The sequence below is a fragment of the Candoia aspera genome, chromosome 15, assembly GCF_035149785.1.
Source record: "Candoia aspera isolate rCanAsp1 chromosome 15, rCanAsp1.hap2, whole genome shotgun sequence".
In the NCBI taxonomy this organism is placed as follows: domain Eukaryota; kingdom Metazoa; phylum Chordata; class Lepidosauria; order Squamata; family Boidae; genus Candoia; species Candoia aspera.
The window spans coordinates 4,077,319-5,219,340 of NC_086167.1; the positions used below are offsets into that span (position 1 = coordinate 4,077,319).

Genomic DNA, 1,142,022 nt, shown 5'->3' on the forward strand with positions numbered 1-1,142,022 from the left:
TGTGAAGATTTTCCTTGGAGCCGCCTGGAGTGTTTCCAGCTACTGCCGGTCTGCAGGACAAAGAAGCCAGCTGAGGTGACTTGCAAAAGAAGGAAGAAGCCATGGCTACCTCCCAGCCCTCAGCGATGCCTCTGGAGTGCCTATCAGAGACCAACTATTTGAATTGGGCCCTGAAGATGGAAATGTATCTTCGCAGAGAGAATCTTTGGCTGCAAATTGGTGAGGAAACCCCCCAAAATCCCAGTGCTGAATGGCTTAGACAGGATGAGCGGGCTAGAGCCACCATTATCCGGGGAGTTGAGAACAATCAGCTAGTGTACGTGAGAGGCATGCAGTCTGCAAAGCAGCTGTGGGATGCTTTGAGAGACTTGTATGTAAAGGCAACAGCAGGGAGTAAACTTACCCTGACAAAAAAGCTGTATAAAGCCTACCTTGCAGAAGGAGATAGCCTTCCTGAGCACCTGCATCATATTCAGCAGCTGTTTGTTGAGTTGCATAAGAGAGGTATGGAATTTGCACCTCTCACAAAATCATATATCCTCCTGTCCTCATTGAATGAAACGTGGGACACGCTGATTTGTACCCTAGAGGCTATGCCTGAAATGGACCTCACCCCATCGTATGTAACACAGCGCTTACTCGCTGAATGGGAGAAGAGGGAGGAAAGATCTCCCCCCACATCTCTTCTGGAAAGCTGCAGCACCAGAAAGCAAGGGAAAGGAAGGAGAACAAAGCTGAGGCAATAGCACTAGCCAGCCAGCAATGCTTCAATTGTGATTCAGCTGGACATTTGCAGAAAGACTGTGCCTTGAGACCCAAGAGTAGAAAGACAAAGAAGAACACAAGGGCAACACAGAAGAAGGCTCTTCAGACAACCCAAATTACACAGGTTACTGATGTATGGGTGTTAGATTCTGGGGCCAATTGTCATTTATGTAATTGTAAAAGCTCTTTTGTGTCTAAAACTGAAAGACAAAGTGTATCTTTGGCTGAGGGGTCTGTTACCAAAATTATGGGACAAGGTGACTTGTATTTATCCTGCTTGGGAGAAACTGTGAAAGGTGTGCTGTATGTGCCAAATTTACAGTCAAATCTTTTATCTGTGGCACAATTGGCTGCAACAGGATATATCACACATTTAAGAAAATTGGTTGTGAGATATGTAAAAATGGGAAATTGTGTGCTACTGGTATGTTAAAAGACTCCTTGTACATTGTGCAAAACGCAAGGAAGCCAAGCTGCAAAGCTGCAGTTGGCAACACTCCATATCATGATCAATGTGTACACCTGATGCATAGGAGATTTGGTCATGCTAATTTCAAGTATATAGCACAAATGCCACAGCTGTGTGCTGACCTAAAGATAAAACTCTGTGACAAATACTTAGACTGTGTAGTTTGCAAAGAATGCAAAACACTAAAAGCTCCTGTGAGTAAGCACAGTGACAGAGTTACAACTAGACCTTTGGAAATTGTACACTCTGACATTATTGGTCCTTTTGCTCCAAGTCTTGGACAAGCAAGGTATGCAATGACCATCGTTGATGATTTCTCAAGATACACATTTATCTACAACTTAAAACACAAAGATGAGGCATTTGAGAAATGTAAAGGTTTTGTGACATGGGCAAATAGAAAATTCCCTAGGCCTGTATCTGCACTCCAATGTGACAGAGGAGGAGAGTACCTTTCTCACAAATTCAAAAGGTTCCTAGTGGAAAGGGGGACAGAACAAGTTCTTTCTAACCCTTACACCCCTCAGCAAAATGGTGTTGCTGAAAGAAAGGGCAGAACCTTGCAAAATGCAATGGAATGCATGCTTAAAGATTCACATTTATCATTTAAGTATTGGGGAGAGGCAATATCTACTGCCTCTTATGTACAAAACAGATTATATAACGCTGTGATTCAGGACACTCCATTCCATTTGTTTTATGGTGTGAAACCAAAGGTAAACCATCTGAGAGTGTTTGGTAGCACTGCTTGGGTTCATATTCCAAAACAACAGAGAAGGAAAGGAGGCCCCACAACAAAGAAAGCCATCTTTGTTAGCTATGAACAAAGCCAAAGGAGCTACAGGTTCATAGTGTCGTGCGCTGCCTACCCCTGAATAATGCTCAGACACTGACTCGGTGGAACAGGCTCTGGTTTATTCATAGCGTAGGTACAGCAACATTAACAATCTCAGATATGCAGATGATACCACCTTGATGGCTGAAAGTGAAGAGGAACTGAGGAGCCTTATGATGAAGGTGAAAGAAGAAAGTGCAAAAGCTGGTTTGCAGCTAAACCTCAAAAAAACCAAGATTATGGCAACCAGCTTGATTGATAACTGGCAAATAGAGGGAGAAAATGTAGAAGCAGTGAAAGACTTTGTATTCCTAGGTGCAAAGATTACTGTAGATGCTGACTGCAGTCAGGAAATCAGAAGACGCTTAATCCTTGGAAGAAGAGCAATGACAAATCTCGATAAAATAGTTAAGAGCAGAGACATCACACTGACAACAAAGGCCCGCATAGTTAAAGCAATGGTGTTCCCTGTAGTAACATATGGCTGCGAGAGCTGGACCATAAGGAAGGCTGAGCGAAGGAAGATCGATGCTTTTGAACTGTGGTGTTGGAGGAAAATTCTGAGAGTGCCTTGGACTGCAAGAAGATCAAACCAGTCCATCCTCCAGGAAATAAAGCCAGACTGCTCACTTGAGGGAATGATATTAAAGGCAAAACTGAAATACTTTGGCCACATAATGAGAAGACAGGACACCCTGGAGAAGATGCTGATGCTAGGGAGAGTGGAAGGCAAAAGGAAGAGGGGCCGACCAAGGGCAAGATGGATGGATGATATTCTAGAGGTGACGGACTCGTCCTTGGGGGAGCTGGGGATGTTGACGACCGACAGGAAGCTCTGGCGTGGGCTGGTCCATGAAGTCACGAAGAGTCGGAAGCGACTAAACGAATAAACAACAAAGGTACAGCATCGGGAAAAAAGCTGAGAGTGACAGGAGCGCGCCGGTGCGGGGTTTAAATACCCCGCGCCGGTCAGCGCCCCCTCACTCGCGGTCACGTCACCCCCCTTTGTCCAACATGCTGTCTTGCCGGTAGGTGAGGGGTTGCGAGGCCCCGCTGGCGTTCCGGGATCGCCCATCATCGGTTTCTCTATTCCTCCGGTGATTGCTGTCAGCTGGGCGATCTCCGTTGCGTTAGCGCTAACAGCTTGGGTGTGCCGCGCGATCCGTTTAGCCATTGTTTCTTGTCCTTCAGTCTTTGTGAGTTGATGGCTACTTATCTTGAGCCCCTTCCCCTGTTTCCTTGCTATTGTCATGTGTGCCATTGCGCTGATGACTTCAGCTCAACGGCACTCATGACATACTGCCCCCTGTCCGAATAGTGCTCCCCCCCGGTTTTCTGGTTTTGTTTTTTTTTTTTTTTTCGGTGGAGCTGTCAAACGGCACTTTTTTTTTTTTTTTTTTTGAAATTCCCGCCGGAGTAGTTTTCGCCCCTCCCTTTGCTCCTCCTTCTACCACGTGCCTTCCCAGGGTGTGTCCTAGTACGCATGCCCAGGTCACGCCCTGGCGTGCGCATGCTCCGGCCACACCCTGTTTGTTAGGCTCAGTTCGGAGAGGAGAGAGGCGTGGCTGGTCGGGTGCTTATCAGCTCCAGGTAGGGCCCTTCTTTTTTATTTAAAGTGCGTCGCCTTTGTTATTTGTGCTCCTGGGCATTGCCCCCAGGTTGCCCTGTTGACTTGCTTGCCACTCCCCCGTGGGCCCGGGGCGGGGGGAGGGTGCTGGCGAACGCTTGTTACTGCCTCGTGGGCCCGGGGCGGGGGGAGTGAGTCCCGGGGGGGGGAGGTCCACCCAAGTCGCGGGCTTGGGGGGGCCCTTTCCCTTGGGGCACGGTAGGCGGGGGGGCCCGCGGGGGAGGGGTTTTGCAGGGGACGGCTTGCTAACCTTGGTTTTGGCTTGTCGGGGTATGCCCGGTGAAAAGCCCGGGTCAGGCCAGGCGCGTTAACGTTGTGCGCCGCCACCCATTCCGGGTGGGGGAAGTGTTTCCACCTGACCAAATAGTGTAGGGTTCCTCGTTGCTTGCGGGAGTCGAGTATGTCCCTTACGTCGAAGTGATGTTGCCCGTCGATCATCACCGGTGAGGGCTGTGGCGTGCTTGGGTGCCATCGAGAGGTGGTTGCCAGTTTCAGGAGGCTGGTGTGGAACACCGGGTGGAGTCTCCATAGGTTGTGTGGCAGGTCCAAGCGTATTGCCACCGGGTTCACTATTTGCGTGACTCGGAACAGCCCGATGTACTTAGGCCCCAGTTTTTTCGAGGGTTGGGGGGACTTTAGGAATTTGGTGGATAGGTAGACCATATCCCCCGCCTGGAACGTCGGTTGTTGGCGCCGGTGCTTGTCGGCCTGCTCTTTGTAGGCTGCCTGTGCATTCTTCAGCGCCGCCGTGATTATTGGCCATGATTCCGCGATCTTCCATCCCCAATCGCTAGCGTCCACCTGGGGTTCCGGGGGTTGAGGTAGCTCCGGTATGGGGACAAAGTCGCACCCCGAGACTACCTCGAACGGAGTTTTCCCCGTGCTCGTGTGGACGGCGTTGTTGTATGCGACTTCGGCGAACGGGAGCAGTTCGGCCCAGTCGTCTTGGTGATAGTTGGTATATGAGCGTATGAATTGCTCTAGGGTGGCATTGAGGACCTCTGTGGCTCCGTCCGTCTGGGGGTGCCAGGCAGTGGATAGGGCCTGTTGGGTCCCCGTCAGCTTTAGGAAGGCCCGCCAGAATTTAGAGGTGAACTGTGTGCCCCTGTCGGTCACCACACGTGCGGGACATCCGTGTAGCCTGTACACGTGGATGAGGAAGAGTTTGGCTAGTTGTTGTGCGGACGGGACCGACGTGCAGGGGATGAAGTGGGCCTGTTTTGAGAAGTAATCCTTCACCACCCAAATGGCCGTTTTCTTCTGGCTGGGTGGGAGGTCCACTATAAAATCCATAGAGATTTCCTCCCATGGGCGGGAGGGTTCTGCCACCCGTTGTAATAGCCCCGCGGGTTTGCCTGGTGCCCGTTTGGCCCTAGCGCACGTTGGGCAGGACGCTACGTATGCTTTCACGTCTCGCCTGAGTGCGGGCCACCAGAATTGACGCCGTGTTAGGTGTAGGGTCTTGAGGAACCCAAAGTGTCCCGCTTGCTTGGCGTCGTGTGACCTATGCAAGATCGCTTGGCGTTGCGAGTCCGGGACATAGATTCTGCCTTCCCCCCATGCCAGGTCCTGTGCCATTGTTACCTTGTCGGGGTTTGCCAGGAACCAGGGGTCGGTTTTGAGGGCGGCGGTGATGTCCGTGCGTATTCCCCCTGGTAGTTGCGGTTGGCTTCGTCTGGTCGCAGGTTGTCCCGCCGTCGGTTGCGCCGTAGAGTCGAGCTGTCTCCGGGCGCCGCTTCGGGTGGTCACGGCCATCCCCAGTTGCGAGGCGGATAGGACCGTCCCAATGGTGTCTGGGGTGGGCTCTTCGTCTTGGGGCAGTCGGGAGAGGGCGTCGGCCAGGAAGTTCTTTTTGCCCGGCAAGAACTTCAGCTGGAAATTAAAGCGGCTGAAGAATTGGGCCCATCGGACCTGTTTTGGGCTAAGGCGTCTGGGCGTTCGTAGGGCCTCGAGGTTCCGGTGGTTGGTCCAGACCTCGAATGGTTGGGTGGCTCCCTCGAGTAGGTGTCGCCATGTTTCTAGCGCCGATTTTACCGCGAAGGCTTCTTTCTCCCAGACGTGCCATCGCCTTTCTGTCTCGGAAAACTTCCTTGACAGGTAGGCGCATGGTTTCAGGAGTCCCGTGGGGTCCTTTTGGAGTAGGATGGCCCCCAGGGAGAAGTCTGAGGCGTCGGCTTGGACCACGAACGGCCGTTCTGGGTCCGGGTGCGCGAGGATTGGCTCCGTGGTGAACAGCGCTTTCAGCTTGTTGAATGCGGTCTGGCACGCGGGAGTCCAATTCAACACTGTGCCCGGGTTCTTGGCGCGTCGGGTGTCCCCCACCCCTTTGGTTTTGAGGAGGTCCGTTAGGGGGAGGGCTATCTCTGCGAACCCCCGGGCGAATGACCTGTAAAAATTCGCGAAGCCGAGGAAGCTCTGGAGTTGGCGTCTGTTGCGGGGGCGCTCCCAGTTTAGCACCGCCTCGACTTTTGCGGGGTCCATTTCAATGCCGTCCCCGGAGATTCGGTACCCCAGGTAGTCTAGGCGCGCTTTATGAAATTCGCACTTTGTAGGCTTGGCGTAGAGTTGCGCCCTTCTGAGCTTGTCGAGGACTTGCCTGACTAGGGTCACATGTTCCTCGTGCGTTTTTGTGTAGATAAGGACGTCGTCGATGTAGACAAGGACCCCTTTGAACAGGTGTTCATGCAGTACCTCATTGATGAGCTGCATAAACACCCCAGGGGCCCCCGCGAGTCCGAACGGCAGCACTTTGTACTGGAAGGCGCCTAGGGGGCAGTTGAACGCAGTCTTCCATTCGTCCCCCTCCCTGATTTGGATGCGATAGTACACCTCGCGAAGGTCCAATTTGGAAAAGACTTTGCCCGTGGACAGGTGGGCGAGCATGTCCTTCACCAGGGGTAAGGGGTATTTGTTGGACAGGGAAGCCGCGTTTAGGCCCCGGTAGTCGGTGCAGAGCCGTAGGGTGCCGTCTTTCTTCTCCCGGAATAAGACGGGGGCTCCGACCGGTGAGCATGCTGGCTCTATGAATCCCCTGTCTAGGTTTTTATTGATGAACTCTCGGAGGGTTGCCATCTCCTTCGGGGTCATCGAGTAGATCTTTGGTCTAGGTAAGGGGACGTCGGGCAGCAGGTCGATCCGGCAATCCGTCTTGCGGTGGGGGGGTAGTTGGTCAGCTTCCGCCTCTCCGAAGACCTCGGAGAAGTCGGCGTATTGTTCCGGTAGGTCTGCTATGGTAGCGGCGTTGTCCTGTGTAGTCGCCTCCGCTCGTCCCACAGTGGGGTTGGTTCTGCCCGCTGGAACTGGTGCCCGATACTCGCCGTCGCCGAATGTGAAGGTGCGGGTCTCCCAGTTGATGCGCGGGTTGTTTGTCGCGAGCCATGGCATCCCCAGGACTGCGATGGGCCGTCCGATGTGAGTGACGACGAACGATGTGCGTTCGGTGTGAGTGCCCATTTGCAGGGTGACCGGCTCGGTTTGCAGCATAGCTGGTTTCCCTCCCACTGTAGAGCCGTCCAGCTGGTGGAATGCCAGCGGCGTGGGGAGGGGGAAGCAGCGGAGGTCGAGTTTGGCGACTAGGTCGGGGTGGATGAGGTTTTTTGAACACCCCGAGTCCACTAGTGCCGCGGCCGTGGTGGCTCCGTTGCCGGTAGAGAGTTTAATTGCCGCCATTATTACGGAGCTTTCGCCGTTCCGTCAAGGTGGTCCGCGCTGCTGTCCCACCGCCTGCCTCGCAGCGCGTTTCAGGGCAGGCGGGGAGCTTTTCCCGCCGGCTGGTCGGGGTCTACGTTGTCCTCTTCCCCCCAGTAGGCGTCCCAGCCTTCCTCTGGTGTCGCTGTGGCCACGGTCATTCGGCGGTGAGGGGGCGGCCCCGGGTTAGGTGGTTTGGGGCTAATTTTCGGGGTGGGTTTAGGCGCACTGGTCGGCGGTCGGTTGGCGAAGCAATCCGCCGTCTTGTGCCCTAGTTTGCCACACTTCCTGCAGGGCTCCCGATTGAATTTCTTCTTTGGGTATATGGGGCCGGCCGTCCCCACGTGTGGTGCGGGTACCTTTTTGCAGGTATAGTTTGTGTCTTCCGTGGTTGTCATGAGGAAGGTGCGGTGCGCGTGTTCGGCTTTCCCCACGAGGTGGATCCACCCGTGCAGCGTTTCTGGGTCGTCGCGGTAGAGGGCCCATTGGAGTACGTCGCGGTTGAGCCCCCTTTTGAACATTTCCAGCAGGGTGGTCTCGGACCAGTCGCTGACCTTCCCCGCGAGGGCTTTGAACTCCAGGGCGTAGTCTGGGACAGTGCGTGTGCCCTGTTTAAGTCTTTGGAGTGCCCTTTTCGCCCTCACTTTGGCTAGGGGGTCTTCGAAGTAGTTTTTCATCTCATTGATGAAGGCGGGGAAGTTGGCGAGGGCGGGGGAGCTGGACTCGTACAGTTGGACGTACCAGTCCGCCGCCCTGTCTTGTAATTTGATCGCCACGGCGGCGATCTTGTCCGCTTCGGAGTCGTAGGAGTGTCCATGCCTCCCCATGAACTCCCTGGCGTTCGTTATAAAAAACAACAGTTTTGTGGGGTTCCCATCGAAGAAGATGGGGAAGTCCTTTGGGGCCTGGGCGCTTTGCGCGGCCCTTCCTCTCGCTTCCCGGCCTGTGGTGTCGTCCGCCTGGGCCGTCTGCTGACCTTCAGCTGGCCCGTGGGGGTTCGGTGCTTCGCTCGGGGTGTGGGCCTGTGCGGGGACGTTGTTGGGCGGCGCGGGGGGCATGAGCAACTGAAGCATGGTCCGGAGTTCCTCCAGTTGGGCCCGCATGGCCGCGAGTTCAGCTCGTGCTTCCTCGTCCACGGTCCGCGCCGCTGCTGGGGCCGGTTCCGTCGGTGTGTCGGCGGGGGTGGGTTGCCGACGGGGTTCAGCCTCCCTCTGCCGTTGGTCTGCTTCCTCCGCCGTCTGCTGGGTGTTTCCGTCGTCCTCCTCCGTGCTGACCGCCGTTGGGCTGTCGCTCCACGCCCGTTGCTGGGGTGCGATGTGGGGCGCGGGGTCCTCCGCTGGTTTCGGAAGGTATGTTGCTCCCTCCCGCGGTCGGGTTGCCTCCGTCGCCATCTCCCCTTGGGGTTGGAGCTGAGGCTCGGGTCGGGTGGGCGTCCATGGCTCCGGGAGTCCGCGGCGCCTCTGGCCTCAGTTGGTCCTCCTCTGTTTCTTGCCGTGCGGCTCGCCCTCCTTTTCCGCGTCGCTCCGGCTTCATCTTTCTGGTCTTCTCGCCGTCTATTCCTCCCGCGGCTCGTTGTCGTCCGGTGGGGCTCGGCGAGGCTGAGTTTATGACTCTCAGCTTTATGTCGTGCGCTGCCTACCCCTGAATAATGCTCAGACACTGACTCGGTGGAACAGGCTCTGGTTTATTCATAGCGTAGGTACAGCATCGGGAAAAAAGCTGAGAGTGACAGGAGCACGCCGGTGCGGGGTTTAAATACCCCGTGCCGGTCAGCGCCCCCTCACTCGCGGTCACATCACCCCCCTTTGTCCAATACGTTGCCCTGCCGGTGGGTGAGGGGTTGCGAGGCCCCGCTGGCGTTCCGGGATCGCCCATCATCGGTTTCTCTATTCCTCCGGTGATTGCTTTCAGCTGGGCGATCTCCGTTGTATTAGCGCTGATGGCTTGGGTGTGTTCCGTGATCCGTTTAGCTATTGTTTCTTGACCGTTAGTCGTTATGGGTTGATGGCTACTTATCTTGAGCCCCTTCCCCTGTTTCCTTGCTATTGTCATGTGTGCCATTGCGCTGATGACTTCAGCTCAACGGCACTCATGACACATAGTGGGAGAGAAATTAATAATTAGCAAAAGCACTTCTTTTACTGAGCAAAACGGGGAGATTAAATTCTAGCTCTCCCATTGATTTAACTACAAGAGAACAGCAAGGACTTGTTGATAGTGATCTTTTGCCTGATGAGGACATTAAACCAGAAAAGCAAACTGAAGATCTGTCTGATGAGACAGATGCTTTTCAGGAAAGTGATAGGAGTCAAAACTTAAGCCCTGCATTACCTTGCAGATCTCAGAGGAGTAATGAAGGCATTCCTCCATCACGTTTTCAGGCTGAAACAGTAAAGGCTTTCCACATCTTTACTGAACCTGAATCCTTAGAGCAAGTGAATGCTTTACCACCTGAGATTGCACAAAATTGGCATTCTACCATGCAACAGGAATTAGCATCCTTGAAAGAAAATAAAACATGGAAACTGGTAAATCTACCTCCCAATGAACACTGTCTAGGTTGCAGGTGGGTTTTCAAACTGAAAGGGGATGCTGATGAAAAAATCCAAAAATATAAAGCAAGGTTGGTTGCAAAAGAGTTCACTCAAAGGAAAGATTAGACTTTGACAAGACTTTTGCACCAGTTACTAAAGGTGAATCAATTAGATTACTGTTAAAAATTGCTGCACTCAAAGGAATGTCAGTTCATCACTATGACATTCAAACTGCATTTCTCTATGGCCATTTAGACCACAAATTATACATGCAGCAACCCCCTGGATATGAAAAAGGTCTGTGAACTGCAGAAATCAATCTATGGATTAAAAGAGGCTGCTATATCCTGGAACCAAAAATTAGATGAAAAACTGCAGAATTTTGGTTTTGAAAAAGGAAAAGCAGATCCATGTGTACATGTGAAGAAAGAGAAACAAGGCTGTATGTATCTGTGCATTTATGCTGATTTACTGCTGTTCACGTCAACAGAAAAACAAAGGCTTGATTTTGAAGCCTGCATGAAAAGCCATTTCACATTAAAAAGCCTTGGAACAGTAACAAATTACCTAGGCTTGGAAATACAAAGGGAGAAGGATGGTAGCTTTCTGTTAAGCCAACACAGTAAAATTCAGAAGCTCCTAGAGGAGTTTAACATGCAAGACTGTAAGCCAGTCTCTACTCCTAGGATACCAGATTTTCAGAAAGAAATAGGAGAAATTCATTTAACTGAGGCAGAGAAATATAGATCTGCAATTGGAAGTTTACTGAACATTGCAAATCATTCTCGCCCAGATATCTCAAATTCTGTGACCATTTTAAGTAGACAGGTAGAAAAGCCTACATCTACTGGAAAAGCAGCATTGAAAAGGTTAATGAGGTATTTGCAAGGAACAAAGAATTATTGCCTGAAGCTAAATGCCTGTGGAACCGAGAAATTGCAGGCTTTTGCCAATTCTGACTGAGGAGCAGATGTCAGGAAATCCACTTCTGGGATTTTAATTCAATTTGCTGGGTGAAGCTTAGGCTGGCATTCTAGAAAGCAAACACTTGTTGCTCTGTCCACAGCAGAAGCAGAGTTTTATTCTCTAGCACAAACCTGTAACGAGGTTGTATGGTTTAAACAGTTGTTAAAAGACATAGTCATGGAAGTGAACCAGCCTGTAACTGTTTATGAGGATAATCAAGCTTGCATTGCAATGGCAAAATCTTAAGCTTGCAAGAATAGAACAAAACATATCGATATCAGATATCACTATATCAAAGACATGATAGCCAAAGGGGAAATAATGTTAAAATATTGTGAATCAAAAGATATGATGGCTGACATGAACCAAGCCTCTTGCTGCACCAAGACATACAGATTTGACAAAGAAAATTGGTTTGTGTCTTACTCCTTAGCAAAACAAAGGGGAGTGTTGGCATTTCCTTGTTTTTTTTTTTGCAAGGAGCAAGCCATTAAGTTACTATGGTAACAAATCACTCTGACAGGGTGAGAAGGTCAGACTTAAGTATTCTCAGTTTTGGGTGTGAAAAGAATGACCATATAAGGAAATTTCCTGGAAGGAATTTGCCTGGGCTTGTTACTAGCTTCAGTTTCCTTTCTGTAGCGTCTCCTCCCAGTCCTCTCAGAGCGTGTGTGAATGCATAAGCTTGTAAGTATGTTTATGTAAGAAGCTTTCTGTAAATACATTTATTTTTATAGAAATGCCTAGTGTGTGATTTTTCAGATCTCTCAGGCCAAACGCTTTCCAGCAATCTCTGACAAGGTGCCTGGACCAGATGGATTATCAGGTTTTTATTATAAATGTTTTGAGGATGAACTTTTACAACCTTTACAAAACACAATGAATTCTATCCTACAGGGAGGAAAAATGCCAGAGAGTTAGAAAGAGGCCAACATAGTACTAATATCTAAAGAAAGAAGAGATTTAACAAGAAACCATAGGCCTACATCATTGTCAAATAATGATTACAAGTTGTTCATAACCATTTTAGCTGACAGACTGAAAATAATTTAGGTTTTTACCTAAAAGACAATTTAAGGACAATGTTAGAAATGTCTTGGATAGTTTGGAATATTTGGAGCAACATAATGAAAAACAAGCCACATTTATTTTTTTAGATGCAGAGAAGGCTTTTGACAATTTGAACTGGACTTTTTTGTTTAAGATTTTGGAAGATATGGATTTTGGAGAGAATTTTACAAAATGGTTGAAATCGATTTATACCTTACAAATGGGACAAATAATAATTAATGGAGATCTAACAAAACCGTGTGAGATACAAAAAGGAACAAGACAGGGACGCCCACTGTCTCTCTTGTTTGTTATGTTTCTTGAAATATTGAATAGAGATAGAAGACAACATAAGAGGATTGCGGAAGTAAAAATTTTAAAAAGAGTTGTATAAGTTAAGGGCTTTTGCAGATGACTTGGTATTGGTTCTGGAAGATCCTTTACAGGGAATTGAAATATTAATGGGCAAAGTAAAAGAATTTGGTGCATTAGCAGGTTTTAAGATTAATAAACAGAAGAAGATGTTAACAAAAATATGAAAATAGATGATCAAATAGAACTGATGAATAAAATGGGTTTTAAGATTGAGAAGAACGTAAAATATCTGGGTATCACTATGACAAATATGAATTGTATGTTATTGTCATGATCACCGTTGTGATGCTTGTGACATCGCAACGACTCGCACGACAATGCAGGGAAATGGGTACCGGGCAGATTAAGGGAAAAGGCAACTAGCTAACAAAAGAGAGCAACGGGTGCTGGCAACAAAGTATCGACTCTAGCCGGAGGCGCGGAAGAGAGAGATACAATGTTGCAAAGAAGGTAATTGACAAGACCAGACCACGAGGCGCGCCCGAGCTGTCAAAGAGATTTCGAACCTGATCGCCCGGCAATGAACCATCACCGGCCAGGGAAGCAATCAAGGAAACGCCCGGAGCACAGGAGGGGCTCCACGACCCCTCACCTACCGGCAACGGAACCGACGGGGCTCGGGGCGCACCCGAAGTAAGAAGGGGGGAGCGCTGACCGGCGCGGGCTATTTAAATCCCGTTCCGGCGCACTCCACTCACTCTCAGCTTTCTTAAAGGGCACGCATACTGTTACTCAAATAAAACCAGAACCTAAGCCTACACTAGCATCTGCGTTTTTACTGGGTAGCAGGCAGAGCCTGACAGTTATTTCATAATAATTATGTTATGGAATGGTGTTAAGATGGGAGAAACTACAACTGTCATTGTTGGGGAGAATTTCTGTGATAAAGATGAATGTTTTGCCGAGAATGATGTTTTTTGTGGCTTTTAAATCTGGTGACACGGGGTCACTTAGAACGGCAAGAGCTGATCTGAACCGGGCTATAAGAACAGCAAAGCAGGCTTATAGTCAGAAAGTCCAGAATTTCTTTCATGATCCTACAAATACCAGGCGTTTGTGGTGGGGTATTCAGACCATCACAGATTACAAGGATACTCTGTCGCCGTGTGAGGAGAATATAGATTTTCTTAATGAATTTAATATGTTTTTTGGCAGGTTTGAGGCATTTAACAATATCCCTGCAAAGAAGGCTGTTCCTTGTCCTGATGAACAGGTACTTATCTTTGATATAGTTGATGTCTGGAAGACCTTGAGAAAAATTAACTTACGGAAAGCAGCGGGCCCAGATAATATTCCAGGGCAGGTACTCAGGGACTGTGCTGATCAGTCGGCCAGGGTTCTCACAGACATTTTTAACGTTTCATTGCAGGCTGTGGTCCAGTATGTTTTAAGGCTGCAACCATTATACCTGTGCCTAAAAAATCTCCCATCACATGTCTTAATGACCATTGCCCAATAGCACTTACTCCTATTACGAAGATCTGGTGGCAAAGGGACATAGTTGTCAGTGGTTCTCTTATTATTAGAAAAATTTAAAGTAGACAAAAGAATGTATGGATCTGAACATTGTAAGACTGAGTTTGAAACAGAATTGTGTACAAATGATGAACATGTAATTGCTAAAATGTATAAACTTTTATTGAAAGTCAGAACAGAAGAACAAGTGAAAGAATGTATGATAAAGTAGGCTAAAACTTTGGTTATAATATACAGATGGAACAATGGGAAAATATGTGGCTGAAAAGATTGAAATTTACATTATGTTATAATCTTAAAGAGATTTTTTTATAAAATGATGTACTGTTGGTATATGTCACCAGGGAAGTTGTATAAAGGCACTTCAAGTTTATGTTGGAAATGTGACAAGAAGGGACATTTTACCATGTTTGGTGGATGTGTATAAAAGCTTAAAAACTGTGGATTCAGATACATACACGGATTCAGAGGATTTTAAAGATTAATATACAATTGAAACCAGAGGTTTTTGGGGGGGGATGTCAGGGTCAGCCTCGCTCCGAATAAGACACGGACTCACTTAATAGGGATTAAGGATTTCCGGTTTATTGAAACGGTACTGACAGGGAGAAAAACGGGAATGGGGGTGCGGTGGTGAGGTGCCTTGTTTATACCCTCTTGCGGGGTCCCGTGCTCCTCCACCCTTCATTGTCCCCATTCCCCTTGATGGGTTTCTTGATGGCTGTGTGGGCATTTTCCCGGTGGCTGTCCTTGTCCTCTTGGTTCCGGTGTGTCCTCCAGGGCACCAGGTGCGGCTTATCGCTGCTTATCTGAAGTCCTTCTATTCAGCTGCATATGATTCCATGGTTGTGGGTGCTTGGTTTAAGCACTGTTTTAATTATCTCCTTCCTCTCTTTCTTAATGATCATGATCCACGTTGTGAGGCTCTTTGTGCCATGGGGGTCATGACAGGGGATTGATGGACAAACAGTTGGAAAGAAGTCATGGAATTTTGTTTTTTATACATGATAACTGCAGTGATATTATTGTATGCACAAAGATGGAAAGGTTTGGCATTACCCACAGCGGAGGAATGACTGATGAAGATGATGGAACTTGCTGAGATGGCCAAACTGACTTCTTTGATCAGAGAAAAGAGAGTATCTACGTTTATTGCTGACTGGAAACCCCTTATGGACATTTTCTGTGAAACAGAGAAAAATGAACTTATGATTTATGGTTTTGATGATTAGACAGGATAGATTATAGAAAGAACAGAGTTATGTTGTAACCATAGAGTAAGAGGTAAATTTATAATTGTACTTATAACTGCAGTAAAGAAGATTGGAAGCTATTTCTTGGTATATTTTTTTTCTATTCCATTTTTCTTTTACTTTTTCCCTTTCTTGCACTTTTAGCTTTCTCTTCGACTTCTTTTTTTACTTTTTCTCACTTTATATTAGTATTAGTTTGTATTTTTTTTAAAAAATATTTAATAAAATTACACACAAACATACACACACACGTGTATTAATATAATTATATTATTTAATATAATATCTATATATTAAATGCGCCTTGCAAGGCACAGTGGCCTGCTTCACACACCATGCTGTACCAAGCCCACAACAGCTGGGTTCGCACAACACACTTGTTGTTTATTCGTTCAGTCGCTTCCGACTCTTCATGACTTCATGGACCAGCCCACGCCAGAGCGTCCTGTCGGTCGTCAACACCCCCAGCTCCCCCAGGGACAAGTCCGTCACCTCTAGAATATCATCCATCCACCTTGCCCTTGGTCGGCCCCTCTTCCTTTTGCCCTCCACTCTCCCCAGCATCAGCACCTTCTCCAGGCTGTCCTGTCTTCTCATTATGTGGCCAAAGTATTTCAGTTTTGCCTTTAATATCATTCCCTCAGGTGAGCAGTCTGGCTTTATTTCCTGGAGGATGGACTGGTTTGATCTTCTTGCAGTCCAAGGCACTCTCAGAATTTTCCTCCAACACCACAGTTCCAAAGCATCCATCTTCCTTCTCTCAGCCTTCCTTATGGTCCAGCTCTCGGCACAACACACTAAGCCAGGCCAAACCCACCACCGTCTGGGTTGCCTAAACCAGCTGGGCATGGGGTGTGAGCGGACGGATGGGGCCATGCGCCCTTCCTCAAAGGGAATGGGCCAAAAAAGAGGGTGCCCGAGCACCTCCAGAGGGGAGCGGGAGGGGCTCCCACAGTTTGCCTCGGGGCGCGGGGGGCAGCCCCGCAGCGTGTCGCCTTACGAGCGGCGCGTTGGGGCTCGCGGGGGAGCGGGCGCCCACCGCCCCCTTGCAGCAGCCGGGTGCGTCGGAGCAGGGCGCGATGGGGACTGTAGTCCGAGGACCCCAGGCCGAAGACCGGGCGGGGGGCGCCCGCAACCGGCCCCGCCTCCGATCCACCCCGGGCGGGGAGTCGCTTCGCAACTCCGCCCGGCCTGACGTGGCAGCCGCGGCTCGGCAGAAGCGAGCAGCGCCGGCTCGGTCCGCTCGTGGCTCGGCCAGCTCGATGGGGTGGGCGCGGGGCTGGGCGGCGGGGCCGCCGCCGCTGCTGCTGCTGCTGCTGCTGCTCTCGGCCGCGGGGCCGCTGCGCGCCCTCGAGATCGACTGGAGCCGCCTGGAGGGGCTGGCGCGGGGGAAGGTGGAGGTGAGCAGGCGCGGGCGCCCGAGCCTGGCGGGGGCGGCCGGGGAGCACGTGCAGAGTTCCCCGAGCGGGGCGGGGGTGGGGTTGGGAGGTCGCCTTTCGCCTGCCCGGCGATGCATTTGGCCGGGAAGGTCTGATCAGGCCCGGCCTCCCCTGCAGGGTTGCAGCGCCAGGAGAACCGGGGGCGAGGGGGGCGAGCCCAGCCGGCGCCCGGCTCCTGGAGGGCAGCACAGGGGAGGCGCGGAGGCGGTGGCGAGCCTCCCCGGACTGGTGCCCCCGGATGGGCTGGACTTCGACGCCGGTCATCCCAGACCGCACGGAGGGCGATTATGGGACTCCGACCCCTCTGAGAGGGGCGCCGGGGTGGAGCAGGCTGGAATGAAGAGGCTGTAAGGGAAGACATCTGGACTGGCAAGGTCTACCCAGGGGGCTGACCCGATTTCTGACTTAACCCATTTGCTCCATTTATTCAGTAGGTTGAATCATACAGTAAATTAACCAAACAGGCCAGGTTCTGGCATCAGACTAAACAAAGTTAACATCACCAAGCTTAGCACGTCCAGTGGAGTTGCTCAGCTTCTGATGGCCTTTTTATGGCTGTTGCAAAGCCCGGTGGGGGGTGGGGGGTTGTATTGTGGTGAAGGTGCTGGGCTGGTGCTGGGGAGACCCCAGCGCTCATCCCCCCTCAGCCATAGAACCTCCCAGGATGACTTGGCCCGGCCCACCCCACCCCACCCCACCGGGCTGTTGTTGTGGGGAAAACAGGAGGAGCAAGCATAGGATCCAAGGCCTGCAACTCCAGAAGGCAACATGTTGGGTGAAGCCAGCATCTCCTGCACAATCGGGACCCCCGGTCCCCCCTGCTTGCCCTGGCCCCAGAGGAGCCTCTGCGTTTGGGGGCTGGCTATCCCCGAATCGATCCTGGGCTGGTTTTTTAGAGGCAAGCAGCTGGCTCTGTCTTGGCCTGGGCCTGGAAGCCTAAACAAAACACAAGAAAGCATGCAAATTGCATAATTTCCCCAAGGGGTTTCTAAAAATTGCAGCAATTATTTTTGCTGTTGTTGTTGTTGTAGTTGTTGTTGTTCGCGGTTTCTTGCTGCTGGATTGTTTCAGCCTGGGTAACCAGTAATAAAGTTTGCTGCGAGGTAAGGTTTTCTCCTGCAGTCTGCGTCCTATGAAAGTTCTGAGTTCCCAGAAACATGCTAAGCTGTGGTTTGTTGAGTGTGATTTACTAAATAAACCCAGTTATCTTGGTTCACACAACACTCTAGCCATAAACAAACCATGTTTTAGCTTAATGTGTCATCTGAACCTGCCCAGAGTCAAAAAGGAACTGCATTCAGAGGAGAGGAGAAGGCAGAAACTGTGTGTGTGTGTAAGGTAGAAACTGGCTTCCCCCATGAAATGGGGAGGACAGTGGAAACCCCATGGAGGAGTTGAAAGAAGGCATGCCCCAGATGGTGGGTCAACTCAAGACATTTCATCTACCTGTTCATTCATGAATTTATATGCACTCCAATCCCAAAGCCAGTTCTAGGTAGCTAAATTGGGAAACCTAAAGGAAACGTGTCTTCTTCTTGCACCTTCCCACTAATTAGATCTGTTAATAGTGTGGCTATTAGTCACGATGGAAAATGGAACTCACAGAGGCAATCTGCGTCAGAAAAAAGCAGGCCTTGCCAAAAGACCGTAAACGGTTGGTGAGGATCCAAAGGCACCAGCATCTTGGTCTTGGGAAGTGGGGGTTGAATTAGATGGGAGGTGGGGTGTGTGTATGTTTAAAGAGCAACAGATTGCACTCTTTAAAATGCCCAAAAGCTAATCAGACCAGTTTAACTGGACCAGCCCTGCAGAGTGTCTTAGGGACGTGCTTTTTATGGCACTGTGCTCTCTTCCCCCCAGAGCTGTGGCGGATGACGCCTGAATCGCCTGACAGAGGTAAGCCGCTCTTCAGATTCATTCTCCTTTTCCCCAGGACCATCTGCCTCCCCACTGGGAAACCTGGGATTAGCGAATACGAGCCAGGAGAGCTTTGCTCAGATCTCCCTGCATGGGTGTGAGGTCCCAGCGACTGTCCCTGGCTTCCTTCCTGGGAGCACACTCTGAAACTGCTCCCTAGCGTTTCTCCACCCACACCCGCAGCAGGTCACCACCCGACAAGCCTTGAGCCCTCTTCCTGCCATTCCACGTGGCCACTGTCCTTTTGGTAGCATGGCAGGATCCGTCCTTTCCTTGCCACCTTTGGCCAAAATGCCAGTTCCCCTTCAGTTTGAAGAAAGATCTTCTGCCTTTCTGCTCCCTTCTTGTTGGCGTTCTTCAGTTGCTCCTCCATTTGCTCACTTTTGTCAGAAACGCTACTGTGAAACCACTTCCCACTGGATCTCACTCAGCGCTTTGTGCAGTTACACCAGCTTCAGGGTCTGGGCAAAACTCCTTGCCCTCGTCTTGAAAGTCTGCTGCATGCATTCTTTGCCTTTATTTCCCATTAAGAGTATACCCGTGACTTTCACTCCTCTCCTTCAACCTTCGGTAGCTCAAAGTCTTCTCTTCCCTAGAGTGGGGGCACTCTCGGGGGAGGAGGTTGGCCACGTGCCATTCCTGCCAAGTAGATAGCAAGCTCACCACCTGCTGCATTTGCAACACAAGCACCAGCCACGCCCCTGAGGGCTCCAGAGGGCATGGCGTCTCCATGGGAATGCCCGCCCTCTGGAACAGCACCCCCCAGAAATGTGTATGGCTCCCACCCTGGCAGTGTTCAGAAAGTCACTGACAGCTTGGCTTGAGAGCAGGCCTTGGGGAGGGTGCGGGTTGAGCCCCTCTCTAGGATGGTTTGTTGTTAGAGAGGATTGGTCTTTGGGACACTGACGATCTTTCCTTCTTGAAAATTGTCCTTGCTTTTTTCCCATAAGCTGTCCAAAGTCATTTGGAGTTGGGCAATCTCTACACCATATTAAATAAATAAAATTAAACTCTGGGGGAAAGAAAAGGTATCATATTTGGGCCATTAACAATCCACCAATTGCCATCATGGTTATTTTTTTTAGTCCAGCTTTCTGTCTGCCAACATGCATGGCTTCAAACCATCATTCCTGCACCCTTGTGCATTTGCTGTACCTTGCTTAAAAGAACGATCAATCTTTTTCTGCCCATCAGTCAGTTGGGGGAGATTGGATGCCTCTCCCATCTTTAGTTATACATTTCAGGGTACTGTACAAAATTACGAAAACGCCTGCTGAGTTTTGAAAATCTACCTAGTCAATCTCCTGGTGCCTAAAAATAACCTCTGTGGCTTGATTTATCTTTGTGATATATGTTGAGTTTCCTTTCTGAAACTGCATTCTGTTGTTGAAACCAAGAGAAGCCTAGCTTTAAAATGTATTATATATGGCACCATTCTTTGAATGACGTGTCACAAAAGCAGAGAGGAAAATGGAGAAATGAGAACAGGGCAGGTTGGAATGAGCATTGGAGTGAGCAAGACAGTTTTCTCATTGATGAATAAAAGTTGTGGGTTCCACCCTCTGATCTCCTCATTCATTTTTGTCACCTCTTCTGAGGAATCTGCTCCCATCACAACTGTATGCAGGGCACCTCTCTCTCTTCTCCCCCAATGCAACACACTCCACTTCAGAGATTATTCAGAGCAAGTGTTTTGGACTTTGCATGGACACAGCACCTCTCTGCTCTTCGTTTAAGCGGCCCAACTGAAAAGAATGCAGCTGCTTTAAGATTCTCATTCACTTTAAAGAGTGGCTTCCTTAAAGCACCATCCTCTTGCTTTTGGCCTTGTAGAAAAAAACCTGAAAAAATAGGGCTGCTTTCATGCAAGGAAGTTGGTGCTGCCCAGAGCTCAAATCGACTCCTTCCATATGATTTTCAAAGCAGCAATAGCCCTAATAGTGATCTGTAAGAGCCATTTTCCCTTAATTTCTCCTTGTTCCCCTTCTACCTTGACTGCCTTCAATCCTTCCTGTTGTGGAATGTCAGTGTTACAAATTTAGGAACAAGTCTTGCTGAGCTCAGTGGGGCTGACTTCTGAAGAGACATAGGTGGGATTGGACTGCTAAGGCTGTTTTGGGCAGAATGTTTTGATTATTAAAACTCTCCATACTGATGTCTTCCGTGCTCCCCATTTATTGAACTGTGCAGCTACTAAACCCTTTTTAAATCTCCCTGTAATGATTGATGCTTCCTTTTTTCTAGGTGAAGGGCTTTATTACTGAGGACCTGCCTTTGTAGTATCCTTTGTGGGTCCCTGCAGAAGGGAGAGATTTTAGCCAGCCTCCCTCCACCAAATGAGGCCACGCTCTCCATCGAGCCGGAGACTCATATCATATCTGTCATCCCTTTGCACGTGGTGGGATGCTTTGTAAAATTCCCAACCACCAGCTGGGATCTGGGAGCTTGTAGACTGAATGCATTGGGAGGCAGCTTCAGGAAAGGCTATGCTAGTGGGTCAAGTTTCTGAAAAAACCGAAGTAGCAGAGTCCCTGAATTCCAGCATGGGCGTCCATACGGGGAAGCAAATCCTGGCATACGCATGAATGTGCCCTTATGTATTTCAGGGCCGAGTCTCAAGTCTGTAAATCTTGGCATTTGCACAGCAACATCAACACGTACGTAGTGACATCTTGGCTCTGTCATGGCTTGCTGTGCATGCTGCTGATCCCAGCTGGTGTTTCTTGGAACCGTCCAATAAAACAGCTTGGCAGGTTCAGGCAGACAAAAGGAGGTGCCGTTTTACCTGGCACAGATTAATTTATGTGGATGGCCATTAGCTTGGGCAGCCCAAAAGCAGGTCAGAGGCATTGCCTAAGAATGCCGGTTCTGATGAGCACCAGGCTCTGGCCTTTGCCATAGCTGCATTCATACCATGCTTCCTTGGTTTATTCAAGGCCAAGTGTCTGAATTCCTCTTGCATTCTGTGCTAGGTTAGTTTGAGTCTTGGATAAGCTTTTTTGTGTGTTGTCATGCAAACACAGTCTTGGAGTTTTTTAGGCGCAACTGATTATGGGGAACAAAAGGGGTCTTTGGTGATGAAAAGGGTTGATCATGAGGCAGGAAGCCAAGGCCTTCTGAGGTTTGCTGAACTACAACTCTCAGCATCCTTGAACATTTACCATGTTGGCCAAGGCTTTGGGGCTTGGCTTCATCAAGACCTGGAGGGCTGTAAGTGCCCCTTCCTGATCCTAGAGAATTTTCTTGCTAGCTACAGTTGGAGCCACAGACCTTATTTGAACCTGGGACAGAATTCTTAGACTTTGCCTTGGTGATGATGGTTATGTGCCATCCAGTCGGTGTCAACTCTTAGCAGACAGACTTTCCCCAGGACAATCTGTCCCTAACCTGGTCTTTCGGGTGTTCTGAGGGTGCCCCCATCACCACTGTAACTGAATCCATCCTCCTTGCCTCTAGTCATCCTCACCTCTTTCAAGATTTTGCCGTGGTGGGTCAATCGTTTGCAAGAACGTCACAGCTGAGGGGAGTCATTGAATAAGCTCCCTAACTCTGCCCCAGAAAACTAAATATGAGAGATTGGCATCAGCCACGCTATGGGGGCCACCCTAAAAAAGAGAAAGGCTCTGGGGCTGGAGCGGGGCGTGGCCAGTGACTCTTTGAAGTGGTGGGGCTGAACTACCTCCTGACCTATCCAAATGGGAAATGTTGGCCCGATGGGCCAAAAAAGGGTGGGGTGGGTGTCTTAAAGCACCCAGTTTGCTCTTCAAATCCCTCCAAACATCCAAAAGGGAGCTGAAGTTTGGCTCAGCCTGCTGGGCAAGGGGCTCAACTGATAGCCCTCCCTGAGTTAGTGCAGAGAGCAGCAGCCGATGTGGGGCAGACGGGGTCCTCTCTCCCAGCAGCAGATCTGGCTCCTTAACGCTCCATCTCAGCCACAACTTGGCCATGAAGCACCTGCCTGGATCGGACCCTGAACTCGTATTGCTCAACCATAAGTATGAAGAGCTCCAGGTGAGAGGGAATTATTTTATATTTTTTATACTTATTTTATTATCAGCCACTTTAGTCATGAGACTGAACAGTATCGATCAGAGTTTTAGCTCAGCAAGACATGTGCCATGCAGCTATCAGTTGTGCATGGAGCTTCTTAACTAAGCTCATGGTACTGCGATAAAAGGTTGCAGTGTAGTTTCATAGTCCCACCTGAGCCTTTCTGCAGGGGCCTCTGCAGCTTTACCTTCCCTCCTAATTGCCTGGGCCATCTCATCTTTGCTCTATGCCCCTTGGGCTGGCACTTGTAGACACAGGTGCCTATCTTGGTTTCTTTCCCTAGTATTTTGTTTGGGGAAGTTTCCCGAAGGCCATCCAAACTTCCTCTTCCATGTGGGCATCACCCTTTCCAGTATGCAAAGACTGTTCCTGGATAGGGACTTTGCCCTTACGGTACAGCAAAGGTGAGGGACCAGATCTGAACTGAACAAGATGATGTGGGCGGATTAAAGTGTTGGACCATTTTTATCATGAGCACTTAACAACGTGCCCTTAAAAGAAACCATGGCTTCAGTCTGGATAGGGAGAAAGGAAAGCCTCAGCTTTTGCACAGAAGTTCCCAAGCAGCTTCATAAGGTGTGATAATCAACAGAGCAAGGGAGCTTATAGCTTGCTTGCTATAGGAGTCCCCAGGGCTCCCCAACTCCCCCCCCCCCAGTTCCATCAACAAATAAAGATGGCAATTTCCACCAATGTTAGTGCAAAAGGAATACGTTGCAAGCTGGTAAAGCACATGCAGACCCCAGAAAGCCATAAAAAGTGCAGTGAAAATGACCCCAAAGGACTCTCTAGCAGGGTCCCAGGCAGAGCAGAAAATAGAAACTGCAAAACTTGAACCTCAAGGCCGTTATTCCATTGCTCCGAAGTTCGGTAGAGAAGAGTGCAGTGGGCTGCACGTGCCACGGCCACATTGACCTGCCAAGGTTCAACAGCCTGGATTGGTTTGATTTCAACTGTACAGCAGAATTTCAGCCCTTGGGCTGTGAGCAGTGTGCTGGGAAGCATAAACCTCTGGGTGAAGCAGCTGCCGCAGAACCAGGGGGAGGACCTCAACAGCCTATGAAACAAGTCATGAAATAAAGTACGCCCCCCAAGATCCTTATTTTCTGCCCTTTCAAATGCTGGAGGAAGGAGAAGCAGGCCCCACTTTCTCCAGGTGCCTCCTTTGTTGCTTCCTTTGAAAAAAAGCCCCTCTAATTAAAAAAAAAAGGGGGAAGCTGTCTTGCAGCAAAATGCTAGGGCCAAAAAGCCCCTGCTGGGATAGGAGGGGTCATCCTGGTGGGCTAGTTCATCTTCTGAGACTGGACAGCCATTTTGTGAAGGTGCCAAGATCCTCTTGAAATGCCAATGCTTCAGCCTTGAAGTGGCCTTTTTTCCCAGAATCCACTTCCAAATATGCAGAAATAGGTTAAAATGCTTCTCATTCGAGTGTTCTCTGGAGCTAATCCAGCTGCCTTGCTGTAATTTGTGGCCAGAGGATGCTAGTCCCTATGATTTGCCTTTAATTTACAGAGAATCCCATTGAGCGACATGAGCCAAGTTGAGATAAACAAACTGGTGCAAGAATTGGGATTCTACCGGAAAGAGAAACCAGATTCCCCTGTTCCCGAGGAGTTCCGATTGGCACCTGCCAAGTCACTGCCAGCGGGAGCAGACACAGCCAAGAACGAGCATGCGAAGGAGAAAAAAGGGGCAGGGGGTCCAGATCTATAGAATTTGGCGCGTTGTGTTGGTGAGGGGTGCATGTTGGAAAGAACAGGAAGACTGAGGGTGTTTGAAATATCCATCTATAAGATAACCTGCAGCTACATAGAGAGGATCTCTTGTGGCTGGATTGTGCCGCAAGAGAGACTCTTACTCAGAGGAGATACAAAGGCTGCAGACTTTCGCTTAAGGGGAAGAACTTGCTACTGGCAGAAAGAGAAGGGGCAAAATAAGGGCAGCCACATATGCAACCCCAGGCCTACGGAAGAAATGGACTGGAAGAAGCCCCAAGTCCACACAACTGGGATTCCAGTTGCCCTTCATTCCAAGCACAGCTCGCTTGACCAGCGCTTGTGCCTCAACCGTGTGGGACAGGATGAAGCCCTCGGCAGAAAGCTGATGCTGCTGAGGGTGGATAGATGCGTCCTGCTGGGCTGGCAGCACAGCACGCTGGGGAGTGGGTCGAGCCAGTTTAGGGTAGTAACAATAAAGTTGCCTTCATCCACCAAGCAGGGTGTGCACCTCACTTTTTGCAGATTTTTGACTGCCAAATTTTACTGCTTGATCGTGAGCACAGTAGCGATGGTGTGTGTGCGCGCGTTACACCCACATTTGGTATCTGCTTCCTTTTTTCTTCCACAAAAGTCAAGGTGCTGGTTAGAATTTAAAGCTGGGAGGTGGCAATCTTAAAACTGAACAGGCTTGAGATTAGTTGTCCTACTAGTTTGGTTGGTATAGCATAGCCATAGTTGCCAGGGGAATCTATAGAAGCATGCAGTCCAGTAAGCATGCAGTTCCTTATTCTCTTGTTTTAAAGTTTTAGCCTTTTAAAACGGAAACGCTTTCGTTGGGTGGGAAGAAAGAAGCTAAAGGTGGCCAATCTACCATTAGTGCTGGTAAAAATAAGTCCAAATCATGCTGAAAGTTAACCTATCTTCTAATTGATGCTATATTTCTTTCTTGTTCAACTCCAAGTTATCAGGGGTGTGGTGATTTAGGGTGTGGTGATACCCCCATGTTGGAGAACTCAAGTTGGCAACCTGGGCCGCACCCTACACTAAGCCACATCCCAATTGATGCAACATAGTAAGCCATGTGGAGGTCTGGTGTTCTGTGAATTAAGTGACAAAGTCCTGCCTCTAGTTGCGATGACACAGCGAGGGGAGGGGAGAACTCCAAAAGGACCTTGGAGGCTTGAGGTTGCCGGGAACATCCCAGTGCCTGCCAGACAAGGCACAGCAGGCTGGACATTCTGGGAGTTGCAGCTGGAGGGCCCAGGTGGACCTTGCATGATGTTCCAGCTGGGGCTGAAGGCTGCTGATGCCCCCTCGGTATCTAAGGGTGAGCACAAGGCCATGGGGATGAATGCCCAGATGCGAACTGTGGGCCTTCCCTAGAAACAATGTGCTATTCCCAACCTCCCTTCTGCCAGCAAAGGACTGCACAGATGGATTATTGCTGGGAGTGAAGAGGTCTCCTGCTCCTCCCATGGACTGCAAGTCCCATCTTCCCCAACCAAAAGGGACACAGGAACAGGTCCACACCATGGATTTGTTAGCTGTGTTCCCCACAGAGGGTTGCAGTCCAAGAAAACAAGAGGACAGCAAGTTTGGGAAAGCAAATTCAAGCATTTTAACAAGGGCCAGTTTATCATCTACCACTTAAGATTGCAGATAGTGGTGCCAGAGGGAATCTTGTTACCGGTTGGTTTCACACACAGCTGCTGGTGGTGAGGAACCCTGTCGGGCATCAGCAGCTCACTCTTGCCCCCTTCCGACAAAAGGTGGTGCAACAGGCTGAAGTGGCCCACAAGGCCGTTCACGAAGAGCCCTGAGCGCGCCTTTCCAGCAGCAAGCCTGGGACGGCGCATCAGCCTGTTTGCCGGAGGCAGAGCCCGCACCCGAGGAGAGCAGAGGGAGGCGGGCTGGAGAGGAGGCGGCAGGAACTAGAGGCAGGAACAACGATCCAAACGTTTATTGTCTTGCTGGTGCTGATACACTCTTGTGCTGGTGTGAGAAGGGCTACCATCCCAGGGGGAGGCCAGCGGTGCAGAGGGGCACACTCCATTGTCCTGTTTCCACCCCCCAAAGCTGGCCTGCCCCAGTTATGAGTCACCGGGGGACACGGGCAAAGCAGCTCACGGTGGGGAGGTGGGTACCAGAAGGAGCAGAGCATCCCGGCGGGAATCCACAGAAGGAGCTGCTGCACAGAGGATGCCCAGGAATGAAACTCCCCTCCTTGGTCAAGGAGTTGGCCAAAGCCCTGCTGGGCTGGCAGGCACGCACGACCCATCCGCAGCCCGTTGACAAGAGGCCGATGGAACTAAGTGGCATCTTGTTAACCCGTTGGTAGGAACTGCAGGCAGAAAGAGCATCTCTGAGCCAGTGCAGAGCGCCTGCCCTCCCACCGCAGGACTGTTTTTAAAATGTCCCTCTTTCAACGTTTTCTTGTGAACCGAGAAAAGTCCACACTTCCACTGTCTCTGCACAGGCACAAAAGGCCCTGTCCCTGAAGACCAAAGCAGGCTAATTTGGGATGGGGGGTTGGGAGCAGGACCGCCCCTCGGCTCCTTCCCACGTCCTGCTCTTTCGCAGCCAGAGGCAAGTGTTCTCTGTGGCAAAAGGCGTGCAAAGGCTTGGAGTGAAACACGCTGCTCTCAGTTCTAAGTCTGGGCCTCGCTTGTGGGAACTCAGAGCCACTAGGGCCTTGGGGAGGATGGAGCGAATGCAAAAGGACACCGCCCCACCCTGAAGGAGGTCTGCGTGCAGCCCCGGCTTGGCTTCCCTTCAGCAGAGAGAGGGGTCCCTCGGAGGGTGGGGAGGAGAAAAGCCTCTGCCAGAACCGAGCTGGAACAAGCCACATCTCCAGAGGGAGCCTTCCCAGAAATGCTGGACCACTACCGCCAGCCAGCGCTTGGGTTCACACAGCCCATTAACCTAAGCTAATATACACGTGTTGCATGCAACACCCACATGAATCGTACTTTGGTTTAACAGGATGGCTTGGTCCCCTCAGCCTGCTAAGATTAGGCCTGCCTGCAAAGGGTGGCGGCAGCAAAGGGTCATAGTTTGGTGCCCCTTTGGCGCCATCTGGGGGCCATCTGGATCTTGGCAGCAAAACTCTGGAAGTTGCTGCTAGGGTGACCGCAGGATTGCCCGAACCACCCAGCCAGCATCCTCTAGCACAGTGTTTCTCAACCTTCACCATATTAAGACGTGTGGACTTCAACTCCCAGAAGACCCCAGCCAGCACTGCTTTGCTGTAATGCTGGCTGGAGTCTTCTGGGAGTTGATGTCTTAAAATGGCGACGGTTGAGAAACACTGCTGTAGGTGTTTTGGCACTGGCACCCACCAGTGCCAAAACTGCCAGGCTGGACTGAGATTTTCTTTGGAACGGGGAAGGGGAGGACGACGGACCCAACCCTAATTAAGGAGCAGCTGCTGCTTTCTACACTCTTGGGTTTCTTTGTAACCCAGGCTGCGGAAAACCACAATGGCCAGCCCTGATCACACGCCAGGCCAGACCTCCAGATGGCACTGAGCAACAGGGGCACAACTGGGGGGGGGGGGGGGAAATAAATTTCATTTCACCTATGTTTAATTAAATGCAGTTAACGTGATGGCTCCCCAGCCATGATGCCCACTGCGTCTCGCTTCCGTCCCATCAAAAATGGCAATTTGGCCCCTCTGGATTAAAGGGTGATTAAAGGCACGGGGGAAAGAAGCCCGGGGTCCCTTGCGATTGGGTGGCTGTACTGTCGGGGGGGGCGGTGGGGGGGCTCTGTGAAAGCGACCAAAGGCTTTTTTTAAAACACAGAATAACTTACAGGCAACAATCCAGACAATCTCGGTATAAAAGCACGTGTGGTGCAGAGCGGCAGTCAAGCCCTCCATCCCCTTTCCAGAGCGGGGCACCCCGCCCGGCCCCTCGGGCCCCTCGAATGGCCCACTGCCACCTCCTGCGGGGGGGAAGCTGCCCCCCCAGAAGAGGGTCTCTGCAGGCACGAGAGGAGGCGGAGGCAGTGGCAGTGGGGGAAGCAGCCCTCCCTCCTCTACTGCCCCCCCGGCCTTTTGGAGGTGGGGGCTCTCCAGAAGAGGCGAACCCCGGGCGGGTGGGCTAGAAGCGTGACTGCCGCAGCTGGAGCTCATGACGCCGCAGGTGGTTGTAGAGGGACTGCACGTAGGTGAAGACGCACTTGGCATCCGGGCGCTTCCCCATGATCATCATGTCCTCCACGTCCACCAGAGGCACGCAGTCCACGAGCATCCTGCAAAAGCCGAGGGACAGAGGCTCAACCCGGTCGCGCTGACCCACTGCGTGGAATGAACAGCCCACAGCGGCCCAGCATCCCCCGCGCTAAGCCGCATTGGATGTGATGGGCAGGGAGCCACGCGGTGCCCGCCTTGTTTCCACCTTGCCCTGAGCGTGGCTCGTTCCACCGGGGCTGAGTGAATAAGCTGTGCTAGCCTTGGCCCCCGAGCTGCGCTAAGACAGGCTTCGTTTGACCTGGCTCGATGAATAAGCCCCAGTAAGGCTTGAAACAAGCTGCTAAGCCAAAAATGACAGGCCGGAATTCAGAACAGCTTGGATCACGAGGCTAAACCACATTGAAACGAACCACAATGCAGCTTAGTGCAATGGGCAAACCAGGCCCCTGAGAGAAGTTGGGCCAGAGATTTCAGCCATGAAGTCTTGGGGTGGGGGGCGGGGGGGCAGCAGACCAGTTGGCCTGAGAAGCCAGATTGTGGGGGAGACCGAACTTGTCAGGTTAAAACAGTGACTGGTGCAGGTGACTAGTTCTACACCCAATTCCAGCCTGAAAGCGGGGGCGGGGGGGCGTTGAATGAATTCCACTGACAAACTGGTAGCAGTTTAACACCCAGCAAGGTTCTGCTTAGCCTGAGCTGCAAGGCAGTCCTAGGATGCACGGGGGAGCAATAAACAGCACATCAGAAACAGCAGCCAATTCCATGCCCAGCACCCTCCCTGCAGGGCTGGGACTTCACTCCAGAGAGACATCGCTGCTCTGCTCCCCCCATTAACCCTGCCTGCACCGTCCTGATCTGCTTCACCCTCTGCATGATGGGCTATTTGCCTCGATGCTTTTGATGGCACTTGTTAAAGAGGGGTTTCAATAGACGTGATAAAAGTATTAATGGCGTATCTGTGGAACTAGTACCATCCTTTCATCTGCAGAGACCACTGTGTACTTGCAGAACAAGGGGCCAGGCATTCTGATATCCTCCCCCACAAAAAAACACAGGTAACCATCCCAGCATCCTTCACTGGGGCCAAAGCACCACTTTGGCCAAACCTCTAGTCTTCAGCGAGGCTGGCAGGTGAACTGAAGTCATGGCTTTGAAGCCATCAGTCTCTTTAAGATTAGCCTTCAGAGGGGGAAAACCACTGCCAGGGGAAAAAGGCAAAACAAAGGAGCAGTGGAATTAAATCCATAAACCCCAGCCAGAACATGAAAATTCTGAGACGTACAGTTCTGCTGCCTGGAGGGCGCTAGCTGGGGAAAGACGTATTTCAAGGCTCTGGCGAAGAGGATTCTCGAGGGGCAAGAGGTAGAAAATGAGCACACCAAACAACTACAGGTAGTCCTTGCTTACCGACTGCCTCGTTTAGCGACCATTTGAAGTTACGATGGTATAAAAAACCCAGTTTTGCAAACAATCCTCGCACTTATGACTGTTGCAGCATCCCACAGTCATGTGATTGCCATTTGCGGCCTTCGCAGCCAGCTTCCGACAAGCAGGGTCAATGGAGAAGCTGACAGTAAAATCGCAAGTCATGGTCACGTGACATCTCGCTTAATGACCATGGGTGAGTCGCTTAATGACCACAGCGGGAGTGATGTAAGTCTGGCATGGTCATGTGATTTTCTGCTTGGTGACTGTGGCGCTTAGCAACGGAATTGCTGGTCCCAATTGTGGTCACTAAGCGAGGGCAGTTTGAAAACAGTTGAATCTTGCAGTTATTATTTTCTTTTTTTTAAAAAAAGCGTAACTGATTATACTGACAATATTTCTTGGGAATGGGAAAAAAACTCCCCTTCAGTGAATTTGTAATTTAAATCAGCAGGGTTGGGGCAGTGGGGGAAACTGAAATCAAATTTCCCACCATTAAAGACAAAGTTTCTTCCAGCTGAGACATTGGTGTGGTTTGTCAACAAGAGGTCAAGAAGGGATTCCCTGTTGCCTTCTTCCAAAGTGGATTCTTTACTTCCCACTCTGGCTGATGGCCCTCCAACTTCCTGGTGGCCTCCCATCCAAGCGCTAATCAGCCTAACTGGATTCAGGAACCAAGACAACAGGGTGAGCCGTCCCCAATCCAGTTACACAAAGGCAGCCGAGGGGGGAGGGCACAAGAGAGTGGAGTTGGTGGCCCCCCCCTGGAGAGTGGTGGGGACAGAAAAACCTGGGCAGGCACCAAGCAAGCCGGGCTGCCCTTATAAAGCCATTGTTTAGCTGGCTCAGGGGGCTGGCCCCAGCGTCCCAGGGGAGCGGAGCCTTCGTTAACCAGGGCGGCTGAGTCACTTTTTCCAGCTCCTCCGAGACTTATATGGTCAGGGCAAGACACGGACAGAGGAGGACGGGATCTCCATCACCTGTCCTGCTTCTCGCTTTGCCCAGGCCCAGCCAAGGCAAGCTGCAGACCCTCTGCTCCCCGCCACGAGGGTCCCTTTAGGAAGCCCCCGAGAGGAATGCAGCACACCCATTTCCAGACGAAAGTGCCCTAAAACCCGGGAACCCCTGTGCTTCTCGCAAGTGCGTGCAACCTGCCAGCTTAGGAGAACCCAGAGGTGGCGGTGCATCTCTCGCTGCGCATGCGTGGGGGAGCCTTGCAGCCCCACCCCCCAGCCAAGAAACAAACCAAGGGAAGGAGGAGAGGAAAGGTTCTCACCGTAGCGCTGCAGAAGGGAAGGTTAAGACTTTTTCGTTTTTACCAGCCCCTTCTGAACCAGACAGCGATAGAACTCCTGGATGTACGTGTAAACGCACTTCCAATCCGGTTCCCTCATCCGGACCATGTCCTCCACGTCCAGCAACTGCGGGCATTCTGAGTGTGTCCTGAGGGGAGGGGCGGGATCGTGGTGGTGGGGAGAGGAAGCCAGTGATCACAGCCCAGACAAATTTGGGGATGGGGGAGAGAGAAGAAGATAGAAGGAGATCGGAGAAAGAGAGAAAAAAACACAAGATACATAAATCCAATTCACATTCTCGGTGTCAGACCCACACGTGCATGCAACGGGGCAAGCAGGCAGGAACTCTCCGGCATGCAATGCAAACAGAGCAGGGGCAGTGTGTGGGGGGGAATGGATACAAGGGGGCTCATTCCTGGCACAGGTGAGATGCAGAGGGCAGCACAGCTGGGGGTGTGGCAAAAATCCAGACTGAACGGCAAGGACGGACAGACAGACAGGGGGACAGGACAGGAAAGAGCAGCAATGCTCTTGCGCCCTTCCAAGGGGGTGCGCTCCCTCTATATGGCGACATACAGAGAAGGGATGAGTGGCTCACTGGAGTGCCCCATCCTGCCACACCCTTGGAAACGTGTCTCGGCATAAACGGAGTGCCTGAAGCCAAGAAAAGTGAGAAAGGGTGGGGGGGCGCAGGCAGAAGCTGCACAGGAGGCACCTGAGTTTGGGCCACGGGAGAAGGGCTCACTCGGCCTCGTGGTCTGCACCCCAGACTCTCCGGGGGGCGGGGGGAAGAGGAGGGCAGGAATCACCAGCACACACAACTCTGCAGCCTGGAGGAAGGACGGCCTGCCCCCCTTGCCTGGCTGTCTGAGACCCGGCCGAGTCAGAGCCCCAGGCAGCAGAAGGGGAGAGCAGGGGAGAGGAGAGTCCGCCCCTCCCTGCCATGGGTCTGGAGCAGCCCAGAGCAGTGGAGGGCAGCCTGGAGGTTGGGCGGGCAGCCTCTTCCAAAGTGAGACTGGCACTTGAGAGAAATGGCTTTTCTTAAAAAGGGATCTTCCCTAAGCACCAACTGGGGAAACGGGACCCTCTCTGGACACCACAAAGGACCAAGCCTTCTCCTGGCACTAAACTGTGGTGGAGCAATTAAGTCACTTCCTGGCATCCTGGCAGGGGGTGGGGGGGCAGGACCGCGGAAGAGCACAATAGAAAACCTGAACGCTGGAGACACAGTCAGTCCCTAAACCCCTGTGAAGGAATTATTCACTAGCAGGAGAGGAATCAAATGGATTGCATTCAATTTGAACTTCCTTTAAATTGAAATGTAGAGAAATCACACCGAGTTCTTCTGGCCCCCAAATCCTTCTCATCCTGCTTCCACCTACTGCTGGGAGATCACACCATCAAAAAGCCAAGGTGGCTCCCAAGTCATGGGCCCCAGTGCAGCCAAAACTGAGCTGGTCAGCCAGTTCCCTACATTCCAGCCCTTTGGAATAAGCTACCCCAGACATAAGGCAAGCCACTCCCCTCCCGGCCTTCAGGAAGGGGCTTAAGATGTGGCTGTGCCACCTCGCCTGGGGTGGAAAAGGGGATAGTTCATCGTGGGGGTGGCTGGCACCATAATACATCCCTGGGCAATTTTAACATCTTACCATCTTGGGTTTTAGCTTTTTACTTATCTATTTTATAATATTTATATATTTCTAGAGTTTTGTTATATTGTATATTTATATTTTATAATGTTTTTAAGTGACATGTATTATTGTTGTTTTAATGTACTGTAAGCCGCCCAGAGTCGTGTTTGAGAGGGGCGGTGGAAAAATGTGCTAAATAAAATAAACAAACAAACAAATAAATATTAATATTGTGGAGGGAGCTCAGTCAATAACAGGAAAAATGCGAAGCAAGCAGTTTATGTAGACAGTAGCAGGAACTAGATAGGAAAAACCCTAGCTGACGTATGATATTCGCCAGCTGTTGAAAACCAGTTCTCATCTGCTCTCAGGATAAAACTGTTCTGCAGTGAGCAGGTGTAAAGATCTTCTAGAGATGAGCAAACATGTCCATGATCACGATGCAACCTTGCTTGGCTATTCAACATTAACTAAAAGGTAAAGGTTTCCCTTGACGTAAAGTCCAGTCGTGTCCGACTCTAGGGGGCGGTGCTCATCTCCGTTTCAAAGCCTTGGAGCCGGCGTTGTCCATAGGACACTTCCGGGTCATGTGGCCAGCATGACTCACGGAACGCCGTTACCTTCCCGCCGAAGCGGTACCTATTGATCTACTCACATTTGCATGTTTTCGAACTGCTAGGTGAGCAGGAGCTGGGATTAACAACGGGAGCTCACCCCGCCGCGCGGTTTCGAACCGCCGACCTTCCGATCGACAGCTCAGCGGTTTAACCCGCAGCGCCACCGCGTCCCCTATTAACTAGGTGAATATTAATTAAATGAATACGCATGTAGGAATCATATCTATTACTGTATTCATCTGTCTTTCCTTTGTGGATAAATACCTGGTGGTCATCGGCCTTTTTTATGGAGTAAAGGTACATCTGTTAATTCTTTCCAGCTTGTATCATTTGGGTATTTCCCAAACAACAACACTCAGCTGAGGCCTTCCATGCAGAGTCCGACCGGGGGCTCTTCCCCCTCCTACTCAGCAAAGCATAACTTTGCTGTGGGCGACAACTTCTTCAAATCCCTCCCAACTTTAACACGAATTGTGGCCTTAAGTAAACAAGCCACACTGAAGACCACTGGCTCTAACTGGATGCAAGCCAGGACCAGACCACAAAAAAGCAGAAAGGAACTGCTGGAGCATCTTCAAAAGATGTGAAAAACTGACCTCCTCCCAAGGTTGATGCAGGTTAAGGGTCGACCATGTTGCATGGGGCTGACCTCTTGCATGCAGGAAGCTCACAAGGCTGGACCACAAGGCAACGGAAAGATCCCTCGCTATGCCTTGCCCTCTACCTGAAATCCTGGTTTGCTTGTTTCCAGTTTGGCAGGTACCCTTGCCCCAAGCAGAATGTCCAGGGGATTGGGCCCGTGCAAGCGCCACTTTTCACAAGACTGCCGGACCATTGAGGGGCAGGAGGGAGATGCCCACCACTGCTCATGGGAATGATGAGAAAGGTATGAAAAGGCCAGAGCTGAGAGGGACGAAGCACTGGGAGAGATGGACAGAAAACAGCAAAGGAAAATGAAAAGGGAGGAAGCTTTTCCACCCTGCCTTTCTCTGCTGGAGCAATCCCCTGGAAATGCAAAGCCGAAGAAGCCACGGCAGTGCCCAGCCACTCCCTGAGTCAAACAGGCTCTAAGTCCCCGTCCCCTGTTCCATCCCGAGCTGCAATGGGAGCCCAGCCCGTGATGCGAATCTCAGGCAGTGGTTGCAGCTGCTGATCACCCTTGGCCAATGACGCCCCCCAATGCTCAGCTCCAGGCATCAACGTGCACCACCCAATTTAAATCCACCACAGCTCCCACTGCCCCCACTTCCATAGAAACACCCCTCCTCCCCCAATCACTGAGAAAAACTGCACAAGGAAAGAAGTTTCAGAAATCAGGCCAGAGAGGTGAGACAAGTACTCCAGGAGAGCCAGCCTTTTTTCTACAGCAAAAGGCCTTGGATTACCCCATCTCCACCTATGGAGGGCTCCTGGCTGCATGAGCTGCAGCTCTGTAGGAGGGCAGTGAAACTGCATCGATCCGGCTTCCTGAGTGTGCCAGCTTACAAGGTTCTGTTTTTAAATAGGTTTCCAGCCCTTACGGTTGCAATGGTATACTGCTGACATCTCAGAGCCATGGAGTCAAGGTCCTGCACTACTCCTGTCTCATTCCCACAAGTAGCAAAACAAGGAAAAACAGGCCACAATTCCGCCAAGCAAAAGGACAGAGGTTGTCTGCTTTCCCGAGGTCCAGAAGGGTTGAATCTGGGGAGTTCAGAAAGCTACAGACACTGATTCTGGCCCTCTGCTTACCAAGCACAGCTTCTAGAGAAAAAACTGGGGATGGGGGGGGGGGAGAGGGGGCTAAATGTGATCTCCCACCAGGTCACAGTCCTCTGCATCCTTCCTAATTGGATCCCCAACTCTTTTGGCTACTGGGCACTTCTAGCACTTTGTGAGTTGTGAGTGCTCTCACAAAATGGCTGCTGTGGCAGAGGTCCCATTTGCCAAACTCATGAGGTTGGTCCCTGCCTCAATTTCTAGCTCAAGGGGATACTCACTCCCTCTTCTATCCCTTCTCCTTCTTTCTGGGCAGTTGAGCACCAGACTGTGGAGGTTCACCATTATATTTTGCTAAAAATGAAAGGTGTCAGGAAACTTTGGGCTGCCCTAGAGTGCTGGGAATTTCAGGCTTGGCTCCTATGGGTAAAAAAGGAAAAGTCAAGCCCAGTCCATGCTGTTTTCCACTGCCTTCTTCTGGGATGTTTTTCCAATATCCCAGCCCTGGGTTTCCTGGTGGTCTCCCATCCAGAAACCAATCAGTTCCAACTCTGCTTAGCGTCTCAGAATCAGCCAAGTTAGCTCAGTGCTGTCATCTGCTGAAGACCGCACATGTGGGCTGAAACATGAAGCAGCCACAGCTTCAGGGAGAATTACCTGTGTAACTCACTGCCACTGAATGGCCAGATAGGTCAGGAGCTCTTCCAGGACCCAGCAAAGCCAAAGAGAACAGGCACTGCCCCAGCACAGGGATACCTACTCTGCTGCCGAGAAGGCCATCTCAAAGTTGCGTCTCCGGTCCTGGGGCGAGAGCTGTGTGTAATCAAAGGCATCAGGGAAGAAGTTGTGGACGAGAGCGCAGAAGGCCATGCCGTCGCTCCAGCTCGAGGAGAAGTTCTGGATGTCCACATGCTACCAAGGGGGGAAGAGAAATGAGGACGGTCAACATAAAGAGGGCCAGGCCAACGCGGGTCTAGGGAGGCACAGGGGACAGGCAGGCACCCACCTCGTAGCCCCGGGTCTTGGCGCGGCACCAGTCCAGAAGCATCTGCTTGATGCTGTTAGCATTGGGGACCCCGAAGCTGGAAGAACGCTGGACTCCCACCCGGGACACCACAGGACTTGCCAGGCTGCAAGAGAAGGCAAAGTGATTGCCCCAAAGCGTTATCTGGAAGGGAAGGGAAGGGAAGGGAAGGGGGAAAAGTCCTTTTCCAGTTTTTGATCACTTTGCACCACCTTGCTTCCCTACGCCCCTGGAAAATTGAAAACACATGGAAGGGAGGGAGGGAGGACAAAGCCAGATCAAGCTGCTATATTTAGGATAAAGAGCAGCGGCTGGATTAAAATGGACAAAGCCTTGGCAGGAGAACACCTCCCTCGGGAGGCATCTCATGGTGGGAACCATGCCACGGAAAGGCCCTTTAGAAATAAAGAGTTTTGCAGCCCAGAGGAAAAACAGCCCCCAGGAAGCTGCCAAGATGTCCTATCTGGATGTCAGCTGAAGGAGACAAGCCAACTATTTCACCCCCTTTTCTGTTTTCTCCCAGAGAGGGGCTTAGGGTGGGAATGGGAGCAGAAATCCTTGGGGAAGCAAAACATTCTGGTCTCCAGCCTTAAGACCCTTCAACATCCCCCACCCACCCAGCCGTTACAAATTACTAGCCAAAACTGGTATCAAAACGATCAAATCTCAGTGGTGCTACTTGAGGTGGAGTTGTGGGGGGAGTCAGATAGTTAGATTAAGGATTAAAAACACAGCTGCTAAAAAAAGATCAGGCATTTTACTGCCAAATTTCAGCAGATCCAAGCTTGGGACCCTAGAAGGAGCAAGTCCATAATGCATGTAAAAAAGGGGCAGGTTTCAGTCATGCGATCCTGACCGCCATCTTGACTTTTTTGACACCCTTCCCCCCTGAACACCTCTGCCATACCAAGGTCCTTCCTTTTTTCCCCTTTGTTTTATCGGACACTTTGAAAAAAACATATAAACAAGTACAAAAGAGAACACAAAACAAAACAAAAAAAGTAACACGGGGCTGAGTGCTTCAAAAATGGTGGGGACCCTGGTTTTGAGAATCAGGGCCAGGGGGCCGGTGTTGAGAGGCTGAGTTCTGAGGACCCAACAGCTGAAAAGCGGGCATGCAACGGGTGCCGTGGCAAAACACAACCACCTCTGCTCAGCCTGGCGCTCGCTCTAGTTCTAACACAGATGCCCCCGACTCCTGGCTTTCCGCCATACAGTACACTGAACCAGCCACACAGGTTGGGCACGCGCAATGCACTGAACTGAGATACGGTGAGCCAGTTGGTGGTCCTGTGTGCGATGCAAAAACAGAAGAATAAACCGCCGTGAATAAATAATATATCCAGTGTGTTTCAAGCAGGGCCATTTTTGAATGTGGTGCAGCTGCTCTGGGGCACCCTTACTCCATTTTTGCGATGCCTTCCCTGTGCGTGTGTCAAGTTGTGTCTCTGGACGGAGGGGGCGCTCTGGCCCTCCTCCAAGTGAACCAAAGCAGCACCTCCAAAAAGCCCCCCCCCAAGAAGCCCTCATCGCTCCTTTCCGAAGGGCCACTGGGTGGGGGGCTCCTGAAATTGCAGGATCTCCTCCCCGCTTCCCATTTCCAGAGAGACGGCCCAGTGGTAGGCGACTTGCCCCAGGGCCAACACAGCCTCTGACTCCCCCTTTTTCAGCCCTCAGAGGCCCCGGTTGTGGTTGTTGGAAGGGTGACTGCAACATTTCCTCCCCTGTGCGGGTGAGGAACAGAGGCAACCGGCTGGATGAGCCCCAAGCAGGAGTAATGCAGGGAAAGCATCAGAGACACCCCCCCCCAAACCTTTTCCCCAAACTCCAGCTTCCCTGGGGGCTACCACCTTGAGACGCTGACCTGCCTCCTCCCTCACCTGATGCAGCAGCCCAGCCCCAGGGGCCGCACCCCATTCCTTCCCCCCGCGCCCGGCTCCTCACCTCCCGCCCTCCTTCTCCAGCTTCTCAATCATGGTCTTGCGCGCCTGAGAGGTGGACATCTTGGGCAGGTTCTGAGCCTTCATGATCTCCTTCTTCCGCTCAGCCTGGCGCCGCTCCAAGGCAGCCAGACTGCCCCCGCGCCCGGGGCTCGGATCCTCCCGCTCGAAGATGCTGGGCCGAGGGGTGGAAGAGAGACGACAGTGTGAGAAAGTCCAGGGCAAAACAGGGATTCCTTCCCAGAGAAGACAGAAACGTCACTTCCAGATGCTTTGTGGTTTATTTATTAATTAAATTAAATAAATTAAATTTTCTCTGACCCCACTTTGGTCCTGGTGCTCCCTAGGGATTTCCGCACAAGGTTCTGAACGCAAACCATCCCAGATTGGAAAACACCCCCTTCTGAGCAGAAAACAGGCTCTTTTGAGCCTTTCAGGTGCGTTTTCAGCTCCCAAATGACCACCAGGCCTGTTTTGCCCCATAGAGTTCTGCAGGTGTCCTGCAAAAGGCCAAGAAAAGGCCATAAGACAGGATGGGTCTTTCAACGGCTGCTCTGGAAGATCTGGCTGTCTGCAACATGGCAGCACTCTGCAGGGTCAGATTCAAATCATCCCTTGAACCAAAAGAAAACTAGGATGAGGATGATTTAAATTCAGCATGGCCTCTGCTCAAAAAGACCGTCCCATTCCATCATCCCAGCAAGACCTCGGAGGACCCCAAAGTCCTTCCTGCAAATAACACGAATGTGGCATTTCCTGTTGGGCTTTGTTGGCAGGCCACTTCCCGATCACTATTTTTTAAATTAAAAAATACTTTTGGACCCTATGAAACTGCCACTGTTAAGAGGCCACAAGGAGAGAGTGAGGCACGGGCCGCCTGCATCACGGATTTGCAGGGTCTGTCCCTTTTGGATGACGGCTCAGGGGAGACAAGAAAGAAAAGCATCTTGGAAGTTGAATTCAGAGAGTTTAGGGTCTCTTTTTCAGGAGACTCTGGAAAGCTCTCTGTTTTAGGGGTGAGTACTGAAAACTGCTTTCGTGCACTGGACTGTTTTAACTTTAGACCTGGATGGTGGATTATCCCTAAGGATGCCTTTTCGCCCTTGTGTTTGGTTTCAAGTTATTTTTAGCACAGTTTCTTCTTAGCGTGTTTTCAGTGTTGATGTCAGCTGCTTGGAGAGTCTTGCTTAAAAGCAAGATATAAATAACACCAAGACATACATGAGCGGATAGCCCGACCCGGCCCAAGATCTTGCTCTGTTTGACGGAGCGATATAAGGGACCAGCCCTCTAAGCAAGCCCTTTGTCCCCGGACTGTTTTGGCATTGCTTTGGGCGGCAGGGCAGGGGGTGGCTACTTAACACCTCCTCCTCCAGTCAGCCCCAGAGAAGCCCTGACGGATCACACAGCATTGGACTGGGGGCTGCACCTCCCTTCCTCCCCAAAGCAGCATTACTTCCTGCCTGATCCATGATGCCACACAGGAGCACCGCACCCCTCAGCTAAGTCTCAGCCAGATGCCAAAGAGCAGCTGCCACCCATCCCCGGCCTTCCCTTCTTCCTGCACCCTCAAAGCACTTCTCCAGTACCCAAGCCAGATCAGCATTGAGGAAAAAGTTGCCCGGGGTTTGGCTGCACCCAGAATGGGAGCCATGCAAGACTCAGGAGACTGGCGGGGGGGCTTACCTGCCCACTTTCTTGGAAGAGGATGAGCTGTAGGACTTGGTCTGGACAAAGGTGTTGCCATCTTCTGGAAACAGGCAGGAAGAGAGAGAGAGAAATGACCTCAGGTACAAGAGGTTTCTGCACACAACTCAAAATGCCAGTGGTCATTATTATTCCCCAAACCAGGGATGGGCAACCTTGGCTCACTGGCCTCTCTCACCTCGTAAGGACCCCCCAAAGCAGACCTGGCACATTTGTGGTGAGTTTCAAGTGTCAATGATGTCTGCAGAGGCTTATGGTACCCACTGCCTCTCCTAAGACTTGCCCCAAAGGGTTGAACATGCTGGCCCTGCCCACTCCCCTCGTCTCCAGAAGTGAAAAGAACGGGAAAGTCAGTCTGCAGCTACAGGAGACTCGCCTCCTGCCCAAATGGCTGAGACCTCTTAAGGGGCCCCTCCCTCAGTCCAAAGGACGATTGGTTGTGTAGATCGAGAGGCCCTGCCTTCCCTAAATCATGTCCTGAACAATACAGTGCTTTGCCTCACAACATTCCAGCTGCACCTCCAAAATCACTGAAAAAGTCCCAGCCAGTCTTTGCCACACACCGAATATATAATGTCAAACTTTCCCCAACCTGGTGCCCTCCACAGTTGCTGGAACAGTGTTTCCCAGAATTCCCCTTGTCCGCTGGAGGAATTCTGGGATTTGTAGTCCTAACCCTTCTGGAGGCAACTAGGTCGGAGGGTGCTATTCTGGGGTGATGATTCATAAGGCTGCAAAGCTTCCATTTCATCTGCATTTCACGAATGAAATAACATGGCTACTTAAAAGAATGTTCTCATCCCACCTGGCAGGTTCTTCTGTTCACTTATTACCCAGCCAACATGCCTCAAACTCCGTTCACCTTGATATGCCTAGCTCAACCAGGTTGAACCGGGTTGGGCTACACACACACACACACACACACACAGCATCTCTTCAACAAAAAGAGAATGAGGAAACTTACTTTCTGATCTCTTTGTGTAGCTTGCCTCCATCCTCAGTGTGTGGGACGCTTTGCTGCCGTCACCTGGAACAGAAAAAATCCCGAAGGGAGATGAGACGGGGCTAGTCATGCCGGCCAGCGTTATTATGGCATTTGAAGTCTGAAGCACCAAGAAATCATGCTATTAGGGAGGGAAGCTCTACTCTGTCCTGAATTTCCTGCATGAGATGTCCTCTGATTCTAATCTTATGAGAAAACTTTGCCTGATTGATTTTCTCTGCACCAGGCATCATCTTGAGCACCTTATCCCTAAACTCAAAAGCCTAAATGCTGGCAATCTTACTTGCAAGGAAGTTACTCCACAGCTGGGACCGTGGAGATCCGGGAGGAAGGAAGGGCCTGGAAGTTGCCGATGAAAGCCCACCCCACCCCACCCCACCCGGCCTGCTTAACCCAACTGGCAGACGCTCGCCGTGCTCAAGATGGCGGCCAGGAGCTACTTTTGAAAGACTCTGTTGGGCTCCCCAGGCCTGCCGACAGCGTGGAGGCGACAGATGGCACGAAGAGAGGAGGCAGGGGCCAAACTTCCAGCCTGCTTTCTGTGCAGTTATTCTTTAAACTCTGAACGTGAGGAATGGTGTCTCGGGTCAGGCTCCCCGCTGGAGACACATCCGTGATGACAGCCCCGAACCAGGGCTGCGAAGGGGGCAAGACTGGGGGCCGGGAGTGGCCAGGCTGCGCGTGAGGAGGGAGGGGAGGACTGGCCCGCTCGCCGAGCACCCCCAAGCAGAAGCAGCCCGACCCTTGCACGGCTCCTCTCCCACAGAAAAGAAGCCCTCGGGGGCAAAGGGGGGGTGATGGATGCTTCCCCCCACCCGACCACAAGCCCACCCCTTACTGGACTGGACGAGGCGCTGGGCCTTGGTGACTGTGCTGATGGACGAGCCGTCGGCCGACATGCTGCTCTGCTGGGAGGTGGTCTCGGTCGCGTGGCAGGCCCCCCTCGCCTTTGCCTCCTGCAGCCGCTGGCTCCGCTCCTTCTCCCGCTGGTCTGCAAGGGTGGGGAGGGGGGAGGACAGGCACTGCTCAGCAACTGGGGCTTGCTTGGAATTTGGGACCCTGGTTCCCCCACCCCAAAGAGCGTCAGGCAGACTCTGTTCACGCCCCGCCTCAAGGTTTCCCTCACAACCACCCTGCAAGGCAGGCCCAAGGTGGCCTAGCAAGCTTTATGGCCAAGCTGAGGTTCCCTCATCTCAGAGGGGGTGCCAGGAGTGGGAGTACCAACAAAGATGAAAGGGGCCAAGAGACACCATCCCCGTCCCTGTCCCCAACCCCACCTAGGCTGGGCTAGATGTATTCATCTGTTATAAAAGCCATATTTACATTTATTCAGGCATCTTTCCCCCACAACAGCAGCCCTGTGAGGTAGCCTGGACTGAGAGGGAGGGATGGCCCAGAGTCCCCAGGGAGCCTCTGTGGCTGGGGGGGGGGGGGGGGGCTAGCCCCTGGGTCTTCTGGCTCCCGTCCAGTGCCTTCCCCACCATGCCACCCCGGCTCTCACATATATCAGGTGTGGCCGGAGGGTTTCTCCAAAAAGCAAGTTTTCAGTTGCCCCCAGAAGACACAGTCTTATGTCTTGCATCTATTTTGTCTTGCAGAAGCAACGGGGAAGAAAGAAAGTACCCCGGAAAACCACGTCCAAACTCAACACACCTTCCTGGGGAAGGACGGAGGTCCCTCTAGCCAGGTGCCCTGGTTGTCACCGGCCCAGGAAGGAAAACGAGGGCTGCTTTTAGTACAACCCAAGAGGAGAAAACCGGAGCTTTTCACTGCAGGGAAACGCATGAACTCCCATCTCCTAACAAAGCAGCAGTTCAGGGTGACCGCGGAAGGAAGGGCTCCTAGCAGACACCAGTTCCGTTCCCCCTGCTCTGAGCACTGACACCGACAACTCTGGATAGAGTGCCATGGTTTATGGAGGTTTCATGGATAACACGGCCAGGTTCAATCCTACCAAAACATCCTTTACTTCTCCATGGTTTACTGAATTAAGAATTTGCAGGACTCACACAACACACCATGGTCTGACCCATGGTTTATATGCACAGCAGCTAGATTTAGCCAGAAAGGAAAGCTGAAAGCAAACTCATTACTGCTAGGTTCACACAACTTGTTAGTCCAGCCAAATCATAGTTGGTAGTTTGTGTATCAGTGTTTTGTGAGAACTCAGCCATTGTCTTTGCATATGGCGTCAAGCAAGCCATCATTTCTGGCTGTAACAAAGTGTGGTTGGGCAGAACGTTTGTGGGAACCCAGGAAGTACGGTGTCAATGAGGTTGAGGGTCTTTTTCCTTCTCCTCTTGACCATCCAAGCCTCATGTCTCAGCCCTTCCTGCTTTGAAGATGGGTCCCCCTGCAGCCTTCGGACCACGCCAGGGGCTCCCCAAAACCCCACCGGCCCCAACCTGGTACCTCGCTTCCGCTGGCGCAGGTCCCGCATGGCTGCCCGGATCAGTCGTCGCTCCTCAAAATCTCTGGTCTGGTCCAGCTGCGGAGACAGACCTGGGGGTGAGAGGCGGTACCGATGCACCCACTCCCCCCCACCCCCAGTTCTCCATTCCACAATTTTCTCTGCCTCTCTCAAAGGACAAAAATTACATGGAGTCTCTTACGTGGCTGCAAGCAAATTGCTTTCATTTTGATTTTAACTGCCGAGTGTTATAATACGAGTTGAGTGGTAAAGAAATATGACAAATAAATAAATAAATAAATAAAATTTACTCGTTTGCTGTGCGCAGCCAGGCAAGGGCCTTGGAGACATGCCCAAGCAGCTCATAAGCAACCCTTCCCCCATATTACCAACAACTGCTATAAAGAGGTAGACTACCTCTGAACATGCAGGTTCCACTTAGCCCGTACTGCTTTACCCACCAATGAATTACCCTAAACTTGTTCTCAAAACCACCTAAATCAATCCCTTAATGCAGTGGGCGGCAGCAGTGGTGGGGATTCTGTTAGCTTCTTCTCAGGGGTGTGGCAGACTGCACCCCGCATCCCCTCTGATGTTGCCAACGGTCATATTATGGGATAATATGCAATATTATGGGAAGGAAAGAAAACCCCTGTCTTTCTCCTCTTTCTCTACCCTGTGCAGAATTGTATAAGCCACAGTCAAAAATGCCTCCATCAGCTCCATTTTCCCAAAGCAGAAATGTTGAATGGTGACCCTTTTCAGCCCTCAAATCTCTTCCTTGCCCCGTCCCTCCCCCCACCCACCCCCGCCACCATTCATACTGGACTTCTGCAAAGCAAGCAAAACCGACCTGGAGGGACTCAACCAGGACAGTCACTCCCCCACCCCACCACTTGCTCTTCCAATCGTTTGCTCCAGAAACACTTCCCCACACAAATTCTGATGCCTGGCAAAGGACTTCGGATACAAATCTAACCAGTGTGGGACACACGCGTCTGCAGTAGGGAAATTGCATGTTAGGCCACCAGCTGCTACGTACCATCTTATCCAAGACATCTTCTTCCTCAATTTTGCTCAGTTCTTCTGCACTCAGCCGGTCTCGCTGTTGCACTTCCTGCCCCTGGACTTTCTCTTTTTCCATCCCGTTCAGCAAGGCCACCTTGGGCTGCGTCGGCAACTCAGCATCCACCTGAAAAGACAGGGCAACTGGTACGGCTGGACTGGCTGCTCAGCTCTCAGTCTCAGCCTTTCTGTGGGACATCAGGTCACAACTCCACGCTTTGTCAATGGGTAAGTCAGAACTGGTGGAACGATGCTCCCATCCACCCAGCAGGGCAGAGATGAAATCTAAGGATGCTGTGAACAAGCATTCCCAGATTTCTGATGGTTTAGCACTTTTTACCATTTAAACTTGTCTCTTGGACCCACAGCCAGCCGGTGTGCGTGGCTATCCCATTCGGCAGCCGTGAAGCCAAGACCCAGTTTTTGGCCCATCTGGTGAATTATTAAAATTTCCTTGTGTTATTATATGATTTCCATTTATAAAGTTCATCTTCCGCTTGGAATCGCTTACGACAGCGGTTCTTAAACTGTTTGGACCAATTCCCCCTTTTCCTTGCCTCAAATAATTCACTACACCCACAAAAAAACCCAGGCTGTGTTGTTTTACACAAGCATCTCAGTAGCGGCAACCCCAAACTGGATCCTCAACTCACAAGCAATTACAAACTGTTCCATTACTCCCAAGATATGCTCAAGTTATCCCCTTGGGACAATTACCCCCCGTTTAAGAACTGCTGGTTTAAGGTACCTAAATGGTCAAAAGTGTCCACAGCAAAGTGGGACAAGGCATGGCAAGCCCCTTCCCACAGCGATGTCACTAAGCAAGTCCCTCTTTTGTGTTCCTGTATCATGATGCCACTGCAGGGTGTGGCTTGCACAGTGATGTCACCATGAAAGCACATCTTGTTCCTTGCTTGCCGGCAAAAAACAGGCCATGCAGCCCAGAGGACTGGTTTTCTCTTGGTTATTGTCAATAACCAGTTCAGAGAAATGAATGATTAAAGGACCAATTTGTTAATTGTATTTTGTCATCTTCTGCTTGGATTAAAAAAAAAAAAGTCTGGGAATAGAGTTATGTCAATTTACTTCACCAGCTAATTAGTGCAGCAGGTCATCTTGGTCAAAGGGTCAGGAAGGACCCACCTGGGTTACAGCCCTGAACGCCTTAAGTCTAGCATTCTTTTGTGAGAAATCTAGCAACCAAGAGTCCCTCCCACCAGCCTGGATTTTACATTTCTCTTGGATTTTATTTATTTATTGTGTTTTATCATAATTGTTTTATGTGATTTTAATGTTTATGTTTTATGTGGGATTTTATTGTAAACCGCCCAGAGTCCCTCTTCTGGGGGAGATGGGCGGTGGCTAAATTTGAGTAATAAACCAGTCAACAGGTTGGCTTGTTAAAAAGCTAATTCTCAAAAAGGTGAATTCCACATATCGCACCACCCTCTGCAAGGCTTTTGGCACTGTAACAAGCATGTTGTGTATTTCCAGCGACTGAAATGTGCTTCAGTTAAAGGAAAACTGTAATACAAAGCATTCCGTGCCGGGGTTTTTCATGAAGATTAAAGGGCTTCGTTGAAAGCAGCTTTGTGATCAGGATTCACAGCAGGCTTGGCATCTCCGTGCAACCCCCAATGGGGTGATGCCAACTCCCTGTCAGCACAATCCCTGCACAACACCAGGCAGGACATCAGCCAGGTCGAAAATATACCACAGAGGCCGCTGCAGTTGAGATGACCAACCAAAAGCGCCAAGCAAGAGAGGCAGCGCATCCTCAGATGCCTGGCATCGCTCCTTCCCAAACTGGACAGCATGGTGGCACGGCTTATTATAGGTCAGGTATTAAGTGTCACCCCAAACAACACCTCTTTGCAGCTGCTAAAAAGTTTTTCCTGGCCTCCTTCAATGCATTAAGCAGAAAAAGAAGAGGAAGCGCACAAAGTCCTGTGTTTTATTATTTTTGTTCCTAAGATCTGCTGCTTCCTTTAGTTTCCAGCAAAGCTTAGGACCTGGGCAGTCTCTGCAGGTCCAGGAGGCTCCTGAAACTGTCCTACCCCCTCCTTCCAAAAGGCAATCCACCTCCATGCTTTTTCCAAATGCTGCAATGTCCCCAAAGCTTTTGCGCAGTCATGGGAAGCCTCAATCCTCTGAATTTCAGCAGTCCGATGGCTTTGCTTCACCTCTGCAACAACCTTCTTCAGCCTTTTTGCCGTGTTGAACCACAACACCCATAATGCTGGCTGAAGATCAGGATTACAGATCCCATCAACTGTCTGGAATATCCTGCACTGGGGAAGACCGGGCTTACTAGTTGGGGTGAAAGCCAGACGGCTTGAACTTGGGGAACGTGGGTCTAACGGGCCAGGGAGGATGAACACTGCAGTCCGGTGGAATGGACTTGGTGGCCTTGGGGGTGGCATCCTTCAAGTGGAGAGACAGGAACTCTAAACGGGATTAAAATCCACTCAACTCCCACCAGTAAAGGGATGGCTGTTGCTAGCAGGAATGGTGAGGGGGCCCAAGCAGAGCAAGGCTGAAACTCTGGAGTGGGGCTGCAGAAACTCACAGAAGCCAGAGCTGCACTCGCCCACAAACCTGGCTCCAGAAACCCCAAATGATGCTGCAGCACAACAGGGGTGAAGATTCACTGTGCCTGCCTGCCTGCCTGCCTGCCTGCTCCCCGTGGCTGGGAGAGGCCAACCTTGAGTGGGGAAGCTGAGATACAAATGGCGGCCTGCTGGCATGCCTCTGCTTCGGAATCTCAGAGACACAACGGCTCCCCTTGGCATGCAGTGAGAAGAGGGCAGTGGAGGGAGGCCCTCCTGTAGCTTCCTTTCCTTTCCTTTCCTTTCCTTTCCTTTCCTTTCCTTTCCTTCCCATCCCATAATTTGTACAGCCAGCCTAATTGCAAAATGTGGCTCTGGGAGGCAAACATAGGATTAAAAATAAAACAATATAAAACAACCACAACACCACAACACACAGTAACACAAACTAAGGCCCAAGACAAAACATCCCAATTCCCAAATCAGTTTTCCAGACAGGCTGGAAATAACCTATCCATACAGCCTCTCCCAGCGCTTGGGGATGGGGGAAACTAAGCCCTATAGAAGTCCAGCAGGGTTGAAGCCCCACGTTTTGGGGGGGATTACAAAGAGTAGGTACTATGCATTTGGAGGGGGGGGTCCAAACTCAGGCTGAACTGAAGCTTCTGCCCCCCACCCTTTAACCAATTCCATGCTCACATCCTCAAAAGCAGAACAACAGAGTGACAATACCCCAAGGTGGAAAGGGGGGCAGGGGGTGGGACAACAGAGAGCTGGCCTAAAGGGGAGTCTGCAGTGGGGCAGAGGAAGAAGAGGGCACCCTTAACTTTTCATCTGACAAGCAGGCATTCATTCCAGGGAATGGCATTTCCCTCTTCTGCCCAATGAGCCTCTTCCGCAAACTGCCCCCCAATTCCTCCTGGCCTTAACTGGAAATAGCGCCTGGGGGCACAGCAACCACCCAGCCCAGGCCAGGCCTGCCTGCCTGCAGGACTCCTCAGTGCCCCCCAATAGCTGTGACCAAACTGTAGTGTTCAACAAGAGAAGGGGGAAATCATTAAGTAATCAGCACTATTCGTTTTATCTGATGGGTTCTCTCACTAGATCATTTTTGTTCCTCTGGGGTGTTTTTCTTTTAAACTTTTAAATATTGTCCTGTTAGCCAGCCTGGGTGACATACACACCTCAGAAGGGTGGGATAGAAAAATCTGCAATACAGTGGCTGGAATTCTTTACATATATTGAATTTCCAGGGAACATGAATAACATTTTGCTTTTGTCCTGGCCCAACCCATAACTTTTGTCAACACTGCCCCAGCACAGCATGTAACAGCCAAACAACTCTGTATCTGAAAAAAATGTGACTTTCTGTCCAGGGTGAAAAGGATTCCATCCACCGCAAACCAACGTGAAAGGCCATCTCAACATCCTGTTGAAGAGTTCTGGGCCCAGACCGTGCCCCCACCACCACGGCAATGGTGCCACTGCCATGGGAACTTGCATGTTCTTCAATGTGCTTCCACATGGGGCTTTTGGGAGGGAAGGTGCTGGGGCCACAGGGCTGGGAACGGGGCCAGAGCCAGCTGTCTGGAGGGCCCTTCCCACTTATCTGCTGGCCAGAGAGGAAACCCTGCAGAGGGGTGGGAGGGGACCTGGCAGTCCAGGTGGAGCCCACCGGAGCAACTCTTCCCAAGCCTAGAGAAAGAAGCAGGTGATCCTCCCGGGAGGGGGCAACCAAGACACCCCGGCCGGCTTGGCTTTGGACCTCTGGGGACCGGCTGTGCAAGCCAAGTGGGGTAGCCCCACGCCTTGGCCCACTATTGCACCCTCCAGCCTAAGTGCCATGCTTAGCAACAACAGCAGAGCTGTTAATTCCCTTCCTAAGGTATTGAGAATGGCCCCTCCCTCTTGGTCCCATCCAGACATGTTAGAGTTCAATGGACAAGCTGCCCAAGGATGATGGGGTTTGCAGTCCAACATATCTGAAAAGTGCCAGGCTGGCTGAGATTATCGCTTTGGAGGGAGGAAGGGGGGGCATAAAAAGGGAAGACAAAGGAGATGGTGATCATCGTAATGCTTGACTCTTTGCCCTAAATGGAAGGGGGAGAGACTTCAGGGCACTCTGCTTCCCCAGGGGAACCCTTCTCCACATCCTTTCTTTAAAGAAAAGGTACAGCAAGGAACAAAGAAGTGCCAAAGTTTCTCTGAGGAGCTGGTCAGGGCTCAAAAGCCACAAACAACAAGACTACACAAGAACATTCTTCTTGCACTCCGGAAATCAAGTGTGCATTTTGCTCCCAAACCAGCTCAAGTTGCTAGATGTGTTTTCTTTAAACTGTTTCATTCCAAAAGTTGTCTTTTTATCAGCGTAGATCAGATTCCCACATTTACTGCCCCCCCCCCCTCTACTAACTTCCAGATTTCCTAGCCAAGGGCCCAGCAGGCTGGGATTCTGGAGCTAAAGTTTGCCAGGAGAGATGTCCAACGCTGCATGGAGCCACAATGGCTTAATGGCTTAGTGTACAAAGCAGGGTTTATGGTTTAGTGCATGTTGCCAGCAGCCACAGGATAGTCAACCAACCATGGCTTATCATGATGTGGGAAATCAACCATGGAATTCCGGGCAGGCTGAAAACGCACCCTGGGTCCCGCCGAAGTTCTATCCCAACTAAGCCCTTCTAGATGCTGCTGCCCCCAACCCGCATTTGCAAGCTCGACTCTACACAAGCTGCTGGGAAAAACAGCATGCTTTCCTTTGAAAGAGATCAGCGCCTATTTTTAGGATGCTGTATTTCAACCAGGACTTGCGTTCTTGGTAGTGACACATGAGGAACGGCTGAGCTCTCTGCGTTCCACAGAGGCAGAACATGCAGAGAATTTCATGCCAGGTGCAGGAGGGGACCTCTGCACCCACAGCCTCTAGACAGTAAAGCTCCCTAAAGCCAGCAGAATTGGGACTTTTTTTCCCCCAATCCCCCCTCTTAATCTTCCCCACCCAAACATAACAAGCGATACAACATAATAAGAATACAATTTTTCTGCAGCCACCTAATTTTCACATGCGTTTTAATTTCTATCGGCACTGAGTTTGTTCCACGTAATTTCCCATCCTGCTCCCTTCATGAATGTGTCTTCCTCTCGCCGGTCTTTAGACAGCAAGTTCCTTTGGGCAGGGATCTCTCTTGGTGCCCTCACAAGGGTCATGGGGTTCGGTGTTCCTTGGATGAGGAATCCGGGCTTTGGGGCTCAAGGTGCTGACCTGGTTCAAGGGCAGAAGTGTCCCATTCCTCTTCCAAGCCAGGAGCAGGACCAGCCAAGCCTTTCTGCTCCAAGGAGTGGGGGGTGCCCTGAATAATCATTCCTCAAAACTGCTTGCTGCTCCCTGGAGCCGAGGGGCTGCCGTGGGACAGGGGTGCTTCAGAAGGCCTCCGGGTGCTAGCGAAGGTTGGGGGGTGGGCCACCGGCTCCTTGGGCACCTCGGTACCCTCAGAATGGGCAGATGGATCTTCCAATGCCTGCTGTGGTGTGCTGGGATCTTTCTCCTGGCTCAGGAAGCGCCGGAGCCGTTCCATGTGCTGACGGAGTCGCTGCTGCTCAGCGCGCAGGGCAGCTGCCTCCTCCCGCAGGACACTGATGGTCGAGACCAGTGGATTCACCACATGGAGGGCGTCTTCTACCCGCTGCTCCAGGGTCTGGCGACAGGCCTCCAGTTCCTGGCGAGCCCCCTGCAAGGCCTGGCATTGGTCCCCTACCAATGATTTTGGTCTGCCCTCTGGGCCAGGGACAGGCACCCCAGGCATGATGCTGAGCGAGGGGCAAACAGCTACTCAGCACCAGCTGCAAGCGCAGGCTGAGATCACTCTGGGTGCAGCCGAGGCGTCCCAAGAGAAGGGGGCACACGCCGGAGGCAGACGCCCGTCTTCTCAGCTGCCTCGCCGGATCGGCAATCCACAGGACACCAGGCAGGACGGGTGGGTGGGTCTTTGCTAGCCAGCTATTCTAGTCGCAGAAGAGCTGCTCCGCCCCGGGTGGCATTCCCATGACAGACAAAGACAGAAGGGTGGAAGCGTGCCAAGGATCGGGCTGGTCAGTAGGGGGAGGAGCCGGGCTTGTCCAGCAAGGGGAAGGGTGCCCCCCCCACTTGCAAAGTGTCCGTTCCTTTCTGATGACACTTCGCAGATTGTTGCAGAGAGATTAGCGGCAAGGCTCTCCAAATGCTTCCTGAGGCGCTTGACAGGCTTCTGGGTGAGAGGAACTCTCTGAAATGGGGCTTGGAAAAAGGGTGCCCCAGCACCCAAGCCCAGATGATCTCTAACAGCAGGTAAGGGCAGAGGAAGGTGAACAGAGACAGATGTGGGCGCACGCCAATGCTCAATCTATCTCCCATTCTTGCGCAATACAGTTTTGCCCAGGTCACGAGGGACCACCCGGGATGCAACCATTAAGAGCTCCTTATGGCCAGTCAGGAGAGCCTACAAAGGCAAAAGGGAAATCAGGATAATAAATAGAGAGAGAGAGATGGAGGGAGGGAGGGGGCTGCCAACCCGACCGCACTCTTCGGATGTGTTTCCTTCAGTCTGGTGCACTGCTGATAGTAACGGTCCGTTCTACGCCTGGCTGTGAAGCTCCACCAACATCGGTTCGATCTTGATCCAAGTGGAGCAGGAGATGGGACCGATCCACCTCCCCCACCCCATCCAGGACACGCTTCTCTGAAATGCCTGCTACTCCCTCCTGGGCAAATCTGGTTCAAAGCCTCCAGCGGTGGCCTTGTTCACACCCTGGTGCAGCCACTGCACAATTCTGGGAAAGCATTAGGTAGGGGAGGGGCAGAGTTCAGAAAACCACAAGAGGAGGCATTTCCACTATTGGTAAATTACACAGCTCACCATGTTTCAAGCAAAGCAGGGATGTGCAAAATGTTTCTTGTGTGGACGATATGCGCAGAAGAGTCAGCTTCATATGGTCCAGGAGTAGACCACAACGCATGTTTTCTCTGAGTCCAGTTCCAGAACCCACATGTGCGGTCCAGGGGCGGACCCAGGACACACATGTTCCAGCCAGAGGCCTTCCAGGGTGGGAGATGGGGAAAGAGACCGGAAAACGGGTGGTGGCTGAGGGTAGGCCCTGGGACGACTTGGAAAGGCAGGTTGGTTCGGTCTGCTGTATTCGAATCCCAGGGCAGTGGCTACAAGGAAAGGATCGGGGTGGGCTGGTACCCAGGTTGTACAGAAAAGGGAGAGCGAGCGCGAAGGCACATCCTTCCAACTTCGTCTCTGTTTAAATCTGGAACAACCAAAATGTTCAGTCTGGCCAGAACAGTTCAGCCATGCTCCTAAGACATCTGCACTTGTTCCTGGATTGGCAGTTCTGCTCAGTCACCTATGCCTCGGTCAGCTCCAGTTTGGGCTACTGCAATGTGCTCTACCTGGGGCTGCCTTTGAAGACCTCTCAGAAACTACAGCTGGTTCAAAATGCAGCAGGGCAGGTAGTTATGGGTGCACCACAGCACATCCATGAAGCACGGCTAGTTGGCAAGCTGCACTCACTCCCAGGTGCTTGTCAAAGTGCTGGTTAACCCTGCAAGGCCCTTCAGGGCACAGGGCTCGGTTATTTGCACGGCCACCTGTCTCTGATAATTTCTGCCTATCCTACAAGATCCAACAGGGTGAGCATGGTCTGATTCCCTTCTATTAGACAATGACACCTTGATGGGACCCAAGAGACATGCCTTCTCTGTCGCGGTACCTCACCTCCAAGAGCAGGATGGTCCTAACCCTGTTGGCTTTTTGTAAGGCGTTGAAAAGTATTTTTCCCTCCGGCGCAGGGCCAGGGTGTGAGATGAGCCTGTTTTTAGGGGTTGTTGACTGTGAACGAGATTGGCCATGAACATGCTACATTTTATTTATGATAGTTTGGGATGCTTTAACCTGATGCTAGCTGTCCAGAATTACAAGTGCAAGAGGAGAAGCTATAGATATTAAAAGAAATGAATGAATAAAATAAAAAAAAATGTTTCTATCATGCATAAAACAAAATGTATTTTTACTTCAATAAATAAAATAGTATGTTTATCTTGTCCACAAAACAAAATACATTTTTTATTTTGTGCACACCAATAAAGCAGAGTGTTCTGTATATTTTATCTGAAAAAGATCAGGCCTAGTAAATATCCTGGATTTTCTTTCTACTGAATAGACAACTGCCAAGATGTAATGACATGCTAATTTCTGCAAAAGAAAAAACAGGTAGAATTTAAAATGTTTATAGGTAGTCCTCACTTACCAACTGCCTCGTTTAACAACTGTTTCACATTATGACGGTGTAAAAAACAGCTTTGCAACCAATCCTCACATTTACGACCGCCACAGTGTCCCATGGTCACGTGATCGCCATTTGCGAGCTTCACGGCCGGCTTCCGACAAGCAGAGTCAATGGAGAAGCCGGCAGTAAAATTGCAAGTCCTGGTCATGTGACGTCTTGCTTAACAACCTGTGGTGACTTGCTTAACGACTGAAGGGTAGTGATGTAAGTCTGTCACGGTCACGTGATGTTTTGCTTAGCGACCACAGTGCTTAGCGACCACAGGGCTTAACGATGGAGCTGCTGGTCCCAATTGTGCTCACTAAGCAAGGACTACCTGTACATGTTAAAGTCCACCATTCTGGCTGTTGCCCCAAGGACTAGAAGCTTGCTTTTTAGGAAGAATAAAGAAAAAAAGGTAGAGTGCAGTTTCAAGTTCCCAGCCCAGGTACAGAAATGGAAATGTGGCATTTAAGCAGCCTCAGGATGACTTCAGATGCAAGGGTGGGAACACAGGACAGGTTCTCAAACTTTGCAGGAAGGAAGTTCCTGCCTGAACCCCAGCAAGAGAGAAGTTTGGCATCATGGAAAAAGCAGCGGTCATTTCCTGCACAGCCAATGCTTTCAGTCTGGCGGAGGGAGGGGAAGAAAACCAGCAACCTCGAACCTAGCAAAGTAGAAGTTGAAAAATAAACTCTCCCTGCCTGGCATGCTTAATTTCTGTGGACAAGATCTTTCCCCTAAAAAGGAGCGTTGAACACCGTAATCCCCCACCCTCGCAGTACAAGTGCAGCCAAAACCCGGCTCCTGCAGATAGATTCCGCAAAGAAAGGCAAAGAAAGCCCCACAGGGCCACCGAGGGAGCTGCCCCCCCCCAATATTTCCAGCTCCAAAGCTGGAGTGGTGAGGCAGGGAGGGGGACCCCTGGATCGCACCAAGCGATTCCCTGCAGGGCCCAGCAGCCGGGGGTTTTGCGCCAGGTGGAAAGGGGGAAGGAGGGGGCCAATTCTGCTCACCTGAGCAACCGTTTCCAAGCCGGGCTGCAGTGGAGGAAACATCCCCCTCCCAGCTGCCTGAATAATGCAGAGCTAAGGAGAGATCAGATTCCTGGCCTGACCACTCGCCTCTCTTCCACCCTCTTGAGTGAGGCCTTGTTCCGCATGCCTCTACCCCTAGTCGCACCCAGGCCCTCCGAACCCCGGGCCGTCCCTTTGTGAGTGCCGAAGGACTCCACCTTTGCTAATTCCTCACCGGGGCAGAGGGGTGGGCTCTCCAGGGACCTGGCGCCCAGGGGCTGCTTCTGCTGGACAACAGAATGCCTTTTGCGCCTTTTGCGGCCCACTGGATTTCTGAGCCAAACGCCAGCCCTTAACGAGGGCTGACAAGCCAGCTCCAGGGCGCAGGGATGCTGGGTGAGGTTTAGCTTAATTCGCCTGGCCACAAGCCTTGGCGCCTTCACTGCACCCAGGCAGAATCTGGGGAGAAGTGAAGCCTGCAAGGCGGGCGGGCGACTTCTCACTGCGGCGCTAATTCCCAGTGCAGATTGCAAGCATCTCTTTCAAACCCCAAGAACTAGAAACTTTCCCTTTTTCAATGTTTTTAGCAAAAAAAAGGCAAGAAACTCAGCTTAGCTCAGAGAACTACAAGCGGCCCCTTGTGTGCATTTCCCGGATGTGCCACCAAAGGCCCCGAACCCCAACGGCGAGAAGAAGCCGGACCTCGGCTGCCTTGGCACCACCTTAAGCCCCCCCGCCCCAGGCTCAGGCCAGGCGAGGAAGCTGGGTGGAAAACAAGGAAAGAGGAGGGGAAGGCCAGGAGGGAAACGGGCACTGCCTCCCGTGCCCTCTGCCGTGCACCTGCTGGAGGGGAGCAAGGACAGTCCCAGAGATGGGGAGAAACACCTCTGGAGCGGCTTCATCAACAGCAGCCCCGCCAACTCAGGACCCTTCAGGCACTTTGGATTACAAGTCCCATCCCCCGCATCAGCATGGCCAGGCGCAGTCCAACAGGCGCTTTGGGGACGGTGGTGGTGAAACTGCAGCTGGCTCCATGCAAGCTTTTAGTGAGAATCCATGCTGGGAACCTAACAGAAGCACAGCGTGATAAATGTCTGGAACACAGAACCTAGGATGCCCTCCAGGTCTGGGCCAGCTGTTTTGGGAGGGGAGGGCATTTGCACGAAGTGTTCTCCCCCCAGCATTGCATCCTTTCCCCTTCTTTGGGGTTCTGGTGGGGGAAGGCATGGAATTTTGCAGCCTGCAATGCCCTTGTGGCATTGCTTCTCCTTTGGCACAACCAGCCTGGCACTGCTGCTTGCAGCCGGTGGAGCAAAAGGCAAGCCTGCAGCCCTAGCCATGCAGCATCTCAGTCAGGCATCCTTCTGGGCTTGGGGAAAGAGCAGAAGCTGCTCACAAACGTCCTCACAGCGCAGAAAGAGTCCTGCTGGACTGGAGCAAAGGAGCATCCAGTCTAGGTCCAAGTTCCCAGAGTGGCCAAACAGACGGTCCCAGGGAAACCACAACTGGGTGCCGTGCTGCTTCCGATGCTCAGGCCGTCTCAGAATCTAGAAACACCAAGATCTCCCCCACCCTCCAAGATTCGGCAACCTCTTTATTGCATTCTCTACTCTCCCCAGTGCACCTGTTTTACCTTCCCCAGCTCCCCAACATTTTTTCTCTGACTTCAAGCCGCCTCTCCTCCAACAGAATCCAGGAGCTAAAACTGAAAAGTGGCCCCAGGCATTCCCAGCTGCAGATGCCGTGAGCTGTTCATCACATGCCCAGGAGGAGACCCCTGGCTTTTCTATCCCATCTTTGCCTGCAAGGAAAGTAGCCAACTTCACACCAAATACCATCTCCTCCCAGCCTCCTGGAGTGGACAATCTTTGGGTCACGCGCAGCCCCAAAAGGCTTATGTGCAGTTGCTTGGAACTCTTGAAGATCGCAGAGCCAAAGCGGGGCGGCAAATCACTGACTCACAGAGGCCCAATGCCATGCCCCAAATTATACTGCAATCTGATGAATGAATTAATATCTTTATTACGGTCTTTGACCAGCCTTTACAATAAAAGAAAATAGTTTAATCCAACAATTTGTTGTCAGGAGAAAGGAAAACAATAAAACAGTGAAACAACATATCTAATTAAAAGTTTTGTGCAATTGTATAACATGATAAAAGTATTTGGCCGCCTGGTGTGTGAGTGTACAGTTAGCATCCCTTAAAAAGGAACAAACGTATATCTATCAGTGTGACCCTCAAATTTGGAGATGACTGGGGAAATCAGAGCATGTGTTGGGGCATCAGAAAAAGGACATGGGCAAGAGTTTCTACCTCCCTGGAACCACAAGGGCAGTACTGCGACCCAAATTCCAACTATTGTAAGCCTGAAAAAAGACACAGCTGCTTTAAAGAGGAGCGCATCATCCATCCATCCTTCCCAACCACTCTCAAAGGATGTACAGCCCTAGTGGACAGGCCCCCTTGGTCTTTACTGCGCTGCTTCTGCAAATGCAGAATTTGGGCAAACAGACAAACGGTCCCCTCTGAACCGAAGGATTCCTCCCCTGCCCTCCAGCGTCCCCCTTCACGAAAGCAGAGCCGAGCAAAGGCCGCCTGTGCCCACAGGCAGGGGAAGAGGAAGGCCCGCAAAGGAAGATGGACTCACCTTCTCAAAGCTGCCATGGCTGGAGGTGGTGATCCGCAGGGGCGAGCTTCTCAGTCCGAGGGTGAGCTCTGCGGGTTTGGGAAAGGAAAGCAGGTGTGAGAGGATATTGCGAGAGGACAGGCTTGCAGAGAAGGGATTAACCAGCTTTGGAGGTAAGTGCTCGAGTTATTGTTTCACAAGTGTGCACACACACAGGGACACACACACACACACTGGGCAGATGTTTAAGAGGGACATGAAGCTGAAAAGTTCCAAAATGTTTCTCCAGAGCAGTCCAGCCTTGTAAGAAGGATCAAAGTGATGGATTTCCAGGGATGCAAAGAAGTGTGGTTAACTGCTCTCAAGCTCTTCAGATTGGGTGGGCTGAATTGAAAAAAAAAATGGAACTCCCTTAATAGGACGCATTCCACCACCATAACCGCCCCTCGCCCCCACACACAGCACAGAAGCGGATGCCTGCACCCCCTCGCCCAGGCCAATGCCCTTCGCTTCTTCCAAGGTGCAAGGCACGGGGATGGGGAGCGGTGAGAGCTGTGGTCCAGGGCCTCCAGGATGGGTTTGCACATCATGTGAAGTGTTAGGCTACAGTTTGCAAACCTCAAGGGCTGAATATCTCCACGCCAAAAGCCAAATTAATCACACAGTTAGTACGAACCAAACATACAAGCATTAAGGGCATCTGTGCAACTGACACACAACACAACCATGAGTAACATGCATGTCTGTACAGCGGAGCCACCATCATCCACAGCTTTTTATAAACCTAGATTTAGCCTGCTACAGATTTTGGAGGGGGAGCTCTATCTTGGCAATGAACTGCTTCTCAGCTCCAAAATAAGGAGCTGATGCCAGGATTTTTCCAAAAAAAAAAAAAAAACCCCACCAACAATAAAACTTTCCATCCAGTTCAGTTGATAAACACCAGCCCGGCCAGTTGCGTGCAGAAGCTATTCTACCCGAAATAGGAAAGTTTCCAGCCTCTGGGACCTCACACAGGAACCCAGTTGCCACCAGCCACAGTTCAGGGGTAAGATTTCAGTCTGTCACCACTCTCGGTGGCTCGGTTGCAGCAGTGCAACTCCGCTACCGGCTGCCTAAGTTTTAGGTGTGCAGGCGCATCGTGCAATTTCCTTTTGGGATAAGGGATGATCTGCAGAGCACAGAAGAGGAGTAAGAAATAATCAGCCGAGGAAATGAGAGGCTTGAGATAAAGAAAAGAGGAGGAAACGGAGCTGAAGCAAGTTTTACCAGGTGGGGCTTCACCTCCCTGCCCCCCAAGGCTGCCACCTGTCGGTTCTCGGTAAGAGAGAGAAAGGAGAGACTTAGACTGCGAAGGCCAGTCTCAGCTGCCCTGTGCTGCAGGTGCCATTCCCTGCCAGTGGTAAGGACGGTGCCCGTGACTTTGGGCACATTCAGGCCAGTGTCACCCAAGTCTAACCAAAACTGGCTTTGCCCCAAGTTTGCTCACACTATCCTATGGAAGCCAGGATACCTAGTCTAACGTAACTTTGCTTGCTTCCCACCAACTAGGAGGTGCATACAGTATGCTGGCCCACCCTCGGGATGCAGGTAATTTTCACCCCCTCCCCAACGCCTCACCTCATCACCCCCCGTCTCGCAACATACCCACAGAGGGGGAGAGATTCCTCGGGCACAGCCTGCCCCACCCCCACCATCACAATTCCTGCCTGCCAGCCTTGGAAGGAAGGAGAAGCCATCCTTAGCTCCTAAAATTTAACATGGCTCTGCAACCCCCAAGGGAGACTGCCCATCCGTGATGATTAGATGACTTTGCTGAATGCCTCCCCCCTTCCCTGAAAATGCCCAGCAATTACTTAATGGAACTGGAATGCTGCTTCTGGGGACACCTGCAAATGCTGTCTTGATTTGGGGCAAAGGCTCTGTTGCTATGGATCATCACTGGGAAACTACAGGTTTAACACAGAACAGCTCCACAGACTTTGCAGTGGTGGGAGGAATTACCTTTGCAGAGATTTCATCCGTTACAAAAAAAGTGCAATTATCTCCTCTTATTTACTGAAGGACCCTTTCCTCTTTTCCCCACACCCCTCCCAGAAGTTTCTCTGAGCTGCCTGAAAAAGTCCACAGCTCCCTGGACTGGATACCCCTTTGCGAGTGACCTTAGGAGAAACATGGTAGAAATCCTGCCCGTGGGGCATCTTTCTCCCTCGCCACAAAAGAGGGCAAAGAAAGGGGAGCCAGGGTGAGAGGCAAAGTCGCCCTCCAACCCCCCGGGCCACTCACCTGCTCGCTGGTTCCCGGGCGCCCCCGCCAGGTGGCCCCGCAAAGGCTGGTGGCGGCTGTCCTTGATTTCAATGGTGAGGAGGGTCTTCATCTCGTCGTTGGGGTCGGCACCAGGACAGGGGGCCAGGGAGGACGCAGGGCTTCGGGCAGGGCTGCTTGGCTGACCACGGGGCGCCTCTGAGCCAGTGGAGCCCCCCTGGGTGTTTTCAATGCGAGACCGGGCGGGGGGCGGCTTCCCCTCCTGCCATTGGCTGCCCTGGTTCCGCCCTCGGGGACCGCCTGCCTCTTTAGGGATGGCAGGAGACTGCGAAGGGGGCCTCGCCGCCCCAGTCTTGGCATGAGAAGCACCGGTCCTGGCTGCACCCGGACCGTGGCTCCCATCTTGCGCCCTGCCGCCATCCTGGAACGTCCGAACGGCAGTGCCGCCACTGCTGCCCCCACGGCCCCTTGAAGGTAAGTTGGTCGCATGCTGGGAGGGCAAGGGGTGCTGTTGCTGCAGGACAGGCAGCCCTCTGCCGGCCCTCTCTCCCTTCTGGGGCACCACCGGCTGGTTCGTGGCCCCGGAGCTGAACTTGCGAGCACGCTCCCGGACGGAGCCGGCTCTCTGGAAGGGCTGCTCCTGGCAAGGATCTGCAGAGAGAGAGAGGAAGCTGTCGGGGGGGCAGGGGGATGACCCAGCTTGGGAACAGAGAGTGGTTTATCTCAAGCAGCTGGGAGCACTGCCAGGCCCGGGAGAGAGACCCCAGGAAAGCCAGCAGCCGGGACTTTTCTCTCCTTCCCTCCCAGTTACATCCAGAAAATCTCCCTTCTTTCCAAAAAAAGAAGAGAAAGGAAACATCCGCCACAAGAGTCAGCCCCTCTTCCAAAGCTCGCAAGGGCTTCTCTGCTGCTTTTTGGCCTTTCTGGGAAAGGCAGACCCCGATCTGGGAGGGCGGGGGGAGGTCCCCCCTGCAAATGCCCCAGATCAGTTAAGGAGCAGGGCAGCTTCCTGCTCCCCAAAGTCCATTCAGGACGCCACAGCATGGCTTCATGGATTGTGTCCCCCCACGGAGTCAACTGTTTTCTGGTTCAGTACGAAACGCAGAAGTGCAGCTCCCCAGACAGGCCGGGTATCCCGACGTAACGTCGGTCTCTGTGTGTCCTCCTGGGGCCCACACCCTTCCTTGATCTTGCCAGATGGGCAAGCAGGGAAACTGCCCAGCAGACTGTAGCCGGACACAGGGCAGATGCCCATTTGGGGAAAGCTCAGAGAAATCTAATAACATTCTTATTTTAAAAAGAGAGAGAGGCTCGGAGAATTACCTGCTGCAGGCTTTGGAGACGGGGCAGGCTGAGTGGCTCTGCAGCAATCGGCCTCTGGGGGTTGGGAGGCTCCGTGCGGGGCACTGGCTAAGCAGGCTATCGGGCATTAAAATGGAAAAATAAAGCCACGTTAGAGAGGAAGGGGATTCAGCCCTCCCACGCGCAAAGACACAGAGGTGGCTAATTGGCTGTGATCAGATCCCAGACCCTGGATTCTGCAGGCCAAGCCCTCCCACCTCTATCTTGAGACTGTTTTGATATCCCAGACCCCTTCACGACTCTGAGCAGGAACCCACACAATAACCCTGCCAGGTGGGCCAGCAATGTTATCCCCAAATGGAAAAAAAATGAGCTGGGAAGGAGGGTTTCCAGGCCACAAGGGAAGGGAGAGGCTTCCTTACTAAACTCTTCCAGCCCAACGGAATGCTGTATTGATTATCCTGCAGTGGTATATTCCTGCCGAGGACAGGGATTGGTGATCTCCAAGATCCCTTTGACCCATCCATCTTTGGAACGATGCTGAAATGGCATCCTAGCAGACACCGCCCACTACGGGTTTCAGTACTGAAGAAGAGAAGGGGTCGGCCCCTTTCTCTGTGGCCACACTCTGCTCCTGACCTCTGCAATGAGAAGCTTCTTTGGACCCCCTTCGGTGGGGTTCAGCATGGCAGGCACAAGACTGCCCTTTTGGCCTGGCGCCCTAAACGACAAGGCTCTCCTCCATCTTGCCTTTTCAGGAAGCCTTATCCTGCTACCAGCTGCTGAGGTGCCAGTTACCCAAAAGACTTCATTTGCCCTCACTTGCCGTAGGTTTACAAGGCAGATCTGGTCTATTATACCCATATCACAGATGGGAAAGCTGAAGCCGGGAAAACAGGTTCATGCATCTCACGAAGCCGTGGCTTCACTCAGAGGCATGAACTTGGCCCTCTGCAAATTCTCCAGCAAGCCATGGTTAAATGATGCTTGAACCCAGCCAAGAATGGTTGCTTAAAGCAGGAGCCTGCAACTTTTTCCAACTTCCAAGAGTTACACAGGATCTTATCCATGACATGAAAAGGGGCTACACTCCAAAAAGAATGTCTGAAGACAGGACAAAGAGACTTTGACTTCTTTTCAATGGCACTGACATTTATTTAAACTGCATTAATCAGCTTTAATTAACATTCAGTCTCAATGTGTTTGCTGCCATGTCTCTCATCAGAGGTCATCTAGACCAACCCCGCTCAGGGCGAGATCTCCTAAAGCCTCCCGCAGAGACGAACCCACAGAGATTAGAGAGGAACCTACAGACGAGCCTAGAGAGAGCCATCAGTCTGAAATGCTTCAGAGGTCCTGCCCAAGCAGGTCCCGTCCAGCTCAACAGGTCCGGCATGCTACAATTATCTGCTTCTATTTCATTTTGGGAAGAGCCTGGGCAGGTCTTCAGGGGCCTCTGGTTACAGGCTGTTGGCCTGTGATCCCCGGAGAGCATTGGTGGCAAGGGGCCACATGTGGAAGGCTGGCCGCGTGGACAGCCACAGGGATCCCCCCTCGATTCCTGAGTACTTTTCTCTGGCTCTCGCCTGGGCTGTAGCTGCAGGCTTGGTGGGTCTTGGAGGTGTACGTGAAGCCCAGAGAGCCACTCCTGAGAAGCAGGCCCAGAGGCCAGGCCCCAGAGGTGGCCCTGCAGCTGCAGCGCCTGGCCCAGCTATTCTGGTTCTGTGGGACTCCGGAGAAGATGGGGTTTGTAGTCCAACATATCTACAAGGCACCCTGAGATGTGACTTAACTTCCCACAAACTATCCCAGGGGAAACTTTCAAGCAAAGCAAAGTAGCAATCATTCTTTGAAAAATACAGATAAAAGCAATGGGGGGAAACGTTGAAAAATATGCACAAATAGCCCTGAGAAGCAGCACCACAGACAAAACTGGGGAAATGTCGGTATTAATGGCAGTAAGGCAGGTGTCGGCAAAGCCCCCCAGGAAGATCTTTCCGCTCTGCCGCTGCAAAGGGTCTGCCTCCGGCCCCATCCACAGGAGCAGGTGAAGTGTGGCTCCTAGTGATGCTCTGGGGGGCCAGACCACGCAGGACAACGGCCTCAACCCGCTTGGCAGCTCGGCCTTTTTCACAGCATCTGGAATCGGGCAGAGAACCAGGACAGGTTTTTTAAGCAAGCAAACCCAGGAACCTTGGGAAAAGCCGCCCCTGACAGGTGGGGACTTCAACTCACAGAATTCTCTGGAATGGCCATGCTGGCTGGGAGTTGGAATCCCCTCTGCCGGCCAATGCCCAGACCGGGAAAGGCTGTTTAGAGCCATCCTTAATGGCAGCCTCAGCATTGCCTCTGCGCAGCTGCCTCCCCCAGACCCACAGGCACAGAAGCGGCCCTCCAAAGACACAGCTCGATCCGGAACCATTTCGAGACCGCTGCAAGACGACAACTCCCACACACCAATTAAGGCAGGCCAGCCAGGAGCAGTCCTGCCTGACCTCAGCTGAGCTCCGTGGTGCTGGCTGGCATCCAGCCCCTCCCGAGCCCCAGCACTGTCCCAGCCCTCGTCACCCCCTCCGTTGAGGGCGCCTGTCACAACAGCAAGAAAGATCATCTGCGTCAAGCACCTTCACAGAAGCACACAGAGCACTGTCATGACTAATCCCTGCCTCTTGCTTCCAGGAGGGGTCAGCCAAAAGTTGCCTCCAAGGAGTTATGGATGCATAAGCAATGCCCCGCAAAGGCGCATGGGAGAACGCAAGGAAGCTCTTCTCCGAAACCAAGAAAAAACCCAATCCAACAAAAAGTGGGGGGTGGGGGAGTGGCAATCGGCTCTAGCCAGTGAGCCAAGATCTAAAACAGTCTGGTGCAATGGAAGGAAAGGGAGAGAAAAGTATTGGTCCCCTTGCATTATACCTGCACAGGGAGAGACGATTCTCCACAGTGCCTTTGTAAGGATCTGACACAATTGTCTCATCCATTTAAAATGCAGATTTCAGATTTATTGAAGATGTGTACAGAATAAAGGAAAAAGCCACGACTAAAGATTCTCGCTCAGACTGCCCAATTAAAAGCAAACAGGCAAGCCCGACCCCCCTCCACATTCCTTCCCCCTTTGCACCAGCTTCTAAACGTCTTGATACGACCTTGGACTCCACCACTGGACCAAACACTGTTCTTTCCCACTCTCATTAAATCTCCCCCTCCCTTCTGGTGCTTGACACATGTTGACTCAACTGGCAGAGGACACGATCAAACTATCTACCAGCTCTTTGATCTGCATTCTGACAGCCTTAAGCTCAGTTTACCCTTAGTTGATCTGGTCTAAGGATAAAGAGAGGGGCTACAAAATGACCTCACCCCCCCTCATTAGATCACCACGAAAAGGGAAGGTGGATGCCTGCAAGGGCCCAGGACCATTGCTGCAAACCCTACACACAAAACCCCTTTGCACAATTTCTTCATCACTAAGCATAAAAACATCCCAGCTGTCAATGGGGGGAACAGGGCAAGAGACGGAGACCAACAACGGCTGTTCAGGACCCACTGTGGCTGAATCTGGGGGCCAGGAAGCGCCAGAGGGACGACAACCATTCTCTCTGCCAAAATCTCCTGCTGGGACTAGCCCACCTCTTTCCTCTTTCCCACTGGGAGGCATCAAACATCCAGGAAAGCCCCCCCAGGAGTCCTGGGGACACGGCAGCATCGGAAGGCAGCAACGCCATCAAAACTCTGGAGAGCATGGACAGAGGATGGCTGCAAACAGGTCCTCAGCAAGAGTGCATGTGTGTGCACACAGAGGGGAAAGGAAAGAGGAAAGGAAGGAAAGGGGCTTGCACAAATAAAGGAGAGGGCCTCAACCGAGGAAGGAGTGAGGAGATGTTCCTGACCTTATTGGGTGAAAGAATGTGAAAGGTCCAACTCAGAAAAGCAGAAATTCCCTTTCTGGGCAGGAACAGCAAGAGAGCCTCCCAGTCAGTGGCCTCACTTGCAGACTGAAGAAAGGAGGGCAAAAGGGGCCAGGAGCCAAGCCCTGAGGCAGGAGCACATTAGCTGGGGGGGCTCCTTTAGAGCATGAAGCCCCTGCGCAGAGAGCCCCTCTCTGCCCCAGCCCTGCACACCACCATCTTCCCAGGAAAGAGCATCCAGCAGGCAGAACAGTCCTGCTCCGGTCTAGGGGCTGCGGCTGGGGGCTTCGTAGCAGAAGGGACTTTAGGCCAAGTCCCTGAAAGCACTGAGGGGGGCAAAGCTCTGGAAGAGGGAAGCTTGCTCCGGAGCAACAATGCATGCTAGCATCCCACAGCTGCATCTGCCCAGTGCCCAAAGCCATGGGTTGTTTAATGAGGTTTAATGGAGTAAGCCACAATCGGTTGGGTTGGCACAACCCATGATGCTGTAAAGCATGGTTTACCACCACAAGCACTGGGTTCAAAGGGCACAGCACTGCCTTATGGAAACACTGGGGAAGCAGGATGGTGACTTCTCACTTTTCACCAGAAAAATAAAAACCAGCATTTCCATTTCTTCAGCTTCTTTCCCCAACTGGGTCCCCTCAGCGCACAGTGGGATTGCACCTCCCAGACTTCTCAGCCAGGAAGGTCACAAAGGGATAACCGGGCACACAAACTGCATGATTTGGTTGCAGTTTATGGAAAAAAACATAAAACATGGGTTCATGCAACCAACCAAGCCATAAACCGTGATTTACAAGTTCACATGACACACTAAGCCAAAATAACATCATGGCTTAGTATGAACCCAGCCACAGTGTGGGGCAGGCCTCTTAAAGGAGAAATCAGATGTGGAGCCTGAAGAGATTTCTGCTGGTTGGGAAGGTGGCATTGAAACTAGAGCCAACCATACAAAACTGAAAAACGGTACACGTATTGCAGAATCTGCTCAGATCTTGCTTCAGCAGATGTGGAATTTTAATTATCTGTCATGGGGGGAACCTTAGAAAACCACTGGTAGTCAACAGAAAGAAACCTCCCCCAACCAGGTGCTCCCTTCAGTTGGGACTACAAATCCCACAAACTTCAGATAGAAACTTCTGGATGCTGTAGCTGGCCAGGTGGAGAAGCAGGTACAGCGCCACGGGAGCCGTGCCAGGCCTGGCAGAATTGGCCCATCGGCAATGGCTACAGCTGCTCTGCATCCCAAGGCAAGCTCTCTCTCTCTCTCTCTCTCTCTCTCCTTTTTTGTCTTTCCTTTTGCGAAACTTTCCCCAATGAAGATTTAAGAAATACAAGATGGTGAGAAGGGGAGTCAAAACAGCTTACCGAAATATTCTGGTGGTATGTTTCAGGCCTCTTCCAGCCCACAAAATCTGGCTTTCGCCCATTGCTAGCGTTTAAGTTTTGCAAAAGTTATACAAAAGCCTTGCAACAGCTGTGCCTCTGCTGACAGAGAGAAAAAGGCAGAGGATCGGGGAGGGGAGGGGGGTCCTGTCTCTGAAGGTCCTGGGGATTATAGAACTCAGACCCTCAACGTTCCCAGCAGGGCTGCCTTGCCACCTTACCGTCTCCCTCGTGGTCTGCTGCACCTTCTTCCTCTTCTGGGGTCTGAGGCACAATCTGGGGAGAAAAGAAAAGCAATGAGAACAGGAGCCCATTCTGTCCCCACTCCCCCATGTGGGCTACAGCACAGATGAGCCCCAGAATGGCACCAGACCAGGGTGGGCTGGAACTACTGGCTACCCAAACTCGTATCACCCGCTCTGAAAGACCCGTCCCACAACACACTGGTTTGATCTGGGGCTGGGGAGAGACAGTCGCTGCCCAGCATCAGAGCCATCGCCTTTATTTCTCTCCCCTCCTTCCTCGGCTTCAGATTTTTAAAAAATTAAGCCAAGTGAAAGTATGTGAGTCAGAGATATAAGAGGGCAGCAATATTAACTATTTTCAGCTTTCCAAAACAACCGTCCCCAGAAAAACAGCAGAACTGGTTCCCAACTCGTGCCTAACCGGGATGACTCGCTGCCCCTGGGGGCCATCAAGGGGAACTCCCTTGGGGGCTGATCAAGGGTGGGACCGCTGGGGCAGGACTGATGTCTCCTGCGGCTGTTTCTATGCTCCACTTTGCTTTCTTACAGTAGTTCAACTGCTACCTCCTGCAGGGGTGTGGCTTGCTCACCTGAAGGCTAGAAAAGGTGGGGAGCAACGGTCAGACTGCCAGGCCCAGCCTGGTGGCTCCCACACGCCCAGCCAAAGGCTCTGCACCAAGGGCTGCCATGGGGAGGGGTATGTCTCCCCGAGGGTGTGTGTGTGTGTGTGTGTGCCAATTCCCAGAATGCCGCACCCAGCATGGCCACTGCTGAGAATTCTGGGGGTTGGCCTCCCCCCCGCATCTGAGGGTTCCCTGGTTGGGGAGGGTTATGAACCGCCACCGTGAAACCTGGGGCCACAGTCCTCCCCCGGACCCTGGAGGTTGGGAGGCCGTTTCTCTCCCGAGAGCCATATGTGTCCAGCCGAGCGTCACACCTCCCCCCATCCGAGCCAGTCACATTATGGAAATGTACTTTTGGTGGGAAGGATGGCTCAGATGCAGCCCGCCATGAGTCCCCCCCTGGTGGGACTGCCCCCACCCCAATTCCCAGCCAACCCAGAGAAGTCTCAGAGCCGCCAAGGCACCTCTCTCTCCTTGCTCGAAAGCTTCAGGTGAGGTGCTTCTTCTGGGAGGGCGCCCCCCCCGGCGTGGGCCGTCTCCAGCCGCTCCTCGTCTGTAGCTTCTGTGGAGGCCTCTCCTCCGGAGGAGCTCAGCACCTCCCTGCGTCTGGGGGGTGCCTGTCCCCCGGCGTCGCCCCTCTCCTGGGAAGAGGGCTGCGGTTCGGGGCCGGAATCCCCATCATGGGGGCTGGGGCCAGGGTCTTCGCCGGCCTCGGGCTCCGTCCTGCTCTCCGGGAAAGAGGCCGACTCGGAAGGTGGGGGGCTGGGGGTGGCGTCCAGGAGCAGAACAGTCCCCAAAGAAGGATCTGGAGGGGGGGAGGCGGTTAAGAGGCTCCGCTTCTCTCAGAAAGACACCTCTCCAGTCGAGAGCAGCCAGACAGGGTGCTCTGCAGCGTGTTGCCCACAACACCCATCCACCTGCCGACGCCGCCACAGGCCGCCACATCTGCGGGCCCCTGCTAAGGCGGGCCTTTGTGTCCCATCCGCCAATCACATCTTCCCCCCTTTATGAGCGCCCTCACGCAGACAGGCTTGCCCCCACGCCAGGCGCTGCACCCGGCCTGTGCAGGGGGCCCCCCGCGGAACCTCCGGCCCAGCCTCACCTGGAGCGCCCGCAGCCTCGGACTCCGGTGGCTCCTGGATCCGGGCTTGGATCAGCTCCTGCTCTGCCCGCTTCTGCACCTGGAGGAGGCCAAGAGGAAAGCGCAGCCTCAGCCCACAAGACCCATTCAGCAAAGCCCTGAGCGGGTGCAGAGTCCAGTTCAGTTGGCACACACGCGTGCCCCTGAGCAAGCGGTGACCATTTAGGGTGGGTGGCCTTCCCAGGCACGCATCCTCTCTCTCTTTGTGTAATACAGAGGAGATCAAAGCCCCCCACCACCACCAGCTGCTCAGTCTCTCAGGCAGCGAGTGTGCAGGCTGCAGCTCTGAGCCAGCAGTGCAAAATGAACAGAATCCAATCCACCAGATTTTCACTGGGAAGCTGCATCATTCTGCACCAGCCAGGGCATCCCAAATCAACACATTTTCAATGAGGATGTGGCATCTTGAACAAAGAGAGGAGCAAAGATTTAATCCAAGCCTGCCAGGGACAGTACTGTGCACGCACACACACACACACACACTCCTCCCTTCCTTCCCTGCCTCCTCAAATCCACCCAGCCAGACTCGGAGGTGCCCATTCTTTTAAATAAGGCCGTCTTGGGGGAGGAGACTCCCTTCTCCACCCAACTGTTCCTCTATGGACACCTGTGTGTAGGAATGCGCAGACATGCACAAGGCAGCAGCAGCAGATGCCAAGCGACAGAATGCAACCTCCCCCCAACTTACCGAGCCTTGATTCCAAGTTGCTAAGCAGCTGGGGCATTGGTGCCCAGCCGCTGCCAGATGTGATTTGGGGGGGGCGGGAAAACTGGGAATGATCTGGCCTGGGGGCTTTGCTCAGGAAAAAGAGAGCAGAGGGAGTGGCTGTGATACATTGAAGCTGACATCTCAGGGAGGGAAGAATTTACCCCAAAGCCCGACCACAGCGTTTTGGCAGACCAGAACCACCACTGCTCGAACAGAAGTATTTTGAAGCAGGAGCAATACGAAGGGCTATCTATCTATCTATCTATCTATCTATCTATCTATCTATTTATATCCTGACTTTATTATTTTTATAAATAACTCAAGGCGGGGAGCATACCTAATACTCCTTCCCCCTCCTAATTTCCCCACAACAACACCCTGTGAGGTGGGTTGGGCTGAGAGAGAGGGACTGGCCCAGGGTCACCCAGCCGGCTTTCAGGCCTAAGGCGGGACTAGAACTCTCCTTCCACACCTGATTGGCTCTGGGGCTGAGAGAGAGGGACTGGCCCAAGGTCACCCAGCCGGCTTTTGTGCCTAAGGTGGGACTAGAACTCTCCTTCCACACCTGATTGACTCTGAGGCTGAGAGAGAGGGACTGGCCCAAGGTCACCCAGCCGGCTTTCAGGCCTAAGGCGGGACTAGAACTCTCCTACCACGCCTGATTGGCTCTTGGGCTGAGAGAGAGGGACTGGCCCAAGGTCACCCAGCCGGCTTTCAGGCCTAAGGCGGGACTAGAACTCTCCTTCCACACCTGATTGGCTCTGGGGCTGAGAGAGAGGGACTGGCCCAAGGTCACCCAGCCGGCTTTTGTGCCTAAGGTGGGACTAGAACTCTCCTTCCACACCTGATTGACTCTGAGGCTGAGAGAGAGGGACTGGCCCAAGGTCACCCAGCCGGCTTTCAGGCCTAAGGCGGGACTAGAACTCTCCTACCACGCCTGATTGGCTCTTGGGCTGAGAGAGAGGGACTGGCCCAAGGTCACCCAGCCGGCTTTTGTGCCTAAGGTGGGACTAGAACTCTCCTTCCACACCTGATTGACTCTGAGGCTGAGAGAGAGGGACTGGCCCAAGGTCACCCAGCCGGCTTTCAGGCCTAAGGCGGGACTAGAACTCTCCTACCACGCCTGATTGGCTCTTGGGCTGAGAGAGAGGGACTGGCCCAAGGTCTCCCAGCCGGCTTTCATGCCTCAGGTGGGACTAGAACTCGCGGACTCCTGGTTTCTAGCCCAGTATCTTAATCACTAGACCAAAGTGGCTCTAGTGCCAGTTTGGTCTAGTGGTTAAGATTGCAGTGCAAGTCCCCAAATCAGCTTAAGGTAGGTTACAAAGCAGAGGAAAACTCCCTTCTCTTCCACGCCCCCGCTCCAGGGAAATCCCTTGAAAATCTTGGGCACATGGTGCACCCTCATTCTTCCCTTCCCGAAAACTGTGGAGGGCAGTTAAATGGTCATGCGGTTCAGATGCCCTCAGATATGCCCAATTCCTTCATGCAGAAATCTAGCAGGTCAGGGAGGGCTGTAACAGAGCTTTCTTCTTGCTTTCTGCATGCAGGAACAGTCCAGGGGGCACACTGTGTCTGAACTGGAGGAAGACAATGGGTGGCTGTTAAAGTGAAATTCAGGGCAAACACCAATCCGTCCAGAACAGCCTCCAATTAGAGGCCTCCACACTTGCTGGACTCCTGCCACTGTCTTCAGTCAGCCTGGGGTCTGGAAGATGATGGGAGTTGTAATCCAACATGCCTATCAAACTTGTCAAGGCAGGAGCCAGTCTAGTACAAAGAAGCCCTAAATCGCCAACTAGGCGGAGGAGGCTGCCCTCTGGTGGGGGAAACAGGGAAGGCCAAGTTCTCAAGGCACAACCAATGGAGACTTCTGCAACACGGTGCCCTCCGGAGCGCAGGGACCAGAGTTGCCCAGGCAGTCCTGCCTTTGCCAGATGCCAGGCTGGCAGCAGAATTCCCAAGAGACTCCACAGGGGAACCATTAATAGTCAAAGACTGTGGCTACTGGGCATGATAAGCAGTCCCAGACCAACAGGCCACCCTTGTGGCATTCATGTAACAGAGGAACCCCCCTGTGGCCCTATTTAATTTAATGACCTGGTCGACCCAGCACGCGAAGCACCCCACACGCCCGGGCCGAAGCGAACACAGCATCGGAACCTGCACGTGTGATTCCTTGATGGTCCAGCGTACAAGACAGAAAAGTAGCTGGCTGAGAAAAAGAGGGTTCGCTCAGCCGCAGGTATGGTGTGCAAACACAGCAAGTGGAGTATTCGCACTACAAGTACAATCCAGGCTAGCGAAAGCCAATGGCTATTTTATTTTATTTATTTTATTTTTATCCCGCCTTTATTATTTTTATAAATAGCTCAAGGAGGAGCACACACCTCATACTCCTTCCTCCTCCTCCTTTCCCTGTCTACATCACCAGTGGTACCCAGACAATGTATGATGCTCTAAGACAACAGCTGGTTTTCCATAATATCCTGCCTGATAAACTACCCAACCTTTTTTAGCCTCACCTACAGGTAGTTCTCACTTAATGATCATTCATTTAGTGATGGTTCAGACTTACAACGGTGCTGGAAAAAGCAACTTACAACTGGTGCTCACACTTATGACCGCCACAGTGCCCCACAATCACGTGATCACCATTTGAGCACGTGGCAGCCAGTTTGCATTTATGACTGTCGCAGCATCCTGTGGTCACAGGATCGCCATTTTCTAACTTCCCAGCTGGCTTCTGGCAAGCAAAATCAATAGGGAACCCTGTGATTCGCTTAACAACCACATGGTTCATTTAATGACTATTGTGATTTGCTTAATGACCGCTGCAAAAAGGTCATAAAATCAGATCAGATTCACTTAATGACCACCTCGCTTAGCAACCAAAATACCAGTCTCAATTGTGGTCGTTAAATGAGGACTACCTGTAATATGCTATAAGAACTTGGCTAAACTGCCATATCCCTCAGGTAGGCAATTCTACATGTTGCTAAACTACAATTCCCAACATCCCTAGGGAGTGTAGCCATCACAGAGATGCTGGGAGTTACAGCAGCTTCTAGAAAACTACAGGCTGTCCACTCCAACATTATCAGCTGGGCACCAACTAGCCTGGCATGGAATTCTGGGAACTGCAGTCCCAAAGCTACCTAAGAGGGCCAGCAAGCATGATTTTCTGCCTAGATGAAAATGCCTCACGCCCAAGGGAAAATCTGATGCCGCACCACAGATGGAGCCTCCCTGCGTTCTCCTGCTAAGCGCCTGCCGCAGCGCCTGCTCACCTGTAAGCGGCTGTCTCCTGCAGCATTTTCTTCTCGCTCCTTGGGTGCCAGGGCTGTGTCAGCAGCCCTCTGGCTATTGTAAGCTTTCCCCGCCAAAGTCACAGCTTGAGAGGGAAAAGAAACCATTTCAAACAGGCTGGGATTGTTCAGGGAATCTTGTTTAGAAGACGGTGGTGACCAGGGGATCTCAGCACTCCACCCCTTCCTGGAAAGGGGTGCCACCCCCATCCCCACCCCACGTTCTGGTGCAGCCCGGCTGTGTCACATACCCTCAATTTCTTCAGCACGCAGCTTGCGGATAGCGGCCCGGATTAGTTTGCGTTCCTCATATTCGCTAGTTCCTCTCAGCTAAGGGAAGAAAAGTCAGCAAAGGTGCAAGCGTATCATTCCATCCCACTGGCCTGTCTAGAAAGGTGGCTGCAACCTAGTCAGACCCAGTTAATACATTGATGGGAGACCACCACGAGATCCCAGAGCAGAAGCCAAAGCCACATCCCGGAGGAAGGGATGAACAAACCACTTCTGCCTTGTGGCCGATGTCTTGTGGACGTGGCTGTGAAGTCAGGAGTTCAGCTCAGCTCAGCAGAGACTCACCCACCTTGGCTGACCTTAAGAAGCTGAGCAGAGTCAGGCCCCACTTTGATGAACTGCCAGCTTAAAAAACAGAACCTGACACCGCTTGTTATGGAAAGGCTCTGGTAGAGAGGCTTGGCCATGGTTTGGTGGGGGGCATAAGCAGACCTTGGGGACTCCCGCGGTGCCTTCTGCCCTATAGAGACACACTGTGGCGGAGAAATAGGGAAGCGCTGATGCAAATGAGGCCCCACTTAGTTTTCAAAAGGCGAGCCTCTGCTCTCCGCCACGGTGCTCCGGTTCTGCTTCAAGACAACGGGGGACCCCGTGGCCCTGAACTGCAGCTGTGAACCAAGATGGCCCAGGTTCAAATCCCACTCCTGCCACAAATACACTTGGGGTCAAGGGACCCAGCTCCCTGCAGGGCAGCCCCCAGGAATGAGGGGCTTCCTGGCTTGCCCCTCTCCTCTCCGATGTTCTCCCTGCTCTATTATCTCCCCTCTATCTCGGCTGATCTCAGATGCTAAGTGAGACTGGCCCCAGCTCTTCCTTGGATGGGGGACGCCTGATGGCTGGCCTGGGATGTCGAAAAAACGTCCCCAAAGGCGACAATGGCCGATCGCTCCATAACTGAGCCACAGAGGCTGAACCGGCAGTACCGTGTCGTGATGCTTCCACTTGTCACGCGAGATGTCCTCCCACAACATGCAACCGTCTCAGGAGAGTCCAGCTGCTTAAACTGACCTGGCCTTGTTTTCTGGTGTCTGGGCAATTCCTTAAATTTCATCTCTCAAGAGGCGGCTTTATAACGAGACACGTGTTATCTCTGGCACTCCGGGTGGCGGTGTCTCGGTGTGCCTAATTTATTTCCTCCTTGCACAGCTGCTGGGCAATTTGGGCTCCTCGCACTCAGGCTAGCCAATCATGAAGAAGGGCAAATTGTGAACTTTGAAACTAGTGTTTACAAGAGTGACAGAGGGAGCTGGCATGAAATGCTTTGAATGCTTGTGGAGGTCACGCTCTCAAAAGTGTTTATGGCCCAGAGAAAAGCCCAAGTTTCTCAATATAAATTGAATTAACATGAAAGCAATAAAAGATAGCATATACGGCTACTCTAGGGGAGCCAATATTTTCCCCCTTCTGTCGTATTAAAATTTCAACCCAGAAGCAGCTTTGGAGAAAAGCAGGGGGGGGACACAGTTTGCTTGTCCCCCCAACTGGTCCCAAGGCCACTCAGCCCTGAACCGAAGGGGCAGCGCAGGGTGGTAACTAAAGTGCTGAGCCAGGCCAGAGAGATCCAGGCTCAAACCTGTCCTCAGCCACAGAAATTCCCCGAGCATCTTTGGGCCAGACACACAGGGTTGCTGCGTTGGGAAAAAACCGGAGGAGGCACACTCGGCATACCGCCTGGAGCTCCTGCAGGAATGGATCCAGGAAGCGACCTCCCCAGAGGGCCAGGCCCGGTTCCAGCAGGGACTTACCAAGGCGGTCAGCTCTTCCACATCCTGGATGGGCTCCAGTTTCCTAGAAAGGGCGTCCAGAGACTTCTGTTGTCGCTGCTCCTCCTCTCGCTGCCAGGACCTGAAGGAACCAAAGGCCGAGAGGGGAGCATCACTTCAGGGAGGTACCCGAGTTTCTTTGAGGGGGGGAGCCAAGATGAGGAGGAGCCCTGGCTGTGAGCTGCCTCCCCACCCAGGAAGGGAACCCCCACTTTCTGGGCCACGGATCATGTCAGGCAGCATCACCGGCACGATGCTGCAGGAGGGCAGGAGAGGGCGCACAAGCTCTCTTCTCCGCCAGAAAAGCAAGCATTTGGGGAGGCATTCAAGCCCCTGCCAGGCACCCCAAGAGGGAGCGGCTGCGTCTGCCCGGAGCAGCCACAACTCACCAGCTCTTGCACACAGGCCAAAAGTGCGGCAAGCAAGATTCTCGGGGGTTTTGCCCAGGAAGGTTATAATCAGAGAGAAAGTTGGGGTGCAGAGGGAAGCTGCCCTGCCCCCCCTTACCTCAGCCGGTTCTCCTTGTTCTCCTGCCGCTCGGCACTCCGCTCCGTCCGGAAGCGCTTGGACGCCAGGGCCTCCTCGTCGCGCTCCAGCTCCTGCCGGCGGAGCTCCCGGATGGCAGAGCGGATCTGCCTGCGCTCGGCCAAGTCCAGGGTGGCCTCCAGCTGGGGAGGGGGCAGAGCAAGAGGAGGGTCATTTGGGGACAGGTCAAGGGCATCGCGGAGGCCGACCCCACCCCAGCAGAGTCACGCTCCGGTTGCTGTTCGGCCACCCCAAGTGGGTGGGCTGGGCCAGACCCACAATGGGTGCAGTGTGCAGTTCGCACAAAGTGCCACTGTCTGCCAGCCAACCCCCGGTGCTTAAATCCATGGGCTCTTGCACACACCGCCTCCAAGCTTGGGCTCGGCCCAAAAGCCTCTGCCGTCCCAGCTAGGGCACCGCTGCATTGCGCAGGAGAGGGTGCCTGGGACGTACTATCCAAAATTCAGAGTTTTGAACTCTGGTTTCAGAGACCAGATTAAACCATGGTCCATTCTATTCATGACTGGCTGGCCACAACCATAGTTTACAGATCACAAGAGCTGGCTGATTCAATCACCATTTGCTGCCTGGGTTCACACATCACACTAAGCCATGGCTTACAGATCACAATGGTTCTCTTTTTTTGCACCAAGCTGCAACAGCTTCACGCTGTGTGCCAGCTACACCCCTTCCTGGACTGGGAGTCCCTCTGAACAGTCACTCATGCCCTAGTCATCTCCCGCATAGACTACTGCAATGCGGTCCACATGGGGCTACCCTTGAAGAGTATCCGGAAGCTACAGCTGGTTCAGAACGCGGCTGCGCAAGCAGTCTTAAGAGTCCCAAAGAGGGCGCACATAACACCTTTGCTGCGCGAGCTGCACTGGGCGCCAGTCTGCTTCTGGCCCAATTCACCTTAAAGCCCTACATGGCATGGGGCCAGGCTACCTGAGGGACCGCCTCACCCCCACTACATTGACCCGTCCCACCTGGTCAGGCAGAGAGGGCATGTCACAGATGCTGTCCGTGAGGAATTGCCGATTGGCAGGGTCCAGGAGGAGGGCCTTCTCTGCCGTGGCCCCCACCCTTTGGAATAACTTACCCCCAGAGGTGAGGCAGGCCCCCACTCTCCCAGCCTTTAGAAAGGGAGTTAAGACCTGGCTCTGCCACCTTGCTTGGGGTGAGAGGGGGGATAGTTGATCGTGGAGGTGGCTGGTACTGTGATGCGGCCCTGGTAAATTCCATTAAGACCATCTTGAACTTCATATTATATATTTTATATTTTGTATTTTATATTTTATATTTATTCATATTTATATTGTATAATGAATTTTTACTCTTTAATTTATTGTAAACCGCCCAGAGTCGTCATTGCACAAGATTGGGCATTGGATAAATTGAATGAATGAATGAACCAAACCAACCACCTTCTGTGACTGTAACCCCAAGCCCAACCGCCCGGTGATTAAGAGAGGAGGTCGCTATCCTCCCAAGCATCACGTCCCAACCAAATTCCGGGTAAGAATCATCCCAGGTACTCAGGATTCACTCCAGGAACTTCCTGCCAAATGCCACCAGGGTGGCTCATGTAGGAACAAGCCTTGGGAGCTGCCGGCAAACAGATTCAGGAGTCTCAGATTGGGCACCGCCTTTTCCACAGACCCTCAGCCAGGGTGTCTTTTCTATCTGGGGGTTCCCCGATGCTTCACAAGTATAGGGGTGAGGGCAACTCAAAGGAGATCCCCCCAGGGCACAGCTCAAGCCAAACCTGCAGCACGTCACCCCAATTCCACAATGCACTTTGGAAATTCTGCAAGCAGAGGCAGACTTCTGCAGGAGGACATCTGGCAGCATCCTACAAGCGCATCACTGGAGGCCTATGTGCTGAATGAAGTAGAACCTCCACATATAGGCGCACTTTACATCATGGGTCAGCTAGCAGCTAACTGGCCCTCTCAGAGGCAATGCGATGGGCAGATAAGAATTGTGCTTTGAGGCAGAAAGCAGGTTGTGAGTGAATGTGCATGTGTATTTGCATACGGAGCAGAGACGGAAGAGAGCTGCAAAACAACACATGAGTAATTGCCCTTCAGCAGCCCTTGTTCTGCTGAGGCGCCACTCCGAGAAACATCACTAAACTCATGCTCTGCAGAGACGGATGGGGCCTCGGGGCTCTGAATTCTACAGCCGATGGACAGAAAAATGCGCAGCCCGCTTGAAGGAAGTCACCGACAGCTCATCCTCCCCTCATCTGGGCTGGTGATCACAGGGCGACAGAGACAAATCGAGGCTGGAAAGAATCCCTCAAGATACGCAATTTGCAACTTTGAAAGACGTCAGATACTTTACTAGACAGCACAAACGTGTTGATTTTATCATTTAATGTCGCCTGTCCAACTTGGAGCTTTCCAGATGTGCTGGACTACAACTCTAGGTGGCACCCTTGACGATCAGGCAGAGGATAACAGAACCTAACCAATTGTGGTTTATTCATTAAGGCAGCCCAGGCAGGGATCCCAGGTTGGGAAAGGTGGTGTTCCACACACAGGTTCGGACTGTCTGCCGAAGAACGTGGAAGGGCAGAAACCGTGTGCAGCGAATCACAAGCTCACACTTTAACCAGACTCCCCCAGTCCTTCTGGCTGGCATCAAAACTTACCCCAGTCTGGCTTTATTTCAAAATATAACAATGTCAAAGGGGAAAGGAGAGAGAAATGCTGGTCTACACAGCTTACACCCTTTTGTTTACTAGCGGCCGAATCTCACTTTTCCCACTAGAGGACTAGAGCTGCTGGGGAAGCAATCTTTTAAAAAAATAAATTAGGGGACTCTTTTTAAAAGCCCTTGTTAAACGACAACTGTGCTCTCAACGTGGCTGCCACCTCCATTTACAAGGGTGGAGCATCTTTTCTAACTCAGTTTTTGGTTCGCAAGGCAACCGGCATCAGCTACCCACCAAGTCTGGCTGAAGGAGAGGGTCAGGGGAGTCTTCGCAGATACAGAACTGTGCTTCCCAGCCACACCAGCATCTTCCATGAGGTGTCCCTGTGTCATTCCTGACCCATTCTCTCCCCTCACCCCCATGTTGTTTAGCAATCCAGCTGGGATCATTTCCTGGCTTCCTAGAGCTTGACCTGCGCTTCCCGTCTTGGACAACGTCAAAGCCCATTTCCTGCTTCCTTTTGTCTGGACCAGGAAAGACTTTCCAAACGTGTGGCCGGTGGTTGCTTCGGAGAGCAGCTGTGCTACGAGATCACTATGACCTCAGGTCTCTTATTAGCCCCCACGTCAGAGGCCCCCCCAAGGCTTACTTAACCCCTCTGCAGCCCAAGCTTCCTAAGCACACTCATGCTAAGCCATGAAGCAGCTTGTAGCTCAGCATATGGTGTGAACCCAACAGGTCCATTTATTAACTGGCAAAGCAAATTACAGCTTAATTCGTGTGGACACAACCCATGGGAGTTTTCTGAAATTACAAAGCAGCGACGAGCATTGTTTCGGGGAACTTGCAATACATAAGGATCTGCACTTCCTCCAAAAATCAGCAGTAGCACTTTTGGGGCCTAAATCAGAACCAAAACAAATTTCTGGCTAGAAATCATCCCAATATCATTTAGATTTGTCAGTTTGGGGTCATCAGCACCTGTGGTCCCTGAAGTTCAAGAGATAACTGGTTCTACAGCCAGACACGTTGCTTTACACCACATTCCAACCCATGGAATGCAATCGGCTTATTGACATGCAAGTCCTATAGAAAGACCGCCAAGGGCCTTGCAAGAGATTGGCCAGCAACGTTTCCCTAAGGAGGGATCACAGTGTGAAGACCGATAGGGTGAAAACCCGGAACAGAATAATTGGGAGCTCTGCTCAGTTCCGGTGCTCTATGGATTTCCAAACTTTTTCAGGCTGTGGAACCTGTTAGTTAAAAAAAAAAAAATTCTGGAGCCCCAGTCAAGAGGCTAAGCTCTAGAGATAGAAAACTGTTCAAGTGAACTTTTTTTTTGCTCTTCGACTCCTACAGAACCCCATCAAGTTCTCACAGCAACCTTGGGGTCCGCTGAACAGCGCGAAAAATCTTGTTCTAAATAAACGACTTGGCTTAGAATCCTTCAGAGCTAAATGTACAAGCAGGTTCGTCAACTCCCCAATCTGTAATGGTCTTATTTCAGCTTGCATGGGGTTGGTAACCCATACATTATGGGTTGCAAGCTAATTGTGGTTTATTAAATAAACCAGTTAAGCAAGCCAGATTGGGGAGTTGACAAACCTGCTTGTACGTTTAGCTCTGAAGGATTCTAAGCCAAGTCGTTTATTTAGAACGGGATTTTTCGCGCTGTTCAGCGGACCCCAAGGTTGCTGTGAGAACTTGATGGGGTTCTGTAGGAGTCGAAGAACAAAAAAAGAGTTCACTTGAACACAATGCATGAATCTAGTCTACAGCTGCTGCACTGCCTTTCTCCAAAGTAGCAACTTCCAGATGTGCTGGGACTGCAAGGCTCACTGAGGAATTCTGGGAACTGCAGTTCCCACCGACATCTGGATCCCACCATGAGGGAGAGGTCTGGGCTATGGGGGAGCGGAGAGCAGAGTGTGCAACAACCGACCGACCGGTCTTGGTCTTTCTCACTCCTGACACCGGAGGACAGGCCTGCCCCTTTGGCCTCTGGTGCATCTGCAGAGAGACACCCGACTGGCGATGGTTGGGACTCTGCACCCACCCACCCTCTTCCTCTGCAGTCGGCACAGTCCCCTCGGGGACCTGGGGGCCTCAAGTCCGAGGTCAGCAGCAACAGCAAAAGGCACCACGCCCACGTTCCGTGAGCTTCTGCGCTGCAGCAGTTTAAAAATGCAGCCCCAGCTGGTGTGGTTTGCTGCCAAAAGCGACCCTGGGAGCCACTGGGATGGGAATTTTTAAAAGTGGGGTAGAAGAATCCAGGGAGGAAGAGAAATCTATTAACAGCCCCGCCTAGGTGGGGAGCTCTTATTCTCACCCCTCCCTTCCTCCTGGACTCCGCAGAGCCCCGGGAGCCTTGGGCTGATCTGATGCGAAGCCCCGCCGACCACCCCAGGCGGGTTACAGAGCTGCGGCAGAGCTGCGGAGCCTCAAGGTCAGCGGGGCAGTTCTCTGTAGCTGGGATTCAGCCACAGCCCCGGGCCAGACCGGAATCCCGGAGAAACGACCTGCCAGGCCATGAGTTCAAGGCAATCCCCACTGGAGGCTGCTGGGTGTTTGTTTCCCCTGCGACAAGGTGGCTTGTTAGAACCGTGTGAACGCAACCGTTGCCGTTCATAGCCCACGGCCTTATGTGGCAGGCAAGTGCTGCGGAGGGACTCTCGAGGCGTCAAGTCAGGACTGAACGAACTGTGTGGAAACCCAGCCGCGGATCTCGGGGTCTCTTTTGTTCGTGACCCAGGATGCCTGGGTGAGGTGTCATGTCTTCCCCCGGCAGGGGCACAAACCCAGCCACAGAGGATTCTTGGCAACTAAGCGTTTGGGCTCACAACTTAAATCACAACATAATGAATAAATCACATTATGCTAAAGCACAAACCATGGTTTATAAAGGCTGGGTTCACACAACACAGTAAGCCAAGAGCAAGCAAGCCACGTCACCACTTTGATCAGTGGGTAAGCCCAGCTCTCACCAAGCTTCCCAACTGTATCGTGCCATTTGTTTACGGGAGTCACGGCTGGGTACAGGAGATCATCTCATTTTACACTCTGCAAACAACCCTGTGAGGTAGGCCAAGCTGGGAGGGGAGACTTTGGTAAAGCCATCCACAGCAAGCTTATGGGTTTCAGAGCAGCAAAGTCAAGGCTCTGGATACGTGGACTTCAGCTCCCAGAATCCCCCAGGAGACATGGCCTTTTTGGAGGATCCTGGGAGGATCCCAGCCTCTAAAAGGTGACAGAGGGGACCTTTAAGGTGCCCGAGAGGAGATTCGGGTGAATTGGAGAAGAATCTTGGACAAAGTATCCTTCCTTTCTCTTTGGGAACACATGCGCCAAGTCTGGTACACTGTTTCTGACCCTGGAGGTTCCATTTCCAATATGGAAATGTATTGCCATCATATCAACCCATCATGAATTTGGCTGAAATTCAATGCAAGCTAGGAAACTTTGTGGCCACCCCTTCCCCTACCTTTGGGTTTAATATATTTTCATTCTACCCACCCACCCATCATTTCCATGGAGCTGGAAGGGCATTCCGGGCTTATTAGCCCAAGATGTTTGATGGCATCTGGCCAGGAAATACCGTGTGGGACAAACCAAAGCATTAACACTGATGTGGAGAAGGGTCTCTCACTGCCCCGGAAGCAGCTGACGAATCTCCCACCACTACTGGCAGCAAATGGGAACACACAGACCCTTCCCATTTCCAAGCAGGAGCTCTGGTGCAAAACCCACTGAGCTGAGCTGCCAATTTCTGATTCCGGCAGCAAGTAAATCCGAGCAGTCTGCCGAGGCAAGACACAGGCACGCACGCACAGGGGACCCTGAGCGTTTCAGGTGCGAGGAGGGGGCCAGAATCCCCTTCTGTTTCCCCAGAGCCTATGGGAGGGGCTGAGGGGCGTCTGCCTTCTACCCGCAACAGGGAGGAGGCCTCCCACCGAGCTGGGCTCTGCCTTCTTTGCTGCCACTGGCCCTGCCCAGACCGCTGGAGCAGTGCCACCCCACTGCCTCCCCCACCCTCTGCCCGTGGCACCACAGAGCAGGCCCTCCACTCCCAACCCTCAGGAATGGATTAATGGGGAGAAAAGAGAGAAGTCTGGAAACAAATGTGGGTCCTTGAGGGTGCAAAAAAAGCGGTAACAGGAATGCAAACAAGAGAAGGGGGACAGCAGGGAGGGAAACCAAGTTGAAGGAGCGGGGAAAGGAAGAGAAGGAGCAAAAAAGCCTAAAAGGACGGACAGTTTCTCCTTATATGGTCTAATTCCCTCGCAGCTGCAGCTGAGGGAAAGGGAGGAACTAAATTCAAGTTCCAGCGACAGAAGGAAAACTCCCCCCTCCCCACCCTCAGATACACACCCTAATGGACCCTCCACACTGTGCCTCTAAATCTGCAGGATTACACATCCCATCATCCCCAGCTAGCTTGATCAAAGACTTGCTACAGCTTACTTAAGCCTTCCTGGAGGCACCACCTTCCAAACTCTACGAGACTTGGACTTGACTCCGTGGCCCAAAACGCCCAGGCTATATGGCCCTTCTGGGATCCAGAAGCCCAATCAGCCTGAGGGGCACCAGGTTGGGACAGCTGGTTTCAGCCTGGTACCCCCCCCATTAACCCCCCTCCCCCATGTGCCCAGTTCCTGAAGGGAGTTGAAAGCCACTACAGTGTGATTGTGCTATACAGTTCAACATGGGCTACTTTCAAGGCAGATACATCTCTGAATGTCGCCCTGATTTTTAAAGAACTTTTCAGGTACATTAGAAGCTCTGCCATTGTTGAAGACATTGAGGAATCGGGTAAGGAAATATCTCTGAAACGATGACCCAACAGGTCATGGATGGTCTAGTCACAGCTAGGTATCCCACCCGATCTGGTATCATTGACCGTTTCCTGGTTTTTTTGTTTTAATTGTTTGTTCGAGTACTATCTGTAAGCCACATTAAAGGTCAACATGTGATGGAAAAATGTCCTTCTCCTCCCATGAGTTGGTAGCTTCTTCCTCTGTCCCCACTCCAATCATCTGGGGGAGAAACACCCTTCAACCGCAGGGGTGGAACACACTTCCGGAGCAGGACCCCACCTCACAGGTCCCCGACGTTCAACCTGTGCTGGCACCCCTGCAGATTTGCACAGACAAAGATGCCAAGCCTGTTTGCCAAAATGGGGAAGTGGCCCAAAGGTTTTATTGCTTCCTCCTTCCTCATCGGTCATAAACACATTCAGCCCTCTTACTGCTCAGCTCTATCCAGTTTGCCCTTCAGCTGCCCAGCAATCGCAAAGATTGACCTTTGGAGCGACCTCTGGCATCAGGCGGGGGGGCCCACAGAGCAGAGGAGGAGAGGCCGGCAGACCATGAAAGAAAGAACATGGGGAGATCTATCTGTAAGTACAAACCAAGATCCACAGAACAGCTTCACATAGTTACTAACTTTTCAGAGGGACGAATATCGGCCTTCAAAGGCCCTGAATGCGGCTGAACTATTTTAAATGGTCTTTCATTACTGTACGGCAATATCAATTTGATTACTATGTAAATTAAAATAAATTTCATTTTCGCCTAAGCTCCAGTGACTTTTTTGTCCTGGTTCCCGACCGCGTATCAGGAGGTAGCCCTTGCATGATCCCAAAAGTGCTGCACATCTCTGCTTTGATAGGAAAAAAAAAAAGCATTTCCTAGCACAAGGCAACCATAAAGAAACTTTTTTCTTCTTCAGTAATCACTGAGCTTTTTTAATTAACTAAATACCAAAGAAAAAGAATAAAAGAAAAAAGAAAGCTGTATGAAACAAAATGCACAAGATGTATATTTACAGACATACAGTATATCAATAAATGAAAGCCATGATTCATTATAGTCATCCATAGCTGATCTATATTAATCAATTCTGCAAACTATTGAATTGTTGGAGCCACATGTTTGACTTTCTGATGCTGAACAGTAAATCTTTTGAGTACAGGTAGTCCTTGCTTAATGACCACAATTGGGACCGGCAGCTCCGTCACTAAGCACACAACCATGAAGTGAGACACCACATGACCGCAATGGACTTACGATGTCACTACCCTTTCAGTTGTTAAGCAAGTCACTGCAGGTTGTTAAGCAAGACAACACGTGACCACGACTTGTGGTTTTACTGCCAGCTTCTCCATTGACTCTGCTTGTCGGAAGCCGGCTGTGAAGGGCGCAAATGGCAGCCACGTGACCGCGGAGACACTGCGATGGTTGTAAATGCGAGGACTGGTTGCAAAGTTACTTTTTCAGCACCAATGTAACTTTGGATGGTCACTAAACAGGGCAGTCATTAAGCAAAGACTACCTGTAAATTCTTTTTTCTTAAGCAGCAGGTTTAATACACAAACAGGCTGTAAGTTTTTGAACCACTTGCTAGCATGGCAAACCTCACCTGCTCGGTCTAGGCACAGGAAGACTGTGGGACCACCAAAAGCTAGTCTGGAGTAGCACCCTCACTAGGGGCTCTCCAGATGCGTTTCGGGCTGCAACTGCAAGCCTTTAACAGGACCGGCCAGGACCCCGAGAGTCACGACGGCTGTGCAGGTCCCTCCTGGTTCTCCCGCAGCCCTCCTGTAGCGCATGCAATCCAGGCAGGGAAGGCGAGGAGCATCTGGCAGGCTCCCCTCCTCTAGGCGGGAGGGCGTCTGGCCTGTCCTTCTTGCTCCACTTGCCCCCTGGGCACTCGGGAATGACTCGGCCCAGCACAAACAAAGCTCCCCTCGATTGTCCCTGGCAGCAGGATGAAGCGAAGCGCACACGGGGTGGGCAGGCAGGCGGCAGGTGCTGCTTTTGAAGACGGGGCCCTCCCGTCAGCAAGCCCCACATGCTGAGCAAAGGGCAGCCCACAAGAAGCAGTGCAAGCACACATTAGGCAAATTTTACCAGCATATGGGCCTGTCCAACTTTGGAGCCTTACTGGATTCCTTCAGTGTGCTAAACCACCACACTTAAACCATGATTTGTTGCCTAAGCCAAACCGGTCTAAGCCACGTGACAGTTTCTTGGGCAACCATGATTTGCTGAAAAAGCTACAATTGGCTCACTTTTCTCAACTCACTGTAAACCATGATTTTCCAACCACGAGGGCTGCATTCACAAGACATTAAGCCCTAACCAAGTAAGCCACATTATGGCCAAACAATGTTAGGGTCAAATCAAGGATTGTGAAGATCTGACCTTCCAGAACACAAACAGCTGTACTGGCTGGGGCTGCTGGGAGGTGCCAGGACACCCACTCTCCCCAGTTTGAATGAAGGAGTTCCCCCAAGGACATCTGTCGCTGAAGGGAAACCAGGGGAGCGGACTGAAGAACAGCGAACAGGACATTTGCACGCACCCCTTGGCCGTGTTCTCTCCGCGGAAGTCCAAAAACATCACAGGAGAGTTTCACTAAAATGCTCTTCTCCCCTGAAAGTAATTAATAATGCAAATTCTCCTGCCTCCTATTAAATGAGAATTAGGAGGAAAAAATGAAGTCCCCTTTCTTTGACCAACAGACCAGCGCTGAGCACAATCACAACCTTGCATAATGCAGAATTAAGGAGTGATTTGATTAGAACCACAGTCCCTTTATACAAATGTTGGTTTCACACTTGTGATTTTGCACCCTTGCACATTTATCTGCACCCTGTTGTGTCTGGAGGAGAGAAATACTTGGGCACACAAGATGCAACTACATCCCACAGACGAATTAGTGCAGACTGATGCTCGCACGTCCAGGCAAGCTAATCCTGTTCTGGAAGCTCAGATCTGGGGGAGAGTACAGGATGGATTTGAGGGAGATCTTGCGGGGCCTCTGGGCAAAAAAGGGGATTGTCTCAGTCTTGGAGAATAAGCCACTTTATGAGATTCTTCTTCATGCAATCTCCTCCCTGACGGATCAACCCAGCTACACTGGTGTAAATAAACAGGCTTGGACCATCACCACCTTTGGGCCCAAGGAGAAACAAGGCGAAAACCAGGCCTCTGAAGTGAATTCAAGGCTGTATATTACATATATATTACATATGTAGGCTATAAATTACATATATGTATATATATTATATATGTGAATATATTATATATTCATATATATTAAATTTATATATATTATATATATTATATTATATATCGTATTATATATATGAATGTATATTACATATTGTAGTAATTATGGTATTCTTATTTTATTGCTTGAGCGAATGCAACGAAATTTCATTTTAATATACACTTTGGTGTATAGTGAAATGACAATAAAAGTTTATCTTATCATCTTATCTTACCTTATCTTATCTTCTTGCTGGTTGAGCAGCAGTGCCCACCCATTGCCTTCGCTATGGCTTACTGAATTATTATGGACCATACCTTCTACCAAGCAGCCACCACATTATGGGCTGGCATCATCGAAACACTGCAAAAGGCTGGAGATTAACCCTATGGCTGATTTCCCCTTCCAGCCGTTGGACAGAAAAGGGGAACTTCCAGCAATGGTCTGTACTATCCAAGTTTCTTTTTCATCCTCAGTAGGAGGAAGGGGGTCGAGACAAGGCAGAAAGAGGGTGATGGGAGCCCCCCATGTAATGACCCCCCCCCCCAAGCAGGCAACCAGCAAACTGCGGTTCTCCTCCATGTTCAGACAAACCTGGATGGTGGCTTTGGGACATCCCATTCATTGGCCCAGCCAGCCTGCTGAAAGACCTAGAAATTTGGCTCATTTTAAGCTTGGCTGAGGGTTTGGTAGGTTCTTCGGCTGACTGGTGTCTAAGACAAAGCCAGGAAAAATTGGTAACCATGTTAAGCCACATCTGCACAAAGAAGAGGAACAATATGCCAGTTTCAGGGTTCAGAGCATTTCCCAGCCCAACCAGGAGGGCCCCGAGAGCCCAGCAGCCGAACTTGGGAACCGATCCGGGAAGCAGGTGCTTTGCCAATGTGCCACGCCCTTTTTTCAGGTACTGAAACAAGCTAATTTCCCCTTCAGACAAAAATAGCTGGAAGGGACGAAGGAACAGGCAGAAGCCTTTTTTTCTCATCCCTACCTCTCTACCTAGCAGAGAAAAGCCCCACATATGGCCCCAGCCTGGGGGACCGGAGCTCCTGCTCGCCTTGCAGCCCAGCTCCTGGCTGGGTCCCATGGGAACTGGAATCCCCCAACTAGTGAAGAGGACAGGAATCCCCGCTCCCTGCCCCCCAGCCCCATCCTTTGAGAGCTGCCTGGGCCCCTCAATCCAGCCCCTTCTCTGCAGGAAAAGTCCATCGTCCCCTGCCTCCCGGTACCTTCCTGGCGGGCGATGCCTCAGCTGGCAGAGGAAAGGGCCGGGCCTTCCAGCCAACGACGTTAGGTTTGAACAGTGCTCCCCCCCTTCCAGGCAGGGCAGGGCTGCTGCAAACCCATTTTGGTGCTCTTCCCCCAATACACAAACAGCAAGGAACACAAAGGGCCCTTGTGTGCGCAGCTCTGGGCTCCCTAAGGCTGCAGGGCCAGGTGAGTGCGAGAGAGCAGCAGAACACAAACGCACACCAGCTCGGAAGAAAAACGGCTCCTAAGGAAGCAGAACTTTTATATGGGGGGGGCGATTAGATTCCCCCTTGGATCAGGAGTGGGGGAGGTGGTACACTTTCAAACTATACCTTTCTAGTACATTGAGAGCCCAGGCTCCATCAAAGTAACCCAAGAATATATACAGACGCCTCCTCTTCTCATTCCGGACTTCAGGTGGACCAAACACGACCCCCCATTCTGCTTTGCGCTACAGGCTCTGCTGGGGTGGCCAAGTCCCAGTTCGTCTGTTGAAAGCCACCCTACAATGGGGGGATGCAGATGTTGTATTTTTAAAGACGAAACAGAAATGGGGGGCTGGATTCTGATACTGGGAGAAAGTTGGATTTGAAAAGTCTTGTCGTAGACTTCATCACCGTGTGAACTTAGCTCCCCTCAAAGCTATTTTGTGACACACATGCACCCCAGTTCTCCCAAGTCCCACAGACAGCCTATACTGGGAGAAGGACTTCAGGACCACTGGAGAACAGAAAAAGTTCAATTTCCCCCCCCCCCATTTTTTCCTTTTCCTTCTGGGTGCAAATGAGACCTTGATTATATTAGATCTGAGCACCCCAACCCCAGGGGTGGAGTGTGGCAAGTCAAAAACTTGCAATTGAAAGAGAAATGTCTGAGATCCTTTCCATTTCTCTTCTGCCCTTCTTAAAATCTTCCTTTCCAAAAGCTAACTTATTAAAACTTCCTTCAAATGCAATCTCCGTTAACAGGACTTTTCGGAATCGCATGCAGAATTGATCGGCCCCTGCCACAAGGACCGGACAGGCCAGGCACCTGCCCATCTTGTGAAGTAGCACGCTGTGCCATTCCAGCCTCTGGAGTTTGCAAGCTGTCATTTAGCACGTTGCAGGCCCCAAGCCAGCTAACTGGGTTAAGCAAACCACAGCTCAGCATGTGTGAGCCCAAGCAGTGGCTGCATCCACACAACATGCCAGCCAGTACAAAACATACAGGAGGGATTTACACCACAGCACATAAAAAAAAGAAACAAAGCAAAATTCGGCTCTGTCTGTTGCAAGAGACAGCAGCACCAAGCCAGCCTTGGCTGATCCCTAAAAGTAAATACTTTGGACCTGGTTAGTAGTGAATGGGAAGCCACAACTCCGGGTTGTCAGCTAGAGTGGAAGAAGGCCAGCCACTTCCTAACTGTGCCCAAGGAAAGGGAAAGGGCACGACCGGGTCCACAAGTTGGTCTCAACTGAAAGGAGACTTTACCTTTTCATTGCATGCAGCCTTTTAGAGCACCACACCCTGAATTCTTTCATCTTTCATGCAGTTTCACATGGAATTACTTCAGCAGTGTTCCCTCCCCGTAGGGGATTTGGGAAATGAAGCCCTGTGAGATTCCTGACAGGGAGGGAATTAAACTTCTGCCATAACCGTTAATAGCAGCTTCTCCATCTAGAGCTCCTGAGATGTGCCAGGATTGCAGCTGCCAACTTTCCAGTGAAGTGCTGGCAGAGGAATCCTCTGAACCACCCTCCCAACCCACTGCAAAGAGTTGCCAAATAGCAAAAGGTAAGTAACAGGCCAGGGGGCAACAGGCCAGGGTCCCCAAGCCCCAGCCCGGTCCACCAACCAGCCGTTACGGCATGCAAAGAAGGGTGGAGAGAACAGGACCGTTACCCATTTGTCAGACCCAACCCTGGCCACCCCTTCCACAGGAGATGCTGGCAGAGCTCCTCTCTGCCTGAAAAATGGCACAGATGCCATGCTTCCCTCCTGCCACAGGCGTGGCACATTCACCCCAGCTGAACAGGTCTGGGGTTCAAGGCTCACTGTCTAGACTTAAAAATTGCTCTTTTAGCATCTTATATGAGTCAAAGCTAGTAGGATTTCAGGTTGCAGTAGGGATCGGAAGCATTCTGCGCAATCAGCCCGTCACATGTCAGTTGAATAAGTCACCGTGCTGGGTTCCTGTCACACCAAAGAGCCTCCCTCAGATAAACAGATCTCTCCTCCCAGTAGTCCACAACTATTAAGGCCATGGCTGAGAATTCTGGGAATTAGAATCCATACAACTAGAGGGCATCCAGGTTAGGGAAGTCTGTTCTAAGCCAGGGGTTATAAGCCACAATGGCAAAGTTTACACAATGTGCTATGTCAAAAAAAAACAAAAACTCGGTTTTAGTGTCATGAAAGCTAAGATGCCAGACAAGCCTGGGGTGGATATTATTTTCTTGTCTGTGGAGTGAGTAAAGGAGCAATTAGGTGAGCCCTTTGCCACTGATGAGTGGTAGAGAACTGCCATTCTCCTCCTGCATCACTATTTCTCACAGCAATGGATTTGACATCTAAGCATTACGCAAAGGAGGATTTCAAAATCTTGTGACAACATGGAGTTGCAAAGTCTTGTCCAGTTGCAGAACCCAAGATGTCAACTCATATGCACTCAAAGGTAAGTGCAGATAAGGACTACAGTCAAAATATAAACAAACGTATTTAAGTTGCAAAATAAAAGCTTGTGAAATAAAGACTGAATTTGAAAGAGATCAAAATAAATGTGGCAAATGTGTGGGGGCTTCCCTGTGTGGCTTTGCACTTATCAGACAGCCCGCACAATGGTGCACAACAAGGGGCTTTCCAGATGCCTTTGCATTCATAACCTGGGTTGTTCATCAGGTCAATTGAAGACCAGAAGCTGCTTTTACTGAGCATGGTTAATTGATTAATCTTGATTAGCTATTTGTGGCTTAGCACATTTTATGAATCCAGCTGGTTTGGTTACCTTATGATTCAATGTACTGCAAGAACCCAGAAAACAGGTAATTCAGTAACCAAGTTAAGTGTGGCTTTAAGTGAGAGCCACTTAACCTACACTATGGTGTGCTTGCCTTTGGATTAATGGCTAGTATGAACTAGCCCTGTAGTTTCTAAACATTTGCAACATGCAAATCTACAATCAACAAACTTAAGCATGTTCTACAATCTCATCCCATGTACCCATCTCAAAGGATAACGGGTTCATGCATCTCTGAGCCTCTAAGGGCAGTCTATTGAGTTTTGGCCTATTTTTCAAGAGTGGTCATTGTCACTCAAAAGCCCCACTTCAGATGTTGGGTATAAACTTAGCCACAGCAGCTTGTTCAACAAATCTTGCTCAGAACCTTTGCTCAGTGCAATGTGTGAACTTGCCCCTTTTATCCATGGCCATAGCCTGAGAGCACACGACAAATTTGAGACTGAAAAACAGGCAGTGCCTGCAGGTGAAGCCATTAAAAATCCACAAAGGGCCGAAGGGGCAGGAGGAACTGAGCCGCACTGATGAAAAGGAAAGTGAGCAAAATGCCCTCTTGTTCCCCCAAAGTCTGGCATCCAACCGCCCAGAGGCATCGCTGCACAAAAGGCAGTCAGAACCCTGGAAAACCCTTCTGTTTGCTCACAGTTCCAAAGCCACAAACCGTCCGATATCCAAGCAGGGCGGCGACAGTGAGAGAAAGAGACTCACCAGTTTCCAGAGCGTTCCTTCATCCATGCTCAGGAGCGCCTCTTCGGACATGCTGCCGGTCTCCGCCCTTGGTCCCCCTTCCCTCCAAAGAAGCCAGCCGGCCACGGAAAGTAAGGGAGGTCCCTCTGAAGACCAGCGGCTAGTTCAGGGTCCGAACGGCTGGCTTGCGAGAGGCGTTCTGGAAGCGAATAAACGCCCGCCGAGGCAGGGGACAGAGCGAAAAGCCATCAGCTGGTTAGCCTCTTCGCTCGGGGCTCGTCAAAGGTTGTGGAAGGGCAAAAGGATGGGCAACCGGCCAACCCCAGGACCGCAAACAGACGTTACCCAGGGCCAAACTCAGCTGGGATCGAATCTGGGGCAAGAAGGTCTCCACTCCTTCCACTTCCAGGAAAATCTTATCTCCAAACATCCCAGAATGTTCCCCCCTCCCTGCGTGACTCCTCTGCTTTCCAGGGGATTTGAAACCCAGCCCGCTTCCTCAGGGCACCCCAGAGAGCCATTTCTCACCCAGGCCAGACCCCGGGTGACTTCGCTGCCAGCTGGCTACCCAACGGGGCTTCACTGGCAACCCTGGCTGGGGAAGAGAGCGCCCGCAGCAGTCCCTGGCATCCCTCCCCAGCAAGCGCATTCTTAGCAGTGAGTGATGAATACCCAAAGACCACGGAGCATTAGGGAAATGAGGCGGCCACTGCCTGTGTGGATCCAGCTCACTCAAATCATTTGCTGCCTCTCCCCGCTGCCTACCTCGCAGGAGTGTAGAGAGGAGAACACAGGCTATCTGGGGAAGGGGATGGGGCAGGACACAAGCATGACCAATGGAGCGCTCAAGCTTAGGAAGGGGAAAAGGGGCCTGTGGCTGAGGGTCATCACTACCAGCCAAAACTTCATCCTGAGAGTTCCCATGATTCCTCCATCATCCTCAAGGGGAAGCAGAACAGAGAATGGCCGCGTTCACACAACATATCAAACCACAAAGTGACTTCTTCTCCTTCCTAGTGTGTTTTGTGACTCCAGACCATGAGGGGAGTTTATGGCTGGGAGTGTCATCAAGCCCAGAAAACTGGCTCTGCAAAATAAGCCAGGGTTCACTTCCTCCTGGTTCGTAATGTGTGAACAGAAAATAGAAGAGGCTAGCTTGCTTTCCCCAGAGGACTAGAAAGGGAGGGGGCTCAGCCTTGAGTTCGCCTGCTCAGTGACCCACCGCCACCTGGACTACGCAGCGGCAGACGCCCCCTCGGATGCTTCAGTACTGGGTGCGGAATCCTGATCGAGGGCTCGCACCCGCTCCAAACCTCAGGTGACCCTCTCCGGTGAATCCCTGACATTAGCCTACCTGCCTGGATTCACAGGCATCGGACTCTCGGCTGACAGTCCCGCCGGGCTCGCACAGCCAGGGCCAACCCCGTCTAGCCCAGCGCGTCTTAGCAGCTCGGAAGGGCAAGTCTCTTAGGCCCCCTCCTGCCCCCAAGCGATGCAGTGCCAGAGACACGTCGGCTGCATCCACACAACCCTCTCAACCCGAGCCAGCAAAACACCCTCGGTCTGGACGCCAGACCAGCCAGCCTCGCCGCGACCGACGCGACGCGACCGCCCCGCTCCGTTCCGCTCCAGCCGGGAGAAGCGCGGATCGATCCCGCCGCGCTCCGCTTCCATCCAGGTCGCCCAAACCGCTGCCACGCCGCCAGCTCCGGCTCGCCGCCTCCCGCCCCTCCTCTGCGCAGCAGCCCATGCACAGCACACCCAATCCGAATCGGACGCCCGCCTCCCGACCCCCCTAATCCGGAATGGAAATGGGCTCCCGACCCCGGCCCGGCCCGACGTACCTCCCCCGGCCGCGCCGAGCCATCCAGACGCGCAGCGCCGCGATCCCCCGAGCCCGCTGCCCCGGATCCCGCCGCCGCTCTGAGCAGCTGCGCCCGCCGCGCCGCCGAGCCCCAGGCTCCCCGGGATCCGCCCCCTCTCTCGAACCAGCCAACGGCAGCGCGCGCCTCCGCCCAACGGCCCCGGCCGCGCCCCTTCCCTCCCGTTACTGGTCTGTTTCTAGCAGGCGGCCCGCCTTCCGACGGGCGGGCGCGCTTGGCAGGTCGGGAACTGTCGTTTCGAGGCAGCGCCGCGGATCCTCTTCCCTGGCGCGCCAGCCGCCGGGCGAGCCGCGCCTGCCGGGCGGCTGTCCGGATTTTAGCAGGGCGCTGGCTGCGGGTTCTGGGAGATGAAGTCGAATACATCTGGAGGGAGCCCGGAAGGATCAAACAATTAGGGCTAGTGTTTAGACAGTGTGAGTTTTTCAGACAGTGAATTGAAGATAAGGGTCTTTTGTTTGCATCTCCAAAAAGATGTGCAAAACGTGTTTCAAGTGCTCAGATCTTCGAGTTGAGCTCCCAGTGACCGCGTGGGCTCGTTTAGGCTTTGGTTTTGGCAACAGCAAAGAAGCGGATTGCCACTGCCTTCCCTGGAGTTGTTGTTTTTTTAATTTCTCAGTCTAGCCTGGTGTAGAGTCCCAACGTCTGAAGTACCTTTACTTCCCAATGTAGACACTTCAGACAACACGTATTTAACTTCAACAACAGTTAATTTGATCAAACAAACGGCTGGGCATTCAATAAAGGCTTCACTTGGGAAACCGCATGACACACACACGATGGAGGTATTGGGAGCTTTTATACGTGCCTGAGACATGACGCATGTCCCCTGAGGGGTGGCATGGTCCAATCACAAAGCTACCCTCAGGTCTTTGCCCCCGGCTCAACAGCAATTTGCTTGTCTCCTCTGTCCCTGGTGCAAGTGTATTACAAAAGCGAGATAGCAATAGTTAGATCGGCTCTTCATTCCACCCTTTTCCTTTTTCCGGACATGCTTGTCCGGTTACGAGAGAGCTACAGATCTACAAGAACCCTGTTGTCGCAGCATCCGCTGGACATCTTTGGGTATCCTTTTGGGATCTCTTGGAGGTAGAGCCCTGACGAGCATAAGCGTGCCCCTCCTGGATACGGCCATCTTGGGGTCCGAGGGCATAGTAGCAAATTGCATACCTTGGACCACATGGGTGACTAGAGGCATAAAACAAGGGACTATGCAAGGGAGAAAAAGGAGCCCTGCTGCTGCGCAGAGGAGGATGAAAGCAACCTTTTTCCACCAAGCCCCATTGAAAATGCTGCCCCACCAATCAGGCCATTTGGTGACCCATGTTTGGACCGGCATGTGGGCCAGCTTCCTGATGTTATCTGCAATATTGGTCATGGCTTTCCTATTATCATCTATCTCCAAGCAACAATTGGAGAGATTGAGCCTGCCACATACGCCCCCCTCTTCTGCTAAGAGGTAATCCAGGGCTAAACGGTTCTGGTAGATTGCGGTGCACATCTGGGTGCTTTGTTGGGCCAGCAGTACCAGCGCTTCGGCTGTTTGGTTGGTGATGATTTCTAAAACCGCCTGGAGCCGAATGATATGATTTAACATATATATATAGGAGTCCAGTACCCATAAGTTATCTCGTGCTGGTCCCAAGTGGCCGGTCCGTAATACTGAATGATACGTTCTGGCGGCCAATCGTCCTTTCCCCAGACTTGCCTTCCTCCCGCCGTTAAATCAGTGCTAATGGGGGTGGAATGTTTAGCTCGCCTAAGGTCATCAAAGATTGGGACTCCTAACTCACCTCCCTTGTTCCGAGGAAGGAGGAAGAAGTTAGGCCTTAGAGCCCCTAAATAGCAGGACCCTCCCCATTCCTTAGGTAACTGCTCTAAGGCCTCCTTCCCACAAATCCAGTAAAACCCTGGGGGAGCATCCCAAGGTATCAACAAGTTCCAGGGGGATGCCCATAGGTAGCTAATCGGGGAGTTGGCAAAGGGTGTGGTTTCATTGGCCAATTTCGGCACCCAAGTGGTGTTCTGGGACTGGGTCTCGGTGACGAGAGTGAATTTACAGGAGAGAGACTGAGCCTTGAGCTTGGTGAGGCTCGGACACAAGCTACCACTAGGGGCAGGATTTTAGGCCAGGCAAGAGACGTCTCCTGGCAGAGTTTGGCTATCTGGGTTTTCAGGGTACGATTGGCCCTCTCCACCTTAGCCGAGGCCTGGGGTCGGTAGGCGGAGTGTAGGTGCCAAGGGATCTGGAGGCGTTTCTCAACCCTTTGCACTATATTAGTGATGAAATGAGGGCCATTATCACTCTCGATACCTTGGGGAAGCCCATGTCAAGGCACTAAGTCCTGTGTCAGACGCTTTACCACTTCTGAGGTCTTCTGGGAGCGGGTAGGAAATGCTTCAATCCACCCTGAGAACATATCTACAAAAATTAGCAAATTTTTGTTCCTGCCATATTGCGGCAGTTCGGTGAAGTCGACTTGCCATGCTTCCCCTGGGTAGGTGGCAGTCCGCAGGTGTCCTGACGGTACAGGGGAGGAACCTCGGGGGTTATTCACCTGGCATAGTGTACATCCAGCTGAGATTCGGCGGGCAATGCCCCTCAACCCTTGATTGCAGTATTGCTGGAGCCATCGGGCCAGCGATTTTGGCCCCCAATGCGTGGACAAATGTCCACACCTCACAACATGCCACAGGAGATATTTAGGTAGTTGGATCCAGTGGCGGACGACCCACCACCATTTCTCCCATCAGCCTCCCTTTTCTAAAACATCGCGCCAATCATAAAGAGGTGGGAGGTCCTCGTGTCGGAAGGAAGGGAGAAGTGACAGGATCCGCTGAGATTCTTGGGTAGTTCCTTCGTGGGCCATCTGCCTTGCGAAAAAGTCAGCTGCCCGGTTGCCTTTTGCGACCCAAGAGTCCCCTGCCTGATGGCCACGACAATGGACAATGGCCAGTTCTTTTGGTCTTCGTATTGCACTCATAAGTTCCTCCAGTAGGATCCTGAATTTCAATGGCTTCCCATCAGGCCCGCAGAAACCCCGGGCCTTCCACAAAGCACAATGCGTATGGGCCGCTAGGAAGGCAAAGGGGCTATCAACAAAAATGGTCACTCAAAATCCCTCAGATAGCTCGCACGCCTTGATGAGCACCAACAGTTCGGCTGCTTGGGCGGAGAAATGGGTCGGCAGCTTTTCCCCGTACAGCAAGCCATCTTCAGTAACGATGGCGAAGCCAGTGTGATGAACTCTGTTTTCCACAAACGACGACCCGTCAGTCCACAGACACCCATCCGCCTGTTCGAGGGGTTCCGTGACTAGATCTGGGCGGATGCCCACCACAGTCTCGAGGGCCTGGAGGCAATCATGTGGCTGGCTCAGTGCCTCGGGTACAGGCAGCAAAGTGGCGGGGTTGAGTTGATTGGTGCGGCACAGGGAAACGTTCTCCTGCTCTAGGATCAAGCTCGTGTATTTGGATACCCGGGCCGCAGTAGCCCAGCAGGTAATTTCTGTTCCAACAGGGTGGCTACTGAGCGGGGGTTGTACACCCTCATAGGCACTCCCAGAGCTATCTTCTGGGCCTCCTGGATCAGAATGGCCGTGGCCGCCACAGCCCTTAAGCAAGCGGGCCAACCAAGGGTCACCGGGTCCAGAGTCCGTGACAAATAGGCCATGGGCAACCGCTCCACCCCCAGGTGTTGGATCAACACCCCCAGGGCATACCTTCGTCGCTTGGTAACAGAGAGAAAAGGGTCGGCTCTGGTCCGGAAGCACAAGGGCTGCTGTTTGAGCTAATGCATTTTTAAGGCCAGCCCAGGCCTGTCTGTGCTCTCACGTCCAATCCCATGCCACATCCTTTTGAGTCAAGCCGTATAAGGGCTTAGCCATCAGGGAGTAGCCGGGTATCCACAGACGAGCAAACCCAGTAACACCCAGGAACGACCTCAGCTGTTTGAGGTTTTGGGGCTCTTGTAAGGCTGCCACCGCTCTCAAGCAACTAGGGTGTAGAGAGCGAAAGCCCTGTTTTGTCACATATCCCAAGTACTGAACCTCCTGGGTAACCCATTGGACCTTTCCCTTGGAGACTGTGTATCCTTGCTCAGCCAGATGGTTCAGAAGTCCGATCCCAATTTGGGTGCATACCTCTCTCATCTCAGCTGCTAGTAGCAGGTCATCTACATACTGGAGGAGGGAGGCTGGGGCAGCTGAGAACTCTGCAACATCTCGTCTTAAGGCTGCTGTGAACACTGTGGGGCTATTCCTATATCCCTGGGGTAACCGGGTCCAGGTCAACTGAGTGGTCTGGTGGGTACAGGGCTCCTGCCATTCAAAGGCAAACAAAGGCTGGCTCTCCTGGGCTAGGGGGATGCAAAAGAATGCATCCTCTAAATCTATCACCATATACCAGACTTGTGACCTGGTTAGGGTAGTCAAAATGGTATATGGGTTGGCAACCACGGGGTGGAGGGGAACCACTCAGGCGTTTACCTCCCTCAGATGCTGGACAAACCTCCAGGTTCCGTCAGGCTTAGGAACTGGAAAAATAGGGGTGGACCATGGTGACTCACACACTACTAGTAATCCAGTTTGTTGAAACAAGGAAATGAGGGGCTGAATCCCTTTCCTAGCATTTTGCAAAATGGGATATTGCCAGATGGCAACAAGCAGTGCCCCAGGCAACAGTTTAGCCTGGTGGGGGATAGAGAATTTGGCAAATCCAGGAGTTCCGGAGTACCAGATCTTCGAATCCACTGGTAATTCATCTAGAGTCAAGCTTGCTCTGCCCCCTTTACCCAGGAAGAACACACAAGACCGATCAGGAGCAAAGGTCAAAACGGACCCATTAGGGGAAAAGGAGACAGTTGCTTGTAATTTAGTGAGTAGGTCCCAGCCCAAGAGGTTCACGGGACACTCAGGCAGTATTAGGAAGAGGTGATCCATTCGGGGTGGAATTCCGGGGCCCTCCACTGGCAAGGGGGTGGTCATGACAGCTTGCCGATCTTCTCCTGATATCCCAGTCATGGAACCTGACGTCCCGAATATGCTTGGGAAGGAGCATCACAGAGGACACTGAAAGTTGCCCCCATATCAACGAGGAATGTACATAACTTTCCCCCGATTTCCAACTCCACCAGGGGTTCAGGGGAGGAGAGAAGAGGGCCGCCCCTGGAGGAACGTCAGAAGGAATTGGGCCTGTCCTCTACCTCCCCCTGAAACATCTGACGAGATGGCCCTCCCTTCCAGGGTCGTGGGGGTGGGCCCTGGCAGCCCTGATTCCGGGGGCATTCATTGCGCCAATGCCCCACTTGCTTACAGAGGGCACACTGGTCCCTCCCAAGGGGTGCTCGGAAACCTCCCCATATAATCGGGGGTCTGGGCGGGGGTCTTGGCCCGAAGAGAGGCATGAGGGACTCTGGAGGGTGACAGCCAATAAATGTGCCTGACGGCGCATTTTCTTCTCCTCCTCCTCCTCTTCTTCCTCATCTCGGAGTGCATATGCAGTGAAGGCTAAGTTTCTCTAGGCTCTCTGCGGTGGGGGCCTCCAACTTCTGCAATTTTCTTCTTATGTCTGGGGCCGGCTGCCCTATGAAGGTCATTTTTAAGATAACCTCATTGCCAGGGGCGTCCGGGTCTAGATCAGTGTACCGGCGAAAACCATCCTTCAGGTGATTAAGGAAATCAGTGGGAGATTCTTTCGGCTCCTGTAATATCTGGTGAACCCGGTGGAAATTCACCGCCTTGGGGATCCCTGTTTTAAGGCCCTGGAGGATGGCCTGCCTAGCATGATTAAGGGCCATAAGGCCATGCGGGTTATTGGCATCCACCTCGTATGTCGGGTTCAAAAGCACGTGGGGCAACGGCCAGGCAGTGTTGGGATTGTGCTATTCTGCTGCCACGGCCTGTAAAGAGGCATAATGTTCACTAGCGGCTTTTAGGACTTGTCGTTTATCTTCAGCCCCTAAAAGACCAGACAACAAGGTAAAGAGATCAGGGACAGTGGGGCGGTGGGGCGCTATTATCCGCTCCACTAAATCCACGTATCTTTGGGGTGATTCCCTGTAAGGGGGAAGACTTTCCTTCCAGTTAAAGAGATCGGTGGTGGAGAAAGGGGTATGGATGAAGGTCAATCCATCCCCGGTCGGCACCTGCCTCAAGGGCGCCAATAAGTGAGCCGTCGAGGTTGAGGCATAGGGATGGCCGGAACGAGTGTGGGGAGGGCTAGAAAAATCAATAAGAGACTCTCCGGGTGCATGGAGTTCTACCGCGGCAGGAGAGGGTAAAGAGTCCCGAGGGAGGGGAGCAGTGGGCTGACGATATGGCGGAGGAAATTCCCTTTCCTCCTCATCCGTGGGGTCTGAACGGACCCTCACGGGACAAGTTAGCACCGTTTTATCCACCCTTTCCCTAAGGTTACACTTAGGCTGTAGATCCTTTCGTTCAGCTAAATTCAAAAAGAACTCCAGATAGTCCTGTTCCTCCGTTTTCCCTTGGGTTGCCAAAAAGACCTCCATATCATGTATGATCTCCTCCAATAGGGTCCCGCCAGGCAGCCATTTTCGGTGGCCTGTCCCTAGGAAGTAGCGTGGCCAAACATGGCTGCACAAGAACTTCAAAGTGACAGGCTTCAAATTTGTTTTGTATGCCAATCGGGGATATAGTTCTTTAAAATGCTTTAATATACACGATAGGGGGGTGTTTTCCTCACCCACCGGTTTCCCTGGCTTCCCACAAGTCTTTTTCCTCAAACTCGAAGCTTCGTTACCCATATTCCTCTGTTAGGTCCTTATTTCTCCACCCTTGGGAGGTTTCTCGGGCCTTTCCATCAGCTTGAGGCGTGGGCCTGTCGGCCTTTTCAACCACCACCCCCTCCCTTTTCTATCTTGGAGAAATATAAAATAAAAATGCCTTACCTGTGCTGAGTATCCTGGTTTCCCAATGCGTTTTCTGCCCCCCCCCCTTTAAAATACATGTTGTTTTGGCGTTCGGGTTCGGAATCCACAAGGTCTGCCACCCATCTCTATTCAACAAGGTGGCCAAACAATTGGTCCGGGGCGCGCCACCACGTCGTTGCTTACCGAGGGCGGTTTTCCCCGGGATCCGCAGATGAAGGCGAACTGACCTTAAAGGTCAGTTTCACGGCCCGAAGGAATTTGCCTTCAAGCCCCACGTTGGGCGCCAAAAATGTAGAGTCCCAACGTCTGAAGTTGAGCTCCCGGTGACCGCGTGGGCTCGTTTAGGCTTTGGTTTTGGCAACAGCAAAGAAGCGGATTGCCACTGCCTTCCCTGGAGTTGTTGTTTTTTTAATTTCTCAGTCTAGCCTGGTGTAGAGTCCCAACGTCTGAAGTACCTTTACTTCCCAATGTAGACACTTCAGACAACACGTATGTAACTTCAACAACAGTTTATTTGATCAAACAAACGGCTGGGCGTTCAATACAGGCTTCACTTGGGAAACCGCATGACACACACACGATGGAGGTATTGGGAGCTTTTATACGTGCCTGAGACATGACGCATGTCCCCTGAGGGGTGGCATGGTCCAATCACAAAGCTACCCTCAGGTCTTTGCCCCGGCTCAACAGCAATTTTGCTTGTCTCCTCTGTCCCTAGTGCAAGCGTATTACAAAAGCGAGATAGCAATAGTTAGATCGGCTCTTCACTGGGACTTCCTGGTGGTCTCCCATCCAAGTCCAGCCAAGGTTGACAAAGGAGCCCAAATGTCTTAGTTGCTCCTTGATAAAGATACGTCTCTGCAACCCTTGGAAAACATTATGAGAGCACACTTTTTTCAGGACCCCTACCCTAAATGTGCAGCTGCAGCTTTTGGCCAGTGGTTCAGTAAAGTGGGCAGCAGATAAGGAGGGATCCAGTTAGAAATAGCCCCAAATGATTGTCTGGCCTGTGGTGACCCTGGACATTTGCTGCCCAGCAACTATTTACGCTGTGTCTGGCAGAGAGAATGTGTTTGTAGCGCGTCCCTATCCAGAAAGGAAAGGAAGGACGAAGGAAAGGCAGCAATCTCCAAGAGCCAACATCAGACACCATTAATGGAAGGCAGACACCCAGTTAAATGATAGCACTTAGGACTTGGATGGGAGACCACCAGGAGATGGGAGGTCGAAAAACATCCTGGACAAAGGGAACAATTTCCATCCTAAAAAGCTACCTGTATCTGTCCATGAAGTGTCCAGGACCTGAACCCAGCTCAGAGGAGAGCTGCCCTTAATGGGTAGCCAACAGCTCTGACTGTATTTCCTCCCTCCGCATCACAGAATAAGTAGAGGGAGTTTCTTCTGCCCAAGCCCTCCTTGCTGGGTTCACTCAGCACAGTTAACCTGGTGACTGAATTAACCCATTTTCTGAGTTTGCATGGTCAGCTGGACAATAAACTAATCAAAGGCCTTGGGCTTGTCAGCACTCTTAAGCCACAAAATGTTCAGCCAAGGTTTAAATAAATCATGTGTATTTAGCATGTTGTATGAATGCAGTTGTTGGGTCTTTCACTGTCATTTCACTGTATTGGGTTATATACTGTCAACCAGCCACAGGGTGAAATAAAGTGGTCAAAGCCCAGAGTAATGTGCTTGGTTTGCTGATTATGGCTAATATCAGGGTTGGCCTTCAATTTCTCTGTTTCTTCTTTTATTTGCGCATTGAACATGGGTTGGACATCATGTCCAGGTGGGATGTCAAGGCTGACACCTGTAGAGTTCAGCAGGCTTTGCAAGACCCCTGGGTCTTCTCCCCCTTTGGGATACCTTCTGCTTTCCTGCTGGCAGTGTAGAAGGAGAGCTGGTCTATCTACGGTGGCAAAAAAGCGGATGCCTTTTAAATCAAATATGTAAGTTGGAAAATGTGCTACCAGATTTCTGATCTTTTGCCTATCAGCAATGAATCTCAAGGCTCTCTAAATCCTAAAAATGTTGATTTACTTGCCCTTCCCCCCTCACCAGTCTGCTGTCCCCTGCCCTCAATTGTTGAAATGTCCCCTTCCACCCCTCCAGCCTCGGCCCCCACCCCCTTGCTTGTCCTCTTCCCTTCAGTTCGTGCCAGCGGTATCTCTGAACAGACAAAAGGGCCTTGGTGGGGAGCAACCCACCCTGGAACAATCTGATGCAGCGGAGAGGGATTACTGGCACCCACCCAAGGGGCACCCCCCCAGAGTCTGGGTTTTGGAGTGGAGGCGTCATCCGGATCAGGCAGGAAAATATCTCCAGCATGGAAAATGTCCTGTTATTGTTTCTTGGGGGCTCAGGGTACCAAAAGGTATTTTCTACAGGACTCAGGTAGCTGAAACTGCCCCAGTAAGTTATATTAGAAAATCCCCACTTCTCTCTCACTGTGTGTAAAAGCATCTTTCTATTCCACTTAACACAAATGAACCTGGTTAACCCATTTTCTAGGTTCATACAATACACTGAAGAGTAAAAAGATTAAAGGGGCTGGTTTTTCTCCCCAGAAGAGGGGCAAATCCATATATTTCTTCTTGATTCTTCTGTACTGCGGTTGGGTCTTCTGTGGAGTCAAATGAGTCAAAGTCAACTTGCATGTGGTGCCCAAATGCTTCCATAATCTCTCTTCCAGCTGCTGGAGCATCAATATTACCAGCATGCATATTTATACCTACACCCAACCTACATTTCATTCCCAAATAATCTCTGCCAGAATTCGCACTGTTCTGTGTCACTGATAGTTTGAGCTCTATCATCAGGATCTTGAGCACCAACAGTCTGAAATATCCATCCTGACCAAAGATTTGGCGATTAAGCAGCCTGGCTGGCTTTAAGAGGTGCAAATGTAAGCCGCCTGACCATTTTCCCCTGATAACATCACTTGGCCTTCTCTTTGTCCCAAGAAAAGATTAAGCCAATGAAAGATTTTGCCTCATCAGTTTTACATCTCTAGAGCCTCTTTTTAGACATTGTGCTGGAGGTCAGGATATTTAACTGAATATTTATCCCCTGTTGCTTCTGTCTCCATGCTGGCTTTTGTTCTCTGTTTGTCTGAAGTATTTCAAAGTGCTTTGAAGGCAACTTTGAAGTCAGCCTCTCAACAAAGGTGAGAGACAAAATACACTTGAAAGGTGGAGTGGATCCTCAGAAGAGAGGGCCAGAATATTGTAGGTTTCTTTGGTCAAGTGTTTTATGCATCAAAGGCCAGCTCGGAGGGCTCTGTCCTGCTCCGGCGGGAGCAGCTAGGAGCAAAGAAGTGGATCCGTTTTTACAGAATTCGGCCAGTATATGGGAATTCGACTTTTTCTGGGACTGCCAGATTTGGCCACCATAACTCAAGCGCAGATTCTAGACGACCGCAGGGCACCTGATATGGGGCTGCCTCATATTAGGTCATCCAGAACCTACACCAACTGCAAATTAGCACAGCCAGGATGTTAAGAGTTTGTGAGAAGATCAGAATGCAAAATTCCAGTTCTGTAACGGTTGCTTTGTTCCAGTCTGTTTCTGAGCCTAATTCACTGCTGAGCCTCTAATTTCATGGATGCCTTGAGACCAGGTCATGCAGAGAACCACTTTACAGCCACGCAATCCTGCCAAACACGCAGCCTTAGCCAAGGGGAGTACTTTAAGTGCCCCCCACCCACTTTCCAGCAGCAGATTTAGCATTTCCCCTCTGATTCCAGAACTGCTGTTTCAGAGATTATTGTACAGCGCCTTTGGATTCTGCCCCAGGGGCACTGTGCCTTCTGGCCCCAAATTGAAAATTAGCTTGAAATTGAGACTGGTAATTCCTTGGGTGCCAGACATTTTTGTAGTCTTGTAACCAGCTGCAAACCAGGCAGCCACGCTTGTCCACCTTGGAAGTTAGGGACATCCCCCTGCATGGTTAGTCTACGGCCCTATATCAAGGAAACCCCTAGATCTGGGATAGCTGAAAAGCCATGGTTAAGTTAACCTTAGGTACATGCAGCATGTAGACCCAACTCGGGGGTACTTTATGCTGTAAAAATGCCTGTTGATGCCACAGCAGCAGTGGCAGGAATGTCTGCAGGGGGTCAAAAAAGTCAGGATGGCAGCCTCAACCACATTGATACATATAAAAAGGGGGCATGGCCTGATCACATGATTATGGCCCTGGCTTTGATTGCATGGTTGAGGCTGCCATCTTGACTTTTTGACCCCCTCCTTGCAAACATCCCTGGCTGTTGTGTGTGCCCTGCGTCAATTACTGTGCAAATCTGGAAGCTCTGCCACCTGGGCTTTCTGCCTGGCTCCTCTTCCCCTGGGCCAGCCTTGTCCCGAAGGCCAGTCTTCCTTGTTTACAATCTCATTAGAGGGCAAAGAATCTGAGTCTATCCCTGGGGCAGCCTGGAGTCCGTGCCAATTCCTGCATTCTCAGACGCAGGAATCCACTGCAAACTTTGCAGAGACCCCTTTGGCTCCTTCACTTGATCTAAGGCTGAACATCTGGCAAGGTAACAAGGGCCGGTGGGTTTAATAACAACAACCCTGTGAGGTGAGTTGGGCTGAGAGAGAGGGACTGGCCCAAGGTCACCTGCCGCAGGTGAATGCGTCTTCCCATCCGATAACTATCAGGCCTGCCTTCCACTGCGTGCTGGACAACTGTGTCCTAAACGCACTCTGTCCAGGGACTGAAGCTCCCACCACTGTTTGCAAATTCTCCCCCCTTGGGATTCCTCCGTTAACAGTCCCTGTTCTTACTTGAGCCACCAGAACATTTTGTATGTTTGCTTGTTTGCTTCACTAGTCAGCCATAAATTTCTTCCAGACAATGGCAAAAAGACAGATGCAGGACGTTTGCTGGCTTATTAGCTGGCTTATTAGCTGGCTTATTACATATCCTTGCTTATTAGCCTGGGCTGTGAACCTGGGGCCTGCTTACCAATGTATTTTTATTGAGAAAATTTACTGCTGGCAATATTCAGAACTGACCATCATTGTTCCTGTGCAGTTTAGTTCTTTCACTTCATTGTGGGTCCTGATTTGGGCTGCAAAAAATCTGGACAGAAAATGTTGCTATACTGTGCTGTTCCACAGTCACCTGGATTTTGCAGCCCAAATTGGGTAGCCCTTCTCTCTGTGTGTCACAAGTTCTCAACTATTTCTCTTCCCTGGTCAAAGAGGAGTCTGATTTTTTCTTTCAGTTTCTTGGGGGTGGGTGAGAATTCTTCTGAATTGCTCTTAGCATTTTTTAGGCTGATTTGATTATCAGATGGGTGTTGCTTTCTGCTACCAGTTTTTCCATTCCTCTGCAGCCTGTCCTTCCTCCCTCCCTTCTTTTTTCTACATGTTGTTGGTGTTGGATATGAAAATCACGAAAACTGGACCAGAGAGTTCTGAAAAGGAACTTACTTTATTGAGCGGTTTGCAAAGCGCGGTGGGCACCTCGACCAGGCTACGTAGAGTCTGATCGAAAGGAGAGATGCCACACCCTTTTCCTTCGTTCGGACCCTTATATACATTCTTTGGTTGCTCTTTCCTGCCCCGGGATAGGTGGGTTCACAATCTATAGGTCATTCCTTTGCCCGTCACCTTTTCCCTAGCCTGATCTCCCATTGATTGGGGGTCTCAGACGCACAATCTTCCAACTGCCTCATCCCCTGGACCCTCAGCCTTATTTTACATGCGTTAATAGACATTCTTATCTTGAGACATCCCGGACATTCCAAGGCCTTCACACATTGAAAGTTTTAATTGGGTTAGCTATTATCATTTGATGAGTTTCCCACTATCTCTTCCTGACTTGTTGTTAGTTTAAATGTGTAACATTGTGTTGCTCACTAGTTTAAACTTTTTACATATATTGCTTCCCCCCCTTGCTATTAACTAGTATTAGTATTTGCACCTAAAAATCTCCCCCAACCAAGATCTATATGATATTGCTTTATATGGATATATATATAGATCTTCCTTTTTTACAAATTGTATTTTTCTATACCTTACATTGGGCAGCTGAGATTCAGTTAAATCAACAGAAAAACAAGGAACAAAAACTGAAAAAGGACATAACACTCAAGGCCACTTGTGTGTGTGTTGTGTGTGTGTATGTTGTGTGTGTGTGATTGTGTGTGTGTACAATTTAACCCCTTAATAACATTTCCCCATCTGAAAACATCCCTGAAAAGTGTTCCCTCCCAAAGTCTCCCCTTGGGGTTGAATGGGAGAGTGGGCAGCCAGGGAGGCTGCGGAGCATGGAGGGATGACCCCCCGCCCCCGGTCCAGATATTCCCATCCCTCTGGCTGCCCAGACTTCGGAGGCTTTTTCAGACTTTTTCAGGCAGGGTGGGAAACCGGGTGACCGTGGACTGTCGTGAAAGACGGAACTTTCACACATACCCCTTGGCTACCTCATCCAGGGGGGTTGACTAGAAGACCTCCAAGGTTCCTTCCAACCCCATGATGCTACTATTCATCCCTAAACAGGCACATGAACAGCACATTCTACCCAGGAGCATTTATACCATACCTCTTCCTTTTTGAAATTTGGAATGCAAATTCTCTTTTATAAGACTGAATGAGAATTGGCAGGAAAAATGCAGAGGTGTTATTCTGTGTTGCATCTGATGCCACGTGGCTTTCTCAGTTGACCCAGTAAAGGGTCAGGGTTTGCACAAGACCCTTTCCCACATCCTGGGGGTCACTGTAGGGTTCCGTGGGTTGTGTGAACACAGCCATTGGGGCTTATGAAGTTAGTTGTGGATCAAAGCAAATGTTTGTTGCTTGGTGTTTCTAAATCCCCTGGATATCTTTATATTCCTCAATTCTAAAATTCAGCTGAGATCAAAAGCAGCTAAGAGCTGAAATGTTCGAAATGGTAAACGTTACAAAAAATGGTGAAACACAGTATTTTATTGGTTCTTTGGTTTTGTTTAAAGAGCAACAGAGCAAGTAAAATCAATGAAGGATGAAATCAAGGAATAAAAACAGATTGGAAAGAAAAAGACCTTTCTTCAAAGACTGCCAGGATTGGAGCAAAACAAATATTTCAGGATATATTTAGGAGGTGTATCCTAAATATCCCTTTGAAAGCACTGGACCTCAGCCCCAGGGGTGTCATGGTGGGAGGGGGAGTGTCAAAAAAGTCAAGATGGCAGCTGCAGCGGTAGCCCTTTTTGATGTGGTTTGCAGTGGCTGCATGGTCAGGGCTGCCATCTTCGACTTTTTGACACACACAACTGTGGACACTCCTGCCCAGAACTATTATGCTTTGCAGCAGGGCAGCTTCCTATTTAATTTTCGTTTTAACCAGAAGGCAGGAAGGATAAGCAGCAGGGCAGCCAGGCAAGTCTTGCCTCTGCCTGGCCTCCTGATGGGCCCAGAGACTGGCTGCTTTTGCATCCACATTCCTGCTTTCCGAGATGACAGCCTGTCTCTTCGCACAAGCCCAGATCAAGGAGTGCGGCTTCTGTTGCAAGGCTGCATTCAGCGTCTCTCCGGATCGGATCCCACACACACATTTATCACAGCCCTAAGGCCAGATACAATCAAAATATGTAACAGTAGCGATCTTACATTTATATATATATCAATGTAACAGAAAAACAATTATGATATGATACGATCTAAAATTAATTAAGAATAAAAATACTAAAATAAATTGAAATAAAATACTATGTTAAGAAATTCTAAACCCAAGTAATGGTGCAGTGTATTGTGCAGATGGTAGCACAAAACTGGGCGACCTGGGAGGATATTTTTGGGTCCTTGTCTGGAAGAAGTAGCATTAAATAGAAATCACACTCCCTGCCTGGAAATTTCTTCAATATCGGATATATAAGGATCCATCTAGAGTCCTTATTTAGGGAACAGGCGCTGCGGGTTAAACCGCTGAGCTGTCGATCGGAAGGTCGGCGGTTCGAAACCGCGCGGCGGGGTGAGCTCCCGTTATTAATCCCAGCTCCTGCTTACCTAGCAGTTCGAAAACATGCAAATGTGAGTAGATCAATAGGTACCGCTTCGGCGGGAAGGTAACGGCGTTCCGTGTTGTCATGCTGGCCACATGACCCGGAAGTGTCCTATGGACAACGCCGGCTCCAAGGCTTAGAAACGGAGATGAGCACCGCCCCCTAGAGTCGGACTCGACTGGACTTTACGTCAAGGGAAACCTTTACCTTTACTATAATATCATATGGCTTAGGGTTTCTATTGAGCCATTGCCACATGGACGTAACCGAAGGGGCATAGGAGTGCCCTTAAAACATCCAAAAAGGACTGCAGAGGGCAGAATGTCCAGCCTGGCTAAGGTGAAGGCTTAGGGGTCCCTGTTTACCACCAACCCCAGGGAAGCACTGCCTCTTGCATTGCACTTGGCCGGGCTGCTTGCTGGCCATCTTCAAACAGCCTGGGCAGGCTTCCATCCAAACATCTTTCTCAGTGTTTCTCAACCCAGGCAACTTTAAGACGGGTGGACTTCAACTGCCAGAATTCCCCAGCTAGCATGGGAGTTGAAGCCCACCCATCTTAAAGTTGCCAAGGCTGAGAAACACTGATCTATATTAAAAGCTGCCTCCAACATTCCCCGTCTGCTGTGCCAAGTCTGAACTGCAAATGGCCAATTCAGCAATCTTGGGGGGGAAGGGGGTGCACGCATCCCTCTCTCCCTCTCCAACTGCTAGAGGGGTCAGAAGGTGGTTCCACCTTTGGCTTCACCCGAACCTCAGGACAGGCCTTCTTCCTGGTGCCATATCCCACACCCCACCCCACCCTGTCACTCACTCACACACACACACACACATGCCTAGCATTTAAGATAAGCCCCTTTCCTCTGCTGTGGGTTTGGCAGTGAGGAAGGGAGAAGGAAAGGAAACAAAAAAAGTTGTTTCCAGTCATCTGGCATGAAAAACAAACATGAAACACAGCCTGGGAATTTTGCTCCCCTGGGCTGTGCTCTGCACAAAGCCCCAAATTTGGGTGTAAACCTGACTCACTGGTGGCACCCTCTCTGGAAGCTGGGCCCTGGGCTCCATCTGGGGGACTGGGGATAAAGAATTGCCCACCCCTTTTCCTGGCTGAACGCCCTCTGAGAAACCAGCCTGGGGCAAGGAGAGGAAATCTCGAAGTGGCTCAGGGGTCCCTGGGAAGGCTGCCCCCCCTGCCCCTGGGTTGCAGTAAACAAATACCCATCTGGCCATTTCTCATGGCCAAGTCACAAAACCTAGATTCCCAAAAACACATTAAACCCTACACCCAGCTTAGCAACCTTCAGTGGTTGCACTCATAAAACATGCAAACCCATGTTCCCTTATTACGATGGCCTAGTTTGCACAATATGTTAAGGTAACGGTCAGAGTCCTACAGCACACTGGACCAGAAACTACACAGCTCCTTGTTGGCCTAGACAAGTGTCTTGTGAACTCAAGCAAGAGTTTGGCACAGTTTTGTCTTTCGGTCACTTTTCTTGGATGGATGGGGCAGGATTGGTTATCCAGCACTTAGGGTCAGAGTCCATTCGTTTCTACAAAGGTGCAAACACAGATGCTTTGACTTCACAGAGGAGTTGGTTCAATGCAAAATGCCTGACCAGCACTCCCCCACATTTTCTGTGTATTGCATTTATAGCCCAGTTCTCCTGCAAATACCTCCGGAGGGTGTGGAGAGTCCCTTGTCCTCTGGGTTCCTGGCAGCTCTCGTTCCAGTCTTCCCTGCACCTGGAACCATTTTGCAGGCAGGAGGGGCCTTCACTGTATTATGTATCCCCATCAACCAGCCATCTCGAACCCTCCTAATCTGTTGGACCTTTGCTCCCACAATCCTCCACCAAGAATTCTGTGAGCTGAACTCTAACAATCAGGAGAAGGAACCAGGTGGGGAAACTACTGTAACTTTTTAAACAGAGGGAATATTTTACATATGTTGAGGAGTCCAGGAGATTGAACAAGACATAATTACCTATTATCCCTAATGTGTTGGGTAAAACAGACTTCTCCAACTGGGGATGCTTTCAATATGTGAAACTACAACACCCAGAATCTTCACTGAGCATGGCGTACAAGGCTGGTGTAGAAAGTGCATTTCACTGTGTAGAAACTAAAATTATTATGTGCTTTCTTGCTTCCAAACACGTGTGTTTTAACAAGAAACCCGAGTTTCAATGATAGAAAGATATACCAGCTTTGGTTAAAATTATGAAAGATTGTGCCATTCGTTCATTTTTTGCAAGCCCAGATTTTTTTTTAATGTTCAAAAACGTTACTTCATAACCCCCAAAAAGTTACTGGGGAACATGACAGAAGTTTATAAGATTAAGTATATTTCAGAGAACCAGTGAATCTTTTCTCTTCCGTCCTAATCAGCAGCGTCTTCCCAGGAGATAAAAGGGCTGCAGCCAGGACTCCCTCTTCCTTCGCCTTGGGGTGGTGTTTCCCTCTCCCTCTCCCTATGCAGCCTTGGGTGGTGTTTCCCCCAAGGCTCCAGGCAGAGCTCGCCTACCAGGAACAGAGACATCCCCCTAACATTTTGGGGCTGCATAGCTGGGAGAAGTGCCTCTGAGTCAGCTGTGACTCCTGGAGACTGCCTGGACAAGTCCCTGCAGTGTTCTTGGCAAGAGTTCAGAAGTGGCTTGCCATTGCCTGCTTCCTAGGGCTGAGAGAGAGGGACTGGCCCAAGGTGACCCCACTGGCTTCATGCCTAAGGCTGGACCGAACTCAGGGTCTCCCGGTTTCCAGCCTGGTGCCTGAACCACGACACTAAACGGGCTCTCTATCGCTAGACAATTATGTCAAACGCACGCGAGCCAACAGAGGCAGAACCCAGAAGGCAGAAGGAGGGCGTCCACCTGGTGTGGTCCAGAGAGGCAAGAGGGCGACCACAACGGTGCAGTCGAAGCCAATGTGGATCCCTCATGAAAACTGGTGGAGCTTCAGTCACGCCTTCCCGGCTGCCACCCTGACGTTTTTGGCCACACCCTGGGGACGCCCCCAGCATGTCCCTGCTCAGCCTTCCTATTAATGTTGGAAGTCAAGTGTAACTTTTTTCACACCTCATGAGTCGCACACCTCCCCCCCCCGTCCTCTGCACAGCTGCACCCCCTCCCCATCCTCCCCCGCCGGCCTTCTCCCCCGCCCCCTCCACTGGCAGCTTCTACCAAAAAAAGCCATCTTTCTCCGCTGGCAACAGGCACATTTCTATCAGCCTCTCGCTCACTCCCCCGCTGTTCCCCGGGCACGCTGGCTCTCGGCTCTGCGAATGTTTCTCGGGTCAAGCAGGCTTGCTGCCTGGGCAAGTCCTCCCACCGCAGGGGCGAGTGCCCTGGCGCTGCTCCGGGCGATCCAGCCAGGTCGTTTCAGTGGAAATTCGTTTTCCGGAGGGGGAAAGACGGTCCACAGAAGACTGTCAAGTGCTGTCTATTTATGTAAAGCAGGGCGGGGGTGGAAAGAGGCGCAGGCTGAGGTTTATGAGGTTTTTGGTACAGGCTGGGACACGCACGCTCGGCCCGGGACCGCCTGGGGGGGGAGAGGGGCTGCAGGTGGGGGGGCGCTCCCCTCGCCTCAAATGCCCTTGGATGATGACATCACTTCAAGAAATAAAACCCTCCATCCAAGCCCAGCCCCTGCCTCTGAAACCAAGGCAAATGGGGGGAGCCGGAGGCTCTTTCTCTGTGGGGGGGCCACTGGCTTGGCGATGGGAGGCGCTCCCTCCTCCCCTTCCCCCTGCCCCACAACAAGCCTCCAGAAGGGCTGGGGGGGACTGATCCAAAGTCACCCTGGGGGCTTCTGTGGCTGAAGGTGGACCAGAAACTGGGTCTCCGGGATGACAGTTCAACACCTTACACAACACACACACACACACACACACACTCGCTTGCCTGTTGGCTCATCATGATGGTCCAACTTAGCCAGCTCAGCCAATTTCTGCAAACCCAGGAAATCAGTTAACTTGGATAAGTGTGTGGTTGAGCATGGCCACTGCTGATCTCACTAGGCAGAGAACTTCATGATTAAATGCCACAAAGGGGCCCAGTATCACCCTGTGTTTGTTTCTTTCGTGAAGAAGAGAAACCCTCGGTGTGCCTCAGGGTCTTCTGGGGTGCCACCAGTGTTGGAAAAGCTCTGGGCAAGAGATTCACAGGGGCTCCTTCACACTCCTCACCCCATCAGTACTGAAGGAAGAAGTTCAAGCTGCACTGAAGGCATTGGCAAAAAACAAGGCTCCAGGAATTGATGGATTCCCAATTGAGATATTTCAACAATCAGATGCAGCAATGGAAGCACTAACCCGTCCGTGTCAATAAGTTTGGAAGACAACAACCTGGCCAGCTGACTGGAGGGGATCGGTATTCATGCCCATTCCAAAGAAAGGAGATCAAACAGAATGTGGAAATTATTGAACAATTTCATTGATTTCACATGCTAGCAAAATTTTGCTGAAAATAATTCAACAACGTTTGCAGCCTCACATCAATAGAGAACTACCAGAAGTCCAGGCTGGATTTAGAAAGGATGCGGTACGAGAGATACCATTGCTGATGTCAGATAGATCGTGGCTGAATGTAAAGAATACCAGAAAGATGTTTACCTCTGTTTCATTGATTACATAAGGGCGTTTGACTATGTGGACCATAACAAGTTATGGTTAATATTATGAAGAATGGGAATTCCAGAGCACTTAATTGTACTCATGCGGAACCTGTACATGAATCAAGAGGCAGTCGTTAGAACAGAAAACGGTGACACTGAGTGGTTCAAAATTGGAAAAGGTGTGCAGCAAGATTATATACTTTATATACTTTCACCCTACTTATACACTGAACAAATAATTCAAGAAGCAGGAATGTACGGAGAAGAACAGGGTATCAGAATTGGTGGAAGACTCATTAACAACCTGCGATATGCACATGATACAACTTTGCTTGCTGGAAGTGAAGAAGACTTGACGTTCTTGCTGATGAAGATCAAAGATTGTAGTCAGCAATACGGACTACTCCTGAATGTGAAGAAGACCAAGATTCTCACAAATGGACCAATAAACAATGTCACAATAAATGGAGAAGAAATTGAAGTCATCAACGATTTCAGTCTACTCGGATCAAAGATCAATGCCAAGGGAAGTAGTAATCAAGAAATCAAATGGCGTATCGTGCTGGGAAAATCTGCCATCAAAGACCTATCTAAAGTTTTCAGAAGTAAAGACATCAGTTTAAAAACGAAGGTGCCATGGTCACTCACGCCATGGTCTTCTCAATTGCCACATATGCCTGTGAAAGTTGGACATTAAAAAAGAAAGAGAGAAGAAGAATTGACGCATTCGAGTTGTGGTGTTGGTGAAGATAATTGAAGATACCATGGACTGCCAGAAGAACAAACAAATCAGTTTTAGAAGAAATACGACCAGAATGTTCCCTAGAGGTGAAGATAAGTAGGCTTAGACTCTCATACTTTGGGCACATTGCCAGGAAAGGCCGATTGCTTGAAAAGGACATCACGTTTGGTAAAGTCGAGGGCCAGCGGAAAAGAGGAAGACCTTCAACGCGATGGATTGATACAATTACAGCAACAAGGGAAGCAAACATTGGAACAGCCAGGCACATGGCGCAAGACCGAACAGCATTTTGTTCTGTTATACGGAGGGTCGCCATGAGTCATAAACAACTCGGCGGCAACTAACAACAAGAACATCTTAGCTCTCTGTGTGAAGGCAGCCAGAACATATCAGCAGTAGCAGGCATTCTGCAATTCTCAGTGTAATTTCATGCTCCCATGTGGAAGACGCCAACAGCTGAATAAAAGCTACCAGTCCACAATGCTTTTGGCAAGAGAAAGGCCAAGTTGGCCCATGGCTTGTTTAGTCATGATTTAGCGAATAACCCACTATTAGCTAAGTTTGTGCAACAAATTGAGCCATCAACCACACCTTATCTTCCACAATGGCTGGATCCGCACAATGCAGAGTCATAAAGTAGATGAACGATAGGAGGGAATAGTGTACAAATCAGGATGTCAAGAGACAGTGAAGAAACAATAAGTGGTCAGAAAGAGAAAAATAAACAATAGGGATATTTAAAATTCCTTAAGATTACCAAGGTACTCATATGCACAGCCAGATGATGTGGTTTTTAAACTTGCTATTGTGTAATTTCTCCCTGTGCTAAATTATCCCCATGAGAATGTAGCCCCCGGATGTGCAGGACTGCACGGTAAATTGATGGCTTTGCAGGAGATCCTCTCTCAAAATCCTTCCCACTCAGTGCCTGCACCTGGGAAGGCCAGGGCTCTCCCACCCTGTTGCAGCCGCCCAGTTCTCTTTCGGACAGGCTGAAGCCGGAGCGTGATGTTCTCCGTCCGAAAGAACAAAGCTCCCAGGGCTTGTAAATCAGCCAAGGCAGGAGGCTGCTTGCCTGGAGGAGGCCAAAGCAGGTGCAGCAGAGAACCCAGAGTTGCACAACAGAGGCCTGAAAAACTGTGCGGATGCTTGAAAGAGTGTAGTGTGGAGGCTGCTTGCTGAGGGCACCCATCAGCCAGACACTAATGCCGCTCCCCGATGCAGTCAGGCCTCCTCCCCCTCTTCTTCAGTTTTCTAGTGTTCGCTCTAACGGACACTGGGCATTTTGTGGGGCTCCTGTCTTCATCCAAGCCTACTCTATAGCCTTGTTGTAAGGAAGATGGAGACACTGTACATTAGCCGCTTTGAAAAACCCCAGAGACCCTGTGCAAAGGTGAAGGATCGTATATTCTTTTATTACCCCTTTTAATCTTTGCTTGAGGTTCTTATACTTGAACAGACAACAGCGATATCTACAGGGAGGGGGTCAAAAAGTCAAGATGGTGGACCACACCATGTGATCAAAGCCCCACTCATATAAAAAAGGGGCAGGGCTTGGACTGCATGGTTGTGGCCCACCATCTTGACTTTTTTGACCCCTTCCTGTGGACACCCCTGGAAGAGGATGCTGCTTTCTGCCAACAGCTGGGTTAGCAAATCTTTTGGGAAATATCCTGATTGATGGTAAGTCTGGAGAACATCTTTTCTCCCCTTCTATTACATTGAAATAGCTTTTTTTTAAATTAAGCTTTTAACAGATTTTTAGAAAATTAAGATACAAAGCACAAAGTAAGGGAAAAAAAACAGCTAAGAGTTAAAAAAAAATAATAGAAAGACCTTTTAGTGATGATCCCTTCCCTTCCATTTGTTTCCCAACCAAAAAAGTTTTCTTTCAAGGGATTTGAAAGATGTCCTCCAGCTGTTGCAGAGTTTTCTGGGCTAACCATATTTGAGTCTGGCTGTTGTTTCTTTACTCAATTTTGTTTTGTTTGCCAATGTTCTGGACCACCACTGTTGCTAAAATCTCTGTTTCAGGCCTAGCCAACTCCCTTGCAAGTTGTCATGCTTCAACATTCATTTGGAAGACAAGATCCAGTTGTGTCACAGCAAACTGTCCTGCTCTGCACTGAGAAATTCCAGCTGTTCTTCCTTCATTTCCCCTTTTCAGCAACCTGGCAGCTGCAGGAACTTGGAAGAAGGTGGTTTGCAGGCTCAGCCTGTGGGCAAAGCCGGATGAGAGGATGGATTTAATCCCTGAGCCGGGTTTGAGTCACCAAAAGAGTTGATGCGACTGTCACTGGAGCTCAAGGAGATTCGGCGGATGGACTCGGATCACACTGATCTTCTCTAGGCTCTTGATAGTTGGTTGTTATGTTAGCTTGGGGAAATGGTCGTCAGAAGTTTAAAAAACCATCTCCCTAAAACAGGATCAGGATGTAGAGACCTTTGAGATCGTGCAAAAGTTTTCTTATGGGTGTGACAACATTAAATACCAGACCCGACTTTTGCTAGAGAGGAGCTAAGGGAGCATCCTCATATCCTGCTGCCCGTGGCATGAAAAGGCCGCACCAGCCTCGTTTAGGGGAGGGATCTTGTCTCATTCCAGCACACCCCAGAGGCAGCTTGTATTCATCTTTAAATGTTTGGGGTTAGTCTCCCGCTTCTCCTGACATAAGTCTTGCTGTACGAATGGTCTGTGGCACTTGGCAATGCTGGCAATGTTGGTGGTGACCCAACCAGGGGCTGGGATGTGCCTGACGCCTCTTGGCCCTTTAGGCTGCCGTGGCAAGGTCCCTCCTGCAGTCAGCAGGTGCCCCTCTCCCTGGCCATGCTGGCTCAGGCTGCTGGGGAGACTGGTCCCGCCACTTCCCCAGCAGTATCTGCCCCAAGGAATGCCTGGCTGGCACTCTGTAAAAGGTACGCAGGTCGAGTGCTTTTGTGGAAGAACGCTGGAGCCCCTTCTCAAATCTGCGCTTCAGCGGTACCTTGAAAGAGTGCTGGATCAGCTTTATGAAAGCAAAGGGCCATTGCTTTCAAGACAGGGCACTGCTCCCAGCCTGCACATTGAATCTGCTGGCTCTGGGAGGCCAGCTGTGCCAATGAAGGGTTTGGTGAGGCTGCACTTCCCACCAGTTTTATAGCTTGTGGAGGTGGCACCATTGCTGTTTGGCTCCACTGCCCTTCTGCAGACTCCATGGGCCACTTTCTGATGCTGCCCTCACTGCCAACTCTGCTCTTTTCCTTGCAGCATGTAGGGGTTGGGCATATAAGGGAGCTCGGGTGAAATGGACAGCGGCCCACTCTTTTTCCCCCTCAGCAGGTCACAGGCACAATGGATGGGCATGAGTGAAGCGGTGGGGGAAATGCCCCAATGCTGGCAAGCTGTTTCTCAAGCTATTTCTGGGTGAAGGTCTAGTGTCCCTTGGGAGGGTGGCCAGCCTGGGTCCAAACGTAGTCCAGCTGACCGGTTGGTGGTGGGGGCACAGGATGGAGCAGGAGAGCGCTCTTCTCATGCTCTAGAGCCCTCCCTCCCGTGCTTCTCCTCCTCCCTTCTGTAACCTCTGAGGCTACTTTTAGACATGGGTTTAGCACTGTTCTAGATGAGCACTTGACACGTGTTCAGGAGTAGCCCAAGGGACAAGTCACCAGCATGGAATAGCACCTCACCAGCAAGCTGTCACTCAGCAGCTCGAAAGCTGGCAAAAGCTCCTGTCCCAGCAGACCCCTGCCCATTCACCCCGCCCCATATGAAGGAGAGTGCTTGGTCATGCTTCTCCTGCTGGCTGGCGATACCATGAGAGGAGAAACGCATGCGGGATCCATCGTTGCTGACCTTCACTTGACCTTAACAGCATCACTGTCTTATTCATGACTGAGGCCCAGTAGAGCTCAGCCATCCAGACAGGGCAAATTACAAAGGCACCTTTTCTGCCAGCTGAAGAATTGGAGGAGCGCACCTCAAGGCAGCCACGAGGAAGAGCCCCAAGAGTCCTTGCACAGGTCACGAGGGACCTTCATGAGGTCTCTGCTGGAGGAGGAGAGGCCCTGCCTTGCCCCGAGACCTGCAGCTGTGGTGAGAAACAGATTTGTGGGTTGTCCTTGTTAGGAGCAGAGAGTCACACATTTCAGGACCCTGCTGAGGCCAGCAGAGGAGTGCTGATATGTCCAAGCAGTGGAAAGAGGTACTGCTGAGAGCTTGGAACAAGAAAAGAATGAGAATTGGTCTTAGGAGGATTGGGGAAGAGGTCCAAAGCTGGCTGATACCTTTCCTAAGACCAGCCAACATAACATGCCATCCAGAGTTCTTCATCAGACACAATGTTAGGGGGAAAAAACGGGAGGGGTATGTGGATAATGCAGAAAATGGAGAATTGGGGTAGCTGTTTTAAAGCTAAGGAGGCCTGTAGTTCAAAAGTGAATCACAGAGTGACTCTTTGGTGGTGCTGAGATCAGATGACACTCCACCTTCAGGGCCTGGGGAGGAGGGTCCCTCCGGCATGGAAACCTTTCCCAAAAGCCTGTCTGCCTCAGCCCCAAAATCTGATGCCGATGTTGAGACGCTCAGGCATTTTTCTGAGACTGTCCTCTCCCTGCATCCCTGTGGAGATTCACCAAGCCTCCGCCGTGCCAGGACAACCTCTCCCTTTCCTGCCCCCAGACTGCCTTTCCGGTCCGACTTTTGTTTTGGGGAAGAGTCCCTGAATTGCAGGAAAATGCTGTTCTGCCTGCAGCGCTGTCTTTATTTGCAAGAGGACGGGGACAAGCCCAACCCACCATCTTTTGGGAGCTTTGCACCGGTCACTCTCTCTCAGGCTGGCCCGCTCTGCAAGGGGGTTGTCACAGTAAAAAAAGGGGCGGAGAGGAGTTGTGCCTGCCTCCTTGGGCTCTCGGAGGAAAGGTGGGAAATCAAGCGCCAACTTCCTCTGGCCGAGGCCCCAAACAACACCAGCTGCTGCCAAGTTTGCATTTGTAGCCTGTCTTACTCCTATGTTTCTACCGGCACGTTCACTTGGAACTACACTGTGTAGAATACTAGAGTATTATTCTCATCTCATTTTACTGTCTTTTATTGCTTTCATTTTGTATGCTTGGTGGATCTGCGACCTGTAATGATGCTATCATTCGTTCATTCGTTCATTCGTTCAAATGACCAAACAAATAAGGTGGTAAAGGCAGCTGCTTGGAGGGGGGTGAACATTCTCCCCAAGTTTCCTTCTGATGAGTGAGTTTTCATGGCTGACTGTGCCACAAAACGAGAACCAGAATGTCTCCCCCAGGAGCCAATTTGCAAGTCCCCAGCCCCACCCTGTCAGATCACCCTGGTGGGAGAAACCTCTGCCTTCCTAAGTCACGCTGCCGTCTCCGGGCCCGCTGGCTGGATCCTGACGCTCAAGAAGCTGACTTTTGCTCCCATTGCACGGCTCTGACTCACCGGAGGTTCCCGGTGACTCAGCACTTGGAGGAAAAAAGGCTGTTGGGGGCCGGCCAGACTGCCCGGCAAGCAGAGGCGGCTGGAGCGCTCCAGGGCAGGAGCCCCCCGGCTGCTGCGGATGCTGATGCTGACGGGCAGGTGGCAAAGAGCTGTCTGCCTGTCTCGGGTCACCCTCTCAACGGGGCCCACATGGCACACGGATCACCCCTGCCAAATCTCTCTCTCAGGTACTTTCTGATTAAGGGAATGGGGTTTTTGTTTTTGCTATTGAGCCCTAGTACTGAAATAGATCGTTTTCCGTTCCTTGGTGCTAACTATACGGAAAAATACTCTGCACGTGCTCAGATGAGCTCTGACACCACATGTACCCTCCCTGCTTGGTGCTTGAAGAAAGTTAGAGAGAGCAGAGCTGCTTCTTGGTAGGGCTGGATTCACACAACGCCAAGCCCAAACTAAACACACCTCATTAGATTTGTGAAGCTTCCCGTTTATCTGGGTTCAAGCTCTTTTACCCACAACTGCAGCTCAACCAGCCCTGGGGAGATTTGGCATTCTTTTTCTTGCAAAATCTCTGGTACTTTGGTCCTAAAAGTATGTGGACCATGGGCGCTACAGTCCCAGCACATATGCAGGTGTCCCTCTGGAGAACACGCTTCCAAAGGCCGAGGGGTTGAAAAAGTCAAGACAGCGGAGGGGACCCCATGATTGTCACCTCACCTTTTTTGCCATGCTGGGCACAAGTTAAAAGGGGGCAGGGCTTCGATCATGAGGCTGAGGCCGCCATCTTGACTTTTTGGACCCGACTCACCCCTGCTTGGGCCTTCAACAGCATATCCACATTTTATTTCATGGATTGGCTCATCGGACTTTCTTTACAGTAGGGCGATTCCACCCTTCCAGTAGCAATAACGCTGTCCTGAATCTTGTTGCCATCTTGACTAACTAATAAAATGTGTTACTTTCATTGGTAGCATAGAGACAACTGTCTGAGTGTGCAGATTCACTGACAAATGACTAATGGCAAATATTTGAAAGGGCAAAGGAAAAGAAAGCTCAGTAAAGCTTGCACATTAGGGGTCTCTTGTGACTTAAACAGGAAGAAAGGGCTGTTCTGTGGTACGTGAAGGATAAATTGGCACAAGTGGGACCGGAGCATATGATCCAGTATCATATGATCAGTGGGGAACATTTGGGCTTTATTTATTTGTTTGTTTGTTTATCAAATTCATTCCCCCCCCCCCATCTCACTCAAAAGATCTAAGAGCTGGTCCTTGTGCTAAGGGAAAACCAAGCCCAGCACTTGGCACAATGCCACGTCTCAATTTGGTTTGAGAGTGAGGGTGTCACAGTAGCACAATTGCCACTCTGCAGACAAACAGAATTGGGAGAGAAAAGGATCTTCACCGAAGAGGTAGGTAAATGTGGCAGATTCCAACTATGGCTTTAAAAGTAAGCCCCAGCAACTTTTGTCAACAGTGGTAACATCTGGCCAGTCATGTCAGGATCTGGCCTATTAGCCCTTGGATGGGACACCACTAGGAAATCCTATGGCAGTAGGTTGGACTGGGAAGCAAAAAATACCCTAGAAAGTAACAGCAAACTGCTTCTACGTTGTTGCCAAAAAAGCCACAGGAGGCTAAAGGTAAAGGTAAAGGTAAAGGTTTCCCTTGACGTAAAGTCCAGTCGTGTCCGACTCTAGGGGGCGGTGCTCATCTCCGTTTCAAAGCCTTGGAGCCGGCGTTGTCATAGACACTTCCGGGTCGTGTGGCCAGCATGACTCACGGAACGCCATTACCTTCCCGCCGAAGCGGTACCTATTGATCTACTCACATTTGCATGTTTTCGAACTGCTTGGTGTGCAGAAGCTGGAACGAGCAACGGGAGCTCACCCCGCTGCGCGGTTTCGAACCGCCGACCTTCCGATCGACAGCTCAGCGGTTTAACCCGCAGCGCCACCGCGTCCCTTACAGGAGGCTGCTGACCAATTAAGCATCAATCAAGCACCAATCAAGGCATGTAGGATAAGCAACCATGCATAAACAGCCAGCAACCCCCATGCATTGATGATGTTATGTAGGCTGGTAATGCGATATCTGCTCAGAGAACACCAGGAGCTGAACTTCTTTAAAATAATAATAATAATTATAATTATTATGAGAAAACAAACCAGTGAAAAAAGGGGGAAAGGGGAAGAATAATTGATGCAAAAAATATAATATCAGTAAGCAGACAAAGAAGTTAACCGAAGTTAACGGTTATGCTCAGTATATCATTGATGAAAAATTAACCATAAAAACAAAATACAGTGTTATTTTTAACAATAAGGGAAAGGATTTTAGAGATCTTTTTGAATCTCTCAGCTGAGTACCATGGGCTACACTATTTTGTTATTTAAAGGTACCATAAAAAAAGGAGGAAGAAAAAAAACCTACTAAAATATTATAATTATTTTGTTCCTAACTTCCCCTTCCCTGGACTCCAACTGATATTTACATTTAAAATTTTCATGTATTTCTGATTTCAGTTCTTTGATCAATTTTTTCCCCTTGTCAAACTGCTGTTATGAATATATGCTATAAATATCTCCATTCAATCATGTCCGATTCTTGGAGACTGCCTGGACAAGTCCTTGCAGTGTTGTGCTACATTTATCTGTGAACATGCATCTTCGTAAATTGTTATGTTGTTGTTGCTGATGATGCTATGTCTTGGAATTATGCCTAGTTAAAAAGAAGTGGTTTCATTTCAAATCTGATTTCTAAAATTCTCTGAATAGTGCTATGTATTTCTTTCCAGCAGTTTTAGATGTTTTTACATGTCCATCACATAGGGTAAAATATTCCTTCTGTCTCACAACTTGATGGCACATAATCAATCAATCTTATGGTATTTCCAGCATTTATTACTATATGATTTGTCTCTCTTCACAGTATTGACAAAGTTGTACACCATCTATAAAACATTTTATACCAGTTTTCTCTTAAGTTATAACTTGTGATAAACTGCATAGATTTGTTCCATGGTTCTTCCCATTTTTTTGTTTTGTGACTGTTTCTCTGAAGAGGAACCAACCTTTTGATAATGTTCATAACTAAGGAGTCAAAACCTGGGGGAATTGTTTGAAAACGGGCATCTTTGCAAAATCGTTTCTTGAGCAGATCCTAAGGAATGGCTTAGCAGCTGACCTTTGGACCAAATGGGGCTGAGCACAGATGGCTTCCTATTTAGAGGAAGGAAAAGCTGCTGTTCCACCAGGGAAATGTTTACAACCTTGTTATTTGAATTTGGTGCCTCTGCAACCTGACAACTTTCTTTGCATAAGTTTTTTACTATGTATGTCAAGTCACAGTACTTTTTCTGGCTGACAGGCTGGGCCGGCCCTTCTCTTCTCTGTCCAGGGCTGCAACTAGGGTCTGTGTCGCCTGGGGCAAACATGGATTCCACTCCCATTTTGCCCCCCCCCAGCGTTCATTTTGGTGCCCCTCCAGTGCAGCACCCGGCTCACATGCCCCTCTTGCCCCCCCCAGTTGTGGCCCTATCTCTGTCTGCCGCAGAGACCTGTTGGTAATGTAGGACAGACTCTGAGCATGTGCAGAGTGCCTTCCCCTTGTCACAAAGCTATTTCAGGCATAGCCTGAGAGCATGACTGGAAGAACCTCATTCCTTCTAAAGGAAACGCCACAATTAATCAGTGTTTCCAAGAGCTCCTCATTTCCTGTGCTAGGAATGTATTTCCTGTTGCTGTTCCAGTGTGTGTGTGTGTGTGTGCGGGTGAGAGAATGAGAGAGAGAGAGAGCTGATGTTGCCCTGCTGTGCTGTGGTAGCTGAAAGCCTGTCCCGCCACGAGTGCGGCATAGCCCCAACAGCAGGGAGACGAGAGAGAGAGTTCGGTGGCTCGCAAATCCCGCTCGGCGTTCTGCCGTGTCTTGAATCGTGCACCACCCTGCGCTCTTCCCAGCAAGCTTCTTTGAGCCTCCATTCATGCTTCCCTGCAGCAGGAAGGGGGCTCAAGCTCACCGTGGGCTTTCCCTCTGCGTTAATCACAGTCAGTGGGTAACCTTCGCTCCAAAGAAGAACGAGGCACAGGATCATCCTACACGGTCCCTCTCCACTTCCCAGTCTTCTGCCCAACCTTCTGGAATCGCTCACAGTGCGCATTATTGACATCCGGTGGCGGGGTCCAGCCCTGGGGGCGCAGGCAGTCCTAGGTTTCTCGGTGCCCCAAACACACCATGCCTGCAGCTCTTTTTCTCAGGGGGGAGATGAGCCGTTGGCCTAAGCCCCACTCGTGGAAGGGTGCCCTCTGAAACCAGAAAGAATGGCGTGCTTTTTCAGAAAAATCAGGGGTGTTCAAACATGTTTTGTGGTCCAAGTGTCTCAAGCCTGAAATTTCCCATTTTGACCATGGAACATTTGCACACCTCTAATAAAAATAACACCTATGGTGTTGGCAGGAAGAACAAATGGTCCAGAATTCACTCGCCTTTATTAAGATGATCAGGTTACACTAAAAAAATCACATTCTTTATGGCAAATTGGTTATGAGAAAAAAGGGGAAAGCAAACAACGTATAATTTGGAGTATATATTACCAAGTCATATATGGAGTAATAAGAATTTCCAGGCATGCAAATTAGTGCAATACAGTAAATTAAAAAATGAGGGATGAAGTTATAATTCTTTTCTTTTCAATATGTATAATTACCAGCCTTCCATCCTTCCGAGGTCAGCAAAATGAGCACCCGGCTTGCTGGAGGAAAGGTATTTATGACTGGGGAAGGCAGTGGCAAACCACCCCACTCTACAGTCTGCCAGGAAAACATCGCAAAAGCGGCGTCCCCCCAGAGGGTCAGAGAATGACTTGGGGACCTTTCTTCTTTCTCTCAATTACGAATTATGCCCAGATGCTGCTTAGAGATGAACTGCCATTTATTACAGTGCAAGTTGCTTTGCACGTGGCTTTGTGCAGCAGCACGTAAGATCTTCCAGACCTTGACTGGCCAAGATCCTGCTAGACAGATGCATTTTAAAAATTGTAATTTTAGATATTATCAACTCATATGTAACTTCAGATATTATCACACTCTATGTAAATTTTAGATATCATTACATTTTTGTAATTTTAGATGATATCATGTTTTATGTAATTTTAGATACTACTGTATCTCATTTATAGCCTAGACCAGTGTTTCCCAACCTCAGCAACTTTAAGATGTGTGGACTTCAGTTCCCAGAATTCCTCAGGCAGCATGCTGGCTGGGGGAATTCTGGGAATTGAAGTCCATACATCTTAAAGTTGCAGAGGTTGAGAAACACTGGTCTAGACATAGATTGCAACTTTTGGCTCTTACTCACAGGTCCTAGTCAGGTTGTTTTATAGATGTATTTTAATTTTGTCTCCAATTTTATTTAATAGCTTCTTAAGACAGATTTATAGGTTCTTACAGATCACTCATGGACACACTTCTGGTACTGGTCTAAGACTGCAATAAACTGACTGAAATAATTATGAATATTATGCAATGTTATGCAAGTAAGCCCCCAGTTGCTTCCTTACAAAGGAATCAAATCAAGCATGTATGCTTTTGAAACTTCTCACCTCTGGAAAATTGGGTTGAACCTAAAATGTAGTCTTGAATAGGTTTTGTCAACAGTGAGATCAAAGCAAATAAATACAAAAGTAAAAATAAAATAAAATAAACACTGCAAAAGTCAACTTAAAATGGCTAAAATGTATAAAATGGCAAAACTGATTATTCATGAAGTGCTGCATATTATATATGTTGGAAATGTTAACAAATCAGCATGCCTCAATTAGCATGTAAATTGAGTTTGTTCCCAGGATGCAACTCTCCACGCTTGTTAGAGGAAGCTGTTGCCACTCCCACTTCCTCTCTCTCTCTTTCTTCCTTCTTCACCACCGGGAGTGAAACACATGGCTGTGTGCTGCTCCATCTTTCTGGGCGCCATGCGGTGGGCCTGGAATTCCCCTTTCTACATACAGCTCTTGGCAACTATAGGGCTGAGAGATCACTAAGTATAGGGAAAGAATAGAAGAAACAAGAAACATAATTTCTTCACCAAAGATGGATGTAACTGAACCAAGAATAAAGTTAGTAAGACTCTTTTTACTTATCTTAAACCTACTCTGTCTAAGCGTGTAATTCTTTATGCTTGGGACAGCTAAGTGTGTAAGATCAATAACCTGTGTTTCTCTGATATGCTCATTAAAGCTGCTTAAGATAATATTCTTTTTCTGTGTATAGCTTCTCTGCTCCGTTCTGTGGTCCTAGCAGGCCACTAATGGCTTCAATATAAACATCAGATTAGCTTATACCTGCACTGGAATAAAACCCAATTTTCTTGATTTGGGCCACTGACAATCAAATTCGATGCCTTGTAAGATGTAGTGGAGAGAACCAGTCTGGTGTCGTGGTTAAGGCACCAGGCTAGAAACTGGGAGACCATGAGTTCTAGTATGGCCTTAGACCCAAAGCCAGCTGGGTGACCTTGGGCCAGTCACTCCCAGCCCTAGGAAGCAGGCAATGGCAAGCCAGTTCTGAAATCTTGCCAAGAAAACTGCAGGGACTTGTCCAAGCAGTCTCTGAGAATCGGAAATGATTGAACAGATTAAAAAAAAAAGATGCAGTGGGGTAGTTCTAGGCTCAACTCTACCATTACAGGTCATTGATTATGGACTTGAGAGTGACCACCATCGCGCACCTTGTGAGGATGGTGTGATCTGCTGACTCCCTTCGATGTGCTTGTCCTGCACAGGCTACACAATCACTTTAGAGAAACAAAGCTGGTTTCCCTGAGGCAAACTGCAGCAGACTGAGAGTTAGGACACAGCAGTAGCAAACAGCCATCTTAAGCTGTTGGAGAGAGAAGAAGTAAAAGACCTTTCAGCTATTTGTGTCCAATAAACTGTCAGGTGAATCACTGGCAAGCAACCTAAGAGCGTCTCTTATCCATACTCATCTTTGCCCTCCTTAGCACCTGGAGAGTTATTAATGAAGCATCTCTGTATGCACAGAGGGAAGGTGATGGTAATAAAAACTTGGATGCTCACAATCCTGGAATGTCGACTGCCTCAGGGTACAAAATGGTTGCTGAGAACTTGAGGCATGGACATGGCTGATGCAAGACAGTTTTATATAATTTTTATTCAAGATTTTTAAACAGATAAAAGATGAACATAGTACAGAAAGTAAAACTAAAAAAGAAAGATAAAGTGCAGAAACTAAAAAAGAAAGAAAAGGAAAAATATTTAAAGAGACAACTTCCGACCTTCTTGACAGCAGTTACATGCAAACTTAGTATCATTCCTCCCCCTTTAAAATTATACACATAGTTCACTTCTTCCCATATCCAACCCTTTTCCACCAGCAAATCCAAAAATCATCCATTCATTTCTATCCATGTTCAGCAAAAAGTCCAGGAAGGGTTTCCAGTACTTCATAAAAGTACTGATTATCTTATCTCTGATCAAACAGGTCAACATTATATTCTTTTCACTTATGCAATATTCTGGCATTACCAATCCTCAGCTTAATACTGAGATGTCGTTGTCGGACCTGGTCTCTTGTCTTCTTCCTAACAAGGTGCACAGATATATTTCTCAGTTCCGTTCTTGACTTTTCATTTCTTGTATTGATTCTGTACACCTGGTTCACTTCTTCCTCCCATATTGAAAAAAAAAAATTAAGGCTTCAACAACCCTCTCTTTGCTATTTTTGCCAGATTGAGATAGAAAGTAATTACAGAACAAACAGAATTCTTTCTCTTTTGAATCCAGTAGTGCTGCATTGTCAAAATCGTTTTTCATCTCTTGGCTTAATGTTTCTGTCCCACTCACTTGTATTGCAGATCTTCAAATACATTATTGATCTTTTCAATTTGTTTAACCTCTCCACTCATCTGCAATACAGATTCTTCAATTTTTTAAAATTCATCTTTTCTTCCATGTTTACAAATTTTTCCTCCATCCTCCCTTCCAAAGGAACCAAATCTCTCTTAACAGACTCAGTGACATTTTTCTCCAAGTCCTCAAACATCCTTTGCAATATCTCTGACGTAACCCCTATTTCTATCATTTGCTCTGTCAAAAATCTTCCTCTCCCTTCTGCAAGTTTTGCTCTTTTGTTAGTAATAGCCATTTCTTTCCTTTAATTTATAATTCAGAGAGTAAAACTGGGACTTCTTTCTTTTCCCCTTTCTTTGTATCCTTAACTCTTGGGACCCATTCAACATTCCATAGTTTTGTAGTCAGATGACCATTCACAACTTTCCCTTACGCTTTCCTTAACAAAACTAACCAATTGTGTTCTTTGGCAAAAATAAACAGTCCTCTTTCCCAGGGAGGCATAAATTATTTATTTAATTATTTCAAAAGCACTTTTAAGTAAATAATTCAAAATTCAACTGTCCTCTTAGATGGTTTTAAACTTTCTTACTTCAAATTCTTAGCCAGCTTTTTGCTTTTTATTATTTTTAAATCTTTCTTTAGTTTTAGCTTTAATCTTTAATCCTGGTTGAAGGAACACTCACTAGATGGTATTGTTGCTCTGCTGCTTGGAAGATCTCTGTAGCTTTTTAAAAGGTTATATTCCAAATGTCCTTTAGAAAGTGGGGATTTGGGTGAGCCCACTGTCCTTAAACAGCCCCTGCTCAGGCTGTGAGCTCAATGTTTCTTCCTCAGCTCCTGGTGCTCATACTCACAAGGAGCCCTGCAGGTCTCCTCACAGGGAGCTGCCTTCCAAAGGGTGACCTCCTGGCTTCTCCTTGTCTGGAGAAGCTCCACTGCCCCAGGCTTACCACCTGATCTCTGGTCTTTGCCTCAGCATCATCTCCGCAGTTCGGAGGCACATCAGTTCACCACTTTCCCCACCTGGAAGTCACTAATGCAAGATAGGAGAAATGAATCCTAGAATTAAAAGTGGGGAAGAAAACTCTGTCCAAATCCATGCTTATTGTGGGGGAGCAGAAATTTAATTGAAATTAACTGTATTAATTGATAAGCAGGGCACTGTCTATAGCACTGGAAATCTCCCATCCAAGACTACTCTGGTTCAACCCTGCTTAGCTTTTGAGCTCAGAGGAAGTCAGCTAAGGGCTGAGATGATGAGTAATACTGTAAAGCAGGAGATAAAATCGACAGAGCAGTTAAAATTTACAAGAGGTTAAAAATGCCATGAGGGACACGGTGGTGCTGCGGGTTAAACCACTGAGCTGCTGACTTGCCGATTGGAAGGTCGGCGGTTCGAATCCGCATGACGGGGTTTGCTCCCGTTGCTAGTCCCAGCTCCTGCCAACCTAGCAGTTCAAAAACATGCAAATGTGAGTAGATTAATAGGTACTGCTTCAGCGGGCAGGTAATGGCGTTCCGTTTAGTCATGCCGGCCGCATGACCACGGAAATGTCTACAGACAAACGCCGGCTCTTCAGCTTTGAAACGGAGATGAGCACCGCCCCCTAAAGTCAGACACGACTGGACTTAATGTCAAGGGAAACTTTTACCTTAAAAATGCCTAAGTAAACAGAGAAGGGTTTTGCTTGCAGTCTTTGGAAAGTTGAAATACAGGGGCCAAGCCAACCTCTCCAGGCAGGACTTGCTCCTGAGAAAGTCCTTGGCTTTTCATTTGCATAACAAAGAAGTCATCTTCCAAACAGCCAGAGCAGAAGGTAGACCAGGAGGTGTGAGAACAAGCACAAATTTAGCTGTTAGGGTCCCAAGCCATTTAGGGCTTTCACAGTAAGGTCCAGTACTTCGAATGGGGCTCCAAAACAAGTGGGCAATTTGTTAATATTATTTTAAAATGCCATGACTCAGGCCGTATCAGTAAAAAATTCTGTTCCCTATGTTTTGTGCCAAGTGCAGTTTCTAAGATGTTCCAGAACAGCCTTGCTAGTTATAAAGTATTCAAGAACTCTAGCCAGAGGAAAAAATACCAAAAATTCATGTTTGGTAATACCTTTGTCAGAATCAACCAAAATGATGCAAAAGATATATCTTATAAAAGATAGTGATTATAATGGATAGGGGCCTAAACTATGAACCAGGAAAGTTCTTTCTAGAACATATCTTTGTCCTTAATCTTCATTTTTCTCCACCATGTTTTTCCCAGTCATTTTTCTATCAGAGATATTTATTTTGAAGTTTGGGGAAGCTTCTCCTAGCTAAAAAGAAGGCTGTTACAATTCAACAGAGGGAAGAGCACCGCCTGCTGGCTGCCTTGCAAAGTGCAATTCTGAAGGCTTGTTACTGTTGAAGCTAAAACGGCTGCAGCCTCTTACTTACAGTTGCAAAGTACTCAGAAGGTGCCAGATCAGGAATAGCTACAGTAGATTAAGAGATGAACCATAATTTACCTGTTTATATAGACCTGGATTTACTCCCCCCCCCAAATGGTTTCAGAAGGGAGAATGGGAGACAAGGGGCAATGGGATGAGGAGGGCCATGCTTCACTTGTTCTCATTTTGCTGCTTTCTGGATTCAAATCATAACCTTTCCTCCACCAATGTTTCTCTTTTGGTACGTTCAAAAATGCATTTCCCCCATAAACTTTTAGGGGGAAAACAGCTGGTGGGGCAGACATGAAATGTAATGGAAGAGGGCAGAATTTGGAAATATGTTTTCCTGGGTTTGGAAAGCTTTTTTGCTGTGTTTAAATGATGCTGAATCTGTTTCAGGGCTAACAGTGCAATTTCAGTATCTTTTAAGGGTATCACTATTTTTAATAATCATGGTCAATGGAGGCTTTGGGAGCTGCAGAAAAGATGTTCAAGGACCACAAGCTGCCCACCCTTTATGAGAAACCTCTTTCCAGCCAGGCTACTTTTCCACTTAAAACTGTCCTCTCCAAGCATTTTCCAGAAAATCTCTGGATTTTCTGATTCACAGGGATAAGCTCTCTCTGGGTAGAAAGTTCTCATTAAGACTTTTGATACTGCACTCTTGGACTTCTGGGGAAGAAATGGCAAACCGAAGACAGCTCTGCTAAAAGTGGAGCTGATGACCACAGCGGAATGAAGAGCTGGCAAGTAGACCTGCACTTTGTAATTCCTCTCCACACAAGGAGAGGACATGAGATTGTCCACAAGTGCTCCAGACAGTTGCTCCTCATGAGGAAACCACAAGACAGCAGTCTCTGGCGGGTTTAGAGTTCTGGGAGACGAGGGAATGGCCACCTTGCTCAAACTACAGTTGGAGCCTTTGAAAGGACCCTGGATTCGCATACTTCCTTTTCTAATCACTTTAGGAAATTGCTTGTTAACTGCTTTTCAGCTATTAGGAACCTTTGAATTGACAAGTTTTACAGCACTGGGTGAGTTTCCTTCAATCTTTACTGAAAGAAGTTTTAAATACAGGTTTAAGGACTTAATTTTTTTTCTGGAATAAATAACAAAAGGGTGATTAAACCTTTGATTTTAGAAAGTTACAAATGGAATAAGGGTCCAGATAAATTTGAAATAAGATTTTGGAATTAATTATAAGAATCCTTCCCGTGGGAAAACACTTTTGTTTTGATTCTTTTTTTAAAAAAAATAATAGGATGAGACTTTGAAAGTTGGACACTAGAGGGAACAAAATATTTTAACATCGGACATATTGAAGGATATTTTTTAACAATGGACCCAAAAGTTAATTTTAAGAGTGTCTGCCTCTATAGATAGACTGTGTTTAAAAGATGTTATAGAAGAGGAACAAGTTTTACTGGACAAGACTGAGACTGATCTGAAAGTGGATTTAAAAATGACAGGCTACAAGAAGGATGTGGGAAAAGATGCTACATTGGACATACAAAAGAAACCAGCTGATGTCTTAATAATTAAAAGAGATACAAATAACAAACCAAGAGAGTGACCTGGATAATCTTCCTATATTGGATGTACAAAAGAGACTTGTTAAAGTTTTGAAGAATTTTGCAAGAAGGGACAAAATAAAAATGAAAAGAAATCAAGTTTTAGGACATTATTCGAAGGGACTAAAGATCAAGATTGTCAAAAGCAAAAGGGAGGAATATAAAGTTGGTTTATTTGATCAAGGTTAAAATAGATATGTTATAATCTCTGGTAATTCTTAATGGACTTTTGCTGATCAGGACTGAAATGATGAGTTTTTAAAGGATTTGTTTATAGATAAGACATGGGATATGGGAAGAAGAGATCATTTGTTATATTTTAAGAGAAGGTGATAAGTTACTAAAATTGTTGATAATTATTGTGATGAAGGAGAAAATCATTTCTTTATATATTTCTTTTCTTTTTCTTTAATACATTCTTATTTTTTCTTTTCTTTTCTATTTTCTTTTTTCCTATACATTCTATTTTTAATTTTTTTTAGTTTGAACTTTTTATTGTACTTTTAATTTTTAATAACATTCCTATTTAAAAAGAGACTTTTAATACCACCCTCTTGTCCTTATACAGGTTACTGAAGTGGTAAATTCCACTGTATTGGCACAGACTGTACTTCAGCTGCTGGTCATCTTAGCCAGATCATAAAGCACCATTCACATGATGCAAAGCTATCTAACTATTCCATATTACTAGAATTGGGGGCAGGAGGATTTTTAAAAGCACTGGGCAGTTTCTGATGCAGAGAGAACACAGACGGGATGCAGGCAAGAGATGCTCCACCTGATACCTGCTCTTGATTCAGTCCCTTCTGTATCACAGCCAATGATGAGAATGATTTGTTTATCCACTTGTACATTGCCTCAATCACAAAGTGACTGTTATTTGTTGTGGGTTACACAACAAACAACAATTGATGACAGACATCAACTTGTATGGTAATAGTGATGATGAGATGATGAAGGATGCTAGTTCATTTTGTTGGAATTATCAGGGGTCAACTCAGCATTGTCTCATAAGCATAAGGGGTTTTTTCTAGTAAACGCATCTCTATTGTGCTTGTGGGATGTCACATGGGTCACCTGATTTCCACTTCCTCCTCCTCCTTGGGTTTGGGGATTAACAATCTCCATTACCCTTTTGACACACCTGCAAGCAGGAGGTGCTGCAGAATGCAGCTCTCGTCCTTTCATCTCAGTTGCACACAGACATTTCAATTTCCATAGAAAATGCCTACAAAGAACCAGTGATGAATAAATGCTTTCTACTACGAATCTACTTAATCTACAGATCTACTGAATAAATGTAAGCTATATCTATTTTTTTTCCTTCATCTAACTACTGTGTGAAGACTGAATTTATTTCTGAATGTAATGAAGCTTAAATGTGCAAGTTTTGGTTCACGCTGCTTGGAGTTCTTTTATTAACCTTTAAAAACTGCATCACATTTTCGCATGGTTTTATTTTTATTTGTGTTTAACTGCTTTTAACATACTTTGTTTTAAATGGTTAACTCCATCAAGGGTTATGGGCCCAGTACAGACCAGTGCAGCCCAGCAGAGTCCAGTATACTGACCAAGAACTGATTTTTTTGAAAGGGCTTTTGGCCTTACAGCCAAAAAGGAAGTCGCTTGCAAATTTAAAGGGCAAAGTTCAGAAATTTTTTCTTCTTCTCTCTGAACAATAGAGAGAGAGGAGGGAGTTCCCCCCCATACCAAAACTGACTGAGGATAATTAGCATGGCTATTCAGATCGAGGATGCAGCTAGATTTTGAAGATTGTTTGGATGTTCTGGATTTACCTGAACCTAAACCAGAGAATGGGGAGGAAGCCAAAAGACAGTGGAAGAAAAAGGTAAGAGAGCAAAAGTTCTTATTGCTAGATCTCTTCCAGATCACAGATTAGCAGAGATTAAAAATATTTCTACTGTGAAGGAAATGATTGAGAATTTATGTATCCTATACTCAGAAGGTGATGATCAGAAAGTGATCTCTTTGTTATGAGAACTGCATGCATGTAATTCGGAAGACAGTGGAAATGTAAATGACTACCTGATCAGGCTACAGGCAATCTTTGATCAGCTGAGCACAGTCCAGAATCTCATGAGCAAAAAACTTAAGAAGTCTTTCATGCTGAGTACATCACCAAACAGATTTTTCCCATTTGTTGCTAGCCTGAATTTAAAAGGCAAAAATCTTTCTCACTTTCTAGGAGTGATCAGATCAGAATGTTGAAGGCAAAAGAATCTGCAAAGCAATAGAGAACCTGGCAGAGACATTGGTTACCTAGCAATGAAGGGTAAACATGAGCTAGAGCAATCAGTGACACATCAGAAAAACAAAAAGAAAGAAAGGGAGCCATTATTTGTAATTCATGTAAAAGGCCAGGACATATTGCAAGGTTCTGCAGAAATAAGGACAAGAAAGCTTTTTCCAAGGATAAATCCAAGGAAAACCTTTTTAAAGGTGAAAAGTCTTTACACACTGTTTATAAAGCTGATACCAATAAATGTCCTAGACGATGGGTAATTGATTCGGTGGCCAGTAGACAACTATGTGGGAATAAACATGACTTTTGTGAGCTAAATGAAACCACAGAAGGAAGCATAACATTAGCAGATGGCAATTCAATTTTGATTCAGGAAAAAGGAAGTGTGCCATTGTGATGCATCAATGGAAGTGAACACAAAGACTTTATAGCAGCAGATGTTTTCTATGTACCAGACATAGAAGCCAATTTACTAAGTGTCTCAAGATTGAATAACAAAGGTTTTGATGTGATTTTTAATGCTAATGGACAATGTAAAGTCACCAGTGGAGAAAAGATTTATGTTACAGGTTTTCAAAAGGATGGTGTCTACCAGGTGCACTGCAAGCAACTGCCACCAGATGTCAGCCTGACCTATGAGCAGCAAAAGGAGGACAACAGTGCCATCACCTGGCACAGATGTTTTGCACACCATGATTTTAATGCAATTTTAAGAATGAAAACTGAAGGCATGGTAAGAGATTTTGAAATAAGCAACCATGATAAATGCCAATCAAAATGTTTGATATGCATCAAAGGAAAAGCAACAAGACCACCCATCCCCAAACAAAGGGAAAGGCGGGCAACCAAGCCACTCAAACTTATCTATACTGATTTGTGTGGACCTCTTCAAGCATCAGTGGGAGGAAATAAATATGTTTTATGCTTTATAGACAATTTTTCCAGATACTGTGTGACCTACCTAATGAAGGAGAAATCCCAAACATCAGACATGCTGAAAGCGTATGTAGTCATGGTGACCAGCAAGTTCAACAAAGCCCCTCAAGCCCTCCAAAGCGACCACAGAGGTGAGTTTATCTCACAAACCATGCAAACATACCTAACATAACTAGGTATAGAACACAGACTAACCACTCCATACACACCTGAACAAAATGGAATTGCAGAAAGGAAAAATCACTCACTAACAGACATGGTAAGATATATGCTTTTAGAAGCAGATCTGCCTGACAAATACTGGGCAGATGCTATTTTAACAGCTACATACTTACAGAATAGACTGCCAACCAAAGCCAACAAGGTAACACCTTCTGAGCTATGGCATGAACGCAAACCAAGTGTAAAGCATCTGAGAGTACTTGGAACCAAGGCTTGTGAGCATGAACCAAAGGAGAAGAGATCCAAACTAGACCCCAGAGCTGAAGAAGGCATCATGATCGGGTATGCTCCAGGAAGCAAGGGATACAGAATCCTGAACCCAAAGACAGGAAAAGTAAGCACACGCAGGGTGGTGTACTTCGATGAATGAGGGAGAGGCTACCATAGTCATGCTGATGATGACTGCGCAGAAATCAACAGCAGCAGTTACTGGCTTGAGATGTTTAGCCCAACATTCGAAGATACAACCACCACACCGACCCAGAGGGAGATAGAAGCCCAGGCAGAAACTCCACCAGAGTCAGATGACGAGGCCGAAGATGCAGAAGAGCTTGAACTACCAAGTGCCACTCCTGAACCTGCTCCAAGACGCTCGTCAGGACCCAACAAAGGAGTTCCAGCTGAGAGACTCACCTACCTCGCAAGGTCGTCATTACCAAAAGAACCTGCATCATGGAATGAAGTGCAGCAAATGCCACCAGATGAAGCAAGCAAGTGAAAGAAAGCAGCAAAGAAGCTCTACACAAGAACAAACATGGACTTTGACAAAACTACCAACAGGCAAGAAAGCCATAGGATGCAAATGGGTTTTCAAAGCCAAACAAGATGAAAATGGAGAAGTACAAAGATACAAATCTAGACTAGTCGCAAAAGGCTATTCGCAAAAGTATGGACTTGATTACGATGAATGTTTTGCTCCTGTTGTAAAACATACCACAGTCAGAATGCTCCTAAATCTAGCAGCTTCCAGGAACATGAATGTTCAACACCTAGATGTAAAGACTGCATTTCTACATGGAGAGATGGAGGAAGAACTGTACATGCTACAACCTCCAGGCTTCGCCAATCCCCAGACACAGCAACTCGTCTGCAAACTTCAGAAGGGGATTTATGGCCTGAAGCAAGCAGCAAGAGCATGGAATAAGAAGTTGAACCAAGTACTTCTTAAGCAAGGTTTTGTTCAAGGCAAAGCTGATCCCTGTCTCTACACAAGACACAGAAATGGCAGAGAGGTGTACACTCTTCGTTATGTGGATGATTTGATGATTTGCCATAATAGCAAAAGAGACTTTGATGAAATCATGTCCAATCTAAACAAAGAAGTAGAAGCCAAGCATCTGGGCAATGCCAGCTACTACTTGAGGATACAGATTGAAAAAGAAGAAGATGGAAGTTTTCTTCTAAGCCAGAAGCAAAAGATCCTAGAACTGTTGGAGAGCTTAGGACTGCAAAATGCCAGTCCTATGCCAACACCAATGGAAACAGGTTTCCACAAGCAACAGGAAGCTAGTGAACTTTTGCCTGAGAACAATGGCTATGAAAATGCCATAGGTAAGCTACTGTATGTAGCCACTACCACTAGGCCAGACATGGCAGCTGCAGTAAACTTTCTATGCAGAAAAACTAGCACACCCAGAGAGACTGGACTGGTGTTAAGCGGGTGGGAAGGTACCTAAAGGGCACCATACACCTAAAACTAAAGCTACCAGCCACTGACAACCCTAAACTAGTGGGGTTTACAGATGCAGATTGGGCAGAGGACATTACTGATTGTAAATCCACTAGTGGGCATGTATTTTTCTATGGGGGTGGAGCAGTAAGCTGGGGAAGCCATAAGCAAGCTACAGTTGCACTTTCATCCACAGAGGTGGAGTATGTGTCAGCAGAAGCATGCAAAGAGGTTTCATGGCTCAAGCCACTGCTTGAAGACATGGGAATAGAGGAATCTACCCCTATTCAGATCTATGAAGACAACCAAAGTTGTATTAGACTCTCATGGTCAGAAAAAGATTAATGGGAGAACTAAACACATTGATGTTAAGTATCAAGTAGTAAAAGACTTGCAAGAGCAAGGAATAGTCAGACTAGACTATTGTCCCACAAGGAACATGACTGTGGACATTCTCATGAAGCCGTTGCTGAGGAGCAGTTACCAAGAACTGCAGAAGAAGTTGAACCTTGTGGACTCTGAGACATGCTAACTTGAGAAGGGGTGTTGGAATTATCAGGGGTTAACTCAGCATTGTCTCATAAGCATAAGGGGGTCTTCCTAGTAAATGCATCTCTATTGTGCTTGTGGGTGTCCTGACAAGCAGGAACCACGCTGAGATGAGGAATAAGTCTCTAGTGTTTTATTACTGCTACAGTAGACAGAAAATCCTACCAAATTGCAGAAGCGTGAGAAAACCCATACAGATAAACCCCAAAAGTCAAGTCGGGTCTGTTCTGTGTCTCTTTGAATGACAGCTCAAATTCTCTCTACTACGCATGTGTTTTCCCCCCTGGATAGGGGCCCCCTCCTGCTCACCATCAGTGGTCATGACAGTGGGATGTCACATGGGTCACCTGATTTCCACTTCCTCCTCCTCCTTTGGTTTGGGGATTAACAATCTCCATTACCCTTTTGGCATACCTGCAAGCAGGAGGTGCTGCAGAATGTAGCTCTCGTCCTTTCATCTCGCTTGCACACAGACATTTCAATTTCCATAGAAAATGTCTACAAAGAACCAGTGATAAGTGCTTTCTACTATTGTACTAGTACTATGAATCTACTTGTATCCAGATCTACTGAATAAATGTAAGCTATATCTATTTTTTTTCTTCATCTAACTACTGTGTGAAGACTGAATTTATTTCTGAATGTAATGAAGCTTAAATGTGCAAGTTTTGGTTCACGCTTCTACTCTGCAAGATTGTTGTTAGCTGCTTGGAGTTCTTTTATTAACCTTTAAAAACTGCATCACTTTTTCGCATGGTTTTATTTTTATTTCTGCTTAACTGCTTTTAACATACTTTGTTTTAAATGGACAGCTATATAAATCTGATTGATAAATAAATAAATGTCATACTGAAAACTGGTCAAATCCCAGCCAGCCAGCCATGGAAATAGTTCTGTTAGGCCTGTCTTACTCTTGTATATGTTATCTCCCACATTTCCTCCAGGAATTCAAATCAGTTAGTCAATTTATTCCCTACCCTATCTGGTTGGAAATTCAGAACACTGTAGTCCAAAACTCATCTGGAGGACACTAGCTTGAAGAAAGCTGTCCCAGCCAGGAAGCAAAAGCCACCAGAGACAATCTTGACTGTGGAATCAGGACCTCAGCAGCTTCCTAGTGCTGAAAGCCAAAGATCTAATGGGTAGTGAGATATCTGTGTACAAACTAGCAAAGCAAAATGCAGAAATCTTCCAAGATCTATACTATTGTCGTCATCATCATTCATTATTATGATGTAACGTTCACAAGAAGCATTATATCTCATAGATAGTCCATTTGTATGGAGCAGGAGCAGCCTATTGTGACTATAGCAGTACATCTCATAGATTCTTTACCGCTAGGGAGGCTGTCCTGCCCAGTAACTCTAAATTATTCCTGCTGCTTTGCTCCATCTCACCGCTTCATTCCATGTTTTCCCAAATCTAGTAAAATTTACCTACATCAACAGTTCTTAGAATGTGCCTATGCAATATACCAAGTCAAAGCTCGCTTAACCATTGTTTAGGAGACAAACCACCATTGGCAGGTTTCATGGTTTATCCTGTGCATAAGTTGGTCAGAAGTAACTATATTATGACTTAAAATGTTATATGAACCCAGAATGGTTGAGAACTTGAGTCCCTACAAGGATCAAAATTCCCATTGGAATATTTCAAATCTTTAGCAATGAAAGCTTACACACAATCAGGCAGAAAGACATAAGCTAGAGGCTTGCAGCTCTTAACCTAACATATGAGCTCTTCCATAACAACCCTTTCAGATTGCAATCCATTCCAAATTCACTGTAAACCAAACCTGTTTTTCCTTCTCCTTCATCTCCCTAATTGCAGATCACAGATGCTTTCAGGAACTCATTCATTATTGGGAGACAAGCAATGTAGTGGGAAGTGAGTTTTTTTTCATTTACAAAATAAAGCACAAGATAAATGAGGTGAAATGTCTATTTCAACCAATGTGGAGGCAAAGGGAGGAAAATAATAAACCTGTTTTCTCAAAATTGTAAAAAAGCTCAAGGTTTTTGCTGCCTGCAATGCCTCAGTGGTAGTTTGCTACTGATATGTAGCCAGCTACTGATATCCTTATCGGTATATCAGTCCTCCAGCAGACATGATGTGATAGACCTCCATGCTCTTGTGACAATTCCATTATTGCTGGATTCACACCCTGCACTAAGCAAAAATGTGATTTCCTTGGTTCTAGCTTAATTTAATATGTAGTGTGAATCCAGCCATTATAGTTTGTAAACCATTGTTTCTGGCTTAGTGCATTGTGCAAATCGAGCCAACTGTTTCTTCAGTCAGTTATGGCTAATGAAGCCATAGCTTAGCATGTTGTGTGAATGCAGCCAACTGGCAACTTGAAAAGGGGTATATACACTGTGTGAATACATGTTTGAGTCAATAAACCACAGTCAAGGAATCCATGCTTTCATATGAAGTATGAATCCAGCCACTTGTTAATTTTTCCAAGAGAATGCCAGTGTTCTCACATTTCTGTCCCTTGGCTTTTCCTCCAGTGGTGGACTGGGTTCCCTTCCCATTCTTGTACACAGTGCAGACTTGGGGTTCAGAGCAGAAATAAACCAGCAAATCCTCTCTGGCTACTTCTATCAAGGCAATCTTTCTGGCCTCCAATTTCTGATGAGGAAACCCATCCAGGGTGCGCTTAGTCATGTCTGCTGTTTTTGCTGCTGGAACATTGTCTTCCTTTTCAGGCATCCTTTTCCATGTCCCCATTTATCTTCCTGAAGGACTGTATCTCGAAACTCATAAATCTGCAGCTTGAAAATCCAGCTATTCCAAAGAATGAAGGCATAGCTTTAGGGATAAAACGAGAATGCAGAGGGTCAAGGTCTGTGTCTCAATGCGGGGAAGATTTGACAACCCTTAAGGGCCTTCTCTTCCCTTAATGCAGCAGCACCGAGTTGCCCAGTCTTGTGCCAAGGGCCATCTTTTTTGCTACCTGTCCTTTCATTGTTCCAGCTGCTTTTGGGAAGGTGGCAAAAGGTGCTGCTGGTGGTGGTGGTGAGCATCTGGTGGTCCATCTGGGAGATTGGTAATGTACCGATTTCTAGCCACATTAGCGAAAGAAAGAAATTGCTTGGTAGGGAAGGGTAAAACAGTGAGAGGCCATTAATCTCCTAATTTCTATTCCTGGAAAATCATTACTGGATTTATAAATAGGATTTGCTAAAATTTGGTATCAATTCTCCTGTCGTAGTTATCTGCCCTGCAGGAAAATATCTTCTTGATTCTTGTACTCGTAATTCTTGTTTGTAATTCTAAGCTAATTTTTTTATTAAAGTAATAGTTTATTGAGGAAGCCTTTGTGGCCTGGATTGACCTAATGCCAAGCCGTAACATGCTAAGACTAAAAACAATTATCAGACTTATCTCTGTTGCAATTAAACAGACCCTTAGCATTCTACTATATTCAACACTACAAGTAATAAAATGTCCACACTACAACAAATAAAAAAAAATAACATAAACAAAACCTACCATGCTGAGTGCTACAGCCGATATCCACTCTGATCAAAAACTTTACATCAAAGCCGCATTTTTAATAGCTTGGCCTAGGCTCCTAAATTTGAAGAGATTTGTGTGAAGGAGAATGGAAAAGAATTTAGGATTCTAATGGAAAATGCAGCTGCACATAGATCTCCTGATTGTGTGATTATCCAGCAAGGAACCCAAAGAAAGTTGCTAGATGGATTGATTGCATTCCTGGGCATCCTCATGCAGTGCTTATATAGAATCCTTGATTTTTCCACTGAAGCAAATGGCTGCTCAGGTTTCACCATAAATGAACTGGCTCATCTCATTTGTCAAGTGATATTATCAAAGAGAAATTCCAGCCAATAAAGACCTAATGACCAGGAAAGGTTTATTAATATCTCTGACATGATTTTATTCCAAGCATTTAGCATATGGAGGAGCTGTTTGTGTACACACATGGAGCTTTTCAAGCTTTCCTTCTAAGGAGGGTGAAATAGATGGTTAAGAGGCTTATCAAAATCTGTTTTATTTACCAGTCAAAAAGGAAAAGGGAAGTCAGTATGTTTTGTTCTGCTTTTAAGGTAGAATTATTGCAATTTCCACATTCTACACAGATGAGAGACAGGTTGTATTCATTTATTTATCTGTGCTGTGTCTGTCAAAATGTCTTTTACATTAACTTCATTTTTACTCCAACTTTAAGGAGCTCAAAGACATATTCCCTGCACTGCCTTAGCCATGCAATACTGTAACCCTGTGAGGTAGGTAAAGCTGAGAGATAGCAAGCAACTCAAAAACTCAAGGTTCTTGTTAAAAAGTCACAAAAAATTGGATGAAGTAACTTGCCAGAGTCTTCTTTATAAGGGTAGAAAGGCAGCAACACTTTACTTATTGTTATATTTGTATCAATACTGCATATGCCTTCCAGTCTGGTAATCGTATTTTCTATTCTCTCATCCAACTTGTTAATATGTTTTCTACTACAGATTAAGGCTACTATGGTAACTAATCGTTTTGGCCGGGTGGAGGTTGAATTTAATTGTCCCCTTTTCACGTGTTAATGGTTGCATTGCCTAAGGGAGGAACTTGCCTGAACTTGTTTTAGTTTCAGTTTCCCTTCTGTGTAGGCTTGCAGAGAATATGCAGCTGAGAGAAATCTCTCCTCTCAGCAAACAGCCTTTAAATATGTTTGTTTTCTGTAAATAAAATTATTTTTATAGAAATGCCTATTGTGTGACTTTTCTGATCTCTCCTGGGCCAAAGGCTTTCTAGCACTCTGCCAACAGGTTATGGGCCCAGTAAGCAGCCCAGTAAACCCAGTAAGCCCAGTAAAGCCCCAGAGAGAATAGAGAGATCAGCTCCACACCTCATGCACAATTTAAAGGCAGGTAGCAAAGACCTGTGAAGATTTTCTTCGGAGCCACCTGGAGATTTTCCAGCAACTGCCGGTCTACAGGACAAAGAAGCCAGCTGAGGTGACTTGCAAAAGAAGGAAGAAGCCATGGCTACCTCCCAGCCCTCAGCGATGCCTCTGGAGTGCCTATCAGAGACCAACTATTTGAATTGGGCCCTGAAGATGGAGATGTATCTTCGCAGAGAGAATCTTTGGCTGCAAATTGGTGAGCAAACCCCCCAAAATCCCAGTGCTGAATGGTTTAGACAGGATGAGCGGGCTAGAGCCACCATTATCCGGGGAGTTGAGGACAATCAGCTAGTCCACGTGCGAGGTATGCAGTCTGCTAAGCAACTTTGGGACACTTTGAGAGACTTGTATGTAAAGGCAACAGCAGGGAGTAAAGTTACCCTGACGAAAAAGCTGTACAAAGCTTACCTTGCAGAAGGAGATAGCCTTCCTGAGCACCTGCATTATATTCAGCAGCTGTTTGTTGAGTTGCAGGAGAGAGGAATGGAATTTACACCTCTCACAAAATCCTATATCCTCCTGTCCTCACTGAATGAAATGTGGGACACGCTGATTTGTACCCTGGAGGCTATACCTGAAGCAGACCTCACCCCATTGTATGTTACACAGCGCTTACTCACTGAATGGGAGAAGAGAGAGGAAAGATCCCCCCCATCTCTTCTGGAAAGCTGCAGTACCAGAAAACAAGGGAAAAGAAGGGAAAGGAAGCTGAGGCCACAGCACTAGCCAGCCAGCGATGCTTCACCTGTGGTTCAGCTGGACATTTGCAGAAAGACTGTGCCTTGAGACCCGAGAGTAGAAAGACAGAGTAGAAGAACACAAGGGCAACACAGAAGAAGGCTCTTCAGACAACCCAAATTGCACAGGTTGCTGAGAAGGGTAATTCTGATGTATGGGTGTTAGATTCTGGGGCCAATTGTCATTTATGTAATTGTAAAAGCTCTTTTGTGTCACTGTCTAAAACTGAAAGACAAAGTGTATCTTTGGCTGAGGGGTCTGTTACCAAAATTATGGGACAAGGTGACTTGTATTTATCCTGCTTGGGAGAAACTGTAAAAGGTGTGTTGTATGTGCCAAATTTACAATCAAACCTTTTATTTGTGGCACAATTGGCTGCAACAGGGTATCCCATAACATTTAAGAAAAATGGTTGTGAGATACGTAAAAATGGGAAATTGTGTGCTACTGGTATGTTAAAAGACTCCTTGTACATTGTGCAAAATGCAAGGAAGCCAAGCTGCAAGGCTGCAGTTGGCAACACTCCAACTCATGACCAATGTGTACAACTGATGCACAGGAGATTTGGTCATGCTAATTTCAAGTATATAGCACAAATGCCACAGCTGTGTGCTGACCTAAAGATAAAACCCTGTGACAAATACTTAGATTGTGTAGTTTGCAAAGAATGCAAAACACTAAAAGCTCCTGTGAGTAAGCACAGTGACAGAGTTACAACTAGACCTTTGGAAATTGTACACTCTGACATTATTGGTCCTTTTGCTCCAAGTCTTGGACAAGCAAGGTATGCAATGACCATCATGGATGATTTCTCAAGATACACATTTATCTACAACTTAAAACACAAAGATGAGGCATTTGAGAAATGTAAAGGTTTTGTGACATGGGCAAATAGAAAATTCCCTAGGCCTGTATCTGCACTCCAATGTGACAGAGGAGGAGAGTACCTTTCTCACAAATTCAAAAGGTTCCTAGTGGAAAGGGGGACAGAACAAGTTCTTTCTAACCCTTACACCCCTCAGCAAAATGGTGTTGCTGAAAGAAAGGGCAGAACCTTGCAAAATGCAATGGAATGCATGCTTAAAGATTCACATTTATCTTTTAAGTATTGGGGAGAGGCAATATCTACTGCCTCTTATGTACAAAACAGATTATATAACGCTGTGATTCAGGACACTCCATTCCATTTGTTTTATGGTGTGAAACCAAAGGTAAACCATCTGAGAGTGTTTGGTAGCACTGCTTGGGTTCATATTCCAAAACAACAGAGAAGGAAAGGAGGCCCCACAACAAAGAAAGCCATCTTTGTTAGCTATGAACAAAGCCAAAGGAGCTACAGGTTCATAATGGGAGAGAAATTAATAATTAGCAAAAGCACTTCTTTTGCTGAACAAAACTGGGGGAGATTAAACTCTAGCTCTCAGTTGATCTGACCACAAGATAACAGCAAGGACTTGTTGATAGTGATCTTTTGCCTGATGAGGACATTAAACCAGAAAAGCAAACTGAAGATCTGTCTGATGAGACAGATGCTTCTCAGGAAAGTGATAGGAGTCAAAACTTAAGCCCTGCATTACCTCGCAGATCTCAGAGGAGTAATGAAGGCATTCCTCCATCACATTTTCAGGCTGAAACAGTAAAGGCTTTCCACATCTTTACTGAACCTGAATCCTTAGAGCAAGTGAATGCTTTACCACCAGAGATTGCACAAAATTGGCATTCTGCCATGCAACAGGAGTTAACATCCTTGAAAGAAAATAAAACATGGAAACTGGTAAATCTACCTCCCAATGAATGCTGTCTAGGTTGCAGGTGGGTTTTCAAACTGAAAGGGGATGCTGATGAAAAAATCCAAAAAAATAAAGCTAGGTTGGTTGCAAAAGAGTTCACTCAAAGGAAAGATTAGACTTTGACAAGACTTTTGCATCAGTTACTAAAGGTGAATCAATTAGATTACTGTTAAAAATAGCTGCACTGAAAGGAATGTCAGTTCACCACTATGACATTCAAACTGCATTTCTCTATGGTGATTTAGACCACAAATTATACATGCAGCAACCCCCTGGCTATGAAAAAGGGGAGAATCTAGTCTGTGAACTGCAGAAGTCAATCTATGGGTTAAAACAAGCTGCTAGATCCTGGAACCAAAAATTAGATGAAAAACTGCAGAATTTTGGTTTTGAAAAAGGAAAAGCAGATCCATGTGTATATATGAAGAAAGGCAAACAAGGCTGTATGTATCTGTGCATTTATGTTGATGATTTGCTGCTGTTCACACCAACAGAAAAACAAAGGCTTGATTTTGAAGCCTGCATGAAAAGCCATTTCACATTAAAAAGCCTTGGTACTGTAACAAATTACCTAGGTTTGGAAATACACAGGGAGAAGGATGGTAGCTTTCTGTTAAACCAAAGGAGAGATAATGTTAAAATAATGTGAATGGAAAGACATACAGAGTTGTCAAAGAAAATTGGTTTGTGTCTTATTCTGTAGTATAAAAAGGGGAGTGTTAATATGTTTTCTACTACAGATTAAGGTTACTATGGTAACTAAACATTTTGGCCGGGTGAAGAGGTTGAATTTAATTGTCCCCTTTTCACGTGTTAATGGTTGCATTGCCTAAGGGAGGAACTTGCCTGAACTTGTTTTAGTTTCAGTTTCCCTTCTGTGTAGGCTTGCAGAGAATATGCAGCTGAGAGAAATCTCTCCTCTCAGCAAACAGCCTTTAAATATGTTTGTTTTCTGTAAATAAAATTATTTTTATCGAAATGCCTGGTGTGTGACTTTTCTGATCTCTCCTGGGCCAAAGGCTTTCTAGCACTCTGCCAACACAACTCATTCATAAGTATGTAGAATAGCTTAGCACCTAAAATGAAACATTTTATTATATAACTCAATAGTTCGTTCCAATCCGATATGGAGCTGCTAATGTATAGAATTTTCCAGTTTTCAAGTCCTTGCAGAGAATTTTCGCTTAGCAACTAGAACAGGCATCAGCCTGTTCGGTTCCACAAAGCCGAACCCCTTCTAACTGCCTGACTTCCAGTGGTGTTGTCCTTTGCAGCCTTCATTGAAAGAATATTAATGTTCAGGCAGGTTAGCATGGGAACAGTTGGTCTGAGACCACTGAAGGGCTTACAGTTCAAGAAGAGTACTTTGCATAGGACTTATAAAAGAATTGGTAGCTAGTTATTTAAACATTTGGCAATAATATTCCCAGCACACTATCTCAATTAAAATCTCAACTGCTATTGAGATTTTAAGCTAATGGCAGCTTCCAGCTCATTTTTGAGGACAGCCCCATATGCAGTGCAGTACTGTACAAAGTCGAGCTGCCCCAAATCCAATGCTCTTCTGATATTTTGAATAGCCATAGATGATAATTATGAATAGATGTAAACCGTATTGATAAATTCTGAAATCCTCAGTCCACATAGCATATGGGGATTTGTCACATAATGGGCAACAACTACCTTTTAGAACTACTCAAGTCAGTCCAACTATTCTAGAAATAAGAGAACTACAGATTGGGATTTTACTTCTTAATCACAATGTACATAACTGTCTTTGCAGAATGATATAAATATCCATTTCTAGTTGCAGGCATTTTGTAAGACTGCTTATGTAAAATCTCTAGGCAGAAAAAAAATCTTACAGATTTTCGTTACTGGAACAAATTACTTAAGTTCCTGGAAAATTGGTCAGCTGTGCCTTTAAACAAAACATTTTAGAAACACTTAAGACCAAAATGCTGAAGTTCCAGTATACCAAAGCACTGAGTCACTGTAGAATAGCATTACACAATTTCTCCCAGACCCTAAATGGGGAAATTATCTTGGCAGGCAATAGAAATGGCCACTATTAATGGTCTGTTTGCTATGATTAGTGTCCAAGTCCAAAAGGGCACACACAACTTTTCTGTTAATGCATGTGCCTCAAAACAGATTGAGGGTGTTAGATTCAAGCATAGGTCAAAGAGCAGGGAGATCTCTATCTGGATGCAAGGATGAAAACTCCAAAAAGAATAATACTGCAATATTCAGTCTAAACAATACTCAAAACGTACTGCAAACACAGAGAGCATTTAGAAAGGCTTTGAAAAAGTCTTGATGGAACACTTGATCTTGGAAGCTGTGAAGGTGACACATTGGTTCTTGCAAGAAGAAAGATTAAGAAACTAGTCCTTCACATATTATTTTTGAATCTTTCTCTGCATCTTCACAAAATAGGCCTTTTTCCTTAGTTTTTTTATAGTGATCTGTCCAGGGCAGTTTTATGTCAAATAGGAAATACTAAAGGTAGGAGAAAGGACATTGTTCCTTTTTCCCAAAATCTTAATGCAATGCAGACTTTTCCAGCTGGTGCCACCCTGCATCTCACATCATCCCACACCATAAGCAATACTTACTAGCTGGGAATGATAAGGTAGTCAAAGGCTCTAACCATAGCTCCTGAAGAGGCAACAAAATTGGGAAGACTAGTGAAGATTTTTCTCAGTAATTCAGGATATTCAGTTTGAGCATAATATTACAGAACTCTTAAGATTTAATTCACACATCACACAAAATCAAAGTATGATTTTCTTGTTTATCTTGTGTGAAACCACCTTTGGGATTTGTAAACCATGTTTTATGGTTTAACATTTAGAACCAACCAACTGGGGTTTATTCAGTAAACATAATTTCCAGCTATGGACCCTGTCCCTGAGAGACTGTCAATTGGCAGGGTCCTGGAGGAGGGCCTTCTCTGCCATGGCCCCTGCCCTCTGGAATAAGGGGTGAGACAGGCCCCCCCTCTCCCAGCCTTCCTAAAGGGGGTTAAGACTTGGTTGTGCCACCTCATGTGGGGTGGGAGGGGGGATAGTCAATCATGGAGGTGGTTGGCACCTTGATGGGACCAATGATGACATCATTATCCACCATCTTGGATTTTATATTTTCTATCTTGCATTTTTATATTTATTTATATTTATATTGTATTTATTTTAATATTTTAATATTTTATTTTTAACTGCTTGTAAACCACCCAGAGTCTTTCTAATACGAGATGGGCAGGGAAGAAATATGATAAATAAATGAATAAAATAATTAAAAAGCATAGCTTAGCATGATGCAATGTATAAACTCAACTTGTTAAAAGAAACTTGATTTAGCATGTGTGTGCACCCAGTCTAAAACTCAGACACACAATGCCACAGTTGAATCATTATCGGTGATTCTATAGGGCTGGCACATTCTGCTGTTTACCACTGTAGCTGCATAAAAAATTATACAGTACTTTAGATCTAACTTTAAATTTTTGGGCAATATATTGGAGGTAATATTTTGATTTGTTGTAATGCTTTCCTGATTTCTTTTAACTGCTTTGGCTGTCCTTCAAAGACAGGTAAGTTAATATAATAAATGTATGTAGTTAGAATATTTTAGTGGCCTAGTATGCCACAGTAAATTAAAAGAGATTCTAGCAGCAGAACTCAAGGGTTGTGCTGTCTACACCATTGATGGCAATTTTATTAGAGGCAGTAAGAAGTCATTCACTTCAGATCCACTGCCATAGGCAGCCAAGCAATTATATGCTCAGCAGTCAGGTGACAAAATGGGCCAATAGGATTCCAAGTTATCCTACAAAGCCACTGTGCTGTTCAGTCTGATTTTTTTTTTGACTACCAGATGATTATTCTTTATTAACTAAGATAATTAGCAACTTTCTTCCTTTCTCTCAAAGATCAGTTCACAATGGAAAAGGCATTTGATTCCTGGGGAGGTGGGAGGAATTGCAATGCAGAATCATTTTAATCAGTGTAGCTATACTCTTGTATCCATAAGAAGAGGCAGATACCCATCTGACTGCCACAGGACATAACCCCAACATGGCACCCTTTAGTATATCATGACACGGTTTCTCTCAGCATGGGTGACTGACCAGATAGCACTTGTGACCAAGGACACGTCCTACTATTTGTGGCACGAGCATTATTACTTGTCTGAAAGTATAAAGAGCTGAGTCCTCGTTCCCCAACTTCAAATATTCTTTACCTTTCAACCAAAACTGTCCCTGCACTCAGTTCTCCTTGTAATATGGGATTCTTATCATGGTTTGGATTGGTTGCAAAATCACCAACTGTAATCTTTGAGGTCCCAGAGGAGAGCAATTGTTAACCCTATTTTTAAACAAGAAAAGGAGGAACAGCCAGGAAATTACACACCTGTCAGTTTAGTGTCTAAAATGGGCAAGGTCCTCAAGCAGATTATTGAACCATCTATTTATGAAACAATTAGGAATGAAACAATTAACCAGAGCTAGAATGTATTTGTCACCAAGTTTTCAAACTAAACATAATTTCTTTTTTGACAGTTACTAATTTAATAGATAAGGCAAATGCCATGATTTGGCTGAATGACTGCACCAAAATAGTGCTCATTAATGGCTCCACTTGTTTGGAGGAAACTACTGAGTGAAGTGCCACAAAGCTCAGTCCTGGGCCCTGTGCTGTTCAACATTTTTATCAATGGCTTGAGTAAGAAATGTGAGGGGACATTTATAAAATTTGCAGATGACACAAAACTGAAAGTATCTGATTATAGAGGAAGGTAAAGGTAAAGGTTTCCCTTGACGTAAAGTCCAGTCGAGTCCGACTCTAGGGGGCGGTGCTCATCTCCGTTTCTAAGCCTTGGAGCCGGCGTTGTCCATAGGACACTTCCGGGTCATGTGGCCAGCATGACTCACGGAACGCCGTTACCTTCCCACCGAAGTGGTACCAATTAATCTACTCACACTTGCATGTTTTCGAACTGCTTGGTGTGCAGGAGCTGGGATTAACAACGGGAGCTCACCCCGCCGCGCGGTTTCGAACCGCCGACCTTCCGATCGACAGCTCAGCGGTTTAACCCGCAGCGCCACCGCGTCCCTGATTATAGAGGAAAGAAAGATTTAAAACAGATCTAAAAAGACTTGAGCGGTGGCCTGAAATGAACTTTGTGAACAGGGGTAATGATGAAGGATTAAAAATTATAAAGTGTTAGAAAAGGCATAAATATAGAATAAGGGAGACCTGACTTGGCAGTTGTACATGCGAAACTGGATTTTCTAGTAGATCACAAGCTGAACCTAAGTCCACAGTGAGATGCATCTGCAAAAAAAGACTATTTTGGAATGTATTAACAAGAGCACAGAGTTCAAATTAACCCATCTACTCTGGCCAGATTAGCCCCATTTAGGATACTATGGATTCCATAGTGTGAAATGGGCACTGATGAACTGGAGCCAGTTTATAGAAGACTAACAAGATGGTGAAGGAACTGGAAGCCATCTCCTATGAGGAATGGTCAAAAAAACTGTATGTTTAACCTGTGGAAGACTGAGAAAAAATAGTAGCTTTTCTTTGGATATCAAAGGATTATCATATGAGAAAGTAGACCTGTTCACTGTCACCCCAAAGAATAGGATTCAAATCAATGGGATGAAACTACAGGGAAGGAAATTCAGGTTAGATATTAGGAGAAATTTCCTGATGGTAAGAGCTATGAACTAGTGAAAAAGGTTGATACCATGAAGTAGCATATTCATTGCAGGTTTTCAAATAAGAGACTTCATAGCTATAGCTCCAAAATAATTTAACGGATCTTCCAGTATGCAGGGGATTGGACTAGAAGAGTTCCAAGACATCTTCTACCTCGATTCTATTCCCTGGACAAAACTTGTAAGATTCTGGTACAGATGATCCAGCATAAGAGTCATTTCAATGTTCCTCAATTTTTACCTGAGAACCTGGCTCAAACCATTTTTTTTTAAAAGAAAAACAATCTTATTACAGATAAGTTTCATCAGCACGTGTTGATTTTACAAAAGCTTCATCTTCTTTTGAGGCATTTTTTAATCAAGCATTAATTTGTCACAGACAACCCATTAAGACTGATGAAGGATTTGCTCTCAATATCATTTTAAAGGCACAAAGAATCAGAGGAAAAATATACTTTAGAAAAGTTCGTAGCACAATATTGACAATTAGGAATAATTACATCCATCAGCAGCATAGGTTGGGATTGGTACGCCATATAAAAACAAGGTGTGACAACTAAGAAGAAAATGTATTTTATCTTTTTTTATGCATAAAATAAAATTAAAAGCAGCATATTTTGTGATCCAAACTGGAAATATTTTCTTCTCCTTTTAAGTCTCCATCTTCATTTCTGTATCAGTCATCATCTGAATAATGTGAATCTTGCACATGAAAGCCAGTTTTACTGTTAGGCAAAGTGAGGCAGTCAACTGAGCTGGCAAATGTTAAGGGTCAACCAGGCTTTGAAAGGTGGAACTTACACTATACTCTTTAGCTTGTGCACCTTCAAGCTCAAGTGCCATAAAGAATTGTCTTGCCAGTATTGAATGAAGACTGAATTGCTAGTCTAGTCAGATTTGCAGTGTGATGAGAAGGAATGCCACCTTATCTTGGCTCTTGCTTCCTTCAGGCAGCAAAATGTCTTGATTTGGTAAAAGCTGAGGGGAAACTGGATTTTCTGGTTAGTCCTACTTTATTTCTATCACAAGAGGAAGAAAGGGTTTTAATAGGGACAATAGTTCTGCTGATTTGAACAGATGGCTTAAGTTGTAGCTTTCTCTAACTTGCAGTTTCTGCAATCCCGTAATCTCTCCATGGAGTTTTTAAAAAATGTTATTTATATCATGTCTGTCTTCCAGGATCTCAAGGCAGCATATTTAACATTCTCTCCTCCCATCTTAAGCAGATCACCCCAAAATAGAAGCTTGAAAGTACAGAAGAGTCTTCTGAGGTATTGCTCAGCTACAGCTCATTAGAGGTTATTGAAAGGAACTTATGTTTGACAAATTTGGTGGAACACGTTGAAGATTTTTAAAGCTTACATTGACCATAAATTGTCCCTGATCCCAGAAATAATCATCTGACACAGGTGAATGCTGAAATTGAAGAATCCTCTGTCCCACCTCAGAGAGCTGTACGGCTTAATCCTCTGAAAATGGCAAGCTTTTCATTCAACTACTTCACACTGTAACTGCCATTCTACCCGATTCAGTTTTTGTTAAGTGTTGATGTTTGGCTAGGATTCCACAGAATTACTGTATCTTCGTTCTTCATTCACCCCATTGTTTTGTATTCTTGTCTACTCTTTACCTATTTTTCTCCAATCTCCATGTCTCAGCAGTCTATTCTGCGAACATTTTTTTTGCTTGCAGTTTTAATAAATATTATTCCACTATTAAACTTCAATATACTTGTAAGTCATATTTTTCACATTGATAAATTTTGTTATATGCCTTTAACTAGGTGTTTTATATTGTATTTTAATTTTTAAAGTTGTTTTGCAAGCCAAAGAACCTCTTATGGGACGTCTGTAAACATTTCCATCCTTTTCTGCTCTCTTCCTGACAAATCCCATCCAGCTCTTGAAATTTGTTTTGAATATTGGCTAAACTGGGAAGTAAAAAAAATAAAATCCCAAGACAACGAAAAGAAAGCACAATTCAAGGATGTCTGCCTCTATTATTTCTGAATGTGTATATTCACAGTTCTGTGCACATATATATGCATGTGTATATATAAATATCTATATTAGCTGTGCACTGTCCTAGTGACTAATATTTTCACAACTATGATTCATCTATTTCAGATAGTCCAGTTTGAAAAAGACACCCCAAATATACTGTTCAGCATTTTTACTTTTGCCTTCCCTCCATTACAGATTTAGGTTTCTCCTTCCCTTTAGCTAGATAATAATTATACAATGCAAATGGTGAATGTTGAGTGGCTTTAAGTTATACAGTATTTGAACAAGATCCTCTAAACGAAACCCAACTTTCTAACCACAGAAGACATATTTACCAGGCATTTAAAGGCATGATAGTAAAACATTCAAAATGATTTTCTTCAGATATTCTAAAATGCTGTACTGATTATAATGTTCCTTGATAAGCGCTCCAATACTATTCTTCTTCTTGCAAAATTAAAATAAATTGGGCATATTTATGTGGGAAAAACAGCATAAAAAACTAGTAAGTTAATGTGTTTTTCCCTACCCACTAAATCAGTTGTGGGAAATCTTTTGACCAACAAAGACAGCATTTAACTTTTAGGGGTAGGGAAATAGTTTGGGGTTGGAGGTGATGGGTTGATCATTAAAAGCAGGTGGCCCAGAATTTTGTATTTTTCCTTAGAGGTCTTTGTGTTTCAAAAATGCTATGGCTATTTTAAGAGTGTTTATATAAAAATCTTGAGTATTTCTTAACTCAAAAGGACAGAAAACTATACCACCAATTTTCAGTAATCCTGATCAGAGGTTGTTCCAGGGGCAATCATCATCATCAAGCCCAAACCCCATCAGGTTAGGCGGCCACATATGGCCCTGAGGACTCAGGTTATCCTCTACAGTAAGTAAAGGTAAAGGTTTCCCTTGACATTAAGTTCAGTCGTGTCCGACTCTAGAGGGTGGTGCTCATCTCCGTTTCAAACCCGAAGAGCCAGCATTTGTCCGTAGACAGTTCCGTGTCATGTGGCCGGCATAACTACACAGAATGCCATAACCTGCCCACCGAAGCGGTACCTATTAATCTACTCACATTGGCATGTTTTCAAACTGCTAGGTTGGCAGGAGCTGGGACTAGCAACGGGAGCTCACCCCATCACGCGGATTCAAACCGCCGACCTTCCGATCGGCAAGCTCAGCGGCTCAGCGGTTTAACCCGCAGCTCTACAGTACTAAATACTAATTTCAGGAAATTGTAATTGAAGAAATAAGGGACATCAAATTTAATTTAAAATGTGCTGAAATTACTCATTTATGGAATTACCAATTGTATTTGAATCTGAATATGTACTATAATCATATTGCTTCCCTGCAAAGAACTGGATAATTAGCGATATTCTGTACTTTTGGATCTCAAGCTGAAAAAAAAAATGGTGAGGGCACAGGAATGTATGATACAGTAGTCAGAACTTGCTTAAAGAAGCTGTCTCTTTTCCTGGATTCAGTAACTGCACAAGCCAGGAAAATGAGGAAAGGCTGAAAGGGTGCGACAAGGTGCTTCACTGGCATGCACGCTGTACTTCCAACATGCATTTTCCTGGCACATGTGATTTAAACATTGAAACATAGATGCCTAAGTGATCTCTTTTCACTGTAGTGGGCAATTAATTGCTGTGTCTGAGAATCTTCTGCCAAGTCTACTTGAGAGCTGAATTAAGAAGTGATTTGAGACCTGTTATTAAAGAGTTTCCAGTCTTTTTTCTTTTGAATGAATCGTGCCATCTGCTGATTAAAGCAGTAACTTATGCTGTCCGCTTTGCTGTTTATTACATATTCATTATAACAAAAAGTTACATGAAAAGCAAACTGGATCTCATGTTCTGTTGCTCAAATTTAAACAGAACCAACATCACCACTCAGCACCTTTGCAATGGAGTAACATTCTAACAGGATGTTCAATTGTTCGTCCCACATGCAAATATCTATAGAGGATGAGTTTAACATGAAATATTCTTCAGTAGAACATGACATCATTCAAGTTAAGAAACACTGAAATATAACAATTAGCACACTTTACTGTGAATCCCTGAACCTGTATATTTATTTATGTGAGAATAGAGGGGTTGAATCCACCAAACCAAAGGATCTCTCAACTTCCTACAGCTGTTGCCATTACTATGCCATAAACATAGAGTACCCATTCAATAAAGGACACAGAAAGTGCCTATCATGATGATACCAAGAACTGACTATATATATGTTAAAGGTAAAGGTTTCCCTTGACGTAAAGTCCAGTCGTGTCCGACTCTAGGGGGCGGTGCTCATCTGTTTCTAAGCCTTTAGAGCCGGCGTTGTCCGCAGACACTTCCGGGTCATGTGGCCAGCATGACTCACGGAACGCCGTTACCTTCCCACCGAAGCGGTACCAATTAATCTACTCACATTTGCATGTTTTCAAACTGCTTGGTGTGCAGGAGCTGGGACTAGCAACGGGAGCTCACCCCGCCGCGCGGTTTCGAACCGCCGACCTTCCGATCGACAGTTCAGCGGTTTAACCTGCAGCGCCACCGCGTCCCATATACGTTATATATGTTACGTGTTATAATTATGGCCAATGACATTAGAATTAATTGAACGTAACAAAACATTTCCACAAAAACAAAGAACAGCCCCTTGACAGCCAAGTCACAAATACTGAAAATTTGTACCTTGTCGCATCTTGGGGTTCGAAAAGTATTCCTTTCCAAGTAGTCTGTATTAAATTAGATGAATTAAATTTGTATACCACCTGATTCCCAATGACCCTCAGCAGTTTACAACAATCAAATGGAGAAATTACAATATAACTAGTAAAAGACTGGCAAATAAACTTGCTCCCACAGCTGTAGTAAAAATGATTAGTCTCATGGCATTTTTAGAGCTACAGTACACTTCATCAAATGTACTAAGGCAGGCATACAAGTTAGAATTGGTCTTTGCAATCCTTTCCTCTCTCTGTGCGCGCCTTGAAGTAATTGTTGACTCCTGGCAACTGCCTGGACAAGTCCCTGCAGTTTTCTTGGCAATTTTTTCAGAAGTGGTTTGCCTGCTTCCTAGGGCTGAGAGGGTACAACTCACTCAACATCACCCTGCTGGCTTTGTGTCTAAGGAGGGACTAGAACTCATGGTCTCCCAGTTTCTAGCTCAGTGTCTTAACCACTACACCAAACTGGCAATCCATTGAGTGAAAGGTCAACTGTGCAAGCACCAAGTCATGTCTGACCCTTTGTGGGGATGTCGTTTTCGTGACGTTTTCTTGGCAGACTATAGCGATCTTGAGGATGACTGACTGACTTCAGTCAAAACATTTTCATACTGGCTTTTTCATAGTGCCATTTCTGATGTTAAGGTTTGCTACTATTTTTCCATAAAGGTTGGCAAGGAAGTACAACAGGGCAGTGTAGATATTCCCCACAGAAAGAAACCAGGCAGAAGTATCAGAGTATCTCAATCATTTTTTGATAATTGACTCTTGGACTGGCTTGATGGAATAGAAATTTGGGACAAAGGATTGATGCAACTGCAGTCTTCTCTGGAGATCCATTTCAGATGAAAGACTTCAGCTCAGTGGCTTGATTGCTGGCTTACAGTATATTGGAAGGCTCCACACTGAACCCCTGGCTATTTTAATACCTATATGCAATCCCTGAGGTTATTTTGTGAAGGGGTTACCATCAATCAATGGCATTCAATTCTGCATCTTCTTTTCATATCGTTTGAAGAACACCGTTGAGGCTCTAAATTATTTTCAAAGTGGAAAGATTTGATGTGGGGAAAAACTGAATTGTAATCCAGACAAGACAATAGAGCTCTCCCTGAAGTTGAAGGTCAGCTTATGTTTGGCATAAACTACTCTTGAAAATGCACATTAGAAAGTTGGATTTTTTTTCCTGGAACTGATCTTAAACCTAGATACATGCATTCTGATAGTAACCAGGAGATCTTTTGCCCTAGTGAGGGGTGTCAGTTTTAACATCAACTTTGACTATGGTTACACAAACTTCAAATACAATACTTGAACAGGGATTCCTTGAAGAATCTTCAGAAATTTAAGTCATCTAAAATATGGAAGTCAGGTCATTACAAATTGCCACACCCAGGAAGCACACAAGTCCCTTGTTTGTACAGCTGCAGTGGTTTCTAATGTGGTACCAAGACTGCCAATGAATAAAGTTTTGTGTGGTTTAGGAGCAGGCCATTAGATAAAGACCATTGTTATCCGCTGGTATCGAAAGAGTACTGTTACACAGACTTTGGAACTCCCTCCAAAGAAAGGTTTGTCTTGATCTATTCCTAAAGGTTTTTCAGAAAATGGAGAAAACCTTTCTTTTCAGGAAGGTATTTGAGTTGTAATTTCTTTAATTACCTTTGATATTTATACATTTTTCTGTTAATGTTTCTTGCCGTTCCAATGATATTTTAAGAAATCTCATATAAACTTGAAACCAGGACATACTCAGGAAAATGAAACTCCTTTTTCAAGTAAATCTGTATTTCTTCCTTTTGTCTTTATTTAATTCATCTTTTCAGGGTACATCTCTCAAGTTCTACACATGCTGATAAGAAGCAGTTACATAAATGATTTAGTCAGAAGAATCAACTTTTGCATTTCCTGTAACACGTTTATAAACCTGTATTTTTAAGAAGTACTATTTTTCATTTTTTATTCATTCATCTTCACAAACAAGGAAAATAGGCCACCAACCCTATTAACCTTGAGGTTTCTTTTCTAATTTGCCCTCTATTGTTCTTACCATTTTGGAAATGGACATCAGCAGCTTGTGTATGTGGCAGAAAACTAATAGAGTTATCATCTGTCCTGCTAAATTCAAACAGAAGACTGCTACTACATTTTAAATTGATTCTTCAAAGCTGTCTCCAAGTGGAATATTGTATACTACCACAGCATAATAAAAAATTCCAAGACTATTATAGGAAAAGTTCCAGTTGGCAAGAAAGTAAATAACATTTATGAATTCTTTCACTGTTGCCCTTTCAAAAACAGATCCCTTAAAAACTACTAACCCACTATTTTAAGTCAACTCCATTTACAACAGATAGGAATACATTACTTTTCAGATCCAGAAACCACCAATCAACCACCATAATTGAGCTGTACCAGAACTACGTTATATTGTTTACCTGCGTGCACTTCAAAATAAATCCCAGACTTTTGGTTAAAATTTTCACTAGCTTCTCAGGTTGAATAACGAAACTTAAGAGAGAAAAAATGCACATTAATGAAACCTCAAAACTATGTGCACAAGCTGAGTATGAGTAGGACAGGACCCAAAAGCTTCAGCTGGGCTTGCCGAGATGTTAAATCCTGATTCAGAATGCCTGTCCTAATAGTATTTCAAGCTGCACGATAACCAACATCAGAGTTCAATATCCAAAATAAACTTTATTGCAAAGCTTTGATTGAACAGATTTATTCATTCTTTCATTCTTCTGAAATGTGCATTTTTAGGTTGCTTCATAAAAATCAAAACAGGTATATTACTAAAAAGGCTTTCAAATACTGTACACATTAGAAACTTCCTGAAAGTGCTTGCAAATCATGACTGTATCCAGTAACTTGCAAACTTTTTCAGCTCTAATGAACAAAAACATTTCCATACTTACTTCTGAGTCTATGTACAGTTGTGTGGCAGCATTAAGTATTAAACTTTCATCATTCTTATATCCAAGGTTTTAACAATGATTTCAATAAAGCAAGATATGAACAATAATTGTTAATTTAAAGGCCTGTTACAGTTTTAACACTCTGATTTGATATTTTAATACTCTCTTCCTGGTGTCTTCATCAAGCATGGTTTATTTAAAACTCACCTCGTTCTTGACAGTAATTATTTCTAAGTTATCAAAATTGTCTGATTTAAAAATGGAATGGAAGCAACAACTTATGCACAAATAGGAGTATTTCTTTTATAGTATATGGAAAAATAAAATTCTTGAACAGATTCATTAATAGAATGACATCAGTTGTGATTTGTTTTTCTGTAAGGTTTTTTTTTCCCCTTAAAATAAACATAATCAACATTGTTCACTTAAAGTATTTGAAAAACCCAGTTTAAGAATTACTAGAGCCTGAATGCAACAGACTGCATGCAGTGGACGGAATTTCCACTGTGATTTGTCATTGCATAACAAATGCCACTACAATGTGCAACAATGCAATTTCCAACATTTGCATTGAAATAACATAAGCAACTTAAATTTTCATGATAATCTCTAATTTAGCAGACATTCCTGAGTAATCAATAGCCCTCTCCCAATCAGCAGGTTAAAATGAGGTTTCGCTATAGTACGATTTGTGCAATTCCCTACACATTTCGCTGATTGCGTGATCCAACAAATGCAGATGGTAAGAAAGAACAAACAAGTGACAGTATTTTTTCATAATATTAATAGTTGTGTGTTAAATTTCCTCGACACACACTATACATACAGTATTGCTCTACTATCACAGAACAGCCCAAAATTAGTTCATAGTAATGCAAAGACTGCTTTAAGATCAAAACAACCGCTATTCTCTTCAGAGCAGTCGCAACACCCTGACCTTTCCTCACACTCTGAATTTATCCCCTCAGGGGGAACTCGGAGAGGGAGAGAACTGCGGAGGAAAACTGCGGTAATTGAAGCCACTTAAATCACACGAGAGAACTCTGCTCTTCCACCCTTGACAACACTCAGGGAAAAGCTATGGGGGGGTGGGGGTTGACCGATGCCAAATACACCTAGAAACAAATACACATTTACATCAAGCCAGGAAGACTTCGACAGGATGATCATTTGCACAAAAGAGTACAGCCAGCTAAGACTAAATTAATTTTTGAAAAATCACGGGAAAGGACAAGGTAGGAGCCAGCCGGCGAGGAAGCGGCGCGCGCCCATCGAAAGAGCACCCCGCCGCCATCTTCGGGTGGAAACGCCGCGCTTTCTGAGGAAAATGGCTCCTTCTTCTTCAGCCGCGGAGGTGCCGCCAACGAGCCGAGCGCGCGCCCGCGCCTCAGGCAGGGGAAGGCGGCGACCGTTGGCGAGGCGGCGGGGGGAGGGGCGCCCGCGTGCCTGCCCTCCCGCCTGACATTTCGGACGTCACAACGACAAACCGCCGTTGCAACCGCCACTCTCCCCTCGGCGAGCGGCGGGATGGGGAAGCGAGAGCGAGCTCCCCACGCGCGTGCGCCAGGCCCACCCTCCCCCCTCCTCTAAACGGTCGCGCCTTACTCATAAATAAGGGGCGGGGGGAGGGGAAAGAGAGGGTAAAGGAGCCTCTCCCCCCCGGCCGCGTCTCGCGGAGCAGAGACGGCGCCCCTCGCTCGGCTGCGGCACCATGGTCTGTTGGCCACCTGACGGCCCTCGCCCAATCGCCGGCGAAGGGCGCCGCCTGGGGTTCTCCGCCTCCTCTTCTCCTCAGCGCTTTGTGTGAGGGAAAGAGAAGCTTCGTGGGTGTGAGGCAGAAGTAGACGGGCGGCGTCGAGGGTCTGGGAGGGGGGACAGAAGACGACCCGAGGCGGCCATTTTCCTGAGCGTGAGAAGGAGAGAGAGAGGGCGAGCCGACGGGATCATCGGCGGTGGAAGAATTGAGGCGGGGGGCGGGTTGGACAGCGAAGGGCCGTGCTGCTGTTGCCTATGAAACTGCCTCTACAGCTCTGCGGAGATAACGGTCGGGGAGGGGGGTAACGAGAACTGGGAGAACCGATGCGCGGGGAAGACTGCTGTGGTCCGGAAGGCGCAAGCCTTGGGATGGGCAAAGGGAGCTCCTGAGAGGAGAGAAGAGGCGGGAGGGGAAGCGCGTTCCCGTTTTTCGCAGAGGAAGGGTCTTGGCGGGAGGAGGGAACTCGTCGCGATCATGGCCTTCGCCAACTACAGCAGCCTGCAGCGCGCCCAGCTCACGTTCGAATATCTGCATACCAACTCGTGAGTAGGACGGGAAGAAGGCTGTGGGTTTCCATGTAGCATTAAGAGATTTCTTTTCTGCTGCTTTGGACCTTGGCAATAGCTGCTACTAATCCAGAAAAAAAGGAAGTAATGAATTCATTGGGTAGAAGCTAATCATCGTCGTGGGCAATGATCAAACGAATGAAATGCAACCCTTCTCGGAATGTCTGGCGCGATTCAGCTTGTTGAAGTTGCCCCCAGCCTAGGATACTCTGGATCTTGAGGAATCTTTTTGGACCCTTAGGTGTGTTTGGCTCAAGTAACAAGGGAAAAAAAAAAGATTTAAAGAAGGTGATGCAATAATGAAACAGGATGTGGAATTGAGAAACAAATCTGATGCAATCTCGGAAGAACTGAAGGGAAGAACGTGCTCCAATAAACGATATAGCTATAAAGTTTTTACTTGATAGCAAAAAAGTGTAGATAATTCTGCAAAGAGATTCAGTATTATGCAAGCACATAATCACTGATCAACCAAGAAACAGATTTTAAATAACAAGTAGGTATTTTCATTGCATTAGAATGAGAAAACATGGATTACTAATTTAGTACCCTATTTTAAAGCTGAAGTTAAATAGAGGATTGAAGATTTTAGTCCACAACACAAATAGCAGTAAGAGTGAAGAGCACTGACTTGCAGAGAAATCTTAACTGCTGCTAATTGAGATAGACTTGATTGGTAAATGGCTATAAGTTCTTAACTGTAACATGCTGCGGAAACCTGTATTTCTACATCTTGTTTTTAGTCAGATTACTTGTTACTGCAAGAAGATACGCCGCTTGCAAGTTTCTAAATACATGTCAAGAAATAATGCATTTTACTTAATGACAATAGATGTCAAGGTGTGACAAAAACTGTTTCCACAATTTATTTGACGATAACAGAAACTACAGAATGTGGCAAGAAACAATATACAACAAAATGGTTGTACGAAGAAAACCATTTAGGATGTGCATTTGTGATGCATAAGAAAGTGAAGCGTGAATTCCTTTAGTTACAGTTTTGAGGGATTCCTCTTGCTTAAAGGAGAAATGGCTGTTAGTAAATAGGCCAGTAATAAGCTCAGCAAGCATGAAAATCATGATAGGAAAGATAGAGATGATGACTAAAAAGTGAAGTTTATTACATCTTGCTATTCTATTGGTGAAAGTCTGCTTAGAACTTTAATTATGACAATGGTTTGCTTCTAGAATGTTCCTTTGTTTCAGTGAAAATACGATTGATAATAGGAAGCTCTGGAATCTTTGATGCATAGATTAGATACTGTGGAACTTTCCATGGCAAAAGCTGCTAAGTAGAAGGCCTGAATTTTAACTAATGGATTTTGGCTAAAGAAGAAAAGGAACTTACTATCTGGGAAGCTACGATAATGTATGAGTTCATGGCCTTGTTCTCTCTTCTAAGAGATGTTCGCATGGTCATGGAGCAACATGAGACTGTATGTTTTTCATTTAATCTTCATAACTCATACTCTTCGTTCCTTGAAATCTAATCAGAATTGGCATATGTTAAAATCAGGATCTGGTTTCTTCATTAGTTTATAGGCTATTTGAAACTTTATGATGTTAGCGTAACGTAGAAACTGCTGAAATTGTACAGTCGTTCAGTCTTGCAGAATGGTACCTGAGCAGTTTAAGGACTAAAATGTGTTGACACTCAGAAACAGGAGGAATTGGATTAGTATGTTTCACTTGACTTGCAGAACGAACACTGAAGATTAAGCATTCAGATTATAGCTATTCTGTAGAATTTAGCAAAGTGCAGCGGTTGATGATTTTGCAAGGAGTTGTTAAAACATCCAGTGATTTCAGTTAATAAGACATTTAACTATTCATAAATGGGTAAGATAACTTGGTTTTAAGGAATGGTGTTTTAGCTTACATTTTGCTACTTGTGGAAGTATAGGATAAATTGAAGCAAGAGGAAATGCATGTGAACAAATGTGAATGTGTAGGCTTTGTAAAAAGGTAAAGACTCTCAAATTGAGTTCAACTTGTGACCGCCTGGTCCATCCGTGTAATTTTCTTGACGATGTGGTCATTTACCATTAGTATTTTATTTCCCGATCTAGCTTAGAACCTGGTAGTTTCCCATGCAAGTACTAACCAGGTCCAGCTTTGCCTAGTTTTTTGAGATAGCCAATATTGCTTGCTGTTGTCACCTGCTGAAACAGGCTTTGTAGTATTACAGTAAAATAAATGAATCTAATCTTCCTTGTCAAATCAGCTGTGTAGGTATTTAATGAATGCATGTGAAGCTGAAAGGGCAGATTAGTGATATAATTTGACATATTCAATTTAATGAAAGTACAGAGATGCCTGCTTAGAGTCATCAAACTTGTACAGATAGTCCTTGCTTAACCATTTGTTTAGTGGTGATTCATACTTAACGATGGTGCTGAAAAAGACGACTTGTGGCCAGTCCTCACATGACTGTCACAGTGTCCCCCCGTCATGTGATCACGATTTGGGCACTTGGCAACTGGTTCACATTTATGAGCATTGCAGCGTCCCATGGTCACATGATCGCCATTTTCAACCTTCCTGGCCAGCTTCTGACAAGCAAAATCAATGGGGAACCATGCGATTCACTTAACCACATGGTTCGCTTAATATCTGCTGTGATTCACTTAACCGCTGCAAAAAAGGTTGGGTCGAATTCGCTTAATGACTGTTTAGCAACCACAATTCTGATCACAGTTCTGGTCATTAAGCAAGGACTTCCTGTATTGATGATGCTGAATTTAATGGAAGTGAATAGGGTTGACTGTTTTCAGTATTTGTTCAGCATGAACAACTGAACGATCAATTGTTCTGAGTATCTTGAGAAACCCTAAATGGGAAGAAAGGATAATAAGCAGGGAAAGCTACCTGAGAACACATAATCAGATTGATATATTAGAGTATATCATGAATTTTCTCAAAAGACAACATACATGATTGTGCTCCGTCATTACCAATTCTATTCTTAGAATAACACAGAATGACAGACTACACTGAAGTGATTCTCCCAAAGTCCACCTGGAAGTTTTGTTAGTAGTGAAACCTTAATAAACGATTGATTAATTTTGATAAAACATGTTAGGCTGTATTATAAGTATATACTATATTTATATATTAAATGAGCAAAGCCTTGTACTATACGAGGCTTGAGTACTGTATATGTTATAATTAACCCTGCAGAGAGGCTGCTTGTTGGTGTCTAATTTTATCCATGATTTAGCAAGTTAATGGTTGTTTAGGTTAAATACAGAAATAGTTTTGAAAGAAAATAAATTTTCATTAACTTAGCACAACAATAGATCTTATATATGAATTAAACTTGGGAGTTGTACACAACTTTCTCCATGTCATGGTGAAGGATGCATTTTACATGCTTGGGATTGTCAAAACATAATAAACATAGAATCTGTTATCTGAGCACTGGACTATATACAATAAGGAAAAAAAGAGAAAAATCCACCGATGACCTAATAAGGCTTGAGAATATTGAGCAACAACATAATACTGATAGATATTTGGGAAAAAGAAAACAAGTTGGAGAAACGGGATGCTATATTCTGGCTAGTCTGGAAATGTAATAGGAGTTTGTTGAAGGTCCTTCTGTTCTAAACATTCTAACAAGTAGCAGGCATACATCTGAAACCCTATATTATAATTATCTTTGTAAATAAGTTATATTTTGATTTATTAACAAAAAGATTGACAAGTTATGAATATTGACTAGTAACTGTACTTAACGAAATATTTGTGGATATTTTTGTTAAGATGGGTATTTATGAAGAAAAAAAATTGTGAAGGAACAATTTTTGGGGGGACATAAGACAGTTCTTTAATAAAGCTAAATAACTGGAACTCACAACAGTTAGGGCACAACAGATTTGAAAACTCATGTACCATATTGATGAGGAAAGCTCCATCTTTCTCACATCCTTCCCTACCGGTTTTGTCTTGCCTCTTCCACTTTAAAGATTCAATGGCTATTACTATCTGTAGATTGGTAGAAAAATCTGTTCAGAATCTTTGGTTTAGTTTTCTTTTGATCTGGAGATTTCTCTTGGTTTTGTTGTGGAAAGATAGATGTTGGGAAGTCCATCTTCCAGTTCCCTCTTTCCCAGATTCTCTCAGATGCTACCCATTTTCAGTAGGTCCTTCTGGAGATTCCACAATTATCCACAAAGTTCAGTAATAATTGGCAAAAATGTTTTATACCACAATTCTTTTGCAATAAAAATAATATTGCAACTTTGAAGAAAATTGAGAACATCCAGATGATAAGTAATTCAGACCCAATGGAAATTGGAAAATAGTTTATATCTTTCTGAAGTAAGATTTCTGTACATAATTACCAATGGATCTTGATTCTTCGGATTTGATCCAACTATTGATCATTACTGTTGATCACAAAGTTACCATTTTACAGTAAAAAATATCCTATTTTTACTTAGAATTACTAATTAGTATATGATATCAAAAGTCAAATTACATTGTTTGGTTCAATTATGTTTTCACTGATATCTAAGTTACAGAAAAAGTATAAAATTTATAATATGAATTGTCTTACCTACCTTCAAACTTTCCCATATTACATATGGAGCATGTAAAACTATTTTTTTTCTGCAGAGGAAGCAATACTGGAGTTTCAAACTGTCTGAACAGTGCATGTGTCTCCTAGTTGATGCAGTGTGAACAGTAGCAAGTTCAGGTAGCTTCTGGATTAGAGATCTTAGCTTGCATAGAACAGTATGAGCATAGAACAGTATGAGTTGGTCTGTGATTGCCAAATGTGTCAAAATATATTGGTACTGTTTTCATTGTTACCAGTGAATACCGGTGCAACTATGGCTGATAGTCTACACCTTCTGTGTCTACTTGAAAACACATCATGAAAACATCAGTTGACCAAAGACATGTTAGCCTGAAGAGGTCAATGTATGTGAGAAGGTGGCCTGACCTGCTGGAATGGAATTGATAAATACATGCAGAGAACTGAAAATACAGAATTAATGAGAAATTTATGGAAGTAAGAATTTACTGTTGTGGATTTAGAGAAAGCATATTTTGGAATCAGGGTTAAACCATAGAATGTTTTGCATTGATACATGTTGAAAGGATGGGTTGCTGAATGCAGTAAGTGGTATGTGATGGAAATAAAATGTGTGAGGATAAATGGAATGCTTAGCAAGTGGTTCCATCTTGGGCAGGGAATGTCAAGAATATGTGATATCCCCTCGGTTTAGAGTATTCATGTATGCGTATGTGTTTCCAATATATATGGAATGCTTGTGATGTTAGAGATGTTTGAGTTTGTAAGTGGGTGTGTATTTTTCTATGCAAGTAAGTGATGGAGGAATTGTGAGGTCATCAGCAGTCAAGCTCAACTTGAAGGAGACTTTACCTTTTAATTGGTGGCTATCCTTACATTTGGTCTTGGCAAGATTCACAATTTATTCATCCTGATAATCTTCCTCTGAGTTCCAATATAACATCCTATTTGTGGTTTGCATGATTTCATATATATCTTGCTTTCATTACTTACATGAGTTCTAACCACCTTTTCCAGCTCTTCACTACTCTGTTTTAGATGTAGTGGCCAGAATGATACAGATACAGATATATTCATTGACTTGTCCAAGTTCTATTTCTTGAACAGTCTCCTACCAGCATAATGTATGTGTAAATCATATCTTTTTTTCTTCCATTGATATACATATTTTTCCCCGATGTTTATCTTTTATTTTAAGCTCTACATGCCCAATGAGAGTGAGCCTCTTGGAGCTCTTTATAATCCATATTTGATTTTGCAGCTCTGCCTAAAAGTCATTTCTATGGCCTGTTCAAAAATCTATAGGATTACTGTGACAGCATTTAAGCTTAGCAGATGCCTTGCTGATTCCTCTTCATATTTCTTCTATGTGCATATACCATAGAATGGATATTAAATTGGTGTGAAAATGTCTATAACCCACCCTTTATTCTTACTAAATATTGGAGGTTTTATTTTCCAGCCCTTGAGAAATTTGCATGTTTTTCTTAGAAATCAGTACATTCATATTTGAGTTCTTTAAGAAACCTAATATGGTTAGTCTTGGAAGTTAGTGTTTGCTGTTTTTTAATAGTCAAGCTTGTAATATTCTTGTTATTACTGTTAGTCCATCTGATTCTTCTCTTGGAAAACAAGCTCAGGAAGAAGGATCTGTCTTAGGTCCTCAAAAGGGAAGACAGATATGAGACTGCTAGTTTGAAAAAGCCTTTGAAACCAACCTCTTGCTCAGTGCAAATATCCAAATTAAAACATCCTAGAGAGACAGTTCAGTAACGACTCAAACAATACAGTGAAGGGTAGTTCATTATCTTCATTCTGTTGTCTCTTGCTATTATGGATGTTTTTCGTAGCATTCTAACAGAACCTGCCTTCCTTTAACTTAAGACCATTATTATATGCCCTCTACTTGACAATGACAGATAACAGATAACAGTTTGTGGCCCTCTTCTGTATGATACCCCTTCAGGTGTTTGATAACTACTGTATCTCATTTTAGTTGTTAGTACAGAACACAGGAGATTGTCTTATACTTTCTCTGACCTTGCTCGTTAACCATTCTAGCATTGATTTGCTCTTGGCAACACCTTTATGGAGTATTTCATTTCACTTACTGTACTTTTGAATAACCTACAAACATTCTGGAGAGATTTGTCCTTTCAACCTTTTTAAACTATCCTTTGTGTTTTGGGGAAACTTGCTCTTTTGTTGTGAACGGCAATATGACTATTAGGATTCTTTCAAGAGTCACATCATCTGTTGAATGGCATGTTGGTGCCACATTGCAAAGGCTGTGTCATTTTAGAAAACTTCATAGACTAGGTGGGTGACTCAGTGGCTCACATGAGTGGAACTCACATTCAAGTTAGTATTCCAGTTTTATAAAATTGCCTTATCAAAGTGGTATGTCTTTTAAAAATACAGAAGCAGTAAAGGTGGTTAAAATAATGTAATCACATATTTTTCTTGAAGGGAGTGGTTAATATGGGTATTATTTTGGAGATTATTGTATTACAGGATAAGAAAAGTAAAATGATGGGATTCTACCTAATGAATTAGCATTGAGTTGCTACAAGTGCAGATTTAAGGTTTTTTGATTTCTGGATTAGGAGTAGTTGTTAACATGGATTTCTGGACATTTGGATCACCAAAAGGATGCAGAATTACCTACAAACGGATCTATGAAATTAGGAAATCCACTTTTATAGAAAAGAAACCTCTTAATGCTACATATATCACATGTCAGTAACTATTTCAATTATGTTAGCTTTTTAAAAATTGAATGGTTAATAGTTTACACATAATCCTTTTGGAGAAAGTCTTTGTTTTGTTATTCAAGTTTTAATTACGCTTTTTGTAATTGCTGAAATTGTGCTTCTCCAGTGACTTGTCTTCTTTTAAGTAAATATAGAATATGCTGCCATCCTAGTTTGTTTTAGAAATTTGTTTTGTTATGAGGGACAATTTTATGTAATCATTTCTTTTCTGGGTTGCACTAAGAACCTGTTACAAATTAGATAGGTCAGTAATGTATATGTATGCTACTTCCCAGATTCAAAGGGTTTTTACTGACTCTGTTTGACATTGCAGAACCACACATGAATTCTTGTTTGGAGCCCTTGCTGAGCTTGTAGATAATGCGAGGTAATGTACTTAAGACAATAACTTCCTAGGTTTGGGGGGGGGGTTTAGTTGCATTATTCAGTTAGTTTACCCAATTTGGTCAGTTTACACAGTTTGAGATGCTTAAATTGCACTGGATTAATCTATCAGTTTAGCTTTTGCTTTCAATTTGTTTAATTAATTATTTATTTTATTTATATTTCAAATTTTATCACCGATTTCCCTCAAAAAATAATTGTACTTATAAAGAAATTTGAATTTAGGGATTTCTTTTAAAAATACTTCCACATACCCTATTCTGGAAATATTTATTAAATAATGCTTTTATTGAATTTTGTTCAATGCTATTTTACATCAGCTTATTAAATGGAAAATAACACATCCAAAGACACCTTATGTGGTATTTGACCCACTCCTGGAATGACTCTATACCCATGTGATGGTATAACTTTGTGTCCTTTTAGCAGCTGTGCTGATGTTATTTCCATCGCAGTTGCAATTCAACAGAAATTGATTCCAATAGAATTACTCAGTGCTAGGTGGAGCTTTTTGGCAGGCTGTTTTCTTTTGGCAGGATCTCTTGTTTCATGCTGGTTCAGAGGTAAAGCCATCATACTTAAATGTTTTCTTACTTACTCACTCTAATATAGTGAGCAGAGGAATGTAGTGGTGTATCAGCTATGTGGCTGCCTCCTCACAAACAGTAAACTGTTGTAAATGCCAAACTGACTATGGATGGAGTGCCAAGGTGGTTAGATGCCTGTTTCTGCACTGTAGTGTTGATCAGCTGATGGATGCATAGATGCATCCTGTTTGCCTTCTCCACATTTTGAAATTGGCAGTGATAGTGCTGAGTTGGCTTGAAATAGTTCTTTGAGGGTGGGGGAATCAAAACTGGTACTGTAGTGTGGAAGGGAATAGACTATAATGAGGAAGTCCTGACCATTCATTTGATTAAAATTTTTGAAGGAGACAATCATAGAAATAGTGCTTGATTGCTGGAAAACAATAAAAATAAATTCCTAACTTAGAAGGGTAGTTTTTAAACAATGTTTATATGGAATTGTGAAGGCGAAAACTCATAATTTTATTTCAGCCAATTACATTTTTAATTTAGACAGTTACATTTGTAGGTCATCAATTCAGTTTATTACAGACATTTACAAGAATATTAAAGTCTATAGAGGAAAAAAGCATGCTTTATAGCTAAATTTGAGGTATTCCAGTTTGAAACAATTATTTGCATTCAAAATTGGCTGTTAATGAATCAATTGAATTAAATGAATCAATTTCGAACAAAACAAAATGGATAAAAAGGTACCAACTCCTGTGAATGTGATTAAAATTGCATTGGTCACAGAATTTTAAAAAACTGTACAATCTTGACTACCTTATGCCAGTTAGCTCCCTGGCTTATCTGTCTCTGAAAAAAATACCAGTTTCCTCTTTTTTGCTCTTATTTTCATCTGCGATACATGGATTTTAAAGCACCTTGTTATGGGGTACAAATAGTGCTTAAAGAACAGATACAAGTAACTTACAACCCCTCTGTCAGGTGTGATAGATGATGCTCAACTAAATGTTTTTACCAATTCCTTGTTGTTTTGTAGAGATGCAAATGCCACAAGAATAGATATCTTTACTGGTAAGTTAAGTTCTTCTTTTCCTTGTAGCTTGCCAGTTATTCATAGAAGATAGAAGGCTGACTGGAAAGTGGAGTGGGTGGAATATTTAAACACAAAGAATATGTACATATTTAATGAGAACTAAAAAAGAACTAAATGGTTTTTCCGCTTGCTGATTTCATGTCCAGTCTCTAATGAAAGCTTTAAAGAAGTTTTTCTCATTTATTTCATTAGTTCTTGAACCTGTTCTACCAATGATATATGACATAATATACGATAAAACAGTTTGATCATTGGCTTTGCTAATGCCTTAACATGGATTAAAGCAACTTGTATTTTCCTCATATAAGAATACTCCTAAAGTTACTTGTATTGGAGAGAAGAATTTAAGTTGCAGTCTAAAATTGTATTAAGTCAGATGTGTTCAATCAGACTCATGTGATGTATTGGCTATTAGCTCAATTAAAATTTAAATCTTTTGCAATATGTTACACTAAAAATTATAAATTATAAAAAATATAAATGTACACACTTCAGACAAAAATCTAGGTTTTCCTGAACTAAGGAAGAATATGCATGAATACTTTTTAAATCATTTAAAAAACTTTGAGTCTGTATTATTTATTTTAGGTTTTCAGTATTATGAGTTACAGAGGATGAAAGCTCTTAGAGAAATATTAGACCTTTAATATTTACCTTCTCCTGGAGAAACCCCCAAGCAGCTATTATACAGAGGTATTAATTGGGTATGAAACTTGCTTAGCAAAAATGGAGAAGAAACATAGAGCATTTCTTTGAACGTATTGGTTATGTCATACTCAAAATTAGCTTGAGTCATAGAAAGCAAAGAGTGAAGAGTGAGGTTGAATGGGCCTTGAGAAGCATTGCTAATAACAAGGCAGCAGGAGATGATGCTGTCAAAGTAATACATGCTATATGCCAGCAAATTTGGAAAACACAAGAATGGCTATCAGATTGGAAAAAATCAACTTATATCCCCATACCAAAAAAGGGAAACACTAAAGAATGTTCAAACTATCGAACAGTGGCATTTATTTCACATGCCAGTAAGGTAATGCTCAAGATCCTGCAAGGTAGACTTCAGCAATTCATGGAGCGAGAATTGCCAGATGTACAAGCTTTTTTTAGAAAAGGCAGAGGAACTAGGGACCAAATTGCTAATATCTGCTGGATAATGTAGCCAGGGAGTTTCAGAAAAAAATCGGTTTCTGTTTTATTGATGATTATTCTAAAGCCTTTGACTATGTGGACCATAACAAATTGTGGCAAGTGAGACATAGACGAAGGAGAAAGCGAGCTGGAATTTTGGTAAGACTGAGAAAGCAACAAACTAGAACTCCTCTCCCCTCAATATATTTAATAAATATTCACTCACTAGGTAACAAAATGGATGAGCTGCTCATTTTAAATTGGAACAATCCTGACTTTTCAAATGCTGCAGCCCTTTGCTTTACTGAAACGTGGCTTAATCACTTGATGGAGGATAGATTTTTACAACTCCCAGGCTTTCATCTTTATAGAGGAGATCGAGTTATAGAGTCATTGGGCAAACACAGGGGAGGTGGAATTTGTTTTTATGTTAACATTCGTTGGTGTAAAGATGTTAAAATCCTGCATAACTCTTGCAGCATGCACTTAGAGACTTTAGTTATTAATTGCAAACCACACTATGCTCCACATGAATTTTCTTCATTTATCTTGATTGGAGTTTATATACCTCCTGCTTCCTCAAATAGTGCAATACAGACTCTAGCAGACAAGATAATTGGGATAGAACAGAAGTATCCAGACTCTTTACTCATTGTCTTAGGAGATTTTAATAGTACTAATCTTACACAGGAGTTGCCCAGATATATACAACATGTTAGTTGTCCTACTAGAGGCAAGAACATATTGGACCATTGTTACACTATACTAAAAGGAGCTTACCGCTCTATACCATGTGCAGCAATTGGATTGTCTGATTGTATGATCTATCTCATCCCCACCTATAGGCAGAGACTTAAAACTGCAAAGCCTGTGATAAAATCGGTGGATATGGTCTGATAATGCTAAGTTAAATCTACAGGCCTGCTTAGAGTGCACAGTCTGGAATGTTTTTGAAGCTGCCTCAGCAGATCTGGATGAGTATACTGATACTGTGACATTCATACATTAGCTTCTGTGAGGGCATATGTGTGCCCACCAAGAACATACACATATATAACAACAATAAGCTGTGGTTTACAGCAAAGCTTAAGCAGCTGTGTCGTGACAAGGAGGAGGCCTATAGGAATGGGGATAGGATTATGTATAATCGGGCCAGAAATGTACTTACGAGAGAGATTAAGGCAGCAAAGAGGAATTATTCAGAAAAGCTGAAAAATCAGTTTTCAGCAAACGATCCTGCAACTGTATGGAAAAGCCTGAAGAATATCATTGGCTTTAATAATCCATCTTTCCTGAATGATGAGGGTTGTCAATTGGCAGACCTTAATATGTTTTATTGCAGGTTTGAGAAGGAACAACTGTTACCTGCTGCTACCAAATGTACTTCAGACACATCTGCTGCTACCAACTGTATTTCAGATACGTTATCAGCACCAAATTTCTCTATACCCATTCCCAATTCCTTAGGCTCCTCACCTCTGGTGATCTTGGAAAAAGAAGTGCGAGATTTATTTCAAAAACAAGATCAGAAAAGCTCCAGGCCCAGATGGTGTGACTCCCTCCTGTCTGAGAGCTTGTGTGGAACAACTGGCCCCTATTTTTACACACATTTCTAATAAATCGTTGGAGATGTGTTATGTTCCTTCTTGTTTTAAAAGCTCTACAATTATTCCAGTTCCTAAGAATTCTTCCATCAGTGAGTTGAATGACTACAGACCTGTTGCATTGACGTCTGTAGTTATGAAGACCTTTGAGAGGTTAGTGCTGACTCATCTGAAAGCTATCACGGATCCTCTGCTGGATCCATTGCAGTTTGCTTATAGAGGAAACAGAGCAGATGATGCTGTCAACATGGCTTTACACTATATTCTGCAACATCTTGAATCTCCAGAGTCTTACGTACGAATCCTTTTTGTGGACTTTAGCTCAGCGTTCAATACTATTATTCCAGGAATTCTTTATAACAAACTGATCCAGCTTACTGTGCCTCACCTTACCTGTAGGTGGATAATCAGTTTTCTAACAGGAAACAGCATGTGAGGTTAGGCAAAACTATATCCAGTATTCAGTCAATTAGCACAGGTGCCCCTCAGGGATGTGGGCTCTCCCTGTTGCTTTTCTTCCTCTGTACAAATGACTGTATTTCAAAAGATTCTTCTGTTCTGAAATTTGCAGATGACACAACTGTTACTGGTCTCATTTGGAATAGTGATGAGTCAGCATATAGACGGGAGGTACAACTGGCCCTGCGGTGTAGTTATAACAACTTGAAACTGAATACGCTCAAAACTGTAGAGATGGTTGTGGATTTTAGAAAGAATCCTTCTAACTACCCTCTTACTATATTTGATAGCCCAGTATTAATAGTAGAGTCCTTTAAGTTCTTGGGCTCCATAATTTCTCAAGACCTGAAATGGACCCTTAACATCAGAACATCATCAAAGAGGCACAACAAAGTATGTTCTTTCTGCGTCAACATAGGAAGTTTAATCTATCTCAGGAGCTTTTGGTACAGTTCTACAGAGGAATTATTGAATTTGTTATTTGTTCTTCTATAACTGTCTGGTTTGGTTCTGCAACCAAGCAGGACAAATATAGACTTCAACGGATAGTTAAGTCTGTAGAAAGAATTATTGCAATCCGCCTGCCTTCTATAGAAGACCTGTATATTTTAAGGGTCAAAAGGAGGGCAGAGAAGATACCTGCAGACCCTTCGCATCCTGGACATAAACTGTTTCAACTTCTACCATCAGGACGGCGCTACAGAGCACCATATGTCAAAACATCTAGACATCGAAACAGTTTTTTTCTTCATGCCATTGCTCTGTTGAACTCCTAATTAATGTAGCCTGATATAATGATTGACAATGTATGGTAAGACATGACTGCTGGGATGTGACCGGTAATGCTCTGTTGGATGTGAACATATGTTGGACAACAGATGCAGTATGCTGTCCATAAATTCTCCTTTTAAATATGAGTGTGTGTTGGTTGATAGCTGTAGTGTTATTTCCTTAATTTTTTTTTCTTGATTGTATGGTTTTAGTAAAGAACATAGTTGCTTTATTGTTTATTTTTGATGTTGTGTAGATAAGTTGAGAGCTCTTCCACCAAAGTCAAATTCCTTGTATGTTTGATCATACTTGGCCAATAAAGTATTGTATTGTTCTTAGCGGTATGGGGATACCAAGTCATCTTGTCTGCCTCCTGAGGAATCTGTATAACGACCAAGTAGCAACGGTAAGAACAGACCATGGAACAACAGACCGGTTTAAGATTGGGAAAGGAGTACGGCAGGGCTGTATACTCTCACCCTACCTATTCAACTTGTACGCAGAACACATCATGCGACATTTGAGGAATCCAAGGCTGGAGTTAACATTGCTGGAAGAAACAGTAACAATCTCAGATATGAAGATGATACCACTTTGATGGCTGAAAGCGAAGAGGAACTGAGGAGCCTTATGATGAAGGTGAAAGAAGAAAGTGCAAAAGCTGGTTTGCAGCTAAACCTGAAAAAAACCAAGATTATGGCAACCAGCTTGATTGATAACTGGCAAATAGAGGGAGAAAATGTAGAGGCAGTGACAGACTTTGTATTTCTAGGTGCGAAGATTACTGCAGATGCTGACTGCAGTCAGGAAATCAGAAGATGTTTAATCCTTGGGAGAAGAGCAATGACAAATCTCGATAAAATAGTTAAAAGCAGAGACATCACGCTGACGACAAAGGTCCGCATAGTTAAAGCAATGGTATTCCCAGTAGTAACATATGGCTGCGAGAGCTGGACCATAAGGACGGCTGAGAGAAGGAAGATAGATGCTTTTGAACTGTGGTGTTGGAGGAAAATTCTGAGAGTGCCTTGGACTGCAAGAAGATCAAACCAGTCCATCCTCCAGGAAATAAAGCCAGACTGCTCACTGCAGGGAATGGTATTAAAGGCAAAACTGAAATACTTTGGCCACATAATGAGAAGTCAGGACACCCTGGAGAAGATGCTGATGCTAGGGAGAGTGGAGGGCAAAAGGAAGAGGGGCCGACCAAGGGCAAGGTGGATGATATTCTAGAGGTGACGGACCCATCCCTGGGGGAGCTGGGGGTGTTGACGACCGACAGGAAACTCTGGCTTGGGCTGGTCCATGAAATCATGAAGAGTCGGAAGCAACTGAACGAATAAACAACAAACATAAAGCAAATGGCTGGTCACAAATTAACTTTTATTGAGGTTTATTTTTAAAGAATCCCACCTTTTTTTAATGACATCTTAGAATGGCAATCTTTGTTACAAATCAAACAGGTTTATCTTCTGTAATGAAGTGGCTGTTAGGAATTAGAACTTAAGAATCATTGTATGTATTTAAACTGATTCCATGAGCTGGGAGGAAAAACAGATAATAGCAAAAAAATGTTTTTGTTCCAGAATAAAAGATAGTAAGGTAATGCACAGCTTTTGTGCTACAAGATTGTTGCTGTGAATGATCAAATATTTGTGTTTATAATTGAATAATTATAATATATATTTAAAATAAGGCATGGTGGCTTAGAAAGTTGTGCAGAATGGAAATGAATTTTCTATGTAATAGTTTATCTACAGATGTATTCGTTCTTTTCCCTCATTCACATATTACTGTTGTGGCATGAGGGGAGCCTCCATGTGATTTTTATCAAAATGCTGACTTTGGTACTGTAATGATTGCCTATTCTAACGGACTCAGTCTCACAAGCAAGGGCTTAAGGATAACTGATTTATTGAAAGAATAGTATGCAAATACAAAGAAAGCTGAGAATGAGCAAAAGCGCACCAAATACAAACTAAAAACCCTCGCTTCAAATCCAGTCCCGCCCTCGGTCCCTCTTAGCAACCACCCCCTCCCCAGGTGTTAGCAACCGTTACCCACATCGGCCTGGGAAAATAACCTTGGACAGAGGCAATAACCCAAACATACATTCCACAGTGCAGTAAACAGATTATAGCCTGGCATGGCTGGAAATTTCCCTCCAGCAAACCCGGGTCAGGAAAATGACATGCGAAACGTTACGATGTATTCAGAACATTGAAACGGTGAACATGACAGGTACCCATATACCATAGGTCGTGCAGAACATCATTATGTCCTTTCCCAACATAGCATTACATATGAAGTGAGTCTAATAGCTGCTGATAGTAATCTAATTCTAATTATTTCATTGAATTTAAGAGAGCTTCTGATGCTAGGTTCTGATGCTAATTTCCTCTTTATTTAGGTTTTTTGTTCCATACATTTCTAAATTACCCCTTTTCCAGCACGGCACTGGTTGGGGTTTACAGATTTGCTTACTACGGCAGAAACTCCTTCAATCTCAGTTAACCATGATGAGAAGATCTTACCAGCTTGGAGCTGAGAAGGGATGAAGTGCTCAGTTGCATAGTGCAACTCTTTGGATGATTTCCTTGTCATCTCCTCTCTATCTCCAAACATGGAACTGCCTTTGATATTGCTTGAAAATACAGCATGAAGTCAGAAAATAGCATAAGTCTCAAATCCTGGCCACTGCAGTTTTTATTACTAATACAAAAAAAGGATTGTGGACCCATCACTCAAAGTCTTCTCTTCTCATAGAGCATCGTGAAGACCTTCGAGGTGGATTCATGCTGTGTTTTTTGGATGATGGAGCTGGAATGGACCCAAGTAAGTAAAAAGAAAAAATGAATATTTGAGAAGATTGACAGATTACAGTAGGTCAGATATGGGTGATCCATTATGTCTTACCAAAGTTTGTTAGAATGTTTGTGAAGTCAGCAAAGGCACAATGACAAAAATATTTTTAGGATCTGGCAATTAGGATGCTCTGAAGGTACAATTCAAAGATGATACAGTTGAAATTTCAAGTGTGATGCCTTCAAAACTATTTAGTAATTTTATGAGTAATTGTAATTTGGTAATTGTGTGCACCTGTAAACAAACCCACACATTTCATCAAGTTGATAAACTGGATCTTTTTGACTTGTCACGTTGGTGAATTGGATATCAATTTGCATGTTCTTACAAGAAATCTTTGTTACTAAAATAGTCTGAGGCTGAGTATTCCAGAAGATCTATAAGTAGGAAAGCACTTACTTATGTGACTTAAACTAGCAGCCGTGTAGCTGATCGTGGTCTTTTTGTAAGGTCTTTTTCAAACTGAGTTTTGAAATTATAAAATAATTCAGTATTTTAAGGAGCAATTTTCAAGCATAAAGAATAGCTCTCGGTAGTATTTACTTATTTATATTTGATTCTTATTTTTTGTTTTATCTACATGTAATGTTGATTTTGAAGTAACTTTATGTTAAGCAAATTACTCAAAAATACAAACCCAATTAAAATTGCACTTGACAATTTTGGTAGTACAACATGGAGGAAAAATAAGACAAGATTGCATTTCCATAACAAGATAGTATTTTTTAAAAAGTTCTGCAATGGAAAAGGAAAGAAAAGAGGTAAATTTGCAATGTTCATTCAGTCTTGTGTATAAATTATCTTTCTGCACAGAGCAAAATTGCAGAATCTTCTAAGCACTAGGTGCTTTAAGTATAGCAGCAAGCTTTTATGACCACCATGATGGCTTGATACTTACGAGATATGGTCCTTCAAATGCTGCGTTTCTCTCTGATTGATCTTACGGAACATCACGTCTTAATGACAGTGTATCATGACCTTGGACTCTTAGATTCTTCGGTGGACAGAAAACTGACAATAAGACACAGAGGAAAGTATTCTCATATTCAGGGCCATTCTGACAAGTAGAAAGAGCTTGCCATTTTTCTTTGATGCAACTATCTCAGCTGGTGGCAACACTTGACTGATCTTATCTGTACTTGGAAACTAAGCATAATCAAGCCTCGTTAGTACCTGGATGGGAGATGTCCAAGGTTGTTGAGTGGACTGAAAAGTCAAAATAGCATCCTGGAAGACAGCAGTGATAAATCAGTTTTGTATAGGTCTCAAGAAAACTAAAGACATGTTCATGAAGTCATCAGGAATCACACTTGACTTGAAGGATAACTTGGCCTTAAAGCAGTAATTCTCAACATACTGGGGGTTCACATGAAATTTTTTTCAAGGAATTTACCAATTTGATGCAAAAGTGTGCTGAATTTAAACCCGTCCAAGCCATGAAGCCTACCTGTTCTTTACATTTTAAAAAAGTCACCATGCTTATCTTTCAATGGAGGAGATACAAAATGCCTGGAGAACGTGAGGCTTTTGTTCAAAGCTTCAACCATCCCCTGACCTTTACTTCAAAGGGAATTCCAACTGAAGGAAAAATAGCTGCTGTGAGCCTGCAGCAAGGAAGGAATAGCAAAAGTTCTGGAGGGATGTACAAACACCAAGCACCAGCTTGAAGGAAAGAGAAGACAAGCTATGTTTGTTACAGTAGTACTGGGAGAGAGAGAGAGTACTAAATGCAACTTAAAACCTTCCAGTGTTTTACAAGCTGCAGCAGTTTAAGAGAAGCTGATTTAAGGCAAGGAAATACCCTTTGCTTTGATTTTGATGAATGAGAGTGGCTGTCTTCAAAGTGAAAACCACATTTTAGGAATTATACAAAAATAAGCTCATTCTTCCAACTTATCTATTTATTCATTTATTTTTGCCTATTTTTACTAAAACAGTTTTATTGTATAAAATTGTAAGGTGGTATCATGGTTGTACGATGGAGGTTTGCACATACTCATTTATCATTTTAGTGAGTTGTGGTATCTCAAAGTTCAGAAACCTCTCCCTTAAAGGATGAACTACCAACAGAGCTTCCAGCTTTATAAATATCTTCAAATACAAAATTAGGTAAGGGCCAATTAAAATTTCAAACAGCTTCTCTAGATTGCATAAGTAAATAAGATTTTAATTAGTGTCAAAATGGTGGTGTAACTTCCTTCCATGTGTCCCAATATGAGAGAAGGTTATGATGCTGTCAAAGGCCATTTGATGTTTTAAGGTAATCTTTCTTGCTGTCTTATTCACCAAGCCTTTCCCTGCCATGGCTGCTGATCTATTCACCTGAGTGCCTTGAATTTGCATACTATGCGTTGGTTGAATTTTTTCTACTTAGTTTTCCTATTGATTTCGTCCATGAATAACAGATACCCAAAGAATGGAATATACAGAACTCCGTTGACTTTACAATAGTTCTATCTTTGATTTGCGGTAATAGTATGTTTCTGCAACACTATTCTGAATAGTTATAATTGATATGATGATACCTTGTTGTCAAGGCTGTATACATGTTTACACTTGACAGTCCTGTGCCTCGGGCATGGCAGAGTTTACTAGACCTGCTTTTGACTTTCTCCCTGACTTGAAGCATTTTGGAACTATTTCAGTATTGGTATTGGTTCAAACTTGTTTTCTTGGAACCTGTTGTGTGCCGCTGACTATCAGAACTTTAAGGTTATATACAGGTAGTCCTTACTTACCAACCATAATTGGGACTGGCAATTCCATCACTAAGTGACACAGTAGTAAAGAGAAACACGTGGCTGTGACCAACTTAAAATATCAGTTCCAGCTGCAGTCTTTAAGTGAATCACAGTGTTCGTTAAGTGCAATGTCATGTGACTACATCTTGCAACTTCCTGCTGGCTTCCCAATTGACTGCTTGTTGGAAGCTGGCTGTGAAGCTTGCAAATGGTGATCACATGATTGCGAGATGCGGAGGCCATTGTAAACGTGTGCTAATTGCCAAGCACCTGAATTGCAGTCATGTGACCATGGAGATGCTGTGATGGCCACAACTTCGAGGACCAGTTGTAAATCTCCTTTTTTCAGTGCTGTTGTCACTTTGAATGGGTTGCTGAACAAGCAGTCGGTAAGCGAGGACTACCTGTAAAAACATTCAGTGAGGGGAATATAAGGAGCAGACTCACAGAAATTGTGGTCATCCATTGAAATAGGCCTTGGTCAACAAGTTGGTTTTAAAATGGGATTAGACAAATTCATGGAGTATTGAGCTTATTAGTCACTGCTAGTCTAATGGCTGTTAACTCCATCACAGCATATCTTAAATACCAGTTATTGGATTGATAGTTTTGATCATAAAGTTTGAATATTGAATATTGATGTCTTCACATGTAGACTCCTGGCAGATGAGTTATGAACTATGCATTGGTCATGTTAGAGAGGCCTCTGTTTTATAGGTTTTTCTCCAATTGATAGAAATGGTAAACCCAGGGATAAGACAGAACAGAGCAGGTAATACCTAATTTCTTCTGTCAGCTGAAGTTCCTGGTTTCATAATTTTTAGCATGACTGCTATCAGATTTAGCAGACTTCAGGTCTGCTACTATGTTATCTATTTTAATAATCTCAATCTCAATTTAGGTGTTGAGAGAGAACAAGGAAAAAAGATAAGCTCTTTCCTGAAAGTGATGCACAAACTGACATTACCCTCCTGTTTGGCTGTGTAATGTTCTCTAGGTTTGCAGCATAACGCTCAAAAACCTCATTTCAATTTGATGAAGAACCATTTATGAGCATTCTTTAGTGTAGATTTCAAGCCATTCATGGATTCACCAAGTAAACATGCCTTCTAGCACATACTTAACTAATTTGCTAATCAGGTTGTTATAGAATATAAATGCTTTGCTGAAATCAAGAAATATTATGGCCATCAAATTCCCAGTTTCTACTACAGCACTTACCTGATAAAAAGTGAACTAACGTTAATTGTGATCTCATTTCCTATGTGAAAGGATAAATGTTTGTTAGCACCAACTGGCCGTATTTACAACTGCAACACTAGCGTTTTCAGCTTCAGAGAATACACCTAACTTTCCAGAAGTGACTAAATTTTACTAGACAAAAGGACCACAGTTAAGTTGGTCTTTATAAATACTTGTTAATAAATATATTTGAAATGCAAATTTTAGATGGAATGAAACAAGAAGGTGGAGTTCCTCACTTTTCTAAACAATAAGAAACCTAATGTCTGTATCAGAAATTACAGTAGATCTTACACTCTGGCTTACTCAACAAAAATGTTTTAGACTAATGGAGCCTATTATGTTTATGTAGAAAAGGAATAAATAAATCACTTTGTTGTTGGAAATTTAGTGAGACTTCATCATCATTAAAATTATGGCTTATGGTGGTTAGGTTCTGGGAAGAAATAATTACATAATACTAATATGACTTTGAAGTCAGTTATTTTCAAACATCCACAATCTCTTGAATTATGTACCTATTATATGGAAGTTGACAGCTGGACAAAGGAACTGGATTCTCCATAACTTACTGCTAAGAAACTTGTCCTTCAATATTGGAAGGATACATTTATTCAATTACCCAGTGGATTGAGGACCTGATGCTACTTCCGACTTAGGAATGAATTACTTACAGGTGTAGTTTTTGTATGAATGATTAAATATGGCCATCTGTTATTGAAATGGTTATGTAAAGATTTTATATACATATATGTGTGAGAAGTATGTGTGTGCATGTGTAAAATTGGTTTTATTTTTTGCTGTCTTTTTTTTTCTTTGCTTTGTTTAATTAAATAAACGCAAACAAAAACGGAAAAAATCGTGATCTGAAGCTATTTGCTGTTAGACTGCTTTTTGCCATGGCTGTCAGTTGTGCAAATCGTTGAGCGTTGTTCTCTGAGTGCTCTTGCTTTACATATTGGTCCTATAGTGAACTAACCAAGAAGGCAGAAGCCACAATCTTAATCTAAGGACTGCTGTGAGCTTCCCAGGGCAGTTTTTGTCTAGTTCTAAAGAGATGCCAAATCTATAAATGTTGCTGTACAGTATCCATTTAAAGAATTAAAATTATAGCTAATTGTACCTAGAATTTGTTGTGGAATCAAGAATCTATACAGCCTTGCATTTTTAAAAATTTCATTGTCACAAGATCATGAAATCAAGTAAAGTGCAACAGCAGATTTAAGCAAATGCTTCCATTTTTTGCGACAAAACTGTTTGCTGCTGGACCATAACATCTCTCTAATTTAACTTCAGAGCTAACATGAATGAATTTGTTTGGAATGCATACAGTAAATCAGTGAAAAGACGTGTGAAAATATTGTAGCCTAGAAGATTCTTTGGTGGCTTCCCAGTAGAGAAAACAGTATTTCTTGGCAATTACATCCACTTTACCATATAATACGATTGCCTGGTAATTATATCTTTGTCATTATTGAAGTTCAGCATGGAGCTTATTGTCATCAGAAGAAAAGGCTCCAAGTGGCTTTGTGAATCTGCTCTATCTTTTAAGATACCTCCCCACCTTCTGAATAGAGATAATGAAAGTTGAAGCATACCTGGAAGAAAGCTTTATCTGATGCTTCAGTACACTGAGTGAGCTAGTAATAAATATACTCTGAGTTATTTTCTTCATTTTGTCGTATTATTTTCAGATGATGCTGCAAGTGTGATTCAGTTTGGTAAATCTGCTAAACGGTCACCAGAATCCACACAGATTGGACAATATGGGAATGGCTTAAAATCGTAGGTATATGGACTCCAATCTCCCAAATACTTTTTGTTTCATTAAAATGCTAAAAAGAAAAAGAAAAGTTTATTTACTGAAAGCAGTAAGAATTTTTTCACGATGTTGCTTGCTTCTTTGGTTACTTGATGAAACTACTTTTGCATATCTTATTTTACCTTACCTTATGAACCAAATAAAAAAAACCAGCAGTATAGTTTTACTTCATTTTCTTCAAGCAAATTTGTATGAGAGAAGACATTCCTGCAATTACTTTTTAGGACTGTAGATAATAATCACTTGATATGTTCATTTGGATTTCTTCAGTACACCCCAAAAATCCAACCCAGTAGCTGTGGATACATGTAACTAAGGACTAACCCAAATCATCTAAGTCCCTCAGTGGGGAAGTCAAAACAGCAATCTCTTTCAGTAGCAACTCATTGGAGTAGAACTCATCTCCCAATCTGATGAACTGCCTGAGGAGAATCTGTTGCAAGGTCTTAAAAAACTAATAATATCCTAGCTCTGTTTTATCACTAATTACCCACTAGCATAATAATGTAATTTTTGTATCAAGGACTCCGAATATGATTTGACGTGAATCCAGAAAATTTAATTTCAGCCAAGATCGATTAAAATTATTCAGCGACCACCTATTTCAGTATTTTTTTTAAAGATGGCGCCGAGTCAGCATGTGTATGTAGAGCGGGTAGGATTTGTGGGAGGATTTTAGTATGTTGTGGAGAGTTAGAGAACTGGATATTTGGTCTGTCTGGTGGAGGAGTCTCTTGGGTTCGTCCTTCAATTGGAATAAATTGGACTAGTTTTCGACCTGGCCCATGAAGCTTTTAATTCTTGCTGGGCTGTTTGGTGGCTTGAAACAGGATTGCATGTGGCCTCCAGGGCCCATTCCCTTACCTGGATCTGCAGCTGGAGCATGGCTTGGAGAGCTAGCCTTGGGGGCTTGGAGCCGGCGGAGGTGGCTGGATTGTAGAGCCTCCAGGAATGTGGATTGGCAGCCTCACACGGGAAGTGCTTCAGGTCTTTTATATCAATTGGCAGCGTGATGGAGGGAAGGAAGTCGGCACTGAAGACAGAAGAAGCCCCTGTTGCCCTGCAGGAGGGACTGTGCCAAGGGGCAAGGAGATGAGGGCGAGGCTGCTGGAGTGTGTAGCCACCTGAAGGTGAGGGATTTGCTGTGGCGGAGGCAGAGCTGGCAGAGCTGGACCAGGCTGGTTGCAACAGCCGGTGCTTTGCGGCTACAGCTCCCTCCCCCGTACAGGCGGGCAGCCATTTCACCTCCTCCCTGGCTGAGAGTTGCTGATGGTTATCTAAGTGACAGTCATTGTAACCCAAGATAACCAATTGAAGAACTGATCAGAGAACTGCAATTAGAAGGGTTAGGCTTGTGCCCTGGATTTTGTCCCGTCTCTGGGTGAGAGCCAGGGAGGGGTTTGAATCACAGCGATTGTGTAATTGGGGCCTGAGCAGCCTGGTGAGAGGAGACTGGCTTATGGCAAGGAATGGTTGGTGTGGTTGGTAGATGGGGTTTAAGGAGGTGACCCTTAATTAACTTGAGGTGCTGAGTGCTAACACTGCAGAAGCATCTTAGGTATTAAGGAGTTTCGTTCAGACTGTAGGTTGTTGTGAGGTGGGGGGTGCAGGCCTGGGCATGGATTTTGATAGGGGAGGGGGAACGGTTTTGAACGGATGAGGGCAGGCTATAATATCCCAGTAGTGACGGGTAGAATGTCCTAACAGCCAGGAACCACGCTGAGACAAGGAATAGGTCTCTAGTGTTTTATTACTGCTACATAACAGAAAATCCTAACAAACTGAAGAAGTGTGGGAAAAACCCAGACATAAACCCCAAAGGCTAAGGCGGGCCCGATCTGTGTCTCTTTGAATGGATACCTAATTCCTCAGTACTACGCATGCGCTTTACAGCCTGGATGGGAGCCCCCTGCTCGCCATCCTTACTCATGACATAGAGGGAGAAATGGCGGGAGACGGGCAAGATTTGTATGTGGAAGGGGTCACAGGTATATCATTCCTGTGGCACGTTCCAGCCCCTTGAACTCACTCCCGGGTCCCGGTTGGCAGACTTTCAAGGCCCTGGGCTGTCAGCTGCTGCTATTGAATGCCAGGTCAGTTTGTAATAAGGCCATCCTCATCCATGATTTGATCGTGGATGAGAAAGCTGACCTGACTTGTATTACGGAGACCTGGATGGGAGAGGAGGGGGGAGTCCCCCTTTCTGAAATGTGCTTAGCTGGTTACTGGCACCAGCTGAGACTCCAGGGTAGTGGCGGTGGTCATCCGAGACACTTGGGAGACATCCAGGGACTCCTCAGATTGCCAGGTGCGAGACCCTGTTAAGTTGGGCTCTAGGGAGCAGCTGGGACTGTTGCTATTGTACCAGCCTCCCTCCTGTGTAGCAACCTCCCTGCCTGAGCTGCTTCACTCCGTAGCCAGGTTGGCGGTGGAGTTCCCCAGGCTTATGGTCTTGGGGGATTTCAACCTGCCTTCCTTGGGGGCAGGGTCAGAGGTAGCTCGGGAGTTCATGGTTACCATGACAGCCATGGGCCTGTCCCAAGTAATCCAGGGCCCGGCGCATAATGGTGGTCATTCGCCTGACCTGGTTTTTCTGTCGGAGCAGTGGCAGAGTGCTCTGAAATTGAGGGAGAACTTGGCTTCTCCCCTGTCATGGTCAGATCACTGCCTGGTGAGCTTCCAGTTCTCTGGCACCACCCCTTTCCGCAGACTGATGAACCCAATTGGGTTTCAGAGGGAGCTCGGGGTTGTTCCGGGAAGTCTGCTACACAGTCCAACTGAGGACTTGGTGGCTGCATGGAATGAGGGAGCGGACAGGGCCTTGGATCGGATCGCGCCTGAGCGGCCTCTCTGTTCCCATGGCTCCTGCGGCTCCCCGTGGTTTACAGAGGAGCTGAGGAGGCTTAAGAGGGCTAAGAGACGCCTGGAGCACCACTGGCGGAAGACGGGGAGCGAAGACAACCTAACACAAGCTAGAGCCGCTATTAGAGCCTACCTTGTGGCGGTAAGGGTGGCGAAACATGGTTATTTCTCTGCCCTTATTGCATCTGCAGTTAGCCGCCCAGCAGCCCTGTTTTGGGTGGCTCGGTCCTTCCTTGGAGAGAGCAATACCGAGCTTCACCTGCAGGGCCTCTGTGAGGAATATGCTGTGCATCTAGCGGATAAAGTTGCTCGCATTTGGTCTACGTTGGACTCCAGCTTTAAGGCAGGGCCAGTGGAGGATACAGGGACAAAGTCTGTCATGGTCATCTGGGGGGAGTTTGATCCGGTTGCACCTGAGGAAGTGGACAGGGCCCTCACAGCTACAAGTTCGGTCACTTCTGTATTAGATCCATGCCCTTCCTGGTTGGTCAAGGCTGCCCGGGAGGAGGCACATGATTGGTTCTGGGCGGTGGTTAATTCCTCTTTGAGAGAGGGGGTGCTCCCACCAGCTCTTAAGGAGGCGGTGGTGCGTCCTCTCCTCAAGATGCCGTCGCTCGACCCAGCCAGCCTGGACAGTTTTCGGCCAGTCTCCAACCTCCCCTTTTTGGGGAAGGTTGTGGAGAGAGTGGTCGCGTGGTAGCTGCAGAGGACCCTGGATGAAGCAGATTATCTGGACCCTTTTCAGTCAGGGTTCAGGCCGGGTGATGGGACTGAGACGGCGTTGATTGCACTCAGACCTCTGGCAGGAGCAGGATGGGGGCAGTGTGACCATCCTTGCTCTTCTTGACCTCTCAGGGGCCTTCGATACCATCGATCGTGGTATCCTCTGGACCAGCTTTGGGAGTTGGGGGTGGTTGGCACAGTGTTGTGCTGGTTCTCCTCCTTCCTCCAGGGTCGGTTCCAGTCGGTGTTGATAGGGGGGGAAAGGTCCAGCCCACATCCCCTACTCTGGGGTGCCTCAGGGCTCGGTTCTCTGTCCTCTCCTATTTAACATCTACATGAGACCGTGGGGTGAGGTGATCCGATGGTTTGGGGTGAGATACCATCAATATGCTGATGATACTCAGCTTTATATATATATATCCCAGACCGCCTGAGTGATGCCGTGGATGTCCTGACCCAGTGCCTGGAGGCTGTAAAGGCCTGGATGGGGTGCAATGGGCTTCGACTCAACCCAAGCAAGATTGAGTGGCTTTGGATTTGTGGGCCTCCCGGTGCTAAGGTTTTTCCACCTTTGGTCTTGGATGGGGTTGCACTGCCCCAGACAGACCCGGTACACAATCGGGGGTTCCTCGTAGACTCACAGCTCCTGCTCAAAGAGCAGGTGGCAGCTGTGGCTAGGAGAGCCTTTGTACGTCTTCGGGTTGTGCGCCAGCTGTGCCCATTCCTAGACCAAGAGGCTTTGCTTACAGTCACTCATGCCCTCATGACCTCCTGTCTGGACTACTGTAATGCGCTCTACATGGGGCTGCCCTTGAAGAGCATTTGGAAGCTTCAACTGGTGCAGAATGCAGCTGCATGGATAGTAATTGGTGTCAGGTACTTGACACATGTAACACCACTGCTACATGAGCTGCATTGATTGCCGGTGTGCTTCTGGGTGCAATTCAAGGTACTGGTTGTCACCTTTAAAGCCCTTCATGGCTTGGGGCAGGGTTACCTAAGGGACTGCCTTCTCCCAGTTGTTTCTGCCCATCCAATTTGATCTAGTAGGTTGGGTATGCTGCCAGTCCATCAGCCAGGGAGTGTTGGTTGGCGGGAACTAGAAGGCATGCCTTCTCTTCTGTAGCGTCTGCCCTCTGGAACATCCTCCCTCCAGAAATTAGGATGTCCCCGACCCTGTTGGCCTTTCGTAAGGCCGTGAAGACCTGGTTTTGTGCCCAAGCCTGTGGCCTCGAGCGTGTGGATGGTTGGCTGTATTAACATCCATGCTTTGCTCACTTGGCAGCCATGTGTATTTATTATATGTTTTAATTGTTTTAATTGTAATTGTTTTGTGGTTTTATTGTTGTAAGCCGCCCAGAGTCACTTGCTGAGATGGGCAGCTATAGTAATCAAATAAATAAATAAATAGTTTAAGATGGGAATACTAGAAATAGAATAAAAATTATTCATCCTGGAACTGAGCTAAAATTCAACCCACACAACTGACCTGTTGTTTTTAAGGCATTAAAGACAATTCATAGCCATCAATCTCTTCAGCCAAGTTTAGTAGAATGAATCTTGGTTATATAACTTTGCCACGTCCTGGAATGAAATTGATTCCAATAAGAAGCTGAAGGAGATTACCTACTACTACTTCTGGATTCCTTTGAATGCAGTTTGCTTAAAGCTGATTTCTTCATGTATGTTATTACCCTATAATAAATCGTGTAGTTATAAGTCTTCCAAACTATATTGTCCTAGAGCAAAATGCAAACAGTATCTGCATTCAGACATCTTCCATTAAATTGAAAGACTTGATGTCTTTATAGCCTGTACCCAAATTCCAAATGGATTTCATTTGTCCTTTTCTGAATTTTTGGTTAGCCATCTCCAAAGGTAACAGGATTTTCAGTTGTTCAAACAAAGTAAGCTTGTTCCCTGCCATGTCACTTTCAATATGTCCAGTAGAAGGATTGCTTTTGAGTAACACTTGCCAGTATATTCCATAACTTGAAATCTTTCTGCAGAGGTTCCATGCGGATTGGTAAGGATTTCATCCTCTTTACGAAGAAGGAAAACAGTATGACCTGTCTCTTCTTGTCTCGCACATTTCATGAAGAGGAAGGCATTGATGAGGTTTGCAAGTATTTGCCTGAATAATAATACAAAACAAGTCAGTTTTTGCAAGACCATCAAAATATAATTCATTTTAAAGAACTTTTTTTGAATTGCAGGTGATTGTTCCATTGCCTACCTGGAATGCCTGCACTAGAGAGCCTTTGACAGACAACATGGAAAAATTTTCCATTGAGACTGAACTGATTTACAAGTATTCCCCTTTTAAATCAGAGCAGGAAGTGATGCAGCAGTTTGACAAGATTTTTGGAGAGAAAGGTAGGAGTGTATAAGGACAGTATGCTTTGAAATAAGTGTTTTCAACACAGCATATTTGCATGATAGATCCAATGCATGTGGCTATCTATTCAAAGGAAAAATGGTTACATAAGAGAGTTAATATCACTGTGTCTGTTGCCTCAGGGACCTTGGTGATTGTCTTCAATCTCAAATTGATGGATAATGGTGAACCTGAGCTAGATGTGACCTCTGATCCCCGAGATATCCAGATGGCTGAAACTCCACCAGAGGGAACGTATGTTTGATAGAATCAGCAACTTAAGCTACAGTTTTGTTTTGTTTTTAATCAAGGATAATATAATTTGTATGCTGTTAATCACTCAGTTTACAGATGGTGGATTTAGTAGGATATAGGCCCTAACTTTCTATAAGTTCTATAAGCCTGTGTTCCATTTCAGGAAGCCAGAACGCCGTTCTTTCCGTGCATATGCTGCTGTGCTCTACATTGATCCCAGAATGCGAATCTTCATCCATGGCTACAAAGTACAAACTAAACGCCTCTCCTGCTGCTTATACAAGCCTAGGTATGATATATAGCCAAGATCTCTTACAGCCAGGGAATTCTGTGTTGAGCAGATAACAAAACATCTCAAGTTGCTATTGTTCTTCTGATGAGCGTCCAGTTGAAACCCTCTATCGGTTTTGCCAATCTTTCGGATCTTGTGTTGGTTCTACCCATTGCAACATAGTTTAAATTGAGCTTGTGTTAATCATCCCATGTTTCATCATCATGAGTTAATTGCAGTTATTTTCCAAAACATGTTGGTTATTATGCCAAGTCCCATGGCCTAATGTGATCATCTCTGTTTTCTTACTGCGTAATTTTTTCTCTTGATACTCCTTTTAATATTACTGGCAATGATAAAATTTAAATTATACAACAATCACTATGCCTACTAAACTTCTCAAATGTTGATGTTCCCATGGCTGCAATATGCTATTGACTGAAATGCTTAGTTTGGGCACTTGTTGGTCCTACATTCCCATTTAAAAATGAGAGTCCACTTTTTCTTTTGAAAGCCAACTTCAAGCAAATCCTGCTATACTCGTCTTCAGAAACATTCTATCTGTTTGACAGTGATTAGTTCTTGCAGAATTATTTCTTGAAGAACTAAAGAACTTTGCACTGCTTGATCAAAGTAAAAATAGTAATAAGTAGTTTCTGTTACAGTACCTTACAGTCATTCCTATATCTAGATAATAGTTTTATATACTCCTTCGGTAGATTCTAATGCCTACCATGGTGAGTTTTATGATAATTTTTCAATCATCACAGCGAAGCACTGGCTGCCTCACATGTTTTAACCTGGAAGTAGACAACAGTGCAAGATTCTGTTTCCTCAGGGAAAGAGATGCCCCGTACTGAGAAAGATAGTTCCATCAGGTATAGAGCTTGAATATTTTAAATCTTAGGTTTTGAGGATCTCAGATTTTCCACAGTTCACCGCCATATGGCAGTGTTTCAACATAGGGTCTCTACAGTGATGACTTCTTTTACATATGAATAACACTACTTCCTACCTCTGCAGTCCCTTTCTATCTATATGACCCTCTCAACATCAACACTACAGCAGTTTTCTTCCAAGGTTGAAGATCACATGCATTGTGGATGGCAGCCTCTCAAATGAAGCATCCATTGTCAGGAACCATTGGCTTGGGAGTAGATGTTTCTGGAGAAAGTAGTCCACACAGTCAGCTATTTTGAACAAGCTGCAAGTTTCCTGTTTACTTAAAAGGAACTTGTATTAATGAGAACTGATAGCCTCAATAACTTTTTGCAAGAAGTTGGACATACGGTATATTCCCAGATCAAAGGAATGCTTGTAATGAAGTAGTCTTATATACATAATTTCAAATATGTAGCTCATCCATGAACTCCTGAGACAGATTGCTTAACAAACAAGTAGAAGACAAGGTGCGTTACAAGATACTACTGAAAATGAAGAATTGATGCAGAACATCTGTAGTAGACTTGTTTATATTTCCCACCAACAGTGGAGTTTGGAGATTATCTACATAGATCTATGATGATATGGAGAAGATGGTCCTAAGGTACTCTGGAGCCAAGCCATGTGGGGCTGTCTTCTACCCAAGATGGTCGGAACTTTAGGATAGGAAGAAAGGTTTTAGTATTATTTAAAATTTATTATGGCTTCCCACTCCAAAAGACATGACAGCAAAACATGACAACCTGGTGTAAAAAATAACCATAACGGTAAAAGAAATGACAGGGACTCCACAAACATGCTGACCCCAGGCCTGGGAACAGAGCCAGGTCTTAACCTTCTGGAACCCCAGGAGAGTGGATGCCATATGTATATCTGGGGAGATGCTGTTACAGAGGGCATGGACGACAACAGAAGGTATACTTCCTCAGTCCCATAAGATGACAATTTTTAATTGAGGGGACTTGGAGCACACCCCCTCTGCCTGAACATACTGGGCAGAAATAATTGGAGAATGGTAGTCATCTGACATGTAATTGGATTTTTGTAATGTGATAGAGCTACTAACTTCTAAGCCAGTTGGACATAAATAAGACATCCCAAAGTCACAAATAACACAGATGGATAAAGGTTGACCAATACAAGGAACCACCAAGCCCTGCTTTAGAGTAGCTCCTCCTCTAACCCATAAATTGAGCGGTGTAGGCTCTCATGCGATCACATCATTTTCTACAGGAGGACTCAAAAAACATTTGATAGTTAGATCTAGGTGATGAAAAATCTAGATAAAATGCTGAGGTGGCACTGAATCAAATTCAAGAAAAAGTCAAGAAAAGTCAGGCTAAACTCGAAGACAAAGGCCCTCCAAAGTTGGATAGCTCTGAGTGAAATCTCTTGGCTGAGCTATCCCAGTAAAATAATATTTTGAATCAGGAGCAACGTGAAGCTAACAGAAACTTCATGTAGCTAAGTTTGTACTGTGGCAAGCTCCTGAAGAAGTTATCTAAGCTGTAGAAATCTCACTAGGTCAGGCCTGTACAACATACGGCTCACAGGCTGCATGCGGCCAACGGTGTTTTTTTAAAAAGTCAATACATTTGCTGTCGTCACCCCAAAAGATACATAGCCAAATGCTCCCAATGGCTCCAGGCTTCACGGCTGCTGCCAGCTCCAGCACTGCTGCCATTCCACTAGCCATCAAACAGTTGGTCAATGTGCCACATATTATGATTATTTTTAATTTATCAATGTGGCCTTCCCCCTCTACAAGCTGTTCAGGCCTGGACTAGATTTTGCATCCAGTATATCTCTACTGCTACTATTGTGTGGTATTTGCACAATTTTTGTCCACAGATTAAAGAGTCTGGGAATACTGTAAAAGACTGCAGTTAATACATTATGTAATGGTATTCACCGAGCCTATTCATTGTGTATTCTCTGGCATACGTGCTACTTCAGTCTGAATTTTTTTTTTAATATAGAGGATGTTTCTTAGATCTTTGATTAATTGAACTAAAAAAATGTTCTTGTTTATCTGACTTCAAAGTACATTAGAAATGGATTGGCTAACAACCTCATTATTTTGGAAATAACGAAGTAGATGAAAGAACATTTATGCATGTGATATGAGCATGTCCTGGTATTGCCCCACTTTGATTTAATATCTGTAGGTTGGTTAATACAATATTATGAAGATCAGTACACTTTAAAGATGTGAAAATAGTGTTCAGCTGTATATCACAATTCAGAATTTATCAATATATGAAGAACTCTGGATTTATGACTATTTTGGTTTGTAATTTATTTTTAATTTACTTTTAATTTATTTGCTATGTTGAGTTAAAGCAATTGTGAGAATCCTTTGAGAAGACAATAACAGAATATGCTATTGCTCTTAAGGGCTGCGTGTTGCACCTGGGAAGTGTGCAGGCTGTTATTTCAAATTAAAAAAAATTGTAAAAGTTTAGTGATTACTGTAATGGAAAAATGTGTAGATTAAGATGAATATGTTGCTGTATTAAAAGCATAGGAGGCACAGATGTGTTAGTGTCTTCTCTATCCATTCAGTTGTGTCTGACTCTTGGTCACTTTGTGGATCAATGCTCTTCATGCCTTTCTATCTCTTACAGCTTCCTTTAGTTCCATCAGAGTCATTCCAGTGTCCCTTCAGTGAGTCCTAGGGCGGCCCCTTCTTTTTTACCACTGACCAATCCCAGCATAATTGTCTTTTCAAGTGAGTCGGCTCACATAACATGACCGAAGTATGACAGTTTTTGTTTGGTGATCTTGGCTTCCAGGGATATTTTTGGTTTGACTCTGTCTAGGGCTTCCTTGTTGGTAATCTTCGCTGTCCATGAGATGCATAGTAGTCGTCTCCAGCACCACAATTCAAATGCATCTATCTTCTATCTGCCTTCATCAAAGTCCAAGTTTCACAACCATACATAGCTATTGGAAATATGATCATATTAACTAGTCTGCATTTGGTTGGGAGGCTGATATCTTTATTCTCCAGATGTTATTTATACTGGTCATTGCTGTTCTTCCAAGCGCTATACGTCTTCTGATTTCCAGGCTGCAGTCACCCTTTTGATCAATTTTAGAGCCAAGGAAGTTAAACTCCTTTACTGCTTTAATTACCTTGTTTTTGATCTTAACACTGACTTGCACATTCTCTGCTGTTGTCATTATCTTTGTTTTCTTGGTGTTAAGGCACAATCCAAGTTTTCACTTTCATCTTTGACTATTACGATTAGCTGTTCTAGATCTTCTTTACTTTCTGCCGGCAGTTTTGTATCATCTGCATAACGAAGGTTGTTGATGTTCCTACCACCAATTTTTACCCCAATATTAGATTCTTCTAGATGTGCCTTTCTCATGACCACTTCTGCGTACATGTTGAATAATGAAGGTGATAGAATACAACCCTGACAAGTGCCTTTTCCAATTTTGAACCATTCTGTGTCTCTATATGCTGTCCTTACAGTTGCTTCTTGATCAGAATACAGAGATGGTATCAGTTGGGTGAGGTGTGATGATATTCCCATCTCTTTCAAGCAGTTCCAGAGCATGTCATGATCAACACAGTCAAAAGCTTTTGTACAGTCGGTGAAGCACATGTAGAGGTCTTTTTGGAATTCCCTTGCCTTTTCCATCATCCATTGAAGGTTGGCGATGTGATCACACATTCCTCTTTCTTTTCAGAATCCAGCTTGTACATCTGGTAACTATCTTTCGTTGGTTGAGTTCATACATTGTTGGATGATCTTCAAGAGAATTTTACTCTCATGTATTAAGGCGATGGTGCTATAGTTTGAACAGACTTTTGTGTCACCTTTCTTCGGCATTGGAATAAATACCATTTCCTTTTCTTTTGGCCATTGACCAGTCTTCCATACACTTGGACATAATGCTGTCAATGCTTTTGTTGGCAGTGGTCTCAGTAGCTCTGCTGGTATTCTATCAACTTCAGGGGCTTTGGGGTTTGACATCTGATTGAGTGCCCATTCTCCTTCATCCTCCAGGATATCAGGTTCCAGTTCTGGCAGTTCTTCTCCTGTGCCTTGGCTTTGATTTTCGTTTGTGTAAAGTTGCTCAGTATATTCCCGCCACCTTTCTCTGATTGCTTGTTGGTCTTGTAATTCCTGTCCATCATGTCCACTGTCTGTTGCCTTCCTTGCCATAAAAGGAGCTCTGACCTTCTTCACATAAGCAAAACACTCTCTTGTGTGTCCCTTCTGGGCTTCTTTCTCCAGTTTCCTGTATTCTCAAGAGTCTTCTCCAACAACAAAGTTCAAAGGCATCAATATTCTTCTTATTCTGCTTCTTTAAAGTCCAACTTTCACTTCCATAGATTGTCTGTCATGTTCGCCGTTTCAATGTCTTTAATACATCGTAACGTTTCGCATGTCATTAGCAGGATGCGTGTTTCATCTTTCTCGGGAGGATGGGAGTACTTATCTTTTGGCTTTGCTCTGGAATGTATTTGCATTATCTACTGCGCTCAAGGTTACTTTCCCAGGCTAGCAACTCTGACGATTGCTTGCACCTGTGCCGGGCGGGGCTGTTACGAGGGAGGCGGGATACGTTTGCACCAAGGGTTTAAGTTTGTATTTGGCGCGCTTTTGCTCATTCTCAGCTTTCTCTGTATTTGCCTTTAGTTCCTTAATAAATCAGATTTCATATAACAGCCTCTTGTGAGTCTGAGTATTTGGGCTAGGGCAATCATTACATAAAGCTGAGAATCTAAGATCCTAACTCCGCTGGCCCCTGTCCAGGAAAAGACAAGTTGTCTAACCCTGTGAGGGAGAGCGCCAGCGATGACCGAACCCGACATCGTGATGATGGAAGAAGGGGAACCGGACTCGACCGTGAGGCGGCCCGACCGACCGTCCCAGGGGGGGGAGCTGTCAGCCATCCTAGAAGAGGCGAGCTCCGAGTCGGAGGGTGAAGCCGAGGGTCTGAAAACCGCCCCGGAGACTACCGTATATTCTCCGGGCGAGCTGGTCACCTGGGATGAGACCCAAGGGGATGTCACGGTGGCAGGGGGCCCATCCTGGAGGCAGAGATACCCATTATCCCCCACCGTGGTGCAGGTGCAGCCAACGGAGGGCTCCCCCACCCCGGATCGTATCCGAGTACTGGAGTCAAAAATGGACTCGTTAGAAACTATACTGAAGCAGCTGAGCCTAGATGTGACCTCGTTGAGAGAAACACGGGAAGGATCAAGCCAGCGGCATTCAACTCCTTCGTCCCATGGGCGGTCCCCAGAGCAACGGCGGCCGGCGCGGAGGCGCGAAGGGGACCAGTCGGTCCAGATGGAAATCGCAGCATCGCCGGCGCGGCCGTCCCCGGGCCCCGCGCCGCCGCGAGCCCGGGAGGTACCAACCCCTGCAGCCCCGGTGGCGGGGCGCAGCCCGGCGGGGGGCGGGATGAGAGACTTCCCTGTCAAGTTTGATGGGGACCCAACCAAACTCTCATTTTTCCTGACGAATGCTAAAGCCTACATGGAGGAATGGGGGTCGCTTTTTCAATCGGAAAAGGCAAAGATCATCACCATTGCCACCAAGCTGAAAGGGAGGGCGGCAGACTGGTATGTCCAGATGTGCCAGTCGGAAGCGCCTGAACTGGAGAAATTCGATGAGTTCCTCTGGGCATTGAGACAACACTTCGAGGATCCCTTGGCGAAAGAGAGGGCAAAGTGAGCTCTGAAGGAACTTAAGCAGGGGTCAAGATCCGTGGCTGATTATGCACTGGAGTTTAAAGCACTTGCTGGGAAGGTGGATGATTGGTCCCAAGCCACCATTATCGAGCTATTCAAGGATGGCCTGAATACAGAGGTGCTGCGCTGGTCCTTGGGGAGGGACGACCCATATACGCTCTACGAATGGATCCAACTGGCGGGGAGGGCTGAGCATGCCCATGAGATCTTCGCCCATCGAAAGACCGCCAAATCGGGGCGGGAGGTGAAGCCCAGCCGCCCATCGAGCACCAGGGGGAAACCAGGACAACGACCCTGGGATGAGGAGCGAGAGAAGCGGTATGCAAAAGGCCTGTGTCTGAGATGTGGTAAAGAGGGGCATCGAGTGGCGGCGTGCCCGAAGGCAAAGGGAGAGGAACGGCTCGGCAAGCCGCCGACGAAGTCCCCTGCCCTGCCGAGGAAGCAGAAAGCTGCGGTGGCTGAAACCGTGGGAGACGATGCGATGTTCTACGAGGAGGAGGGTGAGCCCGAAATCCTGCAGCCGGCGGGAAACGCCAGCCACCTGCTTTAAAGGGCGCCGCAGGGCAGGTGGTGGAAGAAGGGCGCGAGCCTTCATCGGTGAGTGGCAGTTACCGCATTCTCACGGTGAAGTTGAAGTTGGGCTCCCAATCCAAGACTGTAGAAGTATGGACCATGATTGATTCGGGGTGTTCCCGGTGTCTAATGCACCCTGATGTGGTAGCGGCTCTGGAGCTACCCACTTTCCCTTTACAGCGACCCATCGCCTTTACACAGCTGGATGGGTCCATGGCAGGGGGCAAACCGGTCACCCATTTCACAGGGCGGGTATCCTTGCAGCTGGGCAGCCATCAGGAAGGTTTGTCTTTTGTCGTGGCTCCAGTAGGGGGTCCCTTGGTGGTGTTGGGGGTGCCTTGGTTGGTTCAGCAAAATCCCCAAATAAACTGGGTTTACCGGACTATCACGTTTAGGGATGGGTTCTACCAAGCGACTGAGGGGAAGGGTGCCCCAGAGGAGATGGTGGGGGTTGCGGCAGCTGCGACTCCGCATGTCCCGGCCCCTCCTCTGGAAGGCTTGCCGGCAGAGTACAGGACGTTTGCTGATGTGTTTGGCGAAAAGGAAGCCGACCAATTACCCCCCCATAGAAAGACGGACTGTGCCATTGAACTGGTGCCCAACACCCAATTGCCCAAGCCAAAGATTTATTCCATGACAAAAAAGGAACTGACTCTGTTACGAGACTTTGTGGACAAAAATTTGGCGCGCGGATTCATCGAGCCGGCGAATTCACCGGTGGGGGCGCCGGTTCTCTTTCGCCCAAAAAAGGATGGGACATTGAGACTTTGTACCGATTTCCGCGGATTAAATGCCGTCTCAATTTCCAATAAATATCCCTTGCCATTGATCAAGGACATGTTGTCACATCTGGCTAAGGGGAAGGTCTTCTCTAAACTTGATTTAAGAGAAGCCTACTATCGTGTACGCATCAAGGAGGGCGATGAGTGGAAAACTGCCTTCAATTGCCCGTTGGGAGCTTTCCAGTATAAGGTGTTACCTTTTGGTTTGGCTGGGGCCCCTGGGGTATTTATGCAACTGATCAATGAAGTACTGCATGAACATCTGTTTAAAGGGGTATTGGTGTATTTGGATGATGTATTGATTTATACTGAAACCATGGAAGAGCATGTGTCTCTGGTAAAAAAAGTGCTGAGTAAGCTCAGATCAGCAGAATTGTATGCCAAACTGTCTAAATGTGCATTTCACCAGACACAAATTGACTATTTGGGGTATAGAATTTCAGATAAAGGCATAGAAATGGACCCTGCCAAGGTGCAGGCTATCATGGACTGGGAAAGCCCCCGCACCCACAGGCAACTTCAAAGTTTCCTGGGGTTCAGCAACTACTACAGATTATTCATAAGGGGATTTGCTGAAATTGCCTTGCCACTAACAGAACTGCTCCGAACCAAGGGTGTGGGAGATACTCGGAGAGTAAAGAATCCAGGGGCGCTATTGCGCTGGACGCCTGCTTGTCAAACGGCGTTTGAGCGGCTGAAAGCAGCTTTTATAAAAGAGCCCATTTTGCAACATCCTGATCCCTCCAAACCGTTTGTGGTGCAGGCGGATGCCTCCGATTATTCCATTGGGGCATTGTTGATGCAACAAGACGGGACAGGATGCCTCAAGCCATGTGCCTACTTGTCCCGCAAGTTCTCCGAGACTGAGCGACGTTGGCATGTATGGGAAAAGGAGGCATTCGCAGTAAAAGCCGCGTTGGAAGCTTGGCAGCATCTGTTAGAAGGGGCGAATCACCCCTTTGAGGTGTGGACTGACCATAAAAATTTGGAGGCTCTTAGCACCCCTCGAAAACTGAGCCCGAAACAAGTCCGTTGGGCTCAATTTTTTAATAGGTTCAATTTTCATTTGAAGTTTATTCCGGGGAAAAAGAATTTCCTGGCTGATGCGTTGTCAAGGCAACCTCAGGACTCGGGGGCAGCGCCAGAAGTGGTTAGCACCCTGTGGACAGCGCCCCAATTGGGTATGCAGGCTGTGACGCGTAGCCAAACGCGTGCGCAGCAGCCACCCGCTGCGGACGCCGCCCAGCCGAGCGCTTTGTCAATTCCTTCCCAGTTGCAACAAAAGTTTCTAAAAGAACTGAAAACAGATACTTGGTTGCTGGCAAATAAAAACAATGTTACTTTTGATCGAGGCTTCGCTTGGAAATCCGACCGCCTCTACGTCCCTGAAAGCCTCAGAAAAGAGGTGTTACTACGTTCGCACGATGACAAGCTGGCAGGTCACTTCGGTTTTGTAAAAACCTTGCACCTTGTTAGGAGGCAATTCTGGTGGCCCACATTACGTAAGGATGTCAAAGACTATATTGCCTCCTGCACTGTTTGTGCGATGTCTAAGTGCAAGGTGGGGAAGCCCCAAGGACTGCTGCAGCCGGTGGCTGCCCCTTCTTGCCCCTGGGATGAGATCTCCATGGACTTTATTGTTGAATTACCACCCAGTCAACGCAAAACTGTCATTTGGGTGGTCAAAGACTATTTCTCAAAACAAGCCCACTTCATCCCTTGCGTGTCCATCCCGTCGGCACGTCAATTGGCCCGCCTGTTTCTAGTACACGTGTACAGGCTACACGGATGTCCTTCCCGCTTAATTTCGGACAGGGGCACACAATTTACTTCACAATTTTGGCGGGCGTTCCTCAAATTGTTGGGAACGAAGCAAGCCCTGTCCACGGCTTGGCACCCCCAGACGGATGGGGCCACAGAGGCTTTAAATTCTACTCTGGAGCAATACCTTCGAGCTTTTGTGAATTACCAGCAGGACAATTGGGTAGACCTCCTCCCTTTTGCCGAAGTGGCTTACAACAATGCAGTGCATCAAAGCACCGGCCAAACCCCATTTCGGGTGGCCCAAGGCAAAGACTTTGTACCTATCCCTGATCTACCGCAGCCTTCTGGCGGATCGGCCACTCCGAGTGATTGGGCGTCGCAACTGGCAGACTCCTGGCCAATGATTCAAAAGGCACTAGCTGAGGCACAATCGGATTACAAACAGTATGCTGATCGGAAGCGTGCTCCTCAGCCGGCGTTTCAAGTAGGGGACTCGGTTTACCTTTCCACCAAGTTCATAAAGTCCTCACAACCTTCCAAGAAGCTGGCTCCTAAATTTGTGGGTCCTTTCCCAATTACCGCTCAAATTAACCCTGTGACTTTTAAACTTGACTTGCCTCATAACCTCAAACGCTTACACCCTGTTTTTCATTGCAGTTTGCTCAAACCGACTATTCCTTCTGACCGCTGGCATTGCCAGCCTCCACCTCCAACCCCCATCATGATTGACGGTCAGCAACACTTTGAAGTTAAAGAAATTTTGGACTCTAGACGCCTTCGCAATACTCTGCAATACCTAGTTCGTTGGAAACATTTCCCTCATCCAGAGTGGGTCGCTGCACCAGATGTGGCTTCCCCTATTCTAGTTGCCCGTTTCCACTCTGCTTATCCCGCTAAGCCGGGTCCCCACTAAGCCGGATCCCTAGGGATATTTTTAGGGGGGCGGTATGTCATGTTCGCCGTTTCAATGTCTTTAATACATCGTAACGTTTCACATGTCATTAGCAGGATGCGTGTTTCATCTTTCTCGGGAGGATGGGAGTACTTATCTTTTGGCTTTGCTCTGGAATGTATTTGCATTATCTACTGCACTCAAGGTTACTTTCCCAGGCTAGCAACTCTGACGATTGCTTGCACCTGTGCCGGGCGGGGCTGTTACGAGGGAGGCGGGATACGTTTGCACCAAGGGTTTAAGTTTGTATTTGGCGCGCTTTTGCTCATTCTCAGCTTTCTCTGTATTTGCCTTTAGTTCCTTAATAAATCAGATTTCATATAGCAGCCTCTTGTGAGTCTGAGTATTTGGGCTAGGGCAATCATTACATTGTCACATGGAATACCATGGCATGCATGATTCTGAACTTTGTAATATAAGGGTATCATGGCATTTGAATCTTTTCTAAGGACTTCATGGCTGCTCTACTGAGTGTTAGTCTGCATCATATTTCTTGACTGCTGCATTATAAAAAGCAGAAGCTATCCACCACTTCAGTATCTTCATTGTCAGTTCTAAAGCTGGTTGTTCTACCTGTTGTAATTAGTTATGTCTATATATGTAATTTTAGTCCCATTTTTTCACTTTGCTGTTTGACTTTTAATATGAGCAGATCCTTTGCATTTTTAGCTATGAGGGTAGTGTCATTAGCATAGCACAGGTTGATGTTCCTTCCTCCAATTTTAAAATCATACTCATCTTCTTCCAATCTAGCTTAATATATATTCAGCATATAGGTCAGGGTTTCTCAACCAGGGTTCCGTGGAGACCTAGGGTTCCGCGAGAAGTCACCAGGGGTTTCCTGGGAGATCACGATTTGTTTAAAAAATTATTTCAAATTCAGGCAACTTCACATTAAAGAGGTAAGTTTCATTCTTTATTTTTAATTTAAGAGCACTGTTAATGCATATCTACAGGCCTACCCATGAAACAAATATAATAATTTTGTAACTTGTAGCCTATATTTGAGCCTGAATATGCAGGGTTCCCTAAGGCCTGAAAAATATTTCAAGAGTTCTTCCAGGGTCAAAAAGTTGAGAAAGTCTGATATAGGTTGAATAAATAAGGGGAGAGTATGCAGCCTTGTTGCACTCCTTTGCTGACCTGGAGCCAGTTTGTTTCGCCAAGTTCTGTCCATACTATGGCTTCCTGACCCGTATATAAATTTTTCATGAAGCCAATGAGATGTTTTGGGATTCCCCTTTTTATAAGCATTTCCACAGCTTGATGTGATTGACACAATCAAAGGCTTTTCTATAATCTAATAAGCACATACTGATTTCTTTTTGATATTCTTTGGCTTTCTCAGTTATTCAGCGTGCATCAGCAATAATGTCTCATGTTCCTTCGCCTTTTCTAAAGCCAGCTTGAACATCTGGCATCTCTTTTTCCATGTAGGGCTCTAATCTGTGTTGGATGATCCTGTTATTTTGCTATCATGTGAAATTAATGATATTGTATGATAGTTGATACACTCTGTTAAGTCTCCTTTTTTTGTGTTGGAATGTAGATTGACCTCTTCCAATTGGTTGGCTACTGTATCATTCTTCAGATTTGCTGGCACAGCTTGGTGAGAACCTTGACTGATTCTTCTGTTGCTTGCCATATTTCAGTGGTATTCCATCAGTTCCTGTAGCCTTCTGACTTGGTAATGACCAGAGTGCTGATCTAACTTCATCTTCTAGTACTACAGGTTCTTGTAATTAAGGAATATCTTGTAAGGTATCTTGGATGTTGACACCTCTGCTGTATGGTGTTTCAGTATACTCCTTCCATTCCTTTGATCTCCTTTGAATCGGTTACTGTCCGTCCACTGGCATTCTTTAGCACATGAGTGTCCAACTTTTTGGCTTCCCTGGGCCACATTGAGTGAAGAGGAATTGTCTTGGGCCATACATTAAGTATAGTTAATGTATGTAAGTAATAAAACCTCATTTATTTTTTATATTTTTTTACTATAAATTTTTTAAAAAGAGGGCAACATAACACTAGTGGGATATTTGACCTTGTTTTTGTGAAACTAATGCATCGATGTCTGGTTCGATGAAAGTGGTTGCAATTCTCAGTGAGTTCTCAAGGTGGTCGTCAGAAATTTTCTAATTTTACTCTTCCTGTGCTTCATCCTTGAAAATAGCTGCTCGCAAATGTACGTGCTGCCAAAAAGGAATGTCATGAATAAGGCGTGATTGTGAAGCAGGGGATATTTTTCTCTGGGAAGATAGGTCTTATAAAAGTCCAGTAGAGAGACATGATCAAATTTTTCTTTGAGTTGAATGTCTGATTGCAACTTTATGCATTCCATTTGAAAATTCGGAGGTAATATAGTTATGTCGACTAAAAATGGAGTCAAAAATATACCAAAATATTGATGATTTTTTTGGTAATCTTGAAACCTGTTCTCAAATTTCTGTACCAAACTGAAAAGCAAGACTGCATATTTCTCGCTGTTCACAGGACTGTGTTTAGCCAACGTATTAAAATGTATAAAATTATTTTCCATAACTTCAGCTTGCCATACTTCAAGTTTCATTTCAAACGCTGTTATGGTTTGAAACATTGCAGTGATAAGTTGGTTTTCACCTTGAAGACGCAAGTAAATGATGTCCCCATAATCAGCATCCATACTTCTAAGGAACTCCTGGAATTGGTGATGATTCAATCCCTTGGCCCTTATGAAATTCACTGCTTTGATGACAATTTGCATGACATTATCCATTTTTAAAGCTTTCGCGCGTAAATTTTCTTGATGTAGAATGCAGTGATACTTGAGTTGCCGGCGGCACTTGCATCGTCTTCTATCAATTCTGTAAGTCCCTCACTATTACCAACCATCACCGGGGCACCATCAGTAGATATACCAGGTATGTTGACAGTGGTTAAAGGAAATCACTTTAATGTCATTTTTAGTGCTTCGTACAAATCAAGAGATTTAGTTGTGTCTTTTAATGGCACCAAAGAAGCCATTTCTTCAGTGACATTATATTTGTTATCAATACCTCTAATAAAAATGGCAAGTTGAGCCGTATCTGTAGCATCACTACTTTCATCCATCGCCAAGGCATAACATTTGAAATTAGGAGCTTTACTCTTCAAACCTCTTTTGATAGATTTTCCTATTTCTTCAATTCGCCTGGCTATAGTCTGGTGAGACAAACTGATTTTAGAAAAATTGCTTTTTTTATCAGGACAAATTATATCTGCCACACTTTCCATACATTGCTTAATAAACTCACCATCGGTAAATAGTTTTGATTTTTTTGCAATCAGATCTGCTACCAAGTAACTAGCTTTTATAATAAAGTCCCTTTGAGCTGTGACTTTTTTTAAAAAAATTGTTGAGACGACAGGTTTTTTTTTCAGTTCTATTTGCCTTTACGACAAGTTCCTTGATACGCTTTGAATTTGGCAGCATGTTTTTCCATACAATGCCTTTTCAAATTGTAGTCTTTGAAAACTGACACATTTTCCCTACAAATTAAGCATAGTGCCTTAGTATTTGTCTCGACAAAAAAGTACTCATCTGTCCATTTTTCATTGCATCTCTTCCTTCATCTGCAATTTTTTTTTTCTTCTTTGGGTTCTGTTTCCTGTTGAAACGACATTGAAGCCATGCTGGAATAAATTTATTTAGGAATAAATATCTTTTTAAAGAAATAACACAACAAGCCCATTGTAAATTATTAGGTAGGCAAATAAACAAAGCAAAATTTAATAACCAAGTAAGAAAACTAATGTCTGCTTAATAATAATAAATGCCTGTTATCACAGAACACATGTAAGTAGGTTGTAATATTATATATGACACCAAGTTGCCACAAGCTGACATGTGTAACAGGCGGCGGCAGTGTTAGCACTGTATTGCCCCCTCCCCTACACAGCATTCCATTGTTTCTACCTTACGCAGTCTATGCTCGAGCACTGCCTGATTGAGTCATGAAAAAAATCGCAAAATAATATTAAAAGTTTATGATTTTGGGGGGCCACGCTACTAGCTGTTCAGGGTCGCGTATGGCCCGTGGGCCGCAGGTTGGACATGCCTGCTTTAGGTTAACAATTCAAGGTTGGAAGCTCCTTCTAAGTTCAGAGATTTTTTGAAATACTTTCCTTGTTTTTCCATGTCTATTTCTATCTTCATTGTCTTTACAGGTGATGTTGGAATACTGCTTCTTGTCTCTTATAACAACTCTTTGAAACTGTTAATTTCCTTTCTGAGATTTTTGTCTTTCTTGGCTTTGGCTTCTCTTCTCAGCGGTTTCCACAGTTTGCTCTGACACCCAGTTTGCTTTCTTCTCTTCTTCATTTTTGGCAGTCTCTTTTCACATTCATCTGTAACAATTTATTTTAAGTCCATTCCATAATTCCTCTCATTCCCAACAATGAAGTTCAGGAGTTCAAAGCAATTCCTGATGTTCTCCTTGAAAATGGTGGGTATATGTTCAAGAACTGATTGTGGAAACTGACTGGTCGTCTTCTTTAGCTTAACTTGTTGCTTGCACTTGAGCAGTTCATGATCTGTTGCAGTCACCTGGCCATGTCTTTGATGCTGTAATTGAGCGACTCTACCTCCTTTTAGCAATAATTCAATCAATTTGATTTCTGTGTACTCAATCTGATGGTATCCATGTATAGAGGCATTGTTTTGGACAGTATTAGCTATGAAGAAATTGTTGGAGTGGCAGAAATTGATAAGTTTGTCTCCTGCTTTATTATGTTTTCCTCAGCCATACAGTCCAACTATGTTGCCTTCTTTAGTGTTTCCAACTTTGGCATTCCAGTCTCCAGTCACAAGCAACACATCTTGCTTGCATGTTCTGTGGATTTCAAATTGGACTTGATCATAAAGCTCAACAACTTCCTCTTCTGCATTGGTTGGAGTATAAACGTTAATGATTGTCATATTAAAGGTTGTCCACAAAGTCTAATCCATGTTAATTTGGTCATTGATTGCATTGCAGCCAAGTACTGTTCTTTCTTCCTAACTATAAAAGCAATGCAGTTCTTCTTTGTTTTTCACATCTTGAGTAATAAATGGTGTGTTCTTCTGACTGAAAGAGTCCGATCCCAGTCCATCTCAATTTGCTGATGCCTTGAGATGTCAATTTGTAGTTATTTCATCTTTCATTGTGTTGAGCTTTCCTGTGTTCATGCTGCTTATGTTCCATGTTCCTACTGTAATTCTATCTTTGCAACATGAGCAACTAGACATCCTGAAGGCTTTAATCTAGCCATGTCATAAACAGCATTAGTGTCTATGAGAAAGATCCTCAGCTCTTCCTCAGTAGCATGTTGAGTGCCATCTGACCTGAGGAGCCCATCATCTGGCACTATATCTTCTATCATTTTATATTTTCTATCCATGTGGTTTTCTTAGTAAAAATACAGGCATGGTTTACCGTTGCTGTCTGAATTGATGCTTTGCTGTTGTCAATAAAGTGATCATCTGTCTCTGGCATCTTCCTATATTGCTACTGCCCACTATAGGTGCTTGCTTGCTTTAGCTGGGCAGCTGGGATGACCTTCATGTCTTGGGTGGACCTGCTGGGAATATATATATTCTTGGCCAATGTTTTTCACTCATCCCTTCCAGTAACAGCCCCCTGCCATGATGAGGCAGCACAGCAGGACTTGGCAGGGGGTGAAGTTACATTGGTGTAAAACAAAATTTGTGACCAGTCCTCACATTTACAAACGTCTCAGTGTCCTGCAGTCACATGACCATTCGCATACTTCACAACCAGCTTTCAACAAGCAGAGTTAATGGAGAACATAGAAGTAATATTTTACAAGTTGCAGTCACATGATGTTTTGCTTAACAACCATGGTGTTTTGGTTAATGACTGAATGGAAAGTGATGGAAGCCTGTGTGGTCATCTGATTTTCTACTTAGCAGTCGTGGCACTTAGCAATAGAGTCGCCAGTCCCAAGTGTGGTCATTAAGCAAGGACTACCTGTAATATAAAAATCTTTGTGATGTCATGAATAAGAGAAGGACACATTTAAAACATGCAGTGCAATATCAAATATTGAAACCACAGGAACTGAATTTTAAGAATAAGAAATCCAAGGAATTTACTTACTGTTTGTATCTTCTGAAAATATATGAAACACTAAACTGCTTTTGGAAAGGTGTAATCAAGCAAACCATTTCTCTGGGTATTCCACATGGTTCCAAAGGATACAATAATTGAGCTGTTGTGTTTCTGCATTTGCATCCCAGGAAGTTCACATTCCTCTCAGAGTAATAAGCTTCTAATTTCTTGCTCATATATTTGACACAATAGTGTATTCCAATGGAAAACATGGATTTCAGAATTATTTCTAAAGCAATGAGAAAACTGGATAAAACATTCATTTGCTGAGATAACATATTTACCTGAAGCTGCTTTTAGGAGGGAGAATGTACAGTCAAAGGAACATGAAAGGCAATATTCCATCCCTTGAGGAAGTTTTTGTTTACCGGGGACAGTCAATATTAAAAAGGAACACAGCTACCTTGAAAGAGGTAAATGTTGAATTGTTTGATTCCAAGCTCAAAGTCCACATCTGTGCAGTCATGCTGAGGGAACTTGATTGTACGTCAAAGTGACCACAGAACAGTTAGAATCATAATCCCCTGGTTCTTTAAGCTTTGTTTTATGCATTTAAGGTATAGTTAAGGGCTTCTTCCAGTTAAGCTTGCTTAGGCCCTTGTAGTTTTCTTAACAGCAATATGGAAATGGTTTGCCATTGCTTTTTCCAGAATTTTTTTCAAGGATTTTGAGGTGAGCAAAGACCAGCTATATGTTGTCACCTAGCTGAGCATACATTTTAAGAAATTGTAATACATTCCAGTCTGCATTATTGCTACATATCCAAAGGAAACACACGCCTTATGGAATGTACAGGCTTTTGAGCTTATGGACTATATTAGTATATTCTCTCTCTTTTTTCCTCTTCCTTTTCTTGCCTCTTCTTATAGGATGTACAAGTATACATCCAAGCGCTTCAAGACCCGAGCAGAACAAGAAGTGAAGAAAGCAGAGCATATGGCTCGGATTGGTGAGTCCCCTAAAAGAAAGGAATGGGAATCCATTTTTTTTCAGGGCTTGACAGTACAAGTCAATCCAAATCAGATTATAGCATTAATTGTGTAATCAGAATTTGCCAAACTGATTCCCATTGCCCTCACATCATCTTACTTCTTTCCCATAGTGTTAGGAGGTTTCAAACTTTTTCAGGCTGTGGAACCTATTAAGAAAATAATAATCCCAGAACACCTGAACAAGAGGTAAAGCTCCAGTGACAGAAAATTGGCGGTGTTCAAGTTAACCTTTCCATTTATTTATTTATTTATTTATTTAGCTAGTTGGTTAGTTATTGCTCTTAGTCTGTCATGGAACCCCATCAAGTTATTCTAGAGCTTAGTTTGAAAAACTCTAGTGTAGATCAGGGTAAAGGTAAAGGTTTCCCTTGACATTAAGTCCAGTCGTGTCCGACTCTAGGGGGCAGTGCTTATCTCCGTTTCAAAGCCGAAGAGCCGGCATTTGTCCGTAGACACTTCCGTGGTCATGTGGCCGGCATGACTAAATGGAACGCCGTTACCTGCCTGCCGAAGTGGGACCTAGTAATCTACTCATATTTGCATGTTTTCAAACTGCTAGGTTGGCAGGAGCTGGGACTAGCAACGAGAGCTCACCCTGTCACGCGGATTCAAACCGACCTTCCAACCGGCAAGCTCAGCAGCTCAGTGGTTTAACCTGCAGCGCCACCACATCCCCTATAGTGTAGATCAACCTTATCTAAAATTATGCCAGTTCACAGAGCTACAGACTAAATTCTGAAAGCTGTAGTCCAAGAGGATTAGAAGGTGCCAGCTTGGAGAAGATTGTGATTGACTTGGTTTCCTATAGTAAATTGCTTTTAAATTACTGAAACTTTGTGGGGTATCTTTAGAAAAACTGTATGTGTTCTTTGTTTGAAGACTGTTTTCTCTTTTACAGCGGAAGAGAAGGCACGAGAAGCAGAAAGCAAAGCCCGTGCTTTAGAGCTGCGGCTGGGTGGAGATCTTACCAGGGAGTCCAGGGTAAAGTATACTGTATTTGACTGCTGATGTGAAATTCCAGTGTCCAAGAAGAGATTCAGACAAATAGCCTTTAGCTGAGCGATAGTACTGCTGGCCATGCTTGGTAGTTCAGGAAGGCAATGGAATGATAAAGATTCATGATCAAAATTACTGGAATATCTATTTTGATGAACCATAATAATATGTGTGCGCATATGTAATGATTAATGTAATTGTCTCACTATTTTAAAAAATGCTTATATCTGAAGCAGGAAGAAGAGAGCGGAACATTATGAAACTTCAGCAAAAGTCATTTAGCTTGCATAAAATAGTTTATTCCCACAAAACTATGCATGCTTAACATTATTAAATTTTTCCAGTGGGAAATTTTACCAGATGTTTGACTTTTTCTGAAATCAGTGGGACAGAAACATGTTTAACCGGATTTTTGAATTACAGCTGTGTTCTAAACATGCAAAGGTACTCAGTCCCACTGTGCTTATTGGAGCACGTTTTAAAGCATTGAGGAACAAAGATATTGTTACAAAGATATGATTTTTAAGCAGACAGGTACATCACTTCACTGTTTAAGAGGAGATTTTTTTTATATCTGTAGGTTATGCTGCGCCAGGCCCAAGACATAGCAATAACTATGCGCAGAGAGGCAGATGTTAAAAAGAGGATCAGGGAGGCAAAACAGCGGTGAGTGGCAGAGATTCAGTTTTTTCCTGCTTCTTCTTTTTCTTTCAAATAAGTGGTCCATTAAGGGAAGGAAAATATCTTTATTTTATTTATATTCTACCCTTCTTAAAGGGTGTTCCAGTTGCTTTGCACAGAAATGGGTATCATTATACCATCTTTTTCTCAAGCTATGTGGAACATTAGACTAGGGACTACCAACAAGTGCACCTCCTGTCCCTCAAAAGCAGTTTGAAAAAAAAAAAAACCACAAGTCTGTAGTTAGCTGACACAGAAATACTGAGAACAAAGAGATCCAATATTTATTTGTTTTATTCTTAAAATGATAAACCAGTAATGATTAAAGTTTTCAGCTTCTGAAATGAAATTTCAAAATGGGCTCTTACCTGGCCTGATTAAAAATACACTGGAGTCTCTGGTGCTGTTGTGTTGCTGCAGAGGAAACAAAGATAAAGGGGAGAGCAAACATTGTAGAGGATAATACCAATATTGAGAAGGATCTTGACAGACTTGAGCAATGAGCAGAAACCAGCTAGATGAAATCTCAGTGGAGGCAAATGCAAAGTCCTCCATTTGAGTAGGAAAAATCAAGGATGTGAATATAGGATAAGAGGATTGTAGCAGCACATAGGAAAAGGATCTAGGAGTCTTGATGGCTTAGATGCAGAACATAAGCCAACAACGTAATGTACTACATCAACAGAAGTATAGTATAAAGTTCAAGATGAATTATTGTTTCTCTCTATTCTCTGATAATCGGATCACATCTAGAATACTGCATCCAGTTTTGGGCACCACATTTTAGGAATGACTTTGGCAAACTGGAGAGTGTTTAAAGGAGACCAACCAAGATAACATAGGAGCTGGAAGGAAAATTTAAGAGGAACATTTGGAGGTACTGAGTATGTTGAACCTGGAAAAGAGAAGATTGGAGAGATGTAATAGCTGTCAAATATTTGAAGGGCTGTCATCTAAAGGGGTGATAATTCTTAGAATTGATCCAGAAGACAAGACAAGAAGCAAGAGGCTTAAATTGTATTTATACCCTTAAAAGGTAAATTTTGATTGGGCATCAAGAAAAATTTCAGGAAGAGGAAGAAGATCAGGAAGAGCTGTTCAGCAATTGGATAGACTGCTTTAGGAGACTGTTTAAACACCTTCACTGAAGGCATTTAAACAGAGGTTAGATGGGCATCTGTTGGAGGGGCTATAGTAGTGGATTCTTGAAAAGGCAGGAAGTTGGATTAGATTATCTCCAAGGTCATGTCACTACATATTACGAACACCAAGATTTAGCTAGGTTATGAAAGTAAGTATATTTTTCTTGGTTTACAAATGTTGTTTTGGGAATTTTGTATTATTAAATTAATACAGTGTTGTTTTTGAGAAATGCTAAGTATAGAATTGAAATAGTTATTGACATATTACTGAGTAGGATTACAGGGCACACACAAATCATGAGGGTAGCCACATGATCCAGGGCATCGCGTGGTTGCTTTAAGACTAATGCTACATGAGTGCTTCCATGTGTTCCAAAGCACCTTTTTGCCATCCAGTATGAAAGGCTGCAGAATCCTATTTCTGAGATGACTGAGTAGAAGTTGGAGATGGAGAGAATGCATAAATTGGGGTGAAATGGAGGTTTGTTGTAAATGTTTTGGACACACACATGGAATTGGGTTTCCCTCTTTCCTCCAAGTAAACCCAGGAAGGGCTTTTATTACTGTAAGTTTTATGTGTAAATTGCATCAGTAATATCCCAATAAATTATGAATAAATTGCTTTTCTTTTTTCTGACAGCTAGCCTAGAAGCAAAAAAACCAGTTGGTAGGTAGCAAGTTAATAATAGTCAAGCATATATTCATGTAGTTTGCATTAGTTCAGCAGTGTATTTTCCCCAAAAAGTAGGTAAATTGAAAGTTATTTTTGAGATCTGTTCTTCTTCCAGAAAGTTTATAGTGGTCATTTGGGATTCTTCCTCAGTCTCCTGATGCTTTGTTTCAGTAACATTAACAGTACCATATGTACCCCTTGCTCTGTACTTTGCCAGTGGATCATATGTTGTAAGTGGTCCCAGGAGTTATTCAGCCATGCTGTAGAAGACAGTCTGACAGTAACTACATGATACAGTACCTACTAAAAAAGTACCTATTTGTGGTTTTTAATTTTGTTTGCTATTCTATCCTGCTCCAATGATCAACAGCCTACCGCAGTCCAACGTTTAAGTCTTTTTGTCCAAATTAGAGAATGACACATGTTACAGCAAGGGTACAAATTACTGACAAGTTAGTAAGATGGGAGCTTTTGTTTATGAGGGAAAGCCAGTTAGCATTTTTGACCTCTTAGGGTGAGGCCTTGAATCTATCACATTTTGAGAATAGCAGATTATTCCAACATTTCAGTAAGAGCGCATTGAATGCAACGCCAAATGATATAAAGATTACATCCTTTCTTTGTAGCTAAGAATGAATAAACTATTATGACGGTTCACTGATAATGCAATGCAAGGATATAAGTTCTCTTACTGATATTTTGGTGAAAGAAAGCAAAAGTTGATAAAGCACATTCATGTGCAACAGGTAGCTTGCCTTATGGGCAGGGTGCCAAGTCATAACTGCTGTTGTATGTATATAGACCTCTTTCCTTGAAGTGGTTTTTTCCTTTAGTCTGTTGATATGGGGACAAGGCAAATGTGTGCCTGGAAAGAAGCAGTTGGGAAAATATGCCTCTGTTTTATTGCAGGCCCGCTGCGGCCACCCACAGAGGCCTTTACGTAATACTGATTGTTGTATTCTCCTGTTGTACTTATACGTAATAAGTGCTGCATAATGCTACACGGTGTGTTGCACAGGGAAAAAGCAGCAGTATCCTATTGTCTTACTCTCTTATGAAGGTAACATTGGAGAAGGTAAAATTTAGCATTCTAAATATCAACTGTAAAAAACAACTGTGACCTCAAAGAGTTGTCTTGTTTCTATATCCTGCCTTGAAAACTACAGTCCCCCATCCTACCCCCGGTTTTACCCTGAACTCCTCAAGGTAGTTGAGAGACTGGCTGAACATCACTTCATGGAAGAGCAGGGATTTGAACTGGCATCTCCTGAGTCTTCTTTCAGTGCTCTAATCACTGTTCCACAGATGAATAATCACAGGCTTTCTTTGACTTGACTTCCTACTTTGCAGAGCACTAAAGGAGCCAAAAGAGCTGAACTTCGTCTTTGGTGTGAACATAGAGCAACGGCATCTGGATGGGATGTTTGTCTACAACTGCAGCCGATTGATTAAGATGTATGAGAAGGTGGGCCCGCAGCTGGAGGGTGGCATGTGAGTTCCTCATGGAGACCTCCCCATAGTTTTAACCTTCGTATTAGAGGCCCTCTTTTTAGAAGAAGTGGGGCAAACTCTTCTTGCTGTAGAAGAACTGTTTCTTATTTCTATGAGCCATAGAGCTGGACTTCATACTTTTAAAGAAAAAAATGTCTGATGCCAGGCAGATATTTATATCAAGTACTATAGAATGTGCAAATTTCATTTCCTTTTAGGTGGTGTATATCCAATTTCTGTTAGATTGCTGGCTTCTAAATTTCTTTACAGGAAATTTATTTCCACTGCCTTACTCAGCGACCATTCAAAGTTACGACAATGCTGAAAAAATAACTTTATGACCAATGCCTGCATTTATGACCTTTGCGGTGTCCCTCAATCACGTGATCACCATTATAGTCAGTACAGGAGAGATTGCCTACAGAAATCGCTTGTTCTTTTTCTCTCCCCACCCTCCTCGCAGAGCAGAGATTGGAGAGGAAAGGATTACAAGAAAGTAAGGCACACAATGGGGAATACATATCAAAAGCAATGTGCTGGCACCAGCTGCTTGCCTACTACACTCAGGGCTGTGAGCTGCAAACACACTAGACAAACAGCCAGTGTATTCCCCATTGTGTCACTGTTTACTCTCTTGTACTCCCTTTCTCTCCAATCTCTCAGCTCTGCCAGGGTGGAAGAAAAAAAAAACCGAGCAGTTTCTGTAGGCAATTTCTCCTGTGCCTGACCTGTTTCACTACCCCCTTGCAGAGCAGAGAAATTGGAGAGGAAGGGATTACAAGAGAGTAAGCAGGCATACAATGGGGAATACACTGGGCTGTTTGCATAGCACATTCATGGCTGCTGCTCCCAGCACATTGCTTTTGATGTGTATTCCCCATTGTGTGCCTGCTTACTCTCTTGTAATTCCTTTCTGTCCAATGAATAAATACAGGCATTAATTATCATTAAGGGGAGTAACCCTTTCGGAGATGTGCCTGGCTGGGTTCCGGTTATGGCATCAGAGGGGTGGTGGTGTAGTGGTTGTCATCCGGGAATCCCTTATGGCTTTCAGGGGTGCTGCTCTGTAGTTCACCAGTTGTGAGACCCTGTTCATCAAATTGGGCTCTAAGGATCAGTTGGGATTGTTACGCTGTACCAGCCTCCCTGCTGCACAGCAACCTCCCTGTCTTAGCTCTTTGATTCCATTTCTGGGCTGGTGGTGGAGTTCCCCAGATTTATGGTCTTGGGGGACTTCAGTCTGCCTTCTCTAGGGGTGAGGTCAGGTGGCTCTGGAGTTCATGGCCTTGGGGGACTTCAGTCTGTCTTCTCTAGGGGTGAGGTCTTAGATGGCTCTGGAGTTCATGGCCACCATGACGGCCATGGGCCTATCCAAGATCATCCAGAGCCTGACACAGGGCAGTGGTCATACACCTGATCTGGTGTTTCTGTTGGACCAGTGGATATGTGATCTGAGATTGGGAGATCTCTCAGTGTCTCCCTGGTCATGGTCAGATCACGCCCTGATTACCATGGGATTCTTTAGTGCCACTGTCCACTGCAGGGAGGCTGGATCCATTAGATTGGCCCACCCCCGGTGACTGATGGACTTGGATGCGTTTCAGAGGGAGTTGTGGGTTGTTCCTGCTGGTCTGCTGCATCTGAAGCCTTGGTCGCCACTTGAGGGGTGGCCGAGGCTTTGGATCAAATCGTGCCCCTTCAACCTCTCTCCTCTCGTGGATCCTATTGCTCCCTATGGTTCATGGAAGAGTTGAGAGAGATGAAAAGAATGAAGTCCAGAGCATCACTGGGACTCAACGAAGGACAAACATCATTTAGAGCCATGGTTAGAGCCGCTATTAAGGCCTACCTTATGGCAATAAGGGCAGCGAAGCATCAGTACTTCTCCGCCCTTATTGCGTCTATGGATTACCGTCCTGTGGCCCTGTTTTGGGTGACACATGCCTTCTTGGGTAGAGGGGGCTTGTAGAACCTTTTGCAGGGGTGTGCGAAAGAATTCGTTCAGTATCTATCAGTATCTATAAAGCCTTTTAGGACATTAGGCCTATTTATTTGATAGACTGTTTATCTTTTGTAATTTCTACCCACCCTATACAGCTGACTAAGTCAGCATCTCTTAATTCTGTTGATAAACTGTGTCATTTAATAGGACCAGGAAGTGAGCCTTTTCTGTTGTGGTGCCTGCCCTCTGGAACAACATCCCCCTGAGACTCATGCAGCCCTAACTGATCTTATTTAAATGAGCTTTCAAAACCTGGTCCTTCCCTGAGGCCTTAGGGTGGGTGGCAGATCCCTTGTGGGGTGATTGGTTTATTGGATTTTAATATTTTATTGTTTCATATTTTTTTCAGTTTCTGATCTGCTTCAAGTCTTGATAGAGTCAGGCAGCCTGTCAATCAAATAAATAAATGATGAGCCCACTTTTAGATAGTTAAGGGACCCATGTAACTAAGAGGCTTGTACTTGCATTAGAGGAGTGCAATTAGTCCAGGTCCATCTACTCCCAACATATTTTCATAATTTGTTATAGTGGGAATCCATCTTTCCTATGCTGCTTCTCTTATATCAAGCTATTGAATTGGTGCGCACAAATGTGACCCTGTGTTTCTTCTCCATAGGGCATGTGGTGGAGTTGTTGGGGTGGTGGATGTCCCTTACCTTGTTTTGGAACCCACACATAACAAGCAAGACTTTGCTGATGCAAAAGAATATCGGCACTTGTTAAGAGCAATGGGAGAGCATTTGGCTCAGTATTGGAAGGATGTTGAGATTGGTAAGAAGTCATGTTGGGAGTTGGGAGGGAGGGAGAATAATGGGAAAGAAGTACTACGAGTACACTTTAATTGACATTTGTTCAGTTGTAAAATACATACTGTTTTTGTTTTTTTAAACAAAAAAATGTCCAGCTCAGAAAGGCATTAGCAAGTTTTGGGATGATTTTGGCTATCTATCTGCAAACTGGAACCAGCCTCCATCAAATGAATTGCGTTACAAAAGGCGGAGAGCCATGGAGATCCCAACTACTATTCAATGTGGTAAGTGGCTAATTGAAGATTCCTGTATTCTGGGGTCCAAAGGCTGCTCTATTGACTGAAAACCAGCTGTCATGGCCAAATAGCAAAAATGCAGGGACCCTTGGTATTGTGTCCTCTTTGCACAGCAGTAATGGACTATCTGAAGCCCCAGGAGCTTCTTGTAGCCACCAAATTGCTTTCTTGCAGCTCCTGGAACACCTTCAACTACAGTTGCTGGAACAGGCCAACATAGTTTGCTGGAAGCATGTTAAACTAAAGTGTAATCCTCACAACTAAGCTTACATAATCAAAGCAAAGTAACTCCTTAAACCCAAGAAAAAAGAAAATTCTGGTTCTGTTTGTATATGTGAAATGGACTGATCCATTTTACATAATTGCCTTTCACTCGTTGTTCTTTGCCATTGAAGGATTGCCACACCTGTTGTACAGGAGCATGTAGGGAGGGAAGCACATTTCAGTGTTCTTTTGGGAAATTCAAGTATAAAAACAAAGTGTATGTGGCACCTTATTGGGCTATTGATTGATTTGATTTATAACCTCCCTTAATGCTCTGGAGGGAACTTCAGGTGGCTAAGAAAATGTAAAAACAATATAAAAGTTAAAGATACAAATTAGAATTGGTGATAAAACAAATACCAAATCATCTGGGAAATGGGTATCATTGAGACTGCCTATTCCTAGTAGAATCTGCCCACTTAGTGCATACAGAAAGTATTTTAGGGGACTTTGGGTGGTGGGAGAGACCCAAAAGTAGGCATTCATTCTCTGTGGGAACTCCCCTTCTATGGAACAGCTTGCCCCCTGAGATGAGGGAGATTCTTCCAAAGGCTTGTAAAGAACTGTGGATTATAGGTGATACTTGTAACATTGCCATATGAGAAAGGGTCCATGTCTACCTGGCTAAAAATGTATAAAACCATTGGCGATTATTGCATTTCCAAGACCTTAGTTGAGAGACCTGTGTATATATTCAGCAGACTGTTCAATGTGGTGATTGTATGTTATGCCCTTATGTGATAGATGTATGTTTGAAATGGCGGACCCTCCCATTCCAGCTCAGCTCTGTGGAGCAAGAATACCCAGATACCTGGATGTGTGCCATGAACCCTGATCCAGAACAGGATAGGTGTGTAAGAATCAAAAAGCAGTTTACTTAATTGTCTTTACAACAGTGCACCAGGTAGGCCACTTTAATAATGCTTCTTATTCTTATATTAGATGTGAACTGAATTGAGAGACCAAGTAAAGCCCAGAAGAGGAATAAAAAATAGCAAGTCATAGAATTTAAGAAATAGAGGAGGAGAAGGAAATTAGCTAAACCTTACAGCTATACCATACCATACACCCTGGAGAGAGCTACACCTCTCTCCATAAACATTCTAACAAACTACATAGTTTCATCTACTAGCTCTGGTTCTTTGCCTGGGGTTTGTGTGTATGTGCCTTTGAGTCAGTGTTGACTCCTGGGAATTGCCTGGACAGGTCCCTGCAGTTTTCTTGGCAAGATTTCAGAAGTGGTTTGCCATTGCCTGCCTCCTAGGGCTGAGAGAGGACTGGCCCAAAGTCACCCAGCTGGCTTTGTGCCTAAGGCAGGATTAGAACTCATGGCTTCCCAGTTTCTGGCCTGGTGTCTTAACCACTACACCAAACTGGCTCTCATTTGTAATTTATATATAGCCATAAATTATTCATTCCATTTTCCCTGACAATTATGTTGTTTTTTTATGCATTATTTTTAAGATACATACTTTTTGTTGCTTCATACAGTTTGTCTCATATTTGCTGCGTAGTGTTTAGGTTCTCAGCCAACCACATAACATCTGCATATAAAAGTACACACACATTTCACATTCCCAGTCAATACACTTATGATGTCACCACAACCAAGGAGACAACACATATTCTTGTCTTAATTCCTGCTATGTGTTGAATCATTTGCTAGGCATTCTTTTTATTCTCATTTGTTTTCCTTCTGTTAAATACCATTTTCCTTCCATTAAATACCACTCTTAACCATAGTCAGCAACTTACCTTCATCTCCATACTCACAGAAAATATTTCATAATTCAAGTTTATTCACTTTACCATATGCCATAGATAGAATCAAAGCCTCCTTTTACAAACACACTTAAGATCTCTAATTTAGAGTCTTAACTTGTAAGCCAGTGTATAGTTGTACACATACACCAAGTGTTGTTAGATGTGGTAGTAAATTACTTTCCTGTATCTTTCAGCAGACCTCTTACTAGAAGAGTGTCCACCATATTTTTGTATTCAATTGTGCTACTCACTGATGCTCAAAACAACATGATTCCTTCTAAATGATCATTATATCTATGATTTATGTAACATTTTGGAGTACTTTGTGTACATCGCATGGTAATTCTTACAACAATTGTGTATAGTAGATCAGGATAATAATTGAGATGCTAGTTTGCCCTGTTGTTTCTGCCTGCCCCAAGAACTCAGAGATGGAAGGAGGCATCTTCTTGGCACATGAAATGGGGGCAGAGGGTTTTTCTCACTGAGAAAGATTTTGATAGATACTTAGTTGCTCTGCGCAAGCACAGATCTTTGTGCAAATGCACAGATTATCATGATAAAGGCACAGTATTCAAACTGTGTTCCCCTGAGCCCCAGGGTTCTCTGAGAATCACCCAGGGATTCAACATGATAGTTTCTGTTTACGTCGTATTAAATGCATTATTGCAAAATTAATTGTAACATTTTGTTCAAATAAAATATATTACATGAAGCATATTTATTAATGGGATCTGCAGTGATTTTTCATAATTGAGAAGGGTTCTTTGCGTATCTCAAGTTTGAAGGCCACTGTGATAATCAGATTCAGATAAGCAATGTGTCCTGTTTATTGAAGTAACTCTGGTGTGGAGCTTCATCTTAGGCCCCAAATATGGGAGTCTAAAGCCATATATGCCTTTCTTTACCTTACTGAGCTTTCTTTTGCTTTTTTCTTCCTCTGACAGGTGTGAGGCTCCAGAGCAGAAGCAGAAGGTTCCTCTGAGCCTCTTGAGAAAAGAGAAATCGCAGGAAGATAAACAGAAAGAGCTGACTGATAAAATTCGCCTGCAGCAGGAGAAGCTGGAGGCCTTGCAGGCAAGTTTGGGTTCTGGATCTTCCACTGTGTGGATTTCATACTCCTTTCAAATGGTACCCTTCACACTGTTGTACATTTACAGTGAGCCTCTTGTTATCCACAAGGAAGGTAGCATGCACGCTAAATTCACTTGTGTAAACCTTAGAACAATTACAGATGGCTAAACAACCACTCATTCAGCAACCGTTCAGACTTAACAACCGCATTGAATGAGTGGTACTTATGGCCGGTCCGCAAAGTTCTGCCATTGCGGTGTCCCCGTGGTCACATGATTGCTATCCAGGCACTCAGTGACTGGCAATTATGACGTCATGGTGTCCCACGGTCAGATGATCGCCATTTGCGACGTTCACTGCCAGCAAAGTCAGTGGGGAAGCTGGCAAAAGGTCGCAAATGATGACATGACGTCACACTTAATGATGGCGTGGGATTCGCTTAATGACAGCAATCAGAAGTGCTGGAACTGCTGTTGCTAAAGCAGCATGGTCACATAATGTTGCACTTTGCAACTGCGTCGCTTAGTGATGGAAATTCCAGTCCCAATTGCCGTTCCCAAATACAAGGGCTACCTGTACTTAGAAGTAAGACTTCTGTAACATGAAGCACCACTAGTCTACAACTTGGAGTTGAATTCACATTTTAACCAAGAGTTTAAATCTCTACTTGGTTTCAAATTTCCATTACTTGATATTTAGGAACCCCGGGCATATCATTTGGCTTTATGTTTCTTCACTGTTTTGCTTGCTTGTGGGAAATGGGTTAGTGCTCCCGTATACAGTCCTCAGCTTTTGATCACAATTGGGGCCGAAATTTATCTTGCTAAGTGATGTCATAAAGCAAGATGTCGCGTGACAGTGTCACTTAGTGATGGCAATCCCAGAACTCCCATTGCTTTTGTTAAGCGAATTCCACCAGTCATTAGCTGAGGTCCCTCCCAGCCCCGAGCCTCAGTAAGGTAAGGGACTGCCTCCAACTCCCCCCACCTGCCTATCTATCCCCCCATCTCTTCCCTTTTGGCCACCTTCACCCTTCCTTGTGGGGTGGCAAGCAGCCCCAGAACTGCTTGCTTCTGCATTTTGTGGCACCCCAGGCTGGGGCTAGGCTTCCTGGTGTGCCACAGCTCTGGGGCCGCTTCTGCTTCTTGCAGCACCCTGGGCTGGGCTTCTTGGCACGCTGCAGGAAGCAGAAGCAAGCAGCAGCCCCAGAGCTGCGGCACACCAGGAAGCCCAGCAGTGCAGTGCAAAGGGGCTTCTTGGTGCAAAGGGCCTGGCCAGGCACATCTCGTCAGCAGTGGGAGCAAGGAGACAGCAAAGGTCAGCGTCAGTGGCAGCAGGGGGCCAAAAGAGCATAAACGGAGGGGAGTTGAAGTGCCCCTACAGTCGTAAGTGTGGGCAGGCTGCCAAGCACCCAAATTTTGATCAACGGCCATAACTTTGGGGACCAGTTGTAATTCCCTTCATTCAGCACCACCGTAACTTTAAATGGTCGCTGAACGAATGGTTGTAAGTTGAGGACTTCCTGTATATGTGTGTATGCTTAATTACTGCAGAATGAAGAGATGACTTGTATCTATGAATGAGCACAGCTAAATTGGATTTGCGTGAAAGTAGTTCACACCTGACACTTTGAGGCATTTGAGAGAAATTCTTATTTCTTGGCACACCAAGAGTATTTACTACTTAATAACCACAACATAAGACTGAACCAATATTTTCTACTTCTGTTTTGCCGGCCAGTTACTGGGTGTCAGGATTTTCAGTTGGTTTTTCAGTTAGATTTTCAGGATTTTCAGTTGGGTTTTGTGTTTGTGTGTGTGTGTGTGTGAAGAAGTAATGTGAGCAAAGTTCGCAGTTGTATGTTAGTGGCTGCTATTTTTCTTTTCCAGTGTATGCCCAGGTACAAAGCTATATAATATTCTGTTATTCTGACAGGTTTTGCTGGAAAGGAATGGCACCCTGGCTGAATTCTGGGGAATAGATAAGTTCTTCCGCACTTTGCCAGTGGCTTGACTCCATTGTGTTCTCTTTGATCACATATATGTAGGTTCTGAGGTTCCACAGACCTTTATTTAGAGCATTCTAAGCCATGCTTTGTTAACTGGCATTTCTGCTATAGAGAAATGCATTCCGTGATTTCATTCTTCTGTGATTTACTGAAGTAGTTGCCATTGGCACTTCACTTGCAAGAGGCATGACTATTTCCACTGTATCAAAATCACATCCATAACTTTTTCTTTCAGTAAATTCATTGGTCTCACTGGTACTTCGCTGTCTTGAGTTACAACTTTCACTACTGCAAATCAATTGTTTTCTCTCTACCATTGGCATTGATAAAGATTTAATTGCAAATCATTTTGCAATTTCTTTGCATCCATTAGTTGCATATCTGCTATTTCTGTCCTCAGATACTTCTTGCCATTTGTGGAGGTTGCTCCTCAGTTACACACTGAACTTTCAATGCTACATTGACCTTCATTGTGAAGAATTGTGTTCCAGAGTCATTGATTTCCTTGCCTCCACCATCTTCTTCCTTCTGACCCAACAGCATGTGATTTTACTCCCTTTTTACTGTTTTGCAGAGCCATTTATGTGCATGACAGGTCCTTCACTTCAAGCAACTTGGTTATCATTGGATGATACAGATTGGTTTAATCACACTCCACAATTCCAGTCATTAATCTAAGCTTTCAGTTATTGGCTCCATTCTTTAGGTTATCTGGCTTTTTTTCTCACAACGAAAACAGAAACTTTTCATTTCAGCAGTATTTGCCAGCTTATCAGCTTCCCAGCGCCTTGTTTCTTCTCCCAAGTACTCTCTACCAGTACAGAAATACTGCCGGTTTTCTGGTATAAGCTGAACATTGCCTCTCAATGGGGCCTTTGATCTAAATTTTGTCCTGCCTCCTCTCTTGTAAAGTTGAGTTCAGCTCCAGGCGACCATGTTGATACGATTGTACAAATCACTTGGTGTGTAAAGAGAGGCTTGTACCTTTCTTCAGTACCACATGGCTTACTGTCACAGGTCATGGGGTACTCGTGGAAAAGCGTAATCAGATTCAAAACTCTTCTGGTCTTGTGTCATTTTACACTCTTCATCAGCTGTTTTCTTTGCCATATGGGGGATTTCGTTTCCGAGGGAACTATAAAACCTTTGCAGCTGAGACAGAATCTGGGGTTTCTGCTCCTGGTACTACCCACTTCAGAAGAAGGACTATAGCATTCTCCACTCTGGTCTCTCATCATGTCAGTGGTTTCATTCTATCAAATAATTTACAGATGTTCACTATCAGAGCTCAAAGTTGTTTACTTCCACATGTTCGTACATCCATGATACTACAAAGTCTTGTGTTTTCTGATTCTTTCGAATGTCAGGTCTTCTGTTTAGACTCATCACGGAACTGAGAATAGTTGAAAAAATATATCACTGTGGTATTAGCTTCCTTTTAGACCCAGGTATGAAAGCTTTTTGTCTATATAAACCATATGTTCTTGATGGACTCCACTTCATATGAGCTTTGTTCTGGGATCTGCTGCATTCTTTTTTCTAAGTTCTAGGTTTCTGTATACATTTAGAAGAATTATACCTTTATGTATCATTCCAGGCATAATTTGTAGACAGGATTCTGGATTCCAATCCACAATGGAATGTTTTATCGTGCGCTATCTGGTTTTTTATATGTTGTAATTCAGACAGACATGGTCTAGCAGACTCTATGCCAGATGGCCAGCATGTGATGGTTGCTGTCCACCTGCTTGTGACACCTGGCATTGGCTCCTTAAGGAATTTCTTTATCCTCTGTATTGATTCTACCCATCTTACTTGGCATATTCATACTGATTCCTCCTTCCTGTTGAAAGTGATATTTTCCTATTTTATTTTGACAGCCTGTGAATGAAATATAGCACAGCATTCACTTTTCAGATGATTCTTGTAACTCCGCTTTTATATTGACCAGATTGTTCACCAGATCTCAACATTTTTTCACCACAGCAGCTTCAAATAGGAATTGCCAGTTCCTATCTAATCATTTGACAATGAAGTATAGACACTTTTTTTAGCTTTTTCTTCCTTTCCGCATGCTTGATAATCCTGATATTAAATCTAAGCTGGAAATTCTTGGAGAACTTCTGGTTCAGCCATATGTAATATGCAGTGACTGATATGCATGTGTGAATGAGCCATCACAAAATTCAGTGCTTTTCATGTTACCTAGTATACAGCTGCCAGTAGTCAAATGATGATGCTTGTATATGTGGATTAGGCCTTGTAGCAGTCTCCATAATCCCACATGGATTGGAGTGAGTCATCATAGGCTTATTAAAATATCCAGGGAACAGAGAGGTGAGCACAAGACCAACTTTAGTAGAGAGGGTAACCTTCAGGAGTACGGTGGCTATTCTTACCATGAATACCTTGTTCCACTTGCTCTGTCCAGAAAACTACCCTCGTACGTTCTCATGCTGACCTGAAGAAACTGCCTCTGGAGGTCACCACACGGCCTGTTCTAGAGGTGAGTGCCTCCCTGCCACTGCTATTTACAGAACTGTTCCCTTCTGACATACCAAAGGTAATCCAGGTAATCCTCTGGTTACAATGGCAGTTGGGACCAGAACTTCCATCACTAAGCAGTGTGGTTGCAAAGCTTGACGTGATGAGACTGCATCGCTTAGCGATGGCAGTCCCAGTTGCCACTGTAACCCCATGACCCTGTGGGTCATTAAGCAGGAAGAGGTGGGAGTCCCAGGCAAGGAGTGTGGGGGGTGCTGCAGGCAGGTGTTACAGAGTGCAGGGGGGTGCAGGGGTGCCCCAAGGGGTGCTCTGGGCAGGCACTATGAAGCAGGGGCAGGAGCTGCAGGCACTACGGAGTACAGGTGGGCCAGCAGATGGAGCAAGTGGGTACTCTGTAGCAGGGCTCATCAGAAAAAATGGCAGGAGCTACTTAAGGGAGGGACTTGCAACCTTGTCTGCCAGCTTCCCCATTGACTTTGCTTGTGAGAAGCTGGAGGGAAGGTCGCAAATAGTGATTATATGATCGTGGGACACTGCAACCATCGTAAATGCAAGCTGGTTACCAAGCAGCTGAATCGTGCTCATGTGACCGTGGGGGTGCTACAACAGCCGGAACTTTGAGGACCAGTCGTAAGTACCACTCATTCACTGCCATCTTAACTTTGAACGGTCACTGAACAAGTGGTCATACCTCAAGGGCTACCTGTCTTTTCATCATGTCCTTGCAGAATACGGACTTAGTGAGCAAACCACAGCGGCCACGGTCTCCTCCGCTGCCTGATGTGATTAAGAATGCTCCACGTAGGCCTCCAGTTCCTTCACCTCCTTCCAGGCCCTTCAATCCTCAGAAGAAGGGCCCCCCATCCAGACCAGCCATCAGCTGTTCCAGACCACACAACATGGCACACCGGGAAGAATCCAGCCTTTCCAGGTTACAGCATCACCTGGAGGACCCTCAGAATTGTCCCCCATCCACCTTTGTAAGGCCTCTGTCCAAACTTGCACCTATTGGAAAGATGCCCCCCGAGCCTGTTCAGAATGCCAGAAGCCATCATAGACCCCCCAGTCCCAAACACTTAAAGGTGGTGCTTCCACCAAAGAAACCTGCCTTAATCAAGCATGCCCAGGTGAGAACCATTTTTCTAAAATTTTGGGAGTGGGGAGGAAGTGTTTCTCTCTGTACTATAAATGCCTACTGCCTTTGTTTACAGAACGCTCCAGAACATTCATGAAAACAATTTTGATTATTTTTTAAAAGAAATAATGAACAGAAATAGTGCTCTTGATGCGAGTAACCAAAAAGTCCACTACGGTATACGTATCCTATTCTGCTAATAAAAAGAGAAGAATCTAGATCCTGGGCCTCACACTAGAGTGCTCCAAGAAAATCTAGACCTTGTGAAAATTAGGCGTACTTATTCACATGGACTTGGCCACTTCTTGTTTGATATTTAGATCGCACTAGTGTTTCAAAGAATGCATATTATTATTTGCACTGATCAGCTTGTCAGAATGAGGCAGGAAATATAGTAGCTGTTCCATCAGAAGTTGCATTTCAAACCATTTGTGATAAATCGTGATCCTTTAGTTAAATTAGTAACTCTCAGAACACATCCATAAGGATATGAAGTGTTTTTTATGGAAGAGTTCTTTGTTAAAGCTAGTGATCCATTATACTTTAAAGATTTGAGTGAAGGAAGCCCGCGCAACTAACAGTTCAAAATTGTGAAGATTCCCCCTGCCGCCATCGGGGTCTGTGGCTTGACAGCTCCTCCCCTTTTCACCATTTTCAGGTCTTTCCTGGCTCAAATCAGTCAACAGTAGCGCCCTTTAATCTGTCCTTGGTGCTGGACCGCTCAGCGTAGCCCTTTGATCATTGCAGCCTGCAGCTCTGTAAATACACCAACCACCCCCACCCCCAAAGTATTCTCACCTACTCTGAAAATCTGGTTGTTTACCATCAAGTACTCTCAACTACCCTTTAGATTTTTATGGATTGACAGGATGTTCCTTCCTGGCACCACGACAGGATATACAATCCTGACATACCACCCCCCTGAAAATAAATCTCTCACCTTCAGAACATCACATTACATTACAATACATTGTGTTTCACATGTTACACATTTCCCAGCCTCTCTATCTCAGCTTTGCAGGGAATTTGTCATGAATTTTTTTCAATAAATCAGGTACTTGTATGTGGTGACTATCCACCATTCACTCTGAGCTTTGGGGAAGTGCTTCCACTGTATTAAATACTGGAAACCCCCTCCCCCCAATGCTGTCTGGAATCCAGTACCTCTTGCACTTCAAAGTGCTGCTCCCCGTTAATCATCACTGGAGCAGGTGGAGGTTGCTCTGGGTGCCAGCGTTCTGAGTCCCTAACTGGTTTTAGCAGGCTTCAATGAAAAACTGGGTGGACTTTTCTCAAATTTTTTGGTAACTGTAAGTGATCACTGATTATCTTGGTGATAGGAAAAGGTCCCACGTACTTCGGACCTAGCTTTTTTGAGGGCTGTGAAGACTTTAGAAAATTTGTAGACAAGTACACTTTCTCCCCTACTTTTAGTGGCTATTCTGGTGCTCGCTTGTGATCAGCATAGTTCTTGTAATTTCCTTAGCGTCTTCCAATGCTTTCTCTATTACTGACCACTCGTCAGCTATGTGTTTCATCTATTCATCCAGTGGGATGATTTCAGACTTACTCTTTGGCAATTCTGGGAATGCCACAAATTCTTGCCTGTTCACCACTTGAAATGGTGAAAACCCTATACTCTAGTATACTGAATTGTTATAAGCCACTTCAGCAAAGGGAAGTAGATCTACCCAATCATTCTGCTGATAGCTGATGTAGCATCTAAGGTACTGCTCCAGCACTTGGTTAGAACATTCACAACCCCCATCCGTCTCAGAGTGATGACTGGAGCTTAGCCCTTGCCCCACACCAATCACTTTGAGGAATGCCTTCCAAAATTTGGAGGTGAATTGTACACCTCGGTCGCTTATGATTTGTTTGGGGGTCCCATGTAGTCTATAAATGTGTTGTAGAAATACCTTGGCCAACTGTCCCACACTAGCACAAGGAATGAATTGGGCTTGGTTTGAGAATAAATCAGTTACTACCCAGATCACTGTTTTGTTACTGCTTTGTGGCAAGTCCACTATAAAGTCCATAGCTATCTGTTTCCAAGGCTGGATGGGGCTTCCTACATTCTGCAGCAGTCCTCTGGGCTTGCCCCCCACTCTTTTTTTTTTTCCATGGCACAGGTTGGGCAACTGGCCACGTACTCCTCCACATCCTTGCAGAGGGATGGCCACCAAAACTGTCTCAACAGGTGCAAGGTTTTTAGGAAACCAAAATGACCAAGCTGATTTTGCATTGTTACATCTCTCAAGGACCTTCTTCCTCAGGTTTGGGAATATAAAATCTATCCCTACTCCACCAGAACTCTTGTTTCTTTGCCAGTTTTGCTTTATTAGCCTGCAACCACCCATTCTTCCCCAGTTCAGAATGCAACTCCTTTTGGAATTCCTCTGCTATTTTGGGGGCAGGTGCGGATTTCTTGTGACCGCTGCTATTCTCAGTTGTGGGATGGGGACAATTGAATCCACTATCTCTTCCCTCTGGCTGTTACGTTGTAGCAACCGGGATAAACCATCAGCCAAGAAATTCTTTCCCCCAGGCAAGTACATAAAAGTGAAGTTGAACCTACTGAAGAACCGAGCCCATCTAATCTGCTTAGGGTTTTGTTTTCTCAGAGTATGTAACACTTCTAAATTTTTGTGATCTGTCCAAACTTCAAAAGACTGAGATGCCTCTTCTAGTAAACGCCTCCAGTTCACCAAAGCCCACCGCACTGTGAACGCTTCCTTTTCCCACATGTGCCAGCAGCGTTCTGTGTCAGTGAACTTGTAGGAGAGATAAGCACAAGGTCTTAGGTATCCCCCTTGTCTTTCTGTAATAACCCCCTCCCCCAGTAGCCACATCTGATGCGTCCACTTGCACGATAGGGGCTTCATGGGGTTGGGGTACTTTTAACACTGGCTCTGAGGTAAGCAATAATTTTAGCTGCTCAAAAGCATCTTGGAACTCTGCTGTCCACTATAACCTCACTCCTGTTTTTTTCACTATCTTAGGGTCTCCTCCCTCTAGTCTTTAACAAATCAGTGAGGGGTAGAGCTGTCTATGCAAACTTGGGTATGAACTGCTGGTAAAAATTTGCGAACCCCAGGAAGCTTTCTGGTTGCCTCCTCATCCGTGGTGGTTCCCAGGCTATCACATCTCATACCTTCGCCAGATCCATTCTGATCTCTTTACATGATACCCGATATACCAGATAATCTAATTGCTCCTTATGGAATTCACATTTTGACAACTTGGCATACAGCTGATTTTGCAGTAGCCATTTCAGTACCTCTCTCACCAAAATTACATGTTCTTCCATTGTTTCAGAGTAAATTAAAATACCATCTAAATAGAGTAATACCCCCCCAGTATAAAAAGACATGTAACACTTCATTTATTAGGTGCATAAATACCCCAGGGCTCCTTTCAATCCAAAGGGCATTACTAAATATTCAAAAGATCCTAATTGGCAATTAAATGCTGTTTTCCACTCATTCCCCTCCTGGATTCGAACTTGAAAGTACGCTTCCCTTAAGTTCGGTTTGGTAAAAAAATTTCCTTTTGATAGGCAGGCTAACATGTCCTTCATCAGCGGTAAGGGGTATTTATTGGACGTGCAGATAGCATTCAGTCCTTGGTAATCTGTGCACAATCTCAGTGACCCATCCTTCTTGGTTCTGAGTAGAACAGGCGCAGCCATCGATGAAGCGGTGGGATGAATGAAACCTCGCCCTAAATTCTTGATGAATTGCTGTAGGGCTTCTAGCTCTTAGGGAGTCATAGAATACAGCTTAGTCTTGGGTAGTTGGGCCACTGGCTCCAGTTCTATAATGTAGTCTGATTTTCTATGAGGTGGGAGCTGGTTCGATTCTACTTCTCCAAATACCTCTGGACTGCCTTGGAATGAAATCACCATCCTCTGCCGTTGTCTCCCCCCACATCTCAGATGCTGTGCCTATCAGTTCAGGTTCAACTTTTGGTTTTCTGGGAGTTGAACCCTGATAAATCCCATCAGCAAAAGTCAGTTGACCAGTGGTCCAATTTACTTGGGGGTTCTGGGCTTGTAGCCAAGCTAGTCCCAACATTATGGATTGATCAGAGATAGGAGCCTCCACAAACCTCAGGAGTCTCTTTGTGGCTTCCTGTTTGCATATGGCTTCAGCAAAGGATCGTTACCTTGTCGTGGTGCTGGAGCTTGAGCACCTCAATGATGCCATGAGCTAAACCATGAAGGGCCACCCAAGACGGGAAGGTCATGACAGAGAGGTCAGACTAAATGCGATCCCTGGGGAAGGTAATGGCAACCCACCCCAGTATTCTTGCCGTGAAAACAACAACAACAGTGTAATACTCCAGTGGATCCCCCTTTATCTCCATCCCATCAAGTTGAATAAAACTGACAGGGGGTTTCAATTTTCTCACTTTCAGTCTTAGCCCGGCCACTAGGACGGGATGCATGAGGCATCTGATGCTCCCCAACTGCAGCACCCCTACCAATTCCACCTTGCCACGATCCCCCAATGCCTCTAACTCAGGGGTGTCCAACCTGCAGCCCATGGGCTGCATGCAGCCCTGAACAGCTAGTAATGCGCCCCCCCCCCCAAATTGTAAACTTTTGACATTATTTTGCAATTTTTTTCATGACTCCGTCATGTGCTCGAGTGTGGACTATGTAGGTGGAAACAATGGAACGCTGTGTAGGGGAGGGGGCAGTGCAGTGCTAACGCCACCGTCACCCACTACACACGTCAGCCTGTGGTGACTTGGTGTTATATATAATATTTCAACCTATCTAAATGTGTTCTGTGATGACAGGCGTTTATAGTAGTTGTTATTACGTAGACATGTAAGGTTTCTTATTTTATTTTTTTTATTTGACTTTGCTTTGTTTATTTGCCTACCTAACAATTTACGATGGGCTTGTTGTGTTATTTTTTAAAAAAATATATTTATTCCTAAATAAATTTATTCCAGCATGGGTTCAACATTGTTTCAACAGGAAACAACCCAAAAAAGAAAACAAAAAAATTTTGGATGAAGGAAGAGTATTCAGTGAAAAATGGACAGATGAGTACTTTTTTGTCGAGACAAATACCAAGGCACTATGCTTAATTTGTAGGGAAAATGTGTCAGTTTTCAAAGACTACAATTTGAAAAGGCATTGTATGGAAAAACATGCTGCCAAATTCAAAGCGTATCAAGGAATTTGTCGTAAAGACAAATGGCAGAACTGAAAAAAAAAAACTGTCTCAACAATTTTTTTTAAAAAGTCACAGCTCAAAAGGACTTTATTATAAAAGCTAGTTATTTCGTAGCAGATCTGATTGCGAAAAAATCAAAACCATTTACCGATGGTGAGTTTATTAAGCAATGTATGGAAAGTGTGGCAGATATAATTTATCCTGATAAAAAAAGCAATTTTTCTAAAATCAGTTTGTCTCACCAGACTATAGCCAGGCGAATTGAAGAAATAGGAAAATCTATCAAAAGAGGTTTGAAGAGTAAAGCTCCTAATTTCAAATGTTATGCCTTGGCGATGGATGAAAGTAGTGATGCTACAGATACGGCTCAACTTGCCATTTTTATTAGAGGTATTGATAACAAATATAATGTCACTGAAGAAATGGCTTCTTTGGTGCCATTAAAAGACACAACTAAATCTCTTGATTTGTACGAAGTACTAAAAATGACATTAAAGTGATTTCCTTTAACCACTGTCAACATACCTGGTATATCTACTGATGGTGCCCCGGTGATGGTTGGTAATAGTGAGGGACTTACAGAATTGATAGAAGACGATGCAAGTGCCGCCGGCAACTCACGTTTGAAGTATCACTGCATTCTACATCAAGAAAATTTACGCGCGAAAGCTTTAAAAATGGATAATGTCATGCAAATTGTCATCAAAGCAGTGAATTTCATAAGGGCCAAGGGATTGAATCATCACCAATTCCAGGAGTTCCTTAGAAGTATGGATGCTGATTATGGGGACATCGTTTACTTTTCTGAAGTATGGTAGCTAAGTTGGAGTAAAATGCAGAAAAGATTTTATGATTTGGGAAATGAAATCAAGTCATTTATGGAATCTAAAAGAAAATTTGTGCCAGAACTTGAAGATGAAAAATGACTCACAGATTTAGCATTTTTGGTGGATTTGACCGCTCATTTAAATGAGTTAAACGTGTGTCTTCAAGGTGAAAACCCACATCACTGCAATGTTTCAAACCATAACAGCGTTTGAAATGAAACTTAAAGTATGGCAAGCTCAAGTTATGGAAAATAATTTTATACATTTTAATACGTTGGCTAAACACAGTCCTGTGAACAGCGAGAAATATGCAGTCTTGCTTTTCAGTTTGATACAGAAATTTGAGAACAGGTTTCGAGAGTACTGGAAAAATCAATATTTTGGTATATTTTTGACTCCATTTTCAGTCGACATAACTACATTACCTCTGAATTTTCAAGTGGAATGCATAGAGTTGCAATCAGACATTCAACTCAAAAGAAAAATTCGATCATGTCTCTCTACTGGACTTTTATAAGAGAAAAATATCCCTCACTTCACAATCATGCTTTATTCATGACCTTTCTTTTTGGCAGCACGTACATTTGTGAGCAACTATTTTCAAGGATGAAGCACAGGAAGAATAAAATTAGAATTAAAATTTCTGACGAGCACCTTGAGAACTCAATGAGAATTGCAACCACTTTCATCAAATCAGACATTGATGCATTAGTTTCAAACAAACAAGGTTAAATATCCCACTAGTGTTACGTCGCCCTCTTTTTTTAAATTATATAATATAATAAAATAAAATAAAATGAAGTTTTATTACTTATATACATCAATTATATTATATAGTTTATGTGTGGCCCAGGACAATTCCTCTTCACTCAGTGTGGCCCAGGGAAGCCAAAAGGTTGGACACCCATGCTCTTAACTGTAACCCCAAGAACATTGCTGGGCAATCTCCACTCACCATTAGATCCATGCACCCATCTGGTATAGCCTGCCCTTCGATGCTGCTTAGAACAGGCTCTTGTTGTTTCCAGGCAGCTCGGCTTCCCCACCGGTCTCATCTCCCCTTCCAAAAGGGATGTGGCAACCTCTTCCTTCGTGCTGGCGGCTTCTCTGCTTCTTGGTCCAGAGGTCTTGCCGTTGTCATCTCCTTCCTTGCCCCTCCACAGGGTCGCATACTGTGGGCAGTGAGCAATGTGATGACCTCCTCTGCCGTACTTCAGGCACAAACCCTTATTTGGCGTTCTTTCTCTTCATCCCATGATCCATGTGCCCCCCTCCTCACGGAGGGAAAAACTGGCACAGTTTGCCTCTTCTCGGTTGTTTGGGTCCTCTGCTTGCGCTTAATGTGGATCCTCATGTCCTCCACTTCACCAGCGAGGCAAATCCTTTAGGGTCCCAGGGTTCCCCCTGGCTAGTGACAATTCTAGAATCTTGGGGTGTAAGCCCTCCTGGAAGTACTCAACTTTCAACAATTCCAGCTAATCTGTTAACATTCCTGCCAGTCTTCTGAATTCCATAGCATATTTGGAAACCAACCTGCTTCCCTGCTTAATATGCTGCAGGCTTGTCTTGGCTCTCATTCTAGAGAGGAGGTTTTTGAATCTCTCCCTCAAAGCGCTCTTGAAACTTTGAAAATTTGTTAGTTCAGACAACTCTGCATCGTGCAATTCCATAAACCAGCCTGCTGCTTCTCCCTCAAGCTGCACCGAAATGTGCCACACCTTGGCATCTTCTGTGGGGAACACTGCCTCAAACTCCTCCATAAACCCCTCACATGGGTTAAGAAGCAAGCCAGGTTCTTATGGTCCCCCTTAAATTTTACCTTCAAATCTCTTCCTCCAAAGCAGGGGTCCTCAATCCCCGGTCTGCGGACTGGTACTGGTCCATGGCCTGTTAGGAACCTGGCCGCACAGCAGGAGGTGAGCAGTGGGCAAGCAAGTGAATTTACAGCCACTCCCCATCACTTGCATTATGGCCTGAGCTCCATCTCCTGTCAGGGAAAGCAAGCCCATTGGCTGCTATCTCCAAACGGTGTGAAGAAAAAATAAAAGGTTGGGAAAAAGAGGAAGTGCTTGAATCATCCCGAAATCACCACCACCATCACCCGGTCTGTGGAAAAATCGTCTTCCATGAAACCGGTCCCTGGTGCCAAAAATGTTGGGAACTGCTGCTCCAAAGGATCTGCTTCCTTCAGGAGTGCCTCGTGGTGGCTCTGCCAGGCACCGACCGTAAGTGGGGTGAGTGACCGCTCTGATTTCTTCCATCTTGTCATCACTGCTCTCCTCTCTTGTAGATGGGTGGACTCCTGCCCAGCACTCTGTTTCTGCAGCGCCGTCTGCCAACCCCAGGTTCAATTTCTGAAGCAGCCGATCAACTATCCCCTGCAGACTCAAAATCTGGTTTCTTGTTGAATTCATTTCCTCTTCCATTTTCCCTGCTTGTGTGTTTGGTGCCGGTGAGCGGTGGTGGGAGTTTCTCACATTGTCACCCACTGATCGGGTCCCTTCTCCATGGTGCATCCCACCTCTAGCACCCAGCTGGGTTTGGGTACCCTCATCATCTTGGTCCAGCACTTGCCTTCAGGTTTGGGGAGAGACTTCGGTTTAACCCCCTGCACCTCTACCTGAGCTTTGACTCTCGGATTAGCAGCTCTCTTTGAGGTTTTGGACTCCTGTTCTTCCTCACTGTCAAATCTCCAAGGTTTCTGACCTCTCCCGCTCAGTTTGCTGGGATGCTCTCTTGTATTGAACTCCTCTCCCCCTTCTGTCCTCTTGGGTGGGGGCATCTTCTAGCTTTGGGTGTTCTGTTCTGTTCCGATAGAAGGCTTTTTCCATCTTGGCATTAATCTCCCTGTGGGAGAGGTTCCTTCAGGTTTTGGGTAGTCCATTTGCTGACCTTCTATGGTAGATACGGGATGTCTGGGTAAGGCAGCCATGAAGGAGTCCTAAATCTTTCTGTGACAATCATCCTTCAGCTGTTGAATCAGTAACATGCCCATAAGGATATGAAGAGTTCTTTATTAAAGCTAGTGATCCGTTACACTTTAAAAGATTCGAGTGAAGGAAACCCGCGCAACCAACAGTTTAAAATCATGAAGATTCCGCCCCACCATCAGGGTCGGCAGCTTGACAGTTCCTCCCCTCTTCTCATCGTTTTTAGGTCTTTCCCAGCTCAAATCAGTCAACTCTATAGTAGCACCCTTTGATCTGTCCTTGGTGCTGGACTGCTCAGCACAGCACTTTGATCACAGCCTGTGGCTCTGTGAATACACCAACCACCCCCCAAGTATTCTGACCTACTCTGCAAATCTGGTTGTTTACCATCAAGTACTCTCAACTACCCTGTAGATTTTTGTGGATTGACAGGATGTTCCTTCCTGGCACCATGGCAGGATATACAATCCTGACACCATTTCAAGTGCAAACAATATCTGTAGGTCTTATCTTTTGAAGGACTGTCTTTCCCTCCATCCTAATTTACAGTATAGATCAGCGATAGCCAACCTATGATACATGTGTCAAAGATGACACGCCACAACGTTTTGGGTAACACGCCAGCATTCACCAACACCCAACAACTATTCTCTCTGTTTGACTTACAAAGAAACTGAAGAAACAAAAGGCACTGCACCTCCCCCCACCCACCTATCTTCCCCCCATCTCTGCCCTTTTGGCTGCCCCGCACCCTCCCTTGCGGGGCAGCAAGCAGCCCCAGAACCATGCGGCTCTGGGGCTGCTTGCCACACCCCAGGAAGCCCCAGCCGCCCCAGTTGCAGTCACCCTCACCACCTCTGAGATCCCTGCTGCGCTATCCTCTGCTGCCTCAGCTCACCTTGCTGTCTTCTTGCTCCCTCTTGTGCAAAGCTGGTTCCTGCAGAAGCTACTTGCAGTTTGTGTGAAGGAGTGCAAAGGGGTGTGCCTTGATGTGAACGGGTGCCTTTGACTGAAGGGATGTGCTTTTGCTGGCTTTGCGCAAAACCGGTTCCTGGAGAAGCTACTTGCAATTTGTGCAAAATTTCGGAAAGGTTGATGCGGGGAACTGGGGAAAAAAGCAGCTGGGGAGCAAATGAATGGTGGGGAGCAAATGAATGCTTGGACACAAACAAATGCTATTGCTTCCTGAGGCTTGCCACCCCACAAGGCAGGGTGCAGGGTGGCCAAAAGGGCATAGGTGGGGGGGAGATAGGCAAGTGGGGGGAGTTGGTTTGGGGCTAGGAGGGACCAAGCCCAGAATGGCTTGGATTGGGGTAGGTATTATTATTTTACATGTATCTGAGTTTGTTTTACTTATATTTCATTTTTGTAATTATTTGACATTTCTTTATAGTAGCACCACACAATTGGATTGGATTTTTTTTTTCTTTAAATAAATGAATATGTAAAGAACTGAGGGACGCAGTGGCACTGCGGGTTAAACCGCTGAGCTGCCGATTGGAAGGTCGGCGGTTCGAAACCGCGCGGCGGGGTGAGCTCCCGTTGCTCGTCCCAGCTCCTGCTCACCTAGCAGTTCGAAAACATGCAAATGTGAGTAGATCAATAGGTACCGCTTCGGCGGGAAGGTAACGGCGTTCCGTGTTGTCATGCTGGCCACACGACCCGGAAGTGTCTACGGACAACGCCGGCTCCAAGGCTTAGAAACGGAGATGAGCACCGCCCCCTAGAGTCGGACACGACTGGACTTTACGTCAAGGGAAACCTTTACCTTTTTAAAGAACTGTTCCTCTTTTGTTCAGGTGGGAGGACACCCCAGCAGAATCAAGTTAGGTATTCTTCATATTTTTGACATGCCAAAACCAAAAGGTTTGCACATCACTGGTATAGATAGTCCTTGTTTAACAACCATAATTGGGACCAGCAACTCAGCTGTTAAGTGACGCAGTCTCTAAGGGAAAAAAATCACGTGACTACAACCGTGCTTATGATCTTATTTCAGCTTTCCTTTGCTTTGCAGACCTGTGAAGGTCGTAAATGCGGGCATTGTTCACAAAGTTCCTCTTTCATCACCATCGTAACTGTTAACAGTTGCTGTCCGCGGCAGTCGCTAAGCAAGGACTACCTGTAGTATTTTAATAATAATAATAACTTATTAAATATATATGCTGCCTGACTCCCAGCAATTTAATCAAATGCTTGTAGGAAGATAGTGCTAAGGGTATGTATGGAGCTTGAAACAAAAGAACAATGCAAAAGGGTAGGTACTTTTTCTTGTTCACTTTGCATAGACAGTTTTCAAAATACGTAATCTTTTTATATGCTGCCATTCTTAATCTTACTGAATTTCACCTGAATTAAGCTGCTGTTTGGAAGTGGAAGAAGTTGATCATTAAGACATACGAGGCGGTCTCTTCTCTCTGCAGGCTTCCAGTTCCCGGAAGAGAAGCATTAGCACAATAGAAGATGAAATGGAGGAGGAGATTGGACTGAGAAGAGAGAAGAGGAAACCAGTCAAACCTGTGACCGTGAAAGAAGAGAAGAAAGACTCGAGTGAGGTAGTAGTTGAAGTAAGTGGGGCAGTCTGGTTGGAAGTAGAACTGGAACCTATCACTAGAAATTACTGTGACTGTTCCACCTCGGTTCTGTTCCTTCTAGAGCTTTTACCAAAGCTTCAGGCACCTAATTTTGGGGGACGTTGGTGAATGAAACGTTCAAATAAATTTTCATGGGCAACTCCAAAACCAGTGTCTGTGGATGTAATAGCTGTAGCCTTAATTATTATGTGGCAGTAGCGTTCATGTGTTTGAGATGATGCCATTGAAGCAACTCATGAGAGTTGATGTGATAAAATGATTGCAGTGTTGTGTAGTGTATAGGGAAGACACAAAGTCAAGTCCATCCATAGCCATGGAAGCTCACTGGATGATTTTAGGCTCAAGCTATGTTGCAGGAATGAACAACTATAGAACTGTATGCTAATCTAAGCTCCTGGAGGAAAGATGATATGAATGAGTGAATGGGCTGCCCAACTCCTAAATGACATTCATAGCTTATTGATAACAACATGGTTCTCCCAATCAGTCCACCAGATTGCCACGCAAATGAAGGAAATGTTGACATAGTATAGCAACTTGGAATGAAATACATTGATGTTGAGTCAGATCTTATACATGTATCAACATTAGGGTTATTCCAGTTTGCAACATAGGTTCCATACTATCATGTCTGTATATAGCTATGGTGCAGGATTGGCTGCACATCTCTATGTGGGGCAGGGTGTTACATTTCCAGTTGTGCAAAAAGAAGCTGTATTTTTGTTCTGGGTGGTATTATACTCTGGATTTTTGGTCTGTAAAATGTTTGATGAAGGTTATTGATTTCTGAATGTATTTGACTTCTCTGCTTTCAGCTCACAGACAGTGCAGGAGAAGAGGAATTAGCAGAAATGAAAAGAGCACAGAAAGGTAAGAATACTTTGGTTTGGTCTGTGTACCTGCAGTGTTTTGAAAGAGAGGTAAACCATGCATAGATTGTGCCTACCACAGGCATGCTCTTCTTCATCTCTTTATGTTAACAGGATCACCTAAGTGAGGTGTGGGGAGCCTGTAGTTGTTCAGATGCTGCTGAATTTTAGTTTAGTTAGCATCCATTATTATTGGAGCCCAGCAATCTTTGCTCTGTGAATTCAGTTACTGAATCTCAGTCTTATATATAACATATTAAGGAAAGTAATTGACCTTGATAGCAATTTTGGTACATTAAAAAAAGGTTGCATGATTTGAACTACAATCTTCTATTGCAGCAGCTGTTCCATTTTGAGAACATGAAGAGCACCAGGCTCCTGTTCATTCTGTCAGGGCTGGTCTTTGAGCTGCCTCTCCCTTTCTGCTTCTCAGATAAAGGGCAGCATGTGGAAGTACGAGTGAACAAGGAGTGGTTCACAGGCCGAGTTACAGCTGTCGAGGTGGGCAAGCAGATGGTCCGTTGGAAAGTGAAATTTGATTATGTCCCAACCGATGTTACCCCAAGGGATCGATGGTAATTTTTAATGTACAGATCTGAAGCAATGGGGGAGGGTTTTTTTGAGGGCTGGGGCACTTAAAGGTTTTGTGCAATGGTAAGGCTGCTGTGGAGCCTTATGATCAATGATGAAACAACTTGTTGGAGCCATGTCATACAAATAGGTGGCCCTGGGATTTTAAGAGAAAAGGCTTTCTTTGTTTTCTTGCTAACAGTATTAGGTCTTTATTGGGTCTTACACATAGACTGTTTCAGGTTCAGTCTGGGAGCATTACAGAGCCCTGGCTTACAGGCAGGAGATGTTCATATTTTGGTGCAATAAGAGTAGGGAGAATAATACCACTTAGTGTTTGATAGGAACTTTTTTTTAGAGGAAAGTTTCTTTTGAGGTCCTCTGTAGTCATTGCTGTTCCTAAGAAAATGCAAAATTGTAAAACAGGAGGAATTTGTAAAAGTTACCATGATGCCTAGTAGCTGTTCATCCCTGGATTTTGCTACATTGTGCTTTTTCAGTTGAATTAGTGCAAATTCAGTGAAATAAATGGCAATTGAAACTAATTATGGCAATCTGTTATAGTCTTGTCCATAAAGAAAAGTGTTTTGTTCCTGTGTTGTCTGAAATGTCATGAGAGGAACAGGAGCTGCAAGTCTTAAGGAACAGAACTCTTTATATTGGGAAAATTCTATTGCATGGAACTTTGGGCAGGAGTCCCACTCTCTCGATACCACCTTTTATACTGGTGCAGTTACCATCCCTCCCTCCTTTGCATGTGCTATAAGGAGCATTTTGGAACATTTCTTTCTGGGAGTATGGTTTATTTTTCCTTCTTTCACTTTTTTCCTTCCTTCCAGTATTGCATTTTTATTTCCTCAAGACTTGTCTCTCTTCCACTATGCCTCCACAAAGTTTACCTTGTGGCAACTCTGCAGCCTCTCCAGCTGCCAGAGATATGACAATAGGCTTTCATTCCCCAGTGGGCAGTTTCTATGTTTGTTCTATCTCTGGAATGGGCACATTCTTGATTCATGCCATCACTAGTAGATCTTTGCTAACAGGCCATGCACAGCAAGACCAAGACTTCAGATTTCCCTTTGGGAAAGAGCCCTGCAGGTAACAGAGGATAAGCTAGATTTGATTCATCTGGCCTTAAGTAGTGAGGAGAACTGGGAAGTCCTAACTCATGAGCGTTTAAATTGGAGGTCAGCCCTTATTAAAGGCGCTATGGGCTTTGAAGAAGCACAAGTACAGGGCGAAAGGGAGAAGAGAGCTAAGAGGAAGGCACGTCAGGCAAATCCTCATCGAACTGTATTCCACCTGGAAACTTATGCCCTCATCGTGGGAGGTTGTGCAGATCCAGAATTGGCCTTTACAGCCACTTACGGATCCACCATTAAGATTTTAATCCTGGAAGACAATCTTACTCAGCTACGAGTGATCACCAACATACAGTGAGGTGTCCCACTATTTTGACATTCAAAACTGAGGGGAGAACTACAGGACCAAATAATTCCATGATATTGGGACATTATTTAGTTCATCCATGAGGTGTCTTGTTCTATCCAAGCCTGAGCGAGGCAGTTGTACAAAGTAGTCCTTCTGATTACAAGAGTTGGCTCTGACTTCCTGAGCTAATTTTTTTTAACACAACACCACTTAAGCACTATTTCTGAACTTTCTGATCCATTTAACTCCAACACTGTGAAAGATGATGCCTACACAGGTTAAGAGAAATGTTTCTCAAGGACAAGATCCAGAATTAGTCACCAGCCCCTCAGTCTGATTGGAGTAACTCATAATCCCCCACATAATGACCATGTTAGCCAATCTCAGTCCAACTTTTGGGCTTGCATATGGAATGATGCCCCAGATAAAGAGTACCACATATTAACAAGAATGGAGGAACTATACATTCCAATTGCTGTAGGCAACACTGTGGCATGAAAGTCCGGCACTTCTGTCTGTATTGCATCTACCTGTTTCATCAACACCAGCATCAGTGGTCTGTCTTCTGTATCCATCACTGAGACTGATCCCTAACGTTAACTACCGGCACCATGCACAGACCCATCAGCCTCATGACCACAGGACTATTTTGCTCCACCATCTGTTTATGACCAAACCTCTAGAATAGTATCTGCACAGCTCCCTTCAGATCTCAGCCATGACCATCCTACAAGGAGACAGATATAGCACATTTTACAAGAGAAGATCTCCATGAGATTGGCTCAGACTTAGAAGGTCAGAGAGCCTCTACCTTGTCCCTGAAAGCATTGGTGAGCAATCTGGCATGTATATCGTCATTGGTATCGAGAACAGCCCACTGTCTCGGCCTACAGGTGTAAGCAGTCCGGTAGTTCAAGGACTTGGTGTTCATTGTCTTTAAGATGCTTCCCTGTTGGCAGTTGCCTCTAGTTTCTTAGGAGGAACCCTTCTCTACTCACCTCCCTCTTGTCAAATAGAGAATTTACATCAGAAACAAGAGGATTGTCAGTTCTTCTGACATCATCCTACCCAGAATTTAGTAGTCACAGATGCCTCCAAGAGCTAGTATCCGCTAAGATAGAATCGTTGATATTAGCTGTGCTAATGGGATATCCCTTTTAGGTGCTGCTTCACCTGCCATGGAAAGCAGCCTTTCTGATCGCAGTCTTTTCAGACAGGAGAACTAGAAAATAGTTGTGCTTAGCATAGGTCCTCCCTACATAATTTCAAAAGGATCAGTTGGTTCTCAGACTGGATTGTTACATTGTTTTTTCTTCGTCATTTAAAGCATGATACCAGCCTTTTTCCAGGATCTGACACACTTGACGTCAGATGGGCTTTTTATGTGTGCAGAAGAGTATCTTTTCACTCCAGCCAGTGACACTTCATGTCATATTTGAGCCTGAAAAAAGGATGCTTTATGACAACAGAGGTCTCGGTGATATCACTAACCCCACCAGGTAGACCAAACCAGGAATCATTTCCACAGAAAAGCTAAAACTACTATTATTGATAGTGGATATAATAACCGAATCTTGCAAGTCTGATTGTGTTATACCTTCTCCCCTTCTTATACCCATGTGAATTAGGGAGGTGTCTGTCTGAGCTGCTTCTATATACTTTCTGCTTGTTTTGGACTTAAGATATGTTTTTCCCCTCGTTTTGGTAACAGATCTAGCCTATCTCCATCAAGATCATCTTCCTTAATCTCTACCGGTGGCCCCTTTTCATATAATACAGGGAAACAATCCCCCCTATTGGAATTTAGGCTTATTCTGCCTTGGTAATGGCAACATCTTGTTTTCTGAAATTCTTGCATTTAGAATTTACAGGATGGATACCAAAGCAAAGGAGGTCCCAGGACCAAAACAAACACCATTGTGTTTTTTTTAACTTGTGCCCATTAATTATAGCACCAGGGGTCCTTCACCAATCTGCCACAGGGAGCCCAAGTGGCAGGGACAGCCTCTGGAAGTTGACTCACAAAGGGGTTGCTTTTGTTGGGCACATTTTATAGCCCTACAACCTCTCTCTTCCTCTCCACCCCCCGAGTTGCTTAGTTTAGGCATCAGCAAGGGAAGGTTGCATATTAAAGAGAATTAAATGTCTAGCAGGCACTAGGCACCTGCTACAACAAAAGGGGGAAATAATTATCTATTTGGGGTCAGAGCAGAAAGTTTGTTATCTCACAGCTCACAATAGTAAATAGGAAGAGCTAGCTTGTCTAAATAGCCTCTCTTCCAGGTGTTAATTGAAAAGTGCAGGTCACAGGACACATCTGCAGTATTCTTCTGGCATAGTCCACTTTCTGAATTCTGCAAGACAGCAACATAGTCACTGTCTACCATGATCATTAGGAATTCAAGTTCAGAGGAGGCCTCTTGCATTAGGATAGCTGAGCTATCCTTGATGTTACAGTAATTTTTCTCCACTATCAAGGAAAGGTGCTTGCTAATCAGCCATAAGTGTCAGTTCACTGAGATTATTAGGAAGAGGAGCCAGTTACAGAGCTGCACGAATATTCAGTCCAGAAATTCATTTCCTAGGCAATTCCATAATTTGAATTTCTGAATGGTTTTAGCCTGTTGAATTGAATGCCTGATATTTGTGCATGTGCAGATATACTCTTTTCTGATTAATTTGTTTGAAATTTCCAAGTTGATTCAAATGTCAGAATCATATTGACTTGATTTTCCAAATTGAATCAGATCAACTTTTCTAATTGATTCAGAAATTTAAATCACATTCTGGGTGACTCGCACACCCCTATTGATGGCATGACTTTTGCTGAAGTTCTTTGAATAGTCAGTCATCTGTGAATTCACACAATCCTCTCCCCTATCGGAAGCTTTCTCTGGAGTTTCTAGGACTTGCTCTGATGGGTCATGGAACTCAGGGAAAGGCAAAGACCACGTTATCATAGGGGAGGTTGTTGAAGGGTAGGACATCTACCAAGGCTGTAAAGCTTTCTGAATGTGGTTCTTTATATTTGCAGAACCTGTGTATGTGAATTCACAGGTGACCACTCGAAATGAGTTGCAAGTTGTAATCAGCATACAGTAGTTAATTTATAACTTAGTTTGCTAATGATATTCTGAGACACCAATTCCTGGGTGCTGTGAATCTTTTTCAGTCTCTCACTTCCTCTGACTCTTCCGGTTTTTCACCAAGCAATAATCACAGGACTGGTTTATCTTTGCAATCCTAAGGGATAGAAGCTTGCTTTTTAAAGTAAACAAGCCAACCCACGGTCCTTAGGAAACTGAATTCTTCATCTAGGGGAGTCTCATTCTGTAGTACTGCTATAATTTCTCTAGTCCTAGAATTAAGTAGCTCTGGTCTGTAAATTGTGAGAATTAACAGCCTTTTCATTTTGACCCAAGAACAATGTCCACGACCAAGAATTTGAATATAATTCAATCAGTTCTGGATCTGATCAAAAACTTTTTTCTCTTGCCATAGTGCTATGACTATAATTGCATTGCCTCACTTTTTTATTTCCCAGCAGCTGATAGAGAAAAATAAACTCCCTTTGTGTGTTCTGCATTTCACGTACTTGATAAAAACGTTACGTCCAGTATTTTAATGATTGTAGCTCTTGGTCAGAAAGAAACGTTAGAGGCAGTTACTGGGGTCACTTTAGAACGGCAAAGACTTGTGATGTGCCTGTTGCTTTGTTCAGGGTAGAAAGAGGCAGCGAGGATGTGCGGCTGATGAAGCCCCCCTCCCCAGAACACCAGAGTCCAGATACGCAGCAGCAGCTGGATGTTCCTCCTGAACCCTCTACCTCTGAGTGTGTCCGAACAGAGCCAGATACCACTGGATCCAGCAGCAGCCAGGAGACTGTAGACTTGTTAGCCCAGTCCCTACGGTGAGTCTTCAGTTCAGTGTCCTGGAAGCATTTGCCACTGCAGTCATAATTTGGTCATTAAGCATGTATTTGATCTTCTCAAATTGTGTTTCTGAATAAACTATGAGCAGCCTTTCAGGTTTCATTATTGAGACAGATGCAGGAGGATATTATCATTTAATGTTGCAAACCATTGAGATCTGCCAACTTTGAATAATTTATTCAGGTCATGGAGAAGAGCAAGACACTAAATATTTTGAATGCATATTTTGATTGATTGACTTACTATGTGCTATCAAGTCGGTGTCAACTCAGCAACCACCTGAATAGACCTTCTCCAAGATGGCCTGCCCCAGCCTGGCCTTTCAGGTCTTCCAATGGTGCATTCTGCCACTCTAATTGAATTTGTCCACCTTGTGGCTGGTCGTCCTCTTCTCTTTCCTTCCACCTTTCCCAGCATTAAAGACTCCAAGAAAGCTGGGTCTTTGCATAATATATATAGAAAGAGCCTTCAAAAAAGGAAGAAGAGCTAAGATTTTCATGTTTGAATTCTGCACCAAGTAATAATTTTCTATGCTTTCTTTGTGTTCTTAAAGAACTGCAAATGACATCATACTTCTGCTATGTGCTTGCCTCTCTTCTGTTTATTTCCATAGGAATTGTTTACGTTACTTCTTGCCCCCCAATTTTCCCATCTCCAAGAAGGATTTGACTTCCATGAGCTCAGAAGAGTTGGTGGCATTCCCTTTGGTGAGTCCTCTGTTCAGCTGATAAATTCAATACCATAATTGATGACTGTCCCAATGTCATGTTCGTCGTTGCAATGTTCATTGTACATCGTACCGTTTCGCATGCCATGGTGCTGACGCGTGTTCCGGTTGGGAGGGAGATGCTGGGAGACCTTGTACCAGGCTTTCTCTCTCTCTTCGTGGGGATGGAATGTGTTTTCAAGGTCCTTTTTACCCGTTGATTAGCAGGACTCATTAGGAGCACCTGGGATGGGGAATTTGAAACAGTTGTACGAGGGGGGAGGGATTACATTCGCACCGAGGGTTTTTAGTTTGTATTTGGCGCGCTTTTGCTCATTCTCAGCTTTCTTTGTACTTGCATACTATTCTTAAATAAATCAGATTTATTCAAGCTCTTGCTTGTGAGTCTGAGAATACTTTAAGATAGGCAACTGTTACACCCAGGTACATTCTTGAGTTCTCTTTCATGAGATGTAGATTTTTGGAATCAGTGGTTTGGTATCACATCTGTTGTCATCTCCTTTAATATTTGTGAAATTCCTAAAATAGGAGCTGAACCCTTGAATTCTAGTTTGATGTTGACATATTGGGAGAAGTAGCTTATACCACTATTTCGTGCTAATATATAAAGCAAAAGATGAAGTTAGAATCCAGGTCCCTGAATTAAAATCAGTTGGTTATTCATAGAATACAGTTAAATTATGCACTCCCCCCCCCACGCACACACACACAAAAGCCAGATAATCTTAACCTGTTGCTCAGCATAATGGAGTAATAGTCAGGGCTGGTTTGACTGGAAGGTAGTTAAGTAACGTTTTTCTGTTCTTGCTTGGAGCAAATTGAAGCTATTGTCTTGTTTTCTGTAACCTTGGAATGTTCTCCCCTGTGTCTATCTTTCCACAGAAAGAGTACTTTAAACAATATGAGATGGGTCTCCAGAACTTATGCAACTCCTATCAGACCCGTGCAAATGCCCAGATCCAAGCCTGTGAGGAGAAACTTCACCTCCAAGAGCAGAAGCTCACAGAGACAAAGGAGAAGCTTCAGAAGCTGAGGACAAACATTGTTGCACTACTCCAGAAAGTGCAAGAAGTGAGTGAGGCCTCACTGTGGAACCTGGACTGTCTCTGTTTTTGAACTCTGTGTCGCGATGTGCAAAACCTACCATTTCCAGAACTCTAGGTTTTGCACATTCCAACTCTACTAGATCAGTCTTTAACTTGCTTTGAATTAGGTTTTCCATAAGCCATACCTAGAACAGCTACTAATCAAGAATTACAAGAATTTCAGTCTTAAACATTGGAAATTACCAAGTCTCTGACTTCTGTTACATCTGCTTTTGCTTAGATTCTCAGAGTCTTGTTGTCTACCACATTCTGTATTGTATTTCTTTAATTACTAAGAGTCACGGCTTGAGTGTTTTGTTTGTAAGAGGTACATTCTAAGGAATAAATTTCATTCTTCTGTTTTTAGGACATTGATTTCAATACAGATGATGAACTGGATGCTTACATTGAAGACCTCATCACCAGAGGAGACTGACCAGCCCAGCTCCAGCATCAGTGTGAAATCAGACAGGAATGTGATTACTGTGTCTTCTGGGTTACCAGTAGGTGTAGAAAAAGCAGCCCAGATTGATGGGCAGAGGTATGGCCAGGGTTTTTAGAGACTTGAGTTCTTTATAGAGTACGTCAGTGTAGAACATGTTCGTATTTTCTCTTTTATATAATGGAACGAGCAACTGTGCTGTTGATTAAGGTTTCTAACCTTTTGTTTATAAATATTTGTTAAAAAATAACCAAAAAACCCAAAAATATAATCATTCACATACCAAGCCTTGTTTGTAGTATGGATGGGTTCATTTTGAAGTTTGGTAAAGTTAAGCTATAAGAAAAACTGTTCCTTTTGAAGGAATGTGCTAGAACTCCCTCCTTGGGAGGGAGATGGACGGTGATAAAAATTGATAAATAAAATAAATAAATAAATAAAAACTGGTAGCACACGCATATTGGGGCAGTTTGTTGCTGGTGTCTCTTGCAAGGAGGAGAAAATTAGCATAAAGCTTATGACCTCCAAAGGTAACAACTGTTTGTACAATTGGAGAAAAGCACATTTCTGACAGCACGGGGTGTTGTCAGAACTACAGTTTGTGGCCCACCTCCTACTTTGCACTTAAGCCATTTGGTTTCATAAACTATTGCCACGGTCACATAACCACTTTTGCACTTTTCATCTGCAGCTGACAGTATTCTTCATCTTAAGAAGCTGGGGTAGGGAGGTGTTTAAACTTGACAGAGCCTTGACATTGATTCATGTCTTGGGATAAAGAGCTGGAGAGTAGAATTGTTTATTGTTGCATCTTTGTCTCTGGACATGCTAGGAAGGGAACTCAGACAGGTGAACTCAGCTCCTGAAGCTAAAAGAAGTAGGAATGAAAATAATCTCAAAAGCCTGAGAAGCTGCATTAGCTTCAGTAATGGTAGTTGAGTATCAGAAAAGGAAACTTGGGGAAGACATAGAGGCAAAGTGCATTCTTGGTGAGCTGTATCCTGTGTTAGATTTTTAAAAAAGAAATAATAGTGTATTTCATATTAACAAGTGAATTTATTACAGGGCAGTGGGAAGAAAACATCTTGTCTCTATCTGTATATGCTCACCCATGGTTAACCTAACCCTATTTTGTTTGATGAACCCAGTTTTCTGGTTTGGCACAATGCATTAAACCATTAACTATACAGCCTGGATTTGCTGAAATGCAGATGACAAATTTAGTTCTGCGTGTTGTGCAAACCCAGCCCTTCTTTTGGTTCCTCCCACCCCAGAGCTTCCCTGTTCAAACAGCCCCGTTCTGAATTTACAGGAGGCCAAGTGTGTTTGAAGCAAGCTTGGGCCCTGGCTTGAGTGTCACTTCAGGCCAAATATAATGGGTTGCTGAATTGTTGCATAGATTGTTGTGTAGTCTTGTGCACTTTCAGAAGACAGGGTGGGCAGTCTTCCAGTACACGATGAATTCCATAAGTACACCCCCACTTTCTTCCTCAAGCTATTTTCTAACAAAATCTCTTGACAAGGAGGCTTTTTTCAGGCAAGCGCAGCTGACTGAAAGTCTATATAACACCCAAGCTCAATAGAATTCAGGGAAATTTTTGAATTCAGTCTTGGCTTTTGCTGCTGCTTTAAAAAAGAAAGATCAGCCACAAACAGGAAAAGAGGCTCTGTCTCAGAGGAGTATCCAGCAAATGTTCAAGGACTACTAAATCACACTGAGCCTGCAGCTGCTAGAAGCATCTAAGGTACATAGAAAAATAATCTGTTCCTCCGTTCTGACTGAGACAACGACTTTTAGTAGCTCCCAGCGGGCCCATCCAAAACAAGGGAATTGTGCAGAAACTTAATTTTCAGACAGACACTTCCTTCAGAGTCATTCAGTCACGCTATTATGATGAGACAAGGTCCTTGCCTACCTGTGCTTGTGCAAACTTGGGAGAAGGGGGATTTGAAGTGGCTGAAGGTTGATTCCCATGGCCACCCATGATAAACAGAAGTAACTCATACAAGCAGTCCTTTGTCAGAGCAGAAACCACAGGAGCAAGATGGCACCTCGTATCAGGCGGCAGCTGCTTTCTGCAGTTGCATTTCTCCTTCCTCTTTATGGAAGGAAGGTATGCTTCCACAGTTTATTGCGCTAGTTTAATGCACACAGACCAGTTAACAAGCAGGTTTCTAGCACAAGCTGCTCATGCATCACTTAGAAAGAATGGTAATGTTCATGCCCATTCCTGAGGTGGACAAAAAACGATTTCTCAAGTTTATATACATAGGATTTTACTTTTGAGGGAGACATTTATTATTAGGGTTTACACTCTTAAATTTCTATTTTTCCTTCTGGACTAAGCTGCTTAAAAAGATATGAGAAACTCTGCAAAGGGCTTGTTACTGCATTCAGGTAGGGCCAGTTACAACTCAGTAATCAAGAGTCCTGATTAAGATCTTCAGTTGCAGAGAAAGTTGTGAGCAAGAATGGGCAACCTGCCTTCTAGATTTACACACAGTTGGTTCCTTTTCTGCACTCCTTGAGCCACTTCTGATGAGAACTGCTGAAAATCAGAAACTGTTTCCCTGCTGTTCTGAGGTAGGTGGTACACTCTTAATATATATTCTAAAATGGGATTAACATACATTTTAAAGAAAATGACAATTTCCCTGTATAGAATCCAGAAAACCCTATAAATTTCTCCCATGTGAGTAGCCCATTGTAATCCTTGCTTTTCTGAAAATACATGGCCACAAAAAGATGACTCACACCTGTTGTAAACCATTGGGCTAAAAGTACTAATCTTCTTAGGAAATAGATTATTTTCTCAACAGCTATTGATGTTAAGGAGAGCCAGTTTGGTGTAGTGGTTAAAGGCACAAGGCTAGAAACCGGGAGACAGTGAGTTCTAGTCCGGCCTTAGGCACAAAGCCAGCTGGGTGACTTTGGGACAGTCACACTTGCTCAGCCCAGGAAGGAGGCAATGGCCAACCACTTCTGAAAGTGGTGCCAAGAAAACTGGGGACTAGTCCAGGCAGTCACCAGGAGTCAAGGCTAACTCAAAGGCACACCACAAAAAACGGTTTAAAAACATGAGGGGTTGCATAAGTCACTGCACACTTGCTTCTCCAATGCACAGAAAAATTTGCTTCTAGAAGTGAACTTTGGCAAGGCCTTCCTCTGTAATTTGACACTGAAAAGAAGTCCTGCTTGGCCTTTCAATTCAAGAAGAATGTTCCATTTGGGCCTTTTATTGAAGATTAATGCTGTAGGGAGAGGAATCTTGGGGAAAATAATTTACACAACTAAAACTGCAGAAAGTTTGAGCATTGGAGAAATGCTCAAATATTAAAGCATAGGCCTCTCTTTTAAAAAGCAGATAGAAAGAGATAGATAGATAACCAGGAAATTAAACAATTTGTTTAATTAAACAACAACTGACCAGCAAATTAAACAGTCAAGTTCATAAAAAGAACAAAGGAACGAAGTGGTGGAAGCCATGCAAGAAAGAATAGACATCTAGAAAGAACTATAAAAATGCCTTCAGGTCTAAAGCATTCCTAAGATACAAACAGGAGTGCTTTATGATTACTACAGTACAGTAATTATGGATTTACCAAAAAACAACAACAAAAGAATACACAAAATTATAAGAAAGTAAGCAGGAAAAAAAACCAAAATGTATATTTACAGGCATCCATGGTTAATCTATATTAATTCTGCAAACTGCTGAATAGTTGGACCCATGTTAGTGTTTCCGATGCTGAACAGTCTTTTGATTGTGATTACATTTTCTTTGTCCAGAAGTCAACTGACATGTGATTAAGATAGAATATCTAAAAATATTTGTTGGAAATGCCATAACAAAGAAGAAGCATTTTATCTTTCTTTCTTACTTACTTACTTACTTACTTACTTACTTACTTACAAAATTTCTCTGCCACCCATCTCATGTACGACTCTGTTACATATGTGGTGGTTACGTAAAAAAGACTCAAAAGAACTGGAAAGAAATAAAGCAAAACATCCAAAAAATTTTGAAAATAAAATTAGAAATAAAATCACCAATATTGTTATTGGGAATGATCCCAGAGAACATAAATAAAAAGACTCATGATTTATTAAGATCCGTGGTGACAGCGGCAAGAATCAATCTGGCACAACACTGGAAAAGAGAAACCTTGCCACCGACACAGGATTGGGGGATTAAAATTGGGTATGTGGCAATGGAAAAACCAACAGGATACATTCACAGCAGAAGTTAACCACATTCAAGCAGGAATGGTTCCTTTGTTTACCACATACCACGCAGCAAGGCAAGCTAGGACACTTAAAATACTTTTTAAGAAAAAGAAACACTGTTGTAAATAATAATTAAAATGATCAAAACAAATAGGAGTAGTAATGTCCAAAGTAAAGTACAAGAAATACCCAAGTAACAATTACAGAAGTGGCGCGGGGGGGAGAAAAAGAAGGAACTACCAGAACGTCCCTTTTATTTTTTATTTTTTTGTTTTGCTTTTTTTCTCAAATTCCTTTAAGTATGTGTCTGTATCTGTATCTATTTTTGCTTTTGCCTCTTTTTGCTTGAATGTTTTATTTAACTTACAAAAAATAAACACAATGTTCAGAAGGTTTTTAGATCAAATCCTTTTCAACAACAAACAGTATTTTAGGGATGGCCTTGCTGCATTTATGCTGTTGGAGATGCAGTAAAACTAACACCTTATTTAAATATATTGTCCCATTTTGGTAAAAAAAACAATTACATGTATACACTTCAGACAAAAAGGATTTCTATTGATGATCAAGGTATCTCCCCCGCCAGGTAAGTACACAGATGCTATAGAAACCACAGCCTGTGTTCTTTTGTATTGTCAGTTTTACAGGGACATTCACTACCAGCCAATTACCCCCCTTCTATTTAAATTCCCAGGGCACTCTGATAATTTTTACTTACCTTATTGGATAAACAACCAAGATGAATGTACTTCTTTGAAAGTTGCAAAGTTCTGCTACATTATGTGTAAGCTTCACCTACCAATGGTTGCTAACAGTTATTCATATAAGGGGATAACTTTGCTTGTTTTACGATACATTTTATTGGTCAATGACCGAAATAAAGTTTCTGGTCTCTATTAATGGGCAGGAGGAGGAGGGTGGAGTGTAAGGTGCTGTAAAAGGAGCACTGAAGGAGCGCGTGGGCTGGGTCTCAGCTGCCTCCAGAACATGGGACAAGTTTGATCTGCAAAAGGGATGTTGCTGTATCTTCCCTCCAATGCTGCATTATGGTGAGCCGCAGAAAAAACTGCTGCCTGATGGGCAGGTGATGCTGAGGAAGCAACGTGCTGGTCTCCTGTCTGTATACAGTGGTCTAATATGCCCTGCTCTACCTGAGGAATGATGGCAAACGCCCACTGCTGGATTTCCTCTCAATTTACACTCCACCCCACCCCCCACGGTATTCCCCTTTGGCCGCCAGTCTCCCAGCTGGGAAGTTGTCAGTCAACCAATTAGAAAATAGTAAAGCCACCTGGTAGCAATTGGATACCCACCACATTGTTGCACCCTTCCCCTTCTGGCCACCCACCTTTGCTGTAAAGTTCTAAAGCAGCTTTTGCCAAAATGAGACCCTCTGGATAAATGGAGAACAGCTCAAGCCATATCCCAACCATTATGACCAACTTGTTCAGGATTATGGAAGCTGGTCCATCTCTTGTAACTGGAAAGCTGATCTAGAACGGGGGGAATAACACAGTGCTTCCCATCAAGTAGGCTTGACTAATGACTAGAAATGGGGAGTTGTAGTCCCAAGCATCTGCGGCGCTCATAATTTTTATCCCTCCTGTAGGCCTTCATATCAGCAGGGATTCAATCTGTTAGTTTCTGTAGGTAGATACAGGAGATACCACCATAGCCTTAAGTATTTCTCCATCGCTCAGTGACTGAATCTCTTCTAAACTCTTTTTACAGCTGCTAAGATGTTCCTTCCCCCCCCCCCACTCCCTTCCTACCACCCTTATCACTGTACCCCTTTTATGGTGGTGGCTGCCTGTTGCCAAGGCAGTGCAGCTGCTTAGATCAGCGCTGGCTAATGAAAGAAACTTCATGAAAAGCTGGGCAGCTGAGGCTATTCATTGTCCAAACAGCAAGCTTCCACAAGACCTGAGCTCAGCTGCAGTGCCTTTTGGAGGTGCCCCCTGTCCACATGGCACCCCTGCCCCCCAGACAATCTCTGGTGCAGGTTGAAGGGTATCTAGTCCCTGGCACCCCCTGCACAAGCTTGTCATGTAGGCATTCTGGGGAGATAAGTAAATTATCTTCCTCCCTAGTCCTCTCTGCTGTCTAGGAGCCCCCATTTCCCTTAATGAGGTAAGGAAACCTCAGCTGTTGCTGCTCTTCCCCTTGCCAGGGGTGGGGAGGGGGAATAGGAACATGCAGTTCACGTGCTGGGGCTGAACCCAAAGGGTTGCCAAGTTTTCTGTTGCCTTGGGACACTGAAGCCTTCTCACCTTCCTCTTGGTCCTGGCATTCTACCTCAGCTTCTGTGGGTAGATGCTCCTGCAGGTGTGGGACAGGGCTGCTTCCCAGGAAAGCCGTAGAACAGCATGGCTTTCTCCCAATCTCACCCCTTCTTTTGCTCAAGTCAGCTGCCCTGCACCTCTCCCCTTCCATGCTGCTACTATTCTCCCAAATACCTGCTTATGAGTCCAGTTCAAACCTGGTAAATGTAACCTTGAATTTCAGGAGAAGTCTTAAATGGGTTGCATTCAAAACAGCTAATTCTACTTTTTCCCAACCTGCTGCCTGTTGGGTAGGTTGGACTGCAGTAGTCATCTTTCCTAGCCAGACTGGGGCAATGAGAATTTTGATCCAACAGATCTGGGAGACAGTATGATGGAGGTTTGGCATACAACAGCCTTTCTCGACCAAAACATCTCAGATGCGTGGATTTCTTACTCCTAGAATTCCCTAACCAGCATGACCCTTTCCAGGAAAACTGGAAGTTGGACCCTTAAGACATCTGGGGGATGCACAGGTTGAAAAAAGCTGCCATAAGCTTTTAGGGTTAAAATCCAGGCTGTAGTATTTTGGGGTGGAGGGGGTGTCCTGGACAGTGTGGCTTATCTGGAGATGCTCAGGAGTACAAAATGGGGCTGGATGTTTTCATTTCCTTATCTGAGATGTGATACTCGTATACTCCTTTTCCCTCAAAGTAAGCATTGAGCACCATTTGATAAAGCAAGACCTTAGAAATTCATACTACGGAAGTGCCATTGGGGAATTAGACCTGGATTTTTTCTAAGCATCCCTCTTTATTTCTCTATCATAATTGCCCCTGTAATTTACAGTTCTCTCTCTCCCCCCCACCCCCATGTTGGCATCCACCTCTTCCCTTCTCACGTACTTGCAAAGGATTTTTCCTTAATTATTGTAGTTTGAACAGGGAAGTGACAAAATGCCCATAAAATGGGCTCAGAAATGGGTTTCCTCCCCTAACTCAAGCCAAGCTGCACCTCTGCAAAGCTTCAAGCAAGAGCTGTCATTTTGAGCCTTTGTGAGGTGCAATAAATGCAGCAAAACCTTTTGTCCTTTAAAATAAAAACCCTTTATTTTGCCCACCCTAATTCAGGAGATATCGGGGCAGGATAAAAACAGTAACACATTTGTACTTCACTCTGGTGTAGCCCCTTTAAATTACTGGTGGTGATTGGGATTCATGTCCTAAGTTTATGAACACTTGCAGAATTTAGAGCACTTTACTATTCTAATTATTTGGCATCACAAAACCCCAGTCACGGCCCAATTCTGGCTGAGGCAGCTGGGCTGCTGTTGCTGGCATGTGGCTCCTGGGATGAAGTAGGATAGGTGACAAATGGGCTGTTACGAAGAGGAAGAGGCCTGCATGGAGCTAGAAGAGCTCTCAGCAAAGGTGCTAATAGAAACTGCTGCAAAGACTTCGCAGAGAGAGCACCAAACGATGGTTCAAATAAACCTGCACAGAATTTTCTCAATGACTTGAACAAGGAGTCGGCACAAGAGAGGAGACCCAGGAGGTTCAGAAGGAGGCGCTTGTCTTCCCTGCCACAAGGGAAAAAAGCAAAGATTCGGGAGTGGGAGGAGTCAGCAGAAGGAGCAGACAAGGAAACGTGATACAGATTTATAGACTTGGAGAGAAAGTAGGAATTGTTTTGCTCATAATGAGACCATTCAGGATCACAAAAGTGAATTGTGCAAGTGACCAAAATGAGATCCTTTACAAAGGATGCATGGTTGGCTTATGGAATTTAAAATTAGCATGGGAACAGTAACAAGTTACGGACTTCCATGAGTTTTTGTTTTAAAGAATGGGGCAAATTCATAAGAACATCCGAAGTTAACTGAAATGGTTTATTATATTGGCACTCTCACAAGATTTACAGTACAAGGAGGAAGATACAATTTTCATAGCCTTCAGATAATTCTTAAGGTTGCAGTGGCAGATTAAGTTGCAGAAAGGCTGCCTTTACATACAGTAAATTAGTCTAAAAATGGTGGGATAGTCTGTGGTTTACTCTGTTGTCAAAATCCAGTTGTTTTTGCATGTAGTATGACATCACTTAATTCAAAATTCTACTACTTGATTTCAAGCATCTCATGTTACCTGAATGCAGCAGTTTGTTTTGTCAAGATGGGTTTAGCAGATGTTCTAAGCAAAATCTGATTTTTTAAAATAACAGCTTGATCTCGTCAGAATCCGTTAACCAAAATCACATGATGTTGGAAAAACTTAATAGTTTCTGGCCTCAGTATTACTTGGATGGAGACTAGCTGGGCTATAGGCTAGGCTGGGGAGCAGAAAAACATCTGTAAAGATGCCAGTGAGAGACCCCTTCTGTATTGTTGCCAATGTATGGATATGTCCATTTTGTCTGAGGTGAGGGTCTCTCTTATCTTTGACCCATCAGTCACCACCAGTGGCATCGATGGAACTCTTAGGTCTGGCACAATTTATACATGATTATTTTAACCATACAATAGTCTCTCCGAAGATCTGTTTTCAAGTTTCCATACCATGGAGTAGATCTAACAATGATTATGGCTTCCCTGGCTGTCCCATCAACTCAGCATTGCCAGTGGATTTCAAGATTTCAACCAGGGTCCTTTCTCAGTCTTACTTGCTAGAGATGAAGAACTAAGAGGAGCTATTCAGAGAGCAATATTCAACGTTTGGTGGCAGTGTCATGAGGGCAAAGAATTAGGCATGGCAATCTTTTTTGGGGCTTCTGTGGGCAACATGATAGATACAGGATTTGATGCAGCTTAACTTCGTTCTGATTGGAACTTGCTTTTTTTACCCCTAGTTACAAGCTACCATTATCTGGTCTGCTGTTTTCCAGAAAATTCACAGAATCCCTGAAGTACTGTCTGGTAAAGAATCTTAGGCCCTCAGAATACAAAGGAAGTGGACCACAATAATATATTATTGTACATTAAAAAATCATAGTAAATCGAGACTGCTGTTGTTACTGCATTCAAGTGTGCGTTCAGATAAAGAATGTATTTTACAGGCTAGATGGATGGATGATATTCTAGAGGTGACGGACTCGTCCCTGGGGGAGTTGGGGGTGTTGACGACCGACAGGAAGCTCTGGCGTGGGCTGGTCCATGAAGTCACGAAGAGTCGGAAGCGACTGAACGAATAAACAACAATTTTACAGGCTACTATGCTGAGAGACAGCTCAAGTTACTTGGTGCCTAAATATAGTACAGGTGGTCCTTGTTTAGCGACTGCCTCATTTAGTGACTGTTCAAAGTTACAACAGTGATGAAAAAGTAACTTTACAACCAATTCTCACATTTATGACCTTTGCAGGTCTGTAAAACAAAGGAAAGCTGAAGTAAGATTGTAAGCACAATCACAGTTTCACTTAGCCACTTTGCTTAATGACCAAGTTGCTAGTCCCAATTGTGGTCACTAAATAAGGACTACCTGTATATGACATGTGGCCAGTTTATTTCTGTGATGCAGAGTACAAGTTTCCCTCACTTGATGAAATTATGTGATCAGTCATTTCCGTCTGAGGATTTACTTTAAGCAAAAAAAAAAGTTTTTTTACTGTGTATCCTGACTCCCACTTACTTCCATACTACTTCCGTAACTACTCCTGTTGCTATGAGGTCAAAATGGCCACCGACATCTTACCCAACTCACTTGCCCAAAATAAACAGGGCCTTTATAACACTAGAAAGAAAGTTGGACATACGATGTCACGTCACAGCTGTGAAGGATTCTCAGCCCTAGGATGAGCTTTTAACCTGGTGAATCTGGTGTGCATAATATAACAAAGAATGCTAATAGAAGTTGTAGTGCCGTGATGCATTCCATCTCTTTGCCTGCCACAATAACCATGTGCATTAGAAATCCAGCCAGAGAAAAGATGGAGAAAATGCTTTCCCTGTACGTAGGACACAAGACAAGGAAGAAAACCTGTTCGAATAGCATAGAATTTGAGAATATGGCTCTAAAAATTTACGAGCACGTTTGACAGTGCATTTGTGTTACAGAATTTTACACCATACCTTGTAACCCCTTTTTCTTCACTGGTTCAGTTTCTCACTTCATGCAAATTCACTTACACAAGATTTTCAGGGAGCTTAACACTAGCATAAAGTGAGGAAAGCCCGCATATCAGTTTTAGGGCCTTGAGTGCACTGGGACGAACTTCAGTGCAAACAGGGAACTGCCAACAACCAGCTGCAGCATCATTAATAGGTTTCCTTCATTCTTGGGGGGGGGGGGTCTTTTGTACAGAGGTGGGTGTAGCCCTGGTTGTGCAGCCAGATTTACTTATATGCAAATTCATCATTCTTAGGATATATGCTGCTAAAATAAGCTGGGTTGTAAAGAAAAGCAAAATTAGGAAAGGAAAAATGTTCAGCAGTTTTTCAATGGATGGGAGTTTGTGCCAAGATGCTGGGCAAGGCAGTCGTGATGCATTCATACACCTCTGAGCATCTGGGCTAAATACTTTGAGAGGGTTCTGTGAATTGGGCACCTGCCCTCCTGGTGGCCAAATTGAGTGCAGAGTTGTGAAATCAAGCACTGTAGTGTTGGTTGTTTTTTTTTTGCACTGCTGCGTTTTTGTGTGGTTTTAATCGTTCAATTGAATTTGATGTTTGATGAGCCTGGAACCACAAACAGGAGCAGGAGGTGGTGGAGGTGGGTAAAATTGACAGGGTAACTGGAGCAGTTATGGAGCAGTGGAGTAGGACAAGATAATGTGTGGATGTATGAATTCCTAAATTCATATATTGGCATGCTGAGAATCCGTGTTGGGCTCATCCATCTTCATCTTTCAGCACTGCTGAAAGCTCTTCGTGTCTCTTCCAGACTGTATGTGTCGCTCTTGCATGAATTTAAAGGCCCTCTGTCCCCCAAATGTTTGTTCTTTGGGTAAAGAATCAAAAGAACCTTATAAGCAGTCGTAGCTTTGTTGGTTCTTGGGCTGCAGGGTTAAAACCCAAAATCCATAGTTGGGGGTTAAAAAAACATTAAGGTCTCCTTGAGTTGGCTCATGGAAACTCTTGTGATAATAGTGATTATGTCCATGTTATACGATGCATGGCATGGAAATGGTTTACCAGAGTGTTCTCCCAGTTTTTTTTCCTTCCCAGTCTAGCCTTCCTACCTGAGATTTCTGGGGGTCTCCCATCCAAGGACTAAACAGGCTGATTTTGCTTAGCTCTTTTGAGATCAACCCAGGGCAAGATTTTGAAAGAATTAAAACAAAACCCTGCAAAATCTCTGAACAGAAATGGGAGCAGGAAGAGCTAAGTCAGACTACAGAAACCCCAGGGGCTAGCTCTTTCTGTCACCTACCTGGCCAGGTGCCTTCCCTGCCAACCTCAACACTTTATACATTTTGCCCAGATGTATAAAGCTGCACTCTGCATGTGCTCCAAGGCCTTGAACCCCTAGGCAGATGAGGACCTACTGGTAAATAAACTGCTCAGAACATTGGTAATATAGCATTTTTAAAAACTATTTCCCCTGCAGAATGAGGCTACTAAAGCTCAAGAAACTGGGGCGAGGGGGACGACACAGGAAAAGTCTAAATGTGAAAAGGCTGATCTGAACGCTTGGGCTTAAAAGTACCTTCTCTGGGAAAGACAAGATTTGCCATTCTGTGCTGCTGTTTTGCTCCTGGCTCCATGTGACGGACTTCGGCATCCCCTGCTCGCTCCCCAGGTGCTTTTGGTTTTTGGCTTTTGAAAATAAATGCCCCGACTGAACTTTGCTCCAAAAATACCTGCCCAATATTGTTCGCAAGTTCAAAGAAGCAGGTTATGGAATCTGCTTGCAAGTTGCTCCGTTACTGTCCTGAATTCTTGTGTTATGTGGGCTGGCCCTATGGAAGCAACCCGTTCGCTAAGCTCCGCCCCCTTCTCCCTTTCTGGAGAGAAGCAAAAGAGCACCACTGCAGCTAGCTCAGAGAAGAGACAGTGCGGCCTAACAGAGCTAGAAAACCCAAGCTTAGGTTTAAGCCTACCAACCTCTGTCAAGATTACTGGTTGTCTGGGGTACAAATTGTAGGGTGTTCTCTATGCCAGCCTAGTGAAATGAAAACCGAATAAAGAATAACGACCGGCGCTTAACTCCGAATAACTGATGGGAGAGGAGGAGATGTCATTTTCTGAAAGCATTTTTCCTTTCCAAGCCCAGAAACAGCCGGCGACCGGTGGCTTCTGAGGAGCAGGCGCTCCGTCCGTGTCCAGAAACGACGCCAGTGATGCTTGCAAATGATCCGGCGAGCCACGCGCCGGTCCCAAGCAGCCTCCCGCCACCCGCGCCTGACCCTTCCCAGCGAGGGATCTCGGTCGAACCGGGGGCTTTGCGGGGAAGAAGGGGACAGGCGCGCACGGCCAGAAATCCAGCTTTGCGTCGCCTCTCCCTTCTTTTCAGACCTCTTCCCGCTTCTCCCCAAGTAATGAAATTCACTCCCCCCTCCCTTTTTTAACCCCACGCCAGACCAAAATAGCTGGAAAAGAATCGACTCTTTTTTCATTCCTGAGGAAACAAAAGGGTTTATTGGTTACAAGGGAGTTATTCACCGCAAGGACCTGCCCCGAAACGGTGAGTTCCCGGGTCGCGAGGAAAATCAGTCCGAAGCGTGGGGAGGGAAAGTCTAAGGCCGGTCTCCAGTCCCGAAGGAGGGCGCGGGCGCCGCTTGGAGATCCCGGCGCAGCCCGGCCAGTCCCGAGCACGCGTGCGGGCGCGCTTCTCTCGCTCCCCGCGCTGCCGCGGGCGCCCTACACCTTGGTGCCCAAGGAAGGCAGCTCGGACTTCTGGGTCTGGCCGCTGAGCGTGGACGACACGGAGCCGGCGGGGGCGCGGCGCAACGGGCGCAGGCCGAGCAGGAGCAGGCACTGGGCGCGGAAGCGGCTGTCGAAGAAGGCGTAGAGGAAGGGGTTGAGGCAGCTGTTGATGTAGGCCAGGCAGGTGGCGTAGGGGTGGAGGCGCAGGATGAGCCCCAGCCAGGGGCACGGCAGGCTCAGCAGGCCCACCCAGGCCAGCACGTAGAGGCTCTTGAGCAGGTGGAAGGGCAGCCAGCACAGCGCGAAGACGGCCACCAGCGTGACGATGATGCGCAGCAGCCGGCGCCGCTGCCGGCCCTCCTCCCTGCGCACGTGCCGCTGGAAGTGGCGGCTGACGGCGGCGCCGATGCAGCAGTAGCAGAGCGTCAGCAGCAGCAGCGGCAGCATGAAGCCCAGCGCCGTGGTGGCCAGGCTGAGCGCCGCCAGCCACCAGGCCTCCTCCTCGGGGCTGCCGGCCACGCCGCTGAAGTCCATGTCGCACTCGACGGCCGAGCCGTTGCCGGCCCGCGGGCTGAGCCGCGTCTCGCGCAGCAGCAGCGCCGGCAGCGCCAGCAGGCCGGCCAGTAGCCAGACGGCGGCCAGCGCCAGCAGCGTCGCGGCGCGCGGCCGCGGCGAGGAGCACGAGGAGGAGGCCGGCCGGCCGGCCGAGCGCGGCAGGGCGTGCACGATGGCCAGGTAGCGCTCGAAGCCGAGGCAGCCCAGGCAGAAGGCCGAGGCGAACATGTTGAGCAGCACCAGGTAGCTGCTGAGCTTGCAGAGCGCCGAGCCGAAGGGCCAGTGGAAGCGCAGCGCCGTGTACGCCGCCCACAGCGGCAGCGTCACCACGAAGGCCAGGTCGGCCAGCGCCAGGTTGCCGATGTAGGCGTCCGCCGAGCGGCGTTTGGCGGGCGCGCCGCGCCAGACCGTGAAGATCACCAGCCCGTTGCCCGACAGCCCCAGCACGAAGACCAGCATGTAGAGGACGGGCAGCAGCGAGAAGGAGAGCTCCCAGTCCGTCTCGCCCTCCTCCCAGGCGCAGGCCAGCGCCCCGGCCTCGCTCCAGTTGCCCGGCGGCTCCTCGCTGTAGTCGTAGTAGAGCGCGTCCATGCCCACCTCCGCCGCTGGGCCGACTCAGCGCCCCCGACGGCCGGCCAGCCAGGCTGCTGCGGGCGCCGCGGGAGCGCTTAAAGAGGGTCCTCGCCCGGCCCCGCCCCCGCCCCCTTCAGCGGGGGGGAAGCGCCTTCCCGGCAGGAGGCAGCTGCACCGGGCGCGCTGCGGTCGGCCCCCTCCCCCGCCTTGCCGCGAAAAGGCCGGCCGCCCGCCTCGCCCCAGGCTCGCCGCTGCCCGCGCGGCTCCCGCGAATGCCCCATGATGGTACTTCGCCCCCATCACCCCTCTTGCATGTTCCTTCCCGGCTTGCTTGGCCCCACGGACCTGACCATCCCTGGGGGGCAACTACCTGCATTCTGGCAGTCGAGAATACAACTTCCATCATCCTTAACCAACTCAACATTGCTCCTTTGCCACCAGGCACAGTTTCCTCCGTTTGCAGGTGTCTGGATTCCTGGGTCCTACTTGCCTGGCCTTCGGGATGGCTCCAGTTCGCAGAGATGGCAGCCCCCTCTTTCCTGCTTGCCCAGCAAAGGCTCCATCACTCCTTGGGTGGGCAGAAGGTCTGGTCCCTCCGTCCCCCAATGGAAGATCAGATAGAAAGGAGAACGATCTTTCCTGCCTAATATTTTGGAAAGTAGCTAGTCGGTCAACAGATTGGACGGAATGGACCAAGTCCTCTGCAGCAGCTTTCAGGAACGTGACTTTGCCCACCTTGGAGTCAGGTGGCCCTTCCAAGGAGACAGGCTGAGCAGCAGCCTGCAGGCTGGGATTCCTGGCAAGAGCCCCCCCAGCCCTACTTCTGGCACCTGAAGCTGGGGTCGTCAGCTGCAGCCCTTCCCAATGCCTTGCTATCCAGAGCCTGCGTTCTGGACTCACAACCGTAATTTGCACTCCACTCACCACACCCCCTGGCGGGGTTCATGTGTTACCCTGTACTTGGTTTGTAGATCTGATCTGCTCCTCCCAAACAAATAAACTACGAAGTCTTCAGAAGACAGCCTATTCGTGCAACATCCTCCAACAAGGGTTGGCTTTCCCAGAGCGCAGAGAACCAGAAACTTCCCAACCCTGTTTTAGCCGCTGTGTTCCCTTGGCCCTAAAGAAGTCTCGACTATAGGGCTCTGGGATGTTGCTTGGCCCAAAGCCCTTGCAGATCTCACCGGCTGCACATTCCTTCCTTGGCTGCAGAGCGCAGTTTGTGACTTCCTTTGGTCTCTAGTGAGAGCCTGCTTTAGCCTTGCAGACACCGTCACTGCTACTTTGTTAGGCAGGTAGTACTGTATGATCTCTTGCCTTAATCCAGTGTTTCTCAGCCTTGGCAACTTCAAGCTGCGTGGACTTCAACTCCCAGAATTCCCCAGCCAGAAAAATAATATTTCAGTTGCTTCTAGTCAAGCTGCCTTCTCTGGTCAGGCACCAATCACATTTGCTGGAATACAATTCCCCTTATCCCCAGACAGCTTGGTTTCCTGATGGTGCCACGCCAGAAAAGGCTGCAGAGATGGCAAGATTGTGCCAAGGTCTGCAAAAGCTGGATTTGAAAGGAAGTGAAAAAGGGATCACATGGGCATTGGGAAGTAGTTTCTAGCCACATGGAAGAAGAAGGGAGAACATGGAGTTATTAAAAGGAGGGGGTGGAGCCAGGTTTTATATTTATTTTGTGTCCAGAGTAAACTTTGCTGTGCCAAAATGTAGCCACCACCACAGCTTTGTCATCAGCTTGCTGTAGGTCATGTGGAGCCAGGTGAACAATTATTACAGGTTAGGTGACAAACCCTGATGGACTTTGAGCTAAGCTGAGACTAAACAGGACTTGATTAGGACTTGGATGGGAGACCACCGGTAACCCACAGAGCTATAGGAGAGACTGGGAATTTTCTGAAAAAGCTCTAAGAAGAAAAAGTCCACAGTTCCCATATTGTTGCCAAGAAAAGTGCATGAATGTCCCTTTGAAGTCACCAGGAATGAAGTCTGAATCAAAAAGACTATTTCTTAAGGCCATTTGGAAAGGAGAGCAACAGGAAGCTCTATAAGTCTGCCTGCAGGTATTTATGCCTCCCCCTTGCCATTTTGAAATGGTCTGAGCACATGGCTTCATGCACAACACCTGCACATTTGATGAGGCTGGCACAGAAGTGTCTGCTGCGTGCTTTTGGTTTTACAAGAAGCCACCACAGGTGGTTGGCAGGGAGGGAAAAAAATCCACAGAGGCAATACCTTCATTAGGCCAACTAACATTTTTCAAAGATGCTCTGAGCTCTCTTGGCCCAAGGACTCTTCTTTTTCAGGCAAATTAGAACAAAAAAGGGCCCTTCTGTGCCTGCTTCCAGGGCGGGGTGGAGCAATGCCTCCAGGCATGCAAATAAGCCATGCAGGTGCAGAGAAGACCTGCAGTAATAAGGGCTGTTGGGAAAGATAAGGAAATTTTTCTAAAATCTTCAGTCTCTTAGCTTCTGAATCTACTGTGAGGGGGGTTCATTTGGTGTTCTGGCTTGAGACACCCAGAAGTTTTGGCTGCCTGTAGGGCTACCAGCTCTGGGCTGCAAAAATCCAAATGATGCCTAATGGCAAAAATATAATATTTGCTGCCTTTAAGTGACCATTCGGAGTTTTGCAGCCCAAGCTGGTCTCGCATCTGGGCTCTGGGCTGGCTGGTTGTCACTGTGCAGCACCCTCCCCTCCCCTCCCCACACACCGAGACAGGAAGAGGATTCAGAACCCCAAGAAAGCACAAGGGAGGCTCCTGTTGGGTGCTCACTGGCCTCCGTGTGGGAATTTTCCAGACCGGATGCCCCATTCATCAGGGCAAAGCGACGGGGGCTCGGGTCCCCCTCCCTGTGAGAAGACTGCAGCGAGCGGCTGTAAATCCTGTCCTGCATATACGCAGCAGCGACGGTGGAACGATGCCACGGACACTCTTTCACCAGCATCATGGAGTCGCCCGCTGAGGTGCATGCCTGATGGTGCTCCGCTTATTTATCCCCTGTATTGCGCTGGCCAAGCTGGGGAGGGAAGGAAGAGGGAGCTGCTCTTTGGCTTCCATTTCTATGCTTAGCGTGTTCTCTTGTCAGGTGAGGAAGAGAGAAGATGGTGGGAACGCCTGCTGTGTTAACCCTGCTCAGATGTTGCTCCTTGGACCCATCTTCCTAAAGGGTTAGAGAATCACCCCAAACACCTAGGAATGCGCTTTTCATAGAAGCTACTCCACAATTTAAGAAAGCGGGCTTTAGGCAGTGCTTCCCAAACCTGGGTAAATTGCCCCAAGTTGGATAAAAGTGGTTTTTCTTTGGGTAACGACACATGAACCCGTTACCCAACCACAACAGCGACATTTCAATTAACTTAAAGTGTTTTGCCTACATTGGGTAAAAAGGACTTTCTGATAAGCGGTTTTGGGTAATGAAGGAAAAAGTTTGGGAAGCACCACTTTAGAGGGTTTATCCACCACCCACCTGCAGCTCCCATCATCCCCTGCCAGCCTGGCCAAAATTCCTCTGCTTGTTTGAACAATTTAAAAAAGAGCAGTTCACAGGTGGAATGGATGGCCTTCGGAGGTGAGGGTTCCCCTTTGCTGGACGGCTTCGAGCAGAGAGTGGGCAGGCTCTGGTCACAGATACTCTGACTTTAATTCCAGTATGGGGCATGGGTTGACCTCTGGCCTCGGGGCCTTTCCACCCTGTTTACTCAGAAATAAGGCCTGCTGTGTCCCATGGAACCTATGTCAATGGAGCATAATTAGAACAAAAGCCTGGATTCTATAACTTATGTATGCATTCCAACATTTTCTATAGTCTAATATTCAGGTTTAGTTTCTACTGAGTGGCTAGTTAGACACACCACACATAAACACTTTATTTACAGTTCCTAAGAATGAAAGTTCTACATGCAGAGAAAATGTCTTGGATTTTTTCTACTAGCTCTCATACAATTTGATTAATTTCAGAGAAATTCTTAGAGAGGGAACATGGTGAGGTGGCCAAAAGAGTGTGTGTGAAGTTTCCATCTTCCATGGTATCCTGCCCAGAAGCCGCCCTGGCTGCCCACTCTCCCGTCAAAGGGAGACCTCAGGAAGGAAGAGGAACTATTGTTCAGTTTATGGGAAGTGTGGGCATCTCGGGAGGGTGCAGAATGATGGAAACATCTAGAACACAGAGCCTTCTCCCAAGCACCTGCACCCTCCCTGCCTTTCCAACCCTTCCATTTGTTCCCAGAGGAGGACAGAAGGGGGGAATGCCTGGGGAATGAGGGTACCAAGGTGCCACAGAGGTCTGCACAAGACCTGCAGCTCTCACACCTCTGCCGAGAGAAATTGGCAAAAAATTGGCAAGAAATGTTCAAGAGACCTAAGAACAAGGTAGAAAAACAGATGCCTCTTCTGTCAGAGATGAAAATGGAGACATTGCAAAAGTAATTTTCACACAGCATTGAAATAAACCCCCTAAAACTCATTAGGGATTATCTCTGAACAAGAACAGCGCTGATCCATGTGCTTCTTAGCGGTGCGTAATGGTGCCTACCTTTCCTCCAGGCCCTGCTGTGGAACTCTGGAGACACGTTCCATATCTTGGAGGGCTTCACCTCTGCAGTTGCTTTCCCAACTTTGCTGATGGGAAGGAGGGTCCTTTCTACTCTCGGACCCTCCTGAGCTGTTTTTCTTTCCCTCCCCTCATGTGTTTTTCAAAGGCCTGCCAAATTGAATTCCCTAGAGGATGAATCTGATAAGGGGGTGGCAGCTGAAATGGCAACAGAGACTTCTTGGCTCTGGGATCTGTCTGTGCGCCCCCCCCCCCCTATGTGAGAAGGGCTGAGGTGGGAGGACGGGCTGCTCCATTTGGCAATTCAGCCCAGCGCCAAGCAACAGCACCCAACTTCTGCTGCTGGAGGGTCACGTTCTTGGCTGAGATTTTTCAATCACACTCATCAGGGGCATCGCCAGCCCTCCCTCTGGAGCTAGTTCTGCCCAGAAGACATGTCCGGGGGGTTTAAACGTCAGCATTGGATGGGGGCCCCAAGGATGAAGTTGCCTTCCCAAAATCAAATAAGAAGTGAGGACGTTTGAAGCTTGGTAGAGCTGTACAGGGTTTGTCTGGTAAATATGCGAGGTGCTTGAGGTCCTGAGCCGTCCTTAAGGATCCATCCAGACTGAACGAAGGGATGTAGATGCAACTGCTGGCCCTCAATAAATAAATAAAGCCACATTGGAGCTGAACTCTCCTGTTATCTGTGAGCAGAGAGGGAAGCACAAATGGCCTGGATAAGGAGCAGAACTTCGCATTTTATGTGCACTGCTGAAAGGAACAAATGATTCTGACCAGCAATTTCTGTGCTGTTGGCGTGGGGCTGGAGAGACCCAGATTCAAGGCTGCCCCCTGGCATGACGCTCCCAGGAGAATTTTGTGCTCTCTTTCAATCTACCCAACAGGGTTGTGGTTAGCAATGCAGCTGCGAGTTCCTGATTGGAGAGAAACCTAACAAAAATAACGCTTCATTTTTTTTAGGACCATGCAAAATGTTACTTGTTCCTTCCCTCCTACCCATTCTTCTACTCTTTGGGTCTTGCATCACCCTCCCCTCTAAAAGTTCGGTGCTCTTGGCCCTTCTTTCTGTTCTGACGGGAGGAGGAGGAGAACTGAAAGGGCTCAGGAAATGGCTCACGTGGGAGAAAGCTGGTCCCAGAAGTGCTGTCTGTATCCCCACACCAGAATCTGACATTGACTGGCATCCTTTGGGGCTCCTCTCACCACCCCGATGCCATTCTGGTCTTAATTCCCCTCAGCTTTCATTCCCTTTACATCCAGTGGGACGCAAAGGGATCCCCAGTGTTTGAAGCGGGGTCCCAAGCAGCAACCGGCGGCCCCGAACCAGGTGAGCTGCTTGTGTCCTCCAAGGCATGTGGGTGGCTTTGAGGCAGTTTTTCTGGGGCTGGGAGAAAGGAGCCAGAGACTGGGGCTCCGCGGAGCCTGGGCTCTGCCTCTGGATCCCGGGCCGTTGCAGGCAAGCTGCTAAAGGTTTCCTCAGAGAGAATTCCTGGAAGGGTTGGTTTATTGACAGAAGATAAATGAGAGGTTTACATTTATTTTGCCACCCTGGCCATTCAGAAGAGGTGGTGCCATTCTCAAAGGTTGAGCAGAACGTGGGAGACATGTGTGATGCTACGCGATAGCCCCTAGCACGCCTCCTTGCCTAAGATGAATGTCACTGTGGGCCTGAAAAAACAGTTGCGCCTCCCTGTTGTGAGAAAAAAGAAAACAGACCCCACACTTCAGGATGCAAGGCCTGACTCTTGGGATTCCCAGGGGATGCATAGGCTCCTGTGCTAGACCATGTGAATGTCTGCAAGGAGAATTCAGATTCTGTTTCCCAAGTGGGAGACCAAAGGGGGGACTTGGAACCTGGTCTGGTTGCGCCAGGACTCTAACTGGTGTAAAACACAGGATGCACGTTTTTAAAATTAGGTTCGTACCCCTTGTGCCCATCCCTTCTTTTCAAAACTCTCCTCTGCTTGTAAAAATCACTTTGCACACACTTCAGTTCAGTTGTACCTAAAAAAACCCTTAAAACTCCCCACAGGTTAATAACACACAGAATTTCTCATGCTCAAAAACCAAACTGTTCCCGCTTCTAAATGCAGCTCTTCAGATTCTAGAAAAGTTTGGGTTGGGTTCACACTAAGTCATGATGTTCTTTGTTTCTTTGCAGCTTAGGATGATGTGTGAATGTAGCCAATTGTGGCATATTCAATAAATCTTTTGATTTGATTAATCTGAGGTGAAAGGTCCCCTGTGCAAGCATTGAGTTGTGTCTGACCCTTTGGGGGGACGCCGCTTTCGCGATGTTTTCTTGGCAGACCATAGAGCAGGGTGGTTTGCCACTGCCTTCCCCAGTCGGCCCCTTCCCCAGCAAGCCGGGTGCTCATTTTGCCAACCTCGGAAGGAGGGAAGGCTGAGTCGACCTGAGCCGGCTGCCCGAGAATCCAGCATCCGCTGGGATTGAACCCGGGTTGTGGGGAGAGTTTCGGTTGCAATACTGCTGCCTACCACTCTGCGCCACACGAGGCTCTTGATTAACCTAGCTTGAGATAAAAACTCCTCTGAGTTGAGTTCAATTCCTGGTGATTCATGGACACGTCCTCACAGCCCCTTTTTCACTTTCGTGGTTAGCCTACAAGCCTGGCGTTTCCCATCTAAGCCCTGTCTAGGTTTACTGCAAATTCCCTCTTGGAGATCTTCCAGGTCTCTCACAAGGATAGATTTTTTTTAATCTACTGACTAGATAAGACTGTAATTTTTCACTGTTAACTTACATTTCATACTGTGCCAATTACTGTCATTGGTACTTGTATGTTAATTTGATTTCAGTAACAATCTGTAGTTTTAGAATGACCTAGGATATTTAAACAAGTAGAACTCAATGTTAGTCTGAGAATGTATTAATTTACTTGCTGTGATGGTACTTGCAAATCTCTTGTCTATTTTTTTCATGCTTGTCTTTCTTCTCTCCTTGCTTCTGTTGATTCTACTTTTTTTTTCCTTTTAACATGTTCAATAAAAATAAACGTTAAAAGGTCAGAAAGGAGCTGCAACTTGCTGAGTCTTGGTTTGCTTAGCTATGCCTTGTTAAAACAACCACAAAAAGCATCATCTTTTATATAGCTCACTTTAAGATTTCATCAGAACCAAGAAGGATCCTCCTTCAGGCCCCAGGTGGGCTCATATATTGTGTTAAGTGATTACGCAGCTTGTTTAGCTTGACTTACTGTCTGCACCCAGCCATGGTTCATAGCTGAGCCTGTCACGTGAACCCAGCAATTATACTTTATTCATCATTCAGGAAAAGTGAATTCAGTCTACAAATGCTTGTATGTTAGACAGAATGTTCCATCAGTGTACAGAAAGCCAGTGCTAAACTCCCACTGCCAGGAAAAATTGAATCTAACATTCCCTTGAGAATATGGGTGGGTTCGCACAACAATTACAAACTAAGACCTACATTTTAGCTTGAAATGATGGCAAGTCCACCCTTTGTAATCAGGTTATGATTCAGTGTTTTGTACAAACCTGAGAAATAAATTCATCTGTCCATCCTTATAACACCCCCCCAAGAGCATGCAAGTTTAATAAATTACTACTGTATTATCATTATTATCTGGGGGGTGAGGGGTCAATAAGGGCAAGATGGCAGCTGCAGCCATGTGATCAAAGCCTCACCCCCACACACAGAGAGAAAAGGGGCAAGTCTTCAGTCATGTGGGCAGCTGCCATCTTGACTTTTTTGACCCCCTCTGCCCCCCTGCTTACCACCCACATCCTGAAGGACTCTGACAGCACGTAACATCCAACGAAAAGGAAAGAACAGCAATCTTGTAATTTTATATTTTATATTATTAATATAAAAGCTATAAATAAATAGTAAAATCTGAACTGTATCAAAACCAAAAATAGCCTAAGACAAGGCAGAACCCCAGATAAAACCTGAGAGGTTTTCACAATTAATCAGTCATTTGAGATTGACAATGCTGTGAAATAAACACTTTTAACCTGTTTTGATAATTGAAGCATAGTTCAGTGCCCTCTGGATTATTATGTGCTCTGAACACAATTGGTGTTTTCCGTTTAACCAAAGCAGATTTTCCTTGGGTCAATGCACATGTGGGTCTCCAGTGCAGCTGCATTCACCTTGCTCCATCCTTGCATCTAGGACAATGGAGGATGCAGTTTCCAATCATTTCCATGCTCTCCACCGCACAAATCACTAGGACAAGCTCAGATTTGTCTGCCCTAGGGCCCCTCCTGACCTCTGCATACTGCTGAAAATGATTCCTTCATCCATTGAAGAAAACCGTTCCTCCCACTATTGGTCCTGCAACAGGCAACAAAGAGAAAATCTGATAGCAATCTCCAACTGCAAATCAGGTGTGACAATTTTACTACTTTTTTCCAATGGGCATTTAAGGGGAGGGGGGGAAAAACCCCAACCTTGTAATCTCCACAAATACCCGCAGGTTAGTCAGATTCCTGCTCTTGTTCAGGAAGGTGATCTGCTTTTAATTAACACTTTACTCTGGTAAAATTGCCGCTTTGCCCTTCCTGAAGCTAATTTCCTCTCCCCAAAGGATCCAAGATGCCCCTTCAAAGCCAATGGAGAATTTGTCAGAGGAGCCCCCCGGAAGTTGGAAAAGGATTAATAGCTTTTGGCCCAGAGTGATGACACATTCCTCTAGGAATGCTGCCATTTCTATTTGTTTTATTGCTTTGTTAGGTTTATATTGTACAATTCTGTCCAAAAAGTTTGTGTCTTTAGGATGAATTCACAGAAATGCAACTGTGCCACATTGCACTAAGCCATGGATTGTTAAACCATGGTCTGCTGAACAAAGCACTGGGCAGGGTCCAAAACCACCGACTCAGGGCTTTCCCCTCTTGACTCTTTACTATCCTTGAGTCAGCAGAAAACTGTCCTGCATGAAACTGGCTGTCCTGATGGCTTTTCTCTCTCCTGCTGCCTTGATTATTCTTTTCCCAGGAACTGGTGACGAAGCCAAGCAGCTTTCGTGTACCTTGAGGCTACCCTTGGACAGTGCCAGAATAAGGGGGGGAATGTTAGCTTAACAGTGATGCAGACACAAGACTGTCCTTGTCATAGGTTGGGGATGGGATGAAGGCAGCGTAACAAGGTCGCAGCAGAAAAAAGAGGTTGCCAGAGCATGTTTGTCCTGGGGTTCATTGTCAAAAAGTACACAGCCTAAACCTAAATGAAAGAAAGTCCTCCAGACTTAGCAGGCTGTCTGAACCACAATCTCTACTCTCACGTGCTCTGGCCTTTCAAAGGGCGCTGCAAGGCAGCTGTGTTCAGGGGAGATCCATCAATCCTTGAGCTGGCAGAAAAGTATGCAGCCATAACATGTGCGGCCCTGATGGCCAAGCCCACTTCTGCCACAGCCACAAGGCCAGTGACTGGAGCTGTCCTTACAGTTTTACTATGGGACAATGTAAGGAACGTGATTGGTGGATTCCTCTGGCTTTGTTCCCCTTTCATCAAAAATTGGCTGCTGGCAGGAAAGTACCCATGATTCCCCCTAACGTGAGGTTGGGCAGGGTTGTGTAGGAGGCTGCTTGGAGCGGCACATTTAGCTCCCTGTTAAGTTGGGTGATTTCTAAATCTTCTGAAAGAGCACTAAACCCGTGTCTAAAAATATTCCACCTGAGAGACTGGAGGAAGCAGCAAGGAGTGATGGACATTAAGAGAGTGCCATCCTCAGCTAGGGCTGCAAAGGAATGGCTGCCCTGGCAGAGCATCCAGTTCTGTCCTTATGGATGGTAGCTGCCAGTAGCAGCCTGTGGATGGCCAAGGAGCTGGAATGAAGTAGGCAAAAGAGCGCCCTTGTGAAGTAATCAAAACAGAAAAATGCAAATCCCCTTGTTGACATAAACAGCAGAAACCCTGTAACGCACCTGATGGTGATGGAACCAGCGACCCACAGCTGGCCAAACCTGGCTTGCTTTCCCAAATTAAACTGATCGTGCTCCCAAATGCTACTCCTGTTTCTGAACACAAGCACCGTGCTCTTTTGAAAGACCACTAAACCCGTTTCCAGAACGTCAGTCTTAGCAGCCCTCTTTCAAAAAGGCACTAAACCGGTGTTAATAAAGAGCCCGTGTAAGACAATCCCTGGAAAGGACCGGCCAGACAGTGTGTGGACAGATGTCCCTGCAGAAGCCAGATGTCCAGTCTCTCCTGAAGCCGAAGCCCAAATGACTACAAAAGGTAGTGCACCTGACTGAAGCGGTGGGGTCGTGGCTTGCAGCAATCTAAACTAGCCAAAAGGATCCAGGCAGGTGCCACTTCTGGCCATATCAGGAGCAAACTATCAATGGAGCTGGCTAGTTGGGGTCCACAGCAAAAATGTTTTTGTAAGAAGGGGGAAAACAGTCCTTTAAAACTGGAATGTCTGAAGACAACTTTAAGCTGCTGCAGCACTGGGCAGGGGACGAGAGGAAGGCAACTCTGTGGGAACATGGCATAAAAAGATGTTATCAGAGCAAGTTAGTGCCATAGCCAGGGATATGAGGACCAGCCCTAATGCACACCAAACCCAAAGCAACAAAGGAAGGATCCAAACGGCATCCATCGTGGACCATAAACAGGAAGAAAGGCAAGGGGTCTGTCTTTCCTTTCAGGAAGGGAAAGTGAATGGAAAGACACAAAGGGTCGTCTGTGAAGTCTGCGGCTGCCTCGGTCTTTGGGAAATTATCTCTGCAGAACAGAGGCCCCCCAGTCACCTGGTGGCCTTCCTTTGTGGGGTGCGGGCTCTGATTTCAAAGAGGAACCAGCCCAGCCTGGGGTCTGCCATCAGCTCAGTTCCCCCAGATCTATTTTATGATGCCAAACCTGGTGAAAAGGTTGATTTGGATGTCTTGAGTGGAGGCTGGCCATGGAAAGGGTCACCTGCATTAAGTCACTTTTGTACTTATCTAGGGTCTAACTGAATAACAGCTGCCAGCTTACTGGTGTCCAGAAGCATAGCACGGACCCAGAATCTGTAAAATACTATGCCCTATACTGTACATCTGAGATTAAGAGTTTTCTTAAGTGATTTAAAGCTCCCTTTTGACAGGTGCACTCAAGCAGCCTTTAGAAAGGCTGAGATTTTCCACATCAATAATAGAATCCTAGAGTTTGAAGGGGTCACTGAGGTCATGGAGACCAACACTGCAGACCCCAAATTGTAGCATCCCAAGCAGACTTGTGCACATCCAAGTGACCTCTGAGTCACAGATTCCACCATCTGACTGCTCTTCTAGGACAGGTTTTCTAATGTCCCATCAGAATCAGCTTTCCTATAACTTTAATGCGTTTATTCATTAATATTCAACAGCAGAGTCCCGAGCTTCACCTTCTTCTACTCCTTTCAGGTTTTTTCAGATACAGTATTTGATTATCCTGTCCCCCTCTACCACCACCACCCTCTTCTCCAGGGTTGTCTTCTCAAGGCTAACCCAATCCAGCTCCCTCAACCCTTCTTCCTAAATTTTGACTTCTACAGCACCCGATCATTACCATGGACCTTCTCTGAATCTTCTCTGCTTCCTCTGCTTCTTTCTTAAACCATGGAACCATAAACTAATGCCATGAGCTGGCTTTGCAAAAAGTGGGTGCTAGCTTTGTGGTTTGTTCAGGGCGTCATGCAAATCCAGCCTCTTTCCTGCCTTTCTGGATGAGGAAAGATAACGGAGGAGACTATTCATGCATCAGGTGTGTGGTTTATCTGGGTCTGGGTGAGCATGTTGTTGTGTGAACTCAGCCAGCATGGTTTGTAAACTATGGTTCAAATCTTAGCATGTTGATAAGGCCCTGATAGCTTTAATTCAATAAATCATAGCTAGTGAAATCATGGCGTAACATGACTGCCTCTCCCCATTCTTTTTTCTCTGTTCCCTTTGGGCTCAGCAATTCCAAAGCCATTTGCCCCAGAGAGAATGATCCAGTGGACCTGCTGGTGCAAACAGCTCTGCTGAACATCATCACCGTTTGTGTATTTGGATTCAGCAGCTCCACCCTGGGGACCTTACTGGAAGTTGGAACCAATTTGGAAGGGAGGCCTGTTCCATTTCACTCTTGTCAGTTTTATATCTCAGAGCTTGGGGCTTGCAAATTTATCTGGCGTGATCTTTTAATTAGCAGTTGGGTTGTTTAAGAAAGTCTCCTGCAACATAAACACCTTTTGGGGAAAAAAAGCATTTTTGATCTATTGAATTCCTCTGTTCACAGGACACGCTAGTCCGCCCCCAAATAAATAAACCCTGTGATGGCTTAACGTGGCTGGCCTGCGCCCCATGGGAAAACCATGGGTGGGTTGGCATGTCCATTTCAGCCTGGTCTGGTGTGTTGTGTGAATCTGATCGAATGGAAAGAAGTGACCTTGTGAGCTTTTAAAAAACCAGTGCAAAGGTGCATGATGTTTTTCCGTTTTTCTTTTTAGCGTTTCTTGAAAAATGCATCCCAAATGCATCAGGAACAAAACACTGCAAGACAACACAGCTGCTGCTTTTTTTTTTCTTCCTAAAGCAAATGGTAAGTCTGGAGTCCTTGGAGAACAGGTAGGTTAAATTACCCCTCGTCCCTTCCACCATGTCCCACCCCTATCACTGGACAGGATTGAATCCCGACTTCTCGTTACCTTTACTGGGAAGAGAAAGAAGACCTCAGGCCAGCTGGCTAAATTTACCTCCCTGCAGCAGGCCAAGATGTGTGTGTGTGTACTGTATACATGCTTGCTTTTATCCCAGCAAATGCTCCCTGATGCTGCTTTATATTCTGAGCTTCCTCCTCTGCCTTCCACAGAGAGTTGACTAATTGTAGCGCCTTCCTCTGAGTGCCTCATCTTGCGTTTTCCTCCAAATGCTCCTTCATCTTCTAGAAGACGGCAGCGGAAGGCGGGTTCCTGTTTGTGCTGCTGGCCCAGGGAACGGTGACCTCCCTGCTCTTGTCTCCTCGGTGACCCTGGCGTGGCTCCACCAGCGCAGTCCAAACAGGCTCTTCACTCTGCAAAACATCCCTTCCCAGGAACAATACCCTGCCGAGCCCCTGCCCACCCGGGCCTTCAGCGTCAGGAGGTGAGGAAGAAGGAATCAGTGGTCCACACAGCGTGTAGCGGTCGATCACGTCTTGCAAGGTAAAGGCAACCACTCCCTCAAACTGACCTTGGTGATTAAATGGATACAACCATGCAGGTTTTGGGCAGCAAGGTGCCCGCCATTGCCTCTTGCCAGAGTTCTTGCAACTTCTCAACCATAGACTAGAGCCACCCATCCAAGTACCAACCAGGTCCAACTCTGCTTAGCTTAGGTAAAGGTAAAAGTTTCCCTTGATATTAAGTCCAGTCATGTCCGACTCTAGGGGGCACTGCTCATCTCCATTTCAAAGCCGAAGAGCCAGCATTTGTCCGTAGACACTTCCAGGGTCACGTGGCCGGCATGACTAAATGGAACGCTGTTACCTGCCCGCCAAAGCGGTACCTATTAATCTACTCACATTTGCATGTTTCAAACTGCTAGGTTGGCAGGAGCTGGGACTAGCAACGGGAGCTCACCCCGTCGCGCGGATTCAAACCGCCGACCCTCCGATCGGCAAGCTCAGCAGGTCAGCGGTTTAACCCACCAACTTAGCTTAGCTTAGCTTAAATCAGACAAAATAAAGCTCCCCTGAGTCACCCTGAGTCACCCTGAGTCTATGACTTCATAGATACATCCAGGTTGTTTTCCTGGCAACAGCATGGAAGTGGTCTTCAGTGTTGTCTCCTTCCAGAAAGTGTTTTGATTTTCCAGCTTATCTCTCAAGACCAGCTGCCCAGATATGCTTGGCCAGGTGTTCTCTGTGCTGAGTATGTCTTCCCACAAGAAGCAAATTAGGAGTTTCCTTTCCTGCCTGGAGCAGAAGAGCTTTGGGAAGAGAGGCCACACAAATTGGGTTATCCAAGATTTGGCTGTTCAAGCCAGTTTATTAAAAAAACGCACACACACACAGACTTGCCCAATTCAGTTTGGGGTAAGAAGCATTTTGAATTGGAATGCTCAGGCTCATATTACAAACCCCAAACTCTGTATTTCCCATTCTCGATCATTGAAAATAAAGGGACACCACTTTTCTTTGTTTGACAGAACTTGATGAAATTGTACAGAACAGGAAAGCTTATAAAGGGATAAAGCATACCAAATTTCAGACAAGGGGACATTTAAGTCTGATTGCCATTGCATTTTGAATTTTAAAAGTTGATGATGTTGACTAGAATTGGATGAAAATGGCAGGCGAAACTGCCTCTTTCAAAGAGGTCGGATGTGCTGAATTTTAGCAGCTGGCTGAGTAGCTGCTGGTCCCTGGGCATAAAAGCCTTAAAGTGGGAGACATGCCCTAACCCTAGCCATATGCTGCTGTGGGATGTTTTGCCCACGGGTAGGGCTGGCACAATATCGAATTATTTATTTATTTTATTTTATTTTTATCCCGCCTGTATTATTTTTATAAATCTCTCAAGGCGGTGAACATACCTAGTACTCCTTCCTCCTCCTATTTTCCCCACAACAACATCCCTGAGAGGTGGGCTGGGCTGAGAGCGAGGGACTGGTCCAAGGTCATCCAGCCGGCTTTCATGCCTGAGATGGGACTAGAACTCACAGTCTCCTGGTTTCTAGCCAGCAAGGCAGAACCTCAAGAAGAGTATAAAACTAGGTTCGAGCATGGTGAGAAGGCATGTTTGGTTTAACCATGGTTTGCTGACTAAGACAGAATGCTCCGGTTTGCACACAGTTCTCAGCAACGTGCCCCGAGACAGTGAGGACAGTGGCAAGCGGGCATAATACAATGTGCTAAGCAAAAAGCAGCCACATCATAGCATGGTGTGCAGTGTGAGCCCAGGATGGGTGAGCGATGATTGGTGATGGCCGGTCCCTAACAAGCCGGATTAGTCTGCTGATGCAGATCAACAGCTGATTGCCTTGCACAGCATCCCCCCCCCCACTCCCAAAAATAACTTTCAAATTTGGGTTGGGAATGGGATTACAGGAGCTTCCCAGGCTGGTTTTACATCTCTGAATTTGGCATGTGAGAAGGAGCGGTTCCTTTTTTTAGCAGCATCTTGGCAGATGTGCTCCATGGTGAAGCCAAAAATAGAGATGACCGATCCTGGGAATGTAGAGATTCCCCCAAATAATCACGTCCCCAGGAAGATGTTCATTTCTTGGGCTGGTGATTGCCCTTTCCAGGATGTTGGTGGGATTAAACCAGACTAGAGAACCATTTTGAACGTTCACATGGAATTCCTTTGGAGACAAAAGAAATTTAGAAGGCTTTGGGTGGGTTTATTTGTAAAACTGAATGTTTAAAAGAGGACCGAGTGGAAGGGTGGGAAGCTACTGCTGGTGCTGTTTCCATAGAATCATAGAATGTAAAGATCAGAAGGGAGTGGAACGTGATCCAATCCAATTACTTGCCCAGTATTGGAACTTATCATCTCCCTGCACCCTCCTGAGCTATCCCCACTTCCCACTCTGAAAAAGCCCCTTGGGAAAATCACACCTTGAGGTCTCCCCTTAGGATTGAGTGGAAGGATAGGAAGTGGAAAGAGGTTCCCTGTTTCAGATCTTTCTATCTCCTTGCAGCCTCCTTGGCTGCTCCTTCTTCCCACTCTGAAAAAGGCCCTGGGAAGAGTTTCCTCTTGTGTCCTTCTTTGGGAATATATGGATGGATAGGCAGCCAGGGAGGCTGCAGACCAATTAACAGAGAACTCCCCATTTCAGATTTTCACAACCTTCTGCAGCCTCCCTGGCTGCCCCTACTTCCCTGGGGCCAAAAAATCTGGTAGGGTTTCTGCTGCAGTTTCCCAGAGCAAGGATTGTATGCTGAAAGAGAGAATATTCTCTAGAGATATCAAGGCATCAGATAACTTCTAGGTTTTTATGATATATATAGTGTTATGTTTTTATAATTCAAGTATCATGGTTATTTTATTTATTTATTTATTGGGGGGAACCTTCAAGTCAGTGTTGATTCCTGGCTACTGCCTGGACTAGTCTCTGCAGTTTTTTTGGCAACAGTTTTAGAAGTGGCTGGCCATTGCCTTCTTCCTAGGGCTGAGAGAAAGTGACTGGCCCAAGGTCATCCAGCTGGCTTCATGCCTAAGGCAAGACTGAACTCAGGGTCTCCTGGTTTCTAGCCTGGTGCCTTCACCACTACACCAAACTGGCTCTCTAATTTTTTATTACAATGTATATTATTATTGTTTTATTGTATATTACATTATTATCGGTTACTTAGTATCTTGAAGACTAAAGTGGCATCAAAGCATCTGTAACAAACAAAAAAATCAAGAGAGAGAGAGACTAAATAAGTCCAGGAACATTGCTCTCCCTTCACAGAAATTGACCAATATTCTCTTCTCCTTTGCTAGACATTTCAAAGGCAAATTCTCTTTCATCAAGTTGAATGGTAGGAAAAGGATCCAAGACAGAACCCAGTGGCCCCTCCAAGATGAAGTGAAGCCATTAAAGAGCACTTTTTTTGGTGTGGTCATTCAACCAGCTGAGTCCATCTAACGTAAGGATCATCTAGCCCACATTCTACTATTTCAAGAGTGTATTATGATTCACTCTGTTGGAGGCTTTGCTGAAGTCGAGATATGCTACTGTATGTCTCTGGCATTCCCTTGATCTGTAAACTAGTAACACTACAGGAGAAGAACATCGTATTTGTCTAGTATGGTTTACTTGTGGCAAACCCATGCTGGCACCCGTTGGTTGTAGTCATGCCATCCAAGTGCTCACAAACATGCCGCTTGATAGTTTGTTTGAGGACCTTGCCCAGCGTCATGCTCCCAGATCAAACATTCCCAGAACATTCTGTTCTGAATCGCATGCATGAATGGAGTCAACACGTGTTGAGACTTGCGAGCCGGTAGAAGCGGGAGGGGGACAAGCCAGGAGTGTGAAAGCCTCTTGTTTGGGCTGCCTCTGGCATCCAAGGTCAGCCGGCAGAGCCGTTGGAGACATCTGCGTGGAACGGAACGGCCTGGCATGAGAAAGGGGGGCTGCCTACCGAAGAAGGGGGAGGGGGTTGAATTCATTGGGCTGTTTAACTGGGAGAAAGTGTGGGAACGTCTATTCGCAACTTTTTCTCTCTAGTGCACACTACACTCCATTAAAGAGATTTCTACTTTAACCACGTATGAATCGAATTTAATGGTAAACTGAGTAGGGCAGTCATCACACCCAGAAGAAATGTCCGATCTGTATTTTCCAGCTCCTCCTCCTCCTTTTTTAAGATGATGGCATTTACTCCTCTTCAGTTTTCTGGGTCTCCATAAGCCTCCCAGGAGTTCTCAGGACTGCTGAGTGTGGCTCCATGATCACCTCTGTTAGTTCCTTCAGTCCCCTGGGATTGACTCCCTCTGACCCTGGAGACTTGAATTCTCTCTCACCTCCTCCTGGTCTGTCCTAAGCTGCAGTTCCCTCATTCCACCAATGGCATGACTCCATTTCCCTCCCAAGAAAAGAAAGATGCAAAATAGAAAGTCTGCCTTCTAGCCATCACCATTCCCACTTCACTGCTTTCTCCTTGCAATGGACCTTAATCTCTTTGCTTTTCCTTTTATTTCTGACACAAAGAACCCTTTTGTGTTATTTGTGGTATCTCTCACAAGCCCTGGCTCATTCTGAGCTTCAGTCTTTCAGACACAGTTCCTACAGTTTGGGGGGACCACTTTGCATTTGTCTTTGGCTGTCTTTCCTGCAGGGTTCCTTTTTCTCTGTAGGTGTCCACACCAGCTTCTTTATGTGTCTGAATGTCTCCTTCTTATGGGGGTTCTTTGTGATTGTATCTTGTGATCCACACATGACCTCCAATTGGTGAATGTCATTTGCAGGCAGCCCACTGCCATCTCTGCCATGGTTGTGCTGTTATTTCATGCTGGGAAAGGTGGAAGGAAAGAGAAGAGGACAACCAGCAGCCAGGTGGAGGGACTCCATTACAGTGGCAATGGGGACAGCTGGAGGACCAGGTTGGAGACAGATTGTCATGGAGAAAGTCTATCAATATGGTCATTAAGAGCTGTCACCTGATTAAGCAATCAATCGGTCAGTTTCATGCACTGGTTATGTGGTTTTTTTTTCCTCCCTTCCCAGGCTGCAGAAAGGACAGGCAGCCATTCCACAGGTGCAAGAGAGCAGTATTTTCCCCCTCCCTGCTCCCCTCTCCCAAAGCTCCTTTCGAATCTTTCATCAAATTCCTTCCTCCTGCCTTGTCGCCTGTGGATCACAACTGGGGTATTAGTGCTGAACAGCATCTCAATTACATTCGGAAAAGTCTCTCTTAATTGCCCCAGTGCGTTTAGGTTTTCCATAGGGAAGGGAACTTCAATTACTGGGTTTTTTTCACTTTCTTTTTCTTCCATTCTTTCCATTTTTCTAGTGAAATGGTGAAATAGTAAAATGGAAATAAAAAGGAAAGTAGTAATTAAAACTTCCACATTCATCCCAAGAACAGAAGATGATACAAGTTAATTGAGAAAAGCCACTGGAGTGAGCAGGAAGAAGCCATAGGTTAACCCTCTGGCCACAATCAGTTGGGAGCAATCAAGGTAAGAAGAAACCTTTAATTAAAGGAACAAGGACCCTACATTTTATCCTCCCCACCATCACCCCAATAATAGATATAATTGCAAATCAGGTGTGAGAAGTGGTAAAGGATATAATCCTGGACTGTCAAGTTATAATTCTTTGGAATGTGTTAAATGAAAAAAAAGTCAAGAAAATAAAGGACTTACTTGATTGTATTTTACAGCTACTTTGACCTTATTTATTTCTTCATGCATGCAACTTAGAGGCCACCCAACTCCTCACAACTTTGGATGGCTTATGATTAAAAAAGCGAGAACGGCACCAGAAAAGAAAAAGATTCATAAGCAGCTCAAAGACAGACACGTAAACCAAAATAATCAACCAATGTGGGCTCCCCATCAACCTGCCCCAAGGCCTGAAAATAGCTAGCTTCCTGAATGCCATCCAGGTGCAAACCATCTGGAGCCATCAAGATGAGCCACCAGATCCCCTTGAACAAAAAACAGGCAACTACTAGGTGGGAAATTTCAGCATGTTTTTGCTGCCATCTAGTGGTCATCTGGATTTTTGCACAATGGATCAAGTCACCGTAGATGGGCTCCTGGATGGTGTTGAAATAGTCCCATCAGCCTTGACATTTGGCCATGTTGTTGGGGATGGTGAAAGTTGCAGCCCCAAAGTTGATCATGCACCACAAGCTGACTTGTTGTTCTTCAAAGCTTTGTGTATCTGTGGAAGTTCCTTTTCCTGAACGTACTTCCAAAAGGCAGAACATGTGAAAGCATAGAATCCCAAAGTGGGAAGAGGCCATGGGAAGAGAAGCTCAGCCCTGTCACTGCTCTTACTATTAAGAAGTTTTTTCTGGTGTTCAACCAAAATCATCTCATCCTATAACTCAGTTCTGTTATTCTGTGTCCTGAATTCTGGACAGATAGAGAATTCTGCAGAGATCCCCTCAGGTTCTTGAAGAACTGCTATCACATTGGCTCTTGGCCAACAGTCCTCAGGCAAAACGTACCCATGTCCTTCCACCCCCTTGCAGGGCTTTGTTTCCAGCTCCCTGATCATCCCCACTGGCCTTCTCTGCACCTCTTCCAGTTTCTAAATCTTTCTTCCAGTGTGGTGCCCAGAACTGGACACAGGATTTGAGGTAGGCCCAAGCAATGCAGAATGTAGAAAACACATTGCTCATCACGTTTTGGAAACAATATTCCATTGATGCAACCTAAACTTGCAGTGGGGGTTGAGATGAGGCTGTTTTGCGTCCATGCCTCTCCTCCGACTCATATTCCACTTATGGTCAACTGCAATTCCCTATCTGCTAGCCATGTCTCTCAAACAAATTGCCAGTCCTGGACCCTTACCACAAATCCTAGAGGTCCCAGAGCTTGAACCTGATGTTGGATGCATGCCAATTGCAATTTTGAAACCAAACTGCAGGCCTTTTGGGGGACAGGCAGCGGAATAGAAAGAACTGGCAGTTTTAGGCCCTGATGCTTGGAAAAGTTTGAAGGTGGGCAGTGGGTGGGGTTGGAGAGCAAATGGGGTTGGAGAGCACAACAGTGACTGCAAAAGTTTTGGGGGGCAACTAAGAGGAAATTGACCAAGCTGAGGAAGCAGGAGAGGCAGATTATAGACTTGGAGCAAACATCCATCCTTTGCTTCCTGCCATTGTGCAGCCGGGGGCCAGGGGAGGGTTAAGAAAGGGTAGGCCTGCATAAACACTTAAGCAAGGTTTCCTTTGGATCTTTCTCCCCAGCCAACACCCAAGGCTTACTGTAAAAATAAGTGGGAAGGCTGGAGCAGCAAATGTTTTGCACTATACCCTCTAATCTCCATGGCCAGATGTTAACTTTGCCCCAGAAGAAGTAAAGAAAGAAGAGCACAAGCATGCAGTAACTGGAGTTTCTACTTTTACAAATGATAAAGGATATCAGAATCATAATACAGGCAGAGGGCTATTTTCAGCGGGTGTTTTTTTTCTCAGTGTGAATGTATTACCGTTTCCTGGTTGAATTTTGGATCTATACACCTGGCAAGGAAAGCTGGGTCAAGGGGATTCGTTCTGCAAAGGTGGCAGTCCCTAAGCTTTTCTTTAACAAAAATAATAAACCACTTTGCAAATCAGGTTGCTATTTTTGACTTCTGGAAGGACAGCCAAGCAACTGGAAATGAAGAATGCTGCATATTCAGGATTGATATATGTTTTTAAACACGTGAATGATAAAAAGGCAGAGTATTATTTATTTATTCGATTTCTATAGCTGCCCATCTCAGCAAGTGACTCTGGGCGGCTTACAACAATAAAACTATAAAACAGTTAAAACAATTACAATTAAAAGAATTAAAATATAAAATAAATACAAAATAAATATACATGGCTGCCAAGTGAGCAATGTATGGATGTTAATACAGCCAAGAGGCACGACCATCCACACGCTCGAGGCCCCAGGCCCGGGCACAAAGCCAGGTCTTCACGGCCTTACGAAAGGCCAGCAGGGTTGGGGACATCCTAATTTCTGGAGGGAGAATATTCCAGAGGGCAGGCACTACAGAAGAGAAGGCACACCTTCTAGTTCCCGTCAACCGACACTCCCTGGCTGATGGGACCTGCAGCATACCCAACCTACTAGATCGAATTGGATGGGTAGAAACAACTGGGAGAAGGCAGTCCCTTAGGTAACCCGGCCCCAAGCCATGAAGGGCTTTAAAGGTGACAACCAGTACCTTGAATTGCACCCAGAAGCACACCGGCAATCAATGCAGCTCATGTAGCAGTGGTGTTACATGTGTCAAGTACCCGACACCATTTACTATCCATGCAGCTGCATTCTGCACCAGTTGAAGCTTCCAAATGCTCTTCAAGGGCAGCCCCATGTAGAGCGCATTACAGTAGTCCAGATGGGAGGCCACGAGGGATGAGTGACTGTGAGCAAAGCCTCTCGGTCTAGGAATGGGCGCAGCTGGCGCACAACCCGAAGGTGTGCAAAGGCTCTCCTAGCCACAGCTGCCACCTGCTCTTTGAGCACGAGCTGTGAGTCTACGAGGACCCCCCGATTGTGCACCGGGTCTGTCTGGGGCAGTGCAACCCCATCCAAGACCAAAGGTGGAAAAACCTTAGCACCGGGAGGCCCACAAATCCAAAGCCACTCAATCTTGCTTGGGTTGAGTCGAAGCCCATTGCACCCCATCCAGGCCCTTACAGCCTCCAGGCACTGGGTCAGGACATCCACAGCATCACTCAGGCAGTATGGGGTAGAGATATAAAGCTGAGTATCTGTGCAATTTTAGTGAACCCAACATTACTTTCACTTGCCTAGATACAACAACAATGGTCAAAAAACACCAGGCCAAAGATCTTGATTTCATACTAAGTTGGGACATCTAAATGCAGCTGGCTGCTTTATATGGAGTCTCTTTCAGGGGTGTCTTCAGGTACGGTCAAAAAAGTCAAGATGGAAGCCACAATGGTGCATTGAAACTCTGCCTGTAGATAGAGAAAAGCTTAATTTGCACTGTTGTGGCTGCCATTTTGACTTTTTTTGAGTGTATCTTGAAGATACCATTGATGTCTTTCATTCAGGATGGTCAAAGCTAAAGGGGTACAAATTTTATCAGACCTTGAGCTTGTTGGAATTATCAGGGGTCAACTCAGCATTGTCTCATAGGCATAAGGGGGTCTCTCTAGCAAACGCATCTCTATTGTGCTTGTGGGATGTCACATGGGTCACCTGATTTCCACTTCCTCCTTCTTCTTGGGCTTGGGGATTAACAGTCTCCATTGCCCTTCTGGCAGACATGCAAGCAGGAGGTACTGCAGGAATGCAGCCCTCCCCTACCATCTTGCCTGCACACAGACTTTCTATTCCATATAGAAAGTGTCTACAAAGAACCAGTGATGATTAAATGCTTTCTACTATGAACCTACCTGTATCCAGATCTACTGAATAAATGTAAGCTATCTCTATTTTTTTTCTTCATCTAACTACCATGTGAAGACTGAATTTATTTCTGAACGTAATTAAGCTTCATGTGCAAGTTCTCTTTTGGTTCACACTTCTACTCTGCAAGATTGCTGTTTGCTGCTCGGAGTTCTTTTATTAACCTTTAAAAGCTCCATCAGAGCTGGCCTTGGTTTTTGAGCAACGGGGGGGGGGGGCAGAATTGAAACCAAATTGGATGATTTACTACTGAATTCCATCTTACTGCAAATTGCAATTTGGCAACAAGTTTTAGAGGCCTTTGTGGGATGACAACCAAAACCTTGGGAGATCACTTGCCCCCCTGGGGCCTCGGGTGGGATGCCTCTGGTCTTCACTCTCCAATATGAGTGGTAGTGTGGTGTAGTGCTTAAAGCGTTGGACAGGCATGGGAAAGACATTTTCCTGCTTTGCAGAGTTGTCATTTTTGTTTTCTTTAATGACCCAAATGATACTTAGACCATAAAGGACTGATAAGCCTTTTTTCTTTGCTTACTGCACCAGACAGGTAGAGAGGGGCAAGATTTTTGAAAAGGATTTCAAAGGATTTGAATTCCTCCATACAGCACATTTTTCACTCTGTCCCTGTCCACTTAAGGCTTGCAAACTGGCTACCCCAAGTCAGCCCTTCGTGTGCCTGGAGCAAGCAGTCGGGCCTCCTCCCTCTTTGCCCATGGTGGTGCATGGAAGAGTGTCCGAGGGAAAGATGACGGCTTTGCAGAGGCCCCCCAGGAAACGGCTGTGACTGACGCCCAGCCAGCAGGAACTTCCTTAGCTCAGCCTTCACTGATTATAGGGAACCAAATCAAGGAAAAAAGTCAGGCACTTCTGTGTGGGGAGGCCAAAGGAGTCAAGATGGTGGCTGCAACTGCGTGATTGAAGTCCCACAGAACCCCTCCCGCCCCCCACAAACATGGCTAGCAGTTGACTTATCACTTGCTAAAAGAGTGTTTGGCAGGTGGTCTAAAAACAGTAAATTTGACAGTCGACTCACCTACAGTCTCAGCCTAAATTCCTTTACTTTCTAACTGGATGGAGGATTATCTAGATTTATAATGCAGTATCTTTTGAACATCGCACTTCTCCGGAACTTGCAATGTAGCTGCTGATGAAGAAAAGTTTGTCCGCCTCTTCACTACTTTTACCTTTGCAAGAAACCAAGCGGGGTCTGGCAGCCCGTTCCGACTAACCAATTTCATTCCGTGGCGGAAGTTGACGCCTTCCGATAACATTTGTTTGTCCCAGACTCCTTCGGAATCTTGGCTGCCATAGACTTACCTGGCTCTGCTCCTACCTTTTGCAAGGTAGTTGATACCTTGTTCTTCAGCTACTTTATGGATCCCAATCGGCAAAGCATTTATTTATTTAATAAATTTATATGGCCGCCCAACTCACACACAGTGACGCCGGGCAGCTTACAAATTTAAAATCCACAATATGAAACACCCATCGACCCCCCCACCCCCCAATATGTATGTCTAGTCAGGAAAATCATCCAGCTCTCTTGCTTGCTCCCTTATCTTCAGCTTCCAAGGGTGAAGATCTGCTACAGGGTTCTCCCCCACAAGGTCCAAACCTGTTTCTGTCCTTGAGGAGAAAAACCGGATCAGTTCCCCTCACCCCCCAAACCACCAGGGTGGGATTGGGGAGCCCCGGGCTCTCTTAGACCCCCATCTTGCGAGACAAACCAACATGCGCACAAAAAAGGAGGGTGCAATGGCCTGCGCTGCTTTGGCTAAACCTGAACAAGGATCTGGAGGATGGCAGGAAAGAAACTTCTTTCGGGCAGGGTTCTGCAGAGAGAAGAAAACATTATTCTCTTTACGTTGAAAGGATCTGTTCCTCTTGGAGCTCTGTCCCTTGAAAGCATGGCCTTGCTCCTTGATTGTTCCTTTTCCACACGTGGAGAGCAACTTCCTGAAGAAGGCCTTCTGCACATGCCCCGACACCCCTCACCCTTTGCTCTTGTCCTCGGGCCCAGGTGAAGCCCCCAATCTATGCTCCTTCTCACCCCAAAGGAGCAAATTACTTGCATCTGCTGATTATGCTTGTAGAGGTAAAGCTAGAAATGAGTGCCACTGTAGAAACACCAGACCCTTCCCACAGAGGGACCCCAGGACAGGTGATGGTCGCACTGCTGCTGGTGGGTAACAGCCCCTCTTCCATCCCCCTTCTTCCCCCGTCAGTATGGGTCCTTCGAAGAGGTGGCGGACAGCTGCAGAAGCCACTGGAACCGCCAAATTATCGGTAACTGAAGTTTCTAATTCCAGGACCAGGGGCATCCACAAGGTTTGGCCCCAAAAGCCAAGGTGGTGGCCACGATGGTGTGATTGAAGCTCTACCTGGTTTTTAATGTGTGTTGCACGTTAAGAGCTGTGAACACCCTTGTGACTCCTGACATTCAAAAATCTGTCTGCTGAAATGAAGTAGCCTGGGGAAAATAAAAATGGCTTTCTGGAGCTCCAAACAAATTCCTGGGTGAGACTTTATCTTTTTTGATTCTAGTTCCAGGTAATGTTGTGAAATTTTCCGTGGTTAGACCCTGGGCATGTGAAAAATAGAAGACTTTGACAGGCTGAGAAAGGTTCACAGTGTGTAGAACAAGAATGTGGCTTTCTGCTAAGAGCATAAAGTAGCGAGAACTAGCTGGAGATGCAACGCTTACCTAGTTAACATGGGCTGATAGCAGTGCATTCCATTTCTAGGCAATTATATTATTATTATTATTATTATTATTATTATTATTATTGCAAGACCTTTACATATTCATGAAATGCACGTGTATTTTATATGTGATATACTATAAAAGCTATGTTTGTAACCTGTCTGGGTTCCTCTCAGACTTTTGGCACCTCCTGAACAGAAACTTTCACTTCGAAAAAAGTTTCTTGCTTTAACCTGTCCATGCCTTGTTTATAATTGGACACAGCTAGGAATGGACTCAAATACATGGGTATTTCCAGAAGGGCGGGCAAAATTTGGAAGCTCCATTTGATCATTCTTAGAAGCCTGAGAGCCACAGCCATGCAATGCTGCGGGGCGGGGAGCGGGAGGGAGCGCCCGCTGGGAAGCAAAATGCAGACCGTCATTTCCATGCATTGCCTGTCTCGAAATGGTGGGAAATTTTGCCACTGGTCTTCATGCAAAGTGCTCAGAAGGGACAGCATGGATGGGAAAGAAGGAGTATGTTGTTTGCACACTTAATCACCCTGACTCTGTTGAAAAAAAGAACTGTAAGTAGATGCCGTGACAGAGATCCTGCTTTCAAGCAGAGCACGGTTCTCTACCCCTCGGGTGGGGCTTTGATCACATAGTTGCACACGCCATCTTGACTTTTTTGCCCCCCCAACTCCCCCCCCCTCAGGTAGGTCTATTTGGCCTTTCACTCAAAGCAGCAGTCTCTCCCTTCTCCATCTAATGCTGGGCAGGAATCCACCTGCAACGTTAATCCAAGGCAGGGTGCAGGGCCCCCAAGCCTGCCCGCCCTTAGACATGCCCTTCCCAACGGGGAACCCTTTCTATTCTGCCATCTTGCAGAAAGGATTCTAAATCCAAACAAGTCAGAGTCACTTTTTTTAAATCAGTTTTTAAAAATATAACAACCCTGCCCTTTCCTGATTATTTGCAGTCTAAATGGCTGGGGATCTCCCTTTTTCCGAACTGCTCTTGCCCAGATACTTAACAACAGGAGGAAGAGGATGCAAGGAAGAAGCCAGTTCAGCACTATGTGGGAAAATCAAATAGGAAACCCATTAATGCCCCACCCAGGATTTGAAATGGCTCCAATTTTTAAAAAAATGAAAAGTGGATGCACCATGTTGGAAAAGTTGGGTTTTCATTATGACGAGCACGTCTCGTCAACGAGCAATTGGCCTGCAGCCACTTCCTTGGATCCCTCCCGATAACACTTTTACTCTCGGCCACTATGCTTCCCTCCCCCGCCCCCAGAAACCAACAATGGGAACATTTGTTTCTGCCTTAGGGGCACAAAGGCGGCCAGTCCAGGGATCCAGGAACACAAGGGAAGTCCATCTGCAAGGGTGCATATTGGATCACCATTGTCAGCTTCTTGGCTCACCCTTTTTTCCCAGCACCGGCAAAGGCGGCTTTCTTCATCCATCTCATTCTGAGGATGCTTGGAATGGTTGGGGACGATGGATGCCAACTGCTGCTGTTTCCTACTGCCTCCTTTTCATTTCTCTGCAGCCTCCCTTTGGGCTCCTAGTTCCCAATCTCAGCACCTCTAGAGGAGTTCCCTTCCGAGGTCTCCTCTTAACAAAAGTGTGAGGAGGCACAGAGGTTGTGGGCCGCCAGAGAGAGAGTGTGCGAGACAAGGTGGGGCATCACCTGTCTTTTTGGCACCTTGGCCAAGTGCAAAACTACCAGGTTCCAGCTGTGAAAATTCTCTTCTCTTTCAAGCTACATTTCAAAAGCAAACTCTTTGTCAAATCTGGGAAAAAATGCAGGAGGATTTCATGCACAAGGCTACTCACCTGTTGTTTTCCCTGTAACATGCAAGTACCCTAAAATAGAACTTTGGAAGTGATCGTTTGCATCCTTTGACAACAAACAGAAAACTCCTTCTTTCAAGTGTTCCTCCAGATTGTTCCTTCTCATCGAGGTTTTAGTGCCACCTTCTGGTGGATGCCAATGCTCTATTTTCATATTCCAGATGAAGAGATTTAAAAGCCTAGCACAGATTGATCACACCTGGTACATCCACAACTATGCTGGATTTCAGCTCCCATTATTACAATTGCTCCAATTGCTCCTCTCTTTCTCTGTGGCTCAGAGGTCCTATGGGTCACGTGTCACCGTACAATAGGATACCCTGATCATGGCGGGTTTTGCAGTGGAAGGAGACACACGTTCTTCTAAAGGGGATCAGGACCACAGACATGTTTTCCCAAAATGCAGCTCATCTCTCTTGGCTGCAGCATTCTGCAGACATAGGCATTGGGCGTGTGCACAGCCCATTTGCATCTACAGAAGTGTATGCTTGGAATGTAAAAACTCTTTCTACAACCAGACTGCATGGAAAAGCTTGTTTGGTTAAGGAGCATGTAGGACATGTGCGGTTTAAGGGAACAGCAGCGGGGGCAACTGTGGTGTGATGGCATCAGCAGCAAGATGGGACAGGTGATGACCTCTGAAGGACAAGTCACCTTATTGTTGTCTTAAACCCACATAGGCTTCTGAAGGTCTAAAACCTGGCCTCCGACAAATTAGCTAAAATCCAAAGCTTCAGCAACTAGTAGGCTTCTACAAAAATGACAAATCAATTCACAACTCTTCTTAAGCTGATGCCCTCCTGGTATATTGGACTTCAATTCCCCTCATTCTCAGCCAGTCAAGAGTTACGAAAACTGTAGTCCAACATATTTGGAGGTTCTCAGATTGGAGAAAACCAGTGCAAGGGAATATTGTACGGAAACTGGTTTCACTTTTTTCAGATGACACCTATAGGCATTAGGAGAGGTTTACATAGAATCCAAATGAATGCAGGAAGCCAACTTCTCCAGAAGTCCTATATCTGCTGGGTTCACACACTACCTAAACTAAGAATGGACTAACTTGCAGCCTGGAGTCTCTTCTGATGATGGTTGAAAACTGATGACAGAGTCTTGTCATTTTAAGGTGGGAAACTCATGAAAAATATAGGGTAACTCTTAAAACAGGCTTATCAATTAGAATAGGGCTATTGCAGCTAGTTTGGTGTTGTGGTTAAGGCACCAGGCTAGAAACCAGGAGATTAGTCCCGCCTTGGGCACAAAGCCAGCTGGGTGACCTTGGGCCAGTCACTCTCTCAGCCCCAGGAAGGAGGCAATGGCAAGCCACTTCCGAATAATGTTGCTAACAAAACTTCAGGGACTTGTCCAGGCAGTCTCTGAGAATTGGACATGACTGCATGGATTAAAAAAAAAATGTTGCTATGGTAATAGATTGGACAGGGAATTCTATGATTCCAAAACCAGCATAAACACCCCAACTCCACCAAACCAGGTTCTGCCCACATACAGTGTAATCCTTAACCTCTGTCCAATAACAACTGTGGGCCTTGGCCTCCTAAAGCTTGCTCATCCTTCCTAAGGAAAAAAAACCTCACCCTAAAATTTGGGCAATTATCTTAGCAATAAGGCAGAAATTCTGATTATGCATGCTCCATACTTCCATGGAACTTCCAAAGGACTCTGCCAAGCTCAGCAGACGCTTCACAGATACCTGCCTGGAAGCCTGGAGGACGGACAAAGATTCAAAACAGATGGCAAAATCACAGAATTGGGATTCAGGTGGGAGCCTGAAAGAACCTAAGACTCTTTCAAAGGGAGAGTTTTGCGGAAAGTTGCAAAATCCAGCTGCTAAAAGACTTGAGATCACAGTGAGCCACACCAAGGAATGGGGGTGTTCTGCAAGCACACGGAACACTGTCTAGTTTTGAGTCCTGTGTTGGAAAGTTGAACAGCTCCATCTGTACAACACGCGTAACCAGATCAACAAGAGACAGAAACTTGGCTCCATAGTTTGCTTTGTAACTATCCTCTAAACCAGTGGGTCTGAACTGGCAGTATCAGAATTATAGGAAGGTAAAAGGAAGGACTAAAGGCAAAACTGAAATACTTTGGCCACATAATGAGAAGACAGGACAGCCTGGAGAAGATGCTGATGCTGGGGAGAGTGGAGGGCAAAAGGAAGAGGGGCCGACCAAGGGCAAGGAGGATGGATGACATTCTAGAGGTGACGGACTCGTCCCTGGGGGAGCTGGGGGTGTTGACGACCGACAGGAAGCTCTGGCGTGGGCTAGTCCATGAAGTCACGAAGAGTCGGAAGCGACTAAACGAATAAACAACAACAAAAGGAAGGACAGTGATCAATCAATCAACCAAGCAATTAATAAAATGTAAAACTTTGAAGTTGATTATCTGGATGCAGAGTGGGTCATTGGAACTTTATTTCTTTTAAACTTTCTGTAAATAAATACAACAATAGAATGCCTGTTAACATGTAAATGACATTCTTGGAAAAAGTGTGGGTTTTTTGTCTCTACCATAGTACAACCCAGTTCTCTGATTGCATGATTAGATAGAAAAGAGGGAGAATTGTTACTTTAAACCAGAGATGGAGAATTGGATGCCCAACATCACCTGTGCCCCCCATAGTCCTCTGCCAAAACTCTGCTATTGTAACAGAAGGGAGGAGGAAAAAACAATTATTCTACAGTAATGTATTGAATGATCCTAACCACAATTAATCAATCTTCAGCCAATTTTAATTGCATTGAAATGTAAATAAAATAGAGTAAGTTTTTGTTCTATTCCTGCCCGCTAAAGGCCTTGGAAAACAACTCAAAATCTAGATCTGGTCTCCCAAAATTTGTCTCATGGTCCTGGCTATCTCATGTTTCTTTACAACCTGTTCAGCTATGTCATAACTGACATCCTCCCCTTTTGGACTCAGCAGGCAGAATTCTTAAAAGAATAATAATCTGTAAATTGTTTTTCTCTTTCCATGAGGAATCAGAAAATCTAATCCCTGAGACCCTGAATACCAAAGCGTGAAGCTAATTTCTTTCTGCAACTGAGCCAGAGTTGAAAGAACAAAATAACCACTCCCTTGGGTTGAATAGAACTCCTGAGGGCTTCGTAAACATGCCCATGCAGCTTCCTCAGCAGCAGGGGGGTCTTCTGGGATGGTTCTCAACCTCCCCATCTAACCTACAGCCCTAGGATGTCCTGGTGGTCTCCCATCCAAGTACAACGGGGACCCACATTGCTCAGTATTCAAAGGATACTCCAAAAGCATTGTCTGGCCCAATAAGCTGAGCAAAATTCCCTATTCATTCCTGGATATTATTTCAACTGACTGAGTCTCTTTTCTGTAACTGAGATGCTATTGGGATTTTTCATTTAAAAGTCTTGATAACATGTCCAGGAAGGACCTCTCGGGGATGACGCCTGGGGCACTTGGCCAGGACTAGTCTGTTGTACAAACGTCTAGTCTAGCAAAAGCGTCATGAGACACAGGAGCAAAGGGAAGGGCATTAGTAGCTCAACCAGCTCAAACGCACCCACTGGAGAAACTGAGGTTCAGAACTGACCATCATTGACTAAACCATTCTGAAACTTTGGAGATTCAGAAATGAAGGGGATGAGAGAGAGGAATGGTCGGAAGTCTCCTCTTATATTCCTCCAGAGCAACATTGGGAGGTGCATTTTAATATCCGTGTTAGGAGGTTGCTTGGCCTAGAACAGGATGAACTAGATCAGCATTTCTCAACCTTGACAACGTTTAAGATGTGTGGACTTCAACTCCCAGAATTCCCCAGCCAGCCATGGAACTTCCAAAGGACAGCTCAGCAGACACTTCACAGATACCTGCCTGGAGGACGGACAAAGATTCAAAACAGATGGCAAAATCACAGAATTGGGATTCAGGTGGGAGCCTGAAAGAACCTAAGTCTCTTTCAAAGGGAGAGTTTTGTGGAAAGTTGCAAAATCCAGCTGCTAAAAGACTTGAGATCACAGTGAGCCACACCAAGGAATGGGGGTGTTCTGCAAGCACACGGAACACTGTCTAGTTTTGAGTCCTGTGTTGGAAAGTTGAACAGCTCCATCTGTACAACATGCGTAACCAGATCAGCAAGAGACAGAATCACTGCATTGGCTCTGTATGGGAAAACTTGGTTAGTTCTAAACTTCAGTTAACGTGGGGTTTTTTGGTCAGTGTGTGGTTTAGCCTCTGGGTTAAATCTCATCCATTGGGTCAGTTTATGGCTCAAAGTGCTGTGCAGTCCCGGAAAATGGATTAATTCAAGTTACCAAGTCAAGTATATTCAGCCACCAAATTCCAAATACGCCTTGGCCCTCAAAAAGATAAAAATAAAAACGTAAGGTCTCACCAGAGACACAGAACTGTTTTGCTGGCTCAGATGCAAATACAACCAACTCTGTTCTGGTGTCACTCTCAAGCAGGAAGGGCAGGGATAGTAACAGCCCCCCAGCACTGCTCCGGAGCTGGAAGTCAGAAATAGGCCAACTTGGAAGACTTCGTGCTCTTAATGGGAGCACGCATTTCCGGCTTTGTTCAGTTTTTCCCTCCTGTTCCTGGATACACTGGGAGAGATATTGACCAAAAGATCCCCAACCTCAAATGGGGGTTTGGGATCGTTTATTTTCCCCCTGGACCAGACAACGCTGCCTGACTGTATAATGTGTAAGAGACACGCGTGCTGCACCACCAAAGCCACAACCCAGCTTTGGCCACTCCAAACTTTGACAGAGAATGACTCAAACAGACTGTATGACGAGCAACGGTATTTAACTATTCGGCTTGACTGTAGCTCAGTTCAAATAAAATCAAGTAACATTTAGATTTGATCCGGGGCCCGCCCGCCACTCTGGTTTGAACATAGCCACTTCTGAAATCACCCCCCAGCCGACAAATAGTGCATCTGGCTTGTAAAACCTGTTCTCAGGGCCCCCCTTGGGCCACAGTGGACCCCCACAACTGTTCAGCAACGCCCATGCTCCTGGGCTGAAGGGACCTTGGTCTGAAGAAGGCCCCACACGAGTCGGGTCACGTCTGAGGCTCCCAAGCATCAGGCGCGGCCCCCGGATCTCTCCGCCGTTTGGGCTCTGGCAGGTTGAGCAGGAGCAGGGCCCCCACCGCAACCGTCTTCAGGCTGAGCACGCTGTGCATGGCGTCCTGCGGGGCAGGGCTGCCCGAGCCTGGCAGGCAGGGCTTCCACTCCGAGGCTGCCCCCAGCGGCTCGCTCTTCAGGGCGTGTGTTCGCTGGTGCTTGAGGAGGTTGGCACTCTGGCCAAAGGTCCGCTCGCAGTGGGGGCACTTGAAGAGCCCCTCGCCCATGTGGGCGCGCCGGTGCCGGATCAGGGTGGAGCCCCGGCGGAAGGTTTTCTCGCAGTGAGGACACTGGTAGGGCTTCTCACCGTCGTGCAGCCGCTGGTGGCGCATGTACTCCTGCCTGCAGGTGAACGTGGCGCTGCAGGAAGCGCAGGGGTACGGCTGCTCCCCAGTGTGGATTCGCTGGTGCCAGATGAACTCCTGCTTGTAGCGGAAGCTCTTCTCGCAGCCGGGACACCGGTAAGTCTTCTCCCCGGCGTGGCTCCGCTGGTGCCAGGCAAATTCTTGCTTGAAGCGGAAGCTCTTCTCGCACTCCGGGCACTTGTACGGCCGGTCGCCCACGTGGGCCCGCTGGTGCCACATGAACTCCTGCTTGTACCGGAAGCTCTTCTCGCACTCCGGGCACTTGTAGGGGCGCTCCACAGAGTGGGTCTTCAGGTGCCACGTCAGTTCCTGCTTGAAGCGGAAGTTCTTCTCGCAGGTGGCACACTTGTGGGGCCATTCCGCAGTGTGGGTGCGCTGGTGCCACATCAGCTCCTGTTTGTGCCGGAAGACCTTTGCGCAGTCGCTGCAGCGGTACGTCTTTTCTCCAGCGTGCACCTTCTGATGCCAGGTGTACTCATGGGCGTATCGGAAGGACTTGTCACACCTCCCGCATCTGTAGGGCCTTTCCTCCTTGAGGGCCCCCCTCGGGCGGGTGCTCGGCGCGGAACAGTGTGCACAGGTGCAGGGCAGCATCCCAGCTCGGCTTGGGAGACCAGCAGGGGCTGGGGGTTTCTTAACAGGGCCACTCTCACATTCAGGGCACACCTGCCCCAGTGCTCCAAGGGGCATCACAGACGGGATGTGGAGAGCCGAATGGGCGGGGAAACATTTCTGGCATTGGGTACAGATCAACAGCATCTCCTCATGGGTGCTGGGCTGGGGGACGCTCAGGGGCCAGGAACTGCTTTCCCCAGCCCGAGGGGCTGCCTGAAATTCCACGGGGAGAGCCTGCTCACCCACCATGGTGCCGTCTGCCCCCTTGGGCCCCGTATCCCAGGGAGATTGAGCTGTCGCTCCGCTCACCGCAGAGTCAGGCCTGAGGGGGCCTTCTGGCCACACAGGCTGCTCACAGGGGGATCCGTGGTCACAGCTCCCCTCCCAGGCCTGTAGGTATAGCGGGCAGCACGGCAGTCCTGTGCCATCTTCATCCAGAGCAGGCTCCTGTTTAACTGCCGGCTGGCCACCTGCTGAAACAAAAGGCCGAATGGAAGCATTACACAGAGGCACAAGAACAAAAATAAACAAGTTATTGGGGAGGGGGCAAGTGGGCACCTTACAAATTCTGAGTGTGTCCAGGGGTAGTTCTCACAAAACAGGCCCCGTAGCGATGGACGCACTTTCCACGCATCTGCTTCCATGGGCATGGCCAGTCTCAGCCCTGCATTTCCCACAAGACAAACGCTGGAGGGGCTTTCTACCAACTCCTCCCCTCCCCCAGGCTCTCTAGCACCTCAGCCTAATTTTCAAAGGTAGCAATGCATTTGATTCAAAGGCGGAAACTTCAGGGAGGCACAACTCCATCTGAGGCTGTTTTTTAGCAGGGAGCCAAACCCTCAAACACAGCCACCCGTCACGTCTGTTTCCCACGAACGTCAGGGGCATTGGCAGCTGGCTGGCACTTTGCTTTTCAACAGGCCAGAGACAGTTGGCAAACAACTGCAAAATGGGCCTTTCCAGAAGTGTGAAGTCCAGGGACCGTCTGCACACAATCCTACTTTTCACCGAGCAGCTAAACTCATTGGACGGAAGCAAGAAAAGCCGCTTTGCGGTTTTTTCTCTGCATTATTACCGATTTAAAGATCTGGATTGTGGCAAGTTCTTAGTGGTATGGGGATACCAAGTCATCTTGTCTGCCTCCTGAAGAAACGACCAAGTAGCAACAGTAAGAACAGACCACGGAACAACAGACTGGTTTAAGATTGGGAAAGGAGTACGGCAGGGCTGTATCCTCTCACCCTTCCTATTCAACTTGTACGCAGAACACATCATGCGACATGCTGGGCTTGAGGAATCCAAGGCTGGAGTTAAAATCGCTGGAAGAAACATTAACAATCTCAGATATGCAGATGATACCACTTTGATGGCTGAAAGCGAAGAGGAACTGAGGAGCCTTATGATGAAGGTGAAAGAAGAAAGTGCAAAAGCTGGCTTGCAGCTAAACCTCAAAAAAACCAAGTTTATGGCAACCAGCTTGATTGATAACTGGCAAATAGAGGGAGAAAACGTAGAAGCAGTGAAAGACTTTGTATTTCTAGGTGCGAAGATTACTGCAGATGCTGACTGCAGTCAGGAAATCAGAAGGCGCTTAATCCTTGGGAGAAGAGCAATGACAAATCTCGATAAAATAGTTAAGAGCAGAGACATCACACTGACAACAAAGGCCCGCATAGTTAAAGCAGTGGTGTTCCCCGTAGTGACATATGGCTGCGAGAGCTGGACCATAAGGCAGGCTGAGCGAAGGAAGATCGATGCTTTTGAACTGTGGTGTTGGAGGGAAATGCTGAGAGTGCCTTGGACTGCAAGAAGATCGAACCAGTCCATCCTCCAGGAAATAAAGCCAGACTGCTCACTCGAGGGAACGTTATTAAAGGCAAAACTGAAATACTTTGGCCACATAATGAGAAGACAGGACACCCTGGAGAAGATGCTGATGCTGGGGAGAGTGGAGGGCAAAAGGAAGAGGGGCCGACCAAGGGCAAGGTGGATGGATGATATTCTAGAGGTGACGGACTTGTCCCTGGGGGAGCTGGGGGTGTTGACGACCGACAGGAAGCTCTGGCGTGGGCTGGTCCATGAAGTCACGAAGAGTCGGAAGCGACTAAACGAATAAACAACAAAGATCTGGAGCTCACCCAGTGGATACAGTGACCATATGTCCTTTATGATAAAGGGTAGCCCTTTTTTTCAGAAAGCTGTCCTTTAGGTTGATTTTTCAAAAACTCCCTTTTGCCCTTTATTTTGGTCATTTAACTTTTAGCGTACAAATGGGACCACTAAATGCACAGTCACAGAATTCACAGAATTTCACATTCATGTGAAAAATATGGAAATTGAATTGTCTTTTTAAAAGAAATTTACGTATACTGTTTGATTTTTAAATATTTTTATTAGAATATGCATTTTTGTGAAGTTTTTCTTGGCTTTGCTCTTGAATTTTCCTTTGTAAAGCAGTTATAAACAAAGACAATTAACTTTTTTTATCCTTATGAACCTCTTTCAGATTTGCCCCTTTTTCAGGTTTGTCCTTTACTTTTTCCAAGAAAATATGGTCCCTGTACCTGCTGATAATTAAATCCTCCAAAACAGCCCCCTTGGAAGAAAGGCCTGTTTCTCTTTCCGTGCAAGGGGGTGTTTCACAAGTATCACAATCCTTTTCCTTCTTTGTGCCGCTCAGGCGCTTCTCTCAGTGCTATGGATGGCAATAGGAGCGTGGTGGTGGACATCCCCTGCACTGGGGTGGCAATCTCTCTGCAGCTGGAGGGCATGGGGAAAAACGTGGAAAGCTAGCGGTACCAAGAGGGAAGATTAAAACAGGGGAACAGGCTGCCACAGGATGTGGTAAGTTCTCCTTTGCTACAAGTTGACTGTCAGAGGTCCTGAACTGAGCCAGGGGTTGGACTAAGTGACCTCTTCCAGCACTTTGATTCTACAAGGCAGTTGCGAGCTGGCCATCCCCAACACTTCCCCCCCACAAATCACTACCACCGCAGGAACCCCACCCTATCTGCAGCTTCAGACGTACCCCCAAAATTGTCCTGTGAATCCCCTCTGGACTTTGGGAACTGGGCTCTGCCCGCACAGGGCTTCTCCCCACCTTCGCTCTGCACGAGGATGCTGGGGGGCTGGACGGCGAGACCTGGGAGGAGAGGGAGGGGAGGGGAGGGGGAGAGGGGGAGTGAATCCTTTCCCCTTCACTGCCCTCCTGGGGGGAGCCAGCCACAGCAGAGGCCGCAGAGGAGCGCCTGTCCACTGCATCCCCAAGGCACAAGGGCGCTGCTTGAGGGCAAAGAGGGGCAAGGCCCCAAAAACCATCTCACACTGCTGCTGTCTCCCCGAGAACTTTGCACATGCACAAGGGCACTAAACCACCACCAGCCCCAGGGGTGTCTGCAGGACGTGGTCAAAAAAGTCAGGATGGCAGTCACAGTGGTGCCCCTGAAGCTCTGCTTGCTTTTTATGTGCAGCCTACATACACACACCCAAACACACAAACACGTGCAACACACATAAAAAGCTGGCGGAGCTTTGATTGCAACCAATCATGGCTGCCATCCTTTTCTTTCAATAATTTTTATTAAGAATTATATTAAACAGATAAAACTAACATAAAAACCTAATACCAACCTACATTAAAAAAAGAAAGAAAAAAAATTAAAGAAGTGCAGGGAACCCACCCCCAAAAAAGGAGGAAAAAAGGAGGAAACCTCCCCCTTCATCCCCAGCAAGTATATTCAGCATTAACAACCTATCACTGTCTCTTAAAATACATCTTCCTTCCACACTCCAGCCCATTGTGTCTACGTGCATCTCTAACTCTTCAGCTCTCCTTATTAATCAGTGTCGCGGCTGCCCCCTTGACCTTTGGGATCCCACCCTGCAGACCACCCCGAGAGCCCCTTCCCCAGCAAAAGCACCAGCATTGCCCTCAAAGGGGAAGCAACGTTTATGTTCTAATTACTCCTTGTTCAGAGGGGCACCCCGCTCTTTGCGGGGCCCATTTGAACTAGAGGGTCAGGCGGCGCCCAAGCACGACAGTTCGTTTCCGAGGTCTCGAGATGCGACGGGCCCTTCCCTTTCTCCCCCTTCCAAACCTGGGCAGCCCACCTGCTCCCCCCTTGCCTTCGCCTCCTCCCTAGGCTCCGGCCCAGGCAAGGCAGCCTCTCGCCCCCCTCTAGGGGCCACCCCTTCCACTTCAGGGGGGCCACCTATTGCTCGACAGACAGATCCATCCCAAACAGGCAGAGGAAACAGGGCAGGCCGGGGAGGGCACCGTGCAAATGGGCGGCGGCGTAGCCGTCACAGGGCCAAAATAAAAAACTTGTGCAGATCCAGTGTGAGCTGCTACAACTATTTCTCAAGAGCCAAACTATCTCCCATCCTTTTCAGCCAGCCCTCAGAGTAGAGAGGAGGAGAGTTTAGGGTGAGACTTGGGGTGCAGCGAGCTGGCCATGGATGGTCTCAAAGAAAAGGACATGTCCAGGATGTCCCCAAGACCCTCGCTTGGCGTGAAGGATAGTTCATCTTCAGGTGGGCGACGCCTGCCCAGCTTCCCCTCTAGAGGTCGTTTGGCCCCTCCCTGGACTCCCTCTGGAATGCTGGAAGAGCTCGCCTACCAAATACCACACGGTGTTTTTATCAGGAGCACCCCACTGGAAAACGGGTACCTAAAGAGGCCAGGGCATCGTAGTTGTCCTTCATGACGTCCCGGTAGAGGCTCTTCTGCCAGTCTGTTAGTGCTGCCCACTCTTCTGCAGAAAAGTAGATCGCCACTTCCTCAAAGGTCACCGGGCCGCCGTGAGGAAGGAGCCCAGGCGCACCAGTGCCGGCCGGTCCTCCTCCTCGATCCCTCGGGGGTGGCAGCCGCTACAGTGCCACACGGAGCAAACAACAGCATTGGGACATTATTTTTTTTTCTATTTCATTTCTCCAATTTGCATAATTTATACCACAATTTTAAAGAAGATTTGGAAGGATTCAGGAATGAGTTCATTGTGGAGAGAAGTGCCTTGAAATGCCAAATTTACACAGCCCCCATCTGAAACTTTTTTTTTTTAATTTCCCCACACTTTTTCAAAGGCATCTCGCAACTTGGAAAAAAAGAAAGCTGCAGTTTTTGCAGGGCTGAACTTAGCTCTGCATTACCAGATGCTCTCTGCTTTCAGCACATTTGTTGATGCTGGTGCTCAAACCAGCCTTGGGCTACCAAGAACTGAATGACTGCCCCTGTGAACTGAAGATAGGAAACAACATCCCTTTACAGGTAGTCCTCATTTAGCAACTACAATTGGGACTGGCAAGTTGATCATTAAGCAAAGCAGTGAAAAATCATGTGACCGAGACAGTGCTTATGATCTGACCAGCTTTCCTTTGCTTTACAGACCTGTGAAGGTTGTAAATGCCGGCATTGGTCGCAAAGTTACTTTTTCAGCACCATCATAACTTTGAACGGTCGCTGTCTGAGGTAGTCACTAAACAAGGACCACCTGTATAATGTTGGGATGGGAAACGAGATTTCCCCCATGTAGTTTAGCTTTGGGTTAAAATACTGAAATCAGATGGCAGGGTTGAGCTCTAAACTTAAATTTTAAATTCATGAGCACATGCAGCTGGATTAGGCTGAGAATCCATCTAGTCCTGCCCCCTGTGCCCAACGGTGGCTGGAGGCTTTGGTGACATCACAAGCAGGAAGAAAGGATGAAACAAACCCTCTTCCTTTCTCTCCCAAGGAGATGATATTTAAGCCGTCTTGCCTGTAATTCTGGGAGCAACCCTCAAGAGCCCCACTCCTTTAAAAACTCCCTTTTAACACCATTTAATTAGCAGCCACACCACATCTGGTGGCAGAGAATTCCACTGCCTAATTCTGCATCACATCAAGAACACCTTCCTTGCGTTCTTCTCAGATCTCCCCGCACTGACTTTCAGCGGATGACTCTGATATTTAACACTGTGAGAAGGGGAGGAAAATGTTCCTCTCGCCTTATTTTCTACATTGTGCGTGATATAAAATCTCCTTAGGGTGTCTCCTTTTACCTTCTTCAGCCCAAGCTCAGAAGCCCTCTGCTCTGGTGACTTTCTTAGTTGGGAAGCAATCGCTTAACTCACCTCCCCCCCTTTTTCCAGCTAGCCCCCTATCTGGATCCAGTGACGGCCATGCACACCACCAAAGGAATTAGAGAGATGCTCCACGGGATGGGAGTTTGGGCAGAAGTCTGGTTTAGCAGAGGACAGACTTACCTGCAGGGTGGTGGATCCAGCCATCTCTAGAGGCGAGGAGTTGCCAGTCTCCCTGAAATCCAGACACCTCCTTCTTGCACGGGGGAGGGGGCAGAATCAATATGGCAGCTAATTAATGCAGGACGGTTTCTTCCTAAGCAATAGGCAGCCCTTGGGTGGGGCAGGCAAGCCTGAAAACAGAGTTTCGCAGGATGGTTGCAATTCCATGACTTGCTATGGGGGGGGGGGCAGGGGAGGGGAGGGAGGAGAAAAAGAGATGGGAGGAAAAGACAAGTGTGTATTTTAACACCATGCAGACTTGTACCAGTCCAGGTTTCAGAACTAAAAAAGGTGGGACCCTGGGAACTAACCGCCCGGTGTCCCTCGTGATAGGCGGTGATAAAAATGTGACAAATAAATAAATAAATAAAATTAAAAGTGGTGGCTTTGCATAAACTTTGTGCACAAAGTTTATGCAAATCAGACCCGTGATGGGCGAGGGCGACGGCAGGTGCCAATGTTCATTTGCATAAGGGGAAGTTGCAAAGCTTTCCTCTCCATCACGGCAGGACATGGCAGAGAGCTGATCCTGGGAAGCCACTTCCAGGACACACCCACAACGGAGGTGCCTGTTCCTCAGTTTCCAGGTCCACTCAGCTGAACCGGCAGATCCCTGCCCTGCTTTCTCCTGGGGCCCCACGCGCACCAGCAGGCGTGCTAAGCTCTGCCCAGCTATTCTACCCCAAAAGGTGTCACCATAAGAGCATCAGAGGAGGAACAGGGGAGGCCCAGGTTCCAGGCCACCATCCCTGAGCTGGACTATTGTGACCTGGCTAAAACAGAGGACAGGGTCTATGTCCCCCAACTGTGGAGGAAAGGCAGGGCATCAAACTAACGGATAAAAAAGCATGCGCAGATAAGGGACTGGTCACCCATAGGGATTCTGGTCTGGCCACTGCTGCCAATAGACCTGGGGCACTTTTTGATGGTGTTGGGCCAGGCAGGGTGGTAGAACTGGGCACAGCTGGCAGCTGTTGGGCCTCAGCATCCTAGCAGGACACCTCCCTGCCAAAGTCACGCTGAGCGCCTGGAGCTGATGGCTCCTGCTGGCTTTCCCCATTCCTAGAGCGAAGGGGTGGTCAAGAGAGACAGCGGTGGGTGGCCAAAGGCAGCTGCCAAGGGCTGCTCTGGCCGCCCCTCCAGGGAGGGAATTGATGGAGTCAGTTGACAAAAAGTCCCAGGGCCATTTGCAGAGACACAAGGGGGAAAGAGGCCCCTGGGTGCAAGCAGAAAGCTTCTGCTTTGCTCCTGAGTAAACGTGGTGGGGAGAGACACTTCTGAGATTCAGGAAGGGATAACGGGAAAGCGTACTTTTCTTTTGTTATATTTCAAAGCCACAGTCCTCTCGTGCATAGGGAAACACGTGCAGGCGCCCAAGCAGGCCACTGCTTTCCTAGGGCATGATTTTGATGCAACTGTGGTTGTTAGACATTAGGGTAACTTCACTTTGTTACTAAATTAACCCATTATCTGGGTTTGTACAATGCACCCAACTGTAGACTGACCAAATGGACAGTGTTCATGCAACATACTAAGCCACAAAAGACTACAGACACGTTAAGCAGGATTTCAACTAACTAAGCTTAGTGCATGCTCACTGGCCTGGTTAAAAGGATTGTGTGACCCCAGCCTGTCCTTCCTCCCTCCCTCCCCTCCTCCCTCCCTTCCTGCCTCCCTCCTCTCTCTCTCTCTCATTCCTTCCTTCCTTCCTTCCTTCCTTCCCTTCCTCCCTCCCTTCACATGCCACCTGTTCCACAGCCTCATTTACCACAAATGGCGGCCTCCTAAATCCCAGGGCCTCATTTATCTCTCCAAATTTATTTTCTTTTCTTCTTAGCTCCAAAACGCCATCTTACCATTATTTCAGAAAATTGAGTTCCTACTCTTCTCAAGAAACATGCAAAAACTGTTGTATATGTTCTAAAATGGCATTTCACACCCTCCTGCAAAGAATCCTCAAACATCTAATCTCCCAACCTGGGGGCGGGAGGAGGAAGAAAATTTGTCCCAGCACATTTGACACCGTTGTAAATATTTAGCACAGCTCAAGATCAGCTGAAGTTTGCCAGCCTCAGCTTTGTAACCACAAAAGTAGGCTCCCAAAATCTAGATAGCCTATTTTTCATATTATATTATCTCATTATGCAAATCACATGGTGAGTTGCTTAATCAACTTGTCCCCAGTTTCTATGACATTATGTACTTGATAGCTAACGCAGTGTGTCTCAATCTTGGCAGCTTGAAGATGGGTGGACTTCAACTCCCAGAATTGCCCAGCCAGCAAGGCTGGCTGAAGAATTCTGGGAGTTGAAGTCCACACTTCTTCAAGTTGCCAGGGCTGAGACACACTGACCTAACGTCACAGCCTTCAGCCTCACTCCTCTGCTGTTTGAATCTGAAAAAATATTGTATAAAGAAACGCCAGCCTGCATTAATAGGGAAAGAGTGTATGAAGATTTGAGAGCCAAACGCTAGCTCAGCCAAGCACTTCCACTACATGGAAGTTCTACTGGACTGTGACTCCCTGCCATTGTTTCTCCCCCAGTTTAGTTTCCCTTGCAAGATTCTACCATCCCCACATACAGTGGCAGTGAGTTCTCTACGTTGTTAATAATAATCCTGGATGAAATATTTTTATTTGGCAATTGGTTCAGCACAGAAAAAACAACTTATTTCTCCATATATACTTTAGTGGGACCATTTTCCTTTCTTCCGGTAGCAATCACTGATAGTTGCCAACTGATCTGAGTGAACAAGCCACTTTTTCACAGATCTTAAGGGCTTCCCATCAAGTGCTTCTTAGAGGCAGAGCTAAAGTGGCCAGCTGGAAAGTTGGCAGCCACAATTTATGAGTTTTACTTCCCCACTGCTCCCTTATCAGGGGGCAGAGGGGAGTAAAGCACACGTGTAAATGAGATCAGTTTTAGGAAACAGCCACCTCAAAAGCATCTTAAGAAATTTCCCTTGCCTAAATCCTACACACACGCGCGCACATCCCAGCTGTAGATGTCAGAGCATTCAAAAGCCGGGCTGAGGAGGGGGGCACCTCAAGCATGCAAATTTTATGCAAACATCATGAGCAAATGCTCGATTAAGCATGCAAATCAGCCACAGCCTCTGGCTCCTGGGGTGTTTCCATGGCGGCCTCCCGGCCAGCACTGCAGCATTGTGATGTGCTGGGGCTCAGAAGAGGGGTGCTGGCTGGAGCTTCCCTCCGCCCTTCCCCAAATCTCTCACCTGCCTCCAGCACAGCATGAATCATAAAAATGGGGCCTGCACCTGCAGGCTGATGGGATGTAATCCAAAGTCTCCCCCCCTCCCACTGCGTGATGGGTAGAGAAGCCTTGAGAGAGCTGCACACAACAAAGCCAAAATGTTTCCCCTCTCCTGCTTAAGCAGAGAGATGCACCCTCCCCGCAAAATCCTCTCACAGAGAGCACTAGCTCCTCAGGGAAACATTCTCACCTGACATGCTAGTTTTCTACATGAGAAGAATGCTACTGCAAAAAAGAACATTCAGCCGAACCAAGAGGTTCAGCCTGCTGATGCCGCCCAACTTTCAGCCGATGCTGGAACCTCCCTTTTTTCTTCTCCTGCTCTACCATCAGCAGCCAAGCACTGTGCCCTGCCCCAGCGCCCCCAGCCCAACTTTTACGAAAGGGCAGCCCCCCTCCCGCCATCCAGGTTGCTCTGCACTTCTCTACCTTAGAAGAGCTCATTTTACCCCCACCTTACAATGAATTTTCAGGGTGCTTTCGGAAAATCCAGACCCCTAGAGACAGTTTCATCACCTTCCCTGGGTGCAGCATATAACACCGTGGCAACCGAGGCTCCCTAAGGCTGGGGTCTCCCAGCATCCCTGATTCATCTGCTCCAGGAAGGGTGGAAACCAAATCCAGATGCAACCACTGGAAGGATGAATGCCTGCTTCCTGCCTCTGCTGGGCTCAGCAGCCGGCAAGGATAAATATGCACACATTTAAATCAGCTCACATGTGCAAATAGACAAGGTGGCAAGGCTGCATGTTGGACAATAGGCCATTTTAAAAACATGCACATATTGCTATGAATTAACATATGCAAATAAACACAAGATTTTTTCCCCCTTCCTATTCTGAAGAAGGCTGGAAAAGCTTAGCTTCGTATATTTAGGATATTTTAGAAAATTGCATCAAATCCAATATATGCATTCTAAGAAAATAAAGTTAGGATTGCATGCTGTTTCCTTTTCAATATGCCAATTCTAAGCGTATTTCTTCAAGATTAAGTTCTCAGTAAGCATAGAAACAAACATAGCATGTCTTGCTGAGCAAACACCTTCAGGCTTGCGGGGTTCATACATGACTTTTCCTTAAACGGACAAAAAATGGCACGCCCTTCAAAACGTAGAACAAGAAGGCAGAGAGCAGGAATCTAGCCGTTCTGGACACATGGGCATCTTCTGAGCATACGCAGTACCAGCTGAACCGCCTGCCGCGCTCAGAAATCCTGGGAGGCACATTAGGTGGGAAGCGCCCAACTGCTCTTGCGACGGAGATACTAAAAGCTCAACGCGTGTTTTGGGCTCACTTAACCTTGTCAGGGCTTGGAAACTAAACAGGCTCAGACAGACCTGGTTAGGAGTGGATGGGAGATCTGCGGGAGTCGCAGTCTAGACTTGAGAAGTGGAAAAACAGCCTGGAAGAATTCAACAGTAAAATCACTTTGCCAAGAAAACTGAACCGGCGTGTCCATGCAGATACCCAGATCTAGTTCAACTTGGAGTCTTATGCAGCCTGTGCCCACCCCATCTTGTTTTCTCCCAAGCTTTATTAAAAGATCTGGGGAGATCTTTTAATGTCTTCCTGACATCCTTGTTCATTATTCTCTTGCTGTTGATCAGGAAGCAAGCCCTCTTCCACATGGAATCCAGGCCATATCTTGATTTCTTCCCCAATTTGATACATTTTGGATCTGGCTAGTAGATGGGAGACCACTAGGAAATCTCAGGGTCGGAGGCTATAATGGGAAGCTGGAAGAAAGTATGCCAGAATATGCAAATCGTTACTGTATTCCTGTCTAGAGAAGTGTGTGGCTGCATCCGTACAGCCACTAGGAATCCAGTTGGACATGGGGTCAGCAGAGTTGAGCCGAACTTGAAGGGGTTTTGCATGCTATCATGCAACAATTTAACATGGCCAACACAAAACTCTGAAGGAGTTGGTTTTGCATTTATTTTATAAGCAGGAAAACAGACAATTTAAATGATTCACCATCACTTTTTAAATATCAAAGAACTCTTTAGTAAGTCAGTCATAGTATTATGGGTTGGGAGACGGCTACTAACAGCACCACGGACTGCAAGGAGAACAAGTGGTCCCGGACCAAATAAATGCTGACTCTTGACCAGCAGACGCTCATATACTTTTGTCATGGGGTGCACGTGGATGGTGATCTGGAAGAAATTACTACAGCAAGATTGAGGGAAACAGAAGGGGAAGGTAACAGCGGATCGATGGATTCAAAGCCATCGCAGGACCGTCCTTGGAGTTTATCCATGGAGTTGCTAAGAGCCGAAGCCACCCAGCAGCACTTAGGTGGCTAACACTCTCCTCACTGTAAATCTATTTTAGACTTGATAAATGTTAGCTATGTGATAAAGTTAACGTTGCATATGATTATTAAAAATGGACTGCGGATAGGCTCCTATCATTTTTCACTGCAAAACAAAAGAACTGCAGAGCAGGCTATACAAACAGGCAACACAGATTGCAAAGCTTGAGCCCAAGACAAACAGTAATCTGCCCAACCCAGAAAGAGAGAAAATCCTTGCTCTGCCTCTACGCATGATGCCACTTTGCCTGCATGGCATCGCCAACTTGTCCACTGTGGCTTTTGCCTCTCCTTCAAATATAAAATGTGGAGTCACAAAAAGGCTGCCTGTGTCTAGACCGGTGTTTCTCAACCTTCGCAACTTCAAGAGGTGTGGACCTAACTCCCAGAATTCCTTAGCCAGGATCTTAAAGTTGCCAAGGTTCTAGAAATCAGAGCAGGGAAGAATAAAAAATGTCAAACACTCCTGTTTGCAGATACGTTGAGCTGCAAGTCCTGTCAAGTCCAAGTTAGAGAAAGATAATTTTTCTCTGCTTCTAACAGAGAAAATGATCAGAAGGATAAAAGGCAGCAACTGATAAAATCTTTGGCTTACGGAATTCCCTGCTACTGGATAGTTTTAGAAGAGGAGCCAAGGGCATGGAAGAGGAGGCTTTTCATCCCCATCTGAAAACATGTTTATTTCACCAAGCATCTGCACAATAACTTCTATTAATTTCCTAAAATAAAAGTATCTTCCTGCCACAAGTTGATGCAATTTCACTTTGTCCCTGCCTGTTTTCTTGTTTTCTACTAATTTCCTGTAAGAACCACCCCACCCAGTTTGCTCTAACTCAGTGTTTTTCAACCTTGGCAACTTTAAGACATGTGGACTTCAACTCCCAGAATTCCCCAGGGAGTTGAAGTCCACATATCTTAAAGTTGCCAAGGTTGAGAAACACTGCTCTAACCAGATGCTCTTGGCACACAATATCAATACTGTGTGAACTTCAAGTCAGTCTTGATTTCTGGCAACTGCCTGGACAAGTCCCTGCAGTTTTCTTGGCAAGATTTCAGAAATGGTTTGCCATTGCCTCTTTCCTAGGGCTGAGAGGGAGGGACTGGCCCAAGGTCACCCAGCTGGCTTTGTGCCCAAGGCGGGACGAGAAATCAAGAGTCTCCTGGTTTCTAGCCTGGTGCCTTAACCATGACACCAACCTGGCTCTCTTACTGGTACAACAGGTCAGCAGTTATACTGATTGTACCGTATTCTCTGGTTTACCATCAGTTCCTACTTTATTCACATTTCACAAAATTCTCAAAAATAAGTTGTTGTTTTTTAATGGAGGCTGAGATGGCAAAATTGACAGCTTTGATTAGAGAAAGACTAATTTTATGGTGAATTGGAAGCCCCTTTTGGACTTTTTGCATGAAACAGAAAAGAATGAAATTATGATATATAGATTTGATCATTAATAGTATTAGTTGACAATCTTCTGTTCCCTTCTCTTTATTAGTTTGTTAGATTTTATCTTTTTAAAAATTTAATAAAGTTATTAAAAAAGGGTTTTTTTACATGTAGAAGAGGGTTTGAATTATGATAGTTGCCACTGACTTGTTTAAAGTATTTTTGAAGTTGCTTTTCATGTATTTTCATGTAACTTATTACATGCATACTTTTTTTTCAAGTTTTACCTTAATTTTATTAATAGGGCAAGGATTTCTATGCCTAAAATGTTAGAAATATGTAAGCATTTATGACCTTAAAACCATTTAAATATGACCAATGAAACCAAAAATATGACTTTTAAAGCAAAAATATGACTTTACAATTTTTCTGAAATTAGCACCCAATTTTTAAAAATCTGTGCTCACACACAGACACACACACACACACGTTTATCCTTCTTCACTTCCAGTGCAGAAGTGCTAGTACTGAAGGAATCAAATGAACATTTTGAGAGTAAAATGGTCATCCCTGGATTAGTTTTCATTAACAGCAGAATTGCATTGGATGACCACATGCATCTTGAGGTTATCAAACTCAAAACTCCTTCTGTTGTCCGCCAGGATGTTCTTGTATCTGGAGAAACTCCGTTCAACATCACAAGAGGTTATAGGAACAAATTTGAAAAAACCAAACTCATCTGGAGAAAATTCTGGCTCGAAGTCTTCAAATTTTGCTTCGAGTCCATTTAGAACATTACTTACTTTGCAAAGTGTTGAACAACCCAGATTTGACTGCAGCACTCTTTGCAGTTTATCACTAATTTTTTCAGCCACTTTCCCCTTTGCTTGCTTTAAATCACTCTCAGTTTGTTTTACAATGTTCAGTGCATCACTAAGTTCCATTCCTACAGTTTCAAGGCAGGTGATTGCTCTTGATAATCCACTGAAGTTAGATCCTATATATGCTAAGTTTCCAGCCAAGGTTTTAGAAAAGGAATCTTGCACAATCTTGATGGAGGAAGATTCACAACAGTCAAATTCTTTATCCGCTGCAAGGAAGCATAATTTGTGAAATAATACATAGCCGCATCCAGTCAAGTCCCCCAACGTGTCATGACACGTTGGGGAGGGAGAGTCAAAGTAGGAGCAATTTCTTTGAACTTTTGTACTCGAAGTGGAGCTTTAATTAACATTTTTTTCCCATTCGAAATTATTTTATCTACTTCAGGATAGTTGCTTCGAATCTCCTCAGCCACTCTGTGTAAACCATGTGCAAGGCATGTGATATGGATCATTTTCGGATAAAGAAGTTTAAGTCCCTTGGCTGCTTTAGACATGTATGGAGTGGCATGTTACAAAGAGAAGGATATTTCCCCTTTTTATACCATCTGGCCAGAGTAGTTTCATAGAATCATCAAAGAGCATAGCAAAAGTGGAATTGTTTACTTTTTGTAGAGTTTCACATGTTAGAAGAAATACTTCACCAGGCTTGTCACATTTCAGAATGCCAATAACAACATTGGCTACATATCTTCTGTTTACATCACTTGTTTCATCTATTGAAACCCATATCTTATTGTTGCCAACAGCAGATCTTATCTTTTCTAACACATCTTCATAGCAGGCAGAGATGTAATTTTTCCTTACAGTTGATTCATTTGGAATCAGGTGACTGGTGTATTTCTCCAAAAAATGCCTGTGACTACCACTACCTAATTTCCTTAAGGGAATATTTGAAGTAACCATCATTGTACAGAAATCCTTACAAAATTCTGACTGGGTATTTGATGAACCTGCAGTTGAAGAAGCAGCTCTCTCGAAAAGGAGATGTTGCCTGTTCTCAGTGAAGGTAAATCTTGCTGAACAGCTCTTGTGTTTCGTAATCACAACGTTGTTGAATATTAAAATGCTTTTGGGCTGATACCTTAACTTCATACAATTTATAAAACAAAATATCACCATCGCTACTGAAAAATCTGCTCCCCAAATTCTTGAACAAGACACCGTAATTTCACACTCATTGAACATCCACTTTTAGGCATGGAGAAATCAGATTGCAGCTCTCACGTGACTCCACCACCTCGAACACACACACACCTGAGTTGGGGAGCAAATGAGAAAAAGGAAAAAAAAGGGCAGATTCTCACTTTCTTTGCTGGCTTATCAGCAGGGTTGCCAATGACCAAAGTATGACCAAAATATGACGTGTCACAAAATTAAGCAGATATATGACATAACACCTTTAAAAAGTCAAAATATGACTTTTCAGGCAAAATAAAAAAGCATCTAATTCTCACCAGATTACTCTAAAACATGTTTTAACTTACTTATAAATTCAAATAAAGTTTCCAGAAAAAATATAACATGTCATAGAAATCCTCACCCTATTTATTAATACCATGGACATTTTAATGCCACTGGAAGATACTGCATGTCACCAGGAGTTGATGATGGTGGCCAACTTACTTAATAAACAGATAGATAATAAATTGTAGTACAATCTGGAATAGCAGCTTTTAAATTCAGCCAGATGTCTTCCAAAAGAATGCATCAAACCATTACAATAGAAAGAGATTTGTCTGATCCAGCAGGATTCTTAAATCTACCTTTTTAAAAGAAACCTTTAAAAAGTTAAGAAAACGGCCCCGTGGTCTGTATCTTCCTCCTTAACATGCCTTAACTGATGATAATCCCATCACCATCATCTCAAATATCAGCTTCTGAAAAGCATATAAAACTCCTGTTTTCCCAACTGAGATGATATTTTTAAAAATCAAAAGACCCGGAAAGACAAAACTCCCTTTGAGCCAAGGCAACTCAAGAGTAGCAGACGCGTTTCGTGGCTGGGAAAATAAGCAGCGGATCTCATTTGATTTGAGGGAACAGATCTCGATCCTACACACCTTTCCAGCAGTCAGCTCAGGGGGTGCCTGGGAGTTGTAGTGCCCCAAATTATGGGGGCGCCCCGCTGAAGAAGCCCGGCCGGGCCGGCCCTTTCCTTACGCCCCCGCCCCGCTTGGGGGCCGGCCGGCCGGCTCTCCGCCTCCCCGCGACCCCGAGGCCGCCCTCCGCGCGCCGCGCCCGGGCCGAGCGGCCTCCCAGCTCCCCGGCGGCTTCCCCAGCTGACCTCCTCCGGCTCGGCCGAGCGCGACGGGAAGCGACGCTGCCTGCGCCCAAGCGGGGACCGAAACCGGCCCGGCCCGGCGCTAACCCGCCGCCGCCGCCCCACCCGCGCGGCTCGGAGGCCGGGGGCGGCGGCGAGGGCGCGCCCGCCTTAACCCCTGCCTCGCCGCCGCTGGGAGGCGGCGCTCCGCACCCCGCCCCCCCCGGCCGCCGGAGCCTGTGCGCCGGGGAGGCGGCCGGGCCGGGCCCGGGTCCGCTGCCCGGGCAGGCCGCGCAGGAGCCCGGCGGCCGAGGCCCGCGCGGCATAAACAGCCGTCTTCGCACGGCCGAGCTTGCGAAGAGGCCGCGCGCCGGGGCTGACCGCGAAGCGAACCGGCAGACGGGCGGGCCCCGCGGGCTGGCTGAAGCCCGGGCTTGCCGGCGAGCGGGCGGCTCAGGACGCCCCGCGATGGCGGAGGCGGGGCTGACGCGACCGGACATCTGCGCCCGCGCCCCTTGCAGCGAGTCGCCCTTCTCCAAGTCACTCTTCGCGAGCGAATCCAGCCTCGGGCGGCAGAAGAACCGCCGGCGCAGAAAACGATAGACCAGTTCCGTCGGGGTGGACTAGATGGCCACAGGGGTTCCCTGATATCTCGTCGGAAGCCTACCACGTTGTGCTGGCGACCTGGAGGGAGCGTAAACCCAAGACAATAGATCGCTCATCAGAAGTGTGGAAGTACTTCAGTTCCCATCATGCCATGTGGTTGTGCAAGGAGATGGGAAGGGTAGTCCTACGCACGGGGAAGAACACCAACACTTCCGGGGGCCCAACTGAAAACGCGGAGCAGAGCAATAACAACAACAACTAAGCATCCCCATGGGGCGGCGACTGATAACCGGAAGAATATGTACGTCCCTATCTCTAGGCGTCTCCGGGCGGGAGTGATCCGGGCTCCAGAGTTTTCCTCCGGCTCAGTTGAGGATATCGCCTCTTTCCCCCCGCCCCTTTCGGTTAACCCGTTCATTGCTGGAGCCCAGGCGGCTTCACGCGGCTTCCTTCCTTGCCCACTTCCAGCTAAGGATCCGCCGCGGACTCTTCCCTACCGGTTGGTTCGCCTTGATACCTGCCTCTCGCGCCACGCGAGCACCGAGATCTCAGCCAGACGTTGCGTATCTGCCTCCAAACGGTCGTGTTAACCCAGTGTTTCTCAACCTCAGCAACTTTAAGCTGCGTGAACTTCAACTCCCGGAATTCCCCAACCAGGATGCTAGCTGGGGAGTTCTGGGAGTATCCACACAGCTTAAAGTTGCTGAGGTTGAGAAACACTGGTGTAACCTACAGACATTGGCAGATAAGGTTACTTGCTGATTTCTGGATAAATTGAGGTCGGAAGAAAGAAGCAAAGCTATTTTTTCCCACTGGTCAACTGGGAACTCTACCATTTTGGACAGCAAGAAGGCCCATCGCTTTAGGGTGCCAGCCTCTGAATTACCCGCTTCCACCATGTGCTTTTTAACATGGGTACTCTGAGCAGATTATGTCAGTCTCTTTTTCTACCTTGAAAAAACAAGGTTAACACCAGATGGGCCATCAAACAGCACAATACACCCTAATCAAGGAACTATTAACTCAGGCAATCAACCAAGCCGCAAACAACAGCCCAATCAAGGAACTCCCAGGGAGAGAACAACACCCCTACCAACACAAGCAGGGCAAGCCACGGCATATCAACCGAGAGCAAGGCCCACTCCCTCTTTGCACCGAAGATGTTGCCTCGTCTGGCAGTGAAAGGTCTGCAAGAAGAAAACAACCAGGCTCAGAGAGCACCAAGGACTCCAGAACAATGTTTTTGCTGCTGATCATCAAGGCTCATCAGTGTCCCATAGAAAGCATAGGAAGCAACCCCCTTTTTTACTGATTGCCTTTGCACTATGCCCTTAATGTGGTTATTGAATTAATACACGTTCTGGGTTCACACCACATATTGAACTGGATTTGGATTTTATTTTATTTGTGGTCAATGACCAGCAAAGTGGTTACAACACTAAATAAAACATCAGTTAAAAGCAAGCTCAAATACAATAAAAGCAATAAAACCCTAAGGACTGCCAGTTAAAATTTACATGTATACAAAGTAAGCAAAATAAAAACAGCAAGCAAAGTAGATCAGATAATAATAAACTCTATATTGAATTGTAAGTTAAGCCATCCAGAGGCTGGGTTTGCACAACATCCCAAAAAAAGTGACCAAGTTAATACTAGCCAAGCTTAGCATCTGCTAAATCATTACCTAAGCTAGTTATGTTTCTTGCATGAACCTGGCTTGTTTAACTGATGATGAATCCATTTGATTAAATGGAAACTAAACTCCACAAAAGCAGTCAGATTTCTTCTCTCCTGTGTGCATCCATCATTCCCTATAGATCTGCAAAGAGGATGAAACAAAGCCGTTAAGATTAAAAGAGATTAATTTTACTGTCTTTAAAGCAGCCTTTCAGTGATCCACAGAAACATGACTTCAAGCTCTTTATTCCAAAAGTCACATCAATCATTAATAGTCTAATACAGTGTTTCTCAACCTTGGCAACTTTAAGGTATGTGGACTTCAATTCCCAGAATTCCCCAGCCAGTTTATTTGCTGGCTGGGGAATTCTGGGAGTTGAAGTCCACACATCTTAAAGTTGCTGAGATTGGGAAATGCTGATTTAAAGCATAAGAAGCATAGGCGTTGTTTCAACTGTCCTAAAACAGAAATGAAAAACTGAGAACTGGCCACATTTTGATTATAATCACTGAATATCATTCAAAAGTACTGGAAAGTTGATACATATGATCCTTTTCCTGATCAGATTTGTGATTCAACTTTGAAGAAACATTGATAAATCGTGGCCAGATTTATCAGAGATTTCTCTTCAGAATATAAATTCTGTATCCAGTTTTCAACGTACAACTATTCTGACAGTACTATATTTCCAAAGTGTCGTAGAATTCAAGGAACTTTAGAGATCATCTAATCCAACCCTGTCCAGTGGGTATATGGCACCCCTAGGCCACATTGATTGATGGCACCACCTCCCATCGATGTGAAGATTCACATTTTTAGACTGATTAACAGCTGCTCTGTGAGATGTGATGTTGGCAACTACAGCTTGGCCCACTGCTACACCGGAGCAGAGTTGCCAACTATAGTCAATTGAAAATTGCTAAGCCTCAATGCAAAAACACCTAAAATCCTGTAAGTTTGATTCTTTAGATGAAATGTAAACCATTTTTCTTAAGGCCTTGATGCCCCCTAAGCTTTGGTACCCCAGGCCAGTGCCTTCTCGGCCTCAGCCTCAAACCCGCCGTGCCACGGCTATTGACGAATCTGCCAGTAGAGCATCCCTGATCGATGGTCATCCAACCTCTGTATAAACATCTGCAACAAAGGAACTTCCACCACCTTCCAAGACAGTCTGTTCCATTGTGGACCAGCTCTTATTGTTAAGGTTTTCCTGATGTCCCACCACAGTCTACTTACTTGTTGTTTCACCCTCTTGTTCCCGTCTTCTAGAATGCAACTCTGAACAATTCTGCCCCACCTTGTTCACACCTTTCAGATACTTGAAGACATCTATTGCCAGCCCTACAAGGTAGACCAGACTGAGAAACCAATGCCATGTAGGTCAGGACTCTTATTGTAAAGCTCTAGGAACAGAATCTTGCAAGTCTGAATGTGTTTCTCTCTCCCTCCCTTTATCCTCATGTGAACTAGGGAGGGGCTTGTCTGAGATGTTTCCTCAAGTGGTTTTCTTGACCAGGGCTCGTCCCTCTAATCCAGTGTTTCTCAACCTTGGCGTCTTGAAGATGGGTGGACTTCAACTCCCAGAATTCCCCAGCCTTCTGAGAGTCGACGTCCATCCATCTTCAAGTTGCCATGGTTGAGAAACACTGCTCTAATCTGACCATTGCCTTGGCAGTGGCTCTTCCTCCTGTCCTTCAAGGCCATTCCCCATTCCCTCTGCCCCATCATGACTCTCTTCAGTCTTTTCCAGGCTGAACATACCCAGTGCCTCCCATTGTTCCTCAAGCATGTTTCCTTCCTTCTCTTCTCGGTTGCTCTGCTCTGGACCTGCTCCAGTGAACCAATGTCCCTCCTTACTCGACACAATATTCTAGGTGTGGTCTGGCCAGTGCAGAATTGGGAGGACCGATGTCCAAACTTGGCACCCCAGCATCTTGCATTTACACTGATGAAGGCCAGACCTTCATTGCTCAGCAATTTCACAAGGTGCCTCTATTGTGCAGAAAGCTTGCCTTGGAACCCACATCTGATCCAGCATGTACCAGAAGCCACATCGGGGAGGAATCCAGATAAATGTCTGAAGAGTGAAAGAACTTTGGCTGTCATCTCTCAACTAATAAATATTTGGGATAGAACTAAACCTGTTTCTACAACAGATGAGGTGATGGATCAATGTGTTGACTCTTATGCCAAATTATATAATCATCTGATCTGGAGAAACTGAAGAACATCTGAGTAAGACATTACTTACAAAATTTAGGGATCAAGTATGTAGGATATTAATGAAAGCTTGAAGTGACATTTGGACTTTGAAGAAGCAGGACAGGAAGGATACTGATGTTCTTGAACTTTGGTGTTGGAGAAGACTCCTGAGAATACCGTGGACAGCCACAAAAACAAACATGTGGATCATCGAATAAATCAGCCCAGAGTTCTCCCTCGAGGCACAAATGACCAGGCTCAAATTATCCTACTTCGGACACCTTATGCAAAGACCTGGCGGCTCCCTGGTAAAGGTCCTGATGCTGGGAAAGGTGGAAGGAGAGGGAAGAAGAGGACGACCAGCAGCAAGGGGGAGGGACTCAGTTACAGTGGTGATGGGGAAGAGATATTGGAAGAGCTGAAAAACCAGGTTAGGGACAGCCTGTTATGGAGAAGATCTACCTTTATCGTTAAGAGTTGACATGATGGTGCACAATTATCAACTAAGTGTCATGTAAAGTACATTTACATCATTTAGTTTACCACCATCACCACCCGCCCCTTGTGATTTAGCTATCCTACTTAGGAAAATATGTTGTGGCTCAAGTTTTGACTTATGTTTTGTTATGCAACATCAACTTTAAAAGCTGGAATTCCTTGCCCACTGCAATGTGAGATAAATCCTGTTTTCTAAGAATATAGCTTAGTTTTTTAAGATGCCTCTTGGCAGTGGCTGAATTTGCCACATGGCTTCAATTCTTAAAGTACCCCGCAATCCGCTCCATTTCAATGGAGGAAGAAAACCACTTGGACTACATGACAACCTGCGCCACAAACTAGCAAAACGCAGTTTAGCCTGATTGGATGGGAGCATGGAGTATTTCTGTCTGCTGTTGTGCAAATCCAGGCAGCTGAGTTAATTCAATTGGTTAAATAAACTTGAGTTTAGTGGATCGTGTGAATGCACAGCAACAGGGAATCACACCAACTCAGCACTTCGCTCTCCACTCTTTAACATCTGTAAACACAGGACTGGGTTTGCACAGCCAACTGTGGCTTATTCAACAGACTACAGTTAAGCTATTGTTTAATGGGATGTTTGAACCCATCCCTTGTCTTTTCTTACATCAGTCTTACCAATTCAGCCACATTCATTTATTTCAGAATTATTAGAAGACGTGTACACATGTATAAAATATCTCATTTTTTTTAAAGAGTTTATTCTGGGAACTCTAGCACCATCTGTTAAGAAAGTTTTGCAATCCATCATCTTTTTTGTTTAATGTACAACAGAACCTCTGGCTGATTAGGAATAATTGCAGTTTTAAGAATACAAGCCTATATTCTAAGGTACACACATAATGTAAGCAATTATTCAAACTTCAATACTTGCATTTGAACTTTTCCCATCCTATTCAGAGTATTAGTACTTTGGAAGCAAATATATTGGGGTGTCCATAGGACATAGTTCAGAAAAGCCAGGGGGCTTCCACAGTGCAAGTAAAAGAAAGTGGGGCTTTGATCGCACTTTAACATTTTTAACTCCCCGGTGGATGTCCTTGAAATTCATTATTTGTACAGCCCTGCAAACCTATCTGCTCACAACTGTGTACAGCAAATCTCTCTAATTAATCCCATTGTAATTTGGGAAAAATATGAAAAGATACTTAAAATAAGACTTGCCATTGCTGATTCCTGCTCCTTTCCATTGTACGTTTACACACGTAACAAGCATGTCCCAGGCAGTGAAGAGTTACAATATATTATAAAAAAGTATCAGTAAATTAAAAAAATATTAAAAAGCATAAAATATAAAAAAGCATAACAACATTGCAATTATATAGGACAAACTTAGCTTGATTCATTTATCTATTTTGTATCTTGTGTTTTAAGCAGTCTAGGTTTTTTCCCTAAAAAAAGAAACTAAGTATTTTACAAACTGCTATTTGATCATGTGTTCAAATAAGCTTAATATACTATCATTAAAAAAAGCTCTGCAATTTTTTTTAAGAATAGGAAAAAAACTCTTTCATTTAGGTAAATTTACAACTGCACAGTTGCCAGCCAAATCTGTTCTATCTGCAGGACTGGCTTTTGTTCTGAATATAGTGATCTAATTTTCTTGGAACTCTGCTTAAGAAGGAAAAAAAAAGTGACACGTAGGAAAAATAAGGAATTGTATTTTACAGAAAATCTACCATTCAATTCTCATATTGTCATTGTTGTCTGTCCCCTCTATCTACCAAAATCACGGCAGAATTCTGCCAGATGGCACAACTTTTTAAAAATTTTTGAGAAAAAAGTATGCTGAAATACCATTGGAAAGAATACATGAATTTTAGAAGACTTGAAAAAAACAAAAGAGATTATTAAATATGTCAGAAAAGGTATGCCAATTTGCTTAAACAAACAGCCAAACCTATTTTCTACAGAACTGTAGAAAAAGTTATTGAGATAACTATATACAACTACTTAAAAAAAGGTGAAGCTTAGAAATGTTATGAAAGGTTGAAATGCCAACCTGGGAATCCTGGTTGAGGTTAGTGTGATAAAAATAGGAAAGAACATTACAAAGAAAGGGACATTTTCAACAGACTTTTTTTCACATTCCATTCGTATCACCTGCTGTATCGAAGGATCAAAGGTCTGTCTTGAAGGAAAGGATCAGACCATGGGTATCCATTAATCAGAGGCCAATGAAGGAGAGCTGAGCTCCTGGTCATTTCACAGTTGTGGTCTTGCAGTACAGAAGCAGTGCTATGCCCTTGCCTCCAGGGACACGTCCGTGTCCATTTTCATGGCTACAGGAGGTTGCCATTGTCATCTTCTGCCATTTCCCCCCCTCCCCACCTAGCTGGTGATCTCCTAGTGGTCTCCTATTCAAGTTCTAACCAGGCCCCAAAGGCATCTACCCAGGAGGGGCAGCCAGAGGTGCCTGGGATCCTCCATGAGTCTCCTTCCATTCACAAGCAGCTTCAGGGTTGAATGCACTCTCTGGATTATTCTGGAACAAAATGCCGTTGTGGGAAGTTTTTCTCACGTGCTTGCAGTCAGACCAGTTCGAGAATGATTTTACTCCTGCGGAATCCGGAAAGTGAGCGCTCCAAAGCCAGGGGCCTGTGAAAGGCAAGGAGGAGGGCTGGGGGCATGTTAGGGACTTGAAGCAGCGGATTGGGATGGGGACATAAGAAGAGGACTGGGATGCAGATCGAGAATTTGCATTCAAATCCAGACTATGCTCAAGCGGAGAAGGGAGCTGATGGAACCACCCAATTTGTTTTATTATGCAGTTCCTTTTATGCCTTGAGCAGTTAATCCCACTTTGAACTACATTCCCCAGTCATCCTGATCAATTTTATTTAAAGCTCTTACTTTTGGACTGACGTGACTTTAAGCGTGGCCAAATTTTGACGTGCAATATGTAAAATGTGCAGACTTTTGATTGATACGCTTACCTAATTAACCAATAAATCAATACTAGCTTCACGTGCACAGTGTGCTTTATGGACTGGCCACTGACTGCCGTAAGGAATCTCTCTTTCAAGGGTTTGCAAATTCTGGGTTTCTGTTATTCAAAGCAAGTGCCTCTTTCTTCCTCCCCCTCCTCCGCTCTTTCGTTCCTCTTCCACGTCAGCTCCTACCCACCCAACAGTTACTGTGGGGGTGGGGGGTGTTTCGGTACAGGCTTCCATCTAAGCGTAGTACAAGACCTGTGCTTTTCCCACAACAGCCCTGTGAGGTAGAATAGACTGAGAGAAAGTGGCTGGCTCATTATTATTCAGTGAGCTTCCATGGCGAAGAGCACATTCAAACCCAGGTCTCCCCACTCCTAGCCCCAGTACATAAGAGGGCCAGAGGGAAGATGGCCAGGAAGTATTTTCCATGGGCGCAGCAACCAGGACCAGGAATAACTGGCACAATAACCGACACTTAACCACACTTCATTTCAGGAGGAGGAAAAATGCCTGACAGTGAGCTCGCTCTGTTGCTAGAGCAGTCTCTTTGCAGAAATGATGGGTTCCCCATATGCGGATCTGAACAGCGCCCTCTTGAGGATGCTTTGTTTGGTTTTCCCGCACACAGAGGGTGGGCTAGATGATCTCTGTGGTCTCTATGACTCCCCAATAGTCAGATTCTCTGTTTGTTTGTTTTTTTTAACAAAACAGAGAATCAGACTATTGGGGAGTTGGTAAATAAATGAACGAATGGAGCCCTAACAGCCCCCCATGGAGCTGGCATTTTCCCCTTCCTTTCTGCAAAGGGGACCCAGCGCTTACCTTGCCTTCATGGAAGCTCCCCAGGCTGCCCCCCCCCCCCGAGTAAAGGCTGTTCTCTGCCCGCAGCTTCCGGATCCGGTGCTGCAGGCGATGCAGCAAGCGTGGGGGGGCCCGGTGGCTCTGGCCGACGAAGGGGCTGGTGTTTAGGGAGGGGGAGCCGAGCGCGCGTGCCGGGAGGGATTTGCTCCATCCCTAGGGAAAAGGGGGTGGGGGCAGAGAGGGGGGTTACAATCCTTCATCAGCAGGAAGCAGAGCAAGATGGCAGCCACAATGGTGCAATCAACGGCCCTGCCCAGAAACTGACAGAACAGCCCGAGTTTGCACAGCTCACCAAGTTATCGGACCCCCTTTCCTTTTTCCCAAAGGCAAAAGCTAAAAATGGGGTTAGGAGCATCTGGATGTTCTGTCTGCAAGCAAGCAGCCTGATCCAGACCAATCCTATGGGGTAGGAGGCTGCAGGGCACCGCCAGCCTGGTGCATTTCAGTTTTGGCTGGAAATTTGGAGATCTCTAAGTCCAACACGGCCAGTGGGCAACTGGCTGAGGAGGGCTGGTACAAAGGGTCTCTGAGGACTTCTGGCAACTGGAAACGCTTTTGCCCCATCATTTGCCAGCGATTCTGGCATTTGTCGGCCAAGCAATCTGGATGTTTGCTAGCACATCTTGCAATAGGGCAGGCCTTGTGACCCCCACTCCACCTGGGGAACCTTTCCCCTTTTACCATAGAGGAACGTCCTCCTCCTGACCCTGGAGTCGCCAGATTCTTGCAGGAATTGCTGGATGGACATCTGCAAGGGAGACAGGCACAGTTGTGAATATTCAAGGTTAGAAGCTTAGCTAGAGCCAGAAAAACTCAGCACTTGTGAGTAGAACATGAAAAGCAACAGAGCCTAAAACCCATGTGCAGAAGAGCAGCATTTCACCTATTGCCACATTCAGTCCCAAATTATATCATGGTTCACACAACTGCAAAAAGCAGTGATATTTAGAGTACACACTTGCAGGTCTGTAAAAAGGTGTTTATCCCCTTTTGGATTTTTGCATACCTTTGCTGCTGGATGTTATCTAAGCTTCCTGAGGCACCTACGTTGGACAGCTCTACTTATGAAATAAATGAAACCCACATCACATACATCACGATGACCCACGTGAAGCTCTGATAACATTTGGTGGGAAAGTTGTGCAAAAATCCAGAAATTCAAATAAGGGGAAATCTTCCTTCCCAGAACAGTAGTTTAGTATAGAGCAGTGTTTCTCAACCTTGGCAACTTTAAGCTGTATGGACTTCAACTCCCAGAATTCCCCAGCCAGCATGCTGGCTGGGGAATTCTGGGAGCTGAAGTCCATGCATCTTAAAGTTGCCAAGGTTGAGAAACACTGGTATAGAGAGATCCGACAAAGGTCTTTTCAATTCTGTGGAATAAATCTGAAGTATTTATCACTGTTCTTTCTGTGGTTTTAATTAACTAAACATTGTTTTATTTATTTTTCTTGAAGGACATATCCATGTATGTGCATTTACAAAACCAGGCCAAAGCTCATTCATTGCCCCTCTGTGCAGTAGCAAACGTTGGACTACAATTCTCACACAGAAAGTGCCAGCCCAAGCCTGATATGGGCCATCTGGCACCCTCCACTAGACTTGGTTCCAGCTCTCGGCACCCCGAACAGGGAACTGATCATGGGAATTCCTGGCAGCTGGAACCCCAACGCATATGGGGGGCACCAGGACAGGCAATCAAGTTGTGTCCTTTCTAGCGACACTCACCTCTCTGGCGCCCGGTCCAGGTCCTCCCCCAGCTGGCTGATGGGCGTGCGATCTGCCTTGACTTGTCCATCAGCCACGTTCTTCTGGGCTGGATGCAGCTCACCACCTCCCTCTCGATGTTGTGGGCAAACCGGGGGCTTGTCTTTCACCTGTCCTTCCTTCAACCAGCTGCGCTGCAAGGTGATGATGTCTTCCATGTGTTCCTGCAGGGAGGTCTGTCTGATCAGCAGGACCTCAGAGGCCACCAACAAGACAGTGACTTTCGATGCCAATTAGAGAAATCCAGCATTTAGATGGTGCGCTACCTTGGTGTACAGGTAGTCCTCAACTTACAACAGCAATAGGGACCAGAAAATTCGTTGTTAAGCAGTGTGGTTGTTAAGTTGTGCATCAGTGACCAAACTCAATTTCACAACATTTTTTGTGGTGGTCGTTAAGTGAATCATGTGGTTCCCCACTGATTCTGCTTGTCGGAACCTGGCTGGGAAGGTAGCAAATGGCGATCATGTGACCCTGGGATGCTGAAACCGTTGTAAATACATGCCAGTTGTCAAGCACCCAAAGCTTAATTGTCTGGCTGTGGGGACACTGCGACAGTTTTAAGTGTGAGGACTGGTTGCAAGTCACTCTTTTCAGCACCATCGTAACTTTGAATGGTCGCTAAACGAATGGTTATAAGTTGAGGACTGCCTGTAAGTTGTTAAAGACATGAGGTAGAAACCAGGAGACTATGATTTCTAGTCCTGCCTTAGGAATGAAGTTAACTGAGTGACCTTGGGCCAGTCACTCTCTCTCAGCCCTAAGTAGGAGGCAATGGCCAGCCACTTCCAAAAATGCTGACAAGAAAACTGCAGGGACTAGCCCAAGCAGTCAGCCAGGAATCACAACTAACTCAAAGGCACAAACTCTGTCTCCTTCTCTCTCTCTGCACATCACTTGAATCCTCTAGATCCCCACAATTTAAGCTTTTCTGTTGACTACTTTACCCGGCTATAAAAACCAGCTATTTTATCATTCACATGCCAAGGTATTAAAGAGCAGAATTTAACTTCTAAAGGAGGGTCTGATTTGCTGGTTAAAGCCTCGAGGTCAGAAACAGGGCACACTGCAGCATTGGATAAAACCACCTCTGCTAAAATGTTTTAATTGACCTCACATTCTTGTGAAACCTTGAACCCTTTGCTCTAAGGCAGCCTCCTGAAGCAAAAAAGCCAGGACGGTCTCTCTTCCGGCCCATCATCTTGCCTTCACAAGTGCTTTGAAGCCCAAGTTCCTCAAGCAGGCAACATGCACAGGCACTGCTTAGGGCAACTTTGCAGCAGTTCTGCTCTGGACCGGTGCAATTCCACAACTTTGGCCTTTGCCGAAACTGGAACCAAGTTAGTCTTTTTATTTTGCAACAACACAGCTCTGCTGGAGACCCTGTGAGAAGTTTGAATCTTGCTGGGTGAAACTCTGGCCTTCCCGCCTCTTGGGTATCACTCACATGCTATTAGTTCATTCATCTTTCGAGGGGAAAGGCAACTTTGCAGCTTTGCAGCTCTCAGCTATTGCTCCAATTTTACTGTATATGACTTAGGCAGCTAAATGGCACATGAGCTAAGAACCAGGATCAGCAGTAGCTCAGGGTGGGGGCTTAATTGAACAACATTTTTTTGCATTCCCTATCAAGTAAAGATGATGACAAGAGAGCTTCAAGTGGGGTGCTGGGGAACAGAACTGGATACACTGTAAATGCTGTCAGTCAGGCTGAGCCAGATGGTTTTATTTGGGATTGCTGCCTTCCTTTTTCTTCATCTTTTTGCAAATACAGGTGGTCCTCATTTAGTGACCACAATTGGGACCAGCAGCTCTGTCATTAAATGAAGTGGTCGCGAAGTGGGAAATCACATGACGGTGATTGTACTTTCCTTCTCCCCACTCCCCGCTCTTTGGAATGCTCACCCCAGCGCTGGGATAATGAGCAAGCAGGGAAGTATTTACATTCATTGGAAAGGAGGGGATTGCATGAGAGTAAGCAGGGTGGGCACACAGTGGGGAATACACATTGAAAGCAATGAGCTGGTGCCAGCGGCCACTAGCATGCTAGGCAAACAGCCCAATGTATTCCCCACTGTATGCCTGCTTACCCTCTTCTAATCCCTTCCTCTCCAATATCTCTACTCTGCAAGGGGGGGGAAAAGGAAAAAAAAACGGGTCAGGCATATGGACTGTAATGGTGATGACGTGACTGAGGGACACTGTGAACGTCGTAAATGCGCGCTTTGGTTGCAAAATTATTTTTTTCAGCACTGTCGTAACTTTGAACAGTCACTGCATGAAGCAGTTGGTAAGTGAGGACTACCTGCAAACCCTTTTAAAAATCCCTATGTTTGGCTGCATTCCTTTCAAAAGGGAACTTCTAACTTGTTGCTAAAAAAGCTGCATGGCTGAGTCTATGAAGTCACCTGGAGTTGACTTAACTTAAAGGCTTTTAATACATACTAGTGTGCAACAATGAACAAGCATCCTTGTATCCGAAACCAGCAATGCTGCGATGCACCGAGGCGGTTTCCGAAAGCAGAGGCATCCCACGGCCCAACCGCCTGGTGCCCAAGAGCAACTCACTTGAACCAGCTGCTCCTTCAGGGCTTCCAGAACTGACTGACTCTCCCAGCGAAGCTGTTCTTCCTGCTGCCTCATCTCCAGCTCCTGAAGGAGGGAGAGTCGAGCAATTTAATGACTCGGAACAGAAGTATGGATTGACTTTCCCCAGCCCTGAAAGCAGGAGGACAGGCCAGATGCAAGAATCCTAGAAGAGATCTTAGAGATCATCTAGCCCAGCCCTTGCTCAGTGCAGGACCCGGAATAGCATCTCTGACACAGGATCATCCAGCCTCTGCTTGAAGGTTGCCCGTGAAGGAGAAGTCGCCCCTTCTTGTGGCAGCCTGTTCCACTGGCTGACAGATCACACAGTCAGGAAGCAGGACTCTATGCGTCTAACGGTGGTATAGCAGAGAACTCCAGCTGCTTTCAGTTGGCTGGGCTGAATCTCCCCCTTCAGAAGCTCTACCTTCATTTGCAAATAGCTAAGCCCCCCACCAACCCAGGCCCTTCTGTGGGGTCCCACTTGGGTACAAAGCTATAACCAGAGTTGGGTCTAATGCTGTACACCTGGCATCTGTTGGCCTAGCAATTTGGAACGCATTGGCAGCTTGGTACCCACTACCTCCCAAAATTAAGTAAAAGTTTTATTCAATTTTAGATGGTCAGAATTTCTTAAGAGAACCATTTTGTGTGAGATTTTGTGCAAGAACATGGAAACTGTGTATGGTCAAGCAACTGGGCAGGATTCCAGGTGATTTCAAAAAGGCATCTGGGCCATCATGTGAGGTCACCCAGTGGTGCTCTTGCCCTGCAAAAGATTCCCTGCCTGAGAAAAACTGGTCATTGCTATGGCCGGAATGGCCAATTCACGTCCCATGCATCACATGCAGAACCCTGGCAATGCTTTGGGGGGTTCTAAGCACTCCCCAAGAGGGGAGAACTGAAACACCTTAAGCCTTGGGTGGCTTAGAGACCAATGTCACCCCTCCCTTATCATGGTCTAAAATTAAACTAATTTCCCCCACTGGCAAGGTCTTCAAGTCTTCCCCCAAACCCCAAACTGGAACATTTTGGCTCCACCCAACCCAGGACAGCCATGATTCTGCAGTCACCAGGCTTCAAATACTGTGTATGTATATATTTTAAAATGCCCTATCCAGCCAGGAAAAATAATCCACCCCACCGCCCCTCAAATACCATTTTAAAAAGTTTACCCCCTTGTCTGTTCAGGCCACCAGCTGCCTTCCACTCACCTTCTCTCTCTGGTTCTGGAAGATGCGCTGCCTCTGCATCTCCAGCTCATGGTTTAGGTCCTGGACATAACTCTGAATTTCTTCACTCACCTCTTGCAGGGCCTGGAGGGCAGCGCCGGAGGAGAGGGGAATGGTGCCCCTGAGAAAGGAAATGGTGCCAGTCATGTAATTTGCCTCTTTGGAATTATGACATGGTGACACGTGTGACATCCTGGTGGCTGGTCATCACGGAAGTTGTAAAGAGGCTAAAAATGGTTGGAAAACTAAAAGGGCAGATTTACAAGTTCAAATGAAACTTGACCATGTTTGGGACTCAAACACGAAGAAAATAGGGGTGAAATATTAGTGAGGAACAGGAAAAGAATCCGGCCACTATCAAAATCAAGAACAGAAGTCAGTGAAACCAGATAGGTAGATACAAATGAGTAGGAGGGGTTATGAGAAGACAAAACAGGATGGGCAATGGGTGTGATCTTGTAACCTGCCTTTGACTTTGGGCCTGCCGAGAATAGATAAAATGGGGGTTTTCAAACTTTTTCAGGCCAAGGAACCTGTAAGATTAAAAAAATATTCCTGGAACCCCTGATTAAGAAATAAAGCTCTAGTGATAGAAAGTTGGCTGCACTCAAGTGAAATTCCCCTCCCCCCAATTAAGTTTGCATGGAACCCCGGGGTTCCACGGAACCCTGTTTAAAAAAAACTACTTTAAAACACCCCAGAAAAGCAAAAATCAGTTAATTTGGGAGTAGCATTGGGCTTTTAAGAGCTGAAATATGTGTCTTAAGCCTTAAAATTGTGCAAAAAAAAAAAGTGAAAATTTGCCCCCTCACCAGGCACTACAAATTTATTTTACTGAGCTTCCAGGCTCCAATCATGAACAACTCTGAATGATGCATGTCCCAGCCTCCATGAATTGGGTTAAAAACAGTACAATAGGAAGAAACAAATCAATAATCGTACCACCATCAGGGAGCACCAGGAACTATCATCAGTGCAACCCCGCATCAAAACACTTTCCGCTACCAGAGGGAAGGCCCCACCATTGCAGCCCTTAAGAGTGACAGCAGATCCAAGTTTTGATGCCTTGCAAAGGGGCCTCAGCCCGTCGGCTGGAGGTTGCCTGCCTTGCAAAGGAAACAATAGACTCGTGACAATGAAGGCACAGAGCACACCAGACCAGACCAGACCCTGTCTGCTATTTACCTGTACAGCATGTGGGGCAGCAGGACTGCCTTCCCAGGGAGGAGGTCTTGGAGCTGCTGACACGCCAAGACGACCCGCGTGGCCAAGCAGTGATCAGCCTGGTCAGCCTGGGCCTGAGCTTCCTGCATGCAGAGGGACATCTGGCTGCATTCTGCCCGCAGGTGCTGTTGATCTCCCTCCATCTGTTGCAGCTTGGCTCTCATTTGGTCTCTTTCTTGCACCCTTTCCTGAAGGAAGAAACACCCAAGAATCTGTTTCAGGAATCAGAGATGCTCAGTAGACTCAGTAGGTAATGCTCTTCAGCACAGGAAAGGGTCATAGCTCAGGAACAAGGCAAATCCTTTGTGTGAGAATATCACGGGATAGTTGGGCAGGACTCCTATCTGAAGCTCCTCGGGAACAGCTGCAGTCAATAAAGACAATTCTGAACTCAGCCTAAGTCAAGGTTTCTCAACCTTGGGGACTTTAAGATGTGTGGATGTGAATCCCATTGCTGGATGGGGAATTTCTGGGAGTTGAAGTCCATACGTCTTAAAGTCCCCAAGGTTGAGAAACACTGGTCTAAGCTCAGAGCCAAAGGTATAACTTGAAATCAGGCATTTAATCGTATTCTCCAACAACTGTACCACCTAATTTGCTTTTATTCTGACTGCTGGGGCTGAATTTTGCTGTAGAATAGGCGTGGTCAATGGCCTTTTTTGAGGATTCAGAAGTCTAATCATGCGGTTGAAATCTGTGGTTATGAGAAAAGGGGATGGAATATTATACAGGTAGTCCTCGACTTACGACCAGTCATTTAGCAACTGTTTGAAGTTACAACAGCACTGAAAAAGTGACTTACGGCCAGTCCTTGCACTTACGACTGTCACAGTGTCCCTGTAGTCACGTGATCAAAAGCAGGTGCTTGGCAACTGGCTCACACTTATGATAGTTGTAGCGTTCCAGGGTCACATGATCGCCATTTGCAACCTTCCCAGCCAGCTTCCGACAAGCAAAGTCAAATGGGGAAAGCCAGATTCACTTAACAACCACAGTGATTCACTTAAGAACTGTGGCAAAAAAGGTCATAAAATTGGGCATGACTCACTTAACAATCACCTTGCTTAGCAACAGAAGTTCCAGTCCCAATTGTGGTCATAAGTTGAGGACTACCCTTAAAGCAAAACGTCTCTTCACAATCCCCTGGCTTTGTTTCTGCAGGGGTCGGGTGTTGCTGTTCTGCAGGCAGGGTAACCCTCACCTGCTCCAGCTCCTCTCGTAGTCTCTGAAGAGCTTTGGCTTTCTCCTTCTGCAAGGCAGCCTGGAGCTCTTGCAGGCTCGCTCTTTTCTCACCCTCAAGCGAACGGGCCTGGGTCACCAAGCCTTGGATCTTCTGAAACACACAACACAGAAGGGAGCCGTTCTCCTTCCTGCCTTGCTGTCCTGCTGGCTCTTTTGCTGACCTGCAGAAGTACCCTGAGGAGCACAGGGGGGCTGCCAGCTTCTCCACTGAATTCAGGCAAACATGCCTGCAGACCTTCTCCCGCCCTCCAGGGAGGGGTCTCGTTCATCAGGTTTATCATTAAGAAGTTAAGAGCTGATGTCCCAGATGAGTAAGTCCAAACTCTTTGATCAGTGAAGTCGTTAAGGCATCATCTCTGTGAGTTGTTTGAACCTCCTTTTCCCAGAATGCAAGATGGAAGGGCTAACCTTCCTGTTCCAAAGAAGGATATTCAGACACCCATCTGCTCACCATCAATACCGTTTTGTGATACTCCCACTTTTTCCCAGCCCCAGAGGTCTCTCTTCCATCAACCCAGTTGCCTGGTTCAGCCCAGAGATTCTCACCCTACGGAGGTCAGTAGCTTCATTCCGCAAAGCACTGTTGAGTTTCTTCTCCTTTGCCAGGACACTCTGGAGATCCACCCACCTCCTCTGGTCCTGTTCCCCCAGGGCCTCCCGCTGCGCCTGGAGAGCTGCCTGGGTGTTGGCTTCCCACGTCTTCTGCTCCTGGAGCAGCGCATTCTGCACCTGAGAAGGATGGGATTCAGTGATCTGTGCCCAGAGGACACCCACAGTGACCAGCAAATCCACAGCACAAGGTTGGGTCCAGGGATGGGCTGGAGACTGATTTCTTCTGTCCATCAACATGGTATTCCCACTGTGGTTTCTTCTGCAATATATGAGCTTGATGCAGGAGGATAAAAAAAGCGTATAGCTGATTACATAAAAAAAGACAAAAGCAAAGCAATAAACAATCAGCAATAATGCTAAGCAAAGCTGCCCCTCGCAGACAAAACTGGCAAAAATTGTACAGGAGATCAAGACAAGTCATTGTTCCTTTCCGTCTTGAGTTGATCAGACCACCCCTAAATATTGTCTCAATTTTGGGGCACGGCATTTGAGGAAGGACATTAATAAAGAACAGTGGGAGGTGCTGGGTATATTTAGCCTGGAGAAGATCAAGGGGGAGCCTTGACAGATATCTTCAAGTATGGGTTGTTATGGAAAAGAGGGGGTAAATTGTTCTGAGTTGTTCCAGAAGACAGGGCGAGAAATGAAGGGTTTAGATTGTAAGGAAGAAGATTTTAGTTGGACATCAGGAAAAAAGTCCTAACAATAAGAAGGGTTCCGCAATGGAATGAGCTGCCTCAGGAAGTGGTGGACTCTCCTTCGCCGAAGGTGTTTAAAACAGCGACCGGGTGGCCACATTTTGAGATGCCATGTTAGATGCCATGTTACATGCAGAGGCAGGGGGTTGAACTAGATGATCTCCAAGCTTCTTCCCATTCTATGGTTCTGTGATCAGGGTGCTGATGAGATAGGAGGCGGGAACACCGCCTGTGACTCAGCCTACCAGCTCCTTGGCCTCCAGCTTCAGGGCCATTGCCTGCTGCCGCATGGTTTCCTGCTGCTGGGTGACTTCTGCCTCTCGCTCCTGGTTGGAAAGAAAACAACTACAGTGGCTGGATTCATACAACACAAATCATGCTTAAAACGCATGATGGTTTGGAGTGGGGTGTGAGCAACCTTGTTCTGCATATCCAACTTCACAGAGCTGTTGTGATGTTAAATGGGAAGTTCCTCGCCACCCAAATATCTTGCCTAAAATCCCCTGGTCAAAAGGCAGAACAGAAACTTGTTAATGCTTCCACAAAACATTGGCTCTACTCAGGGCATGGCAATAATTACCTCGATGACCTTTTGAAGATTTTCAATCTCCTTCTGGAAGGTGACGGCTTGCTCCCGAAGGGCGCTGACTTTAGCCTCCTCCAAGCTCTCTGCAAGCTGGAAAACAGATGGGACAAAAAATCAATTCCTTAAAGCAGGCAGTTTTTCCTCCCCATGATGGGTAGCGTGGGAATGTAATAACCAGATCAATGTGTTTGTGTATTTCTTTAGGAAGTCAGCCTTGAATCATAAAATCAATGGAGCAATAATGAAAGCCACTGATTATGCACAGATGCAGAGAACGTGATCAGACATACTGAATTTGACACTCAGGAAAGAAACATTACTTTTTATTGAAAAGAGAATCTTAGATGAAGAAAGTTCGCTGTGCTTTTTATCTTAGCCACAGAAGCAGAAAAGATCAAATAATGTTAAGCAAAAGAAAGGTAAAGTCTCCTCTATGTCAGTTTTGACTCCTTGCAACTCATGGACAACATCCGTGCAGTTCTTTTTGCAACAATACCAAAGTGGTTTGTCATAGCCTGATTCCAGGATGTTTTTTTCCATTTCCCAACTTTGGGATTTCCTCCTACCCAAATCCTAACCATATCCAACTCTGCTTAGCTTCCAGGCCTAGAGAAGGTTGCCTTAGCCTGGACACAAAGGAAAAAGATGGTGATTTGCATAGTCCACCCTCAAAATTGAGAAGTTGAAAATCCAAGATGGTGACCGGATGCCGGACGCCGGTCTAGGGCGGGAGACTCCCTTTTATTTTTAAGTTTTTAGACCCTTTACCCCCAACTTTGGCCTCGGGCTAGGGTATTGGGGGAGTGCAGAGAGCTTGACCCCCATACCTGATGTGTGGGTGCTGAGAGCGGGGGAACCCTCCTGGACAGAGCGGCGGTGGCGGCGAGCAGCGGCAGGTGGCGAGGAACCCTGCTTGGCCCCTTTGGACTGCGGCTTGATAGCGGCTACCCCTAACATCGTTGGAGGTGGGAGCTCCCTGCCTTTGCTGGAGCTTTTCCTCCTCTCCAGCCTGGCGGCGCGACGAGCAGCGGAGCAGCGGGCCGGTCCTGTCGGAGCTACTTTTGAGCAGCTGCGTGGCTCAGGAGCCAGCCCCGACAAGGGCCCCCCGACGCGGTATGCGGAGGGCTGATCGGGGCAGTGTGACGAACGGCTCGACGAATGGTCGGCCCTGGCGGAGATGGAGCGGTCGACCGGACCGGCCTTGGCCATCGGACGAGCCCCGTGACAGCACTTTGGCTGGGTGTGGTGGAGGACGGAACCTGGACCTCGTCATTATCCTGGACTTTGTGGACAGCTGGCTGCCTGGAGGGGCTTTTGCGGTCTCTGTCTGTCGGCAACATCACGGGCAGCGCAGGGGGAACTGCCTGGGGCCTTTGGCCTCTAGACCGTAAAATTGCTGGAGTTTGGCTATCCCCTCCCAGTCTCCTTATCCTTTCAACGAGGTGTGGTAGAGATTAATAAGGTCCCTCCAAGGTGAATGGGGGCTCCTTCCCTGTGTGTGAGAGACGGGGGTGGAGTCCGAGTGTGAATGCGCTGGTGTGTTAGAGCACCCCCCCCCAGTGAGAGACGGGGGGGAGGGGTAGTGGATGTGATGCCCCCTGCTGCCGAGTGAGAGAGGCTGGGCGGGCATAGTGAGCGTCCGGGTGATGGTTGGGCCTATCAGCGCTGAGAGAGAGAGCTGGTGCACTGGGGGGCCCACCATCCCCTTGTGGTTGTTTGTAGTGTGTATGGTTGTGATTGTATGAGAGGAGGGAGGGACCCCTACCTCAAGCCAGGAATTCTGGTGGTCCAGAACTGGAGGCAGCTGGACTGGTGGAGCCTGAGGGATGTAGGGGGGACATTTCATCGAGGTGGTGACAGGCAGGGGATGCTATGACGGGAGCCGGAGGGTGAGCCATCATAGAGGAAGACGCCCCAGGTGTTTATTACCTGTGGCGTGTTCTGACGCCCTGGTGACCGTGGGATTCTCATATGCCACCCCCCTCCGCAGGGAGGCAGGACCCATTCGGTTGGTCCGCCCCTGGCGACTGATGGACCCAGTGAGGTTTCAGAGGGAGCTGGGGGTTGTACCCAAGGATCTGCTGCACGATCCAGCGGAGGCCCTGGCTGCCGCCTGGAATAGGGAGGCGGCCGGGGCCTTGGACAGGATCGCGCCTGTGCAACCTCTCTTATCCTATCGAACCCGACACTCCCCGTGGTTCACGGAGGAGCTGAGGGTTCCGAAGAGGATTAAGAGACGCCTGGAGCGCCGCTGGAGAAAGACAAAGACCGAACCTGACCAGACACAAGCTAGAGCCACTACCTTGTGGTGGTAAGAGCGGCGAAACGGCAGTATTTCTCTGCTCTTACTGCATCCACAGAATGCCGCCCAACGGCCCTGTTTAGGGTCACCCGATCCCTGTTGGGGAAAGGGGATCCGTAAAATCATCTACAGGGCCGTGCTGAGGAATTTTCGGGGCATCTGCAAGATAAAATTGCTTGGATTCGCTCTAAGTTGGACTCCAAGTGTGGGATGGAGTCTGGGGAGATGCCTGGGGAGCGTACTTACCCAGTTATCTGGGAACAGCTTGATCCTGTTGGACCTGAGGAAGTGGACAAGATCCTCCAGACTGTAAATGCCACGGGTCAATTAGACCCGTGTCCCTCCTGGCTGGTGAGGCAGCTCGGGAGGTGACATGTGGTTGGGCCCAGTCGATGGCAAATACATCCTTGCGGGAAGGGGTGTTTCTGGCGGCCTTTAAGGAGGCATTGGTACGCCCCCTCCTCAAGAAACCATCCCTGGACCCTACCGTGCTGGATAACTTTTGTCCAGTCTCCCACCTCCCCTTTATGGGGAAGGCGGTTTAGAAGGTGGTGGCACTGCAGCTCCAGAGGATCCTGGAGGAAGCGGATTATTTAGACCCCTTTCAGTCAGGTTTCAGGCCAGGATATGGGACAGAAACTGCATTGGTCACACTTATGGATGATCTCTGGCGGGAGCGGGATGGAGGCAGTGCATCCATCCTGGCTCTCCTTGACCTCTCAGCAGCCTTCAATACCATCGACCATGGTATCCTTTTGGGGCGGCTCAGGGAGTTGGGGGTGGGTGGCGTAGTCTTGCGCTGGTTCACCTCCTTCCTCCAGGGATGATCCCAGTCGGTGTTGATAGGGGAGGAGAGATCGGGCTCACGGCCCCTCCTTTGTGGGGTGCCGCAGGGGTCGGTACGCTCTCCTCTCCCTTTTAACATCTACATGAAACCGCTGGACGAGATCATCCGTCTCCACGGGATGAGGTATCATCAACATGCTGACGATACTCAGTTATATATCTCCATCCCGGGGGAAGTAAGAGATGCTGTGACTGCCCTCTCCAGGTGCCTGGGGGCTGTGGGGGCCTGGATGGGGAACAACAGGCTTCAGCTGAACCCTGGTAGGACGGAGTGGCTGTGGGCTAATGGCCCCTCTGCTCCAAGGAACTTGCCATCTTTATTGCTGGATGGGGTTGCTCTGCCCCAGACAGACCCGGTGTGTAACTTGGGGGTCCTCGTGGACTCACGGCTCCTGCTCGAAGAGCAGGTGGCAGTCGTGGCCAGGAGGGCCTTTGCGCAACTTCGTGTTGTGCGCCAGTTACGCCCCTTCCTGGAGCGAGAGGCTCTTCGAACGGTCACTGATGCCCTGGTCATCTCCCATATAGACTACTGCAATGTGCTGTACATGGGGCTACCCTTGAAGAGTATCCGGAAGCTACAGCTGGTCCAGAATGCAGCCGCGTGGGCGATCTTGGGTTTCCCAAGATCAGCACACGTCGCTCCTTTGCTCCGCGAGCTGCACTGGTTGCCAGTATGCTTCTGGGTCCAATTCAAGGTGTTGGTTATCACCTTTAAAGCCCTACATGGCACGGGACCAGGTTACCTGAGGGACCGTCTCATCCTCGTTACATCAACCCATCCCACCTGCTCATGCAGAGAGGGCATGCTGAGAATTCCATCTGGCAGGGTCCAGGAGGCGGGCCTTCTCTGCAGTAGCTCCCGCCCTTTGGAACACCCTTCCCCCAGAAGTGAGGCTGGCCACCTCTCTTTTGGACTTCAGGAAAGGATTGAAGACCTGGCTTTGTCACCATGCCTGGAGTGGGGAGAGGAAGAGCCACTCTTGGGTTGGTTGGCTCCCTAGTCCTGCCGAGGCCGATCTTGCTCCCCTCTGGGTGGTATTAGATCTCCCATTACTTGGATCTCATTACATTTTATATTTATTTATTGATATAGATATTTGTAGATTAATGATATTATTATGATCTTATTAATTTTAAACTGTTTTATTGTGAACCGCCCAGAGTCTCCCATATGAGGGAGATGGGCGGTGATAAAAATATGATAAATAAATAAATATGATAAATAAAATCTCAGTTTTCTGCTGTGAAACCCATAGGAGAGGGGGGGAAAGGCAATAGCCTTTGCCAGTGCTGAGACTTCATTTCACATCAAGCCTCACTGAGGGAAGCAAGGTCTACACAGATTCTGGGAAAGACTTTTGGAAAAACTTTCATGCTGGTCTGGGGTAAATACAGGATCTTGGAAACTGCAGGAGGAATTTCCCACCCTGTTCATTAAGGCTTTGCAGGACTGGAAACGCTTCTTCCCAGCTTTCTCCCCACCTGGGCTGAACCACCATTTATGAGGTAAGCTGCCAACAAACCCCTCTTCTGCCTCTTGATGGTTGATCTCCTCTCTCGCTTCCCTTCCCTTCCCAGACTCCCCACAATCTCTCACAATTCCCAGAGATTCAACATGCCATGCCAATACCTCTTGCAAAGCCTGGTTTTTTTCCAGCTGTGTCTCTTTCCGTAGCTGACAGAGCTCTTTCTCCTTGCAAGAAGAAAGGAAAAATAATTACTCACTCATTCGCAGCGGTGGGGGGGGGGGACGTCTTTCCCTGCAATCCATGGAAAACCTCAGGGTAGAGGGTCGCCTGGTTTGTGGCTGCACCCAACAAATTTGAAAATCAAAGATCTTCCAGAAGATCAAGTCGCACTTGTATAAGCCTTGTTTGTTTTTGTGTTTCTCTGTATGTTTGTCTCTTGGTTTTGTTGGCCATAAGAAAGTTTTGTTTTATCTATCATCTATCTATCTCTTCTATCATCTATATATCTATATCTATCATCTATCAAGAGGGGACGCAGTGGCGCTGCGGGCTAAACCACTGAGCTGCCGATCGGAAGGTCAGCGGTTCGAAACCGCGCGGCGGGGTGAGCTCCCGTTGCTAGTCCCAGCTCCTGCTCACCTAGCAGTTCGAAAACATGCAAATGTGAGTAGATCAATAGGTACCGCTTCGGCGGGAAGGTAACGGTGTTCCGTGTCATCATGCTGGCCACATGACCACGGACGGGTCCTTAGGGACAACGCCGGCTCCAAGGCTTAGAAACGGAGATGAGCACTGCCCCCTAGAGTCGGACACGACTGGACTTTACGTCGAGGGAAACCTTTACCTTTACCTATCATCTATCTATCTCTTCTATCATCTCTGTCTATCATCTACCAATCTCTCTTCTATCATCTACGTCTATCTATCTATCTCTTCTATCATCTATATATCTATATCTATCATCTATCTATCATCATCTATCAATCTCCGTGTTTCTCAACCTCAGCAACTTCAAGATCCGTGGGTTTCAACTTCCACACATCTTGCTGAGGTCGAGAAACACTCATCTAGAGAACAGGACAGTTTGTGTACAACTGCCCACCCCCCCAGTGCAACGGGCAAACGTTGGGAGGCCCTGGGCTTTGAACTAAGTCACTTTGGGGCCTGAGTCGGAAGGGGAGGGAGCGACAGGCCTGCAGTGCTTTCGGTCTGAATGCAAAAGGGGACTCCAGACCACGGGCGTGCGCAAGCAGCACCTTTCAACGGCTCCCTCGACCAGGTGCCCCTTTTCCTGGGATTGCTCTGCCTGCACCGTTTGGCTAAAGGCGCTGCCGACACAGCCCCCACGATGCCTCCCAAACCTTTGAGTCTGAAGCACTGCCCAGCCCTGGGACATCCAGCAAAGCGGAAAGCTAGCCAGGAAAATCCACCAGGCGCGTATTGCGAAGGAAGGATAAAGAGAACCTTCTCCTGGGATCCCTCTTGATGAAGCCGCTCCAGCTGCTGCTGGTGTTCCTCTCTCAGGCTCTGTACGGCGCAGTCCAGGGCCGCCTTCTCCGCCTCCAAGACTGAGAGGGTCTTGTGCATCCTCCCTATTTCCAGATCCTTTTCGCACAGCAGAGCCTGCAAAACCAAGCTCCTCAGTCCTGCTTCCAGATCCGAAATCCACCTTGCAAGCGTCAGGCCCGCTTGCTGTGAGGTTCATTCACAGACTGATAGCGATTCAGGAAAACCCTGGCTAACAACCAGCCGCAAGCTCCTTGGTTGCCGGAAAGTCTCACCTCGTGTTTCTCAACCTTGGCAGCATGAAGATGTGTGGACGTCAACTCCCAGAATTCCCCAGCCAGCACGGCTGGCTGGGGAATTCTGGGAGTTGACGTCCACACATCTTCATGCTGCCAAGGTTGAGAAACACTGGTCTCACCAGTTCCAAAGACAGTTTCAGATGGGAAATAACTCAGTTGCTGGAATTCTCGCAACCCATCCTTTCTTCTCAATAAAGCTTGCTCAAGAGACACAATTCCCATTTAATCCAAGAGGACTTCACATTCCATGCTGTATGATCCTTCTCTAAACAATATTCTATTAACGGAGCTTGATGTCCGCTTTTTTTTTAAACTACAGCTGGAATCATAAGCATTTGCAGCTAGCCATGAAGGTACAAATCTCTCGCCCCTGCACTGTCTTATAATCCTGGATGTTATGTGAAGAGGGCAGCCTTGTAAAATCTTAACGAGGGAACTGCGTTTATATACCTTAGAAGCATGCCCCCTTAACCAAAAGGTGCCATATGTTTTGATTATTGACACATATCCAAAGGTGCACCTAGAAGGGGTAGTTTTAATACTGCACTTATGTACATTGTTAACTTATCAGCTGATATAAAAGATAAAAGATGTCTCTTGCCCCTTAAATTATTATGACTACACAGCATTGACCCTGGATCCAGCAAGACCTCTAAACCATGTTCTAGTTCCTTTGGGGAAATTATGGGAACCCTGATCCTCTCCAAATCCTGAAGTCCATCCAGAATCAGATCTAATCCAACAAGCCTTTAGAGTATCAGCTTAGGAAGTAGGAAGTAAGACCTTACAGGGCAGCGTTTTTCATACCTGGCAACTTTTAAGATACGTGGACTTCAGCTCTCAGAATTCCACAGCCAGCTTGCTAATGCACAATCCTGGCATTTTCTGGTGGTCTCCCATCCAAGTTCCAACCACATCTAATCTTGTTTAGCTTTTTGAGATCAGATGAGGTAGGTCACAGCAGTGTTTTTCAACCTCGGCAACTTTAAGATGGGCGGACTTCAACTCCCAGAATTCCCCAGCCAGCCACTCAACTTAAAGTTGCCAAGGTTGAAAAACACTGCTTTAGGCCATCGGTGGTGGGCTGCTAACTGGAAGAAACACGTTTTCCAAGTGAAAAATCAGAAGGAGGCTAGTAACATTTTTCCCAACTAACAAATTTTATTAGAAGGCTTTTAGCCTCTGTCTTTGAATAAAATGTGTTAGTCAAAGAGGTGCTGCCAGACTCCTCCTGATTTTTTGCTGTCAGAGAATAGCATGGCTCTCCTACAATGAATACTTTTCTGATTGTCTGTAAGCAAATACTATGCATCATGTAAACACATAAGCTACAGCTATTTCCCCATTTTTTCAGTCTCTGAAGCTTCTGAGAAAACAAGGTTTTCTTCTAATATATTTAAGAAATCCTTAAAAAGTGTATTGTTTTTTATAAAAAGCACTTTCAACCCCAAATCTTGCTGACAAATTAAAAAAAAAATAACCCTGAAAATTCCACCCTTGCTGCTCCGTGATTTTTGACTCTCAGAGGTAACCTGCTGTGGAGATAGACTTCAAAAAAGGTAACAAAATCCAAGTAGTCCTCGGGTTACGGTGGCAATTGGGACCAGGATTGCCATTGCTAAGTGATGCAGTCACAAAGCGGAATGTCACGTGACTGTATTGCTTAGCAACGACAATCCCGGCAGTCCTGGTTGCCAGTTACTGTCGTAACCCCAAGATGTGCAGTCGTTAAGCAGGAAGAGGCGGGAGTCCCAAGTGAGGAGCGTGGGGTGCCGTGGGGGGTGGGGGAGGCCAGGAGAGGGCCTGGGAGTGCTGGTGCAAGCCGCTGGTGGGTGCTGTGGGGAGAAAAAGCAGGAGTGACTTACTGGAGCGACTTGCAACCTTCCTTGCCGGCTTCCCCATTGACTCTGCTTGTGGGAAGCCAGCAGGGAAGGTTGCAAATGGTGATCATGTGACCGCGGCTCCCTGTGATGTTGTAATTGTGATGGGCACCCAAGCACCTGGACTGCGATCACATGACTAGGGGTTGCTGCGATGGCCAGAACTTTGAGGATTGGTCGTACGTCCATTTTTTCAGTGCTGCCGTAACTTTGAATGGTCGCTGAATGAATGGACATAAGCCAAGTCCTACCATAAATATTGTTTCAGAGGAAATCTTTGAGGAACATATGGTCTCTCAGAAACAAGAGTTTGAAAACTGACATTTATCAACAGACAGTCAAGTTTCATGGCTAGCGTCTTGGGTGGCTGCCAAGTTCCTAGAGGTCGCCCAGACTACGAGGGACTCCGGGGGGTTTCCTTACCTCCTGGAGCTGCTTGGTTTTCTCGCTGGCCCTTTCCTCCATGGAGGACAGCTGAGGTTTGGAGCTCTTCAGCTGGAGCTTCAGAGAAGACAGCTGGTTCTCCAAGCAGCGCACCTGGTCCTTCAGCCCTTCTCGCTCACTGACCAGTCGAGATACCTGATGGGGACCAAGGTGGATTTGGAGATGTAAAAGCTTAGAGAATAACTGGATATGCTGAGTTTGGAGAGGAGAGAATATTCTTTTCTTGTTTACAGAAAAGTAGATGACAAAATTTACCCTAAATAAATCAAAACAGGGTCAATTACTGTGATTTGTTTGTGGTTTGCTACAGAAATGGTGGGTTTTCCATCTCTGGAGGTTTCTTAGAACTGGACAGCCCCCCCTCATGGTTGATTTAATTGGCATTCCTGCATGCTGCCAAGGGTTGGACTAGATCAGTGTTTTTCACCCTTGGCAACTTTAACGTATGGACTTCAACTCCCAGAATTCCCTGGCCAGCATGGGTGGACTTCAACTCCCAGAATTCCCTAGTCACCATGCATCTTAAAGTTGCCAAGTTTGGAAAACACTGAACTAGGTGATTCTTGTGGCCTTTTCCAATTCTACTATTCTATCGTTCTCTGAATTCCAGTGGGGCAATCGGAACTGGAGGTGGGGGAAAGCTCCAGTACTGCAAAAAAGTATTTTGGGGGGCAGTAGCCCACCTCTGAATTGATTCTATTAAAATACAGAGTTTGCACAGGGAGAGAATTCCACCCAACTGCCTGTGCCAGGTTGGTAGGACCTGCCTAACATGTACGCTATTTCACCTGTTTTTCTGCAGAAGCTGGCAGAAAATCCTCAGCACTTCGTTGCATTTCCATTGTGTGATCTGAGGAAACGGTTGCTAAGGGCTGAACAGGGGGGACTCAGAGGCCACTTGCAGCCTGTGGGTTGCCCCCTCCAATGCTGCTTATTAAATGTGGTGGCAGGTGGGTGGATGGTGCTTGAAGGGGAGGGAGAAACACCACCCAGGTGGGGAACCCGCGTCCTTCTTCACCTCCGCTTGGAGGGCCCTGTACTGGCTGCCCCGCCGCCTGAGCACGCTCAGCTCTCGCTCCAGTCCCAGCACGTCCTTCAGGCACAGCTCGCGCTTATATTCCAGCAGCACCAAGTCAGCCCTGCGGGAGGAAGGAACGACATCCTGGGATGCGGGGCGACGGGAGAAGAGGCAGAGAGAGGGACCAAGAGGCTGAAGCACGCCCAGCAGAGGCGGCTGTGCAGCAGAAAGAGAAGTGTCGCATCTGAGGCGTCCCCGGACTGGGCACCAACCCCTGCCAAGCACGGGCCTCAGGGCTCCCCCGCTGAGAGTGAGCTCGCGCAGATCTCAACGGGCCAGAAGCCCGGCCTTTGGGCCACCCCATGGGCCTGGATGCCTGTGCGCAGATCGACCCAGCCTGGTCCCAACCTCACGGCTCGTGGGGTTTTCTCTCGAAGGGTCTGTGACGGCGACTTACTTCTCCGTCCCCCTCCTGAAGGGTGGCTGGGCCTTCCTTCTGGCCAGGTTGCACGACTCGCCCCCGATGTTTGGCTGGGGTGCTACAAACGTGCCCCCCCAGCACATCTGTCTCTGGGGGGACAGCTCAGGAGAGCCTCTTGTCTCCTCTGCTGGATGACCCTGGTCGATCCTATCCTGACCAAGTTCCCTGGCAGAGAAACACGGCTTCTCTCCGTTGTCTCTAACCAGGATCCAGATATATCCTTCTGGGGAGCTCAGTCTTGAGCTTCCCTAGGTACCATCTGTTTTTCCTTGTGACTGAAGAGTTGTTTTAATATTTTACTTCATTTTAATGTAGACTACATATACACACATTCACATAGGTTTGCATGTGCATGTATTGTGTGTGTGTGTGTATAAAATAATATTTGGATCTGGCTTCTGGCATTATCGTCAGCCTCTGAGGCAAAATATCCAGGAAACAAACTCCACCAAAGACTAAAAACTATTTTTATTTAGATTGGCTATAGCAGTGTGTCTCCACCTTGGCAACTTGAAGGTGTGTGGACTTCAACTCCCAGAATTCTGGGAGTTGAAGCCCTTCAAGCTGCTGAAGCTGAGAAATACTGGGCTATAGTAACATAATCTTGCAAGTCTGACTGTGCTTCCTCTCTTCCTCCTTCATAAACTTGTGAACTAGAGGATCCGAGGTGCTTTTGCAAACCACCTTCATTCTTAAGCCATGTTCACCTCCTGGTCGTTCTGGCAATGGATCTCATTTCTCTCCTTCAGGGTCATCCTCTTCGCTCTCTCTACTTATAGTCATAATCAAAATTGACAGGTTGATACCTGGCCTCGTCCGCTTTATCCCGATGTTCTTCCATGTGCAATTCCAGTCTCCTTGCCAGCTTGCAGTGCTCCTGCAGGGCTTCCTGAAAAGTCTCCAGCTCCACAGCCACACACTGGGGGGGGGGGGGGGGAGGAGGAGTTGTGTGGCTGCAGCCTGCAGCTGCTCTGCTTTCCCCCCCCCCCCCTGTGCTGGGGAGGGCTGGGGAGGGCTGGTGTCTAGGAGCCCATCCCTCAGTGCCAGCCAGGGTCCCTGTGCTACCTAACTTTATGGCTACTTGGAAAGATCCCCCAAATCAGAAGCCTCTGCAGAGCGAGCTCAAAACATGCCTGGCTTCAGTTTATTTCAGTTTTTTTCCTCAGCTTCCGTTTATCCCAAGCAAAGGTCGCCTGCTTGACTTTTTGAACCTTGCTCCGGCAGACCCGTGGGGCTAGTTCGCTGTCAGGCCTTTGAAGTAGACCAGGCCAGGAAAAAAACACCCCTCGAGCTACTGAAACTCCATTTTATGGTAATAGGGTATAATAACATAATCTGGAAAGCCGGCTAGAATCTCTCCCTCCCTCCCTCCCTCCCTCCCATGCCAAAGAGGGCCAAGGCGAGGCAGTCCCGAGTTTCTTTAGATGCCCCCGCCTCTCTGTCCAGGCTAAATTCCTGCTTTCTTAATGGTTGCTGCAAGCCTGCTTCAAGCCTATGTTTGTACTCCTCTGCAGTGTGTTATGTGAACCAGGCAAATTGGGTTAATCTGGTAAACCATGGTTCTTTTAACCCCGGACGAGCGTGTGAGCCAGCCCTAATGAAGCACGGCCAGGAGGAAACCTTGCAGCCCTTTCACCTGCCCTCCCCTGCCCACTCTCCCGGGGCGCCCTGGTACCTTCTTCTGCTGGAGGACGCTGCGCAGGGAGACCTCCGCTTCCTGGATCTGAGCCTTCTTTTGCAACAGTTTTTCGTCTTCCAGTTTCAAGTCCTGCTTGGCAGAATCACAACACTTAAGAACATTCAGAGGGTTGATGGGATCTTTACAAGAGCCCTTCAAGGTGGGCCTAACCCGGAAGGATAATAAAGGAAGCTTTAGTAGCCCCATATTGCAGAGAGGAGGCTGAGGCAGAGGGGTTGGCTGAGGGTCTCGGTCTCCCAACACGAGTCGGGATGAGTGAGATTCAGCATCTTGTGCTCAATTTCCATCCGCCTGAATGGATGCTGTCAAGAGGCGTATTCCAAAGTATTGAGGCTCCCCTCTGCTTTGGGGGGGAACCGAGAGCCTCAAGGGGAGAAATTGAGCTTTGTACTGGTTGCAAAACTTAAGACATCCATTTTGCCTCTTAAGCACCCCAAATACAAAACTGGTGCCCCACATCTGTTCTTACTCATTGGAGGGTGTCCTGCAGGTTCTCCCAGAGGGATATGTGGTGGACTGAAGGCAACCCCCCCAACCCACATTTTTTGTACCCAAATCTTACAATAATGTGTGAACCAGGCTATCACATTAAGCTGCAATGTAGTTTATTTGTTTGGGCATTTGGAGAAAAGGTTTTGTGTGAATATGGAGTTGGAAGTTGGCTTCTGAATCAGGAAGAGCAGTATATGATGTGAAAATAAATGTTATGCCTTCTGAATGGTTTAACTCTGAGCAGGGTGTAAAACACGGATATGTGTGAAGTTTATTAATACATAAAATAAATAAAATAATAAAATAAAATAAAATAAAATAAAATAAAATAAAATAAAATAAAATAAAATAAAATAAAATAAAATAAAATAAATATAAAATAAAATAAAATAAAATGTTCCCTTGGATGTTAAAGGTATTCATGTGCATAAGGAACGTTTCTGGTGATGTTAGAAGGGTGTTCACTGGGGATGTGAACATATGCAAAGTTTAGACTTAGAACCTGATTTGCAGCAAATGTTAGATGACTTTATGATGCAACGAAGAATATGAGTCTGAAAATTAATGCATCAAATACCAATGTAGTTCTGTTCCATTAGGACAGTGTTTCTCAACCTCAGCAACTTTAAGCTGTGTGGACTTCAACTCCCAGAATTCCCCAGCCAGAAACACTACATTAGGAAAATGAAGTAATGATTGCATGTTACAATGGTAAAAAATTAGAACAAGTAATGAATTTGTGTACCTTGGTAGAATGTTTACTAAAAATGGGAACAAGGATGGAGAAATTTGAAGATGTGCAAATGCTGATAGAAAGGTGCCTGGTAATACGCAATCTGTTGGGAGGAATGAATGTTTGTAAAGCATTTGCAAAACCAATTTATGAAGGGAGAGGGAAGGGGTTGAGACGAAGGACGAGGAAACTGTGGCTGGGTGGAGCTGAAATCCTCAGATGGAGAGGGCAAGAAATTTAAAGAATGAAGGGCAATGAATGAAGCAGTTGTTGGAAAAGTACAGCGTATGGATTTGGCTATCTTTTCTTCTTCTGATCTCATGCCTTTAATTTATATGGTTTACTATTTCTTACTCTATTCAGCAGGAGGATGCTTACTCCAAAAGGGAATAGCGTGATGGCCATGAAGGTCTGTAAGCGTGGATAAGGTATGGTCAAAATAGCGAAGCTGGTGGCCACACATAAAAAGCAGGCCAAGCTTTGATTGCACCATCGTGATCACCATCTTGACTTTTCTGACCGTATCCTCTGGACTCTCCTGGGGCTACACGTTATGTGAACAGGCATTCTCAGGCCCATATTCCTCTCTTGGAACCAGGGGGGCAGCTGGGGCCCTGCAAGTTTTGGCAAGGGGCAGCCAACAGCAGCTGCGTAGGTGAAAGACTCAGAAACCGCTCGGCTGGACCTGCCCTCACCGTCTCAAGAGCCAGCAGTTTTTACCTGCTCTAGCTTTCGGATGGATTCCTCCAGCTGCCCCAGTTTGGCTGCACCATCCTCCGTTGGAGCATCTGTCTGGTGCTGTCCAGTCCTGGAAGTAGCCTGAAAAATGGGTATCAACAAAGTAAATCCAAGACCTGAGGTTAACCTAAAAAGCCCTAAATGTCTCGGAAGCTGGATGAGGAAAGCGTTTCTTCCCATTTCCACCTGCTTGGATCCCAAGATCTTCCCCTGAAATGCTGCTCCCATCACATCAGGACCGGTCCTGTCAGTGGTGGCACCATTTCTGGAACATCCTGCACAGAGGCCTGCCTGGCGCCTTCATTACAGCTCTTCTCCTGCCATAATGGTGAAGATCCTTTTATTTTCCCAGGCGTGCAAGTAAACCATTTCAGTTCCCTTTCCAGAACAATAGTGCTATTTCTCTTCCTGTCCTTTTATGTTGAGTTATTGCTTCTATTATCCCTGCTTCCGGTTTTTATTCCTGTTTTTATTTTAGTTCCTGCTTTTATGTTGTTTTTTTACACCATTTCACTCTTTACAGTATGTCTGGAAGAGCTTAGCATCAGGTGGAATGAGAATGGCTCAGAGTAGGAAGCCCACCTCTTCGAAAAGTATGTCACAAGTCCTGCAAAACTCCATGCAAAACAGAGGGTCACTGCTATTCTTAGAAACTGGGTCCTCAGTGGTATACCCTGCCTAAACATGGAGGCTTCATTACAACCACTGTGACCAATAAACTTTCCCTGTAAGAACATGCACAAACTGACCTTTTTTGCATCAATCTAAGCCATCACAGTTATGGCAGGGAGTTCTGCTGATGAATTATTTTGGGGCAAGGTCAAAGTATGAGAGCACTTTCTGAAAGGTATACGTCCTGCCCTCGCTTCTTGTCTTGTTTCAGGCTAGTCCTTCCTCCCAGTAATAGAAAGCCAGTAAGAACGAAAGCCCAACCCCAGAGGGGTCAAAGAAGTCAAGATGGTGGCCACACCCATGCAATCAAAGCGCAGCTCTTTACACATTTTGCAATGCATGTAAAAAAGGGTGGGGCTCTGATGTATGGTTGAGGCCACCATCTTGACTTTTTTGAATCCCCTCCCTATAGAGACCCCTACCCAACTCTGACACACAGCCCAATCCATGGGGTCTCCTGCTCTGGTACTGAGGACCAGTTAGCTCCATCTGTGATTCTCAAGGTAACCCTTCCTCCCACTTCCAGCATGTCCTGAATAGACCTGGTTTGGGCTGTGGCTTCCTGCTGTGGCTTCCTTCCAGTTGGGAGCCCACCTCCTGAAGTTGCCAGAACCCCGTCTGCTTTGGGTGCTCAGCTTTGCAAACTCCTCTTCATCTGCACTGGAGACGCTGGAACTCAAGGACCTGAAACAGCACAGCAGCCAGTTTGGTCTCATGGTTAAGGCAACGGGCTAGAAACCAGGAGGCTGTGAGTTCTAGTCCTGCCTCAGGCATGAAAGCCGGCTGGGTGACCTCGGGCCAGTCCCTCCCTCTCAGCCCAACTTGGCACAATGTAGACCAGGCTCCTCGTGGTGCACCCCGGGCAACATGTCCTGGCTAAATAGTCTACACGTCTGGCTGCTGGACCTCACAAGGATTTCCCAGCAAGGAAAAAAAAAGCAGCATGAACCCCCAGCTGCTATCTCATACAATTAAAAAAAAAAAAAAGAAAGCACAGCAGCCCCAGTACCGCACTGTCCTGGGAAAAACGAACAAAAGGCAGAGCCAAACGAAGCCCCCTAGGAGCAAATCTTTGCAGTCTTCCCCAAGCCAGAGCCTCCCAGATGGATTGGGAGTGCAACTCCCAGCACGGTACGCCGGGAGACCCAGAGTCCAGCTCTCCGGAAGGCAACCCCCACCCTTTTAGCCTTCTGCAAGGCCACTGAGACCCGGGTCTTCATCCAGGCATTGGGGTAGAATGATGGGAGCCTGTGGACCATTGTCGGGGCACCTTAGAGGATGACTGACCGAGGCACTGGGTTTTTACTTTGTTTTATGGTTTTATGATTTTGTAGTTTTATTGTTGTTGTGAGCTGCCCAGAGTTGTGTTCTAAGATGGGCAGCCATACAAATTTTTTAAATAAAACAAACGAACAAGTTGAGGAAGGCGGTTCTCCAAAAGGTAGGTGGGACGAAGGAGTCTGCTTTTGCTACTCACAAACAGGCCACCTTGCCTGTTACCTACTTCCTCCCCACCCCCACTATCTTACTTGGTCACCTGTCTGCCGTGATTTCACCTTTTCAACTATGCTGGCTCTGGTTTTGTTTTAAAGTAAATGCTGAAAATGCTCAGAAAGTTTGATGCTGCATTCTGTACATTCACAGTACTTTCAGACTTGTAAGACGGATGTCAGCCCTCCCAGGTAAACCAGACGGGAATGCGACCAGATGAGCTATTTCTACTTTATGATAAGGCTACTTAACCGAATCTTGCAAGCCTGAAAGTACAAATCTCCCACCGTCCCTTTTTACAGCCTGATCAATTAGAGTGGACCCTTCCTGCTTCTTTCTCTGTTACTCAGTTGTGGGCTCCTCCCCCTTTTATCTGATCATTCCCTAGGTAGCATCTCTCCTCCACTGTCTTCCAAGGTCATTCTCATATTGCATTACACATCCTGAGCCTGGCTACAGGGGGTCACTTATTCAGGAGGTGCAGCACCCCAAAAGTCATCCTTCCTCAGGCTTCCACTGGGAGCTGCAACTTTGTATGCCCCTTGCTCAGAAACTCAGGCGTCTTTTCCCCCCCAGGATGTCTGCAACTGTAGGCAGGCCTGACCTCCAGGATGATTCACATATGCCACCGCTTAGAGATGAAGGCTGCAGAGTTAATGCATAAAGCTGACACACAACTTACTTTTCCATGCAACTCAAGGACCCCCCTTTTATTTCAAAGACTGAGAGGAGAAATAAGCTAGAAGTCAGTTCTGTGCAAGCAGGAATCATGGCTTCAAAGAAAACCTCCTCCAATTTTTCCCAGCCTGATGCTCAGTGCCAAGTAGAGCTCCAGTTGCCTCAGTGCTGGGCTAGGGGTGGTGGGAGATGTAGCCATGAGTTCTATCTATGGCCATGGAAACGAGGACCAGAAATAATGGGTATAAATTGCAGCTATCTAGATTTTGTTCAAATATATGGAAAAACTTCTTGATGGTAAGATCTGAAAGAGCATAATGGTATGTGAGAAAGACTGTGAGAGGACAAAGAGATGCTGCCTAGGGAACAGTCAGATAAGAGAGGGCAAAGCCTGCAGCTGCACAATGGGTGGAGAAAGAGGCTCAGGAGGGATCCTCCCTAGTTTCTCAGGCTGTAGAGGAGGTAGGGGGAGTATTGTACTTTCAGACTTCCAAGATTCTGTCAATGTAGCCTTACAATAAAGTAGAATTAGCTCATCTGGTTGTGTTTCCTGTCCGGCCTACCTGGGAAGACTGACATCAATCTTGCAGTTCTGAAAGTACAACTCTCCTGTCTCTTTTACAGCTAAATATCAAGGTCCAAACTGTTAGTTACCTAACAGGTAGAGTTGAAGTGGCTGTTGGTGATAGTGGATAGCTGTAATGGTGTGTGAGTATGTGAGAAAGACCTTGGGAAACGGGGAAGAGATGCTGCCTAGGGAACAGTCAGATAAGAGAGGGCAAAGCCTGCAGCTATATAATGGGCAGAGAAAGAGACCCAGAAGGGAGTTTCCCTAGTTTCTCGGGCTGTAAAGGAGGTAGGGGGAGATTTGTACCTTCAGACTTGCAAGATTCTGTTAATGTGGCCTTACAATAAAGTAGAATTAGCTCATCTGATCGTGTTGTTTCCTGTCTGGTCCACCGAAGAGTGGAACAGTTTACTTACCAAAACATTTCTGTAGGTTTTCAAGAAGAGTCTGGATGCCCCCCACTCAAGAATAGGCTATTTGGATTTCCTGCATCTTGCAGAGGGTTGGACTAGATGATCCTTGTGGCCCATTCCAACTCCACAGTTTTGTGACTGTATAATTTTAGTCCCACCTGAAGGACACCTGTTGGATGTCCTGTTCTGTGTCCATCTAATGCAATGTTTCTCAACCTTGACAACTTTTAAGATGTGTGGACTGTATAATTGGGTAGCTGGGGAGTTCTGGGAGTTGACGTCCACACATCTTAAAGTTGCCAAGGTTGAGAGACACTGATCTAATGTTAGCCCAGCCTAACACTCCTTTCCCCTCTTCTCTAGCAGAACTTCATAGGAGACTTGGTTGAATGCCTGGCTTGTGTGTCTCCAGACTCAAGAGGAAATATCCTCAGGCTGAGGTTCTACAGGGCTGGTGGGCCCCGAAGTCCTCCTCTTAGACCCCAGCGGCTTCCCTGGTCTCTGCTTCTCACAGGTTCAGGAGCACTCACCTCCGCGAGTCCCTCGGTGGCCGCAGGGGCTTCTTTGCGTTGGGCCCATCAGCTGTCAGGGAGAAGAGACTGCTTAAGTCCAGCCTTCTGGAGAGAGAGGAAAGGTCCACCGGTTCCCAGCCCACAGAAAATGAGTGCAGGGAAGCCTCTCCCACGCGTGACCAGCTTCCCTCCCCCACAAGCAGGAGCTCCTTCTGCTGCACCCTGGATCAGGCCCTGCCAGCAGCCGGGAACCAGGGAATCGGCCCCAACAGCCCCTTGACGGCCAAGGCCGGAGTGCCCACAAACTGGGGGAGGGAAAGGCGAGGGGGCATCACCAGTTGAAGTTCTTCCATGCAGTCATTTGCTCTAAATTGCGGCGGGGGGGGGCAACTTTTGCCTGGGGGCCAGGCCAGTGGCAACAGATTGCCAGAGTAAGCGGGGGTGGGGGGGAATGTTTGGGGCAGTTTTTCCCCCCAGGGTAAGATGGGTTTCTTGAGCCCTTGGGGAGGACTCTGCCCCCCCCTGCTCCTAGAACCCCCTCAAAGTATCCCCAAATGAGAAAGGCAGGAGTGAAAATTTGGACCCTGACGAGGCCTCCTTGCTACATCCAAGCTGAAAGTCTCTCACGTCTTCGTGAGATTCTCCCCCAGCACACTTATTTCCTTAGAAAAGAAACTGGAGATACTTGCTGCAGCCTCCTTCCACAAAGACAAAATTTGTTCATTCACAACACTATCCACACCTATCGCCTGCAAGGTCCGTGCAGACGCCAGGCGTAGGCACCTGGCAGAAGCCACCATGACATCAGGCACGTAAGGACAGCATTGCGCAAATGACATGAACCGTGTCATTTGTGTCCATTGCGTGACATCATGTGTGACGTCACTCCCCCGCCTCCCCTGTGGATGCCCGTGCCAGAAAGGCTTTGCAGAGCCCGGTTCAAACTGGATCCAGGTTTGAGCAGCTGCTCCTTGTGGCCAAGGAAACAGGCAGCCTGAATCTGCGCGGCTGGGACCGAGCGCGCCAGAAGGCTTGAAGGCCACTTCCTGTAGCTGCCCACTCCTATGTACTTGGAGCAGGCAAGATGGCTTGGTCAACAAACCATGGTTAAAAATTCTAGCTTAAGGTTCTGTGTGAAGCCAGTTACATTTGTTTGCCACGGAAGGAGGGAAATGAGGCTGGAATAGCATGACCGGGAAGTCAGATCAAATCTTCATTCTGCTATGATGCGGTTCACTCACTCTCTACCCCACAGAATTGTTGTAAATATAAAAGGGAAGGGGAAGAACCACACACACCACCTCAAGTTTCTTGGAAGAAAAATCAGGCATAAACTCAAGCAGTAAATGTTTGCCCCCCTCTCCAGATCCTGCAACGGATTATTTTGCTCAAACTCTTCCCACCAACTTATCTTCAGTCACTTTCCTCAACATCACGCTTTGCAAGTGTTTCCACTATCCCGTCTCTCCCCCCAGCATCCACTGTGTATTGCTGCATCTGGGAAGGGACAAGCTGTGCCACCCAAGCAGATTTGCGACAAGGATCCGGTCCCTTAAATCTTCCTTTCAAACATTATTACAGGCTCTCTTAACTGCAGAGTTTTGCAGACAAAAAAGGCTGCAATCATAACTGGATTTCAAGGCTTCCTGTCCCAGATTCCTTGTGAGGATCCTTCATTTCACCTCCCCCAAGTCCCTGTTGGTGAGGGGTGGCCACAAACCATCTGCAAAGGACACGTCCTTTTATGATAAACAGTGCCAGCCAAGCTTCTTTCCCAACTCACTTTCTCCCCGCTCTGGAATGTCATCACAGACTTCAGTGCTTAGGGCAGCAGCCCAGGTGTCCCCGGGTCCTCCGGCCAGCCCTGGAGGGTTCCGGGCATCTGTCGGGGCATGAACGACCCCAGGATCCGTTCCCAACTCAGAGGGAGCCAGCCTCTGCCTTCTGCCAAGGAGCTTGGCTTTCAGAGGGTAGAGAGAGTGAGGCAGGATCAATTCCCCTCGATCTTCTCCAGCAAGGGACAACAGCCCACTTCTGCAGGGTCGTCCGAGGGGGCCTGGCTGTACAATCCCCCCTCCTGGGGGGTCCAATGAGGCCTTCTCAGGATGGCTGACCTCTGCTGTCCCTGGAGGGACTCTAACTTTTGATGTGGCCCTTCTGGCCATTGGCCAGGATGGCAGAGGATCTTCAGCAAGCAACCAGTGGCTTGAGCTTCTGGTGATGCTTTGTTTCCACTCAAAAGACCCCTCCAGCCCTTTTCCTCCTTGGGGTGATTCCAGGAATCCACCTTCCCTAGAGATCCCACCTTTTTCTCTTGAGCTCTGGAGCCTGGGGCGAAGATTCCTGTTCCATGGTTGGGCTCCCTTTCCTACGTCCGTCCCGTTGATGCTCCTGGCAGAGCACTTCTGTCTGAGTGCAGACACCTTTTCTCCTAGAGACTCCATGCTCCTGACTCCATGCTGAATAAGACTCTGGAGTGGAGGTTCCCTGCAACGGGGAGCAAATTGTCGGCTCCATTTCTCCTTGGACGCTTTTGCCGGCAACTGTGCGCTGGCCAAATCCGACGTGCAAGAATCCAAAGCGGGGTCGAGAGATCTGAAAGGTGGAGAAGGACCGGCATTCTCAGACAGGACTGCAGCAATGGATGCCAGAGGCCTGGCATCTCCAGGGCATAATGCAAGATCAGAAACAGCCTCATCCTCATCGGAGCTCAGCAGCAGATCCGCCAGACCTCGGTGGAACTCGGCAGCCAAGTCTTCGGTGCAAACAGAGTCTGACAGGCTTGGGGCGTCCTTCGAGTTGGGGAGATGCAGCAGCCACCCTCTGCAGTCCGCCTTCTGAGAGGGCAGGTCTCTGTCCCCACCTACATGCCCCCTGCCTGGATCTGCAGGAAGAAGGAAGCAAACGGAGAGCCGAGTGAACCTCTGTCTGCGTCAGAATTCATTCCTGTGAAATCTCTGCCACGTCCACATGGTGGAGAGGCGGGAGAAGCAAGGAGGTAAGTCTGCACCCTGACAGGGAATCTTGCGGGGCTGCTCCGGACCCAGATCCAGACCTCCTGAGAGTCAGTTGTCCGAATGAGGCTGAAGAAAGACAGAAGATGCACCTTGCTGGCCAAACAGGAGCAACAGGCAGGGCTGCTAACGGGTCTGCACCAGCCCAGCCAATTCAAGGCTTTACTCTGCCTGCCAAGCACAGGGCACCGGTTCCTCCTGCTTCCAAGGAAACCCACTGGGTCTTCCTTAGGCTAGATCCTGCATCACACCTGGAAGGTCTTAAGCCCTGGAAGGCTGGATATTTGCACTGGGGAAAAGGGAAGCTGGGTTGCATCTCTACATGGAAAAGGAAAAGGAGAAGAGAACATCTTCTCAGGTAGTACTCATAGCCAATCCCAGATGGACCCAGAATTCCTTAACAGGAGTAACTGCCTCGTCCTGCCTTAAAAAGATAAAGCCAGGATACTCAGAGGTCGTCCCACACAATCTTGCAACCTGTCGGACCAAGCAAAAGGGTGACCTAGGGAGCTTCCTCGCTGGCGAGGGGGAGATTTAAATCTAGATCTTCCTGGGTTCCGTGTCTGGTATCCTCTGAAAAAGGAAGCGTCGAAGCACACAATTTGCAGAATAGCCAATGAAGGAAGATCAGAGTGGACTAGAACAGGGGTGCTCAGCCCAGGTAAGGAGACGGGCAAGACCTAACGTCCTGCTGGCAGGAGCTAAACCAAAGATCTGACCTGCTGTGCTGGAGGTGGCCCCTGTTCCACCGAGGGCGGGAGGACCATTACCACTGCTGCCCTCGATGCTTGGCCTAGGTACCTGTGGGGCAAGAGCAGTAAGTTAGGGGGTTCCTTTGCAAGGAGGACCGGCTAGAAACCAAATCTCAGGAAAGTGCTGCAGAACTTTGGGTTGCTGGAGAGAGACGTGTCAGCTGGGGTGGTACCACAAGGCTGAAGATCTGGTGGCTACGTCACCCCATCTGAGCTTGGTTAATTTTGAGGGTGCACATCAGTCTCCCCAGCTATTCTGGCTGGTGGGAGCTCTGCAGACCCTTTCCGGGCCCTCCTTGCACAGAACCTGGTTATCAGGAACGCCACATATTAATCCGTGACTCTTGCAACCAGGCATGTCACTGACCTTTCCCAGGGCCATTCTGGGTGGCTTTCATTGGGACTGGAAGGGAGAAGGAACCTGGAATCTGAATTCCTAGCATCGCTCTCTAGGGGCGCTCATGTTCTTTCTTACGGAGTACCGTTGAAAGATGAGTAAAAAAATCTCCCCAGTTCCCATTTTTGAAACTCCCGGGAATATTCCACATATGTGATCTCTGAATCTTCATGGGGGCTGGAAGATCTAGAGGAGGTTAAGGTGGGCAACCCTGGTGCCCTCCAAATGTTTGGGCAGACATGCTGGCTGTGGCTGATGAGAAAAGACCTGGGCAGCACACACCCCAACACATCAGCAGGATTCACAACGCGTTATAAAAATTCATCCATTTGCAAATTTTAAACAATGGTTTATGGCTTTTGAGTGCTCTGTGAATACAGGGGTTGGATTAGGGGATCTCCAAGTTCCCTCCTGCTCTTTTTATTCTGTGATGCAAACCTAACAAAGAAAAGCACATTCATCCATCTCGGCTGACTGAACTTTCCGGCACCAGTTGTCCAGGGACTCAGGTCTGCAAGCCTGCAGGGGATGGGGCAGGGTGGGTGGGGAGGGTCTCCCTGTCCAAATGTGGATCTGAGGTCTTTTGCATTCCACCTTCTAGGAAGGACTCTTTGCCTAACCTTCCAAAGGCCACTGGAATGCAAAAGTCAGACCTCGCCCTGCGAGATTGGAAATCAAAGTTCTCCCCCATGGCTGGATAAGCACCAACCTCGTTGGCAAGTCGGGGGCCCAGACAGCAAGGCATGGCTGACCTACCTGCATCGGGCTGAGCTGAGCATCAATGCAATCCAGCAGGAAATCACAGTGACCCTTGGACCAGGGGCTTGACCTCTCTGACGGAAGGACAGCTGTCTCTCTCATCACTGCTGGGGAGGCAGCAACATCTGCGAAAGTGGCCACCTCCTATGAGTCATGCTCAGGAGCAACCCTCTCCGTCTGCCCAGAGCTTTAGCATTAACTGGCCCACCTCTCAGCCCAAGAAGCTGGCTTCACCATTTTATTCTTGGTACTGAGTACTTGGTACTTGCCAGTGAGTATGGGCAGAATGCTGTCTCTGCTTGCTCAGTAACAGCATGGGCCCTTCTATGGTCACATTTGGGGCCCAGGTATCCAGTTCAGGACTGACCCCCAACCTCAACATTTTTATTAGAAATTAAGAGGCACGAGAAAAGCATGGGCACCAAGAGACAGTCATTCTTTGGAGGGAATTTGACATCCCGGAAGGAATGTATGAAGGGTTGATCTTCACACTTAGCCTACAGAAAAGACCACAGAGAAACCTATGACACCTTTGAGAGAGCTAGATAGTGGGCAGATCCATGTTATTTTCTTGGCAGCGATTAGGAAGAAGTTCCCCTCTTCTGGAAACTTTTGTCAACTTCCCAGTTTAGCCTACAGCCCTGGGATCTCCTAGTGGTCTCCCATCCACATACAAAGCAGGGCCAATCCTGTTTACCTTCTGTTTTAGAAGCCAAGATTGGTGGGATGTTGCTGCCACCTCCTTCGTAAAATCTTTCTTGAACTGAGCTCAACTCTTGGTAACTTCATGGACCTATTGTTATGAGTACAGATGGTGAGCAGGAGGGAGCCCCTATCCAGGGGGGAAAACACATGCGCAGTTTAGGGGCTTTGAGCTGTCCTTCTAAGAAACCCAGAACAGACCCGCCTTGGGTTTGGGGGTTTATCTGTCTGGGTTTTCCCACACTCCTTCAGTTTGGTAGGATTTTCTGTCTACTGTAGCAGTTAAATAAACACTAGAGACAATCTCCTCATCCCAGCGTGGTCTTTGCTTAAGCCAGGACACCTATTCCTGTTATTTTCTTGGCAACAATACAGACAGGGTTGCCTTCTTATAGGACGTTTTTGCCCTCATCAAATTAACTGAAAGGCTACAACCACACCCTGGCAGAAGCCAAAACTGGATTCACTGCTACCAAGGAAACAGGATTTGATCCAATGGGCTTAAGTTAAAAGCTAACAGTGAAGGCGGCACCGGTCCCTTGGGGCACATTCAAGCTGGTATGCCCAAAGTGCAACCAAGCCCACTTTGCCCCAAACGTGGTCACCCTCTTCTGTGCAATTTAGGATCCCTAATTGAGAGTTCACTGTGCAGACAGATCTTCCTCTGGGAGACACACAAGTGTCCTGACACTCTTAGGCTGGGAGGGTGTTTCTCCCCTGGCCCCGAAGGAGGACATTGGAGTTTCTGCCTTAAAAGGCAACAGGAATCAACAGCCTAGAGGGGTGGAAGGGTCCCCCTCGCTGCAGATCTGCACGCAGAAGCTGGGCCACCCAGCGCTCCGAGTCCTGCAGCTCCTGACCCAAAGGAGACATACATCGAACCTAAGGAATTCCCAGTGTGCAGCTTTTTTTCTGCTGGGAGATGGAAGCTCTGGTTTCACTGGTAGAGGATTCCACCTTGATGTAGAAACCACCATGGATTCATATCGGCTGCATTCACATAACACGTTTAACATGGTTCCTCAGTTTGCACAGTACCTTCAACCACAAATAAGGAATCTGCGTTCACACAGACTCTGAGCCACCAAAGAAACTAACCAAGATTAACATTAAGAGCGATGTATGGAATTTTAAAAAAACCCTTATGTACATGATGTCATTTGTGAGCTATTTTTATGACACTTTTTAATACTACTATTATTGTAAGATTATGTTTGCTGCTCAGAGTGTTTATAGCAGAGTGGAATACAAAGGCTAGTAAATAAATAAATAAATAAAATTAACCCAGCACAGCACATTGTGTGAATGCAGCCATTTGATAGGGCTGTAGCTGTAGTATCTGGGCCGCAATACTCTGGATAATCAGTAGATGGCAGCAAAGTGACACAGAAAGCCTCAACTCTGCCCCCTCTAGTGGTGGTCTGGAGTACTGCAGCTTGGTAGTCCTATCATTAAGCCTCCTTAAGCCTCCTGTTGGACTGGAATGGGCCACTTCACATCAAATGACCACCAGATCTACTACTGTGGACAAGAGGACCACAGAAGAAATGGAGTAGCCTTCATAATTAATAGTAAAGTGGCTAAAGCAGTGCTTGGATACAACCCCAAAAACGACAGAATGATCTCAATTCGAATTCAGGGCAAGCCATCTAACATCACAGTGATCCAAATATACGCCCCAACCACAAATGCTGAAGAAGCTGAAGTAGAGCAGTTCTATGAGGATCTGCAGCACCTACTGGACAACACGCCTAAAAGAGATGTTATTTTCATCACAGGAGACTGGAATGCTAAGGTGGGCAGTCAAATGACACCTCGAATTACAGGTAAGTATGGCCTGGGAGAACAAAACGAAGCAGGACATAGGCTGATAGAATTTTGCCAAGACAATTCACTCTGCATAACAAACACTCTCTTCCAACAACCTAAGAGACGGCTTTACACATGGACTTCACCAGATGGACAACACCGAAATCAGATTGATTACATCCTTTGCAGCCAAAGGTGGCGGACATCTGTACAGTCGGTAAAAACTAGGCCTGGAGCTGACTGTAGTTCAGACCATGAACTTCTTCTTGCACAATTTAGGATCAGACTAAAGAGATTAGGGAAGACCCACAGATCACCTAGATATGAGCTCACGAATATTCCTCAGGAATATGCAGTGGAGGTGAAGAATAGATTTAAGGGACTGGACTTAGTAGATAGGGTCCCGGAAGAACTCTGGACAGAAGTTGGCAGCATTGTTCAGGAGGCGGCAACAAAATACATCCCAAAGAAAGAGAAAACCAAGAAGGCAAAATGGCTGTCTGCTGAGACACTAGAAGTAGCCCAAGAAAGAAGGAAAGCAAAAGGCAACAGCGATAGGGGGAGATATGCCCAATTAAATGCAAAATTCCAGAGGTTAGCCAGAAGAGATAAGGAATTATTTTTAAACAAGCAATGCGCGGAAGTGGAAGAAGACAATAGAATAGGAAGGACAAGAGACCTCTTCCAGAAAATTAGAAACATTGGAGGTAAATTCCAGGCAAAAATGGGTATGATCAAAAACAAAGATGGCAAGGACCTAACAGAAGAAGAAGAGATCAAGAAAAGGTGGCAAGAATATACAGAAGACCTGTATAGGAAGGATAACAATATCGGGGATAGCTTTGACGGTGTGGTCAGTGAGCTAGAGCCAGACATCCTGAAGAGTGAGGTTGAGTGGGCCTTAAGAAGCATTGCTAATAACAAGGCAGCAGGAGAAGACGGCATCCCAGCTGAACTGTTCAAAATCTTGCAAGATGATGCTGTCAAGGTAATGCATGCTATATGCCAGCAAATTTGGAAAACACAAGAATGGCCATCAGATTGGAAAAAATCAACTTATATCCCCATACCAAAAAAGGGGAACACTAAAGAATGTTCAAACTATCGAACAGTGGCACTCATTTCACATGCCAGTAAGGTAATGCTCAAGATCCTGCAAGGTAGACTTCAGCAGTTCATGGAGAGAGAATTGCCAGATGTACAGGCTGGGTTTAGAAAAGGCAGAGGAACTAGAGACCAAATTGCCAATATCCGCTGGATAATGGAAAAAGCCAGGGAGTTTCAGAAAAACATCTATTTCTGTTTTATTGACTATTCTAAAGCCTTTGACTGTGTGGACCATAACAAATTGTGGCAAGTTCTTAGTGGTATGGGGATACCAAGTCATCTTGTATGCCTCCTGAAGAATCTGTATAACGACCAAGTAGCAACAGTAAGAACAGACCACGGAACAACGGACTGGTTTAAGATTGGGAAAGGAGTACGGCAGGGCTGTATACTCTCACCCTACCTATTCAACTTGTATGCAGAACACATCATGCGACAAGCTGGTCTTGAGGAATCCAAGGCTGGAGTTAAAATCTCTGGAAGAAACATTAACAATCTCAGATATGCAGATGATACCACTTTGATGGCTGAAAGTGAAGAGGAACTGAGGAGCCTTATGATGAAGGTGAAAGAAGAAAGTGCAAAAGCTGGCTTGCAGCTAAACCTCAAAAAAACCAAGATTATGGCAACCAGCTTGATTGATAACTGGCAAATAGAGGGAGAAAATGTAGAAGCAGTGAAAGACTTTGTATTCCTAGGTGCAAAGATTACTGCAGATGCTGACTGCAGTCAGGAAATCAGAAGACGCTTAATCCTTGGGAGAAGAGCAATGACAAATCTCGATAAAATAGTTAAGAGCAGAGACATCACACTGACAACAAAGGCCCGCATAGTTAAAGCAATGGTGTTCCCTGTAGTAACATATGGCTGCGAGAGCTGGACCATAAGGAAGGCTGAGCGAAGGAAGATCGATGCTTTTGAACTGTGGTGTTGGAGGAAAATTCTGAGAGTGCCTTGGACTGCAAGAAGATCAAACCAGTCCATCCTCCAGGAAATAAAGCCAGACAGCTCACTTGAGGGAATGATATTAAAGGCAAAACTGAAATACTTTGGCCACATAATGAGAAGACAGGACAGCCTGGAGAAGATGCTGATGCTAGGGAGAGTGGAAGGCAAAAGGAAGAGGGGCCGACCAAGGGCAAGATGGATGGATGATATTCTAGAGGTGACGGACTCATCCCTGGGGGAGCTGGGGATGTTGACGACCGACAGGAAGCTCTGGCGTGGGCTGGTCCATGAAGTCACGAAGAGTCGGAAGCGACTAAACGAATAAACAACAAGCCTCCTGTTGGATGAATCCCCAGCCAAAGCAAGATTACCTGGAATGTGAGGTTGTTGTTTTTCATCTTCTAACTCCTTTTTCAACTCTGTGCTGGCCATGCTGTCTGTTTCTGTAGGAAAATTCACAGAGGCTGCGTTTGCCCAACACACCAAACCACAAATTGATCAACATTTTATCCTGGTACCGTGAACATCTAGTTCAAAATTGGTTTACAGACGATCATGTCAAGGGGATCCAGAAAACTGGGTTCATGTAGGGCTACCGGTTCTGGGCTGCCAAAATCCAGAGTATCACTAGACGGCAGAAGATACAGCAAACTTCTGCTGCTACCCAGTGGTCGCCCACGCAGCCCGGACCGGAGTGCCTAATGGGCACACCACATTTCAGTTGACGGGAAGCGCGTCCTGCGAATAGGCACCGAAGTAGCACAGATGCGGCTTTGGGGCTGGGATCCCTCGGCCTTCGTGCCGGTTCTGCCCTTCAGCTGGGGCTGGACCCCACTTGCTTCGGCAACGTTTTCACTATTCATGCCAGCCTTCTTTCTCCCACCTAGAACGGAGCAAAGGAATTAGCAGCGCACGTGCGATTCGATCCGATTCTTTAGGCAGACGCATCCGCCCCAGCAAGTGGGAAAATAAGGACTCGTCCGAGGAGACCCGGCAAGGAATCGAGACGTCGCCCGTTCGGCGAGGGCGCCCGCGACTCACCTGCTGCCTGCAAAAACCGGCCCCCGCCCCTCGGCCGCGCGCGGGTAGCTCCTCCCGCTTGGGCCGGAGCACGCCTCCGTTTACAACCGTGGAACGTCCCCGGCCGCGGTTGCCTGGCTACCGTGGAACGCGGAGCAGCTCCCGCGCTCCCATAGGCGGAGAGCCCCATCCGTTGCCTAGAGACGCCACGCGGCGGCCTCTCGGAAAGTGCGGCGGGAAGCCACGTGTGGCTGCGGGGAGGGGTCCCTGCAAGACCCCCCCGGGCGGGACGCTTGAGGGAGCACCCCGGAAGTTGGGGAAAGCTGGAAGGGTGAAAGGGAAGGAATTTTGCCGTGCAGCAAGGACCAACTCTCTCTCTGTGGTCGCTAGGAGCCGAAAACGACTTGAGGGTACATATTCAATCAATCAATCAATCAAAAACCATTATAGCTTTGGCTTCGTCCCCTTGTCCAGCCAGTTGGCAGTGCCCAACTCACAGTGGCTAGTATCAGAAAGCTAAGCAGGGCTAATTAGACCTGCTTATTCCTTGGATGAGAGACCACCAGGAAACCTCAAAGCCAAAGGGTAGCTTGGGAAGTCGGGAAACAGAGCCTGGGTAACTGTGGCCGAGCTGCTTGTTTTAGTGTACAGCGTCAATCAGGTCACGAGTTTGGGGCATCTCTCAGGTGAACCAGTGTGTCCTTAAACCTGGTTTAGTGCCTTGTGCAAACCTAGAAGGCTGAGGACTGCAGGCCTTAAAAATCAAGCGGGAGGATCCTTGTCTATCTCAGCCTCTCTCAGCTCTTGAGACTGGATGATAGCTGGAGCAAAATTTCATCCATGATATTCCAGCATTAAAGAAACCAGCAAGTGAGCATCACCTATCATCCATTCACCTGTTGCTACCTTTGAGAAAGAGGTGAACTTTAGCAAACATTTTTCTCTGGAGTCCTGCGCCAATTTCCATTCAGCAGGCTATGGAGGGCATGGCTGCTCCGGGCGGTTCTGATGAGCATCTGCAACGTCGCCCAGCAGCTGGGACCACCACGTTATACACGGTGACCAGGAGCCCACCTGGATCCTCCTCCTCGACCCCTGCGCCTCCCTCAATGGCTGGCTGGCAGCTTCCACACCCTCCTCTGGGGCACAAACTGGTCCTGTTGGTGGCTTTCAAAAGTACGGCAGGAAAAATGCAGAAGTTGCATCCCTCCAGCTGGTATTCCGATGCTGGAAATCTCCAAGGCACACTTGCAGCTCAATTTGCCCTGCCCAAGATTCCCCCCTACCCCCCCAGGCAGGGGTTTCTGCAGGGAGATTCAATCACATGGTTGTGGCACCATCTTGATTTGTTTTTGACCACCCATCTCCGCAGACATCTGTCCCCAGGATTCCAGCATTCCCCAGGCCATTCCAAGCTTTCATTTGAAGCCACCTTGGAAAGAAATTCATCCCCATTACAAACCTTCCATTTTCCATCTGCCAGGATGAGGGAGAATCTTGCCCTACCTGCACCCACCCTCTCAGATCTTCCAGAAATACTGTCGCCTCTTACCTTAAAGCTACGAGTAACCGACTGAATCACCGTTGAATCTAAGAAGGGGAGGAAGCATGGGCAAATGTGTTCCCCATCACGTAAGCCCAGAAAATAAGGCAACAAAGCTGTTTCCCACTCCCTTTCCCATGCGCCCTGTCTCCCCTGAAACAGGCCGTTAAAAAGACAACCAAAACAAAGCAAGGAACCCCTGTATCTTTTATTGTTAACATAATTAAAGCTGAACTGAGAGAAAGAGACAGGAGAACATCACATCAGCTCAGGTTTTTACAGTATAAGAGGATCAGAAAAAAAATGCTACAGTTGGTGGCTGTTTTGGGGAGATGGGGACGCTGGAGATAACGCAGGCGAGCCTGCAGAAGAGAAGATCCTTGCAATGCAGCTTGAATTGGGTCCGGAGTCCAGTGCATGTTCCCAGTCCTGGAGATGCTGCATTGCCTAACGGGGGAGAACAGAGCCATTGCAAAAAAACACCCCTAGCTTCACTCACGAGAGACACCTGAAGACATGAAGGACCAAATCCATGTCTCTGCAATGTATCCTATCCCATAATCATCTCTGGGCAAATTGGTTAAAGCAGTGTTTCTCAACCTTGGCAATTTTAAGAGATGAGCCTGGGTTTGTCCATGAAGACCAGTGTTCCTCAACCGTGGCAACTTGAAGATGTGTGGACTTCAACAGCTGTTCAAGTCCACACATGTTCAAGTTGCCACGGTTGAGGAACACCGGGTTAAAGGACTGGGATTTTTTTTTTTTTTTTGGAAGGGCCACAAAAACGTGCCTGCAGCTCACAGGACAGAGACGATGTCGGTGGCCCAACCCTGCTGGCTCTGGAAGGACCAGGCCCAACTGCACCAGCTGCATTTCTGAACCGGGAAACGTGAGCTGTAACACGTTCTAAGAAACTATTTCTTCTCAGAATTAAAACCCTGCCTGAGAGATTTGACATCCATATGGTTCAAACATATCAGGAAAATTCCTTTTGTGCCATCATTCTTCATTCCCCTCCCCCCTGGAAGTTATTCCCTGTTTTTAGAAAGAAAAGCTACCTAGGAGAACACCCCTGTTGACTAAATGATAAATGTAAGTAATTTTTACAGCCAACTTGTGTGGTTTGGCCTTTGACAGACTGCTGTTGCTGGAGGTTGAAACCTTGGGGCTGTTGCTAAACCATCCAGACAACTCTTTTGCCAGATTGTTCCTTCTGTGGCACCGGGGAGATCAGTCCCACTGATGCATGCCAACGTATGAGGAGGATTTGCAAGCAAACCATTCCTTAGAGCACTCCTGCCTGCCTCTATAAAGGTCTTCAGGAATCTGACACCATCCCCAACTTGGTGCCTCCCAGATGTGTTGGCCTGCAAGCTTCCCTTGCTCCCAGCTGTAGTGAGCTGGAGACCTAATGATGGGAAACACGTGGAGCCCGACACACTCAGAGAACACCAAGTCGGTTCTGCTTTGGAGCATGGCCTGCCTCCCGCCAGGCCTTAGTTGAGAAATACGTTCTCTCTCTAGCCGTTTTGCCTACCAAATCTGTTCTGTCTTTGGTTCTGGGACAAACAACATCGAACAAACCTACGATCAGTCACACTTTCAGCACAATCCGCCAGACAATTCTTGTGCATGGAACCTGAATTCTATGGGATGTAGCACAGCTTGTATTTCTTATCCCGCTATTTAATTTTACTATAAACGGGGGGGGGGGGGGAAGCCATTGTACCCTGAAAGAATCAAAATGCATTGAACATATTTGTACTATAAACACATTCAGACAGAGACTCCTGTCATCATTACTGTTTCTTCTAGTTACGTACCCATATAAATTTAAACAAAATAATTTTATATATATTTGTGTACATATATTATATATATATATAAATAAATTAGAAACAAATAAAGATTAAAGGTACACTGCCATCAGTGGTGAGAGTACGCTGACGTTCAGTCACTATTGTTATTCAATGTACGTGTGTGTATAGATCTGTATTTGCACAGGTAAGGCGTGTGAGCGTGTAATGGTTCCTCCAGGGTAGGGGGTGTGGGGACCTGGCCAGTGATACCCCGTGTGGATCCTGCTGGGCTTTTGCACTCTGGAGGCCAGGAGAGGCAAGACCCCAGGTGATTATTGCTTGTTTCCTCCCCCTGAAGAGAAATGGGTCCCTTCTCAGGGTGCGGTGATGAGACGCCACCTTAAGTGGCACAGCAGCAGGAGGCACCCGGGCCCTTCTGTTGCCTGCCCTGCTGGGCTTGAGGGGTGTCTGTCCAAGTGCCGGTTGTTCAGGGGGCCCTAAGCAGTCCAGCCTTGGGGAATGACCAGCTGGACAACCAGGAACTGGTGGAGCAAAGGGTCTGGCACCAGAAGATGCTTCTGAGGCTGGGCTGGGGCTGGGCAGGAACAGCACAGGCCCCAACGTGCCAAGGGTCCCGATGCACCCCCCCCCCCAGCCAGTGCTCCCCAGGTTAACTGGGGCTGCAGTTCCCAGATTCCCCCTGCCAGCAGGGCTCCAGGTTGGGCAAAACCTGTCCACGGAGTCACCATCCGACTGGCCGTGGTGGGATGCTCAGTATGGAGGTAGCTAGGCTGGTTACCCCAGGGCGTCTGAGCTGACCGGAGCAACAGCAGCATTCTGCTGGCATCTCTGGCCACACTCTTGGATCTTCTGCACTTGCCAGGCTCCTCTCTGCCATCTGATGATGACCTTAAGCAGCAGGAGGGGTGTGTGTGTGTGGATGTGAGTGCATGTGTGCATGAGTGTGCTTTCTACATACATGGCGCCATTGAGGCTGGGCTGCTTCACATAGGCAACTTTGCCCGGGGCGTCCCAGAGCAGGCTGGGCATTAATCCACTTCAGCCCGTGGCTCTGCACGTGCCCACTGCTAAGCCCGAAGTCTCTGTGTGAATTGTGGGACCTGGCCACCATGAGAGTGCAAACTAATCAGCATAGCTTTACAGCATGCTGGACAGGAGAAAAATGGGTTCTGCCTCAACAGACTGGGGGATGCCGGCCATTTGATCCTCACCTGCACTCCACACAGAGACCTTTGAAGCCCAGTAAAATCAAGAGGAACCGGAGGGGTCCTGAGGTCCACCTGTGGCTCGCTCCCAGGTTCCTCCAATGTTCAAGACGGAGAGAAGAACTTTCCCTCTTAAAAACCCCTCCCCAAAACACAGCTGGCTCAGGAGTGTAAAGAGTATTTCTCTACCATGTGTTTAATACCAATTCGAAATCGAAAGCCAGATCGCTCTCCGTGTCTTTTCCAAGCGGTGGCTTTAAAGAAAGATTGACGGTGGATGGAGACAGGGCTTGGATCCCTCCCACCCTGAAGAAGAGCGTGGAAGGAAACAATTCAAATGGTCAGACATTTGCTTCCAAAGACCCAAAGAAAGAATACTGGCACTCCCCACCCCCAGCATTTCATTGCCCCCAGAGAATTTAGAGCCCCTCCCAAGAGGGGATATGGAGCTGCCTGCAACTTGGGGGGTAGGTAGGGGGAAATCTGTAGATTAAAAGCAGTGTTAATTCCCACGCAGAAATCAGAGGAAAAAAACCCTGAAACACTCAACATTTCCGATACAAGGTGTGCATCTTTGGAACTCAGAGCCCGGTTATTGAAACCAAGGCCTCAAAAGAGACGTCAGCTGCCACCCCAGAGGCAGCAATAAATAGGTTTAAAAAAAGACAGAGAGAGAGAGAAAGAGAAAACTAACCAACAAAAAACCCCATTATCTCTCAATCCTAATCGGTAAGCTTAAAAAAGTCACTTAAAAAAATCATATGCCATTTTATTGGTGCATAAAAATAGGTTTTGGAATCCCTGTTTGGTTTGTCTTGTCTTACTTTTTTTTGTTTTTCTTTGCTTGCGGTTTTTGTTTTTAAACGTGGATTTATTTTAAACTCTGCGTGTTTCTCCAAAAGGTGTGCTGGGGGCAGGAGGCTGTCCGGAGGGCTGTAACTCCTGGCACTTCTGTCCTGCGACGGGATGCAGAGGCTCCACCCAGCACCAGCCAGCCGGGCTCAGAAGATGCTGGGGCACTGGGTCCAGTCCTGCTTCTCCTTGCTCTCCCAGTAGCCGCCCTTGTAAACGCAGATCAGCTCCCCTGTCAGGGGGTCCACCTTCCTCTCAAACCACCGGGGGGTGTAGCCGTTGTAGTCTTTGCCTGCAAAGGAAGCAGGGGCAAAACACGCAACAGGTTTTGGTGCTGATGTGGCCAGAGATCCTCAATTGCCTGGGATAATTAATGGCACCCTTGCACCCATCCCATTCAACAGCTCCTCACTCTAAGACAGCGTTTCTCAACCTTGGCCACTTTAAGATGGGTGGACTTCAACTCCCAGAATTCCCTAGCCAGCCATACTGGCTGGAGAATTCTGGGAGTTGAAGTCCACCCATCTTAAAGTGGCCAGGGTTGAAAATCACAGCTCTAACCCACCTCAGCTGATCTCAAAAAGCTGAACAAGATTGCCTTTGCTTAGAATGGGGGGGGGGGGAGACCACCAGAAAATGCCAGGATTCTGGATTAGCACGCTGGTTGGGGAATTCTGGGAGTTGAAGTCCATGCTTCTTAAAGTTGCCAAGGTTGAAAAACACTGCTCTGAGAGGTTTCCCTGAAGATGCACCAGAAGAAATGGCTTTCTGTAGATTGGTGCAGATAGCACACCGACCTATCATCATGTTCTGGGTGCCAGTGGTGAAGCAGTGTCCCTTGGTGGGTCCTAGGAAGCATGCCTTCTCTGTCATGGTGGGCCTCTCCCTGGAGATGTGGATGGCTCTGATCTCGCTGACCTTCCGGAAGGCTGTGAAGAGTTGGTTCTTCCCCCAAACTGGAAGCTGGGGTGTGAATGGGGTCTGATAGGAGTGCAGGTGTGTCTGCTGTTTGTGAGATTTTTTTAGGGGCCTCAATTGCTACTTTTTATGTTGTGGATTGCAATTTTTTCTTTTTACCTGCTTGCCCACCCAGAGTGCCTTGGTAGATGGGTGGCCATAAAAATAAAATAATAAAAGTTTCTGTAACCACAATTTGCAGGATTTACATATTGTACTTAGTTGCAAACCATGGTTTCAAACCATCGAAACTTGGGTTCACGCATGTGAAATCCCAGGGGTGCAATGGTTGGGGCATAATCCAAACAGTAATGGATGGAGCCGGGAAAGAAATCCACATTTTCTTTCATCTATTAACAATTAAGTATGGTTTAACAGATGTTTTATGTGCTTTTAAATGCTGTTCACAGCCCAGTGTCGCTGTGGTGAGTGGGGCAGCCATATAAATTGAATAAATAAAAGAATTACAATTACATTTATTGACTGATTCTGATTTAAATGGCCAACCCTCTGGTCAAAGCAACTCTGGGTGGTGAAGAGAATCTAGAATTAAAACAACAAGATAAATAAAACTCAGCTTATAATCAGAGAAAAGGACCAACAGATGAGAATTTTAAAAAAACATGCAAAATCACATCAAGCCAGACAGGCCTCGTCAACTTCCCGACCCAACGCCTGGGCAAACAGCCGGGTCTTGAGCATCCCACGGAAGGCCGACAAGGTTGGGCAAATCCAATTGTGGGTGGTGAGAAGTCCCAGAGGGCAGACACCATGGCCATTGCAAAGCACGCTTCCTGGCTCCTGCAGGAGGGCATTTTTTAACCGACGGGACCCAGAGTGTACCCCTCCTGCCAGATCTAATAGGGTAGCAGAGACAACGGAGAGATCCAGTCCTTTGAGTATCCTGGCCCCCTGCCCCAAACGTGACTGCCACTACCTTGAATTGCTTCCAAAAGCCTACTGGGAGCAAGCACGGTTTGCGAAGCAAAGGACTAACACGTGTGGAATGAAAAACACCTGTAATTGTTCACGTTGCCACATTCTTGACTAGCTGCAGCTTCCAGAGGTTCTTCAAGGACAGCCCCACGTAGACCGCATTGCAGTAATCCATTAGGGGAGGTGACCAAAGGGTGAGTGACCACGCACAGAGCCTCTTGGTCCAGGAAAGGGCACAACTGGCCCACGAGACAGAGGTGCGTAAAGGTCCTCCTGGCCACGTCTGCTATCTGTTCCTCAGACAGGAGCCACGAGTCCAGGAGGACCCCCAAATTGCACACCAGTTCTCTCTGGGGTGCTGCAACCCCATCCAGAAGACACAGTAGGATACCACCAGACCCAAAGCCACTCGGTCTGGCTAGCTGAGTTGGCCCTATATCTACTGCCAACATAATTCTTCTTTAGCTGTGTAGTTCACACTTTTCCCCTTTTGCTGTATTAAGATGGCGTTTGCACAACACGCCTAACCTGGTTCCTGGATTAAGCCGTGTTTTCAGTTCGTCCAAGACCCTAACCGTGACCCAGCCAAACAGCTTTGCTTACGCTACATTGCCCCAGACCTACCTGCGGCAAAGCTAAGGCTGTTGTGGGAATGTAGTTACAGTGGGAAACAGCTTTCAGGGGTCTTTGGAGGGAGGCACCCCTAACGCTTCTGGGAGGCCGCACGGGTTGCAGGCTGTGCATTTCTGCCCAAGCCATGCCGCGCCTCTCAGCATAAAGCAGGGCCATATCCTGCACCTGCAACCCCCCTGCAGGGCCCCCACTTCCCTCAGACCCTCCGTAGCTTTTGGATTTCAACTCCCATCTGCCCAGCCAGCACGGCTATAATGAGGGAATAATGGGATCTGCGGTCCAAACCACACCGGGGGGGGGCGCCTCTTTCTAACCCAGCTGGTTGGCCCCTGCAACCTGCGGACCTCAGCACGCTTTTGAGCGCGGCTTTGCGTACCCTCTTCCAGCGCCTCGGCTGCTTCAGCTTCCCGCTGTCGGCGCACGGCCCGCTGCTTTTCCTCCAGCTGCTGCTTCTCCACGTTGGCTTCGTCCCACTTCCCGTTCTCCATGAGCCTCTGGTCGGGTCTCAGGCGGCTGTCCGTGGGAGCGATGCCCTCTTCCAGCTCGTTGAGCGTCAGTGCCAGTTTGGAGAAGAAGTACATGTTTTCCGCATTCTCCCTGGTGAAGGAAGAGCCGGTCGGACTTTAAAGGGTGGGGTGGGGGCACAAGCAGGCGCATCCCTGCCTGGGTGTCTAGCTGGGCACGGGCAGCATTTGGTCATTGACATTCACCGCACCACCGGAATGCTCCAGGCCATTTCCGCAGCCCCAGAAGGCCAAGCCCACAGCCGGACAACCCTTAAGCCCCAAGCCCTGTTGGGAGGACTCACGGAAGGGGGTATTTCTTCCACAGGACCTTGGGGGGCAAGGTCTGGTAGACCGTTTTCGGAAGCTTGCCTTCCGAACTGGAGTTTCCCTGGCTGCTCTGCATGATCTTGCAGCACTCCATCTTCTCATCCCACGTGCCAGACATGACGTAGCGCTCGTTGCCCTCGGCATCCATCACCACACCTGTCACCTGGGAAGGAACACCAGAAAGAGCAGGATTCATGGGGCCTGTCAGCCCCCCCAGGTAGAAATCAACTCCACAGGAAGTCTAAAACTACTTTGACAGAGATGGGCTCTAATACAGAACCTTGCAAGTCTGCTTGTGCTTGTCCTCCGCCCCCTTCTTATACTCCAGTGAATTAGGGGGGTGTCTCTCTGAGCCGCTTCCAAATGTTATCTGGACGTTCTGGACTTTAAAAATGCTTAGGCAATGGAGCCTGCATGTCTCCACCAAAGTCATCTTCCGCACTCTTTATAGTCCCCATCCAGCTTCCCTGGCTGTTCCCAAACCCAGAAGCCTTGTGGGCAGCGATTCAAGGCCACTGCTCTTTCTGGATTTATTGCAAGAACCACGAAAGCCAGTGCTCCATGGTGAAAAGCAATCTTATTTGTAAGATTGCAGGAGAGGCCTGGTAACTTTCTTGCTCCTCCACCTCTGGTCCAAGCAGGGCAACAGGTTGGGACCTCCTGAGGTTGACTTGTTATTGCCGTGGGCTAATCCGGTCTCAGACATTCTGCTGTTTAATCCAGCCCTCGCAGGACCTCAGCAGAGAAACAAGACCTGCAGCCCCCCTCCCGAGGGGGTTTGGCAAAGCCCTTTCTGCCGAGAATGCTGCAGACAGACACCCGCAGAGAGCCCAGGAGGCCCCTCCTGTTCCTGTTCCACCCCTCTACTACCAGAGCCATGAGCTAAGCGACTATCCAAAAGCCAGGCCAGGCACAAAAGTACAAGGAGCTTGTTCTATTTGCACCTTCAACCAAGCTGACTTTGTGCATCAGAACACTGAATCCTTGGGGGTTTACATTTCTTTGAAATCTGCAATACTCTGTCTCTATCCCAACAAAATACTGAAAGACTTTTTTGAGGGGAGAATCAAGAAATCATGTCCTTGGTGGAAAAAAAATCCAAAATGCAAACTTAAATTATGCATACAGGTAGTCCTCGATTTACAACCGTTCGAAGCTACGATGGTGTTGAAAAAGTGACTTGCAAGCAGTCCTCGCAGCATCCCTGCAGTCCCACGATCAAAATTTGGACACTTGGCTACCGGTGTGTATTTACAATGGTTGCAGTATCCTGGGGTCACGTGAACACCATTTGCAACCTTCCCAGCTGGCTCCTGGCAAGCAAAATCCATTGATGCTGCATGATTCACTTAACAGCCATAGTGATTCACTTAACAACTGTGGCAAAAAGGTTGTAAAATCAGGCGTGACTCACTTAATGACCACCTCGCTTAGCGATGGAAGTTCCAGTCCTCATTGTGGTTTTAAATCGAAGACTACCTGTAGAATCAGCAGAAATGGGCTAAGGTACTGTTGCCAATTGTGCGACATACTACAAGCCCTGAGCCAACGGTAATGTATGGCTGAGATGCGGGACCGGGACTGAGGAGCCCCGGTTCAAGACTGCCCTCAGTGAGGATGTTCACGGGGTCACTGAGCCAGCCACTCTTTTTCAGCCCAGCCTACCTCGCAAGGTTGTCGTGGGCACAAAAGGAAGGAAATCCTGCACGTACATGGCCTTGACTTGAGAGGAAAGGCAAGACACAAATGCAATACTAAAAGAAGTGGGGAGGTGGATGGGTGGCTGGAAACCCACAATGCTGCATCTGTTTATAGGACTGCATTTAATCCCAAAAGGTTATAGGAAAAAAATCATCCTTCGCCATTAGTATGTTCCTAGTGAACCCAACACCCACCACCGCCACAGCTTTGAAGTTCGTCTGGGGAAATCCCTAACCGGGCTTCCACACGAATGAAGGAGTTTGCGTCGGATCCATGGTGGAGGCGGTCTGAGCCTTTGGTGGGGGGGCGGGTTACCTTTCGGGGGATGTCTCTGGAGAAGTAACTGTAGGGGGTGAATTTCAGCTGGCATTTGTCTTTTGATTTGTGGTTGAGGATTTCTATGTCACCGGACTGGACAAAAACAAAAGAAAGAATTTGCAAGGGGGTTAATTTTCCATGTCGACAGGAACCAGAATCAAGAATCAAGAAAAGTACTTTCTCTGTTTCTTTCTGACCCCCCCGCCCCACCTTGAACAGAAGGGAAACGCTCATTTTCAGCTCACTTGGCATTCCAACCCCTTTTTACCATGACTTTGTAATCCTATCAGGTGCAAGACTTACATTTTGTTTTCATTTATGTACAGCATGGGAGCAAAATAAAACGTTTGTCTGAATGCCAAAGTTGTTGTGCGTCAGGAGATGTATATATAGTGCAAACCCATTTAATGGCTTCTCAACAGGAGCTCCATCCTTTGTTCCAGTTTATAAATTCTTCCTGCTGCTGTCTCTGTTTCTCTGTGGCGGAAATTGCCATCGCTTGCATGGCAGTTGCTAACCATCCTCCTGCATGGAAACTGCCCTCACTTGCATGACCATCCCTGTATTGGTGTTCCTCACTTAACAACCATTCGTTTAGAGATGCTTTGGACTTATGACGGTGCTGAAAAAACAGACTTACAATTGGTCTTCACACTTAGGACCGTCGCAGCATCCCATGGTCACATGATTGCCATTTTTGACCTTTCCTGCCAGCTTCTGGCAAGCAAAATCAATGGGGAACCGTGAGATTCGCTTAACAACCATGTGGTTTACTTAATGCCTGCAGTGATTCACTTAATGACCGCTGCAAAAAAGTTTGTAAAATTGAGTGATTCACTTAATGACTACTTTGCTTAGCAACAAAATTCCAGCCCCAATCATGGTCGTTAAGTGAGGACTACCTGTATAGAAACTCTCCTCCTTTGCATGGCAATCACTGACCACAACTTTTTCTCTACCTAATGATTTTAGCAATCCTGCAGGATGGGACCCATTCTCCTAACCTGGTCAATCCAGAGCTTTCCCACAATAATATTGTGAACTGTGGACGTCACTTTCTGCCAGACGTAGTGGTTGCCGCTGGAGTGGAATTCTAGATGGATGGCGCCTGTGTGGAACGAAAAAAGATACCAATGAAACCAGGGCGTAGAGAGAAATGCCGCTGAGAACAGGACAGCCTTTCTGAGCAGCCCTCTGCCTGCTCCTTCCTGGTCCAAAATGCAGCTTAAATATTAAGTCACGCCTAGCAGGCCTCGTGGCATTAATGGGATGCAGGCAATGCAAGGGAGGGGCTGTTCTCTTTGCCATGCTGCACTGTCCCAGGCTGCTTGTCTTTAAAAAGGATGCAGGATCAGGTCAACCAGTTCCCGGGGCGTCTTTCCAGATGCACAGGATGCATGCAATAAAGCAGAAATCTTCAATGTCCTCCCAAACACCACCTCATCTTTGGAAACAGGCTGGATTAACCCACTACATTAGACTACAATGTGGCCTGTTTGGGTCTGGGTGCAGCAAGTTGTGTGAATGAGTCACTGGACTTTTTTATGATTTAAAGTGCTATACAAATCCAGAAAGGTTGATTTATTCAGCGGCCCCTGCTTGGGGCCACGCGAGAACGCAGCCAAGAGGGCAACATGGAGAGGAGGCCATTTAATTACCCAGCGGCATGATGGAAAGGTATTTGCCCCGGAACTTGCTGGCAATGGTGATCTCCTGCCACAGAGTCCAGCCTCGCCTGGAGTACACGTGATGAGCTGCTGCTGGGGGGTGATGGCTCACCTGGAGGAGAAGAAACAAAGCCCGATGGCAGCAGCTGCCTAAAACCGCAAGTGATTCATTGCAAGCATGATTCTCGAAGTTCTCCTTAGCAAGATTTGTTGCGATGACTGGTGGGGGGGGGTTTACAAGAATCTCAGCGAATGAACTATTTCCTCTTTAGGATCAATATAGCCCACGGGGTACCTCAGGGCAGACACTTTCTAATCCCCTTTCTGACAGACTTCCTGTGATCCAGCAAGGAGGTGACTAGAGATTCAGTAATAAGGGAGAAGCTTGCAGTGGGCTCCTTACGTAATGTCTCCTGAACCTTTATCACTCTGGGAACCAACCATTACACCTACGTGGAAGAGCTAGCCACCACCAATCTGCTACAGCAGTGTTTCTCAACCTCAGCAAGTTTAAGGTGTGTGGGCTTCAACTCCCAGAATTCCCCTGCCAGCATGCTGGCTGAGGTTGAGAAACACTGGTCTGGACAGTGAGACAGTTGCTGCTTAAAATGAAGGCAACTGAACTGAATTGAATTGAACTGCCTGCCGCCCAACTCCCAGTGACTCTGGGCAGTTTTACAAATTGTTAAAAATATTTAAAAGCAAGGAAACAACACAACACAAAACAAAAGGAACAAAGATGGCAGGGAAAACAAACCTGGATGGGAACAATCAAACCAATCCATCTACCCATCCATCCTGGTGATAGAAGATTTTACATATATAGAACTTAAATATGAATATATTTCATTTTCATATATTTTATATGTAGTGTTCATGTATCAGAGACCTTTGCACTTGTGTTATGGCCTTGAAGCTGTGTTTTATTTTCTAGAAGAATTTTGTTGACTTTCTTACTCTTCCTTTCTAGCAGGCCTTGATAGATAGCTATGCCCATAGAGACAAGGCAAGGTGTGCATTCCAAGGATAGCTTCTCCAGAGGAGAGGCATTGTTTAATAATGGTCAAGGTGCCCTAGCAGGGACGGAAGGAAGTCCCTTGTATGGAATGACGATAGAGGGAAGGAAGGAAATTCCTAATACGGAATGAGGTTAAGGTGGAGTATGGGTAACTGAGTAAGGGGTGGTCTTCTGAAGGAGGAGTTGAATGGAATCTATATAATGTGCTGTAAGAAGGGGGTCCTGCGTGGCCGCCCACCTAACCACTTGCTGTCATTGCTTTTGCGCTTGGGCGAAGAATAAAGAACTTAATTTCATGCAGCTGCCTGTTTCTTTGATCCCGGCTCAGAAACGAACCTGCTAAGGAAAACTCTGACACTGGCAAGAATTTCGATTGGCAGCACAGTCCCCAAGCAAGGTGATGCCGTTGTCTGATGGAGCTGACTCCTTTACAAGCCTGTTCAGAAATTCTGCCGCTAGAATTGTACAACTGGAAAAGCTGAACATTCTTTTTCCAGATTGCTCTGTGCTGTTTCGTAAAATAATGACGAAAAAAGCAGGGGGTGGAAAAGGGAAAAAAAGAAAAAAGTCTAAAGGGCAGGAAGGGACAGCGTGGAAGAAAGATGGTGCGAGGCTTAATCTAGCCGGCATTTGCTACACTGTAAGCGTCGTCCACACCTTTTCACATTTCAGAACCCTTTTCCAGCTTGATACCCGCCTTGAACCTCCCCAAACAGGTACAATTTTACAGTAGGTCTCCACCAGCATGAGCTTTCTCTTTTATAATGATTATTCCTATAAATATCAGGTGGCGCAGGTCCAACAGGAGGGTGCTGCATAAAGTAAGACACGCCATATACGCCATATACGCAAGTCCTCTCTCTCGAGAAATTCAATTACTGCACAAAACATAGATTAATTCTCTTCTTATCCTCCCTGCAAAACACTTTATTAAATCCTGCTGGAATTGGCAAGAGGAAGTCCTGCTTGAGTAATTGGATTTTAGTCGCAAGATTAGCAGGTGGAGGAAATGGGAGAACGGGAGACGTGGAGCCCGACGGTGGATGCTCCCTTTGCACCCATCAGCTGAGGCCCAGGGATGCACACCCCTCCCCTGTTCCAGTGCACAAATCAAGGCCATGGAAAAACATTTAATCAGTTAAATTATGGCCCCTGGACCTTCTCCAAAAGTGGTCACGGAATTGCTTCCTTTTTTAAAACAGGATAGGGAAAACGTACTGAATACATAGGAAGTAATTTGCTAAGTGTATTTAGTGAATTGTTCAGAGGTACTAGCAGGGAAGTGCAACTATCGTACACGCTGGACCAAAAACGGTACACTCCTTCTGTCTGGGATGGTCTATCCTCTTCCGCCAAGTGCACAGCTCTGGGAACTCAGTTTGCCCAGTCAGCTGAATCAACCCTGGTGATCAACAGAGTGACAGGTGTCGCAACCAGGGCGCCCTCACATGCTTAGATTTTTTGTGTAACTTTTCCTTTATTCCTCTGTTTATACCTGCTCAGGGACGCGGTGGCGCTGCGGGTTAAACCGCTGAGCTGTCGATCGGAAGGTCGGCGGTTCGAAACCGCGCGGCGGGGTGAGCTCCCGTTGCTCGTCCCAGCTTCTGCACACCAAGCAGTTCGAAAACATGCAAATGTGAGTAGATTAATTGGTACCGCTTCAGCGGGAAGGTAACGGCGTTCCGTGAGTCATGTTGGCCACATGACCCGGAAGTGTCCTATGGACAACGCCGGCTCCAAGGCTTTGAAACGGAGATGAGCACCGCCCCCTAGAGTCGGACACGACTGGACTTTACGTCAAGGGAAACCTTTACCTTTACTATACCTGCTCAAGTTTATACCTTCTCAAAGGCAGTAGAGGCTTAACTGTTCGAAATTTAAATTAAAAGCACCTGGAACTTAAAGAGGGGCAAAACTGTAGATCAGAGTTTCTTAACCTTAGCAACTTTAAGATGAGCGGACTTCAACTTCCAGAATTCCCCAGTCAGCCATGGGAGTTGAAGTCCACACATCTTAGAGTTGCTAAGTTTGCGAAACCCTGCTGTAGATTTCCGTAATATGGGCTGAACTTACTATGGCGCAATTCCATTCCGTGGTTTTTACTGTCTTGAGCAGGGTTTTTGTTAACTCATTTTTAGCAAGTTCACTAGTAATTCTTAGTCCCTTCAAATATGATATATGTAATATATCTAATTATTCCTAATTAATATTTTAGAAAGCTATAGCCTTTTTAAAATCCTGGTTTATTTATCTGGGTAATACTCTTTTATTCCTTACCCATGCTCTCTTTTTACTTGTTTATGTGTTTTCTTCTAAGTGTTCAATAAAAAATAATTTTAACAGACACACAGAATCGTTAAGATAAAAATGTATGAAATCAAACGCAATTCCATCCTAGCTTCCGGCACCGCTCAACCACCGGCCCTGCAGCATGCACAACCGATCGTCTAGTTTACCTTTTCTTAACCTGCTGCTTGCAGCTGCCGCTTCCCCAACGGCGGATGCTGCCCAAGGCATCTGTGAGCCCCGAGGTGTGAAATGTGATGTTCTAAGCCTGGGCAGCTGTTTTAAAGGCACAAAGGTGCTTTGGGGCATGTGGGGCATTCACAGGGCCCCTGTCTGCAACTCTTCAAAGCAGCAGCAGCAGCAGGAGGGATTCCTGGCTACCCTTTATGGCTACAGCATGATCTGACAGAAGCTGCTTTTGGCGTAAGGCAGGCTTCCTCAACCTTCAGACCCTGGAGGAACCCTTGAAATATTTTCCAGGCCTGGGGGAACCCCTGCCCATTCAGACTCAGATATAGACCTGGAGTTTCAAAACTATTGTATTTGTTTCACGGGTAGGCCTATCTGTATGCATGAACAGTGTTCTGAGCCTAAAAACAAAGAATGAAACTTACCTCTTTAACATGAAGTTGCCCGAATTTGAAATAATTTTTTAAGATAAATTGTGATCTCCCAGGGAACACTTAGTGACCTCTCATGGAACCCTAGGGGTCCAAGGAACCCTGGTTGAGAAACCCTGGTGTCAGGAGTTGCAGAGAGGCTCCGTGAGCAGGCTCAGAAGCAGCACCTTTCCCCCTCTGAGTGTGAAACACCAAGCAGCCTTCCTATATCCTAGCCACATGCACACACCTCGGTATATGAAGAGACCGCCCCCCAGGTGTTTGAGCATTTCTCTCTCTCATACACACATTCAAATATATTCAAACACAAGCACAGCTCTTTGCTTTATACTGCGATAGAGCAGCACACCTGAACAGGTATGGAGCAGGGAGTTACAGGCAGTCCTCACTTAACGATCACAATTGGGACCAGAATTTTGGTCACTAAGCGAAGTGATCATTAAGCAAATCCAACCTGATTTTACGTTTTTTGAGGCAGTTGTTAAGCGAATCACTGCAGGCATTAAGCGAATCACACAGCTCCCCATTGATTTTGCCTCCCAGAAGCCAGCCGTGAAGGTCAAAAATGGCAATCATGTGGCCATGGGACGCTGCAACAGCCATAAATGCGAACTGGTTGCCAAGCTCCCAAATCATGATCACAGGACCATGGGGATGCTGCAATGGTCTAAGTGTAAGAACTGGTTGTAAGTCAGTTTTTTCAGCACCGTCGTAAGTCTGAACTGTCATTAAATGAATGGTTGTTAAGTGAGGACTACCTGTATGCAGGTTACATGTAAACGTTTAGGCACCTTTGGCCAAATGCTTTGATTCAATGAATCCTTCAGTGAACAGAAGCTGACACAGCCTCTGCATGGCACAAAGTTAAACAAGACACCTTTCTGCAAATTTGAAAGCCTAGTTACTATATATGGGGGTAGTTTACAGGTTCAGAGTAAGTGAAAGTGAATATGGCAGGTGCGGAAGTTTGGGCATTCTTCCAGTGCTACTTGTTTTTGCAGTGCAAAGCTGTCAATAAAGCCCCAAAATGTGACTTATCTTTAAGCCCTACAATTAGCCAATTCCACACGCAAACAAGTAACACACAGAACCTACTGCCTCTCAGGTTCTGTCATTATCTAGCATGTGCAAAAGAATACCTTAATAAGCCTGAAATGTTTGGGAACAACACATTTTGGACTGATGACTGAACTGCCTGACCACAACCACACATGATACAAAAGGGCAAAGCTTCTGAAGAAAAGAACACGTTGCCTACTGTTAAGCGTGAGGGTGGTGTGGCAATTTGTGACAACCAGTGGCACAAGAAATGTTACGTGGGTGGAAGGAAGGATTCAACTAAGTATCAATATATCCTAGAAACCGCTATAGTCAGTGAAGAAGTTGGAGCTGAAAAGAGGTTGGATATTTTAACCAGATAACAATCCAGAACATACCTTCACATCAGTCATAAAACACTTACAGGGAATAAAGGTAAGGTTTGGGAATGGACTTCACAGTCCCCGGACTGTGGAGAAGAGGTCAAACATGCAAGCAGACCTAAAAATGTTTCTCTCCTAGAAAGTGCTGCAAGGAAGAGTAGGAAGACATTCTAAAAGCAAGAAGAAAATGGCTTTTAGCTGGTTGCAGGAAACATTTGGAAGCTGCTATGGCTGTCAAAAGAGGCCTTACAAAGTATTGACTGGAAGCGTATCCAATCCCCAGCACCTGCCGTATTCACCATATTCGTACTTTGAATCTTAAACAACTGCATATAAACAGTAAGGATATATTCAAATTTCCGGAACGATTTCATGCTTGACTTTGTACCATCTGTAGACTGAGTCAGCTTTTGTTCACTTTGGGATTCACTGAAATGTACAAATTGACCAGGGGTGCCTGAACTTTTGCATACAGCTGCAGATTTATGACACCCTATCAGGGAATTTGCAAAACAGTTCTCCATCTCTACCCTGCCTAGCTTGCTTTCACTGAGCATTTCCCAGGCCAGGACCCTCCAGGTGTTTTGGGAATCAAACTCCCAGAATTCTCCAAATTACCATCTGGAGGATGGAGAACTAAAGAAACAAGTTGTGGGCACCATCTGCCTGTCATGTCCTCTTTGTGCCCAAGAGAAGATTCTATTTTTTTCCAAATCAAGTTTGTGGCAATCCAGCCAGGATCCAAAAACCATGGTTTTACTTGGGCACAAAGCAATCTATGGTTTGCAACACCACCAAAACAGAAACTTTTAAAAATTTTAATGGAGAAAAAAGGGAGCTTATCAGCAACCATACTCTGTTAATGCCCCACTCATGCCTACCTCCTCTTGTGCCAAGTTTGGAGGCTGCTCTGAGCCAGCTGGATACTGACCTATTGGCTGCTAAAGTGAATTATGGCATAGAACATCATGTGAATGTTGCTGTTGGGCTTCAGTCAAACCATGAACCGCAAGGATGTTTACATCCAAACTCAATATATTAGAAAGACAAAACAAAACTGGAGTATGACAAAGCTCTTAATCCAATACTCAAAACTCTTCCTCCCAAGAGGAAGCCAATTAGATGGCTCATAGACCCCTGTTTACACCAGACTGCAGCTGCAAAGATGCCACTAAATAAATTCATAAATTGGTTAGCAGTCCAAATTAGATGGTGGGCTGTAGGAGTCAAGCTGCAAGAGCAGCAGCTGAATGGGGAGTGCCTTGCTTCAGAGAAGCATCTCCAAAAGGGAGTTTTGTTCTCTAGTTGAGCATGAATTCTTTTATATCTGTATTGTATCCTTAATAATGAAAGAGCCAAGCCTCCCTGGATCAGGCCAAGGAGGATCTAATCCGGCCTCCACTGGCCAACAAGATGCTCCCCATCAGGGCACTGATGCTCCTCAGCAATTGGGATCCAAGCCATGCTGGCTGTGATTCCAGAGGTACTAATAGCCATCAGGGGAGAAGCCACTGAGAACCTGTTTCTTTATGAATTTGTCCTATCCCCTTTCAAAACCACTTACCTGATGGTCATCCTCACATCTGGTGACAACAAATCCCACAATTTGTGACTTGTAACATGGCCCTCAACTTCCCAAATTTTAGGGTTAATGTTTGACCCTCAAGCTGAACACTTGGAGAGTCAAACCTTGAAAACAAGGAGAAAACCACCAGCCTCTCCCTCCTGCCCCCGCTCTTCCATGCAGGGCTGATTTTCTTCCCTCTATCTCCCCTCATCTGCTCCAAGCTGAAAAGCCCCGGAGGCTGACATCTTTCATCCCAGGGAGCTCTCTACCATGCTGGTGGACTGTCTTCTTCTCAGTTTAGTGAAGAAGCATCCTTGGATTACTCCCTTTCCAGCCTCACAAGGTTCTTCTGGGGCATACAGCGCTGGACAACGACATGAGTCCACCCTGGTCTGAGCAGGGGGTGGGACTCAAGACTTACAGCAGCTGGCCCCCACCCCGGGCCAATTCTTCAGCTCACCTGCTCACAGAGCGAGCGGAAGCCCAGATCCTCCAGGCGGTCCAGTTCGTAGGTCTCACCCAGAAGGGGGTTGAATGGCTTGGCAGTCCGCTGGACTGTGGTTGAGTAGGAAGACACTGAAAAGGCAGCCACAAAACACATCTGTTCAATGGAGCTCTTGCACTTGACAGCTTTGTCCAGCAGCTCGTGATACTCCAGGTCCTCTGTTAGCCTCTGCAGCATCGACAGGGGTTCGTTGAAGTTGACCTGGAGGGAGAGGGAAGCAGGGAAGGGGGGTTACGGGGGCTCCAGCCCTGGGGAGGAGGACCAGGTGTTCACAGACCCTTATGGGCCCCAGAAACCTCCCTCCCAGGTGGTCCCATTCCTACCCCACAATGACAGTTGCGGGTACCAAGAAAATAAAGACCACTCTCTCACTCCATGGTCCTCATCTTGGACAATTGAGGTTAAGGAACCCCAGCAGGGTGGCTGGCCACAGTTTTTATTCTGCACCATGCCAAGTCACCTTTTCCAGCCCAGGGGCACAGCTGAGAGGCCTGCAGCAGACACACTCTCAAGGCAAAATCAAGGCAAGTTTGTTTTGAGTTTTGTCCTTACACTTCCCTTGTTCTCAGGATTGGATCATCCTGCACATTCCCTTTTAACAGCTCGCTCATTCCTTCCCCACATTCAGTATTAAACTCCTTTACAGCTATTCTTTACACCAGTGTTTCTCAACCTTGGCAGCTTGAAGATGGGTGGACTTCAACTCCCAGAATTCCCCAGCCAGGTTGAGAAACACTGCTCTACACTGATATAAATTAAAAACCTGCATTTAACAACACCCCACCCCCCAAAGCAACCAAAACTCTTAGGAAGTTGAGCTCAATACCCACAGTCCCATTTTTAGATTCCCATGGAATCGTAATATAGGCAGCATCCACAGAGCATGCTTAACCAGGTCGAGAGAAACATTTAGCAGCTGCATTTTCACAACATGCTACGCTTGGCTGGTATGAACTTCGTTGCGTGAATCCACCCCACGAACCATTCGTTCATGGTTCAATGTATTCTGCGTACCCAGAGAATAAATTAGTTCAGTTACTAAGTGAAGTCTATGAATCAGCCCACCATCTTTCGCCCATTTTTCTCTTAGTAAAGCTTAATGGGGCTGGAAAAATTCATTTTTTCTATCAGGGCAGGTCATTTTACATTTACATTTTTCTCTGTCACATTTGATAGTCATCCAACTTTGGCCTGGAGAATCCAATTCTGCCATTTTTTGCAGACAGTGCAGTATTTTTAATATTCCCTGGCCGGGGTGGGTGGGCATCTGACTGACCATCTTGGAGTGGGGATGGGGAGTAAGGGTTTGAAAGAAGTCACATTTTTTTCAGAGTTTTCTCTCTCTCTCACTCAAATCCCAGCCTGTTATCACAGAACTGAATGTACACGGGAGAGAGGCTGGTACGAAACCCAACTCCCCTGGTCCTAAACTACTTCACAAAGCTGCGCAAACAATAAACACTTTGGACCATCTTAGAAAAAGGGTGGGGTACAAGCATAATAAAAAAATTGGATCCCTAGACCTGCAACACAGATATTTGGATTAAGGTTTTTGAATGTTCCTCAGTTCTTCTTATTGGTTTTGTGCCTTCAAATCCCGTCTTGACTCTGGGCAACTACATGGCAAGATTTTTGGAAGGCGTTTGCCCTTATCCGCTTCCCAGGGCTGAGAGAGAGGGCCTGGCCCAAAGCCACCCAGCCAGCTTCTGTGCTTCAGACAGAAGTGGAACTCCCCATCTCCTGGTTTCCAGCATGGTGCCTCATTGCCCAGTTCTCAGCCCTCCGCATTTTATCTCCAAATTGGGATGCTGCATGAGAACCTCAATCTCTCTAAGGTTCCTACAAGCTTTGTCCAAGACTCAGCCTCCTAACTGAGTTCTTGAGATCCTCTGGTGGTCATCTCGGAGCCTTCTTGGAATAAAACCTGCTTCTCTGCTTGCATCTCCTCACAGGAGTTGCACAACTAGGAATATGCAGGAACAGCTCGAGATGTTTAGCTGCCCAAGGCAAAGACTCATCTGTGTGCAAAAGATGACCCCTCGATGCTACTGATGGGACAGCATCCCCTTTGCACATCACTCCTGCACACAGTGCCACCCCCAACATCTGTCCCTTTCCAGCTAACAAGAGGGCTGGCCCCGGGCATGATTCAAAGAAGCGGTACAAAAGAAACAGGCAAACCAGCCTCCACCGTCAGCAAACCGTTTGTATTGGCACTTGGATAAAAAAACTGAACTGGATCATTAAAGAGTGTCGGGTTTTCTTAGTTTCCAGACATTTTTTTACATTTTAAACCATATATGGACCGTTCATACTGTTAACTCTAAATTCAGACCATGTGGTTTCTAGCATTTTTATCACTAAAAGATGTATTTGACATTTATTTGCTCCTCATTTAAACCACTATTTATGCTGTTGCTAGTATTTTTGTTTGTTTAATGAAGCAAAAGAAAAATACTGCAAAATGCAAACCCAATGAAGAATGCCAAAAGACGCCACCTCTCAACTAACTTCTTTGTTCATTTCACATCTACCATGCGGTGGTGTGTATGTGACACCACACTCTTGGTTGTGAGTGCATCCACTCTGCTGCTTCTAAGTAGCAAAAGTTCCATTCCCTTTAAAATAGAGAAAAGTCCTTCCATTCTGGAACATCCAGATGCCTGAGCAAGAAGGCCAAGCTGTGGCAGGGAGGTGGGCGGTGGGCAGGGGCAAGGAATGAGGTGGGGGGAAACTCTGCCCTTGAGATGCTTGCCAATATACAGCAAGAGTTTAGGGGAGAAAAGCCGCCTTCTCTCCGTTGCAATTTGGCAAACAACGTCCAACTCCCTGCCAAGCCCAAAATGCATTAAGCAACAACTTCCAGGAAGCAAATGGAGCAAGACAAGAGATCTGGAAAAGGCTCTTAAGATCTCAGAGACCCTCTTCTCAGTGCAGGGATCCATATCAAAGCTTCCCCATCTGATGGCTGCCTAGCCTTTACTTAAGCAGAGCCAGCAAAGAGGAGCCCACTACCTCTCCGGGTCCCCCTTCAAATGGCTGATACTACAAAACCACATCCGTGGGATAAAAGAGGCAAGGTGGTGGATGAAAGGTGAGCAACCGGTCACGGCTGAGTTATTCTGACCAACAAGGTCAGTGGGAGATTGAGGCCAAGCAGTGAAAGGAAATAGACTTGCAAAAAAGATGCACGCTCCTGTGCCGATCACTGAAGCTTTGTCATCTGCACAAAAAGCCCCCAGCAGACAAGAAAGATTTAGTGTCACGTCAAAGCACTATTACAATTTCAAATACTTCCCAGCATGGCTCCCTTTAATCAGGCGGCCTCCACAAGCACTGCACTGGCAGATATAACACATTTTGACTTGGCAGCTGTCCTGCTGCTATTTTACTGTGTTGCCAAGCAGAGATATTGGATATGGGGATTATTTATAGAATGCAATATCAGAACTCTTAAAAAAAGTTCGGTGGGTCCTTTCTTAGGGTCACCTTCCTGTGTAATTGAGGGGGTAAAGACTTTTTGTCATCTTGAAAGGCATGTATGTATTTCTGTTACACAATTGACAAGTTTCACACCCTACACTAAACTCTAAACCCCAGTTAAAGGGTAAATTAAAAGTAAATTCTCAATTTTACTCAGTTAAAAGGTAAATTCTCTTTTGAACCAAACCTGACTTTTGATGTGTTCCAGGACACATCCATGAAGTTCTCTTGGGAACAATACAGATGTTGCCTCTGCTTTCTTCCCAACTACCCTTTTCAACTTTTCAGGTTAGTCTACCTCTTAGTGGTCCCCCATACTAACCCAATCTGACCCTGCTTAACTTTTTGAGATCAGACAAGGTTCACATAACATCCCAACAAAGAAACAATGACAGGGCTTAGCCTTCACACCACGAGTTAAGAATTCCGCTGGGTCTCCCTCAAAAGGCTGAGCCACAAACTACCTAACTCCAGTTTTGCCTCCAGGTATGTGTGTGGGGTAGCTGAAGGGTGGGACAAGGTCTGGGGAGGGAACAGCAGCAACAGAGGAGGAGACAAACAAAAGATGTCACAAGGCTATAGGACAGCAGTGGGAAACCCACACTTGGAAAGCGGTTTTCCCTGGCCCGCTCCACGGACCTTTTGCACCATCAGCAAGGGCATTTTCATCAGAAAAGAGACACGGCCCAGGTTGCACGATGCAGAAGGGCCCCATTGCAGGGCAGCCCCTTAGAGGGAGCTTTTGGGGGCCTGGCCCCTCTCCTCTAACAATACTGCTGTAATTCTTTGCTGTCATCTAATGGTTATCTGGATGTTTACAACCCAGGTCTAATATCTCTAGCCCAGAGGTTTTCAAACTTTTTCAGAAGCCCAGTTCATGAAAAGCTCTAGTGATTTTTTTGCCCACAGAACCCCATCAAGTTCTCCTGGAACCCGAGGGTTCTGCAGAAGTGCATTTGAAAAAGCCCAGGCTAGTTCTCCTGACATAGCAGCAACAGAAGGAAGAGAAGGGGAAGAAGTGAAGGCAGGACTGGGTCCTGCAGGCAGGATTCGTGCCTGGATGACGAACCAGATGTGCATAGCAGTATGCATGTCGGGCTGAGCCCAAAACCAAGAGAGAATGGAAGACGGATGGAGGGCCGCAAGAAGGATTTGGCCGATGGATGCGTTTGACCTTCCAGTTCCACAGAACTTTTGTCCACAACCATTAATACAGGCAGGAGGGCACATAGCGCTTCAGTCCAAAAATGTGCTTTGGATCACACAGGGGCACAAGTGGAGTATCTGCCTACAATTCCTTAAAGTGGTGGCATCTTCTTTCAAGATGGAAGAGTTATTCAAACAAGTTGTGGTCAGCTGCCGTATTCATGTCCCCTCATGCTTCAAAGCACCTTTGAGGTATCCAAAACACAGCTATCCTGACAGGCTACCTTTGACACACATTTGCTGTCTTGTTTCAAAGCAGGCAGCCATCATGGCTTCTTGCAATATTAGATTCTACAGTTTAACTACATTCTGACTTTGCTCAACAACCAGCTTGACCTGATTGCTCAACTGACCCATTTGCTGGGTTCAGGGAATGCACCGAACCATAAACTAAGCCAACACACAGGATTCACATCTCATGCTCAAACTAATTAAAAATAACTGAGTTTAACCTGCTTGTAAATGCAGCTGCTCCATTTTGAATTGACCAAATTCAGCATGTTGTTGGAACACCAACAGTGTGTGTCAATTGGACCCCACGCAAGCGAAAAGCAAAACGGTGAGTCCTTAATCTCCTGGGTATTATTGGGATGATTATGACTTGTTTCTCCCACTTTAGCTTCTAAACTCTACCAAGGCAAGACTCAATCAATCAATTTTATTTATGGCCAAAAAGCCCAGCCAAGACTGCTCAAGACCAGGAGCCTTTCAGCAGCAGCAGAGAGAGAGGCCTCTTTGGCGCCCCACTTCACTGCTTTCAGGGTCCTGAAACAATGCCCAGGGGAGCAGAGACACTCATTCCCATATGTTTAACAATCCTGATCCAAAAAGGAAGAGCTGTAATTTTTCCAGAGTCAAAATGTGTTCCCTATTCTGGGCCCTTAGTTCCAAACAGAGACAGAGACAGAGACCCATCCAATATTAAGATGAACTGGATGATTTCAAATGCAGGCGCTGCCGAAAAACGCCCTCCAGATGGCCAGGGTGCCCGTCCTTGGAGACCAAGCTCCCTCTAAGAGGACTGAAAGCCAAGGCCACACTAGCTGTGGAGTAGGGGCTCCTGATATTGTGACAACTCAGCCCCCCCACATTTCCAACAGTCTTCTAAAAACAGTCCTCACTTAATGACCACAACAGAGACCAGAATTTCAATTGCTAAGGTTGTGACCATGTGATGGGGCCCTTCTACATTGTGCATGACCAGACCTGATTTTACGACCATTTTTGCAGCAATCATAAAGTGACTTACTGCAGTCATAAAGCGAATCAATTGTTTCTGATTGATTCTTTGGGTCAGAAGCCAGCTGTGACGGTGGGACACTGCAGTCATAAATGCCAGCTGGTTGCCAAGCACCCAAATCAGGATCACGTGACCACAGGGGCGGAGCGATGGCTGTAACTTCAAGGACGGATCATAAGCAGCTTTTTTAGCCCTGTTGTATCTCCAAACCATCGTTAAACGAACAGCCATTAAGCAAGGACTACCTGTATTTCGCCCCCCCGCTTAAGGGCTGGAGGGGGCAAACAGTGAGACAGAGTCATTGCTGGCACAGGCAGGTGGACTGTTTTCCTTTTCTCTGGAAGGGGGCTATTTCCTTTGTAAAACCGATGTGTTAAGCCAACTGGGGTCTCCTTCTGTTTTCACCATTATTTTTAGAAAGTTAAATTCTGTAGCTTGCAGCAGGATATAAATAATTGGACTTCAGAACGGTCCAAGGGAAAGCACGCTGCTTGCTTTAACTCAACGCCTCTCTCCCTAAGCATCACTTCTACTTGTTTTTCCCTGCTGTCTTTCACCCAGCTGCTGAGGTGGGCTAAGTCCCCCATCTCCCTTGCTTGCCTCTCTTGCATGGCTCACCGCCTCATCAGCCCGGGTGCTGAAGTTCAGGACCAACTGAGGAAGCTCACAACACATGAAAGGGGATGGGGAAGCCACCTACAGGCATGGGGATCTTGGACAGCTCTTTGCCAATACAATTCTTCATTATGCTCCAAAGGTTAAGGCTGTAGTTGGGCTTGTCTGGAATCCGAGTGCGCCTCTTGTTACCGGATGCCGCATCCTTGCCTGAAGCATCAACGTCACGTTGACTGGAGCTGTCAAACACCTGGAAGGGATAAAGTCCATGGCAATGACAATTCAGTGCTGAATTTCCAGCTCCCCACCCACCCTTCCATATTTGGAAGCGTAGTCTGTGAAACGTCTCATTAAGCCAGTTTATTTAATGGCTTCCTGAACTGATCCATAATTGAATGCATTCTCAATGCAGGCCAAACCATAAACCAAGGTTTAGAAATCCTAAAGACTGGGGCTCACTCAACAAGCTAACCCTAAGCCAAAACCAAACAAATCACACCATGGCTTGTTGTAATGCATGAACCTAGCCACACGGAAGTTTGCCCCTGGGGTTAAGAGAAGATCCCATCAGAGATCCCAATATTATTTACTTTCTCTCTTGGAAGGTGTTTGTTTGTTTACGGGAAGGAGAAAGATGGGAAAGGGGGGAAAAATAGGAAAAGATGGGTTCCAAGTTGTGGAAGTCAAGAGCATTTCTGAAACATTTGGTTACAGAAGAAAGTTAAGCAAAAGGCTTCCTGAACCCCAAGACCCACCAGGAACAGTTGCTGTCAAAATGAGGAAAGGCCATCAAGTACCTTATATGTGACTCATGGTTTTTGTCCCCTGCCGTACAAATTTAGATATATCCTTCTGCCATTGTTTAAATGGTACATTCTTGGCTATCTGAAGTGAGTAGGACATAGGATTTGTTCTTGGATAGAAAGTCAGGCCTAGTGTTTCAGGAGATTGTGGCCTTCCCGTCACAAGCATCTCAGCAGTGGAGTGATCAGTTTCCTAATAAACGTATACTGATGTCTTCTGGATTTGGTCAAAGTGAGATCATCCATCCCTGAAGGCAGTAGACATACTGGTGTGAAAGGTGAAAGGTCCCCTGTGCAAGCACCGAGTCGTGTCTGACCCTTTGGGGGGATGCTGCTTTTGCAACGTTTTCTTGGCAGACTATAAAGCAGGGTGGTTTGCCGTCGCCTTCCCCAGTCGTCTCCTTCCCCAGCAAGCCGGGTGCTCATTTTGCCAACCTCGGGAGGACGGAAGGCTGAGTCGACCTGAGCTGGTTGCCCAGAGAGAATCCAGCTTCTGCTGGGATCGAACTTGGGTTGTGGGGAGAGTTTCGGCTGCAATAGTGCTGCCTACCACTCTGTGCCACATGAGGCTCCAGACATACTGGTAGTTCTTGCTTAATGACCATTTGTTTAATGATGGTTCGGAGATATGATGGGGCTAAAACAGTTACTTATGACCCGTCCTCAAAGTTATGACTGTTGCACCACCCCCACGGTCATGTGATAGTGATTTGGGCACTTGGCAACTGGCTCGTGTTTACAACCGGTTGCAGTGTCCTGCGGTCACGTGATCGCAATTTGTGACCTTCCAGCTGGCTTCCAACAAGCCAAATCAATAGGGAACCACTGATTCACTTAATGACCATGTGATTTGCTTAATGACCAAAATTCCAGTCCCAATTGTAGTCATTAAGCGAGGACTACCTATAGATGTCTCTTTCAGAAAACAATCCACATGGGATACAACTCCAGTACTTTCTTTCCCAGGAATGCTTCCAGAAAGGACATGAACAGCTTCTCTGAATTTTTAGCTACTGGATTTCTGCTCAAAGAAAACAAAACAGATACTCCTCCCTACATCTGATTTTTGCTAGTTCTTCTCCAGTGGGTATGCAAGATTAAGATGGAAGGAGAACAGGATCATTTCCTGAGTTTTGGTATTAAATTATGGAACCGGTCTTGCTTTTAGTTCCAAAATGGGTCTAGTTGATCGGATGATTATTTATGTAATTCTTTACCTAATTTATATGGCTGCCCATCTCACAAGAAGTGACTCTGGGCGGCATATAGCAAACAATATAAAACAATAAACCTGTCAAAAACAGTCATATTAAGAAGTTTTTAAAAAGCAAAAAACACACAAGAGATTAGATCAGCAAGATCTCACCGGTCCCCTAAGATTATCAAAAATAAGCAGGTTTCTTTCAATAACAGATGGGGCAACTTCAGCCTCCAATCCTCATCTTATGCTACTGAGTTGACATCCTCCCACTTGAGGCAGGAATTACACAAATATTACTGTGAAAAGACAAAACTAGTCCAGCCCTTAGAAAATATTAGCTCCAACTCCTATTTATTCATGTATTTATTAGATGTATAAACTGCCTAACTCCATCCAACTCTTGTATAATGTGCCTCCATCCACTTGGTATAATTGCACCCACTAGCCTGCCCACATTTGTCTTGGCTATAGGAGAAACGGAGGTGCCAAGAGTGCCCTCAGAAGCAAAAGAGGGTTTAAATTAAATAAATATGGGGGTCGTCTGCAAACTAGAAGTGATTCTGCAGAATAGGTTGGTGGGATCAGGGGTATTCACAGCATATGGTAAAAAAAAAGTCAAGATGGCCATGACATTGTGGTCAAAGCTCTGCTTATTTTTATGTGTGTAAAACATAAAATCACACACATAAAAAACAGGATGAGCTTTAACCACAGCATCATGGCCATCTTGACTTTTCTGACCACACCTTGTGGACACCACTGGTGGGGATCAAAGATGGAACCCCCCTTATTCAGTAACAGGCAAAAGCTTAGCTGTCAACCATGCAACTAACATCTGGTCTGAAGAACCAAGTCAGAAGAGCCTTTCTGTTTTCAGGCTACCCCTCAGAAGATAGAATAATGGATGGGGGACCATTTCCTGTGCCATCAAAATTGTGCGGCCATGCTCATTGTTAACACCTCTGGGAACCATGCCTTGTTTGGCCCATGGAGGACTATCAGATCACGCTCTCTTATTATCTACAGAATTTGGGGTTTCAGGGCAAGTAGCAGGAGGATAGGGAGGGAAGCCGTCAGATGTGACTTCTTCCAGTTCCATCCATACAGTGAAAGACAGATGTTAGTCACCCTACTTGTCTATATGCTGGTGCTGCAGACAGCTACATGAGAATGGTGGAAGGACAGAGCTAAGGAAAAAGAGAGAGAGAAAACAGACATACTATGTTTCAACCAAACCATTTTGGGTGGGATTGTGGTTTAGTCCAACAGACACCAGAACATTTTGGTTCCAGGTTTTGGCCAAATTGAAGTCTGGAAGGGTGTAATGTGCAAATAAGGCATGGCTGGTGTACCTTCTCCCTTCCTGCCCTCCCCCTGTGGTCCAGCCCACCTGCTCATCAACCTTCCCTGCTCCTTCCTTCCCTTTAGCCACTGAGCTTGAATTCAAGCGTGGAACACCCAACACACATATGCACCTGACCTTCCCAGCTCCTTACATCCCCACAGCCACCAATGGCCTGGCCTTTTCCCTACTGTCTCCCACATCAAGGACATGTAACCTGGCTGTCCAGTGCATGGAAAGTTTTGCACATCCCTAAATAATTCCTTTCTGGATTCTTGGAGAGATAGCCTGTCCTGATATCTGTTCAACGCATTTGTTGCCCCAGCTCAGCACTTGGTCCAGAAGAGATGATGGCAAGAAGGTAGCCACACCCAAATAGGACTGGATTCTGGAGGGCCACCAGCTGTCCTCATTACCATTTGAGTAAATGCAAAATATTTGCCAGGATTTAATGGCTGGATTCCTGCAACATGCTGAGCTGAAGTGAGGCTGGGTAATTTGGAGCTGAATGTACTGTGAGAACCCACCACTATCTTATTATGTTCTGTGGGCCAGGCCATCATGTTAAGCCGTCATATGTTTGGACAGGTTGTATGAACAGAAATAACCTTGCTTATTACTTGCTCTTACCACTGAGCAGTCTGGGTTTAGAGTTCATCAAATCATATGAACCCACCCAACATGCGTCAGCTATTCCAAGGGCTAGCAGGCCACCCAAGACACACAGTGAACAGAGGAGCAGGAAAAACACGAGAGGACAAATTAAACAAGAGAATCAAACAGAGAACTGAGTAATGGGAGCGAGACACCCACACTCAGAACCAGTCAGAGCAAGGCACTCTTCACAGGGTTTCCAGGGACTTGAGACACATTCGCACAATCCCACACCCCAGACTGAGAAACGAGAGGCTGGTTCTCCCAGCCATCCAGCTCCTATGTGGCCCCAGCCACACCAGGCTGTCCTTCAGAGACAGGAACTGAGCTCCTCCCCGCCCCCCCCCAGTGCTGGTGATACTCACGCAATCATCCAAGTTCCAGTCTTCAGAACGACCCTCGCTGGCCGCACTAATGTTGCTGCCGGTGCGCCTGTAGGGAACACAGAAGCGGCAATGGCAACGGCAAGGGAGATGGAGCATGGTCTCCTGACGCACCAGCCAGCATGGCCAGCATGCCCCAGGAGCACCCGTCAAGCAGGGCCACTGAGAAGATCACAAACAGGGGCGGGGTTCCAATATGCAAACGCACCACGCAACATTCTGACCCGCCCAGTTTCTCCCAGCCCCAGCCCCAGGCAACCAATGGGCTCTCTGGGCCACAGCTCCCCCTGCAGCACAGGGGCGTGAGAGCCAGGTGGGGCCGGGGAGGGGAGGGAACCTGGTGACCGTCAGCAGGAAGTGTTACAAGGAGTGCTAAATGCTTTTTGGAAGGATCAGGGGCGTACTGGGTGGGCAGTGATATAGAGTGGGCAGCGGTTCTTTTTTATTTACAAATAATTCTGTTCTTTTACATTTTTGGCTAAACTTCTACGCACCTCACATATTTATTTATTTATTTGTAAATTTTCTCAACTGCCTTGGACTTAAAAGGTCTTTATGCAATGCACAAAGAGCAACGCGACAAGCCATCGCAGAACCAGATACATGAACTACAAGAATAACGCTTGCATTATCATTACATATGGATAATAAACTGCCCAGAGTCCCTTTTTGGGGGAGATGGGCGATAACAAAATTTGAAAAACAAACAAACAAAGTTAAACAAAGTTTAAACCTTTGCTACCATTTTTGAGCTCTTTCTGCCTAAATGTGGAAGAAAACCTCTCAAAACGTGTGCCATTAGGACACCCTTCCTCAACCTTTTGACCCTGGAGGAACCCTTGAAATATCTTTCAGGCCTGGGGGAAGGAACCCCTGCCCGTTCAGGCTCAAATGCAGGCCAGAAGTTACCAAACCATTCTATTCGTTTCATGGGTAGGCCTGTCTAGATGCAGTAACAGTGTTCTGAAACTAAAAACAAAGAATGAAACTTACCTCTTTCATGTGAAGTTGCCCGAATTTGAAATAATTTTTTAAATAAATTGGTGATCTCCCAGGAACCCCTAGTGACCTTTCATGGAACCCTGGTTGAGGAACCCTGCCTTAGGATCACAAGAGGCTCTAAGGACCGGAAAAGCAGGGCAGGGATCACACAAGACCCATGTTCCACCTTGCTGGCTGAAAAGCCAGGGCACGCTTCACACACTGCAAAGAGCATTGCCCACACCAGGCGCAAAGAGTCTGGCCTACCGGTGAAGTCTGGATGGATCTGCAGCTACTGTGATGAAAGCATGAGCTTCTTCCATGGCATCGAAGTACTCCGTCTCCTCATCTTCATCACTGGCTTCTGCTTTTGCACTTTGCACGCTTCCTCCTGGAAGAGACAGGTAAGATAAGCTCCTCCCACATTTGTGCATTTGAGACATCGAACAGGAGGAGGAAGGCTGGGTAGCTACCTGCTTCTAACTTGCCAAGGGCCAAATCTCAATCACCTTAAGTATATTTTAACCATTTGGGCTTTCTGGGCCCCAGAATAGAGTTGAACAGCATCATCTCCAAATGCTGACTAGCCCCAGTGGCTTGACTTCATGTGGAATCCCTGGGTCCCCATGTTAAGTGAAAAAACATCCCAGGAACATAGAATACTGGACACTGGTGTGCATTCCATTGCAACCTTCAGCTTAATTTGGCTTTATTTCAGCCTAAATGGACTGTTGAAGCAAGACTATGGGCATGTTCCCAGATTAAAAAGAGTTCCAGACCTCTGGCTGTGTTCGACAGCCAAGCTATTTATGATTCTGTTGTATTTAAAACTTCAGTAAAGCTCTTTAGAAAGCACCACAAAGTGGAGCTTGCGGAGCCCATTTACAGGAACTCTGTAAAGGCTTGCGGTCTTGCAAGGGGAAAGGCGGCTTGATACCTTTCCAGCTCCAACTGGAACTGCTAGGATTTTTTTTTTTTACCTATGATCAGATGGATGCACACAATTATGGCTTTAGAACATGGATACTGTGTGTGTGTGCATGCACCTGCAATTTATTTTACCCCCCTTTTGCACAGAGTAGGGGTGAGAGACTTTTAGTTACTGTAAGATATGTGACAGCTTGATAATGATTTTTGCTGCCTGCATTGCAAAGTCAGTGAGAAAGACTGTTGCAGATCTTCTTCAAACTGCCTTTGAGGAACAGGGGAGTGGAAATGGCAATACGGAAGAGCTCTCTGTATCAGCGTCCATACATCCCCAAGTTGCCAAGGTTGAGAAACACTGCTCTGTACAGACTATTACGACAGAATCCTCACTGGATGTCTTTCGTTGGATTAGAGATGAAAATTTGGCAGACAATTATCTTGTGCACCTAATGGGAGTAATTTCAGCGAAGTGGAATTGCTAGCTGTAACTGCGACTTAAAGATGCTGGTGAAACTCTAAGATGCTCATCTCTGATCTGGTCCTGCCAATATTTTATTTCAGCAAAGAGTGGAATGAGAAATTACCACTGCTCTTGACTCAGACTGAGATTTGTGCCCTCAGTTTAATGCTCTGAAATAGACTATCTGCATACAGAATTACATCATGCCAAAGATGGAATCTAAACCAGTGCACCTCAACTTTGGTAACTTCAAGATGTGTGGACTTCAACTCCCAGAATTCTGGGAGTTGAAGGAATTCTGGGAGTCAAAGTTCATACATCTTAAAGTTGCCAAGGTTGAGAAACCCTGGTCTAAATGATTGCTAAGGTGTGGCAACTATTCCTTCTCCAACACTGGAAAACAATGATCTTCACACTCTGCACACTTGAAGATATTTTAGACTTGGTACAGCATTTAAAAAAGAAACAGGGGAGATAATGCTAGAATGAAGTTTTGTTTCCCCAATCTTGGCATGCTCCAAATGTGGAATTCCAGCATTCCCCAGCTCAGATGGCAATTCTTGAGAATTCTGGGAGATGAAGTCCTGGTGGATGGGAATAGCAGGTTATTGTATTAGATCCTGGATATTTCTGAATGCCCAATCTCTATAGACCAACACTAACCTTAGAATAAATTAATTAAATCCCAGGACCATCTCATCCCCATAACATCGACCTGCCCCACCAAATCATGCAGAGAGGGCATGTTACGGACCCTGTCTGTAAGAGAATTTCATCTGGCGGGCTCCAGGAAGCAGGCCTTCTCTGCAGTGGCCCCCACCCTTTGGAACACCTTGCCCCTGGAGGTGAGGCAGGCCCCTTTACTCCTGACCTTCCGGAAGGCCCTGAAGACCTGGTTCTGCCATCTCACTTGGGGCAGGAAGGTGGATAGCCATTCTTGGGGGTGGCTCACGTCTTACAGCCTCTCCCACTGGATTGGAATCTTTATAGCCTCTTGGATTTTATACTTATTTATATTGTATTTTATATTTGTAACTTGTTTTTATTTTTATGGGATTTTAATGTTTATTGTTATTGTATTAACTTTATTGTAAGCTGCCCAGAGTCCCTCTTTTGGGGGAGATGGGCGGTAACAAAATTTGAATAATAAATAAAAAAATAAAAAACCCTGCTTAAAAGTAGCTGTGATAGTCAAGGACAGAGGATAGGAAAGGATTATCTTTCACCTGTATAGCTGGAGTGGAAAACAAGAAGCTGGCCCTGGTGAGACTGGCTGTGCTCATTAGCTCACGGCATCTGTTTTCTGAATACAGTGACCATTCCCAGAACTGGATCAATGGAGTAGAAAACCCCAATCTTAGCAAAGGGGAGCCGGGCGGCATGAGGAAATAAGGTTGCACATTAAATGGGAAAGTGGATGTCCCGGGCATCTCTCCACACCACACTTTAATGTAGGACCCATAGAAAGCAACACAACACAGTCTGGCTTCCTGGTCTGGAAAGTCATACTTGTGAGCAAGCATACTTCAGCCCATGAGCCTCCCTAGCATCCTGCAGGCACGGAAGTGGGGTAGGAAGGAAGAGAAGAAGGAAAAATGTCTCCTTCATTTTTGCCTATCTCCAATTGCACCTACACTGGTATCTATATGGCATATCCCTTTTCAGCATCAACAGAAAGGCACGTTATATTTTATCTGCTTGGAGAAAGAAAAAGTAACAGAGAGCAAATATATAAAATAAAAGGATTGCAGCTAACTGGCATACTGGGGAATGTTCTCTGAGGTCCGTGTCTGTTCCTGCTGTACAATCTGGCCACCCCAAGAGGTTTTAGAAGTCTTTAATGGCCCATCGTGTGCAGTTCCAACTGCCTCCTTGCTCTCATTTATACCTAGGCCTTTCACACACTCTTGCCCAAAACACGGTAAAGCCAAGCTCTGTTTTGGGGCATCAGTTTCCATGGGGGAAGGGAGGGAGCAACGTTTTTGCAATTTTGTCCTAACTGCATCCCTGAGCTCTGCAAGGAAATGCTGGCTTTTAAAATGTCGTTTGGGCTTGTGCGGGGGCATCTGTGATGTTGGTGCAGGAGGTGGGAGGAAATGATGTAACACGCATTATGATTCAAATGACAGGACAAATATCTTTACACCAGACATCCTGACACAAGTATATAATTATATCATTTGGGCAATGATGTCATGACACACTGAAGCGGTCTACAGGCTGTGTGTGCCCAGAGGTTTGTCTCTGCAGGAGCATTTTTCTCCTAAGCCACAGTGGCTCCAGAGGACCAGCTGTGATGGAATGTGAGGGTGGCCTTGGAGGACAGAGGGAAGAGACACTGCCCAGGGAACAATCAGTTAAAAGGAAAGAAAGTCTGAGAGAGGGTAACGGTCTAAAGAAGAAACTTAGGGAAGACCCGCCTGGACCACTCAAGCGATAAATAGGGAGGGTGGAGAGTTGAGAGTTGTCCTTTCAGACTTGCAAGATTCTGTTAAAGTAGCCTTACAATAAAGTAGAATTGGCTCATCTGGTTTGTGTTTCCTGTCTGGTCCACCTGGGAAGGTTGACATCAATCTTGAAAGTCTGAAAGGACAAATCTCCCACCGTCTCTTTTACAGCGGTTGTCAAGGCCCAAATTGTTAGCTACCGAACAGGTAGAGTTGAAGTGGCTGTTGGTGATAGTGGACAGCTGTAATGGTGCGTGAGAAAGACCTTGGGAAATGGGGGAAGAGATGCTGCCTAGGGAATGGCCAGATAAGAGAGGGCTTAGCCCACAGCTGCATAACGGGTGGAGAAAGAAAGTCAGAAAGAGACCTTCTCTAACTTCTCAGGCTGTAAAGAAGACGGAGGGAGAACTGTACCTTCAGACTTGAAAGATTCTGTTAATGTAGCCTTACAGTTAAGTAGACTTAGTTCATTTAGTCGTATTTCCTGTCTGGCTGACCTGGGAGGACTGACATCAGCTCTCGCCTGGGTCAGAAAGGAAGGGCCACTCACCTCGGGGGACGTGAGCAGCCGGGTTGACGGAGAGGGCCGGAGCTCCCCGGCAAGCCCGTTCTAAGTTGTTGTGCTGCTTGGCCAACTGCTCGATGGTCTCCTCCAGGCGGATCCGTTGCTCACGTTCATGCTGGAGGGCCCGCTGCCATTTCCTGCTGTGGGCTTCCGCTAGCTCCAAAAAGTCCCGGCAGGCCTGGGGAAGGAAGGAAGGAAGGAATCCGATGACTGGTGGAGGTCTTCCCGGGGAACCATGCTGCTGGCAGGTGGAAGTGAAGGAGGCACTGCAGCCCAGCCTTTACAACAAGCCCAGCATGGTTTATCAAGCACCCTTCCCAAGTTGGGCCCTTCCAAATACGAATGCAATTCCCAGGATTAATCACATCCGGGCAGCACAGTGTGGTATTTATCACTTTAATTTTTAACACAGCCTTCCACATAAAGAGTGCTCAAAGAGGGTAACCCTCTAAAACACGAACATAATTGGTGAGTATTTTGTCCTTTAAAAGCCCTAAAAACCCAGGAAAAATCAGGCTGATTTGGAAGAGCTTTCAACGTTTCTAAGGGGGACTATGCTGCCCAAAATTTCTGCAAGGCCCAGACAGTAGGAAGGAACAAAACTTTCTCAGCCCCACTCCTGCCTGGAGAGCTTTGGCAGTTACAAAGAGGTGCTGGGGGTGCCCATCTAACCCCCCACAACTGCCAGCAAATTGTGGCTATCAGCACCCACCCACCATCTGCTTAAAACTCTCTCATGAAGAAGAAAAGCTTTTCCTTTGGGTTCTGTTCTCAAACAGCTTGCACCATTTCCCCCCAATGTTTAGTTGAAACTCTCTTTCCCATAATTTGAACTAAACATTCAAAGAAGAAAAAAAAAAATTCTGTATCCCCACGTCCAGTATTTCATGATGGATACTGTACCATCTCTTAATCAACTCTTTCTTACACTAACGAAGATCATGTCTGGAAAGATAAAGAAGAAGAAAATAACTTGCGGGTAGTAACTGCAGACAAAAAAAAAAAAAATCAGAGCTCAAACAAAAAGTTAAATTTCCAGGAGTTTGCCATCTTCAAAGAAATCCCTGCAAAATTAGAATTGCGAAGAAGTAATAAATACCAAAGAATTATGCAAAATAAAATAAATTATGCAAATTTACGGTTCCAAACCTGGCAGAAAGCAGGCTCTTTCTTAATGCAAAATTTAGATTGCTGGGGCAGAGAATTATCAAGGCTTTTCAAGTTAAAATCAGCACATGCAGTTCTGCAGCAAAAGAGAAGATGGGGGGGGGGGAGGCTGAGAAATGTAGATGGGGGGAGAGTTGATGCACACCCAATATGGAAGGCGCTAACAAGAACAACAAAAGCTTTGTAATATCACAACACACAACATTCACCGCTCTCCACCCACACTGCAATGAAGGATGTAGCCACAAGGTACCTGAGAAATCACAACAGTACATTTGACTGTACAGTTCATATTTTGCCCCACTTGTACAGTGCTCAACCCTCTGGCAGATTTGGGGCATCTGGAGCAGAACATGGAACTATCCTGGGCCACGGACAGAAGGCGAGCTCTGAAGCCCCCCGCCCGCCGCTCCCTTTGCTCTTGAGCGAGGAAGAAACCTGGCGTAGCAATCAAGAGCTCAGTGCCGTGACAGCTAAAAAGGCCCACTTTTCTAGGTGTAACAAGGAGAGGAGAGGCGCTCATCAAACAGCTCGTCCCAGAAATGTCAGCGTAGCCTTCAAACAAGCATCTCTGAACACACGTCAGAAGTCATGACCAGGGACAGCTCTTTGGATGAGTTACCCAAACGGTTGTCAGTCGCTTAAATTCCTCTAGCAATCGGTCACTCTAAAAGGCAAAACTTGCTCCAAATAAATTGCAGTCGGGACACAGCACAACAGGAAGTGTCTCGGGAAGGTGTCTGGCTGAACAGGCTACACTAGCAAATGAACAACAACCACAACAAAAAACCTGGCTTTTTATCAGGGGTGTATGCAGAGGTCTTTGGGGGACCCAAGAGAAAGCTTTCAGATGGGCCCCCACCCCAACATTAGTCACCCGTTAAAGTGCTGTTGGCTACAAGGGAGATGCCCTGGTTTTGGTGCTGGGGACGGGCACGCATCGGTCACTCTCAGGCCTTGCAGAAGGATAGCAATAAATAAGCTAAATACACTGATAATTGACCAGGTTTACTCCTGCCTCCCTCTTAGTGCTTGACTGACTGGGGAATTCTGGGAGTTGAAGTCCACACAGCTTAGACCTGCCGGGGTTGAGAAACTCTGCTCTAGGGCATGGTGATAATCGTCACCTTTCTGTGACTCCATAAATGATCTTTTTTACTGGCTGTTCTACAATTGCAGGTTATCTTGCTCTTGCTGTTTATGGTTTGTGACCTTTCCATGTTTTTGAACTCCATTTGTAATGCTTTCTGCTTTTACCTAATGCACATTCACTGCTTCTATGTAATTTTTTATGGAAAATGGGAAAGGCAAGGAATAAAAAGAAGACATACAGCATGAAGAGAAAAGAGAGAGGAAGTGGAAAAGAAAGATGGAGTAATGATTTATTGGCATGTGTAATGTAATGTGCTTTGATTGTTACTGGCATTGGGTTTTTTTTTTAACCATGTAAAATTAAAAATAAAATCTTTTGAAATTTGAACCTCTTTTTATACACCCACACACACAAACATTTTCACAAGTCCTGAAGGAGGTGTCAAGATTTTGGGTGATGCAGAATTTCCAATTTCTCCTCTCCCAACTGAAATCTCAGATAATTCCCAGGGGCAGCCTATGGCTCACCGTTCTGCAGGAGATGAAATCACTGAAACATAACAATAATGCAGGCTAGTGGGAGATGTCTCAAAGCAGCTTTTTAAAAGAAAAGAAAAAAACACTGTGTTGAGATTTATTGGTTTTGTTTAAGCAATGAGATGTTGATACTGTAACATTTTTTTCTGTGTATTTTATTATACTTCAAATTGATTTATTTATACAGGAATATTGTACGCTGATATTAATGGATGCATTCACGTGGAAAAGTGGCATAGTAATATACAAATGAAAGAATATCAGTTGGCCACGAATGCCATAAAAAATACGGGGGAAACACAGGCACGTTATCGCAAAATGTGACACAAGGGTCTCTTACTATTAAATTGAGATTTTTATAGTGAGATGGACAGTGTATCAATTAATATATGATGATGATGACGACGATACAAGCAGAAAGGGGAAATGCGGTGAAAGGAGGCAGCACAAACTGAAGTGGAAAGGGGAAAAGATGAGGAACAATTCAAAGCAAAGGAATATAAGCATATATACTTGCAGGAAAAATAAAACAAGGCAAGTGGAAGAGCCTCGTGTGGCGCAGAGGGGTAGGCGGCAGGCAATATTGCAGCCGAAACTCTCCCCGTGATCCGGGTTTGATCCCAGCGGAAGCTGGATTCTCTCTGGGCAGCCGGCTCAGGTCGACTCAGCCTTCCGTCCTCCCGAGGTTGGCAAAATGAGCGCCCGGCTTGCTGGGGAAGGAGATGACCGGGGAGGGCAATGGCAAACCACCCTGCTCTACAATCTGCCAGGAAAATGTAGCGAAAGCGGCGTCCCCCCAAAGGGTCAGACGTGACTCGCTGCTTGCACAGGGGACCCTTCACACATACAAGTGGAATGAGGAAAAAGCTCAAGGGATACAATAATCATCTCTCGGGCAAAACAAAATGCAAGCGCAGGAAACGGGGCAGAATTTTTTTAAAAGTTCAGCAATATCTGAGAGCAGAGAACCACCAATGATTAAATTAGAGGGAGACACAGCAGCATCTCCCCCTTCTCTGGCGGGGGCAGGAACAGAAACATTCACTGTTTATTGCTTTCATCAACAAGCAAAGACATGGAAGATGTAGGAAAAATGCAGGTCTCTTGGGGGAGGAAGAAGTAAGCTCTAAAAGGATGCAAAGTCAGGCATGAGGAACAAGCGAAGCAGGAGGAGGAATATGAACAAGGGGACCAGAAGAACGAACAAAATAACTGGATATTGTTAGTGCTGCAATGATGGTATTTGGCAGACTGGCGCTCCCGGAAGACAGGCAAGTCAATGCCACGCTGTGGGGGCTATCAGTTGCCACGGTGCTGGATACGCCGGCCTTCTTGTTAACCTGCTGCTCATTAAAGGAAACAGAAGGAAAGAAGGAACTCCAAGGTCGAATGGAGTCTTGGACAGAATATTAAAAAATATCCCTGCCTTTTACCTTTTCTTCTTTTCAAAATTTATCAGATCTCGCTCATTCCCTTGGACCAAAAGTTATTTTTTTTCCACAGAAGGAACATTGCCTACGGCATAAACGATGACTGCCTGAGGTCTGCAGCAGGAATATAAAACTGTATAAAAACGCAGCCCGTGCGCTAAATCCTCTTTTTGTCCAAAAACAAAGCTTATGAAACACCAGGTTGGACCACTAGAAAACAGTGAGGCGGCTTTTGCTTCTCTTTCTCACTTGTCCTGGGTGAAATGAGATTGTAAGCAGGCTGGCTGAACTCTTCCTTTTCTGGAAAAGAGATGGAACAGCCCTAGCCATGATAGATTAAACGTAATTATTATTTAATTATTGTATCAGTGTATATGGTCGCCTACTTGTGGCTCAGGGCGGCTAACGGAAAATTAAAAGTAAATTAAAAGAAAGAAATAAGACACCAGAAGTTTTTAAACTTGCTGTGCCAAGCACAGCTGTCAGATGCTAGAGAGAAGAACCATGCTTCCTTTTGGACTCCTCTGGCCAACACAGAGGCAAGAAAGTGGTGGAGTTTGGAATTCTGTTTAGTATCTCAAGAGATGCCTCTAGGAAGCTGAAGGCAGATGGGACATTTTGGGAACAGGTTGTGCGCGCTCAAAGAAAATAGCTGCTGTGAGAGTCCATTCCCATATTGAAAAAAGCCTCCAGAGCAGTGTTTCTCATTGCTGGCTGGGGAATTCTGGGAGTTGAAGTCCACACACCTTAAACCTGCCGAGGTTGAGAAACTCTGCTCTAGAGACCTTTTATGTAAACAGCCAGTTGCAAAGTTCTTGGTTATCTGTAAAGAGATCTGCCTCCTCCCTGGATCACAGGTAGAACGAAAATCACAAAGCCGCCGTAACGTACCTGAAGACAGATTCATTCTAAAGGGGAACTGGTTCAGGTGCTGGAGGTCTTGTAACTCTGCCCCTTCCGGCTCAATAAATCTTGTTAAAGAGAACTTTGGGAAAGGGAAAGGCTCACTCTTGGTTTTAGACCATTGCTAAGAGACTAAGAGTGGCCACAAAGGCATTTGTTCGTTCATAAAATGGCTGCCACAGCAAGTCTGGTATCTGGGGCCTGAAATTTCCAGCCTGCTTTTTCACAGGCGATGGTGGAGCATTTAAAGGTGGGAAAACAGCACATCTTTGGCAGGGCCTCCACCCCCGTTCTTCTCCATTCAATTCTGCTCCATTCAATACAGCAACTCGTCCAGCAATATTTTGTCTACTTTGATTTTAATCAGGAGGAAACATTCTCATGGGGTCCCAGGCCACAACTGCTCCCCCATCCAGCTGGACAGCCAGCTACACATGGAAAGGCTAAGTAAATGATTTCAGCCTCATTTTTCTTTTTCAGGGGGAAATCAAAGCTCTCATTGCCCTCCCTAATGTTCTTCAAGAATGGACCCAAACTGCGTTGCTGAAATTCAACAGTAAATGGGTCCAAAATTTTGATGGCAATTTGGGGGAACTGGAAGGAGGTTTAAGGATGAAAATGGGAACAGTTTACCTCCCTGCTTTTGTTTTTGTTCTGAGTTTGGGGGGAAAATGTGCTTTTTGTTGAATGAAGTACACAGCATTCCTCTTGCTCAGGCAGAAACTCCCTTGCTGCCCCATTTATTAATGGCACCACAATCTACCACTTTCAGTGATGAACACAGACCACCCCTTCTTTTCCAGATAATTAATACCCATTGTTCTCAGGTCCTCTGCTACTGCTAAAATTCCCTCTTTCCTGATTATCAACCCCAGCCGGCCAGCTTCTCTCATTTACCAGGCTGAATTCCTGTTTAATGCTGATCTTGACAACTTTCCTGCAAAAACTCCATGATGTTTTGCCCAACCTGGAGTTGAGAAACCGTAATGAGCACCCTAGGGAGTGTTGCACACACACATAAAAATCACCTTTCAGGAAACTGTAGGAAAAAGCCAATGGGGTTGTTTTAACTCGGAGCACTAGACAAAGACCAACTTTGGGCTCGGCGGAAGGTGCAGCATTGTGTTGCACTGCAACCGCATTCAGCTGAAATGGTTGCCTAGTCACACAAAGGTGGGCTCTGTCTCTGCAAAATCTGGGATTAGGAGAGGGACAGAAAACAGGGCAGAGCAAGCTGATTATTTTGGCAGAAACCTCCATTGGAAACACAGGGGGAAACAGAGAGTGAGTTGCACGGATTTAACCAAGAACTTGCAATGAGACAAGATGGTCATCCCTCCTGAGGGGATGCAGCAATCATTCAGGAATTAAATTCAGGAATTTGGGCAGGCAGCGTTCTCTCTTCAACCTATGAGAATCAGAACACAAATCTAAAAGCTGTTCTGCTTCTCCTTGTAGTAAACAGCAGAGGCTAAGTAAGAAGCCCTAATTTAGGACCCTTTGCTGAGGCAACTCTTTGAAATACTGTGGAAGCTTCACAGTGAGAGAAACCACCAATCCCTGCTCCAACAGAATGCTGCAGGATGAAGGGCAGCTGGTGACTGACAGGACAGAAACAGCTGGTCGGCCTTGCTGAAAGCAAAGAGAGCAGGGAAATGGTGCGATGGGCCGACTCTCAGCAATGTCCAGCAGGGCTCATTTAGGTTTTGGCCACTGCGCACAGCTGGGTGAATAGCATCAAAGCTGACAGGAAGCACTCAACCCTCCCAGGAAGCAGAATCTGCTCTCAGAGTGAGCTTTATGGAAGCTTTCATCAAAAAGACAGCCCATCATGAAGCAACTTCTAAGGCAGGCAAACACACAGGACTACAAGAATATCTTTTTAGGTCTAGCTGTCTGTCCTTGTCCTTCCCCAAAGATGGCAGTAATAGAAGCAGAAAGCAAGTGGAGCTCTTTGCTCAACAGGTTTCTGATTCCTCGTTTTTCTTTTTTCAGGAAGGGACAGATTTTTTTCTGCTTCTGAGAATTTATTCCAGAACCTGGTGGCTGGAGAACCCTCCTCTTGAACTTCAGGAAATGGAGTTCCACCACAGAAAGAAGGCCTTTCGTGCAGATGGCTGCCATCACCTAAGACACGGGAACCTCTACAGCCCTCCACTCCATGCTTCTCGGGAAGTGAATTCATTCCTTACTCTCATCACAGCCCAACTTAATACCACTGACTGTCAAAATCTCCCAATAGGTTACAATTTTGTTTCTACTTCAAAAACAGGACTGGAGGCAATTCTGCTACTGTACAATTATTCAGGACAAAAGATCTGATTTCCTCCAAGGATGAGACTTTTAAGAAATATACCACTAGCTACTATGGTCAAGCTCGGCAGCCAAATGGCTGAACCACTGAGTTGGGGTCCTGGACATGGACAATGGACATGTTATGAATGTTCGAGAACCCACTGAGTAATCTGCAGATGTTTCTCTGAAGTGTGACTTGCCAAAGAAGAGTGAATTCCTGGCATGGACCAAGAGGCAGTCTATAGAAAGACTCATCTATGGGTTTGCCCTTTGAGGCATTCTCCAAGTGGGGAATGGGATGGGCAACTGGGAAGAACAGATATTTCAGTCCTCAGTTCCCTTCCAGGTTTCTTGCAAGCCGTTGAGGACTTGGAGGTGTCCCTGTTACCGAAACAACTGGCCCACCTTACCTATTGGTGGGAGACAGGAACAGTTCCTGTTGAGCTGTGGCCCACTCATTTTCTGCAAAGCAAACAAGCAGAAATGCAATTGAACTCCTTATAGCCAAGTTCCTATCCCATTTGTTTGTCTTTTTTTGACATAATGAACCACAGGGCTCTGCGCAGCCATCTAGCTTGATCCTACGTGGCATAAGGCCGGGTTACTTGAGAGACCACCTGTCTCCCATAGGATTTGATCCTGCAGGGTTGGCGCACTTCCAGGTTCCTTCGACTAAACAATGTCATATATCAGGACCCTGGAAGTGTGCCTTCTCTGTAGCAGCGCCTGCCCTCTAGGAAGAGGTTCCCTCAAGATCCTGATGGCCCCTGCTCTGCTGTTGTTTAGAAGGGCTGTGAAGACCTGGCTCTTCACCCAGGCCTTTGGTGAGGGAGGGTGAGACCCCTCACTTCATTGCGCTTCCAATCTTTTATCCTTATGTTTTATTGATTTGATTGTAATTTCTTTGATTGTTGTGAGCAGCAGGAAAAGGAATACGTGGCATGTAACCTCCAACCTCCAACTCTCCCCTTTTGCTCCTCACCTTTTCTTAAATGCCAGCAAGAGGACTCAGGGCTAAAAATTCTTTCTCATGCACTGTGTCCAAGAAAGGAGAGGAAGGTTAGTTAGACCAGTGTTTCTCAACCTTGGCAGCTTTAAGGTGTGTAGACTTCAACTCCCAGAATTCCCCAGCCAACAATGCTGGCTGGGGAATTCTGGGGGTTGAAGTCCACACATCTTAAAGTTGCCAAGGTTGAGAAACACTGGGTTAGACTGTAAAAGGGAGGACATCTGACTGTTTTATTTGGCTTCCTGTGGCTACTGCTCAGAACTTCCCCTTCACCAAAAATGGGATGAGGACATGACTCCTTTTCTTATTTAAGGTATCTCAGTCCCGGCTGTCTGCAGTACAGATCTCAGGGCAGCTAATGCTTGATATTTAAAAATGTTACTTGACGTTACACAAAGATTAAACGTAATTTAAACCAGTGTTTCTCAACCTTGGCAACAGCCAACAGCTGGTTGGGGAATCCTAGAAGCCGAGGTCCACACATCTTAAAGTTGCCAAGGTAGAAAAACACTGATTTAAACCAAACAGAAACATATATACAATACCAAAAGAAAATGGAAGGGAAAGTATTTTTCACCTCTGAAATGGTGAAAATGATGGGCTTCTGAAGGAAGGTCCTCGATCAAAAACTGGATAGCCAAGTATTAGAAGAAAAGGCAGGTTTCCAACACAATATCCGAGCTTCGAAAGTCAACACCAGCCTTTTGACCTCTACATGGAACTGATCTGGGAGACCCAGTAAGAAATCGGTGCCAAATGGGCAGATTCATCTGGCAGCACTGCTCTCACCTCAAAGTGAAATGGATTTCTTTTTTTTAATAAGGATTGTATTAAGTTTCAAGACAAAGATAAAAGCTACGAAAAAAAAACTGCAAAAGAAAAGTAAAACTAAAAAGATGTGAAAAAAGTGAAATGGATTTCAATTCAAGCAACGGGGATTGGAGCAAGGAATTCAAAACCACATGGCTTTTTAAAAATAACCCCTGCCTTATGTTAGACACAGTGAGAGGCACAAGACGCAGCCATCTGCTCTTCTCCGACGACAGCCAGGGTATCGTCAGAGAGAACCTCGATTCCAAATGCTGTACACGTGAAAATGAGAAACCTTCGGCCGGACTGCAGAAACTCATCAGGGTACCAACTTGGCAAGGGCAGCAGCATTATCCCCAAATCTTTCCTTTGCATCAATTTTAGGCGATTAACCCATTTTACACAACTGTGTATCAAAGCCTGAAAAGTTATGAAAAATGTAGTTTAAGTTCTTTGAAATAAATGCAACCCTTCCTTCCCCAAACCAAATTGGCGTACATTATTGTTGTTGTTAATTTTGAGGGTGCATTGTTTTCCTCTGGAATGTATTTCCTCCTATAACTGGGTGAAGTCATCAGCATGTAGCAACAAGAATGGAGAGACATTATGAGTATAAATCCAGGGACTTCCAATCTAATGAAACAGCATTCAATAGAGGAGGAGAAAAGAGGAGGAGATGGGGTCATATTAATGGCTGTAAGCCTCCAACCCTTCATATCTGCAAACGATTCCTAGAATCCCCAGCCTAGCTGGCTCTTGTTGAGGTTCCCACATCAGATGGTCCCACAGGCTGGGAAAGTCTACCACAGGCTGTGCATCAATCAATCCTCCTTTCGCTCCTTTCGCTGGGCCAAATTCCTCCAGCAAATGTGGAGTGGAGAGGAGAATTCCTGCTTTTCCCATCTCCTTGAGTCACTCCCATAACCGCGCAAGAGTGAAACTTAACCCCTCACAGCATCTTCTCCATGAGTTTCTAACCAAGAATTTTGAAGGAAGTGGCAGCTAATGTTGAAAGCAAAGGTGTCTTACTTTTTTTTTTACTTTTCTTCATCTAATAACGTCTCCTTCCGGCCAAAGCTACCTGAATGCTGGAAAGTGTCCTTCGCTCCTGAATTCTCAGGAATTCATCTGGGAAATCATTCCATCCTTCCTTAGAAAGAACAGTAAGAGGAAGAGAAGAGGACTCTGTAACAAACCAGCCTGCACACGTGGGGTCAAGTAGGCTAGGCTGAGGGAGGGAAGAGACCAGTATAAAATGGTCTGTAGCCTTCATCATTTCCCAGATATGCTGAAAGTCCGCCTTCTGTTCAGCACATTTCGCAGTGGTAGAACTCTGCAGTGATTTTAATAGGAAAAAAAAATCCACTATCCCAGTTTATGCCTCGTGAAAGATGCTGACAAATTTCACAGGCAGGTCCAAGCACCTAGTTCAGTGTCTCTCAACCGTAGCAACTTGAAGATGTGTGGACTTCAACTCCCAGAATTCCCCAGCCAGCATGGCTGGCTGGGGAATTCTGGCAGTTGAAGTCCACACATCTTCAAGTTACCAAGGTTGAGAATCACTGACCTAGATGGTCAATGATTAACAGATTAACCCATCAGTTGCTCAGGCAGTAGAGAGCTGGGACTGCAAACCTCCCACATCTACCTGTGTGCAGCGCTGTACATTCAAAGCCTCCCCTGGAGAGCCCCTGCTTTATTCAGACTATTAGCTTAACAGCTCACATACGTAACTTGGAATCCAGAGGAGCATTCTGACAAGCTTCCCTCGAGGAAGCTTAGACGTTTGGTGTCTAAGGCGCATGGCGCTTTATCTTAAATCATTTGCTGAGATGACAGATACTTTCCCAAAACCAAAATTCAATTGCAGGCTGAAGTGGGTGGAAAGCGTAACCGAAGATACACAGTTTAGCACAGCATCGCATTCACGCAACCCATCTCTTCTGCATCGAGGCTCATACAGGAATTGCTGGCCAAGTCTATGTGGGAGACACAACTGATGGTGAAGAGGGAAAGCGAGTTTTCCTTCGTGAAGGGCTGTGATAACACAATCTCACTGGGGCCGCCGCAAGCAAGTGTGCAAGTTGTGCACTGCACAAAGGCGCCATGACGGGGGCGCCAAATTAAGTTTTAAAAATCAATTCTCTGTTCCAGACATAAACCACGCATGCTCACTTGTGTCAGATTTCACTTCTTCTGAAACAAGAGCTGTATATCAATTCAGAGAAACAATACAGGTAGTCCTCACTTAATGACCATTCGTTTAGTGATGGTTCAGACTTACAACAGTGCTGGAAAAAACAACTTACAACTGGTGCTCACACTTACAACTGTCGCAGTGTCCCCACGATCACAATTTGGGCACTTGGCAACCAGTTCGCATTTATGACCACTGCAGCATCCGGCGGTCACGTGATCACTATTTTCAACCTTCTCAGCCAGCTTCTGGCAAGCAAAATCAATGGGGAACTGTGTGATTCACTTAACGACCATGTTTGCTTAATCACTGTAGTGATTCGCTTAATGACCACCGCAAAAAAGATTGTAAAATTGGGTTGGATTCGCTTAATGACCGCTTCACTTAGCAACAGAAATTTCAGTCTCAATTGGGGTCGTTAACCGAGGACTACCTGTACATATCACACAATCTGAAACTATCAGCGCCACTATCATCTTCTGGTAAGCATATGGTTGCAGTTTCAGGAAGCTCAGCCTAACATACAAGCTTCACAAAAAAGTTTCTGCACAAGGTGCCTTACAGGCCAGTGGTGGCCCTGAATATCTCACTCTCTTATATCATCCAAGTCTATTTGTTTGCTAAGGATGTCATTTTTGACAGAATGTTTTAAGCAGGTAACACCAGTTTTGCTTCTAAATCCTAAAATATCCTAATGCCAAGAACCTTGATAATTTTTCTCCACCTGAAGAATCTCTGTGCATTGCTACCTTCTGAAAGGCCAGCTATGAAGCACTGCAAAATTGTATGGCATTAACACCAGGGGCATGGTCCCACAGGTGGGTGCATGGGTGTTCAAAAAAGTCAAGGTAGTGGCCATGATTAAAACCATGCCCCTTTTTCTCCAGCATACATACCAGTGAAAGCAAACTGCAGAAACTCTATAGCAGCGTCCCCTCTGATTAGGGAATCCCCACAACCACCTTTCCTGAATTCGATATTGTCGAAATGCCTTGGGACTACAACTCCCAGGATTCTAAGTATTTATGCGCATGTGGAATCCTGGGAATTGCAGTTTCCACACATTTTGGGGGAGCCCAATTCAGGAAGAGTGGTCTTTGGCTGAATGACAGCTTCTGGCACTCAGCTGATAGAAAACAATGTAAAATTTGGCAATACTGAAATTAAAGGGACAATTAACTTGTTTTCAGGAGAACAGGAGTTAAACTGTGTGCAGTTCTTGCTTATGATGGGAGAATGTGGCTTTCCAATAAATGTTTTCATTCTCTTAGGGGTACTCTTCTACCTGAAATGTTTTTAGCGTTGCACACAAAATGCAGACTGTGCCATTTTGATTTCATTTTCTCTACATTAGTGTGCTTCTCGCTAGTAAGAGGCAACGGAAAGGGGGAAAAAGTTAGTGCCCAAGAGCTCCACTAATGGTAAGGAAAAAGCCCAGTTTCCAAAGGTAGCTGTATTATTCTCCTTTTTGCAAGCAGGGAATCACAGCGAAGGATCTCTCCTTACACCCAACAGGTTCATTAGTTTTCTATGCATGTTCCGATATATTTCAAGCTGCTATTAGGAAGCTCTACGACTGCTTAAATAGACATATTTAAGGAACTGATTTCATACATCTCACAAAGCAATGGTTTACTTAATGGTTTATTCACACAGCATGCTAAGACAAAATCAAACAAATTATAGGTTAGGGAGATGAAAGAATATACACCGTGTTGGCAATGATGTATTTGAGAAGCAATTTTCATTCCTTATATAGCAATGGTTTTAGTGGTCTCCAATTTATTTGCTTTTCCTAAGGCATTCCAAGCCTCCTGTGGAGCAGAGGGGTAGGCGGCAGTATTGCAGCCGAAACTCTCCCCACGACCTGGGTTTGATCCCAGTGGAAGCTGGATTCTCTCTGGGCAACCAGCTCAGGTCGACTCGACTCAGCCTTCCCTCCTTCCGAGGCTGGCAAAATGAGCGCCCGGCTTGCTGGGGAAGGAGACGACTGGGGAAGGCAGTGGCAAACCACCCTGCTCTACAGTCTGCCAAGAAAACATCGCGAAAGCGGCATCCCCCCAAAGGGTCAGACATGATGCGGTGCTTGCACAGGGGACCTTTCACCTTTCACAATGCATTCCACTCTCCATCAAATGGAAAGTTCAGCGGAAACTGCAATTCATCTACCTTCTTATCAACAACAGTTAGGAGTTCCATCTTGAAGATAATCCACACGCACAAGGCATGTTTTCATGATCTGCATGACCTTCCCAGAAATCAATACTGAGGAACTTGCAAATGCAAGCTGCTGACTTAATACTGTTGTATTTCTGTACCATTCACTCATTATCCTAGTTAGCTTTTCCCATTCTGCTGAAATCATTTGATTCTGTGATGGAATAATCTGGATTAGGGTGATTCCAACACCAGATTAGTTGTACCCAAAATTCCCCAATCTTGACACCCAGGTGGGCCAACTCAAAAGAATTCTCAACAATGGCCGTGCTGCTTGGAGAAATTGATAAATTTGCTGAAATTAGAAATCCCAGTAAAAATGTTAATACTAAGCAGTGTCATGAGCACTGATGGCGAGCCGGAGGGGGCCCCTATCCAGGGGGGAAAACGCATGCGTAGTTTAGAGAGTTGGAGCTGCCATTCAAAGAGACACAGATCAGACCTGCCTTGACTTTTGGGGTTTATCTGTCTGGGTTTTCCCATGCTTCTTCAGTTTGGTGGGATTTTCTGTCTACTGTGGCAGTAATAAAGCACTAGAGACCTATTCCTCGTCTCGGCGTGGTCCTTGCTTAGTCAGGACAAGCAGTCATCTCAATACAGATTTTTCAGGCAATTTAACAGTGTTTAATGTATATAATTCATTGCATTTAAGTAAATAAATTAAATATTATATTATGTAATATAATGAGATTCTATCATTCTTATCTGACAGTAGGTACTGAAGAGGGGACAAATCTGAATGCCATGGAAATTTAACGAATAAAAGGAACAGATATTGTGAGCTAGGTCCATATAAAGAACTAGAATATAAGAAAAAACGTGTGATGCTTTCCATAGGGTGGTCCCACCCACACAAGCTGATGTTCATATGGGATTTTCTGGTATCTCCTTTTTGGCTGTAGGGCAACACCTTAATGTGCCGGGAGGACACAGCTTCCTCTCTGCTCAATAAACAGACGGCTTTCTATTCTTCAGACAACTGACAACTATGGCAACAGTACTGACATTCCTGGAAAGAGAATTCCTCTCTCCTCTCCCCTGACACAACACACAGCAGCAGGATTCACACATTCCATTAAGTCATAATGTGGTTTGGCATGTTTTGAGAACTCATCTTCAACTACATTTAGGACCACCTGGGCTTTATAGGCAGATTGGTGACATGAAGTTCCCATGGATTCAAAGGTGATGACCTGCATCTCCCATGGTACCTCAAACTAAAATTTAAAATAGTGATCTAACTAAGGCACGATGAAATCTTTCAAGATTTGGGCAATCTTGTGAATTTCAGAAAATCCAGGTGCGTTTGGTCGACTGTCTGAAATTGCACAATACCACCGAGGGAGAGAAAACTCAACAAAGGGAACAGGAAAAGGTTTCAGGCAGGAGATTCCATGCAATAACAAAAAGGTTCTATAAAACAAATAGCCTCAGAGCAAGGATGACGTGGCTCCCTGGAGTCAATCCTGCCTGCAGGAATTTGGGGAAACTGGCGTGTGTGTGTGTGTGTGTGTGTTATTCCAGTGAAAAGAAAATATTATTGAAGGAATTCTGGAAAATCCTTCTACAGTGTTTAAATTAACAGAGGCTTTTTAATCTCCCTGTCATTCAATAGTTAATGTTGGCTGCAAGGAAAGAAAAAACACCAATCATGCAAATATACCAGGATGTGATTAAAATAAAAGGAAAGACATTAATTAGCAAGCTGCAAATTAAGCTGCCAAAGAGGACAGCCCCTACAGCCTACAGGCAAGAGGGTGGAAGACGCTGCAGGCTTTGTGGCAGGGCTTCATCCACCACCACCACCACCAGGGGAAGAGAGGTGGTGCTGCCCAGCAGCCTTATTTGGGAAACAAATCTGCACCACATTCCTTTTCTAGTGCAATTACCTAATGGTGGCTGGTAGATGAAAAATCCCCCAGGGATATCTCTGTGGCTGAAGCATCTCAGGAGGATGACAGTAGGGACTGGGGTGGGGGCAGGGAGTGAGGAACAGATATAGACAGCTGCTGTGAACAAAGAGCTGTGGGATGCAACCTGTCTACTGATCCTTCCTTCCAGTCAGGTAAACTGCCACACTACCAGCAAGAAAGGAACACAACCACAGTCTACTGTGAACAAATACTGCAAAAAACAGGAGAGGGACAAAAGAGTGTGATAGCATAACAGGACTGTGCAGATTTGACAGCAAACGATGCTTGAGACTGGAGGGGTTGCTCAAACTCAGCCCCCATCTGCGGCTCTTTCCAGCAAACGCCTCTTTCCCCCAGATCACCTGGCACAGTGGCAACGTGAAGATACAAGGACTTCAACTCCCAGAATTCTCCAGCCAGCATGCTGTTGAAGTCGAAGTCCATGCATCTTCACATTGCCAAGGTTGAGAAACGCTGACCTAGTCGTCACAGAGCACAGTGACACAATCCTATGAACAGATGCTATGTGAGTGACTCCGCACCAAAGCTCTTTTTGCATTCAGACTGAAAAGGCTGCTCAGCCTTATAGCATGACAGCTGTTGTCTGTCAAGCACTGCATTCCTGTGCACTCAGTGGCCAAATTAATTAATGGAATTAATGGAACAAAGGAACAGGTTTCTTTCTCTGTGACCAACTGGATAGCATGCGGCATGCTTTCAGATGACCATTACCTCAACTGGACAGCATGCTAAAGGTTCAGAGGTGAGCATGAGGATAATGCTTGCTGGGCCTCAGGTGCACCTTCTTTGTTCAGTAGCTACAACCTTACCAATCCTAGCTTAAAGAATATGGAGATGGATTCACAGAGAGTAGGTTTTTTGCATTCTCCATGTGGGGGACTTCTGATATATAATTAAGTATTGCTCGCTCTATAGCCCAAAATTATGAAGACCAGTGGATGGTCAGGTTCCATCACAGGTGATGATCAAAGCACCTACTCAGGTGTGCAAGAGTCCAAGCTTAAAGGCTGCATGGAGGCCCCATGGTACGATCCAAGCACATCTTACTCTCACAGTTCCCCTCCGAAACAATCAATGGGCCACTGTAATCGCTGGGAGAGCCCACGGTCGATCGTGAAACCAACTGTGCATGGTTTAAGAGTCTACGGATCACCTCCCACAATGGCTATGCCCACAGCTCCACACAACTGAGCCCAGAAATGTCGCAGAATTTTAATTGTTTTATGGCTTTGACCTTATACCTCAGCAAAGAAATGGATGCTAGGTTCACGCAGTCAACTCAAACATTTCTGAATAATAACAACGAGAAAGATAGGGTTTAAACACGGCTACGGAAGAACGTTATCTTCTCAGTTCTATCAGCACATAATAACAGATAATTTCCAGTGGTAGTAACTGACAGGCAGCAGCCCCAGATGGGGAACGTCAAGAGAGCCATCTACAGAAATGTGAGCATTTCAACACTCAAATCTCTATTTCCCACTCCTGCACAGCAGGGTATGACTAACATAGGCCGACTTCCAGCAACACCACTCGCTGAGTCTGAGCATCGATAGGCACCAAGGCCTCTCAGCTCTCTTAGTTTTTTTTTAGAAATCGCGCACAGGTATTCCTGCTCTTTTGTCATGGCAGCAGGGCTTTCTGCAGGCCCTTTTCTTCCCTGAACAGAGAGCTATGTGATCCACACTGGAACAGGGTAAGCCACCTCTGTATAAACAGGGTGGCAGCAACCTGTGCAAATCAACTTCAATGGCATTTGGGGGAATGGAGACCACCCAGTTTGACGAATGAGAGGAAGAAAAGGAAACACTTTCCCCAATGTGATGGGCCCCCAGTGAGGTGGGGCTACCATTTCTGTAATTCCTGACCAGCAGAGCCCAGTTGGGCATGCTGTGAGAAGCCAGTGAGAGAGTCACGACTGAGAAGTTCCCATGGTAGCTTAGAAGAACCTGCAGAAGGATTCAGGAGGTGAATTATTAAGGACAAGATGCATTCCACATTGATGACCCAAAACTGAAAAGAAGGCCAAAAAGAGACTCCTGACCTCACACCAAGTTTTCTTGACATATCTGGCGAATGCAAATGATATTCCCAAGACACACATGATCACCAATTTTGTTGTTTATTCGTTTAGTCGCTTCCGACTCTTCGTGACTTCATGGACCAGCCCACGCCAGAGCTTCCTGTCGGTCGTCAACACCCCCAGCTCCCCCAGGGACGAGTCCATCACCTCTAGAATATCATCCATCCACCTTGCCCTTGGTCGGCCCCTCTTCCTTTTGCCCTCCACTCTCCCCAGCATCATCACCTTCTCCAGGGTGTCCTGTCTTCTCATTATGTGGCCAAAGTATTTCAGTTTTGCCTTTAATATCATTCCCTCAAGTGAGCAGTCTGGCTTTATTTCCTGGAGGATGGACTGGTTTGATCTTCTTGCAGTCCAAGGCAGTCTCAGGATTTTCCTCCAACACCACAGTTCAAAAGCATCGATCTTCCTTCTCTCAGCCTTCCTTATGGTCCAGCTCTCGCAGCCATATGTTACTACAGGGAACACCATTGCTTTTAACTGTGCGGACCTTTGTTGTCAGTGTGATGTCTCTGCTCTTGGCTATTTTACTGAGATTTGTCATTGCTCTTCTCCCAAGGATTAAGCGTCTTCTGATTTCCTGACTGCATTCAGCATCTGCAGTAATCTTCGCACCAAGAAATACAAAGTCTTTCACTGCTTCTACATTTTCTCCCTCTATTTGCCAGTTATCAATCAAGCTGGTTGCCATAATCTTGGTTTTTTTGAGATTTAGCTGCAAGCCAGCTTTTGCACTTTCTTCTTTCACCTTCATCGTAAGGCTCCTCAGTTCCTCTTCACTTTCAGCCATCAAAGTGGTATCATCTGCATATCTGAGATTATTAATGTTTCTTCCAGCAATTTTAACTCCAGCCTTGGATTCCTCAAGCCCAGCATGTCGCATGATGTGTTCTGTGTACAAGTTGAATAGGTAGGGTGAGAGTATACAACCCTGCCGTACTCCTTTCCCAATCTTAAACCAGTCCGTTGTTCCGTGGTCTGTTCTTACTGTTGCTACTTGGTCGTTATACAGATTTCTCAGGAGGCATATGAGATGACTTGGTATCCCCATACCACTAAGAACTTGCCACAATTTGTTATGGTCCACACAGTCAAAGGCTTTAAAATAGTCAATAAAACAAACAGATGTTTTTCTGAAACTCCCTGGCTTTTTCCATTATCCAGCGGATATTGGCAATTTGGTCCCTAGTTCCTCTGCCTTTTCTAAACCCAGCTTGTACATCTGGCAATTCTCGCTCCATGAATTCCTGAAGTCTACCTTGCAGGATCTTGAGCATTACCTTACTGGCATGTGAAATGAGTGCCACTGTTCAATAGTTTGAACATTCTTTAGTGTTTCCCTTTTTTGGTATGGGGATATAAGTTGATTTTTTCCAATCTGATGGCCATTTTTGTGTTTTCCAAATTTGCTGGCATATCGCATGTATTACCTTGACAGCATCATCTTGCAAGATTTTGAACAGTTCAGCTGGGATGCCATCGTCTCCTGCTGCCTTGTTATTAGCAATGCTTCTTAAGGCCCACTCAACCTCACTCTTCAGGATGTCTGGCTCTAGCTCACTGACCACACCGTCAAAGCTATCCCCGATATTGTTATCCTTCCTATACAGGTTTTCTGTATATTCTTGCCACCTTTTCTTGATCTCTTCTTCTTCTGATAGGTCCTTGCCATTTTTGTTTTTGATCATACCCATTTTGGCCTGGAATTTACCTCCAATGTTTCTAATTTTCTGGAAGAGGTCTCTTGTCCTTCCTATTTGATTGTCTTCTTCCACTTCTGCACATTGCTTGTTTAAAAATAATTCCTTATCTCTTCTGGCTAACCTCTGGAATTTTGCATTTAATTGGGCATATCTCCCCCTATCACTGTTGCCTTTTGCTTTCCTTCTTTCTTGGGCTACTTCTAGTGTCTCAGCAGACAGCCATTTTGCCTTCTTGGTTTTCTCTTTCTTTGGGATGTATTTTGTTGCCGCCTCCTGAACAATGTTGCGAACTTCTGTCCATAGTTCTTCCGGGACCCTATCTACTAAGTCCAGTCCCTTAAATCTATTCTTCACCTCCACTGCATATTCCTTAGGAATATTAGTGAGCTCATATCTAGCTGATCTGTGGGTCTTCCCTAATCTCTTTAGTCTGATCCTAAATTGTGCAATAAGAAGTTCGTGATCGGAACTACAGTCAGCTCCAGGTCTTGTTTTTACCGACTGTATAGATGTCCGCCACCTTTGGCTGCAAAGGATGTAGTCAATCTGATTTCGGTGTTGTCTATCTGGTGAAGTCCATGTATAAAGCCGTCTCTTAGGTTGTTGGAAGAGGGTGTTCGTTATGCACATTGAGTTGTCTTGGCAAAATTCTATCAGCCTATGTCCTGCTTCATTTTGTTCTCCCAGGCCATGCTTACCTGTAATTCCAGGTGTCATTTGACTGCCCACCTTAGCATTCCAGTCTCCTGTGATGAAAATAACATCTCTTTTAGGCGTGTTGTCCAGTAGGTGCTGCAGATTCTCATAGAACGGCTCTACTTCAGCTTCTTCAGCATCTGTGGTTGGGGTGTATATTTGGATCACTGTGATGTTAGATGGCTTGCCCTGAATTTGAATTGAGATCATTCTGTTGTTTTTTGGATTGTATCCAAGCACTGCTTTAGCCACTTTACTATTAATTATGAAGGCTACTCCATTTCTTCTGTGGTCCTCTTGTCCACAGTAGTAGATCTGGTGGTCATTTGATGTGAAGTGGCCCATTCCAGTCCATTTCAGCTCACTGACGCCCAAAATGTCTGTCTTTAATCTTGACATCTCACCAATAACCACATCCAATTTGCCCTGGCTCATAGATCTTACATTCCAGGTTCCAATGGTGTGTTGATCCTTAGAACATCGGATTCGCCGTTCACCACCAGCACCGTCAGCTGCTAGCCGTCCTTTCGGCTTTGAGCTATCTGCGTCATCACGTCTGGGGCTAGTTGAGCTCATCCTCTGTTCCTCCCCAGTAGCATTTTGACCATCTTCCGACCTGGGGGTCTCATCTTCTGATGGTATACTGACATATCTCTGGTTGTACTGATCCATTTAGTTTTCATGGCAAGAATACTGGGGTGGGTTGCCATTACCTTCCCCAGGGATCGCATTTAGTCTGACCTCTCTGTCATGACCTTCCCGTCTTGGGTGGCCCTTCACGGTTTAGCTCATGGCATCACTGAGGTGCTCAAGCTCCAGCACCACGACAAGGTAACAATCCTTTGCTGAAGGATCACCAATGAGCCAGCCACAATTTAACCAAGGATTTTGTGACCCTGACCCATGCAGTTTCACTAGTTGTCCACACAAGGTGCTAAATAGCATTCACTTGGGCATAAGCTAAATTTTGTAGGAGTTAATCTCGGCCAGTTTTTATGTCTTAATATGCTGTGTGAATCCAGCCTGTCTGGCTAGTTTACAGGTTCAATATATTTTGTGAACAAAGAACATTGGTTAATTCAGTATCCAAGCCAAGTCTTTTGAATAAATATAGCCAAGCTGTTGTGTAATATGAATGCCCCACGCTGGGGTAACTGATTCAACTATGATTATATTAATTATGTGCACACATGTCAAATTTAGTTCTTAATAGCTTGATGCAATCATTCCACAAAATGAGGCTGGCCAGTGTAAGCAGGACAAGACTTCTGGAAAATTGATTGACTGATTATGTGCAGTCAAGTCTGGGTTGATTCTTAGTGACCACATAGTAGATCTCCAGGAAGATCTGTCCCCAACCTGCCAACATTTCAGGTCTTCCAACAGTGTATGGAGAGTCACCATTAACTAAAGCCAGCTACCCACAAACTAGGTTGAATCACAGCTGGGGGGTGGGCAGGTGCAGCCTTGACTCTCATCTCTATTTTGGCACACTGCGCCCTTCAAGATACATCTCACTGACTGTCGCTCAGCAGAGTTGTGACCAATTTGGGCAAGACACATTTCTTCAATATTTGGGGCTGTGCTGCCAGCAAGTCACCAGAAAAAGCAGTGCTTTTCTAACAGAAAATGAAGGTAACTTTCAGAGGCTAGCCTCCATAAGCCATGTGTTAACCATGGTTTCTTGACTAAACCACAATTGGTTGGGTTTTTATCTTATGGTACCCCAGAACCAATCAAAATACATTAGAGCTTAGTGCAATGTGTGAAACTAGGTATCCTGGTTTGTTTATTACACCTCATGGCTTAGTGCAGTGTCAGTCCACTTGAGAGTCTCCAGATGTCCCAGGCAAGAGATGTTTAGCAACATCTGGAATGCCACAGGTTGCCTCCTCCTGGCTGAGTATGTACTGCATGCTTAACAAGTTGTGGCTTATTCAGTAAACTATGGTGAAACATGTGCTAATCAAGCCTGCTATGCATGGAATGATTCCAAATGTACTAATTAGCACATCTACCAAATGCAGTCAGGCCTACTCCCTCCAATCCTTGCTGAAACAGGCTGACTTTCTAACAGATGTTCTCTCGTGGGGAACTGCGACTGATCCTCTGCCCTCTTCCAAGAGAAGAAACAACTGGCGGGCAGCCTTGGAGAAGGTTTTCAAGCTCCTTCTTAGGAGGGGGGGAGAAGAGATCTCTAGGAGGAAAAACGGCAAGCTGGGGCCATTTCCCAGGGAGATCAGGGGTACTTGATTCTTTAAAACCCTAAATAAATTGTTTTAAAAACCGGCCCAATGAATCTAAACTCAAGAACTCCAGTAGCCCGCCAGGGGCTTGGAAGACTAAGCAGCAGCCCCTCCCCCAATCCCTCAAATATTGCTCATGCCTGTTGCAGAAGCTGCTCTTTGGGTAGGACTATACCATTTTTCCTATCTCTTTCAAGCTGCAGGGCATGAATGGACCTAAACGATAATCCAGCCGCTTTTCAGAGATTTCCTTTCCCGCTAAGGCAGATGGATTCCATTGAAGACAATCTCCAGCGATTTAATAGTGAGATAAGAAACTGAATTTTGATAGGCGTAGATTCCTCCAGGATTCCGCCGAGAGTCCCCCTTTTTGGGGGGAGATGGGCGGTGATAGAAATTTCAATAATAAAATAAATAAATTCCCCCTCTGCACAAAAATTGCCTGGCGTGCAATCCTGCACCCAGATACACGAACACACACTCACATATTGATTTCAAATTCCTTGCCTGCACCCGATGCAAGGAACCAAACAGGTGTGGAAAGCTGCTAAAGAAGAGAAGCAAATAGCATTGTGAGCAAAATCTCACCCTGTGCTAATTCACATTCCTCATTTTAGACCAACGCTCCTATATGGCCTGCCTGTCTTCTACCCATTTCATAGACAAGAAGGAAAATGTGGGATGTTCAGCACAAAAGCCTGGGAAGCTTAAGAATCCATCTGTTGGCACCACAGGAAGGAGGAAGCAACACATGAAAATCAGGTCCATCAAGTCCCGGGCAAGTGGTCACTGGCCAGTGGGAGAGTCAGGGCAGGCAAGAATGGATGCTTACTTACCCAGCAAACCGGAAATTAACATCCACAAATGCAGGAAAGGATGAAAAGGGGAATGAATAAATTTATGGAGGTAAAGATTTCCAAGTCTCCTCTTCATGATGGGTCTCCATTACCTGCGTGATCAGAGGCAACCATCTATGGGCATCAGCTACTGGTAAAGGAAGCTTGGCGTCCATGTCTTGCTGGGAGGCTTCTCTGAGGCCATGTCTGTTCCCACAATAGGAAACTCAGGGTGCCTTCTAGGCAATCAGAGCCAGGGTGACGTAGTGGTGAAATGCTGGAGCGGGAGACCCAGGTTCTGGTCCCTCCTCAGCCACAGAAGCTCATTGGCTGAATTTGGGCAAGTCCCTCCCTCCCAGCCCAGGAGCCAATCAGGTGCAGTGGTGAAGGTGCTGGACTAAGAGCAGGGAGGTCTGGGTTCTGGTCCCTCCTCAGCCACAGAAGCTCATGGGGATACTTTGTGCCAGTCATTCTCTCTCAGTCCAACCTACTTCATTATTTATTATTCATTTATTTTTCAACTTTATATAGCTGCCTGCCTCACAAACAAGTGACTCTGGGCGGTGTACAAAGAGCTAAAAACAACCAATAAATACATTTAAAGATATTAAAAAACCAACTAAACCAAAAAATAAAAGACGAAGGGGTGTTAAAATAAGGGAGCCACCTCACTAGATCACCTGTCCCCTGGGGTCCCCAGGCCTGCTGGCATAACCAGGTCTCGAGGGACCCCCAGAAGCTCAACAGGGACGAGGCCAGCCTCATTAGAACCAAGTATGCTGCCCTGCGCATCTGTACAAAAGACAGGATTTAAATCTAATAAATATGTAAACTCTTATGCCCAGCCCTGTTTCAGCTACATTTGGAACTGAACTTGGAGAAGAGTTAAATACACAGATTTTTTTTCTTTTTTAAGAGCAGACCCCGCCCCCCCAAAAAGGCATGAAATGAGAGAAAATAAAATATGAGCTAAATCTGGAGAAGCTGAGAATTCTTTAGAAAGGGTGGTACAGGAATTCATTTTTCTTAACAATGTAATTTAAAAAAACAGATTTTCCTCCCCACATGATTCTGAAATATCAGCTTGCAAGTTAGAGAAGTATTTTTAGCATTCATCCTGAGCCAGAAGCAGCAGGGAGAGGTGATGAACTCTACAAGGAGAAGTGAAAAACAGCTTTATTTCCATGTTTTATACCAGCCTCCACATGGTCGGCCTTCGAAACCACCCTGACAGACCCACCGGGTCACACCACCGCAGCCATTCGAGCAGCCAAAATCCTGCACGTTTCAAAATGGCACTTCATCTTTCCCAAGGCCCCAATCAACAAGCTGAGGTTAACATTACTACATCCCTCTCTGCAAACATACCGATGCCGTTAGTGCAGAAGCATTTGCAAGGCAGAATCCAGAGGAAAGAAAAGGTATTTAACCCCCTCTGTCCCAAATGGATTTTTGGCTAGAAAAGGTGGTTTTCCTGATGCTCAGGTTTACTTCCCATTCTGGACTCCGACTGGGGCGGGTGGGAAAGGACCTAACGCCACCTAGAGAGGGAAGGAGATGTTTTAAGGGCAGACGCCACCCCCACCCCACCGGTCTCCCCCTGCCACTCCCCTGGGACTCCTACATTTTTGGCCCCCAGAGACGGATGCGGGAGGCTCTCCTCCTACTCTGACTTCCAAAGGAACCATAATAAGCAGGCAACCCTTAACAAATCAAAAGAAAGCCAAATTAGGGATTAATGCAGTTCTCACAATGGCTGGGTTCCCACAGCAGATTCCCTCATCTCATTTTAGACTACCCTACCCAGCCTGGGCACCATAGCCTACAAGCAGGGGGAGGTTGGGAGCTTACTCGCCCCTCTCCGGTTATACACACGCAGGAAGCATTTGCAACTGGATTAGTCCTCCTTTGGAAGAGACGCCAGGCTCTCCCAACCCCCTCAAAGGGCTTTTGAGGAGTTGGGGGGCAGGAATGGAAGCAAGGGCTCAGACAGCACATAGCGCCCCTCCCTCCCTCCCTCCCTCCTCCCACCCCACCCCATCTCCCGCTTGCCTAACCTGTTAGAATCCAGCCAGCTGGCTCACCCTTGGTTCCCTGGCTGGGAAGGCTGGGCACTGCCAAATCCAGCTTTGCCCCTCCAACAGAGGACACAGGAATGCCCTCCTGCCAGACTCCTTGGAGCCCAAAGCCTTCCGCTGACCTTGTATTCCCTCGTAATCTCTCTCCTCACCAGCTGCCTCTGGTTTAAATCTCCCGGCTTCCGGGATCCACCCAGGCTCCCCCCCCACCGCCCCTCCCTTCCTCGTTGCATCTGCAACTGATACAGCTTCATTGACTTGGAGCTCAGCCCTTGTCCCTTCCCTACCTGGGGGAGGGGAGGGGAGGGGAAGGAAGTTCCCATTATCATGGGGGTGGGGGTGTCCCCAACCTCTCTTACCTTAGCTCTCCAATCTGGGACCAGGACTGCTGAATGAGCTTTTATACCTTATGGATACCTCTCCTTTCTGTCTATTTCTCTCATTTTCCATGGCTTCTCTGCTGCCCCATTCCCAAAGGCCCTGAGCAGCTTGCATCCAGCAGTCACAAGGGCTAAAAATCACAATCCTCAGATTGTAATAACCAACTTCCAACAACTGCACCACCTGATGAGATTGGATTAATCCTCCATGTTCCCAATGCTCTCCTGAAGTCCTCACAGCTCCTCAGAAGCTCAACATGGAGGGCCTGAAGAAGGATCTTCTCAACCAAGAGGGCTTGACTTTTAAAATTAAATTAGGGAAAGCTTGAAGATGTGTGGACAGCTTGAAGATGTGGAAAGCTTGAAGATGTGTGAACTTCAACTCCCAGAATTCCCCAGCCAGCCAAGCTGGCTGGTGAATTCCGGGAGTTGAAGTCCACACATCTTCAAGTTGCCAAGGTTGAGAAACACTGGGATAGAGGGACCCTTAACATGCCTACTCCCCCAGCTCTTTCTGGAGTAGCTCTTTCAGTTCTAGCACAGAATCTGGAGGGCACCAGTTAGGAATGCTACTCTGCAAACTGCCAGAGGGTCTTTCATTCCAAAACTAATTTCCTCCTTTAGCTTTGTCACCACCCTCCACAGACACAGATCAATTTGACACAGAACCCACAGCACTGCTTAGCCAGATACCACCACCCCATTCAACACTGGGTATCAGCTAGGTAGGCACAATGGAGTCTGGAGAATCAGCCAGAAGTGCAAGGAGATGGTCAAGGTTGCCAAGAAGGGGCGTTGCTTCTAGTCCTTCCCTGCTTCCAGACATCTCACTTCACCCAACCTTTTCAAGGTGGCTAATTTAATTTATATCCCATCCTTCGGCCAAGGCACACCCAGAAGAGCTGGCCACTTGAAAGAAGGGCTTGCAGCTGAATTGGGAGAGTGGACAGGGAGGGAGGGAGGGAGGATCAGAATCAAATCCAGAAGCCCCTTCTCTCACTGAGGCACCAAATCCACAGAACCTTGATTTCCAAGATGCTGGCAGAAAGGGAACCACCAGAGAGACCCATCTCCGGACACTGGCAGTCCATCACCCACTGCAGAATTCTTTGCTGCTGCTCAGTTTGACCAGTTGGTCCCAGCACTTGCGGACTGGACTGCCGTGATACCGTCTGTCAAATCAGTCATCCAAAGGCATTTCCTGGAGTCCGATGTGCCCCCTGCCTGTTTACCCTTTTACCCGGTTCTTCCCTATTAGGAAACACCACCCACACCACCTACACACCAGACTGCCACTTCCATATTGACACCTCCTCGTTATTTCCTCCCCACTTACTCAGCCCAGCAGCAGCACATATGCTTTTCCTTAATTTAGATTTTAAATCCAACCATGCGCATAAGACTAGTGTAATCAATATATCCTTTCTGTCTTTATATTCTACTCTGGGGAGGGGGAAATCTCCCTCCAACTGGTCTTATCAATGATGTATGTTTCTTTGGGGACATGCTAGGATTTTATTTATTTTTCAATGCTCTGCAAAGCAGGTTCTGTTGGGGTTACGTCAAGCATAAACTCAAAAGACAGACAGACTGAAATGCCATCTAGGTAAAGGTAAAGGTTTCCCTCGACATTAAGTCCAGTCGTGTCCGACTCTGGGGGGCGGTGCTCATCTCCATTTCAAAGCCGAAGAGCCGTTTGTCCGTAGACAGTTCTGTGGTCATGTGGCCGGCATGACTAAATGGAATGCTGTTACCTGCCCGCCAAAGCGGTACCTATTAATCTACTCACATTTGCAGGTTTTCGAACTGCTAGGTTGGCAGGAGCTGGGACTAGCAACGGGAGCTCGCCCCGTCACGTGGATTCGAACCGCCGACCTTCCAATCAGCAAGCTCAGCAGCTCAGCGGTTTAACCCGCAGCGCCACCGCATCCCTTAAATGCCATCTACAAAGCCTAAAAAAAATTAGTAATAATAAGGGTATCACCCTTCATGTAATTGGAAGCTTAAAAGACCTGGAAGGATTGCAAAGCAAAAGAATAAAAAATGTTGCATAACGACAAGACACTGTGGAGTAAACCAAGTGCAGGCAATTTGAAATCGAGCCAGAGGGAGCCCCAATCATTTCATTACAGCCCCTACAACGGCATAATTTCCTGCTATTTTGAGTCCCCCCTCCCCAAGTCCTATTAAACAATAAAACTGATCACAACTTTTGGTTTCAGGGACGATACCACAGGCATTGGGGAGCAAAGGCAGTCTCAGGTTGCGCACTGATGTCGGGTAAGAGGGCTGCAGAACTGCTGTTTCCAACTTGGTGACGTCTCCCGCATGTTGAACTTCATGTCCTGTAATTCTTTGCTAGCTTTGGGGATTCTAAGAGGTGAAGCCTAAAATATCTATAGGGCACCAGCTTGGGGAAGGCCAGAGGCCTTGGGATAGTTCATTTAAAAATGCAGACAGGTCTGTCTATACTTCTCTGCTGTACGAAGTTCCACCAAACTTTACATTATGTGCCAGATGGGAAATATACAGGCTTTCCTTTACGTCAGTGTTTCTCAATCTCAGCAACTTTAAGCTGTGTGGACTTCAACTCCCAGAATTCCCCAGCCAGCCATGGGAGTTGGAAGTCCACACAGCTTAAATTTGCTGAGGTTGAGAGACACTGCTCTAGGTAATACATACCTGGCTAATTGTGGAGGCTGAGAGACACATGATGAAGAGGACTGTGAGGTTCAAATTTGGGAAGAGGCTACAATTTGCCAAACGTGTTCTTCTTCCCCATTTTCAGGATCCATACACATCCAATATTCAGAGCCGAACCTCAACAGCTTTAACTGGATTCAAATAGCAAAGCAGAATTGAAGCTGGTTTCTGTTTGGATGGGAGACCACCAGGCTCATCAGGAAAAGACAAAGGACATCCCAGAAGAATGCAATGGTGAACCACTTTGGTACTGGTGCCAAGAAAAAGGAGGCACCAGAGGTTTGGGGAATCTTTACCCTGAAAAGGCTGAGCAAGTTAATATTTGGATGGGAGACCACCAGTAAACCTCAGGGCTGTAGTCCAGACATCCCAGAAGACAACAATAATCATACTGTGCCAGGAAAGCTACATAGATGTGTCCCTGAAGCAACCATAAGCATGCTTGGTTTAGGCTACATTCTAATTTTATCTGTAAATGAATGATGGCTGTGATAGGATCAGAGCACGCAGTCCAGGGAAAAGGACAAAGCAGAACACGTTTGCTTTGAACAACCTGCTGCCCAGGGGAATAAGGAGAGAACCTTCCCTTACCTAGCCCAGGGCTGGTTGTGCAAATACGGTTTTACTGGACTAGGAGAGAACAGTAATCCAAATTCCTTTCTCACTTGCACTGTTAATCCAGAAAACCACACGTGGGGATACCAGGCAAATTGTGGATCTGTAGCCATTTTTAGTTTGACCTCTTTAACCCACCTCACTGAAATAGCCTAATAATTGGAACATAAATACATCACTACCCCTTTCCCTCCAAAACAAGGGGAACGCCATATTCAAGAAACATAAACCTCAGTTAAAAAACCCTAAATTCCAACTCAAGGAGCAAGACAAAGATGTGGTTGTAACCATCTACTGAAGTCTAGTATCTCCTGATTAGCGCAGATACACAACCACTGGAAGGCATCTGATGGCAGCCTGCTTTTTAATAAAATTTGTCTTCTGAAAAGGGGCTACCAGACTCCTCTTGATTTCTGGCTACCCAAGATTAACACGGCCCTCCTCCTACAATTACTTAGCCACCAAATGCTTAGAGAAAGAATCTTCTTCCTTTCAGCAAAGTCTGAAAATTCAAATGATCCAAATAACTGCAAAAGAATCGCACCCCAACCAGAGGCCAAGGAGGACGGGGTCCTCAGGTGACTCTGACCTGGGTAAGAAATGTCTCTGCTTGTTTACTCCAAAGTGTGAAATTTAAATGTTAGGCAGCTTCCAGATTCTCTGAGCCCCAAACCCAGTATTAATCAGAAGCAAAAGGTCTTTGGAATTCTGTTCAGCGGGAAAAGTGTTACTTGGGCATGCAGAGGAATGGGGAGGGAGGAGAAAGCCAGAAGATACTGAGACTGGTGAGAACAGCAAATGAGATCAGGGACTGAAAACCATAAGAAGTCTTTATGGGAAGAAAATGCACCCAGGAATCAAATTTCAAAGGCTGACAGCTACATATACCTTCCCCAGCCTGGGCATTGTTGTGGATTTCAACTCCCAGAATTCCCCAGGCTGCAGAGCTCTTGCTGAGAATTCTGGGAGAGTACCGAGGTTGGGGAGCTACTGGGAAGAGGCAGGTAGCCATGGAGCCATCAAATGGCTTCATACAGGACTGCGTTGCCCCAACCGGAGAGAGCAGGTGGGGACACAAGATCGGCTTTCCAGGTCAAGGTTCAAGATGACGGCCTTGGGACGGTAGCGACCCAGCACAAACTATATGCAGTTCCTCTGCCGGGCGGAGAACAGATGCGCTGGAGACAAGGTACAATCCAGGCACATATTAGCAAAATATTATGAATAAAAAACGGGCCTTGGGCATCTCCAAACCACCACGATAAGCATCGAAGAACACGTGGCGTCAAGATTTGGGCAACTCCAAGTAACAAGAAAAGAACCGAGAGACGGCTTGAATGTTCCACCAGCAGGACTTGACCATTTTAGGGCCACGGCGCTGTTCCTTCTCACTCCTTCTAGAGCACGACATGCAACGCAGCCTTCAGTCCAGTCAACCTCCAAGGCATTCAGTACAGACATCATAAAAATAAACAACTTCTCCTCAGTGACACACGCAACCGCCTTTTCCAAGGATGCACCCAGGCTGCGGGTTAGTGGCTAGAATAATGCTCCTTGGTAAGAAGAGTGCAAATCAGAGATTTTGCTCCTGGGAAACTTGCGCAGCGCCAGTCTTTTCATTTCCCAAGCTCACAGAAACCGCTTGAAGCCGACCTGCCCCATGGCTGACCTCGAAGGACACGGACGCCACATGAGCCAATTCCCCTGGCCAGCAGGGGGGCACAAAAATGGCATCCTATCCGTGCTCCCCACCCTACATATACTGGAACTCCTTTCTGTATACCATGTTTAAAATAAAAAAAAAGAGCGGCTTGCCAAGACGCTTTGGCCCCTGAGCAATTTAGGGGCGTCTCCAAACGAAAGGCTGAAGCGACTTCTATAGGAAGGAAAGGCTAAGCGCCGCTCACCAGCGTTTGGGGTGTGCGCCAATTTCCGAGCAGTTCCTTTTGCACCCCGGCTCAGCGTGGGGAACTGGGGAGTGGAGCTGCTCTGGGACCAGAGCTGTGGATATATATGCTCTTGGCCTCCCAAATTTAAGGGGGAACGGCTAAAGCAGCCTGCTCTACCAGCCGCCCTCCAGATATTCTGAGATGGCAACTTCGTGGATGGATCCCCAGGCCAGGGAAATGAGGAACTGTGCCTGCTGACGAGCCACGGACGAGACTGGCTAAGCAGGAAAGAAAATGTACCCGCCCGCCCGGACCCTCAGGCGCACTAGCTCTGCCCAACGTCTGCTTCGCCTCCCTCTTGTTCTGCCCCCGCTGCGTGGGGAAGGTCTCTGTGGCGGCCCCCCCGCCATGAGCAGCCGCGCCTCACTCACATTGATCATAGCATTGGAGGTGATCCTGAAGAGGGTAGCTCGCTCATTGACCGCCTTGATCTTTTCCCCACTCTCAGCCGGCAACTTGAGGTTCTCCAGCTCGCTCAGGGACCTCTGGAGGGCCGCCCCGTGTTTCGCAATCAGGTCGTTGCACGTGCCGAGGTCTTCCAGCTTACTGGAGAGGCTTTTCAGCGTGCTGTGCAATTCGCTCTTGCCAGACTGCGAGGCGGGCTCCTCGTCGCCAGAGTCATCTGTGGGAGGGGAGCAGGAGGAGGAGGAGGAGGAAAGAAAGAAAGACCATTGTTTCCATGGTTACTGGCTGGACAGCACGAAAAACACAGCGGTGGTGTGTGCACCAGAAAGCGAAACGGCACCTTTGATTGCACCTGAATCTCCCAACCTGGGGCCCTCCGGACGTGCGGGACAAAAACTCAAACCTCGTGCGGAGGGCAAGCTGGCGCGCCCCGCCAGCCAAGTCTACCGGCTGTTTCTGAGTTTAAGGAAGAGCTCAGCTCTCTTCTGAGTACTTCCAGCCACGCGAGTTCCGGGGAAGGGCACGAAGGGGAAATCGCTTTTCTTCTAAGCTCTGGCTGCGTCGGATGCTACTTCCATCATCCCAGGAGAGTTGGCTGCCGGCTGCCTGGCCTGCTGCGACAGATGCCGTGGTCTGGAGAATTCCAGCTGGGGAAGCTGCGTTCCCTCGCCGCGTGTCGCTTGGGAAGGGGAGCTCCATTACCTCTGAAAGGAACACGTGCTTGGGATGATGGACTGGTTTCCGGGTTCAGCACGAGGCATTTTAAACAGTGGAAGCAGCTGTGGGCATTTTCTTTCTGAGGCAAAGCTTCCCACGTTCCTTGCTAAGAAACCACAACTGACAGAAACAGGTTTCTGACAGATGTCTTGCCACACCCATTCACTCCAACATCAATACAGCCTTTTCCTAATTGGGTATAGGTAGTCCTCACTTAACGACCACAAGAGACTGGGATTTCGGTCGCTAAGCAAAGCGGTCATTAAGTGAATCCAACCTAGTTTTATGACTTTTGCAGCAGTCATTAAGCAAATCGCCACAGTCATTAAGCGAACCACGTGGTCGTTAAGCGAATCACACAGTTCCCCATTGATTTTGCTTGCCAGAAGCCGGTCGGGAAGGTCGAAAATGGCAATCCTGTGACCATGGGATGCTGCAATGGTCATAAATAGAAACTGGTTGCCAAGCGCCCTAATCGTGATCATGTGACTGCAGGACACTGTGATGGTTGTGAGCGTGAGCACCAGTTGTAAGTCAGTTTTTTCAGTACTGTTGTAAGTCTGAACCGTCACTAAACATCTGGTCATTAAGTGAGGACTACCTGTATCCTACAGACAGGTAGGATACCTGTCAATCCCAGCAGTCTCAGCAAGAGCCATGCGGGATGAGGAATTCTGGGAGCTGAAGTCCAAACATTGAGGGTGCAAGTTAGGGAAATATATGCTAAATAGGCGGCCTTTTTCAGTTACTATACATAAAGGGATATGGATTCCGCTCCTTCTCAAGGGTGAGGAAAGAAGCTAAAATTGAAAATGCTCCTGGATTTATGAGCTAAGTCCTGCTGATACCCAAAATAAGGATAAGTGGACAGGATAAAAAAAACCCTCTTAAATATTAATGGAGGCTCAAGTAGCAGCACAAAACACTGGAGGCCGATGCGGCTTTAACCTTCGTTCGCAGAGGCGGGCTGAGCAAGTGAATTGATTAACGCAGGCCGGCTCAGCACTGAGCACCCGTCTGGAAGCTCTAAGGCAGATTTTATGCTGCTGTTCTTTTTTAATTTGTGAAGTACACATAATCTGCATATTATTCTAATGAATGGGGGGGAGGTGTCGCAACACGACAATCCACTTGCAAAAAGAACGAAACCTCCCAAAATACTGTACCTGAATTGTTTGTGCAACAGCCTGTAAACAGAAGCAGCAGCTCAATTTTTTTTTTTAAATCATTAGGAAAAGGACATCCCAGGGTATGTTTATTAAGGCTCTAGCAACATAACAACCTGCCAGCAATTGCAGAAAACTCACAGCCGGTCACAGAGTAGAAAACACTCCCCCACATTAGCTACCAGACATTTTTGCACACGGAGGCTGCACCTCTCAGCCCCAACAGCGGCCTGCCAGTTAGATGCACAGAGGGGCCACCCGGTTCCGTCCCCCGCCCTGCCAAACAAGCAGCAGGAGGTTCCCATGGGGACACCCCACAATAGCCCGTGATAGACGGTTTCCGGCGTCTGTTACTTCCTCGTTGATAAAACCAAACTCACTGCTTTCCTCCCATGACTCCCCTTCTTGAATGCTTCCACTTAGGTCAGCCTTCTCCAGTCTGGGCACCCTGCAGATGAGCACAGAAGCCCCAGCTGGGATGGTCATTGCTGAGAATTGTGGGAACTGAGGTCCACAAACCTACAGATGCTCAATTTAGACTGGTTTTCCCTGTCTAGCTGTTCCTGTACTAAGAGGAATCCTGGGAGCAGCAGGCACCCTTTATTATCACTACCACCACCACTGCCAACTTTGGACCAGATGCTAAATGGGAATTCCCAGTCCTTGGCTGCTCTTTCTACATTGCACGACTCTCCCGAGATCCCCAGCTGCTTCTCCCTCAATCAGCTGCAAGAAAGGCCGTGGTAACAGAGTTACAGGAGAAGAATGTAATCCTTCCTCAGGATCCAGCTCCAGACCACTGTCTTCTTGGCAGTGGAGAAACCCCAATCTTGAGCAGGATCGCTGGGATGTAAAACCCGGTGGATGCCAAATACCACCCACAGGATGGTGGGAATGTGTAGATCTGTTCTCAATACAACCATGCAAATACACCAGTCCACATGCATGTATTTTGCATGGATATACTGGGGAAAATACAAACAAATCCAAGCTTCTGTCTTGTCCCAAGGGGACAGGGAAGTTAGGAAAAGGAGAAGGCAAGATGTCTTGCCACTTGAAAGAAGAAGGGAGAAGAAGACAAGAGATACCTGGGGTGGGTGTAAGCAACCATCAGGAAGAAAGGTGCAGTAGTGCCAACCTTCAGGAGGTGTCAAAACTAATTAGTCAGGGAGAAGTCACAGGAAAATGACTGGTGCAAGGACAAAGTACCAAGTAGTAGAGATATGATGTCCAGGCCACAGAAGTTCCTCAAAACAAGGGGTGTTGTCAGGGGATGGTCCAAAAAGTCAAGATGGCGGCCACAATGATGTGACTGAAGCACTACCTTTTTTTTTTAGCTGGTGTTAACCCTTCAAGGTAGGCAAGGTCAGAAACAGACTCCACCAGAAAAACTAGAGCTCTACCTTACTGATGTAGGCTTCAGTAACAGAATCTTGAAAGCCTAGCAGTGCTTTCCTTCCCTCTTATACCAAAGTGAATTAAGGCAAAGTTCAGTTTAAATTTCTATCTAATGTTCTCTTCCTGTCCCAGGCTTAAACCATGTTTTGCAAACTGCTGCATTCTTTCTCCAAAGTTATCTCTGGGGCTCTCTACAAGCAGGCTGGCTGGATTGCCTTAAGTCACCTGCCACAATCACGAAGTGAATTAGAAGCCAATCATGGTCAATACTCATTATAATATAAAAAGGTAGATCCTGGGTGGTTGCATCCATGCAAGTTTCTCAGCAGCTTTATAGAAGTGGTTTTTCTTTGTCTCTTTTTTTTCACTTCCCAGTCTAGCCTACAACTGTGGGATGCGCAGGTGGTCTCTCATACAGCAGTGACCAGGGCTGATTCTCTAAGCTTTCAGATTCACCAAGGCCAGTGGATGCTACCACTTACTGACATAACATCAGATGATGTGATGCATGTTGGTCAAGAGGCCGTTTGATTCTTTTCCAGATGACCTCACAAGCAAGCTAGCAGCAGTCCAGTTGACAGTTGTTCTATGTGACATCCTACAGGACTGCTCCAACTTATCTGTGCAAGATCCTTTTACTTTAAAGCTTAGACTAGAAATATACTTATTTTAAAAGAGGGCAGCTAAAAGCAAAAATGTGGCTTCAAGGATGAAACAGAAGCTTTGGATGAAAAGATGAAAAGGAAAAGGAGCTCCAGAAGGTGTGAGATTCAACAACAGATCCTGTTGAGCAAAAAGAGAGGCAGAGACCTTTTGAAAATGTCCTAATTAAGAAGACGTTGTTCATTTTCTTTTGCTCCAGTGTCAGCTGAGATGGCGAAAGTCAACCAAAGGAAGAATTGGTGACAACTAAATCAGAAGACTGTTTTCTGCTGGTGAACTTGTTGAGGGTCAACATTTGTACTTGCATGTACCGCAAACACTATGTGCCACTTTCCCTAATAATGACAATTGTTTTCCAAGAGGAATGAAAAGTAGAGAAGAAATCAAGCTCGGTTTGAAAGCTCAACTCTGCCTGGGTATCATAAGCACTCACTTGATAGTTGAGGCAATTTAAATGCAATATTCTGGCCGAGGAATCTCCAAACTGGCTATATTTGGTCAAAAACTGGCCTTTCCGATGTGGTTTAATGCTAGGCAATGTCATCAAATTGATGCCTTCTAAAGTCAATGCTGATTGGAAATAATGGGAGCTGTAGCCAGGGATGTGGAATGAGAAAATTCTCAAAACATAAGACCTTCTCTCTCACTGAAAAATGTCCACCGCCATCACCCCCCACTCCAACCAAATCACAACTCATACAAACTCCCTTATACAACCTAGCTTAACTGGTGGAACAAATTTTCTGGATCTTTTTCCCAGTGCAAAACTTTTGGAGTAACTAACCTCATTGCTGATATCCACATCTGGAAAATGCCATGTAATTGTGACCCAATTCCTTGCCCAAAGTCCTCCCTTACTATCGAATACCTTGGAATTTTAGAAAGGATCTGAAAAGGACAGCCTGTAATCTGATGGTAATCTTTATTCCCATAAAAGGACTGCCAACAATTATGAGAAACTTCTCTGGAAACATCTTGCCTGGCTCCAGTTCAGAGCCTTCCTGCATCTCTTACAGATTTTAACATTTCCCAATGGTGGGAATGGGGATTAATCTAGTTTGGCCCTGACTGCACGCTTGCAACTCAGTTAGAGCTAAAATAAGGTGATTGATTAGATTGACTGATTATGTGCCATCAAGCCAGTGTCAACTCGTGACAACCAGACAGCTTGGGTCTGTTGGGATGATGACTTCCAAAATTCTCCAGACAGCATATGGATAAAATAAAGTAAAAAACCCAAAATAAATGCAGAGCCAGACAATCTGCAGTCTTTGATTACTTCCGAAGAATCAGACCTTCTTCTCCTACCTCTGACTGTTGGCACTGTGCAGCATTTGGTGAAAGAAAGCCATTGCTGGGAACTCAGATTAAAAAGATAGGCAAATCCATTGTTAAATCTTTGCTTTTTGCTTTTCAAAGCAGCTCAGTGAAACAGAGCTGGGGGAGGCAGGAGACGTGAACCCCTAGACCTGTTTTCTTGCCCCTAAACCCTTTCCCAGTGATTCCTTATGCATTCCAACAGGCACAATTAGAAGTATTTATTTACAAACTTTTCTAGGTTGTTATTCTCACAAGCATTTGACCTTTGACTCTTTTCCATCTTGCATGCACTGTCCTTCAAATACAGCAATCAAATAAAACCATTTAGAAGTAGTATTTCAGAGAGAAATTAATCATGACTGTGGATGAAATCAGGTACGGTCATCATCAGCTGCCCATCAATCAACATAATGGCCAACTTCAGTCAGAGCTTATAGACACACATGGGGACACACACATGTTAAGTGCTTGCCAACTGAATCAAGATATGGCAACTCAACTTAGCCTGGGAAACATTTACATGGAAAGCAACTCTAGTCTTAAACAATGAAACCTAAGTGCAAAATCCACGGTAACTGGGGAAATGTGCACTGATCAAATTTAAAACGATGAAAAACTCGGAGAGCCGTCACTATGTCAAATGCCAAATTACTGGTACAGAATTGTCAAGACAGATCCCCTCATTCTTCTTATTTATTATTGGTTAGCTTGGATCAATGTTTCTCAAACGCGGCAACTTTAAGATGTGTGGGCTTCAATTCCCATGCTGGCTGGGGAACTCTGGGAGTTGAAGTCCACACATCTTAAAGTGACCAATTTTAAGAAACACCAGTTTAGATGAAAGGCTGTTTGGTGGCTACTGCTTTGGAAGATGCATCATGCATCTCGTCCAGACCCCATATGCTGTTTAATAAATGGAAACGACAACATCATTTCCTGCCTCCCTCTGTTATTATGGAATGTTTCATAGTCAATTTCACAAACAATTGTGTTTTTGGTTTTGACTGATAGGACACCGCAAACGAACCACCACTCGTCCTAGGAACTGCTGCCTCTCTGAATGTGACGGCAGCTATTTTTAGACGTATGATGTTATTTATTCTCTCGCATAGAAAGGATAAGAAGCTGCCAGCCATACGTTCCTCTGAGAGGTACCTCCGGGTGGCTGGCTTAGGAGAAAGCGCAGGGTCACAACGGGCTGTTGAGGAAAGAGGTATTAATGCACTACTGAGTATATTTTTAAAAATACCTCTCTTTCTCTTCTGCTCATGGATCCTCGTGCCATTACCTTCCCTCCTAAATGCAAATTCATGCAGCAACCCAGAGGTTTTTCAGCACATCCCCACAGGAGACCAGCTCTGAAGTCTGAATGATAAAACACACACCAGCCCATTTGAATGAAATGATGGAGCAGATTTTTAGCACTCTGCCATTGTTTTCTGAAAAACATATTGCTTGTAAAATAACCTACTAAACTTGATTTTTAACAAAATGGTGTGGAGAGAGAATTTTTTATCATCTATCCTTTTGCACATTCAGGCCTATATTATATACCATAGGTACAGAAAACCTTTAGGAAACCTACATGCCCATCTGATATTTCTGGCAAGCAAATAGACGCAAAACAAAGTATCATCCAGTTTAACTGCTGATCATGCAAGCAGGAATATTTACAGAGGAGAGGGTTGCCAACTTTAAACAATTAGATGCTAATGAGGTGGTAGCAAAGAGAGTTTTACTTTCACAAGTGCAAGGCATGGATTAAATTAAAAAGGGAGCCTCTTTTCCCTACTCACCAGTGCAGACTTTTCCCAAGCTGGCAACTCCAGATCTCCTAGCCTACAATTTCTGTTGTTCCCAACTTGCACAGCCAATACAACAGCAAGGGTCAGCAGCTGGATGACCTTGACAGATCCTGGAAGCTAAGCAGGGTCAGCCCTGGTTAATATAAAGATGAGGGATCACCTGGAATTACATACCACTTCATGTTCATATGCACACACACGCACACACACCCTTCTCACCCCAATGGGTGGTATGTATCTTCCTCAACCTCGGGTCCTCTACCAAGAGGCCTGGGAGTTTGAGGGTTCTGCACAGTATTTTAACTGTAACTAGCATTGCACTCCTTTGGACAGAGAGCTCTGATGTGGCTCCTGGGATCTGTTGGAGCCACTCTCCAAGCTTGGGACTCACAGCCCCGAGCGCTCCTACCACCACTTTGGCCTTCACTTTCCACATCCTCTCTAATTCCTCCTTCAGGCCCAGCATCTCATATTCCTTCCTGATGCTGCTGTTGCTTGGCACCGCTACATCTATCACCACTGCTGTCTTCTGGTCCTTGTCTACCACCACAATGTCTGGCTGACTGGCCAGTACCTGCCTGTCCATCTGGATCTGGACATCCCATGGAATCTTAGCCCTGTCATTCTCCACGACCTTCTGTGGAATCTCCCATCTGGACTTGGGAGGGTCTAGCCCATACACTGTGCAGATGTTTCTGTACACAATGCCAGCTACTTATTTATTTATTGCGTGGAGGTGGTCTCCAGAAGCTGAGCTTGATTCAAGTATGCAGACAGCACAGCCAATTGCCCTTTTGTCTACAGGTTAGGGGAACTGCAATCCAAACAGATCTAGTGGATAGCAGGTTGAGAATGTCTAAAATGGGGAAACAGATTTCAGCACACACAGCCTTTTAAACATGGACTCGGGTTGGCTTGAAAAACAGGCCATTCTCATCTCCTATTGCCAGAATCCATCAGAAGAGACGGTTTGCTTGACAACTCCTCCTACTCAGACTTCATTTTGACCTGAACACATCTTCTCTGATTGATTGTCAGGAAGAAGAATGAAAGGTTGAAGGGCTTTGCAGAGAGTGCGAAAGAGAGTTCCCTTGCAAGGAAGCTGGCCTGGCTGAGGGTCAGCTAGCACCCAGCTGCTGTTTCAAAGCAGAGACCAAAATCAGGAGCCTTTTTCAGACTATTTGTGGTGAAGGAATTCACAGAAAAGAGCAGGCCAAGCCAAGCTCTATTGGCTCAAACAGCAGTCTGTAAAAGCTTAAGAGGGTCATCCTTGGAAGAATAGGACCACCCAGCACAGATACTTTGCCTTTTCTGCCTCTCCTCTCTCTCTTCAGCTGGGGAGTGAAGGAATCTCAGCCATTTATCCAAAGAAAACCTGGAGGGGGGTCTTTATGGTATCAATTTAACAGCAATGAATATTAAAGGAAAACTTCCATCCATATTTAATAGCTCTTCCTGCTCATATATTTACAGCTGAGGCCTTCTTTTAATGGAAGCTGCAAATAAAAGCTGAGGTGGCAATTTTTCCATTTTCAAAGAGAGAGCGAGAGATCATTAATGAAACCAGCTAACAAGATGGAATACAATCCATTCCATCGTACAGGCTTTTTACCCTTCTTTCCTTCCCAGCGAAGGCATCAAAGATGTTCTTTTCATAAATATTCAACACACAAAAATAGAAAACCATCTCCCATGGTTGAAGGACTGCTTAAAATTCAGTCTTTTTTTCAGGCCAAAGAGCTTCAGAAAGATGATGGGCAGCTCTGAACCAAAAGTGAAGATAAAGGTGGGACCTTGGTGGAAGGAGGTCCCTGTCCTTTGTTGCAATGGCACCCAATTCATTTCTTTCTTTCTTTCCTCAAGTTGCACAGAGCCTGCAGAGAGCATCTGCCACATGCTGCCTTCCAGTTGTGTTGAATTTCAGCTTCCATCATTCCCAAGCAGCTGGCTGGGAATTATGGGATGACATCCAGTATACACGGAGAGCACCAGGCTGGAGAAAGCCAAAAGTAAATGAGGCAGGAGGGGGACGAGAAGAGTTTTCAATCGATCATGGAACCATCACCCTGGGAAAGTAAGAACGAACCCTGCGAATTCTGGTGCAAGGATTGAGGGATCGGGAGTTGGAAAGGGAGGGTCTGTTGCTGACCACCTCACAACCATATTTCTACACTGTTTTAATCAGTTAAAGCAAGCTTTTGGAGCTGGAGGGAGGAGAAATTAGGAATGTTGACTCATGTGGAGGGTGCCCTCACAAAATGGCAGCCACGTCCAATCACAAAGCCCCTTGATTAGGAAGCAAACTAGTCCCCAGAATGCTCTCAGCCATCTCCGCAGGGCCTCGGTGGGGTCCACAGGCACTGATGCAAACCAGCACTGATAGAGGCTTCGCTTCGCTTTACTGCTTCATGATTTTTGTTAAAAGAATCTTGGTGAGGCAGGAAGATTGGCGCATATTAAGGGAGGGGCCTGGGGACGTGGATGAAGTGTATTTTGTTTTGTTTTAATCAAAACACATTCAGAATAAGGGAGTGCATAGCATCTGCATCCTTAAGGTGAGCACAGGATTTTCAGAAGGACCAGCCAGGGGGAAAAGAGGGAATGTGATCGCCAGCAAAATACAAACCTTCATGTCCTTCCCAGCATCGCCATCTCCACACAGGAGGAGGACCCCAGGAGGGCAACACTGGCAGTGGTGGGCCTTCCCATCAGCAACTGGAACGCTGTCCGCACCAGCTGGGGTTCTTATGAAGACTTCCCCAACCTGGAGCCCTCTAGAATCCCAGACAGGCTCATTGGGATTTATGGAAGCAGAAATCCAGCTTTCTGGAGGGCATCAGCTTGGGGAAGGATGCTTTAATACGAAGGGACTACTTGGAGTCCATGCACCTTGTGTCAGCCTTCCAGGGTAGATCAGATTAGGAAACCAAAATCATGTAAACCAATACTACTTTTATAGTAAAGTTATAGTAACAGAAGTCTGCATGTGGCTCCCCACTCCCTCTTTAACTTCATGTGAAGTAGGGAGGGGCTTGTCTGAGACATTTGTGTACGTAACAGTTCTGCCCCAGACTCATGTTTCTTTTATCTGACCATTGCCTTGGCAGTGGCTCTTCCTCCTGTCCCTCAAGGCCATTCCCGCTGCCTTCCACACCTTGCTGCTGGTTGTTCTCCTCTTTCCTTTGATCTTTCTCATCATTATGGATTTCTCAAGGGAGTTGGGTCTTCACATAATGTGTCCAGAACATGATCGTTTGAGTCTTGCCATTCGTGTCTCAAAGTGAGAACTCTCAATTGATTTGTTCTATGATCCATTTGTTTGTTTTCTTGGCCATCCACAGTATTCTCAGGAGTCTTGCCCAACACCCAGGTTCAAAAGTGTCAATATTCTTTATAGCCTGCTTCTTCAAAGTCCAACTTTCATTTCCATAAAGTGTCACAGGGACACAATTGCCAGCATGATTCAGATCTTTGTAGGTACAGACACTTCACTGCATCTGAGTATCTTTCCCAAGACTTTTGCTACTACTCTAACAAGTGCTAGTCTGCGGCAGATTTCTTGAATGCTGATTCCTTTACTGTTGATAATTGACCCTGAAAAGCAGAAGCTATCCACTATGTCAATACTTCCACTGTTCATTCTAAAATTAGTTGCTGGACCTATTGCTATCAGTCTGGTCTTCTTGATATTTAATCTTAGTCCCATTTTTTTCATTGTGCTCCTTGACTTTCGTTATTAGAGCTTCCAGATCACTTGTATTTTCAGCTATCAGAGTAGTGTCAGCAGCATAGCTTATCTTGGACGTTGACATCTTTACTGTACAGAATTTCAGAATACACCTTCCATCTTTGGTCTTCTTTGAGTTAATTACTATCTGTTCATTGGTATCATTTAGCATACCAATTTGAGGCTGCAACCTCCTTCTGCATTTGAAGATCTTTTAGAACATTCTCCTTGTTCTTCCCCTGTCTTTGCAGTAGTAATTGTAATACAGCTTCTTGTCTCTTCTGGCAGCTCTTTGAAATTCTTTGTTAAGTTTCTTCCTGAAATCTTTGTCTTTCTTGGCTTTGCCTCCTCTTCTTCTTGGCAATTTCCATTGTCTGTTCTGACATCCAGTTTGCTTTCTTCTGTTTTTGGTCTTTGGCAGTCTCTTTTCACATCCTTCCTTCACAACTTCTTTGATTTCATCCATAGTTCCTCTGGTTCCCTATCAATGAGGTTCAGAACTTCACATTGATTCTTGGTGGGTATATGCTGAGGATCACATTGTAGAACCTTAGCTTGTTTTGTTCTTCCACTTTAGCTTGACTTGGAACTTGCATGGGGCTGCATCTTTGCATGTATATTTTCCTCCTGGCTATTTCCAACTTTGATATTCCAGCCTCCAACCATAAACAGCACCTCTTGCTTGCGTGTTCTGGCAATTTCAGACTGAACTTGACCATAAATCACATCGCCCACCTTTTCTGTTGCATCAGTGGTTGGAATTTCAAAATTAATTCAGCCAAATAAAGAACATAATTTTTCATGTTCTAGGCCAACCCCTTACCATCTTTGGAGGCTCAATTCACTACTCATTCATTAGATACAATCCAAAATCAAAACATACTGAAATTTCATCCATTTGTCTCTGACTTTAAAAGTAGAGATTAAAAATATGAGTCAGACAATGGACCCATCCCGAAAGAAACAATTTGACCACCTCAGCATTTTAAAGTCTCATTAGCTGCACCGCCCTCACCTATTCTGGCAGTCCCCTCTGCAGAGTAAGCCCACAAAATGAGCCTTAGAAAATATGAAAGCTGGTGTTCCTGTTATAATAGCTGCTGTACTTAAATTGCACCCTCACCAAACACAAATGAACTTCAGCCCACACAAATCTGCTGCTGTTGCTCTGCTCTTTAATTATCATACATTAATACAGAATGTGTGTCTCTGAATACTGATTTTTATTAGCCCAAACAGCCACGTTCAGAAGGGAAGTCCTAGCTTGAGGAAACCCTGGAGCTTAAACAAGAATAAAAAACCCCAAAACACCAATAACAGCAGCACACTTCTTAAATTTAAATTGCCTAATGAGGATGGAGCTCAGCAGTTCTGAGACTGAGGAGGAAACAAAAATTAAAGTGAAACAGACTTTCTCAGAAGGGGGCACGGGTACTTGTTTGCCTGGTTAACTGAATAAGAGTGCTCTATTCTGCAAATCTGGTCTCTGGTTTAGCTGGCAGCCATTTTTATCCCCCTCTCCACCTCAGAAAGGGCAGCATCCACCATCCAGCCAAACTCCTCCTTTGAGGTTTTCAATTTTTAGTCCAAGTCACTCAAGATTTTGGTCCAGTTCCTGTCACCAGTCCTTCCTACCCATGCAGATCCTGGGGCTTGAATCTCCTCCTTTGAGGTCTGGGTCTAACCTTGGGGTTATACGACATTGCGCCCATCGGGGAACCAGTCTTGCAACTAAAGCAGGGTTTCTCAACCAGGGTTCCGTGGCACCCTAGGGTTCTGTGAGGGGTCACTAGGTGGGAGATCACGATTTATTTAAAAAATTATTTCTAATTCAGGCAATTTCACATTAAAGAGGTAAGTTTCATTCTTTATTTTTACTTTAAGAACACTGTTAATGCAAGGGACTGAGCATCTGCTCCTTTGATGAGCTGGCCCTGCTATAAATAATAGCACCCCTGCCTCAGAACCATACCAGCTTACCTTGGAAAAGGTTCTCGCCTTAATTTTTTTTTAGATTTGCTATCCCGCCTTTATTATTTTTATAAATAACTCAAGGTGGCGAACATACCGAATACTCCTTCCTCCTCCTCTTTTCCCCACAACCACAACCCTGTGAGTTGGGTTGGGCCGGGAGGGAGTGACTGGCCCGAGGTCACCCAGCCGGCTTTCAGGCCTAAGGCAGGACTAGAACTCACGGACTCCTGGTTTCTAGCCAGGTGCCTTCACCACTAGACCAAACTGGCTGTTCGGAGCAGGAATCCGAATTCAAGCATCCCCCATGGATGGATGTCTACCCTCCACTTAAATCCTTCCAGGAGAGGGTTGCTCAGGAGACATCATTTCCACTGTCAAGCCGCTAGGATGCTTTTTCTAATACTGAGTCCGAATCTGCCCTTAGACTCAGAGAGATGGCTGCAAAATCTCTACTTAAACCCATTCAGAGAAGGGGAGTCCTCCTCTTCCCAAAGACCTGATCTACTCTTTCTTCTTGTGGATTCCTTCTTCCTGCGCCAGGTTAAAGCTCAGCCTCCTATCTGTCTAATTCCAAAAACCCCGGTGGAGAGGAGATGGATGTCACACCCACAGCCCTCGCCTCTCCCGAACATTTTATCTTTTCTCAAGCTCTGTTTCCCCTTCCTCCCCTTTCAATATAAACCACAAATCCACAGAATGATGTCTGGTACAAAATCTATTCTCATTAAGGGCTGCTCTTAGCACTTTGGTTCATTTTGAAGAACAGGGGGTGGGGGTGGCACAGGAGCAAGAAACGGGCATGCCCAGCACAGAAACTAAAAGTGACTCAATTTCCTTTAGGTATCATTACAAGTAAAATAATTCAGTATAGCTAACATGATCACTCCTCATGTATTTCAATACTGTAATTATCCTCTTCAGTCCTATTACAAATTATAATTTGGTGACAGGTTTTCAAAAGGCTCCGGGGGACCATATCAATGGCTTTGGAGGGGGGTGTCGCATTCTGAGAACCAGCCCTTGTGGCTTGTAAAACCATGGTTAGCGTATTGAGCAAATCAGGCTTTCGAAGGGTCAATTTGAGTTTGCTTGTGGCTCAAGATGAGAACCTGGGGTGGTGGTGGTGGTAGCACCAACTAGGATGCCTTCCTCCAAGCTCTGTGCCCAGCTCACATCTCTGGCTTGAACAAGGGACATATTCTTCCCATGGCACTTTCTCCAAAGCCGGGTGGTAAACAGACTAAAGAAAAGGAAACAATGGGAACCTGGCACTTCTACTGAGCTGGCCTGGAAAACAGCCATAATGTCCAGAGAGAAAGGAAGAAGAAACCTGATGATGAGCTATAGAAATGGGGCCATTCAAGCCCATTGTTAGAGAAACAAAGGACCAAACAAAGGACCAAGCATTGCTCTCCTTCCTTCGTGGACACACAGGTATTTATATCTCTCAGTGAAAAGGGTTTTCAGTAGTGAGGGGGCCATCTCCTTGGGCCCAGACAAAACCAGCAGAGAGAGTTAGCCACTTCCGCTGTGAGTCTCCTGAACAGCAGAGAAACCAGCAGAAAATCAGAATTTAAAAACAGAGGCTTCAGGCACACTTCCTGAGGAATATAAGCATGCAATTCAAGTGCAAGAAGATGGGCCTGCTGCCCCTGGCCTAGCTGGACTATGTTTGCAATGCTAAGCTCACCCTGTCCTAGGATGCAGGTTAAAGGGTCATGCCAGGGCTAGCATTACGGAGTGCCATCTTCCAGGACCGTTTTTGGTTTTAATTTCCAGCTTAGTCTAAGAGGTACATTATTATTATTACATTATCCTCCCCACCACACTCATAATGGATTTCCTGCAGACTCTCTTGGGCTGTCAATAGTCCAGACTTACAAGTTGGGAGCCACTATTTTAATGTATTTTAAATACTTGCTTTATATGTCTGTATTTTAAATACAGATGCTTTGCAAGAGCAGACATTGTAGAAGGAAAACCATCTTAATCTACAGGTACAAAAAATCAGAATGTTGCACTTTTTTTAACAAACAAATTAGCTACAGTGCAGGTCATTTTGCCTTCACAAAAACTCTCCACTTGGTGAGGCGCCAATTTTGGCGCTCGCCAATTTTGGCGCTCACCAAAAGCTTCTGCCTTTCCATGGAATTTGTTAGTTGGAAAATGTACTACCAGATTAAAGAAATCTTTAAAAATAAATAAAATAAAATAAAATAAAAATCTACCTCTTTGCCTGATTGGTGAGATTTTTCAGTCTGACCTCAGCAAGGGGACAACAGCGCTGAAACAGACGGATTTACCTTGGCCTCATCTGGCTTAAGAAAGCAGGGACCTTGTTCACACATTATGGAAAGCCATGGCTTGTTTAATTATGCTTTACTGAATAACACATAAGTAGTCGGCTTCTCACAACACACTAAGTCAAAAACATGGATTTACCAACTTTGATGGGAAGTTGGCCAACAGCAATAGCTTCAATAATTCTCATGTTAAATTGACCAGGTTGACCATCTATGATGGTTTTGGCCAAGCCAAAGCCAAAACACACAAGTGTGAATAACCCTCCCTAATCTGGTGCCCTGGGAATTATGGGAGCTGATGTTTGACTCATCTGGAAGCATCACATTGGAACAAGGTGATTTAATTTATTCTGCTGCCTCTAAGCAACCAACAGAGAAATCTGGAGCTACCTTCCCAGTATACCTAGTTCTCCTCCATAAAATGGTTAAAAGGCAGCATTTGCTCAAGCTCTGAGCAACCTTTGTATTTGAGGAGAAGGCTGAGGATGAATAACCCAGAAGTCCAAGCCTGTAAGTGACTCTAGCTGGAGGATGTTGTTGCTCATAGCTGGCTTCCTCTCACCCCCAGGGCAACTCTGCCAGCTTGCCCTTCCTCTACAGATCTGATTTCCAAGCGGGAGGATGCCTATGTCTCTTGTTCTCCCTTGGTTTTTCTAAGTATGTCACTGAAGATAAATTTTTAATCTTTGTTTAAATACATTTTCCATTCTCAGGTCTTTGTAAGGTTTCACTGTCTTGCAGGAAGGGCTAGGAACAAAGCCAGATTATACCTTTCTTCCTGGGGCCCCATCAAAGGTACCTTTAATATTAATAAGGCTCGAATCCTGACCAATTCCTTTGTTGCGCAAGGGCTTTATGGCAGAAGCTTAAAGAGTTCCCAGAGTTCATGACTGGGGGTGGGTGGGGGTTATAAAAGTTCTCTTAAATGATGTCAGAAAGATGCTATAGGAAAGAGAAGAGCCCAGAATTTATCTATAGCTCCCTCAACTTTATAAGTGTTTAAGGCTGCATTCATACAACCCAACAGGCTAAGCTAAAATGGGGTTGAGCAGTTTGTGGTCTTGGCATGTTATATGAACCAGGCCAGAAGATTCTGGCATTAAGCCAGAAGACAGTTTATTTATTTATTATTCAAATTTAATTACCGCCCATCTCCCCCAAAAGAGGGGGATTGATTGTGCATCACATGCTATGTGAACCAATCATGTTTTCTTAGACCAGCTTTAGGCTTAATATTGTGTGAACTCACCTTAAGAGTTACAGCATATTCAATTCAGTCATAGAACCATAGGGTTGGAAGGGATCTCAGAGGTCTTCTAGTCCACCCTCCATTCATTGGAATGATCAAGATGGGAACAATCATATATGTAAGAGGGCCAGTTTGCCACAGCGGTGAAGGTGCTGGACTAGAAACTGGGGGACCATGAGGCCTGAAAGCCGGGTGGGTGACTATGGACCAGTCCTTCTCCCTCAGCCAACCTCCCTCACGGGGTTGTTGCTGTGGGGAAAATGGGAGGCAGGAGCATTATGTACACTGCCTTGAGTTGTACAAAATAAAGGTGGGATTCCAATATAATAATTATACACATGCATATACGAAGGCCCACTGAGAAAATTAAGAAGGTTTTGTCTGCTGGGAAAAAAAATCAGACTTTTACTGCAGGGCCTGACATATTCAGACAAGGCCTGCTTTGCTGGCCTGGGTCACTAGGACAACAGGGAGACATCACTGCTCAGGCAGAATGTATATTTGGTCTTGGACGTAAAGCAATCAAGAATGGTCAAGTGCACCTACACGTTCAACACCCACAAATCAGCCTGGTGGAACAGGGGGCTGGGGAAGAATGTACAGAAATAAGGATCAGCAAAGAAAATGATTTCAACTTCCCAGCCATCCTCCAACAGCTTACTCAGGATTAGTCCTCTTCTTCTCACCCAGCAAATTTTTCACAAGGCTGAACAGAACATATGGGTCTGCGGAGAATCCATGAGAAATGGAGAAAACATCCAGTCGTTTATGGCTGAATTACAATCCTGGAGGCAAACAGAATGGGAGAGAGCCAGGGGTGTGGTCAACAAAGTCAAGCTGCCAGCTGTGACAGTGCAACTGCCACCTTGACTTTTTTGACCACACCCTCTGGACACCCCTGGAGAGACTCCAATATATCAAAAGGTTGTAACCTTTCCTTCTAGTAATTGCAACAGAGAACTCTACTGAAGCTCTCACCTTAAGGGATCGTGTGGTTGGCTTGCTTTTGAGTTATTGCGTTATTGACGACTGGCCCTAGGCATCAAGGTTTGTAAGCCACCGGCCATGACTGGGTCCCCAATCTTTCAGCACCAGTGTGAATTCTGAGAGCAGGTTATGGGATACTAACCGAAGGGGTGCTGTTTTGGAGGGCGACAAAGGCGAACACTCCTGTCTCAGAAGATGAACAAAGCACTGGGCTGCATTCCGCTCCCCCCATTTTATTTTCTAAGAATTCCTCTGGGTCTGCTGTACACTGCAGAGACCAGAGACGCTGCTGAACATGCAGATTATGCTTGAAGCTAATGCTTTGCTTAGATTCCAAAGGATCTTCTTAAAAAGGAGGGAGAAGAAATTTGGTGGGCATCAAAGATTATGCTGGGAACTGCACACTCATCCCTGCAAATGTTCTAGCACCCAGATTCACTTTAAGACCTATCCCTGATCACATACAAGATGCAACAACTCAACAGCACTGTAAAAGTAAACCATCCTCCTCTTTTATTCCTTTCTACGGTTTTGGTAAGAGTTGTATTACTTGCAATTTTTACCGCAATAGCTGAAGAAAATGAAATTTAACAGGTGAACAAAGAAATCGCTTAATAAGCAGTTCACCAGCAGCCTGTATCGTTGCAACCCAAATGACACCACAGCTTCCCCTTTGGCCCTCTCCGTTCCATTTCCCCATGTGGAATTTTTAACCATGAGCTTGCAACCTGTAAAGGTCAACCCAAGCGAATGGAACTATATAAGCATCAAGTAAAAAATTAAGCAGTTGGTGGTTCTGCCCCATGCATGCTTCACTGGGGGGGGGGGGGGGGGGCATGTGTTAACTGGGTTAAACACGTAACGCAATAGGGCCAGTGTTTAACGGCTTATGTTTTAATACAGTCGGTGCTGTAAACATGATTATGAGTCATTCCCTCCATTAACCCATTGAATCACTGTAACTTCCCCTAATATACCGACTGAAATTCAAGACTACGTTGTAATTATAAAATACACATTATGCACATTATATAATAAAAGGATTAAAAATAGCAATTGGGCTCCAACGCATCACCATGGGTGCAAAATGGGAACACAACAAAACATGAGACAGCAGCACCTTTCTGGATGCTTCTACAGATTCACACAGCAGACAAACTGTGATTTTTGTTTTTAGATAAACTAGCAAATCCTGACTGAGAAGACGCAACTTCCTTTCTTTCCATCTGATGGGACCTTTTCCATGAAGCCAACCTGGTGAGGGAGACTATGCTGTGAGAACGACTAGCCCAAAGTCACCCTGTCTCTCTCAGTCCAACATCTTAACTACTATGCCATCCTGCTTCTTCACATGATGGAGAAGGAATGGAAGGACTTTTAAGCTAGTTTTTACAACCTGCAGAATTTAGGCTTGCATTAAAAAGCACCAATTTAACATCTACTGTCTGCTATCTTTGTGTTGAAATCCACACATCTTGGTTAGGGCAAACTGGTTGGTTAGGACATGGGAGCAGGGCTGAGAGACACAAGCTGAAATCCACCCTTGATTTGGAAGCTCACTGGAAGGCAACATCATCTCTCAACTCAAATGGGACCTCATAAGGTAGTTAAGTCCTTAACTCACCACTTCAGCCCAGCTGCTAATTGGGTGATAAGGGTAAAGAATGGGGAGAATAGTCATCCATGAAATGTTCTGACCCAAAATGGGACATTCCAGAAATAGTCTGGCTTTGAAAGACCCATTTCATGGTTGGATTACTTCTGGAACAATACATTATGTCATGAGAATATGCTGCCATTTTGTAAATCCCTAAAGAAGAAACACTTTTTTTGGAAACTGATCACCACAAGAGCTTAACAGGACTACGCATTACTATGATTCTGCACACAGCATGTAAGGATGTAATACAGAATTCCAGCCAAGAATCATCCTTAAGTTCCCAAACACCGTCCAGTCCATATAGCTAGAAAGATGCCTTGGATGCTCTAAGGGCAATGCCTGCTTGAAATTTCAAAAGCCAGAGCAAATGTTGACAAGATTTACAATATGCAGAATTTCAGTGGTTTCCACAACTCTTTATGTAGCTCTGCAACTTAGCAAAACCAATACAGGAAAACTACAGGAAGTTGAAAAAATTAATAAACTTGTACTGTGGGCATACATGGCAAACTTTTCTTTTTGGTACAGTATTCTGGTGTAGAGGAACACATGCAGACTCGGTAAATATTATATTTCTGATGGAAACGTAAGTGGCATTGATTGGGATCAATTAAAACACAAAAATGTGAGACCAGCTTGCTAAATATAATCTGCTGCTGATCACATCCTTCTAACCAGTGAGTCGAATCAACATTTGAAATGGACCACTATTGTACGTTTAAACACGACTGCTTCTCTTCTAATCAATTCCCCTAACAGTCTCTTGGGATTAAATTGTTATTAGAATGCTACCAAGGGATATAACATCTTCCAAAGCACTAAAAGGACAAGTCCTTGGCCAGAGAAGCCAATTTTCCATCACTGGGCGAAGGAGAGACCACAATCAGGGTGAAAGGGAGGGGTGATACTGCAGAGAAGAGGTATAACAAGGTCATGGAAAAAGTGGACTTTAAAACAAGAGACAGATAATCACACAGGTGTTCTGAGAGTCATTCCTAACCAGGTTGGGGCAAGAGAAGTGGAACAATATGAAGGAAAAGCCTTGTAGACCTCTGAGCGAGTGAATGAAAGCAAATGGGCCTCGGGGCACAAAACAAGAGAATTAAAAAGGAGTGGGACAAAGCCACAGAGGCCTCTGAAGGCAACAATCAGGAACTTATCATGGGACCAAGACACAACAGGTATCTACTGTATGTTTGGAGTTGAACCGGATGACCGATTGTACATAGTCTTCAACCAACTTTGTTAGGAGATTGTCAAGGTTGGATCCTTCTCAGCAACTCCACTAAAAGACCTTCAATGGTTTGAGCCAACCACAAAAAATCAGGAATAGTTTTAGCCAACTACCTATTGTGCACAATTCTAAGAGCTGCACAGACTCAGTTGATGGTACAAGTGATGATGTACATTGGAAGAGTAAGCAGTATATTATTTTTGCAGCCTGCTGATCAAAATATCATTATTTATGGCAGTGTTTCTCAACCTCAGTAACTTTAGGAGATGTGGACTTCAGCATGCTGGCTGGAGAATTCTGGGAGTTGAAGTCCACACGTCTTAAAGTTACTGAGGATGAGAAACACTGATTTATGGAAACAAAAGATAAAACACAGTCCTGAGCTGATCCATAAAACCAGAAATCCTCAGCTCAGGTAAGGGAGAAAAAGAGCCTTGCATCAGAACCCTCGACAAGCACTTACTGCCAGCACCACCAATTTACTAAAATAAATGACAAGGAAAAAAACATGACGTCCCTTTTTGTTCTCCCAAGGATTATCAAAAACCGTACATGTTCCAAACGTCTGTCGACGCCCTGCAAATTTTGCAAAGAGGGAAACATGGAAGAACCAAAAAGGAGTCATCCCAGTGCTACCCTATCTTGGCAACACTCCCCACCGGCAGCAGGAGAGTGAAAGAACTTACCCGAGCAGCAGGATTGGTGCAAAGATGGTAAAAGGGTGGGGAAAGAACTCAGCATGACCACCTGATTTTTCTAAGGTTTCCCAAGAGGAGGCTGTATGTTTTCTGACTTTAGATGCTTTAGATTCATCTTCGCTTTTCTTCTGCAATGTCCTGCTGAGGATGCAAATCAATCCTTTCAAAGAGTAGAAACATCTTCTGGCACGGAGGAATTCAATCAACTCTGCTAGGAGTTTCCACTGGGCATGGGGGGGGAGGTGTGAATTTGGGCCCTGGTCACCTATTCATGATGGTCTGGTTTTCCCTGGCTTGGTCTAAGCCACCCAGAGTTGGGGTGCTCGAGTCAGGCGGCCATATAAATTAATTAAATAAAAACGTCTGCGTGCCTTTGGTTTCTCACCTATTAAAAGGCATCCTCCACGTTACATCCTAAAGCAGTCTTATCATCTATTTTGGAATGCAAATTCCATACTGCCCAACCTGGAATGACGTTCACCTTGCACATCTGGGGCTGGAGAATGTAGCCTCAAAACCCTTTACCCTAAGCATTCATACAGCTCTGGCAATAAGCAAAGCACTTCTACCCGTTCGAATGGGAGACCTTGAAATATTCTCAGAAAGTACGCTCCAAAATCCATATTTTGCCACAATCCAGAAAACACGTTCTGACGTTTTAAGGATTTATTCACTTTGTGGTTAGCCTACTTAACACTCTCTTCCACTGTTCAAAATTCAGGCCACGCTGAAGTTACAAGAGATAATAAATATCTGAGATCTGTCACTGTGGGCCAGGCCTTTGGAAGTCTACCAACAGGGGCCACAGAGCAGCGTAGACGAAGGGGCCGAATACCTTCTTTGCATATCACAAAATCCACATTCCTGTGTTTGGAAACTATGGACTCTCTGCCCTTGATTCTTCCCCTCCCTAGAAAAAATTAGAGCCACATACTTGCTCTAATTGCTCTAAAACATACCTGTTTTTTTTTTAAAGAAGAAACTTACACAGCCCCATACACCAAGCAGCCGAATGCACACTAAAATAAAGTCTCCTTGGAGTGACTTGAACGCCGAGTTAGCTCTTGATGACTACATGGATGCATCCACGTAGCTTTCTCGGAACTAAACACCCCATATAACTGACTGACTATCTTGAGCTCAGCACCTTTCACTGATCTCCCCCCACTCCCCCGCTTAAGAAGCAAGCAGCAATGCCCCCCTTTCCCTACCAGGCACGCTCCTTAATCATTGTCTGTGTGTTTTTAAACGAAACCAACCCTGGGCCTTTCGAGCATCTCCATTTGACCGAACTGATCATGCAGCAAGAAATACCATGAAGTGCCAGCCGGAAGGGATCCCAGATAAAGGAAGGCTTCTGTGGGGAAGACCCACAAAGGCCCAACTAACCCTTCTTAATTTTATTCAGGCAGCCAGAGTTGCAGAAGGAGCGAGCGGATCCTGTCTCCCAACAGCTCCTACTCTTCATACCTGCTGCTGGACGGCTCTGCCAGAAGCCACAGCTCTGTGCATTGCTATGAGCCTGAGGGCGCGCTTGAACAATCAAACCAAACCAAAAAGCATGAATGTTGAAGCAACATCCTTATTCAGCAGCAAAGGAAGCTGCTGCTGCAGGCACGTTCTCCCCATTACAGATGCTGGCCATATGCTGAGCTCTCAAAAGGCTAGCCCCACGGACTCCCGGCAACCCCCACTTCGGTGCAAGAAGGCAGCGCTTAACTCCATCCATGCTGGCAGGCAGACAGGCTCTCCCCAGGCAAGGGAGAAAGACCAGCGCAGAGGATGCGGGGCACGCATCGCTTGAACGCTGCTGCCTCTTTAGGGAAAGTCACACGGAGCACCAGGAACGATTACAGCACTACCTGGGAAGGTGATCTGCAAAGAGTGCTGTCTCTTTAAACCCTTCTGGAGGCTGTTTCCAGGACATCAGCCTAGACTGTGCATCAACGCTTTAACCCATGCCTGCACACACTGGCGGGTGGCGTGGAACGGCGTCTTCCCAGTTTTTAACAGGACTTACAAATGAAACCCCAGGTACTCCCGAAGAAAAATAATGTGCTAACCAGGCAGAAGGTTCGCCCTTGGACTTGTCCAGCACCTAAATATGCAGCTCTTCCTGCCAGAAGGAATCTGACAGAGAGAAAATGCTGCATAAATCACTGTTTGTTCTATGAGAGGACAAATGCAGAGCATTCTTGTTTGCTGAAGAGCAGCTGAAAACAGCCCGGAAAAGGACATATTAATGTCTCTGAACTTTTTAATGTGCTTTTTCTTACTTTAGGAGGAATACTACAGATTACAAATCAAAAAAAGTCAGTGCCTGAATGAAGCATCTTTTTGTCCTTTGAGAGTAGGGTTTCTCAACCAGGGTTCTGCAAGAGGTCACTGGGGGTTCCCTGGGAGATCACGATTTATTCAAAAAATTATTTCAAATGTGGGCAACTTCATATTAAAGAGGTAAGTTTCATTCTTTATTTTCAGTTTAAGAAGACTGTTAAGGCATATCTACAGGCCTTTTCCATGAAACGAATAGAATAATCTTGTAACTTCTGGCCTATATCTGAGCCTGAATAGGCAGGGGTTCCTTCCCCCAGGCCTGAAAGGTATTTCAAGGGTTCCTCCAGGGTCAAAAGGTTGAGAAAGGCTGTTCGAGAGAAAGAAAGGAGGAAGGACATAAAGAGGGGTTCCATTTGGGCCCTGCTTGATTTTCAAGATGCACACAACTTGGTGGTGATGGGAAAAGAAAAAAAGAAAACAAGGTAGTGAAAATTACCAGAGGTCCATTCATTTAAAAATGAGACAGAATGGCTTATTTTGGACAAGGCTGATTTTATGGAAGTCTGACACCTTTCCTGAACTGGTGCTGCTTGAGGTAGTAACTACAATTCCAGGAGAGACATACAACCCTATATGAACAGCCAGCAGACTCTGCTCCCCCATTCACTCAGGATGTTAGTGCATGGGGAAGCAGAGTCTGCTGGCTGTTTATACACAGTTGAAACATCTGCAAGTAGAAAATCAAGCTTGGAGAACTCCAAAACCCAACGGTTCAACCCAGAACAAAGTATATTCTTCACTATTGAAATTCTGGGAGTAGCAGACTCAGTTCCTCTGGCAAACAGGAGGTCAGGACAGTCTGCTCTGCAAAAATGGCAATTTCCTGGGGGGGAAAATGCTTCTACTGAACTTCACCCAGTAATAGGTTGCAATATTTCTTTAACGATCCAATGATCTGGAAGAAATAATAATGGTTACCTATGTTGTTATGCTTTGAACTCAAGATACGATGCAGAGGAAATGTTTGGTATTCCTCAAGTTTAGCATCAGATCCAACAGAATGCATTTGTCTTTAATATGCGTTCCTCTATAAGTCCATTCACCTGCAGTGAACTCAGGCACTCCTCTGAATGGAATGCCAAATTGCGTTGGCTGCATCAATTCTGGGGAAGGATGGGGGCTTCTTGGAAAATTGTTGGTCCAAAACTGTGAGAAGCAAGAAGATGACCCTAAACTTGTTGACTCCCACTTGTCTTTCCTGTACAAGAAGAGCAGATTAGAACCTCCTTCTTCTAGTTATAGGATAAACTGTTAGATGGATATAGGATTACAGGATAAAATTTAGATGGAAGGATAAAAATTAGGATAGGATAAAAACTGGATGAAGGCATGAAGAATGGCTTGCTGCAAAGTAGACAATCTTCTACTCAGTTGCCTCTGTGTGCCAAAGAAAGGGAAAAGTGAGTTTTCCACTGCTCATATGCATAATGAACCACTGTCTAAGTCTTAAATTAACGCAGGGGGACGATCAAGGCTAACTCCAGCCTCCTGGAAGTCCGTGATGATTCTTCTGACTTGCCAACATCCGGCCAAAGCTAACTGTGGATCTGCGTATTAGTTTTACTTTCACAATCAGTTAGGGCTAGCAAAGGACCATTCGTCAACGACCAAGTTCAAAATAAAAGCCAAAGATTCAGCTTCCCAGCAGGTGATTAGCAATAGGGCAGTCGAGGTAAACTAAATGGAGTCAGCACAGCCTTGGAGACCGTTATCAACGAAGCTTTTCCCCAAAGCCATGACAACTCTCAAATATTTAGGCTGCATCCACCAATGGCAGACCTAACAAATAAATGACGACCAAGAAATCGCCACCGCCTTTCACATAGTCCTGAACTTCCAAGATGTACAGCAGAGAGAAGCCCGTGGATTCCCAAAAGCTGAACATACAAAGCAAGCGACTGCCTTGGGGGATATCGTAGAGCGTAAGGAAGGTGACCTTGACGGAGTTACGCCATTGCCAAGGCGACGAGGGGCAAAACGTATCTTAAGTCCTCAATAGACAGATAATATTTGGAAGAGGCTCAGACAGGTGCCTCCCTAACTCACTGAACTACAGCATGAGGAGGAGGAAGAGGAGATACGGCATAATCAGACTTGCAGCATTCTGTCATTGCAGCCACCCTCAAGAGAAGTAGCTTTAGCCTTCCTGCGGAATTGATTTCTTGGTCTGGTCTACCTAGCGGGGCTGACAGATGTATCGATCATATCCAATTCCTCCACCCAGTGACAATCAGCAATTTGTATTCTTCTTAGAGCTGCACAGATTGTCTTCCTCCATAGGAACCTTTTTATTCTACTCACATCAACACCCACTTTTTATTCACACTCTGAGTAATTTGAGAATAGAATTACATTCCATTTTGTAATGAAGCTGTTGTCCTTCTTTGCAGGTAATAACAAGCAAGACTACTACTTCATGCATCCAGACTCACTCAGTTGGGTCTTCCTTACACAGGGAAAAACTACAGAAACCAGTGGGACACTACCCATCATTTACTCAGGAATATAACCAAGTTAGAATGTGAAAGCCAGGTTGTGTTCTTGGTTTTGGATATCTCATTTGCTGGGAAAGCAAAAGAGGGGGGTCTCACGTTAGGCATATCGCATACAAAACCACAAACTGAGACTTCCTGATTCAGCATCAAACTGAGCCAAGCCAGAGTGACTAGGCAAAAGGCAAAATCAAGCTTGCTTGTTCCTGGTTCCTAATCTCCCCCCCCCCTCAATATATACACACACACAGACATAATATTCTCACTGTATTGGTGTTACTGTTATCATGAGTTGTTGTTGTTGCTACTACAGAGATTTCATAACTCTCCAGCTCTTTTGATTTAGAGAACAGAGGAATCAAAGTGAAAGAGGACCAGGAACACAATTCTGCAAAAATCAGAGTGAATTTCTCAGTCCCTTCAACAGAAAAAAGGTTTGTTTTCTCAGTCTCTTCATAAGATCTGCTGAGAGGGGTAAAGCAAACAGAGGGAGAACCTAATTAAAGAATGCAGTATCCATCTGCATACAGTCATCTGGGGTTCATTCAGGAGCTAATTACAAAATCATCAATACGAATGTTTATTATTAATAAATACTAATAAAAGCACAGGCATATGGAGTCTAAGGCAAATTCCACAGCTTTGGTTAAATTTAAAAGAAGCAAGATATCTGCAGTACCCCATCATTCTGCCACAGCAAGCTGATATCAGCAAAAATAAAAAAAAATGACTTCCCCCAATATTTTGTTCAATTATTGCCTTTCTCTAACTTTTTAATCTTTACTTACACTCATCAGGCCCTATCTCCCACCAGTTTCATGCAGCAATTACATTTGCTAAGGAAAAAGGCAGGCAGGCATTTGTTTCCATACTTTTGTATGCAACATGACATGGTTTTGCTCAACATATACCCTAATTTTCCTTTGAGAAGCCCATAATGCTGGGGAAGGTGCAAGTTAGAGCAGAAGAGGATGGCCAGCAGCCAAGGAGATGGACTGTATTGGAGCTGTGATGGATGTGCTGTTGGAAGACCTTGAAAGTCCAGGCTGACAACAGATCATCCTGCAGAGAGTCTATATATTGCAATAGCTAAGGGTCAACACCAACTTGACAGCACACAATCAATCAATCAATCAATCAATCAACCAATTCTCTAATTTGCCTCAGCAGGTGGCAGCACTTCAAGAACCTTGGCTGAACTCAGGAGTGAAGGAGGGTCAGTCCTTGGTTAGTACTTGAATAGAAGGACACAAGGAAAACCCAAGATTGTAATGTGGAAAGTTGAGAAAACAACCCAGAAGGAAACGGACAAAGTACTTCTGTTTTATTACCGAATAAAGCCCTGTGCTGATGTGCCCATGAAGATACAGGAACAAAACTCGACTCAAGGGACCCCTTACCTTCCTCAGAGCCAGTAGCAGCAACCAGCTGATCTTAACTAACACTGAGAAGAATAAGCAGAGTCAGCCCTGGTTGGTATTTGGATAGGGGAACATTTGGCCTTCCGGGGCTGCAGGCTAAACCAGGAAGTCAACAAAAGTATCTCAGAAGAAGGCAATGGCAAGCACCTTCCACCTCACTGCAAAAGAACCTGCAGACTCACCGAAGTCATGCCTCATTGGAGGGTATCTTGACCATTATGATACCTTAAGTAAGACTGCAGTGCTCACATTCATTTGAAGACTATGACAAACTGCAGACTTCAGGCTGTCTTATCAACACCTTTCTTTCGTCCATTTTTTGTTCCAAGTGAACGGTTGAGTTCAAAAGCTTGCCCATTTCCTAAAAGTTTCTCATGACAAAGATGTCACTGTCTTATGATTCTCTGGCACCACCAGTGAACCAATGCGGCTACTTGCAATGTTTGTTTCTTCTACCACATTTCTGCTCCTATAACTCCTCTGAATGACAGCAGCTCAGAATCAGTAACAACTGGAGCAGCATATAAGCTTAATCAGAGCTATAAAATAAATATTCAGTAATGTACTTCCTTGAAATTTGGAGGTTCCTCCTTGCTATAAATCTTAACAGCCACATCTAGATGCATCGCGGCAGGAATCATTGTGGAACAGAAATTCCACAATCTTCAAGGAATAGGAGAAAAGGCTCCTGTGGTGGCCTCTGTTGCGTGCCCTTGGCTTTAAAAATATTTATACTTAAAAATACTTCTACCAACTAGGGCATCGCTTCAGTTTAATTGCCGAAGTTCTAGAAAGTCACCACAAACGTTCATTCTTTATCCTTGCCAAAAATATTTTTTTTAAAAAAGTGTATATGCACCAGTTACAGCTTCAGTCTAATCTTCCATCTTTGGTTAGAATCTACCAAGAATGGAAATTCTGGATGTAAAATAAATTACAACTGAGCAAACAAATGCACAGCGTTTTTGGAAATATACAAAACATGTCCTAACAGTCAGAAATCACGCTGAGACGAGGAGCAGGCCTCTAGTGTTTATTACTGCTACATAAAACGGAATCCTAACGAACTGAAGAAGCGTGGGAAAACCCAGACAGATAAACCCCAAAAGTCAGGGCGGGTCTGATCTGTGTCTCTTTGAATGGCTGCTTAATTCCTCAGTACTACGCATGCGTTTTCCCCCCTGGATAGAGGCCCCCGCCTGCTCGCCATCAGTACTCATGACAAAACATCTGCATACTTTTCTCATTCTCGATGTGACATCTGCTCTCTGTTGGTGAGCTTGGACTTTATTACCAGGCCTGTAGTACACTGTAACACTTTAGCCAGAAACTGGGAAGCACAAAGAAGAGAGACTTCACACTCCTTTGGAAACATCACGTACTTTTCCCCCTTCTCCTCCCCATAAATAGGGAACAAAATAGTGCTAATGCTTTCCACTTCTTCATGTATTTATTGATTGATTGATTTGATTTTTATCCCACCTTTATTACTTTTATAAATAACTCAAGGCAGTGAACATACCTCATACTCCTTCCCCCTCCTAGTTTCCCCACAACCACCACCCTGTGAGGTGGGTTGGGCCGAGAGAGAGGGACTGGCCCAAAGTCACCCAGCCGGCTTTCGTGCCCAAGGCGGGACTAGAACTCACTATCTCCTGGTTTCTAGCCCAGCACCTTAACCACTAGACCACCTCCCATGCCTATCTAACAGAGGTGATTGTTGTGTGCATTTACAGCAAGAGTCCAGCCAGAACGGCCTTAGAATGAGACATGCTCCAAAGCAATTTAATGCTTTCCGGATTGGAAATCAATTGACAAATTAAAGGTATTTGCAGATTTGCAAATGGGCCTGCTGCTACCGAAACCTTGGGTTCTCCTTCTGGAAGCCATAGAAAATCCCCAGACCAAGCCAACACGCTCCTGCAAAGAGACCACAACTAACGCCAACATGTTCTAAACATTTCCTCATTCCTACAGTTGCCTCATCATGTGAATGAGCTTTGAGCTTACGACTAAAGTTCCCCAAATGTTGGTTGGTTCTGGAGACCAGACAACTTTCTAGTCCCCACTTCCGTCTGAGGCAAAGGCTTCTCTCTGATGCTGTTTTATTTTAATTGTAACCACCTTTGTGTCCAGATCTGAGTCCAAGCGGGCTCAGGGGTTTCCAAGTCATCAGAAAGGGCTCTTAAGAAGTTTTCCACAAATTACATCACCAAATATATCTTCCCACCTTACTTTCAAAGTCCAACGGGGATGTATGCTGGGTTAGGAGCGTGTTCCAGTATTAGCAGACAAACGCATCTAATTCTAATTCAAACAAGGTAAGGCTGCATTCACACGTAAGGCTAAGCCAGATCAGCTGCGGAATGAGTCGGAGGCCCAGCCTGTACGTATCAGCCACAAGGGCCGATCTGCATCTCGGCTAAACTAAAAACAAAGAAACCACGTTATGGCTTAGAAGAGACTTCTCCAGCCTGAGCAGCCTGCAGCTGTGTGGACTAATTCCCAAAATTCTTAACCAACAGAGCCCTTGCCGAGAATTCTGAGAATTGTAGTCCACACATCTGGAGATCAGGGAAGCTTGGCTTAGACACCAAGACTTGTAATAATGTGGACAAATATCCCATAGTATAGATATTACCTGTTTTTTTTAACACGCGGGTTCATACTACAACTCTGCAAGGCACATAATTCTCTGCAATTGACTGTAAGTTACTGCTCCAAATGAAACTTCAGCTTGTTTATAAGCCCATAATTTATCCTATTTTTCAATCTCTGAATAATGAATTCATTATTTTTAATACATCAGATCTTTCCCCAATCTGTGCAACACGATGAGTCAATAAAACCTTGAGGTCTTATAGAACAACCCCCCCCCCCCAATCTTTACCTGACTAAATAAAACCCATTTTTACTATCTCTGTATATTCAATCTATAGCTTGGATCTAGACTTAAGTTTCCCTTAAAAGCAAACCACTCTAACTGAAAGAGTCTCTGGAAAGTGAGCAGCACCCAAGTTAAGACTGCATCCAGCCTTATAAATACAATCAGCTTTCCAGTATCTTTGATTAAGTTTCTCACCCTCTCTCATCCCTGCCTTTCAGGATCCCAGAAAAGCACTAGGTTTCACTCAACAACCACCCTGAAAGTTTATTAAATTTAAATCCCATCACAAGCCACTACAAAAACACGTATTTTCTCTAACCTTTGAACATCTTTAACATGAATTCCTCCAAAGCCCAGTTCAAAAACCCAGAATTCTTGAACCCACTTTCTCATGTATAAAAACGTTGCTGCCCTTTTGCAATATCTACCTTATCTTGCATGTTGCTGCGGTTTGCCTGCATGAATTTCAAAACCGCAGACTTTCCTTCCAAGGTTGCATCTAGATGTGCAAAACATGCTCGGGGGAGGGGAAAACAGTTCCATTTGCAAGTCGCTTTTTCACAGCTGTCCTCTTGAGCTTCTACAGACAGCAGCTAAAGGGTACCAAGAATACAGGATGGAAGGAGGCAGAAAAGTCCAAGCTGATCTTCTTTCCCCCTCCAGTCCTTCTGAATCTCCAGCCCTACTTGAAGGGGCTTTGCACCCCTTTTGTCTCAAGAGAGAAGCCAAGCCAAGAGGCTTCACTCCATCTCCAGTGTGAAAGTTAGCAGGAAATAAAACGAGATTTGAAAGGGAACTCTTTTCAGGAGAGAGGGGCGGTGACAGAAATTCAAAAAATAAACAAATGAACAAACTTCTGCAAAGAAGGAAAAATCTGGTGTGGACTTCTTCAGCAGAGACTGTGTCCTAGCTTAATTCAAAAACAGAGCTTTGTGGGGCTGGAGCAAGGCTTTCAAGGAAAGGGGATGATGCTTAATTTAAAAAAAAGATTTGCCCGGATCTCAGGCTGGTATCATTTAGGTTTTTAACTTTTAATCTTCTTGATTCCGGGGTGGCTTAATTCTCGACAATAAAACCACCGCAGCAAATATATCGCTTGTGCGCTGAGAAATTTCTTTTGAGATTCATCTTTTCCCCCATGCCTCTTTTATTTTAAAGCTGATACTAAAGAGGATACTAAGAAAATATGGAAATAATCCATATAACGTACTAGTTATATATACTGAAGGATATGCTCTGTTTTAATAATGGACAAATTAAGTAGTTTTGAAAGGTTTTTTTACTAAGTTGTTTTCATTCCCAGACTGGCATATAGCAATATATTAACAACTTATGTTTTCAATGGTGTCATCTCAGGAAAAATTTCTAATGCTTCATAACTTGGCAAAACAAATCCTAGCAGCTGTGACAATAAATTATACAATGACTATATGCGTAAGTCACTGATGTTATTTAGGAGAAGCAACAACAGAATCTAAAACTTAATTTTATGTGAACCTTTTTTTTTTAATAGTGGCTCCAATATTATAATTTCTTTACTACCTTCTGATAGTTCTTCTAACATCTATTTATTTACTTGCTGTTAGTGTTGTTCTTCTAGTTGGATTATCCTTGTTCCTTTTAATCATATGGTGGATATTTTAAATTTTTTTGCTGTCTTTCACTTTATGTAAGATGCTGAGAGATGCTAGATTGCAGCATGATGTATATAGTAAATAAATAACTAATCAAATAAAATCTGTTGCTGTTAATTTTATAGAGTTACTGGGTTGGGAATTATTTTCCGACATTAGCCCATTATGAAAAGTATTTTTTTCTCTATATATTCCCTAAAACTCTGTGCCTTCTTTTTACACACTTTTTTTCACTTGCTTATCTTCATAATAAAAGTACAGTACAATGAAGTTTGGCAAAAATAGATAGGTAATAAATATTTAAGTGATCTTGAAATAAGGTGAATTTAAAAACTAAGATGGTTTTTCAAAAAGTAATTGTCCAATCTCATTTCTGTATTATATTTAAGGATTTGTAAATATCCAAGCATGCAAGATAAAACATATGCACTGCAAGGCTGTTGTCTGTAAGTGCAATAAAATCAAAGAATACATACATATCATTCCCTCAGATCAGTCTTAACGCCACTATATGTGTGACAGAAACTACCAAAGCCATCAGTACTTCATAGTGAAATAAACTGAAAAAATAAAACCTTTAAAAGCTAGTGAAGATATTGCTAATCAAGACCTAACTGGCCCAAATTCCAACAACTGTATTTCAAATTGCCTCGCTTTAATTAAAAAAAAGGAAGACAGAAATTCAGAAGACCACAACAGTGTCTTTGGCTTTTAGAAGTAATATCAAGTTACATTTCTGTGTTTGTACAGGATCATTTCACTTGTTTTTTTAGACGCATTACGCTCTTGAAAACAACAACACAAGAGAACTAATCATTCCTTTGATATTTCTCAAGGGGCAAATGGCCTTCTGTATGCCAGCAAATGGAACCTGAAAAACTAAACTGTGGGAATTACATTTACAGTAAAGGTTTCTTCCTGATCAAACTTACTGCATTAGCCTGGTTTATTTAACTTTTAGAAACTGCTGGAGTTAATATCAGTGAAAAAACATCACATCTAAAATTAGGGCAAGAACCACATATTTGGGAAAGACTGACATCCATAAAAAGCAAGGGTGCCACTACCAGTTCTCCACATACCCAACTCCAAATCAAATCACAAGTCTTTCAAGTTTTATGCCAAACATACTAAAATAAATTTAAAATGGTGTGACCACTCTCACTTGCACTATGCTAACATAATGTGGTATTTCTCCCTCTCTCTCAGCAACTGTACAAAGCAAGAGTTTTTGCCTGTTTTTAAATGCCACATTAGTCATACTTGTTTGCCTCCCAAATGCACATTTTGACACACGCACACACAGACACACACACAGATCTTTTGCGGTCCAGTAAAGTGAAAGGCCAGCCGGATGAAAATTGCTCCCTTCCTTTTCAGGATGTCCAGGAACAGTCAGACTGCAGCCGGAGAGCACAGTAATTCCCTTTCCAGCTCCTGGAGAACTGATACCAGATTTCACACACCTCACACTCTTTCCTTTCCCAGGAAAATCTGACCTCTGGGCGTTCATCCTGAGCTTCGTGATTTCAAGGGTGGTTTCCAAAGCAACCTAATCCAAAGGAGAGGGCATCCAGGGACCACAGCCGGAGGAACTACGCCTTGCCAGGGACATGACCCATGGATGATTTCTCCTCTACTGCAGGAAGCATCACAGCGGCCGATGCCTCCTCCCTCCCGGCCTGCTTCGTGCCCACGGTTCTTTTGGAAAGCTGTCCTCCGGCGCCCCCAGCCCAGCGCCCCTCCTTCCAAGCTGAGCGGGTCTTTCTGACCTTGCCAGGTGATGGAGACCTCACTGTGATGGGGCCGCAGGCAGAGGTGGCCCATAAGGTTAAGGCACGTCTCCCCCATGGAGAGCGGGCAGGACGGGGCCAGGGGAGGGGGAGGGGGCAGCGTCTCGTGCAGCCCAGCTTCACTTGCAGACTGGGAGTAAATGCTTACTCAGAGGCACAGCCCAGGCTGGGGAGGGGGGCGGCGGCGGGGGGGGGGGAGTTGATACCACTTTTGTGGGACGGGGGAGACGTGAGGGCCTGTCCAGGAGACTGCAGCTTGTGCATCCCCTTCTCATCACATCTCAGGAAACCAAACTTTCCCCAAGCCCCACCCTGATCAGAGAGGTCGGAGCGATCACCAAAGTGCTTTTATGTTTCTCTTAAAAAAAAATAATTTCCATGAATTAAAGAATCTCAAAGCAGCCAGAGTCACAAAAACTAATTAGTTCCACCCTCCCCTTTATTCCTGGTCATGCTATTTGTCTGGAATGGAAAAACAGCATGCAGGAGTGGTGGGTTTAAGCTTGGATTGCAAACTCGGGGGGGGGGGGGGGGGGAGACAGCTGCATTTCTGCTGAATCTCACCCATCTCCAATGCCCGCCCCCACCCCACCCCTGCGCCCAACAGATGGGTGCCTTGTCCCTGCTGCACAGGATGAGTTAGAGGGAGGAATGAAGGGGGCAAAGGTGGTGGTGGGGGGCAGGGCGGGAACAAACAGTGGGAAAATCCCGCTCCCTTTTGTTCTGTCTTCCAGGAGTCACTCTGCCAAGCCAGCAAGGGGGGGCCCTCCATAATCCCCCTACTCACCACAACAGCTCTGCCTCGGTAGCCAGAGACAAAAGGGCAACTCTCCACGCGCTCCTGAACAAGATCCGGAGTTACAGGGCTCCTTGGGCTCTGCTCTGCCTTCCTCCTCCTCCTCCTCTTCCTGGATCCGTATGCCTTCCACGGGCTGACCGATCCGGGCAGAAAGGCGGCTCTGTGGCCAGAGGCCTGCAAGGCGCCCGGATTAATCTCCGCTTGCTGGACAGCAGCGCGGGCAAAGCGGCCTGGGGCAGCGAGCCGATCAGCACCACGGACAGCCGCCAGGCGCGGGCACCCGCTCAAGGAGACCGAGAGGAGACTTCCGAGTCAGGCGCTCCGCCGCCACACCCACCCGCCCCTCTCCTTCCCCGGCCCCGAGGCCCCCCTTCCCGCCTCGAAACGCCGCCCGCGACCCCTGGAGCGCCCGGAGCGGGTCTGATGACTCGGCAGCGCCCTCAGCTATCCATGGCCCGGCGCCTCGAGTCCACCAACGGGTGGACTTCGCCACCAGTTACACAGGACCGTCTCCTTGGAGGCATCCCAGGCGGACTTTCCGTGGGATTTTCAGCAGGCTGAGCGGCCCCGTAAGTGCTGTGTCCGAGCAGACATTAAAGCATATCTGACCCTTGACTTGGCTTGCATGCTCTTATTTAAGAATACCTAAATAAGATCTCCTAACGGCCACGAAAGAGTGAGTTTCCAGGGAAAACTATGAACATTTTCCCATGATTTCCCACCAAATTAAATCCTAGAAAGACAGCCTCAACTGTTGGGATGCAGCAGAGAATTTTACTAAGTGGGATCCAGTTGACTGTGGCTGAGAGAGAGAGAGACAGACAGACAGACGGACGGACAGAGAGAGAGACCACACCTATCTGTGCTGGTATAATAGTCCCATCTGTATTACTACTACTTAATCAGATCAACCATTTTAATTAAACCCTGCAAAGCAAAGGAAGCCGACAAGCATAGAAAGCTGGGTGTGGTTGCATGGGATGTCAAGAATGCATCACAATTTTCCAAAGTCATTGTGATAGCCGTGTTACCACTAGATGTGGTATGTGTCTATTATTATTATTTTGTATGTCAGCATATAAAACTAAAATAAATGCAAGCAGACACCCTACTGCAAATAAGCTTCCTCGTTTTCCTACCTACCTCCTACCTTTACAAAGAAGAATCTGGAGAAATTGTAATAGGTAGGAACCCTGTGGCTGAAATCTAATTGCAGTGTACAATTCAGCAGCAGCAAGCAATGTGCTCGAGTTAGCAAACGGGAGCAGAAACTGACCTCTATCAACAGCAATTTACTAGTTATTACCAGAATATCTGTGGTTCTTAATAGCCACCATAATATGAGGTGTTTACCTAAAAACCATAGCTGGCAATTCAATTTAAGCAATTACAGGATAAAATAATTCCCTTTCTCACTTTCCCATGTCCCAAATATCAATGAAATATTAGTCAAGGTCAGCAACAAAGTCACAGAACTAACAGCATTATGTATTACCCTTTGCTACTTTAGAAAGAGGTGAACACATTTTTATTAAAAACTGCCAAGTTGGGTGCAGAAAAAACGTATGTGACTAAATTAACAAGTCTGAATAACTGTAAGACTGTGTTAGTCTATGATAGAAAAAAACAGGAGTTCAGTAGCAGCTTTCTGACTAACAAATTTTATTAAAAGGCTTTTTTGGTTGCAGCTCAGAAAAGGTACCACCAGACCCCTTTTGAGTGAGAATCAAAAAGGGAGAGAGTCCTGGCGTGCTTGTTTAAAAAATTTAAAGAGGTAGAACTATTTTTTAGAAGCATGCCTGAAAAATATATATTCTACTGCTGTTGTATTTGTTTAGAAGCTACAGGCCATTAAAGTGCAATAGAATAGAGTAACAGCCCAACTCTTTTTTAAAAAACCTTTAAAAATACATCCTATGTTTTTGACATACAGGTAGTCCTCGCTTAACTACCACAATTGGGACCAGAATTTCAGTTGCTAAGCAAAGCAGTCATTAAGCGAATCCAACCCAATTTTACAATCTTTTTTGTGGTGGTCATTAAGTGAATCACCACAGTAATTAAGCAAACATGGTCGTTAAGTGAATCACACAGTTCCCCATTGATTTTGCTTGCCAGAAGCTGGCTGGGAAGGTAGAAAATGGTGATCATGTGCCCACGGGATGCTGCGATGGTCATAAATGCAAACCGGTTGCCAAGTGCCCAAATTGTGATCACATGATTGCAGGGACACTGCAACGGTCATATGTGTGAGCACTAGTTGTAAGTCGGTTTTTTCAGCACCATCGTAAGTCTGAACCATCACTAAATGAATGGTCATTAAGTGAGGACTACCTGTAGTTAAGGTAACTGTCAAAAACAGAGTTCACACATTAAAGGGAAGCCATAATGAAGTCTGTTTGGTTTGAGCTTTGCATACTGTGGGAACCTATTTACCCATGGTGTCTTGTAAACTGGTTTCTTTTTGTATAGGTCTGCTAATACAAAATCAAACAAACCACATTAAGGATGTGAACTAGGCAAAACCAGGATCACTGGGGAGGAAGAAAGAGACCCGCAAGGGAACACCCAGGGTTTTATCTGCGTTACAGTTTTTATTAACATCTTTCCTCCTGCTGCTGCTCAGCAGGGCATTATGTTTTCTGCATTCCTATTAGAGATGGCCTCTTGATCAAGGAACAACGATGCATGTTAAAAAAAAACTAACTGTATCTCAGCTCAGCAGGGCTCCTAGGACAAACTGCAAGGTCTTTTAATGGGCTTCTAGGAGGGAGAAAAAAAAGTAACTCTGCAAACATGCTTTAGATGCCCAGAGCTGGAATTTGCAAATTATACTTTTCAAAAATAATTTTACTGAAGGTGAGGCTCCCTTAGGGTCACCCCAGTCAAAGATGAGTCAAAGATACATAGAAAGATGTAAGAAATGTCTTTGTCAAAAAGCAGTCAGAGTTGTATTGACCCATGGGGAGTGCAGGCAGAACCAAACTCCATCAGTGGCTCATACCTTTATTGCTTGATTAGGTTCTATCAAGTCAGTGTTGACTCTTAGTGACCACATAGATAGCTCTTCTCCAGATGATGTGTTCCAACCTGGTCCTTCAGACCTTCCATGGTGCAATCATTACTGTACAACTGGGGCCATCCACCTTGCTACTGGTCATCCTCTTTTTCTCTTTCCTTCCACCATTCCCAATGTTAGAGATTTCTTAAGGAAGCCGGGTCTTTGCTTAATGTGTCCAACATATAATTTGAGCTTGATCATTTGTGCCTTGAGGGAGAACTCTAGGTTTATTTGTTCAGTGACACATTTCCCAGGAGTTTTCTCCAATGCTGAAGTTCAAAAGTGGATTGTTAGGACCCATCAAATTAACATGAATGGGTGTGCAATATTTCAAGTTCTCCAGAAAACTTCAGAAGGTCCTGCTATGATTCTGCCTTGTTACGAAGGTCAGAAGGAAGAAGTTCTTTTACAGATGTCTCTGGTGCTGGTAGTTTGACTATCTGGCATATAAAAGAGGGTCTTCTCCCATACTGAGAATGGCTATGAAATGTATTCTTCTTAAGAATTGCAGTTGGGTCTCCCTTTCCCAGTATTTAAGAAAATGGCAAAAATGCATCTTCACTGTCAAGTTGTTAATTTTTTATTTCAATGATACTGAGTTTAACTGTATTGATTTTACTGGTCTGTTTTCTATTCTGCATTAAAAAAATATTACAAGCCATTCCTTCAGGATTTATACAAACAGAAAGGCAGGGTCTAAATTTAGTCAGAAATAAATAATAAAAATTAATCTGCAAAGCTGTTAGCAAAAAGAGGAGGAGAATGGGAAGAAGCAAAAAGGTTAAAAAATTAGGCTCCACGTTTCAGCCACAGCATCTCAGATAAAGGCAGTCCTGAGACAGAGTTTGGGTGCAGACTGCAGATAGTTGGGTTCTTGCAGATATTTCATTACCAGACTAAGTAACGTCTGCAAGAAGAAAACCAGGCTCAGAGACCTCTAGGAACCCAACAATTCAACCATTCAACCCTGAGCTACACAGATTCTTTGTTAGATATTGATGGCATCAGATTGCACCCAATCATAGACTAGACCCAATCAATTCCCTCCAAGAATTGGATAAAACTACATAATTTGGCTAAATTGACTCTATACTCAGTGCGTCAATCAAAATTACTCTGGCTTTATTCATTTATTTATGCCATTTGAATAGCTGCCTATCTCACAGAGGTGACTCTGGGTGGTGTACAGAGATGAAAACCAAAGAACAATAACACCGCTTATAAAATCAATATTCAAAACCATACCAGCATACATGCCTTGGGTCAAAAAACTACTCCCCTTCAAATCACTAAGACAAATCAGTGAGAAGCGGGGCTTGCTCAACGACCCAGGCCAAATGGATGTGGGAACATCCAGGTCTTCAACTCCTTGCAAAAGACCAACAGATTGAGGACATCCACATCTCCAAGGGAATGCGTCCCACAAAGTAGGCCCAGTGACAGAGAAGGCACGCCTCCTAGGTCCTGCCAGATGACACTGACTTTGTCCAAAAATGGGGACCTGGAGCATGCCATCCCTGCCATCCCTGCCAATGAACTGGCCCTGCACCACACAGGGCTTTGCAGCACCTTGAATTGCACTGGAAATCTATCGGGAGCCAGTGCAACTTGTATAGCAGATAATGTATGTGGGTGAACTGTGGAACGCCCAAAACTGCCCGCAGCACTGCATTCTTTCCCAGGTGTATGTTCCAAGTGCCCTTCAAGGGCAGCCCCATGCAATACACATTACAGTAATCCAACCACGAGGTGACATGAATCATCATGAGCCTCCTGATCCAAAACAGATACAGCAATCACACAGGCAAACCTGTGCAAAATCCCTCCTACCCACGGCTGCCACCTACTCTTCAAGTAGGAGCTGAGAATCCAGGAAGACCCCCGACTTTGTCTGGGGGAGGGAAGCCGCACCCAGAAATAAAGATGGGAAGTCTCCAGATCTGAGAGGTCTCAAAACTCACAGCCATCCAGTTCTGCCAGGACTGAGCTGAAACCTGTTTTTCCCCACCCAGACCCCACAGCCTCCAGATACTGGGAAAGAACATTGACAGCCTCACTTGGTCAGCCCAAAGCAGAAATATGCAATTGGGTATTATTAACATACTGATGATACCTCACCCTGTGTCAATGGAATGACTTCCCCCAGAGGTTTCAAGTATATGTTCAATAGGAGCAGGGAGAATGCAAAGTGGGGCCCTCATGCTCAATCCCTCCCCTTGTACCAACACCGACTGGAACTGGCCCTGGAGAAAGGAGAACCACAATACTGTGCCTCCCACAGTCCAGAAGGATACTGTGATCAGTGGTAATGAAAGCTGCTGAGCGGTCAAAAAGGACCAGGGTGCATGCACCACCCCCTCTCCTGAGCTACCACAGGCCACTGACAAGCATGGTGAACACTGTCTCAGTGTAATAACCAGGTCTAAAGCCACCCGAATGAGGTCCAGATAATCCACTTCCTCCAGGGCCCTCTGGACCTGCAAGCCGACCACCTTCTCAACAACCTTCCTCAAAAACGGAAACTTGGACTGGATGAAAAGGTGTCCCATTCTACTGGGGCCAGCAATGGCCTTTGGAGGAGTGGGTGGGTAACTGCCTCTTTCAGAGTATGCAGCACCACCCCCTCCCACAAAGAGGCATTAACCACCCCATGGACCCCACCACCTGCTCCCTTCCAGAAGGCCCTGATCAACCATGAGGGACAAGGATCTAAAACACAGGTGGTTGACCATACAAGGCAGCATTTTTCAACCTTGGCAGCTTTAAGACGGGTGGACTTCAACTTCCAGAATTCTGGGAATTGAAGCCCACCTACCTTAAAGCAGCCAAGGTTGAGAAACACTGATACAAGGTACAGTGGGCCAATTTCTGGCCAACATTATGAAGCCTGCAGTGGCCCTTGGAGCTTCTCCAGACCATGAAACCCAATATAGTTCTCTACCATTTTTACTCAAGTAGGAAACACATGAAAACTGTAGTGTGTGATCCTCCCTCAAAAAACACAACCATCTGGCAGCCCTCAGTCCCCTTAATTATTGAATGTGGCCCCAGGACACAGAAAGGTTGTCCACTCCTGATGCAGAGACCTGAGACCCAGAATGACCATCAGGCCAATGGAAGTCAATATCCTGGATCAGTTGTGGTGCTCAGAAAAAAACCCACTGTGGTTCCTTGACATGTCCAGCTCCTATAGTGGCTCCTTTTTAAACCAAACTTATTTCACATATTAATTTTGTCCTGAAATACTATTTTTCCCCGCAAATGTCTATGTTCTTTTAAATGATAATGGTTTGAAAACAGATGAGTGGACAACTGAAGTGGGTATTACATGCCTTTTACAGTGACAAAAATATCAATATTACAGTGGGGAAAGATCCTCATTTCTCCTTCAGTACAATGGCTTAAAGCTCTCACATCTCCTTCTGCATTTGAACAAACTTTCTACCACCAGGATTCCTATGTAGGAGACCACTCAGAATTCTGGAATACAGAGACCAGTTTATCTGCTTAATTTCAGCATTTTCCCCCTACGGTTTACTGAATTAAATGCTAACAATTTAACCATCTAGCATTCCATGAATATATATCTAGGACTAGCTTTGTTTAGAACGTAAAGAAATACAAGTTCTTATAGGCCCTTCCTCTGCTTATTTCTCTTTTGCAGAGTTTGCAATTTAAGAGGAAAAGTGTAAATATGAAAAAAAAAAAAAACCCTCTAAGAGTCAGCAATTCTTCCACTCTCAGAAGCACTACTATTTTTAATGCCTAGTTTTTGTTCCTGAGTGGCAAAAGTTCTACCCTGTCACCTCAGTCGAGATCATCAGCAACTTATATTCCCTGGCTGGGAAAATAATAAATTGGATTTGTATTGCTGTATTCTTCTCCCTCCGCTGTTTGCAGTTCCCTCTAGACCAGTGTTTCGCATAGCTGGCTGGGGAATTCTGGGAGTTGAAGTCCACCCGTCTTAAAGTTGCCAAGTTTCAGAAACAACGCTACAGAAGATCTTCTTAAAGGGAGGGAATCCAGAGGGTGCCTGCTGTTCCCCATCCAACTGGATGGGCAGAAACCATCGGGAGCAGGAGGACTTGTGGTCCTGAGCCACGAAGGGCCCACAAGGGTAACAAGTGGGCAAACTGCACCCGGAGGCCAACAAATAACCCGTGCAGTTGCAAACTGAGGCACACCGTACTTGAGCCGCTGCATTCTGACTGGTCTTCAAGGGCAGCCCCATGTAGAGGGCATTGCAATAGTCCAAACAATAGATGATTAAAGCATGAATGGCCACGAATAGAGCCTCATGCTCCAGCAAAGACTGTAATTGGCACACCAGATGAAGCTGTGCAAAGCCCCCCCCCCGCAACATACATGCACACATCCCCTGCCACTCCAAAGAGCAGCGTGATTTGTACATTGCTTATTCCTTTCCTAATCGATGGGAGAAATGTCATAATAGACCATGCCCATATGGTAGGAGGCTCAGCAATGCCTTCTTTGTGTCACTTCAAAACTCAGCAAGAATGTGATTAGTGTTGTACATCACAAAACGACAAAGTTAATTGTACAGAACCAATAAGAATGCCCTAGCTTTTCTAAGTATTTATCACCTACTTCAAAGCTACCTCCAGATGCTAAATTTTGGCTCAGCATCCACCCTCAACCGTATTTTATCAGCACCTGGCCTGGTGAGCTGGGGAATGGCTATGGCAGAAATGGAAATGTTCTACCTTGGGTGTAAGAGGCATTATTGCAAAGGCCTCCTCCTCCTCCTTCCCCAACTGCTTCCCTGTAACGTGATGCCAGCCGTTCCATTTGTGTTTTGAAAATAAATGTCAGTGGCTTCTCTGCTCAAATGATTACCCATTTCACCGGCTTGTGCTTAGCTTTGCCTTAATTGCAAACTGATCTGCCTGGTTTGAAAAAGAATATATTTGGCTGATTGAAAAACACAAAAACACGATCAGGAATTCATCTCTGCTCCCAGCTGTGAGGAGTCACCACAGCTCAAGGGGTGGGGTGGGGGTAAAAGCCACCTTCTCAGCTCTATATGGAGATCAGTGAGCAGTATACATAAAATCAAATTTGGGGCACAGGATGAATGAGGGAAGGTGGAGAAATCTTTCAGAATTCCTTGAAAGGGGCTCTACTCCCGTAATCCTCATCCAGCATGGCCCGAGGCTGCAGCAACAGAAATCAACTTTATTTCAAGTAATTACTTTGTGGCATGTTGAGATGGACAAAAACGAAGTGCTGCTTCACACAATACAGGCTAATCTGGAATCCACACCCCTCAATAGGCTTCACAGGATTCACAGGAAAAACTGATCATGTGCTGACCTGGTCTGCACCTCGTGCTGAACCGAGGCTTGATGATTTTGATTCAGCATGCTTTGTGAACCTAATCGCCATGGTTTGCAAAACATGGTTTATGGCTTAACATGTGTGACCTGAGCCAGTTATGGCTGATACAATCAACAGGAGTTATGCAAATCATGGCTTCATGCAATGTTGTGATGAGAGCCAGTTTGGCATCCTGGAGAAGGTGGTGGCCTAGAAACCAGGAGACTGAGAGTTCTAATCCTGCCTTAGGCATGAAGCCAGCTGGGTGACCTTGGGCCAGTCCCTCTTTCTCAGCCCAAGAGCCAATCAGGCGTGGTAGGAGAGTTCTAATCCCGCCTTAGGCATGAAGCCAGCTGGGAGACTTTGGGCCAATCCCTCTCTCTCAGCCCAACCCACCTCACAGGGTTGTTGTTGTGGGAAAAATAGCAGGCAGGAGTATTAGGTATGTTTGCTGCCTTGAGTTGACCTCTGTCTGTCTGTCTCTGTCTGTCTGTCTGTCTGTCTATGGAGTCTTTGGTGCTCTCTGAGCCTGGTTGTTTTCTTGCAGACCTTTCATTGCCAGACTAGGCAACATCTTCGGTGCAAAGAGGGAGTGGGCCTTGCTCTCGGTTGATATGCCGTGGCTTGCCCTGCTTGTGTTGGTGGGGGTGTTGTTCTCTCCCTGGGAGTTCCTTGATTGGGCTGTTGTTTGCGGCTTGGTTGATTGCCTGAGTTAATAGTTCCTTGATTAGGGTGTATTGTGCTGTTCGATGGTTCATCTGGTGTTAATCCTAGTATTGATTTTTGCATATCTCGGTGTTGGTTGCTGGCAAGGGAGTGTCCTGGTCTTTTGGCTTTTCTATTGTCTCTTTTGAATGGTATGTAATTGTGGTTTACCTCTATGCGTCTGTTGATGGCTGCTTGGTCTGAGTGCCAGGCTTCCAGGAATTCTCTGGCATTTTTGGATTTGGCTTGGTCTAGGATGCTCACAGTTTCCCAGCTGAAACTATGATTGAGTCTGTCCATGTGCTGTGAGATTAAGGAGTTCTCATCGTGTCTTCTGACTGCCAGCTGGTGTTCGTGGATGCGCTCTGCCAGTCTTCTGCCTGTCTGTCCTGCATAGTGGCTGTCACAGTCTTTGCACTGTATGTTGTAAATAACTCCTGTTTTTTCTTCTTGGGCTATTGGGTCTTTTGGGTTGCTTAATACCTTTTAAAGAGTTTTAGTTGGTTTATGTGCTATGGTGATACCATGCGGTTGTAACAGCCTATTGGTGGTTTCTGAGATGTTTCTGATGTAGGGCAGTGTTATCCCTTTCACAGTTTCCATTGGTTGGGTTGTAGTGGGTTGGGTGGTGAGGCACTTTCTGATAAAGTTGAGCAGGTATCCATTTTGTTGGAAGATGCTGTGCAGATGTTTTCTTTTTTCTGGTGTTCTGGGTTGCTGCAGTGTGTAAGCGCTCGTCTGAATAATGTTCTTACACAGCTTCTCTTGTGGGAGGCTGGATTGTTACTTTGGTAATGGAGCACTTGGTTGGCGTGGGTAGCTTTCCTGTAGACTTGTGTTTCTAACTTACCATCATTTCCTCTACTGATGAGGATGTCCAGGAATGGAAGTGAGTTGTTGTTTTCTTCCTCCCTTGTGAATTTTATTCCATTAAAGATGTTATTGATGGTTTTGTGGGTTTCTTCCAGTTGTTTCTTTTGTATTATGACAAAATAAAAAATCAACACTAGGATTAACACCAGATGAACCATCAAACAGCACAATACACCCTAATCAAGGAACTATTAACTCAGGCAATCAACCAAGCCGCAAACAACAGCCCAATCAGGGAACTCCCAGGGAGAGAACAACACCCCCACCAACACAAGCAGGGCAAGCCGCGGCATATAAACCGAGAGCAAGGCCCACTCCCTCTTTGCACGGAAGATGTTGCCTCGTCTGGCAGTGAAAGGTCTGCAAGAAAACAACCAGGCTCAGAGAGCACCAAGGACTTCACAGTTCAACCTTGAGCTACAAACATTTGCTTCGATATCTATCTATCTATCTATCTATCTATCTATCTATCTATCTATCTATCTATCTATCTATCTATCTGTGTGAATCCAGCATCTCTCTCTGCCTGTCCATGACAGCTAAAATGGAATCACAGCATAGAAAAGACAACGCACTTCTACATTTTTGAGCTGGGACAAGAAAGAGAATCTGATTTCCCTCCTTGCTCTGGGGTTCAATCTACTGTTGGGACCTTTGTCTGACCCAGTTAGGCTCCCCATATACTGCTTTTCTTTACTGGTCAGTCATGTCAGGAGGAAGCTGCTCCTGACAAGAATCCAAGAGTGAAGGTTTAAAAGAAAATGGAAAGCAAAGCTTTGTAGGATGAGTGTCAACATAAGGACAATGTGCAGAGTCGGACTTTGAAAAAGCAAGATAGATTGACACTTCTGAACATTGGCTTTGGAGAAGACTCCTGAAAATATCGTGGGCAGCTAAGAAAGCAAACAAAAGGATCATAGAACAAATAAATACAGAGTTCTCACAAGCAACCAGGCTCAAATTATCCTACTTTGGACAGATGATGTGAAGACCTGGCTCTCTGGAAAAAGCTCTAATGCTGGGAAAGGTGGAAGGAAAGAGATGAAGAGGACGGTCAGCAGCAAGGGGGAGGGACTTGATTATGGAAGTGAGAGATGCATCGTTGGAAGACCTGAAGGGCCAGGCTGGAAAAAGATCATCCAGAAGGAGGTTTGTCTGTGTGGTTGCTAAGAGTCAACAGCAGCTTGGTATTACAAAATCAAATCAAAATTAAAATATTAAGATTCTGCCTGTTAGGACAAATTTCTTAACAGTCACTGTTTTTCAAGGAAACTATTTCCTTTTTTGGATATGTTCAAGCAGAGGCTGGAGAGCCGTCTTTGAATTCCTACGCCGAGCAGGGCTGGCAACTTGATGGCCTCAGTGGCACCGCCCAGCTGAAGCAGTACATGCAACTTTTCCAAGGTCAATTAGGTTTTTAAACAGTTCTCATTTGTTCTAGAGGTACCAACACTGGCAGTTTTGCACTGGCATTCCTGGCATGGTGTACCCAGTCCCAAATCTGGAGGAGAGGAGGATCCCCACTGCAAATAAAAAAAAAAAGAAAAAAAAAGGAACTCTTCAAAGGCAAGAATTGCTGAAACAAAAAACAAATCCATGTCATGGCTAACAAGAAGCTAAAAAGACAACAAACCAGGGTTCTTCCTGCACAGAATGAATTTTGGAGACATGAAGCCAAATGCCTCAACTTTTCCCTTACCAATTTTCATAGATTCCAACAACTGTTAAAGGGGATGTGTTTGTCCCACCTTCTGATGAAATATCTGCTTTAAACAGCCTCCCCCCGCCCTCCTCAGAAATTAAAGTGGGCCAGAACAGGAACTGCCAGAAATTACATCATCAACCGATAAGAGCTCTTATCCCATCGTCTCTCTCTATCCCGCAAACAGAAACACAACAGCGCCACCCTGTGGCTACCAACAAAAAGACAAACATTTCGCAGTAACAGTTACTTCATTCCAAGATCAGAAACTTTGAAGTGGAGAACAGCAGTAACTCCTGTGAGCCCAAAGACACTCCAAGTGGCAGAAAAACAGAAACTATTTTTTTTAAGAAGGGCAGTCGCTTTGTCAGTAATGGCAGCATTTTAGATTCTAGTTTACAAGAACTTTTTCTTTCACAATTGTATTATCCTTTAAGGCTAGCAGAAGAGTGTCCCACTGCTGTATACAGGCAGTCCTCGTTTAGCGACCACAAATGGGACCAGCAGCTGTTGCTAGATGAAGTGGTCGCTAAGTGGGAAATCGCCTGACTGTGACTGCGCTTTCCGCTTGAAACTGACTAATCAGTTCCACACCTTCTGCCTTTGTTTGCCTCCTAATCACTCCTCCCCTTTGGAATGCTCACCCTGCTGCTGCATAATTAACAAGAACGGAATTAATGTTCGTATTTACACTCATTGGAGAGGAAGGGATTACAAGAGAGTAAGCAGGAAAACATGGGGAATATACATCAAAAGCAATGCGATGGCGCTGGCAGCCCTGAGTGTGCTATGCAAACCTGGTGTATTCCCCGTTGGGTGCCTGCTTACTCTCTTGTAATCCCTTCCTCTCCAAACTCTGCTCTGCAATGGGGGGAAAAAGGAAAACAACAGGTCAGGCACAGGACAACACGTAATGACTATAACAGTGATCACGGGACTGAGGGACGCTGTGAAGGTTGTAAATGCGGACACTGTAACCTTGAACGGTCACTGAACAAGGCAGTCAGTAAGCAAGGACTACCTGTAATTGGTCATGTGGCACAAAAGCATCTAACTAAGGGATAAACTGCGTCATTCAATGATGCAGACAAAATTTCTCCCTACAAAATAAACAGTGTGCCAGAACTTTAGTTTGGCTTCAACTGAAGGTTTTGGATCGTCTTCTAGAACTACTAATTTCAATTTACTGATAGCCCTGCATGCTGAGAAATTCACCCGAGCATGATTAGGATGAAGACGCCCACCCCAAAAGAAAAAGGAGGCCAGCCTTCTTCTTTATCCAAAAAGTAGCACAAAGGGTTTGCTAAGAATACAAGAGGGGCAAGGCTGATTAAGTCAGGATAGGTACAGGCAGCCCTGTGTTTGTGAGCACCGCCCCCCCAATCAGCAGACCTCCAAGATGCTCCTTCTGGCTTAGTACGTTTTTAGAGATTAGATTCTTTAAAATCTGGCACTTAAGAAGCTGCAAAGCCAATCATAGGCTCTTAACATCAATTCTGCTTATAAGAACGTATCTGACTCCTTCTAAGGCCCGAAAGGTGTTCTCAGAAAATCAAAATGGCAGAGGACTGCAAGTCTGTGCCCCTTGAAGAAAGCATCCCAGATAGTTGGGAAAAGCCTCATACTTTACTGGTAGGTAAATGGCTGTTTGAGAGCCAGTTTGGTCTAGTGGTCAAGGCAACGGGCTAGAAACTGGGAGGAGTTCTAGTCCTGTCTTAGGCGTGGATGCTGTCTGGGTGACCTTGGGGCCATCTGGGTGGCCTTAGGCCAGTCACTCCCTCTCAGCCCAACTCACCTCACAGGGTTGTGGGGAAAATAGGAGGAAGGAGTATTAGGTATGTTCGCTGCCTTGGGTTATTTATAAAAATAATAAAAGTGGGATAAAAAATCCTAAAAAAGAGTATCAGAGAATTTAGCAGAGAAGTACGTAAGCCCAACTTCCATTTCTCTGAAGTAAATTAAATATCTTGTGACTTCTTCCAGAGGTGGGGGGGCTATCTTCTTCTTGCCATCCCACATAGACTGCAGTCATGATTTAAAAAATAGCTTCCTTTTTGCTTTACACCTCTGGCACAAATAATTTAAAAGAGTTGCCACTAGGGAGCACTACTAACTCAGAAATCACCAACTCTCTATGGCCGCTCTAGGATGGCATGGTAAGCCACCTTTATTCTTCCCATCTTTACAGGAGTTAAATTAATTATAACTCTATTAGAGATGATGTCTAATTGCTTCAAACAAAGCAGGAATTGTAAATCACAGCTGTTGGTTGTTTTACTCACCCCTGTTGAATACAATGAAATAAAAGGTGATGTTGGAGCTAAAAGAACAAGTAACCAAGGCATTGGTGCCACATTGTCAGTTAAGAACAACCCAGGTTTTTGTACATAACAAACAGCATGTTCATGTATCACTACAGCATCACTTAATTTTGGCAAAGTGTTAAGCAAGTGCTGAGCATAACTGTGCAAAACCATTACAGTATATTCCAAGTTAATGTTGTGGCAAACAGGATGGGCCAGAACTAAAGGAAGTCTCAGGCAGCTGTGTAATTCTTGTGGCATCAGTTGAAGCAGCTGCTTCTGTGCAACGCAAGGCTTTTCATGTGTTGCTGTGAAGGACTCTTTTGCGTACCCTTTTTGCACTGTGGCTCTGATTACTCAGCCTAATTAGCCTGTTACTGAATTTTCTGGGTCACCAAGAGACTGATGCATAAACTAATCAGGCTGGCTCGTAAAACCCTAATCAAGCCTCACTCATTCTGTAAATAAAACCACTAAGTCTTTCACTGGTTAAGCGACGTGTGTGAATGTTGCAATTACTGTCCCTTTATGGGCAAATGCCAGAAATGATCCCCTTGCTGGCTGGGGAATTCTGGGAGTTGAACTCCACACCTCTTAAAATGACCAAGGTTGAGAAACACTGCCCTAAACATCTGCTAAGTATTATTATTTAAGATAATGTTCCCACACTGCCCAACTTCCAAACACGTTCTACAGGTAGTCCTCGCTTAACTACCACAATTAGGGCCGGAAGTTTGGTTGCTAAGCAAATCCAGCCTAATTTGACGACCTTTTCTGTGGCAGCCATTAAGCAAACCACATGGTCATTAAGCGAATCATGTGGTTCCTCATTGATTTTGCTTGCCAGAAGCTGGCCAGAAAGGTCAAAAATGGTGATCACGTGATCACAAGATGCTGTGAGTCATAAATGTGAACTGGTTGCCAAATGCCCAAATCATGATCACGTGACTACAGGGATGCTGTAACGGTCATAAGTATGAGAACTTGTCACAACTCAGTTTTCCCAACACTGTCGTAAGCCTGAACCGTCACTAATTGAATGGTTGTTAAGCGAGGACTACCTGCATAGCATTCTTCCTTATTCTGCTCTTCCAGCACATCCATCCCCGTCCAGGGTCTTTGTTTGAGCTTGCCAGAACATCTCCAGAGGCCTCCCTCATCCATGCACATCTACCTGACTGGCTGCTCCTTATCCGGATGGCCTTGGCCTTAGCCAGCTCCAGGGCTGTGACCCACCGCTGCCGCTCCACTTCCGAGCTAGCTTTTAAATGGTAGGTCCTTCCCCCATTAGAAAGGACAATGTTGCAGGAATCCTCGGTATCGATGTGAGCCGTGGACAAGTTGATGGTTCCTCGGCAGGTGTGGGCCATTTCCGCTTGAGTCCTGCAAAAGCATCAAAGAATGAATGTAAGGCTCCCACGTAGCTCACATTGGCAAGCGCCACTCTCCCAATCACACTTTTCCCGGCCAGAAAAAGGGTTCTTTGGCTATGGCACAGGGAAAATCCTTTCCAACTTGGGATCCAGAAACAGGGCTCGTCAAGGGCTGACCTCCTTTCATGGCTCATTCTGATGTTATGGCTTTGGGAATTGTTGTTTTTGAAAACATTCGTTCCAACCCGAGTATCGGAAAGAAACTACCCTAAAAGGTATCCAAAGGGCCTAGGTGTACTCTGACCTCCTTTCTCTAGGCCAGAGTTTCTCAACCGTGGGGACTTCAAGATGCGTGGACTTCAAGTCCCAGAATTCCCCAGAATTCTGCCATGCAAGGCTGGCTGGTGAATTCTGGGAGTTGAAGTCCATGCATCTTAAAGTTCCCAAGGTTGAGAAACACTGGCCTAGATGTTAGCATGGAGCAAGCTGCCAATGTCTAGCTTAAGACTTTCCTGGACATTTAAAAATGTTTTTTGCATATATGCATATTCTCCTCTGAAATCATTTTAAGAACATCCTGAAGTGACTGGCACAGATTTCCACCTTAAGTTAATATATCTGTCTTCTAAAGTAGCAGGAGGGTTTGGATTTGTTTAAGAAAAAGCACTTTTCAATAAAATTAAGTAGTACCTTTTCTAACGAATACATCCCAAAGAGGGTCTGTGTTCAAGGCTTCCCAACAACCCCCCAGAAATCAAGACTGATATAGACATGACCATAAAGGTGCCCTTCAGCAGCAAATGTGCCAGTATTTTCCAGTTCAGCGGTTGCATAACAGAAAGACACAAGCAGATCTGCAACTGTTCCGCCAACGTATTTGCCCTGATTAAACTGCAAGCGGGCATGAAGATGGGAAAATTTCAACAAGGGATTAAGAAGCCTTCCTCCAAAATTTATCCAGAGGCCGATCTTACAAAGAGAGAGTGTGCGTGCATGCATGCATATCACTTCCAAAACAATCAGTACTAAAGTGTTATACACACTGTTAAGCGGGAGAATATAAACTGCCCATAAGTGTTTCACTTATTGTTTTAATAAATAATTATTTCAATAGACATTCACGCACACCACCACCATGAACCAGTCCAAAGCAAGTTCTGCCCATGCTGAAGCAACAAACAATACTGGATACTCTAACTAGAGATACCCCATCTTTCTAGACGAGTGGACGTAATTGGAATTTTGAGAACGTATTACGGGTACTGTCACAAAATGGCTGGCATGGTGGACATCACTGCCCGCTATCCTCCTAGTTTTTCAGGGTCCTTTCTACCATCTCCTGAACTTTTGACTGGACAGGTGGGCACACGTGAGATAAAGCTACCTTCCATTTTATTTTCTAAAAATGCCTCTGAGTGTATACAGAGCCATAGGAATTGCTGGAAATAGTCTTTGATGTTGATGTGTTATCGTGCAACATGCTAGTTCCTCATCAAAAGAACCTAAAATATAAAAGAGATCAAAACAATGAAGGGGGGGGATGTTGTTGAATGCTAAGTTCAGTGCCCAAGCACACACTGAAGCTGGAAGCAAGGGCAGCCTGTGCCACGCAAAGAACCCAGTGGAAGTGCAGCAGGGAATCTGGACTAAGAGACCCACAGAATCCATTATACTTTGACCCTACATCAAGTCATTCCATACCAAAGAGCAGAGGTAGGATCCCTTGCGCCACACCTGGTGGTGATGCATGCACAGCACCCTTTAAATGAGGAAGGCTTTCTCCAGGCCATGTGGGTTGATGGCAGTGGGAAAGAGAAAGGGGATACAGCTTTTAGCCACGCACAAGGCCAGATAAATGCCCACAGCCCAAGCACCGATTCTCAAAGTGTTCCCACATTCCATGGAGAGTGAGGAAGACGACCTTGATGGAGATATGCAGGGACCATTTCCTAGGCACAAGGGGATGAAGCATTTTTAAGTCCAGAACAGCCAGAAAACATTGGGAAGCGGCTCAGAGAGACACCTCCCTAATTCACTGGAGTATAGGAAGGGGGCAGAGGAAAAGCATAACCAGACTTGCAAGATTCTTTTATTATAGCCCATCTCAATAAAAGTAGTTTTAGGCTACCTGTGGAGTTGATTTTCTGGTCTGGTCTACTTCATGGGCTGACAGCGTTAAGTCACTTCTAACCACATCACATCACACGGGGCCTCAAGGGCTCTGAAGAAGGAAGATCCTTCTAGCATTTTTTAATGAGGTAATTAACAGGCTCAGGGAGAAAAGTGAAGCACTTGGCTGTACTTCTCTCAACAGGAAGGAATGGGTTCTACTTCCTCCCTCTCCAATGGCACTGAGAATCTGCAAATGCAGCTTTTAAAAAAAAACCCTGCACCCTGCAGCTCTCAAAACCTTAGAACACCATGTGCTAAAAAGCACTTTACAGCCTAGGAATCCAACCTATTTCCAGATTTTACCAGTTCTTCCAAACCATTCGTGTGCAAAAGATGGGTGCATCTCTGCACCGTGCAGCACAATGGCCTACAAAAGAGAAAACTATGCAAGAAAAACACCTACAACTTAGTAGACTACAACAGAAGCATTAAGTAGCCAGGCAAGGTTGCCCGGGGCTGCAACTTGCAGATCCATACAGAATTGTGTGTCATTGAGAATATCTGCCTGTGTGTGTTTTACAGCAAGTTTCAAGCTCTATTAACCGCAGGAGTACACTGCAGTTTTTCAGTAGCTGGAGGTGAAGTCTCAGTATTTATTGCGAACTGTACATAAATAGAGTTACTAAAAACAAGTATGTGAAAGGGGGATAAATGATTGGCTTATTTTATATTGGTCGCAAAATTCCTGACATGACTGAAAGCCACTGGTGCTCTTTGGCAAGGAAAAACTAGACTGTTGGTTAAAATATACCCAAATGCTCCCCCAATACACACTCACACCCCAATACTCACACCCCAGTATACACACATCAATATTGTTCTGACGGGAGTACTTAACTGGCATCTCTCTACTAACTTGCCTACAGAGGCGAGGTAGACCTGTCCAGACTCACACATAAGAAGAGAAGATCTGTAGCTCAGGGTTGAACTGTGGGGTCCTTGGTGCTCTCTGAGCCTGGTTGTTTTCTTGCAGACCTTTCATTGCCAGACGAGGCAACATCTTCGGTGCAAAGAGGGAGTGGGCCTTGCTCTCGGTTTATATATATACATGGCTTGCCCTGCTTGTGTTGGTAGGGGTGTTGTTCTCTCCCTGGGAGTTCCCTGATTGGGCTGTTTTTTGCTGCTTGGTTGATTGCCTGAGTTAATAGTTCCTTGATTACGGTATAATATACCTTATTTATTATTTATTATGTATTATGTATTATTGATAGATTGATTAATTAAGGAAGGAAGGAACTATTAACTCAGGCAATCAACCAAGCAGCAAACAACAGCCCAATCAGGGAACTCCCAGGGAAAGAACAACACCCCTACCAACACAAGCAGGGCAAGCTGTGGAATATAAACCGAGAGCAAGGCCCACTCCCTCTTTGCACTGAAGATGTTGCCTAGTCTGGCAGTGAAACGTCTGCAAGGAAACAACCAGGCTCAGAGAGCACCCAGGACTCCACACATAAGCACTGTCTATCTGCAGTTGCCCTTGTGAACTGACTACCACTAAGTTATTGTGTGGAGGAAAAAGAGGTTCTCCGTTCAGTCCACAGTCCGTGCCACCCCTGTTCAAAAGCCTTTCATCTCCGTACACGAGTGCCACAGAGAATCTTCTGAAGATGCCACAACATTGACTGCTAAAGCAAAACCGACACAATACAAAAACGGACTGTTCAAGATATGGACAACCAGCCGCTGCACCAACTTAGGGAGAAAGTGCCAAATTAATCTAGGGCCTGCTCATATCTTAGGCTCATTTTCTGCAGGAAGCTTTATATTCATAGAGATGGGCAATGCAGAGTTTCTGTCCTGAATTTATTTTTCTAAGCTCTGATAAAGTGTCCAAGAAATCTGGAGGTTACAGGCGCTGCAGCAGCCAGGAATTTATCTCTCTGTTGTACACCTTACACTACCTAAGCAGTATCAGAATGCTAGATTCTGTTTAGCAATAAAGGTACAATTTACTTGGCTTCAAGCATCTCACAAAAAACAACGAACAAGATCTACTAGTCCAGCAGAGAGATAACAAGAGTTACTGGCTTCTGCATAAAAATAAAGACAGGTACAGAGGCTGTGTTCTTGTGACCTTAATGCCTGAGAAATGCGTCCTAAAGTTCCAGATTCCGTGCAGGCTAGGCCCAACCATCTACAGCCTGTCTCTCCTTCATTTATTCTAAATACTTATATTTTATTTTATGTATTTATTTATATTTCAATTTTAGCCACTGCCCATCTCACTCAAAGAGTGACTCTGGGCGGTTTACAATAAACTTACATTGTTTATATAATTTAGAGCAGTGTCTTTCAACCTTAGCACCTTTAAGATGTGTGGACTTCAACTCCCAGAATTCCCCATCCAGCTGGCTGGGTGCTGAGGCTGAGAAACACTGATTTAGAGGCTGCCTGACTCCAAACAACTATAGGCAAGAAACATATAAAAAAATAAAGGAACAGACCATGTGCATCCAGAAGAGAAATTCATTCATAGTAACAAAAGAAAAAGTTGCAGGGGCTCAGCTTTACCCTACTTGTAAAGAACCGGAGATAATCTTGGAGAAACTATGCAGTGAGTTACAAAACAGGCTTAAAGCCTGGGGAAGCATGAAAAAGACACGTGAACGGGCTCGGTCCGAACTATTTGGGGGGTGAAGAGGAAGGAAGGAAAACACAGCCAGGTTTTCAGATTCTGGTAGCCTGGCCCAGGGCTTCTCAACCTCAGCAGCTTTAAGATGGGTAGACTCTCCCAGAATGCTGGCTGGGGAATTCTGGGAGTTGAAGTCCACCCATCTTAAAGTTACTAGGTTGAGAAACATTGCTCTAGCTCAGCCTTTCTCAACGTTTTGACCCTGGAGGAACCCTTGAAATATTTTTCAGGCCTCAGGGAACCCCTGCCCATTCAGGCTCAAATGCAGGCCAGAGGTTACAAATTAACTTCCTGGGTGGGCCTGTCTATATGCATTAACAGTGTTCTTAAACTGAAAATAAAGAATGAAACTTACCTCTTTAATGAGAAGTTGCCCAAATTTGAAGTAATTTTTTAAAATAAATTGTGATCTCCCAGGGAACCCCTGGTGACCTCTCATGGAACCCAAGGGTGCCACAGAACCCTGGTTGAGAAACCCTGCTCTAGCTTATAGCAATAAAACAAAACAAAACAAAACAAAACAAAACAAAACAAAACAAAACAAAACAAAAACTACACTACACTACACTACACACTAATAAAATCTATCCTGCAGGGTCAGTTTCCTAACCCGGCCTACCTCAATGGGCCTTGAAAACCCGAAAAGGTCATCTCTGTGGCTCTCTGTGCTATCCCAGGGCTTGGAAGAACAGCCAGGTTTTCAGGAACATCATTAGAGTAGGAGCCATGTGGATCTCTAGGGGGATGACGTTCCAGAGGGAAGATGCTGTGAGAGAGAAGTCACACTCCCTAGGTCCTGGACAGATGGCACTGCTTAACTAAAGTGACCTGGAGCACACCCATCTCACCAGACAGGCATAAACGATCCAAGTCAGGCGATTTCTCAAATAAGCAGTCCCTATGCCATGAAAGGCTTGATAGGTGATAACGAGCAGCTTGAATTGCACATGGGAGCCCACTGTCAACCAATGCAGCTTCCAGAGCAGGGGCGCCACCCAGGCATACTGCGGCATGTCCATTACTGCCCATGCCACATTCTGGATTGCACCGCTTGCATCTTCAGAGACATTCCACGAACACTGGCCTATGTTCACTGCTGAAAAAAATGGCTCTTTTTATGGTTTGAACCGGTATGACAACCATGATTACAATGCAGTATGGTTTATATAAGTGAAATCTAACAGAATGCAACGTCAAGGTGAAGGGAAGGCACGCCTATCTATCTAATTTATCGATCAGGACCAGAGCACCTAGCTTTGTATTTATTCCAAAAAGCACACTGCAGCTTCTCCAACTACCTGTCATATCCTGGGCTTACAAATCTGCTTCAGGAGCAAACCCCCCAAAGTAGTTCATTGGCACTGATCACAACTGGACCTCTCCTGGGGCCTGAAAGTCCTTGTCACCCAAGATGCCTGAGCAAGGCAGAATCCAATTCTTCTTCAAGGCTCTTTTATCCTTCAGATTTCTCCTGATACAACCGGAACTCCCTTTTGCTCACGTAATGCCAGAATGTGCCTGAATGATTTAAGCAAAGATGTCCTGCCAGCAACCCATTAAAATGAATTAAAATGAATTCTGGGATCCTACAGACAAAACCGAAGCATTTCATCAAAGAACAGCTAGGTACATGGGGGGGACCTGTCTCCAAATCTTAGGTTCTTCTATGTCAATAGACTCATCCTGAATGTGACCATGGATAACAAATGGTTAAATTGGTGCAGACCTCATAGAAGGTATGACTCCCATTTTTGGATTTGCTATTCCAAAATACTGGGCAACTACAGGACACCTTGTTGGAAGGAATCAACCGTTTTTAAACATGGGCAACATGGCACTGACTGAAAAATAAACACAACAGCGAAGAGTATAGAAAAATCCTTTAATTAAGGATTGTTTTATTCAGATTTGATCTTTTTCTACTTGTATCAACAAATTCCCCCCAGATTATTTTGGCCTATGTAAAAGTCTTTTGGGGTATAAATACTGATTTAAATGTTTATGTAATCTATTTTAAGATTATAGATGTATAAATACCACATAAGCAAGCTGTGGTTTTTTTCCCCCACCTAGACCTTATTGTGTGTATTTTAACTGTTTTTTTAATATTTCATGTTTTACTGATAGTTTGTCAAAGAAAGAAAGAGAAAGAAAGAAAGAAAGAAAGAAAGAAAGAAAGAAAGAAGCCATATTCACACAGAGCAAGCCACAATCTCACAAATCCTTGTAGACAAGTTGTGTGTTAGGCATACAGTACAACTTGATTGTGCCTCCTTTGCTCCTGTTTATTTGCCTGGTTGCTAAATAAAACACAGAGAGTTTGTTTAGCACCTTCTAAACAGGGATTCTAGCTTGGTGGTTCTCCATACAGAAGTAAATGTTAAACCCAGACAAGCCTTGGCTTGTGAAAAGAGTGACAAAAGAGTGACAAGCCAAAATCCCAGCTCTGTAAAACTGATTGAAGTCCTCCCAGTTATGTACTCCACAACATTGGTCATTCTGGCTGGGGCTGATGGAAGATGTAGGCTAAACCACGAGGAGGACATCAACTGAGTTAAGCCAACCTTCCCTTGTTTCTTTGGCACTTACATCTGTGTACTGGCTACAGATGTCAGTGGAAACCCTGTTCTCCAAAATCACTGCTTAACCACTAGTTGCATTGTTAACTTCAATTCCCACGTCATCTCTATGAAGGCTTCTTCCTTCCTTGTCCAACATATCTCCAGATCCTTTTTTCTCATTGTTTTTTCAAGTATCCTAATATAGGGTTTTTCCTTTTCTTAGCACACTGTTCATTATACAGCAGGCTTCATTTTTTACCTTTAACGTGTATAGACTTTTATACAACAGAAACATTATTATATAGTTTATGTAGTGTTTTATTCAGGAAGGCCAATTGCTGTTTTGAAAGCCCAATAAAATTATTTCATTAAAAAGACCCTTTTTGCCTCCAAAACAGACGCTTACAGAGCTCTATAGACATTTTTGCCACTTCTTGAAGCAAGGACGGCTGTGCTACAAACTGCCAAGGAATCAGCAGGATCTGTGTAAAAAAATCCAAGCTTGAACAGACTTGATCTTTTTCAGCTGGAAAAGAAAGACTGATATATTTACACAAAGTTACAAAAAAGGTTTTAAAAAGATCCAGAAAAAGCAGCAGCAGCAGGTATCTGCTTTCTGGCAGGGCAAAAAACAGGAAGTCAAATTAGCCACAGTCACATCCAGAAGGTGCAGCAGACAACCGATGGCACAACAGGAAAAGAGCAGCACATGTATATTCTATGAAGCACATGACTGAGAACGTTTTCGTTCTGTGGGTATATAAGCCTTTGTTTTGCATTATGTAACCCAAAGAAAAGGGTATTCCTTCACTTCTGCAGTGCTTTAAATACTGTTTTCCAGCAACTTGCTGATAATAATAATAACAACAACAACTGAATTTATATGCAGCCTGACTCCCAGCAAATCTGGGCGGTTATCTAGGTATCTCCAAGAAGCTTGTTTCAAACTTATTCTTAGGGAAACTGACTGTGCCCTCCTGCAAATTTATGTTTAATGGTTTTAATGGTTTTAATGGTTTTACTGCTTTTAATGCTTTTAGTTTTGTTTTTTCATTATTTGTTGTATTCTTCTTTTTTAACTTTGTTCGCTGCCCAGAGCCACATACGGTCGTAAGTCCCCTCGTTCAGCTCCGTTGTAACTTCCAACGGTCGCTGAATGAGGACTACCCGCAATGATCATTTTTAAGCCCATGGATGCTAAGATGCTCATCCAATCAAGAAGTGCAGTTTCAATTCTGAGTTGACTGCCTCAGGTCAGGTACCAACTGCTTAAATCAAGAAGCAATGGGCCCAGTGAGGAGGAATCCCTCTTACTTTTACACTCCAGTAAATTGAGTTTGGTTCTGGAATTACTGCTTTAACAGTGTAATCCCTAATTGTAGGGATTCTGGGCAATGAACGCATCTCCATTTTTTTCCCCTCCTGGACAGATGGTAGAGGAGGCTGTAAAGGAAGTAAGCGTAGAGCTGATATTATTATTATTATTATTATTATTATTATTATTATTATTATTATTATTTATTCAATTTCTATAGCCGCCCAGAGTCACTTGTTGAGATGGGCAGCTATAGAAACCAATCAATCAATCAATCAATCAAATAAATAAATAAAATGTATGTCACCTACTCCCAACAATCCTAGGCAGCTCACAACAATCAAATTACAAGAAAACCAAGAAAAGCAAGAAAAAGATAAAAGTTTTCTTAGTGCAACGAACTATATACTTACTTCCTATACTATCTCTTGCAGCATCTCCCCAGAAGACAAAACAAGAGAGGGATCTTCCCCTTTTTAACAAATCCCAGAAGGGACAGGTTACAGTGCCCCAATCTAATCCAGCGAGGCCATTTTGCACACTGACGAAGGACGATGGGGGCATCACGTTGGGGAGGAGCCTTAAGGGGGCGGATCAGGCACAGGAACACGTCATGCCGCCATGTGGAAAAGCAGCTGCCACAGACACGGATTGGGAGTGGGCGTAGAAATACGTTATAATTTATCTCTTGAATTGGTGTAAAGCACCAGATGTATTTCTGGCCCTGATCCTACAAGCCAACTAGACGATGCCAATCAAGTCCATGATACCAAACAATATGTGAAAGATACCAAATCCTGAGAGCAGCATTAATCTATTCAAGTTATTCAAAAGAAAAGGCAGAGGCGTTTACACAAAGCCTTATTCGTTCCAGTAACAATGAAGAGCTTCATGTTTCTCTAACATGATTAATGTTGTGCTCTTTTGTGTTTTTATCCATTTTATTTCCAACTGTACTTTTAATTTTATTCTTTCAATCGCGAGCTGCCACAAGTGTCATTTTTCAGCCAAAATGCACAGCCCAAACATAAATCATGACGGCATTATCTGCCTAACTGCCAGAAACAAAGGATTTGGCTTGTATCTTAGGGAAAAGGTCTGGTCACATCACCAAAGTAACATGATCATATACCAGTTACAAAAATAAAGCAGTTAGTTATTCATGAAAGGAAAGATTCCCTTGAGTTAAGCTCAACTCACGCTGAATAAACTTGGAAAAGTCAAGGCAGACTTCTTTAGCAATACCTTTTTTATAAACTAAAAAATAAAAGTTATTTTTTTTACTTTTTTACTGTATTACATAAGTAGCAGATTGTATTATTTGAGTACAGGGGTATTTATACAAAGTAACTTAAACCAGGGTTCCGCGAGAGGTCCCTAGGGGTTCCCTGGGAGATCACGGTTCATTTAAAAAATTATTTCAAATTTGGGAAACTTCACATTAAAGAGGTACACTTCGTTCTTTATTTTTAGTTTAAGAACACTGTTCCTGCATAGATCCAGACCTACCCATTAAACGAATATAATAATTTCATAACTTCTGGCCTGCATTTGAGCCTGAATGGGCAGGGGTTCCCTGAGGCCTGAAAAATATTTCAGGGGTTCCTCCAGGGTCAAAAGGTTGAGAAAAGCTGCCTTAAACCTTCAGAGATAAAGACAAGGAAGAAATGTATATCTGTATTAACTACGATTTCTAAAATGTCAGTGTTGATAAGCATAAAATTGTTTAAAGTTCGCATCCAAAGCTAAATATGGCATTAACAAACAACCGCAAAAGCAGGGTTTTTTTTAGCAATAATATAGAAGCGATTGGACCATTGTAATTTACAATGACTCAAAGAGATCAAGACGTATTACCTAAAGATTACCAAAGCAACGCTTCATTTCAGTTTTTACCCGGGAAAGCCAGGATGCCTTAAAATATTAAAACAGATACAAAAATTAAAATCGATGCAAAGGAGCAACAAGTCATCTTTTTCAAGGCAGCTACGGAAACAAAAGCATCAGGTCCAAAATTTACGTCTTCGGGGATATTTGTCTGCAGCTGTCTGCGGTGCCACCCTACTTGAGAATATGTTGACCGTTATAATGAATTGGAAAGCAAGACGATTTGGATATTAACTGCAACGTTTGCTAATTTACACTGGACCCATGCCCTTTTGCCCTTGAAACAGTAAGAGCAAATTCGTATTTTAACCTTCAAAATACAATGAAAAATCTTCAGAGCTTCAAGACTGCAGGTCTGTTTTGCCCACAGAAAGTTCAGATCCAGAAACCATTTCCACCAACCTCCGTTATGCTGCAAAACTGTTACGAGTCCACTACTGTAGGCAACTGGATTACTTCGTAGTAACCCATGTTTGAATCTGAAGTAATCCAGATTCCAAGTGGGGAAGATGATTTAGAGCATGCAGAAATGCTCCCATTCCACTTGCAGTATCTCCTTAAGGAAGCTACATTTCTCAATGTCAGAATAAAAAATGATGTCCCAACATGTAAGACACGCACATCCACGTGCACTCCGAACCTTCTCCCCCTTTGAATCCAGATCAAGGCGCACAGCTCTTGGAGATGGCGGTCCAGTTCGTACGGCCTACAATGTGGCTTGCACGGTTTAGGGCCTGCATGTCGTGTAAACGCATTCATGGCCTGTTTTATGGGCTAAAGACAGCAGGAAAACTCTTACAAGCAACTGTTTCACTAGGATATACAGAATTCAAGATCTCATCCATATGAGGAAAGAGCTATTTCCAGGGTTGAGAAACAGGAAACCCGAACAAACCAGGACCTCCAGGCCAAAAGGACTGAACAAGCCAGAGGGCTCTGAGGTCTTCCCAGGAAAGGTGGAAGTCCAGGAATCCTACCTGGTGGCAAAGGCAGGGAGCTGACCAATGGGGTTGAGGCTCTAGGCTGTGCCAGTTGGCTAGGAAGGTGGTCCCTCCAACCACTGAGCCTGGCGGTAGCACCCATATTAACACAGCCATTAACTCTGATCCGGCAAAACCTCTGATGTGAACAACACTGCATCTACTAGTTTCATTGCCAGGCATCTTCCCTCTTTAGGAACTCAGGGGTGGGGTGGGCATCAACTTTTCAGCAGCCCTAGCTGGTCCAGCAGCTTGTTCCACGGAAAGTTGTAAATCCACTGAGCCCTTCTGGATCCAACCCCTTCTACGCTCCTTGGAGAGGTAAGGCATTCATATTCTTTTGTCAGACATGGTTTATACCAGGGCATAGTCTATGACCCCAGTGTCAACTGATCGTGGTGGAACAAACTGCAGTACGACAGGGTTCCTCGACCTTGGCAACTCTAAGCTGTGCGGACTTCAACTCCCAGAATTCCCCAGCCAGCAATGAGAAACACTGCTCTGGAGCCTTTTTTCAATATGGGAATGGACTCTCACAGCAGCTGGTAGCCCATATGATGATCAAAGCTTCCCCTCCATGAAGTTATACAATCCAGCAAGAAAACTTGCAAGAAGGCTCACTAATTACAATTGCTATGGCAACTGCTTTTTATCTGAATTAAGTAGTACAGGACTCAGCTGAACCCCAGGGGCTCTTCAAAGAAGCAAGTTGTAAGATGCAGCCCAAATCTCATGTTCTTAAACAACAGCCACAATTAAACATGGTTGAAATGGGGACTATGAAGCAGTTCTATGAAAAAACAGCTGATGAACATCAACCATCAGTTGCAGTGATGTGAATGTCAATATTACAGATCCCACTGGGAGAAAAAAGACTGTCCATTTCTATAATAAGGAGCCTTACAATGAAGATACAACCAGTTGTTATACTCATCCATCCTTGTCTGATCTTCAAGAGCTAAGCATGGTTGGAACAGTGTTTCTCATTAGACACTCAATAGAGAACAGTGTTTCTGAAACTTGGCAACTTTAAGATGGGTGGACTTCAACTCCCAGAATTCCCCAGCCACTACTGCTGGCTGGGAAATTCTGGGAGTTGAAGTCCACCCATCTTAAAGTTGCCAAGGTTGAGAAACTCTGCATTAGAAGTTGAATGAGAGAACACCAGCAAATCTCAGGGCTGTAGGGTAGATGGGAGAAGGCAATAGCAAACTGTTTCCCAGAAACTGGACCTGTTCATGAAGCCACCAGGAGTCAAAAGACAGTTCATCTTTTACCTTTGCATAAAGCTATTTTCAAAGTGCTACTGCAGAGAGAGGACAACACAGCACCGCATTACCATCAAAGTAAACAGGAAATGCTATGAAAATATCCAGAGTTCCAGGTTCTGCCTTTTCTCCTCATCAAAGCAGAGGTGGGCAAAACGTTATTGCAACAAGGCCAAAAATGACATCCCATTCTGATTGCACCTGAAGTGTTCTGAGGTCTAACTGGCCTGGTCTGGGGTTGCTGAAAAGTTGCAATCTTGAAACGGAGTTGGGAATGGCCTGTTCTGAGGTCCCCCCACTTCCAGCAAGGGGACATCAACCTGCATCAAACGTGGACAAGGTGCTTCACATTTTGTGGACCTCTAACGCCAAGAGATACACACACACCCCATGCATGATGACCTAGATCAGTGTTTCTCAACCTTGGCCACTTTAAGAGGGGTGGACTTCAACTCCCAGAATTCCCCAGCCAGTTCTGCTGGCTGGGGAATTCTGGGAGTTGAAGTCCACCCCTCTTAAAGTGGCCAAGGTTGAGAAACACTGATCTAGAAACACACTGATCTGTCCTAACAGCCAGGAACCACACTGAGACAAGGAACAGGTCTCTAGTGTTTTATTGCTGCTACATAACAGGAAAATCCTAACAAACTGAAGAAGCGTGGGGAAAAACCCAGCCATATAAACCCCAAAGGCTAAGGCAGGCCCGATCTGTGTCTCTTGAAATGGCTATCTAATTCCTCAGTGCTACGCATGCGCTTTACAGCCTGGATGGGAGCCCCCTGCTCACCATCCTTACTCATGACAGATCTCCCTTTGCAACTTGGTATGTTGCGTTCTAATAAAGAGTATCTTCCATGGTGTTGACGTTGGCTTTAAACCCAATTGTACTTTATTTCCCCAACCTACGTCTCTTTCATCTTTTAAAACAGGCTAGTAAATTCCTAGAAACTCACCCGCAAGGTGAGTCGAGGCAGCTGCAAACAAAACTCTCTTCAGAGAACGCTGGAGGGCTAAGAAGGAAAGATTCAACTGCTACTGTGGGGCGTGAAAACATTTCAGCAGGAAATACTCAATGGTTAAATATCCCTCTGAACATCACCCTTCAAACAAAGCCTGTTTGTCAACTCAGAGCAGGAGGACGGGGAGGTCAACAAAGCAGCTGGCCTGCTGGTTAGCTGCTACCACACATTGAGATGGGAGACTGTTTTGTAAATCAAAGCCCATACACTGAACCACAGCACAGCCACATAAGCAAGATCAAAGCATTCTCTGATATAACACAATATACCAGGCACAAAAATAGAGCAATTGAATTAATTAAAGAGTAGACCCCCCTGCCCCCGGGCTGAGCTAAAAAAGTTTGGAAACGTCCAAGCAGTTTTACAGTTCCATTAGAAAAACAGAAAATGTTTATCTAAAAGAGGTATGATAAGACAACGAAGGGGTGTCAGATAGAGCCCACTCTCCCTGCTTGCTCTGAACACAGAAAGCCAGTCCAGAAAATATACCTGGCAGGCCAGCTGCATTCTAAATTTTGTTACTCTCCTGGAAACGGGGCAAAGCCCTCTGAACACAAAAGCTTGGCTAAGAACCAACCATTAAATGTTGGTTTCAAATACTGTATACGTTTTCAAAAATAAGGAAGGGCTCCTGGGTAAACTTCTGAAAAGTTCTTATGTGGATAAGTGGTTTAAAGGGGTGACCTGAAAGATTGGTCAGACTGGCATTGATCCCTATTATGTGTTTTCCAGGGGTATGACATTGGCATTTTCTTGTACTGAACAAAGGTTATGGGAACGGTACAGGGGATGGCTAGTGCCCTTGAGTGCTCGTCGCATACAAAGACTGAGTTATTATCTGCCGTTCGGATTTTATTTTTATCTATAATTGTTTACTTGTGACTGTTTTTTAGATACTGTATTTTTATGTATTGTAATTTTATTGTATATTTATGGTTTTATTGATTATTGTTGTAAACTGCCCAGAGTCCCTCTGGTGGGAGGAGATGGGCAGTGACCAATTTTATAAATAAATAAATGAATGGTACAGGTAATCCTTGACTTATGACCACAATTGGGACTGGAACTTTGGTTGCAAAGCGATGGTTGTTAAATAAGGCATCACGAGACTGTGCCTGATTTCATGACATTTTTTACTGCGGTCGTTAAACGAATCCAGCTTCCCCCATTAATTTTGCTCATCCGAGGCTGGCTGGGGAGGTAGCAAATGGCGATCACGTGACCCCGGGATGCTGCAACTGTCGTAAATACATGCCAGTTGCCAAGCACCTGAATTTTGATCACATGGCCATGGGGACACTGTCTTGGTCGTAAGTGTGAGGACCAATCGTAAATCACTTTTTTCAACACCGTTGTAACTTCGGACAGTTGCTAAACAAATGGTCATAAGTCGAGGACTACCTGTTTAAGCCAAAGTTCTGTGTTGACCCCACCCTTTGGAATAAATTACAACTACACTTTTCAGCCCCCTATATACTTTAGCAGTTTATGTTTAAGTAATTACAAAAAAGACCCTTCGAAAACCATATTACATGTGTTTCCATCAAATACGCTATACGGTACATTTTAAAAGATTCCCACCTCTCAAAGATGTTGTCTCTGTACTGGTATAGAACCGTGGTTCATATTTTATTGCACCGTGAGTTTTACAAGAGTCTTTGGCAGGCTATTATCTGGCCATTTTAAAATCAAGCCCAGGAACTGATATTTCTGAATATGTTAAAATTTTACTCTCAGATTAAAATCCAGCCAAATTTTTAACTACAGTTATAAAAATAAAGCATTTACTGATAACTTAATGTCTGAGTTTTCAATCTATCCATTTATTTTAAATCTATCCATTTATTTGTTGACTGTTTTATGAGCCTGTTTCTTGGTTATGCTGAACGTCCGATTGTGGTTTTAACATTTAAAAAAAAATGTATATATATATATCTCTTTTATCATTTTTAATATTGTAAGCTGCCCAGAGTCATCTATTTGAAATGAGCAGCCATATAAATCTAATAAATAAATAAGCACCTTGTTATTCAGGACTTTGGGTCATACAATAATAATACTGGGAAAGACAGCCTCCTGCCTCCAGGTGTGCTTGGCCTAGCACTGCCAGCCTGCAAGTTCAATGGCTAAAGATGGTAGAAACTCTAGCCTAAAACCTCTGGAACACCCACCAGGTAGGTTGATCCCATCCTCCAAAGGGATAAACCAGAATCCTCTCTAATTCAGACTAAACAGATACGGAAAGAATCAGTATCACTGCTCTACATTCCTGCTCTGATGATGTTATCGAGTATGGCAATGAAGCGTTAGCAACCCAAAAACCTAGCTCGGAGAACTCTAACAACACAACAGCAGCCCTGAGCTACACGTATTTTCTACTACTTCAACTGAAGGATTCCTCTGGAAGATCCTTAATCAAGCCATCCAAGATATTAATTTGAATTTAGTTTGAATTTTACCCCTTGGAAATGACCACGGTTCTTTGTACTAGCTAAACTAGTCTTTAACCTGGTTCACACGTTAACCATAATGCTATTTGTTTACTCTGAGCTTGCCATATTATGCAAATCTAGCATAACTTCACGTGGCTTGCAACCATGGTTTGTCGCAAAGAGCCAATCTGGCTGGGCCATTCTGCGAACAGCACTCCCAACACATCTGGAAAGCATCAGCCTGAGAATGGCTGCTTTAGTGCATTGTGCAAAATCAGCCAATTGTGGGAAACCACTGATAAACAACAAACCACTGATAAACAAACACAAAGTGTGAACCCAGAGAGCATCTTTACGTAGCTGCCAGAGCGTGATCATGGTAAAGGGGCTGGGCAAGGCTGATCTAGATAGTCAACAGATTACAGTAGAATATTCCTTGTCAAGCACCTGTATGGAAAACTGAAAACAAGTACCACTGCTTGGAAGTCAGTTATTAAGTCAGTCTCTTGACCTTTTAAAAGATAGGTGTTGAATTACGCTGCAGAAATATCCACTGGGGTTTCTTTTTTCAATTCCAAAGCTTTTTATTCAGGAAAGAAAATATTAAATTACAAGACAGCCTACCTACACAAATTCAAAAAAACATTTTGCCCATCACATCCCCAAAAGAATCCCAGCAGAAGTAACCAGATATACTGTAGCTGAATTTGCCCTCAGGCTACTCTGAGAAGTGAGGAATTAGGACATGGGCACAAATTTCCACGTCCCTCTCCTTGGGCCAAGATTTCCCACCACCCAAAGTTTGGGTTTAAGGCAGGGTTTCTCAGCCGGGGGTCCTTGGCTCCCTCGGGTTCTGTGAGAGGTCACTAGGAGTTCCCTGGGAGATCACAATTTATTTAAAAATTTATTTCCAATTCTGGCAATGTTACATTAAAGAGGTAAGTTTCATTCTTTATTTTCAGTTTAAGAACACTCTTAATGCACATATACAGGCCTACCCAGGAAACGAATAGAATAATTTGGTAACTTCTGGCCTATCTTTGAGCCTGAATGGGCAGGGGTTCCCTCAGGCCTGGAAAATATTTCAAGGGTTCCTCCAGGGTCAAAAAGTTGAGGAAGGCTGGTTTAGGGGCTTTCCAAGATCCTTTATACTGCCTTCTCCTTCCCACTGCTTTTAGGCTGCTCCTAGACCCAGTCATGTTCCAAGACCATCTGAGACCAGCACATCTCGTCTGCCGCTTCTTAACGTTCACGGCCCCTGAAGTGCCAGGCCACAGAGTGCCAGATTACCCAAGCAGTTCCCAAACGAGCAATTATTGTGTTAAGTTACTTGCTTGACAAATTTGGCAAGTTATCTGCTCTTGCGCGTGCGCGCGCTCTCTCTCTCTATATATATATACACACACACACCAGATCAGCACATTCTTGAACATTCGCAAGGGTAAGTCTAGCAGCGTCTGAGGACACCAGCTGAATAACACAAGCACAGGGAGAAAATTCTTCCAAGGGCTACAGTTGGCCCAAAGGACAGGCCTTAATGGGGATTGCATAAAATGATTTCAGACCCACTGTTTTTCTCGGTCTTCTGGCGGCCACCTGAATTCACACCACGCATACCAAATTTCTGTTCAGAACAAAGGGTGGGCACAGCTGCATTGGACCGAGATGCTCAACTCTGTTCATGGAACAAAAAGCGAGGGAGCTAACGCTAAATTTAATTACTTAAGTAGCAGGACTCTGTCGATGCCACGTCCTGTAAGAAAATTCCTGAGCAAACCCTAATCGCCTTCCAAGTAAAGCTACGGTTCTACCTTGGCTCTGTCCACACAACTGTTACACAAGGCTTGCTTACCTATCTTTACTCCATTAACCTAGCTTTCTGGATTCACATGATAGACACCACAAACTAATCGCACACGATAGGTTCACATAACACATGAGGTTACAGAGCGTTTGGCCAACCTGTGGTTTGATCGGTCATGCTAACTTAGCCACTGAACACACCTTTGAAGACGATTTTGACACTGCATGTTCAAAACTGCCAGCGTGCTAACTGGGACAAGGCGATGGGAGCACCCCTCCTACAACCCCTGGTGCTAGCTCTGCAAACCTCATGCAATTCAGACCCTTCCCCAACATGAACCTGTTTTGGGAGGTGTGATGTTCTTCCAAGTGGCCACAGGGAAGGAGGGTCTCAGTTGGAACAACACCTACCCCAAGCTATATCATGCTCTCCAAGCACTTCCTTCAATGGCACCCAGTCTGCTGACCCCTTGCATGACGTGTTCCATGTTCGGAGTTCTGCAATTAGTTGTATGTTACTTTAGACCAGCGTTTATCAACTGTGGCGACTTTAAGATGTATGGACTTCAACTCCCAGCATTCCCCAGCCAGCACTTTGCTGGCTGGGGAATGCTGGAAATTGAAGTCCACACATCTTAAAGTCGCCACGGTTGAGAAACACTGCTTTAGACATATTAATATTGGCTGGTGTATCCTTATTTGGAAACACAGCTCTCTTTTCTGATTTATTGGCAAGCTACTAATGGAACAAGCCCAGGAAAACACAATTTCAGGTCCATCCAAGGTTCTATAACAGTGTTTCTCAACCTTAGCAACTTTAAGGCATGTGGACTTCAACTCCCAGAATTTGGGAGTTGAAGTCTACACGTCTTAAAGTGGTCTTATAGTGGTCAAAGAAACACTAATCTATAAGATAGTGCAACCCTTCCCAAACTGTTGCCGTGTATTTCAACCCTGATCATCCTTAACCAACAGGATGACCCAAGGCATCTCAACAATGCCAGATCTGACCATTAATGTACGGCAACCTTTGCCAAGTGGGTGCCCTTCAGCCTCCCAGAATTCTCCAGCCACAAGGCCTTTGCTGAGAGTTGAAGGGAAGACATGCACCCCTTTGGGAGGTTTGTGTACCTGCAATGGGAAGTTGAGGAGGCCGAAAAGGCAATTCAGAAACCACTGTCCCGAAACGTTATCAACCCCCTGCAAACTTTGAACATACAACTGTCTGGCAATAATCAGTTTACATTTCTCTCTTCTCCTTCAGGAGAAAAAGAAAATCATTCTCAAAGCAGTGGGCAGCCTCAATACAGATGATTTGATTAGGAACACAGCACTCTTCCCTCATCTAAGGCATGTGTTAAAGGACAATAGAGCTGGGAAACAAACACACACAGAGCTTTGATTTCCAATTCATCTAAAGTATTGACAACAGCAGAATAATGCAGATTGGAAGCTCTGCTGGCTAAACAAGAATCATTCAAGAATCCCACCTGGAAAAAGGGATTTTCACACGAAGTTATTGAAAGCTAGTAGTAAATGGATACTTTTTTAAAATAAACTTTTTGTCAGAGAGCCATCACTTTGTTCATGGACCTAAACTTTTCATTTCTGAAAAAAGACTGAATTCACTCAGTTCAAAACTTAAGGGAAAAATCAGTGATTGGACACACACACCAGAACCACAGTATTAGCCTTGCCCAGTGCTCCTTATTCACAAATTAATCTCTTCCTAGTTTCCTTGGTTATTAGTATTGATAAGAGAACCAGAAGCCTGTAAGTATAAATGCTAATTTGGAAGAGAAGTTTTAAACATTTTCCAGTGGGTTTCAATTTTGCTGATTAAGCATTCAGCTTTTCAGCTTTTGAGAAAAAGTAAAAAATCAGGGACTGGCCAACCTTGGCCATTTTATTATTGGTCTTAATTTTTTTATTGAAAAATAAAAAGAAGAAGTGAAAATACAGCTATTCAAAAGCACTGCCATCACGTCTTGATATGATTGAGAATCATCTGCTTCCCTAAAGTTGATTAAATCTCTACCAAAGGATTAGTGGATTGCAAGTGGCCACACAGTCTTGGCTGATCTAAGAAACAGATGCACCATTATTAATTTCTGGGATACAGAGTAGGAGCTGGAAAAACATTTTGAATCCAAAATCACTCCATTTCAAATGAGAGCCTTCACCCTTTAAGACTATAATTGATAGTGCCTGCATACTGTGAAGTAAAGCGCTGCAGCCATGATGGCTTCAAACTTGCTTTAAAAACACAGCCAGAAATTCACAAAGAGACTTACTTATTCTCTGACATTCTGCAACTAAGCAGCAGCAGCAGCAGCAGCAGCAGCAGCAGCAGCTGGCTGACCGACCTTCAGGACTCAGATCCTAAGCAAGGTTGGGCCTAGTAGTCCTTGGATGGGAGATCTCCAAGGAATAACAGGGGTAGAGGGTAGACTTGGAAGTGATGCAACCTTCTGGAAGTTGGCAGTAAAGAACCACTTCTGTATTGTTGTCACAAAAGCTACATGGGTTCTCCATCAAGGCACCAGGAGCTGAGCATGACTCAAGGGCACCTTTCTGACAGCCACCAGGAGAAGACACCTTCTCCCACAGCTTCATAGCCAGCCGCTGCACCAACCTTCCCTCATTATCGATTTCTTTCTTGACAGAGATAGAAAGAACAGACTGGACCAGAAAAATGCAGTGCCTTTAAAAAGTCCCAAGCCAGGAAGAGCTCATTCAACACAGATTCCTAACCCAGACCTGTGGAAAGAAATTTTAGAAGTCCCACAGAACAAGACCACGCTCCTGGAGAATCTATCGTCATGCCATTTTTCTAATCTATTTCTAAGCTGCTTTGATGTCCCCGTGATGCAAAACTACAGTAAAAGACCACGAGAAAACATTAAATTAGGAAAGATTTTAGGAGACCCCTGCTCAATTTTCATTCCTTCCTAGGAATTCCACCCTGTTACACACAAGTCAAACACTGGCTATCATCCTAGAGGAGAAAGCTTGCAAGGTGAACAGATGTTACATAGGGTTTTTTTCACTAATAGATCCAAATCCAGGTCTTATACTAAAATGGGACAAAATGTTCCTTCCACCGTGTGGCTTTGTAACTGATTTACACAACTGAAAGAAATGGTTTATTTTTTGAAAAAGCCTATTAATTCCATTCTGAGATAGAAAAGTTATCTGGTAATGCCAACCAAGCCTTAAATGCCTTTTTTTTAATGCCTTCAAGTCAACCCCGACTCCTGGAGACTGCTGTGTGGAGCTAACTAAGCAGAAAGAAAACTAAGCAATTATCCACCTTTTGGTTTCTCACATGGAACAAGGACCCGGAACACAAGGATTTTATGTTAGATTTTAATTCTGCCCTTTGTGGTAGCATACATTAAGCTCTCTGCTTCCATGTTTCCTCACAACAATCCTGTGAGGTAGATTGAATGAGTGACTGGTCCAAAGCAGCCCACTCAGTTTCTGTAGCTGAAACACTGGGTCTTCCCAGTGCCAGTTCAACAGTTTCACCACTACAGATAGTCCTCACTTAATGACAACTGGGACCAGAATTTCAGTTGATAATCAAAGCGGTCATTAAGCAAATCTGACCTGATTTTACATTATTTACAGTGGTGGTTAAGCTAATCACTGCAAGCTTTAAGCAAACTACCTGGTCATTAAGCGAATCACACGGTTCCCCATTGATTTTGCTTGCCAGAAGCCGGCCAGGAAGGTTGAAAATGGCGATCAGGTGACCATGGGACACTGCAATGGTCATAAATGCAAACCAGTTGTCAAGAGCCCAAATCATGGTCACTGCAGAGACGCTGCAATGGTCTTAAGTGTGAGGACTGGCCATAAGTCAGTTTTTCAGCACCATCGTAAGTCTGAACCATCACTAAACGAACTGTTGTTAAGCGAGGACTACCTGTACACCCCACTGGCTCTCCCATCATCACCACCACCACTGTAAAAGATCCTGCCCAATCACTGCTGCTTTCTATGAGTTCTGTCAAACAGAGTAGGTTGCAATGACTTCAAGGTGCAACTGAGAAGTTCTCAACCCCCACCCCCAAAATTTCAGACGTAAAAATTCACTCTGACATGTAGGAAGAAACTGACAAATTAAATTGCATGGACAAAATACGTCCCACTAAACCCAACTGCGCCTCGACCGTCGCTCTCCCTTGTTCAGCGGGCAAGTAGCCCAGCCAAAGTCAGGCATCCTTTTCTTGCCCGTCAGCCTCACCCCAGCTCCCAAGATGGAGTCCTCGGCCCAGGACATCTGGAGAGCATCAGGAAGGATAAAACTTTTGTGAACATATAGGAACCATCTTCCGGCCTCCACCTTATGTAAATATTTCAGTTTGACTCCCATTCCAAAAAGCTGACATCACCATTCCAAAGAGCTGACGTCTCTTGCTGGCCTGTTCTTTGTCACAAAAGCATCAGCAACGCTTTCTGCAGTTTGAACATTGAAAACTATGGAATGGGAGCTGCCGGTTCTGAGGGAACATCTGGAGGGGTCCACTGAGGATCCCCCCTCCAGATGAAGAGGTTGGCCAAAGGCCTTTTCTGTGGTATCCCCCACCCTGTGGAACACCCTCCCCCAGAAAGCTGCTCACCCCACCCCATGCCTTTTGCAATTTGGTAAGAACATTATTATTCCAAAGTGGTTTCAGTCCTGCTTGATTGTGGATGACCATCTTAGGAATGGTTCCACTATGTGGCTTCTATAGTTGATGTGTTGATGCTTTTGCATTCTGAAGTTCACTACCCAGAGTCCATCAAGCCTGGGGCAGCCTACAAATATTTTTCAATAAACAAATAACCTCCTTTCTGACATTCATCCCTCTCTTTTCTTCCATCCTGCCTTGACTGCTACTAACCTTAAGCCAGAGAAGCCAAGTACACGACCCAAACAAAACCCAATCTAAACCCAATCTGATTCGGCAGAGAAGACGTAGACACAATGCCCCCTTCGCTTCGTTGTCTTCCAGCAGCTGGTTTTTCAGACAGTTAGGAGGACCTAAGTCATGCCCATTTCACTTGCCATCTTTTTCCAGCAAGTGCACCCTTCCACCTTTGCGCACCACAGCATCTGGGGCGCTGCTGATACCACTACGGCAGTATCAGCCAAAGGCAAATAAGCTGGGATCCATCAAGGAACCCATCCTCACCCTGCAACCTCTTTCATCCCACAATCGCACAAATCTGCATGCACACCATTGCTGGAGGAGCTAAGCAGCAGACAATACCTGTGGGTGCAACGCTACCCACAAGATATGAGCACAACAGCTGTCTTGGTGGGAAAACTCATCACTAGGTTTCAGAGTCAACCAGGATACTTAGGGGGGATAAGAATAATTTATGTCAGGGTGCAATTCCAGTAAATAAATATTTGGAAGTGTTCAATGCATTACAATGGATGGCAGCTACCGTAATACACCTTACAGTTGAGCACAAACAACCCCCTACCTCTACCGCAATCTCTGTAGTATCCCAGCAGCCCAAACACTCTTCCCTCAGCTAGGGAATGGGGTGCACTGAACACCCACAAGCTCTTTGGACTACAGCTCCCATTATTCCCCCAGTACAGCAAATTTTTCCCCAGCATCCAGATGGCCTAGATATCTATGTAGTGAGGGATGACAGGAGTTGCAGTCTTCTACTTGGTGCAACTGCAGCTGAGAAAGGTGGGCTGGGGATGGTAGGATTTGTAATCCAACACTTGTTACACTGGGGGCAATCTGGCCACAGGGGCTCTGGCTGGCACAGTCCTGCAACATGCTAGGGAGGAGGAGGATGGACCCTGGAATCCGACCCATCAGAACCAGATCAATGGAGAACAGGCTATGCTAGTCGTGGATGCTGGAAGATGTACCCCGATCCCTCTGAGTGGCAGCTTGCTGGAGCATCTTGCCTGTGGGGGAAAGGGAAGATGGGAGGTGTAGTCCAACCTGTCTCAGGTGCCTGTTGGACCTTGCAGGAGCAGCCGGTCAATGTGGGAGGAGACAATGGGAGCTGAAGTCCAACCACTCCGGGCCGGGAAAGGAGGATGGGACCTGAGGAGAGCGCCGCGGGAGGGGAGGATGGGAGCTGAAGCCCAAGCCCTCCGAGCCGGGAGGGGCCGAGGGGAGACGGGGAGGATGGGAACGGGGGTACCTGTAGTAGCTGAGCAGCCCGTTGCTGAGCACGAACCAGCGGCGCTGGTAGCCCTTCAGGTAGTTGGTCCACTTGAAGAGCCACCCCTTGTAGGTGTCGGGGCCGACGGCCGCCGCCGAGCAGGCGGCGGCGGCGGCGGCGGGGCAGCTCTCGACGACCAGGCTCATGGCGGCGCCGAGCGGGCCCCGCGGCGGCGGCGGCGGCTTGCAGGCCAGGCACGGGACGGCGCCCAGCAGGGAGACCAGCCCGCGGGTGCCGGCGCTACACAGAGGCGCGGCCGCCCTCCCCATAGGCGCCGCGGCGCCCGCCCAGCTCCGGCTCCGGCTGCGCCTGCGGCCCTCGCTCGGCGCCGCCGCCAGGGCTGGGGAGGGGCGGGCGGCACGTGACCGCGGACACGCCCCGCCGCCGCGCACGCGAGGGGGCGGGGCGACAGTCGCCCGGGGCTCCGGCCTCCGCCGCTCGACCCCGGGCGAGCTCCAATCCCGCGGTCCCCCCCGGCTGGCTGGCGGAATCCTGGGAGTTGGAGTCCGCCGGGCTTAGAGTCGCGGGGGCTGAGAAACGCCGCAAACCCCTCAGCCCGGAGGAGCCGCCGCCCCGCTTCGCAGCCCGTGGGAACGCAGCTGCCCCGGAGAAGCAGCCCTGCTTTGCACGCCGCTGCCCCTTGGGCGGAACCTGCTCCCGACGCCTCGCCTTGCTGAAAAGGAGGGGCGTAACGGGACCACCCCTGCCCACGGCTTCCATCGCCCCTTCCCACCTTTTACGCGGCCCAGCAGAAGGCTCAGGCATTTCCTCGTGGTCTCCCCTCCGAGGACAAACCAGACCTGACCCCGGCTTAGCTTTTCAGCCAGGAGCCATCACCTGGCAGTATCCTAATGCCTATATTTCCAAAATACATCCCCGTTCACAGGTTGGTGTGTCTGTAGTAAGATGGCATGCATTATCTACCTATCTATCTATCAATCAAATTTGTCACCGCCCATCCTCCCACCAGAGGGACTCTGGGTGGTTTACAACAATAATCAATAAAAGAATCACTGTACAAAAAAATTACAATATATTAAAATATAATATCTAAAAATACAAATACAAATGAACAACAATCATAGATAAAAATAGAATCCCAAATGGCAGACAATATCTCAGTCCTTCTATGCGATGAGCGCTCTAGGCCTACCCCACACGTGATGACTCCCCTCCCCACCCCAGAGCCACGTCTTCAAATTCCTCCAGGAGCGGATGTCCTATCTGACTTGGGTGACGGTTTTCGTGCAGCATCCTGATTAATAAAAGTAGCCACTGGTCAACGGATGGCAGCGTGAATTTCCGCCAGAGTGTCTCTCGGGATGGAACGGCAGGCTGACTTTAGATCAATAAAATTGGACCCTCCTTTATAGGTGTTCTTCTACTGTTGTAGCTACTTTGCTGGTCACTGATCGTAAATAAAATTTCAGTTTCAAATACAGATAATCCTCGTTTAGCAACTGCTTGCAGTTACCGCTGTGATGAAAAAGTAACTTTGCCACCAATCCTCACATTTATGACCATCGCCGGTCTTTATAGCCAAGGAAAGCTGAAGTTGGAGCATAAGCACCAGTTTCACTTAGCGACTGCTTCACTTAATGACTGAGTTGCTGGTCCCAATTGTGGCTGCTAAACAAGGACTACCTGTATATTTTAATGGCTTCTACATGGGGCTGCCCTTGAAGACCATCCAGAAGCTGCAGCTGGTCCACAATGCATCTCGGGTGGGCAGTTCATGGAGGCACATTTTGCTCATGTGACCCTGATGCTTCGCCAGCTGCATTGGTGGCTTCTGGGTACAATTCAAGTGCTAGGTACCACCTTCAAAGCATAGGGCCTGGCATCTGAGATACTGCTTATCTCCACTTGTTTCTGCCCGTCTGGTGCCATGAAGCAGGGTGGGTGCCCTCTAGGTCCTGTTGATTAAGCTCTGTCCCTTGATAGGCCCCAGGAAGCGCACTTTCTCGGTTGCAGCACCGGCCCTCTGGAATGACAGCTCCCCGGAGATCTACACAGCTCCCACCTTTATGACGTTCAGGAATTCGTTAAAAACTTGCTTCTCCAAGGCGTTGAGATAGGCAGGTGTCAGATCCCGCTTAGTTAAGTTTAGCTTTGTAGATGGGTGTATTGCTATGATTTCTTTTTATATGTACTGTTCTCCTGTTATTTGAAGCTGCCCAGAGTTGTTAAGCAGTCGGGCAGCCTTGGAATTGGATAATAAACAAATAAATAAATCAGCTGGCATCCCTGTAGCATTCTGGTCATCTTACAGTCTTGAAAATGTTGCTGGCAAAAGCTCATCAAGAAGCATGGGGTGTGCAAAAAAAAAAAAAGAGCTCAAAACATTGGGCTCTTAAAAAAATTAGAGAGGAAAAAGAAGAAGTGGTTAATGAGGACCTGATAGAAATTCTTATAAACTTGTCTATGGTGTGGAGAAATTGGACAAAGAGAATTTTTTCTTCTTATAATGATTGGCTTCATACAGATCCAAGGCTTGGAAAGTGAGGGGCTCCTTCACTCAATATGCTATGCATTTGTGAAACTCTGGAACAAGATGTCTGATACCAAGATGGAGTTAAAACAGAGTGATAAAAAGCCTTGCTAATTCTGTTATTTGCACACTGTAGTCTTTCTGACCAGTATAAAATATCCTTTAGACCAGGGTTCCTCAACCTTGGCAACTCTAAGCTGTGCGGACTTCAACTCCCAGAATTCCCCAGCCAGCTCTGAGCTGGCTGGGGAATTCTGGGAGTTGAAGTCTGCACAGCTTAGAGTTGCCAAGGTTGAGGAACCCTGCTTTAGACTATCACTTAAAGCAGAGGATGAATTAAAGGCATGTAATCATTCCAGATTAGAGAGTTTGCAGACTGAAGTAAGAGAAAATTGCTGAAGAACGTGTGCTTTATCAGAGCTGCCTGCTAAGAATGAACCTACTGCATTCTCTAATTATTTATTATGACTATTATCACCTATATAATTTTCTTCAAGAAGCGAAAATTGGGCAGAGAACAAACAGATGTGTGTTTCATGGCAACAAGAGAATCTGAGCCTGAGAAGGCGATGTTTAATTATTTGTTTATTTTATTTTATTTTCTTATTTATTCCATTTATAGGGCTGCCTACTCACCAAGCAACTCTGATGGTTAACAAGGGTTACAAACATCAAATAATACTCAAAGGACCACTCAGCTCCCAATGCTGAAACAGAGACTAGCTAAGTCTACACAACATGGTTAAGCAGGTCACTGAAAGGCCTACGTGCACAATCTCCTAAACTTGGCTAGTGTTAACTTTAATTAGGTTTTTCCTTGGCTTAATATGTTGTACAAACCTAGCACATTTGATAAGCCTATGATGTGATGTGCTGTGTAGTTACAGAACATGGATTCATTAGACTAATTGTTATGAAAACACATTAACCGATTCTTAATTTGATCCTAATTTAAGTTAAATTTCAGTTGCCGTCTGCCTTCATAAAAATTATGTGGTTAATAGCAAAAATGCACATCATTTTTTCATCTAGTTCCTCCTTTCTGGAACTGACTACCCCCTGAACAATGTTTGGACTCAGATGGCTGAAAACTTGATAGTTGTACAATCTGGATAAAACCTGAGATTTCTCAAGACCTTGTGCTGATAATTGGCAAAATTTGACAAACTTCCTGGGGGGCCTGTGCGGGAGTAAACCAAGTCAAGTCAGTCAGAATCATATGTTGAAGCCCCACCCTTAAAAGTACTTCAATTGCACAGTTAAGGCTGCCATCTTGACTTTTTTGACCCCGTGCCTGCAGACACCCCTGCAAACTTGCAGGATTTTGATCATTTCATTTCAGGACAACCCAATTCAGACCTCGCAACTGTTTCACGGATGGCAGAGCTATTTAGCTTGGGTGGGCCCGCTTTAATGCCTTTTTGTCAAGAAAACCAACCAACTGGATCCGGTTTACACCACAGTTTATTCCAATTAAATGACGCTATAACACCATTTTCCGAGCATGATTCCAGTTATCTGATTCGGTCTGGCTTGGCAAAGGGCTTCCCCATGCTTGCGGCAGAGGATTTCTGAGACACCATCAATTTGTAGGATGAGCCGAGTTGTTGTATAACGTTCTGATAGTCAATGTCGTCCAACATTCTCTGGTAATGGTTGTACTCCTTCTTCCACCGGCATGTCTTTTTCTGCTGGTCGTTGATAAATTTCCTTTTCATCTGTTCAAACAGATTCTCAGCCTTTTTTTTGCTATTTTCGATGTGCCTTGCCTGGAAGAGATCAATCCGGAAGGAAGCAGTTGCAGGAGAGCAGAAGCTGGCAAACCCGGCCTTGTGTCCTTTCGTGTGCCCCCCAGGGCAGGCAATCGCAGCCAGGCATTTCTGCTCTGGGGTGGTACGCAGTTGTTCAACACTGGATTCACACGTTCAAGGGGTTTGTTTAGCTTCAAAAATCCAGGCCACCATTGCAAAGCAGCAAATCTTTTCTGCTCTCTACATGTTGCTTGGATTTTTGCAGTTCAGATAAGGTAGCCCAAATCTCGGCCTTGCTCTTTAGGAGCCCAAGCTTTCTTGTTTGCGGATTATGTAGTGGTTATGTACAGAGGTTATGAAGTGTACCCCACTACTTTTTTTTTTAATCCATTCAGTCATGACTAATTCTCAGAGACTGCCTGGACAAGTCCCTGCAGTTTTCTTGGCAACATTTTGGAAGTAGTTTGCCATTGCCTGCTTCCTAGGGCTGAGAGAGTGTGACTGGCCCAGGGTTACCCAGCTGGATTCATGTCTAAGGCAGCACTAGAACTCACAGTCCCCCAGTTTCTAACCTGATGCCTTAACCACAACACTAAATGGGCTCTTACTCCACTACTTAAAACATGCTAAAACAAACCATGGTTTAAGAATAAACTCAGTCTGTGTATCAATTGATATGGCAGTGCATACATATATTCTGCATGTGCTGTCGTGAAGCACCAGAGCAGATTCAAGCCCATCCGACGTCTGTCTCTCCACCTAATCTGCAGGATTGATTCACTAGTTGGTCACAAAGAGGAGAGAACGTGCCCCATTTATCCTTGCAGTTCTGGCATTCAGATTATACTGCAGGCTCCACTTGGCTAACCAACACTTGCTTCGTACAACACAGTAAACGCTAAACCCAGGTGAACAAAACCTAACTGCTGTGTGCGTGTAATCTTCTTTGCCCCCCTAAGTAAGTCATTTTATGGCTTAATGGGATGACTCGATTGAGACAATATACTAAAATGGGGGCTGGGTTCCCTCAGTCTGGTAATCCACAAATGCATTTTAACCTAGTCGAGGGAGCCCAGCTGCTAAGTGCCAGACTTTTACCAATCTAACATAGTAATCCTCATTATCAAAGGCAAATTGTCTGTGAGTCTCAGTTACGGGGAAACATGGACAGACGCTATGTGGCTCTCATACCCTTGGGCATCTGGTTGGCACTGCTGGAAAGAGTTTTGACCCAGCATTTCTTGTATGCTCTGATTCCTGACACTACCAGAATTCGCGCAAGAAGTTCGAAAGACATACCTTAATCTCCTGGACCCGCTGAACACTAACATTGTCCTGGATAATCACCTTAGCCAGGTGGCTTTTGGGCAGAAACCTCTTCAGAGCAGTTTCCCCGCAAGTTTGCTGACTGAACGGGAGAAAGGTTAGAAGGGCAGCGCCAGGGTCTCTTTCCTAGCAGTCACAAAAGCTCCCCACAACCTGGGCTAAAATCCAGAAGTGTGAGCTTTGGCACAATCTGTCCCAATCATTCACACATGGGCAAGGAGAGAGGAAAAACATCCAGCCACCAGTTGCTGGTTTCAGGAACGGAATGGCAATGCCCTGCTTTCCGCCCCTCTCCCAAAGCCAGCCCGGAGTAAAGCCAGCCCCTTTTAGTAGTTACAGACAAGTCCCATAGTTTAACGTTTAACTGCTGCTGAGTTTCTGCGCTAGGAATAACTTTGAGAGCTGATTCGGTTTGCCACATGATGGTACGGTAATGGCATGCAAGCCATGGCATTAGGAAGCACTGTGGCACCAAATCCAGGAGCCCTGAATGGCACCCCGGAGGCAGTCGCCAGCCCGGTCCAGACGGGGGTCTGCAGTTCTTTGGGTGCGGGGGGTGTGTGTCTTTGAAGCCTGATAAGCCCTGGCTAACTATCTAAGTGGCCTCAGTGGTTATTTCATAAATATTGCAAGCTTGGAAGCCAAAGATGGGGAGCTGGGGACCAGGGGTTGGAGCTGCCCACATATTTGGCTACCCAAAGGGCTTCGGCATGCTCAATATTTATTACATAAACAATATGTAGTTGGGGTTGAATTCAGTTCAATTTGGTCCCTTGGGGTTTCAGGGGGAGCATGGACAGGTAGCGGAGAAGCCTGGAGACTGCTGGGGGAAGGACTGAAGATAGTGGGCAACAGCTCTCTCCTCCTTTACAGCTTCCTAGTTTAAACGGCAGCTCCGGGATCACCCGGTGGCCTCCCATCCAAGTCCCAACCGGTCCGATCGGGACTTCGTTTTTTCTCTTTTTCCCCAAAGTCAGCCAGGGAAGTGGCTGGGACTCCCACCTCACATCCTTCCCCGCAGGGGAGCGTTTTGGTTCACGCTCTCCCGCGCGCGCGCGCGCGCGCGCACACACGTGTGCTAGAAAGCCTTTCTCTTTGACCCTTTGGGGCGGGGCACGCATCTCTGCCTCCTTTCTTCAGACGAGCGACGTCTGCAGAGTGCGAGGGCGCCGCCGCCCGACAGCGGCACCCCCTCTGGCCGGGGCGGGGGGGCGCGGAGGGGTCTCTCGCGGGAGGAGGGGGAGGAGAACCCCCCGCCGCCCCCCGTCCTCACCTGAACAGCACCAGCACGTGGTGGGCGCGCGGCTGGAAGAAAGTCACGACGGGGCGGGGCCCGTCCAGCGCCTTCTCCATGCCTGACCCCGCGGCTGAGCCGGCCGGCCGGCGGCGGCGGCGCGGTCACAATGGGCCCGCCCTCCCCGGTTGCCGCGGAAACCGCCGCCGGGCTCGGAAGGGGCTACCGGCGCCTTCGCGCAGCGCCTTCTGCTCCCGAGGCTGCGGCGAGAGGACGGCGGAGAGCGAGAGCGCCATCGCCGGAGGCGGCGCGGGGTGGGTGGGAGTAGGGAAGGTGCCCTCGCCCTGGCGGGGCGGGCACGGGGAGCCGCGGCGCCGGAGGGGCGGCGGGGCGGGCGAGAAGGGGCGGCGCGCGGATGGGATGGAGCCTCCCGGGGCGGGAGCAGGCTACCTTTGACCGCCAGGCGCCTCACGGCTCGGGGAGGGAGGGCTGCCGGGGATGCTCTTCCAGCAGCGTCCTTGGCTTGCTAGACGAACTCCCTGCCCCGTCCTTGGGGCTCGGCCTCTGGGTGACAGCCGGGAGGTGCCCGCCTGTCGCTGGAAAGGCACTCTCGGCTTCGCCCAGGGCTCTTGGACTGTAGCTCCCAATATCCCCAGCCAGCCTGGCCAAGGATGAGGGAGGGATGAGGCCACCACTGCCGCTAGCGGAAGAGAGCCGCTCCCTGCTCTTGGACTGCTTCCCGCGGCTGGGGAGGCCAGAGAACTTTGCTGCCTGCAGACACACCAGATGCAAGGAGGGTGGTGGGCAGAGATGCAGAGCAAGGGGCTTTTGAAAGGATCCGTTTCCCAGATCCTTACTTGCCCCCCTGGAGGCAGAGCTGAGTCAGGGACCTGAAATTCAGGATCCCTGGTTCCATCCTGCTTCCTGGAACACTAGGCCCATGGGGCCCTTTTCAACAGAAGCAGGGTTTCTCATCCAAACCATAACCGGGTGACTCCACGTGGCCTTTGTGCTTAAAAAGTAGGAATACAACATGGGGCCAGCAAATACCCTGGAGGCCAGCAACATCTCCACCCCTCAGAACAGTATTTTTCAACATTGGTAACTTTAAGATGGGTGGACCTCAACTCCCAGAATTCCCCAGCCAGCTCTGGGGGAGTTGAAGAATTCTGGGAGTTGAAGTCCACCCATCTTAAAGTTGCCAACATTGAAAAACACTGCCTTAGACCGCGGTGCTCTTAGGCCTCATTAAAGTCGCTTCATGCGAAATGGGCAGTGACGAAATTGGAAATATAAATAAAGCCAAAAGTGGCTGAAAACAGTAAGGAAACATCCCTCTTGCTCCACAACCAAGACAAGGCCCATCATGTACGTTAGACTGAAATTATGCAGCTCTTCATCCCGATACCAATTTATTAGCGTTAACATGAGTGAAATGTTTTAAAAGGTGCCAAAAACGTATCATAAAAAGGGTCATATTGGGAAACTGGTGGGGGTTGTTAACTGCAATCTTAGTTTGTTCTCAGAGGGCCAGCCCCCCAATGCAGCAAAGACAGGCTTTTTCCCTTGTGGTATCATTTCCTTTAGCTTAAAAAAAAATGTGTTAGAAAGCCATAGCGGCTGGATTCGTTCATCTCAGGAAACCGGGACAAATGATCCGCAGAAGAGTTAAGCCCAATCCGCAGAAGAGCTAAGCCACCCTTTGAGAAACTCTTCTAGCCTAAAACTCCCCCAGCTTTTTAGGTTCTTAATCTGGAAGTTCTTGTTGAAATGGTCACCAGGTACTGATGTCATCTTATTCCTAGTAAGGGCACAGAAGGGGGAGGGGAACTGAGCGCGGTGTCCGTGAAGTGATGAAGCCAATCTGGACCAGGGAGAAGTGTTGCTGGTTAGGATTCTGGCATTAGTTGAGTTCAAACCTGGCACTCTATCTAATATGGTGTTGCCCCGCTGGAAAGTATAACGGCATATAGTTTTCCTGAATATTTTGCGGGGGGGAGCTAGGGGGCTATTACCAATGTCCCTGCCTAGTTTACAGCGCTGAGATTTGCAGCCTGCCTCCCATGTAACTACCAGCCAGGTCTGATTTTAGCTCAGCCACAGCTGACTAAGTGCTGCACCGATGGCAAAAGGGAAGAAAGCCCATGGATGATTCCTTCTTCAGCTGTTGTAGCTGGCTGAGTATGGTGGTTCTGCGCAGCGACTGAGATTCAAAACAGACTAGCCACCTCTTCTTTGGCCCTCGACTAAGGGAGTGTGCAACTCTGATTTTGTCCCAGCTGCAACAATGAGCTCTTCCTTTATTTCCACACTGCACTCTGAATTTAGAACTTAAAGCCCCATCTGAAATTACCGGAATCATCATTGCTTGGTTTTTTAAAGCTGCAATTGAGCAAGCAGGGGGAAGAAAAGGGGTCTCTTCAGGGGTAGCACCAGAGCTTTGAAATACCCCAAGTAGAGGTTCCAAGAGGCTCTTTGGTTTGATTTTAAGGAGAATTTATTTCTTTATTCAATTTATATAGCTGCCCATCTCAAACCAGTGACTCTGGGAGGCCAACAGTCATAAGAAACAAACAAAACAGTAAAAAGAAATTAAACACAAATAGCCAAGAGATATTAAAATCCGTTGGTGTCAGCACCACCAGGAAACGGGGCCCTTTGCACACTCAGGAAGACGTTCTTCCTTTCAAAGGGTTTTAAGTGTGTGTGTCTTTGCGAGTGTACAGCATTTTCTGGCCCGGAGTTGCACCTGAGTGGCACCCTTGTGTTAAAAAAACACACACAAAATTTGAGTGGCATGCTTGAATACCAAAATAGTTTGACCTCCTTGAGTTAAACCCAACTTCTGGTGACTTCACAGCCATGCATTGCTCTCATATTGCAACAATTTGCTATCAGCTCCTCGTCTGGACTACAGATCTGGGATCCCCTGCTGTCTCTCTTGCGCAGGTCAAGCTCCAGAGAGGGAAAGTGGCTCTGGGTTGGCCCTTTCCGCATGCCGCCTCATTAACCCCAGGCTTCCTTCTCCCTAGGAACTCCTCGCAAGTTTTCACACGGCTGGGGAGGCAAAGACGTGTGAAGTTTCTGTGGAAAGACACCTTTGCAAAGGTAGGGTTTTTGAAATGGCCCAAATCTTTGGCGATTTTGACTGTCTTGCTCCAAATCAGATGAGATTGAGGGCATCAAGGCTGCCACCACCATCTTACACAGTCTCTAAACACAAAGGTCTAAAACAATACCCCCTAATAATTTAGAGTGCAGAGACGTTGAAAAAAGGCATCTGTCTAAAGCAGTGTTTCTCACCTGTGACGACTTTCTGATGCGCGGACTATAACTCCCAGAATTCCCCAGCCAGCATGGTTGGCTAGGGAGTTGAGGTCCACACATCTGAAAGTTGCCACGGTCGAGCAACACTGGTCTAAAGGAACTGATTAAAAACAAGTTGAGGAAAAAAGCTGTGTGCCGTGGTGCCTGGATCACGGGGCTCTTCAGATGATGATGCGACTGTATATAACATATAACTCTATACGGTATAGATGAGGTTGGGAACAGCTGGCAGAATGTATCACTTACCACACACACCCAAACTGCTTAACAGAATACCCCTCAGCTACCTGTGGGCCAGCATATCACAAGAGAAAAACTTAAATCTCTCCTGTTTCATCACTGAAACTTGCCAAACGCTTTACGCAGCTTTATCTGGTCCTTCCAAGGTGGGTAAAATTAACTTTGTCCAGGAGAAACAAGAAATATACTTGGGGCTGGTTACAAGGTGGTCTATCCCGGTGATGCCAAATATGTTCCTTTTTCCCCCCTGCGTCAACTTTACTGGAAGACACCACTTAGGATGTTCAAGGAGAGAAAGCTTCCTGGCTCCATTTGACTGGGGACTCCAGTAGATGCCACTGGCCTTTATCCAAGAACTGATGCAACATGCAGGTACAGGTTGGAAAGATTCGTGAGGCAAGGGTCTGTTCCCCAATAATGGGTTGTGCCCACACAGTGTGCATATCCTTTGAGCGAGCAGCCTGTGGGTCTCCTTCAACTTTGCAGACGTTTAAAGTGCTCGTTATCTCCCTTAAAAGCTCTGAAAAGCCACTGAGCCAGTGTTTCTCAACCGTGGCAACTTTTAAGATTGTGTGGACTTCAACTCCCAGAGTTCCCTAGCCAGTCATGCTGGCCAGGGAATTCTGGGAGTTGAAGTCCACCCATCTTAAAGTTGCCACGGTTGAGAAACACTGCGCCAAGCTGAGACAAAGGACTGTTATTGGGCTTCACATCCTCCCTGCCAAAAACCGTACCTTTCAATCCTGTACATTCTGGTGGCATTGCACATCAACGCAGCCCTTGGGGCAGAAAGGGAGAGTGTGATCCCCATGCCTAAAAAGTCTCAGCTTGTGAAATGAACTATAACATGCCCAGCCCTGGTTTACCAGAAAAGTCTATAGAGATCCTCTCCTTTAAGCTCTCAGAGAGGTGCAGATGAGATGTGGATGTTACACATCCAAGTACCGAGATGTGAAATGCAATAGCCATCCATCCCTGCCCTTAAGGGAAGGTGGACTGTTACACCATTTGGATAGATTCTGAATATGCCAACCCCACTGAGTGCCAGGATCTGGATAGCTGCTAAAGCCAATCCACTGTAATATCTATAAACTATTAAAACCCTCATTGTGTTTATCTGTGCGTCTGTCTGTACCCTCAAGTTAGCTCAGATGGTGCATTATGCCACAACCATTTTTGAATCAGGGTACCTAAAATCCACCAACTTAAAGAGTGCGTAAAATATCCGGGACCCTTTACTCCTGTGGAATTGGAATTTCCACGATGTTCAGACCAGTTTTATTCGCAAAGTGGTGGCCGTTGCGGCATCCCTGTGGTCATGTGAGCATGATTGCCGACATTCCCTGCCAGCTTCCCACAAGCAAAGTCAATGGAGAAGCCGGCAGGAAGCTGGAAGTTGCTCCCGTTCCCACTACTTTTTTGCCCGGCTGTGGTCATCCTGTTGGTCTGTTTAGGTAAGTAAATACTGACTTGTTATTGAAGTTCATTTGCCACGACAATTATTTTTCCATTTATTATATATTCTCTTCTTAGACGATCATGGGACCGTCTAGCATTGGGGTAAAAAAAATATGGTCAGCCTAAAATTTAATGTTCGTTCTGGTCACATCAGACTGCACTACCTTCCTGTCAAAGGATGACCCAGCTGGTCACAGGGTTGCCTAGTAATCATTTAAAGTTCAAGGGTCCATGAGTGCCATTCCTGGTAGAGGGTTTGAACCCCATAGAATAAGATCAGGCTGTGTCCATCGGATGAGCCTCAATTAGGATGAAAGCAACGATGCCTCCTGATTGTCCATGGAACTCAAACCCTGGATTAGAAATTTAAACAAGTGGATTCACATATCCCATCACAACCAATCAGATCACCTTGTTGCTTTGTGGGAAGCAGTAACCTTATAGCTAAGGCTACAATGATTTATGTAGGTTACTCTGTCTGCCATTTTTCCTCTCCACCTGTGGAAACAATTCCTGACAATAAATGTGTCAGTCTTGCCATATAGATCCTGCACGGGCAGAAAATTAGATAAATTGATCTCCAGTGTCCCTTCCTTGATGGATTAATCTTCTTCTTTCAGATGGTCAATCAACAGCCCTTCAGATTCTTGAGTTTTAAATTTGAAATCACATACTTTGCAGCACAGGTTAAAAATATTTTAAAAATACAAGCATGGGGGGAAATGATTGAGAAAGTTCACCTTGGCCGGGTTCACACCACATGCTAAACTCAACAGGGTGGAGAAGGTTACATGAAGGCAGCAAATCAACCACATTGTGGCTTAGCATGATGGGCAGCCCACTAAGGAAACACTGCCACGGTTCTCCAACACTGAACCACAGGCTACCTCAGTTGTCTGAACCCTGCCTTTGAGAATGAGTTTTCTGAACAGAAAAGAACAGCCCTGGGTCATCTGGGGAGGGTGGACCCCCTGCTTCTTTTGAACCATCACTGAGAATTTTCCTTCCCCTCTTTCTCTCCTTTCCTCAGCTCACTTAAGCAGGACAATGCCTTCCACTGAAACGGACATCTAAAGCTCGCCTTAATGAATGCAGCTTTTGGAGCCATACCCATCCTTTTCAGGAACCCATCTGTCTATGGTTTATCCCGAATCACCAACAGCCTTTTCATCAGCAATGGAGAGGCTGCCAACAACAAACTCTTCCTCTATGCTAATCGCATCACCACCGTCATTAACGCGTCCGTGGAGGTGGTCAACACCTACTTCCCAGACATCTACTATATCCACGTCCCTGTAATGGACTGCCCCACTGCCCGAATTTATGACTTCTTCAACCCCGTAGCTGATAAGATCCACGCCGTGGAATTGAACCAAGGCCGGACCCTGGTGCATTGTGCAGCGGGGGTCAGCCGATCGTCTGCCCTCTGCATCGCCTACCTGATGAAATACCACTCCATGTCTCTGGTAAATGCCCACGCCTGGGTCAAGTCCTGCCGACCCGTCATCCGACCAAACCTCGGATTCTGGGAACAGCTCATTGAATACGAGTATAAACTTTTTGGGAAAACCAGTGTCCGTATGGTCCAGTCTCCACTGGGTATGATTCCTGACCTCTACGAAAATGAGGTTAGACTTATGATAGCACTGTGACAGTCACAGTTGGTACACACCAGCCAAGGCATCCCAGTCATGGAGCCAACGCCAAAGCAAAATAAACCTGTGTGCTACCTTGACCAAGCTTGAAATTGTCACACAAAGTGGGGCCTGGCAACCATCTTTGCCAGAAAGGGGAATGTGACAAGGGGACACTCTGTGTTTTTCTTCTCCATAAATAAAAACAACGAAAATTGGAAGGAAAAAAAATGAGAGAATTAGATTTGCTCCTTATTTACCCTGGGCTCCAAAATAAATCCTGCAGCAGTCTTGGCTGATTGGGTAAACGTGGCTTCTTTGTGGGTATGGTTTCAACAAAGCAGCCTGTGGTAGCCACAGGCTTTGGGGCAAGATCCTAATAAATCCCTTTTGTGAACCTTTTCTGTGGTTTTTCCAGCAATATTAGGAAAACTGCAGGCAGAATTCCTAACCTCAGAACTTCTTCCCTGCTTAGAAGGGAAGGAAATGCAGCTGGCTCTCCCATTCAGCCTTCTGGCCACTTTAGTACAAAGGATTCTCGGATAATTGATATACTTGGGCATGTAGCGCTTTTATGTTATTAAATATTTCAACTTAAACATATTAGACTACTTGTGTTCAATGCTTTGCTCGACAAACAGGTCTCCCGTTTCTCTTTAAGTTCCCTGTCTTCCAAGGTATTTTTGACCATGGACCCATAAGAGCAGGAGACCATTTTTGGCAGCTGGGGGGGGGGCGTTAACTGGGGGGAGCTTCCAAGGGTCACAGAAGAGAGGATGAGAGTTGCATTGGAAAGGGCGGGCCCCAAATTTTGACTTTTGACTTTTGGGGAGTTTAAGTGCAAAATTAGAACTGCGTAGAGTTGTCATGATTGAAGAGGCTTAGAAGCATTTGTAATAAATAAAATAGGAGTATTACATTCAGCAGATGGTTCATATACCTATTTTCTCTCCTCTGTTCAGCCAGCCATCCATTTCCAAGCCCAGGAAAATCAACATGTTTTTCATCAGCATAATCTTGGGTGGGGGGGATATCCAGGAACTGCCAAAATGGGAGTGGGGGTACCACATGCACTCAGGTGTGTTTCCCACAACTGGGCAAAGCAATGCCTTGGCCAAAACTCGGTTGCTGACTGTACATACAATACTATTTGCTAGCATGGTCTTTTCGGGATTCCTTCAGACATTTATCCCAGGCTTGACCTGAGGTAGGTCAATGGGATTTACTTCTGAGTAGACAGGCACTGTATTCCACTGCATGGCCAGACATGCTTACAGTTTCACTACAGACAGAAATACCATCAGCACTTAGCTGGAGTAAACTGCACTGAATCGGATGGGGCTTACTTCTTAGGAGAGATGCATAAAATTAAACAGCTGATATAGCTCAATCTCCGTCCCTTGAATTTTGGCAAATTGGCAGTGCTTGGAGTTCATCAAAAGTGCCCAGTGGCATTGTCTCCCATAAAAATGCCTTATGTTTCATAAACAGGAACACAAACATTCCCATGCAGTTACCCTTGGTCTTTCAAAGTGACTTCTCTGTCCCTGCAACATCTGGAGAAGATACCAGGCTATTTTGTGGTCCCAACAAACGTGTCTGCCCAACTGGTGGGCAAAATGCTTCAGGTTCGAAACAGGTTTTTCTGGGCTCACCAGAAGTAAGTATTCCAATCCCACTTTGGCCACCCCAGAATGTTCCAGGCTCCAAACATTGAGCCCCCAACTTGAGGCAGAGATGCTTCAACCTGGCGCATTTCCAGAATGTTCGGAGCACCCCAGGGCACTTCCGGCAATGTTGGGAAAAAGTCCCATTTCTAATGCAAAACCACTTTTCAGGTTTGAAACTGGATGTTTCAAGACAAAGGATTTTAGATTTCACGAATATCCCCAGCTGCAATGAAGGAGTCTTTCTCACTCACTCAGATGGACAACTGCATGGATAGAAATCTGGAGAAGGGGATCAGATCTCTCTTGGCAGAGAGGAATCCACACAATTCAGCCAGAAGTTGGCACAACTGACATGGTAGAAGAATCCCTGGTATACAACAGGATCCAAGTTTCCAGAATGCACCTGAGAGGACAAACGAAAACAAAACAAAACAGGTTAGAAGCAGGACGAGTGCAAAATGTTTGTAGACACCTGTATAAAAAGAGGCTAAGATTTTTCTTTTTCTCCCTCCACCTCTGCTTGATTTAGACAAAAAGTCTGGCCACAGAGTGCCAGCATTTGAATCTCAGCAGAAGGCCATCACTCAATTCCATGCTAGAAAAAGTTCAGATGAAATTTTTTCCTTGGGCTTCTCAAACCTCTGCTTTTTATGCTAGAACTGGACACCAAGAGGGGAAGAAAATATCCACATTGCAAAGCCCAGGAATGGAGCAGAGAACACCACCTGCATATACTGTTGTCTGGCTTCAGAAATTACAGGTAGTCCTCGTTTAATGACTATTCATTTAATGACGATTTGGACTTATGATGGTGCTGAAAAAAACCGACTTATGACCAGTTCTCACACTTACAACCATCACAGTGTCCCATGGTCACGTGATCATCATTTTCAACCTTCTCAGCCAGCTTTTGGCAAGCAAAATCAATGGGGAACCAGATGATTTGCTTAACGACTGTGTGGTTCACTTAACCACAGTGATTCACTTAATGGCCACTGCAAAAAAGGCTGTAAAATTGGATCAGATTCACTTAATGACCACTTCACTCAGCAACTGAAATTTCGGTCCCAATTGTGGTCGTTAAGCAAGGACTACCTGTAAACTGGGTTGGGCTTTCAGCCAAGTGCTGCATTGTGAAAGGTCTGTTACAAAGGGCCAGATCTTCCCACTTTATCTGGAAACCAAATCTGTGATGTGGTAGCAAAGCAATTCCATTGCAGGGATGCACTTTTGTGCAATTCCACTTCTCTGTCTCATTTTAGCTTATAAACAACTCCAACATTACAAAAGGGGTTGGCTGGTTTCCACAATACTCCTTTGATAGGAAGTCAAATCTCAATTAATGTGATCCCTGGTATCTTTTTTTACTGCTTCCCCAAGTAGAAGGGGAATAAACAAGAATCCAAGCAAACTTGATTTTTTTTTTTGCTCCTCGAGGGTTTAGTAGTATGGAAAAGGACTTTTGCATTCCGACACCCTATCAATTGATAAGTGACCACCCATATTCTTCAGTATTCCTGTATTTGTCTATGCCAACAACGAACAGCGGTTTGGGCCAAATGATCTTTACCATCTCTTGCCAAGTCAATGGCAATGTAAGAATCCTTTGGGTGGCCCAATTCTGCTGCTTCTGATGAATTAAGAGACAGCTTCTCAATTTTTAAAGTAGTTCTAATTCTGGCAATGGAATTTTACGAGCCTCATTTTAACCAGACTGCTTTGCTCGCAAAGCATGTATAGGAGTGTTTTTTCAAACTTGGCAGCTTTAAAATATGTGGACTTCAACTCCCAGAATTCCCCAGCCAGCAGGTCTCCATTTAAAATAAATATAAATACAAATATAAATATATGGGAAATTACCTGGGGTTCTTGCTTTACCACCGTGAGGCAAACCCCGCAGAGTTGGTTAGCCCCACCATTCGGAAGTGCCAAGCATGGCTCGCTCACGGCCACCGGCGGCAGAAGCTGTAAATTCCATCAGCACAGACAGAAGGGAAAAATCAAGAGATTGTTCTTGCCTTCCTCTCCTTTATAGACACAGCAGTATTGTGTGGTTGGAAAAAAGTCCAAGGTTTGTTTTTAAGACCAGGGAAAACTTCCCACCTCAAACTCTAGAGCAGTGTTTCTCCACCTTGGCAACTTGAAGATGGGTGGACTTCAACTCCCAGGATTCTGGGAATTGAAGTCCACCCATTTTCAAGCTGCGAAGGTGGAGTAACTCTGCTCTAGAGAGTCCCTGCCTATCAGAACAATAATAATAAGCTGGATGGACTCATCTCTAAAGCTGTTTCTTCTGCCTGATTAGCGGCTTGGAAAAATATCAGCTTCCAGTCCCAACACTGTTTTCAAAAATGCCCCTGTGCCTCATCTAGCTTCTAGAGGAACAGGTCTGGGGTGGGGTGTTCATGGACTTGGCACTCCTGCTGGATCGAGCCGGTGGAGGCCAGTGCCTGGGAGACCTGTGTCCAGCTTTGGCTGGTACACCAGTTGCAAGCTTTCTGGACTGGGAAGCCCTTTCAGTCATCATCCATGCCCTCATTACTTCATGCTTAGACTACTGCATCATGCTTTAGATAGGGTTGCCCTTGAAGATGATTCAGAAGCAGCAATTGGTGGGATCTGTCATTAATAGGACGGAGAAGGTGGCTTAGTAGCATTCTGTCTGTCCTCAGTTGCTGTACTGGCAGCAAACAGGTTTCTGCACAGAATTCAAGGCGCTGGTTTTAACCAATGAAGCACTAAATGGCTCAGCATCTCAGCAGTTACAGAATTATCTCTTGCCCAGACTTAGCTATCTTGAGTGTTCATCTCAAGATGCTGAAAGCCTCATCTTGTAAGATGAAAAGGGGGGCTACCCAGAGGCCCACAAATTCAGTGGCAACCCCACACTATGGAACACCTTCCCCCCAAGGCACAGGAACCTCCCCACTTTGCTGCAAAATGGATCATCTTATTCCAACCAGCATTTGGTATGGATGGTGGACCCAAACTCAGGGGTACCCACGGAGTGTGGTCAGAAAAGTTAAGAGGGTGGTTGTAATGGTGCACTTGAAGCTCCTCCTGTTTTGTATGTACATTGTGTGATGCATGTAAAAAAACAGATGGGGCTTCAATTGCACCATTTGACCATAATCTGTGGAATCCCTTCCCAGACTGCCTTGGGAGTTTGATTTCTGTGGTTTTCAGTTTTGTCAATAATTTTTTACTGTATAGTACTTGTTTTTAATTTCATACGTCATACTGTAAACCAGTGTTTCTCAACCTTGGCAACTTTAAGATATGTGGACTTCAACTCCCAGAATTCCCCAGCCAGCATGACTGGCTAAGGAATTCTGGGAGCTGAAGTCCACATATCTTAAAGTTGCCAAGGTTGAGAAACACCGCTGTAAACCACCTTGAGTCTCCTGTAATAGAGTAGTATATAAATATTTGTATTAACAAACTACTGCAAAATATTGCTTCCCCATGCCCCATTTTTATCCTCTCTCCGCCCACCCCATTTCCCCCTTAAGTCCACCGAGCTTTTGCACACAGACTGGAATCGCTTACCAACCCTTGGAATGCAGAGTGACCAAACATGAGGAAGGACAAGAGATTATTCCACGCTAGGTCCACCTCGCGCAGTGATTGCAATGCCAGCTCGCTGGCTAACTTCCGAGCATTCATGGCATGTCCCAAGCGCCTGGAGATCTGATATATCTCTGACAACCCTGCATGTGGGAACAAACAACGAGGGAATTATTTACAGGTGACTCTAAAGGGCAGAGAGGAAGTTTGGTGTAGTGGTTAGGGTTAATGGCAATTTTAGGGTTAATTTGAAGAACCTGTTTGCTTTGAACGTTCCAAAGGCCAATAGATAAGACTGAAGCAAGCAGAGAAAGGCAGTAAGTCTCCTCCAAACTGGACAAGGAATGGAGTACAAAGTGGTCAGTTGTGCATGCAATGGGAAGAAATAGATAACAGCTAGCTCATATTTCTTCCCAGCTACAGCAAAAGTGCCCACCTTTTGTGTTTTGCCCACCCAAGGGTGTGAATAATTGTTCGCCAATAATCATGTACCACTTTGTTCTAAACGTGTATAAAAGTTGTGTTGATTTGCAAGCTTGGCGTGCTTATGGAACTAAAGTCACGGGTGCCCTTTCTTCTGCAGAATAAAGCTAGAAAAGAAATTTCTGCCTTGCGTGTTGATTGGCAAAGCATGCCAGGTTTTAAAGAACCCAGAGTTCCTGGGACAACAAAGGCACCAGGCTAGAAACCAGGAGACCGTGAGCTCTAATCCTGATTTAGGCACAAAGCCAGCTGAGTGATCCTGGGCCAGTCAATTTCAATCTTAGTTCTAGGAAGAAGGTGGCAAGGGCCAGCCACTTCCAAAAATGTTACCAAGTAAGCTGCAGGGACTCCAAATTTACTCAAAGACACAATTCTGTCTCTCTAAGTCAGCCTTTGTCAACTTTTTGACCCTGGAGGAAGCCCTGAAATATCTTTCTGGCCTCGGGGAACCCCTGCCCATTCAGGCTCAAATGCAGGCCAGAAGTTACAAAACCATTATATTTGTTTCATGGATAGGCCTGTCTATATGCATTAACAGTGTTTTGAAACTAAAAATAAAGAGTGAAGCATGCCTCTTTCATGTGAAGTTGCCCGAATTTGAAATAATTTTTTAAATAAATCTTGATCTCCCAGGGAACCCCTAGGGACCTCTCGCGGAACCCTGGTGGAGAAACCCCGCTCTACAGCAAAAGAGAAGCAGGTGAGCGATCAGGGACAGAAGCCAAGTCTTTGATGGAGACTGAAGGAGCCAATTTAACCTTGAAAGACCAAGGAGATATACGGTGACACTTTCCAAGTATCTGTAAGGACATCATATGACAGAAGAGCAAGACCTATTTCCTTCCTTCTTGAGTGCAGGACCCAGAATAATGGATTTGAATACAGGAAGAGAGATTTCAATTGGATGTTAGAAAAAAACTTCCTAACAGTAAAAGCCATTGAAACAGTGGAACCAAGGATCTGGGGAAATGGTGGGCTTCCCTTTGATGGCCGAATACAAGTGGAGGCAGTTGCAAACACTTTAATTTGGATTCCTGCCCCAAGCAGAGTGGTGGTGGTGATTCATTGACTCCTCTGCCAATTTAAGGGGCCTAATGTCCTAAGACCATGCCTAGGCTCCGGGGGGATGGAGGTCAACCCTCCCAGACCCTGCCAATATAAATGAGGCAGAAGAGGGGAAAAAATTAAAAGCAGGACTAGGGTTGTGCAGTGCTATGAATCCGATTCCAAAAAAGTATCTTCTGAAGAACACTGTATACCTGTCTGCAACTCTTTAAAACAGCCATGACTTTGTGGGGGATGTCCCGGTCGCCCTCTGCAGCTGCCACACTTCCCAAGCAAAGACACAGCTGCCTTAAGGGGTTGCAGAAAGGGGTTATTCCCACTTCTGTACGTTCCAAAGCACTTTTCTGGACTCAGATCCAAAGTATTTAATTACCCCTAGGCATTAGATTAACCCATTTGAATTACATGGAATAATTACAAGAACAATTTTCAGCCTGGCATTATCCACTGCTTCCTGAAGTGTAGCCCCAGCTGTTTCCCCCTCCCCACAGAGCTGGATTTGATATTCAGCAGAGCAGGTCATTGGCACAATCCCCAAAAGTTGGAACGGGCACCCGCTGCCTTCAGGAGATCCAAGAAAAGGAGACAGACAGAAAGGCCATGTCTGCTGTACCCCAAATGTATGCTGTCCCGGGCGCAGAAAGCAACACCTCTCTACAGACAGACGGGTGGCTGATGCCTGCAAGGATTTCATTGGCCTTCCTGATTACCTGCACAGGAGACACAGAGAGACAGGTGAGCAGATTCCCAGAGACAATCATTTCCACACACTATTGCTGGATCTACTACATGATCTCCTTCTGTGAATCTAGATTACATGCCAAACTGCAAACTCAGTCATGTCATCCCCATCTGGAAGGAAAAGATGCTCCGTGTTACACACACAGAGAGTCAAATATCTTCCCTCTGCTGGAAATTTTAAAAAGTTTGTGTCTTTTAAAACTAGAGAAAAAACTCAGGGAGAAGCAGTGAGCCAAGGCTGGGGAAAACATGGGCTACCATCATACCCCACCAGTCACTGATTTAAGTTTTGCATTTCCAAAAAGCTGGACAAATCCAGGGAAACTGAAGCAGAAAACAGATGCTCTAAAGGAACAGGTAAAAACTATCCAGCTAGAAATTACACTAGGTTTAACTGATTTATACCTGTGCTTGTACTGAAGTTTCATTGTATAATGCTCTTATTTCTTTGTTCAAATTATTGAGTGAGGAAGCTCAACCTTTTATTCATACTGCAAATGAAGGTATCCATTTTCTCTACAACTTTCTTATAATCTGTAATAGTAATTTGAAATATCTAACCAGCTCTTTCTCTAGCAATTTTGTGACAAAGCATGACCATCTAATTGTCTGCTCAAAGCACTGCATTTTCTTCTGCAATTTGCCCTTTAAGCTGCTGTTTTCCCATCATCTGAACAACTTCGGGAATTTCTGTCCTTCACCACCAAATGTTTGCACTGTAATACTTACAGCTGAAACTGCACTTTAATTTTTTTTCTTTTCCACTAAAGTTTGCTTTTGTTTCTTTCTTGTGAGATTGATTTGTCTCCCCAAGAAGAGATAAATCCTCTAGCTACACAATTCTACAGTACAAGACCAGGAGATTACACTATTGACATTTTGCTTTTTGCATTTTTATTTTTTAAGTGCCAAGAAGGCAAGCACAGGTTGTGACAGACTCCCCTCCTCTCTCACACACACCAGATTAGGAGGTGAATGCCAGGTGAGGCACCTCCTAGAAGATGGGTGGTAGCAATAGGAAACATCAAGCCACTACCCCAAAGCAGGAGGTAGGGCCAGAGTCTGAAGACCCAGAGGACATCCGTTTGAGATCCAACCTTCCACCTTAGGGCTCAATCATCTGCTGTATCTCCCTAGCAAGTTTGTCCCAAATATCTCTTTTCCAAGCTGATAGCTGTTTTCCATTTCAGCATTTGACCCTACCAGATCCTATTTTGGATTTTAGCATTAATCTAATGCTTGAATTGGAAAAGAGATCAAAAGGGAGGTCAGCCTCATAATTCAGCATCACAAGATACATCTGACAAGCCAGTTTCTCTCTGTGGCAACTCCAGGTAGGCAAGTCCAACTATTTTTAAAAAATAAACATTTGCTAGCCAAGGGCAACAGGAGGTGCAGTTTTCAGCCTGGTGTGGGTTTAAATATTCATTGGAGTGTTCAATCTGTTGAAAAATGTTCCAGAGAAAGTGGCCTTGTTAGTCTGCTGCAGAAAAAAGAACCCACCCAATCCAGGTTCTTCCAGCCCCTTAAAAGTTTAACGAATTCATCTTTACATCTGTTCTGGTGGCTCCACCAGAGAAATGAAATAAAATCTCATGATAAAGATTTTATAAGCACATAGGACTATAGGAAGGGCAAAATAGGCTTGATTGTTATGAAGATTATTTCATAGTAAGTAAGACAGATCTGAGCAGAAGATAGACACACTGATATTCATTAGGTTTAATGCCGTGTGTCATGAATTAAATAAAGATCAGGACTTATACTGTGAAATAACAGTTCAATGGGAGAACGGTTTTCATACTTAACAGCCTTTTTCTATTCTGTCTTTCATCCGTCTTCCATCAGATCCTCCCCCCTCCCCAAAACAGCCGTTTAAACCCATTCCCTTTCAGAACTGAAGGCTCCCAAACAGATTTTCTGCCCTTTCAGTTAACTGATCCCTCTCACAGCCGATTTTTTGCTGGCGTTTTAAAAATGAAGTGGAGGAATAGTAAGCCATTTTAATTTTTCTTCTGAAAGTCAGTGGAAAACTGGGCTACAGGTAGTCCTCGTTTAGTGATGACAATCGAGACTGGCAACTTGGTCATTAAGTGAAACCACAACTGTGCTTACACTCTGACTGCAGCTTTCCTTTACTTTACAGACCTGCGAAGGTTGTAAATGCAAGGATGGGTTGTAAAGTTAGTTCATCATCGTCACAACTGTGAACAGTTGCTAAACAAGGCAGTTGCTAAACAAGGACTAGCTGTATTGCTATTTGGTGGTTTTGCCACCACAGGCTAGGAGTTGTAGTTCAAAATATTTGCAGAGCATGAAATCTGTGGAAGAATCTTTCTCAACGGAGAGTATGATCTTAACACTGACCCAGATACAATATCAAGCAAATGCAATTACTTGGCCGAAACAGCAGAGGGGAAAAGATTCATTAGAACCAGGTTGCCCAATAAAGTGGAGGAAAAATTATGATGCTAACCCTGCAATCACTCTTATCCTCGGACTAACTTTGGCTCGCTCCTCTGGACTTGTGACTACCAACAAGCCCACCCAGGCACGTTAAGCGCTCATCCTGGGGCTGAGCAGGACTGTGCAAGGGCACATATTTCCATGTCCCACTGGCTGCCACCTGTTCTCCCAAGCAAGTCCGTCTGGTCCCTATATTTCTGTGCGTGCCTGCTTGGAACAGGACGCCAGGCAGAAGCTAACCTCCGCCATCCCTGGGGTGGGACAGCCTGTCTCCAGCAACTGATGGAGGCATGGAAGGGGAAGAAAAGTCCTGGAGTGGGCAACTAAGAGATGTAACAGGCAGGGGGGTGGGATCTGAAGAGGAATGAAAAACCGCTGACCTTGTGGATGTGCTGCAAACATCGAATCAGATGGGCAGTTGCTGAGTTCATCTGCTCGGACAGCCTGGAAAGAAACGATCTCTGCGAATAATCCAATTTCCATGCTAAGGATATTTCATATTTTTTTTCCTTTTGGTTCTGGCTTATGGTAGGTCATCCCAGAGAGAAATCCTCTTTAATGCTTTTCATCACTTTTGGGGAGCATGCCAAGAAAACCTTTGCTTGCCATCTATTTTATTCAAGCAGCCAGCCTTCCCACCTTGGAATCCTAGATACGCCCTTAGCCAGTCTGCAAAAAAAATCTGGAGATTCCAGAAGTTGCAGTACCAAATGATCCGAAGGGCACCACTTGTTGGGGAGGATGTAGGACATCCCCAAAGAGAAGGCCTGAAGGAAATATGAAATTGATGAGGCTGGGCTTTCTGAAGATCAGGTTGAAAAACTGCAGGGACGGGGCTATTTAGAAAGATAAATAAATAAGGAACCCAGGGAAAGTTGCGGACCACCCCCTGAAAGGAATGAGCAGCCCACTCAGAACCTGTTCATTCTTTTTAAGAGATCCCACATCAAATGCACACAATTTCCTTGCAGATGTGAACACAGAAAAACTTATTTTAAATATAGGACCATAAAAAATTGGAACTGATTTCAAGAAACATGGGGAAATGCGGGAGAAATTTTTTCCCCACAGTTGCAAGGTACAACCTCATTTCTAAAGAGAGCAGCACGGTGCTATTTGTTTACCACCCAGAATCATTCTTTGATTACGGCACGATATAAACACAATAAATAAATAAAACATCTCTGCTGAGCAGAAATTGCATTTTGGGAAACTGCTTCTCCTATAGTCTCTCTCACTCACAAAGAGCTCATGCGGGGATCCTACTTCAAATACCTTGATTTTTTTTCACACATTTATAAATTATTTATACAGTCAGAAATTGGAAATACAAAATCCTTGAAGAATTGGGTTTGAGAGAGAAGTACTTGAAAACAAATGGAATTAAACATAGGGAAAAAACATTTCTAAGTTTCTTTTCAGCAACTTTTCAGGAAACACAGACTTTACATGGTTAGCACTTCAGTCCAGTTGAAGTGTCTGATACGCCAAATAAATAGAGTGGTCAGGATGACTTTTTTTATCTACACTGTAAACTTATCCAAAAGTAAATAAATTCGGGGGATATACTATTTCAGAAAAGAATACTAATCACTATAAAAATACAGAAATATAGCTACCATATTTTCTGGTAAATACGAAAAGTAAGGCATTTTATTAATGGCTGCTATATTTGTAAAAGTAAAATTTATATATTAATTTACTTGTCATATTTGTTTACAGCCCATCTCATGTACAACTCTGGGCAGTATTCCAAAATATTGGAAACATCTAGAATGGGCATCTAAGAAAAAATAGTATGGTTAAGTATGGTCTGCAGGCTTAATAGAAAAATTAACATATACATTGAAACCAAATGAAGGAAAGATGGATTTTTTTTCTGCATAGTATGATTTTGTAAAGCACTCTAACAATGAAAACATTAATCAACCACCTACATTACACTATAACAGATTATGGAAGACCTATGCAAAAAGAAACTAGTATTTCAATATTAATCATATCCTTGTTCTACAAGGATGTAAGAATGCCTTGATGGACCTGATGAGATGTTACTATTTGTATACCTGTTGATATAAAATTTAAAAAAAAGAAAAGAAAAGAAAAAACTTGCTAAAGTTGTAATCTGCCTTCTGGAGGCTTCCATAAGGGAAAAACCAGCCTTTTTGTATAAAAAACATTGCATGGAACGTCATAAGATGTGGTGCTGGCTACCAACCAAAAAAAGGCTTGGACCGTTTCACGGAAGTTGTGGGGATGTACGGCTCTTAGTCTTGATGGCGGTGGGGCTGCCCCTGAAGGCCATCTCCTGGGAGATGAGTGGGCTTCCTTGGGCTGTTTGTTGGGCACTGTGAGAAGACTGCTGGACTAGATGGGCCAGAGGTCAGATCCAACAGGGCACACCTTATGCACTTACGTTAGGCTACACTGAGGGACTGAGTGCACTACATTACAGAGCCCGTACATTATAGCAGAAACTAGTCTGTTACATGAAGTCAGTGTTTCTCAACCTTGGCAACTTTAAGATGGGTGTGAAGGGCCGCAAATCACGGCTTAGGACCGGAGTCCTTTAAACCTGGTATGGGTCCCAATAAACACACCAAGTGAAAAATAGGATAACCCTTTTATTTGAGCGCTCAAGTAACAAGGGGGTCTCTCCTCTGAAAAGGAGAGCCCTTTGTGTTAGTAGACAGCATCTTTTATACCATTATCCATAAGATACAGTTACAAGCATAAAATGATTATTGGGCAATTTCTGCCACAGGGTACATAGGCATGCATACATTCGTGTTATCTATGTTAACTATACACTACATCTACACCCATCACCATTTAGGGATTTCTCCCCTCCTTCAGGTGCAAAATTCTACCTTGGCCCCTCCTTTGGGAGCAGAATGATCTAATAGTGGGAGGAGAATTTAACATTACAATTACCTGTCCGGCTACTTTCGGACAAGATATCCCCCATATGCACATGCTTGCATTCTTGTATTATCTTCTGCTGGTTCTGGTTTGTATTCCCTTCCCTTATCTTCCATTCATGCCATCTCCCAGCTTATACCTATCATGTACTTGCCAGTCTCCCTCATATTCCAACTTATTCTTAGGCATCCGTATCCCCCAGGAGAGCCTTGGAGCTCTCGAGACAAGGAAGCTATTATTTTCCTTGACAATTACACAGCTTACACAGTTAGCTGAACACATACATTCCTTATAAGAAGGATGCTGGTAAAATTCTGTCTCCACAGGTGGACTTCATCTCCCAGAATTCCCCAGCCAGCATGCTGGCTGGGGAATTCTGGGAGATGAAGTCCACCCATCTTAAAGTTGCCAAGGTTGAGAAACACTGCATTAAGGCAAACTCTCCTTTATTTGTTTGGACACAGCATGTTACAACTGGGAGACTGAAACAAAGCTGAATACCATCACTCTATTTAACTCACAGGCAGCATCCATAATGAGAAATACTGGGCTGGAAAAAAGGGAAATTAAAAATTGTTGAAAGAACATCAACAACCCCGGAGAGAGTGACGATACTATTTTGATGGCTGGAAGCAGGGCTGGTCTAAGGAATCTCTTGTTGAAGGGGATGCAAAACCTTTAGTGTCCACTCATTGTAAACAAGTTGAAAAGAAGCTTCATTTGTAACAGAGTTTATCTTCCTAGGCTTAAACCAGGGTTTCTCAATCAGAGTTCCGTGGTTCCGTGAGAAGTCACAAGGGGTTCCCTGGGAGATCACGATTTATTTAAAAAATTACTTCAAATTCGGGCAACTTCACATGAAAGAAGTAAGTTTCATTCTTGATTTTTAGTTTAAGAACATGGCTAATGCATCTATACAGGCCTATCCATGAAACAAATACAATGATTTTGTAACTCCTGGCCTACATTTGAGCCTGAATGCGCAGGGGTTCCCCCAGGCCTGGAAAATATCTCCAGGGTTCCTCCAGGGTCAGAAGGTCGAGGAAGGCTGGCTTAAACATTCCCAGAGATGGTGACCATGGCCAGAAAAGAGACATCCTCACGTTCAGAGAAGCGTAAGCAAACTGTTGAAGTACAGAGATAGCACACCAACAACGATGTGGACTGTATCGTCAAGGTCATGGTTTTCCCAGTTTAATACACTGGTGTGAAAGCTGGGCTACCCAGAACAAGAGGTAACTTCCCCACCATCTATCTGTTTACAGTTAACTTGCACACTACGCTTACACCTACATTAACCTGAATTTTATTCAGGAACAACATATAACTGCCAATTTATCCCAGAAGAGGAGGAAACCCCATCAGGTTCTTGGAGTTTTCAAAGAGTACAAGGGAAAACTGTCTTACTTACTCAGATCTCAGCAAAGGTTCTGCTCTTTCCATCCCTAAACGGAAAAGAGGTGGATTGGCATCGCTTGGGCTTCTTCAGGAAGCTGGCTAGGACTTCAGGGTCATGTGACAAAAGCAGGATTCTGATCAAGCAGGTTTTCCCACTTGAGGTCAATTTAATCCGCTCCAGCGATGGCTGGAAAAGTGAGTTGGGCAAACACTCTCACTGGGCCACAGGCCCTCAAAAAATCCCTATTCAGTTGCCACCTTTTCTCTGAAATTCACCTGGATCCTGCGCCTCAGCCAAAGAGTCCGACGCAGAGTTGGTAACAGACGGTTTTTCCAGGCACGATGAGGAACTAACTGCGGCTCCCAATGCAGCTGATGAAATGGTTAAGTCATGTAAACCCAATAAAATCAGGTTTTCAGTTTCACCTTTTAAAAGTCCGAAAATCCACAATGCAATCCTGCCTAAGTGCAAAGGGGGACCTGTCATATTCAGATTTCTAAGCCCTTTTGCCTTGAAGTGAGCTGCAAATCAATCCATTTCCCCATCCTGACTTTCTATAAAAGCTTAGAACAAAATCCTGCTAGGAATGAACACCAACATTGACTTTAATTAATGTATAGGATTCACACTTGGTTTAGCCTCAGTTCTGTATTTTTTTGACAGGCGTGATGAAGATACTAAGTAGCTGTTACCTCTCAGCCAAGAAATAATTCATTCTAATTTTTATTTTATTTTGGCAGCAACCTGTTAAAAGCCCAGCAGAGTCCAATTAAAAAGGAAGGAAGGACTGGGAAAAATAGATTTTAAAACTTCAGTGTTACAAAACCACTGGATGGTTTCCAGTATCTTTATGGATTGCATAAAGTTTTTCCAGGAGCATGCAAGATAGAAGTTAAAATAAACAAACACAGACAAGTTGCTGAAAGTGTTTCCAAATTAGCCAAAGCAGTCCTTCCACATCATTTAGGAAAGATTAAGTTTAGGAAGGATTTTGAGGCACCTGTTACTAGTCATTTTATGTTGCTAACCCCAATTTATTCAAAAGCAGAATGAACTCCCATTCTCACCTGCAGCTGGAAATCAAACCACAGCTTTATTTGCTGCGCTGAGTATTTCTTGGAGAGCAAGAATAACTGCATTGGCATCCAGCTAGGCAGATATTGTGAGCCTAGGGCAGGGTTTCTTAACCTCACCAACTTTAAGATGTGTGGACTTCAACTCCCAGAATTCCCCAGCAGGGGAAATTCCCAATGTGTGGACTTCAACTCCCAGGATTCCCCAGTCTTGGGGAAAATGGAATCCAAAAGGAACGGATGTCTTTTGGATTCCTGGGTTTACACAGCACACTAAACCACAGCGTGGTTGCTTGAATTTGGCTTTAACACATTGTCTGAACACAACCACCGTGGTTTGTAAACTGTGTTTCCTGGCTTAGCATGTGCTGCAAATCCCTCAGATGCTGGTTTATTCATGGCTTCATGGAATGTGGAAACTCAGCCTTGGAATCTAAGGCGGCCAAATATACTTTAAAAATGCCCTCACCTCTTTAGCACCTGTGCAACCTATGAACCCTAACCCTAACCTATGAACTTTAGCCAACAAACGTTCCCTTGATGCAGAGACACTTTTAATGCTGGCTGACGTTTGCAACACCAGCTGCTGATTGGCAGAAAGCTGGCGCATTTTGCCCTGGGCAGCTGATGCTGCCAGCCTTTTTCAATGACAACCGTAAATGCTCTACTTGCACACAAGGGCAACATGTTCTTTCAGAGGGCCTGGATTGTTCAGCATTGAGCTGTCAAAAGATGCTCTTTTTTTTGCAACCATCCTGTCTGTTAGAGATCTGCTTTGAGGGTTTTTCATTTCCATACGCTGGATCACATGCAGTATTATATTATCCAGCTCGGTTGCAAAAGCTTCTGCTTGTGTCTATTCCAGGCTGCTGGAAATGCTGGGCAGCAGTTGCTACAGCAACCAGTTCTTGGCAAGGATTGCAAAATAAGGCGTTCTTCTGCACCATGCAGAAACCAAACCTCCCCCCTCAAGCTTTAATAATTATCCTTCCCCAGAAAGCCATTTCTTTCCTTTTCAAAACAGTTTCTCTTGGCTGCCAAGCTGCTCCCCGCCTTCAGCCTCTGCAGAGGCTGGAGATGCGTCATATTCCCACCCCTCCCCTTTCTTCCAGGTCATTCAAGGACATCACACACCAGTAAGACAAAAATAGAGCTTTATTCAAGGACAGAGATGCTTGCCAGCTGCCTGGTGCTCACTTCACAACAGGCTGGGAAGGGTTCAGCCTTGATTGGTAGCAAATCATTCAAACACTTTTGGGTCTGACTTCCAGCCCTACTTGCCACCCACAAGATAATGAACAACGGGGTCAAAGTGAAGGTCACAAAATAAATCTCTGCGCTTGGCTGTTCTGCTTCCAGGACTGGGCATCAAAGAAGGGAAAAAGGTCATGGCATGCTAAACAGGACAGGTGCAATTCGGGGGAAGGGGGGGAGAGCAGCCCAGGGATGATGAAACTTCTGGGGTCTGGAATGCTTGCAATGAGAAACTCAGGGGACAGGTTGTTCAGGAGCCTCCCAGGGCAATCAGGAGATCAGTGAAGTGTCAGTTACTCAGAATTCTGGGAGTTGAAGTCCACACATCTTCAAGTTCCCAAGGCTGAGAAACACTGATTTATTGGATTCTCTGTCACCTTTATTGTTAAAGCTAAGCTGGATCAGCCTGGTTAGTTTCTGGATGGGAGGCCACTAGGGAATCCTAGAGTTCAGGCTGGATTGAGAAATCCCTCCAAATCCCAGGAGCTAAGAGGGGCAAACTACTTCTGTCCTGTGGCCAAGAAAGACAAATGGAGAAGTCCATGAAGTCCCCAGGAATCAAGCTGGTCTTTGGGGAGTCTTTAAATAATGGAACGCCTGCTATTCCCAGGGTCACATGCTCCTGTGTTTTCCTGAAGGGGGCTGAATCTGGGAAGGGGGCAGCTGGGGGGGGGGGCTCAGGCTACAGAGGTCCATTATGCTACCAGGTCTTGGTCACCAAGGGACTCCTTGCCACAGTTCACTCGGAAAGGTGGCAGATCCAGCCCAGAGTTTGAGCCCCGCCCTGCGTAAAAGTTGTGGCTTCTTTGTGCTGCAACCGGGAAATCAGCCATTGGGTTTCAAGCCCCTTCCTCATCGGCAACGAAGAGTCTATCCAGCCCAGATGCAGCCCAGATGCATCGGGGAGTCCTGCCAGCCCCAACCTAGAGCCGAACTAAGGTTACATCTCCGGGGGGGAAAGCTTAATGCCAAACCATGGGGTGAAGCCTGACCATCTGCTATTTCAACCCCCCCCAAAAAAACCCACCATTATTTTACTCTGGTTTGAATGCTATCTTTTCCCCAAGGAATCATATCTGGTTCTCTGTCCTCGTTTTTGTTACAACCACCTCGCGAAGAAAGGCTAGGCAGAAAGAGTGTTGGGTTAGGCATAACCATCCCAAATGTCACTAAAAATGGGCTATAAAGTTAGGCCCATGTTCTCCTTCCCTCTCAGCTCCCAGCTTCAGTTTTGATTCTGGCTAAAGTAAATCATGATTCTGTACATATCTCAACTGTAGTTTAGTATCTGTTTTATCTAGAGACTGAAAACATGGTTTATGCAGTCAAGATCCTAATTTTGGAACAAAATATTGTGTGCTTTATGGACAACTGGGGACAAGCCTTTTCTGGCCTGCAAGACATTAGATTAGCACTAGATGGCAGCAAAGAAGTGTTTTTGTACCTCATTGCTGCCAACTTGTGGTTCTCTGCATGTCTGCAATCCAGATAAAAATCCTAAAAGGCAGGGAGGACCAGCATAAGGGGCCAGGACTCCCTGAATCTGCTTCTGTTGTTTGCAGAACCCTTTTAAAAATCAGCTCTGCATAATTACATAATTATCTATAATCTTTGTTGTAGCCATATGAAATTCAGCTAAGGAGGCCCAACCCTGGCAAAAGGAATCAGTTCTACAGTCTCACTTCATAACTAGAGGGATAAAGGTATCAGCCAAACCACCTGGGAACTCTGGGACTTGTAGTTCTACACATCAGCTAAGAACCAAACTGGAGAAGGCTGATCTCAGCTCCATCACCTAGGATGGATTATTCTGAATTCTCCATCCAGGGTGAATAGCCGATATCCTCCTATGCTAGTTTTAGGTGTGGCATATCCTGCACTTGCCTAGAAGTGACAAACTAGCAGAGTTGTTATGGATATACCAAAGGGCTGGATCCTCCAGCTCACACTGAGAATTTTCCACCACTCCTTTTCCATTGCAAGGAGACCTCTGCATAAGGAACTTCCTTAAGGATTGCATCTCAGGAGGATGGGCTGAAAAGGGGACCAGCTAGATGTTCAGGTGAGTGTGACTGTTAGTATGCATGGGAAGAAGACAAATTGTTGGCTGATTAATGCTTGCTTAATGCTGATGAACAGCTGTGCTGGCTTTATAACGGTAAACATATTTGCCTGGTCATTCCAAGCAATGGTTTAGCTAATAGTCTATAGCACTAAACAATACTGATTCTAGGATGATGCTGACGCTAAGCGCAAACGTGGTTTATTTGGGTTTGTGGTTTATAAACAGTGGCTTATGGCTTAGTGTACTGTGCAAACTCAGCCCAGTGGCTTATTCAGATCACAGTTAAACAAACCACAGCTTAATGTACTCTCTGCATCCAGCCTGGGTACAGGAAGATATGCAGCCACATTTCCACTTTGTTGTGATGGCAATAAAATAACACAAGTTCCTGTAGCAGACATCAACCTCCCGGCAGGAAAAGCAGACCATATGAGATAGTCTTCTGCAAAGCTGCTAAGAAATAATTTACAGTTGCTGATACACCCTGATATGACCAGAGGCTTCCAGTATGAGCCATGATGACGTGGATCATGATGTCATTGTGCAAAGGTGACATCACTCCCTTTCAAACTGCAGACCTGAACACCCCCCTTCAAGAAATCCATTGCTTAGAGGCAGACTACGGATACTTTTAAAATAAGAACACTCAGCTATAATTTGCGGCTAAAGGAATTCTGTGCCAATGTTCCTTTACTGGCACTTGCCAGGCCAGGTTTTGATTTTCAAAGGGGGCAGGACCCCCAATGTTGCTCCCCCCGCCCCCCGATGTTACTTTTCCCTAGCCTTCAACTCCCATCATTCCTGGCCAGCAGAGGAATTGGTCCAGTGAATCTGGAGGGCACCAAGTTGGAAAAGCTGTTCCGTTATTTCACCCTGTGAGAATACTAAAATGCAAAGCCCCCGGCAGGGGCTTGAAGGCATTCAGAAACTGTGGACCGGATGTGCATCCAATCAGGCCCACAGCATGGATGATTCTATTCACTCAGAGCATCTAAGTCCAGTTCTTTCCACGCAGGACAGGGATATACACTCACAAGCAAAGCCACACACACTCCCTCAGATTCACATGCACAACCACACAGCCCAGGGGACTGTGTACCTCTGTCCATCAAAGCAATCTCCTCCCCATGGGGAGCTGCATACCATCCATCCAAAATTAAAAAGAAGCATACACACACCATCAAATCATGCACAGGTATGCAGAGTGCACTACCCAACTCTGACCAGCAGAGGGCAGCAGTAAAAGGAAGCAGACATACACACCCAGAACTGCACTACACCTGCTCACCACTGGATGGCACTAGGTGGTGGAAACATAGTGCCTCCACCCAACCCACTAGCAACTCTTCCCCTAGCTGGACATATTGCTATACAGAAAGAGCTTTGCACAACTTGTTCAGAGCTTTAGGACACACCACGATGCTGGGGTCCTTGGGGGAAAACAGAATCCTCTCCCACACCCCTCAGGGACAGCAACACCGAGGCACCTTCAAGTTGCCTTCTGGATTGGAGAGGGTGCAACTGGCAAGGCTGCAACGTGGCTTGCGGAGATCAGAGGCGCAACGCAGCACGTCTACCTCCCAAAATAATCTTTAAAGCAAAGTCCCGTTCTGCTAGGGTTCTTCTATTAGGAACATTCAATGCTGCATTTATTGGGGGGTATCTGGTTGTTTGCAGCCTCCCCGACTCTCATTCTGTATCTCCAGTGTGAGTCCAGATCATACTGTTAAAATCAGTGGCAAAACTGCTCATGTTTGAGCTGCAATTTTCTACTTATTTTGGTAAAAAAAAGGTTCAACAGGGCTGAGGCTTAACACTCTATTTTGCCCTTTCCAACCCACCCAACTCTCTGCCAGCAAAAAGGGCCCCAAATCTCGTTATCACAACAGCCCTTCAAAGCCAAAGTAATGATCCATTTTAAAATTGCAGACCCCCACTCTTCTCCAGAATAAGATTTTAGTCCTGGCACCTTGTGCATTTCCCAAGTCCTTCAGATGTGTTAGGGCTACAGTTAAATCTCCAGGAATCCTTGGGAAATATGGCAGTATAAAAATATAGTAAATAAATAAACCATAAACAAATTCCCCAAACTCTGTAGGTTATGACCCAATATATCTGTAGGACATCCTGTTAATGAAAAAGAACTTACTCCCTTTCCAAAGACCAGATTTTGGAAATGTTGTGGAGAGCAAGGACCTCCTTCATCTAACTTAGAAAATAAACGAAGCTAAAACTTTCTGGTATCTTGGATTTTTGTAAAAAGCGAGAATCCCCATAAGCCATCTCACACTCACTGCACTGGGCAGGCAACAGTGTCCATAAAAAGTGTTCGCCATAGTTCTTGCCGGGATACAAGATGATTTAAGACAAGCAGGGGCTTGTCTGGAGAAGAGAACTTCCTTCTTGAGGCTTTTTGGCTGGACTTACACAATGCTAAGCCATCCTATGGTTTGGACTCAGACACGGAACAACCCCACTTTTGAGGTATGCAAGCCATGATCTATGGCTCTGCTTGCTGAGCAAATTCAACCTATGGTGGTTTACTCAACCTAAGAGGGTTGCGCAAATGCAGGCAATCGTTTGCTAATAGTGACCACTGCCAGGCTCTGTAGGAGACCCCAAGGCCTGCTGTGGTCCAGCAGAGAAGAGGGATGTACTCGCAGATGGAAAGGCAGCTGTCCCAGCCACTTCTCGGTGTGCACAAAAGCCCCCTACTCTTTTTTGGCTGGGCCCGCCCGCGAGCGCCAGCAAGCAGCGATGCGCTCACAGTGATGGTACATGACCACGCCCAGAAGGGTGAGGCCGATGCCCACGTAGCTCAGCAAAGTCAGGTGGCTTCCGAAAAGCCAGTGGGAGAGAAGCAGGTTGCCCACCACGTTGAAGTTCCCCAGGACATGGATGGTGAGGGCGGAGGTCAGTGAGAGGATGCAGAAGCTGGCCAAGTTGTAGAGAACCGAGCCCAGGCAGCTGAACAGCACGCAGGTCCAGAGGCCGGCCTCGTAGGCTAGCAGGCCGTCCCAGGCGGAGCCCACCTCCATCCCCAGAGCGGCCACGAACAGGAGGCAGAAACTGGGCAGCGAAGTCAGGCACAAGAGCGTCAAGGCGTCCAGCTGCTCTTCCTGCAGGAGGGCACCTGTGGGGCAGACAAGGGGGTCAGCAAGGCTGAAAGCAAGATTCTCCCAGTTTGTTTTAACCGGATTTCTCAGAAGGAGGTTGGAGCAGAGCCAGCTACAGAAATGGCAGCAACTGCTTTCAGCTTTCACTTTAGAATCCAGCTTACCTCCAGGATTGCTAAGGTGGGGATGGGCTTGCCCTGCAACTGAACAGAGGGGCAGGTCCAGAGGCCAACGGGAGTTTCCTCCCAAGAACTGGAGACCAGAAAGGAAGATGGAAAACACCAAAACCTAGCTTATCTGCCAAGAAGCAGAAGCAAGCCAGGATCCCACCCCCTGTTCACTTGTCTGTTCTCCTGTGTGTGGTTCCCTCGACCAGTCATTCTGAGTCAGGATATGGCTTAACCCCACATCCACCATCACCCAGGTTCATGGTCTGCTGTACCCTCAATAAAAGGTTGGCTGGGCTCTATCATTTCTGACCACAGAAGGGAATTTGCAGGGGGGGCGTCCTCACATGATGGAATTCTTCCCTGGGGAAGGAGTTTCCCTGCACGCAGAAAGCTAGTAACTCAGGGGAAGGTGCTTTGGAATGGGCAGGGACATGCATGGTGCCCCTGCTGGCACCTCCTTAAAGAAGGAGCATCATTCCCTGCCCTTGTGGTGAAAAAGAGCTACTGGTTGTGTTCTGCCAATGTTGTACACGCATACAAACACATTAAAGGGGACAGTTCCCTTTCCAAGACAAAGCAGTATTTCTCGCTGAAAATCTGCCTTCAAAATGTTTTCCAGTCCACATTTCAAAATTCAGCAGGATGGAACAAACTACCCTAAAACTGGTGGGATTCAGCACAGCTGGAATTCTGTTCCCCAAACAGTTTCATGAAACCCGAGGGAAGTGGAGATAGTTCAAGTTGACATAACCCACCTAAGTGTATCCACAGGTGGGCACTAAAGCATCTGCCCTCCCGCATCTAAGGATGTTCCCAACACACCTGTCATCCACACACGTCCTGTAGAGCCGTTTCTTAACCGTGGCCACTAGAAGTATGGACTTCAACTCCCAGAATCTGGGAATTGAAGTCCACACCTCTTCAAGTTGCCAAGGTTGAGGAACACTGCTGTTGAGGAATTTAGAGCTGGCGGTGAGAAGAAGGTGGAGAGGTGAAACAGCTGCTCAGCCCTAGGAAAGCAGAGAATGTGGAGACCCAAAACAGCCTCACCTTGACCTTGCGGCCTTTAAAAAGAGGCAGCGAAGAGGCTTTCAAAATTCTGTTATCCTAGAACAGGAAAGTAGCATTCCTGGAATCTCTTCCATGTCTGTTTCTTGAACGTGCCTACCTCGAAAGGTTGATGCTCCCAGGAATGCCCCTGTCCTCACGCTGCCCCTGGAGGTGAGATTCGCCCCCTCGCTCCTGGCCTTCCGGAGGAGTCTGAAGACCTGGCTCTGCCGGCTCGCTTGGGGCGGAGAGGGGAATAGAGCTATATGGGGATGGCTGCTATCTTAGACCCTCCTCCCTCCTCCTCCTCCCACATATGGGCTGTATCAGATTCTTCTGCCACTTGGACTTTTTTGCTTTTTTACCCTTATTTTTGTATTTATTTATCATGAGTAATTTTATATTTATATATTGTATTTATATTGTATGTTTGTTGTTTTAATCAATTATTTTACTGTAAACTGCCCAAAGTCCCCTGATGGGAGGAGATGAGTGGGGACTGACTGACTAAATAAATAAATAAGGACTACAAACTTGCGTGGTGGGGCAGGAAGGAAAACTTCCTAGGAGGCCAGAGACAGCATACAGTATCGTGGTTAAGTTTAAGATAGGACTGGGGAGACCCAGGTTCGACCATACTGTCGGCTGTGGAATCTGCCTGGGGAACTTTGGGCTGGGACTTTCTTTTAGCACCCATCCTACCTCACAGGGTGGTTGTACTTGTCTGGGGAAAAAAACCAGAGTGATATAAAGAGCAGCTGGAGCCTTTGAGGGCAGAGTACTAGAACAGAAGCTTAGCTAGCACAGGTGAGGAGGCCCCGCGGGGTGGGATGCACAAAGGCCTTGGAGCACACTTACTTTGTTGGATGGACTTCAGGCCTCGCAAGAAGGTGGCGGCGAAGAGGAAGCAGCAGCCGGCTTGGTCGAAGTGCACCTCCCCCACGAAGCTCAGGGAGGCCCCCAGGCAAATGGGGCCCATGGCTGCGTACTGCAGCGGGTGGTGGCGCCTGCCCAGCAGCAGCTCAGAGAGCGTCAGGGTGAAGAACGGGGTGGTGGTGTAGACCATCTGTGCAAAGTCCAGCTGGACGTGGTTCAGCCCCAGGTTCCCAAAAGCCACGCTGGCGCAGAAGGTCAGGCTCAGCAGGAAAACCCGGAGCCGGGCTTTCGGCTGGAGGGCGCGATGCCCAGACCCCCGGGCCTGGAGCCTGGCAAGGGGCCTGCCCACGACCACGGCCGTCAGCATGTGCAAGGAGGACAGCAACACCGGGTAGCGGAAGTTGTGGATGGCAAAGATCCACTTGTTCAGGCTGGACATGGTAGAGCCAGTGGCCAGCCACGTCAGGACAGTGGCCACCAGAGGCAGAGTGTGGCGCCACCGGGAAAGCAGCCTCAGCCCCCAGCACTGCGCGGGATCCTGCTTCCAGGGCGAGAGCAGCCATGCTCCGGTGGCAGAGTCCATCACGGCGTCATGCTTCTTCCCCGCTGGCAGGCACATTGGGAACGGCGGCCTGGCACAGGTGGGCTTGAGTTCCTCTGCAACCAGCGTTGACCCTGGAGACCCGTCTGAAGGGGCCCACCTGGTCTCGAGTGTCCTTCCCTAGCCAAGGGGGCAGATCGATGGCACCTCCCTCAGAGCTGCCCCGCCAGACACTTCAGTGCTCCCTGGCAATCTCTCCTCTCGCCTTCTTGCTCTCTGTCCCTCCCGGTGACTCACCGGGATCAGATTTCCTTTCCTTGCCTTGTGGGTTTCTCCGAGGCTGACTAGAACTTGCAGAGAAGAAATCCCAGGGTGTTCGGGGACTTGGAAAAAAACAGTTCCTCAGATGGTAAGGACAGCTGCAGACCTTTCCGTTCAGCTCTGATCCAGCCCCGCTTCTCCCCAGATGCTGGCAGCGGGCTGGCCTTCCAGCCTGCCTGGCCCACTCAAGTGCCCGCTCCCCTCCTGCGGGTGGCTTGGGCTCCACCACGTGTGGATTCCAAGCAGAGAGGAAGCCGGCTAAGTTTTGACTGCGAGTGGCTGGAAGAAAGCTCCACCTTTGGGGTCACCAAGGAGCAAAGCGGGAAGGGCACGGCAAACACTGAGCCAGTCCTGTGTCTATGCCACGGGGAGCTTGGGTCTGGCCAGGCCAGCTCATCGAGGGCTTAGGGCTGGGGAAATAAAAAATGCAGACTGTAACGGCAAAGGAAAATCTGAGACAAGACGTTCCTAAACACCCAGTCACCGTAGAAACCCAGCAGCCACCGAGAGATGGTGACACACCCGCACTTGGCTTGTTGCAAGGAGAAGCCACCCGACGGGGTCCCCCCACCAGAAACTTTTAATACCGAACTGGAGAAGGCTGCCCTTGAGCCAAGACTCAGCTCTTTCGTCATCAACGCTGTTGATCATGCGTTAATCAAACATGTTTATACATTCTGGAAGCTCCAAAATGAAATTGTAATAACTATTCAATAGAATCCATTAATTCTGAAGACCCTATTGGCCCCATTCCGATCTAGAGGAATAGGAATATGTTCCTGGCTGCCCATTAATGTTCTAGATTTTTAATGAATTTATCTTGTTTTGGTTTTTTGATCTATTGCATGCCGCCCACAGTTGCAGTGTTTGAGTTGCATATAAAATCTCTAAATAAATAAAACTTGAGATGAATGGTCAAGGGCAAAACCTAACAAGCAGATGGCCATTTACAGGGAACACAGCACAAGAAAATTTGCAGTTAACAGACCAAGTGATAAAATCAGAAGCGATTAATACTCCCTGAGAATTTAGCACATTACTGAGTTCAGCAGGAGGTAGGGATGGAGCAGCAGGTTTGTTTCAGCTAAATTACAGATAATACTGCAATTTAGAGAGTTTGGGGAAATGGGGCAAAGTTTTATCAAGCACTCCACTTTACAGCAGGCTCAGCTGCAGAAGAGGGCAGAAAGACATGCATGCTAAGAGGAAGCACCTTTTCTACAGGCACTTCTCTTGGGAACGGGCATATTTCTGGGTTGGGGAGAAAGAGGAAAAGAGGAAAAGTAAAGAGGAAGGGAGGGAGGGGGAAGGCCTCACAAAGCAGGGGGAAAGGAAGACAGGGTCCAGATGGGTACCTCCTTTGCTAATGTTCTCTGGATGGGTTTCCTCCTCGCTCTGATTCTGCCTCCAGCAATTCAAGCGAAGCCACTTGGCTCTTCCAGGCAGTGAGAAAATTCAGCTGGTCAAGAGCCCAGGAAGGCAACGAACGGGCGGGGTTTGGCTGAGCTCCTGCAAGGTCCAACCTCTTGCCCCCCCCCCCCCGCAGCTGCCACCTGCTTGAGGATCCTCCTGGCTGGGCCAAGTCCAGCCCAGAGAGAAAGGTCTCTCTTCCGAGGGGTCCGAGAAGGTATGGGGAGAAGAAGCTCAGGACCAGCTGCCCCTTTCTGCAGTTTCCCCAAGCAACCTCAGCTATGGATGGAGATGGAAAAGTGGGGAGGGGAGGGCGTGTCTGAGCAAGTAAGAGCAGAAACTCAAACCCAGGGGGGGTAGGGGGGGTTCCTTCCAGATTTCTGCAGGAAAGCATTATTAGTCCAGATAATCCCATCTTGGGGAAAAAGGGAGACAAACAGGCAAAGAAGAGATCAAGCTGATTTCCAAACTTCTTTTCATCAGCAGAATAGCTGCAAGGAAGGGTGGGTGAGTCACTGGCAAGCTTATGCCCACAGCTCTGCTTAACAAAAGGAATGGCCCAGGAAGGGCTCACAACTCTATCTTCTGCCATTGTCTTGAGGAGGTGCAGCAATCAGCAATGCAAATGAGCTGAAGGAATTCTCTGCAGCATGAGTTTGGAAAGGCCACCCTTGGCTCTTCTACCATCATTTTTATTCCCTGCTGCTACTGGGGACCACGGAAGGGCCAGTGAAGGCACCCTGGTTCCCTTCAAGCGGGGGCCCTTCTCCCAACCAGACATACCCAACTAGACCCCTCCCAGCACAAAAGGGCATCAGAGCAGCATTGTTTGAATAGGGACCTGTCGCCTGCAGTCTGTTTTTCACCTCCTGGCTTGAGCAGTCTTAAATGGGCACAAAGATGGAGCCAACCTGGGGGTACCATTTAGAGGGGAGGGGGCAAATCAGGTAACACATGGCTCAGTGTAACCAACTGGCTGCCAGAGGCCAGATATTTCTGGAGAGCAGAGCCTGAAGGGCAGTCTGGGATTTATAAGTGTTTGGTTTGGGGAAGAAGATGGTGGGGATTGGTTTATTTGAATTTATATTTAAAATAAAGCATACAAGTCCTACTAATAGTACTAGTTCTTCCTCTGATGTGTTCTACTGAAAAACACTGGGAAATTCCATTGGTTTCTTTGAGTTTTGCTGCTAGAATTTATTGGCTGCAGCTCTGAGGACCATTCCTAAGCAGGCCCAAGATGGCTTGTGGGCCAGGGGCTGCCTGCTACCTACTCCTGAGGTAAAGGGGACCTCATGAACTTCAGCATCTCTTTGCTCTGAAATCAAGCTGCCAACTGGGGCGGGGGGTGCGTGTGTCCCCCTACAGGAAATGGATTCCAGGGGGTAGAACCCAGAGAGGCAAGTTTGAGAGCTGCTATCCTGAATAACGTTGGCATGCAAGAAGCCAACAATCTCTTTCCCAAAACCAGATGGCTGAATCATAGCATCCTTTAATGCTTATTGTTTTTCTTACACTGTGGAGCTCTTGCCCCGGAAAGCTAGATTGGTGCCATTTTCTTCAGTAAAATGTTTGATGATTTAAAAAAAAAACAGAAAATGTAAATTTTATGTTTTATCTGCATGTACCTCTGTTTATTCACTTCCCCTCCCTGTCCCACTTTGGGAAGAGTTACTGTATTTTATCATCTCAGCGGCTCCCCCTGGGCAGTGGCTTAGCCCCCAAAGGGCAGGATACATTTTGTAATGAAAATAAATAAAAGTTCATGAGCAACCCCCCCCCTTCCTGATCACCTCGCCGTTTTGTACTCAAGCTGCTGAGAAAAACTTGTCTTTGAAGATGTCTGCATCCTTGGGTAACCCAGAATGGAAATCCACCAGTCTAGGTCAGTTTCTGAGCGTCTCCAGGTGCATTAACTCCTCAGTGACTTGTGACCCAAATTCTTTGACTCTTCCCTGTCACAAAGCCCCCATACTGAAGCTACTTCCCTTTCACAAAGATTTGTCTGCTGCCCAGTTCCTGAGGGACCACCTTTTCACCACAGCTACTCAGTCCTTGGTGTATTGCATTTTTTTTCCAATCCATTCAATCGTGTCCGATTCTCAGAGACTGCCTGGAAGAGTCCCTGCAGTTTTCTTGGCAGGCTTTTCAGAAGGGGTTTGCCATTGCCTCCTTCCTAGGGCTGAGAGAAAGTGACCGGCCCAAGGTCACCCAGCTGGCTTTGTGCCTAAGACCAGAGGGCTGCCGGGTTCTAGCCTGGGGCCTCAACCAGACCCCAAACTAGCACTTTAGTTTTGGCCTTTTCTCATTTTAAGATGGTTGACTTTCTAATAAATAGCAGAACAGGTTCCTTTCACCTTTGAAGCTAACTGTTTCAGAACTGCTCAAGTGGAGACGGGTGGGGCGGCAGGCCAGAGGCCGAGGCGGAACGGGGCGCTCTTCCCTCACGCGCTGGCTTTCTACGAGCGGGGACGCCCACCCCGCCCCCACCTCTAGAGCCGGCCCCGCTTTACAGCGGTCCCCCGGCCCGGCCCCTCCCGCCGCGCCCCAACGGGCTTTCGCTTCCCGCAGGTATTTCGGGGCGCGGCCTCCCCGGGCCACCCCGAGCCCTTCGCTCCTCTTCCCCTCGGGCAAGCCTGGCGAGCGGGCTGCTACCCGCCGGCAGCCCCGGGCCGAGGGCCGCCCCGCGCCCCGCCGGGGACCCGCCCGCCACACGCGCGAACCAGCCGCGGCGCCTCAAGGTGACCCTTACCTGCGGATGCTCCAGCGCCGGCCGCCCGCGCCGCGCCCTTCCTCCGGCCGCCCGGCGGCTGCTAGGCGCTAGGCCGGGCCCGGCTCGGCGGCTGCGGCCGCGGCGCGCGTGGACTCGGGCGGCCCCCTCTGCCCTCCCTCCCCGCCGCGCGGAACGCGCTTTTCCGCCAAGGGCGCCCGGCCGGGGCCGGACTCGGCTCGCCATGCGCGCTGCGCTGCCTTGCCCTGCCCTGCCTTGCTCTGCCCGCCCGCCAACCCAAACGAGCGGGGCGGCGCGGCGCGGCGCGCAGCCCAACCCAGCCCGGGAAGCGGCTCGTGCTCCCAAGGCGCGTCGGCCGCGGATGCTGCGGGAGCTGGACCAGGGAGCGCCTCGCCCGCGCCCCCTCCCGGCCGCCGAGCGCGTGGCGCAGCGCCCGCGGCGCAGAGCGGCCCCCAGCGGCTCGCGCAAGTTGCGCGCGGGAGGAGTCCGGGCGCGGCCGCCTTTCCTCCCGCGCGCGTCCCCTCGGTGGGGCGGTTGGGGCCGGGGCCGGGTTTGGCTCCCCCGGGGCCTCGCCCGGCACGGACCGTGGGACTCGCGGCCGCCCTTCGAGGGGCGCCGGCGTGGCGAAGGGGACGCTCTGCCCCGTTTCCAGGGGCTGGACGGCGGGCGGGCGGGCCAGCGATGGGCTTTCGAGGGCCTCCCCATAGAGGCTCTTTCTAGAGGCCCGACTTGCGGTTTAAGGGCAAACTTTTCTGAAGGGAAACGAACGATTCGTGTTTTTGTTGCTTGGCTGCTGGACCTCCCTCCTCTCAGCCGGCCTGGCGATTTTTCAGGCGAAACCCTCCGCTTCTTCCCCCCAAAAGATTTGGAAATGGTGACCCGCGGGCGGTGTCTGCCCATTTCGTTACGCCATACTTTGGGTGGGATCTTCTGGGATGGAACTGCAGCCACTGAGATGTAGGGTACACCCGGCTTTATGGCTTAATGTGTTGTGTGAATCCAGTTTATTCTAGGTATTAGATAAAGGGGGCGGGGATATGGCGTGATGGGAGGTTGTGGGGAGCCTGGCAAACATCAACAGTCAAAAGATAGAAGGGGAGGTTGTTGCAAGCTTCTAACTGCAGTTCAGCCCAGGTGAGAGGGAGAATCAAAGAGTGAGAAATTCCTCCTGCAATTGCCAAGTTTGTGTGTTTGCCCCCAAACCAGCATCAAACACTCCTTCCCCTGACTCCTTGATCTCATCCGGCCGAGCGAGGCTTGAGACCAAGTTACAATTCATCTAATTCTGTGCTTCTCAACCTTGGCAACTTTAAGACGGGTGGACTTCAACTCCTAGAATTCCCCAGCCAGCATGAGTTGAAGTCCACCCATCTTAAAGTTGCCAAGGTCAAAGACGCTGACCGAACCGCCGCTACAGCAGTGTTCCTGGGGGAGATGCCACAGCATGCCCCCCTGGTCCCCATGCCTTCCACCATCCGACAGGATCCACACCAGCTTGACTAGGTTCAGATGAGGCACTAAATACAAGCACAGAATAAATTCCACAATCCAAAAAGGATGCCGAGGAACTGGAAAGAGCACAGAGAAGAGCAACAAAGATGGGGAGGGGCTTGGAAGCCAAATCCTACCAAGAGCAGTTTAAAAAAACCGGTTATGTTCAGAAGAGAAGGCGCAGGAGAGACGTGATTGCGATCTTCCGACCCTGAAGGGATGTCACAGAGAAGAGGGGGTGGATCTATCCCCTACATGTTGATGGTTGGGCAAAATCAGCGGGTGGAAGCTTTGCAGTGAAAAATCCAAACTTGAACTCAGGTGGAATTTTGGGACCGCCAGAGCTACAATGCAGTGGGACAGCCTGCCTCCTGAAGCTGCCGGTGCCCTGTCGTGGGAAGCTTTCAGGAAACGACTGGACAGCCATTTGCCCAGAATGGATAGATCTATTTATTTGTATACATTTATTCGTTTATTAAATTTATGCTGTGATAAATCTGAGTTAACAAGCGTCAGACTTTAGATGTAGGTGGCGATACGCATCCACTTTCATCCTTACTAGACACAATAGATGTTCGATGTTCCACCCTTCGATGGGTTTTCAACCCAGGGACTGTGTGCTTGTTGACTGTGCTCTAATATAATATACAGGGCCTTGGCCTTGGGGCTACCTTGGCCTGGCCATCAGGAGCTTGCAGGAAGGGAAGTCTTAAGAAGCGAGGCAAGTAGGCCTCCTTTTTTCCATTTTCGCTCATACCAGAAGCCTCAAGACCACCTCCCCTTCAGAGGTTGTATTAGCTACCCCTGAAGAGTCCCAATAAGGACAAAACCAGTTGTGTAGTGCCTCCTGCTGGCCAGTAGCTTTTAACATCTAAACCATAATCCTCCAGTAAGGGGAGCCGGCCTTGAGGCCTCTAGCAGGAGGCCCAGGCCAAAAAAATAATAATAATCAGAAAACTCTCTAGCATGAGCGTATAGAAAAAAGGAAGGTGTATTGGCATAGCTTGTGTATGTGTTAGACTTCACACCCAACACAGCAGTAAACCTCAGTTCTGCAGAAATTCAACCCTGCAGCACAAGCTTCACGGATTCAGCAGTTTTAAGCTGTTGTTTTTTTCCCCAGCCTGGAGATGCCCACTTCCTGTTAACAGAACAGTTCCGTCTGGCCTGAGAACTGCTTGTTCTCACCTCACCAGCTTCCGCCTTACACCAAGGCACCACTGAGATGGTCACATAATACGTTTTGCCCAGAGCAAGAAACCATGTTATGGCTTCATGTGATGGTTTCACACAACAGGCCAAGACAACACGCTGAGCTACAAACCCTCCCCAGATGAACCTATTCCATGAAACTACAAACTGCCAAATCTCATTTCAGCTGGGTTTATTGTATTGTGCAAACCAAGCATTTATTTTATTGTTCCTTTTATAAGGGTTCCCACCTCCACTATAACACTTCCTTTGAATAACTTCCAAGATGATCAAACACATCTTCTGTCACTTTCCTTTTATCTTATTCAAATCCAGATATTACTTGTAAGGTTTGAAATTGGTTTCTGAGACCATGGTTACTAGGAAAGAGGACTCAGGGTCTCCCAGTTGGTAGCCCGGTGCCTCAACCAGTACACCAAATTGGCTTGTGAGTGATATAAAGCTTGATCTGTAGATTTAAGGCCAATTCTCCTTCTGTATGTTCAATTTTACAAAATTTTACAGTTTTGTGCATTCGGTGATTTGTTGTATTTTTTACATCACTGGTCGTGGACTGAAATAAAAATAGCTATCTAAAAGACCAAGAGTCTAGTCCTTATGTTCAAAGAGGTGAGGAAGAGAACGTTCTGCAACTCTCCAAGGGCAAGTCCATACATATGCCCATGGTTGTGAAGACAGAGCCTCCCAAGATGTGTCAAGAGGGTGGGATCCCTCTCTACCAAGAGCTCATCTTCAAAATAATATGTTCTTGATCTTGTGGGATGTATTCTGCAATTCCTGAAAAACAGAATGCAAACACATTGCTGTAACGGATGGGGAAGGAAACAGGACCATCTGCAGGGCTGCCGCAAGGAATATTTTGGCTATCTGGCGGATAGTCACCCGGATCTGCTCCGACTGGGCAGGTCTGGATGGTCCTGTGGTGTGATCTGGGATGACTTTGACCCAGTGAGTCCTGAGGAAGTGGACAGGGCCCTCTGGGCTGTCTGTTCAGCCAGGCTGGATCCATGCTGTGCTGTCGGCCTCTTAAGTCCTGCTGGGCCAATGTGGAGTTTCCCAAGGGGCCATCTTTGAGCACAACTACAACTGCTCACCCAACTTCTGACCCTCACCTTGGTCCAAACTACTGTGTGGATGCCGGAGAATCTTCCAGTACTTGCGTTCGCCTTCCTGAGTTTTCTCCCCCATCACTCCAGTCAGCATTGGGCCAGAGAGGGTGTTCTGGGTCTCAAACCTGTTTCTCCCCAAGAAAAGAGAACCGGCATCAAATGAGGCTGGGCAAGGCCAATGCCATGCTGTATCTTTTGCAGGAACAAGATAATCCAGAGTATGAAGATGTCAGATTTTGACATTTTTTTGTCCCAAAAGCATCGCACCACAGTGGGCATTGATTAGTTTTATTCAAATTCAGCGCATGGACTTCTTCCTGCCCAGAGAAAAATGGGAACTGAGTAGGTGAGTAAGGTTGCTGCCAACTCTCTGATCAAGTTCTGCCCATCACATCACCCCAGTTCCCACCATTTCTGAACTCAGTGCCCCTAAAACGTTCTGGGCTTCTGGATCTACAGTCTGGGCCATGTTGGGAAAGGCTGCCTGTCAGCCCTTTGGGGTAGACCAGACTAGGAAACCAATGTCACGTAGGTCAATACTACTTTATTGTAAAACTAGAGTAACAGAATCTTGGAAGTGTGAATGCGCTTCTCCCCTCCCTCCCTCCATCTTGTCTGAGACGCTTTCTCAAATTACAGTTCTGGGCCAGACTCAGATTTCCTTTATCTGAGCACTGTCTTGATGCAGCTCTTCCTCCTATCCCATCAGGCTATTCCCTCTACGTTGCCAGAGAACTATAATAAAATAGGGCCAGCGATGGTTTTCCACATATTCAACTCAGATCTGTTGTGTTGTGTAGCGAAGTTGCAAGTCCTGATCACTAATAAGAAACCAATTCTACAAAATGGCATCGTTTTGGCATTTGCTCCTCTGGATCTCTGGTACATCTCCAAGTGCCATTTGGTAGGATTGGTTTCTGGTTTGTTTGATGAGGACTACAAGAGAGATGTCTCATGTTTGGAGTTTTGTCTGCTTTCCAACTATCAGCAAAAAACGGGTCCAGAGAAATTGCACAGGTTGTGCAGAAGGGGTGCATGTCACAGTCTGGACTCTTTCTTCCTTTGTCCCCATCACATTGCTTTGCAGCTCACCTTCTCCCTTTCCTGACCCTGATGGAAAGTTAGCTGTCACACAACACGTGAGGCATGTAGCAAGCTTGGCCTTGGCTTAGCACTATATGAGAATGGAGCTGTGTAGCCTGTAAACCATGGCTGACAAGCTGTGGTGAGAACCAGCCCATTCTGTTTGATTCAATCCATCTTTGTCAAAAAGAATCATGGTCCTGCACAATGCATGAACCCAGCAAACCCAGATGAATCAGTTAACAAGCCATGTTTAAGCAAACCATGGCTTCAGCAAGTCATGGCTTTGTGTGTGTGAGAGAGAGATAGGAAGGGAGAGAAACCCGTCCAGTGAATGACCAGGGATGGTCAAGACCCCAGTCCATATATCAACTGTGCCATGAATGTACTCAATAGCCCAAGGAAAGCATTTCTCTCAGCTTAAGTTGCCCCCTCTTAGACCCGACTTACATTATGACCGAGTTCTTGCAAGGCGCTAGGCTCAGCTCAACTGGAATGGGATCATCTTAGTTCAGTGTGTTGAGGAAAACCAGGCCATTGCATCAAGCAGCACCTGGTTTCTCTGTGGGTGATTCTACCCTTAACTGTGTAGGCTGTAGGTGCCCAGGCAACGATCCCACCCCATTCCCTTGCCGAGCTCCCCTTGGCCACCCTCAGTCCGGTTTGTCCAGAAAGCTGGAGAACAAGGCACTGACCTCAAAGGCTGGAGACCATCTTTGGCTGCAGCATCCAGAACATCCAGGAGGGTTGAGCCCAAGGGAACCTGCAGGACATGGCTGTACAGTAGCTGCGTGGCCTTCTTTGCCTTCAGCCAGACAGAAATATTCTGCGTTCCGTCGATCCCCTGAGGTTTCTGCAGTGAAGCATCAGGGACTGAGTTCTCTGTGAAGAAAGATGGAAGGAGAACCAGGAGCCCAAGCCATTTCCTGGGGAACCCTTCTAATCTTCATAATATTGGGAGGGATCTCATTGGGCTCACCCACATCCTTCAGATGGACTTGGAAGCAACACATCTTGGTCCCCTGGCTCTTAAGTTCAGAGGGGCGCCATCAGCACTCTGCCCCTGCTCCAAAGTCATTTTTATTTACCATAAACATCATGGAGAGGGGTGCAGTCGAAGCAGGGCAGGTCCACCCAGCCCTGGCCAATGCTGGTGAGGCAAAGCACTCAGCATTTGGTAAACATGAAAATGACTGGTTTATTTAAGGCATCCTTGTCCTGCTTTAAATAAAGAGTTGAAGTCCACCCATCTTAAAGTTGCCAAGGTTGAGAAGCACTGTTCTAGAGCTTCTGTGCACCTCAGATAAACTTAAAGTCTCCAGGAGTCAACAGGCGTTTTCCCTCACTATCTCTGCATGCAGTTTTTGCTAACAGCACGTGTCAATCAAACCCCAAAACAGAATTCCCACGCTTGCACACACCCACCCCCAGTCTAGGAGGGACACCAAAAAGACAGGTCCATCCAGAAATGTCACAGTGGCTTTAAAAAAAAATGGTTGTGTTCATCTGGGTAAGACTTATATACATATTAGTGCAGGACTAGATTTAAAATTTAGGTGTTTTTCATCCTTTTTGATAAATTCTCACTGAAGGAGTAAAAGTTCTCTTTTCCTTGCACAGGAACTCCTCCCAAACATTTTTTTAGTGGGGGTATTGAGTAACCCCCAAACTGAAACCAGCAGCAACCCAGCTTATCAGACCCCCCTAGTAAGGTTCTCTTGGGAAGTAAGTTGTTACAGGCGCTCCCAGGTTGGGCTTAGGGTCCCTCGCTCAGACACTCACAGCCTGTTGAGGCACACGGATCTTGTCAGCCCCCCCGGCTTTCTGCCTGGGTTTTCCAGAGAGGTGCGGCTTGAGCAGACGAGACACACAGCCCTGGTCAATAGCCGGGAAATAATTAGGGACGTACAGAAATCACTTCCAGCCGAACACTGGGGCACAACAGGCTCTTTGGAACACACGGAGACCCAGTGAATTTGAAGTAACAGCAAACTTTACTGGGTGCAAGGTACATCTGCTCTTTCTCACACACACACACACTCATCCACACCTACCCACGTACTTCTGAACTAGGCTGCCAGGCACTAGCTAGAGCAGGGTTTCTCAGCCTTGGCAACTTTAAGGTGGGCGGACACTTCAACTCCCAGAATTCCCCAGCCAGCATGGGTTAGGGCTGGCTGGGGAATTCTGGGAGTTGAAGTTCACCCATCTTTAAGTTGCCAAGGATGAGAAACACTGAGCTAGAGGGACCCAAGTCTGGATCCAAAGATTACTCAAGGAGTGGGCAGGTTTGAGGACCCCTTTTTATCCCCCAAAAGTCCTTGTTTTGTTGATTAGCTGGGATTGGGGTTTTTTCCCATGCGCTCAGGTCCAACTTCCTTTGTTTCTTTCAGGTGACATTGTTCCTTTGCTTCCCTAATGACTTGTTTACTTCTTACCTTCCTCCCCAAAGGGATCTTTTAGACAAGATTCCTGGCTCTTTGTCCTCTCTGCTGACATGCCTGCTTCATTTTTATTTTATCGATTGCTGCTTCAGCCTAGCCTCACCAAGTTCTGCTGTGAAGTTAGTGTAGGGTTTCTCAACCAGGGTTCTGTGGCACCCTAGAAGTCACTAGGGGTTCCCTGGGAGATCACGATTTATTTTAAAAATTATTTAAAATTCAGGCAGCTGCACATTAAAAAGGTAAGTTTCATTCTTTATTTTCAGTTTAAGAACAGTGTTCATGCATAGATCCAGGCCTAACAAATAGAATAATTTTGTAACTTCTGGCCTGTCTTTGAGCCTGAAGGTGCAGGGGTTCCCTGAGGCCTGAGAAATATTTAAAAGGTTGGTTCCTCCAGGGGCAAAAGGTTGAGAAAAGTTGGGTTAATGCATAAAATACTCTGTGCCTTAAGGGAACACTACCAAGTGGCCCTTTAGGAGGATGTATTGTCGACCCTGAACCTGACAGAGATGGGAAGCAGCTGTCAAAATGTTCCTCTTAGCAACCTGCACCAGAACACAGTTAAGCCAAGGGAAAATTCTCTTCAAGCTCCAATTAGTAATACTTATTACAAGGAAGGTTAAGATTTTGGCCCAAGAATTCTAGCAAGTATTCTACTGCAAACAAGGAAGGTATATATAGGCAATCTGGAACGACAAAACGCTGGTCCATTTCCTCACACTGCTTTGGTGCAGAGCGAAGGAAAAGGCAGGATATTCTGCAGCTGTTCATCATTTTGGCAGTAATTTCAATGTGAAAAATTACTCTTGCAGCAGCAAAGGAGAACAAGACGGGAGAGATTCTGCTGGCAAAATTCCCTTCCCACTCTCTGGCCACAACGGAACGGTCCCTTTTCAGATTCCGGCTTGGAAAAACCATACGCAGTACCTAAACTGAGTGTTACGCCAGGGGTCTGAAATTCATGCTGCAGATTTTTTTTTCCTTTTCTTCTTCCTTTTCTTAGTTTGAATTTTTTTTTTTTTAAGATTAAAGGTTGCCTTGTTCATTGTGCATGCGTAAACTAAATAAATATTTTAAGAAAAGCTTTCCTGGAATCTCTGTGGCTTCTGCTTCTTGACCTGGCCTGCCTCAAAGGGCTGATTTTATACCAGTGAGTAGAAGCCTCTAGCCCAGTGTTTCTCAGCCTTGGCAGCTCGAAGATGTGTGGATTTCAACTCCCAGAATTCTTTGCTGGCTGGGGAATTCTGGGAGTTGAAGTCCACACATCTTAGCTGCCAAGGCTGAGAAACACTGCTGTAGCCGGTCGCGCTTCCCCTTCAGCCAAGCCAGCCTCCACGCCCTCCCTCTCCTTACCCGTCTGGGCTTCACACGTCATGCGGGCAATGTCCAGGTAACTCTTGCAATACAGCGCTGGCAGCAACTGTGACTGGATGAGGGTATTTTGGAAGTCTCCTCCTTCCAGGCTCCGAATCAGGGCAGCCATGCCCCTGGAGAACGCCAGCTGGCTCTGCCCCATCCCAGCAGCACTCAAAAACTAAGTTGCCAAACAGATGGGAGAGTTCACAAAAGATGGGAGAAGAAAGAGGGCTTTATATTCCATTCATAATGAATAAACGACCCGGCCCCTGCCAGGAAGATAATGCGAGGGGCAGGGGCTCCCCCCAGAAGGCCCTGCGTCTCCCCACCTGCACTGCCAGGGGGCTGCTGTAGGTGTTCCCATAAAACCCCTTGGGTGTCTGAGCCCGCAGGATCTTTGCTTTCACCCGCTGCAGGGCCTGGATCACGCTGGCCTGGAGGTCGTGGGGGTATCCAGGGGCGTGTTCCAAGCAAACCAAGGCCAGGCCTGCCATCGCTTCAGTGTCTGGGTACAGAATGGCAGAGGAAAGCTGGGGTGAGGTCCAGGGACTGCCAACTCACCCCCAGTGGCCCACCCAGCTGGGAGGGGGTCCCAGTTTGATGATTCCCACCCAACTGGGCGGGGGCACATTGTGGGAACCCAGCTTTGCAGACTGTGAACCAGGGTTAACAGCTCGGTGGATCGCGCAAACCGGAAAACTGTAGCTCGTTCAAGAAAGCCGGTTTCTTCCCGGCTGTGGCTTCGCAAGAGGAGGACACTCATAGTCCCAGAAGACCAGTGGGCCCACTGGGTGTCCCCAAGGAGACTGGAGAACCACCTCTCTCTGACCAGTGGGAAAACTTGGCCAAAAGGCTAAGGAAGCACGATCGTCTGGAAGATCGGCACAGAGCTGATCTTACCTACGGAGCGTGTCCCGTCATGATGAAATTTGCCATGCTGTTCAGCAGACAGCAGCTTCCTGATCACGTCAGGATCGGTCCTCTTGCTGTGAACGCACAAGGCCAAGATCCCCAAGCTATACTGGTAATAGTTGGTGATGGGGTGACTTTTCTCCTTCTGACCTAGGTGTGGGGAGAGAGACTTCCATAAGAAGATCCTTGATTTTCAAAGAGGGTCATTTCCCTTTCCCACCCACCCCACTCCACCCTGGAGCTTCCAGAACCCCTTCATCTAGGTGACCGCAGGGGGGTGAAGTATTCAAAGCATTGGGCCAGGACTGGGGGCACCAAGTTCAAATCCAGCCTCAACAGTAGACGTTGATTGGGTGACTGTGGGCCAGTTTTTTTTCCACCTCACAATATTGTTGGGGGACAAAAGGAGAAGAGGGAATACTGTGTCCATCCTCTTGAGCTTATGGAAGAAATCTGGCACAAGTAAATCAATACATCTTTCCCGTTTCACCTGTTGTGCTGGTGTCCAATTGGGAAAAGCTGGAACAAGGTATCTAGGTGGACCCATCCACAATCTCCAGCTGGACTCAGGATTGGAAGGATGGTAGAGAACTATAGATGCCACCTAGGACCCCTTCAAAAAAAAGGTTTCTATACATGGAATAAAGTAACAAAAAACAAATACAGACTACCACAGCAATGCCTCAGAGTTAGCAAAAAGGCATCTCCTCACTTTAACTCATACGTTGGTGAAACCCAGAGTTTCTACCAAAACTTCAGTGGGCAGAACACTGTTAAGATGCTTAACCAGCAAGAGCGGCTCAATGCCCATCTTTCTATGATTAAAAGACCAGCTGCCATCCAAAGTTTTCTGGCTACACTCCAAGGTGGTGGGTGGGTTTATCTTCAGAAATAGGTTGGTGATGACTAAAAATGGTGACTGTCACCAAAAGCAGGCTGTCCTTTCATATTGCATATATAGATAATTTTACTCCTCTGGCACTTTCACAGATAATTTAATTCTGCAATTCCATGTTTGACCACTGGTCTTACTATTCTATTTTTCAAAAAAGAGAGCCTGCATGGTGTATCAATTAAGGTGCTGGACCTGGAGCAGGAGACCCAAGTCCCAGTCCTTAACTGACTCATGGGCTCTGCTCGGAGGCTTGGCTGGTCCTTCTTTCTCTGCTCTCAGGATTGTAAGCTGTGGGAGTAAAGTGAGAAGTGCCCCTCGTATTCCTTGGAGCAGCAGTGACCCATTCCTTTGGAGAGGCTTGGAGCTAAATCCTACGAAGAATGTTCAAAGGAACGGGGTAAGTTGAGCTTAAAGAAGAGACTAAGGAGCGACACGACTGCAGGCTTCCAGTACTTGAAGGGCTGTCACAGAAAAAGGGTGTGGATTTATTCTCCGTGGCGCCAGAGAGTAGGACAAGAACCAGTGGGCGGAAGCTTTGCAGAGGGAGAGCCAAACTCACAATCAGGAGGAGTTTCCTTATGGTGAGAGCATTAAGCAGGGGAACAGACGTGGAACAGTCATGGGGCCTCCATCACCGGCGGCCTTCAAGCAAGGTTGGACAGCCAATGGTCTGGGATGGTCAGAAGATCCCTGCCCTGGGAACAGGTTGGACTGGAAGACCTCCAAGGTCCCTTCCAATCTGAGGATGCTGCAACTCTGGTTTCCTAGCTCTGGTTCCCTGGCCTGACTCCTGGCTCATCTTGGTTCGACTCCTGGCTCCCTTCATCCCCTGGCTTGACTTCCAGATCAGCCCTGATAATACACTGACCTACACACAGTGGTGGTTTCTAACTTTATTATCTCGGCTGAGCACAGTGATCCCCGCAGGGAAAGTCCTTCCCAATCTGGCTGACCCATTCTTACCCATCTGCTTCTTTTCTCTATTCAGGTGAAGCTTCAGCTGGGTCACCACTCGGTTCCCCTCAGGTGTATCCATGTTGTGGCAAGCAGCCCGCAGCGCAAGGAGGTACAAAGCCAGCTGCCCTGTCCCAGGCTGCTTCCAGTACCAGACTTCGGAAGGGACCCTGGAGCTGGGTAAGACAACAAGCCACACTGTCGGCCCGCTCTCTGCAGGCTGGGAGAGATTCTCCAGGCCTGGTCGTGTCAATATATTATGACATGTGTTCATTCTGTTAAAAATTCAACCAGGGAATAAATGCATCGTAGCCAGAACAGGTGGTCACCAATAGCTTTTCACAATTCCCCACTCAATGCATGGGCAGAGCATGAATGATTTCTCCAAGGGAAGGAGAAATTCTCCAAGGATTTCTCAAGGGTAGGACCTTAGCAGAGTTAGTGCTCCTGAAGATGCTCCACAGTTGGTTTCTCTTAGTGTCTTGAGGTAGGTTGAGTGAGTGAGTGGCTGGTCTGAAGTAGCCTACTTAGCTTCTGTAGCTGAAACCCTGGGTCTTCCCAGTGCCAGTCCAACACTTTCACCGCTACACCCAGGAATGGAATAAAAGGATGGAAGCCAGGGAGGCTGAAAGTTGCTGGAGAGAGGACTGTACCACAAAGACGTTAACACTGTACCACTTGGCCATCTGACCATTAAGCACATGCAGGAATTCTATACCACCATGGAGAATTCCTATGCATTTCTGTTCTCTTTTGAAGAATTTTCAGAACAGATTCCCTGATTGTGAATACAGGTAGTCCTTACTTAATGACCACAATTGGGACTGAAATTTCAGTTGCTAAGCGAAGCAGTCATTAAGCGAATCTGACTAAATTTTATGACCCTTTTTGCATTGGCTGTTAAGAGAATCATGCAGTTCCCCATTGATTTTGCTTGCCAAAAGCCAGCCAGGAAGGTCAAAAATGGCGATCACATGACCACAGGATGCTGCAATGGTCATAAATGCGAACCAGTTGCCAAGCGCTCAAATTGTGATCATGTGACTGCAGGGACACTGCAGTGGTGGTAAGTGTGAGAACTGGTCGTAAGTCATTTTGTTTTGGTATCACCATAAGTCTGAACCACCACTAAATGAATGATTGTTAAGCGAGGTCTACCTGTAGACTGGACATACCTTCTGCTTCGAGGCTGAACCATATCCATCAGTCGGTTGAGATACTGGCTTTCCTTCTCCAGATTATGGTGGTTAGAAAGTCGGAGGCCCAAATAGGTGCTGGGATTCGGCTCCTGGGACTCATCATCTGCCAGTTTTAAGAGCTCTGAATTCAGCGCCTGGATGGGCTGAACATTTCCTCCAGGGATTTCTTCCAGAGAAAGAGAGGAAAAGCACATTTGAACAAGGCTTCCACCAACCACCAGCAGCTCCTACATCTAAAACAAGTTCAGCTTGTTGAGCTAGGTGAGAAAGTGCTAATAATTCGTAATTATTTGAATATTCTGTAGTTACTTATTTTGTAACAAACGTTGGTGAAGGTGCATAACAGATGATGATGGTGGAAGAATGGAATACTAAGATGGTGGAGGGAGCTACTAGAGCAGTGTTTCTCAGCCTCGGCGACTTCAAGATGTGTGGACGTCAGCTCCCAGAATTCCCCAGCCAACAAGGCTAGCTGGGGAATTCTGGGAGTTGAAGTCCACACATCTTGAAGTCGCCAAGGTTGAGAAACACTGCACTAGAGTGTGATCGGAAATCAGCTCTCGAAGAAGCAGGATTGAGCCACTGCTGTCTGTGATTTGCCAATCTGGGGGGCTTCCATGCAAGGATTTTTATATTTTTCCTTTGTGCACTTCAAGTTTTACCACCTGTTCTGCTGTACGGAAGGACCATCCTTTGCAAACAGATGCCACCTTTCCTGTGGCAGCCCAGGAAACTAACACATAACCAGCCGGTGAGGCTGAATTCAAGTCAGGATGGCAGTCCTGCCCCAACCTCCTTTGCTGGATATAATGCCCATGGTTACTCATACCCTGGTCACCTCCTGGGTGGGCTACTGTAATGCGCTCTACATGGGGCTGCCCTTGAAGAGTATCCAGAAACTTCAGCTGGTGCAGAATGCAGCAGTGTGGGCAGTTATGTGCGCTCCAAGGGCTGTATACATTACACCTCTGCTCTGCAAGCTGCCTTGGTTACCAGTTTGCTTCTGGGTCCAATTCAAGGTGCTGGTTTTGACCTTTAAAGTTCTTCATGGCATGGAGCCAGGTTACCTGAGGGACCGCCCCTCCCCAGTTACATCTACCCATCCCATCAAGTCCGGCAGGAGAGGCATGTTGCAGATCCCATCGGCTAGGGAATGTCATCGAGCGGGACCTAGGAAGAAAGACTTTTCTGCCATAGCTCCCGCCCTCTGGAACATCACTCCCCCCAAGGTGAGCTTGGCCCCCTCTTTGATTTCATTCCGGAAGTTCTGTAAACCTTGGTTATGTCACAAGGCTTCGGGGTCTCATGGAAATGGGGATTTGATTGTTGGAATGATCAGGGGTCAACTCAGCATTGTCTCATAAGCATAAGGGGGTCTTTCTAGTAAACGCATCTCTATTGTGCTTGTGGGATGTCACATGGGTCACCTGATTTCCACTTCCTTCTTCTTCTTGGGTTTGGGGATTAACAGTCTCCATTACCTCTTGGGCACACCTGCAAGCAGGAGGTGCTGCAGAATGCAGCTCTCGTCCTTCCATCTCGCTTGCATGCAGACATTTCTATTCCACATAGAAATATGTCTACAAAGAACCAGTGATGAATAAGTGCTTTCTACTACGAAGCTACTTGTATCCAGATCTACTGAATAAATGTAAGCTGCCTTTTTCCCCCCTCTTCATCTAACTACTGTGTGAAGGCCGAATTCTTTTCTGAATGTAATTAAGCCTAACGTGCAAGTTTCTTTTTGGTTCACGCTTCTACTTTGCAAGATTGTTGTTAGCTGCTTGGAGTTCTTTTATTAACCTTTAAAAACTCCATCATTGATGAGGTGGCTGCATTGTGTCTAACATCTACCTTTTTTAGTTTTGTTTATAATAATAATATTTATGTTTTAATTCTAGAGTATTTTTGTAATGACTGTTTTTATGGTTTTATTGTACGCTGCCCAGAGTCACATTTCTGTGAGATGGGCAGCGTATAAATATGATAAACAAATAAACAAATAAGCAAATAAATAAATAATTGTATCAAGGCATATTGCATTTAAAATATACGTTAAGCTATTCTAAACAGCACAAAGAACCATTTGATATTGCCACATCTAATATGATTGTTGCTGTTGTTTTTCTTACTACTGTTTTAATCTATACAGCTCAGATGTTCTCAAACTTTGCAGGACTGCAATCGCGCACAAGAGCTTGCGCAGGAACCAGGGTGTAAAGCAGTCCCGCTCTGCCCGCGCGAGGCTAATGAAAGTTAAAGGAACCCATCGCTGGGGACCCTTTGGGGCGTCCCAACTGTCCATCTCCGAACTCCTGCCTTAGCGGATTGTGTGAACCCGGCCGCTCCATTTCACGGGCACTTTCTGGCAATCTCCATAATAAGAAAGGGACCTACCGCACAGCTGGACTGAAGCAAGCAGGACGAGGGGGAGGAAGAGGCAAGGCAGCCGGATCCGTGGAAAAGCCATCCCGAAGGAGACCAAGGCGGGAAATGGCGTGGACCTTCCCGAGCAGCTTCCTCCGGAGGGCTGCCGGATCACTGATCCCTGCAGGGAGCGATCAGGGCCGGGGCATCTGCCCTGGGGAGCGGCCGCTGAGTCTGCAAAAGAGGAAGGCCATTGGCTGAGCGGGAGGGGCAGGCGCCGAGCAGCGCCGTGGGAGACGCCTGGCCCCCACGCGCGGTGGGGGGGGGGCTGTTTTGACCTCCGGCTCTGGAGGGGCGCAGCTGCCCAACCTCAGTTATGGGACGGGATGGAGGTGGGGAGAGGCCCCCCCATTTTCCCCCGGTGCCTTCAGAACCCCTCCTGGCGTGGAAGAGCTGCTCAGGAGGGCGCGGCTCGGATTGCCTGGCTGCCCCCGTCGCCCTGACTTCTTTGACCCTCCCCTGGGGCGTCCCTGAGGGGGCAGTCAGCCCAGCACGTCCAGAGGAGCCCGGCGCGGGGCAGACGGAGCCTCCCTCTGCCTTCCTGGGACCGCAGAACGACCGCCGGGCTCAAGGTCCGGCGAGGCGCTGCCAGGGACCCTCCTTCTGCCGCCCGTTTTCTAGGTCTTGCCCAGCCGCGGGGGCCCGACGGAGACAAGAGCAGCCCAGCCCCGCGCCGCAAGCCGCCCGCCGTTGCTGCTGCTCCGCGAGGGTCTTGCGCCCCAAATCAGTCGCTGCAGGACCGAAGCCTCTTCCACAGACCAAGGCCGAAGTGAAGTTACGTCTGCGGAGACTTCTCCACGGCTACCCGGACCACGGTCCATGCAGTCAGCCCGACCTTCTGCTTTTACTTCCCCAACGCCCCCCGTGGGGACCGACCCGCGCAGCCCATCCCTTTAAAGCGGGGCTGGCTGCATTTGCGGCTCGCCGCATCACGTGAACGCAGCAAGCGAGAAACCCAAAAACCTGGTCCGCCGCTCCCCTCCCCTCGGCTCTGGCTTCTCGCTCAGCGAGGTCCGGCTGGCTGAATCAAGTGGGGCAGAGTTTTGCATTTTTTTAAATCAAGCCGATCGAGAGCACAGTCTTCCCTGGCCTGGCCCCTTCCTTGCTTACCGGGAAAATTCCCCAGTAGTCCTTGTGCCTGGAGGGCACCGGGTGGGGAAGGCTACAGTATCCTGGCCAGAAGTTGCCTTGATGCCTCTTACTTTAGTTGTTCTAGTTTCTGCTCTGCCCTGGAGAGGGGCTTCTTTCTGAATTCTCGAGGGAAGCCCGAAGCCGCTTGGAGAGAGAGAGAGAGAGGGAGGGAGGGACCCCTTTCCCTCGCCTTCTTGTTTACCCTTTGTCATTCGATCGCCGTTTCCCCTCCCAGCTGCTGAAGTCAGCTGTTTTTGCAGGATGTGGCTCCAAAGAAAAAAAAGTTGAGAGATCAGGCCAGGAGATCTGGGAGGCAGGGCAGAGTAGGACGAGTGTATCGTAATCTATAAATGCATCACGCAAGAGTCTTTAAGGCCACCGTCCCCACAGAAAGCCAGGAAAAAAGGAACCCTTAATATCTGAAATAAATAACGTGTAAATAAATCCATCGTGGTTGAATTGCCTACTCAGGTAAAGAAAAGAAGCTACTGGAATAGAGCTGTCTGTGCATACAGTATTTTCTTCCCTTTCCTTTATATTTTTAAGGCACAATCTGAATTACTGCTGAACTGAAGTCACTTTTAAAATGGATTTTTCTTACCGAGACTTTTGTGATATCCCCTAGAACCCCTGTTGTTGTTGTTGTTGTTTATTCGTTTAGTCGTTTCCGACTCTTCGTGACTTCATGGACCAGCCCACGCCAGAGCTTCCTGTCGGTCGTCAACACCCCCAGCTCCCCCAGGGACGAGTCCGTCACCTCTAGAATATCATCCATCCATCTTGCCCTTGGTCGACCCCTCTTCCTTTTGCCCTCCACTCTCCCTAGCATCAGCACCTTCTCCAGGGTGTCCTGTCTTCTCATTATGTGGCCAAAGTATTTCAGTTTTGCCTTTAATATCATTCCCTCAAGTGAGCAGTCTGGCTTTATTTCCTGGAGGATGGACTGGTTGGATCTTCTTGCAGTCCAAGGCACTCTCAGAATTTTCCTCCAACACCACAGTTCAAAAGCATCGATCTTCCTTCGCTCAGCCTTCCTTATGGTCCAGCTCTCGCAGCCATATGTTACTACTGGGAATACCATTGCTTTAACTATGCGGGCCTTTGTTGTCAGTGTGATGTCTCTGCTCTTCACTATTTTATCGAGATTTGTCATTGCTCTTCTTCCAAGGATTAAGCGTCTTCTGATTTCCTGACTGCAGTCAGCATCTGCAGTAATCTTTGCACCTAGGAATACAAAGTCTTTCACTGCTTCTACATTTTCTCCCTCTATTTGCCAGTTATCAATCAAGCTGGTTGCCATAATCTTGGTTTTTTTGAGGTTTAGCTGCAAACCAGCTTTTGCACTTTCTTCTTTCACCTTCATCATAAGGCTCCTCAGTTCCTCTTCACTTTCAGCCATCATAGAACCCCTGAACATGGTTAATTATCAAGTTAGAGTTAGAGAAACTTTAAATGTAATGTATGAAAGCTCATATTTGTGAGACGGGTTTTGACTTAAACATCAAAAAGTCTTATGAATGTAAATTATATGAGCTTTTATTCATTATGGTTCACAGATATATGACAAATAAAAAAGTATTTAGCTCTAGAGCAATTATATAAAGTATTCATTATCCCATCATTCTTTCCACTCACACATGTTCCAGTCTTTTAAAAGAACAAATTAAAAATTAAAAGATAAAGCTAGTACTGTAGTGGCTACATCATGATGCTTAAAAAGCTTTTTAGGTGTGTTGCAACAAAACCATTGTTTGTTTCTAAGCCATAAAGGTTGAGTTCAGGCAGCACACTCATCTGTAAACAATGGCTTACAAACCACAATATTTATGTTTACACAAAGATTAAAACAAAATGCATTGCACGGTGGCTCAGGAGAAAATCCAGATGAGCACAAGGCAATTGCAACAAGTTTGAATTTTTATATTTCTATTTTTAAAATATTTTTATTAGAATAATAAAGTACAAAGGAAAAAAGGTCCTCATTGGATAGTAACAGTTGAATAATACAAAAAGAAACTAATAAATAAAACATAAATAAAAACATTATGGGAAAGTTTCTAGGGACACATTCTCCCTTCTATTTATTTCCCCAACCACTGACCACAGCCTAGATATCTATACTTTACATGAAATATTAAAGACTATTGCTAGCATCTGTTTAAATCCTTTTATCTATTATTTTTGATTGGTCTCATAACTTTCTTCTGAAAACCCATATTCCATGTGTCTAAATTTGCCCTGCTGTCCAATGTATAGTATATACGGGAGCCATTCTTGCTTAAATTTGGTTAGGTTTCTATTATGGATATATTTTCCCATTGCTGCATATTCTCCAGTTTTGATCTGATATTGTCAGCAGAGTTCCCCTTTTCCAATGTTGTGCGAAGTTTTTTCTTGCCGCTGTCAGCCCATCTCTTAGCAAATTGTGCTATTTTTTATTCATATTTTCTTGAATCATGCCTAACAAGGGTATGTGTAGTTTAGTTTGACTTGTTCCACATCTGTGTCCTATTTCAATAAGTGCATTTCTTTGCTGGCATCTGGTGGCCAACTGGATGGTTGCAGCCCCAGAGCAAATGCAGCTGCCCTGGGTGCGTGCGGCCAGAGAACCGTCCTGAGCTTGGTTTGATTCTGGTGAAGGCCAGGAGTGCACTTAGGGTCATCCCAGTGTACACACAGACACCTGGACTCTTGTAGGTTTTGGCTTAGTGGTATCTGTAACTACTATGCATTACCCAATAGATCATGGTTAAAACAAATGGTGGCCTAGCATCATGTGTGAATCAGAACTTTGCCAGGTACTCAGAATTCAGGAAGGGATAGACAAAGATTTGTTGGGTTACTCGGGAAGACAAAGTTCTGAACTAATTGGGGCACTATTTGGATGTCTTCCTGTCTTCCTCTTTCCTTCCTTCCTTCTTCCTCTTTCCTTCCTTTTGTTCCTTCCTTCCTTCCTTCCTCTCATTCTTTTTTCTTCCTCCTCCTTTCTCTCCTTTTCCTTCCTTCCTCCTCCCTCCCTCCTTTTTCTCTTCTTTCCTTCCTCCTTTTTCTTTCTTTCCTCCCTTTTCTTCCTTCCCTTCCCTCTCCTTCCTTCTTTCTTTCCCTTTCCTTCCTTCCTCCTCCCTCCCTTTTCTCTTTCCTTCCTCTCTTCCTTCTTTCCTCCCTCCCTCCCTCCTTTCTTGCTTTCTTGCCCGTCGTTCTGTATCTCCATTAAAACGCTGAAGTCTTTCTGGATCGAAAACACTAGAAACAAGCTGCTGCCGGCCCTCCGACAAAGCCAGCCCAGCCCAGCGGCTCCTCTTCTCGCCGGGGGGTCCTTCCCCGCCAACGGAGCAGCCAAACGGGGTCGCCCGCCCGGGGACCGCCAGGAGGCAGCCAAGTGACGCGAAAACTTTGCTCCGCGCGCACTCAGCTCACATCCGGCCGCCCTGCCACGGAGCAGGGCAGTCGCAGCGCGCTAAGCCGCGGCTTGCTTAAGCGTGCCGGACGGGAAAGGCCTCACGAGCCGCGCGACGGAGGACAAACCGAGCCAAGCCGCGGGTTTGGGATGAAGGGCGAATCCCGCCTGCAAAACCCGCAAGATCAGCCGTGGACATCAGTCTCCGCTTTTCCTGCCTCGAAGCGCGGACGCGGGGCGCCCCATCGCGCTGCGCCCGGAGGTCTCTCTATCCCTACGTCTCTATTACGGACAGCCAATCCCCATGATGCTCTGCGCTCTCCAGAGGACGCTTCTTCAGAGGATCTTTTCCGGTCTTCAAACTTTATGCCTGCTCAGAACAGCTGCCTCCTCGGAGTTTCACGGCTAAACAGCGAGAATCCTCAAATTTTCCTGCCCGCGGAGTCCATACAGTTTACCCCCGGGGTCATAACAGCCCGTCTGGGCTCTCATTCAGGCAACACCGTAAACACCTTGAGAAGGAGGGGCGGACTCTTGGCGCCGGAAGGGGCGGGGCTTAGCGCGCCCGGCCGCCAGGATTGCCACGCGGGAGGCGGCGGCGGCGGGGAGGAGAAGCGGCTGTTGCGGCCACGATGGGCGGCCTGGAGAAAAAGAAGGTACCACGTGCCTTGAACTAGCGGAATCTCAGCGGCTGCTGGGCCTTGAAAAGCGTCCGGGTCCTTTTTCACGTGTATAAAGGAGCGTCTGGAGGTAGACGCGCCACTTCCGGGTTTAGCGCCCCCCCACCTCGCATCTTGCGAGCTTCCTCCGACCGGTCGTTGCTTCTGCGTGTCTCTCCGGTTCAGGCAGAGCAGCTGCTTTTGGGAAGCCGAGGCGAAGGGTCGAGCCTCCTTGCTCAGAGGCAGTCTACCTCTAAACGTCGGGGAGGGGGGATAGACGCGCGGGAGGGGGACGTTGCCTTCGAGTCTTCGTCAGGGGCTGCCTGACTGCTTAACTCGTGTCTCTGCTGGGGATTTTCAACCCTGCTGGATGTCTTCGCGGAGTTCCCTCTTGCGAGGTGTCGATCCTCAGTTGGGAAGGTCTGGCGGCGGCGGCGGCGCGTGGGTTGGTCAGGCTTGTTAAGCCGCTTTTGGAAGCTGCTCGGAGCCCTGCTGGACTTTTGCAGCATTTGCGCCCCGGCAGCTAAATGACCAACCGAGCCGGCTGCAAGCGGGTTCCTCGCTTCTGAGTAGTTGGGTGCCGGAGCGGGAGGGGGATGTCCTGACCGGGCTTGGACTGTCTTCCCTGCTCTGTTCCTTCAAGGAGGACAGCGGCATTGCTTCCCAGTTTAGGCGGGCTGGAGAGCTGATCGCCAGCCCTTTGAGGTAGTCCAGACAAGCACCAGCCATGAGTACTCACGCTACTTTTATTGTAAGGTTGCAGTAACAGAACCTTGCAAGTCTGAACATACTTCTCTCTTCCTTTTGCTCTTTGGAAAACTAGGGAGAGTCCCTTCTGAAATACTTCCTCTGCCCCCATCGCGTCTGCAGGCTCAGCTGCCTCTTATCTGCCTAGTCTGCAGCTCCTCCTGTCTGTCAAGGACATTCTCACAGACCATCACATCAATCCTCTAATGGCCTTTTCAGCCTGGCGCCTTCCAGCTGGGTTGGAACCGCATGTCTATGGGGGAGCTGCGGTCCTGGCATATCTGGAGGGCTCCAGGTTGGGGAGGTCCGGCCTCCTGCAGCAAGCCGGTAGCTCTTTTTAGGCAGGATATATTAACAACTTTGTCTCTCTTTCTCCCTCCTCCTCCCCAAAAGTATGAGAGGGGTTCCGCCACCAACTATATCACCAGAAATAAAGCTCGGAAGAAACTGCAGCTCAGCCTTCCGGACTTCAGGTACAGCAAAGATATTTACTGATCTGTCATAGGAGGCAGTTGCTCTGTGCGTGCAGGGAAGTTGCAGTGATGTCTGTTAGGAACTGACAGGAAGGGGGTGATGACCCTCTAGGTGCACACGGTGCTTGGCCTTGATTAACTGAACCGTGTTTAACAGAATAATCTCAGTTTCCTGGGCCTGCAAAATACACCAAACTGTAAAAGAACCACATGGGCTATGTTCCCCAATAGTCTGTGCTAAAGCAGAGGTTGGCTAGGTAGGGGTTAAGTATAGCATGTGAATGCAAGCTCTGTCAACCAAAGTGCACCAAATGCTAGGTGACGTCATCTAGCCACGATTGTCAAGTCTACCAATGACTTGGTATGATCTGGGATAGGTTTTTCCTCCTGCTTGCCACTTTTGCTGGAAAAGTAGGAAGGGGGAGGTAAATCTCAGAAGAAAATAAAAATAAATAAATGGTGTTGGCAAGAAAAGCTAGGTGGATGCTGAACTGGACTCCAAGGAATCTTTCCGTTTCCCCTTTTTTCCCATGTGTCCTGGCAGCATAAGTATAACCACATGCATGTTACACAGGCTCTGATTGTTGGGTCAGTTGGATAAGCCATGGTTCTGTTAAGCCAGTGTTTATCAACCCTGGTATCTTTAAGACACGATCTCAACTCCCAGAATTCCCCAGCCAGCATGCTCCCAGCATGCCTATAACAAGTTATAGGGAGAAAAGGCTATTTTAAAGGAGGGGAATTGAAGTGGCAGCACCTTTAGAGAAAACCAAGAGTGTAATGGGCAGGATCGTCTTGCAGAGAATGTATCAAATTCATTCTGCTTGAGGGTTTTCTGTCTTATGAGCCAAAGCTTTCAAGTGGTGAGGACATACCAGCCAAGGGGTTTATATCTTTCTCAAGCGGGGAAAGGGTTGTGAGGCAGGAAACAGTGTCTCCCTATTTCTTTAGCTAGGAAGGTTCAGGGTGCATTCATACAATTCAAGGAGGCTGGTTTGGGACAAGGAGCAGTGGAAAGCAGTTGGGCAGTTGAGAAAAATGTTCAGTTTTTTAATCTCTGCTCGCAGCAATTGAACAGCCGTTCTGAACTTGAAATGTTTCAAGCTTGGAATAGTTGCACATCCCTCATAATGCATAGTTTCACTAGAAATGACCTTTTTATTTGCCTTTGTTAAATCAGTGCATATCCTGACTGATGATTCTGTGTGTCTACTGCAGCATGTGTGTTCTTATGCACTTGCTTCCTTGGATCTGACTTGCATGCAAGTTGGGGAGGGGTCAAAAGCTGGGGCAGATTTGGAGACTGGGAAACATTGGGTAGGATCACATTGTGAATAAATGATGGTTGAGTTCACACAACATGCTTGACAAAAGCATCTTAGGGGCAGGATGTGTGAATCCATCATTGAGACTTTGGGATTCATTTTGGTGGTTGAGTTTTGGCAGCTACCACCACCCAAAGTTAACGAAGGAATGACAAGACCTCTGCTTCCTCATCTTTAAATGTGAAGCCACCAAAACCTTAAAGTAGCAGAGGAGCAAGCTGAGCCCGTCTTCTCACCTGTTTTCCTTTTCCAGGCGACTCTGCATCTTAAAGGGGATTTATCCCCATGAGCCCAAACACAAGAAGAAGGTGAACAAGGGATCAACAGCTGCCCGGACTTTCTATCTCTTGAAAGACATAAAATTTCTTCTCCATGAGCCCATTGTCAACAAATTCCGGGAATATAAGGTATCCCAGGAACTGATAAAAGCAGCAGATGAACCTCTGGGCATAACAGCCATTTTGGAGGGGGCGGGAGTCATTGGCACTTTATAAAAATTGCTTCTGCAACTTGCCCAGAAAGTAAGTTGTAATGCTTTTTCTTCCTGTGTTAATGATTTGATAAGTACAGTTGTCACTTACAACCCAGTGTGTCAGTGGTTAAGTTAATTAAGGTCATTTTGTCCAGCCCAACATTTATTAAAGTTGCTAGCATTCTGAGTGAGGAGGCTATACCAGTTTGTGTCTATGAGTTAGATAGAGAAATATTTTTAATATGGACATAGACCATGAAAAAACAATATATAAAAAAATTGTAGCCAACCCAGTAAGGACAATCCAATTCAATCTTAGCTGTAAAACATGATTAAACTAATCATATAAATCCCAGAAATAGTAAAAACAAGGCTACAGTTAATACGAACACTTTCTAAAGGCAATAGCGTAAGAGTAAAATCTAAAAATATAACTAAGATAACTCGCGTAATCAAAAATATATAAAAAGGCACCTGGTTAGTTTAAACAGATTTAACAAATCACAGAATTAGTGAGACTGCTATAAAAAGATATAACCAATCCGTTAGCAAATCACATTAATGCTTGTCAGTTCACTTGGGTTCTGTAGGCGACGTTACAGAATTTGGAAATGCGTAAGGAACAAAATCGTTCGGATCTAACAGCAGATGTGGAAGATAAAAACAGTCTGGATGCCCTGGGAAGTTAATTCTGAGAGAGAGAACAGTATGCTTGAATATTTTGAAAGGTTGTACAGTATAAAGGAAAATGACCCAAGTCTCAGCATGCCCTTGTTGCAGAAGAGGAAGGAAACGCATTGGTGGATGGTGTGCCAGAATTATGGGTTGGATGTTGGAAAGTGTCGGGGCTCAGAAACGCTTCTCTTCCCAAGGTGTTTGTCCGCAAATTGCGTAAAGCCTACGGGAAGAGCGAGTGGAACACAGTGCAGCGGCTGAAAGACAACAAACCGACGTACAAGTTGGACCACATTATCAAAGAGAGGTAAGAGTTGAAAGCGCCTGGAGATCAGGAATCTGTCAAGGCGTTGGAGGTGAAAGTGGGCAGTTTTCAAATTTGATGTCATGGACCCAAAGCACCCTGGGAATTGTAGTTTTGTGTGTGTGTGTGTATACACACACACACACATATTTCATTAAAGAAATTTTAAGAGAATAAAAGCAATGCACATTTTAAAAGAAAAAGTAAGTAAGTGAAAAAAAGTGCAGAGAAAGAAGTAGAGAAGAAAAAGAAAAGAAAAAGTTATAAAGGATGGCTTCCGGTCTTCTTAACAGCACTTACAAGTACATTTATGTTTTGCCCCCTCTCTCTAAGGTTACGTTTTCTTCTTTCCATATTCTACCCTTTCTAATCATCAAACCCATAAGTCACAAGTTCATTTTTTTCTTTTTTCAGCAAAAAGTCCGCAAGGGCTTTTTGCTGAAAAAAACAGCAACAGTCAGTAATAAATGTGGTTATTGCCGTTCCTCTAACCAGACAAGTCAATCTTGCCTGATCTCTGCAAATTCTGTCATCTTCACCAGCCATTCCTCCACTGTGGGTATTTCAGTCTTTCCATTTTTGTGCATATAATAATCTTGCAGCAGTTATCATATATAAAAACCATCTTCCATAATCTTTTCTAATTGCCTCTCTGTTAGTCCCAAGAAGAAAAGTTCTGGTTTCAGTTGAATATTAACCTCTAAAATTCTTTGTATCACTGTTTGTATTTGAACCCAAAATTATCTGGCTTTTTTACAAGTCCACCAGGCATGATAAAATGGCCCTTTGTGTTGTCCACGTTTCCAACATGAATTTGAAGCACGTTCTAGATAATTTTTCTGGAGTCATGTACCAAAGGTACATCATTTTATAAAAATTCTCTTTTAAATTATAACATAATGTAAATTTTAGTCCTTTCTGCTACATATTTTCCCATTGTTCCATCAGTATATTATCTCCAAACTTCTCAGCCCGTTTTATCATACACTGTTTCACTTGTTCTTCCTCCATTTCAAATTTCAACAAATGTTTATGCATTCTAGCAATTACATGTTCATCATTTGTACATAGTTCAGTGTCCAGTTCTGTCCTGTGCTGTTGAATTCCAAGTGTCCTGTTATCTACCCTAAATCTTGCCCTTAACTGCATATGAAAACCATTGAGAGCTAAATGCAGTCAGTTGGTCTCTTGATTTCATCTGTGAGGTTTTTATTTTAAGGCCTAATTTCAGAAACTCGCAGCACGGGCCACGATGGAGATGCAAAGTTCTTTATTAGGTCCTTCCCTCAGACTGTCAAAGCCACGACTGGCTCCACTTCCTCCCGCCTCCCTCCTTTGTCTTCCCGCCTTTTCTTTGTCCCGCCCCTTCCTCTGCGTTGACGGCTTGCGTGATGGTGGCCGCTCGGTCTCTCAGTTGTGAACGGGGTTGCTGCCATCTGCCCTCTTCTTCTCCCTTGCCCCTCCATTGCTTGTAGTCTCTCCTCTATCCTTCCTTCCCTTTGATGTGTAAGGTTAGAGCGCCCAGGTGCAATGAACCATTGCCCCTGGGTTCTCCATCCTTACACCCATAAAGGCATTTTCGGGCACAATCTGGGTTTATATCTGTTCCATATTCTCAACATGGCACTTCTAATATAGTGATTTTTAAAATCTACATTAACCTTAACTTCATTGTCCCATAGAAAACCATGCCATCCATGCTCTTCTAGTTCTTGAATTCTCTTATTTCTCAGCAGCACCCACTCCATCATCCAAACAAAGCAGCAGGCTGCAAAATACAGTTTCAAATCAGGCAGTCCCAATCCTCTTTGTTCCTTTGCAGCTTGGAGGATTTATATTTAACCCTTGGCTTTTTGGGGAATTGTAAGTGTTATGGGCCTGATAATTCTTGGAGAGCTGCATTTATCAGGAATGGAAGTGTTGGGAAGCAGATAAATGCAGTGTTAATGGAAGCATGGTCATAATTAAAAAAAGAAAAAAAAATTTCTTTGTCCCTATGTAGCTGTACATAGAGTTAGGTTTGGATCAACATCCAGTCTGAGCCCTAACGTGTTCTGTTTAGATTTGACTGGGCACCCAGACAGTTATGGTTTGTTCAACAAAACCTGATTAAGTAAAGTTGTGTAATGGGATCTGAACACTCATTTTACATAGACCCAACCTTTATTGGTTCTTTTCTAGCTTTGTCATCTAGCCTGAACATGCTTATTAAATTACTCCATTTCTGGAGGGTGCATGATGCATTAAGCCATAAGTTAAGAGAGGAGGCTGAATCTGCGCCTACTCTAAGCCACAAAAAAGTTAGTGAAGTTTGGCTTCTGCAAATGCAGCTGCTTGCTAGTTAAGTAACTCAGCTGATCCCATGAACCCAGGCTTGGAGGTCTGAAAAGCTGCTTCCATGAGAAGGGAAGTCGGGGCAACTTTCCACCCAGGAGTAGCAGGAGCAAATCCTGGGAGTAGATAATATTGGCTGAGGCACGAATAGCAGGAAACCACAATGGGAAGCAAGAATATCTGTGATTTCTCTCACGTAAGTGTCAGGGAGGCAGAGCTGTCCAAAAATAGCCCCTGAGAGTGAAATTAGCATTGGTATAGTTCGGATAAAGGACTTGGGGCAAGAAGACGACAAAGATGGTGTTGATGTTGCCTTCTTCTCTGATGGCTGCAGATACCCAACCTTTGTGGACGCCTTGCGAGACTTGGACGATGCGCTCTCCATGTGTGTCCTCTTTGCAACCTTCCCGCGCACTGGCAAGTGTCACGTCCAGACCATCCAACTGTGTCGTCGGCTCATGGTGGAGTTCCTCAACTATGTCATCGCCTCGCACGGTCTACGCAAGGTGAGCTGGGAAGGGTGCGAAGGAGATGCAAGCGCTGCTTGATTTCTCTTGGATCAGTACGTGCCAAGAGAACAGGTCAATGAAGGAGCTGCTCGTCCTTTCTTTCCTGTCTGCAGTTTTGGACTCCTTGGTTGTGTTTCTGGCTGAGTTTGTTTTCCCTGCTTTTCCACAGGTCTTTCTCTCCATTAAGGGCATCTATTATCAGGCCGAGGTGATGGGGCAGCTTGTCACCTGGATAACACCCTATGCCTTTTCCCACAACGTGAGTATCCATTATTTAACTTGCTGGACAAGGATAAGAGTCTCTTTGCTCTTTCTCCCCCCTCAGGATCTTCTTAAAAGTAAATGTACCCTGTTCATTCAGGATCAAGGGCTGAGTGTAGGCAAACATTGCTGAATGAATCCAGTGCTGGTCATTTGTGGTTTGGGCAGGATTAACATGTGAAATAGGCAATTTGGATCCTAGAAACGCTTTTGGTCCCATCACACCTGATCCTTGAGATGAGTGGCTCATTTTTCTATCCTTCACTGTGGCTTTCGTTGATGTTTTTCTGCATTAATTTGCAAAGTGAGTTGCAAGAGATAGGAAGGCACAGATTCCAGCAGATGCACATTGGGGAAGTGCTAATAGAATAAGCTTGCAAGAAAATGCAAATGCAAACCATTTTTCTTTCATCCTTACCCTGCCTCAGATCTGGCTCCCTTTTGGTCCAACGAGACAAATCCATCTGTTGATCTACGTGAACAGAATTAGGCTGTCCTGACCAGATGGCCAATTTCTTTCCATTCTTTGCATGCCAAACTCTTGTGCTTAGTGCTTAGCTGTTCTTTTGGGATGAAAATCATTTACTTTTTAAAAAACAAGGTGAAAATGACAATTAATAATTAACCCCCCAGGCATGGAGCTTCATTGTTAGAAGCCGGTTTGTGGCCAGTTGCTTGGAACACAGACCAAGGACTTCATTTATTTACATAACATACTTCTTGGTTTTCTCTTTTTTTAACTGTATATTTTATTTCTTAAATATTATTACCAATCCAGGTATCCCTGTCCTGAGCCTGTACATCTTTTTTTTCTTTTATTATAATGTTATAAATCTTGATATATTGTATTATTTCGATGCAGATTTCAATGCAGTAATACTTGTCTTAACGATTGTAAAATTATGAACAGTCTATTATTTAGAAAGCTTAAAGTATTGAAAATAAGAAAATAAAAATTCTATCAATATTGATAACATTTTAGGATGTCAATATTGCAAACGTAAAATTACTTATGCCTCTTGGTTTCTTTATTGTGCTGGCAGTAGACAAGTAATGACATTAAGTCAAACTTTTAAGTAACTTTGGCTGTAGAAAATCCCTGATTCAGTGCTTTAGATTAGGAGATGATCAAGATTAGTGATAAGATAGGCAACAGTGGAAATCTATGTGAAAAACAAAAGGGATTCCTGAATTCATGAATTAGCAATCTACTGAAGGGACAGATTATGGAAAAAAAATCGGCAACTGGAGTCTATGCACCCCGGTAAAATCATTTTTTGCAACTGATCGTTTCAAAAATCACTGTCTCTAGGAAGTCGTTGATCTCTTGTGCACAAATCTGTAGAGTTTCTTGGGTTGTAAAGGAGATGGGGGGGAAGAATTGTACTTTCAGACTTGCAGGATTCTGTTAATGTAGCTTTACAATAAGGTAGAATTAGATTATCTGGTTGTGTTTCCTGTCTGGTCTACCTGGTAAGGCTGACAACAGGTGACCCAGAAAGCAGATAGTTCTAGTCCTGATTTACAGCATTTCCCACAAAGATGCCTAAAATGTTGATCCTGCAGGGTAGTCGTAGATATACAGTACATATTGTGTGGGAGGGCTGGCAGTTGAATTATGCAGTTGCACATTGTCAACGTTTTTGAGACAGCTATCAAACTTCCAAGCTTATCCGGGAAGGATAGCTTTGAACAAGTGAAATGGGATTTTTTTCCTCCTAGTACCATAAATGTGAAGGTGAGACCTTGCTGATGCAGATGGTATCTTTACACTTTGGGGGTGCTTGTTTGTTTATTCATTTATTTATTAGATTTATATACTGCCCAAACTCCCAGTGGCTCTGGACATGTTCACATGATGCAGTCAAGTAGGCTACCCTGTAAACATGGGCACAGTTTTGCCTGGCAAAATTGGCAGTCCAAGATAATACAGCGGTGGGTCACTCATACTGGCAGTATTCCAACTTCCTGTTTAGTATCAAGCCACCCATCCAACACTTCCTTTTTTTTTTTAAAATATTCCTGTTTGCAAAAAATAGAACTGGGACGGTTTTTTTTTAAGTTTATGCAAATTGATGGCTGACTGACTTCCTGTCTTCCAGCACCCGACAGATGTGGATTATAGGGTAATGGCTACTTTCACTGAATTCTACACCACCCTCCTAGGCTTCGTCAATTTTCGCCTCTACCAATCTCTCAACTTACACTATCCCCCAAAGGTGAGTGAGATGGACAAGCTACTGAGAAGCATACACCCTTCTTACAGAAAACTTCCCCAGACAGGGAACCATAGAGATGACCTTGGAAAAATTATGCCAAGGCCGTTGGCAAAACCTGAATGAAGCCCTGGAAAGGAGGAAGGAGTTAGAAAGAAACTCAAAGTGACCCAGCTTGATTCTCTTCGGTATTTGAGGGGGGGAAGGGAAACACAGGCTTTCAAAATTCTGTTGCTACAGTATAGCCCCTCTCAGTAAGAGGTCCCGTGTTTCTGTGGAGTCCATTTCCTGACCTGGCCTGCCTCAAAAGGCTGACACCCAGCCTGATGCCTTCCAGATGTCTTAGGCTGTGAGGAAGTGACTCACCCTGCCAGTGTCTGTGATTGAGGGTGACCTTGAACCTGGAGCTCCCTGGATGAATGCCTCAATCATTACGCCATTACTCCCCATTGCAATGGTTTGCCATTGCCGTGTCTGAGGGACGTTTCTTTGATTTCTCCATCCAGCCCTGGCATTTCCTAGTGGTCTCGCTTTCAAGTCCTAACCCGGTCTGACTCTGCTTCGCTTTTAGAGATCAGCCAGGTGTTGCCAGCTGGGCACTGTCTTAAACATACTTCAGGTGATACTTTCTGGGGTATCACCTTCCATCCTTGATTTGGTGGAAAATTTCTGCCTTGTTTCTGAGGCATTAAAAAGGAAAAAGGCTGACTGCAATGGAAAGTTGGCCTCTTAAGTTAGTAGCGTGTAGGAATGTTTATATTTTCCATTGGTACTAAAGGAACAATGATCCTAGAATCCTAGGGTTCGAAGAGGCCTTGGGGGTCTTCTAGTCCGGCCCGCCCGCCCAGGGCAGGAGCCCTCAGACCATCCCAGACGAGTGGCTGTCTGACTTTGCTTGGAAACCTCCAGGGACAGAGCATCCACAGCTCCAGGAGGCAGGCCGCCCCACTGCTTCACAGCTCTCCCAGCCAGGAAATTCCTGCTCATTTCGAGTCTGGATCCCTGCAAATCTTCCGCCTATGGGTCTTGTCCTAACGTGCAGGAATTCCTTAGCAATGTTCTTCTAAGGGTCTGTGAGACTAACCTCGGGAGACGGGAGGAAGAGCCACAGCCTAGACAACGGGCTGATAAGAGAGATCTCAGTCCAGAGGAGGGATGGGGGTGGGGAAAGTGTATCAGAAGGGACCCTCCCTGGTTCTCTGGAAAGTGAAGGCAGGGGAGGGGGAAAGTGCCTTCAGACTTGCAAGATTCCGTTCCTGCAACCTGACAGTAAAGGTGGTGTTAATACTTGTGGTTTGGGTTCCCTGCCTGGACTACCTCAGCAGGCTGACATCCCCATGTCTGCGTTCTGTTCTTTTAGATTGAAGGCCACGCTTCAGTAGAGATGAAGCCAGAGGATGGCGAAGCCTACGCCTTGGACTCAGAGAGCACTCTCGAGGTGAGAATGCTGATGCCAGAGGAATCCTGTGCTTCCATTTCTCCTCCCCACCCCTCCTCAACATTGCAGCCTCTACATTAACTGCATACTTCGCTTAGGTTCACTAGGATTAAATCTCTATCAATTAATAGTTCTCCTTTTCTCCCTTAGAAATTGTCGGCTCTCAGCACCAGCCTGGCTCGAGTTGTTGCCCCGAATGTAGAGGATGAAGCTGAAGCGGATGAGTTTCCCATGGAAGGAGTGAGTGATCCAGGGAAATGTCTTAGTTCTGGATGCCCCTATTTTGGAGTCAAAGGAAGATAATGCCTTCCAACAGACAGGATGCTGGAGGGTACTTTGCAGTCCTGATGGAGCAGTTAAGGCCAGATGCTGGAGGGTCTCCTGTCCTTACTTTGAGATAGTTCTTGCTAAGCAAGTTAAATTACAAAGGCCTAAGATTTTATTGCATAATTAATCTAGTGCCAATTTTCATAATCCTGAAATGACCCCAACGTTATTCCCCCCAAATGTATGCTTGCCTTCCCTTTAAAATGCTTGGGGACCCATCTTTTACAGAGTGATGGGCTCCCCATTTCCCTCATGGGCTTCATAGCAATAAAGCCTCCCTCAAATTCAGCTCAAATCCTAGTGGCTTGCGAGACATGATAGGGAGAAAGGAATGGAAGAGAGCGAGATCAGCAATGATGATGCTGATTGTTGATTGTTCTGGTATTTAGACGACACCTTTGTCATAATAAAAAAGGAACAATTAGAGAAGACCCATGAAACAACCAACATCTTCAAAGGAATATAATTCACGAGGGAAGAAGAAAACAACAATACACACCCTTCCTGGATATCTTCATCAGCCAAGGAAATGATGGCAAATTAGAAACGCAAGTCTATCAAAAAACAACCCATTAACCAAGCACTCCATTACCAAAGTAACAACCCAACCTCCCACAAGAGGAGCTGTGTAAGAACATTATTCAGACAAGCACAAACACACTGCAGCAACCCAGAACACCAGAAAAAGGAAACAGGCCACCTATACAGCATCTTCCAACAGAATGGATACCCGCTCAACTTTATCAAAAAGTGCCTGACCCCTCAACCCACTTCAGCACAACCAACGGAACCCACTTCAGCACAGCTATGGAAAGGATAACACTGCCATACATCAAAAACATCTCAGAGGTAACCAACCAACTATTATAACCACATGGCATCACTGTAGCACACAAACCAACCAAAACTCTCCAAAACATCTTAAGTCAACCAAAAGACCCAGTAGCCCAAGGAGAAAAAACAGGAGCCATCTACAACATGGAGTGCAAGGGCTGTCAGAGCCACCGTGTAGGACAGACAGGCAGAAGACGAGCAGAGCGCATCCACGAACGCCAACCGGCAGTCAGAAGACGCGATGAAAGCTCCTTAATCTCACAACACATGGGCAGACTCAACTGGGAAACTGAGCATTCTAGATCAAGCTACGTCCAAAAACACGAGGGAATTCCTGGAAGCCTGGCATTCAGACAAATCAGCCATCAGTAGACACAGAGATAAACCACATTTACACACTAGTCCAGCAGGATGGGCACACTCCAGGTTCTGTCAGCCGGGGGTCCCCAACCCCCGGGCTGTGGACAGTACCAGTCCGTGGCCTGTTAGGAATTGGGCCGCACAGCAGGAGGTGAGCAGTGGGCGAGCAAGCAAATTTACAGCGTGCATGTTTACAGCTGTTCCCCATTGCTCACATTACTGCCTGAGCTCTGCCTCCTGTCAGAGAAAGCAAGCCCATTGGCTGCTATCTCCAAACGGCACAAAGAAAAAAGAATAAAAGGTCGGGAGGAAGGAAGCACTTGAATCATCCCGAAACCATCCCGCCCCCCCAGTCCGTTGAAAAATTGTCTTCCATGAAACCGGTCCCTGGTGCCAAAAAGGTTAGGAACCACTGCCGTCAACCAAGGAAAGTTGGCTGGTGGGGATCAGGAGATGTGCCTTTTCTGCTGTAGCGCCTGCCCTCTGGAACATCCTCCCTCCCCAGATTAGGATGGCCCCGACCCTTTTGGCTTTTCAGAAGGCCTTGAAGACCTGACTTTCTGCCTGGGCCTGGGGCCCTGAGTGTGTGAAGCGCCCCGTTTCATGGTTGTGCTAACACCAACGGATTTTAAGATCTCTCGGCTGTATTTATATTTAATTTTTTGTATTGTTTTTATTGTCTGATTGCTTTTATTATTGTTAGCTGCCCAGAGTCACTGGTCTGAGATGGGCGGCTATATAAATTGAATAAATAAATAAATAAGGGACAATAAAAAAGCTAAGAAGGAAACAAAAGACCTGAACACATCCTTTCCCAGATAATCGGGGATTAAGCAGATAAGAAGAGATTAACCCAGATACGCAGATTAAGCAGGGATTAACCAGATAAAATGGGATTGACACCCAGATGAGGGATTAACACCAGACAAGCAGAAAACAATACCTTATCAAGGATCTACCAAGGAGAAACCTACACCCCCACCAACACTGGCAGGGCAAGCTACTGTATATAAAAGGGGAGCACACTCCACACTCACCAGTGATGATGATGTCACCTAGTTGGGTCATGAAACGTCTGCAAGCAAACCACCAAGCTCAGAGAGCACCAAGGACTCCACAGTTCAACCCTGAGCTACAGAGATTCTCTTCTATTGGATTCTGTAGTTACCCCAGACCAGCATGAAAGTTCCCTTCCTAAAATCTGTGTAGGCCTTGCTTTCTTGATCCCATCCAGCTGAGGGAGGCTTGACATGACTTCAAGGATAAGCCCATATAGTTTTCTTGGCACCGATATGGAAATGACTTGGATGTTTTTTTGACTTCCCAGTCTAATCAAATGCTCTGCAATTTTCTACTGCTCTTCCACCCCTGTCCAACCCCCCTTTGCTGTCTGAGATCAGCCAAGCGTGGGTAGATCTTGCCAGCTATTTGGGCCTTTACAACCAACTAGAAGTTTTGATAGGGAAGCAGAGGAGTTGGGATGGATTACAGTCAGTTTTGTTTTCTTACTTCTTATTGTTTTGATCTTAAATGCTTATTTATAGGAACCTCCTTCAAACTGTCTGAACTTCTTATAAAGCAGAACAGAACAAAATTAAATTTTATTTTGCCAAACGTGGCAGGAAAAGACAGAGGGCCGTCAGGGTGCTGCCTCTTTGGACAAGCGCTCCTGTTGTCCCCCGTTCCTTTCTGAAGTCCAGCTTGGGGTCCTCCGGTAATTTCCCTAATGTCCTGTAGAGTGAGCCTTACAGGGTGGCTGAAAGGGGGCTGATGGAGTCTTTTTCTCCACTAGGAGACCGCAGAACAAGAAGAGGCCCGGCAGAAGGAACAGGAGGACCTGGAAAAACAGAAGAAGCTCTTTGAGGGACTGCAGTTCTTCCTCAATAGGGAGGTGCCTCGAGAACCCTTGGCTTTTGTCATCAGGTGCGTAAGTCTTTCCCTTCGGTTCTGCAGCTCTGTCTGGGATGCGGGCAAGTGGTGGACCAGCGCTGGGTTGCTTTGCAGCACTTTGGCTGGTGGGCCGTGCTTAGGTCATTCTTGAGGTAAGAGACTCAGCCTCCTGCAGCGATCTCCCTGGGACACCCAGGATGCATCCTGGCCAAGCACAAAGTGCTTGATAAAGGATGAAACTTTCCTCCTGGAGAGACTGTGTGTAAGTTTTCTTCCCATCTGGCTAGCTAGAAGTAAAATGGTCCCCAATTCTGCTCGGTTCCTGATGACTAGATGGACTCAGCCGTATAACCTGGAAGGGGCATCTTGTTGCTTTCTACTGGGATGTTTTTCAAACTCCCAGGCTACCCAACATTCTGTGGCTTCCTAGTGGTCTCCTTTCCAAATACTAACCAGGCCCAGCCCTATTCAGCTTTCGAGGTCAGTAGGATGCTAACATTTGCTGAGACCCAGATAACTAAGAAGACTTAAAATTGTTTAAAGTAAATTACATGCGAGTTTTTGATCAGAGGAATCTGATCAAAGCTTTAAATAAAAAGATGCCTAAAAAGAGTTCCAGTGACATAGTATGTAATGTGTTTCCTTCAGTTATAATTTTATGATTCTTCTTGTCCTCCTCTTTCCCTAAGACTAGCAAGTTGTCAGATCCCCCAATCAAAGGTTTCACAGAAACCCTTGTCAGGGCGTCTCCCATCATTTCATTCTCTCATGTTGCCAGATGGGAGGGGAAGTTGGAGTGTAAAGTGGTTTATTATGGCTATGGAGCACATCAAGGACGTGGGGCTGAGATACGACAGGAATACCATCTGGATGGGAGGGGGAGTGACACGCTTCATGGGAAAGGGGACTAGCGAAGGGAATGTAGTTTAAAGTAGGTTTTGGCGGGAAGTCTTTATTCGGAGCTTGCCTTCTGTACCGTTCATTATGCTTCAGTAAAACGGTTCAAAGAAATCCAGCTTCTTGACTGTGTATGTGTGAATGCTCGAATGATCAGGTGCTATGAATCCATAATTCGAAAACTCTTCCTGAGAAAGCAATCAGCTGAGAGTTGTCGAACCACGCCTAAGCACGGAAAGTCCCGGGCTAAGCAGCCATCGCCTCTGCCATCCTCGGAGAGAACCGTGCTGTATGCCAAAGTGGCAGAGGAAAAAATTGAGATGCAGGAGAGTTCGGGGAGCGGAGACAGCGAGTGCGAGGTGGAAACCCGGCTCAACCAGACGGAGTTGGAAAGTGCCCTCCATTCCCTAAATTTTGTGACAGAACCTCAGACGCCGAGCATTATTATTGAAGAACCACAGGCGGCACCTTCCCAGGTAGGTGCCAGAGAAGAAGAGGGGAGACCTCGTCTACCTGTGGACGTGCAGATAGTAGTTTGAAGTCCGGGGTCACATGGAACCATTCCAGATCCTATTGGAACTCCCCAAGACATCCGCAGTTTGGAAGCCAGGATGTCTGCCATGGAAGTGGTCTTGCAGCAGGTATCAAGAACTCTGGAGACCATGGCGCACCCCTTGGCAGAAATCTCAACTCAGCTGTCAAGAGCAGAGTCGCCAGTCGTACGGGGAAGACGGCGTACCCTAACCCCAACCAGGGATTTTGAGTCTCCAGTGAGGCGCAGGCGGAGTGGAGGCCACCCAGAAAGCCAAGGAGATGGGGGAAAAGTGCTGGCCAGAGGGGCAACCCAGGACACAGCTCCAAAGGATATACAAGTCAAGTTTGATGGCGACCCACGACAGTTGTTGTTTTTCCTGACCACCGTTTCCATATATATGAAGGAGTATGGTTTCTGTTTCCCCACGGAGTACAAGAAAGTCAGCCAGGTGGGTGCCAGGCTCAGAGGCCCAGCTGCTGAGTGGTTTGTGCAACTGCATGATGCAAGTGCCCCAGAACTGGGTAGCCTGTGGGAGTTCATGAAAGCCCTGAGGGACCGGTTCGAGGACCCACTGGATAAGATGAGAGCAAAAACAGGTATCCAACAGCTTAGGCAAGGGGGGAGAACTGTGGCGGAGTATGCCATGGAGTTCAAAGCCCTTGCTGGAAAAGTTATGGACTGGTCAGAAACCACTAAGATCAGCTACTTTAAGGGGGGATTGCAGCCAGAAATCCTTAGGTGGGTGCTCTGCAGCGGAGACCCCCCCACTCTGAAAGATTGGATCTGCCTTGCAGGTGAGGTAAAGAACACCCAGTACCAGTTCCGCCAGCAGCTTCGAGCTCGAGCAATGGGGAAAAATACAGTGGCGCCAAGTCAATTTCCTTTTGCCCAGCAAAGACCTTTCCGTGAGAGGGAGGATCGAAAAGACAAAACCGGAAAGAAAAGCGCCTGTTTCAAGTGTGGGAAGGACACAGACAGAGCAGCCAAATGCCCAGAAGACATAAAAGGAGCAACTAAACCAACTAAAACCCCACCAACCAGACGCAAGGCAGCAACTGCAAGCGCACTGGCTTGAAAAGAACCCAAACTGGAAGCTCAGCTGGACTCCGGCGAAGACTCCGAACAAGAGGTTCTGGAGCCGGCGGGAAACGAGTTTCACCTGGTCTAAATCGCGCCCGCAAGCAGGTGGCAACTCCAGGGCACAACATGCCTACTTCTGACAATGACAAAGAGGACCCTTTGGTGAGTGATGATTGCCCCACCTTACTGGTGAAAGTAGAGTTAAAAAACTTAAGAACCCGGCACAAAGCCATTCTGACAGCGATGTTAGACTCTGGGTGCACCAAACGTTTAATACACCCTGCCCTCCTTGACACTCTGAGCCTAAAAACCAAGAGACTTAAAAATCCTATTATTTTCACACAGATGGACAGCTCAGTTGCCCACGGGGGTCCAGTGGAATTCCGGACAGAGACTTTAGCCATGAGGTTGGTGGGGGGCATAAGGAAACCTTCCAATCCATTGTAGCCCCTATTGCCAACTACTCTATCATCCTGGGACTCCTGTGGCTAAAAAGCAGAAAGCCACAGATCGGTTGGGACTCAGGTGCTTTATTGTTTAACAAAGGAGTTGGCAACCTCTTTACTGTACTCCAACAGAGGGGGGAGGTGGCCGGCACCCTTCTCAACCACTCACCCTCGCCTGAAGTCTTACCACAATCTGACATTCCACCTGAATATGCAGACTTTATTGATGTCTTCAATGAGAAAGAGTGCGATCTCTCGCCTCCCTCAGTATCACACAGCACAAACACAAGTTGTAGACAGTGTTTTCTCCCAAAAGCAGCTTGGAATGGCGTGCCTAATGCGCAAACGAGCAGTAGCCGGGAAAGTGAAAGTGCAGGCTGCCTTAAAAGAGGAACTGCTTCGGTGCTGCCTAACCATCCCTGGCTACAATGTAACAAGGCTCAATTGACTGAAATTGACACCATCTGGTACTCTAAGGGCAGAATCTACATTCCTGAGTCTCTTCGCAAAACCATTTTGCAGCGCTCCCATGATAGTAAATCTGCTGGTCGTTTTGCCTTTACTAAAACTCCAATTTTGGTCGCCCTCCCTTCGTGCTGATGTGCAGTCCTACGTCACATCATGCCACATCTGTGCCCAAGCAAAGAGGAAGGGGGGGAAACCGCAAGGGCTGCCCCAAACGGTAGCCTCCCCAAAGGCTCCCTGGAAAGAAATTGCCATGGATTTTATTGTGGATTTACCTGAGAGTAAGAATAAAACTGTAATTTGGACTGTCATTGACTTGTTTTCCAAACAGGCTCATTTTATACCCTGCACTAAAATCCCGACTGCTCAGCAGTTGGCCAAGCTCTTTCTCACGCACACCTATAAAATTCACGGATGTCCCATGTGTGTAATTTCTGATAGGGGCGTCCAATTTACTTCCAAATTTTGGTGCGCATTTTTGAAATTAACTGGTATCCAACAATCTCTCAGCTCATCGAGCCATCCGGCCACAGACGGGGCGACTGAACGAGCTCAATCTACTCCAGAGTAATTCCTCTGCTGCTACATTAGTTTTCAACAAGACGACTGGGTCGACCTTCTACCTTTTGCTGAGGTTGCTTACAATAATGCTGTTCACCAAAGCACTGGGTTTTCCCCTTTCCACATTGTCTATGGCCAGGACTTCGTTCCGATACCTGAACTCCAACTGCAATCCTTGCCTGACTCCTCCGTGGCAGACTGGGCTGCACAAATTGCCACGAATTGGCCTGTCATCCGCCAGGCATTAGATCACACTCATGAGACTCAGAAAAGGTTTGCTGACCTCCACAGACGCCCTGAATGGAATTTTAAAGTAGGAGATCTGGTTTACCTCTCCACTAAATTTTTACGCTCCCAACAACCTTCAAAGAAACTTGCTCCCAAGTTTGTTGGACCATTTCCCATTACTAAGATAATTAACCCTGTGACTGTTCAGTTGCAATTACCCCCCACCCTCAAAAGACTTCACCCTGTTTTTCATTGCAGCTTGCTTAAACCTGCACCGGAATGTTCTAAGTGGCACCAGCCTGCAGTAACCGCTCCACCCATCATGGTCGATGGCCACCAGCATTTTGAAGTTAAAGACATTCTGGACTCTTGTTTTTTCCGCAAAACTTTACAGTACTTAATTCAGTGGAAGCATTTTCCAGATCCTGAGTGGGTTAATGCATGTCATGTTAATGCTCCTCTTTTAACCAAAAAGTTTCATGCTAAGTATCCTTCTAAGCCCTCTCCTGCCTAGCCTCATTCTTTCATTTGCTTGATAATTGTCTGAATTTTCTTAATCTGTCTTGATCAGGTGCTGACACAAGTGAACATTTATAAGGCTTTTCGTCATTTTAGTTCATATCAGTTCAGGATGGTTTGTCTTGATTGCCATGTGTACCTGTGTTGGGATGGTTATTGGTCCTCAGTGGCCATAGGTCTGTCTGAAATGTTATTTGCTATTGACAATTGTTCTTACGTTGTTTTCCCATTTTTAATCTTCTTACTGAAAGAAAGGTATTCATTTATTTTATTTATTTTCTATCCCGCCTTTATTATTTTTATAAATAAGGTGGCAAACATACCTAATACTCCTTCCTCCTCCTATTTTCCCCACAACAACAACCCTGTGAGGTGGGTTGGGCTGAGAGAGAGGTACTGGCCCGAGGTCACCCAGCCGGCTTTCATGCCTAAGGCGGGACTAGAACTCTCCTAACACTCCTGATTGGCTCTTGGGCTGAAAGAGAGGGACTGGCCCAAGGTCACCCAGCTGGCTTTCATGTGTAAGGCGGGACTAGAACTCTCATACCACGCCTGATTGGCTCTTGGGCTGAAAGAGAGGGACTGGCCCAAGGTCACCCAGCCGGCTTTCATGCCTAAGGCGGGACTAGAACTCTCCTACCACGCCTGATTGGCTCTTGGGCTGAGAGGGAGGGACTGGCCCAAGGTCACCCAGCCGGCTTTCATGCCTAAGGCGGGACTAGAACTCACGGACTCCTGGTTTCTAGCCTGGTGCCTGAGCCACTAGACGAAACTGGCTCTGTATGTCAGCCACTCAGTCACCTTGCATTGGAGTGGCATATTAGCCTCAGTAAATAAATAAGTTAGTATAGTATTGTAGTTAATACTTTTATTTGGTATGCCCTTTTATTTAACTGTAATACAAGGTCTGTTTTTTCCAGTAACAATAATCCTGTGTGATAGGTTGCACTTCTCTGGCCAATGGAAGGCTAGAACCTGTTCCTAGCCCAGCACTTTGACCACTAGACCACACAGGCTCTCAAAGTAAATGATTATATAAATAAGCTAAGATGGATAACAGAAAACGAGAACTTAGCAAAATGCTTAACCTTTCCTTTACTGATTACCGCAAGGTCTTTGGTTGTGTAGAGGGGCAAGAATATGAAATACGTTTGTAATGAACAAGAACTACCTACTAGGAGTTCGGAGAAACTGGATGTTCAAAATTGGGAAGGGAAGTGAGATAAGGCTACACAGTGTCCCCATTTCTGTTTACAATACTTTACAAGGCACAGACATCATAAAAATGGCAGGACTGGAAGAGCAACTGGGAATAAAAGTTAAACACATTTGAAATACATAAGAACCAGGTGAAGGTTCGATCTTACTGTCACAACCGCCATCTTGACTTTTTTGACCATACCTTGCAGATACCCCTGATACATGGACAACCACACTTTCTAAGCTGAACATTAAGTCATCTTAGAAGGGCTCGTTATAAAAGTAAAAATTAAAAATCTGGTGGTAGAGGCCTTGGCTTTATTTGGAGGGGTGGGCTCAAGCATAGTGAAAGAACGATTGTGTTCTGGAGCAGTAGAGAGATTAATGTTATGGAGGAAGGCAGCTGTCATGAGTAAGGATGGCGAGCAGGGGGCTCCCATCCAGACTGTCAGGCGCATGCGTAGCACTGAGGAACTGTTCAGCCATTCAAAGAGACACAGATTGGGACCGCCTTAACCCTTGGGGGTTATATGTCTGGGTTTTTCCCACGCTTCTTCAGTTTGTTAGGATTCTTGTTAAGTACTAGTAATAAATATTAGAGACCAGTTCATTGTCTCAGTGTGTTTCCTGGTAGTTAGGACAGCAGCAGTAAACTTACAGTAGTCCGGGTCATGGAGGATGAAGACTTTTTTTTGACAGCAAAGATTGAAGGAAGGGAACTAACAGGTTTGCCTGATCTCAGATTGGATGTTTTTATTAGTTTTTGTTGAAGAAATTTTTTTATAGAAAAAAAACAGTTCAAATTTGAAGAAGAAAAAGGAAAGTAGAAAAAACTGATAAGTAAATAAGAAAGAAAAGAAACAGAAAAGAGAGAGAAAAGAGGAAAAAAAGATATAAAGAAGCGGCTTCCGATGTTCTTTACAGCAGTTACAAGTGCATTTATATTTTATTCTCTCACTCTGAAGTTGTATCATGGCTCCCTTCTTTCCATATCCTACCCTTTCTAATCGTCAAAGCCATAAATCACAAGATCATTTTTTTTCAGTTTCAGCAAAAAGTCCATAAGGGATTTCTAGTCACTAACAGATGTAGTTATTGTCTTTTCTCTAAGCAAACAAGTCAGTTTTGCCATCTCTGCAAATTCTGTCATCTTCACCAACCGTTCCTCTGTTGTGGGTATTTCAGAGTCTTTCCATCTTTGTGCATATAGTAATCTCGCCACAGTTACCATGTAATCTTCCATAAGTGTTTTCTAGTTGTCTGTCCATTAGTCCCAGCAAGAAAAGTTCTGGTTTCAGTTGAATATTAACCTCTAAAATTCTTTGTATCGCTGTTTGTATTTGAACCCAAAATTTTCTGGCTTTTTTACAAGTCCACCAAGCATGATAAAATGACCCTTCATGTTTTCCACATTTCCAACATAAATTTGAAGTACCTTTATACCTTCTAGATAGTTTTTCTGTGCAATGTATACCAACAGTACATCATTTTATAAAAGAAATCTCTCTTAAATTGTAACATCATGTGAATTTGAGTCCTGAAATGTGTCACTAGGTCTGGCTCAACCCCACTTCTCCTTCACCAGGTGCTTTGGGGGCAAAGTGTCGTGGGACAAGTCTGTTTGCATTGGTGCTACCTACGATGTTACAGATCCAAACATCACCCACCAGATTGCTGACCGCCCAAACATGGAGAAGCAAGTGGTTGGAAGGTGAGGGCTGCTGTTTGGGAGGCAAAGCATGGCCGTTGAATTTTAGAGAGCCGTGCTGTTAGTGCTGCCCAGCCAGAAGGTCTGAGGGAGCTACTCCATTTTGTTCATCTTCATTACCTTCTTGGCTGATAGGAAGACCTGGAGGGTTATGAATGGAGCACAGCATCGCCTATAAAATTTGCCATCATACAGCTTACATTCTAAAATACCAATTTCTCATTGGCTTTCCTTTCTCCCCAGATATTACCTCCAGCCGCAGTGGGTCTTTGACTCAGTCAATGCCAAGATGTGTCTTCCAGTGGCTGATTACTTCCCTGGTGTAATGCTGCCGCCTCATCTCTCACCGTTTGTCTCTGAAAAAGAAGGAGACTACATTCCACCAGAGAAGCTGAAGCTTTTGGCCGTGCAGAGGGGTGAAGAACCAGGTATCCAGAGGCTCCCTCGGTTTGTGGCGTGCATGTTGCATTCAGTGGGGAACTGAGGGTGCCCTTTCGGGGTGCTCATCAACTGTAACACAATTCGGTCTTTTCTGTAGCAGAGGATAGTGAGTCAGGAGAGGAAGAGGAGAGTGGTGAAGAGCATGAAGATGCAACTGAAGGCTCGGAGGAGGATTCTGACAAAGAAGATGAAGGGAAGCTGCAGAAGATGGAAGCTCAGCGATCTCGGAGCAAGGTATAATAAAAGGAGCTTGGAAGATACATGATGCAGTGCCCATGAAGCCCGAAAGCGGTAGGATATTGACTGAACCCAGTCGTAGTAAAAGGGTTACAGGTTGGGGCTGGCTGTGGTAGTTTTAAAGAAATAAACAATAGCACCTTTTGCAAAAAAAGCAAACACCAGTGGTTCTCACAGCCTGTTGAGATCCTGAAAATGTCTTATTCACAGGTCACTCTTAATGTACTTCGTGATTCTTTATGAAATCTGCTCAGTGTACAAGAACTGATGCTAATCTCAGGGATACCCAGCAACGATTTTTATATTGGAACTAAGCCTCCTGTCATTGGCTTAGGAAGGTTTCCCGAATGTTTTGCTCTCTGCTTCGTTGAATTGAAACTACCTTTTGAATGCACAACCTCCTCCTTTCTCAGAATCTCCCAGTGAAGGTGACGCCGGGCCAGGTTGTGAAGGAGGACAAACAGCGGTTGATGCAGGAGCAGCAGAGTGAAGAGAAGCGTTTGGCCATCATGATGATGAAGAAACGGGAGAAATATCTCTACCAGAAAATAATGTTTGGGAAGAAGCGCAAAATTAGAGAGGTATCGTTCCTTTCTTTGCTCAGTTTGCGAGCATGTTTTCCCTGCTGAAGTTCTTGGGAATTGTGAGAATTAGGTATTTTTCTTTCTCTGTAAACAGTCACTATAACTTTAACAAAAGGGTGACCTGCAAATATTCTCAACCTGTCTGCCTTTTGGATATGGGACTTCACTTTTCCCAATTCCCCAGCATATGAGGAGTTCTCAGAATTGAAAGTCCACATGTCTGAACGGTAGTCTGAGTTGTGAAATTCCAAAGCTGAAACAGAACAGCAGATTGGACTGTTCTGAGCATTTTGATTCTTTTTAAATTAAAATAAATAAAGAGGAACATGACAGTCTTCACTTAATCAAGCATTATGTTTGCTTTTGAGCATCTCTGGGCACTGCAGGAGCCGTCTTACAAAATGCAAACAGGTAAATTGGTTTTGTGTTCTGAAAGGCTGAGCACACACAAGCAAAGCCCCCCTTGGGAAAGGTGAGCGGGGTTTGTAGGGATTCTCTGAGGAGCTTCTTGGGTGCTCCGGAGCAGCCTCAGCCACCTGCCTTTTGGGAAATGGGGGGTTGGTGTCCAGCCACACCCCGTGGCATCAGGTTTGCAAAATGGGCAGGCCCCCATGCAGTAGCCATTGCATGAGAGCACCCAAAGATGGCCCCCGAGTTCCAGAAGGGCTCCCCATCCTCAAAAGATGGAGAAGATACATTGAGAAGAATCAAGCCACTTCTGCTGTCTCCTTCATTGGCAGTAAGAGGCAATAGATGCTGAACTGTGGGAGGGAAGACCTTGTTTACACTTCCCCAGGATAATGATGATGATTATTACTATTATTATTATTTTCCTCCTCTTGATAACAGTATATATAACAAGCTGGAGAGCCAGTATGCTGTAGCAGTTAAGGTACTGAACTGCGGAGTCCCAGGTTCAAGTCCATCCTCAGTCAAGGAAGCTGACTGGGTTTGTAGGAGGGGAGCCATATTAGTCTATCATGGCAAACAGTCAGGAATCTGGTCGTACTACCTGAGGCTAACTAATTTTATGAAAAGGCAGAAGCTCATGAATTTAATAAAATGTGGCAGCCTGAAAAAGTGTGACCAGATTCCTTCAGAAGCTTGCTGGGTCACTCTCAGCCAGTTGCTGTCAACCTAGCCAACTCACAAGGGATAGTTGTGGGAATAAAATGAAGGGAGATCCCCATGTAAGTCACATTAAATATCTGGAAAGGTGGGATATAAATCTAACAGCCATTTAATAAACCTCTAAATAAAAGCAATGATAAAACAGTTTTTAAAAGTTGCACGGGAAACATAACAAGACAGTAAAATGTTTTGAATTTTAGCCTGGTATCTGAAAGCCAACAATGCTGGGTGAGTCTCTCAAAGAAAGACAGTCTCTACTGGGGGCACTGTCGCTGAAAAGTCCCTACCACCATCCAGGTTCCTGTGTGTAGCAGGTGTTCTGTGATGATTGCCTTAATTCCAATAAAACTCTCAAACTCAAAATAGCAATTCAGGTTCTGGGTTTATTTAGAAAAGAGTGCAAACAGGTAAAAAGCTGAGAATGAGGAAAGCGCGCCCAAACTCAAACTAAATAGCGTCTTTGCAAACATCACCCCCCCTCCCTCACAGGCAGCCCTCCCCACATTCCCAGGTGCTCCTAACGAGCTCTGCTGATCAACGGGCAAAAAGACCTTGACATTTCAGAGATAGCCTAAACACATTCCTCCTGGCACAGTTCAGCACGTATTCTGTACAAGGCTCGCAGCAGCACCCTCGCAGCCAGGACACGTATCAGCACCATGGCAAGCGAACCGTGACGATGTAGAAACACCGGAACGGTGAACATGACATGTTCTGGGTTTCCTAATCAGCAGCAGAAGCATTATGGCTGCCAGTAATCTTCCAGCTAGTGAGAGGTAGTTGAACTGAGTTCTTCCACTCGCACTTGAGATAGTTGGCACTGATTTATGTACCATTTTTGTCCTGGAGACCCTGCAGCTGGTTTTTCAGCTTGAGTCAAGTGAAGGAACTTTGTGCAAAAAATCCTGTTTAGGTGGGGTTGGAGAGTGAAGGCATTTGTTTGGTGGCTTCAGAGTCCCTGCAAGCCACATTCTGTAGGCCTGTAGGCCTAGTTTGCGTAATACACAAAGGCATTCATATGACTTGTTCATTTGGGGCATAATGTGTTGTACAAACCCAGCTACTCTGGGTTATTTGACAAACCACAGCTGAATAAACTGATTTAGAAACTAATCACATTGTGCAGTGCTCTTATGGCCTGGCTTTTCTGCTTTTGGGGAACTTCTTCTGAATCTTGAGACCCTGGGTTTAAAATTGAAACCAAGGGTTGGGAAAACTTGGGTGCATGCTTTGTGTACTTAAAAGTTTGAATTGCTGCAGTACTGACTTGGCATATCTTTTTCTTTTTTCAGGCAAACAAATTGGCCGAGAAACGAAAAGCTCATGATGCAGCAGTAAAATCAGAAAAGAAGAGAAGCAAGAAGGCACGACGGGAATAGGAGCCCATCTCATTGTGCTCTGTCGCTTCATATGCAGCCCTGGAAGGTGGACCTGGGACCTAAAGCCAGATCTCTTATTTGGGAGTGGGCAACATTTGAACTCCTGGTTCTTCAGTGTTTTGCCTGAATCCCCTCTCCAAAGCAGAACTATGTAGAACTGGGACTATAGTACCCAGATTTCTTTAGGAAAACCATTTCTATTTAAAAGAAATGTAAATTTTTGGTTCCATTCAGTTTTTCTCTTTAGGATGGCCACTGTATCTACCCCAATTAGACAGTCAGATAGACCTTTTGGTCTCACATGGAGAAATGTTGGTTTTGAGGAGAGGAGTCGCTAACAGTCCCTGCTTGCCAAAGCACAAATGAAATAACAAGGATGTGAACAAGGTTCCTATCTGGGACCAGAAGTTCATCTGCTGACATCTCCTTTCTGAGCAGAGGGCATTTCCTTGTTCTCCTACTGTTTTGGCAACAGAAGAAAAACGTTGAGGTTCTTGCCTAACAAATTGTATTTTTAAATGTCAGATTCTTGTAAGTGTATAGCTAGAATGGCAAAGCTCCTCAGAAGTTGAAAACTTAGGAAATCTTGCTATGTATGTAAATAAAATCTGGGCTTGAGTTAAGATAGGTCAGCTATACCTCAGATGGAGTTTGACCTCTAGCCAACAAGGGTTGCTCATAATGCAGCTGGCACGCCTTTGCATTTCAGTTGTATATTGCAGCATAGTTAATGAGATTTTATTAAACTGAATTTTGAAACTATGACATTCAGCTGTCAGTCAGTCAGTCAGTCAGTCAGTCTTCCTTCCTTCCTTCCTTCCTGATTAAAAGGCTGCCCAACTCAGATAGTGTGACTGTGGGTGGTATACAACATAAAAACACAAAAACAAACAATAGATAAATACAAGAGCTAAAATGTAAAATAGCAACCAAGCACACAACAAAACAACCTTGGAGGGACTCGCACTCAACCTACCCCTAATGCCTGGGGGAAGAGCCAGGTCTTAAAGGCTTTCCTAAAGGCAAGGAAAGTTGGGGCCTATCATATATTGAGGTGGGGGGGAGATTGTTCCAGACAGCAGGGGCAACCACAGAAAAGGCACACTTCCTAGGTGCCTTAAGATGACAAGACTTGAATGAAGGAACCTGGAGCATGCCCTGTGGGAGCATGTGGGGTGGGCAGATGTTCTTGGGGGAAGGTGGTCCCTCAAGTAACTCTATCCTATGCTGGGTAGGGATTCAAAAGTAACCATCAGCCCCCGAATCACGCCTGGAAGCCTATTGGGAGCCAGTGCAGCTCGCAGAATAGCAGTGTTACATGAGCATAGCACAATGCAGTCTTAATTACCCACACCGCTGCATTCTGAGCCAATTGAAGCTTCTGGGTGGTTTTCACGAGCAGTCTTGCATAGAGTGCGTTGCAATACAGCAGCCCAATCGGGAAGTGACCAAGGCATGAGTAACCATGAGCAGCGTCTCCTGGTTCAGGAATATCACCTTACACTTTGGCTTCCTTAACTATGATTGGTTGAGTAACAGTTGGCTGGGTTCAAATTGCACTTAAGCCATAAGACATTGCAAAGCATGCTATTTAACTGGGCACTGTCACATTCAAAGGTTTCCATTACTATACTGAGAAGTTTGAGAATACCATAGTAGTTGGGTGTAATGAAGCTTAGGTTGATGAATGAGAGGATAGTTCAACCCAAATGAAGTAAATGGAAGAGTTTGGAAGCTAAGCTGGGTTGGGTACTTAGATGGGAGATAACCAAAAAATCCTAAGGTCTTGTCTTGTTTTGTGTCAGAAATGCAAGAAATAGGGGGAAAGAATTAATAAAAAGTTTAAAAGATTTAATAAAAATACAAAATTTATATAACTCTAACCCAATGCTGGGCCACATTGATGGCAGAGGTGTTTCCAACCAATAAGTCACTCTGTGCATGTCAGTCCCAAGGGGCACTATAAAACATGGGTAGTTGTTTGAATATTGCATGCGCAGCAGATACCCTTGCCATCAGGGAGAAACCAATTTTTCCATATAATCTTTAGTTCTAGTCAAACCAGGGCGCAGTCTGTTTAAACCTCTCCAAACTGTCCACTCTTCCTCCGAACTTCCAGGCAATTCCTCAAGTGGTTCTATCCAATTATGAAGATGTTTTACTTGAGATTTCCATTTTTTTAATCGTTCTGTTTGAGGTGTAGTAGCCATCTCAGCGCAGTCTAAGAAGCTCCTTCCTGACTTCAAGCTTTTTGTAGGGGGTACTTGGCCAAATAATGGGTGTGCTGGATCGTGTAACAAGTTTATCATGTATCCTAAGGTTTGAGGCTAGGTTGCAAAGCAGAAAAAGTTGTTACTGACAGAAGCCAGTGATCATCTGTTTCTCTTGCCAAGAACAAGAAAAGATTATACGCATGAAGGCTCCATGAGCCAAAGGAGACTTAACTCTTCTTAAGGTGTGAGATGAACATTAGCTTTGATTTTACTGGGAGAAAGTTTTGAACTGCTGCCTCATTCTTGAAATTGATTTAAACTAGTTTAACTTGGGCTGGATTGTATCAAGAATATTTTATTGGTTCTCCAGGGCTAGAAGAATTTTTTTAATGTGGCATCTTTCAGTGACTTGATAGCTAAATGAAGTATGAGTGGAGAATGGCACTATATCACCAAAACATCTGATGAAGCAACAGTTTTTACTTGCTGACAGCTTACTGCAAGAACCACATAACGTGGGAAAGAATGGGCTTTCTCTTCCCCAGTTTCAATGCCTAATTCAAATATGACAGAAACTGAGTACAAGTGTTACGTTTTAATTCAAGTTCTGATTGTCAGTTTCTTGAAGCTGTGTTTTGAGTAGATAGCAGTGCCTGTCCTGTTTTGTTTTTTAATTTTGAACCCTTGGTAAAATAAAATAGGGTATAATGATCATAATATTCTAGGAGAGGTTTACCCTGAAGGATAAAGTCCTTGGTTTTTAAAGCCCTAAAGAGATTACCAAATAAACCTGCTTCCCCAGCTAAATGTTACACTGCCAATGGATTATAGAAATTGAGCCCATGCAAATTATTAAACCATTGCAGTAAGTTTTGCTTAAAAACTTACAAAAAAACTTACTCAGAAATCTTACAAAAGAGCCATGCATAGTGAACTGCCAAATGAATTAGCTTTCAGAAAAGGCAGAGGAAGACAAGAGAAGAGCAAGGATGGATAGCAGAGAGAATAAGAAATTTAGCAAGTTGGTTTATCTCTGCTATACTGATTACTGCAAGGCCTTTGTGTAGATGGGGGCAGAATGTGGGATATATTAAGACAAGCGGGTGTGACAGAACCTCTTGTTATTGCAATAAACAAGAAAAGACTAAAAGGACTGAGTCGGGAACAGAGAGGCTCAAAAACTCAGTTTGGAGAAACAATGTTTTATGATAGGGAAGGGGGTGAAATAACAACACATACTGTCCCTCTGTCCACGCATGAGGAGCAAATACATTATAAGGATGATTAGACTGGAAGATCTGCAATCAAAATTAGAGGTTGAACACTATCCATTTGAAATATGCAGACAATAACATTTTCTTACCTAAATGGAAAGAAAAGCTCATTACAAAAGTAAACATTAGAAATCCTGGTTGATGTTAAATATTTTGAATCCAGACAATGTTGAACTAGCATCCTTAAGGAATTTGTTGAACTAGCATCCTTAAGGAATTATCCTTAAGGATAATAACTGACAGCAGTGGACAGCATTTTTATTTTCTTGCACCAAGTAATTATTAAGGAGGGGTAGAGTCCTGGGGAAGTAAAAAAATTAATCCTATGGAGGAAGGCAGCGAAAAACTTTGACAAATCTGAAGGTTTCTGATAACAAAGTCACAATAAAACAGTGGTTTTTCCAATGACAGTGTATGGCTGTAAAAGCTGGACACCTTCAGATGGATTTGGAGACTATTGATAAGAGTGTTCTGAACTTCAAAGAGACCAGTCAGTAGATCCTGGATCAAATATGGGTTCACTTCTTCCTTGAGGTGATTATCAGCAAGCAGAAACATATATACTCTGGGCATGGACGTGAGCAGCTAATGGATTAGCAAAAAATACACTAGGCAAAGTTGAGGCCAGTAGATGGGGAAGAGATGGATGGATGGATGGATGGTATTGCTGGGGTCAGATCAAAATGGCAGACATTTGTCCATGGACTTGACTTGCTGGCACCATGAGACTGAGAAAAGCTAGAATAAATGCAGAAGGCCATTGGGGTCATGTCACACATGTGGATGAGGGTGTTTTTTGGAAATTGGGAAAGCTTGTTTATCTGTTTCTATTTATTTATTTATTTATTTATTCATACATACATACATACATAAATATATACATACATAGTTAGATAGATTTAAACCACAATAGCCAAAGGTCTCTGGGCAGTTCACAATAAAACACAGTCAAAGCCTATGCAATCCACCCCCCATCAAATCCAAAATAAAGGCACTGATACAAGGTCATCCAGAAACTGCAAATTAAAATACTATTGAACTACAAAGGCTCTTAAACCGTGGTTTCCTTAGCCTCTGTTTAGGAGCAAACCCCGGCTGGCTTGGCTGGGTTCACCCCAACCCCGAAGGATGGACTCCAGGCTGCAAGGCCAGCCAAAACCGAAGTGATGCCATTTGGGGCTTTGCCCCAGCCGACCAGGAGCCGATGGGGCACCCAACTGGGATCCTGATCTGGAGTCCCCATCGGCCGTGGACAGGCAGGGGGCCCCATGGGGTGGGAGGGACACAGCTCCTCCAGGCATGAAGAGCGTCCTGGCTCGGACGCCTGGCCTTGCCATTCTCCAGGCCTTGGAGCTGCCGGGGGGCTGAGCCAGGCCTAAGCCCCAGAGGGGGCAGTTTGGGGCTGTCCCCTCGAGAGCTGCCCCGGAGGTGGACACCTGCTGGGCTCCCCCATTGGCCCCAGGGCAGCTGCAGCCATTCAGCCTCCATCTTGGTGGCGGTGTGGGTCAAAAGGTCAAACTGCCCCAGCTGCTCAGCCCGGGGTCTGGGGTCTCTAGACAAGCAAATGGAGGGTCATCCAAGGTGGCTGGATTTTCTCTTCCTTTCTGGTTTCCTTACCACGGGTTCCTGACAGGCAGCTTCAACTAACCACGGTTGGTCACCCTGGACAAACTGACACTGGGCTAGGCCTGGCGGCGCTCTGCTCTCGCAAGGTGCTAAGCTGCAGCTTGCTTAAACCATTGCTTACTGGTCATCTCCACCTGGCGGGCTTCTCAACCACGGCTTCCAGTGATGGCTGTCGCCCGAGTCGAGCGAGTGGAAAACCCTCCACCGAGGCGTGCGAAGTCCCCAGCCGACCGTTGGGGCTTGGCGCCTTGCGAGAAGCCCGGCGTTTCTCAATCCAGAGTTTGGTATAATGCGTGAATGCGGCCTATTGTGGCATATTTGAGCAATCTGGGATAAATGATGGCTTAGTGAAGCCCAGGAAGAGATTGGTCGATCCGCAGCTGGGCCCACGATGCCTTTGGCTTAAGCCCTTTTGTCAGCAATATGGCAGCCGTGGTAAAATCCTCAGAACAAGGGTGTGCTCTAATATCTTGGCTGAAGGGCATTTACCACACAGACACACACAGATATCAGAATGAGGGGAAAAGGTGCTTTTCCATGAAGCCAAGAAGGCAGGGGTGCCGATGAGGGGTCAAAAAAGTCAAGATGGCAGCTAAAACTGAGGATTCAATGTTTTTTCTGCCATCTTGACTTGTTCAGTGCCCTGCAAAAGGGGTTCGACTCAGAAAATAAGATCCCCGTAGCACCACAAGTATATTTTATCTACCTGGTGTATAAAATATATAAAATGGTATATTGTTACCATATACCTAGGTACATTGCTGCTGAGTTCCTTACCCTGTTAAAGCAATAATATGATTTGTTTGGCCTTGTGGGTTGTAAACTTGTAAACTAAGCTTGTGGCTTAGCATGAACCCAGCCAATTTGGTTCATTCGACAAACTATGATTGAGACCGTCAGGTTTAGTGTGTGGTGTTAACACAGCTGCCAAGAGCTAACCATCTTTTGTTTGTTTTATAACTTCTAAATTTTTTTGGCCTTTATTTAATAAAACAAGATTGACATTGAATGTTTTTTTTTTTCAAAGATAGAGAAAGAAAAAAAAGACACACAAAAAAATTATCTAGCTCTAGATATAAATCGATATGGATGGCTAAACAGATACAGGTATAGATAAATAGACATAAATATTTAAATATTTAAATATTTTATGGTTGTTATAGCCTACCCAACTGAACACATTACATGAGTTGCTTGCAACATATTAAAATTATAAAAGCATCAACAAAAATCAAGCAAAAGTATTAAAAACACAGTTATGAATCTATTTCTTTTTTAAAAACTGTGCTATAAATATATTAGGATATTTAGGCGTTGTAGGAGCAAAGCTGTGTTACTCTATGGTATATGGTGGCAACATCAGAAGTCTGGTAACTCCTTTTCAGACTAACAAATTTTATTAAAAGGCTGCAGCTCGCTTCCTTAGATGCCTGGAGTAGCTGGACTGATGCAGGATTTAAACTGGGGTAAGGTAGTGAGAGAAAAGGAGAGGAAATCCTGGTACGTGGCGGCGGCGGACCACTGCGACGGGCAGGGCGGCAGCGGACCGGGCTGGCAGCGTGGCAGGAGACTGGGCTGGCCGTGTGGGTGAGGAGTGGGGAGTTTAATAATAAAAAAAAGCGTTACCCATCCCCCCCAACCACCCCTGAGGTGGCTAGAAGCTGGGAGGGCCCTCCAGAGTGAATGAGAGACTCTTCCCCCAGGGTGAGAGACGAGAGGGGGAGTCTGGGAGTGTGCTTGTGTGAAAGGGCACTCACCCCCTGAGTGAGAGACAGGGGGTGGGTGAAGAATGAATGAGTGCCCCCCGTTGAGCAATAAGAGAGTTCGAGGGGGGGCATTGCGAATGGAGGGGTGAGGGTTGGGCTCTGACGGCGCCGAGAGCGGAAGCCGGTGCGCCGGAGGGCCTACCATCACCCTGTGGGAGATTGACTGTAAATAAGGATGTATGAATGGATGGAGGGAGCCCTACTTAGAGCCAGAGTTTCCTGAAGTCCAGGAGTGGGGGCTAATGGATCAGGAGTCACTGGGGGCTACATGGCGGGGCTCATTATTGAGGTGGTGACGGGTAGGGGACGTTACGGCGGGAGCCAGAGGGTGGGCCATCTTCGGGAAAGACGCCCCCGGTGTTTGCTACCAGTGGCGTGTTCCGGCCCTCTGCACTCAGACCCAGGCCCTGGTCAGCAGATCCATAGGGGCCCTGGTTCCTGGCTGCTGCTTCTTAATGCCGGGTCGGTGAACAACAAGGCCCCCCTCATATGTGACTTGATCACTGAGGAGGGGGCAGACCTGGCATGTATTACCAAGACCTGGCTGGGCACTGAAGCGGGGGTGCCCCTTTCGGAAATGTGCCCAGCCGGGTTTATGGTATGGCACCAGCCGAGATCCCAGGGCAGGGGAGGAGGGGTGGCTGTTGTCATCCAAGAGTCTCTTGTGGCCTTCAGGGGCCCTGCTCCACAAGTGGCCAGCTGTGAGACCCTATTCTTCCAGTTGGGCTCCTGAGAACAGCTGGGAGTGTTGCTGCTGTACCAGCCTCCCTGCTGCGTGGCAACCTCCCTGCCTGAGCTGCTGGAGGCCGTCTCAGGGCTGGCGGTGGAATTCCCCAGGCTTATGGTTCTGGGGGACTTCAACCTGCCATCCCTGGGGCATGCCTCAGAGGCAGCTTGGGAGTTCATGGCTACCATGGCAGCCATGGGCCTGTCCCAGATAATTCGGGACCCGACTCGAGACAGTGGTCACACCCCAGACTTGGTTTTCTTGTCAGAGCAGTGGCAATGTGATCTGAGGGGAGAGATAGATCTGTCCCCATTGTCATGGTCAGACCATCTCCTGGTGGCCCTGAGATTCTCTTATGCCACCCCCCTCTGCAGGGAGGTAGGACCCATTCGATTGGTCCGCCCCTGGCGACTGATGGACCCGGTAGGGTTTCAGAGGGAGCTGGGGGTTATACCCGGTGATCTGCTGCACGGTCCAGCGGAGGCCCTAGCTGCAGCCTGGAATAGGGAGGCGGCCAGGGCCTTGGACAGGATTGCGCCTGTGCGCCCTCTCTTGTCTCATCGAACCTGGCACTCCCCGTGGTTTACAGAGGAGCTGAGGGTGCTGAAGAGGGATAAGAGACACCTAGAGCACCGCTGGAGGAAGACAAAGACTGAATTCAACCGAACAAAGGTAAAAGCCACCATTAAGGCCTACCTTGTGGCGATAGAAGCGGCAAAACATCAATATTTCTCCGCTCTTATTGCATCTGCAGAATGCTGCCTGACGGCCCTGTTTAAGATCAGTCGATCCCTTTTGGGGAAGGTGGGTTCAGCGACCCACCTACAGGGCCATGCAGAGGAATTTGCTGAGTGTCTGCAGGACAAAATCGCTGGGATCCGCTCCAAGTTGGACTCCAGGCATGAGGCATGGTCTGGAGAGATACCAGGGGAACAGGCTTACCCAGTTATCTGGGAGCAGTTTGATCCTGTTGGACCTGAGGAAGTGGACAGGATCCTATGGACAGTAAATGCCACCACATGCCATCTAGACACGTGTCCCTCCTGGCTAGTAAAAGGCCGGGAGGTCACATGTGGTTGGGTCCATGCGATGGTTAATACATCCTTGGGAGAAGGGGTGTTTCCTCGGCCTTTAAAGAGGCTTTGGTACACCCCCTCCTCAAGAAGCCATCGCTGGACCCTACTGTCCTGGACAATTTTCGTCCAGTCTCCCACCTCCCCTTTCTGGGGAAGGTGGTTGAGAAAGTGGTGGCTTTGCAGCTCCAGAGGGTCCTGGAGGAAACGGATTATCTAGACCCCTTTCAGTCAGGTTTCAGGCCCGGTTATGGGATGGAAACGGCATTGGTCGCTCTTATGGATGATCTCTGGCAGGAGCGGGATAGAGGCACTGCCTCCATCCTCGCTCTCCTTGATCTCTCAGCAGCCTTTGATACCATCGACCATGGTATCTGTCAGGCTATGCCTGAGACCCAATAAAAATGCAGATGCTAGACTAGGCTTAGGTTCTGGTTTTATTTGAGAATAGAATGCATGCCCTTAGAAAGCTGAGAGTGAGGGGAGTGCGCCGGAACGGGATTTAAATAGCCCGCGCCGGACAGCGCTCCACCCCACATCTCCCCAGGTGCGCCCCACGAGTCCCAACAATTAGACCTTGACAGGTGAGAGGTCGTCCAATCCCCTGCACCCCGGGCATCGCCTCACTTGCCTTCCTGTGCGGTAATGTTCCATTGCCGGGCGATCAGGCTTCTAATTCCTCTAAAGCCCGGCCGCGCCCTTCCGAACCTCGCCTGTTCAGTTGTTAGTTAATTTCTTGTCAGTGTCTTTCATTGTTGCTTCCTGGGCAACCGGACTTGGTCATTTCATAGTTTTCCTAAACCCATCACTTCTCTTTGTTTTTCTTCTATTGCCCTTGCCTTATCAGCCAGGGACCCATATCCATGTATTGTCATGCAAGCCCTTGCGATGTCGCAAACATCGCAATGGCGATCATGACAGTATCCTTTTGGGGCGGCTCAGGGAGTTGGGGGTGGGCGGTGTAGTCTTATGCTGGTTCACCTCCTTCCTCCAGGGCCGATCCCAGTCAGTGTTGATAGGGGAGGAGAGATCGGCCCCGCGGCCCCTTCTTTGTGGGGTGCCACAGGGATCAGTCCTCTCCCCTCTCCTTTTTAACATCTACCTGAAACCGCTGGGTAAGATCTTCCGTCACCATGAGATGAGGTATCATCAGTATGCTGATGATACTCAATTGTATATCTCCATCCCGGGTGAAGTAAGTGATGCCGTGACCACCCTCTCCGAGTGTCTGGGGGCTGTGGGGCCTGGATGGGGAACAAACGGCTTCAACTGAACCCTGGTAAGACCGAGTGACTGTGGGTTAATGGTTCTTCTGTATCCGGGACATTAACATCTCTGGTTCTGGGTGAGGTTGCACTGCCCCAGACAGACCTACTGTGTAACTTAAGGGTCCTCCTGGACTCACGGCTCCTGCTCGAAGAGCAGGTAGCAGCCGTGGCCAGGAGAGCCTTTGTGCAGCTACGTGCTGTGCACCAGTTATGCCCCTTCCTGGACCAGGAGGCCCTTCGAACAGTCACGCATGCCCTTGTCATCTCCCATATAGACTACTGCAATGCGCTCTACATGGGGCTACCCTTGAAAAGTATCCGGAAGCTTCAGCTGGGTCCAGAATGCAGCTGCGTGAGCAGTTTTTGGTGCCCCCAGAAGGGCACATGTAACACCACTGCTGTGCGAGCTGCATTGGGTACCAGTTTGCTTCCGGGTCCAATTCAAGGTGTTGGTTATCACCTTTAAAGCCCTACATGGCATGGGGCCAGGTTACCTGAGGGACCGCCTCTTCCCCATTACATCAACCTGTTCCACCCGATCATGCAGAGAGGGCATGCTACGGACCCCGTCTGTAAAAGAATTTCATCTGGGAGGGTCCAGGAAGCGGGGCTTCTCCGCAGTAGCTCCCACCCTGTGGAACATGCTGCCCCCGGAGGTGAGATTCGCCCCATCGCTCCTGGCCTTTCGGTGGAGTCTGAAGACCTGGTTCTGCCGCCTCGCTTGGGGTGGAGAGGGGAATAGAGCTATATGAGGATGGTTCTTATAGACCACTCCTCCCACACTTGGACTGTTTTAGATGCTTCACCGCTTGGATTTTTTATTATTTTTTTATTTTTATTTATATATATATTTTACTGTATTTTACTTTTTGTATTATTGTGATGGTTTTAATCGATTGTTGTAAACTGCCCAGAGGCCTCCAACGGGAGGAGATGGGCGGGCATAAATTAGATTAAATAAATAAATAAATAAATAAATCAGCTTTGGCCAACCTGACACAGGCTACACAAGACAGATTTTTATTTATTTGATGTATTAATCACACTTATATAGCTGCCCATTTCATGACCTTGCCTTATCAATGACTCTGTGATTAGAGTTAACAGTTATCCAAACAGGCAAAGAAAGCCATGGACAATTGGAAAGGAGGACAAATGGGAGAAAGGAGGATGCACTAACTGTCTAATTTTCTTGGCATCTGCCACAAAAATTACAGCAAAAAACTGCAAAAAAATGTACTTGTATATGAAATTACTTTTTCCAGCTTCAGAAAGACTGGCTTTCCAATTGCAATATTTTTCTAGCAAATCTTTATTTTCAAGAACGTATGCTAGTGATAATCTAGAATTGACAGTGAGGCGTTTTTCAAATTTCACCATAGAAACATGACGAGTCATGGATTCCACAGACTACAGTGTTCATAGATTTTAAGAGGTTGTATTGAAGCCAATAGCTGGAATCAGGAAATAAATTAAATAATGTAGGCTATTGAGTCTGTCAATGGACAAGGGAAAGAAAGAAGCAGACAATTTACACAAACACAATACACAAAAGTTTGAATGTCAACTGTCGTGAAAACAGTCCACACACATACCCCATCAGACACTCAGAAAGCTGGACAATATTTGATTTTTTTAAATTAAAGCTTTATTAATTTTCAAGATAGAATTAAAACACAAAATACAGAATATAGGACAGATAGAATACAAGTCTAAAAAAGAAACAAGAAAAACTAAAACAGTGCAGGAATGGACAGAAAAACATAATAGACAGAAAAACATATAAGACCTCCAACACAGATACAAAAGTACATTAAAGTTAATCTCTTACTAGTAATTAACATCATTTCTCTAAAGTCAAACCAGACAATATTTGATTTTAAGGTTATGCCTGCTGGAAAAAGGGTATGAGGGAAAAAAGGGGAACATGTTCTATTTATTTATTTATTTATCTATTTATCTATCTATCTATCTATTTATTTATTTATGTTTGTTTGTTTGTTTATCAAATTTTATCTCCCTGCAAAGTGGGGAGTCTGGGTGATTTACAACATGATAACTCTATCCATGACAGACTGCAAAGTAACTGTTTTGGAAAAACAGGAGCTTAAAAGAAAAAAATTACCTGTTTCAGGCAATCTCAGAAGCTCACAAGAAACAAAATGAGTTTTTAACACATTACTAACTGATAGTGTACATGCAATCTGTCTCACATGTCATCTACATCTGCATAAACAACCTGTCTTCTTTTCCCTTTCCCTCCAACATTTTCCCCTTTACCCCAATTTAAATCCTACATCACTCCAGAAACGCTATGTATCTATGCGTTTAAACATAGATCTAAAATCTATTTATTTATCAAATTTTATCACCGCCCATCTCCCCCCAAGGAAGGACTCTGGGCGGTTTACAGTAAGACAAAGTTTAAAATTCAATACAATAATAAATAATAAATATAAATATAAATAAACAATAAATATATAAAATATGGTAAAATCCAGATGGCTGAAGATTCTGTTCATCTAATAACATTTGTTAGTTGGAAAAGGCGCTACCAGACTCGGGATTTTTAGGATATTTAGGATAGTTGTTACACAAAATTATTGTGCTGAGACTTTTTAAATTCTAAATTGAACAAGGGGCTGATATTTCTACTGTATTTGCCAGGAAGATAAACCATACTGAGTTTAAGACAGTCCTTCCCACAAAGGAAGATTAAACAGAAGGAAAAAAAGTGATTCCAGCTCTAAAGGCCTCCCCTTTAAAAATAATTTATATAGAGAAAATAGCACAGGTAAATACAATATGTTTCTGAATCCTAAATTTAGCTTCAAATTCCCCCATATGTATTGATATGATGTAGGATTGCCTTCTTCAAGATAGCAGTCTATACCCATCTGGGCTGGGCTTGGGTTGACTTCAAAAGACATATTCTCAGTGCCTTACTGGAACTTAAGCAGAAACATTCATTTTTAATGTGTTGTCCAGTTTCTGCAGGAGCAAAATTGGGTGGTTGCTGCTAGAAGATTAACCACAGGTAAGCTTGTCTTTACTGGTGGACCGCCATTTACCTTTGCCTGCTTCAATATGGCATGAAACTTCAGTAATCTGAATGGTTTGGGAATGTTTTCTTTTATGAATCCCTTGACAATGAAAAAATAGTGATGCGGTGAATTTCAGCTGTCTTCCAGGCATGAAAAGGAACAGACACATTCTCTTAGCAACCTCTTAACAGTGTAATTTAAAAATGAATTATGGAAAAAAGGGGACTGCATACAAAAGAGTCCCCCTTTGGGGGGAGATGGGCAGCGACAGAAATTTGAAATATAAATAAATAAATAAATAAATAAATTTCAGATGTGGAATGGAATATACCAGGATTGCGAAAATATTTCATCTCCAACTGAATCTTTTGCATTTTTGTTTTGCAGCTTTCAAGAGAAGAAGAGGGTCTATTCCCAAGATTCAAAAAATACTTTCAAGGTAACTGCTTTGGTGACTGCTTTTAGGTCTGATTTTTGTTAGGGCCTCTTCTTCATGAAATGGGACAACATCTTGGTGGCAAGAAGTATATGTGTTGTACAGAGTAACTGAAATCTTAGCTTACCAGTTGCTCAAATAGGCAAGTGATCATATATTTCTCTTCAAGGTTGGTTTGCATGCTTACCATAAGCAAATGTTTCTTGACCCACGTACAACAACTGCTAAACAGCTGAAATTTCACAGATATATTATAAAACCATTAACTGGGCTGATGAGATATGCTCATATTTGCTCTAAACCATTAGATCAAACCAGTCCATTGTTGTTTATTCGTTCAGTCACTTCCAACTCTTTGTGACTTCATGGACCAGCCCACACCAGAGCTTCCTGTCAGTCGTTGCCACCCCCAGCTCCCCCAGGGACGAGTCCGTCACCTCTAGAATGTCATCCGTCCACCTTGCCCTTGGTCGGCCCCTCTTCCTTTTGCCCTCCACTCTCCCCAGCATCAGCATCTTCTCCAGGGTGTCCTGTCTTCTCATTATGTGGCCAAAGTATTTCAGTTTTGCCTTTAATACCATTCCCTCAAGGGAGCAGTCTGGCTTTATTTCCTGGAGGATGGACTGGTTTGATCTTCTTGCAGTCCAAGGCACTCTCAGAATTTTCCTCCAACACCACAGTTCAAAAGCATCTATCTTCCTTCGCTCAGCCTTCCTTATGGTCCAGCTCTCGCAGCCATATGTTACTACGGGGAACACCATTGCTTTAACTATACGGACCTTTGTTGTCAGTGTGATAACCAGTCCATACTCCAGAAAATAAAGCCAGACTGCTCACTTGAGGGAATGATATTAAAGGCAAAACTGAAATACTTCAGCCGGGTAGGGGTAGGGGATGTTATGGTGGGAGCTGGAGGGCAGGCCATCTTTGGAGAAGATGCCCCCGGTGTTTGTTACCGGTGGCGTGTTCTGGCCCTCTGCGCTCAGACCCAAGCCCTGGTCAGCAGACCCACAGGGGCCCTGGTCTTTGGCTGTTGCTACTTAACGCCAGGTCTGTTAACAACAAAGCCCCCCTCATAAGTGACTTGATCACTGAGGAGGGGGCAGACTTGGCATGTATTACCAAGACCTGGCTGGGCCCTGAAGGGGGGGTGCCCCTTTCAGAAATGTGCCCAGCCGGGTTTACGGTATGGCACCAGCCGAGACTCCAGGGCAGGGGGGGAGGGGTGGCAGTTATCATCCGGGAGTTTCTGGTGGCCTTCAGGGGCCCTGCTCCACAAGTGGCTGGTTGTGAGACCCTGTTTTTCAAGTTGGGTGCACAAGAGCAGTTGGGAGTGTTGCTGCTGTACCAGCCTCCCTGCTGCGTGGCAACCTCCCTGCCTGAGCTGCTGGAGGCCATCTCAGGGTTGGCGGTGGAGTTCCCCAGGCTTATGGCTCTGGGGGACTTCAACCTGCCTTCCCTGGGGCGGGCCTCTGAGGCAGCTTGGGAATTCATGGCTACCATGGCAGCCATGGGCCTGACTCAGATTATTCGCGACCCAACTCAAGACAGTGGCCTCACCCCGGATTTAGTTTTCTTGTTGGAGCAGTGGCAATATGACCTGAGGGGAGAGTTACAGCTATCGCCATTGTCATGGTCAGATCATGCCCTGGTGGCCTTGAGATTCTCTTATGCCACCTCCCTCCACAGGGAGGCAGGACCCATTTGATTGGTCCGCCCCCGGTGACTGATGGACCCAGTAGGGTTTCAGAGGGAGCTGGGGGTTATACCCGGGGATCTGCTGCACGGTCCAGCAGAGGCCCTGGGCACCACCTGGAATAGGGAGGCGGCTGGGGCCTTGGACAGGATCGCACCTGTACGACCTCTCTTTCCTCATCACACTCGATGCTCCCCATGGTTTACGGAGGAGCTGAGGGTTTTGAAGAGGACTAAGAGATGTCTAGAGCACCTCTGGAGGAAGACAAAGACCAAATCTGACCGAACACTGGTTAGAGCTGCTATTAAGGCCTACCTGGTGGTGATAAAAGTGGCAAAGCGTCAATACTTCTCCGCTCTTATTGCCTCTGCAGAATGCCACCCAATGGCCCTATTTAAAATCACTCAATCCCTTTTGGGGAAGGTGGGTTCAGTGACCCACCTACAGGGCCGTGCAGAGGAGTTCTCGGAGCATCTGCAAGACAAAATCGCTCGGATCCGCTCTATGCTAGACTCCAAGCATGAGGCAGGGTCTGTGGAGATACCAAGGGATCGTACTTACCATGTTATCTGGGAACAGTTTGATCCTGTTGGACCCGAGGAAGTGGACAAGTTCCTCCAGACAGTAAATGCCACCACTTGCCAATTAGATCCATGTCCCTCCTGGCTGGTGAAAGCAGCTCGGGAGGTGACATGTGGTTGGGTCCAGGTGATGGTTAATACATCCTTGAGGGAGGGGGTGTTTCCAGCTGCCTTTAAGGAGGCACTGGTGCAACCCCTCCTCAAGAAACCATCGATGAGCCCTACTGTACTGGATAATTTTTGTCCAGTCTCCCACCTCCCCTTTTTGGGGAAAGTGGTTGAGAAAGTGGTAGCATTACAACTCCAGAGGATTCTGGAAGAAACGGATTATCTAGACCCCTTTCAGTCAGGTTTCAGGCCAGGATATGGGACAGAAACGGCATTGGTCGCACTTATGGATGATCTCTGGCGGGAGTGGGATGTGGGTAGTGCATTCATCCTGGCTCTTCTTGACCTCTCAGCAGCTTTCGATACCATCGACCATGGTACCCTTTTGGGTCGGCTCAGGGAGTTGGGGGTGGGTGGCGTAGTTTTGCGCTGGTTCACCTCCTTCCTCCAGGGCCGGTCCCAGTTGGTGGTGATAGCGGGGGAGAGATCTGACCCTCGGCCTTTCCTTTGTGGGGTTCCGCAGGGTTTGGTCCTCTCTTCTCTCCTATTTAACATCTACATGAAACCACTGGGCAAGATCATCCATCACCATGGGATGAGGTATCATCAGTATGCCGATGATACTCAATTGTATATCTCCATCCCGGGTGAGGTAAGTGATGCTGTGACTGCCCTCTTTCGGTGCCTGGGGGCTGTAGGGGTCTGGATGGGGAACAACAGGCTTCGGCTGAACCCTGGTAAGACAGAGTGGCTGTGGGTTAAGGGTTCCTCCATATCCGGGACTTTGTCATCTTTAGTTCTGGATGGGGTTGCACTGCCCCAGACAGACCTGGTGCGTAACCTGGGGGTCCTCATGGACTCACAGCTCCTGCTGGAAGAGCAGGTGGCAGCCATGGCCGGAAGGGCCTTTGCACAGCTTCGTGTTGTGCACCAGTTGCGCCCTTTCCTGGATCGGGAAGCCCTTCGGACGGTCACGCATGCCCTTGTCATCTCCCATATAGACTACTGCAATGCACTCTACATGGGGCTACCCTTGAAGAGTATCCGGAAGCTTCAGCTGGTCCAGAATGCAGCTGCGCGGGCTATTTTTGGTGCCCCTAGAAGGGCGCACATAACACCTTTGCTATGTGAGCTGCATTGGATACCAGTTTGCTTCTGGGTCCACAAGGTGTTGGTTATCACCTTTAAAGCCCTACATGGCATGGGACCAGGCTACCTGAGGGACCGCTTCTTCCCCGTATCATCAGCCCATCCCACCCGATCATGCAGAGAGGGCATGCTGCGGACCCCGTCAATAAGAGAATTCCATCTGGCGGGGTCCAGGAGGTGGGCCTTCTTGGCAGTAGCACCCACCCTTTGGAACATCTTGCCCCCGGAGGCAAGATTAGCCCCATCACTCCTAGCCTTCCGGAGGAAGTTGAAGACCTGGCTCTGCCACCGGGCTTGGGGCAGGGAGGAGAATCGACATACTTGGGGTTGGCTGGTGCCTTGAAGTGCCCCTCCTACATGATGGTTGAAGAGATTATAGCCATCTGGATTTTATGAGCTGGGGTAGTTAGGAAATTGTTTTGGTTTTTAATGGGATTTTATTGGAATTTTACTGTGTTTTTATCTGAGTTTTTATTGTATATTTATTTTGTGTTGTAAACCGCCCAGAGTCCCTCCGGTCGGAGGAGATGGGCGGTGACAAATTTGATTGATAGATAGATAGATAGATAGATAGATTCATCTTCATCTGCAAATCATCTCGGTCCAAACCTAATTCGTTGAGCCCTGAGGCCCACCTCCATGTCCACAGATGAACTGCACTACAGTGTGTCTTCTTCGAACCCAAAGGACTGCCAACCGCATTCATTCAAACATGGATTCTCTCTGGTTCAGCTAGTCCTTGGTTTCTATATATACTCTTCCAACATTGGAAAATGCAATCATAGTCTAGCCCTATACGGGGGGCGGGGGGGAGAACATATGACTCACCAGATGTTGCTGAACTGCAGCCCCAGTAGTTGAAGGATGCTGGGAACGGTGGTTCATAAACAACCGAAGGATCCCAAGTTCCCCATCCTGAAGCAATCCTTTGTAGGTTATAGCTTGCACTTCGAATTGTGCCAGGTCACCAGTGAGCTAGCAAGGCAGCTGTCTGCAGCAGAATGGGATGAAAATGCCAATGTCAGTGTGGAGGTGTTGAGCCCTCTGAGCCACCAGGTGTTGAGCCCTCTGAGCCGCCAGGTCCTCTGCTGGATTTTGCTGCTGTTAGCTAGAAAAAGAAGGAAAGGGAAACCAGTTATGCCAGAAACAATGTCTTTGTTCATCCCAGTCCTGTAGAGAGATACAAGCAGTTGTGTTGTTCTCAGAGCAGGCTTGGAAGCCCAGTGAATGAATCCTCTGTGCCACAGAAAGTGGGAGGAGAGCCTGCCTGGGTGGCAGTAGCTGGAGTTGAACTGCTGAACATTTTCTGTTGGGGAGATGCGGGAGGATCCCAAGGGAAAGAGCCAGCCCTAAGTGGGAGAAACGTCACCTGAAGGCTAGTAAAACCTTTCTAGAGCGCTGTGGCAGATCTCCTTCAGGAGCGGCTGCTCCATGTCAGAGGAGCATCCCCAGGTTTTCTTGGCAAGCTTCACTTTAGCACAGACAAAGAAGAAGGAGTGCAGGAAAGCGCTTCAGAGAAGAAAAAGGTAACATACACCCCTAAATTATTTTTGCAGAGCTACAGCAGAAGCTGGGGAGATGGAATATAGGAGAGAAAACTGGACAGTGGGTGATGTTTAGCAACAGCAAGGTGGCATCCAGCAGGGAAAAAGGTAGATTTGCATATGCTAATATGTGTATGCTGGTTGATAAAGAAAATATATTGTGTACCTCTTCTTGGACTGACTACTCCCTCTGGGATTGCTTGACAAGCTCTAAACCAAGAACTGGCATTGTTATAGAGTTAGGGTTCAGCCCTAGTGAATTCTTGCTCCAACCGAACTCTCTCTGCGCGAATGCATATTTATTTATTCTTTCATTTGCATGCTCTCTCAAATTCCCTTGTCCTAAATTCTCAGCTACATTCCATTTAAAAAGAGAAGGAGAAACAGCTAACATGTTGCTCACAAATCCAATCAAAACCCAGTAAACCAGTCAGGGATCTTCAGGCTGATTTGCTGTCCCTTGGCGTTCCTTACCTTAGACATTTGATGCGCAACTGAGAGATGTGGTATAAACATTTGTTTACTTTCTGAAATTGCTTTATTAAACTCCCTGGTATTAAAAAGCAGCAGAAGTGTTCTGATTTTTTTCCATAGTTTGTTTACTGAATATTTGTTAGAAAAAACACAACCAAATGCACTAAAAATGCAAAGTATTTCCTTCAGCTGCTGTTGAGAGCTATCACCTATTGCCATGAGTTGTTGTGTGGGAAGTGGTGGGATAAAGAGTTATGACTGTAGTAGGTTGTTACACTATCGTGCCAAAGATATAGAGCCTGGAGACGCACCCTCAGACACGGTGTGAGGTGCGAGTGCTTCCCTCCCTACTCCTGGAGTATATTAATGATTAACCTATCAGCTGAATGGAGGATCAATGTAAAGGATGGGCAGCGCAAAAGAGAGAGCCCAGCGGTGGAGCTCAGATCTGCGGCTCCTGATACGGGAGCTAAACAGTCCCACTTTTTAAAATTACAGTTATGCAATCTATTTTTTTTTTTAAAAATACAAAAGCATGTGGTATTAAGGGATCACTAATGCCACACAATTAATAAGCCCAGCAACAACAACAGCAAAAGAAAGGAAGGGGGTGGGAAGTAGTTTTTGGAATGGTCTGTGATGGCCCTGCTGGACATGTCTGAGGAGGAGGAAGAGGAGGAGGGGGAGGAACACCCACCAGGGCCTTCTAGGAATAATAAACGCCAAGGGACAGCCAATGACTCCCCTCCGGCTGAGGCAGCTCTAGCAGGCCCCCAGGACTCCCTGCCTCCACCCACTGACTGCCTCTCAGACCCTGAGATCCACCCCCCATCCCCCGCAGAGGCCTGCTCTAAAGGCAAAACAGCAGAGGACGGAGCTGAGGGAAGACAGACTAGCCAAGGAGCAGGCGGGTAGGAGAGGAGACGCCAGCAAGGAGTAGACCTCAGCTGGGCTCTTGGCGGTGGGTCAGCATGGGTGCAATAGATACAGTTTGTAACACTTAGGCTGTTACTTCTGAGAACCCTTACTGGACTTCTGCTGATTAATATGTAGAGACGAGGTTTTGGAGATGGGCTTACAGGGAATGGGCTGAGGTGTGGAATGAAGAGGCGTTTGGTTGGGTTTCAAGAGACAGTGATGAGTTGTTAATGTTGACTACATTGCTGGGGATGAAGGGGGAGGTTTCTCTTTCTACCTTTTTCTTTCCCTTTTTTTTCTTTTTGTGCATTTTTTTAAATTTTAAAGTTTTTAAGTGTATCTCTGTACTATGTAGTTGTATTTGTTTTATCTGTATAATATCGTCATGCATGTGTCATCATTTTTGCATCCTTGTGGCTTGCTGCAAAAGCCACTGGAGGAAAGAGGATGAGGTGTTTCAGAGCTCCAGGTGGACTCTCTTTTGCCCGACCAGAAGGAGACTGGATGTATCCCCTGTCCCCACTGATGTTTCTTTTCGCCTCCAGTTTGTATCGGGTTCCTAACAGGTTCTATAGCGTCTCCTGTGGAGGAAGGTCAGTCGGAGACAGGATCACGTGGTGTTGAATGTCCAGAAGGAATAAGGGAGTCTTGTTCCCCATTCAGGATCTATTTACAGTTTCCATTCATTATTCATTGGCGAGGAGAGTCTCAGCCGTATCAAGCAGTCACCAGCAATACAAAGCCCGCCCGCCCCCTCCCTCAGGAGTCTCGGAGCAATGTGGAGGAAGCTGGTCCGGGAGGATGGCCATTTCTGGAGCTTATGTGTCTTCTGCACTACAGAAGAATTCAGAGAATTTCAATTTTTGGAGTGCTATTTAATACATCTACAAAGCATATTTGCTAAACATGATACTTTTCAGTATGGTAGAATTTGAAGTTATTTCGGCAGGCAAATTAGAACAATCGACAAATGAAACAAGTAGCATAACTATAGAGCTAAAAGCATCTGAGAGATAAATTATGTTGCAGCCTTCACTAAACTGATATACTGGATTTCAACTTCTATACTCTCCATACTGTACAGGTCAGATCTGGAAAACTGCTTTCCAGAAACACTGTTAAGAATCTGACTAAATAAGCCCATGTTATTTATGAATCAAAAGACCACTAACATTTACAGCTATATTTAAAATTAACTTTTTCTTGGCTGATTTATTCTTATTTCTCTGTGTTTATATCAACTTGTCAGTTCTTAATAACTTAACTACAGGCCTTTTTTTTTTAATTGTATGGGATAGCAGTTTGGTGTTCATGCTGCTTTTTCTTGCTGGGAAATCCTTGTGAGGTCCAGCAGCCAGATGTGTAAACTGTTTAGCCGTGAAAAGTCACGTTGCCCGGGGTGCACCACGAGGAGGCTGGTCTACATTGCACCGAGTTGGGCTGAGGGAAAGTGACTGGCCCAAGGGCACCCAGCCGGCTTTCATGCCTAAAGTGGGACTAGAACTCACAGATTCCTGGTTTCTAGACCAGAGCCTTAACTACTAGACCAACCTGGCTCTCACTTAGGCCTTAATAGTTATGTATTGATACCATAAGCTGAAAGTCTACAGCTGAAATAAGCTGGAAATGAGAGGTAAAGACTCTTGAGGGGAGAGTTAGTAAAATATTTTCAGGAGCTACCGCCTGCTGAAGATGTGTCTTTTATTCTGTTTGCACATTTGTAAATGAAGCTAGTTAGTGAAGACCTAAACCACACTGAGAAGTAACAAGGGTCCCAGAAGAAGTCAGTGGCTAATCATTTCTATTGTTGCCAAGAAACTGCAAATCTGGCAACGACTGGAGATACAAGCAATAGATGCTTGGAAGGGGGTCAGCCTGGGAGCAGCCAATTTAACGCCAGCATAGTATCAGCTAACTTAAGGATGGATGGCAAGTGCTTCAGTTTAGCAATGGGGAAGAGCCTGGGCTTTTTTTTAATGACTACCAGAGCTTTACCTAACTTTGTGGAAATTGTAATTTATTTCAAGATGTTCTCTAGAGCAGTAAAGTGATAGAACTTTAAGGCATCTTTGGAGGCATACTTGAATTACAGGTAGTCCTCACTTAACAACCATTCATTTAGTGATGGTTCAGACTTACGACAGTGCTGAAAAAACTGACAACCACTTCTCACACTTACAACCATTGCAGCTTCTCCGCAGTCACGTGATAATGATTTGGGTGCTTGGCAACTGGTTCACATTTATGACCCTCGCAGCATCCTGTGATCACATGATCGCCATTTTTGACCTTCTTGGTTGGCTTCTGGCAAGCAAAATCAATGGGGAACTGCATTAACAACCATGTGGTTGTTAATGCCCGCAGTGATTCTCTTAACAACCGCTGCATAAAAGGTTGTAAAATTGGGTCAGATTCACTTAATGACCGCTTTGCTTAGCAACTGAAATTCTGGTCTCAATTGCAGTTGTTAAGTGAGGACTATCTGTACAGACAGTATGGCTGCATCATCAGCATAAAGGAGAATAGAAACGGGGTGGTAATTGCTGAGACTCAAGATCACCTTTACTGCTGGCACAGTTCAAGTTCAAGCTGAGCTGGCTGGTTACGGCAGGGGCAGATTGATGGCTAAGGAGACTACACTGAGCTACAGATGTTTAAACCTCCCAAAGTCTTATGGAACAAGGCAATGGCACACTGCTGTATTTTGATAAAGCTGCCAAGAAAACTAAATGAATGCAGAGCAAAACTGGAGGCTATCCTTCCCTTTAATCTCAAGGGCAACCAAGGAAAAGGGGGAGAAGAAATTGGAAAACCAGGACAGTGTAAACGGGAAGCAACTCAAGTTTCAAGAGGATATTTCAACTGAGATGGAGAGGAAAGTAGTCTTTAAAAAGCCTTTTCACAAAGCTTTCCCAGAGAAAGTGGCAACTGGAAATAAGGCTGCTTCCCTTCTGAGCTAGGGATAATATATAGCAATGAAATGATAATATATGGCAATGAAAACTGAACCCCAGGAAAGAGAAAGGAGATGGATCCTTTTGATTTAAAGGTTTGGAATTATTTACTAAGAGTACTATGGATTTAAAGAACTACCAATTATTTGGCTCCTGGAAAAAATAAAATGTTTTTATTGATTACTCCCACAAAGTAATGATCTCTAAGGAGAAACTCATATGCTTTGGGCATCTGATGTGAGCGGATGATGGGTTAGTAAAAACAGTTACGCTCTGCAAAATTAAGAAAAATAGGAGAAAATGCTGTGATAGATTAGACTGGGTTAGGTTAAAGGACTGTTCCTGTTGAAAGAATGGGGAGAGGGGCGGAGCTACCAGCCTGATAGCACACCTTTCCTGCCCGTTTAATTATATTAATAGATTTTTAGCAAATTTTATCGGATTTTTTTCTTGAATTCAATTTGTACTGCTTTGGGCGAGATGAACGTGAAGGCAAAAACACAGATAAAGATTCTGTGTGGATTAGAACGGCATGGGAAAAAGAAAGGAACAGCGTGGCACCAGCCCAGGCGCTCTCCCCTCACAGAAGTCAGCTAAGCAACCAAAAATAGAGGAACACTTTGCACGAAAAGGATCTGTCAGTAAAACAAACTCTCCTTTTATTTTCAACAAATCCGATGCAGTAGAATGGGACCCTGAAACAGAATTGGAAAAACAACAGTTGTCAGAGCTCTCATTATCCGTCAGGGAAGAACAAAATGGGAGTTGGGATGCTCTCGCGGACTCTCATGATGTGTCACCCTTGCAGCCCGTCTACCGGCCTTAGAGGAATTCAAAATAAGCTTAAAGACAAAAAGCAAAATCAGAACTGAAGCCAATTTAGTTACCACAGTCCTTGCTTGCCAATCCATTTTTCTTCATCTGAAGAATTACATTTGAATTTCTGTGTTCAAATTGTCTGTCCCAGGAAGTGGTGCTGTCATCCTCCTTTCCTTGGTGACTAGCCACACATGCCATGTCTGGCCCCTCACAATTGAGATAAATCAAACCTTGATCTAGGAATCCTGTTAAAAAGACACCTTTTGATCCATTATTTCACATCTGTCACCTTTAAATCGAAGGGTATGCCCCTTTTTCATGAGGGCAGATGCGCTAATCAGGCTCATTTCCCTGGAACATACAAAACGTTAGTTGCAATCATATTTCGCTGTGTGGTTCCGTTTCCACACCTTAGGAGGGCACGTCCCTCCCCCTCCACTGGGATTGCTCTTCCATCAGCCAAACTGACTTCTTCCTTTGAACTTGGGTTCAATTCAATAAAGAAATCTGGATCATCCATCATGTGCATACTGCATCCACTGTCTATAATAAAAGAAGAGCAACTTTTATTAATGGCTGAAAATGCAACAAGGGTTGTTTCTGGAGCCTTTTCTGTGTTGGTTTTCTGATCTGCCTTCCTGGCCCAACAATTTTTCTTTAAGTGCCCACTCTTTCCACAAAAATGGCACTTGATGGCTTTCTTTGTCTCTGAAGCACTTTTCTGCTTCTGACCTCCATCTTTGCCCTGAGGCTTTGAAAAATAGCCTGCCTCATGATATTTATTTATTTATTTATTTATTTATTTATTTATATTTCAAATTTCTATCACCACCCATCTCCCCCGAAAAGGGGACTCTGGGAGGTTTACAGTCAGAATTAAAACACATAAATTACAATATAAATAACTCTATAAAAATAAGATAAATATAAAATATAAAATCCAGCAGCGCAGATCTTGTTAGTTGGGGAGAGATCTATAATAGCCACCCCCAAGATGAAGTGGTGCCCCTCCCACCCCAAGCGAGGCGGCAGAACCAGGTTTTTAGGTTCTTCTGGAAGTCCAGGAGCGAAGGGGCCTGTCTCACCTCTGAGGGCAGAATATTCCAGAGGGCAGGTGCCACTGCAGAGAAGGCCCGCCTCCTGGACCCCGCCAGGTAGAACTCTTTTACTGGCGGGGTTTGTAGCATGCCCTCTCTGCATGACCGGGCGGGACGGGTCAATGTTAGGGGGATGAGGCGGTCCCTCAGGTAGCCTGGTCCCATGCCATGTAGGGCTTTAAAGGTGATAACCAACACCTTGAATTGGACCTGGAAGCAAACCGGTACCCAGTGCAGCTCGCGCAACAGTGGTGTCACATATGCCAATCTTGGGGCACCAATAACTGCTCGCGCGGCCGCATTCTGGACCTTGAAGCTTCCAGATACTCTTCAAAGGTAGCCCCCATGTAGAGCGCATTGCAATAGTCTATGTGGGTTTTACATTTGAATAGAAAGCCTGCCTACAATGCTCAGATTTCAATTGTTGATGTCATGAGTAAGGATGGCGAGCAGGGGGCTCCCATCCAGACTGTCAAGCGCATGCGTAGCACTGATGAATTGTTCAGCCATTCAAAGAGACACAGATCGGGACCGCCTTAACCCTTGGGGGTTATATGTCTGGGTTTTCCCATGCTTCTTCAGTTTGTTAGGATTCCTGTTAAGTACTAGCAATAAATATTAGAGACCAGTTCCTTGTCTCAGTGTGTTTCCTGGTTGTTAGGACAGTTAAATTAAATTTGAGAGAGGCTGGGTGGATTCTCTGTAACTTGCAGCAAAGGTTGAATAACTCGTAGGGAGAGATCCTAATAAAAATCCAACTTGAATTTTATTATCCAAAATCACATCATTACAAGCAAGCTTGTGCAATAATGATTGAACTTTGGAAATATGCTAATCAATATCTCCATCTGGTTGCAGCTTTACTTTGGATAACGCTCTCACCAAATTAACAACTTGGGAGTCTCCTCCTTCCCCAAAGAGTTTAAACAATTCCTCCATCATTCCTTTTGCAGTTTCTCTGTGCTGGATCTGCACCAACATTGACCCATCCAAGGAACTCATAATTAATCCTTGCAGTTTCAGGTCACTGGCTGCCCAGTTTGCATAGATTTCTGAATCTAGACTAGGAGGATCTTCCTTTAAAATATTATACAGATTCAGAATCTTTGCCTGCCTCTCCACCCAAATTCTCCAGGGATAAAACTCTCCTGCTTTGAGTTTAAAAATCACTGGATTGTAAGGCAGTACACTAGCCATCTTTGTCTAAGCAAAAGGATTTAAAAATCACTTCAAAAAGAAAATTTTCTTCACTTTATGCTTAAGGCTTTTTCTTTTTGTGTAAGATAACCCCTCAGTAGCTAGACTGAGTATTCTCTCAAAAACAACAATGCTCATGCAAAAACCAAGTAACCCCCCCTCCTCAAATTTCTCCTTCTGAAAAAGCCTGGGCCCATAACCCTATGAAGCCAATTTAGTGGCCTGCTAGAACCAGTGAAATGGAGCAGAGCTTATAACACAGCTGAGAACCTGGCACAGAAAAAGAATATTATCTTAAAATAGCTTCAGTGAGCTTGCCAGAGAAATACAGGTTATTGTTTGGGTTGAGCCAATAGACCCAAGGTGCCAGGTTCAGGACTTGGTGTGAAGCGAACAAAACACCAAGACGAAAATCAGACTTTTTATATCCACTTTATTTCAGAGCTCTGAGATACATGGAGACTCTCCGCTAAGGGGGAGAGCCCTGAGCAAGCCACAGACCTCTGCTTTTATACTATCTTGAGACAAAAGAAATACAATCAGCTCACAGCTGGTTTCTTACAATTTTAGCAATTTTGGGAACAGATCAAAAACAAACTTTTCATAAACTTATCAATCTTGTATGTCCTGTCAGCTGCCCAAGCCATGACCTACCTTATCACGCTGACCACAGCTGGTCTCCTGCATCCCTACTCCAGGTCAAACTCATACAAGGAAATCACAAATCAAGTTATCTTCAATGATACATAGAGATCAATCATAAAACATATAGTTGTGTTCAGAGGTTACAAAAGCAAGCAAGGAAATCATAAAGCATACAGCTGTTTTCAAAAATTACAAAAACATGTCATTGAGTAGAAGTATATCACTTCTGACAAGGCCATTGAATACAGGTTTCAGCACAAATACCCATATTCTCATATGCAGGCTCATTACACATGTTTTCATATGCAGGCTCATTATCAGATGCTGACCCAGTATTAGTTCCCTCTATTTCAGTTTCTACCATTTCCGTTCCCATCATTATTAATCTTACACATTCAGCCCTCCCAAGCATAAAGAATCACACACTTAGACAGATTAGGTTAAGATAAGTAAAAGAATCTCTTCCTGACTTTATTGTTGCTTCTGTTACATCCATCTTGGTGGAAAAGATGAAGTTCCTTTGTTCTTCTTTCCTTTCTAAGTAGATAGTTTGCCCTAAACTCTCAGCCCTACAGCTGCCAAGAGCTGTGTGGAAGAAAGGGGCAGGATTCTTCATCAAGGCCCGAGCACATGGCCCTGATGAATGGAGAGCAGAGCAGCATGCTTGCTTCTCCCTCGGTGGAAGAAGTGGAAAAAGAGAAAGAGGAAGTGGGAGTGGCAACAAACAGCTTCCTCAGAGTTGCATTGTGGGACAACTCAATTTACATGTTAATTCACATGCTAATGAGGCATGCTGGATTTGCCAGGACTTCCAACAAGAACAGGGGGAGGCTCCCACGGGAGAACTCAACGGAGTTTATGGCAAAACCATGCCTGCTCACAGCACAGTTATCTCTATATTTGAGCAACTGTCAGCCATAAAACGCCAACTAGAAGTGCTGAAAGGTGATATAGAGGCTTGTATTCGAAAGCAGGAAACTGGACCTTTTACACCTACTAAAGCTTATGCAACTGCTTCCTCTAAGTTATCTGGGGCATACGTGTTGCTAAAGAGCAAGCAATTAAAGGAAAAGTAAAATAATCTGATGAGATGCCACAGCACCCAAAGGTTTGTACTAACAACCCTGTAACTCTTGACAAGGCAAAGGGGATGGGCTCCACATATATTAAAGCTCCCTCGGATGCCAAATAAGTACTTCCTTCTAATTCAAATCGCTTGTTGCAGATGCGACAAATTCTTCCCAGCATTTTTCTGAACAGTTATGATATCGGAGGCTGGAATTCTAGGAGAGCAATAGTAACTTCTCTAGGATGACTCCTTCTCTGTCAGCACAGCCAAACAGATATATGTGCCGTTGAATGGCTCCCAGGTGCCTCTGATTGAAAGTGAATCCTTCTGTCTTTCAAACAACCCACCATCTCACTGATGTTATTTAAGGTGAGAGCATATTTAGCGTCACTTCAAATCTTTCCCACCAGAGTTTTTTGTGACGAAAGGATCAAACCTTTGTTTGATTCCACGTCACCTACATTAAATAACTACTTCAAGTCAGCTCCAGATGCCCCCAAGGCTGCCGCTGCGCTGCCCCTGGATTTGAGAAAGCGAGGGTCTGGGAGTCAGCTGGCTTCTCTAGATAAAGACCCTCCAGACCCAGCTGAAGCGGGCCCTGTCAGTGCTTTTGGCTCTTCACCAAGGGATGAACAAGATAACATACTACATAGGTTAGAAAATCTGAAGAAAACTTCATTGGTTACAATGGCTACAGCTGAGCCACTAACAGACCACGTCTCTCCAGCTGTTGACACTAAGTGTCTCCCCTCAGAGAAGAATGGAATGGCTGGATATCATCCTCCAAAGAACAGTTCCCCAGATCCCTGTGAGCCAGCAGGAGATCCTGGAGGGCCGAAGGGTTGTTTTATACCACACCAAGATATCCAACTGGGTCTACAATTACTAAGCGGGAGGCGGGAGGGGAATCTCTTGCCGATTCAACTGTGCAGAGCAATGCGCAGCGAGAATCATCAATCCTGCACCCTGTGCTACTGAATGAAGTCCCTGCAAGGCAAGTTCCACTGGATGGTGCTAACTTCGTTTTTTCAGAGCAAGATTCCCAGGAGCGGATACAGAATCTGCGTGAGATAAGCCACCCCTTGGTGGAGGCCTGGTTGCCTGCTACTGGTTCTTCAGTCCAACATAATGATTTTACATCTTTGGCTTGTCAAAATCAAGCCACATGACAGTTCTTGAGTGATGATGCAATCTCCCTTTTAACTTGGAACATTGCAGGCTGGTCAGCACCATCAAAAAACCAACCTTTTTTTGATTATTTGTCACGATTTGATATTCTTTTTCTCCAGGAAACTTGGGCTACATCAGAGGTGGAGTTAGATGGCTACTGGGTTAATTCAATTCTGGCTACCCCAAGCAAGGCGGGAGGGAGACCTAAGGGTGGTATTGTGACTTCAGTTAGTACAGCTCTGCAATTCAAATGTGTTACATTGCCTTCGCTGAAGCCATGGGTAGTGGCCTCTACACTTTCATCCAACCAAGCTGAAATTTTACTTTTTAATGTTTATATCCCCCCTTTTAAAACTTATGCTCAGATCAATACCACCTGGGAGAGTATAGAAAATGTTATCCTTACCTGTTTAGATAAATATCCTGCAGCATCAATAATAATTGGTGGGGACTTGAATGCAAGGATGGGACCAAATGATCATGCATTATTTGGCCAATTCAAGATTTTTTACAAGGAGAATATCTTAGAGGAACCCTTGCATACAAGAGAATCTAAGGATTCAAAATCTAACTGGGCAGGTCTGTGTGCTAGACAGATGATCACTCGTCTTGAGCTGTATATACTTAATGGTTCTGTAGAAGGGGACCATCCGGCAGAATATACTTACTGGGGTGTAGGAAGGAGATCCATAGTCAATTACTGGATTGTGTCATGTGATCTTTTAAAAGACCTACAATGGCTGTATGTAGACTCACGATTAGAAAGTGATCACCATCCCTTAACATTAACTATGTCACATCTTTGGAAACATGTTAGAGCTGAAATAATTTATCATCCAACGCCTGAAAATGATAATACTGAGGTGCAAATTAAATGGAACAACAGTAATGCAATGGCAGTTGCTAATTGGATGGTAGCCCCAGAAACTATAGAAATTTGCGCACACCTGTTAGACAATAAATTCCAAAGTCCATATTTAGAATGGTATGAAATGTTAATTGTTAACCTCAAATCAGTTTTTAACAAAGGAACACAACAATGCCTCAGAAACTGGGGTATAAAAAATAAAAATTGGTTTGATCAGGAATGTGCACAGATGAAAAGGGCATACGACAGGGCATGTAGAAATAGTAAAAACCTCCCTTCAGAGGACCAAATATACCTCTTAAAGAACTTAAAAATTCAGTATAAGTCCCTCTTAAAAGAAAAGAAAAAATCGACACTGAAGGAGTCCTGGCAGAAACTTATCCAATCAGTCAGGATGGGAAGGGTTGGGAAAATCACTGACCCCCCCCCCTCCACTTAATGATTAATCACTTAATCATACCTCTTTGTAGCCTTGAGGTACCAACTCAAGCTTGGGAGGAATATTTTAGTGGGTTATAGGGAGAACCCGTCAGCACTAAGAATGAGAGTCAGATCGATCTGGAGCGAGCTCATAATTGGTCACAGTTTCGGTCCATGAGGCATCCCGATTGATCAAATCTTTTAAGGTCAACAAGGCTCCAGGTGCTGATTGTGTTATGATTAAATGATTAAAAAGAACTCTAGTTGGTGGGCACCTCTGTTAGCATCTCTGTTCACATTTATCAACCAGACTGGCCACATCCCAAGAGACTGGGGGATGGCAATAATTGTCCCAATTTATAAAAAGGGTAACAAGAATAAGCCAGGTAACTACAGGCCCGTCAGCCTTTTGAGTGTTGTCAGCAAGTCATATGCCAAACATTTAAATCTTAAACTACAAGGCTGAATTGAGACAGAGGGCATAATTCAAGATGAACAGGCAGGTTTCAGAGAAGGGAGATCAACAGTAGATCACATACTGGTGCTGCATCATCTTGTACAAAAATATACGTACAAAAAGAAACCATCCCTCTTTGTAGCCCTCCTTGACTTCAAACAAGTCTTTGACTCAATATCCAGAAATGTTCTTTGGGAAAAATTAAAAAATACAACTATTGATAGGTGCCTCCTCCATCTCATACAGAAATTATATTCCAATTCCACCTTAAGAGTGAGATGTAACCCCTGCAGGACCCTCTCTGGCATAGTAAATGTGCAGAAAGGAGTGTGACAAGGATGTATTCTTGCTCCCTCCCTTTTTAATCTCATTGGTGGGACTCTTACATAACATGGATCATCAGGTGATCCCAATCTAGCACAGTGCAAAATTCCAATTCTCCTATATGCTGCTGCTGGTGCTGCTATAATTTCACAAACCCCTGTTGGACTGAAAAGTGCAATTGCAGCAACACTAAGGTACTGCAGATAAAATCATTTGGTTCACAACTTTGATAAATCAAAAATTTTGGTTTTTGCTAAGAGAGCTAGGCAGCATTCTTGGAGAGTAAGGGTAAAGGTAAAGGTTTCCCTTGACATGAAGTCCAGTCGTGTCCGACTCTAGGGGGCGGTGCTCATCTCCGTCTCAAAGCCGAAGAGCCGGTGTTTGTCCGAAGACACTTCCTCCGTGGTCACGCGGCCGGCATGACTACACGGAACGCCGTTACCTGCCCGCCGAAGCGGTACCTATTAATCTACTCACATTTGCATGTTTTCGAACTGCTAGGTTGGCAGGAGCTGGGACTAGCAACGGGAGCTCACCCCGTCACGCGGATTCGAACCGCCGACCTTCCGATCGGCAAGCTCAGCAGCTCAGCGGTTTAACCTGCAGCGCCACCGTGTCCCTCTCTTGGAGAGTAGAATGGCATAAATTAGAGCAGGTTAATGCATTTAAATACCTTGGGGTGGTCTTCCACCCAAAAGGTACTTGGAATGCACACCAGAATCACGTAGTGCAATTAGCCATTAGGTCAATGAACATTAAATGTTTGTTTGTTTTTACATGGGTGGAGGACAGTTAGTACCTGCATCTTTAAAACTTTTTGAGGCCAAAACATCGGCTCAGATTCTCTATGGGGCACAAATAGAAATTTATGTGAAGAAGGAGCCACAGGAAACAGTGCAAACAAAATTCCTGCGATCAATTCTAGCCACACCCAATGGCACATCAAATGCCCAGTTAAGGCTCGAGACAGGAATGCCATCAATTCAGGTGAGGGCCTGGAAGTTGATGATAAACTATTGGCTAAAAATGCAATTCTTCCCAGTTGGTTTAACCCTTCTAGTTCTAACAGATCACTCCTCTTCACCCTGGGAGCAAGAGGTAGAATATAAGCTGGCTTCATATGGGCTCTCTCCACTATTCTTAATATCATCAGGTTATGACCAAGCTAAGAATCTAATCGTTCAAAGAATAAGGGACATGGAGTTCCAGACTGAAGTTAACAGGCTGCCCCAACACAACAGAATTTGGACAAATGGGGCGTATGGGCTTCAGCGAGTTATTTGCTAAATCTAACTTTCCCTAAGCATTTTTCAAAGCTAGATTCAGTCTTCTTCCATCTGCACTACTTCAAGGCAGTATAATAAAATCCCTATAGCTGAGCGTATATGCCCATGTAGTAAAGAGGAAGTTGAAACCATCTTGCATGTACCGTTACACTGTAAATTTTATGGGGACATTAGGTCAATCTACATTTTGCCCCCAGTAGATAAATTCCCTGGGAACCCAGATAATTTTTACATGAACCACCTTCTGCAGGATCTAAAACCACACATTACGTGTGCAGTAGCCAAATTTTGTGTCGCCACGATGAAAATAAGACAAAACCAGCGAAAGAAGTAATTCCCTTGTTTTAAAAATTATTTTTAAATTAAAATATTTTAATAAATAGCTAGGGGATATATATATTTATTTTATACTTATTAATGTTTTAGGCTCACACTACCTAAGTAACAAATGCATTAATATAGTAATAGCAGAGTAAATGCTATATTATTATGTGATAGATCTTATTGGTTGTTTGTATATTATTATATTTCTTTGTTCTACTTTGTTTTTCTCCTTTTAAATTTTCCTGGTCATTGACCAAATAAATATTATTTGATTGATTGATTGATCAATGAAAGAACAATCAATTATCATTGGGAACAGGATTAATCTCCTCCTTAATACTCTAGCACAGTGTTTCTCAACCTTAGCAACTTTAAGATGTTTAAGATGCTGGCTGGGGAATTCTGGGAGTTGGAGCCCACACATCTTAAAGTTGCTAAGGTTGAGAAACTGCTGTGGCATATAGTCCATCTTTATCTATTCTTTCTTTATTTTATTTTTATAAATAACTCAAGGCGGCGAACATACCTAATACTCCTTCCTCCTCCTATTTTCCCCACAACACCAACCCTGTGAGGTGGGTTGGGCTGAGACAGAGTGACCAGCCCGAGGTCACCCAGCTGACTTTCGTGCCTAAGGCGGAACTAGAACTCACAGCCTCCTGGTTTCTAGCCTGTTGCCTTAACCACTCGGCCAGACTGGTTCTCCAGTCATTCTTGAGACCCAGAATACAAACTGTCTACTACCTTCACTTCTTCATTGTCAATTATGAATTGATTATGGGGCTGACAATCCCTCATACCTTGTTTCGTTTATAGGGAAAGCACTAATATTATTTTTGGTAGCAATTTTACTATTTTATATTCTAACTCTGTAACACTGAACATCTGGGGGAAGATGAGAAAAATAGACAGCTCACTGGGACCATCAGGGTACAGCCAACATTTTGTGTTTTCACTGGGTTTTCTGGAAAAGTTGAAGTGTTCTTTGTTGTTGTTGTTGTTTGGCTACTTTAGGAATTATATGACAGTTTTTGTATGTTTTGAGGCTCAGAGTAAACACGGGACTAGATCTCTAGCTTTTGAGTCCTGCACTCTGTTGTGAAGAATTATGGAACAACGAGGCTGGAAAATATCTCTGTCCATGTCATTCCTTTGAGCTGATTTCAAAGGAGATTATATTATCCTTTGTATATGGACCAGGATCTGTGAACAGAAAGCCCTGCACGCAGAATCTTCACAAACCATGTTCTCCACCAGAACTTCCCAGTTGCAAGCCCAGAAACGGGCCCTCTCCCAGTCGCCTGCCGACCTCCTGGGACTGTCCCCAGCCTTGCTGCTCCTGCAGGCCCTGGAGTCACATCTCCTTGGCCTGTCACAGAGGACAGTCCTGCTGCAATGCAGTTGTTCTCCTGTGCTCAGGCGTTCACAGCCTTGGAAACTAGCCGGCATTCCCTCCAGCCCAGCCGCTGAGCTTCTGGGGAAAACCAGGGGTTGATTCCTGTGGACTCCTGCTGGATATAGGCAGGTGCTGTAGGCTTTTACTCTCTCTCTTCTTTGCTCATGCTAAGCAGACGGTGGGGTACAGGCTGGCAAATTGTGCGGGTGCAGATATCTCTGTGTACTGAGAACTCTCCCACCCCCCAAGAAGACTCTGATGTGGTTGGTGGGCTGCATGACCTGTAAGGAGAAAATGGGAAGATACCTCCCAGCTAGGAAATGTGTACGAACGGCCTGGGGTATGTATGTGCACTGCTGCCTTCTGCCTGGCTTAAATTATTAACCAGAAAATCCACCTTGTGCCTCACCCTTGCTCCTTCCCCCTGCAGGAGGTGGATAATGGGAACGTAGGCCTGGCACTATCAGACTGTCATTGTTCCCCCATAGCAAACGCTTCTGGTTTTTACAGTGCTTAGATGATAACCCAGGGCAATGATCCAGTGCAAGAGAATCCACACGATTATATTCTCCCCAAGCCATTCGTAAATTTATGTGGTTCTGATGAGCTGAAATTCCACATGCTTGCTTACATACTGACATCCCGTGTCATCCTTTCCGTATCCCTCTTTTCTTTGATCCTCTTCGAGGATGATAGCCTGTCATTTGTATAAGGAAGGTCTCCGCATGATCAGACTGGGCTGGGAAAAGCCTGCATCTGAACTCCTGAAGAGCCGCTGCCAGCCAATTGCGGCGCCAGGATTAATCCAGACGGATCATGGCTTGATTTTGTATTAGGCAGCCTTCTCTGTTCTTTTACCCAGGAATTTGTCAAATGAATTAACCAATCCTTTTCTCAATTTCTTCTTTCAGGTTATCATAATGTGGCCCCAGCGGAGGAACTGGAAGTCCATGTGTAAAGGCCTTGTCCTGGGAACACTCCTCACTAGCTTCATGCTGGTTCTGTACTCCTATGTTGTTCCACCCTTACAAGTTAGCATGACAGAGTGAGTGAATCTGGCATGTATTTATTTATTTATTTAATATCCCACCTTTATTGTTTTTATAAATAACTCAAGGCGGTGAATATACCTTCCTCCTCCTATTTTCCCCACAATGACAACCCTGTGAGGTGAGTTGGGCTGAGAGAGAGGGACTGGCCCAAGGTCGCCCAGCCACCTCTCATGCCTGAGGTGGGACTAGAACTCTCAGTCGCCTGGTTTCTAGCCCAGCACCTTAACCACTGGACCAAACTGGCTATATGAGATGATGCAGGTGCAGGAAGTAATGGGGGAAGCCTTGCATTTTCTATCTTGAACCAGTCCTGTAGGGATCTTCCATAGAAAGCATTTGGAACAATTTATATTCATGAAACAATATGCAGTGGTAGGCACCTGAGATAATAAAACTGTATCCCTTCAAAAGGAGATATATTCTCCTTCCATCTCTCTCTGTCCTTGGTTTGAAAACTCCTTGCAAGCAAAATACTGGCAAAAGTGGAATACTGTGCCACTGCAGAGAAAAGGAAGTGGACATATTCTCCTGTGATCTAACTATGCTAAATTTTGCTTGCAAGGAGCTGTGCTGTGTTGTTTTAATGCAAAAACAAAAGCTGTAGTGTTACTGTCTCTGATACCTCCTGTGACTAATAGCTGCTTCCAACATTATTGATGGGGACTGGAAGCCAATGGCAGGTCTAAAACCTTTACCAAGTAGACATGAGAAAGGTAGTGCAGATCTCTCCTGAATTCAGGAAAAATCCTTATGTGTTTTTCCTCATTTTTTCCCCAGGATTCCCATCCCTTATTCCTGCTCTTCCCACCGCACCCAGGCCTGGCAATCAGTTTCAGGAAATAGTAGCCAGGGCCCACCAGGACAAAAATGTCTCCCCAAACTAGATATCATGTTCATGAAGACCCATAAGACGGCCAGTAGCACCATCCTCAATATTCTCTTTCGCTTTGGGGAGAAACACCACCTCAAGTTTGCCTTCCCCAACGGACGTAGTGATTTCTACTACCCATCCTTCTTTGAACGGAACCACGTGAAGGGCTATCAGCCTGGCATGTGCTTCAACGTCATTGGTAATCACATGCGCTTTCAGTATGAGGAAGTGCGCAAGTTGCTGCCAGCTGACACTGTCTTTGTGACCGTGCTGCGGGATCCTGCCTACCTCTTTGAGTCTTCTTTGCATTACTTTAGGGGCATCATTCCTTTGACCTGGAAGCTGTTGGGAGACGATAAGCTGTCTGAATTCCTGAGGGATCCTTGGCATTACTATGATCCTAATGGGTTCAATGCACACTACCTCCAGAATCTCCTTTTCTTTGACTTAGGCTATAACAACAACATGGATCCCAATAGCCCCCTAGTCGAACAGTATATTCACGAGATTGATGAACATTTCAATTTGGTCATGCTTTTGGAGTACTTTGATGAATCTTTGGTGCTTCTGAAGGACTTGTTATGTTGGGAGCTGGAAGACATTCTGTATTTCAAGCTCAATGCTCGCAAAGGCTCCGAAGTCTCCAATCTGACAGATGAACTCTACCAAAAAGCCACAGATTGGAACCTCATAGATGCCAAACTCTACCGGTACTTCAATGCCACTTTCTGGCATAAAGTGGAAGTATATGGGATGGCAAGGATGGCTGAGGATGTAGCCAGACTTAATGAAGAGAATGAGAAGATGAAGAGAATCTGCATCGATGGAGGCCACCCTGTGGATGCCAGTTCTATTCAGGAATCTGCCATGCAGCCATGGCAGCCGTTGGGTATGAAATCCATCTTGGGCTACAATTTGAAAAAAAGGATTAACAAAAAGCATCAGAAGCTTTGCCGCAAGATGCTTACCCCTGAGATCCAATACCTGACAGAACTTGGGGTCAACCTGTGGATCACCAAGCTATGGAGCTGGGCGCGGATGTTTTTGGAGTGGTAATAGGATTATGCTCCTTGCAATTACCAAGCACACTTTCTCTCCACAAGAGTAATCTGATGCTTTTCTTTTGGTTTCTTCCCCTCCTACTTCTCTCTCATATTGGTTGGTCAGGCACACACTGAACTCACATTGTGGCCTCCCACTAATGTGAGAACTATCTTGAGAACAAAGAGTTCCTGATGGTGAAAAAAAGGGAGGGGAGATGGATGACCAGGGCTTGTGACTTAGGTGGGAAGGAGAGAAGGCTGTACCTGTGACTCACTTTTGGCCTGTGCTTTGGCAAGAAGAAAGTTGAAGCACAGGTGAAACTGAAGCAGATGGATCTCACGTATTGCAATGTGGATTCCAGCTCTCTGAGGTTGCTCTGCTGCTTTAATTACTTGTGAGCACAGTGCAAAACAGACCAAGAAGCTTTCACCAATTGCAGTATTTTGCTATTTGGAACTTAATTCTCTCCCCCAGCTCTCATACTGAAACTCTTGTGGACACCAATCGTAAGAGAAACTGCCACCCTGTTTTATGAATGGGGGAAGTGAGTGCACGAAGATATTCGATGGTGCACTGTTTCCTTCTTTGTGAGGAGTGGATGTTCCTTTCCTAGAGGCAAGTCAAACATGCGGTTTGCCCTGAACTACAGTAAAGAGAGAGAACATACATTGGCAGAGCAGTACATTTCTTCATGTACTTTGAGCACATCTTCACCAAAAGCTTAAGCAAACAATTGTCATTCCCTCCTCCCTTGCAACTTTGAGCATTGTAGTTTTCTGTTGAAGTTTTGGAACTTCTAACAGGACCTTCCACCAAATCCCAGTTCTCAGGATGCTTTGCGGAAAGGGAAGCCCAGCACTTAAATTGGTATCGCTGTTGCAATTTTATAGTGCAGGTGTGCCCGTGTGAAATATTACAATGAGTACATGAGCTGTGACTGTGTATTTCTGTATGTGTGCACACTTAAGTTAAGCTCCCACATTGAACTAGAATAGTATTTTGTTCACCTGCCTTGCGATGTTTATCCTGAGCTTGAATCAATGCTGAGCATTTTGTTGCCTGCATGAATGGGGGATGAGCATATTCTTCTCGGTGTTCCCCAAATCGGTCTCTGTTTAAAATTGCACAAAACAATTGCACAGAACAATATGAGAGGCAAAGAAAAGATGGGATTTGCACAAATTCACACTTCATTCCAGTCAGTGAATGTCAAGGTCAATGTAGGTCACTTTCTTGTAATTCCAGGCAAACTGAGGCAGTAGAGCACGGCCAGGAGACCTGCTATTCAGTAGGAAGGAAAAGATTGGCCAGGCAATCAATTTTTCACAGACCTATCTTTTAATCGCATTCGGTGCTTACAAATAGTTGATTTGGAGTGTTTTTATAGATTTATGGATTACAGATACCATTATACCATTATGGCAGAGGCTGGATGTATCTGCATTGACCACTCTCAGAAACCACCTGCCTGCATGGTTTCATCTGCTTATGTGGCCTTTCCTTTGCTCAGAAAGGCACATTTATTTTTTGCTAAGTAGTTAGTAATAAGTGGGTTTCTTTATGTATTATTTTAAATATTTGAGTTATTAGCAAATGGACTGAAAACCAAACAAAAACATTGCCTGGTGAGGCACCCAGGAATTCACATGTCGCTTACTAAAATCCAGTAAATACAAACTATTCTAAAGCAAAACAAAACCAAAACTCTTAATGTTGATCATTTCTGTTCCTTGTGGGAACAGGATGTAGTGGTGAACATGGAGTTACAAATGCTGTTAAAAGGTAACCAGAAAGAACACTTCAGGTTAGCTTTCTGAGCTACAGTGTGCTTGGGGTGGGTGCATTTGTATGTATGATCACTCAACTGAGCGCTGAACCTTCTTTTGTATGTCCATGTGCAACCAAAACCGGTCCTAGTTTCTTCCTCCAAACATGGCTTGTTCTTCTGTCTACCCAGAGCTAATGTCCTCACTGGTTCAAGGATCTCACAGTTTTTTTCTTCTCAGAGGAGATGTTAATCCCAAACAATGGGATCCAGTGAAAACTAGTGTACTTACAAGGAGGGCTCAAGTCATTAAGGACATGGCAGGAAGAAAGAAGACGTTCATTTTCTGCTTCTCGCAGCAAAGAACAGGGTGATTATGATCCATGAAGATATTACTCCACATTGGTAGTGCTGAAGGATCCAGCTGAACGCAGGAAGTGAATGTCAGTCATGGGAAATCACTTGGTGAATCCCTTTTACCATGGAAAGGGGACCAAAGCAGAAAGTGAAAAAGCAGAGGGTGGCCTGAGGCAAGGAAATGGAAAACCTGATTCTCCCAGAATCTAAGAACAGGGAGGGACATTCGTATGCCAGGTTCAGCGGCCAGTTGCCAAGCACCATGACTCCATGCAGAAGCCAACATTTTCCACGCTGTTCCTTGCTCCGATTGATGTAGTCCTAGCCATCTAGCCTGAGAGACGAGGGCGGTGGGAAAGGGCTCAGATCCAGCAAGCACCACCATTTTAGCTGCCAACCAGACCTGGGCAGAGTGGGGCCACTCTGCTAGCTTTCCAAAAGGAAAAGCTTCACCTCTCTGCCTTCAGGCAAATCTTTATACCCTTCCCCAATCTTGTGTCTTCTGAACACCTCCAAATACCCTTCCCACCTGGAGAAGCAAGCCCTCTTCTCAAGCAGAGCAAGAGCAGCTGTGCCCCTTTTCCCGGGGAGAGCCACCCCTTGACATTCCCTCTCATCATTCTTCCTTCCTTGCATTTTGGGGAGAGTGTGCAAATCCTCACTTCCCACTTGGCAGGGATGAAAGGAAGAGTGAGATTGTTCGGGTATCGAAACTCAGCGAGAACAAGTGACCCGGGTTTGCTCCAAGCAAGTACACAGGCCCAAAAGAACCAAGGAGGGACTCAATAAGTTTATCATTTGCCCTTTCCATAGAAGATGGAGATGTCCAGGTTCAGACCAAATCCCTCCAAGGCTGAGGCTTCGATGCACAGTTCCAGAAAAAGGAAACAAGAGAAGGTGAGTTCACGCAGGAGTACGTAGACCAAATACGATTAGGCTGTCCTGGAGAGCTGTGCCTTTCCCTCCACACTCTGCAACCGTTGTGATTGGCTGCGGTAATTTTAAAGGAAACGCTTCTGCCCACCTGCCACATCTGTGCATATTTAGCATTCTTCATTATAAAAGTAGATAAAATAGCTGTAATTTTGTAAAACAACTATAATGTATAGAAGACTGTTTTAATACAATGATCTGTTCACTGTTCCCAGTCTTGTTTCTGTTTTTTCAAACCTGTTGGAGGTGGCGGTAGGAGGAGGAAGGGGAGGAGAGCGAGCCCAGGAGAGGACTGGGGAAGGAGGAGATCTGCTCTTCTGCTCTACGTCAGCATTAAAAAGGCTGGGTGGGCTGGTGCTTCCAAATCATCTGTCCCCAGCCAGCATTCCAAAATGTTCCCGTAGTTCAAGCCTGAGGAGGACAGTAGCAGAAGGAATCTGTAGTCCTGCCCAGTAATTGAGTTCATATGTCAAGCTAAGCCATATTGTTCAAACCACAATGGCTGTCGGTTCTCACCGTACGCTAAGTCAGAATCAAATGGACCACATCGTGTCTTGTGTAAACAAAGTTGGCTATAGGATCAATTCACACACTGTGCTAAGCTACCAAGCGGTTTGCTCAGCCCTGATTGAAGGTTTGTTGTTGTTTATTCGTTCAGTCACTTCCGACTCTTCGTGACTTCATGGACCAGCCCACGCCAGAGCTTCCTGTCGGTCGTCAACACCCCCAGCTCCCCCAGGGACGAGTCCGTCACCTCTAGAATACCATCCATCCACCTTGCCCTTGGTCGGCCCCTCTTCCTTTTGCCCTCCACTGTCCCCAGCATCAGCATCTTCTCCAGGGTGTCCTGTCTTCTCATTATGTGGCCATAGTATTTCAGTTTTGCCTTGAATATCAGTCCCTCAAGTGAGCAGTCTGGCTTTATTTCCTGGAGGATGGACTGGTTTGATCTTCTTGCAGTCCAAGGCACTCTCAGATTGAAGGTAGTGGCGTATGTTTGCACAACATGCTTAATCCATGGCTCAGCAAACATGATTGATTGATGGTTTGTTTATTTATTGTTGCATGTATATCCTGACGCAATCTGGTGACTCTTGGCAGTTCACATGATATAAGGGAAAACATTAAAACATCCATTGCACATTTAAAATTACCATTAAATAACTGCATCAGAAATCCCTTACACCATAACCAAACTAAAATCAACACAGATAAAAGAATATAAAAGATGGCACGGTGTGTAAACATGACTGGAACACTCCAAAATAGCTCTGTTTTTAACATCCTTCTGAAAACTGCTGAGGGGGCCAGTCTAACCTCTGCCAGGAGCACCTTCTAGCTTCAGCCCCCCTTGCTTCCCTGAAGTGCAGGACTACAAGGAGTTTCCCCTGAGAAGATCTCGTAGGTCCAGCTGATTCGGGTTGGAGGAGGTCGTCTTGCAGGTAGCCAGGTGCCAAGCCATAAAGGGCTTTATAGATTGAAACCAGCACTTCAAATTATAAACTGAGCAGTAGCCAATGCAGGGCCTGCAGAATTTGCTATTACCTGCTCCCAGAGTTGAGTGTCAATTAACACGTCGGCTGCTGCATTCTCGCCCAGCTGTAATTTCCAAGTTGTCTTCAAAGTCAACCCCGCATAAAGTGCCTTACGTTAATCTAAGCAGGGTGGGCGGGTGGGTTGTGTGCTAGGGCCACAACTGATGCACTACTGAAGCTGGGTAAAGAGCCCTCACCACATCTTCCACCTCTACTCGAGTACGAGCTGTGAGTCCGGAAGGACCTGCACGTTGTGAACCTGCTCCTTCACAGGTTGTATTTGCCCATCCAGAGATAACGCTGTTGCTGACAGAGAATCTCAGAGAATAAACAGCAACTGCATCTTCCTTGGGTTCAGCTTCAGTCTGTTCTCTCCCATCCGGACCCTTACAGCCTCCAAACATCAAGCTAGAACATTGACACTATCCTCCCGTAGCCCGGGGTGGCAGTGCATAATTGGGTATCATCAGCATACGGATAACATCACAGCCCACACTGACTCTCCCAGCAGTTTCATACAGATGTTGGAAAGCAAGGAAGAGAAGACCCATCTCTGTGGGCCCCATAAGTCAGGGGCCATTGAGCTGACATCTCCTTCCCCATGACAGCAAACTGAAGCTGCCCACTGGGAAAGGAACAGAACCACTATAAGGCAGTGCCTCCACTCCTCAATCCCTGTAGGTTTCTAGTAAGATATCATGCTTGATGGCACCAAAAGCCACTGAAAGGACTACAAGGACCAGCACCATCCTCATCCCGGTCCACGTGTAAGTCATCCAGCAAAGTGACCATTGTCATCCCAGTTCCATACCCTGGACTGAACCCTGACTGAAGATGGTCCAAGGTGCTGTATAGTTGGTCTGCCATTACTGTCCAACAAATTTCCCCCAAAAGGGAAGATTGGAGATTGGCTGATAGCTACCTAAAATCACCAAATCCATAGGTTTTCAGGAGCAGGTGAACCACAGCCTCTTTCAAGACTGCTGGTAGCTCCCCCGACACCCCACTAAGATGTGTTGACTGACTTCCAGATCCTGGTGGCTACCTCTCCCCAGGGCCACAACTGGGGGGGGGGGGCAAGTGGGCCATGTGCCCCAGGCACCGTGCTGGGGGGGCGCCAAAATGGGGCAGAATCCATGTTTGCCCTGGGTGACACAGACCCTAGTTGCAGCCCTGGGTGGGAGATCTCTCTTCTGGCTCCTATTTATTTATTTATTTATTTATTTATTTATTTATTTATGTTTATTTGTTTGTTTATTTAATTTTGCCACCACCCATCTCCCTGCAAAGGAGGGACTCTGGGTGGTTTACAAAAACAATAAAAACATTAAATATCCTAAACATCCAATACAATATAACAACATAATATAAGACATAAATATAATATAAAATCCAAAGGGCCATTTTAGGGCACCAGCCATTGCCAAGCGTGATTACCTTAAAAGGGAATTAGTCACCCTACACGGGACCATTGGGTGGCAGCTTGCTGATGCAATAAGGGAGAAGTGAGCATGCTTTACCTGCCTTAGTGCCACGGTGAGATGCACTCATGCTCAGTTGGATTCATTTTTTGTCTTTCCCCACCAGTGAGTTCTCCAGGCATTGTTCCTGGTGATTCTGATCATTGACTGAATAAATATTATTGTACTATTGTTCCTGGTGATTTATTTCCCAGAGGGCCTCAGTGAACCCAGGCTCCATAAGAATCAGCCCCCAGAAAGAGTTATCCCAGGGTGCTATCATGTTCAGCGTCCTACTTGCTTTCCATTACCAGTGGCTTATCAAGTATTGAACCAAGTTACCTGCCATACCTGGGGAACTCCCAAGCACACTCTGGAAATCATTTGCAACCATTAGGCACCTCTGGTGGACTATTCAAAAAGACCTTTCACCCCAGAGAGGTCATGGGTTGTTATCTATCACATCTGCATCAAAGCATGATCTGACTATAGCAGTGGAGTGAAGGAAATCCCCTTCATTTCCAGATCAAGTAACATCTGCTCTAAAAAAAACAAGATCTAAAATATGCTCACCTACATATGTTAGGCCTGATGTTACTTGAAACCCATGGTTGCCATGGTGGCTATGAACTCCTGTGTTGTACCAGAGCCACCCCAAGGTTGAAGTTCTCCAACATCAAAAGGCTTCCCCACCACCAGCCTGGAGACCAGTGTCAGCAGCCCAGGAAGAGATCCTTCCAGGCAGCAAGGTGGCCAGTACATCAGCAGGATTTCCAACATCTCTATATTGTAACATGCAGGTACACCCCAGTATCTCAGGAGCAGAGTCCCTGATCACAAGTAAGATGTCCCTCACAATCAAAGCCACCTCCCTCCCCAGCCTTGGTGTCGAGCTTGCTGAAGGACCTGAAACCCAGCTAGACAGATTTCAGGCAAGCTCACATGGTCACCTTCACTCAGCCAGGTTTCAGTAATAGAGGCTACCACCACCACTAGGTTGTGGACAAAGGTGTTCATATTACAGACAGATCTGAAATTGACCATTAGCTCCTTTAGGCCAAGGTCTCCAGCAGTCCAACCATGTGGGCCTCAGAATGGAGCTATCAGGTTGGAAGCTGAGATTGCCACCAAATTGGAGGCCGCTCTTTCTCTGTAACCTCCCACCCATTGTTCCCCCCCAATAACTATCTCAGCCTCCTATCCTCTCTTGCTGGGATTGATTCCCTTCCCTGTGCCACCAAAAGGGAACCTCTATATTCCAATGAGTCCAATCACCCAGGCCCACTCAGCTGATCCTTCCTGACAAGCAACACTACACAGGTTTGCTCAAATACATGTTCACTTATCCTTCCTATGTTGGTACAATGCTGGAAGGTAGAATGCTCTACCTCAGATGCCCTTCCACTAATGTCTGGATGGTTGAGCTTCAATCCTGGTAAACCTTTCACCATAAACAGGCCCTCCTTGACCTAATTTTTAATAATTGACCCATCTCTCACCTAACCAATGCCTAACAATTCTGAGGCAGGAAAACCTAAAACCAAAACACACACATGCACACACACAGGGATATTATTGAAGTACCTTATTGATCTTTCACACCAGATATTTGGACTCAGCTGGCCTGAAGCTTCTAAACTGGACAGGTTGGCATGGCAGTTTCCACCCCTGCCCTCCTTATCCTTTGTCTGTAGTAATGGGGCCCATTCTGCTGCCCAAGCCATTGCCTGAGGCAGGGTGTCCACAGGGTATGGTCAAAAAAGTCAAGATGGCTGCCATGATGGTGTGATCAAAGCTCCACCTGTTTTTTATGTCCAGCCCACATTTCAGATCAAATTTACCAGTCCTTTAGTCCAAACCTGCTCAGAACTCCCAGCAAACGTCCACAGCACATACTAAAACGATGACCAAACCACATCTATGGCCAGGCATCCTAACTAAGGGGAGTGTTCCTTCCTTAGTATCATCTCGAAAAACAAATTACAAAACTAACCCATTGGGCTGGGTTTTCACAAGACTTTGATCCATAAACAAATGAACTGTATTTAGGGAACTGTGGAGATAACCTTGGAGGAGCCATTCAGAAGCTGCTAAGACAACACAGGCGGAAAAGGATGTGTTGAGCCCAGGAGGTAGGAAAGAGACTCAGACTGGTTCCCCTTGATTTCTGGAGCAGTGTTTCTCAACCTCAACAACTTTAAGCCATGTGGACTTTAAGTCCCAAATTTCCCAGCCAGCGTGCAAGGTTCTATTACTATAGTCTATCTCAATAAAGTATAGTTCTGGTCTTCCTGTGGAATCAGTTTCTTGAGCTAGTCTACCTCATAGAGCTGACTGGCTCAGTGTCATGTGTAAGCAAGACCAATCTGGCTTGCTTGACAAACCATGATTAAAACTAACCCAGCTGTTATAGGCCTTCTGTTAATAGTTATGAGCTCAACACAGCCCAAGACCTTGGCCACAGATGTCTCAGGCTATGCACTCTTCAAAAATGATTCCAAAGAAGTCTTGTTAAATTTGGCCCAACTCTTAAAGCATCATGTGCCCCCTCTTTGTGAAAATCTGAATACTGTCTGGCTGCTTTAATGAAGAGCAGAAAGGTGGTCACCTGAGGTCAGAAGGCATGATCTGAATCCTTCCTGAAGCCCTAGTAGAAATAATCAACAGGGTCCAAGCATCTTGCTGGGCCATAATCTGGCTTGCTTGCAAACCTGATGTGTTGCTGCAGGGTCAGACAGTTGTGGCTTCTTCGGTAAACCAATGCTAAATAAACCCTGACTTAGCATGAGGTAGTAACCCACCTGCACATACATTTGCTTCTTTATCTTTCATAAAAGCATTTAGCAATGAATTGCTAATGGTAGAACATTAAATGGTTGTGCAAGGACGAACCACAGCGGCTGACTAGTTGAAAAATACCCAGTCTTCCCAATTCTAGTGTCAGCACTGTAAGTGTTCACTGATCTAGCTCATATATCACTCTGAACCATGATTTGTTGAACCATAATTGCCTGGGTTCAAATATCACACTAAGCTATAGCACATGATTAGCAAACCAGTGTCTGGATTCGCATATGCATGTACGTACCCTATCCACACAAGACACTTCCCCAAGGATAACTGTAGTATATGCAATTTACCTGTGGTTCACATGTCACACAGTTTGAACTCAGACAACAAACCAGCTTACAATGTGGCTAGCTAGTCTATGGTTTAGAGTGTTGTAGAAACCCAGCAACAGAGGCCGTGATTTTCTGAATTTACCCAACTGCCTGACTTTTTACAACACACCTGGGCACAAACTAACAAAATGGGCTAAGTTCAGGCAACACCAACAGCCACAGAGACTACCTAACCACCTTTGCATGCTGGAAGAACCTGGCCCACATGGGTTGGTTTATGGCTTGATGGGTCCTGGAAACAAAAAAAAACAGGTTCCTGTTGCCCTTTTTTGATCAGCCTCTTTACTGGTGCCCCTGGATAAAAGCGAGTGCTCTGCCTTCAGTTTGGGCCCTTCCCAAAGGAAGTGGGATGATCAGGATGGGTCTCCAGCACCTGTGCCTCTGGGTGGGACTTCTCTGAGAAGGAGATAAAGGGATGCTCAGGGACAAAGCAGCAATTTGTTCTTCTGTGTTGCAAGTGGTGGACCGCCAGGATGGGGCTGGGTAGGAGCGGTTTCATGGTCTTGGTTTGGATGCTGCTGGGAGCTGCTACAGCTCAAAGGGGTAACCATGCATGTTTTTCTCTAGGTCAAAGCTGAGTCAGAAGGAAGTGGTTATGGATGAACCTCATTCTGGTCTCCTGGCAAGAACAAGGTTTCTTTTTAATTTAGAGAAAGATGTGGACAAATAAACACATTCTTGCTCCCTACTTCTTCTGATGGAGTTTATGGAGCTGTAGCAAAGAAAGGAGGAACTGAGCCAGGAATTGTCCTTGATGACCCATAAAATTTGCTTTTGGTACATTATGTGACCTTAGCTGGTATGGTTAGTTTATGGTTTAATGTGTCTTGAACAGCTAGAAAACTGGGTTAATTGAATAAACTGGTTCAGTTAATTATGAGCATGTGTGGCAAGTGATCAGAGATACTGGTTGGCTTTGTAATTTTGTACTAAGCCATAGTTTGTCAATGTACTAATTTGTAGTTAATTGAACTTTGGTTTATTTATTTATCTAATTTATCCCCACCCATTTCCTCCCGTCGGAGGCCTCTGGGCGGTTTACAACAAGTGATTAAAACCATCAGAATAATACAAATTGAATTAACCCAGGTGCCTAGCTTCATAATGCATGTAAGATAGTTTCCCTTGAGTCCAGCTTGAAACCTGATGACCAGGTGAACAACAAAATGTTTTTTAGGAGGCTTTATCTCCCATCCAAGTTGTAACCAGGCCTTATCCTGCTTACCTTCCAAGTTCAGGCAAGATTTGCCAGGTGCTATTACCTACTACTGTAAACAGAAAACTAACCACGTGTGCTGGGTTTGCACAACAAGCTGAGTTACAAACCAGCCTTTCATTTTTTGACTTGGGGGACTGTATAAATCCAGTCTTGGTGCATCACCATCTCATGAACTTATTAGAGACCTGAAAACCTATTGGTTTGCTTTGCATTACTTGTGGCTTGCTGCAATATCTATCCAGGACAAACAACAGCACACCCCACCTGGGCCTTTCTGAACTGAAGCAGCTTGTGAAATTGAAGGCCAGCACTGTGTATGGAATTATTCCTCCCACCCCGATCTTTACTCATTCCCCCTTACCAATAAAATAGGTGGGCTAGATGACCTTTAAGGCCTCTCCCAGGCTGGCTGGGTTCCACTTGCCTTGGCTTTGTGCTTTATTTCTGTCCTGTTTGTCTCAGAAGGAGCGCTGCACAGGTGACCTCTCTTTACTGCTCCGTGAGCTAGGCTTGCTTGATAAAAACCCTGCAGGCCTTACAGTTAGATTCAAACCCCTCTCACTCTCCTGCCTTTTCTATTTCATATCCCTAGATAACATTCTATTGCATTGTGGTAATGAGCTAACTGCTGCTGCTTCCTATCTTTTCTGTGGATGCTGGCTGGGGAAGAGACAGAAAATAAGGAATTCCTTTCCAGGGCGTTTCAAATGCTGCAAAAGACCAGCGAGTCCAAAATGGAAGGGTACTAACAATAGTCACAATGTAAAATGTGGAATTTTTTTAATGGTACCGATACACAAAGCACATAGCAAAATGTGGCTAAGCTGCTCAAAGATGTTAATCTTTTGGTCTTCCCTTGAAGAAAAACTCATTCAAACTTAGAGAAAATGTGCACAAGGAAGGTGTGCAACTTGTCCTTCTGGCACTGGGTGATGGTTCTCCTATGTGCTGGGTGGTATCTACAGTTCCCAATGAGTTACATACAAATGAAATGAGTATGTTGGTCCTTCACAAGCAGTGAATCCTGTGAAATTGGGCTAATAGTTCTACAGGTTTCAGACCAAAATGCCATCTGTAGTAAAAATAAGTTGGGCTGCTAACTTCATGGACGTGTCTGGGTAGTTTTCTCAGCAACAACGACCACAACACACAATTGGTTTGCCTTCTGCTGGGATGTCTTTTGGCTTCCAGGTCTGAATTACAGTTCTAGCATTTCCTGATGACCCATCCAGACCTGTGATCCATGAGGTCCTTTCTCACACATCTTGATCCTTGTCTATCCCACAGTTCCTGTAAACTCAATTATCTATGAATGCAACAAGACCAGCCTGCACCTGGCTATCAAAATGGACCCTTGGGGGACTGGTCTCAGGCTGGACCCAGAGTTGCTGCACCTGGGCAGCTGCCCTTCTTCACATGTGAGCCATGCCCTGGGCTTTTTCCATTTTCAGTATTCGTTCAAGGAGTGTCACTTTGCACGACTGGTAAGGTGCATTAAGATTTTTCCTTGATCTCTGGAGTGGGGATTTGGGGAAAGTTGGACTGAAGAACCGGGACTGATAGGTGGGCGTGGGGCATCTCAGTCTAAGGGCCTTTCCCCGCTTGTGCCTAATGATGGCACAAATATGCTTGGCACCCTGTTATGTTTTCTCCTATGTCCTCATGATGTTGATCTTTTCTAAATTAGGGAAAGATGCAGGCAACTAGAAAGGAATCTCAGCTTTCTTTCATTCCCACTGAGAGGTTTTAAGATGTCTTTAGCTGTACCAGCATTAAAGATGCGTTTCTCCCCTTTATTCCGACACTGTTCGTGGGCAGTTTCAGGGTATGCAGGGGTGGAAGAGCAGGCACCTGTGTGGCCTCCCTCCCTATTTCAAACCACCTCCCCAATGGCAGGAGGGCAGAGCGGCCAATAAAAGCCACAGCCTTGAAACAGCTGGGGAGAAGATGCAGGGAGATGAGATAAGATGGGTGCACTCTGAGCCCTCCAGCAGCCTCGGAGGAAAGCAATCAAAGGAAAGGAGAAGTTTTGTTTTCCTCCCAAGACTTTGGAGTCCAGAGGAAAAAGGAGGAAGAGGCAAAGCCCAGCAAACCAGTGAGAAGGGGCGAGTGCTGTACAAACTGCCCAGTACAAAAGTACTATACCAGCAGTAGTAACAGCAGGCTAGCAATATTAGTGGTAGAATAAGAATGGTTAGAATATATTTGTAATAGTGTAGGATCGAAGTAGTAAGATAGAGTATAGTGCAATAAGAATAGAATAACATTGTACATTATAGCTTCGTTAGTAGTATAGTTTCATTAGTAATAAGGTAGGATAATAGCTCTAGAAAAAGTCACATAGATGTTTAAAAGATTCACTTTTGTACTGTTTTATTTTAAACAAAAATATCTACATCTCCCCAACCTGTCAGGGGAGACAGAAAAACTCCAAGTGTTGTAGCGCTCAGTGCTTTTTGGGGGATCATTTTGAGCCTGAAACAATCAAAATTGGGGTATAAAAAAGAACCCATGACAACAGGTAGTCCTCGCTTAACAACCATTCATTTAGTGATGGTTTTGACTTACGACGGTGCTGGAAAAAGCCAACTTATGACCAATCCTCACACTTATGACTGTTACAGCATCCCCATAGTCACGTGATCATGATTTGGGTGCTTGCCAAGTGGTTTGCATTTATGACCATTGCAGTGTCTTGTGGTTATGTAATCAACGATTTTTGACCTTCCCAGCTAGCTTCTGGGAAGCAAAATCAATGGGAACCGTGTGATTTGCTTGATGACCACGTGGTTCACTTAATGCTGGTGGTAGTTTGCTTAACAACCGCTGCAAAAAAGTCATAAAATCAGATTCACTTCATGACTGCTTTGCTTAGCAACTGAAATTCCGGTCCCAATTGTGGTTAAGTGAGAACTACCTGAATCAAATTGGTTTTGTCTCACATTATCTTGGAAGGAACTCTGGAGATTGCCAGTCATGGGGACCAAGAAAACCAAGTTAGGATAGTGAGTGGCAATGCGGACAGCAAAAGTCATGTTTGTTCTCTTGTTCTGTGTTCATTCAACTCAGCAGCGGGGGAATGGTCTCGAGTGGGAGTTTGGGTTCACACAACTTGGGGCTTGTTAGATTCTTTTTCTCATGTAAGAAGTGGGGTTCAGCAAACTTGTGACTTGGATCGTAGAAAAATACAGAACAGCTTTTTAGAAGCTGTGGGAATGTTCAGGAGGTGATGGGGGTGACTTTCAAGCATTGTCTTCTTCAAACTGGTGTCCTCCAGATGTGTTTAGGACTGCAACATCGGTGTCCAGCACAGGCTACATTGGCATCACGTGTGTTATAACATCACTGCACAAATTGCATGAATTATCTAACCTATGTCAGTTGTCCAATGATATCATAGTACATGTGATGTCACTTGCCCCCTGCCCCCATCGCTAAATGTCCTTGGACTGCAGCTTGCCAAACTTGGAGCTTGCAGTTAGTTTCCAACACACCTGAAGGACATCTCAGGTGAGATCCGAAAAGCTGTTTCAGTGCCAAGGGACAGTCAGACCATGCTGTGGCTCTGGGAGGTATCTTAAGAGCACCAGTCAGTGCGCTGATCCTTTTTCACTGAAGTAATATACAAAAGTAACCAGAGTCTGGCCTGTGATATTTCTTGGACTCCACCTAAGCCTCAAACGCATTCGATTAAATTAAAGGGTGAGTGAAGGCAATCGGAACAGTGCTTGGAAATGCTTCCAGGCTGAGACGATTAAAAGCTCTTTATCATCGTTTCCAAGCATTTCCAAGAACTGGGAGTTAGGAGGAATAGCAGGGAACAGCCCTACCATTTTGCCTTCTGGGAAATGGGCATCTGGCCATGGGCCATGCCCACCATCTGGTAATTAGTTAAAGCCCTCCTCTACTGTGTGCAACTGCCTATCAGATCTCTCCAAAGGCTAGATGTGTCCGCCAGCCACCAAAGGAGTCCAACCTGCAGGAGCCTCACAGTAGGCACGGTTGGGACCAAGGAAAGGAAGTTCAGTGCATTCTTAGACTTCGCTAAGAATGCACTGGCCACCCCAGACAATTCAGCGGCCATGCAAGGTGTTCAATAGGAGCATTGGTTTAAGTGCTCAGGTGCTGGCCTATTACATATCCCAAGTAATGGGATTCAGACTTCCCAGTTTCTGACATATGAATGGCCCCTTCCAACTCTAGGACATAACAGTACGTGGATTGGCATCTCAGCCTTTGGATGATGTTTGGAGATGATGGGGTTTGTCGTATGATGTATTTGGAGGACTTCCAATTGGGGAAGGCAATTGTAGACTGTCTTGGCAATCCGCAGAGCAATCGGCTCAAAGGTGGATGGCTAGTTCATTGTAGAATGACTTGCAGGGATGCGGCCACCTTTTTGGGAATCCACTAGGATAGTGTTTCTCAGTCAGTTTTGCACACCCATTATTAGGATTTTTTGTTTTTGTTTTTGGCATTGGGGAAATATTGGCAAAGACTGCTTCAGCCCTCGTTAGCTTTCACTCTCAGTTTTACACTTATAGAAGCAACATCAGTAGAATTATTGCAAACTGTTACATCCTTACTGTAACTGATATATTGAATAAATGACAAAATAATAATGCCCGTGAGCACATAAATGTAAGTTCTGGAAAAAGTGGGGCCTGTTGTTTGGTCTTGGTGGGATCCATGTTCTTTGACAGGGCTTGAGATAGACAAGACTGAGAACCATTGAGGGTTCAGAGAATAACCATAAATATCCTGACATTCACATGAAATTCTGATTCTTGCAGACATCTGGAAAAATGGTTGAGTACTCAGCCCAGCTGGTGTACAGGCCAGTATCCAGCCATGGCAGACGGTACAACAGCCCTTTCACAGAGAGGATTAACTGTACAACCTACGAGTAAGTGCTGAGTTTGGAGGCTGAAAACAGTTGTAGCCAATGGATCATTGATGGATGCTGGGCAGCACAGCTGATCTGGAAGGCGTGATTCCCAATGTTCCTTTCCGAAACAGGCTGAACTGTAATGCAAATTGCTGCAGCTGTAGACGTTGAACAATTACATTCATACCTTTCTCCCTTAACAAATATTAATATAGGCAAGTTGTTTTTTTAATAAGAATTTTATTAAGTTTCAAACAGATAAAAGCTACAGAAAAACAAAAAACTACAAAGAAAAAAACTTGAAGTATGGAAACACAAGATAATTTTTTTTAAAAAAGTTACAAAAAGAGGTGACTTCCGACTTTTAACAGCAAGGATATACAACAATTCCATAATCAACCCCTTACTCTATATTAAACCACGATCACATTATTTCTATAAATCATACAATTGGCACATTATAAAAATCACTAAGTATAGTTGCTCTCTCCCCTTATATTAAAAGAAAAAAGAATATATATTTATAAACCTAATCAACTTCCCCCTGGAAAATAACATTTATTTCCTTCCTACTATTCTGTGCATTCCTACTATAATAAAGATCAAATTAAAAAAAAAATATCTACCATTATACTTGATAATACAGCAATTTTAATAATTTTATGTCAAACCCAAAACCAGACATCATTTTTTATACCTTAATAATCTTACTCCAAATCGTTAAAGATCATCCAAACCCTAAAAGCAATCCAGATAAGTATTCTTAAACCCTTATCCCACTTCAAAATAAACCAAAGCATTTACATATCCCCACAATACACAGAGAGCTTTTTTCTTAAAGAAATCAGACAGCGCAATTGCTCCCCTTAAAAACTCCAATTTCTCTTCAGGAAACCTCCCTTCTTTTCCAAGGCATTCCATCAGAAGATCAATTTCACTTATGGCTTGTAACTCAATTGCTCGCTTTAATTTCTTCAACTCAACTATCCAATCTTCCTCCAGCATCTCAGCAGAAGTTGAAGGGACATTCCTGATGCTGTTAAATTCCTCAATTTCATCCATGACATCCCCAACCAGATGAGACATTTTAAAGCTCATATTTTCCACAATATCCTGAATGCCTTGCGTAAGAACTTGGTAAGAATCAGAAAGAATCTGCTTGAAATCTCAATGGAAGTCAGAGAAAGTCTGCTTGAAATCCTCCATGTCTCACACAGTAGGTTATGGTGCCCCCTAGGAGCTTAACCAGTGAAAGTTGAAGATATGAAGGAATGCATTTACTTAAGCGAGAGTGAGATTGCAGACAATTCCCCAGGGAAAGTAGAAACAGAAGTTCAAAACAGCTGGTTCAACATGTAGGAAAATGCTAATTTCTTCAAATTTTGTACAAAAATAATAACAGGCAGTTATTTACACTCAATCTTCCTTAATATTTGGATGGAAAACAAGCCAAAACTTTAAAAGAATTTTTTAAAAATTAATCCCAAAAATAACGATAAGTACCAAGAGAGCCCACTTCTCCTTGCTGTAGAAAGCTTCTTATAGGATACATATACTTAAAAATATATACATTGGATGATTTAGAAATGGGGTGGCCGGTCTTAGTGTCCCTTTAAAGCTACAGCGCGGCTTGAAAAACAGTGACGTCCCAGCCTCCCAGCAGCTCTTACCAGTGGCGCGCAAACATTGTTTGTGATCCTCTGGCTGCAAGCCACCATCCTGGAGAACAAATGGGGTGATTCCAAGTGTTTTCCTGCCCTGGTAAAACGCTCCTGGGCTTAAGGAAAAACCTGCCTGAGCCCAAAAACAACTGCTGTGTTGTCGGTTCTGCCCGCGGAGTCTGCAAGCACAACTGTTCAGTCTGCCATGTCCCCACCAGAAGTCAATATAGGCAAGTTGTTGATCAAGAAAAAATAAACTGTAAAATGCAAAATGTTCTGCTAGACACTAAAAACAACAGAAGTGGTTTTCTTTTTAAATCGACCACAACTGGCTGGGTTCACAGAAAAGTAATGCCAAAATGTGGGCTTTTATCTAGTTTCCGATTTGTTTGTGATTTGTAAGATGTGGTTTAGGCTTAGTATGTTGTACAAGCCCAGCCCATCGTGATTTCTTCAACATGCCATAGTGTAGCACTGCCCAACCAGTTGTTCTTGTGTGTGTAGCATACATTGTGCTGCTAAGTCATAATGGAATTTGATTTTGGCATAGTTACAGCAGGTATAAATTCTAGAGGTGACACAGTTGGGAAAAGCTTGCCCAGTCTATATCAGGGTGGAGAATGTTTATTCATCTTATTTGTTTTATTACTTCATTTATATATTGCCCTATTCCATCCAGCTGCAAGTGGTTCACAGTAATAACACAGAATAAGAATATGCATAGAATAAAAGAGTCGAACCATCTCAGAACCAGTGCCATAAAAACAATCCAAATGCTACTGTAAAAAACCATGGATTAAAAAACAGTTCCACCACCCTCTCCATGCAGATGGGATGTTTAGTCAACCAATTTCAAAAGCCCTCTGGAGTAAAATGGCTCTCACGGTCTTTCTAAAATCCAGTAACATAGAGGCAGCCTGGACCTCTGGAAGAGACTCTTCCAAACGGCTGAAACCATCCCCTTCTGGGTTGAGTGCACAAGACAGGAAGATTCAGTTTGGAGAAGCTGAGGCTGATATCAGGGAGCAAGCCATGTATCTGTAGGGGAAAAACACAGCTGTGCTTGGAGACCTACAATAATACCCATGGGGAAACAAAGGCACAGCTTTGCCCTTTCAGTAGGTAACCTTTTAAGAGCAGATGACATACATTCTTGGCCCAGTTAAGTGGCCAAGCACTTGGCTGATCTTGCAAAAGCTAAGCAGAATTGGACCTGATTAGTACTTGGATGGGCAACTTCCAGGAATTCCTAGTGCACTGTGCTAGCTTGGGAAGGCAAAAACACAATCCAGAAGAAGGCAATGCCAAGTCCTTCTGTACTCTTGTCAGGAAAGCCCTTGAACACACCTACAGGATCAGTAGGGGATGAACTCAACTTGAGGGAGTCTTGCTTTTTATGCATGGGCACTCTGATAATATGACTGCCGAGACCCAGTCATAAAACAGTTGTTGCAGATGGCAGCCTGGCAGAGGTTCTCCCCACTGTCCTCCCTAGCCTTCCAAGGTGCTCTGGCTCACACCTGGCTTCCTGTTGCCTCTCTCCTGCAGAGATGGCTGGACTGCCAATGAGGCCCTAAGCTGCAGCCACCAACCATTCCTGTTGTTGAACAATATGAGGCCCAGAAGCATTCTTGCTCCTAATTACTATATTAGAGGCCACAGCCCTGTGACTGGGGCCCCACTCCTTTCTTATGTGTGACGAACTTTAAAAAGGTGGTGCTTTGGCCATGTGGCCCCAGCTGCCATCTTGACTTTTTTGACTCCTCCTGTGGAAAAAACTGGCTGGTGCTTTGCTTTGCAGCATGATCGCTTCCTTTTTTTTTTTTAAGAAAAGGGGAAAAAAAATGTGGAACAGATATTGGGGATGGCAAGGGAAGTATAAGCAGGTGCATCAGTTCCTGTGGGCCCTCAGATGAGTACAGAGGTGGCCATGAAGAAGGAATTCAATGACGGTTATGCAAGCATCAATGTAGCCTGGTATAATGGCATGTGGGAAAGACCTTGGGAGACTGGATGAAGAGATGCTGCCAAAGGAACCGTCAGTAAGAGTCAGGTTAGCCCACAGCTGCGTAATGGGTGGAGCAAGAGGCTCAGAAGGAACTTTCCCTAGTTTCTTGGGCTATAAAGGAGATGGGAGATTTGTACTTTCAGACTTGCAAGATTCTGTTAATGTAGCCTTACAATAAAGTAGAATTAGCTCATCTGGTCGTGTTTCCTGTCTGGTCTACCTGGGAAGGCTGACACCTGGATAGACAGATCGGGGTGAGGAAAAAACTCAAGATTGCCTTAATTCCCTCTTTTCGGGGGGGGGATGGGCGGTGATAGAAATTTGAATAATAAATAATTCTCCTTAGTAAGGGAGGGGGGAGAGAGAGAAAATCACTTGTCAAGCTTTCAAGGTATGTTATAATACCCTCTAACAATAAAGTAGATTTCCAATAATTCATGGGATGTCTGTTTCCTGACCTGGTCAACCTCGAAGGGCTGATATAGGCACCATGTAGTCAGTTCATATTCTGCTGGACAACCCTCTTTTCTCCTGCCTTCTAGGGCACAACGCCCGACTCCTGTCCAAGTCACTGGGTCTGGCCTGATTTCTGGTACCAGTGGACTAATGTTCCAAGGGACATTTATGAATGGTAAGCAGAAATTCACTTCCACTAAGCGAAACCTGAGACCTTTTCCACCTGATCCTAAAAGTGGACTGAAACTACTTCTCTTTTCTTGCAAAAGCAGTGAATTTTGTGAAGAATTCTGATCAAGAGCATTTCTTTTTTCACAGCCCAAGGCAAAAAGAGTAAGAATTCTTGCTTATTCAGACGCTTAGAAGAAATGAATGACTGTGCCAGTAATAAAAACAACAACAACAAGGCCATGTTCATTCCGTGTGCTTAACTTAATTACAGAATTGACCCATTTATACAATGAACTAATAGAATAGGTTGGGTGCGCATGGCAGGCAGGCAGTTCAGTATCCATTTTGAGCATGCTAGGTGAACCCAGCCAAACTGTAGGGTAAGTAGGGCTACCAGATCTGGCCTGCAAAATTCCAGATGACCACAAGATGTCAGCAAAGTGATAAAGAGGTCTCCAACTCTTTGGGTGCCGTCTTATGGTCATTTGGACTGTTCTGGTCCATATATTGTAGCTTTTTTTTTTTTTGGTACCTTCAAGTCAGTGTTGACTCCTGGAGACTGCCTGGACTAGTCCCTGCAATTTTCTTGACAAGGCTTTTTGGAAGTGGTTTGCCATTGCCTCCTTCCTAGGGCTGAGAGAAGGTGACTGGCCCAGGTTCACCCAGCTGGCTTTGTGCCTTAGGTGGGACTAGAACTCACAGTCCCCCAGTTTCCAACCTGGTGCCTTAACCATGACACCAAACAGACTCTTACTGTAGCTTAGGGATATGCAAAACGGATCAATTTGGGAACAGGACGTTCTGTTCCAATTCAGTGCGCTTGGTAAATCTGGCCTCAGGTAGGCTTGGCACAGTTACTAAAAACTCTCAAAACTCAGGGAGAAGAGGAGGGGGAAAAAACGCTAAGAAAATTCGGGCCCTGCCCATGTGTGCGTTAGGCCCACCCACTGGGGTACTTGGCTCTCCCCAAAAATGTTAAGTGCAGCCTTTGGCCACCAAAAAGTTCCTCTGACTCTCTGGCTTTTGTCTCGTTGCAGAGGACTTTAGCGCCCCTTCAGATTTGTCGGTCTTCCTCCTGGGGTCCCAGATCCACATTGAATTTACGGTCCAGCGTTTCTTCCACCAGCCTCTGCGGCTTTTCGCGGACGAATGCATCGCTGCTGAAGCGGCCGAACTGGGCAGGTCTACCAGAAATTACAGCGTTATTGCAAACCATGGGTGAGCATGTTGTGGCAGTTGTTTTGCTTTGGTTTGCAGGAACTAAAACAAGGAATTCACGTACTAAACGTCAGTTCGTTTAACCCTGGTTTGTTGAATAAGCAATTGGTTGAGTCTGCATATCAGGCTAGCTCAGTTAAACACACTGAGCTAAAAGCAAACCAGCCAACACAGAGGGAGCGGAGATGAAGGCTTGGTTTGGGCTTATGATATTGCATGCATCTAGCCGTTTTAATCCGTAAACCCTGCTTTGTGGCTTAGCGTGGTAGTTTACCCAGCTACTTGTGGCGTAATCAACAAACCATGCTTAGTCAGTGCATGAAGCCTGTCAAGCTATCAGGCACTCAGAGGTGGGGGAAGAGAACTGGCGGATGTAAATTGCTTTCCTCCGCTGTAGAAGATGTTGCTTAGCATCACGAGGTCTAAGGATGCTTCTCGTTGCAGTCAGATAGGAGCCCCCCCCCCCCATAGCCACGTTGCCTGCTTTTTCTCCACGGAGAGTGGCCAGCCTATGGGGTAAAGTGGGACTTAGTACAGAAGAGCAAGGCGTGGGGACGGACACGGTCCCTCACCCGGCACACAGAGGCAACAGACAGATTGCATAAGCTAACGTCACCCTGATTCTTCCTTGTGCACAACGATTTGGGATGCTGCCTTTAAGTTGGCCCTGCGGCTTGAGTGCTGATGTTTCTCCCCTTGGCACTTGCGACAGGTGCCTCCTGGACAGCAGGGATTCAAGTTCGCGGTTCCTCCCTCGGCAATCTCCCGACATGCTCCGCCTGTCTCTGCAGGCCTTTGAATTTGTGGGGATCAACACGGATGTAAGTGAAGCCAATTTAGTGGCCTGCTAGAACCACTAAAATGGAGCAGAGCTTATAACACAGCAGAGAAGCTGGCACAGAAAAAGAAAATTATCTTAGATAGCGTCAATGAGCATGTCAGAGAAACACAGGTTATTGCTCTTACACATTCAGCCCTCCCAAGCATAAAGAATCACACACTCAGACATGTTAGGTTAAGATAAGTAAAAGAATCTCTTCCTGACTTTATTGTTGCTTCTGTTACATCCATCTTGGTGGAAAAGATGAAGTTCCTTTGTTCTTCTTTCCTTTCTAAGTAGATAGTTTGCCCTAAACCCTCAGCCCTACAGCTGCCAAGAGCTGTGTGGAAGAAAGGGGCAGGATTCTTCATCAAGGCCTGAACACATGGCCCTGATGAATGGAGAGCAGAGCAGCATGCTTGCTTCTCCCTGGGTAGAAGAAGAAGAAGAGAGAGGAAGTGGGAGTGGCAACAAACAGCTTCCTCAGAGTTGCATTGTGGGACAACTCAATTTACATGCTAATTCACATGCTAATGAGGCATGCTGGATTTGCCAGGACTTCCAACGGTAAGGAACTGAAGACAGTTTGCCCTCGGCATTCCTACTGTTGAAATAGCTTGAGGTTTTGCTTGTCTGAACCTACCTCTGACAGAATTTAATGAACAGTGATGAGGACTAAGAACCTGTGCTGGGGAAAACTGAGTTTTGCTCCTCACGGTGCGTTCAGGGCCCCTGCCAAAAGGGCACCATCCATTGTGTGGCAGGAGCCATCCGAGGCAATGCCCTTTGCAGGAACCTGTTTTCTGTAGCCTTGCCTATCCAAAGGCCACATAACCGAGCCTCTACTTTATTTTATTTGGTTGACATGCCTTCTTGCCACTTTGACAAGTACTAAACACAGCCCCCCAAAAGGAAAACATGAATATAGACAGACTGAAACACAATTCCTTTCCCTGCTGGTTGGCACTTAACTGTGGCACAGGCTGACCACATCTCTAGATTGCCAGTTTCCTGTGCCATCTTCGAGCATCCATGGTGTGGCCTTCATCTTCTCCCCAGTCCAAGAACGGAAGACATTTAAATCTCTGCTGCAGTTAAAACTGTTTCTTCTCTCTTTTCTGACACGATCCATGAACAGCCTCAAGGTGCATAAAATTTCTTGGCTCATCACCAAAGGCCTTGGCAGGAAAGCAGAAACCAGGAACCAAGGCAAATGAGCGTTCAGGGATGGGAACCGTCAATTATGATGACTGTGTTCTAAACCCAGGTTAAGACAAAAAAATCAATTAAGTGGTGGCTTAAGTAGATAGCCTGGTTCATAACTGATGTTAGGAAAATGGCTAGATTCCCACAACACACAGGGCATAAACTGTCTAGCCCCTTTTTACCTTTTCTGAGTTGTACCCACCCAGACTACCTGAATTACTGTCAATATTTTATTCTTATTTTTATTTGGAAATTTTAGATGTTAGTAGGAAATAAGATTTGAGGCATGAACATCATCTCTGCTGCTTTTTAATGTCCTGAAAACTGCAGGTTGGATTATTTTGACAGCTGCTTTGAAGCCACAAATAGGTGTAGTTTTGTTAATGCTTCTAATTGATTGACATTATCTGAGCACATTCCAAAGTTTTCTTAAAACGTGAAAAGTTTCTCTTTCTTTTAAGGAGCCCTCAGAAAAGGATAACAAAAGTAACATAAAATACATAGTGTTGGGAAGAGAGAGAATATATATATACATCAATATTTCTTTGTAGGTGGGTGTATCGGACGTATCAGCTCCCCCCCCACCTTGGCTGTTCTCTAGAGTGGCGAATCTCAAACATTTTGGCCTCAGGATCCCATTACATTCTTAAAAAGGATTGAGGACCCCAAAGAGCTTTGGTTTATGTGGATTGTATCTATTGATATTGACTGTATTAGAAATTAAACCTGAGAAATTTTAAAATATGCATTTATTTGACCTTGCAGACCTCCTGAAACGATCTCAGATCCCCAGCCTACAGTTTGAGAACTGGTGCTCTAGAGAGATTGCTGAGAATTCTGGGAGTTGGTGTCTTCCTAGAGCAGTGTTTCTCAACCTTGGCCACTTTAAGATGCGTGGACTTCAACTCCCAGAATTCCCCAGCCAGCAAAGAATTCTGGGAGTTGAAGTCCACGCATCTTAAAGTGGCCAAGGTCGAGAAACACTGTCCTAGACAGAGAGCCCAGGTTGGGAATAGCTGGGTTGCAAAACACAAAACATTTTAAGAACTGGTTTTGATCCGGGTGGGGGGACTGAAATGTCCCAAGCCAACTGGCGGGAAACTCTTGTAGCTATGCTTTGGACAAGGCATGGGTCTGTACGCAAGGGTGTGTAGGGCACGACAAAACAAGAGCTAAGGGCAGCTATGAATTAAAAGCTACAAATGAGCATTGGCTTCTCCACCATCAATTCTCTTTCAGGTTTACCTTCATTGCCGACTTCTCATCTGGGATCCAGCAGTGCTGATCGACCTCACCAGGAAGGCTTGCTCATTTAACAGGGATGCTAACAGGTAAGGACGATGGGAAGGAAGAAGAATAGCCTGCTGTTGCCAGAGTCAGATGAGCCAGGATTTATATATATTTGTGTGTGTGTTTCTGTGTGTGTGTTTATATATTTCCAAATTAAGATTTTAGTATAAAGAGACAGTTTGGTGTCACGGTGAAGGCACCAGGCCAGAAACCAGGAGACTGTGAGTTCTAGTCCTGCCTTAGGCATGAAGCCAGCTGGGTGACCTGGAGCCAGTCCCTCCCTCTCAGCTCTAGGAAGGAGGAGGCAAGGGCCAACCACTTCTGAAAAACCTTGCCAAGAAAACTGCAGAGATTAGTAACTGTGCCAAGCCTACTTGAGGCCAGATTAACCAAGCACATTGAATTGGAACAAATGTTCCGTTCCAAATTGATCCATTTTGCATATCCCTAAGCTACAATAAGAGCCTGTTTGGTGTCGTGGTTCAGGCACCAGGTTGGAAACTAGGAGAATGTGAGTTCTAGTCCTGCCTTAGGCACAAAGCCAGCTGGGTGGCCTTAAGCCAGCCCTTCTCTCTCAGCCCTAGGAAGGAGGCAATGGCAAACCTCTTCTGAAAAACCTTGCCAAGAAAACTGAGGGCCTTGTCCAGGCAGTTTCCGAGAATCAGACACAACTGAATGGATTAAAAAAAAATAGTATGCTTCTGGTAGGAGGTGATGCCTTGCGTTTTGGTGGGTTAGATTCAATGATTCATAAAGACTAACTTGATCACTGGATTCCCACAGTGCGCTACACCATGGTTTGGTAATAATTTGTTTCATGAGCCATAATAGCTGAGGTGAGGTTATTGTACCTGCAGGATAGCCTTCCAAGCACATTGCAGTAGTCAATCCATAAGATAAGGGTGTGGCTAACTGTTGCCAGAGCTGCTCAGCTTTTTCCCAGGGCACTTTCTATGCAGAGTTCAAAGAATTCTATGTTCTGAATTGTTTTTAAAAAATCTACCAAGATACTGGTGTGAAAATGCACAATTAACCGAAGTTTAATGAGAATGCAATTAATTCCTCTACCCATCACAGGGGAGGGGGCACAAGTAAATTCAGTGGTGCTGAGGAGGGGGTGCAGCGAGCGAGAGTCTTCTAATGAGGACCTTGAATTATTCTGCCAGTTTTCATTCCTGCATGATCTAGGTTTTAGAACTGAAACGTTCTCCTCTCTTGCAGATGGGAAGCTCTGGATGGGACCTCCAATTCAGTCTGCAGCTGCTGTGACTCGGTGTGTGAATCTGCTGGTTCTCGTCACAAAAGAGAAGTGAAAGGTACTCATATAAGAAGGTTGCCCTTTCAAAACTGTGCGCCAAATCTGTGGGCAGAGAGATTGGAGAGGGGGCCACACAGAGATAATGCCCTGGGATACGGCCTCATTCGTTGCACAACACAGGGTGCTGAAGCCTGGTGGGAAAGCAGTCAAATGCCAAATTCTAGAGAGGTGAAAAATCCCTGCAGAAACTGTTAAAGGTAGTCCTTGACTTACAACCACAATTGGGACTGGAACTTCTGCTGCTAAGCAAGGCAGTTGTTAAGTGAGTCACGCCTGATTTTATGCCCTTTTTTGCCACAATTGTTAAGTGAATCACTGTAGTCATTAAATGAATTCAGCTTCCCCCATTGACTTTGCTTGTCAGAAGCTGGCGGGAAGATTGCAAATGGTGATCACATGACCCTGGAAGGCTGCAACTGTTGTAAGTATGAGCTGGTCGCCAAGTGCCTGAATTTGAATCATGTGACCACAGGGATGCTGCGACGGTCATAAGTGCGAGGACCAGTTGCAAGTCACTTTTTTCAGTGCTGTCGTAACTTTGAATGATTGCTAAACGAACGGTCATAAGTCAAGGACTACCTGTATTTTCTTTTTCTGCTCAGCTTCAGCATAAACATATGCTTTTCTGTTCCTGTTTTTGAAGCGAAGTTGTCTGATTGCCTTCCCTCCCTCCCTCCCTCCCTCCCTCTCCAGATTGCTGGAGAGAGAACACGGTTATGAAAAATAGGACATTCACAACACTCCCTCTTTGGGGTTGCCTCCTACAAGAACACCAGCACCCCCAGGAGAATTTCAACAAAATCCTCTTTTGGTGAAATTTCCAATGGAAATTATCTTTCAGCAAACTGAATTAGAAATCTGAGGAAAGAGATTTAAGAAAACTTTTGCATATGGGAATACTTGAAACGTAACAAATCCATGCACAAATCTTGGGAAAGTGCCATATGCCAAAGCAGATTCTCAAAGCACTGTTTCTTTGGATTTGTCTCAAATGTCGACCTCTTTCTCATTATCTGCTGCCTGATCCTTTTGAAGTAACAGGAGGGTCTTCCCTGAGTTAGCTTGACTCCTGGATACATCCATGCATATACCTTAGCAACAACATGTAGATAGTTTGCTATTGCTTTCAGCCAGGGTTTTTTTTTTAATTTTCCAGTTTAGCTTACAGTTGTGGGATTTCCTGGTGATGCCTCATCCAAGTAATAACCAGGTTCCACCTTGCTCAGCTTCTGACCTCAGACAAGGTTAGCTTTTTGATGTAGTCAGAGATTAAACTTTGAATGAATTGTAATTTTATTGTAAGCCGCCCAGAATCCCCCTGTTGGGGAGAGATGGGCGGCCAATAAATAAATAAATAAATAAATAAAAATAATCCCTTCCTAAAATTTTCCTAGATCATAAGGTCTAGGACGATTAACAATGACTAATGCTACTTATTTTTAATAACATGTATCAAAGGGGATAGAAGATTCCCCACTTTAATTAAATTAGTTAAGTTGAAAAACACACAGGAACAGAATACTTTTACCTTCCTGGTTAAAAGATAGGTCAGGATTAAGACGGGACCATGGTGAGAGTTTGCTTTTTAAACACCTAAGGAAGGGACTGCCTTGTTGCACTCCAGATTCGGCTTCAGAAGTTAATCCATTGCAGTCAAACGTGGTGGTGGGTCGTTTGACCATTCAGAGACCTGCAGGCAACGGGGATCGTGCCGAGTGGGGCGCCAACCATACTTTTCTTATTGGGAGCCACCGAGGTGAGGTAAGTGAGCTGTTCGTTTTTGCTTTAAGTTCATTCTGCAATTTAACTGTTCCTATTCTGTTCCAGGGGTGTCTGCAGGGTGTGGTCAAAAAAGTCAAGATGGTGACCAAACAGTGCAGTCAAAGCTCTGCCTGAGTTAGGTGTGTCAGTCGCACCCTTGACTTTTTTGACCTTGCTCCGCAGATACCCCATTTCTTGTTTTGGAAATGTTGTTAGCTCCCTCCTGTTGGAAATTTAGGATCCAGAGCAATTTACATCAGTTCAATTTCTTTCTTTTTTTTAAGAACTCTATTAATTTTCAGAATATAATTAAAATACAAAATATAGAATATAGAAAAGACTAAGAAGACTATAGGACTAAAGAAAAAAAAACGATAAAAATGCAAAACATAACAGAAACAGAAAGTGACTTCTGACCTTTTCCAATCCAGATATGAATACATTTACGAATATAATCTCTTACCATTAGTTAAACCTTAGTAACCTTATTTCTATCAGAACAAGCCATTTAATCATTAAAGCCCAAAATCAAAGTTTCATTTCTTTCTGACACAAGCAAGTAGTCTAAAAGTGGTTGCCAAGGAGAAACAAACCCAGAAACGGCATTTTCTATTATCAGCGCTGTGAACTTGACCGTTTGGGCCAGCTGCATCAGCCGGATCATCCAGTCCTCCACTGTAGGTATTTGTGGATCTTTCCATCGCTGTGCGTACAAAAGTCTTACTGCTATAATCGCATCAGTGTAAATTTCTCAAGTCAAGTGCTGGGGCTTCTGAAGGTGAGAGCTGCAATCCGGCCGTGGGCATTTGCCATCAGGTAGAGAGGGGCATGACATCAAAGGTCCGCATAGTCAAAGCAATGGTGTTCCCCATAGTAACGTATGGCTGCGAGAGCTGGACCATAAGGAAGGGTGAGCGAAGGAAGATCGATGCTTTGGAACTGTGGTGTTGGAGGAAAATTCTGAGAGTGCCTTGGACTGCAAGAAGATCAAACCAGTCCATCCTCCAGGAAATAAAGCCAGACTGCTCACTTGAGGGAATGATATTGAAGGCAAAACTGAAATACTTTGGCCACATAATGAGAAGACAGGACACCCTGGAGAAGATGCTGATGCTGGGGAGAGTGGAGGGCAAAAGGAAGAGGGGCCGACCAAGGGCAAGGTGGATGGATGACATTCTAGAGGTGACGGACCCGTCCCTGGGGGAGCTGGGGGTGTTGACGACCGACAGGAAGCTCTGGCGTGGGCTGGTCCATGCAGTCACGAAGAGTCGGAAGCGACTGAACAAATAAACAATGACAGGGGCATATTAAACCACTGTAACTGGTGGTATGTAGACAGGAGACCAGCACGTTGCTTCCTCAGCATCACCTGCCCATCAGGCAGCAGTTTTTTCTGCGGCTCACCATAATGCAGCATTGGAGGGAAGATACAGCAACATCCCTTTTGCAGATCAAACTTGTCCCGTGTTCTGGAGGAAGCTGAGACCCAGCCCACACGCTCCTCCAGCGCTCCTTTTAAAGCACCTTATGCTCCACCCTTCTGCCCATCAGTAGAAATCCCTTTTGCCCCGGGGACAGTCTTATTTGTTCACTGGTGTCCAATAGAACCCAGCACCACCAGGAGAGTCACAAAATTTCTCTCAGCTGCCATTGCCCTCTGCAGGAAACTACCCTCTTAATACTGTTAAAAAATTAATATATAATTCCATTGTGTTCTTCTAAGTTTCTTTTATTGCAGCTAGGATTTACTTATTATATTTTATTTGTTGCCAATATATGATTTACATATATTGGCAACAAATAAAACAGAATAAGTAAATGTACAGTTACATTCACGCAAACTCATGTAATCATATGTCCACTCAACAACTTAAATTTCATAGGAAGAACTTAGTACTGTATGCTTAAAGTATTTTCACTGGTTAATTTGTCACTTTGTTTCTATTACCTGGGTGCTAGACCTGCACTCACTGAATTCTAGTAAATTGCTATACACACTTTTAGTGATGTTAAACCATAACATTGATAGGTGGTTTATTGTTTTTTCCAGATAATGTTATTTCCTTCCAATGCTACAGATTCCTGTGCTTCGTTCTTTTAAGAAGCCAGATGATTTGCTGATCGGTGACCATAATTATCTATCTATCTATCTATCTATCTATCTATCTATCTATCTATCTATCTATCTATCTATCTATCTATCTTTCTTTCTTTCTTTCTTTCTTTCTTTCTTTCTTTCTTTCTTTCTTTCTTTCTTTCTTTCTTCCTCCCTCCCTCCCTCCCTCCCTCCCTCCCAGCTGCCTTGAGTATTTGCAAAAAAAAGAGTGAAAGTCAAGTAAATGACAGACCAGTTCCAATCATTTGTCACTCCTTCCCAGGAAGAGTTTTAGAGCTGAGGATCTAATTCAAGGGTGCCCGACTTTAGCATTTTGGGGATCTGATTAGGACAAAAAGTTTTATCTTTTTGACATCAGTCAAGATTGCACAGGTGCTGTCACCTTGTGGAGCAAATTGGTATTTCCACTAAATCAACACCTCTACTTTGAACTTTGGGAGTGTCCTAAGTCTCTCCTTCTGGCTAGTTGGGTTTAGCTTAGGTTGGGTGAATCTAGCCATTGTGGTCTGGAAGCTGTAATTTATGGCATATTAACTTGGGCAAACCTAGCCAATTGTGGCTTATTTCACAGCTCTGCTTAAATAAAGCAACCGTGTTTCTCTCTTCCCCGTTCTTCTGGCAGGAGGAAAGCAAAGTATGATGCCACCCCCTGTGAGTGCCTGTCTTCCTGAAACAGCTGTGGTTGCCATTCTCTCCCTGGGCTTCTGCTTTTACAACAGCTATCGGAAAATACTGGACCTACACAGCAGGGATGTTGGCGACTCGGGAGCACGGGAGCTGGACAATGCTGAGCAGGACTGTGGCTGTATCTGGGCTGCTGTGGAACACCGTAAATTAAAAGCAACTGAGATGACCTTGCTTGTGTTGGTGAGGACCTTGAGCAACAAGGCCAGACAAGCTGCCAGTATGAAAGGGCAAGGAGAGGGGGTTGGGCTCCAATTTGTCACTCTAGCTGAGAATGGGTGCTGGACACTCTCTCCGGCCTGGAGGCCACACGGTTCTTTTTCTGCCCTGACCCAGGGTCTCCCAAGGTGTAGTAGTGAAGCCATAACACACTGGCTGGGGCTGAAGGGTTGAACCCTTTTTCACATTTGAGCTTTCTCAGGGATCTATAGATGTAGATGGGTGCCCTCCGCCCCGCAGAAGCTTAAAAAGCACCCGTTTGCCCCTTAAAATCAGCAGTGTAACACTGGCCTAGTGGGTGGTGGTGGTGGTTGCTTTTTGGTGCCTTCAATTCAGTTTTGACTCCTGGCGACTGCCTGGACAAGTCCCTGCAGTTTTCTTGGCAATTTGGAAGTGGCTTGTGATTCTTTCCTCCTTCCTCCTCCTCCTTCACCTCCCATGATAGCCTACAATGCTGGGATTCCCTGGTGGTCTCCTATCCAAATAATTTTTGGGGTTTTGTGCCTTGAAGTCAGTTCTGACTCCTGGCGACTGCCTGGACTAGTCCCTGCAGTTTCCTTGGCAAGGCTTTTTGGAAGTGGTTTGCTGTTGCCTGTTTCCTGGGGCTGAGAATGACTAGCCCAAGGTCCCCAGCTGGCTTTGTGCCAAAGGCAGGACCAGAACTCACAGCCTCCCAGTTTCCAACCTGGTGCCTTAACCACAACACCAAATGGGCTCTCTTATTGTAGCTTGGATCAATTTGGGAACGGAACATTTTGTTCCAATTCAGTGCGCTTGGTAAATCTGGCCTAAAGTAGGCCTTGGCACAGTTACTAGTCCCTTGGCAAGGTTTTTCAGAAGTGGCTGGCCCTTGCCGCCTCCTTCCTAGAGCTGAGAGGGAGGGACTGGCTCAAGGTCACCCAGCTGGCTTCGTGCCTAAGGTGGGACTAGAACTCACTGCCTCCCGGTTTCTGGCCTGGTGCCTTAACCACTACACCAAACTGGTTTTCTTTGGGGAATGTGTGAGGGGAAAATTAGGGTCATTCAACATGATGATACAGGTACTTTTCTCTGGAAGGTTTAAGACATTTATCTGACCCCTGAAACCCCCCTCCAAAAAAAAATAGAGATTCTGGACTCTGCCTGAAAACTACAACTGAAGCGTTGCAGCTAGAGATTGGAATTTGGAGTAAAAAATCCACCTCTGATGTGCGTCTCCTTACAAAAGATGTGATGGCTTCCCAATCTGATGTCTCCCATTTGTGCTGGAAAAAGGAAATTGGTTAGAATTTTAGAATTTGGTGAAATGCAGCCTTGCTTAATCCCTGCACTTTCAAACTGATTCACCAACTGAATTTCAGTCCGTCCCCCCTCACCCCGGGCTTCCGCAAAACAAAAAGCAAACAAAACTTCATACAAGGGAAGGCATGCATATATTAACAAAAATAAGGTGTAAAAATGTATGCAATGAAGAAATGGTTGGCAAAAGGGGCCAACCAAAATACCTGTATTTGGAAAAATGTGCATGAAGATACAAGCAAATTTTAACGCAATCTAGTTTTTTTTAAATACCGAATGGGATGAAGCAAACTTATGCATGGAAAAATGGAAAACTGGGAGATTTTTTTTTAAAATGTTAAGTAGCCAAAAATATGAACCTGAGAAAAAAACAAAGTGATTGATTCCCACATTTGTACAGGTAGTCCTCATTTAGCGACCACAATTGGGACCAACAACTTGGGTGTTAAGCAAAGCAGTTGCTAAATGAAACTGCAACTGTGCTTATGATCTTACTTCAGCTTTCCTTTGCTTCACAGACCTGTGAAGGTCATAAATAAAGGTTAGTTGTAAAGTTACTTTTTCATCACTATTGTAACTGCAAACAGTCACTAAATGAGGTGGTTGCTAAACAAGGACTACCTGGAGTTGCAAGTTTCAGCCCTAACATGTGTATGGAGAAAGCAAGTGACTGAAGGCAGCAGCATTTTACCTAGGAGGCCCGTCCACTGAAGAAAGGCAACTGGCTATTAGCTCCTTCAGAAAAACTGAGGACTGAGCAAACTGGAAAGGTGGCCCTGATCTCATCTGTCCTGGTCCTCAGAAAAGACTGCATGCTGGGCAGCTAGACGGGTCTGTGAGTCCTGCAAGCAGGGCTGAGGTATAAGGCAGCACCCAATGTGGGGGTTGCCCCACCCAGCATATTAAGAAACCTCTAGGTCAAGTGGGGTGTCTCAGTTTTAAGCCCTAACATAGAGCCAATATACTGGATTTCCTGGGCTGGTCTCAGATTGTGACCTGCTCTTGCGTTCTTACATCCTTGTTGCTTTTGAGCAACTGAGCTAATTTAATTGAAGGCTCAGGAAGAATTGCCGAACATCCATTTTGGAAGTAGCAACACAGGACTGGCAGTTTCCACTAGTGGGATTTCCCGTCACGGGAAATCTTTCTTCTTTCACGCAGTTGCAAATCTGCCGTATTAGCACAGCATCCTCACACCCGGATTGCTACAGAGGGTGAGAGATGGACGGTGTCTAAACCTTTTCATAGGCCAGCATCACTGGGTGGTTGGTGCTCTCAACGATGAGAGTTTTCAGTTTTAAAACTCTGAGTAAAATTATCAAAAAGGGCTTTTAGTTCATGGTGGTGGGGATGCTTGAGAGGATTGAATGCTACAAGATTTTTTTTAAGTTATTAAAATTATCAAATCTGCATGACTCTGACTCAGTGTTATTTCTTTTATTGGTAAGTCCAGCAGAAGATACCATGCTACTTGACAGATGCAAACTGCCCTGCTTTTGCAAAACATTAAGCTGAAAATGCACAAGAGGATGGACCAAAATTCTGCTGCATTAAATTCTATACATCCATTTCTCATTTGACAGCAGCATATTCAATGGAATTCTTGTACTGTAACCTTAATTGTTGTTCTGATAAATACACTAATCAGAGTTCAGAGATTTTTTCCCCCCTTAGATTAACTCGGTGTTTCTCAACCTTGGCAACTTTCAGATGTGTGGACTTCAACTCCCAGAATTCCCCATTGGCTGGCTGGGGAATTCTGGGAGTTGAAGTCCACACATCTGAAAGTTACCAAGGTTGAGAAACACTGGATTAAATGTTTCCAATCCAGGTTGCTAGGAGGGGGCTCTGATAGCCAGCCGACAAAAATAGATAATCTTGAAGTTACCTGATCTTTGTCTACAGCAGTGTTTCTCAACCATGGCAACTTTAAGATGTGTGGACTTCAACTCCCAGAATTCCCCAGCCATTGCATGCTGGCTGGGGAATTCTGGGAGTTGGAGTCCACACATCTTAAAGTTGCCAAGGTTGAGACATGCTGCTCTACAGGGTCAACTTTCTATCCCCAAAACCAATGATAAATCACATATGCATGTGTGATTGAACCATAAAACCATCATGGTTTATTCAATGCACCCAACATTCTGTGCTTCCTTGATAAATTAAGTGAACATCAGAGGACAGCCTGAGCTCTGTTTACGTGACATGCCTGCCCACATGGGTTTATTCAATCCAATTTTGTGAGATGGTATTACACGCCAAACAGTAAACGGAAATCAACTGGTTGGGTGCCCATGTAATGTAAGACATTTGGTTACTTGATTCGTAGTTTGTGGTAGGAAGGCAACAGTGTACTTGGGTACCATGTTGATGAACCCAATCAGTGTAGCTTATAGATCATAGTTTATTGCATTATGTGAAGCAGCCAATTCTGGCATTCAGTAAGCTATAGCTTTTCAAAATTTTATTTCATTACAAGTTTTTTTAAAAAACACAAAAATACAAAAAATGAACTAATTTCAAAAAAACAAACTATCAACAAAAATGAAAGTTAATAAGCAACAACAAGCAAAACAAAAAGTATGAAGAAGCTAGGGTTATATATCAAACAACATACAAACATCTCAAATTTTTAAAAAAGATGTAAAATCATGAAATCTGTGCCAAAGGGAAGCATATTGCATCATTTTTTGATGAGTAGAAAAATGTCTTTTTGGTAGAAAAAATTAACCATAGTTAAATCCAGCCACTGTCAGAAATAACCTTATCAGGGCTAGAAACCTGGTCCTCTCCACATACTTGGATTATGATTCCCACCATTTCTTCACATTGGCCATGCTGGGTAAGAACATTGGGAGATGAAGTCAACATTCTTGGAAGGGGCGGAGTCACCTTGCCTTGCTCCAGTGTAGAAGCAAATGTCCACATAAAGCAGCACGTTGGTTGTATATTTGCACACCTGCCATTTAAGGAAGGGAGCCCCCTTTAGCTGTACTGGACTATAGGTCCCATTAACCTGAGCCATCAGGAAAGTAGAAGGCTGGGTTGGATTGCAACTCTGGGCTACCTGTCAATATAGAATGTCTGACCAATCAGAATTGAAACAGAGGCGGCATCAGCTGGACCTGATTTTGTGCCAGCCAATCACCGATCAATGGACCATTTAAGGAGGTCTGAAGACAGCTGGGTTTGGGTGGTTGCACCCTCCTTTAGAGGCAAGATGGTGTTTCGCAGAAGACGGCTCTGTGGACTTTGGGGTGTTGTGTTGCTGGGTGAGTCCAAGATGGGGTGGTGCTCACAGCTGCTGTCTTCCAGAGATGACATTTCTTGACTTCTCAACAAGCTGTGAACTTACATGGGAGATGCCTCTTGGTCTACAGTTTTTGTTCTTGTCCCGGTTCTTTGCTGTTTGTATATTATATATTTTTGGATTTTTCTGGAATTTTGGGGGACAAGCCAAAAGCCTGGTGTAGATTAGCAGGATTCTGTGTTAAACAACAGCCACCAAGATCCAGAGCTGTATCTCTTTATTCTGTCTAACTGGAGATCTGTTTCTTGGGGCTGTAACAGTAGAATGGGGACGAGGGTCGGTAGGTGCTATCTTTGAGGAAAATGAGGTGTATTGGGCTGGGATCTTGCCATGCTTTGGGGTTATTGCTGGGAACAGTATTGAGGAAACAGCATGGCGCCCATCTTTCTCTCAAGCCTCTGATCATGCGTCTCCCTTACCTTCAAGTCTTCCCAAGAGCCTTGTATTTCATTTCCACCATGGAGAATTCTGGCTGGTGGCTGCAGCCCTCTTTTCTTTCTTGCCTCTGAGTCCCTGGAGAGAAGCAGAGCAGCTGCAGGGCTGTTTTTTTACCAGTTAAGGTCATTTGTAGAGAAATGGGGTGCGGCTGGAGATCTTCCTTTAATTGACTGGGTTTGCCAATTAAGTGGAAAAAAAATAACCATAGTTAAAAAAACTAGTCATTGTCAGAACTTCTTAATCAGGGTTAGAAATCAGTTCTTCTCCAGATACTTGGAGTACCAAGCTGGATTTACCAACACTGGATTGGTTTGCTAGCTCTGGCTTGAAAATGGGGCTTACAAGACTGCAATGCTGGATATACCTAAGAGAAATCAAAAGCAATCAGATCACCCTCTGCTCTGGTCCCATCTTCCAGCTCAACCTTGGCACCTTGAAGATGGGTGGACTTCAACTCCCAGAATTCCCCAGCCAGGGTTGTAGCTCTTTAAATTTTGCTGGTCATTGAGTAAGGAGTGTTGTTCTTGTTGTTATGGATCACAAGCATGGCTGGCTGGGGAATTCTGGGAGTTGGAGTCCACCCATCTTCAAGCGGCCAAGGTTGAGAAACACTGGATTAAACACTGAGAATAATTTCTTGACATTAAGAGCTGCCAGTCAGTGGAACAGGTTTCTGCATGGAGAGGTTTCTTCCCCTACGCTGGAGGTTTTCAAACAGAGGCCGGGCAGTCATCTGTTTGGAATGGTGCAGTGAATACTGCAGTGTGCAGGAGGGTGGGCTTAATGACCTTTTAGGTCCCTTTCAATACTATGATGCTTGTGAGAGAAGCGCTAGCAGTAGCTGCGTGACTGCAGTTGCTGCATTAGTAACAAAATGCCACTTTTTAACCCCCAGCGTGCCCCCGGTGCTGGCATGGTGGCAGGCAGATACGCCTGCCCTTGTCAAAATCAGTTCTTTCCCCCTGTGTCTCTTCAGTGGTGCAACTGCATCATCTTTGGTTAGACAGGTTCCTTGTTTTCTGACTAAAAAAATTAAGGAATTGGCCTCTTGAACTTCTTCCGTTCACTTTGTTAAACTTGCCACTCATTCTGGATTGCGCACACCACAATGCGAAGCTGTGGTGTGCGTTTGTTGGTTGCTTTTGATGTAGTCTGATGTGAAAATCACCTCAGGAACGAAACCCTCCTTTATAAACCAGGGTGGAGGGGGTTGCCTGTCAACGCTAAACAAACGAGAAGCTTAAATTTGTTGGAAGTTTTGGCAAATCCAGCATGCCTCATTAACAGGTGACTTAAGTTGTCCCACAGTACAACTCTGAGGAAGCTGTTTGTTGCCACTCCCACTTCCTCTTTCTCTCTTTCCCCTTTTCTTCTCCACCCCGGGAGAGGCAGCATGGATGCTGCTCCCTTCATCAGGGCCATGTGCTTGGGCCTCCATGAGGGATTCTGCCCCGTTCTTTCACACACCTCTTGGCAGCAAAGAGGGCTGAGGGTTTAGGGCAAACCATGTAATTAGAAAGAAAAGAAGAACAAAGGAACTTCATCTTTTCCCACCCAGATGGATGTAGCAGAAGCAACAAAGAATAAAGTCAGTAAGCTTCTTTTTGCTTCTTAACCTAACATGTCTGAGCGTGTGATTCTTTATGCTTGGGAGGGCTGAGTGTGTAAGATCCATAACCTGTACTTCTCTGGCATGCTCATTGAAGCTATCTAAGATAATTTTCTTTTTCTGTGCCAGCTTCTCAGCTGTGTTATAAGCTCTGCTCCATTTCAGTGGTTCTAGCAGGCCGCTGAATTGGCTTCAAAATTAACGTTCAGCTGAGTGTTATGGGAGAAGCAGGCTAAAGATGCAGGCTGCTGGAATTACTGATCGGCCACTGTGTTCCTTTATCCTTCAGCAACTCAAGTTTTGGCCCGAGGAAAGGATGGCTTTTATTCCCCAGCTGCCATTCCCAGTTCTCTTCCTGAGACAACCGAGCCAATGGGCTTCTTCAAAAAAATCTATCATGGTAAGGAAACCATGTTTTACTGGTGTGAGGGAATACTAGTCATGTGCAGAGGTCAACTCTGGCTAATGACCTGAGATGCATCTCAAGGCAGGGAAGTGGGGGAATAGGAGACCACTTAGTCCAGTGCTTTTCAAACTTGGCAACTTTCAGAAGTGTGGACTTCAACTCCCAGAATTCCCCAGCCAGCCATGCTTGTGATCCTTTATAATCATCATACTTACTCAGTCAATGACCAGCAAAGTTTAAACATATACAACCCAAAAGTAAAAATCAGATGGGTGAGATAGGATGGGTTAGTATTTTACTAACATAACAAGGAATCTGTATAATAAAAGGATAATTTGGGGGAGTCCCTCTATAATTCAGCCCTATCAAATGGGATGAGAAGTTGCAGGGAAAAATGCCTTTGTGCAGCACGGATAATCCTGCATAATCTACTACAATGGTATTACCTGTGCAAGTATAAATCTAAACTATTACAATTGATGAAGTGAAAATACAAATCGCGTAAAACAAGGTAGCTAACACATAATAAACCTGAGGGGACGAATGAAACAAAAGGAGTTATTCCTGTAACTGCTTATGCCTTGCTTTCATCACAGCAACACAGAATTTGGCTATTGCACAAGTGATGAAGGGTTTCAAATCTTCTAGAAAATGGTTCATACAGAAATTGTCTGGCCTTCCTGGGAACATACGTATTAGGGGCAGATGCAAGCAGGCCTAATCTCTCTATAGAATTTACAGCATCATAATACGGGAGAAATGAATTCAATCTCCCAGCCACCACCTGGACAGGTATGTTTGGTTAATAGAGCTTCAGAGTATCTGCCTTGCAGTGATGGGGAGAGTAAGATGCTATGCCTGGCTGTCCTCATCTTGGGGGAAGTTAGATTTTGTTTTTGATTTTTGTGAGCCTTTATACGTGGTCAGCATGCAACCTTGGATAGCGTAGCAACACGGAGAGCTAATCTCCCCTCTCTGCAAGGCCGCTGGTGCTAGCTTTTGCTCTCAAGCTATGAAAACTGTCACAAACATCTGGGCCAGTTAACCATCTCTTTCTTGCTTCCTGCTTTTCCACTTCCAGCTGCAAGAGGACTGATGTTGCGCAACTCTGCCAGTGCCACAACACCCCCAGCAAACGGGTTGCCAACTCTGCCGAGCCCCACAGCGGCCAGGGAACTAATGGAAAGCCACTTCTTGCAAGCTGTTGAATTCAGCGTGGTTGCCAATTTGAATTTCTCCCTGAGGGTCCTGAGCGGTAAGAACGATTCTTTCCAGGGCTGACCATTTTAGAGATCCTGGATTATGTAGGATTATCTGTGTTGGTGTTTGTGCAGAGTGCTGGAAAGCGTTTGGCCCGAGAGATCAGAAAGAACACACCAGGGATTTCTGTAAAAATAAGCGTATTTAAAGAAAGCATAAAACGTAAACAGTTTCCTCATCCAGAGCTGGATGGGCTCAAAAGCTTTTAAGAAGCAGCTTTTACAAAGATACAAAGAAACATATTTACAAGCTCATACACATGCACACTTGCTGAGCAAGAAGTTACAAGCAAGAGAGGTTACAAACAGGAGGAGGGAACAGCTGGCTCTGGCAGAGCTGGCTTGTTTAAATGCAAATTAAGCAAGGAAGTCGGGATGGTTTCGGTTTCCCATATAAGGTCATTTGGACTCTTAAACCTTGTTAACCAAATGAGGCCTGATCTTATTACCCTGCCAATACTTAAGAAAGTGTTCAACTACCGTGGATACCTGGCTCCTCTGTGACTTGCTCCTTGCACAGCAACCCAAAATACCAACGATCTGTGCTGCTCCAAGACATTTTCCCCTGCAACTTCTCTTTCCTTCTGATAGGGCTGAATTGTAGAAAGGCTCCCCAAATTGCATCAGATCTGGTTTACATCAACTCCACTTTACAGACATGTTTCCGAAGCCACATCCCCAAGTTTTAGGATGTGCGCACATTTGCATTACGCACACAGCAGAAGTTGGTATGGTGCATGAATGAATGCGTGGCTGATTTACACAAAATTTAGGTTAGAGAGTAACCTGGTTGGAAGGTTCTTTCAAAGGAAAAGAACTTGGAGGAAAATGTCACATGTCGAACAGGTGTTTTGGACTTCTTTAAGGATAAGGCAATCAAAGGACAGCTGTGGACACCCTGCCCTTCTTGTGACATTCCTCTCTCCAGCCGTCTGCAGCCGCTCTAATTTTCCACACCTCTGCTCAATCCCAAGGAACAACGTCTCCCATAGAGGCACTTTTTCTGTTGCTGCCTGGTCACTGCTAAGGGGGAGCTCTGTGTAGAGAGTAAAGAAGATGACCTTGTCAGAGATAGGCCAGATCCATTACCAAAGCGGCAAGGGGAAAAACAAGAGGAAGGTAGGTGCGAGCGACTCAGACAGACACCTTCCGAATTCACATGAGTATAAAGGACGGGATGGGGGGAATAAAGCAGACTTGCAAGTTTCTGTTGCTATAGCCAATATCAATAAAAGTTGTTTTAGCCTTCTTATGAAGTTGATTTCTTGGTTTGATCTAAATGGAGTTGACATCAGTCTTCCAAGTCTGACTGTGCTTTACTTTCCCCCATCCCCTTATACTCATGTGTCAGCCTTCCCAGGTAGACCTGACAGGAAATACAACCAGATGAGCTAATTCTACTTCATTGTAAAGCTACACTGACAGAATCTTGCAAGCCTGAAAGCACAAATCTCCCGTCATCTCCTTTGCAGCCCAAGAAACTAGGGAGGGTCCCTTCCAAGCCTCTTGCCCCTCTCATTATGCAGCTGTGGGCTCTGCTGTCTCTTATCAGACTCTTCCCTAGGCAGCATCTCTTGGCCCTGTCTCCCATGGTCTTTATATCATGTGAATTAGGAGGTTTCTGACAAAGTCACTTGCATATACCTCCTGCTTGTTTGAGATTTAAGCCATGTTTTTCCCCTTTGGTGATGGATCTGGCCTGTCTCTGTCACAGTCATCTTCCTTACTCTTTACACCCTGCCCCTGAGATACAGTTGGAGAATTTCTCCTTCCTCTGGAGAAATTCAGGGGAACCATCCACCCTATTTTTCTGCCCATCACTTTGGAGAATGTGACAAAAGCCATTTGTGTCCACCTCTGATAATTGCTCTACCCAAGATTCTGGGAATGAAGGGGGAGGGTTAGGCTTGTGGTCTGGATACTGATTGATTGTCTATGAAGTTTAAGGTGCGATGTTTTTTGTCTTGCCTTCCAGAGGACTTCAGTGTGGAAACGGTTCCTGAGGTCTACACTGAAGGTTCTGCGATTCACATTGAAGCGAGAATCCAGGCTAGCCCAGGCGTGTTCCCCAAACTTTTCATTGAGGAGTGCTATGGAGCAAACGCCCCACACCACAGCCATACCAGGAAGATCTACATTATTGTGAACAACCATGGGTGAGGGCTGTACTGTGAATTATGGGGCTGGGCTGGTGGAGATCTTTCCGTCTAAATATTCTCCAACAAGGCAGTTCTTGGTGAAGTGGCCTGAAGCTCCCCTCTTTCTAAGATAGAAATTGGCTGCTGGGAAAAGTATATGAGAGAAATCACATAATGAACTAATGCAGTGTTTGTCAACCTCAGGAGCTTTAAGAGGTGTGGACTTCAACTCCCAGAAAGCATAGCTGGCTGGGGAATTCTGGGAGTTGAAGTCCACACCTCTTAAAGCTCCTGAGGTTGAGAAACACTATCTAGTGCTAACCCCCCTGCCCCCTGCAGATTTTCAGGTGTTTTCTTCTTCAAAAGAGGCATCTGTTTTTCAATTTTGTCCTCAGGACACTTGAGAATTTGTTACCAATTTCTCTTGGTGGTGTTCTTGAGCTGATTTAATTGCTGGAGGTAATGGGAATGGGGCTGTTGTTGCGCTGTTTTGCATTTTGCCTCTTTCGGTCCCTTGGCAATCTCCTACTTTTGAGGCTGGAAAAAACTCTGGTAGGAGTTTTACCTGCCGGTCCTTCTTTGGGAATGACTGGAAGAGGGGAAAGCCAGGGAGGCTACAGGCCAGCGGAGAGAGGATTTCCTGGGATCTTTCCATCACTCGCAGCCTCCCTGCCTGCCTGCCCAAATCATCTGAAAACCCCAGGGGTTTGAATGGAAATTGAAATTGAATGGAAGGGTAGGCAGCCAGGGAGGCTGCAGGCAAGACTACAACATGAAAAAATGACGTTCAAACTCTGTCACTTTGTCAATAAATAAGTGCAGAAATTCCACAGGCCACCCAGGAGAATTTCTCGCCTTTTTGAAAGCGTTCTCTTTTGTGAAATTGAATGAGAGCAAGGAGAATTTTTCTGCCCGGTACTGATGAAAAGCTGAGGTCAGCAGTCTCTCTGGCTTCCCCCTGAGCCCGCCTTCCCCGGCCTGATGTCTTCTAGGGAGGCTCTCTTCCAGCTCCCCTCATCCCCTGCTATTGGCCATGGTGGGGTGGGAAGTTGGAGCAGGGGGCCATTGGGAGAGCACTGATTCCCTGCCCTTGCTATAAATTGTTTTGGTACTTCGTTCCTTGGACTTGGCAGGTGCCTGCATGCTGGGGACCCGGAAGCAACGTGGTTTCGTAAAACAGACTCTGCAATCGTCTTCAAGTTGCCTGCCTTTGTGATAGTGGATGACACAGAGGAGGTAGGCGTTGGTCTATTCTTGGATGGAACTTGGGAAAGTTGCACAAAATGGAGTGTCCAGAGGAACAGGAATTCTTCCTGAGCACAGCCCTTTGCAACAGCCTGGGTTGGCTACATCAAGCTGTACGACTTCCGCCACCATATTCTGCTGGGTGCGCGTTGGCAGCAGAATTCCCTAGCCTGAGAATCTTTTGCCCATTTCACCCACGAGAGCAGTACTTGATCCCAAAAGCCTCTGTGCCTCCATTTGACTATGGAGCAAGAAAGCAGACCCTTCGCTCCTGCTCCAGAGGAGACTCAAGTTTGTCCTGCAGTGCATTCTTGGGATTTGTAGGGGGGCTCCGGGGAGGGACTCCTAGCTCCAGAAACAGCCCCTTCCCTCCCATTGCCAAGTTGCACCCAGTGGTGGTCTGCTGTTCTCCTCAAACAGCAGCCAGTTGGATTTTTCTCTGCAATGAGCAACTGGGTAAAGGGAAGAACGAGGGTAGGGTGTTAACCATCTGCTCAATGATCAGACGCTCCAGAAATAGGAGGATGCTGCAATAGTAACTGCAAAAACATCAGGTTGGTATTGCACTCCCCAAACCCAGGCAGAGGAATGACTTGCAAAAAGGTTTTTTCAAGCGCAGGCCACGCTTTTTGAGGCTGATCTCGCAAATCCTTAATGTGAAATTTCCTACCCAAACACAAAGTGGTTTTTGCCAGTGGCTGTTGTTTTGGAGCAAGTGGTGGTGCTGGAAATGTTCAGATTAAAACCTGATTATTTATTTGTTCATTAAATTTATAATGAGGAACAGACCTAAACATAGGGTTCCCTTCCTGGCCAGCCTGGTAGCAGAGATGCAAGCGAAGTTGCACAGATGCCAGGAGAGCATAAAAGCACATGTGTTGATTCCACCTTTTTCAGAGGCACTCGAGCAAGTCTGTCTCCCATTCATACGGCTGAGGATGAGAATACATGGAATTCTGCCGAGGGAAAAACTTGTATTTTGGCCCTGGAATACCCTAAAGCTGTGTTTCTCGACCTTAGCAACTTTAAGAGGTGTGGACTCCAACTCCCAGAATTCCCCAGCCAGTGTGCTTTAAGATGTGTGGACTTGAATTCCCCAGCCAGCATGGGAATTGGGGGAATTTTAAGAGGTTTGAAGTCCACACCTCATAAAGTTGCTAAGGTCAAGAAACCCTGCCCTAAGGTTAGGAGGCAGGGATGAAAATACCCGAGTGCTGCCTCGGCTGTAGGAAGGATTTGGGCCTGGGCACCAGCCATGGTGGCATCTCTTTATCCCACAGGATGATTCTGTTCTCTTCCAGATCTATATTCATTGCCTTCTCACAGCACGGAGTCAGAAGCTTCCCACGAGCCCTGGCAAGAAAATGTGCATCTTTGACAGCATCTCCTCTGGGTGAGCTCCAAGCCCTGAGCACCTCTTGCCCCTCCATTCTGGAACCAGCCATGTGTCTTGCAGAGAGACTCTCATGGGCCAAACTCAGCTCCTGCTAACTCAATGGCCCCATCGATGAAGTTTTCTTAGCAACAGTGTGGAAGTAGTTTGCCACTAACTTTTTGTAAGCGTCTCTTCGTTTTACAGGTCGTCCTCGCTTAACGACCACAATTGGGACTGGGATTTTGGTCACTAAGTGATGCAGTCAGTAAATGAATCTGACCTGATTTTATGACCATTTTTGTAGTGTCATTAAGCAAATCCTCTTTTGGGGGAGATGGGTGGTAATTAAATTTGAATAATAAATATAAATGAATCACACGGTTCCCCATTGATTTTGCTTGCCGGAAGCCAGCTGGAAAGTAAAAAATGGTGATCACGTGACTGCGGGATGCTGTGGCAGTCATAAGTGTGAGGACTGGTCTCAAGTCACGGTTTTAGTGCCATCGTAAGGCCAAACCGTGGCTAAACAAATGGCCGTTAAGCGAGAACTACCTGTATTCCTGCCACAATCCTGTGCTAAAAGTGAGTGGCGTAGTCACCCAGGGAGCTCCATGGCTGATCAGTAAACACGGGTCTCCTGCCCCACCTAAGGGCTACATGGCTGAGGGTTTGGGGATGGCTAACTCCCTTTTCTCACCTGCACCTTTGCATGGTGCAAAGACACCTGAGAGGAGCAGTGGGACAGTCGGGTGCTACTCCTTCCCCTCTCGTCTAAAGTTGCCCTTTTCGCAAACTGCTTCCTCAGTCTAGCCGTTGACACTTCACTGCCCGGGGTAGCACTGCACAGCCTTGTGCCTGACTTCACTGAAGGACCCTGTCATGTCTGCCCATGGGCCACACTGGAATGGGCGGAAAACGCTGCTTTAACAGGGATGCGGCTAAGGATGATTAAGATGCATGGGCTGGGGGTGAAATCAAGCGAAGGTTGCAGGGATACAGCAGAAAAGAGATGTTCAATTCTCTTCAAGTTGAGCTTGACTTTCAGAGGCTACATTTGCTTGTTTTGCTTGTCAAATTTCTCTAACTGTCTGAAGCCATCTGGATTCTAGGCAGTTTACAGAAATCGGGTTAAAAGCAAGATACAAATCCAAAATTAAGATTAACTTGCAAAACTCAAAATTGTCAGATTAAGAAGTAGTGGCATGGCACATGAGTTTCCAAGGACCTCCGAAAAAGCCACGTTTCCACCAACTTCTGGAAGGCCGCAAGGGTGGGGATGGTATGTGCTTCAGGGGTTAAGCTGTTTCTGAGGATGTTCTGTCTGTGCAGTTTCTTGACAACAGCCTAGAAGTAGTAGAACAGTTGCTTTGATGGTTTTTAAAAGGTGGAAGAATCTAGATGAACTATCCAAGTCTTCGATCTGCAACTGTTGTGACAGCTTCTGCCACCAGGAATCCCCTCCTCATGGAAATCTTAAAGGTACCCGTTGGCCAGTCTTCTATATTTTATCATCTTTAAGCCAGAGACAAGTTTCACCCAACATGCAAAATTATAAAGTGGTTTCCATGTTCTGAACTTTGTGTGTGGTGTGAACCTCACACCTGTGGTTTGTAAATCCTGGTTTATGGCTTGGCATGATATTTGCATCTGGCTAATCATGGCCTGGGTAGCTGTAATGGTATGTGGAAATGACCTTGGGAGACCGGGCGAAGAGATGCTGCCAAGGAAATGGTCAGATAAGAGGGAGCATAGCGCACAACTGAATAGTGGGAGGAGCAAGAGGCTCAGAAGGGACCCTCCTTAGTTTTCAGGCTGTAAAGGTGATGGCAGGTGAATTGTACTTTCAGACTTGCAAGATTCTGTTAACGTAGCCTTACAATAAAGTAGCATTAGCTTATCTGGCTGTGTTTCCTGTCTGGTCTACCTGGTAAGGCTGACATCTTACAAGTCGGAAAGTACAATTCTCCCGCCATCTTGTTTGCTGCCCAGTAACTTAGGGATGGTCCCTCCTGAGCCTCTTGCTCTACCCATTATGCAGCTGTGGGCTATGCCATCTCTTATCTGACTGTTCCCTTGGCAGCATCTCTTCGCCCTGTCTCCCAAGGTCATTCCTACATAGCATTACATTAGCCAAAGATGGTTAAGCCACACAGCTGGCTCCATGGCTCAGCACAAAGGTGGCTCCAGAGCTTTCTGAAAGACCAAATTGCTCACACTTGGAGCTCAAATGCAGCTTTAGTTCCTACAGTAATTTGGAGAAATGTATTTGCTGCTGTGATTTCCAGAGCTTCCCCTTCCCGCCACTAATCATGTGTTTTGTCCCAATCAGTGTTCCTAGGCGAAGGGATATCACACAGAGAACGCCTTGGTCCTCTGAGAGTGCATAAAAATGTTCCATGGTTGGAAGGTTGGTTTATCCATGGTTTCTTACTTATAGTTGTTTATGAGGCAGGATGGAGGACAAAGGACTGAATAGGAGGCCTCCATGAGAGCATGGAGACCACTGGAGGGTCAGATTATTCTGACATAGCAAGATGACCCATTGCTTGGATCTGCCTCTGAATCCGTGGAGACCCCTTTCAGCGTATGGAGGTTAATGATCCCCTCTTTAGGTTTGACTGAGATGTTCAATCAGAATGAATGCGATTGTCTGATTTGGACCCATTTTTTCAAATAATTCTGAATGTTCAAATCAAAGCAAACTAGTATTTAGGAGAGAGACCTGAAATTGTAGAAAGACATGGAGATGGTACAGTCAAACAAGTGCAGCTTCCAGTTCAGAGTATGTTTATCTGGCTTGCTCATGCCGTACAGTCTATTTTTACATTCATAGCTAGATTCTGGTCTGTGGAAGCTCACACCCAAATAAATCTTGTTTTTACCGTAAGTTGCCTTAAGGCTTGTGTAGAACCTATATGGGACTTTCTTCACTTAGGAACCACAGTGACTAATAATTTTCCAAAGCCTTTGCTAATCACTGAGAACATGACAATCCTGCTCAGTATCTGCTAGATATAGAATGTGATCATAGGGGAAAATCTATCTACGTGATCCCTAAGAGCTGACACTGACTTGATGGCACCTAATCAGTCAATAGAAGGTGAGCATCAGAACTTGCTTCTTGGGTTACAGAAGGAGGTGATGGGACAGGCCCTGGCTGGTGTCTTGCTTGTTGCCTTCTAGTCCAACTTGCCATGTGCAAACAAGCAGGGGTCCAAATCATCGTTCCTGCACATTTGGTGTAGTACTTTAAAACAGAAAGTTAAAAAATCCACTTGTCTCTTGGGACCAGCAGATAGTGGGGGCACCCCATCTGCCCTGTTGTTTTCCTTAGTTCTTTGTTCTCTAATTAATTGCTCAATCCGATAAGCTATATTAAGATAGAACATTCCTGCTGCAATTTGACAGTTCTTCCCCTGGGCATCAGGCCAGAGAGTGGAATGAACCCATCCAGAAATGAAAGATTGTGAAGGCAATAATTGACCTCAGTTACTCTATTTTTCTGTTCTGGGTGCTTGTTAGTTTTTTTTAAGAGACTTTTTAAAAATCCAGCCTTTATTATTTTTATAAATAACTCAAGGTGGAGAACATACCTAATACTCCTTCCTCCTCCCATTTTCCCCACAACAACCACCCTGTGAGGTGGGCTAGGCTTCTAAGCAATTGTCAACCACCCAGAATCACTTTTGAAAACTGGGTGGCCATGTAAGTTCAATAAGTAATAAATAAAGCAGCACCCTGGTTGAAGTGCAGGTACATATGCACACAAAAGGCATGGCTGTGGGGGAAAAGAAGTTGTGGCCCGCTGCGTGTGGAAAGCTGAAGGTGATGGTACTATGTAACCATCACCTCCAAGGGTTTTCAAAGGGTACTTGATCGGGCACAGCCTTTCTCAACTTGGCTATCCTCCAGATGTGTGGACTTCAGACTCCCAGAATCCCTCAGCCAGCATGGCCACTGGTAAGGATTCTGGGAATTGAAGTCCACACCCCAGGAGATGTCATTGCTGGAGAGGGATCACCTAGAGTCTGTTAAGTGGAAATGAACTTCTCCATTCTTCTCTTCTCCAGGGAGGTGCCACACCATGAAGAGGATGTTGTTGGTGAGCGTGGCCTTTGTCTGCAGCTGCATCTTGGCTGCTCTCTTCGTCGGGGTCCTCATAGCTCTGGCCGTGGCTGTGCTGCGCTACTCCGGAGTGGGCAGAAGACACTGGTGCCTGAGGAACCGGAAGGAGCAGCCTTTCCACAGAGAGCTGCAGACGGTGGTGGGGGCCTGCCCAGAGACCGAAGAGACTGAGAAGGAATCCAGCATGGACTACTGCAAGCTCAACAGCGACACCCCCGAGAAGGACTAGCCAAATCACTGATGTGAGAATTAAAAAGTGCTACCAAAGTCACACACTTGTCATTACTGGCTAACATTAAATTCCCTGTAGCTTTATGGCTCTTGCATCCCTTTGGCTGGGCCCGTGCAACAGGTTCAACCACAATCTAGCTGAGATAACCCTTGTTCTGCTGAACATCATGGATGAATCCAGCCTATTGTGGTTCATTTAATCCATCATCAATATATAGCAATGTGCGAACCAGGTTTTCCTCTGCTTGGGTCTTCCAGTGAGGGCTGTTGCTTTGCACTAGCCTGGTTCACACATCCCACTTAACATTTTTGGGGTGGCTGGGGCTCTTGTAGGGATGCGGTGGCGCTGCGGGTTAAACCGCTGAGCTGCTGAGCTTGTCGATTGGAAGGTCAGCGGTTCGAATCCGCATGACGAGGTGAGCTCCCGTTGCTAGTCCCAGCTCCTGCCAACCTAGCAGTTCGAAAACATGCAAATGTGAGAAGATTAATAGGTACCGCTTCGGCGAGCAGGTAACGGCGTTCTGTGTAGTCATGCCGGCCACGTGACCACGGAAGTGTCTACGGACAAACGCCGGCTCTTCGGCTTTGAAACGGAGATGAGCACCGCCCCCTAGAGTCGGACACGACTGGACTTAATGTCAAGGGAAACCTTTACCTTTACCTTTACCTGGGGCTCTTGTAAAGTGGATAGAAAAGACATTCAGGAGCTTTTAACTTTGGGGGGGTGTCAGTTTGGTCTTTCTTTTTCTCTACAGGTAGTTCTCACTTAACGACCACAATTGGGACCGGAATGTCAGTTGCTAAGCAAAGTGGTCATTAAGCAAATCCAACCTGATTTTACAACCTTTTTTGTGGTAGTCGTTAAGCAAATCACCTTGGGTGTTAAGTGAACCCTGTGGTTAAGTGAACCACATGGTTCCCCATTCTGCTTGCCAGAAGCTGGCTGAGAAGGTCAAAAATGGCGATCACATGACCATGGGACACTGCGATGGTCATAAACGTGAACCGGTTGCCAAGCACCCAAATTGTGATCACGTGACCGCAGGAATGCTGTGATGGTCGTGTGAGAACCGGTCCTAAGTCATCGTTTTCAACACCGTTGTAAGTCTGAACCATCGCCCAACGAAGGGTGGTTAAGCGGGGACTACCTGTATCGTATTGCATAGGCTTTCCCAACTCTAAGGGGTAGGGAATTCATGCTCCCAATTTTTCATCAGCTTGGTTCCAGAGGCTGCGAAATAGCTGGCAAGACACTGCAGCTTAAGTCAAACATGGATGGTTTAGTTTTGGCTTTGAGGTGAGGTGATGCTCAACCCAGCCAATATGGTTGCTAAACCTGGCTTAGGGCACAGCACCCTATCTAAACAATGGTGCTATGGTCAACAAGCAAGTGGGGATCCAGATAGGAACCATTTTCACAAGGGGTGCACTATGGGATACCCTTGATGTTAAACTCGACGGGCCAACTGCGAGAGAAAAATGTATTCTGATATTTATAAAATCATTCATTACCTATCTAAATGCCATCAAAAGATCCATCAATAATTTGAACTGTTCCAGTAGGAAAAGGAGCGCCTGCGCATTGCAAATGACCTCACAGTACTTGATCTGGATCAACGTGGCCACGAGACACGGAACCGGCTGCCTTCTTCGTACAAGCTCGGTAAGCTGCAGCAGAAGTAGGATCTTGCCAACCTGGTTCTGTTTCTCTTCCTGGCCCTGCCCATCTTGCTGTTCTGAAGATGGTCCAGCTGCTTCCTGGGAAGCTGATCTTGCAAAGTTGCGGCCTGGAGAATTGACTTCCAGAAAACCACCACACCATCCTCAGCATGGCTGGACTGTCATGGAGCAGAGTAGAAATGGGATGGTCTGGAGCCTTCCAGCATGATCTGTCCTGAGAAGGCAGGCTTTGCGCATCCCTGATGGCCTCCCATCCTTGCCCACCATCCATTGGGCTAGCTGAGCAACATTTGCAAGGTAGCAGGTCCCTGGTCTTGCATGGCACCGGCATTACATGAAACACTCAATTTTTTTGAAGACATCTTCTAATTATTGCTAAAGCCTCCTTCCAAGAACATTGCTTTCCGGAGGAACTCTCGTACATAACACTCTAACGCTGTAATTCTGAACTGTGGTGCTACAATATAATGGAACAAACAGTAGACATCGTGTTTTCCCTTTATTTTTAAGGTAGGTAAAAGAGAAGGAACCCCAATGAGCTGTCAGGCAGAACAGGTTGGTGAGAATTCAGTGGAACAACAGTCTGAACCAACTCCATTTGTTGCAAATTTCAGTACAATTAGTCACTAGCTAATTATTTACTACAATTCATCAGCAGGCTTCACAGTGCAGGGGGAAAGAGCGTGCGGCTTTGGTTTGCTAGTCCTTGCTACTATTTATTTATTTAATACAGTTTAGAGGCCACCCACCTCCAGATACTTTTGGGTGGCTTACGCTTAAAGTAAAAACTTTAACAAAATCATAACCATGTGGGAACAGCTGCCCTAAAATTCAAGCTTGTTCTAGGAACAGTTCCTTCTTTATTTTTACTAAATAAGACCCATTTTTTTTAAAAAACCAAGATCTGAAGATCAAGCTTAAATAAATGTCCAGCTCTGTTTGCTCCCCAGTACCTGAACGTACCTTGAAGGAATATCTTATCCCTTGCTTGATTCTCACCCCAACACCCAACAAGATGGGTGAGGGTCTTTTCCCCAGACCCATGTTTAACCAATTCCAAATCTGGATCATAGACTCTGGAGGGAGAGGTAGTGCAGATAATCAGTCAGATATAAATACCAGGCCAGCCATCTCAAAATGAAGGTGGCTTCTCTTCATTCTTGTAAAGTTTGCGAAGGCTGGAATCCAGTAAGAAATCCACTGACCTGTATAATAGCCGGGGATTGAAAAACAAAGTTTCTCTTAAAAAGTATTCATATTTCCAGGAAGGCAAAAGTTGCCTTTTTAAAAAAAATATCCATACCATACTACAAATTCCAGGGTCCGGAAACACAATTTGGCCTACAGGGCACAGGGGTCTCTCCTAAGCGAATCCTAAAGCAGTAAAATTTACTCCAAAGAGAAGGCCGTGTCTGATTTCTTAGACTCTGTTGCATCCCAGGTAAAACACATTTTTATTTCACTCTGCATGAACAGGTTGGAAAGGTTTACTGCTGCTGTTCTGTAGTTCTAGCAGGCCAGGTTATGCTATTTTAACCGATTTTATTTTAGAGCACCATGTTCACACAAAATGCATTCAGGACTAGTTTAAGGCCCACTTTAACTCAAACTGATGTTAACTTTTAAAGCTGAAAAGACTTAGGGACCACGTCCCGAAAACAGGTGTGCAAAATGTTTTGAGGTAGAACACAGGTGTGTAAAGTGTTCTGGGAGAGAACTTGCAATGAAAAGTGGCACAACAGTGTTGGAAGAAAAAACGCATCAGCAAGGTTTTTTTTTCCCCCCTCTAGTCCAGTGTTTCTCAACCTTGGCCACTTTAAGCTGTGTGGACTTCAACTCCCAGAATTCAGAATCCCCATGCTGGCTGGGGAATTCTGGGAGTTGAAGTCCACACAGCTTAAAGTGGCCACGGTTGAGAAACACTCGTCTAGCCTGTATATCACAATCTCATGAACTTGAGCATCAGTGCAGCCAGGCCAAGAAAGAAGTCAAGATGGGAGGTCGTGGCTATTATTAGTGAAAGAGGCTGGCGTTGGCTATCGTTCCCCCAATCTGGAGGAGACTGAAAGGCAGAGCAGGAGAAAGAAGGTGGTCATGACATTCTGGATTAATGGAAGAGAACATAATGCTGCTTGGTCTCTGACTGTCATCATTGTTCCTGGCCTGGCCTTTATTAATTCATGAATGCTATTTAAGGGAAAGCAGACATGCATCTTAAATGAGGGGAACACAATCGTGCTGCAAAAACTGGTGTTCAGCTGTGATGAAAAGACAGGGCATTTATAAAGCCCAAACGTCCTTTTCCATCCCTTGGCCCACCCAGTGCCTGCCACCATGCTCAGCCAACAGGCTTAAGAGGGATGATGGTAAATGTAGTCTAACACAGCTGGAGAGCGCCAGGCTGTCCAAGAGTGCTGCCTCAGCCAGCTTGTCTCACTCTCCAAGTATCTTCTAATAAGAGAGATTTGTTCTCTTTACTGGCAATTGTAAGCGATTAGTGTAAATCACCAGCAATCAAACCCAACTTGGGATTTGTCTACCCAACCATCTCTTCCATATCTCGGGGTTCTCCAGAAATGCTGAGAATATAACTCATCTCTCCTGGGTATCTGGGGAGTTCTTTCCCAGATTTGTTCCAAGCACATCATGCCACGTAACTCTGTTCTAGAACAAAGAGCCATGCAGAGACCCTGTTCTAGACCAAGACGGTTAATTACAATTGGAGAGTAGTGGTTGGGCTCAGAGATGACAAACCATATTGCAGTTTGTTTGATTCTCACTTAGCATACTGTATGAACTTGGCCACTGCTGTTGGTAAACCAGGAGTTACAGCTTAGGATTTTGTGCAAACTTGGTCAACCGTGCTTTATTTGATAAATTGTGTAAATTTGTCAAATAATGCAATGTGCAAACCACACCTGTTTTCCAAAAGACACCAGAAGAACCCAAGAAATTCACGTCCAATATGATCTCTGCAATACAACAGCAAAGTATTGCAAATTTTTTGTGACGTTATCCTCAACTGTTCTTTCTCTGTGATCAATCCATCAACAAATGCAATTGTGTCTTAGAGAGCTCATTTACTTTTAAAATCCATTTTTCTCAACTTCCAGAGGTCTTCAGGCTTCCAAAATTTTCTACAATGGCCATGCTGGTTAGGGAACCCTGTGAGTTCAGTTCAGACCCACGTGCTGGAATGCATTTTGGTTGAGAAAAGTGGATTTAAATTGCAGCCCCCTTGTGCTGATTGACACTCTGCAAAGCGGCTCATGTGTTATTTTGCCAACACAGCTCTAACCTCTTTAACCTGCTGCCACTCCCAAGAGGCTGGCCCAGCCCATACCTGTCGATAGGTTTGATGATGAAAGGAATGGCCATGAGCCCAACAGCTGCTGTTGTCCACTTCCTAACAGGAAGGGGCCAGCGGGTCAAGCTGCCCATGAGGTAGAGGGACCCTGCACAGATGCGGTTGATAGTGAATCCAGGGATAACCACGGAGGCCAAGCCTTGCCAGATGAACGTGTCCACCACCGCCACGGCGGTACGTGTGGTTCTTCCTTCCTCCAGAGGCTTTGCCTGGTGATCACAGACAGAACAAACTCCAAGCATGAGAACCTGAGATCATCAGACACTTAACCATCATCCTGTTGAGACTGTCAAGTTTTGAACGTGTTCTTCATTTGACACCGGAAGGGAAGGAAATTGAATTTATCAGAGCTATGTGGTATTGTTTGTCTGTATTACACAAACAGCTACCCATCACACCAAGCCATCAGGCTTTGTTGTGGTTTGGCTTTGGAGTCACACAATCTCCTTTAAGCCAGGCTTAAACAGAAGCTGGGTAGTTTCTGGGTCCCAATCTGAAACTCAGCCCTAGTTAGGTGGGGTGAACTAAAGTGTCAAATTAGGCCTTAAGATGGGACAGTGGTTTCGGCACAGGGTATCAGCTGAGCCCGGAAATGGGGTAATATGCTCATTCTCTGGGCTGAGAGTTTAGCGTGTTGTACAAACCCAGCCTTTATAAGTGAAATGCACTACTACAATCCGTTGTTGTTCCTTTTGATGCAAAGACAGGCAAACCTTTGGGGTTTCCTCTATTAATTCAGTAGCCTGACCTCAATGCAGATTGTTGAATATTTTCCACTGACATTGCTAAAGAGACTCCAGGTTGAACGATCGTTAATATTGCAAATCAGCAAATAATGTCAATCTATGTTCTTGGGCTGCAAATTTAACTCCTGAGAGTCTGTTTACTTGATGTATTTGGATTGCCGGTGGTTCAAATGCTAATAAATATAAGGGCGAGAGATCACATCCCTTTATTGAATGCATTGCTCCGAAGGAAGACCATTCATGGTAATTTGAAATTTTTGTTCTTGATAAATACTCTGGATCCATGTAAAAAAAATGAGGGCACATTTTGGGTGGAGGGGGGCCCTGGTAATTTCGAGGTGCTGCAGCAGTTCTCACAAACTGGCCGCCACCAGGGAACATGAGCAGGCACAAAGCCCATTTCTGAGAAGAGAAACTGCAAAGCATTTATCTCTGCCACCCATCTCCCCTTCCTCTTTTGTTTAAGCAAACAAGCAGGCTCCCAGATGAAGCTCAGCCACCCCACTACTTTTATTTTTATATAATACCTCTAGCTCCAAGCAGTCTATGCTTTGCAGCGTCCAATAATCAATCATAATAGGAGGGAGCAGACTGATGCCAAAGTGCTCCATCATCTGTCTTTGCTTTTCAAAAAGAGCCAATTTACCTGGAATCATGAAGACAGAGCCCCCAGAAGACACGGTGTTGAAACCGTGGCAAAAGTGGTGGCAATTTTAATGAGACCGATTTTACCAGACCACAATGATGACATTTCCAGCCCTTCGGCCAGGACCCACCAAAGCTCACTTTCGTTCTCCTTCAACAGCTGACCTGGCTGCTCTCAAAAAGCTAAGCAGGGTCAGACCTGATTAATACTTTGACAAGACACCACCAGGAAATCCCAGAAGTGTAGATTGGCAAGTGGAAAAAAAAAACGAGGTCCTGTCAAATCACTACTGCTGAGAAAACGAAATGGAGGCATCCATGAACCAAAAGGTTCCTCTACATCAGTGTTTTTCAACCTTGGCAACTTTCAGATGTGTGGACAGCTTTGCCGGCTGGGGAATTCTGGGAGTTGAAGTCCACACATCTGAAAGTTGCCAAGGTTGAAAAACACTGATCTACATTATTTTCCGGCACTAGAAAGCTAGGATGTGACCCTCCAGTCGTCATACTTACAGCTGCAGCTGCTTTTTTACCCTTGTCGACTGCGTCTGCGGTCACATAGGCGGTTGCCACCCCGTAACTGGCCCAGACCACTGAGACGGGCACCAGAGCCCTGAAGGATTCCCCCACCTCATTAGCGTAGCCTGCAACAAACAGCAAAGCCCACTCAGCCTGGCAGGCCTTTATTCTCTTCCGTATTTTAATCCACTTCCCAGCCTTGCAAGGTAGGCCGGGCCGAGTGATCACAACCTGGTTCATCCTACTGGCTACGCCATACCAAAGTTTGCTTTTGGCTTAGTGTGAGCTGTAAAGCTTCCTGGTTCAAAGTGCAACGTGGGCCCTGCTAATTGTGGCTTATTGAACAGACTGTGATTAAGCAAATGAGGATTGAGCACCTGGTGCCCCAACAGAGGTGGCAACAGGCCTGCCTACAGGCCCCTTGGGTCGACCAAGCCAATGTCGATTTTTTTTAATTTAATCAAGAATGTCTCTGGTCCCTGTGAAGCACACAGACCCCAGAGGCATTCTTAGTTTAATTAAACGGTGGGCTGATTGCAGAGTTTTGTTTTCCTTCTGGTACCATGGATGTTTTGTGATTAGCCACGTTCCCTAAGGCATCCATTTTATAAATCTACGCATAACACATGCTCAGGTTTCCTAACATCCCACTGGTTCCTGGGGACAATGATGACTGAAAGCTGTTAATCCTGGTGCTTTATCATTCTAGCCCGAGCCACCCATGAGTGCTTCTGAGCCTCATCTACCTCACAGGATTTAAAAAAAAAGATTGCATTAATTTCATAGAATCATAGAATTGTGAAGTTGGAAGGGATTGTAAGCACGATCTAGTCCAGTGTTTCTCAAACTTGTCAACTCTAAGGTGGATGGACTTCAACTCCCAGAATTCCCCAGCCAGCACGGCTGGCTGCAGAATTCTGGGAGTTGAAGTCCACCCACCTTAAAGTTGACAAGTTTGAGAAATGCTGATCTAGTCCAACTCTCTCCAATATGCAGGAAACCATTTAAATTATCCTTGAGAGGTGGACATATAATACAGCCTCTTCTTAAAATCTCCCAAGATGGAGAACCTGCAAGCTGTATGGGTAGATGTTCTACTGTATACACAATAATGCTTACTGATTAATTATGTGTCATAAAGTCAATGTCAACTCTGAGCAAGCACACAGATAGATTTCTTTCATGAAATAAAGCTTACTGTATTTTTTTAACCTGTTCAATCGTGTCCAATCCTCAGAGACTGTCTGAACTAGTCCCTGCAGTTTCCTTGGCAAGGTTTTTCAGAAGTAGTTTGCCATTGCCTGCTTCTTGGGGCTGAGAGAGAGTGACTGGCCCAAGGTCACCCAGCTGGCTTCGTGCCCTAGGTGGGACTAGAATTCATGGTCGCCCAGTTTCTAGCCCGGTGCCTTCACCACGACACCAAACTGGCTCTCTTACTGTATTAATCAAACAGGTATTACCATATAGTAACAGCTGATACTGAACTCTGGCTACTGTTTTACCTGAATTTGTTTACACAAAAGTCCATGTACTGGCCTACTTCCACAGATTCAGGGCAGTTTAAAAAATAGTGTCAGTTAAACCATAACATAAAAAACTGTCAGTTCTAATAGACAGATATAGTACAGGTAGGCAGGCCTGGTCCACTCTCCATGTCCAATTTAATTTGCTCTGTCCCAACTGGGCAATCAGCTTCCCCCACCCCTTTGTGGTTTTATAGAAGGAGCAGCTGTCCGCCCCAGATTAAATTTCATGCCGCGGCCATTTCCACAAATGTGGCATCTCTGCAGGCCACTGTGCCCTTTCCCTCCTCCTGCCCCAGCAGGGCCCTTCCCAGCATCCAGAAAGTCACCTTGAGCCACCCTTCCCTGTTTCACTCCAGGACGCCAATTCTCCTGCCTTCCGGCTTTCTCAATTCGTGCCCCCAGCTGCTGCGCGGGGCCATCGGGGTACACGTCTCAGGCCCCACGTTGTGCCTCTTGCTTGTCGGGATGGAGCTTCTGCCGCTGAGATTTTCTTTAAAAGCAGCCCAGCGACCGCACTCCCACATCCCCGCCAGCGGCCTAGGAGCAACCCGGCGACTGAATTCTGGGTTCCCACAATACGGGGAACCCCAAACTCCCCCCAAAAGCCAATCAAGGTTAAAACGAAGCACGTTTAAGACCTGCTCGGAGGGCAGCGGCTTTATTTCCAGCGGAGGCCGTGTGAACGCAAGATTTCCGCCCGCCGCGCGGAAGGGCAGCGAGAGGCTCTGCCGGCAAAGCGGCAGCCCCGCCGCCCGCTCTTGCACCGCGCTGGCCGTCGGGCGGAGGGGCCGCAAAGCACCTCCCCCTCCGCTCCGGAGGGGCCCCTACAGCCCGCAGCCTTGCCCGGAATCCACTCGGCTCCCAGGATCCCCCCGCCCCGCCGGGCGGCGGCTCTCCTCCCGCGCGCGGGCTGCCGCGCTCTCCCGCCGCTCCCGCCTGCGCGGGCGCCGCGGGGCATTGCCCGGCCCGGCCGGCTTCCGCGCCCCCCCGCCGCGGCACTCACCCAGGTAGCGCAGCCAGGTGTCCCGGTAGGGGTCCGGCGGGGGCTCCGCGGCGCCGGGCCCAGCCATCCCTCCCTCCCAAAGCGGCGGCGGCGGCGGCGCCTCTCCTCGGCGCGCCCGGGGCGGCCGGCGCCGGCCGAAGCCCGCCCAGCCGCTGCCCACTGGCCGCCGAGGGGGCGGAGCGGGGCGCCGGGCGGCTCCCGACCCGCCGCGCCGCCTCCGCCGGAGGGGCCTCCTAGCCTTGGCTGGCCGCGGCGGCGGCGGCGGCGCGCCTTCTTGCCGCCCGCCGCAGCTCCCGGGCCCGGAGGCTGCTGGCGGCTGCCCGTCCGCCGCGGCGCCGCTGCGGGGAGCTGCCGGCCCGGCCGAGGCGGCGCCAACGGGCCCGCGGGGCGAAGCGGCGGGCAGGCCACGGGGAGAGGGTCGGGGGGTGGCGGGGAGGCCGCCGCACCTAACGGGAGCTGGCCGGGCGGGCTTTCGGCGAGCCGCAGCGGAGAACTGCCGGCCCCGTGAAGGAGGGGAGCGGGTGGCGGCCGCATCGGGGTGCGGAGCTCTCTCCGGGGTTAGAGAGCGAGCGCGAGACTGCCCAGGCCTACCCCGCACAGCTGGGTTTTTTATTTTATTTTATTTTATTTTATTATTGTTATCCCGCCTTTATTAGCAAACTTGCAGGAACTGCGTTTTCTGCGCTGGGCTGGGAGTCGCGGGACTCCATCGTGCTTACAGCCGCTGCCTCCTAAATCACTTAGGCCTTCACTTTTTGCATGGGATATACCTATATCTGTATATCTAATATATCTATAAAGATTGAGACCCTTCAGACTTGCAAGGTTTATTGAAGTCACCGGGTGACTCGCCTTCAGTCCTTTAAAAAAAAGTTTAAGTAAGATTTGTACTTTTTGGAATGTACAGCAAAAGGATGGTTATTGTTGGCTTTAGAAAGTTTTAGGTGGATTAAGGGCTCAGGTGGACTTGATTTAAGCCTTTGAAGTCGATTGGAAAGCTGCTCTCCCATGAGAAAATACCGGGTTTCCGTTCAGAAACCCATACCCAGACTTTGAAAATTAGACACTAGAGGGCACCAGATGGCTACCTTAAAAGAAATGCTTGCTTAATGGTGACAGGAGGTTTTTCCTAAAATTCAACCTTCTGACCCAGGAGCGACCCTTGAAATATTTCCCAGGCCTCAGGGAACTCCTGCGCATTCCAGCTCAAAGATAGGCCAGAAGTCACACAATGATTATATTCATTTCATGCGTAGGCCTGCATATATGCATGAACAGTGTTCCTAAACTGGAAGAATGAAATGTACCTCTTTCGTGTGAAGTTGCCCGAATTTGAAATAATTTTTTAAATAAATCGTGATCTCCCAGGGAACCCCTAGGGACCTCTCGTGGAACCCGGGGGTGCTGCAGAACCCTGGTTGAGAAACCCAGGTTTAACTGTTTAACCCAGTGTTTCTCAACCTCAGCAACTTTAAGACGTGTGAACTTCAACTCCCAGCATTCCCCAGCCAGCAATGCCGGGTGATAGATATAATTTGTAATATTTATGTTGTTATTTCTGTAGATAACCCTTACTGGACTTTTTCTGTTTAATAGGGGGAGATGAGGTTCTAGACATGGGTTTATAGAAATTGGAGTAAGATATGGAATGAAGAGATGTTTGGTTATATTTTAAGGGATTGTGATAAATTGTTAATGTTGCTTATAGTTGCTGGAGATAGAGATTTCTCTTTCACTTCATTTTTTTTTCTTTTTCTGCACTTTTTTAAATTAAAAAATTAAATGCATTTTTCTATTCTGTGGTTGTGTGAGATTTACTTGTACAATATAATCTTTAATAAAATTATTGTGAAAAAAAGAGAGTTGTCTAGGCTGGGCAAATTCCATGACAAGAGGTTGTGGGAAGGGCCTGTTTTGGGCTTGGCACACTTTGTGAACCCAGTCAGCAACTTTTGGGAGTCAGCAAGTTTGGGGAGCAGCTGAGACCCAAGCAGAGAAGGGTGGGGGGTTGGGTTCCTTCATTGTGTCCAGCCATAACACCCTTTTTTTAATCATGGCATATTAGGTAAAGAGAGAAGATGTGCTTCTTTAATCTAACATGTCTGAACCTCAACATCTTATATGTACTGGACAACCAGCAGCAAGGTGGATGGACTCAGTTAATTGCCTTTGAAATATTAAGACCCTTCGGAACAGCAAGTTATACAGTATTTACTGGGTGAGTCGCCTTCTCCTTGGAGAAAGAATTTTTAAATATTTTGAAGTTTTGGAAAAATATTACTTTTTAAATTAAACAGCAAAAGGGCGTTGTATTTTTTTTTTGGAAGGTTAACAACAGATTAAGGGTCCAGATGGAATTATAATTTTAAATTAATTAGAAGAATCCTTCCCGTGGGAAACAGTGATTGTTTGGATTTCTTTAAAAGAAAACATATGGGATTAAGCGACCGCAAAAAGTAGATTCCTGTGGTCTGCTCACGAGGAGTGGCTGTGTCGAGAGCTTGTGGGCTATCTCAAGATCCCCCTTCTCCCGGGAGATTTTGGCAGCCAGGATCCTGCATCCAGCTGCCAACACCCATTGTAAATGCTGTCCTGCTGTGAGAGGGACATCTAGCTCGCCATTGCACCCTCACCAGAAGTCGTAGACAGACCTCCAGGATGATCTATCCCCAACCTGGACAGACAGATCATCGAACAAATCAAGCCAGAGTTGTCACTTGAGGCACAAATGACCAGGCTCAAGTTATCCTACTTTGGACACATGATGTGAAGTTCCAGCTCTCTGGAAAAGGCTGTAATGCTGGGAAAGGTGGAAGGAAAGAGAAGAAGAGGATGACCAGCAGCAAGGGGGAGGGACTCAATGGCAATGGGTGCACCGTTGGAAGATCTGAAGGACCAGGTTAGGAACAGATCACAGTGCAGAAAACCTATCTATGTGGTTGCTAAGCGTTGACAACAAATTGATGGCAGGTGATCACCAAAAACATTGCAACTTCACACCAGCTTTTTGGGTAGGTCAATCCTATTATATAACCCATAGTTGTTGCTGTTTGCTTTGCACTGACCAGCTGGCATTAATGAACTCGTTTCACTGGTTTTGCCACTCTTAAGGTTTGCCTGGTCTCCTCTTGACAGATACTTTTATTTTTAATCCTTGCTGTCAAAGCCAACCAATGTAAACAATCATTTTCTAAAGTACCTATTTGGTTTCATGCTTGGAAAAATAGTTATGCAGAGGAAGCCTTTTCACCCTTTCTGCTTGTAATTCGAACTTCTGCCATATGTATAGCCCTGTGCTGGTTTTCCGATATCTGGGGAAAAGGAACAGGACGCTAACTGGGCCTGCAAGTAAAATAAGAGCAAAGACTTTACTACGTGGACAGAGGTAGTTTTCATGGCAAAATTACTGAATTTTCTATATTTGTATTTTTTAAAAATAAGAAATCCACAATTAGACTTGACTGCGCTCACAGAATGCATTATACCACAGTGTTTGATCATGGCTTCACATGTTTTGTGAATTGAACCTCGGGTTGTAAACCAGAGTTTACAGTTTTGTATGCTATGTGAACCCAACCAATTGCAATTTATTCAGCAAGCTCCAGTAAAGTGTGGCTCAACATGACATGGAAAATCAATTTAGTCTGGGCTGTCCATCTGAACTGATGCTTTTAGCTATTTTTATGTTTTTTTTTCTAGTTTTGTACGCCACCCAGAGTCCAGTGGAGTTGGGTGGCTAATAAATTTAAATAAATAAAATACAATAAATAAAAAGAGTCCTGATCTCTGTCCTCCTGACTCTTTTGTAGCTTTTCCAGCTATCTGCACTACCCACCCACCAAGCATCCTTCTTGTTGTTCATTTTGGGACTGCAGAAATTCAAATGATTGCTAGATGGCAGCAAAGAGGTATTGTTTTCTGTATCTCTTTGCTGTCACCTAGTGGCGTGCTGATGTCCATGTTTGGTAACTTCATCATTGCTGCTGCTTGCAATGAAGACACAATTAGGAAGAAAGCCGGGTTAGGCTCGGGTAGCAAGAAGTAGTCTGCTAGCACCTTCCAGACTCACACATTTTATTAAGAGGCAAAAGCTTTTGAACTGAGCTCACTTCCTCAGATGCAGAGTGACCAACTGGGAAAAAAGAAACTTCTCCAGCACAATGGCGTGAGAGGTTGCTGAACCCACATACTGTACCTCAAAAGGTTTCAGGCCATCTCAGAAGGTCTCAGCAAACCCAGGTTTTTAGCACATCAGGACTGTTGATGAACAGGCAGCCTGCATCTGCACAACCACCTTGTCTTCATCTTCCCACTTCTCAGTTTAAATCCTCTTTCAGGCCAGCCATGCTGTGCAGCGGATGAAGGGAGTTGCAGGCCATGAAAACTTCTGCCTTGCAATACAATTTGTTGGTCGGAAAAGGTGCTACCAGATGCCTGATTTGTGCTTGCATGAAGGGAAGGGAGGGGGAGGGAAGGAAGGAAGGAAGATGAGAAAGGGAAAAAAGGAAGGAGGGAGGGGAAGGGAGATAAGAAAGGGAAAAAGGGAGAGAGGGAAATGAAAGGGAAGGAGGGAGGGAGATGAAGGGGAAAGGGAAGGGAGGGAGGGAAAAGGAAGGAGGGAGGGAGGGAAATGAAAGGGAAGGGAGATAAGAAAGGGAAAAGGGGAGGGAAATGAAAGGGAAAGGGAGGGAGGGAGATGAAGGGGAAAGGGAAGGGAAAGGGAAAAGGAAGGGAGGGAGGGAAAGGGAAAGGAAAGGGAAGAAAGGAAGATGAGAAAGGGAAAAGGAAGGAAGGGAGGGGAACGGAAGGGAGAAAGAGGGAGGGTGGGAGGGGAAGTGAAGGGGAGGAGGGAGATGAAAGGGAAAGGGAAGGATGGATGGATGGATGGATGGAAGGAAGGTGAAAGGGAAGGAGGGAGGGAGAGGAAAATGCGAAAGAGGAGGGAGGGAGGGAGGGATAAGAGTGGAGGTTTTTTTTAAGAAAAAGAAGATAGCGGTTAGAAAGACCTATAGAAAACATAATGAAGAGGGTGCTCTGTGGGTCCCAAGTATGGAGGTTGGTGTGAAATGTTCGAAGTTCCATCCTAGAACAAGCAAGTAACTCATATGTAAAAATGTGAGAAAATTGTGCAAAAATTAAGACGACAAGCAGTTCCAAAATTCTCTACAGTGCAGGCCAAACTCAGACCAATTTGCTCACCGTTTATTAGCATCATTGATTTTTTTTTCTCGATTACATCATTTCCCTGCACAGTTGTCATTTTGGATAGAAATATTGAATACGGGATGTATAAAAGGTTTGTATTTCTCCTCAGGGCCACATATACATTCAGATATACTGTATATAGTACACACACAGCCCCAATTATATTTAGGGTTTTTTTAAATGGTTCTTGGGTTTTATCTTTGTTTTCCTTTTTTCTCTGTGAGAATGGTTATATAGTTTGGGGAGGGGGGCATTCTGCAAAAAATAATCCTGGAGAAGCCTGTGCAAACACCACCATTGTTCCAAAGCTGTGGTCACAGTTTAATCCTTTTATTCAGAATTCTTTGAGATGTATCCATTTTTCTTCTTGAGAAAAGAGTCTTCTGGAGCTGGCTGTACCCACCATCGCATACAGATTATTTAAAACCACCTCTCATGATAAACCACTTTTCAGGCTAGTTTAAAAATGACTGGAATAAAATAGAATTGAGGCCTGGGTTTGCTTGCTGTTCCTCTTCCTTCCTGTGCAGTTTTCCTTGTGTGCTGGGTCTTTGGAATTGCAACAGTATTTTTATGCAGTTGGGAATCCACTTGGGCAGAAGAGCTAAGTAAAACAGCTTGAATTAAAGGAATAATGGATCCCTGTGCAAAATTTTCTAAGGAACTGAGCTAATCTGCCAAATGCAGCCATGCAGTCTCAACAGGAAGATTAATTACAAAGACTCATTGTCAGCATCAATTTAATAAATGTAAGAAGTATGGTCTTAATTTATTAGTAGGACTGAGGAATGTTTTCTTTTTTTCTTAACATTTTATAAATTCATAGCTAATTTTTACAGTTTATAAATCCCTGTTTCTTTTGTCTTTTCTCCTTCTGATCTATTAAAGATCTTCTAAAAATGAAACAAAACATTATTTGTGAAGGTTGTAGAGGAAAACAAATGCACAGGGACTTCTGGGTAAACTATCCCAGCCTGGAAGGAAAGCAGATGTGTGTTCTTTGGGTGAGGGCACTGGCTGGCCCTGGTGTCCATTTCTGAACAAGCGCTCAAAATATCCAGCTGAGAAGTGCTAAATGCAGGTGCAGGTAAGGGAGATAAATTCCTTCTCAACTCTCCCCAGCTCCTGACTGTTCAGTGAAAAATGTCCTGTTGCGCAAAGGACAAAGTGTTGACAGCAAAGATACATCTGTAAATCTTGGGTAGGATTTTGTGCGAAGAGCCCTGTTGGGGCTGGCGGGTGGCAGTCCTGCAAAAGTCACAGAAGCAGCGAAGGAATCGAGGCAGGCAGGATGACCGTTTAAGGCAGTGGGTGAGCAGAAAAGCACATGGTGGCCTCAGCCAGGGGGACCCCCATGGACGCCTCATTTTCTGACGCAGTTTCTGCTTGCATGTGGCAAGCGTGATTTGAGAGACAGTGGTCCTGGGCATCACCAAAACAGGAGGATCAGCGTGCGGAGCGGCTGGGCTGCCTTCAAGCTGAGCAGGAACAGATTTTGCATGCACTTGCCAGCTGGAAGCTTGCCCACTTTAATCCGGGGAAGGGGAATAAAGGCATCCAGGACAGGTCTTTCAGGGACTTTTGAAGCAGAGCCTCCCCATACAGGCACAGTATACCTCTGCCAACGACAACGACAGAGAACCCTACTGGCTTTGGACCGTGCAGACCCCTGGTGGAAGCCAAATGCGTGGTCTCAGTGGACTTTGCTGTGACCTGGTGAGGACAGGGGAGGGGGCTCTCCGGATCCCACGATTACCCCCAGGGCCCAAAGCATCCTGCCAGCAAAGAGGCACAGGAGGCCCATGGCCTCAAGTAGCCCTAAACTAGAGAGCAGGCAGCTGATTCCTGCACAAGCTTGACTATTATAGCTCTCCTGCGTCCTGAACCGATGGGCGGTGGGGAGGCATGTGGGGCGGGACCTTTTGTAAAACCCCACTATCTGCTGCCTTGAGGCAAACGTCTTTGCAACCCCCTGCACCCCACTGACTGCCCAAGCCTGAATTCCACCCACAAAGGGGACTGTTGAGGATGGTGCCCACCCCGCCACTCCCAGGGGGGCTGGGAGAGCAGGGGAGAGGCCCCTGGGGATGCCTTTCTCATCAGGCGTGGTTCGTCTGAAGCCCCTTGCTCTGTTCCTCCAATTCCTGGAACTTCTTCTCCGATTTCTTATCTGGCAGCAAGACCTCCACCGTGTAGCTGATTTTCTTGGCATGGAGGTAGCTGTAGGTGTTGTCAAAGCGAAGGACGTCTGCCCGGGCAGAAGAGAGAGAGACGTCAGCTGAAGCCACCCGTCCTGCTAAGCAGTTGACCACAGCAACGTCCATTCCCAGGGACGCCGTTCAGACAATTCCCGGCATTGCCCAAACCCCTGAGAGCCGCTGAGTAACCAGGGTTCCCCAAAGTGGTCCATATTGACTCCCAAGGGTCAGTGGGACCATCCAAGGCAGTGTTTCTCAACCTTGGCAACTTTAAGATGGGTGGACTTCAACTCCCAGAATTCCCCCGCCAGCTGGGGAATTCTGGGAGTTGAAGTCCACCCATCTTAAAGTTGCCAAGGTTGAGAAACACTGATCCAAAGGGTCCATAAATGGCTGGGGGTCAATAGGGGTCAATAAATGATGGAAGGTCAATTCCCCAATTTGGGGGTCTCTGAAGAGCTCCCCGCCAGTCCCTAGTCCTCAAGGTGAGGTGGCTAGCAGCAAGACAGCATGTGTGACCCAGGGTTGGAGGGTATCTATTATTGTGATGTTATTTGTAGTACTATTTGTTAAAGCAGCATTTATTAAATTATTTTCACATAATGTATGTTCTGGAGTCCATGTGAGAGACAAGGAATTGGATATATGGGCAAGGGATATGGAGGGACACAGGGGGATGAGCCATCTGACTCCGAATCCGTGTATCGATGTATGTGTAGAAGGCAAGGGGGCATGTGTGGAGCAGGACATAAGTGAGTGACCGATGAAGGGCCTGAACTTTGCCAGGCTAGAAGGCAGAATAGATGTTAATTGGGAAAGTAAGTTAGAATAGATAAGGATGTTTATTAGAAAAATAGATTAGGGTGCCTGCCAGATAAAAGGGATGCCATTTGCCAGTTGGACAGGAAGCCCCCAGGAAATCACGGGGGTTAGGAGTTTACGTTAAGCAGGTGTATGCCTTAATCAGTGCTATCCCTAATCAGGGGTTAAGAGTTCATGCTAAGCAAATGGCGGACGTATGGCATGAGGTGACCACTTTAAACTTGTATAAAAGAAGCTGCTTGTCTCATGTTCAGGGCTTCTTCTCTCTTCTGTTGCGGAGAGGAAGTCCTCCTTTATACAGACGTCTAAATAAATGAGTTTGATTCTCCAGCTCTGCGTGGTGACTGGCTTATTGCACCGGGCAAATGGACAAACTGCAATTTGCGGCCAACAATGAGCAATCTGAAACTTCACGAAGGGGTCGATGAGCTGAAGAGTTTGGGGACCCCTGGACTAACCAGAGGGGTTTGCGTTCACATGATGTAAGCCATAGATAACCCGAGCAAGCTTAGCACACTGTATGAAAAGAGCTGCTAGGCCACCTTTATGGCAGTTATAGTGTTTATTCTACTCTACTCTATTCCATTCTTATTGGGGCTTCCTTCCTGCCACTGAGAGATTCTCTTTCCCCAGCCTGGCTTTATTTTTTTCTGTATTCTTTTAATTAACAATAAAAATAAAACAGAAGCTACAATTCTGGAAAGGAATGCACCAGCCTTCAACTGCAGCTTTCTGGAAAAGATGGACAGTAAGTCCCAAATGCTGCCCCTCCTCACCCCTGGCAAGGCATTCTTAGAAAATTAAAATGTTGGGTGGTTGCAAGCTGGGCTTTCTGGAAACCCCTCCCCCTCCCACCCTTTCTGACGAAACATGAAAGACAAAAGTTGCATCTAGGATAAAATGGGGTTGGGGAATTTGGGACTCAGCCATCTTTTCTAACTATCATTTGCCTTTATTTGCCAGGGCAAGCATGTTGTGTGAACACAATAAATTTTAGGAAAAAACTGTATTTTGTTAGCCTCGGGTTCAGATTCTCATGTGGTGTGAATCCAGCTAAACATTGGTTGAGGGTGTCAGGTGACGTCCTTGGCTGGAAGAAAAAGTTATGGAAAGCAGGCTCAAAAAGACTGTTGTCCCTTTGCTAGAGGCTAAATCGCACTGTTTTAAAATGCTTTGTTTCAAACGCATTGCTTTGTTTTAAAATGCATTGTTTTAAAATGCTGTTAAGGCATATTCTTTGCTGTATATATTAATTTTTAGAGGGGAGTTACTGGATTCTCTTACCACCACTGTTACCACCTTGCTTTCAACCTCTTGCAAACTGTTTTTCCCCGTCTTCCCCCTTTGGAGTTTGTTTTAACCACAAACATGCACGCAAGAAACTCTTCAGTGGCATCAGAAGGAGGGGTGGGTCCAAAAAGTCAAAATGGCAGCTGCAACCATGCAGCTGAAGCCCTGCCTATTTTTTAGTATACAACATAGGGGGGGGGGGTTTAGGTTTTGGTTTTAGTTCTGGTTTTATGGTTTGTAGTTTTTTGCTGCAAGCTGCCCAGAGATGGGTTTTAAGATGGGCAGCCGTACAAACCTTTTAAATAAATAAATAAGTGCAAGACACCCCTGATATAAATCCAAGAAGGAGCATTAAATAGGAAATAGGCAAGAGCGGAAAAAGGGAAAGGGTCCAGCAGAGGCTACTCACAGATGCCGGCATCCGCACAGGTCAGACTGCCGTCTTCGGGGACCAAGTGGGCATTGTAGCGCTGGTTGGGGTGCACCTCGGTCATCTCCCCGGCATGCTGACGCGCACCCACTTTGGTCTTCAGGTAGACGCCAAAGCCTACGTCGGCCCCATCTGACATGAACTGCCACCTTGGACGCACAGCAGAAGACAAACCAAGCAAGCACTTTTGAAAAGAGCGTTGTCCTGATTACCAGGAAACACACTGAGGCGAGGACTTGGTCTCTAATATTTATTAGTAGTACTTAACAAGAATCCTAACAAACTGAGAAAGCGTGGGAAAACCCAGCCCTATAAACCCCAAGGGTCAAGGCGGTCCCGACCTGTGTCTCTTTGAATGGCTGAACAGTTCCTCAGTGCTACGCATGCGCCTGACAGTCTGGGTGGGAGCCCCCTGCTGGCCATCCTTACTCATGACAAGCGTTCCGACATTCAGATTCCTACCCCCAGGCCCCTGCAGTGCTAAAAGTCTGTGTGAATGACCCCTCCCTCCGTGTAGCCCTCAGAGAGCACAATGAGGGGGATGCGTGCCAACCCACTTGTCTGGGTTCGTATCACCAGGTAGATAAGGCCAAAGTGGGGTTGAATTGCCTGTGTTGTGGGAACCGGCCACTTTTATTTTTTGATATGAATTCTATTAGATGTTTAAGTTAAAGAGATAAAAACTAACAAAAAAGTAATAAGGTAGAAAGGAGAAAAGGAGAAAAGAGAAAGAACAAAGTCAAAAGTGCAGAAGAGGAAAAAGAATATAGAAAAAGAATGGCTTCCAATTTTCTTTGCCACAGATATAAGTATAAATTTATATTAAACTCTTACTCTAAGTTCAAAGCATTACTTTCATTTTTCCTGTCGTCCATTGTTCTTTCTAATCACCAGATCCAGATATCATAACTTCATGTTTTTCTGTTTCATGCAAAAAGTCCCAAAGGGGCTTCCAGTCAGCGTTAAAATTGTGATGATGTGAAAAGTCCCCTGTGCAAGCAGCAAGTCACGTCTGACCCTTTGGGGGGACGCCGCTTTTGCGACATTTTCTTGGCAGACTATAGAGAAGGGTGGTCTGCCACTGCCTTCCCCAGTCGGCCCCTTCCCCAGCAAGCCGGGCGCTCATTTTGCCAACCTCGGAAGGAGGGAAGGCTGAGTCGACCTGAGCTGGTTGCCCAGAGAGAATCCAGCTTCCACTGGGATCAAACCCAGGTCGTGGGGAGAGTTTCGGCTGCAATACTGCCTGCCGCCTACCCCTCTGCGCCACACGAGGCTTTAGCATTAAAATTACTCAGTGTCTTTTCTCTAATTAAAGCTGTCAGTTTCACCATCTCAGCCAGCTCCATCAACTTCACCATCCATTTGTACGTTGTGGGTCATGTCAAATCTTTCCACCTTTGTGCCTATCAAAGCCTGGCAGCTGTGATCTTATATAAAAGCAAAGTTCCGTGTTTTTTTCCCAACTGTTTATCCATCAATCCCAAAAGAAAAGTCTCCTGTGGGAACCAGCCACTTTCTCAGCTGGTGGGTGAACTATGCCTCCCCCTTCCATCATCATATGGTTTATTTGGGAGTGGTGTTAGTGAACCCAGCCACTCTCTTTTGTTAAACAAGGTTTAGTGCAGTGTTTCTCAACCTTGGCCACTTTAAGATGTGTGGACTTCAACTCCCAGAATTCCCCAGCCAGCATGGGGATTCTGAATTCTGGGAGTTGAAGTCCACACATCTTAAAGTGGCCAAGGTTGAGAAACCATGCTGTATACCCTCCTTTCTCTTCTCCCCATGCCGCCAAGTTCCACCTTGACCTACCTCAGGACGCAGCCGGGAAAGAGGATTTCGTATTCCAGCTGCTGGGAAGAACCCCGGTTCACTATTACCGAATGTTCGTACTGTTGCTTCAGTTGATCCCGCACATAGTACTTTCTGGGGATGTCACCACCATAGTTTATCTAAAGGAAAGACCATATCTGTGAAACAGAGATCATCAACAACCAGAAGAAAGCCTATCTCAGCGTTTTTCAACCTTGGCCACTTTAAGGTGTATGGAGTTCAATTCCCTGGCCTAGCTCATCATTCTCCTGATGTCCCTCATACGTCACAGTCCAGAATGGTTTGTTCAACCTCAACTGGCTGGATTTGCACAGCTCGTTCAGCCCCAAACCATAGCTTTCTGAGCCCCAACAGCTGACTTTGCCAGAACCCCCTTGATGGCCTTGTGTGTGGTGTGTCATGGCTTGGTTCTCATTTCAGGGTCTTCTGTGTGAATACTGTAGCTTGCAAAACCATGTTTATGGCTTTGTGTGTTGCTTGAGTCCCACAACTGACATTTATTCAACAAATCCTGGTTCAGTGATGGCTTAACATGAGTAAATCCAAGGACTACCTATGTTCCAGCTGCTTCTATGCCTTCCTAGCTGTTGCTGGCGCTTTCTTGCACTTTCATTCATTCTGTGAATGGTGATTTTGGCAGCCATACTTTCCAACTGCCAAGGGCTAATTTTGCAAAAGCTTTTGGTCTTAAGTGCCTGATAAATAGCCATACCTCGGTCTCACATTTGGGGTTTCCATCAGGGTCCGTCAGGGTCCCCCCATATTCCACAGGGATCTCTGCAGGGTCAATATATTTCTGCAACATTTCCTTCCAATTTGCTAGAGAGAAGAAAGGAGGCTGTTTTCAACAGATAATCATTTGTGTGCTCCAAACCACCTTTCTGGAAGCATTGGAAGTGTTGCACAGCCCCGTTGTCTACCGGCCCTAATAAATCAATAATAATTTCTTTAAAACCTCCACCAGTCAGTAGGCTAGGAGCCTGGGTGGTGAACATGTTTCCAATATATCTCAATTTTATTTTGTTGAAAAACAAAATAAAATTGAAATATATTGAAAATATATAGGAGATGTAAATTAAAAATGCAAACCTCAAACATTAAAGTAAATGAATTAAAATAAAATAAATACAAAATAAAAGAACATGTTGAGCATTCAGTAAAAAGACATAACCATAGAATGGGGGGGGAAATGTCCCTCTTCCTTATCTCTGCATTTCTTATCTCTGCATTTCTGCTCTACAGTTACAAACAGCTTCTTGTAACCAGTTTTTGAACAGTTTCATTCATTCTGCCAAGAATAGAGAATCCTAAGCAAGATACACAGCAGAGCAGTAATTCTCAACCTTGGCTACTTTAAGCTGTGTGGACTTCAATTCCCAGGATTCCCCAGCCAGCAGTGCTGGCTAGGGAATCCTGGGAGTTGAAGTCCATACAGCTTAAAGTCGCCAAGGTTGAGAAACACTGCAGTAGAGCCTGGTAAAATTAGATTTGTACAGGCAACAAGATATTGGAAGGAGGTGGGGGAGATAAATGATTCCGTCTCCCCTTGAGAGAAATTCCAAAGACAGGGAATTGGGATTTTTTCCTTCTAACTTGCCTGTTTCATCAGGGAGAGATTCATGGATAACCATTTACATCTAAGCACTGGCATTCTTTGTAAAAGTGATAAACTGCCAATCCTGGCTTAAACCCGCAGAAGCTGAGCCAGGGTTGGATCAAAAACTAGGAACTGCAGAACGAGTTGGACGCCTGTTTTCTAGCACAGTCAGCACAGGCAGAAGTTAGATCTCTGATGATTGGCAGGAATGGAAGGAATGTGGACGCTCTCAGTTATTTACATAACAGCAATTACAAAATACTGGCTTCTCAACCATTCAAATTAGACTTTGAAAATGAATAGCGCTACCAAATCTATGTGACAGCCAAGGTCTGGAAGCTATAGAAACAAAGGAAAATGTGGAAGTGAAAAACTGGAATGGGAAAAAGTGCCGTTCAGTTTTGGCACACAGAAACAAATCTCTGGGCGTACAATTTCTCAGCTCTAAAGACGCAGGCTTGCATGTGTCCATTGCAACCGATCGCCGCTGGTGGAATATTGGTGTTCTCATAACATGCAGAGTAGATCCCACAAGCCTGAACTCTGCCCTGTCCTTTGAGATGCAGGAGAGGAGTAATAAAATTCTGGAGTTGGAAGGAATCTGGTCCTTGCTCAGTACAGGAATCTATGCAAATGCATCCCTGACAAAATCCCGGTGCATTTCTTGCATGCAATGTCAGATGGAAACAGAGCCCACAATAACTCTGGATGAAATTGTTGGCCACTTGTTTGATGCTGATTGTCAGGCACTCTCTCAGCAGGTATGATTCTGCCTACCCAGTCCTCTACAGCAGTATTTCTCAATTTTGCGGTGGTCATTAAATGAATTATCATGGTCATTAAGTGAACCATGTGGTTGTTAAGTGAATCATGTGGTTCCCCATTGATTCTGCTTGCCAGAAACCGGCCAGAAAGGTAAAAAATGGCTATTGCATGACCGCGGGCCGCTGCGACAGTCATAAATGCGAACCGGTTGCCAAGCGCCCAAATCATGACCATGTGACTGCGGGGACACTGCAACGGTCATAAATGTGAGGACGGGTTGTAAGTTGGTTTTTTTCCAGCATTGTCGTAAATTCAAACCGTCACTAAATGAATGGTTGTTAAGGGAGGACTACCTGTAGTCACATTTTTGCATTTTTGGTGGGTTACTGTAGCTTGATGGGGACACATCACAGGCATCAGCTGGGCATTGCTAGTTTCAGCTCCCACTCAGCTTTGAAATTCTCTGTCTTTGAAGAGTCTGCCCGTCAGGTGGAAATCTAAGTTCAGGGACTTATGCAGAGACACAGTTGGGTTTACACAAGGACCAATGAAAAGCTAGTGGCTGCATTTATTTTCAACACACTATTCTCAGTTAAATAGTGTTTGTTCTTGCAGCTTAGTGCGTGGTGCAAACCACCTGTTTGATTTGCTTATAATTCAGTAACCAGTTTGAGTGAGTGTGTGCGTGAATGTGAACATAGGGTGGACCCTGGATAAAACGGATCATTTGTTCATTTTGCATCCAATTTCAGAAGATTGGATGGCAGAAACTTAGAGAAAACTCCAACATGGATGGGACTGAACCAGAAGATCGTGACCCAACTCTCTGTTAAATATAATTTCATCACGTGTAATTCAATGGAGTGCCTCAATGAAACTTGGAACATTTGCAAAATCATAATGAAGAACCAAAACAAACCTTAAAAAATACAGAGCAGTGAAGCTTGGGAACACACAAAGGGACAATGGTAATCCTGGGAGAAGTAACAAGATTTTAAATATCCATATTCAATATTTCTGTCTAGAAAAGTGTTGTTTTAGACGGAGGTGACCTACGAGGAACTACACTGTTAATATAACCTAAAAAATTAAAACCAAATGATGTGAATTAATACAGCCCAACTATAAAAAGAAAAAAAAAATGCAACCATCACTTGCGTGTTAGAAACAGGAGATTAAACGAGCAAAGTGGAAGCAGGCAATAATTATTCAAGACATTCTTAATAAACCCCTGACACTTGAATCAGCTGATCAGGGGGAAATGTAGATCAATCAGAACAGACACTGGCATCAGATTTGCAGGAGCTTTGCATCTCCACTCCAAACGGCAGGAGAATTTCGGTAATGACTGCATTTCACTCTACCCATCCCCTTTTTTTTCTGCTAGAAATCAAAGAATCAATAATAATGCCACTCACCTCCCAAGACAACTAACTTCTTGCGAGTATCTTCACTCAGTAGGTGCTTCACCAGGTTGTAAGCCACCGGGAACAGTCTTGGGGCTGTATTGTGAGCAGGAAAAACAAAGGAACATTATGTCAAGGGGTGAAGTGACATCTTTTTCTCAAAAAAAAAAATCTATCCATCCATCCATCCATCCATCCATCCCTTTTCAGGAGAGATGGACGGTGATAGAAATTTGAAAAACAAACAAACAAGCAAGCAAGCAAACAAATAAATTCATCCCCTGACAGAGAGGGACTGAGGCTCACCTTTAATAACAAATAAATGTTTAAGGCACTCAGGAAAGTTTTCTTCAAACATGGCAAGAAGCTGGAAGTGCAGAGAAAGAATCAGACAAAAGAAAATTGCAATACTGTACTTTATAGCAGTATTTCTCAACCATGGCGACTTTAAGATGCGTGGACTTCAACTCCCAGAATTCCCCAGCCAGCTGGCTGGGGAATGCTGGGAATTGAAGTCCACGCATCTTAAAGTGGCCACGATTGAGCAACTACTCTAGATCAAACATGGAGAACAATTTTCAATGTACAACATGCAGGCCTCTTTGCCCATCTCACCTCTCCGTAGATATCAACAGCTGGCTTCCAGAGATGTTTCAAACCCAGCCCTTCAAAATCATAAATCATCACGATGGTTTCAATTTTTCTCCCCAGCTTAAGAAAAGGGGGGTTGGGGAAGAGAGAGAGATGGGAAGAAAAATTAATCAAATTATTTAAATAGGAACATCAGCATCCCCTTTTCTATCACTAAAGCTTTGCCTTTTGATCGAGGGATCCAGGTTTTTTAAATTTTATTTTTAATTTTATTTTACAAGGAACGGGTTCCATGGCCTGAAAAAAATTCAGAACTTCTGGATCATGCCCTCTGGCCCCGTCTTCTGACTCTGCACGCCCCCTGCCTTACTTTTCTGGTCTGTTTGTCACATATCTCCCGCAAATTCTCGCAGTCCTGGAATTTATTCTTGAGCAGATCCTGTTTCGAGGCAGAGAAGAGGAGGCCTTTGGCATCGAGGGTCCCAATGATCTCATACCGAACAGGGCAGCCGTCGCGATCAAAGCCACAAGCTCCTCCGGCCATGTACCTCCGGAGCACCTGCGAGAAGCACATGGTCAGTCAGACGGGCCAGCCTCCGAGAAGGGGATGGAGCCAGGACAACGGCTAAATTGGACTCAACGCATGATGGCTCCATTCCGTGGGCAACGTTTCTGAGGCCACCAAGACGTGCACCATTGAAGCCAGGGCCGTAACGGGGGGGGGGGCGCAAGCGGGGCATGTGCCCCGGGTGCTGTGCTGGGGGCGTGCCAAAATGAGCGCTGGGGGGGGGGCACCAAAACAGGCACAGAATCCATGTTTGCCCCGGGTGACAGAGACCCCAGTTGCGGGCCTGACTGAAGCAGAGAGACAGGTGAGGCGGTATCGTTCAGGTCAAAGAGGGGGAGGAACCCGCATCACCTGAGATTGCCAGAGACTCACCTCCGGGGCCTTCCATTCCTTGATGTGCTTGGAATCCATACGCTTGCGGAACTCAACATGCTGTTCGCCGAGAAACAAGGGAGAACAAGCAACGAAGTGGTGAGGGGGGAAATCCTATGTCGGCGCCGCCACGTAGACCAGACCAAGAAATCAATTCCACGGGAGGCTAAAACTACTTTGATGGAGGTGGGCTGTAATAACAGAATCTTGCAAGTCTGCTTGTGCTGTGCCTCCCCACCACTTCTTATACTCCAGTGAATTAGGGGGGTGTCTCTCTGAGCTGTTATCTGGACGTTCTGGACTTTAAAAATGTTTCAGCCCTTTTTGCCTAGGAAACAGTTCCTGCATACAAAGTCCTTGCTTAACAACCACAATTGGGACCAGAATTTTGGTTGCTAAGCAAAGTGGTCATTAAGCGAATGCAACCTGATTTTACAACCCTTTTTGCAGCAGCCATTAAGTAAACACATGGTCGTTAAGTGAATCATGCTGTTCCCCACTGATTTTGCTTGCCAGAAGCCAGCCAGGAAGGTCAAAAATGGTGATCGTGTGACCACAGGACGCTGCGACAGTCATAAATGCAAACCAGTTGCCAAGCACCCAAATTGTGATCACGTGACCGCAGGGACTCTGTGACAGTCATAAGTGTGAGAACCGGTCCTAAGTCGTTTTTTTTCAACACCATTATAAGTCCAAACCATCACTAAAAGAACGGTTGTTAAGTGAGGACTACCTGTACCTCCATCAAGGTCATTTTCCTTCCTGTCTGCACCCAGTAGAACATTTTCTTAATCTCCTGCCATGTTTGTTTATTTCATTGATTAGATTTCTATCCTGCTTTTCATCCAGGACCTCAAGGGAGCCTATATTCTGCTCCTCCTGCCCAGGGAGGTTAGGCTGAGCGGGCAGGATGGCTCAGATTACCCCAGAGACCCTCCATGGCTCATGGTAAATGAGAACCTGCATCTCCCCACTCCTTGGCCAGCACCTGAACTGACACATCACCTGGTTTCTCATGAGCACTAAACAAAAGCAAAACTGTGGTCAGTTCAGGAAAGAGTTAATCAACCCCCAGGATGGACATGTCTTCTATGGCTTTTATTATGCGTCAGAGCAATTTGCCTGCCAGGGACGTGCCCAGTGGGGGTTAAAAAAGTCAAGATGGCAGTTGTGCAATCAAAGCCACAACCCTTTTTACATTTGTCCTGCCCCTGCCAACGTCCCTGCTGCTTGCTGGTCATTTTATTCGTTCTTCACCATAACATAAGACTTTTACATCCAAAACTTATATTTAGTTCTCTCAGAATTTAGAATCTGCCCTTCCCATGCATATCTATACCTCTTATTAACTTTTATCACTTAGTACTCTCTGTCTTTGCAGACACAACTGCACAAGTAGACTTACACTAGCTTTTTGCAATTGTCACTGATTGGGCTGAGTTTGCACAATCCTTAGGCAAGTCACTTAAAGACCAGTTCTATTCCAGCTGCAAACACGCTAAGCTTGGTTAGGATGAACCTCGGTTAGCTCACTTACAGCTTAGTATGTGGGGTGATGCCAGCCAGTTTGGGTTAGTTCATGGTTCGGTGTATTGTGTGCACCAAAAACCGGACCAGTGTGCAAACACAGCCTTCATAAAACAGTTTGCCATGTGTCCCTTGTCCTATATTTATAAAAAATACCTGGACAGAACGTTGCCTCTTACCTTCCTGAGCATGGCTTCCGATTTCTGCAGGTCAAAGCACCGGGCTGAAACAAGATCATGCCATTAGGAATAAAATTTCACACTGGATCATCCGAGAGGCACCAATGATTTCCCACATCTTTCAGTTGGATTAGTTCTTCCAATCATCAAGCGAGACAGCTAGATTTGAGTCCATGCTCAAGAGAGCAATCCATTGCCACTTTCACCCACAGAAGGTGGTGTCACTTAGCTGACCTTATCCGTGGCTCACTTTAATGCTCTTCCCCAGCAGCATTGGAAGGCAAACACAGGAAAATCCCCTTTGCTGAAGAAGGGTGGCAACGTGAAGCAGGTACAAGAGAAGCTGCACCCCACGTCTTGGTGTACAGCCCATTCTGGAGAGACCCTCGTTTGCAGCTGATCTCCCCTCTCCCCCAAATTCCCAGAGCAATTTGACTTATTTTACGTACATTACCTATTAGGCTACAAAGACAAGTCTGTGTCTCTGAGCACTGCTAAGTTTTGTTACACCGTGTCCAAACTCTGCCCTGCTATGAGTTGCATCTGTTAATGCTAATGCAATCTTTTACTGTGGTGTTTTCTTCTGTTTGGTCTGTGTTTGCAAATAAAGGCCGTTCATTCATTCCTTCGCTTAGTTGACCTGGGCTGACCTTGGTTGACTTGTTAAAGCTAAGGCAATGGACAGAAAGTGGCCATTGTGGTTGAAATCCTGGAGGACAGATGGACACATCCCCGGTGGGAAGGAAACAATGCAGATGTGTCCACCAGGTCTCTAGGAACTGAGCTAGACGTGAGCAAAACGTCGCCTTTTATATTATGCAACTCTTGCCTTTTTCAAGTCAGCATCTTGCACAGTTGCACAGCCATGATTTAAACACCACCAACTCTTGGCTCATGCGCTAGCTAAAACTGATCAACCCTAGACTGCAGCTCAGGATCACGGCCAAAGGCCACTGCTTTTAATGGCATGTTGGGGGCAGAGTGCCACTCTTGCTTAGCTCCTTTGGCCTTGACCTAAAAGCTTCTCTGCTGGCACAGATTTGCCTGGACTTGTGGGACTGTGCAACTGACAGTTCTCATCAGATTATCATCCGGGTCATCAGCGGAGCTGTGGAAAAGAAACGTGCAGCCATTTGACTTTTGTCCTGAATGGATTGCCTGGCATAAAATGGGACAAGTCTGGTTTTGTTCTAAAACAAGATTCTTTCAGCCCCTTCACCTTCTCCTCCTCAGTCTCCATTAGCCAAAGACATGCCATTCCAGAGGTGCAGACTGAAAAGCTTCCACACTTCTTTAAAATTCAAGAAATGCATTTATTTTTCATGTTTCTATCCAGCTGCCGTCAAAAAACCCTCAGCAGCAGGATAGAAACATGCAAAATAAACAAACAAAAATAAGAACTGTTCTTAGGGTAAGAATCGATGTCACCATAACCGCAAGGAGAAATCTTACTATATTCTCATTTAAGCAAACAGGTGGAAGACTTACTTTCACCTTTAAAAAGCCAAGTTCCTAGCCCTCACTGTTGAATGGAAAGCTTGGCTGCCTAAGGCAGGGGATCGGCAACCTTTTTGCTCCAGGACCTCATCTAAAGTTTTGAGAATATGCAGTGAACATGCTCACAAAATCACAGTGACAGGGGACTTGCCTATTCTAAAATGGGCACACCCATCTATTGCAAGATGAACTAGGATGTTCTCTACCCTCTCAGGAGGAACCTTCTCTTCCAGGTAAGTGGGGCATAAGAGAGTGGCCATCAGCAGCCTCTGTCCTGTCCTCATCTCAAATCCTCCCTGACTTTTTTCCAATGGCTCTTTTAATTTAAAAAAATTATTAAAGAGGAAGCACCCATTTTTAGCATTGCATGAATTTGCTGCAAATGCATGGGATGCTAAAATGGGTGCTTCCTCTTTAACAATTTTTTTTTTAAATTAAAAGAGCCATTTGAAAAAAAGTCAGGGAGGGTTTGACATGAGGACAGGACAGAGGCTGCTGATGGCCACTCTCTTATGCCCCACTTACCTGGAAGAGAAGATGGCTTCACTGCCACCATCCCCTTACCCTTTCCACCCACATCCTTTCCAAAAACACTTGGGGAAGAGACAGATGGAGCTGCAACGCTCCTTGTGCTTTTTCATAACCAAGGTAAAGTGTTCTTCAAGTCAGTTCAACACCTTGTGGCTTTGTAGACACATCCATCCAGGAGGAGGACTATGTCACTCTATGGTGTCCCAAAATCCAGAGGAGTCTGGTAGCTCCTTTCCCACCTGATCAATTTTATTAAAAGGCATAAGCATTTTTCACAAAAAGGTGCTGCCAGACTCTTTCTGGTTTTTGGCTACCATGAACTAACATGGCTACAATTAAAATAAACTGCATCTAATGGTCTTTGTGAAAGCTGGATGGATCAATTGTACTGAGGTTTTGGAACACTCAGCAATGTAGAAAAGGGCCTGTGAGTGTCCACATACAGCATGCATATAGAAATCTAGCATGTCAGGAAGGTGGAGCTAAAGGCCTTCATCCTAACATGCTAGCTTAAAAGGAAGACTGTGTTTTAAACCCAATGCACCATCCATACCCATATCCCGGATTTCTGTGTATTCTGCCAGTTTCCTGTGAATGTGTCCGCCTTTTAATAAAACTGGCCGGGCGGAAGAGGGGCTACCAGACACCTCTTGGTTTTGGGACACCCCCATGAGAACGTCTCTACAAAAGTGCAGAAATGATTTGTCAGGGCTTCCTTCTGAGATGCAATCTTTGACTTCCCTGTTTCTCCTCCCTTCCATCCAAATACGAACCAGACCCACGCCTGCTTTGTTTCCCAGGCTACCCTCCTCCCAGGCCTTTTATAACAAGCTATAAATCTTCCTGAGATAAGAGTTACCACATTTTCTCTCTCACACTTCATCCCAGCAACCTGTTGATCCTCCTCCAGATTGCAGGTGACTGGCAGTAACCTCCACCCAGCAGAGTAGAAGGAAAGGCTTTCACACGATCTGGAGGCTCTCAAGCCTGGTCTTCTACCTCTCACCCACCTTCCTGGCCTGAAACCTTCCATGAACAGCTGAAAACACCTCTCCGGAAGCCTTGCCCTGCGCAATTCCCCGGCAGGGGGTCAGGAGACAGACCCAGTTGACAGACAGTCTGAAGGACTCCCGTCTCAGCCCATGTGGGTGCCAGCAGTTGGCAATTCTGAGAGATCTCTCTCCCTTGAGAAAATCTGCAGTGGCCAAGACTCTTACGTGTTCAAAGATGGAGGGATGCGCCAATTCCCTCCATGGAGGACTGGATGATTAAGTTGATGGAACTGGCGTAAATGGCTAAACTGACAGAGCTGATAAGAGAATAAAATACTGTAACTGGACTTCTTTCTGTTTGGAAGCCGCTTTTAGACTATTTGCTGTTAACGCAAAAGAGTAAAGTCTTGATTTTAGGTTTTGATGATTGAATGGTTTTATTTTAGAGAAATAATGTTACTACATGTTTAATTAAGAGATTAACTTTTATGTACTTTTATACCTGTGCTGGAAAAGGTCAGAAGCCACTGGCCTGATGTGCTCTTTTCCTTACTCCTGCACCGTTTTAGTTTTTCCTGTTTCTTTTTTAGACTTGTATTCTATCAGTCTTATATTCTGCATTATGTGTCTTAATTATATCTTGAAATTTTTTTAAAAAAATTAAAAAGAGAGAAAATCTGCAGCATTGGGGCTTGCATAGTTAAGCTCTTGGGCAGTTGACCTGGCTTACTATGGAGCATGATCTCAGCTACTGGGGTTTGTAAACAGTGGTTTGTGGCTTAGTAGGATGTGTGAATTCCAACCACTGGCTAGCTTCCAGTTCCAACCAAGGTCCCCGAAATATCAACCTCCTGTTGGGTTTTACATGACACACAAAAGCCTGGTTGCTTAACCTTAGTTTACTGAGTAAGCCATAATTGACTGGGTTCACATATAACACTGTGTTCCCTAAATACCTGGCCCAGGTATTTTGGATGGGAATTTGGTTGATTAGGAGTTATGGGCGCTGGAGTCCAATGTACTTATGGGGGGGTTGGGGAAAGCTGTGCTAAAGAAGAACTTTAAATAGGAAACAAAGATACGAACTAACACACATGTACACACCCACACTCGCACAGAGTTCCTCTCTGCCAACCTGTATTTCAGTGTGAATCTCATCTACCTCTTCCAAATTTTTATTTTTTTTACCATATTTTCAAAGAGGGCAACCACGTGATACGCGGAGGTAACAGACTTCCCATACTGATCTGTTTGTGCTAATGGGTTTAACAAGAAAAGATGCGTTGAAAAAAGGCCCTGGGTTGTCCCCAGCCATGGCAACCTCTTTCACAAATGTGTTTTCTCAGTAGTGGCCAGAACTCTATGTATCCAGAGCCCAGATGTGGAATTTTGTACCACGTTGCAGTTATAACAACTTTATTATGGCTAGCTGCCCAGAGTCACTGGTTTGAGATGGGCGGCTATATAAATTGAATGAAGAAAGAAAGAAAGAAAGAAAGAAAGAAAGAAAGAAAGAAAGAAAGAAAGAAAGAAAGAAAGAAAGAAAGAAACCACCTGCTGAGTTAACCAAAATCTATCAGCGCTGGCACAGAAGTCCCAGATGAAGTGACATAACTGTTTGCTTCTTTTTGCTCTTTAACCTTTATTCTTGTCTAATCTCGCTCTTGGGCCATCCCAGTTGGAACTTTTGCAATTTTCTGCTTGCCTTTCTCTAAAAACCTCCAGCCTGAAATTATACCCAAGAGCCCTTGGCTGAAAACTGGAGCTATCTTTTAAAGAAAACTTGAGAGCAGCAGAGAATATTTAGAGGAACGGGCGCAATTTAGGGGAACCTGTCCCTGCCTCAGTCCTGTCTGGTCATTGCACACCAATCAAACAATGCAGAATCTGAGAAAAGTGATCCAAATCCCTGCCAACTGGTGTGTCATGTTCATCGTTTCAATGTTCTGTATACATCGTAACGTTTCGCATGTCACTTCTCTAACCCGTGTTTGCAGGTTGGAAATTTCCAGCCGTGCCAGGCTGTAATCTTTTACTGCAACTGTGGAATGTATGTTTGGGTTACTGACTCTGTTCAAGGTTGCGTTCTCAGGCCGCTTTGGGTAACGGTTGCTAACACCTGGGAGGGGGTGGTTGCTAGGAGGGAGGGGGTGGGGTTGGTTTTGAAGTGAGGGTTTTTAGTTTGTATTTGGCGCGCTTTTGCTCATTCTCAGCTTTCTTCGTATTTGCATACTATCCTTTCAATAAATCAGTTTTAATCACTAAACTCTGGTGAGACTGACTTCGTTGGGATAAGGCAATCATTACATAAAGCTGAGAATCATCAAAGAAACTTATCCCGCTAGCCCCTAACCAGGTTTCCTGTGACGGGGAGCGCTAGCGATGTCTCTACTGCGAGAAGCCGAGTGGATTGAAGAGGAACCGGACACCACGGTGCGGGTGGCCCGGAGCGCCCGCGCGGAGAGGGCGGCCCGTTGGGAACAACTGGGGCTACAACCCGGTGAGCAGTTGGTGACATCGGAAACAACGGTCACGTCAGGGGCCGAATATAGAACGGGGGACAAGGACGAGGACTCCGCTGTAGGAGACGCCCCAGAGGTCCGGAAACCAGGACCTCCGTTGTCACCTACGGTGGTAGTGGTAACCGGTGCGGCCGAAGAATCGGTCACCCCCATGCGAATGAAGGCTTTGGAGGAGAAGTTGGAGTCTTTGGCGGTGATGCTAAAGGAAAGCCGTGGGAAGTCGGGGTCGGCTGAGGGGAGACGAAAGGGCGCTAGGGATCAGCGCGCTAACCTGGAGTCACCACCCCGATCTCCGCGGAGAAGAGGTCGGACTCGGTTCCGACAGTCAGCGACAGGGAGGAGGACCCTAGAAGTGACTGGAAAAGCCGAACGGCTGGAGGCGGCAAGACCCCCCCCCTTTCCTGTGAAGTTTGACGGCGACCCTACGAAGCTGTCCTTCTTCATTACCAATGCTAATAGCTACATGGAGGATTGGGAGCAGAGTTTCCGTTCCGAGAGGGGGAAAATCAATGCCATTGCAAATAGGCTGAAGGGGAGGGCGGCGGATTGGTACGTCCAGCTGTGTCAAGCAGAGGCCTCAGAGCTAGAGGACGTTGAGGAGTTCCTGTGGGCGCTTAAGCAACACTTTGAGGACCCTCTGGCACAAGAAAGGGCAAAACGGGCGCTAAAGAACCTGGCCCAAGGATCGCTGTCAGTGGCAGACTACGCGCTAGAATCCAAAGCACTGGCCGGAAAAGTTGAGGACTGGTCCCAGTCCACCCTAGTAGAGATGTTTAAAGATGGACTAGAAACGGAGGTCCTTCGGTGGGCTCTGGGACGGGATGACCCGAAGACTTTGTATGGGTGGCTTCAACTAGCGGGCAGCGCCGAAAACGCCCTGGAAACCTTCGCACATCGTAAGGCGGTGAAGCAAAGCAAAACCATCAAAAGCGCCCGCGCTCTGAGCTCTTCAGGACGACCCAGCCACCGGGCGTGAGAAGAGGAGAGGAAACGTCGCTTTGCAAAGGGGCAATGTCTGCGCTGCAGGAAGGAAGGGCACCGGGCGGCGGCGTGCCCAAAAAGACGAGCCGAGGATCGCCCAGCTAAACCGGCTGGGAAATCGCCATCTCTACCCAGGAAGATGAAAGCCGCCCTGGCTGAGGCAGAATCTGAGGGCATCCCTTTCTTTGGAGGAGAGAGGAAACAGGAGACCGATGAGCCGGCGGGAAACACCAGCCACCTGCTTTAAAGGGCGCCGTGGGGCAGGTGGAAGAAGTAGAAGATGGGCGCGACCATGTTTCGGTGAGTGGGGATTTCCCTACCCTGACCGTTAGAGTGAAGTTGGGGTCCAACACCCGAACCATAGAACTGTGGGCCATGGTGGATTCGGGGTGTTCACGGTCCTTGATGCACCCCGATGTGGTGACTGCGTTGGGGTTACCCACATTCCCTTTAAAGCGGCCAATGATCTTTACCCAGTTGGATGGGACCATGGCAGGGGGGAAACTAGTCACCCACTCTACTGGGATGGTTGCCTTGCAAACGGGCAGCCATTGGGAAAAATTACCGTTTATTGTGGCACCGGTAGGGGGCCCTTTGGTCATCTTGGGGATGCCTTGGTTTGTACGGCAAAATCCCTCCATAAACTGGGTGCATCGAACGGTGACGTTCGCAGATGGATTTTATAAAGCCCCTGCAAAAGACCAGCTAGACGACAACGAGGTGGGGAGGGCAGCGACCACTTCTCTGCAAGTCCTCCAGCCACTGGAAGGGCTGCCGGAACAATACCAGGGCTTTGCAGATGTGTTTGGTGAAAAAGAGGCGGATCGGCTACCGCCTCATCGCAAAACTGACTGTGCCATAGAATTTGTTCCTAATGTGAAACTGCCTAGTCCGAAAATTTATTCGATGACCCAGAAGGAGCTGGCAGCACTACGAGAGTTTATTGACAAAAACCTAGCTAGGGGTTTCATTGAGCCTGCCAGCTCTCCAGTAGGTGCACCTGTACTGTTTCGACCAAAGAAGGATGGCACTTTGAGACTGTGTACGGACTTCCGTGGGCTCAATGCAGTATCAATATTAAATAAATATCCTTTGCCCCTGATAAAAGACATGTTAACACATCTGGCAAAGGGGAAAATATTCTCTAAACTGGACTTGAGGGAGGCATACTTCCGTATTCGCATACGGGAGGGGGATGAATGGAAAACTGCTTTTAATTGTCCTTTGGGTGCTTTTCAATATAAAGTGTTACCATTTGGACTGGCGGGGGCACCAGGGGTGTTTATGCAACTCATCAATGAGGTCTTGCATGACCATCTATTTAAAGGGGTACTGGTGTATTTAGATGATGTTCTAATATATACTGAAACGATGGAGGAACATATACATCTGGTCAGACAGGTTCTCAGCAAACTAAGAAAGGCAGAATTGTATGCTAAACTGTCAAAATGTGCATTTCATAAGACGCAAATTGATTATCTGGGCTATAGAATTTCTGATAAAGGAATTGAAATGGATCCCGCGAAAATTGAAGCCATTTTGGCATGGGAGCCACCACGCATGCGTAAGCAGCTTCAAAGTCTCCTTGGATTCGCAAATTTCTATCGGCCGTTCATCCAGGGGTTTGCGGAAATTGCGCTGCCCCTCACTGAGTTGCTCAAAACAAAAGGTTTGGGGGACACACGGAGGGTGAAAAATCCAGGGGTGCTGCTAAAGTGAACTCCTGCATGTCAGAGGGCTTTTCAGACCCTTAAACGGTTGTTTACGTCCGAACCCATTTTGCAGCATCCCGATCCTGACAAACCATTTGTGGTACAGGTGGACACTTCTGATTTCTCAATTGGAGCTCTGCTAATGCAAAGGAACAATCTCGGACAGTTAAAGCCATGTGCTTACCTCTCCCGTAAATTTTCAGAGACGGAGAGGAGATGGCACGTTTGGGAAAAGGAGGCTTTTGCTGTTAAAGCCGCTTTGGAAAGCTGGCGTCACTTGTTGGAGGGGGCTACCCACCCGTTTGAGGTTTGGACTGATCATAAAAACCTGGAGGAGCTCACTGCCTCCCGTAAACTGAGCCCAAAACAAATTAGGTGGGCTCAATTCTTTAGTCGTTTTGACTTTAAGCTGAAATTTATACCGGGAAAAACCAACTTTCTGGCTGATGCGCTGTCGCGCCAGCCTCAGGATGCTAGTGTGGTGCCAGATTTAGTGGGAACTCTCTGGACTGAGCCCCAAATGAGTCTAGCAGCTGTGACTTGCAGCCAAACCCGAGCGCAACGCACAGACGCTTCAGTTTCACCTCGCCTGCCTGTTCCCTCAGACTTGCAACAACAGTTTCTCTCCGAACTAAAAACTGACACTTGGTTGCAAGCAAACCTCAACGAGGTTACTTTTAAACAAGAATTTGCCTGGAAACATGATCGCTTCTATGTGCCTGAGACGCTGCGCAAAACCATTCTGTCACGATCCCATGATGACAGATTGGCTGGGCATTTTGGGTTCGGGAAAACCCTTCATCTGGTTAGACGCCAATTCTGGTGGCCAACGCTTCGGCGCAACATCAAAGAATATGTAAAGTCCTGCCCAGTATGTGCTGCTTCCAAACGAAAAGTGGGAAAGCCCCAGGGCATGTTACAACCAGTGGCTACTCCTTCCCGTCCTTGGGAGGAGATCTCTATGGATTTCATTGTTGATTTACCACCTAGCCAAAGAAAAACTGTCATTTGGGTGGTGAAAGATTTTTTTTCTAAACAAGCACACTTCATCCCGTGTACCTCCATCCCATCTGTGCAACAGTTAGCCCGCCTCTTTATTGTACACGTGTACAAAATTCACGGATGCCCCGCCCGCTTGGTGACGGACAGAGGGACACAATTCACGTCAAAGTTTTGCCGGGAATTTATGAAATTGTTGGGGACTACTCAAGCCTTGTCAACTGCGTCGCATCTGGAGACTGACGGAAATACGGAGGCGGTCAATTCTACCCTTGAACAATACCTACATGCTTTCGTCAACTATCAGCAAGACGATTGGGTCGACCTCCTACCCTTCGCAGAGGTTGCTTATAACAATGCTGTTCACCAAAGCACGGGGCAAGTGCCATTTCATACCATCTTTGGACGTGACTTTGTTCCGATCCCAGAACTGCCTCAACCAGCCTCCCCTCCGTCTTCACCTGCTGATTGGGCTGCACGTCTAGCGGCTGCATGGCCAGCCATACAACAGGCGCTTGCTGATGCTCAAGCCACTTACAAACGACATGCCGATTCTAAACGATCCCCCTCTCCACCTTTCCAAGTAGGTGATAAGGTGTATCTGTCCACCAAATTCATCAAGTCCACACAACCTTCAAAGAAGTTGTCACCTAAATTTATTGGTCCCTTTCCTATTGTGGCTCAAATTAATCCTGTTACTTTTAAATTAGACTTGCCTGCAAATCTTAAACGCTTACATCCTGTTTTTCATTGCAGCCTCCTTAAACCTTTCCACGAATCAGGCCGCTGGCATCCACAACCTCCAGCCCCTGCACCTATCATGATTGATGGTCAACAACACTTTGAAGTCCAAGAAATCCTGGACTCCCGACGATGTCGTTCTGTCCTACAATATTTGGTTCGCTGGAAGCATTTTCCCCATCCTGAGTGGGTTGCTGCTCACGATGTTCACTCCCCTATTCTAGTTACTCATTTTCATACTGCCTATCCTGATAAGCCTGCGCCTTAATTTTGCATTTTTTTAGGGGGGGCAATATGTCATGTTCATCGTTTCAATGTTCTGTATACATCGTAACGTTTCGCATGTCACTTCTCTAACCCGTGTTTGCGGGTTGGAAATTTCCAGCCGTGCCAGGCTGTAATCTTTTACTGCAACTGTGGAATGTATGTTTGGGTTACTGACTCTGTTCAAGGTTGCGTTCTCAGGCCGCTTTGGGTAACGGTTGCTAACACCTGGGAGGGGGTGGTTGCTAGGAGGGAGGGGGCGGGGTTGGTTTTGAAGCGAGGGTTTTTAGTTTGTATTTGGCGCGCTTTTGCTCATTCTCAGCTTTCTTCGTATTTGCATACTATCCTTTCAATAAATCAGTTTTAATCACTAAACTCTGGTGAGACTGACTTTGTTGGGATAAGGCAATCATTACATGGTGTTTCCTAATTTAGTGTGTGTGTGTGTATGTGTGTAAAGCTACAATAATAATATTACACACACACACACACACACACACATGCAAAGCCTCTGGGACTAAAAATGCCTAGCCCAGCACTGAGTAAATTCTTAAAAAGAAAAAAAAAAGTTAAACCTTGTATCTGATGTCCCTTAGCATATTGTGATTTAATATTGTCTTTTAGCCAAAATTATGTACCTTTCCTGATATTGCCAATTTAGTTTTGGATATTTGGAATATTTGAATACTAAATTCCTTGTGCTGGTTAATGACCACAATAAAGACGGCTGCTGCCATCTGATGAGACGCTACTGAAACACCTGCCCACCTACAGATGCAGGTGGGCCTTCGACACTCTGCATATTAAAAGGGAGGTCTGTTCCCATTGCATCTTATTGCAGCTGGTAAAAGGTATGTGATCATTATGCAAAAGTTCCAGAGGCAAATGGATTTAATTTTGTAAGCCGCCTGGAGTCACTGTTGTGAGTTAGTCGGCCATATAAATGTATTAAACAAATAAATAAAATAAGAGTGTCCTCCCACCTTTATGTCTGCATTCAAAGTACATGTAGCCTGCAAGAATAACTTTCTAGGTCTTGCCTGCCTTTTGCAGCTTGGCAGGATATTTTTGTGCTGTTTTGTTTTTCTCTACCTTGTCACGTAGCCTGCCCTCCTCCCTCCCTCTTCTCAGACATTGCGGGGGCACCGGGCATTTTTTATTCCCTTCAGCTGTGTGTCTTTGGTGCCTCCAGGATGTGGGGACCCATCCAGGTCTGACTGTCCTCCCCAGAGGGTACCTGTGGAGATTGAGCTCCGACTGGACAAGCATAAGGTCTGCCGAAGCAGCATCTGCCATTTGATCCGCAGCAAAGACTCAGCAAGGAGAAAGAACACGCAAGATGCACGCTAAAAAGAGGAGGTGGGCTTCACACATTGCATTAACAGGCATTGGCTTAGCCTGTTGTGTGAACCATGGTGGCTTAAATAAAACGTGGCTTACTGCACTGAGTAAGCCAAGACATTTGCTTGGGCACTGTTTGCTTAGCTGGGTAAAACTACTCCTGTCTTTCTCCTGTTGAAGCACGGCTTTGCTATCTATTCCTGCCCTGGTCCAAAGAAATAATCTGACCGAAATAACTGCTTCTAGCATCGTGGCCACTGAATCTTTTTTTTTTTTTAATTAACTAAATATTTAAAAGCACAATCCAGGAAAAAAGAGAAATGAGAAAGATTAAAAGAAGGCAGAAAAGAGATTAACAAGCAGTGTGAAGTAATACTAGATCAGCGCTGCCTGTAAAAGAACTCAGACAAGTCAGCTTTCGATCATGAATAAAAGCTGCCAATTTAATAGGAATCCTAAGGCAGAATAAGCAGTTCACAGGAGTTCACCGATCTGCTTCAGAAAATTCTCCCCTTATTTAGCAAGTCAAGGAAGAGCAAAAATGTTAAAGTCTCAACTTAAAAGAAACCCAGACTTCAGATGCAGTATGAGTTCATGTGGAGAATTATAATCTATGATTGGTTTCCAAACTGAATTAACTTCTGTATCAGAGTTATTTCTGCGGTTGATGTATACGGTCAGTTTAGTCATCCTTCTAAAGAGGGAATTATATGGGATTTCCAACATGAGGCATATAGTATTCTGGCAGCTGTTATCATATATAAAGCTAACTCAGTAGGATTTATGTATTTATTTGATTTTTACGGCTGCCCATCTCACTGTGGTGACCCTGGGCATTTAACAGCATTTAAAATAAAAATACAGGCAGTCCTTGTTTAGCAACTGTCTCATTTAGTGGGCAGTTACAACAGTGAAGAAAAGGTAACTCTAAGGTCAGTCCTCGCATTTACGACCTTCGCAGGTCTATAAAGCAAAGGAAAGCTGAAGCAAGATCATAAGCACAGTTGTGGTTTCATTTAGCATTTTGCTTAACGACCAAGTTGCCGGTCCCAACTGTGGTCTCTAAACGAGGAGTCCCTGTACAAGTAACATAAACCCTCTATCCACGAACATTTAGTGATGCTTAACAGAAAAACAGTTGGCAGAAAAGAGAATTCCTTCTTTAAGATTTGTTTTCCCTCTATGAATTGTCTTCCAGAATTGTTGAGCTTTGTAACATTGCCACCAAATACAGAAGAATGTAGCCTTAGACAGAAGCTAACCCCTGGCTACCGAAGATGCATCCAGGCTTGCTTCAAGCATGTTGCAGATTTCCCTCTTACCTCGAAGCCATTTCAACAAATAGTCGTCATCCTGGACAGGAAGATCTGGTAAGATGTCTTGGATATTCTCACGGAACTGTAGAAAAGGAAAAAAAAATGGGGTTGGTGATTCCACTCAAGCTGGAAACTTTCATTTCTCGCTCAAGCCACTTAATGCTTTCTCGGGACTGAGCCAAAATAAAAAACAGCAGTTGGATTGATGTGCCAGACTAGGCTATCCCCTCTTTTCTTTGATGGTATATAGTTCATTTATAACTCACAATGGAGGGAAAATTAAATAAAGTCAAACAAAACTGACAGCAGCTGGGAGGTTGGGAAGCAAAGGGCATACTTTTAAACAGGAGGGAAATAAGATCTGGGGGCACTTAACATTGTCCTACTTAGGTAGAATAGAAAATCCCAGGATTGTAAGATAGACTAGGAAGATGTAAAAATATCAGACAACACTTAAAGAAGCACTGTTCTGTTGGACACAGCAGTCATCAAGGAAGCTACGCATGTGTGAACTGACCCTTTGTGATGTCAAGCCGCATGTTTGAATGCAGGCCAGGGATTGTGGAGCGGGAGTGAACCTGGCTATCAAATTGCACTTAATCCGATTAAGTCATACCCGAAGGCTCTTTCTCTCCCCGTTCAATGAGGTTACTCTAGTTCAGTTTCTCCTCTTTCACCTTATCATGCAAGATCTTTACAAGGTCTTAATCTCTTAGATGCATAATTTTGAAGGCACAAACATTATTATACCTTGACACTATTATCTATTTCAGTGTTATACATTTCTTCTAACAACAGCTATTACGAAAATAAGCATATAAATTAAGAAAGGAGTGTCTGTATTCCAGTAGGAACATATAGGTTGCAAATAAAAATCAGGTCAGGAGATGCCAATCTCTGAAACCGTAGCACATTTTTTTTAAAATGCACTTTTAATTTTTAAAACCTGTTTTCTTGCAAAGCAAAGCCCCACAGATATCTTTAGCTTGAGCTACCTCACAGGGCTGTTGCAGTGGGGAGAAATTGGAGAAGGGGTTTCTCTGGATATCATGTTGAGCTCTTGGCAGAAAAGCAGGGATAAATCTAATGCAGTGTTTCTCAACCTTGGCAACTTTAAGATGTGTGGACTTCAATGCCCAGAATTCCCCAGCCAGCCATTCTGGATGTTGAAGTCCATACATCTTTAGGTTGCCACAGCTGAGAAACACTGATTTAATAAATAAATAAACTCCCCTCCTATTTGAAAATACATTCACCTCCCCAAGAAAAAGACAGAAACATAGGGGTGATATACAGCACCCTTATAAATTTTCCTTCTGATAGGGGGGGGGGGCGGAATAACTGGCCACACTCACCCAAGCCACCATTTTTTGAAGGTCCTAACACCATGCCCCCAATTCAGAATGGCTCATCAGCAAAAAATATTGCCCCCAAGCTGGATTATTCGACCAGGTTGGACCAACCCTGCTTTAACGTAAATTGCAGTGTTGTTGAAGGATGAAAGGGCAGTGGATGCTGAGCCCAGGGAATAAAGCCTGATATTAAAGGCCAATCAGACGAAATGTTCAGAAGGATACCAAGAGGGCTTCACACCCATCCTGGGAAGCTTAGAGGCATAACTGCATGCTCCAAAGGAAGCCAAACAGCTTCTCAACCCTGGCAATTAAGATATGTGGATTTCAACTCCCAGAAACACCGAGTTGGATAATTGCAGCCTGAAAATGCAATGAATTCTCTTATGGTTAAGAACAGCTATTGGAAGGAAAGAATGAATGAATGAATGAATGAATGACTTTATTGGTTAGTCAAATAACCATATCAAAAAGTTGGGCATCAGCCACTATAAGATATAAAATATAAAATATGATACCATAAAACAGCTAAAATACAGTAAGATAAATTAATAAGATTGTTTTTTTAATTTGATCAAGGGGCTCATTTACATTGTGATCTAAACGTATTTTAATATTTAATTGGAACTTGTAAATTCAGATTTAAAATTATTTCAAATCAGATGGCTCATGTTTTAAGGCTAATGTGTCTATCTTCATAGAATTGTAACTTGTACTGGTCAGTGACCGTAATAAAATTGAACAGAACTGAACAGTAAGATCACATAAAATATTCTATGTTAACTATTGGAAAGAGACAAGAAGAAGAGGCAGAAAAATTGTAAAATGCTTCCTGCTGAGGTTGCCCCAAAACCTCTCCAAATTACAAAGGTCAGACAGCTGAGAATCATCCTTTCTAACCAACCAGGCTGAATGGAGGGGTCAATCATCTCTTGACACACACCCAGTGAAAAATTTAATCCAGATTTCTGGCTTCTCCATAGGGTCAGGTGGACTAGAAATCCGTACAGATGTACGTTTTCCATCTAGAAGCAATGGGCTTGAAATAGCGGAAATAAAAGAATGCTTTAAAAAAAATAAATACATTTATTTTAATGTGAAAAGATTTGTTTCTTTAAAAAAATCAAACATGTCGTTACTGGGAACCAGCAAGAAACTGCAGTTTGGTCCTGCTGTGAAAAAATGATTTAGAGTAATCCGGAAAGAAATCTTTTAACTTTTAACTTCCCTGTGAAGGGAATGATGATACCCTTCTTGGCTATCAGAGACTAGCAAAATTTTGCACTGCTATCTTGTCAGTCCTCCCAGGCATAACCTTTAAGGCCCAGGATGCATACCTGCACAGACCTGCAGGCACCTTGATATTTAATTCCTCTCATTCATTTTTGTATTTGAGTGTGCCAAATACCTTTAACCACTCTCAGAGATTCCCCAGAGTCTATAAAAGATAGTGTCGGCAGTGGCTAGGAACCTTCATATATTTTAAAATAAAGTTTCTCATTCTCACGGAGGATTGCAAAAATATGCATGGAATTGTCAATAGACTCCAGGGATAAACTTCTGTTGTACACAAGGCCACTAAGAGAAAGTTATTACAACAGGCTACAAGAAGAAGTGTTAACGGGTCAAAAATTGTCTCCAAAAGGTCCAGCGTCTATCAGCCACGTTTTCTCCAGCTCAGTGTTTCTCAACCTCAGCAAGTTTAAGATGTGTGGACTTCAACTCCCAGAATTCCCCAGCCAGCCTGGAGACTGCCTGGACAAGTCCCTGCAATTTTCTTGGCAAGGTTTTTCAAAAGTGGTTTGCCATTGCCTCCTTCCTAGGGCTGAGAGAAAGTGACTGGCCCAAGGTTGGCTTTGTGCCCAAGGTGGGACTAGAACTCACGGTCTCCCAGTTTCTAGCCTGATGCCTTAATCTCTACACCAAACTGGCTCTCATTACATCTGCCCATTACAGATGTGCAAACCGAGTCAAGAGTTACATAACACCAGTGTGTGAAAAGCATAACTTATTCCCAAGCCATTCTGGAACACCAACATTTCCAGTCACCTGCTGGTTTTACTTGCCCATTCTATAGCCTGACCGGCATCAAATCAATTGACTCTCCCAACATCCTTCCCCATCAGCCCTACTGGTTCTGGGGCATCTGGTGGACCAGAGAATGCTCTGAATGGAAATCCCCCCATTCAGAAGATGCATACATCAGAGAGAAAGCTAGCTGACAAGCTTCCTCTGTAGCAGCTAGTTCTCTACACCCAAGGCATTTAATGGCAGGGAGGTAGACCCCAGCAGTGCAGCCCAAGAGGTATTTCAGCATATGATGATCAGTCTGCTAGTGTCAGCCCCACTAGGTGGAGCAGGCCAGGAAATCAACTCCACGGGAAGGCTAAAACTACTTTTACTGAGATTGACTACAGTAACAGAACCTTGCAAGTCTGATTGTGCTTGTCCTCCGCCCCCTTCCTATACTCCAGTGAATTAGGGAGGTGTCTCTCTGAGCCGCTTCCAAATGTTATCTGGCTGCTCTGGACTTAAAAATGCCTCTCCCCCTTTTGTCTAGGAAACGGTTCCTGCATATCTCCATCACGGTCCTCCTTCTTCCTCTCCCCAGCTAGTGTTAACCGCAGACAACTTTAGCACAACGTCAGCAGAAAGCTGAAAGAGCCATGCTGTTGCTGTCATTTCATGGCAATGGGGACCTAAGTCAACAGAATAGCACTGGTGTCATGCGCTGCCTGCCTCTGAATAATGCACAGACACTGGTTCGATGGATCAGGCTCTGGTTTATTCACAGCGCAGTTACAGCGTCGGAAGAAAAAAGCTGAGAGTGACAGGAGCGCGCCGGTGCGGGGTTTAAATACCCCGCGCCGGTCAGCGCCCCCTCACTCGCGGTCACGTCACCCCCCTTTGTCCAATACGTTGCCCTGCCGGTGGGTGAGGGGTTGTGAGGCCCCGCTGGCGTTCCGGGATCGCCCATCATCGGGTTTTCTATTCATCCGGTGATTGCTGTCAGCTGGGCGATCTCCGTTGTATTGGCGCTGATGGCTTGGGTGTGCTCCGTGATCCGTTTAGTTATTGTTTGTTGGCCGTTAGTCGTTGTGAGTTGATGGCTACTTATCTTGAGCCCCTTCTCCTATTTCCTTGCTATTGTCATGTGTGCCATTGCGCTGATGACTTCAGCTCAACGGCACTCATGACATACTGCCCCCTGTCCGAATAGTGCTCCCCCCCGGTTTTCTGGTTTTTTTTTTTTTTTTTCCAGTGGAGCTGTCAAACGGCACTTTTTTTTCCCTTTTTTTTTTTTTTTTTCGAAATTCCCGCCGGAGTAGTTGTCGCCCCTCCCTTTGCTCCGCCCTCTACCACGTGCCTACCCAGGGTGTGTCCATAGTGCGCATGCCCGGGTCACGTCCTGGCGTGCGCATGCTCCAGCCACACCCTGTTTGTTTGGCTCAGTTCGGCGAGGAGAGAGGCGTGGCTGGTCGGGTGCTTATCAGCTCCAGGTAGGACCCTTCTTTTTTTTATTTAAAGTGCGTCGCCTTTGTTATAGCTCCTGGGCGTTGCCCCCAGGTTGCCCTGTTGACTTGCTTGCCACTCCCCCGCGGCCGGGGGGCGGGGGGAGGGTGCTGGCGAACGCTTGTCACCGCCTCGTGGGCCCGGGGCGGGGGGAGTGAGTCCCGGGGGGGGAGGTCCACCCAAGTCGCGGGCTTGGGGGGGCCCTTTCCCTTGGGGCACGGGAGGTGGGGGGGGCCTGCGGGGGGGGGGTTTGCAGGGGACGGCTTGCTGACCTTGGTTGTGGCTTGTCGGGGTATGCCCGGTGAAATGCTCTGGTCAGGTCAGGCGCGTTAACGTTGTGCGCCGCCACCCATTCCGGGTGGGGGAAGTGTTTCCACCTGACCAGATAGTGTAGAGTTCCTCGTTGCTTGCGGGAGTCGAGTATGTCCCTTATCTCGAAGTGGTGTTGCCCGTCGATCATCACCGGTGAGGGCTGTGGCGTGCTTGGGTGCCATCGAGAGGTGGTTGCCGGTTTCAGGAGGCTGGTGTGGAACACCGGGTGGAGTCTCCGTAGGTTGTGTGGCAGGTCCAAGCGTATTGCTACCGGGTTCACTATTTGCGTGACTCGGAACGGCCCGATGTACTTAGGCCCCAGTTTTTTCGAGGGTTGGGGTGACTTTAGGAACTTGGTGGATAGGTAGGCCATATCCCCCGCTTGGAACGTCGGTTGTTGGCGCCGGTGCTTGTCGGCCTGCTCTTTGTAGGCTGCCTGTGCATCCTTCAGCGCCGCCGTGATTATTGGCCATGATTCCGCGATCTTCCGTCCCCAGTCGCTAGCGTCCACCTGGGGTTCCGGGGGTTGAGGTAGCTCCGGTATGGGGACGAAGTCGCGCCCCGAGACTACTTCGAACGGAGTTTTCCCCGTGCTCGTGTGGACGGCGTTGTTGTATGCGACTTCGGCGAACGGGAGCAGTTCAGCCCAGTCGTCTTGGTGATAGTTAGTATATGAGCGTATGAATTGCTCTAAGGTGGCATTAAGAACCTCTGTGGCTCCGTCCGTCTGGGGGTGCCAGGCCGTAGATAGGGCCTGTTGGGTCCCCGTCAGCTTTAGGAAGGCCCGCCAGAATTTGGAGGTGAACTGTGTGCCCCTGTCAGTCACCACACGTGCGGGACATCCGTGTAGCCTGTACACGTGGATGAGGAAGAGTTTGGCTAGCTGTTGTGCGGATGGGACCGACGTGCAGGGGATGAAGTGGGCCTGCTTTGAGAAGTAGTCCTTCACCACCCAAATGGCCGTTTTCTTCTGGCTGGGTGGGAGGTCCACTATAAAATCCATAGAGATTTCCTCCCATGGGCGGGAGGGTTCTGCCACCCGTTGTAATAGCCCCGCGGGTTTGCCTGGTGCCCGTTTGGCCCTAGCGCACGTTGGGCAGGACGCTACGTATGCTTTTACGTCTCGCCTGAGCGCGGGCCACCAGAATTGACGCCGTATTAGGTGTAGGGTCTTGAGGAACTCAAAGTGTCCCGCTTGTTTGGCGTCGTGTGACCTATGCAAGATCGCCTGGCGTTGCGAGTCCGGGACATAGATTCTGCCTTCCCCCCATGCCAGGTCCTGTGCCATCGTTACCTTGTCGGGGTTTGCCAGGAACCAGGGGTCGGTTTTGAGGGCGGCGGCGAGGTCCGTGCGCATCCCCCTGGTAGTTGCGGTTGGCTTCTTCTGGTCGTAGGTTGTCCCGCCGTCGGCTGCGCCGTAGAGTCGAGCTGCCTCCGCGCGCCGCTTCGGGTGGTCACGGCCATCCCCAGTTGCGAGGCGGATAGGACCGTCCCAATGGTATCTGGGGCGGGCTCTTCGTCTTGGGGCAGTCGGGAGAGGGCGTCGGCCAGGAAGTTCTTTTTGCCCGGCATGAACTTCAGCTGGAAATTAAAGCGGCTGAAGAATTGGGCCCATCGGACCTGTTTTGGGCTAAGGCGTCTGGGCGTTCGTAGGGCCTCGAGGTTCCGGTGGTCGGTCCAGACCTCGAATGGTTGGGTGGCTCCCTCGAGTAGGTGTCACCATGTCTCTAGCGCCGATTTTACCGCGAAGGCTTCTTTCTCCCAGACGTGCCATCGCCTTTCTGTCTCGGAGAACTTCTTTGACAGGTAGGCGCATGGTTTCAGGAGTCCCGTGGGGTCCTTTTGGAGCAGGATGGCCCCCAGGGAGAAGTCTGAGGCGTCGGCTTGGACCACGAATGGCCGTTCTGGGTCCGGGTGCGCGAGGATTGGCTCCGTGGTGAACAGCGCTTTCAGCTTGTTGAATGCGGTCTGGCACGCGGGAGTCCAATTCAACACTGTGCCCGAGTTCTTGGCGCGTCGGGTGTCCCCCACCCCTTTGGTTTTGAGGAGGTCCGTTAGGGGGAGGGCTATCTCTGCGAACCCCCGGGCGAATGACCTGTAAAAATTCGCGAATCCGAGGAAGCTCTGGAGTTGGCGTCTGTTGCGGGGGCGCTCCCAGTTTAGCACCGCCTCGACTTTTGCGGGGTCCATTTCTATGCCGTCCCCGGAGATTCGGTACCCCAGGTAGTCTAGGCGCGCTTTGTGAAACTCGCACTTTGTAGGCTTGGCATAGAGCTGCGCCCCTCTGAGCTTGTCGAGGACTTGCCTGACTAGGGTCACATGTTCCTCGTGCGTTTTTGTGTAAATAAGGACGTCGTCGATGTAGACCAGGACCCCTTTGAACAGATGTTCATGCAGTACCTCATTGATGAGCTGCATGAACACCCCAGGGGCCCCCGCAAGTCCGAAGGGCAGCACTTTGTACTGGAAGGCGCCTAGGGGGCAGTTGAACGCAGTCTTCCATTCGTCCCCCTCCCTGATTCGGATGCGATAGTACGCCTCGCGAAGGTCCAATTTGGAAAAGACTTTGCCCGTGGACAGGTGGGCGAGCATGTCCTTCACCAGGGGTAAGGGGTATTTGTTGGACAGGGAAGCCGCGTTTAGGCCTCGGTAGTCGGTGCAGAGCCGTAGGGTGCCGTCTTTCTTCTCCCGGAATAAGACGGGGGCTCCGACCGGTGAGCATGCTGGCTCTATGAATCCCCTATCTAGGTTTTTATCGATGAACTCCCGGAGGGTTGCCATCTCCTTCGGGGTCATCGAATAGATCTTTGGTCTAGGTAAGGGGATGTCAGGCAGTAGGTCGATCCGGCAATCCGTCTTGCGGTGGGGGGGTAGTTGGTCAGCTTCCGCCTCTCCGAAGACCTCGGAGAAGTCGGCGTATTGTTCCGGTAGGTCTGCTGTGGTAGCAGCGTTGTCCTGTGTAGTCGCCTCCGCTCGTCCTACAGTGGGGTTGGTTCTGCCCGCTGGAACTGGTGCCCGATACTCGCCGTCGCCGAATGTGAAGGTGCGGGTCTCCCAGTTGATGCGCGGGTTGTTTGTCGCGAGCCATGGCATCCCCAGGACTGCAATGGGCCGTCCGATGTGAGTGACGACGAACGATGTGCGTTCGGTGTGAGTGCCCATTTGCAGGGTGACCGGCTCGGTTTGCAGCGTGGCTGGTTTCCCTCCCGCTGTAGAGCCGTCCAGCTGGTGGAATGCCAACGGCATGGGGAGGGGGAAGCAGCGGAGGTCGAGTTTGGCGACTAGGTCGGGGTGGATGAGATTTTTTGAGCACCCCGAGTCCACTAGTGCCGCGGCCGTGGTGGCTCCGTTGCCGGCAGAGAGTTTGATTGCCGCCATTATTACGGGGCTTTCGTCGTTCCGTCGAGGTGGTCCGCGCTGCTGTCCCACCGCCTGCCTCGCAACGCGTTTCAGGGCAGGCGGGGAGCTTTTCCCGCCGGCTGGTCGGGGTCTACGTTATCCTCTTCCCCCCAGTAGGCGTCCCAGCCTTCCTCTGGTGTCGCTGTGGCCACGGTCATTCGGCGGTGAGGGGGCGGCCCCAGGTTGGGTGGTTTGGGGCTAATTTTCGGGGTGGGTTTAGGCGCACTGGTCGGCGGTCGGTTGGCGAAGCAATCCACCATCTTGTGCCCTAGTTTGCCACACTTCCCGCAGGGCTCCTGATTGAATTTCTTTTTTGGGTATATGGGGCCGGCCATCCCCACGTGTGGTGCGGGTACCTTTTTGCCGGCATAGTTTGTGTCTTCCGTGGTTGTCATGAGGAAGGTGCGGTGCGCGTGTTCGGCTTTCCCCGCGAGGTGGATCCACCCGTGTAGCGTTTCTGGGTCGTCGCGGTAGAGGGCCCATTGGAGAACGTCGCGATTGAGCCCCCTTTTGAACATTTCCAGCAGGGTGGTCTCGGACCAGTCGCTGACCTTCCCCGCGAGGGCTTTGAACTCCAGGGCGTAGTCTGGGACCGTGCGTGTGCCCTGTTTAAGTCTTTGGAGTGCGCTTTTCGCCCTTACTTTGGCTAGGGGGTCTTCAAAGTAGTTTTTCATCTCATTGATGAAGGCAGGGAAGGTGGCGAGGGCGGGGGAGCTGGACTCGTACAGTTGGACGTACCAGTCCGCCGCCCTGTCTTGTAGTTTGATCGCCACGGCGGCGATCTTGTCGGCTTCTGAGTCATAGGAGTGTCCGTGCCTCCCCATGAACTCCCTGGCGTTCGTTACGAAGAACGAGAGTTTCGTGGGGTTCCCATCGAAGAAGATGGGGAAGTCCTTTGGGGCCCGGGCGTTTTGCGCGGCCCTGCCTCTCGCTTCCCGGCCTGTGGTGTCGTCCGCCTGGGCCGTCTGCTGACCCTCCGCTGGCCCGTGGGGGTTCGGTGCTTCACTCGGGGTGTGGGCCTGTGCGGGGACGTCGTTGGGTGGCGCGGGGGGCATAAGCGACTGGAGCATGGTCCGGAGTTCCGTCAGTTGGGCCCGCATGGCCACGAGTTCAGCTCGTGCCTCCTCGTCCCCGGCCCGCGCCGCCGCTGGGGCCGGTTCCGTCGGTGCGTCGGCGGGGGTGGGTTGCCGGCGGGGTTCATCCTCCCTCTGCCGCTGGTCCGCTTCCTCCGCCGTCTGCTGGGTGTCTCCATCGTCCTCCTCCGTGTTGACCGCCATTGGGCTGTCGCTCCACGCCCGTTGCTGGGGTGCGATGTGGGGCGCGGGGTCCTCCGCTGGTTTCGGAAGGCATGTTGCTCCCTCCCGCGGTCGGGTTGCCTCCGTCGCCATCTCCCCTTGGGGTTGGAGCTGAGGCTCGGGTCGGGTGGGGTGGGCGTCCATGGCTCCGGGAGTCCGCGGTGCCTCTGGCCTTGGTCGGTCCTCCTCTGTCTCTTGCCGTGCGGCTCGCCCTCCTTGCCCGCGTCGCTCCAGCTTCATCTTGCTGGTCTTCTCGCCGTCTATTCCTCCCGCGGCTCGTTGTCGTCCGGTGGGGCTCGGCGAGGCTGAGTTTATGACTCTCAGCTTTATGTCATGCGCTGCCTGCCTCTGAATAATGCACAGACACTGGTTCGATGGATCAGGCTCTGGTTTATTCACAGCGCAGTTACAGCGTCGGAAGAAAAAAGCTGAGAGTGACAGGAGCGCGCCGGTGCGGGGTTTAAATACCCCGCGCCGGTCAGCGCCCCCTCACTCGCGGTCACGTCACCTCCCTTTGTCCAATACGTTGCCCTGCCGGTGGGTGAGGGGTTGTGAGGCCCCGCTGGCGTTCCGGGATCGCCCATCATCGGGTTTTCTATTCATCCGGTGATTGCTGTCAGCTGGGCGATCTCCGTTGTATTGGCGCTGATGGCTTGGGTGTGCTCCGTGATCCGTTTAGTTATTGTTTGTTGGCCGTTAGTCGTTGTGAGTTGATGGCTACTTATCTTGAGCCCCTTCTCCTATTTCCTTGCTATTGTCATGTGTGCCATTGCGCTGATGACTTCAGCTCAACGGCACTCATGACAACTGGCCACGTGGATGTGAAGCAAGCCTTCTCCTGGCTGCCCCTCTGTCAAGCCCACCAAGGGAGAAGATAGTTGGCAAGCTCATCTGTCTTCTTTGTTTTGTTCTTAAGATGAACTGCAACTGCCAGGCCGAGCAACCAAGTCCGTAGATACGGTTTCCCTGGTTCCCAAGTCCCACGATAGCTCGGCTTCCTCTACCCAGTTGCCCAAGCAACCCCATTCCCTGGGCAGAGATGCCAACTCCCACATGGCAGGCCCCTGTATAACAGTGAAGAAATATAAGTTACAGATCTCATGTCATCATACTCCATGCAGCCATCCCAAACTCCAGAGGTGTGGACTTCAAGTCCCAGAATGCTCAGCAACATTGGGGAATTCTGGGGTTTTTAAATCCACACCACACTATTCTTTTATTCTTTTAGGTCTGTGGCAACAAGCCCATCCAACAATTGAGAATCCTGGGTGACTCAGAAATTAGGGCTATTGCATCTCTTGAGCTCCTATTAGCAAAAGCAGCCACTGTTGTTTCCAGTCGAGACGGGCAATTTGGGAACTGAACTCTACATCCCATTGTCCTTAGCCAGCAAAATCACTTTACTGGGGTCACATATATGAAAATCTTGGAGTGCTCCTTCTGCACTTGACCAGGGTCTTGAGGGAAGAACTACTGGACCAGGTTTCCACAACCCATCAACCCTGCATCATGATTTGCAAGCCACACAAGAATGTTCTTCATCAGGAAACCATGATTAAGCACACAGTGGCTCAGCACAATGTGGGAACCCACTTTTACTTCGATCATTCAGGATTTCTTGGCTCACATTCACCCCCACTCCCCCACCCCCAGTTCTCTGAAGCTGTTAAAGGAAATGTGCTCTGCGTCCTGTCGTTCAGTGGAGCCAGGGGCCCTTCAAACTTTGCTGTAGGGCTCCCCTGATGGGGTGTTTGTCCTAGTATGATTCATCTGCACCTTCTTTGAGGGTTTCCATCTGTAATGGCATGTGAGAAAGACCTTGGGAGACAGAGGAAGAGATGCTGCCTAGGGAACAGTCAGATAAGGGAGGGCAAAGCCCTCAATGGGTGCACAATGGGTGGAGAAAGAGGCTCAGGAGGGACCCTCCCTAGTTTCTTGGGCTGCAAAGGAGATGACGGGAGATTTGTACCTTCAGACTTGCAAGAGACTGTCAATGTAGCCTTACAATAAAGTAGAATTAGCTCATCTGGTCGTGTTTCCTGTCCGCTCTGCCTGGGAGGGCTGGCACCATCATCATTCAAACATTTTATTCAAAGGGCTTGTGAGCTTTAAAAAGGGCTTCTTCACAACTAATAGACTAGAATATCTTTAAAAAAAATTACCCCCCCTTTTTTATCATAGTGCCAAACACTCTTACTAAGAATAAAAAATTAGAAATTAAATTTTAAACAGGGGGAAGAAACAGGTGCTGCAAATGCAGCTTCTACAAAAACAAGGTAGGGCCACAACTGTTACTGTCTTCCTCTCTCCCTCTCTTGCCTGTGGTTCGATGCATGCAAAGGAAACAAAAAAGTCTTTTCTCTTAAAAAGAATATTTCTCTTAGGCCAGAAAAAAGCTGGAAGCCAGGGGGAGCGGAGAGGGCCCATAATTTTCCCTTAAGAATTTTTTCCTCCCTGTGAAAATGGATGAATAAGTACTGAAAGACCTGACATTTGATCCAGGGAGGGACAAACTATGACCAAGTCACCCTGTTTCAGCCCAGGCTACTTCTCAGAGTTATTCTTCTGGGGATAAAATTGGAAGAGGGAGTGCAATGTACATCTCTGTGACCATTCATTCAGATTTACGACGGTGCTGAAAAAACGACTTGTGACCAGTCCTCGCACTTACAACGGTTGCAGCATCCCCTGCGGTCACATGATCACGATATGGCAACCAGTTCGCAGTTATAGCCATTGCAGCATCCCAGTCATGTGATCACCATTTTCAACCTTTCCAGAAAGCAAAATCAAAGGGGAACTGCATGATTCGCTAAACGACCACAGTGATTTGTGTAACGATTACCGCAAAAAAGGTCATAAAATTGGGTCAGATTCACTTAATGACCACTTCACTTAGCAACCACAATTCCAGTCCCAATTGTGGTCCTTAAGTGAGGACTACTTGTATTTCACCAGGTAATTTATTCTAAACCAGTATTTCTCAACCTTGGCAACTTTACAATGTATGGACTTTAACTCCCAGAATTCATGGCTGGCTGGGGGATTCTGGGAGTTGAAGTCCAGACATCTTAAAGTTGCCAAGGCTGAGAAACACTGTTCTAAACTATAGATACAACACCTGGCTTCAGGCTTAGCTCAGCGTGTGAATTCAGGCAACACTTTGGGATAAAGAAATACCTGTGATTTTCCTGAACAATTCTGGCACATATCAACAGAAAGCCCACACAATTCTTTTAAAAAGAAAAAGAATCCAACATACTTCACAATGGCCAGGTCTGCTAAATTAAAATTTCTGAATGAATAACAAACGGAGGGAGGCATCACAACAGATTAGTTCACGCTTATTCTAAACCAGGATCTGCTTAACTGGTTTACTGAATTAACCACAACTGAGTGGGTTAACGCCATGCACTGAGCCATATACCATTGGCTATAAACCACAATGGAGCTGAGCCCAAACCAGCAGAGATGAACCAGTTTGGTGGACTTCATCCAACACGTTAGACAAGACTGAAATGGGAATCCAGCCATTGCTGGAGCACATGATACCAAAGGAGGCTCTTCTGCTAAGCCAAAGATGGTTTAAAGATTGCATGTTATGTCAACACAACCACTGTGGCATGTTTCACCTGTCTTTAGAGCTTAGCGGGTAAGCTGAACCCTTTTCCTAGGCCTTAATGCAAATCTTATTGTAATCCCTTCAAATATTAAAACTGAGCACCAGGTGCCAATAGAGGAGAGTTGGAACATATCCACTTAGCGTCAAGAAAGATGGATCACCCTGCTTGGAGAACACTAAACTACACAGTTTTTTTTTAATCCAAAGCTTAAAAAATGCACCAGTAAGGATACACTTCCCAGAAGCCATATAATGGCTGTGCTCATACAGACTTAACTGAACCATGCTTTATCTAATAAACCTGGCTTCCTGGATTCAGCATGAACCCAAGCTGGAATTTTTACAGTGCAAGGCTAAGCTGCAATTGCCTAATTTGTGGGTGAGTGTGTTGTGCAGACGGATGAAAAGACTGAAGTATTGGAGAGAGAGGGAGAGAGAGTTTACAACGCAGAATAGGACACAACAGCATCTTAGAGGAACACAGCAATTGTATTTTGTTAACCAGGATTAAGAGGAAGCAGGTTGTGTGAATCCAGTCTGTAACTTGCTGTCACCCTGAAAAGAAGCAGAACTATTAAAGGGCAAGAACACCCTGGAATCTGGAGGTGCAGTCTCATTTGCTTCTTCCAATATCAAAGGAGGCTGAGCGCCAGCAATTCATGTCTACTTGGACGGCCAGTTCGTTTGGAAACACCATCCCAAAATAAGGGAGCTAATTTCAACATGTTAACGAGATTCCTTTGGTGTGCAGACATAAATCGGTTTATCCATTTTTAAAATCCCCCAAGGGCCCTTTGAGAATCTTCTGCATTTGCAACAGGAGACAAAGGTATCCCAAAAGGAACTCAGAATTGGATACACGAAGGAAAAGGATCTGTTTAGTTCACAGGGAAAAGACTGTGCTGGGAGGCACACAGAATATAGTGCCCGGGCTGCACACTGCCTTAGGCATGTTGTTGTTTATTCGTTCAGTCACTTCCGACTCTTCGTGACTTCATGGACCAGCCCACGCCAGAGCTTCCTGTCGGTCGTCAACACCCCCAGCTCCCCCAGGGACGAGTCCCTCCCCTCCAGAATATCATCCATCCACCTTGCCCTTGGTCGGCCCCTCTTCCTTTTGCCCTCCACTCTCCCCAGCATCAGCATCATCTTCTCCAGGCATGGCTAACTGAATAATGCACAAGGGTATGTTCCTCTAAGGGGCGAGCAACCTTTTGAAGCCAGACCCCATTCTTCCCCGGTTCACTTAAAAAAACAACACACTTTTGGAGGGATTTGGAGAGGGTCCAATCAAAGGCATGCATCAAACCCTGTCATTGCAAATAATCTCAGGAATCCAGGCCATCAAACACCTTTGACCGGCTTCGTTTTGCCCTTTGGAGATGCGGAAGGATGGAAGTCGCTCGTGCAATCGCTCCTGGAAACCCAGAACCTTTGCCCCGACCTTGCGCGCTTGCCAGCCTTGATGGAAGCTGCCCGACGGGTCAACGACCAAGAGAGTCCGCCTTTCCTCGCGCCCGGGGCTCCCTAGCGGTGTCAAACTCCCACTATCACCATCCACACCGGCTGAGAGTGGTGGGCCCTTACGACCCTCCACCCTAACCCTAACCCCCGATCTGCTCGGGAGCGCTTCTCTCCTGCCTACAGGCAAGCCCTTGCGCCCTCTTCACCCCCTCCCGCCCTTCAATTACAGCCACCCCGCAAGGTAGGCGCGCAAGATTCCCAGTCACCGCGCCGAGGGTTCGATCCCCCGAGCGGCGAGTGGAACGCTGCCCGCGAAGGAGCGGAGCGCGGAGCGCTGCCAGGAGGCGCGGAGAGCGCTGTGCCCAGCGGCGGCGGCGGCGGCGGCGGCGGTCCCTCCCGAGGCTGTCCTTCGGAAGCCCGGCGTGGGGGGCGCGGAGAGCAGCCCCGAGGCGGCCCCGCCAGGCCAGCCGAGAGCTGCCCTCGCTCCAGCGCCGCGCTGGCTGGGGATGCGCGGGCGCGTGGTCCAAGTCCGACGGCGCGGGAAGGGGTCGGCGCGGAGAGAAGCCGCCTTGGCGCGCCCGGCTTGGCCAAGGGGGGCTCCGTGCCCCGACGCCGAGCGGGCAGGCGAGGGAAGGGCGCGATGGGGGGCATCCTCTCTGCCAGGGGGGCAGGGCAGGGCAGGGCAGGCGCTCCGCTCACCTTGGCCAGCGCCGCCTCCTGCTTGGCGCTCAGGTCGCCGACGTGCCCGCTCATGGTCGCCGCGCCAGCCGCCTTCTAGCTGCCCGGGACAGGCGCCGGCGACTTTCTGGGGCAGCGGGCTCGCGGGCCACGCCCCCGCATCCCGGGGAAACGCCTCGCGCGCTCGGAGGGGAGGAGGAGGAGGAGCCAACCCGCCGGTTGGGGAGGATACGGCGCTCCAGGGGGCCGGGAAACTACTACTCCCAGCAGCCCCGCCAGCATGCCAATGCGGGAGGAATTCTGGGAGTCATAGTTGCAGTGGCCGGCTCCCAGACTGAGCGGGGAGGAACAGTCCGCGGGCGCGGGCGCGGGCGCGGGCGCGGGGGAGGGGGGGGCGGCGGCTGTGTTTCCCGTCGGTTGCAGGAATCGGTAAATGGCTGAGCTTGGAGATGCCAGGGGCTGCCCACCCTGTCGCCCCGCCTCCAGCTGTCTTGCATTGATTGACTGATTGATTGATCGATTGATTACGTGCCACCACGTCCTTTTCGGCTCCTAGATATTTTCCCTGACGATCCGTCCCTAGCCTGGTCTTTCAAGTCTCCCAACGGTGCCCCCATCGCCACCGCCACTGAGCCCCTCCCGCGTGCCGCTGGTCCTCCTCCTCTTCTCTTTCCTTCCACCTTTCCCAGCATCAGGGCCTTTTCCAGGGAGCCGCCGGGTCTTCGCATAAGGTGTCCGAAGGAGGCACTACCGCTCCCATAATCCCCAGCAAGAACTCAGGGGATTTGTAGCCCAACCGGGAGGGCCCCACCGAGGAGGCGGCGGCGGCCAAGAGGAAGAAAGGCATTTCGGCGCCCGTCGGAGGGACTTGGCTTGGTCGGCTCGGACGTTGTCTCGGGGTGAGGAGCGGGAGAAGGACGGGCAGGGCTGCGGAGGCAGGACGGGGGGCAGCCTCGGGACTGGGAGGCAGAAAGGGGAAGAGGACCGAATAGAGCTTCTTGCCTCTTTCTCTCGGGAGCGACCGGTGCTCACGGGGTTCCTGGCCAGAGAGTTGCCTCGTGGAGTAGATTTGGCTCAGACCTCTCCTACTCCAGCCTTGGGTTGGACGAGACCTCCAGCACGCACCGGATGAGCAAGCTCCACGGAAGTGAGAGCAGAAGAGACCAAAACGTCTGCACTGATTTGGACAGAAACACAACGCAAAGGAGCTGCTTGGCCCCAGAGATTTATGGGGCAGTTACAAGTTGGGAAATGCTCTTATTGGTGCGGGGTGGGGGGTGCGGGGTGGGGGGGATTTGTCCGATATAGGAGACTTGCTAGGTCTAGAGTTTGGCAGGTAACCCAGTGTTCTTCAGACTTAGCAACTTTAATAGACTTCAACCCAAGAACTCAAGAATTCCACGCAAGTGAAGATGGAGGGACTCAATGTCCATACAAGTTAAGATGGGTGGACTTCAACTCAAGAACTCAAGAAGACCATATATCTTAAAGTTGAACCCAAGAAGTCCACACAACTTAAAGTTGCTAAGATTGAGAAACACTGATGTAACCAATAACATTTTCAAAGTAGATGGGTTATTTTGGAAACTTGTGCCATAGTTCTTCCCTTAAGTTAGCTGCCATTCATATCATTTCCCCATATTACAGATGGGTGAGGAGGGAGGCTTAAGGCATCTGTTGACCAAGGTCTCTTGCTGGGAAGAAGAAAGCAGCAAATAATGGCCAGTCTCTATTTTTGGGAGAATAAACTCCAGATGATTGAATATTTCCATCCTTAACGAGACGTACGGATCCCTTGGTGGATGGAGGACGGACACAAGTTCAGTGGGGCATTTTTACCACCCACAAAGATGGAAGGATAGTTTTAAGATGCATTGGGAATAAAACTCCACAGAAGTCAATTAAAGTCCAATTAGAGAAGATGAATTTTTTGTGAATACAACTGAACCACCAACCACAGAGTCACATGTGGTATCATCCCAGCATGGTGTGACTCACTTATGGCTCCTGGGTAACAGGATAGTTATTTAAAAAGTTAATTTTAAGAACTGGGAATGAGCAATAATGAGAAAAGGAATCCTGGGAACACTTGTCAACAAACACAACACGATTGACTCAGGACAATGCCATGACAGAGAGGTGGATAGGAGACCATAAGGAAATTCCCAGGTTGTAGGCTAGGTTAAGAAGTTGAGAACACATCTCAGAAAAAGAGAATGGGAAACAGTTTCTGAATTGTTCCTAAGAGAACCTCCATCTATCTTGCTGGTATATTAGCCAGGAATCCCCTAGAAGCTGAGCTTAACTCAAAGATGACATTATCTTAAAGGAGCTGGGGAGGTAGAATAGAATGTATTAAGAGACTTTGGGGATTCACACAAGGACACAGCCTGCATGTTTTCAAACCAGTATTTACCTTGTCCCAGAATGTATATTTTCTTTCTTTTTATTAACTAAATACGAAAAATGAAGAAAAAGAATACACAAAATTATAAAAGAAGAAGAAAAAAGCTGAAGAAAAAAGACCACAAAAACATACAAGATGTATATTACAATGTACAGGTAGTCCTCACTTAATGACCATTTGTTTAGTGATGGTTCAGACTTACGACAGTGCTGAAAAAACCGACTTACAACCGGTGCTCACACATACAACTGTCTCAGTGTCCCATGGTCATGTGATCATGATTTCATCGTTTGGCAATGTGATCATGATTTGGTCATTTGGTTCACATTTATGACCGTCGCAGCATCCTGTGGTCACCTGATTGCCATTTTCGACCTTCCTGGCCTGCTTCTGGCAAGCAAAATCAATGGGGAATGATGTGATTCACTTAATGACCAGTTGGTTTCCTTAACAACCATGGTGATTTGCTTAACGACTGCTGCAAAAAAGGTTGTAAAATTGGGTCAGATTCACTTAAAGACTGCTTCACTTAGCAATCAAAATTCTGGTCTCAATTATGGTCGTCAATAGAGGACTACCTGTATGTTTTCTAAAAATAAAGACACTGCGAATCATTCTCACCTCCCGATGACATCATGGACACATTCGTAGTGTTCAGAATGGCTTGTTACTGCTTTTTTCCAAGAGTTTTTTCAGCTCCTCCATCTAGCTTGCAAGCTTGGGGGTTACAGTAATGCGTAGAGCACCAACACGTGCATTGACTTAGACCAGTGTTTCTCAACCTTGACAACTTTAAGACACGTGGACTTCAACTCCCAGAATTCCCCAGCTAGCTTTGCTGGCTGGGGAATTCTGGGAATTGAAGTCCATGTGTCTTAAAGTTGCTAAGGCTGAGAAACATTGACTTAGACCCTGTTAACATCTTTTGAAATAACTCCAAGCCACTGACCTGAAACATGTGCACTAGTTCTTCAGCTTTTTTGCTTCTTCTCAATTCCTTTCTTGTAGACTCCTGGAAATCTAAAAGTTTGCCCACTAAGATCAACACAATTCCACAAAAAAGCCAGTTTGGGCTTCGTATGCATGTGGATTCTTGTGGCTGTTGGTTACAGCCTTTATGCTGTGTGTCTCTGTTTATATATTTGTAAATACATCAATTACAGCCAGTTTGGTGTAGTTGTTAAGGCATCAGGCCAGAAAACGGGGGACCATGAGTTCTAGTCCTGCCTTAGGCACAAAGCCAGCTGGGTCACCTTGGGCCAGCCCCTTTCTCTCAGCCCCAAGAAGGAGGCAATGGCAAACCAGTTCTGAAAAACCTTGCCAAGAAAACTGCAGGGACTTGTCCAGGCAGCTTCCGAGAGTCAGACATGAATGAACGGATAAAAGAAATCTATACATAAATGTAAGGATTATGACACACTAATCATTCCCTAGGGGCTTCTTTCCAAAGGACCAAACCTGTATTTCTAGAATTGCTCTCTGCTTGGAAAGGTGTAATACTCTTTTCATTTGCATTTCTAATGTAGCTGAATTCCTCAAGCTGGTACAGGATTAAAACAAAAACCCAGCTTTACTAATTAAAAATGAATCTCCCCAATTAAGATTGGCCTCCCACGGATCATGCAAGGAAGAAAGGATTTCTTTTTCAGTTAATCTTCCTTGGAAACTCATTAAGGGCTCTAACCTAATTGGAAATTAGTTTGGGCACAGATTGCCTGGCTACATGGAAATCCAGGAAAAAAATATGGAATCTTTGTCAGGACTTACTTCAGGATAAGCTGAAGGCAAGGGGCTGGGTTTCACATATTCACAGGAGAAGTTGCAGCTTCCCCACTTCTTCTGGGTGAGCCCAGAAAAGTGAGTAAATTGAGTAAAAGTTGCTAGTTCTCAGAACGTGGCCATCAGAGGGGCATGGTGCGAAATTCAGCAGCAGCTGATGGACTTGCTTTTGAGCCAAGCATTGTCGCCTTGTGCTGTATGTTGGCAATTCTATGCACACATAAACTTCCTTCAGCGCACTAGTGTTTTTCCCAGACAAGCATGCCAAAGAATTGCACTTGTATGCTTTTGACCCCTCCCTGAAAACTCTTGTGCTTCTAAATTCTTCTTCATGGTCCCTCCACACACACTTTTTTTTTTTTTGCCAAATTACCTGTATCTTTCACAAAGTCCCCATGGGCTTCCTGAATGTGAATGTGGTGGCAGCTGGGGTTGGTGTTCTACAAATCAAGAGTTTCCATCTGTGTTTCTTGTTATACCAGTTCTGCTGGAATATGGGAATGCTCCAAGTTGAAAAGGCTTTTTCTTTTTGAACTAAAAATGGGGGCGGGGTGGGGGGAAGAGCCTGTTGTAGAACATCATGGTACTAATCTCTTTAAGCTCCTTCTGTAAGTGTCAGGCCAGACAAATTAACAATGGCCAGTTGTTCATCAATAGGGTCCAGCTGGTATCCCGGCCATTGTGTGATACTTGGCTAAAAACAAGAGGAAATATGGATTTTGCAAAGAGAAAGATGAGATTGTGGACCATCTAATCAGCAGGTAGCAAAAATGATACATTGGCATTTATGCAAAAAAATATGGATTTGATGCCCCTAAATCAGCCTTTCTCAACCTTTCGACCCTGGAGGAACCCTTGAAATATTTTTCAGGCCTTGGAGAACCCCTGCCCATTCAGGCTCAAATATAGGCCAGAAGTTCCAAAATTATTATATTCATTTCATGGGTAGGCCTGTCTATATGCAGTAATAGTGTTCTTAAACTGAAAATAAAGAACGAAACGTACCTCTTTAATGTGAAGTTGCCCAAATTTGAAATAATTTTTTAAATAAATTGTGATCTCCCAGGGAACCCCTAGTGACCTCTTGCAGAACCCGAGGGTGCCACTGGCTGAGAAACCCTGCCCTAAATAATGTAGAAAAAGTGCTCCTGAATTACCATGTTAACATTTTATGTTTTACATAAAACATAAACTCATATCACAGCTGATGAGGAAAAGGAATTTTTATTTATAGGTGGAGCAGCTTAAAAGGAACTGGAAAAGGTTGTACATTGTTGGAGCTCAAAACCAAAATAAGAGATTATGGAATAAACCAGCAAATGTTTGGTCTAGTAGTTAAGCCAACGGGCTAGAAACCAGGAGGCTGTGAGTTCTAGTCCCACCTGAGGCATGAAAGCCGGCCTTGGGCCAGTCACTCTGTCTCAGCCCAACTCACCTCACAGGGTTGCCGTTGTGGGGAAAATAGGAGGAGGAAGGAGTATTAAGTACGGTTGCCACCTTGAGTTATTTATAAAAATAATAAAGGCGGGACAAGAAAATAAATAAAACAAATAAATAAATAAAAAGTGTTCCCCATAATTATTGGAGCATTGAGAGCTATAGCAATGGAATGGTCAAAACAATTGACAAACTTTCATGTTTGACCTCACAATATTGAGCTTGCAAAAAGCAGCTTTGCTTGAAACCACGTGTCTATTATGGTGGCATTTGGACAATTCTTTGGCTTTATATAAAGCTTGAATTAACCCTAAATTACCAGCATTTTCTGAGTATCCTTTAGACGAAACTATTTAGCCACATCAACAATATAGCCCTGATTGGAGGCTGAGCTGCCATGCATGGACTGGGGGAAATTCTGATTTTCCTGCAATCCTTTGGGATCCTATTTTCATTGTTAACATGAGCAGCAGAGATGCTGTGGCTGGAATCTCACTCATCTCTGTACACAGAGGCTGGGAGGGGAAATAAATCATGGAATTACACCCACATGTGCACAACTCGGTAGGTTCAGATGCCACAAGAGTCTATGGTTTAGGCAATGCAAATGCTAGGTTAATCCCACTCATAGCTTTCTGTGCAGTGTGGACACTTCGAAGAGACCCAGACAGCTAATGTTAGAAATGAAGAACTGGCTTTGTACTGCAGGCTAAGAAAGGCTGTTGCAAAGGAGAACAACCCATATTACATGCAAAATGTTTCTGGGTACATGATTAAATTTTTTTAATTGTTGTTTCTTTATTATTATTATTATTAATATTACTATTATTATTACTATTACATCATATTTATATAGCTGCCCATCTCACCGAGAGTGACCCTGGGCGGTGTACAACACGCAGTTAAAAAGAAAACAGATAAATACATATTAAACAATCATCATTCAAAACTATTAAAAAAACTATTAAAAGGCAAAAAATTCTTTTATTTTTTGGTTCTTGTTTTATTGGTTATCTTACTGCTTATCTTACTCCGTGGTTCACACCGTGTTACTCCGTGGTTCACAGCCTCCTGCTGTAGGCCAAGTGTGCAAAGTGTTATACCTTCTGGAGGCTTTTATTTCTGCCAAAAGGGGTGGGGATGTGTCGCTTGTTACTGACTTGTGGCAGTGAATCCCACATATATAATGTTTAGAGTTGCTAAATGGGAGAAAAGATCTTGACACATGTAAGACAAATTTATTTTTTTTATCCGTTCAGTCGTGTCCGTTCTCGGAGGCTGCCTGGACAAGTCCCTGCAGTTTTCTTGGCAGGGTTTTTCAGAAGTGGTTTGCCATTGCCTCCTTCGTAGGGCTAAGAGAGAGGGACTGGCCCAAGGTAACCCAGCTGGCTGCATGCCCAAGGTGGGACTAGAACTCAGGGTCTCCCGGTTTCTAGCCTGGTGCCTTCACCGCTACACCTAACTGGCTCATGGATGAATTTAAGATTAATGTTAAGTTAAGTAAAGGTAAAGGTAAAGGTTTCCCTCGACGTAAAGTCCAGTCGTGTCCGACTCTAGGGGGCGGTGCTCATCTCCGTTTCTAAGCCTTAGAGCCGGTGTTGTCATAGACATTTTCCGGGTCATGTGGCCAGCATGACGACACGGAACGCCGTTACCTTCCCGCCGAAGCGGTACCTATTGATCTACTCACATTTGCATGTTTTCGAACTGCTAGGTGAGCAGGAGCTGGGACGAGCAACGGGAGCTCACCCCGCCGCGCGGTTTCGAACCGCCGACCTTCCGATCGGCAGCTCAGCGGTTTAGCCCGCAGCGCCACCGCGTCCTTAATGTTAAGTTAAACTCCATAAATATTTTGGAATGGTTTGCTTTTTTAGTGGCACCTTTAGTGGCAGATGCCCCACTTGGGGACAAAATGGTTCCCAAAAATTGAGCGTATATACTGTATATCTAGACACACATGATAATTATGGCAAAAGTTTATAGAAAACAGCATGTCCTGTTTGCAAATATTTCAACACCTTTCTTCTGCAGTGCTTAGAAGCATCTGAATGGCTTCTGTTGGAAATTATTTCATTTATATAATTCTGGGCTGTGTTTGCACAACACAAGCCCAATTCAAATCATGTGAGATTGGTTGCTTGTCTATTAAGTGGCATCAGCTCCTGAATTATCAGCTGCTGGTGGCAGGAACTTCTTGCTAGCTGTTGTAAAACAAACAAACCAGCAAGCAAAAAAAAAAAATTAGAACTGTTTTTTTCTTTTTTTTACTCTAAGATCCCTTCCATTCACAAGTGGTTTTCTAGAGTCCTCTACCAATTCATGGGGAATTTTTCCCCTTCACATCGGAAGTTTCAAATCAGTCCTGCCATTGTTCAGTACAACAGAGCTTTTTTAACCAGCATTACATGTAACTCCAAAGCAAGCAGTCTACAGGTAAAGCACTGAAACTTTAGTTAAGTCTGTATAACTTACTAGAAACAAGAAGTAAGGATGGGATTCTTCCCAACATATCCACGTCCATTCAGACATTTGTTTCTACCCTGGTGGGACCCGGGTTCTCTAACAGATTTTGGTGGTGGGACAGAAGATAAAAAGGGCTGAGAAACACTAGTCTAGCAAAGGAGAACCAGTCAACGTAAGGGAAGTGCTATTAAGAAATTTCTGTTTCTCAAAAAGGGTTTCCTGCAATTCCAGTGGTCTGGAAAGGCCTTTCCTAGGGGCCTTGCAGATGTGGTGAGACACCACAGCTCTCAGAAGGCCCAACCCGGATGGCAACATTAATCCCAGCACAATCTGGAGGACACCAGGTGGAACAAAGAGTTAGCACAATGATTGTGAACAATTCCAGAGTGAGAAGTCACAGGAGGACAGCTGGCCTGAGTTGATCTCAAAAAGCTAAGCAAAGTTAGATCTGGTGAGTACCTGGATGGGAGACCATTAAGACTGGAAATCTATCTATCTACAGTACCTCCCTCCCTCTTCCATAATGTTTCCAGGAAAACTCTATGTCCAAGGGTCATTGGAAACTAGGATTTGAGGGTATCTTTGTTATCTCCTGCATCACAATTCAGGAGCCATCAGAATGGCATACAGTATATAATACGTGGCGGTATGACCTGGGTCGGTGTTCCTCAACTCAGCAACTTTAAGATCTGGTCCACACATCTTAAAGTTGCTGAGTTGAGGAACACCGACCCAGGTCATACCGCCATGTATTATATACTGAATGCCATTCTGATGGCTCCTGAATTGTGATGTATACCATTATAGTGTAATATCTCTGAGAAGGGGCGGACTTCCTCCTGGTTGTCTATGTACCTGAAAACCCATTTCAGGAGTTATCATCCTGTGCTTAACCAAACAATAACAGGTTTAAAAAGGCTGCCTTTTCCTCTCTTGCACGCAAGAACGAATGGCATTTAGGGTAAACCCAGGTGATCAAGTGCAGGTGGGGAGGGTGGAGCTTTAGAAAGTTGAGAAAAACTTGGCTCCTGGAAAAAACTTTATATTTTGGCTCTGTGCCAGGTGATTTTATCTGGTGTCTTGTTCTCACAACCTGGTCTGTAGGATGATGACTTCAGAACTTAATTGGTGAAAGGAAAGGTCCTGAGGCCCAAGCTTACCTGGGTGTTACAATCTTTTACCTGCTTGGGTTTTTACGAGCTGGTAGCCGGTGAAGTCCAACCATGGAATGCCCTGGTTGGAGACACTGTGCTTCTGTGTCCCCAGTTATTGCGGCTTGCAGTAGCGGTTTATGGCTTAAGGCTGGGGTTCTTAAACTGTTTGACCCAATTACTGTACCCCTTTTCCTGGTTCATATCATGCCTTTTCCTGTTCATATCATGTATATTTATTTTGTAGTTATTTTATATTTTAACTGTTTTAATTATAATTGTTTTATGGTTTTATTGTTGTAAGCCGCCCAGCATCACTGGCTGAGATGGGCGGCTATAGAAATCAATCAATCAATCAATCAATCAATCAATCAATGCCATTACCCCCACCAAAATATCAGACTGTGTTGTTTTACATAAACATATCAGCAGCAACTGTTCCAGACTGGATCCTCAACTCACAAACAATTCCACATGGCTCAATTACCCCTAGGATATGCCCAATTTGCCCCCAGTTTAAAAACCACTATCTTAATGAATGGGGCGAACTCACCCAGTTAGCGTTTATTCAACAAACTGTTGAATAACAGTTTTAACTGTTGAACTGTTGAATAACTGTTGAATAACAGCTAAGCCACAATTCTGTACAACATGTGGACCCAGAAATTACATTTCCATCAAGGCTCTTGACTCAACAATTTGGCTGAAGAAAACCGAGGCGGGGTGGTTTAGAGTTTCTTTCTCACACGCAGTTCTGGTCTGTCCCTTGTCCTTCCTTAACGGCTTCCTCTCTTCTTCCCCACTTAATGGCTCACTCATACCCCCCCAACCCCAAAGTCAGCTCTGCAGTCCTTTGCAAGCATCAAGGAAGGACCCTTCACGGTGGTCTGGTCATGCCTGCCTGGGCGAGGGGCCGGGAAAGCTGCTGCAACTTGATCCCAGGTAGTGGATGCCAGGTGGAGAACACTTGAAGAAAACTTGAGAAGGGCAAGCTCACGCTTTGTTACTTAGCAGCATTCATCTCTCTCATCAGCTCTCGGGGCAGACTGTCCTAGGAAACAGAAACAGGACGTCTTTGTTTTCTGGACAGCGAAGTAAAGATTTTTCTCACCTCCCTCTCCAGGACTTGTGAGTGGAGGTCCTCTTGTTAACAAAGTGGTAGCGCACCATGATTACACAATCATTAAGGTGCCTACCTGTGATTGATTGAATAAGCTGCCATGGGTTAGGTGCATATAACCCCACAAGCCGTTGCATTTCATCTTTGTTCATTTGGGGCATTCATGCCCTTTATATCCTGCCTTTATGTTCACACAAAAAGAGCCAGTTTGGTGTAGTGGTTAAGGCATCAGGCTAAAAACTGGGAGACCCTGAGTTCTAGTCTCACCTTGGGCACAAAGCCAGCTGGGTGACCTTGGGCCAGTCACTTTCTCTCAGTCCTAGGAAGGAGGCAATGGTGGCAAACCACTGCTGAAAAACCTTGCCAAGAAAATTGCAGGGACTTGTCTAGGCAGTCTCCGAGAATCAGACACAACTGAACAGATTAAAAAAAAAAGTTTAAGGAATGCTCAAAGCAGAGAACATTAAAACAACAAGAGAAAAGGAAAAACAACAGATTTATTCCTGTAAATATTAAAGGATTCAACATTCTACATATACAGTAGAAATACAGGTAAATGTAACAACCAGAAGATATGATAAAGTACAACCAAAAGTATAGCAGTGCTAATAAAATCAGAAAAAGGTATAGAATAATGAATACATATCACATTTGTAGAAACTAAAAATATATCCATAAAATGTTAAGATAGAACTAGCTCAATCCTTTAACAGTTTATTAAATCTCACTGTATGAACCATCTATTACTCCATCTTCTCAGTTTTAGTACAATGCTATTTTGATAGTATGCTTAGATTCTTAATATTCTGTAAATGCCTTAGAGTATTGAATGTAGAGACAAAAAGAAAAAAAAAGTTGTTATTTTTGAGAGTTAATGTTACAAGCATTATAGTTATTTGACTTTTCTTCAAAATTAAATATAATGAATATATAGTGAAATTAAAACATGGAGGAAGAGCATGCATCAAGCCATTTGTTTTAAAATAATAGTTTTGGTCTTAAGGTAAATTACTTGCTGTTAAAATCTATTGGGTTATTACATGGTGTGTGTGTTTTTTGTACCTGGTAATAAAAGAAAAATAAATGAACAAAACAAATTTAACCATTTTGAAATACTAAAAAAGAAAAGAAGCTGTTGAGATTCTGACCCCACCCCACTTTTACACATCTGCTAATTTGCAGATTCTCTCTGGGCAGCCTGCTCAGGTCGGCTCAGCCTTCCATCCTTCCAAGGTCGGTAAAATGAGCACCCGGCTTGCTGGGGAAGGAGATGGCTGGGGAAGGCAGTGGCAAACCACCCTGATGTCGTCTGCCAGTGAAAGTGGCATCCCCCCAAAGGGTCAGACATGACTCAGTGCTTGCACAGGGGACCTTTCACCTTTCACCATTTGCAATACAGATAACCCTTGCTTAATGACCACAATTGGGACTGGAATTTTGGTTGCTAAGCGAAGCAGTCATCAAGCGAATCTGACCTCATTTTACAACCTTTTTGTGGCGGTCCCTAAGGGAAACAGTGTGGGCACTAAGTGGAAGCTGTTTGTTGCCCCTCCCACATTCCTTAAGTCCTTCCTCCTCCACCATCTGGGAAGGCGGCATGCTGCTCCTGCTCCTTCCACCTTGGGGCCATGCATGGCCTGGAGTCAGGAGGTTCCCCCTTTCTGCATGCAGCCTTCAGCAGCAGTGGGGGCTGAGGGTCAAGTCAGTTTAGGGAAAGAAAGAAGAACAAGAATCATTATTCCTGAAGGGATGGAACTGGACCAAACAAATGAGTAAGACTTCTTTTTTGCTTACTTTTGAACCTACTTTGTCTAAGTGTGTGATTCTTTACGCTTGGGTGGGCTAAGTATGTAAGATCAATCACCTGTATTTCCATAACATGCTCATTAATGCTATTTTTAGATAATATCCCCTGTGCATGCTTTTCCGCTGTATTAAGCTCTGCTCCGTTCAGTGGTCCTAGCTGCCCACTAATGGCTTCAAGAAGAAGGCAACCTTTTCTATACTGTTGCCAAGGAAACTACTTGGACTTGTCCATGAAGATGCCAGGATGCTAGCTTGACTCATAGAAGGCTTTATGTTTGTGTTTCAGGGCGTTGAATGAGCTCAGCAGAGAGGTCTGGTGATGTGGTCGTTTCAGGCATCATCCCCTTGACAGGCCACAGACTTTTTTTTAAAGCATTGCTGGCCCAAATGCACCTGAAGGTTACATTATGTTATGAAGGGAGCACAGCAAGGTCTGAAGGTACCCACACAAGCCAGACAGAGCAGGGACCCAACTCAGCCTGGTCCTGGCCTTCTTCTCAAGGAAGACATGGTTCTTACTTGAGATTACATGGCAGAAGCTATTTCCCAGTTTTGCATTGGGGTGTGTGTGTGTGTGTATTTTATGCACATCAATCTCTTCCTCTGCGATTTTCCCAAAGGCTGTATCTGTCTAGATCAGTGTTTCTCAATCTCAGCAACTTTAAGATGTGTGGACTTCAACTCCCAGAATGCAAGCTGGCTGGGAGAATTCTGGGAATTGAAGTCCACACATCTTAAAGTTGCTGAGATTGAGAAACACCAGCCTAGATGCTTGCAAAAATGGGGGAAGGCAGAGGGAGCTAAGAGAATTTTGCAAACAAAGCCTCCCACTCTTGTCTTCTTGAGATTTGGCATGAAATCTGATGGCAAAGGATTCCAGAGTCGTAATGGAACCTGAGAAAGATAAATAAAGCAAAAAGCTGAATGGGAAAGTTAAAAAAAAATCATCTGCTGCTCCTGGAATGCATGCGTCAATTTTGGCAAACGATGGGGGGGTTCTTTTACACACAACGTTGTTTTCAAACTTGTGTCTCTCTTGGCCGAGCAGATAGTGCTGAATATTTTCCTCAGCCATCTATGGATTTTCCCTCCTACTCAGTTCATAATCTGGCATCATCTATCCCCGCAATGCTAAATTAAAGCAGGAGTGAGCAATTTCCCAAGAAATATGCAGTCCAAAGAAGTTGCAGGCAAGATAGCGACCTTTTTGGACGGGAGGACACACTCGGAAAGTTGAGATCCACTCGTGGGCATGCTCACAAAATGGCAGCCATGTTGGGTTGAGGCCTGTCACCAAGTTCTCCGGCTGATCCCACAAACTGCGCCCCCTTGACCAGGATGCTCGCTCCTTCCCAAGAGTACCTCTCAGCAGGACAGCCACATACACCCCCCCCCAACAAATCTGGTTGGCTTCTCCCACTACCCTGGTCAAGGCTGCAGAGGGAGTTGTAATTTGTGATTCAGCACCATGTGGAAACCTAATCCTTGCCTTAGCTGGGATGTTAACCAGGCTACCTGTTCAGCCATAGTATTTTTTTTTTTCCTTTCCTGGGTATCCCACATTCTGTGAATGCAGCCATTGTGTCTTGCTAACCAGGATTTAGGGTTTAGTGTGTTGTGTGAACCCAACCACAGTTTGGCAGCTGCGGTATCGTCCAGGTTTATTTCCTAAGAATGCCTAGGTGATTCCACTTCTTTTAATTAAAAAATCCTTACAAAAATAAAAGATAGTTGGATCTGGGCATCCTGCAGGGTATCTGGAGGGTGTGGTCAAAAAGTCAAGCTTTTGACTTTTTTGACCATGGTCTCCAGGCCTCCTTGGAGGATGCCAAGGGAGGGACCCCAGGAGCTGGGTAGCTTTCTCTACCATCTCACTCACACCTGCTTAGGATGTCTTGCAGGAAGAGCGGCAGCCGAGAAGTTATGGAAAGATTGGAGGACTGACTTGAAGAGCCACTTGTTGAGATGGGCGGCTATAGAAATTAATTAATTCATTAAATAATTAAATAAATACGTGGAGATGTTTGATGGGTAAGGAGCAGCAAGGGAGAAAGTGGGGATCTATCAAGCCAGCGGTTTGCAAGATTTCGCCTTTTGTCCATTTCTGTGTCTACCTTATTTTTAATTTCTGACCTTTATAAATTCCTTCAGTCTTGATGGGCTCTACACAGAGTACAACTTTAAGGTTTCCTGAAAAGACCTTCAGAACTTATCATCTGCAGGACACGGGTGTTAATGGTTTTCCTACTAACAGATTAAGGTGCTATTGTATCTAATCATTTTGGCCGGGTGCAGAGGTTCAATTCAACTGCCCCCTTTTCGAATGTTAATTATTGCACCTGGGGGGAGGAACCTGCCCGGACTTGTTTCAGTTCCTCTTTCTCTTGTCTGCCAGCATGTAGTCAGCCAGGCTTGCTCTCAATGAGAGCTAAGTCCTTTAAATATGTTTTGCTTTTGTTTTGCTTTCTGTAAATAAATTATTTTTATAGATATGCCTGGTGTGTGTGACTTTTCTGATCTCTCCTGGGCTAAAGGCTTTCCCAGCAATCTGCCAACAATGGGTGGCCGTGGGAATGGGTGGATGAAAAGGTCAGGATGACTGTCACAACTGTGTGATCCATTTCCCGCCTCCTTTTTTATGTACAGTGCGGTGGTGGCCACCTTGAGCCTGTTGACCTCTCTTGGAATCCCTGTGCCTTGTCATCTAGAGCAGAATCTCTGTTCTCCGTGAGTCAGTTTTGCGGGCAGCCATAATGCTTCCCAATTTGACATTTGCAAGGCCATCCTGGGGTGATCACTACAGGTCAGGGAGTTGACTGGATAAAGCAGCCTTTCTCAACCTTTTGACCCCGGAGGGACCCTTGAAATATTTTCCAGGCCTCAGGGAACCCTTGCACATTCACACTCAAATATAGACCAGGAGTTTCAAAATTATTATATTCGTTTCATGGGTAGGCCTGTATATATGCATTAACAGTGTTCTGAGCCTAAAAGTACAGAATGAAACTTACCTCTTTAGTGTGAAGTTGCCCACATTTGAAATAATTTTTTAAATAAAATGTGATCTCCCAGGGAACCCCTAGTGACCTCTCACGGAACCCGAGGCTGCCACGGAACCCAGGTTGAGAAACCCTGGATAAAGGGTGGTGGGAGTGAGAGAAATGGTGGGGAGTTGGCTTCGCTGCCTCATGGGTTGGGTAGGAGCAATTGGAATGACCATAGGGACTCTACTTCTGAGTAACAGCTGGATTACTACGGGGCACTGCAGTGAGTAAATATTAACCAGCAGAAGAGCAGAACACCACCAGCCAACAGAAAACTATCACCTTCTGAAAGCGAGTTTCAAAACCATATTAACTGGATTAGGTGTTACTGAGAATAGCCAACAGCCCTTGGAGTTTCAACACACTTGTTACTCAAAGAAACTAGATTTATCAGTCCATCTTTTGGGCTGAGTGAGGAATAGACCTTGTGGGTTGAGCTATGTACGCAATGAAGCCTGCAGAATAAGAAATGCACCAGGTTCCACCCAGGGGTTAGACAGCTTCCATGGTGCAGATAGCCTATTAGAGGATCATCGGAAAAGGAAGCTGGTGGAGCAGTCCAGGAAAATTCTTTCTCAAATGATAACACCATCCTCGTGGCCTGAGCAAAGGGGTGCCATGTTGTGAATCTGGGGGCCATTTCTGCAAGGCTGCTTTGAGAAGACCATCCCAGGCGAAACTCCACAGCCAACAAAATTTAGAACAGCGTTTCTCAATGTGGTCAACTTTAAGGTGTGTGGACTTCAACTCCCAGAATTCCCCAGCCAGCTTTGCTTCACTGGCTGGGGAATTCTGGGAGTTGAAGTCCACACACCTTAAAGTTGACCACATTGAGAAACACTGCTCTAGAGCAACTGGTCTTCATTTCCTTCCACATGTGCTGAAAAAACCCTGCAAAGGTGTGAAAAATTAAACCATGATTTGTTGGGCAAATTGGCTGGATTCCCCCTTCCTGATAAACTGATTTGCAGATCACAGCAAGACAAGGGAACTACCTAACCACCAAGATCATTCTGGGAAGTTTATTAAAAGGGATCACTCCAGGGCAATTCAGATCCACATTTGCTTCCAAGAGTGACCAGTGACTTAAAAGTTTTGCATTGTGAGAGCAACAGGGAAGATGCAGAGTGGATGGGACTGTATCATGCATGGATTTTTGTCTTTTTTGATGCCCTCCTCCGTGGACACCACTGTCAGGACAGGTCAGTTTATTGGGGTGGGGGGCAGTCAATTGCTTTGGTTTTTTTCAAAACTATGTTAATCAACAAACAAAACACATTGCGGCCATGTCTTGAGAGCCAAGCGATTACCTTAAACTTCTCATGTGGAATCAACCCACCCATGGGGGGGTTAACCATGGCTTATTTCAATATCTGTTTTCAAGCTAGCGTTGGGATATTTTTTAAAGTGAAAAGCAGGCTACAAACAAGGATATATTTTTTTTATTTTAATCCCACCTTTATTATTTATTAATAACTGAAATAAACAAACAATAATAAATAAACAGAAGCCTGCATTCCTCATTGTTAGTAATACAAGTATCGCCCTCATTAGTTTTGTAATCCTCATCGGGTTTGCAATTTGGATCTTGTTTTTCCTGGCAGCAGCCTGCAAGGTTGTTACGATGTTCTCAGATTATATAGAAAGGGAACTCATAGATCTGTAGGCCCCGGGGATGGTGAGATGGGTGGAATAGGCGTTGGGCAATCCGATCCCTGCTCTGGGCAGCCTCTGATGACTGATCTCTGCTGCACCAGCCCCGATTCCCGGTTTCAGTGTATCAAATGACTTGGCCCCTTTTCACAAGCTTAAGGGCTTTCTTGAATATGCACGAGATTCCCTGTTCTCCTTGGGAACGTTTGCTGCAACAGATTAGGATTTAAGGAAACAACAACCATCCTTTTCTTTCTCACCCTTCTTAAAATTCTCTCTAACGCAAGGGATTACCCCGATAGGATTTCTGTTTACAGCTTGAATGGGCAAAGGCAACTGCAAACCAGGTGACCACCCCCCACTCCCTCTGTTCAGTTTGTTAGCTGGGTTCACACATTACACCAAGCCAAGATTTCGGGGGTATTCAAGGGAAGAGATGAAGAAAATCAAGAAGGGACCCACAAGCATGCAGTCAAAACCTCAGCGCATGTAAGAAAGGGACTTGCTTTGATCACACAATTGTGGCTGCCATCATGACTTTTTCACACACACCCCGCATGATTTGCTTGATTTAATGAATAAACCACAATTGTTTAACATTTGCAGAACACAGTGTATGTCAGCACTCTAAAATGTTTACAAACTGAGCAGGCTGCCACCTTGGGCGAATATGCAACAGAAAATGCGGGAATCACACATTTCAATTAAGCTATAATGTAATTTGGTTTGAGCGTACAGGTAGTCCTCACTTAACAACCATTTGTTTAGTGACTGTTCAGACTTACAATGGTGCTGAAAAAAATGACTTACGACTGGTCCTCACACTTACAACCATTGCAGCATCCCCGCAGTCACGTGATCACAATTTGGGTGCTTGGTAACTGGTTCACATTTATGACCATTGCAGCATCCCGTGGGTCATGAGATCACAATTTTTTGCCTTCCTGGCCGGCTTCTGCCAAGCAAAATCGATGGGGAACTGCATGATTCGCTTAATGACCATGTGATTCACTTAACGGCTATAGTGATTCACTTAATGACTGCCACAAAAAAGGATGGATCCATGGTTAAATGACTTAACTGAATGTTCTGGGTTTACGCTAAACCATAGATCATTACATAGGCTCAGCTCACACATCACAATAGGCTCATTTGAGGCACGTTGTTGTGTGAATACGGCCATTAGAGCTTACTCAACAAATGTGGGATGCATGAACCCAGCTGCTGTGACTTCTGAGTAGGCCTGCTCAGAGCTGTCTGCAGGGTGGGGTCAAATGAAAGCACCCATGATGTTTTTGTCCATGGATCTCGTAGCTGTTCCATGATCTGCTGTGACACAATCCCTGTTTGCCTCCTGATGTCTACAGGAAGGCAAGATTGCTTGGAAGGTGAACAAGGCTCGGCTCGGCTGACGAGCTGACGTCGTCTTCAGCCACAGTACTCTGCCCTACCAGCCATGAGAGAACACCCAGATGTTCCTCCTGCAATCCCAGGCAAGAACGCTAGAGGGCAGCTCAGCTAACCAGCTCTTCTCTGGCTAGGGAATTCTGGGAGTTGAGTCCACGCATTTTAAAGTCCTTGAGGATGAGAAACTGATGCTCTGTCGGCGGTGTCAGATGTAATGGGACAGATCTGGAGGGCAGCAGCTGGGCTTGCTTCTGAGTTCTGCAAGAAGCAGCTCTTCTCTAGGACTTCTGTCTGCTCCCCAACGAACCATGAATAAGCCATGGGTTACTGTGCTGGGTGAACACTGCCGCCGTGGTTGCAATAAATTAAACAAGCCCATGACAGCTTACGTGCATGCAGCAACTGAGGCTCCCCAACAAAACCTGGTTAAGAGGCGGTTTGATGGGAACGCGGCTGCCACGCAGCCGGTCCCCAAGCAAACCGTGGCTCGGCCCGTCGTGTGCACGCAGCAGGTGCGGCCCCCCGACGGCCCCGTGCAGCGGCGCTCCCTCCCCGACGCGGCGGCGGCGGCGGCGGCTGGCGCTGCCGGGAGGAAGGGCGGAAGAGGGACGGCCCGGGGGAGGCGGCGGGGCTCGGCTCGGGCTCCGGCCGGCAGCGGGCGGCGACGGCGATGGCGGCGGGCTGGGCGGCGCCGGGGCTGCTGCCGTGGCTGCTGGGCGGGCTGCTGGCGGCGGCGGCGGCGGCGGCCTCGGGCTCCGCGGCGGCGCAGGTGGAGGTGACGCTGCGCGGAGGCTCCGAGCGGGGCGAGAGCGGCGGCGGCGGGGGCTGCACCCTGCAGGGCGCGCTGCTGGGCCGGGCCGGCCTGGAGCCGCAGGCGGCGGCGGCGGCGGCGGCGGTGCGGGGCAGCCTGGTGCTGGTGAGCGTCCCGGGGGTCCCAGCTCTGCGCGGGGGACCCGTCGCCCTCCCCGGCCCGGGCTCGGCCCCCCCCTCCGCCCGGGTGGCGCCTCTCGGTGAAGCGGGCCCCCCTCGCAGGCAGCCCCCCAGCGCCCCTCGCGACGCAAGAAGAGGACGGGGCTGCGCGGAAGGGTCCGGCGGAGGAGGTCCGGGTGCCGGGGGGCCCTCGCTGCTCTGGGGAGGGGGCCCGTGACCCAGAGACCGACTTTGGAAGGGGAGGGTTGCGTGGGATGAGCGGCGGGCGGCATTCACACGACGCGCCGCCTCGGTTGCGAATAACGGACCCGTCTTCCGGATCCGCGCAGGGCGTGAATCTGCCGGGTTCAGGGCAGGTCTGGGTTCGCTCAGCAGGCGAAGACGCAGATGAGCCCGGACCGACATGGACCCAAGTCCGCATGTTGTGCGAATGCATCTGCGAGGTTTTTATCGCATCGGGTTAACTGTGTTGTGTGAACCTGTGTTGGCTGCTTGGTAGGCCCCCTTCTCTCCTGTTTCATAAAAGCCTAGGCCTGCATTTCTTTCCTTGTTTACTCAGTTTACACCCACTAAACACTGAGCTCAAGGTGGTGCCTGTTGCCTGCCTGCCTGAGCTGTTGATCTGGCCACTCTCCAGGAGACTCTAAGATTAAATAATGCCGAAACCGCTTTTTCGACTAAGGTTGGCTGGGGATCTTGAGAATGCCAGTCGCACAGATCTAGAGGGAAGGCTGACGTGTTGTGAAAGTTAACATGAGAACGTGACCTTCGTGCAGTGTTTCTCAGCCTTGGCAACTTTAAGCTGTGTGGATTTCAACTCCCAGAATTCCCCAGCAAATAACCTCACAACGCACAGGATGTCACGGTGCCTTGTTCCGGATGTGTCTGGTTTGAAAGCAGACTCTGGAAGCTGAGTTCCAGGGTTTGAAGTGGGTGAATTAAGATCACGTTGTGTCAGCCTTCCCAGGTAGGAAACACAACCAGATGAGCTACTTCTACTTTACGGTAAGGCTACGTTAACAGAATCTTGCAAGTCTGAAGGTACAAATCTCCCACCGTCTCTTTTTACAGCCTGATCAATTAGGACAGATCGTTCCTAAGTTTCTTTTCCCATTGTGCAGCCGAGGGCCCCCCCATCTCTTCTCCAACCATTCCCTAGGCAGCATCTCTTCACTCCATCTCCCAAGGTCTTTCCCACATGGTCTTCCCTTGTTTCCCAGGTGAATGACACTGATCCCCAGCTGGAGGATGAGGACAGCTGGATTGGTGTTGTTCCGGTGGGGGAGGAACAAGTGGAGGTGCCAAAGCACCACAAAGAGGAATCTTTTGCCAGCGCTGTGGTCAACAAGGTACAGCTTGTCCATCTTTCCCTTTCACCTGAGTTGCACCTGCTTATGTCTCTCTTAGCGCCTTCAGGAGGTGCCTTGCAAATGGAATCTTCTAGCGATCTTAGTGGGATTTTCATTAGCTGTCTCCTGGCAGGCTGACTGGAACCGATAAACAGAGCAACATGCAAGAATCCAGGAACTTTAATGATAGAAAAGTTAAGAAGCCATTATACAAGAATTCTAGCAACTGCGGGGTGTTAAATATGAGCTCTGCTTATGTAGTCAGTGTTTCTTTCACCACTTTCTCTTCCACTCTGTATAAAAAGCTAGAAGCAATTCTCTTTGGGACACGAGAGACGTTCTCCCCGTTCTTTGTTGTGACATTGACTTGATTTTGTACAGGTAGTCCTCGACTTAACAACCACAATTGAGACTGGAACTTCTGTTGCTAAGCAAGACAGTTAAGTGAGCCATGGCCTGATTTTACAGCCTTTTTTGTTGTGGTTGTTAAGCGAATCACCATGGTTGTTAAGTGAATCTGGCTTCCCCCATTGACTTTGCTTGTTAGAAGCTGGCTGGGAAGGTTGCAAATGGTGATCATGTGACCTTGGAATGCTGCAACTGTCATAGGTGTGAGCTGGTTGCCAAGTGCCTGAATTTTGATTACATGACCACAGGGACACTGTGACGGTCATAAGTGTGAGGGCCACTTGCAAGTCACTTTTTTAGCACCATCGTAACTTCAAACGGTTGCTAAATGAATGGTCATAAGTTGAGGACTACCTTATTAAGTTCTTTGCATTTGACAGTGTGAGAACTAACTTCTACGCATCCGTGGAAATCCTTCATGGTTCCTAATTCCTTTGCGGATTTTTCCTTCTGCAGATGAAACGGGCCCTCGTCTTGGGCGCTTCAGCCCTGCTCATCCTTGCCCTGAACCAGAACGCAATCCGAGAGGTAGGTGCCAATGCTTTTGCTGGTGCTAGAGCAATGGCTGAAGCCCCTGCCCTCATCCCCACTGACGGACTCTTCCTTGCTTCTCCCTGCTACAGCTGGACGTCTCCCAGGCCCTTTCAAAGCCCGTGGTGGTTGTCCAGACTTCAGAAAATGTGACCAAACTCCTTGGGGCACTGCTGCGGTGAGCTGGCTGGGTACCAGGAGAAGGCCTGGAGGCTGTGGGTGAACTCTGAGGCTTGTGAACGTCTGTTTGCATTTTAAAAAATCATAGATCACTTTTCTTTGAAGAATCCCAAAACTCCTGATTCCATAGCTAAAAGCACCAGCTCATTATTAAACTAGACCAGTGTTTCTTAAAGTGGGGTCCTAGGACCCCTGGTGGTCCCCCCCCCAAGAGCTTCTCAGGGTCTGCAAAATCACCCTTATCTGCCAGGCTATGTTGAAAAATAACACAAAAGTAAAATCCCATCAAACAATCCTGAGAAGTGTTCACAGCAGCGAATGCATCCTTTCTAATTTTTCATACAGTAAATACTGATAAATATAATCCATACAAACAAAAGCTCTTTGGGGGTCCTCCATAATTTTTTAAAAGTGTGAAGGGGTCCTGAGAGCAAAAATTTTAAGAAACACTGAACTGGATGATTAAAATGATGGGGAAAAGTAGCTATTGGTTAATTCCTTACAGCCTTTCTCAACTTTTTGACCCTGGAGGAACCCTTGAAATATTTTTCAGGCCTCAGGGAACCCCTGAATATTCAGGCTCAAATGCAGGCCAGAAGTTACAAAACTATTATATTCATTTCATGGGTAGGCCTGTCTATATGCGTGAACACTGTTCTTAAACTGAAAATAAAGAATGGAACTTACCTCTTTAATGTGAAGTTGCTCAAATTTGAAATAATTTTTTTAATAAATCGTGATCTCCCAGGGGACCCCTAGGGACCTCTCGCAGAACAGAACCCCAGTTGAGAAACTCTGATTCCTTATGTCACTTTTCCACAGTAAAAGTTCCCAGAGTTAAAAAGAAGGTAATTGGCAAAGATTTGGTATTTCGGTTTGATATTTCTGAGGGCAACACAGGACCTCTTTTTCCCCATGACAACAACTTGACAGAGTAGGCTGGACTGAGCGAGAGTGACTGTCACAGGTCCCTCATGGAGCTTCCACGGCAGAGGACAGACAAGAACCTGGGTCTCCCCATCCCCAGTCCAGCACCTTCCCCACCTCACCAACCTGGCTTTCTTCAGAGTCCCCTTGTCTAACCCTGTATGACAGCTTGAGAAAATCCATCGCAACCCAAAATAAATTCAACCACAGTGCACCATGTGACCCAGTGGTTTCTTACCACCTCCTCTTTGATCCTTTGAACTTAACCAGAAGATGCCTGGATGGGGAAAGGGTTGAACCCGGAACTCTTCAAAACTTGGGCAGTGCCACACACAAGGCACACCTCTCCCTGCCTTTCTTTTCGATCGCGTGGGTGTCAGCATTTCACCCTGGGCGGAGCAATCCATCTCTGAAGGACACCCACTACTGGGCTTGACAGAAGAAGGTTGAAAGATGGAGCTCAGATAGGTTGTTTTTATTGCAGGCATGAAACTCCAGCAACTTGCAACAATGCCGATTGCAGAAGTGAGGAATCTCGCCGTAGCGTAGCTCCAAAATTTAAACCCTGCTGAGTCTTTCTCCTTCCCTTTCGTGGTATGCTTCTCTGGCCTGGATGCGGAGGACGTCTGCTCTGCCCTGAGTTTTCTTGTTGATGGTCACATTCTTTTCTCTTGGCCACTTCAGCCATCTCACCTGCGTTTTGGGATTGTTGCAAGCCAAGCTGCGTCTCTAGGAAACTGCCACCTTTGGAGACAAAGATCCCTCCCAGCCGAGATGATGGTTTTGTCCGTTTATCCTTCTGTACTTCTACTGATGGGGTGGTTGATGAATCTAAGCTACATTATTGCTGCTGTGGCTGTTGTCGTCGTTGTTACTACTATTATTCTCTCTCCCTCTTTTTCGCTGGCAGAGGTCTTCAGGCCACAGCAAAGATCACATATCAAGCAGGACTTCTTGAGAACATGGTACGTAATTGGCAAGGGAAGGGAGACGTGGGGCAGTCCTGGCTGTCCATCTGTTGAAAACTGTCATGTGGCAGATTCATAAGGACTCTGACACGCACACACACAGACACACACACGCACCCTTGTAGTTTGCTATAGCACCTTCGTGCCCTGAGATTCCCACCCTTCCCCTTCAGCCTTGGGAAAGTGTCCTCCTTGAAGCGAATATTTGTAGCTCAGGGTTGAACTGTGGAGTCCTTGGTGCTCTCTGAGCCTTGTAGTTCCTTGATTGGGCTGCTGTTTGCTGCTTGGTTGATTGACTGAGTTAGGGTGTATTGTGCTGCTTGAGGGCTCATCTGCTGTTAATCCTAGTGTTGTGTGCCTAGTGACCTAGCCAAATCCACCAAAATAGAAATACCCAGGATAATGGACCTCATCAACCTCTGCCATATGACTTACTTTCAGTTTAATGGACAAATATACCAAGAGATCAAAGGAACATCCATGGGATCGCCTATTTCAGGACTGATAGCAGAGATTGTAATGCAGCGTCTGGAAAGGATAGCACTCCCACACATACAACCCAAAGTATGGATCTGGTATGTGGATGACACTTTGGTCATAATACAAAAGAAACAACTGGAAGAAACCCACAAGACCATCAACAATATCTTTAATGGAATAAAATTCACAAGGGAGGAAGAAAACAACAACTCACTTCCATTCCTGGACATCCTCATCAGTAGAGGAAATGATGGTAAGTTAGAAACACAAGTCTACGGGAAAGCTACCCATGCCAACCAAGTGCTCCATTACCAAAGTAACAATCCAGCCTCCCACAAGAGAAGCTGTGTAAGAACATTATTCAGATGAGCACTTACACACTGCAGCAACCCAGAACACCAGAAAAAAGAAAACATCTGCACAGCATCTTCCAGCAAAATGGATACCCGCTCAACTTCATCAGAAAGTGCCTCACCACCCAACCTACTACAACCCAACCAGTGGAAACTGTGAAAGGGATAACACTGCCACACATCAGAAACATCTCAGAAACCACCAATAGGCTGTTACAACCGCATGGCATCACCGCAGCACATAAACCAGCTAAAACTCTTCAAAACGTATTAAGCAACCCAAAAGACCTGATAGCCCAAGAAGAAAAAACAGGAGTTATTTACAACATACAGTGCAAAGACTGTGACAGCCACTATGCAGGACAGACAGGCAGAAGACTAGCAGAGCACATCCACGAACACCAACTGGCAGTCAGAAGACACGATGAGAACTCCTTAATCTCACAGCACATGGACAGACTCAATCATAGTTTCAGCTGGGAAACTGTGAGCATCCTAGACCAAGCCAAATCCAGAAATGCTAGGGAATTCCTGGAAGCCTGGCACTCAGACCAAGCAGCCATCAACAGACGCATAGAGGTAAACCACATTTACATACCATTCAAAAGAGACAATAGAAAAGCCAAAAGACCAGGACACTCCCTTGCCAGCAATCAACACCCAGATATGCAAAAATCAACACTAGGATTAACACCAGATGAACCATCGAACAGCACAATACACCCTAATCAAGGAACTATTAACTCAGGCAATCAACCAAGCAGCAAACAACAGCCCAATCAAGGAACTCCCAAGGAGAGAACAACACCCCTACCAACACAAGCAGGGCAAGCCATGTATATAAACCGAGAGCAAGGCCCACTCCTTCTTTGCACTGAAGATGTTGCCTAGTCTGGTAGTGAAACATCTGCAAGAAAACAACAAGGCTCAGAGAGCACCAAGGACTCCAAAGTGTCCTCTTCTGATCCTCACCCCGGCTGCGGTGGTCATAAATGTGAGAACTGATCATAAGTCGGGTTTTCAGCACTGTCATAAGTCCGAACCATCACTAAATGAATGGTTGTTAAGCGAGGACTACCTGTATTTATGCTGTGTATGTAGTTTTGAAAGCTAATAGTCTTCATTATTTATATCAGCTGGCCTTAGCCTAACAGGTGTTGTTCTCTGTTTTCTCTTTCAAGGGGGTGACGCTGACTCTGTGGTCAACGTGTGGCCTCTCGCGGGGTGGCGTATACGCAGAGTGGCAGGGAGTTATCTGCACAGGCGAAAACAGCTCAAAGGTCCAGGTTGGTGCAGGAACCAGATGTTCTGTTGAAATATGTTGACCCGTGGGTCACCAAGGGTCACAAAGTAATTCTAAAGGCTGCGGTTAATAATCGTAATAATAGTAGAATACTAGATTTATATGTCTGCCAATTTGTAAAGTGATTCTCGGCAACTAACTTTGTAGAAGCATGAAAACAAGGAAGTAAAAATAAAATAAAATGCATGCAATGTAATAAAAATTTGGAAAAGAAAAGAGAACAGAGTAACAGAATAACAGAATAACAGAAGTAACAATAATAACAGAATTAACTGAGCCAACCAACACATACCTTGTTCAGGATCTATTATAGAATGGTCATTCTTGATAAAATAATGTCCACCAAGTTCTTTTCATCTACTCTGCTCATTCTGGGAATATGTCATCGCTACTTGTGGTAATCGAGTATGAAACCCACTTCTTTATGGAGGCTTTTCTCCAAAAATTGCTACAAACTTGTTTTTCTGTGAAGGTACCAAAAATCCTGAATCCTGTGATGTGGCATGCCCATAGTTAGAAGTATTCTAAGTACTTTCAGAGATTTCCATCATTTGGGAATCGTGTTAATGCCTCATTCATTGTCACCCAGTGAATTACACAGTGTTAAAGTGGACTGAAATGCATTGCGTGGTTATTCCTGTTAATGCACAACTGCTGGAACCACTGCTTTATATTGTTTTATAAAAAAGAAATGTTTTCATTTTAATAGTAATTTCAATGGCCTTCCTTTTAATACAGGGCAATATAATATTCTACTGTTTCCCCTTGTTTTGATGGGTCTGTTTTGATTGCTTGAATCCACAGATTCCTCATCAGTCCACTGAACCAATAATATATCTGTAGCAGCTTAAGAGGGTTCTTTTCCTGTGATTAAGAGAGGAATACGTCCGTTTCCTGGTCCCCCAAAACTGTTTTGTGCAGACCCCGGAGACATCTAAAAGTTCCCATCAAAATATAATTTTTAAGATGACAGAAGGGGAAAAGGATTATATACGTGACAGTAACATAAGTTATAACTTATAAAGAATATATATATATATATATATATATAATATTGATATATATAATGTATAATATAACTTATATATAAGTTGCTAGTTATAAGTTACATTCTAAGTATGTTACTGTTACTTAAATTCACTGAAAACCTGAGTGATATCAAATAAAAACCTTCTTTTTAGAGTTACCTGCTACCTTTGGGGGTGCATTTTCCTGCACGCTGCCTGCAGAAAATGGCACACATTTTAAAACACTCCTTTCTAAACTCCATAGTGACTGCATTCTCGCAGTAGACTCAACCTGGTAGCTGAATTCATCCATTTTCTGGCTTTGCCCATTGAACTGTGAATTAACCAACCGGACTGACTTCCCACAACTTGCTAAGCCACTAAAAAAAAAAAAAGACCAAGGTATCTAAAACAAACCCAGATTCACAGATTGTGCAAAAAGCAGCTGCTAGATTTTTAGGAGAGCCAATTAAGAAAGTTTGTGAGCACAGCCCAAAGTGATGAGTGTTACCGGGGTTGTGGATCTCTTTTTGCAGAAATACCTCCAGCAGCTGTGGAATGCCATCCTGCTCATTGCGCTGATCCTGTGCACAGGTGTGATTGTGCAGGCACAACGACAGTCCCGGCACAGTCAATTGGACCAAGATCCTGAGGTGGGCCTGCTCTCGTTCTCCAGGCTCCCTGGCTTAGCTCTTGCAGAGTGACCGTATTGGCAGGCCTAATGCTAATCTTCCCTCTGGCAGCTGGATCTCAAACAACACATTGCACAGAAGCTGTTGGCACTGAAAACCAGGCGATACCATCCTGGCAAACCACCCCGCAGCTGGGCGCATGAGATTGACAGCTGTGCCATCTGCCTGGACCAGTTTCAGAAGCATCAGGTAGCTCCAGCTGCAGATGGCTTCTCAAGTGCCCGTCCTCAGCTCGCGTGGCTTCTGACCGTAGGAAATGTCCGTGTACCAGCCCTGCTTGCATGGCCTGTTTCTCCATAACTAACAGGATACCATTTCATTCAGTTTTCCAACTTTCTGGATTTCTGTGACTCACTGAATTACCAACTAACACTATAGGCTAGATTTGCACCACACACTAGGCTAACATAACTACTAGTTTGGCATTTAGTGTGTCAAAAAATGCTGCCATTGCATATCAAGAACTCTGTTAATGTTTGAAAGTCACAGAGTCTTTTTGTTCCTGTGTGAACACAGAAAAACACATATATCTCGGCTTCCTTGTTTCATGATTAAGAAATATCTGTTACTTGAGTTGATTGTTTTTTATCCTTTAAAGGATGGCCCTGCCTAATATTTTAAAAAAAAACCCTACTGGGTTCTCTTTAATTGCTTTTAATATATGCCTTCTGCAAGCAGCATTTCAAGAAACATGTCTTGGGCACAAGATTTTCCGCAGCAATGCCTGTTACTATGAGTAGAGTATCAGCAAAATGTGTTGCTAGCTTTAGATCAGTGGTTCCCAACCTCAGCAAGTTTGAGATGTGTGGACCTCAGCTCCCAGGATTCCCCATGCTGGCTGGGGAATTCTTGGAGTTGAAGTCCACACATCTCAAACTTGCTGAGGTTGGGAAATGCTGCTTTGACACGTGGCAAATGTGATAGGTTGGAACTTATGACTAGGAACGGGTCAGAGGGCTGGTTGATCCAAACTTAGGATCTTTCCTTCTTACTGGAGATGGTGAGACTGAGCTGGGATTTCTTAGCTAGAGTTTTTTCTCTTTAAAAGTGGCTAGGAACCAAGCAGATGGCTTCCTGATCCTTCGGGCCAGGAGGAGCTAGCCAAGAGGGAGAAAGCGGGCTGGGCCCTTGGCTGGGCAACCAGCTCCCTCCTGCAGCTCCTGAGTTGGTCTTGACTTGCCCAACAGTGTCTCCGGGTGCTACCCTGCCTGCACGAATTTCACCGTGACTGTGTGGATCCCTGGCTTCTCCTGCAACAGACCTGCCCCCTTTGTAAACACAATATTCTTGGTAAGAGCCCTGTGGTGGTGGAGTCAGCTGCTCCTCGGACTTTCTGATCCTTGCTTTTGGTGTTCAGTCGCAGAAGGAGAGGGGGGATTGGTCAATAAATAGGCAAGAAAAGTTTGCCAAAAGCAGTGTCTTCCCAGCCTGGGTTGCTTTAAGAGGTGTGGACTTCAACTCCCAGAATTCCCCCAGCCAGGATGCTCCAGAATTCTGGGAGTTGAAGTCCACACATCTTAAAAGTTGCCCGGGTTGAGAAACACCGGCCTAAAGGACAGTGTGTGTGTGAGGGAGGGAGGGAGGGAGGGAGGGGGGGGAGAGAGCGAGCGAGCCCAGTTGCTTTCCATTCTCTCCTTTCAGGGTAGAGCTGTGGCAGTTTCAGGCACAGCTGCCTTGCATTGGTCTGGAAATTGGAGCTTTCACTGCCAGATGTGCAGTGGTTGGCTCACCTGGCATGCTGTGTGTTTCAAGCAAATCTTGGGGCTGTCCCAGTATCAAGAGCAGCTTGGGTCCTGGCTCCAGATTCTGAAGCCCTTTCATCTCGGTCCTTGCACTGTTCTTGCCACCTGAAACATTCATTGCTTTAGGATAGTTATCAAGTGCTAAAGTCAGCGACGAGCGTTACCAGGATTTTTGGGGGGTGGGGGAGTGCAGGTTATTACCAATTCCCATTGCCAGCAACCACACAGAAGACCTTCCTGGCCAGTTGCAAAAACAGACAGAAAGCAGAAGGATGTCACTGGCATGTCCCAATTTCCAGTGTGTTTTGAAAGAAAGCTGGGTGGGAGGGGAGGTATTCTAACTTCCTGCTGCTTAACAGCACTTCATTATGTTTTTTTAGTAGCTGCTGTTTCTCAGGATGGAAGGCTACCCTGTATTTTTAGAAGCAGTTCACTGTTTCCTTTTTTAAAGACGCTGAGCACGCTCTCCACTTAGGAACCAAAGAATTCTGTGGCCCTTTGGATGGATGCGCCCCTCACAGTGAGCTCTCAAGGCCGGCTGTTTCCTGCTGCTACCACTCGAGAGGCTGGCCCCGGGTTTCCTACTCTTCTAACAAACTCTTTCTCCTTTTTTTTTTCTTTTTCTTCATCTTCCTTTCAGGCAACTGTTGCTGAGACAGCTAGAAAGACCGGTCCCTCCGGCCCTCCAAGGGAGAGAGCATCTTTCCAAGACGACGTTATCTAGAGCAGCATTTCGCAAGCTTGGCAACTTTTAAGATGTGTGGGCTTGGGCTCCCAGAATTTGCCAGCCAGCACGGGCGTTGAAGTCCACGCATCTTAAAAGTTGCCAGGCTTGAGAAATGCTGCTCTAGAGTCTGGGGTCACCTCTGGGGTTGCTTTGGGCAAAGCAGCAGCGACGTTCCCTGTGCTTCATCAGGATGGGAAGTACAGTATGCATCTGTAAAATAATGCATTCCTCTCCTTGGGCCTGTTTGTGCATCCTCTCCCCGCACCCTTGGACTGAAATCCACTCCCTTTTTGGTGTGTTTCCCCCAGACGTCTTGTGCAGCCTGGATCTCAGCTGGGGTGGACCTTCCCTTCTGGGAGCCCACATGAGGTCCTCGCCTCGTGAAGGAACGAAGACAAGGGCTGCTGCTTGAAACTCCCCAAATGACCCTTTTTTGGACAATTGGCAAGGGAAGAACAAGGTTCAACTTGCTGGGCGGGGTGGGATGGGATGGAGGTTTGAAATGCTTCCTTATTTATACTAACTTATTTGATCAAAGGGGTTTTGCGGGGTGAGGGCTGTGGAGGTACTGGGGTGCCATCTCAGAAAGGGCTGAGATACTCCACACTCTGTTGGGATGTATATAAGCCACTTGTACTAATTAAAAAAATCAAGCAAACTGGGACAGTTATTGCTCTTTTTCTTGTCCTGCTCCTTCCTCATCTGGAGGACCACCTTTCCTTTTCCCCTTTTACGTTAGTCTGGAAACAGTGGTGGGAGGCAGAAATCTCCAAACAGATTTGAATGAGGAACGGAGTCCCATTCTGGAAATACTGTTTCGATTGATTAAGGATGCTGGCTTTGTATCTTTAAAAATTTTATGGCCTAGCCCCATCTCTGTCCACAGGAGTCTGAAGTCCCCATTGGGTTATTTCAAGGAGGATCCTTGCTCTAGTTCGTAAGTTCCTCTGCAGCTGTTGCCATTTGGTATAGAGAGTGCAGGATAAATCGTAGTCTATTTGTTTCTTTTTCTTGAATGGCCATTCCTTAAAATGTCTCTGTCTTTAAAAGGAGCCAGCTTTCCCCTATTTCCCCAAGAGTTTCTGGGTCTGCCTTCAGGGACACTAGCCCAGAGCAGTGGGTCAGGCACAGGCCTACCCTGTGTAAAGGCCTTGGAAGAAGCCACATTAAGTATGGGCTTCAGGTACCCAGCAGACGCCAACCAGAAGTAGATGGGATCAGGCCCGAGAATCACATGGGGGTGCTGCAGCAACCCTCTTCAGAAGTGCTTCTGATTCATGGAAACTTTTGATTTATCTGTCTTGGCACACTGGTAGTCCTGTTGATGAATTAATTCCATAGGGCGTATAGTGGAATTCGTGGAGAACAACAGTCTCAGTCTGGCTTGGTTAGAAGGAGTATTAGATTTAGATTAGCTAGATTTTTAGATTTTTTTTATCCTGCCTTTATTATTTTTATAAATAACTCAAGGTGGGGAGCACACCTGATACTCCTTCCTCCTCCTATTTTCCCCACTACAGCAACCCTGTGAGGGGAGTTGGGCTGAGAGAGAGGGACTGGCCCAGGGTCACCCAGCCAGCTTTCGTGCCTGAGGCGGGACTAGAACTCTCCTACCACACCTGATTGGCTCTTGGGCTGAGAGAGAGGGACTGGCCCAGGGTCACCCAGCCGGCTTTCGTGCCTGAGGCGGGACTAGAACTCTCCTACCACGCCTGATTGGCTCTTGGGCTGAGAGAGAGGGACTGGCCCAAGGTCACCCAGCCGGCTTTCGTGCCTGAGGCGGGACTAGAACTCTCATACCACGCCTGATTGGCTCTTGGGCTGAGAGAGAGGGACTGGCCCAAGGTCACCCAGCTGGCTTTCGTGCCTGAGGCGGGACTAGAACTCTCCTACCACGCCTGATTGGCTCTTGGGCTGAGAGGGAGGGACTGGCCCAAGGTCACCCAGCCGGCTTTCGTGCCTGAGGCGGGACTAGAACTCTCCTACCACGCCTGATTGGCTCTTGGGCTGAGAGAGAGGGACTGGCCCAGGGTCACCCAGCCAGCTTTCGTGCCTGAGGCGGGACTAGAACTCTCCTACCACACCTGATTGGCTCTTGGGCTGAGAGAGAGGGACTGGCCCAGGGTCACCCAGCCAGCTTTCGTGCCTGAGGCGGGACTAGAACTCTCCTACCACACCTGATTGGCTCTTGGGCTGAGAGAGAGGGACTGGCCCAGGGTCACCCAGCCGGCTTTCGTGCCTGAGGCGGGACTAGAACTCTCCTACCACACCTGATTGGCTCTTGGGCTGAGAGGGACTGGCCCAAGGTCACCCAGCCGGCTTTCGTGCCTGAGGCGGGACTAGAACTCTCATACCACGCCTGATTGGCTCTTGGGCTGAGAGAGAGGGACTGGCCCAAGGTCACCCAGCTGGCTTTCGTGCCTGAGGCGGGACTAGAACTCTCCTACCACGCCTGATTGGCTCTTGGGCTGAGAGGGAGGGACTGGCCCAAGGTCACCCAGCCGGCTTTCGTGCCTGAGGCGGGACTAGAACTCTCCTACCACGCCTGATTGGCTCTTGGCTGAGAGGGAGGGACTGGCCCAAGGTCACCCAGCCGGCTTTTGTGCCTGAGGCGGGACTAGAACTCTCCTACCACGCCTGATTGGCTCTTGGGCTGAGAGAGAGGGACTGGCCCAAGGTCGCCCAGCCAGCTTTCATGCCAAAGTGGGACTAGAACTCACACCCTCCTGGTTTCTAGCCTGGTGCCTGAACCACGAGACCAAACGGGCCATTCTTGTGGTGTACCTGACTAGCTTTTATTCAAGGTTACAGCTGAGGTGGCTGATTTAGTTGAATTGTAATTCTTTTAATTCATTGACTATATTAGTGCTGTGGAAGAGCTCAATTATAGCTTCAAAGACATGGCCAGGTGCTGACTGGAACAGACCACAAACTTGCTCATGTGCAAGCTTCAAGTTAAGCTAAAGAAGAAGAAGAAAGCCAGTCAGTTTCCACAATCAGATCTTGAACATATACCCACCATTTTCAAGGAGAACTTCAGGAATTGCTTTGAAGTCCTGAACTTCATTGATAGAGAACAAGAGGAATTATGGAACGGACTTAAAAGAAATTGTTAAAGATGAATGTGAAAAGAGACTGCCAAAAATGAAGAAAGAGAAGAAAATGAACTGGATGTCAGAGCAAACTCTGGAAATTGCCAAGAAGAGAAGCCAAAGCCAAGAAAGATAAAAATCTCGGAAAGGAACTTAACAGAGTTTCAAAGAGCTGTTACAAGAGGCAAGGAGCAGTATTACAACATCTGTAAAGACAATGAAGATGGAAACAGACATGGAAAAACTGTGTTTCAAAAGATCTCTGAATTCAGGAGGAGGTTCCAACCTTGAATTGTTACGCTAAAGGATGCCAGTGGACGGACAGTAACCGATTCAAAGGAGATCAAAGGAATGGAAGGAGTATACTGAAACACCATACAGCAGAGGTGTCAACATCCAAGATACCTTACAAGATATTCCTTAATTACAAGAACCTGTAGTACTAGAAGATGAAGTTAGATCAGCACTCTGGTCATTACCAAGTCAGAAGGCTACAGGAACTGATGGAATACCACTGAAATATGGCAAGCAACAGAAGAATCAGTCAAGGTTCTCACCAAGCTGTGCCAGCAAATCTGGAGAACGACACAGCCAACCAATTGGAAGAGGTCAATCTACATTCCAACACAAAAAAGGAGACTTAACAGAGTGTATCAACTATCATACAATATCATTAATTTCACATGATAGCAAAATAACAGGATCATCCAACACAGATTAGAGCCCTACATGGAAAAAGAGATGCCCGATGTTCAAGCTGGCTTTAGAAAAGGCCAAGGAACATGAGACATTATTGCTGATGCACGCTGAATAATTGAGAAAGCCAAAGAATATCAAAAAGAAATCAGTATGTGCGCTTCATAGATTTTAGAAAAGCTTTTGATTGTGTCAATCATGTCAAGCTGTGGAAATGCTTAGAAAAATGGGAATCCCAGAACATCTCATTGTCCTCTGAGAAACATACAGAGGTCAGGAAGCCACAGTATGGACAAAACATGGCAGAACAGACTGGCTCCAGGTTGGCAAAGGAGTGCAGCAAGGCTGCATACTCTCCCCTTATTCAACCTGCATGCTGAATATATATTAAGGGAAGCTGGATTGGAAGAGGACGAGCGTGGTTTTAAAACTGGAGGAAGAAATGTCAATAATCTAGGCTATGCTGATGACACTATCCTGCTAGCCAAAAATGCAAAGAATCTGCAAGCTAAAAGAGCACAGTGAAAAAATGGGACTAAAATTAAATATAAAGACAACCAATCTAAAGACAGCAGGTAGAACCACCAGCTTTATAACTGACAATTAAGATATTAAAGTGGTGGAGGGCTTCTGCCTTTTAGTCTCAACCATCAACAATAAGGAAGCAGCAGTCAAGAAATACACCGCTGACTAGCACTCAGCAGAGGAGCCCTGAAGGCCTCGAGATGCCGTGATGGGTCTATACCTACACAGATCACAATCGTGTAAGCCATGGTATTTCCTGTGACACTGTATGGAAGTGGAAACTGGACTTTGAAGAAGCAGAATAGGAAGAGTATTGGTGCCCTTAAACTTTCGTGTTGGAGAAGACTCCTGAGAATACTGTGGACAGCCAAGGAAACAAACCAATGAATCATCAAACAAATCAGCCCAGAGTTCTCACTCAAGGGACAAATGACCAGGTTCAAATTATCCTCCTCTGGACACCTTATGTGAAGACCCGGCTCTCTAGAAAAGGCTCTGATGTGGGAAAGATGGAAAGAAAGAGGACGACCAGCAGCGAAGGGGAGGGACTCAGTTACAGTGGCGATGGGGGCACCATTGAAGAACTGAAGAACCAGGTTAGGGATAGATCGTCATGGAGAAAATTAATCTATGTGGCTGCTAGGACTCAAAAATGACTTGAAGGCACATAATCTATCAATCAAAAATTCATTTAAATTTAAAATATTTCAAGCCATTCTGCTTTCAGGAAAGGGGAGGTAAAGCATTCAGAAATGAATGCAACAGGCTGGTCAGGAAGTTCCAAGCCCATTTTGGAGTTGTAACAGCTAGAAACATACTTTTAACAGTAATACAGGAGCTGAGATTTTCAGAATGTGGTGGTTCCATCTTGATAAGAATCAGATGGTTGCCCCATGATGTTTTGGCTAATATCAACTGAGTTAAGAAAAAGTTCCGGGATGTACATGATGCTAAGTTAGGACTTTAAAAAAAAAAAAGCTATTGAACAGGCCGTAACAGCCTCATTCGCACATAACACAAAGCTAAAATAGGTGGACTGACATCTTGAACCAAGTTAAAACCAAATATGGCTTAGTTTTACAGGAATCAGGTGAAAGAGTAGGTTCTCTCCATATGAACACAGCTAGTGGCTGTATTGCCCCTCTGCTATTGACAGAAGCACCCTGGAATATATTATCTTCAATACAGAGGAAGGCCAAGCAAAAATGACATTTTGTCCCCGCTTCGGGCTGGGGGATTCATGGATATTTCCACTTTTCGCTCTGCCTTAAGATCTACAACAGACCCTTCTGTTGCCCCCCTAACCCCCGGCATCCCTCTACAGTGGCGTAGAAACAATACATTCCAGGAAGCAGTTGATTCCCTGTCCACTTGGCTCCCTTTTTTTCTGACAGTTATAATCTTGAACGCAAATACAAAACGAAAGCAGCAATATTTCGTTAAACCCAACTTCCAATGGGGAGGATTGTTTTTCAACAGAAGCCCATGAAAGCTTTGAGCTGCAAAGGGAGGGAAGAGTCAGGCTGGATGACCAAGGCCTTGAGCAACCCAGTAGAGGGAAGGCCAGTTGGAGGAGTTCCCATTACGAAGTTTGTAACTGTTAAGTCAATGACTGGGATGGCAGGAGGATTCCAAGCCTGTTCCTCCCACGGGATCATCCAGTGTTTTGCTCCCCGACTGCCAACCCTCTGCCCAGCACTCTGAGGCCCCAGTGATGCTCCTGGCATCCTTCTGAATGCACTTCTCTGAAGGGTCTTTATTTCTGGTGGTTGCGGGTACAGTGGCCTGGCGGGGGCAGATTCCTGCCTCTCCCTTTTCCTCGGGAGTAACTGTTGACTGCTGCCTCCTTGTAGGAAAACTTGACTGCCGCCTCCCGCACACCCTCCCCCAAGGGCAGCTGGTTGCTGGACGTGCGATGAAAGGCAGGGCTGTCTCTGCGGGCGGTGGGAGAGTTCCGAGGTCTGTTTCGGGCTGCGCTTCCCACAGGGCTGCTGTTGGTCGGAGGCCTGGAAGCCTGTCCCTGAAAGCTGGTCCCTCCAGGGTACCTGTAAAAGGAGCAGTCATAGAGGCAGACAGGAGAGAGCCTGCCCCCCTTTCTAACAAACCCCCGAAACATCCTGTGTTTTTGAAGCCCCACAGGCCAGCCCACTCACCCTGTAGGAGGACCCATCGCACCGCCTTGGGGACCAGGTTTTTCAGCAAACTGAATCCACAGCTGGGTTGGAAGTGCAAACTACGGAAAGAGGAATTCCCTGTTAGGCGTCAGTATCCTAGAGAGGGAAGGAAGGTACTTCTGTTGACTCTATCCAAGGTTTCCAGTCAGACAGTAGCATCTTGTGTCTTGAAGAACGGTCAGGGACAAATGAATCCCTTGGAATTCACCTCTGGCTGAACATTTTGTCTAGGGAAAGAGAGAGATTCTCCACACATTTCTAGAAAGAGAGGATTCCGCCTTAGTGATCACAGTAACTCTGCTACTCAAAAGCCCACTGGGGAGAGATCCTTCTGAAGTCTTCCGTGGGGATTTAATGGGAATGTGGGCAGCCAGGGAGGCTGCCGGCTATTCGAGGGAGACACGGGCAGGCAGGGATGCTGTGGACTGCCGGAGACAGGATGGTACCGTGAAAGGGATGGACATTCGCACACAACTCAATGGGAACCCTGCAGGTTTAGTGACTGGGCTGCTGCTTTGACAGATATTTGCAAGTTTATTTAATTTTTATCCCTTTATTATTTTTACAAATAACTCAAGGCGAGGAACATAGCTCATACTCCTTCCTCCTCCTGTTTTCCCCACAACGACAACCCTGTGAGGTGAGTTGGGCTGAGAGAGAGTGACTGGCCCAAGCCAGCTTTCTTGCCTAAGGCGGGACTAGAACTCACAGCCTCCTGGTTTCTAGCCCGGTGCCTTAACCACTAGACCAAACTGGCTCTCTTACAGACCACAAAGAAGCCCCCAGTGGTTTTCTTTCACCCACAGGAAAGTCAAACCCTGTGTTGCTCTCTGTACTTCTTGCGGCTTGGGAACCATGGTGTTTTCTCATGGCACCTGCTGTCCAAGTGGCTGATAGCTTGGTGCCTTATGCCCCTCCCCACCCCGCCCCGGTGCCCTGGGCACTCCCACGTACCTTCTGTGCCTCCTGCTGGGCTTCCTTCATTTTGGATATAGCGCTTCGGAGACGCGAGTTCTCTTCCTCCAGGATGCTGATGCGGATGTTGTTGGCTTGGAGCTGTTTCCCCATGTCTTCCATGATATTTCCGGTGGCTGCAAAGAAGCAAATGAAGCTGGAAACCATGCCCAAGTGGAAGGACTTCTTGGGATTGCCGTGCCGAAAGAGATGGCTGGAAGGTCCTGGGCTGACCCTTCGCATAAGAGTGGCCTGCTGCCCTCCAGGGAAAAAGAGGTTTTGCTGTGGTTTGAGGCATTCTACAGTGGTGGGCTGGCCCTTAGCACAGACTCAGGTAGCCAATACAACTGACATCCTCACAGATGGTGCACTCTGCCCCATTCAGAGTTCACCACTAAACTTACTCCATCCTCTCTTCTTCTCTACAATATATGAGTAAGAACACGGACCGACCTGATGTGGTTATTGCAAGGATTACTGTGGTGATGCGGGCGAAGTGCTTTGAATACCCCAAAAGAACCGTGTATGGGTTTGCCATAGCAGGAGCCTTTTCTCTGCCAGAACCTTGAGTAATCTCTGATTGGGGTTCACCCATCGCACCAAGTCGCAATGGCCGGGACTCATGCAATGTGCTAAGTCAAAAGCAAACCGTATGATGGCTTCGTGAACAACATACATGAATCAGTACGAATGAATGAAGGTTTGGGATTGAGTATGGTTGACTTCAGTGGCTGTTCAGCAAAATTATTCAGGAGGAAGAGACTTTCTGGGCTGAAATGCACCCAACTTCAACTTTTCCTAAGCGTAAGTAAAGGTAAAGGCTTCCCTTGACATGAAGTCCAGTCGTGTCCGACTCTAGGGGGTGGTGCTCATCTCCGTCTCAAAGCCGAAGAGCCGGCATTTGTCCGTAGACACTTCCATGGTCGTGTGGCCGGCATGACTACACGGAACGCCGTTACCTGCCTGCCGAATCGGTACCTATTAATCTACTCACATTGGCATGTTTTCGAACTGCTCGGTTGGCAGGAGCTGGGACTAGCAACGGGAGCTCACCCGTCATGCGGATTCGAACTGCCGACCTTCCGATCGGCAAGCTCAGCAGCTCAGCGGTTTAACCCGCAGCGCCACCGTGTTCCTAAGTGTAGGCATCTTTTAAAAAATAATCCCTTGGATGCCCACTGGTTTTTCTCCTTAATAATGTCCCTTCTGACGAGTCACCATCTTTCCTGTTCTACAGAGGAGGCACTACATTTAGGCTGAAATGAGTTTTGGTGCCGTGTTCTGGGCTATAATGATGCTTATCTGATTGGGCATAGCATGTCTTAAAAACACAGCAACTGTGTTTTGTTAACCCAGGTTAACCTTGAGTGGTGAGAACTCAGCCAGTCCCCCTGGTCTGATCCCAGGTCACAGCTCTTAATTGGTGCTTCGCTTCAGCCTGGGGCTTACCTTCAAACTGGGTCTCGACAGGGAGGTGAAGATCTGGGAAGAACACCAACAGTTTCTCTTTCTCCTTCATCTCGTGGTTCAGCTCTCCTAGCTCAGAGATGGTCCTCTGCAGTTCGGATGCAGAGTGCTCCAAGCTCAGCTTCTCCTGCTTCAGTTTCTCGGTAACCTTCTGGGCAGAGAGAGCAGGGCAGGTCAGCTTGCAAGCTCCCTGAATGATACAGCAGAGGGAGGTGGAGGCTAAGCCTAGCCTCAGAACTAGCCAGGCATGTGATCAATGGGTGCCTGGTTTGGTAAGCTAAAGCCAAATAAACCACACTTCCCCAGACCTTCTGGGCCTCCAGCTGGCCTTGGACCTCCCACTTCTCCTCCTGGATCTCCTTCAGCCGCTCCCTCATCATCTGCTGTTCATCCTCCCCGTCAGCCAGGCTGGTCTTCAGCTGCTCGCATTCTTGGTCCAGGCTATCCAGCTGCTGCGTTAGGTTCTGTTGCTTGGCCTGGAGGGACTGCAGGGGGAGACGGAGGGACCGTTATGGGGCCGAAATCCAAGTCAAAAGCGGCCATCCTCAATGGGTCAGCTAACTGCTCTTTGTTTCCTGCAAGCTGCCTCAAGAGCTATCACAGAAAGTCAAGTCTCCCTCAAACTGAACTCAGCTCCGGGGGGTTTCACGGACACAGCACACTTTCCTTGGCAAGAATGCTGGGGTGGTTTTTCATTCCTTCTTCCATTTCTCAGTCTCTCTCACAATCCTGAAACTTCCTGGGGGTCTCCCTTCCAAATACTAGCCATGCAAAATGTTCACGAGAAAAGGGAAGGACACACCTCCACCTTGGCCAACGGATGAGACCAGCACCCCCGCCGCCCGCCCGCCCTCACCTCACCTCTTTGTGCTGGAGCAGGCTGTCTCCTCTGGCCCTTTCCTTGTTGAGGTCAGTGGTGGTCCAGCTCAGCTGCTGCTCCACTCTCTGCAGCTGGCTAGAAAGTGCCTCCAGCTGCTCCTCCCGCTTGACTACCTCGCTCTTGGCCACCATCTTGGACCTCATCTCCTGCTGCAGATCACTCCTGGCCTGTTCTGTGAAAGGCACAACAGGTCAGGAGCCTGGGGGGAAACAACGGAATCAAGAGGCGCATCTCGGATCCCAGGCAGACCCCCAAGGCCCCTTCTTACGTGTGCGCAAATGCAGATGCAACAGGGGTTACATTCCAAGACGGCGCCTGCTAGCTCAGACTCAAAAGTTTAAGTGACGGTACACCAGACCATAAGGGTAGTGATTTTTTTAAAGATGGGTTTCTCAAGGCTGCCTCGTGCATGCAGATTTGGAATCAGGGCCCTTGGAGTTCAAAGCGATTTCTGCCCTGGAGCATTTAGGAACGCTGTCTTAATGCATCTTTTTCTTCAACTGTGCTTATGAGTTTGAAGAGCTTTCCGATATTTATAAGACCGAATTATGTGATTATTTATTAAAGTATTCATGTAGTTGTTATAAGGCAGACATAGTAACATAGCAATTATAGTACAAAGAGATTAAGATATGCGTACAGGTAATCCTTGCTTAACGAGTGCAATGTTCAGTGACTCTTCAAAGTCACAACAGCGCTGAAAAATTAACTTCACAAGTGGTCCTCAAACTTACAACCGTCACCACGTCCCCATGGTCACATGATCAAAATTCGGGCACTTCGCAACTGGCATGCATTTATAACTATCACAGCATTCTGCAGTCACATGATCATCATTTGTGAGCTTCCAAGCTGGCTTCCAATAAGCAGAGTCAATGGAGAAACCGGCAGTGAAATCACAAGTTGCGATCACATAATGTCTTGCTTGAAAATGTTGACTACCGGTAGGGACGTGGTGGACTGAACAGCTGTGTCCGCAGGCTCCACGGGCAGAACTGATAATGTGGCAGGTTTTTTTGGGCTCAGGCAGGTTTTTCCAGATGGCCTGGTGCGTTTTCCTGGACAAAGAAAACGCTCGGAATCATCCCATCTGTCCTCCAGTACGGAGACTTGCAGCCAGAGGATCGCAAACAATATTAGCGTTAATCTGGTAAGAGCTCCAGGAGTCTAGGACATCACCATTTCCAAGCCGCACTGTAAGGACACTAAGATCAGCCACCCCGTTTCTAAATCATCCAATTTGTGTTATTTTTTTCAAGTTTATGTACCTAAGAGGCTTTCTACAGCAAGGAGAAGCAGGCTGTCTTGGTGCTTATCATTACTTTTGGGGATTAATTTTTAATTTTTTTTTTAAGTTTTGGCTTGTTTCCCATCCAAATATTAAGGCGGATTGAAAGTAAATATTTGTCTCCCTATTATTAATTTTCTACTGAATTTGAAGATTTTAATATTTTCCTACACGTTGAATCTGCTGTTTTGAACCTTCAGCTTTCTGCTGCTATTTGCCCTGGGGAACTGCCTGTTATCGTACTTTTACTTGCGTAAACACATTTCAGAAACTTTCTATTACCTCCTACTTTCACTGGTTAAGTATCTAGGGGGCACCATAATCTACTGTGTGAGACATGGAGGATTTCAAGCAGACTTTCTCAGAGTTCCATTGAGACCTTAAGCAGATTCTTTTTGATTCTTGTCAAGTTATTATGCAAGATATTCAGGATGTTGTAGAAAATATCAGCTCTAAAATGTGTCATCTGGTTGGGGATGTCATGGAAGAAATTGAAGAGCTCAACAGTGACAGATATGTTTCTCCTAACAGCGAGATTGAGGCTTCTGTTGAAATGCCAAATGATGACCAGGTAGTCAAGGTGAAGAAATTAAAGGGACAGATTGAATTGCAAACCATAAATGGAATTGGCTTTCTGATGGAATGTTATGGGAAGGAAGGGGTTCTTATCTATGGGAGGTTTTCTGCTGAGAAGTCAGAGTTTTTAAGGGGGGCAGCTGGGCTGTTTGATCTCTTTGTGAAAAATGCTTTGTGTGTATTGTGGAGATATGTGAATGCTCTGGTTTATTTTGAAGTGGGGTAACGGTTTGAAAATGTTCATCTGGATTGCTTTTAAGGTTTGTTTGATTTCATTCCTCTTTAATGATTTGGATTAAGATTAATAAGGTGTAATAATAAATGTTGAGTTTTAGGTTTAACATGATTAAGACTGTTATAATTGTAGTATTATTAATTATAAGGGCAGAAAATTTATGTGCTTTTTAGTTTGATCTTTATTATAGTGGACAGAAACGTATAGAATAGTGATAGGAAGGAAATAAATAAGGGTTGTTTCTGGGGGGGAAATTGTTTATATATTTTAATTTAATGTAAGGGGAGGAAGCAATTGTATTTAGTGATTTTTAAATGTGCTAATGGAATGATTTATAGAAATAATGTGATCTTGGTTTAAGACAGAGCAAGGGATTAATTATGGAAAATTGTTGTAAAAAATTTTTTACAGGGCACTGTAAAAATTTACAGGGCACTGTAAAAAACCAAATCGTAAATGAAGATGAAAGGTCTTTGATGCCAGATGTGAAGTCTGGTTTAGGTGAGCCTCTGTGCAAAGACCAGGCCGCAGGACTTCTGCACAGATGAAATGGTTCAGCGAACTGTCTCCTCAAAAGGGGCTTAGTCTCCTTATTTTTAAAGTAAAAAAAGGTACGTCTATACCAATTTTCCCAAATTGGCCCCCTCCAGATGTGGTGGGAGCTCAGAATTCCCACTGGTTGGCTGCCTTATCAGATGATGGGAAGTCCAGTCCATCACACCCAGTGGACATCAAGTTGGGGAAGCCCAGTGCTTACCTCTTTACTTCACTTACCTACTATATTTAATAGACTGCCACTCTCCTGCTTTACAATATACATTAACATCCATCAGAACCCAACAAATAAAGTTAAATCAAAACCTGCTTGGCAAGTCAGAAGTTCTTCGGGTCTCCAGTAAACTTTACCTGAAGATAATAAGGACCAAACTGGGACCCTCTACAGGCCAAGCAGATGTTTACCCCCAGATTAAGTACTGCTTGCTACTTAAGGCTTAGGCAGTGGGGGCAGGGAGGGACATCACATGAATTATGATGTTGCATGCAAAGTACATAATTCGTGTCACTTGGGTGATGATGTAAGGATGCACACGACATCATTGTGGCTTCTACTGGGCACTTTATGTATGTATGTATGTATTCAATTTTTATCCCGCCTTTATTATTTCTATAAATAACTCAAAGCGGCTAACATACCTAATACTCCTTCCTCCTCCATCTTCCCCATACGCAACTCAGGGATCAAAATCCTGATTTGTTGTACGGGCTGAGCGTTGAGAATACAACAACAAAATGTGAAGTTTTTCAAATCTGGAAATGCCATCCCAGTTTAGTGTGCAGTTGCTCTTACCCAGTTCCTGGATGGTGGCTTCCTGGCCCCGAAGCTTTTCTTTCAAGGTGGAGAGATTTTTCTCCAAAGAAACAGCTCCTAAAAGAAGTCACATGGAAGACTCTTTAGGATAACACACTGAACCAGCGAGAAGGGGAAGCCGTTTTGAAAAGAGAGGAGCGATTCTGGACTGGGGACTGAGAGTGGAAAAATGCCATTCTGTCATTGCAAAAGGAAGCCATTCTCAATATCAACATTATCATTAGGATCATTATTATTTCTTCTTTATACTGGTGATGATGCTCAAACATCACCTTGGTTTCTGGAAGCATTAAAACTGGATTCCGGATGCTTGGGAACAAGCTGTGAAAGGGACAGGTTTTCTGCACTCAGCTCTTGATCCCATCTCAGCATTCCCAAGCAATTTCTCATCTCTCCCGAGGAAACGACAGCTCACTCTTTGAGAACCAGGAGAAGAGCTGACCTTCAAAAGCCTTCCCAACCTACATGCCTAAGCTTGGACCAGCATCAAAAAGTGGGGCTTAAAGAAAGAGACAGGAGAGATATTCACGGTTTTCAAGATCCTCCTTCGCCTTCTGCAGCTCGGCCATCAGTTGCTGGCCCTCCCTCTCTTGTTTTTGTAAGAGCAGCTTGGTCTGTTCCTTCTGTTGCTTCTGGGCATCTTTTTCCTTCTGCAGACAGCTGTCCAGGCCCTCCAGCTGCTTCTTCAGCTCATCCTTCTGCTTCTCAGACTCTGCCAATTCTCCTTTCAAAGGATTGACGAGTCCCATCAGCATGTGGATATGTTTATTGATCCGGGAGAGGTCCTTGTTCTGCTCGGTGGCCCAGTAGCTGATGTCGATGGCTGTGAGGGACTTGCCACCAAGGCTTTCCTCCACCATCTTGAGGAACTTGCCCAGGGAAGATGGGATGCTCAGGGTGGTACAGATGTCCATAATGGCCCTTCCCACTTCCTCGAGGCTGAACTGGGTGCTTTCACACGCATCGCAGGGCACCAAAGAGCTCTCAATTGTCTGGGAGTGGACACTCCGGACAGACAGAATAGCATTACAGGCTGACCTCTGAACAGAGCGGGCACTGAGGGTGTGGTCCAGCATCCTGCTGCTAGCGGAAGAAGCTAAAGGGGAAGATCGAAAGCTGGGCAAAGTCACATCTGACTCAGGAGACCCACTTTTTAGACGCCCATTCTCGGCTTTTGTAGCCTGGAAGGAACATTTTAGGCTAGAAGTGTTGTCATTGGAGTATTTTTTCTAGGCACAAAAGAAAAAGGCAGCCATTAGCTTCTTCGTATAAACCATGTATTGGTTTGTGTCTGCTGCATTAAACAAACAAATATAAATAATAAGTTCATCTTGCACTGTTACACAAATGTTGACAAACCATTTTGCATAAAATGGAAATTGAAATGAAATTGGGGGGGCAGGGGAGGGAACAAAGGAGAAGAGAAGTAGTCTGGGAACTGACATTATCGACAAAACAACTTCAGAATATTTGACTAAAATTACCAGAAAATCGTTTTTGCTGCTCTGTCAACACTCAGAACTGCATTCTATTGACAAACAGCATGCATCAGCAATCCATACCACAATTAAGTTTGCATGTTATGCTAAGCCATAATATGATGCTTTTGCTTTTGGCTTAGCCTGTTGCACAATTTATTGGGTTTACCCCAATAAATCAGGATTATACTATGGCTCAGCAAATGTGCGAACCAGGTCACAGCAGTGACCAATGCTCGTAAGCAAGGGCAATTTCTCCTTGCTATGGGTTCTGCAGCAATAAGGACTGACGGATCATGTTGTTTCGGGGCACTGCCCTGTTCAGCAGAAGGATTCTCTTCTCAGCTTTATCCCTGGGGTGTGGCCTGTGTACATTCAGAGGAGAAACTGCGAGGAAGGGAACCACACCTCTGGCTGCATAGGAGCAAATGAACATTTGCCTACCTCGGCTGCCAGCTGCTGATAAAGGGCCCCCAGTTTCAGCATACTGTTCCAGTACTTCCTTACAGCCAGCCCAACAGACATGGAAGGTCCTACTGCCCGGGAAGGGGGCACAGCTTCCTCGCTGATGAGGCCCTCAGTGTATCCCGTGAAGCTCTGGAGCAGCAACAGAAGCCTTTGTGGGACCAAAAGGAAATCTCATTTTCATTTCATGGCAAGCCCACACTCCACTTTTCCTTCCCAAAGGAAGCCCAACACAAGTAACACAATTCCAGAGCAAACAGTTTTTTTAAAAAAAAAAAGTTCATGGAAAGTTAAATGCAGTCATCAATGCAGGGGGCATAACAGCTCAATTAATAAACCTTATACTATTCACATGTGTTAGATCAATTTATTTTTTATTCAATTTGCTGGTGCCTGACTCCAAATGACTTTGGGTGGCTCACAAGACAATATAACAAAATAATAGGAGTGAGATTCAATTCACTCTGAATCATCACATTTTCCACTTTTGCTATGCCAGATCCCAGTTGGCCGTCTCTCGGGTGAGTATGAGGCCATCTCTAAAGCAGGACACCTTAACAACAGAAACAAAACAAAGTCACCAAACAATGAGGGTGCCATCAGTGCTGAGATGTATTAGCAGAGAGGCGAGTAATATGGCTATACAGGGCTTCAAAAATATTTTGGAAAAAGTGCCTCTGAGCATGTGTGGGTGTGAACATCATGCCTGTCTGCAGTCCTTTAAAGCAGCCCCATCTTCTCCGATAGAAAGCAGCAGATGCTCCTTGATCATTAAAATCTTACGGAATGACAATGCAGGTGGCAACCCAACCGCTCTCGTGCCATGCCCCCACACACCCCAGCCAGTCCACCAAGATTTTATTGTCTGTAATATCAAAGAACCTGACAGAAGGAGAACCAGTGGGAAAACTATCAGTTACCCATAAGGTGCCTCAGATTGAATGGATGCATCCAGAAATAAATGGGTGGTCACCGCAGAGTTAATAAAATACAAGATATGATCAGACCAGCATCCCCCGCAGGCCTCTAGCTGTCCTCCTCAGAGGTAGCTGAGATTCCCAAAGATTCTTCAAAGCTCTCTCCAAATGAATCCCACGCACGCTTACCCAGAAGCAAGTCCCCAGTGAATTCACTGGGGCTTAGCCCCAAAGAAGAGTGCATAAGGCTGCTGGAACAGATATATCCTTACCTGTCAATCACTAGTTCCAGAAGAACCACGTGGGAATGCTGTGTGAATTCAGGGTCACTCTCGACAAAATCATAATATTCCATCAAAGCCACCAAGTCCAGGTCACAGGACACTTTATCTGGAAATTTCCAGGAAGGAAAGCGCACTGCTCCAGCGTGAGAGAAAACGCTGATGACCGTCCCTTGGAGATCAGTGATGTCCTTCCGCAAACTTTCCATGCAGTTTTGGTTAATCAACAAACTCACCATGTTGCAACCCTGATGTCATTTGACCAATAAGTAAAGCGCGTGGGTCTTCAGACAGATGTTCCTGGAGAGAAGCAACTCATATAAGGACTGGCATGAAACTGGCATGAAACAGGAAACTGGGGAGGGAGTGGTCATAAAGAGAAAGTGGAAACTGAGGGGAAAATAAAGCATCTTTAAATTTTAATTAATAATAATTATTATTATTATTAGAGGAAAGCCTGTGGTCTTCCAGATGTCTCCGAACTACAGTTCCTAGTGTTCCAGTCAGCATCACCGACTTCGAGGAAAGCTGGAAGTGGGGCAGCATATAAATTTAATAAATTATTGTTGTTATTGTTGCTTTAGAAACTGGAGGGCTACAGATGGTCTAGCAAGAAGACACAGGTTTATTTTACTTTATATTGTTGCTGACCCATCCCAAAAGTGCCCAGTGACCTGAAATCGCATCCTGTAGAGCAATGTTTCTCAACCTTGGCTGGTTTAAGATGTGTGGACTTCAACTCCCAGGATCCCCCAGCCAGCACTGGCTGGAGAATTCTGGGAGATGAGTCCACACCTCTTAAAGTTGTCAAGGTTGAGAAACACTGCCTTAGGTTGTTAGATGCATGCATTAAACATGCCTCGCAGACACTTAAGTGCTACAGGAAAGATGAGGAGTGCTGGGGGCATTCATCTTACCTCCAGGTAGGTGGGGTTGACAGCCAGCACTCCCTAAGTTTTGATCCTGAAAGCTCCCAAAAGCACATGCCAGTGTCGGGCACCATCTGGCCGAGCTGCCCTTATACCTCCAAACCAGCCACACAAACACCCGGACCCTTTCTGAGTTTCATTAGGAAGGCTCTGATGGCTCTCCACAGCACGTGCTGCCAAGAAAGATGCCAGTGGGTGCCTGTTGCAATAAAGACTGGTGCCCTCCTCCCAGCTTGGATCCCAACTCCCATAATCCCCAGCTAGCATGGGCATTGTAGTTCACCACCTCAGGAAAACACCAGGCTAGGCTGGGCTGCTCTAGGCATTCCTCAATTAAGGAACTACATTGGAAAAAGGGGATAGATAGGCATGCTCCCTGGTGCCCTCCTGAAGTCCTGGGTTTTAATTGCCGGCCAGCATGAGCTCTCCTAAATATGATTTGCTATTGCCCCTAACTGCTGTCTGCCGGGAGAAAGAAAGCAAAGAGAAGGCGCTCTGCCCATGCTCAGAGGCACTCTCCCCAATGCCGCAGAAAAAGCCTCCCTCGGCATAGCAGCCGAGACTTATGGGCTCTCTGCCTCCCAGAGGCTCCCCCTAACTAAAGAGCGGGGAGGGGGCCACGGTGTGAAAGACTCACCTGCCGAAGAGTAGCCGCCACCGGCGGCTCTCGCCAGGCCCTGCGCAGACCTCCGCTGCCATGGCAACCCCCGTAAGCCTTCCCGGCGCACGCGCGGGTCGAGGCCCCGCCCCTTTAGAACGGGCGGCTAAGCTCCTCCCCCCGCCTGTCTGCAGGTGGGGAATTCCGAGTGACGTAATGGCCCTTGGAGCGCCGCGCGGTGGCGGGTGGTGCACGGAAGGGAGGAAGCCGTTTTACGCGCGTGGGGGCTTCCGGGAAACGACCCGGAACTTCCCCCTCGCCTGGGAAGTTGAGAAGCCGTCCCGGAAAAGGGCGAGGACTAACCCGTATCCTAAGACGAGCGCAGGGACGCGCGAGGAGGGCTTCCTGGTCGCCAGATAACGAGGCGGCCGGTGCATGAAGCCCCCAGCAGCCCCCGCGGGCTGGAGAGAGCCTTTCCCTCGGCTCTGGTGGCAGCGCCGAGCTAGCCCCGGCCGATCCCCGGCGCTAAGCAGGCCCCCATCGTCTCCTTTGGTCCCCGCAGGCGGCAGCACCTGGCCGGCCTCTCTGGGACCCGGAGTGGGCTGGGCTCGGGAGGCGTCTAAAAGGGATGCCCCCGGGCGCTGGATTGGGCCGCGGCTCTTGCCCTGGCCGAAAGCGGGGTGGGGGGGGAGGCTGCTGCCCCCAGAGACCTACAAAAGCCTCGGGGACTCCGCTGGGGCTTCCTTTCTGAATTCAGCCGATTGCGTTCATTTCTGAATGCTTTACCTCCCCTTTCCTGAAAGCAGAATGGCTTGAAATATTTTAAATTTAAATGAATTTTTGATTGATAGATTATGTGCCTTCAAGTCATTTTTGAGTCCTAGCAGCCACATAGATTAATTTTCTCCATGACGATCTGTCCCTAGCCTGGTCCTTCAGCTCTTCCAACGGTGCCCCCATCGCCACTGTAACTGAGTCCCTCCCCTTTGCTGCTGGTCGCCCTCTTCTCTTTCCTTCCACCTTTCCCAGCATCAGAGCCTTTCTGAATAGACCCACGTAAGACGTGAGATTTATCAGGACACGAGCCACTTCACCGGGCGGAGGAAGGGTTATGCCGCATCGGCTGATTTATATTCCCGGCTGCTTTAACTCAGCATGTTTAACTGGGTCGGGTGAGCGCCTAGCAGTTGCTTTCACACAACATGGTAAACTTGCTTAGGGATAATTTTGATTCCTACTCCGCGGCACGGCATGTTGTGCTAATCCAGCCCCTTTGGCTGGAGTCTTGTTCAGTGAGAATGTGAACGTGGCCTAATTCGGTTAACCCAAGTTAAGCATGTGTGAACGCAGCACATGGAAGGCATGACTATCAAGAATGAGATTAGACAGAATAGATTCCTATCTATTTTCACTTTTATAGTTTTTTCGTTTTTCTTTAGTTCTATCTTCTCGCTTTTCTACATTATCTATTTTGTATTTTAATTATATACTTTGAAATTTAATAAAGTTCCTATAAAAAAAGAATGAGATCAGATGGAAATGGCATACCAAATCCAGTTTTGCAATATGTTTAAAAGGAAACTAAGAACAGGAAAGTTGGGATAATATCACAGACGAACGTTATTTGCTTCCGGGGAAAAAAAGTAAGTTTTAAAAAATTAGGCTCGTGTCTGTAAGGAGGAGACGGCTTCGGACTGAAAAGTAGATTTTGCATTATGTCCTGTCTCCCAGGGAGCACAGGGCCTCGTTTAAACCATCAGCTAAATCCAAGGAGATACTTGAAAGAGATAAAAAAATCGATCCGCTCCACAAGCTCCGAGGATTTAAATTATAAGGGCATAAACAATGCTCCCGCACCAACGTTTTAATAATTGCTCGGATTGCATTTGGCTAAAGGGCCGCTCTACCCACGCCTCCAGGGTGCCCGACGTGTCCCGAGGCAGAAGTGTGCGCACGCGCCAGTTCCTCCTAGGCTCCACCCACTTCCAAAAGCGGGGCGGCTCCCTCTGCGCGCGCATCCTCGCTGTCGCCGCCATTTTGTCGCTGAGGTTGGGTGGTTGTTTTTGTGCGGAGCCTTCGTCCCGCCGCAGAGAAGGGGCACCATGCCGGCCGGACCTGTGCAGGCGATGGCGCCTGCCCAGCCAGCCCCTCCGGAGGCCAAACAGGTACTTGGCAGTTTTTTCCTGCGGGGATAAGGACCCCCCTGTCGCTTCTCTTTCAGATTTCTTTCCGCCCCCGCCCCTGGGGCCTCTCAGAGGGGCGAGGCTTTCTCCCAGGGTGCTTAGCGAGAGGAGCCGTGTATGCTGGGAGTTGTAGTGTTGAAAGGTGACGCCGGTCCCCGAAACAGCTCTTCCTGCAGCTCTCATCCTCCGATAGGTTGGGCTGCAAATCCCATGGTCCCCAGCCAGTTTGGATAGCCAGACAGTCCGGTCCCCTTCGGACTCGCCTGCTGGCTCGGAATTTGGGGGGATGGAGGGTCTTGGCTGATTCTGGAGAAGCGTTGCCATAGTGGTTAGTTCCTGGATGGGAGACCAACAGGGAATTACAGTGCTTTAGGTTAGTCTGGGAAGTAAAGGGGAAAAAAACCCCCACCATTCTGAAAGAAATCAGTGGCAAATACTCCAGGACAATTGCCAGGAAAACTACATCGACCTGTTGATGAAGTCCCCAGAAGTAAAATCTTAAGTTCGTCCACAAGTGACTTTAGTTGATCTCAGAAAACCATAAGCAGGGTCAGACGTGGTTAATCTGCGGATTGGAGATTTCCAGGAAATCTCAGGATTTATAGGCTGGGAAATCGAAAAAACATCCAAGGGGGCAGTGTCTAGCCTCTTCAGCTTTGTTACTGGAAAAAGGTATATTAACCAGGAGGCTGTGAGTTCTAGGGAAAATAGGAGGAGGAAGGAGTATTAGGCATGTTCGCTGCCTTGAGTAATTTATAAAAATAATAAAGGCAGGATAGAAAATTAAAACAAACAAATAAAATAAATAAACCTGCCCATTTGGTCGCCAGGAATTGAGCTCAAGTCAAAAGAGGCATTTAGTTCAAACCACATGTGGTTTCAGTAAAACTGAATAAGTTTAAATGGCTAGTCAGGAAAACTCGATTCAGATTGTGCTGTTTTTATTAGGAAGATTTATTTCTAGTAAAAGGGCATTCTTGTTTAATATCAATTGAGGATTAATTTTCATAAAAAATAGAATGACAGCTTAGTCCACTAAATTGAAACTTTTGATGACCCTATGAGCTTTTGATGACCCTATGAGCTTAACCAGCTCCAATTTAGTTAATTGTTGCAGATGTTTGGCTAATCTTTTTGCCATGATCTTTTGGGATGACTATCACCAGCTTTTAATTCAGGTAAGGTAGCAGGTATCTTGATTATCAGTTCACTTATTTTTCATCTCTATATCACCAAGTAGGATAGAATATTATTAGAAGTTATGTTTTAATTCAAGTGCCTTCTCTTGAGAAAGGCTAATTTAAAAAGTTTCCTTGCATTTGAACTCAACTCCTGGTGATTTCGGGGGGGAGGGCAGTAAAAAAAAAACCTTTTTACCACATTCTTACATTTTTAGTTAATCTTTCAAACCATCTTTTGCCTTGGGGTGGGAAATTGAGAGGGTTGTCTTTACCCCACAGATAAGTTTGTGAATGTAGTGGAAATGCTGTATTTGGCCTCTGGATGCTGCTCCCTTGTCTAAATGATTAGTTATGTTGGATTATGCAGTACAAAATCTGTAGAAAGAAGGACATTCTACTTTTAAGTCACTGCATCTGCATAGTTAAATTCATGTAAGATGCTTAAATTGAGTCATAAAATAATCTTCTGGGTTTCCATTTAGCTGAAAATTAAGCCAAGGGACTAGGGTTGCATAGCACATTAAAGGGCAAGAAGCCTAGCCAAGGCGTAGCATGTTGGACAAGTGCAGTTTCTAGATTTTTAATTAGCCTGTTTCAGCATATTGAGCGACATGTGATCTGGAGCTGCTAAGGAGTTCTAAGATCTTTGCAGATGACCTCTCAAGCAACCCTCTCCTTTCTGTTTATTTATCAAATTTATTTGTTTATCAAATTTGTCACCACCCATCTCCTCCCACCGGAGGGACTCTGGGCAGTTTACAACAAAGTAATCAAAAACAATAAATATATAATAGAATTCCCATATAAAAGTGTATAAAACAGTAAAACAATTTCACATAGCTACTAAATATAATATTTATTTGTCAAATTTGTCACTGCCCATCTCTTCTAGCTTTAAGCTTAGAGTTAGGGGTTCAGGGGAAACATCCTTGCAGTTGTGCTGGGTTTCAAGAATTGCTGGTTGATCCGGCTAGAGAAAGGAGCAGGCCCCGACCCTTGTGATAGCAGGCCTGTGGGGATCTACCAGCCAAAGCTGCTCAGAGCTGTTGAGCCTCTTGAACAAAAATACTGAGGAAATACTGTAATCCTGAACATCTGTGGCTTTGCTGGCCAACCCAAATGTTTGTTGTCGTAACAGACCTCCTCAAAGTCTGTACATCTTAGAGGAAAACACCCTGCTTTTTTCTTCAGCTCTAAGGTTAGAGAACAGGTCCGGAGGGTGCTGTGAGCTGGGAAAGGAAAGCTGTAAATTGCTGGTTTGCTCTTTGCTCTCTGGCTCTAAGCTGGAGTCAGAGGTTGGTTGCAACTTTGCACTTGCCTGGCGGAGATAAAGCCAGGACAAATCTTGAGCTGAATTGTGGGGCTGGGGCTGTTTGAAATACCAGAGTTCAAATCTTATTTCACCTGCTGGAATCTGGATTCTGCTTCCTATACCAGACTTATTGTGTTTTAAATGTAGGGGTGGAGGCAGAGAAACTAAGAGGGTATTTTGTTTTTGACAGCTTAGGGAATTTGGTGACAGAAGGAAGGGCTTTTTTTAATGGCTCATTCGGTAAGCCGCTCTGTTATGCCACCTCTCCCATAACAGCACTTCAGCTCTGAGGGGAGGCCTCATTTGTTCCCCTCGGCTAATTCTGAAAGGCCCTGATTGTGCTTTCTCGTGTCTCAATGCAGCCAGAAGATGAACCAAAGGAAGAGACCACACCTGCCAAACCAATCGTGGGAATTATATACCCGCCACCAGAGGTTAGAAATATTGTGGACAAGACAGCCAGCTTTGTGGCCAGGTGAGAAAGCCTAGACGACATTTCTGAAATAAATTCTGTTTGCAGCAAACAGCAAAGAGAGTTTGGGCAGCCTCTGTTAGGTTGAGCTGGGCTTATTATTGTTAGTTAGATTTGTAGGCTGCCCAACTCCCAGCAAGTAAAAACAAAGGAAAAATACAATAAGAAAGCAAAGTAAAAGAGTAAAAGATGGCAAGGATGACAAGAACCAGACAGGAGCCAAACAAGCCTACTCAATCCAAGAGGTGTCACTCCCCCTTGCCAAAGGCCTGGGCAAAGAGCCAGGTCTTCAGGGCCCTTCGAAACACCAGCCGGGAGGAGGCCATCCAGATCTGATGCACTAAGAATCCAAGTGGTAGAAGCTGCTTTCTGATAGTGGTGTTTCAAATGTTTCAGAACTGAAAGGTTTTAGGCTCAGACTGCCCTGCTTTGAGGTAAGAGCTGCTGACCCAGCCACAGAAAATACTCTGAGGCTGTTCTGACTCTTCTGGAAGTATCTGGAAACAGTCTCCCACCTTGGTCTCAGAACAAGCTGTGAACATGGGCCTTTTCGGGCCCAGAATACTTCAGCAGCTATTTTGGCCTTGAAATGTTTTGAGTTTGACGCGCGTGGCACGCCTTGCCTTTGAGAGATGATGGGATGTCTGTCTTCAGTGGTTTCTAAACAACCGTTGGGTTTGGTTTTGACTTCTCCTCTACAATTTTCCAGAAACGGCCCTGAGTTTGAAGCCCGGATCCGCCAGAATGAAATAAACAACCCCAAATTTAATTTCTTGAACCCCAATGATCCTTACCATGCCTACTACCGCCACAAAGTCAATGAGTTCAAGGAAGGAAAGGCGCAGGAGCCCTCTGCGGCGATTCCGAAGGTCATGCAGGCCCAGCAGAGCGCCCAGCAGCAACTTCCCCAGAAGGTAAAGGGTTCCTCTCTCGCCGTCATCTTTTTGTGGAGTTTATTCCTCCTTTTGTGGTCCTACAGATAGCAAATATGAGAGCTTACAGCTTCCCTGGACTCTTTCTCATTTCCTGGGAAGGTATCGCTAAGAATAAGTGTTTCCAAGCCAGAAATGGATGAATGTATTTTTCCAGCAGTTTCTTTTCCTGATCCTTGGGAAATACCTTGGCATTTGTGGAGTGAACTGAACCAGGCAATGAATGTAGACCTCTGTGCCTCTTTTCCTCTGCAGGTCCAGGCCCAGGTGATTCAGGAAACAGTGGTTCCAAAGGAGCCCCCGCCAGAATTTGAGTTCATTGCAGACCCTCCCTCAATCTCTGCTTTTGACCTGGATGTGGTAAAACTGACTGCCCAGTTCGTGGCTCGAAATGGCAGACAGTTCCTCACCCAGCTGATGCAGAAAGAACAGAGGAACTATCAGTTTGACTTCCTGCGTCCCCAGCACAGCCTCTTCAATTACTTCACCAAGCTGGTGGAGCAGTACACAAAGGTAATCTGTCTCAGATGCAAGGAGGCATTTGCTCGAGAGAACGGGGAACTTTCTGTTGGGGGACAGAATTCACTCATGTGCAGTTCAAAGCAGTACATTTCAGAGAGCCCCCTTTCTGCTTCTGGGCCAGAAAGGAATGGTACTAAGAATTCCTGGACATTCAGATGCTTTTCTGTTGTGCATTTTTAACAAAACCTGAGGAAGGTAGATTTGTAAAATGGCACCTTTATTAATTGCTATTTATAACAAATAGTTTATGTCTTCATGCTGTGGTTGAGTGCTCTACCTAGAATGAGATCTTCCTTCACAGTATTCAGCTTTCTGGGATTATCAGGCCCTGCTAAAAATTGTGAGTCCGTATGCCTTTCAAAAGGTGTTTGTGCTGGTGCTTGCATAAACGTTCTTGAGTCAGCATCTGCTTTGTGTCTTGTTTTGTCTTGTCTGTGTGTTTTCTTTTGATTTTATATCTGTAATCTGGAAGTGATCAAAGGAAAATCCATTTACATAATTTAATAGACATTACAAGCATTTTTAATTTAATGGTGGCTTTCGACTGCAAAAGAGCGGGATTCTTACAGGGGAATGGTTTCTGTAGAAAAAAAGATATAAATAGAATTGATTTCATCAATAATATTAAAAGGTTGTGTTTTTCAGATCTTGATCCCACCAAAGGGCCTCATTATAAAATTGAAGAGAGAAGCTGAAAATCCGAAAGAAGTCTTGGACCAGGTAATCAAGAATTTGATTGTGTAATTTTTGCTGTCTTTCTAACATAGATCCTTTAAAAGTTTGTATCCCAGGTGGGAACTGTAGTTCAGTTTAAATCAGGCTGGTCAATGTTTTACCAGTTTGGGTGTGACACCTTACATTGGTTTTGTGGGAAGGATATAGTAAATCAGTATTTTGGTGCAAAATGGGTATGTCGTGGTTGTGAGTGGGGTCAAGGTTTTCTGTTTTGTTTTCTGGTAATTTTTTGGGAGCAGGAGAAGCTTGGATTTTCTTTCTTTTTAAATTATATTTAAAATTTGCACTGCAGTTTCCATTATTTCTTGCCTTGCCTCAAAATGGCAGAAAATTGAAGCATATTTTTTTTTGGTCCAAAGAGGCTTTGGGGCTGCAAAGGTGCTCCAGCTGCCTGATGCTGACTTAGAAGTATAGTTAGATTTCTTGCAAAGGCTTCCTGAGTTTAATGAAAAGGGGAACTTTCCCGAGTCCTGAAAAAAAGAAGGGATGTTTTTCCACGGCCTCCTCTCCTAAGGATTCTGTCTTCATTGCTCGGTGTCGTCTGCAGGCGTGCTACAGAGTCGAGTGGGCCAAGTTTCAGGAGCGTGAGCGGAAGAAGGAAGAGGAGGAAAAAGAGCGGGAGCGGGTAGCTTATGCCCAGATCGACTGGCATGATTTTGTGGTGGTGGAAACGGTGGATTTCCAGCCCTCTGAGCAAGGTTCGTTCACTCACTCATTTTAAAAGCGTAGCGTCATCTTTTCAGAGGCTCCGTGCGTGCAGGGGGAGTCGGGAACTACTACTGGTACCAGGAAAGATAAAATGGAAATTGGACTTTTGGATGTGGTCCTCCCACACGCTTTCTGCCTTCAGCCACGGCTAGTCTCTGAACAGGGAGGGGCGCTGCAGAAGAAATCAGGTTACCAAGATTCTGGTTGACTCAGAGCAGTCGGTGCCTCCACACTGAAGTTGATCAGCTTGCAAAGAAGATTTACTTTTAAACTCTGCTTCTCGGATCGTTAAAAAGGAGGGCGGGACGTCCTCCTGTGACCCCCCGCACGCTGGTGTGGTCAGCCTCAGCTCAGACCAGCCCTGTGGCCAACGCAGTGTGGGATAGGTAGTTAAAGGGCTTGGGTGGGACTTGAATTTCCCCCCCTTCTTTCCACTGAAGGGAACTTTCCTCCTCCAACTACTCCTGAGGAACTGGGGGCTCGGATCCTGATCCAGGAGCGCTATGAGAAGTTCGGGGAGAGCGAGGAGGTGGAGATGGAGGTGGAGTCGGATGATGACGACGAGAAGCAAGAGAAGGCTGAAGAGGCACCCTCCCAGCTGGACCAGGACACCCAAGTGCAGGACATGGACGAAGTGAGTAACGGAAGCAGATTCCACTGGGGCGCAGCTCGAAGGGTTCCTCCAAATCTCACCCTGGGGCGCGATCCCCTGCAGCACTGACGTCAGGGCTTGTAAGTTGACGAAAGCGACTGGAAATCGAGCAGCCGCCACAGCTTCACCCTCCCCCCCCTTTTTTTTTTTAATCTTTGAAGGGTTCCGATGAAGAAGATGAGAGCCAGAAGGTGCCGCCACCTCCAGAAACTCCGATGCCCCCACCGCTTCCCCCTACTCCAGATCAAGTCATTGTCAGGAAAGATTATGACCCAAAGGGTAAGATTAAGTCAAGAGCCCCTGCGGGTGTTTGGTTTGCCCTTCACACCTCCACAGCTGGAGGGGACGTTTCTAACCACCTGCCTTTTCTGCCCTCTCCAGCTTCCAAGCCGCTGCCTCCAACCCCAGCCCCAGACGAGTACCTTGTCTCCCCCATTACTGGGGAGAAAATCCCTGCCAGCAAAATGCAGGAACATATGCGGATTGGCCTTCTGGATCCCCGCTGGTTGGAACAAAGAGACCGCTCCCTCCGAGAGAAGCAGGCGGACGACGAAGTGTACGCCCCAGGTGAGTCCAGCCAGGCTCCTCTCGCTGGTTGTTGCCGTCTTCCTTCTTGCGCTTGCTTAAATAGTTTGGATTTGATTCATGTGGAATAAGGATGACACCCTGTCAAGCGCTCCTCAACAGCTCAAAGCTTTTGTGGATTTATTTCAAGCGAACTTAATAGCTGGATTAATTTTAAAAATGACAAGCCATCCTGTGATAGCGGGAGTGCTAAATTCAACAGCATTTGGAGGGAGAGGGGAGGCGTGTGTGTGTGGATATTTGAGGGACCTCTTGTGGCTTCTGCCTGGCCAGTATGAGCTGACAGTAGGCATGCTCCAGGTCCCCTCAGTCAGAGGAATTGTGTCTTCTCTGTTGTGGCACCCGCCCTCTGGAATGAGGCCCTCCTGAGATCCAGACAGTTCCTACCCTGATGGCATTCAGGAAGGCCTGAAAGACCTAGCTGTTCTTCCAGGCCTTGGGGTAGAGTGAATGGACCCCCCTTGTTAGAGATGGTTGATCTTTTTCGTTTTTGTGTTGATGTTGTGTGCCAGTGTGTTGTTTCTCTAACTGTATCTTTTATTTACGTTATAAACAATGCTGTTTGAGTTGCATGGCCTTATGAATCTCATCATAAATAATTTTTTTTCTGGGAGTTGGAGAATGCCTGAGGATCTTTGAAATGTGTTCCATCTTGAAAAATGCGAGCCCTTTTTGCTCTGTGCCCATTTAGGCCTGGATATTGAAAGCAGCCTGAAGCAGCTGGCTGAGCGCCGTACGGATATTTTTGGTGTAGAAGAAACTGCTATTGGCAAGAAAATTGGCGAAGAGGAGATCCAGAAGCCTGAAGAAAAGGTACGTTCCTCGGAGGGGGGCCAAGATTTGGCACCTGAGCCCCTGCAGAGGGGTGAGTCTTCTCTTCCGTGAGCGGCCGGCTGTTAGCTTGAAATCAGAGTGACCAAGCCTGACCCTTGTTCTGCGGTGGTGTTCCAGGTGACTTGGGATGGCCACTCGGGCAGCATGGCCCGGACACAGCAGGCAGCCCAGGCCAACATCACCCTGCAGGAGCAGATTGAGGCAATCCACAAAGCCAAGGGGCTGGTGCCAGAGGATGACAGCAAGGAGAAAATCGGTCCAAGCAAGCCCAATGAGATCCTGCAGCCTCCGCCCCCCTCCTCGGCCCCCAACATCCCAACCAGCGCCCCGCCCATTGCATCAGTGCCTCGCCCTCCCACGGTAAGCCCAATTCTCTGTGGATCTTCTCCCCTTAACAAGGCCCTTACGCGCCTCCCCTGGGGCAGATACCAGCTCGCCTCTTATGGTCAGAATATTTTTTTCAAGGAGGTTTATATCCTGCCTTTATTTGTACGATTCAAGGGAGTGTACTCGGTGCCCCGCCTCCCTATTCTCCCTGCAAGCCCTGTGCTATGGGCTGGGCAGAGAGATTGGGCCTGGGCCAAGGTCATCCAGCTGGCTTCCACTCCAAAGCAAAATCAGAAATCCCCTGGTTTCTAGTCTGGCACCTTCCCTGCTGCTCCACCTTGACTGTGGTTTGCCTTCTAGATGCCACCTCCAGTGCGCACAACCGTCGTCAGCGCTGTTCCTGTCATGCCTCGTCCCCCGATGACCTCAGTGGTCCGTTTGCCACCGGGATCTGTCATCGCAGCTCCGATGCCACCAATCATTCATGCCCCCCGGATTAATGTTGTCCCGATGCCACCTTCAGCTCCGCCTATTATGGCCCCACGCCCTCCTCCCATGATTGTTCCAACAGGTCAGTGCTAGGTGGACTCCTCCTTGTAATTGTAATTTTAGGAAACACGGATTCCAAGGATTCCTTAGAATCCTAGGCATCTTAGGACTTCCCGAGGGTACACGTCTCCCAATATTGAGAGCTCCTGTGCTTCCCTTAACAGCAGCATTAAAAATCACAAGGTGCCATTTTTTAAGCAAGCAAGACTGCATTCAAAAAGGCTTGACAGTTTCATTAGGAAATTCCATGTAGGGTTATTGCTGCAGTGATGTTAAGTGCTGAAGATAAGTGCTCTTAATTCTGAGGAAGCCCACATTTGCCTACTGGCTGGTTTCACACAAAATACTAAGCCTAAGCCAGACCCAAACCACATTCTGCCTTAATATCAGCGTTGTAGTTTTAACCTGTAAAGATGCACAAAACCAGCCAGCTGTGACTTACTTAGTGAACAGTAATTGTAAAAAAACTGAATTACTTCAGTATTTACATTCAGACATTGTTCTGTCGCCTTCAGTAACACCTTCCTTTAGAGGAGATGCTCTAGGGACTGTTTATTCTATCCCTGAATTGCTTAATGGGCAGCTTCTGTTTTTGGTTGTTTTTAAATATCTGCAGAGGGCTTTAGGTAACAGTAATTTTATACATTGTTCCTTTATCCAAATAGTTCAAAGTCTAGAAAGTGACAATTGACAAAGACAGAATTACTGACCTTGGTCTCATTCTGTTTTGCAAAAATTAGCACACCTTGTCGTTCTCATCCAGTCCATTGTCCTAATGTCCTCCTTTATTCCTTTTTGGCACTGGAAGTTTTCCACTGGTATGGAAAAAAGCACAATATCAGCCTTAATAATTAGAATTCAGTTAAATAAATGCTTCTACTGTGTTCTGCAGCATCCTTGTTCAGGGTAAATTAATGGGCTGGGATTTACATTTCAGTGTGAAACATGAAAAACTAAACCAGCTCTCTCTGATTATCGTAGACTGCAGTTCAGCTAAGCCGTTGACTAATGATATTTAATTGTTACAATATAGGCTACAGACAGGGACCAGTCAGCAGTCCAGGTAACTTCTTAAGTGTCACTGTGATCTCAGCTAATCGCTAACCTTCAAGTCCAGCTCTGATCTGCATGCATTCACTTCTTCTGTCTGTCCCGAGTGGGACCCTGGGAGTCCTCGCTGTGATGTGTGTCTGTCTGTCAGTAGTTCTGATCTTGTAGATTTCTTGGCCTGATTGTTGCTGCTCTTCTAAGGTTTTGTGGTTGCATGCTAACTTGGGTGCCGGAGCTCCATGTTGCAAGGGGGCCAGAGGCAGGAGTGCAGAGGGATCCATCACGGGGCCCTTGCAGAAAGACCTGGTTTGAGCTGCAGTGCACTGCTGTGGTGGTTGTGCAGCGGTAAAGATGGCTGTATCAAGCTAGCAAGCAGGAGTGTCTGTAGCGTTGGGTAAAAAAAGTCAAGACAGTGGCCACAATGATGTGCCCGAAGCCCCACCTGTTTTTTATGTGCAGTGCACATAAAATGAAATACACACAAAAACAGATGGAGCTATGATCGCACCATTGGGGGTGCCATCTGGACCCCTGCCGACTCCCGCACAGCAAGGTCAGGGTTTTTCCACTTTGGGGCGTTACCAAGGTACCAACTTCAGCCAAGATGTGTCCAGATCCTTGACTGTTGCATGGATGGTGCTTGTTGAAAATTTTTGAAATCCTTTCTTTTTAAACAGGGAAAAACCCCAGTAATTCCAGGCCAATGAACTGATGGCAGAGTTGAGTATTTGCAAGCTTAAAGATGGGATGGGGTTGAAGATAGTATGCTTTATTGAAACCAAGGAATAGACCAAGGAAAAAGTCTTGCATGTTTAAGGCTTATCCCGATGAATGTAATGTGTGGATAAGGCAAGAAGGGGTATTATAAAGCTACATGCAACAGTGAGCCTAGGCTTGGAGGCAGCCCCATGCAGGGCCGGAGACAGGCTTGCTGTCATGAAATGGCCTTTAATATATATCTTAAAGCAGTGTTTCTTAACCTCAGCACCTTTAAGATGTGTGGACTTCAAGTCCCAGAATTCCCCAGCCAGCATGCTGGCTGGGGAATTCTGGGAGTTGTAGTCCACACATCTTAAAGGTGCTGAGGTTGAGAAACACTGTCTTAAACAATGCTTCATTTTACTAAACACTGATAGTGATGGAGATATGATAGCACACTTTAAGACCCCAGTTTGCTCTCAGTCGTCCCAGAAGACAGGACCCAAAATAGGTTATAAAAAAGCAGTTTGATCGAACGTTAGGAAAAAAATTCCTAACAGTAAAAGCAGTTTGACAGTGGAACCTCAAGGGCGGATGTGTTCCGGTAGAACCCGGACAGCCATATGATTTGGGGCGGCTTTAATTTGAGTTCCTGCCCTGAGCGAGGAGTTGGACTCGGTGGCTTTAAAATGGTCTTGGTCCCCTCTACGCCTGGAGTCAACAACAGGATATCTGGACAGCATGGAAGTGTGTTGTAAGGAGTTGATCAGCACATCCTCGCACTGGACACACCAGAGGAAGTCTTGAAGGGCATCACCCTTTTGCGGCAGATACCTCATGGATGCTTGAAGGCATTCGTTCTTATTTGACCTTCATGTTTCTCCTGCAAGGCCAAGTTTTTAGAGGCATTGAAGTTTAGGCTCCTGGCAGATGGGATACCCGGCTTGCGCGGTATTTGGGTAAGAGAGGGGTACCATGCCCCTGCTGACCTAATTTTAACACAGCTTTTTGCTTTGGAGTTACTACCGATTCCCATTTTCTCCTCCTTTACTTGTGTCGTCTTCTCCTTAAAGGCAGGGGTGTCAAATGGATCTCATGTTTGAAGAGCCGCATTCATTCCTGGGCCTTGGGGTCCTGCCCGTGTTGCCTGCCACAGCAGCAGCTGGCGTTTGGAGTGGGGTGGGTGGCAAAATTCAGTAGCCTCTTGAAAGAAATGTGCCTGACATCTTTTGCAAGATACCATTAATGCAGGCCAAGGAAAACCCTGTCTCTTAATTCTGAAGCAGACGTGGCGATCAGGGACCCTTTGGGTTACATCAGACATTTTCTGTATTTGGCACCCTCTGCTCGAGGAGGTTGGACAGCCCTGCTCCCCCTCCCTTCCCAATGTCGCTAGCGGTTTTCTTACAAAACCAATGTTTCCGCTACTCCAGCGTTTGTTCCAGCTCCGCCTGTAGCGCCTATCTCTGCCCCGGCCCCCGTGCCTCCAGTTCACCCCCCGCCTCCCATGGACGACGAGCCAGCCTCCAAGAAGCTGAAGTCTGAAGACAGCCTGATGCCAGAGGAAGAGTTCCTACGCAGAAACAAGGTGCAGAGCTACGCCCTTAAAGCAGTAACACCCTCTGTCTCTCTCGGGCTTTGGGAAATCTAGGATATCTCATTTCCTTGGGGCTGGTTTAGCTAGTCTCACACCCTTTACAAGCTCTGTAGTTGCGGGTGGGAAGCTGGAATGCTTACAGAGGAAGGCAGTGGGAAGCAGCCCTCTCTAGAAGAGTGAAGCCCCAAAGGGCGGTGACTGCATTTCAGCTCAGCGTCAACTTTTCTTGTCCTCCTCCTCTGTGATCCACCACCTCCTATCTCCATTCCCCTAGGGCCCCGTCACCGTCAAAGTCCAGGTCCCCAACATGCAGGACAAGACGGAATGGAAGCTGAATGGCCAGGTGCTGGTGTTCACCCTCCCGCTCTCCGACCAGGTATGTATATGGCCAGGACACACACACACACACACACGTTCCCCCAAGCAGTAAGTGCTGGTTTGGGGCCTCTCCAGGGCTCGGATCAAGCTAGCCAGCTGGGGTCACACACAGTTGGGTTTATTAAGAAACCCGTCACTCTCTGTGACAGCGTTTCCCAGCCATGGCCGTTTCCAAGTGTGTGGATTTCAACTTCCAGGATTCCTCAGCCAGCGTGGGCATCAGTGAGAATTCTGGGAATTGAAGTTCCCACACCTGGAAGTTGCCATGGTTGGGAAACACTCATGAGGTTTCACATCAAGGAGGAAGGGATTGCAGGATATCACACACAACTTTCTGTGCTCAACCAGGAAAGTCTATCCAATAAGGGGTAAAGCTCTTTAAAACAACAACAACAACAAGGAGCTGTGGAGTTAGGCATACTGCAGTGACTTCTCTACACTCTGTGGATGCTTTTGGGCTGCCTCTTTACCCCATTTTCTGGGGGGTTGGGTTCTGGAAAGTAAAAGAGTTGGGTTTGAGCTTATGGAAGGTGTCACACGCATTTCACTCACCTTTTCTCTTAGAAACAGTGACTGGACAATCACTTGGCTAGATTTTGGTGGAGCAGTCAGAGAGGCTCGGGGGCTGCAGAGAAAGAGCCAGAGCCTATCAAGCGCCCCTCCAGCTTTAACCAATTTATCTCACAGGTTTTCTAAACGGTTAAAGCAGCGAGCAGATCTTTTGCCATGCTGTCCCTGCCCCATGCTGTGGTACTAACACATTGCATCCTCGAGGCATTCTTTGATGCTGCAGTTCTAAACAGAAGGAAGGGTTTGCATAGCTCCCACAAAATGCTCTTTCCACGGGGGAAGTTTTGTCATGTTGCTGCTCACATGCAGACTCCGGGGGAGTTTTCTCAGCACTGGGCACTTGGTCTTCCTTGTTCTGTTGGCATAGATTCCCACAGTAGTACCTAAAATGCAGTTCAGTTCATTGCTGTTCCTTTGTGTGTTTCTTAACTGCCCCTTGTGGTAAAATGCTGGGAATCTTTTGTGCCTGTTTCCTGATGTTGTATAACGTTCTGCTAAAGGGGTGTTTTTTCTTTGGCCTGCAGGTTTCTGTTATAAAGGTTAAGATTCACGAGGCCACTGGAATGCCTGCTGGAAAACAGAAGCTACAGTATGAGGTGATTCACTTGTCAAACTGGCCTTTAAAATGGGACCTTTCCACTTACTCAGGTGTTGCCATTCGCGAGAAATGTCCTTTACTCCAGCGTGTGCTTGTTGCAACAACCTTCCTGGGACCGAACCACTGTCTTAAATTAACTTTTCCTCTTGCCCTTTCCACTGCTGCTCAGCTTGAATTACTTTCCACTGTTGGCGGTGAAAGCGGGCCAGATTTTGTTTGGAGCAGAACAAGTCTGTGTGTGTCGAGTGTGCAGGTGCATATAGCTATCCCTATTGTCAGGCTGTTTGGCATGGATTTTTTTTTCCAAGCCTGATTCTCAGGGTCTCTTTAGCAAGATTATTGAGAAGAAAGGGATGGGGCCGCAGGAATTCCAGCCTCTGAGCTCCAAGTGTGCTACAGGGAAGGCCTTTTTCTCTTTTCCTTGACTGTCTTACTGTGAACCAGAGAAGCAGCAAGTCTTTCTCCCCAGGATCTTGCAGGTGTTCTTATAACTGTTTCCTTCATCCCTCAGACAATTAACCGTTCCATCTGCTTTTTATTTTGTGAGCCTTGCTGTTCGGTGCTATTGAGCTGGCCTTGTGTCTTTCAGGGCATCTTCATCAAGGATTCCAACTCCCTGGCTTACTACAACATGACCAGTGGGTCAGTGATCCACTTAGCCCTCAAAGAGAGAGGAGGCAGGAAGAAGTGAGCGGTCCTCTCACGATGGACGACGCACGGCCAGCCGCTTGAAGTCCCCGCCTGAGTTGCAACTGTGTGACGTTCTAGCTGAGGCTCTTTCCTTGGCCCTGTGCATCTCTCTGGTAATCCAGGGGCTGAGGAAGTTGACCTTGCCCATGCAGTCATTGTGAAAGTTTGTGCTAATTGTGTGCTCTTCTCAGCAGCTTGTGCTGTATTTGTAATGAGCTTGTTCCAGTGGTCCTCTGTTTAATTTCCTGTAGCAGCATTTTGCCTTGGTGGGTCTGGATTAAATTTAATCTTGCATCTGAGGGGTTGGATGATCTGCCGCCGTTCAGATTCTTTTACCTGTTGGGTGGAGCAATCTGTTTAATTTTCTCATTACCAGTAAGTTTTGTTAGGGTAATAAAACCATTCTTGATTTCACACCTGAACCTTCTGAAATCTCCTTGATTCGTAGTACATGGCTATTTTTTGGCTCCTGAGTGTTTGAGAGACTGAACAGGGTACAAACATGATTTGTGCTTCCATGTTCAGAATATTTTCCAGAAGAAAAGCCCCGCATCCTGTTGGTCTTCCTATTTTTGACAATAAATTGAACGAAGTGAAAATGACAACATGCAGTATATTACGTTTTCATTCAGAATAAGAGTTTCAAATCAAAATTAGCAGCTGACACATCATCATTCACTCCATGGCACATTTCAAACCAGCAGATTTGAAGTATGGTAGATTAAGAAGACAATAAAGAAGGTGTTTATCTTGAGAACTCTGCTGTTTGCTCAGCAACTTGGAAGGATAAAGTTTTGTATGTGCAAAAGCACAGAATGTGATCAGAACCTTGCAGTGTGAACAGTTCAGGGTTTTCCTAGCTGTTGTTCCAGTTTTGAATGTGAAGTTTTGGATGATAAGTTTGACGCCAGGTCAAACAGTCATTTCTAAAATTATTGGTCTTGACTGCGAGGATGTGCCTTCGTTCAGGCTAGCTCTTGTAGGTATTCTTAATCTGAGTCGATGTAAAATGACGTTCTCTCTGTAGTATTCATTACAGTATGGCCTTGGCCATCTTGGGATAATCTTCAGCCAGACGCCACGCTTACATAAACAATGTTTATTCCGCTCAGCCAAGCTGTGTGAGCTGCATGCAATAAAAAAGTCATTGCGTTCAACACACTCAGAAGCTGGCCTGGTGAATCCACACAAATGTCACATCTATAAACAGAATGAAACACATTTAACAAATTGAAGGGGATAGCACGTCGCATTTCCTTCCCCACCCCCTGCATATATGAAAGACTAAAATTAAAACCATCTAACAGTTCATATGTACATATCTAATTTGTCATGCGATCTTACAACCCCCAGGGCAGTTTAACAACTCTTTGTCATGATGTAATATATACACTGGGCTGTGTTTCCTCAACCACAGCAGGCTGTGGTTAGTCTCTTAAGGCTCGGCAAAAACCAGCTGAGCCTCACTCTGCTTCCATGGTGCGTAGTGCTACTCCTGGTAGTTCCACTTATTTTTGGTTCCATAACCCTCATCTGTCTCGCTGGTCCTCCGTCACTGCAGAATCATGACATCGCCCCCTTCAAAGCACACTTACCCTGTGGACCGAGATAACAATCACATCAAATCCTTATTACAGTCATAGACAAGCTTAAGGTGGGGCACAGTCATTAAAAAGAAATACTAAGGGATCTAAATACATGTATCTTATGTATCAGTAAACATTAAAATCTGAACAATTAGGAAAAGCTAGGAAATACAAAAACTAAAATTACATATTAAAAGCAAGAATCTAAAGGAAGGAGTAGGAACATTACTGTGTGTGGGAGCAATAAAAAGTTTGTACTGTACAAAGAAGACTGTCTATCAAGCTACAAAACACCCTAATGTGGCAAACTAGGTGCTTGTTAAACCTAGTTTATAAACTAGTCGAGCCCCAACTTTAAAAATCACAGGTGGTCCTGTGCTGGCGTGTGGCTTAACAGCTCCCACACCCAATTGGTCCATGTTCAACTCCACCGGACAAGGCGCATCATCTCTGGCACACTGCATTCTACCCCGCCACAAGACTGAAATCTCGTAGGCCAGCTTGGAAAACAGCCATACGCCTAACGTCTATCCAGTTCAGTCCTAAGAATGCCTGGCAATCGCCTGGATAGCTGAACTGGACATCCGGTTATGAGGCTACTACTGTATCCCTTCAGAACTTTTGTATATAATCATGTGTACTGTGTGTATATATTTGCCTTTCTCTTGTCATGTAGTCATCATACACTATACACACACGCACACACACAGGTAGTTCTCACTTAATGACCATTTGTTTAGTGACGGTTTGGAATTATGACAGCACAAACCCGACTTGCAACCAGTCCTTGCACTTCAAACTGTTGCAGCGTCTCCACGGTCACATGATCACAATTCAGGCGCTTAGCAACCAATTCACATTTACAACCATCACAGTGTCCTGCAGTCACACGATCACCATTTTCAACCTTCCCAGCAAGCTTCTGGCAAGCAAAATCAATGGGGAATCCATGTGATTCACATAATGACCACATGGTTCACTTAATGACCATGTGATTCTCTTAACAACCACTGATTTGCTTAATGGCCACTGGAAAAATGGTCATAAAATTGGGTTGGATTCGCTTAATGGCCGCATCACTTAGCGACCAGAATTCTCCCAGTTGTGGTTGTTAAGCGAGGACTACCTGTAGCTTTAATGATTTCACTAATACTTCCACCCTTCGGCTGTTATAACTAGGGCTGCCTGCAGCTCTTTATGACAATCAACCGCAGTCATCCAGCTTTTCTTCGTATGCATCCTCACATTTTACATTCTGCCTCAATTCCTGAATGGATTTACAGTAATGGAGCAAATATAATACCAGGCCTCTTCCTCCTGGCATTGTTGTCTTTCATAACTTGCTCTCCTAATTATACCGGGACACAGGAGCTGGGCTGACCCTGGAACGATACTTTTTAACCTTCGCTTCATCAAAATTCATGTGGGGAACAAGTACTTGTAATGAAGTTGAAAGGCTTCATTAACTGACTGAAGCCCAGAGGGGAGCCCAGGAAAATTGGATTGCCCTGTATTAAAAATGCCAAGAGACAAGGACGGCTCATCCAATTTTACCTGCTAATGCTCATCTCTCATCTAAGGTGGTAAATCTTCCTACCTGCCAACCAGCCAACAACTTCACTTGTGGTGGGAATAATACGGCTGCAGACTGGCCTGCCAAGATGGCGAGACTTCAAACAAATGCATAAATTGCTGTTTTGCTTTTGAGCAATGGTGAAGCTTTGGACCCATGCTGTGTGTCCTACATTAAAAGTCATCCCTCTATTCTCCGCTGAGAACAATATCTCTTCAAATTTACAATGGCGGGTTTCTCTGCCTGTGTTAGTACAAGATCCGTAAATAGATTCATTTAATCAGCTCTTCAGAAACATTCAGATGCAAATTCAATAATGAACCCTGAGTCAATACTTCCATACTATTTGTTAAGTAAACAGTCTGATTCTTTACGTGCTGTTCTGTACTTCCTGTTTGATGTAACTCATGTCAAATTAACTTCTCCCAATGGTATTGTTTAGGTTCCCACAAATGCTATTAAAGTTGTTTGAGCTTTGTTGTAACTTTACCCTTGATAATTGCTGAAATGTTTCTGGAGGTAAATACATTCTGTTCTGCGCCTGTATCCAGTTTAAATTATATTATTGTTCCATCAGTACAAAAACATACCATCCCTTCCCTTTTTCAGAAGGACAAAGGACAGATTTTACACATGGTTCACCCATAACTAAACAATTTACATTTTTATTGTATATTTGACAACTCTACTGGTACTGCTCCTACTGACAGAAACTTTACGTGTCTTTGTGGTTTTTATTTCCACATTTATAACAAACTTTTTGAAATGCAAATTCGGGGCAGCTCTGAGATGGGTATAGTCCATCACATCAGGGAGAATGTCTTTTTAATGGGTTTTAGGCTGAATAGATTGACACTTTTCTTGTGGATTTTTCATTTCCATACCATCTTGCGTTTACAGTATGCAATTCATGAAAAAATCAGAACCATTGTTTATAACTGGCTATGATAATTGAGAAAGCCAAAGAATACAGGTAGTCCTCACTTAATGACCATTCGTTTAGTGACAGTTCAGACTTACGACAGTGCTGAAAAAACTGACTTACAACCGGTACTCACACTTACAACCGTTGCAGCATCCCTGCGGTCAAGTGATCATGATTTGGTCACTTGGCAACTGGTTTGCATTTATGACCGTCACAGCATCCCATGGTCACATGATCACCATTTTCAACCATCCCAGCCAGCTTTTGGCAAGCAAAATCAGTGGGGAACCATGTGATTCGCTTAATGATCACGTGGTTCACTTAACAACTGTGGTAATTCACTTAATGACTGCTGCAAAAAAGGTCATAAAATTGGGCCGTATTTGCTTAATGACCACTTTGCTTAGCAATGAAATTCCGGTCTCTGTTGTGGTCATTAAGCGAGGACTACCTGTACCCAACAGAAGTCAGTATGTCCTTCACTGACTATAGAAAGCCCTTTGATTGTGTCTATCACATCAAGCTGTGAAATGTGCTCAGAAAAAAGGGGGAATCCCAGAACATCTCATTGTCCTCTGAGAAACATACAGAGGTCAGGAAGCCACAGTATGGACAAAACATGGCAGAACAGACTGGCTCCAGGTTGGCAAAGGAGTGCAGCAAGGCTGCATACTCTCCCCTTATTCAACCTGCATGCTGAATATATATTAAGGGAAGCTGGATTGGAAGAGGACGAGCGTGGTTTTAAAACTGGAGGAAGAAATGTCAATAATCTAGGCTATGCTGATGACACTATCCTGCTAGCCAAAAATGCAAAGGATCTGCAAGCTAAAAGAGCACAGTGAAAAAATGGGACTAAAATTAAATATAAAGACAACCAATCTAAAGACAGCAGGTAGAACCACCAGCTTTATAACTGACAATTAAGATATTAAAGTGGTGGAGGGCTTCTGCCTTTTAGTCTCAACCATCAACAATAAGGAAGCAGCAGTCAAGAAATACACCGCTGACTAGCACTCAGCAGAGGAGCCCTGAAGGCCTCGAGATGCCATGGTGGGTCTATACCTACACAGATCACAATCGTGTAAGCCATGGTATTCCTTCTGACACTGTGGAAGCGAACGTTGGACTTTGAAGAAGCAGGACTGGAAAAGTACTGACACTTTTCAACTATGGTGTTGCAGAAGACTCCTTTTTTAAAAAAATATTTTATCAGAATTTTTCACTACAATAAAAGTATTAAAAAGTTAAAGAAAAAATAGAAAAAAGAAAAGAAAAAATATAACTTCTGCCCTTCTTTCCCTTGAGTAATTGCTATCTTAATTTCCCCCCTTCCTCTTTAACCCTTTTTAATCCCCAATCCATAAATCATCAATTCAGTCTTGTCTTCTTTCAACAAAAAGTCCATATAAGGCTTCCAGTTAAACTAAAGACTTTTTTTAAAAAAAGCACTTTTTTCCCTAACCAAACTGGTCAGCTTTGCCATTTCTGCAAGCTCCATCAATGTTATAATCTTCTACTGTAGGGGTATTGGAGAAGGTTCCTGAGAATACTGTGGACAGCCAAGAAAACAAACTGATGGATCACTGAACAAATCAGCCCAAGTTCTCCCTCGAGGCACAAATGACCAGGCTCAAATTATCCTACTTCGGACACCTTACGCGAAGACCTGGCAGCTCTCTGGAAAAGGCCCTGATGCTGGGAAAGGTGGAAGGAAAGAGAAGGAGGACCAGCAGCCAGGTGAAGGGACTCAATGGCAATGGGTGCACCATTGGAAGATCTGAAGGACCAGGTTAGGAACAGATCACAGCGCAGAAAACCTATCTATGTGGTTGCTAAGAGTTGACAACAAATTGATGGCACATAATCAGTTAACAAATGTGTTTGCAAAGGAGGTCCACAAATCAATCTCTCTCTCTTGAATCAACAATGGATCTTGTAATCATTTAGTTTGGACTTGTACTTCTTTAATACCAAAGACTATCTTATCTCTACTGATGTCATCTATGGTAGTTCCAAACTCACAGCTGTTTGCTTTCAACTTTAACTCAGCCATAAATGGATCTGTGGCTTTCAACGGAGGCATTCGTGTCCAAAACAGATACCATTGAAAAACAGCATTCTTACATGAGGTGCAAGATGCAAGATGCTTGTGCACCAAGGCTTCCTCTAAATCTGAGTCTAATCCTCTTCTCTCAGGAAGACAAAAGAGTCATCGACAGCATGAGTGTCCTCTTCTAGACATTAGGACAGTACAGAATTTGGACAGAATTTTCCATTCTGAAGATATCTGCCGTATGCTCTTTGCACTTATATCTAACCTGGCCTCTTCCTCCTTTTGCCTCTGCTTCTCTGCAATGCTTTCCCGTAATACCAGTCCTAGAGTGTTGGAAGTCCTGGCAAATCCAGCATGCCTCATTAGCATGTGAATTAGCATGTAAATTGAGTTGTCCTGCAATGCAACTCTGAGGAAGCTGTTTGTTGCCACTCCCACTTCCTCTTTCTCTCTTTCCCCTCCTTCCACCCAGGGAGAAGCAAGCATGCTGCTCTGCTCTCCATTCATCAGGGCCATGTGCTCGGGCCTTGATGAAGAATCCTGCCCCTTTCTTCCACACAGCTCTTGGCAGCTGTAGGGCTGAGAGTTTAGGGCAAACTATCTACTTAGAAAGGAAAGAAGAACAAAGGAACTTCATCTTTTCCACCAAGATGGATGTAACAGAAGCAACAATAAAGTCAGTAAGAATTCTTTTACTTATCTTAACCTAATCTGTCTAAACATGTGATACTTTATGCTTGGGAAGGCTGAGTGTGTGTCCAGGCTTAAGCAAAAACCACGCTGAGACAAGGAGAAAGTCTCTAGTGTTTTATTTAACTGCTATAGTAGACAGAAAATCCTACCAAACTGAAGGAGCGTGGGAAAACCCAGACAGATAAACCCCAAAACTCAAGGCAGGTCTGTTCTGGGTTTCTTTGAATGACAGCTCAAAGTCTCTAAACTACACATGTGTTTTCCCCCCTGGATAGGGGCCTCCTCCTGCTCACCATCCGTACTCATGACCTGTGTTTCTCTGACATGCTCATTGAAGATAATTTTCTTTTTCTGTGCCAGCTTCTCAGCTGTGTTATAAGCTCTGCTCCATTTCAGTGGTTCTAGCAGGCCACAAAATTGGCTTCATAGAGATGGTTTGAGGGTGCCACTTCTGGCCAGGCACTTCCGTCTCTTCAGCAGTGAGCCCCAGTCTTCCAACTTTGGACACCACATAGTATTCATTACCACAACGTGGCCTTGGCCATCCTGAGATAAGCTTCAGCCAGATGCTGAGCTTACATAAATATTCTGTGTGATCATCTCCAGTTGGCTCAGCCAAGCAGCATGAGCTCTACAGTTTAATAAAAAAAAAAAGGCAAAAATGCACAGCAGTCACTAAACTCAGCCTGATGAATCCACCCAGCTGTTAGATATATGAGGCATAAAATGAAACACACTTCACCCATTTAAAGGGACAACTCATTGCATGTTATCTGTGTAAGTGCCCATCTTTGATTCCTATTTTTCCTCTCTGTCTCTGCCTCCGGCCCTTTTTGCCCCTGTTCCTGACTGGGAAAGAGCTTCGGCTCACTTGTCCTTCTGGAATTCTGTTCCCAAAGAAACTGGCAGAACTTGTCTTTCATCTGGGACTTCCTGGGTCCTCACTTCCCTACTTTGCTCTGCACCATCAGCCCGTTCTTGGATGGTTTTTCTGCTCAGTCTCTCCCTGTTCTGGTGTCCAAGGGAGTTTGCTGTATTGTGGGCATCCCTGGCTGATGGGGCAGACCTGGGGCCTCTCTCACGAATCACAGAATCCTAGGATCGGAGGGAACCTTGGAGGTCTTCTAGCCTGCCCAGGGCAGGAATCCTCAGACCAACCCAGACAAATGGCTGCCCAGCCTTGGTTTGAAACATCCAGTGGTGGAGCCCCCATGACAGATGGGTGAGGTCAAGGGAGGAAGGAATCACGATGGGCGAAATGAAGACTGCCTTTTAGCCCACGGAGAACAAGGGCAACCACAGTTTATGCATCTGGCAACACTTCCATACATAAGACTGCTGAGTTGAGGGACACATCCTACTCCAGTGGATGGATATTGCTAAGATGCAGCTGAAGCCTCTTATCTGAAAGCCCTGGCCAAGGATGCCAGTCTTCCCCACCTCTCGTGCCCTCTCTCCTGATGCAATGCTGCAATTAAATTCGTATTCATTACTTTCCGTGGCTCTCCCCTATTTAATGAAAATCAGTGTTTTGGCTTTCCCTTGGTCGCAGCGAAGCTTCCTTGCCCTGTCTCATATTCCTTTCCGGAAACAGGATGACTGTCTTGAATAGTGATTCTAATCCAATTCATCGGTGGAGGCACTGAGTTTTGAACAAGGGAGCATCTGGCTGGCCCCCTGCGTTGCACAGTGCCGCAGTGAGGTTGCTTCAGTTTTAGTCTAGGAGGATGTGGGAACCCATTGTGGGTTATGCCCCAAATGGCAGCTAAGCCAGCTGCAGCTTAATGCGATGTGCAAGGCCTCTGTCTGGGCATCTGTTCTACATTTTGGATCCCAGATACATGATTTTTCCAAAAAAACCAAAAAACCACCCTCCTTCACCACAAATGAAACAACACAAAGCCCTGGGTGTTTCTCAAACATATGGAACCAGACACTAAAAGTTATGCACTGTGGATGACTGAGAACTGGTCTGACTTACGCAGCTGAACATTCACGCCATCGCGACCAACTTACCTGGTCTTCTGTTCCTGGCGGGCTGTGCACCTTTGAGAAGTGGCTCCTTTGAAGTTGCATGTGCAGGCAGGGGTTTTGGGGGAGGGGGGAGAAAATGGTTCTGTTACATGTCGAAGCATCAACCACCATTATTTAGGTGGTGGAAGGAACCCCAGCCAGTGTTTTTCATTAAAACGCTCTGCTTTCTACTGAATGTCTATGGGCTGTTATGCTACAGTGAAAGCGTATTGGAAACCCTTTCAGCGAAGGAAGTAAATATATTTTTCTGGGTCTTTGGCAGATGCCTGAAACAGAAGGTGTGCTTTTCCAAGCACAATCCTTGCAGTCTCTTTAGCAAAATGTGTTGAAGTGAAAGGCTACTGAATTCCAGCTAATGAACCAATTTCCCTTTCAAACCAATTTATCCTCTTGTATATATTGAAGCCATTAATGGACAGCTAGGACCACTGAATGGAGCAGAGCTTAATACAGCAAAAAGATGCACACAGAGAAGAATATTATCTAAAATAGCATTAATGAGCATGTTATAGAAATACAGGTTATTGATCTTACACACTTAGCCCACCCAAGCGTAAAGAATCACACACTTAGACAAAGTAGGTTCAAAAGTAAGCAAAAAAGAAGTCTTACTCATTTGTTTGGTCCAGTTCCATCCATTCACGAATAATGATTCTTGTTCTTCTTTCTTTCCCTAAACTGACTTGACCCTCAGCCCCCATTGCTGCTAAAGGCTGCATGCAGAAAGGGGAACCTCCTGACTCTAGGCCATGCATGGCCCCAAGGTGGAAGGAGCAGGAGCAGCATGCCGCCTTCCCAGATGGTGGAGGAGGAAGGACTTAAGGAATGTGGGAGGGGCAACAAACAGCCTCCTCCAGAAGCACATAGAGAATTGCATCCTAGAACTAACTCATCCACGTGCTAATGAGGCAGGCAATTTGCTGTGACCTTCAACATATATCAGGGTGGAGACTTTCTGATTCTAACAGCCTTCCTGGGATCTGGAAAGGAGGAGACTTCTGTTCTTAAACTCTAATTCCCATTTGGCCTGGCCAATATCATCAGTAACCAAAAGCAATACGACTTGGTCTCCGATATCTAATGGCCAACTGCTGCCCACGTGAGTGCATGGTTGAGTTCTTGTTCCTCTACTTTCACACCAAAGCGTGCTTGTCTACTGCCACAGCGTGCCCCCAATCCTCTCCCTTTGCAATAGCCTATGCCCACTGAACCCCTATTAATGGGTGATATTTACACAAAGCATTTCCTCCAGTTTCCTTGAAATATTTTGGCTATAAGGCAAGGGAGAACAAATGGGTGTGACTGATGGCTGGGAGGGTTTTCCGATGAACTCTGAAGCGGTGGGGGCTACCAAGTTCAGAGACTTTGGATATGATCCCACAACTGTGGGACTATTAGCGGTGGAGTTTTATTAGAAACTCAACTCCAGATTAACATCTGCAGCAGATATCCCTGGGTCAACCCGCTGTGTGGGAGAGGCACCTGTGCTTCACAGTCTGCATTATCGACCTCCTGAAACTGCAAGATGGTGGAGGGTGCAAACCCAAGGCAGCCCCTCAAGCAGAAACTATTTCTACGCGTCTGTCCTGCAGCAGAGGCCTGAGAACAGCACAGCTTGTCATCATCCCCCCCACTTCACCCCTGCATCTGAGCACTGATTTAGTGCGGGGCAGGAAAGTTCTCCCACATTTCTCATTCAGCTAGACAGAAAACGAATTGGACCATGGAGTGGCTGAATTTGTTTCACGATGAACTGGGCAAGGAGTGAACGTGGATCTCCTCTCTTTCACCACAGAGCGCAATCCAACCCTCAGCAGCTTCTCTGCCTTCCTGCACTTCATGAAATCCCTAGAGTTAAAAAAACCCAGTCTTTTCCTGTGTGGGCTGTCCTTTCACTGCTAAGGAAAAGTCCCGGCTTTGAAAAATGGCAGGATAAATTCTCCATCCCCCCTGGAGAAATTGGGGGGGATGGTCTTCTCAATTTCTTAGCCCCCAAAGCAGGGGTGGGGGGGAGAATTTGTATCCAGCAGGTTTAGTATAACTTCATGTCCATTTCTGTTTGTTTGTTTGTTTGTTTATTTATCAAATTTTTATCACCGCCCATCTCCCCCACATGGGGGACCCTGGGCAGTTCACAATAAAAGCAATTTAAAATTTCAATAAAATCACAAATACTCCCAATAATCAGTCAGCATAAAATGCAATAAAGTCCAAGCCATGGCAGATCTAATTCAAACCATAAGGGAATAAAACCGGATTCTGTTTCCTGGATTCTGGTACTTTGCTATTTTGGGTTGGTTGAAGGAAACTCAAGGGTGTGTTTCCCAGCTAGTCCTCCTCATTACAGCTCAGGTAGATCTGAGGGACAGTGCGGTTAGGAGTGACTTACCTGGGCTCAAGAGCCAGTCTGTGGTTTCGTGGTTAAGGCATCAGGCTAGAAACCAGGAGACTTGAGTTCTAATCCTCCAGGAATTTTATACTCCAGTTAGCAGGAAGTGAGTGTTTTTCACATATGAGGACCACCTCCCAGAATCCCCTCACATGTGAGGCCATAGCTGAGAATTCTGGGAATTGAAATCCACACCCTTAGAGGAGGGTAGCTTAGCCTCCTGCGTGAACCCAACCAATTGTAGTGTACTGAGCAAATCAAGCTTACATCAGTGTACTGGTGTCATGGAAGGTGGTTATTCAGTTCGCCTCGGCTACACTTACTGTGTTATTTCTGGCTTTGAAACTTTGGGGGATTGAAAACTTGAGCTGGCAAAAAGCACCTGATCCACCCTGGAGAGTTGCACAGCACACTTAAAACGGCTAGTTAATTTGTGGCTCAAGGGGTTCCCAGCCAATGGGGTTCTGGTTGTTGGTGCAGACCCAGAAAATTGGGTTCATTGAATAAACACAGCCTCCCCGAAAGGCCCTACAACTCCGTGTTGACCCAAATCCACGGGTGCACTTGGACTCTTCCCATGATGCGCTTTCCCCTTTTCACTGGCAAACTGCAATAAATTCTCTCTACCTTCCAGCTCTGGGCTTCACCAGCATCTGGAATTCATCACAGCTCAGCCGTTGGTCTGCAAGTAATTTGGAGCACAATGGGACAGGCACGGTTTTCCACCCTCCCTTCTCTTCTCTTTTATTTTTGGCCACAGTCAATGCCATCTGGTTTCCACTTATTTTTGCACCCATCTGGATGAGACCGAAGAGTGAAGAGCCCCTCCAGACCCCACACCTCGTTCTCTGTGTGGAGCTGAGTTTTTTCAAACAAAGAGTGTGAGAATTCAATTTAGTTCATGGAGCTTCTCAGCAAGGAGAAGGGAAAGCATTGTTTATGTATAGTACATACGTTATACACTGTATATAAACAGGTTGCAGTAGGTCGGTCTTCCCCAATCTGGGGTCCTCCTGAAGGACTGGTGTAACTATTGGGTTTGGCTGCTGTGGGTTGGTTAAGCGTGCCTGTGATCTAGGACGGTGTGCTGTATGGCAACCCCGGCAGCTTTAAGGTGTGTGGACTTCAACTCCCAGGAGCTGGCTAGGGAATTCTGGGAGCTGAAGTCCACACACCTCAAAGTTGTTGAGGTTGAGAAACCCTGCACTAATGCGTTGTGGGAAGGAATCGGGTTCATTTCAAACGATCCCATGTCTGTGACACTTTTTGTGAGATGAATTGAAAGGGCCATTACATGCTCAGGCTGCACTCACGTAACGTGCTGGGCCTGGCTGGCTTTTGTGTAAAACATATGATGCTTAAACCATGGTATATGGCTGTATATGTTTCATGTACCCAGACCTTATGGTTTATTTGATAAACTATGGTTGGTAAACTGGCTTAGCATTCCCAATCATGGTTTGTGGCTGAGATTTATGAATCTGTTTAATAATGCGAGTTCTCTGATGAGAGTAAATCACAATGGCTGAATAAGCTGCAAATCACGACTTAAACTTTAAGCCCAAAGCAAGCAGGCCATATGATGGTTTAGTGCAGCGTGTGGTCCCAGATTTTGTGAGTTCACATACACTGCTATAACAGGGTTACTAATGTACATAGGCAAGTACAAAGAGGGGCAAGTGATGCAACATATGTCATGACATCACATATTCCATGATGTCATTTTACAAATCGTGCAAATTACATAATGACACCATTATATGGTTTGGGCTACAGGTAGTCCTCGCTTAACAACCACAATTAGGACTGGAATTTCAGTTGCTAAGTGAAGTAGTCATTAAGCAAATCCAACCCAATTTTACAACCTTTTTTTACAGTGGTCATTAAGTGAATCACCACAGTTGTTAAGCGAACCACATGGTTGTTAAATGAATCACATGGTTCCCCATTGCTTTTGCTTGCTGGAAGCCGGCTGGGAAGGTCAAAAATGGCAATCACGTGACCACAGGATGCTGTGATAGTTGTAAATGCCAAGTGCCTGAATCATGATCATGTGACCACGGAGACGCTGTGACGTTCGTAAGCGTGAGAACCAGTCATAAGTTGTTTTTTCAGCACCATGATAAATCCAAACCATTGCTAAACAAATGGTCGTTAAGCGAGGACTACCTGTATTGTGCAATGACATTGTGAATGTGTGACATCAGCAGGCTTCCCCCAGATGCCCTTGCTGAACACAAGAGGTGCAGATTGTCAGTGAGGGAAATGCATAGATGCCCTTTTACCAGCCTGAGAGAGGTTAATAAATAAATAAAGAACCTGGGGAGGGTCTGCAACAAGCTGAGATCATCCCCAACACCAGCCCAACTGGCTGTCACCACCCACCTCAACACTGTCACCCAGACAGGCAGGACTGTCTCCCAGAGTGGGGAAGGTGGGCAGAGAGCAGTGGAGACTTCACTTTTAAAACAGAGATGGCATGTTACAAAATAACTGAACCCGCTCTGCAATCATCTATCAACGCCACACTCAGCTTTCATTGTCCAATTCAAGCAACTTTATGTTCATCGACATCTCTGCAATTATACTTACTCTTGATGTAAACTTTGATTTTCCTTCTCTTTTAAGGTTTAAGTTATCTCAATCGCTATGCAGAGCCAGTTTGGTGCAGGGCTTAAGGCACCAGGCTAGAAAACGGAAGGTGGAGAGTTCTAGTCCTGCTTGAAATCACTATGGTGCTCACAGTTTCAAGTTTGTATGGCATAAAACTGCTGTAGTCAGCTGATATCAGTGTACTATACTGCATTATTTGCATCTTATAACACAATAAAGAACTAATCTGGAGGGTGGAAAACCCAGAGAGGGTAACATTGTCTCCAAATTCAGCCTGAGAGTCATCTCGGGCACCAAGATCAGGAGACGTCTGGAAGCGCTTTTATAAAATGCTTTATTATTATTCATTTATTAAAAAGTGGATGCCTTTCCATAAAAGCTGTTTGTTGGAAAAGGGGCTACCTGATGCTTTCTGCGTTTCGGCAACTCTCCCTCCTCCCCCAATGCCTACCCAGGAACAAAAAAATCGGTTGCAATAGTGGAGGTGTGGACCACCAGAGGGTGCTGTCTCTTCCCACAGGCTCAGAATCCAGGTTAGATCTGGAGCAGTTTCTCAACCTTGGCCACTTTAAGATGTGTGAACTTCAACTCCCAGAATTCCCCACCCAGCATGGCTAGGTGGAGAATTCTGGGAGTTGTAGTCCACACATCTTCGTTGCTGAGGTTGAGAAACACTGATCTGGAGTGTCCCCTTAAGTTTGGGGTAGTGGGGAGGTGGCTTTAGTCTCCTAATTTCCTGGAGGACTGCCTAAGGCTGTGCAATGACACCATCCCATCACAATTTGGCATATTCTTGGCCGGGCGTTGAGGTGCAGAGTCAAACTTTCCCGTCCTTAAAATCATCCTGAGGCTCACAAATCCAACCAAAACTGTGTAGCCAGAGTCCGGCTATTCTGCTGCTAAATCTCAGCAGCCTCATCTCAAGCGGGCTACTTCGAATGCCCCTCGCTATAATGCTAGAGCTACCTTTCTCATCATCACAGCTGGCTGGGGCTGGCTGGGGCTTCCTCAGTGAAATGATGAAACGAAGAGAGCTGGAAAAGTATGACCAAGGCTAAAGGACGGTCCAGTATCGACTCCGGGGCATTTTGGTGGCATGGAGACTTTCAACATCAGCTATGCCACAATGAAGAAGTGGAAGATGTTAGTATCTTTATCTCAGAGACGTTGGAACAGTGATTTCCAGAATCTGCAGCCTTCGGTCTGCAAAATGTATGTTGGAAGTTATCTTTAAGTAACCAAGTTTGTGCATTGTCTTAAGCCACATTTCATTTTAGTCAGTGTTTCTCAACCTTGAAAACTTTAAGATGTCTGGACTTCAGCTGCCAGAATTTCCCAGCCAGCCATGAAGTCCAGACATCTTCAAGTTGCTAAGGTTGAGAAACACTGGTTTAAGTGATCCAGGTTGCACACACATCCCAACAACGCTAGATGGGAGCAGGCGACCCAGAAAATTCTCTCCACTGCCATCTAAGTGGTTCTTCCAGATCTCTGCAGCTTAAACAGTCCTAGATTAATAATATTCTACTGAAGAAATATCCGTAGAGATTGGTTTGCATATCATGCTAGGTCACAAGCCACGATTTGCAAACCACACTGCCTGAATTCACATCTCGCTCTATGCCCGGCAAAAAAAGTGTGAGCTGGCTAAGGAATCAGGCCCACCCTTGGATTTGCCATGTTATTTGCTTTAATTGAAAGCAAACAGCAAAAACATTTCCCATCACTTGTTATCTGATCGCTTTAACAGGGGAGGCCAGGATACTCGGGGCTGCCTTCTGCCAAAGCTGATGCATGGGTTTGTACTGAACTATTACCCCATCCGGTAATTAGGCAGCAAAAGCTGTGGTCCTCCGGTGACCTGTGGCATGTTTGCTCTGGTCTTGAAGAGAGTGAAGAAGATGACCTTGAAATATGCAGGAACCGATAAGCAAAAGGGGCTGAAACATTTTTTAAGTCCGGAGCAGCCAGATAACATTTGGAAGTGGCTCAGAGAGACACCCCCCTAATTCACTGGAGTATAGGAAGGGGGAGGAGGACAAGCACAAGCAGACTTGCAAGATGCTGTTATTAGAGCCCATCTCCATCAAAGTAGTTTCAGGCTACCTGTGGAGTTGATTTTCTGGTCTGGTCTACCTCATAGGGCTGACAGCTCTGCAGAGGTGTTGCCTATACTCAGCCTTAAAGGACCCCATCTTATCTCCCCTGGAAAAAGAGAGATTTGGGAGCTTCAACTGGTGCAAATGCAAGGGACAGGCTCTCAGCTGGGATATACTTTCTGAATCACATAACACCTGGTTGAATGCCGGGAGTCACTTTCCAGGCAGGGTGTAAGATGTGAACCTTTATGCCCCGAGGTGGCTTGTGATCTGTCTGAGGACTGCTTCTCCCCTTATCAACCTGTAATCAACCACTGGGATCTGCAGGGGAGACTTCATGGGGAAGTGGAAGCTGTATCTGAACTCTGCCACTGTCCTTTCCCATCAAATCAGAATTAGGACACATCCCTTTCAAGCAGCCTTTCAGTATCGTAGGAGGGTTTTAATCTTGGAATATTTGGCACTCTCTTCTCGTAGGATATGCTGGAAAACCCCAGAACTATGGCTATGTTGGTAGGCCATAATTCCCGGCATGAATTATGGTCAAGTCTTTTAACGTCCACACTCACTGGGAATCCTAAACTCGTCCCTGCTGAGTTTGCAAAACACAGGGCAAAAATGTGGGCGGTTCATTTGGGGTTCAGGATGTTGTGGGAATGCAGCCATACCCTGGATATCAGGTATGCTTTGAACATAAAATAAATAAATAAATAATAAGGAACAGCTGACATCCTGGGATGATATCTTTAATATTATTAAACAACAACATCTGCCTATCCCAGGTCCTTGGGAAGGACTCAATAGGTGGACAAAAATGCCAAATCCAATCTAAACATCTGGCTGACTATGCAATTAACCATGATGATTTATTAAATTCATACGCCACCCAACTCCCAGCAAGTCTGGAAGTCCCAATGACTTTGGTCATTGACCAGCTTGAAATAAGACAGAAATAAAGATAAAAGCAAACACAGCCAGCGCAGGTATCACTTTTTAAAGTTAAAGTAAATCACTTTAAACAGTGAGGCTGTTAGCACTGAAGGCTTCAGAGAGGAGACCACCATGAATTGTAACAAGGAACGAATCAACTCGGACTGTTCCTGGGAAGGTCCTGCTGAATCTTGCTGGCTATCAAACAGAATTCCAGTGATTTCTTAAGGCTGGCAAAATGGCCCCTTAACGGAAGCAGCTTTCCTGGAGGTGTTTTCTCCCCAGGCCTGAAGAGAAAGATGGGAAGTGGGGAGGCTGCAGAAACAGGGGAGGCCTACCCCGAAAGGCGCCCATTGATAAGCAGATCTCCTGCCTGCTTTATCCCGAAATCAGCATTCAAAGCTTCCTACCCCACCCAGGAGAATTGACCCAAAATTCTTTTCTGCTTTGCTGGGGGAAAAAAATTTACGAGCCAATTCTCTTTCATCAAGTTGGTGGGAAAAGGAGACTTTCTGCTTCGGGTGCTCAGGTCTAGTATGGGGCAGCCCGCCACCCCCAAGACTGCTTGGGAGAAAAATGGCCCGTTGGGGGGATGCTGAGGGGAGCCCCGGCTTCCAAGGGGCCGGGGGGGGGGACGCGCAGCTGAAGGGGGCCGGGGCTCTCCCTCTTTGCCCCGGGTGGACTCCGCTCGCCCCCTCCCCCTTCCCCGAAAGACAGTTCCCGGGACAGGACCGAGCCCCGCCGGGCGGCGGCGGCAGCAGGGGGAGGGCGGCGCTCGACCTGCCTCGGGCCGAAGCGGGGGCGCCTCTGACTCCGGCCGGCCGGGGCCAAGCCCGGGAGGACGCCGCTCCGCTCTCCGGGCAGGATCCGGCCGCTCAAGAGCGCAGCGGGCCGGGCGGGCGGCCGGGCGAGCGGGGAGGAGGGAAGCCGCCGACGCGGAGCGGGGCTTCCCCGAGTCCGCTGGAGCGGGGGCCGGCGGCGAGGGCGCCGCTGGGAGGGACCCCCCCCCCGTCCCCGGCCGCAGGGGGACGAGGCGGGCGGCGGGCAGGGAGCTCGCCCAGCCCGCCCGGAGCCCGACCCCGCGGCGGGCGGGCGGGAGGGCGGGGCCGGCGGCCGCCCCTCCTCTTTGGTGCTGCTCTAAAGCGGGGGGCCGCTCGCTCGCCCGCCCGTCCGCCGCCTCCGGGTTCCGCGCTCGTCAGCACGCGCCCCCTCCTGCGGGCCGACACCCGGAGTGAGCCCGGCCGGCTCGGGGCGCGGCGAGGGTGGTCTCCCGCCTCCTCCTCCTCCGGACGGGGGGCGCCTCTCGCCCTGGCCGCCGCGCTCCCGCGCACCTCCGGACCGGCGGCGGGGAGCTCGAGCGAAGGCTGCAGGCGGCGGCGGCGGGGAGGCATGGAGGCGGCCGGGCGAGGCCGCTGGGCGGGCTGCCCCTGGCCGGCTCCCCGCGCCCCGCTCTGGCTGCGGCTCTGCTGCCTCCTGCTCCTGCCCCCGCAGCCGGGCAGCGCCACCTGGACCCGCGCGGGGCTGCACTTCGCCGCCCGCAGGTAAGCGGAGGGCCGGCGCCGCCCGCCCCCTCGGCCAGCCCCGGCCGGATTCCGGCCCGGCGCTTGAAGCGAGGCTGGCCGGGGCCGAGCGAAGCCGCGGGGGAGCACGGCCGCCCTCCCCGCGGTGCAGGAGCCACAGGTATAATGCTCCTGAAGGGGGAGGCTCCGTTTAGCGACGGGGCAGGAGCGCTGCCGTGACCTCTTTGCGGCGGGGCTTCGTGGCGGGACCGGCGTCGAGCAAGGCTGCTTCAGGCCGGGGGGGGGGGTATCCTTCTCCAAATCCCGTTCGCACGGCACGCTGAGCCCAGGCGAGTCGAGTGCGTGTCAGGCTAGTGTGTTGTGGGAATGAAGCCGGCGGCGCTGGGGGGGTGTCTGCGGGGGCCAAAAAAGAAAAAAAGGAGGTTGATGTTAAAAGTCTGGATTCAGTTGACCCCGGATGAGTGTGGCGTGTGACTGCAGCGCTGTTTAGCGGAACAGAGCTCGGATTGCACAGAATGGTGAACGGCGGTTTATGGAATAAACCACCAGCGTTTGTGTGGGCGGGAGGGGAGTCGCGCGTCGCAACCAAAACAAAGAAACCCTCATTATGGCTTATAATGCTGCGTGAATCCAGCTCTAGTATAGACGCTCGGAATCTGCGCCCTGGTTTTAAAGCCCAAACGAATGACCGTTGCGAGATCTGGTTGCAGGGAGTAGTTAGGGATGCTTGGTCTGCCCTGAATGTTGCTAGTTCTGAATTCACTCGTTAAGCGTGTTTTTCTGTCCACAATCCGGGTAAATAAAGAGTATGAAAATTGCAAGCCTAACCTTTGCTTGGGGCAATGTTTCTCAACGGTGGGGACTCTAAATTGTGTGGACTTCAACGCCCAGAATTGCAGGTGGGGAATTCTGGGAGTTGAAGGCCACTCATCTTAGAGTCCCCACCGTTGAGGAACTCTGGCTTAGGGGCATGGATCATATGCAGGTGCACACATTCTCTTTGTCAGTAATAGCTTTATTCTTACTGAATGAGTCTAATTCCCCTCTGAGCCCTTTCAGCTCTGCCAGTCCAGCATCTTGCTAAACTGTGGACTTCTCTGCCCCCAGATGTGGGGAAGGGCTCCCCCGGAGGGTCAAGCTCTTTATGGGTGCTCTTTTTGATGGTGGCCTGTGGTCTCCAAAGTCACAGGAAGCACAGCTTTTAGATACTAGCTGTTGCAGCGGAACCTAGTTTTGAATTTCCCCTGGGCAGCAGATCAGCCACTGTGGGAGACTGGCCTGGGGTGGACTCCTGGCCTGATCCAGTCTCACAGCTCCTCTTAATGACTTTGGGGCTGAAGTTCTGCAGATGGTTGCACTTCTCTGAATCTCGTAGCTGTTTCATTCCTGGGGTTCTAATATTATGGAAAAGGAGAGGACAAAACCCCTTTTTCAAAGGAAACACTTGAGCCTCAGAATGCCTCTTTGGCGCATCTTGCCCAACTCTGTTCTCTCCTTTTGAGAGGTGGGCGTTTGCAGTCAGGATTCATGAATAGATGACCTATCTCTAGCCCAGGGGTCTTACCCAGGGCTACTGCCCAGCAGGGACAACTCTGCCCAATTCACACCTCTTGGATCAGGTCACTGGTGGGCGATGTTGTGCAAATATGCTAATCCTATCAGTACCAGGTAAAAAAACTGAACCCAGACAGTTGTGAGCCAAACTGTCCTTCTTGGACCGCTGTGTTTTGCAGCCTTGAAAAACAGTCCACCGTAGGTCAAGTCTGCAGATTGCCCAATCGGTCCTCCGTGGAATAGAGGCTGGGAAAGCAAGGCTCGCTGCCAAGGCTTGGCACTCACAGAATATGTCCCCATGCCTTCTTAATATAAATTGGCTTCGGTGCCCAAGTTGTACCCTGGCAGGCCAATCAGGAAGACTCCCTTGATGTAGCCAAACTTTCCCTGTTCTCTCCTGGTGCAAAGGCTGATGGCAAACCAGGCAGGAATAGAAAAAGTGGGAAGAAACTTTAGGATCTGTCAAAACGGCTTTTGACTCAGAGCGATTTGGCTGACCTGGCAGCAGAGGAGCTGTAGCCGTGTTGGACCCTGGACAGGTTAAGCCTGTGTTGAGCTGATGCTCAGGCTTAAGTGGGCCGGACTGCCGCAAAGAGGGTTCTGCGGAGCCCTTTTGCATGTTCCCCAGCATCAGCCCCCATGTTCTTGGTTGGTGCCGCCATGGAGAGTCCTCCCAGCTTGGAGAATTTGGGAGCGACCCCGGCACACATCTCAGGTCAGGGGCCACCATTTTCCAAGGGGGGCGTGTGTGCTTGCCTGAAGAGGCAAAATAAATAAATGAAAATAAATAATGAACAAAATAAATGAATAATAAAATGGCAAAATAAATGAACGTTTAATCCAGAGAGATCTCTCAACCCACAGAGAGCCTATTTTAAGCCCAGCCAGATCCCTTTCCTGTGCTTCCTATCTCAAAACAGCAGGAAGCTGAACCACCAATTTTTGGTGCGTTTTGGAAGCCTGACCCAGGATGGCTCTAGGGGCCCAGTTTGGAAGTTTGGGGGCCCCAGGGTGGCCCATCCTGACTTTCCCAAGCCAGCCAGCCACCTTCTTACTCCGCAAGGCTCAGACAAGCTGCTCTCCTGGTGGAATCCTGAATGGGATGCCGAAGTTATTTTTGCTGCTCAAACCACAGCAAAAAAAGGCTCAGTCCAAGGGCATGGCTAGCAACATAGGTTGCGACAGTAAGCCAGGCAAGGCCTCTTGTGTGTGGAAACAGGATCTTTCCCACTCAAGTCTCCTGCTCCATCTTAAAAGGGAGAAGGAATCAGAATCCGGATGCAGTAAGGACCAGGAAGAAAAGGGAAGTTCTGCATTTCCTCCCCTTTGAATGAATGAGTGTGCATTCTAATTATAGGCCAAGGCTGGGGATAATGGGAGACGCCGGGGTGGAGCCCCCTGGCTTCCTGTGGACCATCCCCAGCCTTGACCAGAGGGACAAGGCTGAGACAAGGTGCCCCCGACTTCTGCGGGCAGCCTCTGTGGCTTCAGCTTCCAGCCTGGCACCCAAATGTTTCAAAATGCCCTGTTGGGTGGGATCCTCTCCTCAGCATTGGCGACATGCCCGGATGGCCAGGCCAGGCATTTTGCCTCCAAGGCTCATGGGACAGCGGCTGAGGAGGTCTTGCGGCTGGAGCCGGGGGGGAGATGAGAGGTTAAGGGAGTTCTGCTTTCCCCTCCTCGGCGTGGCCACTGGCACCCGTCCGGCTGCGGGCAGGGCTCCATCATCCCAGATGCTGAGCGCTAGCATTCCAGGAGCGATTGTGGCTACTGCCACGGGCAGGGCCCTTTAACCTCCCGTTCCCAGCCAAGCCCTCTGGCCAGGGGACCAGCCGGCTGGCCACCCACCCACAGGCCTTCAGAAGAGGCTAAATTACAAGGGAAAGGCGACGCATAAAGAGTCTTTTGTGGTGCGGTGGGGCCTCGCAGGGAGCAGCCGCGGTCTGTGGCTCCAGGACTGGCAGAGGGGCTGCAGGCTGGCAAGCCGCTGGAATGCCTCTGCAAGGCCAAAAATGGGAAGATCCCGGACAGCTTGGGAAATGGGTGCTGTGGCTGAAGAGCATTCCCAAGGGTTGTTAAGCTATAACATGGTTTCTTTGTTTGAGCAGAGCATGTTAAGTGAATAGCAAGTTTTATTAGCTCAGGTTTAGGTGGTTGTGTGAATCCAAGTCCTGTGTTCCCAAAATGCACATAATTGGGTTACTAAATTAAACCATTAACCCACAATCCATTGGAACGTGGACCATCCAAACATCACCTACTCACCTCACCTTTTTTTTTTAACCCGTTCAATCGTGTCTGATTCTCGGAGACTGCCTGGACAAGTCCCTGCAGTTTCCTTGGCAAGGTTTCAGAAGTGGTTTGCCATTGCTTCCTTCCTAGGGCTGAGAGAGAGGGACTGGCCCAAGGTCACCCAGCTGGCTTTGGCCCAAGGCGGGACTAGAACTCAGAGTCTCCTGGTTTCTAGCCTGGTGCCTTAACCATGACACCAAACTGGCTCAGCTGCAAAAAAGCTAACCAAAGTAATGCTGGCCAAGCTTAGTACATTGTGTGAATGCAGCTGCAAGGTCTTTACCTGGTTTGGTTGAGTGTATTGTGTGAATGCCTCCACCAAGTAGTGTGGTGTAGATTATTACAAGACTAGGCTTGCAAAGATGTTAAATTTCCTCTCTACCTTGAAGAGCACTGGGTGACTCTGCGTTAGTGATGTATCTCTCAGTGGGATGGCCATCCCCAGATTTCTGCCCTGGTTGGCATTGTTGGAAACAGAAAGTGGGAGGGGGGGGTCCTGTCAGAAGATGACTAACTTCTATGGGCATCCTTAGGAGAGATCAACATTGGCAAGTTGCAGAGTGTGGCATTGCAGTCAAGCCCCACCCTTTTGTGTGTGTGTGCAAGATGCATCCAAAAGGGGCCAGGCTTGGATCATGACACCACACCCCTCCTCCTGCCCATTTTGATACCCACCCCCTGGATGCCACTGGTGCTACCATCAGAGATGTTGTTGAAAAGCTCTGCAGGAGGCAAACTGGTGAAACCCAAAATGGTAAAATAGAAAAGACGGTGGTGCCCAAGGATGTGTTTGTGCTAGTAAGCACCATGTTTGTGTTTTAGGTAAATAAATACATCCGCAAGGCATTTTTCATGTATGGGTGCAGTGATGTGGATCATCTTCCTATCAGGAGACCATTCCTAGGATAATTTTTTTTTACAGGTGATGCGTTTGGGGATAGAATAGTTCAGCAAGCATTTATACAATTATGGCAACATCGATTTTCCCTCTTGCATAATTAGACAAGAAACAGAAGCTTTGTGCAGTCTTGTAGGATTCTCTGTCAATGGGAGTTTAGAAGATCCTAAAGAGATATTAGATAAATTGATGGGGAATCGGTCTGTTGTCGCTGTCTCTTCACAGCCTCTTTTGTGGAGTTGTGAGGTTTAGTGGCAGCCATTAACCAAATAGCAGGTGGTAATAATTTGGTTCCCAGTCTGATAAAAATTCAGGAGACCATTACACAGTCAGCTGCAAGTTTCCCTGTTATCAGTGAACAGACCTGCCACTTTGCTGGTTCACAGGAAGGCTGTTAAAAAGAGAACCAGAAATTACAGGGATAAGTTGCTTCTTAAGGGAATTTGTTCTCTTGATGGAATTCTTGTATCCATCCCTTTATTTCAATGAGTCTGCTAAGAGAACTTGCTAAAGAGAATTGTGCTAAAGGGCCTGCTTGCTAGATGATGATGATGATTTTTTATTAAACTTGTATGCCACCCAACAACTTTGGGCAGCTGACAACAATCCAACCAATAAATTACAATAAAACATAAATAAAGGGAAAAAAGATGGCATGCATGATGAAGTGAGGGGCCTCGTTGTCCCTCACCAAAGGCCTGGGCGAAGAGCCAGATCTTCAGGGACCTTTGAAACATCAGCAGGGTGGAAACTGTTCAAATCTCGGGAGGAACCATGTTCCAGAGGGCAGGTGCTGCAACAGAGAAAGCGCACATCCTGGCTCCTGATAGACAACTTTGTTCAATCGAAGGAAACCGGAGAGTGCCAACCCTGCAGGATCAAACTGGCTGGAGAGATTTTATGGGATACAGACAATTAGCTGGTTACCGTAAGAGCAGCTATGGAATAGTGCATTGCCTTAGTGAAGGGTTTTATGGCCTTTCCATGAACATCTGGTGACTTATTGTAGAAAACGGTGGTTGGGGGGAGAGTCTGGATGACCTTCTGGGCAGCTCAGCTCTCCTCATGTTTGTACAGACGTAATGTTGCCTTTTCCAGATCATTTGGGATTTCAGGCTAGCAGAAAGTGTCCAGTTGGAAAACAGTGGTGGTAACCTGACTGCAATCCCAAGTAGGACTGTGTGGCCCGACCTTGGTCCGGATGCAGATATTTGAGCCCTGGTTGGTGTATTTGCCACAAACAGGGCCCTAATGTTTTGTAATGGCATGTGGGAAAGACCTTGGGAGATGGGGTGAAGAGATGCTGCCTAGGGAACGGTCAGATAAGAGACAGCATAGCCCGCAGCTGGATAGTGGGCAGAGCAAGAAGCCCAGAAGGGACCCTCCCTAGTTTCTCAGGCTGTAAATGTGACGGCGGGAGAATTGTACTTTCATACTTGCAAGATTGATGTCAGCCTTCCCAGGTAGACCAGACAGGAAACATGACCAGATGGGCTAATTCTACGTTATTGTAAGGCTATATTAACAAAATCATTAATATCAGTATTGTTATTAATCATCCTTATCAGAATTATAATGAAGTATTTTGAAATACCAAACAACTAACAGATTAGCTGGGACCTCAGTCTTGCTGGACTGGGGTGGTTGATCGTAGCCCCCAAACATGCAGGGGTTGCTAATGGAGGGAACCCAGCCTAGGGAATTGTAGCTTTGATAGTCTGAGTCTGTGCGAAGCAGCCCCGTTGTCAGCCCTATAAGGTAGACCAGACTTGAATGCGAAAGTCATGAACACCAAAACAACTTTTATTATAGGGTTACAGTAAGAGAATCTTGATCTCTAAATGTGCCTCTCCCCTCCCTGCCTGTCCTGTTCAGACTATGAGGCAGCCAGACAGGATTATTATCAAAACAACTCTTTATTAAGCCAACTATTTACAACAAATAGTCCATGTGATAAATGAGGTAATAATGGTTTCCGATCAAGACCACCCAGGCAACAACGGAAGAACAGGCGAGGTTGCAGAATCACACTGGCAAAACCGCAGGGCAGGATTCGCTGACCAGAGCTTGGGACTGGATGATTCTAGGGAACGTGGCAAGGCTTGAACTGAAGGCAAGAGTCCGCAATCTGGAACACCGACCAAACTGGGACGGCACATGGAGGCTAGGCTGGGTTTGACTGGATATTCTAGGCAAGGCTGAAAACTGGAAGCAAGGCTGGACTGGACTGGAGATCCTAGGCAAGGCTGAGAGATGGGAACAAGGCTGGGAATGTGCTTGGAACGCACTGAATGGCGATGGCAAGGTCTGGAACTGGACGTGAGGCTGAGGTTGTTAGAATCGGCAGGGATCCTCTGTGGCAGCGGGTGTAGGATACAGGTCCTCCACAGTAGGAAACGCAGGCGTTGATTCCCCTCTGGCTACAGATGAGGTTTCCGATGCAGGTAAGGACTCTTCCACTGGGGCTGTGAGCTCAAAGGATCGGTTGTCTCCGGCAACTCGCTCTTCGCGTGTCTGCCTTTTATGCCGATCCCTTGCGCACCTATTCCCTTCTGCAGCCAATTGGGCTGCTCTCTCCGCATGCTTTTGTACATGTCTTTTGCGCGTGCTGATTGGAGGATTCAAATCCTCCTCCGTAGACTGGCCAGTCACACGTCTGTACCTTCTCCCGTGCTGCTGAGTCATTTCTGGGTTTTGCTTTCCTGGTTTCTGCCTGGTAAGTTTTTGTTTCCCCTTCTGAGTTTCGTTTTCTGAGTCAGAAGCCGGCTGAAACCTCACACTGCCTTCATCCGAAAGAGAACTAGGGAGGGTCAAGTCTGAGACGCTTTCTCAGGCTACAGCTCTAGCCCAGACTCAGGTTCTTCTTATCTGACCATTGCCTTTGCTGTGGCTCTTCCTCCTGTTCCTCAGGTTATTCTCACACCTGTTACACCTCTGTTCTTTCTGAAAGATTTGGCAGCACAGTGACTCCATTCTTGCTGCAAACGGGTTGGTTGCGGTTCAGGACAGCCTGCACAACAAGGAATGAGGGAGGCTGTGGCAGGCGCCTGTCCCTTCCTTGGTTTGCATTTAACCCCACGGCTTTTGATCTCGTTCCATTGCTGAGATGCCCTGCAATTAATTCCTGTGGAGGCCGTGGTTGAAACTTCCCTGATTAGAGGAAACTTTTTTGAAGTTGCAGGGGACAAATCTCATCCCTGTGAAGCAGCCTTTCTGTTTCATCAGCAGGAAAAGAAGACGGCCTCCAGTGTAAATTAGGAAGAAAAATACACTTACAGGAATCTTTGTCCAGGTTTCTGTGAAATCTTTTTCAGGAGGAAGACCATGGCTTCTTCATTCTTCTTCTTCTTTTTTTTTTTTTCAAAAGATGCTTCTCCCTTAATGTCATTTTCTTGCCTTTAGTGCAGGGGTCAACAACTTGGTGGTTTCAGGATCACATGTGAACCTTAATTTCCCCTTTTTATTGTCCTCTGGGCACTGTTAAATTTTGGTTTCCTACCAGTCTGAAACAGGAAATATACAAAAACTGTGGCATAAACTTAAGATAGGTGCCTTGATGGGTGGAAGGAAGGAAGGAAGGAAGGAAGGGAAAGAGGAGAGGAAATAATCTCTTTACAGCAGAGCTCTCTTTCTTTACATAAAATAGGGAGGGAGGAAGTTGAAGGAAGGAAGGAAGGAAGGAAGGAAGGAAGGAAGGAACAAAAAGTAGGAAGGAAATTAAAGAGGAAGGAAGGGAAAGGAGCAGGAGGGAGGGAGGAAGTAGGAAGGAAATTGGAGGGAGGGAGGTCTATCTTTAAGAAATCCCAACCCCACCCAGTGAGGTTGTTCCCTCTGCTTTGAGCTACCAAACAAACCATTGCTCATCCCTGGACTACATTCCCCATCACTACCAGCTGATACCAGCTAATTCTAAAACTAGGAATTTTATTTCTGATTTACCTAATGATTAATTGCACGAAAATTGTGGCCATCTCTACCTTTTTTTCTGTGGCTCCTCAGCTGTGGATCCACCATCTCTTTCCTACTGTCACTGTTGACTTTCACAACTAATCTGCATAATCTGTGTCGTTCTGTAGGGTGAGCAGAACCCCAAAGGCCAGGTGGCTGTGCAGAAGGCAACCCTAAGCCAGCTTTCATTTTCTAACATATCTCTTGCACTCCATTAAATAAACATGGTTTGTTCCCTATTTGGATTTCCTGTAGTATCAGAGTTTGCAATCTGCCTCTGAAAGTGACAACCCAAACAGCTAGGTTTTTAAAAATGTACTGGTTTATTTTTTATTTTATTGGAGGCAGTGGGCTTATATCAAGAGCTAATGGACGTCTTCAAAGATGATTTAGGCTCTTGCTTAGAATTTCTACTTTTGTCACATTTATCTATTGTTATTTACTCCCCGAGTATGAACATTCAAAGGGATGTTCAAACTGGCAGGCTGATTGTTGCATAAATGGGCATTCCTGGCTTTTTATGTTATAAATTTGAATGTTCTAGAACGCTGTTTGTGGAAATCATGTCATTAAGAGAGAGAGAGAGAGATGATTTGCACAAACATACTGTAGGAAGTTGCTTGGAGCAGAATTCTGACTGGTTCTAGCTTACCATATGTGAGCATACAATTCAGAAAAATGTGGAGCAGACTTCCCATGTTATCCTCTAATTGTGTTCTGTCCTATCCTATCCTGTCTTTATCATCCATCCATCCATCCATCCATCCATCCATCCATCCATCCATCCATCCATCCTGTCCTGTATTTATCTTCTATCCTATCCTCTATCTATTCCATCAATTATCTATCTGTCCTATCATCTGTCTGTCCATCTAAACAGTGAGAAAACCCTCGCTGAGCGCATGAACCTTCAGATAACATTTGCAGAAGTCTCCCCCATTAAATTAGACAGACAGACAGACACACACAGATTCATACAGGGTGTACCAAAAGCCAGACCCCCATAGACAGTTTGAATTGGCTGCCATTTTCTTCTAAAGCCTTCCTTATTTGTATGGCTCATGATTTTGAACATTCTGAAGTGCAGTGGCATTTTTCTCTGGGGAAAAAAAAATGAATAAAACATCTTGTGATTGGCCTATGGGGCCTGACATTTGGTATACCCGGTATATAAAAATAAAGCATGACACAGGATGGCCCCATCTTGTGAGATCTGGGCATTCTTACGGGTGATCTTGCCAATCTGGAAAGCTTGTTGAATAATGTTCTGTCTTTCCCAGTGTTTCAGATATAAAAATGAGAATAAGTTTGTGGGTTTGGGTCCCCCAGTTGTAACAGTTCCTCCCTGGTCCCCCAGCCCTACAGATCAGGAGAGAGGCTGGCTGAACCCGACTTCCCATTTCTGCAGCGGATGCAGCCAGGAGAGGCAAGGGCAGATGACCTTGGTGGGTCTCCAAGAAGTGGCATTTAATGACAGCAGGAGTTCCCAACTCGCGTACGGATCTTGGACGGACTCCCAGACTCCCTTTTCAGCCTGTTGCCAAGTTTCATCCGCTCTTCCCAGGGGCTGGGTGGTAGTTTTGCAAAAGGTCAGAGGCTGGTCCGTCTCTGCTGCTGAAGCTCCTCGGCGACATCTGTGCATGGTTTTCCAGGAGGCTGAAATGGGGTTCAGCATGTTGTGGGAACCTAGGCAAGGTCGTCTGAGGAGGGGGGTACAAAAGTCAAGATGGTGGCCAAAGCCAGGTGATCAAAGCCCCACCTCTTTTTAACATGCAGCATACGTTAAAAGGGGCAGGACGTTGAGCACCGGTCATGCCTGCCATCTTGACTTTCTTCACCCCTCTGTGGGTGCCCTGAACCCAGCTAACTCCCTTAAAAATCTGGCAGCAAAATACCCAAATTGTTTTTTTTTAATATACATTTTTATTGAAAATGTTTGCACAGATAAAAGATGAATTCAGATAAAATATCTACACTCAGGCATGGCAATTTGGGGACGATAGGAGATAATATTGGAGCATCCTCTTTCAACTGTTATTTCTAATGGGGAAGACCCCCAAGTCACAGCACAGAAGTTGGCCATTGTGCAGCTGAATATTGGCACTGCCCCCTAGAGATCCTGGGGGGAAGATGACCTACAGAGTGCTGGGGGCTCTGTGTGACTCATGAAGTTGCCCACCCCTGCGTTAAGCCATGTTACGGTTTATTCATGTGGGCCTTACACGTAATGTGAACATGGCCACTGTGTTTTGTTACAGGTAGTCCTCGCTTAACAACCATCTGTTTAGTGATAGTTCAGATTTACAACGGTGCTGAAAAAAACTACTTATGACCGGTCCTCACACTTACAACTGTCACAGCATCCCCATGGTCATGTGATCACGATTTGGGCACTTGGTAACTGGTTCACATTTATGACCAGCGTAGTGTCCCATGGTCACATGATCACCATTTTCAACCTTTCTGGCCAGCTTCTGGCAAGCAAAATCAATGGGGAACCGTGTGATTCGCTTAATGATCACGTGGTTCACTTAACACCTGCAGTTATTTGTTTAACGCCCATTGCAAAAAAAGGTCGTAAACTGGGTCAGATTCGCTTAATGACCCCTTTGCTTAGTAACCGACATTCCAGTCCCAATTGTGGTTGTTAAGCAAGGACTACCTGTACTTGAGGATCAGCGTGTTGTGTGAACCAGCTGTCTTGGAGCGAGCCCAGACGCTTGTGAGAGCTGCCTGCTGAGAGTTTGCACAGCTATTATCCTATTTGCTCAAGATTTCATGGCTGTTTTGTTTATTCTTTCTTTCATTTACAGTAGATCTAATTAAACTGTAACGTAATTGAAATGTTCTCCCCAGGAAGAGACGCCTGGGGCTGAGCTTATTCCCATTTTGCTGCCAAAAGCGTTTTTATTCTCTCCAGCTTTTTAATATAGCAGTGTGCTCATTTGAAATGCATATTCCGCATTGCAACATCTGGTTCCTCTGGCTACTAATTTTCTTGTTTAATTTTCTTGTCCGTTTTCTTTAATGTGTTTGTTTACACTGGGCATGTTAATTGTGGCTCAGGAAGTTCGCCTGGCGATTATAATGTGTCATCAGCAGCGTTGGAAAAACCTGAAGAGCGGCTAACGAGTTTCGAAAATCCAGTTGACCTGGGTTTGAAATATGCCAATATTAGCACTGATCCTTTTCTTCCCCCTTTGGGTGGCCATGCCAGGTTTCCACTTCTGACTTAGTCAAAATCAAATAAGGACCTTGGTCCACACAAGGCTGCTTGCTCTTAGCCTCAGAATACTCTTAGGGTTGCCATAGTGGTGAAGAAAGGCCACTGAGCCTTTTCTGTTCTGTACTGTAAGGGTGTCCCTTTTAATGTTCTAGCTCATTTCTTGATTAACAGCACACTCTGCCTGGAACAAAAACACAGCCCTTCTCAACCTTTTGACCCTGGAGGAACCCTTGAAATATTTTTCAGGCCTTGGGGAACCCCTGCACATTCAGGCTCACAAGTAGGCCAGAAATTACAAAATTATTACATTTGTTTCATGGTTTGGCCTGTATATAAGCATTAACAGTGTTCTTAAACTGAAAATAAAGAATGAAACATACCTCTTTAATGTGAAGTTGCCGGAATTTGAAATAATTTTTTAAATGAATCGTCCCAGGGAACCCCTAGGGGCCTCTTGTGGAACCCGAGGGTGCCACGGAACCCTGGCTGAGAAACCCTGGATTAGGGTATCTAGAAAAAATTACTTTTGTCCTTTTTCACTGCACCTAGGTTACACTTACATGAGAAGCTTTCAGATCTCCCATTTTCTTGGTTCCCATAATACATCGAATTACAAACTAGAGAACCAACTGGTTTTATGCAACACACTTAGGCTGCAAAAAGTTTAAAATTTACTAAGCTTCATCTGTTTCAGGAATGCAGCTCCTTGGTCTTTACCTGATTGTTCGTATGTATGCAGCCATGACTTTATCCCTACCATCCCTGCATCCTCTGTTGACAGTTTCTAAATTAAACCCCTCCCATAGTTGTGAGTAGAGGTAGTCCTCGTTTAGTGACCACAATTGGGACTGGCAACTCAGTCATTAAGCAAAGCAGCCACTAAGTGAAACCACGACTGTGCTTACAATCTTATTTCAGCTTCCCTTTGCTTTGCAGACTTGTGAAGGTCATAAATGCGAGGATTGGTCATACAGTTACTTTTTCATCACTGTTATAACTGTGAATGGTTGCTACATGAGGCAGTCGCTAAATGAGGACTACCTGTATTTCTCATGAAGAGTCTGCTCCAATCCTAGTTATACAATAATCTTTCCAGGGACCTACCGTCCATGTCTTGTTTCTGCAACCATATTTACTGTATTTTCTCAGTTGTCTCCCTCATGTGTCCTTCAGTGAAAGATGCCTTAGGAAAAATCTCCAACCTTCAGATCTTTAAGGCAGTATTCCAGATGGATGTCCCTTGTACGCCACTTAGGCTCTGGATTTATGCTCAACTAGTGGGTTGTGCTGGAGCGTGTTGGGGGCACCCAACCATTATCTTAGCTCATTGTGAACAAGCCATGAGACAATTTAATTGTTTGGGCATTTCATGTTGTAGAAATGCAGCTGTTGCTTGTTTAAGGTAAAGGTAAAGGCTTCCCTTGACATTAAGTCCAGTCATGTCTGACTCTAGGGGACGGTGCTCATCTCTGTCTCAAAGCCGAAGAGCCGGCATTTGTCCGTAGACACTTCCATGGTCGTGTGGCCGGCATGACTACACGGAACGCCGTTACCTGCCCGCCGAATCGGTACCTATTAATCTACTCACATTGGCATGTTTTCGAACTGCTAGGTTGGCAGGAGCTGGGACTAGCAACGGGAGCTCACCCGTCATGCGGATTCGAACTGCTGACCTTCCGATCGGCAAGCTCAGCAGCTCAGCGGTTTAACCTGCAGCGCCACCGCGTCCCGTTGCTTGTTTACCCGTGGTTAAATATTGCGTGATCTCAGCCAGTGTTTGTCTGCAAGCGCTATTGGTGGCTTCCAAGTGTGCTTGACTAACTATCTCCATGACTCTGGACTACGACAATTAAAATTTCAGGGTCTCTGCAGGACACCAGATCAGGACAGCACCAGAAACGAGCAGTGCAACCTTGTGCATGTTTATAGAGAACTCCCAGTCTTTCCTACTCTTACAGATCTGCTCCTAGGTAAGGGAGGGCTCAATTTCCAGAAACTATGGTGGAGCTGAAAGATAAAGGCTGAAATCCCGGCAGTGCAGCCTAGATGTCAGCCCTTCCAGGTAAACCAGACAGGAAACACCATCAGATAAGTTAATTCGACTTTATTGTAAAGCTACATTTACAGAACTTTGCAAGTCTGAAAGTGCAGTCGTCCTGCTGTCTCCTTTACAGCCCGAGCAGCTAAGGAAGATCCCCTCTGAGCCTCTTGCCCTGCCCACTATCCAGCTGTGGACTAAGCTGTCTCTTATCTGACTGTTCCCTTGGCAGCATCTCTTCGCCCCCTCTCCCAAGGTCTTTCCCACATACCATTACACTGGATCAGTGTTTCTCAACCTTAGCAACTTGAAGATGTGTGGACTTCAACTCCCAGAGTTCCCCAGCCAGCTTGGTTTATGGGCTGTTTGGCTCCCGCCAGCTGTCTTTCTTCCTCACAGCACAAAGGGGAAAGTTATTTCAATGGCAAGAGGCTGGAAGAAATTCTTTGGCACCTTCTCAGCATCAGTTGTGGTGCCAGGCAGTTGGATGAGTGCAACCTTTCTGCCTTCCTCCCAATTTTTATTGAATGCCTCCTGTTAGGGCTGTAGGAAGTTGGAACTTAGTGCCCGGTGTTCATGGATCTGGCAGTCCTGTGCTGACCTTGCTGAATGCTCCCCCCACCCCCAGGTCTGAATCAATGGGTCTAAAAAAGAAACTAAACTCCAAATAAGGGGCTGATTAACAGGATGTGCTCTATTCCCCACGCACTGGGATTTCCTTTGATAAATAGGAACTGTTTGGACAACCGCATCAAAGCGAGCAGGGGCTCCGTTTCGATGGCAGCGTGGTTTGAAACCAGACTTCTAGCCTGCTAATGCAATGTTACCGGTGGCCAAGAGAGACATGTGACACCCCAAGTTTGCAGTGCTGGAGAGATGGAGAGAGGTGCACCCCTGGGTCATGCGCACCCCCCATGGGGAGCTGGAGCGTTTCCTTTCTCCGGCCTTCCATTCAGGGATTGATGACCCCGGCATGGAAAATTACAGACCTCTCCAGATCAGAACTTGGCAGCAAGAGAGAGAGAGACAGCAACATCAGGAGGAAGGAGGATAAGAAGCTGGAGAAGGACCAGGGCCTGAAGGAAGAACTGGAGAGGATATGGGAAGTAAAGGCCAAAGTGGTCCCAGGGGTGGTAGGGGCACTCGGGGCCGTGACTCCCAAGCTGGGAGAGGAGCTCCAACAGATCCCAGGAGCCACATCCAAGCTCTCTGTCCAGAAGACTGCAGGGCTAGGAACAGCTGAGATACTGTGCAGAACCCTCAAACTCCCAGGCCTCTGGCAGAGGACCCGAGGTTGAGAAAGACACATACCACGTAGGGGTCAGAAAGGATTTTTTAAAAAATAATTTTTATTAAAGCTTTTAAACAAGAAGATAAAAGCTAGCACAAACCAATATAAAATAAAAAAGAAAAAGGGAAAAGAAAGAAATGAAAGAAAAAGCAGAAAGTGCAAGAAAAGAAAAAAAGTTGAGGAAAAATAGAAAAGAAAGAAAGATGTAAAGAAGTGGCTTCCGATATTCTTCACTGCAGTTATAAGTGCCATATATCTTAATTTCTCTCTCTAACAGTACATCATATTACTCTTCTTTTATAATCTGTCCCGTCTAGTCATCAAAACCATAAATCAGGCTTTTTTCAACCTTTCCACGTTTCCTTTCAGCCATCCCCTGCATGGCGGGCACCCACCCGCATGGGCACCCACATCTCCTCCTTTTGGCCCAAATGGCAAACAGCCCGGCAGTTCCATACCAACAATGGGTGCCTTCAGCAATTCACGATGAGGCTTCCTTGGCTGGGGCGAGCTGCTGCTTGTGTGTCAGAAAAAGACGCCCTTTGTTTTGGCTAAGCAACAGGGATTTGATCCCAGGGGGTCTGAATGGGTCAGTCCCTCCCAGGGAGATCCCAAGATCCTGCCTTGGATTTTCTTTCTTGGAAAGCAAGGAAATAAAAATGAGAGCCAAATTGGACTGTGTACCTACAAGGATTGCAAAGAAGTTTGGGTGGAGGAAACTGAAAAATAGGGTTTGATAAGCTTCGTGAAAATGGCAAATGAAACCTAAGATTTCCGCCAGCATGTGTCAGCCTTCCCAGGTAGACCAGGCCGGAAACACAACCAGATGAGCTAATTCTACTTTATTGTAAAGTTACATTAACAGAATCTTGCAAGTCTGAAGGTACAAATCTCCCCCCATCTCCTTTACAGCCTGAGAAACTAAGGAAGGTCCCTTCTGGGTCTCTTTCTTTGCCCATTGTGCAGCTGCAGGCTTTGCCCTCTCTTATCTGACTGTTCCCTAGGCAGCATCTCTTCCCCGTCTCCCAAGGTCTTTCTCACATACTCACATACCATTACAGCTATCCACTATCACCAACAGCCACTTCAACTCTACCTGTTAGGTAACTAACAGTTTGGACCTTGATATTTAGCTGTAAAAGAGACAGGAGAGTTGTACTTTCAGAATTGCAAGATTGATGTCAGTCTTCCCAGGTAGGCCGGACAGGAAACACAACCAGATGAGCTAATTCTACTTTATTGTAAGGCTACATTGACAGAATCTTGAAAGTCTGAAAGTACAATTCTCCCCCTACCTCCTCTACAGGCCGAGAAACTAGGGAGGATCCCTCCTGAGCCTCTTTCTCCACCCATTGTGCAGCTGCAGGCTTTGCCCTCTCTTATCTGACTGTTCCCTAGGCAGCATCTCTTCCCCATCTCCCAAGGTCTTTCTCATATACCATTACATCATGAGCCAAGCTCTGTGGGTGTGTGTCTGCTGGCTTTGGAGATGCATGGACAAATGGAGTGGGTTTCCACATTGCAGTAATCTGTGGTTTGTTTAATCATGGTTTGTTGAGTAAGGCACCACCATTGTTTAATAACTTGGAATTGGGTCAATTTAGGAAATCATAACTGAATTAGCCATAGGTTAGCCATAGGCTGGCATTCACAGCCGTCTATGGATTAATTTACAAGCTCTAGGAGAATTTTTCTGGCTGAAGAGCAGAGCATAAATATGTTCCGTAAACAAACCAAAGCTTATCAAGCCAGCATCCTTTTTCCCACACAGCACTTAATCACTGGCTTTTACATTATCTTTTTCAAGGGTGAAAGGCTGAATGTCAGCACTGTGGGGATGCGGGGACACACAAAGATTATGTGGCTGAGGCTTGGAGAAAAATTGCATTTGAGTTAATTGAACTGAAACGAATAGCAGTGCTTGTTAATTCTCTGTGTTTTTAATTGTTGGGCCTTTTTGCTGCATTAAAAGCACACTTTGGTGGCAGTTTCCACAGGAAGGATAGGTGTGCCCTTGGAGGCTCCAGGATGCACCCATTTTCTAACATGTGCAAAAATGAGGACTATTGACTGCTGCTTTTGAGTTATGACTGTCCTAGTCCACTGATTTCTAACATGGGGTCCAGATGTCACCGGAAGTGCCCACAAACAAACATATATTTCAGTAGTCAAAATCTTGCAAGAACATCTCATCTTATTAGATGCTGGCATTCCATCTGAAATCTAGCAAGAATTTGCTAACTGGCCCCAAATTTTACAAGGTTCCTGGCTAGAATTCCTAGAATGTTACGAGATTTGGTGACCTCCCAAGACTGTAACTCCTTTCTTTAAATCGAAATTATTTTTAGGTTAGAAGTCTTGCAGACTTCATCTCAGGCATGGATCTGTGGGCGATGTGCCTGAGGCACCATGTTGCCAACCCACAGGGGTTGTGGTGATCTTCAAAGGGTTTGGATGATGCTGTCACGCTCTGCATGAAATTAGAATGGCTTGGGAATGGTTGCGCTTGTTGACGTCCTGTGTTGTGTGGCCTCTTTCAGAAACTGGTGTTCGTACACAGTCACCAAGACGGTTTCCTGCCACATCCAAAATGGCACCTATCTCCAGAGAGTTTTCCAAAGCTGTCGCTGGCCTATGAGCTGTTCAGGGGGCAGGTGAGGACTCAACAGAAAGAGGGACATTAACATCTCCCAAACCCTCATGCTCACCATGTCTTCTCACCTTTCCAACACAAAAACCGAGTTGTAGAAGCCTGCTTCTATCTACTTCCCTCAGATGTGCTGGACTTCAGTTATCTTCTTTCGATCTATCTATCTATCTATCTATCTATCTATCTATCTATCTATCTATCTATCTATCTATCTATCTATCAAATTCGTCACCGCCCATCTCCTCCCACCAGAGGGACTCAGTTAATGTAGCACCTAGCCAATGCTGGCTGGGGATTTTAGGAGGTGAAGTCCAACCTATTTGGGAGACACAAGAAGGAACAAACACTCTCAGACCTGCTCAGATATAAGAGCTGTAACTGCCCCCCTGCCCACACTGAATGAACATCAGCTGCTGCTTTTGTAAGCACCAAGGCTGGTCAAGCAGAATTAGATGCTTTGGGAAAGTTCATTGGTTTTACAAGGAGGAATCCATTATCTTCATGGACCTCTGCCAGGATCCCAGAAGGAGACCAGCTTGGAGAAAGAGGAACTTCGAAAAGTAATTTTTAATAGTTTTTAGAAAGGTTTTTCTGGAGATGAAGAGGTTGAAAAAAGTCCAGTGCTTAGTCCCAGGTTTTGAGCAGCTCTAAACCCCCAGAGGACCTCTGCTTTCTTCTGGATGTCCTCTGTGCATAAACTGTAGCAAGCTGAGCTTGTTCTGTTTCTGAAAATCTGGCCTTACTCGTCTTTGTAGAGCTTGTGAAGATTAGGTGGTTTTTACAATGGGGATTTGTTGATTTGAATACTTTTGCATTTGGAATGAGCTGAAGGGGAGCACAGTTTCTTTTCTCTGGCTGACCCATCCGCTCTGGCGTTTCTCAAGAGTTTTCTTCCTTTGCCAAGAGGCTCCTGTATTACAACCCTATTCTCAAGATATTTGAGAATTTCCTTTGAACTTGTCTTGATGTCTTTGAGCTGACTTTGTTGGAACTGGCTTCTGCTGGTGGCATTTTTATTTTCCTGTTAATCTTTCCCATAGATTTCCCATAAATCTTTCCATGGCTGCCTCCATTTCCCAATTTTAAGAAGTCCTCGGGAAGAGTTCCCACCTGAGGTCTCCCCGTGGGATGGAAGGGAAGGGTGGGAAGCGGGATGATTCCCTGTTCTAGATCTTCCCGTCCTCTGCAGCCTCTGACACTAGATCTTGGAGCTTTCTGGCTTCCCATCTCACATCCAGCATCAGTTGCCCTTGAGGGTCTCCATCAGGAAGTCCTCCTCAAGACCAGTGTGGAGAAACCTGCAGCCCCCAATCTCATCTGAGCTTCTGAGGACCCCCTCACTAAACCTGAGTGGCAAACCACTATGATTTTTTCCCCCTTTTGTGAGGGTTGGGATAATTTAAACTGCAAATAGATGCACTTCACCTCTGACTACTTTCTGGTTTTGTTAAAGATCCCCTAAAGGGGAAAAAAGTCCTGTCCTACGCACTTCTAGCCCCCTCTGGCTCTCAGTAGGCCAAAAATAATGAAAATAAGAAGTGCAGCCACTGGCAAAAAAAAGTTGTGGGGTCCTTGGTGCTCTCTGAGCTTGGTTGATGGCTTGCAGATGTTTCGTGACCCGAATAGGTAGCATCATCGGTGCTTACGATGCGCTGATGATGCCACCCGGTTGGGTAATGAAAGGTCTGCAAGAAAACAACCAGGCTCAGAGGGCACCAAGGACCTCACAGTTCAACCCTGAGCTACAGAGATTCTCTTCTATTGGAAAAAAAAAGTTGTTCATCCCAACTTTAAGACAACTTAGCCTCCTCTTTGCTTGTTGGTTCTGTTTTGCTCTAAATCAGTGTTTCTCAAACTTGGCAACTTTGATGTGTGGACTTCAGCTCTGGGAAATTCCGGGAGTTGAAGTCCACAAATGCTGGCTGGGGAATTCTGGGAGTTGAAGTCCACCCGTCTTAAAGGTGCCAGGTTTGAAAAACACTGCTCCAAGCGCTCTGTTCCTGCTCTCCCTTTCAAGTCCCACCCCGCTTTTCCCCGGCTGCTCCCATCTCCTGAAGTTGCTCATTCTTGTGTTTGTCCTCCAGCTACAGGACAGTGATCAGACCGACATACAAGCAGGCGTACAAGACAGTCACAGCTCTGGAGTGGAGATGCTGCCCTGGGCATTCAGGAGCAAACTGCGATGCAGGTACAGGCCAGCGAGCAGGATCTGGGACCGGGTGTGAGCGTTGCAAGGCACAGGTAGTCCTCCTTTAACAACCATTCATTTAGTGACAGTCCCCCCAGTCACATGATCACAATTTGGGCACTTGGCAACCAGTTCACATTTATGACCGTCGCACCGTCGTGTGGTCACGTCATCGCCATTTTTGATCTTCCCGGCTGGCTTCTGGCAACCAAAATCAATGGGGAAATGCATGATTTGCTTAACAACCACATGGTTCACTTAATGCCCATGGTGGTTCGCTTAACGACCACCACAAAAAGGTCATAAAATCAGGTCAGATTCGCTTACTGACCGCTTTGCTTAGCAACCAAAACTCTGGTCCCCATCGTGGTTGTTAAGTGAGGACCACCTGCATGTGTATCTTGTGAGGTGGGGGAGAAAGAGCATAGAGGTGAGTTTCTGGCACACAACTATATGCGGGGGGTGCAATTGCCAGGGAGAAGGGCTTTCTGAGAACAGAATGTACAGACTGTGGTTTCTATTTGTTTATCCTTTGTCTTACCCGACCACATAATGTTCTGTTATCGTTTATATGGTTTATGATGCTTTGTGGAGGTCCTCAAGCAGAAATAGCTCCCTGCTCAAGATGTTACACAGGAAGGAGGAAAACGGGAAGGTTGGGTGAGGTGGGTCTGCCTGCTGCCCTCCGGGAACCAACCTGGTAGCAGTCTCGTGTCCCAAGTGGTGCGAGAATACCGGAGTTTTAATGTCATAGAAAAAAATGAAGCCTGTTTCTGAATTTTTCTAACGGTGTATACGATCTCAGAAGACGTTTAGAGCTTATGGTTAGAAGTATTAGTCCCCCTGCTATAGCTCTCAAGGCTGGCCACTGTTTGCAGAAGCAAATGGAGTGTGTCTCAGCACTGAAGGATGAAGGCAGATGTCACGTAAGAATAAAAAGCAGCGCGCGTGTCTTTAATACTGCATTTGTCCTCACTATGAAACATCTGTTGCTGGGGTATGACAGGAGCGGAAGGAAGTCCTGTGGCCGAGGCCATCCTTGCAGCAACGGCTCCGTGACCAGCCGTTCCATGACCCTTGTGGCCCGATTGCAAGAAATAATATTTTCTACGGCCAAGGAAGTTAAGTGGCCATTTTGCTGGGGCTGAATGAACGGAGAAGTCAATCACCCCATCCCTTGACCTTATTGCCAGAAAGGAAGTGAGAACGGGAGCACTCATTTCAACCGTGGAACACTGAACGTTGCTCAGAATGGGGCCTGTGAAAATTTCTCAGGGCTATAGAAAGATCAGAGAAAAAACCGGGAGAGAAACAGAGTTTTGGTGCCCCGTCTGGATGTCCTGCTTTGGGACCAAGGTCATCTCTAATCCAAGATCTGAGGTCTCGTAAGGATATTTGGTTCTCCTCGAGGTGGGCTTCGGAACAAGGGCTTTGTCGTGTTAAACCGCCGTCTTGGACTGTTCCTTCCCCCTCCCCCAGAAGGCTTTGTGGCTGTGGGTGACATTCTGAAATGACAATCACTAAGGAGTTGAGATGAGCGGATTTGGCCCAACGTTTTCTAGGGACCGACTGGAGGGGCGTGATCCTTCAGAGCAACGCTCCCCGCTCTGTGCCCAGCGGAAATGAACTTGTTAGCCTGGCAGGAGGCGCTTCTGTGTTTCGTTCAGACCACATTTTAGAACCAAGTGATGCAGTGCTGGAATTGTTGGCGTTTGCGCAGAGCGCTGGAAAGCGTTTGGCCCGAGAGATCAGAAAGAACACACCAGGGATTTCTATAAAAATAAGCGTATTTAAAGAAAGCATAAAACATAAACAGTTTCCTCATCCAGAGCTGGATGGGCTCAACAGCTTCTTAAATACAAAGAAACATATTTACAAGCTCATACACACGCACATGTGCTGAGCAAGAAGTTACAAGCAAGAGAGGTTACAAACAGGAGGAGGGAAGGGCTGGCTCTGGCAGAGCTGGCTTATTTAAATGCAAATTAAGCAAGGAAGTCGGGATGGTTTCGGTTTCCCATATAAGGTCATTGAACGGTTAACCAAATGAGGCCTGACTTTATCACCGTGCCACTTAAGAAAACTACTTGTTACCACGGTAACCAGGCTACCTGGCGTCTCTGTGGTTTGCTCCTTGCACAACAACCTGAAATACCAACAGGAATGCAGTTAAGGGAAGGGTACCTAGTCTTGGAATTTTGCATTTCTTGGCTTAAAAAAGTGCAAACCTCAATTGAAAGCTTCTGCAGGTCAGCTAAGTGAAGTGTGGATTATAGGATAAAATGAGATGCCCTTGGGGAGAAAATAATTTTGTGACAGATACGTTCACAAATAGATATTTAAATAGGCATTTTCCTGTACCTTTTTGGTGCAAGAAGTAGATTAATGCAGGATAGACACACAGAAAGCCAAAAAGAACAGTGAATCAATCAATCTCCGTGCATGCATTTAATGTACGTATTTTTACACAGGTTGTTGAAGCCATCCCTTGTCTGACTCTAGAACCAGGATCACTTTAGCATGAAGTTTATTTTTGTGTGTGTGTGCAAGAAGGGGAGAGAGAGAGGTGGAATCACATTATAGTAAGCCATAGCATGGATTAGTTTGGGGGGGGGGGTTATTTACTTTCTATCCCGGCTTTATTATTTTTATAAATAACTCAAGGCGGCAAACATACCTAACGCTCCTTCCTCCTCCTATTTTCCCCACAACAACAACCCTGTGAGGTGAGTTGGGCTAAGAGAGAGGGAGTGGCCCAAGGTCACTCAGCCGGCTTCCATGCCCAAGGCAGGACTAGAACTCACAGCCTCCTGGTTTCTAGCCCAGCACCTTAACCACTAGGCCAAACTGGAGTTGTCTGAACATTGTGTGCAAACCCACCCATTGTTGTTTACAAACCATAGCTCACAGCTTAGCATGTGTGAGCCTACCAGTTGCAGGGTCAGCCACGTGCCACAGTTAAACCATGGCTTACTGCAATGAATGGTTCCATGCTGGGTCAGGTTTCACACTACCTGCTAAACTAGGTTTCTCCAAGCTCCAGTGGCCATTCTAGCTAAAAATTCTGGGAACTGAAGTGCCATCTCACCACACTGAAGAAGATTGGTATGAAACCACCCTGGGCCATAAACCTAATCACACAATCATGGCTTATTCAATAAACCATAACTAAGCCACGGCCTAATGCACTGTCTGAACCCCTTGCTTTCTAAGGTCTAAAAAACTTCTTGGTTTCAGCTCAGTAACACTTGGCTTAGCTCAGAATCACACAAAGCGGCAGCCAGGCAGGAAATCTGATCCAGAACGTCGAGTGGACACCTGGTGTGAAATCCCATTCTGAGGAAATCTTACCCCGTAGATGGATATTCCCAGGTGGAACTTGGCAGTTGGCAGGAGAAGGGAGGCCAGCCCAGGGAAGTGGGAGAGAGAAAAGCAGGCAGATTGGCTTGCTCTTGTCTTGGTTAAGGGCACTGCTCCTTTGAAGGACCCACCCCAGTTCTTGGTGTGTCTGAGAATTGGGGGCAATTAAGGACTTTTTACTTCCAGGGCCTTCTGGCTGTGCTGATGTAAAGATAGCCAGGTCTTCGGTAGCTGAATAACTGTTCTTTAGTTTCATTAAACCGAAGTAGCTTTTGAAATTACTTTCCACAGAGAAGAGTGTTAAGCTACAATTCCCACCGGGGGCTGTGATTCTCAACTGGTGCTTAAGCCAAAATCCATCTATCCATCATCCATCATCCATCAATCAAAATGTATCTGCTGCCTACTCGTTCAATTCCAAGTGGCTTACAAGATACACTGTGAATTATCAATAACATCTGTTCATAACACCAATAAATAATAAACAAAACAGTTAAAAAGATAAACCAACCTGCAGCTGCTGTCAAACATCCTTGAATTTATCTATATAATCTATATATTACTAAAACTCTTGTGTCTGTTTGTGTGTAATCTTCAGTTGGGCAAAACAGTGCATCATAGGGCAACAATTTTTGAACCAAGTACCTCAAAAGGGCTAACTTACAGAATGCATCCAAAATCCAGGACCCATGACTCCCGTGGGATTGAAATTTGGCAAAGTTGTGGCTGCTTCAGCACCACCGTGCCTTCTGACTACACTCCCCAGAAACCTGTGGGTTGCATGGTGCAAGGGAAGATGGCAGGGCGGTATCCCTGCCGTCTTTCCCACCTCCCTCTGGCCCATGCACCCAATCAGCTGGCGGCAATGCCCAATGGGCAAGTGGTGATTGGCTGCTTTGGAACCAAGGCTGAAATTTGAAATCTCGTAACAGCAATTGGTGGCGAGGGAAGGATGGGAGAGCGGCTCGGATGGCTGCTGGCGAGGTAGGGCTGGCTGGGGGGCACCGGCACTTGACGGGTGAGCCCTCTGGGAGAAAGGAGGGAGAGGCACAGACTGGACAGCCATCATGTTAAAAGGTATCTCAGCCCACAGAAGGAAAAGGGGCATGGGAAGCGTTTCCGAAGGGACCCTCCCTAGTTTTCCGGAGAGTAAAAGGAAAGGAGGGGAGAAATACTTTCAGCCTTGCAAGATTCTGTTAATGTAACTTTACAATAAAGGTAGCGTTAGTAGTATTAGAGAGCCCGTTTGGTGTCATGGTTCAGGCACCAGGTTGGAAACTAGGAGAATGTGAGTTCTAGTCCCGCCTTGGGCACAAAGCCAGCTGCGTGGCCTTAAGCCAGCCCTTCTCTCTCAGCCCTAGGAAGGAAGCAAACCTCTTCTGAAAAACCTTGCCAAGAAAACTGCAGGGGCTTGTCCAGGCAGTCTCCGAGAATCGGACACGATTGAATGGGTTAAAAAAAATATGGTCTGAGCTTCTTGTCTGGACTACCTCGCATGGCTAGCATACTCCTGGATTGTGATCTGACGCCTGCCTGGGCTGTTTCTGTAGTCCTGCAATCCCCTTCCCTGAAGATGAGCAGGTCCTCCTGCTGGCTTCTGGGCCGGAGAGTCTTATTGCAGATGCATTAAACTCCTAACTGGGGATTTTCCTGCCTCCGTTGGCCCTCAGGTCCACTATCCTGTGGCTGCAGAGAACTGAGGGTGCTGAGGCAGGAGGCGGGCAAATCCCACTCCCCATCTTTGTTTGTTCGCCCTTCCATGTTGGCCATCCGTGTGACGTCAGCCTTTCAGTGACGCAGGTTGGGGATGGCTCAGGAAGCGCTCAGGAAGTTTTTCCTGTTTATTAACCTCTCTTGCTGGATGAGCAACACTGCCTTTCCCAGCATCTGTGCAGCCCGTCCCATTTCCTTGCCAGTTCCTTCTGCTTCCTGAGGTCTCCTGAACCCCTCTGCCATTTAGAGAGACATCTGTATTAAAGGACGCCTTTTAAGAAGAGAAGGATCTAGATTCTGGCTGATGGAAGGACAAACCTGCTGGCTGGGGAATTCTGGAAGTTGAAGTCCACACATCTTGAAGCTGCTGATCTAGGACAAGGCACATCATGTTCTCAGCATTCAGGCTTAAGGTTAAAACTCAGGCTTTCTCAATGTGGTCCATAGAGGGGAGAGATAGCCAGAAGCTTTTGTTTAATTGAACGAAGCTGGGGGGTTTTTTACATCATGGTTTTAGGTTTGCAGGTTTGCACATGTCTGTTCTTAATGGGCATTGCTTTGTGTGCATTTTACCCGATGAATATCATGATCCATCTGCAGGCTATCCGTCCAAACTGGAGTGCTGATCGACTAACTAAACAAATTAAAAAAAAAATTAAGGGGAGGGTTGGGGCCCACCTTGGCTGCGCTGCTCATTGTCCCTTGGAATATCTCCCTCGGTTTTCAGAGTCCAGTTCCAGCTGTGTGAGATGTGAAGAAACCCTCCCCTTTTCTTTTCCATTTCCCTCTTTTCAGAGCAAATATTTATACTCCGTCGTTCAGCAGCATCCCAGCTCTGACCGAGGGAAGGGGAAGGAGGTCAACTGAGGGAGGCCTTTGTGTGAACAGTGGGCAGATCAACAACCCTTTCTTCGCTGGGTCCCAGCTGGTGACCTGAACTGACTTGAGACTTGCAGAAAAAGAAACAGAGAAAGAAAAAGGAAGAAAGAGAGGCAGACACAGAAGGATGGGTGGTGACAACTTTCTGAGCATCCCCATTGCAAAATGATTGAAATCCAAGCTGCTCTTGATACCGTTTTCGGCAGCCTGGCGCCTTCCACCTGGTTGGATGACTTCTCCCTTAGATCTCTTCCAACATCTCCAGCATTCCAACATGTGCTGGACAACCTCTCCCAGAATTCCTAGCAAACGTGACAGGCAGGGAATTCTGGGCATTTGCACCCATTGCACCTGCAAGGGCACAAAGCTGGGGACAGCCATTTCCTTTTAGCGTGACCCATCCAAATAACAAGCACGTTTCTCTGTGGAAGTCCCCGAACCCCATTTCCTTTCCTGCAAGTGTGGTTTTTGTGGACAACAGTGAATATGGCAATAATTCATGCCAGTTCCAAGGATCTGTTGGGATATGTGCCTTGGTCTGATTGTCCCTAGTTGAGCTTGCAGCAAACTGCGTGTGGTGATAGAGTTGTCTTCCTAGAAAGACCTCTTTGGTACTGCTGCAAGTGATTCTGGCATTGGAGGAACATTGGTTTCCTAAACTGGTCCCACTGCCCCAATTAAGACTCACTGGAATACCCAAAACTCTGAAAACAAGTGACAGCATGCCTGGGTAGAAGCCAGCCCAATGCTGGTCATCTATTAGCTGTCCTTAAGACCTGCACACAAGGAAGAAACATCCTCTGGACTGTGGCCCTCATAAGAAGCTAGGAAGAGATGGAATAGCAATCGTGGGACAGAATTGCTCACTTGGAGTCCAGCCCTCAATGAAGCAGCTGCTTTTTCAAGTGGCTTCATGTTGAACAGTTCCTTCTGCTCAACCACCTTTGAGCAACAGTCTGCTCTGAGGGGTACGAGTTGTCATACTTGTGGGATGGGACAGACTGCAGGTTTATCCCAGTCCAAAGTTTCAACTACAAGCATCCTCGGAAGACTGCAGAGGTTTAGAGGCACAACCCTCCAAGAGAACCTTCAGGAGAAGAAATGGCAAAAGTGAGCGATGATCTCACCCATTATCAAGACTGCCGTGTGCTCAGTGGAGAGGGAGCTCTGACGGTTCTGTTTCAGAGAGAAGGAATGGAATGGAGTATTCTGGAAGAGGGGGTGCCTCACTCACTGCTTGAATGAAGCACTGATATGTCACTGCAGACCTCCTTGTTTTTGTGGTTAAAAACAAGTGCCTGCTGGATTGTCTCCATCTGACCCATCACTTTAGTTCCCACAAGGTTCAGCTCCATCCACTCTTGGAAACTCACAACGAGAGTTGTGAAGATGATAAGGTATTCCTTATTAGCTACACTGACCATTGTTTTGCTCAGCAACATGAGATGAAATGCACAAGTGTTTTTTCCAGACCATACTTGGTTTTTGGATGGTGACCAAGATCCCGACTGCAAGAAGGAGCGAGTAAAGCCAGGACCAAAAATTAAACATAATTGGGTAAGAGCCTGGGAAGTTCTCTGAGGACCATGCTCAAGGTTTGGGGACCTCAGCTGGTGCCCAAGATTGTGTATCTCAAGTTAGGGAGTAAGTTTAGGTGCAGTGAACAGTTAATAGCTTTTGATGGACCTTGTTTCCCAAAAACATACCTAATCATTCTTCGGAGCCATCTAAAGAACGAAATCACACCTTGGTTGACTTCGTGCCATACCTCAGCCTGACTCATAAACACTTTCATTTGGAGCTTGGCAAGATACGTTGCCAAACTCATTTTAACTTTGTAAATTTCTATCTTGTTATGTCAATATAAAGATCTTTATATAGTATTATGCGCCAACCAGGCCCTGATGCTTTAGCCAAAAATCTTGAACATGACTGTGATGTCCCACTCTTTATTTAAAAAGAAAATGTTTACCTAGATTCCTATTGTTCTTTTTTTTAAAAAGGAAAAATATTTGCCCCCAGATTGGGGCCATTTTAGGAGGCCAGTGATGAAACATACCTTAACCGGTGAGATGGCCACATTGCATTTAAGTGGTTGTTACTCTCCCACAAACTTTGTTTTTATTTATGTTTATTTGTTTTTAATGGTTGTTATATTGTTTTTAACTGCTGTTGGTTGTACGCCACCCAGAGCCACATTTAGTGAGATGGATGGCTATATAAAATTGCTAAAATAAATAAATAAATATTTTCCAAATCCCCTGCTCTTCCTGCCCCTTCTCTCAATTGATGGATGAAACTTTCAGCACAGGCACTGCCTTGTTCAGCCAAATCTGCCAGGATGGTCCCAATTTGGAGTTCTCCCTTGCCTAGTGTAATGGCATGTGGGAAGGACCTTGGGAGACTGGGCCAAGAGACGCTGCCAAAGGAACAGTCAGATAAGAGAGGGCAGAGCCCACAGCTAAATAGTGGATGGGGCAAGAGGCTCAGAAGGGACCCTCCCTAGTTTCTCGGGCTGTAAAGGAGAAACGGGGAGAATTGTACTTACAGACTTGCAAGATTCTGTTAATGTAGCTTTACAGTGACGTGGAATGAGCTCATCTGGTTGTGATTCCTTTCTGGTGTACCCTGCAAAGCAACACCTAGATTGGGAATGCTTGCTCATCTACCTGGAAGCATCCTTTTTGGACCAAACTTTGCAAGCTGAGCAGTGGTCCAGTTTCTAAACCTGAACCTGAGGAATGAAAGAACTGATGCTAAGATGCCCTTGCCTAAATTTTATTTATTTATTTTATAAATTTATTCACCACCCATCTCTCCCCTATGGGGGGGACTCTGATATATGATATGAATGATGGAAACACTCCGTCAAACTTAACTCTTGTTTTACATCCTTGCCATTTTTGTGGCAACAGTGTGGAAATAGTTTCCCATTGCCTTCTTCCAGAGTGTTTTGTCAATTTCTTTTGTATTCCCTGGAGATCTCCCATCCGAGGACTAACTAAGCTTCAGCCAAGGGGGGTTCAGGGCTGCCACTGTGGGTCAACAAGAGCTAGGGCTGAAGACCATGGATTCTGGCCTACACTCAGAGTGGACTCACACACTGTGCTAAATCTTGGTTTGTTTTAGTGTGTTGAGTAGATTGCAGTTGGCTGGATTCATCTGACGTGCGAAACCCTGCTTTATAATCCACAATGGCAGGTTTGCACCACAAGCGGCACCTCAGCCAACCCAATTGTGTTGTGGCTTAAGGCAATGAACCAACCCAGCCATGGATCCTGAGGAGTAAACCCACTGAAATCAGTGTGGCTTTCTTCAGAGGCAATATGCACAGGACTCTCCTGAGCGCAGCTCTTTGGTGGGGTGTGAACTGAGTGATACATTAACTGAAATGAAGTCCCAAGCCGGCCAATTTTATTTTATTGCAAACCGCCCAGAGTCGCTCTTTGAGTGAGATGGGCAGTGACGAAATTCGAAATATAAATAAACAAATAAACAGCACCCAAATGGATCCTTTTGAAGCGTTCCTGAAAATTCATAATTGCAAAAATGCAATTCCAAGATTTGGGGGGGGGGGAAATCCATCACCCCCTCTATTTTACATTCCTCGGTGTTCTTACATCCCTTTGCAGTTGCAGTGATCGATGTTTTAGCAAATGCAGTACTTTTCCTTCTGATGTTCCATTTGCTACCAGAGACCATTTTAAAAAATGCATACCGGACGAGTAGAATCACACAGAACACACAGAACTGAATAAAGAATGTGCATAAACCCAAAGAATAAAATCATAAGATGATGCAGTGAAGCAGTCAGTAGCATTTGAAAACTGCATCCTCCCTTCATCGCTCCATTTTGTACTTCTGAGTCAAACATTACAATCTGTCTGTGTGGCCACATATTTCCCCCATCGTCATCAAAAAATAAATCTTACTTGCTGCCTTTAACTGATCTTAAGGTGTCTTTTTTATTTTCTGACTGCAGGGACATCACCCTGCGTCTCGTGCTTGTTACTTGGGGCGAAAGAGGAAGACCCCAAGAATGCTTTCTCTTTTTTTAATTTGCTTTTTAAGAATGCTGGAAAGCAGAGGGGTTGACCATGTTTCAGCCTGTGCTAGAAGGAATCAGCAGGGAGAGCTGTTTTGTTCCTGTTTTTTTTTTAAAACATGTATGTGTTCGCACGCTGAGGGCAATGCTTTAGGTTTTCAAAATACAAGTTGGCAGAAGAACAGTGAACACCATGGCGGAGTTGGGAATTCCATTCGGCGGGGAGCAGAGCCTGGTTTACCCCCCCCCCAAATGGGGTGTGGGTTTGCAGTTTTTAGCTGGGCTAGTAAGCAGGAGCAACGATTTCAGGGGGGTCTTCAGCAGGAAGTGGATCCTATGCATTTGTTGGTGAATTAAAGCAGTTCACATTTTGCTTTTTTGGTTGATCAAATTCAAATATCTTTATTACTGTCTTTGACCAGATTTTACCACAGAAGAAGAAAAATAGTTAAGTCTCACAATTCATTATCGGGGGGAAAAAAAGGAAAACAATAAAACAGTAAAACAACATATCTAATTGAAAGTTTTAGGCAATTGTATAATTTGATAAAAATATTTGGCCACCTGGTGTGTGAGTCAGCATCCCTTAAAAAAGAAATAAATGTAAAATCTAGCAGGATGACCCTCAAATTTAGAGATGATTGGGGAGATTTTTGGCTGATTCTTTTTTGGAAGAGGAGCGGACCCTGGCAGATCAGAGTAACAGTTCAGCTGGGGGGGAAAAAGCGACTTGTGTATGCTGCCCAAAAAGTGCCCTGTTGATTCAGCAATAAATCCTGTTTTTCTTTGGTGAAAGAGGAAAGTCTCATTCACGGCTGGTAGTGCCAACTGCTGACCAATGCAAGATTTTACCTTGCTGCACCTCCAGGAAAACCCTGATAGGCTTCAGATTTGACAGTTTCCCTGTCAAAACATGCTGGTATCTGTCCCCCCCCAAAAAAAATTGCTTCAGGGGCAGGATTGTTAATTGTAAGATTGCTAAAGACAGTTGAAGGCCTGTCTGAGATAGCCCTGGGCTGGCTTGAGGTAGTCTGGAACTTAAGGTGGAAAGTCCCACTCCTTTTTCCCTTGCATGGCAGGTTTATCCATGGTTAACTTATCAGTAGAGAGCCATTTTGGTGCTGTGGTTAAGGTACTGGAAACTGGAAGACCCTGAGTTCTGGCCCCACCTTAGGCGCAAAGCGAGCTGGGTGAACCTGGGCCAGTCCCTTTCTCTCAGCCCTAGGAAGGAGGCAATGGCAAACCATTTCCGAAAAACCTGCCAAGAAAACTGCAGGGACAGTCTCTGAGAATTGGACACGATTGAACAGATTAAAAAAAAACTTACCCATGCTTTGCTCCATTAGCTGCACTGAGATGCAGATTGGCCACCTGCATTTCAGCCGAATGTGTTTTGTGAATCCGATGGGACAGGTGTCCACAGGGGATGATCAGAAAATTCAAGAGGGCAATGAACATTTAAAAAAAACGGAAAACAGGAAAGACTGACTGCACTGTTGCAGCCACCATCTTGATCATTCTGACCACTTCCTGGGGACACCCCTGCAGCAGGACCTTATCCTCAAGGAAGTTTTTGGTTTTTTTCTCTTGCTTTTTCAGAAACTATCAACTACCAGGATATTCCAGGCGCCACACACGGGATCCCTGCCCTGAGCAGACTGCCTGTCCAACCTGCAGCGTATTCTGGTGAGGGAACTTCACCTACTGCTTGCTTGTTTCCAATTTCCAGCTAGCCAGAGTGTTGTAAGGATAGAATGAGGGAGATCCCCGTGCCCATCATCTTTTGCTCCCTGGGATTACACAAGACAGGAATACAATATGCCAAGAATAGAATACAGGTAGTCCTTGCTTAACAACAACAATTGGGACCTGCAACTCTGTTGCTAAGCAATGCGGTTGTTAAGCAAAACATCACATGACTGCAACAGACGACGTCACTTTTTCCCGCAGTCAGCATGGTCATTAAGCAAGACATCATGGGACTGTGACTTGCGATTTCACTGCTGGCCTCTCCATTGACTCTGCTTGTTGGAAGCTGGCTGTCAAGCACACAAATGGCAATCACATGACTGTTGGATGCTGCACTGGTCGTAAGTGCAAGGACCGATCACCATTACTTTTTCAGCATCATCAAACAGTCGCTAACAGGGCAGTTGTTAAGGGAGGGCTACTTGTAAATAGTTTTTCCTTGTGTTTCACAGAAGCTGCTCTAGAGAGGTATTTTAACCTCTAATACTGATAATATTTTGCTTTCAAGGGGACTCAGCCATTGAAAGCTTAATCCCCTATGAATCCTTCAAGGCATCCTGGTTGCCAGAAATCCTTTTTGCAGAAGTTAATGCCATAGTTTGAGCATGCACCGAATTCAACTTCACTGGAATATTGCCGTTTCCCCCAGTCGCGGCCCTTTTCCCAGCCGGCTTCCAATAAGCAAAACCAATAGGGGGCCACGTGATTTGTTTAACCACCATGTGGTTTGCTTAATGATCACAGCGACTCGCTTAATGAGCACCGCAAAAATCGTAGCTGGTTGCAGCTGGCTTCTCATGGTTGCTGGTCAGCCTGTGATCTGGGAGAAAAATGCACCTGATCTTTCTCTTTTGCAAAATGTGGAGGCATTCGAGGGTCACCGACTATTGCAACGAGGATTGTACAAGGCAAAATGGGACACTCATGCGCACCGTGGGCATTTATTTCATCACCGAATGAACAGCAGCGCCCAGGAGAATTTCAGTGGCATCCTCTTTTGCCTTTGAAAGAAGTTTCAAAAGTTTTCATCAGGCTGATTTGCTCTGCTTCGTTGTAAAGCTGGCCCTGCACAATCCCTTTCTTCCATCCTGCCCTGAAAGTCCCTGGAACTCCTTGCTCACCTGTTCTCTGGTTTGGTTCCACAGGCTGTTTCAACTGCAGCAAATTCTCTAAGCTGTTGGAAAGAGTCAACCTCCTGGAAGCCAAGGTTATCCTTCATTTTTGTGGTTGGGGTGGTCCATGAGTCTGCATCTTGGAGTGGACTTATATGTCACGCTCAGCCAAAGTGGGGCTTGTTTTTCCTTTTGGCTCTGTATGATCAGTCATGCACGACCTCTTGCTATTTATTCAGCGAACAACTCTCAATCATTAAATTAATTATCAACTATTCAGTCAATTGATATCGCCGCCCATCTCACAACAGCAACTCTGAGCAGCTGGCCCTGTGCTGCCTCCTGCTGGTCAGCTGAAGTAAAAATATCACCCAGGAAACGCACTGCATAAAAATAGACATTCCCCTCCCTTCTGCACCCTGAGGAAGCGTGGAAGTCATGTGAAACCTTGTAAAATAAGAGCAAGAGCTGTGAGCTGCCCAGAGTTACTTAGGGGGAATGAGTGGCCATACAAATCGAATATTATTTATTTATTTTTAAAAATTTATTGGCCGCCCAACTCCATCTGTACCCCTCCCTCTTAAGAAAAGGAAGGGGGATGCCAGCCTTACCAGGTAGACCACACAGGAAACACGACCAGATGAGCTAATTCTACTTTATTGTAAAGCTACATTAAAAGACCCTTGAAAGTACAGTTCTCCTGCTGTCCTCTTTACAGCCCAAGAAACTAGGGACGGTCCCTCCTAATCCTCTTGCCCCACTCACTGTCCAGCTGTGGGCTATGCCATCTCTTATCTGACCGTTCCCTAGGCAGCATCTCTGGGTCCAGTCTCCCAGGGTCTTTCCCACAGACTGTAGCATTACATCAAGACTGTGCCCCGTGGACAAGGAGCTATTGAAACTACAGCTCATGTCCTGTTATATCATACCCTTTATAAGGATCTTAGGACCCACCTTAGGGGAGATGGGCGGTGATAAATTTGATTAATAAAATAACTAACTAAATAAATACATTTATTAACCCAAGTGACAGGGACACCCTGTATTGGTATGTGGGAAAGACCTTGGGAGATGGGGTGAAGAGATGCTGCCCAGGGAATGGTCAGATGGTAGAGGGCATAGCCACAGCTGCATAATGGGAAGAGGCTCAGAAGGGACCCTACATAGTATCTTGGACTGTAAAGCAGGCAGCTGGAGATTCGCCTTACCAGGTGTTCTGCCAAGTGTCCGAGCAGTGATCAGGTGCTCAGACAATTGGTTCTTTTAGATCCAGAGACAATAAGCACGCCAGTGGATAAAGAGATTTTAAGCTTTATTATTAACTTAAGCAAACAGATTTAAACAGAAACGTAGTTTAGGCAGATTAAACAGAAGCATAAACAGCATAACATAACAGGGTGGTTGTTGTGGGGAAAATAGGAGAAGGAAGGAGTATTAGGTATGATCGCCTCCTTGAGGTATTTATAAAAATAATAAAGGCGGGATAGAAAATAAATAAATAAATAAATAAATAAATAAATATCATAAGATACCAAGCAAGTTGAAACCCAGTCTCCCATAGGCTGTCAGGAGCCCCTTCATCAGGACAGCGGAGATACCCCGGGATGGCTCCATTTCCACAGCAGCCAGTGCTCAGGTCTGTGCAGAAGCTCCCAAACTCAAAAGGCCATCCTCAGGTTTTTATCAAAGTCTGGCCCTAAAACCCCGTGGCCCTGTTTCCAGGGTCCTGAGGCTGCAGGATCTGACCTTGACGGGATAGCTCCCCGGGTCTGGGGCACCTGTTTAATCCAAGAGCCTGGGAAGCTATACAGATAAGCTAGTGCTTAACAAAAACAAGCTTGGGGTTTTCTCTTCTCCCCCCACTTCAAACAGAAATAAAAAGCAAGCTAGCTAAGCCTTAGTATAATTCAAAATAAACTCTAAGCTTCTTCGTGTGAAGGAGAAAATCAAAATATGTCACTTAAACTCCTTGAAATAACAGTGGTCTTCCACATTGCCACTACACCAGGGAGACCAGACAGGAAACACAACCAGATAAGCTGATTCTACTATACAGTATGGTAAAGCTACATTAACAGAATCTTGCAAGTCTGAAAGTAAAAATCTCTCGCCGTCTCCTTTACAGCCTGGGAAGCTAGGGAGGGTCCCTTCTGAGCCTCTTGCCCATCCTATTATCCAGCTGTGGGCTAGGCTGTCTCTTCTCTGACCATTCCCTAGGCAGCATCTCTTCACCCCGTCTCCCAAGGTCTTTCCCACATGCCATTACAGGGGACTGTATTCTAAAGACAGACATTTTTGGTCTTGTGAACTGCCTTCCAGCTGATAAGCCTGGGGAACAACAGGTACTTCAGCATCAGAATTCAAGCCTGCAAGGCCACTGGGGTGTGTGTGTGTGGGGGGGTGTTCTGCACATTCCTTTCATTTTCACGAGGCTCAGAAATTCACAGTTGTTCTTGCACAAGAAAGGGGAGATAGTTGGCTTGGGCACCACTTGGATGCTCTCTCCCAGCATTACAATTATATTGCGCTCCCCCTACACTGGGGGTCAAGTGTATTTTAGGCTTTGCCTCTTCCTTCCCTCTGTTCAAGCCTGAAGCCTGTCCTTGGGGGGAGTTGCATGACTGAATCTGTTCCCTTTCGCCCCCAGGTAGCCACCTTTACCACGCCCGAATCTGTGCCCTCGCCCGTATCTCACCGACGATTGCCCCCAACAGGCAATGCTGCCCCTAATCCCTTAAATATGTGGGACTCTCTGGCCACCCAAGGAAAACCCGGAGAAGAACATGTGAAAGGTAAGTGAGTGCGAAGGAACGCTGCCTGCAGGGATGTCTGCACGGTCTGGTCAAAAAAGTCAAGATGGTGGCCGTGATCAGAACTCGGCCTGTTTTTTTTTCCTATGCGTCTCTTGCAGGCCTGCAACTAGGGTCTGTGTCAACCTGGGCAAACATGGATTCCATGCACATTTTGGCACACACCCCCCAGCACTCATTTTGGTGCCCCCCCCAGTGCGGTGCCTGGGACACATGCCCTGCTTGCCCCCCCCAATTGCAGCCCTGGTCTCCTGTTGTGCAAATGCCTCTCTGAGATTTACACCCGAACTGATGATGTGTTGTGTGAACTCAGCCATGGACTGGATTGCCATATCCTGGCTCACCTTAATGTGGTTTTCTTGCCCGTGGCTGAGCGTGTTGTGCTAATCCTACCGTTGCGCAGCTGCCGTTCGTGACTTCGCTTCAGCAAACCCATCCCTTTGTGGCTTCTTCCACAAACCAAGATTAAACAAACTGACGCCAAACACAGTGGCTGGCAAAGGTAGACGAGGGCAAAGGAGAAACGCGGGGTGGGGTCTGCTTGGGAAGAGGCGGCTCACCTAAACCAACACGGCGTGTGAACCCAGCCACCGTCTGTAAGTTTGTGCAGAGTGGCAGCAGCAGCATCCCTGGATGGTCCTAGATGCTGCCCCCAGGCCTGAAGTGGGATTGGGGAAATGATTGACTTCTGAAAGTCAGCCCCAGCCCCCCAGGCCCCCTCCCCAGGCTGGTGGGAAGGGGAGCGTCAGGGGAGGGGGCTGCAACTGAAGGTGCTGGCTTCAGTTCCTGCCACTGGAAAAGTGTATCTCCCCCCCCCCCCGCTTTTGCTGCAACACAGCATATGCTTCTGGTTTGGAGTGTAAGCGTTGACTAGGGAGGGAGGTTGATCGCTGGCTCCGTTGTGCACAGAGGGAGGGGTTGGGGAGGGGGTGGAATGGGAAGGGCTCTTGTGGGGGCGAGGGGGGGTCTGTCTTCCCTTGCACAGGATGTCGAAAGTGTGCTTGATCCCTCTGCCCTTCATCTCACCCAGCGAAACAATGCCGCAAGCACAGCGTGAGGGCAAACAGATGCATTCCTTTGCGACCAGAACAGGGTTTTCTGGCTGCCTGAACCAAATTCATGCCCCCCCAACTCCTACTTGCTTTGCAATGCAGCCCTGCTAATGGGGCAGCTAGCAGCAAAAAAGCTGGTGTAGGGGGCCCAACGGTGATGCTTCAGCGGCTCTAAATTATACAGTAGGCCCGCTCGGTTTGGAAACTGTCGCACTATTAAGCTGCTGTTATATCCTCTACATTGCTTTTTTTTTTTTTTTAAAGGATAAACCCCCTCCTTTACGTTATTAAGCCTCATGATCCCGGGGAATAGATATGAAACTTCCAAACAGCAGCTATGAGAATTAGAAGGATTTTGATCTGGGATTTCAAATTCTGCCCTCGGGTCTTGTGTTCTAGTTGGACATGCCAGAAGATCTTGGGGGGTAGCGACTCCTGGCTTCTTAAACAATGCTCAGTTTTCTTTCTAAATGACTGAATATGGTCATTACTGATTTGGGAAGAGAGAAGGTGCGTCTGGAGAGCAGTTTCCACTGAAAGGGGCCAAAAAAGTCAAGATGGCAGCCATGACTGTGTGATTGAAGCCCTGCCTGTTTTTTAGGTGTGTTGATGCTTTCATGGTCACAGCCACCATCTTGACTTTTTTTGACCCCTCTCTGCAGAAGCCCCTGTCTTTGGATCTTTATCAACCTCATTAACATTATTATTATTGTTTTGTCTTTCTCTGTAATAGTATGTGGGAAAGTCCTTGGGAGATGGGGGGTGGGGGAGAGATGCTGCCTAGGGAAGGATCAGATAAGAGAGGGCAGAGCCCCCAGCTGCATAATGGACAGAGAAAGAGGCTCAGGAGGGACCCTCCCTAGTTTCTCAGGCTGTAAAGGAGACGGCGGGAGATCTGTACTTTCAGACTTGCAAGGTTCTGTTAATTATAATGAAGTAGCATTAGCTCATCTGATCATGTTTCCTGTCTGGTCTACCTGGTAAGGCTGACATCAGTCTTGCAAGTCTGAAAGTACAAATCTCCTACTGTCTCTTTTACAGTCTAAGAAATTAGGGAGGGTCCCTTCTGGGTCTCTTTCTCTGCCCATTATGCAGCTGCGGGCTTTGCCCTCTCTTATCTGACTGTTCCCTAGGCAGTATCTCTTCCCCGTCTCCCAAGGTCTTTCTCACATACTCACACACCATTACAGCTATCCACTATCACTAACAGCCACTTCAACTCTACCTGTTAGGTAACTAACAGTTTGGACCTTGATATTTAGCTGTAAAAGAGACAGGAGAGTTGTACTTTCAGAACTGCAAGATTGATGTCAGTCTTCCCAGGTAGGCCAGACAGGAAACACAACCAGATGAGCTAATTCTACTTTATTGTAAGGCTACATTGACAGAATCTTGAAAGTCTGAAAGTACAATTCTCCCCCTACCTCCTCTACAGCCCGAGAAACTAGGGAGGATCCCTCCTGAGCCCCTTTCTCCACCCATTGTGCAGCTGCAGGCTTTGCCCTCTCTTATCTGACTGTTCCCTAGGCAGCATCTCTTCACTCCATCTCCCAAGGTCTTTCCTACATACATTCTGCCAATCTCAGGATATACTTTTCCCCCTTTCCTTCCTTGGCCATATTGCTCATTGTTCCTTTGTTCAGTTGCTGCTTCTCACCCCACCTACCTCGAAGGGTTGTAGTGGGAGGTGGTTAAAAACAGGCCGAGATCCTCACAGATGCCCTGTTTGAATTCAAAACTTCCTGCTTCGAGTGCCCAGCAGTGGTTGTGAGGGCAAAACAGACCGGTTGATCCCTTTGGAACAGTTTAAGATTCAAAACACTGTAGAAATTATCTCCGAAGCCCCTTTTCATGCTCAGGGCTGGACATTTTGGCTGTGGAAACCCTGGAAGTCCAAACATTTTGCATATTCCTAGCAGGGGTCCCCAACATAAGTTGCTTAATCCAGAGTGATTGACCCAGAGTCATATTTGCAGCCCTGTTGATTTCAACCCCCATATTGGCAATCATGAATGTGCAAATTTAATGAGTTTCCTCCTCTCTGTTCCAGGAAGATTGGGTTTGCAAGGGCCACCGGGCCCCGTAGGGCCCAAAGGAGATGCTGGGATCCGGGGGCCTTCAGGCGTTCCTGGGGTCAAGGGTCCAGTTGGACCACAGGGTACGTTGGTGCTGTTATGGGGCGCAGTTCCTTCTTTGCTCACAGAATCCGGAGCGTCTCGGATTAAGATTCCAAAGAATATAATCCATTGATTAAAACCTGCCCTTGGCAGCCTTTCCCTACTGAATGTTACAGGTAGTCCTCACTTAACAACCATTCGTTTAGTGATGGTTCGGACTTACAATGGTGCCGAAAAAACTGACTTATGACCGGTCCTCACACTTAGGGCCATCGCAGCTTCCCCATGACGACATGATCACAATTTGGGCACTTGGCAACTGGTTCATGTTTATGACTGTTGCAGCATCCTGTGGTCACGTGATCACCATTTTCAACCTGCCTGGCTGGCTTCTGGCAAGCAAAACCAGTGGGGAACTGCCTGATTTGCTTAATGACCACTGGTTTGCTTAACGCCCACAATGCTTTGCTTAAAGACCACTGCAAAAAAGGTCGTGAAATCAGGTCAGATGCTCTTAATGACTGCTTTGCTAAGCAACCAAAATTCCAGTCGTTAAGTGAAGACTACCTGTACTACACTCTTGCCCATTAATGCCCCCCTGCATTTCTAATGAGCAAGAAAAACTATTGAAAGGAGATGTGCTTGCGAACCTTTGTCTGCAAAGGTATGGTAAATCATTCTTTTGAGAGCAGATTGCAGCCAGGTAGAGAGACCTTAAAAAAATATCAATGCTTAGCAGATGCTTAGGGAGAAAAGGGGGAAAGAATTAATGTGTGATCGTGATCCAGGTCAAGAACATGTTTTTAAGCAGGTCCCCAAATAACCACTTTTGGCTCAAAATAAAACTGGCCAGTTTAACCATGCTGGATTCTCCCCCCCCCCTTTTCTCTCCCCTGCCCCCATGTAAATAAAAGGTCACTCTGGCTCTCCACATTTTTCAGAGGTACAGTTTCTATAGCTTTTCAAGAACTTCCCATTTACTTTTCAGATTGAGCTTGGTGTTAAGGATTTGTATTTAGCTAACCCAGCTGATTTTCCCTGGGCTTGGAAAATAAGCCCAGTTAGGCTTGGTTAGTCTTGGATGGGAGTCCACCAGAGATCCCAGGTCTTTACAAAGGGAAGTTGAAAATTATCCTAGAAGAAGTGGAAGATCATGTCCTGTGGTGGGAGGAGATGGGTGGTGACAAATTTGATACTGAATGAATGAATGAATGAATTGCTACAGTATGGTACAGTACAGTGTCTCAACCTTGGCAGCTTGAAGATGGGTGGACTTCAACTCCCAGAAATCCCCAGCCAGCATTGTTAGGTGGCTGGCTGGGGAATTCTGGGAGTTGAAGTCCACCCATCTTCAAGCTGCCAAGGTTGAGAAACACTGGTCCAGTAGCTATGAAAGCTACTGGAGATATCTGTAAGTCACTGGCTCAACTCCCAGGAAACCTAATATTATGTTCAAGGAGAATCTCTCATATTTTGGGAATAGGACTGTAGCTGCTGGACAGGGTGAGAATTTGCTTGTGTTTGGAGATTTCCTGGCAGAGGAATTATCTGTTGGGTCTCTGTGTGAGTCTCCAGTCTCAGCTCTTCCCTTCCCATGATCCACAATCCACAATTGTCCCATGATGGAGTAAAGAGCTGAAGGACTTTGGGATGGAAATGCCTTTTTCTGACAAGTCAATGAAATGCTAACAAAACTTCCAAGCTGTTGTTTGTGAGTTAATTTGACCTGGTTCACACGTCCCACGAAACAATTGTTTGCTTAACCATCATTTATCCAACGAACTACCGTTGCTGGGTTCTCACCATACATTAAACCATCAATCCTAGTGTACTAACCACAATGGTTGGTTTCATATAGAAAAGCCACAAGCCAACACCTGGCATTTTGGTGGAGCGAGTTTTGGGAACTCAGCCGGTCTATTTCAATATATGCATTTCATGTGTAGAGAGGAAGGAAGATGACCGTTTCCTAGGCAAAAAGGGATGAAGCACTTTTAAGTCCAGAGCAGCCAGATAACATTTGGAAGCGGCTCAGAGAGACACCCCCCTAATTCACTGGAGTATAGGAAGGGGGAGGAGGACAAGCACAAGCAGACTTGCAAGATTCTGTTGTTATAGCCCATCTCCAACAAAGTAGTTTTAGTCTCCCTGTGCAGTTGAATTCCTGGTCTGGCCTACCTAGTGGGGCTGGCATCGTGTTACACTCATGTAATTTAACATTTTTAAATTGCACCCTGGAACTCAACAGAATCAGCTATCCTTCGGAGGGAGGTGGGTGTTGCCTCTCCATAAGTCCCTGCACTAGATTTTCTTCCATCCTGTCAGGGTCCTGCAGAAACATTTGTGACCCTCCTTTTCCCCACTTCCAAAGCTCTCCTGGAGAGAAGAAGGAAGGCCACCTCCAGTTGGCCTCCAGGGGTGACTGTAGTCTGAAGTTTAGGAAAAGCTGCTGTCGGAGACGGGTGATGGTAGGCTGCTTAAAACAGAGCCAGAGCAGGAACCAATAAGGGGCTGCCCTTCAGTTTGGCAGCCTGCATGCCACCTCCATGGGTCTGCTTAGCATTTCCTATTTGGAACACATCCAGAGAAAATGGCTTCTGGCTATTTGGAGTTAATTATTAACCCCACAGAGATCCCAATCTGCATCTCCTACCCACACAGTTCCCTCCTGCCCCCCCTCCCCCCTGCTGAGCTATTCTTTCACATTGCAGTTTTTTGTGATGACCTCCCAGGGCTGGGCAGGAATGATGGGAGAGGCTCTCTGGCCCAAACCAGCATCTTTACTTTTCCGGTCTCAGTGCACTCGTGGGCTGTGGTACAAGGACGTGGAGCCCCAATCCCACGTCCAAGTCCCCTGCAGAAGAGCTATCGGTGTCAGCCTTACCAGGTAGACCAGACAGGAAACATGGCCAAATAAGCTAATTCTACTTTATTATAAAGCTACATTGAGAGAATCTTGCAAGTCTGAAAGTACAAACCTCCCCATACCTCCTTTACAGCCTGAGAAACTAGGGAGGGTCCCTTCTGAGCCTCTTTCCCCACCCACTATTCAGCTGCGGGCTATGTCCTCTCTTATCTGACCATTCTCTAGGCAGCATCTCTTTGCCCTGTCTCCCAAGGTCTTTCCCACATACCATTACAATCGGATCCAGGGTCCATCTCGTCCAGTAGCCTGTTTCCAACAGTATGCAACTATCTCTCTCTCTCTCTCTCTCTCTCTCAAATTTCTAACACTGCCCATCTCCCCCCAAAAGGGGGACTCTGGGCGGTTTACAATAAAATCCACAATTAAAACCATAAAAATATAAATTACAGTATAAACAGATAATAAATCATAATAAATAAATACAAAATCCAAGGAGCAAGGATCTCATTTATTGGGAGGGAGTTACGGTACCAGCCACCCCCAGGAAGAACTATTGCTGCTCCCACCCCAGGCGAGGTGGCAGAACCAGGTCTTCAAATTCTTCCGGAAGGCCGGGAGCGAAGCGGCCTGCCTCACCTCCAGGGGCAGAATGTTCCAGAAGGCTGGTGCCACTGCAGAGAAGGCCCGCCTCCTGGACCCCGCCAAGTGGAATTCCCTTACCGGTGGGGTCTGTAGCATGCCGTCTCAATCTTCCTGTTGCTGGCTGCTCAACAATGAAAACTTAAGGATATTCTGCTCTTGAACATGCAGGCTCCACTTAGATCAGTGTTTCTCAACCTTGTCAACCTTCAGATGTGTGGACTTCAATTCAATTCACTTCAATTCCCACCCATGGCTGGCTGGGGAATTCTGGGAGTTGAAGTCCACACAGCTTAAAGTTGACCAGGTTGAGAAACCCTGCTCTAACATATTAGTAATCAGAGCTTGAAGAGACGTTCTCCGTGGATTAACTGGTTGCTCATCCAGGTTGCTAGGAGGGACTTCCAACCTTAATTCTGACATGGGGGCTTCTCTTGGGATTGAAGGGAGCATGGGAGATCGGGGGGCTGCAAACTGTAGGAGAGAAGACTGTACCACAGAGGAGACAATGCGAGTGTGGGAAGTCAGGGAGGCTGCAGACTACTGGGAAGAGGACTGTACCATGAAAGAAAGGAAGTCATGCATATATTTTGGCCATCTCATCACTACATATAAGAACCCTGCGTGCCACATGCTCAGTGGACAACCATTTCAGCGGAGATCCTCATCATACAGTACTGAATGATCTGGTACTAAAAATGCAGAAGAAACATTCAGGCTGGGAAATGCAGCCAGAGGGCCCTGTCAATATCATGTCCTTTGTGTCCTTCCTCGGTCCACCTGGACCTCACGCCTTGCCCATAAGTACAACAGCTTTGCTTGGCTCATCTCTTTTCACTTTCTACATTTTTTTCTTTCAGGTCCTCCAGGTCCCCCTGGCCCACCAGGACGAGATGGGGCAAGGGGGGTCCCTGGAGAGAAGGGGCCTCCTGGACCACCAGGACCACCAGCCCCAGTCAGGCCCCAAATTTCACCAATCCCAGATCAAAGTAAGTCAAAGCAAGGCTGGCTGGGGAATTCTGGGAGTTGCAGTCCACACGTCTTAAAGTTGCTGAGGTTGAGGAACACTGGGCTAGATGGAGAAACATGGGCTGGTGGGGAAGGTGCTGGACTAAGGGTGGGGAGACCCAGGTTCTAGTCCCCCTTCAGGCATGGAAGCTCCATGAAGGACCTGGGGACAGTCCCTCTCTCTCAGCTGAAGAGCCACCATGGCGGAGTGGTTGAGTGTTGGGCTGGGTGTGAGGTGACCCAGGTTCTACTCCCTCTCAGCCATAAAGACTTCCAAGATGACTTTGGGCCAGTCCGTCTCTCACAACCCAGTAGTCATTGTGGTGTAGCAGTGAAGGTGCTGGACTAAGAGTGGGGACACCCAGGTTCTGGTCCCTCCTCAGCCATGGAAGCTACATGAGGGACCTGGGGACAGTCACTCTACTCTTTCTCAACCTAAGAGCCATCATGGTGGAGTGGTTAAGGTGTTGGGAGTGGGGAGACCCAGGTTCTAGTCCCCCTCAGCCATAAAGACTCCCAAGATGACCTTGGCCAGTCCTTCTCTCTCAACCCAACAGGCAGAGCGATGTAAAGGTGTGAAGGTTTGGACTAAGAGGGGGAGACCCAGGTTCTGGTCCCTCCTCAGCCTGGGAAGCTCCATGAGGGACCTGGGGACAGTCCCTCTCTCCGCCCAAGAGCCATCATGGTGGAGTCATTAAGGGGCTTTACTAGGAGCAGGGCGAAGCTCTCTGGGGGACTTCGGGCCAGGTGCTGTCTCTCAGATCACCCCGCCTCACAGGGTGGCCGTTGGCCTTTGTATACCATTTAGACTCCTCCGAGACAGAAGCGGTTTATAAAGGCAAATAAATGGGAGGCTGTGTATGCCTCCTTGAGATCCTGAAAAAGGCGGGATATTAATTTGAAACACAGGTAAACGTAGCTGATATAAAAAACCATCCTGGAACAAGGCCATGGCAACCCCATTTCTCTACGGCTGCCACGAAAATTACCTGGATGTGTCCAGAGGGCCCCCAGGAGCTGAGTTTGACTTGAGGGAGTCTTGAACTCTTTTCTCCTGGTTGAAATGCTTTTTTGTTTCCCATAAATCCGCCATCTCTTGTTGCTGCTTGAAGCAGGAAAACCGCTCTTCTTTAGGGCTTTCTCATGGACCTTTATTTCAGCTGGGCAAATGTGGCTGTGTCAAGAGCCACAGAAATGTCACCAGGAAGGAACTCAACATGGCCAGCCTGCTGAGGGCTCTGATGAAGGAAGATCAGCTTTCCTTCTTTAGAGAACAAGGGTGGTTGAACAGAAGAGCTGCCCTGAATGCCCATTGCAGAAAGGGTAGACAGAATAAGCATTGGAGAAAGGGATGATTCTGTGGAGCAGAAATGGCCCAGCTGAGTCAATTGTACACTGAGGATGCCTTCACACAACACCCATAACCTGCTGATTGAATTAGCCTGCCTCCCCAGTTCCCACAATACATGAACCATAATCAAATGGTCTAGGTTAATTTCTCTAAGCCACAGAAGAACCAGTGAAGGTTAATGCTAGCCAGGCGTAACATTAACCTTGTGCAAATACATCTGTTAGGTCTTTACCTGGCTCGTTTAGCCGGTTGTGTGAGCACTGCTGAATTGTTTAGTAGGGATCAATCAAAAATAAATCATCACTTTTGTTGGCAGATTGCTGGGAAAGCCTTTGGCCCAGGAGAGATCAGAAAAGTCACGCACCAGGCATTTCTATAAAAATAATTTATTTACAGAAAGCAAAACGAAAGCAAAACATATTTAAAGGACTTGGCTCTCAGTGAGAGCAGCCTGACTTTCTACATGTCTGCACAAAAGGAAAAGAGGAACTAACAAGAATTTCAGGCTAGTTCCTCCCCCCCAGGTGATGCAACCATTTAACATGTGAAAAGGAGACAATTAAATTCAACCTCTTCACCCAGCCAAAATGATTAGTTACTATAGCAACCTTAATCTGTAGTAGGAAACATTAACAACTTTATCTTCTTTTTTTCATCGTTACACTGGTTTTGTAGACCATGGGACCCTCCTAGACATAATATATCTTCATTTCTGCTAAGCTTCCCGTAGTATTGACATGCTAGGCTAATATGAGCTGGATGTTAAAGAGAATCCAGAGCTATTTGAACAACTATATCCAGGAAATGGTGTATCGTATTTTGGCATCAGTCTGAAAGGATCGGGTAGAGGATTTTTTTCCTGCAATGTGCATGTTCTGCACTTTCATAAAGGGTTTGGAGTAGAAGTGACCTGTGTCTAATTTTCAGGTAACTCCAAACAGTAGGTAAAATAATCTAGCTTACACTTTCTATTAAGGCTTAACATAGCTTGTTTGACTATGGGCCGTGGAGCAAATCATGGTTTAAGAAAGTAGGGCTCATTGTGATGGGTAAATCCAGCTAGCAAGATTCTGATAGGCTAGGGTGCTAGAGGAGCCCGTTTGGTGTAGTGGGCGAGGCACCAGGCTAGAAACCAGGAGACCATGAATTCTAGTCCTGCCTTAGGCGTGAAAGCTGGCTGGGCAACCTTGGGCCAGCCACTTCCTCTCAGCCCTAGGAAGGAGGCAGTGGCAAACCACTTCTGAAAAACCTTGCCAAGAAAACTGCAGGGACTTGTCCAGGCAGTTGCTAGGAGTCAAAAAAACTGACTCGAAGGAACAAAGGAAAAAAAAGGATGCTAAATCAAAATCAGGAAAACAGAATTCACAGCAAGAGGGCAAAAAATTCCTGTCTGTAGGTACAAAGGTCAAAGACACAAGTACAGGATGCAGGATTGGCAGAAACAAAACAAAATCGGGATATTTTTAGTGGAAATTTTAGTGGGGTGTGAGCAGACATTTTGAAACATTTATTTTCAAAAGCTAAATATAATCTACAGCTGCATGAACTGAAAGTTTCTCTAAGCCCTTCTCCGTGGCTCCGTACAGTACATGTACATATGCACATTTTTTTTACCTGTTTCTTAGTTTTCGTTTGCACCTTCAGTTAAGAGTCCCTCTGGTGGGAGGAGATGGGTGGTGACAAATTTGATAAATAAATGAATGAAGCCACCATCACCCCATCCACTGGCACCAAGCAGGCTGTAAAACAAGCTCTTGGGCACAAGAGTTTAGTGCAGCCTTCCTCAACTTTTCAACCCCAGAGCAACCCTTGAAATATTTTTCAGGCTTTGGGGAACCCTGCACGTTCAGGCTCAAATGTAGGCCGGAAGTTACAAAAGTATGATACTGGTTTCATGGTTTGGCCTGTTGATATGCACTAACGGTGTTCTCAAACTAAAAATAAAGAATGAAACTCACCTCTTTAAGGTGAAGTTGCCCAAATTTGAGATCATTTTTTAAATAAATTGTGATCTCCCAGAGAACCCCTAGTGACCTCTCGCGGAACCCGGGGGTGCTGCAGAACCCTGGTTGAGAAACCCTGGTTTAGGAGCTTGCATGTTATTGTAACAATTGTGGATGTGTGTGGAGAGAGAGAATATGTGGGTGACCTTAACGAGAATGCCTTCATTGCCTTTCTTTTCCCTTACGTCTTAGGGGACTTGCTTCTCTCCAACTCCTTCACTGAAACTGGTGTAACTGGTCCAGTTACAGCTGGACCTCCTGGCCCAATGGGTAAGCATCCGAATTATTTATTTATTCATTCATTCATTCATTTATCAAATTTGTATGGACGCCCAACTCACAAGAAGTAACTCTGGGCAGCGTACAGCAAAAAATAGAAAGCAATGAACATGTCAAAAACAGTCATATTCAAAGTTAAAAAAGCATAAAGCACACAAGAGATTAGATCAGCAAGGGAGCCGCCTCAACATCTCACCGGTCCCCTGAGACCTCCCAGCTCTGATGGAAGAGCCAGGTTTTGAGGGATTTCTGGAAAATAAGTAGGGATGGAGATGACCTCACTTCAAGGGGGAGAATGTTCCATAAGGCGGGCGCCCATCCCAAGCAGCCTCCCTCTACCTGTTGCCTTCCAGGTGGATTTGACTAGGATTCCCAATGCATTGGAGTCCTGTGAGCCTCCTTTAATAATAATAGTAATAGTAATTTATTAAACTTATTAAACCTTTGATTGCCATATACAAGTAACATCACGTCAAGAAGAAGTACGATGACCTTGATGGAGATATGCAGGAACCATCACCTGGGCAAAAGGGGATGAAGCATTTTTAAGTCCAGAAGGTCCAGATAACATTCCGAAGTGCTCAGCTCCCTAATTCACTGGAGTATATTTGATTCCTGCCTTGGGCTTAGGCAGGGGGTAGAACTAGAACACCTCCGAGGTCCCTTCCAACCCTATGATGCTATGAGGAAGGAGGAGGAGCTACAGCACAATCAGACTTGCAAGACTCTGTTATTATAGCCAATATCTGTAAAAGTAGTTTTAGCCTTCCTGTGGAATTGATTTCCTGGTCTGGTCTACCTAGTGGGGCTGACACCTCATCAGTGCAAGAATTTTGGAGAAGAGGGGTTCCTTGGTTGGCTTGTACATACTTGGATGGAATGGCCCTGTGGGCGGATGCTGCTTTGCAAATGATTGATGCCTTGTTGTAGGTAGATTATCTATTTGGCTAATCTGGGGGTGATTCTAAGTTATCTATGTTTTTGCTTCTTAGAAAATGGCCTGGAACTATCTAGGTGTTGCTGTGTGATGTGGGAATGTGGTTGGGTATTGACCTGATGCTCTAATGCTGGATCTTTTGATAGGTCTTTTGATAAGTCCATCAACAGCTCCCTAGTTAAGAGTTTGTCTATAGGTCTATTGATTGCTACTTGATTGGAGTCCCATGCTTCTAAGAATTCTCTTGCATTTTTCAATCTGGCTTGTTTTATGACTTTCACTGTTTCCCAGTTGAAATTATGCCCATAATTCCTGTTTGCAGGAGGATGATTAATGAAGGCGCATCATGTCTTTGGACACCTAGTTGATGTTTGTGGATCCATTCTGCTCATCTTCTGCTTGTTTGTCCAATTCCCACTGCCCCGGCCAACAGGTTCATTGGACATGCTGATCTTGAGGGAGGTCTTACCTTAGCCAGGGGCATCTGCAGTGTGGACATTAAAAAGGGCTGGGGCTTTGATCATGGGATCACTACTGCCATTTTTACTTCTTTGACCCCACCTCTGTGGGCTTCCCTAACTGCAGTCCCTCTTTGGGGAAAGGGGGAAAGAGTCTTGCTCATCAGCTTGAGAGTTGTGGAGTCAGTAGCAAGAATTTTCTTCTGTGTCTCTTTCCAAACCCAGATACCCAAACCGTCCCATGAAACCAACTGGTTTGCGCCATAGATATGTAGCTCGTAAAAATGATGACTGCATGTCTAGAGCTGAGATGGCTTTAAAAACGTAGACAGTTTGGTGGAAGGGTAGGAAAAAACCACATCTTTCTGTAGCTATTAATCAGCCTGGCTGAGAATGGAAGCTGCTCAGGCCACAGAATTCTTGTCTGATCTCCAGTGATAGGTTTAGAGGAGAGGAAAAACGCTGTTATGTTCCAGTTACAAGCCTCTCACAAGCATCTGCAGATGGTAACCAGGTTGGGGTGACTCCACTGTAAAAGTCCTGTCTGGAAACATTGATCGTAAAAATTTAATTGCTTTCGGTTGTATAATCATGTTGGATTCATTCCGTAAGCTGCCTAGGAACTTGGGTTCTGGGCAAATACGCTATTTTAATAAATGGGGGAATAGATGGAAAGCTGGAAGTCAAGGCAAGGGGAAAACCACAGCTCTCTATTATCTGTGTGATCACTAAAGTTAGTTGGCCTCTTCAGGAAGCTACAATGATGAACATTAGAAAATAGTAGAAAATAGACTGGGATGGTGTTTCCCAACTTTGGCAGCTTTAAGATGCATGGATGAGAAGTGTGGACCTCAATTCCCAGACTTCTCCAGCCACCTTTTCTTGGAACAACCATCCAGCAGAAGTAGTTGTTGACCAGGATACACTATCTTTTTCTCTCTAGGTCCCCCAGGACCTGCTGGAAAACAAGGTTCTCCAGGGCATGATGTAAGTAGATCCAGTCTCTCACCAGGAAGCACAGATCTTTGGGAAGAGGGGAGAGATTCCACCACAGTTGCTGCTATGGGCTGTTTAGGGCTTATGTTTTCATGGGGAGGGGCCATTGTTTCCCAGCTCCTGGAATTCCCAGTATTGGGGTGTGAAAGGACTGCAACTCCCAGGGAGCCCAGTTGGCACTAAGAGTTGGGTTCCTCCTGAGTCCTACCACCAGTTGTGAAGAAGGCCTTGTGTCTGTAGCAGGACATGCTCCCAGCCCTTGTATATCATTGTCTAAAATTCATTGATGGTACGACCCAAGCAGACCTACATCCAGCTGCTTTGCAACCACTGAAGTGGGGTCATTTTCCTTTCCCATGCCTCAGCCATCTTGGTTAGGGGATGGGAAGGCTAACCCCCTGCAACACCCCTTCCTCTGGCAAGCTATTAAAAGCTGTTTGCAAGCTGCAGTACTGGGGTCAACATGGAGGAACAGCAAGCTGGGTTTACCATCTGTTGAGAAGGCTTGCAATGAGATGGCTTGTGCAGAGCTCACAGATGAGGGGCAGAGTTGAGCAAGAGACCCATCTCCTTGGCTTAACAACCCACACTGGCTGGTGCTCACACCACATGAGCCAAAGCCAACAAGCCATGTTGTGGCTTAAGGTGACTCCCTTGTTCCCATTACGTGCTAACCATAATGTGATTGGTTTGATTTTGACTTTGCCCACTGCAGTTTGCCAGTGATGGTTGGTTTAGTACAGTGTGTCTCAACCTTGGCAGCTTGAAGATGTGTGGACTTCAACTCCCAGAATTCCCCAGCCAGCATGGCTGGCTGGGGAATTCTGGGAGTTGAAGTCCACACATCTTCAAGCTGCCAAGGTTGAGGCACACTGGATTAGTCTGTGATTGTGCTTGCCTGCTCTGCTCATAATGAGCTTGTACATTTATGCTCAGGCTTACTTTGGCAGAAGGGGGATCCTGGCAATATATGAGACAGGAAGGCAGAAATGGAGGTCTAGCTGGGATGTTGCCCCCAAGGGACATCACTGAGAGGAAGCAGGACAGGAGAAGGAAATGGTCCGCACTTCTTGCCAGGGAAAATGCGTGCGGGATGGAATCACCTGGCCTTGCCTGATGCAGAATTATGCCTTCTTCTAGGGAATCCCAGGAACACCAGGTGCTGTTGGGGCTGCTGGTCCTCTTGGACAGAAAGGAGAGAGGGTGAGTTTCCAGTCTGGCTGCATGGGCAAGTTGGGGACCCAAATGTGTACCCCTGAAATGGAGATGGGTCACACCAAATTCCTGACACCCAGATAAACAACGGACTTCATGCAGCACTTTTGTCTGTGCGTGTGGCTCCGAGTCAGTCGTGACTCCTGGTCACTGCCTGGACAAGTTCCTGCAGTTTGCTTGGCAACATGTCTCAAAAATGGCTCATCTCCTTCCTGGGGTTGAATGAGGGGGACTGGCCCAGAGCCACCAGCTGGCTTTGTGTCTAAGACAGGACTAGGACTCACCTTCTCCTAATTCCTAGCCTGGTGCCTTAACCACCCCACCAAACTGGCTCTCTGCACACAACATGCTAAGCTCATCCTTATGGCTCACTGTTTGGGGGGAGCTAGTCAGGATGGACTGTAAATCAAGGTTTATGTCTGAACATTGTGAGTAAACCTGGTGGGGTTCATTCCTTGAGCCCCAGATAAGCCAAGCCTGGCTGTGTGTAAGCACGGCCTACCAAGGCTTGATTTCACTGACTTCGTTGTTCTTGTTGTGGAGCCAACTAGACTGGATGCTGGACATGGGCCACGGCTGCATCTAGGAGGCTGACCAGGGAGTCAGACTTGGTGTCTGGGTGCCAAATGCCCTGGGTTGCCCTCTTAGGCATCCCTTCCCAAGCACGATGGTGCCGAAAGGATAAATTGTGGGTCACAACGTCACAATGCAAACTCCACCCTTTTGTAGTACATGCATCACAATGCATACTTGGCCACTTCCTGACCCCAGTGGATGTCTACTACTGACACCTTACTTTTCCTCCTACAAAATAAAAAATCCAGTCTGGTATTCCAAGGAACACAGCAGCTCTGTTCAGCTGTCACTGAATTTCCCATGAAGCTGTGATTTGCTGTTGTTCCATGTCACTGTACCTAATTAAAAGGGCAGCTGATGTTGCATTTCCTACAATGCTCAGGAGCTCTGTCGCATTACGGGTAGTCCTCGCTTAACGAGCACAGTTGGGACTGGAATTTTGGTTGCTAAGTGAAGTGGTCACTAAGTGAATCCAACCTGGTTTCACAATCTTTTTTGCAGCAGTCGTTAAGCGAGTCACAGTAGGCATAAAACGAACCACATGGTTATTAAGCAAATCACACGGTTCCCCATTGATTTTGCTTGCTGGAAGCTGCCCGGGAAGGTAAAAAATGGCGATTGGGTGACCACAGGACGCTGCAATGGTCATAAAGGTGAACTGCTTGCCAAGTGCCCAGATTGTGGTTATGTGACCAGGGGGACACTGCAACAGTTGTGAGTGTGAGTACCAGTCACAAGTCAGTTTTTCAGCACTGTCATAAGTCCAAACCATCATTAAACAAATGGTTCTTAAGCGAGGACTACCCTGTAGTGCACTGTAGGATATTAAGATGGAGATGGCTCAACTCAGATGCCCAGCATCAGTTAGGCACTTTTGCTTCTGTCCAGTGTTGGCACTATACCTAGGGTGAAATTGGCCCAACCTGAACCTGGCCCAGGTTCAAGATCATTTGGAAGAAGGCAGGCCCTTGCTGGAATACAATCAGGAACCAGAGCATCCTTGGAAATAAGGAGGTTGATGCCAGAGGCTGAAGCTTACTTTTTCCAGCAGGACGCCTCCCCATTGTTTTTAAAAAATTAATTCATCTTTTAAAAAGATCTTCTGGGGAACGGAGTAAGGTATCGGCAGGTGCCACATTGAAGATCCAGGCTAGAAGCTGGCAAAACCGCCACGCTCTCTCTGCACCCTCCTCCAAAAAGACAAATGTGGACACGGCGTGAATTTTGCTGACCCAAATCTGGGCCGTCTCTCCTCTGTCTTTCCCATGGCTTGTGAATTCCCTCCTTCCCCAATTTGGTTGTGCTAGATTACGGTGCCCATTTTTCCCAGCCTACGTGGGCGGGGGTGATGGGAATTGTGGTCCAAATCCTTTCCAGCAAAGTGCCAGGTTGCGAGAGACTCGCTTTCCTTATTTCCTAACACCTTATTTTGGTTTCTTCCAGGGTGAACCAGGCCCCAAGGGTGACCCGGGTGAGAAAGGTTCCTGGGTAAGTTCTGGGTGGCAGCCCCCTTTCCTCCCTTTCTCTCCTCCATAGCCCTTATTTCTTTCCATCTCCTGCCAGGAGGCCCCTCATCTCTTAAAACAGTCGGTCCCACCTGCCCGAGAAGAAGGGAGCAGCTGCCCTCCAGGAGGCATTAAGTCAGAATATGAGAAGGCAGAAAAGTTGTGAGATCACCAACAATCCCCAAACGTTGGTCACCCAGTCCCTTGAGTTATTCTGTGAGAACGTGCAAACCTCAGGCGATCTTACATGAGGAGGTCAACATCTTGGGAGACTGCGTATTTTAAAAAAACACTAAATAATTTATTTAATTTGGTGGTAATGTGGGCAGCAGTGGGTGTCGTAGTCAAAAGCAACTCGTGGTCTTTGCTGAGAATGACATGGAGAGACAATGCCCCCCTTCCTGCCAGTCTGTCATTGTTCTGAGATCCCCTTCTGGCTTTGCAGAGAGACGTGTGTTTGTCCCTTGAAACAAAAAGGGCGTTGAGTTTTGGGGCGTGGCCAACACTTTACCGTCTCTGATCGTCTTTTTCAACCAGATCCTCTTCCCTTCTCACATTCAGTTATAAATGCCATTGAATCCAGATTCTGTACACCGTGTGGACAGTGATGTCATGGTACGTGTGACATCCTTGTGGCTCCTACCAAACACCTGTTTCTCTGCCTTGTTTTCTGCAGTTGCGAGAAGAGAGAGGGTTTGGGGAGGAAATGGATGGAACACTCCCACCCACTTCCTCGTTCAGGAGCTCCACCTGGGTGGGGAGCGTACCATTTCAGAATGCGGGTTCAGAATTATGTGATGGAGCAGCCCATCATAGAACAGTGGAGTATCTAGGAGATGAGACTAGATCACTTCTCCTTCATGTACTGATTTTCTGTCGGGAGAGAATGTTCTGTCCTGCTCACTCCCTTCCATAGGTTGATGTATACAGTCCAAATAAGAATTCAGAGGAAGGCAAATGAGGTGATCCAAGGACATGAGGATATGTCTCATGAGGACAGGCTGGGGGAAGCTGAGATGTTCAGAAGAGACAGGATAGCCAGGGAAGCTACAGGGAAGATAGCCAGGAATTATTTTCCACTGAAATTAGGGCCAGAAATCAGTTGCAACTACCTAGGTTTTGTTTAACTGTAAGGAAAAACTCCCTGAGGGTAAGCTGTACACAACAGAGGAACAGCCTACCTACCAACATTGTGGATTCTCCATCTCTGGAGGTTTTTAAGAAGAAGCTGAACAGCCATCTCTCAAAGATGGTTTTCCTGCACATTCCAGAGGGTTGGTCTAGACCAGTGTTTCTCAACCTTGGCCACTTTAAGATGAGTAGACTTCAGCTCCCTGGCTGGGGAATTCTGGGAGTCAAAGTCCACACGTCTTAAAGTGGCCAAGGTTGAGAAACACTGGTCTAGATGATCCATGGGGTCCTTCCAACTCTACAATTCCATGGTTCTATGACTTGCTGGCAAAGCTAGACCTTAAGAAAGGGGGGACCGTGGGAGAGGAAGTCAGATAAGTCAGTGGCGATGCACGTAAAAAGGGGCAGGGCTTTGATCATGCAGTCACAGCTGACATCTTGACTTTTTTGCCCCGTCTTTGGTGGATCCCCCTCCTTAAGACTAATTAAGGTGGGGGGGATTGGATGGACACCCTGAAACTGAGGTGAACTTTTCTCATTGCCTCTAGAGAAGGTTTCAGTGGCTTTCCCTCATGTGAGAACAAGCTGTTTTCTGGAGTGTGACGAGATTTTCATGACTAAAGCAATAATGCATGGGAAAGGGTCCCATAACGCAGCCTTCTCCCCCAGTCGTGGTCCTGAACCCTCCCGCAGAGCCCTGCGCAGCTCTTAATTTTGAAACTAACTTGGTGACCCATTAGGAGTTTCCCACTTCCGCCTTCCAAAAAACTTTAGCGGCTCCTGGATTTGATCCACAGGCAGACTCTTTTTCCTCTCTCGCTCTGGAGCTGAAAACGTCTGATAAAAATAGGGTTTAGAGGGTTTAGAAATGGAATGACGAAAGCAAAGGAAGCTTTGAGGGGGTGCCATTGACCCCAGGAACTCACCTCTTGCATTTCTGTTTGGGGAACGTGAATAGAGAAAATAACTGGTGCAGCAGGACTGTTTTTTTTCTTTTTTAATCTCTGCCAGGAAAAGACTGCCATGGCTTTGATTTACGGTATCTCCCTCAGCAAGCATGCATATGGAATCCTCCAGAAGTGGTTTGCAAATCTTTCATTGCTTGGCCTCTGAACTTGCTTTTCAGGGTCCTATCAGAGTGGGGTCCACAGTATCAGTACGCAGACTCTGTCATTCCCCTCTGGGGAAAAAAAACGGTCCAGGGCCTCCAAAGGACCCACACCTTTCATTCCAGACTCCTAACAGCACTGTTTCTCAACCTTGGCCACTTTAAGATGTGTGACCTTCAGCTCCCAGAATTCCCCAGCCAGCTATTCTGGGAGCTGAAGGCCACACATCTTAAAGTGGCCAAGGTTGAGAAACACTGCCTAATGAGAACATTCCTTTGCATTTTGATTTGAACTGGGCGTACGATGGTGTTTTAAAAGCCTTGGCAAAGGTAGATTTTCTTTTATTGCAGATAGACAGAAGGGGAGTCTCCTGAGGCTGGATCTGGCCAATGGTTTGTCCAGTCCAGCCACAACCAGGTGTGTTCAGGAAGCGCATCAATCCTTGTGGTCATTCACTCCTGCTGTTTTTGATTCTGAAAGCAGTGCTTGGTGAACAGACCAGGAGCCATGCAGAGCTTGGTTTTCCATGAATCCCCCCAACAGTGATTCTCCTCTTAAATGACCCCTTTCCTGATACTGGTGATATCCCCAGCAAGAATCCTCCTCCTCATTGGTTCCAAATCTCTGTCCATTCAGTTTCAGCAAATGACCTCAAGATCTGATATTGTCAAGGCCGAATAAAAGGGCTCTCCATCCTTGAAATCATGCCGCTGGTTGTGTCCAACCTTCAAATTATTCAGCTCTGATTTAGCCGAGCCTAGTGTGTTTTGGAAACCCAGCCCTTGTAGGCATCCCAAAATATGTTTAACATACTCATAAAACAAAGAGGACACCACAGTTCCTCACTAAGATCTAATTAACACATCTCTGTATCCTCATATCGCATCTGCAACATGGTCCCTGCAACATGCAAAGGGGGCAGGTCAGCAAGTTGCCCAGCCCATCCTGGAAAATCAGCCTGGAGGAAAACCATGGGTTTACATCCGAGCAAAGTGGGTGATGCTCCGAGTTGCTCTGCTTGTTTGCCCTGCAGGGGAAAAAATTAGGCATCTGTAGCTGTGTTAACACAATGACACTTTAAAAATCCATTGACTGCACATCCACTGTTCATTGGACTCTGAGTGTGTGTGTATATGCATGGTTTAGCATTGTGTGTGAACCACAACCACCAATGGGTTAGGATTTAGGGTACTGTGCAAACAGAAAATTGGCTCAATTCAATAACCAAGTTAAATGTGTTGCATGAATGCAGCCCAGGCAGGGGTGTGGGTCAACATGGTCGAAGTGATGGTCATGATGGTGTAATGCACATAAAAACCAGGCAGAGCATTGATCGCACCATTGTGGCTGCAATCTCGACCTTTTTTTTGTTGGTTTGTTTTTACTATATCCTAATATCCACCGTGGCTGTTCTGAAAACTATCTCACCTAGTCTAGCCTACTCTGTTGGGTGGACCCAGCCCCTTGATGCCTGCTAAGGGGGCCTCCATTGCAGCACGGGTTGAAAAACCCCTTGGCATTTAGCTGTGGTGGGTCCCAGCTGAAGCTAGAGATGGGCTTCCATTTCTTCTTGTCTCTACCCAGTTTCCCACTCCCACCTACAGTAATGTAAAACTTCAGGACAGCCCCGATAAGAAAGATGGGGAGGAGAAGGGCCGGGAAGGAACGGTTGGGGCCGATCCCTCGGCCCCCACCATTAAAGTGACGGTGGGTGACCTTGGGGTAAACACTTGAGTTCGGATGGCAGGCATCTTTCCTAATCTGGCAGAAGCTGTTCCTCTTCAGCCTGTCTTTGGAGTCCTGGGAAGGGAACGGAGAAGAATGAAGTTACCGACTGGCTCGTGCCAATAACCTCACCCGCCCATTTCCTACCTCCTCCTCCCCAGTCCCTGAGGCCACCGGGGCCATCCTTGACTGGGAGTTCTGGGGTTGCCGTCTCAAGCCGTGGGAAAGCAGGCTCCGTGGCTGGTCTTGGGGTAGGAGTTCAAGTAGTGGGGAGGTCCCATAAGGCAGCTGATGGTCGGCTCAGGACCCGGTGGCTGCACGTGCCCCACGAAGTAGGTTTGGTGAATGGGTGCATGTGGGTTAGTGTTTTGGGTGGACACAACCTCTTTAGATAGTTATGGATTCAGTGTACTGTGCAAAATCAGCAAAGTACGCATTCCTCGGAAGCACTGCCAAGAGGAGAGACAGGGTGGGCAGGCCTCTTTTGAAGTATTTCCGCAGCGCCAGGGCACTGCAGTTGGACCTAGAGCGGGGAGATCCACGTCCAGGCGTCCGCTTGCCCACGTGGCTCAGTGGGGGCCAGGCATACGCTCACAGCTCAGCCTCCCTTACAAGGAGAAGATCATCAGGAAAAGCTACTTTATGGGCCATCTGGAGCTCTTGAGACTGAAACACAAAGCATGAATCACTAACTAATCAGTAATGGCTGGGCGACGGGACATGGTCGTTGCAAGCTTCCTGCACTGTACAGAGGATTGGTGTAGATGGCCTCCAAGCTCCAGTCTAACCCTGTAATTCTTTTGGTGGGGGGCAGGCTACTTAGGATGTACAGGTAGTCCTCGCTTAACAAGCACAATTGAGACTGGCATTTTGGTTGTTTAGTGAAGCGGTCATTAGGCGAATCTGACCCAATTTTACGACCTTTTTTGTAGCAGTCATTAAGTGAATCACTGCAGGCATTAAGCGAACCACATGGTTCCCCATTGATTTTGCTTGCCAGAAACTGGCCAGGAAGGTCGAAAATAGCAATCACATGACCACGGGACACTGTGACAGTCATAAATGCAAACGGGTTGCCACGTGCCCAAATCGTGATCACATGACCACGGGGGATGCTGCAACGGCCGTAAGTGCAAGGACTGGTTGTAAGTCAGTTTTTCAACACCGCTGCAAGTCTGAACCATCACTAAATGAATGGTTACTAAGCGAGGACTACCTGTAATCAAAAAGCTCCCCCCCCTTTTTTTTCTTTTCTGGACAGCATGCTTGCTCAGCAGTTTTAGCTGGTTTAATGCCTTCCGGTAGCCCAAATCCCGCACCAGCTCCATGTCTTTGTGTGCTTGGCACCCTCCTCTCCAGAAAACTGAATGTGCATGGAAGATGCCTGGTTCCCCTTCTTGAAAAGGTGGATTGCCCCTCCCTGCCTGATTAATAATTGCATCCCCCCCCCCCCCCCCCCGCCATCAACCGAAGCATTTGGCGGTTTGGATGCCTGCAAGGACGTCGGGGACCGCCTGGGAAAGGCAGCTGAGCCTCCCCGCCCACCCCCGCTGCACATGCGCGTGCGTGCCTTCCTTCCTTTCACGGCTGTGTCTGTCTCTTTCGTCCGCAGGGGGAGGGGTTACACCAGCTCCGAGAGGCTTTGAAGATTTTAGCAGAAAGGGTTTTAATCTTGGAAGCCATGATTGGGCTGCATGGTGAGTAGAGGCAGGGAGGGAGGACAGGCTTCCCGAGCTAGCAGCTCTCCGGGCGAAGGGTGGCTGGGTGGGGTCCGGGCTGCCGGTGTCCCCCCCTTTGGCAGCAGGCCTTCCCCGCGGGACACGTGTGCGCGCTCCCGGCTTTCTGGGCCCGGCTGGCTCCCGAGCAGAGGGTGGGTGGGTCGTCATCGGACGGGCAGGGCAGTGGGGCGGCCTTCCCTGGCCTGAGGCTCCGCAGGTGGGGTGGGCTGCGGCTTCCAGCCTCCCGGCCTTTGGCCCTGCTGCTGGGGAAGGTGCCCAGGTGGGAAAGGCCGACCCGCATCCGCTGAGAGACGCTGGCCTGCCCGGACCAGCCTCACCCTCCGTTCGGGAGGGTGGGAGCTGGACTGGTTCATATTGAGAGAGAGACCCCCCTCCGGCCAGGTTTTCCTTCCAGGCTCGCTCCTCCCTCCCTTTTCTCACAGGGCCCAGCTTTCCTCCTCAGTCCTTCCTCCCCTTCCCCCTCCCCCCTCCCTTTTTCCCATTCCCTCCCCCCTTCCCCCCCCTCAGTAGGTTTAGTGCAGAGAAACTGAGTGGTGGGATGTGAGTTGGCTGGAAGTCGGCCCCGTTTGCATTCAGAGGGTTCCCCCTGGTGACAAAAGAAAGGAAAAATGTTTTACACTCTTCTAAACAATCCTGGCAATGAATGTGCGTGTGCTCTAGACTCCCAGAAGTGCATTACGCCGGCAGCCGGTTGGAGAAACTTGATCCAAAGTCATAATAGGGACGTGGACTCAGAAATCAGCCCCACCAGACTTTGTGGGGTTTGCTTAAGTGTGCAGGGATTGCGGCAACAGTGACCTTGATTCAATGTAGAGGGGTTTTTTTTTTAATGTCTTTTAGTTTTACCTTCCTGGGTGCCAAAAAGTTCCACCAAGGTCCTTATTCCGGACCTGCCCACCCTTTCTCCAAAGGAACATTCAGAAGTGGTGATTTTAAGTGAGAATCCAGAAGTGTCAGGAGGCTGTTTTATCAGGAATTCAGAGAAAAGGGGCATGAACGTTCAAGGCCTTTTGTACAAGGTCTCTGAGGCAGGAGTGGACAGAGTTAGGTCCGGGGACAGGGATGTCTGCCCGGAATGGTCAAAAAGTTAAGATGGCGGCCACAATAGTACCACTGAAGCTCTGCCTGTTTTTTATGTGCAGCGCTGACTTTTTTGACTCCACCCTGCAGACACTCCTACCTCAGCTTTTTTCTGAAACGGCGAAGACGGTGGCACCTTAAAGACGACTTTATTATTGCACAGGCTTTTCTGCTGACAGTCAGCCTCATCGGATGCATGGAGGAAGGAAAGGAATGTGATGCAATGCTGTATTGTATCCACCCTTGCCATTTCTCCAAAGTGAAAGAAGCGTCTGGTTGGGTACTTTACTCTCAAGATGCTTGAAGATTTCTTTCAGATTTCTCTCGGCGTTTTTGAGCCTCCTTGAGGATGGATGGGGGCAGCAACGTATAGTCGCCACTGCTGTTTCACCTCTTCCTTCCTTCCCTCTGCAGCCTCCCTGGCTGCCCACACTTCCCAGTCTGAAAGGACCCCATGGAAGGAGAGCCTTCGGTTATCTTCCCTTGTGACGGGCTGGCCAGAGAGGATGCCACCAACACCTTTGTGGGCAGAGAAATTTGGGGGATGATTTTGCCAGATCTCTCCAGGGAAAGCAGCAATTCTTCACCTGTTTCCCACGAGCAGCAGTCCCCCTCCCTTCCCCACCAGCAGTAACTCTTGAAAAAGCCCCTTGAAAGATGTTCCTCCTGATGTCTTCCTTGGGGCCGTGGGGCAAGCGTGGGAAAGCAGGGAGGCTGCAGAAAATGTAATTCTAAAAGAAGTGTTCTGCCCCACAGAACTGGTATCTATTTTCATAGTCCTTGACTTACAACCATTCATTTAGTGACCATTCAAAGTTACGACAGTACTGAAAAAGTGACTTGCAACCAGTCCTCACACTTACGACCATTGCAGCATCCCTGTGGTCACGTGCTCAAAATTTGGGCACTTGGAAACTGGCGTGTATTTACGACAGTTGCCGTCCTGGTTTCACACGATCACCGTTTGTGACCTTCCCAGCCAACATCAGACATGCAAAATCAATGGGGAACCCTGTGATTCACTTAACAACTGCAGTGATTCTCTCAACAACCATTGCAAAAAATGTCATAAAATTGGGTGCAGTCATGTGATGCCTCGCTTAATGACCGCACTGCTTAATGACCAACATGGTGCCTGCAGAGTCAAAGACTGCTGAACCGGAATTTATTTTGAACCTCAGGACAGAAGGGATCCAGTCTTTCCATGTTAAAATCATCAGCCTTCTAGCTGCTAAGACTGCTTCCTTTCAGCCGTATAATTATGGCAGGGAATGAATAATGTTGCTCTTGTTACCAAAGGCTTGCAAATGAGACTCTTTTCTGGATGACTGGGTATTTCTGGTCTCTCATCTGCTCATCAGAGATTAGGCTCCTGTGTAAAGTGAGACACAGAGAGGGGTTATGTCAGGATGAGTCTTCCAGGAAAAACCTCTCCCCTTGCCACCATCTGATCCCAGAGGTGCAAATTTCCATTGTGAGTCACTTATCTGGCCTGTCTAGCGTGTGCACACAATCAGACCAGCTCATACCCAAACCCCTTGCATTTCGTGAAAAGGAATCTGCCCTGTTTATTTTTTCCTTCATGGGAAACTGCCTGAGGAATATATGCATTTTCTTGCTGGAGTAGAAAAAAAAAGCTTTCTAATAAGGATCACCCAATGCTGCTCCCTGGCTCTTGAGTGTAGCATCTGATATTCAGAGATACAATGCCTCTAAATATGGAGGCTCCATTGACTAGCAACAGGCCTGTTGTCTGTGCATCTGGTATCAGCAGCTGTTACCAACTTGTGACAGGTAGTACTCAAGTGCCTGTACATTGGCAAGATTATTTTAGGAGTTATCTCTGTCCTTGTTAGCCATAAATCTTGCCATGAGCTGAGTTATTTACTATGATTCTTCTGCAGTTGTTAGTTATGTAAGTGCATCATGGGAAAACACTCTTCTAGGATGGGGCACCGTGAAGAAAGAACAGCTAACACAAGTTTTGGGGTTGGAAAAATAGGCCTTTTCAGATTGGAAAGCTTTTTCTAATTTAAAAATACACCTCTGTATAGCCATGTGAAATAATACTGGGTATGTGGAAGATTTAAAACCCATCGCGCCAATATCTTTTGAGGCCAGAAGTCTAGCTGCATGTTTTGGAGCAGGAGTGTCCAACTAGGTGTGATCCAAAAAGTCAAGATGGTGTCCCAGTAGTCCTCACTTAACAACCATTCATTTAGTGATGGTTCAGACTTACAGCAGTGCTGAAAAAACTGACCTACGACTGGTCCTCACACTTATGACTGTTGTGGTATCCCCACAGTCACATGATCATGATTTGGGCACTTGGCAATGGGTTTGCATATATGACCATCACAGCATCCTGTGATTGCCATTTTCAACTTTCCCAGCTGGCTTCTGGCAAGCAAAATCAATGGGGAACCGCATGATTCGCTTAACAGCCATGTGGTTTGCTTAATGCCCTGATTTGTTTAACAACTGCTGCAAAAAAGGTTGTAAAATCAGGTCAGATTCATTTAATGACTGCTTCGCTTAGCAACCAAAATTCCAGTCCCAGTTGTGGTCGTTAAGTGAGGACTATCTGTATTGTGATGCACATACAGATGGAGCTCTAATCACACCATTGCAGCCGCCATCATGACTTTTTGGAGTGCAGGTGTCCCAATTTTGGAGTTTCCCTCTCATCAGGCTAAAAGAAAAGAGGCAAGACAGGGCAAAATGTAGCAGTTGGCTGGTTGTGAGGCTTCGTGCTAAGTTTCCATCCTTGGATAACATGATGGAAAGCCTTCAGACATGCCTGTGGGGATTCCCGAGATGCACAGTGCACAAGCTTGCTGGAGCATCAAAACAGCAAACGAGTTCGTGTTCCATTCCTTAGTTTGTCCTTAAGTCGAATTTGTATGTAAGTCGGAACAGTTATTTAGCATCAGTTAGTCAAATGTTTGTCTTAGTATATTTTACTTTTCCAAGCATAGAAAACACTTAAGAAACACTTCCAAATACACTAAGCCATCTTAAACATAATAATACACAAAGTAGTATTGTGGGACGCGGTGGCGCTGCGGGCTAAACCGCTGAGCTGCCGATCGGAAGGTCGGCAGTTCAAAACCACGTGGCGGGGTGAGCTCCCGTTGCTCGTCCCAGCTCCTGCTCACCTAGCAGTTCGAAAACATGCCAATGTGAGTAGATCAATAGGTACCGCTTCGGCGGGAAGGTAACGGCGTTCCGTGAGTCATGCTGGCCACATGACCCGGAAGTGTCTACGGACAACGCCGGCTCCAAGGCTTAGAAACGGAGATGAGCAGCGCCCCCTAGAGTCGGACACGACTGGACTTTACGTCAAGGGAAACCTTTACCTTTACCTAGTATTGTGTATTTAACCTGAAACTTGTACTTAACTCGAGTTTTTAATATAATAGTCTTTATGGCAGTCCATTCTTAATTAGGAATCACCTGTAAACAGGGACATTCTTAAACTGGGGACCTGCTGTATTTTTCAGCTCCCCATTTCTGAAAATCTCAGTTCTGTTAAAACCCAGGCTCTTCCTTTCTGTGTGTGATGGGCAGGTTGCAGGTTCCGTATCTGGGAGGACCCCTTGGTGCCTTTTTCTCTCCCCCCCACTTACACCCACAGTGCCAGCCTTCCAGAGGACCCTGGCTTCTGGTTCCTGGACGCAGGACTCCCCCACCCCCATCCCCCTTCCTGTTCCCACCTGGAGGGTAAATCAATTTGCACTCTGCTCTTCTCACTCCCCCCCAGGCCATTAGCTTGCAAAGCTTCCTAGAACAGCAATCCCAACTGGAGCTCCTGGCTAGGAGAGTCACCTTGCTGGAAGCTATCATCTGGCCAGGTAATGCAAAATGTGAGGCCTGCCTCCCTCCCCCCCTCTCCTCCTCCCTGCTCTTCCACAGCATGGTGCCTTCACCAGATGCCACGATCCCAGGGCCCAGAGGTACCCCTGGCAGCCGTGGGTTTGTTCCTTCTACCTCCGCTCCAGATTTTGCATGCTGTCTCTTCAACAGCCAACCTTTGCCCGTTGTGTCCATCACCTTCTTGAAAACAATGTTCTTTTTTTTTAAAATTCTAGCATGGTTTGGCCTGTCTCTACTCCCCTGCTGGCGGGAGGGGGGATAGACACATCCTCTGGCTGCAGGATTTGAGGGGAATCGGAAGACCCCCCTCTTCCCAGCATAAGCTCAAGGCAAATCAAAGGTTCAACCTCCGTGGCAGCAAAACAAATGAGATTTGGACTGCCAGAGCTGTAGAATCCCAGCTCCATTGCACATGCTCAGAGGCATCTCAGACTAGCCTGCATGCACACAAAAATACAGCTTGCATCCGTTCCTCAGGGGTTGAGCTAGCACTTGAGTTACTGTTTGGGATAGGCATCCCTCTCCCAGGCATGTCCAGCTTCATTAAGACTGCAACTCCCATAATTCCAAAGGCCAAGTTATCTGGGTAGTTCTGGGAGTTGTAGTGCGCCTGGAGGGTACGAGGGTGGGCGAGAGCAACGTAGGAGACCAGTGTAGGGAGGTGTCCATCAGTGAACTATTGGGGAATGGTGGAGCACCCACCTGATGGAGAAACGCATGGAAATGGCTTAGAACCAGGTCCTCGTCTTCCAACAGCAGCTGCCCAGGTCTCTCTGGGACACTTGCGAGCAGAACAGAGGCTCCTGACATGCCAGGTTAAGCTGCCACTGTACATGGAGGTTCAGTTTAGCTCCTGTAGGATCAGTGGTCATTCACAGATTTCACCACAGGGGAAGGACTCTCAGCCTGCTGACCAAGCCTTAGTTGCCCTTCACTGGTAGTAAAGCCCCTGTTTGGCGTTCAGGCTGAATTAGTATTGATATGTTTTTATTCAACAAGATTTAATAAACTACCAGCCCAAGATTTTTTTTAGGGTGGGTGTGTGTGGAAGACAGGTTGGGAAAGCTGGAACTAGCTAACCTATGGCTCTCTAAATGATGTTGGATTACGACACCCATCACACCTATCCAATGGCCAGGCTGGCTGAGGCTGATGCGGGTTGGAATCCAGCAACCCTGGGGAGGCCCCAGCGCCCCCCGAGCTCTGCTCCAGAAAGGATCCGTTTGCCAAACTGCCAAGCTCCATTGGCTCGAGACTGCCCAAATTGCGCCTTGAAGGACTTTGCTCTTGAAAGACACGGGATGTTGGAGTCAAGCCATTTCCAAAATTGGGGGGCAGAGGGGCACCTTGGAATTCTAGTATTTCCTAGGGGCAGGCCAGTGCGCTTTCATGTTTATCTCTAAAGGACACCTTGATAGACACGAGTGAATCCCGGGCGTCTGGGCAAAGCGTTCCTAAAAAGGAGAAGGTAGCCAAGATCTGACGCTTGATGTTTCCTCCTCCGTTGGCAGAACCAGATCTGGGATCCGGCCTCGACCCTGTGGCCACAGGGGGACCCGGCTACGATCGGAGGAAGCGCGACGAGAACTTGGTGGCCTACCGGGTGATTTCACACCGGCTTTCCCAGAAGGGAGAGGACAAGACGAAATGAAGAAGAGGGGTCTGCCCGCCATAGGGCGTAGAAGAGGACTGTGCCTGGATTGAGAGACCTCCTGCTTGGAGGGGGTGCTGAGCTCCACCTTCCTCCTCCCTCCACCTTGGACTGCCCACACGGAGAAGTGATGGAAGGATGGGTTGCTCAATGGCTGGAGTGGGGACAGGCCTTTGCTAACAACCCTACTTTGTATTTATTTGCCCTTTCCACATAGGGGATTTGTTCCTGATGCCATGGGGTCTAGGCCTCTGCTTGCCTTTCACTTGCCATGGATGATCCCACAAGGCAATTTGGCAGGGAAGGGTCAGCACACCTGCCTTTTTGCCACCCTCTCGTCAGTGGCTGCATCTCTCCAGCGTGTGTTCAGATGCTTGTGACCCCAAGATGCTTCCTCTCTCGCAGCGCTGCTTTGCCCCAATATTTTAGCCTTCCTCTAAATTGGATCCTTTTCCCCTCCTGGTCCCCTAAGCGAGGGAGAGAAACAGCCATTCCAGGTCACTGTAAAGAATGGACAGCAATGGGGTGTGACTCCAGTCAAACCCCCAGCAGCCAAGCAGAATCGGAGCCTGCCTGCTTGCACTTCCTGGGAGCCGGAATTTCCAAAGTGTACTTCTGGAGTCCAATGAGAGTGAGTCTTGTGGCACCTTGAAGATAAACTGATTCGTTGTTGCCCAAACTCTGGGCATTTGGTGGCGGAAGCAGACCATGATCCATGAAAAGCTTACATGGGGTTAAGATGGGAGTCTTTATTTATTGTCCCAACTTTTAAAAACTTGTGTATTTCTCTTAACTGTCCTACTTTATTATTTTTGAAAAAGATTTGTTTGGTGGGGAGCAATTTGGAGCTGGGGGGAGAATGACGGTGAAGCGAGGATTGCTAATTTGTCCTTTCCAGCATCAATCGATCGATTTTGAAAAAGATCTGTTTTCTCCTGCTTAAAAAATAGTCTTCGTGCTTGTTCATGCCTGTTATCTGTTTGACCTGCATTTTTTTAAAACTGATGGTATCCTTGCACATGTAACACTCACAGTGCACAGGTACATTTTTCCCTGGATGCCTCCCGTGGGACCCCATGGGCTCACTCCTTTACCCCACTTTTTAAAAAGGTCTCTTTTATATAAAAAGAAAGTGTTTTTTATATTGAACATGCTGCCTTCCTGCAAAACAGTCTTAGGCTTCAGCATCATATTTATTTGGAGAACACAGTGGGGCTCCACAGGACCATGAGCAGATTCCCTCCCTCCCTTCCCCATCCCTGCCTTCAGCCTGATGCATCATTACCCACCTTGAATCCCTAAAATGCCAAGTTTGTCCACTGCCCCTGGTTTATGGCTGAGGAGGTAAACCAACCCGAGCAGATTCAAATCGCTCAGCAAACCTAAGATGTTGGTTCAGGAGCTGAGCACAGGGTGGAGGATAATTCACCTGGCCTTCCTTGGCTTTGCACGTTGCTGACTTGTCCAATGCGCTGCGCTACAAGCACACCCTGGCTTAGCTGCCCAGCTTAGCATGGGCGACTCCCACGTTGCTTACTGTCACCCGCTGCCATTTTTTATTGGCGGGCAAGGCTGCCCCAGCAGGGGCCCATCCACCAAGGGCTGTGCTGCAGAGATGCGCAATCACCCCTTTACGCGACAAGGCAAACTCGCACACAGGACTTGGGAACCAACGTTGTGAGCTGGGGCACCTGTTGCAGCTCAAAGCCAGATCCTAGAATTGACGGTGGAGAAGCAGGAATTGGCACCTCTTGGCTGAAAGCCTGGCTGCGCGTATGCGTAAGGCTATCAGGAGCCTAACAGCAAAAACCCAAGAAAGGAGCATTCTCTCCGTTCCATGTTCGGGCTTTTTGGCTGATCTGGAGCCCGTGCTCTGTCAGTCTTGGTCAATCACCTTTCAGATGATGATGATCGTTGCTGCAGAATAGGGATATTTATTTCATTCATTTTCTATCCCGCCTGTATTATTTTTATAAATAACTCAAGGTGGGGAGCACACCTGATACTCCTTCCTCCTCCTATTTTCCCCACAACGGCAACCCTGTGAGGTGAGTTGGGCTGAGAGAGGGCCTGGCCCAGGGTCACCCAGCCGGCTTTCGTGCCTGAGGCGGGACTAGAACTCACAGCCTCCTGGTGTCTAGCCCGTTGCCTTAACCACGAGACTAAACTGGCCGTCCCACAAGATTGCGCTGTTCTCAGCCTCCTCCTTGGAGGAACCAAAGTCAGGCTGTTGCTACTGTGCACCCAACTCCAGCATGTGCAGAAGAGGAAGGTAGAGTTAGAGGAGACTGACTGTACCTTCAAAAGACAAAAAGGGGGGGTGGTAGAAGACACAGAGTCAGTCAACAGCAGTGTTTCTCAACCTTGGCCACTTGAAGACGTGTGGACCAACTCCCAGAATTCCCCAGCCAGCATGCTGGCTGGGGAATTCTGGGATTGAAGTCCACACGTCTTCAAGTGGCCAAGGTTGAGAAACACTGGTCTACAGAGAAGCCCAAACCTTGGAGTAGCCTTGCGTTTTGCAAAGACACTTCCAGCCAGTGCTGCAGAGTAAACTGATGACTGGAAATGGCATTTGGAGGAAAACTGCCCCGTTTTATTGACAAATCCTGCGACCTTCAGGAGGCCCATAACTTGCATCCGAGCCTGGCTGTTGTAGCGCAAGAACCATTGCCAGCTGGCCTCTGGATTCACATACTGAAGCTGCTCCTCCTTTTGATGTCACAGCATCCCAGCCAGTCATGTTCGCCCTTGCTTTGACTGCCCAGACTACCGACCAATGGCACCGAAGTCGTGGCAGGGAGAGCGGGGAGAAGAGAGAAAATGCAGGGGAAGGGGGACCTTAATCCCGGCTTCTCTCAAAACCCACGACAGCAAGTTGTAATTCTGCTCGCGTGACAAAGTGGAGCATAAGACGTCTGTGGCTTGACGTGACAGCCTAGCTTGTGTAATGAGCCAAAAACGGTGGCCGGGTTCCACAATTTAACCACCATCTTCCCAACCCCATTGCGGCCTAGTCTGAGAATAAAAAGATCGCTGAAGAGCAACGAACTTGCTCATGTTACTAGCGTGGGACCCTAGGTGTGAAAATATTTCCAGCCCCTAAATCAGTAGCCTGCCAGCAACGAACAGGGTGGGCACTTTGCACAGAGCTAGAGAGATTAAATTCCTGTTTTGTTTTGTTTTTTTAACACAGCAGGCATTACTGAATGTCAGGACACCCACCCATCCTCCCCCAATTTTTATTCCAGATCACATTGGATCATAAGAAACAGCCTGATTTCCCCCCTGCACAAATCCCTATTACTGTAGTTATATCTTGTGCACTCTAACAGGCACAGGCATCGGAGGTAAGGTTTTAAAGTGCAAAAAATTCTGTTAATAAATATTGCTGCCCGGCTTTTTCACAAACCGCTTCCGTTTGCAAAAGCCTTTCCGTTGAACACGGCCGGTTCTGCCGCGCTCCACCCGGCCCAACGTTTGAAGGGCACGAGGGGAGCAGGTGGGGAGAAGGCAGACTTGAACCAAAACACAAACACACCAAATGGGCGATACAGTCGAGAGACAGCGGCAGAGATTATATTCTGGCAACCCAAATGTACGTGTGGCTGCTTTGCGGAGTTTGTAATCCACATCCGAGGGCTTGGGCGGGTCGATCTGCAGGACACCAGGGAGCCCCTTGTGATACAAGTCCCCATCCTCTTGAATGGCTGGCTGCGTGTGGATATGCTGGGTGAAAACTGCAACTGGTTTCTGCAGTTTGGTTCCTGTTGCATGCAGCTTTGGGGCGGGGGGGGGCGGGGTTTGCTCCACTCATGCACAGAGTGGAAAAAGGAATTGCAACCTGACGGATCACAACTCTGGTTGGAAATGCATCCACCATTACCCGCCTTCACGACCCTGCTGTGTCCCAGCAATCCAGGCAGGAGCAGAAGAAGAACCTGCATTTCCCCTGGAGAATTTGCAGCCAACCTGTTTCTGGGGCTACATGGTATCATATAACACCCCTTCCATGCTCCTGCAGCACCAAGTTCAGTTCTGCAATGCACCCCTCTATCTCGTGGCATTCTTCACCCTTCCACTTCTTCCTGGTACGCCCAACGCCGAAATGCCTGAGGTTGGCCTCCTCCGATCTCCTCACCGATCGGGGCTTGGCTGAGGCTGTGTGTGAGGCGCTGAGCGGTTCTCTGCCGCCACCACGGCTCGGTCCCCGACGTGGCCTCCGATCAGCAGAGAGACGGCTCCTTCCACGTGGCCAGTGGCTGCCAGAGCGATCACGGCCTCTTCCGTTGGGAAGCCCATCTTCTGCAGCTGCTGGAGCCTGAGACGGGGGCAAAGAGAAGGAGGCAGCGTCGGTGTCAGAGGGCAGACTGGCGGAGTGTGACTTTTTTCCTGGGGCTGGGGCGTGCTGAGGGGGTGGGTGGGTGATGGGTCGCTCCTGGTCTTCCATCTTCTGGCAGGCAAGGTGCAGAGGCCTGCCAGCAGTTGGATCTGCCAACACTCAACAAAGGCAGTGTAACCTCTGCAGCAGGCACCCCTGTGACCCCCATCTTAATGTTATTTATTCAAGAAACATTAAAGCATTAAAACATTCTAGCGACAGTCAAGAGAATTAACCTTGCAGCAAAATACTACTGAAAAGAGCCAGGTGAAGCTAGGAGAAGACACAAAATGCTCAAGCAAATATAATCACAAGCCATGGCAATGTTGCTCAAGATTTTTAAGAAGCAGGTCTGTTTTGGATAGCAAGATCAAGCTCTCCCGGACCAGGCCAAGAGGTACATCCTGCCCAGCGTTCTGTCCTTTCAGAAAGCCCACAAGTAGGGCATGAAGGTAGAAGCCTTGTCTTGTTTGTTGCCAGCATTTTGCACTTCCAGGTACACTGCTCTTACAGCTGGAGGTTCTATACAGCTCTGCCCACCTGATTTCTCCCAAGGACTTACCGGAGGGAAGAGACAGAAGATTTGGGCAGCTTCACTTCTTCTTCACCCATATCTTGCAGAGAGGCCTGGATTCCCGCTTGTATTAGCTCTTCCTCCATCAGGGAATCCGGGAGAGTAAAGAGAGGTGTATCTGAAGCTCCACGGAGGGCTGAGAAAGGGTAAAGGGAGGTAGAAGGAAACAGCAGCTGGGGTTCCTGGGCTGTGCTTTCATCTGTCCAAGATGGGGAAGGGGGTAGAACCTGGATCGCAACTGTCCCTGCCAAGTTGGGTGGGAGCATCTGAGCAAGAATCCTGCAGGCAGGAGGGAAGAAACAGCCGAGAGGACAAAGTGAATCACATTGGACAAACTGTCCATTATGTCATGAACTCTGCAACCTGGGATTGCGACAAGGCCAAACTACAATTCCCCAACGCCCTAGCCAGTATGGTGAATGGCAAAGGTGTTGGGAACTGTAGTTCAGCAATCATGGAAGGCAACGGGATCCCAGCTGTTCTGTACCCAAAAACATGATGTGTGAATGCACAATACAGCAAGAAGCTACGCATGTACGAGTTCATCTCTGCGAGCTTCAACACAGTTGGTTCTGTGTTGCCTTTAGGTTTTGCCCCTGAGCATCCCAGGAACATCTGGCTATGCAGTGGATTATGTGACTTTTCCGATCCATCAAGGCTGAGGAAGGCCTCTTGGGAAGGAGCACCGCGGGATCTCACTCACCTTCCTAGTGAAGCACATACCCAGACTGCCCAGGGTTGATCAAAATAGCCAGCGGGAAAGAGGGGATGCTGCAAACTCTAGAGTGGCACTTCCCAACCTCAGCAACTTTAGGAAGTGTGGACTTCAATTCCCAAAATTCTGGGAGTTGAAATCCACCCACCTCTGTCTGGGGAATTCTGGGGGCTGAAGTCCACAGATGTTAAAGTTCCCGAGGTAGGAAACACTGCTCGAGGGGGAGCAAATTTCTCCATGGAGTTCCAAAGGTACCTTTCCTTCCTGGCTGTAGCTGGGAGAGTGCCAGATGCCATGGGCCTGATGAAGCGAGGAAAAACACCTCCGCTGTGACTCCAGCAAGGGGTCCCGTCTCGCAGTCTTTCCAGATGTCGCTTGAACAGTCCCAAGAAGGACGAAGTCCCGGCACAGTCTGAGGCGTTAAGGAGAACCCTGCTTTGCTTCAGAAAACCAGGCTGGTGAACAGCAACCGCAGAGGCAGCAGTTACAGGCACCCAGGACCCATTGCGCTGGGCAGAATGGGAAGTGATGCTTTGCCACTCCAAGGGGCAGGGACCATTCAGTGGCTGTCGTGCCCACAGTGTGCGTGTTCCTCGCTTGTGTGCGCGCTCCTAGTCCTTTGGACTTTTCATAGGCAGAGTGTTTATTTAAATCAGAAACTCATTTTATCAATTTGCTGCATCTCTTAAAGCCACCCGATTGGTTCCAATTACCCCCTCCAACTTTTTACCTACAATATTCTGCAAAACACATTTAAACTGCTCCAACGTTTCCCAGTCTGGTGACCAGCAAATGTGTTGGGTGAAACCCCTCATCATTCAGACGGGGGGGGGGGGGGGAGGGCTTGTGGACAGTGTGAGATCCACTCTGTATGATTTACTTATCAGCCCGTTTGCCACCTCCATCACCAAAGGAACTCTAGGTAGCTTTCCAAAGAGAGATTCCCTTCCAAAACCACCCAATGCAATTGGTTAGCAAATTTGATTCTGTCAAATTGGGACCTGATAAACCCGGGAAAATTTCTAACATGTTACAAAAAGCAACTGTACCTCTTCCAGGCCTAATTTACATGGTTGATCTCACTGTTCCTTGTGATCTCCAGAGGCTGGATACTCAATTAATTGTGCTCAGATTAACCACGGATGCATTGCGCACCTCTTGACCATTGGATTTACTTTCTCAAACAAGAAAAGTGCCCCAAATCTAACGTTCTTTCTTTTCTCAATACACATAATTCTTATTTAATGACCACTCATTCAGCACCCATCCAAAGTTATGACAATGCTGAATGAGGGGAGTTGTGACCGGTCCTCAGAGTGGCAGCCATTGCAGTATCCCTGTAGTCACGTGATTGCAATTTGGGCACTTAGCAACCGGTCCACAATTACAACAGTCGCAGTGTTCCACGGTCACATGCTCACCATTTGCAACCTTCACAGTCAGCTTCCAACATGCAAAGTCAGTGGGGAAGCTGGCAGGAAGTCAGAAGTTGCGTTCACATGATCTCTTGTTTAATGACCGCGGGTGATTTGCTTAATAATGGCAACTGGAAGTGCTAGAACTGCCGTCGTAAGTCGGTGCAGTCATGTGATTTTCCACTTTATGACCATGCCGCTTAGCAACAGAGTTCCTGGTCCCAATTACCATTATTAAATTAGGACAACTTGTATACTATATATGCGCGCACAAACATACCACAAGGGCATATCAGCTGCACCAGTGACATTGGCGCCCTTGGATACAAAAACCCACAAGAGATGCTGGCAAATGTGAGGCTTCTCCATCCCTCACAGCTTTTTAAAAAATAGAATTTTTTTTCCCTTTACCAAAGAAATAATCAACAAATCCCTTTAAAATTTGGGAGGACTGCCAGTGAGTTGGGGACCATATGGATGGCAGGGAGGTCTTTCTCTTCCAATATCCCACCCTCAAAGCCCACCTTTTTGGAAAGGATACAGGCCAGACCTGTGAGCAGCCCACAGAGGTGCAGGAGGAAGGGAGAATGGGGGGACAGGATCTCCCCGAGCCCGAACAGCAATCCGGCCAACAGAGCCATGGAAAGCCACCCTGAGTGCCTTCCGTGGCACCCCAGCAGAGCCAGGTGGACGGGGATGTGGCCACTGATGGCGGCATGAGGTTCGGCTCCCCAGAGTCCAGCAAGGAGGAGGTAGAGCAGAGCCGAGATGGCAGCACCGAGCCCAGTGGCCTGGAGGTAGCAAAGGGTGCCTCTCTGCAGCTCCATGCGCCAGCCCAGCAGTGGGAAGAAGAGCAAGCTGGCGACGAGGAGGCGGCCATTGGCATGGCACAGGCAGTAAGTCACGAGGCGGAAGGCTGCAAAAAACAGAGGCCTCCTGCTGTTAACACGGCTTCCTTTTAATTCACTCTTATGCCACTTACAACACACATTTTAGGTGCTCTGTGGCCCCTGAAGTAGGGTATGGTTAATTAAGCCATAGCTTAAAAATACAATCCAATGGAAGTGCAAAAGAAATCAGTAAGATTCCAGAGCAGTTAAGTACTTATAAACAGACGGGGATATTTCATGGCTGGGTACACACATCACGCTAAGCCATAATGGTCCCAATTACAGGCTTGCTGTGATTGGTGAACCCAGCCCCTGCCTCTGCCACTTGTCTGACGAACCAGTTAACGCAAACTGTGGTTCAGCAAGGCTTGTATTAGCAGCCTAGCTATCAGAAGGCATAACCCATGCTCAGGGCTTCGTGTTACATATAAAGGCAGTGGCTACAGCTTGTCCAACAAGGGGTGGTGAAAACTACCCATATCTTAGGCTGCAGCCATAATATGGTTTGCAAGGCGTGCGCTCAATGAATGGCATCTCATTTTCTGTGTTATGCTTCCTGTATGTCCCCCCTCCTTCATAACTGTGGGTTTGGAAATGCAAAGACATTCACTTGGTGAGAAAAGAAACGGTGGGATGCCCAGGATCGTCCACTGAGGGCAGAATCCTGGGAAGCAGCAGAAATTAAACTGGTCTTCCCTGCGCTGGCAGCCATGATGTATGAGACACCCCATCGTCCCCAGCCAGCCTGCACAAGCTGCAACTCGAGGCACCCAAAGGCACCAAGTGAGGAAGTTTCAAAGGTGGAGACTAACCTTGAGAAGGGCTGGTTAGCAAGCTGGGCGATAAAACGAAATTTTCTCCTACCCCCATCACCCAGACGAGGCTGAGAAGCAGCATCAAGATAGAGGAAGCGATGGGGGGATGCCGGACCCACCTCAGCCTCTGGATTAGCATGCCCCTAAGAGAAGGGAGGGCTCTATTAATTGACAGGTGCAGTTCAGCCCTTTATTGAGGCTTTAATTCTCAACAAACCTGAAAAAATTGATGCTCCCACAGAGGGAGGACTCCGGCCAGAAATAATCTCTGTCCTGCGAAGAACAAGGACGGTCTGGGCTCATCATCACTCCTCCGAGTTCAAACAGTGGGTGGATACTTCAATTTTCTGAGTAAATATCAAAAGTTCAACCCTGCAGCCTGGGCTGGAATTATTATTCTTGCATTATGCGTTCTTACCAGCTACACTGCATCAAGACAGAAGCTGAAACCCAGCAATTTATGGGCTTAACCATCCAGTGATGCCAGGGCAGAAGGGAAACTTTCACAGTGAACAGTGCAAATTCAGCATGCACACTCCCAACTGTTGACTACAATAATTATCCAGATTATACAGGTAGTCCTCGCTTAACAACCATTTGTTTAGTGACAGTTCAGACTTACGACAGTGCTGAAAAAACTGACATGCAACCAGTCCTCACACCTACAACCGTCACAGTATCCCTGTAGTCACGTGATCATGATTTGGCCGTTTGGCAACCAGTTTGCACTTATGACCGTTGCAGTGTCATGTGGTCACCATTTTTGACCTTCCTGGCTGGCTTCTGGAAAGCAAAATCAGTGGGGAACCATGTGATTTGCTTAACAACCAAATGGTTCGCTTAATGCCTGAGGTGATTTGCTTAACGACTGCCACAAAAAAGGTCACAAAATTGGGTTGAATTCACTTAATGACTGCTTCACCTAGCAAACAAAATTCCAGTCCCAATTGTGGTCATTAAGCAAGGGCTACCTGTAAACATGGTAGAGCAATTAAAAGGTGGCTATAATAAATATTTTTATACAGCTTGATTCTATCCAAGGGACCACTGGCCTCACTCAGCTGCAGCAGATGGCCAACCGTGGGGTCTGCAGCAAACCACAATGAGACCAAAATGACAACACACATATAATGACATAATCAAACATGGCAATTATGCACTGATGCAAGCACATCGTATTAGCATGACTACCTCTTTGAATACGTGTCTTCAACCCCTCCTTGCAGATGCCCATGCTGGATAAGGACTTACAGCAGCTTGCTTTGACTAACCTCAAAAAGTTCAATTAGGGTTGGACCTGGTTAGGACTCATGAATGATCCCCAGGATGGGAGACCACCAGGAACAGACAGGACTGTAGGTTAGACAGGGAAATCAATTCAGTTCAGTCTGTTAATTGTTTTGACCGTGGGTAGTAACAAACAAAATCTAATTTAAAACAAAACCACATAAAGTGGCAATAGACTTGGTGTACTGTTGCCAAAGTAATCAACAGGAGTTCAGTTCAAGCAACCCTTCATTTATTTATTTATTAATGTTCTGATTACGTGCCATCAAGTCAGTGTTGAGTCTTAGGAACCACACAGAGATTTTATCATCAATCATTCAATATTTTCTATCCATGTGGTTTTTCTCAGTAAAATTACAGGAGTGGTTTACCATTGCCTTCTCTCACACAGTATTTGTTGATGACTTTGCTACTGTCACCAAAGTGATCATCCGTCTCCAGCATCTGCCCAACAGAGGTGCCTGCTGGCTTGAGCTGGGCAGCTGGGGTGACCTTCACACCTTGGATGACCCTGCTGGGAATATCTACTCTTGGCCTCATATCTTCCCCACGACAACCCGGCGGGGCGGGGCGGGGTGGGCTGAGAGAGAGGGACTGGCCCAAAGTCACCCAGCTGGCTTTCACACCTAAGGGAGGATTGGAACTCATAGTCTCTTGGTTTCTAGCCCAGCAGCTTAGCCACTACACCTAACTGTCTCTCTCTTCATCCCTTCAGGTACCAAATTCTCTGTAAGACTGCCCTCCATATAAATTAAAAGTCTCCAGAAGTTCTCACTATCTCATCACTACTAAAACAGATTCACCTATACAAGCAGATTTGTAGAAGGTTATAGATAACACAACAACATTGGCCTGGCAAAGTGCATAACTCAGTTGTGGAAACTGTGTGCCACAGATGTAGCCCAATGGCTGCAATTTCTGAAAATACAAATAGAACAAGCTTTAAAAAAAACAGAAAGTTAAAATAGGAAGGTAGGTACCTAAACGATGAACTCAAGTGTTTGACTGCACCAGTTGAAAAAGACCACAAATCAGAGCGCACTGAAGAAATCAAGACGTTGCTGGAGGAGGTTTTTGACCTACAAAAGGTGAAATGTGACATGAGGTCCCCATGTTCAAAAGCAGCGTTATCTGTGACAGGTACAGGGTGGGAAGAACGGCTTGGGAGTTCCCAGACAGAGAGATTAAATGGATCTTGCGTGGATTCCGATCAATTTTCCAAGCTACATCTGAGCATCCTCAGCCCCCTGCCCCCGCCTGCCAATTTCTCCTTTCTGGACGCCCCGCCCAGGCTGGGCTTTGCAGGCGCCCATTCCGGAACCTCCCCCATTTTGCTGTGCCCCGAGCCAAGGCAGCCTAGCTTGCAAGCAGGGGGAGACCCCTCCCCCCTTCATTTATTTTACCCCGCTCAAAAACGGCTGCCCCCTGCTAGTGGCAGGGGGCGCCCCAGCTGGCTGGCAGCCCCGCGGCTTGGAGAGGGCGAGCCTGCAGCCATTTTGGGCATGCCAGCAGCAATCCCAAGCAGGCCCAGCCTGCACATGCTGGGATGGCGAGGGAGCGTCGCTAAAGAGGACACGGGCAGGAAGAGGCTTGGGGGAGAGTCAGGGAAAGCCAGCCCAGCTTTTCAACTCCCAGCCTCTGCCTGTGGCTGCAAAGATCCTGTTGGACCCCCCTCTGGGGGTGGGGGGAGGTGGGGCGGGGCGGGGCGTATCCTTTATCTTTTTTTCCCCCACCGAGCCTTTAATTCTCTACTTCCTGGTTGGCTTTCTACACTGTTTCACAAGCAGACGGTTTGCTCAGCATTAAATTCCAGTGAGTTCACTGGAGGTTTCTGTAAGAAGCTGGCACGCTATCTCTGCAATCTCAGACCACAATCTTAGGTTCATTTATGGAGGAAGAAGAAAGTCCCACTGAACTCCAAACAGTTTGCTTCTGAGGAGCAGGGCCGCAACTAGGGGGGGCAACCGGGGCATGTGCCCCCGGCACAGCGCTGGTGGGGCACCAAAATGAGTGCTGGGGGGGTGCCAAAATGGGAGCAGAATCCATGTTTGCCCCGGGTGACACAGACCCTAGTTGCGGCCCTGCTAAGGAGCCAAACTGAGGATTCAGAAGGCTTGGTCTTTGCAACAAAACCAGCCAAGAAGCCGGGTTCACCGGTTACTGCCAAGCTGACCATGGCTGGCTGGATTCACACCATATGCTAAGCAAAACTCAAATAAATCACATTTATGGCTCAGTCTGACCCGCAAACTCTGCTACTGTCTTTCAAGTAACGGATGCCTTGCTGTTTTAAGCGGTTGTGCCTAATTAAGGGTGCTCCCTGATTAAAACCATCTTCAGCAATTAACTTCATAAATTACTGACAAAGTGCTAAAAGCAACAGGCATTTTCATGAGGAAAAAATAGTTCTAAAGAAAAATATGTACCGTTTAAAGATAGCGCCTGATCTTGATCACAGCCATCAAGAAAAGAATTCCTGTTCTGACACAGAAGTGAATGTTTTTTTCACCAGTCTGCATTTTTGGAAATAAGAGCATCCTGGTTCTTCATAAGCACACACCGCTGTTCTTAATCACACATCGTAGTGTGCCATGGTTTACTGAATTAACTGTAATGCCTTTTTTGCACACTACACTAAGCTATCAGCAAATCGATCATGCAAACCCAGATAGGATTTTAATCTTCTCTCTTGAAATGTCTTGGCCAGCTAATTAAAAATGATTCCGTTCACCAGTTTGCCTGATCAAGCCTGGAGCTCAGCGGAATCATTTTTAACTGGCCAAGACATTTCAAGAGAGAAGATTAAAATCCTACCTGGGTTTGCAAAGAGAGTTTCAACTCTCTTGATGCTCTGGGACAGTGTTTCTCGACCTTGGCCACTTTAAGAGGCGTGGACATCAATTCCCAAAATTCCCCAGGCAGCATCCTGGCTGGGGAATTCTGGGAGATGAAGTCCATGCCTCTTAAAGTGGCCAAGGTCGAGAAACACTGCTCTAAGCCATCTCAGCTGATTTCAAAAAGCTAAACAAGATTGCACTTGGTTAGAACTTGGATGGGAACCAGAAGAAAATGTCAGGATTGTGGATTAGCATGCTGACTGAGAGTTGAATTCTGGGAGTTGAAGTCCACGCATCTTAAAGTTGTCAAGGTTGAAAACTCTGCCCTGTGGGAATGGCTCCATGCTGGTCCTGCTGCTGCCACAGAGCTTCATGACCTCCTTATGAAGAATCCCCATCTACATGGGGCTTTCAAGTCCCAGAGATGGGGTGGGTGGGCTAGAAGCAAAGGACTGGTGCCACCTACTTCAAATGTGGGGTGAAATGAAGGTGAGGGGAAGAGAGACAAAGGCTAGGCTTGAATTTCTTGATGAAAGATGCTTGTGCATTCGAGATAGGGCAGGTCAGGAATCAAGCACCACAAAGCCTATTGGAATTCTATTGTTGTAGAATCTTGAACACCTTTCAGGATTTCTTTCCCACCCATTTTATACCAGACAGAATCAAGGCAGGGTTATTCTGAGTCTCTTTCTCATGCTTTCCGTTCTCCCAGGGCAGAGATTCCAAGCACTGTCTCCTTTATCTGCTAACGGCTTTTGCATTCCTCCACTGTCTCCGCCTCCCTCTGCTGAGGGTGAGCTTAACTTGCTGCTGCCCCAAGAAATGGCTTTGCGATTTCACTTTCCATCACACTCAGGAGAGATCGCATTGTGCAGGATCTGGGCGCTGGGGAAATTGGAAATGGTGGGAGCCTCGCCATCCCGCTGATGATTAGAGGGGTGAAGCAGCATCAGGACTGGTAGGCCTTGCCCCTGGCAGCCATGGGTTCTGAGCTTAACCACGGGCAGCTGATGGGGCAGAGAGGAGAACCAGGCAATGCCAGGAAACGGCATCATCTCTCAAACCTTGATGAAAGAGGCCTGCCCCATCCGCTCGGGCTCAAAGCTCAGCGATCTTCTCCTCTTCACTGAAGGAAATGGAAGAGATTTGAAACCTGACAAGCGCTTCCCCTTGCATCGTACAGGCACCCCAGGCTCGTGATGTGGCAACTCAGCTGAAGCACAGTCTCCCAGTGAGCATCAGCACAGAGCAAACAAGCGACTTGGGTGGTGGTGGTATACAGCAAACCAACCAAAGTCCTGCCTGTTACAAAAGTTGTAGGACATTTGCACCTGCCATGAGTTTTTGTTTCTCCCTAGATGCAGAGCTGCAGACAGCCAGTACTCTCTTCCATTCGGGTGAGTGTTTACCTGTGGGACTTTCTAGCTTTCACAGTAGTGAAATAAACGCATAGTGCAGCTTTAAGGCTTTATACATGTTCCCAGTGGCTGACTTTATACAATGCCCTAAACTGGCTTACAATGGCGTTGGCTGGTTTGTGGCTCAGCATGATGTCTTGGCATACAATGAAAAGCAAGCCACTGTATTAAATGTGATGTGGTGGATTTGCTTGGGCATAATGAGTTATGGAGCACGGTAATTATACTTTGTTAACCTGGGTTCAGAAGTTATTGTGTGAAGACAGCCTTGAAAAGATACTACCTGGGAGCCTATCTGAAGAGCAATATATACATTCCTATAATTAATACCCATAACATTAGCTGTACACACTCTACCCTGTGAATAAGCCATTGAATACTGTGGGATTTACTTTGGAGTCAACACATGCTATACTGGGCTGCAGTGCTTGACTGGAAACATCTTTTCCCTGATTTTAGATGCATTATAGTTGGCTGCAGTTCTATTGTGGCTAAACAGAACACCCTCTGTGCTCCTATGGACATGTGGTCTTTTTTCCAACTACCGCCCAGTCTAAGAATAAAACGGAACAATCCAACTACTCACACCTGGAATCTTATCCACATTTATTTAGAAATTAACTATTTTGAGCAGCATGACTTGCTTCCGAGCAAACATCCATAACAACTGCAGCTGCATTTGCATAACGTATTTAACCCAGTTATTGAATTAACTTGTTCTTTGGTATATATTATTCACGTATAAACTAACCAAATGGGCTGAGTTCACACAACGTAGTAAGCCATCAAAACCCCCAGCCTAGCCCGCTGCAAATGTAGTCCCAAAGTCCTTAGCCATGTGAACATGGTCAGGGAGCCAGCCCTTTTTCCATTTCTTTTCCTTAGGGCTGACAGCTTTTAGATTAAGCCCCTTCCCTTTAATGAAATAATTGGTTTGATTTCAATAAATAGCTGCATTTATAATAAAAAATGTCCATATCTTCAAGATCCTGAGATACAGAAGGAAGTGTTAAGTAACAATAACGCATACGTAGGTTCTGTCCCTAAATGGAAAACAATTAGCATCACTTTCTCCAGTTTGGGTCTACACATTCTCGTTATCCCCGGCTCACACACATCTGGTGAACACCAATCCATTTTGCTCATTGGATAATCTTTGGTCCATCTCTTGTAACTATCATGATTCTTACCTATGTCAACCCTTGAAGACTATTTGGAAACTGCACAGAAGCAACAAGGTTTTATTTATTTTTTAATTTAAGACTCTAATTTTCACTGGCTTTCTCTTTATTTTTCAGGAGGGGTATATCTTTGAGTAGGCGGCTACTGAAGCCCATTTGGTCCAGGATGGTTTTAAACGTAAACAAGTTTCCTTTTTTCTTTGTTGGTGGGCTTACATGACCTGTTAAAACCATAAAATGACCACATGGGCTATGTTCACATAACATGTGAGGCAAAAAGCGGTTTGTGGTTTAGCAGTGTCAGATACCCAATCATGATATAATTCTAAAACTTAAACATTGCAAGTTAAGTGACTTGTTTAACCCAAAAGGTAGTTCATAAGTACATTTCCAAGCACACAAAGATTAATGGAGGTCGTAGTTATTTCCCCCCCACCATGGGTTTAAAATTCTGTTCCAAAGTTCATCTTTCAACAACAGTTTTATAAGGTAGGCTGGGCTGAGAGTAAGCAGTTTCTAATCTCCAAATGAGCTTCTATGGCTATGTGTGAATTTCTGGGCTGGATTACAGCTCCCATAATACTTTACCGTTATATCCCTGGCTGGGGTTGATGGGAGTTGAAATCCAAAGCCAGGTACCATCATCCCCCAGCAGCCTAACCCAACTCCTTGGGCAGAGGCCTCTACGCTTTCCAACCCTTCCGCCTCTTGCGCGAGGATCCCTAGAAGCGCTCAGACGGTACCATTTTGCTTCTGGCACGGGGGGGAAACAGATAGGAAGGAAAGAACCTCAGCACCATTCTGCCCTCCCGCGGCCCGTGCCGCCTTCTTCCCCGTCTTACCTTTCCCTCTTCTTTGGGCCCCTATTTTTTTTTCCTGAAGAGAAGCGCAGAAACGGGAGGAAATCGGCGTCCGTGGAGACCCCCTCCTCTCCGCCGCGTGATGGTAGCGGCCCGTGCTAGGAAAGCCTTGCGCCTGCGCAGTCGCGGGCTGCAGAAAGACCGGGAGGACGTTAGCGAGGAGGGAGGCGGAGGCGGAGAGGCGACGCCGACGACGCCGAAGCGGGAGAACTAGGCAGCGGCGGCGACGGCGGCGGGGAGCGCGACCAAGCGAGCGAAGCGATGGCGTCGACGGGTGAGGCGAATCGTCTGAGGCCTGGTCGGGGAGGGGGAAGGAAGAGAAAGCCGAGCGGCCGTGAGGGGCCGGTAGAGGCGGGCGGCGAGAGGAAGTCGCGGCGTCTGCTCGTTCTGGAAAATTCCGCCGCTCCGGAGCGCGCGTGGGGCGGGCAGAGGAAGGTCGGCCGGGCGGCCGTTGAGGGGCCGAGGCGGGGGAGGGGCGGCGAGGGCACGGGGCGAGAGCGCAGGCGCGGCCCAGGCGCGGAGCGCGCATGCGCAGACAAGCCGCTGCCGCCGGGCCTAGTTGCTCTATTGAACAGCGGCGGGGGAGGAGGCGGCGGGTGGAACTGCGGCGAGGCCGCCCGTTTATTTACTCCACGTGCCCGGCGGGGCCCTGTCGGGGTCCCCTTTTACGCCCCTTTTTGGAGCTTCTTAATTCTGACCCCTCCTCGCTTTCACCTTGGCGTCTTTCCTATATTTCTCTTCGATCCCGGGGTTTCTCTTTCCCGTTTTTAGTACTTCCGTTATTGCTCTGTTCTTCGTATCGGTATCTGAAGATCCAAAAAAAATATAGCGTGAGCGATTTATATCGTCCCATGGATATCTGAGGCAGCTTATCTCGCGCCATCGGATGTTACTTTTATCTGTTGCTTTCTTCCCCTGCAGAAGAAGAACGTTCCTACATTCTTTGTCTTTACGCTTCTTATTAATTCATTAAAATTGTGCTCTGGCTTCCGGTTTAGGCGCCTCCCCTTTTGCCTCTCGACAGAAGCGCGAGGTTCTGCTCAGAGTGACCGGCCTGAAGCCGTTGGCTCCTTTTTGAAAGCACAGTTAGGACTCTTCGGCTTTGTTTCTTATAGCGCCTACGTTTATTTTATTTTCAGTTGCTCTTCCTTCCTTCCCCCCCCCGATCTTCATCTTGCAAACATTGCTGAATATCTTCTCTCTTCTTGACTTTTTTTTCTTGCTGTCTTTAATTTAGATTAGTGCTTCTCAAGCTTGACAACTTTAAGATGTGTGGACTTCAACTCCCAGAATTCCCTAGCCAGCTTGGGAGTTGAAGTCCATGCATCTTAAAGGTGTTAATGTTGAGAAACTGTGATTTAGAGCATTGGATTCTGATTTCATTGCCCTCATTTAATACCAGAGCTGACTGATGTTTTATATTCTGTTTTTTCTGCATTGTTGAGAACGGTCTGCAAGAAAATAAGCAACATGGATGTTGTATCTAAAACACAAGACATCCTACCAAAGTTTTAAAGCATTTTTTTAAAGGAAGCAAATGTGTTAAAATGAAACTTTTTTATTTTTAACCAAGGAAACGTGTCATTCTTAATATATTTTTTAGCAATGCCTTTTTTCAGTTTTGTTGCTCCAAGAAGCCAGTGATCGTGATTTACATCTCACGAAGCTGCACCTCGTTTACAAAAGTTAAAAGGTATAATTTGCCAAGTTGCAAGGCGTCAGAAAATTATTTGGTCTTGGCAACAACTGGTTGATATAGCTTCAGCTCTGGAAATTGTCCTGAAGGCATATAAAAAAGGCAATTCAAGTACACATATATAGAGCACAATCCAATCAAAATTCTGCAGTTTTAAAGGTCAAGATAAATAGCACACTCGGAAATAAGCCACTGTACCATATTAGTGGGGATGCTTGTGATCAACCTGAAGGGCCTGTTAATTTCTGCTGGAGACTTAGGGAGGAACACTTGTTTAGCTCTCTTCCTTGATGAGACTTTAAAGTGGCTTGATTGTTGTGTTTATACTGCTGAAAGAATTATAAGATGCTTGTGAGGGCCACCTGGGTACAACATGCATATGCATATATATTTTAGTAGGGTAAGCCAAAAAAGCAGCTTGTAATTCTTTAAATGTTCTATTTTAAACACTGTTAAACCACATAAATTTCTTGCTTTTTTGCACCTTCAAAAATACAGATAAATCTTGGCTAAGAAACTAAAATGGTGCCTTGCGCATTTTGTGTGGGTCCACTTGTGGTAATTGTAAAATGTGCCATTGTAATTTTATACCAAGATGGCTTTGTGCTTTATGATAATTTGTGGGTCAATTTAAAATACTAATGAGTCAAATCTCAAAGAGGAGAAGAAAAAGGATAAAACCCCTTGAGGGCTGTGATTATTTTATTTAAATGCTTAATGAGGCAATAAATGGTTGTACTTTGAGGTATGTGCTTGTACATAAGATGTTTTAAATGTAGAAAACTTTCTAGGAGAACAAGCACTAAAAGTGGTTAAGTAATTAATTTAAACTTGTATTGCGTTACTGAAATGGAATATTATAGATGTATAGCCTTTTTCAGTACAACTCAAAACCAAACTAATTGTGGTATGAGATAGTTACTCTCTTTATTTGATTTATGAATTAGGAGAAAAGATACTTAAAAAGCAGGGATCTACAAGCATTGTAAATTGAATAAGAAATTTCAAAATTGCATTAATTGAAATCTGCATGTTAAAACAACTTACCTGAGTTTTAACTTTCAAACCAGTACTAGAGTCAAGTTAATTTACAATTGATGGTAGTCATCACTATAAATTTGAATTATAAGCCAAAAGAATGGATAACAGTAATTTCTAGTCTAAGAAACCTATCCTTATTTAGCAAATTACTGTATAAAGAAAAGTGTTGAAAACTTATATTAGGAGAAACCCAAACTTCAGATGTAGTATAAGTACATCAATGGAATTATAATTCAGGAATGAGTTCCATGTTTAAGGAGACTGTTATTCTGACAGACTACAAAGTGAATTTACACTCTATTTACAAATGCCATAGATAGCATCCTTAAATTTGCTATCCTATTCTATTGCATATAGTTAAGAATTAGGTCTAAATCTAGTATTTTAGTGGTTTTACTGGTAGAAATTACTTTGCATAATTTCTGCAGTTGGTGATAACTGAAATCCTCAGATATGCTGCAGGAATGTGGGGTAGAATTGATGGCAGTTGTTTGCAATTGCCCACAATTGATTAATTATGTAATTGATATCTCAGTTGTAGAACTGATACAAGGTTATACTCTTTAGATTGTTTTGTTATTTTGTGACAGATTTAATTGAGGGGGGTGCAGAAGTTGTACCTATAACTGTGAGGTCCTTTATTTCTATCCATTGGCTTACAGTAGTACTTTTTTGTGCCATTTTAACTAACAATGGAAGGCTTGAGTTTCTTTTAATACATTAAAGAGTAAAGACCTTAAGTGCAGAAGGTTTGAAAACTTTGTGTCAACAGTGCTTTATCAGGGTACTTACTTAGATTCACAAGATGGTTATAGAAAAGCAGCTGAATTTCCTCAGGACTGATATGTTGACCTATAGGAAATTGATTTGCAAACTTGTTGCTGGCTGTGCTAAAGTCAACAAGTGTTGCAAATCCACTTACTGAACAATTTTAGGTTGTGTGTTTAGCACTGATTCACCAATTCAGTTGGAATATTCAAAGAATGTAGCACGATTAGGTCATGTTATTTTTTTAGTTTTATATACATTTACGGGGCGGGGGGCTGGAAAAATATCCTAAGAAGTGTGATGTTACTTAGTTGTGTTGCTTGTATACTACCCATTCCCAGAGCTTTTAAGTGGCTAACAATATAAATATGTAAAACACCCCAGAAAGCCCCAACTATACATAAGCATAAAAAAAATAAAAACAGTATAAATGTTTTTTCTTTAATCTGGATTTGCAGCTAAATAAAAATGAAATACATTTTGTAGAATGGAAATTACACTAGTCTGTTACACAAATCAGAATTAATTTATTTGTGGTTTATTTGATCCCATGTGATTTCACTGGAAGAAAACAAAAACCTGCAGATATCAAAACAAACATGCCACCAAAATCAATTACCTGAGATGTAGTAGAACTTGATTTCATTTATTTAACATTTCAATTTCACATGAAAACAAAAAAATACAATCTGGCTGCACTGTATAAAAGCTACTTGCATTTTGCTTCTATAATAGTAATTCTTTTAATTGGTCCATCTTCTGGTGAATATTAGCATAACCTCTTTCCTTTCAGAGGAGTTCTTACACCTTTTCTCTGAAGAGAAAAGTAAAACTAGATTTTAGACTGAGTTGGTTTATAGGGATTTTTTTCTTACCCTTGATTTTGTCTTCTTACTATCTGCAGATTATAGTACCTACAGTCAAGCAGCTGCCCAGCAGGGGTGAGTGAGTTTTTCTATATATAGTAATCTGTTATGTAAAAAAAAAAACTTGGATTAGAATTCTTCTAAAGTATTATCAGTTTTGACATTGCAGAGTTGTATAAAGAGCTTTGCTTCTACTTTTCGTCAGAAGTGAAGCATTTTACTGGCTCCTTCCTTTAACCATGGCTTCTGTTTTATAAACTTCAAACGTTTTGTCTTCTTTTCATAGCTATACTGCATATGCAGCTCAGCCGACTCAAGGATATGCACAGACTACCCAGGTAAAGTACAGCCACCATGATAACAAATGAAATAGTGACCATTTTAAAGCTTTTACAGATTGTGTTAGATTGAAAAACAAGCAGGAAACTGTTAAATTAGAAAGTGCCTACCTTGTCTCTATTCACAAAAATGCCTCTTCGTATTGGTACTCTTAGGAAAGAACATGCCAAATGCCAAATGCCCATGGAAAAATGTTGGCAAGCTTTCTGTAAAAGCCACCTCTCCCCTGAGTGGGAAAAATTAAAAAAACAACTAGGTTTTGTGGAGTCCTTGGTGCTCTCTGCGCTTGGTTGTTTCCCAGCAGATGTTTCATTACCCAACTAGCTAACATCATCACTGATTATGCTACCTAGTTGGGTCATAAAACATCTGCAGGCAAACAACCAAGCGCAGAGAGCACCAAGGACTCCACAGTTCAAGCCTGAGCTACAGATATTCTATTGAAACTAGGTTTTATCATACATGGAATGAAGGGTAGCTAACTTACAGGGTGACTGTTGTGGGGGAAAATGGGAAGAAGGGCCATATGTGTGGCCTTGAGCTCCTCAGTGGGAGGCAGGTGTTTGTAATGTAGCCTATAACATTAAAACCCAAGTTCTGCAGAATCTGTATATCTCAGAACTTTTAATTATGTAAACTTAAGTTTTGTATCTAGATATATTACTGATCGTTGATGCTATTAAAAATAAACTCATTCATTCTTTTCACAAACACAATTTTTAATTTTTTTTTATAAATGACAGTGTCATTGAAAATCATTTACAAATTGTTGCTAAAATTAACTGAAGCACCTCTGAAGAGCAACTAACTCAGTGATAGCATAGGAAGCAGCAATTCAATCTCTTTCCCATATTTACCATTTTGCCTATTTGAAACCTTGGCTGGAGTAGGATTTACCTCTGAATAGATGCTACTATACTTTGTATAGTAAGGCATTTATATATTTTTTTTAAAATAAGAATTTTCAAGCAAAGATAAAAGCTACGGAAAAACAAAAAAACTACAAAGAAAAAAAGAAAAAACTAAAGTATAGAAACACAAGAGAAAATTTTTCAAAATTACAAAAAGAGATGACTTCCAACTTTTAACAGCAAAGATATATAACGGTTTTCCATAATCCCTTACTCTGTATTAAACCAAAATCACGTTATTTCTATAAATCATTCCATTGGCACATTATAAAAATCACAAAATACAGTTGCTCCCTCTTATATTAAAAGAAAAGTAAAAATATAAACCTCCTAATCAACTCCCCCCCCCAAGGCATTTATATTTTTGAAGCTGCATTCCCATACATGCTTACTGGGAGTATTCTTCACCTAGCAGCGTGGATCACATACTGAAGTGGTTTGTCAAGGCTTGGCTCTTAACTGCTGTCTGCAGGCAAGAGAAAAGTCTTTGCATAGTACTTAAGTATTTTAAAAAGCAAGTTATAGTATCAAGTTGAGAGGAAATGACAGAAAACCTTGGGAGATTTATGGTAGAGACCTTGAAATGTAAAACGGATGGCTTAACCGAAGGTAACTTCAGTTTGGATAAATGTTAGTTCTATGCTACATAAAGTATATTTTAGTATTAACTTGAATTGTCTGCTAATGTATCCTATAGCTGATTTTTCCTTTGTAACGTTGTCCTGGTAAAACAGTGAAATTGGGCTCATGGGAAGGCCATGAATACTTCTAGATCTTGACAGCCAGCCCTCTACCTGATTCCCTTTTTCTTGGTTCTTGTGGGCTTTGTATTCTCAGGAGATGATTCAGTTGTTCTGCCTGACCTGAGGATGCTTGAAAATAGGATTATTTAACCTCTTACATGCATGTACATAGAATTACAGTCAAAACAGGATTCTTACATCTATTCTTGTATGGAACGCAGTTTTAAAATATTTATTCTTGGTAGCAGGCCTATGGGCAGCAAAGCTATGGCACGTATGGGCAACCCACTGATGTCAGCTATACCCAGGCTCAGACAACAGCTACTTACGGGCAAACTGCATATGCAAGTTCTTACGGGCAGCCTCCAACTGGTGAGTATATCTGTCTTCAATCAGTTCTGTATTTATTTTTCGGGGTAGGGGAGAGATTTATGCCATGGATTAACTTTCACTTGGATATTAAGAAAGATTTGGGGTACTAGTTCTCACATAACAGACACTCCTGAAGAGTAACAAAAACTAGCTGCTCACATATTAACGTTCCTGGGTGTTCTGAGACTCTAAACCTTTCTGTTGTTGAGGAAGATAGTTCGAAGAGTGCTTGCTTGTTCTGATGGAATGCCCTCTACTTTTTGTCTCGTGCTTTCCACAGTAGAAGGGACCAGTACAGGTTTGAATATCCTGCTCAATTTTGCATGGGAAATGCTGTTCGTTTTGTCTAAATATATGGTGTTCACTCTTTAGGAGTTTTATTTTAGCAGCAAAACTTGCAATATGGTCTTAGTAGGACCATTTGGTGTTTGCTACTCCAGTTAGAAATATCATGTTTATATAAAAAGTGCCATTAATTAGTTATTTCTGGCTGCTGATAAAATTTATTTTTTTAAACAGCTGTGGGAAAAGGCCAGTAAGGTTAACTGTTTTTCCAGTTTTCTAAAGGGTGAGCAGCATAATTAGACATATTTCAGCTGTTACAGCTATCATCCCTGCATGTTTCATTTTATTGGTTGTTCCCCCAAATGTATCCTTCAATGTTTTTGTAAATGCTCTGTAAAATACTTTGCTTGCACAGTTAAAACCAGGATCTTAATGCTTTATTTTGACATTACGATAATACTGCCTTTGAAGGACGTGCAGAAACCAGTTGAACTTCAGTGCATGCAAAAACACTGTGAAAAGCATCCCAACTACATTTCTAAGTAGCATGTTTTTCCCCCTCATGTTGAAAATCAGTCTCACCATGTATCAGATTAGGGCTTTTAAAGAGGAAGAAGACAGCGGTTTCGACTATGTGGTCTATGATGGAAGTACTTAGAATGTTTCAGAGTTGCAGGGTAATAGGTAAACAGGTGTGGGTATGAAACTTTGCTGTTTTTGCAGCTTTTTTGCATTACAAATCAATGCTGGGGGCCCCTGCTGGTTGTGTCTTGATTCTGTCCTGTCATGTGGGCCCTGCAGGTTCAAATCTTGGGCAGAATGGTATATCAGAATCATAACAGAAGGTTCCCTGTCAGGTCTGCAGCCCTCATATTTTCATGCTAGTCCATGTAGGGAAAGGGTTGCAAGATGTCTGAGGAACTCTGGTGGACTGCATTTATACCAGCAGAAGAGATACACGAAGTTGCAAACGCAGCCTTTGGGGAAAGGCTTTTGTGACTGGTGCAGGGCTGTGTCACGTAGGAAGATTTTCCTAAGTTGTGCATCTGGGGTTTTAATGAGATGGCTAGCTGAAGAATGCTGGAGAGGAGAGTTTGGGTTTTTATTTTTCACCTTTTTCATGAATTGGAAGGAGTTTTGTTCAAAGATCTAATCTAGGAAAAAACAGGGGAAGAACATTTACACTTGAAAAATGATAATTCTTTAACAAATATAACTTTGAGATGCTCCAGTGTTACAAAGTTTAGCTAGCTCTTAGTCCTGAATGCCTCACGATGAAGATGCATAGCCCTTTTGAATTGAAGTCTGCTCTTGGCTTTTGAATCACTTGCTGTAGCCACACAAAGTCATGGGGTAAGGGTAAAGAAATGGGTGGGGCCAAGACAACTAAATTTGTTTCAGTTGAGTTTAATGCAGCTAGCAATGGTTACAGATAGTCCTCACTTAATTACCCTAATTGGGACCGGCAACCCCATTGCTAAGCGAAATGGTCATTAAGCGAAATGTCACATGGCTGCCCTGCTTAGAGATGGCAGTTGCAGCAGTCCCTGTTGTTAAGCACGGTCATTAGGCGAGGACCCACCCCAATCCGAGCCATTCCCAGCTTGGTCCCTCCCAGCCCCAAGCCCAGTGTAGGGGGGCAGGCAAAGATGAGGAAGGTCAGCTGGGGGGGAGGCAGAAGTGCAGGCAAGCCTGAATTTTTATCATGTGACTGCAGGTGCACTGCAATGGTCGTAAGCTTGAGGACTAGTCATAAGTCCATTTTTCCAGCACTGTCATAATTTCAAATGGATGTTAAGTGAGGGCTACCTGTACACTTCCCTACTATATTTACATTACCACTTAGTGCCACTTCTGGAAGGGTTCTGAGGCTTGTTTCCATGGCTTGGGGAAGCGAACGTTGTGTACATCTTAAAACGATGCTAATTCCTAGGGTCTCTTTCAAATTAGACACACAGGTCTGCATGGTCTTTTTAACCTCTTCATATCACCTTGGATCTAGTGAGTTAGCTCAGATGATTTGGTAGTATCCAACAGAATTTCTAACTTGCTGCTTTGAAGTGCACACATCTATACCATATCACAAAATTATTTTTAAAAGTGTCCTGAATGTCAGAAATGGTTTGCTTCTATGCATTGGAGGTGCTGTTAGAAAAATAGGAATTAAAATATTTCTTGAGAAAGTGTTTTGGTTTCTCAAAAGTAGATGTTTATCTTAACTGTGATTTAAAAATAATAGTCTGTTTAATGCAGCTCGTGATTTGTATTAAATAGTTCAATACAAAGAGTGTGGGGTTGCTTTACCCATGCATTATAAGAAGTCAGTCTAAAATTACAGAAATGTTCTAAGTTAAATTGTCCGTCCACATTTATAATATTTAGGATTTGCCAGTTGGCAATGCTTATGTTGCAAGGTCCCATGAAAATGAGCTTTATAGACTTGAAGCATTTGAAGAATGAGTGGTGCGGCCTTTATAACCTTGTACTCTCAAGATATGTTGGACTGCAATTTCCACTATCCTCAAATGGAATGGTCAGGGGATGTGCAGATGATGGGAACTGTAGTCCAGTTCATTTGGAGGGTTGCCTAGTTGGGAAAGGCTGATTTAAATTTTGGAGGCAGTAATTTCTAAGTAAAATAAGCTGAGTGCTTAGCTTTTCACTAATATATTGTGCCAGTTCCTGGAATTATGCCCTTGAAAACTAGATGTTACAGTGGTTAGAAATATATAGAATAGTGGTAGGAAGGAAATATTAAATGAGTTCTTTTTTGTATGCGGGGGAGTGGACTTGGAGGTTTATATATTTGTTTATATATATATAGGAAAAGAGCAATTGTTTTTTAGTTTTAAAATGTGTTAATGGATTGACTTATAGAAATAATGTGATTTTGGTTAGATATAGAGTAAGGGATTAATTATGGAAATTGCTGTATATTCTTGTTGAAAGTCAGAAGTCACCCTGACATAAAATCTTTCAAAAAAAATTCTTTTTCTGTTTTCTCACTTTTTTCTTTTTGTAGTTTTTGGGTTTTCTGTAGTTTTTATCTTTGCTTAAACTTAATAAAATTCTTATTTAAAAAAAAGCTAGATGTTAGTGGAACAGCTGCTGCGGAAGAGTGCTGCTTTCTGCAGAGCAGCAGGAAGGAAGAAGGGAACTGTGTGACAGTTTCTTTCTATCCTAGAGAGCCCAGTGTGGCGGGGTAGTTACTGCACAAGGCTGCAGCAGGGCTCCTTTGATTTTAACACCATGTGATTGTAGGGGAGGGTATAAAATGGTCCTCCTGAGAGAGCTTTCTTCTCCCACTCCCCACAAAAACTAGGTGCAAGTAGTAAGCTAGCTCCTCAGGGATTGGACTGTACTGTGTTGCCCCAGATTTGGGTAGAATTCAGAAAGTGACTCCTGTCTGCTTTCCGAAATGGTACATTCAGAATTCTAGCACGTTTCCTATAATACAATAAACGGTTCTGTTTTGTTTTCATATATAATGTGGAGGGGGGGAAAAGTATTTTAATTGTGGAAATGAGGAAAGTTGATACCATTGCAATTCATTGCTGGTTATGTTTAAAATGAAACCGGTGAAAGTTCACAAGCTGATCCTTTAGTAATTGGATTTGAAAGCTGGAGTGTGTAATAACTGGCACCACCAGTGGTCTGTTAGGTAGCTGTAGGAGAATATGCTGTGACACCGCATTAATTACCTTCCCCTTTATACGTCTTGAGTTCTGTTGGGTGGCCTTCCCCAACCTGGTCACCCTCCAGCTGCATGGTTTTCAGCTCCCAGAATCCTCAGCAGTAGTCATGCTGTTTGGGGAATCCTCTGATCTTTAATTTCAGACTTCCTTGATCTCAGATTAAGGTTATTCCAGGTACCATAATATGTATGTTTATCCAACCAAAAAATAATTAGAAGCGCCACAGTTTTACTTACTTATTTACTTACTTTGCAGGTTACGCTACCCCAGCTGCCCCTCAGGCTTATAGCCAGCCTGTCCAAGGGTATGGCACTGCTGCTTATGATACAACAACTGCCACAGTTACTACCACACAGGCTTCTTATGCAGCCCCATCTGCTTACGGCGCCCAGCCTGCCTATCCTACCTACGGGCAGCAGCCAACAAATACGACTCCTGCAAGGTAAAATGCAGATTTGGGTGAATTAAAAAAAGTTGTACCCTGCTTCTGTTATGCTTTTTCCTTGGTTTGCAAACGCTCAGCCGAATCATTTCCTTCCTGTTCTCCAATCTTCCCTGCCCCGTCTCCATTAATGCATAAGTGAAACGGCTTGCATAAAGTTCACTCTTGTGTTGTGGAAAGGTACTCTGGGTTTTTAAAAAAGTAGTTTGTCTTGGTGATTGGTACAGATCATGATCTCAGAATAAGGCCAGTTATTAATAGCTACAGAGGTGCCTCCCCACAACACACGCGCAGAATAAGAGTTACAATATTGATGGTTGTTCTCTGGAGTAAATGTTTTCTGTCTTAAGCAGCAGAAAGTAGATATTAAAAGGTTATGTTTGAAATTGACAAACCAGAACAAGAGGCAGTATATTTTAACGACTGCATTATGTAAGAGAAAAGTGCTTTTTACAGTGTGTTGCATAATGTTTGTGCAATTGCTGGTTTCTCACCTGAAAAGCTGGGAGAAGGCGTTGTGTAAACTATGCTTTTGTTTCTTGATTTCCTGTTTAGACCCCAGGATGGCAGCAAGCCTTCAGAGACTAGCCAAGCTCAGTCTAGTTCAACAGGCTACAGTCAACCAAGCCTAGGATATGGACAGAGTAACTACAGTTACCAGGTTCCTGGAAGTTACCCAATGCAGCCAGTGACTGCACCTCCATCCTATCCACCAAGCAGGTGAGCATTCACACATTCTGAGATTGTCTTCTCTCTGTATTTGGACTCCGCTGGATGAAATGTGCTATGACTGGATGACATTTTACAGCTGTCTTTTCCCTTTGGTGACACAAAAGTTAAATCTCTTGGCATCCCAGACCATGCCTTGGATAGTGATTTCCTGGATAATGACCACAATACTGGGCTTGCATGGCATGCTAGTTCAAAACCAAACATTAAAGGAGGAGGAAGGAGTAATAGGTATGTTTGTTGCCTTGAGTTATTTATAAAAATAATAAAGGTGGGGTAAAAAAATAAATAATACAACAACAACAAAACTGTGGAGCATAGGAGAAGTGGTTCTTTATATACCCCGACTCCCATCCCCCCTCCTCCTATTTTCCTCACAATGACAACCCTGTGAGGTGAGTTGGGCTGAGAGAGAGGGACTGGCCCAAGGTCACCCAGCTGGCTTTTGTGCCTAAGGTGGGACTAGAACTCACAGCCTCTTGGTTTCTAGCCCGTTGCCTTAACCACGAGACCAAACTGGCTTTTTAACTTCAAGGGAAACAATCTTGTGAAAGTTTCACTTGTGAATTGTGTTGGTCTGGTTAGAGAAAAATCAATCTTTAGCAAGGACAGATTTTAAGGGAAAAAATGGAGTAACATTACACAGACTGTAGCAGTGACCAGTGATCAGTATTGTTTGAATTTGCCATATCGCTGATGGCAAGCTGCTAATAACATACATCTTTTAAATGTGAACATGCATCAAACCCAGATCTTTTTCTGATAGGGCTGTCAGTGTATGAAGAGCAGCTGACTGCTCTCCTGGGCTAGACCAGCTTTAAAGTTCCCCTTAAAAACTTTTTTTTTAACCAGTGGCTGTTTTCCTGTCCTTTGACATGTCTTTTCAGCTACTCCTCTTCTCAACCAAGTAGTTACGATCAGAGCACTTACTCCCAGCAGAGCAGCTACGGGCAGCAGAGCAGCTACGGGCAGCAGAGCAGCTACGGGCAGCAAAGCAGCTACGGGCAGCAGCCCCCCACCAGCTACCCACCTCCCACTGGGTCCTACAGCCAGGCTCCAAGCCAGTACAGCCAGCAGAGCAGCAGCTACGGGCAGCCAAGTAAGTTCTGCAGCCCCCTCCCCCCGATTTCAGTCCAAGGTCCCCATTTGTGGCATATTCTTTCAGCTGGGCCTGATTCTGAATGTGTTGTTCTTCTGTAAGAGTTTCTGCTTTCTTGTCAGATCCAACTTTGAATCTCTGCTTGCGTTTCTATTCAGCCTTTAATTTTTAGGCTTGTTGCAAACCATTGATAGAAAAACATAAAGCTAGGTTTCTGGTAGAGGTTTGGTCTCAGTGATCCAGCAAACTCTCTGTTCGCTTGAGTTTCTGCTCCTTGGAGGAGCCAGAAAAGCCGTCTCTGTTTTGTTTGAACTTCGTCACCGCAGTAGCGAGGGGATGCTTATTTAATTGGATTGTTGAAGATGACAGTAGGACAGGGCAAAGCTTGAGCGTAAAGGCAGCTGATAGAATTTGCAGGTTCTTCCCTCGCTGATGCTCTACGTGCTCAGGGCTGTATTGCTGGTTTGTCGGTGACTGCAGCATCCTTCCTTAATGCTGTGTGAATTGCTCCTTAGGTTCATTCCGCCAAGACCATCCCAGCAACATGGGTGTGTATGGCCAAGACTCTGGAGGCTTTTCAGGCCCAGGAGAAAGCCGGAGCTTGAGCGGCCCTGAAAACAGGGGCAGGGGAAGAGGGGGATTTGATCGTGGAGGCGTGAGCAGAGGTGGGCGGGGAGGAGGCGGCCGCGGCGGAATGGGGTAAGAGCAAATCTTTTCTTCCTTCCTCTCATTAATTTGATTTTACCCTGTAGGGTGTGCGGCAGAAAGAAGGGCTGAAAGATGTCAGAGCAAATGACTTTTCCATGGAGGATATGTTATTAATAGCAAGTAGCTATACTACTAATTAATCCATGGAACAATCTTGTTAAGGGGAATAGGGGCAGGATGTATTTTCCCTGCAGTGGCTGGAGCTGGGTCATGAGAGGGTTCTGGGTGTTCAAATTAATGAAACTTTCAGCTCCCTTCCACACTTAACAGAGGGGATATCCTCTGAGGGTTGAACAGTCCTTGGGTCGAACACACACACCCCTTCCAAGAGATCTGCATGTCGTTCCTTTGCTCCTCGCTGGTTTTTGCTGTTTCAGGTATACACAGAGGTGTCCGCTGCTTTCTGTAAAGCCTTTTCTTGTTCTAGCTGTGTTTGCTCTTGGCAGTAGCTCCTTGAGCTAGTGGCAGAGCTGCGTGGATGGGTCAACTCCTTTCCGAAGCCCCACAGCCCTGGGGCGGCCATTGCCTGCGTGCAGGTTTTGGCAAGAACGCCCAACAGTGCCCTTGACTGGGCAGGAGCCGAGAAACGAGACTCGGAGTTCTGGGTGCAGCTCCCCCATGGAGCTTTCAGGAGTCCTAAATCGGTTTGGCCATTTTAAATGATGGCGGAATCTGATTTGGGAAGCTTGTTCCATCAGTTCTTGTTTTCCATGATTGATTGATTTAAGGTAAAGACATGGTGGTTGATTGAGGGCCTTGATAACTGAAGGTGCTGTTGTGTGTGTTCCACCCATGTATGCCGTGCTATGCAGAGGGTTCGCTTGGCAAACAGATTGGATTAAGGGAAGGGGAAAGAAAAGGGTTCCATCTGTTACCACTCCTAAGGCGGACGCATCTCTCCAACTCCATTAGGGCTGATGCTTTGGATAAACAAAAGAGCCACTCTGCATAGTTGAAACACCGATGAATCCAGATGGGTTGAAATCTTTATTGCAGTCATTCACCTGCTTTTATGACTTCAAAACATGTTCCGTTAATGACCAAACCTTTTAACATACTGAAGAATAACCCTTTCAGATTGGCTTGAATGGAAAAGGGCTCCGTAGTTTTATATAAAGATTTCATCTGTTAGGTGTTCCTAGATGTGTTTAAAATAGATTTAGACACTTGAAATGGCTATCACCACATCTCCCTCGTCCCCCTCCCCTTCCCTTTAAAACTTAAACTCATCTCTAGCCCTTTTTGATTCAGGGCGTCCAGGTGTCTTCAGATTCATACATGTGCCCAAAACTCCATTTAAATTGAGCATTGGAGGGGAGGGGGTTGCCTTTGCCATTGGCAGTAGAGAAATTGCACCCCAAAGCTGGCTCCGTGATGTCAGCCCAGAGTTGGGGCTCGGGTGCTGGGTCCTTCGGTTATGGTGTGGTGATGCATTTCAGTATCTGTCCTGCAGGTAAGGAGCCCGATGTTCTTAACGTGATGCCCTTTTTCATTGCCTCAATATTTTTATATTTTCACTGGCTGTTAAACATGGAAACTTTTTAACATGCTTTGTCGCATTTATATGCTACAGGTTACAAAGTGAGAGCCTTGTATACACTTCAGTACTTAAAAAGTACCCGTACTCAATACTCAGCCGGCAGCATAATGAAAAGTGGGACTAGACACGGTGTCCATATGGAGAGGAAAAAAAATATATACATAGAATATTTTTAACCAAATGTGTTCATTGTATAAATGGAAACCTTCTGTAACTTTGGTAACTGCATATAGTATTTCATGTTTGGTAATTAAACTAGAGGGGAGGTGTAATAACTTTAGAATTGTGTAAAATTAAAGTGTAAACATCTGTTAAAAAAGGGAAGAATTACATATATGGTATATACTTTGGGAACAAAGAAAAGCTGCATGCATCAGCTTGAAATTGTGTTTATTAAATCTTTTATGGGTTAAAGATGCAATACTTGCTAACGGTTAATTGTTCTTCTCCCTCCTTTTTTAAATCCATGTTCTTTTACCTTTTTTTTAAAAGACCCCACTACATAAATGGGGCTCTGTTTGCCCACAAATTGTATTTCATGATTCTGCCCTGCACTAAAAACACGGATTCCGATCTGCACTGACTTGTGATACCCAAAGTTGCATCCTCAGACCTTGGAATTTGGTGTATTCTGTAAGACCTCCTTTCACAGAGACTGTTAAATCCAGTAGAGACCTGAATGTATGGTTTAATGACTGTCATCTGAATTGTGTTCTAGGGTTTGCTGTGTTTTTTCTTTTCTTTTTTCTTTTTGAACTGTTAATGTTAAAGATTCTCCATCCAGGAATTTGGCTTATTCTCCCTCTTGCAAGAGGCTGAGGATGCAATTTTATGTACACAAAACAAGGGGGGAGTTGACAAGAGAACTGTCCTGGTGTGTATGTGTGTATAAGTATTTAAAAAAAAAAAAAAAAGAATGGAAAAATCCATTTCCACTTCCCGTAGCCAAGTATTGCATTGTTAATGCCATTAGCCATGGAACAGTCCCGCTGCCAAAGTGTGGTGTCCAGCCCCAGGCAAACAAAGGTGTTACGTGTGTAAAGGAGATTTGAACAAGCTGCCCTGAAGAAAGGCCTAGTGACGAGATGACAGACAGACAGACAGATGCATTGTTTGGATATGTTAGCCAGTGCCCTTCTCCCAGTGAGCCCCAGAGGCTCCAGGCGGTACTGGCTTTTTAAAGGGAAAGGCCTTCATTTCTTCGTTTATCCCCCCAGCAGCGCTGGAGAGCGAGGTGGCTTCAATAAGCCTGGTGGTAAGTTTTTGAGCATTACAATGGGATCGTGTTTAAAAAAAAATGCAGCCAGAAGATTAAAAAAAAATAACATATTTGTTAGTTTCATAAGCGGTTAAAATGCCATATGCAACAGAACTTTAATGGGTACTGCCGGCAATGCCTTTGGGTCTATAAGGTTTTAATCTATGGTTACAGAACAAAGGGTAAAACAAAGGGTGATGAGGTGTTGAGAGAAACTAATTGGGGAAGGAATCACTTTCAGAGGCTTTGGCGTTTTAATAAGTAACCTTGGTAAACTTGGAACACTGACCCAAGAAAGCCCCTTGAACCAAGTGTAATATCAGGTGATGGTTTAGAAGGCTGCTAAAAACTGCAAGCCACAAAAGCATAAAGGGTGTGCATTGCAAATTTTTTTGCAGTGCGGTCAATTTGAGTTTTAACCCATGCCATCTAATAGCGGTTGTAAATAGGTAGTTGTGTGTTTTGTCGGTAGCATAGCTTGCAAGGCGTGCACTAACAATGGCTTCTGTGATTTCTTTTCCCCTGGACAACAGGACACATGGATGAAGGGCCAGATCTCGATTTAGGTAACTTTAAGTCACTGCTTAAAATAATTATAAGAGATTCCTGTACCGTTTGTTACCCTCAGCAAACCAGCCATCTCTCCCATCTGCATCCATTTGTCCTTTGTGAAATGAGAAGGCAGCATTTTGACAAACGAGGTGAAAACTTGTTGAAGCCCGGGATTGATTGATCAGGCTGTGACTGGCCCTGCCGTTTTGGTGAAAAGCAGTTCAAGGTCTCTCTTAGAGGGCCTGCACAAAACCCCAGCTCCTCTGTGTCTTTGTATGTTTACTTGCTCTACATTCTTGCACATGGCTTATGCTCTGCTGGCTGAAGCTAGATGAAGTGGCCTTCTTGAGGCCAAGGGTTCCTGAGGGTTGACTGAACTTGGCAATCAACTGTTATGACTCTGATGGTCTCCTTGTGTCGCCTCTCTGGTATATGTAAATCAGGGTGCAACTTTAATGTAGCGACCCAGGCTGAATGGTTGATTGGGAGGTTGCCTAGGAAGAGGACCTTGGGACAGGAGGGACTGTTCAGTCGCTTTGAAGACCTCTTGATGACTCAGATGATTGGGGTGATACGTTATTTGTGTCTGCAGGCCCACCTATAGACCTAGATGATGACGTCGATAACAGTTCCGTGTATGTACAGGGGCTGACTGACAATGTGACTCTAGAGGAGCTGACTGACTTCTTCAAACAGTGTGGTATTGTCAAGGTGAATACTGGCATGATCCATCAGCTATTCGATGCCACTTCTTGTGACTTGGAGGCATTGCGGGGGGGCGGGGGGGGAGTCTGTGCAGAAAAGTCCTGGCTTCATGTGGTTATCAGTTTCCCAAATTATTTTCATGATCCAGGATCATTTTCTGTTAAGGATTTTTAAATGCAATGAATGTTGTGACCCCTAAATAGATGCAGGGCACAGAACAAGTCAGATTTGGCTGCAATAATAATACCTATTTCTGGACCTTTTGCTTAAACAATTCAGTGATTGGAGCTTGTGGTGGTGTGGTGTGTGTGCTAGGATAGGTGTGCAAACTGTTCTAAGCTCAATGTGTTTCAAAATTAAAGTGTTCTGCACGCACCTGACATCAGTCAGTTGCCTTAATTTGCAACTTAAATTTTCAGCGCTGTGAAAAAAATATTTTTCCCATTCCCCAGATGAATAAAAGAACTGGACAGCCTATGATAACAATCTACCTTGACAAAGATACTGGGAAGCCAAAAGGAGATGCAACTGTGTGCTATGATGACCCACCAACTGCCAAAGCAGCTGTAGAATGGCTTGATGGTGAGTTAATTTCAACATGCATGTCAATATTAAGGGCTTAGTCAACTTTTGTAGAGGTTTGGCTTAAGGTGCGTATGGTCAGCAAGCTTTGGCTATGCTTCGATTGCTGCAAAAGTGCAGTCTGATGAGTGAATAATTCAACCTTGAACAAAAGGCTATTTTGCCCTTACAGTTACAGAGAGAAACGGGGGGAGATGCCTGCTGAAACCTCAGAAGTGGCTAAATGAACATAATGCAGTTGAGAGCTGCCTGCCCCCCTCTGTTGAGTTTAGCTATGCAAAGTCTAGAGGTGGTTTCTTCCTCCTCAGGGAAGGCTTGGGAACTTCTGGACTGTGTCAATTAGAAGGAGGTCCGTTCCTTTCCCTAATGTTTTCAGCCATCCCTGTTTTTTCTCAGTTGGGAGGAAGACACAGGGTGGCTCTTGCCAGTTCAGCCATTATACACCTTCCCCCATCAGAAAGCTTGCTGACGTTCTTCAGGCTAGCCTTGCATTAATGTTGCAGCTCTTGCTGACTGATGGCACTTCCATCCTAGCAATTATGCTGTTGGGGAATTGAGGCCAGCCCCTGGACTGTTCCTAATTCCTCTTCCCTGCACGAAGGGCCTGACAAGCCTTTCTTAATTTGAATAGCTCAGGCCTAGTTACCGGCTGTCGGTGTTGCTAGCACAGCATTGACGGTTTGATGACCAAGAGCATCTCCTTTGTTTCAGGGAAAGACTTCCAAGGCAGCAAACTCAAGGTTTCCATGACTCGGAAGAAGCTGCCTCTGAACAGCATGCGAGGAGGAATGCTGCCACGTGAGCCTCGTGGCATGCCTCCCCCCCTCCGTGGAGGTAACCTTGGGGCACGGGGCATGCTGTCACACGAAAGTGCAAGAGGACACACCATGCGATGCAGCCAGGGGTCCTTGGACTCACAAGGCATTGTCTTTCAGGTCCGGGAGGCCCAGGAGGTCCTGGAGGTCCAATGGGTCGCATGGGAAGCCGAGGTGGTGACAGGGGCGGTGGCTTTGCCCCAAGAGGGCCACGTGGATCCAGAGGAAACCCTTCTGGTGGAGGAAATGTCCAGCATCGGGCTGGAGACTGGCAGTGCCCCAACCCGTAAGTCGCGTGCTTCGCCTTTCCCTTCCGCCCAAGGACAGGAACATCCCTGTGGCTCCTGCCTGGTCTTGAAAACGGCCAAGAATAAAGCGGGGCCCCTCTTTCGGGATAATTAGTCACTGGGCGTTGTGTTCGTCACCCAGACTTTGGTGTGCCTGCCCACCTGGGCAGAATATAATCCATTTTCCTGCCTTGCCTGCATAAGTTCCTAACTGCCCTCCTGCTTTCCTAGAAAAGCAAAGACGGTATTCTCCGCAGTGGTTGCGTGGAAGAGGAGGGGTGCTGTTCCACTCCTCGCTCTTGCTTGAGAATATATGGGGGTTTGGTGGCCTCAGTCTGACCGGGCCTCCCCGCAACGTGTTCTCCTCCTCCTCCTAATGGAACACTGGTCCTTCCTAGGGGCTGTGGAAACCAGAACTTTGCCTGGAGAACAGAGTGCAATCAATGCAAGGCTCCGAAGCCTGAAGGCTTCCTCCCACCACCCTTCCCGCCACCAGGTACGTCCCTCTTGTCCGCGAGCTGGGGCGGGAGTCGGAATATTTGACACTGATCTCTGCTTATGTGATATTCACAAGGTCCTGGATTCTTGCTTGGAAAACCGCTGCCACTTAGAGGGCTCATATACGGGACAAATAGTGGTAAGGGTATTGCACAGGTGGTATATTTTTCCTTCGTTTGTGTATACGCTTCTGGAACAGTAAATGAGGAGTTGATGCCACACAGGGCACACTAGTACAGTAACTGCTGTTGGTACTTGGAAGCGCTGCCCGTGGACGCATGTTCTTGCGGAAGTTGAGGTGGAGAGGAAGCCGGTCTGTCATTGGTGAGGTTGCTCCCGCAAAACCTGTGCCAGGTTCTGTGGGGCTGGGGTAGGGGAAGCTCTGGAAGAGGCTCCGCATCTTCCCATCTCTCGTGGAGCGTGTTGAGGCAAGCAGCTTGTGTGTGTGGTTTCTGATTACTTAAATCCCTTATAGCAGCCAGCTATGCTGGCTGGGGAATTCTGGGCGTTGAAGTCCACACTTCTTCAAGTTGCCACGGTTGAGAAACACTGCCTTATAGAATGAGTAGCTCCTGATAGGAGTAGTGTTAGAGGCCAGCATTGGAACCTGGGTGATCTTCCAATATTGCAACTTCTAGACCCAGCCTTGCTGGTGGGTTGGGATCATCTTCGGAGGGACATTGAGGCCTCCCTCCCTTTTGTACCACAGTAGGAGTCTGTTCAGGCAGCTACATGCTGTTCCCATCACATCCCTCTGTGTTTGCCAGCTGCCTGCAAAGGACTGATAGGGCTGAAGAAATTAAAAGGGCATTTTTAAAGCAGGCAGCCCCTTTCCCATTGCCGCCTTTTTCTGCTTTCTCTCCTCAAATCTCCTTTGCCAGACTCTCTCGCTTTCCAGCCCAGCATGCCCTGGGGAAAGTATTGTGACCCATCAGGGGTCTGTCTTGACTGAATCACCTTTGTTGTTGTTTTTCCCCCTGCTCACCGCAGCTCAGGTCCTCTCATTTTGGAACACACAGTCTAAGCAGTGAGAAAGCATCACAGTATCCATTAAAACCAGTTTTTATCTTCCTAGAGAATCCGTCCATCATTGGAGGGGTGTCACTTTGCAGGGCAAGAATCTAGGCAGCTTAGTTGCTACTCGGTTGGGCTAGCCAAGTCTCCTGTGTCAGCTCCCCTGCCTCTGAACCCTCTAAAACCCAGTATGCCCACCCAGGAGCCCGTTGAGGAAAACTGGATGTGTGTTTATTTCCAGTAACTGCTGCCCTAAGTACTAGATTTTGGGCTGGGCATCCGCAAGGTCAGCTGAATAGTCTGGTAGCGGATGGTGGAGTGTTGGCGCTCTTCTTTTGGGGCTTCATGCTGCTCCTTTGATCTGCCCAGGCCCAGAGAGGAGCCAGCCCTGGCTCAGCCTGCATGTAACCTGCCCCCCACTGCGGCCCTTGCCACTTCGCCAAAAAGTCCTCACTGTGCACTGTGATGAAGATGTCTGCAGCCAGTTTGCTTCCTCTGTCCCTGGACAAGCAGAACAAACCGTCTCCTTGCCCTGAAAATGGGGACCTCTGCCACATTGATGGATGTCATGAGCTGTGACAGAAAACAGCCCATATGCTGATCTTGATTTTGAGGCTCTGCAGACCACAGTTTCTGCTGCAGTTGAAAACAACAAATATCAGCCTTATTGTAGATTAGTGTTTTTCAGACTTGGCCACCTTAAGATGTGTGGACTTCAACTCCCAGAATTCCCTAGCCAGCGATTGCTGGCTGAGGAATTCTGGGAGTTGAAGTCCACACATCTTAAAGTGGCCAAGTCTGAAAAACACTGTTTTAGATTATCAAGATGTATTAGGAAAACCTTCACTGATCCTTTACCACCAACAGCACCATGCAAATCCCCTGGCTTCAGTGTGCCCCCTGGAAGCCAGTCTCGCAGCCTCTCATTCAGAGCAGGTCAAAGGGTGACAGTGCCCAAGCTCAGGTCCGTGCTTGCTCTGGATACACCGGAAGCACGAGAACAGCGCAGATATCGGGTGTTTGGGCAGCGGGGATTGTGTGCGCAGCTCTGTCCGCCCCACCACTTCTGTCCTGTTGACAGAGGAAGGGACGGGAGCTGCATTTCGGGGAGCAGGGGGGCTCTGGGGCGATGGGTTAAAATGCACCCGCGTTTTTGTGGTTTCCTGTGTAGCTCGACCCGTGTGCTGCAGCTAGCCGAGCCCGCCGTCTGCGCTCCCGAGACGGCCGCCTGAGCATCGCCTGCCTCGGGTGGCTGTTCTCTTCAATGAGTGCGCTGTCTTTCTGTGCTAGGTGGCGATCGCGGCAGGGGCGGCCCCAGTGGCATGAGAGGAGGCCGAGGGGGGCTCATGGACCGTGGTGGCCCCGGAGGGATGTTTCGCGGCGGCCGTGGCGGAGACAGAGGCGGATTCCGAGGCGGCCGTGGCATGGACCGAGGGGGCTTCGGAGGGGGCCGGCGGGGAGGCCCCGGAGGCCCGCCCGGGCCCCTGATGGAGCAGATAGGAGGCAGAGGCAGCAGACGCGGAGGACCAGGGAAGATGGACAAGTACGTCTGGGAATTGGGGGCGGCGGAGGACCCAGGGGGAGAACGTAGGTGGGCAGGTGGAGGGTTTTGCTCCGCTCTGAGTCGCTTCCTTCTCTTTCCAGGGGGGAGCACCGTCAGGACCGCAGAGACCGGCCCTACTAGCGGCCAGTGACCCCCCTTTTCCCTGCTGGACTGCATTTACTACCAGATTTATTTTTTAAACCAGAAAATGTTTTAAATTTATAATTCCATATTTATAATGTTGGCCACAACATTATGATGATTCCTTGTCTGTACTTAGTATTTTTCACCATTTGTGGAGAGACATTAAAACAAAAGTTAAATGGTAGTGTGCTGAGTTATTCTTTATTCTTTTCCTTTTAGAAAATGGTTGTTTAAAAACTCATTAAAAAAAAAAAACAACATTGTTGTGAGCATGCCCAGTAAATCTGTGTTGAAGGTCAGGAGGATGGAAACTTACTGTAACAATGTTAATGGTTGTGATGTTTTTTAAATAAACTTCCAAATGTTTATAAATGCAACACTTTGGAGCATGTCTTCAACACGAGCTCTGGCAGGATTCTGACCGGCCTTCAGGTTCTCACGTTACGAGGAAGACACGGGATCAGCACCTGGCTTGATGTAACGGTCCTACTTTGCAACACTGTTGGTGGAAATGGAGCAGGGCTGGAGTATCCTTTCCACCTGCAGGATAATTCACAGTATTAACTGTAGAGCGGCATTTCTCACCCGTGGCAACTTGAAGAGGTGTGGACTTCAACGCCCAGAATTCCCCAGCCAGCCATGCTGGCTGGGGAATTCTGGGCGTTGAAGTCCACACCTCTTCAAGTTGCCACGGGTGAGAAACACTGGGGTAGAAGCTGTTTGGTTTCTTACACGCAGACTGTTTCAGATCAGGTGTTCGTCATTCAACTGCACACATTCCACATCGTGCCATAGTTTGTCTACCGGACAATCTGAGTTTGCAGGAGGGTGGTTTTGGTTGCCTTTGCCTAGCACAGTAAGTGCGGAAAGCATTCTGGGTTAACGGGGTGCGTGGATGTGTTTCCCCTGAACTCATTTCATTTTGGAGTCAGCTATTTCTGCTCAGCTGAGGCCCTTCAGAAAACCAGCTCGGGGGCTTTGCTAGAAGGTACCTGAGGAATACTTTTGACCGTCTCCATGAGGTTAACGGCACATCTGCAAATCTTCACAGTAACGTGCCTGTCTGCTTCCTACAGCATAAGAGGCATTTCGATAGCTATTTGTGTACAGCCTGTGGAAATGTATTTTGTTCTGTCGACTTCAACCAGCAGTTAATAGCAAGGATGATTTTTCTGCCTCTAACGTGCAGTAACTTCACAGCCAGGGAAGGGATTGGTCCAGAATTTCTGCAGTCTTTCTCTTGACTCTCATGCTTTAACAAACAGAATTGCCTTCGTGTAATAATTGGTGGCTTTTAGTGATTTTTTTTTCCTGTCAGGACAAAGGGAGCCAGATAAGAATGGTAAAGGAGAAATAAACGTTATCTGTTAAAAACAGCCATTCTGAACAAACCATGTTTTTTGCAAAACCACAGGTGATTACAGCAGGTCTTGTTTCAGTTTTTGTGTGTTAAAAATTGCTGAGAAATGGAAAACTTGGTCTTAGACTTTCCTCAGGATGTTTGCAAAGTCTGGGATCATCAAAAAGGAACTTATTTCACCCTGTTTAGATTTTGGTAATAAACCTGTATCTGGTCAAGGAGGCAGAGTTACGCTGTCGTTGGAATTCAGAGGCTTCATCTTTGATTTGAAACTGCCTGAGAACATATTTTAGAAAATTGACTGGCAGCTCAGGAATGCCTGCCATTCCTGCGGTCTACCCTCTGTTCCCACATGGCACCCTGGGCTGCCAGTATACTTACTAACGCTCACCCCGGTGTGCTAGGCTCCACCCAACTTGGATTAATTAAACCCTTTTATTGAAACAGTGGCCCACTGCAGCCCAATGCACTCATCTCGGGTGCAGTTAGTATTTCCAGCTGTATTAATTGGCACTGCAGAGGCCTCCTTAGAAAGCACAAGCACTGGGTGCTGCAATCTTAATATATTGCTAGGAAAACAGCTTGTAAAAAGTTATTTTAGTAAAGGAAGTGATGTGGTTTACCTTACGATAAAAGGGTGGTGTATCTCTGCTCCCCATGGCCGGTACTCGAAATTCTGAATGGCCCTGCTGGCTCAAAGCAGTTTGAAGACGTCTCTCTTGAATTTCTAAATGGTGAGGGAAGGACACTTGGATCTGTAACTCTACTGCAAGAATTTGGGGTGGGACTTGACCTTCCCTGAGGGCGGATGAGCAGCATGGATATCCTTATAGCTGGAAATGGTCACTTGCAAATGATCAAATCAGCCTGGTGCAAGATCGGTGGCAAGCATTCTGGGAATTAGTCCTGTGCAACTGGAAGACGGGGTGTGTATCTGCTGTAAACCGGCCTTGAGTGGGTTCCAAGTGCCCCACCAAGCAAAGCAGCCTGGTTCAGTGTGGTCTCTCTGCCTAATCTAAATTAGGTACGAGAGGTGGCACTGCGGATTTTTCTGAGTGTCCCATTCATGCATTGGGTTAGAGCTGTGTTTTTCAGCCTTGGCAACTTTAAGACCGGTGGCCTTTGAACTGCCATGCTGGCTGGGGAATTCTGGGAATTGGAAGTTTACCCATCTTAAAGTTGCCAAAGTTGAGAGGGAGGGAGGGAGGTGGGATAAAAATCTAGTAACTACTTGTTTTACCTCCCTGCTCATTCCTATCATACAAAAGAAAGAGACAGTATATAGCCTTTCATTTTTATTTATTACAATTTAGAGACTGCCCAACTATATACCAATCTGGACTGCTGACACGTTTAAAAAGTAGGAACAATAAAAATAAAGAAAAAATCCTAGGCCTCCAGAGAGCAAACTCTCTAGAATAAACAAAATGTTCTACAGTGGCTCAACCACCAAGGCCCGGGAGAACAACCACATTTTCAATGACTATCTCAATGTCATCAGGATGGGAGCTGTACAGATCAGAGGGGTGGCGGGGGGGGGTGCGTTCCACAATAGAGCACATCCCTGCAGCAGATGGCAGCATTTCATAAGCTATTGCTCCACTCTATCCTCTCTGCCTCCTTTGAAATATAATAGACTACGTGTTTTTACTGCCAGATGTGCAGCGGCAGATGAGGGGCGTTCTTGAATAAAAAGGCAAGCAATTTCCAGATGCTGAATCGGAAGCACTGTAGTGTGTAGTCGCTGGAAGATCAGAACAAAAGAACCACTCCAGAGCTGTGGATTTCAGTCTGGCGCCAGAGCTTAGCTGAGCATCTGCTCAGACACATCTTTCTACACCCAGGGACTCAGTCACAGACCCTTGAGGTCGTCAGGAAGAAGAATGTATTTGAAAAAGAGAAAACTGGATTCTGTAGTTCCCATAGATCAGTGTTTCTCAACCTTGGCAACTTTAAGAAGGGTGGACTTCAACTCCCAGAATTCCCCAGCCAGCCATGCCATAGACTCCATCAATTACAGGCATGACTTGTAGCATTGAGTTAGGAAATGCAACTTTCAGCATTATTTCCTAGAATTTGGGCTTCCTTTGAATCTAGGCTCCACCCCTCCCCTCCTCCGCCCCCAGCTTTGTCCTGCTAATCCTCTTTCCTTCGTTTTCAACTTTCAAATTTTGCAATGAGATCATGACTCAGGGGCTGACCAGCCAGAGGGAGAGACTGAAGCTGTCACTCTGTAGTTTTGCGAAATCCTCCTAAATCTATTTGATCACCAAAGCAAAACGATGACTGGAATACAAGAAGGAGCTAGAAGCTTTTTGGTTCCGAACTGGATCCTTTCAGAGACAGATGCTGAGAATATCCTGAGCCTTCTGTCTCTGAGCCTGACCCCTTTTTTTTCTCCTCCTTTTTAAGATCACTTTATCTTTTCCTCTCTCCAAACACCCCCCTCCCCTTCTTTTCTCTCTGTATAGCTCTCTTGTTCCTTCTTTCTCTCTCTCTCTCTGGGCTGCGGGGAGAATCGGAACGTTCTTGATGGAAATTTGAACCGATTCCTCGCAGAATGTCCTTAAAATACAGTGCTATTTAAAATTAATCCACAATTCACTCACCCTAGGCATCTCCTCTGATAAAAGAAAGCTATGTTCAGAAGAAAGGGTCCTGGGTATCTATTATTTATTTATTTATTTATTTATTTATTAAATTTGTCCCCACCCAACTCCTCCCATCGGGGGACTTATTCTTGTATGGGTTGCAGTGGTTTCTTGATCAAGAACTGTGATTATGACTTAAGTCAACCAAAAGGCCCAGTAGCCTAAGAAGAAAAACCAGGTGTCATCTACAAGCAGTCTTCACAACGACCATTCATTCAGTGATTGTTCAAACTTAACGATGACGCTGAAAAAATGGATTTACGGCCTGTGCCTGAAATTACGACTGTTGCAGCACCGCTGCAGTCACATGATCAAAATTTGGGCACTTGGCAGCCTGCCTGCACTTAGAATCTGGGGTTGCTTCAACTCCCCCACCCACCGATCTCCCCATCTCTTCCCCTTTGGAAGCCCTGCACCCTGCCTTGTGGGGCGGCAAGCCCAGCTGCATGGCGCGAAGCCCCCCAGCCCAGGCTGGCAGGGGAATTCTGGGAATTGAAGTCCATCCATGTTAGAGCTGCCGAGGCTGAGAAACACTGCAGTAAAAACTCTTCCTTTGCTATTACAGGTTGCATCTGCATTATCCGCCTCCCCACCCACCCACCCCCACCGGTGTAATGGGGGAAAGAAAAGCATCCAAACACCTTCAATTATTTAGTATTTCTTCTAGGGTGAAGTGGGATGTCCGTGCATGCAGGGAGGGGAAATGCAGCAGTCTGGCTCATATGCCAGAGAAAGAGAATTCATTGAGGCTGGGCAAAAGGCTTGTTAGAAATGTGTGCGTGTGTGTTCTTTTCCCATTTTATTTCTCTGTTTTTCCTTTCAGATTGTCTTCAACACAGGGCATTATACACACACACACACACACACACACACACCTGTTCGTACAGAGGTATGTGTGCATGCACGTACAAAGAGAGAGCAAGAGATGCCCTCCAGCTGCAACCCTAATGCAGTGTTTCTCAACCTTAGCCATTTTAAGACATGTGAACTTAACTCCCAGAATACCCTAGTCTTCAGTGCTAATGGCTTAATGGACATGTCCACATCATTTTTCTGGGCAACAATATGGAAATGGTTTGCTATTACAGGTAATCTGCAACGAGCACAATTGGGACTGGAACTCCCGTTGCTAAGTGAGGTGGTCATTAAGTGAGTCACCCAATTCTATTACTTTTGCCATGGTCATTAAGCGAATCACTGCAGTTGTTAAGTGAATCATATGGTCATTAAGCGAATCTGGCTTCCCCCATTGACTTTGCTTGTCAGAAGCTGGCTGGGAAGGTCCCACATGGCGATCATGTGACGCAGGGACACTGCAACTGTCGTAAGTACATCCCAGTTGCCAAGTGCCTGAATTTTGATCATGTGACCACAGGGATGCTGCAATGGGCATAAGTGCAAGGACCGGTTGTAAGTCCCTTTTTCCAGTCCGTCATAACTTTGAATGGTCACTAAATGAATGGTTGTAAGTCGAGGACTACCTGTATTTTCTTCAGCAAGGGGAGATTTTTTTCCAATTTTCTGGCCCATGTCTTGGCCCTTCTCTGCTGCTTTTGTGGCATCGCATGGAAAAATACTCTGCCCACCCGTTCATTTTGAACGTAGAGTAAATATATATGTGAGAGGCACTTGAGGGCAAACTCATCTATGCTTTTTATGGCAACAGATTAAAGGTGACCGTTTGTCCCTTTGGGGCAGGGGGCACAGACTCAGGAAAGCAAATAAATTATAAACCATAAAACGATATACGCCAAGTTTCCTTTAAGTCAAAGTCAACGTCTGGTGACTTCATGGAAATGTCTATATAATTTTATTGGCAGCAATACAAAAGAGGCTTATAGTGCCTCCTTTGGGCAGTCATTTTATTTCGGTCCTTGACCAGCAAAACAAATCTTTGGGGGAAAAAGAAAAGTCACATTTAACTTGCTGAATATCAACACAGCCTATACAGCAGAAACTGACTAGCATAAAACAACCTATAAAATCATATAACAAGAAAAATTGTAAGTTTAAGAATTTGGGTCATACACATGAATGTATGTAAGGGATTATGCTACTCGAATAAGGTGATTAAATGAGAATAGTAAAATTACCAAGCTAAAATATAAAACCACTGTAACGCTAAAATCTATGGGAAAATTGTAATTAATATTAATATTATATGTAGAGAAAATGCAGTGATGACTGACTGGCTCCTCCTGGCATTTCCCCCCTCCCATTCAAGTCTACAGCCCTGTGATCTCCTCATGGCCTTCCCTCCACAGACACATCTGGGCCAACCTTGTTTATATAACGTCTGACAGAAACTGCCAGGATGCAACAACAATAGAAGGGGCATTGCGATGTCTTGACCCAAGCCCATCTCTTGTACTTGCATTCCAAAGACAGGTGCAAGAATATCAGTTGTGCGGCTTGTATTGCACCAAGCCTTTGGACACACTCACACACACACACACATACACACACCGGATGCTGATGCCTGCTTAGCTTTTCAAAATCAGCAAAGGTTAGCTAAGTGCAACGCATGGCTGTGTGGATGTGTTAAAATATTAAATAGTTGTATTACTTTGTTTGCTCAGCAACAATGCTGAAGGGTTGCTGTTGCTAAATCTCAGCCTTGGGATTTCCTGGTTGCCTCCCATCAAACTACTAAGCAGTCCCTATCCTGCTGAGCTTTTCAAGATGAGCCGAGATCAGCTAGACGCTGCGTATCTGTTTAAATATTAGATATATGCATACACATAATTTTTGGGGCAGCGTTAGAGAAGTGGTTTGCTTTCTTCCCTGATTCTTTTTTTTTTACTTTCCGGTTTATTTATTACCTATTTATTTATTGCTGATAATTTCTAGCCTGTAATTATAATCCTGTAACTGTTTTAGCGATGGATGTAATGGTTTGTGGGAATGACCTTGGGAGACAGAAGGGAGAGGCACAGACTGGACAGCCATCGTGTAAAAGGTATCTCAGCCCACCGAAGGAAAAGGGAGTGGGAAGTGTCTCCAAAGGGACCCTCCCTAGTCTTCCGGAGAGTAAAAATGAGGGGATGGGAGAAATGCTTTCAGCCTTGCAAGTTTGTTACTGTTACCTTACAATAAAGATAGAGCTGGTCCTCCTGGTTGTGCTTCTTGTCTGGACTACCTTGCAGGGCTAAGAATGGCCTACAATCTTGGGAGTTCCTGGTGGTCTCTTGTCCAAGTACTGATCAATTCCAAGCCTGCTTAGCATTTTTGACATCAGACAAGTTTAGCCCGGTAGTGCCACCTGCTTTTATTAAAGAAGGATTTTAATTTATTTATTATATAATCAATCAATAAAAACCAACTTTAGTACTACAGGTAGTCCTCACTTAACAACCATTTGTTTAGTGATGGTTCAGACTTACAACATTGCTGAAAAACCTTATGGCTAGTCCTCACACTTATGACCGTCACAGTGTCCCCATGGTCACATGATTGCAATTTGGGTGCTTGGCAACCGGTTCACATTTATGACTGTCACAGCATCTCATGGTCACGTGCTTGCCATTTTCAACCTTCCTGGCTTGCTTCTGCCAAGCAAAATCACTGGGGAAATCGCATGATTCGCTTAACAACCATGTGGTTCACTTAATGCCCATGGTGATTTGCTTAACAACTGCCGCAAAAGTTGTAAAATTGGGTCAGATTCGCTTAATGACAGCTTTGCTTAGCAACCAAAATTCTGGTCCTCATTGTGGTCATTAAGTGAGGACTACCTGTATCCTTATATTTTAGGGGTAAAGAACTGAGGTCCATGACTCAAATGCAGTCATCCACTCCTTTTGAAACCCCCTAACTCTGCACATGCTTTCCAGCCCCTTCCTAGAGCTTTTTGCAAATGTTGTTGGCATCCTAAAAAAAAAAAGATGCCCAACCCTTGTCTTACTTTTTTAGAAACCCCCCCCCCCGCCCATCTTGTTTTCAAAAGGAAAGGGGCATCCCAGCCTCTGTGACATCACTGCATTATCCTGCAGTATTCTTAAAGTATGAAAAATAAAAAGTACAGAAAGGGGTGAGGTCCGGCTGCAGCAATCTTGCACCCCTCCTGGTGGCATCTTGTGGGCTTGCTGAACCAACCCTGCTGCATCAGGCAGCAGATGACCAGGGCCTAAGGGATCTCCTGGCCTCTTTGGCCAAATCCAGAGTTTATCAGCCCTTCAGTATGTAGGGTAGGCACTGAGTTATCCCCCCCCGAAAGAAAATGCATCCTGCAGACTTCCAGTTGGTCAGCAAAGAAACGCTGGTCTTCTCAATCCGGAGTTTTCAAACTTTTTCAGAGCCTGGAAGCCAGCGTTTCTCGACCCTGGGAACTTTAAGGGGCGTGGACTTCAACTCCCAGAATCCTTGGAGTGGAAGCTCACATCCCTTAAAGTTCCCAAGGTGGAAAAACAATACTGGAAGCTGTTCAGTTAAAAAGCGAAGTGAAGTGAAGTGAAGTGAAGTGAAGTGAAGTGAAGTGAAGTGAATAAAGTTAAATAAAATTCCCAAAGCCCTGGATCCAGAGGCCAGACTCTAGGGGTAGAAACTCAGCTGCATTGGGGTGAATGTTTTTGCCCATTAGCCTGGCATCAAGGCAGTGCAGACCAGCCTCTTTCGCAGGCCATCGGGTCAGGGTGAGCGACCCAGTGGGTCAGCCCCAGCATATTTCAGTTCTGACTGCAGTTTAATTATTTTTTGTTGGGTTTGATGGCTGGTGGTCCTTTTGGATGGCACGTTGGTTCAGTGACTCTCCTCATCCAGTGCCCAGAGTCACGTTGCCCGAGTTGGGCGGCCACTTACATGCACTAAACAAACAAATAAAAGTTCTGGCGGAACAGCGTGTGACAGCCCCGACTTTAAATAATGTCCGGTTCAGTAGCTTTCTATGCCTCGCTGGGCTGGTTCCAAAGCTGGCGTAAAGAAAAGAGGATGTGCATTTTCCTCCTCTCCACGGAGACCTCTCTGCTCCCTCCCTGCCTTGTTTCTGTTTTCCTCTCTCTCTGCTTCGGAGGGCCAGCGAAAAACAGGGAGTTTCCATAGCAAAGAGGAACCGAAAAGCATCCAAGGGCCCTGCAGGGCTGAAGCAGGCCTCCCTTTCAGCAGCAGCAGCAGCTCTGACCTGAGTCCAAATCCCAGGGCTGCTGTTCAGCCGGATTCACACAACACTCTAGTCCTAATAGAGCAGGGAGGCTTGGTTGTGTGAACCCGGCCACTGTGGTCTGTGAGCTGGGTTGAGGTTTGAGCCTGTTGGGTGAAGGCAGAGACTGAGTTCCTTCAGTGGCAGACAGGGAGGACTGTGGCATCATCTGAGCCAGATCTGATCCCTACAAAGAACTGTAAGGGTCTCTGAGCTTTCACAGAGTGATTTTCTTATAGTATGTAAGGGATCTGCTTCCCCACCCTAGAAATTGGGAATATTTTAAAAAAATGATTGTACAGGGAAGCACTCCAGGTTCTGGCGGCGAGTCTGCAGTTCAACAGCAGATGCGTCTGGGAACTCATAAATCAGGCCAACGCGGCCTCTGAGCGCGTGCGGAGCGCCCCGACGCGTCACGCCCGCCCGCATTGCGCAATTCCGAACCCCCCCGGCCCGCGGCCGTCCGCCCGCGGCCCCGCCACCCCTCTCCCCCCTCCCGGCCGGAGAAATGCAGCGCCGACCCGAAGGCAGCGCGTGGGGCGGGCTCCGCTCCTGATCCGGATGAGATCAAGGCGCCGGCAGCGGGAAGGCGGAGCGGCTCCGGTTTGCGCTGGACCGCCCCGGCCTCCCGCTCGCCGCCTCGGGCTACGGGGGCGCGGAGCCCCGGCGACGGCTGGCCGGGCGCAGCAGCTGAGCTGCCCTCGGGGCGCCGGGCGCAAAGGCGCTAGCCGCGCTCCTCCTCCGCCTCCTCATCCCGGGCGGCGGCGGCGGCGGCGACTCCACCTCTTCCTTCCCTGGAGCCGCGGGATCCCCAGCCAGGGCGCGGCGGCGGCGGCGGCGGGCGGAGTCAGCCCGGCCCCGGCTCCCCTTCCGTCCACCCGACCGCTCGCTCTGCGCTCCGGAGGGCGCATCCCGGACCCGACCGGGTTCGCTCTCTCCGCCGCGCGCCCCCTCGGATCGATCCCCAGCCGAGCCCTCCGAGCGCCAAGACCCCGGGCGGCGGAGGGGGAGCCCGCACGTGGGAAAGGAGGAGGACGAGGCGGAGGCGGGCGCGATGCGCGGGCGACCCGGGCGGCCCAGCGGGCTTCATCCACCGGACTCGGCGCGGCGGGAAAGCCGGGAATGATGGGCGAGGCGGACCCCGCGAGCCCGGCCGCCCGGCCGCCCTAGCCGGGCCGAAGCGCCCCGACCGCGATGGTCCGGCAGGTGAGTCGGGGCCGCTCCGCATCCTCCGCGTCGCCGCTTTCGGGCGGGAGGGCTGCGCCCCCTCCCCGCGCCGCCGCCAGCTCCGCAGGCCGTTCGCTTGGGGACTGCGCCGCCCGCGATGACTTGCATGTGGGAATGGTTGCCATCGCGGGGCGGCTGCTCCCTCCCGCGTCTGCCTGGCAGTGTCAAGGGGGGCCAGCTGGGTCCGCGGAGAGTCGCAGATGCCCGGGAGACGGAGTCCTCCTTGCGGGAAGACCAGCCTGCCTCTGCGACGCGGTGTGGTTTGGGGTGGGGGGAGTTGCAGGAGAGACCCTCGGGCGCCGGAAAAGGAAAGCCGAGGCACCATGGGCACTGGAGTCCCAGCCCCTCGGACGCTCCTCCCGCTGCTGCGCTGTTTGTGTTTGAAAATGGCACTTCATTCATACAGGCCGCGCACGGGATTGCGCGTAGGAGCCAGCTGCCGGGGGTGGGGGGGCTCCGGTCGGTCTGGCCGACTGTCGCTGCTCCCCGCCCGCCCCCGCCTTCCCAATGTGGGTCTGACGCCTTGTGCCTTCCAGAGGATGGGTCCTGGAGTTGAGGAATTCCCCTTCCCCGTTTGGAAACGGCCCCTGAGTCATTCTGCCCCGCCTGCAGCGCCTGCCCTGACGGGCGGCAGATCGGCCGCCGCGGGGGCTGGAGCCTGGTCCTTGCTACCGGCGTCGCACCCGGTTGAGCAGAACAGGGTGGGAATCGAATGGATGCAGGAGCCGTTGGAGTTGGGCGGTGCTTAGATTGAGATAAATAAATAAAGTAAGTGGGGGTGCGCCCCCTTCCAGGTGCCTCTCCTTCCTTGTCTGGATCCCTGGTGGCAGTAATTTGGATTCACTTGGTGGCGGTAATTTGCTTGCCTGGGTTGTGGGGTAAGGGGAATTAACCCTTCCCTGCCCCCTCTTCTGAAACTCAGGCCCTTCCCCTCCCCTTGCTTTTCTCTTTGGTTGGGGCTGATTGGGGTTGAACCTTAATGATCTTCCAGACGCTCTCCTTAGCTGGTCTCTCAGCTTCCCAAGACACCTGGGTACAAAGCGGGGGGAGGGCAGCAGCAGAGTTAACTCCGAGCCAAGGCGGGAGGTGCCCCGTGCAGTCTGAAACCTACACTGGGACAAAAGTAGCACAGGCGGCTGCTGCAGCAGGATATAGAGATGCTCAGTAGCCATCATGGCTTGAGGGGAAGAATTGGAGATGTTTTGATGACCTTCACAAATAGTCCCCTTCAAATGAAACTCAACTCCTGGTGACTTTCTGGACGTGTCTATATTGTTTCCTTGATGCCAGCCCTGTGAAATAAACCACACCAGGAAATCAACTCCACAGGAAGGCTAACACTACTTTTATTGAGACTGACTATAATAACAGAATCTTGCAAGTCTGACTGTCCTCCTTATGCTCCAGTGAATTAGGGAGGTGTCTGTCTGAGCCACTTCCGAATGATACCTGGCTGCTCTGGGCTTAAAAAATGCTTCAGCCCCTTTTGACTAGGTATTCCTGCCTATCTCCATCAAGGTCATCTTCCTTCCTCTCAACACCTGGCTAAAATGTGGACATGGCTTGCCATGGTCTTCTTTTCTTCCAGTCTAGCCTGCAGTCCTGGCATTTTCTGGTGGTCTCCCATCCAAGGACTAACCTGGTTCATCTCTCAGGTTTTTCAGGTCAGCCTAGGTTCTCCCACCTATTAGCATTAACTGGAACTTCCAAAATCTGGGAGAAATGGTAGGATTGGATTGCTTCCAAGGGATTGGCCCCAAGTTGGAAACCAGAATCAGCTGCAGATGGACCTGGATTTGACCTGATGGGCAAGCCTTTCCTTAGGTATTCATAGGTTCTCTAGTGCCCTGCTCTAAAATTCTTTGCCTTTTTTTTCCTCCCAGGTCTCATTTTAATTAGATAAAAGAGCTTTTGTTTTTGAAATTGCTTTCACACAGGAAAAGAATTTGGATGGAATTCTCCTGGGTGGAGTGTTAGATTCTGGTATTTAGTTATTTATGTTGGTCCAGGGGGTGTGTGAATGTCTATGCAATGCCAAGAGAAAGAATATCAAGAGTGAATTCCTCCCAGGAGGCTTTTCCTGATTGGGACATCTGGGCAGCCAGGGAGGCTGCAGAGGAATGGGAAGATCACTGAGAGTTGGGTGGTCTATACATTTAAATAATAATAATAATAATAATAATAATAATAATAATAATAATAATAATAATATTATTATTATTTAAGATCTGGCACAGGGAATCCTCTCTCCAGTGGCCAGCAGCCTCCCTGGCTGCCCACTCTTCCATTCAGTCCTAAGGAAGGATATCAGATGAGAATTTCCAGGAGGGTTTTTCAGACTGGGAAGTAGCAGCAGCCAGGGATGCTGAAGACAATGGAACTGTGGGTAACAGGAAATCCTTATTTCATTGCTCTGCAGCCTCTCTGGTATCCTATCCTTCCATTTAACCCCAAGGGGAAACCTCAGAAAGGAATTCTTCTGACGTGCTTGTTCAGGGGTGGCTGGGGAGGCTTTTGAGTGCAAGAAAGAGGGGTAGAAAATTTACACACCAACAGTAGCCCCCTCTTGAGACCTCCACCAGTCAAGTCAGCTCAAAGAGAGCACAAAGAGAAATTTGAAAGAAATTCTCAAGCGCTCTGGGATATAAAGTGGAAAAACAGAAGCCTCTTTCTCTGGTGGGCTGTAAAATGTTTGAGAAATTATAAAGCAGTCTTGCACATCGCATTTGTTTATTTGTGCAGATGTTGGCTGGCAACATATCAGGTGTCTGGTAGCACCTTTTCTGAGTGACAAATTTTATTAAAAGGTGTACAGTTTTGTGAGCTGCAGCCTTTTAATAAAATTTGTTGTGTGGGAAAGGTGCTACCAGATGCCTCCTGGTTTTATTCATGCAGGGAACTGGTCCCTGTAACAAAATAGATGAGGCTCGCCTGGATGCGCCATCCTTGAGGATGAATATCTGGGCTCAGTCACAGAGCCCAGATATGGGGAGACGAATTATGATTACTGGAGGGCATTCTGCAAGGGCTCAGATGCACGGTGGCTTTTGCGATGGCGGCATCTGAAGGGAAACGGAGCTGACTGTGGAGAAGGAATGAGCTAACAGTTAAGAAAAGATTCCCCAGTCCTGGGGATGAAGAATGGGTGAGAAAGAAACTCAACATAACCCCACCTTGATTTTGTTTAGAATAAGACGGGGCAGAGAGGGGCTTTCAAAATTCTGTTCTTCTACCCTTCAAGAGTCAATGGCCTTCCTGGAATCCCTGCAGTGTCTATTGGCCTACCTCAAAGGGTTGAGGTGGCATAGCCCGGGACTGTTGTGCTCAACCCTTGAGGCTTGTCTTGAATGAAGCCAGGTTTATGTGTGACCCAGGCAGGGGCTCTTCCAGTGCACAGCTGGAGTGAACTGTGAGATAAAAGCGGTCCTTGGTCCCCCACGCCTTCCAAGAGTCCAGAATGGGAGTTTCAGCTCAGCAAATCCCTGAATACACAAGGGGGAGTCATCCTCTAGGCCAGCAACGCTGCCTGTGTCCAACCAGCTGGACAGCTGCTCCCAAGGGGAAAAATTCTCCTGAACCTCCAGGGAAACCTACCCCCGTCTGCCCCAGACCCAGCCACCAGCTTCCTAAATGGATCCTGGATCTGGACTGACTGTCAGAAGATCTCCCGGCCCTGCTGGTTTAAAAAAAAGAGTGGATGGTGGAAAACCTGGTTTTAACTGGAGCTCTGTCTATAGAAAGCTTTTTTTAAAAGAGGTTTTGAAAAGGTTTTAATGAGCTCTTTGGCGCTTTTCTCTGTGTGCATACATTATTGTGAGATTCGGAAAGAGAAAGGGGAGGTACAGATGGAAAACGGAGCGGGAAAGGACATAGAGATGTGGGAGCATCTGTGTGCAGGCCATGCACGTAATTGTTGCTCTCAGTTCTGGCTGCAATCCTATTCTCACGTGGTGGAACTAAGCAGGTTTGGACATAAAGGCTATGGCAAGCAAATCTAAGATTAGTGGCTTCAGTGAACAATAGGTTTCAATCAGCTCTAAGTTTAGAGCAGTGTTTCTCAACCTTGGCAACTTTAAGAAGGGTGGACTTCAACTCCCAGAATTCCCCAGCCAGCCATGCTCACTGGGGAATTCTGGGAGTTGAAGTCCACACATCTTAAAGCTGCCATGGTTGAGAAACACTGGTTTAGTGCATGGAACATAAAAGAATTGATTCAATAACCAAGTTACATATGTTATAGGAATGGCCTGGTTACTGTGCTGGATCTGTTGGATCAACAGAGAGAAGAATGATGGGATTTTAGTTTAACAGTTGGAGGGCTATGTTACGTCAACATTTAAATCAGCTTTTTTTCACTTAGGAAGAGGACATTCAAGCAATCTGGTCCAATTTTTGGTTTTATGTGGCTTATCGTAGCCATTTCCATTTTCTCCCTCTTTTCCTTTCAGTTGTTTACCGAATACGTGTCCTGTTCATCTTGTTCCCTATTCATTTTGATGATATGGTTGGTTAATATTTGTGTAACGTGAAAAGAAGTCTGTGCGGTTATTTTCTGCACCATTAGGCTGCTGCTGTTGTGATTATTGCTGTAATAAGGGACACACCCAGAACAATAGATGGAAGGGCACAACTTTCCCATCTCTGTTTTAGCAACCTTGCATTTATTTAAGAGTCATTTCATATGGAAAAAGACGTGAATTGGGAGCTCCCATTAAATCTCTTCTTTACACAGAGATTTAACCTCTGATTTGTTTACAGAAGTGTCAATAAACCAGAGGGGGTTTTAAAAAAAATAATTAAAGCAGTTTGAAAAAAAAAATCTCAGAAGGAAAAGTAAAACTTCCTTTGAATTGAACTCAGCCCCTGATGATATCATGGACATCTCCATGCAGTTCTCTCAGCAACAATACTGATTATGTTGATTTTTTTCCCTTGCAATATTTTTTATTCTCATGAGTCCAATACAGAGTCCTCGGCTCTGTGGTAAAGGAATAATGTGGTGAGTTTTCCTTTGCCGCCTTAATTATATCTGGTATCTCCCTACCTTTTTGCCCTAACAGTGACCACGCCAAGTCTCTGAACAATGGCTGACCCTAGTAACATCCAGTCAGCAGCTTCTAAGAGCATCCGTCCATTCCGCTCCAGTGAGGAATATCTCTACGCTATGAAGGAGGACCTGGCGGAGTGGCTGAACACCCTTTACGATCTTGATGTTCAGGTGGAGAACTTCATGGGTGCCCTGGAGACAGGTTACGACCTCTGCCAACACGCCAACCATGTCAACCGTATAGCACTGGAGTTCGAACAGTTGAACCCGGAAGCTGCTTCTCGCATGAGGATCCCCCAGAAGGAGGTGATTTTCCAGTCTAAGAACGTAGTCCCTGGCTCTTTCATTGCTAGGGATAACATCTCCAACTTCATCCAGTGGTGCCGTCAGGAGCTGGGCATCCAGGATGTCCTGATGTTTGAAACGAACGACTTGGTGTTGAAGAAGAATGAGAAGAACTTCGTCCTTTGTCTGCTGGAAGTGGCCAGGAAAGGCTCCAAGTTTGGGATGCTGGCTCCCATGCTCATCCAGATGGAGGAGGAGATCGAGGAGGAGATGAGAGACCAGGTTGTCTGTGGCGAGCTGAAGACAGAGCAGGCAATCCAAGATTTGGGGCCCAAGGCTCCCATTTACCTGAACAAAACACAGAGGATAAGCTTGTGTGACCTCAAGAATCTGGATGAACTGGTGAGTTTCTTGCATTCAGTTGGGCCTTTTTGTTTTATTTATTTAATATAGTTGCATTCCCCCCTTTCCTTCAACTCTTCAAGACAGCATTTAGAGCATCCTCTGCTATTCACATGAAGTCTTCAAGGCTGGGTTGAGCAATAGCCCCTGCCCCCAAACCACTCAGTAAGCTTCACGGGTCTGAACCTGGGCCATTCCAATCCAAGCCGGTTCCCCTCCTTTTCTCCATTGTAAAAGAGAATGTAGCTGAGAATGGACACTCCTGACTGTCCATTCAGAGGAGATGGCTACCTTCCTCAATCTGATGTCCTCCAGGTGGGATTAGGACACCCCGCAAGTCCCCACTAAGGACTTGTGGAGATTCTGGGAATGGAGTTCTGGTCCCAGTGTCCCTGAATGAGAAACTTTAAGGTATTTCCACAAGATCTTCCAAACTCTGCTGGGAATTGGAATTTGCTGAATTGGAATTTTTCCTGATGCAGCAAAGTGCTCACAGCATCACAAGGCACTGAATCTATTAGTTCTGGTCCTGGCTTCTGGGGTTACAGTCATTTTCTTTTTTTTCCTAAAGGAGAAATCTACCAAGGAGCAACTGAGAGGGGTGTTACCACGGGCAGAGTTGTGGAGAAGGCCTTACCAGGTCCCGCTTCCCCCACTGTGGTTGGGCCTGGGGCAATAAAAGCCAAAATGTCAACGAGTTGAGTGCCTAGGGAAGCCCACTTTCCATGGGGTCCTTCTAGGTTTTGCCTTTGCCTTTGAACTGGAAAGAGCCAGATAACCGTCCAGAAAGCAGTTCTCACAACACAGTTGATGGGGATGGTGGATTAGTTTAGCTGCAAGTAAATCCAGAATTGATTTTGGCTGAAACTAATCCCCTTTGTATTAATTACAGAGGTTAATGCCATCAAGCAGAAGCTGGAGAGCTATTGGTCAGGCATGGTCCACTTGGATTCCTACTCATTATAGACTCTCAGTGGCTCCACCCAACTCCCATACTCTGATTTTTAAATTAACTGGGTTCCAATGTTTGTATAACACACTAAATCCTCTGGCCTAATTCAGCTGGTCCTGCAGACTGGGCCCCCCCTGTTGCTACAAATGTGTCTTGGTTGCTTTTTGTTTTTTAATTTTACATCCATCTCCTGAACTCCTATGTTCTCCTTGGCTTTCTCTTTTCCACTGATGCTGTTCTTGGGATTTGGGGCAAACTTGATCATCTAATTACAAGTTTCGCAAGAAGGTTGTCGATAGCCTCTGGCTACCTTAATAGGAACCAGGAGGGACAGGGTGGGTGGCTGGGTGGGAAGGAAAGAGAGAATCAACTCTGGAGACCTGCACATCATTCAGAGTAGACCATGATGTGGGCAATGGTGGCTCTCCAGAAGTTGTTGGCTACAAGTGCCACCTCCTTTGGCTTAATATATGTAAGGAGCTTTGAAACCACAACTTGAAGAGCATTTCCCAAAACGACCAAGGATCAAAACTACATAAAAGCTAGGTCTGGTATTGTCCTATTCTCACATTCCCACCTTCCTGACTTGCTGGAGATGATGGGAGGTGGGAATGTGAAAATAGGACAATACCAGACCTAGCTTTTATGTAGTTTTGATCCTTAATCGTTCTGGGAAATGCTCTTCAGGTTGTGGTTTCAAAGCTCCTTAAATATTTGATTTATTCAACATTTCATTGTCCTGGAGGTGTCTTTTTCCCAAAGTGTGTTTATTTTTGCCCTCCTTCTCTTGCCTCCTCTTCACGGCTGCCTTTTATCAGATCCGCAGACTCCTTAATCTCTTTCCCCAACTTCTAGATCAGTGATCTCCAAACTTTTTTGATCATGCACCCTTACCAGGAAACACTGCAGAAGTAGAGCCTTGTTAGTCCATGACAGCAAAACAACAACAACCAAAAGTGGAAGAAAGCTGGTGGCACCTGCTTCAACCGATAAATTGTATTAAAAGGCATCAGCTTTCACAAGCAGTGGCTCACTTCATCAGATGCACAAAGCGGCTGGACTGATGTAGGATTTAAATTGGGGGAAGTGACGGGGGTGGGTGGGTGGGAAGGGAGGGAAAGACAGTTTGTTTGCGCAGATGCAGATCCACACGTGAGATAAGTTGCAAGTATCTTATCGGTGTTAAAAACCCATTGTGTTGGTTGAGGTCTTCCAAGCTTGCCTGAAACCTTTTGATGCCCAGAATGTGGTTCAGCAATTTCTTGCTTGGTGGTGGTGCCGTTAAATCCCCACTTTTCCAAGACAGTCGCTTTGAGGTCTGCCCCGGAGTTTGCTGGGGGGTTGAAATGCTCTGATATTACCTTGTCCTTGTTTTAAGTCCTGGTGTCAAACTTATGTCCATGAATTTGTTTGAGGACGTTGCTGGCAGCTGATGGCATGTATCACATTAGTGAAGGAGCATGTGAAGGTGCCTCTGACTTGTTGGGGGCCTGCGATGATGTTGGTGTAGATGTGCGGACACAGCAGGCATCTGGATTTGTCGCAGAGTCCGGTCCCCATGTTCACATCATTGTCCTGTTGTTTCTCGTTGCTGGTGAGAATCTGCTTCAGGTTGGGTGGTTGTCTGTATGCAAGCCTGGGCCTGCCATGCAGGGCCTGAGAAGGGGCAGGATCATTGTCCAGTATGGCCTGTGGCTTATTAATAACACATTTGAGTGGTTTCAGCTATTAGCTGTAGGTGGCAATTAACGGTGTTCTTTCTATGGTCAGTGTGCACATCCAGTATATGTTTATTTACTTATAAATTATGTACATATATTACTGTACTAATATTCTGTGTTTATTATACAACATATCCCAAACATATATTTTGTATATTAAATATTAGTATAGCTTAATTTATTTCTAATTTTTTTAGATACAAAATAAATATTAATAGACATTCTAATACTTTTTTCCTCCCCTCCCCATCTTGTGCACCCCCTGGAATGCATGCACCCCACTTTGAATACTGCTGCTCTAGATGCATGAGCTTCATTTCCCAGAATTCTCAGCCAGAACCCAGAATTCTCAACTAAGCAAGGAATCCTGGGAGATGAGGTCCATACATCTATAGGATACCCAAACTGGAGACATCAGTTTACATCAGGTATGAAGCTAATGTGATGTATCTATTCCAGTGGCAGGGTAGGGCTGGAAAGATGGGTTTAAGTTTTCATGCTAGTCATGCAATGCACCTACCTCACAGGATTGTTGTGCACATACAGTGGAGCATGGGGAATAATAGCATGCTAGGTCAAGCTTCTTGGAGAAAAATAAGTAAACTGGTACATGTTTGAGGACGAACAACAATGGTCCAAGGTCAGGCTGGGGGTGAGGGAAATTATAGTTCACATCTGGAGGGTCCAAGGCTGGGAAAGTCTAGAAGAATCAGTTGTGGGCTTGATAGAAGAACTGTTTGGTCTGATATTTAGCAATTTCTGATGTTCTGGGTTTCTTTGAAATGCGCCCTAACCCCACATTCATTCTGGAATTGGTTTTGAGACAGTGGCATTCATTCATTTGGTCTTTTAAAACACGTTACTATGTCTGGCACCCAACGGTGTCCCCAGAGTTAGCCCCCAATGGGCTAGAAACAGGAGGCTGTGAGTTCTAGTTCCGCCTTAGGCATGAAAGCTGGCTGGGTGACCTTGGGCCAGTTGCTGCCTCTCAGCCCAGCCCACCTCACAGGGTTGTTGTTGTGGGGAAAATAGGAGGAGGAAGGAGTATTAGGTATGTTCGCTGCCTTGAGTTATTTATAAAAATAAAAATTATAAGGGCGGGATAGAATGAATGAATGAATGAATGAATGAATAATGCAACATTAAAGGAAAAAATTGGGAGGCAGGAATAAGACCAACTCAAACATAACTTCTTAGTTATAAAGTTTTAGGGGAGAGCCAGCCAAAATAGAACTGCGGTAGTCAAAGGACTTTGTTATTTAGCAATATTGATAAATGAACAAAAGCCCAATTCAACATAAAGTCAAACTTTTCTTAATCCAGCTTTTCCCTATGCATCCTTTATGCAAATTATAGGGGTGACAAAAAGTTTTCTCCCCTAAAACTCCCCTAAAACTCCCCTAAAACTCGTACTTTGGGGACATTATTCTGTGAAGGAGGCCATTCCAAAAATATAATTTGGGGAAGGATTTGGGGATGGGGAGAGAATTAGTCTCTTCTAGAGCACAGAAAATTCTTATTGTGCATTCTGAATATTGCACTGTGTGTTTGACTGAAAAATCTGTATTTGTCTAGGTCAGTGTTTTTCAACCTTGGCCACTTTCAGATGTGTGAACTTCAATTCCCAGAATTCCCCAGCCAGCGTTTTTCAGTCCAGAACCTCTCTCTCTCTGTGTCTGTGTTTCTGTGTGTGTCTGTGTCTCTGTGTGTGTCTTTGTGTGTGTCTGTGTGTGTAGGGGGGGTAGATTAGGATACAGGCTTTCAGAGTTTTTTCCTCACACCTTACAATACACCAGTAAGCCGCCCATCTCCCTGAGCGGCTTACAATAAGATAGATAAAAACAATAAAGTACAAAATATAAAAGAAAAACACGGCTTTGGGGAGAAGATGGCTCTCTGGACCATTAATGGGAAAATTTGCAGCTGTCTTTTTCATATACGAGTCGTTTGAATCAGTCAGAGAACCCCCTCTTACAGTGCAATCCCCCGATGATTGAACAACACTATAGTTTCGTGCAGAGGTCTGATTCCCATGACATGCAGAACCACAAACAGCCCAACTCTGTTTTAACTAGGCTAACGTGTTGTATGAACCAAGCCAGAATATGCGATACTTGCTCAGCCGTTGTGGTATGTTACACGGTTTAGTGTTTCCTATGAGCCTATCCAAACATGGCTTGTCTAGCCAATCATGGAGTTGTGTGAATGCAGCCACCCTTGTATAACTCAGCGATGGGTTAAAAACATAATCCCAAGTAATTCCCTCAATGAAGAACTACAAACAAGGCAAGACCAGTGCTGGGATTCACCTGCTGCTTCAGATGTGACTCTGGTCACCTCTTTCATTGCCCACAGTGCTTTTTTGTAACCCTCTCATCTTCTGTGCCTGCTGTGGAGCACGCTGGAAGAATGTGGCACCACCTTGATTATGTCACTCATCCCTAACTGAGTAAGTGTTACGGCTAATTGAAGTTTTGTAGAGAGGTGTGAGTCAGCTGACGTCTCTCTTTCCCCCAGCAGCCCTGAATAAATTGCTGTCTTTCTTTTTAGGTGTGGTGTTCTCAGCCTTTTTATGGCTTTGCCAGTGGAAACTCGCCTCAAGGTACTGGCACACCCACTGTGCAAAGCTGACAAACATCCGAAGACGTGGTATTTTCATGTGAAGGGACTCTCTTCAGAATATTCATACGTTCCTTCTGATTACAGTATCTATCGGGCTGTCTTTGGCTGGACTGAGCACTAATAGATGCTTTATGTGCACACAGTTTTTGTTTTAATATAACCTTGAATGGTGGGTTGAGCCTGTAAAAGTTGACACCGTCTTGGGTGGATGGAATTTGCTTGCATATAAACCCAGTCAAAGGAATGTCTGTCTCAAGGGAGATGAGGATGAGGATGAGGATTGTTAATAAGAAAAAGCTTGCTCTGGAAGATTTGATGGCAGACATTCGTTAAGGAGGCAAGTCCTGCAACGCCCAGCAGGAGCTTCTGATTCTGCTAATCAAGTCAAAGATCCGTTTCATTATTTGAATGATTTTTGAGAGAGGCATTCTCTCTAATCACCAGGTTTTTAATGGCAAGAGAAAAAGCCTTTTCCTGAATGTTAAGCACACTCAGATCTGGATCACACCTCATGCTAAACCAGTGTTTCTCAACCTTGAAGATGTGTGGACTTCAACTCCCAGAATTCCCCAGCCAGAATTTTGGGAGTTGAAGTCCACACATCTTCAGGGTTGAGAAACACTGTGCTAAGCAAACCCCACCTGATATGGGGGCCCTCCAGGAATGTGGTCTAGTGGTTAAGGCAACGGGCTAGAAACCAGGAGGCTGTGAGTTCTAGTCCTGCCTTAGGCACAAAAGCAGCTGGGTGACCTCGGGCCGGCCACTGTCTCTCAGCCCAACTCACCTCACAGGGTTGTTGTGGGGAAAATAGGAGGAGGAAGGAGTATTAGGTATGTTCTCCACCTTGAGTTATATATAAAAATAATAAAGGCAGGATAATAAACAAACAAACAAACTCCCAGAATGCCCCAGCCAGCATGGCCATTGCTTAGAATTGTCGTGTACAGTGGCCATAGAAATAGACATTAATGAATCAATTAATAAATTAATTGTGGGAATTGAAATCCACACATTTGAACAGTCTCATATTAGGGGAACGGGCACTAAACAACCTCATGTCAGAAAATGTATCACAATTTATGCTTTGTAGAAAGCTTACATCCCTAAACTCTTCATGCTGGCTGGGGAATTCTGGGAGTTGAAGTCCACATACCTTAAAGTTGCTACAGATGAGAAACCCTGCTCTACGTCATCCTGTGCCCAGACTGGGGAAGAGTTTAAGTTAATCTCCCTTTTTTGGCTTCCAAACCAAAGAAACCAGAGGCTGGAATAGCTGCTATAAATTGGGCTGTTCTAGTCTTATTGTCTCCGCTCCTCCCAACAGCCTTTCCATCCGCGGCAGGTTTTTCTCGAGAGGCTTTGACTTAAACTGAACTACCGTGTCTGTTTGTTTGTTATAATAAGAATAAAATATTAGATTTGTTTTAAAAAATAGGAAGTGTTGGTTGGACAGGGCCAAGGTGATGTGTGGCTCACAACGAAATCTTCAGCTTTGGCTACAAACAATGTGGAGTTTGCTATTTGACCTAAAGCCCTTTGCCCCTTAGATAAGCTGGGTGTTGTTTTCTACGCTTTGTGTCTTACGGTGTAGGTGTGGCTGGGTTTGCACAACATGCTAAACCCTGATCTTGGGTTAACCAGCTGCAGTTGCTAGATTCACATCACACGGTATCCGAAGCAATGAATTATATGGTGGTGTAGCGTGAGCCAGCTTGCTTGGTACCAGCTGGGGTCTCATAACACGCTGAACCAAAACCAGCTAACCCTTTGTTAGCCTAGCTTAACGGGCTGTGTGAACTTGCCTAAAGTGCATGAAAATTGTCGTGCATCTGTGAACGTTTCTGTGCTAGAAAAAGCCGGATTGTGGGGGGGAAAAGGGATATGGATTTCTATTTTCTGAGCTCAGATAGGATAGTTCCTCGTCACAGATGAAGGGGCAGAAAATTGGGGATGGCAGTGAAGACCTGAAGGGGGTATTAGAAATGCTGCAGAAGTCTCTCTCTGCCTTTGATGATTTTACTATGATGATTTGGGGGGGGGAGGGGGGCATGTCCATGAGGGCTAGAAAGCTGCTTTTCTTTGAAAGAAAGAATGCTGGGATGATGCAAGAGGCATTAGACAGCTGTGCGTCAGATCCAGAGGACTTTTTCCACATCAGCTTGTCTGAAAAATCCTCCCCCCACAAGGGCTGGTCAGGGCTTGGCGCTGGCTTCAAGCTGGGGCTGCAGTGCAATTTTTCTCGCTGTTCATTCATCGGTCTCGGTGTGTGTCTCTCTTCTAAGCAACCGAGTGTAAACAAACTCCTTCTCCAGCTTTGAGTCAATGCTTTCCAGAGCTCCGTCTGGTGCAAATGAAATTAAGAAGTATAAAGTGGTCAGAAGGGGGAGGGGAACAAGCCCTCTTGCCAGTGTGTTCTCGTTCTTTTTTTAAAAAATGCGGAAGGATGGTTCCAATTTTTTCCTCTTTTGTCCTTTTCCTCAATCTTAAACGTTTAATGGGATTTTGCAGGGAGGGGGGAACAGGAGAGACCCATTTTCACACATCCCTTTTTTAAGAATATCTTTTGGAGAAATTGAAGTCGGCTTGAAATGGCAGGTTTGTGTACAAGCAGGACTGGGGTGACAGTCCAGTGGGCTGAAAGTTTTGATCTTGGCTGTAATGGCAAGTGGATGGTGGCGGGGGGCGGGGGTTGGAAGATTTTGGTGGCTTCCAGATGCCTTATCAAGTGGTGTTCCTGCTGGGGGCAGGATGCCTTCCCCTGCGCCCATCTCCAACCTTTGGGTCAGCAAAGGAATCAGTTCTTCTTGGAATAGTGACAGTTGGTGCTCAGGGGGTTGCATGGTGTGAAAAGTTGCACTGGTGGGGCTGGCACACAAGGACCACAGGATGCCTGGCAGTTGTCCTGTAAGGAATTGGTATCCAGCCCTTTTTGGTGACATTGCGAACTGTGTGTCCTGGCCCACCACCAAGTGGATTGATTGTTGGAGGACGTCAAGGGTACCCATGTGGGTTTTCATGTCTTAAAAACAGAGACAAATAATGTGGAAGAAAGTTAAAAGTGGGCAACTGTAGAAGGGATCTGGCGTTCTTAGAGATTCTGGTTATCTTCCTTTTTGCAGTGAGGAGGTCAGTGGGGGCCTCTCGAAAGGGTTGTCTGCTCCACACCCTGGTGTGCTTCTGAATCTGCTTTCTTTGAGGTCCTCCTGCCCCAAAGGGTGACAAAAAAAAGCCTTGGCACTTCCCTCTGGGATTTCCTTACTGTTTCTCCTCAGCCAAGATTCCTGGTTTGTTTCTCCTGTGCTGCTAAAAAAAATGGAGGTAAATTCTGAACTTCTCTAGCCGGTCTTTCCCATCCTGGCCTATTCCAGGTCTGCTGGACTAATGTACTCACTTCCACTCCACTTCCTTTATTCGAAGAAACATGATCCTGGCACTGCCTGCTTCTTGCCCCTTATTGGTGTGTCCGGAAGGCTGGCTGCTGCCCCGGAATTTAGAATAGTCTAAATCTTTGGGTTTGGGTGAAAGGGGCAGATGCGGAGGTGTGCCTACATCCTGCATTGATCTTTGCAAGTTTTTTCCCCCTTGGCATTCAGAGAGCGACAGTCTTTCCTGCCAGCGTGGCTCAGGAGTGTGTGTGTGTGTGTGCATATGTGTGGGGGGGAGGAAAGGAGTGCCAAGAGGAAAAAGAGAAGAGAAAAAAAAAAGATTATCCACTCTTCAGAAATATTAGAGCAGGGTTTCCCAGCCTTGGCAGTTTTAAGATGTGTGGACTTGAGTTGAAGTCCACACATCTTAAAGTTGCCAGGCTTGAAAAATACTGCTCTAAGTCCTCAGCAAGCCCAACTCTGCTTAACTTCCCAACTGGGGAACAGTTGGCAAAAAGAGCTTTTTGTGATGAGCCAGCCTGGAGAGGGAGAAGAGCCAAGGCTGATCTTCCCTGATTAAGCTTAAAATTCCTTTTTAATTTCCAGTTCCTTCCCTGCCCTGATTCCTCGCTAAACCTGCAACTGGCAGATGGGGTGACCTCTGCCGTGTGCCAAGGGGCTGGCATCAGCTCCCAACTCCTAGGAGCTCACTGTTGGATGCCAAGAAAGAATTCAAAGGACTGGTGGTCTTGGAGATGACCAGACTCTGCAAACGTGCAGCCATCTGCCAAATTCCTAAGCCTGCTGGATTTTATTCTTTTTAAAGGGTCTTTTGATTTTGTCCTTTTTTAAAGAGATGGCACCAGTGCAAATATCGGCTTTATCTGCAGGAATGCTTTTTGGGTTCGTTATTTAGAGTGGGATGCTGTGATAGGCTTGTTGGATTCTGCTTGCTTTAATGAATTGTTTAGCTTATGGTATTTTTAAAAGGTTTACATTGCACCTTAGTGATGCATCTGAAAACAGGAGGGAAGGAGAAATCTGAGTAATTGTTAGGATGGCTCACAGTAAAAAGTCTGAACTGATTATAGCAGTGTTTTTCAAACTTGGCAACTTTAAGATGCGTGGACTTCAACTCTCAGAATTCCCCAGCCAGCCAGCTGGTGGAGACTTCTGGGAGTTGAAGTCCATGCGTTTTAAAGTTGCCAAGTTTGAAAAACACTGGATTATAGTATGGTTGCTGAATCCTACAGCAGCCCTATAAACCTTTCTAAAAATTACAAACAGAGGGGCTACAGTCCAATCTTTCGTTTTGAAGTAAGACCCCCTCGCCCTGAAATACATTTTCTTAAAAATAAAAGTGTCATCTGTGCCAGGGGTTCCTGTGAATTGAACAGCTGAAGCGATGCATGAAAAAAGGGATGGGGCTTCCTTCAGTCAGCAATTGTAGCCACCATCTTGACTTTTTTGACCCTCCACGCAGACAGCCCTTGTCTTGGCAGAGGAGCTGAAGGAAGGGTACCATAAGGACCGACTGGACCAGTTTGCCTTCTGGTAAATAAGTGTTGGGTGACTGGCCCTACCCACGAGGGCAACTGGTTTTGGGCACTTAATATTCTTGATGGGCCCAAATGGAGCACCAGATCCAGGTCATGGGAAGGAATGGTTCTACTCCACTCCAAAGAGGCAGAAGAAGCCAACCAAGATGGTGAGAGGTCTGGAAACCCGCCTGGCAACGAACTTTTAGAGAAACTGGGGAAAATGACTGAGGGGAGCTGATTGGTTATTGATTATGTACCATCAAGTTGGTGCCAACTCTTGGTGACCACATCTGTAGACTTTCACAGGAGGATCAGTCCCTAACCTGGTCTTCCAATGGTGCCCCCATCGCCACTGTAACCGAGTCCCTCCACCTTGCTGCTGGCCCTCCTCTTCTTCTCTTTCCTTCTACCTTTCCTAGCTTTATGGACTTCTGTGAGGTTCGTAGTCCTTAAATCTTAAAAGCAGAGACTCTCGCCCCAAGCCATTAAGGATATGGAACAGTTCTTTATTAAGAATAGTGACCAGATCCAGGCTAAAGCCTCGAATGGTGATCCCTGCACAAATCATCAATTAAAACATTCCTTTCCCCCCTCCGTACCAGCCCCTGCTTTCGGTGAGACTAACTGCTCAGTAGTTTTCCCTTTCATTCTCACAACCACACACCCCATGCCCCAAGCTCCTCGGACGGGCCCAGATGGTACCGGCGTGCTTGACCTTGGTGTGAAGCTTCGCCTAAACAATCTCTAACGGGCCTGCTGGAATGCTAGCAATGTCCCCCCCACCCCCCCCGTCACTGTGTACACTACACCCCTCAACCCCTTTTTCTACTACACGTGTCTAACCCCAGTTTTCTATTCCCATGACAGGATGTTGCATGCAGGCGCAGTTGACCATTGTGCCTGGCTGCTCCACCCTGACAGCTCCTCAAAGGGCGCTGGGTCTTTGCATTGGTCAACTGATGGATTATGTGCTATCGGGTTGGTTTAGCAACCACATAGGTAGATCTTCTCCGTGACAGCCTGTCCCCCACCTGGTCCTTCACCTCTTCTAACGGTGCCCCCAACATCACTGTAATGGAGTCTCTCCACCTTGCTGCTGGTCCTCCTCTTCTTCTCTTTCCTTCTGCCTTTCCTGGGCTTCTCAAGGGAGCTGGATCTTCACTGAGGGGAGTTAGGACAGCAGCTTTCAGCTGTCTGAAGGACTGTCTCACATAGGGGAAAGTGGACTTATTTTCTCTCCTCTTGGAGAGCAGGACCAGGACCAGTGGGATGAAACTACAAGGTCCAGGCTTGATCCAGGGAACTTCCCATCTGTTTGACCTGTTGTCCTTCCTCCCCCTCCAAAGATTGGGCAGCCAAGAACCATGGAAAACCAGCCACCTGGTTTGTGATGTTGCAGAAGCCTGGCTGGGGATGATGGGATTTGGAAGCCAGCCTCGCTGGAAGTCACCAGATTGGGTCAAGCTAACTGAGGTTTCGTTTTGGCAGGGAAGGAGTCAGAAAGCAGGGTTCTCCTTGGGACAAATCAAAGGATTTTGCCTTTGGTTTCTCTCCCCACCCCCCAACTGCTCTTCTCGTAGACCAAAGGGGGAGGCTTGTCACGTGTCAGCGGATTAGTTCAAAGATCGTGCCTTCCCATCCGGCTGGCTTGTTTGGAAATGGATGCTGGAGCATTTTTTTCTGCTTTGTAAGAACCCGGCTGTACGCCCAGCGTGTTGCTTTTATGGGCATCGGTCAAACTGAGCAGGAGCCGGGAACACCCCCCTCGCTTCCCTTTCTCTTTTGGTGGTGGTGGGGAGAGAGACATCCTTGTCGTCACATTCAGCCCATTCCAGGTGCTCATTTCCCAAGAATTTGTCAGACACAAGTGATTTTCACGTCGGTGATGCTCAATTCCTAATATTCACCTTCCAGAGAGGGATTTCCTTTGCTTTTATCATGTCTTTTTTTTTTTTTACTTTTCCCTAACATTGACTTCAGAGCACTTAATGATGATAATAAAAGTTTAAAATGTTTCAGAACATTTGGGGGAAATTACTTTGAAATTAATGGTCCCATCTACAGCTCTTGGTCAATGAAAGTAGTATTTTTAAAAAGTGTCCCCTCCTTGGCCCTTAAAAGTCACCCAGTCTTAAACTGGAGCCAGAAGAGAAAGACAATGAGGGATGGATGGATGGATGGAAGGAAGGAAGGAAAGGAAGGAAAGGAAGGAAAGGAAGGAAGGAAGGAAGGAAGGAAGGAAGGAAGGAAGGAAGGAAGGAAGGAAGGAAGGAAGGAAATAAGAAAGGGAAAAAGGGAGGGAGGGAGGGAGGAAAAAAGAGAAGGAAAGAGGAACATGAGAAAGGGAAAAAAGAGAAGGAAGAAAAGGAAGGAAGGAAAATGAGAAAGGGAAAAGAAGGAAGGAAGGAAGGAGAAAAAGGTAAAAAGAAAAGAAGGAAGGAAGGAAAGGACAGACAGACAGTTCCAAGCTGCATTCAGACTTTGGGACTGACTGCATAGTCATTTCTTTAGTAACTCTGTATTAAGAAGACCCCAGCTTGGGACACCTGCTCTGAACCAGCCCCCTTCCCCTGCTTTGGGGGTCTTCCACAGCATTGCATTTCCCCCTCCTTGCATCTTTGGTTTGTGATCCCAACCAGGAAGAACCTTTTGAGCTGCTGATGTTCATCTTCAGTTGTGCGTGTTTCATCTTGCTCCTCCTTGTGCGTTGGGGCATCCTCCGTTCCACTGGAATCTTTGGGGGATCTTTGGCAGCTGCCTAAGACGGGACGTGATTCGTTCCAAGCCCAACCCTCTCTAGCAAGATTGATTGTGCAGAATGGGGCGCCGCCATTACAAGAACTCCAGCAACGGAGCTTGTCTGGTCCCCCAACCTGTTGGGGCAGAGATTCTGATTCCCTTTCTCACCTCTTTCCTGTGATCCAGTGAGGAGACCGGTCTCTTTGCTGATAACAGCGAAACTTGCCACCGGTGGCTTAAGTAACAGTCTTCTGAACCTTTCTCGTCTTGAGAACCAACTCTTAGAGATCTCTTTTCTAAAACAGATCCACAATCAGAACGCTGAAGAAACCGACTGGCTCCTGTTTTCCTTTTTAAATCACAGGAACATCCTATGTTGCTACTTCCAGCAGCACAAACATCCCCGGCAGAAGCACTCATCTTTTCGTGGGTGGGTGATCCCCAGGGGGACATTTTGACTCAGCGTCACTGTTCTCTCTACACCTGCGGCCCCATGCTAGCGGGTTCTGTTCTGAACATAACAAAAGCCCAAATAGTTTGCTTTCCTGTTTCATTTAGCAGCTAGCCTGATGCACTGAGTTAGCACCCCCCCCCCGTACAGCATCAAAGGCTTTCAGATAAAGTGTCACTGTATATGGAGGCTTAATTTAGTAATTCCTTTGCTAGGGCCCTGGCTGGCCCAGTGTCATGGGGGAGTAAGTTCCATAAACGAAATATGGAAGAAGAGGAGGAGGAGGAGGAGGAGGAGGAGATTCACAATGAAACCAATGAACCACGAAAATCCCTCCTCTCAGCTCTAGCATTTTATCAAGTGCTTTCTTTTATCAGCTGAGAATCCACTTCAGTGCTTGATCCTAAATCCTTGTATCATGTAAGAGGGAGGGAGAAAAAAAACAACCCTTCTCTTAACTCGACTAATATTATTATAATCCTCCAGGATTTCCCTTTCTTCCTGCCATATTTTCCTTCCGAGTTAAATCCTCCCAAATCCGAAACCTTCCCTTGCGAGTTAAGACTTAACTGAAAAAGGGGGCTGTGTCGGGAATACAGATAAATGCATATATTTTGCTGCATCCGTGGAATCTCCAGGTTTTTCCCTGACTTTTGCTGAAAGGCTGAAAGACCTGACTGTGGTTCCCGTTCCTGTGCTGCTGAAAAGAAAGGGTTTCCCACAAGGTTCCCCAGATTTATCCGCTCACAGCAGCAGCCTTGAAGAAGAGTGGAGGAAGGAGGGGGGGGGTGAGTCCCTGGGGTGTGTGTGTGTCCCTGTGTTGTGTAGGCAACCGGTGACACCACAGCATGGTCAGCTTCAGCAGACGGAAAGAGATAGCAGTCTTTTTGCGGGCTGTGCCAGGCCTGTGTGTGTGATCTTTTGGCAAAAGGAACATGTTGCATCCCAGCTCTGCACTGAGCAAACAATGGCCCGTCTGTAGGAAAGGTTGGCATAATTTCTCCCTCTTTGGACAAATCCTCCCAGATTTTCAGATTGGGTTATTCTATTTAAAAAAAAAAAAAATTGCAAAAGGCACTGGGAGTCTTGTTCCCCAATCCCTACACATGTCATTCGGCCTGCCTCAGGCTTCTTAAGCGCTCGTCAAAACCATAAGGACTAGAAACTTGAAATAAAGGCAGAGATTCTTCCAAAACTGGATGCAGGAGCCGTCATTCAGAAATCTGTCGCTGTTGCAAGTCTGGTAGGGCCCCGCTGGAAGGCCAGATTCATTCAAAAAGGGACTAGTTGCTTCCTAAGAAGATGCTGGACAGCCTCCCCCCCAACACACACATTGCAGCGGGTTGGACTAAATTCTCCTTCTCCCTTCCAACTCTACTATGAAGCTGTGATTCCCCTGTCTCCAAGTGGGCAGGCACTGACAGACATATCTAATCCAAGTCATATGCACATCTTAGCTAATGAGATTGAGGAAAAAAAACACACCAAAATCTGCCCCTCATTTGAGGTTTGCAACAGCCTGGATTTGTAAAAATTACTGCCGGGCTTTCATCCAAGCCCTTTTTAAACTTCTAAGTCTGGAGAAGACTGTGGCAGATAATTTGGGTGCAAAACCTGGGCGGTTAGGGAACTGCCCTCTCTAATGTGTTGCTGGCTTGATGGTTTCCTTTTGGCTCCATGCAGAAGGTGGCAGTGCCCGGCTTGAGATGGCAAAGGAGCTGAAAAGACACGTTTCCCTCCCTGCCACCTGCTTCTCCACATTTTGACCTGATGGGCAGCTGATGGCTGTGGAGAGCTGGCCTCCCTAGCGAAGCCCATCTGGGTGCACCCCAGGATGTGGAGCTCAGAAGCACATCTGTTTGGCTTTCTCCCCGCACAACTGGCTGGGAACAGGGTCTTGCTGTGGGGGGAGATCACCCCCCCCCCCAGAAGGGCCCATCTGCTCTCCTGCATCACAGCTCTGCCCAGTGGAGTCTGCAGAATCCAGTCCTGGGCCTAGGAGAAGAAAGTGAGGGGCTGGTTTTCTCAATGCGGGGAAAACCGCTGTTTGGTTCATGATGCTTTATCAGTTGGCTGGCTGGTCTGCTCTGGCCCTCGATTTTGCCGCTTTTGAACTATTTTGTACTGGGAATTGCAACGTGTCCTCATCTGCTCTGAAGGGGAAACAGAGCATTCTGGGCCTCCAAGTCCTTTCCCAGAAAATGCGGAGGAGTGAGTTGTTGGCTCAGCAGGGAGCCAGGTTGGAAATGGGGGCCCAGCAGATGCAGCAGTTGCAGACTGAAGCCCTCCCTCGCTCTGGAGTTCTTGCAACGTGGTGCTGGGCAAGGGAGCCAGATGTTGCAGAGCACAGGAGGCTTTGCTGGGAAGCAGATGTGCAGTGCCTAAGCTGGGGAGTTAGCAGTTGGGGAACCACGTCAGCCCCCGAAACTCAGCGGCTGGGCTTGCAGACTGTGCCAACGTTGGGCCAGTTCGATTTCTTGGGGCCAGCCTACCTCACAGGGTTGTGGTGGGGAAATCGGAGACCAGGCACTGAATGTTGCATGGAGCCCTGGCTAGAGGCAGGGTCGAACCCCAGCAAGAGGGAGGGGAAATTCCTTTTTCTGTGTAGTTACGGACATGAGAAAAGGGGCAGATGTTTTAAAATTGGTTCATTTGCATGCTGTGTTCCCTTTTGCTTAACTGAGTTGGTTTTCGTTCCTCACTGGCGGGGGAAAATGATTAGAGATACTCCCTGGCCACGTGCCCGGTTCCTGGGATTTCAGCAAGCATAGCCTATAGTGCAGAGTTACTCAACCTTGGGAACTTTAAGAAATGTGGTCTTCAACTCCCAGAATTCCCCAGCCAGCCAGCATGGCCACTGCTGAGACAACTCCACTCATCTAGAACAGTGTTTCTCTACCTTGTCGACTTTAAGATGGGTGGACTTCAACTCCCAGAATTCTTCAGCCGGCATAGCATAGCTGGCTGGGGAATTCTGGGAGTTAAAGTCCACCCATCTTAAAGTTGACGTTGAGAAACACTGCTCTGCAACCACCTTATGAAGAAGGCTAGGCTGGGGGAGATTGACTGGCACAAAGTCCTCTAAGAACTTCTGGAGCTGAAGGTGCATTAGAACCTGGATCTGTCACTACTGGTCCAACACGTAGACCTCTACATCCAGTTGTCTCAATAAACTGAGGCTGTTGAAATCAATACTGGAGTTTGCACTTGCCTGATGAAGAGTTCTGGAGCGCTCAAAAGCTTGCACACCCATTTGCATTACTCTTACTGGTCTTGTTAAAACTATCACCTGATAATTTTGTAAAAAATAAAAAAATCTGGTGGTTTAGGATTTTTTTTTTCTTCCCTTAGCCCAGTGCTCCCCAGACCTGGGTAAATTACCCAAAATTGGGTAAAAGTGGTTTTTCTTTGGGTAACAACACACGGCCCCATTACTCACAACAGGGACATTTCAGTTGACTTAAAGTGTTTTGCCTACATCGGGTAAAAGGGACTTTCTGATAAGCAGTTTTGGGTAATGAGGGAAAAAGTTTGGGACGCCCTGCCTTAGCCAGAATAATTACGATGGCTTTTTGTATCCCAGCAACGCAGACCCAGCATCCCTTGATTAGGCCATGTTCACACACACCACTTGCTTAGCCAGGCCAAAATGAGGTTAAATAGTTTGTGACTCAGTGTGTCGCTGGAACCCAGCCAGGATCTTAGCAGATTGTGTGCTGTCCGGTTTAGTCCTGATACGATTAATCCCTCTTAGCGGACAAAGTGAATGCAGCAATTGGGGTCGGTTAATCTGGATCGATAATGTCGCGTGGACCCTCTCGCTTGGTCGCACATTCTCTCTCTCTTGGCCTACCTTGCAAGATTCTTAGGTAAAGAATAGTGGGGGAAGAACAGTCAGGAGCCCAATTAATCGTATGATGGTTCAGGACAGTGTTTCTCAACCATGGCAACTTGAAGATGCGTGGACTTCAACTCCCAGAATTACATGGCTGGCTGGGGAATTCTGGGAGTTGAAGTCCACCCATCTTCAGGTTGCCAAGGTTGACAAACACCGGTTTAGGACAACATGTGAACTGGACTTTGGATTCTCCCCCCACCCTCATTCAATGTCCTTGGATCAGCCCAGCATTTAAGCCAGTGTTTTCCTTGTTTGGGCAGCTACGGGGCACCAAATGTGGACAAGTTGTGTTCTTTCCTCTGTCACTTTTTCTCTCTCTTATGAACAGGAAAAAAAAACATTTTCTTCACTTTCTGTTTCCTTTACCAGCAGGAACCCTTCCAAACAGACTTGTGAAATTCCACTGATCAATTTTGTTCCATCCAGGGAAAAAGGAAAGCTGTTCTTTTTCCCACTGGGGCGCTCTCAAAAACAATGACCTCACTTTCCCGAGTCTCCAGGTAGTCTGGGGAAGGCAGACTAATAAAACCCAATAATTGAATCCTGAAATTGGCAAAGAGGGGAAAATAATCTTGGATAAACACTGGAGGTGGTCTGGGATCTGCAGGTGCAGGGCCTTTGGAAATAAGTAACTTTGAACAAGCAGTTAAGTAATAAACAATTGGGTGAGCAAGTTTTCTGCAATTGGAAGGCACGTGTTATTGTTGCTGTTACATGTAGTCCTCGACTTATGACCATTCATTTAGCAACCATTTGAAGTTACGACGGTGCTGAAAAAGTGACTTGTGACCAGTCCTCGTGCTTATGACCATTGCAGCATCCTTGCAGTCACATAATCAAAATTCAGGCTCTTGGCAGCTGGCATTTATTTACGACAGTTGCAGTGTCCCGGGGTCACGTGATCTCCATTTGTGACCTTCCCAGCCTGCTTCTGACAAGCAAAGTCAGTGGAGGAGCTGGATTCACTTAATGACTGCATGATTCGCTTAATAACTGCGGCAAGAAAGGTCGTAAAATCGAGTGTGATTCAATGACCGCCTCGCTTAGCAACAGAAGTTCCGGTCCCAATTGTCCCAATACTACCTGTATCGTTGCTGTTATTATTACTGATGAATGCAGAGACAGAAGATGACACCCCTGAAAGAAAAAAATGGACTTGCAATTTATGGGTTTGATGTTTAGAAAAGGTAGACTGTGGAAAGAAGGAAATTATGTTGTAACCTTAGAGAGAGCGAGTAAAATATGAATGTACATGTAATGGCTGTTAAGATTGGAAGTTGCTTCTGTATAGCTTTTCCTTCCCTTCCCTTCTTTTTCTTTCTTTGCATCCTTTTTGCTTTACTTCCTTTTCAAAATTCGTATTGTTTTATTCTGTTAAAAAATTCATACACACACACACACACACAAAACTGTGTGTGTGTGTGTAATACCTCTGGAGAATCTTGTGCTGCTTATTTTTTTTCCTTGAAAAAAAAGCCCCTTTTCTTTTTATTGCCCCCTGTGCAATGGGAGGGGGCAGGTGTCAAAAAAGTCAAGATGACACCCTTGACCGGGGTGTCCCCAAGGGGTGGTAAAAAAAGTCAAGATTTCGGCCCTGACGGCGTGACAGCAGCTTGGCCTGTGTCTTTAGTGACCGCCATCTTGACTTTTTTGCCACCCCTTGCGGACACCCCAGGCCATGGCTGTGCGATCAAGGCCCCGCCCCACTTTACCTGTGTTGCCTGCAGCCCAGCACACCGGCGGGGGGAGTGGGGGGGGACAAGGCTCTCCCGTCTTGCTTTGGCTCAGCAGAGTTGAGTGTGTTGTTTGCAGAAGGTGGGGAGGAAAGTGGGCGGGCGGGTCATTTGCTGCAAAATCCTAACCAATTTTATTTTTCTTCTCTTGGTCTCCCTTGCTCCGCCCCTTTGTTTCTTCATTTCCTTCTAGGTAAGGGAAATCCTCGGCGCCTGTACCTGCCCATCCCAGTTCCCCATGGTCAAAGTCTCAGAGGGCAAATACAAGGTTGGAGACTCCAACGTGCTGATCTTTGTTCGAGTAAGAGCCTCTGCAGATAGTCCCCCTTTCTGCTGCTGTCCCGATCTTTCTACCCCTTACAGGTAGTCCTTGCTTAACAACCACAATTGGGACCATAATTTAGGTCACTAAGTGATGTGGTGGTTAAGTGAATCCAGACCCAATCTTACAACCATTTTTGTAGCAGGCGTTAAGCAAATCAAGTGGCTGTTAAGTGAACCATGTGGTCATTAAGCGAATCACACGGTTCCCTATTGATTTTGCTTATCAGAAGCTGGTTGGGAAGGTCGAAAATGGGGATCACGTGACTGTGGGATGCAGCAACGGTCGTAAATGCTTGATGGTTGTCAAGCACCCAAATTGTGATCACATGACTGTGGGGAATGCTGTAATGGTCGTAAGTGTGAGGAATGGTCTTAAGTCGGTTTTTTCAGCACCGTTGTAACTCTGGACGGTCACTAAATGAACGATCGTTAAGCGAGAACTACCTGTATTTTCGGGAAGTGTTCCTCTGCAGGCGCTTAAATCTTTGTGATCCAATTTGGAGATGGAGAAGTTAAGCTCACCTCTCCTGGTCCAGTACCTTGCCCTTGCTGGGGTGCTGCACTGCAATTCCCATCATCCTCAGCTAGCGTGGCTGGCTTTTCCAAAGCAAGTCTTGACCCTTCACTTGAGAGATGGAAGTTATCAGGAGAATGATTCTAGTCCCAAAATCAGAGGTGGGGCCCTTTGATGGCCCCCCAAAGGTTGGTGAACTACAATTCCTTATGTCCTAGCCAGCTGGGACAATGGCGAAGAATGCTGGGAGTTACAGATCAGCAGCTGGTAGATGCAGAATTCTTCTCCGCTGCTTTAAATCCATAACTCTCCCATTTTTGCACATTCATCTCGTTTGTAGTGTAAAAAAAACAGCAAAAGAAAAAGCGCATCTCGTTTGATAGCGGCCCAGTGGCACTTGAAATGCTTCCGGGTTTGTTCCAAGGTTAATCTTTTGCAGCAGAAAAGGACAACGATCCATCATGAACTGGTTTGTTTTTCCAGTGGCAGAAACTGTTTTTTTCCTTTTCTCTTTCCTTTCTGCCAGCGACTAACCCTGAACCCCTTTCCTGCAAAGTTGCCTTCCTGCGTATCTCAAACGCTTTTCCGGCGGCCAGACATAATCGGCAGAAATACTTGAGTACAGAAACAGTAATAAAAATAGGAAGCATGAATCCGTAAACTGAAGCAGATCCAAGTTAATTCAGGACTAGATATTGAAAGGCACCGTTAGTAAGGTTTCATTTTTATTACCAGACACAAGTACGCTTCTTAAAATGTACATTACTGGAGCAAGCTGGCCAGATATTCCTGGAATACTTCTACAGTAGATAGGTGAAGACCAGATAGCATCAGATGTTCTTCCATGTTGCATTTTGAGGGGAGAAAACCAGGGTGTAGAAAAAAAGGACAGCTGCGCTCATTTTCGCATGACCAAAGAACAGCAGGGAACGTGTGTTTCTGGAAAAACATCTGGAGAAGGTTAATGACCACTTTGCAGAGGCCCATTCATTATGTCGCTGTTGCAACAACCCAGCAATCTTGTGCATGGCAATGTAGAATCGTTCCCGCTCTCTTAGGGGGCTTCTGGCACTCTGCATTTATGGAATGCTGCCTGCCCCCCCCCCAAATGGAAGACTTTCTTCGGAAAAATACAGTATTGGACAGACACAGCCAGTCCTGTGTAATTGACAGCTGGAGTGGGCAAAGGAGTTAAGCTGGGGTTATGGAAAGGCGCCACCAGCCACGTCAGATCCATGGATCATCTGGCACAGATTTATTTAAGCCAGGGGGGTAGAGCACTGGGGTTGACCCAGAGAAAAGCGGGAGGGGGGGACACATCAGGCCAGGGCTGAAGAGAACGATGCTCTGCCGGTCTTCAAAAGCCCTGCCTATTTGGTGGCCTGATGCTCAGGCCACCATTTGCAATTCCTCTTTTCTTCGTGCAAAAATCCTTTTGCTGCCTCCTTTCTTCCATCTTTGCACCCCAGCGGAGGCCAAAAGGGGAGGGCTGTCTTTGCTTCAGCACCCCCATGTCCCCCCACGTGATCGCCACTTTCGACCTTCCTGGCTGGCTTCTGGCAAGCAAAATCAATGGGGAAACTGTGTGATTCGCTTAACGACCCCGTGTCCACTGAACGACCGTGGTGATTCATTTAATGACCACCGCAAAAAAGGTCGTAAAATCTGGTTGGATTCACTTAACGACCACTTTGCTTAGCAGCCGAAATTCCAGGTCCAATTGTGGTCGTTAAGTGAGGACTACCTGTATATCTGTTCAGATGAACCACAGCCCTCTTGTGTTTTCTTGCTGGAATTTTCCAGCCCTGTCTTAGGGAGATGGGCCACTGAATGCAGAATGGCTCGAACGCAGAACCCATAAACTTCCAGTCTAAGAATCCTGTTACAAAGTTTTGGAAGGAATGGGTGCCTTCTGTGTTCAGCCAGTGCTTCAGGTGACATGCATGCAGAATGGAGAGAGGGATGCTGTTTTGACTGATTCCAATAGCATTTTGAAACAATTTATTTTTTCGTTTAAAACTGCCTGTTTTTGCAGGCCGGGTGGGCTGCCATCAGGCTTTCTAGCTCAATAAAGTCACTGGGTTATCTTTCCAACCTGTAAATGTTGTGCCCTTAAATCTGGAATTTTGGGTGGGGCTGGGACATTGCTTTTTAATCACCACTTCGAAAAGCGTTGTGCGCAAGCCCTAGAGGAATTGGTAATTGCTTCAGATGCATGTATTACCGTTTCTCTGCTTCCCCGCTCTTTCAGATTAAGTTTTTAAGCCCGTAAAATCAAAGCTCAATGTGTCTCATCGGTGGGAAGGAAGACGTCTTTCCTAACCTTGAACCACAAATGCTCATTCTGCGGCTTGATCATGATGCGGGTTTTTTTGCAGTTGCGTTGTAAGGAGGGCTGCAAAACAGCCCCTCAAACGTTTTGGATGCCTGAGCTAGAAAATAGCTAGGATAAAAATAAAGTCATAACATAAGATAATCTGCTGTCCTTTCATGTTATTCCAATGGGACAGTTGTCCTACTCTGTGGTGCTTAATGATAGGGCTGGCTTTTCAGGATATTTTTGCACAACCAGCTGCTTCACGTGCCAGAAAAGCACGGACCATCTGGACCGTCTCTAAAGCTGAGAGATTTGGGAGTTATTGTCTCTTGCCTTTAGAAAAAGGGCAGTGAAATTGCATCTTTATCCTTTAGGGGAACTGAAGCCTTATTTCCCTCGGCAAGGAGTTCCGAAGTCTACAAGCAACCATCGGAAAAATGTTCCAGGAATTGTCTCCAGAACATATAACTCCTAAAATGCAAACATGTTTAGCTTCAGAAGTTGCCCACCACCCCCATTCCTTTCTCTTTCCTGCTTTTTCTAACCTTTGTTGTGTTTTGAGTTTTTGCATTTAGTTTTTTTCTCACCTGAAGTTTTTTAATGTCCCCTACCTTGGAATATTTCTAGAAAGGTCATGTGGCCAGGGACCTCCACTGACAAAATGAATCAGTATTTATTTTTTGGCAAGTGTGGCGAATCTTAGAAAAAGAAGTGATCAGCCAGCTGAGATGCCCAGTGGGCTGAAATCGGCATCAGATGCCAAACGTTGTAGAACCATTAGCGAAGACGTGCAGCCTTGAGTAAGGACAGGGCCCAACAAAACAGTGGGAACGAGAACGTACAACTCCTTCGTATAAACCTGGCCCTTTTTCTGCTCTGACACGCTTTACAGGTAGTCCTCGACTTACGATCATAATTGGGACTGGAATTTACATTGTAAGTCGTTGCAGTCGTACGTTGAGTCGCCACGTGACCGGACCCAATTTTATGACCGTTTTTATGGTGGCCATTAAGTGAATCATGGGTCGTTAAGCAAGTCCAGCTTCCCCAATGGGCAGTTTCGCTGGAAAACGGCAAAAAAGTCACAAAATGTAATTGTGTAACTGAGGGATGCTGCAACCGGCCGTAAATGTGAGCCGGTTTCCAAGTGCCCGAAATGCGATCATGTGACCATGGGGGGTGGCGTGATGTTTTGTGACGCTCTGAAGTGCTTTACAGGCCGTAAAACACCCATTCCGAGGCCGTCGTAACTTCAGACCTTCATTAAACAAATGGTCGTAAGTCAAGGACTACTCAGAGACTGGACGAACTGGTCACCCGTCCAGCACTTGTCCCCAGAGCAGAACCCAAACTGCGTGATTGGAAGACGTTCCCTCTGATTCCTTCCTAGGTGCTCCGCAGCCACGTGATGGTCCGGGTAGGGGGCGGCTGGGACACGCTGGAGCATTACCTGGACAAGCACGACCCGTGCCGGTGCGCCTCTGTCTGTGAGTACGGGGGCTCGGAGCCGGGGCAGGGGTGCAGGCGGAGGACACTCCAGTTGCATTTCCACAATGGCTGAGTGGCGGATGAGCGTCCAAGGCCCGCTTGGCCTTCGGAGGGTGTGCCAGGGACCCTCCTGAGAAAGGAAAGGCGTAACACTGAAACCGGGCGGAATTCAGGTGCCCTCATGGAACGCAGGAAACAGGATGGTGCCCTCGGCTGTTGTTTTTTTTCCATATAAGTTTATTCAAACTTTAAAAAGGATAAAAACTAACAGAAACTAATGTAGACTAAGGAAAAGAAAGGAAATTTAAAGAAGTAGCTCCCAATTTTCTTTACAGTTGTAAGTATAAATTTACCTCTTACTCTATGGTTACAACATGTGTCTCATTTTTTCTGTAATCTATTTTTTTTTTCCTAATCATCCAAAGCATAAATCGTAGGTTCATTTTTCTCTGTTTCACACAAAAAGTCTATAAGGGGTTTCCAGTCAGCAATAAATGTAGATACTCTCTTTTCTCTGATCAAAGAAGTCAGTTTGGCCATCTCAGCAAGGCGCCCTCTGGTTTTAATATTTTCTTCCAGTGCCACATTAATGTACTTCCATACATTAATTTCGTTCATGCATTTGTTAGATTTCTATCCCACCTTGCTCCAGAAGCTCAACGCAGCATAGGTACATAGTATAGGTAGTCCCCAACTTACAACCTCAATTGGGACTGGAACTGCTGTTGCTAAGCAAGGCGGTCGTTAAGTGAGTCATCTGATTTTACAGCCTTTTTTGCCATGGTCATTAAGTGAATCATATGGTCATTAATTTGGCTTCCCCCATTTGCTTGTTGGAAGTCAGCTGGGAAGGTTGCAAATGGCCATCATGTGACCCCAGGATGCTGCAACTGTCATAAATGCATGCTGGTAGCCAAGCACCTGAATTTTGATCATGTGACTGTGAGGATGCTGTGACGATTGTAAGTGCGAGGACTGGTCGCAAGTCACTTTTTTCAGTGCTGTTGTAACTTTGAACGGTTGCTAAAGGAATGGTCATAAGTCGAGGACTACCGGTACTCCTTTCCTTCAATTTTCCCACACAACAACCCTGTGGGTTAGGCTGGGCTGAAAGCGAGTGACTGGCACCAAGTCACAGCAAAGTGCCCATCACTGAGGGTGGACCAAACCCCATACGCTGAAATAGTTGCAATTTTCTTTTATGGAGTTGGGTGATGCCTTTTCGTTTCTGGACATGTATCTCTTGCGCATCCATTTGGTACCTGTGGTTTAATTGCTTTTCGGGGAGGGGTCAACAATATAGAAATGGCTTGCTTTTCGCACTTTTGAGGATCTTCTTTGACTTCCCAGTCTTCCCTATAGCTCTGGGGTCTCTCAGTGGTCTCCCTTCCATGCACTAACAGTTCCAACTCTGCTTAACTTTTTGAGATCAGCCGAGTCACTAAAGCTAAATCTTCAGTGAGTGTCAAAGTTAAGGCATCCTTGGTCAATAGCTTTTGATGGCTGGTAGGTACTATCTGTGAAGCTCATCTGGCAGTCATGCTGAGCCCTGGGTTCAAATGCTGCCATGTCCATGTCTGCATGTACCTGATGCTACATCAAACAAATTGGGGATTTGAACTTCAATTGCAAGGGAGATAGTTGTTTTTGAAGTTTTCTTCCAGTTGCTAAGCATGAAGGTGCCTTGGGCATGCACTGCAATTTTGGGAGCATCCAGTATTAAAAAGAGCACAATTCATGTGCTCTCCTGTATCCCCAAATAGTTAACTGGGGGCTCCCTATCAGAAGTAGGCAACAGGACACAATATTAATCCAAAACCGACATAATTAAAAGGGTGCTTCCAACTTTGACACCCAGGCAGGATGTTGTTTAGTTGCAGCGTTGCAATGGCGCCCCCTTGTGGCCATCATACCTTTGTTGTTTTTTCATTTTTTTTTAATATCCGTAAACCTTGCAGTTCCTCTGTTTGACATTGCATCTTTTTTTCCCAGACCAAAAGGCTTTTTTAAAAAGAGAAAATAGGCTGAGATCAAAGACTATTTTTGTTTTCCCCTGTTCTTATGCCTGTCAATGAGGCATTTTAAGTGCAAAATATAGGAGTGAAATACAGAATTTTGGAAAGTCAGATAGAACTGAGAGCCAGTTGGGGTGGGGCAGAGGGTCTGGACTAGAAACCGGGAGGCTGTGAGTTCTAGTCCTCCCTTAGGTACGAAAGCCAGATGGGGGACTTTGGGCTAGCCACTCTCTCTCTCAGTCCAACCCACCTCACAGGGTTGTTGTGGTGGTGGGGAAAATAGGAGGCGGGAAGCCTTATGAACCCTGCCATGAGTTGTACAAAATAAAGGCAGGGTAAAAATATAATAAATACATAAAATTAAAAAAAACTTCCATCCTTTATTTATTATTGAGTTTGTTAAGGTGGAGATTCTTTGTATGTTTTGGATTTCTTCTCTGTTTCATAAAACTTCATTAAGTTTCAACAAGAGATCAAATATAAAGAAACAGAAAAAAGGAGAAGAAGAAAAGATCAGAAAAAGAGCAAAATTAGGAGTGCAGAAAAAGAAAAAAAAAAGGATAGCACAGAATAGAGTTATTCTTGTGGGCCTTTCTGCAGCCTGGACTGAGCTGCGGTTGACGAGATAAGCAACTAGCAGACTCCTTTCCCATCTGTCGGGTTCTCACGTCCAACACTCTTCTGGTCTTCTTCAGGCCACCCACCTTCTCTCAAACCGATGCTGGCTATTTATCTGGATATTCTTTCTCGCTCTTTGCAGCCCACCGTCTGGCCCAGACTCGGGGGCTCGGCTTCTCCCCCCAGAAAACGAGTGGTCTGGCCAGCCCCCAGGCAAACAGCCCCACCACTCAGCGTCGGGCTGAAGCTGTGAGTCTGCACAAAGTCTCCGAGCCCCACCATCCAGGGGAGAGACGGCTCTTGGCTGGAGGGGACCCCAGTCACCCGAAAGGAAACCGCCCTGGCCCTCCCACCAAGAGACCGGGGGAGGCCACCCCACCGAGACAGGGATCGATGGCCCCACCAAGCGGAAAAGGCGGTGCCTCGGGTCAGAGCTGCGCCAGCCCTCTGAGGGGGTGCATGTCCCAAGCCCACCAGGATGCTGGAGACTCCCGTCTCTTGAACTCAGTCAGGTATGAGCTGCTGAAAGGGTTTGTGTCTTGAATGTCAGAACGAGGGTCTCTTCTGGTGGAGCAGCTCAGGAAAGGGGTCTATACAGGTAGTCCTCGCTTCAGGACCACAGCTGGGACCAGAATTTTGGTTGCTAAGTGAAGCAGTTATTAAGCGAATCCAACCTAATTCTATGACCTCTTTACGGCAGTTGTTAAGCAAATCACCACAGTCATTAAGCGAACCACATGGTCATTAAGTGAATCACGCAGTTCCCCATTGATTTTGCTTTCTAGAAGCGGGCGAAAAGATACTAATCAGTCCCTGAGTGTAGTAGGCCCCTCCGAATCACTTCATGGCGCTAGCCATCCCCAGGTGTAATTATTCGCCCTCCCGTTCCAAGCCCACCTACAAAACCTGGTCTTTAATCTTTTGCGGAAGTCCAGGAGCGAGGGGGCCTGTCTCACCTCTGGGGGGAGGATGTTCCAAAGGGCGGGAGCTACGGCAGAGAAGGCCCGCCTCCTGGACCCCGCTGGATGGAATTCTTTTATAGGTGGGGCCCGCAACATGCCCTCCCTGCATGACCAGGTGGGGCGGGTCGATGTGATAGGGATGAGACCGTCCCTCAGATATCCTGGCCCCATGCCGTGTAGGGCTTTAAAGGTGATGACCAACACCTTGAATTGGACCCGGAAGCAAACTGGGACCCACTGGAGCTCACGCAACAGAGGTGTTATGTGTGCAAAACTTGGAGCACCCAAAATCGCCCACGCAGCTGCATTCTGGACCAGCTGTAGCTTCCGGATACTCTTCAAGGGTAGCCCCATGTACAGCGCATTACAGTAATCTATATGGGAGATGACCAGGGCATGAGTGACCATTCGAAGAGCCTCTCGCTCCAGGAAGGGGCGTAACTGGCGCACAACACGAAGTTGCGCAAAGGCCCTCCTGGCCACGACTGCCACCTGCTCTTCGAGCAGGAGCCATGAGTCCACGAGGACCCCCAAGTTACGCACCGGGTCTGTCGGGGCAGTGCAACCCCATCCAGCAATAAAGATGGCAAGTTCCTTGGAGCAGAGGGGCCATTAGCCCACAGCCACTCCGTCCTACCAGGGTTCAGCTGGAGCCTGTTGTTCCCCATCCAGGCCCCCACAGCCCCCAGGCACCTGGAGAGGGCAGTCACAGCATCGCTTACTTCCCCCGGGATGGAGATATGTAACTGAGTATCATCGGCATACTGATGATCCCTCATCCCATGGTGACGGAAGATCTCACCCAGCGGTTTCATGTAGATGTTAAATCCTGTTCTGCAATCTTGAATCCAGGGCAGCAAGAATCGTGCGGCCAAGACTTGGTGGTGACCTGCCTAACAGCGGCCATGCAATTTCCTCTAGAGCAGGGTTTCTCAGCCTTGGCCACTTTAAGACGTGTGGACTTCGACTCCCAGAATTCCCCAGCCAGGGAGTTGAAGTCTACCCATCTTAAAGTGGCCAAGGCTGAGAAACACTGCTCTAGACTGTTGCTGAGAAACAAAAGGAAAACAAAACTGGATGTTAACATGTGTGTGTGTGGGGGGAATGGGGGGGTCAGCAAAAAAAAAAAAGACTCCATCTGTCACTCCCGTCACTTCCAATCCTAACAGTACATCTCTGCTCCACCCACGCCATGGCGGTTAAAAATATATACCTTCCCACCACTGCCACATACATATATATACTCGCCCTGTCAGAGAGCTGGGCTTTTTAAGAAACACGTTAATCAACTTTTACCGCCTGGCTATTTTTAGGGTCTGGCTTCTGAAGAAGACCAGCCCTCTGGTTTCCTGTTCCTCTGCTGGAATTTGACAGGGTGTGCGCAAAGTTTACCTGGTTGCTTAGTGACATGTGTCAGGGTGTATAAGACCAGGAAGGAATGTCTGGGTGGCTCATCCTCACAAGGCACATGGATGGCGTTACACCATAGGAACAGAAGAGGCTGCTTTTGGTGCAGATGCTCCTGAACTATGCTTCCTAAGGGTCTTAGCTTGCTGCTTGCTTGCTTCCTTCCCTCCCTCCCTCCCTGATTTCCTTCCTTCCTTCCTTCCTTCCTTCCTTCCTTCCTTCCTTCCTTCCTTCCTTCCTTCCTTCCTTCCTTCCTTCCTTCCTTCCTTCCTTCCTTCCTTCCTTCTGCATCTGGCCAGCTGCTAAAGGAAATGGGAAATTGTGTTATGTTTGTGTTATGCAGTCAATTTCAAAGTCTGAATCCAGCTCAGAACTGCCTCACTCCCTCCCAGATTATTCCCCCCTTCCAAAATGGGAGAGTTTTATAAGTTATAAAGGTAAAGGTTTTCCTTGACGTAAAGTCCAGTCGTGTCCAACTCTAGGGGGTGGTGCTCATCTCCGTTTCTAAGCCTTGGAGCCGGCGTTGTCATAGACACTTCCGGGTCATGTGGCCAGGATGACGACTGGTGCCAAAAAAGCAATACAAGATCAGGAGCCTTGGATGGGAGATCCACCTGGAAGGCCCAGGGATGTAGGTTAGTTTGGGAAGTCAGGAAGAACTTCCAGAGGGAAATAAGGAAGGGAAAGGAAAGGAAAGGAAAAAAGAAAAAGAAGAACTTCCAGAGGAAGACAGCTTTCCATGTTGACACCAAGAAAATGACATGGACAGGTCTGTGAGATCACCAGGGAGTTCAGGTTGACTTGAAGGAGATTTTTACAATTTGGAAGTAAAAAATCCTGCCTCTGTTGCAAAAAAGCAACCAAGAGCTTGGCAGATTTACAGGTAGACCTCACTTAATGACTGTAATTGGGACCAGCAACTCTGTTACTAGTGAAGTGGTCACTAAGTGGGAAATCGTGTGACTGTGACTCTGCTTTCCAGCTGGAAAGAGACAAGACTACTCAGTTTCACACCTTCAGCTTCCGTTTACCTCCTAACCACTACATGTCAAAAGCAATGCAATCATGCGGCAGCCCAGAGTTGGGAGCCGCAGGCGCACTACACAAACAGCTTACCCTTCTCTCTTGAAATCCCTTCCTCTCCAATCTCTCCTCTCTGTGAGGGGGGTAGAGAAAAAAGCAAGCGATTTCTATAGGCAATCTCTCCTTTGCGTGACCCTTTCTCACTGCCGGGGCAATTGTATTGGTTTCGAAGTGTAGAAGAAAAAACAGCTTACTCTCTTGAAATCCCTTCCTCTCCAATCTCTCTGTTCTGCAGGGGAGGAAGGGTCAAGCAAAGGAAAAACTGCGTATAGAAATCGCTTGCTCCTCCCCCAGAGTGGAGAAATTGAGGAGGAAGAGATTTCAAGAGAGCACTGTAAGCTGTTGCAAAGTGCGCCCGTGGCTCCCAGTCCTGGGCTGCCAGCATGATCACATTACTTCTGTGTAGAAGAGCAAACAGCCTACTCTCTTGCAAGCCCATTCTCTCCAATCAATGTGTTCTGCAAGGGGAGAAAAAAGGAAAAAAACCACAGGTCAGGTACAGGATAATAAATGACTGTAATGATAATCATGTGACTCAGAGACACTGCGAAGGTCGTAAATGGGCCATTTTTTCAGCACCGTCATAACTTCGAATGGTTGCTGAACGAGTGGTCAGTAAGGGAGGACTACCTGTATTATGAGGAAAGCTTTTGTGGCATTCAGCACAATTCATCTGCTGCGTGAAATGTTAATCTGACTTATAATATTCCCTGGGCTATTTGGTTTTTATAGTAAAGCACCACAAGACTGGAGGTGTTTGGGGGTCAAAAAAGTCAAGATGGTGGCTGTGGCTGCATCGTTGAAGCCCTGCCCCTTTTTCACATGCTGTAGGATCATGTGTGTAGAAAAGGGACAAGGGGCTCAATCACTGGGGTGCGGCTGCCATCTTGACTTATTTTGAACTCCCCCACGGATGCCCCCACAAGAGATTTCAATTACTGGCAGCGGAAAAGGTCCAATAAAATAGAAATAAATATAAGAAGAGAACATGTGGAAAAAGAAACTAGAATGCAAAGAGCAAAATGGCCAGTATTTTCCTCTTTGTTGCAGGACCCCCAGAGCCCGGCGACTTTCTGGAGACAGTGATTCCTCCTCCTCGTCCTCCATGCAGAATGCCAGCTTGGGAAGGTGGCGGAATGAGGCTGGGAGGCGGGTCTCCGAGGGGCCAGGCTCCCAGCCCCACGCCAGTCCCAAACGGCAGCCAGCGAGCCGCAGTCAGTCGCGAGACCGTCTGAGCTTGCCGAAAGCTGTTGTGGCGCCCAGGAGGATCGAGTCGGAAGAACGGGGCCGTCCCCGGATGACGAGCCGGCCGAGCAAGCCTGGGGAGCAGAGTCCTCGCCCCCGGGCCCGCAGCCAAGGGAGGCCTGGAGGAGAGCCCGTGCTTCTCATCAGCCGAGCAAAGGACGGGCAGCACTCCTGGGCACGGGCGGTGGAGTCCAAGGAGAACGCTGGGGGCTCTGGGAGAGCCACCCCCAGGACCAAGAGCCCGGCAAGGGGCCACCTGACCCCGGTGGGTTCCAGAAGCCCCGCCCTCGCCAAGCGCAGGGGTTCCCTCCCCGTCCAGAAAACGGCCCACCCCTCTGCCCGAATCCCTCCGCCAGGCCCTGGGCGACAGCGACCCCCCTGTTTGACCGGACCGCGTGGGACCACAAGGCAGCCCCAGCCAGGGGAGAGCTGGCCGGCCTCCAGACAGCCTGAGGACACCCTGGGGCAGGAGTTGGAGGCGATGGCGCACGCTTTCCGGACCCCGCTGCGCCTCGACCCAAGCCAGGAGCAGCAGCTCTTCCGGCGTCTGGAAGAAGAATTCCTGGCCAACTCCCAGATGATGGGCTTAGAAGAGGACGAAGGGCTGGAGCCGGGGAGCCAGGCCTGCGATGGCCCACGGCTTGCGCCCACGAACCCGGACCAAGGGACCGCCGACTCTGCGTACTGCTCCTCCAGCTCGTCCTCCTCCTCCCTCAGCTTCTTCAGCAAGCACGGTCTCCAGCCCGAGACCAAGGAGGATCCCAAGCGGAAGCTGGCCCCCCAGACTGGGGGCTCTGAGGCAGGGCGCGGGCTGGCGGACCTCCGTAATGGCTCTGCGGACGCGTCCGAGCTCTGGGACCTAGCTGGGCCCCTTGAGCGAACGAGCCGCAGGAGGAGGCCCATCCTGTCAAGCTCTTCTGACGAAAGCAACTGCTACATGGGCCTGAATGACCTTCAGGAGGTCCAGGAGGGCGTGGAGCTTCCTGAGCCTCTGGTGGACAGCCCATGGGCCACCGCGGAGCTGGCCCCTTCCAACACAGAGCCAGGACCATCCTTCCAGGATGGCCCGGAGACCCTCGGAACGACCCCCACAGCGGAGGACGTCGTGCTCCGGCCCAAGTTGTCCCTGAAGAAGCCCGACCGCGTGCCTTCCATCTACAAGCTGAAGCTGCGCCCTCAAAGTAAGCCTCGGGCTGATTCCCAGCCAGACAAGGCGCCCTCCAAAATCCCCACTCCCCTCAGCTACAAAGCTTCAGGAGCCAACAAGGCTCCGACAGGAAGCGCCCCTTTGAAGGACAGCCCAGCCAAACGCCCGTCGGAGCACCGGGGCTGGGCGGCCTTCCGCAGCGTCTTCTCCTCCTTTGCGGAATCTCCCGGCGGCTCTGGGGAGCCCAGCATGGCTGATGAAGGGGCTTGGGCCTAAGCCCCAGCGGGCAGCCTGGCCCACGCCCCCTTTACCCCCTGCAACCGCTTTGTGCCCCCGCCCTCTCTTTCCAGCTGCTTCCATGGACATCTTTCCAGTGTGACTTTGTCATATGCTGCTGTTCAAAAGGGAGTTTTATTTTTTGGTGGTGGTGGGGGGGCCGGGAGAGAAGGCCTCGGGTTGCAAAGGGGGTCCGTCCTTTCATATTTTATTTTGGGAGAGTGAGGCTGGAAGACGGCAGGGCTTAAGTTGCAGTACTGGGTGTGTGTGTGTTGGGGTGTGTGTGTGTTGGGGCGTGTGTGTGTGAAACACTTGTATGGGGAAGTCTTTGAACACTGGATACTCAGGGGAGCATCAGGTTTAATATTCACTCCCTTGGTCTGTCGCTGTCCAGCTTCTGCCATCTTGGTACTTCTGTAGCCATCTGAGTTCAGTAGCCCATCTGTTGGTGAACATCCAACTTCTCTCCCATTTCAGCCAAGAAATTCCCTTGGGCGATCTCTGGGGAGACGGTCAAGCACTAAAGCTGACCCCTCAGCTTAACCCTGTCACCCCAGGCTTAACCCAGTCAGCCACTGATCTCATCACAGCTTCTTCCTCCTGGCCTGGCACTGCCGAACAGCGCTAGAGAGGTGAAGGGTCACCATTTTCGGGAACAGGGCTAAAAAAAAAAGGATGGCGACTTTAATCACCTGGTTGCAGACGCCATCTTGATTTTTTTGACCCTTCCCCCAGCCACCCCTGCCTCCAGCCCTCCAGCCAGGGAGGCGGCGTTGGTGTGGATTGATTGTTCGAGCAAGTCAGCATTTGGGAACCAAGTTTTGTGTTCTTGGCAGGGCATTTCGAAAAGGAGCATCGTGCCCTTTCCTCGTCTGCACACTCCCCTTGTTTCCTTGGAAGACTGCACGGAGTTGGAGGACTGCCTGATAGGTGGCGTGGTGGTGGTGGGGCGTGTGACACGGTAGTTTGCGTGGCTTGACTCCAGTTGCCTCGGTCCACAGTTTGGGGTTAAACCTCTCTTCCCCCAGCATAAACCGCTGTGGCAGATTCGCACCACAGACCCTTAATGGCACTCGATTAAGAGTCGTGGGATGCCTGGGCTTAACACCTGGGGAGATGTTTGATGGACATTTGTGGAAGAGCCTCAGCTTGGCCCGAGGGACTCCCCTTTTCTGCAGGGCAATCATGGCATGTTTGGTTTGGGCAAAGGATGACAAGTTGTGTGAGTGGAGAAGGTGGCAGGGAGGGAACGCTGAAGTGTTGCACGTGAATTTCTCTTCGGCAGGGCCCTCTCGGCCTCCTGGTCCCCAGTCACTGTAGGTCTGTTGAATAATCTATGCATATTTATATAGGTAATAGGGATCGTTGCTCCTTTCCTGTAGAGTGCCTGCTATCCAACCCCGTGAATGTAGCTGATTAAACTGACCTGCAAATTCCTGAACCCAACAGTAAAGACTGACACATGACTTGCTTTGACCCTGTCCCTTTTTTGTGTGTGTGTAAATGGGTATATTGGTATGGAAGTGGGCGTTGCTCTGAATCAGAAAGGTGCCCAGATATTGGTGGGGTGGTGGGGGTTCAGGTGCCCCTGGCCTTTGAGAAGCCTCTCAGGGATGGGCTTCAAAACAAAAACTCGAGTGGACAACACCAAAACTACATTTTATTTTAATGAAAGACAATCAATGCTCCCTCTGGATTTAATATGGTGCCTTCACTTGGGTTAACAATTACAGTTTGGCCCAACTTTGGGAGCGATGTGACAAATGTAGCTCAAGGCTTGGAGCAAGGGGACCAAGATCTGGTCTTCCTCTGCTCATGGCAAATTTAGTCTTTGCCCGCTAATCTTGGATTGCTAAGCAGCATTGCAGGAATGCAGGAACAAGGAAGGAATCGGCCTTCTGCCTTGATCTCATTTTTCATTTTGTTTGGAGAATTCAGTTGAATCTGAAGAAGAGTGTAGACCAGTGCTTCTCAACCTTGGCGACTTTAAGAGGTCTGGACTTCAACTCCCAGAATTCTCGTGGTTGAGAAACACTGGCGTAGACAGTTGGGCCAGTTGGATTGGGAAGACAGCCAACATAGAGAGCTGGTAGGAAAAGCAAGTTTCTTGAAAAAGAGGTGGCAGAAGGTGGGTGTACATGTCTTAATCCAGGGATGATGACCCTCTGAAGGGTTTTGAGGCAAAGTATGGACTTCTGCTCCCAGAATTCCCCAATCAGCATGGCTTTGGTGGCACTGGCTGGGGAGTATGGGGGTTGGAGAACGCTGCTAGTCACCTCTGCAACCATGGAGGGTAGGGAGGAGAGAAACACGACTGAGCTTCTGACCGCAACACAATTCTCACATGCCACGGGACCTAATCTAAACTTTTAACCATGATTTGATCTAACCTTAATTACCTGGGTTGTTTCTTTCCCTCTCCCCAACGCCCTCCCCCGTGTTTCAGTCCATGCCAGTGGCTGGAATTGCATTCTAATCCATGGATGAGCCAACTTGGGGCTTGTGGCTGGGCTGTCGGCAGGGACGGGGAAGCAAAAAAGTCAAGATGGTTGCCATGGCCATGCCATTGAAGCCCCACCTCTTTTTCCTTTTTTAAAAGTTATATTTATTAAGAATTTTTTTTCCATAGAATAAAAGGCAAATTGAAAAAGGGAGAAGAAAAAAAGAAAAAAGGAAGTGCCAGAAATGAAAAAGCATCTACTGTAAAGTTAAAAGATATATATAAATGACTTCCAACCTTCTTTTCAACAGATCACTGCAATCTCATTGTCCCTCCTCCCTCTTAGATGTTGTACAGGTCCCTTCAACCCCTCGTTTAATCCACCTCTTTCTTAATCTTCATATCATTGTGGCATTCCTTTCTTCTTTCAGCAAAAAGTCCATAGAAGGTTTCCAGTCTTTCAAAAAGGGTTTTGTTGTTTTTTCTCTGATCAAACAGGTCAGTTTTGCCATTTCTGCCAATTCTCACATTTTCACAATTCATTCCTCCCCTGTAGATATTCCATTATTCTTCCATTGTTGCACATACAATAATCTTGCCCCACCTCTTTTTCCCATGGGTTGCAGCACATGTAAAAAGGGGGCGGAGCTTTAACTGCACGGTCCCAACAGCCTTCTTGACTTTTTTGAACACCCTTCCCTGATGCCTCTGGTGCAGTCTATGTGCCTTTGGATTTGAACTTTGGGACCTCCTAACCCTGGGGATGGAATATGTTGAATTAAGAATCGGTGGAAACCTCCATCCTAGGAATGTGTTTTCTGTCCCAGGCCCTTTTGTAGGAATCTGCTTCTGATTTTTCCCTCAACAGTTTTTCCATTTCCTAAATTTAGGGGAGAAGAGTCAGTAGTTCTGTTTGAGCAACACCCTGAGCCAAGAAGTGGAATTAACCATGATAAAACCCCGTGGCTTTGTTCATAACAGTCTAACCTGGGGTAGCAGACTGTATGTAGCACCCATCATCTTCCCACCCATCTCAATCTTTAGAACTTCCAGAAATGCCAATAAATGGACTGAAAATGTTTGATTAGATATTTTTTGATGATACCACCAGAATCTTAGCTATCTGGGGCCCTTTAGAAGAGGCTCAAATATTGCCCATGCCATGCTAAGCTACCATAAGCAAACTACGTAAGTGCTGAAAGGTGATGGCCTGGCTCATGCAATGTGCTAAGACGTATTATAGTTTGTTCCCAAGTACCTTAGCCATTATGATTTGTGAATCATGGTTTACAGGTTCACATGTTCTGGGAATGCAGCTTGCTGGTTGTTATGAATGTTAAAAAGCCCAGTAAGGTAACAGCCTCTAACCAACTTTGGCTGATCTTGGAAAATTAAGCAAGGTGAGACCTGGTAAGTGCTTGGATGGAAGACCACCAGAAACCACCAGAGGTCTAGGCTAGATTGGAAAGCCCCAAAATATCTCGGAAGAAGGCAAAAAGAAACCAGTTCTGCATTGTTGCAAGGAAACTACACAGACTTGTCCATGAAGTCATCAAGAGTTTGTGAGGAAGAAGGAGAAGGAGAAGGAGAAGGAGAAGGAGAAGGAGAAGGAGAAGGAGAAGGAGAAGAATCAACTGGAAGAAGAAAAAAAATTGGGAATCAAAAGTTCTGGCAGATGTACTGCAAGTCGCCCTGATATCTATCTTGTGGCCACACTCCAACTTTCTTCTCATCTCGAGAGTTGTGTTGGCAACTGTGAGTTCAAAGCTGGTTGTTATTCCAGATGTTATTGTCATGTAATAGTGTTTCCTTGAGGAAAGGAAGCAACAATGTTCATATCGTGGACGTTTCCTGAGTTGGAAAAATAGACAATTGCATATTCCTGAAACTTTAGGGAGATGTGGGTTTCGAGAGAGATGACTCATTCTGTAATGTGACATGCAATGTGCTTGGGTGTATGGATGTGGGAAGTTCGTTTCATCTTCATTGTGGTTACTTAGAAATACTGCATGTTGCTGCCCTGCTAGCACCTGGCCTCCCCCACAGCTGGCAGCATGTACCTTTAACCATGTTCCATATTACGCATTTCTGTATGCATCGTTCAGGCATCCTTCATGTTGGATGCTGCTTTCTAGCCGGTTGGAATATTTGCCCATTTTACTTAAGGTATCGTGGTTTGGTTGACTAGGGCTTGCTAAATACCTGACTGGGCTCACACCAAGGATTAAATCATCAACTGTGATTTACAGATGACAGTGGGGAGGTTCATGCCATGTGCTAAGTCACAAAAAGGGAAATCTGCTTTGACACATGGTGAGAATCCAGCAAGTGTCAGCTTTAGAGAGCTTTTCCAGGTCTACCTTTCTGAGACATTGAAATGGGGACTTTCTCACACAGTTGTTCTGAGCCCAACACGTGCATTTCATCTGTCACATAGTGATGTGCAAAGTGCCAGATTTTCTGTGTGAGGGCTGAGCTAGCTAAGAGCATGTCTGTGCTGCTGGAAACTTGCTTCCTGAACATGTTGTTCAACATGGATGCAAACTACCGGGCCTCCGTTTCATAGAGGCTGATGGAAACAATTCGGCAGCAGGGTTGAGACCTCATCTGGATCGGTGAATTGTACCTCAGATGTTCAGAAGCTCTGCTCAGGAAATGAGGTGGGAATGCTGGAAGTGGAATCCAAGCAAAGCCTAATTTTTTCCTCCTTTTTTTGGCAGCCGAATCGGGGAGGTTATCTGGGAAGTTAATTTTCCCACAGGGCCCAGGGTTTTGCTGTGTGACAGGCATGCTCTTACTATGAGTCATGAGCCCTGCTGAAGTTCTCAAACAATTTAGAGCAGTGTTTCTCAACCTTGACAACTTGAAGATGTGTGGATTTCAACTCGGGAGCTGGCTGGGGAATTCTGGGAGTTGAAGTCCACACTTCTTCAACTTGCCAAGATTGAGAAACACTGATTTAGAGGGAAGGTTCGTAAATCTTTCTTAAAGTCAGTCATGGCAGTAGAATGTTTTTAAAGCTGATCAGGTTCGTGCAGGCAACATGAGAATACTGGGCCACAGCCTCGCATGGCCAAAGCAGGAAACAAGGCTTGGAACTGGGTTTGAGAGATGGCTAATCCCAGGGCCCTAGCCATCTGTCAAAGCCCTTCATTGACCAGAAATTCCAGGGTGGCATGATGGATCCCCAAGTCAACATGGCAGCCATGACCCCGTCATGGAACATCCCCCCATTTTTTACAAGTGTCGCACAAGGGACACACGCAAAGCTTCAGTCGAGTCGTCTTGTGTGCCATCTGGATGCTTTGGACCCCCACGGACACCTTGGGTGGCATGTAATCGTCTGTCATTTATCTGTCAACACATCTGATGAGTGACATTTATATTTTCATCCATGGTTTTGAATTTGTGGACTTTCAAAATAGAAAAGCTTCTGTTGGGTGGAAAAAGACAAGCGAATGATAAAAATAAGCCCAAGTCAGGAAATTAGGATGAATGTTGGTTCTCTTTTAGTTAGTGCTATATTTATTTCTCACCCAACCCAATGTGGTTGTGAATTCTTGGGGGGTGCGGGTGGGGAAGGGTTGTGCAAATTAATTCATCCTTTCAGGGTGTCACAGTATTGCAAATCTGAGAACCCCTGCGTTTTGGCGTTGTGGGGAATGGAAAATGTGATTTCCAGGTCAGCCTGCTGTTGGGGGAACCAGGCAGAGGCAGACTTCTGGAACCCTGTTCCAATTCTTGAACCCCAGGCATGTGCAAGAGTGCAAGATCTGCTGCACATGGCTAAAAGGCTTTGAGTTTTGTCTTCTGGTTGACTCTACCCATTGCATGCTTCACTCCTTTAACACCAATCCAAAAGCAGGTCACTCCACTTGTGTCCTTAAAAAGCCATTCCTATCTGTAGGAGCTGGGAGCTCCCTTGCATGACCATCATGGTGACCATGATTTGCCACGTTGGCTTCCCAAGTTTTCAGATGGACGCTCAGGACGTCACCCCACACCACCACAACCACATGGCTGGCCACGCTGGGTCACATGAGGTTGCACCTGCTTCTGTGCAGCGCCCCCTGGAGGAGCACAGCGGAGTGATTGCTCCTGCAGCCGTGGACCACAGCACTGCACAGAAGCTCTTTGAAGAGCAGGACGATGTGCCAGTTGTACTTGGCTGAGCACTCCAGGTAGCCGCACTTCCAGGACTTCTTCACGAGCATGGAGAGCGTCCGACGGGGGGTGAAGCGTTGCCGCTGCAGGTCCCGTTTGTTCCCCACCACGATGATGGGGGCTTCGCTGATGTTGCTCGTCCTAGGAAAGAGAGGGTAAGAGAAGGAGGTTTAGTTCTGGAGGGCTAAGTTGTAAGGGCAGCAGCCCCAAAATTTTATTTCTGTTTATTTATTTATTCAATTTATATAGCCACCCATCTCAAACCAGTGACTCTGGGCGGCTAACAATAATAAAAACAATAAAACAATAAAAACAATAAAAATAGTACCAATCGAAGTGAATATTTGTAGCTCAGGGTTGAACTGTGAGGTCCTTGGCGCTCTCTGATCCTGGTTGTTTTCTTGCAGACGTTTCATTGCCAGACTGGGCAACATCGTCAGTGTGAAGAGGGAGTGGGCCTTGCTCTCGGTTTATATACTTAGTTTTATGTATATAAACAGACAGCAAGTCCCTCTCCCTGTTTGCACTGAAGAGGTTGCCTAGTCTGGCAATGAAACGCCTGCAAGAAAACAACCAGGCTCAGAGAGCACCAAGGACTCCACCATAAAAACTGTACCCAAAAATTAAGTATAAATGTAAATACAGTCGAGAGATCTTAAAAGCCACTGGTGTTAGTACAACCATGAAATGGGGCCCTTCATACACTTGGGGCCCCAGGCCTGGGCACAAAGCCAGGTCTTCAAGGTCTTCTGAAAAGCCAAAAGGGTCAGGGCATGCACAAAAATGCTTTGGTGTGTGGGCTCATGAACATAGTTGCTTCTGGCAATTCCATTTCTATAGCCTCACCGTCCCAAGGAAAGACATAGCTGCTTTAAAGGGTTGTGGATCCATCATTCCTGCCCCAAAGCACAGAATTATGTGCAATTAGGTGTATGTGAATTATGTGCACAGAATTATGTGCCCCAAAGCACAGACTTCAAGAAAAGGTAAAGTATATCGGCATATTTGTTTGTTTGTTTAAACCAGGATTTCTCAACCAGGGTTCCGTGGCACCCTCGGGTTCCACAAGAGGTCACTAGCGGTTCCCTGGGAAATCACGATTTATTTTTAAAAATATCTCAAATTTGGGCAACTTCATATTAAAGAGGTAGGTTTCATTCTTCATTTTCAGTTTAAGAACACTCTTAATGCATATAGACAGGCCTACCCACAAAACGAATATAATTCTGTAACTCCTGGCCTATCTTTGAGCCTGAATGTGCAGGAGTTCCCCGAGGCCTGAGAAATATTTGAAGGGTTCCTCTGGGCTTGAGAAGGCTGGTTTAAACCATATGGCTGCCCATCTGCACATTCTGCAGCTCTGGGGGACTAACAGTAAATTAAAACCATAATAATAAAACCCAATTAAAAAAAAACCACACCACGATAACATTTATATTTTGCTTTTCATTTGGGAACTCAAGACATCGTACAGGACGGTCCTTCCCTTTTTCTCCTATAACTCCCACCCTGTGACAGGTTAGGCTGTGAGAGAGAAATAGGACCAAAGTCACCAGTGAGAATCTGTGGCTGGGTATGGGGACTAGAACCTGGGTCTCTGCCCCAGTCCATTTCCTTCCCCACTGGACCACTCCGGTTCTGGGCTGAGAGATAGGGACTGGCCTGAATTCCCCTAAGGAAGAACTGAGAACCTGGATCTAGCCCACGGCATGTAGGCCACCACACCATATTGGGTCTCCATAAACACATTTCCGTCATCTGTGGATTTCATTCTGTTGAGGCACACTCCAACAGATGTGAGCACATTTTGTAAAATGGTGTTTTTTAATTAAGAGTGCCGCCATCCAAACTGCTGCTTGGCTTTTGCACACCCCCAAGGGAGCACTGGACTTAAATTTCTCAAACAAGCTCTGTAGGTGAGCAGGCAAACTCAGCTGGAAAAATGAATGAAATATTCTTCAAGGGTTGATGTTAGAGGTGACCACAGGGGGTAAGGTCAAGAAAGTCCAGTTGCATAGTCATGTCTGCCGTCTTGGCCTTTTTGACGCTCCCCCAGTGGACAATCCTATGTGTGGTTTAAAGGGGGAAAAGATGAAATACCATTAGATAGTCATGAGCCCTTCCTGTGCCTGTGGTTTAGCGACCACAGTTGGGACCGGCAACTTGGTTGTTAAGCAAAGTAGTCACTAAGTGAAACTGTGATTGTGCTTACAATCTTACTTCAGCTTTTCTTTGCTTTACAGTCAATGCGAGGATTGGTCGCAAAGTTACTTTCTCATCACTGTCGTAACTGTGAATGGTCACTAAATGAGGCAGTCACTGAATGAGAACTATCTGTAAATCCAACTGACATTCATTCATTCAACTTTAATACTACCAAATCAATACAAACTTCCGGTAGTTTACAAAACAATCAACAAAGAGATCCCAAATTGTTAAAAGAGATAACAGTTAAAAACATCCATGGTCAATATAAATAAATCCAACCATCAAAAACTAATCAAAGTCACCAAATATAAGGATAATCTATAACCATAGGAATAATGGCAAAGAAAGAAAACTAATCAAACTGAAACCAAATGAAAAAATGTTAGCAATTTAATCAGTGAAAGTAATGCCAAGTGAAATAAATTAAGGATGATGATAACATGCCCATGAGAGAATTCTTGGAAGCTTAGTCCCAAATGAGCAGTAAGTGAAATTTCTAGTGTGAGGTTCGTAGTCCTTTAATCTTAAAATCAGTAACTCTTGCCACAAGCCATTTAGGATATGTAAGGAGTTCTTTATTAAGAATAAGTGACTAGTACCAGGTTAAAGCCTTGATTGAAGACTCCCGTGTAAAAAGTCCAATTAAGGCATTCCATTCCCCCTTTTCTCCCAGCCCCCCCTTCTGCTAAAATAAATGGCTCAGTAGTTTTCCTTTTTTACTGCACCCCCACTCCCTCTGCTTTAAGCTTACAGCAGCTCCCAGATGGTGCCAACTGCCTGACCTTGATATGAAACTTCGCCTAAACAATTCTTAATGACTCTGCTGGAATGCTGGCAATTCTCCCGCCTGTGCCACTGTGCCACTGTGTAACAAGCTGTAAACTACACATCTATTCCCAGCTACTCAAACCAGTTACCCTAAGGCAGAGTATCGCGTTCAGACACCATTAACTATTGTGTTGGAATGCTCCACTCTGACAACGGGAAATTACTGGCTGATTTCTAAAGGCAGGGCAGTTCTTTGGATCAGAAGGCTAAAAGATGCTTTCGATTGCCTGCAGAGGCATGAGTTGATACCTGTTGGCACCTCCGTATGAACCAAAAGCACTTTTCCCAGGATTGTGCAGATCCATTTGGTTTATGGCCTGGCTAATGGTGCTGTGAGCCTGCCCTTTAGAAGTGCCTGTATGCGTTCTGATCCGGCACACAGTCCTATCCTATGCAGGTCTCTCCTTCACACCCTGTCCTTCCTTACCTGTTGTCCTGAATCTGCTGACGGAGCATTTTCACATATTCAAAGCTTTCAGGACTGCAGATGTCATAGACCAGAATGTAGGCATCGGTGTTTCGCAGGCCCCGACTCTTGAGGTCTAACCACTCCTAATGGACAAGACGAAGACTTGGTACAGTGAAATGTGTCCTTGGGGCCAAGGAAAAACCTAGTTATTTCAGGGACCTTGCCCTGTGCTGCTTCGTTGAAGGAGATGAAGCTAAAAGAAACATTGGGCAGGGTCTTCTCCATGATGGCCCCTCCATTGTAGAATATCTCTCAGGATGGAAGCTTGGGACCTTCCTTTAAGTGCGGAATCAAAATCTTGTTCCTTCTAATCCAGTATTTCTCAACCTGGGCCACTTTCCGCTGGGTGGACTTCAACTCCAGCAAGGCTGGTTGGGGAATTCTGGGAGTTGAAGTCTATCCAGCTGAAAGTGGTCCAGGTTGAGAAACACTGTTCTAATCCCAAAGGAGTTGGAAAGGAATTCCAGACTCAGTTTGCCTGTCTATCAAGATAACTCTGAAAACAGAGCAGAACGGGACCAACTTTGGAGTTGGGGGAGAAGCTGGCAGAAGAAAGATCGAGGTCAAAAATGGTCTAGGTCTGGCAGGGTATTGCAGAGGAAGAAAATCCAGAAAAATTCCCCCAGTGCATCTCTATGGAAGGGGCAGGTGAGCAGCACCTTAAAATGCTGATGCCTGACCCCTGCAAGCCCCACCTCTCCCTTGGTCTGGTGATCCAGCGGTATGGATGCAGCTCAACCTCTGTTTCCACTAGGTTTTTCAGCAGTGGTTTGCCGTTGCCTCCTTCCTGAGAGAGAGGGACTGGCCCAAGGTCACCTAGCTGGCTTTGTGCCGAAGGTGGGACTAGAACTTGTGGTCTCCCGGTTTCTAGCCTGATGCCTTAACCGCTAGACCAGACTGGCTCTCTGAACTATAATTTAGCCAACCATATTTTAACCTAGAGCTTTGAGCCGTGAAGCCAACCCCGTGCAGTTAGTAGGGGGTTCAGCGTATCATGTAAATTCAGAAAAACAGAACAACTCCATAAAGCCACAGTTCAGTTTATTATGGGTTAGCATGAAGCTTCCACAGACTCAAAAATAACCTCCCATGGTTGGTATGGCTGCACTTCTCACCACACACTAAAGCAGGGTTGGTAAAGATCTAACAGATGCCTTTCCACAACATGCTTACCTTGCTGAGTGCTAGCCGTGGTTAATCTGCACACATGTGTGTGGCAGAGCAGATGGTGTAAACCCAGCCTATCAGATTAGTTTACAGTTTGGCAGACTGGCCAAGAGCCCCAAGTGGGTTAATTCAGTACCCAAGTTAAGTATGAGTGTGAAGATGGCCCTTGTGAAGCCACCTTAGGCCAGCTGGAATGACTATTGAGCACTTATACATTAACTCGAATTAATTCTTTTGCTAAATATGTGGGGCCTGCAACTCAATCATTACAGTATGTATTTCCTCCTAAATAAATAAATAAAAATCTGCAGTTCAGATCCTGACAGCCATTCATTCCAAACATGGCATTTTCTTCTACAGTCCCTTTTCTTTGTAAGTTGGAATCTTTCTGTATGGTAACACAGGAAAAATAAACATTTAAATACAGCTATACAGCAGCATATTCCCTCACTGCTGCCAGCACAGGATAGCACTTTCAGCAAGAATAGCTGACAGTCAGGCTGGATGGAGCGGACCAAAAATGTTAAACCGAATTTCTAAACTTTCCAATACACGATTACTGTTTCTGACTCCTTGCTAGACTTCTGGTAATATCATAGACACTTCCACACAGTATAGGTAGTCCTTGCTGAACAACCATTCATTTAGTGATGGTTCAGACTTACGCCGATGCTTGAAAAAATGACTTATGACCAGTCCTCACACTTACAACCGTCACATCATCCTGCAATCATGTGATAACCATTTGCGACCTTCCCAGCCAGCTTTTGGCAAGCAAAATCAATGGGGAACTGCATGATCTGCTTAACGACCATGTGGTTCACTTAATGACCAAATGAAATATTCCTTTTCCAAATGAAATATCTTGAAAAATAGGAAAATACACATTACATGAATGAATAAATGCACTAATAATAAAAGCTATACAGGTAGTCCTCACTTAACAACCGTTCATTTAGTGATGGTTCAGACTTAGGATGGTGCTGAAAAACTGACTTGTGACTGGTCCTCACGTTTGCAACCACTGCAGCATTCCCCAGGTCACATGATCATGATTTGGGTGCCCGGCAACCGGTTCGCATTCATGACTGTTGCAGCATCCTGCAGTCATGTGATTGCCATTTGCAACCTTCCCAGCCAGCTTCTGGCAAGCAAAATCAGTGGGGAACCACATGATTCACTTAACAACCACATGGTTCACCTAATGCCTGCAGTGATTCCCCTAACAGCCACCACAAAAAAGTCATAAAATTGGGTCAGATTCACTTAATGACTGCTTCGCTTAACAACTGAAATCCCAGTCATTAAGCAAATCCAACCAAACCTTTTTTGTGGTGGTCATTAAGCAAATCACCACATGGTCATTAAGCAAATCACATGGTTCCCCATTGATTATGCTTGCCAGAAGCCAGCTGGGAAGGTTGAAATTGATGATCACGTGACTGTGGGATGCTGCAACGGTTGCAAATGTGAACCAGTTGCCAAGCACCTGAATTGTGATCATGTGACCACTTGCACACTGAGATGGTCGTAAGTGTGAGGACCAGTCACAAGTCAGTTTTAGCACCATCGTAAGTCCGAACCATCACTAAATGTATGGTTGTTAAGTGAGGACTACCTGTAAAGACATTTTAACTGGCTGGTCAAAAAGATGGCTTTCTCTTTGCCTCCTTTTCCTTCTCTCTCCTTTACCCTTTTCATGCTTTCCCACCCACCCTTTGCTTTTGTGGCCTGAAGGCCATGCTGTTTCCCTCTTTCTCTGCTCTTCAGTCCTGCGTGGGGCACTGCTTGCTCCCAACTGGTGCTGGTAATTTGTCCTGATGAGGTTTTAGCCTACATATTATCAGCAGGCTCTGCAAAGCCTCCCTTTAGCTTACTATTTAAGGAACTCTAAAAACTCAAGTGGGAAGGCAAGCCGCTTCATGAAACAGCATGAGTGCAGAGAGAAGGGCCTAAAATGGAGCCAGGTTAAAATGCATGTTTTTTATTTTGGGAACCAGCAGGTGGGGGGAAGGTGACAGCCATATTTTACAGACAGCTGGTGCTACTATTTTGCGCAGTTGTGCTCCATCCTGCTGCTGATGGGGAGAGCCAAGGAGCCGTGCAAGGCTCAGAGAATTGCATTGGCTGCCAATTGCCCATTTCAACCTTGTTCACAAACATCTTTCACGGTTTCTCCAGGTGAAGCTCACGGACTTTCGAATGTATCTCTCCTTCAGTCAGGAGGACTAGAAATTGGATTTTTTAAAAAAGTCACAGCCTTAACTGTAGTCTTTGTTTTTGCTCTCTGCTAGGCAAAGAAACCTAAGACTTTGGCCAAGGGCAGAAGATAGATGGGTTCCTAAATATTCTGTATTTGCAGAACTGGGCTAGCAGGAACTGGTTTTGCTTCCTAAAGCTCAGTATGACTTGATACCTATTTCCAGAACCACCAACCTCTACATCTGGTCCCAAATCTTCATTGTAGTACTGACTAAACTGAGAGCTTCATGGCTAAAGCCTTTTTTGGGGGGGGAGGGAGGGTTGTTGCTTTCCTATCCCCCCCATTTTTAACCCTCAACAATGAGAGGTGTTGGACGTTGAAAAATTCAAAAGCTTGAATATTCTTTTACTGTATGCTATTTGACTTGAGCTAAGAAAACTAGTATCTATCTATAGTTTTTTAGATTAAAAAAACCACAAGAGACTAAAAATAATGAAGTGGAGGCTAATACCTTGGTAAGTACAGGTAATCCTCACTTAATGACCACAATTGGGACTGGAATTTCAGTTGCTAAGTGAAGTGGTCATTAAGCAAATCCAACCCAATTTCGCAACCTTTTTGCAACAGTCGTTAAGCAAATCACAGCAGGCGTTAACTGAACCATGTGGTCATTAAGTGAATCATGCGGTTCCCTATTGATTTTGCTTACCAGAAGCTGGCCGGAAAGGTAAAAAATGGTGATCACGTGACCACAGGACACTGTGATGGTCATAAATGCGAACTGGTCGCCAAGCGCCCAAATTGTGATCACATGACTGGGGGAACGCTGCAACAGTCGTAAGTGTGAGGATTGGTCACAAGTAAGTTTTTCAGCAGAGTTGTAAGTCTGGACTGTCACTAAATGAATGGTTGCTAAGTGAGGACTACCTGTAAATGAAAAATCCAGAAGCAGTGTGTAATGTGAAAGGTAGATATTGGGGAGAAAGTCCTCCGTTCTTAGTCTGTGTTTTCTCTGGTTATATTTAATCCTAATTAAACTTGACTTCAGCCACAATAGCACTGGAGCCGGTTAAAGGAGATCTGCAACTGGCATATTTCGCTGAGTTTTTAAGTCAGGCTGGTCACCTCTGAAAGTCTGCAAATCCCTGTCCATCAGCATACCGAAAACATTTTACTTCTCTTTCTCCGCTTTAAATGTGAAATGCAAATAAAGTGTTCGCATGGCTTCGCTTCTAGGAAGCAGGGTGTCATGACCTCGTTGCAAGGCACAAAGAGCCTCACAACGTGGATCATGATCATTAAGGAAAAGGGGAAGGAGATAATCAAACCAGGGATTAACACAAGCACCCAAAGGCACCCACACCCATGGACCCATAAGCAACTGAAAAGAGAGATGTCAGAGGAATGAAGATAAGACGCACATGGTGCCCCGGAGGACACAACCGTCGCAGGGAGACAAAGAAGACACCGGGGAAAACGCCCAAGCAGCCATCAAGGGTCCCATCAAGAGGGATCGGGGCATTGAGGGGTGGGGAAGCCCGGGGCAATACAGGAGGGTATAAAAGGGGCGCCCCCACACTACCTACCCCGTTCCCGTTTTTCATTCTGTCAGCTATCATTCCAATAAACCAGAAATCCTTAATACCCATTAAGTGAGTCTGTGTCTTATTGTGAAGCGAGGCTGGCCCTGACACAGGGATGGTTAAAATACAAAAGGAAGGATAGAGATAAATCTGACTTGGGAACACAATGCAAAGTTCAGTGAATGCCACCTGAGCCCTCCCTCCTCACGGTGTTTGAAATGTCATCTACTGATGCTCACACAGATGTTCCCAGCAGAGAAACCCTGCAGCTTTCCTCCCAGTTCTTACCAGTTGGATCAAAGAGAATCTGTTTCCCCAAGTCTTTCAAACAAGAAGACGGTGGTGGTCTTGCACTATTTAATACGTGCACGTGGGGGTGTATCATACCAGGACCTGTGATCTGTATCGTCCCTGGATTCCCACACCTCCATTCAATCCCAGGGGAAGATCTTGGTGGTGTGTGTGTGTGTGTGTGTGTGTGTGTGATGTTTAGGGCCCTTGCAGAGTCGTCCTGTCTTTCTCTCCACTAGGGAGAAATCCCACCCTTGCACAGAGGTTGAAGATCAGACCAATCAAAGGTTATTTCTGCTTAGCTCCAGCTGCTGTGTTGCAAACAGCTTGCAACTGGAATGAAGAAGCAAGCAAGGAAGGGGGAGAAAACCCCACAGCCATGGGAAGCACAAAATGAAATGCCATCTTTCTTAGTCCTGATGAGAGCAAGCATTTTTCATGCTCTCCTTCTTCCCAAGGGAGAGCTGTTCCTCATTTGTTCTCATATGCAAATACGAACAGATTTAAGTGATTAACCCACTAGGATTTCTTTACTTTGATGGGCCACCCTAAATATAAACTTCCTGTTACGGGAGGAGTTTGGGGTGGGGTGGGGGGTTGACGGCAGCCTTGAAATCCAAACACACTTCCCTTTCTCCTGGAGGAATGCATTTCCTTAAATTACAGCTACTTTCTCAGGGGGAAGAAAAGTCTCTTCTCAGTAATATATTCCAGGGGAGAAGTTTTTTAAACAGTTATAAGAAATTTGATGTTGGGAGAAACGGTTCGGAACGAAGACGCTTCCCTGGCATCTTATCTTCCCATGAAGGTGATTCTTAAAGGAAAGGGAAGTGTTTGGGATCATGTTAAAATCCCATTCCTTCCAGTTTGCTTCTCACCCAAATTTATGTAGCTAAAATCACCAAGGCTTTCTTTTAATGGAGAAGTGCAGTTGCAGGAGGCAGGATGGGAATGGGCAAACCATGAGAACTTGCCAACTTCTAACTCAGTTTAGGCCCAAAGAGCTCTGCCTTGATAGAATCCTAGGGATGGAAGAAATCTTAGAGATGATCTAATCCAGCTCTCTTATTCCATGTCAGTCTGTTTGGCTGGGGTTCACACAATATGCAAGGCACAACCTAGGCCAGGGTTTCTCAGCCAAGGTTCCATGGCACCCTAGGGGTTCCCTGGGAGATCACAATGTATTTAAAAAATCATTTCAAATTTAGGCAACTTCACATTAAAGAGGTAAATTTCATTCTTGATTTTTAGTCCGAGAACACTGTTCATGCATATATCCAGGCCTACACACGAAACGAATATAATAATTTTGGAACTTCTGGCCTGTCTTTGAGCCAGAATGTGCAGAGGTTCCCCGAGGCCTGGAAAATATTTCAAGGGTTCGTCCAGGGTCAAAAGGTTGAGAAATGCTGATCTAGGCTAAACTGGGTTTAGATACAGTCGTTTGTGGTTTAGCCTGTTCTGGAAAGACAACCATTATCTCAGGCTACCGTGTGAGCCCGGCCATCACATTACAGGACAACCAGTGTGGCGTAATGGTGAAGGTGTTAGACTAGGACTGGGAGATGCAATACAAACCCATGCACAATTACGCAAGATCATTTGAGCAACTTTAGGCCAGTCACTCTTTGTCAGCCCAGCCTACCTCGCAGGGCTGTTGCAGGCAAAAAGCGGAAGGTGGAAAAGTTAATATAAACTGCCTTTGGGCTCCTAGAGAGATGTCGGGTATAACTCTATCAAATGAAACAATAAAAGGATGCACATGCCTTTTTTGTTCTGGGCACTGTGTATATTACGTGAACTGAGCAACTGTATTTTCCAAAAAGTGGACCCTGCACCTGCTGGAAAATGCTAGGAAGAAAAAAAATATCTAGCCCTGTATTGTCTGTTCTGAATGGCTACATCTCCAGGGAGGGAGGGAGGGAGGTTGGTTGGTTTCCTGCCACCATATAATAGGTTAGACCAGGGCTTCTCAACCTTGGCAACTTGAAGATGTGTGGACTTCAACTCCCAGCATTCCCCCTCCAGCCATGGGAGTTGAAGTCTACACAGCTTAAATTTGCCAGGGTTGAGAAACCATAGGTTAGACTCTATCAGAAATGCCACAATGCATGAAAAGTCTTCTAACCACTGAGGCTGCATTCGTACCTCTGCCATCCCAAGAAAGACAAAAACCAATAAAGAAATATCTGAGGAGTTTCACACACTTTGGAGTTAGGTAAGATTTTTCCACCAGAAGGAAATCCTTCCTGCCTATATTTCCTGTCATATTTCCATTAAAGATTCTGCAATACCTAAAAACCTGCAAATGGTTACAGCAGGGAAAATCAATCCTAATATAATCATTGCTTAAAAACATTATTATTATTACTACTACTACAGCAGGGATGACCAAACTTTCTCAGAATGCAGGACATTAATGCAAAGTGAAAGGACCAGGATTTTCTGCCTTTTTCTATTCTTTTAAAAGATGCTTTGGAGTAAAAAAAAACCTTGTCTTATTTTAGCTCTTATTCTGTCTCAAAATGGCAGGAACAATGCTGCCAAACTGGGCCAATGGTAATTTAGATGGGGATATAGGGCCCATAAAAATATATATGGGGGCTGCAATACAGTGTTATACTGACTGAGATCACATCACACTCTTATTCTGATTAATGCGCTTTGTATAATACATTGAACCATAAACTAGCCAAGCAGGCTTGTCTTGCAAAGCACACTAAACCTCTCAGAAACTAACCATGCTTGGTTATTATTATTGGGTGAAATAACTTGGTTTAACTTTTGCTTAAATATCAGGTTAGTTTAATCACACCAGAGAACAGGACTTCAGGGGTGGAAGCCCACTCAAGAGAATTATCAGCAGAATATGCTCACTGATTTTCAGTTAATGAGGAAGAAGGAGGGAGGGAGGGAGGGAGGGAGGGAGGGAGGGTCAGTCCTAATCTACTAAGTCAAACATTATTTACAGTATATCCCACCTATTTTCCAGGAGCACAGATCAGCTTTCAGGGGATCTTCCATGCATCCCCACCACAACCATCCTATGAGCTAGACTGAGCTGAGAGACAGGGGGCTCACCCAAAGCTACCCAAGGAACTTGCACGGCCAAAGGCGAACTAGAACTTGGGTCTCCACAGTCCTGGCCCAGTTCCTGAAGCACTAGAGTGCACTGGCTCTCTGGAAGTAGCGTGAAATAAGTGCACCATTGCACACTTACACCCAGTTCTCTTCCCCCCTGACAAAACAGGACAAGAAAACTTAGAGCCAGCCGACTCCGACTGACCCTCTCCAAACTGCAACTCCGCGAGGGGGGATGGCAACTGCGTTGGGGGGGGAGGGAAGGAGGGGGGAGAGGGAGGGGAAGCTCACCTGAGAACTGTTGGCAGGGAAAGCCGCTAGGTAGGGGACGTCCATGATTTTCAGGTCGTAGGAATTCCCATTAAGCATAACCGACGGCCGGTAGGTGTAGCGGCCCTCTGTGGGGCTGTATTTCTCCGTAAAGTCGTGGTACAAGAATTGGCGGATGATGGCAGTCTTGCCCACCTTGGGGGCCCCCAGGACGGCGACACTCAGCGTTTCCACCATGGTCTGTCGTGAGGACCCTGGAGAGCTCCGCCAGCCGCCGTGGCTGCTCCCGCGAAGAAGGGCCGCCTCGCTCGCGCTTCCTCCGCCCGGCGCTTCCTCCCGGCCATCGACTCTCAGCTGCCCTTCCCGCGGTTCTCCGCCGCTCAGGGGCGGCGTTCACACAATAAGCTTCACCTACATCCTGAATTAACCCAGGTTCTGGGTTCGCACAGGACACGGAGCCATAAACAAACCATTCAGGCTGGAGTGAAACCAAGGCTATGCACGAACCAAATTGAACATGTTAGGCGCATGAATGCGGGTGCCAGATTTGTAACGGACTCCTCAAGCGCCTTGTGTGAAGGCAAGTTGAGATTCCCTCCCCCTATTTTTTTTTCTTCCCTCCAGGACCCCAGACCTCCGAGGACGGCTCCCACTTAGTCCGACTTCTCCATCTCCAAACCAAGTCACCCAACTTCGCAGTTCTCTCCAAGTATCTTCTCCGTGGCGCCTTCCCTGCCGTGGGAAACAGCCGTTGGCCAACCCTCGCCAAGGAGCCCAGGTTTGATCAGATACCAGGATGGAATCCGACGGAGGGGGTGTGAATGGGAGGGGAGAGGGGGTTCAGCCCAGGCGCGGCGGCCAACCACGGGGGAAGCGTCCAGGAGGACGGATGAACTGGCCAGGGAAACAGAATGGAACCAAAGTGCTCCAACGCGGTTGGGTTGGAGGCGAACTCCCCTCCGTGCCTAAAGATTGCATTGGGCTTTTGAGGGAGGCGGGAAGGGAAGGAAGTTGCCGAGGCGTGAGAAGGGGAGGCAGAAGGAGAGAGAGAGGGACGGGAGAAGGGGGCTGCTGAGCCGAGCGAGCGGGGAACAGGACCCTTCCACGCCGCCTTCCCCGGCTTTCTCCCGAGCGCAGAGAAAAGGCTGCTCAAGGCCGCTGCAAGGCCAAGGGGCGCCTCATTGCCCGCCCCGCTCCTACGCACGCACCCGGCCGGGCAGCGCGATCCAAGCGCCCCGCCGGGCTGGCGCCCTCCGCGCTGCGCTCGCCGCCGCTGGGGTGTGGAGAGGCACCCGGCGGGAGCCAAGGCAGAGCTGGGCGCAGCGCCCGAGTCGGCGCGCCTCCGTTTCGGCACCCTGGACAGGGACACTGCGGCGCGGAAGCCTGCCCGGCGGGGCCACGCTGCGGCAGAGTGCCCGGGATTGCAACCGGCCGCGCGCAGGTCAAGCACGTGAGAAAGGCGACGCGGAGGGGAGAGCAGGAACGGCGGCTCTGCCCGGCAGGCGGGCGGGCAGAAACCGACTGGGTGGCGGAGCGGACGGCGGTCATCCCCGCAGATACGGCGAGCTGTCTCCCCCGCCTTTCCGGAGATGCGGAGAAATATGACTTCATACTTTCCTGCCACAGCAAGGCGGGCCGTTTTCACTCCCCCTCGGCCGGCACCGCTGGACATCCCCGCTCCGCCGGAGAATGTCCATCAGAGGAAGAGGTCAGCTCAGTTCGTCACCTGCTCAGAGGACAGGACTCCGGTCAGTGCGTGGACGGTAAATTGAGGACCGGAGATCGCGGGTTAGAACAAGCGTGAAAAGGTCTTCAGATGATCGCCGTGTACGAGCACACTGATGGCGGGGTGGGGTTGCTTTGGCTTGTTCTCTTGCCGAGTTCGTAAAACTTTCCTGAAGTATTTTGGCTATTCTGATTTTGGGGCTGGTACTGTAGTATTTCACTGTATTCTAACGAATGTTGTAGGTTATCCTGAAGCTCAGCAACGTCGCCACAGAACAGTGTTTCTCAACCTTGGCGGCTTGAAGAGGTGTGGACTTCAATGCCCAGAATTCCCCAGCCAGCCAGCCAGCCAAGAGTCCACACCTCTTCAAGTTGCCAAGGTTGAGAATCACTGCTATAGAAGTTTTGTCCCCCAGTTAGTTAACAATCCCCCCAAAGTGATCCTCTTGGGTATGGTCTCTCTTGCTGAAATCCACAACTAGAAGTTTGCTAAAGGAGATCAACAGGCTAGAAACCAGGAGACTGTGAGTTCTAGGCATGAAAGCCGGCTGGGTTACTTTGGGCCGTCCCCGACTCTCAGCCCTAGGAAGGAAGCAATGGCAAACCACTTCGGAAATTTTGCCAAGAAAACTGCAGGGACTTGTCCAGGCAGTCCCTGAGGATTGGACACGACTGAACAGCAGGAAAAAAAAAAGGGATCAAAGGCCACCAAGTGGATTTCTACTGACACATAGTGTAATGCCAATGGGCATTCAGTGAAATAACCATAAACCTTCTCTAACAGCTAAAGGAAAAGAGCTCTGTTAGCCTATGGTAGCCAAAAATCTCTTAAGTCTGAAAATGGGCTAGCAGACTCATCCTAAGAGGGGCCATCAAGATATTTTATTTATTGAATCTTGAAAAAATATTATCTTAGTTGTGCTGAACATTTAGTAAAAAATATAAATCAGTATGTTAATATAAACTGATATAATATATACTATACTATACTATAAGTATATAGAATATAAATATAATAATTATAATAATATAAAATATAAAATATAAAATATATTTATTTATTATTTATATTTTATTGTTGTAAGCCACCCAGAGTCACTTCTTGAGATGGGCGGCTATAGAAATTGAATAAATAAATAAATAAATAAATAAATAAATAAATAAATATTTTGAATTTTGTCACCACCCATCTCACTCAAAGAGCAACTCTGGGCAGTTTACAATAAAACTACAAGTAAATACAAATCAAAATACAATAAAAACAGTATTTCTTAAATAAAAATATAAACGTAAATGTAAAACATAAAATATAAAATCCAAGATGGCAATATTCAAAGTTCTTAATTTAAATTCATGTAGTTCACGGGAGCCTCTTCAGGGTGCTAACCACCCCAGGACTGATTATCCCTCCTCTCACCCCAAGTGAGATGGCAGAGCCAGGTCTTCACCCCTTTCTGGAAGGCTGGGAGAGTGGGGGCCCACTTCACCTCTGGGGGAAGAGTGTTCCATAGGGCGGGGGCCATGGCAGAGAAGGCTGTCTTCCTGGGCCCCACCAATTGACAGTCTTTCATAGATGGGGTCCATAACATGCCCTCTCTGCCTGACTGGTGGGACAGGTTGATGTAATGGGGGTCAGTTGGTCCCTCAGATAACCTGGGATACATATATATAGAGCCAGTTTGATCTAGTGGTTAAGGTGCTGGGCTAGAAACCAGGAGACTGTGAGTTCTAGTCCCACCTTAGGCGTGAAAGCCAGCTGGGTGACCTTGGGCCCTCTCTCAGCCCAACCCAACTCACAGGGTTGTTGTTGTGGGGAAAAGAGGAGGAGGGAGGAGTATTAGGCATGTTTGCCACCTTGAGTTATTTATAAAAATAATAAAGGCGGGATAGGAAATAAATAATATAATAATATATAATATAGTAGACGACAAGTCCCAGAATTTACTTCAGCCGTGCAGGTTGGGAATTCTATGACTTCTGACATCTCTAAAAGGCACAAAACTGTATGAAGTTGTACTGTATGGACTTCCCTTATGCCACTTCCTGTCCTTGCAGGATCCTTCACTTCTGCAGCTGTGAGAACTGAACTCTATAGTTTCTTAAATATTAGGAAGGACCGAGATGATTCATTTGACTTCTCAGATGGACATTGTCCTTAATCCCTTATGACTTCATAGAGGGGAGGTTCCTGGATTCATATGCAAACACTACCATTCTTGGTTTGTTTGCATGTGTTTGGAAAGATTAATAGCAGCTGCTGGGAAAGAATTTTTTTTTTTGCCAAAACCTCTACAGCGGCCTTGCAAAGGCACACTGAAATCATGACGCATATCAAGAAAAACTTTAATCCAATGTATGGCCCTAAGAAAGAAGTAAATTACCCAGTGAAGGTCATTAGAAGTGGAATGGACTGTAACGGTCTTATATAAAGCTATGATGTGACCATGGCAGAAATTCTGAACATATAGCTTGCTTCAAAAAGGCGGAGTGAAGAAAAATCAACATGATTAAGAGATCAGACAGCTCCTGTATGAGGAAAGGTTACAACATCTGGGATTTTTATACCAAAAAAAAAAGTGTAGGTGGGAATACGATAGCCGTGTGGAACAGAGGTTTTTGAACTTTTTCAGGCCATGTCTAAAAAAAATCCTGGAATTGATCAAGGGGCAAAACTCAAGTGATAGAAAATTGGGTGCCCCCCCAGTGCTCATTTTGGCGCCCCCCCAGCATGGCACCAAGGGCACATGCCCCACTTGCCCCCCCCAGTTGCGGCCCTGCACATAACTTAAGACCAGGGTCACTCAGTGCGACTGAGCCCCTTCTAACTGAAACAGGTGTGGGTTTCTCCCGATTAGCAAAATAGAGGGCTGTGAGAAGATAAGCATTTACCTTTATCTTTAAAGCAACGTTCCTCAACCTTTTGACGCTGGAGGAACCCTTGAAGTATTTTTCAGGCCACGGGGAACCCCTGCCCATTCAGGCTCAAATGCAGGCCAGAAGTTACAAAAGTTACAAAATGCGTTTCACGGGTAGGCCTGCATAGATGCATGAACGGTGTTCTTAAACTGAAAATAAAGAATGAAACTTACCTCTTTAAGGTGAAGTTGCCCGAATTTGAAATCATTTTTAAATAAATTGTGATCTCCCAGGGAACTGCTGGTGACCTCTTGCGGAACCCTGGGCCTGGGTTAAGGCTCTGGGCTAGAAACCAGGAGACTGTGAGTTCTAGTCCCGCCTTAGGCATGAAAGCTGGCTGGGTGACCTTGGGCCAGTCACTCCCTCTCAGCCCAGCCCACCTCACAGGGTTGTTGTTGTGGGGAAAACAGGAGGAGGCAGGAGCATTAGGTATGTTCACTGCCTTGAGTTATTTATAAAAATAATAAAGGCGGGATAGAAAATAATTTTTTTTTAAAAAGCATATATCTTTATCTTTTCCCTGCCATCTAGTCACGACTTGGAATTCTGCAATTGACATCAGGATGCCCCTATCAGGATGTGATCAGCTAATCCCTGTTGTTTGCAAAGGATGACTGATGGCTTATTGTTAAATGTGGACTGAGCCACCCTGGCATGTTCTGTGCTTTGAAAGACCATGCTTGAAAGACCGTGCAGAGCTGGCTGGTCACACGCATAGCCAGGAAAAGTGATTGGGTGTCCCCCCAGCAAAAAAGCCCCCTTTTTGCAACCTGCCAATGATCAATTGCTGACGCCTTCCGTAAGTCTCTGATCAGCTGCTAGGGAAAGAGAACGCTGGCCTGGGTGATGATACTTGGCCTGATCCAAGGAGGCTCTTCTATTTTTGTGCTCGTCTGGGTTAGCGGGGAGATAAAATGCCCTGGGCTGTTGTCAGGCAGACACTTACATTTATTGATTGATGGATTTAATCGCATTTGTATAGCCACCCGTCTCACCTAGTGACTCTGGGCAGTATACACAGTAATAATTAAAAGCATATAAAAGCGTTAGAACAACCCGTTTAAATTAAAATAAAAACAAGATAAAAACAAATAAAAAACAAAATGGCAGGAAAACATACAGAGGGTGCATTCCATTAATTGTCACATCACCATCTAACAGGCTCTGCTCTACCATGGGATCCCCAAGATGGTTGACAAAGCCATGTTTTAAGGGCCTTCTGGAAGGCCAACAGGGTTGGGGCCAGCCTCACCTTGGGGGGAGTGATGTTCCAGAGGGCGGGAGCTACGGCAGAAAAGTATTTCTTCCTAGGTCCTGCCTGATGACACTCCCTAGCCGATGGGACCTGCAGCATGCCTCTCCTGTTGGACCTGATGGGATGGGCAGATGTAACTGGGGAGAGGGGATCCCTCAGGGAACCTAGCTCCATGCCATGAAGAACTTTAAAGGTCAAAGCCAGCACCTTGAGTTGCTGTGATTGGTCTATACCAGTGTTTCTCAACGTTGGCAGCTGGAAGATGTGTGGACTTCAACTCCCAGAATTCCCCAGCCAGCAAGGCTGGCTGGGGAATTCTGGGAGTTGAAGTCCACACATCTTCCAGCTGCCAACGTTGAGAAACACTGGTCCATTCGGCACCTGCACAGATCAGAACTGTGCAAGTTGTGGTATTCCCTGTGACGCTCTATGGAAGCAGAAGTTGGATTTTAAAGAAGCAGGGTAGGAAAAGTATTGACACCTTTGAACTTTAGAGTTGGAGAAGATTTCTGAGAGCCAAGAAAACAAACACGTGGATCATCGAACAAATCAGCCCAGAGTTCTCCCTCGAGGCACAAACGGCCAGGCTCAAATTATCCTACTTTGGACACCTTATGCAAAGACCTGGCGGCTCTCTGGAAAAGGCCCTGATGCTGGGAAAGGTGGAAGGAGAGGGAAGAAGAGGAGGACCAGCAGCAAGGGGGAGGGACTCAGTTACAGCGGTGATGGGCACATCACTGGAAGAATCAGGAAGGGGACAGATAGTCCTATGTGTTTGCTAAGAGTTGCCACGGACTTGAGGGCACATAATCAATCATTGCCAGTCCCATTCTGACTTCTTGTCATGGCTGAACCCAAGCACTGGGGTTGGGTGGCACTTACTCCTATGGGCACCCAGAGCTCTGCAGTGTCAGAAGGCTTTGTGGTGATGATTCAGAGAGCAGCTGGCATTCTCAGGGGACACTCAGCACCCCCATCGCTGCCCAGATGCCACTGTTGGCAGTCACGACCTGGTTGCAGCCAGCAACGTCTGCTCCAGAGACCCCAACACAACAGAGTGCTGAGGAGAGCAGCTTGGTGCCTTCAGTCTGTGGTTAATGAAATGATTTAATTATCGCAGCTATATAAAGAAAAATCAGCCTCGCACTTGAAACACCCCCCCTTTCTGCCAGGGAGGCTGGCAGAAAGGAAGAAAAATATCCAAGGAAGCCATCAGAGGTGGGCCAATGTAGCTTTCACTCCCTAAACTATGGAGACGCTGCTGAACAAAAATAGCAGCACCTTTTTCTCCCCCTCTGAGACTCAGATGGTGCCCCCCTAAGAATGGTGGTATTGGGGTTCAGGGCTGGACTCAATAGAGACCACCCGGGGCTCAGTTTTTTGTCTTCAGATGTTCGGGGAACATCTATGGTGGTTTGTAAACATGGTGCATGGCTTAGCACAACCCAAGACATTCTTCTCTTTTAGAGTAAGCTGCCTTACACAGAGCACAGCAAACATAGGCAGTCATGGTTTAGTCAAGAAACCATGGATAGGGAAACCACAGTTGAGTGCAGTATGTGAAGTTAGTCTGGACTTCATTTTCTGGACTCCTAAATTGCACTTCGCTTCGCCCAGCTCACATGCAGGGCTGGCCCACCAAATTTTCCAGTAATGAATATGGGTGCCTCCTGCTAAAGGCATATTACTACACGAGGCCAGTCTCTTTTTTCGTATATAAATTTTATTAAAAGTTTTACAGAGAAGACTAAAAACTAACAAAACTTAATATAAAGAAAGAAAAAAAGACAACGGCGCAGGAAAAAAAGATAAGAAATAGAATGAAGCAGCTTCCGATTTTCTTTGCAGGAAATACAAGTTGGATTACAAAGTTATCTCTTACTCTATGGTTACAAAAAGAAAAACTCACTTTTTTCTTTTATCCAGGTTTTTTTTCTAATCATCAAAACCACAAGTCATAAGTGCATTTTTTCCCATTTCATGCAAAAAGTCTCTAAGGGGTTTCCAGTCAGCCATAAATGTAGATATTGTCCTTTCTATAATCAAGGAAGTCAATTTAGCCATCTCAGCCAGCTCCATCATCTTCACCAGCCATTCCTCCATTATGGATAGTGCCAAATCTTATATTCTGAGCATATAATAATCTTGCTGCAGTTATCATATATAAAAACCAAGTTCCAAGACTTTTTTCTAGCTGTCTGTCCATTAGTCCCCAAAGGAAAGCCTCTAGTTTAGTCTTGAAAATCTTCTGAATTAATGTATGCATTTTACACGAGGGCCAGTCTCAAATTGCTTTCTTTTCTTCTACCAGGCAGTAAATATAAATGCCATCAGCAACCATCATCATATCAATCAATCCTGCTTTGTAAATAATGACGATTATTATTTCTCAATGTGTAAATGGATACACACGTTACGGACAACCAATGAAGGTCTAGTAAAACTGGAAGAGATTAACACTCACAGAACCTGGATGAAAACAGGTCTGCTGTGTTTACCTCTGTTGCTCCTATTATTCTTCCCTGTCCTGTTAGCAATCCGTGTCCAAAAGATTCTTCACACTTTCCAGGTGATGCTGTTAGAATCCCATTCGGCCGAGGCAGAGGATAAAATACGCTGTCAGCCACGTGTCCCATACACAGTGTTAATTATGTCTGGGCCAGGATATTTCAGATAAGAGAAAGATATACAAGGTCTGGGTTTGCACACTGTGCTAAGCTATATAATGTGGATTGCTTGATTCTGACGTGTGTGCATCCAGTCTTTGTGGTTTGCAAACCATAGTTTATGGCTGAGCATAAAGGGGAAAATCCAGCCCATTGTGGCTTACTCCATAAAGCAAAGCTAAGCAAGCCATTTTAGCTCAAGGGGCTTGCCATAGTATACTCATGGGACACCACCACTGAATGAGCTGCACTGATGTCATTTAGCTTCTGAGTGCAATTCAAGGTTCTGGTTACCACCTATAAAGCATAAATAAAGCATATAAACCTATAAAGCATAGGGCCTTGTTATATGAGGGACCACCTATCTCTGATAGTATCTGTTCCCTGGTAAGATCTGGCACAGTGGGTACACTTCAGGTCCCTTCAATTAAACAACGTCATCTAGTGGGACCTTGGAAGTGTTCCTTCCCCTTCATGGCACCTGCCCTCTGGAACAGCCCCAGAGGTCCGTTATGGCTCCCACCTGATGATGTTCCACAAAGCACTGAAAACTGGGTTGTTTCCCCAGACCTTGAGGTAACTGGCTGGTGTGATTTGTTCTGTTTGTATGATCCTTCTTTTTCTGTGGCGCACATCTTTTTGTTCCTTTGTTTTATTGTTCTAGTTTTTTTTTTTCAGAAGGGAAAGTGCTCGGAGCAATTTGGCAGCTGGATGCTGTTTTCTTTTTAATTGGTTCAATCGTGTCCGATTCTTGGAGACTGCCTGGACAAGCCCCTGCAGTTTTCTCAGCAAGGTTATTTGGAAGTGGTTTGCCATTGCCTCCTTCCTAGGGCTGAGCGGAGTGACTGGCCCAAGGTCCCCCAGCTGGCCTCGTGCCCAAGGTGGAACCAGAACTCAGGGTCTCCTGGTTTCCAGCCTGGTGTCTTAACCACAACACCAAACTGGCTCTCGGGTGCTCTTTAAATAGATGCAAACAAATGCATAAAGACAAGGCATCCCAAGATAAATGCCACAATTTGTCCTGCAAAGCCTCTGAGCAAAAGCAATGTGCGTTGCACTCCTTGTCGAGAGAGCACGGAGAAGAATCCAGCTTTCCAGCTGGGAGGTTTGGATGACCTCTGGAGGACTCAAGAAAGCCATGGGAAGTTGTGGTTACAGCACTGTGGACTTTCCTTCTGCCTGCAATGGGCAGTTGTGCTTCCTTCTCCAGGTTTGTGTGTCTTTTATTTTAATTGTGGAGGGAAACCATCAGCAATGATGAACCCCAGGACCAGCTTGGTCCTTCCGCCAAGCATTGCTGTGAGCGATCGCAAGTGGTAAGCAAGGCTCCTTTGCTGCAGCAGAGGTAAAAGTCTGATTGCTGCTTCTGGGAGTCACTTGATCGCCCCAGGCTGAGAATAGCACAAGGGCTGCTGTGCTCCCAGGCAGCCTCTTTCCCTCTTTTTGGCACAAAAGCTCATCAAGAGGAAAAAAACGTTGGTTGCAGCAAAAAAAAAAAAAACAACCAACACAAGACAAAACAAAACAAAAAACCCCGCTTCACTCTTCCTTGCCAAAGGAATGGCTCTCATTACTCTTTGTGCAGGACTGAATCCAGCCAGGACTGAGATTTTTTGCTAGGCTGCAAAAAATCCAGTTATCCACTAGATGCCCAAAAAAAGAAGAGATCAGGGGTGTCTGTAAGGAGGGGATTATTTATTTATACACACACACACAAAGACACTATATACATACCTACTGTGTGTGTGTGTGTGTGTGTATGTATGTATGTGTATGTATGTATGTATGTATGTGTATGTATGTATGTGTATGTATGTGTATGTATGTGTGTATGTGTGTGTGTATGTGTTTGTGTATGTGTGTATGCATGTGTGTGTATGTGTGTGTATGTATGTATGTGTATGTGTGTATGTATGTGTGTGTATGTATGTGTGTGTATGTATGTATGTGTGTGTGTATATATATATATATATATATATATATATATGGCAGCCACAACCAGGCAGTCAAAGCCCCACCCCTTTTAATGTGTGTAAAAAAAAGGGTGGGGCTTTGAGGACATGGTTGCAGTTGCCATCTTGCCTTTTTTGACTCCTTCCCTGGGGACACCCCTGAAAGAGAAGCAGAAAACTTGGGCTTCTTGGTGCCACCTAAAATCCTCCAGAGGTTTTCAACCCAGGTCTGGTATCCCTGGATTAAAAATGCACACAGAAAAGATGAAATTGCCGTACCCTTGTCAATTGCTAGTCAACATGACTCTGAGATGGGAATCTGTTAGAAAAATCGACCTACGTGTCTGTCTGGTTGTTTTGGGGGATTAATGGAGGAAACGGCCAGAGCTCCAGTCTGGCCCTAGGATATTTTGGTACCTTCTGCAGAAAAAGCTAAAGGCTGCTGACTCTTTTGACGCAAGCGCTATGTACCGTGAATCCAGAAGGGTGTTTTCCTGCACACATTTGTTGAAACAAAGCAGGGCTGTGCAGGTGCAGAAAGGCAACCCATTCTGAACATGACGCTTGTTGATCCTTTCCGTGGACCTGGATTTCATGGTCTCCTTCAAGGTAACGTCTCCCTCAAATCCAGCCCAGGAGATTCCATGCCTCTGTTATCTGGGGGCAATAATACAGAAGTGAATTGCCACCGCCTTCTTCTTCACATTGGTCTTCCTCCTGTCTTTTGCAACCTTACCGGACCCGCAGGAACCTTCAAGATTGTCAAGGTGGTTTGGTGAGCCCTTGAGTTCCTACCCTGGGAACATCAACCATCCATCTGGCCCAGAGACTTGAATGCATTGAAATGATCTTCCTCTTCCTCCCTCCTTGTCATAGAATCATAGGGTTGGAAGGGACCTTGGAGGTCTTCTAGTCCAACCCCCTGCCTAAGCCCAAGGCAGGATCCTCATACCATCTCGGACAAATGGGTTGTCTAATCTCTTCTTGAAAACCTCCAGCGATGGCGCACCGACAACTCCGGGAGGCCAGCTGTTCCACTGCTTAAGCGTTCTCACTGTCAGGAAATTCCTCCTTTTTTCCAGGCTGGATCTCCCGCTGAGGAGCTTCCACCCATGGCTTCTTGTCCTACCCTCAGGTGCCAGGGTAAGTCGATGCCCTCTTCCCTGTGGCAGCCCTTCGAGTATGGGAAGACTGCTATCGTGTCTCCCCTCAGTCTTCTTTTCATTAAGCTAAACATGCCCAGTTCCTTTAGCCGCTCTTTATGGGATTTAGCCCCAGAGCCCTTACCATCTCTGTTGCTCTTCTCTGCACCCTTTCTAGGGCTTCAGCATCTTTTGTCTATCCTGTCCTTCCCCAGGTGGCATAACAATGGCGTCCGATGGAGTCCTCGGTGCTCTCTGAGCTTGGTTGTTTGCTTGCAGACATTTCATTACCCGACTAGGTGACATCAATGGCGTCCTTCCGAGATGCGAAATAGAAGTTAAGAAGTTGTGTCTTTCCACCATCACAACAGACCAGATCTCTTTGGCTTTCCTTTTCTTTCTAATGTACCCAAAGAATCCTTGTTGGAGGAAAATTCTGAGAGTGCCTTGGACTGCAAGAAGATCAATCCAGTCCATCCTCCAGGAAATAAAGCCGGACTGCTCACTTGAGGGAATGATATTCAAGGCAAAACTGAAATACTTTGGCCACATAATGAGAAGACAGGACACCCTGGAGAAGATGCTGATGCTAGGGAGAGTGGAGGGCAGAAGGAAGAGGGGCCGACCAAGGGCAAGGCGGATGGATGATATTCTAGAGGTGACGGACTCGTCCCTGGGGGAGCTGGGGGTGATGACGACCGACAGGAAGCTCTGGCGTGGGCTGGTCCATGAAGTCACGAAGAGTCGGAAGCGACTGAACGAATATATATATATATATATATATATATAGGATCTCTCCCAAGCCTCAGCTCATTCTGAACTTCATCCTTTTGGACAGAGTTCCTACAGTTTCCGGAGATGGCTTCGCATTCGTCTTTGGCTGCGTTCCCCTCCTTTCATTTCCTGCAACCTCCCTTTTCCCTCTGCAGTTTTTTAGAGAGCTCTGCGTGGAACTGCACTGCCCTCTTTATTTTTTTAACTTATATTTATTAAGAGGGTTTTATTTTCTAGAAAAAACAAATAAAAAGAAGAGAAAAACAGAAAAGTGCAAGAAGTGAAAAAGGAACTAAAGGTAAAAAAACAAAAAAGAACGAAACCAACATTAAATGCAATGTCCTCTTTAGATTTCTCCTGTTCTTGTGGGGATTCTTGGTGACTGCACCTTCAGCATCTGGGTTTGTAGGATTTCCCATCCTTCCAGAACATTTTGCGCTTTAAAGATTTTGAGCTATTGCATCTACAGATAGTCCTCCCTTAAAGACCATTCATTTAGTGATGGTTTGTTTAGTGACGTGGTTGTTAAGCAAATCACATTGTTCCCCATTGATTTTGCTTGCCAGAAGCTGGTTGGGAAGATTGAAAATGGCGATCACGTCATCATCTGATGCTGCAACGGTCATAAATGCGAACTGGTTGCCAAGTGCTAAGCAGACTTACGACAGTGCTGGAAAAAATGACTTACAATCAGTCCCCACACTTACAACCATTGCGGCATCCCCACAGTCACATGAGCACAATTTGGGTGCTTGGCAACTGGTTCACATTTATGACCGTTGCAGCATCATGTGGTCATGTGATTACCATTTTTGATCTTCCCAGCCAGCTGCTGGCAAGCAAAACCAATGGGGAACCATGTGATTTGCTTAACAACCATGTGGTTCACTTAATGCCCACGGTGATTCGCTTAATGGCTGCCACAAAAAGGTCATAAAACCAGGTCAGATTCACTCAATGACTGCTTTGCTTAGCAACCAAAATTCAGGTCCCAATTGTAGTTGTTAAGCGAGGACTACCTGTACCTCTCTTCCCTGGGGGTTGATCCAAATCTGCTCTTCCAAACTCCAGGATGCTGGTCTGGCAATTCTCAATTCTTCCTCCTCTGGATAGCACATACCATATCCTGTGATAGCCCCTTTCCCTTCACCCTTCTTTCCCCAAATTTATGCTAGCTTCAATTCCCTCAATTTCCCCTCCTAAGATTTTTACTAATGCTGAAATTGGCCTTGCCCCCTCCAAAAAAGCACAACTGATTTTTTTCTCTTGTGAAAAAGGCTTCTGTTTTTCTTCTTTATTTTCAGGGGAGCTTGAGAATTTCTACCCAATTTCTCTTGGTAATCTTTTCAAGGTTACCTGATTGCTAGATAGATCATCATGGAGAAAATCTATCCAGGTGGTCGAAAATGACTTGATGGCACATAATCAATTTAAAAAATTGCTAGGGGAGACAGAAGGGACTTATTGCTGGCCATTTTTGTTTTCCATGCTAGGAGACATTTCTCCCAAAATCTATCCTTGCAAAAATTTAAAGCGTTAGGAAGCCAGGGAAATGGCCAGCCACTGGAGAAAGGACTGCACCATCCAAGATAAGATGTTAACGAATCAAAAAGACCAATGAGTGGAAAGTGGTCACTATCAGGGCAAGCTCCAGGATAGAAGTAAGCAATGTGATGTGCAAAGTTCTGGGAAATCGTAATATTATCAACCACACTGGCCCCATTAGGGTGCCAGAATGTAAACTCCCCTGTTAGGTCAGCCCTGGCAGTGCCATTAAGAATAACTAGATTCTTCTTCCCAGGGCTGAGAGACTGGCCCAAGGTCGCCCAGCTGGCTTTGGGCCCAAGGCAGGACCAGAAATCATGATCTCCTGGTTTCTAGCCTGGTGCCTTTAGCTACTATGCCACACCGGCTCTCTTCTCTGTGCCTTCAAGTTAGTCTTGAGGCCATGTGACTGCCTGGGCAAGCCCCTGCAGTTTTCTTGGCAAGATTTTTCAGAAGTGGTCTGCCCTTGCCTTCTTCTTCGGGCTAAGACAGAGAGGCCAAACTGAATCTCCAAGAACACAGGGTGACTGACAAAAGCTTCAATTAAGGTATTCACGCAAGAGCCAGTTCGGTGTCATGGCTAAGGCAGGGACTTGTCCAGGCCGTCACTCTAATACACCAGCCCAGGAGCGTCCCTGTTGTGCCTCTGTAGGAATTGCTGTTTGGGTGCTACTTCGTAAGCTGCAGGGGTATACAGAAATCACCAAGGCAGAGGAGGAGGGGGGGAAGGAGCTGGCTGGAAAAGCAAGACTCTCTGCCCAAATCAATGCCTTTCTGCTGGCCTTCTGCCATGAGCAGCAGCCAATGTGGAGCTGCAGTGCCAATCACTGCAGCCCACTCAGCAACACAACTGGGTCAGTGGGCAAGTGAGTCCCCACACCTCCAGACCCCTGCGGGGAGGAGGGAGGCAGCTTTGGGGCAGCTTGAAAACTTGGTGGGCCCAGAAAACAAGGGGAGGGGAACAGGGCCAGTAAAAGAGCACGGATGACTTTTCAAGACACGGTCAGGAGAAAACCATTTGCTGAATCAGCGAGCCAAAACGGAGATTTTAAACGTTCCAAGGAAAAGGTGCAGCCCAAGGAGAGAGACAAGAGTGATGGGGAGGCTGGTGCAAATTAGAAGCAAAAGGAGCTGGCTGGAATTATGCTATTATATAGAGTTACCTTTATAGTGAGATGTGCGGTGCATAAATTTAATAATAAATAAAATATTGTTATTATTGGAGGCTGCATTCTGCAACCAATGAGGCGGCTTTGTGGTATTCCTCAGGAAGTTAGGAAGACCCCTTTTGTCTGTGGGAGGTAGACTGCCCTGCGATTGAGAATCTTTGCCAGTTTTTAACTTCCAAGTGCCTGTGTCCTTGTCCCATTTTCTTTATAATGACTTAACAGCCTCTTGTTTAATTTTAGCCATTGTCTGGCAGCTGTAAGTTTAGCTTGGCAAATATCAATTCTAGGGGAAGAGTGGAAAAATAAAGAGTGTCAGGAAATGTATCACCTGTTTCAGAAGCTGTTTGCCTTTTACCCCAGCTAGGTGAAGCTTCCCATGAATCAAGGTTCACCCATCCATGTTGTTTTTGCTACAATATAGCAATACTTCGCAATTGCCTTCTGGGATGTTCATTCCATTTCCCAGATGAATCTCCTAGTGGTCTCCCATCCAAGCATCAACCACAGCTAACCCTGGTTACCTTTTTGAGATCAGCCAAAGCTGCCTGGGTGCCGCCACCTCTACGCAGTTCCCTTGGCAGCAAAAAGTGATTTGCCCCTGCCTTCTTAGCTCAAAAGGCCGCAGCGGGGTACTTAATTTCGGTCTTTCTTGCAAGCCTAGGAAACTGGGTTGAGTAAACAACAGTTAAGTTAGCCATAGGTAAGCGCGGGGTACAAGGGAACTGCAGCCAGAAAGCGAGGTCAAGACATGGGGCTGCTTCAGCTTTTTTGCCTGGAGTATCCCCGATTTTGCAAGGTGGATGGATGATATTCTAGAGGTGACGGACTCGTCCCCGGGGGAGCTGGGGGAGTTGACGACCGACAGGAAGCTCTGGCGTGGGCTGGCCCATGAAGTCACGAAGAGTCGGAAGTGACTGAACGAATAAACAACAAAATCCCCAATTTTAAGAGGATGCTTGTCAGTGTTCACTGGAGGTTTTGCTTCTGTGCCTGCAATTCCAGGGGGCAATGGAGTTTATCACCGAAGCACCCCTCCATACTGACCGGGGGCAGGGGAGGGAACACACAGTCCACAGTCACACATGTGGGACACCCACCCAGAAGTGGGTGAACTTCAGTCGCCAACACGTTTTTTGCAGCCCTAAAAATTATGTCTCTGAACTTGGACAGCAATCTGCTGAGAAACTTCGTTGTTGCTTTGGGTGGGAAAACAGATGCAAAGCTTGCGTGTGAATCTTTGCATATGTTTGAGAGTTAATTTAGGAAGGAAGGAAGGAAAGAAGGAAGGAAGGAAGGAAGGAAAGGGAGAAAGAGAAAGAAAGGAGGAGAGGGAGGGAGGGAGAAAGAGAGAGAGAGAAAGACGAGGGAGGGAGGGAGGAAGGAAGAAAAGAGGAAGTGGAGGGGGGAGAGAGAAAGAGGAAGAAAAGAAGGAAGAAAAGAAGGAAATAATCTAAAACCAACAAAAATTCCAGCCCTCTCCATCTTGGTAATGTATGTTGTGTTCTTCCCACTTCTGTTGAAAAACAAACAAACAAACAAACAAAAAACCACAGTTAGCTGCAGGAATGTCCACAGGCTGTGGTCAAAAACATTCAAGAGGGCGGCTGCGATCAAAACTCTGATTGCACCATTGTGGGCGCCATCGTGGCTTTCTGGACCATGGTCTGCAGACACCTCTGGCCGGCTGCCGCTCTGCTTGCGCACAACAGGTCAACATGGCAAGGAAAACTTCTGCATTAAACGGAACCTGAACATCAACCCCACTCTGTGTGCTGTGGAGAAACAAATGCCTGGAAATGTTAACTGTGGAGTGGGCAACTGAGGTGGGCAACGTATTTTGCGGGGGGCACTACATTTATTAAAAATGATTCTTTGCACTCTTGGGGGGATTTGTCTAATTAGCACCCTGGTGGGTGGATCATCTGCCTCTGCAGCTTGAGAAGGTGTCAGGATTGGAAGAGGGAGACTTTGTGGGAGCTTTTCACATTCATGTCAATCCTTCTTTAAATTTTAATTTAGTTCAGGACTGCCCTGAATGTTTTGCAAAAAATACAGGTAGTCCTCGGTTAACAACCATTTGCTTAGTGATGTTTCGGGCTTACAATGGTGCTTAAAAAATGACTTATGGCCAGTCCTCACATTCATGACTGCTGCAGCATTGCCATGGTCACATGATCACAATTTGGGCACTTGGCAACCGGTTCACATTTATGACCATCACAGCGTCACATGGTCACATGATCACCATTTTCAACCTTTCCAGCCAGCTTCGGACAAGCAAAATCAAGGGAGAACTGTGTGATTTGCTTAACAAGCATGTGGTTCACTTAACGCCCACAATGATTCACTTAATGACCGCTGTAAAAAGGTCATAAAATCAGGTCAGATTCGCTTAGTGACCACTTCACTCAGCAACTGAAATTCTGGTCCCAATTGTGATCATTAAGCGTGGACTACTTGGGAATTCTGGGAGTTGAAGTCTGCCCATCTTCAAGTGGCCAAGCTTGAGGAACGCTGCACTAAACCATGGGAAAAACGGGATTTAAGAGCAATGAATTTTCTCTACACCTAGCAAAAGATCAGAAGGGGTCTGGCAGCATCATGCACGTCTGATGAAGTAGCTCACCAAAGGTTCTACTTTTTAATAAAATTTGTGCGTTGGAAAAGGTGCTACCAGACTCTTCCTGACGCTCGGCTAACAGAGACTAACCCAGTTCGGGTCCTCCACCTGCCCCCCCACCCAGCAGACCTTTCGCGCTCAGTAGTAAAACAGAAACCACACTCCTTCTCTGGAGGTGGGCCACTGATTTCTTTATTCGGGTGAGAATAGCAAGATTGCCAGGACGAAAGATGCAGGGAATATTTCCTGGTGCGGCTGCAGCGCAGCACCCATGCAGCCTGTGATTTCAATTCACAAAGAGCTCTCAAGGACACAGATGCCCTGAGCAGAGAAACACGGCAGGCCTTTACACACACACACACACACACACACACACACACAGATATGGAGCCAGATCTCCTTCATCCCACCACTGCCTCGTTCTACAACTTTCGCAGAGGACGCAGTTCCAGCCACTCACAAAGCCTGCCCAGATTGCCAGCCACTCGATCCCTGCCAAAAATGATCTTCCGAAGAGGAAAAAAACACATTTTTTTTTTTTGTCACGGCTTGGTCCCCATCCGTCTCCACCGCTCTTGGGAGGGAGAAACGGGCGGCTTCAGTTTTTCAGGATGGTTTCATACGCTTGGAAAATGTGCTGGGCGACCTCGGGGGCACGACACTTCAGGGACAGCTGCAAGGAAAGAACAAGGGAATGAAGACCATCCGAGCCGCCGAGGGGTTCCTCGGAGGCGACGGGGTTAGTAAGCTGGAGGAAGGGATGGCCAAATGTGAAGGGGGAGGCGGGGGGGGGGCAGAAAAAAATAAAAGTTTAAAAGATTCGGCCAAGCCATTCAGAGCAGAGACCAAAAAGGTAGCAGCAGCAGTGAACAAACCGTCTACAGTTTTTCCAGCCCATGATCTCTTATGCCTTCCTTTTCCAACCCCAGGAGGGGGACCTCAACTCCCAGAATTCTCAGGGATGGCTAGGGTTGGCAGGGGAATTATGGGAGTTGAAGTCCACACACCTAGGGGGAAGAAGAGAAGAAAGGGCTAGTGTGTTTCCCAGATAAAAGAGGTCTTCCTCTCTCCCCTCTGCCCACCAGCAGAAACCACCCAGAGGCTGGTTGTTCATGCCGCTGACAACGGGCTTGGAATGGGCTTTAACTGTTTTGACTTTGCTCTTGGGATGCTGGCATTGTGAGAAACCTTTCTGTGCAGCGCGATGCTTGCACCTTGAGCCCAAGCAAAAGTTCTCACATTTATACGAAAGGGGAAAAAAAAAAAAGATAGGTTTCCCTAGGCCAGAGTTTTAAAACTAATTTAAACTTGTAGCAGGAAGTCCTAAAGCAAATAGGGGTAGTCCTAGACTTATGACCATTCGTTTAGCGACCGTTCAAAGTAACAACAGCGCTGAAAAAAGTGACTTACGACTGGTCCTTGCACTTACGACCATCGCAGTGTCTCCCCCCCGGTCACGTGATCAACATCTTGGCACTTGGCAATCGGCATGTATTTACAACAGTTGCAGTGCCCAGGGGTCACGTGATTGCCATTTGTGACCTTCCCAGCCAGGTTCTGATGAGGAAAATCAATGTGGGAAGCCAGATTTGCTTAACAACCACTTGACTCACTTTACAACCATGGGGATTCACTTAACGGCCGCAGCAAAAAAGGTCGTAAAATCAGGCATGACTCACTTAATGACCACCTCGCTTAGCGATGGAAGTTCTAGTCCCAATTGTGGTCATAAATCAAGGACTACCTATCATTAAACTCCAGCTATCCTACATTTGTCTCTGCAGAAAGAGTTCACCTTAAATCCAACAGTGTTTATTATGCAAGTTAATTGAGATCTTTAAAAGTATTTTATCGAACAAGTTCCGACTGATTCCATTTTTTGAAGATCTCAGCTTACTTCCGAGGAATTCCTTGTGACCACAACCCTAGGATTTACTGTAGGTTTCCACCCTGCATTACACCATGCCATTATGTTTTCTAAACCCTGGTTTAAAGGAGGTTTCCCAGCTTGGCACTCTCTAGATCACTATGCAACAACTCCCAGAATTCCAAAGGCCATGCAGGCTAGGGAATTCTGGGAATCACCAGTTTGGAAGGTACCAGGTTGGGGAAGATGGGGACCAAGGCACTAAGGTTCTCAGTGGTTTGGTGACTTTTTAGCCTTAGTGCAGTGTTTCTCAACCCTGGCCACTTTAAGATGTGTGGACTTCCCAGAATTCCCCAGCCAGCCATGCTGGCTGGGGAATTCTGGGAGTTGAAGTCCACACATCTTAAAGTGGCCAAGGTTGAGAAACACTGGCTTACTGTGATTAGTGAGCATCTTAAAAACTGACTCAGGGGGTGTCCATCTCCAGCTTTGGGTGGTTTTGAACTTAGTCTCTCCAGTACCAGCCCAACCCTATTAGCTGGGGATGTTGGTACTTGTAGTCTAGCACATCTGGAGGGCACCAGGTCAAAGAAAGCCATTCTAAACACTGTGCAGCTCTAGTTCAAGGTGACACCAGCAGCTCAGGTTAGAAATGGGAAAGATGGTTATATTGCTGGCACAGCCAGAGGAAATGAATGGGTCTGTTAAGAAGCTGGTACAGGTAGTCCTCAACTTATGACCACAATTGGGACTGGAACCCCTGTTGCTAAGTGAGGCAGTCGTTAGGTGATTCACGCCCAGTTTTACGCTTTTTTGCCATGGTTGATAAGCGAATCACTGTGGTTGATAAGCCAATCACCGCCGTCCTTAAGCAAATCCAGCTTCCTCCATTGACTTTGCTTGTCGGAAGCCAGCTGGGAAGGTTGCAAATGGCGATCACGTGACCCCGGAATGCTGCAGCTGTTCTAAGTGCAAGCCGGTTGCCAAGCACCTCTATTCTGCTCATGCAACTGCAGGGACGCTGCAGTGGTCGTAAGTGCAAGGACTGGTCACAAGTCGCTTTTTCCAGTGCCGTTATAACTTCAAACGGTCACTAAATGAATGGTCATAAGTCAAGGACTACCTGTATCCTCTAAATTCCTGTGGTCTGCAACCCTGCCATCCCTTCCCCCTTCCCAGTGACAAACCCAGTCGTTTCTTAACTTGCACCAGGCAGAGGAAAGACATTTCCGCAGACGGGTGTTAAAAGCCAGGTTGGGGCCCCGGGAGAGCTGCAAGGCAGCGACCACTGGCCGCTGAACATTGGGGAAGAGAGAAGCAAACACGTTGCGCTAACCTCTAGATCCTGTAAGTTGAGGGGGGGAGGCCCGTGGGAGGGGCCAGTGGCCAGGCAGCAACGGAACAGAAGGGAACAATACGAAAACAAAAGGAAAAGGAAAAGAAAAAATAAGATTACATCATCATCCAGAGGGGGGGGGGAGGAAACTACAAAATCACAGAACTCAGACCCACCAGGTTTTCTCGGGGGGGGGGGCAGAGGAGGAGAAAAACTTCCAAATCTCACTGCAGTTATATGAAGGGTGTTTGGGTAGGGGGAGAAGAGGGAAGGTGGGTTTCGGACAAGATCCCCCCCTCCCCATTAGATGCATAGCTGGATGCTTCTGGGGCAAGACACCACCCTCGTTGGGGTCTCTTCCCCTCCCACAAGGGCTCACCTTTTACTTATTTATTTATTATCTATTCCCCACATTTCTTCACTGCCCCTCTTGCCAAAGCGTTTTGCCAACACGCTGCCTTTTTCCATCGGTTTTATTTCAGCCCACGGCTTTTATAACCTCCCCCCACTCCCAATTTGTGGGTCGTGAAGACTTTGCACAAAGAGCCTGGACCTGCTGCTCACTCTGCGCGCGTTCCCACGTCACGCGAACCTTTGCTGCTTAAAACCAATGTTGGGGGGAAGGGGGGGAGGACAGATGTTCCCTGTACGGCTGTTTCCGGATGACCTCCAGGAGCGCAGCAACTTTCAGGCTTGCAAGATCGATGTTAGCCCAACCAGGAGTACTAGCTCTATCTTCACTGTAAGGTTACATTAACAGAATCTTGCAAGTCTGAAAGTACCCCTCTTGTCCTTTACTTTTACTCTCCCCAAAACTAGGGAGGGTTCCTTCTGAGATGCTTCAGCCACCCTTCCTGCTTTGGACTCAGATTTTGTTTATCAGACCGTTGTCTAGGCTGCGGCTCTTCCTCCTGTCTCCCAAGGTCGTTCCCACATACTGTGACAGAGATGGAGGGGGAACAAGAATCATTATTTTCAGGGCATCTATTGTACAGCCTTACTGATTAGTCAGTTGACCATATCAAGTCACGATGGACGTCAGCCTCAATAAAACAGGATAAGAGAAGGTAAAATGAAGTTAAGATGAGATAAAATAGAGTAAGGTAAAATAAAAGATAAAAAGAGTGCAATGGGAAGTAGGAACAACCTCGAGGAACAGGAGGAAGCGCCACAACCAAGACAACAGTCAGATAAAAGAAATCTGAGTCCGGAGCAAAGCTGTAATTTGAGAAAGCACCTCAGACTTGACCCTCCCTAGTTCCCACGAAGATAAAGGGAGAGAGGGAAGCCGATAAACACTTGCAAGACTGATATCAGCCCTTCGAGGTAGACCAGACTAGAAAACCAAAGTTATGAATGCTAATACTACTTTCGGTATTAAGAGTCCGTTGGAGCTGGTGGCTAATTAGTTCAAATAAATAGATAAATAATAATAGTTATTACTAGGTTACAGCAACAGAAACTTGCAAATCTGAATGTGCCTCTCCCCTCCCTCTCTTTATCTTCATGACAAATAGGGAGGGTCAAGCCTGAGATGCTTTCTCAAATTACATTTCTGCCCCGGACTCAAATTTCTTTTATCTGAAAGTTGACTTGGTTCCGTCTCTTCCTCCTGCCCCTCAAGGTCACTCCTACTTCCCATGACAAAGAGTGAGATAAAAGTATGAGATAAAATAGAATACAAAAGTATAAAATGAGATGAATGCTAAAATACAAAAAAAAGGGGCATCTATCACTTCCCCACCTTTCCTCTGAGAGATCAAGGTGGCTTACATGGGTCTTTCCCTAATTTTATCCTTGGAATATCCCTGAGGATGTAACTTGGAGTGAAAGCCCAGGATTGGCCTTAAGTCACCCAGTCAGCTCAGTGGACATCTGAATCCAGATTTCTCTGGTCCCTTCGCCACTGTGCTAAAGTGACTGGCAAACTTCTTGCAACTTGGGCAAACTGCAACTGCTAATTTCCAAATCTTCTGCAAAGTGGCATATCTTCTGCAATGGCAGCATCTTCCTCTCTCTGAATGTGTTGCATCCTGTGCCTTCCGTAAAAGGGAAGCTACCGCCCTCTCTAGACAGCAAACGCAGGCTGGAGAGGGCTAGCATACGCAAAATTCTCACGTAGCCAATACTTTCGTGTTGTTTTTCTCTTTTGCTTATAAACCTGCAGGCAGGGGATCAAAATATCCAAATGGCATATGGTTGTGGCCACCATCTTGACTTTTTTGACCCCCTCCCTGCAAACACCCCTACTTGCAGCAGAGCTTTAAATGCAGCTGCTCATTTTTATGCACTTACTGATGTCCCAATTCAGAGTATCTAGCTTGGAGGGGGCGTGGTCGTACAAACTGACTGATTGATTGATTGAATAAATTCATGAATTGACTGACTGACTGACTGACTGAATGAATTCATGAATTGACTGATTGATTGAATTCATGAATTGACTGACTGAATAAATTCATGAATTGACTGACTGATTGACTGAATAAATTCATGAATTGACTGACTGACTGACTGACTGAATTCATGAATTGACTGACTGACTGATTGATTGAATAAATTCATGGATTGACTGACTGACTGACTGGTTGATTGACTGAATGAATGAAAGAAACCAATCTAGAGCAAAAAGCTGGAAAAAGTTCCAAGGAGTGCTGGACTGGCACCCAATTGGACCAGGAGAAGAAGCCATACCATGAAGTTAAGACTCCCGGGCTGGATCCTCAGCTCAGCCAGGACCCAGATGCCGTTGGTGAGCTTGAGCGACTGGTACAGCATGTCCTGGCCTTCCACGTTCCTCTTCGCAATGGTGAAAATGTTATTACCTTGCAGCTTGCTGCTTGCGGCATCTGTCCAACCAGAAAGAAAGCCAACCAGATTTTAAAACCCCGCAGAGCTACTCCTGGCCCTGGGGGAAGACAGGCCTGGAAGACGAACTTCCCAGCCTACCGGTTTAAAAAAAAACACAACCCTAGTGCTTATTGTTTGGAGAATGGTTACAGGCATTGCATGGGAAAGGCTTCAGAAGGCTGAGGGTAAAACCTCAACACCAAGGCAAGCTGGAACAGATACCGCACTGAAGGTTCCCTATCATCGCAGAAGGCAAGACATGCAAGCTGCATCATTTGGAGGGCAGGCCCATCTGTGCAAATATACGATTCTCTTTGGAAGGAACTATCAACAATTTTAACAGCATCCTAAACAAAAGTATCGCTGGATCGGGGGGCTCCCCGCTCGTCAGGCGGAAAACGTTTCCAATTCAAAACGGCGTTCAGAGCAATCTGGGAGGGCTGGTCAGGGCAGCCCATTTTGAGCATAAGTTCAATCCATACTCAAGACCGGTGTTTCCAGCTTGAGAGGTTCGGCGCAGCCTTTTTCTCATCTCACCTGCGCTGAGCGGACAGTCTTTAATCTGGAACTGCGCTTCATTCTCGTTGGGAATGTCCTTCCACGTGGCCAGGAACATCTGCCGTTCTAGCCAGGAAGAGAAGGAGGGTTGAAAGCAAGAAGGGGCAGATCACACCTATTTGGTGCCACAAATATCTGTGCCACAGCATTGCCCTCTCCAGAAAAAAAAGAAAAACAGGATATATACCAGCCTCCTTCGTGCCTGAGGACCAAGTTCTAGCGCATTATCTACAGCAGCCTTTCTCAACTCTTTGACCCTTGAGGAACCCCTGAAATGTTCCTCAGGCTTTGGGGAACCCCTGCACATTCAGGTTCAAATATAGATCATAAGTTACAAAATTATGATACTCGTTTCATGGGTAGGCCAGTGTAGACGCATCAACAGTATTCCTAAGCTAAAAACAAGGAACGAAAATTCTTTCATGTGAAGTTGCCAGAATTTGGAATGACTTTTTAAATAAATCATGACTTCCCTGGTGACCTCTTGCAGAACCCTAGGGGTCCATGGAACGCTGGTTGAGAAACCTTGATCTGTGGACCTGCCTGGGTTGAAAAAGCTGGCACATTCAGTCCATACTAATGGCATTCTGGCCCTTTGCTTCACCTCCCAGCCTGCCCTCCCTTCAGGAAATGTTCAAAAATACACCGCGTCTAACTTGCAGGTTCTCATTCTGGTATCCTGTCTTGGCAAAAACCTCGTGGTCCTCCCTTGAGAAAGGCCGCCGAAAGCTCTCCTAAGGTGTCAAAGGAAGTCAGGCTAATGGTGGGAAGCACTGGTTGATCCAGCAGCTCAACCCTGGATTCACACAACAGAAAACCCTGCAGCTGGACTGATCTCCCTGCCTTCTGTGCCAGAGACTCTCTGAACCACACGGGATTCATTCATTCCCTCCACAGAGTGACCTGCATATTTAAAGCCAATGGCAATGACCAGGAGACCCATCACAGCATTTGGGGCACCCGGGAAACTGGGACTTTGGGACTGAACTCTTGCACAGACGCTTCTCAAGGCCCACATGTTAGCCAGACACTGTCCTCCCTGCAAAGTAGGGTCTTCTAGACCACCGTTCCTCAACCTTGGCAACTTTAAGAAGTGTGGACTTCAACTCCCAGAATTCCCTAGCCAGCCATGCTGGCTGGGGAATTCTGGGAGTTGAAGTCCACACATCTTAAAGTTGCCAAGTTGAGAAACACTGCTCTAGACCATCTGATATTCTCCAGATGTACAAGACTACCGTTTCACTCATTAATTTAATTTAATTTAATTGATTTAGGCACTGCCTGACTCTGAACAACTCTGAACGGCTCACAATATAATACTCCACCGCACCCCACAAAATAAATAACGTAAAAATAAAATACAATGCAATTCAAAAACCCAAACCAACAAAAACAGGCAAGGTACTGTGACTGCATTTGTTTCTACCTGGAAACCGCTTTTAGAATATCTGCTTGTAACTGAAAAAAACCCCGAAGTTTTGATTTTGGGTTTTGATGATTGATTGGTTTGTTTTCATAGAAATAATGTTAACTAATGTTTAATTAAGAGTAAGAGATTAAGGTAGTTTAATAAGTATTTATATCTGTGTTGGAGAAGATCAGAAATCACCTTAATTTCCTTGCCGTTCTTGCAATTAATTTTTCTTTTTCCTTTAATTCTGTACTCTAACTTTCCTGAATTTTGTATTTTAATCTTCCTTTGAAACTTCAACAAAGTCTTTATAAAAAAAAAACCAGGTAAGGTAAAAATCAAAAGAACAACAAGAGGATGAGAACAACTCCCAACTTCTGGCCGTGCAGGCTGAGGCTCATGGATGCGCTCCAGCAACATGGGGAAGGAAATGTTCTTCTTGAGAGTTTAAGGGGGAAAAAAACATGGTTTGGACAACTTTCCACCCGCCCAGTCTTCTACGGGCCAGGCCCACCTACCCATTTTCCCATCTTCCACGAAGAGAATGTACAGAGGATAGAGAGTGCTGAAGTAGAACACATCGATGTTATTTTTCACTGCCACCTGAAAGCGAAAAAGAGAGACCGGTTCAGGCCCATCAAAATGCCAGAGTTGGACTGCGCATCATCAAAATGTCCTCCATCCTTTCAGTGGTGCTAGAACTACAGTTCCCAGATACATCTGGAAGCTACCAAGCTGGGGAAGGAACAATGCACCTTCATTCTGCAAGACCACACAAAGTGAGTGTGGGGCCGGGACGTGCTTTACAATGTTCCTGGTCCTCATGATTATGACGATTTGTTTGAAAGGGGCAGACCGTGTCCAAGGAAACAACAGCAAGAAAACAGATGAATTTAAGCTTTCCAGATGTTTGGCAATTATCATTAACCTTCCCATAACGAACTAACCTGAAAACGGAGTTGGGGGAGTGGAGAGAGATGAATCTGAATTCTTGGCATAGTAGAATTAATTCTGGCAGCACCTAGGCAACTTAAATTAATCTCAAAAAATCTTAACTAGGTTTGGTTAGTACTTGGATGACAGATTATCCAAAAATTCCAGGCTTGAGGCTAAGTTAGGAAGTCCAAGAGTGTTCTGGAAGAAGGAGGTGACAATGCCTGTCCATAATGCTAAAGTGTTGAGATTTATTTATTTAACTTATTTACATTTATTGGCCGCCCAGCTTCAGTGGACTTCGGGCGGTGCACAAAACTAAGAAGGACATAAAAACAGCCAAATATTAAATCAACCCTGGGAGTTGCTGTCAACTGCCCCCAAAGCAGTCCAGACTAAAATACTCTAATAACAAAATCCACAAAATAAAACAGGAGCCATTAAACCAAATCACAGGAGACTGCAGGCGATGGAGGATCAAACTTTCAGACTTGATAGATTGATGTCAGCCTTGCGAGGTAAACCAGACAGGAATCACAACCAGATGAGTTAATTCTACTTTATTGCAGAGCTACATTGACAGAATCTTGCAAGTCTGAAAGTACAATTCTCTCCCCCGCATCGACTTTACAGCCTGAGAAACTAGGGAGGGTCCCTTCTGAGCCTCTTGCCCCACCCACTATCCAGCTGTGGGCTAGGCTGTCTCTTATCTGACCATTCTCTAGGCAGCATCTCTTTGCCCTGTCTCCCAAGGTCTTTCTCTTTCCCACATACCATTACAGCCCATTACTGCTCATGCTGCTGCATGCTCTAGCTTCTCCAGATTGACTGAAGAGCCTCCTTCAACGTTTCTCCTTGACCTGGGAAAGAACTGTGTGCATGCCATTATTTTAAATCTCAGGGAACAAGCAGCCCTGTGTCCTGGAAGCTTTGCAACAGAATGGCCTTATCCTGAACCCAGGTGTTTTGAGAGAGCCTGCTTTGGCAGGCTCCCTGCTAGCTGTACCCACCTCTGCTCCAAAAAGATGATATTCCCAAAGAGGCTGGGAACTGACCCTGAGCCCCGTTGAGCTGCAGCCCTTCCCCACACCACTGCTGCCTGGCCTCTTACAAGACCCCCATTCTCTCTTGCTCCTCTGATGCCCTTTGGCTCACCTGGAGATTATTCAGGGGATCCATCTTCATGACCGAGCCAACAGTGTTGAGGGGAAGAGAGATCTCCACATTCTGGTTTGGGGCCAGAGGAGTGTGGACTTGCAGGGGCGCAGCAGGGGCCAAACCGAAGCTGGAGAGAAATGGCCAGAGAGACAGGCAGCCGTACATTGACGGGTGACAGTTTCAACAGAAAACTACTCTAGAATGAATCATACCCTGGCACTGATTTCCTGACAAGTTTTCCCAGTTGCCCCAGGAGTTGCTGTCAATTGCCCCCAAAGCAGATGCTCTGTTTTTCAGACCCCAACCAGCAACAATACTTCAATTCCTGGAAATGTCTAGAGCAGGGCTTCCCAACCTTAGCAACTTTAAGATGTGTGGACTTGAACTCCCAGAATTCCCCAGCCAGCTAGCCTGACTAGGGAATTCTGGGAGTTGAAGTCCTCACATCTTAAAGTTGCTAAGGTTGGGAAACCCTGCTCTAGAGTATCCGGACCTCAGTCAGGCAATTAAAACAGGAAACAAAAGGGTGAGAACTACTGAGATTTGGGGCTCCATTAGCAGAGACTAATTCACAGAATTAGTACCCATTGGCTAGGTTTGCATTACATAGCAGGCTAAAATGTTAGCTCTTGGATAGGAGGCCACCAGGAAATCATAAAACAGTAGGCTAGACCAGGAAGTCAAACCTGTCCATTTTCCAGACAATTTGTTTGGGGAAAAACCTTGCCCCACTTTCAGAAAAGTGCAGCATATTCTTAAATACAAAATGAACATCTAACAAGGTGAGACTGAACCTTGAAACTGAGAAGGTGGAGCTCAGCTGGAAGCCACATCCACTTTGATGGGCAGTGTCTTGACCAAGCCTTCTCTAACCTGGTTGGCTGGGGATTCTGGGGGTTGGGGTGGGCTACCCTGCCAGATAAGCCTCTTCAGCCAACTTCTTAGAGGGTTTGGCTTCATCAAACCAAGCACTCAGGACAAAGGAGATCATCATCAGAGGCTGCCAAGCAGGTGGGGCGGAGGTTTACCTGTTCCGGTTGAACTGGATGGCGAAGTCCGACATGACCTGCAAGGCTTTGTTGGACAACATGAGGTCCATGGAAAGGGAACCTCCCCGGCGACTAAATGTTCCTGAAATCTCCAAGCCCTTGGCTTTCACTGCGGGGAGCCACACCTAAAAGCAGAGAGGACCACCTCAAGGTTTGGCAGCCAAGGGTCTCTGCAGGGTCAGCTAAGTGACCACGAGAGAGCAGGCTGAGGCCAAAAGAGGACTTCTAGAACGCAAACCATCGGCAGCTCTTGGGATTCTGAAGTCCAGAGCACAAACGAGGGGACAGGACCCACGCAACTTTCCTTCATGAGTCCTAAAGCAAGAATTTGGGCCTAGAGCACAGAATCTTGAGATCCCGAGATACGAACTCACCAGCCTTCCTCTCGGTGAGCTCATTAAGGCAGGCCTCTGAAGCTCTTTCTCGGGCTGTTTGCAGGATGGACTAAGAGCCTGTTCATCGGCTAGGAATGGGACCCCCGTCTGCCTTCAGAGATACCCCTCCTTTCTCAACCACCACAGCACACACTCTCACACCCAAGAGAAGGGCCTGCCTTGACGGGATTTGGGGAAAGGGCCTTGCCCTTGCTGCCAAGAAATTCTCTTTTATGGCTGGGGAGGGACGGTGAAGGAAGCCGCAGCAACCTTGGGCCACGGCAAGGTCCGGCTGAGAGAAACCCAGTTGCCCCATGAGCCTTTGGCGAGTGGAGGCTTCAAAGAGGTGCTGTCATCTTCGGCTTTGGAGGCTCCAAAGACAGCAAAGCGACTCACCGTTTTGGGAGCGACGTGGGAGGCCGCCAGGTTGCTCACGCCTCCGGCCAGGTCAAAGAGGTCCCCCAGCCCCCCTCCGAGGGGTCCCCCCAGGTTTGAGGGGATGACCACACTGGGTGCGGCAAAACTGGGTGCTCCCATCTGCAGAAGAAGAAAGGGACAGCGTTCTTGCAAGGCCACAATGCTAACCCAAACAGGGGAAAGGGTATCGCAAAAAGTCGGGGAAGAGGAAGCCGGAAACCGGGGAGCGCAAGAGATCCCTCGCACAGGATTCCCAGGAAGGAAGCATCTTGTCCCTCCAACTGGCAGAAAGACCGGGATCCCCCAACGTCTTTCACTGGGTCAGCAAACCCGTCCCCCCATATCTGATCGGCCCCAAATCCTGCATCATAAAGTAACCCAAAGAGGTGGGTTTGTGCAAGGACGAAGCCACAGGAAAAAACAGCTCACCTTCACACATTGTGTGACTGGAGCCTGCGTGTTTTATGATGGGAAGAGGCAATGACTGGTATTTCCAAGCACTGGACTTTGGGGGGGGGGTCCTCCAAAGGGTCCTTCACGGGCTGCCTGAAATTGGGGACCTGTTTGGTGCAAAGGATCCTTGGGTGCTGAATGGATGGAGCACTGCTTGTAGCCTCATGCAACTCAACCACAACATGCACCCAACTGCACAATGATGGGGAAGGCAGATGTGCCACACGCCCCTCTATTGTGGTAGGGTTTCTTAACTACAAATCCCGTTAGCTAAAGGCTGATGTGGATGGGCTCAGTTTTAGAGTCGTCTTCTTCCCTTCGGTAGGGAGGAATGCCTCTTCGAAGAGGCCGGCCAGGGAGAAGACCTCTTCCTGAGACAGACTATGACACTTCCATGGAAAGCTCAGGGTTTGACACACCCAACCTGGAGGTCCCTAAGCATGTCAAAGCTCCCTTCCAACACACTAAAAGGTTCTCCAGTTCACATGAATGGTCTGTCCTAGACTTTCAGGTCAGCGTCTGACATGGCAAAGTGCCAGGACACAGAACAGGACACGATGGGCTAAGACGGCAGAGGGAAACTTGGTTTCAAGGTTTATTTTTTTAAAAAGAGGAGATGATGTTACAAGGAACGGTTCTGCTGTACTTTCAGGCCTTCTGCACAGAATTTGCAGAGAAGGCAGATCCTATTAGGGCATACAAGGTAAGTTTGTGTGTGTGTGTGGGTGTGTGTAATGGCTGTATTTGCATTTTGACCTGCACACTAGGGACTATTTTCTGAAAAGCACAAAAACTCAATTTGACTTTGTCTAAGTTGATCAACTGATTATACGCCATCAAGTCGGTTTTGACTCCTAGCAACCGCATAGATAGATTTTCTAAACAAATTACAGTTCATACAGTTATTCTTCTATTTTCTGAATAACCTCCTCTTTCTGTCCCATTAAAATTATAATTCAGTGACAACATGTGAGTGGCTTTGGAATTTAAGCTGTCAGTCCTACTCTTCTGCAAATTTACCTAATCCCAGGAGTATCCACAGGGTACGATTAAAAAAAAGTTAAGATGGTGGCCGCAAGAGTACAACCGAAGTTCCACCTGTTTTTTATGTCCATTGATGCTCATAAAGAACAGGCAGAGCTTCAATGGCACCACTGCAGTCAGCCTCTTGACCTTTTTTTACCACACCCTGCAGAACCCCCTGCCAATCCCCTTCGGCATCCATCCAGGAAAGTGGATATATCTAGTGGCAGGGAGTTCCACAAACTAAGTCAACTAAATTAAATGCTGCTCTCTGTCCTGAATCTATCTGCCAGGTTTCCTCTAGGGAGAAAAGATGCCAAAATCTAGATAAGCAATGAAAGGAAAATGAAGGGTAGGGAAGCACCCTTCAGAGTTTTGGAATTATTTTTCAGATGTTCCAAGAAGCAGCTTTTCTTGCAAATAACTGGGTTTCCACCTGACGGGGAGGCAGAGGGATGTGCCCTCGCTGGGGGGGGGGCACCTCCATCATGCACCCACCCACCCACCCTGCCCCGTTTGCCGGAAGGGGAGAGGGTCTGGGGGCTGCCGGCTCACTGAACGCCAGGCCCGTTCTTGAAAACGAGTAAGCAAAGCTGAAGCGTACCCCTTCGGATTCTTCCCCCATCTCGAAACAGAAGCAGGAAGGTGAAGAGAAGAACAGCAGCAGCAGCAGCAGCAGCAGCAGCAGCAGGGAGGGAGGGAGGGAGGGAAAGGAGGAGAGAGAAGAAGGGAGGCAGGCCAGGAAGGGGAGGAAGGAGACAACATACAGAAAAGGGAAGGGTGAGAAGTTAGTTTGCTCACATACAACATGAGAAAGCTAGCCCACATGTTCTAAGCCACCAGCTCCAAATCAGCCCTGCAGGTTGGCGTCGACCAACCCAGCTGTTGCTAATCCCTAATCAAGTAGAACCTAAAAATAAAACAATAAAACGAAACAATAAAATAGAATAAAATTTGTAATGGCATGTGGGAAAGACCTTGGGAGACTGGGCGAAGAAACGCTGCCCAGGGAACGGTCAGAGAAGAGAGGGCAAAGCCCACAGCTAGATAATAGGACGGGCAAGTGGCTCAGAAGGGACCCTCCCGAGTTCCCTGGGCTATAAAGGAGATGGCGGGAGATTGGTACCTTCAGACTTGCAAGATTCTGTCAATGTAGCTTTACAATAAAGCAGAATTAGCTCATCTGGTTGTGTTTCCTGTCTGGTTCGCCCTGCAAGGCCAACATCAAGTCTTCCTACTCTCTTCCAAAGAGAAGAAATACGACCAGATGAGCTCATTCCACTTTATCGTAAAGCTACATTGGCAGAATCTTGCAAGTCTGAAGGTACAATTCTCCCCCCGTCTCCTTTACCGCCCGAGAAACTAGGGAGGGTCCCTCCTGAGCCTCTTGCCCCACCCACTAGCTAGCTGTGGGCTAAGCTGTCTCTTATCTGACTGTTCTTTTGGCAGCATCTCCTTGTCCAGTCTCCCCAGGTCTTTCCCACATGACATTATAAAAATAATAAATAATAAATAAAAATAATAAAATAAAATAAAATAAAATAAAATAAAAATCACCCTTGCCAAATGTGGTAGCTGTTTTTCTGGGGAAAAAAAACCTGCCTGTGATTCTACAGGCCTGTAATCTTAAAAACAGAGGCACACCACACAGACAAATAAGACTGTCCAGCTGTGATGGCAGCAGCGTCAATAGGGCTGTTGAGCGTTCAAGGGATTTCACATCCATCGCAAAATTTAGACACTACATCAGATGTTGAATTTCCTCAAGTGTGGGAGGAGGTGATGAGTATAGGATTTATGGGGGGAAGAGGGAAAGGAGTAATTTGAGCGTTCACCAGACACAAAACCAAGCTCCTAGTCCTTATGATAGAAAAGACCTGGAGCTGAACAGATAACGCTTGTTGAAAAGATGAATAACTGAGAATACCAACAGTTGGCATATACAGTGCATGCAGAAAGTATTCAGACCCCCTTCCCTTTTTTCAATTTTGTTATGTTGCAGCCTGATACTACAATCGTTCAAATTCATTTTTTTCCTCATTAATCTACACTCAGTACCCCATAATGACAAAGTGCAAACAGAATTTTAGAAATGTCTGTAAAAAAAATGAATCTGAACGATGGTAGTATCAGGCTGCAACATTGAACAAACAAACAAACAAAACTGAAAAAAGGGAAGGGGGTCTGAATACTTTCCGAACGCACTGTATGGGCCAGCAGTGTTGAAGGACAAAGCAAGGTAGAATGGATGGTCATATTTTCCTGTCAGTTTTGGTGGATCTGCACAATTTTTTAACTGTTGCAGAAATCATTTTCTCGGTGGGCAGCAGCCTAGAAGAACTCTTTGAAAAGGGAAATTCTTCACGTTACAGGATTTTCCTCTAACAGCCTTGAAAATCATTTCGGTCTTGCCAATTTGAATGAAGGAAGGCCAAAAGCATCAAAGACGTCTAGGTTGAATAAAATCCAGTGACTGTATTTATTTATTGCATCGTTTATATTCTACTCTTTCGCCAGACTGAACAGCTCAAAAGAAAATCCATGTCTTATGCATGCTTTTGACGATAACGCACACTTTTGTTTTAAGCAGCATTAGGCATTAAATTAAGAAGGATTTTCACTTTATTTAAGTGTACCCACAGTGGCAACGTATGAGTTTTGAAATAATTGCAGGAACGTTAGCATTTCCCTCAGTTTAGTCCCTCTGATTCTGCTGCTGAATGCCTATCACAGAATGACCATCTGGTTTTCTGTTAGCTACTAAAATGGGAGGCAAAGCCCAGACTCTCAGTACGGGAGAGGTTAAGGGGATCTGGGTCACCCCCACCCTAAGGATCTTCCAGAAAGCTTTAAAAGTTTGACCACTCTCCCAGGCCTTGGGAGAGGGTGTTTATGGAGCCCTTTAAGTAATGTTCTTCTCAAAGGGAGTGTGTTTGTCCAGACCCACAGGATTTCCTTGTTGCTTTTAACTGTTTTCCTTGTTGTTCTTGTTTGATGTAAGTTACCCAGAATCATTTTGAAGCTGGGCAACCTCTAAATCTCAGAAACAAACAAACAAACAAACAAAGAAACCTCAGAAACTAGGGAATGATTAATCCAACTTTTGAAGAATTGCCAAACGATATAGAGAGATCTGAAAGGTGGTCCACTGGGACAGGAGCTGTAATTCTATTAGAATTCAGAGGCGTTTGTAGCCTTTTTAAAAAAGTGTATCATCATTTAGAAACTGCTGTCGCAGGGAGATAACTGTCTTGCAATGAATCCTTTACTGCAATGGATTTTTTTTTAACTAGCAAGCAGTGAATTCTATGAAAAATCAGAGAAATTTGCAGTTCTTCTGGATTTTATTTCAAAAGCCTGTCAGCATTTGGAGGTCCCTATGCATTGAAAAAAACTGTAGTGCACCCATTTTTAAATTGCAATTTGTTTACTTGCAATGAATTCTGTGAGAATTCAGAGAAATCTGCAGCCCTTCTGGATTTTTTTTCAAAAGCCTGTCAGCATTTGGGGGCCCCTATGCAAGGAAAAAAAACTTACTGCAACTTTTTTTTTTCCTGCAATGAAATTTTTACTTGCAGTGACTTCTCTTACAGTCCAGAGAAATGTGCAGCCCTTTGGATTATTCTTATTATTTTGCAAAAGCTTCTCAGGATTTGGAAGCCACCAACCAAGGGCGAGTGGGACTCACCAGACTATCCAAGCCACCGCCAAGAAGATCCACAGCTCCCATCTGCACTGATGATGTAGCAATTGGAGGGCTGCTGACTGGGGGCCCAAGATCAAGGTTCAGCAGATCTCCCAGCAGATCACCCTGTGTTGGGATGACCGCCGGCTGCTCCGATGGTGGCACCCCAGCTGGGGCAACATCTGGACTCTCTGCACTTTCGCTTCTGTGTTGATGGAAAGAGGGGGAGATGGTTGCTTTTAAACTGCCTGCTTCCTTTGAAACAGCCTCAGAAATATTTTCGTTGCAGACACACATGCACACAGGGCACAAAAAACAGGTAATGTGGGCAGAACAGAAAGGGCTGCATGAGGAACAAGATCTGAGTTCAAATGCTCCCCCAACAATGAAGCTTGTGGGGTCATTGTGAACCCAACTCCCTGGCTGAGTTGATACCCTAGACCAGCCTTTCTCAACCTTTGATCCTGGAGGAACCCTTGAAATATTTTCCAGGCCTCGGGGAACCCCTGCACAGTCAGGCTCAAAGATAGGCCAGAAGTTCCAAAACTTATTATATTTGCTTCATGGGTAGGCCCGTATATATGCCTTAACAGTGTTCTTAAACTAAAAATCAAGAATGAAACTTACCTCTTTAATGTGAAGTTGCCCTAATTTGAAATAACTTTTTAAATAAACTGTGATCTCCCAGGGAACCCCTGGTGACCTCTCATGGAACCCGAGGGTGCCACAGAACCCTGGTAGAGAAACTCTGCCCTAGACTAAGCACTAAAAAATGACAATGGTTGGCTTTACCCAACAAGCTATGTTCAAGCAAATACATTACAATCTGACTGTGAACTGGCTCTTTTTTAAGTTGTTACCTAGCACAAAGCCTCTTGGGTTCTCCCAACCTTGTTTGGCAAACCCACAACGGCTGTGTTCACACAACAGGCTATGCCAAATACATGGGATGGTTTACTTAACACAACATGCCGGGACTAGAACAGGATTCCCAGCACACACTGCTCTACAAACTGTCCAGCCCCATTTTTAGCCCAAATAGAGCATTGTGTGAATGCAGCTGCTCTGTTTAAACTGCCTTCCAGCAGTTTCAAATCCTTTCTCCAAGCTCACCGTTTTTTCAGAAAAGCTTTTGAAGCAACATTTAAGCCTCTGTGGCCTTTTGAAATTAAGCCAAAGTACAAATACCAGACATCAATCGCCTCTGCCAAATGTGGCTTGTGTGTTTCAACACCCACTAATTCCTAGCCAGCACGATTCAAGCCCAATGCATCAAGGAACAGCTGATCAAACTGGATTTTCTAAAGAATTATACAAGCCAGGTTCCTAACTCACTTCTACAGGAAGAAAACCGTTCAGACAGCTTCCGTTGACCAATTATTGTGACCCCCTTTGATGGGCTGAGTTTTCCAAAGCCCAATCAGCCAACATGTAAGTTGGTTGGTTTTTACAATGCCATGAATCCAGCCACAGTGGCTTGTAATCCATGGCTTATGGCCTCTGATGGTTTGGAGTTTCAGCCAATTTCATTCAGCAAGCCACAGTAAAACAAACAACGGTTTTGTATGACATGTCAACCCAACTATGATGCGTCTAGTTAGTGAAGGAGCTCTAGGAGAGAGGAAACTTGAGTTTTAGTTTGCCTAAGATGTAGAAGCTCCATGGAGACCTTGAGACAGTCCCTCAAATGGGTGAGACCCAGGTTCTAGTCCCCCTTCAGCCAGGGAAGCTCCATGAGGGACCTGGGGACAATCACCCTTTCTCAACCCAAGAGCCACCATCGTGGAGTCATTAAGGATTGGACTACGAGTGGGGAGACCCAGGTTCTGGTCCCTCCACAGCCAGGGAAGCTCCATGAGGGACCTGGGGACAGTCACTCTACTCTCTCTCAACCTAAGAGCCATCATGGTGGAGTGGTTAAGGTGTTGGGAGTGGGGAGACCCAGGTTCTGGTCCCCCTCAGCCATAAAGACTCCCAAGATGACTTTGGCCAGTCCTTCTCTCTCAACCCAACAGGCAGAGAGATGTAAAGGTGTGAAGGTTTGGACTAAGAGGGGGAGACCCAGGTTCTGGTCCCTCCTCAGCCATGGCAGCTCCATGAAGGACCTGGGGACAGTCCCTCTCTCCACCCAAGAGCCACCATGGTGGAGTGATTAAGTGTTGGGCTGACAGTGGGGAGACCCAGGTTCTGGTCCCCCTTCAGCCATGGCAGCTCCATGAGGGACCTGGGGACAGTCCCTCTCTCCGCCCAAGAGCCACCATGGTGGAGTCATTAAGGAGCTTTACTAGGAGCAGGGCGAAGCTCCCTGGGGGACTTTGGGCCAGATGCTGTCTCTCAGCTCACCCCGCCTCACAGGGTTGCTGTTGTTGGGGAGAATCGGGAACCCTGGAACGCGAGTCAGGTAACCAATTAATCAACGGTGACTTCTGAGTCCGACTTACGAGCCCGTCCGGGGAGGGAGGCTTTTGTGGACAACGCCTCTGCTCCCCTCCACGAACGCACTTGGGGGCTTGTGATAGACCGAGGCCAGCGTGCCAATGTAGCAGATCAACTCGTCCAGCAGCGTGGGCTCGATCAGGTCCGTCTCCTCTGAAATGAGAGGCTTCTCGGCCAGGACCACTTCCTTGGCTGCCACAGGATCCGTGGAGAGCAGGCGCCAGTAGATGTAGCCCCGGTCCCTCAGGTCGGGGTTATCCGAATCCTACCAGGTTGGAAGGAAGGGAAGAGGACAACAGAGTTACCCCAGGGTTAAACGAGGTGGCTGGGCTCAGATGCTAAGCTGGGTCGGGCCAGGCTGGTCCCTGAATGGGAGATGAACAGGAAATCCCAGGACTGGAGGCCACAGGAAGTCAGAAACAGACAATGGCAAACCGTTTCTAGACTGGTCCTGAAAAAATGTGGTTATGCCCATGGAGTCACCAAAACTTGAGTCTGTTTTTCACCACTTGTCGAGGGCTTGAAAATCAAGGAGATAGTCAGGGTTGAGGAACATCCAAGACCAGAGAGTTGAAGGTGCAGGAGGTAGGGAAAAAGGTTAAGGGAGATTTTTTTCCCTTTTTCCCCACCAGAGTCTCTGGGAGTCAGGCAGATGATGATGGTGATGGTGATGAAGATGATTCTGGGTAGAGATGTAAATATTCCAACAGTAATTGAATCAGGGGAAAAGCTGCCTTCCCCAAGTTTTTTTTAATTAAAAAAAATCCACTCAGGATTTTTCAGTACCCATTATTTCTTGCCCTGAGCCCCTGTGAGAAAAGGAAAAACTCCATTTTCTCTGCCCACGCTGTGCCAATCCCCAGGCTAGGGAAAGTTCGGGCACTGATGGCTTGGGCAGTTCCTGAGCTGAAGCCCGTCCCTCCCAGTGTCCTGAGGCCAACCCAAAGAGCCAACATCACATGGGACTGAAGTTGAACTATGCATAGGTGAAACATCCCACCTACACTCTGGATTTCCCAGGCTCCCTCCACCCTCTCTTCTGGAGCCTTTGGCCTGATGAAGAGTCAGAGAACTGGGAAGCCTGCATTCAGCTTAGTTTTGCAAAAAAAAAGAGAAGAAGCCATTATTCAACACGGGGTTTCATTTTTCTCCTGCACAGACACAGCCCAGAGGGCTTTTGTCAGATTTTTCTGGCGGCTGCAAGGGGACCCTTTTGGCACGAGTGACAAAGAGCTGTACCTGCGTGGCCAAACTCAGCACTTGCTGCACCAGCTCCTGCGTCTCGGTGGGCTTTTTCAGAAAGAGCTTCACGATGGCCGTCAGCAACTGTAGCTGAACCTGGACGGGGGTGGGGGGGTCGGGGGGAGAAATGGTTCAGAGGTTAAAGGAAAGCGGCCGCTTTGTTTCTTGCTAAAGACTCAGCCAAAACCACAGCAGGTATTCGGATGGCGGCCAACCCCAAGCAGGAGACAAAGAGGGGGTTCTTGTGTACAAGTAGTCCTCGCTTAACAACCACAATTGGGACTGGTCACTAAGCAATGCAGTTGTTAAGCGAATCCAATCCAATTTTATGACCTTTTTATGGTGGTCGTTAAGCAAACCATGTGGTTCCCCATTGATTTTGCTTGCTGGAAGCCAGCTGGGAAGGTTGAAAATGGCGATCATGTGACGGCGGGATGCTGCAATGGTCATAAGCCAGATTTTTCAGTGCCGTTGTATGTCTGAACCTTCACTAAACAAGTGGTCATTAAGCAAGCACTCCCTGTATAAACAGATGGATGACCTTGTCCATCTGCTCTCCTCACTGAGATGCTGGCTGGGGAATTCTGGGAGTTGAAGTCCACCCATCTTAAAGTGGCCATGGTTGAGAAACCATGGCTTAGAGGCAGCATTTTTGGAAGTGCCAATGGAGCAACCTGGCCCACTACACAATCACACTCAGCACTGCAAGAAACCTGTGGGCAGAACACCCCTGGCAACATACTCCAGTGGCCTGGGGCACCCACCAATATCTGATGTCTAGAAAAAACTCATTGTTTCCCCCCCACCCTGGGCACCGCCAGCTCAGGCCCAGCACCTGGGTGCTTTCATCATGGAAGCCCTCCAGAAAACTCTCCAGCAGCTCATCCGCATTGTCAATGCGCTCGGCGTATTCTCCCACGATCCAGATCATGGCGGCCCGGGCTTCTGGTTCGTCGAGGGAGTCCAGGTTCTCGCACAAGGTGGCGATGACACTTTCATACCTAGGCGTGGGGGAAGATGATAGGAACCTCTGGTGCAGCAAAGGAGACCTCACAACCTGCAATCATTTGCTCTCAGACTGGTTCATGTTACAGGAGGCAGTTAGGTAAACAACCAGCCAGTTCACTGATCCACAGGAAGGGAGTTAAAAAGAAAATACAGGTAGTCCTCACTTAACGACCACAGTTGGGACTGGGATTTTGGTTGCTAAGTGAAGCAGTCATTAAGCAAATCCAACCTGATTTTATGACCTTTTTCGCAGCAGTCGTTAATCAAGCCACATTGTAGTTAAGCGAATCACATAGTTACACATTGATTTTGCTTGCTGGAAGCCGGCTGGGAAGGTCGAAAATGGCAATCGCATGACCATGGGATGCCGCGATGGTCATAAATGTGAACTGGTTGCCAAGTGCCCAAATTGTGATCACGTGATGCTGAAATGGTCCTAAATGTGAGGACCAGTCATAAGTCAGTTTTTCCAGCACCGTCATAAGTCTGAACCATCGCTAAATAACTGGCTGTTAAGCGAGGACTACCTGTAAAGATGTCACTGTCTTAATGCATTGGGGGAATATACTGGGAATAGATGGGAAGCGGTTCAGTTGTTGGAAATCTTGTAACCCAATACCTTTCTTCTCAAGAAACCTTGTTAAAGAAGACTGTATGAGAATCATGCTTGAACAGAGTCACTTGGGCTTCAGGCAGTTGCCAAGAGCCTGGAGGATCCCCAGGAGACCCCTGAGCACAAAACAAGGGATCCCCTTTTGAAGGTAAACAGCGCCCTTGATGTTTTGTGCATCCCTATACTTTAAAGCGGGGTTTCCCAACCCCATCATGCTGGCTGGGGAATTCTGGGAGTTGAAGTCCACAGGTCTTAAAATGGCCAAGGTTGAGAAAGACTCCTTTAAACCAGTAAGGTTGGAATCACAGGATATAGATTTCATATGCCGCCCTCCCACCCACCACCCCATTCCTATGCATCATCTTTCATGGAGGACACAGTTATCGCACAGGCATCAGCTTCCTCTGGAATGGGGCATCTATAGAACTCAGCTGTCCTGCTTGGGAATGTCTCAAAGCCCCGAGAACTCTAGAACACTTGAAATCTCAGGTCTGTGCTAGTCCAAATATGCAGGTGGACTCAATTTAGAAAAATACCTGTATGTCCAACGGAAAATAAAAATCTATTCCGGGATTGGAAGACTGAGGAAGCTACATGTGAGGCCCAGCATAACTTTATTTTGTTTTGAATGCCTTTTTTTTTTAATCCGTTCAATCAGGTCTGATTCTCTGAGACTGCCTGGACAAGTCCCTGCAGTTTCCTTGGCAAGGTTTTTCGGAAATGGCTTGCCATTGCTTCCTAGGGCTGAGAGAGAGGGGCTGGCCCAGGGTCACCCAGCTGGCTTCGTGCCTAAGGCAGGACTAGAACTCCCAGCCTCCCAGTTTCTAGCCTGGTGCCTTAACCACGACACCAAACAGGCTCTCTTGAATGCCTTAACATTCTGCAAAATTGGCTAAGGAAGATCCCATAACAACCCTACCCACGTCTGCTTTCCAACAAGCAGATCCTGATCCCCAATTTTGCTAAAGGGAGTCAGGTGCAGCATCCAGGACTCGGCTTAAATTCTTAGCAAGTTCACAGCCACAGCTGCTCAGCCCAGAGAGTTCTCGTACTTGTTTGGGTACTTGCGAAAAATGTCCTTGATGACCACAATAGCTTCCTGCACCACATAGTTGACCTTGGTCTGGATGAGATCCAGCAACGTGCTGACACAGCGCTCCGCTGATTGCTGAAATGGGGAAAGAAAGAGAGGGAGAAACGGTCTGGGTCAGCCAGAAGTTGGAGAATGCTCCAATCGCTAACAGAAGGGGAAAGCGAAGAACACCTCTGCTATCTTGTGGCAAGAGCTCTGCTGGGGGTGGCTGGGGAATTCTGGGAGTTGAAGTCCACCCATCTTAAAGTGGCCAGTTTTGAGAAACACCGATCTAAGCCATGCTTCACAAACCACAATGATTATGTTCACGCCTTGCGCTCTGCCCACACCAAACAAACTACCTTATTGGCTTAGGGTGCTGTGTGGACTGATATTAACAAAAGCTGCCTCTGCTTAGCTTTCTGAGATTGGCCAAGATCAGCTAGAAGAAACATCTCTCTTCGGCTGAACTGCTGATTTCATGAACGTGCCTTCAGACCGTTCGTTCCCGGTTTGTGCCTGACTTTGATTTTCTCTCCCTCAAATCAAGCCCACTTCCTGGTGACTCCATGGACGCGCCCATGTTATTTTGGTGCAATAACATAAAAGTACTTTCCCCCTGTCTTCTTACAGGATGTCTTTCCAACGCCCCCCACCCTCCAACCTGTGCCTGCAGGACTTCCTAGAACTTCTCACCCAAGTTGTAAACGAGGCCCCATCATGCTCAGCCTTTTTGAAATCAGCCAAGATTGGCTGATGGCTACCACTTCCTTAGCTCAAAAGGATAAGAAAAACTCTAACTAAAACTAGTTGAGCATCTGTAATGATATACGGGAAAGACCTTGGGAGATGCAGTGAAGAGACGCTGGCAAGGGAATGATCAGATAAGAGACAGCTTAGCCCACAGCTGGATAGTGGGTGGGGCAAGAGGCTCAGAAGGGACCCTCCCGAGTTTCTTGGGCTGTGAAGGAGATGGGGGAAGTTTGTACTTTCCGATTTGCAGGATTCTGTCAATGCAGCTTTACAATAAAGTGGAATGAGCTCATCTGGTCGTATTTCCTGTCTGGTCTACCTGGTAAGGCTGGCATCAATCTTGCAAGTATAAAAGTACAGTTCTCCCCCGTGTCTCCTTTAGAGCCCTAGAAACTAGGGAGGGTCCCTTCTGAGCCACTTGCCCTGCCCACTCTCCAGCTGCCGGCTACGCCCTCGCTTATCTGACCGTTCCCTTGGCAGCGTCTTTTCGCCCAGTCTCCCAAGGTCTTTCCCACATACCATTAGGACATCTGTCAAACAGATAGTGTGCAGCCTTCCAGAAAACTATTAATTATCATTATGATTCATTATTCAGATGCATCTTCTATCTTGTTGAGGCTCACCTCCACCTTAATGGCGCATCGGCCGATGGCCCGGACAGCTTTCCGCACAAAATCCACATCTACTTCTGTTGCGTATTCCTTTAACTCTGCAAGCACCTGCGAGGGAAGAGAGAGGGGAACAAGACTGGAAGGGTTAATGCAAACACAGGAACTCCTCCCTCCAAGGGGGAATGTGGGAATTCAGGTAAGGAAGCAAAAACACATCCTTTTGGAAACCTGAGGAAGTGTGAGCATGTGGGGCGAGTTCGAGATTTGCAAAAGGATCCAAAAAACAAAGATTCAGACAAATGCTGAGCTCTTCCTCTTATGAGCCAACAAAACACTGCCTGCTTTTGTTGCAAGTCTGATTTTTTCCTTCTTAATAAGAAGGAACATTCTTCTGAGGGAGAGAGACAGGGATAAATAAAAAATAAATATGCAGGGGCCCAGTGTGTTAGTGGGGTAATCCCTGAAGGGCATCCCAACCCTGCCTTTGTTTATCAAAACTCCGGAAGCTCTCAAACTTCTGGCAGGATCCTTGATGGGTTTTGGAGCTGCAGGGGAGGCAGGCAAAAGTTTTGCTTTAGAAACTTTACCTGTGCGATGTTCGCCTGGGAAGCCAGGCGGATCATAATGTCCAGCTTCTCCAGCTTGACATAGATGGGGTCGTTGTACTTCACAAAGAAGACTTTCATCTCGTGCTTGAGGATCTCAGGCCTGGGGACGGGAAATACGGGGGAAAGGAAAGAAGGGAATAATGAACCACGAGAGCCGGGTCAGGACGCTCTAAAGCAGTGACTTTCAAACGTGGAGACTTCAAGAACGCGGGTCTAAAGGCTCAAAGTGGCCTATGGAGAGAAAGCGTTTCCCAGCTAGTCCAGGGTTGGGAGGCTCACCCCTTCCCACCCCTTCCCAGGCGTGCTGGAGGAAGTCACCTTTTTTGCACAATCAGGTTGATGTTCCGGAGAGCCACGTACTGCAGCTCCGGTTCGGCTGAGAGCAGCGTGACCAGAGGGGGCGCCAGTTTCTTCAGCAAAGTCCCGTAATAATCCAGATCTTTTGAGAGCATCTCGGTGAACTTCATCAGCACCTTCACGGCCGAAAGGACCACGGCAGAGTTGGCGTGGGACAGCCGGGGGGTCACCCGCTCACAGATGCTGAAAAAGCAAAGCAGGGTCAATGCTCTCTACCAACTCAGAGCTCCAAAGAGCAGCAGGTCCAGCTTTGCTGCAGATTACCATTGTTTGTTTATTTATTTATTTCCCATCTTTTTGATATACAGGTAGTCCTTGCTTAATCACCGTTCGTTTAGCGACAGTTTGGACTTACGATGGTGCTGAAAAAAACGACTTATGGCTGATCCTTGCACTTACGACTGTTGCGGCATCCCTGCGGTCATGATTTGGGCACTTGGCAACTGGTTCGCATTTACGACTGTCATAGCATCCCGCGGTCATGTGATTGCCATTTTTGACTTTGCCAGCCAGCTTCCAGCAGGCAAAATCAATGAGGAACTGTGTGATTTGCTTCACGGCCATGTGGTTTGCTTAACAGCTGCGGTGATTCACTTAATAGCCACCACAAAAAAGGTCGCAAAATCAGGTTAGATTTGCTTAATGACTGCTTCGCTTAGCAATGGAAATTGCAATCCCAATTGTGATAGTTAAGTGAGGACTACCTGTATAACTCAAGGTGGCAAACATACCTGATACTCCTGCCTCCTGTGTTCCCCACAACAACAACCCTGTGAGGTGGGTTTATCCATTGCCAAATGGGTAGGAGGAGGTCAAAAGAGGTAAGTGTGAAGGATCGTGCTTGGGCTGTGGAGCAGCGTTCAAAAAAGGGGGTGGAGGCATACCAAAGAATGGGCAGAGCCAAGGCCCAAACAAAATCTGATCTCATTCAAACACGATTATTGCTTGCTTGCTTGCTTTTCTATCCTGCCTTTATTATTTTTACAAATAACTCAAGGCGAGGAACATAGCTCATACTCCTTCCTCCTCCTATTTTCCTCACAACAACCCTGCGAGGTGAGCTGGACTGAGAAAGAGGGACCAGCCCAAGGTCACCCAGCCAGCTTTCAGGCCTGAGGCGGGACTAGAACTCTCCTACCACGCCTGATTGGCTCTTGGGCTGAGAGAGAGGGACTGGCCCAAGGTCACCCAGCCGGCTTTCAGGCCTAAGGCAGGACTAGAACTCTCAGCCTCCTGGATTCTAGCCCGTTGCCTTAACCACTAGACCAAACTGGCTCTCTTACTTCCTGTATATTTCAGAATCCTCCCTCCTCCGTTGCAAGCACAATTCTCTCTCAAAGCAGGCCCCCGAGTTTTGCAAAAATAACGTGTGTGGGGGGACCATTATTATCCAAAGGTTTTTTTCCCCCACATTATGTTTTCACAGTGACGTAGCCCAGTAACTTTATGTATCGGTGAGGGTCAGCCATGCTGGCTTTGTTGGGAAGGGACTGAAAAGGTGTGAATTTTGAAAAGCTCCAACTGGGCACCCGAGCAAGGAACAGGCACTTCGCATCAGGGCCCTTCTCCTTGCATGGTGGATTTGAGCAAGCGAGCCAAGCCGCAGCTTCTACCTCTGAGCCTCACGGTCGTCCTTGGGCATGTAGTTGGCCAGGCAGTCTAAGATGAAGATCTGCCCCCATTCTGTGCATTCATTCAGAGCCGTCAGCAGCTTGTTGATGGACTGTGGGTTCAAGTCGAGCAGGTTGCTGCTGGGGTGCGACTCTGCAATCTCCGAGAGGGCCGCAACTGCATTTGCAACCACCTAAGTAAAAGGGAAGAACCTTGAACGGAGCCCCCAACAAACCCTGGTTAGAACAAACAACAGCTTAGCATGATGGATGTAATGGCCTGTGAAGATGTCCTTGAGAAACAGGAGGAGGAGGAAGAGGAGCAGCAGACTAGGCAACAGTTAGATAAGAGGCGGCTTAGCCCACAGAAGCAATGGGAGTGTGGTAAGCGTCTCAGAAAAGACCCTCCCTAGTTTCTTGGATTGTAAAGTCAAGGGGGGAGATGAACTTTCAGACATCAATCTTGCCTTTACAGTCCAAGAAACTAGGGAGGGTCCCTTCTGAGGAGCTTTCCAGGGAGGGTGGGAGGGAGAAACTAGGGAGGGTCCCTTCTGAGATGCTTTCCACTCCTCCGTTCCTGCTGTGGGCTCAGCTGCCTCTTATCTGACCACTGACTAATCTGTGGCTCCTCCTGTCTCCCAAGGACATTCTCACCGACCACGACAACACAGAAATCCAGCCAAAGATGTCAGCACCTTGGCGAAAAGGAGGACATTATCTCGGCTCCAAAAGAGGGTAATTACCATCGGGTTGGAGTCTGAAATGAGATCTTTCAAGGTATCCAGGAACCCCTGGTCCTCCACCAGCTGTGCATTGATGTCGTGAAGCTTCGCGACGCAGACCGCCGCCGTCTTGCGCACGTAAGGGTCCTCATCCTTCAGGCATTTCCGTAACGGCTCGCAAAGATACTCGGTTATCTTGTCAACTCGGATGCAACCCATCGTGCGCACGGCCAGGGCTCGGATGAGGGGGTTTGGATCTTCGCAGTCCTAGAGGAAAGTAGAGAGGCAGGGAGGTCATCCTGCCTGATGGGCAAGCAACACAGCAGCAGTGGTTGATAAGAGAGAGAAAAGACCAAAGGTGGCTGCTCTGTAACCTACCAGCTGCAAGCTTCTCAATTTTGAGGGAAGGGACCCGCTCCCAGCCCAATCACGGGAAAGCTGCTAGAAGAAAATCAAACCGTTTCTGCCCTAATACATTAGGGGATCAACTGGTTTGGAAGGGGGAATCGTCCAGCAGCTGGAATTCTTGTAACTTCATCCTATTCGTATCAACAAATCTTGTTAAAGAAAGAGAAGTCTTGACAATATTGCTTGGTAGAGAAATAATGTTACTAAATGTAGTAATAGCAAGAGATTAACTTTTGTGTACTTTTATATCTGTGTTAGAAGCCACCTGTCTTACACGTTTTGCTGTCTATTCCTGCACTGTTTTAGTTTTTCTTGTTTCTTTAGACTTGTATTCTATCTGTCCTATATTCTGTATTTTGTGTTTTAATTTTATCTTGAAAATTAATAAAGCTTTAAAAAAAATGAAAATATTGCTTGGGAAGAATCACTTCTGGTTTGAGGTATTATAGAAGGAAAGCCGTGTTAATCTATGGTGGTCAAAAAATCAGAAGTCTGGTAGCCCCTTTTCTGACTACAGATTAATATAGTTAACATGGTTAATGATCACTCATTCAGCGACCGTTTGAAGTTATGACGGTGCTGAATGAGGGGACTTACGACTGGTTCTCGAAGTTCCAGCCATCCCGGCACTCTCGGGATCACATGATCGCAATCTGGGCGCTTGGCAACCAGGGTCACATGATCACCATTTGCGACCTTCCCTGCCAGCTTCCTACAAGCAAAGCCAATGGGGAAGCCGGCAGGGAAGGTCGCAAGTCGCTCCGGTAAGTTGCTTGCACACTCCCCCGCCTGGTAGCAGCTGCTTACCTGCCAGCTGGCCTTCTTGCAAGCCACCTGGGACTCGCTTAACGACCCGCAACCCTCATTTAACGACAGCAATGAGGACTGCCATCACTAAACAATGTGGTCACATGAGATTGCACTTTATGACCACACCGTGGGGCGATGGAAATTACCAATCCCAAGGATGGAAAGATTTGATGCTACCCACCATGGTCTAATGGTTGCTGAAATTGACAGATCTTGCTAAGATGGATGAACTAACGCCTTTGATTAGAGAAGACAGTATCTACGTTTATTGGCGACTGGAAACCTCTTATGGACTTTTTGCATAAAAATGAAAAAAATGAACTTGTGATTTATGGCTTTAATGATTAGACAGGATAGATGATAGAAAGAAGAGAATCATGATGTAACTTTAGAGAGAGACTAAAATATAATTGTACTGCTATAAAGAATATCGGAAGCCTCTTCTTTGTATCTTTTTTCTTCCATTTCTATTTTTCTTTTACTTTTCTCCTTTCTTGCACTTTTAGCTTTCTCTTTGATTTTTCTTTTTTCTTCCTTACTTTATATCAGTTTGTATTAGCTTTTATCTTCCTTTTTAATGGTTTTAAGAGAGGGAGGGAGGGAGGGGAAATTCTGGTCCCAATTCCTGTCGTCAGCCAAGGACTACCTGTAGCACCTTTTATTAAAAAATGGGCTTCTGCCTTTTGATAAAATGTGTTAGTCAGAAAAAGGAGCTGCTAGACTTCTGGTTGAAGCAGCTGCCAAAGACAGTGAAGGCTGCAGGTTCAAGCATCTTCAAATAACAGTTCCTCTTTCTCATTCTTTTTTTAATAGACCCTAAATTTAATGCTCTAAAGTAGACTTCCTGGCCAAGTGGTTTGGTTTCAACTCCCAAGCAGCATGGCCCACCCATCTGAAATGTATTATGGAACAGAAAGACAGTTTAGGTTTCAGCTGATGTGGCACATCGCATCAACCCTCGGCAGTCATGAACTTAACAGGACATAAAGGAGAGTCTACCATGGGTTCTACCCCAGAACGGGCCTTTTGGGGGAAGTTTGCTGACTTCGGTGGCTCCCCAAAAGCGCATGGAGAACACCTCACCTGGCTGCCATCCAGCACCACTCAGCCAAAAGGCACAGCCCCACTCACCTTGACAAACGTGTTGACGGCCATGATGGCCATGTCTGGCTGACTCTTGGCGTAGTTCATCAGATACAAGTAAACCAGCTTCTTCAGCTCCAGGTTGTCTGTCTGCATGCAGTTCACCACGTCTGGGAAAAGAGCGCTGAAGGAGAAACGGAAGCTGTGTTGAGGGGCCGTGCTTGTGTCTGAGACCAAGGCTGCTGACCAATGACCCAGAGAAACTGAAGACCAGATTTAGCACCCCCCACCAAGCCCAAAGTATGTTTGGCAATGAAGCACACATACAATGGGAAGAAAGCCCAGTGGTCTGAAGCCTTGCCCAGGAGAAGGAGCCAAGGAGCTACCAACAAGACAGTAGGTGCTGATGTTTCTAGTCCTTCAGGGATGTTTTTTGTATTATCCTTGTCTGTAATAACTGACCCACCAAGAAACCAGCATGGACTGGAAAGAATGCTTGGGTATATTCTAAGGGAGCCTACCCACCATCTGCTACACTCAAATATATCAGGGCTGCAGTACCAGATTTCTCTGCCAATATGGGCAGTGAGGATCAGTGATAGTTAGCTGTTCTACCCCCCCCCCCCAGTGATCAAACTAAAATCAAGATCAGGGAGCAAGATAAAACAAGCTTCTTGTGTGCTGAAATTAAATATATAGGGAGAGACTCCAGCTTGGGTCCTTACACCCTTTAAGGACAACATACCTGACATCTTTGCCCACTGTCATGGACGCAATCACTTTTTTGACAGCCTCCTTCTTTTTCTCTTTCTTGTCACTGTTCAGTTCCGCCTTCAGTTCAAATATTTCCCCTGGAGAGGAATTGAGATTTGCAAAGAACACAGCACAGACCTGCCATGGACCTTTTCACTAGCAAAGCCCGGCACTCAGAATGAAGCTAAGAGGGCTGATTTAATCAAGCATGTGGCAATTCTATAATTCAGGTTTTCAGAGACAGCTGCTGTGGTTGAAAGAAGGCCCAGAGGAAGAGACCTAGGGGTGGGGAGCATAAATCCACTTTCATACTGACTCACAGAACAACAAAAGGAGAAAATAACAGAACAGACTCTTAAATAAGTCCCTGAAATCTCTCTGAGGCCAAGGGCTGCGCTTGGCTGAAATCAGTGTCAGCCAAATTAAAATTGAATTCTAATCCAAAATTAATTTAAACACCCTCAATGTGATTCTCCAATAATATCTCCCTTCTGCACCATTCAGAATGGCAATTTGTGTTTCTGGCCACCAGTTATGTCCCTATTGAAAAGTCAACACAGCCAGACCATGTACAAATCACAAATCATTAACTTACTGAAAATTCAAAACAAAGGTCATATTTTTTTTTTAAAAAGTGGCCCAGGATGATGGATTGATTTATCAGATTTATATCCTGCCTTTTGAAAGGAAGTTCAGGTGGCTTACATCAGTGTTTTTCAAACCTGGCAACTTTAAGATTCAGTGGACTTCATTTCCCAGGATTCCCTAGCCAACGTGGAGAAAATCCAAGTTGTGGATTTTCACTCAGGCCTGGAGGTTGAGTAAGCCCAACATGGTTATTTTCCTTAAGATGATCTGTGCTTGTATGGACTGGATCACATTGTCCTTGGGTGCCATTATGTCATTGTGTTACTTGTAACTATTGTTGGTTTTAATCCTTTGTCTGCCTTCCAGAATTGCAACAGCTATATGAACAGATATATAAATCCATCTAATAATCTCAACTGAATTTGCCACAATCCCATTCTCCAAGTATATGGTAGCCACAAGTATACTAGCCACACAACAGCCTCCCTCTGTCTGCTTAGAGCAGTGTTTCTCAACCTTGGCTGCTTTAAGATGCGTGGACTTCAACTCCCAGAATTCCATGCTGGCTGGGGAATTCTGGGAGTTGAAGTCCACACATCTTAAAGTTGCTGTCCTGTTCAGACCACACACCAAACCAATCCTCAATAAAACTCTTTCTTAAGAACTATTTACAATCAGTAAGTCCTTGGAATAAGGAGACTGGAGTAATTAAGACTAGACAATGTAGCAAGGCAGCACTAGGTATTATCCGGAAGTGAGACTGGATCCAAATGGAACACAAGGACTGGAGGCAGCAGATCTTGAACTGGAATAAACATGGAACAACATGACACCGGATGGCTGGCTCAATGGATCTGGATGCAGGCTATGATCAGCGAACCAACATACGTGGAATCTCGGACACAGGACTCGAACTCAGAGCAAGGCTGGACTCGGCTGGAATCACCGGACTGGACTGGACCTCTGAAGAAGACGAGTTGGAGCAAGACTTGGAACTTAGCACTGGGCTAGACTTGGCTGGAAGCCCCGGACTAGGCTGGATTCGCTGGGCAGGAGACGTGGAGCAAGGCTTGGAACTTGGAACTAGGCTGGACTCGGCTGGAAGCCCCATGTGTGCCACGAACTCAGATCCTGAGCAAGGCAAGCAACAACCCCCAAATATCGCAGGGGTTTGTGAAGAGCGGTTGCGGTAAACTGCTGACAGGCGGCAGAGCGAAAAACCCTCAGCTCGGTCGCGCTGCTGAAGACAGTGTGAGCTCTCGAAGCTGGAGGCAAGGCGCTGGCTGCCAGGCTCAGGCGACGCTGCTTCCTCAAATGCAGCGGGTGCGAAGACCCCTTCCTCAGAATTCAAGTCTGGAGCTGCTGCCTCTTGATGCTGCTTCTGATGCCGGTAGGGAGCCTTCTTCTGACGCTGCAGGTCTAGAGGATCGGTTGACTCCGGCAGCATGCTCTCTGCGCGGCTGCCTTTTATCCATTCCTTGGCGCGCTCGGAGTCTCCTGCAGCCAATTGGGCTGGCTTCTCCTGCGAGCACTTTTCAGCACGTCTCTGGCGCGCACTGATTGGCGTATTCAAATCCCCCTCCGGATCTCGCCCAAATGGCGTCGTGGATTCTTCCCACTCTACTGAGTCATGCTGGAGTTTCCAATTCTAGCCTGGTTAAGTTTCCAACTCCTCCTCTGACTCAGAAAGTGGAACTAAATCCGAGCCAGAAGCAGGCCTGGTCCTGACCGTTGCTACAGTCGAAAAACACTGACCTAAACTATGAATTTTACCTCTGAGCTGTTGTTATCGTCACAATCCTAAAAACTTGAACTCGATATAAGGCGGCACCGCATGGCTACAGATAAGTATTTGCTTGTAAGGGCACTTCTCTCAGTCCACCCATAGAAAAAACACATTCCAGGGAGAAAGGTTGGCTGGAACACTTCTCCCTGGTGCGCTAGATTTCTAAATGTAGGGAATTATTATTAGAGAGTTTAACCCACAGGATTCCCTTCCTCCAACGGTCTGAAATTATACCATCCAGAAAAATGTGAACCTGTCACTTGTCCTCTGTCCAACCCAGGGCTCAGGTGGAGCTCCACCACTCAGGCTGCATTTACACGTGTGTAACTCTAAACCCAGATTAACCAAGCAAAGCAGTCATGTCCACCTTACGTACGACACCCCAGTAAATAAAGCATTTTGGGACTTACTGTGATGGCTTGGTTCACTCCACATGCTAAGGCCACCCTCACCCCGTTTCATCCTAGACTTTTGTGTTGTGTGAATTCAGCCTCATCTCCACCTGGAGCAGCACAACCGACCCCACGTGCCGCATTACCTTTTTTGGTGGTGGTGAAATACTTGGAGTCAGTCATTTTGATTTCTGGTTGGTTGGGTCACCTCTGGAAAAGAAAAAGAGAGTGAAAGAGATTTAAGCTGGAAAAAGAGGCCAGAGATTTAAGAACTGGGTAATTCTGGAGGATTAGCAGCAGCAGAAGGGAAATCAAGAAAAGGGCAAATGTACTTCTTCCTGCAGGATAGAGGAAGGGAGGGAGGAAGGAGAAGGGAGGAAGGAAGAGTGGGGGAGGAAAGGAAAGGACAGTGTGGGGAGGAAGAGAAGAAAACAAGAGAGTGAAAAACATGCCTTTCGCAGGTCTTATCTGGAACTTTCAGAAACGCTTTATGGTTAATTTTCCTGCGGAAGAGGCTCCGGCAAGCCTAAGCCTAATCTTGCTCACTGCTGGTCTACAGAGGGTGTGGAATGAAATCTCCCAGAAGGTCAAACTGGATAAAACAACAGCCAGTCCCACTATTTTGCTTTTCTCAACGTCGCAGGACAGCCCCACCTAACGGCTTGGGCAAGGAAACTAACAGGAAAGGGAGCGTTTAGCAGCAGCCTCAGGAGCGTGTGCGATCCCCAGAAGGAAGTGGCAACTTGAGGCTTGCACCATGCATTGACTGTCATGGGATATCACAAGGTTCCCTCGCTCAGAACAGGCTATGTTGCCCAGCACTATCTATGACCACGTTCCCCATCCTGGTGTCCTCCAGATGTGCTGACCTGGCAATTCCACTAATTAATTAAAGACAGATTCTTTTACTCGGAGAATCTGGGATCCAAACTCTGGCCCTTCTGAACACAAAATATTTGGCCTCTCCCCGAGCTCTTTCCATCCAGATCAAGTAGAGGGAGTAACGTTTCTGTCTCTCTCTTTCCCGCCGTTAGACTCAGATAATTACGTCAAGTGCAAAGCCACACAGTCATTAAATGGGTTCTCACCAAGCCATGGCTTACTCCAGTGCTTCTCCATCTCAGTGACTTTAAGACCTGTGGACTTCAACTCCCAGCATTCCCCAGCCAGAGAAGTCTGGGTCCATGCTAACTGGAGGAATGCTGGGAGTTGAAGTCCAGACATCTTAAAGTTGCTGAGCTTGAGAAACACCAGGCTAAACAGAAGGAAGAATGTGGCTATTTACCTTTCCTCTGTAGCTTCTTGAGCTTCTTGAGGTTGCACAGCCCTTGGGGGTGCAACTGGTCAGACCTGTTTTTGCACGAAAAATGCTCCTGTCAAGGTAAGAATGCCACCAAATTCAATCCTGTTCCTCTGATGTAAACTTAGCCTGTTCCAGCTTTCCCAACAGCCTTACCAGCTAGGGAGGATGACAACAGTAGTGTAAAGAAGTCCCACTCCTCTTCTTCCCCAGTTTTGAGCTCCTGCAGGACAGGGACCTTCTGGTTCACTTATGAAACCCTCAAGCACCACGATGCCAAGACTCTGAGAGCAATGGCCAACATGGCAGGAGGCATAAATGCAGGCACTGCCCTGGTATGCAACTGTTCCTTCTCCCAAACTGTCATCAGTGAATAAGGAAGCCTGGAAGCAGACTGGTTCAAGATTTTCAGAACGGCATTTCTGCAACAACGCTCTGCTCAGGTCTGCTTGCGGACCAGAGACTGCCCAGTCGGACTCAAGTGTAGCCCTTCCAAATCACTTCCTGTTCCTCCTTTTGCAACCAAGCGTTGGTTGGGATGCTCCTGGGAGATCAATCCACATTTATTCTCCAAAGTGGACCTGGGGCAGAGGCTAAGAGGAAGGAGCTTGAGTTTGTTCAGGGATGTCATCTGACATCCACACTACTTTGAAGGTTTCCCCACTGAAAAAAACAGCCTCGCTGAGAATTTAATTGCATGAAATGACGTTTGTTGTATTGTCTGCAGCCGAGTTTTCATTCCCCATGTAAACCCTCTGCTCGTTTTCCAGATTTACTGTCCATCCATTTCTAGCTTGCTGAGCTTGTGCTACAAGAATATAAGAGGAGGATAAATTGTGGAGATCTTTACTCCCTTCCTCTATCTGCAAGGTGCAAAGTGACATGAGCAGAATTCAAAGTACCAGAAGCAGGTTCATCCCTTAAGTGAAATTTCTCAGCACCCAATCATGTCACCATCCACATGCTGCTGAACCACTGTGAAGTTCCTACAGGGTTGCACCCTCTTGTAATCTTAACGTTTTGGGAATTTGGGGAGCTGAAATCCCAACGCATCTGGAGATTGACTGTTTGGAAAGACTGCTTGCAGACAACTTCACTTTTGCAGTGAAGAGTTCACAATTTATCTGGGCCACCGGGCTGCATCTAAAAAGGAAGCAGGACTTTCTGATAGAATTGCAAGGACATACACTAGAGGACGGCTTTGCCAAGTTTAGAGCTGGGAGAGAAGAGCTAGGATGCAGTACTGCTGATTTTGCAATGAGGTGGAAAGAAACTCCACACTCCCATGAAACTCACACTCAGAGGAAGCTGAACTTGCTAAAAAAAAAAAAAGGAGATAAGCAGATGTCTCCCTTCAAGAGAAAATTGGAAGGAAGCAGCTCTCTTGAGAATTGGAATATAGGTAAAAGTAAGGTTACCAGATTTGGGCTGCAGAGCTCTAGATTATCACTAGATGGCAGCAAAGGGACACAGAAGAGATTCTCCTTGTTGCCAACTAGTGCTTATCTGGGTTTCTGCAGCCCAGATGTGGTAGCTTAGTATAAGGAATCTACTTTGCTTCCTTCCAAACATTGTAGATCTGGAAGTTCAGCAACTTATAAGATGTAAATTAACTCACATATGACTTTTCCGTGAAATTCTTCATACTGGTCTTAACACCAGGACGTAAAAAATCAGAAGTCATAAGGCAGACTTCTGATTTCTCTGCGATCAGAAAGACTGAAAATCTCTGATGCTCGTTCTACAGTTTTGCTGACTGTCACTTTACTTGCATGGAACTTACATGGGCGAAACTACGGAACCACCTGCATTCCCCTATTTTTAGGGGCTTCCCGATTCCCTGCTTTAAGAAAAGCACTTCTCAAAATTTTTGGATCGCCTCCAAAAAAAAAAAAACCCCCAAGTACATGCTACAAAAACAAGTAGCATTTCTTACTCCTGGCTCATGCATGGATCTCCAAGTTTGCACTTATCAACGGAGTGTTAAAAGCCAGGAGGCTTTTATAAAGACAGGATAATTATTGGTGGTACATATGCTTTAAATTAAATTGTATGCAAAGAAATACAACAAGCAGAAATAAGTAAACCTCAGGGTTTTTTTTTTCCCAGCTGACTTTTCTGATTCAGCAATTAGCCTCTAACTGATCCGCAGGCATAAGCTACGCTGATGTGAAAAGCCACCAGTGCTTTTCAGCTATCACCGAAGCTGAATCGCAACAAGCATTGGTTTGAAAAACGTTTGAGCGCCAACTACAAAACACGGGCAGAAAGTTCTTCTAGTGGATTATTTTTCCCAAATATGGGAGCACATTCCCATCTTTGGAACCGCAACATCTCACGCAGGCTTCCTGTGAGAATTTCTTTCCATAGTGATAGATCAGCTGGCATTTATGAAAATAGTCAACAAACTGCCACTCTTCCCAAAAAAAAAAGGGGGGGGTCATCCAGTATCCTGTATAGAACAAGTAGGAGCCCACGGGTAAGAGTTCTGTTGCCCTAAGTTGCCCATATATAGGTGTCTCATTGGAAAGAAAGGTACTTGCTGGAATTCTTGTGTTGTAACCTCAACCCTCTTTCTAATAAATGTAATCAAGTTGATCTCAGATTCTTTTTTGGACACCTTCTGTGAAGACCCAGCTCTCTGGAAAAGGCTGTAATGCTGGGAAAGGTAGAAGGAAAGAGAAGAAGAGGAGGACCAGCTGCAAGGGGGAGGACTCAGTTACAGTGGTGATGGGGGCACTGCTGGTTTGGGAGAACATCTATTTATGTGGTTGCTGCTAAGAGTCAATACCAAGCTGATAGCACATAATCCATCAATTGATCAATGCAAAGACCCAGCTCCCTTGAGAAGTCCACAATGCTGGGAAAGGTGGAAGGAAAGAAAAGAGGAGGAGGACCAGCAACAAGATGGATGGGCTCAGTTACAGTGGTGACGGGGGCACTGTTGAAAGACTGGAAGGACCGGGTTGGGGAGAGATCCTCCTGTGAAGGTCTACAGATGTGGTCACTGAGTGACGACACCAACTCAATGGCATATAATCAATCAACATGAAGACTCAGCTCTCTGGAGAAATTTGTAATGGTGGACAAGACGGAAGGAAAGAGAAGAGGACGACCAGCAGCAAGTGGAGGGTCTCAATTACAGCTGTGATGGGACCACCGTTGGAAGACCTGAAGGACCAGGTTGGGGACAGATCTTCCTGGAGAAGGTCTATCTGTGTGGTCACTAAGAGTCAATACCAACCTGATAGCACATAATCAATCCATTGATCAATCAATCAATCAATCAGATTCTTTTCTTTGGATTAACTGTTTCCAGGAGAGACTGTAAGGAGAAAAGTTCAGGAGTGAGTTCCACTTTTTATGTAACGCCATTCATTTGCACAGGTCTGCAACCGATGACCTTCTACACTGAATGAAATAGCAGATTAAGAGCCCGTGTCATCCAACGGCATGCATCCTTCATTCTTTAGGAAAGAGATTCAGCAGCCAGGACCAAGCATGAGAGCAAAGGCTTAAACGGCTTCACTAATCAATTCCCATATTTTACCTCATTTCCCTCCTTTCACAGATGATGTCTGACCCTAAGATGTTGGCTGGGTGCTGGTTCAGTATATTCAATGTACCTAACTACTGTGTTTTGTAAACGTGGTTGACAGGCCTTTGCGCAGTGTACAGCACTCCTTCTAATTATTTCTTGCTTAAAGAGGAAAAGCACACTCAAGGAAAACATTGTCTCCTATTCAGCAAGACCCCTACCTATCCATGGGGATGGAAGCTCTCTGAAAATATTATTTTCCTAGTGAAGCAAAGCAGAAAAAAAAATGGGCTCCCTTGGGAAACAGACATCACTTTCTCGATCCCTTCAAAACCTAATGGAATAAATCAACCAAATGCAGATCCAAGCCCATTACAGCCACCCAGACTAGCAACTACCCATTCTGTGCAGGTTCTAATATGGACCAGAAGCCACCAAGTTCATCTCTTTGAGTGCCACTCAGAAGGTGAGAAAATATCCAACATTGTTATTAAAAACAGAAGATGCATCCTGCGGAATCAGGCCAATGGCCAATCTGATTCTGAGTCACATGTAGGAAGTCAACCAAGTCCACCCAGGAAGGTCATAAGCCCAAAGGAGAGGCCAAATGTCCATCTCTCCGTTCTGTCAACCGCCATCAGGGCCAGCAGCCACCGCTACCCCAAAGCCCAATGGAACTGCCGCCAGCCCCCTCTTGAAAACAATCTGAATTGATGGCCATCCTCATCTCAAATGGAAGGAAATACCATAATTATACCTTGCCTAAATACCATCTCTTGGCATTTAGCTTCTACAAATGACTGCAGTTCGACCACTTTAAAACTTCTACCCATTTTTTTAAAACAAAAACTTATAAATTGGAGAAAGGGGGGGGGTTATCTTTGAACCTGCTGCTTGCCTGGTGAATTTAACCCTTTCTGGGATGCCTGAGTAAGGATGGCCAGCAGGGGGCTCCCATCCAGACTGTCAAGCGCATGCGTAGCACTGAGGAATTGGTCAGCCATTCAAAGAGACACAGATCGGGACCGCCTTGACCCTTGGGGGTTGTGTGTCTGGGTTTTCCCACGCTTCTTCAGTTTGTTAGGATTCCTGTTAAGTACTAGCAATAAATATTAGAGACCAGTTCCTTGTCTCAGCGTGTTTCCTGGCTGTTAGGACAATGCCTACCCAGAGCTGCCCTGTGTATAAATATGTATTTGCATGGCTCTGTATGAGAGAGGAAATAGTTAGCCTATGTAGATGCAGAGCAATTAATGTTATAAATGGGATGCTTCGTTTTACAGGTAACTCACCTTAGTCTATAGATTTTGATCACATGTTTGCATGCATATGTATACTGTACATGTAAATAACATATATGTCTGTGTGTCTATGTGTGTATACACAAGTGTGTGTCTGCTTATACATACCCATATATGTACACACACATCCATAGGTGTACACACACATGCAAGTAAGTCATACATATGTTTGTAGGGATAGTAATTCCTTCTATGAAATGAAATACGCTTCTGTACATTCCTATCATTGTCATCATCTGGGCAATCAACAGTTAGATTCACAGTAGGCTGGTAGGAAGTTAATAATTCAAGTCCTAATCAAGAACCTAAGAATTATTAAGGTAGTGTCTAAGAATATAGGTCAGTGTTTCTCCACCTTGGCAACTTGTGGACTTCAACTCCCATAATTCTCCAACCAGCCATGCTGGCTGGGGAATTCTGGGAGGTGAAGTCCAGACTTCTTAAAGTTGCCAAGGTGGAGAAACACTGGGATAGGCAGTTCCAAGTAGGGTTTTTTTTAAAAAAAAAATAGGGTGTTCCAGGCCGATAAATTCAATATTTCAGGATATCAAGGGATACACCTTTAGGTATTGCTTCGAGGGCTCCAATCACAATAGGTATAACAATGGATTCCTTTTTCCATAAGCGTTCAAATTCCACCTGCAAGTCCCAATATTTTGTAATTTTTTCCAATTGCTTTTCCTCAATCCTAGCCTCACCCGCCATAGCAACATCAATGAATGAACCAGACTTTCTTCTTTTCAATGACTGTTATGTCAGGCATGTTATGAACAAGAGGCCTGTCTGTTTGGAAGTCCCGTAAGATCTTAACCTGCTCGTTTTCCAAAACTTTCTCAACTCGATGGCCCAAGTAGTTTTTACTACGTTATTTAAATTTATTATAGCCACCCACTTGGCTAGGCTTCCCCAACCTGGTGCCCTTCAGAAGCGTTGGACTACAATTCCCACCACCCCCAGCCACCACAGACCTCTGCAGGTCAGCCAAACGACTGAGGGTACCAAAAATTTAGGCGCCTTGTGCTTGCGCAATGAAGGTGTGGAGGGAAGCGGAGCAGATCAGTATTGATGTACGAAGTGAACGTAACACGCTAGCCAACATGCAGTGCGGACTTCCCCAACTTCAGGCGGACTCTCTTACGATGAGTTAAAATCCAACCCTCCAGGGATGCGTGAAATTGCTTTAGCGGGCATACCTCTTCCTCATCAGCATACACCATCCACAGAAAAGCCTGCGCACACCCTGCTTTGCGCAACAAGGCCAGAGCCCTACTACCCTCAGCTGTGACCAATCAGCCCTCTCTCTTTGCAGCTACAAGCAAATAATTTCTGGGGGAAAAGAGAGAGAAAGAGAGAAAGAGAAAGAGAGAGGGGGGGGGAAGGAAGGAAGGAAGGAAGGAAGGAAGGAAGGAAGGAAGGAAGGAAGGAAGGAAGGAAGGAAGGAAGGGTGGGTCAGCTCAAATTTCACTGGAGTGCAGCATTACCCAAGAAGTGGAACCAACTTCCTTTTTAGCAGATGGTGAAAGAAATGCACTCTGGGCATGCTCAGGTAACCTCTTTTAAATTTCATTCTTCAATGCTTTAGTTGTTTTTTTAATCCTCAATCCAATCTGGACACACCAGCCTGGTTGCTGGGTTAAAAACTTCTGGGTTTTAGATATTACACCATAAGCTCAGCAAACGGATGGGGCTCACAAAACAAAAATAAAAAGCCAAACAAAAATTTAAAAATCCAAAGCAGTTTTAAAACTAATCCATCCTGGCATGTGGTGCCAACACAGCCTATGACTGGAAAGACAGTGCCAGGCTGAAGCATGGCAGACCTTAACAGTGGGGAACCAGGATGGCTTAGAGCTGAAGGTGAAGGCGTAAGTGGGGGGAGACCTGGGCTCTTGTCCCCCCCCCCCCGCAGCCACAGAAGCTCCCTGGGGGGCTTTGGGCTAGTTGTTCTCTTGCGGCCCAGCCTACCTAGCAGGGTTGTTGGGGGCAATAGAAGGAAGGCTGCCTTGAGCTCTTGTGGGTAAGGTGAGAGATAAACTAAAGAAAGAAGGAAAGAATCCACCTCACTCCAGCTCACACTTCCTATAGATCAGTGTTTCTCCACCTCGGCAACTTTAAGATGCGTGGACTTCAACTCCCAGAATTCCCCAGCCAGCCTTGCTGGCTGGGGAATTCTGGGATTGAAGTCCACGCATCTTAAAGTTGCCGAGGTGGAGAAACACTGCTAGAGATACACAAATACACAAACAGGGCTGGATTATGTAAGGCTACAGATGTTTCCAGTCGTTGGCGGTAATAGCAATGATCACAGCTTCCCCCCTTCCCCCCTCCCAATTTTAAGGCCTTCCTCGGGGAAGTTTTACACCGCCCATGTAATGGAGGGGGGTGAGCAGAAAGGGCGGGCTCCTAGACCCCCAAAGGAGGCCTTACAGAAACCTGTAAGACCCCCTCCCCACAGAGACCTGTTCCCCCCACCCTGCTGATTCCTCTCCCCAAAAGGGAAGGCAGGTGGCAAAAGCCAGGGGGGGGCGTCTCTCTCCTTAGAAAGGTAGGCAGATGTGGGTGGGGGCGTTCCTGCTTCTACCCCCCCCACCAAAAAGATAAACAGGCAGGACACCCCCTCTGGCTGAAGCAAAAGACACAGGCAACGAGGGGCGTCCTGTTACTGCCCCCCCAAATAGCCATATAGGATGGGGTCCCCGATTGCTCCCCTCTTCGCAAGACAGGCGAGGGGGGCTCTCGTTCCCCCCTCCCGGGAGACACCCCGAAGAGGCTCCCCTGCTTCTACCCAGGCAGGTGTAGTGCTGCGACGCGGGGGGGGGGGCTGGTCCTATTCCCCCTCCTCCCCAAAAGCAGGGGGTGTCCTTTCTCGCCCCCTCCCCCAAATGGAGCACAGGAGGTGTTGGGGTCCTCCGAAGGCAGGCAGGAGCCCCCTCCCCGAAAAAGCAGGCGGAGGAGCTGCCCTGCAGCTCCCCCTTTCCAGGGAGGGAAGGCAGGCAGGCAGGGGCGCCGACGGCCCCCCCCGTCACGGCCAGGCGGGGCTCCCTCGCTCCCAATCCCAGGCGGGTGCCGACGGGGCTCCCCAACCCGGCGCCCCCCGTACCTCCGCGCGCTTCGCTCCGCTCCGGTCCGACGGAAGTGTCGGGATCGGGGACGCCACGCAGCCGCGCTCCCGGGGCGGCGGCGGAGGAGGAGGAGACCGGAAGGCTGCGGGGGCGCGCGGGCATGCACGCGGGCGCGGGGACGCGCGCCAGGCGAACCGCGCCAGCGAAGCCGCCGCCGGCGAGGCGCGAGGCGCGGCCTGGGCTCGCGGGGCGCCTGGCGAGCCGGCCGGGGGTCTCCGCCCCGAGCCTCGCGCAGGGCTCCTTGCAAGGGCGGCCCCTCCGGCGGGGCGGGGACTACAACTCCCAGCATGCCTCGCCCGCAGCGGGGTTGCTGGGCGTGGCCAATCGCCGCGCTCCCCAACGGGGCACCTTTTGCAGGGCGACTCCGGTTCCCACGCCAGCCGGGGAGCATAGGCGCTGCAGGCCGAAAGCAGCGGGGGCCCGATTTTTTAAAAAAGGAGTCGAGGTCCCTCAATCTGCGAAGCCGTCCTGTGTTGGGGGGCACCCCGGCGATGGTGGTTAGCGGAGCGTGGTTTAGCGCCGCCGGTTGGGATGCAGACCCTGAGCGACCGTGGCGTAATGCGCCGTGTGAACCCTGCTGCCTCGTGGCGACCGCGGCAGGCTCCTGGTCTCGTTTTCAAGCGCTTCGAGCCAGGGGCTGTTGGACAGCAAGTTCACACCTCCTGCTCAGCCAGCACCTGAGGTTTACTCCCCCCATCACTGGGCTCCCACGGCGCCCTATAAGCCAAGCCCAAAGCACCTCTTCCTGCATATTGCAGAGGGTTGGACTAGATGATCTTGGGGGGTCCCTTCCAACTGTACCAGTCTAGGATTCTGTAATCTGGCTTAGTGCCCGGTGGGAGCCCAATCTATACGTCGTGCTTTTGACTGGGCTTCAAGGCTCTGGAGAAAAGTCACTCGCAGGGACAGCCCGAACCCAGCGTCGCTTCTGCCCCTCCTGAGGCTGCGCTGCGCGGCAGGAAACGCAACCAGGGTGCGCCTTTTCCTCTCCTCTGCACTCCAGCCTTGCTGGCGGGGCTCGTCGCCCTCCCGAGAAAGGAGAAGTGAGCCAAGCCCGGGCCCGCTTCTGCAGCTGCTTCCTCTTGGCTGCCCCCCACCCCCAGCTCCGAACCGGCCAGATTTGCTGGCGCAGCTTTTGGGATGACTTTGCGCAGGAAACAGGCCCCGCTCCCCTCCTCTCCGCGCGTGGCGACGGTTTCTCGGCGGCTGCCAAGACCGTGTGCGTTTGGGGAGGGTGCGGGGACGCGCCTCGAAGGAAGCTGCCCTGACAGCACCCTTTTGCCCGGAGCATTCACAGAATCCGCCTTTCCAGGAATAATAGAATGGCCTTGTGAAGGGGGAAAAAAAACAACAACTGGCAGCTTTTGTTGAATGATTAGCTCGGAAGCTTCATCCTAGAAAAAGATGATGCAGGAAGAAATAGATCCCGCTTCAGTGTGCAAAACTCTTTCTGCCACACGCGCCGAACGCTTTCCACTTTTCTGGAAAGTGCCTGTGCACACGGGTCCTGTCTGGCAACATCCCCATCCAGATGAGCCTCTCTACAACAGCCATAATCCCCGGACAATATGCCTGCAGCGTGCAGTGCGTGGGTTACTGGAACAGAAATGCTTAAAACCTTTAAATCCACAACAAGTTATCTAACTCAGATAACTATTCCCAAATTTAGGAGGACATTAACCTAGGTTGTTTTAATGCCCTGCCAACAGCTGTACATTAAGCAGGAAGGTTTAGGAAAATCCCCTATTTTTCAAGAATTTGCTCTTGGGGTGAAGGGCAACACCTGTATTACTATACTGTTCCTTCTGTAAAGATGCAGTTATGTTTTATAACCCCTTTATTAACTAAATTTCCAGGTGGTACAGATTTATTTTATGTACAATTGTTGTTAGCCAACCAGGACACTTTTGTTTCTCTGAATGTGGCCAGATTTTGTCTTACGGTCTGTAAAATTCATTCCTATCAGTTACCCTGATCATTCAGACGTGGCTGTTTTATTTTATCCTGCTTTATTATTTTATTTCTACCCATTTTATTTTACAATGTTCTGTTTTTGTTTTATCTGGTGTGCTTTAACCTTTATACTTTTTAAATGGAATGCTGGCCATTGACTGTAATACGGGATTGACCGGCTGATTTAAATCCCCGGGGAAGTGTCGTATTAACTGTTTTCCAAGTTTAATTTGAACTTAATTTGAATGAAATGAAATCAGATTTAGGTTTCGTCTTGCTTTCAGCGTACAGGAGCGCAGCCAGGGATGAAAGCTGAAGAGGGCCTGGTCCTCCCTGGCAGGGCCATGATTTGGATGTCCTTGCGAAAGGTTTTCCCAGCTAGCTCTGGGAATAAACTGTAACTGTTCGATAAAACAATTCCAATTTTGCAGCACGGGTGGCTTCACCCGCCTGGAAGCAGTGAGAGAGACAAATGCTGAGCTGGACATTGCTGGAGGCTCTTCCTGTTTGCAGATTTCTGTCTGCTACAATACTGCAGTTTAATGAATTCCATTTCTCTGCACTGAACTTTTGAAAGCATCACAGCTTATACAGACACTCAAGACCCACAATCTAGTACCTCTGAAAGCTTCCAGACCACGATAGATAGCAAGTAAGCGGGTGTCCTTGACTGACCTCTCCGCTGCTGGTCTGCCTGTTAACGAAAAGGTCAAGGCGCCATCAAATCAAGCTCATCCACTGGTGGCTGCATCCACGCAGTGGTCTTGGCGTGCAATGGGCAGGAGTGACCAGGATGTGGTCAAAAAGTCAGGATGGCAGCTGGGACAGTGAGATTGCAGCTTTGCCTAGTTTTTATGTCCATCGTGTATACAAGTGGCTGGTTTTACTATATTTGTAGCCGCCTTGGAGGGAGCAGGTCGATGGGTTTTTTATATTGTGGACTTTAATTTTGTAAGCCCCCCAGAGTCACTGTGTGTGAGTTGGGCGGCCATATAATTTTTTAAAATAAATATAAATAAATAAATAAATAAAACCAGACAGAGCTGCGATCTCACCATTGCACCAGCTACGACCCTGGGATGCCCAAGTGGTCCTCCATCCAAGAGCCAATGAGATTTGATCCTGCTTAGCTTTTGAGATAGGTCTAGGCTGGCTGGGGGCTGCCCCCTCCGAGACAACTAAGATATGTCGGCTGTATATAAACGGGTGCTCCATTTACGGATCCCAACCTCGAGAGCTCCCCAAAGAATTCTCCCTGGTTTGTTCTGTCTGTCTGCCAATGCTCCCTGGGTTCATTTTTACCACCCGTAAGAAGGAAGGGTCCACCCCTTCATCACCCCTGAAGTGAATGTTAAGCTATACAAACATTAGTCAATTAGCAAAATAATAATAATAATAATAATAATATCGGTTACTCAAATAAAAACTCCCTCTGGATTGAAGTGGCGATAAATCATATAAATAAATAAACATAAAGTTATCCCCTTTACAAAGTCCCAGTGTGGGCTTGACTTCTAAATGAAGAGAGAAATTTCTGTATTTATCTAAACAGAAAGGATGATTTCCTTCTCCACCCCACAAAATCACCTTTAAAATGGAACAATCACCTTAGATCCACTGAAAAATACGGTAATGAATGCAGATGGGCTTTTCTGTCTGAATTTCTCTGGGTCAGGAATCTTCCTTAATTCATTTTTTTTAATCCTTTCAATCATGTCTGATTCTTGGAGATTGCCTGGACAAAACTGCCCTGCAGTTTTCTTGGCAAGGTTTTTCAGAAGTGGTTTGCCATGGCCTCCTTCCTAGAACTGAGAGGAAGTGACTGGCCCAAGGTCATCCAGCTGACTTTTGTGCCCAAGGCAGGACCAGAACTCACAGTCTCCTGGTTTCTAGCCCAGTGCCTTAACCATTGCACCAAACTGGCTCTCAAATTCAGGTTTACCTGCCTTTAAAGTCAGTATTTATTTATTAGATTTATACCCACCATTATTTTGTACAACTCCAGGCAGTTTACATAATATTCGCTCCTTCTTTCTTCCCACAACAACAACCTTGTGAGATGGGTTGGGCTGAGAGAGAGCAACTGTTTGGCTTCGAAGAGGCCCAAGTCCCAAGGAATAATTTTTTGGGGGAAACCAAATAATGCCCTTCGTATTGAAAAATCAATGGCGATGTTCCCCAGCTGTGCAACAACACAATGTGCTCAACCCCAGATGCAAGTTTCTTTTAAATAGTCATTGTACTTGCTCAGCGTAAGCTTTAGACTGTCCCTTTTCGGCTGGCTGCCCCCGTGGAGAATTTGGAAATTATTGTGCAAATTTAGACTGAAAGCAACGTAGGGCAATTTCTGAGCTTGCTTGCTAGCAGAGACAGAAAACTGCAGGTAACTGGCAAGATCTCAAAGGTTACTGCAGTTTTATTCTAGCTCAGCAGACATCTGGGAGAGAATGCAGGCTTGCTGGGGAAAATTGGAGTGATGGCAAGTAATAAATATACCAACATGTCAGAATCAGAAATAGGGACTCGTCATTTCAATAAGCCTTCCATAGCAGAATACACAATTTTGCCCTTTACTCTTTCCCTCCCATGCATTTATATTCTATTTTTCACGCTGTGAATGAATAGCTTTCAGATATTAAACAGATGACTGAATAATGAAATAAACATTGGAAAAAAAACCTTAATTATTCCCACCTCAGGGTAGCAGCTCAGTTTTGACCACTTTCCAGTTCTGATGGGGCCAAAGTTAAAGTGAAAAAAAAAGTGGGGGGTGGGGGACACTTCCAAAATTAACATAGGCATCAGATAAAAAAGTTATGTGATGTTTATCAGCTATGATTGCAATTATTCAAACACCCACTAGATGGCAGCAAGAAAATCCAGAAAATGACTCTTTGGCCCCATCTAGAGGTCACCCAGATTTTTGCAACCGCGAATATAGTGGTTGTTCCTACCGAGAAGCAAGTGCTGCTGGATTCAGATTCCATATTTACTCCCAGGCAAGAATAGAGAACATCCTCCCTTCAGAGCATTAAATAATAAACTCACCTCAGTAAAATAAAACAAAACTCTGAAATATCTAATAAAAATAAACTATGGAATCTCCCAATTTTTTTTGGTAGGGTATGGATAATATGCTACTTGGACAGTGCAGTCCTATACCTGCCCATTCAGATATGTGTCCAACTGAGTTCAATGGTTTATTCCCAAAGCAGGGTTTTTTGACTCAGATTGAGCTGGAAGTGGTTTGCACACAGCACTTCACTTCCCCCTCTTTTTTCCTGGGCATTGGCTTATAATATGAAAACGAAACAGCATTAAGAAAAATGCAGGATGGTAGATCAATAAAGGAAGTCTGTGCCTTTATTACAGTTGCATAATTTGGGTCTCCCATTGCGTGCATCTGAATTTTTTCAAAGACGCTAGACTCACTCACAAATCCCCATCTCCTCCTCCTCATTGCTCAAGTAAATGAACTTCTGCAGTTCTATGCCCAAAAGAGCCAGTCCTAAATCACAGAATGGAGCCAGTGAGCTAGAAGGGTGTTCATTTATCATTATTACCGTTCTATTGCAGAGTTGGGGCCCTTAAGTGGTTGCCAAAAAGAATGCAGTGTAAAAGCTCCTTTCATAAACTGGGCATCAAGTCAACATGCCCAGAGAGGTTGGCAGGGGGCGGGGGCAGGGGAGACACCAAACCAAATAAACAACTTAGTTTGGGTCAGCAGATCATGCGTGAAGGTGCTTAAACTAATCTGGAAGAAACAGCATGACGGTTATTTAAAGCAAGTCTGTTGGGGCCAAGTAGACAGAAGGGAGATTGTTCTACGTTTGGGGGTAATAAAAACACAAAACATCAAGCAGCTTGTTCCCGAAGGACTCAGGACTGCATATCAGGACGCTCTGCAGTGATAGATTCTCTGCGGCCATAAAACTCAGTTGCACCTGCCATCCTAATTTGGAAAGTATAGCAGCCATTTTTTTTCCAACTCTGCTGTAGGCAGCTTTCTTTAGCAAAGCTAAGATATAGCTGGGTTCACACATTGTTCTCAGCTGTAATGGGGTCTGACTTATTTGGCTAGAACAGGGTTTCTCAGCCAGGGCTCTGTGGCACCCCCAGGTTCTGCAAGGGATTACTAGGGGTTCCCTGGGCGATCACGATTTATTTAAAAAGTTATTTCAAATTCGGGCAACTTCACCTTAAAGAGGTAAGTTTCATTCTTTATTTTCAGTTTAAGAACACTGTTCACGCATATCTACAGGCCTACCCATGAAACAAATAGAATAATTTTGTAACTTCTGGCCTATATTTGAGCCTGAATGCGCAGGGGTTCCCCCAGGCCTGAAAAATATTTCAAGGGTTCCTCCAGGGTCAAAAAATTGAGATAGGTTGGGCTAGAATGTTATGCAAACCCTGTCATTGTGCTTTGTTCATTAACCATGCTTAAACAAGCCATAGTTTAGCCAGGACAGTATAAAGCAGCTTCCTGGCTACTAAATATTAAGGTCTGTAATTTGATGTATGCGGATGAGAATAATTATTTTTGTCTGGCAATCTGGTGGGCTGAGTTCACACAACATGTCAAGTCCAGTTTCCTTAATTGTGGTTTAGTGAATAAATTCCATTCAGCTGAGATCACACAATACTGTATATACTTGCGGAGAAGCTGAGAATTATAGTTGCCAAAATACACCCCCGAAACTGGGTTTGGCTTTTCCACAGATGGGCTTATACATGAGTTTGTATGGTATGTTAGGGGCTGTTGGAACAAAATTCCTGAGTTCCATAGCGCTCATCTCCTTTCTCAATTGCGTAAGGGACTCAGTCAGGACAGGTTGTGAAGTCTCCAACACAGTGTTTCTCAACCTTAGGAATTTCTAGGTGTGTGGAATTCAAATCCCAGAATTCCCCAGACAGCATGGCCATGGATAAGAATGCTGGGAGTTAAAGTCCACACACCTGGAAGTTGCCACCATGGGGAAACACTGCCCCAGCCCCTTTATTAAGAGTGTGTCAGGTCTGGACAAGCAAGCTTATATAGGCAGTTCACATGAAGGGAAATCAAGAGAAAGGAACTGCATTGGATGTGTCAATCATCTAATCCAGTGTTTTTCAACCTTGCCAACTTTAAGATGCATGGCCTTCAACTCCCAGAATTCCCCAGCCAGCCAATGCAGTTTCATCCATTCCTGGGCTAACAAGAAATCAGGAAATCTACCTATCTGTAGTTACAGCTTAGCTTTCAAGGATTTTTTTTGTCTGCAGTAGCTGCAGCCAGCATTTGATCCCAATGTTACCCACATCCTGGCACCTGCAGGGGTACTTTAATCTTCTTCCTGTGAGGAAGCAACATCCTTGTTTGCAGAGAAAATGGAGTTCGTGTAACTAAAAAGGGTTCTATCCCAAGCAGAACCCCAGGTTTTCATCTTCCACACAAACCAACATGCAAGCCATCACTTGCACAAAGCCCAGCCAGAATTTGTCCCATATGTGCTGTGTGTTCTCCTGGTCCACTGTCTTTCTTCTGTGATTAGGTATTTCTGGAACCGGGTTGCTTGCAAGAGAAACCAGTGTCACTGCCTCTCTGCACCAGGAGATGGCCCCCCAAGGCTGCCTGTCCTGAATAATGGTATGGGGGGGGGGACGGACGGACAAGGATGCCTTTTCTGAAAAACTTGGCCCTTCGTCCTCTGCGTATAAGCGACTAAGGCCAGGAGCTGATTGTTCAGAACGGGATGCCAAAAAGTGCAATTGGAAACTCACCTTTTTCCTGATACTAATGGAGAATCAGCAAAGCTGTTTTTTCAGCTTTATTCCCCATCTCCTGCAACAAAGGTTACCTTGGACAGCGGGGCCATAGCAAGCCGGCAGCTACGCTAAACCATGGTTTGCCTAAGCAGGATTGGCTGAATAAAGAACTGGCTGGGTTCACCCACCAAGCTGTAGCAAAGGAAACTCATTTTTTGCATGTAGTCTGAATCAGGCCAATGCGATGTATGGAAATCCCTTAAAACTCCTGGAAAGTGCTGGAAATGAAGAGGCCTAAGCTATCTTCACACAACATACTAGCCATAATTCCCTTTGCCACAGCTTAGGGAAAAAACCACCATGGTTAGGCCCATTCAATACTCAGAGCCAAGCTAATCAAAAGAGATCTACCCATCTAATTCAGCAGCTTTAGGTAGTGGAAAATACTATGTCCACATGACACATAACAACACTTTCTGGGGCAAACCACAATTGTGGCATCCTTGGTGCTCTCTGAGCCTGGTTGTTTTCTTGCAGACCTTTCATTGCCAGACTAGGCAACATCTTCAGTGCGAAGAGGGAGTGGGCCTTGCTCTCGGTTTATATATATACATGGCTTGCCCTGCTTGTGTTGGTAGGGGTGTTGTTCTCTCCCTGGGAGTTCCTTGATTGGGCTGTTGTTTGCGGCTTGGTTGATTGCCTGAGTTAATAGTTCCTTGATTAGGCTGTATTGTGCTGTTTGATGGTTCATCTGATGTTAATCCTAGTGTTGATTTTTTATTTTGTCATAATACAAAAGAAACAACTGGAAGAAACCCACAAAACCATCAATAACATCTTTAATGGAATAAAATTCACAAGGGAGGAAGAAAACAGCAACTCACTTCCATTCCTGGACATCCTCATCAGTAGAGGAAATGATGGTAAGTTAGAAACACAAGTCTACAGGAAAGCTACCCATGCCAACCAAGTGCTCCATTACCAAAGTAACAATCCAGCCTCCCGCAAGAGAAGCTGTGTAAGAACATTATTCAGACGAGCGCTTACACACTGCAGCAACCCAGAACACCAGAAAAAAGAAAAAGAACATCTGCACAGCATCTTACAGCAAAATGGATACCCGCTCAACTTCATCAGAAAGTGCCTCACCACCCAACCCACTACAACCCAACCAATGGAAACTGTGAAAGGGATAACACTGCCATACATCAGAAACATCTCAGAAACCACCAATAGGCTGTTACAACCGCATGGCATCACCGCAGCACATAAACCAGCTAAAACTCTTCAAAACATCTTAAGTAACCCAAAAGACCCAATAGCCCAAGAAGAAAAAACTACCAAGTTCAGAGAGCACCAAGGACTCCACAGTTTAACTCTGAGCTACAGATCTTCTCTTCTAAAGATTTTTAGGACCATCTGAATTTTGGCCGGCAAGGCCTTCCACAAAGATGGAGTTTATATTCAGAATTGTTTCTTAGGCCCTCCCCCCAATTTTCACATGGAGGGGGCACTCCTGACAACCCTAATCATAAAGCAGGCATGTCTGGCTTTACATGTTCTGCAAATCCCGTTAACTGGGGTTTATGTAGCCATTCAGGGGGTAATGCAATGTGTGAATCGGGTCAGTCAAACCATGTATTGGAGTCTGACTCCCAATTCGCTGCCAGCAAATCCTTCCGAATTTCCAGAGACCTGGTGTCATGTTCACTGTTTCAATGTACAGTATACATCGTAACGTTTCACATGCCATGGCGCTGATGCGCGTTTCTGTTTGGGAGGGAGCTGCTGTGAGACCTTGTACCAAGCTCTGTATCTGTATTCATTTCAATGGAATGTGTTTGGGTTATGTTCTCTGTTCAAGGCCTTTTCCCGCAGACCATCAGAAACCATTAGGAGCACCTGGGATTGTGAACTTGAGAAGATTCTATGGGGGGAGGGATTTCATTTGCACCGAGGGTTTTTAGTTTGAATTTGGCGCGCTTTCATCATTCTCAGCTTTCTCTGTGATCCTGCTTACTGTTCTTTAATAAATCAGATATCCTTGAATCTTGCCTGTGAGTATGATACTGTTTTAGAATAGGCAATCATTACACCTGGTTCACACAACAGCCCTGCTGGTTAATCCGTCGGGAGTCAACACCTTTGCCATGGGTTCAAAGATTGTGCTTTAGTTAACCATGGTTTGTTGAGTAATGCACAAATGTTGAGGTTTGCACAACATGTGAGCACTGTTGTTGATTATGCACCACATTGTGAGGGTTTGCACAACAGGCTAAGCAAAGACTGAACAAATCACCCGATGGTTTCTCTTGACATCCAAGTGCACTGGTTGTCTGCGTCATCCAGGAACTGATACGTTATAAAATTAACACTCATGATATCAACCATTGACCCAAGGCAGCTTTCCTGTTTCAACTGTGATGGAGCCACCATTCCCAAAAGCTACTTGGGAACTGGGAGATGGGCCTGTCTCAGCAGGCAGCTCAGAGTCAGAACCAGATTGAGCTTGCTTCATACTTGGATAGGAGACCACTAGGAAATCCCACTGTAAGCTAGTCTAGGAACATCCAGAAAAGGACAGTGAGAAACCCCTTCCATGTTGCTGCCACAGATGTGGTTGCGAAATCTGCAGGATGGAGCTCAACTTGAAAAAGACTTTACAAACGGTTGAGTCTCAACGCAGGTCATCAGTTTAAGGCAGCCTTTCTCAATTTTTTGACCCTGGAGGAACCCTTGAAATATTTTTCAGGCCTCGGGGAACCCCTGCCCATTCAGGCTCAAATGCAGGCCAGAAGTTACAAAATTATTCTATTCATTTCATGGGTAGGCCTGTATAGATGCGTGAACACTGTTCTTAAACTGAAAATAAAGAATGAAACTTACCTCTTTAATGTGAAGTTGCCTGGATTTGAAATAAATTTTTAAGTAAATTGTGACCTCCCAGGGAACCCCTAGTGACCTCTAGCAGAACCCTGGTTGAGAAACTCTGGTTTAAGGGAACAGTGACCCAGAGTTTCCCAAACCGATGTGCTTTGGCAGTGGTGGGCTTTGGCCCTGCTGGCTAGGAATTATTAGGGAATGTTTCGGTCCCAGAGTTGTAACCCCCCCAGAACTGTTTCAGACAGCAGCTCCTGGATCTGTCTACCCAGAGAACAGATATTTTTACCTTCCAGCTTTCCTGATTCAGCAGAAGCTTAGACGGAGAGGTCAAGAGCAATGCAGAGGCCACGCCTTGTAGGCACCACTGAATGTGACCTTGAGAGCCTGATCCATCGGAGACCAGCCACCACCACCACCACCGACGCCAGCCCTGTTAGAAGTGGAGGGGGGTTGCAGGGCTGAGGGGAGGCGAGAGGCAGAAGAAATCCTGCACTGGGTTATTTCTGCACCTGGTCAAAAAGGTTTCCTCTCCTGGGGCTGAAGCGGAGATGAATCACAGGAGGGTCAAAAAAGTCAAGATGACTGCTGGAACTGTGTAATTGAAGCCCTGATGTTTTTTATGTGCATTGCATCACATGGTGATGGCCCCCATCTTAACTTGTTTGACCCCTCCCTGCAGACACCCCTGGATGAATGCATCTTTGCCTTAATTGTGTACCACAAAGCTTGGTTCTGTATGCCCAGCGTGACAACTAGGGTCCGTGTCACCTGGGGGAAACATGGATTCCGCGCCCCTCTCTGGGGCAAACATTCAGTATTCAAATACTATTTTGTCGTTTTGGCACCCCCCACCCCAGTGTGGCACCCGGGGCACATGCCCCACTTGCCCCCCCCCCCCACAGTTGCAGCCCTGTGTGCGCCCAGGTCATGAGGCTGGGTTCAGACAACCCTGAATCAGTTCCCCAAATCCTACTTTACTTTTTGAGATCAGCGAAAGTTGGGCAGGAGTTGCCATGAGCCCTTTTTTGATTTACTCCCTGCCTTTCTGAGGCTTCTTATCCCATGAATCATGTTGATTACTATCGCTGTTGTTGACGGAATTGAAGACCACCTGATTTAGTCAGACAATTCATATCTCACATTTCTCAAAGTCACACTGATTTCTCTTTCCTTCCCCAGCATCTTGCCAAAAGGTTGGTGCATATTTCATCCTCCAGCATTTCTCCGCTGCTGTCAATCAGGTCAGACCACATGTCAGCATTTGGTCCTCTCATATTCATGGAGGACGTTCCAGATGTGCTGAGACCAGCCAGCTCCTCCTGGCTTCTCCTGAGACCGGAGCGCTCAGCGCCCACTGGCTACAAAGCTTCCACCAGCCTGCTGGATCTTGCCCAGAGTGCCTGTCCCTTTAAGAGGAATGAAATGCTCCGTCATGTTTCCTCCTGGCTCTCTTCTGAAGGTCTGGCTTTTCTTCCCAGCACTCTTAGGAATGACTGAGCATATTCTTGGGAAGACCTTGGGCCTTTTTGAAATAAGAACGCGCCCACTCTTGATTCTTCCTAAGAATGGCCTAATTCATAGCCTTCTAAGCTTGTCGTCCACAGTGCATAAAAGTGGTGCCAGTACATTCCCAGGGACAAGTTCTCTTGTCAGAAAGCCTCTGCCCATTTGCTTTAACTGCCTCCCCTCCTGCCTGCCCCCCACCCCCCACAATGACCAACAGAAGGAATCAGTTGGTCAGCATTTTGCTTTGGGGATTTTCCTGTCCGGAATCAATGAGCAGGCTGTGAACTTGGGAGATGTCGGATCTGTCAACCTCCAAAGGTGATTCTTCAGGATTCAGGCTACCCTTAGGAACCTAAAAAATGAACAGAGAAGAATTGTTCAAAAGACTTCCAAGATCTAAGATCTAAAATCTGACTTTTTCCAGAAGGACGGGCCGATATTGAATTTGAATCTTCAAGTAACTACGCCAGAAGGGTGCACTCAACACAGTAAAGGCCAGGCTTCCTAACCACAGTTTATCTTTGTGCAGTGTCTGCATCCAGACCCAGCTGTGCACTTGCTTCTGGCTAGTGAATCTAAAGAAAAACACAACTGTCTGAAATGCACTCATCAGAGGCAAGTGCAAAATACTTGTGCAAGGGCAGAAGCCTACATTTAAGCTTTGCATTGGACAGTCTAACAAAAATGTATGAGAAAAAGTTTAGATTCGTCCTCTGGTTTTGCACATCATGCTCAATCAGTGTAGTGATTCATGGCTGGACTGGCTGTGGAGAGACTCATGCTGGTCCACCCTTGGTGGTGAAGGAGAAGCAGAATATAAAACTAACATATAATAATAGCAGTAACAACAGCAACAACAACTCTCTGGATTTGTGGACTGTGCAGAACCCTAAACTAACCAGGTCATCCCGCTGAGCATATATGCAAGTGCTGAATCTTAGGTTGTGCAAACTCTGCCATATTTTTCAAGCCAAGAAAACAGAATTGGGCAATCAGCAAAAAATAAAAACAAAACAATCCTACAGTGGTGAGTGATTTCTTCTTCTTGCTGTTTGGAATCAATAATCCTTGCCAGTTGGCCACGGATTCCTTTGCACTGCCTCAAATCTTGCAAGTACTGAAGGCACACCACGGTTTACTTGATCAGGGTTTACAGAATTAATCAACTGGATCTGCAGAATACTGGGCCACGAGCAGCCTACTAAGTTTTATATTAATGTATTGTACTTATTTGCTTATTTATTTATTCATGTATTGACTAGCTTTATATTGCACCTTTCCTTTAGGAGCTTAAGGTAGTATATTTAGTCCTCCCTCCTCCAAGTTTTCTCAACAACACTCCTGTAAGGTAGGCTGGGCTAAGAGACAAGAACTGGCCAAAGTCATCTAGGAAGGGGTCTTGAACCTGGGATTCTTCACTCCTAATCCAAAACTTTAACCACTACATCACACTGCCTCTACTCTTGGCCTGTGATCACTGTCTGAGAAAGAATGTAGGCCTGGTCTTGGGAATGGAGAAGGAATGAATGAGAGCCATCAAGAAATTATTTCCTGGCCCTGAGAAAGAAGAAAGAATGAGAAAGAAACTCAACATAACCCCTTGATTTTGTTTAGTGTAAGATGGGGCAGGGAGAAACTCACAACCTTTCAAGATTCAGTTCTTCTGCCCAACAGTACAGAGCATTCCTGGAATCCTTGCAGTGTCTGTTTCTTGAGCTGGCCTACCTCAAAGGGCTGGCCTCATTCATCTTCAGTCATGCTCCTTTTTGAAGAAACAGGATGGAAAATGCTCAAGGCGTTTTCTTCAAACTCAGAACGGTGCTTTAAATTACAGCTAGGTGGGTAATACCTTGGATATGCACAGAAGTAAATTGTATGGTGTATAATACATGCATCTGATGCTACCTAGAAGCAAGAAAAACTGTTTCTGAGCATGAACAGAGCATCTCTGACTTACTTTCCACAAGTTGCCACAGATTTGAGTCTAGGAAGAATGGCTTTTGTTTGTTTGTTAGTTTGTTTGTTAGCTTTATGTCCCACCTTTAATTTGTACAACTCAAGGTGGTGAACATAATACTTCTGTCTCCTAGTTTTCCCACAACAACCCTGTGAGGTGGGTTCGGCTGAGAGAGAGGGACTAGTCCAAAGTCACCCAATTGGCTTTCATGCCTAAGGTAGGACTAGAACTCACAATCTCCCAGTTTCTACTCAAGCATCTTGAGTCCAGTTGCTTTCCAGGTAATGCTGGTGACTGGAATTCCTTCCCATGCCTATTTTAATTGAATTAATTTTGTTTTCTCCTCTACTCCACTTTTTTTTTTTTTTTTTGGTATTGTTGAAAACTGTTTTGAGTACTGGAAAACAGAAGGGTGTCACATGTATCCTCAAGGGAACACATGGCAAGAATAGCATTGCTCCTTTGCATGCAAGCTTTGTCATTTTTAGACATTCACTGTTATTTTGCATGCATGTACAAAACAGTTAGAGCCAGTTTGGTGTCGTGGTAAAGGCATCAGGCCAGAAACTGGGAGACTCTGAGTTCTAGTTCTGCCTTAGACATGAATCCAGCTGGGTGACCTTGGGCCAGTCCCTCCCTCTCAGCTCTAGGAAGGAGGAGGCAAGGGCCAACCATTTCCGAAAAACCTTGCCAAGAAAACTGCAGAGATAGTAACTGTGCCAAGCCTACTTTAGGCTGAAGCCAATTTAGTGGCCTGCTAGAACCACTGAAATGGAGCAGAGCTTATAACACAGCTGAGAAGCTGGCACAGAAAAAGAATATTATCTTAAAATAGCTTCAATGAGCATGTCAGAGAAACACAGGTTATTAATCTTACAGATTCAGCCCTCCCAAGCATAAAGAATCACACGCTTAGACATATTAGGTTAAGATAAGTAAAAGAATTCTTACTGATTTTATTGTTGCTTCTGTTACATTCATCTTGGTGGAAAAGATGAAGTTCCTTTGTTCTTCTTTTCTTTCTAAATACTTAGTTTGCCCTAAACTCTCAGCCCTACAGCTGCCAAGAGCTGCATGGAAGAAAGGGCAGAATCCTTCAAGGCCTGAGCACATGGCCCTGATGAATGGAGAGCAGAGCAGCATGCTTGCTTCTCCCTGGGTGGAAGAAGGAGGAAGAGAGAGAGAGGAAATGGGAGTGGCAACAAACAGCTTCCTCAGAGTTGCATTGCAGGACAACTCAATTTACATGCTAATTTACATGCTAATGAGGCATGCTGGATTTGCCAGGACTTCCAACATAGGCCAGATTTATCAAGCACACTGAATTGGAACAAAATGTTCCATTCCCAAATTGATCCATTTTGCATATCCCTAAGCTACAATAAGAGAGCCCATTTGGTGTTGTGGTTAAGGCACCAAGTTGGAAATCGGGAGGCTGTGAGATCTGGTCCTGCCTTGGGCACAAAGCCAGCTGGGTGACCTTGGGCCAGCCCCTCTCTCTCAGCCCCAGGAAGGAGGCAATGGCAAACCACTTCTGGGGGAAAAAAAAAACCTTGCCAAGAAAACTGCAGGGACTTGTCCAGGCAGTCTCCAAGAATCGGACATGACTGAACAGATTAAAAAACACTGCTTTCATCATTTTCCAACCCAGTGGATGCCTCCAGATGAGGTATAAAATAAATTCAAAAATAAATAAAAACAAATAAAAAGTGTTCCAAAAATTCAGCTCGTCCCCAGGTCCCTGGACAACCTTCTGAAAACTCCATGTAAAAATTTGAACTTGCAAAAAAAGGAAGGGAGGGGAGGAAGAAAGATACCCCCCCCAATTTTTTTTTCAAAAAACCCAGAAACATTGTTTTATTTATTTATGTATTAGTTCAATATATCAATCAATCAATCAGTGGATAAAACCACCCAATTTCCAATCAAGATAAATAAATATTAATATTAAAAGAAGATAATTCAGAGGTGTCCTCAGGGTATAGAGAAAAGGTCAAGATGTTGTATATTAAAAAAAACAACAGGTGGTGCTTTGATGGCACTGGGTTGCCATTCTGACTCTTTTGACCAAACCTTGTGGACACGCCTAAGGCAGATGGGTCCTGCCAAGATTCTGCCCGGCAGGATGTGGATCTTTATCCAGGCTATTCCATTCCACTCTTTTATCCCCCAGTTACTGAGACTGTACAATATTTATTAGCTATTTGGTTCCACTGCATACATCCATTTCATTTCATTTATATTTGATTTATCCACAGCCTTGGGATTCCTCCACATCTGCTGCCCGCTTGGACAAGATAGACAGTTGGACAGATTTCCAGCTGTGGCTGCCTAAACAAGACATTGGGAGAAGGGGTTGGAATTCAAATGCCTTTTCGATAAAGTGAGATTGCCTTGAGTCAAACACAGCTTCTGGTGCTTCACAGCACATTCCTGTCATTTCATGGTGGAGAAATGTCCTGGTTCCCCACTCCATTTTTCTGGGATTTAGGTTTGATTATTTACTCCTCCTCCTAGCCTGGAATCTGCTTGCAGGAAGCCAGGTCCACCCGGTTTAACTTTGAGGGGGATCAGCTAAGAACTTCACCATCAACTGATGATTACAGAAGTTGCAAGTTTATTTTACTTTTGATTTCTATCCTGCCTTCTGGTGAACCTGACAGCCAGGGTTTTGTTTTTTTTTCATCCGTGGGGACAGGACATTTGCCATTCCCCATTTGGCTTTAATCCTGATTTTCCCTTCCAGCTTCCCATTTCTTGACATTCCCTTCCTTAGTCTAAAAACATTTCCAGATCGCAAATATCACTAAATCATTGCATTGTGTTTATTTAAAACATACGCACCCTTTAAAATGTTTAAAATAAATAAAATAAAAATAAACAAACTAAGAAATAAACTAAGAAATAATGATAAAAAACAAATAAAAATAAAATAAGAACTAAAAATAAATAAATGTAAATGTAAATAAAATAAAATAAAATAAATAAAATAAGAAATAATAACAAATAAAATAAAATATAATTAATTAATTAATTAAAATAAAAATGTATGATTTTATTTAAAACATAGGTAAAGGTAAAGGTTTCCCTTGACATTAAGTCCAGGCGTGTCTGACTCTAGGGGGCGGTGCTCATCTCCGTTTCAAAGCCAAAGAGCCGGCGTTTGTCCAAAGACACTTCCTCCGTGGTCACGTGGCCGGCATGACTACACGGAACGCCGTTACCTGCCCGCTGAAGCGGTACCTATTAATTGACTCACATTGGCGTGTTTTCGAACTGCTAGGTTGGCAGGAGCTGGGACCAGCAACGGGAGCTCACCCTGTCACACAGATTCGAACCGCCGACCTTCCGATCGGCAGACTCAGCAGCTCAGCAGTTTAGCCCGCAGCGCCACCGCGTCCCTATTTAAAACATACACATACTTTTTTCCTTTAAGCAATATGGCTGGATAAAAGCATATACTAGACCTGAGTGCCATTCAAATGGGTTCCATCATCCACAGCCAGGTACTGTGAAAAAATAATGGAGAATGGCTCTGTGAACTTTCACTCACTTTTACAAGCCTTGAAGCCACTGCATAATTTACCTGGTGCCACTTTTGTACATTGCATATACTCAGCCAATTGTGGTTTATACAACAGTGGAACTGTGGTTAAACAAACCATAGCTTAGCATGCTGTACAGTACAAAACCAGCCACTGTGGTTTTCAAACTAGGGTTTATGGTTCAAACGTCTTTGTCCACATTATGGCTTATTTGACTAATGGTGGTCAAATGGTGATTAAAACAAATGATGGCTTAGTGCCAAGGGCTGAACTAGCTAGCCAGCATCGTTTCTCCCTCTTCCTGGTTTCTAAACCATCCTTTATGCCTGCTCTAAATCTGGTGATGTTTGTTTGTTTGTTTGCAAAGCTAGATCTAGGGCAGTGTTTCTCAACCTTGTCAACTTGAAGATGGGTGGACTTCAACTCCCAGAATTCCCCAGCCAGCTGGCTGGAGAATTCTGGGAATTGAAGTCCACCCTTCTTAAAGTTGACAAGGTTGAGAAACACTGATCTAGGGTGTCCTGAAAGAGCACCAAATACATAATAAGTTAATTTACTGAAGTTGTTTTTGCTTCCAAGGAAAAGAATGAGAAGTATTTTTCTGTTAGAAACATAGATTAAAAGGTTTTTTGAATTTGACTAGGAGGTTTGAGTGCAAGGAAGTTTGCTTTTCATCCTCAGACAGGGGATATAAAGATGCTCTTTTGCCTGAGAATTTGTAGGAACTGGGTTAGAATCAGGCCCAGACTGGGTTGATCTGGCTGTTTGTCCAGACTCCCCCAGTAGTCTAGGAAATGTGTGTTTCTATGTGTGTAGAAAAAAAAGGCTTGGCGCCTCTCCCATCCCATGCCAGTGGGGCACCTTTTGCCAAACTGAAAGAAAGATACTGATTCAAGGGAAACTGAGGGACAGCGAAGCTTGGTGCAAGGAGGGGCATTTAAAAAACAAACAACTAGAAGCATTGGGCCCGTGTCCTGTCCCACATGGAAAACAATCCAGCTCCTTTGGGGCCTTGTGAGTGTGAGTAACCAGTATGCCTGATCCTCATTCCTGGCTGGGGCTGCCAGCGAGGCTGAATGCAGGCGAGGCTGAATGCGGGCGGTCAAGCAGCCCTCCTCAGGGCATCCTGCTCCTCTTTCTAGTGGGGGCAACCCCCCTCCCCTTCCTCAACCCCATCCCTTTCCTGCTCTTGCTTGGAAGGAGAATTATGTTACTTTGGGGTGGGGGGAGAGATGAATGATTGATTATTCATTGATCTTTAACCTGGTCTTCCATGGGCATGTTGCTAGGTGGGCCGATCTACCCCAGATCTCAGTTTCCATCAATTGCACGTAATTAACACTTTCTCCCACTCACACTTTTTTCTTTTCTTGTCGGAGTTCCTCTTTGACCTCCCCACTTTATCTTGGACTGTAGTGTGCTTAGGGCAGGGACCTATCCTTAGCATGCATCAGATTGCGGAATGGCCAGTATCCAAGGAATGCAAGAACAGGAAAGCCCTCCAGCCTTGGAAATCAAAACAAATCCTCCGATTGATCCCAGTCGCTCCCTTCCAGCTGTCCGAGGGTTGATCCCAAATGCAAAGGATTTGACAAGGCCCAATTAATTAATTAATTAATTGGATTTAGTGGATTTATGTGGCCACCCATCTCACACTTGTGCCTCTGGACGGCTCGCGATATTCAAAAGAATAAAAACACATACAAAAAAAGGTAAAACCCAAAGCAGCTGGAAAGAACGATCAGAAAGCCCCCCTCCAACATTCAACCTAGCCAAACAACAGGGCGGGGGGCTCCATCTCACACGTGGGGCCCCAGGCTGGTGCCTGGAGCCACCTCTTCAGGCCCTTCAAAAAGCAAAATTTGCTGGAGTTTAGCAAGGCAGCTTTGAATAAGATGCCAGGGGAAGAGATCTCCTGTAGCCGAAGCTGAAGTGGGGGAGAGGATTCTGCTGGAAGGGGTCAGCAAGCAGAGGAAAGGATTTTGCATGGCATCCAGAGCACCCCTCCCTTCCCCTCCCACCCCCCAGCCCCGATCTCTCTCTGCTTGGGGCTCAACTGTGGGGAGACTGTTTGGAAATCAGGATAACGGTGGGACAGGAAGGGAAAAAAGGAGCAGATGCTAATTGCAAGTCATTCTGTACAATACTGCATTATGTAGCTTGCAGACAACATACTGTCTGTCTACATGTGTGCACCTCTAGGTGGGTGGGTGTGGGAGACAGGCAGAAAAGGAGAGATTTTCAATATTTATGTGTTTGTTTTCCTGCCGATTTCCCCCCCCCCTGATTTTTCCCAGCGTGGAATCCTAATTATTAATGCTTCATTGCTGAAGAAACCTCTCCCTTTTCCACTTCCAAAATGACTTGCATTTCTAAGCATTATTTTATCTTTGATGTTGTTTAGCATGGGGGCTTTGGAAAAGTAATTTTATTACCCTAAATTAACAGAAAAAAGTAAAAAAGGACAGTTTTGAAAATGTAACTGGGTGGCATATGCTGGGTCTCTATAGTTAGAGAGGTATATTCTAAATGGCCCTCAACTTGATCTTCAGAATCTATTTTTAACCATTATAAAGAAGAAGAAATGTTACCCAAAATTATTAGATACTGGACTTCAAAATTAGTTATATTAGTAAGACAGCCAGTTTGGTCTAGTGCTTAAGGCACCAGGCTAGAAACCGGGAGACCGTGAGTTGCCTTAGGCACGAAGCCAACTGGGGAACCTTGGGCCAGTCACTCTCTCTCAGCCCTGGGAAAGAGGCAATGGCAAACCACTTCTGAAAAACCTGCTAAGAAAACTGCAGAGACTTGTCCAGACAGTCTCCAAGAATCAGCATTGGGCTGATAGGGCTTGGAAGATAAACAAGGCTAGTGCTGGTTAGTACTTGGATGGGAGACCACCAGGAAACCAGCTTCAGGTGTGCTCAGCATCACTGAGCCCTCTGCTCCAAGGGGCCAGAAGATCCACTGTGGATTCTTAGGCTCCTGAATTCTGTTCTCATTTGCTTGGTCTTGGGTTAGTACAGTGTGTAAACCCAGCCCTTCTGGTTGGTGGCTCCACAATGTGGACAAACCTGGTGGGGGTAGCCTATGCCACTGAAGAGGGTAGCATGACATGTGAACCCAGTCTCTGTGCCAGTGTTTCTCAACCTTGGCAACTTTAAGATGTGTCGACTTCAACTCCCAGAATTCCCCAGCCAGCTAGCCTGACTAGGGAATTCTGGGAGTTGAAGTCCAGACATCTTAAAGATGCCGTGGTTGAGAAACACTGCTCTGTGGATTACCCCATTTATGAGATGAGGACAGACATGGGGGAGATTACTGTGAAGGTGAAACGCGGTGAAAAAGCGCTCTTCAAATGTTCTGTATGATTAGTAGGAACTCATTTTCCCCAACCCACCCCCAAGGCGCCACAGGCACGCAGCATCCTATTTTCCTGCTGACCATTTTCAGCCCCCCTCCCAAATCTCCTCCCTTAAACGATGCCCATCCTGTCTCTCTGATGAGCAGAAGACGAGTAACATCTTTCTTTCCTCTGGCTTTATTGTGGCAACAATGGACTGCTTGCTGTTGCTCCTGGCTGAGGACCAGCAAAAGAGCTGGGTGCTCCCTAATATTTCAGAACACCAGAGTGCCTCTGAGCATGTGCAAGTGACTTTCTCTCCACTTCCCAGCCAGCTTTCAGATTTTCAGCTTGGACTGGGACAGATGCAAGCTGGGGCTGCTCCCAAGCCATTAACCATCTACAAAACAGGGCATGGAGGCACACCCTGATAGGCTAAGGCAGTGTTTCTCGACCTTGGCAACTTTAAGTTGTGTGGACTTCACCTCCCAGAATTCCCCAGCCAGCATGGAATTCTGGAAGTTGAAGTAAATGAATCTCAATACAGCTCAACTAGGAAGGGGCAAGCTGAACCCTACCACCCAATTTTCCAGCATGGTGGATTTAGACCCAGGACTTAATGATCTGTCAGGGGGAGGGGGGATCTTTTTGGATCATCACAAGTATGAGTGGGGGCAAATACACTTTGGCGGCAGAAAGCCCAAATCCCTTTATAATAGGGCAACTGCGTCCTATCTAGATCTAAAAGTTTGGGAAAACTAATTTGTTGGATGGGGCGGCCTCTCCTCCAGGCGCACATCCACGGCCCACGCTTTCCTAATTCGTTTTCCCAAACAACAACCCTGCGAGTTGGGCCTGATGGGGGTAAATTGGCCCAAAGCTATTCAAGCAGCTTCCGTAGCAGAGGATGGATCTGAGCCGAGGGCTCGCACCTCCTGGCGGCTAGTGAGCCTGATCCCAGGCCAGGCCAGGCTGGGACCCGACCCCGGGCGGATTTGCGGCAGCCTCCAGGCGCTTTCCAACCTGCCCGTTCTTCGGGAGTCTTTGCCCGGGGAGGGGGCTGAGTCTACCCTGCCCTGCGCCTCTGCTTGCAGTTTGGGGGTGCTGGGGGGGCATTTGAAGCCCCGGGATCTTCCGAGGAGAGGACAAGAGGGCTGCCCGGAGATGCGGTCTGGCTCGCCCCCGCCGGGTTGGCAGGCGAGGCGGGGCTGGACAGCGCGCAGTACCTCCTCCTCCTCCTCCTCCCCCTCCACCCCCCCCCCCGCTCGGTCCTCGGAGGGGCGGCTCCGGGCTGCATATAAGCGGCGGCGGCTGGCCGGCTGCCGCAGTGTCCTCTCCGACGGCGCGATGCTGAGCTACGGCGCGGAGGTGCTCTTCGGCGGCGGGGGTGCCGCGTTTCGCAAGGACGGCGGCTTGCGCTCTGCGGGGCCGCCGGGGTTCTCGCGCTCCGGGGCGGCCTCGCTGGCCTCCAGCGGCTTCCACTCGCAGGCCTGGTCGCGGGGCTCGGCCGCGGTCGCGGCCTCGCGCCGCCGGCTGGGCTCGTCCACCGAGAGCCTGGAGTCGCTGGGCCCGCTGAACGGCGAGCTGCGCGGCGGGCGCAGCGAGAAGGAGGTGCTGCAGGCGCTCAACGACCGCTTCGCCGGCTACATCGACAAGGTGCGCGCGCTGGAGCTGCAGAACCGGCAGCTGGAGGGAGAGGCGGCGGCGCTGCGCCAGCAGCAGGCCGGCCGCGCGGCGCTGGGCGAGCTGTACGAGCGCGAGATCCGCGAGATGCGCGGCGCGCTGGTGCGGCTGAGCGCCGAGAAGGGGCAGCTGCGGCTGGAGCAGGAGCGGCTCGATGAGGAGACGGCGGCGCTGCGCCAGCGGCTGGACGAGGAGGCGCGCCAGCGCGAGGAGAGCGAGGCGGCCGCCCGCGCCCTGGCCAAGTTCACCGACCAGGCCCAGCTGGCCAAGGGCGAGCTGGAGAAGAAGCTGGCCGCCCTGCGCGAGGAGAGCCTCTTCCTGCGCCGCAGCCAGGACGACGAGGTGGCGGAGCTGCTGCGCCAGATCCAGGGCGCCGGCCCCTTCGCCTTCGAGCTGCGCGAGGCCCCCGCCGTCCAGGCGGACGTCACCTCGGCGCTCAAGGAGATCCGCGCCCAGCTGGAGGGACACGCCTTCAAGAGCTCGCTGCAGTCCGAGGAGTTTTTCCGAGGTGAGGCGGGGAGGGGGGCGGAGGGCTGCTCTCCACTGCTGCCGGCGGTGGAGGGCAACCAGACGGGGGGGGGACGGGGAGAGGCTAGGCGGTCCTGACCCTCTCTGATTAGAGAGGGGTCTCCGAGATGAGCCAAATGATCCGAGCAGCGGGGTGGGGGTGGGGATGGGGAAGCGCCGGGAGGCAGGAATTGTCTCCCCCCCCCCCCCGTCTTTAGGGAGAGGGAATGTTGAGTCGCTAGGAGTTGGGCGGCATATAAATTGAATACCTCGCAGTACCATTACCTGTATTGTTAGCGATTGAAGCCTAGAGGGGTAGGCAGAGGGCGGGGCTTGGGGTTCTGGTGTCCAGCTCTTGCTCGGGTCCGAACGGGGGTGGCGATGTTGGGCCAACGGGCGAGAAAAGTGACGCAGCCGAGGGTCACGATCCCCTTGGGCTTTCGGTGAGGTTGAACCGCATAATTGGTGGTTGGAGAGGATGAGGTGTGCGGGATTCCACCCCCTCCCTCCTCCTTGCCCTCCCCCATGACTTTTGGAGGGAGGGAAGAAAGAACGATAAACGGATATGGCTATAAGTAAAAAAAACTCGCTGGTCCTTCTAAACAGGGGCAAAAGGGGGGCTCTTTCACTTGACACAGGGCAAATCCGTCTGTGTGGTCGCTAGGAATCGAAAATGACTTGACTAATCAATCAAGGGCAAATTATGCACCAAAAGCCGGCTGCGGGAAGTTGCTGTGCAAATCTGAAACCCCGCTCTTGCTCCCCTTTTTCCTCTCTTCCCCCTCCCGAAGGCTCACCCCAAAAGGGGCAACAAATCCACCCCACGGAGTGACGCTGCGGTGCGGGAAAGAGTTGGACAGGGGTGTGTTGCTGCGCTTTGGAACGGCGCCAATCTCTTTTCCAAGATAGAGTTCAGACGACCACCGAATGAAGGTCTTGTAATGCGGGGGGACAAGGGGAGGAGCAGCAGTGGGTTGAAATGAAACCCTCTCACCCCCCCCACCCCGCGTTTAACTGTTCCAACCGCCCCCTTCCTAATTTTTATTCATTTCTCACTTGGGGCCAAATTCCCAGCCTTTTCCATTTTAGCAGGGGCGGAAGACAATACTGGCCACTCACCCAAAGCTCTGGGGAAGAGACAGCCCATCTCAGGCTATGGGGCCGAGAATGGGAAAGGCTTGTGGGTCAGGAAGACAGCTTGCTGCCCCGCGAGAAAACAAGGGCCGGACAAGCGTGTTCGAAGTTGAGAAGGGAAATAATTTGCTTCAACCTTGGCAACTTTAAGAACTGTGGACTTCAACTCCCAGAATTCCCCAACCAGTACAGCTGGCTGGGGAATTCTGAGAGTTGAAGTCCATACATCTTAAAGTTGCCGAGGTTGAGAAATCTTGCTTTAAAGAGAGCCAAAGAGGTAACAGGGTGTCTCCCCACTGCAGAAGAGGGGATGTCAGGCCCCCGGGTTGCTGGAAGGTAAAAGCAGGCGGGGAGGGGGCAGAAGGAAGAACCGTGGCTTTCCCGCAGTAGTTCGCTGGAGGAGCGGAGAAAAAGCAGCTTGAAAAGGGAAAAAGACAGAGAAATGCAACCAGGCGCCGTCCTATAGAAGCCGGGGAGGGGAGAGTAGGATTCTGCTATGTTTGGGGGCGGGGAGGGGGGAGATTAAAGAAAAGGCTCGCCAGTTCCGTGCTGCGGCCCGTCGACCTTGATGCAGGAGGGGGAAGGGGCTGGGTGAGGAGACCGGCAAGAGTGTGTGTGTGTGGGGGGGTCACTTTCCCGGCGAAGGGGGCTCTGCCCAGGCGCCGGGGGAGCGCGAGACGCCGCTGCAGTCTCGGCTGACTCCGGGCGGCTGGCACTCGGCGGCAGATTGAGGGCAAAGTCCGCCCTGCAGTTTTTCTTATGGGGGGGCAGGGAGAGGCCAGTCTGGCGCAGCGTGACTAGCCTCTCTTGCCACCCCCCTTCCCCATCTTTGCAGACACTCCCCCCGCCTCGCAAGCCCGCCTCCTTCCCCTTCGTGTATTCGGCCAGGCGCCAGCTAGGCGGGGGACCGGAGGGTGGGGACGGGGAGTGGAGATTTGCGGGAAAAGGGGCGGCCGGGAAGAATGAGGCGGCCCTCGGGGAGTTTGAAGGGACTGCCGGCAGAATATCCGGCTCTCCCTTCTCCAGAGAGGCTGCGATCGAGCTTCAAAAGAAAAGAGGGGGGGGGGTTGTCTTGGGAATCACCTCCGACCCCTGGAGGACGGATGGGAGCGTTGCCACCCTTTTGAAGGCGGCTGCCAGACTCGGGACGACCGCCCCCATCCCTGGCTGTCTGGAAACCCGCATCGATCCGGCGTTGCAAAGTCAGGCAAGGGCCTGAGGAAACAATCCAGGACCAGCCAGCTTAATATCCTACGCAGCCTCCGTAACTTTTTTTCCACCATTCGCTCCCATGCCCTCCCCCCGGGTCTTGGGCATGCTAATCCACGTTCACGACGCTCCCGGGCCCCTCGAAAAGGCGGCGATCGGGCGCCACGCGGGGGAGAGAGCCGCCGCGGCGCGCAGAGCGAGGGCGCTGTCCAAGGTGCTGCTCCGTTGCTGGTAACGACTGGGGTTTCTAAGCCGAGAACTCCAAGATCCATCATCCGGAGCCCAGGGATCAAAGACCTAAACTCTGACTGGATTCGCTCTTCGCATTAAACCACAATCCTGTCCACCATGTTGGGTTACCTGAGGCATTGTTGTTCACGGATGGGGCAAACTGTAAGATGTAGGTTTGAAGTCATCCTGGCTGAGTTCACATATAGCACCCTAAGCCAAAGTCAAACAAATTATGGCTTAGTGTATGGTAGGATCCCAACTAAAAAAAAATGGAGCTCCTGAGCATGTTATGGGCCAGAACTGGACAGGAGTTGCTGCTGTTTTGCACAAAGCTCCCCCAAGTTTAATTCTTCATTTTAGCAGCCTTAGTTAAATTACAAGAAGGCGATTTTTGTTATTATGTTAAACCACTGACAGAAGTCCTTCCCAGTTTATGCAGAGCTTGGATTCGGGTTCTGAAATTTCCAGGAAGCAAGGCTGTGAGTGTAAAAGCAGATTCCTGTTCCTGCTATAAATCAGAGATTGATCAGTGGAACTTCTACCTGGTCTTTCTCAATCTTGAGGAGTTTTGTTTTAAAAGGAGTAAGTTTCACTCAAGCCAAGTTGGACTCTTGGTGACTATAAATTAGAACAGTGTTTCTCAACCTTGGCAACTTTAAGATGTGTGGACTTCAACTCCCAGAATTCCCCAGCCAGCCTTGCTTAAAAGGCATAAGCTTTGCCACCATAAAATAACATGGGTCTCCCCCCAGATGTCTTGGTAACTACATAAAAATGTCCATCTTGTTTTCCTGGTATCAGTATGGAAATAATTTGCGCTATCTTTCCTCCAGGGTCTTCGTAATAATCTTACATCAAAGTACTTGTTCAAACCTAGCCAAGTTTGTCTATAATAAATGTCACAACTGGCTGGTGTAAAATGCAAATCTAGCATCTGGAATTATCTGCAAGCTCTTTATGCATGCTGCTTCTTAGCATTGCACATAATCTCGCTTTTGCAAGCCCAGAGTTTTGGTGATTTGGGTAGCCTTATCAGTTAGATAGATAGACAGAAAGATAAATAGCAGAAGCTGGTTAAAAAGAGGAACACCACAACATTCTTGTTGCAGTTTGTGATTAACTGTCTCCTGCTGACCTGGTGAGACAGCAAGGAAATGATTTTGGTACTTGAAGGCTGAGTTCCTGCAGTGCATTAATCCTCAGTTAACCAACTGCAGTGGATCTGTTTGCATATTACATTGTGCTCAAACAAATGCACCATTGTGCAGTTCAACATGATGCCTGCTTTGTACCACATGTAAAGACAGTGGCTGAACCACAAAACACACAGCCCATTTCAGCCTAGCCTGGCATGCTATGTGAACCATGCTATGTGATGGCTTCTTTCTAGACTGGAACTCTACATTGTAAAGGCATCATTCACTGTGGATAACCCATCTGCATTTGCTGAGTCAGACTGCAAAGTGGCTGCTCGCTGGCAGAATCAGGGCTGGGAAATCTGCCTCCAGATTCAGTAAAAAATAAAATATCCCCTCTCTATCTCCTTTTTGAAACAGTGCCTTACCATAGACTGTTCAGCAATGCAGTAACCTGCAAACAGCTAAACAGAATGCCAGTTAAAAACTCTGCTTTTTAACAATGAGGATCTTTTGAGTAATTAGTATAATGAGCACAGGGCTACATGTTAATGTGGCTCATTTCCATCAAAAGAATTGAAAGCATCCAAAATGCAGCCTAGGAAGGGCAGAGTGACCTACAACATATCATGGGGAAATTTTCATAGCTGGTCTAGAGAGACAGTTACACCTTTGGAGCAAAACCCATTCCATGCTTAAACCCAAACAATAACATAACAAGACAATCTTTTCTCCACATCCTTGTAAAGAATAGGTTTTAGATTTTTAGATTATCCATTGCTGCTGCTTCCTTCTTTTTTCCCCACTTCTGATCTTCCCAGGCATTTGCCTGCTAATTTCAGGAAAGAAAAACTCTTCAAGGTTGATTTGTGAAAATAATTTTTAAAAAGTCATGTGCTTCAGTTATCTGCATATTCTTAGTTGCCTGGATCATCAGCAAATTCAGAAATCAGCTTTCCTGGGTTTTCTTGCATTCTAACTTGATTGAGAGAGTTACTTAAATCAGAAGAAGGGCTGGACAGAACTGACTTCTATCTTAATATGTTTTCACATCTTTCCACTCTGGTTGGAGACATTACAAGTAGTCCTTGACTTACAACCATTTGTTTAGTGACCAAAGTTACAATGGTACTGAAAAAAGTGATTTATGACCAGTCCTCACACTTAAGACCGTCACAGTGTTCCTGCGGTCATGTGATCAAAACTCAGACCCTTGGCAATTGGCATGTATTTACAACAGTTGCAGTATCCTGGGGTCACATGATTGCCATTTGCGACCTTCCTAGCTGGCTTCTGACAAGCAAAGGCAATGGGGCAAGGTGGATTCACTTAATGACCATGTGATTCACTTAACTACTGTGGCAAAAAAGATTGTAAAATTCAGCGTGACTCACTTAACAACTGCCTCATTTAGCAAAGGAAGTTCCGGTCCCAATTGTGGTCATAAGTTGAGGACTACTTACCATTAAAACTATACAGAGATAAAATATGAAATACAAAATAAATACTAGATACACAAGTTTGGGTTTTCATTTATTGTGATTTTTTGATAGCCCACTTTCCTCTTATTTTTGCCACTACAACAGCCCTATAAAGTACGTAAGTTGGCTGAGGAAGGAGGACTGACCCAAAATCATCCAGCTGGTTTTGTGCCTAATGCAGGACTAGAACTCACAATCTCCCAGTCTCTAGTCCAGCACCTTAAACCCTACACCAAACTGGCTCTCTGTATTGTTGCAGTGGTATCCTCAGGGTTGGACTTAGGAGCAGATCTTCAGGCGACACCCTGGAGATTGCACAGGAGGGCCCCCAAGGGTCACCTCCAGAGAAGTAACACATCTTCTCATCTACAGAATCTGTCTTAAATTGATTAAGGTAAATGCAACACTGGTTGGATTCACACGACTTGCTAGCATAGAGTACTTTATGGCTGGAAATGGGGCAATTAGTTTAGCATGTTGTGTGAATTAAACCATGATGGGATCTAGCACATGGGCCTATTCATTGGAGCATAGCATCCTGCGCGAGCCCAGCCACTGTATCCCCTAAGCCTGAGTTTCAGTACCCAGCCAGCATTTACCCAAGGGCAGCAGTGGCTCACTGGGTCTTCTCTTTTCCCTGCTCCATTCTGCAGTGAGGTTGGACAAGCTCTCAGAAGTTGCCAAGGTAAATACCGATGCCATCCGCAATGCACAGGAGGAGCTATCTGAATATCGCCGGCACCTGCAGTCCAAAACAATGGAGCTGGAAGCTCTCCGGGGCGTGAAGGAATCCTTGGAGAGGCAGAGGCTCGATATTGACGATCGCCATCAGTTGGAGGTCCAGTCTTACCAGGTAATATGGAATGGAACTGATTCACAGACATGGATCTGGTGGCATCTGAACAGGCCAGCCTTCCAAATTTGTTGGGGTTGCAACACCCAGGCGGCCCACCTGGAAAACTCCAGGTTGGAGAGGGCTGGCTGACAACCTTGTGCTCCAAGGTGTTCACTCTTGTGAGTTCAGATCTTCCCATCGGGGCAAGTGAAGCATGCTTGGTGACACTCTTCCAAGGCCTTGTAGGAAGAAAGCTCTATTACTCTATGGCAGTGTTTTTCAAACATGGCAACTTTAAGATGGATGGACTTCAGCTTCCAGAATTCCCCAGACAGCTTGATGGCTGGGGAATTCTGGGAGTTGAAGTCCACCCATCTTAAAGTTGCCAAGTTTGAAAAACACTGATCTATGGTAGAAAAAAATCAGGAGTCTGGTAGCACCTTTTCAGGCTAACAAATTATTAAATTTTATAAGCTTTCATGAGTTGCAGCTCATTTCTTCAGATGCAATGGAGTGGTTAATTTCCAGAGTAGAGACAGAAGTTTGAAACTTCTTTTTCCCAAGGCGCGATAAGAAAAGCATTGTTGCAACTAGGGCTGGGAACCCATGGAAAATAATTCCCAGGAAGATCTTCAAACTGGCATAAAATCTGTGACCATCACAGTCTCTGTTGTTCATTAGGTGATTAGATGGCCTTCCAAACCAAATTTACTAATGATTGAAAGCAGCCCCACCTTTTTAAAGGTTTTGCCTGGGGCTAAATGAAGATGGAGCTGCTTTAAGGAGTCAGTTCATTAAAGTTACTGTGGCTTTAAAGGATGCAGTACTGACCTTATGCTTTTCAGCCCTGATGATTCCTGATGCCCTGGGATCAAAGAGGTCTGGCCTTAGATCTCATTATCTGGGAGAGTCCAGACTAGCTTAGTGGACTTACTGAGTGGAAGAGATTACAAAGAAGCATCCATCATCAATGGACATCTTCAGGTTCTTCTAAGAAAGCCACCCCTGCCACAGAGCGTGAAGACTTTGAGATTTGACATGGTAGAAATTCTGCACTCCCTTTCCCACTTGTTCAGGAGCAGCCAGGTATTTCGTAGGGATACCGTTTTCTGGAAGGCAGTAAAAATAGAGCGTCATGCTTTAGTAAATCAGTCATCTTTATTTCGGTCGTTGGCCAGCATAAAATCAAGGGATGAAATTACCTCCATCCCATTCTGACAGTTTGTCCTATTTCCTGTGGAACAATAACAAAAGTTCAGAATTACTAACACTGTCTATATAACCATAGTTCTGCTATGGTTTGCATATTACATTGCAAACCATAAATCCTCAGATGACTGCATACGCTTGTGCATAAGCCGAGAATTTTAGGTCCCAAAATACACCCCCAAAATTTGGTTTGGCTTATCTGCAGCTGGACTAATCCACGAGAATATGTGGTAAGATCAGAACAGTGTACGACTGTACAGCATAACTTCTGTCTATGCAGTAAATGCTAATATATAAAATTGTGGAATAGTAGCTAAAAAGAAAAGTAGTTAACACAAAACAAAATCACTGTATTACTAAAATCTGTGAGTAAAAAAATGGTGAATATTAACATAGAAGTTATTGATATTAATATTGAAATTATGAGAACTATAAAAGAGTGTAGTATAAAATAACATGGCATATGGGAAGCAATAGCAGTTAGGCTAAAAGGCCGAGCAGCTAAAACTAAGCGAATAAAAAACACATTCAAGGGCAGGTCTTTGTCTGACCGCTCTAATGGCTGCGCATTGGTGAATTCCTTTAGTGGCTTCATTGACGGCGATGCAGCAAAAGAAGCAGCTAAGCTCCATCACTGACAAGAATTGTCTGCACGTGATGTAATTCATTTATTTATTAAATTTTTACACTGCGCACCTCCTGGGGTGTGTCTCCACCTTGGCACCTTTAGGATGTGTGGACTTCAGCTCCCAGAATTGCTAGGCTAAAGTCTCACATGGGCTCATTATTGGCATCTGGTGGACCTCTTAGGCTACCTGCCCGGAGCCCTCTCAGATATGCTGGCCGTGGGGAGCAACACAAACATGTGGATGGTCTCCCTCTGAAGACAGTTGTTTATCAGAATGGTATATCCAGTCTACCTTCTCTTCAGCTCTTAGGGAGCGTGAGATGGGTGTTGCATCATGTCATGTCCCCACGTGTGAGGTTTTGCATGACTTCCTCTCCTGGAGGTATGGTTGTATATGTGGAATTTCTCTGTTTTTACACAGTGTGGAGTTTTCACTTCCATAAGCTGCCGAGTCACATACTGCCTGCTGATGGTCTATGTCTGTGTTTGTCAGCCTTAGCAATTTTAAGAACTGCGGACTTCAACACACTGGCTGGGAAATCCTGGGAGTTGAAGTCCACACATCTTAAAGTTGCTAAGGTTGAGAAACACTGGTCTGTAATGGTCCTCTATCTTTACAGATTTCAAGTTGGAAGTCTAGTTTTCCTATCACTTGGGAATGTTGGACCAGATATGATGGGCCAGATATCATAGCTAGAAAAGATATTCAGCCAAGGTTCATTGCTTCTGTTAAAAGAAATCAGACTCAAGAAACCCTTGGCTTTGGCAGAAATCTGGCCCCTTTAAGATGAAATATATGGCATTTTTAAAAAATACAGATTGCTCAAGCGATGAGCAACATCTGTAGGACAAGAGTAAGGAAACTGAGGCCCTCCAGATATCGCTGGGCTATAAAACCCCCTATCAACTCCTGGTGTTTATGGTTGTCTCACAACATCTAGGAGGCCCCAAGATCTTCACTGTTGTCTAAGGGTCTACCCTGTTGGCTCACCTTCTGCTGTGATCACTTTTGCTCTAAAAAAGATGTTTCTTCCATAGGATACCATTGCCCAGTTGGACAATGAGCTGAGGAACACCAAGTGGGAAATGGCTGCACAGCTAAGAGAATACCAAGATCTGCTAAACGTCAAAATGGCTCTAGATATAGAGATAGCTGCATACAGGTACATGGGGTCTGATAAGAGAAAGATCCAAATTAGGGGAGCAGGAAGAGGCTCCATCTGTGTCCTCATTCTAATACTTCTTCCCACCCTGGTTTTCAAAGTTGACCCAATACTTTGAGTGCATTACTCCATTGGCTGTAGGTTCTTTAGTCCAATCCTCTGGATTAGGAAAGAAAAATAAGAATAATGTGATAATCTGGATTAGGAATTTCCTATCAGGATCCATTTATTTTGCAGTTAGGGTTATCATTTCATTTCCTCCTGGGCTGCACATCTGCAACAGCCTCTTCCATCCTCCTGAAGGACTGAAAGCTCAGTTTTAAATCTTCCAGCTAGCAGGTTGGGAATTTGTAGAGTTGGTCCTAAAACACCTGGTGTGTTATTGCTCCATTTATTGCTTTATGGAATAACACACCAGATGTTTTAGGTGTTTTATTTCATAGATGGAAGGGCACAGCCAAAGTACCACTGTGTGAAATCCAAGCTTGTCAGATGCCTTTGGCCAACTGGATGGCTACTGTATAGCCACCTGTGAAGCTGAGTCTCCTCTGCATAGTAATGTTTTGAGCCCCTTTCTTTGGAGCAGGTCAACATGCAGCAGGGACAGCAGAAACCACATGACAAAATTTTGTCCTGGGTTCTTCTAAGGCTATTGCCCGGCCCCTGAGCTTGAGAATTTCCTAGTCTGGAAACCATTTCATGCTTTTTTGCAGAGCCCCACTTCTTTCCAGCGTCCCCACAACAGCCCTACATTCTCCTTGGCTTTGCTGTCACAACATACTTAACTTGGTCACTGAATTAACCCATTTTATGGGTGCATGCAATATTTTGATTAACCAGAGAGCTGTGTTTGCACAAAACTGCAAGGACCAAAAAAGTAACCAAGTTTAGAAGTGAGCCAAGCTTAGCATGTTGTGTGAATGCAACCGCTTGCTCTTTTGCTGACCTAACTTAAGCCTGTTGTGTGAACCCAATCCTTCAGGCTTCCTTATTGGCATATTGTGTCCCTATAACCCACTTGCTCAATTCACATACCATATATTATGTTATGCCATAATGTGGTTTGGTTTGCTTTGGTTTAGCATGTGTGCAGTCCCATTCAAGTGTGGATTTTTCAAGAAACCAAGATTAAGCAAACTATAGCTTATTGTGAACCCAGTCACTGTTTTCTCAAGGTTGAATTGATTTATGGATTACATCCAGACATCAGTTTGGGTATTCCTTAGTAAGGGCACCTCATGCCTTTTGTTAGACAAAGGAATGAGGTGCCCTTACCAAGGAATACCCAAATTGATGTCTAAATGTAATTCATATATCAATCCAACCTTGAGAAAACAGTGACATGTTAGATCTGAATAATGAAATTGAGAGGCATCATCAGCCATTAATGTCCAGGCCAACTTTAAAATTAGAATCATACGATTGTAAGTGAACATGATGGTCATCTAGTCCAAAAGCTTGTTTAGTGAAGGACTTTCTACATCCCTGACAGGTGACCATCCAGCCACTGTTTGAAGACTTCTGGTTAAAAAAAGAAGTCACCACATGGTAGCCTGTTTCACTGGCCGATGGCTCATACATCTTCTGGATATCTAGCCTGAACCCTGTAGTTTTAACCCATTGGTTCTGGTCGACCATCCAGGGTGAGAGAAAACAACCCTGTTACTTCCTGTATGTGACAGCCCTTTAGACATCTGATAAACCTATCCAGAACTTGAACCATTCTTCACAGGGATTGGTTTCCTTAATTAATTAATTAAAGATTGCTATGCTAAGTGCATCCTGCTCACCCAGTCAAATGCCTCTCATCTTTTGACAGAATTAATATGAGCTATGTACCATGGAGCAACAGGTTTTTATTTTTTTTCTCTCCCCCTTTTTCTTTTTGGAAACAGGAAGCTGCTGGAAGGAGAAGAATGCCACTTTGGAGGTGGGATGGGAATTTCCCCTTTCCCTGAACTTCCCGCCAAGGGCTCTAGCATTCCCACTCACATCAAAGTCAAAAGTGAGGAGAAAATTAAAGTGGTGGAGAAATCTGAAAAGGAGACCGTGATTGTAGAAGAGCAGACGGAGGAAGTGCAGGTGACCGAAGAAGTGACAGAGGAAGAAGTGGGTGAGAAAAAAGAGGATGAGAAAGCAAAGGAGGAAGAAGAAGGAAGTGAAGGAGAAGAAAGTGAAGAAGCAGGAAGAAAAAAGGAATCTCCATCTGCAGAGAAAACTTCATTACCAGAAAAGAAGCCCACGCTGAAGGAAGAGGAGGCCAAATCTCCTGAGAAGGTTAAGTCTCCTACAAAAGATGAAGCCAAATCTCCAGCCAAAGTCACATCTCCTACAAAAGAAGAGACTAAACCTCCAGCCAAGGTGGTGTCACCAACCAAGGAACTGTTGAAAGTTCCAGGCATGAAATCAGTGGAGGAGGCAACTTCCCCTATCAAAGAAGGAAGCAGATCTCCAGCAAAACCTGGATCTCCTGCCAAGGAAGGAAGCCAGACTCCAGAAAAGCTCAAATCTCCAACAAAGGAGGCAGAAAAACCTCCAGCTGTGAAAATTCCAGTTGCTTCACCAACAAAAGAGGACCTCAAGACTCCAGAAAAGCTCAAATCTCCAACAAAGGAGGCAGAAAAACCTCCAGCTGTGAAAATTCCAGTTGCTTCACCAACAAAAGAGGACCTCAAGACTCCAGAAAAGCTCAAATCTCCAACAAAGGAGGCAGAAAAACCTCCAGCTGTGAAAATTCCAGAGAAGGTTGCTTCACCAACAAAAGAGGACCTCAAGACTCCAGAAAGGCTCACGCTTCCTCCAAAAGAGGAAGCTAAATCTCCAGAGGTCAAGACACCCACAAAGGAAAAGGCCAAATCTCCAGAAAAAGAGGCAGCACCCCAAAAGGAACCAGCTAAGCCAACAACAAAAGAAGAGAAGGCACCAGGGAAAGAAGAGGAAGTGCCGGCCAAGCCCATGGCAGAGGAGAAGAAACCAAGCAAGAAAGAAGAAGGGGCCAAGCCGGAAACCCCAGCCAAGGATACCCCAAAGCCAGAAGCCAAGGAAGAGTCAAAGGAAAAGACAGAAGACCAAGGTGAGAAGAAACAAAGCCCCAAGGCAGAGTCACCTACCCCTGATGGGAAAAGTGCAACTGCTGCTGCCAAGGCTGAGGAGAGCAAGGGGAAGGAAAAGACCACCAAACCAGCTCCAACATCCAAGCCAGAACCAGAGAAAGAGGTGGAGAAAGGAACCAAGGAGTCTGGGCCAAAACCTCCAGCTGAAGAACTGAAAGCCAAGACCCTGAGCCAGCCAGCCAAGAAGGAAGCCGAGAAGGCCAAGGCTGAAGAGGAGAAAGAAGGACCAAAGATGGAGAAAGCTGAGCCCAAGAAGGAAGAGAAGGAGAAACCTGAAGCAGGAGAGAAACCCAAGGAAGAAGCCAAGAAGGAGCTAAGCCCCAAAGAGATTCCCACCCCAGAGGGTGCCAAAGAAACACCAAAGGCCACCAAGACGGAAAAAGTGGAAAAGTCCTCAGAGGTGGACCCCAAAGACAAGAAACCCACCAAAAAAGAAGAGAAGAGCGAGAAGTGATCCGAAGACGCTGGAGGTGCTTGACGGGGCACCCGAGGAATGGTGGGAGGCCCCCCGGTCTCAGGACTGTCTCTCCTCAAGGCCAGATTTGGGTCAGGCAGTTGAGGAGCCTCCCCGAGGCTGGAATGCATGTTTGCAACACGTTTGTGTGAGAGGACACCCAAGCCCACCTAAGCGACGGTCCGAGACTCGGTGCAAAGGAGGTTCCAGTATGTTATGACCGCTTCCGTCGCCGAACGCGATATATGCAGAGCACCCTTTAAGCACTTGAATTATTCAGGGTGGGGGGAGGGGGGAACCCAGAGCAAAACTTGACGGCCCTTCCCGGAGAAGGGCATTTATTTCCCAAAAGACGGGCAAGGAAGGGTCCGACGCAATAACCGTGAAGGCAGGAGGTAGCAAGAATGGCTGGAATTCTGCTTTGGGGAGATGCACTAGGCTAGAGAAGTCCAAACTGATGTTTTCTTTTTAAAAAAAGATGCCTTTGTCATTTGACACACTCTGTTTTGGGGCATCACTGCTGAAGGCCTTATTTAGCTCTTGGTTGTCTCAGGAGGACAAGGCATTTCTGGGGATGTCTCTAGAGAAACACAGTTCAAACCTGGTGGTGTTGCCTTGTCCCCTCCATTCAGCCCCGTTGCTGTCTCAAGGGGGTCTTCAGATGTGCTAGTTTTGCCCAAGGGTTAGAGAATTTGAATTAGAGTAGTGTTTCTCAACCTTGGCCACTGGAAGATGGGTGGACTTCAACTCCCAGAATTCCCCAGCCAGCATTCTGGGAGTTGAAGTCCACCCATCTTCCAGTGGCCAAGGTTGAGAGATGCCAAGCTAGAGAATCATTTAACTTCCCTCACCCAAATTCTCCAGCTCCTTCGGGAAGAGCAGCGATCCCCAAGATTAATTAGGAGGGGAAAACGGTTTAGTTGTGTAGCGTTGACACCTCCGACATGAGCAATTGTGTGTGCATGTGCATATTCACAGGCACACAGACACACACACAGATCAAAAAGTGCACCACACCATGTCAAAAGTTCCCTTCCAGTTGCTTCTGTGCAATAAACAGCAAATTAAAAAAAATGCTTACAATAAATTGACTGTTCCTTTTCTGGTCTTCTGGTCTGGGGTATGCAGAAGAACGCTTAGATGGGGGTGGGGTGGAGAGAACATTGCATTGCACTGCAGGGGTACAAGGTTCCACACCAAGGGGTTCACAGAGGTAAGAGGAGCAGATTATTAGTAGCAGGAAAGATCTTTCAGAGTCCAAATCTTAGAAGACAGCCGTGTCGCCCCAGCTGCTGATAAAGCGACAGTCGGATTTCACAAGGTCAAAGCAAATACTTGAAATCTTGGTCCTTTACAAAAGCCATGTATGACATCCACCCGGTGTTTTAAACCATCTACATCCTTGAGTGCCTGCTTCCGGTGCTGTGTTGTTGGGGGAAGCTGGACTGAAGCTTGACCGTGGAACATGGCAGAACATTCGGTTTGCAAAGAGAACTTCCCAGTTTCAGTCTGGGGCCCTATTCTCTGAAAAAAGTTGATGGACTTGGTGGAGAAAGGCTTTCTTCTGGAAATTCTGGAGATGGGTATAGCAGGTACAGATAGTCCTCGACTTACAACAGTAGGGACAGAAAAATTCACTGTTAAGTGGTGCGGTCATCAAGCAAGGCATCACATTAGCATTAAGCAAGGCGTCACATAAAGCAGCCACATAAGCAGCACACGTGAAAAGTAGCCAGCCTAATACCAGATCTGGCTGTTAATAAACCAAGCAATGGAAGCAAACTGGCCCAAAAATTATAGGAGGACAACCATATTAATCTATGGTGGTAAAAAATTGAGTCTGATAGCCCCTTTTCCGGGTAGTCCTTGACTTACGACCACAACTGGGACCAGAGCTTCCATCACTAAGCAAGGCTGTTGTTAAGCAAGTCACACCCAATTTTATGACCTTTTTTGCCACAGTTGTTAAGTGAATCTGGCTTCCCCCATTGACTTTGCTTGTCAGAAGCCAGCTGGGAAGGTCACAAATGGCTATCATATGACCCATATCATATGAATTTTGATCACGTGAACCACAGGGATGTGGCGATGGTTGAAAGCGTGAGGATCAGTTGTAAGTCACTTTTTTCAGCGCCGTCGTAACTTTGAATGGTTGCTAAATGGATGGTAGTAAGTTGAGGACTACTTGTACTACATTTTATTAAGAGGCATAAGCTTTTGGGAGCTGCAGCACACTTCATAAAAGAAAGTCGCTTCTGGTCCTTTATGCAGAGTGGAGAAAAGAGGTCCAGACTTTGATCATAGAAGACAATACACAGCATTTCCTGGAATTATTCTGCTTAGCTTTTGTGCAATAAACCATTATTATTAGTGTCGAGAAAGGCAAAGATGCGTAAGATGAAACCCTAAATGTATTCAATTCTTTGAAATCAATGACATGAATAATGTAAATTCCAAATATTTGAAAAGCACTACTTTAAATGATAAACTAATGATAGAGAAAATGTCTTAGGTATTAAATTTAAACAGTAAATAAAATGATTTATTATGCTATTTAATGGGCATGGTTCAATTAAAATTAAATTAAAGTAGCACAGTATGCCAAGTTTCCTTTTTTAATAATTTTTATTGACGTTTAAAAATGTAAAGATAAAAAACTAATACAAACTAAGAAAAATATAAAAAAAGAAAAAAGAAATATAAAGAAATGACTTTCCCCTTCATCAAAACAAGTACAAACAATTTCAGATCAACTTCTCTGCTACTACCACAAAGGATCTCCTTTCCCCATATTTGGTATCTTACCTATAAACAAATTATAAAGCCTCGTCATTCAGTCCTAATCAGAAAAAGTCCATTAAGACTTACCAGAAATAACAACACACACACAAACACAAATATTTTAACCTTAATCAAATAAATCAGTTTCATATTCCTTTCTTTTACTTTGAACACAGTAACTTATCACTTTCTCTAAAAATACAGCAAAAGATCTCTTCTTTCTATATTATATCTATAATCAAATCTTTAAAGCCTTGCCATTCAGACCCAGTCAAGAAAAACCCATTAAGAGCTACCAGAAACAACAAATATATTTTAACCTTGATCAAATAAACCTTCTGTTTACTTTTAAGAATCTTGATCTTAATCCTTTGAATCTTATTCCCTTGAAATAGTGTCCCACAAACTGATTTTTAAATCATTTTCTCTTTGTCTCCTCTCAGAAACTCCTTCACAAGTTTAACACACCTCTTTGGTAAGTCCAGGATAAGAAAGCTATCCAAGTCACTCTTCTGATTTATTATTTGTATGTCCCTTTAACTACTAAGACACCAGCCAATTTCATTTATAAATCCAGGGTAGCATCGTTTTCCATATCATTCTTGTAGCCCAACATTTTAAAATCAATATTGTATTGTCACACTACATATGCAAATTAATCCAGGCTTGTGGCAACCACGGCCATCTTTATTCAGAAATTAAGTGAGCAGAATATGTGAAGCTGAACAAATCTCTTGGAAAATAACTATTTGAAAGTAACAAGTTTTTGAGTTCATATTGATTTCATGTACTGCAGTCTAAGATGGCAGAGAACTGGTCATAATCTTCTGGGCTGGATTTCTTCATGCATTTGAGGAAAGTTACTGTAATCCCTGTGTCTTCTCTTCTCAAGGTTAAACCACTTCTTCAGTCTCCCTTTGTGGGCTGAGCTTCTAATCTCCTGAACCTCCTCACCCTTTTCTAACTCCATTCTACTTTGCCCAAACTTCTAATGGTCACAACTGGACACTGCATTCAAGAGGTGTCTGACCAGTAGAATGTAATAATCACTTCTCATGATTTGGAAATGACTGTGATTTCTTCATTATATAACAACAAGGAACAAAATGATAAAATGGGTGTGGAACATTGGTTTCCATTCATAATTTCAGGTGTATCTTTTCCCCTTCCTCTTCATTTCTAAAATTTCTCAATGGTTTTATTCATTAGTTGATAAAAAGCCCCAACTTTTACAGAACTTCCAGGAGCCCTACAATTGCAGTCTGGTACAGAAAACTGAAAAGACTGGCTACAAAATTTGAGAAGAAAGTCAACAATCAGTACCTTTGAAAGACCTCAGTTTTACTGAATTAGAGTGAGATCCTTCCTTCCATCCTCCCCACTCTCCCTCTGAAGAATTAAGTCTCCAAACACCAACCTTTTTGCTCCTCTGATCTATTCCCAACCATGATGCAGCAGCTGAAGGGAAAGGTGGTGCAGAAAAGGCAAAAGTTCCTTCTTCCATCAAAAATAATTTGGGATCAACAAGGAGGGAGTGGATGGGAAGGCAAACCAACCGAGATTTAGTGCTAAGAGAGACATTCAACCCGGAAAGGTTGGGGAGATGCAGAGAAAAAGAAAAGGCAGGTAGAGAAAGTTATGGGGAGGCTGACCTCACAGTTGCGGAGTAATCGGTAGTCTGTCCTGCGCCTACTCTGGAGGTCCTGGTCAGAGAACGTTGCTCTCTGAATGCCCAAAGGAGGCTGAGCAAGTCCTGATTTATGGCCTTTGCAGCAAGAGATGCCACTGTGACCCAACATACGAATGTGAGCTCAGAGCACATTGTGAAGACAGCAGGATGATCACAGGAGGGCTTGTTTCAATGGCAAAAGCAGTGAGGAAGCTCATCCTTGGCTGACCTTGAAAAAGGCAAATAGGGTCAAGCCAGATTAGGATTTAGCTAGGGTGACGTGGTTGGAAATCCAAGATCTTAGACTAGTTTGGGGAGCTGGAGAAGCATCCTGGAAGATGGCAATGAATGGCAAAACGGCTGCCAAGAAAATGCCATGGACACACCCATGTGGTCACCAGGAGTCCAGCTGACCCAGATGAGGTGGCCAGTGATGTTGAGCATCTGCCAGCAGGGTGTAAACCCATTTTGCCTTCTCCCAGCCCTCTCTCTTGTCCCCCAAATAATCTGTGGAAAGTTGGGGCACAGGTGGAGCAAACGTAAGGGGCACGAATGGCTCTGCAGAGGAGGAAGTCTCGTGGCAGAAACAAAGTTTTACCAAATCATCCTCTGTGTATCATCGTGCTCAAGACAGAGGTTACAAGATAATTCAGATGTAGCCTTATTAAGTTACTGCTATGTTAAGACTGATACAGGAATTATTGCAGGTTAATTCAACGTTGGTAAGACCGTTCACCTGTCAAAATAATCCATCATTTGTTTTAATTATGGAGTGCGCCCCAACCAGGTGGATTCATGCAGCTCCATCAGATTGGCATTGGTTGATCACAAGTGCGAGGTGTGAGCACAACCTTTGTCTACAAATACCATGAAGACATTCTGAGTCTAATACATGGTGTAGATAATATTTTGCATTTCTTGTTTTAGCAATGATGGGAATATCATTCATTGTAAGATGGAGATGGAGATAGATATTATTACTATTCCAAGCATCCCAGTACAAGGGAGAGACCATTTTAAGACATTTGCAAATTCCAGAATATGGGGAGCATAGTTTACGAAAATGAAATTAATCTTATGGAAATGTAGCAAGCAATTTTTGCTCTCTTTTGAACATTTTTTATGCTTTGGGGTGTACAAGCCATGTCAGCTATTATACTATATCCTTCCCAGGTTTGACAGGGATCTGTACGAGAAGTTTATAATTTTCTAATCCCTTTTGGATAATTTGTTTTATTTACAAATATGCATGTATGTCTATGTATGCAGATAGAGACAGAAAGATGGATATATATGTATGCGTATATATACGTATATGTATTATGTTTGCACCTTATATTGCTATTTTAAAGTTTGTATTACCCAGATTGCTTATTTTAATCTTTTTTTTTGTTCTATAGTATATGTGTAACCTGAGCAAGCTCCTTAGCATATTTTGCCTTTTTAGCCAAAATTATGTACTTTCCCTAATTTTTCTGATATTGTAAATTTAGTTTTGGATATTTTGAATATTTGAATGCCAATTTCCTTGTGCTGGTTAATGACGGCAGTAGAGATCATCATCAATTTTTGCTCTCATGGAGGACAAAGATTACTGGGGAGGGGGGAAGGTCTTATGGTCAGAGGTCCTCCTCTGACACGGGTGTGAGTTATCCTCACCTACCAGGCATGCATTAACAGATGGGGCCAAAGGGCTTTCCTGAGACGTACCCTGTGCGATGCAAAATGACGCACCGGGCCCCAGCATCATTTCACTGAGCCTCTGGCGTTTTTCCAAGCAGACGGAGGAAGTGGGGAAAGCAGAATGCCCTGACCTTCCCTTTTACCATTCTAGGTATTTCCAGTTTCTGCTGACACAGAGGCAGACAGACGAGCAGACAAGCATCGCTCAGCTTCCTAGAGACTGCTCTTCCCAGCTTTGTGCCCCCCCCCTTCTGCAGAAACTGAAATAAGCAAGATGTGGGCTAAAAATAGTCCCTTCAGACTGACTGCAATGCAGCCTTGCTTCTCCCTTTCCCTGTTGCCGGGAGGTTGCTGGCTGACTTAATGGAAAAGGGAGCCGCAAAGTGAATCTTGAAGGTGGGGATGGGGGCTGCCAGCTTCCCCCCACCCCACCCCCTTGCTTGCTGTTCTATCACTTTCCCCGGGAGGAGGAGAAAACCCACTGGGAGCAGAATCTGCAACTCTGCATGCAGTCAGGACCTGCCAAGTTTCCAGCCGGCTGCAGGTTTTGTCTGCTTGGCTGAATGCCCTGCGTCTCTGCGTCTGTTTTCCGGCACTGATCCCAGTTTGCGTCTTCGGAAAGGGTAACGGAGGGCAGAGGCTCTTTGCTTCACAATGCAGAGAAGGGCTTGGGTGCCGCATCTCCTGAGGATGCAACCTCCAGTTGTCACTTGTGAACCTGGAGCTTCCAAAGAGCCTCAGCACAACCCGGGTGGCCCTTGGATCATGGTTTCACACCTTAAACCAAAGAAAGCCACCAGCTCTCTCCCAGGCTCGTCAACAAGCTCCTAACTTTAAGACCTCTCTCTCTAGATAGTGTGGAATGTGCTTTCCAGTCATCTCCACTCATTAATTCTAGCCCTGCTCAGTGGAGCAACGCTTTAAAGCAGTGCTTCTCAACCGTGGCCAGTTTAAGATGGGCGGACTTCAACTCCCAGAATTCCCCAGCCAGCCTTGTTGGGAGTTGAAGTCCGCCCATCTTAAACTGGCCACGGTTGAGAAGCACTGCTTTAAAAAGTCCTGCCTGTTTGCGCCATCTTCTCTTGACAGGCAGACCCCTCTTGGCAAAATGCATGGTGGGGTTTTACAGAACCACAGAACTTGGAAGGGATCTCCAAGGTCATCCTTCCAACCCCTGGCTCAGTGCAGATGACCTTCCAGTCTCTGAAGGTCTCTAGAGAGGGACAACCTGGTGAAGTGCTCTCGGGCTGGGGCCGTAGCCCCAACAGAAACACAACAGGACACAATATATTTATAGGCAGGGTTTCCAATGCGCCCTCGTTTAATTTTAATTCCTTCCAAACTATTTGCATGAGAGAGGGATGAACTGTTGCAGTGGTTCGACAGACTTCTCCACAGCACGTCTCGGGCAGGGTGAAGCTGAGATCCATCAGAAATCCACCAGCCCCAAATCCTAAATAAATCCCTTTCCATGGATAAACGAGGGTTAGTGGGAGGCGGGCAGCTGCTGGGCTCAGCGATGACTGAAGAAGCCTTGAGGGTAGTTGAATTTGAAGGGTTTCATCCGGCTGGGTCCCCTACGGAAGAAGGGAGATTTCAGAGGGGGCCATGGGACCCTAGTGGTAAAGATAACTGCCCAGAGTCCCTCTTGTGGGCGGGAGGCGGGCAGTGGCAAAATTTGAAAAATAAATAAATAAAATAAAGACTCTGCACAGCCCTGGAGCACCATCAGCCCAGTTAAGTTCTCTACAATACAGGCAGTCCTCACTTAACGACCACAATAGGGACTGGGAAACCTGGTTGTTAAGCAGTGCTGTCATTAAGTGAGTCACCATGTGACTGGACCCAATTTTATCACCACTTTTACAAAGGTCATTAGTGAATCCAACCTCCCCAACGGACCTTTTTGCCAGAAACTGGCAAAAAAGGCCGCAAGTTGTGATCATGTGACTGCAGGATGCTGCAACTGGTCGTAAAGGCGAGCCAGCTGCCAAGTGCCCAAATCGCTATCACGTGACTGCGGGGGTGGTGTGACATTTTGCAACGGTTGGGCAAGTACAGGTTGCAAAGCCCCTTTTCTGAGGCTGCCGTAACTTTGGACCGTTGTTATACGGTTGTTAAGTGAGCACTACCTGTAGATTTAAGAAGTAAAAAACATTTATTCCCCCCAAAGCTTCTAACGGAAGACTGACAGAATAACCAGAGGAGACAAAGCTGCAAGCCAGGAGAAATGTAAGAGGGAAACGCAAGGTATTTTAAGTCCAGGAAAAGTGTCAGCTTTTCTCACAAAGCAAAGAGGTCAAGTTTGGCATCTCTGCCGTCACAGTTTCTGGACAGAACTCAGAATCTTATTCATTTTATGAGATTCGGGAAGAGATCATTTGTTGCATTTTAAGAGAAGGTGGTAAAAATTGTTTATACGTGTTGTGATGAACGGGGAAGAAATTTATATATTTATTTTCTGCTTTTCTCTGTTTCTTTTTCTTTTCTGCATTTTTATTTTTCTTTTCTATTTTTCTTTTTTTTTCTGCACTTTCTATTGTTTCGTTTTATTCTTTTTTTCAGTTTGTAGTAGTTTCTATCTTTTTAACTGTAATGTTGAATAAAATTATTATATATAAAAAAGGATCTTGTTAATTTTAAAGCCTAAGCCTATAGTCCTCATGATTCTAGAGGGAAAAGGATTCTTTAAGGCAGGTTGCTTTCCACCCGCAAATGTTCACCTCAGCTGATCTCTGGATAAGTTATACCAGCTCCCCCTCCTTTTTTTCATGTTTTAAAGAGAGAGGTTCTTCCCCCACTATCCAAAGACAAAACCCAGCTGCTGCCAAGTTGCTTCACCGTGCTTAGTTCAACGGGTGCAAAACTGTTTGCGTTGTGCAGCTCAGCAGCCGAGATTGTAGGGGGAGAGCTGTGCAGATCTACGCCAGGACTTTGTCAACCAACACCTTTTATTGAGAGGCAGAAGGTTTCAAGAGCTGCAGCTTCATAAAATTTGCTGTTCGGAAAAGGTCTGGCCAGACTCCTGATTTTTCCCAGCAGGGGAAGTGAAAACTGGGCTCAACGTTCAGCATTATGAGGGACTGGGCTGTTTTTGTTAAGCTTCTAGTCCTTAAGGCCGGAGGCTGTAATGTACTGCTGAGGGCCAGTGGGGCTGCAAATGGCTGCAGAGATTCACCTGCGTAGGTCAGCCTCCCCCAAGCCAGCGCCCTCCAGAGGGGCTGGGATGTTGCTCTGACTGCTCAGCTCAGAGGAGGATGCTGCGTGTTGCCAAATCCTGTTTTGGATCGTGGAGGGGAGAAGGCACTTGCAATCGCTACACTTCTGGCCTCCTGGCCTCTCCCCCCAACCCCCAAATCTTATCCCTGGGAGGCTGCTGCCGCTGTTTTCAAAGCTGTTCTGACGCAGAGCAGAGCAGTTCTGGTCATTCGTCCCTCAGATTCCCACTGCTTGTTGGCAATTGCAGCAGTTTGCTCCTCCTGGCATGCCTTTTGGAAACACGGCGCCTTCCTTCTGCCCCTACTCGACCGGCCTTGCTTTCTGCCAGACCTCCCTGGCCCCGAGCCAGCTTACCTAACCAGGCGCAGGCACATCTTCTCCTGGGGAAACTCCTTGGGCCCCTCCACGCTGTTGTCATGTGTCTCGGTCTCCAGGTACACATCCAGGACAATGCAGAGGCGCTGCAACTGGTTGGTCAGGAGTTGGTAGCCTGGCTTGGGGCCACAGAGTTCCTTGTAGTAGACATTGACCTCACTCTCCATGGCCTAAAATGCAGGGGGGTGGGCACAGAGGAGAGGCTGAACAAACCCTTAACTTCTAGATACTTCCCAGGAGATGCTGCTCCACTGGGAGATCTGGCCTCCAAAGTCACAGGACTAACGTTCCCACCGTCCTTCCCCATCAGCCAGGTTGGCTAGGCCTCCTGGGAGTTGTAGTTCAGCCATCTGGCTCTCGCACCTCCTCCACGCATTGGCTGGACACGCCCCCTGGGTGCAGGACTTGGCAGTCCATCTCAGTCCCCAGCTTCAGTGGCTTAACTTGCCGCTAAGCTTAGACTTGCACTAGCGAGTCTAAGTTGCAGACACCTGGATTTCATTTAGATATAAACTTCTTGATCTGTGCAACAGGGGAACAGCCGAGCTACAGAAGCTGTGAGTTCTCAATCTCTGGAGGTTTTCCAGAAAAGACTGGACTGGCACCTCTTGAGGATCACTTAATTGGGTCCCTGCACACGGCAGAACGGGGTTTCTCAACGTGGGCCACTTTGAGCAATGCTGGCTGGGGAATTGTGGGAGCTGAAGTCCACACATCTTAAAGTTGACAAGGTTGAGAAACACTGGTCTAGTCAGTTTCATCCATTCCTGGGCTAACAAGAAACCAGGAACTCTTCTACCTATTTGCAGTTAACAGCTTAGCTTTCAAAAATGTTTCCTGTCTGCAGCAGCCACAGCAAACATTTGGCTGGAAAATTCTGGGAGTTGCAGTCCACACATCTTAAAGTAGCCCAGGTTGAGAAACCCTGCTGCAGAGGACTGGACTAGACGACCTTTGGGCTCCTGTCCAACTCTGAAGCTCTACGATTCTAGGTTTCAACCTGAAGCCTGAAGGAACTCCGGCCCGTTTTACGATGCCTTTTTTTGTTGCTGTTGCCAAACTGGCTCTGAGCAGGACACATGTGAGCAACGATCCTGAAACGGGTGGGCATTTCTTTAGGCATGTGGGCACGCAAAGGCAGCCCTGTCTCAAAGCAGAAGAGGGTCTGGCCCACGAAGGGCAGGAAAAGGAGAGAAAGACAGAGCAGGCCTCCAAGTACTACCGATTAGGAAGATCTTCAGAAGCTCCACAGAAACGCAAGTTGTCTTCTCCTACAAAAGCTGGACCGTGGCTTCCTGCTCGGATTACGTTCTCCTGCTCTGCTTTGTGCCAGGGGCTTCCAAACTGCAGGGGTCGGTTTTAATTAAGGGCCGGCTTTGACCCTCGGCCAACACCAGCCTCGCTATGGGGCGCCCTCCGCCGGCCCCTCCCCTGTCTTGGACCTACCCGAACGTTGTCGTCGTTGGTGTTGGTCTTCTCCCCTTTCCAGTTCAGGCACAGGCTGAAGATGGGCGGGATGGAAGAGTAGCCGGGGTTCAACACTACGGCGGCCTGGAGCTTGGCTGTGACCGAGATGGAAGCACAGAGACGGTTTAGCAAGGATGCCTCTTCTGGGCAGAAGTACAACAATGCAACTACAACCGCCAGCAGAAAAAGGGCTCAGACTTCTCTGGTAATCGAACTCATGGTTTTGATTTCCTATCTTGACTACCTCGAAGGGCTCCCTCCCTCCCTCCCTCCCTCTCCTCCCTCCATCTCTCCTCTTGTAACGGGCTGTGCGACTAACCCTGGGAGACAGGAGGAAGAGCCGCAACTTAAGCGATGGGCTGATAAGAGAGGTCTGAGCCCAGAGGAGGGATGGGGGTGGGGAAAGCCTCTCGGAAGGGACCCTCCCTAGTTTCTTGGGCTGTCAAGGCGATGAGGAGAGATGCACTTTCAGACTTGCAAGATTCTGCTCCTGCAACCTGACAATAAAGGTGGCCTTGGTACTCGTGGCTTTGGTTCCCTGTCTGGACTATCTCAGTGGGCTGACACCAGTCTTGCGTTGGACGCAGATTTCGTTGATCGGACCGCTGTCGAGGCTGCGGCTCTCCCTCCTGCCTTCCAAGCTGATCCCTAGAGCCGTTACAGAATCCACTTCAGCGTCGCGAGGATCGAACTGGGGATCCTAAGCTCTGTGGCTGAGTATCGGGGCATCCGGAGGCCGCACAGAGTGTCCCCCGCAGCAAGTGTGCTTTGGCATGCCTTGTCCCTCTGCGTTTGGGCGGCAACATTCCGGCTTTCTCCCCCAGTAACAACCACCGGGTGAATTCCCAGCCTTGGGGAGGGAGAGGAATCCACGGGAGAAAAGAAACAGGCTCACCAGTCCCCCTTTCTATCAGTGCCAAGTAATAGAGGTGAGTATCTTCAGCCAAGCCAGCCTCGACCACATCTTTGGTGTAAGGCAGCTCCTACAGAAAGAAAAGGCAGGCTCACAAGCTGAGGAGGCTAATTGCCTTCTGATGGAGGATCCCTTCCTTCAAGTCCTGTTGCACAGCACACCCCCACTCCCCAAGAACCCACCAAAACAGGTGCTGGGATAACAGCCCATTCACAAGAGGGCTGCAGTGGATGGTGGGAGAGGGCCAAGAGAGGCAATGCATGCTTGCTGGTAACCTTCCACACTTCCATTTCGTGGGGAGAGTGACTTCTACAAAGCCTTGTCCTCATATTTCCTTTGTGCTTTTACTCTACAGGCAGTCCTCGACTTACAACCATTCACTTAGCGACCATTTGAAGTTACAACAGTGCTGGAAAAAGTGACTTATGACCGGTCCTCGCACTTACAACCGTTGCAGCGTCCCACGGTCACGTGATCAGAGTTCGGGTGCTTGGCAACCAGCATGTATTTACGACTGCAGTGTCCTGAGGTCGTGTGATCACCATTTACGATCTTCCCAGCTGGCTTCTGACAAGCAAGGTCAGTGGGGAACCACGTGATTTGCTTAACGACTGTGGCAAAAAATCTCGTAAAATTGGGTGTGGTCCCATGATGCCTCGCTTAACGACAGCACCACTTAATGACGAATTTTCCAGTCCCTACTGTGGTTGTAAGTTGAGGACTATCTGTATTGCTGTTGTTAATAAGTATTGTTGTTAACCTTTCAAATAATCCCCCCAAAGAACTCCAATTATTGGGTGGATTAAAGTGGGATGAAATAATAGAAATGGTAAGAGTTGGCCTCCAGACTGACAAAGGAGGCCGCTGTGGAAACAGAACCACAAGCAGCCTGTTACTCGGACAAGCTCTACCCTGATATATTTTCACCCTGCCTGGGAAAAGCCTTCTTCCCAATGATGCGACCTACCAAGTAATCTTCGTAAGTGAGGGATGTCCACTTCACCAAATGGGACACGATCTTGGCTGGAAAGAGGTGCTGGGACTCAGGGGAGACGGGCAGGATGCCATGCTCTGGAGGCAAATAAAGGAGGAGAGATGTGATCCCCGTAGAAGAGCTCACATTTCTTGCAAAAGGCCAAAAATAAGTTCTCTTCTTTGGCCCCTGAGGACAAGCAGGTTCTTGTCCTGTACAACGGAGTAGAAAGGCTTCGGATGCCTGAAGGAGCTCTGGCAGCTGCTGGCAAGGCAATCCATGCAAATTAGCGCACATTTTACATTTTCAACCTCTGGTGGGGAAATGCAAAAAGGTAATTTGGGCACTGAGTCAAGATGGACCCAATCTGGGACAGGAAGATGATAGAACATAAAGAGTTGGAAGGATCTCGGTAATCACCTAGATCAGTGTTTCTCAACCTTGACTGCATTAAGATGTGTGGACTTCAACTCCCAGAATTCCCCAGCCAATTCTGGGAGTTGAAGTCTACACTTCCTAACGCAGTCAAGGTTGAGAAACACTGATGTAGACGGTAGATCCTCCTCCTCCATTACCAGCTAACTTGCCTATTCCCAGTGACTTAATCCCAGTTTAAGATTAGCTGGTTGCTAAAACCAAGGAAAAGAAGGAAGGCTCAGCGGTGGAAGCTCGAATTCCAAATCCACAAGACACTTTCCACCTTCTTAAGGATTCAGACTCAGGGTAACGGATAATGGTGGATCAGGAGAAGTGCACAGCTCAGCTCCAAGCCTGTTTGATTCCTATTGATTCAGGTTTTTATATCACACAGAAAATAGAATCACCAAATCAAAGTTCTGTATCAACAACTCGTGGGGTACACATTTTCTTCCCTTGCTATCTCCACAGCCTTTCTCTTCCTGACGAATCTAAGATCACCCAGTTGGCTCCCAGATTAAATAGGGATGAGATCCTGGTTCTTCCCAGCTCAAATCTGACACTCCTAACTGCAACACTGCACTGTCAGTAACACTGGCTGAATCCACTGCGTACTAACCCAGGAACTTTAGATCACGTTTTGCTGAATAAACCACAGTGGCTTCGTTTAAAAGTTAAGCTACAATGGCTGCGTCCACACACAGTCTAGAAAACCAAGCCTGAAACGAACCACAGGTATCCCAACCAGCATCTTTATCACATCTCCTCCTCCTGCGGTGCTTTGTAAATTTAACAGTGGGGATTTAAGAACATGGAGATGCCACAGAGGGCTGAGGCAGGACCACAGTCAGAATGCCCAACATGAAATGAATGAGAGATAAAAGGATGTACAGGTATGTACATCTGTTGGAGGACAAGTGGAAGGCAAAGAAGAAAAACCTGGACACAGAATAACGGTCTTAAGTTACAAGAAGGCAGATCCCGGTTGAACGTTTGGAAAGAATGTGAATGGTAAAGACAGTTTGGCAGTGGAAACCATTACCCAAGAGGGTGGACTCTCCTTCTCTGGATGCGTTCAGACAGTGGCTGTGCTGCCATCTGTTCAGGAAGCTTTCATTTGGATTTGTGTGCTGAACAGGGAGTGGATCATATACCACTGGTATATTTCAATTAGCAAGCTTATTCTTTGGCAAGTATCTCTCACCCCCTCCAAACCGTTATCCTGATCCAAATCTTCTCATTACCAGCTGGCTAGCAAAGGGGCTGCTCCAACAGCTTTGGAGGGAAACAGAAGTGTTTGACGTCCCCCCAGTTGGAGTGGCGCCCCTGCAGCCGCCTTTTTGAAAAGGAAACTGACAACCTGTACTGCTTGCAACGTGGCTGAAACGGGAGCATTTTTTCCTTTACCCCTGGGAGAAAGGGAGGCTTGCAGTGACGTACCAAGGGAAGCAAATTGCTTGTGAAGGGCAAGGCGGGATTCCAACCTCGTTTTGAGCAATTTCATGGTCCTCTCCATGTGGCTAGCACTCAGTGAGTTATCAGCGACCACAGGATTCTGTAAACAAGACAAAACACAATTACAGGTTGGTCCTCATTTAGTGACTGCCTCATTTAGTGACCATTCGCAGTTACAACAGCGATGAAAAAGGAACTTTATGACCAATCCTCACACTGACGACCTTCCCAGGTCTGGAAAGCAACGGAAAGCTGAAGCAAGATCATAAGCACAGTGACTGCTTTACTTAATAACTGAGTTGCTGGTCCCAATTGTGGTCATTAAGTGAGGACTACCTGTACAACCGAACCTCAGCTGGCTGGGAGGACCAGTTTGGAATTCCCGTTGCTCAAGTGTTGCAAGGTGTGTTGGGAGAAGTTGGATGGTTTTCCTAGCAGAGTCTGACCACTCAGCCACATCAGCCCAACGGAGCCTTGTGGCTTCTCTTCCCTGGGGCTGAATTGTAACAGGGTCCCCAGAAGAGGGGGAATTCCACTTTAAACACTTAGGTGATACAGAATGCATTGTTGCAGATACAGAAATGTTAATTTCCCATAGAAGGAAAATGTGCTGGTTAATTTCATTTCATTTATTCAATGCACCGCTCAACTCCAAACCGACTCTGGACAGTTATATTGGGAGTTATAGGGGGAGGAAAACCCAGCCACAATTTTGAACACCAGAGAGGAAGAGAAGAACACCCAAAATACCAATGCTACCCACCAAGAGTATGGTGCCGTTCCAGGTTTCTGGGAGCTTTGCGGGCCATTATAGCGTTATTAAGGGCTACCGGTACACAAGGAGGTCTATACTCCTGCGTCTTTGTACATATAATACATTCATCAAACATCAAACATCAAAAGCATAATACCAAAAAAAGGAACAGTTGGCAAGAACAAATTAAACAAGAAACCATAGTTTGGGGATCTGTACAGATAGGTCTTTAGACTTCATAAGAAACACAGGAATTAAAATGCCCCTATTCAATATGTCTGTCCCCAAAACCACAGGTAATGTATTAGGAATTACTTTGTTAATATAACTAAAATGGAGATCTGATTTCCTCAAGGTTTTTCTCCTGTTGTCTTATGTTTCCAGCTACTGCTACTTTCCACTTTTAAATGTCACCGATTTATAGAAAGATGTACCTTAGTTTTCCAATATTTTGCTACAATATAAAATGAATTAACTGATATTTTGATTTGTATTTACAGGTTATTCTGGCCTCTGGGTGAAATGGCCTGATTTTAAAACAGTCCTTGAGTACAATCAGCTTTAGTCACTCAGTTTTAAGAATACGGTTAGATTTCTCTTTCATTTCACTCCCCCAAGATCAGGCTTTCAACAGATGGCAGCCATACAGACATTTCCATGTTCAGTTACAAGACAGCCCTTGTCTGGACTTGGCTGATCTCATAAAGCTAAATGGGGTCAGACCTGGTTAATATTTGGATGGGAGGCCACCTGTATCCATAAAGTCATCCTGAGTCAAAGTTAACTTGAAGGAGATTTCAGCTCCTCCTCTACACAGATTTCACACCCACCACTTCTGCATGCATATATCTACATCTACTTCTACATCTACTTCTACATCTACATCATCTACATCTACTTCTACATCTACTTCTACATCTACATCATCTACATCTACATCTACTTCTACATCTACATCTACATCATCTACATCTACTTCTACATCTACTTCTACATCTACATCATCTACATCTACTTCTACATCTACTTCTACATCTACATCATCTACATCTACATCTACATCTACTTCTACATCTACATCATCTACTTCTACTTCTACATCTACTTCTACATGACATCATTTACATCTACATCCATGTCTACATCTAGCCATCCCTTTCTGCACCTTTGTTGATACATCAACTGATCTTCTTGGCCTTGGGGGGGATTAAAAAGGAAGTCCCTAAAGTTTGGAGAGGAACTTTTTGGAGGTTTCAGAAGACGGCGCTCAACCTACCTGGGGCTGGTCCTTGGGGAAGTGCAAGCCTCCCAACTTTTGTACCCACACATACGGGTGGCCCAGTTCAGGCACATAGTCATTCAGGGTCAGGATGCTGGGAAGGTAAGACAGTAAGCGATGACGAAAACCGGCCAATGGAGGACGGCAATGCGGGGGTGTCCCTGGGGCACGGCCCAAAAGTCAGGTGATGCCGCCCACAAGAAAGAGGCAGAGCTTCCATCGCACCACTGTGGCCATCTGGACGTTCCTGGCCATACCCTGGGGTGGCAGCAGCTCCCCCTCTCCCGCTGGCTCACCCCACTTTGTCGAACTGGAACTGGTTGGCAGGGTTGGGAGTCCTCTTCCCATGGTCTCCAGGATAGAGGCAGCTCAGAAGGGAGTCTGGGCACAGCAGGTCCCTAGAAAATTAAAAACAAAAGAAGAAGAGGGGGGGAAGGGACACGTGACTCACATGGCCTGCTACTGCTGACCTTCAGTCCAAATCCTACTCATGCTGGCTGGGGAATTCTGGGAGTTGTAGTCCACACATCTTAAAGTGGCCAGGGTTGAGAAACCCTGCTCTAGCACCTCCAGAATCAGGCATTTGGAGGCCTGATGCATCAAGAGCTCAAGAGCAGGAACTGTTTCCCCTTCGAGGCTGGAGAGCAAAGGCTTCTCATACCAGTTAAACCCCAATGGCATCCCCAAGAGTTAAATAATAGAGCTTGAGGCAGGGAGGCAAGGGGACTGACCCCCGGCAAACGGTGAAAGGGAGAGGAATCCAGAGGAAGAAGGTGGCACGACAGGGATTCTTAACAGCCCAACAATTGGGACAGAAAGCAATGAGTCCCTCTGCTGGACTGGCTGGCTGGGGAATTCTGGGAGTTGTAGTCCACACACCTTAAAGTGGCCAGGGTTGAGAAACCCTACCCTCATTCACCTGCAGACTCAGTGCATGTGTACAGAGGAGTGACAGGCGTGACTGTCACACAGACTTCATTTTCTCAGTGACTGGTCCTGTACAAATCTGCGTCAAGCCAGACTTCTCCCAGCCAAGATAAATTACAGAATCAGAGAGAGAGTCGGCTCTTCAATTAATGTCTTCCTGCCGGGGAGGGGGGGAAATCACCCCCAGATGGTTTCAGCTGCACAGCTGGGGAGAAGTGGTGCCGGAGCAGTCGAAGGAAGGATGCGGACAAAGCTGAAAGACACGGCTGCAGAGAAGGGCTGCACAGCTGCAGCTCCCCCTGGTGCTGATCAGCAAGTCCCGCTTTTGCTCAGATGTATTTTTCATCCCAGGAACAAGATGTAGGACAGTTGTGAAAAACAGAGGTGCAGAATAGCCAGACTGAATGGACGTCCTTGCCACCCCAGCAGGCAGCACTGAGGCTGATTCCGATCTGGGATGCAGATCCAGCCCGCCTGCGCACCAACAAGCCACTCCTTTCCTGCTTCTTTTAGGACACGAAGAGCAGCAAACGGTGAGAAACGCTGGGCATTTAACAACTATCCTGCCATCTCCCCTCTTCTTGCATCTCTGTCAACTTGAGTTTCTCAGCAGATCCCCAGGAACAGCTCACCCGGCACTGATGGGCACGGTCATCTCCGTGGCTGCTGTCACCTTGGCCTTGACCGTCATGACGTTGAGGTTCATCAGGTAGTAGAAGGTCAGGAGCAGCAAGCTGCCATCTGCAACGACACAGCCAGGGCCGTCAGGAAAGGGGGAAGGCCGTTCTTCGGGGACAGAAAGGGTGTGTACCTGTGTGCGGCATTCCAAGGATTCCAAAGTCACAGCACCCCTTCTTGCTGCCAAGGGAACAGACTCCAGGAAGGAAAATGTCAGCCCTTTGAGCTAGGCCCAGTCAGGGAACAGAGTCCAGAAATGTCACTGGAACTCTGCCTTGTTGAGGTAGGCTATAACGACAGAATTCAGAAAGCCCCACAGCATTTCCTCTTCCTTCCCTCTTATGCCAAAGAGAATCAAGGCGAGGTAGTCTTGAGTTTCTTTCTCATGCTTTCCTGGGATGAGCTCATGTTCTACTAACTGTAGCTACGGATTTTCCCCCAGGCCATCTCTGTGTTCCTCTACAGAAAATGACTCTGGAAGGGATACAGCTTTGAACCTACACTATTGCAGCACCTGGTCATCAATGTACTATTGGATCAGAGCATGAAAGCAGAGGAGAAGTTTTAAAAAAGGGGGAAAGTCCATTATTTCTAACATTAAGCCCCCAAAGGCACACATTTCTAATGTCTGCTTTGGACGTACAGCTGGCAAGAACGTTGAATGCAGTGCTTCTCAACCTTGGCAACTTTAAGATGTGCGGACTTCAACTCCCAGAATTCCCCAGCCAGAATTCTATGCTATTCAGCTATGCTGGCGGGGGAATTCTGGGAGTTGAAGTTCACATATCTTAAAGTTGCCAAGGTTGAGAAATACTGGTTTAATGTGTGGTAGATAACCCTTACTATATTTCTTTAGCTCATACACACCACAGGTACCCTTTGCACATTCCAAAGAATGGTTCCTTGACATGCTGGTGGGGACTTATGGAAGCCGTACTATAAAACATCCAAAGAGCCCAGCTCACTTCTCTCTGGCATTAACAAAAATCTGACTGCTTGACACAGCCCCTTCCCCAACCTGAAGATCTCCAGATGAATTGGGACTACAGTACCCTCAAATTACCAGCCAGCAGATGGGACTTTTAGTCCTGATGCCCAAAGTGCACAGGTTGTAGGTTTAGGTTTAGCCAAGAGGTAGGTAGGTAGGTAGGTAGGTAGGTAGGTAGGTAGGTAGGTAGGGGTGTGTGTGTGTGTGTGTGTGTGTGTGTGTGTGGTTCCTTTTCTTTAAATGGAAAGTTTCTCTAAATCCAACCACACCCAAAGGGCTTTGTGGCACGATCGCAATGTTTTACTTCATGACATGAAGACTCAGCCGGGTCTAAATTTTTGGCACAGCGGCAATTGCTCAAGTTCTGGCCCGTTTTTCTCTTGAGGCCTGATCTCTGCATACCTGCAGAAACTGGCTTTGGGGACAGGAGAAATCTAATCTGTGATTACCAGTGAACGAAGGACAAAATCTGGATGGGAGTTCTTTGTTCCCAAATGAATGCCGAGGTCCCTGCCAGGTACGGTCAAAACGTCAAGATGGTGGCCGTGAAGGTGCCATCCAAGCTCCAAAACAGTTTGATTGCTCTGTTGCAGCCCCACCTTGATTTTTCTTTACCTTACCCTGCGGACATCCCTGATGGGTGCTGTTTTTATTACTGAAGTCATTTGGTATTTATTGCGGTTTTAATTTTGCAAAGCTGCCGAGTTGTCCGGAAAAAGGCTGCCTTCAAATCCAATAAACAGATAAACAAACCAAACTAACAGGGACATGAAAGGAGTGCCCTTGGGCGTTCCCCGGGCAACGGTGACATCACCGGCAAGTCCTTTCAATACAGAAACGCCTTGGTAGGTGCTTCTGGCACACACACACACACAAAAGTTTGGGACCATAAACTGGCCATAGAAACCAATAATCCGAACCATTTGTTCTTCCTACCTTTACACTTCAGGTCGACGGTGACAGACAGTGGGTGCCTCTTCAGCATCTCTTTCCGCTTGTCATCCAGCTGCACCCCCAAAGTTGGTCGGCGACGTTTCTGCAGCAGACACGGCAAAAGCAAAGTGCACTTAATTCTTACCCTTCCCAAACTCTTCCCTTCGTCACCTGCACCTACTCAGTGGGACCCAGCACCCAAGCAACAGATTCTGCGCTGCCAGGGCGAGCCCTACTCGGTCTCCTTTGAACTCACAGGGGAGATTAGCAATGGAAGGACCAGCTGCTAGTCCCATCTGTTCCCCAAAGCCTGGCTGCTTGTCCATCACAGCCCCCCTCTCTTCTTCAAAGGAGCCACTGCACCCCTTTTGAGAAGAGGGATGTAATCTCTTTGGAAAAACCTGGTTAGAAGTCCACCTCTCCCTGGGCAAAGGAGCAGGAAGGATGATGCTGAATGGAAGGTTAAGCCAAAGCAGTTCCAGGAATTGGTCTGCCTATAAGGCACCTGGCCTGTGACCCCCTCCTCCTTCTGTGATAGACCAGGAATTCCACCCCACAGGAAGGCTAAAACTACTGAAATAGGCTATAACAATAGGATCTTGCAAGTGTCATTGGGCTGTGCTTTCTCCCCCCACTTATACTCCAGTGAATTAGGGAGGTGCCTGTCTGAGCCACTTCCAAACATTATCTGGCTACTGTGGATTTAAAATATGTTTCATCCCCCCCGCCTCCCCCGTCACCTTGGAAACAGATCTTGCATATTTCCATCAAGGTCATTTTCCTTACTCTCTACAGCAGTGTTACTCAACCTTGGGAACTTTAATTCCCCAGCCAGCAATGAATTGAAGTCCACGTATCTTAAAGTTCCCAAGGTTGAGTAACACTGCTCTACGGTAACAGAGGAATTTCCTGATTTTATGAGTTATCAGCCGGTGGAACAGGCTACCACACTGAAAGGGTAAGTTCTCCTTCACTGGAGGTCATTAAACAGGCTGGCTGGTCATCTGGCAGAGATGCTGTAGCAGATCCTGCGCCAAGCAGGGGCTTGGACATCCCTTGGACATCCCCCTTCCAGCAGTATGATTCTATGATGCTGGCTTGAATGGTTAATGGAAGGGGGCACACAATACAGGGAAAAGTATCTGTTGGGAGGCTGAGGCAGGAGATGTCCGCAACCCTCCTGTTCTCGGCTGTGCCCGGGCAGGCCGTAACTCTCACCGTGGTCTGCTCCTCCTCCACATCTGAATCACTCTCGTCATCTGAGAATCCCCAAAAAATGAACATTAGAACAGAAAACCTTTGCAGCTTCAACATGCCTAAAGCCCACGTGGTTTGCTATTCATCTTGCAAGGAAGGAAGTTTCATGAGAGAGTCACTGATTCTGAAAAACCTACAGACTCCTGAAGCAGTGTGCAGTGTTCAGATCCAAAATGGGCAGAGGTACTAGAAAAAAAGTGCTTGGTTCGTGGTCTTATCTGTCACTTTTACAAGTATTTCTGCTAATCATCAAATTCAAAAGTAAAAAGCAGGCTTTTCTTTCTTTTTCCTCTGCCAGGGGTCTTAATTATTTCAAAAGACTTATAGCAAAAGTCATAATATTTCAAATATGATTTCAAATTTGTCTGGTCCCTTAATTCTTTTCAAACTCTCTTGGAATAAATTCTTATCTAGCATTTTGCAGTTTACTTTGTATCTTTAAATATTTAAATTGTCAATTAATTTTTCCTTTCTTTCTGGAATGAAGGATCACTCACCAGGTAGATTTTCATACTTGCCGCTTGGAAGACCTCTCTGAGCTTTAAAATAGTTATATTCCAAAAGCATTTAGAAAGTGAGGCTTGATGAACCTAGTGTCCATGTAGCCTTCGCTGCAGTTGAGAGTTTGATGGGTTTCCTCATCTCCTGGCACTCAAGCACATGCGTTGACCACTGTCCTGAGGTCTCCTCATGGGGAGCAATTGTCTGGTGTACAAGTGGGCAATCTCTTGTCCTCTCCTTATTCAGAGAGGTTCGGTGGGACTGGACCTATTTCCGGTCTGTCAGTCTTGGCCGCAGCCTCTCCTTTGGAGACATCTTAGCTTGCTGTTCCCTCACTCCAAAGTCCTAAAACAGCATCATCTCTCAATCTCATCAATTTTAAGATGTGCAGACTTCAACTCCCAGAATTCCCTAGCCACCCATGCTGGCTAGGGAATTCTGGGAGTTGAAGTCCGTACATCTTAAAGTTGATGAGATTGAGAAATACTGTTTTAAAGTGTAAATTTCAGCTAAATATGAGGTGTTATCTTCAGGCCATTTGGTTCTATGGAGATCTTGGTTTGAGCTTTGTGAATGAATTCTGTAATTCATTCGGAATTAGGTTCAGAAAAGGTTCAGACCCACTAATAACCAATCCTCTGCCAATAGCCACAGAACAAGCAACGCCATCTCTTACCCTGAGAGTCCTCCGGTGGTTTGCAAAGAGCTTTTGCTTCCTCTACGTTTCCTTCAATAGCTACAGCCAGCTTCTTATCTGCAGAAGAGAACACACTTTTAAATATCTTTCTTGTAAAGACCCTTAAGATTTACCCCAGCATGTCCCCCTTCTAAAATAGGAAGCAACTTAGCAATGAGTCAGGTCTGTCCAGCCCAGGCCGTCAAATGTTTCTCACTGGGCCACTACAGTTACCCCTAAAACTCTGTTTGCATCAGCAGCTTAAGATGCAACTCCAGAGAATTTCATTCAATCTATTATTGTGTGCACTGAGTTAAGTCAGACTTCCCAAATTTATATGAGGATCAGAACACTCTGGATTCTGCATTTTTTGAATGCTGCAATGCAAGGCTTGGAAGGAAGGAAGGAGGGAGGGAGGGAGGGAAGAGAAACAGAAAGGGAAAGGAAGAAACGGGGAAAGGGAAGTAAGAACTAGGAAAAGTTATACACAAATTTTACACCCTTGCAAAAATGAAATAACTGATAGAGAAACTGAACCCATGTAGGGCTGTGGCAGCTTCCCTCCCCCTTTTTTATTTATCTATCTATCTATCTATCTATCTATCTATCATCTATCTATCTATCTATCTATCTATCTATCTATCTATCTATCTATCTATCTATCAAATCTATCACCACCCATCTCCCAAAAGAGACTCTGGGAGGGTTTTTTTTGGTTAAGCAAACTCCTAAGCTCCTCAAGTGGTGGACATCACATTTGGAGCAGCTCCCTTTGGAAAGAGAAACAAAACGGTACTCACCTTGCCTAAGGGTGGAGGGTTTCGTGTGAGCTAACAGGACGGGCCAAAGAAAAGGGGTCGAGAGAGAGAGATGGGAAAGAGAATCAGAGAGGACAGACAGGAAAGGCAGGCAGAAGACCAAGTGGCCACAGCGCAGAGTGATATGTAGCAGCAGCAGGAAGTCCTTGAGAGCTCCTCTCAGCCCCAATTCGATCTGGAGGGCTGCTGTAATTCTCTGGAGCCCAGGAAAGCCACGCTTCTCAAACCAGAGTTTATGCTGTTTGTTTGCTCAGTGTAGAGCCCGTTTGGCCTAGCGGTTCAGGCACCAGGCTAGAAACCAGGAGACTGTGAGTTCTAGTCCTGCCTTAGGCATGAAAGCCAGCTGGATGACCTTGGGCCAGTCCCTCTCTCTCAGCCCAAGAGCCAATCAGGCGTGGTAGGAGAGTTCTAGTCCCGCCTTAGGCCTGAAAGCCGGCTGGGTGACCTTGGGCCAGTCCCTCTCTCTCAGCCCAAGAGCCAATCAGGCGTGGTAGGAGAGTTCTAGTCCCGCCTTAGGCATGAAAGCCAGCTGGATGACCTTGGGCCAGTCCCTCTCTCTCAGCCCAAGAGCCAATCAGGCGTGGTAGGAGAGTTCTAGTCCCGCCTTAGGCCTGAAAGCCGGCTGGGTGACCTTGGGCCAGTCCCTCTCTCTCAGCCCAAGAGCCAATCAGGCGTGGTAGGAGAGTTCTAGTCCCGCCTTAGGCCTGAAAGCCGGCTGGGTGACCTTGGGCCAGTCCCTCTCTCTCAGCCCAAGAGTCAATCAGGCGTGGTAGGAGAGTTCTAGTCCCGCCTTAGGCATGAAGGCCAGCTGGGTGACCTTGGGCCAGTTGCTCTCTCAGCCCAACCCACCTCACAGGGTTGTTGTGGGGAAAATAGGAGGAGGGAGGAGGATTAGGTATGTTCACCACTTTGAATTACTTATAAAAATAATAAAGGTGGGATAATAAATAAATAAATCATTAAAATAAAGCAACTCCGTTTGGTCTACAACCATATATTTTAATAAATCATTAGTAAAAATCAATTAACCAAGCATCTCAGACATACAACTGCCTAGCCACCATGTGAACATATTCAGTGAGGGGAACTCATTGCTTCTCCTAAGTAGCTCGTGTGCTTCTGAGCGCAGAAGCCAGTCAAGAACTTCTGCTTTTCTTTAAAAACCAGAAGGTTCTACCTCCCACTGTTGTAGAAGGCTTCTTGGCTGCTCTGGGCAAAGATGGCTCCCAAGGAGACAGAGGCATACCCCTTTCTGCTGCAGTTCTTTTGCAAGGAGTAAGTGGAGACTCTGTGTCCCAGTTGGGAAGGAACATCAAATGAACCCCTTAATTCCCCCCGTTTCAGCCCTAATCTAGCAAGCTGTACAAACCCAGCCAAAGGATCCAGGAGAAGCAATGGCAGTCAACCAGGTAGCCCCACGTGGTTGGTCTGTCTCCAGTTAAGCTTCGGCTTCCAGCCAGAGCTGCGAGACGGGATTGGACCCTGCCTTCCTTCAGGCTGAGACTTTCAAAGCTGGCCAGCTCCAGAGTACTTACCACAGGCCTGGCCGTACGCGCTTGCTTGGACAAAGAGGACATAGAGAGGGGGTGGGAGATGCCTGGCTGTTTCATACTGCTTGTGAACTTGGTCAAAAGGCATGGCGAGGTATTCTTGGACAGGAAGGGACGCCTGGGAGGAAATAGAGCGAAAAATGTCAGCTTGCAGGGGGATCAGCTGGGAGTGGTAAAAAAAGTCAAGATGGAGGCCATGATGGTGCAATCAACTGTTTTATATGTGGGTCCATGCCTGTGGGTGCCCCCGCCAGCTTGTCTGCACCGGTTCCTCGCTCCAACGATCTGGCTGGGCATTAAGTATTCAGTTGGAGAATGTTCTGACTGTCCAATGGAACGCTGTTCGCCTGCAGCACAGGACTCTTCTGGACCGTGGGTGTTTCAAGGTTAGACGGGTTCCAGAACACTCTGAATGGCCCATTTCAAGTTGAAACAGCTTGTTTTGGGATCGGGATATTCCGAGAGAGAACAGTTTGCCTGGTCTAAATGCTTTTAAGGTGACACATATCACCACTTCCTTACTGTCCCCTCAAGGCATCATTATTTCATCCTCAGCATGACTTTTTCAATCAAAACCTTCAGAGGTTTTAAAGGTTCATGTTCATCCTCAAATGCCCTGTTCATTTTGCCCCTTTTCTAGCTCCAGGCTCCCATTTTGAAGAAGGGGCAAAATGACTAACAAATGAACCTGCACTGCCGAAAACTGAACAGCTTATTTCAAATGAAAGGAAAATCACATTTGCTAAAGGAAAGTGGTCCTGCAGAGAATCCCATTCAGATCCTGTTCTGATTTGTTAAGTCTTTATTGACATTGTGAGAAGAAAGCTACGGTGGCCAAAAATCAGGAGGAATTTCACAGCACCTTCTCAGGCTAACGAATTTTATTGAACGGTGTAAGCTTTTGTGAGGTTTTAATAAAACCTGTTAGTTGGGAAAGATACGATCAGGCTTCTCCTGATTTTAAGCTTTATTGGTAACTGCTCTTATATTTTCAGCATTTTGTCGACAACAAGGAAAGTTAGAGACCCACCCTTAAGGGGAAAAAAGCTCAGTTTTTAAAACTTTTAAACACCGTAACCAAAGCGGCATAGTAACACAGCTACACAGACCCCGCTCCCGAGATCACAGAACGCCAATGCAGAATGTTTAAACCGTAATGGCTTAGTTTGCACATAATGCTAAACTATAATGGCTGGATTTGCCTAATACCGCAAGCTCAAAACAAACTCAGCCGCGTTATGCTATAGTGTTGTATTAGAACTTCCGGAATTAACAGGAAAAATATGAAGTGTGTCTGAGGAGGAACACACCTGCATGATACTGTTAAGCCGAGGCTGAAGATTACTCAAATATTCTTTCTTCACTTCGATCTCCTTGAGGATCTTCTCTTTGTTGGCCAGGCATTCTTTATACTTCTCTGCCAGCCTGCACAAAGGAGAGTTACGATTACTGATAAGCAACAACACCGACAAAAGGAAAGGAATGCCAGCCCTGAAAAGAGGAGGAAGAGATACAGGGGTGGTCAGGGTTGCGTGCCCCTGGGACTCTGGACCCACAGACGCCACAGGGCGTGTGCTTCTCCAGTGCCTGTGCTGCAGAGGCATTCGGACTAGCCGCACCTCACCATTGCTGCATAAATACCAGGGCACCCAGGACAATTCTACACCACCCTGTTGCTTTCAGGTACCAACCCTGCTACAACACAGGACGCTGCCAGGTTCTGCACAGCAGCACTTAAAATTCCTCAGATGATGACCGGTGCCATAAACTAGCCCCAACGAGCATCTACTTCGTCATACAAGAGTGCTCAGTAGTTTGATAGATATGGGCTGCCACATACTAACCGCGTGCTCCCCTACTCCCATCTAATGCTCTTACCCCTTCTTTTAGGTTCTTTTTAGATTCTTGTTTTTATATATTTCTTAGCTTTTCATTTATTTTAGCTTTCCATTCTCATGTGTTACATACTTTCTATGCTTTTTAATTGACTGTGCCCCACTCTCCTTATGCTGGTCTATGACCATACAGGTAGTCCTCACTCAACAACCATTTGTTTAGTGACGGTTCAGACTTACAACAGTGCTGGAAAAAACGACACCAGCTCTCACACTTACAACCGTCACAGCATCCCCGCGGCCACATGATCATGATTTGGGCACTTGGCAACTGGTTCGCAGTTATGACCATTGCAGTGTCCCGTGGTCACGTGATCGCCATTTTCGACCTTTCTGGCCAGCTTCTGGCAAGCAAAATCAACGGGGAACTGTGTGATTTGCTTAACAACCACATGGTTCGCTTAATGCCTGCAGTGATTTGCTTAATGACCACCACAAAAAGGTTGTGTAATTGGGTCAGATTCGCTTAATGACCACTTTGCATAGCAACTGAAATTCTGGTCTCAATTGTGGTTGTTAAGTGAGGACTACTTGTAATAAAGATTTGATTTGGTCAGTGCTGAAAGCCATTGCCTGCCAGCCCTTTCCCACAGGGGTGCGCTGGAGATTTTTTTCCAGCTCTTTTTCTCCATGACCTCCAACCAGACTGGGCCAATTTTCCAACTTCTCCTACCACAGCCAAATTTGGTCTTGTTTTCAGAAAGTTGTTCTCCTAACCACCAGACAGAGCGCGCCCCAAGTCCCTTGATGTCATCTTTTTTCCAACATTTAAAAAAATGATCCCAAAGGCTGGTGCTTTGATTTGCAGCATGCTTTTTATAAATAGGAAAGCGTTAAAATATCAGAATAAACAGGTAGCATGGATGGCACCAGTCAAGGCAGTCTGGAAGGAGACGATGGCTTGCATACAACTGCCCTTGCTGCTGGAAGGCTGCCCTACTCACCGTTTGCGTTGCTCCAGTTCCCAGTCAAGGCGGGATAGGGTCTGCTGGTGAGGGTCCGTGAGCGTAATCTCCGACTTGCTGATTTCTGGAGGGGCCTCCTTATAAAACTCTTCCACGCTCACCAACTCAATCTCTTCATGCTTGGATCTGTACAAGGGGCAGAGACAACATTGCTAGCTCAGAAAGAGGACCGGCCTGCCCTGAGCAAGGCCGCTCAACTGTAAGGTCAGGACAGGTGGGAACCTTTGAAAAGGGCCCGCCAATATCCTTGCCTCCGCTCCCAAGAGATACCAACACGGGCTAGAGAATCCAACTGCTTCAGGAAACTTGCAGGGGAGAAAAGAAATGAAAATCCTGCTTTCTTTCTCCATTTGGCTTGGGAGGGAAAGGAATAACACTGTAATAACCTATTCATGAATTTGTTTTGACGATCGCAGCTTTTCTCTTGAATGCTCAGGGCAAAACACAGGGGGGTCTCTCCTAATTTTCTACATATACATCGCAGTCAGCTGAGAAGAGAATAAGTGGTCCAAAGGGAGCTCCACAGCCAAACTTAAATGTACCCCACACCGGCTGTGTGTGTGTCCAATTTACGTTTTTATTATACATGTCTTTCTTCTCAAACTCTCATCAGCAGCTGCACCCACACTCAGCAACGAGAAACGAATTACAATCCAACCACCTCTGGGTGCTCCATGTTGCTGTTTGCAGATGGGGACGGGAGTAATTATTAATAATTCCAGTTTTGTACAGATGGATGAAAAGTCAGCTCTTTTTCCAGCCAGTTCAGTAAAATCTTAAACATCCACCCTGCTGCCCCCCATTATACCGCCCCCCCCCAGTGAGCTTACTTGAACTCCAGACACTTTGTGATCTCCTTCTGCAAATGCATCACTTCATAGAGCAAATTTTGGAGCTGCAGGTGATAAGCATCCACCTTCTGCTTCGCCTGTACGCACAACAGAAACAGAAAGCGGCCCAAGATGCCACATCAGAGAGTCAGGATGCGCACTGGACCTTTGGTGACTGAACAGAAGCCACACAATGTTCCCATGTAGCATAAACCATGCAAAATGCTACCTTTTCCGTATGAAGTGGTACTATTATCAAAACGCGACTTTTGCAATCAGAAAAAAGAGTCCTGAAGGTTACATGTGCAGACAACCTTGCAAAGTTCAGCAGATCAGGCCAAAACAACAATATTAACCCACATATGCTTTTGTACTAAGAAACTGGGAGGGATGTGTGTAAAATGCAATTGCATTTTCCATCCTTGGCTGTGGCTGTCAAATAATAATAACAATAACAGTAATAATAATTCATTAAACTTGTATGCTGTCTGACTCTCAACAAATCTGGGCAGCTCACCACAATCCTACAAAGAAGTTGCAATAATATCAATAAAAAATAAAAAATAAAGACAAAAGATATAACACAACCTTTCCCAATACCATCTTCCCCATGTGCTGAATTCTAACTCCTACCATCCTAATGGTCTAGTCCAGTATTTCTCAACCTTGGGAACTTTAAGATGTGTGTACTTCAGCTCCCAGAATTCCCTAGCCAGTGTGCTGGCTATCCATGCATCTTAAAGTTCCCCAGGTTGAGAAACAATGGTCTAATAGGCCTGGAGGCACCAATTTAGTGTAACGTAATTCACACATCCAACGCCGCTTGGATGTAATCAAGGCAGACACAGGCCAAAATATAAAGCAACTGAAGGAAGCCGTACAAGATCAGAAATCATGGAGAGAGATGGCTTATGGAATTGCCAAGGGTTGGATACGACTGAATGGATAATTCAATTCGATTCGAATTCACACCATAAACCAGAAGCAAGCAGAACATGTGACCTGAAAACTGCAAATCCCAGGCAGTCCCAGTGTGGTTCAGTTATTCCACCCTTAACCCCAACTTCCCCCACATTTTCTGGTTTCTGCACTCAGCCGCACCTCATGAGTCTGGTCCCTTCCCTTCTTCAGCCGAATATGAGCCAAACGGTTGAGTTTCTTCAGGGTCATGAAGTGAACACAACTCTGGATCCGTCGCTCTTCTATCTCAGTAGCCTGAAGAACAGAACAAAAGTCAATTTGTTGATTAGGCCCTGCTATTAATTCAGCAGCTCAAGGCATTGTACAGATCACTCTCTCCTGTTTTTTTTCCACCCCACGCAGTGAGGGAGGCTGGTTTGAGAGAGAGGAATTGGCCCAAAGTCAGACAGGGCCAGTTCCATGGCTGGGGTGGATTTGAAACTGGATCACTGTAGTGGCAAAACAATACCCGAACCACCACATAAAATACAGAGCCCTCTCAGGTGTCAATTGTGTGTGTGTGTGTGTGTGTGTGTGTGTGTGAGAGAGAGAGAGAGAGAGAGAGAGAGAGAGAGGTGCTGTTGCCTCTCAACATTCTCTATAGCCCTGTTCCTAGTCCAGCACTTTCACCATTACCCCACACCAGCTCTTGGGCTGAGAGGAAGGGAAGGTCTGAAGTCCTTCGGGCCATTCCATGGCTGAGGGAGACTAGAGCCTGGGTCTCCCCACTCCAATCCTGGGGAGGCAGGATGAGGTGAGACAGATAGGCCCAAAGTCCCCCAGAGAGCTTCAGGGTCTGAACGGCGACTTGAACCTGGGTCTCCACTCAAGGGACTGATCCAAGATCCTCATGCAGCTTCAGTGCCTAAGGGAAGACTAGAACTCAAGTCTCTTTGCTCCTAGACCAGTACTTTCACCACTACAACCGACACGGGCTGAGAGGGATTGGCCCTAAGTCCCCCCGGGAGCTTCTGCAGCTGAGCGGGGAGTTGAAATTGAATCATGCAACTCAAGGTGGTGTACCTAAGGCTCCCCTCTCCTACTTTTCCTTGTAACAAACTGTTTTAGTGATTTGCTATTTTTGTTGTTTGTAAGCCGCCCAGAGTCGTTGTGCACGAGATGGGCGGCAAAGAAATTTAATAAATAAATAATAAACAGCCGAGGCTGAGGAGAAACTGGTCCAAAGTCCCCCAGGGAGTTTCTGTGGCTGAGTGAGGACTAGCACCTTCCCCACTGGACCCGTCTCTTGAGCTGAGAAGGCAAGGCCATGCCAAAGTTACCCAGGGAGATTCAAACCTGGGTTTCCACAGTTCCAGTCCGACACCTGTTAACCCTTCTCCACATTGGGTTTCTCACTGAGATGTACCTTGCTTGTCCCTTTCTTTCAAGTGTGCACATCAGCTTCTGTCAAGAGGGAGCCCAGGATGCTGAAAGCACAATTCCCAGAATTCCAACCCACTCGCTGCGATACCTGGGAAATCTGGCAGCCCCAACCTGTCTCGAGAGGGCCAGGATGGGAAAGCCGATCTGTCAATTTTGCCAAAGATTCTTCACTTTCCCCCAGAGGGTTGTTTGATCATGCCAGATGACTTACGCTGTCTTTGTGGCCTTTGCTCTTCAGCTCCTGGATCTCTGCCATTAGCCGCTGAAGATCCTGGCAGGTCTGTTTGTAAAGTTCATAATCTCGGTTGGGGTCACGCAGATCCACCTCAGCTTCTTCGCTGTAGTACCTGGCATCCTACAGGTAGGAACAGAGGGGGGATGTTGAACTTGGCACATCATCATCCCTTCAACACAGAAGCCACAGAGGGCAGAAAGTGCCTCAGCCCGTTCTTACTGCATTTGTTCTAGGAACAAAACCACATTCAAAGCTGGTGTTGTTTCAGGTTTAATAACCATCTAATCATGTTTTAAAGCCAAAGCTGCATAGATTCATTTGAATGGCAAAGCCAGTTGGTTTTAAGGTTGGTCTGACACCTGTAGAGAGTAAGGAGGATGGCCCTGATGGAGATATGCACACTCTGCTGTCATGGTGATAAGGGGGAAAATATAGTTTGAGTCTACATCAGACAGATAATATCCAGAAGAAGCTCAGACAGAATCTCCCTAATTCACTGAAAAGGAGGAAGGGGAGGAGGAAGGGGGGACAACAACATAATCAGGCTTGTAAGATTTTGTTATTATAGTCGATCTCAATAAAAGCAGTTTTAGCCTTCCCATGAAGTTGATTTCCTGGTCTTGTGGGGCTGACACACCTGAACTGAGATCGTGGATTAAGCACTGACCCCTAATTTGAAAATGTAATTTGTGCTTGGTTGGCCCATAAACCACGGTGCCCTTGCCTTAAATCCATACTTATCCCCCCCTTCCAGCTTTGGATTGGGGAGGGGCGAGGCTGGAGCTCTGGGAATTCCCATTTCAGCCCTTGCGCTTCATCAAGCCCAGCAGCGGATTCCTCTGGAAGTGGCCCAGCTTTTGCAAGGACCCCACCCCCACTTTACCTGATCAGCGTCAGGCCTGCTCCGCTTGCCTTCTTGCGGGCCGCCGTCCGTACGAATGACCTTTGGCTTCCGCTTCTTGCTGGAGTCAGAGGACATTTCCTTCTGCTTTCCTGGGAAAGATGGAGAAAATCAGGACCAGCGCATGGAGAAACAGTCAGTCAAGGTTGTTGTTGCTGCTGCTGTTATTATTATTATTATATTTTTATCTCACCTTTTTAAATATATATTTTTGATCAACTCAAGGCGGTGAACACACCTAATACTCCCTCCTCCTATTTTCCTCACAACAACAACCCTGTGAGGTGAGTTGGGCTGAGAGGGAGGGACTGGCCCGAGGTCACCCAGCCGGCTTTCGTGCCTAAGGCGGGACTAGAACTCACCGCCTCCTGGTTTCCCGCCCAGCACCTTCACCACCACACCGAACTGCCTCTCTATGAAACTGATCAATCAAGTAACTGATCAATCAAAATATAATTGATCAATCAAGATAATTTCCCGATCTCGGCCTAGCGACCCGGCGGGGATTCGCCCTCCAGCGCTTCCTGCCTAAAGGTTGAACCTCACGGTGATGCAAACCGCTCCCACGCAGTTCCCTCCCCCCCGCTCGAAAAAGCCCTCTTCACATGCTCAGAGGAGCCTTCGCCTGAGGGCCAGCCGAGCCCAGCGCGTCGCGGGGCGACTGTGCCCCGGCTCCAGCGGCCTTACCTTTAGCCCAGGCTCCTCACCCGATCCCCGTCCGGCACAGGTCACTCTCCCCCGGCGCCGCTCGGAAAAGCCTTCCGTGCCCCCGACCGGAAAGGCTCACCCGGAAGGAGAGAGACCGGTCGAATGCCGGCGAGCGGCTAGAGCGTCAGCGTCGACTCTCTTCCGCCCCTAATGGTCGAGGGCGGGAAACGCCGGCCGCTGGCTGCCCTTGCGGAGCGTGATTCCCCAACCCGGATGCAGCGGCGCCCCGAAGCCCGTTTCGCCTTTGGCCACGCAGCCCAGGGGATTCCGTGCTCTTTTATGGCTTTTAATTTATTATATGCTCCCTCTCGAGCGACGCCAGGCGTCTTATGCACGCATTCTGTAAACTCGGAAACCTCAGCAAGATCTCTTGCTCTTCCCAACTTAACCAACCTGTGCAAGAGGGGGGGTTCTGGGAGTTGAAGTCCACATGTCTTAAAGCATGCTGGCTGGGGAATTCTGGGAGTTGAAGTCCACACGGCTTAAAGTTGCTGAGGTTGAGAATCACCAGGGTAAGGCATCACCGTGGTTTGTTGAAAATGGCTAGGTTTACAGGGCTTACTAAACGTTCATGGGGTTTTGGTCTACTTTAGTGCAAGTATGGAAATGAGCTGTAGGGTGGATTAGTGGGGTTTGAGTGCTCAGCCAGGGCCAGGAGTATCCTCCTTTGGGGAAATGTATCTGGTGTCCCCCCCTGCCCCGCCCCCGGCTGGAATCGGATTGAATTATCCATTCAGTCGTATCCAACCCTTGGCGATTCCGTAAGCCAGCTCTCTCCATGATTTCCAATCTCGTACAGCTTCTTTCAGTTGCTTTATATTTTGGCCTGCGTCTGCCTTGATTACATCCAGCCAGCGTGTTCTCTGGTGTCCTCGTCGCCTTTTGCCACTGACCGTTCCAAGCATAACGTCTTTCTCCAACAATGTTGATCTCATGACACGACCGAAGTAACTAAGTCTAAGTTTTGTTATTTTTCCTTCCAGTGACACGGCCGGTTGTATGCGCTTCGACGCTTCTTTATTTGTTATCTTTGCAGTCCAAGGGATGCGCAAGAGCCTCCTCCAACACCATAGTTCAAATGAATCAATTTTCCTTCTATCCAATTTTTTCATTGTCCAGCTTTCACAGCCATATGTAGTTATGGGGAACACGATAGTGCAGACTAGTCTACACCTAGTCATCAAGCTGACATCCTTGTTTTTCCAAATCTGATTCATACTCATCATTGCTGTGTGACCCAGCATGATTCGGTGTTTAATTTCTTGGCTGCGTTCGCCATTTTGATTGACCAGTGATCCTAAAAGGGTGAATTCTTCCACGCATTCCACCTCCTCTCCATCAATTACTATTCTGATGTTTCCATTCCTCGCAGTTGTCATGAGTTTGGTCTTCTTTGATATTCCGAAAGAGGCCAAACTTCTCGCTTTCTTCTTTGAGTCTCATGATTAGGTGCTTTAGGCCTTCCTGGGTTTCTGAGAGGAGGGTTGTATCGTCCGCATATCGAAGGTTACTGATGATTCTTCCGCCAATTTTTACCCCACTTTTTGATTCGTCTAGCTCCAGTTTCCTGATGATCACTTTGGCATACAAGTTGAATAAGGAAGGTGATGGAATGCAACCTTGTCGCCCACATTTCTCGATCTTGAACCAATCAGTGTCTCCATACTGAGTTCATACAGTGGCTTCCCAATTTGCATAGAGTGATTTTACCAACTTCACCAAATGTAGTGTCACCCTAAGGTCTGCTAGGGCTCTCCATAGTTTGTCATGGTCAAAAGCTTTCCTGTAGTCGATGAAGCACATATAAATGTTCCTTTGAAATTTGTGACATTTTTCCATTATCCATTGTACATTTGCAATGTGATCACCGGTGCCGTGACCCCGTCTGAAACCAGCTTGGACATCTGGCAGTTCCCTTTCGATGACTGGAGCCAGGCGTCGTCGTATGATTTTCAGTAGAATTTTGCTAGCATGAGATACGAGAGCAACGGTGTGGTACTTGGAACACTCCTTTGAATCCCCCTTTTTTGGCAATGGAATAAACACTGATTGTTTCCAGTTATGTGGCCATGTGTTGGTTTCCCAAATTTTCTGGCACAGAGCTCTGATCATTGCTGTTGGTACTGGTCTTAGCAATCCTGCAGGGATGTTGTCGACTCCTGAGGCCTTGTTGTTTGGCAGTTGGTTCACTGCCCACTTCTGCATCAAGGATGGCTGGTTCTAATTCTGTTTCCTTATCCTCCTCTCTTTGATGTTGCTCCTCTGTACTAGTAGCATACAGCTCTTCTGCACATTCTCGCCATCTATTCTGGACACCTTGTTGGTCAGACAATTCTTTCCCTTGCTTATCCTTGATGATACCTTTGCCAGCCTTGAATGGTGCCCGAACCTTTTCGATTAGTGCAAAAGCATTCCTAGTGTGTCCTTTTGTATAATCTTCCCCTAATTGTTTGCAACGCTTCTCCCAGTAAACTTCACTATCGTTCCTTGCTGCCCTTTGGAAATCAGCATTCAGTCTTCTTACTTCTTCACGATTGCCCGCTGCTTTAGCTGCCTTTCTCCTCTCGGCTATTTGGATGGTATTCTCTGAGAGCCATCTACACCTTTTCTCTGCCTTCTTGCATGGTATGTAATCATCTGCTGTGCCAATGATAAGCAATGTAACTTCTTGCCATAGTTCATCAGGCATTTTCTCAGCAGTGTCTAGAACTTCAAGCCTATTTTTAATTTCAACTGCATATGTGGAAGGAATTTTGGTGACATCAAGCTTCTTTGGTGGCATTGTCCTCTTGATGTTACAGAGTTTGACTTTGATCTTGGCCACCAGCAGTTCATGGTCTGCACCTGGATAAGTTTTGACTGCAAGAACTGAGCTGGTCCAATGTTGATTGCAGAGGACATAGTCTATTTGATTCGATGTAGTCCAACAGGCGAGGTCCATGTGTACAAACGACGCTTACGCTGTTCAAACCAAGTATTCATGATTCGAAACTGGTGCTCCTGACAAAATTGTACCAGTCGATCACCTGCGCCATTTCTTTCCCCCAGCCCAAAACTTCCAGTGATTCCTCCGTTTGGTTTTTGCATTAAAATTGCCAAGTAAGTAAATAATGTCCTTTTCTGGGACTGTCCTCAGCATAACTTCAATAGCGGCATAAAAAACCTCAATTTCTGGCTCATTTGCATCAGTTGTTGGAGCATAAGCTTGGACAACGGTGGTGTTGATGGGCTGAGTGCACATTCTGATTGTCATCATGCCATCGTTTACTGTGGAAAGGCTTTCTACTGCTTGGGCCATTGGTTTGCTTGCAATGAATGCCACTCCCTTCCTACACGTGTTGTCACGTCCTGAGTAATACATGGTAAATTCTTCCGACTGAAAATAGCCGTGGTCTGTCCAGTGCGATTCACTAATGCCAAGGAGGTCCATTTTTAACCTGACCATTTCTCGTTTTACAATGTCTTATTATTTATTTATTTACCTATCAAATTTATCCCCGCCCATCTCCTCCCGTCGGGGGACTCTGGGCGGTTTACAGCAATCGATAATTTACCTTGGCTCACTCCTCTGACATGCCAAGTTGCTATTCGTTGTATTTTCTGGCCGCGCAGATCCTTGCTTTCACCACTGGTAGCATCAGTACCGGAGGTTCCGACTGGATTTGCCCCAGGAGCGTCATAAAATCCAGGGCTCCTTGTGATAGCTCCTTGCTCTTCTCCAGTCATTCGCTGGGCACCATATCGAAACCATTTGAGAGCCTTTTCATGGCATTTTCTTGGCAAAATTTTTTACAGGGGAGGTTGCCAGGTCTGTCCTTCACCGTCCCCGTTTGTCCGGGCTTGGGACTGGCATGTACACTTGGCTGAACAAGTGCACACGGCTGGGTTTAATACTTAAAAGGGATACCCAGATAACAAACCAGAAGGGTGACTTGGATACCTGTTTGTTTTGGATATACAAATGAGACCTGCTAAAGTTTTGAAGGGCTTTGTGAGAAGAGAGAGAGAGAAAATGAAAAGAAATGAATGCTGGGACCTTGTTTAAAGGAATTAAAAAATCCAGATTGCTAAAAGCAAAGGGAAAGAATAGAAAGTGGGGTTATTCGATCAGGGCTAAAATATGTATGTTATCGTTTCTGGTAACCCTTAATGGACTTTTGCTGACCAGGACCGAAAGGGGAGGCTTGAAGGTCTGTTGATAGATAAGTGGTGGGAGAGGGAAGAAGGGATCCTTTGTTGTATTTTTAGGGAAAGCGATAAATGATTGTCTGTCTGTCTGTCTATTTGTGTTGAAAGGAAAGGCATACCAAATTGATTTATTTGATTAAGGTTAAAATACGTATGCTGTTATTTCTGGTAACCGTTAATGGACCTTTGCTGAGTAGGATTGAATGAGGGGGATGTAAGAATCCATTTCTCGGTAAGAGATGAGATATGAAAAGAAAAGGGCCCCTGTGGTAATAGCAGAGAAGGTGCCGAGTTTCTGAAATGGTGCGTACTTGTCTCCACGAAGGGGGAAGTCCTTCCTTTCTGTATCTTTTCTCTTTACTCTGTGTGCGCGCGCGTGTGAGTGATGTCTCTTTGTCTGCACTTTTAAACTATTTCCTTTTGCACAATTTTCGTAGTCTGTATTAGTTTTCATCTTTGTATCTGTCAACTCTCGAAGCGAGTATTTGTCAACGCTAACAGAAATTCCTATAGACGGCGACGACGACGCGCGGACTTCAACCCCCAGCGTTCAGGCTGGGGCGCACCGGCCTCGTGCCCGGGATCCAAACTCCCTGGGAACGGCCGGAAGGCCGACTGGCCCCCGGGCACCCCCTGGGCACCCCCGGGGCACGTCGCGACCGGAGGGGGCAGCCCTGCGCTCGAGGCGCGCCGGGAGGGCTCCGCGTTCCGCCGCCCCCCGCGGGGAAATCCCCCTCGGCCTCGCGTTCGCCGCGCCCTGGGGCGGGGGGGGCAGCTGCGGGGCTTCCCGACGCCGAGCAGCAACGCGGAGCCCCCGCCAGCGGCCTGCCCGCTCGTCCGCGCCCGCCCGGCCGCCCCTCGGGGGTGCCCGGGGCTCCCGGCGCGCTCGCGCAGCCCCCAAAGCCCCTCCGTCCTCGCCTCCCCCGCGGCAGCCGCGGCTCCCCGACCCGGGAGGAGGGCGGGCCGGGAAGACGCCCGCGAGGCGCCCCCGCCTCTCGCAGCCCGCGCGCCCTTGGCCGCGCCCCGCGCTGCCCGACGGGCTCCCGGCGGGAACGCCTCCCGAGGGCGGCGTGGCAGAGCTCCTCCGCTTGGCCCGGCCTCGGTGGCACTTCTCCCGCGGGAGCGCCTTGCGAGGGCCGGGGGGGCTGGCGGGCGCTCGGAGACCCCGCTGCCAGGGTGGAAGCATGGAGGCGTCTTCCCTGCGGCCGGCGGGCCAGCAGCCCCCACCGGCGCCCTTCAGCCCCGAGCAGCCGCGGCTCGGAAACCCGTATCTGGAGGACCCGCTGCTTCAGGGTTACTTGCGAGCCCGGCTGCCTGCCGAGGTCGGTCGGGCCCACCCGGAGCGCGAGGGGGGCCGAGCGCGAGCCGGGGAGCCTGCGGGGCGCGCCGCCGCAGAGCGCGCCGCGGCTGGGGCGGTGGGTCCCGGTGGCAAGGTCTGGGACGCCCACCAGCCCGGCGTCTCTCAGCCGTTTCTGCCCGGGCCCTGGCCCCCTTCCGACCTGCTTTCCTGCCGGGACCCCGCCCCCTGCCCGGGTCCCATCACCGGGAGGGACAGGGACAGTAAGGTGTGTGCGGCCCCCGGTTGGGAACCGCCGCGCTAGATGGCCGGGACTGCACTAACGAGGGACGGAACCCGAATTCTTTGCAGCTCGATTCTGGGAGCCCTCCTCGCCTGCGCTTGCAGGGGCAGAACGCAGGAAGAAGGGGGAAATTAAAAGAGGGGTTGTGCGGGGGGCGGGGAGGCACTAGAGCAAAAATATTTTAATATTTCCATTTTCGTAAATACAGCCAGCACGCTGCATCTGAGAACACGTGTCCCCCCTGTACTCACCTGTACACGTTTTAAAAATATCTGAAATATTTCTGTTTTATTCGTGCCAGCTTATCTTTGATCAGGATTGCCAAAATCCTGTCTATAAAGTTGGTCCTCTGAGTCGCGTTGCTGAACAGGAAAGAACTCCATTTTCTCCTTTCCTACGTGTATCTGAAATACCTTGTAGGTGTTTGCTGAGGTGAACATTGACCTGGAACAGTTTGGAGCTCGCATGAGGGATGAAATTGAGTTCCTGGGGCGTGAGAGTGAGCTAAACCCCCCTAGATTACAGCAGCAGGATGCCTGGGGACAGCGTGTGGACCGAATTATCACCTGCCCGGCCTGGAAGAGGCTGAAGGACATCTCTGCCGAGGAGAGCCTTGTGGCCGAAGGTTATAAAAGGAGATATTCCAGCTGGAGGTACTGTGTGTTTTACGGGAACCCTGCAAAGCTGTAGGAACTCGTTTGGGTATCTCCTGTATATTCCAAAATCCTAGTGTGGCTCTCCGCGTAGCCATCTTCAGTTCACCATTGCTTCCCCGGAAGTCCTTTTCCTGGTAGTGTTTCAGATCTGTGATAAAGGGGTTTTGGGGAGGCATGCCACATATAACTTCACGTATTTCCCTTTTCGTAGCCGCGTTCATCAGTTTGCCAAGGTGTATCTTTTTGGACCCGCTTCCGGCTTCTACGGGTGCCCTCTAGCCATGACTGATGGAGCAGCAAAAGTAATTGAGGTGAGCCTCTAACATTCAGCAGGTGGGACTGCTGGACGAAGCTGCTCTTACTGTTAGTTCAAATGCCCAGGTGTTCTTAGTAGCATTTGTAAAAATGTTGCTTCTGTTCTCTTGAATGAACAGATCGTCTTCACATTAACCTATCGGAAAGTTGCATCCATTTCGCACCTATTTAATAGTTATAGCTCTTTCCATCAACACCATCAAAAACGTCCCTGAAGGATGGTTGGATTCTGCCCCCCCCCATAACACTCTGCAAGGGGGCTGCAGTGTCAGGGGACTCAGCGCTTCGCTTATCACTCTTCCAATCCCAGATCACGTCCTGACAGTCCCAGAGCCTGTACAAGGACCTTGAGCCTGTGCCAAAAGCCACAGTTGATGATGCAATTTAAGATCCGCCTCTCAAAATAGTCCTGATGGTCAAAGGGCAAACGTTTGGGCTGCTGGGTCTGTTTACCGAGAGACTGCTGAGATCCAAGGGAGCAGAGGGGCTGGTGGCACCATAACATTCTCCAACTGTTGTATATCCATTGATACCCTATCAGGATACTGGGGTTAGGACAGGAAAAGTATGGTTACAGACCCTGATGCCTGATTTCCAGAATGGTTACAGATAGAGAGCCAAGTCAAAAGCCAAGCTGGTCTGAGTCCTAGCTGAGCTTCTGGAGATGGAAGGCTAGACAAGATTTATGCAGTGAATGGGTGAAGTGCTCAGAGCTCAAGGCACAAGGGTAATTGTCAAGCAAGCTTACAAGTGGTCACTTCCAGGCATCAGGAACCCCCAACCAGAGAGATTTATACCCCAGGCTGCAGCTACTCTACTCTGATCTAAGTCTACCAGGAGAGCCAGCTCTCAGACCTTATTTTCAAGGCACTCAGTTTTATAAGGAGGCACTCGGGCACCTCTTTGTCTTTTAATAGAAAGCCACAGGCTGAGTGGCCGCATGGGTGGGTCTGCGTCAGGAAGTAGGAACTGATTCTGGCCCGGTTCCTGCGTGCTGTGCTGCGTATAGTACAACGGCTGTGTTGATTGCCCCCCTTAATCCAAATAAAACTCTCAGACTCCGAATCTTGATTCAGGTTCTGGGTTTATTTAGAAAAGAGTGCAAACAGGTAAAAAGCTGAGAATGAGGAAAGCGCGCCTAAACTCAAACTAAATAGCGCCTTTGCAACCAGCAGCCCAACCCCTCCCTCACAGGCAGCCCTCCCCACATTCCCAGGTGCTCCTAACGAGCTCTGCTGATCAACGGGCTAAAAGACCTTGACATTTCAGAGATAGCCTAAACACATTCCTCCTGGCACAGTCCAGCACGTATTCTGTACAAGGCTCGCAGCAGCACCCTCCCAGCCAGGACACGTATCAGCACCATGGCAAGCGAACCGTTAGGATGCAGCGACACCGGAACAGTGAACATGACATCTGAGCTTGCCTGAGATAAGGCTGTGACCCTCCAGAGCGGTGAATGTGGCATCTCTGGAGAAGCTCTCTTGCCTAACTTTGCTGCCCAGTGACATTTGCCAGGACCCTGCTAGACAGCTGCCGTGCTGGTCCAGGGTTTCTGGATATGTTGCTGCTTTTGTTGCTAGACACAAGCAGGTCCCTGAGGATGAGCTTGTACTTTGACTTATTCCTGCTGCTTCTGCCCCCCCATCTCACGTAGCCGTTGAAGGTAGGCCTGGCAGATGGCTGTAGAGTCCTGTAGCAGTTATCCATCTGCCTGTCCGTCCGTCCGTCCGTCCATTCGTCCATATATCTGCTTTCTGCCTCTTGCTTGCATCTCCAACAGTCCTTAGGTATCCCCAAACCCCTGGAAGAAGCCTATGCTCGTTTGACATCATGTGACCCCAAGACATTCTGGACCTCTGGCCAATGGATGACCGAACGCAAAGGGGGCTCTGATGTTGGTAAGCATGCCCAAAGTGGGAGACCCGATCCTTTCTTTCTCAAATAAAAAGAGTTTAGTGAATGAGACCTGATTTGGGTGGACTCACTTGTTCAACAGTCTGCCCTAAAGATGTCAAATTTGTGTTTTGTGCCATTTTTCCATACGGTACATGTCTAATGTTTTTTGCTACTTTTTGAGTGTTGTGTTTCATGTATACATGCCATCATGTATGAAGTGAATAAGAAATGAATACAGCAAATAATAGAAGAGATGCGGTGGCACTGCGGGTTAAACCGCTGAGCTGCTGAGCTTGCCGATCGGAAGGTCGGCGGTTCAAATCCGCGTGACGGGGTGAGCTCCCGTTGCTAGTCCTAGCTCCTGCCAACCTAGCAGTTCGAAAACATGCCAATGTGAGTTGATTAATAGGTACTGCTTCGGCGGGAAGGTAACGGCGTTCCGTGTAGTCATGCCGGCCACGTGACCACAGAGGAAGTGTCTACGGACAAACGCCGGCTCTTTGGCTTTGAAACGGAGATGAGCACCGTCCTCTAGAGTCGGACACGACTGGACTTCATGTCAAGGGAGACCTTTACCTTTACTACAGCAAATAATACCCAGTATTGCTGTGACAAAGGGGAAACTTTAGGTGTCTTTTCACTAGGCCACATATCCTCCAGCCCCACAGGAACGCCCAGACCAACATTTACAGTGGCCAGGATGCAGCTCGGCCTATAAAGTGCATGGTTCTAATTGCTTTCTTAAAATCATAATTGCCTTACCGCTGTGCAGCTGCACCAGGCATCCTTTAAAGCCTGGAGTCATTACTTGTGTTGCTTCTTCAGTATGGAACTAGTTCTGCTTCCTTCCCAAAAGTGGCAGTCAGAAATTTCCTGCAGTTTTTCTTACCACTTCTTGTTCAGTCCAAGGGGGAGAATTTGTCATATCCCTTCTTTCAAAGCAGAGGAGAATTTTGGAGAAATTCCTGTGGACAGTGAATTCCCCAGGGACGTTATGGGAGGGTTTTTACAGAAATGGTGTCCCTGCTAAGGAAGAATCCTGTCCTTGAAACATGGTTGGGGTTAGGGTTAGAACTTAAGTTAAAATCGAATAAAATGAGATGCGGAGCAAGTGGATTGTCCTATCAGCTGTCATCAGATTGCCCCGATCAGTGCCATCTTCCCCAAACCTTAAAATGGTGAAGATGTTGGACTAGAGATGGGGAGACCCACGTTCAAGTTCCTCTCAGCCATAGAAACTTGCTGATTTTGAGTCAGTTGAGGACAGTTTTGCATCAAAAAGCAGCTAATTATAAACAACCCCAAAACCAAAACAATGGTCTTTTCAAATAGCCTCCCAAAATACCACTGGTTCATAGGTAATAGAATATCCCAGCTGCTTCAAGTGCCACGGGGTGGTTTTTTCAGGCTTCTGAATCCCAAATGGTGCCCATCAGACTTGCCACTTTTGTAGGCCAGAGAAGCATGGCAGCCATTTAAAGATTCTTCAGGAATCAGAATGGGTCTTTTACTGTATACTCAGAGCTACTAAATCTTTCTTGTGAAAACAGTGACACAGTTCTATGGCGTGCATAAACTTCCATTTATATGAAATGCTTCAATTGCATTTTCTGAGTGCCGTATTTTCTACACTAAGAAGTGCCCCTAATGCCTTACTTAGACTGGAGGGTGGGCTACCTAGCATAGAAACAGAGCTTGTGAATCCATTACATCTCACTGGCTCAAAGTCTATCTATGTCCTATAGTGTAATGGCATGTGGGAATGACCCTGGGAGACAGGAGGAAGAGCTGCACCCTAGAACACTGTTGTGCAAAAGACGAGGGAGGGAGGGTATGGGAAGCGTCTCGGAAGGGACCCTCCCTAGTTTTCCAGAAAGTAAAAGTAAAAGAGGGAAGAGGTGCTTTCAGACTTGCCAGATTCTGTAACTAGAACCTTACAATAAAGGTAGCATTAGTCCCCATGGTTGGTGCTTCCTGTCTGGACTACCTCGCAGGGCTGGCATATAGCCCTTTCCAGAGCAGGACATCTTCCAGTCCAAATGGGGCTGAACTGCTTTTTGGTATGTCTCCCGATTTCCTTTTCACCATAAGCTTGGGTAAAACAGACTATTCAGCAAAGACTAGAACAGTGCTTCCCACGCTTTTCCTTCGTTACCAAAACCGCTTACCAGAAAGTCCTTCTTACCCAATTGTAGGTAAAACACTTTAAGTCAATTTAGGGTAATTTACCCAGGTTTGGGAAGCGCTGGACTGGAAGATACAGAACTCCAGAATAACCTTGCAGCTGTCCCAAGGCGATGCTGACCTGCTGATGAAACTGCAACCTGCCCAACCCCTCTACAAGTGATCCTATCCCAGATATCGCTGGGCCTTCTCTAAAGCACACTTCAGTGCACTTTGCTCTGCAGTCATGGATGGTAGATATAATCAGACACTGTGTTCCCACAGAAGTTACCCCAGAGCCTCTGATGAAACTGAAACCCTTGCAACATGTCTTCTGCGGGGTAGACTTTACGAGGAAATGCGTCTCCAACTCAACCCTTAATTAACTGTTAGGCTCTGGTCTTGCTGTTGTAAAAGATTCGTTTGCTTGAGGTCATTTCCATCTTGGTTCTTCTTTCAGGGAAGATTCCCAGCTGCCAAAATTTGGGCTGTTTTTGTTTTTTCCCCAGGAGGTGGGACAGAAACAGTCGCACGGGAACTTCCGGATGGCTCCTACAGCCTGCACGGTTTCAAATGGTTCACCTCGGCCGTTGATTCAGATATGACTCTGACGCTGGCAAGGATCGTGGCCGCTGACGGGCAGATAAAACAGGTCAGATTCCCAGCGGAGCCAAAAGAACATGAAACAGTGGCTTGCAAGGAACTGTGCATCTAGTAATGTCCCAATTCCAGCTCGGTCTATTTTGTGGCTTCCAGACAGTTTCTCACGCTTGCATCTTTTGGGTGGCAGGGCTCCAGAGGCCTCTCTCTCTTCTACCTGAAAGTATACGAGGATGGGAAGCTGAATGGCATAAAAATAGAGAGGCTGAAAGAGAAGCTGGGCACACGGTCGTTGCCAACTGCAGAGCTGTTGCTGGATGGAGTTCGAGCACATCTGGTAAGAAACATGGGGGGAAAGTACTGTGTTCTGCTTTTCAGTTCATGGAGAGGAGCGAGAGACGGCAGGCAGGCAGGCTAGGTTGCTGAATTTTAAAGGAGAGAATCAGCAAGTTGGAAGGGATCATTTAGACCAGTGTTTTTCAGACTTGGCAACTTCAAGATGGGTGGAGTTCATCTCCCAGAATTCCCCAGCTAGCGTGCTGGCCGGGGAATTCTGGGAGTTGACGTCCACCCATCTTAAAGTTGCCAAGTTTGAGAAACACTGATTTATACCACCAGGTGCAGCCTCCTGCCTAGCAAAGGCATGCAAATTGAAGCATTCCCAAGGGATGGTTGTTCAGGCTCTGCGTGAACACATCCGGGGAGTGAAAGAACTATGCAGGGGAAGATCCCCACCTCTGGTGGCTGGTGCGGCTTATTTGAAAAGATACGGTTGTTTCTGAAGCTGTTAGCAGAAAAATAGCCTGAGGCTTGTGAGCGATGCTTCAGAAGACTTTAGAAGCCAGAGGCAGGTAGGATAGGCCTCTTGGGGGCATCCATTGGCACAGTGTGATGGAATCTGGTTTTAGCATCCTACACTTCTTGGGACAATGACTCCTCTGCTTGTGTGTTGTGTACTCAGCTTTATGGTCCCTCTGATCCTCAGTCTTTGTGCACTTTTAGAATTACTTATTTAAAATTGAAATGTTTGTTTGTAGGTTGCAGTCTTTTGAATGCAGCTGTCTTTCTTGCTTTCTTTCAAGCTTACTTAAACTTCTCTTTCTCAGCTCCTGGAAGTGGTGTTGAGGAATTTTTATTTTTGCCGATGTACTGATTTTGCATGCTTGATTGCATCTAGGTATTTGCAGGTGGACCAGATCCTGTAGTCTGAAGCTTCTTCTTAATGCTTTCAGATCTCTCCCGAAGGTCAGGGTATACCTTCCATTGCCAGCATGCTGAACATCTGTAGGATCTATAATGTCATCGCTTCAGCTGGATATATGAGGAGGTGATTTTCAGCCCACCCTCTGAAAAGTGGAAGTGACTAGGAAGAACTGCATCTGGGCACGGTTACAACCAATTCAGTTATGCTGTTATCTGAAGGATAATTAAGCAAAGTGAAGTTGGTGTGAACAATTTGAAAATGTAGTTTGTCTGGTGGAGCAATTTTAATATGTAGAATAGAGATGCGAGGGGATTTGGGATATGACCATAAATTGGGCTTCATCTATGTGTGGGAGAGTCACTTTCTTCTAGGCAAGGGCTATTCTTTATTTTTAAAACAGTTCTTGCCTCTAAGGGCTGTAGGCTCCGTTGGAGAGATGGGGTGATGTCACCTGAAGATGTTGGCCAACCTGCTGGAGACTGTAGAGGAATGCTCAGGTGTATTAAGCATTTCAAACTCTTCATACACCTGTCTGGGGACTTTTCTTTTAAGCAAAAAGAAAGTGCCAGCCAAAATACCCATTTTGTTGTCCGATATTGGCAGCACAGTCCTGCCTATTTCTGAGTGGAGGGGCAGTTCCTGTGGTCTGTCTAGAGAGAGATGGAAATCGTTTTGCTGCCTAGAGGGGGAAAGAGACAGTAGACAGTTCCTAGTGTTTATGTTGTTTCTGCCAATAATGTTGTATCCCTCCAGCATGTAACATTACTGTAGATATTAACTCCCATGAGAGTCAGCAGCAAGGGTGATGATTTTATGCATTGACTGAAGAACGAAATTAAATCATGGGAAGTAGCAGGAGTACATTCTGAGGAGGGGAAAAGGCAACAATTAATCCCTGTGGACTGGCTTTGTTCCCATCCACAGAATTGTCAACCTGGCTCGGGATTACGCTACCAGAAGGGAGGCCTTTGGAAAACCCCTTAAGGATCACCCCTTGCACATGCAAACTTTGGCACGAATGGAGGTGAGCACAAGTATCCTTAGGATTAACGTGTCCCTGGCCAAGATTCCAGTGTTTTTTCCTACTATTGTTTGGAATCAGTCGCCAGTGTAGGTAAAGTAGCATCAAATTGGGGAACATAACAGAAAGATGTAACGTAATATTCAGAATGCTTAGAAAAAAAGTCGGACTCTTACTGGGTGCCAGGTTAGCAACAATCTTAAACCGAAACCAACACATTTTGAACCTATAATTTACTCATAGGGATACTGAGTGATTTGTCCAAGCAGTCACCAGGAGTCAGCACTGACACACACACACACACACACACACACACACACACACACACACACACACATAGGGAAACTGCCATTGTCACCTGTAAACCATAGTTTGTAGTTTGGCATGTGATACGACTCCAGGTAATTGTGACAGGGAGGAAGTGGCGGGAGGAGGGGAGGAAGCAGCCTGTCGGTGTCAGGAGGGGGTCCTCGAGGTGCTGGGTCTTGCGCAGAGCAACTGCCTCCCCACCTGTGCAGGTGCAAACCCAGGGAGCATTCCTGCTGGCGATGGAGATTGGGAGACTGCTTGGCCTGGAAGAAACGAAGAAGGCGACGGAGCAGGAGGAACACATGCTGAGGCTGCTGACGCCTGTCGCTAAACTTTACACTGCAAAGCAGGTCATGCTCGGTTTTATTCCAGGGACTCAGTGCTTTCCCACGAAGGGCGAAGCATTCATCTATCCAGCCAGATGTTGGTGGGGGCCGGGGGAGGAAGAATCTAGGCAGCCTGTTCCATAATGACCAGCTTACCTTGCAAAATAAATATTTGGCCTGGCATTGTGGGAGGAGAGGCATGGTAGCCTATGGGAGCAAAAACTCAGGAGTTTGGCAGCCCCCTGTCCTAACAAGCAGGAACCACGCTGAGACAAGGAATAGGTCTCTAGTGTTTTATTACTGCTACATTAGGCGGAAAATCCTAACAAACTGAAGAAGCGTGGGAAAAACCCGACAGATAAACCCCAAAAGTCAAGGCGGGTCTGATCTGTGTCTCTTCGAATGGCGGCTCAAACTCTCCCTACTACGCATGCGTTTTCCCCCCTGGATAGGGGCCCCCTCCTGCTCACCATCAGTGCTCACGACACCCCTCTTCGGACTGACACATTTTACTCAAAGGCATCAGCTTTCATCAGCTGCAGCTTTCATAAGCTCACGAAAGCTGGTGCCTCTGAATAAAATGTGTAAGTCAGAAAAGGGGCTACCCGGCTCCTCCTGATTATTTGGCTGGGCAGAATACTACATTGAGGCAAACCTGTGTCCCCAAGTAAATATGGCCAAGATGTCCTTCCTGCATTTAAAGATCAACGCACAAACAGAAAAGTATTCAGACATTTTTTAGGCGGACGGTTGCCCCAGGTTTGTCCTTCTCTCAGCCTGGCTTATTTTTTTCAGCAAATCTTGCCGTTCCGTACAGCATTCCTTACAGCTGGAGTGGGTGAAGAGAAAGTGATACCCATCCCAGGCCCATCTTGCAATCGGAGGAGCAGGGCCTGGGCACTCTGTACCCAGTGCGGGCGTAGGAACCAGGCTGGGGAGGCATTGGGCAAGGGCCAGAGCAGGATCTGTGAATATTCAGAGATTTGTCGGCTGTGTAAACAAGTCAGTTTGCATTGCAGGCTGTTGCTGTGGTCTCAGAAGGCTTGGAGTGTTTTGGAGGGCAGGGCTTCATGGAAGATACAGGCCTGGCTGTTTTGCTCCGGGATAGCCAGGTAAAAAGCACTGAAGCGCTTTTTTTTTTTACTCCTCCTCACAGCCTGCAGCGATTTTAGCGAGGCAGAGAAATCTGGACTGTGGTTCCTTTCTTTTGCTCTATCTTGCTGGCATTAGCTTGTTATTGCAGGAAAACGTTTAAAAATATCATTTCTAGGGTCATTACTGACAGCTGTTACGTTTTTAAGTAATTCTAGGGAGAACAATGCATAAAAGATCTTTCTGACCAGCGTACAAGTTTTTGAAGTGCAAAACATTCCTCAGGTGGAATTGTGAAAGTAACTTAGTGTTTCTGGTGCTGGACTAGGAATGGAAAGACCCGGAAAACCATGGGAGCTGTCAGGTGACTCTGGGACACCTATCCTCCGTCAGCCCAACATACTCCACAGGGTTGTTGCTCTGGGAGGAAGCAGAGAGGTGACTGCTGCATACACCCCCTCAAGCTTCTGGAGAAAAGGCAGGCGATAGAGAACTGGGAATAATTTAAAGTGCAGGTTACATATCCTGGTGTGAGGATCATGGGTTCAGATATCCCAATAGTAAGAAATCTCTCTGGAACCGGTCAGGTCTCAGTGAAGTATTTCTTTATTGAAAGATACAGTTCCATCTCAAGACTCAAGTGAATGAGATTCCCCAGTTCCCTCCTTTCCGAACCCAAGTTTCCCGCCCTCGCTTGAAATTGAATATTTACAACTGCTGTTGGTTTTAGAACATGATTCCCAGCAATATTCTTCAGTGTCTGTTTGCTGATAAGGGTTTAGCCACAACGTTCTGGCATCAGCTTGCTAGGTTACTCTGTGATGTCTCCGCTTCTTGCACAGCAATCAACTCTCCCCCTCCCTCCTTTTACAACCCATGACAGAGGAGGAGGACCAGAAGGGGTTTTATGGCTTCTGGGGCCAAACCTCTGACACCCAGCTCCAGCAAAGAATCCCCAAGAAGCCAAAACATATCGCACTGCCAACCTGTGTAAAGAAAGGCTTTCTCAGTTGGAGGGCATTTTCAGGAGCTCGTGCATTTCACGCTGGAGAAGGGAGAGAGCATAGTTGCTCCACTGTCTTTTGCTACCGTAACTTCGACCCTCCCAGGGAAACACAATGTGCATAAATCCTCCTCCCTAAGATGCTTTGGAACGACGGGCACCGCAGGGCCTTGGATGCGCTCCCACCCATGCAGTGAAACGTGTGAATTGCTCCTCGCTTTGCCCTTCTGCATTTGACTTGGGCTTCTCGAGCTCTGCCTCTTTCCCGGACAGGTGCTAACGATCTGGGAGGGAACAACGAATATCCTGTCCCTGGATGTTCTGCGCTTCGTTCTCAAGAGCCAAGGAAAAGCACTGGATGTCTTTTTCTCCACTGCCCAGGTAGGCTCTCAAGAGACACCGATACTGGAGTTTGCCACCCCCGTCCCATGCATTTGCTAACCTTTGAGGTGGATGTAGCAGGAGAAACAATTTGAGGAACGGGCTGAGTCACCCCCTGTAAAGTTGAGGTGGCCTTTTCTGATGTCCATGTGCTGCCTAGTACGCTGACCCCACACGAAGTAGGAAAATGCAGTGACGCTGCTACAGCCACTTCAGAACTCGTTCTGCTGGGTCCACAGGGGTTTCTGTCATAAATTAAACTGAAGGTGCCACTAAACTTTTCCTTGTTTTGATTGCAACTGTCTTGGGGGAAAGAAAGAGACTCCTGTCTTCAGAGCAGCAGCGGCAGCTGAGTACCGTCTTTGGTTGGGCAGAAATACTCTGGGTTAGGCACGTTTGTTCTGTGACTTGGTGGCTTTCTTGCAGGCCAAGCTGGAGGCAGCTTCCCGACTGTCTGAACTGCAGCATTCTGTGCAAACCGTTCAAAACAACCTACAAAAGCTCAAGCAGTTTGTCCCAAGAATGGACTTGAACGGAGAGGCTGGGAGGCAGCTTGCAGCCAGAGACTTTGCCTATACGCTAGCATGGATCTATGAAGGTAATGGAAGAATTGTTTCAGAATCTTTCACTTGCTCACCCCAGAATCATTCAAAATTAATTGTGGAACGTTGCTCAGAGAGCCAGTGAACCTTCTGAAACAACCCAGCACGATTAGTTTGTGTGTAATGCTTCAAAAAAGACGGCGGTGCAGTCGCGCAGAAAGAGGCTCTCGCTAGAAAGATGGAACAGACGGGAAACAGGACAGCCCCAAGCCCCACCTCTGAAGGTCGGCAAGCTGATCAGCCTGACATCTCAGAGCTGTGGCCGACCAGAAACTCACAGCGGGAATCAGTGAGTAGGAAGGACCCGCTCCCTGCGTCTCCCCATGGTGCACGCAGCTCTGCCGAAGTCTGCTGGTGCAGCATTCTGGAACCCAGGCATAGCGTATTGGGCCACAAAGATCCCGATGGTTACTAGGCAGCAGCAAGTAATTTCTCTCTTTTTTCCTGCCATCTTGTGATTACCTAGCGTGTGCCTAGTGGAAGCGTATCATACATGCTGACGAAAGATCACATGCGACAGGCATTCCCACTGCATGTATGGAAACAGTGGGGTGGAACTTAAACGAGCCTGCTAAAGGTTAAGAGCTGGGTTGGTCAGTGCGTGCCTCCCCATATGCGCGTTGAGAACTTTGAAGTCTGCACCACCACGCACCCTTGTAATTTTAAGTGTGTGAACTCATGCACGCTGCTTACGTGGTTCAGAAACGATTGGGGGCTTTGACTTCCCAAACGCATCCCATGAGGGGCCTATGTAAGTTACAGTTTGCCAGCCCTTCCCTGTTGTTGACAGCATACAATTCTAATAGCATGAGAAAGCAGCAGCGAAACTAGCAGGTAGCGGATGCAGCACTGAGGACGGCAGTCTTGTGCTGTTGGAAGTAAAAAAACAGCAGCAAAGTTAACAGTAGAAAGCTGAATTTATCAGGGAGGCAGAGAAACTAATAGATTTTGAACCGGGGTTAAACTTAACATCAATAAAGTGAGTCTTCGTGTCTACAAATGGGATTTGAAGCAGAAGCAGAATCTCCGGTTGCTGTGAAACCCTGGTGGTTTTAAGTCAAGAGCTCTGCCAAACCAGACCGCCTTCCTTTTATTTTTTTTATCCCGCCTTTACTATTTTTTTATAAATAACTCAAGGTGGCGAACATACCTAGTACTCCTTCCTCCTATTTTCCCCACAACAGCAGCCTTGTGAAATGAGTTGGGCTGAAAGAGACTGGCCAGCCCAAAGTCACCCAGCCGGCTTTCCTGCCTAAGGCAGGACTAGAACGCACAGGCTCCTGGCTTCTCGCCCGGCCCCTTAACCATTAGACCAAACTGGCTCTCTTCTCTCTCCTATTTTTGGTCTCTAGCTGCTGTATCATCTTCCTAGGCATGCTCCTGATGATTTAACGCGCCCAGGTTCCTTTTCCAATTCCACAGCTCATGCTCTTAACCTTTCTCCTAAATTCAAGTTTGGCAGCAGCAAAACAACAAGCAGGAAGACCTTTCTTTCTTTTGGAGAAACAGGTTTCTGGAATGCTGCTGCTTTCTCAGGAGCTCAACAGGAGGATTTTAAGAGGAGCTCGCAAATTATTCCCTGCAGTAGAGAGTTGTCCACGTGGTCACGTGCTGGGATGATTCAGGTTACAGGTTAGGTCTTGTGAGAGTAACACACTAGGAAGGTAGATCAGAAATGTGAACAGACTGTGCATTTACTTCCTGCAGGAGTCCTCCTCCTGGAGCATGCTGCCGGGCCTGGTGCATCAGCCACAAATATCTACGCTGCTCAGAGGTATCCATTGAATCTAATCCCATGCCCAACACAAAGACTGAGAAGCCCAGAATATTGCACCCGTTAACTGCTGGAAACACAGTTCCGCAGTACGGCTAGAGCAGCTGCTCCGAAAATTGAGAAGGGGCCGCTTGATTGGGACAAACAGCTTCTGCAAGTCCCAGAGAACTGACTGCAAATTGCAGAGGAAGAATGAACAGAGGCCAAGCAAAGGGCAACTGACAGCCCCTTCATGCAGGCGGGGGCAATGAGTAGGCTCTACCGGTCCCCCCCAGCACCTGTGAATGCAGGCGTGATTTTTAGTGGCACAAGTTGGTTTCCCCTTGCCTCCCCCCCCTTCAGAAATAAGGATGGCAATGGGAACGAAAACTTGGGGTGACAGTGGCTCCCCTTTTCACCCTGAAAAGTCCCCTCAGGCCTAAAATTATTCCACTGAGATTTGACAAAATGTAGATGGCATGCTTCCAGAGTTTGGGGAATTAGGTAAAAAAGGGAGTGGTCTGCCATTCCTCCCAAGCAGCCCCCTTTTCTCCAAAAGGCCTCCGCCCATCCTTGCAGTGACACAGGCAGCCTTCTGACTGGTTGTGGGAGCGAGTTCTGAGAAGTCCCCTCTGTCCTAACGAGATAGGATATGCGAGCTGCTACATCCCCTTATTGGACGTTGACCGTCACAGGCCGGCATCGGCCTCCAGGATGCGTGAATTCACAGCAGTCCTTTAAATCGTAGCAGCAGGAAGCGGCATTCAGGGAGACGGGGTCTGGGACCGGGAACTCGTACTTCAAAGCCAATACACGCAGAAGGTTTTCTCATATCTTCTCTAGGTGGTGTCAGCAGGACTTCTGCCTCGTGGACAGAGAAGACCAGGCTGGTTCTTACAGTCCGGAAGGAGCTTCTCTGGATACCTCTTTGGTTTATGATGGGTATCCATTTCTGACAGGAAAACTGTAATGGTTGCCTATTCTGACAGACTCAGTCTCGCAAGCAGATGCTTAAGGATAACTGGTTTATTGAAAGAATAGTATGCAGATACAAAGAAAGCTGAGAATGAGCAAAAGCACGCCAAATACAAACTAAAAAACCCTCGCTTCAACCCCGGTTCCGCCCTTGCTCCCGCTTAGCAACCACCCCCTCCCAGGTGTTAGCAACCGTCACCCACATCGGCCTGAGAAAGTAACCTTGAACACAGTCAATAACCCAAACATACATTCCACAGTTACAGTAAGGAGATTACAGCCTGGCAAGGCTGGAAATCTCCACTCAGCAGACACGGATCAGAAAAGTGACATGCGAAACATTACGATGTATTCAGAACATCGGAACGAGGAACATGACATACCGCCCCCCTTAAAAAAACCCCAAACCTAAGGAGCAGGCTTCGTAGGATAGGCAGCATGAAAATGGGCAACTAAAATAGGGGAGTGAACATCACGAGCAGCAACCCATTCAGGATGAGGGAAATGTTTCCACCAGACGAGATATTGTAAAGTAGAATGAAGGTGTCGGGAATCAAGAATCTCCTGGACTTCAAAGTGTTGCTGGCCATCAATCATAATGGGAGCAGGTGGTGAGGGTTGTGGGTGCCAGCGATCCGACTTGTGGAAAGGCTTGAGCAAGCTGCAATGAAAAATGGGATGCAAACGTTTTAAGATTATGAGGCAAGTCCAACTTAAAAGTAACAGGATTAATTTGGGCCACAATAGGAAAGGGACCCACAAACTTTGGTGCTAACGTCTTTGAGGGTTGTGGAGATTTAATAAACTTGGTGGAAGGGTAAACTTTATCTCCAATCTTGAAGGGTGGCTGAGGTGCTCGTTTGGCGTCAGCATGGTGTTTGTAAGCGGTTTGGGCATCTGCGGGAGCTTGTTTGATTTTAGGCCAGGAGTCCCCCAGATGTGCTGCCCAGTCGGCAGGGGATGAAGGAGGAGAGGTTGGTTGCGGTAGCTCAGGAATGGGCACAAAATCTCGACCAAAGACAGTGCGAAATGGTACCTGACCAGTGCTCTGATGCACTGCATTGTTGTAAGCTACTTCAGCAAAGGGCAAGAGATCGACCCAATTATCTTGTTGATAGTTAACAAAAGCACGCAGATATTGCTCCAATGTGGAATTAAGTGCCTCTGTAGATCCGTCAGTCTCAGGATGCAACGCAGTGGAGAGCGCTTGTTTGGTGCCCACCAATTTCATAAAAGCCAGCCAAAACTGGGAAGTAAATTGTGTGCCTCTGTCCGTCACCAGACGGGAGGGGCTCCTGTGGATTCTGTACACGTGTACAAAGAAGAGGTGGGCTAGCTGCTGCGCTGAGGGAATGGAAGCGCATGGAATGAAATGTGCTTGTTTTGAGAAAAAGTCCTTTACAACCCAAATCACAGTTTTCCTCTGGCTTGGAGGTAAATCCACGATAAAATCCATAGAAATCTCCTCCCAGGGGTGAGAGGGACTGGCCACTGGTTGGAGCAACCCTTGGGGCTTACCAACCTTCCGTTTGGAGCCAGCGCGCACACGGCAGGAGGCAACATAATCTTTAACGTCACACCTTAGAGTTGGCCACCAGAATTGGCGTCTAGCCAAGTGGAGTGTTTTCACAAACCCAAAATGTCCAGCCAGCTTGTCATCATGGCAACGGAATAAAATGTCTTTGCGCAAAGCATCAGGTACATAGAGACGATAGTTTTTCCAAGCGAAATCACGATCAAAAGTAACATTGTGTAAATGTGCTTGCAATCAAGTGTCAGATTTCAATTGGGAAAGAAACTGTTGTTGCAAGTCTGAGGGAACTGGCAGCCGTCCCGGATGGGGTGAAATTGAAGCGTCTGATTGCTGCACGCGTGTTTGGCTGCGGGTCACAGCTGCTAGACTCAATTGCGGGTCTGTCCACAGTGTACCTACTACATCAGGCACAGTACTGGAATCTTGGGGTCTGTGGGAAAGTGCATCAGCCAGAAAGTTTTTCTTTCCCGGAATAAATTTTAACTTAAAATCAAACTGGGTGAAGAATTGAGCCCATCTGATTTGTTTTGGGTTGAGCTTACGAGGTGCACTGAGTGCTTCGAGGTTCTTGTGATCAGTCCAAACCTTGAAAGGGTGGGTAGCCCCCTCCAACAAGTGGCGCCAAGTGTCTAAAGCAGCTCTGACAGCAAAAGCCTCTTTCTCCCAAACATGCCACCGCCTTTCAGAGAATTTACGGGAGAGATAAGCACAAGGCTTCAAACAGCCCGACTCATCTGCTTGTAGGAGGAGCGCTCCAATGGAGAAATCGGAGGCATCCACTTGCACCACAAATGGTTTGCTAGGATCAGGATGCTGTAGAATGGGTTCTGCCGTAAACAGCTTTTTAAGCTTGTCGAAAGCCACCTGGCACGCTGGCGTCCATTTCAGCAATGCCCCCGGATTCTTTGCCTTCCGGGTGTCCCCCTGCCCTTTTGTTTTGAGCAACTCAGTAAGGGGCAACACTATCTCTGCGAACCCCTGGATAAACTGCCGATAATAGTTCGCGAATTCGAGGAAACTTTGGAGCTGCCTACACATACGTGGCGGCTCCCATGCCAGAATGGCTTCAATCTTAGCTGGATCCATTTCAATACCCTTGTCTGAAATTCTATAGCCCAAATAGTCAATTTGAGATTTATGAAAAGCACATTTGGACAATTTAGCATACAGTTCAGCCTTCCTCAGTTTACTGAGTACTTGTTTGACCAGTTCTATATGTTCCTCCATTGTTTCAGTATAAATTGACACATCGTCCAAATACACCAAGACCCCTTTGAATAAACGGTCATGCAAGACCTCATTGATCAGTTGCATAAAAACCCCAGGCACTCCCGCCAACCCAAAAGGTAACACCTTATACTGGAAGGAGCCCAGAGGGCAATTGAAAGCAGTCTTCCATTCATCCCCCTCCCTTATACAAATGCGGAAATATGCCTCCCTCAGATCCAACTTTGAGAATATTTTCCCTTTTGCCAGATGTGATAACATGTCTTTGATTAATGGGACGGGATATTTATTTAATATTGATACTGCATTCAATCCACAGAAGTCCGTACACAATCTCAAAGTCCCATCTTTCTTTGGTCTGAATAGAACAGGAGCACCCACTGGGGAATTGGCGGGTTCGATAAAACCCCTAGCTAGATTTTTGTCGACAAACTCTCTTAGCGTTGCCAGTTCCTTCTGGGTCATAGCATAGATTTTTGGCTTAGGCAACTTTGCATTAGGGATAAAGTCTATGGCACAGTCAGTTTTTCGGTGCGGCGGTAGCTGATCCGCCTCTTTTTCGCCAAACACATCTGCAAAGTCCTGGTATTGTTCCGGCAGCCCGTCTAGCGAACCTGTAAGGGAATGCGGAGTTGCCGCTGCCGCTCTCCCCACCTCGCCGTTGCCCAATTCATCCCCATCAGGGGCTTTGTAGAATCCGTCTGCAAAAGTCACAGTTCTGTGCACCCAATTTATGTGTGGGTTCTGTTGCACGAACCAAGGCATCCCCAAAATGACAAATGGACCCCCCACAGGCGCCACCACAAAAGGCAATTTCTCCCAGTGGCTACCCATTTGCAATGCCACCATCCCTGTGGAGTGAGTCACCGGTTTCCCCCCCGCTGTAGATCCATCCAATTAGGTGAAGATCATGGGCCGTTTCAAAGGGAACGTGGGTAACTCCAACGCAGCCACCACGTCCGGGTGCATTCAACACCGTGAGCACCTCGAATTGATCATCGCCCACACTTCTACAGTTCTTGTTTGGGACCCCAATTTCACCTTTACTGTCAGGGTAGGGAAGTTTCCACTCACCGAAGCGTGATCACACCCGTTCTCTTCCACCTGCCCAGCGGCGCCCTTTAAAGCAGGTGGCTGCCATTTCCTGCTGGTTGATTAAACACAGCCTCCTCCTCCTCGGCAAAGAAAGGTGGTTCTCCTCCGGTTCGACCTCCGCCAGTGCCGCCTTCATCTTTCTTGGCAGAGAAGGGGATTTTCCAGATGACTTTCCCAGCTGGTCCTCGGTCTTTCTCTTCGGGCACGCCACTGCTCGGTGCCCCTCTTTTCCGCACCGCAGACATTGCCCTCTCGCATAGCGTCGCTCCTTTTCTTCCTCCCAGGTCCGCTGGCTGGATCTCCTGGGAGGAGCTGAGGTGCAGGACCCTTTACTGAATCTCCCATACCTCATCGATTTTCGGTGGGCAAATGTCTCCAGGGTGTGCTCAGCGCTGCTCGCCAGCTGAATCCAGTCGTACAGGGTTCTTGGGTCCTCTTGCCCCAGGGCCCACTTCAGGACTTCCGTTTCCAGTCCATCTTTGAACATCTCCACCAGCATGGATTGGGACCAATCCTCCACTTTCCCAGCCAGTGCCTTAAATTCCAGTGCATAATCCGCCACGGATCGTGACCCTTGGTACAGTCCCTTTAATGCCCGCTTCGCTCTTTCCTGAGCTAACGGGTCTTCAAAATGCTGCTTTAACGCCCACAGGAACTCCTTGAAGTCTTCTAACTCTGGAGCATCCGATTGGCACAGCTGTACATACCAATCGGCCACCCTCCCCTTCAGCTTGGTAGCAATGGCGTTGATTTTGCCCTGCTCTGACCGGAACCCCTGTTCCCAATCCTCCATATAACTGTTGGCATTAGTGATGAAGGACAATTTGGTAGGGTCACCATTGAACTTTACCGTGAAAGGGGGGGTCTTGCCGCCTCTGGTCGCTCAGCTCTTTGCACGGCCCCTAGCGAGCGCCTCTCTGCCAGAGGGGACCTCGAAATTGTCACCCTCGGGCCCCTCTCCTCTCCTCAACACCGAGCCCGGCTTCTCCCTCTGGGGGATGGTAGGGGTGACGGTGAGGTGGAATGCCTGCGGTGGGACCCTTCCCTTCCTTTTTCAGACGAACCCCCCCCCCCATTGACATTTTTTTCAGCATGGATTCAACTGAGTCCAATTTTGCCTCCAACGCCTTTATACGGTCGGGTGAGGGATCCCTCGGGCACCTCTTTTTGGACCACCTTAGGTGACAGCGGGTACCGCCACTTCCAGGAGGCTTGAGCCTCCCCACTGACTGATTCCTCCTCCCACGTAGTCACCAGCCGAAGTACTGGTCGTTTCTGGTACTTTTTGACGTCCCTCCTCTTTCGAGTTGGGGTTGGGTTCTGCCCGACCTTCCGGGGCTTCGCTGCAGGGTACCTTCTCCGTTCTCACCACCGTAGAGTTCAGTTCCCCTTCGCTCGATGCCTCGCTCTCCATCTCCTGAAATCTCGGTTCGTTCCTCGCTAGCGCTTCCCGTCACAGACGAATTTGGATAGGGGCTAGTGGAATAAGGTTTTAGGATTTCTCAGCTTTATGTAATGGTTGCCTATTCTGACAGACTCAGTCTCACAAGCAGATGCTTAAGGATAACTGGTTTATTGAAAGAATAGTATGCAGATACAAAGAAAGCTGAGAATGAGCAAAAGCGCGCCAAATACAAACTAAAAAACCCTCGCTTCAACCCCGGTTCCGCCCTTGCTCCCACTTAGCAACCACCCCCTCCCAGGTGTTAGCAACCGTCACCCACATCGGCCTGAGAAAGTAACCTTGAACACAGTCAATAACCCAAACATACATTCCACAGTTACAGTAAGGAGATTACAGCCTGGCAAGGCTGGAAATCTCCACTCAGCAGACACGGATCAGAAAAGTGACATGCGTTACGATGTATTCAGAACATTGGAACGAGGAACAGGTTAGCTCTTGTAAGAGTAACACACTAGGAAGGTAGATCAGAAATGTGAACAGACTGTGCATTTACTTCCTGCAGGAGTCCTCCTCCTGGAGCATGCTGCCGGGCCTGGTGCATCAGCCACAAATATCTACGCTGCTCAGAGGTATCCATTGAATCTAATCCCATGCCCAACACAAAGACTGAGAAGCCCAGAATATTGCACCCGTTAACTGCTGGAAACACAGTTCCGCAGTACGGCTAGAGCAGCTGCTCCGAAAATTGAGAAGGGGCCGCTTGATTGGGACAAACAGCTTCTGCAAGTCCCAGAGAACTGACTGCAAATTGCAGAGGAAGAATGAACAGAGGCCAAGCAAAGGGCAACTGACAGCCCCTTCATGCAGGCGGGGGCAATGAGTAGGCTCTACCGGTTCCCCCCAGCACCTGTGAATGCAGGCGTGATTTTTAGTGGCACAAGTTGGTTTCCCCTTGCCTCCCCCCCCTTCAGAAATAAGGATGGCAATGGGAACGAAAACTTGGGGTGACAGTGGCTCCCCTTTTCACCCTGAAAAGTCCCCTCAGGCCTAAAATTATTCCACTGAGATTTGACAAAATGTAGATGGCATGCTTCCAGAGTTTGGGGAATTAGGTAAAAAAGGGAGTGGTCTGCCATTCCTCCCAAGCAGCCCCCTTTTCTCCAAAAGGCCTCCGCCCATCCTTGCAGTGACACAGGCAGCCTTCTGACTGGTTGTGGGAGCGAGTTCTGAGAAGTCCCCTCTGTCCTAACGAGATAGGATATGCGAGCTGCTACATCCCCTTATTGGACGTTGACCGTCACAGGCCGGCATCGGCCTCCAGGATGCGTGAATTCACAGCAGTCCTTTAAATCGTAGCAGCAGGAAGCGGCATTCAGGGAGACGGGGTCTGGGACTGGGAACTCGTACTTCGAAGCCAATACATGCAGAAGGCTTTCTCACATCTTCTCTAGGTGGTGTCAGCAGGACTTCTGCCCTGTGGACAGAGAAGACCAGGCTGGTTCTTACAGTCCGGAAGGAGCTTCTCTGGATACCTCTTTGGTTTATGATGGGTATCCATTTCTGACAGGAAAACTAGCAGACAATTAAGGTGGTGAAAGATGCCATCCGGTGAAGGACGTGGCCTGGATGAGAAGTGGGTCTGTGTATGTTTGTCTATATATGAGCCTCAAGTTTTGTTTTCAAAACAGATGTTGGAGGAACCAATCTAGAGAACACTCTGCAGGTACATCCCAGCGAAGCACCTCTGTTGTGTGTCAAATAAAGCTGTCTTCCCCATCTGTTGCTCTGCAGACATGCTGAACCATTGTAACAATAAAAACCCAGCCCCCCCCAGTGAAAGAAAACCCCCCAAAACAAAAGCCACACCACCAACAGAACCCACCCACTTGCCTGGCCCAACAGCCCGGAGGACTGGCCTTGCTTGCCAGCCAGGTCGGGATCCTAGTGATTGGAAATCCAGGGGAACTGAACGTGTTGATTACATTGGTCTTGCCATGGAATTCCAAGATTACTTGCCAAATCCACACATTCATACGAAGTCTCACATTAGTGCGTAAGCAAAGTTTCCTACAGACTGAACAGAGGAGGCAGGAAGAAAGGTTTTAAACAACATGAGGCTTGCCAAACAGAGCAAACAAAAAGGGCCAGAAGAGTTCTTGGTTTATTCAAAATATATGAATTGTGTTGCTTGAGAAAACCAGCTGTGTAAGGCGTGGTTAGCGCAATTAACTAGGAATACAGGGAAGTGGTGCTGCGGTGTCCTGGTTGAGGACATCCCATCCTCTCTTCACAGATGTGTACTGTGGTGTTTCCAGCTGCAAGGAAGTGCCTTTTCAAACCACATTCAACATTCTCAGGAAACTCATTCCAGTCTTCCCAGCCCCACAGAAGGACGCCAATTTTTTAAATTGCACAAACTTTGCAAGGAAGAGGATTAACAGGTACCATCACAGATAGCTTACCGAGTCCCACTGGAGATGACTAACTTGCTCCAGAACTAGAAATGCAGTGGAATCTAATCTTGCCTTCAAGCAATATAAAATAATAAAAAGTATTCCTTACAGCTATCCAGGACAATAAAATTGGCTAGTTTTTAAATGTGATGACCTTGAAATTAAGGGAAATCGAGGAAGAGAGAAACCTCCAGACTGACCTGTTTCAGCAGGAGGAAATAACAATACAACGATTGGGGCAGATAAAAATTAGGAAGTAGGTCAACAATTGTTCCTGTGCACAAACTCTAGTTTATTTCACTTTTATTTATATATTTAATTGTAGAGTCTACATTTGACAAAAAAAATGAAAAGTATAAAAGAGTAGTTTTGCTCTTCTTTAGAAGATCTGTGTAGCACGCACACACGCACTCGCACTCGCACACACGCACACACAGAGCCGGGTTTCCTGCTTCACATCCAATGGGAAAAATATTCATTAAAAAAGTGCTTCATTGATTCAAAAGACTAAGAGCTGCAAGCGTTTATTCACACTGTACATCACAGACCCCCAAACCCGTATCGGAACCCCTTGGCACCTGTTTTGATGAATTGCTGAACATCAGACCTTATTTTCACCGTCTGTACCATAAAATCACACTGGCTCAGGACATCACACAATACCATTCCCCTTTATTCTGCTTTTTTTTTTTTAATGTCTCTCCACAGACCAATTTTATTGGAAAAGTATAAATCAGCCAGCCTTCCATAGGACACTTCAGTAACCTGTTTCCACTTTCACAACCTGGAACTGTGCATCTGCTGATTTTCCTGGAGTATTTCATTTGTTATTAAAAAGCCACACTGAAATTTTGTACTGGTTCTCCCGGTTGGAAGAAAACAAGGAGCACCAAGAAGTTAACACCCTGTCTGCACTGAGGCTGCAAGGCCTCTGGCCGCACACTCCTGGGACTTTGATCCTCATTCTCAAATGACTTCCCTGCATTATTTTGTTCTACACACTTCAGCTTCACTACAGGAGTTTCCTTTTAGAAGGCCAGTCTAGTTATCATAGTACAAATGCTTAGAATGCCCTGCGTGGTTTCTTGTTCCTTCTATGCCCATTATAGGTAGCTTGCTCTTTATGGATCTTGCACACTAGAAGGAGTGTCATGCCAGTATTGTGCACTTACGGCAGTTCGGGTGTGGGAACTTTCCACACGATGCTCAAGGACAGTGTGTAGATCTGCACTGTGTAAAAATCAATGTCACAGAGAAGGTATTCTATGGAAGGTATTTGAAGTGGTGACCCAGAAAAAAAGGAATTGCATTTACCAATCCAAATTCTCCAAGATAAAGCAGGCGAGGGGAAAAGAGAAAGAAGTATATTGGTTCTTGATGTATTCGGGCATCTTTCCACGGGGTATAAATTCTCCAAAACAGGAATTATAATTCTTCCTCCCACTCCAAGACCATAAGCTGAGTATACTTTAAGGAGAGTGAGGGGGGAAATATAAAACTTAGAAAAATAGGAGGACTCTATCAAATGTTGATGGGGTAACATTAAAAAAGTTAATTTATTGTAAGGAAAACATTTTAAATTTGTTCTGGCCAAGTGCTATCTTTTCCTAATGCCTCATTTTGGGGGCACCAGCAAGCCCACCTTTTCTAACCAGCTATAGAGCAAAGTAAAACCATCCCACTTTATCTTTAGGGGGTTGTTTTGTGAAAAGGACACCTCAACGCCATTAGGCCATCTGACTTTGCACAAAGCCTACTGAGTGCAGTGAAGCAGCTCTACTTTCTGTGTAAACTAAGTTTAAAATGGGGGTAAGGAGAGGCATTTTAAAAGCTACCATCAAGCCTAGGCACCAATTCCTTTACAAAATAAAAATAATAATGATGTACAGAATTTTACATCGGGGTGCCAGCGTAAAGCAACCCCTTCCCCTCTCACTTCCCTCAAAGCAAGCGAGTGTCGTCTTTAGCCGAGCAACCCAGGCCGCTCCTGCCCTCAGCCACAAGCTGGCCGGCACTGGCAGAGAACCGCCCGGTGTGGAGATTTGCAATCGACCCCTTGCATTCATGCAACAGGATAATCCGGCCCACTCTTGAGAACAGGGAGGGGGAGAGTCCTTTTGAGAAGGCAGTTTCCGTTTCTTCTAGCAGCAACGACTCTCCAAACAGCAAGGGGCTGCTGGGAAGTAACAGGAGTGACTGAAAGCGCCAGTCCTGACACTACAGGTATTCACAGTCTCTCTGGCAATCAAGCCGCCCCTCTTCTTGGCAGCAGAGAAGGACCCGCCTGCCACGCAGTTCAACCACAGGGCAGCCGGAAGCCTTCAGGAGGATTCCAGACTGGACCCCCTTCACAGTCTTCCTGCAAAATCCACGCTAAATTTACATGAGAAGGATGAAAAGGGAATGGGAAGTAACAGTGGGGAAGGAATGCTCCGCTGAGATCTATCTACCCATCATCCTCTCCCTCTGAGCAGTAATCTGTACTTCCGGCTCCAAAGTGCACAGCGACTCCAATGCTACCAGCTTCGGTCCGCCGGGAATTGGTGTGTCCCCATGAGGGACAGAGGCAACGTTGTCTCATCCCAGCTTCCCTTCCAGGCCGGAGCCTCAGTTTGAGGTGGCAGCAATGGGTTTGTCCAGTTCAAGGTCAAGGCTGGGGCTACTGGGATGCAAGCTGCTGTAGCAGGTTTTGCAGACCCGGCTGGGTTCGAAGAGCTGCTGGCTGGGGACCGGCGCCTTCTGGTTACAGCAGCTGGAGCAAAACACATTTCCACAATTCCTTCGGTCGGAAACGGGAAGAAAAAACATGAATGTGAGTTGGCAATGCAGAAATGCAACTTCTAAACAAGAACAGCACGGTTTAATTACACAGAAAAGGAGCCCTCTTGGGTTACTGGTCAAAGAATAACACCAGGAACAGAGGTTTAAGCTCCTTCCCTTCAGGGATGGTCCACAAGGCAGCGCTACTCCTGCAATGCTAGGGAGTTGAAGGGGTGAAAAAAGGATATATTCTATAGATCCCCCTTGAATCACAAATGTCTGTGTTGGGTGCAATGGGACACTTGAAGTCTGCCTCCAGATTACTCCCAAACTTAAACACCAACTGATCCTGGCAACGGCAAGCTAATCATGTTGCCTGAGAAGCTGATAGGACTCAGAGGGAGTCAACTGTAGCCCACTGAGGCTTCAGCACAAGAGAACGTGTGAATCAGGTATGGCCATGCAAAGTCAAACAGCAAGCAGCAAGGAAAAACAAGAGGCAGTCCACATGGTGTGAGCGATGCAGCAGCTGACAGACTGGTCAGTTGTCAATCAGCGGGGGCATTCTAGCACATGCACCTTGGGCAGGGAGGGCTGTCGTCTGGGTCACCAGAAACAATGCAGCTACATCAGAATCCCTCACCTCCAAAGTTAGGGCAGGAATGAAGAAAGACCTTTTGTGTCTCACACCAAGGTCCTATTCAGGACTTGACGCAGCTTACCTAGAGAGATGTGAGGCAGCTGACTGGATAAAAGGATGCAACAGAACAACTCACCCCTTTGATTTAAGCTTTAATACCTGGATGTGATTTTGTTTTATGTTATCTTTAATGTAACTGCAAACAAAGGGGAGCCTTTAAAAAAAAAACCAGCCCTGACACCAGGTGAAGCAGCCTTCAAATATCAAGCTGTAATCTTTCTATTAGGAAAGTCAAGCTAGACTGGGGTAGGAGATTCCAAAGCCTTCTTACAGACTCAAACAGATACTGCTGTCAGGAAAAACACCAAAAACAGTAGGAGTGGAGGGAGGGAGGGAGAGAAATATGACCCCAAACAAAAACAATCCCAAAATAATCCTTTTGTTAAACCAGCATTGTGGATCAGGTATGGAAAAGATCACAGCAGAATCTCCTGCTATAGGACAAGAGCTTATTTCTGAGATAATTTGAGAAGCAGGGGCTGCTTATGGAATTTTCTGTCTCAGTGTGTCTGTCCAAATCTCACTCAGAGAGATCATACTCCCCCCAAATAGGATCCATGCCCACTTATTTTTTCTTTTTGCCAGAGTCCTAAAGTTTACTGTCAGATTCACAGGCCTTGCTAATCCACATGACTAGCAAAGGAGATCCACTGCTTTGTCTTCCAACCACTACTTTTTTACCTAAGTTTTGTCCCTGGTGTTAAAGCTTGCTTAGCTCTTTTATTTGTTTCTAGATTTTTTGGGCGATGGTTCAAGAACCAGTGAACTACCATCAGCTGCCCCTAATTCCAGCAAGACCAAGACCAAAATCATCTGCTGATGGAGCAGTGTAAATGGACCAGCTGCTCTTGCAAGTGAAACACCTCTCAAGCAAGATACTGGCAGTGTCCAATGTTAAACAAAAAGGCGGGGGCTCAACTTCCTGTTGGCTGCTTGCACTTTATGACTTCTAGGCAAAGGAAGTGCAGAGGAAAAAGGTAAAGGTTAGTCTGGAGATGTGATCAGAGCAATGTGGACAGACAACAGGCTGATGCAGATGCTCACCAAGTCTGATCAACACGTTCAGGGTCCCTGCAAGGAGGGGAGAAAAAGCTCAGAGCAGACACTAAACCAGAGAAGTTTAAAAAGTGCCACTGGGATCTTCTTTTGGGCCTGGAGTTGGAAACCTGTGGCTCCCCAGATGTTGCAAGCTACAGTCCCAGCAACCTCAGCCAGCACCACCAACAATGAAGGATGCAGCAGTATCTGGAGGACCTCAGCTTCCCAACACCTGCTCTTGCCCGAGAGTGGTAGTGAACACTTTTAATACTGTACATTATAAGGAAAAACCCTGTGCTGTGAGCTATGAGTAACACGTTCAGTTCAAGGACTCTTACACACCTACATTACTCGCCCACTGAGGCTGCCTGCTGTATCTCTACATGACAAGCTACTCTGAGCCCACCTATTTCCAATCAGGAGGCATGTCAAGAACTCATGCAGAAACACAGGCTTCCGGGGAAGAAACGGCGAACTGAAGACGGAACTGATGACCGCAATGGAATGAAGAGCTGGCGAAGAGACCGGCTCTTCACAATTCCTCTCTGGACAAGGAGAGTACATGAGGTTACCCACGAGTGCTCCAGACAGTCACCCCGCGTGAGAAGACTGGAAGACGGCAGTCTCAGGCAGGTTTTGAGCTCTGGGACACCAGGGACTAGCCGTCTTGTTCAACCCACGGTCAGTGCCTTTAAGGACCCTGGGTTTGCATACTTCCTTTTCTAATAAATTTCGGAAATTGCTTGTTAACTGCTTTTCAGCTATTAGGAATCTTTGGATCAACAAGTTTTACAGCATCAGGTGAGTTTCCTTCAATCCTTAGCAAAACAAGTTTTAAATATAAGTTTAAGGACTGAAAAAAAATCTTTAGGAATAAACAGCAAAAGGGTAATTAGAACTTTGATTCTGGAAAGTTACCAATGGGCTAAGGATCTAGATGGATTTGAAATAAGATTTTGGAATTAGCATAAGGATCCTTCCCATGGGAAAATGCTTTTGTTTTGAATGCTCTTAAAAAAAAACATGATCGGATGAGACTTTTTGGACACTAGAGGGAACCAGAAGGAACTAAAGAACACAATTAAAGGAGAACACTTAAATTTGACTTACGAATACAGAATGAAGCAA

General features: G+C 46.5%; 30 protein-coding genes across 58 annotated transcripts in view; 12 read left to right on the forward strand and 18 right to left on the reverse strand.

Annotated features, from left to right (window-relative positions):
- The first annotated feature begins 16,268 nt into the window (after window positions 1-16,268).
- Window positions 16,269-24,267, forward strand: SELENOM (selenoprotein M). Its single transcript, XM_063315528.1, has 5 exons — window positions 16,269-16,437; window positions 18,337-18,372; window positions 20,638-20,672; window positions 22,326-22,404; window positions 23,956-24,267. The coding sequence occupies exons 1-5, from the start codon at window positions 16,300-16,302 to the stop codon at window positions 24,154-24,156; spliced, it is 489 nt and encodes a 162-aa protein (XP_063171598.1). The 5' UTR covers window positions 16,269-16,299; the 3' UTR covers window positions 24,157-24,267.
- Window positions 24,268-26,110: 1,843 nt separating this feature from the next.
- On the reverse strand, window positions 26,111-89,999 carry SMTN (smoothelin). 3 transcript variants are annotated; one of them, XM_063315735.1, is made up of 21 exons: window positions 89,804-89,981; window positions 74,115-74,275; window positions 73,590-73,689; window positions 71,805-71,883; window positions 71,536-71,639; window positions 67,498-67,576; window positions 66,860-67,200; window positions 65,749-65,803; window positions 60,255-60,350; window positions 58,953-59,582; window positions 56,688-56,755; window positions 44,149-44,298; window positions 43,109-43,184; window positions 41,535-41,687; window positions 40,658-40,720; window positions 39,673-39,736; window positions 37,991-38,161; window positions 36,029-36,152; window positions 35,783-35,934; window positions 31,058-31,224; window positions 28,277-28,415 (listed from the first exon to the last, which is right to left on the reverse strand). In XM_063315735.1, exons 1-20 carry the CDS (start codon window positions 89,852-89,854, stop codon window positions 31,080-31,082), a joined length of 2,862 nt encoding a protein of 953 aa, XP_063171805.1. In that variant the 5' UTR covers window positions 89,855-89,981; the 3' UTR covers window positions 28,277-28,415; window positions 31,058-31,079. The 3 variants fall into 3 exon arrangements, with proteins under 3 accessions (XP_063171804.1, XP_063171806.1, XP_063171805.1); XM_063315734.1 differs by lacking the exon at window positions 31,058-31,224 and having other exon boundaries at window positions 26,111-28,415; window positions 89,804-89,999; XM_063315736.1 differs by lacking the exons at window positions 31,058-31,224; window positions 60,255-60,350 and having other exon boundaries at window positions 26,111-28,415.
- Window positions 90,000-157,202: 67,203 nt separating this feature from the next.
- Window positions 157,203-584,040, forward strand: PES1 (pescadillo ribosomal biogenesis factor 1). Of its 2 annotated transcripts, XM_063315273.1 has the most exons (16): window positions 157,203-157,206; window positions 557,644-557,690; window positions 558,834-558,913; window positions 560,492-560,645; window positions 561,583-561,692; window positions 564,358-564,529; window positions 564,702-564,791; window positions 566,896-567,012; window positions 568,370-568,447; window positions 568,598-568,687; window positions 571,761-571,891; window positions 579,375-579,500; window positions 579,741-579,925; window positions 580,036-580,172; window positions 580,589-580,756; window positions 583,183-584,040. In XM_063315273.1, the coding sequence occupies exons 2-16, from the start codon at window positions 557,667-557,669 to the stop codon at window positions 583,267-583,269; spliced, it is 1,749 nt and encodes a 582-aa protein (XP_063171343.1). In that variant the 5' UTR covers window positions 157,203-157,206; window positions 557,644-557,666; the 3' UTR covers window positions 583,270-584,040. The 2 variants fall into 2 exon arrangements, with proteins under 2 accessions (XP_063171343.1, XP_063171344.1); XM_063315274.1 differs by lacking the exon at window positions 157,203-157,206 and having other exon boundaries at window positions 557,658-557,690; window positions 580,039-580,172.
- MORC2 (MORC family CW-type zinc finger 2) lies at window positions 157,526-241,901 on the forward strand. The gene is made up of 26 exons (XM_063315279.1): window positions 157,526-157,946; window positions 165,601-165,654; window positions 167,244-167,278; window positions 174,029-174,097; window positions 179,805-179,895; window positions 185,527-185,635; window positions 185,734-185,893; window positions 186,038-186,149; window positions 186,313-186,438; window positions 204,150-204,229; window positions 205,171-205,253; window positions 205,849-205,934; window positions 209,115-209,255; window positions 211,874-212,028; window positions 212,162-212,290; window positions 213,311-213,416; window positions 215,278-215,407; window positions 219,844-219,918; window positions 220,646-221,044; window positions 232,425-232,568; window positions 233,411-233,465; window positions 233,898-234,039; window positions 239,187-239,375; window positions 240,011-240,104; window positions 241,007-241,195; window positions 241,577-241,901. Exons 1-26 carry the CDS (start codon window positions 157,879-157,881, stop codon window positions 241,643-241,645), a joined length of 3,090 nt encoding a protein of 1,029 aa, XP_063171349.1. The 5' UTR covers window positions 157,526-157,878; the 3' UTR covers window positions 241,646-241,901.
- Window positions 254,842-256,120, reverse strand: LOC134505609 (apelin receptor-like). Its single transcript, XM_063315406.1, has one exon. The coding sequence runs from the start codon at window positions 256,080-256,082 to the stop codon at window positions 254,931-254,933; it is 1,152 nt and encodes a 383-aa protein (XP_063171476.1). The 5' UTR covers window positions 256,083-256,120; the 3' UTR covers window positions 254,842-254,930.
- Window positions 288,738-296,058, reverse strand: LOC134505878 (zinc finger protein 34-like). The gene is made up of 4 exons (XM_063315814.1): window positions 296,035-296,058; window positions 294,462-294,660; window positions 292,820-292,933; window positions 288,738-290,264 (listed from the first exon to the last, which is right to left on the reverse strand). The coding sequence occupies exons 1-4, from the start codon at window positions 296,056-296,058 to the stop codon at window positions 288,748-288,750; spliced, it is 1,854 nt and encodes a 617-aa protein (XP_063171884.1). The 3' UTR covers window positions 288,738-288,747.
- Window positions 313,754-329,893, reverse strand: LOC134505879 (adenylate cyclase, terminal-differentiation specific-like). The gene is made up of 12 exons (XM_063315815.1): window positions 329,723-329,893; window positions 324,948-325,034; window positions 324,604-324,684; window positions 323,595-323,777; window positions 323,008-323,139; window positions 321,768-321,994; window positions 320,565-320,703; window positions 319,333-319,416; window positions 316,726-316,928; window positions 315,679-315,745; window positions 314,959-315,150; window positions 313,754-313,798 (listed from the first exon to the last, which is right to left on the reverse strand). The coding sequence occupies exons 3-12, from the start codon at window positions 324,646-324,648 to the stop codon at window positions 313,754-313,756; spliced, it is 1,317 nt and encodes a 438-aa protein (XP_063171885.1). The 5' UTR covers window positions 324,649-324,684; window positions 324,948-325,034; window positions 329,723-329,893.
- On the reverse strand, window positions 359,015-495,363 carry OSBP2 (oxysterol binding protein 2). Of its 2 annotated transcripts, XM_063315270.1 has the most exons (14): window positions 495,026-495,363; window positions 470,587-470,795; window positions 421,134-421,384; window positions 389,868-390,060; window positions 385,751-385,874; window positions 384,485-384,551; window positions 380,205-380,369; window positions 373,531-373,776; window positions 366,150-366,270; window positions 365,496-365,599; window positions 364,489-364,584; window positions 362,448-362,635; window positions 362,016-362,236; window positions 359,015-359,405 (listed from the first exon to the last, which is right to left on the reverse strand). In XM_063315270.1, the coding sequence occupies exons 1-14, from the start codon at window positions 495,313-495,315 to the stop codon at window positions 359,263-359,265; spliced, it is 2,418 nt and encodes an 805-aa protein (XP_063171340.1). In that variant the 5' UTR covers window positions 495,316-495,363; the 3' UTR covers window positions 359,015-359,262. The 2 variants fall into 2 exon arrangements, with proteins under 2 accessions (XP_063171340.1, XP_063171342.1); XM_063315272.1 differs by lacking the exons at window positions 421,134-421,384; window positions 495,026-495,363 and having other exon boundaries at window positions 470,587-470,656.
- MTFP1 (mitochondrial fission process 1) lies at window positions 431,236-677,440 on the reverse strand. Of its 4 annotated transcripts, none has more exons than XM_063315278.1 (4): window positions 677,327-677,440; window positions 674,792-674,922; window positions 672,828-673,096; window positions 431,236-431,245 (listed from the first exon to the last, which is right to left on the reverse strand). In XM_063315278.1, exons 1-4 carry the CDS (start codon window positions 677,391-677,393, stop codon window positions 431,242-431,244), a joined length of 471 nt encoding a protein of 156 aa, XP_063171348.1. In that variant the 5' UTR covers window positions 677,394-677,440; the 3' UTR covers window positions 431,236-431,241. The 4 variants fall into 4 exon arrangements, with proteins under 4 accessions (XP_063171348.1, XP_063171345.1, XP_063171347.1 ...); XM_063315275.1 differs by lacking the exon at window positions 431,236-431,245 and adding an exon at window positions 670,008-670,596 and having other exon boundaries at window positions 672,864-673,096; XM_063315277.1 differs by lacking the exon at window positions 431,236-431,245 and adding an exon at window positions 670,416-670,725 and having other exon boundaries at window positions 672,864-673,096.
- On the reverse strand, window positions 498,990-502,061 carry C15H5orf52 (chromosome 15 C5orf52 homolog). Its single transcript, XM_063315968.1, has 3 exons — window positions 501,888-502,061; window positions 500,588-500,696; window positions 498,990-499,306 (listed from the first exon to the last, which is right to left on the reverse strand). Exons 1-3 carry the CDS (start codon window positions 501,965-501,967, stop codon window positions 499,052-499,054), a joined length of 444 nt encoding a protein of 147 aa, XP_063172038.1. The 5' UTR covers window positions 501,968-502,061; the 3' UTR covers window positions 498,990-499,051.
- Window positions 507,937-508,549, forward strand: DUSP18 (dual specificity phosphatase 18). The gene has a single exon (XM_063315587.1). It carries the CDS (start codon window positions 507,959-507,961, stop codon window positions 508,523-508,525), a length of 567 nt encoding a protein of 188 aa, XP_063171657.1. The 5' UTR covers window positions 507,937-507,958; the 3' UTR covers window positions 508,526-508,549.
- LOC134505730 (synergin gamma-like) lies at window positions 510,470-518,937 on the reverse strand. Its single transcript, XM_063315585.1, has 5 exons — window positions 518,880-518,937; window positions 515,906-516,002; window positions 513,727-513,887; window positions 512,038-512,142; window positions 510,470-510,580 (listed from the first exon to the last, which is right to left on the reverse strand). The coding sequence occupies exons 1-5, from the start codon at window positions 518,928-518,930 to the stop codon at window positions 510,470-510,472; spliced, it is 525 nt and encodes a 174-aa protein (XP_063171655.1). The 5' UTR covers window positions 518,931-518,937.
- Window positions 529,729-533,053, reverse strand: SLC35E4 (solute carrier family 35 member E4). Its single transcript, XM_063315726.1, has 2 exons — window positions 532,404-533,053; window positions 529,729-530,345 (listed from the first exon to the last, which is right to left on the reverse strand). The coding sequence occupies exons 1-2, from the start codon at window positions 533,038-533,040 to the stop codon at window positions 529,924-529,926; spliced, it is 1,059 nt and encodes a 352-aa protein (XP_063171796.1). The 5' UTR covers window positions 533,041-533,053; the 3' UTR covers window positions 529,729-529,923.
- Window positions 540,283-552,620, reverse strand: TCN2 (transcobalamin 2). Its single transcript, XM_063315312.1, has 9 exons — window positions 552,477-552,620; window positions 550,056-550,245; window positions 548,890-549,056; window positions 547,020-547,181; window positions 546,449-546,624; window positions 546,117-546,297; window positions 543,015-543,201; window positions 541,240-541,361; window positions 540,283-540,904 (listed from the first exon to the last, which is right to left on the reverse strand). The coding sequence occupies exons 1-9, from the start codon at window positions 552,547-552,549 to the stop codon at window positions 540,843-540,845; spliced, it is 1,320 nt and encodes a 439-aa protein (XP_063171382.1). The 5' UTR covers window positions 552,550-552,620; the 3' UTR covers window positions 540,283-540,842.
- Window positions 596,176-620,691, forward strand: GAL3ST1 (galactose-3-O-sulfotransferase 1). 2 transcript variants are annotated; one of them, XM_063315606.1, is made up of 4 exons: window positions 596,176-596,253; window positions 596,648-596,699; window positions 618,104-618,237; window positions 619,022-620,691. In XM_063315606.1, the coding sequence occupies exons 3-4, from the start codon at window positions 618,113-618,115 to the stop codon at window positions 620,169-620,171; spliced, it is 1,275 nt and encodes a 424-aa protein (XP_063171676.1). In that variant the 5' UTR covers window positions 596,176-596,253; window positions 596,648-596,699; window positions 618,104-618,112; the 3' UTR covers window positions 620,172-620,691. The 2 variants fall into 2 exon arrangements, with proteins under 2 accessions (XP_063171676.1, XP_063171675.1); XM_063315605.1 differs by lacking the exons at window positions 596,176-596,253; window positions 596,648-596,699 and having other exon boundaries at window positions 617,935-618,237.
- Window positions 677,441-682,512: 5,072 nt separating the features above from the next.
- On the reverse strand, window positions 682,513-724,766 carry SEC14L2 (SEC14 like lipid binding 2). Of its 2 annotated transcripts, XM_063315387.1 has the most exons (12): window positions 724,659-724,766; window positions 709,009-709,084; window positions 696,107-696,150; window positions 694,401-694,460; window positions 693,831-694,019; window positions 693,485-693,580; window positions 693,176-693,236; window positions 692,882-692,965; window positions 689,814-689,920; window positions 689,081-689,220; window positions 687,251-687,420; window positions 682,513-684,779 (listed from the first exon to the last, which is right to left on the reverse strand). In XM_063315387.1, the coding sequence occupies exons 1-12, from the start codon at window positions 724,710-724,712 to the stop codon at window positions 684,631-684,633; spliced, it is 1,230 nt and encodes a 409-aa protein (XP_063171457.1). In that variant the 5' UTR covers window positions 724,713-724,766; the 3' UTR covers window positions 682,513-684,630. The 2 variants fall into 2 exon arrangements, with proteins under 2 accessions (XP_063171457.1, XP_063171458.1); XM_063315388.1 differs by lacking the exon at window positions 693,485-693,580.
- Window positions 724,767-743,572: 18,806 nt separating this feature from the next.
- On the forward strand, window positions 743,573-754,740 carry RNF215 (ring finger protein 215). Its single transcript, XM_063315390.1, has 10 exons — window positions 743,573-743,820; window positions 745,055-745,183; window positions 746,048-746,119; window positions 746,215-746,300; window positions 748,140-748,194; window positions 750,212-750,316; window positions 751,877-751,993; window positions 752,084-752,221; window positions 753,220-753,322; window positions 754,415-754,740. The coding sequence occupies exons 1-10, from the start codon at window positions 743,575-743,577 to the stop codon at window positions 754,426-754,428; spliced, it is 1,065 nt and encodes a 354-aa protein (XP_063171460.1). The 5' UTR covers window positions 743,573-743,574; the 3' UTR covers window positions 754,429-754,740.
- Window positions 754,741-760,495: 5,755 nt separating this feature from the next.
- On the reverse strand, window positions 760,496-767,933 carry LOC134505798 (coiled-coil domain-containing protein 157-like). Its single transcript, XM_063315677.1, has 7 exons — window positions 767,737-767,933; window positions 764,271-764,461; window positions 763,718-763,894; window positions 763,392-763,560; window positions 761,943-762,079; window positions 760,968-761,047; window positions 760,496-760,859 (listed from the first exon to the last, which is right to left on the reverse strand). Exons 2-7 carry the CDS (start codon window positions 764,430-764,432, stop codon window positions 760,571-760,573), a joined length of 1,014 nt encoding a protein of 337 aa, XP_063171747.1. The 5' UTR covers window positions 764,433-764,461; window positions 767,737-767,933; the 3' UTR covers window positions 760,496-760,570.
- Window positions 767,934-768,191: 258 nt separating this feature from the next.
- Window positions 768,192-771,230, reverse strand: CCDC157 (coiled-coil domain containing 157). Its single transcript, XM_063315676.1, has 3 exons — window positions 770,890-771,230; window positions 769,680-769,851; window positions 768,192-768,986 (listed from the first exon to the last, which is right to left on the reverse strand). The coding sequence occupies exons 1-3, from the start codon at window positions 771,135-771,137 to the stop codon at window positions 768,258-768,260; spliced, it is 1,149 nt and encodes a 382-aa protein (XP_063171746.1). The 5' UTR covers window positions 771,138-771,230; the 3' UTR covers window positions 768,192-768,257.
- Window positions 771,231-774,434: 3,204 nt separating this feature from the next.
- Window positions 774,435-789,421, forward strand: SF3A1 (splicing factor 3a subunit 1). The gene is made up of 17 exons (XM_063315857.1): window positions 774,435-774,590; window positions 777,464-777,576; window positions 778,283-778,487; window positions 778,761-779,018; window positions 779,673-779,747; window positions 780,310-780,460; window positions 780,911-781,104; window positions 781,284-781,401; window positions 781,504-781,689; window positions 782,399-782,520; window positions 782,659-782,901; window positions 783,229-783,439; window positions 784,451-784,480; window positions 786,600-786,754; window positions 787,038-787,139; window positions 788,236-788,307; window positions 788,899-789,421. Exons 1-17 carry the CDS (start codon window positions 774,528-774,530, stop codon window positions 788,998-789,000), a joined length of 2,400 nt encoding a protein of 799 aa, XP_063171927.1. The 5' UTR covers window positions 774,435-774,527; the 3' UTR covers window positions 789,001-789,421.
- A 17,576-nt stretch (window positions 789,422-806,997) lies between these two features.
- EMID1 (EMI domain containing 1) lies at window positions 806,998-873,449 on the forward strand. 7 transcript variants are annotated; one of them, XM_063315380.1, is made up of 14 exons: window positions 806,998-807,438; window positions 825,205-825,318; window positions 827,399-827,502; window positions 839,099-839,185; window positions 840,394-840,455; window positions 843,008-843,152; window positions 846,273-846,380; window positions 850,705-850,833; window positions 854,399-854,476; window positions 856,824-856,867; window positions 858,017-858,079; window positions 860,111-860,155; window positions 865,750-865,834; window positions 872,344-873,449. In XM_063315380.1, the coding sequence occupies exons 1-14, from the start codon at window positions 807,287-807,289 to the stop codon at window positions 872,481-872,483; spliced, it is 1,356 nt and encodes a 451-aa protein (XP_063171450.1). In that variant the 5' UTR covers window positions 806,998-807,286; the 3' UTR covers window positions 872,484-873,449. The 7 variants fall into 7 exon arrangements, with proteins under 7 accessions (XP_063171450.1, XP_063171449.1, XP_063171452.1 ...); XM_063315379.1 differs by lacking the exon at window positions 865,750-865,834 and adding an exon at window positions 870,720-870,810; XM_063315382.1 differs by lacking the exon at window positions 872,344-873,449 and adding an exon at window positions 870,720-870,810.
- A 1,608-nt stretch (window positions 873,450-875,057) lies between these two features.
- On the reverse strand, window positions 875,058-888,968 carry RHBDD3 (rhomboid domain containing 3). Its single transcript, XM_063315389.1, has 8 exons — window positions 888,839-888,968; window positions 883,541-883,639; window positions 881,896-882,056; window positions 881,271-881,416; window positions 880,110-880,484; window positions 878,409-878,565; window positions 877,427-877,717; window positions 875,058-876,804 (listed from the first exon to the last, which is right to left on the reverse strand). Exons 3-8 carry the CDS (start codon window positions 881,916-881,918, stop codon window positions 876,621-876,623), a joined length of 1,176 nt encoding a protein of 391 aa, XP_063171459.1. The 5' UTR covers window positions 881,919-882,056; window positions 883,541-883,639; window positions 888,839-888,968; the 3' UTR covers window positions 875,058-876,620.
- Window positions 888,969-888,989: 21 nt separating this feature from the next.
- Window positions 888,990-911,672, forward strand: EWSR1 (EWS RNA binding protein 1). Of its 9 annotated transcripts, none has more exons than XM_063315367.1 (18): window positions 888,990-889,130; window positions 893,266-893,302; window positions 893,514-893,565; window positions 895,466-895,592; window positions 899,828-900,014; window positions 900,570-900,734; window positions 901,631-901,842; window positions 902,358-902,541; window positions 905,308-905,345; window positions 905,882-905,914; window positions 906,493-906,611; window positions 907,058-907,187; window positions 907,899-908,021; window positions 908,123-908,288; window positions 908,688-908,785; window positions 908,864-908,926; window positions 911,092-911,344; window positions 911,446-911,672. In XM_063315367.1, the coding sequence occupies exons 1-18, from the start codon at window positions 889,118-889,120 to the stop codon at window positions 911,483-911,485; spliced, it is 2,040 nt and encodes a 679-aa protein (XP_063171437.1). In that variant the 5' UTR covers window positions 888,990-889,117; the 3' UTR covers window positions 911,486-911,672. The 9 variants fall into 9 exon arrangements, with proteins under 9 accessions (XP_063171437.1, XP_063171441.1, XP_063171440.1 ...); XM_063315371.1 differs by having other exon boundaries at window positions 908,132-908,288; XM_063315370.1 differs by having other exon boundaries at window positions 905,311-905,345.
- Window positions 911,673-921,676: 10,004 nt separating this feature from the next.
- The window catches only part of GAS2L1 (growth arrest specific 2 like 1), a 338,981-nt gene continuing 118,635 nt past the window's right edge, over window positions 921,677-1,142,022 (forward strand). The window contains exons 1-7 of one of the 2 annotated variants that reach the window (XM_063315359.1): window positions 921,677-921,839; window positions 926,921-927,594; window positions 946,810-946,917; window positions 951,162-951,258; window positions 954,035-954,404; window positions 958,395-960,273; window positions 1,064,575-1,064,588. In XM_063315359.1, the coding sequence (XP_063171429.1) occupies window positions 926,944-927,594; window positions 946,810-946,917; window positions 951,162-951,258; window positions 954,035-954,404; window positions 958,395-960,012 (2,844 nt within the window). In that variant the 5' untranslated portion in view covers window positions 921,677-921,839; window positions 926,921-926,943 and the 3' untranslated portion in view covers window positions 960,013-960,273; window positions 1,064,575-1,064,588. Of the gene's footprint in view, window positions 921,840-926,920; window positions 927,595-946,809; window positions 946,918-951,161; window positions 951,259-954,034; window positions 954,405-958,394; window positions 960,276-1,064,574; window positions 1,064,589-1,142,022 lie in introns of those variants that run through there. The other variant, XM_063315358.1, reaches the window with a different exon arrangement.
- On the reverse strand, window positions 966,487-978,953 carry RASL10A (RAS like family 10 member A). Its single transcript, XM_063315392.1, has 3 exons — window positions 978,738-978,953; window positions 970,080-970,204; window positions 966,487-966,757 (listed from the first exon to the last, which is right to left on the reverse strand). Exons 1-3 carry the CDS (start codon window positions 978,951-978,953, stop codon window positions 966,487-966,489), a joined length of 612 nt encoding a protein of 203 aa, XP_063171462.1.
- Window positions 996,657-1,039,806, reverse strand: AP1B1 (adaptor related protein complex 1 subunit beta 1). 2 transcript variants are annotated; one of them, XM_063315362.1, is made up of 22 exons: window positions 1,039,686-1,039,806; window positions 1,030,593-1,030,656; window positions 1,027,673-1,027,778; window positions 1,026,976-1,027,111; window positions 1,024,648-1,024,893; window positions 1,023,908-1,024,098; window positions 1,022,256-1,022,477; window positions 1,021,917-1,022,037; window positions 1,021,342-1,021,437; window positions 1,019,946-1,020,061; window positions 1,018,108-1,018,273; window positions 1,017,270-1,017,368; window positions 1,016,036-1,016,295; window positions 1,013,598-1,013,799; window positions 1,010,514-1,010,534; window positions 1,008,413-1,008,553; window positions 1,007,622-1,007,767; window positions 1,006,591-1,006,720; window positions 1,005,021-1,005,105; window positions 1,003,071-1,003,157; window positions 1,002,378-1,002,532; window positions 996,657-997,153 (listed from the first exon to the last, which is right to left on the reverse strand). In XM_063315362.1, the coding sequence occupies exons 2-22, from the start codon at window positions 1,030,627-1,030,629 to the stop codon at window positions 997,079-997,081; spliced, it is 2,838 nt and encodes a 945-aa protein (XP_063171432.1). In that variant the 5' UTR covers window positions 1,030,630-1,030,656; window positions 1,039,686-1,039,806; the 3' UTR covers window positions 996,657-997,078. The 2 variants fall into 2 exon arrangements, with proteins under 2 accessions (XP_063171432.1, XP_063171433.1); XM_063315363.1 differs by lacking the exon at window positions 1,010,514-1,010,534 and having other exon boundaries at window positions 1,039,686-1,039,803.
- Window positions 1,061,979-1,076,185, forward strand: NEFH (neurofilament heavy chain). Its single transcript, XM_063315361.1, has 4 exons — window positions 1,061,979-1,062,833; window positions 1,068,677-1,068,876; window positions 1,071,734-1,071,858; window positions 1,073,754-1,076,185. Exons 1-4 carry the CDS (start codon window positions 1,061,990-1,061,992, stop codon window positions 1,075,423-1,075,425), a joined length of 2,841 nt encoding a protein of 946 aa, XP_063171431.1. The 5' UTR covers window positions 1,061,979-1,061,989; the 3' UTR covers window positions 1,075,426-1,076,185.
- THOC5 (THO complex subunit 5) lies at window positions 1,082,957-1,108,671 on the reverse strand. The gene is made up of 20 exons (XM_063315366.1): window positions 1,108,595-1,108,671; window positions 1,107,890-1,107,999; window positions 1,106,983-1,107,126; window positions 1,105,530-1,105,643; window positions 1,104,429-1,104,526; window positions 1,103,578-1,103,724; window positions 1,102,049-1,102,163; window positions 1,100,724-1,100,856; window positions 1,098,371-1,098,448; window positions 1,097,155-1,097,195; window positions 1,095,940-1,096,039; window positions 1,093,970-1,094,078; window positions 1,092,707-1,092,808; window positions 1,092,408-1,092,504; window positions 1,090,363-1,090,477; window positions 1,088,500-1,088,603; window positions 1,087,515-1,087,602; window positions 1,086,599-1,086,714; window positions 1,085,132-1,085,322; window positions 1,082,957-1,083,135 (listed from the first exon to the last, which is right to left on the reverse strand). The coding sequence occupies exons 2-20, from the start codon at window positions 1,107,983-1,107,985 to the stop codon at window positions 1,083,072-1,083,074; spliced, it is 2,052 nt and encodes a 683-aa protein (XP_063171436.1). The 5' UTR covers window positions 1,107,986-1,107,999; window positions 1,108,595-1,108,671; the 3' UTR covers window positions 1,082,957-1,083,071.
- Window positions 1,113,850-1,129,504, forward strand: LOC134505674 (acyl-CoA dehydrogenase family member 11-like). The gene is made up of 14 exons (XM_063315515.1): window positions 1,113,850-1,114,125; window positions 1,114,804-1,115,036; window positions 1,115,251-1,115,350; window positions 1,117,138-1,117,255; window positions 1,119,926-1,120,068; window positions 1,120,207-1,120,353; window positions 1,121,249-1,121,343; window positions 1,122,145-1,122,244; window positions 1,122,760-1,122,900; window positions 1,123,896-1,123,988; window positions 1,125,245-1,125,352; window positions 1,125,779-1,125,950; window positions 1,127,662-1,127,728; window positions 1,128,551-1,129,504. Exons 1-14 carry the CDS (start codon window positions 1,113,988-1,113,990, stop codon window positions 1,128,675-1,128,677), a joined length of 1,782 nt encoding a protein of 593 aa, XP_063171585.1. The 5' UTR covers window positions 1,113,850-1,113,987; the 3' UTR covers window positions 1,128,678-1,129,504.
- MTMR3 (myotubularin related protein 3) overlaps window positions 1,136,887-1,142,022 on the reverse strand; it is a 60,664-nt gene continuing 55,528 nt past the window's right edge. For 2 of the 4 annotated variants that reach the window (XM_063315356.1, XM_063315354.1), the window contains 2 exons: window positions 1,140,901-1,140,927; window positions 1,136,887-1,139,175 (listed from right to left, as the gene is read on the reverse strand). In XM_063315356.1, the coding sequence (XP_063171426.1) occupies window positions 1,139,004-1,139,175; window positions 1,140,901-1,140,927 (199 nt within the window). In that variant the 3' untranslated portion in view covers window positions 1,136,887-1,139,003. The remainder of the gene's footprint in view (window positions 1,139,176-1,140,900; window positions 1,140,928-1,142,022) is intronic. The other 2 variants (XM_063315357.1, XM_063315355.1) reach the window with 1 other exon arrangement.

What these genes read in the sequence shown, in the direction of transcription:
- RNF215 (XM_063315390.1), top strand. Translation starts at nt 743,575, where the DNA reads ATGGCGGCGGGCTGGGCGGCGCCGGGGCTGCTGCCGTGGCTGCTGGGC. An exon ending in CCAGCGCTGTGGTCAACAAG is followed by an intron (nt 745,184 to 746,047) that starts GTACAGCTTGTC and finishes TTCCTTCTGCAG; the next exon opens with ATGAAACGGGCCCTCGTCTT. An exon ending in ACCAGAACGCAATCCGAGAG is followed by an intron (nt 746,120 to 746,214) that starts GTAGGTGCCAAT and finishes TCCCTGCTACAG; the next exon opens with CTGGACGTCTCCCAGGCCCT.
- RHBDD3 (XM_063315389.1), bottom strand. Translation starts at nt 881,918, where the DNA reads ATGTCAGTTTTTTCAGCACTGTC. An exon ending in GCTGCTCACAGGTCTGGCCT is followed by an intron (nt 878,566 to 880,109) that starts GTATCCTTTCCA and finishes TTAACGCCTCAG; the next exon opens with ACTGTGCCGGGACTTCGTCC. An exon ending in TCTTCTGTCTCTTCCCTCCG is followed by an intron (nt 876,805 to 877,426) that starts GTAAGTCCTTGG and finishes CCCCCGTCTCAG; the next exon opens with GCTCCAGCAGCTGCAGAAGA.
- LOC134505878 (XM_063315814.1), bottom strand. Translation starts at nt 296,058, where the DNA reads ATGGCTGGATCCACCACCCTGCAG. An exon ending in CGATGCCCTGGCCTCTTTAG is followed by an intron (nt 292,934 to 294,461) that starts GTACCCGTTTTC and finishes CTCTCCTCCCAG; the next exon opens with GTCTCGCCGTCCAGCCCCCC. An exon ending in TTCACAGGACAATTTTGGGG is followed by an intron (nt 290,265 to 292,819) that starts GTACGTCTGAAG and finishes CTTTTGTTTCAG; the next exon opens with CAGGTGGCCAGCCGGCAGTT.
- MTFP1 (XM_063315275.1), bottom strand. Translation starts at nt 677,393, where the DNA reads ATGGCTGGGCCCGGCGCCGCGGAGCCCCCGCCGGACCCCTACCGGGAC. An exon ending in CACCTGGCTGCGCTACCTGG is followed by an intron (nt 674,923 to 677,326) that starts GTGAGTGCCGCG and finishes TGTTTGTTGCAG; the next exon opens with GCTACGCTAATGAGGTGGGG. An exon ending in ATCATCAAACCTATCGACAG is followed by an intron (nt 670,597 to 672,863) that starts GTATGGGCTGGG and finishes CTCTCCCTCCAG; the next exon opens with AGTCTATGATCCAGATTTGG.
- TCN2 (XM_063315312.1), bottom strand. Translation starts at nt 552,549, where the DNA reads ATGGCTTTTCCACGGATCCGGCTGCCTTGCCTCTTCCTCCCCCTCGTC. An exon ending in GCAGCCCCCTGGCAGTGCAG is followed by an intron (nt 546,298 to 546,448) that starts GTGGGGAGACGC and finishes TTGGCAACTTAG; the next exon opens with TTTTTGAGTGCTGCTGGGAT. An exon ending in GACGTGTGAAGCCCAGACGG is followed by an intron (nt 543,202 to 546,116) that starts GTAAGGAGAGGG and finishes CTTTCTTCACAG; the next exon opens with AGAACTCAGTCCCTGATGCT.
- LOC134505879 (XM_063315815.1), bottom strand. Translation starts at nt 324,648, where the DNA reads ATGCGGCAGCAGGCAATGGCCCTGAAGCTGGAGGCCAAGGAGCTG. An exon ending in CTGCCCCACATGCTGTACAG is followed by an intron (nt 320,704 to 321,767) that starts GTAAATAGCAGA and finishes TTCCTTTCTCAG; the next exon opens with GGGCACCATTCCCCTCTCCT. An exon ending in TGAAGGAGCAGCTGGTTCAA is followed by an intron (nt 316,929 to 319,332) that starts GTGAGTTGCTCT and finishes ACCTCCCTGCAG; the next exon opens with GAACACATGGAAGACATCAT.
- PES1 (XM_063315273.1), top strand. Translation starts at nt 557,667, where the DNA reads ATGGGCGGCCTGGAGAAAAAGAAG. An exon ending in CCTATGCCTTTTCCCACAAC is followed by an intron (nt 564,792 to 566,895) that starts GTGAGTATCCAT and finishes CCTGTCTTCCAG; the next exon opens with CACCCGACAGATGTGGATTA. An exon ending in CTCAGCGATCTCGGAGCAAG is followed by an intron (nt 580,173 to 580,588) that starts GTATAATAAAAG and finishes CTCCTTTCTCAG; the next exon opens with AATCTCCCAGTGAAGGTGAC.
- CCDC157 (XM_063315676.1), bottom strand. Translation starts at nt 771,137, where the DNA reads ATGGTGAGTTTGTTGATTAACCAAAACTGCATGGAAAGTTTGCGGAAG. An exon ending in CTGGAACTAGTGATTGACAG is followed by an intron (nt 769,852 to 770,889) that starts GTAAGGATATAT and finishes GGTCCCACAAAG; the next exon opens with GCTTCTGTTGCTGCTCCAGA. An exon ending in ATCAGCAGCTGGCAGCCGAG is followed by an intron (nt 768,987 to 769,679) that starts GTAGGCAAATGT and finishes TTTTGTGCCTAG; the next exon opens with AAAAAATACTCCAATGACAA.
- NEFH (XM_063315361.1), top strand. Translation starts at nt 1,061,990, where the DNA reads ATGCTGAGCTACGGCGCGGAGGTGCTCTTCGGCGGCGGGGGTGCCGCG. An exon ending in TGGAGGTCCAGTCTTACCAG is followed by an intron (nt 1,068,877 to 1,071,733) that starts GTAATATGGAAT and finishes TTTCTTCCATAG; the next exon opens with GATACCATTGCCCAGTTGGA. An exon ending in ATAGAGATAGCTGCATACAG is followed by an intron (nt 1,071,859 to 1,073,753) that starts GTACATGGGGTC and finishes TTTTGGAAACAG; the next exon opens with GAAGCTGCTGGAAGGAGAAG.
- C15H5orf52 (XM_063315968.1), bottom strand. Translation starts at nt 501,967, where the DNA reads ATGGAGAAGGCGCTGGACGGGCCCCGCCCCGTCGTGACTTTCTTCCAG. An exon ending in CACGTGCTGGTGCTGTTCAG is followed by an intron (nt 500,697 to 501,887) that starts GTGAGGACGGGG and finishes TCTCCCGTTCAG; the next exon opens with TCAGCAAACTTGCGGGGAAA. An exon ending in AGCGGGTCCAGGAGATTAAG is followed by an intron (nt 499,307 to 500,587) that starts GTATGTCTTTCG and finishes GATCTCTTCCAG; the next exon opens with GCAAGGCACATCGAAAATAG.
- SF3A1 (XM_063315857.1), top strand. Translation starts at nt 774,528, where the DNA reads ATGCCGGCCGGACCTGTGCAGGCGATGGCGCCTGCCCAGCCAGCCCCT. An exon ending in CGACGAAGTGTACGCCCCAG is followed by an intron (nt 781,690 to 782,398) that starts GTGAGTCCAGCC and finishes GTGCCCATTTAG; the next exon opens with GCCTGGATATTGAAAGCAGC. An exon ending in GGGACCAGTCAGCAGTCCAG is followed by an intron (nt 784,481 to 786,599) that starts GTAACTTCTTAA and finishes CCGCTACTCCAG; the next exon opens with CGTTTGTTCCAGCTCCGCCT.
- MORC2 (XM_063315279.1), top strand. Translation starts at nt 157,879, where the DNA reads ATGGCCTTCGCCAACTACAGCAGCCTGCAGCGCGCCCAGCTCACGTTC. An exon ending in GAATATCTGCATACCAACTC is followed by an intron (nt 157,947 to 165,600) that starts GTGAGTAGGACG and finishes TTGACATTGCAG; the next exon opens with AACCACACATGAATTCTTGT. An exon ending in TTGGAAGGATGTTGAGATTG is followed by an intron (nt 212,029 to 212,161) that starts GTAAGAAGTCAT and finishes AAAAATGTCCAG; the next exon opens with CTCAGAAAGGCATTAGCAAG.
- DUSP18 (XM_063315587.1), top strand. Translation starts at nt 507,959, where the DNA reads ATGAATGCAGCTTTTGGAGCCATACCCATCCTTTTCAGGAACCCATCT.
- SLC35E4 (XM_063315726.1), bottom strand. Translation starts at nt 533,040, where the DNA reads ATGTGCCTGCCAGCGGGGAAGAAGCATGACGCCGTGATGGACTCTGCC. An exon ending in CCTGAAGTCCATCCAACAAA is followed by an intron (nt 530,346 to 532,403) that starts GTAAGTGTGCTC and finishes TCTGCCCCACAG; the next exon opens with GTGCCCTCCTGCAGGAAGAG.
- SMTN (XM_063315734.1), bottom strand. Translation starts at nt 89,854, where the DNA reads ATGTCCGAAGAGGCGCTCCTGAGCATGGATGAAGGAACGCTCTGGAAA. An exon ending in GCCATGGCAGCTTTGAGAAG is followed by an intron (nt 44,299 to 56,687) that starts GTGAGTCCATCT and finishes CTGTCTTTTCAG; the next exon opens with GTGGATGCTGAGTTGCCGAC. An exon ending in CCAAGACCCGGGGCTACGAG is followed by an intron (nt 35,935 to 36,028) that starts GTGGGTGCCTGC and finishes CCCCCTTGGTAG; the next exon opens with CATGTGGACATCCAGAACTT.
- LOC134505674 (XM_063315515.1), top strand. Translation starts at nt 1,113,988, where the DNA reads ATGGAGGCGTCTTCCCTGCGGCCGGCGGGCCAGCAGCCCCCACCGGCG. An exon ending in CAAAGGGGGCTCTGATGTTG is followed by an intron (nt 1,117,256 to 1,119,925) that starts GTAAGCATGCCC and finishes TTTTTTCCCCAG; the next exon opens with GAGGTGGGACAGAAACAGTC. An exon ending in CTGACGGGCAGATAAAACAG is followed by an intron (nt 1,120,069 to 1,120,206) that starts GTCAGATTCCCA and finishes TTTGGGTGGCAG; the next exon opens with GGCTCCAGAGGCCTCTCTCT.
- LOC134505609 (XM_063315406.1), bottom strand. Translation starts at nt 256,082, where the DNA reads ATGGACGCGCTCTACTACGACTACAGCGAGGAGCCGCCGGGCAACTGG.
- LOC134505730 (XM_063315585.1), bottom strand. Translation starts at nt 518,930, where the DNA reads ATGAACTCAGCAACTGCCCATCTGATTCGATGTTTGCAGCACATCCAC. An exon ending in CGGGACAGCATACATTTGGG is followed by an intron (nt 513,888 to 515,905) that starts GTACAGCAGACA and finishes TCCCACATGCAG; the next exon opens with GGTTGTCAGAGATATATCAG. An exon ending in TGGTAAAGCAAGAACCCCAG is followed by an intron (nt 510,581 to 512,037) that starts GTAATTTCCCAT and finishes TTGTCCTCTCAG; the next exon opens with GTGCATTCTGGAAACTTGGA.
- THOC5 (XM_063315366.1), bottom strand. Translation starts at nt 1,107,985, where the DNA reads ATGTCCTCTGACTCCAGCAAGAAGCGGAAGCCAAAGGTCATTCGTACG. An exon ending in CAAGCAATTTGCTTCCCTTG is followed by an intron (nt 1,088,604 to 1,090,362) that starts GTACGTCACTGC and finishes ATTTGCCTCCAG; the next exon opens with AGCATGGCATCCTGCCCGTC. An exon ending in TCACTTACGAAGATTACTTG is followed by an intron (nt 1,087,603 to 1,088,499) that starts GTAGGTCGCATC and finishes TTCTTTCTGTAG; the next exon opens with GAGCTGCCTTACACCAAAGA.
- LOC134505798 (XM_063315677.1), bottom strand. Translation starts at nt 764,432, where the DNA reads ATGAGGTCCAAGATGGTGGCCAAGAGCGAGGTAGTCAAGCGGGAGGAG. An exon ending in GCCAGCTGGAGGCCCAGAAG is followed by an intron (nt 763,561 to 763,717) that starts GTCTGGGGAAGT and finishes CTCTCTGCCCAG; the next exon opens with AAGGTTACCGAGAAACTGAA. An exon ending in TGTCGAGACCCAGTTTGAAG is followed by an intron (nt 762,080 to 763,391) that starts GTAAGCCCCAGG and finishes GCTTCTTTGCAG; the next exon opens with CCACCGGAAATATCATGGAA.
- AP1B1 (XM_063315362.1), bottom strand. Translation starts at nt 1,030,629, where the DNA reads ATGACTGACTCCAAGTATTTCACCACCACCAAAAAAG. An exon ending in TGCTGAGTTTGGCCACGCAG is followed by an intron (nt 1,016,296 to 1,017,269) that starts GTACAGCTCTTT and finishes CCAACCTGGTAG; the next exon opens with GATTCGGATAACCCCGACCT. An exon ending in CGTGGAAGATGGGAAAATGG is followed by an intron (nt 1,003,158 to 1,005,020) that starts GTAGGTGGGCCT and finishes CTTCCTGGCTAG; the next exon opens with AACGGCAGATGTTCCTGGCC.
- GAL3ST1 (XM_063315606.1), top strand. Translation starts at nt 618,113, where the DNA reads ATGTGGCCCCAGCGGAGGAACTGGAAGTCCATGTGTAAAGGCCTTGTC. An exon ending in TTACAAGTTAGCATGACAGA is followed by an intron (nt 618,238 to 619,021) that starts GTGAGTGAATCT and finishes TTTTTTCCCCAG; the next exon opens with GATTCCCATCCCTTATTCCT.
- OSBP2 (XM_063315270.1), bottom strand. Translation starts at nt 495,315, where the DNA reads ATGGGGAGGGCGGCCGCGCCTCTGTGTAGCGCCGGCACCCGCGGGCTG. An exon ending in GATCCATCCAGACTTCACCG is followed by an intron (nt 384,552 to 385,750) that starts GTAGGCCAGACT and finishes TGTTCCCTACAG; the next exon opens with GCGCACCGGCAGCAACATTA. An exon ending in AGCCGAGGCGCTGGAAGAGG is followed by an intron (nt 359,406 to 362,015) that starts GTACGCAAAGCC and finishes CTTCCTTTGCAG; the next exon opens with GCAAAGACTACAACGGCTAC.
- SEC14L2 (XM_063315387.1), bottom strand. Translation starts at nt 724,712, where the DNA reads ATGAGCGGGCACGTCGGCGACCTGAGCGCCAAGCAGGAGGCGGCGCTG. An exon ending in GTGACAAACAGACCAGAAAA is followed by an intron (nt 693,581 to 693,830) that starts GTAAGGCAGGGG and finishes CCTTTTCTTAAG; the next exon opens with CTGGGGAGAAAAATTGAAAC. An exon ending in ACATTTATTTGTTATTAAAG is followed by an intron (nt 692,966 to 693,175) that starts GTGAGCCTCAGT and finishes CTCACAATACAG; the next exon opens with CCCCAAGACTGTTCCCGGTG.
- EMID1 (XM_063315379.1), top strand. Translation starts at nt 807,287, where the DNA reads ATGGAGGCGGCCGGGCGAGGCCGCTGGGCGGGCTGCCCCTGGCCGGCT. An exon ending in GGGTCCAGTTGGACCACAGG is followed by an intron (nt 846,381 to 850,704) that starts GTACGTTGGTGC and finishes TTTTTCTTTCAG; the next exon opens with GTCCTCCAGGTCCCCCTGGC. An exon ending in TTGGACAGAAAGGAGAGAGG is followed by an intron (nt 858,080 to 860,110) that starts GTGAGTTTCCAG and finishes GGTTTCTTCCAG; the next exon opens with GGTGAACCAGGCCCCAAGGG.
- EWSR1 (XM_063315367.1), top strand. An exon ending in ACAAATACGACTCCTGCAAG is followed by an intron (nt 900,015 to 900,569) that starts GTAAAATGCAGA and finishes TTTCCTGTTTAG; the next exon opens with ACCCCAGGATGGCAGCAAGC. An exon ending in AGGGCCAGATCTCGATTTAG is followed by an intron (nt 905,915 to 906,492) that starts GTAACTTTAAGT and finishes TTGTGTCTGCAG; the next exon opens with GCCCACCTATAGACCTAGAT.
- RASL10A (XM_063315392.1), bottom strand. Translation starts at nt 978,953, where the DNA reads ATGGTGGAAACGCTGAGTGTCGCCGTCCTGGGGGCCCCCAAGGTGGGC. An exon ending in TCCCTGCCAACAGTTCTCAG is followed by an intron (nt 970,205 to 978,737) that starts GTGAGCTTCCCC and finishes CTTGTCCATTAG; the next exon opens with GAGTGGTTAGACCTCAAGAG. An exon ending in CAGCAGATTCAGGACAACAG is followed by an intron (nt 966,758 to 970,079) that starts GTAAGGAAGGAC and finishes TCTCTTTCCTAG; the next exon opens with GACGAGCAACATCAGCGAAG.